Source organism: Cygnus olor, chromosome 1, assembly GCF_009769625.2.
Source record: "Cygnus olor isolate bCygOlo1 chromosome 1, bCygOlo1.pri.v2, whole genome shotgun sequence".
Taxonomy (NCBI): Eukaryota; Metazoa; Chordata; class Aves; order Anseriformes; family Anatidae; genus Cygnus; species Cygnus olor.
The window spans coordinates 195,437,370-196,394,577 of record NC_049169.1 but is presented as its reverse complement, the minus strand read 5'-3'; the positions used below and the strand labels follow the sequence as shown (position 1 = coordinate 196,394,577).

The window sequence follows — 957,208 nt, the reverse complement described above, 5'->3', positions numbered from 1 at the left end:
CTCGAAAGAAGGCATTCAGAGGCTAGCAAAATCGGATTTTCTTTAATAGTAGGATGCATCTGTCCCACTTATCTTATAGAACGGGGCTATCTACCTATAGTAATATCATAACAAAAAGAAATCTCTGCCTAATTTTTTGGAAGCATGTGTTGATTGCATATATTGGTACGGTTTCATCCTGAGAGTATTAATAATATTATTAAGTTATAGAACAACAGTGTCTCCTTGTAGAAGGGACAGAAGAGAATATTTGTCAGAGAGGAAAACACAGGTAAGAGCAGTGCACAGACAGAAAGACAGAGTGGGGGTTGAGGCTGGGAAAGAGATGTGGTCAGTGGGAGACTCTATGAATATTTGATGAATTCAGAAAGATTGATAAGCACTGTGGGGTGTTTTGAATGACAACCCTTCCAAAAAAAAAAATATATGTATATATAAATAAATACAGAAGATGTCAAAGATCTAGAATGGAAGTAAAATAACATAAAATCACATAGAAAATATCCAGAGCTCTCCATTGGCACAAGAAAAGTAAGCAGATGTAGGGAACAGCATACAATCAAGGACAGGAAAACAGCCATGAGCCTGCTGCCTACTTTATTTATGCCAGAGTCCTGAAAACCCAAGGTTTCAGAAGCTGCTGCTAATGAGACGAGCTGGATCTACACAGATGTCAGTATGCAGGTAAGGGAGAAGCAGCAAGAACAACAAGATGATGTTCCAGTATTGTCATTTTAGCTTACTATATTAGACAACATCTCTCTCATGGCTAAGGGGAAAAATCAAAAATTTCCTACAGTTCTTAGGAAGATTGGAGTCCCTTTATGATGCTCTCATCCTAGAACACAGTGAAAAATACAGTGAAAGGCTGATGTCACTTCAGGATTTAGTAAAATTTATAGAACCAATATTTATGAAAAGAGCAAGAAAAAGAAGTTGTTCAACTTGGGGGAAGATGTGAAAAAAAAAGTCTAAACCTACAGTTGCACTGAATTGTGTAATTTCTCCATTTTCTTCAGTTGATACAATTGTTCACTCATTCTCATGTGAACAAAATCTATATTAAAAGGTAATAAATAGAAAAGATTTGTTGGAATGAGAAATTTAAAAGGTGAAATAACATAACCTGCTTAGTAGAGAGTACATTTTCTGAGAGACATGAATAGTTAGAGGTAATAGGAGTGATCTGGGAGAGCACAATGTGTCATTACCAGGAATAAAGGGACATAGTAAAGACAGGAAAAATACTACATTTGAGAAAAGCTACTTGTCAGTGATAGATTTCAAATTTTGTAACAACTTCCCAAGGGAAATGTTCCAACTCTGTCACTTGAGACTGTTAAAATGAGAAAAGGTAACACACAAGGTGTAGTATAAGCAACAATACTGTGTTTGTCCCCAGGGTTTGAAGTATGTGAACTGATAAATCTTTTCCATCTCTAATTTCTTTGATTTGTGGTCAAGTGAGAAGCAAAAGATGAACCAAATCCAGGTGATTGACATTTTTGATTTGGGTGAAAAATAGAGACCTTGTTACAAAATACTTTCATATATATACATATATATGTAAATATGTATGTATGATTACATATACACACTCTTCCAACTACAAGTAGAAAAGATTGCTTTTTTGATTGTTTGCTTGCTCCTGGGGAAAAAAAAAAAAAAAAAAAAAAGTAGAAAATGTTTTGTAGCCATAGGTAAAAACAGTCAGTTCCTATAGCAAGATTAGAAAATGAGTCAAAGAAGATTAAAAGTTCTCAGTCATCCAGGATAAACTGATAAACACTGTTACACTGTGCAGTGGCTGAAAGGAAGGCAACACATAGAGATGATCCAGGATAAAAACTTGAGGCTTGATGTACAAATAAAAGAGACAATATTAAGCATGAGATCCTAGTTTGTTTTTCCACTTAAGAAGAAATGTACACTGATACGTATGAAAGTATCTGACCCAAAGCTTTTATTAGATCTTTAATGAGTTTTTAAATTGTTTTATAAATTTTAGTATTCCATATAATACTTAGTTTCATGTACTTACTAGACACACTATTAGACATAACTACAAAATTTATTATAATTAACGTAGTAACTAGAAGTAAAAGTCCATGACACACAAAGACAACAACTGTGAAATATATAAATATAACTTTAATTTAATATTTAGTTAATAAAATGCAAAATATATTAGCATTAATATATTTTTTCTATACTAATAGCTACTTTAATACAACATTGTTGAACATCTCACAGGTTGCTAAACAAAATACATAAGGGTAAAATACTGTTAATGCTGTAGGAATACTTTGTATGGAGTATAATGTTTCTATGAAGTGAAAGTAATATTAGAAAAAGATATGCAGTCCTAGCTGTCACATATGATTAATTTGGGCATGACATCACTGACAGACGTTTTCTGTCAACTTTTTAGGCCCCTAAATAAAGCAAAAGGCAATCTTCAGTGTCAATCCCTCAGATTTTTATTTTTATTTATTTTTATTTTTATTTTTGAAAGAGGCTTACGTATTTTATTAAGTTGTTTGTACTGGGTCTGGCTGGGATGTTAACTTTACCTGCAGCAGCCCATACAGTGCTGTGCTCTGCACTTGTAGCTAGAACAGCAGTGGTATCACACCAGTGTTGCGTCTGCTGCTGAGCAGTGCTGGCACAGCATCAGGACTCTCTCTAACCCTCCTAGGGGGTGGGCAAAAAAGTGAGAAAGGAACATCACCAGGGCAGCTGACCTAAACCAAACAAAGGGATAGTCCATACCATATGATGTCACACTCAGCAATAAAAGGTGGAAAAAGAAAGAAGAGGGGAGGGGTGGGCTCTCGTTGCGAAAACGTCTGTCCTCCCAAACACCGGCTATGTGCGTTGAGGCCCTGCTTCAAGAACGTGGTCAAGCATTGCTCATTTGTGGCAAGTAGAGAGTAATTTCTTTCCTCTGCACTTCCACACAGCCTTTACTTGTTTTGTTTTGTTATGTTTTTTTTTTTTCCCTTTTTCTCCTCCCTTTTCCCCTTTCCCTTTTAGTTAAATTGTTTAATTAACAATAATCTTTCCTTAATAATTATTTTTTCCCTTTAATTAAATTATCCTTATCTCAACCCGTGAGTTGTTCTCTCCTTTACTTCTTCCCCTCCTCTTCTAAGGAGGGGGAGCGAGAGAGCGGTTGTGGTGGAGTTCAGCTGCCTAGCACGGTAAAACCACCACATAAGTATTTCATGTATTTTCACTTTCAGCAGAGATTCCTCTAAGACTCAAGTTTTGCATCAGATCTTCTCTAAGAATTGGAAAAATGGATGTATAAACAGGAATCTGATTTTTGTCTGATCTGAGACCACACTCATGTCAGGACCTAGTGTTTCCTGACATTTTCTGACATGACAGAGGAATCAGCAAAAGAAAACATCTGTTTTTTTTGTTACTGATAGCTTCCAGGTTATGCTTTCACTTCTAAGTGGAAAGAACTTCCCACTACAAGGTTTAAATATTTAAATATTGCAAGTAGAAACCAAAGTCTTTTTCAATATTCACTGTAACTTCATGGGAAACTGGATTGACATTAGCATGAAACAAAGATCTGACTTGGCCTGCATAATGTGAAATGTTCTACCCACTAGAATTTTATTCCTAGAAAATGTTGTCGATTGGCCTATCTTAAATTCATATTTCAGAATTAAGCCAAATTCAAATTTCAGAATTAAGCCTCAAAATACATGGCCTGTTCTGAAACAGCTGACAAAAACAAGGCATTAGACGACGATTCTTTTTTGTTCCATTTCATTTAGTTTAATATATAGTTGATTACTCATACAACAGTCCCTTGGTCATAGCAGTTAGAAGAGCAGTGCCATCTTCTGTCTGCCACAACTTTAAACAAGAAGAACAGGCTAAGAGAAAAGGAAAGACTCAAGAGGTAGATCAAAAACAAAAACAAACAAAAACAAATCAAAACAAAAAAAAAAACATATGGGAATGGTAAGATACAAGATAATATCTTGATAACAACAGCTGTTTGATTTTGAGGTACTCAGAAGTATATCCCACACTAATGTGACTGAATTAAGGGACTAGAAGTTGCATTTCAAATCACTTCTCAAAAACAACTTGTAAAGAAGTTGAATTTAGACCACACACAGCCATCACCCGCCAGTTACTGAAAGGCATAAAACATGCTCCTCATCTGCCAGGTATGTCTAAGATGAGAAGAAAGTCCTTCAAAATTGAGACACAGATTTCTTTCACTGAGTGCCCAGAGCTGTGTTACTGCCATAAATTATGCAGTGCTCTATCTCAGAAAATTCTTCTCCTATCATTTTCATAGATTCATAGAATGGTTCAGGTTGGAAGGGACCTTAAAGATCACCTAGTTCTAATGCTTCTAACATGGGCAGGGATAACAGCCACTAGGTCAGATTGCCCAGGGCCTCATCCAACCTGGTCTTGAAAACCTCTAGACCAGGTTTAAAAGTTTGGAGAAGTTAGAAGCTAAAGGAGTAGAACTACTGTTTTGTTTTTTTTTTTTTTTGTTGTTGTTGTTTGTTTTTTTTTTAATACTTTATTTATTTATTTACTTAGAATTACATGCAAATAAGCTTAAATAAAAGTTCCTGGTTCCTAGAAGGAGACTAAAGAAACATCTTCCATGTGACTTTTGGAACCAGGAAACTCTCATGTTATTTCTGGGCCCAAGAAAGAAAGACAGATTGAATACTTATGATTCTGAACATAAATATGAAGATAAATATACAACAGAATTGCAATTAATAGCAAGCATTTAAGAAAGAGATTACGTCTAAGTCAGTAAGACACCCCTTAGCAGTTAGAAAATGTGAATAGTCTGACTGCCCAGGCAGAGCTCATATCAGTTGGGAGGTACTACTCTGCCAAACATTGGAGAAAATTGAATTTTGGATACATCCAGTTTGTGGCCTGGAAGATTCTGTAGGAAATTCAGAAACCCTTTTACTGTGAAACACTGACACTTCTAGGTTTTATCACTTTGGAATGAGTGGATACTAAAAAGAATTTCAGTTTTCTCTTTAGTTTAATTATCCTCATAATATTTGATGTGACCAAGCAACTTGGTTGGTTCTCTGAGGATTACATGATTAGAGAGATTAATGAAAAGGAAAATCTTCTTCATGACTACTTGATGGTTCTTAATTCTACTTGTTAATTAGGTTAGTAGTATTTGATTTGGGGGTACAATTTAGTCTACTGCAGCTTTAGTTTCATGTGTTGCTGAAATAAACTTCACATGCCAGAGTACATTCTAATATTAAAAATGTGCATTGAAATAATCCCTTTCAGGAGAGTGAATACTTGAATAAATTAGAGGGCATGCTATTTAGTAAGCTTATGTTCTTTTTCTTTCTCCTTTTTTTTTTTTTTTTTTTTTTTAGTATATATATATTTAGATCTATTCTTTGTGAGACAGAATGCTTAAAAAACAGCAGCTGCAGAGCTTTGTGTTCTTTTTCAATTATTTAAAATTAGGAACCATGAGAGACGTACAATCCATTTGCTCACCTACCAAATCATAGCATGTTTTCTCATACCTCCATCCTCCTGTGTCTGATCAAAGATCACATTATTACAAATGCTTTTGAAATATAATGCTATCTAACATATATATGGTATTAAAAGAGATTTGCCGATGTATATAAACTTATGATCTAATGCATACTTTTTCTTTGATCAGGTCAACCTTCTTCCTTCTCTAAAAAAAAAATAATTTTTTAAATAAAATTATAATTAAAAATGCATCTTACTGCCCTAAACAAAATTATTGCTTTGCTCAGTCTCTCAATCTGCCCTGTATCCCAGTCTCCCTGTTGTTGGCACCTGGACATATGAGAGCCGGGGCCAGCTGCCACTCCAGCTGTAGGTACAGACCATCTTACGCACTCCCACATGGCTGGCCAGAACTCTCCTGGCTCCCCAGTGGGCAACCCTCCGATACAGGAAAGACACTGATGATGTTCTCAGTAGAGAACACCGAGATGGGAGCTGGATCTTGAGCACTTGCCCCATAAGGAGAGGCGAGGAGAGGTGCTGTGCTTGTTCAGCCTGGAGCAGAAATAGCTTCAGGGGACCTAACAGCAGCCCCCACTGCCTATGCTGAAGTCATCAAGCAGACAGAGCTGCTCTCTGGGCACAGGTATGCAGATTAGGAAGGTAAGAGGCAACAGGCATAAGTTGAAACAAGATATAAGGACAAGGAGTTTTTGTGTTGTGTTTTTTCTTCCCTGTGAGGACAGTCAGGCAGTGGCACAGGTTGCCTACAGAGGTTGTGTAGTGTCCATCCCTGGAGATTTTCAAGTGCTGACTCATGAAACCCTGAGCAACCTGGTCTGATCTCCCAGGTGACCCTGCTATGAGCAGGAAATTGGACTTGAGAATCTCTAAAATCCCTTCTAGCAGGAATTATCCTATGACCCTAAAAAAAATCTGTTCAGTCGGGCCCTTAATTATCTAAGCTGTTTCATTCCCTCTCTCAAGTCCATGCCCCCTGAATTTCATTTGGTTTAATTATATCTCTAAAGAAAGACTGGACTATGCCTTAAAAATAGGGAATATTTCCAGAAATTGTATTTGAATCCACTTTACAGGATTGTAATACACATCATTCTTTGCCTTCCCCAAAACTTTGAAGAATTCAGGGCTTCTAAGGATCCTGCATTCATCTGTGAAGGTTCAGACTACTCTGTTTAATTTACCAATACATATCCTTAGACAGTGAAAGTGGAAATCTAGTAGAATAAGATTTTTTTATGTTTTCTTTTTAAGAAAAATACCTCCTTAATATTTGAAAGTTCTTCAGATGTAATATTTTGATTATGCCTCTGATTAATAGTTTTGGCTCTGGTACTGAATTTGATAGGTTTCTAACAATGTTATGTACCGACATTCTTGGGACTGTTTGCAGAATAGCAGTTATGTCAAGGTGACTGCATTATCAAGAAAAATTTCTTGATAAGTCACAGTGCTACTTCTATGACAATACTTGCATTAAATGGTATTAGTTGGTAAGAGCAAGGGAAACAGAGTAAGTCTATCCAACAACCTGTACAAATGCCCTCCCAATGGACACAGACATGCCAGTGGAAGAGATTACTTCCAGTTCTTTACTGTTGCCAGCAGAACAGTAAGTGTCTTTCATTTTCTTCAGGCAAAAATCAGCCAGAGTTCTCTACACAGGATATGTTGGCTCCAGCTTGTCTGATTGCTCTCGATTGAAGCATACTGCAAGGTATGCATATGAACTAAGGTCCTGACAGATCAGTGGCGGCAATAACTTCTAGCAGGGCACTGAAGGTGAGCAACTAGAATAGTGATTTATTGTCATAGCTTGGTCTGGAAGAAACCATTCTTGGCCTTAGCTAATGTGCTAACTGTTCCTTTGTCTACAAATATGAAGAATATGAACAAATATTGTTTTGTTTTGTTTTCCAGAATCTTCTTCCAGCTCTATGGTAGGACTTTTTTGTTTTTCCATAATTTATTACTTCAAAAGCTGCAGGGAAAGACTATCAATTCATTCTGAGTTTGAACTTTCTCTGGATGTGTTTCAGATCACAAAAAGTGAAAAAAGAAAAAGACTCCACCCAGCAACAGATAACCTTCTTATATCTGCCTGGCTCACCTCTCTTAACTCCTAAACCTCAAGTGTATTACTATCAAGAAAATAATTTTTTAAAGTTGTAAATTGACTCCTAATGTTATCACTTGGCTAAATTCCTATGCTTATACCACTGTATGAAAATCAATTCATCTGTGTCATCTTGGATTCGTTTGTAATTTACTTTCTAAGATTAGATATTGCTTCCAAAATGTCTAATCCCAAGATTGTTTTAATGATTCCTTGCTTATCTATTTGCAACATGGGCAAATTTTGTCAAATGATTTGCTATCTCTCAGATGGAAAAATAATAAAATAAAAACACAACAACTTGTGTATTCTTCCCCCTTGAAAGAGCATTTGAAGGCAAATAGCAAAGGTACCTGACAGATGTGCTCAAAAAAGCTTTGGAGAAGGAATTCAGAAGATGTTTTTAATCCTGTAAGTTAGTCTGTTATTTTGTGAAATTCTCAATACCAGTTTATACTTGAAGGAACTCTAGTTATCCATCAAGAAAAAGTAGTATGAAAAGATGTGAGATACTGGAAGGTGATATAAGAGCCCCCAAAATCGGTTCAGTACAGCAAAAAATCCAAACTGAGAGAGGTGTAAGTGAACCTCTAAGCACAGTGCTTGTGTTTGTAACTTTGCTAAGCTCACCCATAAAACACGGGTCTATTTTAAGCACACATTAAATAGCACTAGTCTTAGGAGCTAGAACAATATTAGTTGCACAGGGTATTATGTATCTTTACTAGCAGGAAGATTTGCATGCACACTCAGATCCTCAGGCAAAGATGTTATACAGATTGAGACTACCAACCAGACGCAATGGATTTGTTTTTATTTATTTCAATGAAAAATGTGACTACTTGCAAATTCATGTTGGGTGTTGCAATGTTTCAGCCAGGAAAAAGAAAAAAAAAAAAAAAAAAGAAGGATGAAAAGCTGTAAAAGTAAAATATCTATTTTTGGCATGTTGATTATTTCTTTTGAAATGAATTTCTGCAGAAATTTTCCACTGATAAAAAAACAACAGTGTTTCAACTAAAAACTAAACAAAAAGAAATCTTATTATTGTAACAGTAAGGAAAAAAAAATCTTGCCCCAAAGAGTTTCTTTTTAATATTTTAGCTAGCTAGGGAATTGACAAAATAAGTAAGTGCACAGTTGTAATGTAGGTTCTTTGTCTCGTGGTTTTCCTCAGCTCCTACAGTATCTTCTATGTCATCATGTGAAGAATACAAGAGAGGACATAGCACACATACACTGTGTGTGCTTCCATCTTCCATTTATTTGGGAGTGAGTTGAAAAGTCAGAGTGTTTCCTGTGTCCAGGAAAGGTGACCCAGAGAAAAGCAAACTTGAAGAAGAGCCTTAATTATTATCCAAAATAGGAATGTGAGCAGGTTTCTAAAAGGCCTTGTCAGGGATAGATATTTGGAAGAAGATAAGAGAGCAATACAGGGAGTTAGAGCAGTGGAATGATACCATCTGAGAAATGAAAAGAGAATTATTTTAGTGACAGTTGCTGGATGAAGTTGAGGGGTGAAATAACAGAAACAAAAGGTTATGTAGTAAGTGACCGCAGTAGTCAAGGTAACAAAATTTGACGCCCAGCAATTTACTTGTCCTACTGAAAAAACAGTTGTGTAAGAAAAAAAAAAAAAAAGAAAAGGAAAAGGAAAAGGAAAAGAAAAAAGGGAAAGAAAAAAAGGGAAGGAAAAAAAGGAAAAGAAAAAAAGGAAAAGAAGGGAAGGGAAGGGAAGGGAAGGGAAGGGAAGGGAAGGGAAGGGAAGTTTAAGGAAGTTAAGGGAAGTGAAGGGAAGGTAAGGGAAGTTTAGGGAAGGTAAGTGAAGGGAAGGGAAGGGAAGAAAAAGAAAAGAAAAGAAAATAAAATAAAATAAAATAAAATAAAAGAAAAGAAAATAAAAGAAAAGAAAAGAAAAGAAAAGAAAATAAAAGAAAGAAAAGAAAGAAAAAAAAGATAAAAGAAAAAAAAGGAAAAAAGAAAAGAAAAGAAAAGAAAAGAAAAGAAAAGAAAAGAAAAGAAAAGAAAAGAAAAAAAAAGAAAAGAAAGAAAAGAAAGGAAAGAAGGAAAGGAAAGGAAAAGGAAAAAAAAAGAAAAGAAAAGAAAAGAAAAGAAAAGAAACAGAAAAGAAAAGAAAAGAAAAGGAAAGAAAAGAAAAGAAAAGAAAAGAAAAGAAAAGAAAAGAAAAAGAAAAGGGAAGGAAAGGAAAGGAAAGGAAAAAGGAAAGGAAAGGAAAGGAAAGGAAAGGATAGGAAAGGAAAGGAAAGGAAAGGAAAGGAAAGGAAAGGAAAGGAAAGGAAAGGAAAGGAAAGGAAAGGAGGAAAAAATGAAAAGGAAAAAGGAGAAGGAAAAAGGAGAAGGAGAAGGAGAAGGAGAAGGAGAAGGAGAAGGAAAAGGAAAAGGAAAAGGAAAAGGAAAAGGAAAAGGAAAAGGAAAAGGAAAAGGAAAAGGAAAAAGGAAGAGAGGGGTGGGGAGATGAGAGGAGAGAGGGTGGAGACTCGAAGAGAGGAGAGGAGAGGAGAGGAGAGGAGAGGAGAGGAGAGGAGAGGAGAGAGGGGAGACTCGAGGAGAGGAGAGGAGAGGAGAGGAGAGGAGAGGAGAGGAGAGGAAGGAGTGGAGAGGAGAGAGGAGAGGAGAGAGAAGGAGAGGAGAGGAGAGGAGAGGAGAGAGAGGAGAGGAGAGGAGAGGAGAGGAGAGGAGAGGAGAGGAGAGGAGAGGAGAGGAGAGGAGAGGAGAGGAGAGGAGAGGAGAGGAGAGGAGAGGAGAAAGTGGGGGGAGGGCAAATCATTACCCTATCGCTCATGGGAACCTTCAGCCTGCGTGTTTCTGTTTAATTACTGATAAAAGCTTCAGAGCTGGTTACAATCCTGGTCAGTCAGTCTCATAAAAAGCTTTTATTCAGTGCCTGGTGAACTACTAAAAAGCCTGAATGCTATGAGAATTAATGATTGTTGAAAGAACTGTCTTGGATCTCATTTGATAGACAGAAAATCTATTCTGACTAGGAAATTGCATCCAGGTAATCTTCTGTCACAGCTCTTAGAGGATTGCCTCAAATTCCCTCCTAGTGCTACTCCTGTGCTATATTGCTCAGCACACTCCACGCAGCTAAACAGAAGGATAGAGAAAATAGCCTTCATAATTGGTGGTGAAACCTTTTCATACTATTTCTCAAAAACAAAGACCTCTTCATCCCTGCTCCCCCCACCCACCCCCACCCCCAAAAGCTGTAATCCAAATATAAATGTTAATACAGATAGATGGGACATTTAATATGCTTTACATAATAGTGAATCTATCTCCCAAATTGGTTGTATTTAATAGTACTTGCATACAATTTTTCAATAATCCCAACAGAATAAGCTTTGAACTAAAGTGATGACTATTTAAAGTATACTTATGAAATTGAGGGATTGGGTGAGCTCAGATGTTGCCTGATATAGCAGGCATGGTACTACTGGTACTACTGTTTATACTTGTTCTGAACTCATCAACTGCCTAGAGGCCCCCAAGGATGATGCATCTATGTTCCCCAAGAAGTAAATTTTTCTACAGAGCAATTTTAGAATATTCTTAGTCAAAAAAAAAAAAAAAAAAAAAGTAAGAAGGTAACGCAAATGTTACTGATATTAATGTTTTCATGGATGTGCACATCAGTGCTTACCGATATTTCGTTTGCTTTTGGGAGAGGTGCCTGTATTCTGTTGCCTTGGCTTATAAGAGGTCTTCCGTAATTTTTCATGTTGTTTCAGAGGAGTACTATTTCTCTCTCTACTAACCATGCTGATCCAATTCTCAATGCAATTCTCAGCCTCTTCATGTGCATACCTCCCGTATTTGTACTTAAAGAGCTTTTGGAGCCTCAGGTTCCTGTGTCACCCTGAAGTGCTTCTTCTATAGAAAGGAAGACCTTATGTACCTTCATGTCTGATGTTTCTCATCAGCCTAAACACTTTGCAACTCCGGAAGTCCTTCCCTATCCTCTCCTCCCTTTACCTATCTTATCTCTATTGCCGTCACTTCAGCAATAGTCCAATTATTCCTGCTAATTGCATTTTAATAAATAATTTCTATTATTTCATTTCTTTATAGTAAGGTCTGCCCTGTCACATATAGAAAATCCATCAAGTTACAACGTGGATCCGGAAAAAAACACCATTGCACATGGACACCTGGCATTTAAGCACCAAGATGTTCTTGAGAAATGGAATGAAGAGGTTGCTAACTACATGACTACTGCTGAGTGCAAGAGAATTGGTAGAAAACTACACAGAATATTCAAGAAGATGAAGATGATGTCCATGAGGACAGGAGAGAACAACTGCACTTGTGGAGTGCAGCTGCAGACATCCATCTGTTACAGAATAAAGCCAGAGATGGTACCCTCCAACACAATTCCAGGTTTCATGCTCTGTGTCCTTCAAAGAGGCACGTCCAAACATAGTTCCTTGGTCCACCCCTGGTCAGAGCATACATCACTAACCCCAGGTGTTCATGTTCTATCTTCTAGTTTGGGAAGTGTATCACTGTGTTATACAATTTTTTTAGTTGTTTGTTCAGTCACATTCTGCTTGAACATTGCTAAAACCCAAAATAGAGACAGGTTAAACAGCACACACTTCAATGTCATTGGAATTGGAACAGATGCAGAAATACAGTTTTCAGATGGGAGCCCCTTGTCAAGGACCACCATATGAAATCATCTCCTGCATGAGATTTGAGAAGTTTGAAACAGGGTGAGAACTCTTAATAAGGTCCATGGAAGGATGATGGCTGAGGAAACTTCAGTTTGTAAAATTGCTTTCCTTTTGAAAACTTCAAACTTAATATGTAGTAGACATGATTGATTCAAGGAAACCTACATACCTTTAACTGCATATAATGGGACATCTCCACCAACTGCATGACCTATCTGTTCCTACTGTGCTGAATTACTAGATAATTACTAGCTAATGTAGAGATATTCTGTATTGTCCTGTTCCCTACAGAAGGACTATGACTAAAGAGTAAATCTATGATGAAACTCCTGTATTATTATTATTTCAATTTAAGTATTATTTCCTGCTGTGGTTTAATGTGGCAGGTGGGTGAGCCTCACACAGACATTTTCTCACTCCCCCACAGTGGGATGGTGAAGAGAATTGGAAAAAATGTAAATTCATGGATTGAAATAAAGACAGTTTAATAGGACAGAAAAGGAAGTATAATATTAATAATTATAATACATAATAATATTGATGATGAATAAAGAATATAAAAAGTAAGTGATGCCCAATGCAGTTACTCACCACCGTCTGACTGATGCCCAGCAATGTCAATCCCCCAGCCGACTCCCCAAGTTTTATTGTTCAGCGTGACACCATATGAATTATCCCTTTGGTCAGTTTGGGTCACCTCCTGGCTGTGTCCCCTCCCAGCTCATTGTGCACCCCCAGCCTCTCTACTGGCAGGGCAGCACAAGAAAGTGAAAAATTCTTGACTTAGTGTAGAAACTGCTTTGCAACAGCTAAAACGTCAGTGTGTTATCAACATTATTTTCATCCTAAATCAAAAACACTGCACTATATCAGCTATTAGGAAGACAATTAACTCTATCCCAGTCAAAACCAGGACATTTCCATTTTCCTGTAAAGACATATACTCAGAATGATCAGTTTTATCTTTGATCATCATTCTTTTTGGTTTTCATTTTCCTGGGGTAGCTTTCAAGCAATCAGACAAGTGTGGGACTGTGAATGTAGTAGTAAATCCCTTAGAATGGTTCATACTGGTACATATATTTTGTCTTGCCATCACACCGTCCCAATATTCACAAAGTAGATCTCCCAATATCCACCTTTTTCTGTTATCCTCCCTCCCCCCGCCCCTTTCTTTTCCATGCTTTTTCTGATAATTCTCTCCTCTCATCAGTACTGAAGCTAATACTCTTCACACTGTTGCCGGAAAATTATAATTTATTTAAAATAACAATAGAAATAATGAAAACTTTATTCTCAAGGAGTCTTGTATTAACTATGGAAACATTCTCTGCTTGGGTAGTGTAATTGCAACCACCACATTTAATATTCACGAGAGATCTTTAACGTCACAAATGTCATTAAAAAATGTTTAATGAATGTAGTATGATTTAAATCAACAGAATCTGCCTACCAACAGAATCAAAGAATAGGAAACTATATGCCTTCTACACATTTCTGCTTTTATTTTATAGAATTCTATAGGTTAGAATCCTTTGTGACACTACAGAAAATTAATAATCAATTAACTTTCTGGAATTTAATCATTGCTTTCTGTAAAAAATAAATAAATAAATAAATAAAATAACTGAGAAACTGAGAAGAATTTTGATGTGAATATGTAAGCCATGAAGATATACTCTAAAATAAGAAACATATCAGCGTCAAGAAAAACAGTTTTAACTAATATGTCCAGCAAAGCAACCCAGAACTGTTTTAGCACAAAAGGAATAGGCATTAAAAACTTGCCCCCCTCCAACCTGATTTATAAAGCTCTTAAGCAAAGATCAGGAAAATGTACTTTTATTACACTGAAAATAAAGCAGAAGAAAGCAGAAATCCTGCAGGTCTGTGCCACGGATGAGGGCACTGTTGAAGTTTTAACATGTCACTATATAAAGGGAAGTACAAATGGTCCAGCCATGTCACAGATCTGTAAGACAGCAAACGTATTCTTGGCTTGCAGTGGGCTTTAGCTCAAAAGGTTTTATACCCACTGTAACAGACACCAAGTATTCTCTCTCTATGAATCAATATGTGATTCTTAGATCTGGAGCTCTTTATTTGAATTTGCTCAGAAAATCAGTTTCTAGTGATTATATGAAGGACAGTGACAGTTGTTCCTGAAAGATAATGTATACAGATACAGAGGACTATGTTGAAATTCTTAAGTTCAGGCCAGGCAAAAACCAATTTAGATGGGCAAATAACAAGGTATTTAAAGAAATTGGATAGCTCAAAGTGGAAAAAAAAATAAATTTAATATATGTATTACCTAACAGCAACTGAGCCACTAATGTTCTTAATTTTGAATTAAAAGTGAATTTTATAACTTTTCCTCAAAGTTTAGTGCTAATTTATTACTCATCAAGCACTTCTGAAATACCACAAATTCTGCTTGCAAAGGTGATCCAATTTCATGAGGTGCTGGGCCAAGTCTATTATGTGGTGTCATCAGCATATAGGTGACATCTGGTATCCAGACTGGAACTGCTTCTGCTACTGTCATTGCTGCAAAATGCATGTGTATAAAGGAGAAGGGAGAAAGACAACAGGCCCATACTGAACTCCAGAGAAGTTACTTTTAAATGCCTTCTGATTTTCCATTTGCATGGCAAATCAGGTAAGTTAATTTGATATTCTAATTGACAGTCTACTTAGCATCTCTTCCAAACACTGAACATACATTAATAACCAGTATAGAACAATTAGGATCCAAAATGCCTTCTTTAAAAACCTGCAAGGATCTTTCCAGTATTCATACAGAACTAATAAGATATGGATTCTGAAAAATTTGATTGAAGGCCAATCAACTCTTTTGTAAAGAACTGAGTCCTGACTTCTGCTTGCCCACCTGGCTCATGTTTAGATTAAATAATAAATGCTAAAAGAAACCAACCATGATTTAATCCAAAATCACAACCTGTGATGGTGGGCTCTGTGAGCCAATATATGTTAAAAGACACTCCAGCAGCGAACAAGATAGTGTTCACTCAACTGTGGAACTATTGGAGAAAGGCATTGAGAAATTGAGGGCTGTATAGCAGCTGGCTCTTAAGGATACACATCTGAAGTGGAAGAAAATAAAATATACCAGATGGCAGTGGAGGCTCCGCAACAAGAAAGACAGAAAATGAATTTTGATGAGATGAGGGCATATAATTGCTCAGTTCTTTCTGTGACTGAAATAGAAACAATGTTTGTTTTCAGACAAAATTCAAGATGCATAATTCAGCTTCTTTGCAATCCATAACTCTTTAAAGGAAACATTAGTTTATTTATTCCTGCTGTAGCTGATATGTATTAGGTACCAGACTGCAAAGTAAGGACTGTGACTCCATTTAAAAGGAATACAGGTCTATTTGCATCTCCTTCATTTTTATCTTAGAGGTAGTTTTCCAAAACATTATCAGGGACCTGAGCTCAGTTTCCTTAAGTATCGTCTTCTGCAGGGCATGTGGCAGCATTGTGCTGGATCACAAAGTACACTTCAATCCTCTGCAAGACACAGCTCTAATTAGGAAGACACATAAAGGAGGAAGTAGGTTTGCGTTTCAAGTTCAGCAAAAAGGTCTTTACAAACATGAGCATAAGCACTGCATAAGCAAGCAGTTTATTTTCAGGTTATATACTGTAGAAAATAATATCTGGGAGGTGGATATCTCTAAACACATCACAGAGGTACCCAGAGTTTGGCACTTATTGTGCATTTTGATAACTGATAAATATGTAAGGATGAAATTCAGCCTCACTCCAACAACTAGTAAAGCTCTTATTTCACTGCAGTAAAACTGCATTTCAAGTTGCATGTAAAATACTCCTTTAATTATCCATAATTTTACTTGGTAATCGAGGCCCATGTTTCTAAATAAATCTAACGTGTTTTCAATTAACACCTTTCAAGTTACAAAAAACACTGTCAGTTGAATAATCAGCAGTTTTGTTCTTTATTTTTGCAATGAAAGCAGACCTTCCAAAAGTAAGTGTTGAGTGTTTCAGCTAGTAATAGAGACAGAGACTTTATTTTACTGACAGAAATTACCTTTTTAATTAAAAAAATCACAGTAACTCAGAGTTAATCCAAAAAATTTTTCTTCCTCTTAACTATTAGTCTCCTAGAAAGTGTGCATTTATCAAAGAAGTGCCAAAAATGTGCTTCCAAAATATAACCAGAACTCTAAAGCAATAAGATCAATTCAATGTTTTTCCAGTTTATAATACATGAGATAAATCCATGCCAAATGCTTTGGGGTCAAAACATTTAAAATACTGACAGCTTTTCTCCTTGTTGTTATTGTTCTAATTCTTTTTTAAAGAGAGGATGGCTGCTCAGTAAAATACATTGTAAAAGAGCCAGATCCATATGGTTGGTTTTGGTTTGATTTTTTTTTTTTTTTTTTTTGAAAACAGTTTATGAAGAACAATATCCTCAGCAGTGCAAGCTGTTTTATAGGTTCTGGAAATGTTTTAATTTTAAGAAATGTTATATAACTTAATAATAGTTCCAAATCTGGCAGATAAGCAAATGAACTAAGGTTTGGATCTACATATTTTATGTATTTACTTCAACTTTTGAAACATCAGCTACAAGTCCTAATCTTATTAGCCCTTAAATATCAGTAAGAAATAATTACTTTGGTTCACAAGACATCCCTGGACCATCATTGGAGTCAGGTTGTCTAGTCACTAGCGTGATGCTGGAACTGGACTTGTATCTGTAGTTATGATTACTTTCACCTTGGAAAAAATGGGAATGAGTAAATTTTGAATTCCATAAGTTTCAGAAAAATTATGTCAACCAGTTTTCTGCAAGAAAACTCAAAATCAGAATCCAGTTTTTTTTTTTTTTTTTTTTTTTTTTTTTTTCCCCTTGTCTTATAAATTGAAAAATTTGTGACTTTGAGACAGTTTAGATTGTCTCAGTATCCTCAGACTGGAAACTATGAGTTTAATACATCTGTGCCTACTATATATTTATATATATTCTTTTCCTAAGTAGATATCAGGGCTTCCCTAAAGATCACCACAGGTTCTTTCCACTTTTAGGCTCTTTCTGTCACAAGTAGCAGATTGGGAAGTTGTATACTGATGCACAAGTGTGTGAGGAATTCAAATGTTAAAAAGAACACCTTCTGTTTCAGAATAAAAATATGTCCAAAACAATGTAATTTTTTCTGAAACATATTTCCCTGCTATGTTTCTCCTTGTTTCCACTTTTTAATATAATATTTTTTCATTATATTTTTATTGGGGAAAAAAAAAAAAAAACAAAAAACAAACAATATTTTTTCAGTGATGAACATTCTTTTGATTTTCTTAATTTATCTGTGAATGAAACTGAAGCAAAACTGAAAATAAATTTCAAAGACATCCTATGTGCAGAAATCACTAAAATTCAATTTCTGCTCAGGACTTTAACACATTTTTACTGCTCAGTTATTGTTAAAGTTTAAATCTTTCTGGAATTAACACTAAGCTATATCAAGTCAGAAATAAGCTATCTTTGTATCTGTTAGCATGCTTTTCTAAGGAAACAAGTTTTATGTGATCACACTGCCTGTCTCTCTCTTTTTAACCCTCACTGAAATTAGCTTCCAAGCATATTGAAAATAACAGAAGAGGTCTTAAAGAGGTGAAATTTCTTTAGGTTTCATGAATACCGTTAGTAAGAGGTTGTAATTTCTGTAACTGTTAGTACCCACTAAAGGAAGAAAAACTCATCCCCTATTTTTCTCCAAGAGATAACAACCACCTGACCAATGCATACTTAAGTGAACCTTTAAATCAGTCAAAGTGTAGGCTGCCTCTGATTCAGACAAACAAACAGGAGATTTGAGAAAGAGTAACAGGTGTTCTGAGGATGGAGACATAGAAGGGAGCTGAGAATATGAGGGTGAGCATGGGCACAGAGAAGAAAAGAATTAGTCAAGGATGCTGGAAACAAATCTGTAGACAGCTAGGTGCCTGTTTAGCTAGTTTACACAGGAGCAAGTTTTTTTTTTTTTTTTTTTCCATGTTAGTGATACTTAATTGTCAATAAAGACTTTTTCACCATTTCATTTTTTCCTGCTATGGATTTTTAATATGCTTTTATGATTATACTGACAAATATGTCAACTGCTTACAAAAGATTTCTTTGTTATCATTTAAATAAATAATACGATTTTGAGGAAAAAACAAAAAATGAAAAACGCAGCAATTCCAAAGTCTGTTTCTCTGTTCCTGTGTAGGAGATGAAAAGGGAAGGAAAGAGAAAAAAAGAATACATTGATGTTTTTAAACTGTGCTTCGCAGATGTATCTTTAAATCACTTAATCTTATTAAGTGCCTTGTTATCCTCATTTTTTTTTCCCATAAAAAATCAGTGTCATGGCACCCCTGGTGCAAACCAGCTCCAAATCAAAGACTGACTACCGAGCTATGAATACTAGGCTTTCATGAACAAAGCAGTGTTTTGTTTTCTTTCCCTCTGAAGGGAAAAGTGATGGATAACATTCATTTTAGCTTCTTTTTACTATAGGTTACCTCTGAGTTGACGTTGTTCATGTCACACTCAAACTAAGACTTCTGAGAGAAACCTAATAGACTTCAGCTGAGTAGTGGAAAACATTTTTTTTTAATCTTGCAACATTCGAGAGGAGAGAATCTCAGTTAATGCAAATAGCCACAGATCTGCTTAAAAAAAAAAAAAAAAAAAAAAAAAAAAAAAAAAAAAAAAAAAACCTACATTTACTCCATGGATTAAATCTATTCCTAGAAGGCTCTGCTCTACAGCAGATTAATTTTGCCTGCAAAAATCTCTATAATTCTCTTCATCAAGAGAAAAGTTAAACTGGTGTTGAGCTCACAGGTTTTATATATTTCTCTATTTGGCCTTTAAAATGTCATACTGCAGCTTACATATTTCTATCTATCCCATGATTTTGTGTTACTGCTTATTAGTGCAATATATGAGGCCTTTCTCTTAGAAAGAGCAAATTCCCTAACAGATGAAAGGGACTCATGGAAGGAAGTGTGTCAAATGCTGCTTTAGCCATGACTGTGTTATCACTGTTTTGTGCGTCAGTGTGGTTTTCATCTGCTAAGTAAAATGGGCTAGTGCATCTGTGACACAGAGGAACATTACAGCTGAATCTGAATAGAAACATGGGTAGGTTTTTTAAGACAATAATTTGAAAAGAGTTAAGTAGTGTGAAAAGGGAATAATGGGACAATATAAGGAAAATTTATCTGTTCTCCCTATGTTGTGGTTTAACCCTAGCCAGCATCTAAGCCCCACACAGCCACTCACCCAGTTCCCCTCAGTGGAATGGGGGAGAGTATTGGAAAGGTAAAAGTGCAAGAACACATGGGTTAAGATAAATAAAGTTTACTAGGTAAAGCAAAAGCTGGTGCAAGCCAAGCAAAATAATGAATTCATTGACTTGTTCCCATTGACAGGCAGATGTTCAGCCATTTCCAGGAAAGCAGGGCTTCATTTTGTGTACTGGTTACTTGGAAAGACAAACACCATAACTCTGAATGCACAACACCCTCACTCCCCCTTACCCCCCTTTCTTTCTCTCAGCCTTTATTGTTGAGCAAGACATCATCTGGTATGGAATAGCCTGCTGGTCAGTTTGGGTCAACTGTCCTACCTGTTGCAGTGGATTTACGTGGCAAGGTTTTGGTAGCAGGGGGCCATAGGGGTAGCTTCTGTGAGAAGAATGTAGAAGCTGCCCCATATTAGGTAAGCGCCCCACTGCTGACCAGAGCCGAGCCAATAAGTGATGTTGTTTGGGCCTCTGTGAGAGCATATTTAAAACAGGGAAAAAAATGCTGCGCCACACAGCAGCTGAGAGAGTGAGAGGAGTGAGGAACAGCCTTGCAGGCACCAAGGCCAGTGAAGAAGGAGGGGGAGAGGTGCTCCAGGCGCCGGAGCAGAAGTCCCCTGAGGCCTGTGGTGAGGACCATGGTGAAGCAGGCTGTCCCCCTGCAGCCCATGGAGTACCATGGTGGAGCAGGGTTCCATGCTGCAGCTCGTGGAGGAGACCATGGTGGAGCAGGTGGACCTGCACTGATGGAGGCTGCGGCCTGTGGAAGACCCCTGCTGGAGCAGATTCCAGGCCAGACCTGTAGCCCATGGAGAGGAGCCCACGCAGGAGCAGGTGACCTGGCAGGAGCTGCTGCCTGTGGGGGACCCATGTTGGAGCAGTTTGCTCTTGAGGGATGGACCCCATGGTACGGACCCATATATGGAGCAGTTCTTGAAGAACTGCTGCCTGTGGGAAGCCCACGCCGGATCAGTTCAGCAAGGACTGCATCCCGTGGGAGGGATCCCACAGCACAGTGGACAAGAGTCACCGAGAAGGAGCAGCGGAGAAGCGCTATAGACTGACCACAAACCCCATTCCCCTGCGCTGCTCGGGGGGAGGAGGTGGAAGAGGGTGGATGGGGGTGAAGGTGCTTTTGGTTTCTTTCCTTTGTTTCTCACTTCTCTGGCTTGTTAGTAATAAGCAATAAATCTTACTATCTCCCTATGCTGAGTCTGTTTTGCCCATCACGATAATTACTGCGCGATCTCCCTGTCCTTATCTCAACTCTTGAGCCCTTTTCATTGTATTTTCTCCCCGTTCCAATTTGAGGAGGGGGAGTGAGAGAGCAGTTTTGGTGGAGGTCGGCCGCCCACCTGAGTAAAACCACCACACCTGTGCACCCCCATCCTTCTCGCTGGCAGGACAGCATGAGAAAAACGAAAACCTTGACTCTGTGTAAGCATAGTAACTAGAACAATAGTGTCAGTTTCTTATATACTTTTCCCAGCTGTAGCTGAGACCAATGGGGAGGAAAGAGGCTTTATGCTGCCCAGTATAATCCCCAAAGAGTTCAGTTACTGTAAAACTCATCATTGGACATATCGTCCTTGCAGATGGGTATTAGTCATAGTGAACACAAGGACTTCACCTCCTGGGGGTCTCAGAGGCTGAGTGGGAGATGAGGGACTTGGTAAGCACGTAACCAGGGACAGGATCCGTAGCTGTGTTGTGTCAGTCACCTCTTGGTATTGTTTTCAGATCTATTTATGATCTAACTACATTCATGTGTTCCCGTCAATAAATCATCTACCTCTATTTTCATCAAAATCTTAATATAAATATACACAATTTGTTTTCATTTCAAAATGCTAAATGTTTATCTAAGAGCAGCAAAATGTAGGACTTATTATATTAGATATTTTGCTACTTGGTTTATTCCAATCATTTTTGTAAGTGGTTTTACTGGAGGAAAGAGACAACAGCACTTTTTTTCATTTTTTTCAAATGTGTCAGGCATTACTGTCTGTTTCTCAGAGAGAGGAAAGGGGCAATTTACACTTCAAAGCTTTGCACTATTTAATAAAGATCAATTTTCAAGTTTTTTTTCTTCCTGGTGGTAAAATCAAAAACTGAGGTTTTGGAGTACAATATTTTATTGTATTGCCAGATCAGATTCTGGCTTTCTTGTATTTACAGTAACTATAAATACTATAGTAACCAAAAACTTACTCATCCTGTCACCTCTTGTATTTTTTCAGTAAATTTACTGTGCATAAATATGGAGGGATGGAGGGGGATATAAAAATAATCTAGTGTTCCCATCAATTCTTCACAGTAAATTCTAACACTTATACATAACACTTTTGAATGGTGTACCCTTTTGTCATTGCAAATGTATGATTTTGTCAAATGTTTTGCAATTATTATTATTATTATTATTATTATTTTTTACTCTGGTGATAACAGAGTATAACCTAGTGATTAGGCACATGGCAAATTTGAATCAATATCCAAAACTTTAAGGATAATTACTTTTGGACTGCACCTGTATCCTGTTGAAGTTACACTGGAACTTCATTCACTAGTATAATATCTATCCAAGTAGACAGAAGAAGAAGATTCAGTAGTATATACTGAATACGGAACATGTAAGAAATCTACAAGATCAATGTGTGGGCTTAGAAACTGTAATGTCCAGGGTTATTAAAATCTTAACATCTTTAGAGGCCTTTCATCTCAGCTGTTAGATCCTTCTGTGAACTTGCTTGAATGCCTGTTTTGAATCCTCTGAGCCCTAGGTATTCATTTAAAAAATCTTGGCTTCAAAGGACTTTTTATGAATCATCTTGAAGAAGAGATGTTGTGTCTGGCACCAGGCCATGAGCAGGACCACATCCTGCCACAAACTTCGGTGTTTTTGTGTATCACAACTGTACACACACACAGGTTTCACAGTTAACTGTGGTTTGCTCAAAATTCCAGCATTTTAGGGTTTGGTTTGCGTTGGATCAAATTCTCTGAGGAAGAAAGTATGTCTACACGGATATATGTATCTATGACAGATAGTGTCTTTGATCCATGGTGAGCAGAGGCACGGGTTCACATACACCACAGAGAACTAGGTGCCTTCAAGGCAGGCAGACTGACCATAACTACACTTGGTCCTGTTATTTTTTATTTTTTTTTCTCTCTGAAATAATAAATCTCCGTTTAGACCCACTAAAGTGTGGTGTATTTTTTTTTTTAATAGTGTGAAATTCAGAATGCATAGTGCATGTCCCAAGGCACATGAAATTATGCTAATTAAGAAGTCTCAGTGCCCATCAGGTAGCATTGGAGGGTACTACAGAGCAGAAAAAAAGCCTAATCAGCTGCAGCCCTCATCCACTCTCTCCATTGAAAACAATCTTTATAAAAGATCCATCTACCTTTTCATAGTGGATGGATTTTGGATCATAAGGAACTGACTGATAGTGCTCCAAAAAGAAAGCTTAGAAACAAATTAACATTTATGCAGTGTGGAAGATCAAGGAGTCAGGGATTAACTCTTCACTCAGAAGCCAAATTATTTGACAGGATAGGCAGGCCTCAGGTATCTTACAAACCAGAACATCAATTTTCAGTGAGGGCTGTTTGTCAGACTAATACATGCTCTTGACTGGATTTTGCATATTCATTCCAAATACACTGATTTTATACAAACAGGAATTTAAAATATTCTATTTTAGCTATTGCAAATATTCTATTTCCTCATAAAACCTCTCTAGGGAAGGTTTATTGGGTCTCTATAAGGATTTTTTTTTCTTTTAACAATTTTCTTTCTTTGTAAATATCTCTGGTTTCTTTGGATCAGAAGAGAAGCACGGTATAAGTGTTAGGTATTAACATTATAATAGCTATTGCCATATAATATACTTATAGAATATGTACCTTCTGAAAAACATTTTTGCTGTTTTAGTCTTTACAAATGAAAATGCGGCCTTCACATTTTAATGACATGACATAGGGCAAAGTAGAAGAATGGGTGTGAGGTCAAGCCAATGTTAATACATTTACCGGACAAATATCTTCCACTGAGTCTTTAATCTACTTAACAATGTTACCAACTAATGAAGTACATTAATTAAGTAAATCTATAAAATTCATGTTTAACAATTCAGATTTCCTCTCTGGTCATTCCCTGACACTACTGGTGTGTATGCGTTGCTGATATTTGTTTTTTTGTTTGGTTGGTTGGTTTTGTGTTTTTGTTTGTTTGTTTTTTCCTGATAGAATATTCATATTTGAGATTAAATGTAGACAAAATATGTGTTAATATTTATAGTGACATATATGTATATAGTTTGTTCATGACTTATTTAGATGTTAAAAAAAAAAAGTCTAGTCTCAGTCATGTTTTCATCAATCATATAGATTAATATGTTCAACTTCTTTGAATCTAGAATAAGGCCTTGGCTCATGTAGAATATATCTTTTTGTTTCTGTTCAGCTGCAGTTCAGGAACAATAACAACAAATACAAATAATAGATTGTGCACCCCACAAACAATGGTAGGTGTTCATTTGTATGTGTGAAAGTTATTAAGAAAATCACTAATTAATGTTATCATCATCTTTGTATTATCCAATATTTCAGATGTTTCATATATAAAATGCAAATGTATTTTTCAATATCACCCTAAGATCTTTCTGCCATCTCTACAACTCTTTTGAGAGGTCTTTTTGTTTTTACCTTTTTTCCCTCAGCTCAGATAGATGTGCTTTGTGTTTGTTTTTGGTTTGTTTGTTTGTTTGTTTTTCCATTCACTCACTAATACTAATGAAGCAATATATTTTGAATTTTTTAAACCTAACATTATTTCCTTCTTTATGTTTTGCTGTCTGCAACAGAGTTTCTTGGTGTATTTTCTATTTTCTGTGTTATTTGAACCTCAGAGTAATATCAGCTGTGACTTTCATTAATATACAATTTTATTGAACTTCCTAGACTACTGAAGTGAATATGAGTTTTGGCATTGACTTCAGTAAGACCAAGGTACCACCTAAGTTTATTAATGAAAATGTTGAAATAGCACCCAATTAAACAAAGGACCATACCTCATCAAGATTTAATACAATGTTATTCTTCATTACTCTGTTTTAGAGTCCTGTTGTTAGATTCTGTCAATATGAATGATTATTTTTATAAGTTGATTTTAATTAGTGTTGAGAATAAAATCATTCACTAGCTCTGTAATAACACCAAAAAGCAATCAGACTTGCCTGGCAAGATTTAATGCTTGTAAACCTATAGTTAAACATCTTGAACATCTTCAGTCCTACAGGTGACAGGGATGGGCACTTTTCTCTTCTCCACAGTCAGCAAAAGAAGACTGTCTCACCAGATGTATCACACACATCTTCTGAAGGAGTAGAGGTTTTGCTGGTCTGCGAGCTCAGAAAGAAAACGTTGAAAAGAAGTGTACAAAGAGCTGTCAGCCCTAGTACGGCTTTTCCTTGACCCTCATAAAGGAAGGACAAATGAGATGACAAGAAGGCATGTTAAACCTAAACTACACACTGCATCTCTACACAAAATCATTGCAGAAGTGGCACATCTCTGCCACGTGATAGGCTGGAAATCTCATAGAATGTTCAAAAAATGATTATCAAGACTAAAAAAATACAGTGATTAATACAGATTTTTTAAAAAGCAATGAAGCATTTCTAATGAGTGGTTTAAAAAAAAAAAGTAAGTAGAAGCAGCACAGGGCAATTCTCTAAGAAACTTCATTGTGACATTAAAGACAAGGCAGTTGTAACTGCTCATGGATTAAATTGGTTTCCTACACACAAACCAAATACCCTAACTAGCAAGATATAGACACAATTTCTTTTTTTCAGCTGTGTTTCTGAAGCAATTAAATCCCATTATTTCAGTCAGAGCTAAGAACCTAAAAACCTTTGAGGATCAGGGCCATGTACATTAAAATGATTTATCTCCTAAGCTGAAAATAGTCATGAACAAAACTCAGTTGAAAAAAAAAAATATAATAATAATAATAATAATAATAATAATAATAATAATAATAATAATAAAAACTTTGAATGATTAGGAAAAGTTTTAAAATAATTTATGATGTTTTTTTCTAATTACCTACAATTCCCAATTCTTCAGACACCTAAAGGACTTTTATTTAAAAATCTGGGTCAAGAGGGGAGGTGAAAGTAACAGTTAAATAAAGGCTCCCCCTCTTACATTTGCAATGGAAACGAAGTACTTCATTTAAATAAATAATAATAATTAAAAAAAGTTCGAGAACAAAGATTATTTAAAAGTAAAGAAATTACATCAATTGAAAAATTCCTGGTTAGCAGGGAACAGAACAATGAAACAAAGTTACTTGAAATATTAAAGACAAAGAAGGTCCTATAAGAATAAATTTTTAGTTATGATTCAGACAAGACACACAATATCTTTTTAATCAGAAGACCTAAGTACTGTACAGCCAGAAATCCAATTATGTCTTTAAAGGAACTAGAAAGTCAGCATAAACATATCAGTATAGATTTCTTTAAGACATTTGGAAAACCTTAGATGTTTGCAGAGGTTGGTAAGAATGGAAAATTATACCAATATTTTTTAAAGAGTATGTGGTCTCTATGCTTTTTAACATAACATGACTTCCAGGCAAGATTTTAAATGTGTTAGACCAGTAAAGAATTAGGCAAAATTAATGACTATCAATGGTTTTATGACACACAGATTCATCCTTAACCATGAAATTTTCAAATTTATTATGCCGATACAATCGACTTCTCTAAGACGTTTGACTTAGTCCCAGAAGATACCGATTTTAACTTTTTAAAATGTAAAACTGTGTAATGCAAAACTGGAGTAAAATTTATTATCTGATGCATTTCTAAAATTAAGCAGAAGAACCACAAAATAACACTATTTTTACTGACTATCTTGCAAGTCTGTACCCTTGGATCAACACCATTTATTATGCTGATGAAATTTGGAGATAATACAGTTCTTATGTCAGCTATTCTTGACAGGATTTTGATAAATAAGAAAATGATCAGAGTAAATCTGTAAGAGTGACCTGGGGTCCAAAAAACTTTCTTTACTGTAAGACAGTAAGGAGTCCATTTAGTTTACGCAAGTCACTTGTTAATAGTCTTTACATATTTTGATGAAGAATAAATTTTTACTATAGGAATTAACTTCAATACAGGGAAAAAAATGTATACAGGAAGACACAATCAACATACAGGAAACGCAGAAAATTCCACTTAAATGTTAGAAATTATTATTATTATTTTACTTGTGGCTTGTCTGATGCTGGAACAGGCTGCCCAGGGAGTCTGTGGATTCAAGTAAGTGCCGTACTTGAATAAATGTAATATAGCAAAGTTATAAATCATAACTTTGATGCGGAAATGATTGTGTTTGATTTTGTGACTTATATCATGCAGATAATACATGTGTACATTCATCTTCAGGCTGGATCATTGTCTAAGGCACTTACTTAACTTTAAATACTATGCTGACAACAACAAACCATTAATCTCACGTGAGTATTAATATCTTTTTTGAAATCCTGAAATAGTAAAAGCTGAGACTCCTAGACCTTGAGGATGGGATTCTTCTGAAGACATGAAGATGTCTTATACGTGGTCACTCTGAACATCCTTGACAGTTAACAGAAAAAAAGTAAACAAATTTGGGATACTGATTCCCCGATGAATTTCAGGTGTTTACTTTAGGACAAGATGAATTACTGTTTAGAAGTGCCTCAATAGACACTAAGATGTGAACAAATTACATTCTAAAATAACCTTATTATTAGTTGTACCAAGTGGATGCAGCATACTGCTTCTCACTTCATAAAGCTGAGACTCAGAAAGAATATGAGAAAATGAGGTGTGGACCTCCAAAAGTATTCATGTACCATTTTCATGATTGTGATATGTATGTAGAGTTAGCCAAATACCCCTAAAGCTCTAAACCAAAATGAAACCAGACCTATAGCAAACAGAGCTATGTCAAGTTCTTTGAATTACTGGAGGAAAGCTGTAGAGAATACCTTGTTCTACATATGATATATTGTTTTGGTTTAACCCTGCAGGCAGCTAAGCACCACATAGCTGTTCACTCACCCTCCTTTCTGCAGTGGGATGGAGGATAGAATCAGGAAAAAAAAAAAGAAAAAAAAAGTAAAAGCCTGTGGGACGAGGTAAAGACAGCTTAATAGGACAGAAAGTGAAGAGAAATAATAATAATAATGATAATATAATAATAATATGTACGAAGCAAATGACTCACAACGCAATTACTCACCACCCATGGACCAATGCCCATCCCATTCCTGAGCAGCATTCCCTACACGCATCCTGGCCAGCCACCCCGTATTAATTGTTCAGCGTGACATCACATGGTATGGAATATTTGGCCAGTTCAGGTCAGCTGTCCTGCTTCGTCCCCTCCCAGCCCCTTGTGCACCCCCAGCCTGCTCAATAGCAAGGCGGTGTGAGAAGCTAAAAAGTCCTTGACTTGGTGTAAGCACTGCTCTGCAACAATTAAAACATCAGCATATTATCAACATTATTCTCATCCTAAATCCAAAGCACAGCACCGTACTAGCTAGTAGGAGGAAAATTTACTCTATCTTAGCCAAAACCAGGACGTATATGGATATAATCTAGTAATTATTTATTATTGTGCATATTTACATTGAAAAGTTCCACAGATAATAGCTGATCCCTCATTTTTATAGAAAGAAATCACATCTTGCCTTTCCTCATTTTTGTCTACAGATTAGCCTTTCTCTTTTGTTTGTTTGTAACAGCTGTGTAAAGGAAAACCTAGCTCCCAGAGTTTTGGCTTCTGGTTGCTTTCCTCTTTATGGGTAGCAACTTTTTCCTTCACTAGATTCCCTCATTAAAAATAATGCTCTCCCTCACTATTCTAGTTATTGTTGGCCTCCAATCTTGGCTTTGTGTTATACCATCCCTCCTGACTGGTTTCTGCTACCTGCACTGTTGGGATAATAGAGCTGGGTGTGTAGCTCCAGAGATGGTTAAGCAGCACACAAGTTGCTGAAGTAGACAGCAATCATACATTTCTATTTTTTTTTCCAGAGCAGAAAGCAGAAGTCTCTTCTACATCTCAAGAGATAAAGTGAAAGGTAGGAAAAGCAGTCAGCTGAAGTTTATTGCTTGCTTGCTTGCTGCAACACTCACTTTAAAAGACTTTCTGAAGCTATATTACTGACTATAATTCCCATCTACTGTACCTGTGCTTTACTATATTTTGCATCTGTGAATTCTGTAGCTGGTGGACTATTTGTAAGGAAAGAAAGCATGACATGTTGCAAACCCAGAGTTTAAATAACTACCTAGTCTGCTACAAATTTTCCATGGTATCTTAAGCAATTAGAGATAGATTCATGAAGGACTTAGATATTTCAATGTCTACTCCAAGGGCTCCAGAAATCATCGGATAAAGTTCTGAGTTAGGTGTTTAGACTCCCTATGTTTTACATGAGGCCAGTTGGATATTACGGGAGAGAATGAAATGTCATAATATTCAGGGCACTGAGTGGAAGACATAGAATGGTTAAGTAACAAATAATGAATGCTGATCAGACAGGTGTGTATTAAGATCCCAGCTTTTCCTGAGGCTAAAAGTTAAAATTCAGGCTGTGGGAAGTCACTTGGCACCTTTGCTTGGAAATTGGAAAAAAAAAAAAAAAAAAAAAAAAAAGCAAACAGTCTAATCAGATATCAGAATCTTTCCTTTCAGAAAAAGGTAACAAAGATCATGCTTTTCTTTGAAAACACTGAGGTTGCTAGGGAAGGAAAGTAAACCTACATTTTTACTTTAGTAGTGTCCCCCTCACTGGAAACGTGAGAGAGTTGGGTTCATCTCCTCTCTGTGGAAACTTTAATTCACCTCCTTCCCCATCTGTCAAGCAGTCAGTTGCAATTAAAAGCTGTGTGTGTAATAACAGGTGTGTAATTAAGGGGAGAAATCATCTCTCCTGCTCATACTGTAATGTTTTGCAGATATAGTTAAGGATTCATAGGGTCAAAAGTAAAAAAGAGTAAGCATATGTGTGTATGTCAAGAGGAAGAAAAGTGAAAAGCAGAAATACAGAACTTGATTCTGACAACTTTTTCCAATACTTGTTTACATATTTCACCTAATGTAATTTTAATGAAAACTCCCTAACTATTTATAAGGATGGAGACCAGAACTCAGATTATTCCTGATTCAGATATTCCTTCCACTTCTGATCCAGCAACTCTTTACCTCTATCCAGATATCTAGTCAAATTATGGGAGCTCTTCTGAATCTCATTTCTGTTGTGTCTTCTTGAGCACTTTCCCTGCTTGATTCCTCCTCTGAGCCTACTTCCCAGCAATCTCAAAGTTCCCCTTTCTTGCATTTTCCATGCTGTGCAGAGGTAACAATTTTGTAGGTGAGATAAATACTCAGTCTTGACAGCACTGCCAGGAAATATAAGAGATATTCTTACAGTATAGGTGAGAAATAAGGAACACACCATAGATCACCTGGATGCAAATGACCAGATCTGCAATGATTCATATACTTACACTTATACTACATAGAAAGGTTCATATACTTCATTCTGGTTATCTGAAGGATCTTCTGATGGTCCACATCAACATGACCTCTATTTCACATAGCATGCAGAATTTACTGTATGCTACTCTTAGATACAACTTTTCCTACAAGTTTTCAAGTGTGCTTCATGGATGTAGTAATAGTTAAATTCAGTGGAGGATCAATTATTTTTATGAGTATTAGCAAAGATGATAAAAATCAATCCTTAAACTGAGTATGGTTAAAAAAATAAAATAAAATAAATCCCTCAGAAAACTACTTATGTTACAAACCTCTCCTTTTCAAAATAATGTTCTTTATTTCAAAGCCAAGTAACAGAATTGTGAGGGTACTTTTTCTTAAACGTCCTTAAAACATGCAAAACTGTGGAAGATTGAGGTCTCCAAAAATTCTGTCTACACATTTGCATCCTTATGGGTTTTGTCACCAAATTCATTGAGCAATAAACTTCTCCCTGCATGACTGTTCTGACTCTATGCCAAGCCTAAACCTCCTGGTTCTCCTTGATTTTTTTATTTTATTTATTTTTTTTTCCCCAAGGTCCATGAGTTTATGCCACAAAGCACCATCAGGGAGAACATGAAGACTCTCTATCCTGAGCTTAGGCACTATATTAGCCTGGTACCCAGAAAGTAAGCAGGTAAAAATGTTGAAGTAGGAGTGAGGCAGGATGGAAGCAAGGCAGGCTGCTCTAAGCAAAAACGTTCACAAAGGCATTATGTGAGAGAAGAGGGTTTCATGAAGTGCTACTTATTTTGTCAACTCCTGGTGTAAATAAATGATAAATAGAACAGTACAACATGAAAAAGACTGATGGCCAGGAAGAGGTTGTCTTCTGTAGACCCAGATCAATATGGTGCAAGTCAAATATGAGATGTATACCCAGGAGATATATATCTGAGTCAAATAAAATACAGCCTGTCTACTGAAAAGATTCTAACATAATTTTCAGCTGAGGGACTGGCACCAAATCCCAGGAAAGTTTATACAGAATCCTTAGAAGATTTTGATCTTATATGAATAGTAGAAGTCTTTCTAAGAGAGATTTCTATAAGGAAAGATTTAATTTCACTTATTATTTGAATGTAATGTTTTATACCTTGTGACAAGTGCAAAATCACATCCACTGTATACATGCCATTTATTTAAATCAAAGGTGTTAAAGTTAACGCTGCATCATTTAATGAAAAGTGTTAAGTAAAAAGGTTAACTAATCCTGAGTAGGTCATGGAGTTAATAACCTAAGAATACTCACTGAATTAGATTTCCAAATTAATCATGCCATCCCTTGAGTAAAATTTCAAAGTAAAGATAATGAGACTGTGGGGAAGAATAAGAGATATGGGGTATTAGAAGCTGGCAAATTGTGTTTCATGCACTCATAGAATTAAAGTATAAATGGAATATACCATCACATATACTAACCTCCAGATGCCTCTTTATTAAACCCAGCAACTAGACTGAGCTACCAATCTTAAAATATGTTTTAAAAATAGTCTTTCATTGTACATATTAAAACGTAAATGTTTATTTGAAACAAGATAAATTAAATGCAAGCTTACAAAGGGTTCAACATCAAGTAGAGAAGGTCTAGTTTTTATATCATCCTCCTTAGGAGGGTTGTTTTTCTCATATAAAGAGGTTGTTTTTCTCATAAAAAAGCAAGATAAAAAAATCTGTTGGTTTAATTATAAAATTTTGCATCTCTGAGCTAATATACACATTATTTCATAGAATCATAGAATACTTTGGATTGGAAGATCATCTAGTTCCAAGCCCCCTGCCATGGGAAGGGACACTTTCCACTAGATTAGGTTGCTCAAAGAGCCATCCAACCCAAGGCCCAACCTGGTCTAGAGATGGGTTATCCACAGCTTCTCTGAGCAACTTGGTCAAGCACCTCACAACCCCCACAGTAAAGAATTTCCTCCTTATATCTAATCTAAACCTACCCTCTTTTAGTTTATAACCATAACTCCTTGTCCTATCCCTACACACCCTGACAAAGAGTCCCTACCCAGCTTTCCTGTAGGCCCCCTTTAGGTACTGGAAGGCTGCTATAAGGTCGCCCCAGAGCCTTCTCTTCTTCAGGCTGAACAACCCCAACTCCCTCAGCCTGTCTTCACAGAAGAGGTGCTCCAGCCCTTTGATAATCCTTGAGGCCTTCCTTTGGACTCATTCCAATAATTCCATGTCCTTTTTGTCCTGGAGGCCTCAGAGCTGCCCACAGTACTCCAGGTGGGGGTCTCTCAAGAGCAGAGTAGAGGGGAGAATCACCTTCCTTGACATGCTGGCCACACTTATTTTTGCAACCCAGGATAAGGTTGGCTTTCTGGGCTGCAAGTGCATATTGCCAGCTCATGATGACCTTCTCACCAACCAACAACCCCAGGTCCTTCTCTTCAGTGCTGCTCTCAATCCATTCTCCACCTAGCCTGTATTTATGTTTGTGATTGCCCAGGCCCAAGTAGAGGAACTTGTACTTGGTCTTGTTGAACTTCATGAGGTTTGCACAGGCCCACCTCTCCTGCCTGTCCAAGTCCCTCTGGATGGCATCCATTCTCTCCAGTGTGTTGACTGCACCCCTCAGCTTGGTGTCATTGGCAAACTTGCTGAGGGTGCATTCGATCCCACTGTCCAAATCACCAACAAGATTCTAAACAGTGCTGGTACCAGTATTGAACCCTGAGGAACACTTCTTGTTACTGATCTCCACTTAGACATTGAGCCGTTGACTGCAACTCTTTGAGTGTGACCACCCCGCCAATTCCTTACCCACCAAGTGGTCCATCCATCAAATCCATGTCTCTCCAATTTAGGGGTAAGGATGTCATGTGAGACAATGTCAAATGCCTTTCACAAGTCCAGGTAGATTATGTCATTTGCTCTTCCCCTACATACCAATGCTGTAATCCTGTCGTAGAAGACCACAAGATTTGTCAGGCACAATCTGCCCTTCATGAAGCCATGTTGGCTATCACCAATCACCTCCTTATTTTCCATGTGCCTCCGCTTATTTTCCAGGAGGATCTGCTCCATGATCTTGCCAGGCACAGAGGTGAGTTCTCTGGGCCTTCCTTTTTTAATTTTTTTAAAAATGGGGGGTTATGTTTGCCCTCTTCCAGTCAATGGGGACTTCACTGGACTGCCACAACTTCTCAAATATGACGGATAGTGGGTCACCATTCCTGAGATCCATTTTCTCTTTTAATTTTCCTGCCACTGAAACAGGGGGAAAAAATCATCCATTGAGGTCTCAGTGGCATGTTTTGGAATGGAACTCAAACGTGATTTCCAGTTAACTGTTAATTGAAAGTTAATAGTCATCAGTGAAAACATGGTAATTTAATGTATTTCTATTCTTAACTTAAGGGAGGTTTAACGTCACTCTCCATATGTAAGTCTTCCACTCTTGGCAAAGCTGAAGTGATTTACCTGATATTTGCAAAATGTTAGATCATACAACAGGTGCTCACCAGCCAAGTGATTGCTGTGGTTTTACCCTGATGTGCAGCTAAACACCAAAACTGCTTTCTCGCTGCCCCTCCTCAAAGGGAAAGGGGGAGAAAATACTATGAAAAGGGCTCAATAGTTGATATTAGGAACAGGGAGATCACTCACCAATTATCGTCACAGGAAAAACAGACTCAGCATAAGGAGATTGCTGTAATTTATTGCCTATCACTAGAAGATTAGAGCACTGAGAAACTAAAAGCAAACTAAAACCACCTTCCTCCCATCCACCTTCTTCCACTTCCTCCCCCTGAATGGTGCAGGGGAATGGGGAATGGGGGCTGCAGTCAGTCCATGATGCTTTGTCTTCGCTGCTCCTTCACGGTCACTCTCTGCCCCTGCTCCACATGGGGTCCCTCCCACGGTATGCCGTCCTTACCAAACTGAGTGGGCAGGGCTGCCCACAGGCTGCAGCTCTTCAAGAACTGCTCCCACATGGCTCCGTATCACGGGGTCCATCCCCCAAGAGCAAACCGCTCCAGCATGAGTCCCCCACATGTGGGCAGCAGCTCCCCCCAGACACCCTGCTCCTGCGTGGGCTCCTCTCCACGAGCTGCAGCTCCGGCCCGGGGCCTGCTCCTGTGGGGGCTCTCCATGGGCCGCAGCCTCCTCCAGGACACATCCACCTGCTCCACCGGGGGCTCCTCCACGGGCTGCAGCATGGAGATCTGCTCCATGTGGGACCCATGGGCTGCAGGGGGACAGCCTGCTCCACCAGGGGCCTCTCCACGGGCCGCAGGGGAACTTGTGCTGCGTGCCTGGAGCACCTCCTGCCTTCCTGCTGCACTCACCTTGGGGGCTGCAGGGCTGCTTCTCTCTCAGCTCTCACCCCTCTCTCCCAGACGCTGTAGCACAGCAGATTTCCCCTTTCTTCAATCTGCTCTCCCTGTTTGTTTTTTTCCCTCATCTGCTCTTATGTTTGGGCTACAACTGTTCATTGTCCTTGGACCTTGCCACTTTTATCTTTGTTTCAGAAACCTCCGGTCTGAATGGATGGAGGGTCCACAGGGAAACTGCAGGAGTCCTTTGTATACTACTAACCTTTGCATACAGCTCTGGTTATTACGGCACTCTACTACAAGAAGTGCTACAGACTTTTTGTGTTTCCAAATGTTGAATTAAATTTTTGTATTTGCACTTATATTTTTCATTACTTTCTGAAAGATACTCTTAATGTAGAACTGTCATTCCCAACATTTAAGAGAGCCTTAAGATAACAGTTCCTAACCTCTTGTCAAGGTTTTGTCTGGGATGGAGTTAATTTTCTTTGTAGAGGCTCACACATGCTGTGTTTGGGATTTTTGATGAAAATAGTGGTGATAACACAACGTCTTAATTGTTGCAGAGCAGTGCTCACACAGAGGAAAGGACTGTTCAGCTTCTTGTACTGCCCTGCCAGCAAGGTACCTGGGGGTGTACAAGGAGGGGGGGGACACAGGCAGGACCTAGACTGGCTGAAAAGATGTCCCATGTCATTATGCTCAGCAATAACAGCTGGGGTAAAGAAGGAAAAAGGTGGAGAAGGTTGGATTGATGGCATGTTTCTTCCCAGGAACCATTATACGTGATGAGTCCTGCTTTCCTGGGAGTGGCTGTACATCAGACTGCTGATGGGAAATCATGAATGAATTCTCTGTTTTGCTGTGCTTGTTCTCACGGCTTTGGGCATTACCTATTAATCTGTCTGTACCTTAACCCATGAGTTTTTGCACTTTTACCTTTCAAATTATCTCCCATATCAGGCCTGTACAAAGCTGAAGCTCTGAATTTCTCTGTTGAAACAATAGATGGTTTTGATTAAATGGCTAAGGGACTAACTGATTTGTTCTGGAGGAAAAGATACTTCCCCTACATTAGTGGTAGCAGAATGCAAAACATGTAATCACCAATTAGAGCAGACACATTCCTCCTGTTGTGGTATAATTTCAGGACAGTGGCTATATTTGGTAGAGGTAAAAGGAGGGCAGTTAAGGAAGGTGACACTTTAAACGGACACAACCAGATTCACTCAGGTATGTCTGTCAGTGCACAGTGTCATGACATTTGCACTAGTTCACATTGCTAGTTTGGAGCTATCTATCAGATTTGATTTTTTTGACTATATAGGTTCCTAGAAGCCAAACAACATATGTAATGAACAGAAAGAAATAAAAATGGCAATTTGAAGAGTTTAGTTTAGAAATCAAGAGGAAAATGTTACCAGCTTATTAATAAAAAAATAATTAAAATCTAAGTATTAAATTTAATTCTCATGGACTAGGAAGTGCTATCTCTAAATAATTGTACTTCTTGAAATGAAGTGTTAGTGCTGGCACCTAAGTATTTGCGTTATTGATGTATTTCTTCAGATGTTCTTCTTCCAAAACTAGAAATGTCCTGTTTAATGCTTCCTAAAAGAATTAGTGTTTGGAATGGGAAACAGACTGAAGACACAGTTCTGCTATTGGCAACACAGATCTTTTCCTCATAATAGTTCAGCATATACTATTTGTTAAGCAGTACAGAGTTTTTAATTATACATATGTCAGTAAATGAGCCGGACACACTCAGATCATCTTTGAGGGATATACATGAAATTGTTGTATAGCAGTATATTACCATGTATACATGAAGATGTGTGGAAAAAGATTTTCATGACCATTTGAAAATTCCTATCTTCTCTACTCAAAAACTGGATCTCAAATGCAGTGTGTTACATACAAGTATCACTAGCAAAAACTAGTTTCTGTCTTCAGATCAGCTTACTTAACCTACTGAACAGTATACTTGCAAAACCTCTGAACACACTTTTTTATACCTTTGGTTAGATGAAACAAACAAAAAAAAAAAAAAAAAGAGAACTTGTAGAATGTATTTTACATTAAAAGCAGCAGTGCACAAAAGTAGATGTGAAAACTTCTTTTGCTTAACCAATTTAAACTCAGTCCTAGAGTGCAAAGTGAGTATGACTAGTTAAATTTTCACTTTACAGAATTGTTCATATTAATGCAATATATTTTAATCTGAACAAACCAATTATCTGAATGACTTAAGAATAGTAATAGAATAAGAATTTAAGAATAATAGTGCTCTATAAGTAATAGGGTAGGTAATTCCAATGAGTTCATATACATTTCTGTTAAAGTCAGGTGCAAAGTGGTATGTGTACTAGAGAGATAAGAATCACAAAAAGTATTTGTAAAATACTCTCTAGTATTTTTCTATAAGCTTTGGGAAGTCTTTTGTTGACTCTTTGTATTTACCATCTTTATTTCTCTTTCAGTGAACATTTCTCCCATCAGAATTTTGCAGGACAAGCTGGGTGAAGTCTCCCTATTCAGTGTCTCACAGACAACAGCATTTTTGAAGAGATATTGCAAACTAAATTTGTCAGCAGATAAACATAGTTATGCTATAAAATATTAGATAGAAACAATCATGTTAAAAATCTTAAATTTCATAAGATAAAAGACAAATAATCATGTAGAAAAGTCAGTAAGAACTGTGGTATATTTTCCACTCCAAATATGAAGCATACTAATTGTTTCTAGAACTCTGTAGGTTTTGTGAAGATTTTGCTCCCCTCAATTTGTTTTCATGAATTTTCTGGCTAAATAAATATGTTGTGGCTATATAAGAAATATGGATAAAGAAATATGTCACCACAACACAGCTGACAATGGGCTTCACTTCTAGCTCCTACTATGCTCCAAGTGTATACTCCCAACCTTCATCTGAGAAAAGAGCACTGCTAAGGACAAACCCACAAAGTACTTCACATGGTCAATCTGTTTTCAAGCCAGTAGTTCATGCAGCAAATGTCATGGAGGAAATATGGAAAGTTAATATAATGTTTTAATACCAATATCATGAAAAAGAAATAAGTCATGTTCTGAGACAGTATTAACTGTCAAAATGACAAAATTTTGTTGTCGTAGTCTCCTACCATGACAAATCCTTTAAATCACTTGCTCCAAGCTTGAGATACTAACTATCTATAGCCTGAGATACTAACATTCTAATTTCCTTTTTACAATTTTTATTCAAAACTTTTCCAGGAATTAGTAAATCTAATTGCATTAGTGTTTGGATGGATGTAAAACAGGCTCCTTTTTATTTGTATTTCTTACACTTTGTCTTCCAAATAATATGCATATAAAGAATGTTACCTTTTGAAGTGATAAAATGGAAAATAGTACATTTTTTAAGTAAGTCTCTGACAGACTCAATAGCTGAACCTTTCTTCATGTTCAGCATGTCAGAGAAGACACTACAGTGTTTTATATAAAGACAAGGATCTGAACAATATGGGGAATGATCAAAACAAGTGGAAAACAAGGTTCATTCCATTTTAGGCCACATCAGATGGTGTTTTCCATCACTTTGCCAGAAGAGGGTCAGTATTCTTGCATTTTTTGTCAGAAATTCAGGCTGTTCATTCAAACATTTTGTTCCATTTCAAAAGGATTGCATGATTATTTAGATGCTGACAAATAAGTGGATAGGGCTATCCTGATTTTTTTCTTCCATCTTCTTTTTATTTATTTATTTATTTATATTTTTATTTTTATTATTGTTATTGTTAATTTTATTATATTTATTTTATTTTATTTTATTTTATTTTATTTTATTTTATTTCATTTCATTTTATTTCATTTCATTTTATTTTATTTTTAGCTTTCCTTCCCATGTACACTTAACTACCTTATTATCCATTTCTAGCTTGCCATAGCACATTTGCTTCAGAGAAGTTCATCAGCTTTTGACGATGTCATGTAGGCCCAAAGATTTGTTCTTCTCCACTAACACTCTACTTGTTGTATAGAATAATGTGAGGATAATTGTCAACATAAGGCTTGATATGATTTCCTTTAGGAATTGTGTCTTCACATTCAAATGAAAATATTTCTTTTGTGTTTCACTCACATTTATAATGTTCTGTTTTCTTCCTTTAAATATATATATATATGATATACATATATTATATATATACATATGTTATACATATACATATATACATATACATATATACATATATATACATATATACACATATACCTATATACATATATATACATATATATATAACTATGTGTGCCTAACCAGCTTTCTTTTGGATCCTGGATAGAAAGAAATATCTCTTATTTATATATATATATATATATATATATAATGTGTGTTAAAACATTTAGAATTAATTTGTTTTATCATGTCTGGGATGTGCAAGGGACACAGTTCTGTAAGCAGCAGCAATTTGTCATGGTTTTATTTATCTCTTCTGCTACTTTTGTTTGTTATATATATTTTTGTTTGGGGTGTGTGTGGTTAACTCAAGTCATTTGGGCTTTTAGGTGTAGATTATCTAGAAACGAAGCCAAATATAAAACCCCAAGGGACTTCTGTTGGACAACCATTTTACTCTTGGGCTCCTTTATTCTTTTTGCCCTTTTCCATTGGTCATATGAAAAGAAAGAAAGGAAAGAAAGGAAGAAGAAAGCAAGAAAGCAAGAAAGCAAGCAAGGAAAGAGAAAGGAATGAAGGAAGGAAGGAAGGAAGGAAGGAAAAGGAAAAGAAAGAAAGAAAGAAAGAAAGAAAGAAAGAAAGAAAGAAAGACAGAAAGAAAGAAAGAAAGAAAGAAAGAAAGAAAGAGAAAGAAAGAAAAAGAAAGAAAGGAAAGAAAGAAAGAAAAGTTCATGTTCATATGGAATTTCCTGTTTATTTTATTTTATTTTTATTTTATTTTATTTTATTTTATTTTATTTTATTTTATTTTATTTTATTTTATTTTAATTTTATTTTATTTTATTTTATTTTATGTGTGACCATTCACAGAGACTGGCTCTGTCTTCTTAAAGCCCCCATCAATATGTATAAAACCCCACATTCATATACATTGATGAGATCCCCCCCTAACCTTCTTTTCTTACAGGCTGAATAGTCCCAGTTCTCTCCATCTTTCCTCATATGACTGATACTCCAGTCCCTTCATAATCATGAGCTGGACTTGCTTCAGTATGTCCATGTCTCTCTTGCACCGGGGACCCCAACACAGGACACAGTTGTGTCTCACAAGGGTTGAGCAGAGGGGAAGGATCACATCCCTCAGCATTTTCCCTTGTTGAAGTTCATGAGATTCCTCTCTGCCCATTTCTCTAGGCAGTCCAGGGGTCTCTGAATGACAGCACAGCCATCCGGTCTATAAGTCACTCCTCAAAGTTTTTTAACCTCTGGGAACTTGCTGAAGGTGCACTCTGTCCAATCATCCAGGTCATTAGGGAAGCTGTTAAACAGTATTGGCTGTGGTATTGACTTGATGTATACTGCTAGTTGCTGTCCTCCAGCTGGTCTTCATACCATTGACACTGGATTTTGTGCTACAGATTTCTCCTACATCAGTTTTCTGGCATGCTTTATAACATTTCAATACAACTTCTTTATTAGCTGTATGCTTGTAACGCTCGTTTAACTATCAAGAATTTGATCATCCTCCTATAATATATGATGTTTTTATAATGTTTTCAATTAAAAAATAAACTGTGTATGTTGGGGTAACTATTTTTTTTCCCCCAGATTTTTACGAAATACCCTGGAAAACCCCCACGAAATGGATTATTTTTAAGGAAGTCTCAAGACATATATGGACCAGTTAGAGAAATATGGGATTTACCAAGAAAAATCAGAGGTTTGGAAGACATGGCAAGGATGAATACAAAGACAATTATGTCTTTGAGTACAAACACAATATAAAAAAAAAAAAAAAAAAAAAAGAATGAGAAAAAAAAAAAAAGATTTGAATACAAAGACAATGTGTCTTGACATGGCAAGAATGTAAAATTCCCTAATTAATTCAATTACTGACAGAAGACAGTAAAGAAAGGAATAGATGCAAAATGATAAAAAAAAATCTGGAAACATGAAAGAAATTAATTGTTTTTCATTTCTGTTCTTCCTGGTGTAGGTACAATGTGGTAATGTATTAAAATAATTTAATTTATTTAGCCATCAGAGAAAATTTTCTGATGGCTATAATACTGGTCAACTAGAGCAGAGATTGTAGTCTTCAGTGTTGAAGGCTTCAGAACAGGTTAGGCAAATCTTTTAGGGAGGTTTATATATTAGGGACAGAGATACTCTCTTGAGGATGGTTTTGGCTTTAATTCCTATCATTTTTACTGTTTCATTTCCATCTCTTGCTCACAGTTTATCACCTCTTAATTTCTGAGAATCTAAGTATAAAGGGTATTCATTAACAAAGGCTAAAATGACGTGAAACTTAGAGCAAAAAACAGATAAGCCTTTTTTAGACTAAATCAGCAGTTATGTCAGACTGATGAATATCTTCATCATCAACACTATTCATGCCAATAGCTGAACTTTTGGTATAAACAGAAATTTATAGAATCATAGAATCATTAAGGTTGTTAAAGACCTCCAAGATCATTTGGTCCAACCATCACTCAACCACCAATATTACCCTCTAAACCATGTCCCTAAGTACCACCCAACCTTTCCATAAACACCCCCAGGGATGGTGATGCTACCACTTCCCTGGGCAACCTGTTCCAATGCCTGACTACTCCTTCTGAGAAGAAAGGTCTCCTAATTTCCAAACTAAACCTCCCCTGGTGCAACTTGAGGCCATTCCCTCTAGTCCTAATGGTAGTTATCTGCAAGAAGAGACTGACCCCCAACTCCCCACACCTTCCTTTCAGTTAGTTGTAGAGAGCAATCAGGTCTCCCCTGAGCCTTTTCTTCTCCAGAACAACCCCAGTTCCCTCAGGCACTTCTCATAGGACTTGTGTTGCAGGCCCTTCACAAGCTTTGTAGCCCTTCTCTGGACACGCTCCAGAGCCCCTCTTGTACTGAGGGGACCAAAGCTGAACACAGGACTCAAAGTGCGGCCTCACTGGAGCAGAGTACAGGGGAACAATCACCTCCCTGGTCCTGCTGGCTACACTATTCCTGATATAAACCAGGATGCCGTTGGCCTTCTTGGCCATGTGGGCACACTGCTGGCTGATGTTCAGGTGAGCACCGAACAACATCCCATATCCTTTTCCTCTGTACAGCTTTCAAGCCATTCTGCCCCAAGCCTGTAGCACTGAATGGAGTTGTTGTGACCAGATTGCATAATTACGTCCAGCTCTAATTCAGAACAGGCTGAAAAGAGTAAAAAGTATAGTTCCCAAGTTTACCTGAGCTGCTACTTTTTTTGTTGTTGTTGCTGGTTTTTTTTTGTTTGTTTTTTTCTGCTGAGCATAACTCTGCTTTTGATAATCACCTTTTAACATTCTAAATGAAACAGGCTGCACAAACAGATGAGATTTTAGTACATAGTAAAAGAGGCAGAAATCGGATACATGGTGAAAATGGCAGTGTAGTGACAGAACATAGATAGCAGCAGTTAGGAACTCCAATTAAAGCATGTAAGGTCAGAAAAAATGTTCTCCTGATATTAAATAAGACTTGAGGAGTTTTCAAATAATCTTAGATTTTAAAAGAGAAAAAAAAAAATCAATAGGAAAATTCATTTCAATGACAGATAACTAAGAAAAACGAGTACAATGAAATCACTGCTAGGACTGCTAGCTATTCACTAATAGCAAACAAAACTGAAAATGAGATAAATAAATTATCTGTCTTCTCTTCATGCTACAATTTTATTCCTGGAGTGTTTTCTCAGAGATGTCATATTTTTATACATGACAGTTTAGGGAATACATTTCTACTGGGGACAACAGATGTCTTCTTTTTCAAATAAAGAAAACAAAAAAGCTAAAATAAGATTGAAAAATTAGACATTTTATATATCAGTCAAATTTTAACTATCTTTCCCTTTGACACTGAGGGCATGTTTGTATCTGTTCTTCTTATTTTGTCCTTAACATGTCTGTTTTTACATCAAGTTCAAATTGCAGTGTTCACACCTTCACAATCCTTCATAACTTTGCTATATTGTGGTGGTGCACCCCACCCACTTTGGGCCACTCAGTGATCTCAGGTTTGCCTTTGTTACAAGCACAGTGAGTTGGAACAATTAGGTACTCCCTAACTGCATTTGGAACTCCTGCATACAAGAAATGTACAATCTGGAAGATCCTGGAATTATATAGTTGGTGGAAAACACAAGAATTACCTAACCTGAATAGTGGCCAGGACGGAAAAATACTGACTAAAGCCAATCATCTTGCAGTCCGATAAATATTAGTCCTAAACAAAGAGCTTATTCACTTTTTTTTGTGGATTATACTCAAATAAAATCTTTTTTATTATTATTATTATTTATTTTATTATTTTTTTAATGTTGGTTTTGTGTGCAGGGCCAGGGGAGGGGTAGAGGAAGTATTTAAAACATTTTCTGTCTTCTTTGGGGGCAAAGAGGAGGTCTAGAAAATTCTACCTCAAAGCTATGCTACTGAATCAGGGTCCCATCATAATATATTATTCCTATATTCATAGTAATTTGGATAATGTGTATACAGTATACAGGCCATTGTACAGCACTGCAACAGAAAATTTCCCAAGCTATGACTGCATCAAAGTATGACTCCACATCCTTATATACAGAGTACAGTACTTGCTATCAACTCATCAATGTTTATAAGTTTGAAAATGCCTAGTTCTTTGCATAGCTATTTAGAAGATCCAACAGTCAGATTGTTTGTTATGGATTAACCCAGAAAACAGCTAAGCACCACACAGCTGTTCACTCACTCTCCACCTTTGGGATGGTGGAGAGAATCAGGAAAAGGTAAAACTCGTGTTGAGATAAAGACAGTTTAATAGGACATAAAAGGAAGGGAAAATTTTAATAGTAATAGCAATAATAATAATAATAACAACAACAACAACAAATATAAAGCAAGTGACGCGCAGTGCAATTTCTCACCACTCACAGAGCGATGCTTAGCCAGTCCCCAAGCAGCAGGAGACCCCCAGCCAACTCCCCACAGTTTTATTGTTCCTCATGATGTTATATGTTGTGGAATATCCTAATTTGGGTCAGCTAGTTTGGATCAGTTGTCCTGGGTGTGTCTCCTCCCATCTCCTTGTGTAACCCCAGCCTCGCCACTGGCAGGTCAACATGAGGAGCTGAGAAGTTCTTGTCTCTGTGTAAGCACTGCTCCACAACTAAAACATCACCATGTTATCAGCTTTATTCTCATCCTAAATCCAAAACACAGCACCATACCAGCTACTAGGAAGAAAATTAATTCTATCCCAGCTGAAACGAGGACAACTTCTTATTCTGTACTGTTTATGTCATGCTCAGGTCCCAAACTTTCCAATACATCCCAATTAAGCACCACCGTCTTTTGATATATACACACAAATATCTTTCCCTAGTCTATGGGCCATGCCTCTAAAATGTCTGTTGAGTTTATTTAGTCCATGACTTTGGGCTCCATCATAACAGTCCTTCAGGGCAGAAGAGATGATGTGTGGTGTTGAATTGTCACATGCTGAAGCCAGCTGTGGTTCCATCACCACTGCATTTGCTCTGTTCAAAATTTTTCACTAATCTGGGTGATCCTTACTGTAATACTATCAGTATGGAATGCAGCTACCTTAGCAATGATGGTGTACTGTCTAATGTAGTAATTAACATCACAGAATTCAAATTATTGTCTATTCTCACCCCAAATCAAATCCCCTTGAAGACCACATCAGACTTGCCCATTCTTCTGCAGAAGAATGCTGGGGTGCACCCAGCATGTGCACTCAGGTCCTTCAGCAAAAGCAATCCCATGGGTGGGTTCACCTTTGCCCAAAACAGGAATAACCTAAACCGTCCTCCCCAGCATGTTTTTTATGTGCACTACAGGGACTTTATCACCTTCTACAGTACATAAAATTTTTGATTGGGCAGGGCCAGCTCGGTTGGCAGATCCCCTAGTGTTCACTAACCATTTATCCTTTCCTAAAGGTGTATCACAACATTTTAATGTTCCAGCACCCATTGCTCTCAGTTTAGTCTTTAACAGTCCATTGTATCATTCAATTTTCCCAGAGGCTGGTGCATGGTAGGAGATGTGACATACCCATTAAATTTCATGCTCTTTGGCCCAGGTGTCCACGAGGCTGTTTCGGAAATGAGTCCCATTGTCTGACTCAGTTCTTTCTGGGTGCCATGTCACCACCACAACACTTGCTTTACAAGTCCCAGAATAGTGTTTTGGGTGATGGCATGGGGCACAGGATAGGTTTCCAGTCATCCAGTGGTTGCTTCCAACATTGTAAGGCATGGTAGGTTTTTGCATACGAAAATTTATTTCCCCTTATTGTTATTTTCATAAGTGCAAGATAACAATTTCAGTGTCTGCCAAAAAATAATAATAGTAATAATTAAAACAAAAAAAAAATCCATGATTTTTTTTTTCCTGAATAGGCCTTATATGGAAGATGTCATATGGATCACTTGAGAATGAGTCTGTTAAATATCTAGACTCATCATCACTGCTGAAACACTCATATACATTGGGAAAGAAGCTAGAAACTGGATCTCCAACATTTCTGTAATTTCCCAACACCTTCTTTTTCCAGCAATTCTGAAATTTTTGGAAAAAAGACCACAAGTTTTACAGTGGAAATTCTCAAGGAAATATTATAAAACAACGTATTCCTAAAGAATGATTGAAACCTAACTGAAATTGAAAAACAGTGTTTTTACAATTGTAAAAATTATCATAATGAGCAAAAGACATGTTTTATATACTGGGAATACCAGTAGGCATTCTATAGTTGGTAAAATATGACCATCTCATTTTACAAATAAAGCAAATTTTTTTCCTCCTTTTTTTTTTTTTTTTTTTCCTAATGTCTGAGAATCTCCCTTCAGAAGTCTGTAGTGTTACATACCTATTTATGTCAGAGCTTCTAGAAGACAGATGTCCTCATTCCATCTGCTTTGTTGAAAAGCTTGAGATCAAATATAAAAGCCACGGAATTTAACATATGATCGGATATAAGAAATTTTATAGTTACAATTTTGACAAGACTCTTTTTATTTTCATTTAGGCAATCCACCATGGATTGAAATTAATGAGGTGAGCATTAAAGACTATGAAACGAATGTGTCTGGAAGCAGATGTATTACTGATGAGAACAAATAAAACTATTTTTCATAGGATTTCCCATCTGAAGACAACTACTGCATGTTCTATATTATATCATCATCTACCATAGGCTAAACTTGTAGCAATGTAGAGACATTATTAGCCCTTAACAACATTTCTTTAAGTGCATTATGATTTAAGAATCAGTTATATCCCAATCCTGAAAGTTACTGCACTTATATTACATCCAGAGAGTTATATTTAAATCTATGAACACCATAAAAACACTCCTCAAATTAAGAGTCTTTAATTTTCAACACTGGAAATGTGAAATTCAAATGATAAATCAGAATGCAGGGAAGTTACAATTTGTAAATGCCTCAGTAGTTTATTTTGTTCACGTCACTAAACCCAGCAGACTTAACTACAATGTGATACTCTAACAGACAACCCTGACCAATCTGAGCAGCAGAGTTACACAGAGATGACTGACTGTTGCTTAGCTTAATGATGTATTCTAAGGTTACATTGAATGTAGCAGAATGTACCTGAAAGAATGGTTGGCTTACTGATTCCTCTGAATATTTGCCAAGTAATAGGCTTGATTTTGCATTTTATGGACTTGAGGAGCCACCATAAAGATTTCAACAAGAGTTGAGGGATTGGAAAAAATCCTTTCCAGAATGTTATTTACATATTGGAAAATGCAGATTTAAACATATATATATATATATATATATATATATATGTCCCTTTTTGCAATACAGAAACAATCACAGTAAAAAACATTGCTATAGGCAATGCCAAGTGTACTTTCATTATTTGCTGGGATGATGAACAGGAAAAGAATTGGCTTGTCCACAAAACTTAAGAAGTAATGAGACAGGTTCTCTCTTCCACAAGTAACAAAAAGCAACTCAGTTAAAAGAGGTGTGATCATTAGAAGAACACATTAGTTAAGTAGCAAATGAAACTAAAAAACTAGCCATTGAAATTGATTGTTTCTCCACTTGAACTGGTCTCCTTTGATTTTTGATTATTTTAATATTTAGACTTACCTCTGAAGAAAGAGGTGGATGTCGAAAAAGGAATTTATGCATTTCACTCGTAAGAGAGAAGTAGCAATATATTTATGATGAAAACAGTGATTTAATGGGGCTTAGTTGTGAATGAGAGTGATTTAACAAAACTCTAATGTTAAATGTGACATTAACAAGATTTTTGATGGCAAAGTTGCTTGATTATTTACTGCATGAAGGACAGGGTAGGACTAAAGGCATCAGGGAGACCCCCAAGTTGAGTCACCAGGTTCAAAATAGAGTCCCTTTTGCCATCCCAACTCCTAGTAGTCTAGATATGACCAGATCCTATCCCAATCCCAGATTTAAGAGTTTATGCCTAAAAGATTATATGTAAAATAATCCTCTCTATCAGTTAGCTAAGATTACAAAGTTTCAGCATGCTTAGCAAATTACTTGCAAAGTTTCAACAAGCAACCTATTAGTCACTGAGTATGTCAAATACAAGGAATGTCTTGATCTCAAGGAGTAACCATTGAGAGGCACTCAAGGGGAAGATCCTGGTACACAGCTGGCTGCAATAAAGGAGACCATAATGGGCTCTGGGTTGTCCCCTATTTAAGGGGTGAGATGATTGACTACTAGTCATATTTGCAGACCAGACATATTTGGTTGCTACATGTTGCGCTAGCCCTTGGATCTATCTCCCCCAAATCTACCTTGAGCACAGTTGGCTATCATGACTAAACGCATTCATCATGGTCACCATTGATGATTATCACCCAAGCAGGGTTGCAGATAAAGGGTCGGGTTGGGGGCAGGGCCAGGGGGAGTACACTACCACAGTGGAAAATATGCAGTTTGGAAAAGAGCATCCAGAGGGACATTGACAAGCTTACGAGGTGGACCTGTGCGGACGTCATGATGTTCAACAAGGCAAAGTGCAAAGTCCTGCACCTGGGCCAGGGTAATCCCAAGCACAAATACAGGCTGGGTGGAGAATGGATTGAGAGCAGCACTGAAGAGAAGGACCTGAGGGTGTTAGTCGACAAGAAGCTCAACATGAGCCAGCAATGTGCACTTGCAGCCCAGAAAAGCCAGTATCCTGGACTGCATCAAAAGCAGCTTGGCCAGCAGGTCAAGGAAGGTGATTCTCCCCTCTACTCTGCTCTTGAGAGATCCCCACCTGGAGTACTGTGGGCAGCTCTGGGGCCTCCAGGACAAAAAGGACATGGAATTATTGGAATGAGTCCAAAGGAAGGCCTCAAGGATTATCAAAGGGCTGGAGCACCTCTTCTGTGAAGACAGGCTGAGGGAGTTGGGGTTGTTCAGCCTGAAGAAGAGAAGGCTCTGGGGCGACCTTATAGCAGCCTTCCAGTACCTAAAGGGGGCCTACAGGAAAGCTGGGTAGGGACTCTTTGTCCGGGTGTGTAGGGATAGGACAAGGAGTTATGGTTATAAACTAAAAGAGGGTAGGTTTAGATTAGATATAAGGAGGAAATTCTTTACTGGGGGTTGTGAGGTACTTGACCAAGTTGCCCAGAGAAGCTGTAGATTCCCCATCTCTGGAAGTGTTTAAGACCAAGTTGGGCCTTGGGTTGGATGGCTCTTTGAGCAACCTGATCTAGTGGAAGGTGTCCCTTCCACTAGAGGGACTTCCAAGCAGGGAGCTTGGAACTAGATGATATTTAAGGTCCCTTCCAACTCAAGTCATTCTATGATACTGTGATTCCCATTTCATCCCTATTCCTTCCAGTATTGGATACTTTGGTAGTCTGTGACTATTTTTCAGTCTGACTCTTTGCTGCCATTTAGCCTAACTAAATAACGTCTTTCTCTCTTTCTCACTTCACAGGTTTTTGCCCCAGGTTTTCCTTAAATCTTCATTTGAGCTTCTATGCTCAATGGAGACAACATATTAACTCACGCACTGTTTGTGTTTAAGCTTGCCTGATACCCATATTGGACGGTCATGTTTATCCACAAAGGGTGAACTGTGTATGGGAGAAAGTCAGTTTGACAAATTGCCTCTGTTCACTTCTACTCTGTCTCCTACTATATCCCTGTTCCCTATTGATTATTTGCTCACTGGTCAATTTCTTCATGCACTTGTTACTCTGTCATAGTTTTCCCCTCTTCCCTCTACTGAGAGATCTCACTGCCTCTCAGTCTTGCTTTCAAAGATTGAGACTTCCTCCAAATAAATGCTAAGAGGAAATGTACCAGAGAAATTAGATACAATGAGATCTGTGAGAACAGGCTATTGCAAGCAGGTTAGTGAACTTACAAATGCTTTACTGGCTGCTTCCTTCCTTGTTTCAACTTCTGTACTGTTAATACTCCCATCAAAATACTATAGACAAGAACAACATGTATTTCCAAAATTAAATCTGTAGTTTTTTGTTTGTTTGTTTGTTTGTCCTGGAGAGAAGTAACATTAACAAATTTTGAAAGAGGATATGAACATATAGATACAGTGTACCTGTATTTTCAAAAGCTTTCACCAAGATCTCTCAGACCTTCACCAAAAGCTCCTAAAGAAAATGTGAACAACTATAAAGAAAGGTGTTTTATAGACAATGAGTGGCTAAAAGGATGAGAATTAAAGAAGAAATTTTATATCTGATTTTCACAATAAGCATAAGTTTCTGTTGTTATGTTGTTATAGCTGTTATATATAGATCTTTTAACAAATGTTGTGGAATCCTCAGTAAATGATCTGGTAAGGAGGTAAATAGTGATAAATTCTGAAGATAATATGAATTTAGTCACAATAGATATGCATCAATCTGAATTGAAAAGCTTGCAGGAAGATCTCATGGTACCAAATAGATGTACAATAAAATTCAGCATTCCTAAATTCTTAGTAATATAATTATTAAAAATAAAGCCAAGTGATAAAATGAAGTGATGTATTTTTTATGACTCAGTTAACACTCAAAGAAGGGTATATACATTTATTCCAATACTTTTTATACGCCAGTTAAATACTTAATGGTGGTGAAAAATGTAAATGAAATTAACAGTTATTATGAAAGGTGCTGAGATGTCAACAGAAAATACTGATATGCAATTAAATACATCCACTCTGCTCCCATCTTGACTGAATATGCATTTCTCATCATGTTGGCTATGATTCTTCTGATTTAGCTACAGACACTTATGTCTAAAGGTGTTGAATGTGAGCCAGTCACCATGGATCCTTTCATAGTTAATAGAACAAAACTAACCATTTTACTTTAACACAGAATGGCTTTTCCCTTTAAGTGCATATTTCTCTTTGCAGATTCTGAAAGAACAGGGTAGCTGACTAAAAACATTTGTTGGTATGGCCATGTCTGTTGGTATTTTAAGTAGGATCTATTTTTACACTAATTTATTAATCTACTTGGGGCTGTCACTAATTTATTAGTTTATATTTTACACTAATTTATTAATCTACTTTGGCTTATGTTCCCACTCCATGAGGGCACAGATATTCTTATACTTGTGTGTCATATCTAACAGCTATATACAAATTGTGTATCTGTAAGATGTCTTGAAATGGCACTAGACACCATGTTTAATCAACCGAATCATTCATTTGGTTTCTGTTGAGGTCTTAGAAGACTGGATGAATATAAAAACTGTGATTAGTTACAGATATCGTTGGGCTTAGTTCATTCACCAACACATAGAGGTCTAGTGCCATTCCATGCCTTTTTGGTCTTCCATGAAGTCTTCAGATACCACTGTAAAACGGAATGGGTCTTCTACGGTTTTGCTGAATATAGCTAATAGCAGCTGTGTATGTAACATGACTATATCTCTCCAAGCTGAATTGTTATTTAAGCTGATCTATACCACTATCACCATCTGAGTAGCCTTGATGAACCAGTTTACTTTCAGATAAATCAAATTCAGAATCTCTAAATCCAGTAGAGATTCACTTTAAAGCAAGGGCAGTCTTTATGCTACTAGCCATAGGGAGAAATTTTAAGAATAGCATTTTCCACTGCTGTAAGGTATTTTATTTTAGGAAAATTACAAAGAAGTTTACTGAAAATATGAACCTAACAAAAACAGTCAGTTCTTCTTTGGATAAACAGAAAGCACTCTAAATTCCACACATCTGGGTTTGAAAACAAAATTGTGCCTCATTTTGGTACAATAAGCCTCAAGGCTGAGGATTGTTTGTTCTTCTTGAACTTCTTGCTGAAAAGGGCATTTGAAAATGTATTGGAATTGAGTTTAGAAAAGTCTCAGAAGTTCTTCTCAACCTCTCTCCCACTCACCTGTGGTTTCAGTTTTCTTCACAGTAGTCCCTGTACTTTTTCTTGAAATATATTAAACTAGTATGATTTCCTAACATGTATAAATCCTAAAACACATACAAAAAAGCTGATAGGCAGTTACATTTTAATTGTTAAAAAAACAAAAAGAAGTCAATGCTGTATTTGTGTCACTTTTTATCTGTCTATATATGGTATAAGCAGAGCAACCTTAATGGGAACTGAACAAGGGAAGACAGCTCTGAAACAAGCAGCTTTCTGCAGAGTGCACCTTGCCTTGCCTAAGTAACTTTGCTTAGAGGCTCAATGGTTAGCTTCTAAACACCTGTGTGTTAACGCTGCTGTTGCAATTTTAGGAACAACAGATCAGTGTTGCTTTGTCCCACGTAGCTATGTCTCTCAGCTAGCTCAAAGGCAAATTGAGAATTTCTTACATGGCACAACACTATGCCACATAAAAATGTTTATAGATTCCCAACACTCTGTTCTAGTTGTCATCTTGCTGCCTGATAAAATGGGCGTCCTGTTCCTGAACACGGTCTCTGGAAGATACTTCAGTCATAAAGTACATGAAGTATTGGATGGAAAATAACTGGGCCTGACTTAAAATGAGGAAATGAGATCCTTATGATTATGTGGCAGGTAAACCTTTTTTCTTCATTTATGTTTTTGTTTATTTTAACTTGAAATTATATTATAGAAATGGGGAATTTATCATAGAATCATCACAGAATGGTTTGGGTTGGAAGGGACCTTAAAGACCATTTAGTTCCAACCACCTGCCATGGGCTGGGATGCCACCCAGCAGGTTGCCCAGGACCTCATCCAACCTGGTTTTGAACACCTTCACGGATGGGGCATCCACGACTTCTCTGGGCAACCTGTTCCAGTGACTCACCACGCTCTAACTGAATAATTTTCTCCTAGTATCTAATCTAAATCTCCCCACTTTTAGTTTAAAGCCATTCCCCCTTCAATTGTGGAAGGGTTTTGCACCATCCTTCTGCCTCAGAATGGCTTGCGTGCAGAAAATGCCAGCCAGTGTGGGCTCCAACCACTCCAATAGAGAGGGAGCCATGCAAGGCTGACATTGTACATGGGACCAGATGGCAGGCTACAAGTGGAAGATTAGAGATCGTTACAATTGAATGACAGGTTTTATTCCCAGTGCTACAGTAGTTAAAGGGAGTTTTCAAAGTTCAATAAGCAAAAGCCACATAACTTGTGACCTCATCTTGCCAATTACGAGAGAAAACCCTTAAGGGTAATAAGCTTGGCCAGATAAATATATACTTCCAGGGCTAATGAGGATCATATTGTATAAATTGATAGCACTCCCTTCTTTTAATTGAAAAGAAATAAACATATGGCATGTTTTGTGTCGTTGTTCCCCCCTTTTTTTTTTTTTTGTGAGACATTTCAGCAATATATCATATGAGTTTATGATAGATGAAGGAAGAAGCAATGTACTTCATTCAGCACACAGCCCACCTGATGTCTGCCTGTGCTCTGTAGTTGCAAAGTCACACAGAAAATCTCTGTATCATGCAAAACATTCTTCCTATAATCAGTATAAACCAAACCAAACCAAAACCAAACCAAACCAAAAAGCATCCACAGTTTCTGCATTATTGTATATTATTACTTGGATGACAAGTAAAATCAGGTGTATGCTCTCTTAATGACAGATAAACGACTTGTTAAAGGGGAGGAATGAAACTGTATGGAAATGTATATGCTTGGTGATAAAAGAAACAATCAGAGAATACCAGAATTAAGGTTTGCATAATTTGTAGCAGCTCACTTTGCAGCTCTATTTTGTATATTTTAGAATGAAATTTGTTAAACATGCATGGTTCTTTAATGTAAAACAGAATTTCACTTGTGATTAGATAAGAAATTCCAGAGCATGCTGTCTCCTGAATATACGACTAACTTAAAAAAAAAAAAAAAGTAGAAATCTATAGAATAAAACAAGGTGAAATCACAGAAACCTGAACCCTTCATCTATATTTCACTACATTTCATAATCACAAATATGTTGTCTCCTATCTCTGAGCTCTATCTAACTTTCAGAATTTGCCCTGTGGCTTTTGTGGCAGGTCAATGTTTATCTTAATTGAAAATGTACTTATCAATACTGAATAACCTTAACCATGAAATAATCTTCTTCAATTTTCCATCTTCATTTTCAGTGCTCATTAACACTATTAAAATTACCAGGATTTAGAAATATAGCTATAATCCCAATTCCAAGAACAGGTGATTAATGTATACTTAGTTAAATATAATGTATGAAGCACCCTGCAAAGACATGTTATTAAACATCATATTAGTAAATGATATCTTTAAAGTAAGACAAAGAATAAACCAAAAAAAAAAAAACACAACAGTGTTTTAAAACTGAAAGCTGTCTATGTTATGTATATGAAACAAAATAATTTTCAGTGAGAGTACTGGATTCTGTCTCTTGGTGTCTTGAAACCAAAATGAGATGGGGTTCTTGTAAGAAGGTATGTATTTAGATAGACTATAAAGTTAGACTACTAATGATAAAATATCCTTTCTGATGAGGATAGGCTAAGGGATTTGGAGATGTTCATCCTAGAGAAGAGAAGGCTCTGAGGAGACCTTATAACAGCCTTCCAGTACCTAAAAAGAGTCTACAAGAAAGCTGAGGAGGGACCCTTTGTCAGGGAGTGTAGTGATAGGACAAGGAGTAATGGCTTTAAACAAAAAGAGGGTAAATTTGGGTTAGAGTTAAGGAAGAAATTGTTTACTCAGAGGGTAGTGAGGCACTGGAACAAGTTGCCCAGAGAAGCTGTGGTTGCCCCATCTCTGGAAGCATTCAAGTCCAGGTTGAACAGGGCTTTGGGCAGCCTGATCTAGTGGGAGGTGTCCCTGCCCATGCAGTGGGCTTGCAACTAGGTGATCTTTAAAGTCACTTCCAACCCAAACCATTCTATGATTCTATATGCAAAATTGACCGGGTTTTCTGTATACAAGCATTAGTGAAGAAAATTGCTTATGTCTTTATGGATTTCTATCTTCTAATGTAGAAGAAGGGACACAAACTCTTTTATTGAAGATCTCTGCATTGATGTTTTTGTCTAGCTGTATGCTGAACATTTTGTCCAGTAGAATCCTGCGGGAAGCTGTGTCGAAAGCTTTACTAAAATCCAAAAAGATTACATCAGCTGGTTTCTCTTGATTGACTAGATGGGCAATCTTATCATAAAAGGAAATCACATTTATTAAACAGGACCTACCCCTCATGAACCCACGTTGCCTGGGACCAGTGACTGCATTGTCCCCAGGTGCACTTCAATAATTACCAGGATAATCTTCTCCATAATTTTACCAGGCACTGACATGAGACTGACAGGCCTGTAGTTGCCAGGGTCTTCTTTCTTGCCCTTCTTGAAAATTGGTACAACATTTTCCAGCTTCCAGTCAATTGGGACCTGTCCAGATTCCCAAGACCACTGAAAAATAATTGAGAGAGGTACTGTGATGACATCAGCCAGCTCTCTGAGCACCCTGGGATGAATCCCATCCAGACCCATGGATTGTATGGATCCAGGTAGAGAATCAAATTCCACACACATTACTTCCTGTTGCTTTTTCAATTTTTCTGACCATCTTTATAACTCTGTGTTCAATTCTTTCAGTAATAATTGAAATCCTCTCTACATCGACGTTTTTCATGTTCACATTTATTTTTCTTTACTCACATTAGTAGTCCTGCGGATAAATCATTTTCTGTCTTAATCCTATATTGAAATCATACAAGAAAAGTTTTACCTCGTCATTCATGTTAGATTTTCTGAATGCAAATGCAACATTGTACCAACATAATAATTTAAATGGGTATTATACATTCTTGCATGTAACATATCCTGTAGCACACATAGGCTTTTCATGTGCTTTCCTTGAAATCTGTAAAAAAGTAAAGGTATAGTGACACTCATTCCAGCGTAAGTGTGTTATGTCACTGTCTTCTTTTCTTGAACAATATAGATTTTTCTCAATATCCTCCTTTTATAAATGGCAATATATATACATATTGAAAATGATATTTGATAGACCGTTAAGAGGAAGGAGATACCAGACTGTCATGTCCATTATGTTCCCTTTTTCGGAAATAGGGTGTCCTGGTTTCAGCTGGGATTTGATTTTCTTCCTAGTAGCTGGTGTGGTGCTCTGTTTTGAATTTTGGGTGAGAGCAATGCTGATAACACACCAATGTTTTTGTTGTTGCAGAGCAGCACTTACACAGAGCCATGGACTTTTCAACTTCTCATGTTCCCCTGCTAGTGAGGTACCTGGGGGTGCACAAGGAGCTGGGAGGGGAGACAGCCAGGACAGCTGATCCAGACTGACCAAAACAATGCCCCATACCATACAGTGGCATGCTGAGTAATTAAAGCTGTGTGTTGGCCAGGGAGGGGGAGTGAGCACTGCTCCGGGAGGGGCTGGGCTTCAGTCAACAGGTGGTAAGTAATTTCATTATGCATCACTTGTTTTGCATATTCCTTTATCACAATTATTGTGATTATTTTCCCTTCATTTTCTGTCCTATCAAACTATCTTTATCTCAAAAATAATTTTCCTTTTTTTTTTTTTTTTTTTCTTTTCCTGGTCTCTCCTTTGTGAGAAACAAAGTTGTGTTTTTGCAGTAGAGAACTAATTTTCTGTATTCCAACGTAGTTGTGTAGTCATATAAGGAGAAATGCTCAGTAGATAAGTGGACAGTAGAAGGCCTCACTGTTCCAAAATAAGTTAGAAGCTTGAGAAAAACAGGATGAGCAGTGTGAGAACAGTAAAACAACAATCACAAGTTCTCAAAACATAAGAAAGGAGAAATTAAAGGGTTGAAAAAAAAAGAAAAATTGTACATATATGGTACAGAGGAGCGTCGAGTAGCTTGTGAACCTGTAGTACTCAGCCAATGAGGAAACAGGGAGGTGATCAGGTGTCGGGTAATAGGGAATAAAAGGTTATGATTTGTTTACTAAAATGCACTCCTGATTGGCAGGATGCCCGCCATTGCAATCGCGAATAAAATAGCTTCACAGAAGATCCCGTCTGAAGAAAATTATTTGAGATTTTTCTCACAATCCCACTGGAAGAAGGGGAGTGACCAAACAGATGGTTGCAGTTGTTTCACAAACCTATTGCAAATTTGACAATTATTTCAATTAAACCAGCCTTGATTTCCTGTTTATACATCTCAGGTTTACTATGCAGTTTTTAAATGTGTTCTTTGTGGTCTAAACATTTCCATTTTTTAAATTATTTTTTGATTGTTTGGTGTCCTTCAATGATACTCTTTTAAAGTGTTTCCAGAATAGCAATACTTCTGCCTGGGTGCATGTTTTTATCAAGTTGAACAAAAGTTGTCATTTACAGTGTTTTACCAGATACAGGGCTATACTTCTGGCTTTCTTATACTTCTCACAACAGAGTGATTAATTCTTTAGTATTGTTATCAGCTATTAAGTGCTCAAAACTTTCCATGTTTCTGGTCCTTTATACACAGATGTGACTAATTATGTTACCATTAGTATTTTTCCAGAATACATCTGAGAGGTTTTTAAAATAATGTTTAATTGTGTGTGTGTGTGTGTATGTCAAGATTGGTTGTGGGGAAGATGTCAGACAGCAGTCAGTCATAATATGAACATTCTTTTATCTGGTAACCGTTCTTCAAATTTGCTAACCTGTGATATCTAGCAATCTCTTAGCTTAACTAACAAAGTCATGAGAGCATGCAGTTTTTTCTCTTGTGCCAAAATCGTTACTCTCACATGGAGTTTCCACTGTATTGATAGAAGAAAAAAAAAATATATATATATATCTCAAATGAGAAAATAAGTCATTGCTGCTTAAAGCACTAAAATCATTGATTGGATAATCAGATAGATAATGGGTGAAATTAATGAAATTCTCCTCAAGTTCATAAAGCCAATTCATTTAAGCAGTATAAGTAAAGATACTAATTACTAAGAAATTATCAGGTAAAATAATAATAATAAAAGACTTTATGAAAGAGAAATGGATGCCAAAATGAATATTGGCAAATGCTACAGGAAGAAAGAAAGAAAATGTCTCACCACATCTGGCGTGCCAGCAGGTAAATACATTTTGAAAATGCTAGTAGGGAATAAACCTTCAGTGAAAAAAATCAGTGGCAAAGCATACTGACAGAACTTGCAGGTTTGAATGTCATTCTGGTCTAGGCTGCAGATACAGCATTGGTGATGCTCTGGGAGGTGAAGAACAAAACTTGCTTCTCTGCTAAAATGGAACCAGGAGATAAAGGTGAAATTCTATGAAAAAAAATGACTGATGCAGGCTCAGACAGGGCATGCTAGCTGGTCACCCAAAAGCTATAATTTGACTCTTAGAATGCTAAGCTATATAGACTGTGCATAGACCTAAGTGTGTTAGAGAATTAAAAGACTTATAAAATCTCTGTCCGTTACTGTCAGTGCATCTCCAGTGTGTGAAAAGTCCTGGAGAAAGATAGAACTTAACCTAATTGCTTCAGCATGTTATCTTCCTCACGTGTCTTCTTCAAACAGTTGATTATCAATTAAAAAAGAATCATACAAAATATGTACACATTAGAAGACTCGTATAACTTCCTTGGAAAAGTAAGGAAGAAATAACAAATCATTGTCACCATTGCCATTGGAAAGTATGCGGTCATACTGAACACAAGTGCTTGCAAAAGTGTTTGTATGTACAAAATTTTATCAGTATGCCTAAAATCATATAGCTGCTTTGGAAGATAGTGGTTTTAGAAATATATAGTTCCCAAATATCTTCATTGAATTTGCACTGCTACAGTCTTGATGTGTACTACAACAGATGGGGATTAACATACTTGACTTGTTCTCCAAGCATTATAGCACAAAAATGGAAACTGTACAAAAAAAGAGATCACCAACCTGATGGTAGTATAGAACCAAAAAGTCTCAGTCAAGTTAGTTATGTTCAGTTTTCAAAGCAATGATCACACAGGACCTGAGAACAAACGATGTAAAAGAATTTTTCAGCTACTCACATTCATCATCTTGTCAGCAGTTCCAGACACCAGAGGAGAACCCTCTCAAGAGCACAGTAACACAGTAACAGTAACTGGAACTTAAAAAGAGGTAAAATGTTATCAAGAAAATAAAAATAAAAATAAATAAATAAATAAATAAAAACACCATTCTGAAGTATATGATTGTAGACAGGAAGGCAGCAATCCACTGGCATGGGTGAGGACAGAAATGGAAGACCTGGTGAGCATTGTCACATGAATGAGAAAATGCAGCCCTGTGCAGCAAGAGACAATGAAAATACTCAGCCTCATTTACAAATGTTGAAACAAAAGATTTGTTTTATAATTATTTTTAGAATATGCAACTTATAGACTGCTATTCAAACACTATCAATACAAACATCACAGGAAGAGAATACTGTATTCTATCAATTACAGTGTTACTTGCTGGGATAATTACATCACTCATCCTTTCTGAATTTTTTTATCTCTAAAGGTTTCATTCTGTTTTACTCTGAAGACAAGAGAACAATATTATCATTCTCCTCTTATTATTATATCCTTCATAGAAGAATCTGGGCACGCATACCATAAAAAGCAACCTTATTTAACCTAGAACCCCTACCATCAAATTAGAAATTTCACTATTTCTCTTTCCAGAAGACTTCATTAAATATTTATATTCAGAATGCATGCAATGTGCCAACAGACAATAATATAAAAATACAATTGCTATGTTCTGTTAAAAAATATAACCACAGCATGAAAATGTTGTAATAATTCTGATCAGATAATAAAACAAATTGATAAGTGATTACACATATCAAATATTTCAAAGTTTTTGACACAGAATTATATGTTGTTTGCAATGTATATAATTAATTGCTCATATGTCTTAGTTGGCCAAAACCTGATGTATTCAAAGGTAGCAAATGGAATTTAGAACAGAATAGTTCATTTGGAATGGACCTTCAAAGATCATCTAGTCCAACTGCATGACTACTTCAGGGAAGAAATCATTTAAAGGGAAAGATATCATTGCTAAGGTTTATGATAGCTGGTAGCATTGAGAATTCTTCAGGATCTGATACTACTTTAATCAATTTTAATCAATAATGATACCATGTGCATTTAGATGATAATATAAGACCTTTGCTAGTACATTGAATAGATCAGTGGAAGCAGTAAACCATGAGCTGAATAGGGTGTGGTTATGCAATGTTCCAAATCCCTTATGTAGAAGGTTATAATTCAGCAAAATGTATTTCAATGCAGCATTGCCAGTGAAAAGTTCTGGATATTGGAATTCATGAAGACTTCAGCAGCAGAATTAGGGATTTCTCCTTTGAAAGAAGAGATGTGAGACATAACAATTACCAGAGACAACAGTGCCAATATGGTAGCTGTGAATAATCTCCAGTGAATATTGTCACTGGATGCATAAAAGAACATCAAGTGGGTGGAAGATAAAATCTGTAAGCAGCGTTTGTAAGAATTTAAAGAATTTTTTATTCTGCTTGAGGTCTGCACTTCATGGAGGATATGAATAGAATGAGGAGAATTCATAGATATCCAAAAATAACCTAGGTAGTAAAAAACAATCCTTGAAATGGGATGCATATGGAATTCAGTATACTTTTTTTATGGAAGAGAAAGTTACTTCATCATACAGCATGCATAAATAACCATATTTTTTATAAGCAGGGTATCTGTATCTCGCAAATAATGGCTTAAGAAGATCCAGGGCCTGAGGACTGAAGTTAGACTTGAAATACGATGCATTGGTGAAGGTAATTAACCTTTAGAACAACATGCCAGAAGAAGCCATGGTCTTGCTATTGTCTGGAGTCTTTAAAAACAGATTAGATTGTTCCCTAAAAAAAACATATTTTAATCCAGTTTCTGAAAAAAAAAAAAAAATAAAAAAAAATCTGCAGCCTGTACAGGCAGAGCACAAGTCCAGATGGTCCCTTTGAAAGAGAGTTCTGGTCCCTTCTGTTCTCAGTGTCCTTGAGCAAGAAAAAATGAATCTTTTATTGCCATCTTTTTCAGAGCAGCTCTTAGAGTCAGCATTTCTAGGATTAGTGAGCTAGAGTATACTCCCTCAGCAGAGCTGTGTTTCCAGTCTCATGCAGTGTGCAAACAGCAGGAAATAAAGTTGTCTAGTTGCTCCCAGAAGACTGTGTTTTGCCTGCAGAACCTACATATTGGGGATGACACAAGAAACGTAGAGATAATTTGATTCTTAAGTCAAGGCCTATGTTGGGAGAAAAAAAACTTCCACTAGGGGGAAAAAAAATCAATAACAACAATAACAAAAAAAACTAAAACTTTTAGATTGACACATATTTTATGTGGAATACATCATCCCTACCCAATGGAAATCTAGTGAAGTCATTTTTCCAATTAGAAACATATATTTTACTGGTTGTATCTTCATGTGTTTCATCTTCTGGATGGTTTTTGCTCAAAGTTTATAATATACTGAAGAAACCACAACAAATGTAGTTAGAGGTTATAAATCTCAAATATTCAAATACTACAATAGTTTATTGACTATTCTTTCAATTATTAACAATTATTAAGATATTTTATTTTCTACTAAATTTCCCATTTAAATTCTTTTTTCTATATTGAATTGCCATGAGCTAAACCAAACTCCCGCAGTGCTTCTTCCAGGATTCTGTGCTTTCTATCAGACTTAGTTCATCAGCACTAGCAGCATGGTAATTAACTCAGCTGTGAATGAACTCCTGCTATTTTACTGGGATTTCTAGTAGTAAAATAAAATAAGGACAAAAAGAATAAATAACTTATATCAATAATAGTCTCTCTGCGGATAATACCCATATTATAAATTTCTGACAATGGCCTCAGTTGGAATATAATAAATAATATTGGAATATAATAATAATATAATATAATAAAAATAATAACACCTTGCTTCCTAAACATGGCAAGAAACCCATGGGTCTGTGAACACTTCCTCTTCTGTACTCATCAAGTGAAGATTCCTCTCTACAGAAGCCTGAAGAACAACTCTTAATGGAAGAGTACCAGAAATTATGATGCTCCTGTCGTTCAATTATTACTACTGTTACTTAATCTTTATTTGTGCATGCTGCAGCAAATGCACAGCCTAAAACACAAAACAATATTAAAATCTCATTATTGTGGGCTAAGGACATGTGTGGAAAAGAAACTGGCAACCTCAAGGAAAAAATAAATAAGTAAATGTCCAAGGAAGCTTTTGGAAGATTTTAGAAAGCATCTTCCCCTCTGCACTACATATCCACAGTACATCATCACATGTAGTGTCTTAAACAATAATGTAATCATTCTGCATTATATTACCCACTGTTACATTTTTCCTTTATTATGTTCAAAACCTCCCTAGGCTTTTCTTTGTTGTGGTGGTGGTGGTGGTGATAACTGTTTGTTTGTCTGTTTCCAGTGAAGTTGAATTTCTTTTGTTACTTTTGTATATGTTTATAAACATACCATTTGTGAGATTCTATGATGTATTGGAACTACCACCTTGAAACCTTGGGAATTCACATTTTTTTATAAAATTTAAAGTTAAAATATCTGTGATTCAACAATATTTCAGGGTTTCATGAAGAATTGGTAGTAGATTAAAAATTTTATAGCAAAATAAACTATATTTACATCTTAATGTTACGACAAACTAATGCTCTTGAAAGGTCTTACAGTTTGCAGGAGAAATTCCAGCACCACTAAGTTAATAACCACTCTGCCTTCCCCTTTGAGTCCCTTAGGGTAGAATTTAATCTATAAACCTAATTCACTTCTCATTTACCTTACTTTTAAGCTGATACAGAAATGTCCTTGGCATTGCTGCTTATTTATCTTAAAGGTAGATGAGCAGTGTGTTTTTTTTTTTTTTCTTTTTTTTTTTTTTTTTTTTCTTCCCTCAGTCATGAGGAGTACAAAGGCAGTTCAGCCTTCTTGGTTTTCCATTCACAAGTCTCTCAGGCAGCAAGAAATAGTAAAAACAAGCTAAATGTGAAAAGTAGCAATTCTGAAAACCTGCTAATTGCCTCACAAAGCTCAGTTGTCTCACTTTATTTTTCAGTGAAGACCTGAAAACACATACCAGTTTTCAGTAAATTAATTGTATTATATTAATTGGCATACTAGGACTAATGAAACTATTTGTACTTTGGCATTGTCTTTACCAGTAGAAGACATAGAAATTCAGTACAATACCCCATAAATGGCAAACACAGTCACTGAAGCTCAGCACAGTGGGAGGAGATTGACCTTTCCAAAGTCCTTTATCTGAATGGCAGATTTGGGATTTGGATCTTTAGAATCCCAGTTCACTGTTAAGACCATGAGTAATTATATCTGAATTACACTTGTCGAAGTAAATGGAATTGTCAGGCTCAGCTGCTTGTGGGCTAGGTTGCAAAGACTGATGGCCAGAAGTATTCCCTGATCATAAATAAGGCACTGATAAAACGTTATTTTTGTCTATGTCAAATGCTCCTAACAGCCCAGCTGTATTTAGAGTGCATATCAATGCACTTTGTTTGACCAGCCAATAAAAAACTTTGCATATTCTTGAGCTTTATATGCTGCTATATATATATATTTTTTTTTTCTGATAATTATTTGCCTAAGACCTGGAGAATTCATGCAATAGTCTTAAGCCTTTTTGAGAGGTTGTAACAACATGCTCACCACAATTTGTACTAAAAATTCATACTAGGTGAAGCAAAGTGACAAAATGTACTCATTTCACTTCAAGGAATATACTTCAACTGAAAAAATTGAAGATCAGAATTATCACAACCTGAATCAATTATGATTACGTGTCGACATAGTATGGGTATGTATAAAAGTCTGGTTTATCTTTTGAAAGTAATATATTGGATCCATTGTACAATGTGAAGCTTTGATCCTTTTGAGCCAATAGCAATAGTATTCATTGAATAACTATGACAGTGATAGCTATCTGTGCTATGATAGCACATCAGGCACTCTCCTGAAGGAAACAGGAGACCTGTTACCAAGGACAGTTAAAAGGCTGAGAGGTACTGAATACTTTCTTTGCCTCAGTCTTCACTGGAAGACCAGCCTTCAGGAATCCCTTGTCCCAGAGACTAGCATGAAAGGGTAGATCAGGGAAGATGTACCCTTGGTGGAAGAGGATAAAGTCAGGGAATACTTCAGCAAACTGGACATTTGCAAGTCCATGGGCCGTTATAGGATGCACCCATGAGCTCTGAGAGAACTGGGAGATGTAATTACACTCTATAATCTTTGGTCAAATACGACAACTGGGAGAAATACTCTAAAAAATGGAGGAAAGCAGTTGTCACTCCTATCTTCAGGAAGGGCAAGAAGGAAGACCCAGGGAACTACAGGCTGATCAGCCTCACCTTAATCCTCAGGGAGGTGAGGAAACAGCTCATTCTGGAAACCATTTCCAGGCACATGAAAGAGAAAAGAAAATCACCAGTGTTCATCAAGGGGAGTTCATGTCTGACCAACTTGATAAGCTTCTATAACGAAATCACCAGCCTGTTAATGAGGAGGGAGCAGTGGATGTTGTCCACCTGGATTTCAGTATGGCCTTTGACACTCTCCCATAAGATTTTCATAGAGAAGCTGTTGAAGTATGGCCTGGATGAGCAGATTGTGAACTGGATTGAAAACTGTCTGAGCAACTGGACTCAGTGCAGTGGTCAATGGTGTAAAGTTTAGTTGGAAGCCAGTAATGAATGGAGGACCCCAGGGGTCAATACTGGGTGCAGTCCTGTTTAACATCTTCATTAATGATCAGGATGACGGAGTAGAATGCACCTTCAGTAAATTTGCAGATGACATAAAACTGGAAGGAGTGGTTGATTCAACAGAGTCTCAGGCTGCCATCCAAAGGAACCTTCACAGGCTGGAGGGGTGGGTGTATAAGTATCTCATAAAAAGAACCTGGCTCCATATTCTTTGTACCCTCCCTTCAAGTATTTATACTCATTGATAAGAAAGGAATGCTTTCAGTTTTTTCATTGTGCGAAAAGTCTTTTCCCCCAGGTTTATAAAACATTAATTTGTATCATTTATTTATTTATTTATTTATTTATTATATTTTAAATCATTAAGTAATCTAGGACTACCATTTGTTTCACTAGCCCTGGCATTGCTCTGTACATATGCTTCAAAGTTTCCTTTCCCATTTTATTTATTTTATATTTTGTAATGTTTTTCTCAACATTTAATAGCTTTTCCTTGTTTGTATTTTGTCTTCTTCAGGCTGAACAGTGCTATCTCTCTCAGCTTCTCCTCATACAAGAAGGTCTCCTGTCCCTTCATCATCTTGGTGGCCCTCTGTTGGACTCTTTCCAGTATGTCCAGGTCTCTCTTGTACTGGGATCCCCAGAACTGGACAAAGTACTTCAGGTGCAGCCTCACCAATGCTGAATAGGGGGGGAAGGATCACCTCTCTTAACCTGGTGACAATATTTTGCCTAACACAACCAAGAATACTGTTAGCCTTCTAAGCAGCAACGGCACATTGCTGATTCATACAATCATAGAATCATAGAATATTTGAGTTAGAAGGGACCCACAAGTATCATTGAGTTCAATTCCTAGGTCCCCAAAGGACCACCCCCATATATATATATTTATATATATATGAATCAGGTCATGTGTCTGAGAATGTTGTCCAAATGATTCTTGAACTCCAGCAGGCTCAGTCCTCATGTACATCTTGACGTCCACCAGGACCCCTTGGTCCTTTTCTGCAGAGCTGCTTTCCAGCTCAGTGGGCCCCAACATGCCCTGGTGCCTGGGATTTTTCTTCCCCCTGTACAGGACTTTGCACTTCTCCTTGCTGAGCTTCATGAGATTCCTGTAAGCCTAACTCTCAAGCCTGTCAAGGTCCTTTTAGATGGCAGCAAAATGGCATTTCATCTATGTTGAGGACAGACTGCAGACTACTTGAGCTGTGAATATCACAACAGTTAGGTTTCTGTTTCTGGGGAAGTTCTGTAACGTATAAGTAAAGGAGAAATTCAAAAACAAGTTTTATCATCCATTGAGTAAAATCACTTGGTTTTGAAGGACTTCCTTTCCCCTTTTTAGATTCAAATATTTATTTTTCTTTCCTTTCTTCTTCTTCTTCTTTCTTCTTCTTCTTCTTCTTCTTCTTCTTCTTCTTCTTCTTCTTCTTAATTATTATTATTATTATTACTAATTATTATTATTATTATTATTATTATTATTATTATTATTTCATAGGAAAAATATTGTTCTTTCTTAAATTCGGTGTACTAGAATTGCTTATCTTTCCACATGAATCTTATCAGACAGGCTGGGGCCTGGATCTACCCTTTTAAGAAGCTTTTCTTTGTAGTGATTTCAGTGGAAGTGAGTTGCCTATGATCCTTGACACTCCTAACTTGAAACTGTGAGAGATTATGCTCATATTTTTAATTAAAATTTGTTTTGTTGTAAACAGGAATACTGAGCAGATATAATCAAGTAATTTCACTGCTTTCAGATTAAGTGGGCTAGTGAGCACACAAGAAACAGCATTATCTTTTCTGATGATTTCTCAAAAACATTAAAATATTAGGAAGTTTAAATCAGCTGACATTAATTTTGCTTTAAGCAAAATGTAGCTATTACTGGTGAAGTCTAAGCTTGGCTTAGAGGAAAGAAATGTGTGGAAACTGATAGCCAAAGGGCAAGTTTTGCTTGCTGAAATAAGTGTTCTTGTGGTGAATCACATTTATATTATTAGCAGCCATTATATTTTCATGAAGGATAAGTTTGGGGAAAGAGACTGGCATAGAGAAATCAGTAGTATTATAAGCAGTATGTGCATGTGGGGACAGGAAGGAGTTGCAGACAAATGTGGGGGGAAGTGTCGATTTGCTGGAGGATAGGAAGGCCCTCCAGAGGGACCTGGACAGGTTGGATAGATGGGCAGAGGCCAATGGGATGAGGTTGAACATGGCTAAATGCTGGGTTCTGCACTTTGGTCACAATAACTCCATGCAGCGCTTCAGGCTTGGGGCACAGTGGCTGGAAAGCGGTGCAGAGGAAAAGGACCTGAGGGTGTTGGTCGATATTCACCTGAACATGAGCCAGCAGTGTGCCCAAGTGGTCAAGAAGGCCAACGGCATCCTGGCTTGTATCAGGAAAAGTGCAGCCAGCAGGACTAGGGAGGTGATTGTCCCCCTGTACTTCCGCCCTGGTGAGGCTGCACCTTGAGTACTGTGTTCAGTTCTGGGCCCCTCACTACAGGACATCGAGGCCCTGGAGCATGTCCAGTGAAGTCTGGAGCATGTCCAGAGAAGGGCTATGAAGCTGGTGAAGGACCTGGAACACAAGCCCTATATGAGGAGCAGCTGAGGGAACTGGGATTGTTTAGTCTGGAGAAGAGGAGGCTCAGGGGAGACGTTATTGCTCCCTACAACTAACTGAAAGGAAAGTGGTGGGGAGCTGGGGATCAGCCTCTTCTCACAGGTAAGCAGTGATAGGACTAGAGGGAATGGCCTCAAGTTGCACCAGGAGAGGTTAAGGTTAGAAATTAGGAGACATTTCTTCTCAGAAAGATTAGTCAGGCATTGGAACGTGTTGTCCAGGAAGGTGGTGGAGTCACTGTCCCTGGAGGTGTTTAAGGGAAGGTTGGATGTGGTACTTAGGGACATGGTTTAGGGGGAATATTGGTGGAAGGGGACAGTTGGATCAAATGATCTTGGAGGTCTTTTACAACCTTAATGATTCTATGATTCTGTGTCTGTCTTTATTTCCATTTTTCCGTTTTATTCCTCTTGACCTTAAATAATTAATAAAAAAGTTATGGGGTTCTTTTCATTAAAAAAAAAAAAAAAAAAAAAAAAAGGAATTATACAATAAAAACATCTTTTTATTATTATTATTTTCAGTTTTTTTGTGTGGACAGGACATTTCAGCTTTTTTGGCAATATGTGAAATACCTAAAAGCACTCATCACAACAAATGCTTTCTACCAATATAAGCTTAAATGTGTTTTCCTTCCTTCCTTCCTTCCCTCCCTTCCTTCCTCCCTTCCTCCCTCCCTTCCTCCCTCGCTCCCTTCCTTCCTTCCTTTCTTCCTTCCTTCCTTCCTCCCTCCCTCCCTCCCTCCCTCCCTTCCTTCCTTCCTTCCTTCCTTCCTTAAATTCCTCCTTTTTTTTCTTCAAATACCATTAAGCATTTTAAATTATGACAGAACATTTTCTACCTATTTTCCTATGGCTATTTATGTCCCTAACCTTTGAGGAGGGACTTCATCAAAAAGAAATATGTATATGTGTGTGTGTGTATATTTACAAGACTACATTAACTTCTTGTGTTTTTAGTTACTTAAAGAAAACTCTTAAGCAACATATGCATAATTCTCATGTATACAAATATTGTGAACCTGACCCTGTTAAATTAAACTTGCCTAAATATTGCTGTTCCAGGATAGTTTAGCCTCATGATCAGTATCTGCAACTAAAATATAAGTAATCTATGATACCAACTGCTTTACAATTTTGACAAACAGAACAGGCTGAGGATATTTCATATATCTTACAGCTCTATTTATATTTCCTGTTAGTATTTCTTTCAAAAACTCATAGATACATATTATTCAATCTATATGATTGATGTGTAGCTAGCAGGCTGAGGGATGTGACTCTTCCCTTCTGCTCCACTCTTGTGAGACCCCAACCTGAAGTACTGCATTGAGGCTCTGGGACCCCCAACATAAGAACATGGACCTGTTAGAGCAGGTCCAGAGGAGGGACACAAAGATGATCAAAGGACTGGAGCACCTATCCTATGAAGACAGGATTAAAAAGATAGGGTTATTTAGCCTAGAGAAGAGAAGGCCCTATCCCTGGAAGTGTTCAAGGTCAGGTTAGAAGGGGCTTTGAGCAACCTGCTCTAGTGGAAGGTGTCCCTGCCCATGGCAGGGAACTTGGAATTAGATTATCTTTAAAGTCCCTTCTAATCCAAACCATTCAATGAGTCAATGAATGGTGCTTGTGTGTCTATGTTCACCTGCAACACATGTGCTGTACAAATTTGCAACAGAAACAGTAAAAAAGTATGTTATGATTTAACCCAGAAAGAACCACACAGCTGTTCACTCACTTCCTCACCTTTGGGATGGGGGAGAGAATCAGAAAAAGGTAAAACTCATGGGTTGAGATAAAGACAGTTTAGTAGGACAGATAATAATAATATTAAAAAATATACAAAGGAAATGATGCAATTGCTCACCAACCCAGCCAGTTCCCGAGCAGCAGCAGCCCCTCCAGCCAGCTCCCCCAGAGTTTTATTGTTCCACATGATGTTATAAATTATGGAATATCCCTTTGATTAGTTTGGGTCAGCTGTCCTGTTTCTGTCCCCTTCCAACTGCTTGTGCGAACCAGCCTCCTTGCTGACAGGGCAGCGTGAGAAGCTGAAAAGTCTGTGAATTAAATTAAGCACTCCTCAACAACATCTAAAACATTGGTGTATTATCAACATTATTTTCCTCCTAAGTCTAAACACAGCACTATGAACAAAATTAACCCTATCTCAGCTGCTGAGGTCAGGACAAAGAAAAAAAAAAAAGTCATTTTTAGAACTTAACCTGTAATAATGTCACTCTGAGTCTGTGTGTATTTAACGACCGAACTTGATGTATTTCAGGGTCTCCAATAATTGACTTTGTTATCATGAATTGTAAGTTCTTTCTTATATGTTTTTGTGTTTGTTTAATATCTAGAGATTTTAGAAAATTCTTTGTTACACATAAATTTTTGTGTCTCTGCAGAATATCTGAATAAAGTTATTCACTAAAAAGGATAATTTCTGAAATAGAAAATGTAACTGGGAATCCACCACAAGCAATATGTTGTGGAGTCCTGAAGATAATGCCTTCTTGGTTCTCTGTGGGTTAATAATTTTATCAGTAACTCAAAAGACAACATTAAAAAGGCATTAATGAAGTTTGCAGATAACACCAATATTGAACGAATAACAAATAGCAAATAACAGAAAAGTCAGTTCTGAATCAGTTCATAAGGTGGTAGTTCGCCTGTAAACAAATAGTGTAAGTTCTGAATCGGTTCATAAGGTGGTAGTTCGCCTGTAAACAAATAGTGTATGTTTTGTTAAAGGCAAATATAGACACGCACAATCAAATACATAGGCCAAAGCTATGGGATTTTGAGGAACAGATACTTAGGGAATCAAGGAAGTATAGAGAGGTCTCTGAAGTATCATGATTCTTAATTAATGAATTGGACATATTATTCAAGGTGGATATGCAAGAGGTTAAAAAAAAAATGTATCTTTAGACATTTTATTTTTTCTCTATTGGGTCATACTGTGACGTTTCTGAAATCTGGATCCAATTCAGGTATCTATCTTTGAACAAGTTTACTGAAAATTTGACAAGTCTCAGAGTAGACCCGAATACATAAAGGACTGTAAAATATTCATTCCAATGAAAGACTCAGGCAGTTCGGTCTATTATTTATCGAAGAAATATTTAGTGATAGGACTAAAGCCATAGGGTAAAAGGCTTTAAACTAGAGGAGTGTAGATTTAAATTAGATGTAAGGAAGAAATTCTTTACTGTGAGGGTGGTGAGGCACAGGAAACAAGTTGCCCAGAGAAACTATGAATGCCCAATCCCTGAAATATTGAAGGCTAAGCTGGATGAGGCTTTGAGCAACCTGGTCTAACCTGGTCTGGTGGGAGGTGTTGGAACTAGATGATCCTTAAGTATCCCTTCCAATGCAAACCATTCTATGAAGACCTACACTTGCTAATAGAGGGGAAAAAAAAAAAAAGAAAGAAAAAGGAAAAGGAAAAGAAAAAGAAAAAGGAAAAAAAGAAAAAGAAAAAGAAAAAGAAAAAAGAGAAAGAAAAAAAGAAAAAGAAAAGAAAAAGAAAAAGAAAAAGAAAAAGGAAAAAAAAGAAAAAGAAAAAGAAAAAGAAAAGAAAAAGAAAAAGAAAAAGAAAAAGAAAAAGAAAAAGAAAAAGAAAAAGAAAAAGAAAAAGAAAAAGAAAAAGAAAAAGAAAAGAAAAAGAAGAAAAAGAAAAAGAAAAAGAAAAAAGAAAAGAAAAAGAAAAAAAAGAAAAAGAAAAAGAAAAAGAAAAAGGAAAAAAGAAAAAGAGAAAAAGAAAAAGAAAAAAGTTGTTAATAAATGCTCTTCAAGTTAGAATATAAATACACACAATATAATGCACAAATACTGGCAAGAGATTTCAGGTAACTTAGTAGTGAAAAAAGATGCCCATTTCTTTACAAGGAAAGATAATTAACTACTTCAACACTTCAGGAAGAATTCTGATAATTCTCCATGGTTTGTTTTTTTTTTTTTTTTTCAAATCAGGATACGATTTCTTAAGTTAAATTAACTTTAGATTTTGAACTTCTCACATGAATTAATACATAGAGGTCTTACAGCACACTTTGGAGAACTGAGTAGCCTCAAAATCTATTCTTTATTGCATTTTACCAACTGTAAGGATAATCTTTGACTATTGATGTCATTTTATTTTCTCATTCCAGAAACAAGTTTAGTGTCTCATGGTATAGATGTCATTTAATCACCTGTACATTATCACATTAGATTCCCAAAGTGTGGGGATCCCTCACAGCACAATTAGAATATTATAAATTGGTTTAAGTCTTATACTCTACACAGTTTCACAATTTTTGGCCTTATATATAAACTACAGTGCTAAGCAAGTGTTTGTCATTTGTATCACGTTATGTTATTGGATAAATATAAATAATTAAACAACAAACAGTAAGCAATATTGCTTCCCAGAATATTTCTGTCTTAATTCAGATTAATTTATCAGGTAGTGTGGGAGTTAAATAAAATCTCTGAACCTGGCGGCATAAAATCCATTGTTCTGCCTACTGGGAACTATTTTGTCTCCAAAGATTAAGTTGTAAAGACATGTTCAGTTGAATGCCTGTTAACATTCTCTGATTCTGCAAAAGCATGTTTTTATGTATGAATGTTTTCTCTGCATTATATCTTTTTTTCTTGTTTTGTAGTTTTATATAGTGCGCTCACTCATGATATTTTAGTATTTTTCTTTTGGTATTCATTTTAATAGCATTGGAGCATTTTTATTTTGGCACATTGAATTTCCTAAATACAAGCAATTGAAATAGATTGCAATTATCTTCAAAGTTACAAGTGAAGATATTTTTGGAGGGAGATGTAATATATTGTATTAAAGTATGTATGCAAACTTTGGATAAACTGAAAAATTTTTCACCTAATGTGTTTCAAAAAGATCAATTCAATAGGAAGTCATATTTTAATCTATCCGATTGTCTGTGATTTGGTTTCACTTTGTATTTATACAAAGAGTTCACATTGTTTTTATGCAAATTCATTCACCCATCTGACAATTTCCTTTAGATATGTATAAATGAGACAGGGAAAATTACTGTTGCAAGACACCTCAAAAAATATTCATACATGTATGGTAATTTTATATTTTTGTTTCACATATTTTTTTCCTTTTCTGCTATATTTCCAAGGCATGTCCTTTGTTCTGTTTCAATATCTAAAGTTAAAATAAATAAATAAATAAATAGAATTATGGACACTTGGATTCCAAAACTTCTATTGCTGTTATAGCATTACCCTTCCCCCACTTTCTAACTTTCTCTAGTTTCTGTTTCCTTAAATAAAAACACATTCAGTCTTACTAAGTATCTGCATTCTTTCATCAGCCATCTGTTAATCCATCAGAAAACACATACACACACACAAATAAAATAAAATAACATAAAAATAAGAAAAAAATAATAATTTCTTGTACTTTGAGGTCTCATATATATTGAGGTTTCTGAGAGCTGCCAATCATGAAAATAGCTTTGTAGAGTGATGAGTTTTATCAGTGCTAGCTATTTTTCTTAAAAATATTTAAAGTTTTCCAAACATAAGAGAGCAAAAAGTAGCCATTTGTGACAATTTCTAATTATATTAGGGTATTAATATTAAGGTCCTTTAGGCTGGGCATATTAAAAATACTTTCCTTGCATTATTGCTGAATATCTTTTTGTTCTCAACAGAAAACCTCACCATTAGATATGTAAAATAATTTGAATATTTGTGTTCATTTTCTCTCTTTCACACACACACACAAGCACACACATTTTAAGATAGTTGCAAAACAGAAAGAAAAAAGAGCAACAATTGCTGATAAACCCAGAAAATCAATACTGAGGTTGTCTTTAAACTTTGTATATTTTGAATAGGTGTGGTTAACAGCATACAGTTTTGACATCTTTTTATATTACTTTAAATGGGGGAAACGAACAAACAAACAAACAAACAAACAAATGCAACTCAAGGCTTGGAAACATGAACAAGTTATTATTAAGTAGGAGTACGGGTTGACAAACCTGCATTAATTAACTATGCTTGTGATCTTAGCTCATATTAAATCCTGCATAAATGAATTTAGATTATTACTTTTCCACTACAGTCTATGTTAACTTGAATTACATTGTATTTGCTTTGGGCTGAGTTACACCTACGTAAGTTATCACAGATCAGCAGATATGTGTCAGCTTTCTATTCCCCATCAACTGGTTTATATTTAAGTCCCTTCACTGTGTTATTAGCTCTAATGATTGAACAGCTTTTAATTGAAATTGTAATTGTCATTGAAAACCAGTATCTTCAACATGTTCATGCTTTTAATATCTATCTCTGTGTGGTAATTCAACAGTTGAGTACCAGATGTTTTTACCCCTCCACTATGTGTTGATTTATGTTTCAAAATTCCAACATGGTAATTTACTAAATATTTTCTGTGTGGTCCTCCACTACATCAAGTGCATGTTATACTACTTTGGGGAATATCTTTTTTTCTAGTCATTTGCAGTGTCAAAGTATTCTAGAGGGGAGATGATTAGTGATGGAGCTTCACGGGGCTTGAAATGTACTGAAGTCTGAACTCCAATTCAGGCTCTAAACCTTTGAAATTTTGTTTCATGTTAGAACAGTGCATCTGCTCCTGCTCAGGGGCATGGATTGAATGAAGGATTTACAAAACCCCAGAGAAGTTCATCTACTTTATCAAGCAATCCTGTCAGTTTTCTGCAGAGTCCAAATTCTAGTTATACAATTTCTATGTTTCGTCCCTCTGGTTCACCAGTGGGTAAACTAATTTCCTACCTAATGGAAAGATTTGTGACAGCATAAATGTGACATGAGGCTAATGAATGAACTAGGTTCATTTCAAAACTGATTCTAACACGAAAGATTTTGTGACCTACAAATTGTTTTCACAGCTACACGTCATTTTTAAAAGCATATTTGGCTTAGCTCAGAAAAAGACTTTGCAGTGCCATATTCGTGCCTGAAGTAACAATGTTTTCTTTTTTTTATATATTTTCAGTTTTCGTCTTCCTCCATCCCCATCCCCACTGATATCTGGACTGCCTTTCACTGGCTTCCATTCACACTTTACAAATATTGTCTTCTGCTATGCTCCAGCTGGCAGGAATTCAGCAGCTCACAGTGTTCACATTTGGAATCCATCCTGAGAAGATGAGGGACTGAAGGCAATGAAAGGAGAATTAGACTATTCTCCCTATGTGCTTCTACAGCTGATCCCACGCTTCTCAAACTAATTCGGTTACTGATTTCTGAAAGCGTCATCCCTAGTGTTATGACTACAGAGGTGCAAACCATGTGAGCAAGTTTCACAATTCCAAGAGCTGTCATGAGGAAAATGCATGGAGAGAAATAGCTGCTAGGAAGAAATGCATGTTTGCTCATATCAAGGTGACAGTTACTTTTCTGAGTTTAAGGCTGATGCAATAAAAGCTGACTATGAAATCATAATTACGCTAAGAAAAATACAGAACAGTATTAAATATTTCTTGCCAGCCGCTCAGCTAAAGTCATGTTAGTGTGTGCTTTTCCTGTAAAATCACTTTCTTTCTGTTGAGAACAGACTAAAACAAATTAAAGTTGCTCTTCATAACAGAAATCAAAGCAAGCATAGGATTATGGAAAGGAGTCTTAGCTGGTAGTGGGCTGACCCCAGCCTATAGCCATGCACCCACATAGCCACTCACTCTCCTGAGTAACATAAGAAAAGAAGACTCGTGTACAGAGATTAAAAACAGTTTAATAGGTGAAAAACTGTATGTGCAAGCAAAGCAAAATAAGGATTCCTCCCATGAGCAGGCAAATGTCCAGTCATTTCTTGGAAAGTGGGACTTCAGCACATGTAACATTTGCCTGGGAAGCAATTTTTTGCCCATCCCCAACCTCCTCACCAAGGGAAAGGGGGAGGCAGGGCAGAGTGAGAAAGAGAAAAAGCCTTGTTGCTGTGCAAGCACTGTCCAGCAATAGCCAGCATACTAGGGAATAGTGTTTTTAGCCACAAACATTGTTTTAGCCATAAATCCAATGCACAGCACCATACGGGGTGCTGTGAAGAAAGTTAACAGCCAGACCCAGTACGCAGAGATATAGACACTGGTTCAGTGCTAGATTCAAAGAAACAACAAGAACAACAGAAAGAATTCTTTGTCTCTGCTTATATTCTCCTGGTGGTATTAGCAAACTAATCCATTTATTAGGTGCAGCTCTGACAGGTATGACTGTATATGACTCTTTACAGTCTTTACATATAACACTTTACAAGCTATGTTCAGTTCTCCTTTTGGCTGCAAACTGAAAAAATCATATACATTTCATAAGATTCTCTCTCAGGTGAAATTCTGGCACAGTTCCCTCTCAGTTTAGTATAAATGACTATATTATCTTTGTGTTAGGACTTAAGCATTGCTTGCTAAGCCAATTAGCGTGTCTTGGACAACATTTACAATGTTCAAAAGAAAGACTACTTCAAACAGATTGTGTGCATTCATATCATAGAATCATAAAATCATAGAAGATACCAAGTTGGAAGGGACCCACAAAGATCATTGAGTCCAACACCTGGTTCCACAACAAAAAATAGAAAACAAAACAAAACAAAACAAAACAACCATTAAAAAAAAAAAAAAAAGCTAAAAAATCAAACGATATATCTGAGTGCGTTGTCCAAAATGTTTCTGGAACTCAAGCTGGCTTGCTGGTGTGACCACTTCCTGTTCCAGTGCCCAACAACCCTCTTAGTGAAGAATGTTTTCCTGATATCCAACCCAAACCTCCCCTCCACAGCTCCATGCCATTCTCTCAGGTCCTGTCACTATCACCTGAGAGGAGAGAGAAGAACTTGCCCCCCATGCCCCATTATGAGGAAATGGTAGGACACAATCTTCCTACCATCTCTTTCTGAAATGAAACCAGAATAGTGCTACAAACAACATCTTTATGAACTGTAGGGTGTCTGAAGTGTATTGTTCTTTCTTTTGCCCAAACAACAAATGCTAGTAGATGAAAACAATAAAATATATTTGAGACTGTTGCTTCTATTACATTACAAAAACAAAATACAAAGCAGATTGTGTCTACTTTGACATGAAAGATACTCAGTCCCTTGCACTATGAATGTGAACACTATCTTACACATCCAGATGATGGGATTCAGGTCCAGGTTCAGAAATATAAATTAAAATGTGTTTACATGCTGAGTGTCATAATTCCCAGTACAAGCACTGGAGATCTAGGCTTTTCTTTTCTTTTAATTTTCCTAGTTTCATCTGAGATGACTGAAGGTACCTGAACTGCTCTAATGGGACTAGCAGATATGACCTAGAACATATAGGAACTGCATCCTTTTGTGCAGGCAGATGGACCTCAGCACTGAGCATCTAGAATGTCACTAGATGCCCATATTACAAAATTGAATCTAGTTACTATCATCAATGGAGAATAAAGATTTATTCAGTGGCCTGGGGATAAATTTATTTCCTAAACATTCATGACTGGAATGCTAATTTTGAAACTCCAGGGTGACTTAAATATCTGGAGCAGGCTGGCAGATGCAACATGTAGAGTCAGAAGGTGCAGCAGATAAAATGAGAAATACAAACACTTTAGTATCATTCAGATGCCAAGTAGAACACCTAAAAAATCTCAAATTGTGGCAGATCGGTGTGCCTACACAGGAGAAACTAGATTTTGCTATTTGTTCATTATATTCAATAACAAAAGAAAAAGAACACACGTGAAGATTTATCCTTGACACTATCAGTGGAGACCCGGAGTATATTAAGCATGACTGAACCCAGGACAATGGTCAAGGGCTTGAGGGCGCAGGTGTTTTTTTCACCAGTTCTGTTGGTGAGGGGAAAGGACTTGAGGAGGAGTGGATGGATCCTGAGGGTCAAAAGGTGGTGCAGCTGGTGTCAAAAACAAGGATTTTGTTCTTACGACTACGGGACCTTCTTTGAGGGTTGAAGACGGTTACAAAGAGACAGGATCCACTTGACCAAATGTGGCAAAAACCGATTTGCCAAAAGGGAGGTGAACTTTGTTAATAAAGCTTTAAACTAGGAACAACTGGGGAGGGAGAATGTGATCCACAATCAAGTGAGGAAGTAGTGACCTGGGCTGGAAAGCAAAAAGATACTGGTAATGTGGAAAAGAGAAAACTTGTAATAAATAGAACAAATATGGAAATGCCAAAAAGACAGCAAAATAGCAGTGGATCTCACATTTTTCTGGGAAATCTGTATGACTGGGTACCTCTCTAAAGTGTCTGTAATTAGCAAATGCACAGAGCATGGAGAGTGAGGGGAAATCATTGAATACATGGATGTATTCATTCATTCATTCAATACTACTGATGGATGAGGAGCAGCCCAGTGCATTTGAAGTTCATACAAAACTGAGAGGGGGGTTGTGTTAATATTCACAGGGGTCTTGACAGATTGGAGATATGGACACATAGGAACCTCATGACATTCAGCAAAGGGAAATGTCAAGTGCTTCCTCTGGGAAGTGTCCTGGTTTCAGTTAGGATAGAGTTAATTTTCCTCCTAGTAGCTGGCAGGGTGCTATGTTTTGGATTAGAATGAGAAGAGCGCTGATAACATGCTGATGTTTTAATTGTTGTAGAGCAGTGCTTACACCAAGCCAAGGACTTTTCGGCTTCTCGCTCTGTCCTGCTAGCGAGCAGACTAGGGATGCAGCAGGAGCTGGGAGGGGACAGACCCAGGACAGCTGACCCAAACTGGCCAAAGGGGTATTCCATACCATCTGACGTCATGCTGAACAATATATAGGGGTGGCTAGCCGGGGTGGGGGGGGCCGGCTGCTCGGGGATAGGCTGGGCATCGGTCAACGGGTGGTGAGCAATTGCATTGTGCATCACTTATTTCGTACACATTATTACTATTAATACTATTATTATTATTATTATTATTATTATTATTATTATTATTATTATTATTATTATTATTGTTATTCTTTTCCCTGTCTTAATAAACTGTCTTTATCTCAACTCACAGGCTTCACTTTCCCGTTTCTCTCCCCCATCCCAGAGAGGGATGGGGGAGGGTGAGCGAACAGCTGTGTGGTGCTTAGCTGCCAGCTGGGCTAAACCACAACAGGAATAAATAACCTCAGGCACCAGGACGGGCTGGGGGCACACCAGCTGGAAAGCCATTTGGCAGGGAAGGACCTGGGAGTCATGGTGGCCAGCAAGCTGATCATGAGTCAGCAACATGAGCTTGTGGCTAAGAAGGCCAAAACCTTCCTGGGCTGTATTAGCCAGAGAGCATTGCCAGCAAATCAAGGGAGGTGATTCTGCCCCACCCCAGTGCTTTACTCAGCCTTGATATGACACACCTGGAGTTCCACTCCCAGTGCTAGGCTGTCCAGTACAAGAGAGACATGGACATACCTGAGCAAGTCTAGCAGAGGGACATGAAAATGTTTTACAGCTTGGAGTATCTGTGATATGAGGGAAGGATAAGAGAGCTGGGACTGTTCAACAAGAGAAGAGAAAGCTCAGATGGGATCTTATCCATGTGTATAAATACTTTATGGCAGTGGGGCACAAAGAAGTAAACAGATGTAACCTGCATCTTAACCTTCCTTTGTGATGTGGTTCATTTTAAATACCTAAGTGATATTTACATCTCAGCTGACTGTTAAGCTAACTCTTTGAAATCAGTGGCAAATTCTGAATCATGACAGCTAACTGTGTATTTAACAAACTACCACAGGGTAAACACCCTTAAAATGGTGTACCTGGTGGTCAGATATTAAGCCAAAACTCCCAGATTATATCTCCAGTTTACTCCCCAGTTATGATTTTGGGAAACCTTCCTCCTCTGTACTTGCTTTATTCACTAGGATATTGTCAGGCTTAATAACTATGTGTTAAAGACTTTGCTTGAAAATGCTGTGTAAAACCAGATGTCTTTGTACAAACTATTATTTTATAAAAATACACAGGCTTGTATCCTTCAGAAGCATCCTTGCTAAATGTCATTAGTTGGAGCTTCCATTTGGAATCTTAAAACAATAAAAAAAATAATCAAAAGATAGAAAACAAAACAAGTCTCCCCTCCCCCAAGCAAAACAAAACAACAAAACTCAACCCAACCCAACTCAACCAAAACAAACAAAAACCACAGATAAACAAATAACAACACCAACAAACTTTTCTCATTTAGAAAAAGACCTCCGGACAACATTTTCAGCTACACAAGCACAAACAGTCACGTAGACATATGCCCATTTACAAAAGGCCATTGAAAATTCTCTGCTTTTACTTAAGTTTTATTAAAAATGTTTTAATAAAAAAAATGCCTTTTCAATAAAATGCTAATTTCTCTTTGAGATGAGAAGCTTCAAAAGGGTTGCCTACAGGATCAGAGCAGGTTCCCTTTAAACTGCAATGTTATAAGTACTACAGAAGACTTTACATCCTTGTTGGGCTTTAAATCTTGTAGTATATAATGATTTATTTAAATCTACTTGAAAAGAGTAAGGGTTGTTGAAAGAGATAATAATTGTTTCTCCTTTCTTTTAGATTTCATAATTCAACCAGAACTAAGTTTGATAATGAAAAGCCAGTAAAAGCTCTCTTATAAATAAGCACACAAACGGTAAGATTTTGATAAGGTATGTATGAACACTCTACCAATTCAGAAGTGTACTGAGTAACTACTAGAGTTAACAGGTAGTAACATGATTTGCACACTGTAAGAAAGTGGTTTTTTTTATTATGATTTATTTATTTATTTATTTATTTATAATTTTTATTTTTTTAAAAGGCTTAGTCCTGACTGGTATACTTGTTCCTTGTATCATAAATATAAATGTATAAATAGTATAAATACAATACAAAGCATTTTATATAAAGGTGATATAAAAGTGGTTTATTACTACCAAAATACTTATATAGCAGGAAAAACTCTTAATTTGAATGCAGATAACTGTACAAATATGCTTAGCATCAACAACTATACTGTGCCATTTTACCTAAACTATTATGTATGACAGATTTCAGTAAACTGCAATATATTAAATACAAAACCAAAGGCTGATCTGAGACTGTGATTTTTGCAATACAAAAGTCAGATGTTAAAGTTTTGGGTAGATAGCTTAGTATGACTTTCTGCTGCTTATTTCCTCTTCAAGAGTTATCCCCAAATCAAAGAATTCTGATGATTTCTTAACACAATGTAACTATCAAAAATTTTTTTTAATTATTATAATGTTAATTGTTTTTCACCTTCTTGATTATCTTTGGCTTCTAAATGCTAAGCCTTATCTCCTTTCATTTTATGACAACTAATTTCCAATTTTTTAAACAAGCATTTGATCTTCTTTTCATTCCCATAATTAATCTATCCATGTATTCATGTAATTTAAATAATGCAAGGGTTTGTTGATTGTTTTTTTTTTCTTTCCTTTTTCCCCTAGAGAAACTTATTTTTCCAGTATGTTCTCATATTATGATCCATCAGATTTTTATATTTTATTTTATTTGCTTCCTCAACAGTTTTGTCAGGATTACTGATCTGTATTATACAAGTACTTTTCTAGTATTCTTATCCCTGATGTATACACAAAGTAATGCTACAATTCATTCAATCCATTTGTCCTATAAGTGTCCCTTCCTGATGTTTCATAACTGAGTTAATATTAATTTAATAAAGCGTAGAAAATTTGGGGGTAATTAAAAAAAAAAAAAAAAAAGGGGGATTTTGTAGCACACCATTTCAATTCAAGGGTAATTCATGATTTTTCAGCAAATATCATGAATGTAGTGATGCATTTCCAGCTTACTTTCTTCTGCTTATGTTCCATTCTACTGCACGCTCACGGTGTTGTAAGGTTGGACATCTTTAATTATATCAGGGGAGCTATTGCAACAAAACCATTGATAGAGGAAGAAAACAGTACTTGAAATTGAACTCTATATAGTCAAAAAGGCATACAGCATCTTCAGTGTTTCATCAACCAGATATCAGTTTGCATGTAATGCTATTTACAGGCCAACACACATTCTTAATCAAAACCAAACAATAAAAGTTACATTGATAACTGATTTTCAAATAGTCTACAATACTGTAAATGTCAGAGAGATATTGCAATTTAGTTCAGGTGGGTATAGTTTTTTCAGTATATTTGGTGAATGGCATCTCCAGGTCAGGGGATAAGACAATTGGTAGATTTCTGGGATGAGAGGTTACTACTCTTCCTTTACCATTTTTGGAGTTATGATCAAACTCTTGGTTTCCCCCTCTCAGTTCTGAGTTTTGTTTTTGCTAAGACGCAGTTTTTGGAATCATACTTTGCTCTTTCCTACAGTCTTCAGACACTGAATAAAAGTTAGAAAAACATTATACAAAACATTACCATTGACTTGCAAACCATACATTAATGACACACTTACTACATTCTCCTAAGCCTGAAGAGGGTGCTAGAATGGGTAACATAAAATAATGTATAACGTTTAAAGGAATATTGATGTAACAATATAAATAAGAGTATGTAGTCAAGACAGAGAAAATTAAAATATAAAGCCTTTAGCCTCAACAAGCATTTCACTTCGCCTCTTGAGAGGTGCTACTAATCTCTGTTAGTAATGAAATAGAAAAGAGACTTCTATTCACAGGTATAAAACAGCTGTTCCTTCTTCAAAGATGGGGAAAGAATGTCATAGAGAGAAAAAAAGGACAATGATTTTTCTTCTGGAAGGTTGAGTACTTTAAGAGAGCTCAGAATTTGTAGTGCTGAGCTCAGAATGCAAACTACTAAAAATAGATTACACTGTCCATGTTCAGGCACCTAAGTATTTTGAACATTAAGCAGCTGGGCAAGAGCTATCTTCTTTCTCTATCAGGTTGAATACACCATCATCCCAGAAACATTCACATCTTAGAAAAGTGAATCATGTTTGAGTGACTAAAGTAGCATGACCATTGCTTATTTGTCTAGTTAGAAATGAGGTACAAAAATAGGTCCAGCCTGAAAAACATGCACTATTATAGTCTCTTGATTCCTGTCCAATTTTTCAGACAGTAAAAACCTGTGAATAGGAGGGTTTCTGGTTCTGTTTGTTTGTTTTCCTTTTCTAAGTGAAAACTACCCATTCTTGTGCAAATATATCACCTTGTAAATATTCATCTCAAACTTCTATGCCAAAATCGAATAAAAAATCAGAGCTGAACAAGTTCCATGAAGCATCATTGCTCTCACAGAATGATTAATTCAACACGGTGCATGTAATTTAGGCAGAGGATAAAATATTTCTCTTAATCTATAGAACCTTTCCATTCCCAGCAGCATGCTCTTACATCTTGACTCATCATACATTTACATGCTATTTTCTTTTCATCTGCTTCACATCTGCCTTCTCTGTATTCATAGCTTTAATCCCAGCAGCTTCTTTCTAGTGCTCCTGTGAGTGCACACGTAAATCCTGCTGTAAAACTCCATGTTCCAGTAGGAGCTGGCTGCCCTGTGTGGAAGGATGGCATCTAGTCAGAAACTGAAGGACTGACTTTTATTCTATATGGAGGAGAAAGCTACAGTCTTTAAAAGCTGGAAGAAACACAGACAGTTTATTACTATAGACAGAAAGATTTGCAAATGCTGCCCAGTTATATTCTGCTGTCATATATGCTCTGCATCCTCCTGGCATTTCATTTAAATAAATGAACACAACCTTAACAGATTCCGTGCTTCAGCCAGGTGAGGTTGAAAGTGTATTGCAAAGGAAAAAGAAAGCATAGGTGAAGCTAATGAAAAAAAAAAATAAAAAAAAATGCATAAGTCTTTATTGACTGTTACTTTGTCTTTACTGGTTTCCGGTTCTGGGAAGAGTCTCTAGACTTCTCATATACTTTTCTGTGCAAAGAAGTGGGAGATGTAAAATGCCGAGCCAGTACCTTCACTGGTATCCTGGAGCAATCCTCTTTTGGCTCCTGGGCCCTTTGGTAAGCCCTAGGCACTGAAGCAGGATGTTCTGTAAGAGGCAGTAAAGTAATCTGGATGGGGAAATGTGGAGAGGGGAGTAATTTTCTGTACCATTACGGAGCCTCATGGTCTGGAGTTCAGCCCATCAAATCACAGCAGGAAAATTGCCTGCCTGACGTTCCAGGTCTTGCTTACCTGTGCCTGCACTGATCTTACTGGTATTAAAGACTAGTACTAGGTTATATGGAGAGAAATTGGCCTCCTTAATGCCACACTGCACACAGACCTCTTAGAAAAGGGTCCCTAGTTCAATATTCAGCTCCTGCTGGTGCAGAAGAATTGCTTGCCTCATGTTGTGTTTCATTTTGTCTTTGTAGCAGTGGTCAGATCCACAGATTGGTCATATCCATTGGCAGACAATGCTACCCTGCAGTACTGGTGTTTATAGTGCAGGAAGTGATCCATGGATCTTTGCAAAAGGTCTTATAGTCATTGCCAAAATGTCTAAGCACACTGCATGCAAAGATGTATATTATATAGACTTACCTGATGAAAACTCCAGAATTTCTGAAACAATAATTAACATGGAGTTGTATTATTTCCCTGATTTGAAATGATAAGCAGTACTGCAGAACTTCTGCATGAGTGGACTTGTCTGTTAAGGCTTTGCTTTCTTGCCCCTGGTGCCTCCAACATAAGTGGGGAAGTTGGCCTGGAAACCAGCCACCTCACATTGTCACACATATGTGCTAATCACTTTGACACTGGAAAATCAACTCAGCCTGGCAGTGCCGGGGGACTGCTATGTTCTGCTGAGAATTGTTTGCCTGCCATTTGTAGCCATGAAGAATATGCCAGGAATAATATTTTGTCAGGGAGCAGTGAGAGCCAATAACTCTCTGTGGGCAATGATATCTTTGGAAGCAGCATGGCCTGGCCTGGCAGCAAGGGACCACCCACCCACCCATCCACCCCAGCCTGGTAGGCTGTGGGGCACAGGGGCAGCCCCAGCTGTGGGAACTGGGCACCTCCCCGGCAATAGGGACAAGCTGAGGCAAGGCTGGGTTATTGGCCTGCAAGTGGGCCTGGCATGGAAGAACCCATGGGTAGACAGGGCAGGGCTGTGGGGAGATGGAGACCAATGTCCTATGGTGTCACTGGGGCAGGGTTTGACAACCTCAGGCTGGGCTGATATGGGATCCTAGGCCACGAACAGGGGTTAAAGGAGACCCAGAGGAGGCCAGGCATGCAAAATATAGCCCACTCATGCCCTCAGGGCCCTGACATTTTTTCTTGTAGAAAGTGCTTTTTTTTTTTTTTCTTGTAGAGAGCTAGAGCCTTTGGTGTCATGCATGTGTCAGTGGCATGAGATGTCTGCACCATTCTGCTCCTTAATAAGTAAATTTGTCAATCCTTGTTTGTTTGATGGGTCAACAGGTCCAGTTTTGGACAATAATGTGAAAATCATAATACACATCCTCACAATGCTCCGAGAAGATCTAGCATGGACATGTTCTGGTTCTTCCTTGGTTCATTCCAAGGGTGTACTATACTAATCAGTTTTCTACCTTATAGGTAGGAATCCTTCCTCCTTTTGACTAATATTGCCTATAACCACATAGAGGGCCACAGTGAGAATTCTTTTACTGTCTAATCAGCTGCAGAGTAACAGGGGAGTGCTTATTTGGACAGCTAATGGAAGGATGGAGTTGCATACAAAATAATAGGACAGGAGAGAATATTTGAATGCAACAGTTCAGTGAGAAAATGACAGATTTTTCTTTCCAATATATTTTGTTCAAAACATTGAGCTTTCATAGAATCACAGAATCATTACGGTTGGAAGAGACCTTCAAGATCATCTGGTCCAACCATCACCCTACTACCAATGTCACCCACTAAACCATGTCCCTAAGCACCAAGTCCAACCTTTCCTTGAACACACCCAGGGACAGTGACTCCACCACCTCCCTGGGCAACCCGCCCCAACGCCTGACTGCTCTTTCTGAGAAGAAATGTCTCCTAATTTCCAACCTGAACCTCCCCTGGCGCAACTTGAGGCCATTCCCTCTAGTCCTATCACTAGTCACCTGTGAGAAGAGGCAGACCCCCAGCTCCCCACACCTTCCTTTCAGGTAGTTGTAGAGAGCAATAAGGTCTACCCTGAGCCTCCTCCAGACTAAACAACCCCAGTTCCCTCAGCTGCTCCTCATAGGACTTGTGTTCCAGGCCCTTCACCAGCTTCGTAGCCCTTCTCTAGACATGCTTCAGGGCTTCAAGGGGCCCAAAGTTGAACACAGAACTCGAGGTGCAGCCTCATCAAAGCAGAGTACAGGGGGATGATCACCTCCCTGGTCCTGCTGGCTACACTATTCCTGATACAAGCCAGGATGCTGTTGGCCTTCTTGGCCTCCTGGGCACGCTGCCAGCTCATGTTCGAGTGAACATCAGTCAGCACCCCTAGATCCTTTTCCTCTGCACAGCTTTCCAGCCACTCCCCTCCAAGCCTGTAGAGCTGCATGGGGCCGCGGTGGTCAAAGTGCAGGACTTGGCACTTAGCCATGTTGAACCTCATCCCATTGGCCTCTGCCCAATGACCCATTCTGTCCAGGTCCTTCTGGAGGGCCTTCCTATCCTCCAGCAGATCGACACTTCCCCCAACTTAGTGTCATCTACAAACTTACTGAGGGTGCATTCAATTCCCTCATCCAAATCATCAATAAAGATATTAAAGAGGATGGGCTCCAACGCAGACCCCTGGGGAACACCACTGGTGTCCGGTCGCCAACTGGATTTCACTCCATTCACCACCACTCTCTGGGCCAAGCCGTCCAGCCAGTTTTTAACCCAGCAAAGAGTATACCTGTCTAAGCCATGGGCTGCCAGCTTCTCCAGGAGGATACTATGGGAGACAGTGTCAAAGACCTTGCTGAAGTCTAGGTAGACTACATCAACAGGCTTTCACTCATCCACCAGGAGAGTCACCCGGTCATAGGAGATGAGGTTGGTAAGGCAGGACTTGCCTTTCATGAACCCATGCTGACTGGGTCTGATCCCCCGGTGGTCCCGTATACATTGCATGATTGCATTCAAGATGACCTGTTCCATCACCTTTCTTGGCACCGAGGTCAGGCTGACAGGCCTGTAGTTCCCTGGGTCCTCCTTATGACCCTTTTTATAGATGGGCATCACATTAACAAGTCTCCAGTCAGTCGGGACCTCTCTGGATGACCATGACTGCTGATAGCTGAAGGAGAGCGACCCAGCAATCACATCCGCCAACTCCCTCAGCACCCTCGTGTGGATCCCATCTGGCCCCATGGACTTGTGACAATCCAGGTGGAGCAGCAGGTCTCTAACTGTTTCCACCAGAACTGTGGGGGTGTTCTTCTGTTCCTCATCCCAGACTTCCGGGTCGGGAGGATGAGTACGCCAAGGATAAGTGGTCTGGCTAGTAAAGACAGATGCAAAGAAGGTGTTAAGAACCTCAGCCTTTTCATTATCCTTAGCAGTCATGTTCCCCACTGCGTCCAGGAAAGAATGGAGATTCTCTTTGGCCCTCCTCTTGCCATTAATATATTTATAAAAAACATTTTTTATTATCCTTAACCATAGTGGCCAGGTCGAGCTCCTGCTGGGCTTTGGCCTTCCTGATATTTTCTCTGCATATGCTGGCAACTTCCTTGTACTCTCTCTGACTTGCCTGCCCCTTCTTCCACCTGTCATAAACTGTCTTTTTCTCCCGAATACACAGCAAAGAGCCCCAGTCAGGGTGGAACTCAACCTGAATTCCTGATGACTCTTTCTGGAGCCTGTGCTTCTGGAGACCCTAAAGCCATTCAAGGAAGTTGACACTGTGGTGCTTTTACATTGATGGGCAGCTGAACCTCACCACTCCCCTCACTCCCCCTCCTCAAAGGAAGAGGGAAAGAAATAGGATGAAAAGGGCTCAAGGGTTGAGAAAAGGACAGGGAGATCACTCACCAATAACCACCACGGAAAGAACATATTCAATATAGGGATATTGATATAACCTATTGCCTATTACAAACAGAATAGAGCAGTGAGAAACTAAAATGAAACTAAACCACCTTCCCCCCTTCCACCTTATTCCACTTCCTCCCCCTGAATGGCGCAGGGGAATGGGGAATGGGGGCTGCAGTCAGTCCATGACACTTCATCTCCACCACTCCTTCACGGTCACTCTCTGCCCCTGCTCCACATGGGGTCCCTCCCACGGGATGCCATCCTTCCCGAACTGAGCCTACGGGGCCGCCCACAGGCTGCAGCTCTTCAAGAACTGCTCCCACACAGCTCCATACCACGAGGTCCATCCCCCAGGAGCAAACTGCTCCAGCACGGGTCCCCCACATGTGGGCAGCAGCTCCCCCAGACCCCCTGCTCCTGCGTGGGCTCCTCTCCACGGGCTGCAGCTCCGGCCCGGGGCCTGCTCCTGCGGGGGCTCTCCATGGGCCGCAGCCTCCTCCAGGCCACATCCACCTGCTCCACCGGGTGCTCCTCCACGGGCTGCAGCGTGGAGATCTGCTCCATGTGGGAGCCATGGGCTGCAGGGGGACAGCCTGCTCCACCAGGGGCCTCTCCACGGGCCGCAGGGGAACTTGTGCTGCGTGCCTGGAGCACCTCCTGCCCTCCTGCTGCACTCACCTTGGGGGCTGCAGGGCTGCTTCTCTCTCAGCTCTCACTCCTCTCTTCCAGCTGCTGTAGCACAGCAGGTTTCCCCTTCCTTCAATCTGCTCTCCCAGAGGCCCACCCAGCATCGCTCGTGGCTTGGCTCTGGCAGCAGCAGATCCCTTTTGGAGTCATTTGGAGCTGGCTCTGATCTGACCTGGGGCAGCTGCTGGGCTCTGCTCACGAAGGCCACCCCTGCAGCAAGCCCCTACCCCGCCCCCCCCCAGCTTTATTGCTGAGCGTGACACTATACGGTATGCAGTATCCCTTCAGCCAGTGTTGGTCAGCTGCCCTGGTTCTGTCCTCTCCCAGCTCCTTCTGCATCCCCAGCCTCCTTGCTAGCAGGGCAGCAGGAGATGCTGTACTGCTTTGCAACAACTAAAACATCGGTGTGTTGTCAGCAAAAACACAGAACCATACAAACTACTAGGAAGAAAATTAACTCTATCCTAGCCAAAAGCGGGGCAACTAGAAACTGTGGTTTTGGTCATGTCTACATGGAAGTAGAATATACATGTCTGTGTTTTCTTGTGCTGTACAGAGGTGAAATATGTCATATACTATAATGTGTCTTATACACTCATGAATTCCTTTACCAATTCATAGACTCACAGAATCATAGAATATCCCGAGTTGGAAGGGACCCACAAGGATCATCGAGCCCAACTCCTGGCACCACACAGGTCTACCCAAAAATTCAGACCATATGACTAAGTGCACAGTCCAAACGCTTCCTAAACTCTGACAGGCTTGGTGCCGTGACTGCTTCCCTGGGGAGCCTGTTCCAATGCTCGACAACCCTCTCAGTGAAGAACCTCTTCATTCATGCAGCTGGAAAATGTTCTCCAAAATCATATGAATCTAGGGTCAAGGGAGGCCTGGGAAGTAGGAAGGGTTTGAATATGTTACTAATAAAATAATTTCAGTGTGTGACTGATTATTTGTGCACATAAGGCTTTCTGGATTGTGAAATAGCAAAGAATATCTCTCAATGATAGTTTATAGAGTTGTAAAGTAGCTTTCCACATGCTTTTTAATATACCTGGGGTGACAGAACTGCTGATCCATGTGGGGTATATTGTGCCCGATTAGTTTTATGGAACGTGTTGGATAAGAGTTGATTTATTTGCTGAAAAAAATACCAACTTACATACAACTCTGTGTGTTTTCTAGTTTGGGGCCATGCAGTGCCATTTAATTGGCTTGTGTAGATATCTTGCTGGTTTTTGTTACTTTAATAAAACCTTCTGGTATAGCTGTCTCTTCACCTTTCTGTACAATTAAGTGGTTGGCAATATGGTCAATAATAAGCACATAACTTTTTAAAACATATTTGTAATGCAAGGAAAAGATTAGGGACAATGAAGTCAGACTGTTCAATGCTAAAAATAAATATATAGCCTTTATAAATTTTGAAGTTTAACTTGCAGAAATGAAGTAAGTGAAAAAACAACAGCAACAACAACAAAACATATTTTACTAGTTGTGGTATTCATGGCTATCAGCATCCCTTGTGTTTTCTTTTCTCTTTTCATCCTCTTGCATTTTCTGTCAGGAATACTGCATTTTGGCTTGTCCCCCAAGGCTCATTTTGCTTCATTCTATAACACCTCTGTAGCTATCACTTGTACAAAGAAAACAACTTTTGTTTTCCACTTCCAGGATCTCATGTCACTAACTCTAGGCTGCTACAGGAGCGTAAGTAGAAATACACCCAATTAGTCCTGAAATGATCCATTTAGAGTGTCTCAATATGTTTGCTTTTACTGATCCCATCAGTAGAAGACAAATGTTGACTCTCTAGATTATCATCGAAAGAGTCAGTTTTACCATTACATAATGTTTAAATATATTTTTACATAACAGCAAATCTAGTGTTTACTGAAAAAAAAATAATAAAATCGATCAATATTGGGACTAAGTTACACAACAGACAAAGCAGGGAAATGCCTTATTAAAATCAAGCAACAAACCACTTGTATTTTCTGTATAGGTATTTCAGTCTTAACTTGAACACTCCATTATTATGTTCTTCATCAGGTGATGTCTTCTTTTTCTTTCTTTTTCCCTTTGTGGTGAAGGAAAAACTGAGTAAAAGCTATGATCTTTGCTATATCAAAACACCCTTCCCTTGTGTTTTACTAGGCATTGTTTCTTAGCAGTGGGACATTGCATAGACCCCCAGGGGTGTACCATGGTACTTCTGAGGCTTACATGACTTCTTCCTGTCCCTTTTTTCAAATCCTTTGATTAATTTCATTGTACTATAAGTATTAATTAGCACCTTCCTGACTCCTGGTTTCCTCTCTTTATTGTAGACTTCTGAAGAAATAAGAACACAGGAATGTCTGTAACAGGTCAGATTAAGGGTCCACTTAGCCTAATAGCTGCTTTTCAGAACTGGCCAATAACAAATGTTGTAGATAAAAGTATGAAAATAGGATAAGCAAACAGCAGTGCTGCTTTCTTCTTCCTTTTCCCCTCAGTGCACCCAAACACCTGGTGATATGCTACTTACAGACTATCTGAATCAGCAATGGCATCATTATTTTTAATTGCCTTTGATGAATGTTGCTTCCAGGAAGTTCATAAAACATTCTGCATCTTATTCTGAGAACAGTAAATGCGTAGCTTTCATATTAGATACCTTGCCATTTTTTTTTCTCCTGGAACATCATGTAGAGGCTAACGACTTCAAAAACAGAATATGATGTAATACCACAACTAATTAAATTAGGAATGGAGTAGTTAGATTTCACAAATGTCCCTCTTTTGCACATCATGTTTTTAGTTTTATGAGGATACTGTATACCTGAATAGACCCATTTTTCTCATATGGTAGTTGACATCAAACTGCATTAGGAGCAGAGTCATCAGTCCCTATAAGCTTTGTCAATGGAGCACTGAAACAATGATAATGGAGTGAGATAGATATATTTCAGGTGTACTCAACCCACTTGAAATTAGAGTTGTCCTTTAAACATTACTGTATTTTCTCCTTGGGTCTATGTGCAGCCAGAACGACTGTGTGACTCATTAAGTTCTCTGAGCTGATTTATTTTCCAAGCATGTGTCAGAAAACATTTTGAATGTTTCCTTCTTGCTATCTATTATGAGTGTAGCTCTAGTTGTGTCTTGCTGAAGTAGTTTTCTTGTTAGCTTAAGAAATCGGGAAATAAGTGTTTAATTTGCCTCTTAAAAACAGTTCTGTGTCACTTGACAAATGGTTACTGCATTCTGAAGAGAAATAGCTTTACCATTCTCAAAATCCTCCCATCAACATTGAGCAGATACATTTGAACAAGTACATGAAAATAATTTCCAGTCAAAATCTGAGAAAATATAAAAGTAATATTTCACAGTCACGTAGTCTTAGTTTTAAAACCATTGTAACTTTTATGCCATGAAAACTGTATTTTAGAAGCATAAAACCTATTGCTTTTTTTTATGCTTCTTTGTGAGTTTTTGTAGATTTTTTTTTCAAAAAATTGAATACCCAGAATGAACTTGGAAAACATCAAAAGTTCAGCTTATTTTTAAAAATGCTTAAATCTAAATGAAGCATAGTGTAGAGTCTTCAGCTTGAAGATGGAAGCAGTCCCTCTAGCTAGGGAGAAAACAGAGAAGGCTGTTCTATAACCTATTTTCCTGATTTGCCTAAGAATTCACATTAAAGATTTACTTAAAAAAAAAAAAAATGTCCAAAATTTGACACAATAGGACACATAATCCTTTCTGCTTCTGAACTCAAATTCCAGGAGAAGAGGAAAAACAGCATATCTGACTTCCATCTCTACACTTCATTTTATATCCCAAGAAATGTTAGCTGCAGCCTTTCAGGTAAATATCTTTATAGAATTCTTTCATCTCTACCGAGAACATCATCATGACATCACTGAGATGACATAAAATACATATGCATTACATGAAGCCTTACAGCCCCAGGGGACAATTAGGTTTTTGAGCATTGCAGAAAAATGTTTGGGTGTTTAACTGAAGTTTTGACTTAGACTTTGTTAGTAAGAAAAATACTTTTGCTCTTTGCATTTTTATTTTTATAGTTCCTTTTTAAATCAGAAGAAATTGAGATTTTTTTTTTCCCTCCTAATGAGACATAACTAATTTATCAAATTTTTCATTTGGAAGTAGGGAAAAGTAATAAAAGATTTATTTATTTATTTTATCTTATTTTATTTTTTTTCACTGCTTGAAATGCCTTCTGAGATAGATTTTCTTTTTATTCCTTCAACAGTCACGGTGAGTCCATGCTGTGATTCTATAAGGTAAAGGGTTACAGAAGCTATTAAATAACCTTTGACTTTTCTCATTTTCAAACACCTGGTCTCACCTTCCACACACAGTTCCAAAGACTGTGCAGATTTCCTACTACACACCCTGCACCTCGGAGAAACCACTACGTGGATGCCTCTCTAACAAAAAACATGTGATTGAGTGCTCTCTGTTCTCCTCTATCCTTCTTTATTTGACCTTCTTCCTGAGTAGAACTTAATCTGGAACCTGGGAAGGAAATTATAGTCTATACTATTTATTATTATTATTATTATTATTATTATTATTACTCCTCCTCCTCCTCCTCCTCCTACTACTACTACTACTACTACTACTACTATTATGTCCACTTAGAAAAATCTAATTCAAAATAATACAACATCAATGAGAAAAGAACTACTAAAATAAAATAATTCAGTTTTCATGTATTTTTGGATGTCTTATTATTAAGATCATAATCATTTATAATCATTTTCATATTTTTATATTATAATCATTATATATGTTATTTATTTATATTATATATATATTAATAATCAATTTTTATATTATAATCATTTTTAATTTTAACATAAATTTAAAGCTACAGTCTCATAATCTCCCACCCAGGTCAAGATTTGAAATACAGTTTGCTGAGGCAAATCATGGACAATCCCTGTTTGAAAATCCATCTTCTCATCTGCTTCCCCAAGAACTCTACATTCCTTAAAGAGAAAGTAATAGAAGTTGTTTGGAAAGAAACAGTGATAAAGCAACTCTTTTTTAAAATAAATAAATAAATAAATATTATGAAAAAAGTGGATTAATTTTTGAAAAAGACAAAATGTGTGATGGGTACAACTAGGAAGGAAAATTGGTTTGACTACTTTTGTTATAGTTATGCTAAGTTCTATATGCAATTTGACTTTGAGCTAGTCATCAACCTAGAAACCGTAATCATAGGAATATTCACAGCAACCATAAGGATTATGCAAGTGTTAATGTTTTCCTGGATCATAAAAATAATTGCATTGAGAACATCAGAACTTTTTGAAAATAGGTCCTGACAGTCAATAAATTTGTTTAGGCATCAGAAGAATTCAAAACTTTTCAATTATTATCGGCAGAAGTAATACAGCAGCTTATAATAAACTGTAGTGATAGCATGGCAGTAAACCCTCTCCCCAGTCATTGAACCTGGTAGAAACAAATACCTTATTTACTGGAAAACATGTTTCTTGATATCCCATTTTTTTCAGATTTCACACATATTCATGGGAAAAATATTTGTAAGAAAATGGATCACAAACAGTTTCTCAAATGACTGCTCTAAACACTGGAATGGGGATAATCTTTAGTTTGGACAGTTGGGATAGTCTATGGGAATAGTCCTTTTCTCTCTTTCTCCATTACAAGAATCATACCAGGCCTACACAACAAACATTTAGAATATATTTTTTTCTAAATTGCATTCCTCCCTGTAAAATCATATACAACTATATTTCTTTCAGCAATATTTGTACATTTTCATCAATATTTCAATATTTAAGCATACCTTGGTGGTATAAGATTGATCAGTATCAGTAGTGAAAAAGAACTGCCTTTATCAGCATATTCCTACTGCAACAGTTTTAGGCTCTTTTTGAAAATGCTTTTAACATTAATTCTGGAAAATGACTGAATATGCGTCTCTTAATCATGATAAAGTACCAGAATAACAGAACTTATTCTGTTTCTTAGCATATCACACACTTCTTGATTTGATTTCAAGAAATATTTGATTAACTCAAAATCATTTTTATTACTGTTTTATTTGTGGAGGGTCCAGGTTCCACAGAAAAATAGCACAAAACAAAATATCACTCCTGGAGTCCTATTTATGGTATTTCCTTGGTGTGCTTGTGAGTGTCTGCATGTGCACAAATATGAAAACACACAAACAAATACACCCACTTTTTGTAAATACCAGGATATTTGAATTGCAAGACATTGGATTACTAAGTTGCAGGCAGCTAGAATTTTTCAGGAGTGAGTTAGGTTATCAAAGAGAAGTACAGAAAAAGAAAGCAAAACCATTTGAGTTGAATTATGCATAAAACAATAGGAGCTTGGTTTTGAAATTCTTTGCATCTTGTAGAGGGGGTAAGTGTGTGTGTTCTCTTCTACCCAAGCACATCATTAACATGAAAAACATATTATGAGGAAAAGATTGTGTGTAACTAAAGAGGAACTGTAATTTTTGTAAAGTTTAGGTACATAAAAATATTGAAATAGGTTATTAGGCTTTTATTTAAATTATATAAATTTATAAAATCAATTATTTAAATGAATAAAATATTTATTTAAAAAAAATACTACTTTCTTCACATCATTTCTCTGATAGGTTATTCTCTGTCTCTTTCTCATCTTTGAATAAAACTGCATGTTCTTTCTCTTTCCTGATAACTTGTTCTGAGCCAGGTAACATGATAATATCCATTGTTTATCATATCTTCCTGAATTAGGAGAGAGAAGAGATTTCCCCTTCTTAGTCTGATCTCCATGGTTAGAAAATCAAACTGTAAACCTGTAACTTGTCTTCAAACTAGAACAATCCACCATCCTAAAATTTGAGAAGTTAACCATTAGTTTAACGTCAAAGCTATAAAAAGTGTGATTTCATTACATCCTGAACACTCAGTTGGAGTTTCAAATTTGTATGCAAACAGTGTTCAGGGATTGTATGGCCAGTGTAAACCATATTTCCTATTGAAAATATTTTCAGCTAAAAATATTTTAGTTGTACTGCTCTGCCTTCATGCATTAGCAATGAAGTCATCATAGATAAAGGAGAAATTAAACGAAATCAAGCACATTGGTAAGATTTATTTGACCACATCCATGTCTTCCTTTCTGTTTTGGTCAGTGGTAAGAAAGAAGCACCTCTAGGTCACAGTTATCTCATTCTAAAGTAGACAACTTTAAAAGGTTGTAAGAATCATACTCTGAAAAATGCTGCTATTTCTCCATTGATTACAAAGAGAGCCCAGAGGGAAAATCATAGATAAGGATGTCTCTGTGGTAGATTTCTAATGTTACATGGGCTTAATCCAACCCATGCTATATCTCCCAACAAGAAACACTATCAGAAGACATGACCGCAAAAATTTGCCACGTTTTGAAATGAAAGAACATAAAGAACTACTGAATTTGAAGGAAAATTACTGACCAGTTCATAATTGTGTAAAGTACCAGTATTTGTCATGGGCCAGTTTCAACATAAGCCAAGAATAAAGTCATACAACTCATTAATTGAATTAGTTGGAAACAAAAATGCAAGCCAAGCCAAAATGCTATCTGAATATTCAGCAGTTCAAATCCATATATTTGATCTTGAGTCACGATCTGCAAGGCATCATAATATCCCTTGCGAGTTAAGACCACAAGACCAATCAACACAAATTCTGTCAGTTTGTATGAATAAACACAAGAGTTGCTGCTCTCAATTTTAGCACTTTAATTTTCATAGTTAAAAAAAAGAAGAAGAAAATTAATGTCATTTCAGAAGATTTTAAAAAGGATATTATGAAACTTGAGTAAATCATTTCTACTGAAATTGCACAGAGAACAGCACAACAGATGCAAAGTGACTGGTACTTGCAAAGTAAATCTATTGCTAAACATTATCTGAAATAGTTTCACTAAGCCACTGTAGAGGAACTAGTACATTAAACTCCAATAAACTACTGTAGTGGAGCATTACTAATTTGCTGCTTCTGTGCAAATGAGTTGAACAAGTGGTTATACTTGAAAGATGAATAAGAATCAACAACATCTGCAGCATTAGGATGAAGATATTAGGCCTGAAGTAGTTGGGAGAAATTAGCAATAACGAGGAGCTAGGATGAATATCAATAAAATTGTTGGATCCTTATTAGAAGAGACAGTGACCTCAGCTGTGAACTGATACTCAATAGGTTCACTAAGTGGAGAGCTAAAGAGAATGAGCCAAAGTCAGAGTTCCAAAGCCTTTCTTTTTTATCTTTTTTTTTTTTTTTTTTTTTTCCTGGCTATGCTGGCTGTCCTTGCAACTGATAATTATAATTTCTCTTTTTGTCTTCCATCTTAGTTGCTTATGAGTGGTTCTTCTATCCTAGCAACAGCCTCCAGAGTATAGAGCTTAAACCAGAACTAAATGAAAAGATAATGGTCTTTGTCCATTTTTGTTAATAAAAGAATCAAGCAAGTTGTAGCAAAATACTGACTCAACGCATAGCCACTAAAGATACATTTCTGATAGCAGTAACTGAAATCAGATGGGGAAAACATCACTATAAATGCTTAATAGTATCCAGAAACAGGACAGAAACCAGGGAACTGTTTGTGCTGTCCAGGTAAATTGGTTCAGTGCTTTTACAGTGCAGAGTATCTGTAGATTTAAAACAACCCCCTTGTATTGGTTTATGTGCCAAGGTTTAGGTAGCAGGCTGGGTCTGCAGGGGTGGCCTCTGTGAGCAGAGCCCAGCAGCTGCCCCAGGTCAGATCAGAGCCAGCTCCAAATGACTCCAAAAGGGATCTGCTGCTGCCAGAGCCAAGCCACGAGCGATGCTGGGTGGGCCTCTGGGAGAGCAGATTGAAGGAAGGGGAAACCTGCTGTGCTACAGCAGCTGGGAGAGAGGGGTGAGAGCTGAGAGAGAAGCAGCCCTGCAGCCCCCAAGGTGAGTGCAGCAGGAGGGCAGGAGGTGCTCCAGGCACGCAGCACAAGTTCCCCTGCGGCCCGTGGAGAGGCCCCTGGTGGAGCAGGCTGTCCCCCTGCAGCCCATGGCTCCCACATGGAGCAGATCTCCACGCTGCAGCCCATGGAGGAGCCCCCGGTGGAGCAGGCAGATGTGGCCTGCAGAAAGATGCAGGCTGTGGAGAGCCCATGGAGGAGCAGTCTCAGGGCAGGAACTGTGGCCCATTGGGGACCTACACAGAAGCAGAAGGTCTGGCAGGATCTGCATCCTGTGGGATACCCACACTAGAGTAATCCATTCTGGAAGGACTGCACCCTGTTGCATGGACCACAAGGGGAGGACATAGAAGAGTTTAAGAGTGAAGGTGAGCTTGGGGAAAAGACGGGCTGGGGGAAAGTGGCTTTACTTTTGTTTTTGTCTCACTATCTTACTCGATGTTTAAATGGCAATAAAATAATTTTCCCTGAGTCTAACGTTTTGCCTATGATGTTACATGGTGAATGATCTCCCTGTCCTTACCTAGATCTACAAAAGTTTCATCTTGTTTTATCCTGTTCTGCTGAGAAGGGATAGTGAGAGAACAGCTTGGTGGACACTTCACAGACCACAAGACTAGCCCACCAAACCCATGCAGCTAATCTTCTTACAGATTAGTTGTAACTGTATAAATCTGGATGAAACTTTTTATTGCTTAGTCTTCAGGAAGGTGTTAATCTATAAAGAAATGCAATTTATGAACTGTACGTAAGTGTAAAGCCTGATTGATAAGGAGCAAGGAAACTGAAGATAACTGTAGGACTTTTTGCCTTCCATACTCTCAGTAGCCTTAACTAAATGAATAAATAGAAGTGGAATGCAATAATAGTGGAGAAACACAGAATCATAGAATGGCTGAGGTTGGAATGGACCTCTGGAGGTTATTTAATCCACCCACTGCTCAAGCCGTGCCACCTAGAACAGGTTGCCCAGGACTGTGTCCAGATAGCTTTGGGTACCTGTAAGGATGGAGGTATCCAAAGCCTCTGGAGGTATTCCTCCAGTCTGTTCTGTTGTTTGATCACCCTAACAATAGAGTAGTGTTCCCTGATGTTCATATGGAAAAAAAAAAAAAAAAAAAAAAAAAAAAAAGAGAGAGAAAGAGAGAAAAAAATAAAAAAATAAATAAAAGAGAGAGTAAAGGAGGGTGAATTCTTTTGCTTGTGAGTCATGCCAAACTTTAGCACTGGAAAAAAGCATGTCGTGAATCTGGAAATGAGGTCTTCTGATATCATACAAATCACCATTGAGTCCAATGTATTTCACATTGGAAAAAGCCATTTGAGCCAATATGGAAACTGTCTTGCAAATGTTCAAGTGTGGAATCACAGCACAGAGGCAAAACAGGCTTCTTAAGCTACCACAAGTACAGAATATTGTTAATTATCTTATCTTGAGAGACAGGATCTGACCTGTTTTATGCCCTTTGTAATTTAGATGTGCATAATTTAAAACAGGAATCATTATTCTCTGCAGTTGAAAATAGATGATTGTGCCTTAAAAGTAATGTGTTCTCAGAAAACTTTCTCAGGTCTGCATATGCAGGGTCAAGAGATGTGTATTTTTTTCAGACATTAAATGGAAAACCAAAGAAACATTTGTTTCAGATGCCCTTGTGCTTTTTAACTTGTAGAGTGCCTTCAGCCTGGGGAATCAAAGCACTTAGAGTGTACAAGTTGTATCCACAATTAAGTTGAAACAATAATTCCAGTGTTCCATAGAAAAAGAATACTATAGCTTTTTATTTACTTTTACAGCCAACATCTCATTATGTGTTTACTTGACAATTATAGTTTTTTTTTTTTTTTTTTTTTTTTTTGTTGTTGTTGTTTTTTGTTTTTTTTTTCCTTAAAAGCTATTCACTGTTCATTTTAAATAAATTCCTTGTTAGGAAATACAACTTGTTTCTTTTCCAGCATGTGTGAACAATCCTTAAAATAGAGCTATAGTGTCCTTAAGTTCTTTGTTAAGAACAGTCACCTCCCTACTCCCATTATAGTTAAAAAAAATAAAGCATTTTTAAGAATTTAAAGAAATATATATGTATATATTTGACTCTTTATCTTTGCCTTAGGAGCTTTGTCTCAAAGCCTTTAAGAAAAAAGCAAACAATATGTACTTATTCTGCAATATACAAAATCTTAATATCCATATTTTGCATACTTATTCAGCTGTATGCATCCTTGCACAAATCATCCTTTGAGGTTGTCTGGAGAGGCTGTTAGACCAGTCTCCTGTTGTAGGTGCCATCCACATTCAAAATGGCACAGAGCCAGCATACTGATAATTTAGTTAAGATAAGCAAAAGGTACAGAAAATAATTTCAAAATGGAATTTAATTCCATTAAGACAGTACACAATTTTTTAGATGTAGTTCAATTTGAACAAGATTTTCTCACCAAACGGTAATAATGCGGTTTTTCTTTTATTATGTGAATAATCATCCTTGTCCTTCATAACAGTCTTCCCAAGACTCAAGGACATCTTCTTTGATCATGAATGGAATCCATGGCACAGTGTTGACTGCAGAGGCAGTAAAATGATATATAACTACTTCCTGTGCTGAAAACACACAGACTAAACATCAGAATAAGCACAAGAAATATCACTTTCAGTGAACATGTTCAAACTGGAACTTATACCCACAGGAAGCTTTGAATAAAAAGGAAAATCTCTTGAAAAACATGAAACATAACTTTCTGTTTGGTGTTTGTTAATTTTTTTCCCCACCTAATAGCTTTTCATTGAAACAAATAAACAAACTGAGAAAATTAGTTCATTTTCTGATGAATATTCCCCTGAGGGAAAAAGAAATATATATATCAGAAAAGTTTTTTTTATTATTCCCAATATTTTAAGAACAAGGTCTCATCGATCTTGCTTAGTTCCTTCTGTATTTGTTGAGTAATAACTCTTTTCTACCTGCCATTATTTTACAGTCCATCTTCGATTAAAACATGACTTTGTGTGACATTGTCATGATGTTTTTTTTTACCAGTTTACACACAAAAAGACTGAGATTTAATGCACTGGTCTCCTAGAAAACCGATTTTGTTCTTCATTCTGAAGTGTAAAATAGAATTTGAAGGTCTTTCTTATGTCAAAGAGGGAGAGCTGGAACATAAAAATAGAAAATTGAGCATTTTTTTTCCATCTTCACATGTGAAGTTCACAGCTAGTGAACTTACTCAATTTTAGATCTCTTGTTGCATGTGTTGTTGTATTACTAATATTTTCTGTTTGTCACTCTTGATTTATGGATTTTTAAGGACACGTTATACATTCAGTGAGAGGATAAGAGGTAATGGGAACAAAATAACATCCAATGAATTTAATTTAAATGTAAGAATTATTATTGCCGCTGTTGTTGTTATTTACTGCAGGGGTGGAGCAAGTGGCCAAAGTTATTGTGGAGCCTCCATCCTTGGAGATATTCTACACCTGAGTTTTGAGCAGCCTTCTATAAGTGCAGACACGTTTCTACATAATTTGTTCCTTTTCCCAGTTAGTAAGGAGCGTATTTGATTTTGAGCACTAAATCAGTTGGGGAAAAAACAAACAAACAAACAAAACAACAACAAAAAAAAGTTATTAAATTTGGACCCAAAATCTTAACGAATATGGATTCAAGAAAGAAAATATTAAAGAGTTAACTGGTATTACAAGCAAGGTCATGAGATCTTCTAGACAGTGCTTCTGTGAGTGATATGTACCATTGTTTCCCAACTTTCAGTTTAAGATTACTATCAAGTCATCCAGGGAAACCAGAAGTATGTATGTATGAGTAATTCAACCAAAAATATTGCCAAAATTCAAATTGTTACAGAAGTATGAAAGGCTGGAAAAGATTCAGTTTAAAAGACAAAGAAGAAAACAACAACAGAACCACCACAGCTGATATGCACCTCCAAGAAAAAAAATAGGCAGGTGAATGACAGGACTATGATAGTAACAGGACATCAATATGACTTTTTTTTTTTTTTTCCCTCCATATTAATCAGGATTTGGCTTGCATTTAAGTTTAAAGTTGTGCAGCTAACTTTAATCTGATTTTCATATGTAGTAAGTGCTGCAGCTTCATTAACTTCAGTATGGATGCTTACCTTCCTATGAGAGTAAGGTCACCTTTCGTTAGATGCTTAAGTATGCATTTCATGGCCTGACTTATAGACGTGCTACATACCCATAACATCCATCCATTTAACTCTGAGGAATTTCAACACCTGTGAAAAATAGGATGTTAATGTCTACTTCTAAGGTTGAAACTTTGTGATTGATTTTGATTAAACAAATTACTAACATAGTTGTGGAAAAACAGAGTTGATTGTGAGAACAGCACTTCTAGAAAATTAGATATTCTCATTATACTGTGAAAACAAAAAACAATAATGTTTAAGATCATTCTTCATTTCAAGTGACATTAAATTCCTCTGATTAGTCATTCTTCCAGGAAACTTTGTGAAGTTTTTGTTTTCCTTATATTTTAAATCCTGCATAACATATTGAAAAAATATTGGAAAAATAAAGTGCTGTTCATCTTGGATTTAACAGAGGAATATTCATGCTTGCAGAAGTTACCAAAGTTCATAACTTGTACTGAAGAGTTGACAGAGAAGTACTTTGTGAAGTTTAGGTAGATTACTGATATTGATGAAGTACTATATAAACATATACATTCCATTAATAAACTGATATTATCAGCTACGTAGGTATTAATGATGGCCTAAATAAAATAAAAAATAAAAAAACTTTGTTTTTAAGACTATTCTGGTTTTAATTGCTTTCAAATGAAGACTTCAAACTTTCTCAAATGTAAAGGGCCATTTTTGAACCGAAGGAATTCTATCTTAGTAACCCTGATTGAGAAATATACCGTCTAAAAAAAAAAAAAAAAAAGGATAGAGAGTCATTTAAGAGAACCATTTAATGTTTTGTGATTGTGGTTATGGCATGTTGGAACTCCAAATATGGTTGTTAATTTGGATAAGATGATCTCCTTAGTGGTCGTGTGTATTTCGCGTGCAGTCCCTTAAAAATACTTGCACCTAAGTTGACAGGAAAAATTCATAATAAAAAATTTGAAATTTTATGCCAGTAATATTTATGGACTTTTATAGTAGTTTATAGGTTTTCACAGGCAAAAGAAGGGTATCCATAATAAGGAATTTTTCATAGTTATAATATTGTAAATAATCACAAAATAGATATTCTTGAGGGGAAAAATAGATCGGTTTTTAATTCCATTTTATCATTCATTTGGAACTCAGTTCTAGACTAAGAAACTTATATTTAAGTGTTACCATATATGGGTAGGAGTATAAGTTCCCATTATTTAGGTGGTGGAGATGTAGATAATTCTGAGCTGGAGCTACAGTGGAGCTATGGAGTGATTAGGCATGTACTAAAGCACATGCTTGTGACCGAATCTACTTGCTGACTTAAGTGTCTAGTGTCATTTCAGAAGCTGTAGGGAATTCAAGATATCTGCAAAGGAATTGTAGGTATGACACGATATCTTTGAAAGGTCAATGCACTTCCAAACCACAAGCTGAAGGCCAGAGAGTTGATACCCCAGAGAAAATGAAATGGCTCTGGATGACATTTTTAGGCAATTGAAATAAGATATTTGGCAGGAGATGATACAGCTACCTAACTACAGCTGACTAAAACATATGGTCTAATTTCTGTACCATATCTACTAACCCTGAGCAGGCCTTTCAGAAATCCTGGGGGCTGGAGAGATCCCCCATGGCATAAATTAACCTAACAGGCAACTAAAATTTCTTCCCAGTACTTGGTCAGCTATATAGCCACAAGGGCAGCAGTGACTATATGAACTTAATCTTTTTGGCCATAGACATCCAGAATTAAGTAACTTTGTCTGAAGATATATCCTGCTTCCTATTCTGGAAATTGTTCAAATTCACTGACAAAGTGGAAAAACAACAGAGTTTTTAAATAAAAAGTTAAACAAAGGCTAATCTTTATAAACCTGTGATGTACCAGTATAAGATGTAATTGATCATTAATATGGATTTTCTTATTCCTTACAAATATAAATACAATTCTTAAAAGAAACTCTGCCAAGTTCTAATGACTTTACATTAATACTGAAGACCCTTAGCAGTTTCTGTGATTTAAAGATGCATACTCTGCCACTAATTTGCTAAACACATTAGTATGTTTAATACCTTTTTTTTTTCCTAAGTAAGCTTAGCCTTGCCATATATTTTCCAAAACTGTTCAGCAATAGTGTTGAAAAGGGTATTCTTACTACTTTGTAATGGTAACTCAGAAGCTGCACGAGCATTTTGCTCTTAAGCCTGTAATGCTATCTTGCTCCTTTATTAACCAGCCATGCAGTTAACATTTGTCATTGATGCTTACTTTAAAAGAAATAGAATTGTTTTTAGAGAAAAGCTATTCAAGACAAAGAAGTTCTGCAGTGATCAATGCCCTAGAACACTCAGCTTTCCTAAGCATAGTAATAAATATATTGTCAAAGCAAAGAGCTTGCATGCAACAGTATTTCTTTCATTAGCTATGCAGTACTTATTGCATGTACTTTTACAGAGACATTTTAGCATTGGCATAATTCTGCAGTAATTTATGTGTGACTCTTAGTGAGAATATTTCTTTATGATAGGAGTTTCCAAGAAAATACTCTAATGTTTTCTTGTAATTCCTGAAATGGCTTATGACTTCCTATTCTAGTAGAGTATAGAATTGGGAATCTTTATTCAGACAAATTATTTATCTTTCTTTAATGGCCTTTATAGGAAATGGATGCTAGAAAGCAAATAAGTTTACGAAAGTAATATTCTTCATTGGTATATATTATAGCAGATATACAAAGAACAGAAATCTTCCAAAATTAATTTAAGAGAAAATTAAAAAGAAGAGATTTGGAACAATGTGACATCAAAACTTAATAGTTGCCTGAGGGGTTGCTATTTTATTTTATTTTATTTTATTTTATTTTATTTTATTTTATTATTTCAGTATAAATTAACTTATTAGTTACTTATGAGATATGAAAACGCTATGGTTCTCAGGAGCCATAGACAGTCAGGGACAGATTACATACTGCATGTCTTCTGAAAATAGGGGACCTTTAACACTTAATGCTAGAGTAATAGTTACCAGCTGGAAGGATTTCTTAAATTGTCTGTCTTCAGAAAGGAACTGAAAATATCCTCATGATGTACAGGGCAATTGTGAACATACACAAAAAACTTCAATTTACATGGTACCAAGAAGCACTGAGATTATTCATATCTATCAGCAGTTCACAGGCAAAAATGAATTCCAGTCCAAAATGATCCATAGCTGTTTGTGTTGCAACCTTTTAAGAGGCAAGTTCTTTTTCCTTCAAACTAATAGGCTATGAATACAAAAATAAAGAGATAAAATAAAGAAATGCAAGGAAGAAAATTTGTGTGAATGTGCTGAGCAGGGAAAGTAACATAAATAATAATAAAACCAATGTTAATATAATTTGTTCATAAACTGAGAGATATAGGCACAGTTTATGAAGGGGCTTGAACTAGAAGAGTGTTTTTTAACAAGCTTGTTTTTATAGTGTTTCTTTACAGCATCTTTTGGGAAGTATCCACAAAGTCCAATGAGCAGGACAGGAGGAACTGTTAAAGAACATGACTGGACAAATCAGTGTTAAGTTCATCTTCCAGCGATGTATGATGTGTTGTAATTGTTGATAGAAAGTATAGCCCTATTAAAGGCTTTGGAATTCACAGCCATCACAGGATAAAAAGTATACATACCAAAGAGATGTTGTTTATAGTATTAAAAGTAGGGTTGCTAAATAGTGAACTCTCAACCTCCTCATCTCCAAATCATCAGAGCTGTTAAGCAGCTAGACTAATCTTCATGCTATCATCTACCAGGTCCAAGGTAACTTATTTTTTCTTTTTTTTTAACATTTCTAATTAAAAAGTATATATTTAGAGTTAAATTAACAGATGGTGTGCTGTGGTGGTCTTGGATTTTTATGTACCTCATATTGTTGTAGGTAGGAAAAAGATATGCTAATTTCTTTTGTTAAGACTACTTCTTTTTTTTTTTTTTTTTTTTTTTTTTTTCTAAGAAAAGATACCCTTCTAGCTTGTGTAGGACTCTCCATTTCCATTGAAACCACATAACTGTTTCCATCAAATATTCTGGAAACAAAACCACAGGTATAAGCAGCCTTGATTTTAGAAGAGCTTGGATCTACACCTAAACTTAAGACGTATAGTTAATGTATAGTGTTCACATTCCCAGATATTTAAGATCTAACTAAGCCTGGTGGGAACTGGATTCAGAGAATAAACCCTCTGACTGTTGCTGGTGGTGGTCTGTCTAGAATTTTAAACAGAAGACTAAGCATCAAATCATACCATCACTATAATAATCAGTTTTCTACCTTACTATACTATACTATAATAATCACTTACTATACTATACTATACTATACTAATCAGTTTTCTACCTTATAGGTAGGAATCCTTCCTCCTTTTGACTAATATTGCCTATAACCACATAGAGGGCCACAGTGAGAATTCTTTTACTGTCTAATCAGCTGCAGAGTAACAGGGGAGTGCTTATTTGGACAGCTAATGGAAGGATGGAGTTGCATACAAAATAATAGGACAGGAGAGAATATTTGAATGCAACAGTTCAGTGAGAAAATGACAGATTTTTCTTTCCAATATATTTTGTTCAAAACATTGAGCTTTCATAGAATCACAGAATCATTACGGTTGGAAGAGACCTTCAAGATCATCTGGTCCAACCATCACCCTACTACCAATGTCACCCACTAAACCATGTCCCTAAGCACCAAGTCCAACCTTTCCTTGAACACACCCAGGGACAGTGACTCCACCACCTCCCTGGGCAACCCGCCCCAACGCCTGACTGCTCTTTCTGAGAAGAAATGTCTCCTAATTTCCAACCTGAACCTCCCCTGGCGCAACTTGAGGCCATTCCCTCTAGTCCTATCACTAGTCACCTGTGAGAAGAGGCAGACCCCCCAGCTCCCCACACCTTCCTTTCAGGTAGTTGTAGAGAGCAACAAGGTCCCCCCTGAGCCTCCTCTTCTCCAGACTAAACAATCCCAGTTTCCTCAGCTGTTCCTCATAGGACTTGTGTTCCAGGCCCTTCACCAGCTTCTACTTGCACACAGACAAAAAGTGATCTGAATGAGAAGATATTACTGTGGTTTAATTAAAGAAAAATAGAAGACAAAAAATGAATCTATGAATCACACTTGGGTGTAAAATTATTTTTAAGGAGACAAAATTTATTCACCTATCATACTGGAATCTTTTATCTAATATTTCTGTTGCTTGTGCTATTCTATTAAGAACATAATAATTCCGAATACTCTTTTGATGTTGACAAGACTTTGGAGTTTTATAGTTACTTTTTAATGATCGATGGGAACATTTAATCATGAGTGCAATATCTACAATGAGCATGTTTAAAATTTACATCACATTGTATTTATCAAGTTCAATAGTAGCATAGATTTGTTTACAATAGGAAACTATTTATCATGTATGAAAAGGGGAGAAGGTAAAATATTCTTCCCTGTACTTGTGATGTGCATATAAATAAATACATAAATAAATAATATAATAATAAAAACTGTGGTTTATTTTCAATGAGTATATTTATTTATTTTTAATAAATAGTGTAATATTACGTATCACAGAGGTAATCAGAATGAGTTTTGAGTAAACAGTCCCCTCCATTGAGAGGAAACAGTACCTAGCATCAATCATGGCTTCTCAGGACTTCTGTTCTTCCCCAAATTAAATATATATATATATATATATATAATATATATAATATAAATATATATAATATAAATATATATAAGGGAGGGAAAAATAAAGAAGAGACTATATTTGGTAGCACCAGTGGCCAAGCGATTTACTTTGGTCATGAATTGGAATAACAAGCAAAACTCTGCTTTCTTTCTATGTCTTATGAACTTTGAATTTGTATAATGCATTTCATTCCCATTTTGAAACGGTCTGTTGGTTATGGTTAGGTTGATTTCTGGTCCTCGATACCCCTGGCACCAGAACCCCAAAGGCTGACCTCAAGTTTCTTCTGTTTTTTTCTGCCAGAGGCTCCAGGTGAAGCCATGTTCCCCAGCTGCATGCGTGCATGTAAAGTATATTTTGTACAGCTGGTCCTGTAAGGACAGGCCCACGGGCTACTGCACCGGCTATTTCTTGTTTGATTTGTTCAAAGGTCGGTTGTTGCTCAGGGCCCCACTCGAAATAGTTCCTTTTTAGAGTCACTTGATACAGAGGACTTAAAAGCTGCCTGTAACCTGGAACATGCATTCTCCAGAACCCCACAAGTCCTAGGAATGCTTGCATTTCCTTTTTGCTGGTTGGCAGAGACATCACAAGTATTTTGTAGTTCACATCCATTGGGATGTGACAATGTCCATCCTGCCATTTTGCTCCCAAGAGTTGGATTTCCTGTGCAGGTCCCTTGACCTTACTCCTTTTAATGGCAAAACCAGCTTTAAGGAGAATTTAGATTATTTTCTTCCCTTTCTCAGAAACTTCTGCTGTGTTGCCCCACACAATGTTATCATCAATATTTTTCAGGTATTCAGGGGCTCCACCCTGCTTCAGTGCAGTCTGGATCAGTCCATGGCAAATGGTGGGGCTGCGTTTCCACCCCTGGGGCAGTTGATTCCAGGCGTACTGAACACCCCTCTAACTGAAAGCAAACTGTGGCCTTCACATGCTGCCAAAGCGATGGAGAAAAATACATTAGCGATATTGATTGTCTGCCTTTGAGGCCAGTTCATATTGAAGTTCTAGCATGTCCAGCACACCAGCACTCAGCAGTGGAATGACTTCATTCAGGCCACGATAGTCCACTGTTATCCTCCACTCTCCATTAGACCTTTGTACTGGCCATATGGGATTGTTAAAGCATGAGTGAGTCTTCCTGGTCACTCCTCAGCTCTCTGGTCAATGAACCAGCCCATGAATGGGAATCAGGGAGTTGGTGCAATATTGCCACCAGTGCACCATAGTGCTGGGTAGTGTTAATTACCCTCTGATAGGTGCAAGCCGCGCCCCAGTACAGTGCAGGAAGATGGAGTTCTCTGGCATTGCCAGGTTCGGGGCAAACATCTTTCAAACATTCTATCCGATTTTTAGGATTCCACACTTGTTCAGGGGTGAAGCTCAAAACCATTGGAGGAGACACCTGTGACAGGTACCTGCCCATATCCTCCTACGTACCTTGGCACCCACCACCACACTGTCTCAGGGCAGATTCCTGGGTGGTATTCTTAACTAATTGCTTAACCTTAGGGAAAAAAAAGAAAAACATTTTGAAGACCTAATAATAGAAATATGTTTGTTACCCATGGGTGTTCGAAAAACTCAAAAGCTGCTGTAATTTGCCCACAGGGAAAGAAGGAGGAAGTACCATTCCTGATACCATTCAAAACTGACTTCCAGAGGAGGAAAAAAAGGTGGTGTAGTTCTTAATATTCACAAAGAGATAGTTCCCAAAGGTTGGAAATGATAGCAATGCATGGCCCGAATACCATATTAGGCTCAAGGCCAGTGCTTTATAGCACAGTGAGCTGAAAAAAACAAGCCAAATGCAGCCTTTAACAGACTCTCTGACTTATACAGTAAATCTCTGATATACAGTAAAATCTCCGATATACAGTAAAAGGGAGAACATGGCACGGATCACATAAAATAGGATCACACAGAAAAATATTAACAGCACACCAGACAACATAGTGACTAGTAACTAAGTTTGATAATTGTAAGTTCCCTCTAAAGCACTCCTGATCAAATCTACTGTTACTTCAACCCTTCGAGCCCCATGTTGGGCGCCAAAAAGGACTGCAGTGGTTTTACCTTGCTGGGGAGCTAAACTCCACCACAACCGCTCTCCCACTCTCCCTCCTCCTAAGAAGAAGAGAAGTATACTGAAAAGAAAAAAAAAAAAATAAAAAAATAAAAAGGCTCACAGGTTGAGGTAAGGATAATTTAAAGGGAAAAGGAAGAGGGAAAAAAACAAAATCCAATGAAGCTCAGAGAGAGAAAAAAAAAAAGTTATTCTCTACTTCCTTCTACTTCACATCAATGACTGATGTTCAGCCATGTTCTGGGAAGGAGGGCCTCAATAAGCATAGCAGTTTTTTGGATGGACGGACATCTTCATAATGAGACATCCCCCCTCCCTCCCCTCCTGGCCCCCCTGCCTTCCCCTTTCCCACCTTTTATTGCTGAGCGTGACATCACATAGCATGGAATATCCCTTTGTTCAGTTTAGGTCAGCTGCCCTGGTGATGTGCCCTCCCCATCACTTGCTCACCCCCAGCCTACTGGTTCTTGGGGGGGTTGGAGGGAGAATCCTGATGCTGTGCCAGCATTGCTCAGCAAGAGACAAAACAATGGTCTGATACAAATGCTGTTCTAGCTGCAAGTGCAGAGCACAAAACTATATGGGCCAATGTGGGGAAAGCTAACTCCATCCAAGTTAGACCCAGTACAGTAAGACAGATACAGTCTGAGTTTTTTTTGGGAAAAAAAAAAAAAAAGAAGAAAAAAAAAAGTAAAAATTATCTGTGGTTGGTACTTTTTGTTAGTTAGTTAGTTAGTTAGTTTACTAGCACATGCCAGAATCATTGAATTACAGTTGAGTATATGTGGTTCAAGTCTTTGACCTGAGCTGCACTTTCAGTCAGGTTTTACTCTGTGGCATGCTAACTCAGAGGAAAACCTCTGAAGCTAGAGTTCTTCCCTCACTTCATCCAAGAGGAGCTCTGCGCCAGTTCAAGGTTTATTAGATCAGAGTATCTGAGTGTTTTAGGGTGTCTAATTTCTAATTTTTTATTAGTTTATGTGTCAAACCTGAGTTTCATTCACCAAGAGGAAGTCACAAAAATCACATCCCAAATGACAAACACAACACCATTGCAATGACCACTGAATAGCCATTCAGAAATCTTCCAAAAGGAAATAATAGCACTTTCAGACTTTAGTAACAGAAAAGTTGTTTCATTCACTTTTCTTTAACTTGGGGACAATTACTCTTAAGCTTTACTGTTGGACAATATTTTTATATTTTCACATATTTACATATTTTCACATTCTTAGGCCCAGCAACCCCATCAGCATAGCATCCCTGGTAGAATAATTGTTACTAATGGATGAGAAGTTTCTCCAGTGTAATGCAGAATCATCTCTTGCTCTCATTCTTAGGAATGCCTTTATTGTAGTTCTTTCCACAAAAAAGCTCTTAATCATTTTATGGGTGCAAAGGGAATTCTGTATGTTAATTACACGCTATTTTCCCTGTGCCATTTTTAGCATTGCATAGCTGACTATATTGCTTTTATATATGATTATTATTTCACTTACTCACTAACACTAGGGAAAATCAGAGAGCACGATAGAAACAGAGAATGTTTTAAGAAAAAGCAGAGCCACTGAAGGAGAACTGAAATTTGTTGATATTGTGACTCCCTTATGATCTCATGACGTTTGTATTAGTTGAATTGTTGGAACTAAAAGTCATAGCATATGTATTGATATCTTAAATAGTGAAACACGCTTGTAAACATTTCAGAAAAATGCAATAATAGCCTAAACAAATAGCAAAACATCTGAGTATTCAAAGGTGATCTTTATGTATTGGGCTTTGAGCAACCTGGTTTAGTGGAAGGTACCCCTGCCCATGGCAGGGGGGTGGAATTAGGTGATCTTTAAGTCCCTACCAACCCAAACTATTCTAAGATTCTGTTTCTGTTATTCTATGATTTAGAATAATAGAAACATTATTAATACATAATAGATTTCATATGTTCTAGAAACATGGGGATCCTTGTGAATACGGAAGGAGTAAATATATGCAATATACAGTTAGGTGTGGCTTATTATATTTTTATTTTTTTGAGTCATAGATTGTGTTTGATTTTATGACATTCAGAACAGAAGTTATGCTCAGTATGATATTCAGTGATGATAGTGGTAGGATAGCAGACTGCTCAGAAAGGCAGAGTTGATTATCTTTGCTAATAGTTTCCTGAAAAAAAACATATGGGTGCCACAGTATGTGTAATCATATGTTAATAGTTAATATAGAACAACTGTTTGATAACAACTGTCACATCACTTCCATTAATATTTATTTTTAAAGCTTACAGTTCTTAATATATTGCTTTTAATGAGTCAGGTTTGATCCAGGTTCTTCTGAAAATGCATATATTTCTGTACTTCTTGGGAAAGGTGAAGAGACATATATGATTCTATATAAAAAATGAAGACCTTATTTTGGAGTTTTATTTGCTATTTAGTATCACAGACCTGTTGTGATACTAATAGGGATGCTAGGTTTTATCACCTGGTGGTAGACTCTGAAGGTCTTCAGAATGACTATGCATGGAGGAAGTGATGGCTTTCTTTCACCCTTTTTTTTTCCTTTTTTTTTTTTTTTTTTAAGTGCAGTTAGACTTAGCACCTCACCTTCTAAATAAATTCAGATTAACATCCAGTTAATCATTGTCAGTCTCTTCTAATCTTTTTTTTTTTTTTTTTGCATAAAACTTTATTGTGATCTGATATTTCTGTCTTACCAGCATCATAAACTTCATCACTATTGACTCATTTCCTTGTTTACACATGTACAAAATATTGCATTGATCTCTCTTAAGAGCTACTGATTACTGGTATAATGTTTGGTGATGATTTTCAATAAAGAAATGATTAAAGGGTGTTCATGTGAGCACCTTGCTAATATATTAGACCCTCTCCAGTGCTATAAGAGTACCTCTGAGGTATTCCAGGATCAATCAAGCACTTCAGAACTTGCAAAAATATTCTCTTCAAAATATTACCTTCTGTAAATAAACTGTGAGGAACATGCAGCTTGATTCCAGCCTTGCAAAAGAAACTTTCATGAGAGGAAAAATTGAGATAAGTATCATAAACAAAACTACTTACATACTTTGTGGCATGTTCCAGTAATTCATTTAACTAATTAGATTGGAAGATGGCTCACTTCTCTTATTTTTCAAGTTAAAGTAAATTATGCAGAAGATGGTGCCTATTCTTTACATATTGAAATAAAGCAAGGAATCATTGTAACTGAAAAGGGACCCTTGGAAATCTTCAGTCCAACCCACCCGTCCAAAGCTGCATCAAGCAGAGCTGTTTACTTGGGTCCAGGTCCAGTCAGATTTGGGATTTTACCAGGGATGGTCAGCATCTCTGGGCAATCTGTTCCAGTGTCTGATCAATCTCACAATCAAAATGTTTTTCTTACTTTTAAATGCAATTCCAAATATTAATATATTGTAATATATTATTATACCTATTCTTTCATATAAACCTTGCATTACTATTTTATTGTATATATTCCTATAACTATGCTGATATGCACCAATTAACTACCGTGGAAGACAGAACAGTTGAAATATTATTCTGGCATTTTCAGTTGCCAGATTATGAGCTTGATGAAAGCAAAAGATGTACACTGATACTGCTGCATGTTAGCTAAGATAAAAGCTGTGAATTGTCTGTATATATATGCAATTCACCCTAATCAGATATATCCAATGTTTATTGCAGTGACTGAACTTAGATTCTGTGAACAACATAAAGTTGACTCTTCTTTAAAATGCATATATTAAAAATATAAATTAAATATATATCTCTATGTGCAGTGCAGAGTAGTGATCACCATGCAGTAATGAAAATCTGTTTGAGGTCTGTAGTAAAAACTCAGAGCAGAAACCAAAATACATCAAAATAGCTTTTGATTTTCTAACACGGCTGATTGCCCAACTAATTTCCTCACAATAAAAAAAAAAAAAAAAAAAAATGGACTGTCTTCCACCTCTGCAGTAGTTATATGCACATATTTTATTCATATATTTCTATTAAGTAATACTTTACAGATGTTACATTACAATTGTGTGCTGAGGAAATGCATGTTACATTCTCATGAACGTCAAATTAATTCTTTATGATTAGTGCTGTTATAATGAATACCAAACAATTCCATTATAATTAGTGATATTACAATGGATACCAAAGGAAGTCATGATAATTAGCAGCAGTAGGCTGAATAACAAATGAGCTCAAAATGAGAGATTGGAGAAGTCTCTTGAAAAGAAACATTAAACTTCCTGTGATTTAATATAACTTTATGGTTACCTGATAGTGAAAGGATGAGAACATTGCTAAGGCAGCATTCTAAACCATATGATCTGTTTCATCCAGGCGATCTCAAGAGATGTGATTTTGTGTTGGACATATTTTTAGTGATTCTTCTGGGAGATGACACATGACAAGGAATTCAGGTGTCTACATGGCCTCACTGCCACACACTATGCTTAGGTGGAAGGGGAACTAGCATGTATGTGTGTTAAAACCTTTACAGCTGCTTGGAGGAATAGTGAAACAATGTATGTTAGAGTGCACTGTTCAAGGTGCTTTGCCTCAAGGCAGTGCAGATCATGAGTGATTTAATTAGAATTGTAGAAGAGGGTAATATTAGTGTTACCAGTGGTACTATAGTCACTATGTTGCTTTAGTCTAAGTGTTACTAAAGTCAGTATGTTGACAAACCTATATAATGTAGCAGTGCTCATGCAATCCCTTAAAAATTGAGGTAATGGCTGCCAGTCTGACCAAGTATATGAAATTTTCATTTGCATGCAGTTTTCTGTTTTAGTCTAACTGTAGGAAGATCTGTGATTAAAAACGCAGTGTCAGCTATTTTTTATGTTAACAGAAATAAATTTCTTTAAGCAAAACAAAAACTCTCTTATGTTTTGGATAATAATGCATTTTTTAAAAGGGAAAAGACCACAGGGATAAAGGATGTCTAACATCACTGACAAACTTATCAGTGTTTGGCAAAAACACTTATTAAGATTTCTAAAAGAATTCTCTTTCACAGTATTCTATGTTTTGATTTCATTGATGCTTGATATTCCCCTTTGCTTCTGTGAATTTTATTTTTCTGAAAGAGAACTGAAAATACTTTTCATGCTACCATTAGTTTAGTTACATCAGGGAAAATAATTATCTGATTGTCCTGTATAGGTATGGCTGCTATTCTTTAGTCACAGCTATTATTACTTTATAAAATGATTGACTTCCACAGTACCTGTCGCTAAAATGACACATTCTTGTGGATCCTGTAAATAATTAAACTCTCATACAAACTAGTGATTGTTCATCCAATGCTTATTTGTTCCACATGTTCGTGTTATGCTTCTTCTGACTTTGACTGCTTCTTTGACTATGTTTTGTTCAATCAACAGTATCAAAAGATAAAGAAAAAAAGAAAAAAGAAAAAAGAAAAAAGAAACAAATTAACAAATTAGTGTTTCTTTCATTTTATAAAACAGAAGAGATTTCAGAAATCAGGATGGAGAATGCAAAGACAAATGGATTACAGTTGGACTGCTTTTATAAAGAAAATGTGTATCTGCATGTATATTTGTATCTTCATTATTCCAGCTGTCTTTTCTGAGAATTAATATCCGATTAAAAAATGTGCTGAAGATTTTTCTTTCCTCACATTTTTATTTGAAACCTTTCATTCTTAAAGGAATTCAGTTAAATAAGAAACATCAAAAAATATAATATCTACAAGATTACATCAACCCTTTAAATGACCCTGTGATTAAGATCTTAAGTGAGGTAGCATAATGTATCCCTCCTGGCAGTAGAAAATGAAAGAAAACATCATGCACAAAGTGAACTGAGAAGGCAAGACCTTTAGATTGACTTTTATCAAACAGAAGGCTTAACATGCACCTTCACGTCTTAACAATTCCCATGAGTTTCAACACATGAGTCCAAAGGCCTATTTTTTTTCCTCTGAAGGGGTATATATCACCTCTTCAAAAAGAGAAAAACAAAAGACACCAAAATGTTGAAATATTGGTAGGATGAGAAAGTTTGTTCTGTGTGTAAAGGTCAGCACCGCAGCCCTAGTGTGCGTAGTCTGTGCCTGAATAGGAGCAAAGCAGAATCTACCTGGTTAAAAAATTAAAAAATAAATAAAAGATAAAAAAAGCTCCAAGGCATTTTACTAAACTGGGTTATAGTCCAGCTCTGAGGCTAACACTAAGACAGTATGTTGTGCTACATTATATTGCTCAGCTTTTAATTCTATAAATTGATATCTTTGTATTTATGGTTATAGTGTATCTCTTTCTGAGGATGGTTTTGCAAGTCTTTTTGTTCATATAATTTTTCAGTGAAATATACTACTGTAACTGGAAATCAGACTGAACCCAGGCATATAAACACAAGAAGGATGCTTATGCAACACAGTCCAATGCAGGGTAACAACTTCCATGACAACTGCTTTGTGCTCATATTCTCAGCTCATTGCAAAGCCATTGGAGCAAACAGAATTGGAGGTGAAAGAGCGAGCTGGGAAGCTGGTGTATGCTAAAAAATGTGACTGACAATTTTACATCATTTTGTGAGGGGTAGAAAGGCTTGACGATAGCTTTTGATAACGTTTGTAAGCATGAAGCTTTCCATAAGCTTTCACGTAGTTTTAAAGATCTCAGAATTTTCAAAGCTGGAATTAAAGCTAGAATTAAACACTGCTTGGTAGTTGCTTGTTTGTAAGGTAATTTTATAGGAAAACTTGAATTCAGTGTTGAAGGAGGCTGAAGTAACTTGAAATTTTTAGTGTAGATTTTATTATATATATATATATTATTTTTTTGCATAGGGAGGAGAACATATTGCAAACTTTTAACTAATGGGATAAGAGTAGCTGTATGTGGGAGGTGACAAATTCTAAAATAAAATGATTGGAAATGTTCTTATGTCTTGGGAAAATTATGATTCTTAAATGTACATAATAACAAAATTGCTAAATGCCATGAGATCCGTAGCAAATGAATGGCTTCAATACTAGTCCTGCAACTCACACGTGCTGGTTAACTTCTGTATTTCTGTTGCTCTTGCAAAGTTAAAAATATGATATATGTCCGCTTTGGTCTAACAGTTTTCTTTGAAAAGTCAAAAGGGGCTCAATGACATGTCGACTTTCCATCCTCTTTCCACAGTCAATATAATTTCTTCCTCTATCCAGACAAACATGAATAACAAAACACGTGGCATAAGTTTGGGATCCCAGAAGGGGGCTGTTTAATGATTAGTTTATCTTGCACTCTTCTTTTTACTGAATCTTCCACCATGGGATAACATTTACAAAGGGCAGGTTTAATCTGAGGAAGAGAGAATCACCTGCCTTCAGAGATACCCTGAACATGCATCATAGTTCATGATGCATTTTTTATGATAGTACCATCAATTACTCAAATGATAATGCCCAGACATGGCAGTTTTCTCTCCTACTCACTGTCTTTCATCCCAGTAGAGATAAAATTTATTTCCCTTAGCACTGTGCAGAAATAATAATATTTAATAATTATTATTATTATTAATAACAATAACAGCAGAAACAACAACAGCAGCAACAACAACAACAACAACAACAACAATAATAATAATAATAATAATAATAATAATAATAATAAACAACTAAGCTCTGTGGGAACCAATACAATGCCATCTAGCCTTACTTTGAATATTTTCTTTTTTACATTTTCTGGTAACTCTTAATGGTCAAAGAGTTCTCATCTCCTTAGTAGGATATTTATTTCCTGAAAAGAATTTCTATCTGAGACGATAATAATTATTTATTTACTAAGACAATTCCCACATGCACACAATTTTATTGTAACAGAATCAATGCAAATTCCTAACAATACTAAAACCCAATAAACTAATCATTCAGGAAAATGAATTTCTCCTTCAAATTTTGAAGAAGGGCTGAGCTGAAAACAAATATATATATATATATATTCCCCTTGGATCAAATCACATCCATGTAAGTAATGAATTAAACACAGATCTCAGAATTTGTACTTTTAAGTGTGTCAAAATCCTGGTAATTTCTTCTTTTCTCCATATATAAATACATGTATAATAATAATGACAAAAAGACTGGAAAGAGGGTATTTAGTCTGATAAGAATACTTCCTCATTCCAGTGCAGTTCCTTATTTTCTTTTTACTCTTTTTTTTTTTTTTTTTTTTTTTTTTTTCACTTAGGTGAATAGTTTCAGCTGGAAAGAAACAACAACAACAAAAGTGTGTGTAATTTTGAAAGGTCAAAACAGAGCACTTCAAACTTTTCAGAACAAAGTTTTACAGATTCTGATTTCAAAACATCATTTTGAAGTTCAGATAAACTAATTCTTGTTGAGTAAACAGGGTCTTTTTTGTCCATCATAGATAAATTAGTTTGATTACAATTTCCAGCCAAGTAAACTAAGTGACCTCCCAACTGTAGCACAGAAATGAGAATAATTTGCTTCAGGTCTGTGCAAAGTGAATGGAACTGATCTGGTTTAACACAGAATTATGATGAGCTGTAGTTCCTCAGAAAGTGCAGGATGCCTCACAAGTTCAAGGCCTGGTGCAGATATGGGGGAGACAAAGTCAGACAACCCTTTTTCTGCAATAAAGGTTAAAGCTTTATATCTGAACTATAGAGTAGTAGAAGGAATGACTTTTTATTATTATTATTTTCAGTCTTGTGTGTGGACAGGACATTTCAGCTTTTTTGGCAATATGTGAAATACCTAAAAGCACTCATCACAACAAATGCTTTTCTACCAATATAAGCTTAAATGTGTTTTCCTTCCTCCTTTCCTCCCTTCCTCCCTTCCTTCCTTCCTTCCTTCCTTCCTTCCTTCCTTCCTTCCTTCCTTCCTTCCTTCCTCCCTTCCTCCCTTCCTCCCTTCCTCCCTTCCTCCCTTCCTCCCTCCCTTCCTCCCTTCCTCCCCTCCTCCCTCCCTCCCTCCCTCCTTCCCTTCCTCCCTCCCTCCCTTCCCCCCTTCCTCCCTCCCTCCCTCCCTTCCTCTCTCCCTCCCTCCCTCCCTCCCTTCCTTCCTTCCTCCCTCCCTCCCTCCCTCCCTTCCTTCCTTCCTTCCTTCCTTCCTTCCTTCCCTCCTTCCTTCCTTCCTTCCTTCCTTCCCTCCTTCCTTCCTTCCTTCCTTCCTTTCTTCCTTCCTTTTCCCTCCCTCCCTCCCTTCCTTCCTTCCTTCCTTCCTTCCTTCCTTCCTTCCTTCCTTCCTTCCTCCCTCCCTCCCTCCCTCCCTCCCTCCCTCCCTCCCTCCCTTCCTTCCTTCCTCCCTCCCTCCCTCCCTCCCTCCCTCCCTTCCTTCCTTCCTTCCTTCCTTCCTTCCTTCCTTCCTTCCTTCCTTCCCTCCTTCCCTCCTTCCCTCCTTCCCTCCTTCCCTCCTTCCCTCCTTCCTTCCCTCCTTGAGTAGGATACGCACTAGTCTTAGAATCCATATAGGTGTAGCATCACAAGAATCCTAGGACTGGCTGAGATACTGAGATACTTACAGATTTTTATTTTATTTATTTATTTATTTATTTATTTTTATGGAATGACAGCAATAGGCTGAACAAAACTGAGAATGAAAAACACCCTACTATTAACCCTATATCATAGGTAACTCAACAAAGGACTGAGGATGCTGGTGACTCTTCATAACCCCAGTCCCCATTCTTCTTGAGGAAAACTCTCCATTGATCTTGGGATCTAAATAATAGAAGGAGGAGCATAACACCAGATAAAAAGTGTACATAGTAAGACATACTGTGTAGAACAGTTTTAACTGTTTTATTAATAAGATTTTTATGTAATAGTTAATTTTGACTAGGACTGTTAGTATTACTGTAATTGGACTAATGATAACTAGGTGTATTTTGTTTAAATTGTAAAGAACTCCTAGATTAATAATAAATTCTTCTTACGGGTTACTTGGTAGAGCGGGTTTACAATCAGACTGTAATTTGGAATATGCATTCTCCAAAACCCCACGACACCTAGGAAAGTTTGTGTTTCCTTTTTGCTAGTTGGTGGAGACATAGCTGTTATTTTGTTGATCACATCCATTGGGATTTGACGACGTCCATCTTGCCATTTTATTCCTAAAAACTGGATCTCTCGTGCAGGTCCTTTGACTTTATTTTGTTTTATGGCAAAACCGGCCTTCAGAAGGATTTGGACTATTTTCTTCCCTTTCTCAAAAAATTCCTCTGCCGTGTCACCCCACATTGCTTCTAGAGGGATGGAGAAAAATGCATTAGCAATATCAATTGTGGCATACCACTTGGCTGCCTTTGATTCCAGTTCATACTGGAGTTCTAGCATGTCTGGCACTGCAGCACTTAGTGGTGGCATGACTTCGTTCAGGCCACGATAGTCCACTGTTAGTCTCCACTCACCATTAGACTTTCGCACTGGCCATATGGGACTATTAAAAGGTGAATGGGCCTTGCTGATCACTCCTTGGCTCTCCAGTTGACGAATTAGCTTATGGATGGGAATCAGGGAGTCTCGGTTGGTGCGATATTGCTGCCGGTGCACAGTTATGGTAGCGATTGGCACTTGCTGTTCTTCAACCCTCAGCAACTCCACAACGGAAGGGTCCTCTGAGAGACCGGGCAAGGTAGACAACTGTTTAATGTCCTCTGTCTCTAAGGCAGCTTTGCCAAAAGCCCAGCGGAACCCTTTTGGGTCCTTGAAAAATCCTCTTCTAAGATAGTCTATGCCAAGGATGCACGGAGCATCCGGGCCAGTCACAAAACGGTGCTTTTGCCACTCATTCCCAGTTAGACTCACTTCAGCCTCCAATACAGTTAACTGCTGGGATCCCCCTGTCACGCCATAAATACAGATGGGCTCTGGCCCTTTACAGCTGGATGGCATTAGAGTACATTGTGCACCGGTGTCTACTAAAGCCTTATACTTCTGTGCGTCAGACGTGCCAGGCCATCGAATCCACACAGTCCAATAAACTCGATTGTCCCTTTCCTCCCCCTGGCTGGAGGCAGGGCCCCTCTAGTCCTGGTCAGAATCTTCGTTTCTGTGTTTAAAGGACTGCCAGCTGGAAGTTGGAGCAGCAAACTTTTCAGAGAACCCCTTTCTCCCGATTGTTTTCTTTTGCAACTCACGTACCCGTGCCTCTAGGATCTCAGTAGATTTTCCATCCCATTTTCTCATGTCCTCTCCATGGTCACGTAGGTAAAACCACAGGGTGGCGCGGGGTGTGTACCCACCATATTGTCTTCTTTGCACGGATGAATGTTTACCCCTAATAGCCGAGACACTGGTTTGTACAGGTGGGGAAGAAAATAAACTCTCTTTAAGTTGGTGGACCTCTTCAGAAAGTTTCTCCAAAGTATTCTCTTTTAGTTGGTGGCCACTGGTTCATTCAGGTGGGGGGGGAAGATAAATTCTCTTTAAGTTGGTGGAACTCTTCAGAGAGTTTCTCCACAGCCGGGACACAGGCCTGTAGGGAAGAGGAGAGATTTCCTTCATACTGCCAGAGTTGTTTAGCCACTTCATCCACTGTGGGTTCCTCATCCTCTTTCCAGGTTATTATTGCCAATGAGCTGGCATATGATGATGGTGCACTCCGTACAAACTTCCGCCACATGGGTCGAGTACACTGGACTTCATCTGGATCTGTGGATATTTGTGCGTCGTCTAGGTCCTTATAAATTACTTCCCGTACGGCTAATTCCCTCAGGTACTGAATTCCCTTCTCCATGGTGGTCCACTTGCCTGGTAGACATACAAGTTCTTCCTTGAAGGGATACCTTTCCTTCACAGCTGACAGGAGACGCCTCCGGAGGCTGTGAGATCGTGCTCCATCTCCAATTGCTTTGTCAATGCCTGCATCTCTAGCAAGGGATCCCAGCCGCCTGGCTTCCCTGCCCTCTAATTCCACACAATTGGCTCCAGTGTCCCAGCACCGGAGCAGCCAGGTGACAAGCTGTTCACCTATAGAGCGACCAAAATCTTTTCGCACATCTCGTAGCTCACGCTGGTATAGGGTTCGGGTAGTTACTGTCGATTTTTCGACATCCTCATCCTCATCTTCATCCTCCTGCACATTTGATGGCCCAGCCCCGTCTTCTCCATACCTAGACCTAGCAGAAGACTGTCTGCGTTCTAAACGACCTGAGTCTCTATACCATTTTTTCACCTTGTCTACAGGGGCAACTTGCACTGCTACAGCTCGTTTCTCTGACCCAGCCACAGGGTCTGCCACAGGGGTTGGAATACCCTCTGCAGGGACAACTTGCACTGCTACAGTTCGTTTCTCTGACCCAGCCACAGGAGTGGGAGCAGCTGCAGGAGCTGGAGCAGCTGCAGGGGCTGAAGTGGCTGCGGGAGCTGGAACTGGAATGGCTGCCGGAGCCGTCACTAGGTTGATGGTATCATCAATTGCAGCTCGATAGGCACAAGCCAGACCCCAGCACGCCACAGTGATTTGTGTCACTTTGGAACTGCCAGAGTCATGACAACTTTTTTTAAAGCATTCTACCAGTTTTTTAGGATTTTGCAGTTGTTCAGGGGTGAATGTCCAAAACACTGGAGGTGCCCACTGCTCTAGAAACCTGCCCATATCCTCCCACACTCCCTGCCACTCGCAACTATCCCGCCTCAAGACAGATCTCCAGATGAGATTCCTAAGTAGTTGTTTGACCTTAAACAAAACCTGAAGCGCATTCAGGAGACATAACAACAAGAACATGCTGGTCTGAGTATCCCAAGGATATTCAACATCTTGGAGAGCTACCGTAACTAGCTCGGGGGATAAGAGGGTGGTGAAGGAGGAAGGGAGAGTGAACAGGTAGGAAAAAATATCTTCCCCTGTCCCCTCCACAGATTGACTCCCTGATGAAAAAAGGCAATAGGTGTAATTGCTAATAGTTTCTGAGATATGGTTTCCGAATTATAGAGTCGACGACAGTGCTGAGTACAAATACCAGGTTAGAGTCATGACCAGAAATCTCATCATTTCATAAGCCATCGTTACACCACACAGTACCATAACAATCTTAAACCACGGCCCGGAAAGGATAAACAGCACGACAGGGAGCACATACAGAAAGTAACGTGCTATAAAACTCAATTTGGGAAACAGGCACAGCAGACTTGAGATTAAGGCAATCAACATTGTGACTAGCAACTATTAAGCAGGTCGAATACTTATACCAATTTTAGTTTAACACACTCTGGTCAAATCTGTCGATATCTCAACCCTTCGGGCCCCACGTTGGGCGCCAAAAGGACTGTTGTGGTTTAGCCCGGCTGGCAGCTAAACACCACACAGCCGTTCGCTCACCCTCCCCCATCCCTCTCCGGGATGGGGGAGAGAAATGGGAAAGTGAAGCCTGTGAGTTGAGATAAAGACAGTTTATTAAGACAGGAAAATAATAATAATAATGATAATAGTAATAATAATAATAATAATAATAATGTGTACGAAATAAGTGACGCACAATGCAATTGCTCACCACCCATGACCGATGCCCAGCCTATCCCCGAGCAGCCGGCCCCCCCCACCCCGGCTAGCCACCCCTATATATTGTTCAGCATGACGTCAGATGGTATGGAATACCCCTTTGGCCAGTTTGGGTCAGCTGTCCTGGGTCTGTCCCCTCCCAGCTCCTGCTGCATCCCTAGCCTGCTCGCTAGCAGGACAGAGCGAGAAGCTGAAAAGTCCTTGGCTTGGTGTAAGCACTGCTCTGCAACAATTAAAACATCAGCATGTTATCAGCACTCTTCTCATCCTAATCCAAAACATAGCACCCTACCAGCTACTAGGAGGAAAATTAACTCTGTCCTAACTGAAACCAGGACACTTCCCAGAGGAAGCACTTGACATTTCCCTTTGCTGAATGTCATGAGGTTCCTATGTGTCCATATCTCCAATCTGTCAAGACCCCTGTGAATATTAACACAACCCCCCTCTCAGTTTTGTATGAACTTCAAATGCACTGGGCTGGGGGTGCACTCTGTCCCATCATAGAGGTCATTAATGAAGTTGTTAAAAAACACTGGTCCCTGTATCAACCTGTGGGGCACACCACTAGCAACATGCCTCCAGCTGAACTTTGTGTCTCTGATTACAACTCTTTGAGTCAATAGTGCAGTCAGTTTTCAGTACACCTCACTGTTCATTTGTCTAGTTCTGTCATTCTTTTTTCCATATGGATGTGACGCAAGACAGTGTTACAGTCTTCTGTCAGACAGTTACAGAGACTTAACTTACAAAAGTTAATATAAGCAGCATTTAATGGTCTCTGCCGAGATGGTCATCTCATTGTAGAAAGCTACTAGCTTGACTGAGTATGATTTCCCTTTCATAAGTCCATGCTGGGTTTTACTGATCAGAATCCTGTGATGTGAAGCTGGCTAGCCTGTAGTTCCTCGGAGCCTCTTTCTTGTCCTGCCCTTCTTGAATGCTGCAGTGACATTTTCTTTCTTCCAGTCTTCAGGAATCTCCCCACTGCCTCTCCATCTCCCATTGCCATGACCTATCGACTAGTTAGAAATCCTCAAAATCACTAAGAACTTTGGAATAAATACATAAAAAGTGAAAAAAAAAAAAAAAAAAGTTGGTTATTTGCATAGAATGTATGTCATAGTGTTTGGTATGTTGAGCTGTATTTGCTTTAGTGTAATACAAAAGATGGTATAGAATCAAGATTTCTATACAACAGTGGTGTAATTCATTTAATGAGGTAAACAGTGCATTAAATGCAACTGTACTTTAAAAGTAGGAAACTTCTTGCCCAATTTCTAAGCCCATGGTGTAAGGCATTAATAGAAATCTATGTAAGTTAGACAGGTCTTCCTTTCTTATTCTGTTTTAATTGACAAAACATCTTGGAAGTACTCACAAGAAGAAATAACTGAAGAACAAAGAGGAAAGTAAATTAAGAGGCAGAATCACAGGTGATTGAAAGTCCAACAATGTAAAAAAGATTAAAACTTGACCATGAATAGGCAATAATATGAATAGAAGCAAAATCAGAGTTCAATGTATCATCTTTATAATATGCCTACAAAATTTCAGGGTTTTATCTCAATTTTGCATGTAAAAGAGAACATAGGGAATTACTGAAAAAAAAAAAATCACTTTAAGAGAGCTGCAGATTCCTTGTAACTTGCATTATTTATTAATCCCCACGCACACTTTTTTTTTTATTATTCCAGTGATTCTTTTTCCCACATGTTTCAGAAGCCAGTAAAAGAAATGTAATCTTTTCTTCTCCATGGGAGTGACATCACCAGCTGGATGAGATATCTTGAGACTAGAAAAACTCTAAGAAAGATCTGACTTCACAATCTTCTTTTAAGTCATATGTAGAACATAGTTGAAATAGTTCCTAGAGGGCCTTTATATTATCATACAAAATATAGAACTGTAACGTTTTCAGAGGAGAAAATGAGAATGTTTATGTATCTGAGTCAGTATTTAAGGAGAGACAATTACTTGCAAAGTCACTAATTAGATCTCTGATCTTAGGCAACCCTTGGAGTCTAACATACATTGGATGAAGATGCTCTTTCTACAATCAAAGAACAATTACTTTATGAATGCTCCTTATAGATTTATAGAAGAGCTTAGGTTGGAAGCAACCTTAAAGATCATCTGGTTCCAAACCCCTGCCATGGGCAGGGATGCCACCCACTAAATCAGGTTGCCCTGGTCCTCATCCAACCTGTCCTTAAATACCTCCAGGGATGGGACATCCACAGCCTCTCCAGGCAACGTGTTCCAGTGCCTCATAACCCTCTGAAGGAAGAATTTCCTCCTAACCTCTAATCCAAATGAGCAAAAAGTTGCTCTCCATCTTTTTTATAAGCCCCCTTTAAGTATTGAAAAACTGCAACGAGGTCAACCTGGAGCCATCTCTTTTTTTAGGTTGAAAGCCCCAGCCTTTCTTCATAGGAGAGGTTCTCCAACCTTCCGATAATTTTCATGGCCCTCCTCTGAACCTGTTCTAACAGCTCCGCATCCTTCTTGTGCTGGCGACTCCAGACCTCGATGCAATACTCCGAGTGGAGCCTCATAAGGGCTGAGCAGAGGAGGACAATCACCTCCCTCGACCTGCTGCACACTCCTCTTTTGATGCAGCCCAGGCTGCAGTTTGACTTCTGGACTGCAAACACACACTGCCAGCTCATGTTGAGCTTTTTGTCCACTAGAACCCCCCAAGTCCTTCTCCACAGGGCTGCTCTCATTGAGTTCTTCTCCCAGTCTGTACTCATGCCTGGGATTGTTCTAGCCCATGTGCAGCACCTTGCACTTGGACTTGTTGAACGTCATTAGGTTCACATGGGCCCACTTCTCAAGCTTGTCCAGGTCCCTTTGGGTGGCATCCCTTCCTTCTATTGTATCAACCGTACCACTCAGCTTGGTGTCATCTGCAAATTTGCTGAGGGCACACTCGATCCCACTGTCTATGTCGTTCATAAAGTTATTAAACAGTACAGATCCCAGGACAGACCCCTGAGGGACACCACTCATCACCGGCCTCCACCTGGACATAGAGCCAATGACCACCACTTTCTGGGTTTGATCTTGAAGCCAACTCCTTATCCACCGGATCCACCCATAAAATCCATCTCTCTCCAATTTGGAGACCAAGATGCCATGTGGGACCATGTCAAAGGCATTACAGAAGTCCAGGTCGATGATATCGGTCGGTCTTCCCTTGCGAACTGATGCAGTCACTCCATCGTAGAAGGCCACCAGATTGATCAGGCATGATTTGCAGTTGGTGAAGCCATGCTGGCTGTCTCAGATCACCTCCTTGTCTTGCATGTGCTTTGACACTGCTTCCAGGAGGATCTTTTCCATGATCTTCCCAGGCACAGAGGTGAGACTTACCAGTCTGTAGTTCTCCAGGTCCTCCTTTCTACCCTTTTAAAAAATGTGATGTTTCCCTTTTTCCAGTCACCAGGGACTTCACCAGGCTGCCAGAACTTTTCAAATATGATGGACAGAGGCTTGGCAACTACATCGGCCAATTCCTTCAGGACCCTGGGATGCATCACATCAAGCCCCATAGACTTGTACTTGTTCAGTTTATTCAGGTGGTCTCAAACCTGCTCTTTGCTTACAGTGGGAGGGACTTTGCTCCCCCAGCCCTTATCTACGGGTTCAGAGAGACAAGAAATGTGGGAAGCCTGACTGGCAGTGAAGACTGAGGCAAAGAAGTTGTTAAGTACCTAAGCCTTCTCCATGCCTGTTGTTCACCCCTTACCTGGTGAACGGTTACTAGTTCACCTCTTCCTCACCACCCGTATTACGTCTCTTCCTTCATGTAACTTTTACCACAGTTATGGAGAAGGATTTTACAGAATAAGTATTTCTTTTTTGCATATTTTTCCCAGTTGGAGAGCCTGTAACTGAGGAGTTCAAGACAGTTTCTACTTAGAAACTCTTCTATTCTTAATAGAATACTTAAACCCAAAGAGTCAGATCTTCTCAGTTCATTAGCAGTGTAAAATATTACATGGGTTCTGTGAGGTAAGAAGTGACTGGATTTTATACTTTCCAGATATTCGATAAAGTCATATGACCAATACAAAATAAATGTAGTTATAGTTGCTATAAATAGAACTTTTCTAGTGAATCTTTTAATGGCAGAACTGAATTCCTGAATTTCTCTGGGTGTAGAGCCTGAAGTCTCAATCAATACTATTTTTATACTGCTAAAAATTGATTTCTAGACATTTTAGACATCATATACCACCATCTTGATTTTGGTACTTGATTTTTTCCTTGATTCAGTTTATCTGACAACAGACATTTACCATGACATGACACAAAATGACTTGCTAACTACACAAAGATACTAAGTGTGTAAAGAAAAATAAAAGATTAAACAATATTTTGCATATGTCCCTCATAAGTTCCATTCAGCTTAGCCACAGCATGATTTGGCCATGTCTACTTGTCTCTGTTTCTTTGAAACTTAATCTTCCACCTTCCCACTGATACTTTGAATAAAGTCAGATCCTCAACATCCTCTTTTATTCCAAACCTGAGTTTTCAGAACAATGAATTATGCCACATAGGAGGGAGTTAAACAATAATTTTGCTTACCCAAGTTGATGGTCCAGCCTTTTACTCCCCAGGGAGCTGTGTCTTTGATATTGTTTCTAAGTATTCATGCTCCTCTTTAAAAGGTTCATCCTAATTTAATTGTTGAAAATCAAAAAAGTTAACACAATGTTCCTTTGGGGTGCATATTAAGGGAGGGGAAAACAACAGAGAAGATCACAGAATCACAGAATCGAAGGGGTTGGAAGGGACCTTGAAAGATCATCGGGTCCAACCCGCCTGCCAAAGCAGGTTCCTTAGAGAAGGCTGCCCAGGTAGGCGTCCAGACGGGCCTTGAATATCTCCAGAGAAGGAGACTCCACAACCTCCCTAGGCAGCCTGTTCCTGTGCTCCATCACCCTCACCATGAAGAAGTTCTTTTGCACGCTGGTGCGGAACTTCCTGTGCTCTATCTTGTGGCCATTGCCCCTTGTCCTGTCCCCACGAACCACTGAGAAGAGGTTGGCCAAATTCCTCTGTCTCCCACACCTCAGGTATTTATACACATTGATAAGATCCCCTCTCAGTCTTCTCTTCTCCAGGCTGAACAGACCCAGGTCTCTCAGCCTTTCTTCATAGGGAAGATGCTCCAGGCCCCGTATCATCTTTGTGGCCCTCCGCTGGACTCTTTCCAGGAGTTCCCTGTCTTTTTGTACTGGGATACAATTTCAGAAACAGTCAAAATGTTTACACTTGGGGTAATAACATTATGAAGACTTCGCACAGCTTTTTTCTGTGGATATGTAAGGTTTATGATATGTGCAGTTCACTGTTTAGCTACTAAACTTATGGATACTGACTTACTGATACTGACTACCTAATTGAAAATAGCTTAATTTATAATGTAATTATAGTATAAGATTATATATATATATACCTGTACAGCTCCTAGCACAGTGAATAAAGAATGATCAAAATCACATTTTTAATACTACTAATAATGCTACTGTTACATTTAATGGACTGTCAAATGGAGAATAGACTCTTATTTCTGTGAGATGTTATTATCACATTATTTTCTACACCTGGAAAAGTCTTAATGATATGTTAATCCTGCAAATTTGCCTCACTATTAAACACAGATCTAAAAATCTTAACTACCATTCTATATAATTGGCTTCATAAAATATAATTTCATTTTTTTTATAAACAGAGATAAGACTGGGTTCATTAAAAACAGACAACTGACCAGTGCACAAAGAGCGTTAGAATACTCCACTCCAGCAGCTCATCAAATAAATCCTTGGCGATTTAATTTCAAGAAAGAGTAAAGTCTTTTGATAAATTCAAAGGGGATGGCATTGACCTTATGAGGAATAGACCCATAATTTATGAAATAGGTGGAAACTTTACTGCAAAGTGTAGTGTGAATGAATGTCAGGATCTAAACCATTTGCCCTCCTGTGCCTCTGTATAACATTAGTCTGCTACCACAAAGGGTTGAGAAAGTAGAGTAGCTATACCCTTAGATAATGTTCTACCACTACCTTGCAAGAATGACAAGCAAAATAAAAGGGTTACAGTTAAATTCAGTAAACACTTAAACAAATGCTATTTAAACATTTGAATTTTACTAACCAGTAAAAAAATAATTGTCATATATTAAACCCAGCAGGACTTTAAGTATTTGATCTCAAGTCAATTTTTACCTTTTTGACATTTCTTTCCTTTCCCAAAAGACTGTATTTTTCCAGTTTTATTTTAGTATTTTGATAAAAAAAAAAAAAAAAAAAAAAAAAAAAAAAAAAAAACTTGGTATTTTAGATATTTTAGTTAACATGTTGTTCAAGCTGCTCAGTTGTTATGCAGGCAACTGGGAGCTCTAGTTTTCTAAAACCCCAGCTTTGATATTTCACATTTTCAAAGACTGTGATAAATAAGTAAATCAGTCTTGCAATGACTTTTTTTTTTTTTTTCTCTCTCTCTTTCTTTAATACCAGAGCTTTAAATAATACAGGAAAATAATTCCAAGGTTTTTATGAAAAACAGCAATTACTCCAAATTTGTTACCTGTGAACATCCTGTGAACATGTTACATGTGAACATGTGCTGAGGTTTTGGTTTTGTGAAAAGATGTCTACTGCAAATGAAAATGCACACAAATGTCAAAAACATCTCAAAGGGGAAATAATAAATGTAGAATAGTATGTCTGATTGCATTAGACTACTCAATATAAGTAATCCGCCTTCAAAACCAAATGTCAGTAAGTCATTCTATAGTTAAATTGACTCAGTGGTCTTTAATTCTCAGGTACTTCTTGAAATCCTTGGAAAACTCAACTGTGTGGACTCTGTCTTCTGCAGCCATATGACATGACTTAATATTCATCGGGGATGCATTTGTCACCCAAAACAGAGATATAGAAAGTGGGATAGTGTGGTGTGCCAGAATAACGATAACTTTCACATGCAATGTTATTGTATTGCAATTTGTGGCACAAATTGATAGATGCAAGAGATTAGATATTCTAATTCAAATGTGTATGACCGTAGTGATAATCAACAATATTTTTCCTTTGTGACAACCTGAAAGGGAAATCATGAAAGAGTTATTCTTGGTTTGTCTCTTTGTTTTCTGACTGCCCACAAATCTGTCACTGCTCCAAAACTATATTCCATAGCAAGGAAGTACGTGCCCTAGCCTTACAGATATATCACTTATCTCTGCTCTTCTATGTAAGCAGGTAGAAAAAAATCCTCTCCTTTCTATTAAGCAGCTACCATCCAGCAATATTGGACTAGAGAGATCAAGGGAATGACCAATAAATTTCAGGTTTTCCGACCTTTACAGGGATATTTACTCATGCAGATAGTGACGTATTCCTATCCTGTTCCTTCTCTCACAAAGTAGTTAGTACAATTAACAGAAAAATGCTGGCTATTCTGTAGCATTTTTTTTCCTTTTAAAGCATGCTTCTCCACATGGCATGGAGGTATTATGACAAACCCAACCTTTAATCCACCTTTCCTAACATACCAATATTACATATTCTGCAATGATCTGGAGCCTTAAATCCACCCTATCATTGGATTCTAGATAAAGCATAAGGAAGCAGAATGAACATGAACTGGTTCAACTATAGCAAAGGAAGAGTTAAAAAATGTTAGCAGATATTTGTTTCTTTATCAGGTGAAAAGCACAGTGTAAGGACTCTGCATTACAATGTTATTTTTATGTCTGAAAGGATAACAAGAAATTAAAACTGTGTGGTTTTCTTATTTCTATCTGAATTAATTTCTTTGTTGGGTTATTGTAGTGATTTTTTACTCTTGGACTTGCATTGAGCTCTGGTGTGTGCACTGCTGAGAAAATGTCTCCAGTACTCTTGTAATGAACAGGCTCAAATTGCCCTGTAATGTGACACTTATCATTATTTCTCCCTTTACCAATTGAAAGCGGGAATATTAATACATTTAAGGTGAGCTGAGGGGAACTGCTGGTAAGTCAAATGCCTTTAGTTCCAACCCTTCCTCCACATTTCCCCACATCAAATATTATTACTGCAACTGAGTAAAATGAAGAACCATTCTTGCTCTTATTACATGGACATGTAGTGGTATTGAGTTCAAGACCCACTGTGCCACCCCTGTGAGATTTATAGACTAGCAAAGAAACACGTCTCAAGAATCAGTGGCTGAGGCCAGATCGATTCAAGCTGGAAACAAGGCATATATTTTTAATCAAAAGCTATCAAGGTAGATAGACTCTACATCCTGTAGTCTTCAAAAGAAGCTCAGAATCTTTGCAACAGACTACTGTTTATTCAAATGACAATTATTAGGCTAAATCTAGAAATAATGAATGAGATTTTGTGCATTCAAGCACATTGGATATGATTAACTATTTGAGCCTCTGGCCTTAAAATTTCTGAATAGGAATCTCATTGCATAGACGGTGAATAGCAGGGAGATATTATTATTCCTATTGTACAGATAAGGAAAATCTTGAATTGATACAGAATATCTGTACCAAAACCAGAAATGGAAGAAAGACCCCTAAGACTAAGCAGGCAATGCTTTATAGATATTTTGGGACCAATAAATTCTTTTTTTTCCCTATGTAGCAGAACTTTATTTCACCCTTTAAAAATACTTATATATTGCATTTGGGTATCTAGAGGTTACCTGCATGCCTCCTTGTACAGCTTTTATCTGTCTGGTATTTGAGCATGATACCTGATATGTAATGTATAAGAAAGGAAACTGAACTGCCACGTCTGTGATTTAGCCCTTGTTCTTTTTCTTCACAGATTTCTCATGATTGGTGCTTACTGTCACATCATTACTAATTGACTTCTCCTTCCTGTAGCAGTAGGATCTCATTCATTTACCCATTTCAGCTACACTGTAGTCAACAGACTCCCTGTACTCATTCCTTTTTTATGAGAATTAGTGTCAACATTCCTCCTGGAAAAGAAGCATAATGCTCATGTAGAATTGTTCCTGCTGTGCTGAAGATATGTTTACAATATTTGCTGGAGGGTTCAGTTTAGGAATTTAGCAAGCATGTGCATAAGTTCTAGCTTCCATCCCCACAGTTCCTGCCAATATACTAAGTACAGTCAGCATTTGCAGATGTATAGCTGTCCAGCAGATAAGATGACACCCTCTGGTAGCTATTGCCACTAGGGATATTACATGTTGGAACCAGCATTTCCACACAGGCCAGGAGGCTAAAGTCTTACAAACTCATTCATGCATTTTCCCTCTTGTATATTTTAAATTAATACAAAGACCCAAGGCAGTCCTATTGTTCCTCCTACCATACTGTCTGCTGATTCTCTGAATCATTTAGTGTATAGCTACGACTACCTCCCTGCAGGCTCAAAACTGATCTACATTGACCCTAATTGGCTTAGAAAGTCTGCCAGGATCACAGCATAATATCAACTAGCTATTTGCTTACCCTGTATTATTATATTAAGACTGTAGCATGGAGTAAAAAATAATCAAATTTAACATCTTATTGTTCAGGATTTAAAAACAAACAAACAACAACAACAACAACAAAACATAAAGAAAGAGACCAGTAGAGCTTATTCAAGTTTAAGACAATGTCCCAGATGGATCCTGATTTACCCAATTAATTGCAGGTCCTAATTTGGGAGCACGATTGCTGTGGGTTCTGGCTGTTGTCAGAGGATACAGAGAAGCACTTCTGTTGGGAATAGAGCCCAACTTAATTCTGAATTATCCTGTTGAGGTGCCTTTCTCTCTCCTTAACTGTTAAGTATGCTTATGATTTCAGCTTAAGAATCTCTATTAGGTACATAACTATAGGTGAGATGAATCAAGACTTAAGCAGAGGTAATAAATAGAATGGAGGTAATTGTGTAAAGCTAGAATAACAGCAGTACAACAGGTGGTTTCCCTTTTATGCAAAGCTGATTGTGAACCTCTTGATGATGCCTATCTGAGATATGAATTTTCTAGTGGTCTCCTCACTGCGTCCTCACTGAATTCAGCATAATCATACACAAGACTGGCTGGCATTTTAGGTATTCCAGCAAAATGAAATTTTCAGCTAGACAAAGGTTTTTGAAATAATATTTTTCTTATCAGAGAATGTCCATCCATTACAATTGAACTTGATATGCTTAGGGTTATAAATATATATGTATATATGTTCTATATGTATATATATTAGACATATATATATTCTATGTAAATTCTTATCATATGCTTTGGCAGAAATCTCTCAAACTGGTGTTTCTGGTAAATATCCAAGAGGCAGGGCACTCATCCAGGCTGTCAGACACCTCTGCACTGACTGATTCAAGATTTGAGCCTTGGGGTCTAAACATGAATCACTTCTTTGGCTTTCCAGTTGGGGAAAGGACAGAAAAGAATGTCTCAAATTTTCACTCTTATATAGGTTTCTAAGGCTCAATGTCTTTGTACAAGACAGAAACACCTCCTAAGCATAAGCATTGGCTTTGTTTTGGGAGATCAGACAGAGTTTGAACCAAAGGCTGATCGCTGACTAGAAGCTCAGGTGGTAATGGTGGCTGAGCCATGCAGAGACTGTCTTTAGTGTATGAACCAAGGCAAAAATTGATAAGGGAGTCAATACACTGGTCAATACACTTTGGGGACAAACAGGAATCCTGTTAATTAGGAGGGCAAGAGAAGAAATTATCTTGGAATTTCTTGGAATTTGAGAAGAAATTTTCTTGGAATTTGATTGGCTGTTTGAAGGACAAATAACTGTCATGCAATAGTGATTCTATACCAGTTCTTCTACTAACCCAGATTATCTATGCTGTGCTCACATATACTACCATCATAAATGGCGTGGTTGTGCTAAGATGGCTTTTGCTCCAAAGACACAAGAGAATCTTGTTTATGCTCCTGCATCTAAAACTTATTTTGGTTAATTACAAACATGTTATTTAACCACTTTAATTTCAACTTGAACACATCAAGAAACAGTTGCATTTAACTGAAAACCACTTTGCATCTCTATAAGTTGATTTAGGGAACATCATAGCATTTAAAAATGGCTAGAAATTTTTTCCTTGAAAAGCATATTGATCTTTTTCATCAAGTTCACCCTGATCTATCAACAAATGCTAGTGAGAAGTTTTAGAAGTGACTCATTCTGAGTTACAGTACTGAGATTTGATTTATAAGCTTACTATACATTTTAGCAAAATACCTTGTTTTTAACTCAAAGCTGGGATAAGATCCAGGATCCCTTTATCTCACATCCCTTCCGTCTTCTACCTTGGTTTTGGGAAGAAAAACATGGAACCATGGGGCAACCCAGATATAAGCCAGAAGAATCAGGGTGCCTTCGAAAGCCTATACATAGATATTTTGATAGGTTAAATTGAGAGTCTAGGCTGACTACAGGGAGAACCTCGCTGCTTATGTTAGGTGAAAAATGATTCTAGATGTCTGCACAGTGTGAGAAGCTGCTTAGGAGCAGCCGGCTCAGTGCATGTAACATGAGTAGTGTGTCTGAATAGGTGCCGGACTCAAAGCTTCCTAGCAGATTCATCTGAACTCTCACACTGCAGTTTCCTTTTTTTGAGGTTAGTGTCTGTTGGTAAAGGGAGGAAATTAAAGTGTTTTTCTTTCTTTCTTTCTTTCTTTCTTTCTTTCTTTCTTTCTTTCTTTCTTTCTTTCTTTTTCTGAGAATATTTGGGCAGCCATTAGCTAAAGTGGTTATTTGTTTATTTGCTTTCATTTTTTGTTATAAGGAAACCAATCTTTCTCTTCAGTTTTACATGTGGTTTACCAAGTATATTTATCTGTCAGCTAAGAGCAGCTTCAGGACCACATTTAAGAGCAGAGCCTACAAAACCAAAAAATATTATGCAACTGTTTAATCAAACACTGCCTGATGATGTTCACCTAGCAGATGGCTAAAAACAAAAACCAAAAACTTCAAAAACAACCAAACACACACACACTCACACAAAAGACACAGTATTTCAACACTATGTGGTTTCCTGAATTTGACTTGAATATTTCCTTTGACTTTGACAAATATTTGACTTTGCATTTTCAAAGTTCTTTCAGGCTGTTCATGTGTGTGCGTAGTGAGAAAGAAAGATGTTATATAAATATAGATCATTCTATAACCACAGTGAATACAGTAAAACAAATGAAAGTTTATACAAAACCATCTTTAACAGAATGCTTGAACAGAATGCTTTTCCTTTTCACACAAAACATGAAACACTATATTTGGATACAAAGCATGTACTGCTGCAAGTTACACTGTAATTTAGGCAGAACATAATTTTGAGATTTACAATTAGGAAATCTATTATAGCCCGAAGTACTGAATCTCAAAAATAAATTTTCAGCACTGAAATGCAAGTGATTTAACACCATTGATCATGTGGTACAAAATGCATTCAGTTGACTTTTAATAGGGAAAGATATAATTAAAGGAAATTATATACAATCTTTCTGTTTAATACAGAAATATACATGCCTACACACAATAGGCAGCCTGATAACTTTAACTTCTAGCCGTCGCTAGAAAATTATGGCACAAATAACTTCTTATTTGACACATAATGAGAAAACTTTGTGCTTATACAGTGATTTCATTCCAAAACCTTTCCACATTGTGCCAAGCAGCTCCTCTAATTTGGCGGCTGTGAAAGATGTTGAGGATTTTATGAGATTCAGTAAAGCTTGAGATAAGAAGCAAGTAACTGCCCCAAAGTAATGTCAGAAGCTGGTAACAGAGCCAAGGAAAAAGAAAACACTGAAGAGATCATAGAGCCACAGGGAGCATCAAGCATCTGTCTAGTCACATCTATCCATCAACTATACCAAAATGTATCCCCAACAGATGGTAGTCTAACTCCCTCTTAAATATCTCCAATGACAGGGATTCAACAGATTCCCTAGAAAGCATTTCTTGCGCTACAAATTAATTAATTATTCAATCAATTATTTATACTGGTCCTGGCTTTTGCTATTAATTTGGTAATTGGCATTATATTATTATTAATTATGTTGGTGAATTTTACTGCAAAATCTTCCAGATTTGATGGTGTCTATTGGGTAGTGATTGAGTTCAGCTTATCAAACAATTGTGCACCCTCCATGTGACAATTACAGCCAGCTCCTCTGTAGTTTGTTTATGACATGCCAAATGGGACTGTGTGAAAATGCTTACTAATGTCAAGCTATATCAAATCTATAGCTTTTCCCTTGCCCTCTAAGCAATTACCCTGCCACAGAAAGAACTTGGATTGATTTGATATGACTTTTTTGTTGACAAATCCATGTCAACTGTTCCCTATCACCTTATCCTCAGTGTGCATCCGAACTAATTAACAAGCTGTTCCAGAATGTTTTTGGTATTGAGGCTGATAGACCTAGGTCTTCCTTCTCACTCCTCTTTAAAAATAGGTACAATGATTGTCCTTCCTCAGTCTTTAGGGAATTCTCCTGTCTTCCATGTGTTTTTGAAAATAATTGCTAATGGCTTATGGATTTTGACTACTTTTTTGAGCACAGAATATAAATACATTTAACTTAACTGTTTTAAGCATGTAGTTACAATTAATATCTCCAGAACAAGATTTTAAAAATCTGAATTTAATTTTAAGAGTGAGGGAACCTGATACCTTCCACAAATTATTGGATGCTCTGAACTTCATTTTTAGATGACATTAGCTCTTTTAATTGTTATAGGAAATCAGATCTGCAGGGCTTGAAGACCCAGGGGATTTCTCTTCTGTAGTCTGTTTATTCCTACTCCCAAGAATATGTATTGCCAGCAGCAAGGTTGAGCATGTTAAAAAAATACAGATGCGCACACAATACACAAACATACATCCAATCACATGCTGTGATACACACACACAGACAGATCAACACAGAAAGGGAGAGAGCAGTGCCTTTACCAGCACCCACGAATGCACCAGCAGCACTTTAATCACTGTGACCAGCACTGAGGGCTGATCCTGTGTTTCCTCTGCAGGTGATCAGGATTAGAGCTCCCTTGCAGAAATACAGGCACTATCACTCTCCCAACCCAAGGGCACAGACACATCCATGGGGTTCTCAAGCCACAGCTCCATGGGTGTTTTCAGAATCAGTGCCTAGCCCCAGCCTTGAGTCTAGACAGATTTGGTCTCCTGCCTGCTAATTAGTCCTGCTTAATGTTCAATAGTAAATCACACACGTGATAGAGGGCAAGGTCACATAGAAAAGAGGCAGGAACAGAGTTTAACAAGACAGGACACACTGCAATGATTAGGTGCAAGGCTTAGCCAGACAGACCAACTGCTTACTTATATGGGACTTGCTCCTCCTATCCTCTCCTTTACATTTTTCTATAGTAAGAACATAATTAATTCTACTAATTTAGATGTTATAACTTTAATGTGGTGTTATTAAATGTTAAAGATCAGAAATAAATCAAAAACTGTATTTGGAAGATTTGATACAAGACAACTTTTTAAATTAAAACTACCTAACTACCTAATTTTCTGTTTACTATTTGTTTACTGTGTCTTCTTTTATTGGAATACAATTTTAGGCTGACAGAGCTACTTGTTTGGCTGCTGCCTTTAAAATAACAGGAAAAGTTTGATGTAGACCGCTTTTTGATAACCTCTTATTTCTTTCACATTAAGAGTCATATTGCTTCAGAAGTAACTCCATTCTGCATAACTCTGCTAGATAAATGGAAAGATTTCAAGCGTATGAAATGAACGGAGTAAATAGATGTCAGCATGACAGAACAGAGCTGTGAGAAATAATATTTTTAATGAGGCTGTTTTCTCAGACTAAAGACATACCAGTGAGCAGATCTAAAGTATGTAACTTCAGCCACCATGGTTAACTAAACAGACTCTGTCCATGTCTCTGCAGCACCCTGGCCTCTGAGACATGCCAAAACGTACCTCCATTGTTTTAGTTCTATCAGCCACGTATTTCTTTGGTTTATAAAAACATTTTAGGAAGAAATTTTAGGTCCATGTGAAGCCCTATATGGTTGAGTACAGGAGTTTTGCACAGCTGCATGCTCTTGCACTGTATCATGCAACTGGGGTGAAGCTCACAATGGACAGAGTTAATGAGGTGCCATGGAAGGTTATGATCCTTTCTTAGGTGTCTTCTTCCATATAGTAAGCCCATTTCAGAATCTAGTTGTGTGTTTCTAGATGAAAAAAAAAAAAAAAAATCTGCACAAACCTATATAATGACATGATGAGGATTCTCTACAAATAAAGTAGTAATTGGTCTGTGATTTCTGAAGCCCAGACCCTACAACTACTCTGATTTATTATATACTGGAAACATGAGAGGACCTGAAATGAATGTCTTTAAATGTAGGAATATTTCGAGGTTCTCATGTCACGTTTACTGACATTTTCCTTTAAAATTATATCAATTATTTTTACTTATCCATCCTTTTTGGTCCAATAAAATTATCTTTTTAGAGTCAGGATGAGAACTGTGCTGTTCCTTACAATTTACAACAACATGAGGAACTTAGGGTAGGATTCAGCTTACCTAACTTTAACCTTCTAAACATTAAGCATCGCACCTATGGGATTTGTGCAGGCCTTCTCTATTGTCAGGGGAAAGAGACAGGTATGTCCAGAGGACAGCTTGTCCTATCTATCTCAGACAGAATCTTAGTCATTGATAAATTACTTTCTGGGGGTATCTCTCTCTCTGCATGAGCTATAGATTATGTCTTGTCAACTAGCCTAAACAAGATGTTTAACTTTCATGAGGTTAAAGTACAATCAAACCAGTCTTTGTGACTAACAATCCAAGATTTTTTGTTTACTGGAATATTTCATTCATTGAGAAACTTCAGGTAGCAGAGCAGCTCATTTATAAAAATGATAAGTAGTCAAGTTAACCTGAATTCAAGAAGCATTTGAATAACAGTGTCAGACATATGATCTGATTTTGGAGTGGTCCTGTGTGGAGCTAGGAGTTGAACTCGATGATCCTTGTGGATCCCTTCCAACTCAGCATATTCTGATTTTATGATTCTCTGATCAATGTCAATGGTTTATCCAGTTCAGATTTTGGAGATCAAATAGTTAATTTTCAGATATGGCAAATTTTAAATTCTGAATATAAGAGATCTCTCTTACTCCAGTTTACACTGGTTTCAAAGTTAATTATATCATGCTAATTATATTAGTGATGCTATTGAAAATGTATATGACAGCATAGCTGAGAGCATAAGTATTCTTAATGTCAGTATCAGGGACATCTAAAATAATCTTATACTTGCTCCTTATACTGTCAACTTTGACACCTATATCACAGAATCACAGAACTGTAGGGGTTGGAAGGGACCTCGAAAGACCATTGGGTCCAACCCGCCTGCCAAAGCAGACTCCTTAGAGCAGGCTGCCCAGGTAGGCGTCCAGATGGGCCTTGAATATCTCCAGAGAAGGAGACTCCACAACCTCCCTAGGCAGCCTGTTCCTGTGCTCCATCACCCTCACCATGAAGAAGTTCTTTTGCATGCTGGTGCGGAACTTCCTGTGCTCTATCTTTTGGCCATTACCCTTTGTCCTGTCCCTATGAACCACTGAGAAGAGGTTGGCCAAATTCCTCTGTCTCCCACACCTCAGGTATTTATACACATTGATAAGATCCCCTCTCAGTCTTCTCTTCTCCAGGCTGAACAGACACAGGTCTCTCAGACTTTCTTCATAGGGGAGATGCTCCAGGCCCGTATCATCTTTGTGGCCCTCCGCTGGACTCTTTCCAGGAGATCCCTGTCTTTTTTGTTCTGGGGAGCCCAGAACTGGACACGGTACTCCAGGTGAGGCCTGACCAGGGCAGAGTAGAGGAGGAGGATCACCTCCCTTGACCTGCTGGCCATGCTCCTTTTAATGCACGCCAGGATCCCATTGGCCCTCTTGGCCACGAGGGCACACTGCTGGCTCATGGTCAACCTGTTGTCCACCAGGACCCCCAGGTCCTTCTCTGCAGAGCTCCTCTCCAGCAGGCCATCCCAAATCCTCACTCATTTCTCTCTCTTCATACTTTTCAGTCTCATAAGAAGAAACTTGTATTTTTTTTCTATCTCATCAGAAAAAGGAGAAATAAGAAAGATGAAGTAAAAATAAATAAATCATTGATTTCTACCAGGATTTACTGATTTGAGATAACTAGAACTTTGTACTGAGTTTCATATTCTTCTCCATGATTTTCCTTATGCCAAGTCCAATTCAACTTGGCATTTTGGTGTTTCAGCAGCGCTGGCATTCATTCAAGATGCACCTGCCACTCAGAAGTTTAATTCCTCTGTCTGTGTGGGCTTGTTTAAAATGAGAAAGAGACTGTCAATGCACATTCAGTTTTCAATTCATTCTCTGGAATCATGATTTGATTTGAACACATAAAAATGACAGATTGAAACACTTGTTAAAAAGTTTTGATGAGTCATACCCTCACACATATTTGGTATAGGCATGTTTTTTGTGTTTCTACTACTTAGGAAAAAAAAAAAAAAAGGAAAATCAATTTGACAAGAATTGTATAAATTTGCCTGATAACATAAAGAAAAAAAAAATAACACCACATCACTGGATTCTAAATCCATTTTATTTGATTACTGACTGTGTGGTTAGGGTTGGAAACACGTCCCAGCTATCATTCTTATCCTTTTAAGAATATGCCGCCTGCTGCTGCTGCTGTCATTTTTCCACACATCTTTCCATTCTGCCTCACTTCCATTTGCAAATAAGGAACCAAATCATCTTGCACTGTGAATGAGAGCATCTCCACTGAAGTAGAAGTATCTTTTATAATCTTTAATAAGCATTTTAAAAGAGCTTATGGACTTACAAGTCTGAAGTGTAGTCTTGGAGTTGACAAGGTTACTTTAAAAATCTGTTAATTTTCTGTTTCAAGATTGTGCAATGCATGATTTTGGTGTTATAAAATGATGGTGAAAGGAGATATTATGCATGGACAGTGGACATGTCCAACCATTGATGGGTACTGGGACATGAATAGGGACTAAATATTACAAATTGTTGAATATTTATTACCAAATGGTCCTTTGGAAATCCTCCTGGGGCTGTCTCACAGCAGTGGTCACACACATGAATAATTAATGACTCACCTGCTAGAAATCCTGTATGATTGATAGCTTTGTGAAGCTTTTGTTTGGGAAGAAAAACAGCCCCAAATTACAGGAATAATAGAAATTATAATCAAGGAAAAACAAAACAAAATATATTGATCGTGCATAATAGACAGCAAACAAAAAGATATTGAAATAGTTAGCTACATTTGCTACTGCAGATGCTCAGAGGATGTCCACCAAAAAAAATAAAAAACCAAAAAAGAAAACCAGCAGTCCACTTGAGCTGAATCATGGTACAGATAAGCAGCTCCAGTCCTAATTCTTGCTTCAGTCATGTCCCAGTTTGTAACCTGAACCTGTGCGTAGGTCCCTGGCACAGATAGTTTCTGCAAACTTCCTTAAAGCATACTAAACAAAATTTGGTTCCACACAAAGCAAAGCAGATAACATCTCATGCCCTTTCCTTGATCTACTTTTATCTGTAAACTCATGGAAAAAACGTGCACCTGTGCTAGAGGGGTTAGTTCCAGTCATAGAATATACATTTCCTATATGGCTGCCTTAATTGTCATACTGAGTTGGACTCTAGTGAAAGGAAGTGTTTTCACTTTTTTTTTTTTTCTTAAGCTAAAATCATTCCACTCTATGCAGGATCAATGAACATTCATTTGGCACAGAAGACAAAATGAATGTGATGAAAATGGCTGATACATTTATCTGGGAGACGAAAATGACCTGGTGCTCCACTTTGTAAATACTTTAATATTCAGTATTGATTAGATTAACGAGGAACCTTCAGGTCTCCCTTTTCTCTCTCTCTCTGTCTCTCTCTATATAAAACAGTCTTTCACTTTGGGGGAAAGGAGAACATACTGGTGTTTTCACTGCTGGCTGTGATCTAGGTGTTGAACCTGTTAGCATTCCCAGCATTCAGATGACTAACTCAGTGTGAGCTACAGAGGTAGCCAAAGCATCTAAATCTGTGCTGTCACTATGCACTTAGCTTAAAAATTAAACACATCAGTAATCAGCACGGGTCTGTCATTGGCTTACTCCAACCTGGACTTTCAAAAAGGTGGAGAGATAACAGTCCTTTGTATTTGTTGATAAAATGAGATTTTTTTTTTATTTTTATTTTTTTTCCTGATCGTCTATTACATGTTCACAAGGTGTTCTTAGCTGAATTCTTAAGGCAAAGACATCAAAAAGAAAGTATACCTGATATGACATATAAAGGTGAAAGTGTGTGGTAATCAACAGGTCCATTGTGTGTTCTTAAACAAGACAGAAAAACTTAATCCTTTAAAAGTAAATTAGTAGATATAAATTTCAGCTAGATTAGATACAAATTTGAGCTATAACAGGTAACAGATAGACAAATAAATGGAGTAGGATAACATCCTTAAATATTCAATTTATGTATGGGAAAACAACTTTCAGTTTGTGAACTGAAATAATTGATTGTAACTATACAAAATAACCACAAGGTGGAGAGAGACAGAGCAAAATTACACAGATGAGTCCTGATATAAAAATAAATTGTAAAATTATATAGTATTCCCATTGGATTTTTGTTCTGAAGGAGAGGACATTGGCTTAGTCAACAGTTGTTGCATGATGGTTATTGATTTAAATGGATGATTTTGTCTTAAGGCCAACTTCTGTCAAAAACAAATGCATGGGCTGCTTAAAGAAACTGCTAGGAGCATGCAATGGCAGCTCAAAATATGCTAACAGGCAGATTTAGCTAAAGAAATGATTTATGGAGACTGCAAAGACCTTGTAAGCTTTTTTGTAAACTTTTACTTTAGAAATATAACAGTTCTGCAAAGAATGAAACAAGTGCCTGTCCTTAACTATTCACTGTATTTATTTTCTCTTTCTTATATTCTTCACCACAGAAAATACGCCAGAGGCCTTTTATTAATAAAGGCCAAAAGGCACAAGTTATATAGCTGACTCATAGGATAATATAGATCTTCCATCATACCAGGGGATTTCAAAATCTATGTGAAAAATAATCATCATTAAAGTACAAAAATGTTTTAATGCAACCATACCGAGGGATTTTCTGTATCCAGGCCTAATGAAGAAATAAAAGTGCCTAGGGAATTGTTGTAAATCCACCCCCAAAATAGGTTTGCTTGCCATATATTTTATATAATTAGACTTCTATAATAGACTTCTATTATGACTATTAATTTGAGATATTTGGTATGGAAACTGAAGTACGCTTATTGTTTTTCAACATACTATGTTTTAGGGACATTGCCAAAACACATATATTATTTAATCCATGAAGAGCATGAATAGCCTAAGTAAAACCAGAATCATACCATTTTTATTTTAACAAAACTAATTAATAGATACTCCCACAATCTACATACATATTCATTCCTAACACGTATGAAACTGTATCTTCTATGGACAGTGGTTACTTCATTTACAAAAATATATATATATATATATATATATATATATATATATTGTAATTCTGATTCCTATGAGAAAAAAAGCCATAAGATCATGCAATTTCTGTATGTATATGAGCTAGTCTGCAAGTTCTTAACAATTTTTGAACCTGTTGCCAATTTCCGCCGAATCAATACCCAAATCTGCTGTGTGCTTACATAGCTCATGAAAATGGGTACCCAAGTAAGAACATCTTCATGGAAAGAAAGAATCTGACATGAGTACAATACATAATACACTGGAGAATCAATACAGGAAAACTTTATTATGACCTAGGTTTGGAGAAAGATTCATGTAGACTTCATGCCTTATTAAACATGAGAGAATCTAAATATCAGTCCAGGTTTTTTTATCATGTGCAATTTCTAATGTTAAAAAAATAAAAAATAAATATTAAAAAGGGCTCCAACTCTTACATACTGTTGACATTTATAATGTCATTGCACCTCCTTCCCCTCCCCACTACCGTTCTCTGATGCCTAGGAGAATGTGCATTCCAGTGGAAGCTTTAATTTCATTCATTTATAAAGTCAATCAACCATAAGGTATAAATCCATAGAAAGCAGGGCTTAATTAGCTGGTAGCAGAACTTTGGGTTCAGTATGAGTATGCCTTTCATTGCATATCATTTTGTCATGCCACTTGAGTAGCAACTGAGAGACCACCTATGAAGAGTTTTTCAAAACTATTGGATAAAAAAATCATAGATTTTTTTTAAGATGTTAAAAACATCTTGAATCATTGTAACGTAACAAGCAGCTCACAGATCAGCTAAGAAGGGAATGTATTGGAAACAGTACTTTAGCACTGAAGGAAAACTTGATCTGTCATACAAAAGAACATATAGAACATATCAAACATCATCAGATGTTAGCTTGATGTGATCTGTAGAAAAACAACCACATCCATTTCCTGCGTTGACTTTGCTATCCACCCCATGATATAAATAGGAAGCTCTTTATTAAGCAGAGGCACTAAAATAAATTCCAATGTTTTCCAGGTGTGGAAAACTCAGATGAGTGGTCTTTAAAATAAATCATTGAAAGGCTAGATTTCTTTTTTTATTATCAGGTACCACTTTCAATTATTTGCTGTCTTCAAAAATCTGACCTTAAATGCTATTTATACTTTGTACCGATCATCGAAATACTGAAAAAATACTCATCAAATCAGTTATGCAGAGTTTAGGATATTTGGAGCATTTTTCTTGATTGCATTTGTTATTTCTCTTTAATGTAGAGTGCTTTCTGTGTATCCATGAATTACATCTGTTAGAAATACTAAAAGGTCCTGTCACCTTTTCGACTGTCTTTCTGTCAAGTGAATTGTCAAGTGAATTTCATTCATTCCCCTTAAGACCACTTTGTAGAGTTCACAGATTTGCAAATTAGTCAATCTTTTATACTTAGTTCAGTGTTCACTGATTCTAACTGACAATCCCTGAATTGTTCTTTGAAAGGTTTCTCTGCCTAATCTCATGCTGGTTGTTATCTGTTTCTACCCAAAGGTTATATACAATAACTCCTTTTAAAATATCACAGAATCACAGAATGGTTGAGGTTGGAAAGGACCTCTGGAGGTCATCTGGTCCAACTGCCCTGCTCAAGCAGGGACACGCAGAGCAGCTTGCCCAGGACCATGTCCAGGCATTTTTTGAAGCTCTCCAAGGAGGGAGACTCCACAAATTCTCTGGGTATCCTGTTCCATTGCTCTGTCACCCACGCAGTGAAGTGCTTCCTGGTGTTCAGACGGAATGTCTTGTGTTCCATTTTGTGCCCATTGCATCTTGTTCTGGCACTGGACACCATTGTAAAGAGAAAAACAGTTGCCTTTTTCCTAAAAAAAAATGCAAACACATTTTAATGTCTTCGCATGTGTTTTTATCTACTCCCCTTCTAAAGAGACAGTCAAAATTCATATAAACATCACTGTTTCAGAGAGTTACAAAGCAAAGAGTTTGTATTTAATCTCAGTTTCAATGTGGTGCCTTTCCTAGGTATATTTATGCTTAACCACACATATTTGGAGATATTTACCATACCTTTTTTTATATATTAAATGTGTCAATCTCATGACCCTATTGGCCTAATTCAGAATTTATGAATCTCGTGCTGCTGTTAAAACAGTTTGTGACATTTTGCAGCGTGGAGGAGATAATTTTTTCTCTCTGGCAAATTCTTCAAGTTAATGGCAGCCACCATATATTCAATCACTTGCAGGTATATACATGCATTGCTATATATTTTTTATATATTTAATATATTTTGAAAATAACTAGGTTTATCCCAGAAGTAAATGGAACAGGAACAGATCAAAGCAGGTTTCAAATAGTTCCAAAAAGAAGCACAAATTAGTCCACTCTAATCTTTCAGTGGTTGCATCTGACTTTCTATTCTTATGCTCCTGTAAAGCTCTCAGGTGAGTTAATTGTCCTTTATCCTGTTTTAAATCACATATGTTCAGTATTTAATGCTGAAGCCTGTTAAAATGGAAGGTGTGAAAATAACAAGAAAAACAAAGGGTATTTTTTAAATTTTATTTTTGTTCAAGAATACCAAAACCATGTGGACTGTGTGCTTGCTTCTCTTTTTACCCTCAGAGAAAGGTGAAATTACTACAGTATGAAATCAGGACTACTGGAGATTCTAGCTTGGTATAGTTGTTCATAGGTATAAAGATAAGCAGCAATTGAATTGACATTTCAGGAAGATATTGAAGTATGAGTGCAGTTGAATAACATTTTGTTGTTGTTGTTTCTGTGTTTATTAACCTGGGTGGCAGAAAAATTCAACTCCCAGTGGCCTTTCTTATGTATAGCCTTTACAGAGAAGTCCATAAAGAAGAAATTATAGAGCAACTTGAAAATTCAGCTGCAATAAACCAACAGAACTGGATGATATTTATCAGAGTATCTGGAATAGAAATTGGCATTTATGCACTATATCCTTAAAAATAAGAATACATCTAGAGGTGGAAAGTTCTTTCTAAGCTACTTCTTTCCTAGGAAGGACAGTCAGTTGAGAATGGAGGATTAGAACTTGAGCATTTTAGTATTCTTTTTTTAATAGACTTCTTGTTTCTGTAGGTACTACATATTGAGTGGTAGGCTCCATTTATGAAACCTGAATTCCAGTTCCTGTTTCAAAACATATTCTTTTATGTGTCCTCTAAATATGGAATCACAGAGAGTTGACTCATGGAAGTCTGGTGCAGCAAAGCATTTATATACATGCTTAATTTTAACCACTATAACTTTAACCCTGTCTGCAAGTTAAGAGCTGTATAAATATATGCTTTTCTGCATCAAAGAAAGATTACTAGTATTCTGAAGAACCTAGAAATCTTGCAGATTTAACACTTCCTTAGAAAAGAACTATCCACATCCTGCTTGGCCACATCCACCTGCGGGAAAACCCATCTAACATAACCTCTAGAAAGTAAAACAACAATAAGCATTAGAGGATTAATATTGAAAGCCTATTAGGAGAGCTGGCTCCCACTTAAAAAACAATTTAGTGTTTCATAACTGGAATTGGAGTTAGTAATATTTGCCATTGTGAATGAGCTTATACTTCTACAAATCTAATTTCAACATACAAAATATGCATCTCTTTTTATCTCAAATGCAAATAAGTTACACAATTTAAGCTCTGAATGTAATGAAAAAGATGTTTTGAAGTTTTAATTATAATTATATTCCAGAGCTTCAAATGGAGCTTTACATGTGCTGCTTTGTGCAAAATTTAAATCCAAGACTGATTCAAATTTGTTTCTGTCATCAACATTGCTGTTTTCTATGGGGGAGTGCTTAATTTTTTTGTCTTGCTTCAACAGGAAACTCAACCAAAATGTACATTTGACATTTGGTGGTGTTTCGTTGTTCTTGTTGTTGTTTATTTGTTTGTTTGTTTTAAAACTTCTGGTTTCTATTCAAATCAATCATTTGGCTCAAGTTTAGGAGCTTAGCCTTCTTTGAGATGAGACATTTTTGAAAACAAAGATAGTAGTATAAATACCTAGCTAGCTACAGAGACTCATAATATAACCACCAATATACCTTTTTAAAAAATACTTTTGACTGCTGTAGCCTTATGAACTCACACTTACTATTCTTAATACATTAAGTCTTTTTAGTAGAGTCCATGTCAGTAAACTTAATGCTTAATGCTGTAACTACCTTTCCCCAGTAATTTTATCCAAAGCATTATCTATAAACAGACTCCTGAAGAGCAAATGTTTTTTTTTCTTTGTTTTTTTTTTTTTTTTTGGTTTTCTGTTATTTTCTATTATTTTTCTATTAATTTTATTTTACAATTTTGCATATTTTGACTCTTGACTGATTCTATTAAATTTGAACCCAGTTTTGCCAGATCCTGAACTGGGAGTACTCATTTCTGTCTGCAAACTTTGATTGTTAGGATTTCAAAGAGAGTTGTACTCATTCTCTATCATTGCTCCCCAGTCTACTATGTACTATAGGGGGTTCAAGACAATGAAAAATTAGTTCCTGTATGATTTATGCTTGTACAGAGACAGATTCTCCCCTGGTGTAGCTCTATGACTTCTGACAGAGAGATGCCAATTTAGTGTGTTGAGGATGTGACTTCCAGCAGTCAGCAAGGAGCTAACAGTAAACAGGATGACTTTCAGGAAGAATTGTAACTATTCATCATTTAAGAATGACTTTGTGAGATTAAAAAAGGAAGAATGTACCATTTTAGCTTTTATGGTTTCTACAGTCTCTAATATCTGTACTCAAGACTGTCTCTCTCTGCATATAAACGTATATCCATATCCAAATATACACAAACATCATGTCTGCAATGATTTAAAAATGCTGACATGAGTGACAAGCCCAAAGGGAAAATAACAAAAAAGACCAAAGAAGCCTGTATCCTGAATCTCTTTATAATCTTATTGTAGTAAAATAGAAAACAGGAAGGGAGAATTCTATCTAGGGAATAAGAACAGAGACTATCTGATGTGTAGGCTATACAATAAGTTTTTCACTTTACAGTGCTGCAGTGTCTTAGCATTTACATAATATTTTCTTATTATGTTTCCTCAAGAAAGTGATTATTTTAGGAATTTGTTTAAAAATAATGACAAATGTTCCAGACTGTTATGAAACACTAACACAAGGCAACTCATCATTTTATGTTACCTTTTATGGAAGAAAAACATGATACCTTTAGAAAATTATTATTATTATTATTATTATTATTATTATTATTATTATATAATTATATACTATAATAATAATAATAATGATTTTATTCCTTTTCATTGTTGTTGTTGTTGTTGTAGTGCAAATATTGTGCACCATCAGAGTAGACAGGCCACAGTAATTAATCAAAAAAGCATCTGATGGAAAAAGAAAGATCAATTACTAGAAGAAGAAATGGATGAAGGAAAAAAGAGCTTGATAAATAAAGCCCAGCTCTTCATCCTTTTCCTTTTGGTCTCTATATGAAAGAAAAAATAAAATAAAATAAAATAATAAAATAAAATAAAATAAAATAAATTAATAAAATAAAATAAAATAAAATAAAATAAAATAAAATAAAATAAAATAAAATAAAATAAATAAAATAAAATAAAATAATTATTTCACTTAAAAATTTAAACGAGTCTTTAAGTGACCAAAAGGTAAAATTACAGAAAGTCTCAAAGCAAATTATAATAATTATAAGATCTTAAACATTTGTTCCCTTGGTAAAAAGATCTAATAAGTAAATAAATAAATAAATAAATAAAAAGGTTCCTGTGGGTTCCTATGTTTCCAAGGTATATATTCAAAGTCCCATGCATGGATTTAGTCACAGGGCAATGTGAAAAAGTGCTTAATCATTTTAAAGAAGGTTTGGTTTAATTCTCAGTAGACATGTAGCCCTTTCACAAAAGATACACAGTCACTGGCATCCCTTGGTGATTCCTGCTCTTTTGACAATGGTAACAGATTTAATGGAAAAGATGATCAAACCAATTTCACATCTCTAGAAATGGTGGTTTAGAAAATGTAGACAGTAGCAGTGCAGGAGAGCAACAAAGCTGTTGTACGTGATGCCAGGCAAGTTTTTTTATGGTCAGCATGAAAGTTATTGGTATTTACTTCACAAACAGAGTAGTCAATTGCAAGATAAAGCATACCCTAGAGATGCTGCAGAGGAACGCTTTCAAACTTGGATAGGCCTGGAAAATAAAAATAAATAAATAAATAAATAAATAAAAGGAAAAAAAAATGAATGATTCAAGGGGGAAATCACTAAGCTTGATATATCTGATCCCAGTTCTGTGCTCAATCACTGACTTTCTGCTTCATCAGATTAAATATAAGGACTAGATTATTTAAGCAGGTCTGCTATGGAATTTTCATGTGAAACATTCTGTATCCACATTTCTCTTACTGCATATGTCTGCCTAAATCATTAGAACAACTTCTTCATGTCTTTGTCCCAGCACATTTTTAATACTGCCACCAAACTGGCCTTCAAGTGTGTAGTCCATAATAATAATAATGGCCATGCTATGTCCTTTTCCTCCTCTACCTCTACCCAGTCCAAAACAGCACAGGCAGCTCACCTTCATTATTTCACTGGAAGACAGAAACAGGTTCAAGTTCCTCCCCTTCCTGGAGGGATATTCTTCCTACTCTGAACATATACCTATCAGACTTTTTGTTAGACTAGTGAGAAACATTTATTATGCAAGAGGTTCTAGGAGTAAAAATGCTTGTTTTAGACAGAAGATGGATGGAAGATATGACATTCTGGATGTGAGACAAATGAACTTGGGGTCACTCCTCAGCTTTGCCTGCTGATTCTTTTCCACTTTTCACACAGCTCCCCAGAACTAGATGAAAACTCACAATGAAAACTCACCCATCCAAGGAACCTACAAAATAGAAGAGAAGAGAAGAGAAGAGAAGAGAAGAGAAGAGAAGAGAAGAGAAGAGAAGAGAAGAGAAGAGAAGAGAAGAGAAGAGAAGAGAAGAGAAGAGAAGAGGAAAGAGAAAAGAGAAAAGAGAAGAGAAGAGAAGAGAAGAGAAGAGTTCAGTCAGAAGTCTCTGGATACTTTCACATACCTTTCTTACATTGTTGAGCTCAGAACTGTACACAATATATAAGGTGAGGCCACACCAATGCTAAATATAATAGGAGAATCACTTCTTCTGCTCTTCTGACTGGCTGGCTATGTTATTATATTGCACCTAAAAATGCAATTTTTGTTTTATTTTATTTTATTTTATTTATTTATTTATTTATTTATTTTTGGTACCAGCCTTTTTGGCCATTTTTTTTCCAACAGTTCTGTTGCTGAGACCCATGGGAAGAGATCTATTGCTGTTTAACAGTACTTTATGAATTACTGGTTTAAGACCTTTTTCTGTCTCTCTCATGTCCAGAAATTGTTGTGTCCATTCTCATGAGTGTTTGTGATCCTAAATAATAATGATTGCTTCAATCTAGAGGACCTCTCCTGTGAGAAAAGTTTGAGAGAGTTGTGACTGTTCAGCCTGGAGAAGAGGAGGCTTAGGGAGATCTCATCATTGTAAATAAACACCCGAAAGGAGGATACAATGTAGACAGAGACAGGCTTTTTACAATAGTTCCCAGTGCCAGGACAAGACCCAACGGGCACAAACTGGAACACTGGCACAGGTTGCCCAGAGAGGTTGTGGAGCCTTCTTCCTTGGAGATGGACAACTCGCTCTCGGGATTCCTCAGGGGGCTGGACCAGATAACCTTCAGAGCTCATTTCCAGCCTTAACCATCCTGTGATTCTCTGATTCTGTAGTTGGTCAATTTCTGGAATCTTCCAATCAAGTTATATCCTGCAATGACTGTGACAGAGGAACACCGCAAGCTTGTTCTTACACGTGTCTTTCCTGATAATTGCCGAGCAACACTGACAGGAACTTCCTATAACAACTGGATATGCACTAAATCTCAAATTTAGCACTATCAAGATGTGGAAGTACATTCCAGACTAATTCAGGTACACAGGCTCCCACATCATCACTTTGAACTGATATACCGACACACTGGAAGCCTTCAAGAAAATATCTGAACTCTCTGAACACACATAATATTTATAACCTTGTGTTTCAATATGCAAAATTATTATGCATTAAATCCACACCTACCTTTGAATGAAATTTGATTTTCCACTATATTGAGAAGTTTTGATATTACATTGTTGCATTTCTCTTTCATTTTTCTACCTTTTCTTTCAATCTCAAGATTTTGTTCAGTGTCTGTCTGTCAGTTCACACATAAAGATCTATTTCATGAACCCATAAAATTGTGAACTAAGCTTCTGAATTTTTTTAGCTAATTATAGGTACTGTCTCTGTTGTCTGCTTTGTATTAGCTCTGTTTTGTTTTGGTTTTATTTGACACTTTTCCTTTCAGTGTTAGGACATGTTAAGTTCCAACATACACTCTAATATTCACTCTGCACTAGTTCTATGCATCAGTTTCCAAATCATAAAAGTTTTAGGCATCCAAAGAGATGTAGTAATTATTATAGGTGTACTCTATAGGTGTACTAAAGACCTTTACAAAATATTAAGCTCTTCCACATCCAGAGAGCAAGTATTTTCCAGTCCCCAAATGATTCTACTCAATTCTATTTTTTAATAAAAAGATACCTTTTTATTTATTTATTTGTTTGTTCGTTTATTTATTTATTTTTGCAAGTAGCTTATGCCCAGTGTCAGGCTCGGAAATTCTGCATTAAGTCTTCTTCATACATTTCAGAATTTGCACACAGTGACATATGTTTCTGTGATAATTATCAGAATATTTTGTCAGAACAGGATAGACTAACCAGAGAAATATGACCATATAAGTAACTATCCAGGCTGATTCCAAACAAGCAGTGGCTCTTAATTATAAGATTATAATAATTTGGGAGTATGTTTATCTTAGTTAAGTAATTTCCCTCAGGTTTTGCACACAAGTTTTTTCTTTTGTTAACTTTTGTTGCTTACAACTCCAATTTGGTGTCTTAGCATAATTTGTATTATGTGATTCAAGAATTTTGATTTGCTGTATTTGTTCCCGCATTATGGTATGTCATAAAGAGAAGAAGGGATACTTTTCATCCGTGAAGAAGCCTTCCACAAAAGATTACCCCAAGAACTGCTTGTTCTTTTTTTTAGAAAGTGATCTGTGAAGGAAGTTTGTAATACATAGGAGCTTTCTATGACTCGAACACAATTTTTCAAACTAAAATTCTTAGCAAGGAGAGGCAGAAAATGTTCTGTGTATGAAAGACAAACCACAGCCAGCAGCTAGCTGGTTTAGGTGTAGTGTTCATCCAACCAAAAATAGATGCATACTTCCCAACCTGAAGTGTGGGATCAGGCCATCAGTGCACAGTAACAGCAGTATTTCAGTTTGGCAAGAACTGCACTGATAAAGGTTTTTACTGGAATGGGTAGCTATGTCATGTTAAGTCTCATCTCACAAAGGTAGCTTACAATTAAAGAAGCTGAACACAGAAAATCTGCTAGTTTCTTCTGTTCTGAGTGATCTTTAACAAAAAAAAAAAAGAAAGTGCATTGCTTTATATAAATCTATAGTTCTCGTGTTCTCTCTTGGAGCAAAACGGTTAAATGGATCATTCCTTTACAAACTTCTGTGTTGTTGTTGTTGTTTTGTTGTTGTTGTTGATTTCCTTGCTTCATGGATCCCAAATACTTAAACTATGAATCATAACATATACAGCCATCTGGAACTCTGGGAGACAATTAATGAAAAATTTATCAGTCTTGGGAGGTTCTTCAATAAGTGTGGTCTACCAAACTATTTCTGTAGTCCCAAGCTTTTGGTCCAATATGATTGAAATTTTCACATGCCAAAAGATAAGTTTTTTAGAATGTTGATAGTTCTAAAAATTTCATCCATCCTAGCTATCACAAAAGAGCTTTTTCAGTAGTAACATTTTTAGTAACTAATGAAAAGACAGACTACCCTTTTTTTTTTTTTCCAATCACCTTTTTTCATCCTTTTTCCTTTCAAATTTTGGTACATAAGAATTTAGGAATGAGGTATTAATTAATAACATAAAATAAGGTTATTATTCCTTAATCTTTTGTAAAAATTGACTACATTGCAAACTATTTTTTCCTTTTAAGAGAACATATTTAATTGAAGAAGATCACAGTTGAAATATGTTGACCAATTTTGAAAGGCATCCATTTTTTAATTGAACCAAAATTATATTTACTGGAGAACAGAAGGTATGGAGACTGTTTACGGTAGACATATTTCAACAAAAAAAGTAACTGCTACCACAGCATCAGGATGCATTGCAATTTGTGAAATTTTAAAGTATATTGATATTATGCCATATATATATGTACAAAGAAATATAATGTATTTCTTAACTTTAATCAAAATTGAATAAATATAAGTATTTGGGGACAGTTGTGGAGACATAAGTAAAGTTGAAGAAATTATAACATATATATAACATACTAGCAATAGTATACAAATTCCACAGGAGTGAACCACCTTTCTAATCCAAGTCATATCTATTGTATTTCTGAGAAAAATAAATAAATAAATAAATAAATAAATAAATAAATAATCTCTAACTGAAAGAAGCATATTGAGAAAAATGCAGCTTTTTCTATTTTACAACAGTTATGGCTAGCAGATCAGTCATGAAAGCAAGACTAATCTTGCAGGGGTAGGGTATACTTCAGAACTTTCTTTTTTGATAATTCAGTAATTCAAAGCTGTTAAGCATATCCTAAAAGTTTTCATTATGTAAGCAGAGGAATCCTTGTGATAAGCAGTCATCTAAATTATATGTAACTCTTCTTTTTTAATACTTAATTAAGAAAACCAAAATTAGAATACTGATTTCATTAAGAGAAGTGTGCTGTTCCTTTTTTTTAACAGTAACTATCCAAGGAGATCTTAGAGTATTTAGGCTTCTTTATAGCTGCAACAGTATATGGCACAGTAAATGCAGGAGTCTTATGGTTCTCCAGTTAAGCTGAACATCAAAAGTGAAGACTAGACTCTAAAAGTATTTATCAGTGACCCGATGTCCGAATTCAGTTTTAAAATAAAGTGGTTTTTTTATTTATTTATTTATTTATTTAATGGCAGAAGTTATAAAACATATATCTTGCTTGATACTGATTTGCTGACTATTGCTTCCTAAGTCAACCATAAGAAACAAATGATTTTGGAAGCAGAGAATTATATCAATGACTAATGTTCCTTTAAGTTTTCAGGTGTTTCAATCGTTTTTGTGAGTATTCTGTGTGTATTATAACAAATGTCACCACTGCATCTTGTACTCCTAAACATCTGTCATGATAAGATTAGTTCAAACACTTCCTAACTGCTTTGTATTCTGTCTGCTTGGACATAGAGCACAGCAGAACCAAAATGAATGTTTGCATTAGTCTTGCATTAGTCTGTCTTGACTACACTGCAAAGTATGACAAGAAAAATGGAGGCCAAGAGTGTCTTTATGATTCAAAGTACTGATTTGGGGTGCTGTCTAAACACTTCTAAAATATTGACTCTAAAATGTAGTATTCAATATATATCATTTAGCCATTTTGATTATATGGATTATTATTTTTTATTTTTTTTACTAACTAGGAGCATAATTTTTGGAAGTATTTGAAAACATGGACAAAAGTAATTGTCTCAAAAAAAATAAATTTGTTGACTTATTTTTTGAAGCTTCTAAACAGTAAATGCACAGCTTTTGTAGAGTTTATTGCATAAAAGAGGAATGTGCCATATAGATTATTTAACAAACACAAAATACGTTAAATATATTCATTTTGAAGAAGAAAAAATGTGTATATATATTGCTTGTCAAATGGTTCTAATTACAATTTGTTTCCCTTACTGCAAATTACCCTTTTCAGAATTTCAATAATGCCCTAACAGAGTTATTCTGGCCATGGTAGCAATCTCCACCTTGAATATTAAATCAAGAGCAAACCATTAGATTAATGTTAATATAAAAATGATGCAAACAGAAATTGATCCCACAGTCCAGTTATTTACATTTCATACATTCCTTTGGTTATTTTTTTTTCCTACTATATCTACTAATTATGTCTCGTAGTTTGCTAAAAAGAAAAAAGTTTGCATTTTAAATTTTGATTTTTATAACGTAAATAAAAAATTAATATGTCTGAATAGTGGTAACAAGTTAGAAAATGTTTTGAACGTTGACCTTCAGATGCCTTCCATGAAATTCCATGAAGATATAACAAGGACTTGAGAGCCCTGGTCCTACTAAGGACAGGTATTTAACTATCTTAGGCTATCTGGAAAATGCTAGCCTTAACTCAGTTCCTATGGCTCCACTGATTTCTGTAGAAAACATTTTTTAAAGCACCTTAGGTGAGTGTCAGGTTGATTATGTCAATTCAATATTTTGAAGCTCAGTTTTCTTTCTTAAATAAAAAAATTAAAAAAAAAAAAATAATAGAAAACTCAAATCCACAAGTTTGAGATTTTCCATGAAAGGATATGAAAACCTCATACCAGGGTATTTAGCATGGAAAACAGGCCAACTGAGCAGGCTAAAATATGGCAGTACAGCTGTTTTTCTGTGAAAGCTAATCCTCAGATATGCAATTATCTGAGTAAGGTGACAAGAGCTGTCATCTTATTCTTACCGAAACCTAACTGCTAGTCTCTTGTCCTGTGGACTTCTTGTGGTAATGAGCTCTTAACTCAGTACTTATTAGACCACAGCTCAATACAGTGCCCAGTTTTGGGGCCCCCAGCACAAGAAAGACTGATAAACCGGAGGGAGTTCAGGAGAAGCCACTGAGACAGCGGGTGCTGAAGCACTTGCCTTGTGAAGAGAGGCTCAGAGAACTGGCCTTGATCAGCCTGGAGCAGAGATGGCTTTCAGGGACCTAACAGCAACCCCCAGTGCCTATGATGAGTTATCAAGAAGTTGGATCAATGCTTCATGGCACGGAGAGACAATGGGCACAAGTTGAAACATGAGAGGTTCAGACAGGATATTTTCCCATGAGGACTGTTAAGCCATGGCATAGATTGCTGAGAGAGGTACAGTCTCCATCCTTTGAGGTTTTTAAGATAGGGCTGGGTAAAAATTGGTCCAAACACATAGCAAACTCTGAGCAGGAGACTGGACTAGAGTCCTCCTGAGATCTATTCCCACCTGAATTATCATATGAGTGTAGTGAGCACGCAGGTGCTTTTTAAAAGTACAGAGTACTCTGAAGTGCAGGAAAAATACTGTAAATGAAATTGGTTAGGGCCAATAATAACTGCAATTCAAACAACAAAATACAAATAAAATATGTAGGGATTTCCTGCCTTTCTTGATCAAGTCTGCAGCCTCTGAAAGACATTTGTCTTAACAAATTTCAAAGTAAAGCACTTTTCCATCTTCAAAAAGAAAAAAGAGGTGGCCTTGAAAGGAATATGTAGATAGCCCTAGATATGCCCCTTACGCTATTCAAATGAATAATTCCCTTGAGCTATTCCCTTGCCCAAACACTTCCTGATCTCATTAACCATTATCTCTGTGAAACTAATTGAACAAAAGGACTTATGGCCTTGTTAAAAGCTCATTGTATTTTTATTATTTTTTTTATTATTATTTTATTTTTTTTTTACAGAATGATATGGTAACAGTATCAGGAGTAATGTAACACCAATTGATTGATCTTTGCTGCAGATGAAAGAATTATGTGGAAAATAAAAAAAAAAAAAAAATAATAATAATAAAAAAGCTCTGTTATTCTTACTAAGTAAAGCCTGAAATGGAGCTCACATCAGGAATTATATGTATTATTTGGAAGAGGGAACAGGAGATGAAATTTGATAATTTGATATGAGAATACTAATTACTTTCAATAGGGTTTGAATATACATATTTAAAGTCTCCCTGATTATCACAAATTGAAAGGCTTTAATAAATGTCTTAAAAATATTACTCCAAGAAGTGATCTTTTTAGGGCTCCAGTCTTTCAGTCTTTTTCCATTCAGTTCTTGCCCTAGTGAATTTAGCTCAGAAAACACTTCATTATATCCTTAACCTATGTCATCAAAGGCATTCATATGCTCACATATATAGCCCTGTATGTTAGGGAATTCCTCGACTACATGGAGCTGGGAGATGGAGATCAAATGGTTGAGTGTTTCTGGGTAAGAGTCAGGGGAAAGGCCAATAAGGCTGATATTACAGAGGGAGTCTGCTATAGACCACCCAAACAGGTTGAAGAAGTAAATTCTGCAAGCAGCTATGAGAAGTCTCACAATCACTAGCCCTTTTTCTCAAGGGGGACTTGAACTTCCCATATGTCTGCTGGAAATACAGTGCAGCAGAGAGTATGTAGTCAAGGAGATTCCTGGAGTCCGTGGAGGATAACTTCCTGATACAGGTGGTTAGTGAGCCAACTAGGGAAGATGTTCCACTAGACCTGTCACTGTCTTTAAAGACAATGCTCATGAGATGATAGAATTCTTGATCCTTGGTGAAGTAATGAAAGTGATTAGCAGAACTGCTACTTTGGATTTCCAGAAGGCAAACTTTGGCCTGTTTAGAGACCTGGTTGAGAGAGTCCCTTGGGAAGTGGCCATGAATGGTAAAGTAGTCCAGGAAGGCTGGACCTTCTTCATGAGTGAAATCCTAAAGTTTGTCCAAATGCATCAAAAATCAAGCTGACAGGGGATAAGACCAGACTGTCTGAACAGAGAGCTTCTTCTGGAATTCAGGAAGAAAATTAGAGTTTCTAAACTCTGGAAGAAGGGGCAGTAAACTCAGGAGGACTACAGCACTGTTGTAAAGTTGTGCAGGGAGAAAATTAGGGCTGAAGCCTAACTGGAACTCAATTTGGCTAGTAGAGTAAATGACAATAAAAAATGCTTTTATAAATGCATTGACAGCAGAAAGAGGATTAAATAGAATCTACACCCTTTATTGGATCCGAAATGTAGTGATGAAAGATAAAGATAAGGCTGAGGTACTTAATGTCTTTTTTTTACCTCAGTCTTTATTAGTAAGGTCAATTGTTCCCAGGGTACCAAGGTTTCCTGGACTCCTTAACTTTCATGGTCACCTCCCATGGGACTCTCTCAACCAGGTTTCTAAATAGGCCAAAGTTTGCCCTTCTGGAAATCCAAGGCAGCAGTTCTGCTAATCACTTTTCTTACTTCACCAACAATCAATAACTTTATCATCTCATGATCATTGTGTTTAAAGACAGTGACAGGGAGTGAGATTAAGTGCCTATAATCCAATGGGAAACTATAGGTGATCTACTACAACATTTGAATATTCACAAATCTATGGGGCCAGACTTTCACCCAAAGGTATTGAAGTAGCTGGTGGAAGTGCTCACCTTGCGGTGGAAATGCTCACTTTCAAGAATTTACCAGCAGTCCTGGCTAAACAGGGAAGTCCCAGTTCACTGGAGGTTAGCAAATGTAACTCCAGTCTACAAGAAGGGCAGGAAGGAGAAAACAGGGAATTACAGGCCTGTCAGTCAAACCTCGGTACCAGGAAAGGTAATGGAGAAGATCATCTCGAATGTTACCTCACAGCACATAGGGGACAATTGAGTGATGAGAAGCAACCAACACAAGTTTATGAAAGGCACATCCTGCTTGACAAACATGATCTCCTTCCATGAGAAGATGACCCATTTAGTAGATGAGGGAAAGGTTGTGGATGTTGTTTACATCAATTTTTAGTAAAGCATTTGACACTCTTTCCCACAGTATTCTCCTGGAGAAACTGTCTGCTCATGACTTGGACAGGTGTATGGTTTATGGGGTGAAGAACTGGCTGGATGGCCAGGTTCAAAAAGTCATAATGAATGGAGTTCAGTCCAGCGGGTGGCTAGTCACTAGTGCCACTCCTCAGGTCACAGTATAGGGGCCAGTTTTATTTAACATGTTTATCAATGATCTTTAATAAGAGGATTGAATGTGCCCTCAGTAAGTCTGCAGATGATACCAAATTAGGTAGGACTGTTGATCTGCTTGAGGGAAGGAAGGCTTTGCAGAGGGATCTGGCTAGACCAATGGGTTAAATCCAATCACATGACATTCGACAAGAGTAAGTGATGGGTTTTACACTTTAGTCATGCATGTATGAAGTGGTATAGGCTTGTGTAAGAGTGGGTGAAAAGCTGTCCATCAGAAAAGGACCTAGGGATGCTGGCCAACAGCTGATGGAACATGAGCTAGAAGTGTGCCCAGGTGGCCAAGAAGGCCAACTGCATCCTGGCCTGCATCAGAAATAGTATGGCCAGCAGGACTAGGGAGGTGATTGTCCCGCTGTACTTGGCACTGGTGAGACTGCATTCCGGGTACTGTGTTAAGTTTGGGGCCTCTCACTACAAGAAAGCTATTGAGTTGCTTGAGTGTGTGCAGAGAAAAGCAATGAAGCTGGTGAAGGGACTAGAAAATAAGTGTTTTGAGGAGCAGCTGAGAGAGTTGGGGTTGTTTGGTCTGCAGAATGGAGGCTGAGGGGAGACCTCATCATTCTCTATAACTAGCTGAAAGGAAGCTGCAGGAAGAAGGGTGTCATTTTTTATTTTTTTTCCTCAGGTGATGAGTGATAGGAAGTGAGGAAATGACCTCAACTTGCACCAGAGAAGGTTTAGACTGGATATTAGATATTATTGGATACTACTGGATATTACCATTTCTTCATGGAGAAGGCGTTCAAACATTGGAACAGGCTGCCCAAGGAAGTGGTGGAGTTACCATCCCTGGAGAACATGAGAACAAGAAAAGCGTGAACATGACACTAAGAGACATGGTTCCATGGTGGGACTGGCATCACTAGTTGGTCGAGGGAAGTGATTGTCCCACTCTACTCTGCACTGGTGTGGCCTCACCTTGAGTACTTTGTGCAGTTCTGGGTACCACAGTACAAAAAGGATGTAAAACTGTTGGAGAATGTCCAGAGGAGAGCTACAAAGATGGTTAAGGGACTAGAGGGAAAGATGTATGATGAGCGGCTGAGGTCACTTGGCCTGTTCAGCCTGGAAAAGAGGAGGCTGAGGGGAGACCTCATCGCGGTCTACAGCTTCCTCGTGAGGGGGAGTGGAGGGGCAGGCACCGATCTATTCTCCTTGATCAACAGTGACAGGACCCGTGGGAATGTTGTCAAGCTGAGGCAGGGAAGGTTTACACTAGACATCAGGAAGAGGTTCCTCACCGAGAGGGTGGTCGCACACTGGAACAGGCTCCCCAGGGAAGTAGTCACTGCACCAAGCCTGTCAGAGTCTCAGAAGCTGGAAGGTCTTTTCAACCTATATGATTCTATGATTCTGTGATTCTACGTAACTTTAAATATATGTGTAAACCCTTTGTGGTGGTATGTAACAAAGGTACTTACTCAGCATCCTTTTCCACAGCTCATCCCACTGACTATGCTTTTAGCCATTTTGCAAACTGAGCTTTCAGTAGCAGCTGAAAAAGCAAACAAAACACTGTGATTAATAAGGAACAACAATAGGAAATATTACCAGAAAATTTGCATTGCTATTACACAAAAGACCTAGTATTTTGTGTTACAACACTGTATTCCAAATGTGAGACAGGCATTACAACTTCTGCAGAGAAGTTTGGAGCATCTTGGGCTATTTACTTAAGGAAGACAAAAAATACAATAGGACATTATGCAGGTATAAAAACTATAGGTAGGATAGCAAAAGTGGTACAAATGTTTCTATTTATTCTTTCTGATGATGAAGCAGGAAGAAGTATTGCACTGATATAACTATCTGTTTTTTTTTTGTTTGTTTGTTTGTTTGTTTTTCAGGTGTTCTTTTTCCCCATTAGATACTTCGTATGAATTGTTGCCTTTAGACAAAGTACCAGCAGAACTCGGTTTTCCTTTTTCCAGCCAAGTTCTTCTGCAGTCCACCAAAGCATTGTTTTGCTTGTGGTACAGCAACTGGGTTTCTGGACATGGGAATTCATCACAAAGAATTTTGAAAAATAAAAGCTTTATTGCCAAATGAGAATGACACCAATTATATATGTGTATATATATAACATAACATATATATATGTATAATTATTTTTTTTTCTTGCAGTAGCTCTACACACAGTATCATGTTTAGGACTTGTCAGTCTGCTCAGGCTCAGTGGAGTACCCTCAGCAGACAAGCTATGGCAAATCTTCAGATTTCAACTTGCCAGCAACTTTTTAACTTACAACAACTTTCATACCTCTGTAACATTGCATATACTTCAAAAAAAAAAAAAAAAAAAAAAAAAAAAGAGGGAAATACCTTTACAGGATCAAATGTTGGTCAGAACAATCTCTCAGCTTTTGCCAAAAAAAAAAAAAAAAGAACTGCAGTACTATTCTAAAAGAGAATATAATGTTACACAAACTTTTTTTTTTCCCTTTGTTTCTTTTTTCTTTTATAACTTCGTGTTTAATTTCATTCTTTGGATGATTTTCTCACATTTTCAAGTTGTAACAAATCAGAAACTTACATACTTAAATACATGTTCAGTTTCCAGTGCAATGGACCTGTAGACTATTTAGTTTCCAGATACTTTGAAAATAGTAATTACTTGTCGCTGTGTTTGGACCCAGATTTTCACACTGGAAAATTAAAAAACTTAGAATGACATAGGATATTATAACCTATTGCAGTTTTGCTGTACTCTAACTAAGGACATTTCTATATTATTGAGAAAAATGTGGCATTTTTGTGTAAAATCTTCAGGAAATAGTGATAAAAACAAACAAACAAAAAAGCAATGAAATAATTCAAGACAAATATGTCAAAAAAAAAAAAAAAACAACTCTGTTTGATACTGATAGAGAGCTTATTTCTACCCACTAGATTGTAGAAATTGTTCAATATCAGTTCATCTTTGAAAAAATGGAACCTTCTGTAATAATGCCACAGTCAAATAGACCTTTAGTGAACTTCTGAGCAAATAATCATCATGTGAGTTGAAACTGCCTAGGGTCACTTTTAACTGAGACTCCCAGTTTCTCTAGGATTTCAAACAAGGTTAGAAGAATAAATTCAGAATACAAATACTGTAACTGACACATATCAACTAGCTCCTCTTTTTTTTTTTTTTTTCTTTTTTTTTTTTTTTCCTTCTCCTTCTCCTTGTCTCTTTATTCTCTTCCTTATTTTGAATATTTAGGTTGCATCGTGACAGGTTTCTAGACATATAAGAAAGTCAGGGGGGGAGAATGTATTCATCAATTAATTGAAGTAGGAATACTACATAGTGCCTCTTCTTAAATTCAAAGGCAAGACAGACCTTATCTGTGAAGTTAAAAAAAAAAAAAAAAAGAGTAAAAATATGCTGAGCATGCCTATCCATGTTAATTATCTTGGTTACATCTACAACCTTGCACATTTGTATGCTCACCTTGTCATTCCATAGAATCTGAACCCCTGATATCGAACAGCAGGTGCATGGAGAAAGTATAAAAGAAAGTTAAATCAAAGGTAGGCTGGAAGGTCTTATAATGATGACATGAGGAAAATAGGAGATCTAAAGCCAGTTCTTGATTTGGCTGTGTGTGCGCCAAGGAGTCACATATTCCTTCTGCTAACCTTTTTCCCTATGTTCCCTATGTGCAAATCATAGAAGATATTTTATCCAACTTTTTTTTTTTTTTTTTTTTTTCACATTGTCAGTTAGTTTATGAAGCTGGAGGTGGGGAAGATATGTCTTATTGGAGGTTTATGGGGAACTGAGCACAATGGGACTTGTCAATTGAGAATTCTCAGCTTTACCAGAATACTGGAAAGTAATAAGAGGCAAAGCAGAATAGAAATGCTCCTATTTCAAGTAGCAAGTACAAACAGGTATAATATTACTGAATTTAAATGGGCAACTGAAAGGAGAAGAGCAATCAACACAACAGTGATCATTTTCCATCATTCAGAGACCTTTAAAAGATATAAAGTGAAAGAAAGATCTGACAGCTATTGTATAGTTCTGACTTTACTTCCTGAGGCTGAAAGTCAGTCATTAATGAAGTACATTTTGGTTATATATACGTGACATACTTCGTATTTTCTGGTTTCTTGATATCACTTTCCAGTATATGTATATACATACATATATCTGTACATAAAAATTATACTATGCATTTATACACATACATATTTAATACTATAGGATGTTTTAGAGCCTTCTGTCTAGAACAAGACACTTTTCCTTTAAATTTGTTAATGAGCAGTCATTAGATGTAATGTAATTACAATGGTTGATCTGGACAGACTGCTTGCAGTTGCTGTATGTCTTGAAGTGTCAGCAGATTTACAGTGGTACTTGAGCTCTAGTTTTGAGGTCTGATAAATAATTTCAATGGAGAAAAGCTTTAGCCTAACTTATTATGAAAGAAATCCATGGCACATTAGGAATAGCCCCCAAAATGCCAAATTTCTGGCTTCCTTTATAGCTGATAAGATTTAAAAAACAGGCTAAATTATCCAGGCCTCTTCCAGTAAAAGCAAAAATAGGGCAGCACAAAACTACTGCCTGACAAGTTGTTATTCAGTAGGTAGCTTGATGAGGGCAGCTTCATAAGAAGTTTAGGGTTAATGATGTTTAATTTTTCTATGACTACAGCTGCCTTTAAAATTTGCAAGGTATCTAAAAGGTAATTTGCAGATCAACATAAATAGCTCTTAATAAAAATAATCTGTATAAAATGGATACATTTAATTCTGTGTTAAACTTATTGGCACAGAACTCTGAAACTTCCAGATGAAAAGTGCATCTAAACTTTGATTTTTGTAACTCAGCATTTGGAATTAACAAGGGAATGACCGTATTAATAAAACTATAGCTGATTTGTCAGCAAAGCTCTGATTGCCTTCTTGCAGGATTCTTTTTCTACTTTTTCTGGTTCTAGGACTATGTCTGCGGCAAACATGAGATCAGAGAAACCTCAAGTATTTTCAACCTAAAACCAGTACATGATAAAACTGAGATTGTTGTGTCCAGTTGTGCACTGAGTGACTTTGGTCAATCATTTTGGCAAGTGTAGCTGACAATACACTCATCTCGTAAATACTGCTCTGTATGCTAACATGATACGATAATTCATTTTTATGCCAATATCAGCCAGCTCAGTTCTGTAAGAGTAAACAAGTGACTGGCACTTGCAAGACAAAAAATTATGAACCATAAAATACTGAAAGTTAATTAACATTCAAATTTCTAGAAAGAAATAAATATTTACTATAGTACCATATTATTTCAAAGCTCCCAGTAGGGGAAGGTATTACAGCTTTTCTGCTATATCTTGGTATCCTGAACAAGGTATCTCACATATCTGAATTATCAACAGAAAAAGAACTTCTCCAATGTAGATGTTTTTGAAGTACTATCCCTGGTACTGATTTGTGAATAATGCAGGTCTGTAAGAACAAGTCAACCAGGTCAAATCAAAGCAAAATATTACATTTTGTTTACAAATACTTTATTTTTTTAATGAAAAAAGGGAGAAAAATTTGAAACAAAGGTAATATCTCTGAAAATTTGCAAACATTTTACCATTTCAAGTTGTCTTTTATTACCCTTGATTTAAACAGACATGCAGACACAGAGGCATATTTGGAAAATTTTTATTGACAAATCACTCATTTTCATTGGACTTTTTTTTTTGGCAGGGGTATAAAATTCTTGTTTTATTTTGACTAAGATGGGAAATTTAAACTTTACCAATTTGAAATTTCCCTAGTCTTTCTTTTCCTTTTCCCTTCTTAGGGGAAACATGCTTTAGCATGTTTCTATACACTAAAATAACACTTTATCAGAAATGCTCTATGATTAAGGAAATGATTATGCTCTATGATTGGAAAATATAAGCACTTTTACTTCTATAGTATAGTCTTCCCAATATTTTTTTTTCCAAAAATATATATTTTTGATTTTTCAAGATTGTGATGGCAAAATTCCCAGTAGTTTATATCATTTTAAATAAATAAATAAATAAGTATTGATTACAGCACTATTCTGGACTCTCTCATTTAGTCTCAGGTCCCAGCCCTCATCTGCATCCTTTTCCCTCGTGAATTAGGGGACTTCAGCTCCAGCTACTTGGTTGCAGAACTCAGCCCTGAGTAGAACATTATCCATCCCCAACAGAGCAAGATGGATATATATATAAGGATTCAGCAGAAGAGCTAATTTATTACTAAAACTGTAATAAATTTAGAGTATCAACACAGTTAATGTTGAAAAATTTTTTAAAAATTTTGGACACTGTTTACTAAAACTGTGTAATAAATTTAAAGTATCAACACAGTTAATGGTGAGGAAGTTTTTAAAAATTGTGGACACTGTTCCATCCTGTTCTGAAAATCAAGTAGCACCTGAAGCGTTCCGTCCTGTTCTGAAAATCAAGTAGCACCTGAAGTTTCACAAGTGGAGCAATATGTGGTGCAGTTCTATGCAGGTGTTATCCATAAATGTCCAAGACTGCAGAACTTGGCATTTGTCACTAAAAACTAGACTTTTAAAGAGCAGACAAGGTTACAATTTGAGATCCTGATATCACACAAATAAGTTTGTACTGTACTTTCAAAGTTTTTTTTTTTTTTTTTTTTTTTTTTTTAATGTTGATCATCTCTTCCTTTCACACACAGAAAGCATTGAGTTGAAAAAGAGTGATAGAAAGCCTAAAAAGAGTTTGACAGTTTAACAGGAACCTTAGAAGAAAGTCATAGGATAATTTAATAGTTGTTTTCTTTAAAAGACTATGTAGAAAATGTCTGCTACTTTATTTATATTTTAAAACACTGAATAAGCTTTTTTTTTCTGTCTTGAAATGCTTGATATGAGATCTTCCAAGGCTGAAATATTGCAAGGAAAAAAAAATAATTAAAAAAAAAAAAAAAAAAAAAGAATTCTGCTAACAGTAAACCTCAAAACTTCAGCACCTATCAAAGATATCCTGTCTGGAAGATAAGACAACAGTTCACAAAATTATATACTGTTGAGCTGGTAAGTTCAAATCTGTCAATTCTAAAAATAACCAGAGGAAAAATTCTGTACAATTTTTGATGTAGAATTCACAGAAAATCTTTGTGAACTTCTTCAGCATTCTCTAACAGAAAAATAAATATTGGTAAATTCTTTAAAACTGTAACACGTAAACCACCTTAATAGGCAGTGACCACAAGAACAAGGTATAAAAACTCTGTTTTAGAACTAGATATGACATTTTCCCCTTTCATCTGAAATCACTACTGATATCAGATATTTGGCCATTCTGTGGAAGGCTAATGTTTAGGAAAGAGGGAGGATAGAAAATTGCTGAAAAGTAGAGAGTAAAGAAAAAAGAGAAAGACACTCATCATCAGAGCATCACCTGTAACATGAGACACATGTAGATTGTTTGGACCAGAACAGAGGACTTTATCACATCCTTACTATTTCACACACCTAGATACCTGTAAAAGTAAGGCGAACTTGTCTTTCTCAGATGACTTACACTTTCTGCTAGCTCTAATTTGATAGAAGAATTGCCTGAAAATACTACAAAAGGATGTTTTGGGGCTGAAGGTGGTTTGTTGTTGTTGTAGGGTTTTTTTCATTTCATCTTCTGAACACTGAGCAAAGACCGTTCCTTGCCAGGAATGTGAATAAGAAAACTCATGGAAGCCTGATATCCCTGTTAGGATAAAAAGAAAGGTGCATAAATGTAAAGAAAAAAAAAAAAAGCTTATGTGTTTAACCTCATTGCTAAAACAACCACTATGGATAGAAATCACAGACAGAGACAAGCTACTGGCAGCTATCTGAAAAGGGTATTGTAGTAGTATTAGTTTAGGTAACACTGCTCACCTGAGAAACAACTGGTTTGTGATGGGTTGAAAATGGAGCTTGGTGCGTGGCTGAGGAGAAGCAGAGAGCTGTAGAAAGCAGAAGTGGGCTGAGGGGTGGAAGAGGGTAGAGACAGCTCTTAGTGTGGGGTTGTGACCCTGAAACAAACAAAACACAAATAGCTTGCTAAACTTTCACCTGAGCAATTAACTTAAAGTCACTGTCTGAATATGAAGGGGAAGGGAAAGAAAGAAAAGGAAGGAAAAGGAGAAGGGAAAAGGAAGAAAGAGATGGGAAAAGGAAAGAGGAAAGGAAGAGGAAGAAAGGGAAGAGAGAAGGAGGGAGGGAACAGAAAAGAGAAAGAAGGAAGGGGGAGGGAGGAAGGAAAAGTGAAAGACTTCTTTTTGTTTCCTGGGACCTTTGTGGTGTCTGCTCTGCTGCTGATACTGAAGGGACGTGACACTTACTACACCATATCAAGCTGGATAAGTCCTACATCCTATCTTCAGAAAGGACAAATTCTAAATGCTTTGCTGAAAGGGGATAGGGTATGAAATTATACCTCCAAAGGTCTCATTTTATCTCTACATTTTTTTCAGCAATGGTATTTTCATCAGCTAAAAGCAGCATCCTTCCAATACACTAAAGAGGTTTAAGATGTTTATATGAATTCAATTCTTATGCTCTTCCATCATGAATATTGAGATTATAACATGCATTTGAGTCACACTATCAAGATGATTATTTTAACTAAGCATACAACTACATGAACTTTCCTAGAAAAAGAAATCATATACCAACATTTGTAATATGACTGCTGACAACACTGAATACCTCAGTTATTCTGTAGAAGGGATTTACTTCTCTGGCAAGCGAGCAAGTGAAGTGGTCAACAGCCTCTGTCTCTCATGATCTGTTTCAAACTTATTAAATTTTTTCTGAAATTCCAAAGAGAGTTTCCAGCAATGTCTTGGACACAGGCTTAGGCCTGGTACAACACTGCTTTATTCAAGAAAAAAAGATATCTAGAGCTCTATTGCCATTTTTTCAGTAAATATTTTTACTGAAAAAAATATTTTTATGTTATTACATAGAAGTAAATATTATTGAAATTAGTAAAATGCCTGAAATCTTTAGAACAAAGGTGTTATGTCAGAATAAAGTATCATTACAAGCATTTTATATTCTTTACCTTCAGTGATGGAGCTGTTCCTTTCAGAGCAGAGGGTCCTTTATACAATTATCACCTGGGAGATATTCATCACAGATGTCCTTTGGATATGCAGCATATGCTCAGAACAACCATGACTATATTCATAAGAACACATCTTTAAGACCATACATTTCACTTTCCTGTGATGTTTACAATAAAGCTGTAGTCACTGCAGGCAACATCACAGCCTTGACAAGAACTCATTGGGAAAAGATGTCTTTATCTGATAATGATGTTCAGCTGCAGAAAACAATACCATGACAAGTTGCAGGACTGTTTTCCAAGTGTCTTCTAAGGCCAGGTTCTGTGTAAAGTTGGTAAAGAGACTGACCTTTCAGATTCTGAACATTTTAAATAACTGCTTTTTGACTGTTCATTTCAGCTTTATGAAAGAGTTTGCTGTTGTTCTTGTTGTTTGTTTGTTTTGTTTTGTTTTGTTTGTTTTAATGGACATTATCAGACTGGGGAAGAAGCATAGGGAGAAAGGAAGAAAAATTAGATCATTTTTTCCAGGAAATTAATTCTTTAAATATGGTTGTCTCACCAGATTTTTTTTTTGCCTGTTTTTTTTTTTTTTTTTTTTTTTGGGTCATGATTTCATTTTCTCAGATAAATTCTCAGATAAATGCCATAACTGTCTGAAGGCATTTCTTTCAACTCACTTGTTTGTACCATAACATCAAATTTCTCTTTCCCTATTCACTTGCTCATAATTCAGCTGGTTTTGTCTCTGCCTTGCATCTTTGACTTTGTCTCCACTTCATTATATATTACAACCTCAAGTTTCCTCTGACCTGAGACTGGCAGAGGTCTGACATTATTTAATACTTGACCTTTAAGTCAGATTAAAAATAAATAAATCAAATATTATAGATTGTATTTGGCTGATTGAAAAACAAATAAGTTCACTGCACATGGTTCTAGATTAATGTTCTGCAATCATGACTGCATGTACCTGATCTCCTTTCACACTAGAAAATACATAGACTCATGGTTTGCCTACTGAATTTATCCAGTTATCTGCATAAGTCTCCTTTCTATTCATACATCTTCTGAGAGATTTTCTGTGTATGTAATGCTGGCTTTTTAGCAAGACAAATTGAGGCATATCCTAATTAAAGCCTCTGCTCTTATTCAGTTGATAGATGGCAATGTTAAAGTCCCACATTCTGTTACTGGTAGAGGTGCCAAAGAACACCTGAAAATATGGCATCAAGTAAGGCAGGAGTGGAAAAGAGATTTTCCATTCTCTGAAATATTCTGAAACTTTAAAACCTACAGCAGTGTGCTGTGGGATGAACTAGAGCCTTCACGAAGTTTTCACAAAAAATGAGATCTCTCTGAATAAATTGTCTTTTTCTGGGCTTTGATTTTGCTATATGTATACATACATATAAGATAAGATATATAAGTATCTATGCAGGCATGAATTCAAAACAACTGTTTAAGTGAAGTAGAATACTGCAGAATACTGCTGGAACAATTGTTTCTTCCCAGTCCTCTCCATTCTGAAAGTCTGAAAGTTTGGTTTGCTGGCCTTTTGTCTGATGTTTAAAACTGTCATACTAAGATATTAAAAGCAGCCAGAAAAAAAAAAAAAAAAAAAAAAAAAAGCCTCATTGTGAAGCAAAGTTTTCTTTTCTTTGATTTAAATATTTCTGTTTTAAATAGAGAAAACTATTTTAGCTTATTTAAAACCAAAATATACTTTTAGCACTTTAAGCTTTTCTAACAAAATAGTCCAAGCACTGTGAAGAGTTTATTTAGAGCATAAATCTTCCTGAAAATGGCTTAGATTGCAGGTAAAACAATCTTCTAACAACTCACATTTTGAGGGCAAACTGTACATAACCTTGAGAGCCTTAGTCAGCACCAAGCCATCCGCCAGAGCAAGGACAAACTGGCACCTGCAGTCCTCTGCTCCTGTAAAATGCCTCCTCAAATCTGCCTGTGCTATCTTTCGTCCCTTCTAAACTGACCTGCAGGTGTAGGCTAGAGTGTCTTCTCCTCCCCAAAAGATATAATACAAGACAAAAGATACGATCGGGTTCCATCTTTCCTACGTCTGAATTTTCATTCTATGAAAATCACATTATGGGTGGGAAAGGTGAGGAGGGCAACTACTTACATAGTAGTAGTTCATGGCAGAGAGCTTAGCAGTACTCTTGGAGCCCTAGGTTTATATATATACTCTTTCTGTACTCCTGGAAAGGATCACCACAGTTCTCTAACTGGTGCTAATATGGGTTTACATGGCAAAGTTTTGGTAGCACGGGGGCTATAGAGGTGCCCTCTGTGAGAAGAGTCCAGAAACTGCCCCATTGTCAGATAAGAGACACCTTCACTTGGCTCCAAGTGACCCATCACTGGCCAGAGCCAAGCCAATGAGGCAGAAACAAAGAAACAAATAAACAAACAAAACCACCAGCAGCTAGGAGACAGGGACCTGGTGGACTGAGAAATGAGAGAGAAGCAGCCCTGCAGCCCCCAAGGTGAGTGCAGCAGGAGGGCGGGAGGTGCTCCAGGCATGCAGCACAAGTTCCCCTGCGGCCCGTGGAGAGGCCCCTGGTGGAGCAGGCTGTCCCCCTGCAGCCCATGGCTCCCACATGGAGCAGATCTCCACGCTGCGGCCCATGGAGAGCCCCCGCAGGAGCAAGCCCCGGGCCGGAGCTGCAGCCCGTGGAGAGGAGCCCACGCAGGAGCAGGCGGTCTGGGGGGGAGCTGCCGCCCGTGGAGGACCTGTGCTGGAGCAGTTTGCTCCTGGGGGCTGGACCCCATGGCACGGAGCCATGTGGGAGCAGTTCTTGAAGAGCTGCAGCCTGTGAGCAGCCCCTGCAGGCTCAGTTCAGGAAGGACGGCATCCCGTGGGAGGAACCCCACGTGGAGCAGGGGCAGAGAGTGACCATGAAGGAGCAGCGGAGACAAACCCCTATAGACTGACCGCAGCCCCCTTTCCGTGTTCCCCTGCGCCACTTGGGGGGAGGAGGTGGAAGGGGGTGAATGGGGGGAAGGTGGTTTTTGGTTTCTTTCCTCTGTTTCTCACTTTTCTAGCTTGTTAGTAATAAGCAATAAATCTTACTGTCTCCCTACTCTGAATCTGTTTTTCCTGTCACGATAATTGTTGAGCCATCTCCCTGTCCTTATCTCAACCCTTGAGCCCTTCGCATCATATCTTCTCCTTTTCCTTTGAGGAGAGATAGTGAGAGAGCAGCTGTGGTTGAGCTCAGCTGCCCACCTGAGTAAAACTACCACAGGGTCCACAGGCTTGTTTTGAGAGGTTGCCAAAGGAGGGAGTCTTTTGTTGGTGGGATGGCCCTGTTTTGGTGGCAGAACAGAATCTTGAAGTCCATGGTGCCCAGACTGAAATCTTTTGCTTCACTATTTGTAAAATGAATATTAAAGTTAAAACCCCAAATATGATAATGATCTTAATGAAGTATATGCTAAATGTATATGAGTATAGGACTCAACTCTTCACCCAAATCATGTTAAATGTCACTACAGGGGAGGAACATGTATGGTTAGGATATAAAACAGTGTCAGGAGTTAGTGTTTAAATTTTGGTGTTAGGAAAAAAAAATAGAGTGCAGAAAAAAGAAGACTGGAGGGGATAAAGAATAATTTGGAAACCTAGAAGAGGCTATGCTCCTTCTCCTCCACCAAGACAGAGACACCTTGATAATCTATAAGCCTTCATCTTTTGGTGATGAATATCCAGGATAGCATTCTGCTAGCACTATCATCATATATTTGAGCTATAGCAGTAAGTGTATTTATGAACAGCAATTCTGAATCTATCTGTTGCCTTATTAAATACATTAAACTTTGTGAAACCATCTCACTGAAAGCCCTTAGCAGGGCTCTGAAACAGGCAAATATTTGACTCTGATTTTCTCTTACGGGTGGGAAACACAAAAGTGGAGACAGACAGGACTTGTCCCAAACTTCCCCTTACCATGTTAACCCATTACCTGAAGCCAAAAGATGGATAGCTAAATTCTGCCTGCTCTTTCAAACCCAGTAACAAATATTTTCCTTTCAGGGTTTCAGAAGAGACGAGAACACAAGTACCAGTCATAGTTCTGAACTTAGAAACCTAAGTCTGATAGTTTGAATTGCCTCTCTGTGGTAGTAGATTTATTGTTGCTTTCCTATGAATGCCAACATCATAAGAAGATTCTTTCACCTAAGAAAACAGTGATAGATGATGTCCATAATCGCTATGTATAATTACTTGAGAAAGATGGAGTTGTCAAGTGTTTTGTGACATTGTGTAATTTCTCAATCTCTATCCTCCATGTAGAGTCTAAGGAGAGGCAAGATCTAACAACACCCAAATTTAAAGAATTTATTGGAATAGACTCCTCCCTATATATGGATATATTCTGTGGGTAATCAGAAACCAGCTAAAAGAGGTAGACCAGTATAAACTATATAGAGGGAAGTCCTGTAGGAAATAAAACAATCTTCAACAAGAGCAGGCCATTGCCAACATAAAAACAGTCTGTCACACCCACTACAGAGTTTGTCTTCCTATGAGAGAATGAGTGGAGCCAACATATCATGGGTAAAGAAAATGCTCCTTGTGTTAGTTATGCTGGGAAGACTTCAGTAAACTGGATATTTTATGGGTCTCTGTCATTCTGGTGAGCGCAGCCTTCTGAGGCACCCAGAAGTAAGAAAATAAAGAAAAAATATTCACAATAATTTCAAAGGAATAAGTAAATCTCCATGATGTCTTTGTTTGACAGTTGATACCTTGCATGGTTTTGCAGATATCTGTTGGTACATGTTGCCTCATGTCTATGTATTAGATTGCTATAAGAGTTAATCATCACATCATCCCACCTAAAGCCATAATCCTGCATTTGTGATTTCACAATGATTTAACATGACAAAAAAGTGTAATATTACAATGTATTAGGATTCCAGATGAGAAACAAGTGATAAGAGAAGTGATTTTTTGAAGAAAGAAAACAGTCTGTAAAGTTAATGAAATGAGCAAAGGAGAAGATGAATGTAGCAGATAGACAGGGTGACACCAGAATTGTCAGATCTCTTCCACAGGTGTCACTGATTCATTTTCCTTGTACAGTTCTCTGGAATCTTCCAGTTTGCCTTCAAAAGTCTGAAGCTCCTACCGATTTTTCAGCTTTCCCTCCTGCAAGTGAGGGTGACTAGTTTTAATGCAAATGATCAGCTCATACTGAGCTTTTTGCTGGAAGCTTTTTATATGTTTTTTTGTTTGTTTGTTTTAATTTGTGTGTGTGTGAATATTTTAACTCCTGAAAGCACTTGTAAACTGTGATGAAATACTGGCTCCACTGAAACCATTGATAAAACTAATATTGGTTTCAGAGAAGTAATACATTCTTGTCTTCAGATTCTTGTCTTCTTGTCTTTCATCCATGAAGCAAGTTTAGCCTGAGTAATCACCATATGAGCTTCAAACCTTATGTTGTCATATGTCAGACTCCAAGCTACTGATGTGAATGGAGAGGTGAGAAAAGCCCTCTCAGGCCTTCTTGGTCAGATGACTTGAAAATCTAGAGTCTGGCCGTCAATGGTCAGTTGATGGCACTGTGAGTACTGACTGAAGCATTCTTATTCTTTTTGTCTAGGCCACTAGCCAAACTTCACAGAGAACTTCACAGTCGTAAAATCATATACAGATGTCCCCTTGCTCATATTTTTTGCTTGCTCAGGTGGTGGTCCTACAGGAGCCTCTGACACCATTACCACTTCATAAATGTGAAACTACAGGGAGAAGAGAAAAATCAAAACAAAACAAACAAAACAACAACAACAAAACTAAAACAAAAAACAACAACAACAAAAAAACAACACATAAAACATTATGAAATACATGACAAATTTTATCACCAATTGGCGTAAAGTCTCAGCACTGAAAATTTTAAAAACAAACTATGAAGGTAAATATACTGAAGAGAAAGGTTCTGTTAGGGACCTTCTCTAAACTGTCCCTTTTCATCAGTGACTTTTCAATTTTGTTGTGTCTTGAAGGCTTGTTGTAAGGTTTTTGTTGAGGCAAATGGGTTTTGCAGGTCCATTATTCTCAGGGGTCTTTTTAGTTTTGTTTTAGTTTTTATTTTATTTCATGAGAGTAAGACCTTACTAAAAAGGATGTCTTTGAGAACTGCTAAATCCAAGCTGTTTTGTGTGCTGAATTGATAAATAACATAAAAAAAAATACAAATGTAACATCTGTTTAAAAATATGACAGCTAAGTCTAGAAGGGAGAGAGAAGGGGAATCGACTCATAGTGCAACACCTGCTTCAGGCTAGAACAGTAAAATTCATTTCATTTTCATACAGCATCTTTCATACAAAGCATCTCAAAACACTTTATAGCAACAGATAAAATGACAAGATAACTTGTTATGGAAGAGGTTATTGCAACTCTCACATAGGCAGCAGAAGAAGGAAGCTGAATGCCAGAATGGACTGTGCTATGGAAAAAAAAAATAATAAAAATAAAATAAAATAAAATAAAATAAAATAAAATAAAATAATAAAATAAAATAAAATAAAATAAAATAAAATAAAATAAAATAATAAAATAAAATAAAATAAAATAAAATAAAATAAAATAAAATGTTAATTCTAAGGGGTGGGGGGTGGGGGGTGGGGGGGAAGTAGTATCTTTTCACTGTATAACAGAAAGAAGAGATTAATAATAACATGAATGAGAATGGGGATGAAGGTTGGGATGAGGATAATGATGGGGATGAGAAGACTTACATCTACTATTTTCATGTAGTAATTAAATTTTATAGCTCTGCAGGACAGGGAACTTCATTTTGCAGAAGAAAAAAAATCCTGGTGATAAATAAATATGTTACAAGGACTGCCTTGGCAACAGAAGCAGCTTCCTACTCACAGCAGCTGGAGGATGTTCCAATACTTACTGAGACACTAATACAAAAGTCACCTCTGTTACTTTAATCAAATGCAGCACTTTCCTATTTTTTTTTTTTTGGTGCAATGGTGTATGTGGTATTTTTCAGCAGGTCCATGAGTGCTTGAATTCCAGTCTGAATGCTTGAATTATTTATTGAAAGAACAATTTTCACATTTTTCTGTCATCTCTGAAGATCACAAAGCAAGTCAGTGTTAGGGGTATGGTTATGGTTCAATACTTTTTCACCTGTGCTGAGCTCCAGGTGTCAGGAAGATGGCACCAACACACAGAAGAAAGGGACAGTAATAGTGACTGGTCCAGGAAAGTCAACTCCCATCTATTTTTGATCACTGTAGCATACAAGGAGTATTCAGTGATGTGACAGTAGATGGAAGGAGGATTCATATTCTCTGGGAATGAAACCAAAGGAAAGGAATGCCAATTTTAGAGCAGTGTATTTTCAAAGAGAAAAGAAACAACATAGAAAACCAAAGCAGTGACAAGGAGTAGATTAGAGAAGTAAACTGTGGAAAAGAAAATGAACCCAATATGCTGTAAATAGGATTTTTTTTTCCCCTTTAAATTGTTTACATGGCAAATAAATTGTGACAGCCAGATAGACACCCACTGCCTGTACAGGCAGACAAGAGATTAGCACTGTGCCTGTGTACTGTCTTCCTTTGGAGGACTAGAAGAGTACAGATTCTTCACTTTTCATCAGTTTACTTTTACTGGTATTAAGCTTCCATGTGTTTTTCCTCTATTTTTCCCCCACTCATTCGTCTTTCTTTGTGTTGTAAATAATGCATATGTGGCTTGCCTGGTAATTCGTTGGCATCAAATAGATTCTTGCAAGAGTGTTAACTTCCATACATAGTTGTGTGTTTTGGAGGATATAGATGTTTCCCTATGACTGAGAAATATGGGAGTATATTCCCAGAACACACTATATGTGGCAGGGTGCTTTGATCACACTTTCCAAGGAACCAGGCTGAGAGCCAGCATACTGTATGCACTCCCAACTTACTGAACTGCAATGAGCCACCAGCCCTATCCTGCAATTGGCAGCCCTGGGGCAGTCTAATTCACCCAGTTACAATTCATCTGTTGCCCATATGCCACCCGTTATGTGATAGACCTATGGCAGCAGGGTTGAGACTGATGATAGCAGGGATGTGTATGGTCATGCAAATATTTTCTTTAAATGTATAAATATAACAACAGCGACAGTACAAGACTGTAAGCAAAGAGTTTTTTACTTCTTTATCCGTAGTATATGAAAATCAGAAAGAAAGATGACATATGTATTTATACATAGTATAACAAACCAGATTTATGATTTGATTTGTTTTGAGCCTATATTTGTAAAAAAAACTTTGTATATTTAAGAAAAAATAACAAGTATTATAAAATACCACATATTATTACACCATAATGCTTTCAGATATCAGAACAGACAACCATTATGTAGAACATAAAAATAACATATTCTAGACTTTTCTGTGTAAAAGACCTTGCCTTTTAGAAATGTGTCATTAATTACGCAATTACATAATTATGCTTCAAAAGTAGTAAAAATATTTCAGTACTCTACTTTTTTTTTTTTTTTTTTCTGCAGGCTCCACTTGTAAGAATACAATTATTTAATTTTAAATATTTTTTTTTTATATAGAAGGCATATTTTAGATAGGCAGTAATTATTTTCAGCCCTGCTTGCTGTAAGATAGAGTAAGTAGAGATATATTAGTGAGGACTCTTTTCCTTTTGAAATCTGCTATGTTTATTTTATTTCTAAATTAACCCCAAGGTGACCTTAAATACACTGTTTAAAGTTTCTTGTAGGTTAGAAATGAGGGCACATTGTGCCTTATGATTTCATAATTTTTGTAAATTCAATAGTGAATTAATGTGATTTGATTGAAATGTCCTTTAGAGATGCCCACTACACCACGAGGTTTATGTTACTAATCTCTGAGACCAGTAATTAAATAAGCTAAGGGTCAATGTGAGCAAGGGCAACAGTACATATCCCTCACTATAGTTTGTCTGTAGGCTACCAACAGCAGGTATCACAGAGGTAGCACTATTACAAACTAGAGAGTTATAGGCTTTATCATGACTAACCCTCTTACTCCTTTCAAAAAAATTGGGGAAAGGAAGCCTCAGGCAAAGTATATCCAGGTTCCCCAAAAGAAAGGTCTACACAAAGGAAGATTTAATTTTCCAGACCCAGTTAGCACATTTATTGCTCCTCACTATGCTCTATGCTGTCAGTGAGTTGTGTATAAAGAGACATTTCTGCTCTATTTTCTCATGTTCTCGGACTCTCTCTTCCATGAGGAATTGGTTTTACTATAAAGCTTTGTCATCATTGTGAGACTTCAGCCAAACCTGGTGGCTCAGTCAAAGCTGAGCATTCCTGTTCAAATCCCCAGATTAGTCTTTATTTTGACGAGGATTTTTGAACAATTAAGCCACCTCTGGAAAGGGAATTAGCTCCTGGAAGGAAGTGGGTGCCTAAAGCTATTCCTTCTTACTCCCCTGCTAGCAAATTTTGAAATGGCTTTGACAGGCTATCCATGGCATCCTTCGACAGTAAGGAACAAGGATGGAATTTGAGGAGGTGAAAAAGAGAAAGAGCTGAGAGGCTGTACATTGCATATGAAATTTAGAGATATTTTATCATCATGTTCCACATCTTTGAGTTTCGCACCACTCTCACCATCTGCAGTTTAAGCCCTACTTCAGTTCATTCCTCTATATTGTTTACATATCGTGCTACCCTCCATTCCCTACTTTTTTTTTTTTTTTTTAATTCTGTTGCTGTTGTTAATTGAATTTTATCAATGACACCTGGATCCCACTGCAAAACTGTTTTATGGCATACAGACATAACATTTTCTGAACACCCTAATATTGTCACACTCTTTTCCAACCACTGTCATCCTGCATAATATTTAGCTGTCCTAAATGCAGGCTGACCAGCTAAGTATCACTTTTTAAATTTATTTGTCATCATCTTTCACTGTCCTTCTTAGGAGTACAACACACAAACATATAAAGGGGTATTTATAATTGATAAAATCTCAGTAACTTCAATATTAATTCTACTTTCCTCTTCATATTAGCACATTACCTGCATAACATTGACTTTAATCAGTCAACTTGTTCTGTCACTACAAGTTAACCATTCATGTGATATATTGCCATGTTTAGTAATAACATACAGCTAATTAATAGTACAACTAATTAATAACATACAGCTAATTTTTCCAGCATTGATTGTTACTCTAGGTTATCCATAGAAGGATTTATACAACACATATCTCCCACGTCTTTCTGGCTACAAGATGACAATTAAGATAATTCAACTTCATTGCCATAATAGCATACTATTTACATTATTGAAAACAAGCAGCTAAATTTCAAGGAGTGTTTTGGACTTGTGGTCTGAGCGCAGAATTTGGCAGTCAGGCTCGCTAAATTTTAAATTGTCTCACCCTAAGTGTAACACCTCAGGGGAAACCTTTTCTCTCTCCTGTCATGGAGTTTCCCTCTGTTAACTTATTTACTATATCTGCCCCTCAGAGGTGTCAAGAGAATTAATCATTGTAAAATTGTAGTTGGTATATCACTAAAAGAGGAAAGAAAGACTGGGATTTACAGGGGGTTTGGTGTGACTGCACTGTTTGTTAATTTGAAAACTAAACACCTGAGAAAAAAGGTTAAAAAAAAATGAATATATGAACTTACACAATGGCCACTTAATAAGATGTCAAATGCTTCAAAAGCACCTGAAAAGCAATAATTTGGAAGTAAAAAACGCCCACATACATTGTTTTACTTTCAGTGATACAAACCGCAGAGTTATATCTGTGAAATCTCTATCTAGTCCCCAATCACTAAACCTATTTAGTGTTTCTAAAGTGGTGTTATATTGATTTAATGATGCTATTAGTAATATCTGCAGAGAAGATATGAATATATGCAATTACCGTTTGGGATACTCTTTCTCGATAGAAAAAACACCTAATTCCACTAATTAATGCTACTTCTGTTTCTGTTAACTGTACACTGTATACATGTTAATAATGTTATTATCAGCAGCAATGAATTTTAATTAACATTTATGTGTAGAAATATAATTCAAAATAAACACATACATTCTGATCAGTTCATTTTGTTAAATTAATTGCTTAGTTATTTCCAGAAGTAAAGCTTTATGTCTAGGTATCAATTAACAAGAAACCCACAGTTCACCACAGAAGAAAGTTAAAAAAAAATAATAATAATCATAAATGAAACAGACATCTAGAGAACCTACCCTTAATCTATACCCAAAATCAGGCCATTATTTTAAATACTCCTATGAAGACAAAATAGGAATTATTACTACATCGTATTCTGGCTCAGAAAATGTACTTGATATAGTCATAAAGTTAGGAAAAGTCATTATGAAGAACTGGGAAAATAAATAAATAAATAAATCACTGGTCCAAGGCCATCCGAGGGGTTTGTAGTACAGCAAGAAATTGAATCCAAATCTTATGAAAATTGGTTCAGTGCTTTGACTACAAAACATTAGAGATATGACTGATCAGTCATTGAGTTTTTATAAAGACTTGAAATGTGCAGCAGTTTCAGTGTGTAATATGAGCTTCCTCCCTGCATGAAACCACAGCAATTGGAGGAGGAGGCTCATGGAGTTTGGGGAATTAAAGATATCCTGGAATCTTTCAGTTCCTATTGCTTGTTTTAATCCTCTTAAGGGCATGTTGCAATAACCTGTACTGAAATAAGGAGATCAATACAGAATGAAGTACTCCTTTTCTCACACAGCAAGCATAAACGTTTGACAATATTCCTATATTTTGTAAACTGATTATTAAGTGGATTAGAAGCCCTGTTTAAAACCTGGCAAAATGAATGTGAGTCATCTTTGACTCTAAGGAAATTCCAGTTAGGTCCTTGACAGGTGGATCAGCCATAGCTGTGTATTCTGCTGAATCCTATGATATCTTACATGATTTCAGAAATATTAATACTTTTCTTTGGAGGTTCTTAAGGAAAATATCAATTAAAATGTTAGGTACTTTGCAAAACCCAGTGCAAATGTCTAAAAGCAACCGTCTCCACCTTTGAATCACTAGTTATATTACATATATTCAAGACCACATTTATTATGATTGATTTCACTATATACGCAAACTAGATTCAGCACTGTTATTTAAAAAAGGACTAAAAGTATTAAGAGTGACTAATTTCTTACTATCTACCAGAAGTTTGCTTCTTGTTGGCACTTCAGCAATCCTGATCAGTTATTTAATCCCTGGCAAGTACACAGCAAACCCAATTAGCAAACCTGTACATTTCACTACTTGTGTTGCACATACCCATACATAAAGGGACAGCATGGACCTGTTGTTGGATCCATGAACCTTTAGTCACATAAACACTCAGAAGGTTGCTATGAATGGACATACAGAAAAAATGTGATTCTTCCAGGTAGAAGATATGACACAAAATGGCACACTTTTTGTAAAGGTGTAAGTGCATTGTGCCACCCTAAACCTCTTGGCCACTGTGTGTATGTAAATTAAATAACAGCAACAACAAAAATTCTGTGCGTGGCTGGTGATCAAAGGTGAGGCGCTCGCAGCTTAACAGGCATTTAAAGCAACACTTGAAATTCTCGTTGATCATTTATCATTGCTGCCTGTGTCTGCCAACTCTTTGGAAAGCTGTGTTCTGTGTATTACGTTTATTGTGGCTCCATTTGTGACAGCTTCTTGGAGACAGAAAGGGAACTCATGGGGCAAACACTGGATGGTGGCCAAAGAAAGGCAATATACACCAAGAAGAAGCTACAACTCATTCATACAACTCACCTGGGACGGGGCAACCCTGGCTATACGTACAGACTGGGCGACAAGACACTGGAGAGCAGCCCCGCAGAGAGGGATCTGGGGGTTGTGGTTGACAGCAAGTTGAATATGAGCCAGCAGTGTGCCCTGGCAGCCAGGAGGGCCAACCGTATCCTGGGATGCATCAAGCACGGCATTGCTAGTTGGTCAAGGGAAGTGATTGTCCCGCTCTACTCTGCACTGGTGCGGCCCCACCTCGAGTACTGTGTGCAGTTCTGGGCATCACAGTACAAAAAGGATGTAAAACTGTTGGAGAGTGTCCAGAGGAGGGCGACGAAGATGGTGAAGGGCCTAGAGGGGAAGACATATGAGGAGCGGCTGAGGTCACTTGGCCTGTTCAGCCTGGAGAAGAGGAGGCTGAGGGGAGACCTCATCACAGTCTACAACTTCCTCACAAGGGGGAGTGGAGGGGCAGACGCTGACCTATTCTCCATAATCACCAGTGGTAGGACGCACGGGAACGGTGTTAAGCTGAGGCAGGGGAGGTTTAGGCCGGACATCAGGAAGAGGTTCTTCACCGAGAGGGTGGTTGCACACTGGAACAGGCTCCGCAGTGAAGTAGTCACTGCACCAAGCCTGTCGGAATTTGAGAAGCGATTGGACTGTGCACTTAGTCACATGGTCTAAACTTTTGGGTAGACCTGTGCGGTTCCAGGAGTTGGACTTGATGATCCTTATGGGTCCCTTCCAACTTGGGATATTCTATGATTCTATGATTCTATGATTCTAATTTAACAGCCAAGACACACACCTTTTTGTCACTGTCAGTGTTGCAAAGTAAATCTAGGAGGGCAATAGGAGCTCTAGTGAAGAGCTAGAGTGAAGATAGGAGAGCTAGACAGGAGAGCTAGAGTGAAGATAGGAGCTGTAGTGAAGAGCTAATAGGAGCTCTAGTGAATTAAAGAAATTGCTAGTAATCCCTTGAGTCCAACTCTGTTATAATTGGCACTGGTGGAGGAGGAGGATGTGTCAGGTAGAAAAATATTCACACACCATTCTGGGATGGCAATAATGGCAGTTAGCACACCTTCAGACTTTCAAAACTGCTATGGAAGTCACTGATTGGGGGAAATAGATATAAAGCAGCAAGATGCCATTTTTACAGCTGCTTCTCATAGTATCATGACATTTAAAGTGCATGTTAAAATCCATCAACTACAGTAAAAACATAATTATGCCATTTATGTAACATGCATTATGTACCTAATAGGAGAAGGATTAGTCTACCAGTGTTTTGAATCTGTTATGGAGACAATAGACCAGAATGCTTGGAAAAATGCTGTTTCTAAGTTTATTATTCAATTAGCATGTATATTCTCCCTAAGAAAATAAAACCTTTTGAGGGGCACAAAACATTTTTACTGCACATGCAGAGTATGCAATTTAATTCTTAACAAATTGCTTTTGCTTTTAAATTATGCTATTAGTATGTTAAAAAAAAAAATCCTTATATATTGTCATCGCTCTTTAAATTTCACTAAATGGTACTTGGCTATGTATCTGCCAAAATGTCTTTCACACATAAACAGTTTTGCTTTCAGTCTGTTCAATTAAAACCAGAAATGTATTTATCAAAACCTTAATCCTATGCTAATACAAATTCTATAGAACACATTTTAGTTAATTTTATAACTATTTTTCCAATCTTTTCCTGTGGTAAAGGTGCTTTACACTAATTGACTGATATTTCACAACAATAACTGATATTCTTCTAAATACTTAACGTATCCTTTGCCTAATCATTCAGAACTAGTCTGGTATGGGGTAAAGTCTCTCTCTCTCTCTTTTCTTAATAAATCTTTTGAAGTGGGACCTTAAGATGCAGCTCTGAGATGTATCCATATCCACAATTCTTTAAATAAAGAGATCCCCCAAAAAAACAATAAAAGCACTAAAATACTTTGAAGTTCAAAAGATATTTTTTGAAACACAAACTAGAAAATTAACCTTTTTAAAATAACGAAAATAGAGAACAAGATTAAACACACACACACAACTCCCCATTTTCTGTTATGCCCTTATAGACTGCTTCCTTTCCAACAACAAATCCCATGCTGGCTCTAACAGCTGGTTTCTCTGTCCCTGAGGCCCCACTATGAGTTGGCTTTCAGAAGCCTCCACCACACTGTAGCTTCCCTGCTAACTTTGTCTGTGCCTCTGTCCATCCTTCCCCATTTGACTTGGAGCAACAAATGAAACTTTCCACAGTTTTCCCTACCACAGCAGCTTGATTGCTCCTGGAGAGCTGCAATTTCTCCTCATCAGAGGATACCACCTCTCAGCCTGTAGCCTCCAGGGCCAAGCAGCAAAGCCACGATCTATCCAGCTGGATAGCCATTCCTAATGACAGGAACATATACAGCTGTGCATGTAAAAAGTAAACCATCATCCAGTCTGTCACTCTTTTACAAAGAATGTTACCAAAAAGAAAAAAAAAAGAAAAAAACTTTTTTAAAAAGCCCTTACATCCCTTATATTAATACTTTGAAAGGAAAACAGATATCTTAATATTCTTTCATTAGTAAAAACATAGCTGATAATTTAATACAAAAAGATTTTATTATAGATGGAGCTGGTATTGTCTTTGGAGTTATTCTTGCTTGATACTTCTCTTTAGAAGATTCTGATTGAGGATGCTATTAACTTTACCAAAACTTAACACTCAGTTTGAATTTTTTTCCACTAGGTGTCTGTCAGGCAGATGATTTATTTTTTTTTTTTATGAATGTTTCTGAAAAATGATTCAGACATTTCTGAACACAAGCTAATGCATGTGCTAAGTTTCTCTGATGTTAAATTATAACAAATTCCCCAGTTACTTTGTGAACACTTCAGAGTAAGAGCTTGACCTTTTAGCAGAATGTGGTTGTAAACCAAAGGTGTGTCTGGTACAATCTTGGTAATAAAACTACATTTTTCTGTGCTGCAACCCCCTGAAAAATATCTGTCCACAATAGCTTGGAAAGTTCTTCTAAAGGTTTGTCAGATTCATTCCTCATAGCTTCTGTCTTCCAGCTCAGAGCTTTGACTTGTCTGAGCAAGCTTCACACCTGGAAAGTGACTGAGCACAGTCCAGGCCACAATTACACAGACTGAAGAAGACTTCCAAAATCTCAGTGCCAGTTAATGCGGGCCACAGAATGTGAACCTGTGCCCTAAGAAGTTATTTTTCTAGTGCTTTAAAGTATATCTTTGCTAGTGCTCAATTGATATAGAAGCACAGGAAATATGGGAAGACAAAAAAACACAAAACTGCAACATCTGAGGCAAGCACAAAAAAGAGGTGACAGGAGGTAACTGTTGAGCAAAGCAGCATATTGCAACAAGAAACATCAGAAAGGGAGCGCAAGGAGGAGGAGGAGGAGGAAAACACTGACTAATAAGTGAGGAAAGTTTGGGAAGAGGAAAATAAGGAATGCTGGGAATCAGAGCTATGAAAGTTACATGAGTCATAAATTCTGACCAACAGACATGACAGGTGTGGAAGAAAATAAGTGAGGAAACGGGGCAGGAGAAGTAGTAATTGAAAAGTAGGAATTGTCCTGGAAATTTGGAGGAGCTACAGAGACAGAAAAGAACCAGCTGTGTAAGGATATAACGTAAATATTAGCAGTGAAAGACAGATTGCAATACCTAGAACATTGCTAGTGAAAACCCAGAAGAGTAGTTATAAGTTCACCTCCAAAAAAGAGACTGGAGGAAAACCTGAATGCTGTATAAATCTGATGGAATCATCTCTTGATGGTATATAATTTTATGTCTCTTTTTAACTCTTACTGCTTTCATGTTAGGAGAGTTTGTGAAGCAGATTTAAAAATCTGATATATTTCCTTGAATGTCTTTGTGATCCTGTATGATGGGATTTCTGATTATTTTGTGTGTATGTTTTTCTTTTTTTTTTTTTTTTTAAGGTGGAAGTTACACTTTGAAATATGGGTGAAAATGACAGAGTTGTGATGTCAAAAGTGAAAAAAATAACTGTTTGCATAAAGATTTCCTATGATATTTCAGTCTCTTTCCCCACATTTGCTCTGAAGCTGAATTTTTGTTTGTTTTGTTTGTTTGGGAAATGAGAAATTTGTTTGGGAAATGAGAAATTAATGTTTGAACACATGAGAAATGGAAAGAGGACATTGGGATTCTCTGTTTTTGACTTTGTGGCAAATCCACTTCTGTTAGGAAATTGTCTTGCTGCACATAACCCTTGAAGTTCCCTTGAAATAGATCAATTCACTTTAGTAGCATGTGTAAGCATATTGAGGTAGCTGTGATCACAATACCAGTAAGACATCTTCTGCTTTAAAACCCGATAGTTTTGATTGTTGCAGATGGTATCAAGACATTAACAAAGTAGGGTATGTTCCTTAGTATTGGTTATTGGTGCAGCTGTTAAGTTAATGAAGTCAGTATATATTCAGTTTTAATTGTAGACACATTTTATTTGAGCTTTAATAGAACATCTGTGGAATAAGTGCTATAATTAATGTTCTCTGGGTTATCCTACAATCTATGTATACATTTTATAAATGATATGTTATACCCTCTGTTCAAGTATGTATGTTTAGGAATTTATTTAGTTTTGTGGTCCTAAGATGAACGATCTGTTGTCAGATAATTATTCTTCCCTTAGACAATTAAAGGTTTAAAAGTCATCTTCTTTTGTAAGTTCACCTGCCAAGTCAACATTGATAAACTTTGTTACTATATTAATTCAATTTATTTTATTAAATTAATGCCATCATTAAATATGTAGATTTGATCAGATATTCAGCATGCTTATATCTGAACTAAACAGGCAGTGCCAGCTGTTCTTGAAGAAACAGTTTCACTCTAGCTTTCTTTTGTATTGTTTTCAAATAAGGTGTTCCAAATTCACTACTTCTAGTAAACTGTAATATAAAGGATAAAACTTCAAAGGGAAAATTCAAATGTTGAATCTAAACCCCTTGGGCACTAGTAGGTAAACTAGGGAACGTTGATTTGTGCTACTTTAATTGCAGTTACTACAGACTCTTCATTTCAGGCATTCTTGATACAATTCTTTCTTGTATGTGGTAACATGATGGTAGGGAACTCAGAGTAAAATTGTCAACTGTTCTGGGAAACTCAGAGGTTCATAGAATAATCTGAGAATTATCAGGATTTTCCCAGACTCAAGGAAGATATTCACAGATATAGTCTTCCTTTCTCCTTTTTTGTTTGTTTGTTTTCATGAAGGCATTAGGAAAAGGGATTATTTGGTTGGCTTTTTTTTTTTTTTTTCCCTTTTCAAACGAGAAAATGAGAATTCAGAAATTCAGGTATACACATTTCATTAAACAAGGACTTTCTAATAATGTCACCTAGTTTTCCTGAGGATAACGTTAATCAGCTTTATTTATGTATTTATTTGCCTTGTACATTGTGTCATATTTCAGAATTCCCCTTTTTCCCTGTGTGACCCTGAAATGCTGAAATTCCAGGAGGCAATGGTTCTTAGTAACCTACAGGAGCCTTGTCTTCCTAACTTCACTGAGTCCCAAATCTTCTGAAACAAAAGGTAATGGCATGTACTCTGAGATACATAAATTGTGTATGTCATAAATTTTAGATTTTTGTTATTGTATTTATTAAGAAAATCACCTAGGACTGAAGGCTGGTAATTTAAAATTAATGAAAAGCTTAATTCACTGCTAGTGTAGTTAGTTGTACTACACTTCTAAGACTTTTGTGACAAGGATGCTTCAAACAACAACCCTACTTTTTTAATGTACTTCTGTTGAACTCAAGGAAAAAAAATAATAATTAATAGAAGTACACAAGGAGGAAAATTTTACTTTTGCAGCATTGCAGCATCTTACTTCTTTGGAAAACACAATGGTTATTTTCAAATATATTACAAGGTAGAGTTAGATACTTAATCAAAAGAGTCTGTTTTTCCCCAAGTGCCTTAAAAAAAAAAAAAAAAAAAAAAACACTCAAACCACTCATGCAAAAAAATAAAATAAAAAATCTGCAATTGCTCAACTTCAAAAAAAAAAATTGCTCAACTTCAAAAAAAAAAATCAGACCACTTATATTTAGGTATCGAAATATGAGTCTAGAAGATAAATTTAGCGTATACCTCTGTCTGCATTCAGAAGTCACAAATTCTGACCGTTCTGTAATTGAAAGGAGGGTTCCTTTTCATTCTTCATGTCCTTTGCTCTTTTGAGATTTGGTTTGGGAATGTTCTGGGATTTTTCTTTGTTACTATCCTGTTCTTTTTGCTACTAGAACATTCAGACATAAGTATGGGTTATTCTGAAATTCTTTGCATCTCAGGGAACCTCTTATTTTCCTTTTTGTTCTTCTCTCCTCTGAGGATTTTGACTCACCATATTCCTTATTTGCTATCTGAACATCTCAGTTAGCAAGGGATGGCCACAGTGGCAAACAGGTATGTTCTTTCTCCACTCTTTACCCCTTTGTGAATTTTGCTCTCATGTACAGCAGAAGCTTCGCTCCATGTTTGTAGAAGATAAAAACAGTCTCCAGGGGACACTAGATCCTTCCTGTGCATATGGTGAAGATCAAGCTGGAAGGAATGAGTAATATTATGGTTTTGCTATTCCCAGCATACTAACTAGTAAGTTGTATCGCAGCACCAAAAGCAGTGCATTGTGTCTGATAACAGATGTTCCAGGTACGTCTCTCACAAGGTTAGGAAAGCCAGCAGAGAATATGATTCTGCAATCCCTTCTGATCTTTATTCAGCTTCTGAAAGTACAAAGTTATTTTGCACTTGATCAAACCACTCAGAAAAGTAATAGGAACCCTCTTTGATGGTAACTTCTGTACCAATATCGAGCAGACATTTTTAGGAATCTGTTCCACTGGCTTCCTGTGGACCAGCTCCTTATAAAATGAGTGACACACAGAGGAGAAGCAATGTGCAAATGGGTTTGGGATAAGACTAAGATATTCAAATCTATCACTTCCCTATGCCTTTCCCTGTGGTTGTGGCATCTGCAGAGACAAGGGAACTTCAAGTAAGTCTGTCTCTGCTAAAAAATGAATATCATGGCATTGCTAGTTTGTTCTTTAATTACCATTATTTTAGTAGCAATATAATGACATTACCTGAACATATCAAAATACATAGTACCCAGACTATTTTTTTCTTTATCCAGACAGCAGTTGAAGTTTACAGCAGAATTTTCTGCCAAGGAATAGAATGTCCTCCCCACCTTTAAGGTACATTACTAACTTCAGTACAGCTCCATCATCTTACTTACATCTTACTTACATCTCTTACTTAGGCCATGGCTCAAGGAAACAATATATTCAGTTTAAAGGTTTCTTTTGCAGGATACAAAAGACCATTCTGACATGATATAAGACAATATGGTATATGCTTCATGCTGTTGCTTCAAAAATCTTTCAGATAGGTTAACTTTCTCTCAGTCTTTGTGTTGAACCAGCTGTCATCTGTCTGCACTTCTGAAAATTCAGGATGCTCAAGTCCCCAAAGGTTGTTAGTTTTTTGTTTGTTTGTTTGTTTTATGCAGTGACTTTGCTAACATCTCCAGTTTGTTAATTATCTGCTATAACTGAAAGTCTCCATGGTTGGCTCTGAATCCCTTCCTGTTTGCTGAAGGCCTGAAGAATTATGTGTCACATTTACACATGATTCCACTTATCTCCCTAAAAAATTTCTTATAACTCTAATTATGTAACCATGAGGAGCTGAATGGGCCTACCCAGATGTTGTAGGGAAGGACAAAATATAGTGGTTGCAACTAAAATTACACAGTTATATACTAAAACAGGCTCAATGCATACTTTCAAAACAAACAAACAAACAAATTAAAAACAGCAGTTTTACTGTTCTCCGTTACCTGAAGGAACTTATTACAAATGGGGAGGGGAAGAGAGAGGGGAGTTTTCATGCCACTCTGAAGCTATACACCTGGTGCTGTGGCAGACACAGATGTTTGGGAGTTTGTGCAGCCAATTATTTTGTTCGTAATTCACTCCTTAGCTTTACTTATATTCTGCATTTGGTTAAGGAAGAACATTAAAATTTCCCAATAATAATGGTATTGCTCAGATAGCTCTCCATGTGGCAAAGAAAAAAATACATTATGCTCAGCTTAAAAGAAGAGAGACTCAATGAAAAGGAAAGATGTACAAAATAAAGAAGAGAAGAGCTCAGAAACAACTCAGACCCTGCAGATGTGCTGCAGCTGTTTGCTTGCCCACTGGGGACATTGAGATAGAGAGATTAAGGTATTTATATGGAGATAGTTAGACACCTATATCAGATAAGCAAAATGCAGCTAGATTGACTTAAAGTGTAAAACAACAATAATACTGAAACAAAGCGGTGAATGTTATTCAATGTCAGTGCATTAAACATTGAACATATATATGCTATAAAACAGCTCGTGTTCTTACATGATGAAGTGACCTTGCAAAGGATACACACAATCAACTGAAATTTTAACAGGTTGTCTTAAAAGCTGTGTGTTACTTTACTTTCAAAGAAGAATGCCAGTGCTTAAACATATATTGTCCATTCATAATTATTTTAAAAGAAAATGTAAAAACACGTCCTTGTAGAAACACTGCTGTGAAGCTAAAAAGCAAGAAGCAAATATAAAAAGTTGCCATTCAAAATAAATACGTTTCTTGACAAGAGCTCTAAGTAGAAGTGAGTTAAAAGCAAAAATAACGTAACCCGATGTGGATAGTATGTGTTCCTTATGGTAGTTAAAAATAAACTTCATCTACAAACTTTACAAGGTAGAGGCCATAAAATCCAGTCTTTATGACTTAAAAAAATCAAAAATAAAAATAAATTTAAAAAAAGAGTCTTTATTTTTTAATTCCATCTCCACCTGTAAAAAGAACTAATGAATCTCACCTCTTCACATGTAATTCTTTACTGTTGTCATAAATAACTACCGAACTACCGTAGTGAAAAAAATACATTTGTTATCAAGAATGCTTCTGGCTTTAATGTCCACTTTGGAAATATTGAGAAATGGAGTCTCATAAGTTATTCATACTATCAGAATTAATGCAGTCCCTATTCCTGGCTTCTGATTAAATGCTGTCTTGTAACCTAGTAACACTGGAAATAATGACCAGATGATAATGTTCTGCGAATTGAGTCAATGAAGAGAAGCTTTGACATGTCAAGTTGCAACATTATTTGCCCAACAGAAATATGCCTAGACAGCCATCCACAGTTGTGGATACGATTTTCTTCTGTGTTTGTATGGGACAATGTATTAAAAGCCCATTTCTAATGATAGGCTCATTCTCAGTCTTTCACTATAAAATTTAAGACAGCTGTAGCAAGTAATGAAGAAGCAGATTTACAATTTTAAAAATAAAAAAAAAATGGGGGGGGGGGGGGGGGGGAATTGAAAGTCTTTTTTTTTCCCCAACTCATCCTCACTGATATTAGTAGACAAAATTCATTCAACATGACGTTGAATTGTAAATCCTCTAACAGACTTCCATACAGCATACAAGATCACAAAACTGTGTCACTCATCACTGATAACTTATCTTGCTAGAGGCGTCAATATGAAAGACAAGCAAAAGACACAGGGAGAAAAACTTATATTAGTATTGCCAGGATTTAAGACTGGAGTTGTGTAAGAACCCACAGCAAATTCCTAAATTGAACAATTCCTCTTCCTCATGCATCTAAAACAAACAAAGAATGATTTATAAGAAACAAATACGCAAATAAAAAAATATGAAAAATAAATACAAATTAGTAGAGAAAAATGCATACACAGATGTATTTGTACACCACAAAGGTCTAGAAAGCATTAACCAATGACATGGAGTCATTGAAGCAGAGAAAAATCTCGGAGAATGGGAGCTGAACAACAGTTACTCAGTTAATGCATAAGTTAAAAAAAAAAAAAAAACTCATTACTTGCCGAAGGGGTGGGAGAAAAAGAGCAAGGAAAAAATGTATAGGAGGGCAGAGAAGCATTAAGTTAAAGCACAAAGTTGTCGTTGCCAAAGGAAAAAAAAAAAAAAAGGGCGGGGGGGGGGAAGAAAGGAGGGGGGTTAAATCCTGAGGGTAGCCATTAAAGGCACGGAGTGGGAGCGCGCACTACGTGTAGGGATGGGCACGAAGCGGCCGAGGAAGGCGAGAGCCCAACTCGCGGAACGGCGAAGGGGGCGCGCAGCGGCGCGGAGCGGCGGCGAGGCGGGGCGCTGCGCTGCGCTCGGTCGAAGCGGTCTACAATTAACGGCGGGAGGATGAAGGGAAACGGGGAGGAAAGGGGAGAAGGGGCTGCCGGAGCCGCGGCGCTGCAGCTGCCGACCCCCCGCCTGCTGCCCCGGTGTTTTTCCAGTTACCGCAGCCGCGGTGTGAAGAGGGAGAACGGGAGCCGGCAGCAGGGCGGAGGGTAGGGGGAGTCGTCAAGGCTGGAGGGGAATAAAAAACGTTTCAGAAAAAATAAAAAAATAATAATAATTTTAAAAAATCTATCTATCTATCTATCTATCTGGAAGGGGGTGGCAAGGAGGGGATGGGGGAGAAAGTGGTTTTCTGGGGAAAACTGCTGGCTTGGGTTATAGGGGCGGGCAGCAGATCAGGGGAGAGCGCTCGCCAGGTCGCCCTCTTGCTTCACGCTCTCGGTCAGAGGAGTGGGGATGGGGAGAAAATCGGAGAGGGAGGAGGAGGAAGATGAGGAGGAGAAGGAGGGGAGCAGGAAAGGGGGGGGTTCGCGTGCGCTTAGGGGTAGGGGCGAGCCGCGGGCGGCGGTGTGAGACGGCACACAGATAACCACACACATCACACACACATATACCCACATACACGTCCGGCCGGGGGCGGGCAGAGCCTCCACCGCCACCCCGGGATCGGCAGGGGGAGGTGCCTTGTTCCCCCCCCGCCGGGGAGGGGGCACGGCGGGGCCGGGAGGGGCTCGCGGGAGCTGTTGCCGCGAATGCCTTCACCTGGGTCTCTTCATCAGTGAGCGAGGCGAGGAGAGGCGCTCGGGTCTGGAGAACTACCTCTGGATGGTTTAAAAAAAAAAAAAAATTGCAGGAAAAAAAAAAACAACTCCGCAATCCTCTGCTCCCCACAGGCTGAACAGCATAAGGGACTGCTATATTTGAGGCTGTCAGGAGGATGGGAGAGAGAGACTGAGAGTCAGGGCGAGAGAGAGACGGTGCCACAGCAGCGGTAAGTGTCTTTGCCATTCCCCCAGCCAGGCACTGATTTCCCTGGTTAGACTTTTGAGTGTGTGTAGATTATTTGTTGAAATATCCATCGCGGCATCTCTGTGAGCAGTCTGTTGTGAAGCCAGCAATGGTGAGAGATCCCATTTTTGGGCTTCTACTGCAGGGTTTATGTGTTTTGGTTTTTGTTTTGAATCTTGCATTGAAATTGTTGTCATAATTGAGCAGAAAAGTTGAAGCAGAAATTACTGTGATCTGTTATATGCTTCCTGTCATTTAAGTAGCTAGCAAACTACTGCAGTGAATGAGTTGTGAAGAGGGATGTGAGGCTCTTAGAACAAATGTACTCTGGAGAAAGAATGCCTATCTTAATGTGCTAATTTTTTAATGTTTAGAAGAACTACCAAGCAAATGCTTGAGGGTGAAGCAAAATAATCTAGCATACTGAGTTTATGGTGAAGCACTAGAAGTTGTGTTGTGAAGTTCAGGATGGTACTTGGCTTTGGGATAAACAATTATCTCCTTAATTAGAAAAGTGCAGTGCCAGAACTGTTCTCCTTTGCTGACAGGCAGAGGAGATGGAATTACATAAAGATGCGCTGATTTTTCCTTTCTGAGGTGAGGACAGTAGATAAGACTATTTGAAATGTCTATGAGCTAGCTAGATGAACTGAGAGTTATTCCTGTATCACGGAGTATGAAACTATGCTTCTATGTTTATCTCAGAAAAAAAATCACCATCCATTACTCTATCTGTACTCGCTCAGATGTTTAGTTTCATTCCTGCTGAGCACAGAAACTTCATAAAACATAAGAAATACAAGATAGTGTAATGTGACTACTAGAACTAAAGTTTTCTATGTGTTGCAGCCTTTAAGAAATTTAACATTTTAGCAAAGTTTGTTCTCATTTTTTTTATTTATTTTTTTAAGATAGTACTTTCCTTGAATGACACGTTTTCAATGTTGTTTTCAGTGAAGGACTTGATGCCGTAATCTTGTACAGGAGTACAGCATTCCCATAGTCTTTGGTAGGTGTTGGATCAGACCCTAAAGTTTGAAACTACAAATAAATTACATGGTGACTGTAAGCCAAAAGCTAAGGGGAATTCCTGACAATTAAAATTTGGATGACATTTTCTGTTTAATAAAACTGCAATCAATTATTTCTGAGTTACAGTAGAACTCCTTCAGAAGTACTTTATGCAATCAATATTATGCAAAATCAGTTAATAATGATTAATATTATTACAGAGAACACCAAAAGAATTAGGAATAAATGGGCCATTACTTTAAAATACTATCAAATTATCTATCAGAATTTGCAAATATATCATTTTCATAAAATTTCTTTAACAAGTGTGGCATTTATCTGCGAAGTTTCAAGTACAAAAAGAGAAACATACATATAGATAGATTTCAATATCGTGCAACTTGGGAAGAAGCTTACTTTCCAGTGTGAGGCATACTAAAAGGAAGACAGAAAACTGAGACATGAACTCTAGTAATTAAATAATATTTCATGTACAGTGGCCCTCTGTGGCAATATGCCTCTAACTATCTATTAAGAAAAGTGGTTAAGAAGACAAAGTCTTAGAAGACAACAAATATATGTATAAGAGGAGGTTGAAGTGTTAAATGTTCAGGAAGATGATAACAACTAACTAGTTTAAAAAGTGAACTATTCAGCATGCAGTACTTCTGTTTCATACGGTTACAGAACAAATGCCAATACAAAAAGAAGAACTAGCGGTGTGTAACATAAAAGTGTGAAGACAGCTACAAATAGTCTGGAAAGTAGAGATCTCTAGATTGCAATTTTGTTGTTCAATATGAAGCTGAAGGTTATATTTTTAATTTTGGGTTAAAATCTTAAGGAATGTTAATTTAGTTTTATAACGAGGCCAGATGTATTAAGAATGAAATTAGGAAATAGAAAAAAATTCTGACTGGCGGAAGAACTTGTTAGAAAAGAAGTTTGAAAACAGATCTTGAGGAAAAATAACCTAGAAAATAAGGTAAAGAGGATGATTAAAAACTCAGCCGTTAGGAAATAATAAAGGGCAACTTTAAGAAATGAGTAACTTAGCGGACTGTCAGCACAGATTCAATACAGGAAGGTCATGACTGGCAAATTTGCTTGAGTCCCCTGAATAAGTTGCTGACATGGTAGACTACTGGCGAATCAGTGATATGATTTATGGGGGTTTCAGAAAATGTCCAGTTCTGTGCTCCACAAAATATTGATTTGGAAAGTAAATTTTGGAAGGAGTGCTGGAATGAATTCAAAACTGACTTAGAGATAGGGACCAGAGGGTGTCAGTAAAGGTAAGGAGCTATGGATGAAAGGAGGAGGTTAAAAGTATGATGCTTTAAGTGACAGTCTGAGATCCATTTTTCTTTTTTTTGCTTGTTATAAAGCTGGCATGTTCAAAAAGAATAAATCTGGTTTGCTAGCAATATAGAAAAATCTGTTCCACTGAACTGATTCAGAGCACTGGAAGTTTTCTGACTAGCTTAATGATATGAATATTGATTTTAAGTAATTAATGCAAGTCTTCACTAAAGGCATTGTAGGAAACTATATAAAATGTATGTGCCAAAGGGCACTGAGTTAGTTGAGGTAGTTGGTTCAGTGACATTGCAAAAAAAAAAAAATTGTTTTTATTTGGTTGGCTTTTTTGTTTGTTTGTTTTGTTGTTGTTGTTTGTTGTCTCTGTGTTTGAATGATTTGGTCTCTATGCACGTAACCTGAATGGTTCCTTTGGTTCCTCTGAATTCATTGTATAATTCACCACTCTTGATCCACTCCGTCCATATGCACCCGCTATCAGCTTGTGCTTTGCACTTTCTCTCAGTTTCAGGACCACCTCAATCATTTGAACAATTTCTCATACTCTAAAATACTAAACTGAAATCTACCACACAGTCTATACTGTGGTTTTAATTCCCGAGAGAAAATGTCAAATAGACATTTGTTTGTTAATATTATATTGGCAGGTGTTTCACAAAGTTTTTCTTCCTCCTTCTGCACATACCTTTTCTGATGCTTTTTGTTTTTCTTTAGGGTCAGTTACACCCTTGATTATCAACTCCTTAGCACTACACAAAGGGAAAATACTCTGTCCGGAAGTGATGGAGTCCCTACAGAGTTTTATCTTCTGAGCAATCTTGATCAATAACACTACATTAGAGGCTAGTGCCTTTTAAAAAATTATGAAATTGTTAGAACTTGGTAAGATGAATACATTCTGATTCTACTTAAATTTAAGATTCCAAAACCATAAACTCATAATGTATGCATATGTATGTATATCTGTATGTGTTTATACACACACATAGTGTATATTGGAGTAATGATGCTGTGTCTTTGCAAGCTGGAATGGAAGCAACAATAACATTTTCTGGTTAGTGGAAGGAAATGTAATCTGTTTGTTTTTATAATGAATTTCTTGGGTGATTTATGAAAGTATCCTTAATTGTATGAATCATAAGAAAATGTGATCTTTGCTTGCATACTGCTTCCTAAAAGGCAGTTCAGAATGATTTTTCACTGTACTCTATAAAAGCTGCAAATCAAGTTTTAGGTGTTGCAAGTGGATGTAAAACAAGGGAATACAATTGTAGAATCTGTATGCTGGGAATATAATAAAACATTAGTATTACCATCCATGTTACAGCTGATGTTCTTTAATCGCGCATGCCCATAATTATTCTATGTAGTCATCCACTCAGACTAGCTCCTAAGCTTACAGAGCCATGAACTGTCAGAATGATGGGGTTATTCATGCTTTCATGTAGTAGTTACCAACATCATAGTTCACCTCTTTACATCTTTAGGACTAAACTTACATGTCAGTCTCTGGAAAAATTGATAACTTCTCCATTCCCATACTTGGAAATAGAGAACACATCATACTCTTTCCATCCATCAGAAACATCTTCTGGGAGTTTCCTTTTTCAGGATGCTCTTAAAGGTTTTATTGTAAATGATGTTAAACTGTGATGGTATCTTTGGAGAACCATCTGTTGCTGGAGCTAAAAGCAGGCAAATATTGAAGGTTGCTGAGAGGGGTAAAGGATAACTTTCCATTCAACATACAGAAAGGAGGACTTCAGCCTCCTTGTGAGTGAGAAACACTGAATATTTAATAGCCAGAAGTTTAAGATTTACTATGTATTCAGTGGGACTCCTAGCCTGTAAATCATTTTGGTGAAGACTAAATGTACAGTTTTGTAATTGATGTAGACATATTATCAGTTCAGTCTTTTAAGCATCTTCTCTTACTGAGTTACAACAATTTGCAAGAATTCATGAACCCCATTTTATTTTTATTGTTTTTATAGTCTTCATTAAGTATGTGATGGACAGGGATTGCCCTGTGAATGTAACGTTTCTGATTACTAACAGCCTATTACACCAATGCATTCAACCAAGAGTAGTAGCTACACAGATGGGTGGGTGAATGAAAAAGACTTTATGGTTAAAATGGACATATCCAGAAGATATATTGCAATAATCTGCCCCCAAAATATGCTTTCAAAGCTGAGTAAGGCAAGGAGCTTTACAGAAATTTACTTTTTGACAAAATGATTAACTGTTGCTTATTTGAGCACACATGCATTATATTTTCTAAAAGACAACCAGTTATGCCCATTATCATACTCCATATTCTGTCATGCTATCTAGTCTCACTCAATTATTTGTCAGTCTCCACACAGGCCTGAAACTTAGTGAACAAAACCACATGAAAATGAGTCAACAAATATATATTTCACCTCTTCTTTTGAGATGTTTGTCATAGAGAACATTTTCCAAAAGTGAAGTATTTTAGTCAATAAAAAAAAAAAAAAAAAAGAGATTCTGAACATGCTGGAAAACTTTTCTGGCATTCAGCACTGTTGGTCTGACAGAATCAATCAGCTTTGTCATATTTGCATTATTGTGATGCAATCAGGATTATTCATTTACTTTTACATTTTGTCATTCTTTCTTCCAATGCCTTTGGTGGGAGCACTTGAACAGTTTCTGGAATGGATGAAAATACTGAAAATTTACTGAGCCTGATCTTGTTACTGTATAGGAATTTCAGTATGCCTAGCACACAAAGATGTGGTTGTTTTCCAGACAAGCATTTGAACTTCTGGACATAGACACAGATTAAAAATCTGCTTAGTTTTTTGTTTGTTTGTTTGTTTGTTTCATTTGGTTAGTTGTTTGGTCAGCTTGTTTGCTTTTCTGTGCTTACTATTTTCTTTTGCACAAGCATTTGCTGCTTGGAATATTATACAGCCTCCTTTCTGGACCAAATTAATGATATCAAACGTTGTCTCTAAGGTTGCAAATATATACTTTCAAAGCTGAAAAAAAATCAGGCATAGTTCTGAACCTACTATTTAAGTTACTTTGATGTACAGTTCACTGACTGCATATATAAATTGTAGGCATAACATATAGTAGTAGGTACATATATTTACAAAAATGCAGAAGCCAGTTTAAAATGCAGATAACACAATTGTCTAATTCATATCAGAAGTCCATACTAAATAACATTTATATCAGAATTCTGATTGCCATAGAAGATGTGTTGTTTTATTAGCAATGTCCTCTGACTCTATTATAAACCTTATCATTATCATCATCATCATAGCAACTAGGTACTATAATCATAAATCAAGATTGCATTGTACTAGGAGCTGTAAACACAAAATGGTCCCTGAATCAAATAACGTATGGCTTAACTCAAGAGCTCTTCCCTTTTTGCGATTATTTGTGACATTTTAAAAGCTTACATCTAAGGGAATACACCTGTGTCTCACAGCCCTGCAACCACGGTCATGTTCAGACTTCAAGATCACCCCCCAGACCAGAGGGGGGGAAAAAAAAAAAAGATATGATCTGCAACATTATGATGTGCACTGATCACATACACATGCTATAAAATGTCTTGAACATTTGCCTGAGTTCATTGTACCAGCAGTCCACAACAATTACTTCTGAAATGCATACTTTTAAAACTTATTTTCTAAATTATTCATTCTTCAGCTTTCCAAAATTTCATGCAGAACCAACTTTGTTAAAAACAAGTATTTGGCTTTTCATATTAGATTCTATTAGAAGGTAAGTTCTCCTTATTAAAACATCGCATTTGTTTTTGTCAATCCAAAAAAATAAGTTTAGAGAAACCAAAGACTTTACTCACTGCTGTGCAAAGGCCAAGTTTTTGTTTTTTGTTTTTTTTTTTAAACTTCGGCACATCTGAGATGATACAATTGCTTGATTTTTCAGTCTCATGCTTCACTACATGCTCAAAATGTTCTTCTCCACTGTAACATATGCAGTGTCATGTATTATTGCTTACATAAAACTCAGCTCGGGGAATCTGGGAATAAAGTCTTGACTTCTCTAATGTCATAACATCTCTTTGATGCATGTGTGCGCAGCTTCTTAACTCAAAAACAGTTGTGTAGTATTTCCTCTATCTAGACTTTGGGAGTTGAAGGTTGGACATTGAAATAGCTTCAGGCTGAGAAAGACTGACTGTTACACGGTTTTGAGAAAAGGCATAATTGAAAACATAGACCACATCAGATAACGAGGCAGGATAATTTATTAAGAGGACCATTGGCACACAAAGAGATAATTTAGAAAACATGATATATAGCTGAAATGTCTGCAGTCTTGTTTCCCCCCTTGCATATCACAACTGACTGATTGCTAACACCTAAGTATTTATTTGCCTTATCAATCACTCTGTGTCTGAGTCATTCTCTGATGGGCATAATCCTCTGTTTGTGACTTCACAAAGCATCTCTGGAGGAAATTTGAATGTCATCAGCAACGAACTGAGACATTACTGAAGGCATCAGGTAGTAGGAGGGTGTTTGTATAACGGGTGTATTAATCAACAACAAGAGAAAATATGTAGCATCAAAGAAGAATAATTTAGTTGAATTTGAAATAAATTCTAGCATATTTTCTGAAAAGTAGAGGCAAGACAGCTAGACTGATTGATCAAGTCCTGCAATAAGCCCCCCCCCCTTTTTTTTTTTCTGGAAAATTAACAAGAAATGTCGAGCAAGTTGAGAAGCATTCAGCACCCGGGAGTATTAATGATTATAACCTTAGTACCTCCAGAAGTTACCTGTTCAAAATTTCTGTTATCTTTGCAAGTTTTCATTAAATATGTTTAAGATTCCTTAGCTATCAATCTTTACAAAATACTTGTTTTGAAACAGCATGACTTTATCCATAAGGGCAATTAATAAAGGAATGTAAAGAAATTTGCAGAGGATTTATTTCAAAGCTTACAAAAATAACATGTTTAAGTATGCGTTTATAATTTATATACAATTATAGGACCTGTATCTGTTGTATCAAGCATGAGAGAAAAACATATCAGTGTTTTGTTATTTTATTTCAACAGAAAATGATTATACATGTTCAACGTGACGTTCTGTATAAAATAAAAGCTGATATATGAGAAAGTATGGTCAGTTGAATAATATAATGAAAATATTGTCTGTTTCAACAAACTGTGCTGTTTTAATATCTTATCTAAGATTTCAGAAAAGATAGCACTGTTTTTGTGAAACGCTGTTTTAAAGAATGTAGTTTATGAGAAACCTCTCCAAAAAAAGTGACAAGGACACTTGCTTTTTGCAATCTACACGAGTATAACTAAGCAGCTTAGTGGATCCCAAGCATTTCTCTAAAAACTACCTGTAGGTGGTATAATAAGATCTAGAATATTTTGTCAGTGGAAGAAACAGACTGTAAACAGCTATATGTAAGGCAGTAATTCTGGACTTTTGTTATTACTGATGTTATCAATATATTCTGATGAGGTGGCAGATATCAAGTAAATAAAAATACAGAAGTTTATCTTTCACTGGGCCTAACCTTATCCTTTGAAGTGGTTAAGAAAAAAAAAAAAAACATCCATTAACTTGAAAAGAAAAAAAAATGTATCAAACAAATACAGCTTCCAGGATCAAGCACACTGCACATGAAATTCTATATGCAATACTACCGATTTTAAGACACCTCACAGACATAGAAAGAAATGTTTTTCCTTTTTTTAAGGAAACATTCCAACAACTCAGTCAATAGACATTTTGTCAGACTATGGACAGAAGGTCATACCACAGGAGATTTTTATTGCTTTGTATTATTTCTTGTTTGGAATGTGTTAGTTACCAGTATATAAAAATCTGATTGGAATTTATTTTTTAACTTTAGTGTTGTTTTTTTTTTTTCCCTGTATTGTCTATTTTATTGCTATTTAACTTTGATTTCCTCATCACCTGAGATTTTTCCACCTGTTGGCTAGCCTGAAATTAGTTTTCTTAATTTGTATACTTGATTTCTCATTTCTGTAATTCAGATTTTATTGCAATGTCAGACTAAGAAGAAGGAGATTAAGGAAGTATTGAGGACATAGCCCTTCATCACTCTCATTGCCATGTATGAAGGCAACAAATAAATGTATTTTGTTAATATAGCAAAGTCAGAGTTCTTGTTGGCTTGATGCACATTAAAGAGGCTCTCTAGCACTCCAAGGACTGCCAAATTAGGCAATGCAGAGGAAAAAGAAAGAAAAGAGAAATAAGAAAAAAGCACTTTCACATAAAATTCACACTGCATTTAACAAACTTAAGAGAAAAACACTTATCCCAAGTTGAAAGCACAGGTCACTGCAGCTTAAGGGCCAGGTTCTCCACTGAGAGGCTGCAAACAGAGGTTGGGTAGTACAGAAAAAATAGGAGCCATGTAGTGATGTATCCCCCTTTCTCTGCTCAATACTAAGTGGGTGAAAGAAGAGGAAAATCAACATAAGTTACCCCTCTTTTCTGTCACAGACTTGCACCTGCATATCAGCAATATTGGGGATATGGAGGGTCACACAACACACACAGAACACTGATCCAGGTGACTGAGTTTTTTGGGTACACTAAATAGAAGCTGTCACCTGAACACCATTGGGAATCAGAGCTGTACCTGCCATCCTGTCAGGTTATATTTCTCCTAAAAATACCTTAGTGATCCTTACAACACACTCTGTGTATAAAGTAGCTCTTTTATAGGCTTTTTTTTTTTTTTCTCACACAGAGCATGCATTTAATGAGTGTGTCCTTAAATACAACAGAAGCCATCAGATGAAGTCCATTTGCAGCTGGTGCATTCTTTCCCAGTTTGCGCACATCTCCTGAGCTGCTTCTAGTTCTCTTTCCTCATTACTTGGAGATGGTGTATTCTCACATACTACCTTGTTGTAATTGTGATCAGGCTTTTTTGGCTAGTCCTTACTCAAAAGGACTGGAAACCATCCAGAGCCAAATTCCACGTGGGCAAAAGGAAGTACAGCAACACTGAATTTGGTGAGCAGGCTCATTTCAGGATGGCTCCTCCGCCTTGAATTTACCTGTGACCTTCAACCACTACCATCCTATGATGCGTATTTTGCCAGTGACAGTGACTGAGGAATTCTAGGCTGGATTTTAAATCTGCTAAAAAATGGATTCTGGCTATGCTAGCAACAAGCAGAGCTGCACAAAAATTACCCATTTTTGTTCTATAAGTGTCCATCTGCAGCAATGATGATTTTCTGCCTAAATATTTTATTCTTCTGTGAATGTGCAAAAATGTGGATTTTTTTTCCCCTGCTGGCTCTGCTGACAAGCAGAACTTTTTCATACAGCTTTATAATTAGGCTCCAGAGTCCTGTGGAGACTCACAGCAGAGTTGTAGGCTTTATATTCTGTAACACTCAAAAGTTGCAGTTCACAGACATGTATGCTTGCATCTGTCCTACCTCTTTGCATGCTATAACTAGTTTCTTCATTCCCTTTCGATCTGTCCCCCTGTGTCTAATAAAAAGGAGAATTTTGAGTAGTTTTGGTCCTAAACTGCAAATCAGCACTCAACCACCATATGAAATTTTTGATACAATGGTGCAGAGTCTCAGGTTTGAGTTGAAAATCCCAGCTCAGGAATTCTGCATTGCTTCAGGTTATGCAATGAAACTACTGATTTTTTATTTTTATTTTTTTATATATATATATATGCATGTGAATTTTATTGTGGTTTCCATCACTGTACAGTGTTCCTGATCACACAGCCAAGTGATGAGTATTTATAAGATGTTCCCATTAGGAAATAATAATTGTAAAGAAATAGATCACTGATTAAAGTTTTATGTAGATTCCTATATATTGCTATTCCATGACCTGGGGGGGAAGCCTATTTTCCTTCAAGACAACCTTCAAACTAATCTGTTTTAAAGCACGTTATTTTAGAGACCATGAGACTTTGCCACTTAGCTCCACAGATACTTGTCATAGCCTCAAGCAGTACTAAATTAGTAACACTGGACATACTCCTAAACATGGCTAGCATCTGAACTTTCATGTCTAGTAAGCTTCTTTCCAAACAATTTGGAAATATGAACTAATATGATTTGTTTTGCTTTGTATTGGCCCAGTTTGGGGAAAAAAAAATAAATCATGCTATCATATGGCTAATGAGAGTTATTACTTATTCTTTAGCACTATTACCAGCAGAGAAGAACATTTCCTGTCCTCAGCTCATTTTTAGAGGTTTAATTAATAATGCAGACAGTTGAGTCTGCCTGCTTTGACTAAAATAATTAGCAGAGAGTAAACAAACACTTTATGTTCCACTTTATGAATGGTGTGGTGCCACTTTAAATATTTAATGTTTGGATCTGAGTGACCAATCAATTCTTGCTGGGTGCCAGGTTACAGCTACAATCTGGTTAAGAAAACTAAGATATGAGCAAGGGTAGGCTCCCCAAACTGCATCTTACCATCAAGGGCTGCAGGAGATGGATGCAGAAGAAGGTCTCAGAGGAACTGAAAATGAGAGCATGAAAATATAGAAGATATCAGAAAAGATATGGTAAAAAAAATCAGACAGGAGGGGGAGCTGATAGAAAGCAGTTCAATGCAGTGCAATGGCTAATATTAGTTAAATCTCCATCTCAGGTCCTGTAGGACATAACGTCTCACACACATTTAAATCTCAGCTGTGACTTCTCTTTTCTTTGTATATTGAGAGAGAGCACAACTCAAATATACACCTCTTCGTCAAATTTGTTGGCATTTTATCATAAATATTGATGATCTGGAAAAGAGAAAGCCCACAGAACAGACAAAGCTTCTGTGTGGGGTGTGCTGGAACAGTAGTGACTGTAAATTTTGCTTCAAGAAACACACACATACATGTGTGCAGCTTCATACATGAACTTAAACTGAACCTACACTTCAACAGCCTTGAAAGCAATAAAGTTAATCTTAGGTGAAGTCCTAGGCAAGTTGTTAAAGAACAGAAAGATATATATTGCACCTAAACTTTACTTAATGATATGGAATGGTACTTTCAGAATTACAGCTATTTTGCATTTTTATCTGAAACATTCGGAAACATACCCTCTAACCTCAAAAACCTTACGGTTTATGTCATATAAAAACAAACACTTCCATTAGTATTTTTTTCCCCAATATCACAATAATATTAAATATCTCATAAAATACGTTTAAACTAGCTGTTTGATTCTGTCAAATGTAGTTCACTACCAACAGCATAAAACATTCACAAAATCCCTTGCCCGTTTATTTTATTTATTTATTTATTTATTCATTTTCCTGGAGACTAGATGATGATGCATCCACTGCTGTGTGAGGCTGACAAGTAATATTATTTTCTGGCTAGTGTAGCACTCAGAAGAATGTCCACGGGGTTCACCTGCTGTGTCCACTTCGATGAAGTAGTTGTACTAGTGCAGCCCACATTGAGGCTCCCGAGCTGTAACTTAGGGAAGATTTTCACTGCAACTTTTTTATTAATCACGATCACACTAAGGAGAGAGCCTTGCCTAATTTTCATATTTCATACTGAATTTGAAGGTTTAGAGGTATTTATAAAATACCTGTACTATTGTGCTTGGTACAGAAAACATTGTGTAATGATTACTTTGGAACCCTGCTGTGCCATTTGTGTGTAGGTGTCTTCCGGAGAAATATCAAAGTTCATCCACATATTTCAGTATAGTCTGCTGCCTTCAACATTTTAAAGATCCTGCTGCAAGTCACTTGCCGTTTGAGCAGAAGTTTCCTGGAAGTGCGCTTTTGAATGATGGGAGGCTTTCTCTGGGCACTGGTGTGTGGGAACAGGTTCCATCTCCTCCTTGTGCTGAGGTGGGAGGCTTTTCACCTGTCAGTGACACGCACTGGTATGACAGCAGAGAAACATTAGATGAATGTGTAACTGTCTCTATTTTTATTTTGGCCATTGGAAACAATCAATCAAATGTCACAATCATCTGCAAAAAAATAAAAAAATAAAAGGGGGAGGGGGAGAAGGAGGGTGTTACTTCACCTTTCATATGAAATGATTTGATTTTTCAATTTACAACAAGCTTTACTGGCAGTATTTGGTAGCTTACTTGTTAATTAAGATACAAAGATTTATGAAAAAAAATGATTTTGTTCAAATTTTTTTTTTCTTTCTGATTAGGTTTCTTCTCCAGATTCATAATATTCTCTGGATGTATTTAAAATAAAATTCTATTCCCAACTGGGATTTTATTAGTGATTGTCACAAAACTGAAAAATTTCTCTGAAAAATTTAATCCAATTTGTATATTAACTACCACTGTTTCTGGACAACCAGGGACTTCATTGTCACAATATGTCCATTCTTCCCTCTGTAAAAACTGATGCAAGTATAAGGAAAGGGGACAGTTACCTATTCAGCTGCTCTTCATGAATTTTTCTGTGACACAGAACCCCCTAAAATTAGCAGCAAAAAGCAATTTCAACAGATCATTTTGTTGCCAAGGTAATAAAAAACATGAGCTTTCAGAATAAGCAGATTTCTTTTATGATGTTTAATGTTCATGTCTGACTAAGAAAAAAAAAAGTAACAGCTCTTCGTAACAGATAAGGTGCCCATCTTTCGGGAAGAGCAATTCACAGCATTTGGGCAATTTGCAGAGCCTGTACTAGATGAGGTGTGAATCAAGGAGGGGAGAAAATGATCTTTAAGTACCCTAGATGGCCAAGTCTAATATATGTGTATCCTAAACAGTAATTTCAAATGTATGTATGAGTGCACAGGGAACGCGCTTTTTTTTTTTTTTTTTTTTTTTTTCTAGAATGGTGAGTTAAATTCAAAAGACTGTGAACTGTGACTGTCACCTGTGATTGCTGAGATACATCTTACTGTCCCCAGTATGGGAGGCTGAGCAGCTAGAAAGCAATCAGTTTGCAAACACTCAATCTCAACTGGGATTTCGTTTGCGTTTGTGTTACTTATAACCTCTGCTACCAGTGTATAAAAATCTGACTTGAACTTTTGATTAATATGTTTTTTACTGCACCATTAAACTTGTCTAGTTTACTAGCAGCACAGGGAAAGTCACAAATATAACATTTTTCCACTCTCCAAATACAAATAAACTAGTTTGCACACAAATCCTCAAGGACTTGCATCCTAAATACATTTATGAAAGTTAATGTTCAGGGGATATTTCTGGAAAAGCTGAAGTAAGTCATGTCTGGGCTCATACTGCCAAGGTGCTGAATTTGGTGGCGAAAAAATGGATTTTAGTGGACACAAAATACTTCTTCAGCCACAGGCAGAAGAAATCCCAGAGCTTTGGGCAGACTCCACATGCTGTCGAAACCAGTGTAGAGTCCTCCTGCCATGGGGCTGTGAGTGAATTTTCCCCACAGAACTGAAGTTTTATAAGATGAATTCACTGCACAGTAAATAGCGATGATCTTTGTTAACTCTCATCTACCTTATTTATCAAGATGATGAATCTGTAGATGTTCAAGGTTTTAAAAAGATAATGTGGTTTGCTGCTGGCTCTAATGGGGATTTTTTTTTTTTTCTTAATAGCATGGAATTTCACTGTTTAGTGTCATTTTATGTTATTATACTCATTTTGGGGGGTAAATAGTGGTATATTGCCATTTGGTCAAACACACGCTGTTCTGCTACAGAAGCTGTTCATCAAAATGGTGACATTTCATTTCAGGACATATTTGGAAAACAGATATTGTTGTTGCTGTCCTTTGACTTGGGAAATGCCATATAATGTATGTGAAAGCTGACCTATCACTGAAGTGGCAGAAGTTTGCCTGAGCTCAAATTCACAGGCACTTTACAATGGAAATCATTCACTTTACCTCAGCCTTCTCTCACACTGAAATGAGGCCTGCATAATGCATGCAAAGTTAAAACAAATTAAAGGGAGCACTTCCTCACACAGCGTGAAGTCAGCCTGAGGAATACACACACGTAGTTCATAGATTTGATTTTTAAAAGGGCTTGATAATTTTATGACCAATAATAACATTTTTAGTTATACATGCTAAGTTAGGTATAATTGGATTTCCTGCTTCACAGTATCAGCTACACAGCCTCCACATCTCTGCAGGGCAAGGAAGGGTTGTATTTACACACACACGTGTATTTACACCCATCACCTATATGCAACAATGAATTTTGGTAATCTGTGCTGGGGAATTTTTTGAATCATTGTCTATAGGCCACTGGCTCTGAGTAGGTAAAGCCAACTTCTACATATCAGCAAGAGCCATGCAGAGTAACTATAGTAATTACAATGCACACGGCTCATGTGAAAACTGCAGGCACTTTGTCCATTTTGCAAATGTCAGCAAGTCTGGACCCAGCTGCAGGAGAAAGAGAATGTGTCAAAACATCAGTTCTTAATATTCAAAAAGCTTCTGGGAATATGAAAAGCTATGTAAGCCTCAGTCACTACCAGAGTGCCAGATGTTGGCTGCAGACACAGTCATTGAAATGTGATTGCTGGTTTAGTTAACACTTCCTTCACCCTTCTATCATGGTCATTTCAGAAATCAACATAAAGTAAAAAGAAAAAGAAATACAAAAACAAACAAACGTTGTGGCTAGTTTTTAAGTATTTGCTTTAAGTGAAAGTAGAGGTGAACATTAGAAATGAAATTGAAAATTCAGAGGATTATTACTACATACTATAAGTATGATGAAGTAGCACACTGGGCATCATTTTATTCTTTTTCCTAGCGTGCTGTATATTACCAACACTGGAATCTGAACCTATGGAGGAATGGAGTAATTAATGAGATCATTAAAGGTATCATGTATTACTATCAGCACTTTCAGATACCAGGATAGAATCTTGAAACCTTTTCTAGCACTTAGGCTGGCTGTGCAGGCTAGGAGGAGAGTTAGGCACCAGCAAGAAGCCAATTAAAGCCTGTATGTTCAGCATGCAGATGCCTAGAGCATGCCAAAGGCAAACAATGATGACAGGGACAAGGCCTATATCCCACAGGGGAGATGCCAAACTGCAAGGCTTCAGAAGCTGACCCAGTCACTCACAATGGATGTCACTGAATTGCTCCTTCAAAGAGTTACCTTTTTAAAATAGATGTATAATACCAGTCTGTTAAAATGCAAGAGGATGAGTTCATGTCTGCAATATCCCTCTGTTTAAAGATGTTCCCCAAGTCTGAGTTTTGGGTTTAGTTTCATAAGGAGCCAGAGGAGGGTTGCAAACACATGGGTACCTTGGCATAGCATAGTTTATGCTCCCTTATCACGGAGAAAGGAGTTAGATGTTTGCTGTGGGCTGGAGCCAGGCCACATACTAGAAGAAGTTTCAGTGTTGCTAATGATTGAATTGCCAGCAAAGAGTTCTCAGTTCTGCTGCCAGGACTGCATCTGCTAAATATACAATAATGAAACAGCCAGCAGAGGATCCAAATATTCCATTCTGAACCTTCAGATTCTATGGTCTCACCCTGTTTGATCAAGTTTGTCTTTAGTTCCCGATACATTCACTTTAGAACGAATAGCAAAAGATGTGAAAAACTGCAGCTCTGTCCTCTAATGAATTAGCCTCTGGAAGATCACTTAGTCCCTTGCCAGACTGCCTAAATACTTTTGTAAAACATAAGTATAGGTAGCACAGTCATAACTGGAAAACTAGTCAGAAGCATCCCCTTTTAGTGACAGTCTGTCCCCCTTACACAATGGGCAATTTGTTCAGAATTAAACAATAAACACAGACTACACATGGAAATTCAAATTGACAACGTATACATTATCTTGCTTAGCAATGTTAGAGAAAATATAAATTATGATCTCGATGATGAAGGTAGTGTTTAAGTAGAGTTGAAGACAAGAAGAAGGTGTAAGTATAATTATAGAAAAGCCAAGGAGAATTTTATGTTGATGAAAAATGACTCTGATAGACATAACGTCAAGACTTATTTGACTATAAATGCTGAAACTATTAAAAGTGTGTTAAATGGAAAGAAGTAGGTCAGCCTATTATTAGGCTATGAAATACCAAGTGAATCCAGAGAGGAGAAGAAAAACAAGAAGGGGGGGGGTGTGCGTGGAGAGAGATGTATCATTTTCTTTGGCAAGGTTCTGACTAAACACATTGAGAATATTGGGGGATCAAGGGAAAAGCCCTCCTGTGTTCTGTGAAAGGCTAAGGCAAAACTGGTCTGTTATCAAAAGGTAGTAACTTACAGTATGATCTCTTATGTTGAGTCTGTTGGTGAGTGATCTCCCTGTCCTTATCTCAGCCCAGGAGTTTTTTTTGTTGTTTATTTGTTTTTTCATCATATTTTTTCTCCCTCTTCTGCTAAGAAGGGGAGTGAGGGAGCAGCACACTGGTCCTTAGCTGCCCATCAATGTTAAACTACCATGTTTCTTCAGTTGTAGATTTATGCTAGTTCATTCCATCCAAACTTCACAATTTATTAACACTATCAACAGGGAAATGGATTGTGTATGTTTGTACTGGATATCATCATAGTAATATTGTTTTCTGTGTACTGCTGTTTCAGAAGATGGTGGCCAATGTGTTATGGGAAGGTTCTGCAGCCCATAGGCAGAGGCAAGGAGGAACTGTGCTGGTTTTGACAACTTTCTTGAATCCTTGTTTTCATCCATTTCTTGTTTTGTTGTTGTAGTTGTAGTAATCTAAACCAAAGGTCACCCTGAGTGGAAAAAAAAAAAAAAAAAAAAAGTAAGTTCGTTCTTTGTGTATGCAAAGCATAATTAAATTACCAATGCTTTAAAAGATTGGGTTTAGATCTGGTTAAGCAAATTTTTATTTGTATTGATGAATTCCTTTGACATCTGTTTACTACCTAAAATATTGCTGCTATCATCTAATGACCAGACATTCTGGCTCCATTCACCAGAAGTGTCATTCAATAGCTGCTCTTTAGTACTAAATGTTGCATTACACAGAATGATGGAGTATTATGTATTTAATATTTTTTAATTAATTTTCTAAAGTCAAGATTAAGTATTATGAAGCAGGTGTTCTAGAAACAATTAAACTGTGTATTATCTATGAAGCATTTGTACTAAAACAATTAGAATTGTGGGTGTCTGAAGGCTTTAAAATTAATTTAAGGAAGTAATCCTCTGCCCAGTCATTTCTACCATGTACAAATGCATGTAAATCTTTATTTCTACATGCACCAGAAGGTTTCAACAGAAGATGAGTGTTCCTTAGGTTTTCTATTTAATTTGCAAACGCTCTAATTTAGCACTCTCTGCCATAGCTGTATGTGAAAAAAATAAAAATAAAATAAAATAAAATCCTGTAAATCAGTGGAAACACTGCGAAAAGTTGGATTGACTTAAAAAAAACAAAACAAAACACATCTTGCTGGATGCTGCATTATTTTTCTGAGGTGCTGGGTACATTCTCTATACACTGATTCCACAGTAACTGAATTGGATTATAAATAAAAACTTCCACTTTTGGATTAAAGAAAAAGATGTTCAACAGGTGTAACAGTAGCAAAAAATGAAAATTTTAAAGATTAAGTACACTCACTGTGTTCTTCACTAGGTACTGTTTGAGTTGGATGCTCAAGTCTTTCTTTGTATCAGCGTGACAATGTTCCCTTTAGACTTTTGCTCAGAAATGACTGAAATTATCTTTCAGGGTGGGAGGAAAAATGTTATCAGCCTTACACTTGAATGAAGGTTAAAGACTTTCTCTTCAGGCTAACTCTATCAACAATCTTAATGTGTATAGTGAAATAGGGCAGGGGGGATGAACATGAACAGGCAAAGAAAGTAGGTGGTGATACTGTATTTTTAGCCAAATTTCTTCCAGACTCTCCCCTGAGTAAATAAAGATGCTGCCAGAGAGCTGTGGGAAAAAGGAAGAGGCCTGAGGACTGACAGAAGGTTTCTTTGCATATGTTCCTGTGCTAGGTAGGTAGTTTCTAAACTGTAGCTTTAGCTTTGAGGTTCATCACCCCAGTGTCTAGGTAATTCATGGGACACAGCACCACAACGTTTGCATTTATTATGATGAGGAAAGGAAAGCAAACAAAGTCATAACATCAATTTGTTATAAAAAAGATAGTAGCATTAAGCTAAGTTGTAGGAGGAGGAACTGGGAAGCACATATATTTAATTGATTTTAATTGGTATTCCTTTACCAAAGAAAATGAAAATTCTGGAAAATCTAAAGACAACTGGATAGAGTGTATAGCTAGGTTCCAAAAAACAAATTCAGATCCCATATGTAAGTGGACTGGCTTTCAGAAAACTTAAGCTACCAGTGGTTCCCTTTGTCTTCCTTCAGAGGCAGATAGATGTCTTTCCACTTTACGTTTTCAACAGGATTTTCTGAGACAACATAAAGCAATGCATTTCTGAAAATAAATAAATAAATAAATAAATATTTAATTCACTACATATTTATTGCAGTATTTCACTTAACCAATGGCATGAGAGGAGAAGCCATGTCCTAGCACATGATCTTCATGTAAATTTTATTTCTAAAAGTACGGATAGGAACATACTGAAGAAAAGATAGGTCAGTTAAGCTAACAAGGATCTGGCCAACATTTACTTAACCAAATAATGTTATACCTAGCCAAATACAGTGAATTACTGTGTCAGTTTTGTCACATATAATTTGCAAATGAATGTAGTCCGTTCTAGTTTTCAGTATTGTGTTTATGTGCAAGGGTTTGGTAGTGGGGGGGCCGCAGGGATGGCCTCTGTTAGCAGAGCCCAGCAGCTGCCCCAGGTCAGATCAGAGCCAGCTCCAACCTGCTCCAAAAGGGACCCACCACTCACCAGAGCTGAACCATGAGTGATGCTGGTTGGGCCTCTGGGAGAGGAGATTGGAGGAAGGGGAAATCTGCTGTGCTACAGCAGCTGGGTGAGAGGGGTGAGAGCTGAGAGAGGAGCAGCCCTGCAGCCCCCAAGGAGAGTGCAGCAGGAGGGCAGGAGGTGCTCCAGGCACGCAGCACAAGTTCCCCTGAGGCCCGTGGAGAGGCCCCTGGTGGAGCAGGCTGTCCCCCTGCGGCCCACGGGTCCCACATGGAGCAGATCTCCACGCTGCAGCCTGTGGAGGAGCCCCCGGTGGAGCAGGTGGATGTAGCCTGGAGGAGGCTGCGGCCCATGGAGAGCCCCCGCAGCAGCAGGCCCTGGGCTGGAGCTGCAGCCTGTGGAGAGGAGCCCACGCAGGAGCAGGGGGTCTCGGGGGAGCTGCCGCCCGTGGTTTTAGTTTGCTTTTCACTTCTCACTGCTTTAGTCTGCTAGTGATAGGCAATAAATTTTATTAATCTCCCTGCAGAGATTAATCATTGCACAGTCTCTTCTTCTTTATCCTTGTTTCCAAGGAAGTTTCACTGACAGTTAAAACATGGGATACTTTGCTCTAAGATCACAATAATTAAACAATTTTCAATAATTTTGGTGCCATTTCTTGTAGTCTCCAACAAAGGATTTTGTTGACTTCAGACAATTTTGTAAAATTTCCACTGTTACTCTGGAAGGTCTGTAGCATGGGAAGAAGGAACACATTACACAGGCCAAAGAGAGATGGAGTCTACCAAATACTCGCTGTTGGAGTTTGGAGAGCACATGACCCTTAGGCTTACTGCCTATGACTGTTATCCATCCTTCAAATTTCCAGTAACTACAGAAATTCAATCTCATGTTTGTACTATTGAGTCCTAGCTGGGCATGTTCAAATGCAGGTGCAGTCACATCTCTTGCTCTCTCAATCAGGCCTGATGCAAAGGCTAGTGAGAAGCACACTCAGAGACCATGGCCTTGATCCAAAGGTCACTGAACTCAGTGGAAAGACTCCCAGTGAATTCATTAGACTTTAAATCCAGATGCTTAATGTTAGCATGTGCTTCATTGTGAGTGTTGGCACTAATGCTGCTTACTATTCATGAATTCATGTTGAGTGTTGCTTTGTTTGTTGAGGCAGTGCAGTGGTTACTATATACATCCATTTTCTCAAAAGCAGCAGAGATGTGTTTGACAAAAGAAGAGAATGTTTTTTTAAAGGTGGCAAACCTTTTCAGTATGTTGTGCACTATATTTGTTTTGAAATTTTCTTACGCAGATTTCTGTGTTGCCTCTACAGAACTAAATTATTTGAAAAATGACGTATTAAAAAAAAAAAAGCCTTTTCATTTTTTTCTGTCCTATTGTATTTGATATTTTCAGGTGAACACTTCAATACAGCAAATCTTACTAATTGAAATCTTAAGTGTTTTCAGATGTTTGCAGAGAAGGTACACCCATAAGCAAACACAAGGCATGTGAAAGATTTCACATTTTACCAAATAAAGAGAAAACATTTATTATTATTATTATTATTAATTTTCATTCATAACTATACAATGATTTATGACTTCAATGTAAACTAAAAAGTTAAGGAAAAGAAAACAGCACCTTCGAATATTCAAATAACAACTCTTGGTTCCCAATTTTCATGTAATATGCAATAGAGCTAACTAAATCAGTATTGTATTTCCAATTTTAGATTTAGATTTTAAAAAGATGTACTTAGGAAGTTCTGTACAGGTGTCTACTCATTTTGCATAAGTGTGTGTATACATATATGTGCACGTAGTGTTTTCATATACATATATGTAAAATACACTCTTAATTTTTTATTACAATATCAGGCTCATGAATGACAGGAATTAACTGCAATATCTATAATTCAGAAGCATAATAAAATCATGCATGTAAAGTCATTTTCAGAATAACTCTTCCAGTCTCATTTTGCCCAAAGGTTTTTAAAGTCAATGAACAGCTACAGACTGTACTTCCTAAGATGTCAAACTGTTTATACTGGTTCACAGATTGAATGGAAAATAACCTAAACTACAAGAAAGACCAGATTCTGAGATTCCCTGTATATAATTTCTGTTGAAGTCAAATATATCTAGCTAGATGAGCTGAATTGCAGAATTATGCTTAAGGGTCTGATATTTGGCCAAAGCCCTAACTCAATGTCTGAGACAACATCCTGATTAAGTCTTCCACAAATGTGGTTACTTGATTCAGAATATCATAATGATATTGATTCTAGTATAGTGTTGGTCACTGGACATTAGTTTTTCAACTTTAGAACATCTCTCCAACATTTCTTCAAAGACTATAAATAAGAATTCTAATTATGTTTTCTGAGACTTTGAACTGAAAAGTTACTGTTTCTTGAAAATATTTTGCATCACAGTAAAGGATTTGAGCAGTTTCTTATTATTTTGCTTTGTTGACTAAGAAGTAAGCATAACATTTCTCAAATGGTAATACTAAAACTTTGAAGTCTTTTAGGATATCAACTTCTTTTATAAATGAGGGAGCATGAAGTTGCTTATACTCAAATACTTCTTTTCCTTTGTTACATAATAATCAGCTATTTTCAATAACTCCATTATGTACCAATGGCTTTTTAATTACTGAGAGGTTTAGACTGAAAAATAATCTGTCTTTCAAAATGTTCGCTTTATAATGAATGTTCATTATTTTGCTTTAAGATGAGGAAAAGAGACAATCAGGTAACATATCACATTTATTAAAATGATCATATGTACAAATATTTAACAAAACTTAATTTTAACAGATAAATAGTTCTGCGAGTTTACCAGTAGAGAATGCTGAAATCAAGAAATATATACACACCTAGGAATTAATAAATTAGTTTATTTTTCTTGATAAAATACCGTGAGTTCATTCTCTTCTGTTTCTCTTTTAACATTGTAACAAAACATGTGAAGGAAGTTTCTTCTTTGCCCATATTTAAGTTTTGTCATTTAAAGTAGTATCTTTATATATACCAGGCAATAATAGTCATCTACAAGTAGTAATATTTTCATATTTTCTCTCCCAAATACATAGCCCGATGTTTCTAAGCAGTCCCTGTTACCCTCCCCTTGCATCAAAGACAGGAGGGGGGTGGAGAGAGGGGGAGGGAGAGAGAGAGGGGGGAGAGGGAGAAAGAGGGAGGAGGAGAGGGAGAGGGAGAGGGAGAGGGAGAGGGAGAGGGAGAGAGGGGGAGGGGGAGAGAGAGGGGGAGATGGAGGGGGAGGGAGGGGGAGAGGGAGAGGAAAGGCTGAGAGACCTGGGTCTGTTCAGCCTGGAAAAAAGAAGACTTAGAGGGGATCTTATCAATGTTTATAAATACCTGAAGTGTGGGAGACAGCGGGATTTGGCCAACCTATTTTCAGTGGTTTGTAGGGACAGGACAAGGGGTAATGGCCACAAGATGGAGCACAGGAAGTTCCGCACCAACATGCAAAAGAACTTCATGGTGAGGGTGACGGAGCACTGGAACAGGCTGCCCAGGGAGGTTGTGGAGTCTCCCTCTCTGGAGATATTCAAGGCCTGTCTGGATGCCTACCTGGGCAACCTGCTCTAGGGAGCCTGCTTTGGCAGGGGGGGTTGGACCCGATGGTCTCTTGAGGTCCCTTCCAACCCATACAATTCTGTGATTCTGTGAGAGGATGGGGGAGAGAGGGAGAGTGAGGGAGAGGGAGAGATAGAGAGTGTATCTGGATTTTCTACCTCTGGTACATTAACTGCATTGGGTGGTCTGCTCAGAATAAACCTGGTAAGACTACAAAGGCCAAAAAACAAATCTTAACTTTTCTGAAGGATAAAGAAACTCATTTTTTTTCAGGTACTAAGAAATAAATGTGATAAAGTGTATGTTCAAGGACATTTGTGTGAGTGCTGTACCAGAAACAGGCAGCACCATTCAGTCTGATCTTCCCTTCAATGTTAAAGACAGTGCTGAACAAATGGTGTAAATGAAGCTACTAATGAATGAAGTTCACATTATATTAAATATCAGAATGTTGATATGTAAGACTGTTTCCCTAAGTTTCTTGAAAATTACTTTTTTTGTTATTTATTTTTTTAATGTTTCAGATGACAAATATATTCTTTAAAAGTTTTTTTTTTTTTTTTTTTTTTTTTTTTTTTTTTTTAATGGCATGCTGGCAAGAATCTTTTCAAAGACTGGTTTAGGTACTCTGAATGTTTTCTTATATCTTGACAGATATATGCTTATTGTAATTGCTTACTTTGTGTCCTGTACAAGGAAAGACTGTGAATCTCAGAAATAAAGTACTGTGTAATGAATTAACTCCAGTGATAACTACCCTTTTTATTATACAGCAGAGTAAACAGCCATTAATTTAAAACATGTAAATTGGAAATCTGAGAACCATATCACTAGCTGTAGTGGGACATATTCCTTCAGAGCGTGATTACTCCCATAATTCTTAAATATATAAGAACTGCTGTGAAGCAGAACAGTCAGACATTCCCAATAAGAAGCATCAACCGCTACCTCATTAAAGGAAGAAAGAGAATCTGTGGACATGGGAAGAATATTTATTCTACAAATCATCCAATTTCTAAATTAAAATCTAAAATAGTTTGAGGATAATCAGAATAAAAATAAAGGTTTGAAAGCTTATTACTTCCTGTGAAGAAATAGCACACTCAGCATACGTTTGAGATGGTTGAAATATTATGACAAACCCCTTTATAATTTAAAAAAGAGCTGCAATTGGTCTCTGAAAAGTGGACACACTTTTAATTGAAGATATTTTTTAAGGAAGGGAAAAATACATAAAAAATGAAACTTGATTTAGTGTGTAAGAAAATGTCACATGCGGAGAAAGTAATTATGTATTTAAAAAGATACTAAATTTTGCGGGTCTTTAGGTTTATTCCAGAGTGTATGCTTTGGTTATGAGTAGTTATCAGCATCTCATTTATGACATGAGACACTAACTGGCTGAACAGAGAGGACTTGCAGGGAGCACAACTCTAAAATCTCTCTTAAACTGAGTCTTCATATCAGTAGACTACTGTCAGGGTTCTGAGCTCCGTTTGAAGACCTCCAGGGTGCCTCATTCACTCAGCTGACCATGAATTTTAGGATCCTGATTTAGGAAGTCTGGATTGCTCAATGGGGAATAAGTATCTCTCTTTTAGATACCAGGAAATCTGGATATTATCCTGAAGGCTTCATTTACAGGTTTGAAAGTGTATTACTTAGAATTATCAAATCATAGAATGGTTTGGATTGGAGGGGACCTTAAAGATCACTTGGTTACCCTGCCATGGGCAGGGACACCTTCCACTAAACCAGGTTGCTCAAAGCCCCGTCCAACCTGTCCTTGAACACTTTCAGGGATGGGGTATTCAGAATTTCTCGAGACGTCTTCCAGTGCCTCATCACACTCTGACTAAAGAATTTCTTCTTTATATCTAATCTAAATCTTACCTTTTGTACTTTAAAGCCATTACCCCTTGTCCTATCACTACACTTCCTGATAAAGTCCCTCCCCAGCTTTCCTGTAGGCCCTCTTTAGGTACTGAAAGGCCACTGTAAGGTCTCCCTGGAGCTTTCTCTTCTCCAGGCTGAACAACCCCAACTCCCCCAACGGGTCTTCATAGGAGAGGTGTTATAGCCCTTTGATCATTTTCATGGCCCTTCTCTGGAGTTGCTCTAATATGTCCACGTCCTTCTTGTGATGGGGGCCCCAGAGACAAATGCATTACTCCAGGTGGGGTCTCACAAGAGCAGAGTAGAGGGGGAGAATCCCCTCCCTCAACCTGCTGGCCGCATTTCTTTTGATGCAGCCCAGGATACGGTTGCCTTTCGGGGCTGCAAGCTCATGGCTCATTGCTGGCTCATGTTGAGCTTCTTTTCAACTAACAACCCCAGGTCCTTCTCCACAGGGCTGCTTTCAATCTATTCTCAGCCCAGCCTGTGGGCTGAGAATATTTTCTTCTACAGTGGGTGGTTCTTCATTCTCCCAGTCCTTGTCTTTGACTGCCTGACCTATGTGGCTAGAGTTCTTGCTGGTGAAGACATGCAAAAAAGTCATTTAGTGCCTCAGCCTTCTCCACAACCCAGGTGACCAGGTATTCTGTTCCCTTCCGGAGAAGGCTTACAATTTCCGTAGTCTTCCTTTTCACAGAATCACAGAATCATGGAATGGTTGAGGTTGGAATGTACGTCTGGTGATCATCTACTCCAATCCCCCTGCCAAGCAGAATCACCTTGAGCACATTGCACAGGATCATATCCCGGCAGATTTTGAATACCTCTGTAGAAGGAGACTCCACAGACCCTCACAGTAAAGAAGTGTTTTCGTATATTCAGCTGGAACTACCTATGTTTCAGTTTGTGCATATTGCCTTTTGTCCTGTCTGCAGGCACCACTGAAAAGAGTCTGGCCCAATCCTTCTGACAGCCTCCATTCAGGTATTTGTACACATTAATAAGTGCCCCTCTCAGTCTTTTTCTCCAAGCTAACCAGGTCCAGCTCTCTCAGCCTGTCCTCATATGACAGCTGCTCCAGTCCCCTAATCATTGCAGTAACACTCTGCTGGACTTGCTCCAGTAGCTCCATGTCCCTTTTGTACTGGGGAGCCCAGAACTGGACACAATACTCCAGGTGTGGCCTCACCAGGGCTGAGTAGAATGGGAGCGTGACCTCATTTTACCTGCTGGCAACACTCTTCCTAATGCACCCCAAGATGCCATTGGCCTTCTTGGCCACACGGTCGTATTACTGGCTCATGGTTAACCTGATGTCCACTAGGATTCCCAGGTCCTTCTCTGCAGAGCTGCTTTCCATCAGGTCAACCCTCTTTTATCACTGATGTACCTACAGAATCCTTTCTTGTTGCCTTCAATGTCCCTGTCCAAATTTAATTCTAACAGGGCTTACTTTTTAGAAAGAAACGGCAATTGGAAAGTATTTACTTAGAAATATTTTTCCCTTTGCAAACCACAGTTTACAAAACTTTTTTTTCCTTATTTCCTTTTTACAGAAAAATATTATTTTTTCCTTAAAATTGAAAACCATAAATCACTACATAATGTATATTAGTAAGACAAAACAAAACAAATGCAGTTATATAGCCTAAGTACTGTGTAGAGAAAGTTGCTTTTGTGAAGTTTTACAGCAGATTTTGTATATCCTGAGAAGAGATAATATAATTTTATTAGACATATCTCATATTTTGAAAGCTCTTTGTCCAGTCAGTATTGTTAATGTAAAATGATAGCTTAGATTTGCACACAGCTTAGATGTGCTTAAGGCTTTAGCATCATTCTTAGACTAAACTATGTTGCCCCTCCTATTTTTCCCCTTTCTTCACTCTAATTCTAGACCTTTTAGTGTGCTGTACAATGCATTCATTTAAATTCAGTATTTGGTAGTGGCTAGAATATAACAGGTTCAATGAGGCTCATTATCAGAGGCTGTAGTATGCACTCAGGACCTGAGACTGGAAAGGTAAGGTCCCGAGTGCAGGCTGACTTCAAGATCTGTCCATCCCAGCTCATTGTTATGGCTTGAGTAATTCATGCCCTAAAGCTCTCTCCTTTCAAATTTACTGTCAGGGTCTGAATGATTTTTGCCCTCAGGCTCTATTCTTTCAGCCTGATCATCAGGGTTTGAATGAATGTTGCCTCTGGGTTGTCTCTTTTCAGTTTCAATTTCAGAGTTGGAGTTATTGCTGCCCTCAGATTTTCACCTTTCAGTTTCAGTATTAAGCTTTAAAGACCTACTGGCTTTATAACACTTTCCATTTTAATATTTTCTTGTGTCATGCTTCACTTGGACACAGTTGCATTGTTTGCACTTAAGACACCTCCATTTTAACATTTCTTGTTATTCACTGGGTTGGTTTGTTCAGGATTTCCTTATTGTTAACACTTCTATTCTGTGTTGCAACATGATAAGAATCCTCACTGAATATTTATTTAGGATTTTCTTGAAATCACTTGCAAGCTCCACTCATTTTTAAGCATGAGAACTATAACAGATACAGATACATTTCTTCCTTTTGTGAAGAAATGCAAGAGCTTTCTTAACATTTCAGAACGCCGCATGAAATTTTAAAGGATTTGTCCATCTCTTTATGTGACAATACCTTTTAGTTCTTACTGAAGTCTTCAGCTCCAAAAAAAAATATGTTTGGGATGTTGCCTTTGTAGTTTAGATGCACTTCCACACACATCAGTGCTCACTTCCTATGTTGCTTTCTATGCACTTGCCTGTTTTTCCTATATTTTCCAGAGCAACAGTTCATCTTTTCCATTGGCTCCTTGTCCTTCAAAATTTCATGCATGCTGTACTCCTTATCGAGACCCAACTGTATGCTGCTGCACTGGGGCAGGGAGAAGCTATGGTAGGATTATGTGCAACTACTTCACAGAGCCACAGAATGGCTGAGATGAGATAAAGAAAAGAAAAAAAAAATCAGTCTGCTAGATACACTGCTGAAATGCATATGTCTATGGAGAAATTAAATTAGTGTACACATTTAGATTCTGACCCTTCAGATTTCATGTATGGTACCCAATTATTTTTATTTATTGATCTATTTTGTACTAGGAGCTACAATGGTAATTTAATAAATAAAAAAATATTTATTAATTTAATAATTAAAACAAATATTTTTTTTTCTTAGTGCATAAACTTACAAATGTGACAATCAAAGCCAAGCAATAGTAACAATGTACTCTCTTGTGATCTATTATTTACTCTTACTTTATACTTCTGAAATATGATCTTTTTGATTTTTTTTTCATTTAGTTTCATTCTTAAAATAAAGTAGAACAAATGTGACAATGCTGCCTTTGTAGATTTCCTTTAATTACTCCAGTAAGTTCATCCATCCAGTGAGGAGTTACAAAGTCTGACAGTCTTTGTTAAACATCTCCTGGGAAAATATTTGTAAGTATTGTCTAACACCACTATACACTAAGAGTGAAATTCTATGTTTGGCTGGTCAACACAGAGATAGTATAATTGAATGTTCCAATGGGCATAAATCAAGTAAACTAACAGGCATGGCTAGTGGGGAAAAAAAAAAAGAAAAAAAAAAAAAAGTACCATCAATTTGATATTGAGCCAGGCAGTAGAAAATGGGAAAATGGTCTCAAAGCACTGCAACACCTTTCAGTACCATTTCCCCCACGTTACCCTAAGGCATCAGTTTCTGGGACAGCTTACTTTTAGATGTTGCTTCTTCCTTTCCATCTAGTAGAGAGGAAACATAAGGAACTAGAAACTGGGTTAGATTGGAAGACTACCTTTTAGATGTATAAAACTAGGTAAAATTAATCCCACTCAAGAATTGACCCGGGACAGGCACATGACATCTGCTTCTTTAATAATTCCTTGAGCAAGGAAAAACACTGATGGTTGCAGGTAAAGTCTTGATGATCAGTCCCTTAGGCCAATGTTACAATAGGCTACCAGTCCTTTCTAGTTACAGACTCCTTTTCTGCCTTACCAATTCGTGGTGAATATGGAAGGTAGAGTCATGGCTATGTTTCTTTCCACGAAATTTGAAGGAGCAAGTCCTTGCTCCCGTATACAAAAATCAAGAAATTGCTTGGTTATCTGTTGCTGGTCTATGAACACAGCCCTTCATCATACTCAAAATCAACAGAAAGCACAACACTTGGTCACACGGAGATAGGAGTCAGAAATAGTCACTTCCAGAGATGGGATGATTCAAGTAAAATATACAATAAAGAAACTGTATTTTGGCAAGGAAAAAAATGTGTCTTACTAACAGGATAATAGTGTTCATTGCTGCTGAAGAAAGGTATGATGTTATTGACAAAGAAAAGAAGTTTACTAATGCTTATGGCATGGATGTTACACCCCCAGGTAGTTTTGCTTGGTGAACATCAGCTCAAACTGAGACATGTCTACCCAAAACAGTACATATATGGCTGAAAATTGATTGAAAATCCATGCCTCAGAAAGATGAAATCCCCCCCCTCCCCCTATGTATTTATTTATTTTTATTTTGTTCAAGAATGCCATATAATTTCACTCCATTCTTCTCAAATAGCTCAGGCTTTACACTATTGTAAGTTGTAATAGAACATGACCTATTGCATTCAGGAACATGACCTCTGGTTTACTTCTGCACCATCTCTGGACAAAAAAAAAAAAGCTATTTTATTTTCCACAGAAGCAATCTTACCTAAGGAATAGGTACTGGAACAGAGTACAGAGCATAGACTCTTCTTTAGCAAAGGGAGCTAGAGGCAAAAATATTAGATTTTGGTATCTCTGGCACAAGCACTGAGATCAAGGAGTGAATTTCTGCAAAACTAGCAAGCAATATAAAAAATAAATATGTTCTTGCCTCAGTATCATTTAAGAAAACAGTAGACAGCAGTCTTCCTAAGGTTTCACACAACAGGATGCAGGCGCATTATATTTAAAAATGTTACCTGTGATGATAAAGTAATAGAAAACTGAGGGAAAGACAACTCTTTAAAGTTCATTTAACTACCAATGACATTGAAAATGTTGCTTATATAATGTAGTATTCTGTAAATTCTGACTTCTTATTCTAATGGAATTTTTATAAATTCACATACTTACGCATCATTTCACTATGTATATGTGCTTTATTAGCTTACTTTCTCTAATTCTGGCCCTTCATTGCTTGAGATCGAATTATAAGTCTCAGTGGTAGTCATATGGACTCCAAGTCAGTTGGTCTACTTTGTTTCAAAAGTAACATTGATTTCTCAGTATAGCAATTCTGCTTTGTCTAACACTTGTAAACAAGAGATAAACTCTGTATTATTATCTTTTTAGAAAGAGCCAACACATCCTTTGCTACATCAGTATTAAATGTCATTATATAGGAATATATCTAGGGAAAAAAAAATAATGATCTAACAAAATTAAGATACGCACAATGTGAATGCCTTCATCTAATCTAGTCACCCTAGGCCTCCCTTATATGTACTTTTAGAGCATAATCAGTTTCACCGTAGGGCAGATATTGAAACTATGTTATATGAATTTTGTCCTAAAACTGACTGTTTCTCTCTGCTCTCTATAAAAAGATCCCAAAGCAACACACATAGATACAAGTGAATAAGCTTAGATGTATGCAGTTAGGTGAGATTAATGTTTTCATGATGTTTTAACTGTGAAAGTGACAGAAACACTACTTTTTCCCTCTTTCTCTAGTCAACCTTTTTGTTTATGAAAAAGGTTTCCATATTCTTCTACACCACATTTAGAATTGCAGGAAACTTGCCATTCAAAAATATGATGTTTGGCCATATCACGCTGAAATGCAAAGACACCAAAACTATCTGCTTTGAGTAGATACCCCCTCAGGGGTTTAGAGTTAACTTCTGACAGTTCTGAGTTATGAATAATTCACATTCTGAATAGCATCTCCAGTGACACATAAATAAACTGGAGATGTGTTTTAACTTTCCCTTAAACTTCCTTGAAATCTTTATGGCAGTTGAGCAATCTCTGAAAAACATGTATGCATATAGTTATATAGTTATGTTTCTTACATGTATGCATATAGACCTATATTGCAAAAATGAAAATTTTGCATGTCTTTGCCAGATGGTGCAGCCTTGGAGAAATATATTTGTACCACTTGCTTGAATTAATGTGCATATTTAAAAATGATAACATGCATTCTTTGCAGACAAGAAAATTTCAAGAGTTAACCACCCATCTGCCATGATACAAATTTATAGTGAACAATCAGCATCTTTGTACTAAGTTTTAATACAACTGGAAGGAAAATATATACTGAGTTTGGTCCATTAAAGTCTTAGTAAATCAGGCAGCATAACCAGGGGTTGGGGGTGGGGGGGGTGGGGAGTGGAAAGGTGAAGATTTTCCATGAGGAAAATGAATACTGCTAATTATTTTTTATTTAACAAAACCAAGCTTGATAATATTTTAAATACCCATTGTATACAGACCTAGAACTTGTCCTTATGCCAAAACCGTCTGGTTTAGAAACCACAAGAAATTGAACAAACACTCTCATTTCTGTGTGGAACATAACAGAAGCACCTCATTCCCACTCCTAAAATCCCATTATTGTGGGATTTCAGCCAATTCAATGTACGGCCAATTGCTGATAGATATTCTGCTATTGTTATGCCTTATCTCATCATGCTCAATTCCATTGTTTTGTTCTGAGAAACATTTATTTCATATTTCAGCAGTAAATGATTCAGAAAACACAAAGAAATAAAGATTTATATATGTCTACAGCAAAAAAAAAAAAGCAGATTCAGAAAAGCTGCTTTATTTATTTATTTATTTATTTATTTATTTATGTGGCAGATAATCTTAACTCATCTTTTGTGTAAAATATGTAATCCTGGCATTGTGTCCTTCTTGTGTCTATGGTGAGAGATAAAAACTAAGGTCTCAGTTTTAACTTCTTCACAAATCATTGCTGAACATCCTCTGTGTCCATTGTATCTGACCCAGTGTGTGTGGGGGTGCACGTACAGCAACATTTTTGTTCAAAACAAGAGTGCACTTCTGAACTGAATCTCCCTGTCATCCCCACTAACCCTGCCTTGCTTCACACCCAAGAGCAGGATTGTGAACATGAACTCAGTTCCTCTTGTATGAAACTTGTGCACCTCCTGGAGCTCACCTAGTGTAGTGTTAACAGCTGGTAGGCTTTCAGCCCAAAAGACTGGTTTGCAGATTCTCTGGAACACCTTCCCCATAAATAAATGTGAATAAAATAAGTGTGAACATCAGGCACTGGAAACTATCCATGTTGCTCCACAAGACTGCTCCTGTTCACCTGCACTATTTGCTAATAAAGTCGATACCAATGTCATGTCTTTTTTAGTATAGCTGTAAATTTAACAGGCATCTAGTAAAAAAACAAAAACAAAAACAAAACTACAGGATTTTGTGGATTTTAAAATTATTTGGCCTTCTTACCAGCTAAAAGATGAACATTCCTTGTCGCTTCTATTTTGAGAAAATACACATAACTGTGACAGTATGAAGTGACTCGTACATTTCCTGGAGAACGTGAATTCTCTCCTATAAGTAACATAATATGTAGGAGGCTTTTAAATTTTCTCTCAAACTGTTACTGTGAAGCTGTGATGTGCAATGTAAAGGGCAATATAAAAGTGCTAACATGACTGGTAAATTACGGTGCTGCTGCCTACTAGTCCAGGTCCATTTTCTAAGCCAATGCCTAAGCCAATTGTCTTCACTAAGAAAGGAAAAAGCTCCAAGAATTGCTTAAAATAAGAATATTTTTGATAATTTATTTCAAGCCACTGTTGATGTTTTTTTCCTCATGTCCTTGCCCTTCCTCATGCATTTATGCTGTTCTCCATTATGTATGTAATCTCATTTATTAATACCTTAAGTCCCTTTATTCAACAGCAACAAAATGTGTGACTGTCACATTATTCTTTTTGTTTTTTTTTTTTTTTACATTTCATAAATCACAGAATTCATGCTGTGAACTCAGTCATGCCATCACTCTTCTGGAACTTCTACAAAGATTAGCAGTGATTGGAATTTTAATTACATGGAAAATTTTGACATTTTGATAGGAGATAAAGTTCTTCATCAAAACATGCTGATTTTTCCACAATATTAATTTAAAATTTGGAATATCTGATTTTTGTTTGTTTGTTTTAATAAGAACTAGTCTAGCTTACAATCAATCAAAACAAAATCTAGTACTTATGTAATGTACAATATTATGAATAATATCATACCTATAACCACAATAAGTAAATACATTGCTGTAGAAGTTGAAATGAAGCAAAACAATAAAATTCAAATGAAGCTGTTACTTATCAAAGCAGTTCAGTATTTTTTAAAAAAATAAACCAACAAAAAGCTTAAATGCTGCTTTTTAACTTTTTCCCAGTTCAAAATTTTATCAAAATCAAAATTATTCAATTTAATTTTTTAACAAAACTACATTTTGAAACAAAACTGTTCCACTGAGAATTTTTCAACCAGCTGTATTTGAGAGCAGAACTAACAAGACTGAGAAAGGTTTTTTGTTGTTGTTGTTGTTTGTTTGATTGTTTGTTTTACTGATAAAAGACATAGATATTAATTAATAAATTTCCCACTAAACAGTTCTTACATTTATACAAGTACCATGGTAATCCCCCAGGATCTGTTACCTTAACTGTTTCTTGGTGTTATAGAATATAGAATTATAACTTTATATTCTATTATACAAAGACAGGATAGATCCTCTGAGTAAGTGGATAAGACACAAAAAAAGCAGTTTTCTCATCCTTGGTAATATGTTTAAGAACTAATTTAGCCAAAATCTCCTAATTACAGCTACTTGATAGTAACAAAGACATCTTATAATTGTAAAAAAAGACCTGTTTCATATCCACAGATGCAATGCAACCAGCTGTGTGTTTCAGAAACGCGTGAAGTCTTTTATCCTGTAATACAGTTCTATAGCCTTACAAACCTTTGCCTTTTCTGTATTTTGTAGCAGTATTTTCTCTGCATTCTCAGGAGAGAGTTATCCCTCTTATTTGTTTTCCTCTATTCCACAGATCCAATAATACATTTTTTTTTTACAGATGTTGCAAGTAAGAATTGAGTGCTGCCTAGGCAGTTACAGACCTCCTTGTAATTTACTTTCCTTTCAACCTCAGGAGACCTGAGCATGAGTATCAGTAGTTTTTATCATATGAAACCAAGATCTAGGATTCTACTCAGCTCAGAGTATCTCCGGTGCGCCTAAAAATGTAAGTTAACATTTTTAGAGAAATCAAGATGGAGATTTAGCAGCAGCTTGCACTGTTAGAAATCTCATATTTTAACTCAACAAAGTGTATGAAATTATAGTACAAAGTAGTTTGACATGATGCCATGTAGACATGATCCATATCCTAGTGAAGGTAGCTGGGGTCTTGTCATTGATTTCTTTGCAAGCTTGAACTGGTCCTATCAGTCATCCACAAGCATAAAAATTGTACAAGTGTTTAGATGGCAATGCTGATTGGTGCCAAGGTATATCTATCAGTGAAAGAAATGCTGTTGGTGCCATGTCTGCAAGTATTTTTTTAATATCCATTTATTTGTATAAAACTGATTCTGAAACCTCCATAATTCCCTTTATGCTGCCAGTATGAAGAAATGATTCATTCGTCCTGCATAAATTCCCGCAGTCCTCTAAATTACAAAATAGTCTTTTCTGAAGATCTTGACTGCTAAAACAGGAGTATTTTCATTGCATAGACAACCTTCCCTTCATTAGTTCAAAAGAGAGAATCCATTTCTGATGTACTTGATCTCTGCTATCACATGGTATCAGCACCGGTAGATTAAACAATAATTGGTCTGATATACCTTTTATTAGATTAGTTGAATACATACATGCAATCATATCAGATTTTGTAGGTTGCTGGAAAATCAGAAGTAGATTACTAATAAACAGAGTTCTCTGCAGCTCAAAGAAGTCACGTTGTAATGCCTACACTAAGAACAATCTGGATTCTAACCCTACAACTGAAGGTCAAGATAATGAACTTCTGGAGCTGGAGTTCAGGCAAGCAGTCTTTGAGTTTGATGGAGAGGAGAAGGTGGTACAAAGCTTCACCCCACCTGGATTTCATGGTACCTTCCACTGCTGCACAGAGAATATTTGGAGAAGTCACAAAGAGAACACTGTCTGACTTCCATCTACATCATTTCCTGTTAGCTATGAAAACACACTAACTATATTGTATGTATATGTTAGATGGGAGGAGATAGAATAAAAGAGAAGTATGTAGACATATATATATATATATAAATTGTATCACAGACAACTAGTTTGTCTTTTATTGGTATTGACAGTATCCTCAAGTGTGATTAGCTGAGAACCTCTTGAATTGTTTTTGTTTTATTTTGTTTTTAATTAAAGTAGATTTATTGCTAAAGAAATACAGATATTGATAGAGAAAGTGGACAGGATTTTTATCCATATGAGTTTTAATGGTAAAAAAGCTTTGTTAAAAGAACTCTATCTGTAACAAGTTTTAGGTTCTTTTTTCAGATTACTTAAGCTTTAAAATATTTGATCTTAAATCAGTTACCTCCCTGTTTTCCTGAATCTATTAAGTGCCTCTTCTTGTGAATACATTAAAGTACCGGAATGAGAATAAAATACTGTGGTGATTCATTGCACTTTCTTTTAACTCTAGAAAATCTGCCCCCTAATCCTGGCTTTTTCCATATATGATAATAATTCCAGGATTCACTCTTGTTCTCCAATAGATCAGAGAAGGCCTATTAACATCAGCCACCATGTAAAAACAAATAAATTATTCTTCTAGTAGTATGACAGTGTCAGCCAAATTTAGAAATATATATATATAATGTATAAATTTTAAGAACAAATAACAATTAAAACTCATTGAGGAAGTTAACTTTTTTTTTTTTTTTTTTTTTAACACTCATGGATATGATAAATATCACACAATGGTGTTAGAAGAAACAGACTTTCTACCTAACAAAAAACAAACCAAACCAACAAACAAAAAACTAATAGAACCTAATAGCTAAACTGATATAAGTAAGAAATAAAGAATAAAGCACACATTTTTTACACTGAAGTCTTCTGTGGTTTTAGAGAATCTGCCGTGTGCAAGTATTACAAGATTGTCTTCAGTAGCAAGCAGCATATTTCAATAGTGCAGCAATTTACAATGAAACTAGTAGTGCTGATGTCTCAGTGTCTACATAAACCCATTCTAGAGAGTTTTAATTTGGACTAGATGTAATGCAGTCTTGTGAACTGAGTGCTAGCTAGTAGCTGAAGTGCCTCAGATGAACTTAAGTTACTTTCATATAAATAACCAGTTTGCATACGCGGAGGCCACTATGCAATGCAAACCCTGAAAAATTGGAACAATCCAGATATTTGCTGTTTAACATCTTTGTTGGTGACATGGACACTGTGGGATGGAGTAGGATTGATTGTACCCTCAGCAAGTTTGCCGATGACACCAAGCTGTGTGGTGTGGTCAACACACTGGAGGGAAAGGATGCCATCCAGAGGGACCTGGACAGGCTTAAGAGATGGGCCTCTGTGAAACTCATGAAATTCAACAAAGCCAAGTACAAGGTCATCCATCGCTGTCGGGGCAATCCCAAGCACAAATACAGGCTGGACTGAGAATAGATTGAGAACAGCCCTGAGGAGAAGGACCTTGGGGTGTTAGATGACAAGAAGCTCAAAATGAGCCAGCAATGGGTGCTTGCAGTCCAGAAAGCCAACCATTATCCTGGGCTGCATCAAAAGAAACGTGGCAAGCAGATTGAGGGAGAGGATTCTTCCCCTCTACTCTGCTCTTGTGAGACCCCACGTGGAGTACTGTGTTCAGCATAGGAATGACATGGAAGTGTTAGAATGAGTCCAGAGGAGGGCCACAAAGATGATCAGAGGGCTGAAGAACCTCACCTATGAAGACCTGTTGGGGGAGTTAGGATTGTTCAGCCTGGAGAAGAGAAGGCTCCAGGGAGCTTCTAGTCTTCCAGCACCTAACTCTTTAGGTTTTTAAGCCTACAGAAAAGCTGATGAGGGACTCTTTATCAGGGAGTGTAGTGATAGGACAAGGAAGAATGATTTTAAAGTAAAAAAGGTAAGATTTAGATTAGATATAAAGAAAAAATTCTAGTCAGGGTGATGAGGCACTAGAAGGCATTTCCCTGAAAAATTGTGGATGTCCTATCCCTGGACATGTTTCAGGCCAGGCTGGATGGGGCTTTGAGCAACCTGGTCTGGTGGGAGGTGTCCCTGCCCATCACAGTGGGGTTGGAATTAGATGATCTTGGTCCCTTGAATTAGATGATCTTTTAGGTCCCTTCCAACCCAAACCATTCTATGATTCTATGATCCAAATTGCATTCTGATCCAAACGACGGTGCTAGGGTAGGTGAATTTCACATAATCTCCAAAGTGTTTGATCTAACTTGCATCTATTAGAGGTTATTGAGAAAAATGGGATAGATGGAATTAGAATAATCAAGTAAGACTGGAACATACCATTCTAAGCCTCCTCACACAGAGAGAAAGTATGTGCTTCATATTAACATGTTTGGGTGAAGGTCTTTGGCTTATGTAAAGCAAGAGGTCAGGTAATGCTTTAATTGCTTTCTGGCTCTGGAAGCCGGAAATATCACTCACTTGAATAGTTCCTTTGAGTACAATCCAACCACTCAGATGGGTAAAGCTGCTGCCATGATGAAGTGTTTGCAGAATCAAGGTACAGATAATAATTGTAAAGAATAATTTCTTCACTGCAGCCATACATTTTTAAAATATTGTTCATCACCATTACCATTATAATAACTGTACAGGGAATTGTAAGGACAACCTGGAAAGCTACACTTGAATTATCCTTTGCTGAATTGGTTAATAAAATCAGACTAATATGAAAATATTTATAAAATCTGCAGAAATTATGTAAATCCATAATCTCTCCCACTTGAATCATCTCTTATGAGACTAATGTACACAAATGTAGAATGTGCTTAATGTTTCACCTAAGTATTTCTAGTACGTTTAAAACATCAAAGAATCATAGAATCATTAAGGTTGGAAAAGTTCTCTAAGATCATCTGGACCAACCATCACCCTACTACCAATGTCACCCACTAAACCATGTCCCTAAGGACCACGTCCAACCTTCCCTTAAACACCCCCAGGGATGGTGACTCCACCACCTCCCTGGGCAACCCGTTCCAATGCCTGACTACTCTTTCTGAGAAGAAATGTCTCCTAATTTCCAACCTGAACCTCCCCTGGCGCAACTTGAGGCCATTCCCTCTAGTCCTATCACTAGTTACCTGTGAGAAGAGGCTGATCCCCAGCTCCCTACACCTTCCTTTCAGGTAGTTGTAGAGAGCAATAACATCTTCCCTAAGCCTTCTCTTCTCCAGACTAAACAACCCCAGTTCCTTCAGCTGCTCCTCATAAGACTTGTGTTCCAAAACCTTCACCAGCTTTGTAGCCCATTTCTGGACGTGCTCCAGGGCCTCAATGTCCTTCTGGTACTGAGGGGCCCAAAACTGAACACAGTACTCGAGTTGCGACCTCACCAGAGCAGAGTACAGGGGGACGATCACCTCCTGGTCCTGCTGGCTACATTATTCCTGATACAAGCCAGGATGCAGTTGGCTTTCTTGGTCAATGCCGACTCATGTTCAGGGCACATTGCCGGCCCATGTTCAGGCGACCATCAAACAGCACCCCTAGATCCTTTTCCTCTGCACAGCTTTCCAGCCACTCTCCCACAGGCCTCTAGCATTGCATTGGGTTGTTGTGGCCAAAGTGCAGGTCCCGGCACTTAGCCATGTTGAACCTCATCCCATTGGCCTCTGCCCAACGACCCATTCTGTCCAGGTCCTTCTGGAGGGCCTTCCTACCCTCCAGCAGATTGATACTTCCCCCCAACTTGATGTCGTCTGCAAACTTACTGAGGGTGCACTCAATGCCCTCGTCTAAATCATCAATAAAGATATTAAAGAGAATGGGCCCCAATATCGACCCCTGTGGAACACCATTGGTGAGTGGTAGCCAGCTGGATTTCACTCCATTCACCACTACTATTTGGACCCAGCCGTGCAGCCAGCTTTTAACCCAGCAAAGAGTGTACCCATCCAAGACATGACTGCCAGCTTCTCCAGGAGAATATTATGGGACACCATGTCAAAGGCCCTGCTGAAGTCTAGGTAGACTACATCAACAGCCTTTCTCTCATCTATATAAAAGACAGGTATGTAATGAATTTCAGGCATTTAATTTGGTTGGCAATATTCTACTGAGGCAAAAACTTAAAATGAAGAGGTGGAAAAGAGGGGTATCAGATCAGGATGTGCTGTGGTTTAACACTGATATGCAGCTAAGTACCACATACCTGCTCTCTCACTCCCTCTCCTCATCAGGATGGGGGGAAGAGGGGAGAAGAGAAAATGAGTTGGAGGAAAAAAATAGTAATAATAACTTGTGTGTTTTGAGATAAGAGCAGTGGAATGAAAGGTAAAAAGCAAAGGAGAAAAAATAAATTCTCCAACCAGCAAGCAATGTTCAGACACTTCTTGGGAAATAGGGCTTCAATATACATAGTGGTTTCTTGGGAAAACTAATGCCTTCATAACAAGAGTCTCCCGATCTCCTCCTTCCCATCCCCAGCTTTTATTGCTGAACGTTACATCATATGATATGAAATATCCTTTTGGTCAGTTTGGGCCAGCCATCTTGGCTATGTCCCCTCCCCACCTCCTGCCCACCTCCAGCCTACTGGCTTTTGATGCAGGGGGCAAAATTGGAGAGACAGCCTTGATGATGTGCCAGCACTATTTAGCAATAGCCAAAACATTGGTGAGATATCAACACTGTTCTAGCTAGAAGTGCAAAACACAATATTTTATGAGCTGCTGTGGGGAAAGTTAACACATCCCAGCCATAACCAGTACAACCTCCACCCCTTATTCCACAGCATTTACATCATGCTCAGTTTCCACACATTTTAATATATCTGTATCCTCTAATCATTGTTATATCCAACATAAAGATGTATACATTTTAATCACCACTATCACCTGTCCCTTAACAGGTATATGCATACTATCTTCCCATTCAGTAGGCCTCTCCCACTTCCCAAAATTCCCATAAGAATTATCAATGACTTAGGAACCATTCATCAAGTTGGTCACTCAGGACAGGAGAAGCAGCATATTGAAGTGGTGGACACAACCACCAGTTTAGCTTGAGTCATTGCTGCACTGGCCCAGTTCCTTGAGAAGTTGATTCATTGTTGGTTCAGCACCACAAACACCTCAGATTACAGATTAGTTTCATCCCAGGTTAAATATCCTTGAGGTGCACACTTGGCCTCCCTATCCTTCTGCATTGCCCACTGAGTGCATCCAGGTCCCTGAGTGAAGAGGATTCTATGAGAAGGTGGAAGGGAGAAGTAACTCATACTGCCTTCCTCAGCCACTTCCCTTCATGCACTACAGAGACTTTATCTCCTTCTATAGTATGTAGGGGCTTAATGTTGGCAGAAACAGGATGGTTGGCAGATTCTGTTCTGTTAACACGTCAAGTAATTTCTAGTAAATTTCTTTCCCAGTGCTTCCATCCCTCAGCACGCAAAACCATCAGCATAGTCTTTAACATCCTGTTACATCTCTCATCCTTTCCAGAGATTTGTGGGTGATAGGGGATGTGATACACCTAACCAACCTAAGTCAACCCTGGGTTTATCCTGGGGCTTTATGCTGAAGGCTCCAACTGAAACCATGTTCCCTCGCTGTGGTGTAAAGCACATTTTGTACACCAGTACAGCTGGTACTGTATGGACAGGCTCAAGAGCTAACACATGAGCTATTTCCTATTTAATCTATTCATAGGCTTATTGTGGCTCAGGAACCCATGCTGTAGCAGGGGAAAAGAGTGAAGATGAAGGAGTAGCAGAAGTGAAGAGTTATGGACTAACTACAAACCCCATTCTCTACACTGCTTGGGGGAGGAAGTAGAAGAGGTTGGATGAGGGAGAAGGTGTTTTTAGTTTTCACTGCTCTAGACTGTTAATAAATTACATGAATCTCCCTCATACTGAGTCTGTTTTGCCTGTGACAGTAACAACTCCATGTCCTTATATCAACCCATGAGGGTTTTTTTAATAATATTTTCTCCCCCTGTCCTTCTGAGGAGAATGAGTGAGAGCATGGTGATGTTTAGTTGCCCATCAGTGTGAAATCACCACAGATGGAAAGATTATTACGACAAGCAAATAACTAACTGGTCAGAATTACAAACATATTTTAGTTTCCACAGTTTGAAGGAGGTTGCTAGATGGTGTTTATAGGAATAAAAATAGAAGAACTGTTAATGATAAGGACTACAGATGGATACTTTTTGGACAAAAAATATCTAAATCTTAGAAATATATCAAGTTTTGAATATAAATTGTACATCGGTGTAATTTGAAGTATAAAGAGGAAGTCTTACAAAAGCAGTTCCTTGGCTTAGCAGTCGAAATGCTAGTAACAATCTTACACAAGTGGCCAAAAGAGTAGAGACTGATTCTGTATTCCTGATGTCCAACTAAATACAGTAAAGCAAATAAAGGGAGATCGCTAGCAGATTAAATTTGTTCACTGGTTAAAATGATAGTATTGGTTCAGACTAGTTGTGATAAATATGATTATAAAAGAGGTGTTGCAGAAATCATAATGTGAGACTGGCTGGAACATGCATGTCAAAAAAAAACAGAAGATTGGGAGATATTCTCAGTACTGACCTGGGATTTGCAGAAGATTACTAAACAAGTATGGCCTATAGGGAGGGAGGACAGCAGAATCTCGCTGTGCTATAGTGCAAAGAGAAATGGTCGGGAAAACATCAAACAAGATCATGAAGGAGGTCACAAAGAGACAGGAAGAGCAAGTGATGGTAGTAAAGCTAGGGAAAGACAAGAGCATATACTCAGCAATGTCAAACAAGCACAGAGTTCAAAAATTAGTTTTATTGAACAATAAATTTTGTCAAGCAGACAATTTGAGTAGATCAGCTGAATGAGGTGTATGCAAGCAATGCTTTTATTTATCTAAATCCTCTGTGCATTAAGCACAAATTATTTTCCAAATCTTCCTCTTTTCTTGCCCAGAAAGCTCTTCACATAATTTTGGCTTGTTTAAAACTGTGGCTTCTGCATAAAGCTGTCAGGATCTGTGTAATATCCAAAATGGGTGAGCTTCCTACACACTTAGCCAGGGGGGGACTCTGAGCAGAAAATCAAGCCAAAATTGCAGGATGGTGGGGGCTGAAGTATTTACCGTGTGAGGAGGGGATTAGGTAGCTGAGATCCCCCATCTTCAGGGGGATGTAGCAGCAGCCCCTCAGTGCCTAAAGGGAGGTATTTGAGGAGGCAGAGCCAGGCTCTTCACTCTTGTGCAGGGTAGGAAGACAAGAGGCATTGGGCATAAATAGAAGTATTAGATTCATACTGACCCGATAAAGAGAACTTTTTCTCTTTAAAGGCAGCCAGCCAGTGGCACAGGTTGCCTGGAGAGGTTGTGCAGCCTCCATCCTTAGAGGTTTTTCAATAACAACAGGACCATAACTGGAGGAACCTGGTCAGATCTCCCTACAATGAGCAGGAATTTGGATTGGATCCTTTGAACCTCAATTATTTGATAATTTAAGAAAAAATAAAAATAAAAATAAAAAATAATAAAAAAAAACACTCAGCTCTCAATACACAAGTAGTTGCTTGGAAAAGTCCATTCTCTGTTTCAATATACACTGAATCATGCTTATTACTTGCTTATTATAATAGACAATTTCAAAATAATTTAAAATTCTACACTGAAATGAGAACAAAACCTAAATTCTTCTTTTTTTTTTTTTATGTGTATGTGTGTGAAATAGAGTACTTGTTTCCCACCCAGTCCCTAGATGTGTGTTTGTTAGCACTGCAAATGTGACTATTACAACTAGTAAATATGGATTCATTAAAAATGACTTAATGTCTTCTGAGGATCAGACATAAAAGTACTCTAAGACACATCAAAATTCATCTTATTTTTAATTTTCATAATTTGCAAAAAGAAACTGCATGTTTAAATTAACTTTCAGTGTTTTTAATACAAATACGTTTGTTCTTACAAATTGTACATGCTAGTTTAGTTGAAAGCATCAGACTGTGAAACAAAGAATGTGATAAAAAGCATCTTGATATAAATTAGAGAACATAGGTTTTGAAAAATAATTAAGTTTGGATAAAAGTTGTTAGAATTTTTTAAAATGTACTTTTTTTTTTTGGGGGGGGGAATCTCATTTTGATCCAAAAATATTGCTTTTCATACAAATGGTCTGATTTCAGTAGCAGGGATGTATAGTCAGTGAAGGCATATAAACTGCTCATTTCAGGCAAAAATGTTATCTTTTTAGCAAAAAGTTGAGAAAAATGTTTAAATCTTCAAAATTTAATTTCTGTAGTTGATTGAAATTTTACAGTTAGATAGTATTCTGTTGGACAATACAGTTTATAAGAAATGGAAAAAAATATTTAAATGAAACATTTATTTTTTGTGTAAATGTATCAATGAGAAAATTCAAAATGAAAAATGTTCATTTAATTCATTACAACATTTTTGTTCATTTTCAGTTGTGGTTTATTTGTACACATTTCATGTTATGCTGGCATAAAAAATGTGCTCAAAATATACTAAGTGGGTCTCTTATTAGTCACAAAATACATATTCAATAGTAAAAAGATGAATAAGTATGAACGATGAACAATTTAATACCTTAAAATCAAGTTGATTGACTTGACATATGTTCTTAAATGAAGATTAGCTTCACTAAAGTCTGTGAATTTGAACAAGTATAAATTGCCAGAGCAATTTTTCAAGACAGATTGGTGCCATTCCCTAAGCAAATGATTTTATAGATCAACTGGTGAACCCCAAATCCTATAAAGCAGATAGCTATGTTTTCCTTATCATTCTTTTGGTAGTACAAAGTTCTCTTAGGATATCTAATGTCTAACATCAGATGGGAAAAGACTAGAGGTACTTACCTCCTTGGAGCAAATTCTTAGGGAAATTTGAGTACAGGAAAAAACAAATACCTTTTCTGGATTATGGGGAGATGGTATCTATTTCACATAACACTCACCTGCATAATAGGCTCAAAATAGCCCTGTTCAACAGGTACCTGTGACATGGAAGGTAGAGATATTTACTCTTTATCAAAAGTTCTTCATGGATGATGAATCAACATCAAGTATTGAGGTTATGGCAGTTAAGATGTACAGATAATTTTGAAAATATAGCTACTTTTAATGCACAGAATGAAAGAGGGTTCATGGCACTGTTTGCAATGTGTTACTGGTGATATACAAAACATTTAAAGATGGTACATAGAAGCAGCATTTTAATTGCTCCAAACTCACAGTATATTTCTTAATCAGAAAATAGGAGTAGGACATATTCCATGTGTTGGAGTGGTGAGATTTACTCAGGTATGTCTGAGAATGAGACCAGCTAAAAGGATGATGGTGTGTGATAAGTAGGAGAAAAAAATGGATTATATCCTGCTGTGAGGTAGAAAATATTTATGGAGGATACAGGATCAGGGTTCTGATTTTGGGAGTCACAGGATGCGTGCGTGTGCTTGCGTCTGTAATTTTGTTCACCATTTGCCCAACCTAAATTCGTGAATGGGAGCAATAGAGCATGGAAATATTAATCCCAGTGCCTCAAGGGATGTTGATCCACTACTCTTGATTGAATAGAATCTGTAGGATACACACGTGATTATTCGTGCCTGTAATTCTGAAAGTTCAAATATGATAATATCATTGAATGATTGAGTAGTATGGCACAATCATTTAGGTTAGAAGTGACCTTTGGAAGTCATCTGGTCAAAACCCGACTCAAAACTCTGATGTGTCCCTAATATATTGTGAGAAAACTTGTTTCTCCTCATCTTTTATAGGGGCATTAAATACATTCTGTAAATGCACAGGTGCAAGCAGGGAAAGAGCATTCATCCTGTCACAAAACTCACAAGCCTACAGTTTCTGCCTTCCTGGAATTCTGCATCCTCCACTTATACAAGTGCGGTTTCTAGCTGCCCCTTTTTCCATACAATGTGGGGTCATGGGGGCCTGGAAGATGTGCCAGAAGACATCATTGAAACTAGCCATGGAAAGCTGTGCTGGTATGTCACTGTGAGTGTTGCACAAATTCTGGAAGTCCCAGGCAGCCTCAGGCAGTGCCCCTGAGCATTTAGTCCCTTCTTCTGCTCCAGCAGTTGGTCCAACCGTCACATCATTGTTCACTCGCTGCATTCTCTGGTTGCTGTTGCTCCATCTGTATAGGGCAATCCATCAAATGTATAAACTGCGGAAATGCCATCAGATAATATTACTGGTCAGAAGAAGAACATGTGTCCAATAAACCACAGAGATAAAGATCTGACCTACAGATCTAGGAGTTACTGCCATTGCCCCTGCAGACAGCGATAGAGCTTCTTCAGCTGCTGAGAATGCTGGGGGAAAAAAAAAAAAAAAAACACCTTAAATTGAAAATTTTAAAAGCTAACAGATCTCTAGAGACAATAGTTAAGTCTCTAAGTCTCTAAGGAGATCTCCTGATCTCCTAAATAAACCCAAGCTAACACCAGGAATACCAAAGTCCTATTTTCATTCATATATGTCTATGGATATGGATAAATGTATGTGTTTATAACTGTAGTTTGCACCAGAGGTCAAATGATTCGACTAACACAAATTTTCTTGCAAGAACTTAACTGCCTAAATCTCATATTGAGTATCTTTCCCTGAAGCTCTTTGGTAAAATATGAGCATGGCTCCAAGCCCATAAGCCCATTTCCAAGTATGAAAACACATTTTGTCCAAAATTCATCCAAAATTACAACAAGCAATAAATTATTTCTCCTTGTAATCTTCTTGGGAAAAAAAAAAAAAAAAAAAAGGACTATTTTGATGGATCCTGCAAACTGTAAATGTGAGCATACAAAAACCTCTGAACATGTATATTAAGATCAACATTTTTCTCCTTTCTTTGATAATGGGGTTCTCTCTTTTTTTTTTTTTTTTTTTTTTGAGTTTCTGCTTTTAAAAATCTAACATAAGGTGTTGGTTTTCTGTTTGATTTGTAACTCATTTTGAAGTTTCCAATTTCTCCTTGGGGTAATGTTTCTGTTTACTAAATGTAATGCTTAGTCTTCTCAAGAGAAATAGAATGTCTACCTCTTTTTTTTTTTTTAATTTCATCCACAACACTAAACTCTGACATACAGAAGTTGAATTTTGTTTTTTCACTTTTTTTTTTTTTTTTGTGTTCTCCAAGGATTTGTGATTATTTGCACACAAGTCAAGTAATTATTTTGTTAACTAGATCTTTAGCAATAGCAAGAGATCGACCTACATTTTTTCTTTTCTCTGATCTTAGAGGTGCTTATTTTTCTATTAGATTTTTCCAGACAGCAATGCAGTACTATGTACTATACACTATAGCACTCTGTTCCTACTGGCTGTTGTTGGCTTCCTATTTTTTCTAGATTTAAGTGGTGGTAGGAAATAATAATATTTCTGCAAGATATTTTTGGTTCTCTCTGCTGACTTTCATATAGAAGGTTATCCACTAACCTCAAAGGTAAAAAAAAAATCTTCTAATGACATGCTAACAACATTGTTTAGTGCAGCATAGAATGACCTTTAGGAAATTTCTCATGTGAATTTGACAGTGAATTTTATTATGTGCCTCTCAAAGGAGATCCTCACTATTGTTTCTTTTACTATGGCTTTAAGGAAGACAAAAGAATTTTTACTAAAAGAACAGAAAAGTGCAAGGGAGTAGGAAAGCTACTCTTCTAAATGACTAGGTCTGAAGAAGTGAACTACAGTACAGGACAGAAATAAAAGTTCTAGGAAGAACGTACATCTCTTAAAAAGCAAGACAAAAGTCTTCCATTTTTAAAAAGAATCCTTAAACCCCTGCAGTGATGGGAAAAATGTAAAAAGGGAAATACCATTTTTAATTTAAATTAAATGAATGCCATAGATCTGTTTAAATGTTTTTGAAAACAGACAAAACAGCATATTGACCGAAGATATCTGAACTGAATTTCACTAAGATATGAAGAAAACAAGTAGCTTTTAAGATGGGAGACCCAAACACTTAATATACCTAAGATTTATCATTCATCAAAGTTCTTTAAATTTTCCTGCTTTTTCCTCAGGCTCAGTATTGCAACATTCTATTAGTCAAGTAATAGTAGGATCTTGCTTTTCCACAGTTTATTGTTTAAAAACAAACCAACCAAAAAGTGTTTTAAATGTCTGACTACCAGAAATCCTACAATGTTAAAAACCTTGATGATACAAGTATTGAATATTTTCTCGATGAGGGGTTTGACAGATTCTGAATATTTTCCTGATTTCAGAGCTCTGACACATGATTGCAAACAGGGACTGCGCCACCTCACTTTGGATCTGGGCATATTTTGATTTCACCATCATGATAACGTCACTGTTATCCAGATGACAGATTGCTCCCATTCAGCCTTTGGGTTTTCTGAGGCAGGTTTCCTTTCTCAGATGATGAACTATATTATCTCTTTTTTTTTTTCTTTTTTTTTTTTCCTTTTTTTTTTTTTTTTTTTTCTCAACACTGCTCCCCAGCTGTTATCTCCACTCAACATGTGTGGCCACTGTTACATGATTTTGTTCATTACCATTTGAACAAATGGTCAGACAGCATACAACATTGTCAAAAACAAAGAAAAGCTTTTATTAACTTCACTTATATGTCTGCCCTTCTGCTTCGTTTTATTTTTCTTCTGGTCTTCTACTTCTGAAGATGGGGGGAAAAAACTAAAAGCAACCAAACAAAAACAAGTAAAGATAACAAATTTGTCTCATCTTTAATCTTTTGCTGGTGGTAACAAACCTATGGGGAGGGGGGGGGGGCGGTTATTCTATTTTCACAAGGACAAACGTGTCTGCAGCAAAGTGTAAGCCCCAGTAGAAGCTCTGAAATTCATATTTCCTCTCCTTTACTCCATCAGTTTCTCTCATACCTGGTTTGCTTCTGTACTGGGTCTGGCTGGGATGGAGTTAACTTTCCCTGCAGTGGTCCATATAGTGCTACACTTTGCATTTGTAGCTAGAACAGCATTGGTATCACGCCAGTGTTTTGTCTACTGCTAAGCAATAATGGCACAGAACCAAGACTCCCTCTATGCCGCCACCACCACCACCACCACCACCACCCCGCCCCTTCCACTCCAGGACCAGTAGGCTGGGGGTGGGCAAGAGATGGGGAGGGGATATCACCAGAGCAGCTGACCTAAACCGACCAAAGGCATATTCCATACCATGTGGTGTCACACTCATCAATAAAAGGTGGGAAAGGAGAAGGAGAGAGGGTGAGGGGGACGCTTTTTACAGACATCTGTCCTCCCAAACAACCACTACATGTATCGAGGCCCTGCTTCCCAGGATTTGGCCGAACATTGCTTGTTGATGGGAAGTAAAGACTTTTTTCCCCCTCTTTTCTTCCTTACAGCCTTTGCTTGTTTTTTCCCTCTTTTTCTTTTGCTTTTTCTTTTTTTTCCCTTTAATTAAATTATCCTTATCTCAACACGAGCCTTCTTGTTTCCAATCATACTTTCATCTCTCCCTATTCTTTTGAGGAAGAGGAGTGAGAGAGTGGTTGTGGTGGAATTTAGCTGCCCAAAAGCATAAAACCTCCACAGCATCTAATACTATTTCATCTCAGACACACATGAGTTGCTTTTTCTCTTTTACTGAGCTGAAGGAGAGCTTTGGACTTTAAGTCTCTTAGACCACATAGCACTGAACAACTCTTTTTGAAACTCTGAGTTTCAAACATGAAAAAATTAGCAATCTATTAAATGGTCATTAGAAATAAATCTTATTGAATTTTCAGCTTGGCATAGATCTTAACAGAGAGGAGAAGTGCATCACTTGGGTGAAGTCAGTTGTCCTACGGTGACACAAGCCAACTGAAGATGCTTACAGCAGCTTTTTTTGCTCATTACCCAGTGAGTGATCATTGTGAAGAGCCCAAATACTGAATCATTTATGTTTTTAATATGTCAGCTAAAATTATTTTTCTCTCAGGAAGAAACTAACTTGCTCATACACCAAATTTACCACCCTTTTATTGTTGTTGTTGTTTGTTAAGAGCCTTTCCCATGAAATTTGCCTATGACTAAGTAGCAACCAGAATGCACAGGATAATTGTTAAATTACTACTTTGCAATGTTGTAAATTCTAAAACAGATGCTGATAGTCTCAAATAAAATTTGAACAAACCCATGGAAACAATCCTTCCCTGGACTCATGAACTGCTAACACTTTGCATCTTGTTCCTTGATGCTGCTAGGTAAACAATTTCAAATACCTCCAAGTAAAGTAGAAATTGAACTGTCTGTCTGCTGTTAAAATACATAAATAAATACGTATAAATCCTTTGGACTCATCACTGTCAGTGCTGAAGCTTGTAAAATAAATAAATAAATAAAATAAAGCATAGTTTTGGCACTTACTCATTACTGTCTGATCCTTTATCAAGAAAGTGAGCACTCTTTCTTAAAAAAAAACAAAACATAAACCAGGAGGGAGGGGTATGTTACCACTTCTGATTCATTCCTTTTCTGCAGCAATAACACAGAGACAATATTGGCTAAGTTTGCCTTTTAAGGCTTTCTCTGTTAAATAATCCTGCCATGGGCCTGAAGTAGCCCTTTCAATATTGTTATTGTATTTTAGGAAGAAAACGACCTTATTTTTAGTGTTGCAAATTAGCTAGCTTTATTGGTCATCTCATATAAGAAAAATATTTAGGGTTTTGCAAACTGTAGCATAATAGTAGTTGTATTCTTATGCTGAATTAAAAGTCTTTATCGCACATTATTGCAATCAAGCTTCAGTCAAGCCACATATAGGGGATGATGAAGGTTCTCCCATCCCTTTTCAGTGCTTAACTGCTAATTTGAAATTTCTAATTGCATTCTTATGATCGTGTTTCCTGTTAGACTGACAGCTACATAACATGTAGGAGGAAAGCTAGATGGGAAGGCTAATTATGAACTAAGACAGTCAGGAGGGAGAGAGAGGAGGATTATTTTATTTTTTAATCAATATTATATTTTCTCTTGCACCACCCCCAGTAGATTTTGTCTTAATGAGATTCAGTCCTAATCAATGCACATCCAGCCAAATTAAAGGTCATATCTAGCCTGTCTAGGGTAAGTAAATCATGGGAAAGTGTTTGAGATGCCTTTTCTTCCTTCGCTCTTCTTCCACAGAGGACAGAAAGAACATGCATTTCTTTAATAGAAGAGAAGAGGGCTTGCTTTTTTCGTAATTTCTGACGATAGTCAGCACTCAAAGTGGTGGGAAGAAGTCCCTCCACGTTCGCTATGCTTCTGATTTTACTATGGTTTGCCAACTACCACTTTATTCTCTTTTAGGGAACTATTCCATGTGTTTCTGCTCTTTGCATTCATTTTCCAGCACAATTCAATGTTACTCACACACCCTCATATTTTCATATATTTTTGCATAACCTCCAATCATTCCCCAGGGTATGCAACCTATCTTTAGTGTCATGCTGTCTACAGAAGCAGTGTTTTTATGGGTTACAACTCAACTATTGCTGTTTCTCAAACACTTTGAAAGCATACACATACAAAAAAGTTACATTTAAAGGCCCCAAGAATACCATACGTAAGAGCAGAGTTTACCCAGGTCAAGTTCTATGCTGTAGAGAGACCATCTGTTCTAGTGATATAATCCTTAAAAAACAATACACATATTCCATGCAAACTGGACTACCCTGAGAGAGAATGTAATGCTATGTTACTTTAGCATCTCAATTAACTTTGGTATAGTAATATTTAAAAGCTAGATAGAAAGTCAGTTAGTAGTACATAGTATATTTCTGGATTCAAAATCACTTGCTTTGACTGATTTCTTGTTCTGATTCATCATTTTACTGGTTGTATAAGGTTCATCATACCAGGAACCATTGGTTCATCTGCACCATTGGTCCTGATGATTATAATGAGGCTAGAACCTCATGGTGAAGACATGGATTCACAAGCCAGATGAGAAAGGAGTTTAAGAGCTCTCACAGGCTAGGAACTAGTATAAAGAATGTGATCAGAAGCAAGGTTAGCAGTTATTTTTCTGAGCCTCAGGAGAGATTTATAGCAGAAAACAAATGATAACAGGGACAAGAAGGCAGAGGCAGAACAGCAAGTTCTAGAAGTCACAACTAAGCAGGCAAGAGAAAGAACAAGGGAAAAAGCTACAGTGGCCAACTAGCCAAGAGCAATTCATGCAAGGAATTCCTACACACTACTACAGAACACTTAATCAGTCGCTCTTATCCATATTCTACCATTTCTGCTGACTCTATCAGTATCTTAGTGCCTCAGGTTGGCAGGAGTTTGATCAAGAACACATTAACCCATTACAGAGCCCTGATACTCAACCTGTAGCTAAAGAGAGACTTTTAATTACAGACAACTGTTATATACATTCAATAATCTTTTCCAGTTCCTTCTTAAATCAGTGGTAATCAGCTGATACCAATAAGGGTAAGTTACAACACGACAAGATTAACTCAAAACAATATAAATCAGTTTGTGGATTTTGGTCGCACAGAAAGTGGTTATTTATGAGCTGCAGTCAAATTTTCCCCTTCAGAATATTAAATGAAATGTAGATAATGAAAAAGAATTCTACTTCTATCTTTAAAAATAAGGATAGTGGGAATATGTTTTTGTTTGTTTGTTTTTGTGTGTTTTTGTTTTTGAAATTTTACTAACAACATAGCTAGTACTTCTGAAAAGAGTGTGTTGGACTCGTTCTCTAAAACTTTGCTTAAAGATCAAGTTCAGGATTTCCTTGCTCAGGAGATCCTGGAAATGTCATAGCATATTAGCTGTGTATAATGCACGTAGTTCCAAGCATGGGCTTTTATTTTTGTCTCCTGCATTTAACACCTTCATTTATTCACACTTCATGGCCTCATTGCCACCTTCTCATCTCCTAAGCACAGTCAGCATTGCAGTTTCAGTGGGACTTCAGGGATCAAGTAGCCACAGAAATGAAAGGATGCTACTCCCCGAATGGTTTCACTTGATTCTCAGCTGTCCCTGGTTTCACTGGCCAGATAGCCAACTGCCCAGATAGAAGTGAATTTAATGGGGTCTAAAAGGAGAAAGCAACCATCGTTATGTCAGAGTTCTACTTAGAAACCACAGCTACAATGATAAGGGAGCATAACTCCAAACTGGGCAGTTACAGATCTCTTCTTTTGAGCAGATGGGCTGCAAAACAGCAAACTTTGCATGGACCAGCTGCAGGCTTTCAAAATGAATACAAGCTGCTGATAGTAGTCTAGACAGGCACAACAGCTAGAAAACACATTTCCATAATATAATAGCCTGTTGAAGAAATGAAGCTTGCTCTTTGGCATTCCTACTAAAATTTACGTTCATATTAATAGACCTATATTGTTGCATATACTCCTCCACCAGCCCATGCTAGTTAATGCAATATATATGCAAAATGTTACCAAGGTAACTAGTTAGGAATCAAATATCACCAACAGATTTTTGGATTTTTGCTTGTTTGTTTACACAAAGGAAGCTGCAGTTTTCTTAAAATCAAATTGTTAATGAGGAAATAAGTCTGAGAAAAATCTAAATGTCATATGCTGATCAGCTGAAACCAAGATTATTTTATTTTTTTGAACAGGTGCAGAGTATTTAGTTTTGAAACATCAAAAATTTTAAAACTGAATTTTCTTATCAGTGCTCTACCTTTGAAAACTGTAAGGTATTTCCAGTTATGGGGTATTTTCAGTATTTTTTTTGCCAGCAGAAATTGTCTATGTCTCAGCAACATGCTGTAGATCTCCCTCTGATAGAAATACAAACTCAATATGATTTCATCAGAAACACAACTGTAGATGTATTAAAGAATGTGGAAAGTAGGGATATCAGAAACATCAACTGAGACATTTCTATTAGCAATGTGACGCTTGAAATGTTTAGTATTAGAGCTGATTTTAATAGAAATCTAGCAGGACAGTTTATTAAATTAAAATTAAACATTTTGATTTGAAGAAGTCTGAAATAATTAAAGACACCTTAATGAAATGCTTTGGAAATAAATCTATTTAGAATTATTATTTTGGGAAAAAATTATGAAAATTTTAGCTTTTTATAAAGAGTTAGGATGAAAACTGACCCTTAAGCTTTGGAATCTCTGTATTTCACTGTATTCTTGCTATATCCATCTGATTTAGCAGATTTTTTTCAACATCCTTGCAAGTCTCTCATCATATATAGCTTAAAACTAGAGGGAGAACTTACAAGAAGTTTGTACCTCTCTTACAACAGATTTTTAATTCAGAGGAAAAATCAAGAGATAACTCCAGTCCTGTATATTCTCCAGATCTTCCAGTGCAGAAAAGAGATGTCACGGTTGAAAGAAAAGATATCGTAGTTTAATCGCTGTGTAGAAACATAGTTCCACATAATGCAATTGTGTTTGGTGGATGATTTTTCATCAAATATCACAAAGGGCACATCTGTGCAAAGTTAGAAAACTTCATTGCTGTTATTTAATTATTAAGTTTTGTTTTTAATTAAGTCAATTAGAAGATATTTTTTTTTTCTCCTCTACATGTATTCAGGTAGTATCTTAATTCCTGGTTTGTATTTATTTGGTTACATTTCAGTTAATTAAGTTAATTACATAAATAATACAGAATATATTAATCATAAATTCAATGTACTCCATGCCTCTTCCGTGTAGGAACTTCTCTTACAGCTGCTCCTGCCTTTGACTTTGTGCTGTGTGCTGGCTGTGCATTATGGCTCCAAGTCAAACAGAGATCTTGATGTGTATGGAATGAGGTCAGGCAGTTCAGGTGGCACTTCACACTACCTCACCTGTGTGCTTTTAAATTCTCCACCCTGTTCCATCTTCAAGAGAGATCCAAGACCAAAGTGATCTAAACCAAAATGCATATGCATTGTCTAGCTTTGTTTTAAGCTAACATGGCATCTATGTGTACTAAACATGGAACTCTTTAGCATTTGATCTCTAGCTGAAGACTATGAAATAAATGAAAGAATCCAAGGCTTTAAATAAAAATCCTAGCTCCTGTTTCCAAACTTTAGAGAATTATTCATTCATTTTAAGAGATAAGAGTTGAAAAGACCTATGTATATATCTGTTGATAATATAATGCAACAGTGAATGATTTAATTTAGCTTTTTGGCACAGGTTTCAAACAGGTTTCAGCCAGTGTTTTAGGTTAGTCTTTGTTAAATAACACATTATGTAATTTTGTGCATTAAATCTGAAAATTATAAGCATAAATAATGCCTAAGTAGATTCACTAGAGTCTAGACTTCCTTCAGGTCTTATGGTACAGAGACTTAGGATATTTGTAAAACGGATTATACAAATAACTAAACTTTCTCTACAGATGTATTAATCTTTTCAAACTAGAAGAGAAAAAAGACTAGTGAGAAAAATATAGTTGCAAAAACTGTTTTAATAATTCCAGATGAGATTATTATTATTGGGCAATTGAAAAGACTGCAATTTTGTAAAAAGAAGATAAAGTGACGAAAATGTTCTCAAACATAAAAAAAAAAAAAAAAAAAAAGATAAATATATAAATGGAAAGCTCATTTTAAAGTTTTTCAGTCCTTTGTTCTCCTTTATTCAGTAAAATATTGCTCTAAATATCCTTTTTAGGATTTTCTTCCTGATTGTCTTCTCTTTTTATTTTATCATAGAATATTAAACAGGTAAATGACTTACACCATGGTCAATATGAGAAAAGCGAAGAATAAAAAAAAAAAAAAAAAAAAAAAAGGAAGAAAGTCTCTTTATTAATATAAAAAGAGAAAAGCTTTAGTCTCTTTGGAAGGAAATTATCTGCTGCAAAGAGAATCACAAAACCAGCTTTACATGTGTGTAACATGTTAGTGTTCTATTAACATAAATTAAGATTGCTTGAACCTTCTTTTTTCTTCTTCTTCCTTGTAGATCTTCTATTCAATCCAGTTTAAAAATGATTTTCTGTGTATAAATACATCTAAGAACTCTGTGTCATTAAACATGCTCTTGCGTGTCAATCACAGTGAAAGAAAGAAAGGGAATATTGTTCATTTAAATTTTTAAGAATGAACATGACTAATGCAATGAAAAAATTTTAGATGGAAATCATCACATGGCTCTTCCCTCTCTTTTTTTCTATACTGCTTTTGTATACTTAAAAGGAGAAAACTGACATGAAGGGGAAATTTCTTATTTCTTTGGAAGCTTATTGAAGCCAATGGAGAGACTCCACTGGGAGTCAATAAATCAGCTGCTTACATGTAATGAGAGTAATGTCTTGGCTCACTGGAGTTTGCATCAATGTACTTCTGAGGAAGCAAAAAAAAAAAAAAAAAAAAAAAAGTTGTAAAAGAAAAGAGAATGAAAAGCTGAACAGTGAATTTCCCACCCCCTACATGGGGCTTTCAAAATATGACTTACTTTAACTATCATTCTCTCAGTTGGATATTCTATGATACTGTACTCCTTTTCCCATTTTAGATGAAACAATTTTTAGTGATAGAAGAGAGACAGCAGGATTCAGGGGAAATATGACTTTTTCCTATTCTGGTATGAGCTTCTATGCTAACACAGGAATAACCACAGCTGGCTCTCCAGGAAGGGCCTAAATGCCTTTGTTTCAAGGCATTCTGTCTTTAAGTATCCCATACATGCCTTACTATTATCAAAGCATGGAAAAATGCCTGGCGGTTATGTGACAAACACAGTTAACCTGCCTGAAGTGAATTACTCCTAAAACTCAGCATCATAATAAATGCTTTTTCAGTTGCTTTGTTTCCTAACAGATGTTGTTGTTTGAATTGTGTATTTGACTCTAGTTACTTTAATTAGGCATAACCCTCCATCTGAGTCCCCCAGGTCAGTGTTTTATAACTAACATTTTTTCTGTCATATTGTTGGTTTTCAGCCACTGATGTACCTCCATCAGTTTATTCACATGCAATGCTCATTTGCCATAAGCCAGCAATTCAGTTTCATTAACAGACCTTACCCCGACAAACTAACAGCTGTGCGACTCCTAGTCTTCAAAGCACCTGTGACTGGGTTTCTACATGCCTGGAAATGATTGTACATGTTTTTCCGTTTCAGCACTATAAATATAGATCTAGCTGTCTGTGAGAGCAGTAGCACTGGCACATGCATGAATGCACTTGTTCATAGAACAAATATGCCATTCTAGGAATTTTTGTTTTCCTTGGAAATATGGTTAAGCTGCCATATGTAACTACATATCTTTTCTTTCCACTCTGGAAGAATGCCTGAAAAATTACAGATGAACATTTATTCATCAGCTTTCATACCCCATAAACATAAAATACTTGATGCACACTGTTTCCTAATTGATTACACGTGAGATCATTATAGAAGTATTTGTGACAGAACGATAGTAGAGTAAATCAGATATGAATCAAGCTGTTGTGAGAATAGAAAGAGGTATCTCAGCATTCTGGTCTTTTTGGGGTAGGCTAAGGACTAGGTGACTACCTGAAGAGGCAGAGACGATATGTAGAATAAAATTTTAAAAATAATAATAAAATAGAAAAAAATGGAAAGTGAGGAAAAGGAGGGAGTAAAGGGAGTTCAGGTAGTCAAGAATATTAATGTTAAAAAGATTTTTGTATAAGGGTCTCAGAAATATGAAAGAGAAGAGAAATAAGAGAAGAGTTTCTGAAAGTTATATAAGAAAGTTAGGATTTGGTATTTTTGCCTGAATTGCATTTAACAGATAAAGAAAGCCTTTAGATGTGACAATATAAGGGACTTAAAATCCTTTTGTTTCTGAGGTAGCAAATGACATTTATAGGTTTACTGTGACAATAAAAATAGGCTTGCACCCGAAGAGGACTTGGAGAGCTCAATAACTACTGAACTAAAGCTATTCTGGAGCCAGTGGTACTAGTTTGTGATATATCTTAGTTAATAATTTTGTAATCCTGATGACAGATGTTTAGTGCAGGAAAGAAAAGTCAATATCCTTCACTACCACTGATGTGAGTCATACTCTTTATTGGAGGAGTCAGTGCTGTGTGGGAGTGGTATCTAAATGAATGTTTATATGCGGAAAAACAATTTAGTTCTTCAAACCTGAAATATGTGTTCTTTCAGAAGCCAGTTAGAGGTGGTATTTTAAAGTATTTTTGTTTTCTATACAAAGCTTCCACAAAATGACATTTGTGTGTCAGAGATCATGAAGTGTTACCATTTCATTGCAAGCCCTTTTATTTTTTTAACCATAAAAGCAAAGGCCTTTTAGATCAAAGCTTTTAAGAGAAGCTGTGACAGATAGCATAGAGCAATATTTCTACCTAATGGTCTATATTTAAGGACATTCACTGTACAACTTCCTAGAAAGCTGAGATTTCTATAGAAAAAAAAAAAAAAGATTAACTTTATCATGATTAGACTAGCTTCTGTTATAAAGTTGATGCAAAATATGTAAAAAAAAATGAAGTACGCTGACAAAATTGTCAAGCTCCTCATTACTTATTTATCCTCCAAAAAAATCTAAATCCTTTATATCAAGCTGTCTGCTATGTCTAGGCACAACTGTAATACTTTTCTCTCTCTTTTTTTTTTTTTTGTAAAACTTTTGGAAAGAGTAAATTGAGGATCACTACATGTTACATAAAATGCTGTTAATTTTACTTTTGTTCACACAATGGGTTTCTGTTGTTTTGTATAATAGTTTTATCATGTAAAAGAAAAACTCAGAAACATTTATCTATGTACTGGAGGGGTTGTAATGATTTTAGTCTGAAGAAACTTAGGTTCAAATTTCACTTGCAGATTGCAGGACAATGTCCTATTTATTTATTTATTTATTTATTTATTTATTTATCCTGGGAAGATAATCAGTACTGTAACTTTGAGGTTGTGCAAGGACTTTTTGTTTTACAAGTCAAATGAGAGCTGAAGTTCTTGAGGCAAATATACTTCTTGTACACAAAGTATCGAATGACTGAAACGAGACCCTTGAAAGAAAGGATTGGGTACTGATCTATTCTAGAACTGGTCAATATATGGAACAAATTATACATGAAGTCTAGTCAGACTCTTTGCACCATTCTACAACTATCTCAAAGGAGGTTGTAGTGGTGTAGGGATCAGTCTCTTCTCTCCAGCAACAAGTGGTAAGACAAGAGGAAATGGCCTCAAGTTGAGCAATGGGAGGGAGGGGAGGTGTAGACTGGATATTAGGAAACATTTCTTCACTTAGAAGGTTGTGAGGCACTGGAACAGGCTGCCCAAGAAAGCTGTTGAGTCACCATCCGTAGAGGTATTCAAAGGATATGTAGATATGGTGCTTAGGGACATGGTTTACTGGTAGACTTGGCAGTGATACATTAACAGTTGGACTTGATAATTTTAGAGGTCTTATCCAACCTAAATAATTTGATGATTCTATAAAAGATTACCCCTCCATTGGGAAGCCAACCTCCAGCATATGATGGGGGGGGGGGGGGGGGGGGGGGGGGAGAGGGATAAAGAGAGGGAGGGAATAGTGTTTTGTTCAGCTTAGAGAAGGCTATGAGAAGGTGATGTTGTTTCTGTCTTCAGTCTCCTAATGGGTAGTGGTAGATGTGACAGAGTCAGACAAACCAAGGATCCTCAGCCTCTCCTCATAGGACAGCTGCACCAGCATCATACTACAACTCCACTTCCACAACAGCGCACAGTCTGTGTAAGCAGCAGTTGTGCTGTTTCCAGAAGTCACTAATGATTATTTCTCCTGTTTGCATGGACTATCCCTCTTCTCTTGTTCACTGAATTCATACCCATACAGCCCCTCTCCTCTTTCTCTGCCAAGTTATTGTTTTCTAAAAAAGTATCTTTTTCTGTTTAAGTTATTAAGTATATTGACGGTCTAACAACATCAACTTTATCCCACATACTGCATTGGCAATGAAGAACTCTGTCTGGCAAGCATCAAAATAAAAACTTTTGTTTCTTTTACTTTTCAGCATGGGCTTGTCTCAGGAGGTCTGATTGCTTAGGGCTAGCAAAAGGTAGAAAATGCATATGTATAAAATGGTAATTTTCTGAGACAGCACTAACCTTTTTGGGTGTTGAATTCTCCAGGAAGAAAAAAGAACAAATCTTCTGAAAAAATCCTACTTTATAAGATCTATAAGGTATATGATTTTTAGGCAGAAACTATTCTCTGACTTCCAGAGAGACTGTAGCCAAAAAAATGTGAAGGCATCTTGTATTCTGGAAAGTTTCACATCAAGTTGAAATTTGGCATTAGATACTAAAATTTTGCAGTATAACTATAACTATCTATCAAGCCTTTTTATTTATTTATTTATTTATTTTTATTCTCCTACTGCATTAGTTAATTAATAGAAGTGCACAAGAGCTCTGTCTTGGCATTTTAGAGTTCACCACAGAGTTAGTCTTAATTGTTCATGAGATTTATTCTGCTCTTGCAAACCTGATTCTCCCTGGCATCATTTGGAGTTAGTGCAAAGAAAAGTGCCTATTCTGACATACTCCAAAGGAACCTCTCTCCCCTCTGATTACTGTAGGAGCTTGAGGAGATTATCCAGTGTAGGCTTAACTTAGTCTTTACAAACATTCACCTCCATTTATATTCACAAATTAAATTATTCACAGACATCCCTTTAAAAATAGAAGCCAACACATTTTATAACCTCCTGTGACACCGAATTACACAGACTCTGCTAAGCATAAGGAATTGGTCCACACATGGTTAGCACATAATTTGCTTATGCATGAACTTGAGGTTCTTTGCAAATAGTGGGCATGGTATGAACTGGATTAAAGAAATGTTTTGTTAAATGTCCGTCAAGTTGCATCAGGCTCTTGGCTGGGACTGTGAAGGCCAAATTCAATTCTCTCCTCCAGGCTTCCTGTGAAAGAATGGTGAGACCCAGAAATTAAAATTATGTACTTACCTATCTTTCAGGTCTTGTAGTACTGAAGTACTTAGGCTCCTGAGGCTTATTTTCTTTCATGACTCAGATACTTAGAAGCTTATTTTTCATTAAATCAATTTATAATGCAGTTTGGAACACTCTAAAATTTTGGAGGTAAAGATATTTTTTCTCCAAAATCACAACAGCAAAACTATTTGATAAAACCCTGAGAAGCTTACCCCTGGTAGTCCACTTAGTCATAGTATCAGGAATTTCCCATTTCTGCTGACTAATGATGACTTACACTGCTAAGGATCACATCTTGAATTAGGACAAACATTTTAAGAAAATATAAAACTCTCAGAGTTTACCAGCAAGAAACATTCAGTTGTTCAGTTCAGTATACAAACATTAGCAGTCTTAAAATCTGCTTATGGTTCCTAAGGGGAGCCCTGTTTGCAGGGTTAGGTTTGTCTCTCACCTACTGAGATAAAACTAACCTTTTCTGTGAAGTTAATATAGTGTGATTAATAAAACAAGAGAGAAAACAAATACAAGGAAAGGCAGGGAGAATCATAGGCAATAAACAAGTAAAACAAGTGTTAGAGTAGAAAACAATAGAAGAGCTGGAGAAGAAGAAACGCCCAGATTTGGAAGAAAGGTATCTTTCTCAATTTCCTTGGCCACTGCATTTTCCTATCAAAATATTCAACCCACAGTGCACAACTAAATTTTTCATGAATTTGTAACTATTTTATGCTGAGAGAATGCAGGGAGAAATTCAAACATTGCATAATGGCAAATCAGATAAAAACAACCACCTTCCAGTGAGGTTTCTCCTTACTGTTAGAACTGTTGTATATTTGTAACTGCTGGCAATAAAATGTCAGGAATGAGAGAGAAACTTGAAAGATCCTTGATTCAACAGAGAAAAAAAAAAAAAAGATGGGTTTAAAAAAAAAAAAAGACACTGTTCCACAGTGTTATAGAGCCTAATTACTAACAAACCAGACCTTGACTGAAAGCTGAGACTTTCATCTCCTGTTTTCAGAAGGCATGAGACTGCATTTGTTGTAAGAGATAATGAGTTTGACACAGAAAGCTCAGCCTGGCTACCTTTGAGCTTGGCAGCATATGGTCTAAAACTCCACTACTGATGTGAAAGCTTGAACTTCCTATTTTACAAAAGTCTATGTTCCACCATTGGAAGAGGCTTACTTATCCAGCCATCCATGAACACTACTTAATACTGCTCTACGTTTCATGTCAATAACAAAGAGAGGCAAATTCAGTATTCAAAACTGAATTTTGAATGAGAGACAACTACTAGTATATTGCCTGTGCAGGAGAGATATAAGCATTCAAGTATATATAGTGTTTCAACATCACAAATCACTCTTTATTTGCTAGTCTTCCTTACATATCAATTTAAGTGTACTTCCTAACATGCTTACTTAAATAACAAAGATAAATATCATGAATAATGGACTCAAAAAATCAACAAGTTCTGAATCTTATTAATTCCAGAAGCGTACTTGCTATTGAAGTCAAACATAAAAGCTAGAATTATAAAATCAAATATTTGTTGTTGTTTTTGTTATTTCAAGTTAGTATTTCAATTATTTTTAACCTCACATTTCATGAGAAAAGCCATGAATTCATTCTATGCCGTGATTTGGGTATTAAATAATTTTCTAGAGTAACATGCTGAGTCAAATGGCAAATGGAAGCATACCAAAAAAAAAAAAAAAGAATTAAAATTTGGCATGTTTTATTTTATAATCTCTTTCAGTCCTTTGGAACCTGCACAGGGACTTTCTGTGAGCTATGCTGTAATATCCATAAGAGTCTCCTGGGTTTCCAACATATGGTGCCAATGTGACTCTGTCAAGTCAGTTTCACCAAATCAAAATTTTTAAGATTGCCTCATTATCTAGCTAGAAATGATTTAATAGTAATTGATTTCTGTCATAGCAGAATAATTAACCTTATCACTCACCATATGTAGTTATTTATTAAGAATATCTCACACCAGTTGCCAGAAATTACTAAGTGAAACCTCATGATACTTGTAAAGGAAGAATAATTATCCCCATTTTTTAGATGGAGAAGCTGATTACATACATATACACACAAATATCTACACAGATATGTTATATACATGACAGTATAGATAAGAATATATGTAAAGAGGTCCAGATTTTCCAAACTGATTATCTAAAATATAGTAATAAACCCATGCTTAACTGTATAGCTTAATTTTCTGAGGTGCTGAAAATCTTTTATGTCACAATCCCATGAAGATGGACATGAAGCTTAAATATAAATCAGATGCAAACTGCATAAGAACAACTTTACACATTCAAGTTTGGTTTTGAAAGGATGAAAAGATGTGTTGAGGAAACAAGAAAATTTAACATAGTTATAAAGCAAATATTAGACCTCTTGGTTTGAATGTTGTGGTTATAGATATTAGTTGTATGCTAGACATGTAGATTAAAGGACTTTTTGATTATATATAGATTTCAATGAGAGTTCGAAACCTATGCCTTAGAATTATCTTGATTTTTCTTTATTTAAGTTTATTTAAATAAGACATATCTCATTAAAAAGTACAAAGGAAACTCTCTGGTAGCTAATTTAGTACCTGCTAACTTCTTCAGATACACAGTGTTTTAGTACATTACTATGTAAAAAGCAGTGAAGTTGTGGACTTCATAGCCATGTTGCCTACTCATACAGTATGCTGCCCAGAAGAGGGAGGAAAACCACATACCATCCCAGAAAGTCCATGCCTAGCTTAATAATAATGAACTGTTCTCAGATTGCTAAACCTTTGATTATGTTTGAAAAACATAATCACTCATATTTAAGCTTAACATGGCAGAGTTGATTCTCACTAAGTTGTACTCTCCTGGTTTATATAGAAATATCCAGAAGAAGGACAGTGAATCCAACATAACCCAGTCTTCATTGCTTGTAGTTTTCAATCAGATTTTAAAATGTATACATATATATATATATATACACATACACATATACAAGGTTCTCAACATTTGGGGGGATACTTTTGTAAAGTGAAGCCACGGATAAACAAAGAATAATCAGAGAAGTGTGACTTGGGAAAACCATAAGTGAGGCAACTTTCTAGCAATAAAGAGGAGTTTTCAATTATATTTTCAATATTTCCTCCCTCATTAAAACAATTTGGATTAGGCACATACAGAATACAACTTATGCTCCAGTGGGACAAGGTATGTATTGTGTCTCTTTCTTTACTTTGAAAGTGCTTTAATCATTAGGAAGAAAATGGAAGAAAACAATGAACCTGCAAATATATATATATACATACAGTGAATAGTGATGTAGTTTACCAAAAAAGGACAGAAACCTTACTGAGTCTCAGGGTGTAAGGATTTATTCAGGTTCTGTTCAAAATAGTGAGCTCCACTGTGAAAGCAAAATGTTATGAAAGTTACAGGCCATAAAACTGGTGGTGTAAAGAACTAAAGATGATCAAATCTGGCCATTCATTCTTTTGCTGAGTAAATAGGACATTACTTTTCCCACTGGAATTATTTACACTGAGGTTTCTCAGAAAATAGGTGTGAGAATCAAAAACATTGTTAGTGGAAAAAAAAAAGTTCCGAATGTTTTCTGCTGAAAAATAAATAAATAAATAAATAAATAAATAAATAAATAAATAAGGTCCTGTTTAATCATTTCTTATAGACAACAAAGTTGAAAATGACCCCCTCCCCCTCCTTTTGAGGATGAGGGTGGGGATTTGTGTACAAGCCATTGTAATATCTGAAAAATAGCAAGTACATTATAATTGCTGGTTTCCTTCTGCATAAGGTAATTAACAGTACTGTTAATAAGCTAGCTTTCTGCTGTGTTTTTAAGGTACAGAAAATCAGAGCAGGGTGATAGTGTCTCCTCCCAGCTAATTAACATTTCACTCCCTTATAAGACTTCGCTTTGTTTAGTAAAGCACTCTTACCTTAGCAAAAGGACAGTTATGAGTAGGTGAGGATGTTCACTTTGTCCACTGTCATACTTGCCTCTTGGTCTGTAATGATGCACTAAGCAGACTGAGTTCAGGTTTGGATTCTGGCTTGTCTCAGTAATTATTTTATCCATACCTGTTTGTTGCCCCTCCTAAAATATTAGCTCTTTCTCTGTGCTTGTGATAAAGTCAGTGTTACCCTGGTGACTTCAGAGAGAAAAGAGCAAAGCCATCAGAGGAGAGAAATGGTTTTGTTAATTGAGCCTGCTGCCTCCTAGTCTTTGTGTCAATATGAATTCAGTGTTTTGCCACGATTTTCTAAGGAGATTAATGATTTTGGTTGCCTGATTTAAAAAAACCTTTAAAGCCTCTTGAACTTTAGGAAGCGGAAGTTATATCCCATTAAAGTGCTTCAAGCTGTCTATGCAAAACCAAAGCTCTGAGATGTATCCAAATATGCACATATGCACGAGTACATACTCTTTCCTTTGCTATATTTGTGCATTAGCAGAGCATGAATTTGCTGCTTCCTTTTTTCCCTTTGCTAAAACTGACAGTCAGAATTGCTAGAAAGCATGTAAATTCACTCACAGCTGTAGCCTTTTTGATTGAAATTAACTGTCTTAATTTATATTCTGCAATAGAAAGATTCAAGAAGTACTACTCGTGAAAAATAACTGGCAAATAATCCACCTGCAGGATTTGATTTGGGAAAAAAAAAAAAAAAAAGAAAGAAAAAAAGAAAGAAAAAAAAAAAGATGTTGAAATTCCTATCATAATTTCACACCTCTGGAAAATTTGTAATTTCTGCAGAATTTTCTCTCTACACAAATTTTCCAATCTGACAAGAAAAGGAACTTCCAGAATCCAACTTTGAGTGTTTTACTTGCTTGGTCATCAGTGTCACTGGATGCTTTATCCTGACTGTAAAGGTTTATGACCTTTTTTTTTTTTTTTTTTTCCCCAAAAAAGATTTATCAGAAAGGCAGGGGTTTTAATTAAAAGCATATGTAAGAAAGCTTAGTTTCATAATTGTTTTCTGGTGCATTAAATATGTTTTATGCTAGATGTTTGTATGTGTAATTTTCATTATATATTCTGATAAGTCTGGAAAATAAGTTCAACACAGAAATTTATCCTCATAACTAGATTTTTTGTTAGTTCCATGCTAACTGCAATCAGATTTGTAAATTTGAAAATAATTCAAACTTATAATTTAAATTCTCTAGTGACTTGTACATAGTCAAAAATCTACCTCTACTTTGCTTCAAGTATTTTTATTGAAAATAATCTTAATTTACATTTCTGCTATTTTGTTCTCGTGAATAAGCATCACAGGAAACTTATTCTGATTCTGTTAACACTTCATATTTAATTCCAGGTTTGTGTTAAATCTAATTTATTGTGACAGAACGATTTACATGCTTTTATCTAAGCACATAAATAAGTGGTTGCAGTTAAAATTCTCAGTAAGTCAGATAGATAAATATATTAATTAGTTACAAGACAGTCCATAAGAGAGCAAAATTAATAACATATGGAAGCTAGCAAAGTATCAGCTTTCAGCTGTATGACTGACTATTTGAGTTGAATTTTTTCTCTTCAATTTATTAGAGCTTTGGAGATTAGCGTTGTATTTTCATGTATGTAGACATGTTAAAACATGTTAAAAACATGTTAAAACATGTCTACGTAAACTTTAAATATCTGCGTATCTACAGATCATCAAGTCCAAACAGTATGAACCCTGTTAAATCAAAAAGCGTTTTAAAATCAAAAAGTATTTTAAAATTATACTCTTATATTTTTTGACATACATTCTCACTATTTGAATTTGGTGTTGCCATTTTGATAACATCCCAGTTACTGGGTTCAAGAGATTGACAAAAAACAGAAACGTGACTATGTCTGGAAGTCAATATTTAGCTTAGATCTATGAACAATGTGAAATTCAGGGCAGTTAGGTGGAGGTTTATTACAATATTATCATTTTTCTCTTCTGATATACCAATGTTTTACTCTGCATAATTTGGTAATTTGGAGGAAATCTTTATTGATTACTTATTTTTAATAGATTTATTATCTTCTCTTAGCCTAATTTATTTCTTAAGTGACAATTGCCTTAATTTCATGCTTTACACTAATGTCACAATGCATTATTTCAAACATTGGTAATTGGTTTAATATTTCAACTAGCGTGTTCTTTTGAGATTTGAGTGAAACTCAGAGTCAACTGATCATCCATCAAGTTGCACAATTATTACCCTATAATATAGAATAACCTCGAAAGAATGATATGAAATTCAGAATATTCTATATGGAACAGGGTGGTGTAAAATGAATAGACAGGATATTTGAGGTGCAGGGTCTGACAGCTGAGAGACTATGAGAATGGTTATTTGAATGTGATAGTTTAGTCAGAAAAAATGTTTTTTGAGAGAAAGTTTATCAAGAAAATCACAGAAATTCTGACTCCTCCCACTTGAATCCAAGGCAAAAAAATATATAAATATTGGGGAAAAATTAAGGAAACACACAATAACAGCAACAACCAGAATTCTTTAATCTGAAAACACATTTTGTTCCCTTAAAATGATCACAAAGTGGTGAGAACACTTGCTACACAGCACTCTACACTTATGCCTCCGTCTTTCACCTCCCAAACTTTTCTTTTCTTTTCTTTTCTTTTCTTTTCTTTTCTTTTCTTTTCTTTTCTTTTCTTTTCTTTTCTTTTCTTTTCTTTTCTTTTCTTTTCTTTTCTTTTCTTTTCTTTTTCTTTTCTTTTCTTTTCCTTTTCTTTTCTTTTCTTTTCTTTTTTTTCTTTTCTTTTCTTTTCTTTTCTTTTCTTTTCTTTTCTTTTCTTTTCTTTTCTTTTCTTTTATTTTATGTTCTTTTCTCTTCTTTTCTTTTCTTTTCTTTTCTTTTCTTTTCTTTTCTTTTCTTTTCTTTTCTTTTCTTTTCTTTTCTTTTCTTTTCTTTTCTTTTCTTTTCTTTTCTTTTCTTTTCTTTTTTCCTTTCCTTTCCTTTCCTTTCCTTTCCTTCTTCCTTTCCTTTCCTTCCTTTCCTTTCCTTTCCTTTTCCTTTCCTTCCTTTCCTTTCTGCTCCTTTCCTTTCTCTTTCCTTTCCTTTCCTTTCCTTTCCTTTCTGCTCCTTTCCTTTCCTTTCTGCTCCTTTCCTTTCTGCTCCTTTCCTTTCTCTTTCCTTTCCTTTCCTTTTCTTTCCTTTCCTTTCCTTTCCTTCCTTTCCTTTCCTTTCCTTTCCTTTCCTTTCCTTCCCTTTCCTTCCCTTTCCCTTCCCTTCCCTTCCCTTCCCTTCCCTTCCCTTCCCTTCCCTTCCCTTCCCTTTCCTTTCCTTCCCTTCCCTTCCCTTCCCTTCCCTTCCCTTCCCTTCCCTTCCCTTCCCTTCCCTTCCCTTCCCTTCCCTTCCCTTCCCTTCCCTCCCTTCCCTTCCCTTCCCTTCCCTTCCCTTCCCTTCCCTTCCCTTTCCCTTCCCTTTCCCTTTCCCTTTCCCTTTCCCTTTCCCTTTCCCTTTCCCTTTCCTTTTTTTTTTTTTTTTTTTTTTTCCAGTTTTCATGACGAAATGACTAAAAACAATGCAGATCTGGGCTTGTGCTATTGTATCTACCTTATATCTGGAAAACAGCTCTTTTTATTTGTATGTAGCTTGATTGACTTGTTTGGGGCTAAAGTATCATGTTTTCTGCTTTGGTGTCTCCACTGACAAAGGCAATGAGGCAATGACTGGCTTTTGCATCTGTGAAAGCAAGGATCTAGCTTTCATCTCTTAGTGACTTAGACATACCTTGGCTTCTGGTGCTAACACTTTACTATGGAGAGAGAAAAAAGATTTAGTGGCCATTGCAGGAAGAAGCTTGGGCTGTGTCTCTATATGTTATACTGTTTTCACTTGATAAAATGGAAATATATATATATATGTAAATATAAATAAAAGATATATTGTGTATGTATACATATATTTGTGTTTATGTATTATGGAACTGGTGATTTCTGCTAAAAATTATTGATTGAAACATCAATATACAGATGTTTTCTGTTTTGCAAAGAAATGTCTAAACTGCAAAAACATGTTGTTATGGTGAATGAATAATTTTCATTAGATATTGTTCAATGATACCACACTGGTTTAAAGGGACCTTGCCCTCAGGGGCTTAGAAACGAAGAAAATAATTGAGGAAGAATTACCCACTAATTTATAATTGCTTTTTATGCTTTCCAACAGTGCTTTGTAACATAATCCTCAAATGGGTCATTTCAGTATATGCTTAATTTTAAGCATTAACTCAAATCCAGTTATCAGTGGGACTGTTTTTCTGCAGACAACTAGATATTCAAACCTGTGTAAGCACCTGGTGATCTGGACATGAGAAGAAGAGTTGAACAAGACCTACCCAACCTGTTTCCTCAGAAAACATTCAGCGTATATAGTTTTGCTGTCAAAACTGTAAATACAAGTCTTGCCATTTAGATCCCTGCTTTACGAGATTTTTTCTTATGACCTGCACACCAATACACAGTTGCTTTTTTTTTTTTTTTTTTGTTAACATTAAACTATTATTAAACAGGAATTATTAAACTATGAATGCCATCTATACAAAAGCTCAAAGTAATATTGAGACTGTCTATTAACCAGGATATACAGATGTTAAATGCATCTATTCTTCTCAAAGGGAGGAGAAAACTACCTGAATCTTTAGATGGGCACTGAACACACATGTAGCTGAGACAAAGGAAAAAAGGGACAACTCTGGTTTCTGGAGTGTGGGCTGAAATTTTTTTTTATTTATTTTTTGGCATCATCCACACTGTGCTACTGCTTGTATCTAATCTGGACTTCGTGTATCTTCCTTGATCCACAACAGTTACAATTATTATATATTACAAATCACTGGCAACCACAAAACAGTCTAATCATTTCACACAAATCATTGCTGATTTTTTTACGTACTATTACATACAAAATATCTTTGTTCAAGATATTTCTCTTGCCATACTGTTCTTTTCTGCTCAACACCACTGACAGGGCTATGTGAATGAATGAACAGCTTTGTGAGGTACTTTTCCCAAGAATAGTTCTCTGGGAACCTTTTGTGAAATTATTCTCTTAAAATGAAATTTTTTATACAAATGAATAGGCTTTAAGATAGCTCTTGAAAATAAGTCTTCTCAGGTACAACTTAAATGTCCACAGGAAATGTGAAATAAAGTCATAGACTATGGAAACTCAGAGCCTTTACCATGGTTCTTCCACACCAAAGATGAATGCTTAATTGTTGCTTAACACATTTAACTGTTTGTTATTGGGAGGCTTAGAAGATGCTAGAGGTTAAACGTGACCTGTCCATATCTAAAGTAGGGCTAGTCACGAAGCTTTGATTATTATTTTTTTTTTTTTCTTCTCCCTATAATTCTCAAAATCTCTTACCCACTTACCCCCTGGGGCAACTTCTGATAAAGTGACTATATATATATATATATCAGTGAAGCAATGAAAATATATTTTTTTTAACATTTCATGATATAGGATGAATATTTCCTGCTTCTTCTTTGCAATTCTGGCCTCAACGGTGTTTCCTCTTTTACCTTCTGCCAAGTCTCTGGATCTCCAACCATAAAATAATGATCAAAAATTTGCCTTTTTTCATAGGGGAGATGTAATGATAGACAACATAACTTGCCTGCCTTTTGAGACAGTCAGATATTGCATGCCTGTAATGTAAGACTTAGGAAACAAATATTTATTCAGAGCTCAGCGCATGGTTTGGATGATGTATGGTATGTAAGGTAAAGGTCATACAGTGAGTGATGAGCATAAGTGGATATGAAGAAAACGTAAACAGCTGATCATTCCTCATGACCTATCCACTGCATGTACTGAATAAAACAAAGTCTTACGGAAAAAAGTAAAAATGAAAAAATGTACCAGCATGGTTTTGAACAGAGGCAAAAATACATTTTGTTCATTCTCAAAGAGTTGCATTTAAAACATAAAAAAATATACCAACTGTTACGTGTATCAGTTCAGTGAAGTTACAAAATAAATGTTTTATGTGCTATTCATTGGTGTTCCAGTCCCCCTATGAGAAAGTTAATGCTTTGCCCATTCTAGTCAAAAGGGGAGATGTAGTGAGTGGGTCCTGTGGACTGGAGCTCTTTGGGTTTGGTTCTCCTCTTCTTTCACACAAGTACCAAGTTCTGCCCATGAAGTCGGCTCCTGTCATTCACAACACAGAATTTACTCGTACTAAAACCCCACCTTTTTATAGAGTGTCTGCGATTATCAGTGTCATTTGTTCCATGTGCAAAATGTAGCTGAAAATGTAGCAATAGAAACAGCAAAGTTTAAAAAGTTTGCAATTCAGCTGAAGAGGAGTGCATCAGCCAGGAGAAGCCATTTCTGTAGCCTAAGGGATGAATTTCAGTATTCAGTTGTTAGGCCTCTTGGAACACAACAAAAAAAATGCACATATCTTTTGTAGTTAGATGGTTGTTTCTCACCTTGCTCTGCAGTTGCCACAGCTTTAGCCTTGATCCACACAGAAATTAACACATCACCTCATTTAGGTAATTTTTGTTTTGCTGTTTCTTTAGAATTTTTGAATCAATCTCAACAGAAAATACCCTGAGTGATTGGTGGTTACACCTTTATGAGAATGTCATAATTTGACCTTCTGGATCTGCAGGTTTAGCCTTTTTTGTCATTCGTTGCTCTGTGTACATCTGGCTTTTTCGCTTTTCCAGCTTTCATGCTTGGCTGAGTTGGTGGCTCTGTCTAGATCATCCTTTTGATCATATACCTCATAGAGCTGATAGACATACATTTCCACTGGTGATTCACTCTGTGAATGTCTTATTTCATTCATTTTATGGTTATTTTATTCAGAAGACTGCAGTGATGATTACCATGTTAATGTTCTCATCCAGATAGTAATGCAGCAGGTGACTACCAGTAATTAATCATCAGAACCTTTATTCTTTTTATAACAGAGGAGTTTTTTAACACTTTACAAAAGTCACAACCTGTGAAGCCCTAAAGTGTTGGAAGAATCTGACAGACATAGCTAAGCTCTTATAGAGAATGGTGTCAAATGATGAAACTCTGATTATAAATATTTATAGGATACAACTCTCTGTGTGTATGCACGTGTTAATTGCAGGAAAGGTATTTCTTCCTACCATAAATTTTATAGATGTAATTCCCATTAAAAAATGCAGCAACTGTCATTGCATATCACCCCAATGTAGCAGTGGTGCGTTACTTTTGATAACCCATGATCTCCGTTGCACATAAATTTAAATTTTTCAGCTGTATATATACATGCTTTCTGTCGGAAAAACTGTGTACAAGCAGCCTTTTTTTTTTTTTTTTTTTTTTTTTTTTTTTTTGTGTGTGTTTCAGCCATATCTACATAGGCCATTAATAGCCATTCAACCAACCCCTCATTGCACTCAATAAGAATATTAATGATACACAGCTGACAGTAATGTCAGGAAGTCAATGTTTGGACATTAGCTAATATATTCCATTTCAAACTGTATGTTTAATTTACTATGACTGCAGTTTGAAGAATGAGCAGAACAACGTAACATTACAAATTTATTTTGAATGTTAAATAGTACAAAACATCCTTAAAATGGCATTGTACTATAAGTATAATAATTATGTCTATGTATTATAGTCAATAGAGACATTTAGAATAGACCTTTACTGCGTCTTCCAGTCATCATAGTGGTCAATTAACATTGGCAAAGGAATCTGAAAATCTACAGCATCTAAGGAGCTTCCAGAGAATCCAACATTAGACAATGTGCAGGGTAGCAACTTGAATACTGTGGAAATATTTTTCTATTTTTAGTGGTGTTGGATATTTTCCTGGTAAGATGGCAGGAGGTTTCAGGTTCTAAAAATAAGACAAAACAAAACCCAACCAAACAAAAAAGTATTGTAATTACTAGAAGAATATGTTTGCAGCTGATTAGACAACACATGTATGTTACTATTCATAGTTAGTGATCCGTGCTTCCAAGCTTTTTTTTTTTTTTTTTAATTTATTTATTACCCAAACCATACTGTTTGGAATAGACAATCTCTCTATTTTTCAGCTGAAGTAAAAGCTTCTTCTGTTTATTTGCAATTCTGTGCTATATTCAAAAAGATAAATTATAACATGAAATACATGTCCCACTCCTAAATATTCTAGGACTGGTTTTGGTTACTCTTAAGTTTGGGAAATTGTGGGCACAACAAAAAATCACAGGAAACTTCTTGTATATGGAGTATTTTTCTCAATTGCTTTGGGCAAAGATTGAAAGCAGAAAGAATCATGTCGTTTTTAGACTTTTGGACAACAGTTGGATGTAAGGGTTTGATCCTATCAAGTGCTTAGCATCCTCTAGTATAGATAGGATTGGTAGTCCAGCATTTAAAATTTTGCTATGTCTCTTTGTATGTGTCTACCTGGTGGTAGGATTGTTGTTTGTTTTGTTTTGCTTTGCTTTGTTTTTAACGAAAAATCATCTTCCTGTGGACCCTCCCCCCCCCCCCCCCCTTTTTTTTTTTTTTTAACCAGACAAATTTGGTAGAAGTATGTAATTATCAAAGATTGCAGTTGGGCATCCAGAGCGGTTTAAAAAAGTGCCTAAGCATCTTAGTATATTGGAAAATCATGCCATGATACTTGCCCACATATATCTTCTGAAAGCTAATCTTTAGCCTCCATGTGTAAGATTAAGCTCACCTATCTTGAAATATCTTTCCTTAATGTGGATGTATATGTCTGAGCCAGACAGCATGGTGACTTTTTATAGTCAGGGAAGAGAAATAGCCACTTGTGGAACATGATTCATCTCATCATGACTTAGAAATCCGAAATAGTTCACATGAATTGAGCCCTAAAAATGCCTATTTGTCTCCACTGTCCATGGGATTCTAGGGTGAAGGTCTGAGGCTCCTCTGGCTATATTCCTGGTTTATAAAGTTAGATAAGTAAATGTCTGAACTGCCTTGTGTAAAACTTTTTGATCAGTTTCTTAGAACCAAATGGCTTTAACAAATTATGTCCAAATCTCCTGTGAAGGCAAAATTCAGGTATGTATCCATCCCCCTTGTGCCCTCTGTGAGTTCCTTTGCCTGGAAAGTAAGTTGCCTCATTCTAGACTGCAATGAGAGCATGGGCCAGGACACAGGGTATAGACATAAATAGGGTGGCTTACAATGTGAATTCAGTGTGCATCATTTCCATACTTCAGTCTTAATCAATGACCTAGATATCATAACTTTGTTGCTTAGACTCATGGATGGTATGGAAATGTGTTTGAGGTTGTGATTCAGAAAGGTGTGCTACAGAAATGAGAAATTCTGTTATTGTTAAAGAGTGAGAGTAAACCCTGGGAATTTGTTGGCATCATGCAAGATTGTGCCCTGATCACCGCAGTGTTTCTTATGATGTTTCACTACATAGCTTGGGAAAGTAAGAAATCAGATTTCTAGTGGTCCTTTTTTCCTGATTTCTACATTCAACATTTCTCTAAAATAGGGAAAAGGTGTCTTTTACTGCTTGAGATGCTGAATTATTTTTCCTGGCTTTGCTTTGTAAGGAATGATATTTCATTTGCCAATTACCTTAGACATCGAGCTGTGATTGTGAAGAGTCTTCTCACATTCTTATTTTCTCAAAGACGGTATTGTAAATAAAATTAGACAGCATCAGTAGCTAATTGATAGAAAGATGCTAATCTTCAAAGCTTTGACTTTGTGTTTTATAAGCAGAGGATTTGTGTGAAAGATTTTTATTGATTTATTTATTTTCTAGAAAGGGTAGTTATTTTTTTGTATTTTTATTGAGTGTTGTGAAATCATCTGCTGACCTCTTTACCAAAAGGACTACTGATAAATTTGTTGGTCCCATTAGACGTCCCGATTTTGTTCCTTTTAGTACTAATGCAGTTGTCAGGAAGGATCAGTTACAAGCTCTAAGGATGTTCTAAAGTGCTCCTCTGGCTAGAGAAGCAAAAAAAGAGGTAGTTACCAAAATAATAAGGGGGAGGAAGGTGAAAACAGAAGAATACAATGTATGTCTAACAGAATGGAAAAGTAAGCGAGGTCTTAGAGCAGCAAAAATCTACTCTGTAGCAATACCTTAAGACATTATCTTAAGATAAACTCAAAGCACAAGCATTTGGTTCTGCTTATTATGTCCACTGAATACAGGCTGTACGCTCTGTGTTTCCAGACACTAAAGGCAGGGTTAAAATTTGTGGAAAAGTGGCCTTGTGATTTAAGGGTGACTAATGACATAAAAAGAAAAGTCTTGATGTTCTTCAGTCCCTCAACCCTTCTGAATGTTTTATACATCTTTTTATATACCTTTCCAAAAGCTTTTACTTTGGGCTCACCCATTTCCTACTACCTACAGACCATGTCATTTCTTGCAGCCACAGCATGAAGAATTACTGCTTGTGTTACTACTGTTGAAGATAACACCTCAGATCTTCTTTGTAATCACCTCCACCTTACACAGAGATTTTGTTGAACTTCCTATCTTCCAGTACTGCTGCACCATCAGCAGGATCGTAGCAAGAGGTATAGTCAGCAATACCAGTTCCTGCTCTTTACTAGGATGTCCTCTAGTATGAAATTATTAGTTTATCGTATTAAAACAGTTGCAGGAACCCAGTCTATAGTAAGGCATTAACAAACTGATCTATTGTCTTGTTACTACTGTATTTCAAATATATCTTCCCAGCTATGTTCTCTGTTTAGAGGAATCCTGCTCAGATCTAAAGCAATGTGTAAATTCTGGCCAAATTTCTAAGTCTCTACTTTATCCTTACTCTTCCCAGTCTTTCCAGGTCCATCTATACTTCTACCTTGCTCTTTTCTGACTTTCATAACACTGCCCTCCTTGGTTTTCCATTTTTCCTTCTGGAGAGGACACTTTTATGTCTCCCAGGTCATTGGCCTTTTTTTCTAAAACCTACTCTACTATCTCTATATTCAATTTCCAGTATTTCCATTCCCTTATGATAAACTTCTCAATTATAGCTTTTTTTCTTTTGTTTTCTCCTCATCTTCTGTTATCCAAATTGTGGTAATATTCTGCTTTTTTTTTAATTATTATTATTTTTTTCTTTTGACATCTTTCTATTCACAACTATTTTATTTGTTTCAAACCAAATAAATCAGGTCAAGCTGAGTCTTGCAAACTGTCACAATTTTACTACAAGTCCTGTGCTATTTAATGTTTTACTTAAAGCTTCAGTTCCTAGAGGGAACTGAGAACAAGAAACTCCAAGCTTTTATCAAAATTACTAAATGCTTAGCCCTCAGGTTTACACAAAAACCCTAAAAACACAAAGGAAGAACATATTAAGGACTCAGATACCAGAAGGCAAATAAAAATCCAGGCTACCCTTCTTTTAATATCTTTTTCCCCTGTCCATTACTAAGAAAACTAGCCTCACAGTTGAGAAAACAGGATAATTCCTATCTCAGAAATTTTTCCACATTGAAGTTAGAGATAAAAAAAGTTCACGCTAATATGAGGAACACTTGGTAACAACTAGTGCTACATGAATAAACCTCAAAAATAAACTAAGATTATTTTTATGTGGAGCAAAGAGTATAGCAAGTATGAAAAAGCTTTCTGTAAAACCAAATTAAGATAATTCCTGTTAAATGAGATGAGCATTTTGATCACACAGGGTAATTTTGCTGAAGTGTGTGAAGCTGCTCAGCAAGCAACCTACAGCTTCGTGTAACAACTTGGGCAAAATCTGTGGATGTTGCCAGGCAGCAAAGAAGTTCGCAGCTTTTCTGCAGATTTTTAAGAGCTATGTAAGCTGGACTCCATTCACATCTTTAACTTTATTGGTCCTGCAAACTTGTGAACAATGTTACATATTTTTTTCTGCCAGTAGATGGTGATATTTATATTAACTATTTAAGTGAACTGGAAAATATACACAATTATTTCTTTCAGTATACTTTCCTTATATCCCAGATATATTTCAACAACATGAGTTGATTTCAATTACTTTGGGAGTTTATATTAAGTGCAAGCATACAATTACACCGTTGGTTTCAACATCATTGTGCCCGTTTTATTGCTCATATCATCAAGTTTTGAGCCAGCAACATTTGACCAGTTTAGATGTCTGGATTGGCTGAATATTTCCTTTGGCTTTTCATGAAATGAAAGAAGAAAACAGGGGTTTGAGAGGCTCCATTTTCTGTTATTCAGTCAGTTGTAAATGGAAACTAACACCACACGTATTCAGTAGAATTAGTGAAGTTTTTTTTTTTTTTTTTCCTGCAACTATGCCTATGTGTTTGTTGTTAATGAAACTCTAAAAGCATTCTTAAAAGTGTTATAGTTAGAGTTCAAGGATGATTTAGACGGTACTTGTGAATGCTTCAAATTAAATTGCCTTTGGTCAATCCTAGCACTTTCCAAGGATGAATTATACATAACTTGCTTCAACACATGCAAGCTTATCACAGAATATTTCAAAACTCAAGACTGCTGATTTGTTTTCTCTATTGATTACATCAGGAAGATAATGTTGGAAAGTGGCATTTATCAAAAAAAATATATATATATATATAATAAGATACATATAATAAGATATATAATAAGATATATATATATAATATATATATAAGACCTTGTTTAACAAAATATTTTAGCACATTCTAAAATTTTGCATGTATGTCTTACTGACTTCAGTGGAATTATATACTTAACACTCTTTTAGCACATGCTGGAGTTCCTTAATTGTCTATGATTTGTGATCGATTGAATTCTAAACTTTTTAAATTGTGTTCCTTACTAGATAGATTATAGTTGTTGATTGAAATACTCCCAACTAAGACTGCAGTAATTTGAGTTTCACAAGGTACAACAAGCATTGCAAGAATTCATTTAGTTTATGATAAGAGCTCCTAAACACTTGTTGCTTACAAGTGCTGAACTCTCTCTTAATGTCTTGGGATACACTAAGGATAGTATTTGTAAGAGCAGTAAGAGAGCAAGGACTGAGTAATGAAGGCAGTGTCTGCATTGTGATTCTCTCATTGACTATCAATTTCTACATGCAAAAAAAGGTTTATTAAAGTACAGACCAGAGTTGATTTCTACCAAAACAATTTTCTTAGTTTCAGATTGATACCACAAGTTACCAAGGATCCATTACTCCTACCAGCTTCATATGGAATTGTGTTAGTACTTAACATAGTTAGATCAGTAACTTGGATGACTAAAACTATCTCAAGTCCTCTGCAGTTGGAACAATAAGAAAAACAACTGGATAAGCCATCTAATAACAGACTCATGAAAGCAAATGTGTTGCATGGTCAATTAACACAATTAAATTCATGGCATATCATCCGCACTTAACTGTTGTGATTATTTGTGTTCAGAGATGTGATAGTAATTTTGCATTAAAGTATGAATGAAAAGAGCAAGTGAAGTAAAGCAGATTGAATCATAGTAGTTGAGATGATAATCTATTTGGAGACTGGTGACAACTGAGAAGGAAAACTTCAAATAACTGGCTGAATCTTGATTTCTTATGAAGGTCCAGCAAAGGACTGCAGTTTAAATTGACCAATTTATTATTTAGGGTAAGAATGAGATTCTTAAAGTTTGAAGGCTTAAAAGGCAGAAGAAGACAGAGAACTTAATGAAGAGAAGGATTTATTTCTTTGTATTTATTTATTTATTTATTTATTTCATCTTAAGTATTCTGCTTGTGTGTGTGTATCATTTATATCAAGCAAAAGGTCATAAAAAAAAAACACATGCACTTTTTTTCTGGGAGGACAATTGGAGAAATTTGGGGTTGAATGAAAGAAATGTATCGGTCAGGGAACTCTGAGACTTTTTAAAGTTCATAATTGAGTACAGACTGGGAGAAGGACTCATTGAGAGCAGCCCTGCAGAGAAGTCCTTGGGGGATCTGGTGGATGAAAAGCTTGATATGAGCTGGCAGTACATGCTTGCAGCCCAGAAGGCCAGCTGTGTCCTGGAATGCATCAACAGAGGAGTGGCCAGCAGGTGGAGGGAGGAGATTGTCTCCCTCTTCTCTCCCCTTGTGAGGCTTCACTTGGAACGCTACATCCAGGCCCCCAGCACAAGAAGGATGTTGATCTGTTAGAACAGGTCCAGAGGAGGGCCATGAACATGATCAGAGAGCTGGAGCACCTCTCCTATGAAGAAAGGTTGAAAGAGATGGGGCTGTTCAGCCTGAAGAAGAGAAGGCTCCAGGGTGACCTTATGGAAGCTTTTCAATATTTAAAGAGGGCTTATAAAAAAGATGGAGAACAACTTTTTGCTCAGGCAGACAATGACATGACAAGGGGGAATGGCTTTAAACTAAAAGAGGGAAGACTTAGATTAGATGTTAGGAGGAAATTCTTCACTCAGGAAGTGGTGAGGCTCTGGAACAGGTTGCTCAGAGAAGCTGTGGATGCCCCATCCCAGCAGTTATTCAAGATCGGGTTGGATGAGCAACCTGATCTAGTGGGTGGCATCCCTGCCCATGGCAGGGATGTTGGAATTAGGTGATCTGTAAGGTCCCTTCCAACCCAAGCCATTCTATGATTCTATGATAATAGATGCAAAGAATTCAAATATATATATATATACTTATATATACATGTATATATATTAATGCAATATTATATATATTCACACAGTACTGAGATGTATGAATGGAGGTCAGGATATCTATGAAAATATTCACAATTAGTTAACATTAATTCCTGCCCTGGAGAACTTAAATTCCAATTAGATGAGATGAATACTAATGAGAATATGGAGTAATAAGGGGTGTTTTTACAGTCCCTGAGTAATTTTACCCATAACTCACTGGCATTTCTTTGGAAATCTAGGTCCCCAGCCCCCTACTTAGACTTATTGCTTACTATATGGTCATGTAACTGTATTTTCTACTATAATTTTTTTTATATTTATAATTATATTATAATATGGTAATGTAGGACCTTCCCATAATGTCTTATAAGCAGTACCTGGTTGTCATTTTTTAAAAGTGAACCTGAGTGACGTGGAAGGTGTCAGTTCCATGTTTGAATGTCTTCCTGGGGCTTAAAAGCCTCTGCTTTATTTCTTCCTGTATTAAAGATCCTTGTACGAAAAGATGTAGAAATCTCTTTCTGGTTCAGCCTTTTGCCATTCCTAGCAAGGATTTTTGACCACTGGCCTTAGTGTTAGTAATGTCTTTAGTTTTAAGTGCAATCTTTATGAGACTTTGCATTATAGATATAGTAAAAGTGTGTCTTAAGCATTAAGATACTCATGTAAAGTTTAACATAAATTATTACACATTGTAATTATGGAAAATAAATGCATAAAATAATTTTACAGACATAGCTTCTTGAATATTATACATATCAGAGGTTGTACCAGTTGGATCTTTTCATTCTTGATAGAAAGAAACTGACTGAAAATATGCTAAGGGCATAATTCAGATCTGCTGTTTTCCGTTCTACACCTCTATAAATTGAAGTACAAGGCTACAACAAGGGTTTCTAAACTGAAATCATATGAAAAAAATTGGCAGATGGAAAAACTGAGTACTCATGATATAATTTCCAGTCCAATATTCCCACTGTAGGGCCCTCCTTAAAAAAAAAAAAAAAAAAAAAAAAAAAAAAAAAAAAAAACAGATTGAGAGAGGGAGAATACAAAGGACTGTTCCTCCTAAATCCAAAAACATATTCATACAGATATTTGATAAAATTTTAGGTAAACCACTGAGCATGCCTGGCTAAGCTCTGAGGTCTTGAATTCGCTAGTTGACTTGAACTGCCCTTTGTATCAGTTACAGATCTCTTCTACCTGGTAACTGATGACAGGATGCATGGGAACAGCACAAAGCTGTGCCGGGGAGGTTCAGACTGGGCACTGGGAAAAATTTCTTTACTGTGATGATGGTCAAACACTGGAACAGGGTTCCCAGTGAGGTGGTTGATGTTCCATGCATGACAGTGTTCAAAAGGTGTTTGGATAATGACCTCAATAATGTCCTTTAACTTCTGGTTAGCCTTGAAGCGGTCAGAAAGTTGGACTGGAAGATCTTTGAAGATCTTCCAACTATACTACTAGATTTTCCAACTATTCTACTCTATTCTACTCCATTCTCCTGGTCTTTGAGAGTGTAACTGCTCCTGGAAGAGACCGGTTGCATTTTTGTGGCAAATGATGTTTGAGGGAGGCAGAATAAGATGAATGATTCACATCCAAAGTACGCCAATTGGTAGGTCTAAGTACCCAGACAAGTGGATATATATAATGTTATATATAGGTTCCTCTACTATGATAATCACCATGTTGATTTTGAGCACTACTATATATTCATTGATGGTTTCATCACTATAGGCTTTTTCTAAAATCACATCTAAATCACATAGATCATAAAAAGTAAAGCATGTGAAAAATATTTTTGAAACACATTAAAACATTTTACAAATATCCAGATGTAATGCATCTTAGTATAATCAAATTTTTCATCCTACTATGTAAATAAATTCTGGCTTTCCCGCTCTGGTCTGTGACTCAGTATTTCTCTTTCTGAAAGTGTGCATGTGTATATGTGTGTGTGTGTATATATATATATACACATACCCTTACATGTATAGTAAGTAAAGTACACTACTGAGGTTGATATAAAGAGATGGATAAGAAAAGAACCACTTAAAATATCACCAGGGATGTCAAAACAGAATCATGATATTTATTGGCTTGTTATAATTTTAATTTATGTTTTAACATTCAAAAACTTTATGGTAATAGTAGAGATGTTTTGAGTTTCATATTTCTTTCTGATTTTATATCTGAAATGTCAAATAAAGTAAAAGGTGCTGTTCTGTCTGTATTTTGACAAGTAAGAAGCAGCATGAATTAGAAGTGCTGGATAAAACCTCACCTACTTTAATTTTATGATATTTTTTTAAACAAAGCCGTACATGTGAAATCTAAGTAAGTTTTTTAAATGATTGACCATAGCAATCCATGTCGATGTTCATAATTTACACTAATATATTTATCAGTTAATCACATGAGTTAGAGTTCAGAAAAGTATTATTGTTCCCTATAGTACACTTCCAAGTAGTGACATTATATAGCAATAGCAATAGTTACTTACTGTGCCTTAAAAAAGACACTGCTTTATTCTTCAGCTTCTATATTTCAGGACTTTTTGGAAATGACATGGTATAAATGCATCTTCTTGTGCATTTTTTCCCTTTGATACAATCATATGCTAAAATATGTTCCATTCTTAGAATGGGAAATCTTATGATCTTCTTAGAATCATAGAATTCTATGATTCTATTAGCTAGATTAATTTTCTGTGCAATTTTTCATCACATTCCCATTAGCACATATACATACACAAACATATAACGATGGAAAGTGTCAGGAGATATAAATAAGATTCTAACAAATGTGTTGAAGTTGCAGTGTGAGAAACATAGATGCATGATGAGGTGAGCAGCACAAGATAAAAATTTTTATTTTTCTTTTTTTAATAAGGACTGAACTAGAAAAGTGTTTTCATCGTAATAGTCAAAAGAACAGGTGGAGCACCAGTAGAGAGACTAGCATTCTGTATTTAACCACATTACCTTCTTTGTTGCAAGGGCTTCTTTACAGCAGCAAATGCAGTACAGAGATGGTAAGAGATGGCAACTATAAAATGTGGATTCCAATCCCACTTTTGCTATCGACTAATTCTCCTACCTCAGGCAGGCTTTTAACCTTTCTGATCTTCGCTCTTTTATCCTCTAAATTGTGAACATCAGTCCCCAACTTGGAGATGTGCTAGTGAGATCTCCATAAAGAAATATCTAAAACACTACAGAAATTTGAAAAAGATTCACTTAACTAAGCTGTGTCCAACTAGTCTTGCATACAGACTTTTATTATGAGTTCAATATGAGAAAGTAAAGATCAGGAGAGATTATTAAGCATTACACACACAAATCTATTTATATGTAAATTTTATAAGTATGATGCTGTATTTTTGCAATATTTAGTCTTTCTGCAAGAGGATTATTTAATTATCACACAATAATTTCAACGATACTGACTTCTAGATGTCATAAATTTCTCTGTGCAAATATGAGTATTCATGATGGTTGTAGCATTTACGTTGTCTATACTGTTTTTTTTTTTTTGGCGGATTTTTTTTGTGTCTTAATGAAAAATCAAAGAAATACAGCTGAAAAAAGAAAGAATTCATATGATATTATTCATTTCCTAATACAGCTTCATATCAACTATTTAAACATTCTGTCTTTTCTGGTATATTTCAAATGGGAAAATAGGATGAAAATCTAGTAAATTAGTAGAAGAAAACAAAAATCCCTAAAAAACAGCGATAATAATAATAACAATAATAATAACAGATGTCACCATTGTGTATAAATTGCTCTGACTGCTGGTAATAAGGCAGAAATTATACAGAAACTTTCATACTGAGTGCTAAAACCATGCAGGGGTGCCCTCTGTGAGCAGAGCCCAGCAGCTGCCCCAGGTCAGATCAGAGCCAGCTCCAGACGACTCCAAAAGGGACCTGCTGCTGGCCAGAGCTGAGCCATGAGCGACACTGGGTGGGCCTTTGGGAAAGCAGGTTGAAGGAAGAGGAAATCTGTCTACAGCAGCTGGGAGAGAGGGGTGAGAACTGAGAGAGAAGCAGCCCTGCAGCCCCCAAGGTGAGTGCAGCAGGAAGGCAGGAGGTGCTCCAGGCACGCAGCACAAGTTCCCCTGCGGCCTGTGGAGAGGCCCCTGGTGGAGCAGGCTGTCCCCCTGCAGCCCACGGGTCCCACATGGAGCAGATCTCCACGCTGCAGCCCGTAGAGGAGCCCGCGGTGGAGCAGGTGGATGTGGCCTGGAGGAGGCTGTGGCCCATGGAGAGCCCCCGCAGGGGCAGGCCCCGGGCCAAAGCTGCAGCCCGTGGAGAGGAGCCCACGCAGGAGCAGGGGGTCTCGGGGGAGCTGCCGCCCGTGGAGGACCCGTGCTGGAGCAGTTTGCTCCTGGGGGATGGACCCCGTGGTACGGAGCCATGTGGGAGCAGTTCTTGAAGAGCTGCAGCCTGTGATCAGCCCCCACAGGCTCAGTTTGGGAAGGACGGCATCCCATGGGAGGGACCCCACGTGGAGCAGGGGCAGAGAGTGACTCTGAAGGAGCAGCAGAGACGAAGCGCCATGGACTGACTGCAGCCCCCATTCCTCATTCCCCTGAGCCACTCGGGGAGAAGATGTAGAAGAGGTGAGGTGGGAGTAAGGTGGTTTTAGTTTGTTTTCAGTTTCTCACTGTTCAAGTCTGCTAGAGATAGGCAATAAATTATATTAATCTCCCTATATTGAGTCGGTTTTGCCCATGATGATAACTAGTGACTGATCTCCCTGTCCTTATCTCAACCCTCGAGCCCTTTCCATCGTATTTTCTCTGCTTTCCGTTTGAGGAGGGGGGTGAGAGAGTGGTTGTGGTGGAGTTTAGCTGCCCAGCAGGGTAAAACCACCACAGTAGGCAACCTCTTTTGTTGATACTGGAGCATATTTCCAAGTATCTCAACAATCTAATACATATTTTGAAAATTAATATGAACTCACTGGAAAAATAAACACTAACAAGACAGAACGTCCAGGCTAGAGTAAGACAGACTGGTCTTGTAGACAAAGTCAGTATGGAAGTGAGTGGGAGAATAGCCTGGAGAGAAACCAGAGAATCTGGCTGCATGACTGAAAGATGTAAGGGTGCCAGTAGCAACACTGGTATAAATCCTCAGCATCAATAATATGCAAGAGTAAGGAAGTAAGAAATGTCATATTCAGTTATTTAAAAACTAAAACAGATGCATTCTTGGTATCACAGAACTACGAGAAGAGGTATTTAAAAACAAGTAAAAATATCTCGAATGTGCTAATTATCTAATGTTTTATAACTATAAGGGAAACAAATAGCCATAACATGATTTAGCCAATCCAATTAAGTAGAAATAAGGATTGTCATCTTGAAAATAGTAGAACCAGGACTGTAAAGGTTTATTGGGTGCAAACTGGGGCAGCATTAAATTAGTTTTTTTTCTGATTAAATCACAAATGTAGAAACTTGGAGTGGGCAGGGTAGCATTGTCTGCACTGAGCATGTGACATGGTTTGGCTTTACTTCAGAGTCAAAATCATGGACATCAGAAATGTTTGTTTTCCCTTCTATTATATACGAGCCCATTAGAATGTGCTTTAATTTCTGAAATAGAAGAGGTAGTGATGAAAGAAATGTGCAAATCCAGCTTCTGATTTTCTATTGTATGGTGAAACTCTCTAAGGAATATTTACTTGTCTAGTAGTTTTATTATTTAACAGCCTTGTCATATTTAGTCTCCCTAGGTGGCAGTTTTTTGTATGGAAATATAAACTGGAATTGTAATAGTCTCCTTTTTGATAGACCTCTCAAAAAAGAAAAAAAAAAAAAAGGGGGTGTGGGGGGAAATCAGTATTTCCATTTCCTCTTATCATTCCTGACAACCAAGAGGGTACTAACATTTCTACACTAACTTTTTATTGTAGTTTGGATTATTCTGAATTTCAGCTCATTTTGGTAGCTGAAGACCTCCTCAATGGATTAATGTCTTTATATTGCCTAAAATCATTCTCAATATTGGTAATATTTAATATACTTCAACCTTCAGTTGCACACAGGTAGACAATACTCATTTATGACTAGAAAAGTATATATATTGCATGGGAAATGTATTATAAAAGTATATAGTAAAGGAAGGTATATTTGATTTAATATAAAGAATATGCTGCTTATAAAAGTCTTTCTGCAATAGACTTTCCTTACTGTCTTTTTTATTTTTATTTTTATTTTTATTTTTATTTTTATTTTTATTTTTATTTTTGTTTTTTAATGGTGGGAGTTATTTTTGTTTGTTATTATATGGTTTAATTTTTTGTTTCTGGGTTGTTTTTTTTTGTTTGTTTGTTTTTTGTGTGTTTATTATTTGTCTGTATTTTGATCATAAAACATGGACAGCAGGCTGACCATGAGTCAGCAATATGCCCTTGTGGCCAAGAAGGCCAACGGTATCCCGGGGTGTGTTCGGAAGAGTGTTGCCAGCAGGTCAAGGGCATCCTACCCCTCTGCTCAGCCCTGGTGAGGCCTCACCTGGACTATTGTGTCCAGTTCTGGGCTCCCCAGTGTGAGAGGGACATGGAGCTACTGGAGCGAGTCCAGAGGAGGGCTATGAAGATGATTAGAGGACTGGAGCACCTGTTGTATGAGGACAGGCTGAGAGAGCTGGGCCTGTTTAGCCTGGAAAAGAGAAGACTGAGGGGAGACCTCATTAATGTATGTAAATATCTGATGGAAGGGTGTCGAGAGGATGGAGCCAGTCTCTTTTCAGTTGTGCCCAGCAACAAGACGAGAGGCAGCAGGCCCAAACTGGATGTTCGGTTGAATATGCAAGGGCACTTCTTTTCTGTGAGGGTGACAGAACACTGAAACAGGCTGCCCAGAGAGGTTGTGGAGTCTCCTTCTCTGGAGGTATCCCAAACCCGCCTGGATGCCATCCTGCACAACGTGCTTTAGGTGATTCTGCTCGGCAGGGGGGGTTGGACAAGATGATCTTCAGAGTTCCCTTCCAACCCTGCCTATTCTGTGATTCTGTGACAAGAGGCAATGGGGACAAACTGAAACACAGAAGGTTTTGTCTGAAAATCAGAACATTTTTTACTATGCAAGAGACTACACACTGGTACAGGTTGCCTAGAGAGATTGTGGAGAGAGATTGCGGAGTCTCCCTCCTTGAAGATCTTCAAAAGCTGGCTGGACATGGTCCTGGGCAACCTGCTCTGGGTGTCCTTGTCTGGGCTGGGGAGTTGGACCAGATGACCTGCAGAGGTTCCTTCCAAGATTCTGCGATTCCTGTAGCTCCACAATGCTAACTTTCTCTAACATCTATGCAACATTGTAATTTTGTTAGCAAATAGGGGGAATGGTTTTAAACTGAAAGATTTAGATGTTAGGAGGAAATTCTTCAGTCAGAGGTTAGTGAAGCACTGGAACAGGTTGCCCAGAGAGGTTGTGGATGCCCCATCCCTGGAAGTGTTCAAGACCAGGTTGGACAAAGCCCTGGGCAACCTGATCTGTGGCGTCACATGGGTGGCATCCCTGCCCATGGCAGGGGAGTTGGAACTGGGTGATCTTTAAGGCCCCTTCCAAGCCAAGCCATTCTATGATTCTATGAAATTATCAGCAGGTGAAATAAGGTGTAATTTGCAAAGAAGAGTTAACTTTGGGACTTCGGAATATTTATTAGACCTGAAACTAATGTCTTCTGCTAACATAATTATGACATTTCATTCTTTGGGAATTTTTGGACAAATCTTCATGAAGCTGAATATAACTTTGTCTCAGGGTACTGAGGGTTTATTTGGGAATGCAGAGTTGTCTTTAGATTTTTAATGTTTGGCATCTTAGTTGAGTTGGGATATGTTCAATAATTCGTCTTTTCTTATTTTAATGTAGTAGTATAGCTTGTTTTGTCCATTATTTATCCTGCTGGTGTTACTTTAACCCTGGATTCAGCAGAGCATTGAGATATATGCATAAATATCAACTTCATTGAAATCAATCCTGATATCATAATTTAAACTGGGAACTGATCTATTTCTTTAATTTGCTCCTAAAATTCACTATCCCTTTACAAAGCATTTTTCTATGAACTGTGCTGTTTCAGGTGTTAATGAGAAATGGATGGCCCATGACATTACTTACAGTATGAAATAATTTAGAGTTTAGGTAACTCAATTTTCAGGATAGCTTATTTTTCTCTTTTATCTGGCTGATGAGGTTCAATACTTTTTTTACTAATCTTCATTAACATCTAAGTATTTAATTTTTCTAAGTACCTACAGTCTATCTAAAAGCAATTACTTAACACTGAGCAGGATCTAAATCTATCGCTCCTCAAAAAAGCATCCAAGCTTGGTTTCCTTTTTTAAACACGGTAGCTGCATTACATAATGCTAATAAAAATTGCTTTTGAACTATCTTGAATGGCATACAGGTTTCCTATATAGCCAGATTTTATTCATAGTGAGGTTTTTGGAAACTTCCTTTAAACTTTGTACTTGATATGTGGTAGTAGCTTAGGTTAAACTTGGGTCTGAGTCAGTATGTGATTACATATGTCACAGTTTAAACCCAGAAATACATCCAGAGATTTGGCCAGTAATCTGAGAACTGGGAGGTATGCACAACATGGATAGACCATTGAGATGCAATTTAGGGTCAACGTTTTACGTTCAGAAAGTGCTGCTGATATCTAATTCCCAAGTCATAAAAAAGTGACATTTTGGTTGCCTCTATCAATGAGGTCCAAACAACCTCTGTTGTGGTTGACGCCCACAGCCACAATAATGGTGTTGTCATAATCTGGTGATGTCCTTTATACTAGCTCCTGTGTGCAAAAAATAAGCCCTTCTCTATTCCTGATGAGAAGAGGGTAGAAGAAGGGTAGAAGAGGGTTCACTTGGTAGATGTGAACTACTGAAGGAATGGGGTATAGGTATATCTTTCTCATTCCTTTAACCATATAATTATATTCTCACTGGAGTTCATTGAATTTCAAATCCCTATCCTTGTCTGAAGCCAGATCTCCCTGATTTGAATCCAGTCTCCCATGACAGCCCCTCAGCCACTGTCAGGTGTTCTGACAATACCTCAAGGTGGCTGAATTTTGTCCATTTCATACATGTTAAAACAATGGTGTTACTGTCTTCTGGGAAGCTGGATTTCAGTATATAATCCAATGAATGTCACTCTCACCTTAACCATTCATGCTGACTTGCTTGATGGCTTTTTTGTGAATCTCTCTCTAGGCTTCTAAATCTTATCGTGTCTTCTACAAGAATGTTTGGGGTTTAAGGCTGGAGTATGACTTATTCCAAATGGAAAAAACTTTGATTTAGTCTCACTTCAGTCTCCTTGTGCTTTAGTTCTGCAATGGAAGTAGCACTATTATTTCATGGTATTAGAGACTATGAGGTGCTCAGACACTGGTGAAGCCATATAAGTTTCTTAATTAGACAGCAAGTTTTTGTCCAATCTGAAGTATATCTGATTCAAACAACTGCTGAAAATTAAGGTTGAATTGTACAGACGGCTGTTAAACACCACATTGGTTACATCATTTAGTTCTTGCTTTGGCAGGGTATGCACCTAAATTTAAGTCTCAATGAGCTTGATTAAATCTCGTAGGTGCTTGGGAACATTCTTGACTCCTATACTGAACAGAGACTTGAAACTGAACAGCAAAAACCTAAGCATACCCAGCAGAATTATTGGACTGTTGTTCCATAAGACTGGAAAGCTGACTTTGGCAAGAAGGCCTGTTTGCTTAATTAAATCTTCTAATAAGTAGACCTCCTTTATGACTTTTACATAACTAATAAGCTTATGTACTTCAGATGATTTTTCTTCAATATTACTGAGTAATTAACATTTAATTCTAATCAAATCCCATAATATGCTGTTATGGTTAGCACAGAGTTCCAGTTCCAGAATGCTCAGAGCAAGCTGTCTTGCTTTGCTAAACAGGTACTGCAGAGCAGTTATGCTGCCCCAGAAGACTTTTCTGTGTATTCAATTAAAATACAAAGTTGTTCCCTAATTTACATAAGTAGATGTTTCATATTGGGTAAATGGTTTGTAGGTTGGGTTAGTACCTATTTCAACACCTCTATTAAAATACAGACTAAATGAAGCTGTGGATATAATTCCTCACTCTCCCCCTCCTCAGACAGTCTAAAGCAGAGCCAAAATGCAATATGTGTACATAGCAATACCTTCATCTGGCATAAAATACTGCATAGACAACCAGAAGGTCAATTTCTTTTTCCTCTGTGGTCTTTTGTGTTAAAAATGTAGATGACACTTTTTAAACCTAAATTTCTACAACTATTGCTACATAAAATATAACATTAACAGATACTTCTAGTTTCACTGAAGTCAACATGTACATTTCTGTTTAATTGATAAAAGAAAGTGGGCCCAAAGTAATTTGAAAGTAATGGATGTTTAAAAGTGTATTTGTACTGACTCAGAAGGAATTGGACATGACTGCTTCTGCCTCAGCATTGTTGTTATACAACAATATTGTAGAGGCAATCATTAGTAAATACTCAGGGAGAGCCCTTCTCTTTCCCCGATTCTCCTGTGTTTCTCTTTTGTTCTTCCTTTTTCTTTTTTTTTTTTTTAATTTTATTTTTTCCTAGCATTATCTCATCCCTTTTCTGAACAGTCATTCTTGATATCTTTTTTATTTACATTGCAAATTCTTATTCAGCATATTTTGTAAAGTGATGTGTACACTTACATTTCTATCTAAGCAAAAAACAATAAAAGCAACGTCTTGAAAGATTTACTGAACAAGGCAATAACACAAGAACATTTTCTTCAAAGAGGATAAAATAGTTAACATCAAAATTCTCATTTAAACTTACAAGATGATAATTCCCACAACTGTGAGAATACTGACTCCACCGTGTATATTGTTTTAATTGTTTGCTAATTAGCAGTTCAGGAGCCGACCAAATTGCTGCTTGGCATGCTGCACTGTGGCACAGCTTTGGCTCCCCCTATCTCCTACACCCCATCTGTTCTTCACCTCTCTCCTTCCATTAAGCTGTGAGCAGGGGACTCTGCTGGCTCATGGATTCAAATGAGAAAGTAGATTTTCCCCAGAAGAAATCTGACCTGGCCATTCTGCAACTTTAAAGCACAGTTGAAGAAAAAAAAAATCTTGTCTTCCCTAAAGTAATAATGCATTAAAAATTATTATTAAAATATTATTAGTAATAATTAATAAGCCACCTGAAGACCACGTCTTCAAAACTTCAGATCAGAAAGATAAGCAGACCAGACAGATGAACAAATATGTAACATCTTTGAGATAGAGATAGGGAAAAAAAAAAAAAAAAAGAGAGAAAAGGGGATGTAGACATGAATAATAGATCTCAAAGTTACTGGCTAGTTTTCTTTCTTCTTTCTATAGCCACCAAGCAGTATGCACATGATAAAAGATAAAAATGACAAAATGCAAGCAGCAACTGCTGAATAAACTTTTCTGAATAAACATGAAAGATCACTGACATGAAACAGGTCCCTGCTCTCATTTCATGTCACTAAGTCATTGTTTGAAATGCAAGCGTTTTATTTGGAGCTCAATTATTATTCTCTAAGATCATCCAAAAATCTGGCATAAACAAAGTGTATTGTGTCTTATTCCTGACCTAAAGCCTACTTTTATTTTAAAGCTCGAAATAACATAACCTGTCAGAGGTGGAAGCTTACACTGCAGTTTTTAAAATTGTATTAAAAACTCTCCCTATTACTTCCAAAAGTGTGAATTTTGTGTTCCTGGTCTTCATCATGGTTTGGAAGTTTTGGACTTTGAATGAACTCTTCAAAGGGAATTACATATTGATGCATCAGAGTATAGTTTATATAAATGTGTAGTAACTGAACATGGATGTAACACCAGCACTACTTTATATTTCTTGTAAAATTATTTGCACCTTGGTTGTGCTTGGCGCGCGCACACACGCACACAAAAGGAACTTGGTGTCTTTTAGCTAATGGATGATTTGTTCTTTTTTACCTTTTCCAAGTATCTAAACTAAAAATAATAATAGTAAGAGTTATAAAGGTTAATGCCACAGTAAGCTGATTGCTGTCAAAACCAAAAAGATCAGGAGACCAGAGATACTGGGACCTTATTCCTTTGTGGACATGGCAACAGTTTATGGAGTTTATGCCTCTGTAACTGTGCTGCTCTTTGTAAGACTCAAGGTTCCACACCAAAAACTGAGCATAGCTCCACTTAATGGGTTAAACAGAAACCATGAATGAGGAATGCTTTTTCTAGCACCTTGAATTCTGCAGGTCTAGCTAGCTAGCCACAACAAGTTTTGTTCCTCAAATGAACTGTGTTTCAGTTATTTCAAAGATAAAGAATATGGCAATGTTGGCACTTGTCTTCTTACAACTGAAATGTAATTTACTACTGTGGATTGCACGTTTATTTCTGTCCTGCCACATCTCTCAGGCAGAATTTCAGACTTATGACAGCAGTTGTATATGCACAGATGTCAGGCACCTTTAAAATCATACTTCATAGTGCTGCAATTTTAAGATTATACTTTGTGTTGCTGATTTTTTTCTGGACTTTGCTATGTAATGTAATTATCACAGTGTCCAACTACAGCTTCCAAAAGTACTTGCTAATCAGTGTTTTTGCACCTACCAGTTTGACTCTTACATTTTTTCAGGAACAACAATGTTTGGGTTTTGGCCATACGCTTATACCCATCATGGTTACCATCTGTTATTTCTCCTTTTTATTTGAAAGCAGTTATCTTTTCATTTCCGGTAATGAAACTGTATAATGAAATCTGTAAAATATATCTAATTCAAGCTAATGGCCTACTCATTTGCTTGGTATGAATATTCTGTTTTTTGAAGGGCTGTAGCAAAAGAACTGTACAGAGACAGGGAGTCACCTCTCACCCTTTTACGTTGAGCATCTCAATAAGAAGCATTGCCCACATGAGGTATGGGAGACTCAGGCAATGCTCATTTCTGCAAAGTGAGGGAGCATAATGTTTTGGGAACAAAATGAAGAGAATTGTGTGTCTCTCTGGGCTCCTGGGGAATGGAAGAAAACAAGGTGAAGTGTTGAAGCTGTTCATTAAATGGAGAATGCAATTATTGCGTTCTTATGCTAAAATATTACCAGAGAGAGGGACTCTTTATCAGGGAGTGTTGTGATAGGACAAGGGGTAAAGTCTTTAAACTAAGGGAGAGGAAATTTAGATTAGATATAAGTAAGAAATTCTTTACTGTGAGGGCGGTGAGCCACTGGAACAGGTTGCCCTGAGAAGCTGTGGATGCCCCGTCCCTGGAAGTGTTCAAGACCAGGTTGGATGAGGCCATGAGCAACCTGGTCTGGTGGGAGGTGTCCCTGCCCATGGTGTGTGTGGGAGGGTGTTGGGGGTAGAACCAGATGGTTTTTAAGCTCCTTTTGAACACAAACCATTCTATGATCCTATGAAAAATTATAAAGTTGCTTAATAGTGACCCTCTGCAGTCCTCCATGATCTCATTAATATTCAAGTAAGTTACATTAAGGGATCAAAACAAGCACTTGGTTATGAAACAATGTTGCTGGCACATACAAAAATGAGTGTAGCATTTTGTTGTGTAGTTTGCCTTGGGGGATTTATGTTTTGCATAAAATGAAATTTACTTTAAGGTCCTTCAGGGAGAGTCAAATACCTGTGACACCATCACTAATCAATTCAGGCTGCTGAATGGCTTGGGAAGGTTTGTTTACTTTGTTAGGGAGCAGAGGGTTGTTTTGTTTTAGATTTTTTTTTAATTATTATTTTTTTAAGACCTGGTTGCAGTTTGTCAAGAAATCAAAATTGGATGATCAGACATTGCACTTAAAAGTTATTTTAGTATGCTCCTCCTAGCATAGCACAAGCATTCTGCACTCACTGGAGCTGTTGCTCAGCTATTCTCCTGCCTTAATCTTTGGTCCAAACCAAGGGCTTTGACACCCATTTGACACCCATTGCTAACTATCTCCTACAGCATTAGCCTTACACTACTTTTCCACTGTCAGAGTCAGGTTTTATATTTAGCTTTTACTATAAGGAGAGAGCTATTCTTCCTGAGAGATTATCTCTACTTAGCCAAAGACAGAGGAAAGGCATCCAGACTGTTCCACCTATGTATATTCTTTGTTTGCAACAACATCTTCCCTGGGATACTGAAAGTTTATCTGAAATATTCAGTAGGAATTGAAAGAATGGATTGGCCGTGATTGTACTCCTTTCTCTTAGATAAATCTCAGATATGCCACTACTCTCAATAATGATTTTTTTTTCTGCAGAGTTTCAAAAGATAGATCTTTTCCTTTTTCTTCCCTGTTCAATATATGTGTTAAACCAGGCAGCAACATCATAAAATGCTACAGGCTTAAATGCCTGCCATATGCTGATTGTGCACAGCTATTCGTGTTATCGTATCAGGAAACAGAAAACAGTATCATCCAGATTCTTGTTGCCTAGAAAAGTAAAGGGCTGGCCAAAATATCAAAATATCAGTGACTTAAGAAGGAGGTAGGTGAGGATAAAATGGACAGGAAATTTGTGCAAAGTTTTCTTAAGTCTAATGATTCCGAAAGAATGAACATTTTGCATAATGTGACAACTAGACACACATTAGCAGTTGCAAGAAAGATGACATTTGATCATTTCTGTCTTTCAGGAAACTGTAAGTTCGGACATGATATATAAAGGAACATGTAGAATTGCATCTCCACATTTTTGACCATTTAATTCATTTAGTGGGGGAAAATGAAAAAAAAAAAAAGTAAGAAAGTTCAAAAATATTGCTCTGATTAGTATTTCTAATCTCTCTAGTTTGACCCCTAATAGGGAGAAATGTCAATCAAGCTTTCAAGTAAAACACCTCCCCGTTAGTGTTTATTCCCACTGGATGTTTGACCTTTGAAAGTGGTCATAGAATCACAGAGTGCTTAAGGTGGGAAGGGACCCCTGGAGGTCATCTGATCCACCCCACCACTCTAACCCCGCCGCCTGCTCAAGCAAGGACACCCAGAGCAGGTAAAGCAGGACCATGTCCAGGCAGCTTTGGAAGATCTCCAAGGAGGGAGTCTCTATAGCCTCTCTGGGCAATCTGTTCCAATGCTCCATCACTTGCACAGTAAATAAGTTCTTCCCAGTGTTCGGACAGAACATCTTGTGTTTGTGCCCATCACCTCTTGTCCTTCTACTGAGGACCACTGAAAAGAACCTTGCTCCATCTTCTTTGCATCTTCCCTTCAGGTATTTATAGACATAGCTGAGATTCCCCACACCCCAATCCTCCTCAGGGATGAGCAGTCCCAGTTTTCTCAGTCTCTCCTCATAGAAGAGGTGCTCCAATTCCCTTATCATCTTGGTAGCCCTCTGTTGGACTCTTTCCAGTATGTCCAGGTCTCTCTTGTACTGGGGCCCACAGAACTGGACACAGCACTCATGACCTCACCAATAGCGAGTGGAATGAAAAGATGAAAAGCACTCTACTCCATTGTGCTGATCGTTAAGATATTAGACAAGACTGGACCCAGTCTTGGTGCCAGATTCAGTCTCAATATAGATTTAGGCTGGTACCAGGAACAATGAATCACAACACTTTAAAAAATGCATTTTGAAACTAACATTACAATGGATCTCCATGAACATAAATTTTATTTTTGTACTGATTTTATATGAAAGTTATTCAGATCCTCTGCAGATAGAAATAACAAACATCCTAAACTGTATTAAGAATGGCTTGACAGAAATATAGAGGTACTTTATACTAAAAGCCTGTTTATAGTGCTGAGCTTTAGGTATAGATTTATTCAAAAAGAAATCCAACAAAGGTTTTGCACCATTTCCCTTAGAGTATACAAATTTCTTATTTGAGTAACCCTTTTCTGTGAGTAGACAAACCCTCCTCATGAAACTCAAATAAGACCTTTGCATTTGTCACAGAATTTAATTCTAACCATTTACCATGAATTAAGAATCGGATTAAGAACGAATTACTAATAATACCCAGCTGGATGGGAGGATGTAAGTGCAAAACTAGGTCATATCAACAGCTTTGACCAACGATTATGTAGATAAATGCAATAATCTAAACAGAATACCAGTGTGTAGATATTTCCCTGAATACTGTATTTGGAATGATTATAATATTGTTGCCTGTTTAATCAACTATTGTAGCCACCCAACTAACCATCTGTCCTAAACACATGCTGTATATCTGGTGCTTGGATTATAGGATCTCTGTCAAAGATTTTGTTGGTCTAGAAATACAGTGTCTAGATGAATGCTTTATTAGCAGCTGAAAGCCATACGTTTGCTGAGTTTTTCTTGCTTTCTAAAGTTTGTGGCATTCAGATCTTCTGAACAATGTATGTACCTTAAGATGAAATAATAATTTTGTTTAGATCCAACTAGGTGGTTGCTCATCGAACAAAGCAATCTTTACAACAATAACTGTCTTTGCCCAGTCTGCTATGCAACCAAAGTGCCTTGAATTCATTTGTCCTCACAGATACTTTTGTTTGTTAATGATAAGCTTCTGATTGAAGACCAGCTTCTTCTAAATACAAAGAAATAGGGAATAGAAGTCAGTCCTGTCTCAAAAGAAAGATGGTGACTGAATATATGACTTCCTTCCAAAAAAATACAAAAATATGTACTAGTTGCCTTTATCAAAGGTCTTATTCCCAAGTAGTGGAGAAATACAGAATAATATACTGATTTCATAAAATAAGTTCAAATGCTCAGTCACAATGAAATTGGTCAAATAAAAATGTCTAAGCGATACGTTAATCTGTTTAATCCATCGATAATGTCCCTTTTATCTGGAATGATTTTAAAAGTGTAACGGCAATAATGATGTTTATAATCTCAACAGAACATAGTAGAAGGAGAAAAAAAAAAAAAGAATAAAAGAAAAAGCATTACCATAGGAAATGAAGTATTGTTTAAGGAATAGTTTCTTCTCACAACTCAGTTTTTAAAAACAATTTTAAAAAGTTTACTATACACGGTGCTAATGCAGTCATTCAGAGCATCTTTTTAAATAGTCTTTTCTGTATTTGTCTTCCAGAATTCATTCTTATTAGTATACATACACCTTAAACAGAATCTAAAATGTTTACTGACTGTACAATGGAAGATAATGATTTGAAATCAATTCTAGGGTTCCAATTACAGTCAACTGTGAAGATTATTTTGGAAATAAAAAGTAAAAAGAGGTAGCATAATGAGTTATTCATGGATTACAAATACTCCATCAGGAGCTCTAGTTTTATTACCATAAATCAGAAGGTAATTCCATTGCAAATGAAGAAATTATCACTGATTCATTTCCTGAAAGAGGAGAACTAGAGTGGCACCATAAAGAATCTCTTCATTGTTGACTATAGAGTCATTGAATCCTGTTTTCTTAGTGAGCTCACCTCTGAAACTTTTTTCTTAAATTTTCCTGAGCCTCCCCAGGTTCTAGACAGGAAGACTTCCTTATTTCTTCAGAAAGTTACTAAGTGTTTGTGCTTTCAAGTCCTTTTCGTGCTTTTTTCTTCGTAAAAAATTCTGACTATAAAATCTGTGTCTACATTTTTACTATTCCATAGGGCAGCCCCAAGCACCTTTATTGTCTGGATGGCATGGACATGCTGCCTGGATAGGAACAAATGAAAACTATTTCTGTTATGGCCCTGCTACAATTATCAGAGGGAAAAAACTCATTTTCAGGTGTAATATAGACAAGGACCTATGATTCCCAAGGATCAAAACTATTTTCTTTTTTGTGGTTTTAATGTTGTAGAGCTGGTAAAAGCAAGGTCCTATCTTGAATGTGTCTGAAGTTATTCATCAAAATACTTGAATTCTGATACTGTCGGGCATAGATCCAGTGGATTTATTAGTATGAACTTGGTCTGAGTTCAGACTGGCTAGAAAACAAAACATGATCAGCTTGTCCACAATATGGACAACTTTAGGCTCAGGGCATCCCTAAATACCACCATTTTCAGAGCAGTGATATGAACAGTGTAGACATAACTTGTATGTCTCACATGGGTGTATAAGTGGATGCTGTTATATAACGATATTTTAGTATTTCATAATCAGTAATGTTTTGTTTGTTTGTTGCTTTGTTGTTGTTGTGTGGGTGGTTTGTTGTTTCTTTTTTTTAAGTGCAGTTTGATATATTCATTAAGAAGACATAAGTCTAGAGAGATTCAAAAGGTTTTTAAAAGTGAACTTGAAATCAGTGATAGCAATAACTAAATATGGACCTAGCTTAGTGAAGATCAGCACCAATGTATAAAAAGACGTAATACCTAGACTGAAAAATAGATGGAATTAAAATTAAAAGTGATATCTACAACCTAAATTCTCATGTACTTATAGGTTTCAGTTGCCTAAGATTGTCATTGTAAAGTTCCCAGAAACCTCATTCTTATCCCATATAAGTCCAGGTGTTCTGTCTTGGGAGCACTAGAATTAATGACACACAAATTGCATGACATTCCACACACACATATGTAGAGCTCTCCATTGGCAGATGCTCACAGGAAATACTTAACTCCAAGTTGCATTACCAAGTTATTAACAAACCAAAGCTTCTGTGATGGGTTATGCCGGACAGTAGTTACAATCAGCTGTTACAGCTCACAGATTGCAGAACAGCGTAGGTCAGAAGGGAGCTCTGTGACACCATCTAGTACAGCCTCCCTGCTCAGAGCAGGGTCAACTACAGCAGGTTACTCTAAACTAAACCCAGTAAGTTTTGAATATCTCAAGGAAAAGGTACTCTACTATCTCTCTGGGCAACCCTAGGGAAATTGTAGCTGGGAGCCACAAGGCAGGAGCAGTGACCTCACTGACAAGGACACAGACTGAGAACACACAGCAAGAACAGAACAGGTCCCTAATGGTCGCTGGTGTCAGCCAAGAGTGATCACCCAGCAGGCCGGGAGAGAGAAGGCAAGTCTGAGGCCAGAAAGTCAAGTCAGAAGATTAGGATCAGTGTCAGGATCCGCAAGGTATGAGACCAGGCAAGGTAAAGTCATTTTTGTTTGTTTGTATTAAATCAAAAGTCTTACATATTTATTTAGAGCTGAATGGAAAGTTTCTTTAGGAAAGTATTCACAAGATTAAAATTCACAGAATAGATTGGTTCTAACAAAAAGAAAAATGAGAAAGTCAGAATGACTGTACAGTATCTGCGTAGTTGCCTGTCTACAACACTCTTGATAATTTCCTTTGTTTGGTGCTGAGCAATAAAATCTTAAACATTTCTATATTGTTTTATTGTCCTTCTTTCCCTATTTTAAGGTGAACTAAATTCTTCTGAATCCATCCAGCCCATACAATTACCAGTATTTTGTATCTCTCAGAATCTGGGAAGAGTAATATTCTCTTATGCTCTGATCAGACATAAACATCTACATAGATCTATTCACTGAAGCTTTAAAATCTATAGCCAGTCTATTCCTTGTTTGTTCCCTTTATGGTCTCTTATAAGAAATAATCATTTGTAGATCACAATTCATCTCAATATAGAATAAGACAAATTATGTCTGAAAGTGATTACTTCACTCTCTTGACTATAAGGGAAGCCTAGCTGAGTAGCCCTGCTGTAGACATCTACCCTGGGTATGTCTGGGATAATCTGATACAAATTTGCACCACGGTGACTGAAACAGGCAGTAACTAATTCTTGTAGGACTTTTAACACCTTTCACAATTACATGTGATGATCAACAAAGTGAGTGGAAACCTCTGGGGAGAGGAAAGGGGTGCAATAACTGAACAGGTAGGAAAAAAATGGGATTTAGAAATATCTGATGGGTCAGAAATCAGTACTCTGAATAAATTGGGAGAAAAGTGATAGAAGAAATGTTAGAGGTCATGCTGGAGAAGTGGTAACATTGTACCCCTGACAATTGGGTAGTCATTAAACTTACTCATTCATCATTTGTATTTAATCACAGCACCTGAAGCATTAAAGTAAATGTCAAAGCAAACTTTAAAACTGAGTTAAGTGCAGATGGCTTCATGACCACCACACAGCCTGTGAGGCCAATTAGCATAGACATAAGTTTAATAGATCAATTGATTTAAATGTCACCATTTAAGATAATTAATTGAAGATAACAAGAAAACACTAAATTCCATATCTCTCATTTTATCTAGTGAAATCATTGCTATCTGTGATTTTTATACATTGTAACTCTGAAGAAGCTCATAGTAGAAATATATTTTATAAAAGATAGGAAAAAATCTTTTTTGTCTTCCAATGTTTATCTTGTTATGGATGGGCCATTTAAGACAGTATACTTCATTTCACTTTCTTAGTTTCCATACGGGCATTGACATTCATAGGTGGGTAGTCCATTCAGACAGTTCTGTTGTTCATCACTAACAAGTTTGTTATATTAAAGGTAACTGCAAATAAAAAGACAACTAAGAGGCGGAAAGGACAAATAGGCTCTAAGAATGTGTAAGCGGCTATACCATGGATTGGCATGTGGCAACTGTAAAAGTATTCTATATAATACAAGGCAGTCTGTCAGCCTTGTAGGTTATCTCTTAATCAACTCCAGATATCTGAGGTTCATGAATTAATGTTCAAATCAAAATAGGACTTGGCAATGATATTTTGGTCATCAAATGTGCCACACTGGAATAAGCTTATGAAATAACTTGTTAACCAGTATCCTGGAGCAGCAAATACAGAATTCAAAAATCCTCAGTAGTCTACATCAGTCAGAGGCTAGCATTTCTGAAAGGGCTGGCCCGTAAATGATTTTTAATAACTGTAGAATACAGCTAGAAAGTGCAAACAAGAAAAAAGTAACCTTTGAAAGACAGAACATGAAGCAATAAGCCAGCAGAACTTGGGGTCATACTGTTAAATCCTGGTGAAATTCAGTGGTTTATGTATTCAGATCTGTTAAACTTATTAAGAAGAGAAAACATAAAAAAAGCCATTCATAAGAACTGAATTTTATATATATATATATTTACATATACTTAAAAAAAAAAAAAAATGTATCGGAACAGGGAAATAAAATATTCAAAGCCAGTCAAATTAGTAATGCAGAATGTAGTTACAGATTGCATTATCCTTTTTGGGAAAACTAAGGCATTCCCTTACCCTCACCACATTTATGCTCACTCACTTTCTCACAATCAGTCATTTCAATTCTGTTGTGCATTGGGATCATGCAACCAGGGATGTTCTATGTACGCTAATCCTAAATTAATCCAGGGTTCATAAACCCCCCACTCAAAAAAAGGCAGAGGGGGGAAGAGGGAATTAGATAGGATCAATAATTTCTTTGGCTATTTCCAGTGCCCCCAGTACAACTACACATTCAGAGATTTCTGGAGTCAGTCATAAAGAACCCTGCAGCCAAAATTGTTGTGTGTGATTTCTACTGAAAACTGAGTCCTCATCCAAAATCTTACTTCTCTTTTAATGACAGTCATCAGGAATATGCTTAATCTAAGGGAAAGATAGTAATCTTCCAATATTTGACCATGGTCTTTTCTTTGTGGAAAAGTTTGTACCTCAGACATGAATGTAGGCTATCATACGATCAAAATTGTAGTAGCTATCATGGTTATAAATCGCAATATTATTTAGACTTTCATTCCAAAATATTTATGGTCATATTATTCATTTTGACTTAAGTTTCTTGATTACTCCAACTGTGTGCGTCCCTTTGAATATCACTTCAAATAAAATGCTCTGTAACTGAGCCAACTTGGTCTTGTTTTCAGAATTGTCTCTTACAGTACACAAAAGAGCCATTATTTTCCACAGGAGCTGGTGTACTCACATCTATTACAAATAAATCTCTGTCTAAATCTTTTGGTGTCATGAGTTCACTATCAAGTGTAAAAATATAGTGTTGATAGTCAAAATTTTCCCATACCAGTGGCAAGAAGAACTTGACCATTAATCTCACTCATTAAGTTATGGAGGCCCTAGTTGACAATTAACCAGTCCTTAAAGCATGTGGAACATTAATAATTTGTGGCAGAAAGTTCTTTATCTATCTTTATTATTTCTGTAGTCTATCACTAAGAAATTTTAAGAATAAATGAAAAACAAGAACACAAACTGAATTCATCATTATACTCTAAAACTTGACAGCTCATAGTGTAGGTGAACAAATACCTCAATTCTGTGCATTAGTACTTCTATTTTTAATAAATGGATTATTCATTTTTGTAGGAAATGTGATTTCCTTCCACAATAACAGATGATGGATGGCGTTTTTTTCAAAAGGGCATTCCAAGCTATGGCAGATCTGCGACCTGGGAGATGATCAATAAGGAGCATCTAGTCTATAAGGAGTGTCTTTTTAAATATAATACTGCCTTTTAGATTATCTTACAGAGAGTACCGAAATAAATAGGGAAAAATACTTGTGCATACCCTATAGTAAATTCAAAAACAAAACAAACAAAAAACAACAACAAAAAATCAGTAAGTATTTTTATTCTGCTTCATTTCTATTTATAAAAGTTTTATCATCATAATCTCCAATATTGATAGCACACATTTTACTTCCCCTGAGTTGTGGACAAGGTTTTTCCTTGTGAGATAAGGTAACCAGGCGTATAGAATATAAGAATAAGAATAAGAATAAGAATAAGAATAAGAATAAAAGAGTAAGAGTAAGAGTAAGAGTAAGAGTAAGAGTAGAATAGAATAGAATAGAATAGAATAGAATAGAATAGAATAGAATAGAATAGAATCGAATCGAATCGAATCGAATCATTATGGTTGGAAAAAAACCTCCAAGATCATCTGGTCCAACCATCACCATACCACCAATATCACCCACTAAACTAAACCATGTCCCTAAGCACCACGTCCAACCTGTTCTTAAACACCCCCAGGGACGGCGACTCCATCACCTCCCTGGGCAACCCGTTTCAATGTTTGGCCACTTTTCTGAGAAGAAATGTCTCCTAATTCACAACCTAAACCTCCCCTGGCACAACTTGAGGCCATTCCTTCTAGTCCTATCACTGGTTATCTGTGAGAAGAGGCTGACCCCCAGCTCCCCACCACATCCTTTCAGGTAGTTGTAGAGAGCAATAAGGTCTCCCTTGAGCCTTCTCTTCTCCAGACTAAACAACCCCAGTTCCCTCATCTGCTCCTCGCAGGACTTGTGTTCTAGGCCTTTCACCAGCTTTGTAGCCCTTCTCTGGACATGCTGCAGGGCCTCGATGTCCTTCCTGGGACATCAGGGGTCCTTCTTGTCCTTCAGGGACCCCAAGCTGAACACAATACTCAAGGTGTGGCCTCACCAGAGCAGAGTACAGGGGGACTGTACTCCCTTCTTGGCCACCTGGGCATTCTGCCGGCTCATGTTCAGGTGAACACAGTCCTCATTAGGGCTGCAAGTTTTCTGTTTTGTTTTGTTGTTTGATTGTTTTTAATTGTTCTTAGGTAACATCTTTCATTTTTCAGAGCATTTTGCATTTAAATAATTGCTTATATATGTCGAAAAATGATAGCTGGTTCCTCGCTTCATAATTAGAAAGCAATCTAAAGCAAACTAAACTATATTGCTTTCCTTTTAGCTAGTTGCTTTCATCTATCCCAGAACAACTACGGAATTTGCAATACATGGAGAATCTAAAGAAGAATTTTGGATATTTATTTATTTAAGAAGAAATACTGTAATGAAATTTGCATTGCATTTTTTTTTTCAGCACACTGTTTTGGATGCTTATAGCTTTGCCTTCTGGCCTTGAAATATATGTTCCCCTGTCTGTAGGGTATAGGGAGAGAAGAGACTGTTTATAAAGATATCACTTTGCTCTTTCAACTTTATTTAAATACAGCCAAACACATTCTTCAAAGCTTCAGGAGAGGATTTTCTGATTGTTGGCTTGCCTTTTTTATTTTTTTATTTTTTTTTTTTTTTTTTTAGAGATGCAAAATTGGACAGTTGTCCAGTGGTCTTCTATTTTTTATAACCTCTTTCCTCTGAAATATTGGAAGAGTTTGAATGTTAAAGTTTTTGCAGAAGACTTAGTTTTGCAAAATAAATTCCAGTACTTTTTTTTTTTTTTTTTTCTGTATTTATGTACTGTGTTCATGATATCCTATTTTGTATTTAGTTTTCATAAGTTTATTTAGGCACCTGGACATTTATGATTGTGTCTTCTCCAGACAACCAAAGATTAGAGAAACAGTATATTTGTTTTACAGGGTTCGACACGAAGGACTAGTGCAGATTCTTAGCCAGAACAGGTCTCTGAAAATCTCATCATACATGTCTAGCTCTGAAGAGTATATAGTACATATACTTCCAGATCCAACTATGAGCAGTCATACATCGTTCAGTAGGAGTATCTGTGCTTCACAGCACATGTTCTGTTTTTTAGCCTAAGAAAAGATGTTTGCTGTGAATATAATGGTGTTAACTGACATGCTGGCCAGCAACATTCTGTGTGTGTGTGTGTGTTCAGGAATTGGTATACTGGAATCTTTCTCAACAACTTCTAGGAAATAATTTTTAAGTATTCATTGGTGAAATAGGTAACAATATCTTAGCTATTTCCTACGTATAACCAAGATAAACAGAGTAGAAGAAACTATAATTCTCTTTTCTCTTTCAAACAAAATAATTCTTGTTGCTTTGCTCTCAAGATATCCTGAGATGCCAAAAATGGTAGCAATGTAGCAATGGTAGCAACACTAATGAGGATTAGAAAACAATATATTTTAATATAAACCAATTAAATAAAATGATTACTTTTTTTTTTTTTTTTTTTAATAACATCTAGTGTTTTTTCTGCTAGAATCAGTAGGTTCCATAACTTGAAAGTACTGTTGGTAATTAATAAAATTCAGAAATAATGTTGTGCCTAGTTACTATATAGTTTTAAAAGATGGATCATGATTATGTACAATTAATGTTTTTATGACTGTGCTGGAATATTAGAATAAAAGCAATATGGGGTAGTTTCACAGTAACTTTAGAAGCCATGTTATCTAAGTATTTTCCATCTTTTTTTCTTCCTCACTTCAACTGTCTGGCATTAGGTTGAGGAAGAAAAAAAACAAATCACTGAATATTTAAGACGGATTCCTTTTTCAAGTAGTTAGATACTGTTCACTGAATTGATAGTCAATTAAAATTATATTATTCAAATGCAGTTGCATATATGTGCAATGAACATTTGGCTTTGTAGGGTACAATTTTATTATGAAAAATAATATTAAAGAAAACATTTGTTGTTGACATTTGCTGTATCCACACATGTAGTATTAATATTTTGTGTTGAGTAAGTTGCTTTTAAATCAGTGTCAGTCACAGCATTGTGCTGTATAGTATGTATTCAAATAATTTACACTCGGGAAAGAAAATTCCCTTGATGGCTAAGAAATCTGAAAAGGGGCAGTTTGCTATTGGCTCTTCCACCCACAGACATAAACTATAGAATGTAAAGGCAGTATTACAGTGTATCTGTTTCAAGCAGATGTATATTTTGTATCACCAACAAAAATGACCATATCCGTATACTACTGATTCTTATTTTTGTCACTCGGTAGCATAAATTATATTTAGGTAACTAAGCATATTTTAAAAACAAATGGATTTCTGCTCTTTTTTTTTTTTTTTCTTAATGTTAATTTTTTGTTTCATCCTCAACTAATGGGAGCTCATTGCTCTCAAGCAGCAACAGAATTGAAAAAATAGTAAGCTTTTAAAAATTGTGCATTCTTGCAGAGAAGTTACAATTCTGATTCTTTTGGAAGGCTGGGTTTGCAGGACGGCTGATAATGGCCAATGTTACATTCCCAGCCCAGACAGTCTGCCTGTTCATTAGGAGTCCTGTCTGTAGCAATGAGTTTGATCAGATTGTAATTAAGATTTACCTTATTGCTGCTTAGATTATTCCCTTGCGTGGGATTCATGATTAGTATTACACAGGATTGTGGAAAAACAGGCCAGTAATTTCTGCTATCAGTAACGTTTCCAAGTAACTAACTGTGTCAAAAAATAACATCAGAAGTTGCTGATAGCAATATTTTTTCCCATTCCTGTATCTGTTTTGCTTCACTTGGCTTTGGATATTCCTGTAGAGACTACTCCTGTAGGGATTTGTACATACACTAGTTCAGGAGTATGAATGCAAGAATAGATTGCCTGAGGAGGTTGCAGGATCCCCATTGCTGGAGGTTTTTAAGAACAGTTTAGGTAAACTAACAATAGAAAAAGTGCAACAATATTTTATTCTGCTGTGAATTCAGCATTTTTTTCAGCTACCTGCTAGCTCTATTCTTCTCTGGTCCTGCGATGCTGTGATTTGTAGATTATTTATGGAAACAAAGTTGTGGGCATATGGAAAATGCACTTAGTCCTCATCAGCTTTACTGGCTAGGGTCTTTTCCTACCTTTGCTTCTGTGGGAAGGAAATTCTATGGCTTTACTTGGTCACTGTTTTCAGCACTTAACTATCTGTATAATTATATGTATTTTCCTAATATCAAACCTAATCTTCTCCATTAAGCTCATTTATTCTTGTCCTGTCCCCAGTGAACATGGAAAATAATTGCTCACTGATGGAAGCTTCTTCATATTAGCATAAGATAAAATAATAAAATAATAAAATATAATGACTAACAGAGTCTATCTGGTGCCCTTGGAGATCCTGTTGGTGCAGCCTTATTTGCAGCAAGAGCCAGGAAAGGTCAAAGTCTAAAGATTTCATACACCTGCAGAAGTACTGCTTGTATTATCAGAGGCTGGTATACTTTAGTTATTGCTTTGCATGGAATTTGTCTTTATTATTATTGTTGTTGGTTTTGTTGTAATTGTAATTGGCTTTTGTGCTCACTGAACTCATGCTTATAAATTCTTTAATTTATACACATATATCAAAAGATCTACAATTATTTATATCTTGCTAAAATTCACCTGTCTATTGTTATATATGTCTTTATGCATAATGGCTGTCTCAATTAGGGAAGGAATGCACATTTTCAGCATATACTCACATCTTGAAAATCTCTACTAATCACTCCTGTTCAAGCACTCAAGTCTCCAAAGAATTTTGTCCCTAACATACAATCTTAAATCTTAATGATTTTTGCTGAAAATATGAATCACACAGAACCATATAGTATCCTGAGTTCTAAGTGACCCACAAGAATTATCGAGTCCAATTCCTGGCTCCACACAGGACTAAACAAAAATCAAACTATGTCAGACAGCATTGTCCAAATGTTTCTTGAACTCCAACAGGCTCGGTGCCATGACTGCTTCCCTAGGGAGCCTGTTCCAGTGCCCAGCTACCCGCTTGGTGAAGAACTTTTTCCTAATATTCAGCCTGAATCTCCCCTGTAGCAGCTTCATGCCATTTCTTTGGGTCCATTGTTGGTCAAAAGAGAGTGACCAAGATCAGTGCTTGCCTCTCTGCTACTCAGGAAGATATAAATATTTTTTATATTTTATATTTACCTAGAAATTATGAATATTTTCTTGTAATACTCATTAATCTGAGGTAAAAGGGAGAATTTTTATCATCCTATGCTTGACAGTTTTTATAAATTGGAAGACTGTCTTAATGTCTTCTTGACCTTTTTAGCTAAAGAAATTTATTTTCTTCAAGCTTTTCTGCAACACATTTCCTAAGCCTTGTTTTAATCTTCTTCTTCTTCTTCTTCTTCTTTATTTTATTTATTTATTTATTTTTCCTGTCCTTTCTATTTTTTACATCTTTAATAAAGTGTAGCATCATAGAATAGTTTGGGTTGGAAGGGACCTTAAAGATTTTCTAGTTCCAAACCCTCTGCAGGGTGGCAGGGACACTTCCCACTAGGTTAAGTTGCTCAAAGCCCCATCCCACCTGGCTTTGAACACTTCCAGAGATGGAGCATCCGGGAAAACTGCTTCAGTGCCTCACCATCCTCATTATGAAAAATGTCTTCCTTATATTCAACTGAAATCTACCCTCTCCCCACAATCTAAAACAGTCCTAACAGTCCCTGGGACCTCACAAGAGTCAATTAGAATTTACATTATTGTCTGTTTTATTATGTAGATAATATTTGTAAAGATAAATCAGGTTGATTTTTTTTTCCTGTAACTGTAAGGCATTACTGACTCATATTCAATTTGTGATCCATCAAAACTCCCACATCCTTTTGTATCGTATTGCTGCTAACCAGCTATCTTCATTCTGAATCTCTGCTTTTTTTTTTTTCCTCTTTTCTAGCAGCAGTACTTTGCATTTCTCTTTATTGAATTTTGTCTTGTTGATTTTTAACCATTTCTTCAATTTATCAAAGTCATGGTGAAATCCTATCCTGTCCTACAGAGTGCTAGTAACTCCTCTATCTCATAAATCTACAAATGGTTTAAGAGTACTTCAATCACTGAAGTCAATATTAAAAAAAAAAGATGCCTTGAATAGACAGTTTATATTCTTTCTTAATAAATCATGGATAATAATTCTTTGTAAACAGAGGTATTTGAAGGCTAGTAATTTTTTGGGAAAAAGAAAGTCTTAACATGTGACTGACACCGAATAAAAGAATATCTGCTGTTATCAAAATTCAATATACACATTTCACAAGGAATTTAAAATACCATACTTTCAGATTTCAGCTGATTTCTAGTTATATCAACTCAGCATAGGAGTTCTAATGTCACATCATCCTGTATCAAATTTAGAATTTTTTTCATTTTCTAGAGCATTTACTGCAAAGTGCTGTTGAAGGACTGGTATTGAGCTTGATGATTCTTGAACTACAAAATCTGAATTCCTGTCTGCATGATAAGACAGAGCAACTCTGAGTGAGAACACAAGCTGAAAAAGATGGCAATACAGTGGTGTAGGATTATAGAGACCTAGCCATGTACAAATCCTACCTTGTATCAAGTGAATTTTCAGTTTATTTTTGTTTTGTTTGTTTTGTGAGAGAAGTTATTTTATTTGTAAATGTAGCACAGCTGATGTGTGTATTGTCAAGGGACTACAGGTGTAAGACTGAGATGGTTTTTAATTGAGTTACTTTTCAGAGAAAAACTGGTCTTCAAAGCTTTTAGAGATCTTGCTATTGCAGATGGTTTTGGAAGGCAAAAAGCAAAGCATGCAGACAGTACATTAATGTATGTACACATTGCAATAGTGTCAGGAGAAGTCATGTCACAGAGGGAGAGAATCTCAGAAACAGAGGCAACACAACCACTCAAATTCATTCCTTCAGGGCATTGATGTAACTCACAATTCAAGTAGGAGCTTTTTCCTTTCTCTTCTCCAGCAAATTTTCAATTTTTCAACTACTAGTTTGCTCCTTTTGACCTCATTTAAGCTGTTAGAGCTAAAGCTGTCCCCACCTCCCTGGCCTCTTGGAAGGCACATCAAGCAGCTGAAAGAGGAATTTATTCTCAATCTTTAGAAATGTTTGATAAACTCTAATGAACAAATCACTGAAATCACCTCTCTATTATGTTTTTTTTTTTAATTATTTTTTGGGAAAAAATATGAGGGAAGGGTGAAAATTAATTCAGTCTCAGCACTTTGCCCCCAGAAAACAAGCCCTACAGGCAAAATTGGAAGCAGGTACCCTCAATTCAGATATAATATAGATGGCAGAAATACTTGGATTAGAAAGCACAGGATTTTCTAAGGAACTTGAAATGTGAGTCAGCTGCAAAAATGAAAAATAAAACTAAGAAGAGAAGAGATCTATTTTCTTTGTTGATTCAGGTGTGTTTGTTGTTGTTGTTGTTGTTGTTGTTGAGATCACTCACTTTACCTATCAAGCTGTTGTAGTATTTTCCACAGACTTAGGAACCAGAAATTACTATTAATGCAAGCAGTTAGGAAGAAATGTGGATGTGACCTACCTCAAGCTCACAAATGTGCGATGATGCTAGTTGCATCACAAGGTCTGAGCTGACAATTCCCCATGAGAATCAGAGTATATTATCAGTAATTTCACTAACATTGCCATGCATTTTCAGTATTGGAGTTGATTCACAGCCAGCACGGGATACAAGTAAAACAATGGTACTTTAGTACTGGTGCAACACACCATAACTCATTCTAGGTTGGGTAACTGAAATACCTTTCTTTTGTTAAACTCTTTTCATTACTACAATCCAGCAGCTGCAAAACAGCCCACTGAACTTTTCAGCATCAAATAGCCTGTAGTGTACTGCAAACTGGGGTGCCACTGAAGCTCCCCATTCTGAGCAGACTACGAGCAACAAGAATTGCTGGATTAGGCCTATTTGTTACTCCCCATTCTCTTTCAGAAGTTATCCTAGGCTTTGATGCAGTGATACTGATAAAGCCAATGGAATAGAGTGGAGGACAATTCTGCAAATCTCCTGTTCCTTGCTGTGATGATATATAACTACAATTATACCCTGCCAAGTTTCCACAAATTGGGACTAAATTTTCATTATATAGGACACCAAACCATGACCAAAGAAGAAAGTGTATGTTTCCTTCTTGGTGGAATTAAGATTTTTGCCTGTTTTCTAGAAGAGCATTCTGAATTTCTTTTCCTTCTGACCATGTTAGGGCATTTTAGTTCCCCTATTGTATACAGGCTATAGAAAATAAAAAACTAAAGTTCTATCTATCTATCTATCTATCTATCTATTTATTTTCATCAGATGAGGAATAATGACCTGGCAGTAATTTTAATGAATGACACTGTATTGGCACAACAAACCTGTAAATTTATATATACATGGATAGACACAAACAGCCTGAATAAAATGATCTTGAGAGTAAGTGATTTTGCTTGCTGATTAATTAACATGTAGCTATTTTAAAGTATTTGTCATGAGTCATGGTTGAATTTTTGTTTGGTTTTGTTTGTTTGTTTGTTTTAAATCACAGTAGGGTTTAAGAACCTATAAAATTTCTTTCCTTTTCTTTCCCCAAAGTTCCAATATTTCTCTCACATGCTGTACATTGTACATGTATGCCTGTGACTTTCTTGTCCTCAGGCTTAATATGAGTGTTTAAATGATTATTACTTTCCTAATTTGAAAGAAATTGCCTAAAATATTTGGATCTTCAGGAGTCTTTGAGATTTTGCACATTGGTAAATTATCCTGGAATTCTTATGGATGATTTTTATATTCCTTCTAACTCATGGGCCTTCCTCCTCGTTGCCCATTCTTCCATCCTTGTTATTCTTAATCCACTCAATGTAGTAAACTCATGCACATTTAGACAGCAAGTAACTGGCATGCTGATTGAGAAGTATGCTTAGACCTCCATTTAATCAGACTGGGCTATCCTGGTGTGAGTAATAATCTGTTCCAGGACATGCATGTACTTCAAATTCTCTTGAAAATCCTTTCTAAAATAGGCAGAGTTGCTCAGTTCTGGCCAGTTGTTGTTTGTTTGTTTGTCTGTTTGGTTGTTTTTATATCAAGACATTCTAGTATAGTACATTTCTGTTTGTTTCAAGACACAATAGCAGTTGACCCATTCATTAAAAAGGCTTGTCCTACATGAATTAATCTAAGTTTGTCAGTGCATTGCAGTAAAGATAATGTATTACCGTTCTCATAGAATCAGATTTATATTCATTTCTACTATGAATTTAAAACAAGTAAATGTTTAAATCTTTTACGCTTAACAAACAAAAGACTACTTGTTCACATTGGGAAGATATATATCATCTCCTAGTGTGGAAGTGTATTTATTATTACTGGAGTCATCTCAATAAATGGTTATAATTATGTTGCCAGAAGAGGTAACATCCAGCCTCTCTCTCTCCCCCTCCACCCCCTCTCCTTCCCTTCCTTCCTCTCTTTTTGTATCCCCCCTCCTCCCCCGCCCCCATCTCATTGAATAAATGGCTACCACTCTAGAATGTTTCAAATTTGAAAACGTATGGGAATAAAGAGTTATCATGTGGGGTCACGAAGGAAGACAGCATGCTCTGAATGAAGAAACTTTTAGGATTTTGATCAGTTCTGCTCTACTTTTATCATTTGGTCTATTCCGTGCTGGATATCAACGCATGGGAACCCTCAAAGAAGGTTGTCTTGTTTGCTTCGTGTCTGCAAGCAGATCCTTTACTGAATTTGGAGAACTGAATTTAAGTCTACCCTTGATAAAGCTATAGTCAGAAACATCAAAGACTTTATATGAATGAAGAATGGGATAGAGAGCAAAAGAGATATGGAGATGGAAATGAGAGAGAGTACTGTCTCTCACAAGAACCGTTGATCTTAGAAGACAAGAGTGGATGTTAATGTTTTATGCGCTGAAACAGGAAGAGTTTTTTTTTTTTTTTTTTCCTGTCTCATTAAATATGAACATGACAACATTTCCAGTGGAATTACAACGAAATTGCAGAGTCACTGAAGGTTCCTCAGTGTATTTTATTTTTTATTTTTTGGGGTGTGTGTGTTTGTTTTAATCATTTGTAAGAAACATATAAGACTGAAATACTCTGCAACTGAGTATCGAGACTCAAAAAAAAGTTGAAAATGATTCAAAAAGGAAGTGAGTAATTGTGTACATATAAAAGTACCTAAAAGAATTATCATAATTATCATAAATTTGGAAGGTATATTAAGTTTTAAATTTCAAGGTTTAAGGCAACCTCTATCAGAGATACTTACTAAGGAATGGATTATCACACTCTATTTATTTTTGTTATTCTTCTTATAACAGCTAAGGTCACCTATTAAATATTGTACTTTGCCAAATCATGAAATGGGAGATTTGTATTCCTGTGAAACAAACAGTAATATTTGCAGTTGTCTGTTTTTTCATGTGAGAACCTTAGAAAGCTATGGAATCTATAGGGTTCCCAATGCTACTGAATGCACTTAACCTACAAAGTGCATGAACACCTATCTATATCTATACACAGATTCACATAGAGAAAAAAGGTACATATATGCACACACAAACACATGCAAGATACCCTTCCCTCTCCATATTTTATTTTAGTAAATATATATAACAAAAAATAATTATTAGATCATTGCAAAAATAGTATCAATACCTCTTGATGTTTTGCATACATCAATTTACGCATGCAGAAATAGAAAATTAGAGCCTGTGTAAAGAGTGGAATGAAGTAAACTTTCTGAGCTACAGTAATGAATGAGTTGTGTTTCTGGTGGTATCCCTCTGTTTGATCCCATTAAGTTAAGCAAATATCCTGTGGCATGTACTGCAGACACGTTGGTGGCATATACAGACCTTTTGCATCTGGAGCAGTCTGTGTTTGGCCTTATTTTCCTTCAGAATATAAGGCCTAGTTCAATTTGGAATGTATCATTTTAGGATAGTTGAGGAATGTACAGTTGTTGTCTTTTGTTTGTTTGTTTGTTTCCCCAAAGAGTGTTTACTTATTTTAAACTGACAATTTGAAAATTATCTATCCAAGAGTTAATTGAATTTGCAGCTAGGTAGATTACATAGTTACACATACAGTAGTGTATTTAACCTATCTGATGGATATTCTTGAATGAAATAATCACTTTGCTTTTAAATTGTGCATCACATTGTGTTTGAAGTTCCCCATACCGTAAGCATTATCAATTCTGATTCCAATCATAGCTTGAAGGCACTGAGAACTGTTTTCCTTTGGAGGACTTGAAAGACATATACAGCAAAGTAATGTCACTCAGGCATGAAAATGTTTTTCTGATTACTAAAGCTCTACCTCAGTGTCGTGTAAGAGAGAGCTCATGGCTGACCAAGCATCCCTATATTGTTTCTGTCAAGTAAGAGATCAGAATTTGGATTTAGTATTCATTTTGTTCAGTGAATATTGAGAGGGAATTATTTTGATTCCTTAAGGCCAAACTTACTTTTTAGCAACTTCTTAAACAAGTACTTGAAATGCCAGTAATACAAAATTCAGTGAGGAATACCAAGGCTTTGGAATCCTTCCAAAGATACAGGTGATGCATTGAAATGATACTCAAATGAAAGAGCCCAGAGGTGAAAGAAAAGCAGAAACCAGGGATTTATCTCACCTAATCTCAGACCTGTGCAGTATAGACATCAATGTCTGAGCCAAGCAGATATTGCTAATCGGATTCCTTTTGTAGACAAGGAAGAGAAACAGCTGCTTTATAACTAGATGCATTAGATGGAATGGATTTCTCTTTAGGATGATATCATTCCCAGCTAAGAATTGTCTTTTTTCCTCCCTCGTCTACACAGGAACATCCATTTTATTGCTTAGATGTATACATTGTAGATAGTTATATTTGGTTAAATAAATGCCACTTCAAAAAATTGCAAACAAGAGCAAAAATAAATTACTTTACAGGTATATTCATGATATTTTCTTAGTAAGAGTCAAATGCTGTTGGAATGTTGGAAATGCACAATGACAAGGTATATCTGTAAATTGTAATTAAACAAAACAAAAACGAAACACACACACACACACAAATAGGACAGGCTGTTTCTGTAAAAAACTGTTTGCCTCTAAAGATGAAAAATCCAAAAAAGAAATTACTAGTTAACACTTATTAATTTCCTGCTATGGAGTGCTTTACTCGCTGCTTTAAAAAATGCCCACAGATCAAAGGGGCTCCTTGCATTCATCAACATAGCAATGTTCTGGTGTGTAAAAGAAGGAACAGCTCAGATGAGCAACAAAGAACAAAAGAACAGTATTATCAGAAGCTTGTCAGCAGTGGGTAAAGCTAAAGGAGCAAGTTTGAAGCCTGAAAAGAAAGCAGCACATATCTTTCAAAGTGATCAGAAAAGAAGCCGTGAAATTCCATCCAGGCTTACACATTTATGATTATAAAGTGACTTTCCCAAACTTCATTCAGTAGAAATAACAATAATAAGCACAGATGTCTAACGCAACCAACATAATATTTATATGCATTTATTTATTTGTAATGCAAATACTGTATATATCACAGCTCTTATCATGTTGCTCCTTCTTCTGCAAGAGATACATGCCTACACTCAGTGTCATTGTTCTTCTCTGTGTTTCTTTTTTTCTGTAAGAAGAGAGGCTAGTGCCTAGTTGAGGTAAAATAACCAAATGAGTCTGCAACATTGATTATTAGTATGGAGGCGTCAACATGTGCTCTGGATTGGTCATTATTTTAATTATTTTGCAAACATTTTAAGTTCCCTTTTTTATTACTGCTTGTAATAATTTGCAAAGAAATCTTAACTTACTTTTCAAAAATGATGTTCAGGCCAATTTCTTCAGTTTAACTTTTAATCTGAAACATTTAGTTTTCCTTTCTGTCAGTTCTGTGATGATGTGAAATCTTTACCAGACCTCCCAAAATGTAAGTAGTGTGGTCTCATTGCCAAATTTTTCCTCTTTGCTCTCTGATAAGAGTGTAAAATAATAAAATAAGATAAATTAACATACTCATTCTGAGACTTTAAGATTGTTGACCTTTATCACAGGGAAACCCAGTTGTTCAGTCAGTCTTTGACTTTTTGCTCCCAGACAGCCTTTAATCCATGACAATACTGCCTTGGCTCCCAAGCTTAATTAGCTCATTTAGGGCTCTCTCTCAGGAAAGATCTTGACAAAGACCTCTTGAAAATGTTTCTTCTCTGTTCTTTGCTTTCCTGTTACACACAAAGAAATCTAGCACTGAAAAATAACACTGTAACAGAGACAGAAATAGAAGAAATGTCTCAAATTCAAGGTTAACTACCTAATCAGTAGGTATCATCCTTACCTTGGAGTTTCCAGCTTTAGAGACTGAATTTCTCACATTGATTGCTTCTACTCTTGATAGTATTTTTTTTAGCTTTAGCATTGCAACTAAATGTAAGGAGCTATCAACTTTTATGAAAAACTTTGACACTGGGATATAAAATTGTGGTGGAACCAGTACTACTTACTTACCAATTGGTATTTACTTGTTTTTTTCAGATTCTAGTTTCAAAAATAAAAATAATATTGGACATTCAGACTTGTTGAGATAGAATGCTTCAATACTTTTGAACAGATGTTTAAATTGTATTTCTGTTCACAATTAATGTTGTATATATGTAAATATAGGTACATATGTACTTATACATTATATATAAAAACAGAATTCTAGTTGATTGGTATAAAGTTTTAGAAGTTTCCTTCAGAAAGTTTTGAAACATGTAGGATTGCTCCTCACTAAAGTATAGTAAGATTTTGAAATCATTAATTATTTTTAAAAGGAGATTGCTGTATTTTGCAGTGCTCCAAAGCAGTGTAAAGATCTTTTTGTTGGCTGGCTGGCTTGAAAATATCCTAACATTGGTTCAATGGGAAAGATGCACAGGAAAAACCTTACTGGTGGCACCATATGGAATAATTACAGTGACAGCCCTCAAAGGGGTAAAGCACTAGGATCTGTTTTGTACAGTCAGAGCAGTAAATTAATACCCAAAGGATTAACTTGCCAAAGTCTGAAGTAATCAGTAGCGTAATAACTGTATCATAGACACTGAATTTTACCCAGCTAAGCTGTCACCATCCTTCTGCCGTACTGGATTGCTAATGGCAATGCTATCTGCTAAGGAGGAGCAGTGACAGGTGTAGCATTTGACCATACTCCAAGTGACCACATTAACGCAGGTAACTAATCATGATTTCAGCATAACAACACTTATTTTTCTTTCTTTATTTTTATTTTTATGTTAGTCATGTTGTGGACATATTAATAAAAAGCCTCACAAGCTTGTGAATATTTAATAAGATGTAATGACAAAATGAGCCTGTTTGTCACATAATAGCTTTTCATGTAAATAATAAACACTGGGATTTTGAGCTATTCATTCAGTTCATGGTGATTTTAGACAATGTTTCTAATGAGTATGAGCAAAATAACATAACTTTGATCATCTGTACTTGTTAACACTGTAATAAAGCCTTGTAGCAAATGGCTACATAAACTCTAACTTTTGCAGTAAGCAACTGTTGCAACACATTTAAGCAAGGAAAATGTTCTGCTTCACTAAATTAATGACTAAAAATTAGTTTGTTTTTGTTTTAGTGAGAGGGGCTTATTCTTTTATGTTTTTATTTTTTATTAATAGGGATGGTCTTTTTAAACTGTAGAATTATCTTAATTACACCTGAAAAAAAAAATGTTTTTAGTTAATTACACATATTTTGAATTATAAAATGCTGTATAAAGATTCTTACTTTAACAGGATAGTTATCTAGTCATTTAAAGATTGTGTATCAGCATCTATTTTAGCATGAAACTGAACCTTCAGTATGCCAATAGAAATTTTCAGAAAATATGACATATAAACAGCAGAGCTGGAGAGACTGTATTCCTTCACTTTCTTTGAGTACTAAATGCATATTCTTGTGCTGTATATTGAACACGCCACAGTAAATGATGGATTTACTTTTGCATTGGCTAAGCTTCACTGTTTTGAAATAAAGCTATTTTTTCTATAGAGACCTTAATTTCGCTAATATGTTAAATGAAGTGAGATGAATACAGACACTCTGTCTGCTTTGTGAGAAAGCTAAATTAATACCCAGAGGATTAACCTTCAGTAATGAATGTGATTATTATTATTTTAGAAATCGCTACTAAATGCCCCTTAAAACATGGTTCCTACAAACACATTACCCAGTGTGTGTGTGTAACCAAACACTTTCAGTGCAAGATGAATAACAGCGACTCAAACTCAATACGTTTTTACCTGTGTCATATCTGCTTTAACGATATTGAGTTGCTTTAATGATATCAAGTGACACATTTTTCTATTTATTTATTTATTTTTAAAACCTCAGATTCTTAAAGGACTCAGCCTAAAGCTTCTATATTCTTCTTCATCATTGCTATGTTAACAAAAGCAGAAATCAAATTCTGTCGTCAGCTGTACTCCAGTGGTGTGTGATTCTGAAAACATTTCTTCAACCAAAAGGAATTGTAGTGTTTCAAAATTATCCTTGGTTCACTTAAGTCCTTTCTTCTTTGTTAATTGTCATAGGAAATTTTAGCTTCTGCTTTGAATAGGAGCCCACTGAAATAAATGAGATGATATTGGGTCAGCTCCCTTGGTATGTTTAAGCAAGAACGGACTATTGAATTTGAGTTGTTCTCCCTGTAAGCTACCTGAATATTGTTAATACATCGTTAAGAACTCATTACTGATAAAACAACTTAATAAAATTATGCTAAAACTTCAAGAATCATTCAGCATAAGCTGTGTTTCAAACTGTTCTATAATGTTTTTTGGTTTTTTTGAGTGAGTAACAGTGGTCTAGAACATACACCAAATGTTCTCACTCACAGAGAAGAAAATGAATTAAAAAACAAACGAACAAACAAAAAAAAAACACACCAATAGAAACAGTCCCACCACCTCTAAACTTACAGAGAATACATGACAAAAACATACAATTAAATGTACTACTTAACAGTACAGCAAAATAAAATAAATACAAATATTGTACTCTCAGTGCTTAATAGAGGAGATTATGGTTTTTTTTTTTGTTTTAATTTGTGAAAAGACAAAGGTGACTTTATTTCCACCGAGATCTACTTTTCCTGAGGGCCTTTGTGCGGATTTGAAACGTCTATTTGAAATGCTGTTATATGAAACCTGACTGACATGAAGTATTTCACTACCAGGTGAATATATGATAATATGGGAAGTAATTAAAGTGTATTTCCACATAAAGATATCTAAAATACTTTCTCTATTAAATTGACATATTCCAGAAGTCTAAAAAATCTGTCAGATACAGAAACTTCTTATAGTGATGTATATTGCCTAAGGCTTGTGATCTCAAATAAGTCTGATGCAATTTTACCTTATTTTGGCCTAATGCTTTTCCCGTCATAAAAACATCTAGATGCACCCATTGTATACTTTGGCAGTCATGGCCTAATTTTAAGGTCTGTCTGTTTTGTTGGTCTGTACATTTATTTAAGTGTTTGATGGAATAGCTTGTGTTATCTCAAATACTCAAATCCAGTGTTGTTCTTGAGCTATATTCTCTGGTTTTTGAAAACTTTTGAACTCCAGTAGTAGCATATATCTATTTCTTGATTACACTCTTCTATAAAAGCGTGAAAATCAGATACGTTGTCTAAATTTATTTCATCATTTTGAATGATATTGAAAGCATTATTCTCTGTCTTTTCAGTATATTTTAGTTGTAGTAATATGTATTGCCAAATTATTGTGGTGGGAGATATGCTGTAAAGTATCATGTAGATTCAACTTATTTACATGGCAAAGAACCATTATTTTTCCGTAGCGTATTTACTAAAATCACGCTGACTTCTGTGACACTGCTTGCAGACCACCTGGTGCTGGATGATGGACAGCCCTGAAGCTATGAAGCTGATGCTTACGCTGCTTGTCCCTCTCCCTTTGCCTGCACAATATGACCATGCATGCACCAACTAGATAAGTTTGTACTGACTCTCAGTGGAAGCAATTCAAAAGTGTTTCTCAAAGGCAGTTTATGCAGAAGACTTTGTACGTTTAATGGAGAGCGTGTGGTTGCTTTCCTTACTGGCTCCATTCCAAAGCACCTTATGAAATGCAAGCAAATGATGAGAATTAAAAAGAGAAAGGAAAATATTTGAGGCTCACAATGCTCTCCAACGCATAAGTAGCTTTTGTCAAACATTTTGTCAAACATTTTTTTGTTTGTTTGTTTGTTTTCCTTTTGTTTCTGAGAAAAGGGGAAGAAGTCCGCATATTGTACTAGAAAATATTCAGAATTATTTCTTGTATCCCAGCAGTAGGATAAATACTACATAGTGGTGCCTAAATTTGAGAGTGACCTTGTGTTACTTTTATTGTGCAGTTGATTTTCTATACAGCATATGTAAATTGTTCATGAGCATGAACACAGCACCATGGAGCTATATTAATTTATATAATATGCACCTTCCTTTCTCATGTCCACTTTTTGTGAGTATTGCTGAGTATGTACAGAGCATTAGCACATAGTACCTCCATAGCCAAATACTTTCTACTCCATTTTTCAAAGTGCAATGTGCTATGTAGATGAAAATTGTCCACATGCAAATAGAGATACTTAAATGACAATAGAGCCAATTGTGAAACCACATATTTCTCCCCACCCTTCAGTGAATGGCAAATGACTGTGGCTCAGTGCATTCCGTAAAATTTACATGAAGATTCTCTATAGTGGTCCAGCTTTATTGTTAACCATGGACAAGAGGAAATATGTAGGCATCTTCATGAAAGATGGAATAGAGAGTTCTATCCAGAACAGAGGGTTCACACGCAAACAGAGTTTGCCAGGATGGTGATGGACAGACAGATCTTCTGCTTTCATTCCTGTGAAATTTGCTTCTATAATTTGCCTTTTTGTTTGGTTTTAAAATTTCTTCACCCAATGCATATTCTTATTTAAATTGCTTAATTTTTTTTTTAACTGATGCCTATCTCAGGCCTCACCTGGAGTACTGTGTCCAGTTCTCGGCTCCCCACTACAAAAAAGACAGGGATCTCCTGGAAAGAGTCCAGCGAGGGCCACAAAGATGATACGGGGCCTGGAGCATCTTCCCTATGAGGAAAGACTGAGAGACCTGGGCCTGTTCAGCCTTGAGAAAAGAAGACTGAGAGGGGATCTTATCAATGTGTATAAATACCTGAGGTGTGGAGACAGAGGGATTTGGCCAACCTCTTTTCAGTGGTTTATGGGGACAGGACAAGGGGCAATGGCCACAAAATGGAGCACAGGAAGTTCCACACCAACACGTGAAGAACTTCATGGTGAGGGTGACAGAGCACTGGAACAGGCTGCCCAGGGAGGCTGTGAAGTCTCCTTACCTGTGAAGAGAAGACCGCTGTGAAGATTCAAGACCTGTCTGGACGCCTACCTGGGCAACTTGCTCTAGGGAACCTGCTTTGGCAGGCGGGTTGGACGTGATGATCTCTCTAGGTCCCTTCTAACCCCTACAATTCTGTGATTCTGTGATCTCTGTTTTACTTTATGAAAAAACAGTGACCTCTATTAAAAAGAAAAATAAAAGGAGAATAATAAGAAAAACTATCACAGAGGATAGCCACTTTTAAAACAAGATGGAAAGAAAAGCAGGGATTAAATATAGTGGAGAGTTAGGAACAGTAAGGTGTCTATCTTATATAGCCTTGCTTAGCTTTATATTTGCACTGGTGCACATGAAACTACTAAAATCAATAAAGTCCAAAAAGAATCAGGTGAGTAAACAATGACATGTAATGTTGGCTCAATTTACTGTATCATACAGGTTTCTTCCACTGTATTACCTAGAAACTACATTAAGGCTGAAAATTGTAGTACTCAAGCGTTAGGAAGTTCAGCAAAGGATCTTATATGGAAAACAAACAAGCAAACAAACAAAAAACCACCATATTACCATAAGTTATGATTATCATAATGCTTAGTAGAAAGGGATCCTATCAATCTCTTGGATAAAATAGCATTCAACAAATATTCTTCATATATTTCCTGTATATATAATTAGGAATTTAAATCTATCTACATGCAATCTATCTAGATACACACCTACTGCTGGCTAGTTGTTAAAGGGCACAAGAAAATCAGAATCCTACAGTTTAAATGATGGAGGGGTTTGTAATGTAAAAAATTGAAGACATAAAACACCGAAACTATATTTAGTCCTTAGACATGTAACAGGTAGAGTATGGAGTGCTCTTTGAAAACCTCCCTAATGATCAAGACTTGAACAAGAGAAGTTACAGATTGGAATTATCCCAATGTAAAATTGTCCAGAATTTCCCACTTGAAAGATTTTAGATTGCACTTATTTAGATTTGCATTCCATAATCTGTGGAATCCACTGAGAATATCCACTTTTTCAAAGTGTAAATTAATTTTAACCTTTTGATTTCAGCTCTAAGCTGATGTGAGATTTTAAGGCTATTCTACAAGTTTTCTGGAAGAATCGTGTCATGATGTAAGAAACTAGGGCAGGTAAAACTATGGATGAAGTATTCTTTTTTTTCCCTCTCCAGTTATAAGCAAATCATAAAACTTGGTGTAATGGATAAAATACAGGTTCAGCATTGCAGTCAGCAAAGTGGCAAGAGTATATTATATAGAGTATACTTAACTTGCTCTGAAGTCACTATTTATGTGTGATGAACTAAAGAGACCCCTTGAGGCCTCCAGGACTGCAGCCTAAGCTGTAAAACCCATTTTGGGGTAAATTAACAGAAAGTCAGCTCTGTCACTTCAGGACTGCCATACCCCAATGCGATGCAAAAGGAGAGGTTGATACGAAATCCGCATGCCCTCAGGAGTCTCTAAACTTCTTAGTGCTTGTTCCTCTCCTGGACCTCATGTTCCCATAGTGCTAAGCTTTGCTGAACCAATGCCCACACTTTTCCAGAAGCTAGAACAAAGAAATTTTGAATGTTTTTTGTGAGTGTTTCCATGGTGTGAGCATCCAACATATTAAGCAGGTATGTCTGTAGTCATTTGCTTTTCAGAAACTTACTTAGACTTCTGTTTAAGAAACTTCATATTTCCAGGAGACAAAAGATCCTATCATGCTCTCTACAGCAATTTTGTCCTCATGTATTAAAACAGACGAATGATATTTTTGGACTTTTATTTTGCTACCTGAATTCCCATAAAACCACAGTTTTATTTATTTATTTATTTTTGTTTGGTTTGGTTTGGTTTTACTTTATATAGAAAAAAAAGCATTATAGATTTATTTCTTGGTAAACAAAAATCTGGTTTGTCTAAGAGAAAATAACTTCTTAAATGAAAAAATTATATGGAGGATCTAAAGTGACTGAAAAGAGCTCTTTCTTGCTCGTCAAAAGAAACTGTGTGCTGTAGCATAATGAATACCTTCAGAGCAAATGGTCCAGGTGTAACTAATCACTGCTTTTTATGCTTTTCTGTGTGAGGTTGGACAACAGGGAAATACTCCAATACTGCTTCTATTTTTATGATTATCTTTGTATTGCACACACTGTATCAGTATCTCAGTAGTCAATCTATTATAGCTCCTGCAGCAAAAGAAAAATTTAAAATTCCTATGCCCATTAAACACAAACAAGCAGGATGAGCTCACCAAAACCTCTATTAAGGTTTTTTGATAAAAACATCCCCACTGTAGGAAGATGCCTTACAATGAAAGTCTTTCAGGTTATCTTTATTTTGAAGCTAGTAGAACAGAATATTATACAGCACTTCTGGAATATCTGAAATATCCTGTATAATGTTCCCAACCTTTACAGCAGACTGTAAATGCCTTTAAAGGCTAATGTCAGGGGCTGTACTTTAGAAAGTCTATCATCTCACTTTGTCAATATAAGCCATTCATCTTAATAACAAATGCTTTCTTAGAAAATAAACAGTTCTCCATACTTCTCTCGGTGGTGCAGCTCCACATATTGCCACAATCTTTCCTGATTCACACAAATGTAACTTTGTGTAAAAGAATTACATCCCATAGTAATGAAGGGAAGGGAAGGACAGCTTTGATCTCTGGAGCATTGCATTGGGGTTTGAGAATGGAAATATGATGAACTGATGGAAGAATTGCAGCATTTTTACCTTACAAATGAGTGTATAATCCCCATGAAATATGAAGCTGAAACTAATTTGGAGATGGCAGTCTGGTGCGTAAAGCTTGAAAGCTGCAAACAAAATTTACTACCTGGCTAGCACTAGTAATAGTACAGGCTATACTAAACCTTTATGATATTCTTTTAAAGCTGAATAAAGTCCTTTTACATTCTGCTTATTTATTAGCTATTTGCATCAGTACAATGGCGAGTAGTTCAGTGGTTTGAAGGAGAATAGTGTAGGTGAATCAATAATTCATGGCTCTGAATGATAGAACTAATAGCAACCTCCTGAAATGTCAGCATGCAGTGTGAAGCCTATTAGTAAAAGGTCCTCTTCTTCACAGAGAAGTTAAATTATTACTCAGAACAACAGTGTACAAATCTAAACATTTAGAGACAGTCAAGAATTCTTGAAAGGCTTTTCTGTTGTTGCATCTTAGATAATTCGTGTTTACAATGCAGTAAACATTTATCTTTGCTACAGACAATGAGGAGGTGAGCTGGGAATCATGATGTCCCAAAATGATGTTACTTGTTTCTATAGTCATACAATACAGAAACAAGGCTAGTTACTGGTCATAAATTCCCCATTTCCACTTGCATTATTAATTAGGACTCAGCAGAGTTGGTTTTGATCTCATTCTTCCCGCTTACCTGTATCCAGGCACGACAAAGTAAATGCCCAAGTACATACGCTAGATGCATTTTTGAAGAGTTCACTTAATTTTGAAAGGGTCATAAACCAGAATATTCATATACATTATATATATATTTGTTATAGGTAATGAAAGATAAAGAAGCTAAGTATTAGGTTCAGATTTTTGTGGGTGAAAGGCAAAAGAAAGCTAGAAGTTGACTCTGATCTGAAAATAATTCCATGTCCACGTTTAGTGCTGATACTGATTTGTGAAGTGGAAAACAATCACGTAGCAATGGAAGAAACAAAAGGCATCTGATGAAGATATCTCCATTCATAATCCCTTGCCAGGGTTACAAATGGAACAAATGTCTTCTTGAAAAAAATATCATCTGCTATAGGCTGTATCCTTAAAACAGTTAATGTGTCAGTGGCCTCTTTTGTTTCTCATGGTGACTTTGTACATACAATAAGCACACAAGGCATTGGGTGCCTTTGTTTTATTGTTCCTGCTATACTTTTTCTTGCAGTATATGAAATAAGGCCCATCCCAATTCAGGTGAAGAAAATGCAAATCCCATTTAAATACTTAAATTTCTCACAAATAACTTTTAAGTAGCAAATAGAGTATAACATGCGGGAACTTCATATACAAAGGGGTCAGATTTCCCAGTATCTTCAGGTTGATGAATCTGTTATGTGAGGTTTATTGGTGCTTTGAGGCACCAAGCATGCTTTGTAGCTAACATACCTCAGCATCCCATACCTGATGCATGGCAAAGTGCTGCTTATTGCACTCTTTCACTACTTTCATCTACTCACAACTTTTTTTTTTTTTTTACTTTTTTTTTTTTTCTCTGTGTAGCTTACTTATCCATTTAGATCACAGCTGCTTTTAGCATATTGACTTCTTTCAGACATACAAGACACAACTATCCCAGGCTGATTTAGAGTGAATGCGGCTCCTGGGTTTCTTGAGCACATTAAAAAATTCTTTTCTCCTGAATTTTTGTAACTTTACAGTTTAGAATCTGTAATCATGGATTTGTTTTGTTTGTTCATTTGTTTGTGTTCCTAAACAATGCAGTAACATTGTCTTCCTGTAATGGCCTTACCTTTTTTCTTAAACATAACGTAACCAATATAAAACATCTGGATCAGAAGCAATGGGAAGGAGTTCTGCAGATACACAGCATAAGACAGTGTCAGGGGCACCTCCTAATAGCTGCTTAAGCAGTAGAAGGACAAAATTATGTAAGGAGAATAAGATATTTGATGTTACTTGAAGCAGAGCAGTACTTCTTTAAATTGCTACCCATTAACTCCCTGCAAAGTCTAAATCATAATTTAATTGATTTCTCATAAGTACTAAAATATTAAAGTGTGAAACAAATGTCATTTTCATGGAGAACACCAAGTAATGGAAAACAAACAAGCATCAACCGAAAAAAATCGTCATATGATTTTAAATGCCGTTTTTGATTACACTTCAGTATCATTTTCTTTTCTTCTCCTTCTTCTTTTTTTTTTTTTTTTTTTTAATTATGGACACTTTTTTGTTCCTGTTGAAAATATACTGCAGCATCACATATAATACAACTATATTTTCCAGTGTTAATGTTTTCTGAGTATTTGGTATTTGCTCAAATTACCAGACTATTTTGCTATTTCAATCATAATAACCATCTAGTATTATTTCTCTTAGTTAAATTTAACAATTTAGTACTGATTAAAATTAACTTTTAGTACCACTACCAAAGAGTTGTGGGCTACAGAAGCCAGAAAAGTTAACTAATGCATTTTCCAACTTGATTTTAACAGCTACACAGAAATGGTGTTGTCTGACGTGACTAAAGAAGAAATCATATTCACATTTAGGAACTTTAAATCTATAATGTGATTATAAATTCTCTCAGAGAAGGAAGAAGGAAGGAAGGAAGGAAGGAAGGAGGGGGGGAGGGAGGAGGAAGAAGGAAAAGAAGGAAGGAAGGAAGGAAGGAAGGAAGGAAGGAAGGAGGAAGGAAGGAAAAAGAAAGAAGAAAAAGAAAGAGAAGGAAAGAAAAGAAAGAAAGAAAGAAAGAAGAAAGAAAGAAGAAAGAAAGAAAGAAAGAGAAAAAAGAGAAAGAAAGAAGAAAGAAGGAGAAGAAGGAAGAAGAGAGGAGGAAGGAAGGAAGGAAGGAAGGAAGGAAGGAAGAAGGAAGGAAGAAGAGAAAGAAAGGAAGGAAGAAGGAAAGAAAAAAGAAGGAAAGAAAGAGAAAGAAAGAAAGAAGAAGAAAGAAAGAAAGAAAGAAGAAAGAAAGAAAGAAAGAAAGAAAAGAGAAGAAAGAAAGAAAAGAAAAGAAAGAAAAGAGAAAGGAAGGAAGGAAGGAAGGAAGGAAAGGAAGGAAGGAAGGAAGGAAGGAAGGAAGGAAGAAGATAGAAAGAAAGAAAGAGAAAGAAAAAAAAATTCAATTTATATACATATTTATTTCTGTGTTATGCTTTACCATGCAGTTACTTACATTAGTATCTGCAGGGTGTACCACATATTTCAGTGCATTGTACAATAGCTCAGTTAGAAATAGACAACTGAAAGGTTCTTTCATTTAAAGAAGTGGAAGCTTTGGCTGATAGGCACAATCAAAACTACATTTCTAACAGTCTCTGTGTCATGGACGCTTCAAGAAATAAAGCCAGAACTTTCTTTCAAATATTATTATTGCTTATAATAAGTCTCTATTTACCCTGAAGTATTATGTGATGGGGAAGAAATGTTCATCAGAGTGGAAACAGATCCATGAGCATGGCAGAAGTTTTTCTAAACTTGACCTTTCCACCACTTACCTTTATAGTGTAGTGAACAACCTGCCCAATAGGTCTTTTTATTAACAATATAATGTAGAATTCATCTTAACAAGTGGAGACATCTACCAATGTCCAATAAAGAAAGGAAACCTATTCATTAATTCTGGTGACTTCACCCGTATTATTTTAGGTCATATTCAAGCAGATAATAAAACAGCTTTATGCCTTTTGAATTTATTTTTTTTAATTACAAATAATTAGTGTCACTTTTATTAATTGCATTGTTTTCTTACCTTTTCATGAGCAGTAGGAAATAAGTTATTGGAAAAATATATAAATATATTTTTTGGAAAAGGGAACATTTTCTCCAAAGAAAAATATTAATTACGTGTTTCCAGTATAACATGCCTATTATGCAAGAAAACTAATGTAATAGCAGTTTTTTTTTTTTTTTTTTTTTTTTTTTTTTACTGTAAAAGAGGTCCTGGAGTTTTTCTTTTTAGAAAATAATACTTTTAATAGAAGAACTATTTTTCTTGCTGAATTGAAATTCTCCCTGCAGAAAATAATGAATAGTCTCTTATTTCTTATCTTACCCTCTAGAATTAGTTTTTACCCTCTGTCTACAAACACTGTTTCTAAGCAGACACTTCAATATTTTAATGAACATCTCACTGCATTAAAAACATGGTGGTGACATTTAGTAACATTTTCCTATATGAAAATTTATAAAGGTGGTGTTTTTATTTATTTATTTATTACTTTACAGACTAAAATGCTCCATTAACTGCATGTTGAGGAAAGTCTCTAGACTTAGCAGCATGTACAAGTAGTCGCATAAGTCTCCTTCTCATCTTATTTCAAATTCAGAATGTTAGGAAGCTACAAGGGTTCTTCATTGTTCAAACACAGGCTCAAACTCTCCCTCTCTCTTTATTAGTTTTAATAGAATTTTTCCTTTAGTACTGGGAAAACTCTCATCTCTAGCAATTAAAAAGTTATTACGAACACAAAACAGAAGGCTTGCTTGGAATTTTTTTTTTTCCAAACACTTAATTTTACCATTCAATAGCTATCAATGTCACAAAATTAATAAAATGAAGGGAAATTGTGATGTATTCAACTATGATCCTTTCAGCACAAAATTTCTTTGTCTTGTATTTTGATTTTTCCGGACTTCAGAAAAGGCAAGTGAAAATCTTGGGTTCAGAGGAATAAGAGAAAACTGTTCCTAAAAAAAAAAAAAAAAAGAAAAACACAGCTTACTCTCCCCTGCCCCTCCTCCCCCCCTTTTTTTTTCTTGAATTAGCTTTGCAAATATATACGGCTTCTTAATCTCCACAAGTGCATTGACTGCATCTAGAATCGTGATTTTTACAGGAATATCTTCTTTACCTGCTGTCAAATAAACTTCTATTTCCGAACATTTCCAGAAATATAAATGGCTGAAAGATACTATTTGCTGAGGCTGCACACAATTCTTCTTACTCAGATGACAGTAATTGAGGAATAGCTGCACCTGGAATCATCTGAGTCTGACAGAGAAAGGGAGAACCCAGCCACACTTAGGCAAAGAGACAGGAATTCTGTTGAATGTTAAATTATTAAATCTTTTATTATGATTGTTTGGAGGTCACAGAAATAAATTGTAGATGCTTTTTGCTTTGACTGCAATTGTCAGCTGCTTCTTTTCTGTATCTTAGAGGAAGTAAAAGATAGCCACATGTTCTGAGTGAAAAGCATACATATCTAACACTAAGTAAAATCACAGCATTTGTTCATTTTTTTTTTTTTTTTTACAGTTTCAGGAAACAATTTAAAAATAACATCAATAATAATAAAATAGTAAACAATGCATTTTAAGAAAGAATCCCTTTGAGTGAAACAAAAAAAGTCAAATTAAATTAAAAAAAGTGAATAATGTAAAGATTGTTATTCTGGTTTAAACAGGTGTTTTACTGACATATATAAAGGAGGTCGGACAGGCAGGTAACATTGTGGAGAACTAATTCCTCTAGAGTTCAATAGTGAATTTTGGGGCTAATAAAGCTATTCACTTGCATGAGATATTCACATAGTATATTGTTTTATATGTATATGTATGTAATAGATTTTATAGCTGCATATTGCATAGAGTATGTACTCTCATGTAAATGTATTGATACTCCAAAACTCAGAAAAGCATTGCTACTTGGAAATACTTGCTGAAAAATTAATCAATGATCACTTTACCTAATGAAAATCTAATACTTTTTTTTTCCTGTTTCTCAGAAGAAAAATTGGCAATCAGAAGGAAAGTCAAAAGGCATACACCAAACATGAACTTCTCCCTTGCTTTTAACTTCTTCTTTTACATGTTGAAGGTTAGAAAGCAAAGGAAATCAAATATAGGTTAGTGTAGCACTTCAGTGGGGCTTTGCTGTAACTATAGTGGTGTCAGGATGTACAGAGAACAATGTCCATAGAATGATGTCAAATTTTTATTCATCCAGTCTAGTTTGAGACAATTAAATAGCTCTTCAAGCACAGAAGCTCTTCTTCAGGTCTGAAATAAAAGCATAGGTTTGCAAAACTAAATGCTAGTTGGAAACAATTTTCCAGGATTTAGTCAGATATTTTGCATCTTAATACACAGTACCAGATGTATGTACTGCACAGTGCTTAGCTTTTTGTCCTGTTTTTAGTGTTAACCATTTGAGCTGATAATACACAGTCTTTCTCTTATTATAGCTTATGGTTAGTCTGGCAGTTAAACTGTGGACAAATAATAGATGTTAATGAGTTATGAGGGTATGGATTCACCGGGAAGAGGAGGGAGGACAGCCTGGGTTTTCATACCCCTTATTTTTTTCCTTGTCATGATGTCATTTTTCCTCTGCCTTCAGCAGAGACAGAGCTGTGAGTAGTGTCTGAATGAAGCTTTTGAGGAATGTCTGGGTTTGGCTTTTGGATTGAGCTTCATCTTGCACAGCTATCAGCTTAAGCTATTGACAGAGATGCTTAAGTTAGAAGTGCAGTTTCCTTAGACTCTATAATCATTTATAGTAGAAAATGCATTTCTGCCTTCCTAACTGAACTGTCTCTGGAGGTGCCCAGTTCCCTCCAGGGATGCAACTGAAGTAAAAGGAATGACGCACATTTTTAAAAGATTATCTAAAGCAAATATGTGACAACAACAAGTCTATTTGCTGGAGTGAGGAAGGATTATTTTAATTGAATTTAGAGCTGACTTTAGGGGACTAATGTCAGGAACCAGCAGAAAATACTCCAGATGAGGAAAAATGGGCTTTCATAGTGTATGGAATCAGATTTTGGTATCTTCATTTTAAGTAATCATTTCTAAATAATTCATTCACAGAAAATTAGAAGGACATTGTCATATAAATACCTCCTATATGTATTCAGTAAAGCAAGGAAACAGGGGAATGCATTTAAATATGGCACTACTTAATTTATAAATAACCTTTTCAGTTTTGAACTGAACACAGAGAATAAAGGTTAGAACACACTTAGGTGAAAAAAAAAAAAAAAGAAAAAAAAAGAAAAAAAGGACACCCTACCTAATATTATTATCTCTTTATTGCCTTCAAAGCCATATATAGTAGCAGAAACTTAGTTGCTTGCTTTGCCAAATGCTGGGCAAGAAAAAAAAAAAGCATTTTTAGGGTACGTGAGAACCCTATAAGTCATAAGACAAAGGACAGGGAATTGTGGCTACTGAGAGAAACAGAAGAACTAAAGAGAAGTTTAAACTTAAGTTTAAGGGGAAAAGCAGATGAACGTCATTACACCAGAAAAAGGAGAAAGGTAGGCACATAAAAATGTAAAGTACTTTCCTGGGGAGAGGAGATAAAGTGTACACACTTGAAATGGAGATGAGCTATATAACACAGCTAAATTTGGAATATATGAGCAACTGTTTAAGGACAAGTAAGTTCTACTGCAGGATTTATAAAGTACCTATATATAAATACATGATATTCAGAAAAAAATAATATGTATAGATAACTGTCATTCACAGAAAGTAAAAATGAAAAATGAAACAAAACAAAACAAACAACAACAAAACAACAGGCTTAAATGAAGTCTACATTGATGACTAAACCTGGATATTCACTTTAAAGGGTAAGAATCATATTTTTGAAGAACTGCAAGACAAAAAATGATTAAAAATAATAATAACAGTAGGCTTAAGTCTTGTCAGTCATCAAATCTTTATGGACTCTTCTTTACCTGTCCTTTTGCATTTATGACACATTAGCAATTAGCTGAATCTGTTACTCTGCATTGTAGCTGTGTACATAACAGAAATTCACTGCAGGGAGCAGCTGTACTTTTATTCATTATTCAGTAAACACCGTTCCATATCACCAGTAACAGTGCAGATATTAATATCAGCCTTTGATTTAAAAAATTATAGCTACTTACAAAACCTCTCTCTCATTCTTAGCAAACTTTAATGATATTTAGATTCAGCATTGTATTTTAATACTCCCTGTGACAAGTGTCAGCTTCTTATACATGAATAAACATAGATATAGATATGTGGATTCCAAACCTGCTAACACGAATAATTTATTCTAAAACTATCAACTCTTAAAATAACTTTCAAAGAAGAAGCCTTTGGAGCTGTACTGGAGACAGCTATCAAAAACTGTTTATGAAATTAAGAGTGAAGGTGCATTAGATTGAGGTTAGAGCCTTGCAGGATAAATAGCTCTGTCAATGCTATATAGGAGGTCATCTTGCCACAAATGGCAATTGGACTGTGAAATGATGGAATTTAAAGAAAAAAAAAAAGTTAGATGTCCTGAGTGGTATTAATGGTAGTTTAACTATCCAAGCAAAGAGTGGAAAATAAAAGGAGAGGAAATAAGACTGAGGGTATGTTTGCGGATGTGGCACACAATTGATTTTTAACTGAATATGTGCATCAACTGAAAGGGAAGGAAATAATAATGGCTCTAGCATTAAGTAACACAATCAAAGACATACATTTAAATAACCTTGTACCACAAACAGATAAAAGCAGAGTAATTTGAAGACAGGGCTATTTTTTTTTTTTTATTTTTTGATTTGGAAAGTTAAAAATTATCACAGTCTTAGTCAAAAGAGAAAAACCATTATTTAGATGTGCAAAGGGTGACAGAGAGACTGTAGAGCCAAAGGGGACAAAAGAAGGAAACTTAGTGACAATTTACGCCAAGTGCTTTTTAGCAAAATACCAGCACAGTAGAAATCTTCCTTAAAAGAAATGATCCTTTAGTGTGCTGGGGCAATTATGGCTTTGTGGGGACAAGTATCCCTATTTAAGAGTCTAGAGATTAGTGATTTAGCCTTTGAAGGTCTCAGAGCTCATCACTTCTAAGGTACCAAAAAATGTGAGTTCTCCAACTGGCAGCACATTGTTTGCAGAGGGCATATTCTTTCTCACTGAGTGGTGGTATTAACACTGACCAACACATATAACATACTGTAACAGTTTACAGTGATTTATTTGTTTGTTCACTGTCTGGTATGTGATAGTGTATCCCCTGTTTTATTTGGTTGAGAGGGAAGGCAGTGATGAAGGAAGCTTGTTACTAGGGAGGGTCAAATGAAAACCCAGCAGGCAGGGATTGCTCTTTCTCTGAGAGAGTTTAGAAATTCTTAAGTGGCTGGATGACTTCTTAAATTTGCAGTGAGATGTGCGGGAAGAAAAAAAGAGCACAGTGAAAATGCAGAGCAAGCGCAGGGAGACGCCACAGGCAGCCACCACGTAACCCTGGAGAAGACCAGGGAACAGACATGCATGAACATCTTAGCAAGGAAGAAATTAAAAAGACTTATCCTAGGGATTTAGTTGTGTACAGTATGGTGATTTGCTTACCCACATTTTTTGTTATTGTGTCATACTGGAGATCTCATTTTCCCTATTCAGGACCTTTTGTGAGACCACTGTTCAACAGTAATATGTAGGCAGATTCATCTCAACACTTTTCCCAACCAAAGTTCCCATTTCACAGCTCCTCATGGCAATTTAGGATATGATTCTAACAAATATGAATTGACCAATAAACTGAACTACAGAGGTTGCCTTTATTTTGCCTTTATTATTCCCCTGCCTGCCTGACAAAGGATGTGTCCATCCATTCAAATGTTCCAAAATATTGTATGTTTAAGATACATGAACCAAAAGTCTCTAGGGAGAATCTGGCTATCAATCAATCAGAAGCTGACAGTTCTTTGCTGCTCTGCCCATAATTCCTGATTCTAAAGAGGTAAGGTAACATCGAAGTTCTGTTTCAGCTGCAAAACTCTGTTCTAGTTGAACATGGCAGATTGCCTTACATGTCTAGAAGATGAACTCCCAGTTGCAAAGGAATACCCAAGAGTTGACCCGAACAGTTTTATGAGCTTTGACTGTATTGTAGCCTGGAGTCACACCTCTTCATTAAAGGCTCTGAGAAGATTATAAAAGCATCATTATATTTTCCTTTAATGCCAGACCACACAACTACAAACAATGGGTGAAAGCAGTCCAAACACAGTAATGTAGTTAAATATTTAGCCCAGGAATATACCTAGTCAGCCAAAGCAATCAAAAAACTCATTGGCTATGTTTTCAATACGGACATAGAGTTTAAGGCTGGGACTTTTGTTAATTAAATCCAAGAGAAAAAAAAGTTCACAAGGCTTGTGTAACTACTTGAGACTTTCTTCTCCACTTCTGCTACAGTATTTGCTTACTTTTCTGCTGCTGTAGATACCTAAGAGTTGCATTAACTATTCTGCACCTATTTCTTTTGAAGCCCATTCACAGCTATCCCAGACTTTAAGTCCCTTGACAGATTCAGTATTTGTTACAAGGCCTGTCTTGCAAACATCTTTAATAGGTTTTACATGCCTATCTCATACTGGCTTAATTAAATTCATTATCTGATACAGTACCACAACCAGGTATTTTAAAAGTACCAGAAAAGGAGGAGGTGTTGATACCACTGTTTACTTTTTGCTTAAAATCCAAAAATAAAATCTCCAAACCACAAGTTAGGAGACTTGGGACTTCAGACTTTTTTAGCCTGAAAGGTAAATAGCTTCTAGAAGCTTACTACATGTAGGCTTAGGCACCTGCTTCATCTTCTCTTCAATCTCAACCCCTATATGAGAGGCAACAAAAGAGCCTGACAGACAAAAGGAGGACAAGCAGCTGGAAACTTGACTCCATAGCTAAGTGGTTAAGAGAGCCAGCTAGCACACAGGAGACCAAAACATTGGTCCCAACATCAGCCTTTTTTTTTTTTTTTTTTTTTTTTTTTAACTTCCCAGCAATCTAATATAAAATGCACAAACAATCCATGGAATACACGATGCCGGACCCCAGGTTGACTCCTATCAGATGCATTCTCTAATAGAGGCAGGAACGAATAGGTAGACCAATAGCTCATATATTTTTGGTATTTCATTTTCATGTATTTTTCTGTCTTTTTAAAGAGACACACAGATAGATAAAACCACAGGCAGGAGGCAGCATTGTCACTAACTATATATACACATAAAAAAAAAAAAAAAAAAAAAAAAAAGACTTTGTACTCTCTGCAGCAAAACTGAATAGGGAATTATTCTAAATATTCTAATCTCTTACAGTACTAACAATATACAAAGAGGCATTTAACAATAGGATATTTTTAAAAATTGCACAGAAATGAGACCTTCAAATTGACAGTATTCCTTTAAAGATGACTCAGTACAAACTAGCATCACTGCATGATATTTATTTGTGACAGTACTTTACTGTTGTCATCAAAATTTCACAGAAAATGTGGAACTAATCATTTGCTTTGACTAAGATGAAGCCAGAACTTTCTGCTCATTTATGTTTGCTGCCTAGGTAGTTAATATGTCTCGTTTAGCGATAAGATTAATATGACTGCAGCTTAAAGTCCCAACTCACTCATCTCAGTTTAAAAAGGATTACTGTCAAGAATAAGGCAAGATTATTTTGGTCTTTGTTTTGTAGCCATGTTAACTGTATGCAAGTAACACAAGGAGATGTCTGTTGATGTGGTCTTTTGGAGGGACCTGTCTGAACCAGAGAAGTGGCTGTTTTTAATACTTTCTCCTTCAATGTGGAAAAGCTCCATTAGCAAGTAATGCAAGCTGTGATTTTGGTGGAAGATGGCAATAGAGATTTTAAAGGGCTGTGTCATGCTATGGGTATACATTACACATAAATTCCTCTTATTTAAATAGCTCATATTTTAAAAAGAAAGATTTTTTTTCTGTATTGTCAAACACAGCAGTTTATTAGTGTTGGCCTTTCTTTTCTTTTCCTTTTTCTTTTTTTTTTTTTTTTTTTTTTTTGGGGGGGGGGGGAGGGGCTGGATTTTGAGGGAAGATTTCTTCAAACTGGCTGCTTAGGAGTAAGAAAAATACAGTGGGGTATGGTAGTTAATCATTGCTGCAGTATTTGGGCAAAGGCAGTCTGAGATAGCCCTATGAAAGGAAAAAAGATGATAAACAAGTATGAGAAGATATTCAAGCATGTCAATATATTGACGACACAGAGCCAAGCTAATGCCACCAGGCAAGGAAAGCCCAAATTGTCTTCATGTAAAACTGTGCTCTCTAGATTATCAATTGGCCCTAGGAATTGGATGACCGTCTTCAACTAGCATCATATATTATTCACGTCATATAATAAGCTCTGCAAGGATTGATATTGGCTGTCCTCTTCACCCATGGCATATCTAACTGTAATCCAGATTAATCCGTGGTGGACGGCATGGAGTTACTAAGTGTTAATTGACAAGAAGATGAGCTATACAACTCCATTAAATCTTTCTTACTATACCTATGGTCATTCTACCAGTGTTCCTTATCCCTTCATCGTAACCCTCCACTTCTGCACCCTCATGTCCATTATCTTCATATTACATTTCTTTTATTTCTTTGTGTAACCATCCCCTCATTCCAGAGCCCCATTTGGCCTTAAGTTCCCCCAGCATCACTGCACAATATATAAACCCTTCACTTTCATATATAAATATATACTTGATAAAAAGTGTTACAGATCCCCTCTGTAGGTATAAGCTATGTTTGTTAATTGCCTTATACTCATATTTATATAATTGGGATTGGGGCAATTGTGAGACTTTGAAGTAACAACGTTGCATCTAGAGATGAACATAAGAGTGAGCATATGCTCTGCAATGCTATGAAATGCAGTATTGACTATAGTCACTTCAATCCATTGATCCGTCTATAGGCTTTGTATGCCTTTATGAAATGCTTCTTGCAATGTGTAAGAAGCAAACGGCTTTCATCGCCTTGTACTAGTCCTTGATTAAGCAGATCCTATATCTCAGCACTTTTTTCTTTACGCCTCCCCAGCCCACCCCCCACCCTTTTTCCCCCCCTTTTTGTAATCACACACGGACAATGTCACTTTATTTCTTCAGTGGTCCACAGAGATCCCCTTAATGTCACGTGCCCTTTGACACTACTACCATGTCCTATCTCTCTCTTCTTTCTTTCTTCTTCCCTGGGAGCAATTTCAACAGGATAGAGATTCTGACACGTCTTTCTCCACTCCTAACCTGAAGGTTTTCTGTTCTGTTTCAGGGACGTAGGTAAACTCACCCCCAGGGCCAGACCTAGGCTGCTACTTGGCCAGCTTCATTCTGTAGTCAGGCTGCATGAGCAGAACTTGGCTGAATGAGCAGATCTAAATGATTAGGTTTGGCACCCCAGGAATTGTAATTTCAGCTTCTCTCTTTCACTGCAGCACTAAAGATTCAGCCCAGCTCCCACGATAGTCAGGCTAACATGAATTGCAGCTATTATGGAATTAAGCTAGCATTTTGGGGTATGTTCAGGAACCGGATAAGGGTACTCTCGAGCAAAACTTTTAGCTGAAGCTGACAGAACCTTAAAAAGAACAAATGGACAGATGGTAGACAGAAAAGAAGTTACAGCAGCAGAAGAAAACTAGAATAAATGTTCACAGTTAAACATAACTTCATCATATAGAGATGTTTGGATAGTTATCGAACTGTACGCAATCACTGCACCTTCAGAGTGAATCCTAGCTGTCATAATAAAATTCAATGTTCCATGTCATATGGGTATTCCCACATCTTGCCTGAGATTTCTGAATCTAGTGTCCATAAGGGGTATTGGAATAAATGAAGACTGTTTGTTGAAATTTAAGCAGCCTTAAGATATTTACTTTTGCCTTTAATACTATGGCACAGAAGAATGTCAAGAGTTAATTAAATAAAAAACAGAGCAGTGCCTGACAAGTTTTGGAGCATTAAACTAAGTTTGAATGGTGTTCAAGGTCATTAGCTGTAATGGGGTCATCAATACCACCTGCAGAACTTGTTTTCTGTTTAGCAACTGTGTTTTACATTGAGTCTGTGCTGATCACTAAATGTACTAGTAATAACCAATTTATTTCTTTCAATAAATGTGCCTTTCATAATGGCAATAATAGAGTCCAGACAAACCCTTTTCAAGGGATTAATTTCCTCTTTAATTCAGGTGGCTAAAATCTTTCTGCCATTTCCTTGATGCCTCACACTGTGTGGCCCAGATACAAGGTTGTTCTTTAAATATGTGCTACTTACTGTTTTGTTATGCTGTATCATAAGAGCTGAGTAACCCTGGTGGAACTTGAAATAAGCAGGCTTTCTATTACTGACTTAAGCTAAAGAGTTTTTTCCATTCTGGCTAGAAAGGCTTTATTTTTCTCCTTCAGGTCTGGAGAGAAGAAACAATATGGAACCAGCAGAGCAGAAGTAGCAGATGCCATTAATTGCACAGAAAGGTTTCTGTTCCTCAGGAAATAGTTGTCTCCAGTTCTTCACAGAGCTCTTAGTCTACTGGTATCTATTATTTTAAACCTATCCTCTGAAATAGTCTCCAACATTAAACTGCCTAATGTGAATATTTGTGGCTCTATTATGTCCTTGGTTGTTTCTACACAATGCAAAGCACATAGCAGGAATCCCACTGGGGCATGGTGTATTGTACATATAATTGCAGAATATTGCAGTTGCCCTACAGCCATTGGTACCTTATCTAAATATTCGCTACTATTCAGTCAAGCATATTTGCCTCATAGACAGGTTTGTTTATGGGGAAAAAATATATATAATCAAATGAAATAAAGAAGAGCATAGGTGCAACATTTATGTAAGATTTTATGTATTGGCACAAAATAATTATTCATTCAAATCAAAGAAAACTTAATATTATTAATCCAGTAATTTTTATCCTCACAGGGGCTGAGTTGGTGGAGTTTTTCTTCTAGCCAAAAGCTTATAGATTAATTTTTGGCTGATATTACTGATTTTTTTCTACTCATGTCAAAGAATGTATTTAAAGAACATTCATGTCACAATTGAAAATGAAGACACAATAGATCATTTTCTCATTGTGACATGTGATTAAGCCTGTTTATGCATCTATACCCATTGCATTGTCTGCAAAATTTATTGTAGAAATTATTTTTAGAAAGTTAGGGTACTACAGAGTTCTTAAAGGACAGGGGAAAAAATGGCAGTAACCTTGTTTTGAGTATTCTATATCTTGAGATAGATGAAAGGTAAAAAGACACACTCAATACAAGTTGAAGAGGCACAGTCTGCATGTAGAGACCTGTACAATTTACAAACAAATGTCAAATAAATCCAGGAAACTATTTTCTCTTACAAACCCTGAACCCATCATCCTAAATCACTATTATCTAACTGCATTAACCAAGTTTGAATTATCCCCCACAGCTTGGTTATAAGTTCAATTTAAATTTTCATTTGAAAAACTTTAGCGTGGTTTGAACCCTCTAGCATAGGAGAGCTGAAGCAGCATCTGACTCTGCAGCTCAGCAAAGGATTGCAAATCTTTCAGATTTCTCTTTAAAAGATTACCAGTGACTAATCAATTCAAAATTAACAATAGCTTTTCATAAATATTTTAACTGAGTTTTTAAAGTTAAGGACCTAGCACAACAGTTAAGCACATACATTAACAACAACAACAACAACAACAACAACAACAAAGCCTTTTTGTTTTCCCATGGCTCAAGGCATCCATCACTACCACTAATGACAGTACCCAGAAGTTTTGAATCTATGCTGCTTTCGCAAAGGCATTACACTTTCAACATCAAGACTAGAAAATGTTTCAGCCAGAAGTAAAATAAATAAATAAAAACAAATCAGTTTGCTAAATCATCAGATGTTAGGATTGTATCTTGCCTGGGGCATATATGTAATCATCCAATTAAAAGAGCATCACGATGCAGTCTCATAAGCTATCAAACTCAATGGTAACGATGGAGAAAATCATATGTCATATGGCATCCAAGAAAAAAGGGGGAACATAAGATTTGGTCTATATAAAACCAGTGCTGAAACTGGGAGCACTGGGCTAAGCAGGCTATGTTTAGCTGACTTGGAGGGGAAGAAAAGGTTTGTTGCTGTTGTTGTTAGATAGTTATTTTGATTCAAATCAAATATAGCATGCTGCATTGCTCTTTTCCTAACTGAAGATCATGGCTAACCTTGCTAACCCTATCAATCATATCCTATAAAATGCTTGAAAAAGTCTCTATCTAAGGAAATCCAGATACATATTCTTTCTCCACTGACAAATACACTGTGTCTAATAATGAAAGCTAAAGAAAACTGTTATTCAAATCCTCAGAAAATAGTTTCAGAAAGGGTGTTATGGTTCGCCACCTAAATATCATGTAACTCTTAAATCCTGATTTCTTTCGCTTGATCAAAAGATTCAAGACATCCACTGTGCTGAAGCAGCATTCTGGTTTCAGTTAACCTTGAATCTCAAAGTGCTTAGGTTGATTACACAGCCTCCCTTCACAGAAAGAAAACTGATGTTTTCTTCAGCACTATTAAATATGCTTATTGATCTAGAGGCTTTATAGACATCTACCAAAATCACTGAATCTTGAGAAAATGATTGATAAACTGGAGAGCAGAACTCAGAAGATACACATCGTAGGTGACCTGCTCTAGACTCTGCCCTCCATCAAGTGGGAACTGGCTTTTATATAAGAATGCTTCTTCACCATTAAGTTCATATTAAAAAAAAAAAAAAAAAAAAAAAAAAAAAGTCTGCATGTGGTAAGACCACACACATCTCTAGCTGGCTGTGTTAGACAGAAAAGCACATATGCAGTAGGTAATTTTTTGCAAAGGCTTGTATTCCCATGCATCACTGCCTGCTGTGCATTACTAACTGCTAGTCCCAGGTTGTATGACAAGCAATCCAGCCTTAACGACACCCCAGTTTTCTGAGATCTGTCTCATGGAGGAGGAGAGCAGTGCCTTGGCCAATCAAACCCTTGTAAGGCTTGTGATATCATCCATGCCACAAAATGACAGCGTGTTTACCATCTCCCTGGCTATCTCTGTTTAATATGGCTGACTTAACAAATTTAAATGTGAAGTATTGAAATGGAAGTAGTAGCGAAATAAAAGCATGAAATCTTGATCTAATTACTAAAATAAATTATAACTGCTCCAGAATAACATGATGTTAATTAAATGCAGTGTCACAGAGCATTTACTAGCTAAACAGGGCCTTTTCCTCTCAAACTTGTTTCTAGCTGGTGTTATTAAACAGGTGCAAGAAGAAAAAAAAATACCTGTGCTCGCCTACACTGGTCTGATAGTGGCCCTTACTCTTTTAAGAAACAACTTCAGCTGCTGGAGATGACTTTGTTGGTTACTCTTTTGCACCTTTTCAAAGGAAGAGTCTGGATGAAAAAACTCTAAAAAGCAGAACCCAGAACTGCCCATAGAACTCTGTTACAGCTGTGGTAGGAAAAAAAAAAAAATAAAAAAATCCTTGAACACTCATGAGTCTAAAGAACATAAACTGGATGTTGGAAGTTGTTGCTGAAAAGGGAGGCAGCAAAAGATGATTCTCCTTTGAACTTTATACATAAGAAAACCAAAGAAATTTCCTTTTGCATGATACTGATATCTTACTGACATCTTTGAGAGAAAAAGGGAATGTTTATTCAGCTGTTACACAATATTGGAAGCTTTTTTATAACTCAACATAGAAATATTTTATAACTCAACATAAGTACAAATTGTTGTAGGAAGCAATTTTCTATAGTGTTAAAGGAGTAGAGATGTTGAAACATAGATCATTAATTATGTGAAAATAGCTACAGTTCTGAAATGTTTTGTTCTGAGATAACACTCAAATATAATTTTTACCTTTTCTACAAAGCATAATTGTGAAAAACATATTTGGCAAGATGATCAAAACATTCTTTTTGGATGAAATTAAAAGATTTTTTTCTTAATTTATTATTATTATTTCATAAAGCTATAACTATACATTCAAAACAATTTCATTTAAAAAGCAAACAAGAAAAAAGTCATAAATGTGAAAAGCAGCTTCTTTAGTATTTTTGAAATACTTTGCACAGTTTACTTGGAATTGAATTCTTTTTATACAACATTTAAGATTAAATAATTCAGCCTTTCAGTGGAAAAAAATGATCTTCTCTTGCATGAGGTATATGCTACTTCCTCATCAATGCTTCCTTTTGGTCCATTATCTAGACAATAGGCTAGCAAATGGAGTGAGACGCTACAGCACTATAGGGTGCTCTCTTTTAATTTGTAGAAAATTACTGGGCTGCTATTAGAACAGACTAACAGCATAGTGTATATGCACTCTTGGCAAAATTAATCAAGGTACTAAAAAGCAGTTCAGTTCTGCATATAACCTAAAATACTATGTTCTCCAAAACAGTTTATGACCTGTACAGCAAATCATTGATAAAAACAGAAATTATTTCAAAGCTGCTGAAGAAACTGCTACCTTGCTGCTAGCACACCAGTGCTGTGGACAGAAAGAAGTGCATTATGGCTGTTACCCGCTGATTAAATAAGTAAAAGGCAAGTTACAAATTCAAAACTAGATATTCCAATTGACTAAACTAGTCAACTAGACTAGTTGACCAGACTAAACTTGTTGACCAAAATTTGGCCAAATCTGCTCAGGATGTGACAGATCACTCTTCTGCAAATATATTCATATGATTATATGTAATTTCATCTGGGTTTAAAACCCTTGTCATGGTCATTATAATTAGAGAGAAAATATTTAACTCTTCAGTAAGAAAGTCAATAGCTTAGTAGACTCCAAAAAGGAGTTCATGAACATTCTGTGGAGTATGGCCATCACTGTGATTTAGTACCAGTTTGAACTTCTCCACCAGTTAAAACTCATGTTACCTACCACTTATGTAACATGCAGAACATTATAGAAAGATGTGGAGAAACTTAATGTTTGAAAAGTTCATGAATACCTGTATGAAAACTGCTGAGGCACAGAAGACAAAACTTTATTTTCATAGCCATACCAAAATTTCAGGAGTTTACCCAAATTTAAAACTTTGCCAATTTTAAAAGGCAATTTCATAAATTTAGCATTGCCGTGCAGCAGGAATACTATACACGGTCCTACCGTTATTACACTGCTATGACTTTGTGAACAGAGCTGAGATAAGCCTATTTTTGAAAGTTTTTTTTCATTCTTCTTTTCAAAATTTTTTCTAAAATATTATTTATTGCTTTGAAAGTAGAAAAGGGTATTATGCCTTGGCTACAGATTACTCCTATATCAGCATACTTTGAAAAAATGTCTAACTCATAAATATGTTTTGTAAATATCCTTTATCTGTAGGAATTTTCAACATTTCAGAATTTGTAGATAAGAATACAAAATGAAAGTTTAAATATCAGTTATGAAACAAATTAAAAATCATTTTGATTACATTTTTGGTTCAGTTTAAATCTTTTGCAGATATGAAATAGTACATATATGTCAGTGTTATCATATGAAACACTAAAAATGAGATATATTTTTAAGTATATACATATTTATAATATTGTCTGGAAAATTTATATTTTATTCAATCAACAATTTATCAACTTGACTTTAAAAAAAATTGTCTAGAACAAGAAAAATCTTACACTGAAAAAGACTGGACTAATCCTTAAGGACTGTAATTTTCAAAATACACAATAAGTCAAAAAGGATCTCATTTTTGCTGTTTAAAATAAATAAGTAAGGGTAGCCAGCTAATCTCCGAAAAGTACTAATACCAAAAGAAAATGCCATCAAAACACAGGGTGGACATAGCTAGTGATGTAAGAGATACTCTGGGTGAAACTCATGTGGACTGAACTGTTGAGCAATTAAGAATATTTAACCACTTACTGATCACCTAGAATGCAATTTAATTTGCATACAAAAGGCATATTTTAGAACAAGGAAGCTGAAGATGATTTTTACTCAATCATTTATTTTAAGAGCCGTTTAGCAGTTATATAGATTTACCAATGTTAGCATTGTTTTAGCCACTAGCAACAAGATGATAATATTGAAAGTTAATTTGGGACTCTGGCTCTATTATTTGCTTCTCTAATTACTTGTCTTAGTGAGCAAAGCAGCCTGAGGAAAATGAACTGGAACAGCACCACATCAGGAGACTGGAATGACAGAAGCTTTGGGCTAAGTGATCTGAGGTGTTGCTGTTTGCAAAAAGACTTTATATTCTAGGTGCTTTGCTTAAAGTGTATTTTCTCTTCTGAACATTTTTTATACCAAAGTGCTGTTTGATTTCATGACATCATTTTCAATAATTTCCTAGGAATTAAGCTCTTAGTTTTTCATCCCCCTGGCCTCCCTTCTCACCCAATGATTCAGATGTGAACAGGTAATAAGAAAAAAGGAAAATTCCCTTTGAAAATATCACTTGAAGTGCTTTAATAACTCCTTTGCCTCAGAATGGATATTGAGTTGTGCTGCTGATAGGAAGGGGGAAGGGTTGCACCAATTAAGTGGAACCTATTGTTATTCTACAGTGTCTCATTTTTATGCAGTGATCTTCTAAAGAAAATAGGCAAAAAGAGTCTGTTTAGTACTAATGATGGTTTCTGAGGAAATAGGAGAAGGATGCCCTTTTACATACTGTGTCACTGTAATATAAAAGATCATACAGAGCATTCCATTTTGTGCTCATTGAAAATAGGAATATGCATTGTAGTAGATGGGACCAGTATATATCTGTGGTTTTATCTTGATATATAGTATGATATAAAGTAAAATGTTAATGTACCTGCAGTTTAATTTATTATTTGCTCCTAAAACCATGTACACCAAATAAAAGCCAGCCTTTATATGCTCTTTCTCTTCCTATGCCTAACTTAAACTATAGAATGGAATTTAATTAAAGCCCCTACTTACTTCAATAACAGAAGCCTTGTCAGTTTAATTGATTCTTGGTCAAAGAAATATTGATCGGATAAAAGCAAATCCATTTCTTTCCCAACAATTAAAACATTTAAATAGGCTCTGTCTCCTTTTTGATGAAAGGACATGAAACCGCTGGCAGCTGTCCCTATGGCTGATGTTGATCATTAGCAAATGAGTTAATGTACATTTATATTAGTATCCATCTTGTTTTATTATAACATTCAACTACATTAAGGTCTCTAATGTCCATCTATTAAAACCTAGACAATCATATAAAAAGTCCTTACAGCATTGTAATGTAAAAACTGTTTCAGCTATTTTTTTAAATTATTTCTAGATCTGAGCCTTTCAGTTCTCACAGTGGATGTCAAAGTGTTAGGGGTGTTAAGAGCTTCAGAAAAAAAACAAACAAACAAACAAAAAAAAAACATTTAAATGCCATCTTTCAGAGATCAGATCTAATTTACCTGCAGATAACTGTTTTAATTGTCAAGCTAAAAATCTTCTCCCAAAACATTCCTCCCAGTGCATCTCAAAGAAATTTGTCTGGACATTTCTACCTTATCACTTATGTTTGAGTTCTAGCATGTCTTTCGAAGACTCCTGAAAACACAGACTTCTAAGACTTCAAAAAATTACCTTCCTGTAGGACAATAAGATCAAAAGTGAACACTGTGTTATGGCAAAGGTCCATGTACATCTGTATGCTGTCTCCAGCAGTAGCCAATAAAAGTTCAGAAGTACAATGTAAGAAACAGCACATATGGGGTGATGCTTTCCACTGTAGTTTTTTCTCAGTGGTTTAAGTGCTTCTTAAACTGAAGATTATACTCAATATTTACCCTTTAATAATCCTGTGAATGTATCTGTTACTCTTTGGGGTTATTGCATAGTTCTGGCCTCTGCAGCATCCCAGAGAACTAACCACTTTTCAGAAATTAATAATGTACCACTGCACAAAAATGCCCTGTTGTTTCTTTTAATCCTGCAACCTCATCACTTTAGTGAGTGTTTGTCTTGTGTATTACGTGAAACAATGAATCATAATTCCCTTTTTATCTTTCCACATCATTCATGACACAAATCCTTCCCAAGATGTAGAATTCCAGCCTCTTTAGTTTTCCTATTTGCCTTTTTCTGCTTCTTCTAGCTCTACTCACACAATTTATAAATGACCAGTATACAAAATCATCTTTTACACTGGTCACTTAAAAATTTTCTTCCTAATAATTCCAACAAGTGCCTGCTTTTCTTCATTGATTGTAAGGCTACAAAGATCAGTTTCATTCTAGACAATCACACTGAGACAATGTGATAGGTTAAGCTTGGCTTGGCTGCCAGATATTCATTGAGCTGCTCTCTCTCCCCCTCCTCCTGAAGGAGGAGAGGTGGAGAAATTAAGATGGAAAAACTTATGGGTCAAAGATACAGAGATTGCTTATCAGTTACTGTCACAGGAAAAATATAACTGAATTAGGGAAGTTAATTTTATTCCTAATAAATAAATAAATAAATAAATAAATAAAAATTAGGACAGTGAAAAACAAAGACAAAACAAAAAACACCTTCCCCTCATCCCCAGCCTTCTTCCTAGTCTCAAATTCACTCTTTCATTCACTATTTCTCTCCCTGCCTCCCTGCCTCAAGCAGTGCAAAATATGCAGGAATGGGTATTGCGGTCAGTCCGTAATGCTTTGTCTCTGCCTCTCCTTCAACACTACACTTCTCCCCTGCTCCTGTCTTTCCCACAGGGTCCATCCATCAGGAGCAAACTGCTCCAGCACGGGTCCCCCATGGGCGGCAGCTGCCCCCATACTCCCTGCTCCTGCATGGGCTCCTCTCCACAGGCTGCAGCTTTGGCCTGGGGCCTGCTCCTGCGGGGGCTCTCCATGGGCCGCAGCCTCCTCCAGGCCACATCCACCTGCTCTACCGCGGGCTCCTCCACGGGCTGCAGCATGGAGATCTGCTCCATGTGGGAGCCATGGGCTGCAGGGGGACAGCCTGCTCCCCTAGGGGCCTCTCCAGGACTGCAGGGGAATTTGTGCTGCGTGCCTGGAGCATCTCCTGCCCTCCTGCTGCATTCACCTTGGGGGCTGCAGGGCTGCTTCTCTCACATTTTCTGTCTTCTCTCTCGCATCTGCTGCATAGTGTCCTACCCTTTCTTAAAGATGTTATCACTGAGGCACCACCAGTGTTGCTCATGTGATCAGCTTCGGCCGGCAGTGGATCTGACATGGAGCCAGCTGGAACTGGCTGTCCAACACAGGGCAGCTTCTTGTCTGTGGTTTCATACAGAAGAGACCCCTGCTTACCCCTGCCACAGCCCCTTTTACTAGTAAACCATTTCCACATAAATCCAATACAGATAAATAAATAACACCTGCAATTTTCCAGAAGCTACGTTTATTTGCAAAATATTTCAAGGAAGTCATATGGCACAAGGGAATTGATGTCGCCAAAGTCCTGGCACCAACTCCTTTGCATGTTGAAAGAGAGAGGACTTACTAAGAACAAATCTGAGAGAAGGATACGCAAAGCTCTGCGAAGTTTCAACCTTCTTGTCAGCAGTTTCAAACCTGAGGCTCAACGCTCTGCCAGTCTGGATATCTCTTTTTGCTATCGGTTATCCATATTTCTATATCAGTTATCCTTTTATTTGCTTATAAATCTGTCTATAATGATGTTACTATTTAAAACCTATTAGACAGTGGAATGCAAAAATGCTGTAACAAGAAATAGAAAGTATTTATCATGTCTTTGAAATTTCAAGAAATCCTTTTTGTAGTTGAGAATTTGTGACGTATTGTTTACTTGCTGAAATACACTGCAGTCAGTGTATCAGGAAACACTGGTGGAAATGTTTTTTTTTTTCCAATGACACAGGTTATATTATAGAAAAACAGAACTGAACGCTTCTGTTTTCATGGCATTACTTGCTTATTCTGCTCAAAGTATGTGCAATCACAAGAGTGTCACTGGGGATGACCGTGACGGTATGCAATTAAATTGTTAGACATGAGCATCATGTTGGTAATCCTATAGAAACTCATTCTACCATTTAATTCTGTTTCATTTTATTTATTCGTGGTACTTAAGGACATGGTTTAGTGGGTGATATTGGTTGTAGGGGGATGTTTGGACCAGATGATCTTGGAGGTCTTTTCCAACCTTAATGATTCTGTGATTCTATGATTCTTTTTTATTTCAAGATGCTGAACATCAACTAAAATAGCTAGATCCTAGTTATAGTCACCTATCTGATTGTTAGTACATAATAGCATATCCATAGGTTTTGCTTAAATAATGCTGCAAGGTATAGGAGAAAACATTGGCTTCAATGTAAAGGGTGATATTGTAAGCTTACTTTGTATTGTTCAGGTTATCATAGAATCATAGAATGGCTTGGGTTGGAAGGGACCTCAAAGATCATCTAGTTGCAACTCCCCTGACATAGGTAGGAATGCCACCCACAAGATCTGGTTGCTCAGGGCCTCATCCAGCCTGCTCTTGAACACCTCCAGGGATGGGGCATCCACAAACTCTCTGGGCAACCTTTTCCAGTCCCTCACTACCCTCTGAGTGAAGAATTTTTTCCTAACCTCTAATCTAAATCATCCTCAGTTTAAAACCATTCCCCCTATCAATATCTGATTGAGCAAAGAGTTCCTCTCTCTTTTATATAAGTCCCCTTCAAGTATTGAAAGGCCGCAATGAGGTCACCCCGGAGCCTTCTCTTCTGTAGGCTGAACAGCCCCAGCTCTCCCAGCCTGTCTTTATAGGAGAGGTGCTCCAGCCCTCTGATCATCTTGTGGCCCTCCTCTGGACCCGCTCTAACAGCTCCACGTCCTTCTTGTGCTGGGGGCTCCAGACCTGGACGCAGTACTCCAAGTGGGGCCTAACCAGGGCAGAGTAGAGGAGCACAATCACTTCCCTTGACCTGCTGCCCACTCCTCTTTTAATGTAGCCCAGGACGCAGTTGGCCTTCTGGGCTGCAAATGCACACTGCCAAATCATGTCGAGCCTTTCATCCACCAGAACCCCCAAGTCCTTCTCTGCAGGGCTGCTCTCAATGTGTTCTTCTCCCAGTCTGTACTCATGCCTGGGATTGCCCTGGCCCAGGTGCAGCGCGTTGCACTTGGACTTGTTGAACCTCATTAGGTTCACGTGGGCCCACTTCTCAAGCTTGTCCAGGTCCATTTGTATGGCATCCCTTCCTTCTATTGTATCAACCATACCACTCAGCTTGGTGTCATCTACAAATTTGCTGAGGGTGCACTTAATCCCACTGTCTATGTCATTGATAAAGTTATTAAACAGTACAGATCCCAGGACAGACTCCTGAGATATACCACTCATCACCAGCCTCCACCTGGACATAGAGCCATTGACCACCAGTCTCTGGGTGAAGAAGCCCACACAGTGGCCGGGGGTGTAGCTCAAACCTTTGACCCCAGCGGGCAGCGAGGTAGAAGGTGAGCAGTGCAACCACTAGGCTACTGCTGGCCTCTTATGATTGGGAGGGATGTAGAATATGCTTTGATAAAAGGAATCAGCCACATTTTTCAAGGTTAACATTGGTGTGTAAAAATTCTAGGCTTTTAAAAATGGAAACTTCAACTACTGCAGTAAATTATTTGCTCTCCCTAAGAAGTTACCTCATCTGATTGGCATTAATCTCACATCACAATTTGAAATTTTAGAAAAAAAGAAAGCTTAAGGGTGATGCTTTTATTTGCTCTTTAAGATTTTCACTTTACTTCAGATTACTGTAGAAATTAAAAATATTATTTCTTAGCTCTAGTTTTGTTCATGCTGTAAAAATGCTACTTTTTAGTTCCTGTGTTGATTAGAACCACAGCATTTCAAATATTCCACAAATCCTGTATTATAGTCAGTCAGCTGGGTTCTTTCTCGACAGAAGAGATTAAATTGCCAAAAGTTTGGGTAAGATGGACTTTTGCTTTTCATTGTCCTACTGAGTAAGTACAGCCAAGTCACAAGAAGGTAGCATCAGACTATTTTGTCTTAGAATAATTTTATGAATCTCTCCTACATATTCATGAGTTTTCTATATTTTAGCTAGCACTTATGTAAATGAATGAACATTAAGCAGGCCAAATAAACACTACACAGTAAGGTTTCCTAAATATGCCTGTAGTCTCCTAATTGAATCTTTTCTTTGTTTTTATTTTTCTCAATATTATCAGCCTGCAGCTATTTTTTGAAATGCAGGTATGCCCAGGTGAAGTAAAGAGCAATAGAAAAACACTGTCCTATGGTAGATAAGAAGCAGTGAACGTGCTAACAAGCATGAGAGATGGCTTCATGTTTCCCTATACACTTATCTCCTAATACTTTCCTGTGTGCCTCTGTCTATTTTTTATTTCTTCCAGGTGTGAGTTGGCAGGGCAGGAATCCAGTCAGCGGGTTGTATTACTGCATAAAGTTTTACAATTGCTGTTTAACTAAGGGTTTAATAAGGTTAGAATTTGTCTAAAATACTCATTGAAATTTGTGGCACTACTTCTATTATTTTTTTAAAAAAAGCACTCAGAAGGGGAAAAAAAGGATAAAAAGTAGTAATTATCTGTGAATTAGATTTCCCCTTGCTGCTTTGCCTGCAAATCATGCCTGCCTTCAGACCCCATAAAACCATTCTGCTCCATCCTGAGACTCCTGCCCTAATCAGCAGTATAGCTTACATCAAGGGAGCTCCTTCAAACATGGTAGCAAACCTCTCCCTGCCTTTTACCATTTGAAGAGGCTTTTATTTTTAACTTTTCAGTATCTGATAGCTTCAACTTACCAGAACTTCTACTCCCAATACATAGCAAAGGGGCTACAGAAACAGTCATTTTGCCAATGAAAAGTAGCTTCTTTCTTCTCCATGCTAGGTCTTTTTTTTCATTATTGTTTTCCCCAGCAGTGATGTCTCTATGGTAGAAACGTGCTTATCTCCTATGGCACCATGCAGATGGGATAATTTTCATGAGGTGATGCAGGCAGGATTATGCTGGCAGTATTATCACTGGCACAGCAGAACTCCGCAGTCACCCTACATAGGATTTTTTGGGAACAATGAAGACTTCAGTCCAAACAGCAGGACCATTAACAGCACTGACAATATCAATGGATATTTAAATCATGGGATAGCAACCTTTCTTTCCATGCCACTGCACTCCTGAGAGTTAATTTCTTATTTCCCATACACTGTGAGGGAACTGGTGTGTATGGCAGTCTCCTGGGAGTGTCTGTCCACGTATCTGCACGTGTCCACAACTGATACTGCTTTCCGGGAACTCCACACATATAGCAGCGTGTGGTGATGCGAGAGGAGGTGGCAGGCTGCATTTCCTCAGTTTTTGTTAGTGTCAGATTAAAGACAAGGGTAAAAGGTTACAGCATGTTCTTTCTTTTCTTACCTTTTAAAACTGTATTAACCTTCTAGTGGAGGAAATAAAAGCTTAGCTGTACCATTACAGCCTGGCCTGCCCTTTTAAAATTAGACCTACTGACACCTCCTGAAAAATATCTAAAAGCATTCTGTCTGCTCAGTTTGGGCTATATAGAATATAGAATGTATTTGATTATAGACACCTTCCTCAAAGGAAGGACTAGTTAAAGACGTAATTTATCCCTGCTCTTTATTCTTTATTTTCTTTTCCTGTTGACGTCATTTGCACCTCAGATTTACTTGACTTCAGATGTGGCTGACTCCGGGACAGGGATTTGGATAATGATAACGATGTGACCTCCAACTGTGTATTAGGTGTTTACCCTGTGTTATAAATGAAATGGATCTAGAGCATGACTGCCCATACAATGTGTCTAGTGTCATTTAATATCCACTGCAGACATCTATGGGGCTGGCAGATCTGAAGCAGGGAGTTGTACCTGAATGTCTGCTGGGAGATATGTCTGGAGGCCTGGTAGGGTTCACTAGAGAATCTGAGATTAAACCCGGTGCCCCTGGGTGAGCAGCAAAACCATTCCCAAGGCAACAAAGTCAGTACTTAGATAATGCTTAAGCACTTAGTTGATCAGTGTTGATATCTGTTTACAGTAGAGTTAAATCACTCTCAAGGCTATGCTGCCTGTCTTGCATTACAGACCCTGACATCTATTGTACACGCAGATACCTACATATAGACACCTAAAACTAGACCTGAATTTCACCACCAGAGATGCAGAAAAGAGCAAGTGTCAGCACAGTGAAGATGTTTCAGGCATTGTAGGAAATCTCAAATAGCCACAGACACTTTTGTTTACCGAATTGAAGCCAAAAGACCACATTAAGGAAACAATACATGTAGGTGCTGCCTCACAGTGGGATGCACGTATGTAGTAGCAACATGGACCCACAAATAAATCCAATGCTACAGTGTAAATGAATGAGATAAAGGTGTATCTTTGTGCAATTATGTAGTGGGAATCAACTGAGGGAGCTTCCTCATGGATTTGTCCTCACTCCCACAGATGCTTGTGGTTCAAAGGACAACCAGGGTCCAACTCTGCTCTTGAGTTCCTCCACAAAATTCATTGATGCAAACCCTGGTCTACAGATGCATCTTCAGTGTTTTACTGTGTGATTTATGTGTGGCTATTTATAACAGATAAATCAAACAGGATTTTGACCTTAAATTGAAATGTAAATTAAAGCAGGAATAGTTGAACCGTTGAAACAAATTCCAGTACAAGCAGGTTTGTCTTCATACTAGATAATAGATTTGGAAGACATGGCCTGAGAAATGATACAGTCATTGGTGGTGCATCCTTTTGCAGACCTTCATAATTCAATTACAGATAATTTTCTAAATCCTGTCATGCTGGTTCCAAGAACACACTTTTGTCCTTTTAGCATAGAGTATTAGAGTATTTTGGGAAAATTTCACTGAGTTTCAATCATTTCTTTGCTGTTCTGACAGTCATTCCTAAACACCTATATCAATATAGCCAACCATTTCTGTCTCTCACTCCTGATTACCTCTGGTTATGTTTTCCCACCTTTCTGTCAGCCAGTCTCACTGTAATTAGGGTGGTTGCAGCTGGCAGTACTTCAGGCCTTTCAGCCATGAGCATCCTGCCATCAACTAGCATCTTCTCAGTGATATCCTACTCTTCGATGGAATCTCTAGCTCCATTTATCCTTGGGGAAAACACCTCCTCCAATAATGTTTGTCTGTTCTGTTCATGTCAGAAAAGTGAATGATTTCAGTAAGTATGATTTGATCTGACACATACAACCAAATCCTACTGTTATTTTGTACAGCAAGCAGCCGCACATTTCTGTGTGCTAATTCCCTGAGGTGGTCCATATTATTTCTTTACTGAAGACATTTTGATAATGTCATTATAAATTGTATGTCTAGTGAATTGCAGTCAGGAAAATTAATATACTAAAACAATTGTTTTTAACCTAGAATACTTGTTTCCTATTTACATTTTTTAAAGAGAAAAGATATCAGCAATTCTGTGACTGGACTCCATTGTGTTTTCTAGTTTAGTGGCTACTGCCGAGGTTCATATCTGATATGAAATTATACCAGTCCAGTGAATTGATTAGAGCTACACCAGATCATTCTAACCAAGTGTACAGCCCTGGGTGCTGACTGCTGATTAAAAGTCACTGGGGCTTATATATGGCAATATAGTAAAATTGAAAAAAAGAAAAAAAAAAATTTGCCTTTACAAAATTGTAGTAGGGAATAGAGTAGACAGTAAAAGAGAAAACAAAAATGTTCAGCAGCACTGTTTCTCCTGCTTTCACAAGACTGCAAAACAGTCATCACTGAGTTTGTTAGAAGAAGAAATGTAGATCATTTAAAACAACAACAAGAAGCTCTGTTCGTTTCATAGCTATACCTTAATGATAATGACTGAGGAGGCTGCAAGCACTTTTAGCTTCGGAGAACAGGTTCCAATGATTACACTGATGTGCACATTTTGAAATACTATATAGACTAGAATAAAATCCAGATATTAAAAAGAAAGAAAAAGCCCCAAACACAATTTTTGAACTTAAAATGGATTTGTATTGTGAGAAACAAAGACAAATTAAAGCAACATCTTCCCCCACCCTCATCCCCTCTTTCCCAGATTCAGTTTGGCTCCATCAACCCCAACTCCTTTACCTCCCTACCCTGAGTGGAGCAGAGGGATGGGAAATAGAGGTTGCAGTCAGTCCATACCAGCTCCTCCTCTCCACACTTTTTGTTTGTAGTTTTACTGGCAGACCCTTGCTCCTGCATGGGTCCCCCACAGGTTGTAGTGTGGATATCAGGTTCACCATGGTCCTCTCCATGCACTGCAGAGGAATCTCTGCTCCAGCACCTGGAGCACCTCCTCACGGCCCTCTTCTTCCCCTCATCACACTGCTGTATGGCATTCTTGCCCTTTCTTAACTGTATTCTCACAGAGGCACCACCAGCTTTGTTGATGGGCTCAACTGTGTCCTTTGGAGCTGGCTGGAACCAGCTGTGCCTGGCACAGGCAGCCCTCTCCTCTCCTCACAGAGGCTCCTGTAACCTCCCTGATGCCCACACCTTGCTGTGGACACCCAATACTTAAACTGAGTGAAATAAGATAAAATGTTTGTACTAGAGAGGCAAAGACTGAAGTGAGGCAGAATGACACCCTTCAAATACAGGTTAGACAAAGATTTTCTGGGATGCTTCAGGTTTGGTCACTTAATGCCTTGGGGCAATGGGATAGTTAGGAAATGTTTCAGGCCTGCTCCCTGTGTGGATGGTATTGGTTTTGAACCTTAACTGTGATGGGCACTCTAGATTTCATTACTGATGAAAGTGTGATGTATATTATACTGATTTCTATGAAGTTAGCAGCTTAATTTTGCGGCTTTTCAGGTGAGTCATGAGGTATATATGTTATGATTAGAAGTATAAGCCCCAAGTCTGAACAGATCTGTTTCTGTAACTGATTGTTTTAGTTACAATGCGAGTCTGTATATTGTAGGTACATAATTTCTGCATGCAAAAATGTGCAGTGAAATAAAGTACTTGAAAGGACAACCAAAACCAGGGTAGACTTGTTCGCTTTCTTCTTTATCATGGTAGGAGGAATTTTCTTTCTTGAATGAAACTATTCTGGGGGGATATTGAAACTAATGATTTATCATTTTCGCTGTTTGTCTCTCTCTCTCTGGTGCTGTTGTGTATAGATATGAAAAGAGATCACAACAAGAAATCTGAACTTTTGCTATAATAGTCCAGTACACTAAAATAGTTTGAAAACCCACACGTCTTACTGTCTTTAAAATGCCCTGCTTGATTTTTTTTTTCTCTTTTGCCTACCCCTACTGTGTGAGAGGAAGGAAAGATGCATTCTGTCATGTTTATTTCCAGAAATATCATGCAGGTGCCAGTGTTACAGCAGCACAGGTATTCTAAACCAGAAACAAATACTTATATGCTTTAATTCCCAGAGTTATAAACATCATGTGTGCAACACAGATGATAGTCATCTATAGTGATGTAGTTTTTCTTAGTCTTTTCTTGGGGTCACTGGTAATAAAAGTGAGACACACATGGACTTTCAATTTTTACCTTCATATATACATCTATACATCTTTTTTTTTTTTTCTTTTTTTTTTTTCTTTAGTTTTAGGTAAGACCGACGGATGCTTTCCCTCCCCTCCTTCCTTTAAGTTTCAGAGGCACAAAGGGTATAGAGTCACTGTATTAATTATATATAAATGATTAATTTTGGAATAATGAATACTTTGTACAGTGTCTAGTTTAGATCTTACTTTAATGGCCTCAGTTTTATTTTTTCTTTGTAAACTGGTTCAGTATACCCATCATGCCACTCCCATAACTCGAGGTCATCTAATTATGTGCGTCTAAAAAATGTTTGCCATCTACATTTCAATTGCCTGAAAAATATACTTCCAAAAAATCTTAAGAAATATGCAGCTTGATACAGAAGCTGCTTCTTTCATTCATACTCTTCCTTGTATCTCATTTGAGGAATTGAAATCACATGAAGTCTATCATTTCCATAGTTTCCATGCATTGGTTGTTTCCTCTAGACCACTAGAAGTCTCTGCCACAGAGATCCTGCTAGCTCTATTGTTCCAGTCTGCCTCTACCATGTCTTCTTTCTCTTGTGTGCCTATTGATTTTGAAACAACATGAATAATCTGAGTAAAAAACTGAAGCAAAAATTCAAGCTAACATATTTACAGCAAAATGATTTCCTTGGCAAGTGGCAAAAGTTGTATCTTATAACTCACATTGCAATACTCTGTGATTCATCAGCATGGATAACCAAACACTGTTCATAATACGGCCTGTCTGAAGACCAAGCCCTGTTGCGATTTGTAGTGAGGTGCCTTGTTTTCTTTGTGTTGACCAGGCTTTCCCAAGTTGACAGATTCTTCGTATCTTCTGCAGGAGAATAACATAGACTTACTTTTCTGTATTTAAAAAGGGCAATAATAAAAAGAGAAATCTTATAAAAAGAGAATGTATATGAAGTGGTGAAGGCCAGCTTTACAGAGTTCTCTGATTTGTTAATTAAATTGTAAGGGAAGTGTTTAAAATATCTGATCTCCACAATAGGATAACTAAACAAATGCATGTAGGTCATGGAGATAGGTAGCTAGATAGAGTTCTGTGTATTTCAGATATTAGATAATTCAATGTACTGAAATAAAAATAATAAAAAACAAACATTTTTTTAACGCAGTCCCTTTAAAAAAAATGATAGATTTTATTTATTTATTTATTTATTTATTTATTTATTCTAGAAAATCATTAAAATCTCTGTTTCTGTCTGTGATTACTTCAGAATGAAGTTAACAAGACATTGCCAAGCTTCACTGACTGGTTTCAGCAGTCTTAAATTACCAATTCATGTTTTCCAGCCTGTTGTGTGGACCATCTAGAAAACCTTTTAAATCACACACAGGCTCTTCAATTAATTGGGAAGAAACAAAAGTGCAATGTACAGAGTTCAAGAGATACTTGAGGTAGCATTCTCTTTTCAGCTGAAGTTTAAGAACAAGTTTCTATCTACAAATAGGACTGATCTGAAATCTGGAAAAGCAACAGAACATTACTGTTAAGTGGTTTATGTTTGTTTGTTTATTCGTTCGTTGAATCTATCTATGTGGAGGAACCTTAACATAGGAATATCTTGCTTCCCAATGGAAAAAGAGACATGATCATCTCCATGATAGCTACCAACACTCACCCTGGATCCTGCAAAACATAGAAAAGGAGACTGTGAAGACTGCAGAGGACATTGTCGTCTACTGCTAAATAAATCAACAAAAAGAATCTAAAAAAAATGAGAAGCATGCACACCTAGCAAACTTGGCCTTCTAGCCATCCTTGTGGAGTCAGAAAAGGATGAGCATTAGTGTGTTAGTCCTTTTCAGACCTTGATAAATGTTCTATGCATGTTTCATCTACACAATTTCTTTTATTGATTCCTTATTCTTTCCCCTCCATCTTTATTCCTTATACTCCCTAGAAACAAAAGTCTCTAGAATGCTTCTGTACCAAAGAAAACTCTTGACTGCTTAGTTTTAATAATGTCATATGTGTAGGGAGCAAGGAATCAATCTCAATATGAGGCATACTGTAGTACAAGCTGTCAATGTGTAAAGCACTGGTAGCTACCTCAATAAAGAAATGTTTCTGGTGGTCAAAATCGGTCAAAGATTTTCCTTGGCAAGGAGTTATCATAGAAGGAGGATCAAGGAGGATCATTGAACTGGGGCTCATGCGGAATTTTGTAACAAGCCCTAAATGATGATGGTCCATGAGCTGGATCTAAGAACAGGTCAAGAAAGAAGTTGACCAGTGTTTGAGAAGAGCATACATCAATGGGGGTCTGAATAGAGGCACTATGCCTGAATTCACTGAATTGATAAAATTTTTTAAAATCATTTTATTGAAATAGGTACTTGGAAGCAGTGAGCAGTGATCTTTAGCATCTCTTATGAGGAGAGGTTTTCATTCACTTGAAGAGTCGGTGTACGTACTTTTTCTCCAGGCTTGCTCTCAGAAAGAAGAGTCATTCCAGTAAATGGAAGACAGTTTCCGTTTTTGTGTCAGTAATATTGTTATCTCCTTGTTAATATGCAGTATTAACCATCTATTTGAGGAACATAAATTACCTAAGTTTATTTTAGATTCTTGTAGAGACAAAAATAAGTATAAGGTCCTGAAAAGGCCCACTTTCTGGAGGCAGCAAACACATTGATCATAGCATGACTAACTTTCTAAGTTATGTTGTGTGTATACCGATCTTTTCTAATAAATGCTTGCTATTAAGAAATAATAGGCAAATGTATTTTCTAATTCATTAATAAATGCAAGGTTGGTGGAAAGTGTACTTTTCATAGTGAAGTCTCAGAGGAAACATGCACTTTTGATTCAAACTTTAATACAAAGTCATGCAGGCTTTTGAACTGTGCAGAGCTCAAAAGCCAAAGTATCTTTTTTGAGAACACAACTTGAAAACGTGGCATAGGATACAGTAAACTATGGCTTTACTTTAATATTAAGATTTCAAAAGCTGGCAAATAACTGAAAACAGAACAGAAACTAGAACAAATAATGTAGTGTATTGAACTAATGCTACAGGGCTGTCCAGTGTTCCATCTAACGTTTCTGAATCCCTCACAAATATTTCTATTTGAAAATGAACATTGTCATAAGCCAGCTCATTTTAGTGAATGAAAAATCTACCTTTTTCTTTCTTCTATAACTATTACATAATAATTGTTTTCTATTAAATGAGAGAGATGTAAATGGAGACCACATAGTATTGATTCATTCAGATGAAATGTTCAGTGTAATAGAATCAGCATGGAAATATTTGAAACAGAAGTTGACAGACTGTTCCTCAAAGTTATACTCACTGTTAAAATAGAACTAGAAAATCTCTTTTATTCTTCCTATATTCTCACAATGTCTTCACAACTGTAGTGTTTTATGTCTTCCAGTGATGTAAAGATCAGTATGACTGATCTCTCTTATCTCTACTTCTGTTTCTCTTTTGTTTCATTGTTGGTGATATTATAGTATTTAACTTAACTTAACTTAACTTAATCCATGTGTTAATATCTGTGCTGTTATTGTCTGTGTTATTATTATGTGCTAATATAAGAGAAAGCAAAGTTTCAAAAATAAGATACTTTTTGTAAAGACATGTCAAAGTAGGTGGGACTTGGAACACGAAGGAAATTTATTGCTTTCAAGGGACAAGAAAATAAAGATTGGATTTAGAATAGTGTTTTGGCTAAATGCTTGATAGTCAAAGTGAGATGAAAGAAAAACTGTGGATAGGATGTTACACTAGATAAACTTCAAAGTTTTCTGTGTTAAGGAGGACAACAGCACCTGAAAAGAGGTTCTGAAAAAAATCTCAGAAGTTCAGGTTTGACTATATTCACCTAAAGCCAACCTGAGGGAAGCTGAGAGGAGATATTACTTTGACAGGATGAAATACAGGGCTGAAGATAATAGTTGGGTGATAAATATATGGGAGACATATATTGAAATTATATTTTTTAAGTCCTATATAATCTGGAAGACATACCTAAGAGGAAAGTGGACATAGCAGCATAGCAGTGTCTGATAAGTGAAGAGATTAGGGTATTAATCCAACATCACTAGGCAAATCTGTGTCAGAGCTTGCTTCAGAATATATAGTTTTTGAGTTTTTAGTGTTGCACATAGCTCTATATGTCATCTCATTGTACATGCACATGTTTTGGTAATGTGTATTTTTACTGTATTCAAATATAACAGTATATGTAAATGTGATGTAGCAGTACGTAAACATTTGGCAAATGTAGTAGCTGATTCTCAAATTGCCTTATATAGTCTTTTAAGAGTGAACAAGTTGGAGTGGTGATCCTGCCAGTGAAGTAACATTCTTTAAACAAATATGGTGTTAAATTAACATCCCCTCCCCAAAACTGTCCTTATGATAACTCCACCTTCTACATACCTTCCTAGACATATAACAGGCTTATTCTGATGTTAGTTACCATTAAATACCTGAATCATTGGGTCTTTTTAATAGCACCATCTCATGTAGCAGGTAAGGGCTTCACCTCATGTAACAGAGTAATTCTGCAAACATTATATAGCAAAAGAGTTCAGTAGTGTTGTGAAGGATCAAGTATGTAATATTACAGAAAATCTACATTTGAAATATCCACTTATTAATTTATAAATGGAGTCAATTTCTGTCCCTTTAATTCTGGATTCTGGATTTGCAGAAGTATACTATCAGTGATTGAAAATGCTGTGATTATACTTCTGGTTACAAAGTTGAGAACTGTTTTCATTTTTACATTTTCATGTTATTATGTCTTTGAAGATATGATTTTGTGAATGGCTAGCATTTAATAATGCCTCCCAATTGCAATTTCTAATGAAATTGAGTGAATTCCTAGTACTTTGGGACAACTGTAGTCTTAGGAAACTGTGCTAAAATAAAGAAATTGAACAAGGCACTTCAATGAATTTGTAACGTGCAAAATTCTTGGTTAAGTCTTCAGATGAGTTAAATCAGGAAAACAATAATTGGTGTTCTGCTAATTAACACCAATTTTTCTGGCAGGATTTTGTACATTTATTCATTCACTTGAACTTGCCAAAAAAAAGCTCAAAAATTCCATATTCTTGATATATGGTCTCTGGTCTAATTTTGGAGCACATCTCAGTCTCTCATCAGTCATTATCAATCACAATATGTCGGTCTATTCCTGGTTAGAAGTCAAAACTTCGATTTCATGAAAAATGATGAGCTTTTTAAATTCATTTTTCTTCTGAATGAAAACAAACCTTGGTTACTTTTTTTTTTTTTTCCCCCAAAGTTAATAAAAATTACTTATCCCTGCCTGGACTCAGAAAAGTAGGCATTGTACTAAATGGTGGTATTCACCTCTGTGTCTTGACCTCTGATCCACATTGACCTCTGTGTCTTAACCTCTAAGGTACAGACTCTTCTTAAGTAGGAATTGCTGTGTAGCATGAATAAACATAAACATGACAATATAAAGCACATGTGCAACAAGTTAAAATCTCACTTAATATCAGAACTAACCTTTAAACAAAATAATTTTCTATATACTTGCAATCTTTATTTTGAAGTTTATTTTGCCAGGCAGTCCTGGCTATCGGGGGAGGTCCCAGTTGACTGGCGGCTAGCCAATGTGACGCCCATCTATAAGAAGGGCCGGAGGGCAGACCCGGGGAACTATAGGCCTGTCAGTTTGACCTCAGTGCCAGGAAAGCTCATGGAGCAGATTATCTTGAGGGTCATCACGCGGCACTTGCAGGGCAAGCAGGCGATCAGGCCCAGTCAGCATGGGTTTATGAAAGGCAGGTCCTGCTTGACGAACCTGATCTCCTTCTATGACAAAGTGACACGCTTGGTGGATGAGGGAAAGGCTGTGGATGTGGTTTACCTCGACCTCAGTAAGGCTTTTGACACTGTTCCCCACAACATTCTCCTCAAGAAACTGGCTGCTCGTGGCTTGGACTGGCATACGCTTCGCTGGGTTAGAAACTGGCTGGATAGCCGGGTCCAGAGAGTTGTGGTGAATGGAGTCAAATCCAGTTGGAGGCCGGTCACTAGTGGAGTCCCCCAGGGCTCAGTACTAGGGCCAGTTCTCTTTAATATCTTTATCGATGATCTGGATGAGGGTGTCCAGTGCACCCTCAGTAAGTTTGCAGATGACACCAAGCTAAGTGCGTGTGTCGATCTGCTCGAGGGCAGGAAGGCTCTGCAGGAGGATCTGGATAGGCTGGAGCGATGGGCTGAGGTCAACTGTATGAAGTTCAACAAGGCCAAGTGCCGGGTCCTGCACCTGGGGCGCAACAACCCCAAGCAGCGCTACAGGCTGGGAGATGAGTGGTTGGAAAGCTGCCTGGCCGAGAAGGACCAGGGAGTATTGGTTGATAGTCGGCTGAATATGAGCCAGCAGTGTGCTCAGGTGGCCAAGAAGGCCAACAGCATCCTGGCCTGTATAAGAAGCAGTGTGGCCAGCAGGTCTAGGGAAGTGATTGTGCCCCTGTACTCGGCTCTGGTGAGGCCGCACCTCGAGTACTGTGTTCAGTTTTGGGCCCCTCGCTACAGGAAGGACATGGAGGTGCTCAAGCGAGTCCAGAGAAGGGCGATCAAGCTGGTGAGGGGTCTGGAGAACAAGTCTTATGAGGAGCGGCTGAGGGAGCTGGGCTTGTTCAGCCTGGAGAAGAGGAGGCTCAGGGGCGACCTTATCGCTCTCTACAGTTACCTTAAAGGAGGCTGTAGAGAGGTGGGGGTTGGTCTGTTCTCCCACGTGCCTGGTGACAGGACGAGGGGGAATGGGCGAAAGTTGCGCCAGGGGAGTTTTAGGTTGGATGTTAGGAAGTACTTCTTTACCGAAAGGGTTATTAAGCATTGGAACGGGCTGCCCAGGGAGGTGGTGGAGTCACCATCCCTGGAGGTCTTTAAAAGACGTTTAGATGTAGAGCTTAGCGATATGGTTTAGTGGAGTATTTAGTGTTAGGTCGGAGGTTGGACTCGATGATCTTGAGGTCTCTTCCAACCTAGAAATCTGTGTCTGTGTCTGTGTCTGAAGTTTATACTTGGGACATTATTTACATTTCATTCTTTTGTGTTACCTAAAAATGGGCTTTTTGTCTGTGGCTGCCTCAAATTTTTAAAGACCTAAGCAAGCAAACAACTGAATGATAAAATAATAATAATAAATAAATATTATTAATATTATTAATATTAATATTAATATTAATATTATTATTAATAATAATAATAATAAACAGAGAGGAAAGGACTTAACAGAGCTAAGGGGTTTCATATCTGTGTTTGTGTTTTGCCCTTCAATTCAATTTAATTGAGCCACATTGATTTCAGTGCGATTTTTCATATTTTAAGTTTATGGTTCTTCTGTATTTCCACAGAACTTTGTTGGTGTTGGTGGATGAATGTGCACATAAAGTTATGTATCCCCATTTGGAAAATGATTATGAAATACTAAATGTATTGAAATGTTACATTTTAAATTGTTCATTGTTCTTGATGGAAAAATACCATTATTCAGAACCAAGTAATATAATTAATCAAATAATAAAAATAAAATTAATATAAAATTACATTCACAAATTAAAGTGAAATGTAAATTAACATTTTGTATATATGAAATCCATTTTGTAATAAAAATATATTGTATTATGTAGTAACTTTAAGATCCCTCAAAAGTCATTGTCACCCATGAGAAGTCTAAAATTTTATTAGTCCTGTAGCTGCTCTTTAGAAGTGTAAAAGTTTTTTTCCTTTTTAAGAGGAATTTAAACAAAATAATGAAAAGTCTTTTCAGAGGTATTCGCGGGACAATGCTGAACAGTTAGTTGTTGCTGATATTTTTTTCTAAGAGTTGGAAGCTTAATTTTGAAAATTTATATTCCTTAGATGTAAAACTCTTATAACTCAACATTCTGCCAGGGAACCCCCAACAAATATTATTTTGCACTGACAATATTTTTGCATTAGGTAATAATCAATGTAACTCCAATTTGTTAAAGTCATGGAGAGGGGGGGTAATTAAAAAAAAAAAAAAGGCACAGACAGGAAAGATGACAATGAATAATGGATAACAGCTTGTCTGGAAGCTCAGAGCTTCCAGGATAACCTAGGTAGAAGGGCTTGAGAGAAATGTAGGCAAACTGAAAAGCAAAAGTGCAAACCGAAAAGCAAAAACATTAATGGAAATAAACTCCCACCAGAAAAGAAAATTGGTGATTACTGGCTCCTTTTTTCATTTATATATGCCCTTTGGAAGACTACATGAAACAGTGCAAAATTGCACATTAATAGATTTAGAAACAGATATAATTATGATAAAAAAAATATACCATATGGTACAAAATCTGTGATTGGAAAAGAGCAAGAAAAGAAATGACCAACATCACTTTCTCATCTGTAAAAGTATAAATCAGTTTTGGAAAAATAATCTATATGAGAATACTAGAGACTGACAAAGATGAGAACCCCTTTGACAGTTTTCTGAAATTAGTTTCCATTACAATGGGAGTTTTACGACGGAATAAAAAAGAAAGCTAATTGTATTTTACAAATGAGATCATTACTTTTCTTTGGACTTTTACCGCAATTTTTGTAACTCATAAATTTCACTAATGTGTATGCTAATCTTCAAACGTTTTGATCTATGTATCTTTGAATTTATGATGTCAGATACTTTCATGTCAGTGGGTACCTTCATGATGTCTTTTAGGTGACACAAAGTCTGGACATCCTGCTGAAAAAATATATATATATATATTTTAACCCCAATTCCAAATATGAAAGATAATCTGAAACAGACTCACAGCACAGTTTACGAGTTTTTTTCTTATTAATTATTTTCTTTATCCTATTGTGCAAACTTATTCCTAAGAAAATGTATTAGACACTTATTGGTAGAAACAGGAAGAAGCATTTTTCATTTCAAAAGTGGGTAAAGGTGATGCCCTGAAACGATTCATGACTGCAACACCGGCCAAAAAAAAAAAAAAAAAAAAAAAAAAAATGCTTTTATAACCAGGTCGCGATTATTAGCAGATTCTACCTGCACATTTGTCTTTGTTTGCTTTCACATTCCCCCTGCCAATACTAAAATTACCTTCTCCTTCATTAGTCATTAGACTGTTCTTTCATCATACACTTTTTGTCAGTGAACTTTCTGCATCACTCACAGATGATAACAAAAGATAGACATCTAATGAAACTTATTTCATTTAACTTTTCCATCTCATTTTTAAGTGTCTATGTCCACTTCGAAATGTCTTCCCTGCTTGAGTAGGGGGATTGGGCCAGAGGACCTCCATAAGTCCCTCCCAACTTCACTATACTGTGATTCTGTGGTTCTTACATTACTATGGTGAATTGTGTCTGTGACACAATTTTTAAACATTTAACAAATCTTTATTTGGAATTAAAAGATACATTCCATTATTTTATATACAACAGAACAAAACTAATTGAAAAGATCTAGCTCTGTTTTACGTTTTTGCATATACTTATATCTATGTAGTGAAATGGAAAAAGCTCCTATTCAATCTGTTCATGTATATGGAAAAAAGTATTAATATATCTATCCAAAACAGTGAGGAAAATGATATAACATTTTGTGTGTAAGATATATAATATTATCCTATTCAACACAGGACTTTACAATGTAAAATTGAAAGGCAGGAGATGGACAGACAGGTATGGAAATATAAAGATATAATGACACAACATGGCTCAGCATAACAGGCAGTCTCCATGCTCATTTTTATTCTGTCTTCTGGATGGGAAATTGCACTCTAGTATACACTTCAGCAAACAGTATATTTCCATTCAAAATGTACCGTGCTTTTTTGTTTCTTTTTTGTTTTTGAAAAATTGCTGATAATTTTGGAGTATGGCTGCTGGACTGTGTGAGAAATACTATGAATATTGATCAGTTGGAAGTGCCAATGTCAGCCTTACAGTGAAACAAATTATAAAAAAATGCATCAAAAATTTTATAAATCAGAAAAAAACACTGTAAAGTAAAAACAATTGAGTACCACCGCTTTTGGTATTTTTTGCTGAACATCTTTTCCTGGACGAAGAAATGAGTTCAACAGCTGTTTGTGCTCATGATCTTGGAGGTTATTTTCTCAGTACTTCGATGAAAGTGCTTGAAAGTGCATTGGCTTTCTTCCTCCAATGAGCTGAACAAATCATTTCTGATATTCACAGTCAGACTAGAGTCTTTTAATCAAAGTCTGCCATTAATTTTGCCTTATTATCTGTAGCACACAGAAATGTGGTTGCTGATTTGGGCTAATACTAAAAAAAAATGGTTTGTAAAAATGAAACCATTCCAGAGAGTATTCTTTAGTTATAAATAATTCAGTAAACCAAGGTTTAACCTGCACATTATCTAGACAGTAGAATTTTATAACTCCTAATAGTTACTAGTCATTTGTAGAAATGAGATGCATATTTTCCTTAAACCCTTACCTGGTTTAAGCTCTCAAGCAGTTTAAGTAAGATGATCAATTTCAATATTTGCAGAGTCAGGTTAAAAAAACAGCAACAACAAGCCTTTAAGCAAACCATGATGAAAGCATTCTTACTCATCTAAACCAATAATTCTTTACTTTGTTCCATACAACTTTTTACCATATATTTCTCTTCTAATTCAAACTCTTGTGAGTGAAGCAGGTATTAGATACAGCACTTTGTGTCACATATGTCTACGTCAGAGTGAATCAGGAACTAGGAGCAAAAGTCTGGGTTAAAAAACTCTATTATACGGTGTAACTGCCTGCATGAGGGCTAAGGCACTGAAAGAGGATTCCTAGATCAACAACCCTAGTCTGCTAACACTGCACACTGTGTACTCTCTTTCCTATCTTAGTTTTGTCTGCCTTTAGAAAAATTAAGAAATGCTGAAAAGGCCGTGATTAGTCTAGAATGTGTATAATTCAAGTAAACCTGATGCTGTTATAACTAGTGCTGTCTCCACATTATCAATCCCTAAGAATATAAACTCAGACCAGTAGTAAAAAAGGAATTCCAAAGAAACATTAGTTGTTCTTTGAGGATCAGAGTTGCCAAAGTCTATTTCCCATGTATTTCTGTCCTGTATGAATGTCTATTACAGCACTGGTCCAAGCAGACAACTCTTCTGGATGGTGGAACATTACTAACATCATTGTACCCATTAGGTTATCTGAAGCCCAGTCAAGACAAAGCTCATGCTGTACATTTCTTCCAAAGGGTTTCTCATTAGGTTCACCGACAAAGTCTCTCTCCTCTTTCCACCTAATGAATTCTGATATTGACAAAATTTTTGAGTTAGTAATATTAGGATTTCCGCTTTCCTGGTATGTTTGGTAGATATTGATATTGACTGTGGCTGGGGGGTGGTGGGGGAGGGCAGGACACAGAGATGAAAACAGACACACATATGTGCACATACACGTGAAGTATGATCAGATTTGCTGTATTTAATAAGACAACCATGCTATGAGACTCAGCCTAGGACATGTAATTCTCACAGTCAAAGGTAGTTTATGACTTGCTACAAGCAGCAGAGAAATAATCTGTGGCCAGTCAAAACCCACTTACACTGAAGCTCCTCTGCAGTAGTTTTTTTTTTTTTTTCTTCTGAATTAATCTAAGTATTTTAAATAAAATTCAGAATATTTTATCTAGTATTTAGGCTCAGATTGTTGCAATTGCTCTTTTAATCAATTTTAAAGCATAGAGTCAGTCCTATAACTCATCATCTGATGACAGCAGAAATGATGAATATCAGAGATGTTTGATGTCAATGCCTATTCATTACACTTTAATTTCACTTAGACCTTATGAACCTAAATTTTCTTGTATTGTGTTTAACTTGATTCCAGATTCTGCATTTGTAAATCCTAATTTTCTCATGTTCGTAGAATCCCATCCCAAACTATTCCACTCAGTTAATGGTGAATATTTGAATGGTTAGAAGAAACAGATTTAATATTTCATCTTTTGATGTTTCTGCTTAAAACACAAGCATTGCTTTTTAAGTAAATGAGACAAATGATTATGCATAATTAACTGGTTGGATATCTGCAAGTAATTGTTCAGTACTCGTAAGCATTTGTAGTAAGATTATACTATCATTAAACCACATTTACAGCGTATTAAAAATCTTAGTGCAATGTCTTAACGAACCACATTTTTCAACACTTACTAGAATCATGCTCTCATGGAGGAAAAGTAGTGCATATTGAGAGGCTCTTTAATTTGCTAAGAATGATGTAATGACGGCCAATATATGGATGTTAAATCCAGAATAATTCAATTCAGAACTAAGGTGTACATTTTTAATAATTGATCAGATATTGGAATTGATGGGTTCATCACCTCTTGAAGTTGTCAAGGGAATATCTTTCTGAAAGTCTTGCTTTATAACAGTACAAGCCATTTCATTCACTGCAAGTTTAACTGGGTTAAATAATGTTGCTTGTGTTATAGAAGAGGTCAGGCTTTATAATTCAATGGTCCTTAAGATGAAATCTGCAAAACTTGGACAGTTTAAAAGAGTTTGCACTGCACAGTAATACAGTGGCAGAATGTCAATGGATGTAATAAATAACGACTACCCATTTAATGTATTAGAAAAAGAGATTTTCAATCTTTATACTCTGTTTTGCTTACATATATCCTTCATCAGTGTTTGCTTTGGATAGGGGTACTTATCTTCTTATAGTTTTTAGCTCCAACATGTGCATCAATGTCATTTCAGTTAGCAGAATCATAATGCTGGGGGCCGTGGAAACACTGTGCCTCAGTCTGTGATTAATGCAAATGCTTATTAGGATATATTTTTTTATTTTTTAATTTTTTATTTTTCACAATGTTTGAGGTTGGAAGGGACCTCTGGGGATCATCTAGTCCAATGCCCCTACCAAGCCGGATCACCTAGTTTTGTTTTGATTTGCAGAGCTGCTCTCAATGAATTCTTCTTCCAGTCTGTACTTGTGTCTGGGATTGCCCTGACAGGTGCAGCACCTTGTATTTGGACTTGTTGAACCTCATAAGGTTCATGTGGCCTTACTTTTCAAGCTTGTCTGGGTCCCTTTGAATGGCATCTCTTCCTTCTATTGTATCAACTGCACCACTCGTCTTAGTAACATCTGCAAACTTGAGGGTGCACTTGATGATATTAAACAGTACCTCTCCCAAGACAGACCCCAGAGGGACACCACTCATCACCAGCCTCCACCTGGGCATAGAGCAATTCAGATTATTTACAGTTAGATTTATTTATAGTTAGATTGCAGAAAAAAAAACCTTACTACACTCTTGACTTCACTAAACTGTCAGGAAGTTTTAACAATTGCAAGATTACCAGTCTGAGCAGCAGTTAAACGCATTTGTAAGCAGACATACATCAGAGAGATCTTTGACTAATGGTCTCACCGCATTTCAATAATGTTTCATCTTCAAGATCTGGCTGCTTTACAATGAATCCTGTTCTCTCACCACAGGACAGAAATTAGATGTGTGTGGTTTGTGTGTGCATAGCCTTCAAAGAAATGAATGTAATCAGAACAAGCCAGCTCTAATTAACTAAAGACTGTACTGAAAGGATCTGGTTCTGTGGAATAAGTGAATGGTTCCTGTTTAGGTTAATCGTTAAAATAATATAATCAGCAATTCTAACAGCATACAGTCCCAAAACATAGAAGTGCTGTTTTGCTTTAGTGAATGCACTATGACTATGCATGGTGGGCCTGCTCTAAGAATGACAGTGCCTTTTATTGATAAGCTTTTACCATCTGTTCTAATGATTTATTCATACTACGGAAAAAGCAGGTGAAATTTCAGAATGGAGATAAATAGTAATGGATATGTACTGAAATGGGCTGTGATTGTGCAAATGAGTTCAATGTTAACACTAATGTTCAGGCAATTGCTGTCATTCAAATGACATCTTCACATGCTATTATATAGTCTTGAAGTGCAAAATGTTGAAGATATAATGCAGAAGATCTATTTTTAGGAGAGTAATGATTTCCCCTCTGTCTTCAGACATTCATCCTTTATTATGAATAATAGTATAAAAATATTTATGTATATTTTGGCCTTTTATACATAGCAAATTTTAAGGAGAAATTCTGGTGACAGATCTCTTCATTAAAGAATCCTGGAGGCTGTGAAAATTTCACAATAGGCTTGTCTTATTTCTAAGTTTGTATTATTGAGTTCTTTTCCAACAGTTTATTGGGCTAGACTGAGCTTTTGTCTCATTCTACATAGCAGTTCCTTTGGGGAGCCAAAAGTCAAAAAATCAAGAGCCTGGAATTTTTATGTGAAGTTCAACATAACCAACTTCCTGACTTTTATTTGATTACCATTCTATGCTCAAGGTTACCAGTAAAAGGAGAGACCATCATATCATTAATTAATATACTGCATCAATCCCTTTTATCCTTAAAAAGGAATAATGGTAAAGAATTAATTGAATGCAATGGAGCATATAAAGGATCATGAAAGTTAGAAAAATGATGGAGATGACTGTCATTGCATACATGTAACAAAGGTTCCAACATAAAAATAATAATAGAGATATGCAAAAAAGTGTTGTCAGCAAATTCAGTAAATGTAATTGTACATTTTGAGAGTCCAAAACTTTAATAGTGATTTGCTATCTTCAATTATAGCATGTAACAGGTCATATCTATTTTTGACGTAAGGAAATCAAAATCAAAAAGAAGTTGATATGTTACCTGTGCTTAAAACAACTCATCAGCATCTTGAGTTTCCTTATAAAGGAGCTCAACACTGATGAGAACTTTTTTCTACCCAGTCTTGATTCCACTTAGATTTTGTTTATTTGCTCTTCCAATGTAGATTGCTTTTCTTGATCTTCCCTCATTCACTCCCATCTTAAATTTTCTCCCATTACCTACTGAAAGCATAATGGGCTGCTTTAGCCTGATTAACATCAATGTAGTTACTTTGGGCTAAGGTTTATCGTTCATTGACTACATGGGTTTGTTATAGAATCATAGTATCATGAAGGTTGCAAAAAACCTTCAAGATCATCTACTCCAACCGTCCCCCTACCACCAATATCACTCACTAAACAATGTCCCTAGGTACCTCATCCAACCTTTCCTTAAACACCCCCAGAGACAATGACTCCACCAACAACCTGGGGAGCCAGTTCCTATGCCTGATCACTCTTTCTGAGAAGAAATTTCTCATAATTTCCAACCTAATTCTCCTCTGGTGCAACTTGAGGCCATTCCCTCTAGTCTTATCACCAGTTATCTGCAAGAAGAGGCTGACCCCCAGCTCTCCACCACTTCCTTTCAGGTAATTGTAGACAGCAATAAGGTCTCCCCTGAGCCTCCTCTTCTCCAGACTAAACAACCCCAGTTCCTTCAGACGCTCCTCATAGGACTTATGTTCCAGGCTCTTCAGCAGCTTCGTAGCCCTTCTCTGGACACACTCCAGGGCCTTGATGTCCTTCTTCTAGTGAGGGTCCCAAAACTGAACACAGTACTCAAGGTGCGGCCTCACCAGAGCAGAGTATAGGGGGACGATCAGGCAATAGTAACCTGATTACTAGAAAATTGTTGTCTTAGCTCAAACAAGCTAAAATCAGATCAGGCCAAAAACAAACATAGGTCAAGGCAACTCCAGATTGACAGATCAAGTACAAAATCTTTTACTGCTTGCAATGGAAATTGTGTTTAATGTGATACAGATGGCTTGCTAACAAATAACACATTACAAAAGTAATGGTAATTAAAATTATATTAACTTTCTCTGGGATTTTCTGATGTAGATCCTCACCTATTACTATTAAGTAGTATTTCAGAATTATTAACCCATAACCTGAATTATTAACCTGTAACATCTGATACCTGTGTAAAATACCCTTCAGTTTTGATCTTGGTATCTGCATTATTCAAAGTGTCATGTTCAAGTTCACTAGAATTAGTAAGTTTTTTTATTTTTATTTTTGTATTGACGCATAAAAATTATTGTCATAAAGTTGTCTATACATGTTTAGTCCTCTTCCCAGGAAAATGTAAATGCTCCAAAGAAACAGCATCTGTAACTTTCCAGTAGGTATAGATTATTCCATAATGGAAGACATTTAATGCTTGGAAAGATGACTTCCCTAATACTTAATGTGCATTTTCCTTTTCTTGATGTCATCTCTTCCTCCTACTTTTAGCTTCTCCTATTACATACCAAACGTTACTTACTCCTGAATATTTGTTATTTTTCAATTACAGCTATTACTTCTGCCCTGTACATCAGTTATAATTTAGTCAAAGTATTTAAAGCAGCTGACAACTAATTAATCTGCCATGTTCTGCATGTTATGTGACCAGAAGCAGTGAAAGAAGAACAAAAATTTGTGTATTTTCAAATGCTTTCTCTCTAGATTTGTTCCTCGGTCCTTCCTTATTTTGTTCTTTGTTCTCGTCAGAATTTTTTCTACTTTGTCTTTTGAAATGACATCTGCATTTCTAACTAGAAATCCATGTCTAACTTCTTCTTCTTTGTCATAAATGGACCTATTAGAGTAAGTCCAGAGGAAGGCCATGAGGATGATCAAAGTGCTGGAGTACCTTTCCTATGAAGATGATAGGCTGAGGGAGTTGGGGTTGTTCAGCCTGGAGAAGAGAAGGCTCCAGGGAGACCTTATAGTGACCAGGAGATGGACTCTTTATCAGGGAGCGGAGTGATAGAACAAGGAGTAATGGCTTTAAACTGAAAAAGGTCAGTTTTAGATTCGATTTTAGGAAGAAATTCTGTACTACAAGGGTGGAGAGGCCCTGGAACAGGTTGCCCAGAGAAGTTGTGGATGCCCCATTCCTGGAGGTGTTCAAGGGCAGGTTGAATGGGGCTTTGAGCACCCTGGTGTAGTGGAAGGTGTCCCTGCCAGGGGGTTGGAATTAGATGATCTTTAAGGTCTCTTTCAACCCAAACCATTCTATGATAAATAATGGAATGATGTTACACGCAGAGAGGCTAGTATTTGTGGATAAAAAGAAAACTGGGTTGAAGAAGAAGGTTCAACACTGGTGGAAAAAGATGGAAACGCCAGGCTCACAAAGTTAGGTATTGTCCAGAAGACAGACAACTGGCTAACAAAAAAGAAAAGGTGACTTGCATCAGTGCTTCAAGACTTAACCATAGAACCATAGAATATTCCAGGTTGGAAGGGATCCCCAAGGGTTATCGAGTCCAACTCCTGGCTCCACACAGAACCACCCAAAAATCACCTGAGAGTGTTGTCAAAATGCTTCTTGAACTCCGTTAGGTTCCGTGTTGTGACCGCTTCCATGTGGAGCCTGTTCCAACAACTTACCTTGAAAAACGTGTAGGATAATAGGTATTAAAAAGAGGGAAGTTAACTTTCATTTTAAACTGCAGACAAAAAAATAAAATCTATCAAGAAAGATCAGAACATAATCTTTGTGTTCCTATTCATGTTGTCTAACACAGAAAGGAGAAACAATGAGGGGCAGAGTAGCATTTTATCCTTTTTTCTTTTTTCCTTTTTTTGCCACTAACTGTAAATTCTAATTTTCTAAATTTCTAATACTAAAATTTCTAGGCAAGCATCATGCCACACTTGGCAAGAACATCTATAGGCTTTTCTTTAGTCAGGGAGGATTTCCAGTTAGCACGGTACTTGCACTGGCAGTGTCCAAGTGACCAAAATGGAGCCCAGGATGAGAACCCGAGGGCTGCAGCAGGAGAGGATGAAAGAGAGTACAGTGCTGTTTAGACCAGCACTGCTGTTGAAGAAGTTGTTCATCAAACACCGTCCTTACTGGACTGAATAATGCTCAGTATATTGAAGGCCTGATTGCTGTTTCACCCTCTAGATACATGAGATGTAATAATATTACATCTTAAGAGAGTAATAGACATAGAAGAAAGAGTTAGTGAAGACCTTGAATTGACAGTCGCACATAGCAGAGAGAAATAAATTCCACTATAAGATAATTGATTCATCAGGGACCTTTAAGTGCCAGATTCAGTAGTTTGCTGGAAAACTTGCTGCTGCTTTTTTCAGGTGAATCTGAAAGGAACAGAGTGAAAGATGCATTGTTATAATTTGTCCTTTCACTAGGCTTTTTTTTTTTTTTTAAGATTAAGCTATATTGAACCAGGTATCTCAGTGATATCTCAAATCTATGTGGATAAAGACAAATTGATGTTTATAACACATAAGACTCTAAGTTTCAGCTTTTTAAACAAGACAAACATTAAAATATTTTAAACAGGCATAAGCCATACAGCTTTATTCCCATACCTTGTCACATAATAAAAAGGTAGCATAATAAAAAATAGACAAGCCAAAACCAACTTCCACATGAAGTTTAAAGTGTATTAAGGCTGCTTCTGAACATGAGCAGGACCAGTGCATAAGTGCTGCAAGTGTAAAGGCTCTCTGAGAGCATGTTTTACTGTTGGTCCTATGCCATGAGACCCACTGCTGCTGTGGGTTTCACTGAAGGGTTTTCAGGCACTTTCCTCTGCTGATTGCAGTCTGCATGGTGGGATTGACAGGACTATGCAATGTGTCTTTCTCTTTTTTTCTGGGGCTTAATTTCTGCTGTTGGCAGTATTTGCAGTGTCTGCAGAAGATAAGGGGAAATGCATCATTTTAGAGGTTTTCAGTTTTCCTTAAGACATGCAGAATAGAATCCGCAGGTGGGAACTAGTGACATTGCATTTTGTCCACTATGGCACTGATATAAATGTGCGGCTGTCTGTCTACTTATTTATGTATATTTTTGTAAAGAGAGAAAAATTGATTGCACAAAGTTTGTTTCTGAGATGGAAGAATTTTGCCTCTTGGAAAACAATAAATGGTACAATTCTGGGCTTTTTCCTCTACTTCTGTCCTTATCCTTCTTTTACTGCAGAGTTTTTCTTCTGCAGGCCTTCAGCAAATACAGTTATTTTCCATTACTTTTATAGTACAATTTATACTTTTCTTTTGAATTCTTACAAGTTCTAAATTAAAGAATTATATTAACCATTAAAATATTAGCAAACTATTTACTAGTTTATAAAGTTTAATTTGTCATAGTATGAAGGAAATGAATCTGGAGGAAAACATTATCTGAGAGAAGAGCAGAGTAACAGAGTGATATAGCAAGAAGAATAGGTGTTTCCATTAACTAACTCCTCTTAACCTATTATCATTAAAAAAAAATAAAAAATAAAAAAAAATCCAAATAAAAATAAATCCTAAGAGGCATTTCTGTTTTCTTACGAGTACTCTGATACAGCTGACATTGGGTAATTTCTTTCTAAGCAGTTTTCCAACAACTAAACATAATGAAAAGTTCAGACCTTCCCAGACTCTGTAAAACATTTCATTATTTACAAAAGGTTCAAAATCGTAGTTGAAATTTCCCAGTGAGTAGGAGTAAATGACAGGGGGTTATTTGTTTAAAACTACAATATTGGAATGATACCTGACATTTTCAATTTGAGGAGGAGGTATTGCAAAAGACAACACAGAAAGGTTTGCCAAGGGAAAAAAAAAAAAAAAAAAGTGTAGTCTTTCTACTTAGGTTGGTAAAACGAAGCATACAGTTTCAAGGGGATGTAAAAATACTACTCTTGATTCAGATTCACTAAGTTATGTTCTTGCAAACATGAATCCAATTTAGTTTGCCTGAAAGTTGTTCCACTCAACCAACACATCTCTAAAACACACTCTTTGGAAGCTCTGTAACAGTGTCTAGGGTAATTGTATTTTTGTGTTATTCATCTGCCTCTACTGAAATCAATGAAAGAAGCTTCTGTTTGTTGGCTGACAGCTGTAACATCATTATTAAATTCTCTGCAGTACCCTATTTGAATCAATAAGGGGCCAAGAGGTCTTGACAAGCTATATTTTTTCTAATATTGATCTTGATGACCAAGCTGGTGCCCTGGAGTCTAACCATTGATTCTAAGAAAGAGAACTGTCAAGTTGGAGGCCAAATTTGTGCTATTAAACACATCAGATTTTGTAATTAAAGAAAATGTCAGACTGTCATATTTTTCACCATAAGCTAAAGGAATCTTTCCACCTACATTAAACATAAAATGAAGTGTACAGATGTACTGGAGATAAGTGCACTAAATATATTTTCTGTTTTGTAGATTACATTCAAGCTTTAATCATGGTAATTATCATTCCACTAGGTATGGAAGCTGATGTCCTTCTATTTCTCCTGAATTTAAAAAGTTAACAAAGTATTTTTATGAATTATTATTATTATTATTATTTTTCTGAGTTGCATTGTCTGGCTCCTTTTACAATTAATTCTTGGGAATCCCAGTCAGTGGTCTACAAAATATTTTTTTAAACAAATAAGCCAATTTCAACTGATCTGTGCTTTATCATTCAAAGACAAGTAATTGCTAATATAGCCCCAATTCACTTTGGTGTGATGTAGCATGAATTAGAATTTGAAAATTATGTCCAGAACTGTTGACAAAAGGAAGCATATCTGGTAAGGTAGAAGAATGAGTCACTGGAGATCCAAGATTTTTTTATTTATTTTTATTTTTTTCCCCTCATATGTCTTGAACTGCTATAGCACTTGTTCCCTAAACATTCTAAACATGCTAATGCAAATGGCTGGGTGTGAAGATACATGCTCCTGACTACTATGAAGCTCCTAGCTACATACAGTTTAATGTGCAATTTAACATATCTAACATTTTTAGAAGAAATATATTGTTTTCTTGCATAATTCTTATGCAAGATTAAGGCTCACGTATTATTTACTCTGAGAAACTCAGTAAAAGACAGCTGTTGGATCAACAAAGTAGTTGTTCAAAGTAAAGTAAAGTTCAAAGTAAAAAAAGCATTTACAATTATGGAAAGAAGACACAGGGACATTTATCACAGAGTTGTGTGAAAAAAATATGTTTGAAGGGAGGTCATCTATTCCAATCTCCTGCTCAAATCAGGACTAATGTCATCCTCTTAAAGCTGTTCAGCTTCCATTTAGGAATTAATAGAAATCAGCAGATATCAATACAACAGGTCTTCAGGTCTGAAGAGACTAAATACCATCATCATGTGTGAAATTTCTATCTATCTATCTATCTATCTATCTATCTATCTATCTATCTATCTATCGCTATACCCTAGCTGGAGATGACAGAATTGTAGATGTCAAACATCTCTTGATTTGCCCAGTGTCACACAGGGCCTTCCTAACATAACAGAGCATTTTAGATCTAGTTCCTACTGAAAATAGGCTTTAATTTCTTGAACTCATCATTTGCATTTCAATTTTCACAGCTTTTCTTAGCTTAGCTTTCTTAGGAATTACCCTGAAATTTCTTTGAATTGAGTAGAATGCTTTTGTCTAAACAAATTCTTTTTAAGACGTCCCATTTTCATGACATTGTTTTGCAATGTCATCATTAAGTTTATAAGAATATCCTCAAGCTTTTCCTCAACAGTGGTTTTATCTAAAAACACATATTCCAGCAGAATTCTACGTTACTTCTGAAAACATTAAAAGGAATTAAAATTGCTGAGGAATCAGTTCATTAGCTGACTCTGCACAAACTTGTACAGTATAAATAAAGGAATAGTACATTCATTTTATTGGGCAATGAATGCTGCTTTGGAGTCTTACAAGATGTAGAGAAAGAGAGAGAGAATAGGTATATGAATAGGTTGATCTCTATAACAGTAAGCAAGAAATATGCATGATTTGCTATACATTTTTAGCACTGCTACAGAAATGCATTGGCTCTATATTTAGTTTTTCAAAACTGCCAGTTTTAAACACTATTACTTTTCTTTGTATTGGCAAATTCCTTTGACCTAAAAACCAGCAAATATACTGATGTAGGCAAAGTTTTGTGAAGTTTGAAGAAAATCGAAAAATATAAGTATTACAGCTTATTAAGATTTCACCTACATGTAAAACGGAGCTTCGTTAATGCTCCTATAATTTCTCTAAACTCAGATGTGATTTTTTACTAAAATACTAGATTTTCCATGGATTTAAACCTCAAAAATTATATTCCAGATAACTGAGAGCATATATACATTGAACTTACTCTAACTACGTGTGATTCCCTTTAGGCACTAAAAATGATCATACGGCCAGTTTCCTCAGTGGAGCTGAAAGGTGATATAACCTGTGAGGATATAATGCTGCCACTATCTTTAAGTGTATATTAATTTCCAGAAACTGCTGTAAAAATAAAGTCTGTCTGTTTTGGTTAACTGGAAATGAATTTTTGAATGCTTACCCCTTTTTTGTGAAGTGTTTTGAGAATGACTGTTGAAATATCATGAAGCATATATTGCACACCATGCTTCAACTCAGTTAATGTCAGAAAAGAGTAATTCAGTATTTGTCTTGTTTGGCTGTTATTAAGTGTCAGGATTGGGAGATTTTAATTTCTTTTACTTTTCTTTTGAATTTAAAAAGAAGCTGAAGAAATAAGAAGTAATAAATTGGGTACAATGTTAAGATTATACATTTAAATATGAAGATGTATTCAAAATTTATAGTGATGTAAATTTTCATCTCATATTCTTAGTATTCTGTAATTAATTAAGAGAATTATTTTTTTAAAAATCAAATAACCTCACGGTATTCTGAAAGAGAAGAAAGCAGATAAAGGATATATATGGTGTATATTTAAATGTAAAAGAGAAAGAATTGTATGCTACTACATTTTAACATCTCTCGCCACAGCAAATCTAAGAAATGAGAAGTGTTATGAATTCAGAGAATTTGATGTGGCAATTGACAGACTGAAAGAAGATCAATAGATGTAACAAGACAACACAAACCTGCTTTCAAATTAGAACTGGCTTGGTCAAAACAAGATACATGTCCTGAATCTGGTAGTTTTTAGGTTTGATCCACATTACTTTTCCAACGCTGAATGTTTGAATTCCAGTTCTATTTATACAAATACATTAAGTAGAGAGAAGAAGAAGAAAAAAAAAAAGAAAAAAAAAAGAAATTCTTCACATATTACAAAGGTCACAGTAATCTAATATAGATTTATGGAAGTAATTTTGAGTAAATCATACTTTTATCCAAGTATTAATGTTGCTTTCTCTTATATGCCGTCCAATGACAGTCCTACTGCTTCATCTCCAGTCTAATGAAAAGATGTTAATTCGGACAGGGTTAATAGAAGAGACTACCTCAAAATTTAGATTGTTTTTAAGGGATACCAAAATCATTTCCCTTTTTAGAATGTATTTGAAATTATAAACCACTTTTAGCATTAATTTCACAAATGCATATAAAATTTTTACTATTTGCTAAAATTCATAACTAAAATATCTTCTGAAGACAAGGAAAGGGTCATCCCTCTGTGAACATGGGATCATTCATCTACTCTTTGTTAGATACCTTTAAACCTCTGTGGTACTTTGGCCTCCATATTGTTTGCTGCAATAATGGAATTTCATATAATAATATATTTTTGGATAGTGATAATATCTACTATGCTTATTAAAATAAGTGATTGTATAAAAAATTTAAAAGCAATGCTTAGATGGAACAATTTGTTTAGTTGAGATGTGTTCTCAAGAACTGTTTATAAGTGGTTATCCTTGGATTTGTAGAAAGACTTGTGCAGAAAATCCTTTATTATACCTTTTCTCCTTTTTTCACTTGTACTAATTTTCAGTTGAGAAATACCTATAGAAAATTTTTAGTTTTGTGCTTGTGTAGGCACACACCTGAACAAACTTCTACATCTAATCACTTTGTAACTATGTTATTATGTATAGTCAACATAAGTTCAAATCATTTTCATTTGTCACAACACAGGATTGCTTCTTCACTTATAGAAAAAAAGGGATGTGCTCATCCTATGTAATGATGAGGAATCAATATTTTAAAAGAAGTTTGGGACAATTATGCATATAAGTAAAACTAACTTACTAAGGTAGCTTTTGGCAATTTTGTGTAGGAGTTACATGCATTCAAGTTTCACATGCAGAAATTAATATGCTGCAAATATTTATATTAGTTGTAGAAATGTATTTCTACACCTTTAAGAGTCATTATATATAATTATGTCTGTTCTTTCTACAGGATTTTCTTCACCGTTCTCATTGCAAACTCATTCCTAGGAAACTCCCCAAGTCCAATAACCAAATAACAGATGTTCAAAAAATAAGTGTAACTTGTTTCTCCATTCTCTTTCCTTATCAAAGTCAAAATAAAAATTTGGAAAGTTTTATATTCATGTATCCAGAGTAACAGGATGACATTTTAAAAAGCCAGCTAGTCTGTCATTCAAAAAGGAGAAACTGGTTAAAGAGGCAATTCCTTTCAAGAGAGACGCAACTCGAATTTTAAGCAGATGACCTGCTGCTGCTGCTTGGCAATTCTTATAATGAATCTACTGTAGGTTTCATTTCTGTCTGCTAATGTGACTCAACTTGTTGTACATAAAAGTGTTATAAATATTGATGATAATTGTTAAACATGATATAGTGTTCCATGTTAGCAGCTACTCAGGAGATAATTCTCTTTGGGAAATCTCAATCAATCACAAGAGGTCCCCTGGCGAGGAGAGGAGAGCAGAAGGGGAAAATGGAAGCAACAGGGGAAACGCAAAGAAGAGAAAGGCGGGGAAAAGGGAACACTAATATTTTGATTCAAAGCACTAGTGTAGTTTTGATGTAAATGCCCTGGCCATCCTCCTTTTCTGTATGTATGTTTGCTTTACAGTGTGGTTTTAATAAAAGCCAAGCATATTCTGGGCTGCATCAATAGAAGTGTAGCTAGCAGGTCGAGGGATGTGATTCTCCCCTTCTAATACACTCTCTTGAGACCCCCCCTGGAGTACTGCGTCCAGCTCTGGGACACCCAGCATAAGAACTGTTAGAGTGGGTCCAGAGGAGGGCCACAAAGATGACAGAGCTAGATGACCTGTCCTATGAAAAAAGGCTGAGAAAGTTGGGGCTGTTTAGAAAAGAGAAGGCTCCAGGGAGACCTTACAGTGGCCTTCCAGTACTTAAAGGTGGCCTACAGGAAAGATGGGGAGGGAATCTTTGTCGGGGAATATTGTAATAGGACAAGGTGTAACAGTTTTAAAATATAAGAGGGCAGATTTAGATTAGGTATTAGGAAGAAATTCATTACTGTCAGGGTGGCAAGGCACTGGAACAGATTGTCCAGAGTCATGGATGCCCCATATCTGGAGGTGTTCAAGGCCAGGTTGGATGGGCCTTTGGGTAACTTGATTTAGAGGAAGGTGTCCCTGCCCATGGCAGGGGGGTTGCAACAAGGTGATCTTTAAGGTCCCTTCCAACTCAAACCATTCTATGATTTTGTAATTCTATATCAAACTTACTTCTTTTCAAGAACATAAAATGGGAATTTCCACTCCAGGAGTGCAGACTCTCCAGCCCCTGATGACACAGGGACCCAGAGCAGGTCTTCTGAATTTCTTCAAAGCTCATGTGTGTTAGAGATGTTCAATACAGACTCACCTACCCACAGTAAACTCCGTGACCTCTATGTAGCTACTCACAGGAAACTCAGCTAGCTGTTTAATACACTGATTTCATCTTTCTGCGGTGAACTAGTTTCTAATGTAAATTATTTCCTACTTTGCTTATGTTAATTGTAGGGAAGCTACAAAAACATACCTGGCACTTTCTTCTTTTGACTGGTAACACAGGTATTGGTTTGAAACTGAAAGATTTTGCTATTTTGTTGATTTTGAATTGGATATTAGGAAAAGGTTCTTCACTGAGAAGACCATCAGGCACTGAAACAAGCTCCCAAGGGATGTGGTCATGGCACCAAGGCTGACAGACTTAAAAAGCATTTGTACAATGCTCTCAGACATCTAGTTTATTTTTAGGTAGTCCTGTGTAGAACCAAGAGTTGGACTCAATGATCCCTGTGGGTCCCTTCACACTCAGGATGTTCAATGATTCTATGACTTTGTGATTTTGTGAATGTATAGATTTGGAGAAAACAATAAAGCATGAGCTATTTCCAAATAAATAATCACATCATCACAGAATGGTAGATGTTGGAAAGGAACACCCAGAGCACCTTGCACTGGGACTCCACAACTTCTCTGGGCAACCTGTGTGAGTACTTAGTCACCCTCACAGTAAATAAGTGTATCCTGATATTCAGACAAAACCTTGTGTGTTCCAGTTTGTTTCTATTGCCTTTTGTCCTGTCACTGGACACCACTGAAAAGAGCCTGGCTCCAGCCTCTTTGCGCCCTCCCTTCAGATATTTATAGACATGGATGAGAGCCCCCCCCGAGGCCCCTCTTCTCCGGGCTGAACAACCCTAGCTTTCTCAGCCTTTCCTACTAGAAGAGGTGTTCCAGTCTCTTCATTGTCTTCATGGCCATTCATTGGACTCTTCAGTATGTCCACGTCTCTCTCATACTAGGGAGCCCAGAACTGGACACAGTGTTCTAGGTAGAGCCTACCAACATGTGAGTAGATGGGAAGAATCACCTTCCTTGACCTGCTGCCAATACTTTGCCTGCTGCAGCCCAGGATACCATTAGCCTTCTTAGCAGCAAGGACACATAACTGGCTCACATTCAATTTGAAAACTCTGCCAAACCGGTGGTCCACCCAGGACCACCTGTGTGGTCCCTGTCATGTACTGGTCCCTGGGGTTGTTCTCCCTAGGTGCAGGACTTTGTACTTTTGTTGAACTTCATAAAGTTTCTGTCAACCTATTTCTTCTGCCACTCCGGGTCCCCCTGGATCACAGCATGACCCTCTGTTGTATCAGCCACTCTTCCAAGTTTTGTGTCATCTTCAAACTTACTCTTCCCCATCACCCAAATCATTAATGAAGGTGTTGAACAGGGTGGGACCCAGTATTAACCCTTGGGGTACACTGCTAGTTACTGGCCTCCAGCCTGACTTTGTGCCATTGATCACCACTATTCAGCCAGTTTTCAGTCCACCTCACTGTCTGCTCATCCAGTCCATACATCAACAGATAGTCTGTGGGTATCTTATTGGAGACAGGGGCAAAGGCCTTACTGAAGTCCAGGTAGGTCCCCTCGTCTCATGCTCTCCTCTCATCTACCTGGCCAGCCATTTCATTGTAGAGCCTGAAGAAACATCAGTTTGGTCAAGCATGACTTCCCCTTGGTGAATCTCGGCTGACTTTTCCTAATGATTCTCTAGTTATGTGTCTGGAAATGTTTTCCAGGATTAGCTGCTCCATCACCAAGGAATGGAGGTTTGGTGGACCAGTCTGTATTTCCCTTTATGGTTTCTGTTTTGTTAACCAATTAGTATTACAAATATAATTTGTACTTGCATCACAACATGAGCTGGAGACACCTTTTTACTAGATAATTGTTCTCCATGCACCAGTAACATGATTATTTTTTTTATTAACATAACAAAGCAAGCCTGAATAGTCAAGAATTTTCCAGACAGTGATATGAAGAACGTTGTTTATTTGGAAACCGAAAGGAAAAAAAAAAAAAAAAGATTAAACATGAAAAACACACAGGGACACTACTATGTGCTTAGCAGGACCAGCATCTTCATCTGAATTTATAGACATTTTTCCAGATGTAGCATTGTTCCCTTCATTTTACTTTATCCTCTGTTGTAGGTGAACTTCTAAGGTTAATGGATAGAAGCCAGGGAAAGGGGAATGGAGGAAGGGAAGGAGAGAAGGAAGGAAGGTATTCAGGACACCAGGCATGAGAAGAAAGAAAGATGTTAACAGGCTTTCTGAGACAGACAGTTGCCCTATCTGCAACCTATGTGGGATTAGTCTTGGTGCAGTCATGTGTGTTGCAGTAACATTTTTTTTACGATAATGAATGTCTTTGGTATGCATCCTTCGGTAGTTTTAAACCTGGGATCTGTTCCAAAACAGCACATTTTGTCTATCACAATTTCAGCGTGACTTTCACTAAAATGGTATTTTTAGCAAGGAATTTTACTATGCTTAAAACATTTAAAGCATGTATCTGCCTCCCGAGCCTCCACTTAATAAACATGGAAATGTATTCTCCTGATCTTCCTTAAATTTTTAGTTGTCTGGCCCTAACATGTCTCTGATTTTTATCTCATTTATTCCACCTATATTTAACATTCACAGAACTGTGGCATCTATGTGTCAGTTCCCAGTGTACTTTACTCATACCATGGCTTGAGGAGAAAGTGCTGTGAATGACATAGCAAAGCCACAGTGGCCACTCTTTAGCAGCTGAACTCTCTTACCTCTGCAGTTAAAATGCTACTTCTCAGCAACTTCCTCTGGTTTAGAAGACACTTCAGTTACGTTTGGCCTTGCTGTTTGTTAGTTACAAGCACTGTGTATTGTCTGATCTTTATTCCTGCATTACCTGTTCTCTTGTAGTGACATACAAAGTAATGCTATTTTCCTTGCAGCTTTAATAGACCACTCTTCTCTAATTGAAGGAACTCTGCTATCTGAGAAGCAGCATGTTCCCAGAGTAAAGTGCAGTGACAAGCAGGAGACTTAATTTCTTTTACTGTTTAGACAGTGACTCACTGTTTGACTTTGCTCAAATCACTTAGGAGGTCCAAATGTACAAGCAGCTGCACAAAGTTTGGATGTCTTCATTTTGTTGCCTACCACTGAGTTTTGTTCTGAGAGGTGCTCAACACAGAGAACAGCAGTTAAAGGCAGTAAGAGCTACAGATGCTTGACATACTCGAAAATCAGGATAGCATTAAAGTGTTTCAAAGTCAACATCTTAAAACCCCAGGTGATTTCAAGCATGTATGGTTTTAATGTTGTCTTGAAAAGTACTGTTCCTTGATTTCCTTGAATAATAGCACTCACAAGGTCTGTTTGCAAATGTTTGTAAAAATTTTCATGATTTCTTGTGTTATAGAACAAGACATTTACTCAGCCATATTAGTATTATTAAGTTACACATTCTGGAATTATTACAAACAAGAACAGATGGAAATAACCCATCTGAAACTTACACTCAGTTTGTTAGACTGTGGCTGTTCTCCAGGACTTCTGATAAACAAGTTTCAGTCAGTCTTCACTGCACACTGATCCACACTGTTGGGTACCCTATGAGTCAAAACAAACAAACAAACAAACAAAAATTAGTTATAATCCTCTCTCCTCCTAGAAAAGTGACATATATCTGTGAAAAATCATCTATGGTTACAAAGGTGAAAGAAATCATCGTGTTAATTAGACATGAAAGTAAGTACTTTGCCACAATTAAAAAGAATCCAAGCAAACAGATGTAACAGAAGTTGAGCTCAGAGGAGTTCATCATGAGATGATTACTTGCATTGGCAACCAGCAATGACAGTGTGCTGCTCTCCAAAAGCTATTATTTTACTGACAGTGACAGCAGTAGCAGTGCCAAGAGAAACAACATCTCTGGTAGCAAGGTGCAGCAATATGGCCTTGTCTGTGAACATGAAGATCCAGTTGGAGCGAAGTTTGACAGCAGTCAACAAACCCGCTCAGAGTTTCCTTCTCTGATCAATGTGACTATGTTTGGAGTGACTGTGTTGGAGCAAATGTAGTTGCATGACAGTGCACTTAGGGAAGATTAGACTATGACAAGACAATATGCAAGAAAAAAAAAGACTAAACTCAGTAGCAAAGTTATAGTATTAGTTATGATTTGGGAGAGTAAAAAATCTCAAACTGAAGTGCACAGACTGATGTTATTCACCTTCCATGGGCTTCTCCATTTCTGACAGAGATTCAGGAAACAGAAGCCAAGTGTTACATCACCTACAAACATTTGCCCACTAGACAGATGATCTTTTGAAGCCGAGTGTGTGACCCCAAAGTTTCATACATGAAGTTAGGAATTAGCTCCTGCTGTAGAATTTTGCTCTGTGAAAACCTGCACCTCAGCAATTGGGTTCTCCCATTGCTGAACTCTACTGGAAATTATCTTTATAATCTTGATTTTTATTGGCAATGGGCACAGGTGACCTTTCTCTTTGCCATTTCATCTCTCTTTTTCTTCTGGTGAAAGGACATTTACTTCTACTGTGCAAAACTTGTGATACCCTACAGAAAACACCAGTGCTAGGTGTTAGAGATGTTACAATCACCATTATTACTGTTGCTATAACGTAGGGGGAAAGAAAGACTATTCTGGGATCATCCCTAATATTCCTGAAACTTGTGGAATGTATGTCAAAAATAGAGGAGCTACAGAAAGCCAGAAAGCCAAGGGAACAGTGAGTAAACAAGTTGGCCAAGCCTCCTACTGGATTTCACTGCAGCTGGACATTTGGATTCTGTGATGGGGCAGGTCACTGCACCTTTCTACCACAGAGGTTGTTATCCCTGTCTCTGACAGCTGAATTAGGGTCTCTTGTATTTCACTGTTCTGGAAGAGAGGTGAGCCTTCAGTTCCCTGGCACAATGCTTCTATGTGTGTCAGCTGTGCAATAGCACCTGACTTATGAAATGTCTTTGTCATATGTAAGAAAATATAAAAACTGGTGATTTAAAGAATTAACTATTCCAAAATGTGTGCTCTTGATAATATTTAAGAGTTTAACTTGGTCTTTTTTGGTGGTTTCACACTGATGACTAGCCAAACTCCACCACTCCTCTCTCTCACTCCCTCTCCTCTCCTCAAAGGAACAAGAGGAGAAGATACGATGGAAAGGGCTCAAGGGTTGAGATAAGGACAGGGAGATCACTTACCAATTAATGTCACAGGCACAACGGACTCAGCATAGGGATATTAATGTAATTTATTGCCTATTACTATCACACCAGAGCAGTAAGAAATGAAAACCAATCCACCTCCATCCACCCCCTTCCACTTCCTCCCCCCACCGGAGTAGTGCAGGGGAACGGGGAATGGGGGCTGCGGTCAGTCCATGGCGCTTCATCTCTGCTGCTCCTTCATGGTCACTCTCTGCCCCTGCTCCACATGGGGTTCCTCCCACGGGATGCCATCCTTCCTGAACTGAGCCTGCGGGGGCTACCCACAGGCTGCAGCTCTTCAGAAACTGCTCCCACGTGGCTTCGTACCATGGGGTCCATCCCCCAGGAGCAAACTGCTCCAGCACGGGTCCCCCACGGGCGGCAGCTCCCCCCAGACCCCCTGCTCCTGCGCGGGCTCCTCTCCACGGGCTGCAGCTCCGGCCCGGGGCCTGCTCCTGCGGGGGCTCACCATGGGCCACAGCCTCCCCCAAACCACATCCACCTGCTCTACTGGGGGCTCCTCCACAGGCTGCAGCGTGGAGATCTGCTCCATGTGGGACCCATGGGCTGCAGGGGGACAGCCTGCTCCACCAGGGGCCTCTCCACGGGCTGCAGGGGAACTTGTGCTGCGTGCCTGGAGTACCTCCTGCCCTCCTGCTGCACTCACCTTGGGGGCTGCAGGGCTGCTTCTCTCTCAGCTCTCACCCCTCTCTCCCAGCTGCTGTAGCACAGCAGATTTCCCCTTCCTTCAATCTGCTCTCCCAGAGGCCCACCCAGCGGCACTCATGGCTTGGCTCTGGCCAGCAGCAGGTCCCTTTTGGAGTCATTTGGAGCTGGCTCTGATCTGACCTGGGGCAGCTGCTGGGCTCTGCTCACAGAAGCCACCCCTGCAGCCCTCCTGCTACCAAAACCTTGTCACGTAAACCCAATACATCTTTATGACTGAATTTATATTTATTCTACTCTTGAACTTCTAGTCTCCAACCAAACACAGAACACACATATTAAGAGAGAGAACACACATATTTAAGAGAGCTCTTGCTTAAATCTTTATTCAGGAGGATGCTGAATTTATGGCCCTTTTCCTGAACTGAAAGGAAAGGAATAGAGAACATTCTGGAAAAAAAAAAAGGTTACTGCTGTGAGTTTGCCTTCCATACAATTTTATCACAAAGTAACATGACTTCACTGAAAACAGAAGGTCTCTGAAATGAAAACTACATGCCGTGCATTCTTAATTAAGATCTAGGAGACACTGAAAAAAGATGCAAAATTCTCATGGCTTGTGAACATCAAGACATGCTTTAAATTTAGAGATGGACCTGTTGCTATATATTAAAAGACTTGCATAACACTATCTGCCTCTGTCTACCAGACTAAAAAGGTATTAAGAAATTAATTTTTGACATTATTGTGTTTCAGGGAATATTCAAATATTTGAACGAAATTCTTAGAGTCACAGACTTAATATAAAAACAAACAAACAAACAAAAAAACTATATATTGAGTCTTTTAACTACAGTGAACAGGCTAAAAATTACTCTGAGGATCATAACCTGCCACTTAGTATGTGATATATATTATTCCCTTGTGCCTGCTTGTGACTGTAGATAACAAATTCTCATCACTGCAGGATGTGGGTTTTTGTTTCTAGAGTGAAATAATTTTTTTCTTATGCATTTAAGTTTGGAATTGTGCTCAGCTTTTCTTGAGCTCACCAAAGTAATGTCCAGCACACAAATACAGAAGTGGTTTCACACTTCCAAATAAATCAGTAGAAATACTCGGATAAGTTTGACGAAAGTATGTATTATATCCTTGATTGGATATATGGATAAATTGAAAGCAGAAAATGAAGTAAATGTGAGATGGGAAAAAAAAATACTATCTCATGAAATACTTTTAGGTGTTGAAGCTCTGTTGTAAAGCATCTGGTCTTTTAAAACGCTTGGGCTGAAATGTGACAGCCTTTGTAACAACCTGTACACTTGGTGAGGAGCCTGAGGAGCAATTTCTTGCCATTAAGATTTCCTGGTGTAGCTACCCTCTGTGTCTCTTCTCATATCCCCTTTTAATCTTCACCTCCGAAGACTGTACAGTACTAGAAATAGAAGAAAGCAAAAAAGCAGAAGGAAAGATGTTAAATGGAAAATATTGCACTAAGAACTCAAAGGCAGTCTCGAAACATACACAGTGGAAATGCTTGTGGTTTTTTTTGTTTTGTTTTTTGTTTTGTTTTGTTTTGTTTTAGAGCAAACGTATTCTTCAATTCAATCTCTGTCTTTGATTTCAACGGAAACTATGTTTGCAGAGGATGGTGTTGCCTACCTTGCAGTCACTGCATAGCCTAGCTGCGCAGCAGGAACCAGGATATGGAGTACAGTTCACCTGTAGTATAGGCACAGTGAGACCTGCTTCAACTGTCTAATGATTCCTGGAGTTTCCTCTAGTATGATATGGGAAGCATTACATTTCTTAGAGAAGCCTCTTTCTTCCACACAGCTGATGTTGCCTGACACATTTTCAAATTAGCAAGTATCTGCAGGCCCATTTGACACAATAGAAAGAGGCTAAATGAAGTGGGAGGAAGAAGATCTGATTTAACCACTTCAAGAAGCAAAGTAGAATTACTGAATAGGCAAGTGAGCAAAAGGTAACTTTTTTTTTTTTTTTTTTTTTTTTTTCTGCACAGCACTGCATCAGAAGCAGTAGATTTGTTTAATAAATGCAGAAGGGCAAGTCAGTTGCCAGAATGTGCCAAGGAAAAACGAAGGGTATTGTGATTCTACATGGAATGAAACATGGAATGTAAGAAGTAAAAAGCAGGAGAAAGAATTGTATGTTTCTTAAGCTATTTTTTTCTAGCTAACTACAGCAGGTCTTAATCAAATGTCTCCTCAGATCTGTTACCTCTACATTTTCCTCTCCTACCTTTCCCTTCCACAATATTTAGTGACTTTATCGCTGCTTCCCCTTTGTAACATATAAAAATTCAGATTCTTAAGTGGTCATTAATGGGCGTGTAATCTGTTTTGTCTGAGGATCACTGCTAGACTGCATAGCCCTACAGTGAGCTACACAGCCTTCCTGCATAACCTTTTTGTGGGTGCTGATTTTACACCTCTCTTCTACTCTAATTTCCTGTTCAGTCTATATTATAGCATCTATTAGTCACAGAATGTGGAAAAGTATAAAACTCTACAGCTGGAGTACTCTAAGGATTGCAAATAGCCCAAGAAAGGTTTGAGACCTTTGGGTGTAATGGGCTGTAAAAGTAAAAGCTGTGATTTACTGTTTCTTCCAGTTACTGAAACCTGATGGCCAGCCCACCTTCTGTGGAATTCAGTGATTTGCAGATGTTTATATCTAATAATAAGTTTGAGTAAATTGTGGTCATTTTCTTTTTCCTTTTAATGCATTGTACTTCCATGACATTGTGTAACCTTTTATTGCATAATGATTTTTGTGTCATTCAGTTCAAAGACAAAAATACTACACAAAGACTTATTATTATTATAAAAGCAAAACAGCTGAATTATTTCTGTTCTTTCAGGTTAAATCAGACTAAAAATGAAAACTGTTAATATCTAGACACATAACTATGCATGAACATGCAGTAAGAGCATATATGATACACGTACACACAGAGATCTTGGATATATATACCCATGTAATTTATGTAAGAGAAAGAAACTCAAGAAAATAGAAAAGATAAGTGCTTATCGTACCTAAAACAAGAGATTTGGTATTATTTCAACAGAGAATTTCTGTCTTTGTTTCTATATTCCACTACCAAAAAAAAAAAAATATACATGAATACATGTATATATATAAATATATATAGAACACCATAGGATAATGTGATTCTTAAGGGCAGTGTTTTCCTTCCCCAGGTGTGGCTGTAAAACCTCAAGGCAAATGACTGATCAGCTTAATAACATATAGGAATTAATTCAAAAATATGCTATGAAGGAGAGGAATTTTTATGCTTAAGATATTTTCATGGGGGAAAAAAATAAATATATATATATATATATATTTATATATATATATACCTAATGTGTAAAGTCAATAATTTATTGTTTTTGTTTTGTTTTGTTTTTATTATTGTGTAATTAAAATTCTGTCTCCTTGAAGAATTCTTATTATCACAGTTCCTCTTATTACAAAAAATAAAGGAAAGAACACTATTAGAAGGAGTAAGTTGAAACTGCCATGCATACTCTCCTCATATCTACCCCTTTTATGTTGTTAAGTGCAATTTTCCAACACCACCTGCATGCAAAGGTTAGCTTCAGTTGGGAGTGTGGCTAGTTCTCAATATCTTGAGTCCTCCACTAGGACTCAATGATTTCTTCCTTTGCATGTAAAACTCATAGGGACATTTTTATATGTTGGCTAGCATGCTCACAACTTGCTAATTCTGCACTGGTTTTCAAGTGCATCTTTCATCTGGATTTACTTTTTATGGTGCAGTGATTAAAAACATAAAAATACTGTAAGGGTATTGGAAGTGAGATATAATTCTCTCTCTTCCCACATGGTGGCTTCATCACTTAATCTTCCTCTTTATAATCTTTATAAAACTTGACTCTTTCCTATGTGCTAAACCTCACAGAAGAGTGAGCAGTCTGCCCTCCTACTACCTCACAAATCTATTCGGTTATTGGACTGCAGACATGGCTTTGAATCTTTCAAGCAGTATGGGATTCAGCTGTAATATCACTAGGCAAATTCCTATCCACTAGTCTGGTCTACAAAAAGTTAATGAGAAAAACATCAGATTTTCTCTCTTGTACTTTTTTTTTTCCTCCTTTTTTTTCCACTTTTTAAATATTCAGTACAACTCAAAACTACTGTTCAGTCCCTGAATTCAGTGCCTCACCAGAAGCAAGGTCTAGGTAAATTTTTCAATTGAGACTTCAATGCCAATACAATGAGGAAATTTTTCATAATACTCAAGTGCGTTAGCTATGAAGTTGGTAGTTAGTTCTACCACAAAGCCTTTGACAGAACTTCAGGCGTATAATGTGTTCCTTAACAATAACATAAACAGCTCTGACAAAGACAGGTAACTGGTATGTTTGTATGAATGTATGTATGTATTTATGATTAGACCTAAAATTATTTAATAGACATAGTTCCCAGGTGCTGACTGATTCTCAGGAAAATAACTTATGTAAAGAATAACTTGGAATGGGAAGACATTCTGTAATTCCTTTGATCAGGCTAAAATATTGAGAAAGTCAAGGGAAGAAGCAACTGAGTACATAAATCAGGTTAGGCACAAGAAAAACTACAAGCTAAAAAAAAAAAAAGAAGAAAAGAAAAAAGAAAAAAGGATTAGTTGTGATTTAGCTGTGTTTAGTGTTTAGTTAGTAAAGACTGCTGCAGGAAAAAAAAAAAGTGTTCAGACTTCGTGTGAAAGTTAATTAACCGAGAAGCTCATATACTGTCACAACAGTGGGATTATTTTTTTTTTTCTTTTTCTTTTGTAATTGAAGATGCTAGCAATTGTAAAAATTTACTTAAAGTGTTGTGTTTTCTCCAATGTTGCCAATTTAACTAAAAGAATGTCTATCTGAGTACAAAAATCTGATTCAAACAATAATTAGTTTAAGGAAGTCTTATGCTGTTTTTGTTAGTTTGTTTGTTTGTTTTTTGGGGGGTTAAACTGAACTGTGACACATGCCTGTAGCATCATTTCAAATGACTCATTTGAAAACAAAGTAATCAATGACTTTTTTAATTGCATGTTATCTGGAAAAGGCCACTTTTTATTATTAAAATAATATGGAAAATCATCTTTAGAAAAATGTACGTGAAGTAGTTTAAAATTCAAACAACAGAGGTTATTAAGCTTAACTAAGCTTAACAGGCAAATTAGTGTAGACATGAACCTTTTCTTTTTTCATTCTTCTCAGTACTATCATTTCCTTATATGGTAGCAAAAATAACTCTGTTACTGTTTCTTTTTTGAGGGAGGGAAGAGAAGGCTGGAGAAACAGCACTTTTTTCATAACAGCATATAGCAAAGCATTTGTATATCCTGTAGCCATTCAGAAACAAGAAATGTGTCTCAGATTTAGTTCATATAGCCAACCAATGCTGCCATGTCATGCAACACACAGGGAGTGATACATGAGAGTTAAAGAAATAGGTCTCCAAATACAAGAGGGATTGAGTGATTTAGGGGTCCAAATATAGGTCTACACATACAGGTAGCTAACATATATATATATATATTTCTGTTCCACAGATTACTGAAAAGGAGTCCTAACACTTTTTGATTCAGTTCTGCTCCTGAGCATCATCAGATTTCAAACATACAAGAACAATTTTCTGGAGATCATCTCTGTTTTGAAGGACAAAATCTGGACAGCCAGTAGGAGAGCTGAGGTAGTGGATATTTAAACCAAACTATTTTGGGAAAATGTTTATGAGCTTTATTGCTTGCATTTATTTGTTTATAAAATTAAGATCAAACATTGAGACTTTTGATAACAATTCAGCTTGAATAATCTTGCCAATAGAACACAGATTAATAAAAAGAGAGATCCAGTTTTCTGGATGTTACTGTTAGTAACCACCATGGGTTTGTAGAAGGTACTGTCTTAAAAGTGTTCACCACCCCTTGTAAATGTTTTAAAATAATCACTGTGGTATACTTGGAACCTGAGTGTGCTGAATAACTACTTAAAAATAGTTTTTGTCTAATTTTTAATAGTATCTGATTGATTCTGGAAAACTCTGGAAACAAGAATTAGACACTACGTCTATATTGCACTTTTAACCTCCCAGGTATTTCAGTGTGATTTGGTCTGGTTCTAGAATATGGTGGGTTTATTACAGGAGTCTGAATTCACCGGCAAGTTCTCATGGAAGTAAAATTAAAGATCAAGGCTAATGCACCTGGTTAAGCAGTCAAAATTTGTTCCTAAATAATCTTAAGTGGCTTATGTAACTCACTCCATGTTTTATTTTCATATTCAAATGAATACAAATGTATACTAATGATACAGGTGAAGGTGAAAAGTGGTCTGCTCATTAAGAGCCCATTGTGACACAAACTGGTGCAGTGTAGCAGCTGTAAGTATGATTCTTTTGTATCTGATATTAATTTTCAAGATGAATGATGGATATTCAGTTTAAATTTATCATGAATACATCTGCAGATGGAAATAAGATGGAGTAAATGTCTGTGGTTGTCTGTTAACAGGTGTACTTCATCATATAATAGTTGAATGACTTATGATCATGTAGTTCAGAACACCTCTAATTAATTTTTGAATTGAGTCTTCATTCTCAACCTCAAGCTATGTTTTATTAGTAGGTCAACATAAAGAGTCTGCTAAAGTGCAGTGTATGGCTGTGCAAATATATTTGGAAGCGCATAGTTCATTGTTGGATGTCAGACATTTTACCTGCCTACCTAACTAATTGAGAATCATACCGTAAGACTAGGAAGCCATTGTAATGAATGAGACAGTGTAGTCTGACCAGACATAACTGAATTAGAACTGATGAACTTGATATGAGTAGATTCACACTGTCATTTTAAATATAACACAGTTTAACTCATTTTCCTGCCCTTGAGAATTTATTGCAACCACTAAAAGTATAGGAAAGAATGGTGAATTTTAATTTGCTTTCTCTGTTACAAGCCTTATTATAGTAGCAGATTTATTGAAGGATAACCTTTCTATAAAAAAGCGGTGTTGCTCTAAGTTCATGTAAAATAGACATTCTAGCATCTAAGAGATGTCATTAATGTCCCTTAGGAGCAAGAGGTGGTAGAAGGAGAGAAGAGGGAAGAGTGTTTCCAGAGTCATAAATGAAAACTCATTCTCTGTTCTTTTTCTGTCCAAAGAATGGTAGAGATAAATTTAATACATAATTTTATTTGAAAATTTAACCTTCTGCAGATTTCTGTTTATCAAAATTGTAAGAATTCTGTGAGTCTTTAAAGTCTTTTGATAGTCCAACTTTGACAAATATGCAAGGATCATTTCTCTAGATATTCTTTCTATATAAATCTATAATAACTGGTGACTGAACCAACTTCTGGCCTGTCAGCCTTTGTGCATGATTTTAACTTCATGCTCTTTTACTCTGAGTATTGTGTCTGTTTCTTAAAGACATGTCATTTATTCGCAGAAACACAGAATGGTTGAGGTTAGAAGGAACATCTGAAGATCATCTAGTCAAACCCCTCTGCCAAGCAGGATCACCTAGAGCACATTGTGCAGGATGGCATCCAGGCAAGTTATGAGTATCTCCAGAGAAGGAGACTCCACAGCCTCTCTGGGTAACCTGTTCCAGTGCTCTGTCAGTCTCACATTAAAGAAGTTTTTCCTCATATTCGGCTGGATCTTCCTGTGTTTCAGTATCTGCCCTTTGCTTCTGTCACTGGGCACCACCAAAAAGAATCCAGCCCCATTGTCTTGACATTCACCCTTAATATATCTGTATATATTGATAAGATTCCCTTCTCAGCCTTCTTCTCTCCAGGCTAAACAGGCCCAGCTCTCAGTCTTTCCTCATAAGAGAGATTCTCCAGTTCTCTAATCATCTTTGTAGCCCTCCACTGGACTTTCTTCAGGAGCTCCATGTCTCTCTCGTACTAGGGAGTCCAGAACTGGACACGTTATCCAAATGTGGCCTCACCAGGGCTGAATAGAGTGGGAGGATGACCTTATTTGACTTGCTGGCAACACTGTTCTTAATGCACTCCGGGATGCCGTTGGCTTTCTTGGCCACAAAGGCACATTGCTGGCTCATGATTAACTTGCTGTCTGCCAGGACTCCCAGATCCTTCTCCACAGAGCTGCTTTCCAGCAGGTCAGCCCCCAACCCATACTGGTTCATGGTGCTATTTCTCCCTAGGTGCAGGAACCTGCAGTTGCCTTTGTTGAGCATCATAAGGTTCATCTTAGCCCAGCTCTCCAGCCTGTCTCTCTGAATGGTAGCACAGTCTTCTGGTGTATCAGCCACTCCTCCCAGTTTTGTGTCATCAGCAAGCTTGCTGAGAATGCACTCTGTCCCTTCATCCAGGTCATTGATGAGTGTTGAACAAGACTGGACCCAGTACTGACCCCCGGGGGACACCATTAGCTACAACCCTCCAACCAGACTGTGCTGCTCGGCCACTCTCACAACACTCTGAGTTCTGCCACCCAGCGAATTCTCAGTCCACCTCACTGTCCACTCATCTAACCCACACTTCCTGAGCTTACGTCTGAGGATGTTCTGGGAGACAGTGTCAAAAGCCTTGCTGATGTCAAGGTAGACAACATCCACTGCTCTCCCCCCATCTACTCAAACAGTCATTCCACCATAGAAGGCTATCAGGTTGGTTAAGTATGATTTCCCCTTGGTGAATCCATGCTGACTATTCCTGCTCACTTTCTTTTCCTTCATATGCTCATAGATGACACCCAGGATGAACTGGTCCATCACCTTTCCAGGGATGGATGTGAGGCTGACTGGCTTGTAGTTTCCTGGTTCCTCCTTCGTGCCCTTTTTGAAGACTGGAGAGACAGAGGCTTTCTTCCAGTCCTCGGGCATCTCCCCCATTCTGCATGACATTTCAAAGATTATGGAGAATGTCTATGCAATAACTTCCACCAGCTCCCTCAGCACTCATGGGTGCACCCCATCCAGGCCTACAGATTTGTGAGTGTCAGGTTTGCCTAAATGATCTCTAACCCAATCCTCCTCAACCAAGGGAAAGTCTTCCTTTCTCCAGACTTTCTCTCATGTCTCCACAAGGTCTGGGATTCCTCAGGTCTGGCCTTAGCAGTAAAGACTGAAGCAAAAAAGGCATTCAGTACCTCTGCCTTCTCTGTATCCTTCGTCACAAGGGCACCCACGCCATACAGCAGCAGGCCCACATTTTCCCTAGTCTTCTTTTTGCTATTGATGTGTTTGAAGAAGCCCTTCTTGTTGTCCTTTGCAAGATTTAATTCCACATGGGTACTTTCCTTGTGGCATCCCAGGATACTCTGAAAGTGTTCCTACATCTATAATCTATATATTTTTTCCACATTCCATATATATACTTCCTTCTTCTGATTGAGTTTTGCCAGAAGCTCCTTGCTCATCTATGCAAGTCTCCTGCCCCCTTTGCTTGACTTCTTCTTATTCGTAGGGATCCATCCATCTTGGGCTTGGAGGAGATGATGCTTGAATATTAACCAGTTCTCTTGGACCACCCTTCCTTCTAGTGCCCTAACCCATGGGGTTTCCTCCAAATCTTTCACCGAAAAGCCAAAGTTTTCCCTCTTAAGTCCAGGGTTGCAATACTGCTTATTGCCTTGCTTCCTCCGTGCAGTATCCTGAACAATTCCTAATGAACATTATTTTTAATTGTTCACTTATAACATTTCTTATGTAAAAATACCTTGTGGTTTAACCTGGCAGACAGCTAAACACCACACAGCCATTTGCTCACTCCACTCCGTCAATGTAATGGGGGAGAAAATTGAAAAGTGCAAGAATTCATGGGTTGACATAAGGACAGTTTAATAAGAAAAAAAGAATAATAATTAAAAAAAAAAGATGAAAGAAAAAGGGAAAAATGAATAAATAAAAAAAAGATATGCAATATAATTGCTCACCACCAGCTGACCAATGATTCAGGTGCCCCCACTAGCCAACTCCCCCTGGTTTTATTTTTCAGCATGAACAATTCATAAGGTATGGAATATCCCTTTGGATATTTGACAGTTTGGGTCAGTTGTCCTGGTTCTGTCCCCTCAAAGCTCCTTGTGCACCCCTAGCCTCCTTGTTTGCAGGGCAGCACAGGAAGCTGAAAAGTCCTTAACTTAGTGTAAGCACTGCTCAGTAACTACTAAAGCTTAAGTGTATTATCAGCATTATTTTGATCCTAAATCCAAAACACAGTGCCATATAAGCTACTAGGAAAAAAATAACTCTATCCCAGTCGAAAATAGGACAAAAAATAATCCACGATTGCCCGTGAAACACAAATCATTCTGTATTTTGTTCCACTTCTATAAAGGAGGATGATTTGGAACAATTTTATGCCCAAGTGTGAGCTGTTTATTTACTGGTGAAGAATATGCCCTAAATTGCTCCATACGGGGTTGGGGCAATCCCAGACAGGAGTACAGACTGGGAGAAGAACACATTGAGAGCAGCCCTGCAGAGAAGGACTTTGGGGTTCTGGTGGATGAAAGGCTCGACATGAGACAGCAGTGCGCACTTGCAGCCCAGAAGGCCAGCTGCGACCTGGGCTGCATCAACAGAGATGTCACCAGCTGGTCAAAAGAGGTGATTGTGCCCCTCTACTCTTCCCTGGTGAGGCCTCACTTGGAGTGCTGCATCCAGATTTGGGGCCCCCAGCACAAGAAAGATGTGGACCTGTTAGAGTGGGTCCAGAGGAGGGCTATGAAGACGATCAGAGGGCTGGAGCACTTCTCCTATGAAGAAAGGCTGAGAGAGTTGGGGATGTTCAGCGTGGAGAAGAGAAGGCTCCAGGAAGAACTCATTGGAACCTTTCAGTACTTAAGTCTTATAAAAAGGATGGAGAAGGACTCTTTACTTGGGTACATAATGTTAGAACAAGGGGGAGTGGTCTTAAACTAAAAGAGGACAGATTTAGATGATTAGAAGTTAGGAGGAAATTCTTCATTCAGAGAGTGGTGAGGCCCTGGAACAGGTTGCCCAGAGAAGTTGTGGACGCCCCATTCCTGGAGGTGTTCAAGGCCAGGGTGGGTGGGGCCTTTGCCAACCTGATCTAGTGGGTGGCATCCCTGCCTATGGCAGGGGGGTTTGAGTCAAATGATCTTTAAAGTCCCTTCCAACCCAAGCCATTCAATGATTCTCTATGATTCTACAGGTTTTTGCCCTGTTTCTGTTCTTTATTTTCTATGGATTTATCTGCAGTTGAATTTGCCAGGAATAAAGATTACATGCACAACTATGTTAAATCGGAATAGCTGGTGCACATCAAAGTTTGGTTCTTCATTTTAAGTTAATCACTCAGATAAATGTAGAACACCAGCAAAGCTTGCAAAAATAAAAGAAATCTTTCCAGTGCATATTTTTGAATAGGCTACATCAGTCCTTTTATTATATCTATCTTTACCATGTGGACCTGGGCATAGTGATTACATTTAGTAGGTCTTTTTAGAACTGCTATTTCTTTCAAGTTTTACTTGAAAAAAAAATGCTTCCATTAGTAAAAAAAAAAAAAAAAAAAAAAAATGTTGCTAAAATAGACCATATATGTTTGTCATATATTGTTATTTAGACAATCTGAAATTCTGGCAGTTATAATAGTGATGGACAGGAACAAAAGTATTAGTGATTTGCAAAAATACATCTCTACGTTGTCTCCCAAATGTGAAGATTTCAGTAAATTAACATACTGAGTGAGTGGAAGGACCTTACATGAATTAGCCATTTCTGTATGTGTGGAGTTTAACAAACCTTAAATGGCTTGTGCTAGATAAAATAAAAACAGAAAAATGACCTTTATCTTTGCCACCACTGCAAATCATGTTGTTCCACTGTTCCAGTGATGCGTAGGGGTGGATATAACGGAGATGAGTACAATAGACTTTTCCATAGACTGAGTTTTCCAGGTCATTTAATTCTGTCTAGTGTCTTCAGAACCTTTCCAACAGAGCTAATGATAACAGATTGCCACATTATCCTGTTCATGGTGACCTGTTTGGGTAGATGCCAGAAATTCTACTCACTCAAAACTATGAGTGAAAAAAAAAAGTGTTTACCAATTCACTTCTAATGGTTACTATAACGTATTCAGAGCAAATAAAATAATGCATTGCATTATTGAGCACTTCATGTGTTAAGTAATTATTCTATTATTCTGAAAATTGATACTTTGATTTGGATTACAGCTATGCTACAGCTTGTTTTAAATTTTTCTTGCAGAATCTGGCCTCCAGCCAATTCATGTTCCATAGGGTTAGTTTCCCAGGTCTGACAAGTTCGTTTTTACAGCAAGGAGACAGTTAAAGATATCCAAACTAACTAAATATACTAACTTACTTCTCTCCTTGCTAAAAAAGAACTAACTGTGGCTCAGATGGTGATGAATGTAGCATTTAGCTGGAAGTTGTGATTGCTTCTGGGATAAATTAACTTAGAAAAGTGCAAAGGAGAAAGTTTTTCTACCTATGCATATGGCCACGTTGAGTCTTGGACACTGATGATTTTAGGTTTTGCCCCAGTTTTTTGTATCTGAATGTCCAATGTAATCTTCTGATAACCAGGAAACTTGAAATAACACTATTTTCCATGAAAAGCATTTATTAATATTTAATTAAATATATAGAAATAATGAGTCTTCCCATTAGCTACTTCAATATAAAGTGTTTCTCCATTCCAATCAGAAAAAAATAACTTTGTGGAAAAATATCTTCCTGGTAGTTCTGCTTTTGAGATACCTTGGTCTTGACTATTACTCCTACCTAATTTTGAAGAGTTAGAGGGATCTAAAATTTTAAATGTTAATTTATTCATACTGATTCCTAAACCTGGATTTTTTAAAGATATATGTATATATATCATATGTATATGTATACGTATATGATCGTATGTATATTTCAAGTACATATATGTGAATAATTATATATATGTGAAATATTCAAGTATGATATATATATCTAAACTGCATTTTATTTCCTGTAGAAATTCTATGTACATCATACTCGTTCCCTATCAATGCAAATTTCATGTTAAGAGAATTACCAAAGCTCACTATGCACCAACAATTTATTTCAACTTTCCGTTTATACCTGTTTGTTTCCTAACTTAAGACTGATATTCAAGCTTGTGTTGAGCATGTAAGCCACTTGCAGCACCACTTCTTTATCAGCAGTTTCAAGGGGGGAAATAATTCCTACTGTTTTGACAAGATGAGGAGAACTAAAGCTCAGTATTATTTTTTGTCATTATACTAATAATTAGTATTTATTGGTTATAGCAGGAGTATTTTTCCTATTTAAAGTCCTTAGAATGAAATCTATTTTCATCCTTTTAATAACATATGCAGTGGGATTTCTGAAGAATTTATGTAATTAATTCTTTCAAATTCATATGCATATTGTTATTGCTTTAACATTTGATACTGATAGAACTGAGCTGCAAAATATTTAATGACATTTTGCAAGTAATATCTTATCAAGTTTGTCATTACCACCTGACACAAGCAATTTTAGAAATCAACAGTCTTGTTAGTTAATGTTAATGAATGTGGCAGTCACACATCATTGTCTCTTACCTTGGTTTTCATGTCTTTTTATAGAAGGGAGAGGGGGAGGAGGGGGTTTATTGCAGTTATAGGCTTCAGTATTATTGATTGTACAACTGTAAAATCACTTGTTACTGACGTGTCTGGATTTTGTATCACATGAATGTAGGTAACTGCCAGGAAAAAAAGTGGCTACATGTAGAAGCAAAGTTCATAGATTCATAGTGTTCACATTAAAACCAACCTGCGCTGACATGACAAACCCAGCTCCATCTCCTCATTGACCTCCCTGTAGGCACTGGGAGTGCTGGTAGGACCCTTCAAGCTGTCTCTGCTTGAGGCTGAGCAAGTCTAGCTCCTCTTGCTTCACAAGAAAAGTGCTCCAGGCCCCACAGTCTTGGTGGCCTCTTGGTGGCCTCTTGGTGGCCAGTTGGTTACCTTTTTTTTCTTTTTACACTATTCTACATACAGAAATTCTCAGAGAAGTGTGAAATAAGACTTTCTTTAACTTCATGAGGCAACATTCAGAAACATGATTGAATTGATCTTTTTTTTTCTGATTTGAGGCCAATTTTTATTTAAGTTAAAGTAGCATGAGTCAGACTCTCACTGATTACCAAAAATAGAATTTGGCCTTCAGATACAAACATCCAAAGGGTGCATCCAATTTCTTAAAAATAAGGATCTTGTATAACTCCTACTCTCTTAATTGTATTTTTTTTTTTTTTTTGCATTCAGAAACATCAGAATGAGATAAAGAGGCAAAATAAGAAACATAATGATCTAATTTGTTTTTTAGGCATTTTCTTTACTCGTGTCTTTTGGTGATACTTGCACAGCTGCAGTTTCCCGTAAACATCAGATTCTCTATTTAAAGGGAATAAGCAAAAACAAAGAACAACTTTTAACTGATGTGAAAGGCACCCCTGTATAATTGTTCTAAAATGAGTGGGAACCATACCAGATCTTACTATGAAATAAAATATCTGAATGGGTCTGCTCCACTAATGTTGGTCAACACCAGGTACTCGTGCACATCTCTACTTTTCCGAGAGTCCAGCCTTGTCCTCAGACCAAGAGTATGGCAGCCATTAGTGTAACGACTTTAAAGACAGTGTACATCCTGAGGAACTCCTTAAGAAACTATTATAATTTAGCATTGTATGAGTGATTGAGCAAAAGAAAGTCTTAGTTTTACACATAATTGTTTTTCTTTGATATACTTAAGTATAGACATGATTTATTTCTACCCCTTTTGTCTCTTACTAGATAAAATTATCAGTGTGTAAGTTTTTTATTTTTATTTTTTAGACCTTGACTCTACCTCCTGTTTGTTGCATGTGGTGATGTTCTGCTTTGCTGCTTTTAGATACTAAAAGACATCTAAGTGTGGGTTGCTCACTGCTGATCCTTCTAGAGGCAAGAAAGAAAATGAAAATGCACAGGACAAAAATAAGTCCTCTTAATATAAAGTCCTAAGAAATAGAAATAATTAGGCAATTTGTTTCAGGTTTATTTGTATTAGCTTGAAAGGGAGCTCAGTGTTTCTACATCAGACACAGGAGTCAAAGTCAATGGATATTGTGCATAAGTGAATACGGCACTCATTTTGACACTTTTTTTTAAAACTCAAGCTTTTAAAACTATAGCTTTTAAAAACATGGACTTTGCTGTAAAGAAGGAAAAAAAAAAGGTACATAGACTGTGTCTGTGATTTAGCAACTGAAGGTTTTAGGTCATCATTTATTGGAGCAGAATAGAATAGAAACACAAGGCTTTTTCAATGTCTCTTTTCTTTCACTCCAAAATCTTTTCAAAATAATTTGTAATTTAAGAACAAACAAGTAAATGAGTTATCACACAGAATAATCTAACATAATTCTGTGATTAAACATTAACATCTAGATAGACAATTAGAACCATTATGACCACGGTGTTTTAACATTACTGGTGAAAGAAATCACCAGATTTATTTACTAAATAATAAAATGTGGAAGGAAGCACATGTATTGAAGAATAGTTTTGATAGAATCTTACCCAGTGGGCTGAGTATGTTCTGGATTTCAAGAAAGTTTTTGTGTGTCAGTAGAGACACACCATAGAGAAGGAAGTATTCTTTAATTCTGGAAATGAAGGCTTTTGATAGAGATTCACTCCCCATTTTTGCCAGACTCTCAAGGCCACTGTCCTTCAAGAAAACCCTTCCATGGATGAAAAAGGAGAAAAAAAAAAAAAAAAATAATAATTTTAACTTTTTTAATATGTTAAACAAATGAAAATGCAAGGAAACCTGTACAGAATTTATACTTCAATTATTTATGAGCACTAGGCAGTATAAAAATAAATTTAGGTAAACTACTGTTTGTAATAAGTAAAATACAACATCTAAATGCCATAATAATAATCCTAGTTAGCACTTGAGATGTTTCTTGCAGCAAAATTCAATTTCCAAAATTAGATTTAGAAAATCCTTCACGCCAGATTAGTTAAATTGAAATGTTTCTTTAAGCCTTGATTTGTGCAAATGTATAGTTTCAAGAGACATAACTATAAGTAGAAGGGGAACAGAATGGCACTGCAAGTGTCAGCAGTTCCTTGGCAAAACTTATTTCAACTTGATACATGTAGACAGAAAACTTTGCTTAGTTTTCTCTAATGAATGTGAGCTAAATAATTGCTTTATTTCTTCAAAGTGAAAGAAATCTGCTTTTTATTTTCAACTTTCAACATCTCAATTTCCATATGTAAACTGAATATAGCACAATTACCTGGACTCTGCAGTGTGGGAAAATACATTTTTATTCCCCAGACTTCTTTATCTACCTCATGGTAGAGATAACATCCTTTTTTTTTTTTTTTTTTTTCTTTTTATTAAAGGAGTTGCTATAGATATAAATGTAGTGGGTATAGCTCATTCTTCTTTAGGCAAATCCTCGTTTTTGCTGATAGTAATTCTGGAGCATCTCATAAAGATAAAATTGGCTACATAAACTTCAATAAATGGTCTCTGAACTCAGTTTCAAGACTGCCCTCTGAGCACTTCACTTGTATCTGCACTCTTTTGATGTCTCTGCACTAGTTCCAACCCTAAAGAAATTGTGTAACTCTTTCTATCACAGATTATGTATAAAATCAGTAATTGCTGTTCTTTTTTATATTAAATGTGGTTTTGATAATTAACATGTACTTAAGAAGTGCTGTTCAGTTTTCTATATATATTGATATGTAGATCTTAGTTGATTATTTTTGTAATGCAAATTTTCAGATGGATTCCTATCCTACTATTCATAGATTAGGAAAAAGATATGACTTTATAGTTCTATGTATAGAAACTGTGGAGGTACAGTTCAGTCTGTCATTCAGGGAGACAGAAACATGTTCCCACTGGCTTCTGTAGGTTGAGGTCCCAGGTACTCTATTTGGTTATATGAAAATATGAAAATCAGTTTGCTGTGTCCCTTGCGTAATACAGTTCATTGGAAACACAGAGTTACCACTGAAGAGGAACTCAAGAGATTGAAAGTAATATAGGAAGGTATCACTATACTTTCCTCATTACATTATGAGTATTACAAGCCACAATATTTCACTTTCCTACTATGTCCTTCTCTTTCATCTGATAAATCAACTGTCCTTACTATCCTGGCTCTATGTGATAAAATGCATGTGTACAGTCTTACATGCTAGGTTTTAGATTATTTGTTTAACAGAATCTCTGATCTGAATTGTTGGAATAAAAAAAGGAAAGGTAGATCAACAGGCAAAATATTTAAAAATTCTGAAACACTAGTTTTCGTACTATGACAGATCTTGAAAATAGAAAGTCTATAGAACAAATAGCTAAAAACCTAGTTCAAATTCCACTGTAGTTAAGAGCAAGGCTTCTGGCAGTGACAATGGTTGGATCAGCCTATACAATTCAAAGAAATTTACATCATACCATCTGTCTGGGAAGTGGAGCCCTATAAAATTTTATATGCCTATCAAAGACAAAATATCTACTGATAACTACAGGGAATTTGGAGTAAGCATATTAACTCTGACCAGAAAAGAACAAATTAATTCAAACTTAATAGAAGAGGAACTGAGTGGAGATATGGATTCGCGGAGAGCCAGAAAGCATGAGATAGCATGAAGCTAGATCTTGAAGGTGTGGTATATCCTTTTTTTGTATTTTTGTATCAGGATGACTACAAAAACAATCAAGCAAACAAGCAAGCAAACAAAGAAAACACTCATTAAAGCTCTACAGTGACTAATCAATTTGGAAACTAAAATACGTCCTAGCAATTAAAAGTGGAATAGGAAAGACAGGGTGGCAGAAAACCCGTGGAAGAAGAGCATCTGATTAAAGCAATCTTAGCAGATAAATGAACAGTTCATTCTCTGAAGGCAAACCTAGAAGAGCTCTTAGAAAAACTGACAACATCATGACCCAATATGAAAACTTCATAAAGAATGTGAAAAAAATGGACAGCAATGCCAGTCAAATAATCTCGCAAACCATTTAGAAAATAGAAGACACACTGCAACCTTGTAACTCCCTAGAATAGTGTGGGGACTAGAACACAAAAATTGAATAGAAACAAAAGAACATATATATATATATATATATATATATTTTTTTTTTTTTCACAAAATTGGATCAACATAAAAACAAACAAAAGCCTAAAGAGAGAGAAGTTGTAGGTGAAAATCTCCAAGGGACCGCCATTGTCTATGTGTCTGTTTTTAACAGTTATGTAATATCCATTGTATAGGTGGTGGTAATATAACTGCTGTTTAAATAACCATGTAGGAACATAATAGGAAACAGAAGATATTCTGTGAGAATTAGATTAGATTATTAGGAATGAAGCTTGAATTTCCATCTCTGCTTTTGCTTTTCTCAGGGAATATATAATTGAGCAGCAGCAAAATGAGAAATTTTGAACATTGGTTTTACAAGTTATTTTTATTTTCTCTTTCATAGAAAGGAAAATGAACATATATCATTATCCTACTGACTTTCTACCAAGTCATCAATGTTATTAAAACTCCAATATATAGACTGCAATTTGTACAAAAGAGACTTCTTTGTGACTATAGCAAAGGAGTAATAATTCAACTGAGGCTGAAGAATGACTCCATTTTAAACCCGAATGCTTTTCGTTAATATTTTTATGCTTGCATGAAATCTATCAATATAATATTTTTTCTTTATAGATTTTCTTAGTAACAACAAATGAAATCTTAATAATTCTTATGATCTCAGTACAAGTAACAATGAAGTGACCCTATTTGAAATTGTGGCAATTGTCATACCAGTAATCAGTCATGTTGCTAAATTTAAAAATAATTTGACTGATGAAGAAGAAATGTGTGTTTTTCTTGCATAATGCATTCATTTTCCATAACAAGTTAGCTCCCACATAAATTCAGTCTTCCAGATGAATGAATGTTCAGTTAAACAAGAATCTGGAACTTATACATTAAAATAAATGCAACTGTACTGATCATAGTAATTGAATTAACAGATGCATATGCAGTAGCGACTATTTAGCTGATAACATATACACTGCAATATTGAATATAGTTAAAATTCACTTTTTACAAATGACTCCACATTTTTCAGTTCCAGTTGTACAAGGTTAGAAATGCATGCATGAATTAGCATGATTTCTTTATTTAACTTTATTTGCTTACACAGAACTTGCCATTCAGAAATTGCCAGTTCAAGAAACTATTAAAAAAAAAAAAAAAAAAAGCTATTTTAAGTCAATGAATGGAACCTGGGATGCCTAGCTAGGATACATCTGGGCCCAGTATTACACATTAAAGTTCATTTGGCACACTTTAGTGTCATGTTACGGAAGTCAACTGGTTAAGGTTTTGCAAAATGGAATACACAAAGAATGTATAACAGGATTTTATGTTGTAACTGTAAACCATATTAAATATAACCTGTGTTTAGTTTGAAATAGAATTCTTCAAAGTATGTGCTGTCTGTATTATGCATTCAGTCCTTGTCATATAATTCTTTTACTGGGAATTGCTGAGGAAATTACATTCTTATGGGTAGTAAAACAGAACTTCGCAGTTCTTATTATAAAAGTATTTTGTCATAATTTGGCTTTTCTTCTGAGAGCAAAAGCTGTTACCTATAATTGACATACCTCTATCAACCAGTCTAATCAGAATCTTTCTTAACTGTTAAAGAGCCTTCATGTACTATTATGGGCTATGCCTATATTATGGTCAAGACTGTAATCACCTTCAGAACCCACCCATATGAGGTATCTACATATTTATATTTGCCACCTCTGCTGCAATACCCTGATTTCAACACCCTTCATCCTCTTACCACTATTCAATTCACTATTGAAAGCTTCTGCTTAATATTTGGGTAGGAAATGTGTTCCGCTTTTCTGGCTCCTGGAGGTTGCTTCCTTGTTATATATTTAGAGATTTTTTGAACACGTATTCTTTGAACACGAAGTCTGCAACAAGTTGAGACACCCCATGGTGTTGAGCATTATTTTTTTCAATCGTGTTCAAAGTGGTTTGTTGATTGTATTAATGACACATAATTAGCCAGCCAGCAATGAACCACATCTTCATGACAAATAGTAGCAATACAAAAGATAAATCATGATACTGGACATTTATGAAATGTTAATAAATACATTTAAATTGCTGAACATCCTTTTATAACTAAACAAGAAGTGTGAATCATACACACTCGTATAATTGCATATGGGCTTTGGATTTGTTGACACCTATGCTAGCCTATGTGGTGGGTTAGCCACAACAGGCACACACCCAAGGTGCACCCTGCATTGCACCTTGCAGCCCAGTGAAAATTTCCATGGTCCTTTTATACCGCTTTTCAAGCTGACTTCCCTCTTTCCAAAACCTCTTGGTAATGCCCCAGCTGGCATTTAATCTAGGAATCATTGACCTCTTCCCTTCTAGCATTACTAGCATTTGGACAAACAGGCTCTCACACAGTTCTGGGTAATCTTTTCACATGCCATACACTTTCATTGCCACCCTTCCAGCTGCTGCTATCCATGGCAAGGGCAGTGTGTGGGTATCCTGTGTGGCTGCAATCCTACTTTTTTGTTCTTGTCTTCTGCTGGTTCTGTAATGGACTTCTGTTTCTACTTTGAAAGAGAAAGAAAAACTTTAAAATCCCACTGGGCTGCAGGGTGCTGGTGGGTTTGTTGGAGGGCTCTGAACCTGCTGAAAGTGAATGTGGGGGCATAATGAACTAGCACCATAGTTAAGAAATATGAAGCAAAGCATATCATTTTGGGTGCAACAGGCTCTCCTATGCAGGAGAAGCATGGAAGTCTCTTCTGTGTTTAAATACAAATTAGGCTGCTGGGGGTGAGGCTACCTACATAGTACAGGGGATTCATTATAGCATATTTACCTTGTGATAACTAATCATGGCCTTCTTGGGACCATTGTTGTTTAATATCTTTATCAATAACATAGAGATTGACTGCACCCTGAGCAAGTTTGCACATGACACATAGATGAATGGTGTTATTGATACCATCAAGGCCATCCAAAGGGATCTAGACAAGCTTGAAATGTGAGCCCACATGAACCTGATGAACTGAACTTGGTACAACAATGCCAAGTACAATGTGCTGCAACTGGATCAGGGCAATCCCAGACAGGAGTACAGACTGGGAGAAGAACACATTGAGAGCAACCTTGCAGAGAAAGACTTTGGTTCTGGTGGATGAAAGGCTCGACATGAGACAGCAGTGCACACTTGCAGCCCAGAAGGCCAGCTGCGACCTGGGCTGCATCAACAGAGGAGTGGCTAGCAGGTCAAAGGAGGTGATTGTGCCCCTCTACTCTTCCCTGGTGAGGCCTCACTTGGAGTACAGCAACCAGGTCTGGGGCCCCCAGCACAAGAAAGATGTGTAGCTCATTAGAGTGAGTCCAGAGGAGGGCTACAAAGATGATCAGAGGGCTGGAGCACTTCTACAGAGAAAGGCTGAGAGAGCTCAGGCTGTTTAGTCTTGAGAAGAGAAGGATCTGGGGAGACCTTATTGTGGCCCTTCAGTACTTAAAAGGCTCTTATAAAAAAGATGAAGAGCTATTTTTTATTTGGGGAGATGATGGTAGGACAAGGGGATATGGTTTTAAACTAAAAGATTTAGATTAGAGGTTAGGAGGAAATTCTTCATTCAGAGGGTGGTGAGGCCCTGGAACGGGTTGCCCAGAGAAGTTGTGGATGCCTCATTCCTGGAGGTGTTCAAGACCAGCTTGAATGAGGCCCTGGGCAACCTGATCTAGTGGGTGCATCCCTGTCCATGTGAGAGGGTTGGAGCTTAGATGATCTTTAATGTCCCTTCCAACCCCAGTCATTCTATCATTCTAGCATTTTAATTAAACCAATTATGTCAGATTTAGCAGAGCAGAATATTATGTCTGAAGACCATAAAAGTTCAGATAACTAAAGTACGATACAAGCATAGTTCTCAACTCAACACAGTTCAAAGTTTAATTCACATTCTCCTCACTGAACTTCCACTTAATCATGGCGCTAATTTTACTCTAGTTTTTTAGTTAATATTTCCTTTGTTCTCTATCATTCTACTTTTAGACAGATGCACACCTACTGCTTTTGTAGAATCATAGTATACCCTGAGTTGGGATGACAAGGGACCCATGAGGATCATCAAGTCCAACTCCTGACTCCTCACAGGGTAATGTAAGAGTTAAGTGTTGTCCCAATGTCGCAGAGCTCAAGGAGGAGGTGGAGAGGTTGAGGGCCATCAGGGAGTGTGAGCGGGAGATAGACTGGTGGAGCAACTCCCTGCAAGGCCTGAAGGAGAGGTAGCGGGGTGAGACACCCCAAATTGGGATGGACCCCCTGCCCTGTCGCTGTCGGGCAGAGGGAGGGGACCTAGGAGTTGAGGAGGAATGGAGACAGGTCCCTGCTCGACCTCGCAGGCAATGACCCCCCCCTACCGGCCCCACCTTCCCAGGTGCCCCTGCACAACAGATTTGAGGCCCTGGAGCTTGAGAGACCGGTGGGTGAGGATGAGGTAGAAAGTCTACCCAGAAGGATGCCTAGGGCAAGGAAGCTGACTCCATGTCTCAAGACTGCCTCCATCAAGAAAGATAGAAGGGTAATCGTTGTAGGCAACTCCCTTCTCAGGGGAACAGAGGAACCTATTTGTCGGCCTGACCCTACCCGTAGGAAAGTCTGCTGCCTCCCTGGGGCCAGGGTCAGGGATGTTGCCAGAAAGCTTCCCAACCTGGTTCGCCCCTCTGATTACTATCCTCTTTTGATAGTTGAGGCTGGCAGTGATAATATTGAAGTGAGAAGCCTGAAGGCTATCAAACAGGACTTCAGGGGACTGGGATGGTTAGTGGATGGAGCAGGAGTAGAGGTGGTGTTTTCGACCATTCCTACAGTGGCAGGGAGGGGTACCTAGAGGACACGGAAAGCCCAGCTGATAAACACATGGCTCAGAGGCTGGTGCCAACACAGAAATTTTGTTTTTTTTTGACCATGGGGCGCTTTACTCGGCACCTGGCCTGATGGCTGCAGACGGGTCCCACCTATCTCTAAGGGGAAAACGGATCCTAGCCCAGGAGCTGGCAGGGCTCATTGAGAGGGCTTTAAACTAGGTAAGAAGGGGGACGGGGCTGAAATAAGGCTTGTTAGAGGTGTGCCAGGGGGGACCATGGCAAGGCCGGGGAAGAAGGCAATGGCCCAACTGAAGTGCATCTACACTAATGCACGCAGCATGGGTAACAAACAATAGGAGCTGGAAGCCATCGTGCAGCAGGCAGGCTATGACTTGGTTGCCATCACGGAAACGTGGTGGGACCACTGTCATGACTGGAGTGCTGCAATGTCTGGCTATAGGCACTTCGGAAGGAACAGGCAGCGCAGAAGGGGTGGTGGTGTGGCTCTCTATATTAGAGAGTGTTTTGATGTTGTGGAACTTGAGACTGGGAATGATAAGGTTGGGTCCCTATGGGTTAGGATCAGTGGGAAGGCCAACAAGGCAAGCATCCTGGTGGGGGTCTGTTATAGACTGCCAAACCAGGATGAGGAGATGGATGAGGAGTTCTACAGGCAGCTGGCAGAAGTTGCAAAATCTTCAGCGCTTGTTCTCGTGGGGGACTTCAACTTCCCAGACATATCCTGGAAGCACAACACAGCCCAGAGAAAGCAGTCTAGGAGGTTTCTGGAGAGCGTGGAAGATAGCTTCCTGACGCAGCTGGTTAGAGAGCCTACCAGGGGAGGTGCCCCGCTAGACCTTCTCTTCACAAACAGAGAAGGACTGGTGGGAGATGTAGTGGTCAAGAGCTGTCTTGGGCAGAGTGACCACGAAATGGTTCAGTTCTCTATTCTTGGCGAAGTCAGGAAGGGGACCAGTAAAACCGCCGTCTTGGACTTCCGGAGGGCTGACTTTGAGCTGTTCAGGACACTGGTTGGCAGAGTCCCTTGGGAGGTGGTTCTGAAGGGCAGAGGAGTCCACGAAGGCTGGGCACTCTTCAAGAAGGAAATCTTAATGGCTCAGGAGCGGTCGGTCCCCACGTGCCCAAAGACAAGCCGACGCGGAAGAAGAACGGCTTGGCTGAACAGAGAGTTGTGGCTTGAGCTTAAGAGAAAAAAGAGGGTTTATAATCTTTGGAAAAGAGGGCGGGCCACTCAGGAGGACTATAAGGATGTTGCGAGGCTGTGCAGGGATAAAATTAGAAAGGCAAAGCTCATCTGGAGCTCAATCTGGCTACTGCCGTCAAAGATAACAAAAAATGTTTTTATAAATACATCAACACAAAAAGGAGGACTAAGGAGAATCTCCATCCTTTACTGGATGCGGGGGGAAACTTAGTTACAAGATATGAGGAAAAGGCTGAGGTGCTTAATGCCTTCTTTGCCTCAGTCTTTAACGGCAAAACCAGTTGTTCTCTGGATACCCAGTACCCTGAGCTGGTGGAAGGGGATGGGGAGCAGGATGTGGCCCTAACTATCCATGAGGAAACGGTTGGCGACCTGCTACAGCACTTGGATGTACGCAAGTCGATGGGGCTGGATGGGATCCACCTGAGGGTATTGAGAGAACTGGCAGAGGAGCTGGCCAAGCCGCTTTCCATCATTTTTCAGCAGTCCTGGCTATCAGGGGAGGTCCCAGTCAACTGGCGGCTAGCAAATGTGACGCCCATCTACAAGAAGGGCCAAAGGGTAGACCCGGGGAACTATAGGCCTGTTAATTTGACCTCAGTGCCAGGGAAGCTCATGGAGCAGATTATCTTGAGTGTCATCACGTGGCACTTACAGGGCAAGCAGGCGATCAGGCCCAGTCAGCATGGGTTTATGAAAGGCAGGTCCTGCTTGACGAACCTGATCTCCTTCTATGACAAAGTGACACGCTTAGTGGATGAGGGAAAGGCTGTGGATGTGATCTACCTTGATTTCAGTAAGGCTTTTGACACCATTTCCCACAGCATTCTCCTCAAGAAACTGGCTGCTCGTGGCTTGGACTGGCGTACGCTTCGTTGGGTTAAAAACTGGCTGGATAGCCGGGCCCAAAGAGTTGTGGTGAATGGAGTCAAATCCAGTTGGAGGCCGGTTACTAGTGGAGTCCCCCAGGGCTCAGTACTGGGGCCAGTCCTCTTTAATGTCTTTATCGATGATCTGGATGAGGAGAAGGAGTCCATCCTCAGAAAGTTTGCAGATGACACCAAGTTAGGTGCGTGTGTCGATCTGCTCGAGGGCAGGAAGGCTCTGCAGGAGGATCTGGATAGGCTGGAGCGATGGGCTGAGGTCAACTGTATGAAGTTCAACAAGGCCAAGTGCCGGGTCCTGCACCTGGAGCACAACAACCCCAAGCAGCGCTACAGGCTGGGAGATGAGTGGTTGGAAAGCTGCCTGGCAGAGAAGGACCTGGGAGTATTGGCTGATAGTCGGCTGAATATGAGCCAGCAGTGTGCTCAGGTGGCCAAGAAGGCCAACAGCATCTTGGCTTGCATAAGACACAGTGTAGCCGTCAGGTCTAGGGAAGTGATTGTCCCCCTGTACTCGGCTCTGGTGAGGCCGCATCTCGAGTACTCTGTTCAGTTTTGGGCCCCTCACTACAAGAAGGACATGGAGGTGCTCAAGTGAGTCCAGAATAGGGCAACGAAACTGGTGAGAGGTCTGGAGAACAAGTCTTATGAGGAGCGGCTGAGGGAGCTGGGGTTGTTCAGCCTGGAGAAGAGGAGGAAGAGGAGGCTCAGGGGAGACCCCTCATCGCTCTCTATTGGTACCTTAAAGGAGGCTGTAGCGAGGTGGGGGTTGGTCTATTCTCCCACGTGCCTGGTGACAGGATGAGGGGGAATGGGCTAAAGTTGCGCCAGGGGAGGTTTAGGTTGGATATTAGGAAGAACTTCTTTACTGAAAGGGTTGTTAGGCATTGGAATAAGCTGCCCAGGGAAGTGGTTGAGTCACCATCCCTGGAGGTCTTTAAAAGACGTTTAGATGTTGAGCTTAGTGATATGGTTTAGTGAAGGACTTGTTAGTGTTAGGTCAGAGGTTGGACTAGATGATCTTGGAGGTCTCTTCCAACCTAGACGATTCTGTGATTCTGTGATTCAATGCTTCTTGAACACGGACAGGCTTGGGGCTGTGACCATGTTCCTGGGGACCCTGTTGCAGTGCCTGACTACCTTCTCAGTGACGATTTTTTTTCCTAATGTCCAGTCTGATATCCATTCTTTGCCTCTTTACTCCTCTACACCTCAAAACCCACTTACGATCTGGGTGCTATGCAATCCAGAAGGCAAATGTGGACCAGTAATAACCTGTGTCCTGACGAAATTTAGTGGTGCTTCCTTCAGAATCCTAACACCAGGTCAAAAATTGATCTTGCTACAGGCAATTTGAATGCAAAATTTACTAGTTCAAGAACAAATTTCTCTTTACCATTATCGTATAACTAAATTAAAGAGACTTGCTTTTGGCCAGAAACTGCCAAAGATGTGGCTGTTTTCTTCTAGTGTGGCACATAGAAAGATGTAGTTTCAGATCTTTGATTCTATATAAAATCTGGATAAATGTTGTGTATTTAATTTATGCTGATTTTTGGTTTTGTTCAGAGAACAAAATATACCTGAGTTCATGAGAGAGATTAGTTCTCTGGAGTTGTTCTCCATTCCTTTTCCCTTCCTAGAGTAATCTGTGCCTTTATTTCACTTCCCAGAATAATCCGTACCATTATTATTTGAGCTGCATCTTAAAAGAGTTTCAAAGGTAGAACTTAGCAGGTATCAATTTATTAAGGTGGAAAGAGGATCTCAGTGTCCTGCATTAGTTCTCGTTGATAGGTTTCAATTTCCTGTAATAGAAACAGTGCTGACCAGCTTTGCAATCCCTGCAACAATAGACTGTCTGCCCTGCAATTCATGTCCATTATTGATTATTTTGGTTGAAAAGTTAAAATGATACATATTTCTTGTCATTTGTCTCAACAACTGAAGTAGAGATGCAATACGCATCTCTTCTGGGAGTACTTTTTTAAGCAAAACTAATTAAAAAATAATGATATATTTTTTAAGAAGTTCTAGTACTTAGTGCCTTATGAGCACTTGTTAGTAGTTTAAAAATGAAAGAAGTCCTTTCAATAGAGCTTTCAAATTGGTTAGCATTGGTAGAATAGCAGTGCTTAGTATAGCATAAGATTTTAATTAAGGTGATAATCGTGTTTATTTTTAAAATGAAATATAACTCAGCTGAGTTGTTTGTTTGCAAAGATCAGAAAAATCAATATGCTGCATTTACACTCCCAAACCAGAATCAGTGTTGTGAGATAATAAAACTTCATTTTCACTCTACTGGTATTTTCACTGTTATTTACACCAAGAGAATACATTCTTGGTGCCAAAAGTGTTTTTTGTTTCCAACTGCTACAAACAGTGTGAATCTCAGCAGAGATTTCCCTTTATACACTTACTGGGTAACTTTTGTGGTAACTTTCTCTTTCTTTCCACCTGACTCAAGATTTGTATTTATTTGTTAAATTAAAATAGGATATTCAATGTTGTCTTCCTATTGTGCCATCCATGCATTTCAAAGCCACAATTACAAACAGAAGTTTTAGAGCATCTCTAAAGGTCTCTCCAGCAGGTGGCACATAGCAGTCTATTGTCAATGACTATATTAAGTGAAATTTAGGTACTACAAGTACCTTATGAATATTCCTAATTTTGCTTAGGTCTGGACATATTTTCCTGTGATGAATCATCACGGCTTGAAATTCATAATAGTTCCAGTTTATGCATATTTTCCCTTTATATCATTAAGCTCAGTGCTATAAATTGTGAAAATTTTCATAGAAAAAGAATGGTTTGGGTTGGTTGAAAGGGACCTTAAAGATCATCTAATTCCAACTCTCCTGCCATGGACAGGGACATCTTCCACTACACCAGGGTACTCAAAGTCCCATCCAAACTGGCCTTGAACATTTCAAGTAATGGGGCATTCACAGCTTTTCTGGGCAACCTGTTCGAGTGACTCACCACCTTCTGAGTGAAAAATTTCGTCCTTATATCTAATCTACATCTATCCTCTTTCAGTCTAAAGCCATTACTCCTTGTCCTATCTCTACATTCCCTGACAAAGAGTTCCTCTCCTGATTTCCTGTAGGCCCCCTTTAGGTTCTAGAAGGCTGCTATAAAGTCTCCTTGAAACCTTCTCTTCTCAAAGCTGAATAACCCCAACTCCTTTAGCCTGTCTTCAAGGGATAGGTGCTTCAGCCCTCTGATCATCCTCTGGTCCTCCTCTGGACTTGTTCTAACACAGTAGGGTCCTTTTTGTGCCGGGTGCCCCAGAGCTGAATGCAGTACTCCGTGTGGGTCTCACAAGAGCAGAGTAGAGGGGGAGAACCATCTCCCTCGACCTGCTGACCACAGTTGTTTTTATGCAGCCCAGGATACGGTTGGCTTTCTGGGCTGGAAGCACACGTTGCTGGACCATGTTGAGATTCCCATCAACCAACACCCCTAGGTTTTTCTCTTCAGGGCTGCTCTCAGTCCATCTTCTGCCCAGCCTGTATTTGTGCCTGGGATTGCCCTGGCCCAGATGCAGGACCTTGCACTTGGCCTTGCTGAACTTCATGAGGTTCGCACAGGCCCACCTCTCCAGCCTGTCCAGATGGCATCCCTTCCCGCCAGTGTGTCTAAGAGAGATGAAGCTGCTTGCAATTGTTTTTAGTTCATTTGAAATATCTGGCTTGAACTTTTTGAATGCTAGGTAGCCGTTTCCTGAAGATTAGAGCCAGATTTTTCAGTTTCTGTCAAACTTTTGAAAATCCAGCAGAGGCCAGACACTGAACATGCACAGACTACTTGTAAAATTCACTCTACAGAAACACCTTTGATTCTTTATTTGGGTTTTGTAGCATTTAACCTCTATAAAAAGGATATAACCTAAGATGACTAAAGTAGCAAATACTCTGCTGCATATATTTTAATTATTGATAAATAGATGTCTACTTTGAGTCCCCTGCAGCTATTAACAATATTTGCTTTACTGAGTCTGCCAACCGGACAACTTCAAAGCACCGGAATACCAACAGTAGGGATGAGAGCACTGCAGTGAATTTCAAAATAAGAGATTTACAGCAGTAGTATATTGATAACCCCTATTTCAACACCCTCTCAACTGCTATAGAGATGACTCTTTGACAAGAACACCCTCCTGCATGGCAGATTCACGTGCACACTGGAAGACTGTGAAACTCATGTCATAAAACTGGAAAAAAAATACACTGAGATTACATATAGTGGTTCCCCACATACAGGCTAACAGCAATAACCACTCTGCTGTTCCATGGTGATTAGATATTACATTACAAACATTTCACAGAAATAGTTAGATACCTTTCCTGAAAGTTAGGCAAACCAGACATTTAATTGACGTACATGACAAGTCACAGCAGTGTATTTTGTACATATGTAATGTATATAGTACATACATATACATAAACTTGTTCAGTGCCATTCCCATAGGAAACATCATCCTTGTAACAGACCGAATGCATATTGTGTATTTTAGGTTGATTTTCTTGTTGTAGCAAGAGTGGATAGATAGAGATAGATAGATAGATCTATAGAGACTTTCTAAAATATGTGATCCTTCAATAATCATTTGATTTTGCTCCACTTTAATTTTCTTTTAAGGTTATGCTTTCATAACCATTTGGGACAGATTTCCAAAGAATTATTTTCATTAAGAAGGAACATACATATTGAAAACAAGACTAGGAAAAGTCTGAGATCAAAAAAAAAAAGAAAAACCAATTCTTAGTTAAGAGCAAGGTGTCATAAGCAACATAGTAGATCATGATCTCTTTGAGAAAATTTCTTACTGAAGGCTTAAGAAGGCAAAATATACAGTGTAGGTAACTCAGTAATGTTTCATATCTCTACTAAGTTCATTAGTATCTTGGAGAGCCTACACTAATTTCATTAAAATTCATTAAATAGTGACATCTGTAAATTACCAAGAGTGCTTATTTGACAATTATGTCAAGAACTCTGAAGTTATCTGCTATTGTGGTATATCTTGACAGCTGTAAATAATTCGTAATAAGATGTAAAATAGACTTCTAACTTGTACTCATGCAATCACAAGTATTTTTATTAATTTAGGAAACAATAAAAGACACTGTGTTAAGTCGAACTGATGATGTTTTGTTGTTGTTTGTTTGTTTGTTTCCTCTCTTCTCCTGATTTATGCTAATATGAGTGTATCTGTAGTTTGAATTAAACTGTCTAATGCTGTTTGGTGGCCAGATTAGAATTCCTTAAAGGCTTTGCATTCTCACATGGATACCACTTCCATTCAGCTTTTTCCCTGCTGGTAGTTTTAGCCTGGATGTTAACACTAATTGCAAAACACTAAATAGTTCATCTTAATCTTTAATAAGTTTACATCTTTTCAAATTGATTCTTAGAGTGTGAAATCCCTGTTGTCATTGCGGTTTAACGTCTTAGCATTTCTGAACAGGAATACAAAATGAAGCTTTTTCCATTGTTTTAGAAGATGATTCAGCAGCTGTTAATATCAAAAGGCATAATGCCCTTTCTTGACTTTAAACACAATTAATGCTCATAATTATAAATTCCCTTTATCAGTGTCTATCAGCGCTGACACTGACTGATCTTGGCAAACACCAAGAGAAGACAAAGTCCAATGTAGTTTTGTAAATGTCAGTGTATGACATCACCACGGGGAGTTGGCATCTTTATGTACTGACAGTATGCAGGCTGTAATTAGAAATGAATGACAAGGTGCTTTTCATCTTTGATGAGAAAAGATTTTTGTGTCAAAATATCTCACTACAGGAACAATTTTCTCTAAGCATTTCTTGTCCTGAACATATTTTGCATAATAGAGGAGGGGGGAGGAAGGCAAAATTATTGCACAGTGTTGCTAAGTGACAAAATAGCAGATGGTCTGCATTTGCAGATAAAAAATCTTTGAATGCTATCATATTGTGATGTAGACAGATACCATTTGAAGGAAGCCCTGATATATTCACTATTTGGGAAAAATAAAAAATAAAAATCAAGGATATTAAAATTTGTAGGGCTTATGTAGGGAGTGTTTTAAAAATACTTGACAAAATTAAAGCATCCAGTTCAGAAATGTGTTTAAAGGATTTAATCACATGATGCATAACCACTTTAGGAAGATAAATGACCTAAATTATGTTTTCTTGATCTTTCAAATAGCAGAAGACCTATCTGGTGAGTCAATTGAAGTGGAATCAAACACTGTCTGAATTTAGGATGTTTAAGAGTTTGCCTACTAAGTGGATTTATACTGGTAATATTAAATTTAGTATTTAAACAAATGACTGCATTCTTTTAAATTTAATATGATCTTTAAAGCACTATGGAAATGTTGCAAAATTGCATAAGATTATTTTCAAAGAAGTATATAACTTCCAGTATGGCATAATCTGAAATTATGGCACATAAGAAAGTAAATTTAATTTTGATATACAAAAATGCCCTACATTTTTATTAAGTCCTGCAGATTTTCAAGACTAACTGATCAGTATACCAAAGGTTCAGTTTCATAGTGAATATATTTGTTGAGAATTTGTTGAGATCACATGGATCTCAACTTGAATTTTCAGATTTGTAGTTTATTTCTTCTGCTGTTACTTAAAATTTGCAATTTGATGAATGCACAAACAGTAGATGCCTTTGCCTGTCTTGTCCTCTATGTTGAATTTCTTCACAGATTTTCAAAATATGAAAACAAATCCTGGGTCTAGATAGAATGCCTGTGCAATTAAATGAAGCCTTTCTTGTACTGAAGAGCTTCAAATTTAACTCTCAAATTTACTCCTCAAAGAGACAATATTTAAAAGGTATTAAAAAAGTGAGTACGAAGCGAGTCCAGGGGTGCTTGCAAATATTTTGGATTACAGAGCAAAACAGTGTATGTGTGCAAATAAACATATCTACTGAATCTAGATCTACTGAAGCAGAAGTACTTGGTTCCTCCCTCCCCCGTGACATTTCTTTAGTGTACCGCTAGTGGGATTTTTGATATATCCTTGAATAAAAAAGCATGAATTTGCAGTCTGTAGAACCTTTTCTTCAGATAATTGCCACTGTCTTGCTCTTTTTTGCTGGTCTGAGCCTCATTCTCCTTTCCTTTGAAAAAGTAGAAATTTCTGAGAAATATGTGACTGATGTTTAATTGAATCACAATAATAACAGATGACATAAATGTAGAGGGACATTAGGGGATCTTTTATATAGATCTTTAATGAAGAGATCCAATTTAATTCTCATTCTTTGACAATACTCTTTCACTGATGGAATTTAAATAAATAGTCTTTATTATGTGTTTATGAGACAGAAATACATTAATGCAGATTTTAGAGTTCTAATATGCTTTTCAAGTGTTTCTATTACCTTGGTAGAAAATGGAGTACATATTTATGGTCTACGGTGTTAAAATCTGAATCATCATAAAAAGATCACAAAAATTATTTTAAAAATTGCATATCATGCTAAGTGCTCAGCTGAGATAGACAGCTAGACAAATTAATTGTCATTGCTTGAAAAAATACTTGAACTTATTTTGTTGGTGCAAACAATATCTGCCTAGAAATTATTGATCAGCTGTTATCACCATTTTGCTGCAGATAGTGGAGCTGACCAAATTGCAGACAGAAAAGGATATGCGAAAAAAGCAGGGAGAGAAAATCATGTGAAAATGAAGGAGAGGATACTTCAGAACTTGGAGTTTTCTGTCTCAAGTACCACACGGATAGAGGAAAGATTTTGGCTTGCACACTCACCTTCCTCCATCATTATAATGTTTGCCAAAAACTTTATAAAGCTCAATGTCATTACCCCATCCTCTTTCCCTCTATCAAATTTTTAGGTGGTTTTAGTTTAACAGCGCTAATAGTCTGATAGATTGTTTGGTTTAAGCTCAGGAAGAACTTTGTTTTTTCCTTTTGGGGCCCAAACTGGCAAATCTGTGGAGGAATTTTTAGCATTTTTGTTCATCTTTCTTTGAATGTCAGGTAGACACAATTAATTTGAGAAGGTTTATGATTGGTTTATGAAGGTTTGATTTTAATAGGCAGGAGTTTACAAGAATTGTTAGTATATTTGAAGTTAGTGCCGAACTTCTGTGTATAAGCAAAGATGAGCGGACATGCATTATGGGCTACACAGTAGACATCTTGTTACTCTAGTATTAGATGTACAAGGAAACACTTTAAAAAGCTTGGTACACCTTTTAAAATCAGTCTGATGTCTTTTTTATTGTCTGTGCTAAAAAAGCCCTAAAGAAGATTTCTCTGTATCTATATTTACATAGATCTCCTTGGCAAATATGGTCTGAATCACAGGCTAAATTTCAAGTTCTGTAGAATTCTTGCTGGTTTTGTTGTAAAATTTGATTATTTATTTTGTATTTAGAACACATAGGAGTTGATAACAATGCTCATTTCCCCAGAAACAAAACACAGAGATTTGAATTTCAAATTAGTGTCAATGAATATCAGTTTTGTGTTTTAATACTTTTATCTCTGTATCTGAGCTACTACTTGGTGCTGGCCAAGTGCAGCTTGACACATTGAATATATATATTTTTTTTCCCCTGAATTACATATTCAGGGTTTGGTCCCAAAGACAAACAGAAACTGTTTACTGGGGATAATGCTCAATGGTTCCAAACAATACACACTCCAGAATGCTGACTCTGCTCAGACTATAAAGATGATATTATTTCTTGGTACCTGAACAGTCAACATTATATCTGTGGAGAACATTATGCTTAGCTCTAAATGAGAAGTGACCGTTTCTCAAATAAACAGAAGAAAGCTAAGGAAATGACTTAATGTCTGTGCCCAGGGTGGATGGCAGCAGTTACTCTGTGTAATGCTGAACACAGCTATTTAGTGTTTGCTTTTGTTGCTGTTGTTTGGTTGATTTTATTTATTTTTAAATTATTTTTCATGATTTTTGGAGTCTACTCTTGTCCTATCTGTTCCTATGCCAGTCCTATCTGTTCTATAACGACCTATCTAGTCCCATGTGTTCTATACCACACAAATATCTAACGAAGAGTGATTAATTTTCATAAGGGCTTGACTCCAGAATCTTCATGCAGTGTATTCTCACTCTTGCGAGCTGTCAATGAATTTATCTTTAAAGTGTTTTCCTGAAGTCATGTTATATTGCTCCACTTCACTAGGGAAGTAGGTCATGAGTGGTAGGCAGCAACTCTAAAAGTGCTGACCAGTTTTATGCCTTATCCAAGAATCTAAAAGGCTGACTGTTTTTCCACTTTTCTTAGCACTTTCACAGAAATTTAATTCAGAGCAGAACTCCCACTGATTTCAGTTTCAACTGTCGATGCTTAGGACCCCTGCAAATTGAACCTCAGCTGCCTGAAAAAGTATAATCCTGTCTATTTCCAGTACACAGTACCTAAATGAGGTAGGTATCCTGTGGGAAATACTACGTGATCTTGTAACTAAAAGCTGTAACAGAATGCCTACATATGTCAGGGTGATTTCAGGTCACATATAGTCTGGCACATCCTACCTTTGCATTTTTTTCTTTACAGCCTGACATTTTTTTGATGCATTTTTGTTTGCTTAGCCAGGTGTTTTTTTGTTGTTGCTGTTGTTTGGTTGGTTGGTTGGTTTTTAATTCATTGGAGATTTTCTTTGATTCTCTCTCTCTCTTTTAACAATAATTTCCTATTATTTAGGAAAAAAAAATCACAGAATCACAGAATTGTAGGGGTTGGAAGGGACCTCAAGAAAACATCAGGTCCAACCCCCCTGCCAAAGCAGGTTCCCTAGAGCAGGTTGCCCAGGTAGGTGTCCAAATGTCCAAATCTTCATCTTCAGAAAAGGATCTTCAGAATACTTGACCAAAGTCCATATGTATGTAACAAATGGATGCAGAAAAACAGAAAATTAGTAATTTCTTTGTGCTTACCTTTAAAGAAGCTCTGTGATTCACTCTAGTTGTCAGAAAATTTTGACAGACCACAATAAATGTTTCCTTTCTGATTTCTGTTAGTGTTGTTTGGCCCTTTGCTCCATCCTCTGTTTTTCTCTCGTTTTCCTGCTTTTTCCATACTTCAGAAAATTGTTTCTTCTTTCCTTTCTTAATGATGATAGAAAAGTACAATGGTCCCCCTTATTTGTTTTGTGCAAAATTCCATTATGGTCCTTAGCCCTGAAAAAAGCATTTTGGGAAAAAAAAAAAAAAAACTCAACAAAAAAAAAAATTAAACTTTTTCCACAAAGAAAAGATTCAATCAGAACATCTAGGTGCTGAGAACTAGCAGATCAGACCATGTGTGAACTGATATTCATAAAAGATGAAGTTTATAGATATTTTCAAAGGAACAGGCAAAGAGCACCTACAGTGTCTGGAATATGTACTTCTCAAAATTGAAATCACAGATTGATGAGATGGATGTGCTAGAATTTCTGAGTTTATGATTGTAACAGCTTGGGTTTTAGCACAAGGAGAACAATCTTTTTATTTAATTTCACCAGTAAAGCTTCATAAATTACTAGGGGTAAACTTCAGAAAAAGAACAAAAAAACATAACAACTAGGAGGCACACAAACACGTGAAATTGTGACCTAAAAGGTCAAAGACTATGATCAACTGCAACAATGGAGTGTTTATTTGATGTAATCATCCACTTTAATAGTGGCATATGGGCCACCTATAACCGTAATTCAAATTTACCTGATTGAATAAAGTTTATTGACAGTGGCTTTGTAATGACATTTGCCAGATCCCTCTGCGCTCATGGATTTATCCCATCAGGTCTCATGGACTTAAGTGTATCCAGTTTGCTTAAGTATTCTGTAACCTGATCCTTGTCATTTCTCTAGGTGTCTGACATCTGGGCTGCCTAAAAGGCAGTCTTGCTAAAGACTAGCAAATTATGTGAAACATTATTATTATTATTATTATTATTATTATTATTATTATTTGTCAATCCAAAGTATCCAGATCCATAATTCCAGAATTGTGTGGCTGACCTTGAATTCTGTTCTACCATGAGGACATGAAGAGCTGTCTTCCACCATATTATATTATCATGTTTAGTTATTGTTGTTTTGTTTTTATTTGTTTTTTGTTTGTTTGTTTGTTTGTTTTGTTTTTTCATGCAGAAATAAATTAATTCATGTCTTTGGGTAAATGAGCTGAGGTGGCTAAGTGAAAATTTAATATAAATGTGGGAAAACATAAAGTAATTACAGCTTTATGAATATTTCTACCTATTTTATGAAGATGAAAATAACGTTTTCCAGAGATGGTCCTGCAGTGCAGATATGAACTGATACAAAGAATTTTAATGAGTACAGCTCAGCAAAATATATTGGCCCTTAAAGTGTTATGAAAGTAAAAGTCAGAGGAGCAAGTTCTGTCCTGCTAAAGTTTCTGTTGCTGTTTCTTAAACATACTGGAAAAAAAAAATCTTCATTTTTTGAATGAATATTTCGTTCAGTTCTAATAATTATTACACTAAGTGCCAATTAAATGTCTGCTTTAAGATCCTCTGTTAATTCAAATACTCTAAGTAAGAACCTATGGGGTTTTGTTTCAGTGTTAGTGATATTTGGAGATCACAGACACGTGGCATTAAATATATCTGTCTGATTCGTGTAACTGTCTTCCTGGAATATCAGGACTTCAGACGAAGCTTGATGTTACCTGTAGATTGAATGAATGAAAGACAATGGTTATATGCAACATTTTTCCAAACATGTCAATGGTTTGGATTTCTCTTTTTTCTGGATATCAATGTCTTTGGCAATTCACAACATAAAAATAAATAAATAAATACAGAATCTATTCCCATATTTGTGTGTACTTGACGGTTTTCTGAACAAAGTTCTGTAAAAAGACAAAATTGAAAAACAACTCTTAATTTCTTAAACTTGTACTTCTTTCTGATGTCTGTCGATAGCAGTCTTAGAAGAAATTCAAGCCTGTCAGCTGTGGAATTTGTTTTGTAGAATTTAGCAGAGCTAAGCAGAATTTGTAAGATTTTTTTTTTTTTTTCTTTCTCTTAATGGTATGAAAAAGGCTGTAAGAACAGGTACAATCTTGATGAGAAGTAAACTGAAAACAACATTAATGGTAACTGTAGATAAGTGTTCTGTTTAGTCCCTAGATATGTGTATTTCATATCGTTAAATATCATGAGGGAGACTATTCCTGTTCTTACAAGGTGTGGAACTTATTCTTCTCTGGAGAAATGATTGATGCAAACTATGAGTAATAGAGTGAACTAGAGTTCTTAAGACCAAAGGAACTATTGCAATTACCTAGTTCGATCTCTTTAAAACAGGCAATAGAATTTATAAAATCTCTATAACTATAGTAAATAGCTGAGTCCAAAAAATCAATCTTTAAAACAAAAGTTGATCCAGCGCTTAATCTCTTAAAATATTAAATATATACTTATTTCAGCCTAAGAATTTCTGGCTTTAATTTTCAGCCTTTGATTTTGTGATAGTCATGCTATTAATTTATAAAATCCTCCATTGGCTACTCCATATTTCTAAATGTAGATTATTTGGAGTCCCCCAGGGCTCAGTGCTGGAGCCGGTCCTCTTTAATATCTTTATCGATGACCTGGATGAGGGGATCGAGTGCACCCTCAGTAAGTTTGCAGATGACACCAAGTTAGGTGCGTGTGTCGATCTGCTCGAGGGCAGGAAGGCTCTGCAGGAGGATCTGGATAGGCTGGAGCGATGGGCTGAGGTCAACTGTATGAAGTTCAACAAGGCCAAGTGCCGGGTCCTGCACCTGGAGCACAACAACCCCAAGCAGAGCTACAGGCTGGGAGATGAGTGGTTGGAAAGCTGTCAGGCAGAGAAGGACCTGGGAATACTGGTTGATAGGCAGCTGAATATGAGCCAGCAGTGTGCTCAGGTGGCCAAGAAGGCCAACAGCATCCTGGCTTGTATAAGACACAGTGTGGCCAGCAGGTCTAGGGAGGTGATTGTCCCCCTGTACTTGGCTCTGGTGAGGCCGCACCTCGAGTACTGTGTTCAGTTTTGGGCCCCTCACTACAAGAAGGACAGGGAGGTGCTCGAGAGAGTCCAGAATAGGGCAACGAAGCTGGTGAGGGGTCTGGAGAACAAGTCTTATGAGGAGCGGCTGAGGGAGCTGGGGTTGTTCAGCCTGGAGAAGAGGAGGCTCAGGGGAGACCCCTCATCGCTCTCTATAGGTACCTTAAAGGAGGCTGTAGCGAGGTGGGGGTTGGTCTATTCTCCCACGTGCCTGGTGGCAGGACGAGGGGGAATGGGCTAAAGTTGCGCCAGGGGAGGTTTAGGTTGGATATTAGGAAGAACTTCTTTACTGAAAGGGTTGTTAGGCATTGGAATGGGCTGCCCAGGGAAGTGGTTCAGGCACCATCCCTGGAGGTCTTTAAAAGACGTTTAGATGTTGAGCTTAGTGATATGGTTTAGTGGAGGTCTTGTTAGTGTTAGGACAGAGGTTGGACTAGATGATCTTGGAGGTCTCTTCCAACCTAGACGATTCTGTGATTCTGTGATTCTGTAAATGCAGTTTACTCCTGTACAGGACACTTTTAACTTTTCCATTAGTATAAAGACTGGAAATTTTCACCACCAAGCATAATTTCCACACCTTCAAATCAATAATAGCTCTTTCCTGAACCATCTCAAGTGCCTCAACACCCACTATGAATTATAAAGACAGTGTGTAGGATATGTGGAAGAGAACTTTTTTTTATACCCATCTGAGCTTTTTTAGTGATTTTGCCTATAACATCGGCTCAGGAGCTTGCAGTGATTTGATTTTGAAGTTCTTTCAGAGTCTTCCATTCTAGAATTTTTGCCTGTATTCTGTGTACTCAGCAACACAATTTTGCCTTAGGTGACAGTGAAATACAAACTAAAATTTTTCTTGTTTTTGTTTTTGCCAACTCATCAGGTAATCCAGGATTAGTGGTCTGATTATTGTGTCATTTACAGATCTTGTTATTTAGAACTAGAGGGTTTTCTTTTGTCATTTTTTGGATTTTGTGAAATAAATATTAGTCACAATTAAGTGTCTGGTACAGCAAAAAAAAACCAGTCCTAGTCATAGACATTTCTTCCATTTACTCACATTATCAACTAACCATTTTTTTTTACTGATTTCAGTGTTCAATATACTTTAAGTTTTTAATATGAAATGAGAACAATTGAATTTGAATAGGTGTTGTATGAATGTCATTAAAAAAAATATAAGCCTACTGTGTCGGCACTATTGTTTATATCAGCCAAATGAATAAATGCATCAAAAAGAAAAAGATCCATCGAATGATCCAAGTTAAGATCTATAAATATAAATCCATGCTGATTTGGATTAATTACCTTCCTTTAATTATTAAGTACACTAACGTGTCTTTTTGTGTAATTCATGCCAGTTAACATGGTCCTATTTTCCTTTATTAGTTGAATCCTAACCGTTATTTTTCAACAGATTAATGTGAGGTTGATAGATTGGTAATTACTTGGTCCATCCAAATGCAACTTTTTCTTTTTATTGTCACAGCATCAAGTTTGTTCCATAGTCTTGGACTTTTTAGTGTTCTAAGGCTTGAGACAGGACATCAGCAAATTGACTTGATCCTTGGCTAACTCCTTTAACTGCTGATTTAAAATTATATCTCATTACTTTTGTTTATCAACCTTCTGACTTTATAACTGCCATGGCTAATGTTTCTTTGTAGTCTGAGAAATATATTGTTTTGTTTTGTTTTCTTTTGTTTTGTTTTCATCTAGTTTATGAAACCCAAAATAAATTGATTTCAATCTTTTGAATGTTTCTGGTCTCTCTGATATCAAAAGAACTTTAATGAAATTCGCATGCCTGAACAAATGATACAGGCTCTCTGTAGCTAACTTCTACTGTCTGAAATGCCTTTTCATGGCTCCCTTCTTAGATTTTCCCTTATTACTATGCCAGTTATAACTGGAAAGATACCTTTGCCGTTTTCTTTAACCAAGGGTAATGTTATCTTAGTAACTAACATGATATTTAACTTTGATCAATATAGAATCATAGAATCATTAAGGTTGGAAGAGACCTTCAAGATCATCTGGTCCAACCATCACCCTACTACCAATGGCACACACTAAACCATGTCCCTAAGCACTAAGTCCAACTTGTCCTTGAACACCCCCGGGGATGGTGACTCCACCACTTCCCTGGGCAAGCCGTTCCAATGCCTGACTACTCTTTCTGAGAGGAAATGTCTCCTAATTTCCAACCTAAACCTCCCCTGGCACAACTTGAGACCATTCCCTCTAGTCCTATCACTAGTTACCTGTGAGAAGAGGCTGATCCCCAACTCCTCACCACTTCCTTTCAGGTAGCTGTAGAGAGTAATAAGGTCTCCCCTGAGCCTCGTCTTCTCCAGACTAAGCTACCCCAGTTCCCTCAGCCACTCCTCATAGAACATGTGTTCCAGGCCCTTCACCAGCTTCGTAGTCTTCCTCTGGACACACTCCAGGGCCTCCATGCTTTTCTTGTACTGAGGGGTCCAAAGCTGAACACAGTACTCAAGGTGCACTGGTCAGCCTCACCTCCATTCCTGGTAAGGTGATGGAACAACTTATCCTTGGTGTTGTCTCTAGTCATATCAAGGATAAAAGGGTCATTAGGGTCAGTCAACATGGCTTCACCAAGGGGAAGTCATGCTTGACCAACCTGATAGCCTTTTTTGAGGATATAACCAGGTGGATAGATGACGGAAAGGCAGTGGATATGGTGTATCTTGATTTCAGTAAAGCCTTTCATGCTGTCTCCCGCAGCATCCTCACAGCCAAACTGAGGAAGTGTGGTTTGGATGATCGGGTAGTGAGGTGGACTGTGAACTGGCTGAAGAGAAGAAGACAGAGGGTTGTGGTCAATGGGACAGAGTTGAGTTGGAGTCCTGTGTCTAGTGGAGTCCCTCAAGGGTCGGTACTGGGACCAGTGTTGTTCAATATATTCATCAGCGACTTGGATGAGGGAATAGAGCACGCTGTCAGCAAGTTCACTGATGACACTAAACTGGGAGGAGTGGCTGACATGCCGGAAGGCTGTGCTGCCATCCAGCAGGACCTCAACAGGTTGGTGAATTGGGTGGGGAGAAACTCAATGAAATATAACAAGGGCAAGTGTAGAGTCCTGCATCTGAGCAAAAACAACCCCAGACACTAGTATAAGTTAGGGACTGCCCTGCTGGAGAGCAGTGAAGGGGAGAGGGACCTGGGGGTCCTGGTGGACAGCAGGATGACCATGAGCCAGCACTGTGCCCTTGTGGCCAAGAAGGCCAATGGCATCCTGGGGTGTGTTAGAAGGGATGTGGTTAGTAAGTTGAGAGAGGTTCTCCTCCCCCTCTACTCTGCCCTGGTGAGACCACATCTAGAATGTTGTGTCCATTTCTGGGCCCCTCAGTTCAAGAAGGACAGGGAACTGCTTGAGAGAGTCCAGCGCAGAGCCATGAGGATGATTAATGGAGTGGAGCATCTTCCTTTTGAGGAAAGGCTGATGGAGCTGGGTCTCTTTAGCTTGGAGAAGAGGAGACTGAGGGGTGACTTTATTAATGTTTATAAATTTGTGAGTGAAAAGTTTTATTTATAAAACTTTTATTTAAAAGTAATAAAAGAAGTAAGAAAAGAAGTAGAAAAAAGAAGTAAGAAAAGAAGAAAAGAAGTAAGAAAAAAGAAAAGAAGTAAGAAAAAAGAAAAGAAGTAAGAAAAGAAGTAAGAAAAGTTTTATTTATAAAAGTTTAATTTATGAGTGAAAAGGGTGAGTGTCAGGAGAATGGAGCCAGGCTCTTCTTGTTGACATCTAATGACAGGACAAGGGGTAATGGGTGCAAGCTGGAACATAGGAGGTTCCATGTAAATATGAGATGAAACCTTTTTACTGTAAGGGTGACAGAACACTGGAACAGGCTGCCCAGGGGGGTTGTGGAGTCTTCTCTGGAGACATTCAAAACCCCCCTGGACACATTCCCATGTGATGTGATGTGATCTAGGTGTTCCTGCTCTGGCGGGGGGACTGGACTAGATGGTCCCTTCCAATCCCTAACATTCTATGATTCTATGATTCTATGATCCCTAACGTTCTATGATTCTATGATTCTGTGTGATTCTGCGCAGCATCACCAGAACAGGGTACAGGGGAACGATCACCTCCCTGGTCCTGCTGGCTACGCTATTCTTGATGCAAGCCAGGACGTCATTGGCCTTCTTGGCCACTTGGGCACACTGCCAGCTCATGTTCATATCAATCAGCACCGCCAGATCCTTTTCCTCTGCACAGCTTTCCAGCCACCCCACCCCAAGCCTGTAGCGCTGCATGGGGTTGTTGTGGCCAAAGTGCAGGACCTGGCACTTAGCCATGTTGAACCTCATTTCATTGGCCTCTGCCCATCGACCCATCCTGTCCAGGTCCCTCTGCAGGGCCTTCCTACCAGAAATATTGAAATTTTCCTGCAAAATATACAGGTGAAAAATTCATTTTCATCAGGTGGAAATATTTTATTTCTTGATTCCCGTCCATTTCTTTTTTTGTGTTTGCGTATTATTATTTTTATTTTTCTTCCCTACATTTGTCTAGTTATTGCCCTTACATCTTAATGCTATTCATACAAATAATACAAATCACTTACTAACGATTCCAAATAATCCATTTATAAGATCCTGAAGATGACAGAAGTTAGCATAGTGTCTTCGTATATGACTACATAGGTATACATGACTTCTCCACAATTGTAGAGAGTCATAGGAGAATCTGCAGAAATTGAATTTATAATCTGTGAAGTAATAATAACACTTCTACTCTGCTTACTGCTACGTAATATATAAACAAGATGTTAGCTGGGACTTACTCAAAAATGTAACATACTTATATCATTCTGCTGTGAAAATAGAATCTGAAAGGTAAAGATTTTACATGAAGTTTCTGAATGGATATATCCTTATCTGTCACTAGTGGAATGATATTTTATGGAATATTTTTTAAAAAATTAAAAACTTCTTTTAAAAAAATTCTCAGCCTCTTACGCCAAAAGAGATAGATTTTTGTTTCGGGAGCTGCTCTTGAACAAGACGGACAAGCTCACTGCTCTATGCAGGCAGTTTAGGACATGTGTCTACTTCTTTCCCAAGTTCCTCTAAAATGGAAACATCTGAAGTAGCATCTTTTATCAGAGCATTTCCCGAGCTGGTAGAAAGCATTCAGTGGGCCATTTTTCAAAAGGGAAGAAGTTTGTGTGAAAATATACCTAAACTGTAGTGCTCAGAGTTTACCAGTTCAGTCCAGATGGCTTAAAATCATTTCTTGAATTTGTCTTAAAGTATTTCTTAAAATTTATGTAAATGTTAGGATTTAGAGCCATTAACTAATGCTCATTCATGAAAATATATTTCATATATTTCATATTCAGTATGAATTAATTTGTTCATTAGTTCCTTTTTAAGACTGCAGGAATTTCACACCACAAACTGTCAGATTTCATTTGATTAAGATAATTCTGTGTGTCATGACTAGTACATTTGAAAAGTAATCCTTCCATCCTGTTATTGTCATGTTTGGTCTATCCAGAGCATGTAACACTGGTAATGCCAAAGTGTCAGTCATTGCACCAATGTCAATGAAATGATTATAGAGAATTACAATTCCCAAACTAGATAATCAGTGAATGACAAAATTTCTTAAAAAAAAAAAAAAAAAAAAAAGAGTGTTCCAAGAGCATTGTGTTTAATGCTGTACACTTGTGCAACTATTTTCTTCAAATATTATTTTCATTTGCTGTAACTGCTTAAATATTTCATTCAGGTTGGTTGTTTTAAAACACTGATTTTAATAAGGCAAAACCTGTGTGACTCAGGCAGGGTTTTTCAGAGGATTTCTTGGCAACAATAATGTCTATCCAGGAGTGATAAGTATGATTCTGGAGACTCCAAAGGCCTGCTTAAATACCACAGTTCCGACATACTGGCCCTGATCCTTTATCTATTACTTCCTTATGTGAAAAAGGCAATGGCTTAAATTCATTCTTCAGAAAACAATATTAAAAGGACAAGTTAAAAATTTGGAAGGATATTGTTAGTTAATAGGATTGCTTAGTTATTCTTTCAGTTCTCATGGCAGAAAAAATGATAGATATATTACAGAGACAGAGTCTGTCCTCACTCATGGGGCGGGGGGGGGGGGGGGGGGGGGGGGGGGGAGGGTTGATGTGTTAGATTTATTAAAATCTCTATTTAAGGAGAAGTACTGCATCTTTGAGATGATAAAACAATGAGTAAATGCAAACATCCTACTTATTTCCTGGAAAAATCCTAACATTCCTGGAAATACTAGCACATTGTAAATAATACTACCAAAATAATTTTAAGACTTAAAGCAGGTAAGAATTGTCATGATGGTTTCCTGTGTAATACCAAGCAAAAAGTACTGTGCTGAGCACTTGTCCAGAACTTCTTGCAAAGCATTATTAAATACAAGCCTACACACCAAACCCCATTTTACAGTTAATAACAGGGTTGTATTTATAAATGGCAGCCTTAAAGCTGACAATATTTAAGTAGAGATAGTTCATGCTGAGACTGAAACCCTCCACTGCACAATGCTCTGCATGGGTGATCTACACCAGAAGGCCATGTTTGTTCTGGCCGAGTTTAGAGCCAGGATATATGGAAAGATTGCATTCTGCCTCTTAATACCAATTTCAGTTTGCATAATAGTATGCTCTGGAAGCTTATAGTTTTGTAAAACACATTAGCATTAGCTATCACTTTTCTTATTTTTGTTCTGGTGGGCTTAGGTTTGTCTTTCTTGCTCTGACCTTAAGAGGAGAAATGTAGGTCTGAAAAGGATAAATGAGATCACTGCACATTCCAGTCAAAAAACTGAAAGTTTAGTTCAGAAGGTCTACAGAACAATTCATATAGTAGTGGGCAAAATACTTTTAAAAACTGTATAAGGAGTAGGGGAGATAAAGAATATCTTCCATGTGCTAGCAGATTTTTTTTTTTTTTTTTAGATAGAACTGGATATTTGTAGAGAGTAATTTATATATTGCATCTCAGAGAAAGTGGTGAGAATAACAAATCTCAACAAATCTGTCCTTTGGTGCTCATGGAAATGTTTTATTTTAATTTTTGGTTTTATTGCCTGAATGGTGTAGTCAACTTCAGCAGGAGTTTACTAGCTATGCGTTAGTGAGAATGTCAAAGGAAGTACACTGAGGAAAGAGGTGTCTCAAGATTTTGCCAGACTTAAACTTTAATTATTGGTTTTTATATTTGCCAGTCTTTTTTTTTTAAAAAAAAAGTTTATAGCTATATAATTTGTCTATTGCCTGGTGTAGTAATATGTCTCAATGAAGATGAAAAGAAAGGCTGTGCACATCCATGACCGCTTCTTTGTTTAAATTCTAGTTTCTTTTCCTTTTCAAGCAACCATAACTGTTTCTTTGGAGCCCTTGTAAACATCTACAGGAAAATAGCTACGTAGCAGTTGTACAAGAACACAGTGTAATTACCCCTTGTGAAAAAGATCAATATGTCATCAAAATATTTGTAATTAATTTTTATTCTAATGAAAAAATATCATTACAGCTAAAAGAGATTCTTAATCAATCACTTGTTTTGTTTGAACATTTTTTGAAGTATTTGGGCATTTTGGCTAGTTCTGTTTCTGGTACAGATTTAATAGTATTTCTAAAGACACACCATAGATCTTCATATAATTCTGACTATTTGTCAGATAACAACAGATAATCATCCTATAAGAACCTAGGAAAACTTGGTAGATCTACTTTGGAACCTCTATTATTATCTCGCTGTAGTTATATAAACTGTTTTAATTATTTACCCAATTCAGTAGCAACTTCTAGTTCTTTTAAAAAAATCATGAAATCTAAAGTACTTCAGAAGAATACACTCAATAATTACAATGATTAGACATAGCCATCCTTCATTTAATTAAATATATTTTTGCTTGGAAAAATCTGAAAGATCAGAAAAAGAAGTTCGTAGAAATAATAGATTTTTTTTCAATGATGTTAAAATGCAAGAAAATTTAAATCATAAACTACTTTTTGCCCCTAGGAGTTTAAACAGATTATGATTAGAAACTGAAATGTCTTTTGCTACTTATGATATAGGGTTTCATTTAGCAATTCCTTAATGATTTCTTAATTAATAAAATCACATTTACAAGCACAATGTCATTCCTTAATCCAGCCTGAAAGTCTGATTACTTTTAAAACTACAGTTTCATTTCAGAAATAGTTGTTATAATGCTATTTTACCTCTGGAGAGTCAAGTTCAATTGATTATTTTTAATTTCAAAAGGGCTCTGAGCAAAGCTGTTGCTCAGTAATTTAGCAGGTGACAAAGAACCTTCAGCCAGTTACGGCAGGAAAATATTAAAGTAGTGAGAAAAAGCAAGTAGGGAATTTGCCACTTTGTGACAATTATTTTTACAGAATAAGAATCCTTTTATCAATAAATATTTCATAATCCCTAAAAAAAAAATAAAAAAAAAAAGTAAAACTAATCTTAAGTCTTGGACAGACCTAACATCCATTAATAAAAATTTCAATACAATGTTATATTTTATTTACATTGGGGTATATCTTGAATACCACAGAATTCAAGTTCTGCATTTTAATTATGTTCAGAGTTCCATTTAGTTAAGTAAGTGGTGGTTGTCCAGATTGCTCAAAACTGTAGAATTACCCACTGAATCTTTTTCTTCAACTGAGAAGCAAACTATGAGTTGCTTTTTTCCACTGTCAGCTAGGGAGTACACATGAAGAGACTGTGTTGCATTGATTTTTCCCAGTATCTCAATTTCATAGTTCACAGTATCTGCAAACTATTCAGGGAGAAATAAAAATGCCTCTGAGTCCTCAAAAAGATAAATTGATTATTTTCCTGTATCTTTTCTTTACTTGTAATTTCTGCTTTACATTGTGTAATAGAAGACAGAAGTGTTCATATGTAGTATAACTACTGAACATCTTTACAATCATATCCTAAATCAGTGTTAACTCTCAGTACACTAACCAATAAAAAGGAAAAGAAATTCTGTTACAGCTGCCTCTGAGTTATGTTTTCCTTGCAGTGAAGTACCCAGAAACAACTCTCTCACACACCTTTCAGCATGTATCTGAAAACTGCCATCATTGTTTTCGGTTGATTGTCTTTATTTATTTTTTTTTTACTTAATTTTCGTTTCTTAAACTCATATCGTAAGATGGACATGTAAGAATTCCATTTGTCCCCAGTTAACAAGTATGTCTTTGATATGCATGGGTATGTATGAGTATGTTCTAAGGGTATAATATTTGAACACAATCTGATGATAACTAGATCATGTAAATAGGTCTTTACATCTCTTCCATCTGAGCAGGCTGCTGTGCTAAAAGAGAGGACAATGAAGATGGTATGTTTTAGATAATTTTTTTTCTTTTTTTTTTCTGTATGCAGAATGGTGTCTATAACTGCAGAATTCAAGAATATTATGACTTTATTAGTGTGCTGGTTTTGTCTGGGATAAAGTTAATTTTTTTTTTTTTTTTGTAGTAGCCTGTACGGTGCTATGTTTTGGATTTGTGACCAAAATAGTGTTGTTAACACACTGATGTTTTAGTTACTGCTGAACAGAGTTTACACAGTGTACTGCTTTCTGCATTTCTCACACTGCCCCATCAGTGAGGAGGCTGGGGGAGCACAAGGACAGCACCTTGGGAGGGGACACAGCCAGAACAGCTGATCCAAACTGACCAAAGGGATATTCCATAACATATAGCATTGAGCTCAGCGGTAAAAGCTGGGGCAAGAAGGAGGTGGAAGGATGTTCGTATATCTGGTATCTATCTTCCCAAGTAACCCTATGTGTAAGGAAGCCCTGCTTTTCTGGAAATGGCTAAACACGGGCAATTTTTTCCTAGTTTCACTTGGAAATGATGTCTCTGGAAATATTCAACAACATCAAAGCATAGGCTAGTAGTGCTTCATAGTAAAACAGTTCAGACTTCTTGTATATATATATATATGGAAAGAGAGAGAGAGAGAGAGAGAGAGGCATTTTTATCTCTGAAATATTCAAAGATGATAATGGACACAAACCTGCCCATAGTGCTGTGTGTCTTTGGGCTAGAATATTGCAATGAGCTCTCTTTAGAGGTGTCCTTGAAAACCCTCAAAGATTTTGGCTATTGAAGAATGATGAGGCATAACTCCTCAAGGGTATGTCACCAAAAGAGCTGGAGACATCCTTACTCCTCAGGCATTATTTGTTGTTCAGAGTGACTTGACTTTAATGGAAATGGAGCAGTAAGGAGTTTGCCTTATAGACTTGGAATCAAGTATTCTGGTTCTATTATTTTTATTATTTTTTTTTATTATAGACTTTTACTACGAACTTTTTGTATTGATGATGAAATACAATCTTTATGTAGAAAATCAGAATTACGTGGCATGTTGAAAACTAAGGCTTTTTTTTTTTTTTTTTACAACCTTTTTGAGATTTTGCTAGAAAATGTAGTAAAATCATTAAACTCTGGTTCTGTATGCTTCCCTGTGTAATATAAACAACATCAATACCCACACTGTGGCCTGTGGAAATCATAATATTCTTCTAAGATTTGACACATGGACCTTCCGGGGGAAAGAAAGGGACATTTTAATAATTGTTATATCAGCAGCCAATGACCTGGACCACAGTGAGAAGTCCAACTGTTATCTATAGACATGTTCTTCAGTGTTGTTTTTTTGTTATTTCTATTGCTGAGGCAGTAGCAATAACACTCATGCACCAGGACTTCACCAGCACTACCATGTTTCTTTTCCCAAATCGAATTGAAGGTTGGGAACCACAAACAAAACTGATTATAGGATGCAAAAAATGTGACAGTTATGTAGAATACATGTGAAAACACATAGAAAGACAAAATGAATGTTGAGTCTTTATAGCATTCTTAAGAGAGTTTCATCAGGAAAAAACTTGTATGCAATGTGGCCATCAGGATCTTCATTTTCTTCCTTCTCAGTAAAAGCAAAACTCATCAAACAATCCAAAAAAAGTTTGCAAAAAGCTTCAAACTTCATGTTCACCAAAATTTAGTGAAAAAACAGTACATATAAATATAGAACTATACAACATACATTTTTAGTATAAAACCAGTATATAAACATAGAAAAAGAATTCCGAATTCTTCACTGGTAGAAATTCAGGTAGAATGTGGATTTAATACATCTGATGACCAAACTGCTGTGCACAGCAGTAGACTAACACAGAATATCCTTTCTTTTAACCCACACAGATACTGTATGGATAATGCAAGAACCTGATTATAGTATATTTGTATATATATATCGTTTTGATGACAAAGATCTGTAGTCAAAGAAACTTTACTTAATTATGTTCTTATGTAGAGTTTTGTTCTTATGTAGAGTTTTTTTTTATGTAGAGTTTTTATCTCTATGTAGAGTTTTTATAGCTTGTTTGTTTGTTTGTATATTTTTACAGAAAATGCAAATACGCTGGTCTAAGTAGTCTTTTGGATAGTGCTATTTAATTATTTATTTTATTAGAACAGTATTCGGTCCCAAAAGAATTTGTGCATTTTTTTGTGTTGCGATAGCTACAGTTGACATTTTAAAAAGCATTTGGTGTAAATGAAATGGATTTTTAATAGGTGTTGTTTGAATTAGCATACAATTCTGTAGTTACATCAGCTTTTTTTAGTGAGTTTGTTTTGTTGTGTTTTGTTTGTTTGTTTGTTTTGTTTTCTGTGGTGTCTTGTAGAATATTTAGTTCCTTTACCACATCAAGTAAGCAGGTATTTGTAGAGAGAAGATGAGATCATAAAGTCATGGAATTATATTTTTCTGAATAGTTTATGTGTATATGGATTCAAATATGATATGGATTTTTTGTTTATTTTTAAATTTTTGTCAGGAGAAATAATTTTTGTCATTACAGCATCTGTAGAACTTCCACATTCTCTAAATAATTATGTCTGTCCACAGAAATCCATTAATGATTTAGGAGAAAGTCTATTTAGAACATTGAAATGCATACAGTGATAGAACAGAGTTTTTGGTATGGCTGTTCTGTATACATCATGATTGATTTCTACTGACTTCTCCATGAAGAAATTCAAAAGAAGAAATGTGGATAAAGTCTTTATGATGGAAGATGACATCCACTCATGTGTCTTGGAGGCATTACATATATTTCTTTATCTTACCATAAAATGTGAATATTATCATGCCCTAATGCTGCACTCTGTGAGTCTGACTGTTCTTCAGAGTGGGTCACCCTGTGCTCAGGGCAAACTGAATTTTCTAATACAGTAACCCAGCTGTCTCTGCAACTGACATCTAGCACACCCTATATCCATACTTTTGGGTGAATGCCATTGCTACGCTAAGGTTATGTGGCAGAGAGTAATTTTGGGATCACTGCGTATTTATGAATGTTAGCTGCTAGAGACAAGATCCAACAGATGGACACTAGCAAGCAGGTTTGGTTGTTGTAACATGGAGGGGAGATCCAAGAGAATATTAGCAGCTATGAGTCAAATCTGCTCATTTTCTGTCTTTTCATGATCATTTTCAAGTCATAGATGAGTAAAATGCTTTCTGTCTTACCTGTGTCCTCTTCTCTGCAGAGATGTGGCAATGAAGTCTGGGGCTACCCAGCGTCCTAAGTCCAGCTTCGAGCTACTTGCATCCCTCCTCCTTTCCTGCTTGCATGCAATCCTGCCACCTCTCTTTCAATTTTTCAGCCCTTTTCTTGACACATTTTAGCAAACTGACCTTGCAGAAAACTGCTCACTTTCAGTTGAGTTTTCTCCTAGCTTGTCACAAGGAGTGAGTTTGCAAAGACTCACATCAGTGCCAGAATTAATGGAAGTGGAGAGGGCACAAACCCTTTATGTCATTCTGAACACATAAAATGTTCATAAAATATGCAATTTTTTGATTAGCACACAACTCTGAGGTAACTTTTTTTTTTTTTTTTTTTTTTTAATAGTGATAAAATAATTACTTTGTCTATGAGGTCCAAAAAGCAGGTATATGGAGACAGGCAAGAATGCCATATAGATAAGGAAGTTGTGGTGAAAGAGGAGCTTGCCAAGCTGTCATCAGGTGGACTGTGGACTGCTCTGCGTCTAAAACAAGGCTGCATTAGCTTTCCTAGCTGACTTCAGAGCAGAGGGAAATAAGTTTAAACTATAATTATTTTTAAAACAGTGAGTTACATCTGATAATCAAATGTTGATATCCTCCTTCCATTTAGCGCTATCTATCTGTATTAGCTTCTTCAGAGTTAATCTAAGAGAGACTAAATGTGAAGATTAATTTCCTACTACAGATGGTCTTCCTAGCAAAGAATTAGTACATCTCTAAATGTGGTTTTTATGCTGTACTCCTCCATAATTTCGTAAAGGCTATCAGTATCTAATGCAGGAAGTAAAGCTATAAAAATATGTTGGTTGGTCTTTTTGGTCTTTTTTTTTTTTTTCTTTTTTTTTTTTTTTTTTTTTTTTTTTTTTTTTTTTTTTTCCTAAAATGGCTTCTTCAAATCCCCTCCCTGGGTAACAATCAGCCAAGTTCTCACTACTGGGAACTTTAAAAGGTATGCTGATCTGCAAAACAGAGCGTGAGTGATGTGGGCATTACTTATATAATTGGTTTTGTGCATACTACAGTCACATACCATCTTTAAAATATAACCCCTCTGTGTGTTCATTATATCTATCTCTCATACACTTCTGCAACAGATATTTGCAGTAATTTATCACTGTTTATTATCAAGAATGCAATGAATATGCAGCAGTTCTGTATTCTAACAGTCTCATGTTACATTCCCAAAAGAACATACATGTCAATATACAAAACGTAGCAAAAATGTTACATTTCTCTCATTAACTTCTAAAAATTCAGAAGAGATGACCTACTGTCATGTTTTTCTTTTTTTTTTTTTTCTTTTTTTTTCTTTTTATTTATCTTTGTTTGAAACCATGACTCTTAGAATGGCAATTTGGGTTTTGTCTGATGATTATGTGATTTATTATTCATTTTGGCTTCTTTTTATATTAACATGTTTTCATTTTAAATAATTTATGAGCTTTTATGATTTCTAGGTTTATATCTTTAAAAGTATTCTACATTTGGTATAATTCTTTAAAGGAATATTTAATTTTATAAACCCTTAAAGATACAGATAAATCTCCTGTAAGGCATATACAGGGTGAGTGGTAACTCCATAATTTAAAGCTGTATATCACAGCATGCTATAAAACTTTCTTATCAGCAGTTCTTGGCAATATAAATTGATATGTTTGGTGTTAACAGGTAATGTACTCTTTCCTGTAAGTCACCTTACTCTGATTTACCCTTAAGCTAGTCTCTGCATGGAGGGTGGATTTATTAACAAACTTGTAGGTGAATTGAAAGCAGTTCATCCATAACCATAATTAGTAGAAGATGACCATGACTAATTCAGTTGTGTAGATTACCCAGGACACCTCGATTACTGTTCTGCAGCAACAAACTGAATATTCAACTTTGTGAATCAACGGAGTACTGGAGCAGTAGCAGATATATCCAGAGGCCTGGGGCACAATTTCTCTGTTTACTCCAAATTGATAACCTCTTACTGCACTATTTCTCAACGGGGTTATTTGCAGCAGTAGCTATTCCTATTACTCTTCTGATTGCAAAATAGCTTGCCTCAGTGCTTAAGAGTGATAAGGAAAGAGGAGATCCTCACTGGCAAACTGCAAGAACTTAGCAGGGATTTGAATAAAGAGCCTATGTGTTATAACATTCTCCTAGGAGGGATTTGGGGACTGAACATTGATATTCCCAGGCCCATTGTCATACCAGAAGGCTAATTACATTCATGTCAGGGTCTTCGAGAAGAACCAGTAATGAACCACATATACCATTTAGGTAATAGTTTCCACTATATTCATCAGTTTAGACATGCAAGAATCAGCATAGAAGGTACCTGACAACTTCAGCATTTGTGTTGTCGGTGTAATTGTTGCACATATTACAACTAACAGCAGCCTGCTGCCATGAAGAATCACTCTACCCCTTTTTTACTCATTCCCAGACAGACACTCTGTTGCCTCCTTTCCAACAGATTTAATAATAATTTATTCATAGGTGAATTAGTTCAACCAGCAGATTGGAAAATGACCTATTTACACTACTCAAAATAAAGGCTTCTGATCAGGTCAGCTTAGGTCTCACTTAGATATAATATCGGGAAGGGAGAAGAAACAGTTTTCCTACTACTCTTAAGAAAAGGTCTATGCTCTGCTGCAATATATGTAATGTAAAAAAAGTCACACTGAGTCACCCAATGAGAAAGAGAGAGAGGGAGTTTATACCTTCACTTAGTCAAGGAATGGGTAGGTTGTCAAGTTTAAGAGTTGACCTGGTCTAAGAAGGAATTTGTATTTCTGAGGAAGTAAAGAAAAAATTGTTTTGATTTAATTGGGTGGTCAGACTATCTCCAGAATCAGAGAAATAAACTCATTTTAGAAAAAGCATATTAAATCTATCTAGACCCACTGGAGGGCTCCAAAATGGAAATTAACTGTAAAACCAATCCTATATTACTGAGACAAGATTTTCTTTCAGGGATAAAACCTGGGACATAGAGAAAAATAAAATAAACAGATACTGGAAAAGTCTACATCACACTTGCTAGATAAAGGCATTTTTTATTTAATAATGTCATAGCACAAGTAGATGAAATATAGTTCTCTTCTTGTTGTTTTTGTCTGTTTGTTTGTTTGTTTATCTCTCAGCTATTCTAGGTGTTTTGAATAACAGCTTTTATTTGCAGTTTTCTTTAACCTATCTTTAGATAAAAATGATCTCAAAATAACCCAAAAGCAACATGTTCCTCACTGAAGAGTAAGGCAAATCTAGAGACCTGGCCACTTGGTCTCCTTAACTGCCCAGTTCCCTCATGTTTTCTGAAACAGCCAAAAGCAACAAGAGACTTTCTGTATAAAAACTGCATCACCCCAGTAAAGAGTTTGTGCTACAGGAGTCTGTGCCAAAGAGAAAAGTGTCTACCAGAAGGTTGGCTGGCATCAAGTAAAATACAGGAAAACATGCATGAATTCTTAAGATCTTTACAGAATGTATCATAATATCTGGAAGGAAATTACCTTAATTAAATGAGAAACTGACAATCTTTTAGAATTGTATGGGTTGAAGGTTATTTAGTAACTTGCAAACTCTATATTTAACCACAATAATTATGAATCTGAAGATAATTTAAAGAGAAGTCATGCATGTGCCAAAATGTCTCAAAAAAAAAAGAAAGTTTTATGTTTTCTTCTATCTGTACTGATGCACACAAATTTTATCTCTACTGGTCAATAGAGATTCTAAACTCTGCAGTACATTTCTACTATTTTTCTAGAAAAAGAAGTTATTTTAGTACAAACTGACATCATAGAGTAGATCATGGATAGAGATCACCACACAGCTCTAAGTAGTGATTAAAAAAGAAGTCAAACCAAACCAGGACTTATGTGTTTAGTCAGTGGTGAAATAGGCTTAAAGAAGTGAAATTTGACCGTACTTTAGACCATTTGTAACAAAGAACAAAAAAAGGAAGGCGAAGGCAGAAAAAGATGTGTTGTGAGAGTAAAGCCAGGTGGATTGAATAGTTATTTTTTAAAGGTTGGAAAATCAGCTGTATCAAAATGAAAATGAAAAAAAAAAAAAAAAAAAGGACTTTGAAATATGCAGAGCAAATTCCAGTCCCCTTCCATCCTTTTTTTTTTTTTATATATATTTTTTATTTTTTTATTTAACACTTTACTCCCTTCTCTGCTCCTTTCCCCTGTCATGTCACTGAGAGGGTGGAGATGATGATGAAAAGCTGAAGATGCTGAGAAAAGCATTCGGTTCTTTTGGACTAGACTTGGAAAAAGAAAGTGCTACAAATGGTTTTGGAGACTTTAGTTTCTCAGAAGAATGTTACAGAAGATCTTGTAAGTTAAGGATTAGTACATCAATGACACAAGATAGTATACTTTCAAGAATGAAGGCATATAAGATTAAAATGGAAAATTCCCAATTTCTAAATTAAAAAGGCTATGTACATATCTAATTAACACTATATTGTGTGATCTTACTGCTGAGATTGTTGACAATTTATTAGCATTAGTATGGTAAGTTTTACGTATTTTATCTGCAGTAAAATGTGGGATTTTCAGATGAGGCCTATGCAGAAAATAACATCTAGTAAAATGTAACATTTATTGGTTGACTGGCCACTAAAACTCCTTACATTTCAGCACTGAGTGAGTGAGTAAAATGTTCTCTAATTCAGTCTTCAAGCTCCAAGCTTTTTAGCAGGTAAGTATTAGTAAGGGAAGCAGTCCCTTTTAATTCAGGGAAAATGCCAGCCCTGAGTGGGACTAGTTTTATCCTCTGTGATTCTTAAACATCTGATCACTTCTTGATTATTTACAGTGGTATATCCAGATCTTTTTTATTTTTTTTTTTATGTTAGAAATCACATTTATCCGTCATGTAATTCTGCCCAGGAAGCTAGAATTGTAGCATGTGCCTTTCCAGAATTTTCAGAAAAGGGTCAGCATTTAAGACATACTTTATAAGTTGTTAGCACTCCAGGAGCAGGAAGTTTTTCATTCTCTTTTTAAAATAGAACATTGTTGTAAATTTTGAAGTACAAATCTTTCATAAGAACTTACAGATTTGATATTCTTCCTCTTCTAGAATGATTTTCCCATCTTATGTTGAAAGTAAACATGTTGAGTAAACTTACTTTCTGACTGTGAAGAACTGAGCCTTAGATTTCTATTTATTTATTTATTTATTTATTTTTACTAGTGATGGTTATTGTCCCTATACTTTTGTCCCTGCGGCAAGATTTTGGTAATCTTGGACTGAAACAGCCACGTTTTTGGCTCTATTTGTAAATTATGTCATGTACATCTAGCTGGTGTTTCATTTCCCTTTTATGGATACATTGTATTCACTTCTGAGTAAGTGGACATGTGCTGACAGTTGTCACATATAACATTAAAGTAACTTACAATGGATTGTCACTCTTACCTGAGAGTGAAATGGGAAAAAGAGTTGTCCTGCAAACAAATCAACATTTTATCATAAATTTGACATGCATCACAAATTAATGGAGACAATTTCTATAGTAATAATGTAATCCCTGGAAGAACTGCAGCTGTCTATTCAGGTGCATTCAATCTCTCCTTGATGGGAATAATTACCTTCCATCCTTGCTGGATAATTGCCTTTTGATTGAGGTCATCAGAGCAATCAAGTCTGTGAGAGCCAGAAATCATTGCTAGGGTGAAAAGAGAGTGGGGTGGGGAGGTGGATAGAGACCAGAACAGACATTTGAGGATGGAGAATTAATAAAGAGAATTTGCATGTATTTTACTGCTTCTTTGTTTGTAGTGGTACCTCAGATGATGTGATTATATGAAATTAGATAGCTGTTAAATATGTTAAAGCCCATATCTATTTATTCTTCTTTGCTCCAAAATAAGAATATTACTGCATCAGTCCTTGAACAGAGAATTTTTTAACTGCAGGCTTTGAAAACAGTGTCAGTGTAAATATCTGCATCACTTTAGAGCTCCACTTGTGTGTCTATGTGTATCAGTTAATAGTTTAAACCAATGAATTTAGTAATTTAGTAGCTTGGATTTTTGCCCTGGGTGTTTAGATCCTAGTGTTTGTCAACATTGGAAATTGCTTTCACCTGGTTAACAATTTGACAGTGATACAGCTCAGAAAGCTATTTATTATTCTGGTATATATCTTTCCAGTTATTCTGTCAATCTGACATTTTCTACATCGAAAAAAACAATTACCTAGGCTCTTAGCTGGGAGTTTCAGCATTTTACCTCCATGTTGTACTGAAGAGGAATATTTTGCTTCTGTTTTTACAAATTATGAGTAGGCTGTGGAGCACATTGTTGCTTTAAAGTATTTCGATATTTTTCATTGTGGGTGCTAATATTTATAATTTCCGTGCATAACAATAAAATGTTTTGCTACATGGGTGTGCACAACTACATTTTGTCAGCGGAGAAAAATCAGCAGGGTGATTCATATTGATTGGCTCTAGAGAAGAAACTTACATCATACACTAGAAAAAACTGTATATATTTTAAAGGATAGCCTTTCTTCATATTATTTTTAAGTTAATAATGAAATACAAGTTGCAAATGAAATTCAAGTGGCAAATTTACATTCTTTGTAACCTGGTGTCTTTATTTCTGGCTGTTGCAGAGGGAAATGCAAATTCTGGCTATGTTGTTATTTCCCTCATATATGTAATAGAAAGTGTGTCTCATAGACAGTAGATGCTATCCATTCTTCAGAAAGAATGTCTCTGGATATTTCAACCATCTTGTAGAATCAACTTGGATAATCCAGGCTCAGGCTGGTAAACTTACTTTTGCTGTTAAATGAAAGTTTGGAGGATTAGTTCTTTTGTTCATAAGTGTATTACATTATATTTTAAATTTCAAATAAAACAAAATAATTTGTAATGAAGATAGATAAATATGGAAAAGGTTCAGGGAAGTTTTTCGTATGTTGCTTCAGTATGAGATCTCATGATGAATTTTCATCAGTCTGATTGGAAACATACTATGAAGCTTCAGATGGCAAATACAGTGTTCTTGAACTGTCACTGAGTTAAAATGAGAAGGGGATTTACTGTTTTCAGTGCCTTCTCAAAAATAGTTAACTATCAGAATCTGCTTCTGGGAGAGTAATGAAACTTGTGCAGTAATGCTTCCTTTTATTATTGAAAATATGCTTGTTTGAAATGGAGAGCTTAAGACTAGAAGCACACATTTCCAACAGTGTAAGGAGTGGATATATATAAAACATGTAGGTATTTGATGCATTAAGCTACTGTTATCTGTAGAGATTTTACAAAACGACTTTTTCTCTTCTAAAAGGAAAAGTTAACTGAGATATTTCTATTATTCTTACCAAAGTGATTATCTAAAATTTGCAGTCTCAATCTGCCATGTAACATGTTAAACGTGTTAGAATATGTGCACTTGACTGTTCACAGAAGAGGTTAACTAAAGCTGTACTCATCTGAAAATAGAGCTAAAAGGAACATCACAGAAATGCACTGGTTTGCTGATAATCCTGTATGTAAGTATGAAACTAGAATACATATTTTCATCTGCTGATCCTGTTTACAGGAGATAAAGCCCCATGCTTCAGAGCACTGCTAGCCAGAAACTGCTTGGCATTTGGCACAATCATACTGCTGCCTTGGCAAGTGAAGCATGGTGTCTTGCTTCTTTAAGGGAAAGAGCTGAGTAACCCAGTTAAATTGGCTCTGTCTTGGGATCCAGGATGCTTAATACTTTTGGGGTGAGTACAGGATGATGATGATGATGAGCTGTCCTAGGAGTAATTTCCAAGGTACTGCTTAAGCTACTCAGAAAGATAGATGTGAATGAGAGGGGCTCTTTAGAATAAGTAAGGTGTGGACTCTTTCTGAGGCAGACAGAGTGAGTCTGCTGAAGAAGCTATTGAATTTGACAGAAAGACACAAAAGAGATCATGGTGAATGACAGTGGGAAGAAAAAAAAATGTTTGGAAGTTAATGGTGTGGAAATGAAGTAAGTTCACCAAAGCTCTGCATGTAACTGAAAGGAAATTGTTGCTGATAAACACTGACTGTGGCTGAATGCACAGGATGCACAGTCTGCTGCTATAGGAGGTTTCTTGCTGCTCTTTCAAGGCAGTTAGTATTAGTCACTTTTCATTCAAGTAGATGAAACACTATTATAAGACCATAGCAGTGTATACATTGCTCTGTCTTTCATGAGTGAAAAATATAAAGGTTTTAGAAAAGTAGAAGAAAGAATGTATATTGATGGTTGCTTCCATGACATGGGAGCAAATTCTCTTTATTAGCTTCCTGAGGAAGAAATTACTTCATGCCTTACTCTTTTTTTTTTTTTTTTTTAACCTTGTCTTTAATAGCTGCTTTACCTTAATTTATCTGTCTCCATTAGTTTCTCTTGTTGTTAATTTCCTTGCTTGAAGTTAGATTGTTAGCTCTTTGGAACAGGAGTGTGTATGTCTGAAAAGTGCCCAGCACAACCGGGGCACTGTTTGTGCCTATGTTAGTGTGGGAGTTCTTCTGGAATAATAATCAGAGGCCATACAGTTTTTGAGAAGATCTGGATTTAAGTGTCTTAGTATATTGGCAAAATTGTACTTCTCTTTCTGTTTATTATGAATTTAGACATGAAATTATGTGTATAAAGGTGGTCTTCTCTTAATCAATATAAATGCAGCTTTGATGGTAAGATGAAAATAGGTGTGTGAAAATTGTGCTGCAGCACTTACTCATAAAAAGAAACTGGAAAGTTAAGTCATGAAGCTGCTTTATCTCTTAATCCCTCGCAGGCTGAGGTGAGTCACTTGATAGAGTGGCAGAAAATGTTGCTATCCATTCTCTTGAGTGCAGATAAAAAGTGAATTAAATGACAGGACAATACCAGGAGCAATTGAGCAGTGCTGATGTTTATTATGTAAAAAGGTTAATGCTGGACACTTTATTCTAAGTCCTGACTGAACACTAATATAAAATGTTTAGCTATAAATGACAGTCATAAATTCTCAAAAATATGAAAATCAATACGGATGGAAGAGAATTCTTATTTTCAAACAGCGCTGAACTTTATAAATTTTAAATCAGAGAATCACTAAGATTGAAAAAGAGCCATTAAGTCCAACCATCACGTAATACTGCCAAGTCCACCACCAAATCATGTCTCCAAGTTCCATATCCACATATCTCTTAAACACTTGGAGGGATGGAGACTCTACCAACTTCCCAAACAGCCTGTTGTAATGCCTAACCACCCTTTTCATGAAGAAATTCTTCCTGATATCCAATCTATACCTTCCCTGATGCAACTTGATGCCATTTCCTCATGTCCTATCACTTGCCACGTGAGAAAAGAGACTGACTCGTCCTGGCTACAGCCTCCATTCAGGTGGTTGTAGGGAGCAATGAGGTCTCCCCTCAGCCTCCTTTTCTCAAGACTAAACAACCCCAACTCTCTCAAGACAAAACTGCCTTGTTCCCTAGTTCCTTCACCAGCTTCATTGCTCTTCTCTGAATGTGTTTCAACAACTCAGTATCTTTCGTATAATAAAGGACCCAAAACTGAACACAGGACTCAAGACACAGTCTCAACAGTGCCAAACAGAGTGGGACAATCACATCACTAGTCCTGCTGGCCACACTATTTCTGATGCAGGCCAGGATGCTATTGGCCTGCATTGGCTTATGTTCAGCCATCTGTTGACCAGCACCCCCAGGTCCTTTTCTGCCTGGCAGCTTTCCAGACACTCTTCCCCAGGCCTATACTTCTGGATGGGGTTAATACGACCCAAGTGCAGCATCTGGCATTTAGCCTTGTTGCATGCCATTTGATCGGACTCAGCCCATCAATCTGGCCTATCCAGATCCTTCTACAAAACCTTCTTCCCCTCAAACAGATCAACACTCCCACCGCACTTGGTGTCATCTGCAAATTTACCGAGGGTGCATTCAACCCCCTCAAGATTGTTGTTAAAAATATTAAATAAAACTTAGCCCAGTACTGATCCCTGGGGAGCACCATTTATGACTAACCACCAATTAGGTTTAACTGCATTCACAAAAATCCTTTGGGCCTGGCCATCCAACCAGATTTTGACCCAGTGACCAGTACATCCATCCAAATTGCAAGCAACCAGTTTCTCCAGAAGAATACTGTGGGAAATAACATCAAATGCTTTGCTAAGGTTCAAGTGAACAACATCCACAGCCTTTCCCTCACCTCTTAAGCAGGTAATTTTATCACAGAAGATCAGGTTAGTCAAGCAGGACCTGCTTTCATAAACCCATGCTGACTAGGTCTGATCACCTGGTTATCCTATACATGTCATGTGATGGCAGTCAAGATGATCTATTCCATGATTTTCCCTGGCACTCAGGTCAGACTGACATGCCTGTAATTCCCTGGATCCTCCTTCCTGCCCTACCTGTAGACTGGTGTAACATTTGCTAGACTACAGTCAGTTTAGTATATCTTGGCCAAATACAATTTTGGTATTGTCTTTAGACTCCGTGTTCTAAGGTCCATCTAAAACAAAAAATGAAAATGGTAGATGCAAAATACTATGGGTTTAGAGTAGAAAATGCTGTATGAAAATTATGTTCAATGCATTTGTTTGTAAATCAGTATTTCTTTTTTTTTTTTTTTTTTCCAACCTACAACATAATCATGGCATTTACTGTCATCTCAATAGAATCATTGAACATTTAAATACTTTACATCTTCTTTTGTGCAAATATTTAGCTTCAATAAAAAGCTGAAATACGTTCTTTTTGTCCTCATTTGGAATATGTGTTAAAATTGGATAGTAACAGCAGAGAACATAGACGTGCTGAAAATAACTCAGTTAATGAGAGGCGTAAAAGGATTCATTGTTTGCATAAAATAGGGCACGTACCAGAGTGCATATTGGAAAAAAAAACATTGGATTTTTTTTTTTCTTAATTGAACATAAAAAGGATCAGGGAATGATATTTTTAAAGACCAACTAGTTCTATGAAACAGAAGAAATGATCTCACTGTCTATTTCTATTAAGAACTGTATTGGGACTTCTAATTGGTAATTTTTTTTCGTTCTAAGGATAAAATGCTGAAAGAAGCCCAAGGTATGGGAACTTCTACCACTGTGACTGTGAAGGGGGGGTGGGAAGGGTACTTGGAGCAAGTGCTACTGTGACAAAGGCATTCTGTTTTTCTCAGTGTACAGTGTGGCCAGGGATGTTCTCCTATACACAAAAATCTACCTCTGGGAATAATTATCAGCTTTGCATCTTCCATTACCAGATCTACTGATTAACTTCTTCATTCTTATGTACAATGGCTTATCAGACTAAATCCTACGATACGGGCTGAAATTTGGAGGCTCTACTGTCCATAATACCTAATGGTGTTATAAAATGTATTTTATATTAACATCAAATTCCACAGGCCAGGATTTATTTTATTTCATTTTTATTATTATTATTTCACCAGAAATAGTTGTCAGTAAAATATGTCACTTTGTTAACTTCCATTCTTTATTAGAGTTCTGTTTTTTACCAGATAGGTAATGATGTATCCATGGTGGTACCACAGGGGCGATAAACCTAATACAGTTTGTACAAAAGCTTATATTAAGAAGTTCAACATCCAGACAAAGTTTTTGGGGGAGTGCAAAATAATCAAGAGTCTGCTTCATTGTAGTGCTTCCTGAAGTAATGTAACTTCTTAATTCTCCTCAGTCAACCTGAGTATTCCTGTGCATAGATTCTTCTGTAGTACAGTAGACCATAATCTAATGGTCAGAATCAGATGAAAAAGTCACTTCTTTCCATCGCGCATACTGGAAAGCTAAGAGCAGTGGTTGATCTACTTAGGGCCTCCAGCAGTGAACCCTTTTGTGAAGAAAGTAACAAACTCCCTTAATTGAGATGGCTTTTGCAGGCTTATCCAAAGCCTTAGACAATTTTCTCTGTCAATCTCTATTACCTCCCACTTTGTCTAGCTTGCACAGATGCCAATTGTCTCTAAGGCAGTTCTCAAGCATTACTAGAAATTTGTAAAACAGGGAAACAACATTGTGTAGCTGTGCTGAAAAACAGATGTACACTTATGCAACAAACTTGCTGTCTGGTTGTTACTCTAGGAAGCTCTTTCCTCTTCTAGTCTTTCATGAACCCTTAGTATAGTGACATCCAAGATCTCCATAGTGCCAAAATAACCAATTTGTTACTAAGACAGTTATTCTTCTGTCTTGGACAGTTCTTCAACTGGTTGTGACAGTGTTATGACAAATTATATTAGTGTGGGTAGTATCAAAAGTCATTGGGGAAAAAGTAAAGCTAAGTACTATTACCTTAACTTAGGATGTTTTGTTTGTTTGATTGTTTTTGTCACAGACTTGCATTTGCATGTAACAGAAATCTTTCTTCGAGTCGGTAGTTGTAAAGGATTTCTCTAGTATGCTTAAAATAAAATTTAAAAATCCAGTATTTGGCAAAATCCAGTGATCTAACAATCCAGCGAACTATTCTAAGTTTCATCAACAATAAACACTTCCTTAGTTTAAATTTATAGCAGTGTTTCAGGATTTCATTGCAGACCAGCCATGTTGAATAATGGAAATATTCTTCTCTACTTTGTCCGTAATGTTCACCTAAGTATGCGCCTGGAAAAAGTTTGGAAAAGGCCATATATATATATACACACACACACACACACATATATATATATATATATATATATATATTATATTTTTTTTTCCTGAAGTCTTTCAGCCAACACTCACTTTCGGCTCAGGAAACTAAATCCATCTTGGGAAATTCACACATATTTAGCAACTCTCTGCAGGTCTCAGTCCCACGAATGCCTCCAATCTTTCCTTTGTTCCATATTAGCTTCTAACATCCATAACATCCTCTGGTGTGCATATGCACACTGGAAAAAAATACTGTCCTCTATATATGTTTTGACCTGGCTTCTGCTGATTTCATTTGATAACTTCTGGCTTGTGTTTTGAAAGATATATTTAATACCTCTTCTTGGCTTTTGTGATCTTATAAAGTTTATCTTCCCTCAGCTCTCTCTTTTCCAGACTAAACAGACCAAGCTTTCTTACCATACTTGTTTTTCCCATACCATTCTTGTAGTTTTTCTTTGGACCATTTCCAAATCTACTGTATGCTTTTTGAGCTAAATTTTAGAATGCATCTTAGGTACGGGAAAATCATGCATTTATGCAATAGCTTTATTATGTTCTTGGTTCTGTTCTTTACCCTGTTAGCCACTGTATGGAGCATATAGTTTCACTGAACTGTCTGTCTTAACCCCAAGAGTTTCTCCTGTGTGGTAATGTGGCCATCATCTTACATTGCTAGGATTTATTTTCTTTTTGTGCATCTATTTGTAATTTTATCAAATTATTTTATGTCACAAGAATATAGAAGTGGTTTGTTTTTTCAGATCGATGGCTCATCCTGCCTCTACCAGTGGCAACAGAAGATGCTGTCCAGGAAGACCACAGGAACCTGATCATTTTTTTTAGTCAGTTTCTCTTCTCCTCCAGCACCCATGATAATTTTTAGAAGTATTAAAGCATACATCTCTGAAACCACATTTTAATACCTGTCTCTGGACATGTCCATGAATCTTTCTAATTGCTTTTTGAACCCACTGGGCATTTTCATCTCTTGGGGGATGCCACTGCTGACTCTTTTCCACATGAAAATTGGTCATTTAGCATCACCATTACCTTCATAACCTTTAAAAGGATTTCACTCTGAAAAAGAGCCTTCTGCCTAATCCTGTCACAATTTAGATTATTGAATTGCCTCAATTTTTATGTAGTCCAATAGACTGAAAGCTAATTGATACCTGATTTGTTGCTATATTTGTAGCATTCTTTGAAATAAAATTATTCATTGAAATAAAATTAATTAAATTAAAACTTATTTTACCCAGAGCTTAAAATGTTTTGGTTAAAGGCAAGGTTGTATGGAGGAGGGAATTAGAAAAAGTAAATCTTCAAGACGAAAAAAAAAAAAAAAAGGTCACAAATAATCACATTTTTAAGTCCTTGACAGTTAAGGAGGAGATGAATATCTGCAAATGAAATAAGTGAAGAAAACACTTTGTTATGTAAATCAAACTGTAGATTTTACAATTTTACAACACAGTTAGATGTTCCTACAGATAGAAAGGGAACATATTTTGGTTTTCTACTTAGGATTGGGCTTTCTCAAAGGAGCCTGAAAATGATCTGCATAGGTGAAAGTGATGAATGCAAAATTAACTAGAAAACTATACTCACTGAATAGCTGCCAGTAACGCACAGAGTCTATTGTGTCAAACAAACCAAAATGCATATTCTCAGCCTAATTCTAGTTACTGCTTTCATTAAGCACCTAATGATGGAACAGAAAGTTCTATATTAAATCACAGATCACATCATCCTCGTTGGGACTGCAGCATATTGGAAGATGAAGAATTCAAAATTAACCTGACAAACTTGAGCAATCATTGAGGGAAGAAAAAGATATAAATCAATGTGTATAAACCTGAAATACTTTTTTAGATACACACAATGAATTCACAGATTTGAGAGCAACTGCTTTGGTAGGGGCTGTCTAACAAGGGCAAAGAGAGATCACAAAGTGAAGATGAAACATAAATGTCATATTACTGTCAAAACAGCAAAACAACACTATCCTAATATGTACAACCAGAAGGTTTGTGACAGGGCAGGCATTTAGAAAAACACTTAAAGTATTCTTACTGCTAAACTCTACAACAGTAATTATTCAAAACCATCACCACCAACAAAACAGATACTTAAAAATAAATAAATAAAATAAAATTAAATAATGATAATAATAATAATAATAAAAACACAGATATTTAATTTGTCACAGATTAAGAAATATGTATGGGAGAGTCCAGAGAAAAGCAGTGAGAACAATCTAGCAAAACTTATCTCTGAAATTGATTATCCTACTTAATGCTGTTCATCATGAAGAAGATAGAATTTACGTGGGCTGTAAGAACCTTCCAAAACATAAAAAGCCGTGGTATAGAGAAATAAACACAATTTTCTCCATATCCAAAATTCATGAGACAAGAAATTGCAGTTCAGTTTGCAAAAATAAAGATGTGGATAGTCCATTAAGGAAGAGTTTCTAATGGTAGATAGAGCAGACTGCATGAAGAAGTGGCAACATTTCTGTTAACTACAGACAGAGACTAGTAATATATTAGACAAATGATTGTCAAAAATGATGTAGATGCCACTGATTCTGTATTGGGGCAGGGAAAAGAGGCTCTAGAAATCCACTCAACTTGATGCCACTTTGGCCAGAATCTGTAGACTATACCACAGTGTAAATAAATAATGATAGACTTGTATTTATTTATTTAGGTGGGGTAACTGAACAAGAAATATTGTATAACTTCCTTGAGGGTAAATATTTACAGACTTAATATAAAACTAAAGAAGAAAATTAGTAATTTCCTATCTCTTAGCCTAGGTTTAGACAACTTAAAATCATTTGTACTCAAACAGAAGACAAAGGAACACAAATATTTAAGTAATACTCCTGATACTCTTGCAGCTTTACAGCTACAGTCACAAATCAGCTTAAATGTTGGGTAACTACTACTTATGATTATTTATCTTATTAAACAGCAATTCAGACTGAGGTTGAAGAAGTGCCTAATGTACCAAGAATGAAAATGAACCTACTCACCGATGAGAAACAATCTATGGCAATCAATACAGAATGGCTGCAATGGGATGGGTTAGAATAGTGCAGAAGCCAGACAGGCTTGGCATGACTCCTAAGGCAAAGGCATTTTTTTCTATACAGACTTTTTGCAATATGGCACTGAATTAACTAAAGAGTGCCTCTGCTTAACTAACATGAAGTCTCCTTTCAACCATTTAAGTACCTTGATGAATTTTCTCATGATGAAGACCCCTAATTTTTCAGTACAATCTTTTTCTTCTATATGAGGATAGAGATTAGAGGTGTGGCAGACAAATACATTTTTTTATTATTATTATTTTCAGTCTTTGCTAATAGAGCAGGAATTTTACCTACTGTATGTTTTGTGTCAGCTAAAACATTGTATTTGGAAAGAAAGCTAGATATTAATATTAACACTGATACTGCTGAGTAGTCTTACTAATACAAAGGGATATCTGAGATTTGGTGAATTTAATGAGGATTATTAACCATAAGACCCCTCCTAGAATACAGTGTTTAATTTTATGTTTTTCCAATGTATAAACTTAGTTCCAAGTTGCAAGCATGCTGCAGTATATTAAGCTATCAGGTGCTCGTGAAGACAGAAAATGCTGAAATATAAAAATAGAGTAGAGAAGAGAAGCCACACACACATACAAAACTTTTTGATGTTTCCCATGGAAAATACTGGGACATGCTTTACAATTCTGTTCCTCACACATGAGGGATAACTTAGGGGTGTTATCTTTTTTTTTTGGCACTTTGATTTTTAAGTTGCGCACTACTAGGGTAAAAAGTAACTAAAAGAAATCTAGAACCAAAAATGTCTTCCTGTTCTTCCTGTGACATGCCTCCAAACTGGTGCTTCTTGAAATTTATTTTTTGTCTAGACCAATAAGCAGTAGTCAACAAATATTCTGGAATTTATGTTGATAATTATTTTAAAATGTGTGGTATTGCAGAACAACTTTGAATAAGTATTTTCTGGGCTTTGAATAGGAAGAAAACTTGACCTTTCTGAAATATTAGTATTGTTTATATCTGGTTGTCTTTGGCCATGCTTTTTTTATTCATGAAATACTGTAACATTCAGGTCAGTATGCTTTTAAAAAAAGTAAAAGTTAATGAAGTCTTATTTTACATAGGAAATACATCATGCATTTCTGCATCTAAGTAATGAAAATGAAAGTTTTTGTTTTGTTTTGTTTTGTTTTGTTTTTCCCCCTTAGGGCATAATCCCTAATTTTTACTAATTACTAATGTGATTCTTCCACTCAATGAATCATACATTACTGGCTTTATTTTTTTTCCTGCGCTTCCATAATTTTTAACCTTTAACCTGAACTTTAGAATATCAATATATCTGGATTTCAACAAATCTATTGAAACAATTTTATTTGCATTCTTTTTATTAAAAATTACACTTTTACCTATGCAACACATTAATCTAAAGCTTTGGAGGATTTTAATTTTTTTTTAATTATTTAGGAAGTTTTAAAATCTTTAGTCTGTGTTTTAAAAGAAATAGATTGTTTATAGTAAGAGTTGCAGCTTCATATTCAAGGTTAATATTTTAAATTTTGTGGTTAATATTTCAGAACTATTTCATTTTGTTGTTATTTTTAATGTCATTTAAAGGTATATAATAATTTAAGTAATAAATAAGGACAAGTCTTCAAGAGTAGATTGTTTAATTTACTTTTAAATATACTGTTCAATTCTCACTGAGAACTCTTTTTTTTTTTTTTTTTTTTTTTTTTAGTAAAAGCGATCAAATTTCTGGTTATATGATTTTGCAAACTTCAGTTTACTCTTGTATTAATATATTTGGATTGAGAAATATGGAGGAATGACACAGATAAGCATTTATTATTGACCTGGACTTTCGTCTTGCAATATATATTTAAATTCTAAGCTTGTGCTCAATTGAAAGTGTGGGTATGAATTTTATTGTGCAGTGTCTTACCTGTTAGCTTTAAAGGAAAACAGAAAAAGTATACATCCGGGTTGCAATGAAAGGTAACTTAATCATGAGGATAGGCCACCTAGTATCATCATATGTTCACTATCACCTAAAGCTTAGCTCCCCCACTGCAATCAGTAGCCAAAGTTGTCAGATGCTGCAAATAAATTAGGAAGAAAAAACCACAACTATGGAATTTTGGCTCTTAGGCATTTTTTCTCTCTCTCTTCTTTTTCTTTCTTTCTCTGAATATCTGATATCTCAGAATGCTGTTTCTAATCCTACTCTTTCTGTATAACTAAGAAGCTACAATTATTCCAGAGAAACTGTTTGAGGTTTTAGAGTTCATATTTTAACCTGGACCAATTGCTATTCATAAATTTTGAAACACTGATGTTTCCAAACATTTCTGCATTGGCACTTCTACCGTTACGGGACAATTTGATAGTGATTTACAAGCAATGAGGTTTGTGTCCAAAAGAATGGTTGAAATCTCTTATGTGTCTCTATGTGCTATATAAGTGATTTTATGTTTTGTTTGCTTTCTTATGTTTCATCTTTATTTCAGTCATTGCAGCATTTCAGTTCAACCTACTACTGCAAATTATTTTGCAATATCCTTTTCATAATTTCTGGCAAAGTTTGACTTGCAGCAGATGAGGAGGTATTCAGGTAGCCTTCATATCTTTGTCTTATTTTGAAGTCAGAGGTGAGCACTCTGTTCACTGCAAATTGAAAAAAATGACTGACAGTCTTCAGAACCAGCCAATTCATTGACCAGAGTAAATCTAAAGAGTACATAAATAACATTGCAAATCCATTATTTAATGTGGACTTCTACTATATTTTTATATTGAGAAGATTCTATAAAGAATGAATTTCAGTGATAAGATTTATTTATCTAATGTTTTACTCCTGAGCTGATCACATAATTGTTAGAGTAACCTTTAGTCTGCTTAACATCTTTTATAACAAATATATATTTTATATTTGTTGATATTTGTTCTGAAGCCTTCATCCTCTGAAGCAAGTTGGAAATGTGAGCTAGACAATGAAAAATCTGAATATCAGCTATTCACAAAAGGAGCTGAGTCAGAGGTGACTCAAAGGAAGTTATGTTTCTGTCTAAGAAGTACAAATTCACATTTGTTTCAGTGCCCTAATATTTGAGTAGGATCTCTGCAGGTTTAAAAAATACAACTGGTATGGGTTGAACTGAAAAGCAGTCTTTCCATAATTGGCTACTAATGTCTGATGGATTTGCAACATGTTTTACATACAGTAGAAGCTCTCATAAATATTTATGCCCTAGCCTTCATGAATGATAGTCAAAAGTCCAGCTCTGCTTTGAATATCAGGGACAACTTTGTTTGACTAAACAGAATCATAGAATCAATCATAGAATCCTAGAATGGGTTGAGTTGGAAGGGACCTTTAAAAATCCTGTAGTTCCAGTCACTCTGCCATGGGCAGGGACACTTTCCACTAGACCTGGGTGCTCAGACCCCTGTCCAACGCTTCCAGGGCCTTGAACACCTCCAGGGATGGGGCATCCGCAAATTCTCTGGGCAACCTGTTCCAGTGCCTCACCACCTGCACAGTAAATCACGTAGACTTTCAAATTAATAATATTATCTAATTTAAGGAATGAGAGAACACTTGTAATAGAAGTAGTAAAAGGAAGAGGATTATTGTATAAATTCGGAACTCAGCTCTTGGAAACCAAGGAGGAAGTGATCTATATTAGTTAATAGTATAGGCTACTGATCTGATGTGGCTGAGAGAGACTAGTATGATCTTATGTATAAAGCAAAATACCTTCAGCAGCAATGATGAAATGTTAATGCTATATTGTCAGATACTGCTAAAACTTTGTGGGGAATACCATGAGTAGTGCTTGTGTTCATTGAAGGAATAGGTACAAAGAGCACTTACCAGACTAAGAAATACTCAACTGTGTCTGAAAAATAAACAAAACAAAAAGAATACATCCTGTAAAATAACACAAGAATTGAAATGGTCCTTAGCCACTAAGGAAGGGCAAGTGTTTCCAATAAAAACAGGGTGAGTAAAAGATTGTATTTGAAAATAGGGCCTGTCAAGCACAGTAAAGTGGTAGATAGTACAGCGTACTTCTCTGTAGTATTGGGGGACTTCACTAGAATTTCTTTTCAGTCTTCTGCATCACACATTCTACACAGAGGGTGTAATTAATTCACTGTATCTCTATCAAAAACAGTTAGTAACTAAATAAATTCAGAAATCACAAATACACCTATAAAATAATAACCTTATGACCTTTGAATGATTGTATTTAGTATTTTAGCTATATGCTTTAAAATGGAAAATGTTTGTATTTTATCATAAATGTCAGCAATAAAAATGCATTTTGAATATTACAGTTATATTTTGAGGTTAAGCCTAAAGAGAAAATAAGATTATTACATAAATAAAATTGCTCCCTTATGCATAGAAATGTTTGAGTTAATTCTAATCTGAAACTTTTTGTCATGTTTCTAAGTACGGGTTTCAAGAGAATCAAACTGACTGATTTAATTGTGACATTCACATTGTGACAAAGATTATCCTCTCCTGAAATGCAGCCAGTTGCTATCCTCAAAAATGACCATACCAATTATGCTTGTAATCCTGCCCTTTTATGATCTCATGGAGGAATAAAGATAAAAGTGGAACGGTCAGAACAGTCAGTCGTTTGAACATTCCAATGAGAGAAAAGGTTTAGGTTATTTTTGTGTTTTTGTTTTGTTTTTAACAAGAAATTCATATCTTTATATTAGCTCTTATTTTAGAGATTGACAAGGATTGCCTGTTTGTTCAGAACAAGGAGACAATTGAGATTACTGAAGTAACGTTTTACAATGCTTGTTACTACGTGGTAAGCCCTAAATTCTTGATCTAGGTGTGATGATGTAATCTTTAAATTTCTGTTTCTTCATTCCACTGAGTACTCTAATAATGAAATTATTGGCTCTTCTAGATAGTGAGCTGTCTTTATTTTCTTAAAGGTTTCTGTATTCTGACTTGAAAAACAGGATTTCTTGCAATTTATCTTCTAAGAATTCTAAAGTTTCCAAGATTTGTATCATTTCAGTTACTTGTGATTGGAAAAAAAAAAAAAAAAAGAAAGAAAGAAAACACACAATTTTTGAGACTTTTGAAACAAATATACAGCTTTATACAACAGATATAATTAATTTAAAAAATCACTTCATATTCCAAATTAAAGAAATAAACAGCATGTATTAGACAAAAGGTATGCCTATCACTAGTGTCTGTTAGAGAATAAACAGCGTAGATGCCATCCAGGCAAAAAGTAATTTCTTTTAGCTAATAATACTAAAAAAAATTATATATATATATTTATTTTATTTTCCAAGGTTCAATCCTGGCAAGTCTGAACTAATATATTATTCTTGATGTATTGAATTATTACTTCTGTTTTGAATCTCTGTTTCTTCTTCATCTCATCTCTGTATAGTGTATCATATTCTTTAATCTTTCTACTGTATTTCTGTATTTCTATTTTATTATTATTATTTCTGAGTCTTCCATGTTGCTAATGTCCTCTCAATCTTTTTAAAATGATAGTTTAAAAATACTACATATAATTATGATGTCCCCTGACTGGAATATTTATGTAAAATGTGATATTCCTTTTTCTTATCAAAGTAGAAACATTCAGTGAAGATTTACTGTTTTCAAGAGGAAGATTATAATATTTTTGGTTATCTGTTAATGTCAAATGAAACATATATGTGCCAAAAGCTAAGGACCAAATTTGGCTTTTGGATTTGACTTCAGTACAGCCAGGATTTCATCTGAGCCTTCTATTCTAAGATTTATTTATTTATTTATTTATTTGGTAAAATTATGGAGTCTGAATATTTTACTGCAGATAATAAATATTTCACTCTTGTCATTCCAAGAGAAAAAAAAATCTAGAAGTTATAACTTAAAGTATGACAAAGTTAACAGAAAAGAAACAAATGGTTATGGAATACATGGAATTTGTTCTAATTCTCTACCCTCAGAATTACATTGATACTAGGAAAATTAATTGATGAATGCACAAATAGATGGAAAATGTTATCATTTAAATTGTTGAAAGCATTGTGAGTAAAGACATATGCAGGGATCTGTTTTGCATTTCAGGAGTAGTGTCAGAATAGACAATCTGTTACAGAATAGAATATCTATACACATATAATGTTTTCCATGAGAAATGCCTTAGGAAAAGTAATCGGTTATAATTTTTGTTTCAGAGGTATTAACATATTAGACTGTATCTTGGTCATCCAGAAAACACTGTGTTTTCTTTGCCATCTTTGCTAAGCAGCTTAAAGAAAATACTTTTCTTCCTTCTTATTAGAGCTTATTAGAGCTGGCCACCACTTTAATACAGGATGCTCTGGGTTTTGATAGACATCCTCTAGTGAATATAGCTAGGCTGATGTGACACATCTATCTCCAGCTCTCCTGCCTTTTCCCTAGCAAAGTTTACTGCCCCTGTGGAGGAGGTGATGAAAAGAAAACATGTTCATGCACTTTCAGTTTACATTTTGATTCATTAATTTGAACTGCTAATGAAAAGATGGGTTTTGTATGTTTTTGCCAGACAAGGAATATGCAGTTCTCTCTTACAAGACAGAACTCTTACAAGAGAGAACTTTCTGCCCGGCAGGATATGCATATCAGGGCAGGAACATGCTAAACTGCCCATACAAGAGGACATTTGGAAGAGCACTTTGATTTTGCCTGTGTACTTTCCTATACATTTGCATAGGTTCTGCATCTTGGCTAAAAGTAACAGGTTGTGTTGGTACCTTTCCCCTTAAATAGAACTCATAGTCCACGTAATATGTCAGGCCTAATCCTCAACCCTCCTAAGTCATTTTACCTTCCTAAGCTATTTTCAGCTTTAGTCTATTTATTTATTAGCTTTTCAATTTCAGAAGTGCCAAAAATGACATCATTATGAAAAAGCCATTGCATGAAATCATGAGAAATTACTAAATTTTTGCACCCACTTCCAAGTCTATGGAATCTGCACACTTATTTTATTGGATTCCACAGTTCATTTAACATGATGATGCATGTCATTGATAGACCTCTAATTTCCCACAAGCCTCTAAGAAAATGCTGACTCAGCAGCATACCCTTTTTTGCTTATAATATGCCTTTCAAATTCTGGCTCTAAGGCTAAAGTATTCTGAGCAGTAAATACCATTTGTACTTATTTTATATAAAGGTGTTTTGTTACATTTGCTGGTCTTTGTGGATTTTCTCTAACACTATGGAAACATGGTGAGACCATCTTCATGTTGTTCTGGGTGCTGAATTAGGAAGTAGTAATCTTTCTAAATTGTACTATCAACATTGATTTCATTATCAGAGAAATCCTTCTACTGTCAGAGGTAACAGCTTTCTGCTATGTCATCAATGGAAGGACACATAGTTTTCTTTTTTTTTTCTTTTTTTTCTTTTTTTTTTAGTCAATGTTGATTTTTAAGCAAAATGCTTGTAGTCAAAGCTAGAAAAAAATATTTAATGTTAGGATATTTGGGATTCAGGTCACCTTTTGAATGTTGAAAAGATAAAGTAGGTCATATCCAAATAAGACATTTACAATACCATTTAATGAATCATGTGATCATAATAATTACTTGTAAAACTCTTTACTGTAAACCCCCCAAATACGAATAAAAATTAGGATAGCTTTTGTTATCAAGCTAATTTTAAAAGTTTAAAGTTAAACCATCAATGCAATATTATGCTTAGAATGGATCAGCTATACTTTGTGCTACTGTAAGCTTAGAACAAGTGAAAGTTGAAAGTTTGCCATGACTCTTAGTTAATAATCCCTGACAGATGAAAGAAGCATTCTCTCATTCAGCATACACACATAATTTTAATAGTGACAATCTATTCATGTAGTGTTGACTCACTGAAAAGAACAGTTATGTCTGTCTTTCAGGCATTTAACTGTAGTATTGCCTAAAACATACGGAATATATCTTTAATGTAGAGAAGTAGAGCTCCAGTCATAATAAGACATAAATTTAAAATTGTCATAGAATGATAGAATCATTATGGTTGGAAAAGACCTCCAAGATCATCTGGTCCGACCGTCCCTCTGCCACCAATATTACCCACTAAGCCACGTCCCTAAGTACCACATCCAACCTTCCTTAAACACTCGCAGGGACGGTGACACCACCCACCTCCCTGGACAACACGTTCCAATGCCTGACTACTCTTTCTGAGAGGAAATGTCCTCCTAATTTACAACCTAAACCTTCCCTGGTGCAGTTTGAGGACATTCCCTCTAGTTCTACCACTGGCTATCTGTGAGAAGAGACCAACCACCAGCTCCCCACACTTCCTTTCAGATAGCTCTAGAGAGCAATAAGGTCTCCCCTGAGCCTCCTCTTCTCCAGACTAAACAACCCCAGTTCTCTCAGTCACTCCTCATAGGACTTGTGTTCCAGGCCCTTCACCAGCTTTGTAACCCTTCTCTGCACACGTTCCAGGGCTTCAATATCTTTCTTGTGGTGAGGGGCCCAAAACTGAACACGAGATGCAGCCTCATCAGAGCAGGGTACAGGGGAAAGATCACCTCCCTGGTCCTGCTTGCAACACTATTCCCAATACAAGCCAGGACACTGTTGGCCTTCTTGGCCACCTGGGCACACTGACAGCTCATGTTCAGGTGAGCATCAGTCAGCACCCCCAGATTTCCCTCTGCACAGCTTTTGAGCCACTGTGCCCCAAGCCTGTAGCGCTGCATGGGGTTGTTGTGACCAAAGTGTAGAACCTGGCACTTAGCCATGTTGAACTTCATCCCATTGGCCTCTGCACATCAATCAAACCAGTCCAAGTCCCTCTGCAGGGCCTTCCTACCCTCTGGCAGATTGATACTTCCCCCCAACTTAGTGTCATCTGCAAACTTATGAGGGTGCACTCAATTCCTTCGTCTAAATCATTAATAAAGATATTAAAGAGGATTAGCCCCAACACGAACCCCTGGGAACACCACTCATGACCAGTCTCCAGATGGATTTCACTCCATTCACACCAGTCTCTGGGCCCCGCCATGCAGCCCATTTTTAACCCAGCAAAGAGTGTACCTGTCCAAGCCCCGGGCTGCCAGCTTCTCCAGGAGAATACTGTGCGAGGCTATGTCAAAGGCCTTGCTGAAGTCTAGGTAGACTACATCAACAGCCTTTCCCTCATCCACCAGGCGAGTCACCTAGTCATAGAAGGAGATGAGGTTGGTCAGGCAGGACTTGTCTTTCATGACTGGGCCCTCACCCCCCGGTTGTCCTGGACATATGCATGACAAGAGAAAACAAACATTTTAAATTATTTGATATACTTTAAGAAAAGATTATTACCACATCATGCTTTTATGATTTATAGACTGTCCTTATACAGAAAAATTCAAAATATTAGGAAACGTCTGCAGCAATGTGAGAGCTTGCTTGCTGTTCTTTACAACTGAGGTTAGTGTTCAAGGGTCAAGAGGCAACTGATTTCCTGATGTTGGCTTGATTCAGCTTGAATTCAGTATTTGGATGTTCCTCTGTGTGCTTAAGCATTAATTATCCTCCTTAAGGGTTTTTATTATTATTTAATTATTTTTAAAGCACAATTTTTCAAACAAATTAAATAATAATAATAATAATAATAATACATTTAAAACTACAAAATCCTTCTGTGTCTAGCAGTAGCATAAGGTTCACACTGGTAAAATCAATACATGGAAATGGCATCCAAATTAGGCAAATACGTTGTCATAAAATATCACCATCAGTTATGGTTAGTAAATCATGGCCTTGGGCAGAACAGATGACTTAACAGTCATTAGGAAAGACAGGAGTCAGAAAGTGAGAAGCTCTAATAACTGAAATATTTGACATTCTGGACCACCAGTCTTAATATATCAAAGGGAAGAGAAGAAAATCAGAATTTACTGAACATAATTTTTATCCATCAACCTTGTAAAATTTACTACTACAAAAGAATCATTTGGAACAAAGCTAGCTCTTGAAGAATGTGATGATTACTATCACTTAAGAGCCTGAAGATGACAAATAGCGTAAGAACTCAGAATAATAAGATAATTTAATTCGGGACAGCAAGTGGAGGGTAAGACAAGACACAAAGCTTGGTGGAGGAGCAGGAATGATAACAAGTCCCTTTGGCTGAGTAGCAACCTAACTGTTACCATGTTTTCAGTATTAATTGTCATCTAGGAGATTTGAGGAGAATCGTTAAAAAAAAAGATGCAGAGTAGACATCTGTCCATGAGGTATTCCACTTAAGTGTGAGTGACAATAAGGCAACAAGCTTTAGTGTCTGATTGTTAAAATTTCAAGCAACAAATTATATAGTAGATCAGGAACGGATGTATTTTCAGTACTGAAATACAGAATGATAAAGTCATTTGTTTTCTGTGCTAAACTAGAGGGAGACAAAGAAAAAAAAAAAAAAGGGAACTTCTGGAACTTCTGTCTTGAAAATAAGAAGGATATTTAATTGTAATAGTAATACCTAGTCCTTAAAATAAAAATTAAAATTAAAATTAAAAAAAAAAAAAAAGGATAATGATATCTAGTCCTTTCCATAAAATAAGAAAATAACCTTGAAGTACTTCTTGAGACGCTACATGCAGAGCAGATGTTTTCCTTGAGCTTGCCTTAATGGCATTCAGGACTGTTTCTTTAACTATTCATTTAAGAATTAGCATTCTATATGAGTAAGTAAAGTTGTTCCTTTAAAGCAGACATTATCTTGCAGTTTTAGTCACTGAATTTAATCACCTTTTGTAACCTTAAAAATTAGATTACTGAAATATGTTCTGTCTAAAAGTGTTTTAAATCAGTACACCAAACAGCAACTGACATAGGTCTAGGTATTTACTTATTCTTAAGCATTCTAGCTGGTAACATGAAATAGAAAACCAAATGAAGAACTTGAGATCTTTATGTAGAACTTTAAGATGAATACTGTAAGCCACATACTGTTTGCGCTGGGCTTCTTGATACATTGCACCATGCCCTGTCACATTTTTATACTGGAGACTATAAAGCTGTAACGTAATCAGTACAAATCAGAGTCAGATTTTAAAAATGAACCTGAAAGGAATTACAAAATTTAGGAGTATTTATTTCTTTTTTTTTTTTGGGCGGGGGTGAGGATAGATAATTCCTTTAAATTTGAATAGATAATCTCTTGTTTAGATCTTTGGGTTTAACTAAGAATAGCTAGTCTTTCATTAGCTGTGTACTGCAAGCTTTTATATTAATTAGAGAATTCATAAAAATGGAAGGACCAAGAAAATTACATTACCAAACATTGTAGACAAGCTATTTTGGTAGCAAGACTCTTCCTTTGATATCATTTGAAGTCTCTCCCATCCTTTGAAGAAAAGTACTAACTCCAGCTGTGTGCTTTCCTCAGGCTGACCATAGGAACTTCAGTGGAAAAAAAATATTTTTTTATTAATACTAGTTCTAGTTATTTCATAATTGCATCAAGGGCAAGATATTTCATTTTTTCAAGTAGGTAATTAGATTTTTTTTTTCAACGATGTATGTTGATACCATTTAAACATCTTTTACTACCATTCAAATGTGATGAAACAATTTTATTTCTCAAATTTGATAGGTGTCTGTCTTAGTAGTACTATTTTCCAAAACAGAAGAAATACACTGAATCAATGCCCTCACCTTGTGGCTTCACTGTGATGGTGGATCTCCCTGTTTATCTTTAGAGCCTGGATGAAGTAAATGAAAACTCCAAGAGTGATAAGCAGTCCTTTCTTCTCTTCTGTGTTGGAGAATGGCATTCCCGGTACTTGCCAAACCAGTGTGAGTGAAATCTAAAGGAGAATTATACACACCTATATTCTAGGAAGACACATAAACTGAAAACTAGTTACTGATACTGAGAAGAGATGCAAGAATGGAGATTATCCAGAAACTATTTGTTTTTAACATTACTACCAGTGTTAGTAAACAACTGACTGAGTAACAAGCATTGTCTCCTGGGAATTTTCTACCCTCATTGCCATTCACTGTGATTCCCATCGACCTGCTTATGCTCATGGGGGGCGAGGGGTGGTGGCTGTCCTAAAATTCTCAATTTTCATAAATACAAACTATGAAGATTAATCATAAATCATAAATCCAATCATTAACTTAGAAGAAATTGCTAATGAAATTGTGGTCAGCGATAATATTGACTTCAGAATGCACGAGGACATTCAGGTGAACTTTCTTAACAGAGCATCCCAAAACAGGTTGGCAATGTGTTGATGGCAACAAGTACAAGTGGGTGCCTGGCTAAGTGGAAGTAGGTATCTGTAGTAGGTATAATTCCAACACATGTAAACAAACAAACATTTCAGTAGTAATGAGAAGTACGAATTAGTACCATTTGGAGATAACTTGAAAAATAAGAAGCAAAAAGTGTACATAGGTTTGATGTGTTGGATGTCAGCTGACTATAACCAGAATGTAGCAGAGATGAAGAACCCTCTTACACAACACTGTGGGAGACTTTAGGAAAATAGATGGTACCCTGAGGCAAGAATTAGGGCAAAAGAAGTGGGAAAGACTGAAAGTAGAGGAAAAAGTGGAGAAAGAAAGGGGAACAGGAGATTACAGAGAAGGTTGGAGAAAAATAGGTACACTGAGATAAACAAAATATTGATGACATGGGAGGGACAGCTGTAAACTATAGCAACACATTTGCTTGTCTCATTGGGTTATGGCACTGTGTAGTTGTCCTGCTTCTGCTTTCCATTCCTTCACCAGGATTGTTTCATGCACTTACAGAAGGAGATGGAGTCATGAGGCTTTTGGCTGTGTTTGGCTCCCTGCAAAGCACTCTCTCCTGTATCACTGTGTGACAGCAGTTGGCTGTCACTATAACATACAGTGTCCTTGGCTCCACAGTTTCGCTTTACCATGAGGAAAAGATGTCTTGGAAGGTTTTCCAGAATGGAGGACAAGGAAGTATTGTATTTTTTTGAGTAATATATAGTATCTTATATAATAATATATATTTGTATCCCATATATATTGTATGTATATTATATATATTGTAGCATTCTCTAAGGACCAGTTTCCAAAGAGAAGAAACCTATCACCTTTCCAAGCTAGCAAAAGCTCACTTAAAGATCTGAGGACAGAAGGAAGCATGTGAGCAACTATAAAATCCTATAGAAGGATTAACAATCCTTTCTATATATTAGGCTTGGCTTTCTCTTCAGCTGATTTCTTAGTACAGGCCACACAGTGTTCTGCCTCAGCAAGGGGAAAACATAGTGATTCAATTCAAGGAAGACAGCAAGGAAAAGGGAAAAGTAAGATCAGTGGGTCACAGCATAATCCTTTGAGAATGATTTAGCCTTCAGTCATTCTCATGAGGGGCTGAAGCAGGTAGGAAAAGCAAGGCTTGAGGGCAAAAAATCAAAGCAGTGAATGAGGCTGGGTACTGAATCTGTACAAACCCTGCTTTTAAAAGAAAAGGAATGAGACAAAACTTTTCTCACATCTAAAACTTAGTTTTCTTGGATAACACGAACCTTTTCTAGCTCCGAGTCATTTGCTAGAATTGCAATAGGACTAAAAAAAAAAAAAATTGCATTTCCTTAAAAAAATGAAACAAATCAAAGAAACAAATAATCCTCTCCAGTATACAAACATATTCCATATCCAATTATCTAAAGCACAAAAACATTGTTAGTTGGAGTAAATTTTCAATATAGACACGTTTCAATTTGTACAAAAAGTGATATAAAAAAAGTCTCACTAAATTTTGACAATAAAAAGTAGTTACCTATGTTTTATTTCCAAAAGGAAATGCTTAAAAGGTGTCTTTACATTACTATTTAGAAGTATTATACCCTTAAAAAGGAACATTGAAACCATTTGCATTTTAGTAATAGCACAATGTGAAATCCAGCCCTAACATATCAAAAATTAGTAGAATGTAGATAGTGTAATTGATTTTTCCTGTAAGGTATTTCTAAACCAAACAACACAAACAAACAACAAACAAAAAAACATACTCAGAACTCAGTTTGCATTATTGCTTTTTGTGGAAAGGTATAAAGATAAATATAAAAATAATATATAATATAAAAATATAGACATTATTGGCTTGCTATTCATAAACCAAGTTTATCCTTAAAAAGGTCTGTTTTAGCTATTTAATCTGGGAGAGAAGGGGAAGGAAAAGAAGAATGAGCTTTAGCGTAAGAACAGACTGCCTGCCTATGGTGCCTATGGGGACTTACAGGATTTAAACAACAATTTAGGTGCTTAAATAAAGAGCAGGTCAGAAAGCTTATATGAAATGAAAAGGCATCCACATATTGGACTTTGATGGGCTTTTAGCATTTACTGTTTGTTTCTACAGAAACATCCCACTGAGTCTCTAGGAAATTATTGTCATGACCTAAAAAATTGTAAAAGGCATGGTTGCTATGTATGCAAACAAATGTGCTAAAGCTCCTGGCCAGAACACAGTTCAAATCAGCCTTTGAGACCACAGTCATATCTGATAAAAATACAGTTTTGTTGTTGTTTTTTAAGGTTTCAGCTCTCCCCCCTTTCTCCTCAGGCAACTATCTTTTACCACAACACAAAAGTAGTTTGTTATGATTACGATGATGATCATGATTATTATTATTAGGATCCTGATATGCTTGCCTTTTACTATCTAAATACACGGACGATAAAAAGCCCCTGACATGCAGGACTACCATGCCTCAACAGGACGTCTGAAGAAAACCTTTTGAGTAGCATTGTTCTTTGCTGGATGATAGCTAATACAAATAGAAAATGGAATAATTCCATCTTTTTAAATATAAGTTGAAAATTTCAAAGTAATGGAAAAATGACATATCTCCTTCAAATTGGACTGAAATATTTATTTGCTGTTTGGATGATCTTTAAATATGCTTAAGGGCAACCTCTCTGCCTTCCTAAATGCCTTCCTAAAAGTATGACTAGATACAGGCTCTTAAAGATTATGTTGAAACCCATTTTACTCAAATCTTCCTGAAACTGGCTTCCTTCAGGTACTCATGAATATAAACATAAGGAGATAAATGGAGTGATTTCTTCTACTAAATGCAGAAAGTTGTATTTTTTTTATTTTTTTTTTTAAGAAAAAAAGTGATGAAGTCAGATGACATTCTGAAATTTCATTTTTATTATATTTAGTTTGCATATTATACTCTGTCAACAACAATAATAAGCAGTCAATTTATTAACTCAAGACTTTTATCTACAGCTTTTAAATTATTTGTTATTTAATATATTCCTCGTTAGTTGTCATTTACCTATTCCATAGGTATTTATTTCTTTTTGCCTCTTTTCCTCCAAGGGGTTGATAATGCCTTGGAGTAGAATGATAATCAGGCTGTACCACTTTGTTGTTCCCTGAAGTAAGGATACATGGAAATTATAAATAATGCAGTGACTGCAGCACTATAGTATGAAACAATATGAATGCCAACAAAGACGTGGTTAAAGTAAGGACTGAGTATGGCAATATTATAGAGGTGTCACTAGGCAGACTTCCCAGGAGAGACAGGGAAGAAAAATGAACTGTATTCATAATTCTTGCCATGGAAGAAAATGAATATGGGTCAAGAAGCATTGTGGTAAGAGCAGAAAGAAGAATACTTACTATTATTATTGTTGTTGTTGTTGTTATTATTACTATTATTGTGTAAAAGCTTAATATTTCATCATGTCTCAGTTCAGAAAACATCTATTTTCCCAAGAAACAGCATGACACTTTCAAAAGAAATGGGAAGAAAAGTTAAGTGACATAGTTAGGGATGGATTTAGGCACAACCAGTGGGAGAACTCACGGTTAATTGACAGATCCAATATAATTGAATTGGATGATAACTTCAAAAAATATGTATAAAGCTTGCAATAAGTTGACCTCAAGAACTTACAATATGTAGACCTCAAGCACAGACTGAGAGATGTCATTACTCTGCTCTTAGTTACTGCAGTTCCAGTGTCCTCAGTTCAGAAATGAAGTTTGCAATTGCAGGAGATGCAGGAGTGAAGCTGACCTTATTCCTGCCTGGAGGAAGTTCTCTAATATGAGATAGCTGTAAAGATTTTGGTCATTTGAAGTGTAAACATGAGAGCTCTGAATAAAGAATAACAGAGATAGTAAAAGAAACTGGTGAATGTGAATGTTTTTTCTTGAAAGTTTTTCATACCTAATAAGGACAGAAATCGAGAAGAAGAAGAAAAAAAAAAAGCATGTTTAAAAGAATTATTTCCAGATTGACTGTATAACCCATTTGTAACGTGCACATGGGTGCTAACAATGTTGACTAGTGGATGCTTGAAGTGTTAAGGAAAAGTTATCAGAGGAGATTACAACTTTGTAGTGGTTTTGGTCTGGTTTGTGTTCCAATAGCTATGCTTCAAGTAAATGTACAAACAGATAAAAGAAGTCAAGTCTGAATTCTGTCTGAAAATCAGGTCCTGACAAATTAGTGCTAGTTGCTGAAAATTTTGTAGATTTGCAGACAAAGCAGGGAGTAGGACAAATTCATACCAGTATATTTCATCGACTTTTGAAATTCACTTATTGCAGTGAACTAAATATTCATCTTTCTCCTTAGGTTAAATTTAGTTAATTGTTGTCTAAATGCATTACGTTTAGTAAGAGACAGATCACTTCAGAGTGACAGCTAAATAATTTATTTTCTCTTCCACCTAGCCACTGTACTGTAAGAATTTTCAAGCTTCATGTATGCATTCTTATTGTAAAGTACATCACTCCAACATGTAAAGGTTAATCACAGAATAGTTGAGGTTGGAAGGGACCTCAGAGGTGGATCAAGTCCAAAAGAAATTAGAATACAGCTCTTTAGGAACACCCTTTGGTAAATTCCTGCATGGTTCACATTCCCACAATTTACATAGTATTAATTACTTTCAGATTATCTGTTGTATGTGCTGTAACTATTTAACATGTATGCACTTTTCTTTTTCCTCATAAGTGAGGAAGCAAGATGTTGCCTTCTGTCAGAATTTTACAGTGAGATCTGGTTTCTGTAACACTGCATGTGGTACACTGGAGGAGTTGCAAAAACTTAATTTACAATTAAAAAAATCTGAGGGCTTGGTAAATAAAAATTAATCATGAGTGGGATGAACAATACTGTAGATCTTATTTGTTTCATTGATTTTGTTTTGGTATTGATTCTCCTCTTCCTAGCCTCTGTCTGCACAAATAAACATTTCTCTGTGACATTTGTTTATTTGGATAGCATAATATGGTGTGCAATACAAAAAAAAAAAAAAGTATGTGAGGAAAGTGACAAGCTTTAACATCTGTGTATGGAGGCAGTTATATGGCTTTGTGTATCTGAGGAGGAACTTCATGATCATTTCATGTTATATATGTCCATTGAATACACCAGAGGAAAAAATTATGAACAATTTTCACATTTATACTTTTGTTTTTAGGATCTGGAATTACTTTTATAAAATACTGCAGAGTTTTGAATTCGTATATCTCCCATATATCTCTAGTGACATAACAGTTTATGAAATTCTATTATGAAATTCAGTCAATTCTAAACCAATACAATAAAACTAGACCGATACAATAAATTCAGTGACAATACCAATACAGTAAAACTTCAGAGCTGTGAGGTCACTTGTAGCTTTTTATTAATAATATAATCTCCCACGAGCAAGCTACAGTGTTTTATTTGACTACAACTAGAGAAACATGAATATCTACTGATATTAACTTGGAGGTGTCATCTGTACACACATTGTAATATATATACATTAGTTTACATGAACAGAAATTCATGCATTAATGGTAGCCTAGAAGCCATAAGTTCATGCTGCACAAAGTGCTGGGCATGCATAGATTAAATTCCTATTCATCATCACCTGACTGCATAGTTCCTTCATGTAGAAGGAACAATGCTTTTTTTGTACACTATTATTTGCCAGGTCTTTACCCAAAAGCCAATGACTTAGTTTATGCTTCTTGCACAGATTTCAAGGACAGTTCATAGTTAATGAAGGCTTTTAGTTTAGCATGGTAGTAATATTTCAGATGTGTGAGGATTAATAATAATCACTTTTTCAACTTCATTGAGAAAAAGTAATTTCACAACAAACATGTCTCTATTGTTCACTGCTATAATATTTTTTTTATTCTAAAAATATTTATATTTGTATTTAAGTGAAAGGAAGACTTTTTTTTTCATTTTTTCTTTCAGGTAATTGAAAAGGTTAATCTTTATTATTATTATATTACTATTATTATATTTATGTTTTTATTGCCAATATTTTTGAAAGGGATTTTTCTGTATTAGTAATCAAATGTTTTGATGAGGTTGCCTATGACCTAATCTTTCATGAAAGGAAATCACATTTCAGGAACATGCTTGGAAAAAAAAGCAGAGGGAAGCTGCATAAAAGCTTGGTTTAGGATTTCTCTGTTGTAATTCCTTAGATTACAGATAGTTCTTTCATATCCCTGTTGGACTTATCTGTTCATTCATCACTAAAATACACATTGGATTCCTTCCAGAAACCATTTTTGATTAGGAGGAAAATTTTCAAAACAGTTAACTTCCTGGAAAATCTAAATATATTTAAGGGTCAAAGTCACATTTAGAACAGCAGTGATGTGCACACATTAGTGTATTCATAGATTTAACACTGAAAATTTTTATTTCATCTTGTAAAATAAAAGCTGAAGTAGGCAGGAGACAGATGTGAAAATGAAACATTTCTTTCATCTTTAGAGATGAAAGCAATAACAACATAGTATTAACTCGTCTAAGGCTTTGTTAATTATTCTCTGTTCTTGGAAATATTTCAATGATTAACTCTTTCACTTTACTGTAATAAGGACTTGATATAGATGACATTATCTCATTTTCCATGGCAGTTAATTCCAGGAGGTCACTAACCACAACTGACTTAGTGGAGGAGGCAATAAAAATATAGATTAACCTAGGCAAGAAATTGGATTTTTTTCCATTTTTTTTTTCATTTCTGTTGCACCAGATTGTAAAGTGCAACTGAAGATTAAGTTTTTCCAGCTCTAAACATAATTTGCGTAAAACATTTGGTCACAATGGTGTATGCTTTTAACTGTTTACCACTTTTGCTGAATTGAAAGAAGAAATTGCTTCAATATAAGATAACATTCCTCGTATCTCAAGTGTTAGAATCTAATACCATGATGTCACTCATAGAAACACTAGATTTCAGAAATGGCTCATAGTTTTATGGTCAAAACAGAAGTTTGTGGGTATGCAGATCTTTCAGTGAGCTGTTTTACAAGGTTGTATTGCTCAAATAGTATTGCTTTTACTCAATTATGAGTAAAGAAAAAATCATTATGTAGAGAGAGATTTAATGTAACTAACCATGCTGAATTCAAGCATTCGTAGATCTACAAGGCATACAAAATCCAGGTACTCAAGATTCTCTGGAAAGAAAAAAATCAAACACTTCACAGATTTCTGATGAGGAAGTCTAACATTTAAAAGGGCTCCTCAGGCAACTTTTACTGTTATCACTATATAGTCTTTCTTGAACAGGATAATCTAATTTTTCTGACCACAGCTTTCCATCTAACAGGCAGTCACCCAACTACATGACTGATAGAGCAATTCCAAATGTTAGCTACTCATCCCTATGAGGTGCTGATGCCAGCTGTGTGTCTCGTTCCTTAAGGGCATTATGAAAATTCCCACCTAACATGGATAAAGTAATTCAACAGTTGGGCGAATAGTAACAGAAAATGATTCAGTAAAACTGTTTAATAACTATATAAATAGCATATTAAGAGGTGAAAAGTTTTTTCTTTCTTTCTTCTTTTTTTTAATGGTTTCTAGCTAAAAAGCACCAACTTGTTCAGAGTCTGCATGTGCTTACAGTTTTGTAAAATGCTGGGTTTAGTGACTTCTGTGGGTAGCAAGTATAAGTTCATGTTTGATTCTTCAATACTGACTCAAGAAAAAATAACAAGCTTCATGTATGATTATACCCTCACTTCCTCTTAACAGCCAAATAAAAAGGTTACTATTAAAATTAACAATGTAGTTTAAATATCTAATCCTTTTTTTTTTTTTTTTTTTTTTTTGGAGGATAGTGAAAATTTAGGGATTGGATATCAATAGAAACTAGAGTTTTCATTTTATATATGCTTCAAACGGGATGCAGAGGTCCAGAAACATGAGAGAGAAAATACTAGTTTCTATAGCTTTTGTTTGACTACCTTTCACCTCTGTGCCCCTCCCCAAAATCATGAATTACAAGATAGGTTTTGTGCATTGTACCTATCACAACCATAAAGCTATGCGCTGGAAGCAAATAAAAATATTTGGTCCACTGACAATCAGAAGGAATGTTGTTCTCCATCCTCCTGCCATGTGGAAGAAAGGCACTTTCATTTGTGATCCCAGTTGGTAAGGCTGCTTGTTACCTATGTGCAACTCAGAAAAGCCACTCGAATAGAGTAGTGACAGTTTAATTTAGACATTGATGTTATCAAAACTTTTTCGGATGCTGTAGGCAATAAGCCATGTAAGTCAGTCACAAAACTTTCTAAATGGCTTTCCATGTCTCCGTGCTGAGAGTGAAAGCATTCCTCATGGCACCTCCAAAGTCCTTTGCTGAGACAGGTATAGACAATTTTTAATGCAAACCTACAATGTTACTACCTATAAAACTCCAAAAAGTTCTAGAGGACTAAAAGTAATTTTCTCCCCAACACAGTATGATGGATATTGAAGGCCACATCTGATCCTTACTGCATGACATGGATATGAAAATTTCAGATCTGTGTCAATGGACAGCTTCAGTGGAAAGCAAGGAGCAGAACTGGTTTTTGATGGTGCCATGTAGGAGTTTGAATTAAGAACCATGAAGAATTCAGCATATCCTGTTTAATTGAATTTCCTCAAGTTCTTGCCTTCTTCAAGACAAGGAATTTCCATGCCAATGAAAGCTGAGGCAAAAAGTTCACTTAGTACCTCAGCCTTCTCCATATCCTGTGTAACCAGGTCTCCCATTTCCTTCTAGAGAGGGCTCACAATTTCCCTAGTCTTCCTTTTATCACTGTTGAACCTACAGAACCTTTTCTTGTTCCCCTTAACATCCCTAGCCAAATTTAATTCTAAAAAGATTTTAGCTTTCCTAACTTGATCCCTGGCTGCTTAGAAAGTTTTTCTGTATTCCTTATAGACATTCTTTCCTGTCTTCCACCCTCTGTAGACTACTTTTTTTCTGCTTAAGTTTGGCCAGGAGCAGCTTGTTCATCCATGCAGGCCTCCTGGCTTTTTTGCCTGACTTCCTCTTTGTTGAGATGCATACCTCCTGAGCTTGGAGGAGGGGACCCTTGAATTATCCCATAGGGCAGTTTCCAATGGAAAAAAATAATCAGTGTGTTGAAAAAGAGTAGTTTACTTTTTTCCAACCATAACTTTCAAGGATTTAAATAATTCTGTATCATTGTATTTCCATTACTCTGCAGAGCTGTTTTTTCTGTTATCAGAATCACTCTATAAATGTCTTCTGAGAAATACAAATGAAATGCTGCCATGTAACAGAATGCATCTTCCACCTGAAAACCTGACACATCATCTTTTTTAAGAAAAAAAGAACAAAAAGCTGAAGATTATATTTCATTTCAGCCTTTCCCCAAAGCATGCAAAGTACTTCAGAATGTTTCTAAGGTGTGTATGGAGCAGAATGCTTGTAAAATCTCAGCTAATGACACAGACTTTCTTCAAAAACATTTGTGTCTATCTTAAAAATAGATAGATAGATAGATAAATAGATAATATCAATGTAAGCTTATATTTAGGAACTTATAAGTTCCTAAAAGTTGATAGCTAACATCTTTTTTTTATTATTGAAACACTCTGAAAGTAAGATATACAAAGTTATTATTCATGAATTCAAATAACGCTAGTGACAATTCCCTGAAAGGACAAACACAGTTGCTGGGACTACACCTGGGACTGTTACCTTGAATATCCAGCACTGACATTTAGGGACACAGCTGCTCTGCACCTAGCTGCCCCTAAATGATCCAGGGTCTTTCAAATTCTAATTCTTTCAAGAATGCATTCTCTCAGTCTTTACTAGACTCAGAGGTCGACTCCACAGTTCCTAATTTTCTGTGTGATATAATACAACAGGATATCAAATTCTCTATTTGGGTGATAAGTAGCACACTGAGATCTCACCTTGTAGCTGTTTGAGTCCGTGGTCTGAAATTAGGACCCATCCTTGTATTTGCATACATCTTTATACGCACTGTATCCTGTGCTCTCTTATCAAGTATTTTATCACGCATTTCAAACTAGTTAATCACATTATTCTTTCACTAGATACTCATGCAATTTATGATCATGGATAGCCTTCCATTTAGTATGTTATAGCATTTTCAATAACATGTTTGGACTGGCGTATGCTTCATTGGGTTAAAAACTGGCTGGATAGTAGGGCCCAAAGACTTGTGGTGAATGGAGTCAAATCCAGTTGGAGGCTGGTCACTAGTGGAGTCCCACAGGGCTCAGTACTAGGGCCAGTTCTCTTTAATGTCTTTACCAATTATCTGGATGAGGGGATTGAGTGCACCCTCAGTAAGTTTGCAGACGATATCAAGTTAGGTGCATGTGTCGATCTGCTCGAGGGTAGAAAGGCTCTGCAGGAGGATCTGGATAGGCTGGAGCGATGGGCTGAGGTCAACTGTATGAAGTTCAACAAGGCCAAGTGCCGGGTCCTGCACCTGGGGCACAAAAACCCCATGCAGTGCTACAGGCTAGGAGATGAGTGGTTAGAAAGCTGCCTGGCAGAGAAGGACCTGGGAGTATTGGCTGATAGTCAGCTGAATATGAAGCAGCAGCGTGCTCAGGTGGCCAAGAAGGCCAACAGCATCCTCGCTTTTATAAGAAGCAGTGTGGCCAGCAGGTCTAGGGAAGTGATTGTCCCCTGTACTCAGCTCTGGTGAGGCCGTACCTCGAGTACTGTGTTCAGTTTTGGGCCCCTCACTACAAGAAGGACAGGGAGGTGCTCGAGCGAGTCCAGAATAGGGCAACGAAGCTGGTGAGGGGTCTGGAGAACAAGTCTTATGAGGAGCGGCTGAGGGAGCTGGGGTTGTTCAGCCTGGAGAAGAGGAGGAAGAGGAGGCTCAGGGGCGACCTTATTGCTCTCTATTGGTACCTTAAAGGAGGCTGTAGAGAGGGGGGTTGGTCTATTCTCCCACGTGCCCAGTGATAGGACGAGGGGGAATGGGTTGAAGTTGCGCCAGGGGAGGTTTAGGTTGGATATTAGGAAAAACTTCTTTACCGAAAGGGTGTTAGGCATTGGAATAGGCTGCCCAGGGAAGTGGTTGAGTCACCATCCCTGGAGGTCTTTAAAAGACATTTAGATGTAGCGCTTAGTGATATGGTTTAGTGGAGGACTTGTTAGTGTTAGGTCAGAGGTTGGACTAGGTGATCTTGGAGGTCTTCCAACCTAGATGATTCTGTGATTCTATGTTTGAAAAATTGTTAGTCCACATGCATAATACAGGACTTCTATAGACATTGGTCAAACTTTTGATACACTGCCAGACATCTTGCTCATTATTCTGACATAATGTGCTTGTCCATCACACCCTACAGCTTTCTGTGCTTCCAATGGCTTGCATGGCTACAGTATTTAAATTTCATCTTTCCAGGCATGTGAAGCATTGTCTTTGCATATAGTTGAGATAATCTTGAAAGTCATAAAACCTGTGATTCAGACAATTCATTTTGTTGCTTAAAGTGTGTCTGATATCAGCCTAGATGAAATTTTAAATTGACTCACTTCTTGGGGAACAATATGACTTTTATCCAACATAAAAACAGTAAGAAGGAACACAAATATTTTCATTTAATTAGCTTTATATCAAAAGGTTAACATAATTTTAGCATATATTAAATAAGTACGAAGTACATAGTGTTAAGTGAAAAAATAAAATAAAAAATCTGATTTAGAATACAAAAACATTTTTTTTTACTCCAAACTTTTTTTTAATTACTAATTTACAAATAAATTGAGAAAGTAATCTTTAGTTTTTCTGTTCAACTGATTGTTTTATTTGGCAGTCAATGCAAAAGCAAGTTCCAAGAATTCGTTGCAGACAATTGTTGGCAAGGAGTGTTTATATTAGTAAAATGAAAGAAATATTTATTTTCCTTATCATTTAGCTCTCAGCGTCAACAAAATAATATTTGCACTCTCTGGGGATTTCTACAACTCAGAATATTAGTAATAAAAATTATGCCCTGTATAAAGCATGTATAGGCCACATGTACTGGAGAACTGAACCTGTATTGCTGACAAGAAAAAATAATAAAATAATAAATGAGGAAAGTTTGGTTATTATAACACATAAATCTTCATGCCCATCAGAAACTCCATCTCATAATCAGTTCTGTTGCTTCTATTTCATCTGCCTTTCCAGGAAACATATTAGTCAAAAATAGTTATGTTTTACAATATTTAGAAATGGGACAAAAAAAAAAAAAAAAGATTATGACATTTTTTAAACAAAAAGCATTTTTCGTCTTGGCAGTTGACATCCTAACAAGACAGGCAACCCATCTGCTGATTCTTAAAAATTAAGCATATAGGTACTCTACTGTCAGTGTAATAAAATGAAATAATTCATGATATGACAAAAGGCAAATAAAGTTCCACAATTTTACAATAACCACTTTCAGTAGTTTAAGTAAGATCCAACAGAGATAACATTCTATCATGTTTTAGTTGTTTAAAGTTTTTTCAAATTTTCAGTAAATACAAACTAATTTTCTGTGAGAAAAAAAAAAAAACACACCATCGAGCTAAACATGAAAATATTCTTAGCTTTTTTCTGATGACTGCTATCTGTAGTGGATTACTATACACTGTTCATTGCTTTCAATTTTGGTGGGTTGTCTGTTTGTACAGACTTCCATGAAAGTCATTCAGATTGTGATTATTGTTTCTTCTTCCTTTTTCTTTCTTTCTTTTTTCTTCTCTTCTTTTCTTCTTTCTTCTCTTTCTCTCTCTCTCTTCTCTCTCTTCTCTCTCTTCTTTCTCTTTTCTTTTCCTCTTTCCCTCTTTCCTCTTTCTCTTCTCTTTCTCTCTTCTTTTCTTTCTCTTTTCTTCTCTCTTTCTCTTTTTTTTCTTTCTTTTCTTCTTTCTCTTTTCTTTCTTTCTTTCTTTCTTTCTTTTTCTCTCTTTCTCTTTCTCTTTCCCTCTCTCTCTTCTCTTTTTTCTTTCTTTCTTCTCTCTCTTTCTCTCTTCTCTCTCTTTCTCTTTTCTTTCTCTCTTTCTTCCTTTCTTTCTTTCTTTCTTCTTTCTTTCTTCTTTCTTTCTTTCTCTTTTTCTTTCTTTCTTTCTCTTTCTTTCTTTTTCTTTCTTTCTTTCTTTCTTTCTTTCTTTCTTTCTTTCTCTTTCTTTCTTCTTTCTTTCTTCTTTCTTTCTTCTTTCTTTTTCTTTTCTTCTTCCTTCCTTCCTTCCTTCCTTCCTCCTTTTCCTTCTTCTTCCTTTTCATTTTTCAGGTAGATTTACAAACGTGTACTATCAGTGTGCTGTCTTGCTAGTTGCCAGTAATATATCCATGTCATCTGTATAATATTCAAAGAATCTACAGATAATAGTTAAATTATCTTTAAATGAAAATATATATTATTACTGAACTGTCTATTTGGCTTTCCTTTCTGTCTTAAATAATGTTTTCCCATTCTTACAATCATAGAATCATTTAGGTTGGAAAAGACCTCTAAGACCATCTAGTCCAACCTTTAACCAGCACTGCCAAGTCCCATATTAAAACATCATTTAGACATTTTTTGAACATCTCCAGGGATGGTGACTTAACCACTTCCCTGGGCAACCTGTTCCGGTACTTCACAACCTTTAAGTGAAGATTTTTTTCCTAATATCCAACCTAAACCTCTCCTGGTGAAACTTAAGGCTGTTTCTTGTTATCACTTGGTGCTTGGGAGAAGAGACTAATCCCCACCTCCTGTAACCTTCTTCATGGTAATTGTAGAGCACGGTAAGGCCCTAAGCCTCTTCTTTGACAATATTGTCTGTTCCTTAGGGAAAACAACAACAACAGCAACAACAAGCAACAACATTCAACCTCCATTGGTTAGAGCGTATTCTGTCTTGTACCTCTTTAAATTGAGTGCATGGATTCTGCTTTGTGCAGAATGTTGTCCTGTGCATTCATATTTCCTAAAGCTTCACCATGTACATTTGTTTCAAAAAGTAATGCTAAACTCTTTTATGCATTTTACTTTGAAAAGGTGGGATCTCCATTTTAATGTACCTTGTTGCCAGTCAGAAAATTCTCAGATGTGAACTCTGCCATTATAATTTGATATAGTTATGACAATTTTATGTGACTGAATCTTGATAGTTCAAAAAAAGTTCATGAAAATGCACTATAATTTTTAAAATATTTTTTGTGTTGTTATTATCATTATCTGAATTACACTTCTGTGCCTGTAACCTTGCTGTGTTAGGATAGGATATTCAAATAGATTTTAAAATTAAAAGGCTATCTCCTGTAAAATGCTGATAATTTCTTACACTATTTTATTTATTTTTTTTTTTCTGGAAGGGAAAAGAAATCTTTTCCAGTCTTCTTGCATCTCTCTCAGACAAATGTTGGTACATGAAAAGTTAATTAATTGTTCTGACTTTCTGAAGACCTACTTAATTTCTATAATGTTATAAAGATGGCTGCTTAGTTCTCTGCCTTAATAATCAGCATAATGGAGACAATTAAATCCTCCCGAAAGCCCTGATATAACAGCTATTTTTCTTAGACTGAGATGTGATTCATCCAGTTTCCCACCTCATATCTTCTTCATTCACAGGTCAAATATCAATTAGTGACAGGGGCCTATTACAAATTGGTGTGTTATAACTTTATATGTCACTTTTTTTTTATTATTATTATTCCTAGACCTTTTTTAATGATCTCCATTAAAGTAATAAATAATCAGATCTCTATCTACTCAATCTTTGATTAAAAAACAACAAAAAGTTGTGTTTCACATGCATTAACACAGTAACTGCAAAAATATGGAATTTCAGTTGGAAAGTTCACCATTTAAGACAGCATTTCAAGAAATGTATTTTCTAATGTTTATCTGTACCAAGTTATGATAATAGTAAATAGCTAGTTTGAGAAGCTATTTTCGAGTGAAGATTCAACTCACTCTAATTTTTTGCTGCTGTTCCTCTTTAAGGCTGCTGAGCAATTTTTGTTTTTTGTTTCATGTCATAATTTTCATTAGTTTTTAAAACTGACAGTGGACTGTAGCTTCTGGAACTTCTGCTTAGAGAAATGTATGTATAGCTTGAAGAAAATCCATAGAGCTATTTTAATTCTTCAAAGAGGAAAGCGATGTTTTAATGAAATTAAGTCATATTAGAGATGTTCAGTTAAAATATAATACATTAAGGCATGTGCTGAGTGCACTTCTGCAGTGCTAATTATGCTAGTCAGTGCTAAGAACTTTTGATGATTTTAGGCATTGTCAGGTTCATTCTCACAACTGGATTGTAAAATCCAGAATATTGATGCAAGAGTGCAGTACCTAAATATTTGTCTTATCCCTGTGATATAGAAAGTAATATGATGTCAATTTGAGGTACAGACCCCCACACAGTGAATTTTCTAAAGTTAAAATTCAGCCCCACTCTGAGATTGTATGATCTGCACTTCTGCTGAGGGTAGTTAATGCAGCAGTGTTAGGTTCCCAGGGTACATGCACAACTTCTGTCCTTGCTGTTGCAGGCATTGAAATCCTGTGATGGCAAGTGTTTAGTAGTGTATCCACAGATACCATTGTCTGCGTACGGCATTTGTGAAAGCTCTTGTCTGTGGTTCAACAGCGGTGGTGGAATAGCTCAAAATTCAGCATGTTTGTTTTTGTTCCTTCCAATAGCTATGTTTAAACAGGTCTCCTCCTTTTTTAGTGAAAAACATGTATTAAACTGTAGGCTCTTCTCTTTCCGATTGTTCTGTTTTTTTTATGGTGGGACTGTCACAATAAACAATTGTATATAAATTGTCTATTTTGTATTGATAAATAATATAACTAGAATTCAGGGAACATCCAAGATGAGAAAAATAGAAAGTATAGCATCACATTTTATGTTACAAAACCTGAAACCCTGTGTCCTCTTGGCATATTCTCTCCCTCTGCTGCTTTGCATGAAACCTCTAGCAAAGGGTAGAAAGGTGACAAGGGTCCTGAGACAGTATTCATTCTCAGATGTAAGTGTCACTCTGGCTATTAGCCACCCTGCTATCCTGGTTTGGCAGCAGAGGTTAGAAATTGAATTGTAAAACACTTGTGATTCCAAATAACTGCCAGAGAAGGAAGAGAAACACATTCACTCCCCTGCATCAGTTCCACCTCAGTTTCTTGTAGCCACTGATGGGGACATGATGGATTTCCATTTCTGGCAAGAGAATAGCTAAACTTTTAATGAAAGCAGGCATCATGCCACAAATCTTCTAGAAACGCAGAAAATCATCTTAAGTAGGGGCAGTGATGAGCTGGACACTTCACTCCCTGTCAAACAAGTGACTAGAAGCTATATCCTGATAGAGCCTACACTGAGTAATTAGTAGGATTTACCAGCACTTGTCCAGCATGTACCAGAATATTGAGTAGCCCAGGCTTGTATTTAACTGGCTGATTTTTGCCTGATGCAATAGCAGAATTTCAGCATGATAGTGACAAAAAGCGCATAGTTCCTTCATTATATTCCTTGCATTTTGCTGAATTGCTGTTCCTAGTTTGTATTTTATGGACAGCATGAATTTGCCAAAGTGGAGTTCTTGTACAGCAAAGAAAATGCTGAAAACTTTAGGCCATGTATTCTTTGTGTTCTTGTTTCTAAATTCTGTCTCTCTGCTTTCCTGAATGGCAAGAGAAATTAATTAAAAAAAAAAATAAATAATGAAAGTAATTGTCCTCTGTCATTGAAAAAACTTATAACCATATAAAGAAAAAAATAACAAATTTTGCAAGACAAGTTCTGATAGACATAAAAAGAACTGGGCAAGATCAATGGAAGTAAATGCTATTAGTGCAATCAATGACGTTGCATTTCTTCATGACTATTGGTTAAGAAGGATACCCTCTCCCATAAAATATCTTTCAGAATAATTTATCTCAGAAACAAAACCAGCATATGAGCAAAAATTTCTAGTTCTCCTGACAGAAGTGTGACAACTTCCTGGTATAATTAGGGAAATGTGAGTACTCTATAGGGAATACTATAGTTGTTTTCATGACAGTAAACTTCATTTTAGGATGTCAACAATACAAAAATAATACTAAAAGCATTACAGCCACTTGACACAGAGTACAGAACTGGTAGAAAGAAAATGTTAAATAACTTGGTCTTTGCAAGCTCTCCTGCAGATCAGATAGTGTCAGTTTCCGCAGAATTGTCTTTACACTGAATTAGGTGCGAATGTGTTGTGTGGGCTGCATAATCCCATTCAAATACTTGGTCTTGATTATACTCGTGACTTGATTATATATACTTGATTGTGTGGACTTGATTATACTTCCTCCCTTCAAACAGATCAACACTGTCACCCAACTTGGTGTTGCCTGCAAATTTAGTTAGGATGCACTCAATCCCTCATACAGATTGTTGATAAAAATATTAAATAAAACTCTCTCCAATACTGAGCCCTGGAGAACACCACTGCAGACCAGCTGCTAACAGGATTTATCTCCATTCACAACTTTTATGGCCCTGCCATCCAGACAGATTTTTACCCAGTGCATCCATCCAAGCCATGAGCAGCCAGGAGAATGCTGTGGGAAACAGCTTCAAATGCTTTTCTAAAGTTCGGGTGAACAACATCCACAGCTTTCCCTTGTTTGCTAAGCAGGAGGAGATCAGGTTAGTCAAGCAGGACTGCCTTTCATAAAACCATGCTGACTGGATCTGATCACCTGGTTGTTCTGTACATGCCATGCAGTCAAAATTATCTGCTCCGTGACCTTTCCTGGCACCCAAGGCAGACTGGCAGGCCTGGAATTCCCTAGGTCCTCCTTCTGCTCTTATTGTAGTTGGACATCACATTCACGAACCTCCAATCAGCTGGGACATTACAGTTAGCCAAGAATACTGGTAAATTATTGAAAGTTGGTTGGCAAGCACTTCCACCAGCTCCTTCAGTATGCTTGTGTGGATGGGTACCTTGAGAAGAATTAGTCTTACTAATAAAAATTGAGGCAAAAAGGCATTAAGTACTTCAGCCCTTTCCTCATCTTTTGTCACTATTTTTCTCCTACAGTCAATAAAGGATGGAGATTCTCCTTAGTCTTCTTTTCTTCTTTATGTACTTATAAAAATTTTTTATTTGTCTTTTACTGTATCATAATGAGGTCTTTCAAATTTAGGCTGCTGCTAGAAGTTATATCTATATCTACATCTAGATAAATTATATATAATCTAAACTCAGAAATGACAGGATGCCTGGATAAAACATTATGGATGAAAATTATAGTAGATCATTTATTTGCACAGATAAAGGAACCTACAATACTCTAGTTGTGATCAACTGTCATTCTAAACACTTTAATTTTCCTTTAATGATCAGGTAAAAAGTCCAGATAGAAAATAATGAAGGCAGTGGTAATATGGAGTGGACTATTTAAAAGAGGCAGCCAGGATGTCTGCCTTCCTACTTTATCACTAATTCTGCAGGAGGTTTTACATTATGGTATCCCAGGCTTCAAATTAAATGTCAAATTCAATTTGCCACTGAAAATATGAAGTGTGTTACTGCCCTTAGAGGGGTAACTGACAGCATAGTTTCATAATTGGTGTCTGCCCTAATACTGAGTTAAAATACAGGAAGAGATATAATTTGACTGCAGTCATATCTTACTCTTTAAAAATAAACAATCCATCTCCAGATAGACTTAAAACACACTTGGTTGAAATTTGAGCCCTTAGTAAAGTTCACTGGCTTTATTTAAAATCTTTGGGAAAATAATGTTAAATACAGTATGATAACAGATACAAACCTCCCTGATGGGATCATGCCACCAGTTATGTCTTTATGTCTCTGACATTTAGCTCATAATAAAATGAGATTTGTGAAAGAAAATGAAGAGGTGCTTATTCCATTTAGAGTACTTTATTTTTTCTCCTCCTTATTCAGACAAGCTTGTGTTTTAATAATGAGATTTCTAATTCACTTTAATATCCTACCATTATATCTTAGTGAACTATCTGCCAGATAAGTAATAATAATGAGGTATGTTTAAATATAAAAATGTATCCTTAAATATCTAGATGCTTTTAGTGCTGGTTGTAATTAGAAATTTAAGAAACATGTGCAAAAAATATGCTCATTAAAAAAAAAAAAAAAAGATACATCACTGTAGCACCAGTCAATTTGTTGCATCATTAATATTCTTCAGTATGGCAGTTTAAAATATATTGCAGTGTTTCAAGTGGAAAATAGCTAAGAAAAAAATTATTAACATTTAAACCACCATTACTGTTTCAGAACAACAGCCAGGTGCTTCAAGTCTCATTTGCAAACTAATTTTATTTTCAAAGACGCATTTTCAAATTTCATCTTTATATGGAATATAAAGAATATATATCCATAGCTCTAAGAGCTAACTTTCAAAGATTATTAATTTCTACTGTTAATTAAATAAATTGTTTCTTTCTGAGATCTTATTGCACTAACTAGGTTTGCATTTTTAATACTAGAAACAATTATTAAAAATAAGGGGATCATCTAGCCCAACCATCTAAATAAAACAAATAATATTTTATTATTTTTTTGTTATTCATTTGAATAGTTTGAGATTGAATTAATATATATTCTAAAATACACTCAGTGTTAAGATTTGTTTCAAGTGTCTAAAATGACTTGTACCTTTTAAGCTTAAGAAACTTTTATCCTATCTTGAAGATGTAACCCTTTTGACCTGTTTCATTTTTGCAGAGAATCATCTCATGAATACATATGCAGTAACAACTTATGAATATGTATAAAAAAAAGCTTATGCAAAATCCTTGTAAAATGGAGATGTACACTTGTCAAAGGGATCTGTATCTATAGATCACCTCAACTTGTAGAACACTTGCTTTCTTCTTTCTCAAATAATGACAAAATATGACAGAAAGTCCCCACGTCTTTAAAGCAGATAATATTTTCCTTAGATGGATCATTTTGTCTATTTTTGTTATTTCTTTAATTATACATCTTATGTTGAAACGAAGTAAAATAAAATATTTCAATAAATTTGACTTCAAATGTCAAAATCACAGAATCACAGAATCATTAGGTTGGAAGAGGCCTCCAAGATCACCTAGTCCAACCTCTGACCTAACACTAACAAGTTCTCCACTAAACCATATCACTAAGCTCTATGTCTAAACGTCTTTTAAATACCTCCAGGGATGGTGACTCAGCAAATCATTCTTATTAACCAAACTTGAGGACTGAGCTCATGCGAAATTCACCACAGTGGCTAACACAGATACTGACTTGGACCTCACCAAAAGTAGAGACAAGTTTTCTATATAATACTGTGTTTTTCCAATTTGGGGATTGACAAGGAGAGAGACATATACACAACTGATCAATCACACATAATCTTTTCATATGCAAACTGCTCTTTGTATCCCATCCTCTCCATGCATGAAACAGACTTCCACTCACTGTATGTAACCTACATCTTTTGTATCAGTGTCCTGACAGGCTGGCAGTATCATGTTAGGCCCATATACAGAAGGTAAGTAGGGTATTAAAGGATCTCACTTTTTCTTTACACACATTTGGGAGTCTGCCCTGCAGGTACCTGATTGATAAAGTGAATAGGATTCACTTCTTAGGCACAGAAAATGTATTAATCATTTTCACACACAGTATTGAACACTCTGGTACACAATACACCCTGTTTTGCCAGAGATAACTTCTGTGGAAGTAAGGATAAAAATGAACTGGATTTACAGGCCCACAGGGGGATTTTGACCACTACTCCAGGGCATAATATACATGCAAAAATCTGAAAATTTTTTATCTTTGTAGAGAACTGAGTGGTGACGTTGTTTTGCATTATTAAAATGCAGAATATCATTAGTCTGGCAGTCATATTAAGTAGAAGGCTTAAGCTGTGCTTATTTATACAGGTTGGTATAATACCAGATGCAAGTGGCAGTCAAGGATTTATTTAACTGCAGTCATCTTCACTCTTGGCGCTAGTTGGCTGCTGCAGAACAGAGGCCAAGATGAGCTACTCCTCTTACGCATAAGAGGTAGATCTGCCGAGTACAGCTGAGAAACAAAACAACAGCAGTGTCATGCTGGTCCCATCCTTGTCACTAATCCCCCCTCTTGGCAGAGAAAAGACAATTTCCAGATGTGATTACTCTGGCACATGTTATGATCTCCCAATGGAATTGAAAAGTAAACAAGTAGGTCTGAAAAGAGTAGCATAAGATTATTTTATTTTATTTTATTTATTTATTTTATTTATTTTATTTTATTTTATTTTTTTATTTTTATTTTTTCCTGAAATTTTAGGTAGTAAAGAAATCAAGTCCATCACAAATAATGCAGGGTGAGGTCAGGTCATGGACACAATTTTATCTGTTCATCCTCAGACTCTGAGTTCATATGTGGGATTTAATAAAATCGTTTAAATATTTCCTGAATAATTAAAGTAAAATACTGAAGAATATCCGTTATAAAGGAAGGCTAATTCATTGCAAGACCACAGGGATAGTAGTGAAATGACCAGTTCAATTTCTTAGGTTTTGTGGAAACTTTCATCCTGGCTTGAACTAACAAGAGAAGACTGACATCAATCAGTTTTAGCTGTCTGAAAGTTAACTGAAGAATTTTAAGTAGCTGACTACATTCTGCATCAATCAGGTTAAAATCACAGCACAAAATTAAGCTGTTCATTGCACTCTAAAATAGCTTCTGAAAATGGTTTGAACGCATTTTCCTTTAGCTCACCTATTTCCCTTTGCTGACTAAGAAGAGAGCTTGTATAACTAAATTCTGAAGTGTCGAATTACTTATAGTTTTCATCTTTACTCTTACGTTCCTAGTACTTAGATGTTATTAATACTGGTGCAGCTGAAAACAAATATTAATGAGAGCGTCATAAATTCTCATGGGACTTTAAGAAACAACCATTAATAAAATTTCTACAGATAACCAGAGAACTTAACAGTGCTAGTTGTAAACGAATCTATGTTACTCCTACTACAGCTTCTGATAAACTAAAAAATCACTCTGATTAAGTCAATTTGTGTTGCAGTGCTCATTCGCATACCCAAGCAAAAGCAGCAGCAAGGTTTTATATTGCTCTATCTGCAGCTGCTGCTTGTTCTCTGACATGTGAGCTGAAATTTAGAAAATGTCATTCTCTTGAGAAATGGGTCAAAAAAATCCCAAATAATTCCACTGCTGTCCTTCTCAGAAGGCCTCATCTAAGAGGTGTTTATTCACCCTAGAATATGTACATGACATACTCTGAGCAGCACAGTGCTGTAAGGTTGTACTCATCCAGTACGTAAAGGTTTATCCTGAGCCACTCCACTTGCCTGAGCTGTACCCAAATCTTTTCATGCTATATTCAAGTGAATGCAATCAAATAGCAGTACCTCACTAGTGTTAGCTTAGAGAAGCTGTGAACTATTTCTGCAATCGTCATTTCCCCCTGAGCACACTGATGACATTTTATGTCTAATTTACAATAAGAATCCCAAAGAAGATCTAGCTCCTCTGACAGCTAACATTGGATGATCCCTGAAATAATTCAACATTAAACAAGCTTTCCTGGTCAATGTTTTTGTTCATCTCCACCATGCTTATTAATGATTTATTTCATAAAAAAAGTAATATTAGACACGATAAAAATGCAGTCATTTGGCAGAAATGTTAACATTTCCTTTTGTCAACAGCTTGATATATATGTGTTGGAGAGGGAGACACTCTGTATTTCATATTCAAAAAACTAATTTTAAAATATGTACGTGCAAATATATTCAAATACTATAAAGTAATAAAAGTTTAATATGATATTAATTTCTTATTTTGTGGGTACTGTGCAGAGTTTTTAAAACAGATTTCCTTCATCTGAATAATTCACAACTTCTTGGACTAAGAGACATTTTGAGATTTTTATTCAGCTCTTGCAATCAAATATTGTTTTGTTTTTTTCAGCACAGTAGTCCAGATGTTCATTGACTACTATAGAAGTTGTGATTGATCCACATTTCAAAAATAACCAATTTTCTTCCTTTGCACAGTAGCATTCTATGTTTATTCCTAGAATTTGATTGGTTTCTTTAAAAGCTATATTAGCATCATGAGTAAAAAACCCTATAAAATATTAATTTAGATAGTGAAAGTTCTAGTTGCTTGCCAAGAGGAACCTGACAAGAAAAGGTTCTGCTTCAGAATAAACTTTTAATATTGTTAGCAGTAAATTAAGTGTTCATAAAAGAACGCAGAAATTGTTTTATGAAACTATGAAAACTTGTGCTTTATTAAATTTCCTTTACAATAGGTTAAACTATATTAAACCTTGAAAATAGATGATCTTCCCTAGTGGTTATAATCAATCCTGAAAGATGCCTTGCTGTTTACATTAGCTTAACATCACTTCCATTTGTCGTATACAAATATCCATTGACATTTCATTGTAAATGCGTTTATGGTATGACTTTTTATCAAATATTAACTTAATATAATTTATTACATTTAAACAATTTTATAAACACCATTGTCAAAAAGTCTCTGGACTGAACAAATTAATTTTTTATTGAAAGCAAGTGGGAACATGAACTCAATAGAGGTTATTTACACTCTGTGTAACCAATGTCTGTCATAATCATGGTCTAGTAGTTAACTTTATATGTAAATATACCATCAGGGAACTCTTAGCAGGCAAATTTTTTGTAAAAATTTCCAGCAAAACTATCTCCACTGTTCATGATGAGCCTTGTAACATCTGAGCCCTTGGTTTTCTAAAGCCTTCAATTCTCCATGGACTGTGTGTTACCAGGCCTGACATGCATGGGAGCAAGGAAGACTGGCTGAACTGCTGACTGTGCCAATTCAATTCAATTCACGTCTTCTAAGTCCCTATTGAAGTAAAGGTTGTTCAGGGAGGGACAGAGGCTTCAGTGTTGATTACAAGGCTTTATTTCAGTGATTTGAAAGGTGGATCTTCAGTTAGATCTCAGACTTTTTCCAAGAGTATAATGAGCCTTTTATAGAAAGCCTAGTCAGTGATACTGACATTTATTGCAAGTTTTGCCACCTTGAGGAATCATATTAGCAGTCTAGTTGTATTTTAGGGAATCCTCCAAATGTGTAGAAAAATATTGCCTAAAATTACAACTTAAATCATCCAAGAATATCTGTTCTTTCCAGGATATGTTATTTTTTCTTTCCAGTTCAAACGTGGGTGGCAATAGCTTAATTCTTATTCTGTTCAGTTTCTTCTCTTCTAAGTTCATGTAAAACATAAGAATTGCTTATCGTTGGATATTCTTCCTTATCTGTGAATATGTTTCTTTTTTTATAAAGGAAAGGGAAAGTTAAATAATTTGAAGTGTCAGTGACGAGTTTTTCTAATATATATTAGTACAGGAACAATAATTATTACATAGCAAACCTTTCTTTTCTTTTTTCTTTTTTTTTTTTTTCAGTGTCATATCTTTTCCTCTGAGCAGTGTAGTCACTGTAGAGAAAGACTTCCTTTGCAAGAGGGTGTGGATTCAAGTACTTATCTCTTTCATGTTGGTACAGATAAACTGATAAATATGCATATTATGGAAAAGGAAAATGAGGTAGCGATAATAGAAGAAAGGACTTTAATATCAATATCACAGTATCTATGCTAAAAGCTTCACTTCTTAACTATTTTAATTTAAAAAGGGACAAATCATCATAGTTCCATATACATTTACTCTAACTGCCAGAAAACAAATATTAATGATAGTAGGTGTTATTAGTAGTAAAAGACTATGATTTTACTAAATCTAGTTCAGGCTTCTTGCACATTAGTGTTGACATCATTGCATTAGTACTTATGTTCATTTTGGACTCAGAACCATGAAACAATATCCACCCTTTCACTACTAGCCAAAATAATTCATTAAAATATACTGAATGTTCTAATAAATTGTCTACATTCAGCACACAGAATTAAGACAAATTGCAAAGTAATTTGACTGAAATTCTGGGGAAAATAAAGAACTATGGATAGTGTCGTGGAAATTAAAAATCACATCTGCTAATTCTTTGTGTATAACAGGAACTTAAATTTGTTAGACAAATTACTTGCTGCACATTATATGCATCAACTTTATTTTAGATCACTGATTTTTACAACTTGCCACCAGGGAAAATTCATATATCTGCATATTTCATGAAGAACAGGACAATAAGAAAGCTCAATAAATGCTACACATTCCATCCTTATTTAAAAAAAAAAAAAAAAAAAAAAAGATTGTAGAGCTCGCTCAAATCATGCTATGTTGCAAAAGAAAATTATAGAAATTAATAGGTTCTGGACAACTTCATTTTCTTTCATTGCACTTAATTACTAATGAACCCAACAAACTGTTCCAAACAGTTGGATTTTTGTGAGTTCTAAATTTATATTTGTGGAAAAAAAAAAGATACTGTTCAGTTGAAATATTTTAAAATCCTTTTAGTGGCATCTTTAGCTGTATTATTTTCCAGTACTAAGTGACGGTATATTTGCTCTGTTTGTTAGGGTTAAAAAGCAAAAGCGTTTTAAAAGATTTATCACCTAGGGCTGGAGATAGCCAGGATTGGGAAAAAATAAAAATAAATCCAGAAAATTAATGGGATTTAAAAATTTTTGTCTGTATGTCCTCAAGTGACCTAAAGAATGAGCTAGTTAAAAAAAACAACCACTTCCTTCCAAAACTTAAGGGAATATCATTAACTACTTGTAAAGCAATGACACTTTCTTTTTAATTTTAATTTTTTTTTAGAAAGCAGATACTCTTCATAACATGTTTAGTGCACCTTTGGTCTTTTTGTTGGTCTTTGAGTAAAAGACTTCTTCAATCACCCAGGATTATCTAAAAGCCAGAGCCTAGTCATCAAAATCAGATGACAGCCATTGACAGTAGAGAAGCCGGACTATAACCATTTCCTAAAATTCTCCATTAGAGCTAGAATATATGCCAGCATTTTCTTATATTCATGACCTTTATCATATTAGTATTTTTCATGCACCTATCATATTATTTCATAGAATCATAGAATTATTAGGTTGGAAAAGATCTCTAAGAATCTGGTCCAACCATCCCCCTACCACTATCTACAACCCACTAATCCTGTACCTAGATCCAGGTCCAAACTTTCCTTAAACACCCCCAGGAACAGTGACTCCACCACTTCCCGTGCAACCCATTCCAATTGCCTGCTACTGCTTTCGGAGAAGAAATGTCCCCTAATTTCCAACCTAAACTTCCCCTGGCATAATGTGAGACCATTCCCTCTAGTCCTATCACTGGTTCTCTTGTGAGAACAGGCGACCTCGAGCTCCCCACCATTTCCTTTCAGATAGTTGTAGAGAGCAATAAGGTCTGCCTGAGCCTCCTCTTCTCCCAGACTAAAACAACCTCAGTTCCCTCAGCCACTCCTCATAGGACTTGGGTTCCAGCCCTTCACCAGCTTCATAGCCCTTCTCTAGACAGCTCCAGGGCCCTCCACGTCCTTCTTCTAGTGAGAGGCCCCAAAAACTGAACACAGTGTTTGAGGTGCAGCCTCGCCAGAGCAGAGTACAAGGGGGTGATCACCTCCTTGGGTCCTGCTAGCTACACTATGCCTGATACAAGCCAGGGGTGCTATTGGCCTTCTGGCTAAAACACATTTGTGATTAGCCACAAGCAGAGGCGGTGGCCCCATAGGCAGTATCCAAAGTCCGTTGTCAGACTCTGTGAACTGTGTTACTCAACTCTTTGATGTACAATATCCCTACCATATTGTTTCTGCACTCCTTCATCTGTACGGCCAGGTTAAATATTTATCCCAGAGGGCCGAGATATATAAAGATAAAGATTTAATATTTTTCTTTATGATACTAAGCAAGATTTCTAGGTTGGTAGATTTTAAAAAGCTACAAAAATGGCATATTTTCTCTTGCTTGTTTTGGTGACAATTCTACTGAGATAAACCAACATATTTATACAACAAATATCTTAATAGGATGTGTCAGTGTCCAAAATTCATGACTTAGTTCACAGCATCTCCCTGTCATTACACTTTGCTTCAACATATTAATATCCCTGTGGAAGAGGACTTGAAGTTTGTTCTACATTGATTGGGTCAGGTTATGTAGGTCCAAGTTAAGAGATGTCACATAAAAGTTGTTATAGCTGTTTTCCTTCGCTCCTTATTTGGTGCAAGTTGTCATAACTCTGTTGTCTTTAATGAAACTTTCATTAAAAATATATATCCTTTTTTTTTTTTTTTTTTTTTTTTTTTTTTTTTTTTTTTTCCTGGAACTTAAACTCATGTTTCAAGAATGCAGATGAGAAATTTATATAAATTCATTTTTCATTGTGATGTACCATTGCTCAGGTCGAACTGTTCCTTATGCTGTTTCTGCCCTGTCAGTTATAACCTTTAATATAATTTTTTTAAAAGTCTGATCAAATAGGCACAGTAATACCTTATGATAATAACAATCTCACTCTTTAATGCTGGAAACTTTGTTTTATTTTTCCCTGGTTTATGCAACAGAGAAATAACCCAAGTCAACCTGGTAATTTCTGTGTTGCACCCTATAAAAACAGCTGAAGTAAAGATAAGTAACATAAGTGAAGACAAGTAAAAGAGAAAGAAGAGTGATAAAACTGGGGGTGGGTGGAGGGGTAGTTGAGCTCTACCCTCTTTAACAGATATGACCATAAGGGAAAATTAAATATAATGAAAATACTTATTTCCCAAAGGCCTAGCCAGCAAAGAATGCTGAAAGAGATAATTTACTAAGCAAAGGAACAGAGTGACTGAAAAATAGATTATCACTGAAATGAAAAACAAAGGCAGCTGATATTAATAACTAATTGAGGAGGTTTCCTGTGGAGGTTTAGATGAGCTACAGGCACTATGAGTAAAGTCACTTGACTAGCAGACTGTTATGTTCCCTTTCAGAGAAACTCTTATTAATGTGTACATCCTGTTTGCCTGGTCTGAGTTACCTGGAAGGAAGTAAATCCTAATTGGGAATTTTTATCTGTGTTGAAAACTGTTACCTGCTGTTCTGTATAAATGAAAGCTGACAGGTTACATGTTTAGATTGTTGCAGGAATAACTACTGGCACCTAATAGAAGATGTCATCTTGTTCTCACACTGTGTTTCCTATACGTGTATGCATACACGCTTGTCCTTATATACAGAGGAAGGACTGCAAAAAGTATGTTACAACTGGAGCTGCTCAGAGAGCAGCTGAATTGATACAATACAGCAGGAATCACTTAAAACTATGAAACTATTTTTTTTCTTTTTTTTTTTTTTCCCCAACAAATGTGTTGAGATTTGCCCTCTGTATTTAACAGGAGCTGTGGCATGTAACTAAACTGATTGTAATCTGAAGGCATCTTATTGTCCCCAAAATGGTTTAATAGGGGAAAAAAAAGCCAAACTTTTCTTTGTTACCTAGTGCATTGTTCTGCTCTTGAGGATTGCTCTTAACAGTTGCGGATCATAGGCCAGCAGGGGCTGAAGGTTCCTTGAGCTCCAAGAAGAGGATCTCAAAGATCTCCTAAATATATCAACTAATTAAGTGTAGGAAATGAACTTATGTTTGCAACAATGTTTTTCAAGTCAAGACCAATAAATACACTCATGTCCACACAAAACCATCTTAAACTCCAATTTGGATGGAGTTTCTGTTGCAGTTATTGATATTATCAAAGTGATAACTAAGAACACAGTGATCAAAGATGCAATGTGCAAAGGTGTATGTGCTAAGCATGGGACAGATAGGAAACAAAAATGTGAGGAGTGGGGGAGAGAGATAAGTATGAATAATCTGTTCTTTGTAAAAGGTGTTGTTTCAATATATTGGTAGATTCTTTGTATATTGAGTAAACAGGAAGAAACTGGAACCTATTTCCAACACAATTTGCAAGTGGTAAAAATGCATGAATTTCTAGAGAAAATTATTTTTTAGTGTTGAGCTTTCTAAAAATGCTGTATACCAAATACCCAACATATTGCTTTCAGGAAAAGAAGGACACATGCCAAGCTATATACTTCACAATATGTTGCTGTGAAAGATATGTGTTCAAGCTTGGTGTGTTGGAGATTCAAATCTTCAATATACAGCTTTGGAGTGACAACCATGCATAATATCCAAAGCACTGCCACAGAAATTTCAGCTATTAACACAGGTAACTACTGGAACAAGATCCCTCTGAGTATCTGTCAGACGACCTGTCCTTTTACATAAAGAGTTCTTCTGAATTAGACTTTTAATTGCATTAAGACCAGCTTTGTCTTTTGAATTGCCTACCATATTATTGCAAGATATTTTTAATTTTCTTAACAAAGATTTGCCTTTGTCTCACTAGGCTAAGCTTTAATGAAGAAACATCCACTGCTAACAGTTGTACAAAGAGGGACCGAAGACCTTCGTGACCAATGATGTGGTTGTCATGGAAACTGTTTCTGTTTCTGTCACTCACCGGGAGTCTTTCAGGTAAATCAAGAAAAAACAAGAAAAATCTGCTTATTTTTGAAGATTTTTAACTGCAAACAGACATAGGAAGATGTAAAAGTGTGCCAGAGATGATAATATCATTACTAAAACTATTTGCCTAAGTGGTGAAATTGTAAAAAAAATATATTAACAGATTTAAAAATGCTATCCATCTGACTTTAATTCATAGGTAAACCTGAATAACATTAAAATAGACAAAAGCTAAGTATCTTACTTGAAAAGGAAATGCTAACTTTATTATTAAAAATAAATAAATAAATAAATAAGATTAATTAACACAGTGTTTTCTAAAGACTAACAGGTGCAGAAAGCTTCACATTGGGATTTGTGAATTCTTAACTATGTTCAGGTTTTAGAAACTAATTAGGTTGTTTTGTTAATACTGTGGATGTTTTATTGATCATTCTGATTTTTGTCTGTGTAATAAGTGTATTTCTTTTTCTCATGGCATTAACTTGGTTGGCTTTATCTTGCTAGTAATAAAATGAGTTAATAGATAATCATTTAGACTTCTCATATGGGTATTTTTGCAATTTGATAGCATATTGTCTCCAATTGATTTTTTACCATATAATTTTCATAATGATGGCCCTTCTTCTCCCTGTCAATTAAGTATTCTTTTCTCAAATTCTCCCCAAATTTATCATTTTGTATCATCACAAGATCAAATCTTGCTTGATGATAGTCAATGAAATGAAATATTTGAGTTTGTTATAATACTGTGATATTGGAGACACAAATTTACAAAAGTAAAGTGCCTATAGATATTCCTTGAATGTATGTCTGTTGGAAGCATATAAATGGTCGAATCTATCTGTTTTTCCTAATGTAGTTTCATTATATTGTGTTATCTAAACCATTTTCATTATCACTTTTGAACAGGGAGTGTTCTTCTCTTTTGTCCTGCATTGTCAGGCATGTTTGGCAATATTTGTTTTGGTGATTCTATAAGAAGAGTGTTACAACCAACCACATTAAAATGTAATTTTAATTTTCTTAAGTTGAAAATTGTATTTTTATTGATACAATTTCCAAAATTGTTTATGCAAAATTCAGAAACATTTCAGAAATTCAAATCTAGAATTTCTGCTTATGAGTTATGTCTTTAACTTTGAAAACTTTGAGTGAAGTCAACGTCTGGCAGCGGGTATTAGAGTGATATTAATGTACCTGAGTATGCATTTTTTTTTCACAGAACAGAAATCTTCTTACACTCAAATGCAATTAAAGAATATCTAGAAGTAGTAGAGTTTGCTCCAAACAGAATTATCTAAATCTATACAACACTATAACATTTTGAAAAATTTATACGACACATTTCATATGATGGCACTTCCACATACTCAAATTGCAAATGCGTGAACAAGTTTCAGCTGTTTATGTCAACCACTGCTTAGGGACGTATATTAAACCAACAGTTTGCAGAGGTTTTACAGCATTAGCAATGACCTTTTCTAATATAGCATTAAAATATGTAATTACTTTGGAACTTAAACTGAAAGTCAGTATTTACAGATGTATTTTATTCAAATAACATTAATGTCCTGAAATGTCTTTCCAGTCATTCAGCACAATGTTTAAAATTAAATGACTATTACTCTCATCTGTTAATTTGCTACTTATACCTGAGTTATATACTGTATTCTTCTTTTATTTATTTTTTTTTTTTTGTGATTCTTTAGGATTCCTAAAGGTTTATTCCATATTACTGGAGTAAATTTAGACTCCTGTAAGAAATCATTTTAAACTACAGTACCTATTTTTACATGTTGCTGTTTGTAAAATATATGTAGTAGCACATATATTTCTCTCATACACAACAATAATTTTTAAATAATTTTATTTGTAATCACTCATTAGAACATTTAATGCTATAAGAGCTGAAAGATAAATTGGATTCAAAGATATTTTAATTAACTTGTCATTGTACCTGGTAATTTACTGTTTCTGTACTTTCACATTTGATTACATCATTCTGCATAGCTGCTTTTGTATTGCAGCACTCACTAGAACATGTTTACAACAGTAAATAGTTCCTACTGTTGATGCAGCCTAGTAAGTTAGATGCCTGAATGCACTGTTCTTAAAGAGCTATAGATATTGATGCTGCTTCAGTAAGATAAAATTCATTCAATTCCTGTTGTTTTGGGCTATGTTAAAATTCAGTACTTACCCATTAAATCATCAGATCATGGGATCATTTATCGGCAGACAGTGTTTGGAAGAGAGTACTACATTGTTGTATTGATTTTGCAGTGTTGAGGGAAATCATCCAAGAAAAGGAAGATGACCTCTTTGGTTTGTGTTGACTCTTATTTTTATATTATTTTTTTAACGCTGACCCAGGTATTTTTGGTTTTCCTTATGCATGAATGTTTGCAAGTGTGCTTAAGCTGTGTCAAAATGAATTGTGGGTGGAGAAAAAAGTATATTTTCTGACTACCAGACTGAGGACCAAATTATGTCTCATTCAAATTTGATATTTTAGTGTAAATAACAGTACAGCTCATGGTTATACACTTACATTCTGAGAATTTTTACATTTATGAAGTGTCAATAATTAACACATGCAAAAAACCTCTCAAAATTGATAATATGTGGCTTCTTTTCTTATGGCAGATAATGCATTTCAAGCCAAATTGGAGCTGAAGAGGAATTGAGATGTTATTTTAGGCCTAGGGCCTGCTTCATTTCTGAACAGACAGCTGGGATAAAATATGCTTTTCTCTTTTCCTCCTTATGAGGTTTTCCTGTAGGGAAAGACCTCCAGCTGTAACAGAATAGGTTACCAAAGAGAGACTGTTAATCTGAAATTCAGAGGGGCCTTTTGTAACTGATTCACTTAGAGTAATACTTGAAGTGAGTTCAGAGGTGGCCAGCTTAAATTTAAAAACAAGATAGACAGAATTTAACTTGTTGGTAATAGTAAGCTTTCTTGAGTTATTGCTGAGTTACTGAATTATCTATATATAATAAATTTTATGTATATGTTCAGGACATTTAAACTGGAATAACAACAGCTAACAGCTGTCTATTGACTTTTCAGGGGCACAGAATGCCACAGTGTGGCATTGACAGTTTTTTCTTCCGACAATGTGTTTGCCTGTGTCTTCCTGCTGTGTAGTCATGACATTATGATTCAGACTGCACTGTCCTATCTATGACAGGACTGGGATTATGTTCTCAGGGTTTTACTGGCCTCATTCCTTAGGATCATTTTGCAATCTGCTTTTATGTGTATAGTAAATGTTATTTATTTTATTTTATTTTATTTTATTTTATTTTATTGTTTTTATTTTGTTTTATTATTTATTTATTTTGGCTAGAGATGTCAAGGTTTTCTTGTACTGATTTCTCAGAGAACCTGGAACTGAATATTGCTGAAAGGCATTGTTTTAAAGCAGCCCACCCTGAATTTGCAATGTGAAAAAAGGGTATGTCTCTCTGTGTTTCAGGAAGAGGATAAATATTTTATAACAGAATAAGATCACTTCAGATTATCAACTCACAGTTAGTAGAAAAAGTAAGACATTGGCTTTTATTTGCAGATGTAAGACACTTGACAAAGGCCAGCTTGAGAGTAGGGCTCCCTGTCATTCTTTTTAATAATTATTGCTGCCTGTGACAAGATACTTCAAATTTTAAATATATGCTAAAGAGTACATAATAGATCGAGTGGCATTTATAGAGTTCTGATTCTGTTTTAATCTGACATATATTCCTTATGCCTTTTTATTCCCTTGCCCATTTATCTACTTCTACCGTGTTATCACCTGCTGCATGTTAATCAGGTCAAAGAGATACTCATTTTCTTTATAACTAATGACATCAATGAAATTATGGGTATAATGAAAGTAGCAAGGACTAGGAAGACAGAAACAGTATCTCTGAGACTCAGGGGTCATTGCTCATAGAGCCAAGTGGGTTAACACTTGTCCTTAAACCTCATCTTTATGTACCGTTCATTTCTCTCCACATAAAACATTCTTACTAGCAGGCAAAAACTCCCTGACTAGTAATTTTTTCTTTTTATCCCTCAGTATGGTGCTCAAAATTAAAAACAGCATGACTTTTTCTGAACAGTTGCTTCCTAGAATACAACATGAATGGACACTTACAAAAATGCTCTTAAGTAAGACAGCATATGTGGAACAAACACAAGTGTCCTGTCTATTTCTGACCTACAGCTGGCAGTAAGTTGAGGTGCTTCCAGTCTTTTATTATGACTATTTCTTGCCATCTGGCTACTTGGAGGCTTTCAGGAATTGTCTCTGTCATCTGCACTTATCAGCATCCAAAATGCATTGCAAACCTGCTCAATATGTGACCTTCAGAATTCCAACAGCCGCTGCCAGGATTAAAATTCATAGCCTAAGGTTCATGAACTCATTAACCAAACCATATAAAGTATGCATACTACTAATGAGTGCCAGGGCTATTTCTCATTTTTATTCCTCCCCCTTTTTGACAACATCCTTCTTTCATCAAAACAGACAGTATACAAAGGTTGCTTTTCTGCCAAATGAATGACGAACACATGAATGACCAGTGTTTATTATTGATAAGCCTATGCAATTACTGGTCTTCTTTCTCCCTCTCCCTTCCCCAGCCACAAACTGATGACAGTATAGCAAATAGCATGCAGCTGTGTCACCTTTGATAGCTGAAAACAAAAGCCTGGAGACAGAGCTCTAGATAAGTACTAGAGTTTGGGGATGTTCAACTTCTCAGAGTTCCAAGTAAAATGGAAAAGTCAAAACACACTTAACCCTTCTACTGCCCATCCAGAAATACCATCCTCATGGACAGTATGAAGCAAGAGAAGAAACAACTTGTTGCAGTGCTGGAATCTAATATACACTGCTACCCAATGTCTCATTTCTGGATTCAATGTTTGATTGAAATGGGGTGGGAAGCACTTATCTTCTGAATGTAACTCTGTATAATTCTTAATTAAAAAGAAGAATTGAAAGATAAATAAATAAATAAATAAATAAATTACTCTTGCCAGAATCCTGTAGTGTGTTTAATGTTAAGCAATCAGGAGCATTAAAAGCTGAAAAAGTTGTGGTTGTGAAAAGAAACTCTTTGAGTATGCACATAAGGAAGGGCTTTTATGAGCAACCCTTCAGCTTGTTTGCATAGATTTGGGAGGGAGTTGAGGTGGTGTTTTTTGTTGTTGTTGTTTTTGTTTATTTGTTTTTGTTTTGTTTTGTTTTCAATTAAAAAAAAAAAAACACAACACAATATACTATTTCAGTTTTTATACCTACTTGGGGCTATGTCATGATAGGCAATCATATGCTAATATGGTGATATCATAGAATATCCTGAGTTGGAAGGGACCCACAAAGATCATTGGGTCCAACTCCTGGCTCCACACAGAACCACCCAAAAATCTGACCATGGTCTGAGAGCGTTGTACAAACTCTTCTTGAACTCAGAAGGCTTGCTGCCATGATTTCTTTCCTGGGAAAAAGGAAGTGCCCAACCACCCTCTCAGTGAAGGACCTTTTCTTAACATCCAACCTGCCTTCCTCTGTTGCAACTCCATGCCATTCCCTCAGGTCCTGTCAACGCTCACCAGAGAGATCAGTGCCTGCCCCTCCACTCCCTTTGTGAGGAAGCTGCAGGCTGCCATGAGGTTTCCTCTTAGTCTCCTCTTCTCTAGGCTGAACAAACCAAGGGATCTCAGCTACTCTTCATATGTTTTGCCTTCTAGATCTTTCACCATCTTTGTAGCCCTCCTTTGGACACTGTCTTTTTGTCCTTATATTGCAGTGCTCAAAACAATGCTCAAGGTGAGGCTGCACCAGTGCAGAGCAAAGTGGGACAATCACTTTCCTCACCCAGCTAGCAGTGCTGTGGCTGATGGACCCCACGGTATGGTTGGCCCTTTTGGCTGCCAGGGCTCACTGTTGACTCATATTGAATTTACCATCGGCCAGAACTCGCAGATCCCCTTCTTCCTGTCTGCTTTTCAGCCTCTCATTCCCCAGTCTGTACGTACATCCAGGGTTGCCCCTTCCCAGGTACAGAATCCAACTTTTGCTCTTGTTAAACTTCATGCAGTTGGTTAGTGTCCAGCCCTCTAATTTGTAAAAATCTCACTGCAAGGCCTCTCTACCCTTGACAGAGTCAGCTCCTCCCAGTTCAGTGTCATCTGTAAACTTACTTAGTATACCTTCAAGTTCTGAATCCAAGTCATTTATGAAAATATTAAAGAGAACTGGCCATAAAATGGAGCCCTGGGGAACCCCACTAGTGACTGGCTGCCAGCCTGATGTCACTCCATTTACCATAACCCTTTGAGCCCAACCCATCAGCCAGTTGTTTACCCATCATGTTATGTATTTATCTAGCTGTATGCTAGATTTTCCAGAAGGATACCGCGAGAAACAATATCAAAAGCTCTGCTGAAATCCACAAAGATGACATCACTGGCTTCCCTTGGTCAACTAGTTGGGTAACCTTGTCATAAAATGAATTTAAGTCCATTAAACATGACTTTCCCCTTGTGAAACAGCTTAACCATCTTGACTGTGACCAGTGACTGCATTGTCTTTAGGTGCTTTTCAATAACTCCCAGAATAATCTTCTCCATAATTTTACCAGGCACTGAATTAAAAATTGACAGGCCTGTAATTATGTGGGTCTTCTTTTTTGCCCTTCTTGAAAATTGGAACAATGCTTGCCAGCTTTCGGTCAACTGGTACCTCTAGAGTAATGGTACCTACAACTGGTACCTACAACTGGTACCTACAAGAGTAATTGGGAAAGGTCTCATGATGATATCTGCCAGCAATTTGAGTACTCTGGGATGAATCCCATCAGGCCCCATAGATTTACATGCATCCAGGTGGAGCAGCAAGTACCACACAAAGTTGAGGTTGGCTGTGAGTTCATTGTTACTGTAGTCACAGTCCTCCAACTCAGGAACCCCCAGAACTCATCATCCTGATAGTACTAGCCAGTTTCAACTCTAATTGAGCCTTGGCTGCACAAATTTCTCCCTACTGTGGCAAACAGCATCCCTGTAGTCCTCCCACGTCACCCAACCTCGCTTCCAGTGGCCATACACTTTGTTGTTTCACCTAAAATCTAGAAAAAGATCCCTCTTCAGCCAACCAACCCTCTGCCCCACCTGCTTGACTTCTGACATTTGGAATTGACTATTCTTGTTCTCTTAAGAGGTAGTACTTAAAAATTGACCGTCACCGAGGGACCACAATGCCTGCAAAAGCTGTTTCCCAGGGGACCTTACTAAGCATTTTCATGTCTTGCAAGTTGAGGTCACCCATAAGGACAAGGGCTACTGATCTAGAGGAATCTATTTCCTTATAGACTAATTCATCGTTGTCATCATTCGTCTGGTGACCTATAGCAGACTCTACAATGACATCTACTTTATTTGCTTGTCCTTAATCCTTACCCAGAGGCGCTCAACTATGTCATTGCCAGCTGCAATCTCCTATAGCTCAGCCCCCCATTACATACAGCACCAACCCCACCTTGCCTGCTGCCTGTCCTTCTGAAGAGCCTACCATCCATCATAACACACCAGTCACAATATGTGAAATATAGTGCTTGAACTTGCAGGGTACTAAATACTAGGGAACAGTAGATGCTTTACTTTTAGCATGGAAGTAATTGATGTGCTAGGTCTATTCAGAACTGAGTCCATGGTAAATGTGAAAAATATTTAGAATCAGAAAAAAAATATATCATGTATACAAGAAATTGATTAATATTTCATCACATAATGGTAGCAATACATCCACTAATATCACCATCACACTAGAATTTAATTACCTACCTAACTATACTTCTCAACTTATTCCAGTTAAGTTAGTTAAAAAGCTTCAACCTCCTAGCAAGCTCTTATCAATCATACAGACAACTGTGGAACAGGTACTTAGATTAGCACCAGTTTGGAACTGGGATGACAAATCTTTCTCCAGAAGAATTTATGGTATCTACTGAAAATAAATTAAAAAAAAAAAAAGATTACAGTGATGCTATTGTTACTATCAACCTGGAGAAACCATAACCTCCACATCTATCCTTATTTTGCATTTCCTCTTATGTGGTGGATAAGTCTTAGTGTGACAAGATTTAGTGTCAGTGTATTGCAGTCTGATGCTTTCACAGTATTTTTGGTTGCATTAGATGTGATATTAAATCCCACGCTTTTTACTGATAGGAATATACAAAAGCATATGAAGCAATGTGTTGTTGTGTTAAAAATAATAGTTTTGCCTTGCATTCTCACAATTTATACAGAAATATATATTTATTGATTTCAAGGTTACAGCATAGATAAAGACTCTCTTCCTCCTCCTCTTATTTTTGGAATGATATTGGAGATGACAAGGTGTTTGTATTCCATCCTGATGTGAAATCCTGGAGTGAAAAATGTCAATCAGTATTACCTATTTATAGTGGTTTCAATTAATGTGTTTGTTCATCCCTCTCCATCTTTGGTTAAAATATTAAAGACTAAATCTCTTCTAACTTCAAAAGTCATCATTTGAAGCTAAGGACACTCAACATCTTTAGCATTGATATAATCTAACATTTATATTAGAGTAAAATCAAGAAAGAGTCATTCAGTTATTCAGTTTTTCTTGTTGTTTTACTTTTTTGCCTGAAATTTTATTTTTTTACTTCTTAGAAAAAAAGAAAAAAAAAACAGATTGTTTATTTTTATGGGCTAAGATGCTAAGATAATGGCCTAATAGGAAAATAATGTTATTAAAGCTATTAAAGCATCTTTTAAAATAGTGTTAGTGGGGTGAATTTGCTGTTAAGAAGTCGTCATGAAGACCTCATGATCTCATATCATGCAGAACCTCATGTAACACAAAATATCAACCATGCAGGCCCTGATTCATCTCATTTAATTTATATGTTTAAACTGAAATGCGTAAGAGTATAATGTCTCTCCTTCCCTGTATAGTCAATGGACAGAGACAGCCACTTGTAAAGGGCAGCTAAACACATCTGTATCTGAATTGCTGTGTATTAAATTTTCATAACAATGGCAGACATGAAAAATAAAAAATAAATAAAAATCTAAGGTAGTGCATTTCCACACTGTACCTTCAAAACTCTTCAAAAAATAACAATGAAAGCTTTGACTGAGGAGGAACGAACAGTTTTGCGTGCTGGGTCATTCAGAAGCGTCCAGACTGTGAGTCCTCTCCTCATCCTCGCTGTGAGATGGCTCAGCATAGTCAGGCAAGTGTTATGGAAAATGCCTTTGCCATGGGGTGCCAGGAAAATATAACTAACCCTCAGGCAGCTTCCTGACTCTGAGAAATCTTTAGAAAAAACAGTGGGTGGTAAATTGCATTATTTGCTCCTGAGCACAATCAGGAACTTTATCCTTACACCCAGCACGCCAATTACCATATGAGGAAAGGTCATTAAAAAAGGCTCACACAGTTAAATTTAACAGAACAATTTGGTTACTAGAGAGTCAATATGTTCCATTTGATAAATGTTGCCTTTTTTTGCCCCAAAGTAATTTTCAAGTTTGTAGTTGATGTAAAACAAGTCACAGAGTCTGCGTAGAGACTGACTTATCATCACTAGAACAAACCACCAAATCTATCTCTCAGGTAGAGTGTAAAATACTTGCCCTCAGCCAGAAGCTCAGCTGAACAGGACCTAGAGGATAGCATTTCAGCTGTATGCAGCACAGTGAAAGAGGGCATATGCCAACTTAAAGTCACCACTAAGGATCACTGGTTTAATTCATAAATTCTCCTACTGCCATCCAGCAGGAGGTTAAAAATAGTTCTTTAGTATTTTCACCAATATTTAATGTCTTTTCTAAACTACTGCTGTGAGCAACATCCACCAGAAGTCCCATCTCAGGAATCTCTGCTACTTTATTTACAGTACTGGAATTATGCTGTTGTGCAAATATTGCACAGTGATAGCTTTTTGCAGGAACATTTGTAATAGGCTTGCTGTCAAAGTAATTTGTTGTGTGAAATGGTCATCATTTTCCCTAAGCGTACTTCTACATATTGGTGTCATGATTAGAAGTAATAAAACCAGTAACATGAGTACTGGGCCTCAACAAGCAACTGAGCCTGTTTCTCTTCCTCTGTGCCAGACTTATAAAGGAGTAGTTATCTCATAATACAGAATAATTTCCAGTTTCAGTGTGGCATAACAATTCAGAATACAAAATGAAAAAATCATTAACTTCATTTCAAAAAGTCATTAGAGGCTAGAACAATGTTTTTAAGCATTGCCCTGGCCTTCCTAATAGGAATGCAATGAAAAGGCAGTGAAACCTTTGAAATTATGACAAGTTCATCATTGAAATCAGATAACAGTTTTCTAGTAATGAGTTAAACCATATTGGAACAGCTCTACTAGGAGAGCTGGTAGATATGACAATACTTCAAGTCAGAAAGTAAAATTAAATATCTTCAAAAAACAACTGTGTTTTCAAGTTTCTATAAAATCCATGGAGGATGTGAGTGAATGTATATGTGTTTATGTGCTTGTGTTGGAACAGAATACTAACAGCTTTTCTCCCTTTTAAATAATTTTGGATGTCATTAATACCTATAGACTTTTTTTTTTTTTTGGGGGGGGGGGAGAGGTGGGGGGTGGGGTTGGAATTGTGGGGGAGATTTTACTGAGAACGTGGGAATTCTGTATTCTTTTCTTCCACGGGGCTGGTCAGATATTTTTCAATGTGATGCCAATTTATAAGGCTAGATGTGATCATGAATCTTTCTGGTTTTACTGTGATACAACCAGAAGAGCAAGATAAAACAACCAGATTGTTGGTTCACATCCAGCTTCTATTTCAAGCAATTGCAGCGCTTTTAATCCTAAAAAATGCTAAACTCAAAACTTCTTAGTAATCCAGTTTACATGTTGCCTCCTATGTATAAAAATGCAGCATGGCTGTATGGAAAACCTTATTTTTTATAATTTTTGATCATTTTAGCCCTAAATAACTGATAGAAATACTATGTTATACATCCAGGTCTTAGAAAAAAAGAAACTGTACGTTTATTTTTTTAACTATTTTTTTTTCTCACTGCTCAATTCCAACAACATTAGATAGGAAGCATATTATTGGAAAAGTTCCTTGTTTCTTTCAGACTTCCAGACTTACTACTTTTCTTTGGTTAAACTTTCCAGTCAGGCCTCTTCAGACAGTATACTGCCAAGGGACCACTTGAGTTTTTACTTAGTATGGTCAAGCATATTTGGCTACAACAAGAGAATGAGCTATCAAATCACAATCACAGGTCACACATCTCAGTTAAATGAAACCTCTCTACTCTTCAAATGGGAAAGATTGTTGTAGCAAATCATATTACAAAGACTCAATGGGGGAAATCAAATTGTAACCATGAACTGATAAATCTAGATAATAAAAAATAAATTCATTTAACTTTTGGAAAAACAAAAGCAAAAACAACAACAAAACCACAAAACCAAAACAAAGCAAAAACAGCTGTTATCGTCAAGGAACATGTGTAGAACACCTTCAAAAATGATCCAAGGAGCTAAATTCATTGTTCTATTGGAATGGAAAGTCATGTACTTATTAAAGTTATAGACTTTCTGCAATAATACAATTTTCTTCACACTGCTTAAATCCACAACTTCTTTGTATATGATAATTACATATGTAGTAATTGTGTTGGGGTAGTGATCAAATAACCTGTGTCCTTGCAAATATTCTCTGTTCCCTGTGTGCTAACAATCTTTTTCCTTCCATACTTGCCCATCTGAGTAGTGGAAGTGGGTTCAACTGAGAGCATTCTTGTACAATACAAATTTAAAGTTGGTTGATATCATACCTGAAGAAGTCTTCATGTGCTAAAAAAAAAAAAAAGAAAAAAAATAGCTGGTGCAATTTTGTTTTTCTCTTTGTTTATAAAGTAAATGGTCTTACCACCATTTGCAATACAGCTCCTTTCTGAAGCCACCCCACCTGGGTCGTATTTGCAAAAACTACTAAAATATGTAAGAATAAATTTTGTAAGTTTTCCACAGTGGAGGCAAGCTGACTGGTGTGGAGCAGACATATCTTATCAGATACAAAATAAAACACTTTGTAAGTATGGGAATACATGAACATGGGTAGCTATCAGGGAATCTTGCTTTTCCCAACTTAAAAATGCACTTGTCAACTCTATAGCTGTCTTTGTTTAAATTGCTGCTAGCAGTTTAGTGAAAGCAATTTCTTAACTGTAGTGTAACTAAACCTCTATCCTGAACTGAATGAAAATGAAGTGTGAAAAATAAATATCTCTTCTGTCAGAAAGTATGAAATGTGCATCTATTGTTCAGTGCTAAAGCTGTGGGAGGCAGAGTTTATTGAGCCCTGTATAGCACCATGACTGGTAACTGCTTTGCTCAGTGGACTGTTTTGATAGGTAGTTTTTTTTCCTATTAAGTGCAGTAGCGTAAAAATGCTGATAACACTGAAAAACATATCCTGAGATTTTGGCTTTTATTCAGCATGGCTAGCTGTGCTATGTACTGAGGCCACTTTCAGTAGTGGTTTTAGTTTATTTCATTGGATTTATTAACCGTAATGTTGGGTATTCAAGTACAAAAGCTTTAGTTACAGTTCTGTTAAATACTCCATCAGAGTAGGTTTTGGCTGGGTTTTGCATGTATGTATGTGTTGGGGGGAGGGAGGAATTGCGTTAAAAAAAAAAAGGCAAAAAAACTCAGCACCGCACAACAGCCATAGCAACTCATGAATTCAGAGGTTCTGTTGATGTCCACCGTGATGTGAACTCTGATGAGTGCACCATAACCTCTTCTTCTAGTGTTTTCACTTAATATGCTGTGCAACTGTGAAAAGGAATGTTTTAGTCATGACATTATAGGTACTACCAATTTAGCTCAGTGCAAAGTTGTAGGTGGTTTGCTATGGCTTACCACACAGCCATTAACAGTATCATTTTTGCTCAGCACAGAGTTGCAAGTAATAGTATTTAAACACCCTATAAAACAGTAAATGATAGCATTCTCATCTTACCCAGGAAGGCACTTGAAGACAGGTTTATGAGCCTGTAATTTAAGCTAGTCAAGTAAAGAATATATAATCTCTCACCATTTGCAAAAGGATGCAGCATCACTTAAATTTAGCATTGATCTTTAAAGTGATTAAAAAAAGAACAATGGATCAGCAGATTTCTGAAGCAAAGATTAGTATATTCGTAAATACTTCCTTATATTTGCACAAGCATAATTTAACAGTTGCAAATCCCTGTCTGGAGATGCCTGTTTTTCTCTGAGGCCTGTGGAAGCTACTCTTACATGAGGTGTTTAGTCTAGATGACTAAAGCAAGTGATGTAAATAGTCTCTAGCTCTCCAACTATTCACTTGCCATTGAAGTACTAACCTGTTCAAAACGTAAAAATGGAAAACCTCTCACAGAGGACTTTAGAGTGCAAAATACACAATAGGAAGTAGAAAAAGAATATATTGAAATAGTAGAGTACAGAAAATAATACTTTTGCCTTGTAGCTAATTTGAGATATTATAAAATAAGGTTTGTGATCATCTGTTCTAAATCTATGTCAAAGATAGGCAGAGGGGAAAAGTGAAATGGTTACATAACCTCTTAATCTTCTGCAACTACATCAAACCCATCCCGATTTGGTGACCTTACTCACCTGGGAGTGAGGTGAGTAAGTAAACATTTAATCTTTATAGAAGTAATACTTGCACATTTAGTTAGATTTCTATAATATAAAAGAATAATTAAATTTAGCTCAACATAATTATAGTTCAAAGTAGCATATTTTTTCTTTTTCTGTTTAGATTATTTTTCTTCACTAAATTCTTGTTTTTTAATCATCATTTCAAATAGAATATCAAGAAATTACAGGTGTGTTTTTTTGTTGTTTTTTTCATTTGTCAAACTGTTCTTAACACTTCTTGATAGCTAATGTGCTGTGTTGATTTTATTGCTTTAATATGTTTCACATTCATAAAATGGTTAAAGAAAAAATAGGTAAATTCATGAGTGTGGGAATTACGCTAAACTGAAGATAGTAGAAGCCATCATTTCAATGATGATTTGTCAAATTATTTCTCTTAAGTGAATGTTTGAATAACTCTGGGTAAAAAATCAACAAAGCTGGTATTAAAAAGGAAAAGAATTATACGGAATAAAAAGTTAGTTTCTCATTTTTAATTTTTGTCCCTGTAATATAGTCTAATAGCATTTAGAAATCAATTATTCTGATTATTTTAAATAATTTTTAAGACCCTTTTCAATTAACAGTGCTGTCATTCAATAAAATGTCATCATGTTGCAGAGTTTCAGAAAATATTATTTGACCACACTAATTTGTGATTTGTAGAAATACCCAACAACCCACTGTGGATGGAGTATAACATCTATTTTAACATATCAACAATGTAAAATCTTGATCAGTGAACTCAGCTTTAAATTAGTAATCCAGTAACATTTAGTTTTAACCTTTAGAATAGTGAATATCATGTCACTCACTTATGAAAAAAAAAGTTCTTGTCATCTTTTCTGTCTTAGAAATTGCAGAAAATATTCTGAATGTGCAGAAATACCAAAAGTTAATCAATTTTACTTATCCATTAACAATTACCTCTTTCATGTGAAATAATAGACCTAGAACCAACTTTCTTTCCATTAATAGTACCAATATATTTTGTTCATGATTAGTTCCTTTTGATCTTTAAATTCAAAATGTCATTTGTAAAGATGACAGGTAACAATATCTGAAAGACAATTTCTCTTCTGCTACATATTAACTCAGATAATTAGATATGCATAAAAATTATTCTAAATGTTATAATATTTCCTCTTGGACATTCTAATATATAGGAATTAATTCTTCAGTTCTACTGATATACAGTACCATCTGGAATATGGACTTAATCTGGGCACCACGCTTATGTATGTAGACCAACTGAAGAGTCTAAGGAAGAATGATAAGTGTATGAATAAAAGTGCCTTGCAAGAGAAAGAGGGGAAAAAAAAAAAAGTTACAATACAAGGTACAGTCTGTGTCCACAAATAGTAATGGACTTAAACAGCGAACAAGTTATTTCAACCCAAACAATGATGTCCAAAGTAAAATGAACCAGAAACTATGCCTGATCTTTCCTTAAGTTACTTAAGTTTGTACTTAAGTTACATTGGTTTGGGTATTGTTTACCTCATTGTCTGAAATGGGGCCTAGTTTGTCTAACATCTGGTATAGTTGGTCTATTTTTAATTTAGTGCATCTAACAGGAAAGAGTGAAAGACAAACAAATAAGATCTAAAAGATGCCTCTAGAATTCTTTAGAGTTCTTACATTCTTTAGTTCTGAGGTTGTGTCTCTGAAATATTTAAGAAATATTCATCTACATCTTTAAGGATGTCAAACAAAATTACAAATACTTGATGTGACAAGATACTCCTATGTGAGCTAGGTACTAGGTACTGTGAAATGTATTAAAAACAAACAAACAAATAAACAAAAACTCTTCTGCAATTCCCAGTCTTCTGTCTTCTTTTCATCACTTGTCATAAATAATTCTTATAACTGTGGTAGTATTCATTTTCATATCTCCAAACTTGTACACAGCTACTGTAGTGCAATCTGACAGTTTGACAGAACGTGTTTTCTCAGAACCATTTTTAAGGTTAGTGGAGTTTTGCCACACCAGTCACAACTTAAGTTCCCCAGACAGGGAAAGAAACCCACAGAACCTACCTTGATACTTAATCACATAAATAATAATAACATTTTTGTTATTACTTGTATCGCACCTCTTAATTATTAAAAATGCTTAGATTTTTAATAGGTTTTATATATTCATAAAAGAGGATAAAATTCTTTAGACTAAAAAGGTGAAAAAAAATAAGTAGGAGATCTAAGCAAAAAATTAGTGTTTCAAAATATATTCTAACTTAAGGCTAAAGAAAATTATGATTAAAAACATTTATAATTCTTAGCAATACTTTACAAAGGAAATTATTGAGTTCTAAAATCTAGTTTGCACTTTAATAAAGTATATTTTGTCATAAATTATAGAGTGCTCTAATGAACTTTTTTTAATTATCCTCATTTTGACATTACTGATGTCATTGAAAAAGTTCATTATGAAGTACTAATTAATCTTCCAACTAGAGAGAAAGCATGTGGCTTTCTACAAAGGCACCTCATTTCCAACCTGAGTCTTACTGGAACATTTTTATTATATCTGTTCTCATGAACTGTGAAACAATTTTTTTTTTCCTTTCCTTCTATTACTTAAACATATCCATCATTTTTCCTTCTACCATTACTGGTTAGGGGAAGCTCCATATTATTTCACTCAGCAGTGTAGACAGTGGTACAGAGTAGTCTAAAAAGCTCTTAATTCCTACAGTATTTGGAGATATCAAATGGAGATATTATTCATCTGTGTAAAATATTTAAAGACGTAAGTAATTTATAACACTGGCTCAGGGGAGATAAGTCTTACTAAAGACACAGAATTAATCACAGTGTTTGTGGTATCTTCTTGATGTTTAAGAAATGAGAAATTGTAAAGTATAAAAAAACTAGTTCTAGTCCCAGCATGCTATTAATGAAGACTTTTTGGTATGAAATAAAAGTAAAAGATTAAAAGTAGATCTATGTCCTATTTCTAAATCCACAGAGAATTTTAATGTGTCTGCAGAGAAATTCATCAAAACTGCTTTCCTGTGCTCTGATCACAATATTCTCATAATTCAGTTTGAAGTAAATTTGTCTACCATTTGGCTTAATTTAACTAAGAGTAACCAAGAAAATATTAGCTCCAAAAGTAGCAACCAATAAGTTTATTCCTATCTGGGAGCCTTGAAACTTGTCTTGGCCTGGTTGTGAAAGCATATCTTCAGAATGTCATATTGTCTGCCCAGGTACTACATGCTACATACTACTTTTGAATACTACAGTGATGTGAAAGAATCTTCATGCCTTTAAGAGTCTGTAATCTGGGAAGTGATTGGATTTGCAATGCTGGTATAGAGTTGTAGGTCATTTTAAAAGTTCTTTTAGTTGAACCCAGAGAATGTATTGATTCTTTGATTTGATTTTTTTTGATTTTCTTTGATTTGATTCTTTGATTGATTGATTGATTGATTGATTTTAGAGTGGCAGTTGTTTAGTTCTTGTCAGGTGAGACATGACCACAGCCGGCTGTGATACTAGTAGCTTGGCAGTTTTCCTCCATCCTGCATTGAAATTGCAAATGGCTAAAAGCTAACTTAGTTTTTAAGCTTTTATTATGAATTCCAAGAATTACACACTTAGAGATGATTAATACTCAAGGCCATATGCTAGCTAAGATAAACAAACCCCTATGTTCTTGATGTAATAATAGCAAGATTGCAAGTCAAATTTTAGATTAACAACATATTATTATGCCAGCAGGCAAGGATTCTGTTAATTAGTTCACAATTAGTCCCTCTTATTTTTAATCTCAGAGTATTAGATATTGATGGAATTAATAGATTAGTAGCTGTATCTTAATGGTGTCAAACAGGCCAAAATGCAAGTAGGGATGGTTTTTAATGGGATTTATTGATTTATGCGCATATGCTGTTTAACCAGTTTTGTGCTTGACCTAAAAATTTGGTTTGGTTTGTATTTTAGTTCTTAAAAAAATGCAAACACTAGGAACCACTTAATAATATTACGAAATAATTTGTTGCTTAGAAAACTTCCCAATCATATAACTTTTAGGAATTGCAGATAGAGCTGATATGATGGTATGCTACTTAGAGATATTGGCATAACCGATTTCAAGAAGTCTCCATAAGCACGTTTAGGAAACAGGTAAACTTCACAAATTCATAAATGTAAGATCAAATATTCAGAAATGATTTCATCTGAACTTCTAACAAAGCTAGCAATTCTCAACCTGTATGCCCTGCAATTGTTAGAAATGTTGGTGATATTAACTCTTCTAATCTCTGTATTCCCTCAACAAGGCCCAGACAGCATCTCTGTAATTATCAGGTGGGACCAATCATTTTCCCCTCATATGATACAGAACTGAGAGCATCCTTATACCAGCATGTACTGCCAACAATTTAAAAAAAAAAAAAAAAAAAGAAAAAAAAATGAATTAATGGACAAGCTCAAGCAGAAAAAGGAGGCCTTCAGAGGATGGAAGCAATACAGAGAAATTGTCCAAGCAGCCAGGGATCAGGTTAGGAAAGCTAAAGCCCTATTAGAATTAAATTTGTCCAGGGACATCAAGGGGAACAAGAAAGGCTTCTATAGGTACAACAATGATAAAAGGAAGACTGGAGAAATTGTGGTCCCTCTCTAGAAGGAAAGGGATACCTGGTTACAAGGCATACAAAGAAGGTCGAGGTACTCATTTTTTTTTTTTTTTTTTTTGCCTAAGTCTTCATTGGCAAAAGCTCTAGCTACATAGCCTAAGCTCCAGAAGGCAAAGGCAGGGACTGGGAGAATGATGAACCACCCAGTGCAGGAGAAGATCAAGCCTGAGAATCCTGAGGGAACCAGCAGATGAAGCTCCTAAGCCCCTCTCCATCATATTTGAGAAGCTGAGGCACTCTGGTGAAGTTTCCACTGACCGGAAGAGGGGAAATGTAACCCCTATTTTTAAAAAGAGAGAAAAGGAAGACCCAGGGAACTACAGGTCAGTCAGTCTCACCTCTCTGTCTGGCAAGATCGTAGGGCAGATTCTCCTGGAAACTGTGCTAAGGCAGATGGAAAATGAGGTGACTGGTGACAGTCAAACATGGCTTCACTGAGGGTAGATCGTGCCTGACAAACCTGGTGGCCTTCTACAATGGGATTACAGCATTGGTGCATAGAGGAAGAGCAACTGACATCATCTACCTGGTCTTGTGCAAAGCATTTGACACTGTCCTGCATCGTATCCTTGCCTCTAAATTAGACAGACATGGATTTGATGGATGGACCCCTTGGTGGGTCAGGAATTGGCAGAGTGGTCACACTTGAGTTGCCGTCAACAGCTGGTACTAATATCAGTACATTCACAACAGCAAGGGGTTTTTTCTCTATTAATTTTGTTAGATCATGCATTCCAAAGAGTTAAAATAAAATTTACAACACCATGTTGTCTTAACTGTAAACTGGCTTGAAATGAATTCACTTTAATGAAATTAAAACCATAGAAAATTACTTGAGAGTAAAAGTCCTTTGATACTTTCTTGAATTCATCATAGATTCAAGTGTAAAAATCCAAACAGATCATGTGGATATGTTGATTTTTCAAAACACTAGGGAAAGTTTTCGAATACCATATCCTCACTTAATCATTCAACTACAAAATTCTAATTATCTCATCCATGGAGATGCAGAGATATCTTTTCTGAAAGATATTTTGCAGGTACCCAGTAAAACTGTACATATGTAAATAAAAATTATAGAATACCAGACAAAATCAATCTATCTTCCCAAAAAGACCTATTTGGAAATGATTCTGAGTTCTACAGAATTTATTTTTATTTGCTTTTTAATTAAACTGGAGAGCAATTTGTCTGTGTGTCTGTGATTTAAGTTTTAAAAGTAACATTTTATGTTAAAAAAGATGTAGATGTGCTAAAATACTTGTGCAATTTCATTTAGTGTATGCACAATTGTGTGTCTACTTGCTCAAAAACTTTATTGATCTTTCTCAGTAACGTTCTTACAGTGCAGTCCAAAACAATGTCTATTTTTTCACATAGGTCCCCTTTTCATAGCTCGCTCTCAGTCTCATTCTACATAAAATGACACATCCAGAAACAGCTAATAAAAATCAGACAATTCTTAATTATGAAATATGAACTTCCTTTTTCTTGGAAGTGCTAGAACCCTAAGAGCACTTTTCTAGGTTTTCCCATCTATTACAATAAGAATTTTTACTACTTACATTACCGTGACTTTTTCTACCAACAAGTGCCTAGCAGTCCATATTTAGTGCCTTTGTACTTCTACTTTATTTCATTATCAAGGCTTAGATAAATATTATTTTACTCAGCTGTCATTTATTTTCCAGTCTAAACAATGGGAGTGTTTGACTTGTTTCATTTGAAGAAAAAAAAAATCAGAATAGAATTAATTCAGCATTTCTCTGATAGAATTTAGATAATGTTTGACAAAAATATCAGTATTAAAAAGTGGGATAGACACAAGCTAAAGTATATTCCCCCTTTTCTCCTCCTGGTATTGTTTTTTTGTTTGCTTGCTTGCTTGTTTTTCAGGTATTGTAACCACCTTGCTTTATTCAACAATAGTGACAACATTAAGAGCTTTTCAAGAGATAAGGCATCATGGATTTTTGCATACCAAAGTTTCACAGAACTGTTTTGGTGCATCAAACATGCAACTCAGTATTCTTTGATACTTCAGCAAATAAATTCATATACCAGTGTATTATATCTTACACTGCTGATCTTCTGTTACTTCACAGTTACTGAGAATAATTAGGGAAAGTTAAAGTATGGAGTTTTAGTTTGGAGCTGCTGTTTCCCTTGTTTAACTTTTGTCATTCATTTAATTTTTTCATTCCATTTCACAACATCGCTCTGTGTGTGAACACTCAAAGTGAGCAAAATAATTGTGTACCAGTCTAAGCAGAAATCTGTTTAATTGTATATATTTATAAGAGTTGAGTCCTTCAACCAGATTGTAAACATTAACTGAAGAGCTTAAAATCAGAAGCATTGTCTTCCTTGACACCCTATATTATCAAAGAGAAACAAAATTGTCCTGTGAGGGTCTGTCTCTCTTTGCTCACTGTCAAGGATGCACATAGTCTTTAAAAACGTATATAAGAAGGGTAAATTAGAAAAATTAAGTGGGACGGGATTATTCCAGGAGGTTCCATCAGAGCATCAGGAAACACTCCATTGCGTGGGTGACTGAGCACTGGAACAGGTTGCACAGAGGAATTGTGGAGTCTCTCTCCTTGAAGAGCTTCAAAATTCATCTGGACATGGTCCTGGGAGATCTGCTTGAGCAGGACATTTTGAAAAGATGATTTCAAGAGTTCTCTTCCAACCTTGGTCATTCTATGAATTAGTTAATCAATATTGGAGCATGTTAAGACTTCAAAAAAATCAGTTTAGGTACCAGGGGGTTTACCAAGAAGCAGGAATCATATGGAAAAGTTGTTTTCCATAAAAGAAGGATGCATGCAAGAGAGCTGTTTTCTTGTGGTTTAATCCTCCTTACGGTTCATGTCTTCTTCTGTGGATACTTAATTCTTTCTCTGGGCCTTTCTCTGGTCTCAGAGAAGCCAGCAGCTGTTGGACATTATGTTTAATGAGAGTTGGACATTAAGTTTAATGAGAAGCATTACTTCTGTCAGGTAAAGTGAGAAAACCTTTTTTCTTTTATTTTGCTGACCTTTATGTATGTGATTGATTAAGTGTAATGGTTTTTCACCATTTCTTTTTCTTTCTCACTCCCTCTCTTCCATCTTCTTCTTCTTTTCTTTTTTTTTTTTATTTTTTTCCATGCTTTTACTTACCATCTCATTATTAGCCACAACAAGCTTCCAAGCTTCCTAATAGTATTGTATTAGCCATTACATTTAGTCTACCCATTTGACTTGTTGACTTTGATACTTGTAAAATACCTTGTCCTGACAGTAAATTAGAATACTAAAAAGCTTAGTAATTCCATAGACTATAACTTTGTAGTGATGGATTTATATGCAGCGTATTCCCTGTCTTGATTTGGGGCCTCTAGTTGCTTAGCTTGAGAAAGTAGAAAGGAACCTTGTATGCATTTAGAGTTACTATTATGAGAAGTACATTAACTGAAGTTTGCAACAGTTTGCTGTTGTGAAACAAAATTCTTTAGAGATTTGCTGCCACTAAATACAACAGCAGAATATCACCAGCAGCATGTTTCTTACATTCCCAGTGGAACACAGAGGAACCCTGGCTCCTTTCCTTCCTCATTTACATGTATTTTCTACTTGCTCAGCAGTGTTTATAACAAGGACAAAAATTCAGTTTACACAGGTATCTACATTGTTCATGGACTTTTTCTGAAGAGATGCTAAAAATGCATATGGATGCTTTAGGCCTTTTTTAGCAAGGGGAACAGGAAGGGAAATAAGTTCTATGTCTATAGGAAAACAACATTAAACACTGAATACAAATGTTTATATTTTACCTTTTTTTTTTCTGCATCCTGTTTTATAAGGTAAAAAATGTGAGTTTTCATTTCCTCTATCTTTTTAATCAGTCATTTTAGATATTTATGTGTGTGTATATTTGTGTGCATATGATTTAGTCTGTTTTTGTGGGATATTTGTGTGTTTTCTAATTTTTCTAAGGTTCACATGATAAAATATTTCAAATTGTCCTAGTTTCATTTGTGATAGAATTAATTTTCTTCACAGGACTTGGTATGGTGCTGTGTTTTGGATTTAGAATGAGATATTGATTACACAGTTATGATTTAGTTGTTGCTGAGCAGTGCTTACACAGAGCCAAGGACTGAAAAGGAGCCAAGGAGCTGAGTGCTCTTCATGATGCCATGCCAGCAAGGTACCTGGGGGTACACAAGGAGCTGGGAGGGGACACAGCCAAAGTCATGTCCCGTTGTGACTAAACCACAAAGTAAACATGAATGTAAGATTTAGAATTTTAATGGACTTGTTGTAGCTTCAGCAAGACAGTTTTCACAGAATAAATGGTGTCACAAAATTATCATGAGTTATATATTTACTTAGCTGATCTAAGCTGTTGATGTAGTTTCACATCCTTTGTAATGACAGTATCACACATCAAAAAGAGATGGACATATCAAAATTTTGACATTGTTATACTGTGTCAATACCTTGACATAATAATCTCTTGGTGCAGAAGACATACAAATGGTTTGGCTTTTAAGTAATACATTATTCCAAGTCATAAGAACATTCTGGATTTCGAATTCATCCACTCTCTACTTGGTATTTACTGATTGTCCTTAAAATATATATACATTTAAAAGCTTTCTCTGACCATGCTTATACAAAGAGAAGCATATATTCTAGACTATAATTAGATGATGGACTATAAAATCCTCAGCAGACAATAAAAGTTCTGCTAAAATGAATATAAATGAATATGATGATAGTGCAAATCTCTCTCCCCCCCCCCCCCCCCCCCTTGAACCTAGATTAATAAATAATAAGTTTGATTTGAGTTCTATTTCGGCTATAAATTTTTCTTTCTTTTTTTTTTTTTTTTTCTCAGTAAACTAAAAACTACATAAAGCACTATTATAGCTGTTATATCAGTGCTGTAGTGATTCATAGCAAATATTCAAAAGATCTTTATATTTTAATGGAATAGCAGAAGACAGTGTGAAGTTTCATCTTACAGGCATTTTCCAGGTTTATTGCCAAAAGACTTTCCACAGGATAAGAAGACGTATCTGTTTAAGTCTTAATATAGACCCACTTGACACAATCACAGGGCACACAGAAGCTTGTGTTACTAAATGGTGGTCAATTGTTACTGACAACAAATGAAAAAAGTCTTTGTCAGCTCCTTCATGTTGCACAATTTCTTAGAAAAATGCAGAGGGCCGGTGAGTCGAAATTCAGGCCTCTTCTAAGCAGGTTTCCTCTTCCATTTTTTCATCATCTCCAAAATGCAGTTTTGCAGAAACACGTTGCTCTCATTAAGTGATTGTAATGGTTGACACACATGACTATATACATGTGTGTGCACCGGGAAAACTGCAAGCGCAAAGAAGGACTTTTTTTTTTTTTTTTTCCTATGGCCACTGTGCATTATACTTTATTTCTATGATTTTGTTATTTGAATAACAGACACTGTTATCCCAGGTAATGAAACTAAATATTATTAAGATTTATAGTTATTTTGCCATAAAGGATTTTTTAATACTACAGCCTGTGCTGTTTCCTGGTTGTTTGGTATCTTTTAAATTTTTTAAAAAGGCTTGCCAGTGAAAATGTAGAGATACAAAAACAGAAGAATCATAGAAAATTTTAGATTGGAAGGGACCTCTGGAAGTATCACCCACCCTCCTGCTCAAAGCAAGGATAATTAGATGGAGTTGCTCAGTCAAGGCCGTGTCCATTCGAGCCTCAAATAATTCCAAAAATAGAGGTCCCACAGCCTCCCTGGGAAACAGTATTTTTTGTCTTTCTGTCTAATACAAATTTGTCATGTTTCAACTCATGTCTGTTGGCTCTTCTTCTATCACTGAACACCTGATAATAGTCTGGCTTCATTTTCTTTCATCAGGTAGTTGTGGATAGCAATAATGTTTTATTTTCAGTTTCTCTTCTCCAGGCTCCTTCAGCTGGAGACTCCTCATCAGAGAGATGCTCCAAGTCCTTAATCATCTTTGTGGCACTTTGCTGGACTCACTCCAGTATGTCCATGTCTCTCTCGCCCTGGGGAGCCCAGAACTGGATACAGCACTCCAGGTGTGTCTCACCAGGGCTGAACATGAAGGGAAGGATCACCTCCCTCAACCTGCTGACAGTGCCCTGAGTGATGAACCCAGAAGGCTGTTGGTCTTCTTTGCCTCAGGGTCATATTACTGGTTGACCTGGTCATCCACCAGAATTCCCTGCAAAGGAAATTCCCTGTATTTCTAGCAAAGTTGCTGTCCAGCTGGTCGGCCCCAAATTGTCCAGGTGCCTGTGGTTATTTCATGCCAGATAGAAGACTATATGAGATAAGAATTTTAGAAGCCTCTGTGTGCCACGTATGCATGTGCAAACACAGATAGATCTTCCTTGCACAATTAAATTTCACTTGCAGTCTGTAAATGGTGTTGCTTTGTTAGCACTGTATAATGTTTCAATTAGGTTGTCTTGCAATGAGAGGAGAGATTTAGAGGGTCCAAAAGATAGAAAGATATTCTTGTAGTTGTTTTTAAGTCTTTTTTTTTTTTTTTTTCTCTGAAAGTCATATGAGATTACTGTCCTAAATAACTTCGAAAATGAGATTTAGTTTTTCAGGTCATTTTGACGTTTTTGGACCTATGTTAGAAAAATGAATCTCCTGGTTTACTTTTTTCAAGTGGTGTGCATATCAGACCATATTATTACTTTGTCCTCAATCTATTTTTATACTGGTCATCATTTTTTTTTCCTGTGTTTCAAACTATTTTCCTGTTCTGATGTTTTTTCCTATTTCAAAATGCTGCCATTAAGTGTTTCTGCCAAGTCCATCAATTCAAATTTGCCAAAGGGGCATCGTTATATTTTTGATTTATCTAATGTAGCACCTTTGATGTTCCCTTAAAATCATAATGTTTGTTCATCAAAGTTCACACTGAATTGTGACAAGATTAGCCAGCACATGTAAGGGGTGTCCCTCTATATTTTGATTTTATATGCTTCTTAATAGGGATACTTTCAGCTCTAAGTTTTTTATTGTGCCCCACATACCGTCACCATCTAAAAAGGATTGCAATAGCTTACACATATGCTTAACTCTACCTCCTTGATAAATCAAGGCCTATTGAAAATAACAGTCTTTCACAATTTGTGACCAATACTCATACATGTCTTATTTCAAAGTGATCAAGGAGTCTCTAGCTTTAAATTAGTCAAAGGGAAGTACTTGTTCAGAGAATAAGATTCCCAAGCACTTTGTTATAAAGTGGACCTTTGGCAGCTGCTCAGACCTAAAATATTACCAGTGCTGCTATACTAGCTGACATACATGTATGAACACTTTTCAACCCTTTTCTACCCTGTGTGGGTGCAAATATGTGCTGTCTCAAGGTATAAGGTTTGTGTAATGTCCGTTGATGAATGACTATATATTGAGCTGGTTTTAGATGCAGAGAACTCTATCATAAATGCAATGGTTAAGGAAAAAGAAAAAAATCAAAGGATCATTGGCTGGAAAGGATACAGTAACAAGATTATTTCAAGGTTCCATTTTGATATAAGCTAACCTGGTAGAACTGATTATAGAGTTATATTTACTTGTATTTTGGAATAACCCTAAATATGATTTTTCATTTGCGGTGTAGGGCAACTGATATACTGAAAATCTGTTTCTGTTTTTGCCTAATATGTTAACTCATTTTTTTTTCTGGCATGATTGTTATTGATTTTGTGTTTGTGATTCCTTTCAAATCTAGTTAATCCCTGTTGTGGGTTAACCCCAGTAGACAGCTGAGCACCACACAGTCATTCACCCATTTCCCCTTCCCAGCCACAGAGGGATGGGGGAAGGGGAAAGTAAGAGTAAAAATGAGGAAAGTTGTGGATTGAGATTAAAAAAAAGTTTAATAAATGAAGGAGAACTGGAAGAAGTGAGAAAAAAAACAAAACAAAATAAGTAACGCAATCACACTCTACCTCCCACAGGTAGACCAATATCCAGCCAGTTCCAAGCAAAAAATGTCTGACCTCTCTCCATTTTTATTGCTGAGCATGACGTTATATAGCATGGAATATTTCTTTGTTTAGTTCAGGTCATCTGCTTGGTTGTGTCCCCTTCCAACCTCTTGCGTGCCCCTCAATCTATTCAGCGTGTGAGAGCAGAGTGAGAAGCAGACATGGCCTTGACACTGTGCAAACACTGTTCAACAATAGCTGAAACATTAGAGCGTTATCACTAATGTGATACCATCACAAGCAAATCCAAAAAACAGTACCATACAAGCTGCTATGAAGAAAACTCCATTCCAGCCATACCCAACGTAATATCTACCCCTCACTCCATACCGTTTATGTCATGCTCAGTGGTATGTCCTCACTACCTATGCTATCTAATATAGCTTCATTAACAGCCACCTCATTTCCCGTCCTTTGATATATACACAGATATAACTCCCTTTGTCTATAGGTCTTTTCTGTCAGATGTCCATAAAATACCCATAAAAAGTCCAGGACTTGGGTTCTATTTGTTATGGTGGTTGCTCTGGACAGGAGACATATGTTGTGTTGAGTTACTAGATGCCAAAGCCAGTTCAGGTTGGGTCACTGCTGCTCTTGCCTGGCTTCTCCATTTATTTAGGTGATTCATCGTGATTCATCATGATTTAGGTGACACATCGGATTTCCCCATCCTCCTTCATTACCCATTGCCTGGGTCCTTGAGTGAAAGCAATCCCAACAACAGATTTGCCTTTTCCTGAGGGAGGAACAACTCATGACGTCTTTCCCAGCCAGTTCCCTGCATGGGCTACAGTGCAACCTTATGTTCTTCTACAGTACACAGGGGTTTTGTTTGGGCAAGACCAAATTAGATACTATAAAGTCTTTTGTATTCTTACTCTCCATGGAAAGTATAGGTATCATTATAACTTTTAGCTGTATTTTCTGGCACATCTAGAGCAAATACATGTACTATAGCTGTTATGCTTTATCACCATACAAGTTCAGTGATCGATTAAACTGATGTCTTTCTTTTCTAGAACCATGAAGGAGATGTACGTTGAACAGGCATCAAGAGTCTTCGTTCAAAGTTGTTAATGTTCACATCCAAAATCATTACAGTCAGTAGTGGGATCTTGGTGTTTTTGCTGTTCTCTCTTTTCTGCTGATTATAATTTTATCAAGGTTTATCATGGTACAAATATGTAGAATTATCTTTATATTCATTTTACAGAGAAAAAAAGAAGGATTAAAACTCTTTTGTTGAGAATAGTATCTCTATTAGTAAATATGAATATGAGTAGATATGAAATAGAACGATCATTGTATTATTGTGATGATTTACTTGACTACCAACATGGTACTTCAGTTTTAGCTTTTATGTTTTTACACAAGCATTAATACTTCATTATAAAATATTTTACACCACTCTTTTTGAGTGGGTCTGTCTTTTTGTGCTTGAGATGGAAGTTATTCCCATGAGAATTACTGAGTTGAGAACAGGTTGCCCAGAGATGCTGTGGAGTCTCCTTCCTTTGAGATATTCAAAGGCTGTAGGTGACCCTACTATGAGCAAGGAGTTCAACAAGGTGACCTCCAGAGATCCCTTCAAACCTCATGCATACTGTAACTCTGTTATTCTGTGATCTGATCCTCTAGTATTGCCCAGCCAAGTGACTTCTGCTAAATTTGTATCCCAGTGCTTGCACGTCCCTGTGCCCATTGCTTTCAGTATAGCCTTCAACAGTCCATGGTATCATTCAAGCTTTCAGAAGGCTGGTGCAGCATAGGGAATATGGTACACCCGATTAATGCCAGGTTTCTTGGCCAGATGCTTATGTGGATGTTTTGGAAATGAGTCCCATTGTCTGACTTGGTTCTTTCTGGGGTGCTCTTTCACCCCAGAACTTCCTTTTCAAGGCCTAGGGTGGTGTTTTGGGTGTTGGTGTATACAGGGTGTGTTTCCAGCTATCCCATTGTTAATTCTACCAAGGTAAACACATGACTCTTGACTTGTCAGGTTTGTGGCACTATGATGTAATCAATCTGCCAGCCTTGCTTCATACTGATATTGTAGCCACTGTCTGTACTGGGGACCTAAGTAACAACAACAGTAAGCTGAGCTCGAGGGAGCACTGTTGACGTTTTCACGGAGGACAGTGCACTTGACTTTTCTGTTGCAGTTGTTGGGAAGGTGCTACTATTTGACCAATTTAAAGAGAAGCACGTCTTATATTGTTAAAAACAAAGATGTTTTGGTGAAAATCTTCATACTGAAAAATCCTTATTTGAAAATCTAAATCATTCTTGTTCATGAGGATACTGTAGCTTAGTGAATCAAAATTTCAGTATGGGTCTACTGTATTTAAAATTTCAACAAATTAAGAGAAAAAATCGAGTATTTGTTGGGCAGTGGCTTACAGAATACTTAATTATGGTGCCTAATATTGTCTTTTATCATTTAATTGGAAAATTTAAGAAGTTATTACTATACATGTCCTATTAATGTACTTCTTTTTATAGATTATTACACTTTTTTATTTTTTCTTCTTTATTTGAATTTATCACTTGAACCGTTAACCTGTGTAAGTCCCCATGATAAAGGTCATGATAAATTAGATCATGATGTAAATTCCCTTCCTCTGGGGCTTGCTTAATATTTAGTGTTCAATGCTATTGTGTTGGATTCAGCACTTGAGTCATTTCCCGTGTTACTGTACATTTCCTTATCTACAGAAGTACCCCTGAGGTCTTGTAATTTGCAGACAATAGGGACTTTCTATCAAGCTTTTGACCAGTCTCTTAATTATTTACCATGTCAAAGATTCTCTAATGTTTTTATTGCCCCCTCGTGGGCCATTTACTAAAAGCAATTTGCTGTTTTGGAGATAAATTAACTTTATTTTGATTTGTACACAGCAAAAGAATTGTAAATAGGCTTTTTCAGGTCATCAGAGATCCTATTAAATTCTGCTGCCTTCATTTTCATATTCTTAAAAGATTTATTTTTGGCCTTGTTAATAACAACAAACATCTTGACATTTTAATACTGCAGTTGACTTTTTCAGAAGACTATAGATGAAAGATGAGGTGAGTTGAACTACTATTATTTGTTAGTTTTTTTTTTTTTTTTTTTTTTTTTTTTTTTTTTTTCCTGGCATTTAAAAAGGCTTATGTCTCTGTGAAGCCTAGGTTACTGCTGGACAAACCTGTCTGTTGGAGTGCACCTGGCTAATTATTAAGTACAAATTTATGGCCTCTGCCTGGTCACCCAAACGGGGCTTGTACCACAGATGAGAAGGACTTCTGTATAGGCTAAATGTACAGATCTGGGAGGAAACCAGCTGGGAAAGCTCTTCACCTTCACATTGTCTTTGACATGCCCATGGTTCCTTTCTGAAATGGAGTGGTGAGTTGTCACTGCAGTTATACAACTGAGCATCACTTTCAAAACTTCCCTTTCCTTCCTCCCCCTCAAAAATGTAGTGTAAATTCTGTGAGTCTTGGCCATATGAAGATTTTGGTATAAAGAATCAGGTTTGGTTGCCTTGGATTAGTAATTCTGCCCTCTAGACTGTTTTTTTCTTGCCCCTGTCTTGAAAGAGAAGCTGTAGTTACTACATTGCTAAAGTGAATGTGTCAAGTGGCTAAAGTCATGTGTATTGAACCTGGATGCTGGGATCAGACTTTGCGAGCAAAGCAAGATTGTTTCCAGAAGCTTCACTTGCAAAATTGTCATCTACATATCTCCAGATGCGGAAATAATAATAATAAAAAAATATATTTCTGTTGGTTTTGCTTCACTTTACTGCCCCCAAAATTAACTGCTTGAAAATCAGCTGGAGACTTCTGTGGTTTAGCCCTGGTGGGCACTCAGTACCACACAGCTGCTTGCTTGCTTTCCCCAGGTGGGGTGAGGGAGAGAACCAGAAAGCTAAAAGTGTGACAAATCATGAGTCAAGATAAAGACAGTTTACTAAGTAAAGCAAAAGCCATGCGTGCAAGCAAAGCTAAACAGGGAATTCATTTGCTACTCAACCACACCTGGTGGCAGGTGGGTGTTCATCCTCTCCCAGGAAAGCAGGGCTCATCAAGCATAACTGTTTCTTGGGAAGACAAATGCTGTTACTCTGAACATCCCTCACACCTCCTTCCTCTGTCTTTACCTCAGCTGTAATTGCTGAGCATGACACCACGCAGCGTGGTACATCCGTTTGGGCAGTCTGGGCCAGCTCCCGGCTGTGTCCCCTCCCAGCTCCCTGTGCAACCCCAGGTACCTCTCTGGCAGGGCAGCACAAGGAGCTGAACAGTCCTTGGCTCTCTGTGAGCACTGCTCTGCAACAACTAAAACATTGGTGTGTTATCACCACTGTTTTCATTAAAAACCCAAAATAGCATCATACAAGCTTCTACAAAGAAAATTAACTCTATCCCAGCCAAAACTATAACAAGACTTAAAAACAAGGCTGGGTTAATACCTAGTATTATATTGTATCCTTACCTCAAATTCAACTGGTAAGGTTTTCCTCCAAGAATAATATGGGCCAGTAGATTGTTTACTTCTTCAGTCTTTTTTTCCCCCCGTATGCCTGTGTTTCAGTGTCACTGTTTGCAGTATGTGTAAATATGTGTCTGTCTTTATGTATACAAATTGATTTTTCTTTCTTGTATGAAGAATATAATATAAAGTATTTGTCATAAATTACCAGTATACAAGTAGTTCTTTCTGTGATACAGTGATTAATTTCTTATTCTACTTCACATATCACTTCACAGTTTGTAGAATAATTTTGATACTATATAGATATTAGTAAAAATTTGCATTTATATAGGGCATTTAATGATGAAGGGTCATAAATGTCCTTCAAAATTCAGCATACTGGTATGAAAAGTACCCAGAGGTAACTTAATTCACTTCTGAAATGTAGCGTCTGTTCACATATATAGTATCCATCTAAATATTGCAGTATCCATCCAAGTATTTCTAATGCTCCTGGTTTTGTTTTATAGCATCCTGCACAACACTTACAAAATTATATTATAAAAAGGGTGGAATTCTACTTACTTGCCTAGGTTTAGCTTATGTAGCAGGCTGGTTTACCCTTGCTGGCTAAAGTGTTTGAAGATCTGTTTTCTGACAAAATTTGTAAAACGAGAAAAGTATGGATTAAAATCCTGGCTAGTCAGACTTATGTGGCTCTCCAGGTGGTAATTTTCATAGATGTAAATTGACAACAGTCTCCTACCAAAAGTGGGTTAGTAGGTTAAAATCCTGTAGTCCACATATAAAGACCAGTATGGACAAATAGCAGTAGCAACCTTATAGTATTGAGAACTTGAAAATCTTTTGGAAGATTTAGGCAGAAAGTAAATAAACAGACCGTTTTGTTTGTTTGTTTCAGGAAATAATTATATTTTATTTAAAAGTGCCAAGAATTATATCCTTAGCCTCAGTCCTGAAAGTGATGTATACAGAGAGAGTGATTACATTGAATTAAAACTACTGGTAAAATAGATTTATACGTGCCATGAAATACTTGAAATGAAGTGTCTATGTTCATCCTTGCCTCTTTAAGTATTAAGAATTGTCATTAATTTAATATTTTCCATGCATAGTGATATACATACAAACCAACAAATTATATCCCTGCAACTGTCCTAGTCGCTCTGTGGGCCCAGTGTTCCTCTGCTACGTATTTACATAGTCAGTATTTTAATTCTTATCATTACTGCAGATTCTCACTAAATAAATAAATAATAAATAAATCAGGAAAAACAAACCAAAAAAATAAACAAGCAAACAAACAACACAAACAAAAAAAACAGGAGACATTGTACGAAAGGCCTGAGGACCTGAGGACCTGTAAGAGAGGCAGAGAAGCCTGAGGACTGCTTGGTTTTGAACTGATTTTTTCACTGTTTTCTTATCCTCGGTGTTTTTTTTTGTTTTGTTTTGTTTGTTTGTTTTTCTTTTCACTTTGATACAATCAATGCTACCATAATTGTTCTCTCTCTGGTTTTCTTGTTCCTTTCTTTTGGCTGTACAACTCTTGTTTCTATTGGTATTATTAAAAAGCTATCAGTTTGGTAAACACTGGCAGATGACAAAAATATGTAGAAAAAACTAGGGGAAAAAAAGGCATATATGGTCAAGGAAGAGAAATGGGAAGCAGTAGATGCAACTACCGTGACTGAACTGTGAGCTGCAATGCTGGAGAGAGGTACAAAGAGGAGTGGTATGTTGCAGAAGTACCTTACAGTCAATGAGTGGTACATTACTAAAAAAAAACTGTTGAGAACTCTTAGGTATACTGAGTACTATATATGGATAACATGAATGTGTGTTTTCTGTATTGTTTCTGTGATTTTGCGCCCTTGCTATTTTTAGACTTGACAATTTCTGAGAAGGATTTGTACATATAAGGCATGGAGACCCGCCAACTTGTAACTCATGTTCTGAACACTGAGAGAATAAACATCCCGGACTTTGTAGGGCTTAACATTTGTGTGAGCAAGTACAGAATAAGACATGAACTGTAAGGTACAGCTAGCAAGCTTTTTCTTCAGCTGCAATTTTGAATACGTAGCAATAATGACGAGGGTGTGATTATTCCAAGAGAGGTGTTGTTTAGAGGGTGTTTATAATTAGAGATTTTTCCACTGCTTTGTCCAGTCCAATTTGTTCATTTCGATGGAAGAATCAATAGTGCTAGCCAAAATAACTGGGAAATTAGTAGCAACTAATATAGCACAATATTCATGTCTTCCTTGTTTTAACTGGCATTTAGGAATGGCCTTGGCAGAGTGGCAGCCCATATGTAGAGGCTGGAGACTCTGCAAACTGACAGCTTTTTGAATTTTGATCATTCTTCAGTTTCACATGCATTCAGTGTAGCTGTGAAAACAGATGAGGAGGCAGGGAAGCTCTATAAATGACAATGTCCCTAATAAGGATAAGTATCTCAGCACTAATTGAAGGAATATGTGCATAACTTCTGTGGATGCCAGTTTTGCTGTTTTTCTCAAGCTGTTATTTAGGGGCTGAATATTCACTTAACTGCAGTCACTCACTGTACCAAGGCTTTGGAACCACAGAAGCAACAGATGAAAACATGTCTCTAATGAAAACCTGAAACAATCTTGTTTGTTTGTTTTCCTTTCTTTTAAAGAAAGAACTTTTGGTTTATGAGAGAATATGAAAAATGAGAATATCCTTAGAAAAGGATGAAGAACTTAAATTAAAATATATTTTTCCATTTCCACTTTTTTTTTTTTTCTTTCTATATTTAGAGAATGAATAAATGCCATGGTGTCACACCATGGAGTTCAACAGAATTTACTGCAACCAAAACCATGACTTAGTTAAAGATGTGAGAATGGCAAGGTTCACACAAGACTTACTGCAGGCTATTGGAGGATTTCTAAACTCTGATGCGTGCTCACAAACCTTCCCTCTTTTTCATGCACTACCCTTCTCCTTCATCAGTGTGTACAGCAGACAATCTTTGAACCTCGAGGAATCTGCCCCGAGATGCGCCCCACCTCAGGGGGAGATCCTCAGTCACAGCCCGCTGTGGTCCCTGGAAAGCTGAAAGGATGCTTTGCTTAGGACCTCTGAGGATAGTACCATGACTGTCAGTACTTCTCCATCCTGACAGATATCCTGTTCAGATAAGGCAATTCTGGTATTTTCCACCAAACATGCCATTCTGGTACCTTCCAGAATGTACAGTTCTGGTACTTCCCAGGCTGGGCTGTGATCCAGGCTGCAGGGTCCAAGACATCATCAGGGAGTGCCTGTCGATACTCACTTGTTATGCCTGTTATGCCTGTTGCTAACAAGAAGATGATGTAACATTAGTTAATCTTGAGTCATAGTTGAGCTGAGGAAAGAGCTACTCCACCACACGTGGTGATACTGAATTAAGGAGGTGTTTGTCTATGATGTAAATCCCAGATGTGGAAGAGTATGAACACACAGACACACATACTTCATTAATTTCCACAGAACAAAAGAAAGAGGGGAAGATCTATGAAGATCTTTCTGTGTTATTCTTTACTTAATTATATATATATAGTATATATAATATAATATAATATTATACAGTAATATAGTAATATAAATGAGCTAAATATATATATACAGTATATATAGTAATAAATGAGCTTTTCTGGCCTCAGAATGACTCAACATTTTAAATCCACATTGTGACTACTGCTTTGTTTTTATGCCATCTAATATTAAATATGACTTTTTATTTTCCAGTGACCAACAAAATATGAAGAATGGCTTGTCCTAAGCCCAGCTTTTCTGATGTTTCCAAAAGTATTAAGGCTTTAAGGATTTAGGTCTTTTTATAAAGCTGTATGAAAGTACAGACAAATATGAGACATTTACCAGTTTCGCTTTAGAGTTCTGGTGGTATGAGAGATCAGACAGAAAAGAAAGAGAGAACGTAAGAAGTAAAAACATGTTCTTATAACACTTAGCCTGTTCTTAAAGAAAAAGAAGACACAAGCACAATTAAAATTTGGAATTAGATGACGTGCTTTCATAGTGCAACACACTATGAAAGTTCATGCCAGGAGTTACTGCAGAGGCTCTAGTTCAGTAGCATTTATTTTAAAAGTCCTGGAAACTGCAGCCTGCTCTGGGACTGATCTACAAAAGTCCTCAGAATCAAAGGCAAATGTCTGATGGGTAATCTCCCTCTCAGCTGTATCTCTAGTCACTATGTGGGATTTAAATGGTATATGAAATCCTCCTAGCATGTTACTTTTTGGCTGAATTTCATCATAGAAGCAATAATAGGTACATGACCTGATCCTGCTGAGGAAAAGCTTTTGGAAATGAAATGCATTACAATATATTTTTTTGTATACTTTTAAATATATCTTGAAGTCATGGAGAGCACTTAGTGGTAACTAGTCAAATGGTAGTGTAAATTTACCATAGGTTTGTAACTTAAAAACTAATATTTTTATTTTTATCCTCACTTGCCATGACTTCTATAATCATTTATGTTATATACATATATTCTTTACTTTCCACAAAGGTGTAAATTCTCCAATCCAAAAGGGATAAAGGAAGAAAAAGGTTGCCCTTGGAAGTAGAAGTTCTCAGTTCCTTCTGTTCATTAGAACTGTTTAGACTTGCAAAAATGTGAAGAAAAAATACTGTCTAGATTTGTGGCCAGGCTGGCATGTGTAAAAGTTAGGAAGGAAAATAAGTCAACTGAGATGTCAGTCAGAAGCTGTTTAAGCTGTAATGATAAAGAGGATGAAAGAATCTGTTTTAATTTTAATTAACACTAAGGGGACAGAAGGCAAAATTCACATTAGCATTCTGAATAATCTTGAACATTCATTGTTTTCTGGCTGTCTGAGTCAGCAGCCTATTTGAATCAGCCAGTCTTAGAAAATTATATTATGATATATTGGTTTGATCACTTTCCTAATTCTGTTTGGAATGCAGCCATCATTTACAAAACTGCAGAACAAAAGCATCTGAAGTACTTCATAAAAAAAAAAAAAAGGTACATAGAATCCACCAACAATTTAAATTCCGTATCTGTATACTAGTAGGGAATATAATCATGCCTGAAATGTGATTTCACTTTGTTGATATTTGAAACAAATTTTACAAATACCATACATTCTTTAGTCTGTCTTTGAGTGATCTGAATCTACCTTGAAGACTTCATGTTGAGATTTATCTTGAAATCTTGAATCTTGAAATTTTGCTAAAACATCATAAAAAATAATAAATAAAATTAGACCTCTTCCATTATCTAGCAGCCATCTAATATTGTAAAGGGTTAAAAACAGCAGAAGAAAAATTTACAGAGAAAGTCCAAGTCGCTAGCATAGTTAATTTGTTTTTGCTGAGTCCATTTTCCAGTATTGATTTTTGATCTGGGCACAACATTGCTAGAAGCTGAATTTTTTTTCTTTTCTTTTTCAGCTAAAAACATTTGCTTTACTTTGCTTTGTTTATTCCAGTGTGGGCAGCACATATTTTTGTGCAATTAAAATTTGGGAATATTTTTGAAAACAGAGGAAGGAATGTAAAAGACATCAGAGTTTATTTCACCACAGTTTGCAGGTACCCAACTTCAAAAAATAAATCTTGAAATCCCAAGTCAGTCTTTGCCTAAATTTCTGAATACTTATATACTCTGGGTGCATATATTTCCTACTGGATGTTTCCCAAGTGCCTCAGTTTCTGCCAGTAGACATGCACTCAACAATCTAAGTTGTGAAATGGAGCAACAAAGTAACTCGTTCATGTCAAAGCCCCATCAGGATTCCCCAGGGAGGCATTTGCTTGCCTTGTGGAGCCTGAGCTGGAAGATTTCAAGACTTGCCTACCAGATAAATACAATGCCAGCCAAACATGAAGTAGGACCATTAAAGCTGTAGTAATTAAAGTTGGAACAAGGTAGACTAGAATTGAACTTTTGCCTGGTCTCTTCCCTCCACAGACTATTCACCAGTAACTGAGAAAGAAAGACTTTGTCCTTCCTGGGATAAATATTCAATCGAAAATAGAGCAGCCTTAGCCAGCGAGAGAGCTTCATAGTGCGTTTTTGCCACATTGTTTAAGGCAGCCCTGACAGAGGTAGTGGATATGATTTCTTGTGCCCTCAAAATACAAAAATAGGTTGAATCTTTCTAATGAGTTAAAGGAAGGAGTCTATTTCTTCCTCATCATCTCATTTCACAAGAGTGAAGTGATACAACACTTCTCTGCAGAAGATAGTTTATAGCTCCACCCAGACCCAGAGACAGGAACCTATATCCAGATGCACCAGCAAACATTTTACATTGAGAATAAGGGCTCATGCTACTACCTGGAATTTCTCATTTCTTACGTTAAGGGGTTTTGTGGCCTGTCAGATGGCTTTTATAGCTCCTTGGATTTTTTTTTTTAGACAAGTACCTCACCATTCTGGTCATAAGGAATTCAGTGTATCAGCTTAAATGTTTATTTTCTTGAAGTTTGTACAGAATTTTCTGGAATTCCTTAGTTCCATTTAATCTAAATAAATGACTACAACTATATTTTATTATTCTATTGTGCTTGACAAAACAAAATGTCTGTTCCAAAGAGATGAAGGCTTCTTTCTTAGCAACCGGGGTTACTGGGAGATGTAACAACAACATCAAATTAAAAAAAAAAATTATGAGGTTTTACAATGAAAATATAGATCAGAATGAAAATTAATTTAAAGTGCACAAGCCAGAGAATAACAAAATAGTAAGTGAAAATGTTAAAGCACTGATGTTATCTGTGGGAGACAAATACAGTATGTTTGATTTCAAGTTTCAGAAAGCTTGGCAAGTAATTTACTCAGTAGCATTCATTCTCGAGTATCTCCATCGCATGCCTCAGTGTAATCAGTTTTAGCCAAAATATAAAACCTTCATCAGGAGATACTGTGGGATATCAGCCAGAAGATATTCTTCCTTAAAGATTTGATACTTTCATTCAAAATCGTTCTCCGAATAAAAGAAATAATGGAACTGTAACAAGGTCTGCCCTGTCTGCACACCCTGCACACAGCGATAGGCGTGTCTGTCTCTGTTTCATCTTACAGCAAAATGTATAGATATAAATGGATTTGAAAGACTTTCCCAATAACGTTTTTCAACATTGATAAGTTGCCCTGCAACTTTTCAGTTTGATGGTTTTGGTCAAGTGCTACAATGAAAGCCTAACTAATTAAAGTTAAAATTATTAACAGCAGCATGTGTATGGACCCAGAGTAGAATCTGTTATAGCTACAAGCTTTTGAGTATATTAAGAATTCTTCAGGAAGAAACATTGCATATCAGTTACGACTGTTAAGGCAATACTGTAAAAGGTGTTGTGTAGCAGGCTTTCCACAGGGTTTGCAGCGCTATTTTGGATGGAATTTTCCCTCAGAAGAGATCCAGTGATGATAATTGGAAACTTATCAATTGTCTGCATTAATTCTCAACATTAAATGTATTGATAACAATGGTGAATAATCATAACATTCATTAATTTAGACAGGCAAACAGTGCTCAGCAATATATGAAAAAGACATGCCTAAATCGCAGAACATTAGTCAAACTGTCCAGCACTGGTTCAAACAGCACCTGCTGCTGACATTTAATGTTATCAAGTTAAAAGAAAAAAATAAAATAAATGGTGTGTGTGGGGAGGGTGGAAACATTAGAACTTGGTCATCTTTCACACTTACTGTCTTATTGCTTTGGAATATATTTTTATATAAATGTGCTGAAAAACATCTGATTTGGAAAAAAAAAAAAAAAGAAAAAAAACACCTCAAAAACATAGAAATAACTTTTATCTTATGATGCTAAAAGATAAACTGGAATAGTCAGGAGTTGATGAAAATCATAAAGAAAATGGGAAGAGAAGACATGCTATGCTATTTCCCATTTAGAAGGTTACCTACATAAAGAACTGTCTAGTTCCGCCTGCGCATGCTTATCACAATACCATTCTTCAGGGTGCCAATAATGTATCACCTATCAGCACAAAATGTGCAAACAACTATGCTGCCACTTTTTGACTGAAGCATTTACAAATACAGGTGAGCACAATGTTATATCTATATCGTAAGTTGTTTCTTCATGGATCCTTGTTCAGGAGGAATTTAATACTGTTTGCATGTAGAGAACAAGGAAAGGAAGTTTATACAGGAGATGGATGAGCACATTTCAGATTGCTTCCCTCTTGTTTTCTTTCACCAGGACAAGATGCATGAATGAATATTTAGTAGAAAAGGGAAGCAAAATGCTAGGAACACATTCTTTTGCATAGGTCTGCAGTATTTATCTCTATAATAGTCCCTTGTTCTGTGCAGTGGGTTGAGACCAATCTTCCCATGGTTACGTAACTAAAACAGCTAGATTCAATAAAGACTATTTTACTCATATATATATATATGTGTGTGTGTGTATTTTTATAAACCCTGCTTAGAAATTAGATCAAATAGTTCATTATTTGTTATAACTTAAAAAAAAAATGACACGTTTGACAAGCTGTTTGTTAGCATCATGTGAAAGATTTTCAACCCTTTAATATTCAGAAAACCATGTTACTGGAAAAAAAAAAGTGTTTATATAACCTATAGATATGACACAATGTGGGGGTTGTTCCTGGGAATTACCTAGGAAGAATGTAGGAATGAAGAACAACACACTGTATTTTGGTTTCCACTGACTGATTACAATACTGTCTTCACCCACAGCACAAATGGCCATTATTATTATTATAACAATGTAAAGTGTATTTATTTTTGAGAGATAACATGCTGTTGTGGTTTAACCCAGCCAACAGCTAGGCACCACACAGCCATTCACTCACCCCCCCCCTCCTCTCTGGGATGGGGGAGAGAATCAGGAAAACGAAGCCTGTGGGTTGAGATAGAGACAGTTTATTAGGACAGAAAAAAAAAAATAATAATGATAATAGTACTACTACTAATAATGTGTATGAAACAAGTGATGCACAATGCAATTGCTCACCACCCACTGACCGGTGCCCAGCCTATCCCCAAGCAGCCGGCCCCCCCCACCCCGGCTAGCCACCCCTACATATTGTTTAGCATGACGTCAGATGGTATGGAATACCTCTTTGACCATTTGGGTCAGCTGTCCTGGGTCTGTCCCCTCCCAGCTCCTGTTGCACCCCTAGCCTGCCCACTGGCAGGACAGAACGAGAAGCTGAAAAGTCCTTGGCTTAGTGTAAGCACTGCTCTGCAACAATTAAAACATCAGTGTGTTATCATCATTCTTCTCATCCTAAATTCAAAACATAGCACCCTACCAGCTACTAGGAGGAAAATTAGCTCTATCCTAGATGAAACCAGGACACATGTTAGAATACATGAATCTCTGTACTGGATGTTCTCTACAAGACAAATTAATTTCCACATCATATCTGATATGGTACTTGGATTATAACTACATATCACAGAATCACAGAATCGTAGGGGTTGGAAGGAACCTCGAGAGATCATCGAGTCCAACCCCCTGCCAAAGCAGGCTCCTTAGAGCAGGCTGCCCAGGTAGGCGTCCAGACGAGCCTTGAATATCTCCAGAGAAGGAGACTCCACAACCTCCCTGGGCAGCCTGTTCCAGTGCTCCATTACCCTCACTGTGAAGTTCTTTCGCATGTTGGTGCATTACCCCTTGTCCTATCCCCACAAACCACTGAAAGGAGGTTGGCCAAATCCCTCTGTCTCCCACACCTCAGGTATTTATACACACTGGTGAGATCCCCTCTCAGTCTTCTCTTCTCCAGGCCGAACAGACCCAGGCCTCTCAGCCTTTCTTCATAGGGAAGATGCTCCAGGTCCCGTATCATCTTTGTGACCCTCCACTGGACTCTTTCCAGGAGATTCCTGTCTTTTTTTGTACCAGGGAGCCAAGAACTGGACACAGTACTCCAGGTGAGGCCTGACCAGGGCAGAGTAGAGGGGGAGGATCACCTTCCTTGACCTGCTGGCCATGCTCCTTTTAATGCACACCAGGATCGCATTGGCCCTCTTGGCCACCAGGGAACACTGCTGGCTCATGGTCAACCTGTCATCCACCAGGACCCCCAGGTCCCTATCCTCAGAGCTCCTCTCCAGCAGGTCGCCCCCCAGCCTGTACTGATACAGTGGTTGCTCCTTCCCAGGTGCAGGACTCTACACTTGCTATTATTAAATATATAAGTGAATATGGGTGTATATATACAGTGAATATGGATATAGATGGATATAGACATTCCCTTTTATATGTTGCTTCAGTCAAGAGGACACCGGAATATTTTGTATGTAATGGAAGATAGATGTGTAAATGGAATATAGAGAGGACCGAGCCTTATGGGTCCCTTGAGGTTTTGTTCAAAATGCTCTATAAATTTCAAGAGGAAAGTGAACTTTCTTACCTACAAAGCAAAGAAAATTATCTATTAGTACTGTGGAAAAGCTTTACACCTCTGATGTAAGTTTGGGTTATTGGGGGTTAGCACACTAACATCATTTAGGTCTTGGACTTGCCTTTCTCTTTATGAACTGTCTTAAGAGTGTTAAAGATTTAATAAAAAAAAAAATCAATATTTGTCCCTTGAGTGTGGTTTTGATCACTGAAAACACAAGAGGAACTTCTTGCTATTGTGGTTTGTTTTGTCAAGATACCTTTGTGTAAGTCCACAACAGACTTTCCCAAATCAGTATAGACCTAAATAAAGTCTCTGTCTCACAGCCAGACTCATCAGGATACCCAGACTGTTTGATGAGCAGTAGTAGTGAACTCCAGGGATGCAAAGTTGCTCCAGTTGCTAGTTTGTAAGGAACAGCAGGTATGGGGAGATCAAATTCAGGTTGTCACTAAAAGTATGCTGTAGCTCATCTTTCATACAGGCTACTACTGTGTTCTTCTCATTTACAGAGGCACCATTGATACCACTAGAATTGGAAACTCTAGGCATAGATAACATTAATATCACTTTTCCTAGGCCTAACTGTGTTGGTGGTATTTCTGGAGAGAGGCTTCCTAAATCACAGGATAAAGTTCCATGTGCTTGTTGAGTGACAATGGCCTCATGAAAAAATTAAAAACAAGCTGCTTTTCCATACTGACTTGCTAACTGCGAACTTTAAATTAGGTCACAGCACTATTATTATCTTTTTAATCAATCTGGCAGATGGCCTGTGAACCAAAGGCAAGAGGATTACTCTTCATAATGAGGAAGAAAGTGAGTCATAAATTAAATTTATGAACATTTTATATGAATATTTATTAGTGCAAGAAATGTAAACAGAAACATCTTTACATTATGATTGTGAACACGTTTATGAATTAGTTCACGTCATAGAAATTTAGTGGAGTCACAGGACTGGAACATTAACACCAATAGTAGTCCTTACTTAGGAAAGATTGGCTAGCGAAAAAGGAGGCAAGTAAACATGGCACAGTTTAAAAGGGAAGTGAGCAGTTTCTTTGAGTTGCCTAAGAAATTGTACTTGCTGAGAGTCTGTGCTTAGTAATAAAAAAAGGAAAAGAACATGGGCACTGTGACTGAGGTCTTTTAAACGCTGATAAATGAGTGATCGTGTGGATAAGGATTTTTTTTTTTTTATTTTTTATTTTTTGTGAGCAATTAGTGGAATTCCATAGCAGACAGATCTTAAAAGCAGAGCAAAATCTAAACTACCTGGACAACCATTCAGAAGGAAATAGTAGAATCTGAATTGACAAGGAAGTTTTGAAAATATGGTCATATATATATATACATATTTTTTTTTTTTCTTAAAAACTAGTTAAAGGACAAAAATAGTGGAGGAAAGGTATATCTCCTTTTGTCTGTAAGCTAATGGTTTCTTCTAACAAGAAGTATCTGAATAAAAGAAAGAAATAGTAAGGCAACTTATTTAAAACAGGCAACCATTAAAAGATAAATTTCAGTGTTTAATAAAAAAGATAGAAATATCAGGATAAGAAAAACATGAGAAGTGTATGTGAATCTTCATGCATCTACTTAAACAAAAATATATGGCCCATAAGATAAACTTATCAGAAGTGCCCTAATACCTTTACTGATGACACAGAGAGTCCAATTTCTGTAATTCCGCTAAATGAGGCTAACATCTTCCAAATAATGAACAAAGGTGACATTGGCTGCTCAGAGAAACGAATGAGTACATTTGTAAATGGCCAGCTGATATACAGCTTGTGGTAGGCTTACTGACATTGGTTGTAGCCAGTACAAGAAAACCCACAAAAAATATTATATTTAAATTACAAGATTTTTTTAGCAAATGAATAAATAAATAAATGTTTGTGGCTATGCCACATTTTGGGTATTTTGGGAAGGATGTTTATAGTTCCTATGGACTACAACTGTGGACAACTGCAAGGAATTAGGAAAATGTGATCGTAAGTAAAGCAGAATTTTTAAGCAGAACCTATTTCTTAACCATTCAGTATAAGCAGTTTTCTGGAAATAAGCTGAAAATTTATCACCATTAAAAAAGAAAGGAAATAGAACAAATTCTAACATTCCAAATTGTGGAAGGGCAGAAAAAGGCCAAGTCACTCAAAACCCACTTCTGATCTTGACAAACTTGTGAGAATTGTTCATATAATATAAGAGACTATTTTAAAAGTGGTTTTAACTGCACTACAGCCTGCAAAAACGTGACTAATTATCTCCCACAGCTCTAAGAAACTCATTTCCCAAAGGAACGGTGGCAATAAAACTTTGTCCTTACAAATACAAAGTATTATAAGTCTAAAAAAGATTTATAAAATTCACTTATTAGGCCCCACAAACCTCAAGAGAACAAGTAAAGCAATAGTTTACTAATTTTATGGATGCTGCACACCCAACTAATGTGATTTGCCAAAGGTCACACAAAGTCAGATACAGAGTTAGGAAGAGATCAAAAGACGTCCTTCATTCCTAAAGGCCAATGGCAAAAGGGTGCCCAGCAAACAACACTTTTCCTCCACAGTTTAGATTGCTGTATGCCTATATTCATTAAAATGTCATTGGGCAGACTCTTCTGATAGTTTTCATCCTCTTTATTGCTCTGCTTTGTGGAGCAATTAATATGAAAATAGTAACTCTGTATATTAGGTAAAATAAAATAGCTTGTCATAGGACAATTATAATAAATTCCAAAATCTTTCAATATTTGTTCAGTATGTATTCGTGGCATTGTGAAATTTCATAACATTAATCGTAAGAAAGAAATAAAGGATACTGTCTACAGGGGAATTCATGAACTTCAAATGCTTGCCACAGTAAGACAGACTCACGTAATACTGCACTAAACGCTTCACATCCCATTCATATACTCAGGGAAGTTTATTTTTCAGTATAGCTGCTGAAATAATTTGGGACATCTGTGTATGTATCAGTGAAAAATGCCTGTTAAATCCTAAGATCAATATATTTCTGCATGCCTCAAGGAGTATTAAGTCCATCATGAACTGACAAATGCTCTAACAGAAATCAATCTGCTTGCTTGCTTGCTTGATTAAGCTTTAGAGCACAGTGTCAGCTATTAACCTGAGTCACTGGACTCTGGCCAAACAACAGTTAGGCTAAGAAGGCAACACACACCAAAAAAAGCAGAAGTCTGAGGTAGAAAATCTCTTCAAAACCACCTAATTTTCAAGCTGTTGGAACTCAGTTGTACATATATATAACATATATGCATACATTTCACCGGTATTCACTGAGGAGAAAAATTAGCAAAGAAAAGAAATTGGAAGGTTCTGTTTGCAGTAGAGAGGTTCTTCTTAAGGTTCTTTTCCTTAAGTGTCACTTAAGGAAAAACAAAATTAATTGCAGGATAGAGATGAGTATACTTTAATTTGAAAGAAAAAGCCACATGCAACAGAATACTGAGATTCCAAGGGAAAGTCTGCCCTATCTCCCCAGGCTCTCAAGACAGGAAGAAAAATAAGGAAAAAATACAAATATATATAGAGAGAGATATTGCTTTGTTCAGATGCCCATCTTTTGCTAAGAAGAGAGAGATTTTCTTTATTGTACAAAGCTAAATGTCTATTTTATGTAAATGAATTTAACACTTGTGTGTCCACAAGTTTCACATCTGTGAAAGGACTGGAGTATCCAGTCCTATGCAAGACTATGGCTTTTCTGTGACATCTAACTCAGACTTCTCAGAGAAAAATATGAGACCTAGTAGGCTCCAGATCTTATTCCAGAGAAGTAGACTCAAAATCTATGTCTAAAATTCTAAATAAAATTGTATCAGAGATCACTTCAAATCAAATGGCAACAAATAGTCATTGGGCCAAAGGGAAAAATGCTTAAAGCTACCTTTTACCCAACAGATTTCTTGAGAGTTGGGATGCCCAAAACAGAGGTAAGACATGAAGCTAAACCGTGTGTGTCCATAGCATTGAATCTTAAATAGTGTGAATAAACCACAGTGAGTAAGCTTCCCCCCCCCCCCCGGACTACTTATATACCCAAGCACAGTCACTTGGAAAGCACTAGCACAGAGAGCTTTGTCAAAGCTGTGGCACCTGCCTCAAGAGCCTTCCTGGAATTTCCAGCAAACAGATGTTCAGAAAATAGACACATTTTAAAATAATAAAATAGTAAAAAATAAAATAATAATAAATAAATAAAATAAAATAATAAAATAAAATGCACTGTGTTTTTTTCAGTGACTGGTTTTAGGTGTGGTTTTGGCCAAATTATTCAGCATTTTCTCACATTAAAGTAGTATTAAATCATGAAACCATCTCACTTGCAGTCACGAGTTATCCATCTCAAGGATTATAGAAACAGGATCCTAAATTAGATATTGGCATTTTAACTTGATCTTAAAAAGAGAGCTTATTTAGTGGTAGGAGGAAAATGAAAGCAATTTCCTAGTCTCAATCCCTCATTCCTCTTTATGTGAATGTACTCTCATACAAACAAAAACAAAACCAAACTGTAAACTGGCTGCAAAATAATTAATCTGAGAGTAAAAGGATGAAAGCATAAAGCAATATCAGCATTTAGTTTGCTATAAGTAGGCTAGACATTTCCAAATCTGAAATACTAACCTGAAGAAAGAGAAGGTAAGTAGTCAGCCACTGCTTGTTGACATCATCCCCTTTTCTTGTTCTAGTAAAACTATCTTGACAACTGTAAATTACAAATATCTGGAATTGTTTATAAACCTTCATATGGGGATTTTTTATTTTTATTTGTTTTGTTTAGAATAAATCTTTGGTAAAATATCAAAATATAAGGAATAAGCTGTTGTATTACATATAGCAATTTCCTGATTTCTAGGGTCAAACCCCCTTTATAACAATTTATGTTACCTACTATTCTAAGGCCTTGATTTGCTTTGTAAATTACAGGTGCGCTTTACCATTATCTTGTAACATCAGCTCCTTCTTTGCATGTGTTAGTGATTTGTATGTCCTCTAGATGATAGAGCAGATACACCTGCATGCTGAAGGGCTGAATTAAATCATTAATCAGGCTTATGTCAGGCTACTTTGGGCCCCAGTGCATCATTTGATTGTAAGCACTTTGTTCTTCACTTGCTTCTTTACTTCTGCATGAGTTATTTTGCCTCTTTCAGCAGAACACCTTCCCTGAAGGGAAGCAGTCGTGCAGTTTTCTGGGTTACCATCAACTGGGACAGCAGTCATAAATGCCATTAAAGAAATGAGTGTTTATGCAATAATGATTCTTCAGGAAATCAACTTATCTTGGGGTCTGAAGTTCATTTGCAAACTGATGTTTATTTTTTTTGTTTGTTTGTTTTGTTTTTTCGTGTGCAGTCATATCCTAGTGCTTCATTTGTACAGAGCAATATGTGTTTGGTATAAAGAAACAGTGAATTCTGGTGAATCTTTGTAGTTAGCACAGATTCCTAAAAAACACTTCCAGAGGAGATACTACGTAGAAGTAGGATGTCATCCCAAGGATGCCCATCTCTCCCATTGTCTATAAAGGAAACCTAGAACAATGAGAGAAGACATGTTAAATCTAAATTATATTTGTGATAGTATTATGAATGACAGATGGGAACCCATCCAGATGTTCACAGTTCTAAGTCCAGTGGTGATCCATAAGATGACCCTTACTAGCTATCTATGATATATTAACTCCACTCTTTGTAGAAAAGACAATGTTTATGTGTATTCCTCCATTCCCGGTTAAAAACATTCATCCACCAACTCTAACATTTTAAGACTTTTCCCATGATATTTCCCCATACAGATAATTCCTGCTTAAAAAATATGTAATTGATTATACTACAATTTAATTTATTTCTTCAGCTATTGTTGAATTTAATAATAATAATAATAATAAACAGATGACAGAAAAATGGTCAGGAAAACAGAACATTTTTAAAAAATATATAATTATTATTGATCAGCTTCAGAAGTTATGCTTTCTACAGCGCAAAAATATTGTACTCACCTGATTTATAGTTACAGATGGCTTTATTTTTCCAAACAAGAGCTTGGTCATCACATGTTTATGTGAAATGTCACTCGTCTTACTGCTCAATGCTCGCCGAGGAATCCCACTTTCCTTTCTTGCTCCTCCTCTGATCTTCTCAGTCATGGCGTGTTGCAGAGAAACACAGGTCATCAGCATAAAATGTCGAGGCCTGGACTCTGCAAATGCTCAAGGTCATTCCTGTAGTTTCATCAGGGACTTCATTAGTTCATTAGTTGTGCTAGTAATTCTTCCAGATCTAGAGTACGTGCCTGCTGAGCCGCATTTACATACTGCCCTACACGCTAACACTACAAAAACAGGAAAACCAAGGTAATTCCAAACTTGGAATAGACTTTTAAACTTAATTAGGAGGTGTGAATTCAAGTCTGATCATTTAAGTGTTTGTAACCGTTACTGAAGCAGTTAAAGAGTCATAATATACACAACAAATATCTCCATAATACATATATAATACAGAACAGCATTAATATGACCAGGTTGTCTGTAATTCTAGAAATTCCTGTTGAAAAGAAAGTTTAAAACCTATTTAAAGAGAGAACTTCCTTGCAGATGACAAATTCAAAACCAATAAGTCTTTAAGTTGCTAGCTCACTCAGAATATTGTTTTTAAGGTGTGAACAAGAGTCTGTTTACAATTTACTGTTTATAACTTATGTATAAGACATAGTGAACTGAATTGAAAAGATATACCATTGCATTTTCAAATTAAACAGAATTAAGTAAAACAGAATTAAACACTTCTCTAATCTTTCTTTAGTTACCAGGAAGAGGTTGATTAGATAGTGTTATTTCTGAGGAATATTTTCTTCTACACAATGTGCACATCTACAACAGAGTGCATACATACATAAACAGAGAAAAGCTAAATGAATTAAACAAAGGCATAGTCCTTCAACAGCAAATTATAAAGAATTTATAATGTATTTCGATGCATGTTTGGCATATTTGGAAAGTAGTGTTCCTTTGAGATGTTTTTTTAAAAAAACTTCTGATATGACACACTCCTGATTTAGCACACCGTGATGATGTCATTAACATCATTGTATGCAGTACAAAGAAGAGCCAATGACATGCAGGGCAAAGCTATCTGCCATGGAAGATAGTTCTTGAAAATTTACTCCACGCAGACTGGCATATTTCATAAAATGTAGCATCTCATAAAATGTAAGATGTATGTCTCATTTACATGAATCACATGCGAGAGTTTCAAGCTGCTAACATGCAGCGTTCATTCCATAATGCAAGTCAAAGAGGACTTAAAATGACTGCTCTGAGAACCGCTGTCCACATGTGAACTTTTAGCCAGAACTGACTTCCATAAGATTTCTGATTCTGCTTAAAAAAAAAAAAAAAAAAAGAAAGAAAGAAAACGGTATGCCCCTTGTTTCTCTTTGTGATTTCTGGAGAAATATGTGTAGTATTGAACTGTTAGTTCATACATCCCATGGAGGTGAGAATTCCTGATGCAGAAATCTTCATCCAGCTAAAAAGAAAGAAGCTAAACTTTGCTTTTCTTATGAATGGTACTTTTTGGAACAGGGTGTAAGAGTATTAAGTCTATACATCTATCCTATGACGAAATATACTAATCTCAAGTAAATGTGAGACTCTTCACAGTTGCATGGTTGTTCATCAATCACAGCTTATTGCAAGAAACAGTAGTGTGAAGGAAACATCTGTTTGATTGCTGGCAGGCTGTCTGCTCTGTCACCTGTAGTACATCAAGCTGACGTGTCCCAGGATTTCCAGAGAAGTTTGGGTATTGCAGTCCTGCACCAGCAGTTTCAATAAAAAGAAGCACAAATGAACATTTTTTTGGATAGTTTGACATAATAATAGTTACCAAAATCTTTCAACAGATGGGTTTATTTCTGACACAGTAAGGTTTTGCATACACATAAATAACCTGCAATTAATTCATTGTAATATCTTCATAGTTGTTTTTTTTTTTTTTTTTTTTTTTTTTTTAGTCCCTAAACTCTCATTGATTTCGAAGTGATAGTTGCTACTGATTTTAGAGAGAATAAAATTTTTCATGTACTGTTCAAGAACTATGGCAAAGACAATCATTCCAGATCACAAAAATTGTTTGGATATATTAAGTTATAATAAAATTTTAAGAAACATTTCTTATTGGCCACAAAATGAGAAAGAAAGTACTGAAAAAAACTGAAAACTTTATCTTTGGCTGAATCTCTGTCTTGATGAAATGAAAGAGATAAAACGCTCCTGAAAATTAAATCAGATAGCTAGCCATTTTACAGTCGTAATTCAATTTTGCTTAGGAAAACATTGCATTTTTCCCCTGTTCTGTAAAGTGATCCTACTCTTTCAACAGGTCCATATGCAACTCTAGAAACCTTCTTGAATGTAACTGAGCTTATTTTTACTTTGATGAATCTCTAAAACTAATATTTTTTTTACTGAACTTATAATTTACTTCCAAATATAACATGTTGTTAAGCTAGAAATGTACTAGTTATCCAATGCTCACATACATTTTGCATTTGGAAGTGATGTTTTTTCTTGGTTATCTCTATTTCATTTAGCTTATTTTAATGTGTATAGGATTATAATATGGATCTTACAGCTAGTTTCATTTTTTTTAATAGTTTAAAGTTAGATCAAAGCAAGCTGATCTGTTTGTCAGACTAACACTTTATATGTAGTATTTACATGAATTACCCAAGTGCATATTACAGCTACTTAAACTGTTCTCCAGGGGTTCAAGTATTGCTTTTCAAGTGTGGGAGAGATTCAGAAAACATTTTACATTAAAATTTCCCTGAAATCCACTCAGTTACCTCTATTTCATTGCCTTATCTTTAGAGTGATAGAAATACTATCATTTGCTCATGTAAACCCTCAACAAGCCCTTAAAGATATGGTTCATTTTTATTGAGGGTTGTTTCAAATAATTGGGAAGGAAAAGAACTACTGTTATGAATACAATGTAAAATAATCATTCCAATTGTCAGACACACACAGCTCTCTTGTATTTGATAGTATGTTTTCTGGATTCTTGTATTCTTGTCCTACCTAAAATGCTGTTGGGCCTGATTTTATCCACATTTCCGCCTAAATCCTGGTTAGTTGTGGAACATATGTTGATTATAATAGACAGACAAGATGCTTTTACTAAACCTGTGGCCTTTCCAAATGCCAAGTGTTTAGGAGAATAGAAAAAGATTTTTCAAATAATTTTGTCTTATGACCATTTTAAAAAAGCACGTAGCTTTGTGGTAATTTATGATAGTACATCTGCTGAGCTACAGGAGCTTGGAAAATCTATCCTGCTAATGGTGTCCTAAACTAAAATTATTATGCATTCATTAAGTTGCAATAAATAGAAGAGCTAATGCATTAAAGTTAATAAGGCTGCTGGAGATATTTACAGTGAATAACAGTATGAATAGCTCTCAGAGAGATATGAATCTCACTGGGAAATCCATTTCAGTATAAAGCCTGTAAAATGTGGGTAGGTGCACATGGCAGGCTTCTGTATCACTTTACAATGAACTCATTCTGGGTGCATTCATTACCTCTTAAAGCTATTTCCAAGATATATAATTACAGTATATAATTACAATATAAATTCATCTTATTCTTTGGGTAGCGTCATTTCTATGACTTTTGAAAAGTCTAACTTCATACAGTATGTCTAAACTAAAAAAAGTGTTTTGATGATATGGGAAAAATTAGACAAAAAGAAAATGGTTAAGGATATTCATATTTGGTAACAAAGCTGTAGACTGTAACTGCTGTAAGTAATTAATTGAAAATTGTAATAAAAACAAACTCCCAAATCATGTCATTAGAATTAATAAATGCTTTTAAGGTTCTCTTTCACACAAAGTATTGAAAAAGCGTTCAACATTTACTTTCTCATCAATCTAAACAACAATTAATTGACAGCACTTAAATTCTCAGTTGTTTTGCAGAAAGTGTTCGCTAAGGACATATAGAACTTAATTAATGCTTGAGCATCAATCTTACTTGCCTAGCCAACTCTCTATATTAAGAAATCTCTTCTCGTATGCATATATATCTTAATTTTGGTTCTGTGAATTTTCTCCTCTTTGTTTCTATGTATTGTTAACATTTCCATTATACTTTCAGTGTAAAACAATACCTGATGAATGAAGGATCCACCTTTTCCCCACTTTTCCACTCTTAAGCTTGATGACAATGTGGTTTACAGCACTATATATTTTTCTAGACTCTGTCCAAAAGAACTGAAATTTGGGGATTTAAGACAAGCAACCTATTTTTCAAGGTTAAAGTAGGTAGGACAATGTATGTAAAGGCTACTGGTATGGTACAACACACTGATATAACAGACAAGAATACTGCTGCTAAAGAGAAAATTTATATGCAAGGGAAATAAAGCTGAAAATAACAGTAGGAAAGACAAATAGCTTGAGGACACTAGGCAAGATTGGATACTAGATAAGTGAATTTACTCACATATGGAAAAGGAAGAATATGGGTGCAGTTACATTCATTAATTATATTCATATTCCAGGGTTTGCCTAAGGAATCACACATCTCTGTGATGGATCTTCTTTCTGCCCATAAAATCAGTGTACCTATGTAATGTACAATTACATTACATAAGCCCCTATAAAACATCCTACAATTTAGACTACAAATGTTTTTTCTTTTGGCAGTATTGTATTATTCTTTTAATTATTATTTTCTGAAAGCAGATTTAAATATATATATATTATAAAACAACACTAGCAAAGGATCTTTTAAAGCAAGGGTTGGATTGTTTGTTTGTTTTTCACATTTGCACTGCTCAGAAATACTGTCCAGCTGAGTATTCACTGGAAATACTAAGTACAAATTAAGATAAACAACACATCTATTAATAAAGCATAAAGAATTTTATACCCAAGAGATCTTGTCATGTGCTAATCACATTACTCTCAGCACCTTACCCACATCCCATTATAATGCTGACTGATGCTCACCTGAGCATGAGCTAGCAGTGTGCCCAGGTGGCCAAAAAGGCCAATGGCATCCTGGCTTGTATCAGGAATAGTGTCGCAAGCAGGACCAGGGAGGTGATTGTTCCCCTGTACTCTGCTCTGGTGAGGCTGCACCTTGAGTACTGTGGTCAGATTTGGGCCCCTCACTACAAGAAAGACATCTAGGCCCTGGAACGTGTCCAGAGAAGGGCTATGAAGCTGGTGAAGGGCCTGGAACACAAGTGCTATGAGGAGTGGCTGAGGGAACTGGGGTTGTTTAGTCTGGAGAAGAGGAGGCTCAGGGCAGACCTTATTGCTCCCTGCAACTACCTGAAAGGAAGGTGTGAGGATCTGGGGATCAGCCTTTTCTCACAGGTAACTAGTGACAAGACTGGAATGGTCTCAAGTTGTGCCAGGGGAGGTTTAGGTTGGAAATCAGGAGATCTTTCTTCTCAGAAAGAGTAGTCAGGCATTGGAACAGATTGCTCAGGGAAGTGGTGGAGTCACCATCCCTGGGGGTGTTCAAGGAAAGGTTGCACTTGGCGCTTAGGGACGCGTGGTTTAGTGTGTGCCATTGGTAGTAGGGTGATGGTTGGACCAGATGATCCTGAAGGTCTTTTCCAACCTTAATAATTCTATGACCACTCAAAATCTTGTTTTGCGTTCAGAATCTTAAGGGCAAAAAGATACAGACCTTGTAAAACCAAGAATTGATTGTTCGTATAACTGAAATTTCAACAAAAATGATTAGCCTGCGTCTCATTGTTGTGAAAAAAGAGAGGAACAAAATACAGAGAAGAATGTTATCGCAGAGAAGCACCCATTCTCTGATGTTGTTGATTCCCTGATCCATCCGAGTCCCACAGTTGCTGGTGTCATTCTGAGCAGTGTGCTAGAGTGAGTCACGAGTATCTTGCACTCCAGAATGGGTACAAGGATGATGGTCTGTTTCTCCAGCTCTAAGATTCTAAGATGCTTGAGGCTTTCTTTTTCCTTCTTTTTTTTAAAAAAAATTTTTTTTTCCCCTCCTGGTTTTTTCTAACATACTTTTAGAATTGGAAGTCCACGACTTCATTTTTTATCCACTTCTTTTTTTTTTTTTTTTTTTTTTTAAACTATGAGTGTCTCACTGTGCTTGATACTTGCTCTTTGCTACTTTTGTTAAACCTATAAGTGTTTTTGCCCAGTTCGCAAGTCTGCATTTCTCTAACTGACTGTTAATATGTCAGTTGTTTACAGCTCTGGGGTCTCTGATGTGATTCTGTGCTCCTTTTCTCATCAGCTTCTGCCAGCATTCCTTTGCAGTACATCCTCTGTCTCCATTTGGAGGTCTCTGTTACCATGGTGTATCTGTATTGCCCTACACTACACCATTACGCTAGGGTCATATATATTTCTTTCTACCCGGAATAAATACTTTTTTTTCTTGTGTGTGTGTATATATATATAAATATATATATATATATCATTATACATAATTAAAGATAAACAAAAGGGAATCAAAAATTCCTTCTTCAGGTTGCAGATTGGTCAACTAAAATAAAACTACAGCCAGACCAAGAGAAGTTCTGAGAAAACCTGACAAGTTCAGTTCACATGGAGTAGGGTTCTGCTGTCAATTACTAGGGCTGTTCAGAAAACTCCATATAAAATAAGCTGAAAGACTAGAAATGGCATGAGATGACTCATTTTGGACCATCATCCATTGTCAGGTTGAAAGCAACTGCATGGACGTTCTTCATACTGTGAAAGTTGGGCCCAAAGGATCTCAGAGAATATGCTGAATTAAACTATGAGGTTTGGAGCGCATGTATTCAAAATCACTTGAAATATCTAGTGCTTTATCTTTTTGAAAAATAATTGAATTCAAGCTGTTTGGCTTAGACTGGGGAGATGTTTTATCTCATATCTCCAAATAGACGAATTTGAATTCTAGAATAACTTGTAGAAAAAGGAAACTGAAATGAAGAAACTGGTCTCATTTGAGGCCCTGTGTATTTGCAGTATGGATTCCTCACTGCAAAGAGTGGCAAATCAAATGAGTCTTGCATGTATTTTTAATTTCTACAATGTAAAGCTATTGACTTTGATACTCCAGGTTCCTTTCATGGTATTTTCAGAGCATGATTCATCTTCTCCTTCAAGCTAAGATGAATTCTGTTCTAAAAATGCATATTTTTCTCCAGTTAAAATGAAGAGAACAAGTGGAGCTATCCCAGGTACATGATGACTATGCTATGGATATCTGAAAAAAAAAGGATAGCAGTCTCACCTGGGAATTGAGTTAGTTCCAAGACCAAAAGACATGGAGTTTACTGTACGTTAAGGACCAGCCGGTATCTCTTCATAGCAGGGAAGGAAACAGATATACTTAATTAAAAATAAATAAATAAAAATACTACCATCACAAAACAACAGGTTGCTGTCAAGCAGCTCACGCAAATAATTATCTCAAAATTAACTCATTTATAATAAGCAGGTTAGCTTTTAACTGAGCTAAGTTATTCTTTCTTTATTATTCTTTCTTTAAATTGAATTAATGTAGCCTATTTAAAAATCATATAAAGTAGAATGAATATTATAGTATGGATCAATTCCCTTAACATATTATGTGTATATAAAGCTCGTCTGTTTAGGGGAGTAGAAACTTATTCATAGAAATTCCCAAATTCCTCTGTCCCCTGACTAGAGGCTTGCAGCTGTCCTCTCTTGTTTCTCTGGCACCTCAGAATTCATAATTTGAAGAGTCCAGAAAATTTCTCTTTAGGACAAGTCAAATATCCTTTCCTTCTTTGGTCCCAGCAGGATCTAGCACTTTCTCTGTGAGTGCAAACTGAGGTCTGCTAAATGTGAAGGTAGTCATGGTTCCCTACAGTGCATGTCTCTGAGAACATTAGCCCGGATGTGCCAAATATCTGTCCTCTCTGCTACACATTTTGAATGCAATCACTTCCCAAGTTTAGATGAGCAATGCTCAACAGAATAAAATTAGTTAATTACAGCAATATGTCCCTCTCCCATTAGTGGGGTTCAGTACAAAATTGGTGCTATTGTGATTAGCCACAAGTCTGTGAGCCAGAGTTGACCCAGCTGATGGTTACAGGAATACAGCACCCCTGGGACATCCAACCCAGCAGGCGTAGGAAGAAGTTTCTCACACCTGTTTTTGTTTTTTTTTTGTGTTTTTTTTTTTTTTTGGTGGTGGTGGGTTTTTTGTCTATTTTATTTTATTTTATTTTATTTTATTTTATTTTATTTTTGAATTCTTTGTTCCCTTGCTAATAAACAACTAGATGCATTTTTATTAAAAAAAAAAAAAAAAAAAGTAATGGTTCTGACAGAGTGCAGTGCTAGGTGTTCTGATTATGGAAGTTACCCATATTAGTGCCCAGCAGGAAATCAAACTCCAGTGAAGTGACCTTTATATTTTTCTTTCCCTTTTAAATTTAGCTTTAGTCAGAGAGCAAGTATTGTATGTAGAGTAACTGATTTCCCTGTCTCTTGTAGATTTGTTTCACAAACTTAGCATAGGCATTTGAGTTAAATCTATTTAGTTTCTGTCTTTTCTGTTCCAGTTGTATGCAAAACATGCTTATTAATCTATTACTCCTTCTGGTGTTTTTCTGATATTTTTTTTTTCCATCCAAGCCTGCTTTGAACTAATGGAGGATTTTTTTTTATTTATTAGTGTTAATCTTAAAATTTTCACTGGTATGTAACACCACACTTCCATTCCTCCCTTATTATTTGTTCTATAAGAAACACCTGAAGCAAGTATTACAAATTCATTGAATCCTCAGGAGCCAGGCATGTTTCAAATGAATTACCTGCACTATCATAATTTTCTATAGCTTGTTAATTTTAATTCAAATAATTTCCTCTCTTTTACCCTGACACAGAAAGTTCCAAAATTCCCATAGTTTCAAAGAAATTTTAGCCAATTTCACTTGCATGAGAAGTCAGCAGCAGTTTTGGAAGTATCTGCCTGTGTGTGCATGCATGCATATGTGAGTGAAGGTGTCATAAATACAGGGAAAAAAGAAGCTGGGAGTATGAATATCATTATGTTACAAGCTTAACATATAACTTAGCTCATATGGTGAAGACTTGTGATAATTCTCATGGCAGCAATATTGCTAGATTAATTTAATATTTTTTATTTTTTTATTATTATTATTAATTCAGTAAAGGCATGTAGAGAGAAAAGAGAGGAAATGTTACCCTACTGCATGTGGATGTTCTCAGGTTTATACAGTGCACAGGAAAATACAACTGTTGAAAGACTAGCAGTAATAAAATGTTTATAAGCAAACATTTAGAATTTTATTACAGATACCTACCACGAAGCTTAATGAAGGGGGGGAGGGGGCTGTGACTTGTTAGCAGGGCTGTTAGCAGCAAGAGACTTAATGGCACTGGGAAACATTATCTAATGAGACACCCACATTACCGACTTTCAACGAAATTCGTCATCTCTTTCAAACCTGTGAAATCTCTTACACTAAGTTCCTGAATTTTGTTGTGAAGAAAGCAGTCAGAGAAAGAGTGCTTCTAAAACTTTGTAATGACATAGAGGAATTCATGGCTAGTGTGAGGATAGAAGGCAGCTTGCTTACTGTGATCAGGGTCATGGCAAAGTTCTTGATTCAAAGTTCTTGAAAAAGAAGTGAAGAACAACAAAATAAAAACACTAAACTTCAGTACAGCATTCTTCTGTAATTTCACAATTGTGTATGTATATAAGTGTTAAAAGAAGGAACAAAATTATTTTGAAAGTCACCAGATAGGAAAAGCGACAACATATTGCACTGTGAAATCTTAAATAATTAATGTGTTTTTTCATTCAAAAGAAAAATGAGAGGTTTCAGGAGATGGCAAGTAACTAACACTAGACACAAGAAAATAACAGGAAACAAGTGAAAGAAATAAGTTTAAAAAAAAAAAAAAGTTGGAAAGTATCTTTTGCTTATCATTAGACATCCGTGTATGGCCACTGTTGGAGTTACTGGGTTAAACTGACCTTTGGCCTATCCGAGTATGGTCATTCCTCTGATGAAGTGGATGCACTAGAGGTGCAGGAGTCTTTCAGAAAGAACAGGAAGTTACAAAGGATAAGAAGCCAAGCCAGGTTAATTGCTGTTGTACATGAGGAAGCAGACAGACTTAGAGCACAATGTGTACGCAGCAATGCTCTTTCTTAGGTGGGAAGTAAACCTTTTTTCCAATGAAAGGGCTCTGCCTGGAGTATAGTGATGTGCTCAGCTGAAAGGGATCACAAAACAACAAAGGCAAAAGCAAACAACAACAAACAACAACAAAAAACTAGCATATGAAGAATGATAGAAAGATTGCTTATTCAAAAGCTGATATAATTGGGAAGGGTAGAGCAGTTGAGCTTGGCTGTTCTTTCTTACTAAGTAACTAAAAGGTAATTACAAACAGGAAATCAAATAAAATGTCCACTGAAAACAACATGAAAATCAGAGGATTAAACTGCAACTGAAGAGATTTAGAATAGATATTAAGGAAAAGTTTATAATTTTATATGGACACTTGAACATTATAAAAATTGCTGTGGAACATAGAGGAATATTCATCATTGGTGCCAAACACTGTCAGGAATGGTTAGATGCAGTTGATATTATTGCAGGGGTGGTGAACTAGTCTAGATGAATCATAGAGCTCCCCCCAAGCCTTTTTTTCTGTTTTTCTACATCTTCTTTTGAGGTAACTCCTTATGTTTTGATGATATAAAGGGGACTGTACAAAATTACTGTACCTCTACAGTATAAAGAAATATAGTATATTTAAGTTGACAAGACAATGCTACATAAATTATACAGAAATTATACTATATACAGATAGTATCATTTAATTTTATGTAATTCTCTGATGAGAAAAAATACAAGCAACAAGCTACCAAGATTATCTGATGTTATGAATCAGTATGCTATTGTCTTTATATGTACTAATACTCACAGAAATTTAGTCCTAACTAGTTTTTCAGTAAACTTTACATAGCTGTCCAAGTAACATCTGAAGAGAGGTAGCTATTCTATAGTTTCAGTGTAATTATTGCTAATAAAAGGTGGAAGACACAGGACTGTTCTGGAAAAAAAAAAAAAAACTTTAAAAATAATCTACCACATGTGGAATGGATCCAAATACTACTTGACATGGGTTTATTGTTTTACTAGAATGTGTATGTGGACATTTAAAAGGTACTTAATAGAAACTTTATTTTTCTATTAACGATGCAGTTGCAGTTTTATTATCTATGTCCTACCTTTTTTGGGGAAAACAACAACAATCTACCTTCTAGTGGACTGCTAAAGCAGAAAACATAGTTATTTAATTTCTCAGACACTGAATACAGTTAATTCTCGAGTCCAAAATCCAAAACAAAGCTAAAGGAATGGGTCAAATGGATGAGATTTTTCACCCTTGCTAAATGAAAGAGAAAGTAATTATATTGTCCTTTAGTGCTATTTTTAAGCATAACTTAAAAATCAAACAGCCACAGAGAAAAAGAAACCTCCATACAAAATCCTACAAGTCAAAAACAAAACAACAAACAAAAAACATTATAGTAATAAAACAAGACAAAGTTAATAAAATGGAAATCTCACTTACTCTTCCCTTTTCATTAATAATAGAATGAGTAACCTCTTTCTTTTCTAATTTCACATTATGTTCTTGAGAAACCAGAACTATTATATTTAATACATGTTGTAATTCATCTTCATCATGTAATTAAGCATTTGGCTCTATGAATTAAACAGTAATTACAGATAAGAGAAAGCATAACCTATGTGTAATTTCGTTATGAATGAACTCTGTGTATCTTGTTTGTAGTTACCCTCAATGTAGTATAAAGAATTCCATAAGAATATCAAAACAAAGATATCTTGCAGAATTCAAAAACAGAAACAGGGTGGGTTTTTTTTGTTGTAGTTGTTTTCAAAATATATTAAGTCCTGAAGTATCAACTTTATTTTAAATAGTCTTCTTTATATCTAGTATGCTTTCTCCAAAATTTGAAATAAATCTGTGTGTTTGCATATACGTTCTTCTGAATATACACATATGTATGAACATACACATACACATTATATAGATGGAAGATTTTTTTCCCATCATTAAATATCAATTTTATCTTAAAGAAAAGAGAGCTTGATCATTTATATCACTTGAGAGAGGAATGGGTGGGAGAAAAGATTTGATTTAGACATAAGACGTAAAAGCAGACACTTTTTGCCACTGTTTCATCATTCTTTTTGCATTGTTTCATGCAAGTCCTTATGTCAGCAGTATGAAAAGCCATAATTAGGGAGACACCCCCATTTTATTCCCATATTACTTCATGGACAACATATCCACCTTCATTATTCAAATCACATAATGGTTGTATTTGCATAGGATTATTTTGACTTTACAGAAACTGGTTTTACATTCAGGTAGTTTCAAAGACGGTGTTTTGTTATGGTCATCATTAAGAATACAAGATTCAGATTTGATATGCATGGAGAAATACAAATAAGCAATAGACTCCTTGGGAAAGTGGTCATGCTTAAGAATATTTCTGCATTTCCTTTAAAATTTTGTACAGATATCTTCATCAGTTTTATCTGCATGGAAAGAAGAAATCTCAACACTTTAAGGGAAAAAAATATTATTTACTGTTAAGAAGTTATTATAGAAGATGCCTGTAATCATTACTTGCATACTAAGGACCACAGACCTACTGAGGTACTGCTGAGAACTTTCTAATGTTTTTTTAGATCAGTGGCTGTCTTCATGAAAAAAAGATTTTAAATTAGCCTATTCAGAATGTTTAATTTATTTCATTAATTGCACATTTTTGTATACACAGAATAATTTGGAATATAATATCTTTCTACTACAACAAAAAAACCTGCAAAACCCAGGTACAATTTAAACTCTGTTTGACTGAAAATATAAAACCCTGACAATATTATGATGAACTTCTATAGAATGACTAGAAATAAGGCAATAAATATAATGGATGTGAAAGATAACTCATTTAATCTTGCAGATCTAAAGCCTACATTAACATCAGTCAGATTTTTGAGTAATATTATTAAGGAATGAAATGCATACCAAATTATTTTTCATTGTTTAAACATTGTAATGTGAGTGGAATGCTTGTGAACTGTAAGAGCGGTTTCACTGACTGAAATTTCATGGCATAGTAATATTTAGTCTACATTTTTCTTATTTCTCACATATAATTTGCAAACTTGACTGATTTTTCAAAGTAGGCAGCAAATCTTCACTGAAGCTAAAATGCATTTTAAGTGTCTGTATGTGATTTACTGATGGGAGAACTCTTCACTTTTAATTCCAGCTTTAGAGTATTTTGGTGATCTATGAAAAATAATAATAATAATAATAACCTGTCTCTGAAAATTTTACTCCTAAATTGCTGAAATATATCTGACAATCCTGTCCTTTAATGGAAAGCAATGATGTATGTGACAAAATTATTTTTGCTGACCTTTTTAATAGAAGCTGAAAGCAAACACTTACATGGGATGTTAGAATCTACCTTAACAGTAGAGAAGCTCTTACTTTAATTAAAAGACTCGTGCACATACGTTGACTTTCTTCAAGTCAAGACCTTAATTGAAAGTCTACATTTCTCAGGTCTTCTGAGAATTCAGTAAGAAAACGTAGATAGATATTAAATCCTAATCCTAGAATAAACACATGTATACAGAATACTTTGCTGTCAAAGATCAAAAGAATCAATGTTTTGTGTAATGGATTTCACATAGGGCACAAAGGATTTTTATCATCCAAGTTAGTATATTAAAGTTTGTACTGATTCTACTGCATCCTTCCCTTCCCTTCCCTTCCCTTCCCTTCCCTTCCCTTCCCTTCCCTTCCTTTCCTTTCCTTCCCTTCCCTTCCCTTCCCTTCCTTCCCTTCCCTTCCCTTCCCTTCCCTTCCCTTCCCTTCCCTTCCCTTCCCTTCCCTTCCCTTCCCTTCCCTTCCCTTCCCTTCCCTTCCCTTCCCTTCCCTTCCCTTCCCTTCCCCTCCCTTCCCCTCCCTTCCCCTCCCTTCCCCTCCCTTCCCCTCCCTCCCCTCCCTTCCCCTCCCTTCCCCTCCCCTCCCCTCCCTTCCCCTCTCCTCCCCCCCCTCCCCTCCCCTCCCCTCCTCTCCTCTCCTCCCTCTCTCCTCCCTCTCCTCTTATTTTTCTTCTTTTATTTCTCAATTGCTTCACAAACCAATAGCATCCATTTCTAGTAGAATGACAAGCTTCTGTTTGTCTGAAAGTGTAACTTCCTGTACATCACAAAATTGCTAAATGTTTTTGCTGAAAATCTGTGGCCGTAACAGCTGGAATCCCTGAAGGATTCCATGGAACTTGAACACTAAAAGCTAAACAAAAACAGCATTAATTTAGTCCCATTTGATTGCGGTTCCCTTCTGTGTTTTATGTTGCTGTACAATATTCTTTGGGTGTTTCAGGATTCTGCTTTCAACTCTGGTGTCTAGCCATCAGCTGGTACTCAAATGACAACAATGTCAGGAATTTGTTCATTCTACTTCATCCTTACACCACTGTTATTGGTGGCTATTGCTTCTCTCCTGTTCTGCATATTTTCCTGACTGAGAAGTGGCCTAACAGATTTAGGTGAGGAGAAAGTCTCCTGAAGTACTTCAGGGGACATAGCTTGAGGAAGGCAAAAACAGTTAATGGATAATGGAACCTATGCTGTAGTACTAAATGTCAGGCTGTCACATTGTAGAAAACTGCTAAATCCAACATAGGAATGATGTGGGTGAATAGGAGCGAAAATGTCCAGTGTCCATTGCCTCTGTTGTTACTGTTGTATAATTTCCTTGGGACATGTACATGCATGAAAATTTCTTCTTTCTCAGAAAATGTTTTAATAGCAAAGTTATAAACTGATGTTCACACTGCTGAGAGCTGAGTACTTTTACATATAAGATATGACATTTACTAATAAGTGCAAAATATTCTCATGAATAATTTAAGCTAAACTGTTCCTGTTAAAGTAAAGTACAATTCACAATGTCTTATTATGGCATTCTTATTGTGCATGCTGTCTTCATCTCTAGTTCTAAAGAATGAACAAAAATATGTTAGATGACTCAATATGTTACTAGTTTTGCAGCTAGGAGCCCATGTAACAATTACAAAAATTAAGGGTATGTAAGGAAAATCTAGACTTTTACATGAATAATTATGTTTTGTTCAGGTTTTTATACTCTGAAGTTATTACCAGGTGTCACAACAAATTTTCTCTCAGAGAACTTTCTGTGTTTAGAACTCATATAAATTTAAAGGTAAAACAATAGTATCTAAATACCCTTCTGTGTCTCTGTCAGCTAATAATGAATTCCTGGCCAAAAAATTTAGGCTAGGAGTGAATAGGTAAATTATACCAGTCACTGATAGTCTGTGGTGAAAGGCATTGAAAGGTTTCTGCACGTATGGTCCTGTACTTTTTGTTTCTGTACTACATATTGGTATTTTCAGTAATGTGGTGGGTTGGAAGGAGCAAAATATACTCATTATGGAAAAATAATGGTATTGGATTAAAATTACTTTAAGTTTTACTGCTATCCTGAAGTTATCTAATCCTACAGGTTCGTATCTTGACCTTAATGCAATATCAGACCCCACTGTAAACTAAAAATAATATTTTCATTTAAAAGCAGTAGTCTTCTGAATGATTATTGCTATATTTAAACAAAAAGTAAATGTCACAATTTCACACCATCAAATTAAAATAATGATGATGGTTGACATTTTAAATCCCATTGCTCATATGTTTTTTGTTTTGTTTTGTTTTTTCCTCTATCTAAATTACATATGATTTGTTGTGTGTGGTGGTGGTGGTGGTGGTGGTTTGTTTTCCCTGCTTAAAAAATATCTGGTATTTTACTTTGATGATCTGTTCACCAGGCTCACTGACTTAAATAGTCTCTATTCTGACTCTCCTGTCACAGTAGAGTGTGTGATTTATCTGTTTTTATATCCATAAAGACACAGCCTTAACTAAGTGGTCTCTTGCATAATCAGACTGGCTTGGAGTTCACTAAATGCAATCTTGCACTGTGTATCTCAATTAATCTTGCAGACTGTGGCTAATCACATCCCCACCAGGCTGGCTCACATATCTCACCAAGCTGGATTATTAAAATCCATATTTCACGTTAACAGCCATGTGTGTGAGATTAGTTTCTAAGTAGTAATGCACCTGCCATAAATACCTCATATCTGGTATCTTCTGAAATACTGCTGCTGTCAAAGATGAAAAAGCATGATGTGCATTCAAAACTAGTTTACATTTCTTTTTTATGGGCAACTGATTTTTTCTTGGGTCCTTTCCTTTGTTCTGCTATACCTAAAAAAAATAAAAATAATAAAAAGAAATAAAGCACACAATGTAATGAAGACAGAGCTTGATAAATGATATATTCTCAAGAGACTGATAGAAGCATATAATTCTATTAACTTTATCCATTTTTTATCGTTGCAAGTAAAAGTTTAAGTGAGAAAACCTATATTAATGTAGATTTGTACCATTAGTCATACATTAAGGGCTGAATTCCATTTTATAACGAAACTTTTTAAATCTGGAGTAACTCCAGTAAGATCAGTTGGCCTAGAAATTGTCTTAGCATTGTCATTTTACTAATTACATCCTAGGATAAAACACTTTCCGTCTGATTGGTAGACTATTAGCAGAAGATCCAGACACTGAATCTAGTAGTTTCAAGTCTCTCAAGTCTGTAAAGGCAACTGATGCTACACTTCATGTCCCACACTTTTAAAAGGCAGAATTTCTGTTTAACTCCCTGTGGCCCTCAATATGGTCACAGTACGATTGCCTTCAATTTGCAGTAAAGACCTAACAGAATTTTTCTCAGAACATCACATCAGAGATGGCTTTGGTTTAAGGTGCCATCAGAAGAGTTAAAGTGTATAGCTGCAAGCAAATAGGCTTTGCACAGAATTGCTAAATGTGATGATGCCTTACTTTAAGGAAGTACAAGAGATTAACATGTTTATTATTTTCCTAATGCACCAAACTCCTTGATCTTAGTCATCATTCCCATGGGAGCACACCAATGTCTGTCTGCATTCAGACAAGCAATGGTTGTCGCACTGCTGTCTGGCACAGGCAGCTCCAGCTGACTGTTGGACTGATGGGCACAGACCCTGCCCTTTCACAACCTTCCCGGCTTTCTGACAGATGAATGCCTGAAAATCTCCTAATAGGTGCTCACAGGTTCTTGACAGATCAAACTGATCTTCTGGTGATTTACAGACCAATAGCTCAATCCTTCCTAAGGAACAAAAACTGCGTTGTTGTGTTGTTGTTGTTGTGTTTTTTTATTATTACGATTTTTTTTTAGAATGGTTTAATTCCAGTGGCATTTCAGCAATGGTGTGGTGCTTCTTGGAGTTTTGATGCTTGAAGGTAGACAGGTAGTGGAGGAGGAGAGGAGCTAGATATTCCAAACGTAACTGAGTTTTGTTAAGGACCACACAGTGTATTCATAACTTAATATTAAAAATATATGGAAAGTGACAGAAAATGTTCCTGCTTTTTGAGCTTCCAATTGTACTTAAGGTCTATCAGTTACTCAACAGTTATGTTTAAATAAATAAGATAAAATAAAGGGTTTAAAATTATAGCCATAAAAATGAGATTGTTGTATGAAAGCAGATAAATAAAAGCATATTTAAAATTTCATGTTTATTGATTATATATTCAGAAGCACAATTTCAAGGACACATTTAGATAGACTTTCAAGTTGCATTTCATAACGTGTGTTCCCTGGTACACTAAATACTGTGTAACAGCAGTGGCCCACTTTTAAATATTCCTAAACACTGTTTTATTTTTATTTTACAAGTCCATCACAGTTTGAAGGAGTTGCTTGGACTTATTGTTGCCTATCTTTAACAAACCTCCATATAAAAGATGTTCCATTATCAGTCACAAATTGCTGCTAATGTTTCAAAGTATGTCACATGAAGAGGGAAAATGCATGAAGACAAATCAGACACCATACAGCTAGGTAACTGCTGAACACCCTCCAGGGACACACAAACAAGAATAAGAAATATGCTGTAAGTCCTGAGGTCAAATACTTTACCTAAGAAGTACATTAATCCCCTAGAGAAGTTCTGCTTTGAGAGTTTAATTTCTCTTAGGCAAAGAAACAAGAAAAACAAAAAGCAGCAAAAGCCATCCAAACCTGTGAATTCACTGACATAAATACTGGTATGGGGGTATAATATAGTGCTTGATAAATGTATTAATACTTAGCAGCCTGTTTGATGTATTTTTTACAAATTCAGGGTAACTCCTGCAAGCAATGTATCAACCAAAAATCAGTAGTCAGCAGAAAAGGACACAGACATGATATAATGTCTCATGAGTAGCATCAGAGCAAACCAGATGCCTAATATAGAAGAGAATGGCTGTTACTCAGGGTCATCAGGTCTGGTCTGGACTGGTCACAACGGTTACGTTAATTATGCAAATTACAAGAATCATAGAATATCTGGAGCTGGAAGGAACCCACAAAGATCATCAAGTCCAACTCCTGGCTCCAGGCAGGACCACCTAAAATTCAGATCATATGTCTGAGGGTGTTGTCGAAACACTTCAACTCTGTCTGGCAAGCTCCATGCTGTGACTACCTCCCTGGGGAGCCAGTTCCAGTGCCCAACCATCCTCTCAGTGAACCTTTTCCTAATATCCAACTTGAACTTCCATGTCGCAGCTTCATGGCATTCCCTTGGCATATAGATTTTACATGTGTCCCAGCCAGCCAGCCAACCAGCCCTTCCTATTTATCAATACTATTTCTATCAAATTATTATTTGATTACATTGAGTTATTTGAAAACTGAAATAATACATTCTGACTTTAAGGTCTTTGGTAAGAGTTAAATTTCAGATGGTCTCCTACAGTATTATCCTGGAGAAGCTGGCAGCCCATGGCTTGGACAGGTACATTCTTTGCTGGGTTAAAAGCTGGCTGGATGGCTGGGCCCAGAGAGTAGTGGTGAACAGAGTGAAATCCAGCTGGCGAGTGGTATTCCTCAGTGGCTGGTGTTGGGGCCAATCCTCTTTAATATCTTTATTGATGATTTGGATGAGGGAATTGAGTGCACCCTCAGTAAGTTTGCGGACAACATCAAGTTGGGGGGTAGTGTCGATCTGCTGGAGGGTAGGAAGGCCCTCCAGAGGGACCTGGACAGGATGGGTCAATGGGCAGAGGCCAATGGGATGAGGTTCATCATGGCTAAGTGCTGGGTCCTGCATTTTAGCCACAACAACTCCATGCAGCAAGTGGGGGAGAGTGGCTGGAAAGCTGTGCAGAGGAAAAGAATCTGGGGGTGCTGACTGATGCTCACCTGAGCATGAGCTAGCAGTGTGCCCAGGTGGCCAAAAAGGCCAATGGCATCCTGGCTTGTATCAGGAATAGTGTCGCAAGCAGGACCAGGGAGGTGATTGTTCCCCTGTACTCTGCTCTGGTGAGGCTGCACCTTGAGTACTGTGGTCAGTTTTGGGCCCCTCACTACAAGAAAGACATCTAGGCCCTGGAACGTGTCCAGAGAAGGGCTACGAAGCTGGTGAAGGGCCTGGAACACAAGTGCTATGAGGAGTGGCTGAGGGAACTGGGGTTGTTTAGTCTGGAGAAGAGGAGGCTCAGGGCAGACCTTATTGCTCCCTGCAACTACCTGAAAGGAAGGTGTGGGGATCTGGGGGTTGGCTTCTTCTCACAGGTGATAGGACTAGATGGAGTGACCTCAAGTTGTGCCAGGGGAGGTTTAGCTTGGAAATCAGGAAAAATTTCTTCTCTGAAAGAATAGTCAGGTATTGGAACAGGAATTGGCTCAGGGAAGTGGTGGTACCACCGTCCCTGGGGTGTTCAAGGAAAGTTTGGACCTAGCGTTTAGGGACATGGTTTAGTGGGTGACGTTGGTGGTAGGGTGATGGTTGGCCCAGATGATCTTGAGGATCTTTTCCAACCTACAGAATTCTACGATTCTGTGATTCTGACAAAGTAACTACGCACCCCAACTACTTCGGTGCATGTGATATTTGAATAGAGAGTTAGGCTGATATTTTGGCTAATCATGTTCACAAAATCTTAAGTCTGACTGACAGTCTTTAATGACAGTATTTAATTGTACATATGTATGATTTTGCTTTCTTCTGAAATACTTTTGGCTGTTTGGTTTGCGATAGCTGAGAGGGAAATCTTTCATCTGGTTTGACATAATTCTACCTGCAGAGCATGATAAATTATGTTATTAGTATCAAATCAGTGTTAACCACTGTTGGAAGCAAGGGAAAAAAAGTGTTTTAAAGTTTTAATTTTTAAGATTTTTAATTATTAAAGGTCTTTTCATACACTGACTGCCTTAATTTACATGAAAAATGTGAAGACTTCTATCGCTTACTTCAATTTACTGCATTAATTAATTCAAATTGCATATAAGCAGTTTAACCAAACTAAGCAATCTTCAGAACAATTATAATTCTAAATATATACTATTTAATTGTTATGTGAAAAGAGTCACACATAAGAGGGGATACTACTGCCTAAGTAAAATATTTGGAATGAAAGGGATGGAAAAGCAAAATGGTTTTATCCACAATATTTTGTCCATGACTTGTAAACTGCTTTCAGAAGATAACAGTTTCACCTTGGACTTTCAAAATACAGTTCATCTGTTTTTAGCTGGTGATAGGAAAAAAAGATTTGGTGTACTAAAAGATCCTGAAGTTTTGCAACAAGCAAGCAGAAGGATTTGTAGGTTTAGATCCCCAAAGCACCTACAGCTTTCTCACAAACTATAATTCAGATCTGTACAGAAAAAAAAAAAAAAAAAAAAAGTCCTTAGACTGTCCTTTTACAGGAAGCTTGCAGAGAATAAAGTTCTGTATTTTGGTCCTATCTTTTAAATTTCTGTGAAGAACATCACGTGAGTGTGAGAATATACAAGTAATTTCAGAATTCACTGAGTATATGAGAAACCAGGCTACGTCACAAAATCTTTGTGTGTAAACAGGTTTCGAAAAGAATCTAGAATCCTGCAATTCCCAATTAGTGGCATTATCATGGCATTATCTCTTGCTTTCTTTCCTCTGTTTGAAGAATTTTCAGTTAAAAAAATGAAGGAACTGGTCTGGAGAACAGTATGGGCCTTATGTTTAGGCTGCCTTGCCAAACAGGAGCGTAAATTTCAGGACTTGAATATTGTGGCTTAACCCAGCAGGCAGCTCAGCACCACACAGACGTTCGCTCACCCTTTCCTCCGGTCAGTGGGATGGGGCTGAAAATTGGGAAAGAAAAGTAAAAGCTTGTGGGTTGAGATAAAGACAGTTTAAATGGACAGAAAAGAAAGATTAATAGTAATAATAATAATTATTATTATTATATGATAAACCAAGTTATGCACAATGCAATTGCTCACCACCCACTGACAGATGCCCAGCCTCTCCCTGAGCAGAGGTCCCCACTCCACTTCGACCAGCCACACCATATTAATTGTTCCTTATGATGTCAGATGGTATGCAATAACTCTTTGTGAAGGGATGTTACAGTCACCACCTGTAGCAGCTCTCCTGCCTGGCTCCTGGAGCCCAGCCTTCTTTCTCCTGCTTGGTTGGTCAGCAAAGAAGTTCACAAATAAAAGCATACACATGACAATCTGCGGGTTAACAAACACACATTTGCAGATCCCAAATACTAGCACAGCCCTTCTGTCTATCCAGTACCTCTGCTCGCATCCTGAGCCCCAGCAGGTCTCCTCCTCACCTGCTAGATTTGTTAACCTCAATGAAGCAGATACTCTTAACTTCCATATATCACTCTGTATTTTTCTATAAACATTAATACATGATTTGGTTTTACATATATTATATACACATTAACCAGAGTAGTATGAAGCAACACAGCTTATAGATTTTGTACTGATGAAGAAATGAGACCTGGTGTGTGCTTAAAGGAACTACATGTTGAAAATGTTATACTATAGACATTTTTGAATCCCAAAAGACCATCTTTAAATATTTTCCTATTTGCATTTTTCTTGGTCTTTTAGGACCTGTCAAAATGATGTAGTATAACATTAGTCTTGCTGTTCCATTGACTTTAATAAAATTCATATTATACACTAAGCTCTCCTTTTGTTTTTTAAAATAACACAAAGTTTACCAAAAATATTTCATCAAGTTATCCCCACGCATTTTATTTTTTTCTATTGTTTTATATATTATGTCAGTTATTACTGGTTTCTGTTACCATCCTAATGCTATATTGTCTGGAAGCATCCAGAAATGGAGAACATATTTTTCTCTAAAACAGTCTGCTCTGAAGTCTTTTTGAATCTGAAGAAGAGGGAATTTCAAACCTAAATTCCTTTTACTATCATGCCTAAAAGCATATAATCAGAGCTCCATAAACTTGTCACTTGCATGAGTATCTTTACTAATTAAACACGATCTGATGATAGTTTATAAGGAATGAAGAACTCAAAATGTTAGAAAATTCATTTGATAAACATAATCTTAACTTAGATACCATCTATAAACACAATTAAAGTTTTTTTTTAAAAATGGGCAGAACTCATATTTTGCATCTGATTTCAGAATTAGACATATTATATGGGATTTATTTTACTCATCTTTAGGTTTCCACTTCTGAGCCAGTCACTTCCAGTGCTGCTCATAATCTTTGGAAAGAAAAGCACTTTACATATACAATTCATCCACTTTGGTGGGAGATTAATTATGCTCTTCATTTGAGATTTATTTTTCTTCACTCACTACAAAATGACACTGAATGACTTGCATAATGTAGGCACCTGCATTTGGTTGTGTAAATCCCATCCTATTACCTTCTTACCATAGGAGTGATGTGTTGTCAGTCCAAGTGTTTTTAATATTAAGAAATGCACTATTTATCATGAAATGTAGTTTTCTGAATTCCACACTTATCTATAATTCCCACATTGCAGGTAGCATTTACAGTTCCCTCAAAACTAAATAGAGATATGAAGATGCATTTGAGAGTAGAATTTTGATCAAAGAAAATCATAATGCAAAGCACTTTGTCACTTCCATTTTTGGAGTTCTTTAGTGTATTTAAAATTAAAATAGCTAATTAATTTTTTGTTTGTTTGTTTTTGTTTATTTGATTGGCTAGTTTTAGCCATTTGCTTTCTAGCTATGACTGTAACAAAGCCTCATGGTATAAGATGGTTTCAGTAACACGTTTTCTTCTTCTACCCTGTTTTTTTTTTTTTTTCCAATATGAAGTTTAAATATTCTGTGCATCTCTCTTGTATTTGTAGAAATTAGATGGAATTTACTGATACCAGATCAGCCACAATGCATAAGAACCCCCCAAATCTGTCCACTGCCTATTGTATGTGGAAACATTTCTGATCCAGAAACATCATGTTTATTTTCAAACTGTGATGTGCCAGTGAGTTACACCACTGCAGTAACAGAGTCTTGAACAAAATATGAAATAGCTCATATTTTGATTTCTGAGTATTATTGTTATAATTTCATTTATACATATGCATTTGTATGCAAAATTTTTAACAGATTTAACAAATAACAATACTTGAATTGAATAGCCACACATTCAGTTCATCATAGCTACTTGTGTAAGGAAATTAACTAAGTTATAAGATACTGGGTTTTATTTTACCCCATTTGGTGTTTCTAAATGCTTTCTGGAATAGTAATTCTATAAAGATTGTTGTATTTGAAGGTGATAAATTTTAAGGTCAAATCTGGGACATACTTACGTAAATGGAAGGAAGACTAAAATGAAAAAGAAAAATATTTTCAGCCTAGACTAGGAGAAAAAAACACTTTTAGAAAAGTGGCAGTATGCCAGCTTCACTGATAATAGTTGATAATTACCTTCAACAGCAGGCCACACATCTGTTTCAGGAGGTATAAGGGTGTAAAATCATTACCCCCTGAAGTCCCAAGATTTTATTTTTAATTTTCCTATTTGGACCCCTAAACTCAGCATCATAGGGACAGATGGTAGAGCATGACTACTGTTTACCAGAGCAGAGCTCTCCAATTTCTTTGCAAGTGAGGGGAAAGCATTGCACTGTGGGGTAAGGCCAGACTCTTCCCACAAGGTCATAAATTATTTTCATGCCTGTAATAATTTTGCTGATCAGGACTTTAAAGCTGATGCAATGATGGTAACATACTCCCATAACAAAACCCACCATAACTCTTACTATCTGTGGAATATATATACATTGATTCAAAAAAAAAAAAAAACAAAAAAAAACAACTTGTAATATGGGTGGTAAAGATTGCTATAAAGATTTGTGAAGCAAAAAATGGAGAAATAGATATTTAAGAATTCTATTTATGGATGCAATCAAAAGGTTACATTTCACTCAGTGTTTAAGCTGGTCTCAGTAGAGCCCAAAACAGACTAAAAACGACATTGGTCTTTCTGTGACATTTGGTTTGAGGAGTAAATATACATTTAATCTCAATGTGGAAGACATGCTTTATTTGTTTTTCCTTGGAGACTAATGTAGGTTAACACATTTTCTTGTGAAAAATTTGAAGATTACACCAGAATTACAAATGATAAAGCTGAAGCATAGAGGGACTAATAGATTTTCCCGCCTCTAAAATTAGCCATATAACCTAGTCATTATTTCAGTATTCAGTGCTGTTCAGAGAGTGCATTTAAAACACTTTTTTATAGAAACTGCTGGTGCTGAACAGAAAGGAAGGAAGGAAGGAAGAGAAGGAATGGAAGGAAGGAAAGAGGAAAGAGAGAAGAGAGAAAAAGAAGGAAAGGAAAAAGAAGAAAGAAAGAAAGAAAGAAAGAAGAAAGAAAAGAAAGAAAGAAGAAAGAAGAAAGAAAAAGAAAGAAAAGAAGAAAGAAAGAAGAGAAAGAAAGAAAGAAGAAAGAAAGAAAGAAAGAAAGAAAGAAGAGAAAAAAAAAGAAAGAAATAAAAAGAAAAAAGAAAAGAAAAGAGAAAAAAGAAAGAGAAAAAGAAAGAAAAAAAGAAAAAGAAGAAGAAGAGGAAGGAAGAGAAGGAAGGAAGGAAAAGGACAGGCAAGAAGAAGGAGAAAGAAAAGAAAGAAAGACGAAAAGAAAGAAAAGAAAAGAAAGAGGAAAGAAAGAAGAAAGAAACAAACATTTCTGCAGGGCAAAGCTAGGACACCAAGCACAGTATTTTTGTAATAGCAGTAGGTAATTCTTAAGAAAAAGGGCGCCTAATATTTCAGTAGCACAGTGAAACATTGTGCGTTCTTCTTTTCAAGTTTCTCTTCAAAGTGAGGTTACAGCCTTTTATGTTGTTTCTTGTCCATATTGAGATGTTTCATTAATACTGAACTAGCATTTTCCCCACTTCTCCTTAATCCTCTCCCTCCCTCCCCCATCCACCTCCCCTCAAAAATTAAAAAAAATAAATTAAAAAAAAATAAATAATGAATTAAAAAATAATAATAAAAAAGGAAAACTATAGAAGGAAGACTTTAATGTAATGTGACTAATCATGGAATCTTTGAAACAGGTTTTGTTTCTGAAAGGTACATTATTTAATTTCTTGCTTAGTTGTTTGATTGGTGTTGGGTTTTGCTCCTTTCTCAAGTTTTTTTTTCAATAGCGACTAAAAATATGGACATTTTGTCCCTGGATATTCAAACCACTGAACACATAATGGAGAAGTGCATGAATTTTTCAAAGACCATTTATGCTGCTTCGTCTCTAAAATGAGTCCACTGAAGTTTACCCATCTTGCCAACTGTCTAGAGTTTGAGGAAAAGGGAGCAAATACTTAGGTAAGAACACAGTATGCTTGGAGCTAAGCATCTTTTATTTTTTATTAAGCAGTCCAGGTTAGTGTGTCTTTGTAAATCAGAATGTTGTTTCATGCTTATCATTAAGAGAATGCAGCGCATAGTGATGCTAACTTAATATGACATAGATACTTGAATTATTCAAAAAATAATTCGTCTTTCTGATGGCAACAGTAAGTCTACATGTGAAATAATATGGATTTCAAGCAAATAACCTCGAAAAAATTTACATGACTTAAAAATGTAGTTGCCACTGTTACTTTCTCTAAAGTTCAAAATAACTGCTTTTGTTTTGCAATTGACAGTAGTTGAAAAAAAATGCGTGAAGTAATAAAGTTGGGTCTCATATACCGTGTGAACTCAGGTTTAATGCACTTTCTAAATTGCTATTCATCACTGAATCACACCTCAAAGTAGCAAACACATATTCTACATAGTTGGAGTTTTAATGAAAAGTTCTAGACTTTCAGAGACTGCTTTTCCCCATATAATACAAAACTTGCAAGCACAAGTAAGCATTAAAACACTGAATTCCTTAAAATATTTATAGATATCTATGATATATATTTATAGATATGTATGTTCCAATGATAACGAAATAATAGGAAAAAATATCTAATTTATAAATGCATTTGCACAACTCCAAGTTGCATAGTTTGCATAATACATAGTGCAAGAACTGCTCAAACTTTTCAATGCAATATAATGACAATGATTCAGTGATAGCTTCAAAAGACTTTTTTTTTTTTTTTTTTTTTTTTAATGTGACCAAATTCAATAAGCAACATTTGAACCTAATGAAACCTAACTTTATCTATATGAAATATTATTCTGGACTCCTTGAACACCTTGTTCTTGGTCATATAAAACTCATATTTCTTACACTTCACCTGTCCTGCACACAGGAAAGAATGCATATTCAGCTTGAAATTATTATTTCTCTACTGTGTAAAATGTGCAGCCTAAACATTCATATTGTCTTGAGGTCTGCATTTGAGCTGTAAGGATGACAATGACTTCCTCCTTTCCTCTGCCTACCACAATGACACTAACATATAGAAGGCAAGTGGATTAGTTGCACCTTTCTTTCTGAAACTGAAGTCCATAAGACATTTTTCCCACAAATAGGATGTTAAGGGAAATTATGAATACTTAGGGACATTTTTTCATGTTTTCACAGGTCTGAGACATACATGCTACTCGTGTTTTCTTTCTCTTCATCTCAAGTTCTTTTGTCTTCTGCAAGATGCCATCTTCACTCAGACACATTCCCACACAAGGGACATCTACTCATTTTTACTCATTTCCATGAGCATGTGTTATGTAAATTAGAAGTTGTCTTTACCCTTCTGACGTATCAGTAAAACTCATTATCTGGAGTCCAATCATTCTAACGTCATAGAACTTCTTGTCTCCTTTCTACCCCTCCATATTTCTTTTCACAGATAATCCCATCTTAAGGTATAAAACTTTAATAACATTGCAAGTTCCTTCTAACTTAAGGAACATGTTTTAATAAATATAATTATCTTTCGTAGGAAAAAAGAACTGGCATATCAATGTGATAAATTGAAGGAACCTTTGTTAGACGTATACTGCACTCATGCTCCAGAAGGACGGTTAGAGAGGTTAAGTCTGGAAAATTATATGGAATACTTGCTGTATTTCTGGCATAATTTTACAGAGTGTATTTACCATATAAAGAATGGAGAAAGGAAAGACAGGTGTTATGTTTATATTGGTTTATTTAAATAACAGTAAGGTTAAAACTTTTATTCCAGACTGCACATTTTACCTTTAAACAACATTGTGCTGTAGCTCATATGTACAGAACTATATAAGTGGTAGGTAATATAAGCATATTAAGCATATCATTGGATGATAAGGTCTCCTGAGATCTCCCTTTGAACTTTATTCTGTCTTGTTTCTATAATTTATAGTAGGCAATTTAATAAAGATGCCTAAATTTCAGTGTTATTACTGAGTGTATGACCTTCAGCAGGATATAATTTTTCATTGTATGTGCTTGCTGTCAATTTTGCAAGTGTTCAACCTATGCGGTTTTTTTAATACATATATTTTTTTTTGCTACATGGATTATTCAAACCATCTAATGCTAAGCCTTTCATTCACCTCATTCATGTCATAAAAAAGTAATGCAAAAACATTAAGTGATGTAAGCAGGGAGGAGAGTCCCTACAAAGCAGATTTTTTAAATGAAACCTAAGCAAACTTCTAAGAGACTAAGAGACTGTTTCTGAATACATTACCACATCTGACCAAATTATGGCCAGCAAAGTAAAAAAGTAAAAATCAAATCCCTATTTCTTTTTTCTTTTCTTTTCTTTTCTTTTCTTTTCTTTTCTTTTCTTTTCTTTTCTTTTCTTTTCTTTTCTTTTCTTTTCTTTTCTTTTCTTTTCTTTTCTTTTCTTTTCTTTTTTCTTCTCTTCTCTCTTCTTCTCTTCTCTTCTCTTCTCTTCTCTTCTCTTCTCTTCTCTTCTCTTCTCTTCTCTTCTCTTCTCTTCTCTTCTCTTTTCTCTTTTCCTTTCCTTTCTTTTCTTTTCTTTTCTTTTCTTTTCTTAGAGGCATAGTTGCCTCCTCTATTCAGGTGTTCTGAAACTCCAGTGTCCACTGCTGGAAGTAAAGGAGTGTGTAGATTTTAAGCCTGCCCCCCTAGGAAGAAACTATGTTTGGTCATTATTTCTTTTTTTATTTGTTGGTGATCATTTTATCATCATTTTACCCTGTCCCATAATAACATATTATTAAGCAATTGAGTATTTTCTGCCAAGCTTAACAAAGAAAGAACAGTCTCGAAGATCACTGAGTTCCTTTCAGTTCTATGACAGTAGGTGTCACAGAATCACAGAATCACAGAATGTTTGAGGTTGGAAAGGACCTCAAAAGATCATCTAGTCCAACCCCCCTGCTCAAGCAAGGTCACCTATAATATGTTACACAGAATCACATCCAGGTGGGTTTTGAATATGTCCAAAGAAGAAGACTCCACAGCCTCTCTGGGCAGCCTGTTCCAGTGCTCTGTCACCCAAACAGGGTGATCTGAATAAAATATTAGGGGGTATTTCTTCATTTTGAGGTTTCATCTGTTTATGTTATGCTAACAGAAATTCCAGATGTCTCTCAGATAAAGAGAATAAGACAAGAAGTTTCGGTTACCTCTATACAAAGAATTCATGACCAAGAAGAAGTCAAAAAAGGGCGGCATAACTGTACTGATAGAGTACAGTATTGATGAGATCTGAAATTATATTTGAGAGGGTAGAGGACACACCTGTGCAAATAGGTTGTCAGAGTTTATATGTCAAAGACAATCCAACATAAGACATAAAACTACAGGAAATTAGAATTAGTTCTTTTCATGACTATATCTACTTTCTCCTGTATGCTTTTGTCAAAATTTCTGACAGATATTACAATCAATGCATGAGAAGGAACCATATCAGTTTCTGCTTCTCCATTGGCTTATAATTAAATATTATATATATATATAATTATATATATATATATATTTTTTTTTTTTTGCTCTGAAAACCCAACAGTGTAATATCCATAAGGTGGAGATTTGCAAGCTTCACTTATATTGTCTTTTGCCATGCTGATATGGTGAACAGTTAAGCATCTGACTGTTACTAACCTACAAATTAGCCCTTGGGAAAATTCAAATTGATTCATGCTGAATAATCCCGAAAGCAGAATTCTAGCTCCATGTGGCAGTGTCAAACTTCTGAAATAATCAATTTCTGAAATAATTTCTGTTTCTGAATCTAGTTGAGGAAAAGAAACATGTATGTATGACTCATGTCATCTGTCCCAGATGAAACATCACTTAATTTTCCAAACCCTAAGATCAAATGTAAATATTAGACATCTTTTAATCATATCCATAGAATATAAAACCTGAAAAATAAAAGTAAGGAAACCAATACTGAGTACTGTGTGCAGTTTGGGGTGCCACAGTGTAATAAAGATAGAAAACTGTTAGGAAGAGTCCAAAGAAGGGCAACAAAGATGGTGAACGGTCTAGAGGGGAAGATGTATGGGGAGCGGTTGAAGTCACTTGGATTGTTCAGCCTGGAGGAGACTGAGGGGAGAACTCATGGTGGTCTACAACTTCCTCATGAGGGGGAGTGCTGACCTCTTCTCTCTGGTAACCCAAGGAAATGGCTTGAAGCTGTGACGGGGAGATTCAGACTGGGTGTTAGGAAAAGGTTCTTCACTGAGAGGGTGATTGGGCACTGGCACAGGCTCCCCAGGGAAGCGGTCATAGCACCGAGCCTGCCAGAGTTCAAGAAGTGTTTGGACAACACTCTCAGACACATGATCTGATTTAATTTTTATTTATTTATTTTGTTAGTTACATATTTATTTATTTTGGTGTGGTACTCTGGGGACCCAGGAGTTGGACTAGATGATCATTGTGGGTCTCCTCCAACTCAGATATTCTATGATTCTATGATTCTATATTTACTTGCAGAGGCTTTCCAAGCCAAAAGAGAAGCTATGTCTTTCTAATAAACTATTTGTTGAGCTCTAACTATGGATGATGTAGAATATGTCACCCCTTCCTTTAATAATGAGAATTTTCTGACAGCTCTATCATTATCAGTGATAATTATTATCTGATTTTAAAATATTTACTAATAATGGCCTCAGTGCAGATTTATGAAAAAGATTTAAAAGTTAATAAAATGCTTTTAAAAATATCAATTCTAAAAGAATACAAAACAGAAAAAAAAATACGTTTAAAGGTTGAAAATATAGTTTCATTCTAATTATATGCTAGTCTCATTCTAATTATATTGAATGCTTTTAATACATACAATATGGCAGACTGTTAATGTCCTTTACAGAACATCAGAATTCAGACAAAAATAACCTAAAACATTTTTTCCTCTAGTCCATGCATTTTAAGGCTGAGCTCCCCAGCTTTAGTTTTGTTTCTTTTGCTGGTATTATCTGTTATCTGATCTTGAAATGGAATTCCTTTGATGTCACTAAACTCAGTTTAGTAGTGACCTAGGATAAATTTCTATACCTACTTATAATATTAGAGGTTAAATATTACAACACTTGCATCAAGATTTCATGAAAATCAGTCCAGCTTTCTCCATTGTCCCTGTTGGAAAGTCTTGTAAAACTAGTACACCAGAAGTAACCCATGAAGAACATATAAATATATACAATATTACACACTTATGGAACATTTAGTTTACAGATTCCTTGTAAAAAAAAAAAAAAAAAAAAAAAAAAGTGTGAACACCAGCTGGTACCACAATAAAATCAATAAAATGTCACTAATCCAGAGAAGGTATTAAAGAATAACATGACCTTCTTTGACACAAATGATATTTTTGGACCTTTGTCATCATAAAATATCAGATTTTGCCTTGAAAGAAGAGCAAAGCTTGGCTTTGCTTGGCAAAGCTTTGTTGAATATCCAGTCTGATTTCATGCAATTTATCGAGAGTGTGATAAACAGAAGTAGTATGGAGGCTGATTTTTGTTGTCCAAAGAAATGTACTTGCCAGTTCCCCTTGGAAATGAGTATAATTTATTTACTTAATCCTCTGACTAAGTCTCTTTTGATATTTTCAGTATGAGTGCATAGACAAGGATCCTAAACAACATTGGTTTTTTTTTGTAGATTGAGCCAGAGTGATGTCAAGGGACTTATACGAGGTCACAAACAGATTTGTGTTACACTTGGGAGTGTGTCAAGCTGGTCCTATATGTAAATTTCTCTGGTTTTGCTTTTCTATTTACTGTATAATTTATGAAATCTTTCTCACATAAAGCGGACTTCTAACTGAAATACAGGAGCTCAAAGTGTTTTTGTGATAGATTTCTGACAGATTTTTCTTTTTAGAATGACTACTGATCAATTTTAAACTGTCAGCAAGGAAACTATCACCTGATGAACACCTGTAATAATTTTAAAAACATATTTGTTCTTATTTTAAACTTTCATATCTTTTAACTTGCCTGTCTAGCCAATATTCTTTTTGGCATAATGAAGTGTTCTGAAAACAGTTATGAAAGATTTTTTTTTTTTTTTAAGGAAAGCTTCTTCTCTGAAATGCCAGCCTTTTGTCAAATTTAAATGAGGATTTTTCTTTTGGGGAGGCAAAGACACTCTCTGAAACATTGCCCATTTCTGTGAGTGGTGGTTTTACTCGGGTGGGCAGCCGAGCTCAACCACAGCCACTCTCTCACTCCCTCTCCTCAAAGGGAAGGGGGAGAAAATATGATGCAAAGGGCTCAAGGGTTGAGACAAGGACTGGGAGATCGCTCAACAGTTATTGCGATGGGCAAAACAGACTCAGAGTAGGGAGGTAGTAAGATTTATTGCCTATTACTAACAAGCTAGAGAAGTGAGAAACAAAGGAAAGAAACCAAAAACGCCTTCCCCCTGTCCACTCTCTTCCACCTCCTCCCCCCAAGCAGCACAGGGGAACAGGGGAATGGGGGCTGCGGTCAGTCTATAGCACTTCATTTCCACCGCTCCTTCACGGTCACTCTCTGCCCCTGCTCTGACGTGGCGTCCCTCCCACAGGATGCTGTCCTTCCTGAACTGATCCTGTCTGGGCTTCACACAGGCAGCAGCTCTTCAAGAACTGCTCCAAATATGGGTCCATACCATGGGGTCCATCCATCAGGAGCACACTGCTCCAACATGGGTCCCTCATGGGCAGGAGCTCCTGCCAGGTCACCTGCTCCTGCGTGGGCTCCTCTCCACAGGCTACAGCTCTGGCCCAGAATCTGTTCCGGCTGGGGTCTTTACCATAGGCCGCACCCTCCTTCAGTGCAGGTCCACCTGCCCCACCGTGGTCTCCTCCACAGGCTGAAGCATGGAACCCTGCTCCACCGTGGTACTCCATGGGCTTCAGGGGGACAACCAGCTTCACCATGGTCCTCGCCACAGGCCACAGGGGACTTCTGCTCCGGCACCTGGAGCACCTCTCCCCCTCCTTCTTCACTGACCTTGGCATCTGCAAGGCTGTTTCTCACTCCTCTCTCTCCCAGCTGCTGTTCCACAGCATTATTATTTTTTTTTCATTGTCTTAAATATGCTTTCACAGAAGCGCAAACAACGTCAATTATTAGCCCAGCTCTGGCCAGTGGCAGGGCAGATTCTGGATTCTTCTTGCAGAAGCCACCCCTATGCCCTGCCTGCTACCAAAACGTTGCCACGTAAACCCACTACACTGTGGAATGTTTCCAATATAGAAAATTATGCCTAGGCAAAGATCTAATACATCTTTTGCTTCTTGACCTAACCTTCCTGGCCTGCTCAGCTATAGCCACATTCTACTTCAGAGGCAATCTATGTTGAACTCCTTTAAAACAAAACTTACAATTGCATTTGTCAGAAATGTTACAAGATCTTCTAATTTGAAAGATACTATTACAGAAGATAAATAATTTCTAACATGGAAACAAACTATATGAATACAATTATAGACTGTATGAGGCTTTTTTTTTTTTTTTTGATGGGGGTATTCTAAGTTCTTTCAGAAACTTTCTGTATGCACAAAAAAGTTATGTATGTGGATATGTATGAAATAGTTAAAAAAAATAGAAAGAATAATAATAGAATTTACAGCCTGTAGAAAGAAAGGACTTTTTGATGGTGGCCTGTTGGTCTCTGTGGTAGAAGTGTTTGGAGGGTGTGTTTGTGTATAAGATCCATCATCAAAAAAAAAAAAAAAAAAAGTAGCAAAAAAAAAAGATGTTTACATGTTCTAAATTTGGCTGACTCTGTGATTACCATTTCCTATTGTGCCATTTTTCACTGGTCTTGCTGTTGTAAAAATTTGATGTCCGTGAGAATAATGAAGTTTCTAGACTAATGAGTAGGACCACATGGGAAAAACAAACTCAAATTGCCTGTGTAAATCAGCAGAGTTCAGTCATTTCTGGGAAGTTTGGGGAGTTTGTAGCCCATTACCTGCATCAGTGAATTTGAATGCCTGTTAGGCCAGTCAACCATGACAGGTGCAGGAAGAAACCTAAAAGGAAGTTGGAGGCAAGGGAAATGCATGTTTTTCTTGTTCTAGTTTGCCTCTCAGCATTCTCTCTGGGGATGCCATTTCCTCCTGTTGACTGTTCTCTCTCTATATACAACATATTTTTTTGTTGTATGAAACACAGATACAATTTCTCTTAGTGCTTAACCAAAGACAATGTATTAGGCAGTCCTTTGGATTCTTGCCATTAGCATGTCTTCAATTAATGCTGCCCTGTACTATGAACGTAGATAGGAATGACTTGCACTGTAACTGTAGAGTCTGATATTCTAGTTGAGACAAAGAATACATATTTTATATATATATATATATATATTCCAAGCAATATTCCTACTTCAACATCTTGTTCAGACGGTTATTTTACCACCTACTACTTCAGTAAGGCAGCAGCTACAACATACCTTTTCTAAAGGTTCTCTAGCTTTGTTTTTACACCTTGCTCTACACCTTTTCTTAGCCTGAAGTTCTCACTTCAGAAGCCCACATTTCTGGAGTGTATATTCTCAAACAAACATCCACTTTTGACAATCCTGTTTCCATCAATTATTGCCAAAGTACAAAAAGAGACTGGTTCAGGTTCTTTAATGAAAACAAATCAGTAAGCGGGGCTTTCTGTATTGGGCATAATCACAAACTCATAGGAAAGTCCAAATTACTAGAGACTGTAGATCTGTCCTGCGGTGCCCAGTTATGGCTAGAGTTAGAAGGAGAAATGTGCTGTAATGTTAATTCAGCTGTTATTAGGAAAAAAAAAAATCTCATTATATGAGGATCCCTAGTAGGACAGAATTTCATGCTATTTTCTAGCACCTTACTTACTACTAAGAAAAGAACTGTGTGACTGGAAGGTTCCTGCAAGAGACACAAGAATACCACAACACACGTGAGAAACTAAGCCGAGTGAGACTACAATCCTTTTGCGTAACACTTGGTCTCACCCCAAAGAGCTGTAGCCAGCGTTGTTCAAAGACAACCAGCCTTTGTTTCTCTGACTTTTAAAGAGATTTGCATCAGCAAACCCCTTACTTGGCCTTATAATTATAAAGTCTATTTTCAGTTTGCACATTGGGATTACTGCTTGCTAGTGAAAGGTCAATTTCTGTTGTATTGAAATGAAATCAATTTTGAAAAGATGAATGTATTTAATTGCTTCAATAGTATCAGGGCATCTAATATTTTATCACACAGATGACAGACAGACATGTTAAAAACTCAAACTGTTATGTATCCAGAAAAAGAAAAGTAGTCTCTATTAATTCTGTGTGTGACACCAAACGTTCATAATTGCACTGGGGAAGCAGGTCTGCTATGCAATAAATCTCTCGGAAAGAATTTTCTGTGAAGAATCTCCTCTTATGACAGTTGAAATAGCCCACAGTGACTCCAGTAGTACTTAGTTGACTTTTATGAGTCATCAGGTGCCTGTGTTTCTGATTTTGGAAGCTGAGAAGTAAAACACTTTTCTTTTTTTTTCCAAGTGCTATAAACATCTTGTGTTTAAAAAGATACAAACATACTTCTCAATTTACTTTTTGTTGTCGTTGTTGTAGTTTTGTTTTGAAATCAATTGTAAGTGTTGGTTACTTTTAAACAAATTCAAATTTATTACACACTGAAATACAACTGTGATGTGAAAATAATATTAAGTGGGTATGTGGAAAAATAAAATGTGTTTTATTGGGAAACACATAGTAACTGTTACATAGACCAAAATGTTGTTTCGTACAGAAGGCTGAACAAGATAGAACAAATATTTCATGCAGTTACATATGTGTATACAATCAAAACTCAGATAGATATAATCAGTAGTATTCTTTACCTGAATTTTTTGTTTTGTTTTGCTTTTACATTATCTTTTCTTTTAACTATGCTGCTTGAATAAAATATTTTTAATACCTAACTAGAGTTATCAAAATTTATCTTGAAAACGGTAAGATTCAAATGTCTTCAGCTTATCTTCATGGCTTAAAAATATTTCTGGTCCTTGGTGGCCTGCTTTGTGTGGAGATTCCTTTTTGCTCTGGAGAGAACCTTATCGGCCAGTTAGAATCAGAAACATGCTGTCATGAATCAGTCCCTTCCAGGGTAGTGTCATAACCAAGCAGCTTATTACATGGGTTGCTTACAGGAAGAAATTACTGTAGTCAGAAAGGTCTGAAGAGGTTCAGAGGTTCACAGCGTGTCAGGGTTGAGAGACCCACATCAGACCCACAAGGTGGAAGTCGCTTCCCTGAAAGGAAGGTAAAGTTTGGGTAACCATAAGGTTAGTAATCACTAGATGTGGATTCAGTATCCACTACCCTATACAAAATACTGTACTATAGGATTTTTGTGTTAAAATATGCAGTAGTTGTCTGAGGTATTATTATTTTCATTGTAAAATACAATGCTATAAATGCCTTTAGAAGTACTCATTTTAGAAAGAATAGAATTTCTAGGGCATTTTAGTATTAAGAGGAAGACAAACGCTACCTATCTGTGTCTATGACAAAAAATCTAAAACCAAAACCAAGTGGAAAGTCCACCCTCATAATTATTCAGTAACTTTGTGCTTGAAATTCATGTCTAGAATACATAACTCATATTCAGTTTATGATTTTCCAGAGTCTGATCTTCAATATTGTAAATGAGTTTTATAAACACTGATGTAGTTTACAAGTGGACTTAGTATTCTTGCTGTTCCTATTACCTACTCTGTAGATAATAAAATACAAATTGGAACAGTGCCTTTAGAAAGTGCCTTTGTGCAAGGGAAAGCTTTCACTATTGACCTCTAGAATCAGTCTTCTATGCTTAGTAAAAATATATATATGAAAATTGAAAAGAACACAGCATAAATATAGATCTCCTACTTCTTATGTTGTTAATGCTAAGCTTCTCGGTATTCTACAATGCTTTTTACTCTCTGATTGTATCAATATTTAAGGAGTTATTCCAGTAAAACATCTGTCCAGTTTCATACATCCTTGCATTTTTTTTTCTGTTGATATATAGATATTTTCTGATAGAACAAAACAGAAAAGCAGTAAGGCAGATGAACTTTTAGGGAAGAGCTGAGTAAATTGTTACTGTAAGAATCCTTTTTATACTAGGTGGAATCTGTTATATCCATTCTTAGGAACACTTTGTACAGAAAAGTTGACCTCAGTTTTTTATGGGCAGCTCCTTACATGATGACAGCTGATTCAAACTCTGAAAGAGAAAGTTTTAAGATTTATTTACTTCAAACTATTTTTATTTATCTTTCCAAGCTTGAACCATTCTTGCTACAGCAAGATCTTCATAGTCTCTTTACAACATCTAAAACCTGACTTGCAGGAACAGACCAGAGGAAATGAAGAACCATGTCCTATGATCTTCTGTGTTGTTACTCTTCACAAATGTTGGTACTGACAAACATAACTTACTAAAGCATGAGCAGATTTGGATTGCAGCCCATAGTACTGAAGAGCTACAGCATAATCATAGAAGAGAATTTCACATTGAATTTAATCAGCAAAGTAAAAAAATAGAAAACGGGGAAAAAAATCTTTTTTTTTTTTTTTTCCATAGTTATGGAAAATGAAGTTTGAATAAACTGACGCTAGCATTCTAAAGTTTTTCAGTTAAATTGTCCATGTAGCACAAAGTTAATCCTATTTCCCATCCAAGCTTGAAGAGCTATCAAGTGGTATTAATGAATTCAATAGCTTGTTATGTCACAGCAATTTATGATGCCTTCACACAACTTTTGTTTAAAATGGGATGGCTTTCTACAGACTTCTTGTGTGTCATCCTGGCCTCTTTCTCTGAGATTACTGTCATCTCTAGGAGACTTAAGTCTACATTCCAAAATCTCCATGAAAATTTGCCCTTACTACTGCTTCTTCTGGAAGTCTGAGACAGTCTGCTGTGTCATGTGTGATTCTTCTTCGAAGTCTGCCCATCTGATCAGAAATCGTATCTTCTTTGACTGAATTCTGCTTGTGTTTCATGGACAGTGATTATATGTAGAGAAAGGGGTTAGCTGGGCAAAAGAAGTGAAAAGGTGAGCAGAGTTTTATTCTACAGGGTATACAGAAGTGAGTTCCCAGAGATAGTTAAGGTCTGTTTTAGTCATTTGTGTTCTCAGTGAACTCTGTAACCACATGTTGGCCATAATCACAGCTCTCAGTGTGACTGTATAAGCAACGTGGTGCAGAAATCTTTGCAAAGAGAATTCCCTAAGAAAGTGATGGAAAATCCTACCACAAACATAACAGAGTACACAAGGAAAAGATCTTTATTTTCCTCTGCAATCTCTATACCAAAGAATTGATGTTGTCTTCTAAACAGACAGACATTTCTGTTTTGAGACCTTTGAACATTTACACAGCCCATAGGTAAATTTCAGAATTGTCACCATCGCTCCGTGTATTCAGATTTCAAAATTCTGCAAACTTTCCTAGAACAAGGCTTTCACTCAAAGATCAAGCAATATTTTAAATGACTGAGCACAAGAGAGTAGGTGCTATTTTTTTTTTAGTCTGCATAATGATCTCTTTTTAGAGCTTAAAGTGGTAGCAGCAGCTGATATTTGGTTTTGCTGTGTTAGCAAGTTAGTGCTCATCAATAACATAATGGCTGGTTCTGATTCTAAAAAGAACAGGTGTTTTGGCCAAGTACCTGCTGGTACAGAGTTTTGATCCTTTATATAATTCTTCATCTCATTTCTATTTTTGCTCTGGGTGTTTCAATCTTATCAGTATTATCCTTTATTAGCTCTGGAAATATTATGTTGGTGACTAGATTTTCCTGTTTCTGTTGTTGCCAGTTGATAGCAAAATTACAAATGGAACCAGGCTGATTTTAATCCTTATTTCTACTATCAGTAATACACTGTGATTCTTTCCACTTCTTTGGGTTTACAATATCCGATTTCCTGATTCTCTTTGCACCTCCACTGTTCTTCCCTGCTCTATGCTATTGCCAGGAATATAGCAATCATGACAAGCAGGGGAAAGAGACACAACCAACTGTCTTCATTTTCTTCTTCAGTCTATGCATCTTCTAAGCCCTGATATTTGACGGTTTCTCTCTCTTTTTTTTATTTTTTTAATTTTTTTTTATTCTCTTTCTTTTCCTTGTGCTAATACTGTTCGGTGTCAGTGAGCTACAGCAAATATATGTGGATGAAAAACTGAAAGTAATACTGCAGTTTAAAATGCTACAATTTCTCCATAGGATTTGTCTTCAAGTGTGATTCCACTGGAAATAATGAGTATATGTAAGAAAATCTTCCATTCTAAGAAGCTGAATTTTCAGTCATCCAAACTCAGGAAGAGTCAAGAAGAGCTTTCAACTGTAGAGGGCCTTCTTGCTTTTTCCTTGGAGAAGTGATGGAGATTGAAAAAGTCACATAAGAATAAATCTCACTAAACAGCACATTAAATGGATGAGCCTCCTTGATTCTGATGCCCACACCATCAGCTGTATTTCTGACCTACAAAGTTTATTCTCCCTAACTTTCTGCTTCCCAGAAGATCACTGACAGAAGACAAAGAGGGGAGAATGGAGCAATCTAGCACCAGTTGTTCTCAAAAGGCTTTTAAAGGAAACAGTCTTTCTCTGCTGTCACTTGCTATAGCTTTCAGAAACTCAATTTTTATTCCACGCTGACAGTTAAAAGCAGAAACATAGAAACACTTGACCCACACAGATCCCATACAGCAATAAGAATCAGAGATTTTGGGAAGCCCCTTCCTCCTCTGAGGGAGCCCGTTCATGCTAAATTGGAAGAAGGGAGACAAAAAAATCCAGTATTGGGAACGATACTGCATGCTCTAAAACATTTTTAGAGCCAGTTCAAGCTCACTCCCTCTGCAGGAGATTATGGATGCAAAATTTTGAAATGTAACTAAATTAGTAATAAAATTTCAAAGTTTCTCTTGTTTTTGCTCATGGAAGGCTATAGGGAGATAATCCTCAGGACCTAGCTCTGCTTATTTATACAGAAGTGATGTGAAAATAATACAAAGGAGACCAGGCCAAAAATACATTTTAATCCCGCCAGATGTGCCTTCATTGTATTTCCCTGTAGGAAAGGAGGTCCAGTAGCTCAAATTGAGTTTAAGAATCAAATATTAAAATAGTAACTGTCGAAAATGAAAACTTCCTTTGGGCAAGAATAAACTTGAAAGAATTTGAAATTGACTTTCTTGACTAACGAGGTCCACAAATCCAACCTGCTTTGGAGACAGACAGAGATGGGCACTAACATGCAAAGATTTTGGTGTGTTATTGCAAAGCTGAATTTCCCATATGCTTCATTAGTAGATGTTGTTGTGTTTTTCCCTTGAGCTATTTTCCATCATATATAATGTAGGAAAATGTGTAGAAATATTTTGGTTCTGGAAGCCAAGTTACTGGAAGTGTACCCCAAAGTATGCCCTTTCTACTGTCTCTTGTCTGACTCCATGCTACACTCTGGATGAAACCTCCTAGAATGACAGTTCTTTGGACCTTATTATTTCAAAGTAAGGGAAATTTCATGTAAGGAAAGATATTTTCTCTGCTATCACGATTGACAATCACTGTCATTTAGTAATGTAATACCATAGCTGGGAACATAAAACCCACTGAATGCAAAATCCCTTGAAATGATAAGGCTTATTGATTTAATATCTTTTCTTTATTGAGAGTTTTTTGAACTGAAAGCTATAGCCTCAGGCTTCAAAACACTCACACTAAATGTGTTTACTGTAAAGTTATATATATCAACTAGATGATTTAGAATAAATCTTTCCTTTCTGTGCTATTCATACTTAAAAATTTACTTATGTGACAGCACTAAATTACATTGTAATAAAAGGAACTGTTATAAAATCTTCTGGAAAGGGATCTACACTTTAGACAGCCTTGATTGATTACAAAACCTTCCTTACTTAAAAATTTCTGCTGTGTTCCATATCTATAAAATGGTAACTAATTTTTGAAATGGAAATCAGCAATAAAGCCAAAACATTTCAAGACATAACAGGCCTTTTCCTATTGTTGCCCATCTGTACTCCCCTAAGTGCTTGGCAAACTAACGCTACTCTGAAATGTAATAGATGTTTTTGATTGCCTTAGAAAAGTCCTTTGTGGTGACTTCTAAAATCAATTGTGCTGATTTTTCTCTGCTGTATTTTAAGTTTTCATTGCTTATTCACTTGATGTACATATGGGGACTAAATTTGTCTATCATGGTGTTTCAGTGCTGGTTCCAACTGTAATCCCATTACATCTGTTACAGTGCCAATACTTGCAGATGATTTGTTTCCCACATAGATGGTTCTAATGCATTTATACGTTTTACTAGAATCATGCATGCAAATTTATAATAGCATTGCTTGCTGGTGTAATTTTCTCTTCAGACTTGTTTTTGCTGTTAGTAATAAGAAAACATCCTTTCATTCTAGCTTTATAATTATCATATTGTGTATTTCTTCTTGTTAGTTCCTAATAGGAATTCTTCCCAATCACATTATTAAAAGACTAGGTAATGTACTCAGAATAATTTCTTTGGGGCTGTAATTAATCTCTGACTAGTCTACAAAAAGGCATGCTACTACCTGCAACTGAATGGAATGATGTTGCAGGGTGTTTTTTTTGGCTGCATTATGATATTAATTGTAAATTGGTTCAATCATTTTGACCATGAGTCTTCTTTTGAGATTTCAGAGTTCCATCCTCCTTCAGACACCTTGTAGGATATAATTGTGAGTTCTATTTGCAATACAGAGATCTTTTAGTTGCATGTAAAGTATGTAAAGCAGTTACAATCTGTCAGCTTTTCTGAGTAACTTATTTAATGTCTGCTTGCTAGTCTGTCAAATATTCCCAGTCACTGAAAATCAATATAGTACTTTGACCAGTTTGTTCAAAGAGGCTAACCTCTTTATACTACCTTAATATATACTTTTAGTAAGAATAATAATGATAAATTTCCATAAAAATATATGGCACCTATATGCTATTTACAGTCATGACACAATGGATACTTCAGTTTTCTGAAAGTTACTGAAGAGGTAAAATTATTATAAATAGCTTGTGACTGATCTAAGTCAATGTGATTGAGGTACATAAGTTACCGTTGACTTTCACTGAGAATAAAGGCAATATTCCCAAAGGCTACATTTAGGAAGCTTAGTCTCCTTAGGATCCACTATTGTGAATGGAGAGAAGAAACCCATCCAAAAAAGAAATCAGAAAAACATTTGTTGGGCTACTACTCTCGGGTGCCTTCTAGGGAAATGCGCTCAGTTACATGAGCTGTAAGGGCATATAGAATGTAAGGCTATCTGGTCTATCCCTAAAACATAAGACAAGAGGCAGGAAAAATATAAAATTAAGCATCTAAATATAACAATTTTAATGAAGAGGAGATAACAGAGGCAATATCAAAGACCCATGAAAGAACCTCACAGCCGTATCCATAGAGATGCTCAGACAGAACTTGGTAACTCATAAGAAACAGCAAAACAGCATTGTCATGGGTCTCATGGGAAAGCAAAGCTATGCGATGTTTGAGGGGACCTGGGGGAATAGTCAGAGGATGCTTATGTGAAAGGCCAAATACAGGGAAAGGAAGGGATTGGAGGTGGGTTAGAGAGAAATAAACCTGGAAAAATAGAGAAGACAGGGAACAATGCCAGGAATCATGCCTCATAGATGAAGGGACAGCAGTTGCCTACCTTGACTTCAGTAAGGCCTTTTACAGTCTCCCATAAGATCCCCATAGACACACTGTTGATACATGGGCTGGATGAGCAAACAGTGAAGTTGACTGAAAACTGTCTGAATGGCTGGTACCAGACTGTTCTGATCAGTGACACAAAGCCTAGTTGAAGGCCAGGAATTACTGGAGTACCCCAGGGGTCAGTTCTTGGTCCAGTCCTCTTTAACAACTTCATTAATGATCTAGATGATGGGGCAGAATGTACCCACAGCAAGTTTGCTTATGACACAATACAGGGGTGTGGCTGATATGCCAGAAGCTTGCACTGCCATCCAGAGGTATCTCTACAGGCTGGCTTACAGGAACTTCATTAAATTCAACAAGAATTGAAAAGTCCTGTACCTGGGGAAACAGAGACCCAGGCACCAGTACATGCTGGTGGCCACCCAGCTGGAAAGCAGCTTCAGAAAAGGACCTGGTGGTACAGGTGGACACCAAGTTGAATATAAACCAACTGTGTACCCTTGTCACAAAGAAGACTAACGTTATCCTGTGCAGCATTAGGCAAAGTATTGGCAGCAGGCCAAGGGAGGTGATCCATCCCCTCTGTTCAGTATTGGTGAGGACACACCTGGAGTAGTAGGCACAGTTTCCCAGTAATACTAGAGAGACTACAACAAAGGGAGGGCTACCCAGATGATGAAGGGACTGGGGCATCTCTCTTATGAGGAAAGGCTGATAGAGTTGGAACTGTTCAGCCTGGAGAAGAAGAGGCTCAGGGGGGATCTCATCAATGTCTATAAACATCTGAAGGGAGGGTGCAACGACGGAGCCAGGAGAAGAGAAGACCGAGAGGGGATCTTATCAAGGTTTACAAATATCTTAAGTGTGGGAGACAGTGGGATTTGGCCAACCTCTTTTCAGTGGTTTGTGGGGATAGGACAAGGGGCAACGGTCAAAAAACGGAGCACAGGAAGTTCCTCTCCAACGTGCGAAAGAACTTCCTCACGGTGAGGGTGACGGAGCACTGGAATAGGCTGCCCAGGGAGGTTGTGGAGTCTCCTTCTCTGGAAATATTCAAGCCTGTCTGGACACCTACCTGGGCAGCCTGCTCTAGGGAACCTGCTTTGGCAGGGGGGTTGGACCCAATGACCTCTTGAGATCCCTTCCAACCTCTACAATTCTGTGATTCTGTGATCTTTTCAGTTGTGCCCAGTGACAAGAAAAGAGGCAATAGGCATAAACTGGAACACAGGAGGTTGCCTCTGAACATCAGGGAGCACATTACTGTGCAGGTGAGTTAGCACTGGCACAGGTTGTCCAGAGAGGTTATGGAGTCTCCTTCCTCGGAGATCTTCAAAAGCCACCTGGACATGGTGCTGGGCAACCTGCTGTGCATATCCCTGCTTAAGCAGGGGTGTTGGACAAGATGGCCTTCAGAGTTCTCTTGCAACCCTAGCTAGTCTGTGATTGTATGATTCAGGGATAAAAGGGATAAGCAGGGTACCCAGTTTATCTGTCGCTGGCCAGTATGCTTGTTTTGCCATCACCTGCTCTTGATTGTCTCATTCTCTCCTGTCTTAGAATACAGTGGAATGGAGTGGAGTGGAGTGGAGTGGAGTGGAGTGGAGTGGAGTGGAGTGGAGTGGAGTGGAGTGGAGTGGAGTGGAGTGGAGTAGGATAGGATAGGACAGGACAGGACAGGACGGGACAGGATAGGATAGGATAGGATAGGATGAATAGAATAGAATAGAATAGAATAGAATAGAATAGAATAGAATAGAATAGAATAGAATAGAATAGAATAGAATAGTTCTGTTGGAAGGGACCTCCAATGATCATCTTGCCCAACTGCCTGACCACTTTGGGACTAACCAAAAGTTAAAGAATATTAATGAGGGCATTATCCAAATGTCTCACAAACACTGATAGGCATGGGGCATCAAACATCTCACTAGGGAGCCTGTTTCAGTGCTTGACCACCCTCACAGTAGATAACTTTTTCCTAATGTCCAGTCTGAACTTCCCCTGGCATAGCCTAGTGCCATTCTGATGTGTTCTGTTGTTGATTACCAGGGAACAGAAACCGGCACCTCCCTCTCTGCCTCTCCTCCTCAGGGAGTTGCAGGGAGCAGTGAGGCCACCTCTCAGCCTCCTCTTCTCCAGACTGGACAACCCAAGAGTCCTCAGCCTCTCCTACAGGACATGCCTTCCTGCCCTTTTACCAGCTTTGTTGCCCTCCTCTAGATACTTTCAAGCACCTTAACATGCTTTTTGCATTGCAGAGCCCAGAACTGCACACAATATTTAAGGTGAGGCCACACCAATGCTAAATAGAGCAGGAGAATCACCTCTTTTGACCAACTGGACTTGCTGTGTTTAATGCACCCCAAAATATGTTTTGCCCTCTTGGCTACCAGGGCATGCTGCTGGCTCATGCTGAGCCTGCTGTCAACCAGCATCCCCAGATCCCTTTCTGCTGAGCTGCTCTCCAGCTGGGCATCTCCCTGTATGTATCTGTGTCCATCATTACTCTATTCAAGGTGCAGCACCTGGCATTTTCCTATGTTAAACTTGGTTTAGTATCATCAGTAAATCTGTTGAGGATGCATTCCACTCCTGCATCCAGATCACTGATAAAAATGGCCCTAGAACTGAGGCCTGGGGAATACCTCAAGTAACCAGTCGACAGCCAGATGTAGCCCCATTCACTACAGCTATTTGAGCTCTACTGTTGAGTTAGTTCATCATCCAGCGTAACATGAACCTGTTTACATGACAGTTGGACAATTTACCCATAAGGATATTTTGAGGGTCAGTGTCAGTGGCCTTGCTAAAATCCAGAAAGATTATGTCTACTGCCTGCCCTTCATCAACCTAACAGGTGACCTTATCACAAAAGACCAAATTCCTAAGGCAGGATTTTCAGTTGATGAACTCATGTTGACTATGTCTAATAATAGCTTTATCCTTTAGCTGACTCTCAAGAACCCTCAGGATAATCTTCTCCATAACTTTTCCAAGGTCTGGAGTTAGACTAACAGGTCTGTAGTCTTCTGCATCTTCCCTAATGCTCTTTTTGCAGATGGGTATAATGTTGGCTAGCTTCCAGTCTGCAGAGACCTCCTCAGACTCCCAAGAACTTTGGCAAGTTGTTGAGAGGGTTCAGCTACAATGTCCAGTAACTCCCTCAGTATTCTGGAGTGAATCCCATCAGGCCCCATGGACATATGAATGTTGAGCTGATACAACTGTTACCTTACAATTTTTGTGACCACAGATGGAAAGTCACTGCTTCCCCAATTATGGTTTACAACTCTGAGAACCAGGCAGTCCAAGATCTGTTGTTACTATTAAAACTGAGGCAAAAAAAAGGCATTAAATGCTTCCACCTGTTTCTCATCTGTACTTGTTAGGTGAGCATCTTCAATTTCAGTCCAATGTTTTCCTTTGACTTCTCTTCTTATTATACTCTATTCCTAACTATTTTCCTGGGTGAGGGTAATTGCTATTCTTGGGTATGTAAAACACTGCTGAACTTCAAGCTGGTCTAGCCAACAGTGTGGTAGCTGGTGACCAGCCATAGGTCTGAGGACCAGGTACTGAAGAGACCACATAATCTGAGAGTCAGCTAGTGGAAGTATCATTGGAGCTAGTGGAAGTAGTTGGCTATTGGTGAGATTGTAGATTTGGGCCAGCTACTAGAGATACAGGGGTGTGGGTGTGGATGTCATGTGCAATCTGCTAGTTAGCTATGGCTATGTTTAGTCAGAAAGTCAGAACAAGATGAGACCATTAGTACTCTTCAAGTTTGTGCAAGCGCTATTAGTACTTTGTAGTGCCTGTAAAGGCACTACCCTGTCTGTTTCAATCCACTGATGTTCAGTGGCATCTGTGTAGTGTGTTAAATGTGTATGAGTACGTGTGTTTGTTTGTTTGTCTGTGTGTATTGGGGATAAATGCTCTGACTTGTTATTGCCTGGACCTAGGCTCACAGGACCATAACAATCTGGCTTCAGTGGACTGGGAGGAACAAATCCCCTGCATCCCAAGCCCACATATTTAGTATCACTTTAAGATGAGAGTCTGTGATTACTTCATAAAAATTCTGTGTGCTCAAATCATTTTTATTTATTTTATTTTTTTATTTTTTGAAAATGGGACTAGGTCCTGGACATCTGCATTCCTTTGAAAATCTTATCAAATATCTTAAAGTATTATTTTGAGTTTATAGCCAATTTTCTGCTCTTTCTTACCTGCAGTAATTAATCAGACTTCCAAAGTTATCTCTCTGCATGCAAACAGAACCATAAATATTGCTACAATATTTCATCTTGTCATAAGATAAAGTCATTTTTTTACCTTCATATAGCATCATTTTGACAAAGTAAAGTATTTTCAGGCTAGCATTTACAAGGTTTTGATGGAATGACTGTTTATGATCAGTTTGCCAAAACTCTAAGTGAGATAAACTTTGATCAGCTGATTTTTTTCCCCAAATCCATAACATCTATTCCCGAACTTAAAAACTAAAATATTCAGTTTTCTAAAATTTAGCAGACCACTAGGTAGCTCCTTATTAAACTATACTTTTTGCTTTGTCTGGGTAACAAAGCAGTTTTACCAGTGAATTATCTCAGTACTTCTATTAATATTTTTAAACAATTCACACTTTGTTGGAGATCAGCTGTACAGCCATGTTCTTTCCATTAAAAAGAATGCAACAGCTCAAGTGCGTGTGCTTCAAGCACCTGCTAATCTATCTCGATGGCTACATCCTTTTGATGGCTTTCATTTGAATTGCCAAATATTTCCTTAGGTTGCCATGTTTACCACAAGAAAAGAGGTTTACAGTTGGAAAGGCACTCAAGGAGGCACCAGATCCTGTGGTTAAAAACAACTATTATGAACATAGAGAAGAATTAAGAATCACCTAAAGAGATTGGAGAATATTAAGGTTTTATTACAATAAAGTTATTTTCAATATAGGAAAATGTTATAGGGATGTGTTTGTGTTAGGTGTTAACCAGATTACACCTCATGAAAATACGAATTCCTGAACCCTAATTTATTTACATTGCAAATATTTTGACAATTTGAGTATTCACCTCCATTAGTACATCTCAGACAACAAAGACATGAGACAAGCTTTGGCATGTACCTCTTAACGGAACTGTTGTTTCTATGCAGGAAGACAGTGAAATAATATCTGTAATAATATCCAAATCCAAATACCCATAAAGGCTTTATATATATTTGCAAACATTTCAGCAGCAAGATAAAATTTACCCCCTTAAGAGTATAGACCTATCTGGCTCTTCAAGAACTCAAAAATGCTTAAGAGGTGCTTTGCCAGTGTATTTGTCTAGAACACGAGAATGAATTTCATTCTGTGTGTGTAAGTTTTGTTTAATTGCTAAGGCTAACCTACATAAAGGTCTCAAAGATGCAAACCAAGCTGGAGAGTATGCTGTAAAATATTTAACAAAGTTTGCTTTAGTAGCAAACCAAAGAGAAGGACCCAAGGGTAGGGGAGAATGCATTAGCTGCCTCAGAAATAAATAGATGCTTTGAAAGAGGATATAGATATTTTAAAGGGGATAAAAGACTGTCTGCTTTCACTGGATAAATAAATACACATAATTGGGATAATATGTAAGAATGAGTATCACAGAGAATAGAAAAACTTACATTATCCTAGATAACTTTTAATTAACTTTTCAATTTAATGAAAGACTTAGCTACAAATCATAAATGGCTATGCAATAATCAAAATCTTATCAACAAATTTCAATGACAAAATAAAATGAATTCTTCTCAAAAACAGAAACAAAAAAAGAAGGGTTCACTAAGAAGTATCTAGTGGCTTAATTTATTATTTTAATTAAGTTAGAATGTCTTGCTCCTGTATTCATTGCATGGAAAATTAATTTGATCTCTATTTACCTGCACAGTTTCCAAAACATGGACATTCACTTACAATAAAAGGATATTTTGAAAAATTCTTTAAACTAGTCATATACTGTGCAGCTGTTACTTCTCCAAACTAATCTTAATTTCTAGATTAGATATACCTATCAAATTCTATTTTTTTCTATCTTATTAATAAATGACCTTTTCTTGTAAGCTATAGTCATTTTTCATTACTTTAAAAACCCTTACAACCTTATCGTTTATGGTGCTTCCATACTTTGATGAAAAATATCACAAATTCTTTCATTCAAAGAAAAAAAAAAAAAGATGTCTATATTTTTTTGATGTCTATATTTTTTTTGATTTTTTTGATGTTTGTGATGTATAAAATGTTGTAATACCCTCTTAAAATGATTTCCAGGACTTTCTCTTAAATAAGTGGCTAATTTCTCTTATTTTTCAGCTTCTTCAGTCCAAGTGAATTTGAAGACAGGGAAGTTATGTGAATAGTAGAATGTGCCTATACCTTGTTGAAAGGCATGCCTTGTGAAGTGAACTTGAAGTAGTAGCCTCCTTTCTTTCTAAGTAAACACATTATAAGTTTTCATTCATGCACATATACTGTTTTTGTTTGTTTGTTTGTTTGTTTTTAATGTATTTTGTTAGTAAATCTTCATTTTAATGGTAAAGATCATAACCTTAATTGTGCTTCCATTTAAAACATACAGCCAGGAGTGCTAAGGTCAGACATTGACCCAGCTCACTCTGCCTCTCGCCAAGCCTTCCTGGACTTCACTGGCAGCCTGAATCCCCTGCTCCACCACCTTAAGCCTCCCCTGCTATTACTGTATTACTTCCCTGTACCTGGCCTGGCTCTGTGTCCCTCAGAAAAGCCCTGTGCCAACCCATAGCAACTAAACCACTCCACAGTGAATCCTTTCTGAGCCTAGGTCCCTGCAGGACTTTGAGGCACCTGTTGGTGCCTTAAAAAGGAGACTGCTGTCAAAGCTCTCAGGCCCTGCTTGCACGCTCCTAACCAGCCACCCCCAGGGCCTCCCTTTAACCTGCCCATGGCCCAGAACCCTATTTCAGCCCAGTCCCTGCTTCAGCAATGCCATAGGATGGTGGTCTCCAGCTCACCACAGCCTGGTCCTGTCTGGCCATGGGCCTTACTGAGCCAGGCCCATGTCTGGGCCTGACCTTGGACTGTCCCTAGCACCTGGGGCTGGTGCTCCAGGTCAAGCAGAAAAGAAGCTTGCCTTCATGTAATAAGTTACATACTCATTTGCACTATGTTAGTGGCAGCAATACTGGAGTCAGTGGTGCTTCTGCTAGGATATAATCAATAGTTACAGTGGGGAGTCTGTGTAAAAGACCAAAGGGAAATAGTTCTCCCTAAGCGAGGTTACTGTATAAAACAAACCCAAGTCCATTGAGCGCATGAGAAAATATGCAGCAATAACAATTCTCACACCAGCTATCCAGATGGCCCTGTAGCACTGGCATCACTGAAAAAAAAAAAGAAAAGTTTTCAAAGGTATTAGGAGGGAATTGTGGTTTTACTCGGGTTTACAGCTGAGCTCCACCACAGTCGCTCTCTCATTCCTCCTCCTCAAAGAGGAAGGGGGAGAAAATACGATGTAAAGGGCTCAAGGGTTGGGATAAGGATGGGGAGATCTCTCAACAATTATTGTGATGGGCAAAACAGACTCAGAGTAGGGAGGTAGTAAGATTTATTGCCTATTACTAACAAGCTAGAGAAGTGAGAAACACAGGAAAAAAAGGAAAAAAGAAAAAAAAAAAACGCCTTCGCCCCCCCATACATCCTCTTCCATCTCCTCCTCCTGAGCGGCTCTGGGGAATGGGGAATGGGGGCTGCGGTCAGTCTATAGCACTTCATTTCCACCGCTCCTTCACAGTCACTCTCTGCCCCTGCTCCGACGTGGGGTACCTCCCATGGAATGCAGTCCTTCCTGAACTGATCCTGTTTGGGCTTCACACAGGCAGCAGCTCTTCAAGAACTGCTCCAAATATGGGTCCGTACCATGGGGTCCATCCATCAGGAGCACACTGCTCCAACATGGGTCCCTCATGGGCAGGAGCTCCTGCCAGGTCACCTGCTCCTGCGTGGGCTCCTCTCCACAGGCTACAGCTCTGGCCCAGAATCTGTTCCGGCTGGGGTCTTTACCATAGGCCGCACCCTCCTTCAGTGCAGGTCCACCTGCCCCACCGTGGTCTCCTCCACAGGCTGAAGCATGGAACCCTGCTCCACCGTGGTACTCCATGGGCTTCAAGGGGACAACCAGCTTCACCATGGTCCTCGCCACAGGCCACAGGGGACTTCTGCTCCGGCACCTGGAGCACCTCTCCCCCTCCTTCTTCACTGACCTTGGTGCCTGCAAGGCTGTTTCTCACCCCTCTCTCTCTCCCAGCCACTGTTCCCGAGCAGTTTTTTTTTTTTTTTTTTTTTTTTTTCCCTGTCTTTAATATGCTCTCACAGAGCAGCCAACAACATCGCTTATTCGCTCAGCTCTGGCCAGCGGCAGGGCTCTTATCTAACATGTGGCAGCTTCTGGATTCTTCTCACAGAAGCTACCACTATGCAACACCCCCTTCCCCCCCGCCCCCCCCCCCCAAAAAAAAAAAAAAAAAAAAAAAAAAAAACTTGCCACGTAAACCCACTACAGTAACATGATAAGATAGCAATAACGTTTCTTACGGGAAGCTAATTCTTTGTTTGAAAGACATTGGAGAAAGCACAAATGTGACTTTTGAAAGCAAATCTAAGAATTTTAACGCAGTCACTAGAACTTATGTTTGAGCAGCAGCAGATGAACTGGTATTTTCAAGTTAGTTAAGGATGCGTGTTTCAAGACCTTTCTGAGAAGTGAGCAATATTCTAGATTGTTTTTCTGACCAAGTAGCAGTTTGATCTCTTAAAAAACAACAGCATTGTTTTACAAATGTAAACCCATTACTACTGCCAAGAAAATCAGCAGGTATATTCCTTCATATGCTGATTATTAAAGATTTTGACTGCTTCAGTTGTCATGGTGCTATGAATAATTTAATTAAGCCTTTTACATTAACAATGTAAATTACAAATTTCTCCTTTGCTGTGGATTGATATGTTATTGTCCACCTAACATTGGTATGCAGATTGCTATAGGAAGGAAGGGTTATAAATAAGGATTTCTATCCATCTAATTACTTTAATTGATTTGTGATGAAATAGTTGACCTTTTGTACATGGTTCTCCCTTCATATTCGAAATTGACGGCTCACTTGGATGTTCATCAGCCACAGGGAAAATAAGTTAAGATTTCAATTAAAAGCATGCAGTGTTGGCTAATCTATGGATCTTACATTAGTAACGCTGCATACCTTCCTGTTAGAGAATACATGTCAACTTTGAGGTGAAAAAAGTTGTATGGCAAGTACCTGAAGAAGTAGGACAATGAAATATCTCTTAAAAAATTACTTTAAAGAATCAGTTAGAGTCTTTGGCACTTTTTTATATATACCTTCAAATCACATCTAGTAAGTAGCACTACTTCTTCAGGTCAAGGATTACAAGATATTTAGAATAACCTAATTTTTACATTCTCACTCTCGGGCTGCATGAGAATAGTGATGCCTTCAGCTGCCTACACTGTGCTCTGTAAGTGTTATTTTTCAGATGAACCTGGCCTAAAACTTCTTTTTATTAGGCAGAAAGATTCCACAAATTGGTAAAGTGTCAAACACATCTGTGGTGTTAAAAATAAGAGTGCACAAAGGTAATAAATACTAAACTAGATGGAATATGCTAAATTAAAACTTCTGTTAATATTATGTATAGCTAAATTTTCCTTCAGAAAGCTTATGAGAAGTTTTCAATTTTTTATTTATTTATTTATTTTTTACATCTAACAAGTGATTCTCATGATGTGGGTTCAGTGAATTTGAAAAAAGCTTCAAAGCACTTGGTGAATAATCAGTTTCCAAAGCCTGTGCTAAGGTAGAAGCATATCCTAAATAGTTTTAATCCATATGTGATATTAACGTGTTTTGATAGAGAGCATGCTAAATGTTCTGATAGAAAAAATATGACAAAGTAATCTCAAAGCACTTTTCTTGGATTAAAATGACTTTAATTAGGATGAATGTTATATAATTAGATTATATTATTACTTTTATTATTATTTTAATTGCAGTTGTAAACATTCTGTAGCTGAAAGTGTACTAATTTAAAGTATATTTTGTTTTATCTGGTGGATGTTGTATGTTGGATGCAAAGTGGGAATAATTGGGGATATATTGAATCATTTATTTGCTGCATTGTAACTATGAATTGATAGTGAGATGGAAAATATATTGCTTTTTCAGTAGGGAGAGAAACAGTGACTATCTATACAAAAGAATTTTTATATTATTCAAAATAATTCCTCATAAAAATTCATGACATTTAAATTAACTCTAACAGTATAATATTCCAAAGACACTGATTCATTTGCTAATAGCCGCTGGAAATATTCTTTACTATCTTTCAGTCGAAGCTTTTGTCTTCAAACCACTTTCTCTTTGTTACTTTAAAGGAAAACAAAATGTATCTTTTTTTTTTTTTTTAATTGGTGTTTTATTTTTTCTTATCTATCCATGGTATTCTATGTTCCCGAGTTTGCTGCTTTATATGATCAGATTGCTAAGAGACAAGCAAATGCTGTAAGTGAGGGGCTACTCTGGATTTTCAAATTCAATTATTGTGTATCTTCCTTGAACACTGAACTACTTCAAAACTTCAACAATACAATTTTTGGATTGAAGGTTTACGTTTTCTTGATGAAGTCCTGGCAAGTCAGTTGTTTTTTTTCCAAGGAAAGATTGTCCAAATAGATTAAGTTTCTCCATTTCTCATACTATCAAATCTTTGGTGAAGAAGATCAACTCTGCCAGATGACTGCAAGGTCAATCCTGCAGATCAAGACTGCCAGAATGCTTTCCTTGAGAACTTTCAGTTTCTAAATCATTCCCCATTGCTGCTTTGGAAAACAAACAAACAAACAAACAAACAAAATATTTTGATATTCATTCCTCTACAAGATGTTTTGAGTAGGAAGGACACAAACGAAGTTTGACTGATTTATGATGAGACGACTAAGACAACAGACGTCTGAACAAGTTGAAGTGTTCACATCTCAGCTACTTCCCTTACATTCCTTTTAAAGTCAGTGGCAAAAAGTAGCCATTTAATGGGCATGTCCGTCATGTCACTTACCCTGTTCCTCTTTCTCTTCACTACCTGTAAAGTGAACCCAGCCTCAGCAGGTCATACATACACATCCAGACTCCAGCTATTTAAAATGACATTCCCAATGAGGGTTGCAGTGTTTTTGTTTGGTTTTGTTTGGTTTTGACATTTTTTTCTGCCTATTTTGTTGCATTACCTGTTATTTTGACTACTAAAATGAAATCTCTGACAAGTAAACTAAACCACACACAGTGGGAGGTGTGAATAGGAGGATCAGATGTACTAACAAGTTCTTGAGAAAATCTACTGGTTCCTACTTTTTTCATTGTTAAAATCTGTTTTATTGTTGTTTTCAGTTATAGTTAATTAAATTTCATCAGTAAAACATAATTTATTGACATTTTGCTGTTTTGCAGTAGCACTTCTAGCTCTTACAATGAGATGCCCTGCATGAACAGGTTATCAGCACAACATTTATCAACAAGTTGCATCTTTCTCTCTGGTTATTGCCAATCTATATGTCATGAAGTATTGTAAAAAAAATGTGCAGGCAAAGAACAAAGTAGAAAATATGTTTGTTTTGAAAGTACTGGGGAACAACAGTAATACCATCCAAAGTTTACAGAATAAAGGCATGCTTTTTCTTAAGCTTAGAAGAATGAACACTTCTACAGGAACTAATTAAAAGTTGCAATGAAAAACAAAAACGAACAAAACTAAACTAAACAAAAACAACGTATTAGCATTCTTAGTGGCATTTGATCAAGCATGATAGCTAGCAAAAATATATGAATGAAGGTCACACAAGTATTGTAAAATAGACTAAATTTTAATCTAATAGTTGAGAAAAGTCATTGAGGTAGATACTGACCAGTAGTCCCACTGGAAAAAATAAATTAAATAAATAAATAAACAAACAAACATCATCCCAAGAGTCAGAAGCCTTCATTCTCCATAGATTTCAAACTACAAAGAATGTTTTCAAAGGAGTTTTGGGTGATGGATTCTGCAAATTTGCTTTGTCATCTTCCACCATTTGGAGATAGAATGCATTCTGGTAAAATTAAGTAGTACTATTGATGGAGCTATTTTGTCATAGGTTATGCCTTTTGAAACAAATCTGTCAGATTAAATATAACAGGATAGCATTGGTATTTTACATTTGTACCTGTGGACTGTACCTAAGGGATATATGTGCTAAGGAGCATATGCTGTTCTGGGAGAAAAAATACCCCTTTTTTCAGAGTTAGCTTGGTTTTCCCATAGCACATATGAAATCAAGTTAAATTTACCCTGACATAGCTGTAAATAGCTATTACAGATTAAAGGAATAACATTATATAATGTCAAAATTCATACATACGCTTCTTCTAATAGAAGAAAAAATGTATGATCAGTAGAAGACAGTTTCTCTATTACCTGTGGTGCTGTTTTTCCTGGTTGTGTTGAATCTGACCAAAGAAAGGATGGACAGCAGCATATACTGGAAATAATAAAAGCAGTATGAATAATTTAATGAGTTGACACAGATTCATTAAAAAGTTATCAAAACCTCATACAGATCAGAGTCTACTGTTGGAAATCACATTTAAGGAAATGTGCATTTATAAGAAAAAACATAGTCTATCTTAAACCTGTCACACTATTGTTAAGATGGCTATAATTCCAGTAGTTCTAGTGAAAAGAACTCTGAAGGCTAATCCAAGCTGGTGATTTTCATGCATGCAAACATTTGGAGTAGGAAGTGGGTTTCGTTTTTAGGTAAACCCGATTTCTGCTCTAGTTGTCAGAAATGATCACAAGCTACAGGCTTTCAATAAAAAACACAAGACATATTTGTTTATAATATTTATTAACCATTTCTAGTTGTCTTACAAGAGAAACTTTACTCAGATACAGCATACTGATGAAAATGACAAAGCAACCACAATTAGGGTGAAATTTCACACTGATCCTGAATCCCAGCCAAATAAAACAGTTATAGAATGAAAGATCAGAAAACATCTTGTGTAATACTGCCATTACTGCAGGACCTTTTCACCGTGGAAAGTGACTTTTGTATCTTTTCCTTCTCTTTCTTTCCACAGTACTTTACATTCATGGAATCTGAGATCATGTTGATTTCTTTTTTCTTTAAATCTCTTAATTTATCACTGTCATCAGTCATTCCACATTTAACTAGATAACAGGTATATCTTTTTTTTTTTTTTTTTTAATTTTAAAGTGGAAAAAAAAATAATCTTCTGGAATTGATGAGGCAGCACAGAACAAGTTCACCAAGCTCCCTGCATGTACTATTTCGGCAAAAAGAAGTTGTCAAAACTATTTCAGTGTTCTTGAATCCTACTTACTGGCGTAGTTGATCGCATTGCATTAGCACATTATTCTTTGAAGTGTTAGCACTTAAATTAGAACATGTTTAATGTATGCAAAGAAACTGGAGTTAGAAACAGCCTAAAAATTAGAAATATGACATTAACAAAAGCTACATTTTGATTTAAACTTTTGCAGAAAGTGAGACTACATACTACAACTAGAGATTTCAGTATGGCTTCTGTTTATTTTTGTTTAGCAATATGATATGTTGGCAAAACTTAGGCAGCCTAGAGTGAGTCTCACTGTTCTTGTAGTTTCTTCTCTCTCCCATCCTTCTAACTGTTTAGCCCTCCAAATTTGTCTGGCTTCTGCATCTCATAGAAACATAGAATGGTTTGGGTAGGAAGGAATCCTCAAATACCATCTCTTCCAACACCCCTGCCATGGGCAGGGTTGCTTTCCACTAGATCAGGTTCCCCAAAGCTTCATCCAACCTATCCTTGAACATTTCCACAACTCCTCTGGACAACCTGTTTCAGTTCCTCACCACCCTCATTGTAAAAAACTTCTCCCTTAGGTCTAATGTAAATCTATCCTCTTTTAGTTTAAAAACTTTACCCCTTGTCCTGTCCCTACAGGCCCTGATAAAAAATATCTCTCCATCTTTCTTATGAGCATTATTATCTATTAAAAGGCTGCAGTATGGTCTCCCCAGAGCCATCTCTTTTCCAGGTGAAACAACCCCAGCTCTCTTAGCCTTTCTTCACAGTCCTCTGATGATGTTTGTGGTCCTCCTCTGGACTCACTGTAACAGATCCATGTCTTTTTTGTACTGAGGTACCCATTGCTGGAAACAGTGCTTCAGGTGGGGTCCCACAAGAGTGGAGTAGAGTGTGAGAAACACCTCCCTCAATCTACTGACTACTGTCTTGATGTAGCCCAGGATATGATTGGCTTTCTGGCCTACAAATGCATGTTGCCATCTCATATCCAATTTTTCATACACCAGAATGTTGAAGTGGTCTGCAGGGCAACTCTCAACTCATTCATCACCTATACTATATTGATAATGGGGATTGCCCTGACCCAGGTAAAGGACCTTACATTTGGCCTCGTTGAACTTCCTGAGGTTGACAAGGGCCCATTTGTCAGGCCTGTCATATCCCTGTAGATGGCATCCCTTCCTTCTAGCGTATCACTAGTTTGGTAACTCATCTTGGTATCCTCTGCAAACTTGCTGAGTATGCACTAAATCTTACTATCTAGATCATTAATGAAGATATTAAATAGTATTGTTCCCAGTATATACCCTTGAGGGACATCACTCATTACGGATGGACTCGAAGCATCTTGCCCTCCATTCCTCTGCATCCCTCTGACTGGAAGCTGTTCCCGCCTCACCACGTCTCCAAAAGACTGCTTCTGCTTCTTCTGGCCTCTTTTTGCACTCACCCTAATGATATAAAGCCTGATACCAAACTAATCAGGTCAGAAGCACCTAGTTAGCTCAAACTTACTAGGAACTGTAGTATGTGTTGTCTCACAAGTTTGTATGTACTTCCAATTAAAAAAAAAAAAAAGTATTTCATAGTACAATTTTGAAAGAAATAATGGTTATTTTGCTCTCCTCTGCCTTGATAATCTGTAATTTGGCATGGTGGTAAATAAATTACATGTAATGGATGATAATACTCTTTTTTTAAACATACACAGGAATTGTTTTGTGAAACCATACTTTTTAACATAGCATTTTCCTTCCGATTCCTTATGTGTCTCGGGTAGATTATAAATCATTTGCTCACCTTGGGTTAAGAGCTGGAGAATATGTATGCATTTACACAATAGAGCAGAGAGATGTGATTTTTTTTCAAAGCAAGAGTCCCTTTCATGGTGCCTTGTGCCCTTATTTACAGGTTCAATATGGCTACATCCCAATTCCATGTAAGAAAAACAGGATTGCTTCCCAATCTGCCCATTTCCAGATATTCTGCAGAATTTCCAAGGTATCAGCACTTTGGGGGATATCAGAGGATCTGAGCTGTGAAGATATGAGGAGCTTCACAGTGCACAATGCCCCCTTACATTACAACTATCTTGCGACTAGGACTGCTACATTCACCACTGAGTATTTTCAATTCATGTTTTTGTGGAAATGTGTTAGGAGATTTCCTTTGATGGAAATGTGTTAGGAGAGTTGGGTCCCTTTCCTTTAAGTCTGTATTCCCCATGTTCTTTGCTTATGAGGAAGATGTCAATTCTGCAATGAGCACTTTGTGTGATAAGTTTAAATGTTGATATTTCTACTGAAGTTCATTCATCTAAAATCATTTGTGTTTGTAAAGCCAACAAATGATTTTGTTCATAAGATAAATTAGTATATGGTGAGACCAAAATAAGTAAAACATATTTACAAGAAAGTGAAATACCCTTTGTATACTGATCTCAGAGAAATCAGAATGAAAAGAACTGATTTTAACGGTGGTAGATTTTAGTATGATATTGTAGTTTTTTTCAATATTTGCTGGAAAAAAACATTATGTTAGAACTAAAACACCTCAATATTGAAAAATGTTTAAATAATAAATTGAATGACAATCAGAGTTTTGTTTGTTTGTTTGTTTGTTTTGTTTTTGTCAGTTATATTCCAATGATAATCTTACAAGATTTCCTATAAGATATACTCTCATACTACATTGCAATTAATCATGATGATCTTCTATCTTCACTTTCTTTGTGGGCCAGGGAAGATGATATAATGTATATAGGATATATAACAACATAATATACTTTATAAAATGTTTTATTAGACCAGTATGAAAAACACCATAGCACAGTTATCCTTATTTGTGACATTTCCATCTGATTGTCAAAACTTGTCTTTAAATCCTAATTTTAAATGAGATACTTCATCAACATATAATCTACATATTTGCAGTTTACATAGAAGAAAATAGATATTTTCAAATGCTGTTTTTTTGCTTTTGCCAAACTCCAGCCTCTAATAAAAGGTAGAAAATGGGCATTCTTAACATCAGAGACAATAAGCAGTGCAGTGGAACGACCTTTTCCCAAATCTGAAAGACTCTCAGTGTTCACTGTCACTATCTTGACAAAGTAAAATGCATATTTCTCTAATCTTAAACCATTTGCAATATAGAATTATCCGATCTATAGCTATTTATGCTTAGATTTTTCTAAAAGCTCTCTAGCATGTCCATGGACTAATATTTTAAAGAGATTTTATTTCAGTTGTTTGAGCTGCCACTCAAAGTTTTTGAAGGGAACACTCATCATTTTTCATTTTTCATGTTATGCCTATGTGAAGAATGTCCAATTTATAAATATTTATAATCAGTAAAGATAACAGAACAATGATTTTTTTTTTTTCTGCCAACCACTTCCATTAAGAAAAATTAGTTGCTTCATAGGTGTTTGATATGCAGTCTGACTCCTTTTTCTCATCTGTATCAGTGTTTTTAAAAAATGTTCTTCTTACCTCCTAAAGATTTCGGTTCTGCAGCTGCTGTATGTTAACAACTATTGATTTCAATAGAAGTTCTGATTGCTTGGTTCCTGCAGTGGTATTTTAATCTATTATAATAATATAATTTATTTATCTTATATTTGGCATCAGACAGGAACCAAAATCTTCAGCACTACCCATTATTTTTAGACATTGAAATTTTAAGTATAGGTGAAAAGGAAATAAAAAAGGAAGTTGCAGAAGCAAAAAAGGAGTTAGCTTTCACATATGCATCTTTGTGAGAGAGAGATTTCTGCAAACATGTACTGTCAGACTTTTTAGCTAACCCATGTGATTTGCAGAGTATTGTTGAAAGGAGGAACATATTTAGATACAGCTAGTAGTTCTGCACTGCATATACAAAGTAATGTGTGGCAGTGAAGGAAAGACGATGGGCTGGCAGACACTTCTGTACTGGTGACTTAGGTTCATAGAAATAGAATTCAAAATATTGAAAATGCATATTACCATAAGCAATAAATTTAATAGCCATCTTTTTTATATATATTGTTTTGAAACTACAGGGGAATTTTCTGTCTTAAAGCTCTATGCCATTTCAGTCTAGAATGTGAGTCCCTCTTGCAATCCAGAGTGTCTTTGACAATCCTTTCAGAGATAAAAATTCTTGATTTGTCTTTAAATTTTTAACATGCCAAATTAAAAAAAAAAAAAAAAGAGAGAGAGAGAGAGAGAGATTTTCTTATTCCATTCTTGTTCCATATATTGTATACTGGATAACTGAAATATTATTTTGATAAATGATAGATTTTTACTTTTATTCAGTCAGTGTTCACTTCTTATTTGTTTGTGAGGTTTGTTTGTTTGTTTGTTTCAGAATATTCAGAAGCTGTTCCTGGCCTCCCCACTTCATATGCTGCTATTCTCAGAATCAAATCTGGTAGTTCATCTTTAGCCTCATTTAACTCAAAGAACAGACCACGATTAAGCAGTCCTTCATTAGGAAGTTTATCTTCACCAGGCTGGAGAGGAGCTGCACAACATTATCACTCCCCAACAAACCTTTACCACTTTTCAGAGGCCTTCAAACATGACGGTAAGTCTAGTTTCCTTCTCTGATTCTTTGAAAAGCCCATGCTTATATTTGGCCAACACAATTTTTCAAAAACAGTATGTTTCATATCAGTTTACTTCAGTGTTTCTCAAACATAGTTTTGAATTTTATTTAACAAAGTAGAAATAGGCATCTTTCCCTTGAGATCTTCCGATTAGCCTTAAAGTCACCAGTTAAAATATTTCTTAAAGATTGCTATACAGAACTGTTTTATACAATTTTTGCTACATGAAAGTAGCAAGCTAGTGATTTGAAATTCCATTACAGCACAATTTGATCTGTGCAACTAATATCTGTATGTTTGAGAAGCACAGTAATAAAATGTCAGTCCCTCTTTTATATATATATATATATATATATATATTCTCTTTGGAATTTTTCTAATTTAATCAAGAATGATAGTAACATAAATTAATGATGAATAGTAAATCTTATAAAATTACTTTTTCTCTAAATTGTCTGCTTTGTATAGTCAACTCTGTTATATATATTTATGCATAGCTACACTTATGGTGCAATATGGTTTCATTTACTTTTAAATACAATAATTCAAAGTAATAATATGTATTTTCTCATATTTGGTTACATTTAAAGAACCTGTATTTCTTTAGCATTTCTTTAATTATATTTATCTGAATTATGTAAGAAGAAAAAAGAGAAGATGAGAGAGAGACAGAGAGAAAAGGAGAAAGTGAAGAAAGAAGGAGAGGGAAAGAGTGAGATACGTAGAGGCTAGAGGATATTTAAACAGTAGGCTAAGAAAGTAGCAGAGGAAAGACCCATGAATAATACCTCACAGATCAACAACATTCGTGCAGTATAATGATTGTGCTTACAGGATTACAGCTTCATTCAATAGGAGCTGTAATTATTTATTTATTTTCTGAAAAGTACCTTGCATGCATTGAAAGATAATGGTATATGCTTTCGTTTTTTTTCTGTGAACAGAAGTGGCTTATGTATAAACATGAACATGTTCCCTAAATGAAGCTTTATCTAGCAGACAAACAACTTGAATTAAGCAACCAGATAAATTTTGTTTCATAGCATTTCTGTTGCTGGTGCAGTTTTTTACACTTGTCTGTTTTCTGCAATATTGTTTGTAAGCACTGACTACACTAAGCTCAGTTATTGTCCATTCACCAGAGATTGATGAAACCTCCCAGGCAACCTAGTATGTGCAGGTGAAAAACAAAGTTCAAGATTAGAAGCAGAGTGTACTATCCTGGTCTTCGACATCATGAGTGTCTAGAGCCCAAAGCAGAAGGAATTGGTAGCTGCAAGGCAAAAGAAAAGAGACTTTAGGAATAATATAATATAATCTGGAACTATAAAGCATTTTCTCCCTAATTGACCCTGATTTTTCCATTGTTTTCCTCTGGAAAACAGCTTACTATGTTTAAATTTGATATGAATTTTGACTGTTACACTTGAATCCTTTGACAAAGCTGAGAAAAATGTATGCTTATCACTTTCTAAGAAAATAAGAGATGGGCTAGTGACCCTTAGGGTGCGTTCTACCACCTAAATCCTTGGCATTTCCAGGAGATATACTGAGATTGTGCCTGGTATCAGTCAGCAATCATGACTCTTCTCAAAATACAGAGACCACATTCTCACTCTGCAGTTTAGCTTCTTCTATTTTGCAGCAGAAAGTGAAGAACCACTAACTGGAGTCAAAATTTTAAAAGGGTCATAACTCATAAGCCCCAATGAACAGAGCACTTCACTCAGAAGAGGGGAACTTGAACTCTTTCTTTCAAGGACTGCATAAAACAGTCCTAGGAGAGTTACTCCATCACTTACAGGCCTTTGTATATCCAGCTGGGTGGAAGCAGACAGTTGCACAGACAGGTAAATGTGAAGCACCTGAGTAATATTTTAAGAGCCCTTGACTATCTGAAGCACCTCCATGGCACAGGCACACGTATGAATTAGGACTTAAAAAAGACTATTGTACTTCAGGTACAGCAGGAGTGAGGATCCTGTGTAAGGAGACTGGGCTCTGTAGGATATTCTGCATCATCCTAGAGGGTGAGAACATCTCTACTCAGGCAGCTGAATCCAACTTTTTCTAAACCTCTCTTAGTTCACGATATGGAATATTTTCTGTTAATTACTTACATCTGAGATAAATATTTAACATTTAGAAACCAGAAATAAATTTACTGTCTCAATTATCTGGTTTTCCATTGACTTGAACTAAGTAAAATAAGTAAATTTATTGAGTTCAGTTTGGTCTTGAGGCTCATTTATTATTTTAAAGCTCTTGAAGAAAAAATATTTTAGTTATTTTCCTAATAACTTTAGTTTTTTCCTATTTCCTTTAGTTATTTTCCTACTTTTATGTGACAATTTATAAAGTTAGGTGATGGTGTTTACTAGCCAGGGCATTCTAAATAAGGAAATGGTACAGTTCATGTGCAGTCATAAGGGGCCTGCTACAAGTGACAGAACATTAATAATGGGGTGAGAGGGACATTTTTTATGTTATTACAATTGAGAACTTGCATAATTCAAACATCTCTTATATGGCATACACTCAGGAGCCAGATTTGCCATAAGAAAAGACAAAATACTCTTATTAGCAGCCTAAGTATAGGGGTTCTCAAGGAACTTAATTGATTTCCCAGCAGACATGCTCAGAGGCCTGACATGGCTTCTAATGAAGCTCTTCTTATACTGACTTTATGCTGTTTAATTTGCACTCGCAGTATATCAGTATGGTTTTCTTGATATCACAAATTAAAAGAACTCTCCAGTAGCTCACTGCTGAATTTAAACTATATAGAATTACTTAGCATAAACATGCAGTTAAGGCAATACAATCCTCTTCAAGCTATGTATCAATGTGTAAAGTCATGACTAAAGAATGTGCACAGAAAGTGTGAATTATTCATGAAATACTCGAAGAATCATAAAATTGCAAACTCATATTTTCTTACAGTTCCTAAAACTTTTGGAAATGTAACAGTAAAAATTAGAACTTAACTTTGAATAAAGTTCTATCTATGGTTTGATATCTTTTACAAGAAAAGAAAGAGCAAGGTCTACTTCACAACAGAAAATGTTTGAATCAATGAACTTCAAGATGTGTAAGATGAGAGTCAAATTTTTGTTGAATTTGAGTTCCTGGTTCCACACCATCTGCTAGGTACTCTCAAAATACTTAAGATACAAAAAAAAAAAAAAAAAAAAAGGTAGTTTTTATAAAAGTTTGTGTGGGGAACAGAAAAGCTTCCCTTGAGAAATTAAAATAGTAAATTGAGATATACCAATGAATCATAGAATCATAGAATAATTTTGATTAGAAGGGACCTTAAAGCACATCTAATTCCAACCCCCCTGCCACGGGTAGGGACACTACCCGCTAGACGAGGTTGCTCAAAGCCCCATCTAACCTGGCCTTGAACGCTTCCAGGGATGGGACATCCACAGTTTCTTAAGGCAACTTGTTCCAGTGCCTCACCACCCTCAGAGTAAATAATTTATTCTTTATACCTAGTCTAAATCTACTCTTTTTTAGTTAAAAAATATTACCCCTTGTCCTATCTTTACACTCCCTGACAAAGAGTCCCTCTCCTGCTTTCCTGTAGAACCCCTTTAGGTACTGGAAGGCCACTGTAAGGTCTCCTTCTCCAAGGCTGAACAACCCCAACTCCCTCAGCCTGTCTTCACAGAAGAGGTGCTCCAACCCCTTGATTCATCTTCATGGCCCTACTCTGGACTCGTTCTAACACATCCATGTCCTTCTTGTGGTGGGGGCCCCAGAGCTGAACATAGTACTCCAGGTGGGGTCTCACAAGAGCAGAGCAAAGGGGAAAAATCACTTCCCTCGACCTGCTGGCACACTTCTTTTGATGCAACCCAGGATACAGTTGGCTTTCTGGGCTGCAAGCGCACATTGTTGGTTCGTGTTGAGCTTCTCATCAACCAACAACCCCAGGTCCTTCTCCTCAGGGCTGCTTTCAATCCATTCTCCACTCAGCCTGTAGTTGTGCTTGGGATTGCCTTGGCCAAGATGCAGGACCTTGTACTTGGCCTTGTTGAACGTTGCTGACAATATGGAAAAGCCCCAACAATTATCATAATTGCTCACCACCCACTGACTGATGCCCATCCCATCCCCGAGCAGCAGCCCACACACACCCTGGCCGATCACCCCATATAATTGTTCAGCATGACGTCCTACGGTATGGGACTTCCCTTTGGCCAGTTTGGGCCAGTTGTCGTGTTTCTGTCTCTTCCCAGCTCCTTGTGCACCCCCAACCTCATTGCTGGCAGGGCAATATGAGAAGCGGAAAAGGTCTTGGGATAATCTAAACATCAGCTAAACAACAGCTAAAACATCAGCATTATTGTCATACTAAATCAAAAACATAGCAGTAGGAAGCTACTAGGAAGAAAATTAACTATCCCAGCTGAAACCAGGACAAAGGCCCAGCCCTCATCAGCTTGGGAAAAAAGGTCTGTTACTCAAGTACAGTGGGAAGGACAAACCCCATAACTCAGGCCCATGGGGAAAATGGCTGACACGAAGAGTCCACTATCATTCCTGTCTGTGAGGACAGCCTCTTAACCAGGACTCTTCATCCTGAGGCCCTTTGCCCTATCCCAGGGCCAGGGCAGAGGGAAGTGGAATTCAGCATGAGGTTGCAGACCAATAAATGGGTTGTCTAAACACTGGGGAGTAATTTAGGTGTTTAACACACTTTTAAAAAAGCTAATATCCTATGGATATACATGAAACAGGCAGATATGACACTGGACCTGGAAAAAAAATGCATGCCTCTAGATCAACCACACCCGGGCACCTCATATGGCATTAAATACTCATTTTAATTCCAATTGTAACATCGAGAAGTCCACTTGCTCCACCTACAGACAGGTAACTCATCCCTGTTGCACAGAGTAGGGCTCATCTGTCAGGGCTGGGCTGTGCAGCATCACTTCAGGGGTTGTGAGGAGCCTCACCTGACCTGAACCTACACCAGAATAGAGCAGGGCTGACACAAACATGGCACTCCGCTGGTCTGCTCTGCCCAGCAGTTTTGCCCAAGACAGTAGCTTGTAAGCAATCTCCCTGTCTTGACCCATGAGTTTTACATCCTATTTCTCCCATCTTGCTGAGGAGGGGCAGTGAGTGGCTGGTGGCTTGCAGCTGGCAGAGGTCAACCCACCATAATATGTAATGTACTACAGTAATGCTGTTTGAAGAGTATGTACTGTAAATATAAGTTTTTGTTGTTTTTGGTGTTTTGCTTTTTTGTTGTTGTTGTTGTTGTAGTTTTAGCTTATGAACTGTTTAAGGCTTATAATTCTGTAAAAATTTGAACAAATATATAAGCCTGCTTGCTTCTGTAACGTAGTTCATATGTATGAATGTGCTCAAACAGACTTTATAATCAGGCACTTTTTTCTATTTTTGCTCAACAATCATGCATGTTTACTACTATCTAAAAATCTAACCATCACCTTGGTTACTCATGGGACTAGCCTAAGGTCTCAGAAAACATACTGCTACAACTGTTCACAATAACACTGTGGTAAGACCCAGAGATGCACTTTTCAGGGAAGATTCTCAACAGAAAAAAAAAAAAAAAAAGAAAAAAAAAAGAGACTGATGCAGTTTATTAGACCTGGGACTAACAACTAACAACCAGCATTTATTAACCCTGATGTTGGCTTTCTTGAGCATAATTGAGCAGTCCTTCAGTCTATTTTGTAAAAGCACACATGAACAATTTCTGTGAATATTAATCAATCTGCAATTATGCTGTAGGCAGAGGAAATTGTATTTAGGTTTTTAATGGTGATTAAATGTGTTTAATATGTGATGCAATACTGAAAGAGAAATTAAGATACTCCCAGCTGTAATCAGGTGAAATTCATCTGGTTATCCACTTCGAACCAGAATCCTCAAGCAGATTGCAGTCAAGCTCTCCTAGGTATTTGCTGTTGTTATTAATGCATCTATAACTTGGAATTCCTGAATAAGTGAACGTTCTCAAACAACACGCCAAGATAAGCAATTAAACCAAAGTTAGTTAAAAGTAAGGTTTTAACCCATGTGTACTTTTCAATTGTAAAACTTCATTGCCATCTACTCAAAAATCTCCAGTCCTTAAAAACAGTGATAGATAAGATTCATCTGTTCCTGAGAAATCCCATACTGATCACTAAATATGTTTTCTCCAAGCACCTCAGGTTTTAGTCCACGTATTATTCTCTCAGGGACAAATGTCTGCCTCAGAAATGATTAATATAATGGTTGAAGAAGATATTCAAAAATTGAAATGAACTAGTATTGAAGAATGAAAATTGAAAATGAAAAGGTTGAGAACTGCTAATAACTAAATTTTATTTAAAATAAAAGTTTATCAGTTAGTAGGATAGCAAAACACAGCCAGAATTCTATTACACGTTTTCCCAAAAATTCAGAATTTTATCCTGCAACATAAGTCTCTAAGTCTGTAGTATGAGTGGTGCCATGCACACACTTTTTTTTTTAATATTATTTATTATTAAAAGAATGGATTAACTATATAAATTTAGATGTGAATATTTACATTGCTTGTATTCAGAGATTAAAGGCTGTGAAGCCACCAGTCTGTATACCTGAGTCTCACCCCACCATGAAACTGAAACATCAGCAGTGTGCACTGGCTTCTGGGAATTATTAAGTCCCACAATTTCAATGTAACTTTAAACTCCCTACACAAAAATCAGAATATAGTTAGCCTCAAGTGGTGTTTTAGTCAATTTTGGATAAGTTTAAGTCAATTTTGGATTTTCCATTATCTTCAATGGGGATTTTAAATATTGGCTAAAATATGTGCCCATCATTGATACAAATACTGAAGCCTTCACAAGGCTTCATTTTACCTGATCTTTTATTATCATTATGTATAAGAAGATTAAAACTTTTCTTTTTAATTATGTCATGCAGTATTTTAATTTCATATATATATATTTGAAAATATTTCAATGAAATGTTTGTATCTGCAATATGTTCCCTTCATTTCTTTCGAAATATAGACAGGAGGTATAGAACCGGCATTGCTAGTGACACTAGCACCTAACTAGCATTGCATAATTTACTTTCTAGAAATCCTAGACTGTAAAAAAATATTTTATCTACAGTGTCACTCCTAGCGAGAAGGTAAAGACACTAGTGCTCATCAATATTTCCAAATCGTACATCTCTTAATCTGCATGGGATAACACCTAAATCTAAAAGCATTATTTAGTTTCGCATTTATTAATCAATTCTTGCTGTTGCTAAACTCTAGTTTGATGAATGCTCTGATTATTTATAAACAGATTCTTTCTTTTGCAATATGAGAAGTAGATAACTCAATTATAAGATGCAATCCATACAATACATTGTAACCATAAAATGACAGATAAAACCCTGTTCCCCTACGTTTCATTGCAGCTAATAGGACAAAATGACTATCCCCTCGCTCGTCCAAATCCATAGGTTCGTGCTCTAAATCTGATGTGTATTATGAGACTAAATGATTCAAGAGTTTGGAGCAAGGCTAAGGTGATTAAAATTCCAGTCTTCTATTGCATAGTGAGCATTTGAGTTTTTCACACTTACGTGTTCACGAACAGTGTACCTGCAACCTTTTACTTTTCTGAAGGTTACACTTCCCTCTGCACATTATGAATGAATTGGAGTCATAGACATATTGTTTGGGTCTATACAGCTTTTCTTATCCAGAAATGTTAATTCATATGAAGATATATATATATGACAAAATTAGAGAAGACAGTGGAAGAAAATGAAATGTCAGATTTTCATATACATTATTTAATAGTAGCAACCAGTTGCTGCTATTAATTTTAAAAGCATTTTTTTTCTTAGCAAATCTTTGACATAAAGAGGAAATGTGCTTCAGTTCTTTGTGATATGAACTTCTGCAAGCATCAAGATAATTTTTTGTTTACCTTACTTCCTATAAACAGAGTTAATTCCTCTAGCATTCTTAATTCTCTTAACCTGCTCATTAGGCTTCAGGCCAAAATATGTCTGTTGCTAAAGCTATCTTAATGCACTGCCTTAGATGCACACCTTAAATCATACTACTTCATTGTTACATTAATATTCCTTTCTTATATATATATTACTTTTAACTATTGCTTTTTAACACAGCATCTGAGGTAATGTGATTTGAATATCTAAATAACAAAGATAGTTTTTTCATACTATCATCTAACTTTATAAATCATAGAATCATAGAATATCCCAAGTTGGAAGGGACCCATACGGATCATCAAGTCCAACTCCTGGCACCACACAGGTCTACCCAAAAGTTTAGACCATGTGACTAAGTGCACAGTCCAAAAGCTTCTTAAATTCAGACAGGCTTGGTGCAGTGACTACTTCACTGGGGAGCCTGTTCCAGTGTGCAACCATCCTCTCGGTGAAGAACCTCTTCCTGATGTCTAGCCCAAACTTCCCCTGCCTCAGCTTGACACCATTCCCATGGGTCCTATCACTGGTGATTAAGGAGAATAGGTCGGCACCTGCCCCTCCACTCCCCCTCGTGAGGAAGTTGTAGACTGTGATGAGGTCTCCCCTCAGCCTCCTCTTCTCCAGGCTGAACAGGCCAAGTGACCTCAGCCGCTCCTCATATGTCTTCCCCTCTAGGCCCTTCACCATCTTCGTCGCCCTCCTCTGGACACTCTCCAACAGTTTTACATCCTTTTTGTACTGTGATGCCCAGAACTGCACACAGTACTCGAGGTGGGGCCGCACCAGTGCAGAGTAGAGCGGGACAATCCCTACTGTCGACCGACTAGCAATGCCGTGCTTGATGCATCCCAGGATACGGTTGGCCCTCCTGGCTGCCAGGGCACACTGCTGGCTCATATTCAACTTGCTGTCAACCACAACCCCCAGATCCCTCTCTGCGGGGCTGCTCTCCAGTGTCTTGTCGCCCAGTCTGTACGTATAGCCAGGGTTGCCCCGTCCCAGGTGCAGGACCCAGCACTTACTTTTGTTAAACTTATGCAGTTGGTGATTGCCCAGCTCGCCAATCTGTCCAGATCTCTCTGCAAGGCCTTTCCACCCTCAGCTGAGTCTACAACTCCTCCAAGTTTGGTGTCGTCGGCAAATTTGCTCAAAACACCTTCTAGTCCTATGCTATAACACATTAATATTTATTCATATTTTCAAAACTTTCGCACTTCTATTTCCACAGAAAGTGTCGATTATGGGCCCGTTTTTGTACAAGAGCCAGATGATGTGATTTTTCCTACTGATTCTGAAGAGAAGAAAGTGTCTCTGAATTGTCAAGCTCATGGAAATCCTATGCCCACATACAGGTACATGTTTTAGAAGTCTTTGTATTTTTAAGAATATTTGGTCATAACAATATAACAGAAACACATTTGTGACCAAATCATATTCCTGATTGAATGATTTTTCTGATTCTAAATAAGCAAGAAAGATAAATGGCAGTGAGTAAAGGCAAAGCAATCTGTGACATTTCAAATTATGTTCTCTATGCATTGTATCTATCCATGTTAAGGGACTCTTTTGCCTTGTTTTCTCACACGTCTGTAACAACTGACAAGATCAAAACCTTTAACTGACTTTTTTTCTAAAGACAACATCTTTAAAGATGGGAAATACTATCCTGTTTTATAGGGAAAGCAGCAAAGAACAGGTAAATTAAATGACATGACTATCTAATACAAGGTACCATAGTTTAGCCACGTCTGGACTCTTTTCACTTACAAGACCAGCATCTTACTCTTTTGCAACCATTTTCTCTTCCCTGTTTTCCCATATTTGACAGTTAACTGTTATACAGATCTGTTATACCATGCCTGTGAGTCTGACAGTTCAGCTTATTAATGGTGCCCACTTACAGGTGGAACCAGCATGCTGCAGTCACCTTATCCATTTGCTATATCTGACTCTACTCATATTTTTACAAATTGCAAGTGATGTAGCAGGGTTGGGAGAACATACGGGTGATTTTTTTCTCCGGACACCCTTTATATTTTCACATAGAGTCATTCTTCAGCTACAGAGGGAGAATAAGGACTCTTATCACCATCTTTTGTCTTATGTGACAATCATTGATTCTTTGTTTTATTTTTTACCTTTTACAATTATTTCACTTGTGGATTCTTTAGCATACTGAATGAATTTCCCTTAGGCTTATTTGAGTCACAGAATTTGCACTTCTATGGCAAGAAGAAATTCAAAGGCAGTACCCCCTTTAGATCTCCCTACTGCAACAGCACTGAATCTGCCTCAATGCAACAGATGTGATTCATTAAACTGGTTTGGTATGTGTCACAAACTCCTCAAACAACACAGACATGGCTAACATAGAACACAGGATTAGAGTGGCCAGAAAGTCTCAAAACTGGAATTGCCTGAACTCAGTGTGGGATGAAAGACGGTGTTGCATTTCTTCTTACTGATAACCCTTGTGTAATTTCTATTGCATATTTGTTACTTTGTTGATAAAAAATAATGTGTGTAAATTCTACACTCAGTTTAAGAGCTATCATTCCATTCAACACAGCAAGAGTCTATGGGAAAAAGGTACAAATTCCCAAAAAAAGAGGGGAACCATGTTCTCAGTTCTCACAGACAACCTCAATAATACTAGAATCATAGAATGGTTTAGGTTGGTACAGATCAGATGATCTTTAGCCTAGCCATCACCACCACCTCTGCCATGGGCAGCTACAAATATTGTGGAAACATCTTCTTTGGGAAATCTATGGAGAATCTATGCCATCTCATTTCTTTCTTGGTCCAACCATTTTTGCATTTCCCCAGAGGAATTCAGTCAACAAATAATTTCAACATATCCATTTCTTCAGTTCTCCAGAGATTCACTAGTATCAGCAGCCTCAGAAACAAGCTGACTTGACAGGTGTTCATGCGAGGGAAGCTTTGACCAGAAAGGCCTAATTTCAACAGCACCATTTAACTTCTCTCCCTTCTGTTGATACCACTTGTCCATATAGTGCATGCCATCACTACCATTCAGTGGAAGAAAAAAAAAAAAAAGATATGCATGAATTTGTCGGGCATATACTGTTCTCCAGGGAATGTGAAAATGTGAAGAGTGAATTTAGCCTAAAAAAAAAAAAAAAAGACTATGGTAAAACAGAGGTTTGTTGTATTTCACTATCCAATATTTGCCATATGAAATATGGGGGAGATGACGTATTTCCATATCACCAAAGTCCCTGTCGTGTCATCTACAAGCACTGGGCAATAGAGATCTTTATTTACCTGGGCTGTAAAGTCCATGCTGCTAAGAATTCTTTTCAGCCATAAACAAAGCAGAGTACAATTTTTCTTTTTCTATTTTTTTAAGAAGTATATTAAAAGACCTCTTAAAGAACTAAAAGATTCCAGAACTGACATTGTCTCTGCCATTTTTATTTCATTCCCTTAGTCTGCATAACTGATGACACAGTGTTCATAACCTCTTTACAAATTACTTTTTGCTAAGACATTACTTCAAGTTAATGGCATGGACAATGCTCATATCATTTCAAATTTTCTTCCTGTTTGCAAAGATCTTATTTCTCTTTGTTCAAGCTCTACCCTTAAATCAAAATTTGTACCTTCTTTCCTTTTTTGAGTCAGTCTTTGCATCTAGTCAATGTATCTAAATGCATTGATTTAGATAATAGATCCCTGAGATAAACCGATTTCATTTTTGCAAATCAGACTTCATTATTATAAGTCAGGACCCACTCAGTGAAGAAAATAACTGAGATACCTTCAGTGAGAAATATGTATATTCACAAGCTTCCTGTGGGTTGTCACAAGGCACCAGCAATACTGAGTTAAAGGCAGGTGCAGAATTCCCTGAGATGCCAGTTCACTACACCTGTACTACTTGTGAAACACCGTGTTTCCTAGTTGTGGTTTAACTCTCATAGGTAGTTAAGCCCCACACAGCCACACACTCATTCCCCACCCACTTGGATGGAGGAAAGAATGAGAGGAGTAAAAGTGAGAAAACTTCTGGGCTGAGATAAAGACAGTTTAATAGGTAAAGCAAAAGCTGTACGCACAAGGAAAACAAAATAAGGAATTCATTTACTACTTCCCATCAGCAGGCAGATGTTTAGGCATTTCCAGGAATGCAAGGCTCCATCACACGTAACAGTTACCTGGGAAGACAAACATGATAACTCTGAGTATCTCACCACACTCCTTCCTCCTTTATTCTCCAAGCTTTTACTGCTGAGCACATCATATGGTGTGGAATATCCTTTTAATCATTTTGGATCAGTTGTCCTGGCTGCGTCCTTTCCTAGTTTCTTGTGCAAGCCCAGCCGCCTTGCAGCACAAGAAGAAAAGTCCTTGGCTCTGTGTGAGCACTGCTCTGCAACAACTAAAACATTGGTGTTTTATCAAAAACATTTAATCAAAAATCCAAAATATTGTGCCATACAATCTACTCTGAAGAAAATTAACTCTATTGCAGCCAAAAACAGTAAACAATTTTACTTAGGACACATATAAGCTGGTGGGAAATTTTTCATCACTATCATTTCTTGATAGAAAAAAAAAAAAAAGCAGTTGGGAAAAAAAGAAAAAGTACTTTTATCTTCTTATGCCAAATTAGAATGTTATGAAATATTTTGTGTCATTTGCGTTCAAGAAATATATATATATATAACTGATTTTCATCATCAGGTCATTGTCTTTTAAGTATTATATTTGTGATTCTGTCCTCCCAAATCAGTCAAGCTACCTATAAGAAAACATGTCATAAAATTCAGCATTGCTTTTCCTCTAATATGCTTAAATTATATCATTGGAATGCATGCATGCAGAATGGCCTTGGAGACATATATGCACACAGCTGTAAAGCTCAAAGTATTGGAGTAGCTTTACAAAAACATATTTCTGCATTGAATTTAACCAAAAATGAAACTAAGTGAAGTCAGCTACTTAAAGCAAACTGAATTTTGTTTCAATTCCCATTTGGAAATACCAAAACATGTCATTTTGACTTTTTCCTTATCTAAACATCCATCATTTCAAGATCAATTGATTTTGCACTTTTATTTCATATATACATATAAATATGTGTTAACTTTCATTATGATTTTGTTCAAAATCTTGAATCATTAATAAACTGTTCAACATGAAAAAATATTCTTTTTAGCTCTGCTATGTATATCTCTTTTTAAAAATGTGATCCTACAGACATTTCCTTAATATCCTTTGCATTATAAAGATATTATCAACAGTGCTCCATTTCTTACATTGAATGAGGCAGGGTTCCTCTGGGATCAAAAGTTCAACCGTGATAAAATAGGCAAATAATAGTTTTACAGTTAATCTTAATTCTGACAATTCTGATTTTTGCATTTAGAAAAATTCACAGTTACTCCAGCTGAGTTCTGTTGCCTATACCTCATTCACCATGAGTGTTAACAAGATAGGATGAACTGACAATCATTCAGCTTCATTAAATTTGCCTCTGAAGTCTAGGTGTTGCCAAGTTCTTCCAGTCTTTGAATTCTGGCAAAGCCTGAATGTGCTTGACAGTTTCCTGATGCAACTTTGAAACTGCAGAATGATTGTGAACTAGTCATGAAGGAAATATCTGTATCTATGAATAATGATGGTGTATTACACTTTTCACAGAGATTTGTCATACCTGTTATGCTGCTTGTCTCTTCTTTGCAATATCAGAAACATTCATTTAACAATTTAATGTTCTTAACAGTTTAACACAAAAGCTAATTTTAAAAGTCTTCTTATGTGGATTGTTATTCTTTAATTGAGATATTGCACCCCTCCCAGAGATTATTTCTGAGTGGTGAAGTCTATTAATTTGCCTCCCAAAATCTCTCTTGCATCCAGTGGGCTATTTAGGGGTTTGTTTTTTCAGTCTTTGAAAATGAATGAGAGGGGTGAGGCTTTTTGCTGGAGAATATGCCCACACATTAAAGAATAACCCAACCCAAAAAACTACTCATATAGCAGAAAAATGTAGAGACTCTCAGGTTACTTCTGAACCTCAGAAGAATAAGTATTCATATGAGAATTATTCAGTGCTTCAGCTCAAGTGTGATACTTTCTAATATGATTCCTACCACCTGGTTTGTTTCACCTTTTCTTCACTCCACTCACTGTCTCTACTCTTCATTTCACTCCCAAACACCTCCCAAACTTAGTATTCCTTCTGCTAACTCGTCTAATCTGATCATAGCTTCCACTTATGTGGTAGCTCCCAGGCATTATCCTTGACCAGCCATCAACTAATTCCAGTTTCCCCAGTTTCAATCTTCTCTGAATTTCAAATATCCTGGCCCAGCTAACATTATTTTGCCTTTGTCCATTGCCAATATTACCAACATCTTTTACTTCACAACAACCTGTGTACATAAATCTACCTCCCTACTCTTCACAGGTTATGTTCTACTTTCTGTAGTTAAATCAGATTTCTGCGTTTCTTGGGCTAAGAACAAATGGTGAAAGAATTAAAAAAAAATGTTCCAGCTCTCACACAGTGCAGACACAGCTCTAAGGTCATCTGGGCCTAAGGCTTTAATAATAAAATATTAATTGAAACTTCACTTATTATAATCATGGTAAAACTCATAGTCTTGAGTTACCACACAGGCTATCTTTGAATAGCTGTCATCCTTAGTATTAGCTGGTGCTATCAGGTTCTGTATACTAATCTTGATGCCTTCGGTTGGCCATAAAATGCTCAAGTACTTTCTTTTTTTCCTAAGATGGCTTCGAAATGGAACTGAAATCGACATTGAAAGTGATTATCGCTACAGTTTAATAGAAGGAAGTTTGATCATCAGCAACCCCAGTGAAATGAAGGATTCTGGACAGTATCAATGTTTAACCACCAACATGTTTGGTAGTATATTAAGCAGAGAAGCTGTTCTTCAGTTTGCATGTGAGTAACAATTTTTTTTTAACATGGATAAATCAGATCTTTACATTGTTTGATAAGGTTCTAAATTGTAATTGCAATATATTACATAAAAGTTGCACTGTCCACTGATGTTGCTGGGTTAGAATCTTAGAAATGGAAGTAAAATGCTTAGTGGGAAAGTGTTTTTTTTGTTTGTTTGTTTTTTTTGTGTGTGTGTGATTTTTGACTTTGAAAATAGATAGAACCAAATAATAGAGAAAATAACTTTATTACTTGATCAAAAATTCTGTCCTTTAATGACATATTTGAGTACTTCCCAATGATATATTTCACTCTGCTAATTTATTGAAACATATATCATTTTGCCATACTACCTGAGTAAGTGAAAAAGAACTGCAAACTTAGGCATAGAGTTGTATTAACTACATCTATATACAAAGGATAGTTTGCATCTATAACTATATGCATGTGTAAGTAAAATTTTAAATTTATATATATGTCCTATGTCCATGTTTATGCATACATTTATATGTGATCAGACTGAGAATTTTTTTTGTATGTTAATGAACAGCACAGAAACTGAAAATATCACAGTTTCTGAAATAATTCACTACAGTATGCTTTCCAGAAGCTATTAACTATTCATGATCCTGAGTAATGCATATGCTCCATCCATAGAATTCACGTTTTCAAATATACTAACAGAAGAAACATGCCGAGGATTTCAGATATCCTACACCCAGCCCTGGCTTTCCTTCAGCACTTTACAGGAAGGCATACATTTTTTACTGCTTTATCTGTGAAACTTCCTTAAGAGGCACAGGTGCAAAAAGAATTCCATCCTTATTTCCCAGATCCTGCTGAAAATAGGACATTACCATGAAACATAAGGTAGTGAGGCAGACCTTTATACAACTGGAAAACAGTAGTGTCAAGAACAAGTTGCCTACCTGCATGTCTGCTAACACTTCTGGTGATGTGGCGAACTCAGCAGAGTTAGTGTGGTGTTAGAGATCTTCCCTTACTCCACACCTCCTTGTGAAATCCAGACCTCTCAAACCTATTGTTTTTAGTCTTACCTTCTGTTTTTAGTCTTATCTGCTGCAGATGCTATCAAGCATTTGATACAGCTGGTGAGTGAGATGACTAGGGATGGTATTCTGATGGATCTTTTGCTTGTTAACAGAGAAGGACTTCTGAGTGGTATGCAGGTTGGAGTCTGTCTTGAGCATAGCAATCATGAATTAATAAGAGTTTTTTATTCCTTGAAAAGTAAGAGTGGTCTACCTAGACTTCAACAAGGCTTTTGACACCATTTCCCACAGCATTCTCCTGGAGAAATTGGCTGCTTATGGCTTGCATGGATATTTGTTGGTTTTTTTTGGATATTTGCATTGTTGGGTTAAAAGTTGGCTGGGTGGCCAGGCCCAAAGAGTCACAGTGAAAGAAGTTAAATCCGGTTGGAGGCCAGTCACTAGTTGTGTCCTCCAGGGCTCAGTACTGGGGCCAGTTCTCTTCAATATCTTTATCAATGATCTGGAAGATAAGATCAAGTGCACCCTCAGTAAGTTCACAGATGACACTAAGTTAGGCACGAATGTTTATCTGCTTGAGGGTAGGAGGGCTCTGCAGAGGGATCTGGATAAGCTGGACCGATGGGCCAAGGCCAACTGTATGAGGTTCGACAAGGCTAAGACCTGCACTTGGAGCACAACAACCCCATACAATGCTACAGGCTGGGGAAAGAGTGGCTAGAAAGCTGCCCGGCGGAAAACCACCCGGGGGTACTGGTCGATACCTGGCTGAATATGAGCCAGCAGTGTGCTCAGGTGGCCAAGAAGGCCAAGAGCATCCTGGCTTGAATAAGACACAGTGTGGCCAGCAGGGCTAGGGAAGTGATTGTCCCTCTGTACTTGGCTCTGGTGAAGCTGCATCTCAAGTACTGTGTTCAGTTTTGGGCCCGTCACTCCAAGGACATCGAGGTGCTGGAACATGTCCAAAGAATGGCAATGAAGCTGGTGGAGGATCTGGAGAACAAATCTTAAGAGGAGTAGCAGAGGGAACTGGAGTTGTTTCGCCTGTAGAAAAGGAGGCTCAGGGGAGACCTTATCACACTCTATAATTACCTTAAAGGAGGCTATAGTGGGGCAGGGATTGGTCTCTTTTTCCAACGTGCCAAGTGATAAGATAAGGGAAAATGGTCTTAAGTTGTGCCGGGGGAGTTTTAGGTTGGATATTAGGAAAAATTTCTTCATGGAGAGGGTTGTTAGGCATTGGAATAGGCTGCGGTTGAGTGGTTGAGTCACCATCCCCGGAGGTCTTCAAAAACGTCTAGTTGTAGAGCTTAGTGACATGGTTTAATGGTAGACTTGGCAGTGCTAGGTTAAAGGTTGGACTAGATGATCTTAGAGGCCTTTTCCAATCTAAATTATTCTATGATTCTATGATCCTAAGGTTTTCATTTGCAAGATCATGGGACTGTCATCCTATTTCTGAGTTGGGAGCATTGCTGAGGTTTATTGAATTTTCCTCACTCAGGGCAGTGTGTTTAAACTCTAAAGAATGTAATAGCATTCTTATTTTTAGAGTAATCTTATACCTGGAGTACTGTGTTCAGCTCTGGGGCCCCCAGCACAAGAAGGACATGGACATACTAGAACAAGTTCAGAGGAGGGCGAGGAAGATGATCAAAGGGCTGGAGCACCACTCCTACCCTTAGATGTTATTGGAGCTCATTCTTAACATTTACTCTAAGAAAATACTGCTGTATTTTGTCTTTTAGACAAGGTAACTATTGTAGAACAAATCAGTTGTTTAGAGAACCTGGCAACTGGTAAAATTATATTGTTCCATGGCTCTGAACCTCAGGTCTCTGTTCCCATTTCAGGAGCATTCCTAAATGAAGTCAAAGAGCACGGCTGTCTGACTTCCTGTTAGAAAAAAAAAAAAAAAAAAAAAATGAGAACAGGAAAATGAGATTTGGAGCTCAAACAGGCAAATGAGATTTGGAGCTCAAAGAGGCCCCTGTGGAATTTCAGTAGCTACATCCACAGTTCATTTAGAACCCCTTGTATTTCTAATTATATTATTTCATGTGACTCTTCAATATAACAAATGTAGATGAGGTTGTAAAAAACATAGTAGGAGAGAAACAGTTGAGTTTTGGGGAGGGAAGATTATTGTTTGTTTGTTTGTTTTTTCATTAGTATTCACTTGCACACCTGCCTTTGTAGATGTCAAAGTTGTTATAGTACAATAACTTGAATGTCTTATCTCTTTGTTGGAGTATTACTTGGTAATTGTGGTGAAGATTTCTCATGTAATGTTAAGGGAGGAATACTAGCTGGAAGAGCTGAGCTCAATGCTTCAGAGTTTGTGACAGAGAAGAAGCACAGAACACAGAGAACTGTAAACAAGAGAGTCATAACTGGCTGAACAGTCTAACTGGTTGAATTTCTTTCAGAAGTTTGTTAGCAGGCCTTTCATTAGAGCGATTTCAAGCTTAATGCATATTTGTAGAAGTTAAATTCTTCCTGCTATGACACTCTCACCTGCTTTTGATGCAGTACTTCCTCAAATTCCTGTCCTTACAGCGCTCTTTCACTTCAAGGGATTACAATTTTGGTAACTTCAGTATATATTGGTGAACGTTAAGATGATTGTCATCTACTTCCTGAATCTAATATTTAAACATTTATTATAAACTCCTTTTATTCTATAACTCCCAAAGCCTTTCATTTCTTGATGTTTTTTTCCTCCTGGGTTTCAAAACCTATTGCCATACTCCCCCAGTACTGCATTTCTGTCTTTCTGCATAAAGTCGTTCTGCATTCAAACTGCACACATAGCACACATAAAATAACAATAGTAATTTCTCCCAGTTCAAATGCCCCAGTCAAATCTCTTGGGGACTGTATGTAGTTCTTTGTCCTCTTACACAGAAAGATATTAATTTAGTTGTAAAATCCTACCCAACCCTTTTTGTTTGTTTGTTTCTGTATGCTGTGAACTATTCTGATATGCTTAATAAATTATAAGTAATGCTTATCAGACAGAGGTAGGCATTAATATGTAGAAGTTCTCCATTCATTGCAAGGTTCAAAGTGCAGTATTTTTATCACTTTCAAACATAGCATAAAATAACTCAAGTGTTGCTGTTGAAACAATATTTATATGATGCAGCAATTCACAGTGCAAACTACTGTCACTGTACTGTAAAATCACAGCTACCTATCGGAAGCTTAGCTCACACAAATATGTTATAGTAAGTCAGATCCAAAGCAAATTTAAAATAAAGATTTTCTTTATGGTTACAGCTTTAAAAGGTATTTCTAAGACACTGTCTTGAATTTGACAAGAATGTTCTGCTAAATTTTCTTAAGGGAAGAATAGAATACTTTCATTTGGATATCTCAGGGAATATAAAGTTTGCATTGATTCCCAAAGTACTAGTACTCTATTTCCTTTAGGAAACTGAAAAATGCTTTTCAGATGCTTAAAGAAAAGCTCTTTAATTTATAGCATGAAGGATGGCTTTAGGAATTAAAGCATAATGGTTTGCAGCCCTGTTAATTCATATCTAGAAAAAGTTCCATAGTCTAATCACTAATCACTATCTTTCTCAAAAAAAAAAAAAAAAAAAAAAAAAAGGATATTTTACATATTAAGATATTTTAAACAAATAATATACAACATCTAATTAATAACTCTTTTTCTTGTCTTTAAATTCATTAATTACCTGAAAACAATTTTGGATGATGTAGTAAATAGAATAAAATGGCTTTAGTTTCAGCAATGTTCCTCATTCAGTAAAAAGCACAGAGCTCTAAAGCACTATATAAAAACAGACACGTACTAAACAAAGATTGGTATGCATTAACCTGAAATAAAAGTAAGAGTTTTCAAAATGCCATGTTTGTGATCAAATACTGTAAGATAAAATTTCACTGTAGTTGAAGTACCTTTTTTTTGTATTGTTCATTAACAGCAGATTTGCATGTCTCCAGTTATTTTCAGTAAGACAGAAGATAAAGCTTTGAAAATGATTTTTTAAGAAAAGGTCCTAACCTTCAAGTAATTAAAGTAATTGGTACCCTGCAATCTTACTGGGCTCTAATGGCTTGGTGGGTAATAATCCCAAGGCAGTTGTGACTATAACATACAGAGATGTGCATAATGGCTTTCAGTTTCCCTTTCTTCACTGAAAGTCATGGATTCCAGAAGCTTAGAAGTATTTCTACAGGAAAGTTTTGAAAATTTAGCTAGAATCATAGAATATCCCAAGTTGGAAGGGACCCACAAGGATCGGCTCTTGGCTCCACACAGGACTACACAAAAATTAAATATGATGTCTAAGAACATTGTCCAAACGCTTCTCAAACTCCCACAAGCTTGATACCATGACCACTTCCCTGGGGAGCCTGTTCCAATGCTTGACCATGCTCTTGGTGAAGAAAATTTTCCTAATATCCAATCTGAACCTCCTGTGATGCAGCTTCATGCCATTCACTTGGGTTCTATCACTGCTCAACAGACAGAAGAGAACAGTGCTTCTCCCTCATGAGGAAGTTGTAGACTGCGATGTGGTCACTCCTCTGTTTCTTTTCTCTAAGCTGAATAAACCAAGTAACTTCAGCTGCTCTTGATATGTCTTGCCCTTGGGACCCTTCACCACCTTTGTTGCCCTCCTTTGGGCACTCTCTCATAGACGGTTTAATGTCCTTATATTGTGGTGCCCAGAACTGCACACAAGACTCAAGGTGAGGCTGCACCAGCGCAGAGCAGGACAATCTTTTCCCTCGACTGTCTAGCAGTACTGTTCTTGATGCACCCCAGGATACAGTTGGCGCTTTTGACTGCCAGAGCACACTGCTGACTCATGTTCACCCTGCCATTGGCCAGAACCCCCAGATCCCTTTCCATGGAGCTTCTCTCCACCTCCTGTCCTCCAGTCTGTACGTATAGCCAGGGTTTGCCCCTTCCCAGAGGCAGAATCCAGCACTTGTTCTTGTTAAAATTTGTGTGATTGCCCAGTCCTCTAATTTGTCAAGATCTCTTTCCAAGGCCTCTCCACACTCACAGGAGTCAACAGCTCCTCCTAATTTAGTATCATCTGAACACTTAGTACTCATTCTAGTCCTGCATCCAGATCATTTACAAAAACATTGAAGAGAACTGCCCTAAAATTCATGGATTGGCCCTAAAGTTCATGGACTTGCTTGAATGAATAGTTTGTACTGCTGTGGAAAATATTTACATCTTTGCAGCTTGAACAGTTATTGTTCTAATTAAAGAGAAAAATGGCGTGCAATTCAATAGAAAGCGTTATGAACCATTAAGCAAGGCCTTTGACACTGTCTTATAGGAAAAAGCATGTGCACTAATGTGCATATGCAAAATATCACAGAATTTGAAAAAGACCATGTATATTGCATTGGCTCTTGGTTTTCTCACAGTTGCATGGCCAAAAGCCCAGTTGCTATGGTTGTTATTATGTAGTTCAGCACTGATGATGCATAAATATTTATGTACTATATCATTTGCATATGTGTGCATAATTAAAACAGGACTTTGAAATACTATGTCTTTGGATTTGAAAGAGAAAATGATAGAAGATGAACATTATTTTATATATGTTTATAGATATAACATTTGATATAGCCTCCTGTGTCACTGGTTATTTTGATGGGGCAAACTGGAAGGACCAGTGCAGCTCAAGATCTGTTCAGAATCTTATACTATTATAGGAAGTATTTATGAAGATCTAAACAAAGCAAAAAGTTTTCCTCTTTTTCTTTTTTCTTTTTTTTTTTTTGTTTCTTTTGTCTCTTTGATTTTCCTACAATCTCTTATACCCAAAGTTATGCTCTGTGCTCTTTTAATAAATTAATCAAAAAAGACAAAAAAAAAAAAAAAGGTTGTAACAGAAGCAAAGGAGAATTATATTTTTCAATAAAAGCAATATTTTGCCAAAAATTTCATTTGTCTTCTATAGAATTTTATGCAGAAAAACTGGAAAGAAATAAGAACAATAACAAAACCAAAACCAAAAAAATAGCATTGACGAAATAGCAAACAAATCAGAACTCATTATCCCCAAATCATATGTTTAAAGTCACATTTCTGAAGTTTGCTCATAGCAGGTTGTTAAAAAGATAAAAAGTTATCAATATGCTTTAGTTTGAAATGTCATTTATATTTTACGGTCTGAAGAAAGAGTTCATATTACAAAGAATATTGCTTTCTTAATAAGATTCTAATTATTTCATGTAAGAGCATTAGAGAATTACTGAATTCTTTCAGCTCATCTTTACATTAATGAATTTAGTAGTGTTGGGTATAGATAGCTCTTCAGAAAAGTTATTCAAGTCCCAAACACAACTTTAGAGATTCTGCATTTAATGGAAGCAAAAGGGAAAGAACTGCCTGTATTAAGAAAAAATGTGTATATATGAAGGCAAGAGCCCCAACCTGGTAATAAAGCAACAACAGCTTATCAAGCTGAAAACAATCTTATAGTTGCTGCAAGCAGAAACTTAACTTTGTTGAACACCTAGTAGTTTCAGAGAAGTGCATAACAGCAAAAGTGTTCTGAGGATATGAAACAACAGAGTGTAAAAGTTTTATGAAGTTACTTATACATTAAGCACATGTCTATTGGTAGACGATTTTTGTTTGATCTCCATCTCCTCTGATTTCTGTTGTTAGAAATTTGTATAACCTAAAGGGAGGAATTAAAAATTAAACTTTAATATTTATCAACAATGGTTACCTTGGGCTTCTATATATGAGCTAAAAAGGAAATGTGTCTCCTTGAACCTCATGAGAAGCTGAAAAAAAATACAGCATCCAAACTGACTAAATCTGCCTGCCTTACTGCACAACTGCCTATTTTTTTGCCAGGTTGCACAGCTTCTCTTTGGAACAGTGTGCGGCAACTTTGGTTATAACAGAGGATGTATATTGTGCTTGACTTTGCCACATATACAATCTCTGTATTTCATTAAGTCACAAAACAAAATCGCTTTCTCCATCTGTAGATTATACAGCTTTTCACAAGTCTACCATCTCGGTGACATTTATAACCTGGGTTTAAAAAATTGAGAAGGGTTAGAGGGAAATAACTTGTTAGTTGTTTATGGAACTCCTCACTACCGTTTTATTAATCTGATTGTCACTGGCTTCTTTGTATCATTTTCCTTTTTTTTTTTTTTTTTTAATTAAATCTATTCTCTCTTTTAATCTACAGAGAAGGATATTGATTAGATAAAATTTGTGCCCCCTTTTGAGTTGATGAGCTACCATGACTGTCCAGTGAAATACAGAATAAGTCAGCTATGATATAGACATATAAATCAATAGCTTTCTGGAGAGACAGGCTGTGCATCATACATTCCATCATGGCAGCCCGTTAGCATGTTCACCGCCTAAGAAATATGCTTAATAACCCATGTTATTAATCTTTCCTGATGTCATGCTCCCTGGATATCTTGTTGGCTTTACTACATAATTTCCTAATAAAAATTAATTTGTAAACAGTTGATTTAACTACAACCTTCTAAACGTGAGAAAATCCTTGATTTCTTATGCTAATTCCAGAATCTAAAAGGTAACACAATGCTTGATCACATTACAGTATCAACATTTCTTTCTAAACCATACAAAGCACAACAATAATAAATACTATAAAGGAAAGATGAGAACAAGCTGAAGTGGTAAAAAAAATAAAATAAAATAAAATACAACTACTCATACTATCATTTGTAAAAATGTCTCTTATCATCCTGTCATATAGCCTAAGTTTTGCACTGCTTTGCTCTGACGCCATCATAGCAATGTGATAAATGTTACCATGTCAGTTAGGAATACCTAGAAATACCATTGCAGTTTGCACTATAAAACTTTTGGATATTTTTCTCCATAATTCCAAGTTGCTGTTTTTAGGAAATACATTCTTAAGATACACCTCCCAAGCAGATGTACACGACAGAAAATTTTAATTGTATATAGAGCTGGTTCCTTGTTTTTTTTTTTTTTTTGTTTTGTTTTGTTTTGTTTTGTTTTCATGAATAGTTTATTAATTCAAGACTAACATTCAGTGAACCTGAAATTAATTTGGATTTGTATCACATTCCACAAACAGTTTCAGCTAAACAAAGACTAATAATGTTGTGTCATCTTATGGAATGAAGGCATCTGACTTCTAGTTTGGATGTGGAGACTGATTTCTGTTTCTTCCACTATTTACTTGTGCAAGGTGAGACAATTTCAAAAGGAAGGTGTGAGATCTCTCTTACAGAATGAGATCTCAAAGCTAAGGTGCCGTCTTCAGTGAGTGCAGGATTTTGATCACATCCCTGAGTCTCTGTTTCTCACATAAATAGTCAAGCCACCTACACATATCCACTTTGCAGTTGTGCTAGATTGCTCTTTATTTTCTTAAGAGAATCAAACAGAATTTTAAGTTGAAAATTATGTATTTTCTTCACCTGAAAATCATGAAAAAAAAAATGAGGCTTTGAGTCAAATTAGAACATTTTTTTTTAATTTCAATTTTGAAAAAAAAAGAAAAAAAAAAGGTTATTTGAATTTCAGTTGTAGTGGCACTTTTTTTGTTATTTATGGAACCATTCAGCATACATAATTAATTCAATGATGCTAAGAACTTTGGTGCTAGCCTTTAAAAAATATTTAATCTTAAAATTTAATCTCTCTAATGCTTTAAATCAGTATCTTTTTAGTTCCAAATACAATCCCATGTTCGTGCTAGTAACTTAAACATTCCCTGTCACTGAGACCAAATCATATGAAAAGGTCCACATCCATGCTTCTAAATTCTTCTGTTTTTCAAGACACAGAGTACTTCCAAAATGTCTTTTGGGAATGGTCCCTAGTCATTTCTGTTAACACCCAACATATGTGACAAGAATTGTCTTGTGAAGGCTGTGGCCCCACCAAGGCATGCTGTGGGTGGCTCTAACATTGTGAGAGTGTCCATGATGAAATTCCAGTACAGGAGTGTAGTTCTACATATTTATCATTTCTAATATAGGCAAAGTCTGAGTATCTTGAACCAAGACTCTTCAGAATGTTGAAAGAAACACTTACACTCAAACTTTAACATATTAAACAGCCATGCCACAGTTGTATGAAATAATGTAATTTTATGATTTTTATTATGTGAAGAAATTACAAAAACAAATTATGCTATATAAGCATTAAACAAATCAACTCATAATTTTTGGTCTAGGCCTTATCCACACTTCCTTAATTCTTAGTCTTCATTCTGATATTTCAGTTATAGAATAGTTGGGATAGATTTTTTAAGAGAGATTTAGTCTGAAATATCCTAGATAGACATTAAGTCTTGCTGTAGGGTGACGCTTGGGAACACGGGAAGACTATTCTAACCAGCACTGTATTCCAGAGATAGGCAGTAAAGCAAAAATACTGAACTATCCTCATTCTGAAAGAAGCTGGTTACGCTGCACATGTCCTTACAAACTTTTCTTCACTTCGTCCGTTTGACTTTGTGTGGTGAAATCACACATTACTTCATCCTCAGAGGGACATTTTAACAAAGCTGAGAGTGAAAACCCAGGATGCTGTAAAGCAACAACCCAGAAGTTTTTGTTCTTTTGCAGGGTAGCATCAGAGTGAAGGCAGCTTGAAAAGTTGAGGTCAGATCCCTAATTGGGGATTATACATCAATACAGTGCAAATTTGATTCTCATTATAGTAGGTTACCAGCTTCAGAAAAGGGTATCAATTCTGGATGTACTCCATTGAGCAACATTTATTATCTCATTCCATTTGAACTGTGCACAGGCATAACTTCAACCTCTTTGATCCTCTTATCCATCAAACACCAAAAAAATTACAATTATTCCAAAGTATTCAAATGGAAATGAGATTTATTAATCCTGACAGGTTCATGTATACCTAAATAAGTTTTGATGCCAAAATAAAAAATATTCTTAGGTTTAAGTTCTTCTCAGTCTTTAACACTCACAATGTACTTTAAACAATACATTTTATATTTTGTGTTCTATGGAAACATTAATAGAAATCAGTCATGTAGGGAGACACAGTTTGAAATGTAATTACAGCAATCATTTAAAGATGCATAGTACATCTACTCACTTCTCATTTTAGCATCACGCATTTCTCTGCAGGACTGGAAGGTTCATGTTTAACCTGCCTATAACCTACTTACCTATCTTTCACAATCTAACCTATCATGCTAATGAACCATTAGCCTTGACATTTAAATATAGATGACAATAATTAAGAGTAGCATTATTAAATAGGGGAAATTTTTAAAGGCTAAAGGAGAATTCTATTCCAAGGCAAGATAACACTTTTTAAATTTTCTTTGCAAATTCTAACTCAGATTGACTTTCGGCAATTATTGCATCATCTCTCTACTTAACAGCCTTCCAGGCACTGTAAATTAAGGTGATCAGTACTCTGCATTCTTTCAAATTAAAGGTGTGATTTGACTTACATTTCTTGCATGGTCTTTGTAGTGCCACCAAGGCATTCCTGTTCTCACCATGCCTCCTCCATTATCCTGACACAGCTTTATTGTGGTTTTCCTGAGAAGTGAATCAGGATCCTGATCTGATTGAGAAATAAACTTTGCTGTCAGGTATTCTGTTTACCAACTCGTGCACAGGTATTAATGATAGCACAAGAGAAAGCAGCACAAAGCTGGGAGGGAAGAAAAAGAAGTGGAGAGGACATTTAAGATGACCTATTCAGGAATGGCACTGCATAAGGGCAGTGGAGTCATTCTCGATAATACTTTTGGAACTCAGAAGAAAAACTTCTAGGAAAGGGTTGAATTCTAGCTGAGTTAACAATATTTCAGAGAAGGTGTTGTTTAAGAAAAGCCTGCAATGAATGAAGGAGATTGATTACCAAAAAAAAGAACATCTGGGAGGCTGTGAAACATATGGATAAACTGAGAATAAGTCAAGCTGAGTTAGACTGACAAAGGAAATTAAAAGAAATACAGATGAGCTTTATAGTGGTGTTAGTAGAAATGAATAAGAAAAGAACAATGTACAATTAAAGTTAATTTACATATGACATCAAATTCAATAATTACCTTACTTTGGTTTTCCATAAGAGCAGCATAACTTATACAGCTGATTCCATACAAGGCATGAGATTCCAGAAATGGAAAGTTATGCATTTAGCATGGAGATAGGAGAAGACAGGAATGATAAAAGTAAATCCAGAGTTCAAAAATAGTAGTTGATAAAAAATGAGGCTCCTACAACATCCACAAACTTTATTAATAAAGTTTAGTACTTTGGTGATATAACATCAGAATAGTGTGCAGTTCCAGAGCCAATTTGTCCTTTGTTATTCAGGATATTTTCACTAGTGTTCAGAGCACAATGCTAAAATTAAGTTAATTAAATTATCTGACACTACAAAGAAGGTAAGTATTGTCAACATAGAAATTAGATTCCTAACTGTAATAACTATACACTTTATTTTTAATCTTTTGCACCCAAAGTCATGAATATGGTAACATCAGAGTCATTTTGCATATCAGTTCTTCTAATTATTTTAGGGACAAAATCAAATCAAGCTCTGATAGATTTTCAGAGCTTGATTTGACTGTTTCATTGACCTCATCAATGTTTTCATAAACTATTTGTATGTAGGACTGAAGGTTTTTTGAACAAGTTCATGGACGACACCAAATTGGGTGGAGCTGTTAACTCCATCAATGGTGGTGAGGCCTTGCAGAGAGATCTAGACAAATTAGAGAGCTGGGCAATCACCAGCAATATGTCATTTAACAAGAGCAAGTGCCGGATTCTTCACGTAGGAAGGGGCAACCCTGGTTATACGTACAGACTGGGGGACAAGATGCTGGAGATCAGACCTACAAAAAGGGATGTGGAGGTTCTGGTCGACAGCATGTTGAACATGAGCAAGCGGTGTGCCCTGGCAGCCAGGAGGGCCAACCGTACCCTAGGGTGCATCAGGCATGGCATTGCTAGCTGGGTGAGGGAAGGGATTGTCCTGCTCTGCTCTGTGCTGGTGTGGCCATACCTCGAGTACTGTCTGCAGTTATAGGTGCCACGGTGTAAGAAAGATATAAAATTGTTAGAGTGTGTCCACAGGAGGACTACAAAGATGGTGAAGGGTCTGGAGGGCAAGGAGTGGCTGAGGAGAAGCTGCTGTTGAGCAGCTGAAGTCACTTGGTTTGTTCAGCCTGGAGAGGAGAAGACTGAGGGGAGACCTCATTGTGCTCTACAGTTTCCTCATGAGGGGGAGCAGAGAGACAGGAGCTGAGCTCTTTTCTCTAATGACAGTGACAGGACCCAAGGCAATGGCTTGAAGCTGGGACAGGGGTGGTTCAGGCTGGATATCAGGAAATGATTCTTCACTGAGAGGGTGGTTGGGCACTGCAAGACTCCCCAGGCAAGTGATCACAGCACCGAGCCTGCTGGAGTTCAAGAAGCATTTGAGCAATGGTCTCAGACATATGGTCTGATTTTTTGTGTGGTATTTTCAGGACTCAGGAGTTCGACTCGATAATTCTTGTGGGTCCCTTCAAACTTGGGATATTGTATGATTCTGTAATTCTATAATTCTGAGAATAGTTTCTCACTGGTTACAACTATAACATCAGAAGCATCCTCTGTTGACCACCACATGACGAGAATGCAATTATAGCCAAGTGCCCAGATGTGATAATCTTACATTATTATGATTGGATAGATGTCTGCACACCAGGATCCAGAAGTTTCTAATTTCCTCTATACTAGTTTTTAAAGCCAGATATTGGAAGTTGTTTTCACTAAAACATGGTGCATATATAAAAAGGGGTGAATTCTCTCTTTAAAATTTATTGTAACCTGCCTCCATATACAAACACACAGTTAAACAATTAAAGAAAACTTTAATTAGGTTTCAGCCCTATATTTCATCAAGCATGGAAAAATGTAAAAATGCCCTTAGGATCCTATAAATGTGTAAATCTTGAGTCCACCCACCTATCCATAATCCACACACCATATTAATTAAAAGACAATGAATTAAGTCAGAAACTTAATGTCAGAAACTTAAGTCAGAAACACTGTGTCTAAGTACACATTAATTATTACACTGAATTTTATTAGAGTTACAAGGTCAAACATCCAAAACCTAAGGGATGGGGCAATTACAGTTTCTATATGTTCTGAATTCACCCCTTCTGTGCATGACTCCTACAACTTGACCCAGTGGAAGGTATCCCTGCCCCATGGCAGGGTGGTTGGAACTAGACGATCTTCAAGGTTAATTTCAACCCTAAACATTCTATGATTCTATGATTCTGTGATTCTATAATATAGATTTTTCACAATGATTTTTTTTTAATATTATACCCCTTGACTGTTTCATGTCACAGAAAAATTGCTGCTTACTTGCCGAGCAGTGTTCTGTTTTCTGTTTTTCAGTGCACAGTCCCCTACCATCATTAATTCAGACTACTTAAAACCTACCCTGAAGACAAAATTAATTTCCTCAGAAGCTTTTCATGGTGTTCATCATTACAGCATCCAAGTGATTCATAACATTAATACATTTATTTTTACAAAGTCCCTGTGAAATGAATCATTATTACTATCTTTTTATAAATGGAAAACAGAGACATGAAAGATTAATACAAAATATCCAGTATTCTGGGGAGATGTACATGAACTCATGAGGAGTTGCTTTTCCCAAGCACTTGGCAGAGCCGGAACTGATCACTTTCCTATTCATCACTCTCACCAATCTTTTTCTCAGTCTTTGTATTGGTTATATCTCAGTCCTATATCTGGTTTCTGATTCCTATCCTACTATCGATTAAGCCTCTAATCCCATTTGTGGTCTTCTTACTTAATGAAAGAATGTATTTGACTAAAAATGGTAGTAACATCTTTCTAGCTCGCTTTTAGTTTCCCTATGCTCACATTGTTTCCTTGCCTTCAGTTCCTCTATCTCGCATTTCCCGCTTTCGGGCTCCTAAACACAGTTTCTGTTTCTGTCCTTATTCAGTACCTTTTTATAGCATGCTTCTTCAGTCTGTAACCTTCTATATCCTTAAAAGAGTAAGTTAACATGTTTTAGCTTTCTTTTTACTAAAACTGGGACTAACCGAAACAAGATGTTCTAATGGAAAGTGTTGGCCCTCATAATCACAGTAGTTGTTACCAATTGTTGCTTATACTAATGGCTGAATGTATTTACAGTACAAATACCCATTGACAGAAAAGATTTTTGGACACAAAAATTCTATCTATCTTCAGGCTAAATAAATTACTATTCTGGTAACTCTCATGGACAAAGTGGGCCAAGGCTTTGAATGGCAAACAGTATGTTGAGTAGGACATTCTCTTCTAATTCAGTAACCGGCACTTTTTCTTCTGAATTATTAAATCATTACTGCAGAAACCATTGTAATGAAACAGGTGCTCCTTGGGAAATTTCTCCTTGGAAAGTGATTTCCACTTAAATACTCACAATTTATCAGCATTTTTTTTACTGTGAAATTTCAATCACCCCCCTCATTCTTTATTACTATAACAATTATTAACAATGACCCACGTTTTGGTTGGTGACTACAAGATTTTGAGATTTTTAAGACAGCCTTTATTCAGCCACAACCCCAGAAATCTACTGCCATTTTATTGTGCTATTGTCATCTTTGTTTCCTGTCCTTGCCTACTATATTCCTTTATGGCATACAAATGAAAGATTATTCTCCATCTAAAATGGAGCATAGGAAATATGGAAAATCCTAACTTATGGTCATCACTAGCCATGACAGACTGAAAATATGGATAAGTACTCTGATGTTTTTTTCTTTCTTTATCGTATTGCTGTTTGTGTAAGATCTGTTAATGCATACTAATGCAATACTGGGAAGTGATATCTCTCTTAATTTTTAATTAACTCGTAAAAACATTGTTAGCTCATTAAAAGCATATGCATCTGCTAACAACAACAACAACAAAAAGTAGGATCATCAGAGACAAAATCTGTTAGTGAATGTAAAAATCAGACTGGAATATTGGTAAGAAAATCATAGCTAGTTGAACAACAGACAGCAAGCATTCTCAAATCTAGAATAACCTTATGGCAATATCAACACAGGAGCCAATCCTTTAAGCACTTTATCCTGCAAAACACAGTCACCAGCAGTTCACTGTAAATCACTTGGACTGCATTCAGAATAAAGCTCTTTGCTGAGTATTTTAGTCAAAGTTCTCTGAAATGTACAGAGGTGTGCACTAGATGAACAAAAGATGTTTAAAAACTAGGATACTAGATCCACAGGAGAGTTAAGCACTTTCAACTTTTTTTTTTTTCAGTAACGTTTATTATTGTTGTTATTATTACTATTATTATTGTTATTATTACTATTATTATTATTATTATTTCCTTCACAACAAGATTCCAAAGCAATGTCTTTTGTAATTAACAAAATATGGCATTTTAATAATGTCAAATTGTTTGTCAAATCTGAGTTCAGAGAGTTACTTACTGACTTAAGTGAACTTTGTATCAGACCAATAACTTTAAAAGAAATGTGTTTTAAAAAGACCTTATAAGAAAGGCAGTAAACTAACATATAAAATTATCTCCCAATTATTTGGGAGCAAACTTAATTACAATTCTAATGTTTACTTTTATAGCATCACAGGTACCTTATCTGATTTAAATAAAATATTTACTGAAATAAATTAGAAAAAAAAAAAAAAAAAAGAGGGGGGGAACTAGAAAATTGAGGTAGAAAGTTTAATGAATATTACTTATTTTAAAGATATGATACAATCATTCATTTTCAAAGCTGTCTTATATTATTTTCTAATGTAACATATAGAATTGTGTAAGGTAATGACATGGTGTAACAAGAAAGATGTAAAGACCCCTTCCAGATAGGTTGTTTGTTAGAGAGTACATGTGTTTTTCTATGTAATATATTAGACACATATGTAATATATTTAGACACACCAGTGCCTAAAATTGCTCATCTCATTTTTAGGAGACATTATATTTGAAAATAATAACAAAATCCTATGTTAGTTGTTTTGTACATCCAATAAATTGTTCACAGCCTTATGTAATAAACATGGTTTGCATTCGACTTCATACACAAAATGTTTGCAGACAAGTAAAATACTAAATGGCTTCTATTTTTAAATAGCCAAGCTTCCAAGCTTCCTAGATCAGTTATAGAGAATTCTTATCTTCTGACTTTATTAATTTAGAGACTAGCGCTCTGTGACAGTGGATGGTAATGAAGACAATGTTCAGTAGTCTACTTCAGTTAGTCATGTCTGCCAAGTTGCATTCCATTTTTTTGTTTTAATGTTACTGAGTATCCTGAAGTATGGTGGGTTTTCTAGTACAATGCATATATGCATATACGTTCGTGTTTATTCTCATCTCTGTTAATAAAAAACAGTCAAAGTCAAGGCGAGGGAATCAGCCACACACATGTATATGTATATATATATATATAAAAAAATATTGTTTGTGATTCAGCAACAGAAAAATCTGTAAATGATGTCTGTCATAAAGCTCAATGCTTTTGCTACTAATGGTCTTAAAATGCCTTCATCCACTTTTGCAGATACTGTTTCCTGATCATAATTATGATTGATATCTTTTAAGCAAAGACTAATGATATGTGTGTAGTTGCTATGAAGAAAAAAAAAAAAAAAAGCACCTTCTTATAACCAATGAGAACAAAAAAGTCATGTTGCATTTTGATCTTGAACTAAAAAAAAAAAAAAAAAAAAAAAAAAAAAGCTGCAGGACTCAAGAAGGCAAAAACAGATATCACAGAAACCGTTTTTTGTCAGTAACTTGGCATTTTGAAATAGCTCTACCAAATATCTGACTTCTCACTTTGGGTACCTATGCATCTGTATTCTCTTAATTTGACTGCTTTCATTTAAGAAACTTGCTGACAAATACTCCTGGGAATCTTCTATTAAAAATAAATAAATTGGTAGAAATTTAAAGACAGTTAGTTTGTATACTATAAGTAAGTTTCACCCTCTTCAGTGGTAATAATTATTTTATTTTATTTTATTTTATTTTATTTTATTTTTTTTGTAAAAAAGAATACAGCTGAAAGAATGACATTGATTTTCAAGATGTAAGCCAACAGGCAAACAACACCTTACCACTTCATTACCTAAGTAATTCATTAGTGAGCCTCTCACATCTCTATTTCGTTATGGAGAAGTTCATCTTGAATGTCCTCTCATAGCTTATAACAGGACAATTACGAGCAAACTGATCTAGTAGGTGGCATCCATACCCACGGCAAGGGGTTTGGAACTAGATGATCTTTAAGGTCCCTTCCAACCCAAGCCATTCTGTGATTCTATGATGACAATCAAGTGATCAGATGGCACCAGCATAGCGTTGTTCAGGAGGTCCTACCTGAATAACCTTATCTCTTTTTGGGACAAGATCACACACTTAGCAGATGAAGGAAAATCTATGAATCTTGTTCACATGGCTTTTACTAAATCATTTTAAACTGTTTTCCACAGTATTTTCCCAGGAAAACTGGCTGCTCAAGGCTAGGACATGCATACAGTTCACTGGGTGAAGAACTGGCTTGATGGCCAGGCTGAAGTCATAGTGAATAGAGTTCATTCCAGACAGTGGTCAGTGACCAATGCTGTTCTCCAGGGTTCAGTACTGGGGCCAGTTTTATTTAATATTTTTATCAATGATCTGGATGAGGGGATCAAATGCAAACACAGAAAATTTGTGGACAATGCCAATTTAGGTGGTAGTGTTGATGAGCTTGAGGGTAGGAAGGCTTTGCAGAGGAATCTGTATAGGCTAGGTCAATGGGCCGAGCTGAATTGTATGCCATTCAGCAAGGGTAAGTGCCAGGTGCTGCACTTGGAACACAATAACCCCAGGCAGCGGTACAGGCTTGGGGAAGAGTTGCTGGAAAGGTGTCTAGCAGAAAAGGAGCTAGGGGTGCTGGTCAACAGCCAGCTGAACATGAGCCAGCAGTGTGCCCAGGTGTCCAAGAAGGCCAATGGCATCCTGGCCTTCATCAGAAATAGCGAGGCCGGCAGCACAAGGAAGATGATTGTCCCCTTCTGCGTGGCTCTGGTGAGATCACGTGTCAAATACTGTGTTCAGGTTTGGGCCCCTCGCTACAAAAAGGCTATTGAGTTGCTCTTGCCTGTGCAGAGAAGAAGAAAGCAGCTGGTGAAGGGACTAGAAAACAAGAATTATGAGGCGTGGCTGAGGGAACTGGGTGTGTCTAGCCTAGAAAAAAGGAGACTGAGGGGAGACCTCATCATTCTTTACAACTACCTGAAATGAGGTTGTAACAAGGAGACTGGCAGTCTCTTTTCTCAGGTGGCAAGTGATAGGACATGAGGAAATGGCCTCAAGTTGTGCCGGGGAGGTTTAACTTGGATATTTGCCAGAATTTCCTCATGGAGAGGGCGGTTAAGCACTGGAACAGGCTTCCCAGGGAAGTGGTAGAGTCCCCATTCCTGGAGGTTTTTAAGAGACATGGGGACATGGCACTAAGGGACATGGTTCAGTGGCGGACTTGATACTGGGTTGATGTTTGGATCTGATGATCTTGAACGTCTCTTCCAACCTAGGGGATTCTATGATTCCATGATTCTATAGTGTATTTAATATGGAATACGTGGAATTTGTACTCATGGGTTGTTTTGCTCTTAGATTGGTCTCATTTGTGGAATTCATTTAAGTTATCTGAGGTATATATAAGTTTGTGAATGCACATTCAGGTTGGGTAGGATTTATGTGATACTACACCTGAAATTAAGTTTGAAAAAGATTACAAACTTTTTTTTTTGTTTTGTTTAGTTTATAGAAAGCCTAAAAGTAAAGTACCTACGGGGAGTAACATTAGTAACATTACATTTACTGTTTGTACCTCTCTGATGCCACAAATTACTAGAAATAGAAATACATTTCTCACATTAAGCATAGGCATTTTGAAAAAGGGCTATAATAAAAGGCTTACAAATTTTGGTGTTTGAATTATAATGGCTGCAAAGATGATGTTTCTGCTTCAACTCTTTAAATTATTGCTTGAAATGGAAATGCATTTAGGCACTTAAGGTTTGATTTATAAAACTGCTATTTACTTTTATGCAGCTTCTTTGCACAGTTTACTCAGTGAAAGTAGAACATTTTGAGTTTACATAAGTTATATTTTTCTTTTTCTTTCATGGAAATTCTTGTGGATGTTACCTCATCATTCTCATCTCAAGAGTGCACATTAAGACAAAAAGGTGTTGAAGGCATGAAAGAACTGTGATATTCTCAGTATCAATAGGTAGACTGTACTGCAATATATTTTATTTAAAGAAAAACAGTGGAAACATTTTCCAAGTGAAGTACAGAAGCTAGAGCTGCCTGAAGGAATGTCAGATCGGCAAAAAGACTCTAGACACTCTTGAAGCAGTGTGTTTGGTCTGATCTGGCATTTCCAGGATATTCACACTGAACTACTTGCTAGGTGTTTTGTTTTTTTTTTTCTTTCTTTCTTTCTTTACAGGTTTTTAAACAAAATAGTGCTAAGACACTAGGACAGCTTCTTAGCCGTCATCTAAATTGCTAGCGATTGTTACCCATGAGAACTTTGACATCTAATATACCTAATATATCTAAAATATCTAAAGTCTGTAGCATTTAAAACTGAGATAAAAACAAAAATGTGATCATCACTTATGTGATTCCAAATTCTAACATGTAGATGACTTGGGAGAGAAGAGAGGATATTATTTTATACCACTATGTCTTCTATAATAATGAAGAGGCAAAATGCACAGGAATGAGGGCCTGCTGTCTGAGATACCCTATAAACATATGTTGTGGATTGAACTTGGCTGACTGCCAGACCCCCACCCAGGCACGTTCTCACTCTCTCCACACAACAGAAAAGGGGGAAGAAAATCACAACAGCCCCACACTGAGTCCTTTCCATAAGGTACAGTCCATTAGGATCAAACTGTCCCATCATGGGTCCCCCATGGGCCACAGTTCCTGTCAGAAAACCTTTTTCTAAGTGTGCTCCTCTCCACGGGCTGCAGCTCCAGCCCGGGGCCTGCTCCTGCGGGGGCTCTCCATGGGCCGCAGCCTCCTTCAGGCCACACCCACCTGCTCCACCCCACCGGGGGCTCCTCCACGGGCTGCAGTGTGGATATCTGCTCCATGTGGGACCCACAGGCTGCAGGGGGACAGCCTGCTCCACCAGGGGGCTCTCTGTGGGCTGCAGCATGGATATCTGCTCTGGTACCAGGAGCCTCCTCCCCCTCCTTCTTCATTGACCTTGGTGTCTGCAGGATCTCTACATTTTCTCACTCCTCTCTCTCCCAGATGCGGTGCAGTGTTTTTACCCCTTCTTAAATGTTATCACCAGTGTTAGTCATGGGCTCAGCTTTGACAGCAGCGGGTCTGTTTTGGAACCATCTGGAGCCATCTGTGACCAATATAAGAGCAGCTTCTGGTTTCTTCTCTCAGAGGCCAGCCCTACAGCCCCCTTGCTACCAAAACCGTGCCATGTAAATGTAATACATCATATGATGAATACATAATTAACAACTAAAGGATTTTACACCACAAACTAAAGATAAGAGATAACAGCAGACAAGTAGAGAAAAAAAAAAAAAAAAAAAAAAAAGGAAGGCAGCATGCAAGGGAGAAGATTAGTGCATTAAGCAGTAAGTGTTCTAGATCCCTAAGTGCTATGGAGTGTTTTGGGAGAAAAAAAAAAAAATCAACAGAAATGGATATTCAACCAAAATGTAAAGATGATCAATGTAATGGGTGGTGGAATTTGGGAATTTGAGCAAAACACAGGATGTTTGTCATTCAGTTCCTGTAGCACTCACTTTGAGCCAGTATTGAGGTTGCTGTCTGCATGAATAAGGCCTTGGGTGTAGCCACTGCTGTAGTCATTATCTGCCTGAATGAGGCCTTGGGTGCAATGGCCAATGTTTGAGCAAGGCAACCACCAGACTAAAGGTGGCGGGGACAGGGAAGCACACCATCATAAAATCCAAAGTGCTTCTGTGCTGCAGCCGCCATATTGTGGAAGCCAATAGCCCTGGGGAAAATACCAACCAATATTTATATAACATCTTGAACATGATTTGCAATCTTTCTGACCTCTGAACTGTTTAAAAGAGTCTTGTAGCAATATGATATCAGCGGTCTGTTTGTAGCCATAGAAAACACGAGTAAGAGAAGTGATTTCTTCCTTGATTTTTCTGGCTTCTTATAAAAACTGCTATCATCCTTATTATCATAAGATGTTTTACTCACTGCCAAATAAAAATTGGCATCAGGACTGGATAATCATCTAATGGCTTGGAAAATTATCTCAATGAGAACTCTAAGTGATCAAGTTTTATTTGCAAAGCTAAGGCACATTTAAAAGAGTATTGTGCTGATACTAGTGCTGTCCCAGCATTTAATTTACATGACTTCTGCTCGAATTATTACATAACGTCTTATTCCCAGTAGGTAGAAGCTTAAATCTTTTCATGTAAAGCTGCAATCTTCGTTCATATTTTTTTGTCATCAAAATTAGGAATGGAAAAATTAACATTATTAAGCAATGTTAAGATGGCCTCCTCCTCCAGCCACCCCAGCCCAGGACCAATCCTACCTTGCCACTGGGGCCCAGCCCACTGTCTGGGGACCTGGGGTCACTTCCCAGGCTGGGGGTCACAGGTGCTGCTTTCTCCTTTCTAGGTTCAACCAGTAGCAAAGCTGAGCACATATCCCTGAGACACACAGACACTTCAAGTTAACAAGGATGAGATGGGCAAGGACTTGGAGGATCGAGTAGAAAGCCAGAGTGTGGTCTAAAAAACAAGGGATTTTTTTTTCTTAGTTCAACAAAAGGAATGCTACTGATGAACTGGTACACAAACAATGAAAATAAAAATACAATGGCCTCCACAATCTACCAGGAGAAGCAGGAACAAAATTCAGCAGTTGAAATTTAAAGCTAAACTTTTAGATTAGGAATAAGCTTCAGCTTCAAAAAGAGAAAGAAATAACCACTGGAATACCTTGGCTAGGAAAGTAGTGCAAATATATTTATTTTATTTTATTTTATTTTATTTTATTTTATTTTATTTTATTTATTATATTATATTATATTGTATTGTATTGTATTATATTTGTATATTATATTTATTATATTATATCATATCATATCATATCATATCATATCATATCATATTATATTTATTTTATTCCTGGAAGAGATGTCTATTTTAAATAGTAATTAATTTAGAGAAATCCTAGAGTTCATGTTACACAGGAGTTACAGCAGATGATTACAATGGTCATTTCACTATTTATCACTTTATCTAGAGATGTTTAAAAATTGCATCCTGTAATTCTGACTTTTTTGCATATTCTGTTGGGAGCAACATGGCAATTATTCACTTGCTGAATACTAGCTGAAGACAATAAATGTAAAACTTTCAGAAATGGTCCTTCATTAGGAGCACTCATGACAACTTGATTTATTGGTATACCTTAGGGTATGTAGTCTGATTAGCTGCTTGACTTTGACATACCATCTTTTTATTCACAGGATCTCTGAAATTTACTTTCATGCATTCCCTCTCCTCTAGTCAACTAGATATAAGGTACATGATTTATTATTTGTGACAATCACTGTGCTAACCTTGCCATGTCTGACCATATAAAACAAATTCAGACATTTAGACATGGACTAAGTAGCCATTAATGTAACCTAAATTATTAGTAATATATTTTTATTTTCCCTATGTTTTAGACCTAAAATGTCTGGCCTCCGGAAGCAATTTGTTAACTCTGCTCTTATGGCAGAAAAGTTCCTTGGAGACATTCAAAACTCGATCAGACAAGGTAGCCTGATCAAAATTGGACCTCCATTTAGCAGAGGGTTGTAAATGATCTCCAGAGGTCCCTTCCAAACTACTCTATGACAATTTTATGGGGGAGAAGGGATAAATTTATTGATCAAAATCAGATTCCAGCTCCAACAAAGTGAATTCAAATTCTTAGGGATAGTAGGCTCAATACCTGTGACTCACATTTGGTTGTCCACACTTAGTATACTATCCAAAATAGCAGCACAATGTCAAAATGCTGTCTGTAACATAAGCTGTCATATTTTTCTTCCATGAGAATGAGGTAATAAAACATGGAAATGGATTGAGCTCCCTCTGATAATTGTACACACACATACAGTGATGAAAGTTAGGGAAAAATCTGGATATAATTCCTCTTTCCAAGGTGGAGAGAAAATACTGTTTGGCTATATGTTATTTCTATACATAGAGGTATACATGTGCAGAGAAAAGCTGGAGTCATGCCACTGCACCAAGCAAAGCTCTTCTGCATTTCCAGCTTCTGGGGATGGGGGAGGTCAAAACTAGCAGCTACCGTGCCTCACAGAGGTACATACTGTGCCGAGCAGCAGATCCTGAGTCTTTTTGTATGTTTGTTTGTTTGTTTGTTTTGTAGTACTAATGCTGATTGCATACCTTTACATACTCACATATTTTAAGCATGCTTTTGGTGAGAGAGTTTTTGAATACACAAGCACGTTACTTCTCTGGATGGCTTATGATCTTATTGCCTGTGTACTCCTACCCTATGGAAAACACACAACTGCTTTCAAGTCAGGATGCCTATATAAAACCTTTTAAGCCTCCTGAGTAAATGTCTATGTTGTATTCTTACTTGTTCCTGTACTTTGCATACTGTAGAAAGCAAGGATCACTTTAGGGGAGGTTAAGAACAGTGCCTGACTCTGGACAGACTTCAGGTTCTGGTGGTCATTTGAGTCTCTTCACAGTAACTTATCTGATTGTCACTTGGATCTGAAACCGAGAAGGTGTTTGTTTGTTTGTTTGTTTGGTGAATTATTCTTCTCTGAAAATAATAATAATAATAATAATAAAATTATTTCTTCCATTATAAGCATTACATATACATATATTACATATATCATTCACAAAATGCTGTTCTATACTCTCATGTTGCTTTTCAGTAATACTGATAATACCACTAAAGTAGGGTCACAAAGCAATCAATAAAGATACCATTCACTTTACAGCTGAATATACAGTTAAATTTACCCTTTGTCAGACTCCATCAAGCCAGTGGAATGATAAAGCATTAATTTGACCCATTTCATATGCAGTTTCAAGAGATTACTTAACTGTAGTTTATTTTATCTCTAGCACTTTTCATCAAATGCATTTTTTCTGTCTTGTATGTTGTGCTTTACAGAGCATTAGATTGTTGGAAAATGTTTATATCAGAGAACGACATTTTATGCCTCTGTGCTTTGTTTATTTGGATAATAACAACACAAGGAAACTGATATATACGTGGGGTATATTTGCATAACTCAATCTAGTTCAGTGACATGGAGAGTATGAGAGAATCATCTCTTAGAGATCTAGTGTGTAAAGGACTTACTGCAATTACCTGTTGAAGTGTGAGAACTTCTCTGGAAAGACAATCAAATCCATGCAGAGGGCCTATGTAGTTTCAGTATTGCTGTATCTTGTGTTTTTAACTTCTTGGTACTAATTCAGTAGAAAGGCTTGGATGTTCAGAAAGCATTTAGAAAATAAATAAATAAATAAATAGATTACTCAGAGCATGATTTCTGAGGAGATAATATTGATAAAATCCTCGCTGATGTAAACAAGAGAAAAAAAAATAACCTTAAAAGAACATTCTAAAAGGGACCACACAATGACTAAATCAGTTAATTTGTCTGAGAGAAATGAAATTTATCACCAGAGTGCGTTGAATATCACCGCTGTCCATTGAATTGCTTGTATTCGTCATTTTTAAAGCGTGCCCTTCTCAAATTGTAGTGTCTCATGCTTTTAGCATTAAGAGGTTCTGACTGGCTTTGTCATGGTACTTAAATTCCAGCATTTGTATAAATATTGAGTCAAGGAAATACTTCTATTTCAATTATTTCAATAATATTTTTTTTTAATTACGTTAAATATTCTTTAAATTTAGGTAATTACAGTTATAACAGGATAAAGTCTAAGAGAGAAAAATTAAGAACTCAGACACTTAGCAGAAAAGTTCCTACTGATAAGATCCCTGCTATCGACGGGTAGCTGGGGTTCACAAGAACTTGATGAAATTCACAAGGGCAAATGCAAAGTTTCTACCTGGAGAAGAATAGTCCCTGGCAAAAAAAAAAAAAAAAAAAAAAAAAAAAAAAAAAAAAATAAAAATAAAAAAGAAAAAGACATTGATAAACTGAAGGGAATTCAGGGGATAGCCACCAAGATGATTGGGGCTGGCCACTTGCCCTGTGAGAAGAGGCTGGGGGAGCTGGGCTTCTTCAGCATCAAGGACAGATGGCTTCAGGTGACCTAACAACAGACTTCAGTGCCTACAGGAAGGTTATCATGGAGGTGGATGCAGGTTCTTCAAAGTGGTAACTGGCAGGAGGAATAGAGAATGGGAACAAACTGAAGGAAGAATTATACGGAGAAACTTTTTCCCTTTGAAGACAGCCATGCAGTTGTACAGGTTCCTCTGAGAGGCTGTACATTGTCACTCCTTGGAAGTTTTCAAGACCCAACTGGATAAAGGTCCAAGCAACCTCATCTGATGATCTAGCTGACCCTGGTCAAAAAGAAGATTGGACCAGGTCCTGAGGTCTCCTCCATCGATTATGCTATGACCTTATGATTCTATGATTTATCTGATTTTCAGTTTCTAAATGTCCCTCCATCTGTTAAATAACTTTGACTTTGGTCTCGCAATAAGTATTACATGTCGATGTACTTCAGGGTAGGACTTTTAATCTCAATATTTTCAGTTTACTCGGATGACAAGCAAAGACAAGTATTCTCGTGTTCAGAAAGACAGGACTGAATGACAGCATTTTGACACCTAATTGTACTACACAAATAAACTTGAAGAAAAAGATTCATCTTTTCATATCTATTTAAGTAAAGAAAATTCTTTAAACATAATCATTTAAGGATGACTTGAGTCCTTCAATATAGCAAGAACATAGAATATTAAAAGTCTAGCTTTATATTTTTAAACTTATTACTAATGGGTTTTAATTGTCAGTTTGGGAATTTCAGCAACTGATACTTGTTTAGGGGAAAAAGTCAAAATAAAGTAAGAGAACAGTAAGAGATTTTTCCCCTGGTAATGTGAGCTTGTTGATATGACAGAGTATCTAAATGACAAGTTGTCTATTGAGATTCAGGGAATGTAGAGTTAAAGGGTAGAAGACATAAAGTATCCTCAAGAAATATCAAGTCGAGGTTTAAAACAGTGTTTTCACATGTGCCATGGAAAAAATGAAATACAACTTTAAAAGCTTATTTGATACAAGAGAAAAGAAACAACTACAACCTTGGACTTGCATCATCTGGTTATGTGACATAGTAGTATTTGAAGGGCAAATTGCAATGAAAGCTCTGTCTCCATCAGCTAGAGAACTCCTTGTAGAGGGACAAATGATAAAAGTGGCTCTGTCACTCTGACAGTGCATCTGAAGCAAATGCTCTGCTTACTTGGGAAATAATAAAAGGACACCCAGTCTCACATCCAAGCTCTAATGAAAAGCAGTTAGATTCCTCCTGATCTTAGAATCATAGAATATCCTGAGTTGGAAGGGATTCACAAAGATCATTGAATCTAAATTCTGGATCCCCAAAGGACCACACAAAAATTCAGACCATGTATCTGAGAGCATTGTCCAAATGCTTCTTGAACTCCAGCAGGCTTGGTGCTGTGACCACTTCCCTAAGGAGTCTGTTCCAGTGCCCAACCACCCATTCCCAGTGGAGAACCACTTCACCACCCACTTCACACCCAGTGAAGAACCTTTTCCTGATAACCAGCCTGAAGCGCCCCTGTTGCAGCTTCAAGCCATTTCCTCAGGTCCTATCACTGGTCACCAGACAGCAGAGATCAGCACCTGCCCCTCTGCTCCCCTCATGAAGAAGCTGTAGACTGTGATGAAGTCTCCCTTCAGTCTCCTCTTCTCTAGGCTGAACAAACCAAGTGACTTCAGCTGCTCCTCATATGTCTTGCCCTCCAGACACTTCATCTTTATAAACCTCCTGTGAACACTCTCTAACAGTTTTATGTCATTTTTATATTATAGCACCCAAAACCGCACACAGCACTCAAGGTGAGGCTGCACCAGCACAGAGTAGAGTGGGACAATCACTTCCCTCAATCGGCTAGCAATGCTGTGCTTGGTGCACCCAGGATACAGTTGGCCCTCCTGGCTGCCAGGGCACACTGCTGGCTCATATTCAACGTGCTGTCAGCCAGAATCCTTCCTGCGGGACTGATCTCCAGCATCTTGTCCCCTAGTCTGTACATATAACCAGGGTTTGGATATGGTATATCCCCTGTCAAGTGCAGATGTCTGTCATTTAGAGACAGCACATTCTCCCCTGCTCAGCACCAGGCCAACATTGCTACATATCATCTGTATCATAAGATTCAGGTCCATCTGCTCTTGCACAGACCATTCTTGGTTTATGAGAGAACAGATTTAGACCACAGACTAGGTCTGAGGATAGGAGAACATACAGAGGAACTTAATAAATAGTAAAGGCCAAATGCATTTTTTCTTTCAAAAGTGACTTATGTTAAGAATTTCAATGCAATTGAAAATGTCCGCCTTTTGATTCTCTTTCTGTGATGTGATTCGAATGTCAAGAACAAGTATACAACTTCACACATTAAACATTAACTGTGGACAAGTTTATTTACTGTAAGTTACAGTATGTAGAAAATGGAAGTGATTTTAGTCCACCTCTATTTCACTCTTAATATATCTCAGGAGTGATGCATCTCAACAAAGAAGAAGTCAGGCAAAAATGTCAGGAGACCTGCATGGATGAACAAGGAGTTCCTAGCCAAAAAGGAAGCCTAGATAGGGTGGAAGTCAGGGAAGGTAACCAGGCAGGAATTCAGACATTGTCCAAGCAGCCAGGGATCAAAATAGGAAAGCTGAAGCCCAAGTAGAAAATAATCGGGGCAAGGACATCAAGGGCTTCTGCAAATACTTCAGTGACAAAAGGAAAAACAGGGAAAGTGTGGGCCCTCTCCTGAAGGAAAGAGGATACCTGGTTACCCAGGACAGAGAAAAGGCCAAGGTACTGAATGCCTTCCTTGCTTCATTCTTTATCAGGAAGACTGGTTTAGTGTCGCTTACTCAAAACACCTTCAAGTCCTACGCCCAAGTCATTTATGAAAACATTGAAGAGAACTGGACTGAAAATGGAGCCCTGGGCAACCCCTCTAGTGGCTGGCTAGCAGCCTGATGAAACCCCATTTGCCATAACCCTTTGAGCCTGAGCCTTCAGCCAATTGTTCACCCATCATACTATGCATTTGTCTAGCTGTAGGCTGGATGTTTTGTCCAGAAGTGAAGCAGTATCAAAAGCTTTGCTGAAATCCAAAAAGATGACATCAGCTGGCTTCCCTAGGTCAACTGGATGGGAAGACTTGTAGTAAAAGGAAATGAAGTTCATTAAGCAGGTCTTTCCCCTCATGAACCTGTGTTGTCTATGACTGATGACTGCATTGTCTTTCAAGTGTTTTTCAGTAACTCCTAAAATAATTTTCTCCGTAGTTTTACCTGGCACTGAGGTGAGACTGACAGGCCTGTAATTACCACGTCTTGGGCACGGACTTGGGCAGGCTGCTCTAGGTAGCCTTGCTTGAGCAGGGGGAATGGACCAGGTGACCTCCAGAGGTCCCCTCCAACTTTAGCTGGTCTGTGGTTCTTTTTTGGAAAATGCTTCCCAATTGTGTGGCAGTGGTGTGCTCCATACCCTATGTCCACGTTCCCCCACAAAGTGCTGCACAGGCGGTCATGAACAGAGCGCTAGTTAACACAAGCAATTTATTGGCAGCTGCATAGGCTGAAGCTCCTGGAGGGAATGGACTCTCTCCAAAAGGGTGAGTGGTCACTGCCTGGCTGCTAACAGCTGTCTCTGTTGCAAGCCTCCACACATCTTCCTCAGCTGCACGGGACCCCAAATACAGTTTGGCTGCAGAGAAACTGTTCAAGAGAAATTCCAACTGCCTGTTGAGCAGTGTTTTCTGTGTGTCTGATGTGCTCAGTCCTGAGGCACCAGCACCCAGGGGATGTCTGGGACAGGCAGATTCTCCAGCGTGGCCCTTGGCAGGCACACTGAGGCCCATCAGCAGGCCTCAATAAACTCAATTCTGGGAGTTTTTCAATAACTCCCAGAATAAAAATTAAAAAAAAAAAAAAAAAATCAAAATCTCCACAGTTGACTGACTAGAGGGAATAGCCTCAAGTTGCGCCAGGGGAGGTTTAGGTTGGAAATTGGGAGAAATTCCTTCTCAGAAAGAGCAGTCATGCATTGGAACGGGTTTCCCAGGGAGGTGGTGGTGTCACCGTCCCTGGGGGTGTTCAAGGAAAGGTTGGATGTGGTGCTTAGGGATATGGTTTAGTGGGTGACATTGGTGGCAGGGTGATGGTTGGACCAGATGATCTTGGAGGTCTTTTACAACTTTATTGTTTCTAGGATGTGAACATTTTCTATGATGTAATTACCATGCCGTGGGCATAGTCTTGGGCAGCCTACTCTAGGTGGCCTTGCTTGAGGAGGGCGAATATCCGCATTCCCCCACAATTTGCTGCACAGACAGTCACGGACAGAGTGTATGTTAACACAAGAAATTTATTGGCAGCTGCATAGGCTGAAGCTCCTGGATGGAATGGAGTCTCTCCAAGGGTCTGGGTGGTCACTGCCTGGCTGCTAACAGCTGCCTCTGTTGCACTGCTGGACAAACTGGTGTTGTGCAGCTGCGCTGTGCTGCTGGTAAAGCTGTCCGTGGCCTACTCCAGGCTCAGGAAGGTGTCCGAGTCATCTACCTGCACCCCAAGCGTGATCTCAATGGAGAGGGTGCTCTTGGAGGCGTTGGCCAGCCTGAGCTTGCAGGAGCGGCGGGAGGGCAGCACCATCAGGCAGCAGTGGTGCCTGTGGCAGATGCTCCCAGGCTGCTTTCACCAAGGCCTGGAACCAGTGGGTGGTTTCTACCACATTCAGGTAGGAGCCGGTGCAGAGGGTGTGTAGCAGGCTGGGTTCCTGTCTTCTCCTCAGCTCATCCTCGGGGTGGTGGAGGAAGCACAGCATGTCCCCCACCAGCCACTTCCTCGCGCAGGTGCACTCCAGCTCCACGCACAGGCAGGAGTTCCTCACTGGCGTCTCCCCTGTGACACCCAGCTCCAGGTGGAAGGTGTGCCCAGGGGGAGGCCTCAGGGGCACGAGCAGGCGGTAGAGGACATTGTCTTCCCGGGCACTCCAGCCTTCGTAGAGGCAGCCCACGCCGAAGGCTGGCTGCAGCTGTGGCTTGAAGAGGCAGTTCCTGGAGAGTCCTTGGCAGGCACCAAGAAGCTCATCCACCAGCTCCTCCACCACCATGCAATTGTCAGACATGTACGGTGCCGGCCACTGGGTGCTATCGGCCCAAACCCTGCCCAGGTGTCATCAGAGTCACTGTCTTCATCTGCATCATCATTGTCCTCCTTCTTCCTTGTAGAGCTGCCATGCTTGCTGCTGCTGCCCGACTCACTGCTCCTTTTTCTGAGCCACCGGCAGAGCTCAAAGAGCAGGACAAGGAGCTCAACCAAGGTGAAGAGCTGCCACTGCTGCAAGGCAGTGAAGAGCAGAGCTCCAAGGGCCATCCCGCCCTTCTTGCTCATCCTGCCATCTCCTGGCTCCTCTCCTCCATCTCCTGAGGCAGCCGAGCCATGCCCTGACTCAGCTGCTCTGCATGCTGCTGCATTTGCTCATGTACATCTACATCTATACCATCGTCCACCAACCATGGCTTCTGGGCAATGCCCAGCACAGCCAGGGTGAGGAAGATTCGCTGAGCCATGGCCTGCAGGAGGTGCGAGCTGCAATAACCAATAGCCCAGGCCACAGTGTGGTGGCCCTGCCTGCTTTTGGCCCTGATGACAGCTCCCCCGCTGTGACTCGTCCTTTGTGCTGTAACAGGCACCACAGACACATCACAGCAATCCCCCTCACCTCGCATCTCTAAGCTTGTGTGAAGGCCCTTGCAGCTCTTGGACATGAGAAAACTTATCACGTCACACGTAAGGTCCCTAAACCAGTGACAAATTTCATCTTCTCTTAATATATGGTGCAAAACATACTTGCAATTACTCCTTCAGATATAAATATGATTTCTTGAACTGCTTTGTGGTAAATTATCAAGAATAAAAGAACATTATTCTATTCTATTCTATTCTATTCTATTCTATTCTATTCTATTCTATTCTATTCTATTCTATTCTATTCTATTCTATTCTAGAATCACAGGTCCCAGAGGCCAGGCTGAATGGCTGGACAAAGAAAAATGTACCTTTGGTGGAAAAGGATCAGGTGAGGGAATGCTTGAGCACGCTAGACATTTGCAAATCCATAAACTCTGATGGGATGCACCCATGAGTGCTGAGGGAGCTGGCAAATGTGATCTCAAGGCCACTCTCTATAATCTTTGTTTGAGGATGGCAACTAGGAGAAGTGCTCAAAGACTAGAGGAAAGAAAATATCACTTCTATCTTCAGGAAGGGCAAGAAGGAAGACCCAGGGAACTACAGGCTGGTCAGCCTCACCTTAATCCATAGGAAGGTGATGAAACAGCTCACCCTGAAAACCGTTTACAGGCACATGAAGGAGAAGAAAATCACCAGGAGTAGTCATTATGGATTCACCAAGGGGAAGTCATGCCTGACCGACCTGATAAGCTTCTATAATGGTGGATGGGGATAGAGGAGTGGATATTGTCCTCCGGGACTTCAGGAAGGCCTTTGACACTCTCCCTCATAAAATCCTCATAGAGAAGCTGTTGAAGTATGGGCTGGATGAGCAGACAGTGAGGTGAATTAAAACAGGCAGAACAGAAAGATGCAGAGGGCAGTGGCCAGTTGTGCAAAGTCTAGTTGGAGGCCAGAAACGAGCAGAGTACCCCAGGGGTCAGGACTGCGTCCAGTCCTGTTTAATATCTTCACTAATACTCTGGACAATGGGGTAGAGTGCCCCTCAGTAAATTTGTGGATGACATGAAACGAGGGAGAGTGGTGGACTCAACAGAAGGCCACTCAGCGATCCTGAGGGACTGTGACAGGCATGAGAGGTGGGCTGACAAGAATCTCGTGAAGTTAACACAGAGAAGAGCAGAGTCCTGCACCTGGGGAGGAACAGCCCCAGGTACCAGGACATGCTGCGGGCCACCCAGCTGGAAAACAGCTCTGCGAAAAAGGACCTGGGGGTCCTGGTGGCCATCAAGTTGAACGTGAGTCAGCAATGTGCCCTTGCTGCTGAGAAGGCTAATGGTATTCTTGGCTGCATTAGGCAAGGTATTACCAGCAGGTCAAGAGCAGTGATGCTTCCACTCCACTCAACTGCATGGGCGAGGCCACACCTGGACTACTGTGTCCAGCTCTGGGCCTCTTGAGTACAAGAGAGACCTAGAGATACTGGAAAGAGTCCAACAGAGGACCACTAAGATGATCAAGGGACTGGAGTACCTCTCCTAGGAGGAAAGGCTGAGAGAGCTGGGACTATTCAGTCTGGAGAAGAGAAGGCTCAGCAGGGATCTTATCAGTGTGTATAAGTGTCTGAAAGGAGGATGTAAAGAAGACAGAGCCAGACTCTTGTCAGTGGTACCCGGTGCCAGGACAAGAGGCAAGAGACAGAAACTGGAATGCAAGAGCTTCTGTCTAAGCATTAGGAAGCACATCTTCACTTGTGCAGGTGACAGAGCCCTGTCAGAGGTTTCCCAGAGTGGCTGTGGAGTCTTTCTCCCTGAAGATCTTCCAAAGCTGCCTGGACATGGTTTTCTGGTGCAACCTGCTGTAGGTGTCCCTGCTTGAGCAGGGGCATGGACCACATGGCCTCCAGAGGTCTCTTCCTACCTTAACTATTCTGTGACTCCATGATAGCCAGATGAGCAAGAATGCAGTTTCAGAACCAATCTGAATGACAACTTCTGAAAGGTTGTTTGGATCTGTGTTTTCTGAATGACAAGCCATCATCAAGTAAAGATGATGTGTGGAACATCTAAGCACTGCAAAGTGTATCAGTGCTTTTCTCAAAATGATTGAAAAAACTGCATACATTTTCCCATCATTGATAGAATTGACTAGTGTAGACTCTTAGTGCAAAACATTATTGGAATGTATTCTCAAATACATTCTTATGTATATCCCAAAACACAGAACTGTTTTGCATTTTCTTATGTGCATATGAAGATGAAATAAAGGACACAGTAAGATCTGTGAACTTTCACTGAGATTTTTCATACCTGATATACATTAAGGTGGATGCTTAAGATGAGAATAGATGAGCAATTGGCACTTACCGTTAATCAAATTATGTAAACACTTTTATTTTCACAGATTATATAAAATTAATGATTCTGGGCATTGCATTTCACATTATATAATAAAAAGGAAGGACAACAGCTATTTTGCTGAACAGCTGTTGAGCAGTTTGCTGGAGGAAAACAAAATTTGTATCCCATTCATAGATGATGTACTGGACATGACTTCTCTACAGGCACAGTGCCGTGAGTATCTATGTCATCTCTACTAAAAGGCAGTGTCTATAAGATCTAACAAGACTGACCAATCATTGTCTTTACTTAGAAAATGCTTCAGGAAAGGTTCAAAAGTCGTCTAGAGAATTTTATTGCAGTAATATAAGAGGACAATATGACAATTAAGGAAAACTGTAGAGAAAATTAATCTGGAATTACATTTATTTTCCTAGTGATCCTAATGGCCAGGAATACAACAATTAAGTTAACTAGCAAACAATGGACCTAAATCAAGGCTGGGATAAAGAAAGTACTGTAAAACTAGTGATCAAAAATCAATTTTTGGTATAAATTGCTGTGTTTTGTCAGTTTTTATTTGCATCTGTACAGTTTGCTCTATCCATGGATTTATGTTGTATTAATATTCATCATTTTCTAAATAAACTTTTTGAAAGAACTGATTTCTGTTCAGTGAGAGGTGACTGTATTGCCAGCTGGGGACTGAAGCATCTCTCCTATGTGGAAAGGATGAGGTAGCTGGAATTCTTCATCCTGGAGAAGAAGAAGCTCAGTAGGGATCTCACCAATGTGTATAAATTCCTGAAAGGGGAATGCAAAAAATATGAAGTCAGGCTTCTTTCAGTGGTACCCAGGGCCAGGACAAGAGACAGGAGGTTCCATATAAACATCAGGAAACATTTCTTCTATGTGGGTGACAGAGCACTAGCACAGGTTGCCCAGAGAGGTTGTGGAGTGAGATCCTTTTACACGCTATGGTTTTCACATTTTGATTTATGATAGGTATGTATATCAGCATCTGCTATTTCTGTAGTTTGATTACAGACACTAAAATATATGAGTGTATTTAAATTATGTAGGGGAGGCCAGGATATGTCCTGAAAATTTCTGGTAGGATTGCAAATCAATAGAGCATGACACTGAAAAAAATATTTTGAGCATTTAGGACCTGTGTCTCCCATCACTTTCACTACTTGTATGTTAAAAAATTGTTTTACAAAGAAAAGAATATTGAACCTCCTTGCACTTTTAATTATGAAGCTTTTCTTGCCTTTGGGTATATATCACATCATACATATCTATTAAGTTCCTTTTCAATTCTAATTTATTATTTAAGAGAAATAAGCACTGAAATAACTTGGAAGTATTTAAATATTGGTGTCATTAAAAAAAAAAAAAAGAAGAAGAAGAAGAAGAATTTAACAGGCAGAAATACTTAATCTGCATTTGTGAGGCTGAGGAACAGGTTTAGATCATAACAATAATCTTTCTGTTGACAGTCATCACTATGTCTAGTTAAAATCAATACCTACCCAAAGGCACTGCTTCTCTGATATTGCAGGTCTTTCTAGACAGGAAAATAGTTTCCTTAACTCTTTAAAAAGACAATGCAGCAATGTAAGTGTATAACAAAGGCTCTTGTTATTTTTAATGCCTTTTGCTTCCATTGAAATTACATGCAATAAATATGAAATGCTAGCTCACTTTGTGCATGCTGAATTCAGTTTGCTAGTCTTTTGAAGCTGTGCACTTAATGGAGCATCATGACATCAGTGGTGCCACTTCTGCCACCATCTTTTACACAATAATTGTCTTCCCTAGATGCAGTAGTTTTCATTGTCTAAGCATCATTCTGGCTCAACTGATTGAGCTGGAGGTTTTTCTGCATGTCTGTTAATCACCAGTTAGATGGGGCTCACTACATTGTTACGTACTTTAATATATGTGGCTTTTAGATTTTCTCCATAGATTCAAAATTTAAAAGGTGGCATACTGTAAAACAATATGAAATATGTTGTGTGAAAATTAATGTGTATATAATGTATATATTTGGAACATGAGTCAGCAATGTGCCCTTGCCACTAAGAAGGGTAATAGTATTCTTGGCTACAGTACAAGAGAAACCTGGACATACTGGAAAGAGTCCAGCATAGGGCAATCAAGAGGATGAAGGGACTGGAGCATCTTTTGTACGAGATGTTGAGAGAGCTGGGATTGTGATTCTGTGATCCAGGTTGTTTTACATCTAAAGCTATCTACTTTATCATTTGGAACAGTATTTTACAATACAATTAGTGTCATTGTTTTCAATGAGAAAGTCTATGAAATATTAAAGACTGAATTTTGCCTTTATTTTGAAAATGTTTGGAAAAGTACTAAATTTATATCTTAATCTCATATGTACCATTTAAAAAATAAGTTTAGTGTTGTACTGATAAGAGTGAAAAACTGTTGCTTCCCCTTTTACTAACAAAGGACCAAAAGAGTTAAGGGATTTTAAATTTGTCTTTTATTACTTTTCTTCCATGTATTTGATCAGAAGAATCCTTTGCTAACTTCTTCTCAGTTATATCAGGTCATTATAGGCACTGAAACATTCAGAAAACAATCTGGAGATCAAGGAAGCAGTAAAGTACCTCCAAAGGCACTTTATTCATTTTCCTTTAATGTCAGATATCTACACTTATAGGCAGCTACAACTGATATAATTGTTTAGATTCCTTACTTAATCTACTGCATTCCTAGCATGCAATTCATTTATGTCAAATTGACATAGGTCAAATGAATCAGGTCTTTGAAGTGTCTATTTCTTTGCATTGTCTTTATGGGAAGATTAGGATGACTGGATCAGATGTAGCTATCAGAAAACTGAATCTCACACTAATTCAACACGCAAATGTTGTTTTTGTGGTGGCATGTTAGAAGAAGAGAACTTGTACTCTCTCATCTGTATTCCAAGCAAAAAAATACTCCCAAAGATTACGGATAACAATTTAAAATGTTGTTCTATTACATTCAAAATAATTTGTGTAAAAATTAATACAAAGGAGGGATTCTCAGCATTAACAGTATCCTGTTACCTCAAAGTAGAATCATATATGACGCTCCTCATTGACCAGTTATGTTTACTTAGTTGCAGGAGTGTACGTTTTACTTTTGCTTGCATTTGATTCATATTTGGTAGACCATAAGCATTTGCGATATACCTGTGTCTGAATCAGTAAGCATAAATATTCTAACATGTCTTTTTACTTGGTTTGAGCTTATTCACAGTTAATTTTAAACTACAATCGATGCTTGTATTGTTAACTGGAAACATGTAATAGTTAGTGGTAACTGACTTGGATAAATGAAAGTATGCTATCACATAGTTGTTCTTCTCAATAATTTGCAATTAGACTGACAAAAATCCCATTTCATCTTCTTGGAGTGAAATGGGTTATAAGGAATTAAGCAAAATAGTTTATATGAAATTACATTGATAACATAGATGTACATTGATAACATAGATGCAATTCTCCTCAGATGTTTAGGTACCACCTCCTTAAATATCAGTCCTTCAAATGAGGCTTCTTCAATCATTGTTAAAGTGATACCACTTCAATAATCTTGTATCATTTTCCTATTCTTTCCCACACATCACTACTTTCAATGTTATTTCTTCTTCATCTTTTCTAAGAGTATCTCTTGGTTTGCTATGTTTTTGTATGATTTTGCTACGATTTATGCATAAAAACTATATTAAAAAATAATATTCCAAAGATGTATTCCTTCATTTATATCAGTTGCATAAACCTACTGATTTGAAGGGAACCATTCCTAGGAATGAACTTAAAAAATCACCCAATGTTAATTTGTAGGATCTGCTAGACTCACTAGCAGATTGCTTCAGAAGCTCAGATATTTTCTTTTAAGAAAAGGAAATGAAGGAAAAGTTTTCGTTTTCTTACCTTTATCTACTCCGAATGTTTTTTCTTAGGCTTAGGCATTTATCACTGCAAGATATTTTCTGTAATGCAGATTAATCTCATAACCTTTTCTCTAAAGCCTTTCAGATTTGTCAATCCCTTTTTACACATATTTCACCAGAAAAACATATCATACTTATGTAACAGAGAAATTTTCAAAGGACCTGATATTCAGACAGGAAAACCTCAGCCCTTTTTGTCAAAAACAACTATAACTTTTGGAGGGGTAGGGAAGACAAACTACTTTTGTAATATATAGTGGTAACCAGCTAGAACCTGACCGGTATGAATAAGATATTAATCCTGATATATTACAGATTCACATACTCAGAATTTGACCCATTACTTTTTGTTAGTAAGGTTCTTCAACTGTGTCAGGTCCATTGTGCCCTATATTCAAAAATATATTCAAAATTGCCCTATATTAAAAAAAAATAATAATTCTTTCAGAACCTCTTAGGTTACTTACCTGCTTATTCTAAGACATTCAGTGATTATCTAGTAATATTTCTGCAGAAAGCATAGTCCTGTAAGTACTTCATCTGCAGATTTTTTTTTTTTAATTATTTTTCCTTCAGTATTCACTAATACCCAATTCATTCTGTACATCGTTTCATAATATTAAAACTTGACTAGCCACTTTCATATTTTTCATTTCACAGCCTCTAATTACGAGGCCCAATATGTCTTAGTCCAATATAAAGTCCAGACGTTATTTTCAACGTATAGCCACTTTTGCGGAAGTGAACTTTCAATTTCTTCATACAGTGTATCCACCACAGCAGCTTGTATTCTTCCCTTGCTGACAAAAATACATTATGTATTTATTCTAATCTACCAAATGCACACCATATATTTGAAATGGCTCAACTTCGTTTTAACATTTTTCCCCATGTCCTTTTTTATGTCTGTCTCTGAATGACTGTAGCAGCTGCTTTATAGTAGCTTACTACAAGACCAGTTCCTAACGTTTGATTTCTCTAACAGGATTTTTCCTATTACACTGAGAATTTATGCATTCAGAACTCAAAACTTATCTGGTCTAAAAATTATTTTTTATACCTCTCCGTAGTTGATTTTGCCCACAGTACTTAATACCTGTGTCATAGAGCCTAGTGTTCTTTTGTGGCAAAGCTTTGTCTAAATAAAGCCTTTGATCATGGTCAGTCATGGCTTTAAGACTTAACAAGCACTGCATAATGTATTTGGAGAATTGTATGAGAAAGTATAGTTCTATGATAGGACACCCAGACCTGTCTTGTGAGCAAATTCAGTTAATTTGTACAGAAATATCTGCCTTTACGGATTATTATTTTTTTCAAGTTTTGCATGCTACTGTGTTTACACGTGACTACAGACTTGGTTAGCATGAAAAACGTTTGATTCTCTCTTGCATGCTATGTGGGCAGCAGTCCATATGAGAAGAGAAGCTGACCTGCAATTCTTCCGTGCTGCACTGCTAATACTGCCAAATTACTCATAACTTCCAAACCTACAGTTTTCCCAGATTTCATTGCACTTAGTTTGAATATCAGAAGTCTGTGTCAGCAGGAACATACTTGGTGGTAATTTGTTTTGCCCTAGGAAGATCAGTTAAAAACAGAAGTAGTTTTTAAAGAAATCAATCCATATTGTAGAGCATCTGACTGACTTAGTTCAGGAAAAATAATTTACTTTTATTTCTGTTGATCAACTGACAATAGCATATAATTGATACAAATGATAAGAAGTTTAAATGATGAAATGAAATATTGAGGGATTGTTGTCTGAAGTACATTTCTAAAAGATTGTGATCACTTTTTTTTGTGCAACTATTAACTAGCAGTATGCATAGTATTAATGCATCTGTGTCTTAATTCAGTTTCTTATATACATATCAGGTAGGATATAATTTTAATTAAAGGAGTAAGTATCAAGAAAAACGGAGAGGAGAGGAGAGGAGAGGAGAGGAGAGGAGAGGAGAGGAGAGGAGAGGAGAGGAGAGGAGAGGAGAGGAGAGGAGAGGAGAGGAGAGGAGAGGAGAGCACTGTGAAATCACTTGTCTTGAGTGGAGTCAGAATATGATATGTCATACCTCACAGAAATTGTGTCTGCCAGCCTCCTGCTGTTACCTGAATCTGGACAGTTGTGACAGTCATGCCATTCCCCTAGCTTTAGATGTTAACTTCAGTTCTCAGATAATATGTTTCTCCTAGTTCATGCACACAGAACTTGCAATTCTGAAACAAAACCTCCACTTACACAAAATATTACTTAATCAGAAATATATATATATATATATTATTAAACATCTCTACATTGTTATCTTCAAAACTGGACCCTGGTAGGGCAGACTTTCCTTCAAGGAAGGAAAAGTCACATATAGCTGAAGAAAGTTACTATAAATGAAATAGAGCTGGCAATATATCCTTGAATGTTTGGAATGAATTTAATTTAAAAAAGTGACTAAAAGAGAAAATAAGAAAAAATGAAGGAAATACTTGTAAGTACAAAGGAAAAAGTAAGAAAGCAGAATTGTAAATAACGTATATAGAATTTTGATAGATTAGTATGCTACTCAGTGACAGGAAAGAGTATTAAAAAGGGAGAGAGAATATGATGAAAAAAAACTCTTTGTTAGAGATAAGGACAGGGAGATCATTCATCAATTACCATCATGGGCAAAAACAGACTCAGCATAGGGAGATCAATAGAATTTATTGCCTATTACTTACAAACTAAAGCAGTGAGAACAAACGGCAAGCTTCCTCCTTATCCACCCCCTTACATGTCTTCCCCCTGAGCAGTGCAGGGGAACAGGGAATGGGGACTGCAGTCAGTCCATGACACTTCATCTCTGCTGCTCCTTCACGGTCACTCTCTGCCCCTGCTTCATGTGAGGTCCCCCCCTTGGGATGCCATCCTTCCAAAAGTGATCCTTACTGGGTCTGTACCACAGGGTTCATCCGTCAGGCGCAAACTGCTCCAGCACGGGTCCCCCACGGGTGGCAGCTCCCCCCAGACCCCCTGCTCCTGCGTGGGCTCCTCTCCACGGGCTGCAGCTCCGGCCCGGGGCCTGCTCCTGCGGGGGCTCTCCATGGGCCACAGCCTCCTCCAGGCCACATCCACCTGCACCACCGGGGGCTCCTCCACAGGCTGCAGCGTGGAGATCTGCTCCATGTGGGACCCGTGGGCTGCAGGGGTACAGCCTGCTCCACCAGGGGCCTCTCCACGGGCCTCAGGGGAACTTGTGCTGCGTGCCTGGAGCACCTCCTGCCCTCCTGCTGCACTCTCCTTGGGGGCTGCAGGGCTGCTCCTCTCTCAGCTCTCACCCCTCTCTCCCAGCTGCTGTAGCACAGCAGATTTCCCCTTCCTCCAATCTCCTCTCCCAGAGGCCCAACCAGCATCACTCATGGTTCAGCTCTGGCGAGTGGTGGGTCCCTTTTGGAGCAGGTTGGAGCTGGCTCTGATCTGACCTGGGGCAGCTGCTGGGCTCTACTCACAGAGGCCACCCCTGCAGCCACCCTGCTACCAAAATCTTGCCAAGTAAACTTAACACAGATCCTAAATGAAAAATCATGAATGTAATGGGTGAAAAAGTCTTGAAAATTGAAAAATAGTATTCCTTTTTAACAGGTACAGAATAGTTAATAAAGATTAATTCTCTTATTTGCATTTATAAAAAGATGGGATTCACATAAGGGTACTGAAGGAGCTGGCAGAAGTGCTCTCCAAGCCGCTTTCAATAATTTATCAACATTCCTGACTAACCATTGAGGTCCCAGCGGATTGGAGGTTAGCAACTGTGATGGTCATCTACAAGAAGAGCAGGAAGGAGGATACAGACAATTCCAAGCCTGTCTATCAGTCTACCTTGGGTGCCAGGGAAGGTCATGGAGCAGATAATTTTGACTGCCATCACATGGCATGTACAGGACAAAGAGGTGATCAGACCCAGTCAGCATGGGTTTATGAAAAGCAGGTCCTGCTTGACTAACCGTATCTTCTGTGTTAAGATAACCTGCTTACTGGACAATGGAAAGGCTGTGGATGTCGTTTACTTGGACTTTAGCAAAGTATTTGATGCTGTTTCCAACAGCAGTCTCCCAGAGAAACTGGCTGCTCACGGCTTAGATGGATATACCAGTCATTGGGTAAAAAACTGGCTGGATGACTGGTCCGAAAGGGTCATTTTGAATGGAGTTAATTCTGGTTGGCAGGTGGTCACCAGTGTAATTCTTCATGGATCAGTACTGGGGCCAATTTTATTCAATATTTTTATCAATGATCTGGATGAGGGGATCAAATGCAAACACAGAAAATTTGTGGACAATGCCAATTTAGGTGGTAGTGTTGATGAGCTTGAGGGTAGGAAGGCTTTGCAGAGGAATCTGTATAGGCTAGGTCAATGGGCCGAGCTGAATTGTATGCCATTCAGCAAGGGTAAGTGCCAGGTGCTGCACTTGGAACACAATAACCCCAGGCAGCGGTACAGGCTTGGGGAAGAGTTGCTGGAAAGGTGTCTAGCAGAAAAGGAGCTAGGGGTGCTGGTCAACAGCCAGCTGAACATGAGCCAGCAGTGTGCCCAGGTGTCCAAGAAGGCCAATGGCATCCTGGCCTTCATCAGAAATAGCGAGGCCGGCAGCACAAGGAAGATGATTGTCCCCTTCTGCGTGGCTCTGGTGAGATCACGTGTCAAATACTGTGTTCAGGTTTGGGCCCCTCGCTACAAAAAGGCTATTGAGTTGCTCTTGCCTGTGCAGAGAAGAAGAAAGCAGCTGGTGAAGGGACTAGAAAACAAGAATTATGAGGCGTGGCTGAGGGAACTGGTGTGTCTAGCCTAGAAAAAAGGAGACTGAGGGGAGACCTCATCATTCTTTACAACTACCTGAAATGAGGTTGTAACAAGGAGACTGGCAGTCTCTTTTCTCAGGTGGCAAGTGATAGGACATGAGGAAATGGCCTCAAGTTGTGCCGGGGAGGTTTAACTTGGATATTTGCCAGAATTTCCTCATGGAGAGGGCGGTTAAGCACTGGAACAGGCTTCCCAGGGAAGTGGTAGAGTCCCCATTCCTGGAGGTTTTTAAGAGACATGGGGACATGGCACTAAGGTATATGGTTTAGTCGTGGAATTGGTAGTGTTAGGTTGATGGTTGGACTTGATGATCTTGAAGGTTTTTTCAAACCTAACTGATTCTACGATTCTCTCTATTTCTTATCTCCAGCAGAATAGTTTATTTTTGTTATAATTAATTGCATTATGGTACCATGTGTTAGCCCCCTTTATGGATTTGTAAATAGTTTGTGATAGGAAATTAAGAAGGTATAGAAAGATATTTTCTGCTTAAAATATAATACAGTTAGGCATAGACAGCCAGGTGAAGTATACAAGTAACAGGATGTTACTACTATATAAACCATCTATTTTGAATTGTTATAATTCATAAAATAATCACAGATATAAAAATGTCATTATGCCAGGGAAAATAATGTTCTTTTAGTTTAGTATTCCTTTGCATTTTCTAGTGAAAAAAGTAGTTCCAGGCTAATTAATCAATAGTCTGTACATTATAATTAATCCTGGCAGCAAGTTTGAAGAAAATTCTTGTCTTCTTACAGCAATATGCGCAAAGACCACCATTGTTCAGAGTTTCTTACATCACTTCTTTTCTGAAGAAAAACAAAAAACAAAAAACAAACAAACAAAAAACCCTCTTCTTAGTATATTACACAAATTCTTAAAGAAATTTATCTAAAATATATGAAAATACAGTATCCTGTCTCTTTTTTCTTCTTCATATTTTCAGACAGGAATCTTTAAAATTTCTCCTGTGCTCCTTCTCATCATTTGTTGGAACTGCCTCAAAACATATGTATAATTACCACCTTATTTTACACAAAATCCGTCCTTAAAATTCTTCATTAGGTCTGAGACACAAGGTGGTGCACAGGTTTAGAATACATCATTGTTTCTCGATATTCCCTGTCTTTCTCTTGTCTCTCATTACATACTTTCTCAGTAACTTCTTTAAAGGTTTAAAAAAAAAAAAAAAAATTCAGGTTATGTCAAACTGATGATCCATGAAGGATTTAAAAGCTTTCTGGTAATAAATAATAGCAACAGCAATGGTAATAAGCATGATACATTCTGAAGCACTTGAATCTGGCCCTTATTTTATCACCTGAAAGTCATATGGTAATATGATTTTTCAAAGTTCGAGGTTTATGATTTTCTCATTAAGTGTGGTGAGATGATATTTCTGTCATGGCAGAAATTTTTTTGACTTAGTCTTCTTCCTTTCACACTGTTTCTAGCTAACATCTTCAGCATTAAAATTTACTCTGAGGTCCAAAGACTGTCTCTAATAATAAAGCTCCACCTACTTAAACTGCATTCCTAGAAAATAATTGTATGTCAATACAAAATGATATAGTAATTTCTTTGGACATCTTGGTATTCCATGACTGTTGTAGTTAATTCATCCAACTTAAAAGTTCCCTATGCAATCATACATGTCATTTCTTCTTAATACCTACCTTTCATTCTTCTATTGCCTGTGGTTATGGATTGCTAAACACAACATTTATATTTCCTGTTGTTTAGAGTGTACAGTTAAGCAATGCTTTTTGATTTAGATTATAATGGAATTTTGAAAAATAAGTTTTTAATGGAATTTCTTTCCCTGTAAACCTTACATTTTTAAAAGAGCTACAGTTCCAGCTCAAGGTTAAGTTCTTAGTCCTGTCTTTCATATACAAGGAAAAGCAGCGACAATGCAATGATTATATTTGTCCTTGGCCTGACAGAAGAATTTTACTTTGTGTAGAGCTATTTTTTACCTTATTAGAAAGAATGTTTCCTGCTTTATACTCTTCTTTAGGTGTCTTTAGCATGTGCCTTTAAACACTGTAATATATGTCATGCCCCTTTTAAACTCCATGATAAATTTGCACATAAAATAGTTTAAACTCAGAGAATTGGATTGGAAGAGGACATTGCTCTACATTTGTCAAATTTCTACTTTAAAAGTAAATTGACTGGTTTAAGTCACTGATAATGAACTACAGAGCCCTCCACAGATTTCACGTGAGGTTACCAAGCAGTAATCACCCAAACACAAAATTATTTTTTTCATTTTTAACTTGATCTTAATTTTATAACAATCATCAGTGGACAGTTGTCTGGGCCACAAAAAGATGTCCCTTTTAATGTTTACATCAGCAACACCCAACTGATGAACACAGGATTGAATTATCCCTCCTATGCAAAAGGCAAACCACACTGGAGGTGAATTGGAAGGATAAAAAGAGTTGAAGGTACTCCAACTTTTGTATGAGTTCTGACAATGTAACTTAACAGATCTTAATGTAACTGACTCTCCTTTTCCTATTCTTGTCCTCACATGTATCATCTACTAACAGAAAAATACTTATTAGATCCCCTTTGTAAGTGATCCTTTTCCTCCTTTATTTAGTTGTTTATTTTGCTGCTAGTTCTGCACTGCTTTTCTGTTTCTTTTACTGCCTTGATATTTTTCTCATTTGTTTTCCATTACTCCTTTCACTTTCCACTGAAGTGTTTTGTTGTCTGCTGGTCTTCCTTAAAGAGATACTCTTGCTGGGGTAAATGTCACTCTCCCATAACGCACATCAATACACATTTGTGTTCTGAGAGAAACTCATACTTCAGCTCCTTTCAGAAGAATGGGAGTAGCCACTGCAGAGAGAAACATACTGTCCAGGAGATGTTTTGTAACAGAGATTTGAATGCTTTTGCCAAACTTGTAAATTCTGTCAAAGATCAAGGAATGCACTGAACTATTTACATCTGAAGTAGGACATCCAGAAAGTGTTACACTATTAGATTTAGCGTCTTGTGATGTTCACTGCCTCTGGAATTTCTGTACTCTTTCTCTCCCATAGTGGACACCACTCCCATGTCACAGGTTATTCTCTAGTGACACTGCACAAGATTTATTGAATTGCAATATTTATTTATTTAGCAAAAATATTATTGTGATACTCCTCCCCACATGCACACTCCATCCTAAAATGTTCTTTGCATTTTTGGCAGATATGTAGCTAATACTATCTTCATATTAGAAATGGTGACTGACTTTTTCAAAGAGGCAAAGGTTGTGCCTTTGCCACATGTGAGCATGTTAAAGAATATGTAAGCCAGGTAGCTAATACCCCAGAAACTGTTTTGAAAATATACACTAAGTGTTATCTTTGCCACTAGCACTGAGGTAAGTGTAAATAAATCTAATCATTCTTGGCATAAAATAAACTCCTGTGGAGCACAAAAAAAGCATTTTCTTATCAAACAACCAAGTACATCATCATAATATGAAGGATAAATTCATTCTGTATGGGGCTGTCTGAAAGAGAGTTAGAGGTTTATGCTGTAGTAAGAATGATGTTATGATGTAGTAAGAACTGATAACTGTAGTAATAGATAGAAGTAGTAAGAACTGATAGCTGTATTCTGCCTCACCATTTCTTTTCTTTTATTTCTGTTCAGAGTTTTTAGAGTGAAATGATAGGGTTTTGAATGTGTTTTAAATAACTGTATCTCTCTCTCTCATTTATTTATTTGTTTGTTTGTTTTTTCCCCCCAATATGTCCACATATGAAATGTCTGAGATTACAGAACATGTATACAATTTCTCTTTCATTTGATTCTTCCGTGCTGGACTTATTATTTCAACACGGGGAAACTGCAAGCATGAACCTTCCTGTGTCCTTCCTTTTAAGCTTTTGTACATTTATTTGTTTTACAACTAAATCTCTGCTTTTATATCTTTGAATCCTTTCTTCTTCCACTACATACTAACAAGAAATCCAATTCTGAATTAACAGCCAATAAGGGATGAAATTCAAACATTGTAATTTCCTTCCTTCTTTAGTTTGAAATTAACCAATCTTGAAATTGGTTGAAAAGAGAAGGAAATAAAAAAGAGAGAAAAAAAAAAAAAGAATATTTGCCAATCACAGTGTGAAGACAAGGAAATTAAAATAAAACAAAAAATATTCCTTACTTTGGCTATAGCCAACTGGAAAATAACATTTATTCATCTGAGGAAAATAATAGCAACAATTAGAAATATACTTCAGTAAAAATGAAATTAATTTAAACTTTTACTTTGCCTATGGAAGTTACAATTTAGATTTTACAAATTTCCCTTATTTCATGGTGACAGGCTTCCAGGTTGTGCATCATAGGAAGTAAAAATTTAATGGCAATGATGAGAATATATAAGCACGTGAGACATAGGATTCCACGCTGAAATTAAAATGTTTTAGCTTCCAGAAGAAACACTTAAATTATCATTTTTTTCATGAAAGTATTTTTTTTTCCAAAATTAAAGACATTTAGAAAAATAATTTGATATTTCAAATTGATTTTGGAATTGAAATCAAAAGACTGAAGATCATTAATTTTAAACCAGAACATTTCTGAAAACTCCGATATTTTCACATATACAACAGATCACGGAGATAGTCTATGAAAACAAATCTCAGAGAGTTTTCCTAGAAATAGAAAAAATCACTTCCTTGTCCTCCTCTCTCTATATACATTGTAGAGAATCTGTCCTTACACTGGTATGAATTTTCACTATTGAACTGACAATATTTATGTTTGTTTAGCTATTTAATTCCCTGTACCAAGTGTTTTTTTTTTTTTTTTTTTTTTTTTTTTTTCCTTTTCTTTTCAGAATGCATATAGCAGATTTTCAGTATGAGTTTCAGGTAGTCAGTAGTGCTAATATTCTTTTCTGGTGTCAGAGAAATACAAAATAGTGTCAATTTTTGTTTTGTTTTGTTTTGTTTTTTCCCCCAATGCTTCAAAAGGAAGTATTACTGTGATAGTATCTATTCCAACATATAGATAAATAGCTTACGTATTTCTCCCAGAGGAAGGAAAGTCTGGTGTCAGAATATCTCCTCAAAACTTGCTGAAGCCATGACATATTAATTTGAGTTTTGTTCATGTTTTAAATTCAGTGAGGTCTGTTCATGCATACAGTCTGGAGCCTTCAAAGTATGTGAGAAGTAAATCAAACAGGATGCTTTAAGGCACCCATACGGAGAAGATTCATCACATTTTTCTTGAGAAGGAGGGCTAAAAGAATAATTTTACGGAAGTTCAGTGACATTCTTCTCACCTGAAAAATTGCCCTTGAAAAAAATCTTTGAGGACACACACTGTTTTTACAAGGACTTGGCAATAATGCATTTTAAAAGTTTATTATATTCCTAAACTGTGCATTAAAATGAAAGTTAAGCATTGGTTTGTTAACAGATAGCAGAAAATATTTGTTGATGTATCTGCTTTCTTTTAGAAATATACAGAACTTAACACAAGCATACATAAAGTTATAGTCCCTGAGTCACATGACAATGGAAACCAGACATTTCCTAACTAAGAAAACTTCATTGCAAGCTGTGCTCCCATCCAAAACAACTGGCTATGCAGGACTATACCAGCCCACTACTTTCTAAATATAAAATAATAATATTTGCATTCCTGCAGAATCATTAGGTGACATTTTAAATGAAATTACACCAGATTGTATTATAACCCATTATGGTCTTATTCTAAAATACAAAGTAATATTTAATTAACTATTGCCTAGCAAAATTTTGTATAGTTTCTGAAGCCCATACATCTTTTCCCCATTCAAATATTATTAATGAAACAAGAACACTTATTTATTTTGGCCAAAGACAGGGCACATTTAGATACATTTAAATTTTAGGCTTCTGCCTATGCCTAAGAAATCTTTTAGAGATGTGAATAGGCATTCTGAAAGATATAACTCTCTTTCTACTTAAAAGTGTACCTATTCCACACTATGAAAACCATTAAATCATCAAACCATATTACTTTTGAAAATCGTTGAACTTCAATTTTATATCCTGCTAGGTATGGCACAAGATGTGGAGCTCCAGCACCTGACAGAAAACTGAGTGCAGTTAAGAAAGTAATAATTCTGCTCAACCTAATCAAACTGTTCGGTGCTGCTTAGCTCATACCAGCACCTTGGTCTACACTCAGAAATGAACAGGTACAGCAATAGGTCCATGAGAGATGCCCAAGCTCATTCAGTTCATATTTAGACACCTCATTTTGTGTCTGCTGAAACTTCTGTGTCCTTTTCAAAGATATCTGTGGGTACCACTAACTCAGTTATCTTCCCCTTGATCCACATTAGAAAGAAACGTACCTAGATCTATGAGTGAATAGAGGCTTTAATAGCATCGCTGTCACTGGGGAAGATGAAGGTGAAAAAATCAGTGTGATGTCAGAACTGTCATATTTGTTCTGCTACAGATAAGCATGCTACAGCATAGCTATCCACCTCAAAAGTGAATACAGATCCAGTGTTCCCTGAGGTAAATACAGTAGTTAGATATTCTGGTTGAGGGGCTTTAAAGAAACACAGTGAACTGTTCATAACAGCACCCTACAGCCTCATTCAAAAGTTTTTGTATGAAAAATGAAACATTCCGTATTCAGCTGCTGGAGGGAAACTTATGGAGGGAAAATATATTTACCCACAACTGGATTATGCTTACAACACTAAAGACATCAGTAAAAATGTGTTTAAGAAGAATAAAGCTATGGACCAGATTTGGTTTTAGCACCTATTCAGTTGATATTCCTGTCTACCCATTACAATGTGTTGTGCACTCTCCAGATGACATGTTAACAACAGTCGTCAGTCTGGATGTTGGACAAGGTGTTCTCTCCACGTTCATTTCTTTTTTCACTGTACATGAATGATTTCTACTGGTGAAAAAAAAAAAGTCACAAACAGGATATTTAAAAGAGAAACAAAAGCACTATTAAATATTTTTTAAACGATATATGTACATATTGTCTGATAGCTTTCCTTTAACACCATGTCCAAGTGTGCTAAAAAGAGTAATAAAGTGCTGATGCAACAAGGATTCCTTTGTAATGGGAATATATTTATTTTTCAAGGCTCTCCTATTATAGATTAAGATATGAAAAAAGGAACTGTCAGCTTTAGAAGAAGAAGTAAATCATAAGTCACAGAAGCCACATTTTTTTTTCTGTAACTAAAATGCTGTTTTTCTTTTGTTTTGTTTTGTTTTTAATAGATCTGGGGAATTTTAGTGGTCGGACAAGAAGTGCTGTCTCCGTACGTGAAGGTCAAGGAGTTGTTCTGATGTGCTCCCCTCCACTTCATTCACCAGGTACAGTAGGCTGCAGCTTGTATGCACATTGGTTTTTCATATTATGCTCATCATAGGATGCTCGGCATTGTTGATAGAATGTGTATTTGATTGTGGAACTTAAAGATGGAATATACACAGTTCTGCTGACAGTTCTGGAGTACCAAAGGAGTAATTAAAGCTCATACACTACAAATGTCACTGAATAGCTACAAGATTTCCCCTATAAGAATGTCTTATTCCCAATATAAAGTTCAATGTAGCAATATTCTCCATACTAGCAGTGGTGAATTATAGAATCATAGAATCATTTAAGTTGGAAAAGAATTCTAAGATCATCTAGTCCAACCTTTAACCTAGCACTGCCAAGTCCAGCATGACACCATATCTTTAAGCTCTACATCTAGATATTTTTGAAGACCTCCAGGGATGGTGACTCAACCACTTCCCTGGGCAGCCTATTCCAATACTTCACAACCCTTTCAGTGAAGAAATTTTTCCTAATATCCAACCTAAACCTCCCCTGGTGCAACTTAAGGTCATTTCCTCTTGTCTTATCAGTTGGTGCTTGGGAGAAGAGACTGATCCCCACCTCGTGATAACCTCCTTTAAGGTAATTGTACAGCATGATAAGGTCTCCCCTGAGCCTCTTTTTCTCCAGGCTAAACAAACCCAGCTCCCTCAGCTACTCCTCATAACACTTGTTCTCTAGACCTTTCAGCAGCTTCATTGCCCTTCTTTGGACACATTCCAGTACCCTGATGTCCTTCTTGTAAGGGGCCCAAAACTGAACACAGTATTCAAGGTGCAGCTTCACCAAAGCTGAGTACAAAAATATATACAGCCTTAAGGTCACAAATTTTTTCTTATTTTAAAAATCTTCAGAAATTATTTCAAATGTCTGTGTTGACATACAGTTGAATACAAATTGGCTTTTGTTTTCAGAAGTACAGCCATGATTTTGGTTGCTTCTACTTATTGTATAGCTTAGTTTCCAGTACAACAGCATCATTGCTGGAATCCAGAAATATCACAAATCCCATGAAATGTCTGTGAATTTCCAAATGAAACTGTAAATATTCCAGAGAGGTTACGTTTTTGCTTTTCAGATTGGTACTCCTGCAATGTCTGCAGATAGCTAAGTATGTCTTTATATTTGCATAGCATATAATACCTGGAGACAAGCACTAGACAGAATATCTTCTTTGCAAATAGGTGCAGTGTAGACCACCCTTTTCCTCTTTGGGAAGTAAGGTTTGTACTGAGGGTATTTTTCCTTCCTTCAGAGTTGAGTTCTGGAAATAGTCACATTCCAGAGGGAAGAGGTGTAGAAAAGAATATTTCCTCTGCATTTCTATCAGAGAGATGTGTTCTATTTATATTTATTCTAGCATTATTTTTATTACTGTATTATAATTATCAATGTAATTAACAGTTGTTTTCTTCTGGCCATCTCTGCTTTTCTGTCTTCTGAGTATATTGCCTTGTTATGGTTGCCTTTATAATCTATTTTTAAGTTTGACACTACCATCTGTATATGTAGTGCATTAGGAACAAGCAAGAGGAATTAAAAGCCTTGCCTCAGTGCCAGAGCTAAAACATCATTGGTATAAGTGAAAACTGGTGGGAAGAGTCCTGTGACTGGTGTGTTACAATGGACAGTTACAGGCCCTTCAAAAGGGACAGGCAGAGCTGGCAAGGTGGGGTGGTGGTGCTGTATGTAATGGAGGGGCTAGGCTATATGGAGCTTGCAGCCGGCAATGACACTGTTGAGAGCCTCTGGGTAAGGATTAAGAGACAAGCAAATAAAGTGGATGTCATTGTGGGAGTCTACTATAGACTACCCAGCCAGGATGACAGGACCAATGAATTAATCTTTAAAAAGCTAAGAGGTTCCTCTAGGTCAACCACTCTTGTCCTTATGGGTGACTTCAACTTGCCAGACATGAACTGGAAAAACACACACAGATGGTACAAACAGATCCAGGAGATTCCTAAAACACCTTTGAGGATAACTTCTTGGTACAGGTACTGAGGGAGCTGACTAGGAAAGGTTCCCTCCCCTCTAGGTGTGTTACTTGTAAACACAGACAGTATTGTGGGTGAAGCAGCTATCACTGGCCATCTGGGCCACAGTGACCATGAAGCAGTAGAGCATAAAATCTTTGGTGACATGAGGAAAACTGCCACCAAAACTTCAACCCTGGAAATGGGGAGAGTGGACCTCAGGCTGCTGAGGCACCTGGTAAATTCTGCTGGGAAACTGCTATTGAAGGCATTGAGGTCCATCAGTGCTGGTGAATTTTTAAGTACCACCTCTTAGGAGAACAGAAATAGTCAATTCTAAAATGTCAGAAGTCAAGGAGATGGGACAGAGGGTTGACTTGGCTGAGCAGGGATGTTCATAGAATTATAGAAGGGTTTAGGTTGGAAGAGACCTTAAAGATACTCTCATTCCAACACCCCCTTCTATGGGCAGGAACGCTACCTCCTAGACCAGGTTGCTCAAAGCCCCATCCAGACTGGCCTTGAACACTTTCAGGGAGATGGGCCATCCACAACTTTTCTGGACAACATGTTCCAGTGTCTTACCACCCTCAGAGTAAATATTTTCTTCCTTATATCTAATCTAAATCTACCGTTTTTTAGTTTAAAACCATTAATCCTTGTCCTATCACTATGTCCTGGTTTCAGTTAGGACAGAGTTAATTTTCCTCCTAGTAGCTGGCAGGGTGCTACGTTTTGGATTAGAATGAGAAGAGCGCTGATAACATGCTGATGTTTTAATTGTTGTAGAGCAGTGCTTACACCAAGCCAAGGACTTTTCAGCCTCTCTCTGTCCTGCTAGCGAGCAGGCTAGGGGTGCAGCAGGAGCTGGGAGGGGACAGACCCAGGACAGCTGACCCAAACTGGCCAAAGGGGTATTCCATACCATCTGACGTCATGCTGAACAATATATAGGGGTGGCTAGCCGGGGTGGGGGGGGGTGCCGGCTGCTCGGGGATAGGCTGGGCATCGATCAACGGGTAGTGAGCAATTGCATTGTGCATCACTTATTTCGTACACATTATTACTATTAATACTATTATTATTATTGTTGTTATTCTTTTCCCTGTCTTAATAAACTGTCCTTATCTCAACTCACAGACTTCACTTTCCCGTTTCTCTCCCCCATCCCGGAGAGGGAGGGGGGAGGGTGGGCGAACGGCTGTGTGGTGTTTGACTGCCAGCCGGGCTAAACCACAACACACTACAATCCCTGATAAAGAGCCCCTCTTGTGCTTTCCTGTAGGCCCCTTTAGGTATTGGAAGGTCACTATAAGGTCTTCCCAGAGCCTTCTCTTCTAAAGGCTGAACAACCCTAACTCCCTCAGCCTCTGTTCGTAGAACTGCTCCAGAATCATCTTGACCTGCTGGTCATGCGTCTTTTGATGCAACACAGGATTCGGTTGGCTTTCTGGGCTGCAAGTGAACATTGCCAGTTCGTTGAGCTTCACGTCAACCAATACCCCCAGGTCCTTCTCCTCGGGGCTGCTTTCAATCCATTCTCCATGCAGCCTGTATTTGTGCTTGGGATTGCCCTGATCCAGATGCAGGACCTTGCAATTGATCTTCTTCAACCTCATGAATTTTGCACAGGCCTACCTCTTCAGCCTGTCAAAGTCCCTCTGGATGGCATCCCTTCCCCTCAGCATGTCAACCACACCACACAGCTTGGTGTCATCAGCAAACTTGTTGAGAGTGCATTCAATTTCACTGTCCATATCACCAACAAAGATGTTAAATAGTGCCAGCCCCAATACTGACCCCTGAGGAACACCCCTCAGTACTGATCTCCACCTGAACATTTTGCCGCTGACCACAACTCTTTGAGTGAGACTATTGAGCCAAGTACTTACTCACTGTGTGGTCCATCCATCAGATCCATGTCTCTCCAATTTAGAGACAAAGATATTGTTCAGGACACTGTCAAATGCTTTGCACAAGGCCAGGTAGATGATGTCATTTGTTCTTCCACATTTGTTTCTTCCTCAAATGCTGTAATCACATCATGGAAGGCCACCACATGTGCCAGGCATGGTCTGTCCTTAGTGAAGCCATGTTGGTTGTTACCAATCACCTCCTTATTTTCCGTGTGCCTTAGCGTAGATTCCAGGAGGATCTGCTCCATAATCTTTCCAGGCACAAAGGTGAGACTGACTGGCCTGTAGTTCCCTGGATCTTCCTTTTTTCCCTTTTTAAAAAATGAGGGTTATGTTTCCAGCCTTACAGTCAGTGGGAACAGTGGGAACCAGAATGCCACAACTTCTCAAATATGATGGACAGTGGCTTAGCAACTTCATTTGCTGGTTCCCTCAGGACCCATGGACTTGTGCACCTTCAGCTTCCCAGCTGGTCTTGAACCTGAGCTTCTCCTACACTGTGCACTTCATCATTCTTCCAGTTCCTGCCTTTACCTTCTGTGGCCTGGGCCATGTGGCTAGAGCTCTTGTTGGTGAAGACTGAGGCAAAAAAGTCATTGAGTACCTCAGCTCCATATCCCAGGTGACCAGGTCTCCCATTTCCTTCCGGAGAGGGAATCTTCTCCAAATCCCAGATGACCAGGTCTCCCTCTTATGAAGAGGGCCCACAATTTCCCTAGTCTTCCTTTTATCACCGTTGTACCTATAGAACCCTTTCTTATTGCCCTCGATGTCCCTGGATAAATTTAATTCTAACAGGGCTTTAGCTTTCCTAACCTGATCCCTGGCTAGATTTTCTTTTAGAGCTTAGGCAAAAAAAGAAAGTGTATGGCCACTGGAGATGAGGTTGGGCAATATGGAGGACTATAGGGATACTCTTCACCGATGTAGGGAGAAAAATCATGCAGCTGAATATCTATTAGAGTTGAAGCTGTGTGGGGCAACAGATTTTTATTTATTTATTTATTTATTTAATATATATAAGTATATTAACAACAAAGGAGGACCAGAGTAAACACTGGTCCTATACTTGATGAGGCAGGTCACCTCACAAACAGGAATGTAGACAAAGCAGAGATATTTAATGCCTTTTTTTGCTTCTATCTTCAACACCAATGATGGGCATTGGGACCCTCAGAGCCCTGAGTTGGATGACCATGACTGCAGTAACAATAAACTCCCAGCCAACCCTGAACTTGCATAGGAATTGCTGCTGTTCCTGGATGCATGTAAGTCTGTGGGACCTGATGGGATTCAACCCAGGTTACTCAAAGAGCTGGATGATGTCATTGTGAGACTTCTCCCAGTTATTTCCAATAGTCTTGGGAATTTGGAAAGGTCCCAAACAGCTGGAAGCTGGCAAACATTGCTCCAATTTTCAAGAAGGAGAAGGAAGTAAGTAGTCCTGGTAATTACAAGCCTGTCAGTCTCAATTCAGTGGTAGAATTACAGAGAAGATTATTCTGGGAGTTATTGAAAAACACCTAAAGAGAATGCAGTCATTGGTCAGAGCTAACATGGGTTCATAAGAGGAAAATCCTATTTAATGGACTTAAATTCCTTTTATGACAAGGTTACCCATCTAGTTGACCAGGGAAGACAGTTGATATAATCTTTTTTGATTACAGCAAGGCTTTTGATACTGTTTCTCATGATATCCTTCTGTACAAAATGTCCAGCATACAGCTAGATAAAAACATAATACGGTGCGTGAAAAATTGGCTGACAGGTCAGGCTCAAAGTGTTATGGAAAATGGGGTGACATCAGGCTGGTGGCCAGTCACTAGTGGGATTCCCCAGGGCTCCATTTTATGGCCAGCTCTCTCTAATGTTTTCATAAATGGCTTGGATGCAGGACTTGTAGTTAAGTAAGTTTGCAGATGACACTGAACTGGCAGGAACTGTTGAATCCCTTGAGGGTAGAGAGGACTTGCAGAGAGATTTTGACAAATTAGAGGGCTGAGCGATTACGTGAAGTTTAACAAGAGCAAGTGCTGGATTCTGCATCTGGGATGGCTCAACCCTGAATACACATACAGACTGGAGGACGAGAAGATGGAGAGCAGCCCTGCAGAAAGAGATCTGGGGGTTCTGTCTGTGGCAAGTTGAACATGAGTCAGTATTTTGCCCTAGAAGCAAAAAGGACTAACCATATCCTGGACTAACCATATCCATGAAGCACAGCATTTCCAACTGGTTATGGGAAGCGATTGTCCCATTCTACTCTCTGCTGGTGCTGCCTCACCTCAAGTACTGTGTGCAGTTTTGGGCAGCACAATATAAGATGGACATAAAACTATTAGACAGTGTCCAAAGGAGGACTACAAAGATGGTGAAGGGTCTAGAGGGCAAGACATATGAGGAGCAGCTGAAGCCACTGGGTTTGCTCAGCCTAGAGAAGAGGAGAGTGAGGGGAGGCCTCGTGGCAACCTACAGCTTCCTCATGAGGGGGAGCAGCATGGGAGGCACTGATCTCCTCTCTCTGGTGACCAGTGACAGGACCCAAGGGAAGAGCATGAAGCTTCATCAGGTTGGATGCTATGAAAAGGTTCTTCACTGAGTGGGTGGTTGGGCACTGGAACAGGCTACCCAGGAAAGTAGTCATGGCGTCAAAGCTGTGGGAGTTTAAGAAGCATTTGGACAATGCTCTCAGACATATGGTCTGATTTCTGTGTGGTTCTGTGTGGAGCCAGGAGTTGGACTCGATGATCCTTGTGGGTCCCTTCCAATTCAGGATATTCTATGTTACTACAATTCTATGAATTGAGTGCATGATGTTAAGGTTTAATTAAGATAAACTGGGAAGAAGAAGTAGGTACAAAAAGTGGGAAACAGTTTCAGCACGAGAGCTCAATTCCATTTCTCCAAACAAACTGACAGTGTAAAAATAGATGGACAACAATAGTGCAGTAGTCATACACCTCTTATCATGTCATTCCACAAAATGCACTTTATATGTCATCAAAGCATTTGTAAGTTTTCCCTAAAATTATGCTGTTAAACCTATATTTAGCCAGATTCCAACTCAATGTTTTACTGTGATAAGCACATTGCTTTTGATTGTGACAAACTATTATCTTTCATTTTCATCAGTGGGCCAGCAAAAACCCTGCTGTGGAAATTCCTGTGCTTACAAAGACAATGTTCAGCTGCTTTGGTTTATATTGTTTGAGTATTGGTATGCTATGCCAACGTGAAAATTCCTTCTGAAAAAACATTTGGAACCCCTGTTAGCGTAATTTTTTCACCATAGAAAAAGTTCTGCAGTGTGGAAGAGTAATCACTGAAAGCTGAAAAATTGCATCGATATACAAAAGTGAACACAAGCTCATGTAAATGGGAAAGGGAATTGGATTTCATTTCCTTTGTCATGTAAGGCTAGAGATGCCTGGGAAAGGGGAGAGCTATGTCCATGGACCTTCCAAAAAATTCCACACCTAGTGATGTTTCAACAATATTTGATGAAGCTCTGGTTATAGGATACAAGACATTAGTGAAAGATGATTGCCAGATAAAAGTCAGCTTGTGAAAAAGATTTTTAGAGAAGCAGAACTTTAAAGGTGAATTGTGTGAGCTCAATATTGAAATTAAGCAGTAAATATGAAACTTCCCCAAACCCTTTTGCAGAAGAGAGGAACATCAAGTATTTGTGTGCAGGAATATCTAAAATATTAGTATTATTTTTTGAAAGCATTCCATTTCTGGATACTCCATTTTAGTTTCTGGGTCAGATTTGAAAAATGGCATTGTCTTATAAGTAGCCCTAAGAAGTTTTGACCCTTAGAATCACCTTGTAGACAAACTTACAAGTGAATACTAAGCTGCTCTGGCAGATATGATAAAAACTATTTAAAGCATATACAAATGTGTGAATATCTTACATTAACAAGACTATGAGTTATGGGTATGTTTTTGGTAGAGATTTTGTTTTTGTAGGTGAACGCTGCAAGTTCTGCTATATTGATTTATTCACATTCATCAGCACCTTTAGAAATAATTTTCACTTGCTATCCCAGGAGAGAAATCCATGATACTATATCAAACCCAATCATTCTCCACAACCTCATAAGCAATTTGTCCTTCAACAGAATCCCATTCCTCAATCTCAAAAGTCAATAACTACTTATAAACTTGCCTAAGAATTTCAGGATTGAGCCTTTTTAGAAAACGGCAATATGATTTTGGGAAAAGATGATGTAGTGCATGAACACTATATTAAAAGAGATATACGTTTATTAACCTATTTTCAAATAGGAGATAAAATAAATACTTTTGCTTGAATAGTGCCCACATTCTGTTCTTTACAGAAAACAATTCTAGAAATGTCTGAAAGTCTTTACAAAGCACCAGTGAATGAACAAATACTACAGTTAATTTATTATAAGAAGATTTTCATATGTATACAAATTTGATTTCTGTTTATGAATGTGTTGTTATATTATCAAGAGGTAATACAATAGACAAACAAACAAACTTGTAATATATACAGATTATTCATGTAGGTTCATTAGATTGTTCAATCATTTTTTTGGAGAAAATGGGAAAAAAAGAAAAAAAAAAGCACCAGAAATATATTCAGAATATTTCTAGTGCAGACTCAGATGAGAGAATTATAGAGAGAATATCCTGGTTTTATTAGATGTTTTTCTTAAGTTATCATCATCTTTGCTGAGAAATAGCTGAGCAGCACAATGAAGGAGTTTTTAATGAGATGATATTTGCTCCTTCACAATGGTGAAGGAAAATGCATTCAACCAAAAGGATTTTGTTCAAACTCCTTATGACAAAGAGCTACTGGCAGATTCTCACTTCCTGCTTTTATGAGATGGTCACTACAAAGAAAAAAAAAAAAAAGATAATAATAATAATAAAAAAAATGCTGCATCTCACTTCGCTGTGAATGCTATATCATTTTAATGTGTCTACTGCAGAAGCTTTCCCACTAATTCTAATTTTGTTGCAAACCCTAAAGTTGTCCCTTTTGAAATATATTAATAGTGGATAACTTGGACATCCAAAAACACATTTGATTTTTTTTCCCTATAAACATTACATTTGCTTCTCCTTCTCCGCCCTACCTTAGCTTTTTCTTCTCAATGGTTTTGCTAGACAGTTAACTCTTATGTACCCGTGCTAAATGAGAGATTCATTAATTACCAACTACTTAAAAAACAAGGTTGGCTTCATGCCTCCATTTAAAATGGTTTCTGCTTCTTTTTTTCCATAAACAGGATTATGGTTCTTCATTGTAATACTCTAAAGGATGTAAATATAGGGTTTTATTCAGTCATTTAATCATCTTAATTACAAGGTTTACCATAGCAAGATTAAAAATGAATAGAAGATTTCATCAAGATTTACATGATTCCTTCAAAATTAATACTTTCAGCTGAGCTTTTAAAGGCTTTTATTCAAAGCTTTCTGTATCAGCTTGATAGAGAATGAAGATTCCCATTGTTAGAGTAGTCCGGATGTGCTGCACTCTGCAAGCCAGGAAAGCAGATGCATGCTCCATCCTGCCTCAAAAGGATGCTGCTGTACAGAGGCAGTATGAAACATCTGCACAGACGCTAAATTGATTTTTTTTTATCACTTTTTAGCAGACATATATGATCTTACCCAGTTTGAAAACTGTTTTATAAGCTGCATCTTTTATGCATCATCTTCAGTGTTATAAAACTGTAGTTTTCTTGAGAGATGCTTCACAGGAGATCACAGATTCATAGAAGCCAACCATCAATCTGACCTACTAAGTCCCATCACTAAGACATGTTCCTAAGTGTCAGATCCACACATTTCTTAAATTTCTTGAATACATTACTTCCCCTGCATCTTCTGGAAGTTGTGTAGTGTTTAGCAAGCTGCTAAAAAAAAAAAAAAAAAAAAAAGCGCTTTATACCAAGTTAAAAAAGGTTTTGTCCAGTTGTTGGCTCCTAAATAGCTGTTCTTGTCCTCGTGTTAATCGAAGGAAGTCACAGTAACGTCATATAACATTTTTTTTAACTTATACTGAGTTCATATTTCTGTGTACTTCAGAAGTGGACAGAAAACTACTTTGGAAGTATACACAAAGCAATCATTTCTCACCATTTCGATTCTGCATAAGTAATCTGAGCACTGAGTTTGCGTTAAAATGGCAGATATGGCTTGGAGCTCCCCTGCAAGTAGGAAACCAAGTCCACAGAATCACAGAACCAGGCACCCAGGCAAGTTCGGGCAACTTTGGAAGATCTTCAGGGAGAAAGACTCCACAGCCACTCTGGGAAACCTCTGACAGGGCTCTGTCACCTGCACAAGTGAAGATGTGCTTCCTAATGCTTAGACAGAAGCTCTTGCATTCCAGTTTCTGTCTCTTGCCTCTTGTCCTGGCACCGGGTACCACTGACAAGAGTCTGGCTCTGTCTTCTTTACATCCTCCTTTCAGACACTTATACACACTGATAAGATCCCTGCTGAGCCTTCTCTTCTCCAGACTGAATAGTCCCAGCTCTCTCAGCCTTTCCTCCTAGGAGAGGTACTCCAGTCCCTTGATCATCTTAGTGGTCCTCTGTTGGACTCTTTCCAGTATCTCTAGGTCTCTCTTGTACTCAAGAGGCCCAGAGCTGGACACAGTAGTCCAGGTGTGGCCTCGCCCATGCAGTTGAGTGGAGTGGAAGCATCACTGCTCTTGACCTGCTGGTAATACCTTGCCTAATGCAGCCAAGAATACCATTAGCCTTCTCAGCAGCAAGGGCACATTGCTGACTCACGTTCAACTTGATGGCCACCAGGACCCCCAGGTCCTTTTTCGCAGAGCTGTTTTCCAGCTGGGTGGCCCGCAGCATGTCCTGGTACCTGGGGCTGTTCCTCCCCAGGTGCAGGACTCTGCTCTTCTCTGTGTTAACTTCACGAGATTCTTGTCAGCCCACCTCTCATGCCTGTCACAGTCCCTCAGGATCGCTGTGTGGCCTTCTGTTGAGTCCACCACTCTCCCTCGTTTCATGTCATCCACAAATTTACTGAGGGGCACTCTACCCCATTGTCCAGAGTATTAGTGAAGATATTAAACAGGACTGGACGCAGTCCTGACCCCTGGGGTACTCTGCTCGTTTCTGGCCTCCAACTAGACTTTGCACAACTGGCCACTGCCCTCTGCATCTTTCTGTTCTGCCTGTTTTAATTCACCTCACTGTCTGCTCATCCAGCCCATACTTCAACAGCTTCTCTATGAGGATTTTATGAGGGAGAGTGTCAAAGGCCTTCCTGAAGTCCCGGAGGACAATATCCACTCCTCTATCCCCATCCACCATTATAGAAGCTTATCAGGTCGGTCGGGCATGACTTCCCCTTGGTGAATCCATAATGACTACTCCTGGTGATTTTCTTCTCCTTCATGTGCCTGTAAATGGTTTTCAGGGTGAGCTATTTCATCACCTTCCTAGGGATTAAGGTGAGGCTGACCAGCCTGTAGTTCCCTGGGTCTTCCTTCTTGCCCTTCCTGAAGATAGAAGTGATATTTTCTTTCCTCTAGTCTTTGAGCACTTCTCCTAGTTGCCATCCTCAAACAAAGATTATAGAGAGTGGCCTTGAGATCACATTTGCCAACTCCTTCAGCACTCATGGGTGCATCCCATCAAGTTGAATTGAAGTCCATTAGTTCCTTTAGTCAGAAGTCCATGGGTTCGGCCCATATTGTACGAACAATACATAGAAATAACAGGACAGTCTCTAAATGACTTTATACAGGTAGAGACTTCTCCAGGTAAAATAGTTTTAATAAGAAGCTTCTTATATTTGGCTAGACTGCCTTCAGTATGCTCATTAGCTTGTTTACAGGCAGTTAGCTCAGATATCTGCATGTATGCCACATCAAATTCTGTTCTGAAGGCATACATACATCTTATGGTTCTGTCTGTTTACTAAACTGGCTTTTGTGAGTGTAGTTCACACATCTCACTTTCTGTATTTATACTGAGGCAAAGAGTTTATATTAAGGATATGAATTCAGTCCCAGGATCCAGGCAGTTAACAGTGGTATTTCAGGGCGTAGCATAGGAGAACTTCAGTCTCTATATTTATCTAGCCATTACCGATTTCTTTAAAATCATAGGAAGCCTACATGAACTTAGATCACTGAATCTCCATCTCTCTCGGCAACAGTGTGTGCTACTTCATCATTCTAGTCTATCTTTACAGGTGAGGTTTCTTGCTGACCATGATTTGCGATATCAGTGAAGTTCTGTGTGTATTAAACAGTAAGCTAATATTCTGGGGTTTTGTTTGTTTGCTTTTTCTTGTTTGTTTGTTTTCTATATTTTTTCAAATCTGACTTCTAAAGTCAATTTAACGTGGAAAGCTATATAATTTGTTTCCAGGAGAAGCCAGTGTATAGGTGAAGCAGTCACATTTCTCCTCTCCTTTGAGAACATTGAATAAGACTTATTTGCTGGATCCAAATCAAAACATTAGCCTTCCACAGTCTTCTCAAACAGCATCTGCACAGATCATGCATCCAGACATGACTCTCCTTTAAGCTAAGTAGAATTTATTCTCCACTCAGTATCTTCTGTTAACAGTTTTTAGAGGCTATATATATGACGCAGGTGATGGCAAATAGAACATTTCTCATTCACTGTATGTAACTGTAATTGCCTAACTATTTCTTGGGAAGGCTGAACTGTCCAATGCCCTCATGCTTCTCTTTCTGTTATCAAAAGTGAGAATAAGAGAAACATTGAGGTTTTTTGTTTATTTTTCCTTAAGACATATCAATGTTAAAATGGAAAGTAAATCTGTGTCCTAGAATTAACAAATGGTTGGCCTATAAGAAGGGGATCTGTATGAAGACATATGAGACACCCGTCTTAACTCTACTTTGTTTCTCTCATAATTGTATACCATAGTTTGTTCTTCTTCACACATTTCTATTCATTATCGAGGCATGATGCTAAGTAACAGAAACAGGCCACAACTAACAGGATTAGAAAATGATTGGAAAAAAGTGCATGACAGAAAAATATAATAAAGTTAATATGTCACATATACAGGACAAGATGGCACAACTTCTCTATCCCTTCTTCAAATGCCCATAATATATAAATTATTATAATGTAAATATTAAATGTTTTAAAAGCATTATTTCAAGAGCCACACCTACCAACTGAACGATTTGAAGGGTACCAGTCTCTTAAGTTTTATTATATTTTTGTATTTATTTGACTTTGACTGAATGGTAACAAAGCTTTAACTTTGCTTTTTGATAATGACAGAAAAAAAATGTTAGGAGACAGGTACACAATACTTTAAACTATATTTTTGCCCGAATTCTCTGTTAATGATCATTCCATAAGGTCATCTCCTCTCTTCACCACATTTTATCCTGGAGGATTCATAAAGAAGTTTTGCTCTCGCATCCCTTACTTTATCACTTTCCCTAAGATGCTTTTGAAACTTTATTGTCTAATAATACTAATTCCCACGTGTTATCATTGAAGCGAATGTCCATGGCCCCTGACACAGCTCAGTACAAAAATCTGTATTCTTTATCTGTGCGACTGATTGATGACTATGCCTTGTAGTTTTCATTATGGAATGAACAAACACAATTAACTTCACTTTTTTTTTTCTACTATGGTCTTTTCATTACTCAATACATGACCAGTAATTTTGCTGTTGACTTCCCTGGAGCACTTTATAGTGTTTCTTTCCTCAATGTTGTTGAAGGTGATGCATGCATCTGAGGACATGAAATTTAAGAGTTTGGGAATTATAGAATTTTCAGTAGGGTAGCATTGCAGCAAGCTATGTTTGCCAATGAGGAAATACTCACTGTCTGTTGCCAATGTGTTGTTATTAGACTTTAATTACATTTTAATGACCAGAATATGCACCAAATTCTGGGCAATATCTGTATAATAGTCATAGGGATAATTGTTATCCATTTAAAATTTCTGTACATAGGATTCCAGATTTTCCTTTAAGAAATAAATTGAAAATTAATAAATTAAAAGTAATGTATTGGTGATCCAACTTCAGTAAGTTACCTCAAAAAACTTACAATTTGGTGTTTTTTTTTTTTTTAAAGTTTTTCCAAATGCTATCTCTATTGATATACCACTACCATCCTCTTAAAAACATTAATAATTCTTTCCAAAAATGTGCTAAGCTACACTAGAAACTGAAAGTTTAGTGGCCCTAGACCCAGTGGATCACTGCAAGGACTATAAAGACATAGTGAGAGAAAACTGGTTGACCTTGGCCAATTAAACCAGCACACAATGCTGGATGAAGAGGCAGCCCTGACAGGTCTCAGCTTAAGGGATATGTACTGTTGTTTCACAACCTCACTAGTGTCAACAATTATTACCCCAGCTGCCAGTTCAGGAGAATTAAAGTGGATACCAAGAAAAGAGGGAGGAAGCATAAGAGATTAATTAATTTAAAAAATGCATTGAGTATGTTGGTTTTCAGACTCATGTTTTATTGCCTTTCAGGCAACAGCCATATGTGGCTGTTTTCTAGAGGTTGACATATGGGACAGTGATGATGTAAAGTTTCTGTAATGGGCAAACTCCTCTTCCCTGGAGACACAATGTTACTGAGATGTCCCAACAAATTAGATACAACCATCAGGAACCCCTTAGTCTAGTGATTAAACAAGACGGCATTACCATGCCAAGAACTATGTAGGTTCTTGGTGTCACAACCACATCTCAGAAACTAATAATGTAAAAATGCCAATTAAAGCAGAAAAATAAAAAAAAAAAATGTTGCGAAAATTTTATTTTATTTTATTTTATTTTATTTTTTGTGCTACAATTATATAACTTTGAAAGGGAAGGAGACCCAAAATAGTAAATTTAAGATTGGAGTAACATAGAATAACATACATATAGAGTGGCACAGTGTCCTTGCAAATGTTAGTCTCTCATAATACGTTTTCTGTTACAATCCACTCGCTACTTAGTTCTGATGTTTTACTAAGCTGGTGGCAGCAACAACACAGTTTTACAAACATATCAGTTAAATATCAGAAAGTCTATTTTGTTTAAGATAGAGAATTCCTAATTAATCCCAATTACCTCTCCATATTGCAGACAACAATAGCAAGAAAGAGTGCACGTTAATCAATATAACCAAGGAGAAGAAGCCAGAAATACAGTGCTGGTCAGACAGCTAAAACAAGAGAATACATAATAAGGAGAAAGACATGAGAAATTATTCATTTCTAAACGTTGGAGTCTAGCTTTTTCTCTCCATCACCCCTGTGAGTAAATATTAAAGGAATGAAAAAGGATGAAAGTAGTTGAGTTTTCAGAAAATGTAATTGTTTACTGTTCCCAGTCTAGGCATGATTAACTGAATTCAATGGTGATTCTGGCAGAGATGACTACTGAAGATGGTAGGAAGTCAGTCTTGACCAAAGGAGTAAGTTCTGATATGCATTCTGTAGGATGCCATGAGATTCTCTATGCAATAACGTCAGTTATTCCTTATTTTATGTGTGATATGAAAATCAATCATACAATCATTTGAGGTAATGCAGTTCTTAATGAGACATATTTTCATATATTTAATAAGTTCAAGAAGACTGTTCCAGATAAAATAAATGGTATGAAAAAAAAATCTATTTTGGATATTTAGTTTTCTTTTTTCCTTTACAAAAGTGAAACTAGAAATTGTTTAGGAATTGTTTAGAAACATATATCTGGATGTGTTTATGGTCTTTTACCTGCCCAATACAAATATAACTGAAGGCAATTATAACTTAAGTAATAATTATGTTAAAGGCAATTGTTTGGACTTATCAAGAAGAAAATGACTGAATGGATATAAGCCTAATGTCATGGCTTTCAGACTGAAATCTGAATGGTTACAGCTAAACCAAACCAGTATGCATCCGTACTTTCTGACAACAAATTATGTTTTTCAGAGCAGTAACAGTGGAATGGTGTCTTCTTTCCAATCACAATGACATCTTTTCTGATGCCATCAATTCTGATAATTTGCTTGTCCATTTCTATCTCCTCTGGTCTCATGCTATGTTCCAATATTGTTAAAATCATCACTGATGACTTAATTAGCAAGCTAATACACTTCCTGTTGTGTTGATGCTATTATCCTACAGCAGAGAATATGTAACTGGAAAATTTCACTTCATTTATTGGTTTACTGAAGCGTTAATTTTCATGGTACTTTTCTTGTTTAATAATTAAGCAAGTTTTCCAGTGGAGACCACAGGGATAAAAATTCAGGAAGAAGAAAGAATGGAAAGAAAAATATAGATAATACCGATTAATTGTTTGTCTCAGTTTGGCTTTTCCTGAAGAACCACAAGGTCCTTTAGGACTTGAGATCAGTCAACCCAACTCCATGACAAGATGAAGGGCTGTGAGAGAAAGCTGAAACACCAGGATCCTTACTTCTGAGATCTTCCTATCACTGTTGTTGTGCAATGGCCTGGTTTAAAACTTTTCCATTTCAGTGCTGCTGTTCAGAAGTGTTAGACAGTTAACAGGAGTTGACGCTGTCTACTTTCTCCAGACCAGATGAAAGAAATCTGAGACAATGCTAAGGTGATGGATAGGCTGTGACTCAGGCTTATTTATTTTGAAGGGCTTTTTCGACAGATGTTGCAAATTACCAGAAGTTGCGTCCATTCATTTTCTGTGTACTGCAGTCAAAAAAGGTCAGTGAGAAGCACTTACATGTGCTTATGAAAATGATCCATGTAGACATGTGCTTAGAAAAATGACATATGTACTGCTCCCACTGGCCTCTCAGAGTTGGTGGCCTGTGAATCAATGTATGAATGCTACTTATTTATATGCTTCCTAATTTTACTCCTTGAGACACATATTGAATATAATCCCTGGCAAATCCACTGATGCAACTGAAAGAATTATGCATTTTACACATTTTTGTGAACAACAAAAAAAAAAAAGAAAAAAAAAAAGATTAGTAAGAAATAATCCAGTAGTGCTTAACTTTTCTGCTTAATGCAGACAGGGAGGTACTCATCTGTAGATGAGTGATGCTTAGTATCTCTGACTCACTCTGCTTTTCTCCTCTGATTTTGTGTAAGCATGAATTGCTAAGGTAAATTTTCTGAAGCAGTTTCCCATTCCAGATGCTATGCAGGCATCAGAAAACCTGGTTTAGGTGGCTGAATATAACTTAAAAACATTATAACCATGACCTTGAGAAGATATCTCCAAATTTTCAAAAGTGATCAGTTTTAGATCAAATTTCGTTTGTTCAGCATATGAATTCTGAAATAGACATTTTTAGGGGAGATATTAGGGAAAGGAAAGGGGCTTTGGAAAACATAACTGGAATTCTGAAAACTACACATATATTCAACACAGGAAGAAGCAGAATTGCCTGTCATTTACATCACTTTATTAATGTTATCTCGATTAGAATAACAACAACAATCAGAAAGAGCTGGAAAAATATCTTCTTTCTCCATATGATATATATATATATATAATGTGACACATCAGGTGTCACTTTGACTGCTAATGGTAAGGAGATGAGGAAGAGAGATTATAATCATGAGACACTACCCTAAGCTGCAAGTAAGGCAACAGAAGGCTATGTATTATTTCTAAATAATAATGTGACAAGTAGAAGCTGGATAGCAGCAGTTCCTGTGTTTCCAAGCAGTGCAGAATGACATGCACTGAGACTCAGCTGTGTATTGTCTATATGTAACAACAGGTAAGCGTAACAGTCTCTACATTGTTAAATTTTAAATGATTGATTGTTGCTAAGGTTATTTGTAGTGATTTATTTGTACAACATGGTTGAACAGTGTTATTGGCATTCTAGAGCAGTTTACTAATGTGATTTGTATCTTCCTCTTCATCTGCACTTTGAGTTATTTTTAATTGAGATGAAAAAAAAAAAAAATCTGTCACTGTCATTCTTAATACTTAAAAATTGTGTTTTGGGGACTACACATTTGTTCTTATGTTATCCTCTGAAGCTTTTGTTCACATGTTCCATTGTGTTCAGAAAGATGTAATGGATGATCCATTACTTGTTAAATTTAAGTCTAGAAAATATACCAGGAAGGAGTTGAGCATTACGCATTCAGCATCTGAATCACTATGTGATTTATACTGCTAATTTCTTTCAACATTTGAAAGTCACATTCAGAGGCAGTATTTGGGGTTTGTTACCCATCTCCAGTTTCATCTTCTAAGCTCCTAAGGATTAGCTGGTTCTAAATTTTTTGTTTTGTTGTGGTGATTTATAGGTTTGAAGAAGAGCTGGTGAGAAGTAATAACATTAAGAATTAAAATAATTATATATTAGTTGAGATTTCACTTTAACTATAACCTGACTTGTGACTGCTGGGAAGTCACTTCCTTCAATTCCATTATCAATTCCCTTATATATAAAATGACAGTAACATTAGGGATCTAAGTAGCCCTGCTTGAGCAGGGGAATTGGACAATATGACATCTAGAGGTCCATTCCAGACTAAACCATTTTGTGAATCTATGATTCTGTGAAACTCTAATATCAGAGCATGATCAGAGCACAAAAGTGATGTAAAGTGGGAATGAGAAAAAAGGAGAAGAAACAATGTTACTTTAAACTCTGTTGGACATTTTGCCAGAGAAAATATTTTATATATATATATATATAATATTCTATAGAATAATGTTTTCCTGAGCATTAAACAATTTCCTCAGAATTTTCCAATGCCACACTTTTCATATGAGAACAATATTTAGTTAGTCATTGGTTACTGACTTTACTAAAGGAATTTGGAACGAATTGTGAATTCTTGTTCATTTGAACTTACTCATTAAGAACTTATCAAATTGTGTTGTCTATTCAACACATTTCCATCATAAAAAAAAAATAAATAAAAAAAAGGTTCTAATAATAATAAGCTATCCAAATCAGATTTACCAGTGACTTGTCCTGCACATTGGTCTCTGACAAGTATTATATCTCCTGTAGATCAATGATTACAACTGCACTGGTTTGTTTTTAGCCATTAAAATGTTCATCAGCAAAAGATCAAGGATCCCAGAACAGGATGAGAACTGTTCCTTTTGATCATGTTTTAAAGTAAGTTTGTATTCTTTTCAATGTACAACAAGTTAATTGGAGGGTTCTTCCAATTCTTTTTATACAAAGCGTACTTTTACAAACATGAGTTCTAGGTGTATTACAGAAGCTTTGCTGTCTTTTTCCATAGAAAGAACAATAAAAATAAACTGAGTTAGTTTGACTAGATTTATTTTCATCCAATGTCATTAATTATATCATACTTTTAATTTGATATTAATCAAGTCTGGTATCAATCATTCAATTATTTCATCTAAGATTGAAGCTAATGACTTTATAATGATGTGGGTCTTCCTGATTAACTTTTTTAGATGCTAGAACAAAATTATCCCTAATTCTTGACTTTGGAAATTACTATTGTTCCAATAGTTCTACAGAGACACTGGTATTGATTTAAAAAGCTTCATTGATAAATCTTATATTCTAAGTTCTTTGTTACCACTTATTTAGGCTGTTTATCTTTTTTACCATCCACCCCTCCCCCCTTTTTTTTCTTGCTTTTCTCCAAAATAACAGTATATTAGAAAAGGTAAAACATAAATTTAAATGGTGCATTTAGGATTTTTCTACATAAGCATTGTTTTCCACTCTTACCTAATAATATATGAGTATCAATAGCAGACCTATAGTTAGCATTCTTTTACTTTCTCTTGAAATATTTTTAAAATTTATTTGTAATTTATTTGTCTTGCTTGTCAGAGAAATCTCTTCCCAGTGTTTTTCTTCTTTAATAAAGTTATTTTAACCCTAAACAAATATATATATATATATTTATTTCCACCATCAGCTGTTATCCATAAAATTATACCACTTTTATATTTTCTCTATTTAAATAAGAAAACTATATATTTTGATAAAATAGCTTTACATTCTGAAATGAGAGCATGTCTAAACATCCCTTTACATTAAAATCTTACTGGGAATATAATATCTCAAAAATTATCTCAAACTATGGGAAGAAAAGCCAATGTCTTTATTATTATTATTATTATTTAAAATAAAGGAGGGTCCATAGCTGGCTGAGCTTGAGTTCTGCAAATTTACTGTGACGTTCAATGGCACTCTCAATTTGCAAGCAATAAGATGATAAATCGCTATTAAGAGACAGCCACTATGGATTTGTTAACGAACAAATCATATCAAATTTAAATTATTTTTTATCTTTGAAAGTGTGAATGGCCTAATGCAAAAGGTATATTTAGCATTTGTGAATGACTCCTAGCTCCAAGAGATTACAACCATTGCAGAGGACAGAAGAGGAATACAAAATAATTAGTAAATTGGAGAAGTGGCCTGAAATTAGTAACATAAAATTAAGCAAAATGCAAAGTACTAAACTTCCCCCAAAAAAATCAAACATAAAGATAGAATAAATGGAAATAAGTGATTAAAAAATTATTTAAAATTAAAATTAAACCAATTGTGCTAATATAGAAAATTGAATACTTAATTCATGGATAATTGTATGCCTCAATTCCAGGATATAGTAAGTGTATTATCTACAAAGTATGTGAGACTATAATTCCATTTATCAACACTGTTAATGTCTCAGTATGTGAGACTACCATGTCCAGCTTTGGGTCCTACATAATAAGTTGTAGAAAAGCAGAAGAACTGATAACAATAAAACTAAGTAGATGATTCAAAACCATGATTTCTAAGGAAAATTTAAAGAGATTTGCTTGATCTAGCCTTGAAAACAAAAGCTTTATACAGACCAGAGGAGTAACAGTCTACTATTGTAATTGTAAAGCTTAATATAGGCTAGCAACAAAATGTTTCTGATACTCTCAATATGATAAATTGAATAAGCAGTAACTATTTAAAAAAATAAATAAAGGAAATACACATGAATGTAAAGGAAAACTTTCCAATCATTAACTGAGCTATGAAATAGGTTATTTAATTTAGGACTATAACTTGCCACACATTTTTAAGGACAGGACTCAGAATCTGTTTAGACTTTCCTCAGGGGAAGGGATGAACCTGAAGGACATATGTTCTTGAGATCTTTTTGATTCCTATTTTTTGATTATTTATAGCAAGAAATATTTTTTTAAATATGAAACATATCAATGACAATCAAGTACACAAAATAATCTATTAAAATTTCTGAGAAACCATCTTTTTGTTATATGCAATGTGGTCTCTTTAAAGAGCATACATAAAAGTATTTACACGTTTCAATGACTGGCTACATTTCATATATGTCAAATGCAAAAATGAGTCTATACTGACTGCGTACACTAGAAATGTTAATATAATATTGGTAACCTCCAGTACAAGATCAGTCTTAATACTACACTTATCTATTCCAACATATTTTAGTTATTGTCTCTGTAAGTGATTACAAAAAAGAAAATATTTGAAGATTTATCACTGTAATTAAATCTGAACAAAGATAAATATGTGATCGGTAGAGTTGTGTTTCAGGTAAGTGAGCAGTAGATTCTGAGCCCCCAGAGCAGAAAAGGAGCAATTCCATTGCTAGCTGATAAATAGACAACATCTATTTGCTCTACATGGGGACAATGCAACAAATAAATTACCTTCATTAAATATTTTCTTAGAGGATTAATGAGCTCTGATAATAAGCCACAGCAGCACAAAGAAATGCACCAAAATTATTTATCTGGTTGTAGTGGGAGGCTGGAGGAACAACCCACTGTTATCATTCATTTTAGCTACAGAAAGCATTTCACATTTTCTCTGAAATGTGAAATGTACTCCATCATTAGAAAGTGCAACATGTTACACCCTTATTCAGTGGTTGGTACACAAAATATCCAAACATCAAGTGTGATGATAAAAGTTAAAACTGGGCTTGAGATAAAATAAGGTTTTGTATTTTCAGCAGGGGAGATTTAGACATTTTTTTTTCTGATTATTTATTTCATTTGAACTGAATATTTCTGAATGATAAAGCAAAGCTATCATGTAAATTTGATAGTTTATAGTTATTCATAGTAAATTCATACCCTAATCTGGAGTGAATTTGTTGCTAGTTTGTTTTTTTTGGTGGTGATGATGCGTTTTTTTTTTTGTTTGTTTTGTTTGGTTGGTTGGTTTTGTTTGTTTGTTTTAATAAAGAGAGAGAGAGAGAGAAGAAGTAACTTCTTCAGAGTTGCTAAAATTCCCATATTACTTCAGATTTTGGCTGTCATCAGGCGTCAGTACCATTTAATCATCAGGTACTGCCATCTTGTGGAATTGGAGCAATCATAGGAAACCCTAAAACAGAGGAAGATAAATATATTTTCCCAATAGGATGCTGGAGGAGATGGACTAGTATATCTCACTGCATCACAAAAAGAAGACACAAAATAGACTTCTTTATTTTGCAAATACTGTAATTCCACAAAAGTGCAATTGTGGGATGTGTGTTTGCATGCTTTGCCATTGAAAATGCAATATTTAACTATAATATGGACTTTACCTTTAGGTTCTAGGCATTCTGAAGGAGTTTCAATGGTGACTCTCATGTTACATCTTCACATGCCACCTGAAATACCACTTGTGTCCAGAAACTACATGTTTAAAGGAGAAAAGAAGCAATTTCTGAGGAGAAAAACCTTGAAAAAAACATGGGAAACAATCTGGCATTAACAAACATAGGAGTGAATATTTGGTGATATCTGAATGCTTCCACCACAGCTCTTGTTAAAATACTTAAAGATTTATTTCTCACTGATCCTCACTGACAAAAAGACTTTTGCATTACCATAGTACTAACATTTACTGCATCAGAATATCTACAGAAACATCATATAGCACTAACAAAAATGCTGATATGTCAGTATTCCAGCATCATCCATTATGAGAAATACGTAACATTGTGATGGTTTAGAAATTAGTGTTGTGAAACAGAGAAAATAGGTCTACTAAATCGTTTAAGGAATTATAGTAAACAAAATTTCTCACCATAAATTCTTTTTGGCAGGAGATAGATGTGCTCTTCTCACTACTTTATCACCAAGTGACCCAAATTTTCACCTACTCACTAAACTGCTCACGAAAAACTCCTTAATAAAAGAGAAACAAGTTGGGCATTTGGAAGGCTTTCCAAATGGATTTCAGAGAACAGACACAAAGCTCTTCAGAGACATAGTTCTGTAAACAAGACTGGTCATTTATAAAAGGAAATGACAGTTTTGCAGTTACCAAGATGATTTGAATCATTTTCACACCAATACTTAGCATATAGTGGAACCTGCCAGCAGAAGACTCCTCAAGCCCATGCCACAGGAGAATGCCAATTTACAACTGCCTCTATAATTCATAATTTCGCTTTTTTTTTTTTTTTTTTTTATTCCCGGTGTTTGTGTGTGTTGATAAATAGTATATAAACAAAAGTTTCTTTTGTGTTGGCATTCAACTGCAATTTCCAGGAAGGTCTCTGCATCATCTTTGTGATTTTGACATAAGTGTCATATTAAACATGAAACAGCTGGCTATAGAAATAAAAAATATGCTCAGCACATATTCTTTAAAAATGCTCTCTACTTCTGTGTACAGCAGTATTCAGTTTCCTATTTTCACCTACACATTTTTCCCTATTGAAATGAAAGTAAGTACAACATGGAGAAAACATTTTACTCAGTCTTATTGCATTTATACAACATGAAAAAAATGTCTACTCAGTCTTACTGCTTTTTTTTTCTCAAAAAGAGATGACTTCAGATGGTTCATCTCTAAAGTCATTGTTTCTTGATTTTACAGTTGTAGTTTGGTTTATTAAGATTTTGGCAGCACTTAATTTAAGCTTCAAAATTTCTTCAAACTCACAATTATTTACCTGTCAGGAGTGATGCATCTGTGGGATTTAATGCCCTATTCAAAAGTTAATGCAATGATAGGTTGTACTCTATGTCTAACCAAACAACACTGGTTCTAAAATCTTTTAACCTAAACCGTTGCACTAAAATACAGGCTTGAAGTTCACTAAAAACTGCAGTGACCCGTGTACAAATAGAACTAGTGTCTTCTACTGGGTCATAGGAATCTTGGTCTGAAATTCACTCATCAGTTTGCCATTTTTTAAGAGTGGTATATCAGGTGGTATTTTAAGCAAGGACTCTCTTGTAATTTACATCTGCTCCTGTGATGAGCAGCTGTTGGAGTTGTGATACGTTACTATCTACTGTTGTTCTAGAATTCATTTTTCTGTATGTGTACTATGAATAACAGACGTAAAAAATAGACAGCAATGTTTTAAATTGTTGATTCTACATCATTTCTTTGTTAGTTATTTTTAAATGTCATTGCAATTACTAGGGTATTCACTTATGCATGACACTGTCAGAAAAAAAAGAAAAAAAAAAAGCAAATGAAAAAGCAAATGAATCTTCTGCCTGGGCAGCCTGCATTAGTAATCCTGTGATTTAAGAACCCAAAATTTTAATTTTGCTGGTATGTAAGCTGGGAACAGTCAGAGTCCTAGAGTATGAAAATCAGTGTGTGTTTTGTCCTCCATCATCTTAGAATTTAGAAGTGTGAGAGATTTGTAGAATGGATCAATGTCAAGATACACCCATTTTAGTATAATTGCAGTGGTTCTCCTAACACCCTTTTGTAAAATCATTTCTACAAGATCATCCATCTATTTCTGTCAGCTAAGAACTGTTGAGATCCCAGATCCCTAGCCAACCGTGGCTCTTTCTGACTGTTCTGCATAACTTCAATTGGAAATTTCAGAGTTTCTCCGTGTATTGGGTTTATGTAGCAAGAAGGAAAAATAAATAAATAAATAAATAAATAAATAAATAAATAAATAAATAAAAAGCCTGAACCACAGTTTAATAACACAAATTGTTTGGGTTTTAGATTTGACAGAAGTTCTATTGCTTTTTTCTCACTACCCTGTCCTAATTCATCCATCACTCAATTTTTAAGAGCAAAAATCATTTGGAAGTTACCAAAATAACAGTATCCCTCCAGACTCAGAACCAGCAAAGACTAAGTATTTCATTTTATTAGAGGTACAAAACTTCATTGCCTGAAATCCATTCCTTAGGATTAGTTCTAATTAATTAATGAATAATTAATTGTGTGTTTTTAGGGTAAAAATAAAGTAAATTTTTTTCTACATGAACTGCCAATGAACTCACAGTGATGACTACTTTACATTTGGTCTGAACTACTTTTAAGCCAGAGCAATTAGTGAGACTGATTGGTTTTCACTTGAATTGGTAACAGGTGTCTTCAATTAAAATCTATGCATTTTCCTTGAACTCATATGTTCATCACCACTTTGTAGAATTTCATGCTGTCCTAAATCATTTCTGCCAGATAAGACTTCATAGCAAAATGTGGCAATGAAATTTTCAGAGAGAAATATTTTGGGTTAATTAGTATTTTGCCTGAAACATAGCAGAAGAGGAAGAAAATTTTAAGCATTCAGAGAGCTCTCTGAAACTCTTCAGGGTCTGCTCAGAATTGCAATTATATCTGAAAAAAGATTTTAAGCAGAAAGTCAACTTAATTCTCTGTTTTGCAAAAATCTTCCCCCACTGTGTGATGACTATATTTAGTCCATAGCATTTTTGTACTGATGCGATCAATTTGTCATGAGAAAATTTTCATCTGACAGAAGTGGATTGAACTTCTGCAAAATTAATCCAGAACATCCTTCATCTGTAAATCACTACATGACTGCTTACATTATTGGCTTATATTGGCTGAAAACCGTTCATCATTCCATTTCTTTCTGACCATGTCAGGGAGTGGTACAACATAAGGACAGGAAGGACAGATCAGTTAGAGTTAGTGTATTTCACATTTCTTGTACCATAAAAAGATACCCCAGTTCCTATCTTATCATTGGCAAAAAATGTACAGAAAAATTGAAATTTTGAGTTGTTTCCTCTCACTTCAATTCTTTCTTTTTCTGGCTAACCTTCTGTCAAGAAAACCTTTTGACCATAGTGGGAATAAATGTATGACAGAACCAGACTAACATATTTGCAATATTGCAAAATAACTTCATGCTGAAGCTGAGAATAGTCACCTAAGAAATTTATGTCTAAAAACTTGGAATTTACTATACCAATGGAGCAGTAACCATCTTGGAAAAGTAGGAGGGGGTTAATATACCTGAACTAGCCTTGGTTTTTCTAATTCTGGAGTCAGATTTTTAAAAACTGTCATAGGGGAAGATTACAGAAGTTACCTCATAGCTAATGCGTAAGTAGTGTAAGTAGTAAGGAACATTTGTTTCAGTGTAAAGACAAAATGAAACAGTGTAAGATAAAGTGGAAACAGAAGAGAACAACATGTAAAAAAAAGAATATATATATATATATATATACCTAAGGTTAAGGCTTTAAAGTCTAATTTGTAGAATTCCACATGAATAATTCCCTGCAATAGCTAAACCAGAACCTCATTAACTTTATTGATACTTCTAATGCAAAGACATTAATGCATCTAGATTTGTAATACATCATGATATAATTACATACAGAATATTTTTTTTTCTCAACCAAATATTATGAGTATAAAGGGAAAAGTATATACTTTTTGGGTGTACAGAATGATTCCCAGGATAAAAATGATAACCAAGGCAGATTACACTTTAAAAAAAAAAAAAAAAAATCACTTTGATTATGCCTCAGGTTGTGGTAAAGTGTTTGATAGCTTTGGTTTAAGGAATTAATGATTGATTGATTCTAGGGACTTAAGCTGCATATAGAAAGGGTTCTGAGATATCTTCAAATAAACAGATATAGAAGAGGATATTAAGTGTAGTGGAGTAATAACGCCTGAAAAGTAGGTTGAAAAGCTATTAGAATCTGTTTTTGTTTTGTTTTGTTTTGTTTTGTTTTAAAGATATATTCAAAATAAAAACTGTTTATGCAAATAAACATTAAAAAAAAAAAGCACATAAAAAGTCATTCCTAGCTCTACAGGAAGCATCTTGTTGTAGTTCACTGAAAATTTGAACAGGTGGATAAAAGAATGCTTGATTTCTGGATTGACCCCACAAAATAGAAAAGGGAATTATCTAATATTTTATGGTTGATTTCTGAGTCTGTTGAATAATTTAATTATTTTTTCTGAACTAAATTTGTCCTCCCAGAGAACCCGTTTAGGACTGTTTAATAATTTGTCACTTATGGCTTATTTCATTTCCAAAATTTGAAAGAAAGAGAGAAAAAAATAATAACTTCAGATCTAAAGCAAATAAAAAATTTTAAAAGCCTTTATTTTTTTTCCCTAGATGATTTAAATAAAATTAATGAACATTTATTGAGTGTATCCATTAACAATATGGAGTATTGTTTCCATAATAGCTTTCTCTTATTTTTCTGTTTTCTTTTAGAGATCATCTATAGCTGGGTATTTAATGAATTTCCATCTTTTGTGGCAGAAGATAGCAGACGCTTCATCTCTCAGGAGACAGGCAATCTCTACATCTCCAAGGTGCAAACATCTGATGTTGGCAGCTATATATGTCTGGTAAAAAACACAGTGACAAATGCCAGAGTTTTGAGTCCTCCTACACCTCTGACACTGAGAAATGATGGTAAGAAAGGTATTATTTCTGGGTACCACATGGAAGCAAAATACTCAGTAATTTAAGAAACATGATTTTATTTTAATTTTTCTATCTGTGCATGCATTTACTGCTGCAATCTGCATAGGAATGGTGTCCATGGAGACAGTCTTCTAAAACATCTAATGGTTGTGGGACTATTTAGACCTCCAGAGACTGAGGTGCAATCTGACACTCCTGAATTATTTTGTTTAGAAGATTTCTTTTTGCTATTCTGGTGCTCTGTCACTGTCAGAGAGAAGCAAATCTCCTTCCTCAGTAATGTCTGTTTCTTTAGGACTCCATTCAGTTGCCAAATGAATGTGGCTACTGTCACACTGAGATGCCGTTCGACATCTGAAACATCCACAGGTGACTAGCAAATATCACACAGGACATACAGGAAACCTGTGCCCTTACAGGCCAGCTGGATGCCTGAAGATATACATTGATGCATCTCAGCTGTCACAAGATGGTTAGAAAACTGAACAGAGACCCTCACACTTAAAACCTGATGTTGTTCTGAAGACCTGTTACATTTCCAGGCTCCAATTCACTGCAGTGATTAAGGACCACCAAGAACACCACAATAGCTTTGATTACATAGATAGTTAGCTACCCAGGTGCTTTTGAATTTCATCAAGGCATATCACCGCAGTATTTTTTCTGTAATTAAGTACCTCAATATTATTTTCAAAAACTAGCTTACAAGCTGAAATATCTTAGTCATTTCCAAAAATTAAAAGAAAACACCTTCCAATAATATTTCTTATAATTTTTATTGAAATGTCATACTGCTCCATATGTATCTCCAATTCTGTTGGAATAGCTATCTATAGAGACAACTATTTTTGCTTTTTTTCAACTAAAAGATTCATATTTAGTATTTTATAATTCCTTTTTGGTTTTCTTTTCCATCAAAATAATGTTATTTTTGAGACTAATAATTAGTGATTCTATAAATATCTATATTTTTATTTTTCAAGGATGTTCCACACTTAATGATGCTTTCTAGTTCTTCAGAAATTCATTTCAGCAATTTAACAGATATGAATTAATATTTACATAAATCAGAGAGAGAGAGAGAGAGAGAGAGAGAGCCTCTGAGTCTTTAGTCCTGCTTATAACTTAATCTAGCACTAAGAATATCCCTGCAGAAGCATTACAAAGACTGGACTTTAACATTGACAATTCAATTTTGCAGAGTAAATAAAAAAAAAGTGTGTTCACAGATTAGAATGGAATTAAATTAATCTTTATTCATTGTAACTAGGTTGAAACATCTGTCTGTAGAGCGTGCAGTCTCTACAACAAAAAGCTGCATGTTTTACAGTATCATTTCCTATTTATTTATTTATTTTTGTTGTTGTTCTGGTGTAGTACTTATGCTAATCATTGCATTTGAGATGTTTAGTTTTACCAAATGAACAAAGCAGACCTGTTCTTTTCAATATTAGCTCTTTGAAAATGAAAACAGAAAAAAATATATGTTTTAATGAGTTCAAATTCTGACACAAAAAGAATTTTATTGCCATATTTATTATTTATATCTTGCTCTGTTTATTTATTACATTTTTACATGTTCTTATTAGGTTTCATTTGTGTGCAGCAGTTCAACAGATTCAACAAATTTAACAATTCTATGATCCTGTGATTAATTATCCATAATGTAATAGCAGTATATGGGCACACAATAGAAGGAGTGGAGAGAGTGAATAAGGATAAAGGCAGCAGTCTACATCACTGAGCTATGAAACAAAATCTGTGAAGGAAAACAGTGCAAATTTCCTTAAAAGTCAAGCAGGTAGTATATATTAGCCTCAAGAAAATTTTTATTTCATGGCTGACTGTCATACAGCTGTGATGATCCAACCTTCTGAACTGAGCTGGAATACTGGGGAGGCATTTGCACGTAGATGAACTACTCCTGAACAATTTCCCAATTCATTCTTTCCCATGTATGAATTTCTACCAGCCTCCCATGACTTCATTTTTATCTGTTGGGATTTCTGAAAAGTCCCGATTGTTTCAATGGAGTTCTTTAATATTTCTTAGTAAATTGCGTTTGCTTTTCTGCATGACTGGGGAATATTTTCAGTGAAGAGAATGGAATTTTCTACCTACCCTCGTAGTTTTCATAAACCTACCTTGTAAAAATGTTAAGGAGAAATTTACGATTTAGCAACCGGATCTCATTATTTAAAACTTCTGCCTTGTTCTACCTCTTTCACTGAAAGCAATAATACTAACTTTTTAAAAACTTTATGGGACCACAATTAAAATACTCAAATAGAAATACTATGTTTTTTCCTTTTGATGTAGATTGTTTTAGGTTATATTACTTAAAAATATTAAAGGGGGACATCAGAATTTTGTACATGTATATATATAATATACTCCAAAATATGGGATAATAAAACTGATGAATCATGGAATGGCTTGATTTGGAAAGGACCCTAGAGATCATCTAGTTCCAACCCCTCTGCCATGAAAAGAGGTGCTTATTAGACTTATCGAAAATTACTTGTTTGTGGAGAGGAGGGAGCTGAGGATGGACTATAAGCAAGCCCATATTTAAGTGAGAAAATAGAATGATTTTTAAAACAAATATCCATGCACCTGAACATTTACTTACCATTGTTTTTTGAATACTGTTTTATAAACTTGAATATGCCTTATATTTTTGAGCTTTTAGATATAAAAATGAGTTGAATCACTTTCAACTTTTCAAATATTCACTTAAGTGCAAAAATCATACACCTTTCTGATTTCTAATGATTGGCATCCCAGCTGGCATAATCCTACTCAGTCAGCTCATTTGTCAGAAACCAAAGGAAGAACTTGTGGTTTTAAACAGCATTTACAAATGGCGCTATATAAATAAAACAAATTATATATTACCTGTTCTCTGGACATATGTATTCAGTAACTCAAAAATCTAATACTTGATATATTTGTCATTGTTCTTGTTTTTAATAGATGTATAAACAGTACCTGTACCCAGGGGAATGGACAGCCTGTGACAAAAACAATCCGATGATAACACTGGTCCCTATTTATCTATGAGGAAGAAACAGAGTAATATTAAGGCTTTCTGTCAAACTCTGCAAGAATGTAGGAACTTCCTTGGCTTTTATTAATCTTTTATTTCTTTCAAGATGGGTCTCAAAGGGGAAGTTAGCTCCTTGATATGAAGAAAATTAAATAAAAACATCAAGAAATCCTTCAATGGATTCTGAATAAAATGAATACCTTATTTGTTCAGATGTCCTTGACAATCAGTCATTTCATACAATTCAATTTCACTTCAAGCTGGGTTATAAAAACACTCTAAAACTATCTGAAGAGATAAAAAAACTTTTACCAGGAAAAACAAACAAACAAACAAAAAAAAACATTTCACTAACTGCTTTTATAATGCATTAGAAGCTTTGAGGAATTATTTAATAACACTTAACAAATAATAAACAGGGTGCTAAAATGGATCCTTGCAGGCATGGGTGCTGATTGAGAGCAGTAAAGTATTTTGATTAATAAAAATAACAGAAAACATCCTCAAATTTAAGAAATAGAAACCTAGGTGGTATAAAACATAATGTTTGATAGCATAAATCACATATTTGAAATTCACACTTTTTAATTCCTTTTTTTTTTTTAATTTTTCTTGAAAATATGTTAACTTTAACATTATTACTGTACAGGAGAGAATTAAGTAGTTCTTCATTTTATCTCTGTGTATATTGCCTAGTGTTTTTGCTACAGTGGAATTTCCAGAAAGAAAGGAAACCTGTACAGTCTCAGACATCAGAGGACACTTTCTACTGTGTTCCATTACAGCAAGTTAGTTTAGTGCTCAGCTGAGGTTGGTGTACCTGACCAGATATATTGTGATATAACTGAATGCAGAGATTAGCCTTCACAATTTTTTTCCATGTCATTATAGTTCCATGAACTGAATCATGTCAGTCCTAATTCTATTGATTTTGAAGAGACTCTTCATGTAGTTAATAGTCTTGCATAGTCATAGATAGTATGGATATCTAGGCATTAAGGATATTCATCTCTGCTTTTCTGTGATGGAATGGGTTCTGAGTGTGCTTATTCAGGTTGAACTCTAGAATATGTTATTTGAATATGTTATTAGTATCATCTGCAAACATACTTAGTAAGCATTTTAGTCCTGCATCCAAATCAGTTTTAAAAACATTAAAGAGAACTGACTCAATTTTAGGAGGGTTCCATTTTAAGTCAGTGATCCTCCTGAGTCTTTTCCAACTTGGAATGTTCTAAGAATATTCTAAGAATATAGCTTATATTTGAATCGAGCAAATCTCTAAAAGCAGTGCAAGACTGTCAGGGAATTTTGGGAACTCCTCATAACACTCCAGGTCTGAACTTGAACTTGAAAGGATCCCACTCTGATTTTTTTCAAGCAGATCCAAATTCTCTGGTAAAAACCCATTTGAACTCCAGTGATACAGAGACAATGATAGGACTGACAGACATCAAAGTATAAAATGGGAATTGTATACTCCCCCTTTCCAGGGGAAGGTTGGTAAAATAACCTGTTCACTACTCCTGTAGTGAACATGTTGTTTCTCCCCTAAAATTGTAGTGAGTTATTTTTATGGTGAGTCATTGTGTAACTGAAAATAAAAGACTTCACACAATCTCTGTTTTTCTCTAATGAAAAATATATTTACATATACTTCATGGGATACAAGCATTTTGAAGAAACATTCTTATCTGTTTCATTCTGGTTCTTGTACCTAGATCCTGCTGCAAGGTTGCCAAAAATAATAGGAAGGAAGTCATAGCATATTAAAAAAAAAAAAAAAAAGGAAAAGAAAAGAAAACAAGGACATACATATAGTAGCATAAGGGAATTATGTCTTTCCATTCAGAGTTCACGTTTGTTACAGCCAACCCCAGTGGTCCTTCCACGTAAAACTATAAGTGAAAATCTGTAAGTAGGGAGGAAATTTTATAACCCTTTTCAAAGTTTTATATTGATTGTACCATGGCTCAATCACATTATCAAAGAAACGCAGAAGTTCAAAGATTCTCTTTGCAAAAGATTTGGTCTAAAAAAAGCAGAGAGAAAATATGCTGGGATCGTCTTTTGACAATATAAATGTGCTGAAACCAGGAGAACATCTCAAGAGCAACAGGGGAAAAGATTAGGTCCCAGTGTTCAATGCAGAACAAAAACTCTTATATTGTGAAAAAGTTTGCTTTGTGTTTAGTTTTCTTTGAGCTCTGTTATGGTAACTTCATTCAAGGAGTTTTAATTGCTAAGTTTTCCCACTACTTTATAGAAATTTTGTCTCCTGGAAATGAAGTTGTTGTTTTTAATTAGCTAATGTAATTTAAGATTCTAGACTTGTACCATCTTGCACGCTTTCTGCAGTCATGTAGCTTTGTTTTGCTTCTCCTCCTGATGATTTATGAAACTATTACATAAATGAAAGAGTTAACTGATACAAATGCATAGTACAGTCAGAAGCATAAAATAAATGAACTGGAGAAATAAATGTTCCTCTCAATTCAACTCAGGATTAGGAATGATGTTACATGGAACTGTAGTTTTTAAGATTTCATTCAGAAGTGTGTGGGCAATGTTTTAATTAATGGTGACTAAATTAAAATTTGTGCAAATTGATAACAAAAATAATCTTAATAGTTGCAAATTTTTGTGAATAGATTTTGTGAGACTGACCTGGATAAATGGGAAGTGGTTGAGTCACCATCCCTGGAGGTCTTTAAAAGACATTTAGATGTAGAGCTTAGTGATACGGTATAGCGGAGGACTTGTTAGTGTTAGGTCAGAGGTTGGACTAGGTGACCTTGGAGGTCTCTTCCAACCTAAATGATTCTGTGACTCTGTGATTCTGTGACTCTGTGAATAGCAGGCAATCGGAAAGAAGGAAAAATAAATATTGGCCAGAGATGTCTGGGGGGAAAAAAAATTTAAAAAATCAACAACTTATTTCTTATGCCAAGTTCAGCACAGTCTCCTCCCGGATAAAAATGAAATGGAACAGAAAAATAGCAGTGATACTTTTGGCTTCCTGTTGACTTCCATTCTTAGGACTCATGCAAGAAAACACATTGTCTAGTGAAATGGAGTCCTGTTATTTCTTGGTGTGTGTGGCTGCTAAGAAATATTATTCTTACACATGGCCAATGGAAACGTTCAGGTTTTCAAGTTTTCATACATCTACATATGCACAAATCTTTGTAGGGGAATGTTGTATACAAGATGCCCTCCCTCATCTCTGAATGTCCAGAGGACGAAGTTTGATTTCATCCAGCTCCAACTGTGCTGGGTTTAGCAGGAGAGCTTAGATGCTATATTACATATACATAAGAAATTTGATGGGTTGAAGTCTAAGTTTTGACTTAATAAAGACTTTCCTAAACAGAGGAGAAGAAAGAAAAGACAACCATCTTGGTCATTGTTAGTGCTTGATTTTTCAAACGCACATAAATAGAAATCTCCCCAGCCTAAGCTGTAAATTAGAAACTTTGGCCTTTTGTTTGGAACTGGAAAAAGTATCGCTACTCCCCTCAGTGCTTATTCTGTGTTTATCTCATTGATTTTGTGTCCTTAGTGTCCTTGCTTCCCGCTGGCTTCAGTGTCCGTCCTTTTAGTCATAACACATCCACTTGTAATTGAAAATAAAGTGTTCTTAGTTGTATTCTCTCTTTAAGAGAGAGAGAAATCTCTGATATATGTATGACACGAGTAAAATAATTAATTTTTAAAAGTGTTTCATGATCACAGAATCAGAGAATCACAGAATTATCTAGGTTGGAAGAGACCTCCAAGATCACCTAGTCCAACCTCTGACCTAACACTAACAAGTCCTCCACTATACCATATCACTAAGCGCTACATCTAAATGTCTTTTAAAGACCTCCAGGGATGGTGACTCAACCACTTCCCTGGGCAGCCTATTCCAATGCCTACCAACCCTTTCAGTAAAGAAGTTCTTCCTAATATCCAACCTAAACCTCCCCTGGCGCAACTTTAGCCTATTCCCCCTCATCCTGTCACCAGGCACGTGGGAGAATAGACCAACCCCCACCTCACTACAGCCTCCCTTAAGGTACCTGTAGAGTGTGATAAGACACCCCCGAGCCTCCTCTTTTCCAGGCTGAACAATCGGGAATCTTATTTCTAGAAAGGGCTTTCTAGACAGAGTTCAGAGGGTAGCTGCTGGAGAATTGAAACAGACTGTAAAGACTTTAAAGTGGGAATAGTAAAGTTTTGTTTAAGCTTTAGTTAAACATTTTTTTTCATTAAATGTGATCTTCTTCTATGTATATACCTCCATAATTAGATATATATAAACATCTTAGCTCCCAATTGTAGACTGAATTACTAAATCCCAGAAGCTGAGTTACTGAACTTCCTTTGCTATTTGGACAGATTCTAATAAAGGCTTCTTTCTATCCTGTGATATCTGTTGGGAAGTTCTCTTGGAGTAATGTATGGAAACATTGTAGGTACATTAGTGTTTAGTGCATTGCAGAACAGAATTTCACATGAAAATTTTTACGACTTTTCAAAAGAGATCAAAAAAGATCTCTAAGTGGAACGAATATTGTGGATAATTATCATAAAACAATCATTCCCACAGTAAATTTTTAGAGGTTTACTGCATGTGCAGTATATAGAATAAGATCAATGGTAGGTGAGTCAATAAATTCTTCACAATGCGCTGAAAAATTCCACCGCAGTCAGGATGTAATGATGGGTATCATCATTATATTTGAATTAATTCAGTTTATACTATGATTTTATTGTCATTGTAAATGACCGTATTCAAAGCTTTCTTTCCCAAATAAAAATATGGAGACATTTAAAAGTACAGATCTTTGGGGAAATTGCTAAATATTCCTTTGTCAACAAAAGACGACAATGGACAACCCTAGTTTGCATCACATTATTAATAGGAGATTATTGATAGGACAAGAAATCATACCTGAGCATTGCTGCAGCAGTTTCTTAACCAAAACCTTCTTGGTTTTGGATAAAGATTCACCCAATATATCAGAATTACAATGTGTTAAGAAACACATCTTCTGACCTGTAAAGTTATTAGAAAATTCTTAGGGATTCCTCAGGAAGTTTACCAGAAATTGCTAGGAACACCCAAACAAGTAAGAATAGCAATAGTTTTGTGATTAAAGTACTATTTCAACTGTAAGAGACACAGATTAACATTCCTACACCATTTGACTAAGATCAGGAACCTCACCCAAACCTCTCAGGCAAATACTCTTAACCACTGAGTTGTGGAGTTTGTATCTTTTGCTAGTAAATAATGGTAAGTATAAATCTGTGCTTTCTCCTGAGTATAGGAGTTCTTTGGGTTTCATTTTCTCCCTAACACTCTGATGACATTATATTCTTACATTCTTTTCTAGCTACCACCTTAAAAGTTTATCAGCCATTTATTCAAGTGTCCCCTGTAACCTGGTCCATTCAAAATAAGTTTCTGAAGTAAGTTAAAGAGCTATTACTTAAGGAGTTTGAAACAAGCCCAAATCATTTTAGCTGAAAGCATTTAAGGGACCATTATAGAAGCTTATGCTCTGGGAGTTTCAAGAGTGTAGTTAGGACCTGGAAGATTAATGGAATAGAAGCATTAGCCTCTACACATCTGAGGTAAGGTGATGTGATGATTCTCAGCAGTTTGATTTTTTTTCCCCATGAAGACAAAAAGTGTATTGGTGTGGATACAGTTATAGACTCACAATTTTTCTGCACTCTTCATTTAAGCTTCTAAGTCATGGACGGGCAGACAAAAAGAAGAGGCAGAGCAGTCCTTTTTAAAATGGTAATGACTGATGTCCTGTCTGTAGGTCGTTCAGTTGTGCTTAGCTATAGAAAGGACTAACAATGAGAAACTCATCTTGCTACTTTATTCCTTTCTCCATTTCCATTAAATGGCCCACAGGGAATAATGTAAATGGTTTTAGCTGTAGTAATGTCTGTAAATGTTTGCAATTCTGTTACAACTATTCGTGTGGTATGTGAACACCTCACAATCAATGTTTATCACATTACTGTGATTTAATGAATTATGTCATCTCTAGTTTTTTGATGCAGACAACAGTGTATCCAAGGGTTCATAGGATGCTTTGGGTAGAAGATGCTTAAACTCAAGTCATAGATTTGCAGCTAAGCCAGAACAACTTGTTAAAAATAAACTTGATTTATTGTTGTTTTTGGTTTTTTTTTAGATTTTTCCTTATATTAGTTGGAGAATATTTAATAATTACTCTGTGATAATTGCATCATTGTAAAACATATCTGAAAGAGGGAATAGGGAAGTCATCTCTTCTATAAATATTAAGCTCCATTTCTGCCTGTGTGACTAACATACCATTCATTTTAGCAAGATCAAGCTGTGCTTAGTACAGGGATATGTTCAGTTGTTTAAATTGGTGTCTTTTCAGTAATTGTAGATATAATAGAAAGATCATTAGTGTTTCAGTCCAACCTCATCGGGCCAGGAAAGACCCTGGCTGGACAACAATATAGAGTGCTCTCATTCAGTGCACACTGACAAGGCAGAAACCTGGAGACTGGGAAATGCCAGGGAAGATGACTTGTCTCCAAATGAAGGCCAGGGATAAGATGTACTTGTAAACTAACCAGTCTAAGGAAGACTGAATCACTGAGGACACTTCTAGGAAGGCAAGAGGTGGAAGATTTTCACAAAGGAGGTGTTTTCATGGGAAGGCAGACATGGGAGCATGAGAAGAGCTCCTTGTTCCTCTGTTGTGCTCAGATCATGTGATCTCTGTGATTTGTTAGGACTTTGAAAATCGTATGTTAAGTTTTTATTCTGTTGATCAATTTTATTTATTGCTGTATTTCATGCTTGATAAATGGAAATAAAAAATGTCAGAGGGAATTTTTTATGGCCTTAACCAAATATTGAAAGAGAGTCATGCATACATCTGAGAGATTGATTCTAATGCACATAGCTCAAGCCCTCAATATTTCTTGGAAGTTCAGGTTCCTTTTAGCACCTGATGCAAATGAACAAAAATCCTGAGAAAAAGCACATGAGGATTATTTTACTGTTACTGACTGATAGTGACCAAAACAGAAATTGGGAAAGTTAAAGAGCCTGGAGGTACACCAGTCATAGCAAAGCAATTATAATGTAACATGGGAAGGTAAGGCCTTGATTATTTCCTTAAAGTCTATGCAAATGTAATGGCCTCCTTGGTCTCAAAGATCATAAGTTATAAGGATGAAAAATATCCGTTTGCAATAATAGACTTTTGTTTCCTAATTTTCGCAAGGAGCATTGATAACATGGGGACACCAAGCAATCACTTTGTAATTTTTCTGCATTCTTTTGCCAGTTGCTGCAGGCATGTTGCTTGCTAATGTAACAATAACCCAGAAGAACAGCATGTAGTACAAAATATTAGCAGATCATTTCATTAGGAATATGAAATGATGACATGACTTGCAAAGAGCATTCAATAGTTGTATAGATTGTACCTACTAAAGGGAGTTAAGTTAAAAACATAAGAACTGAAACATAATACTGTCCTTTAGATGTGTTCATAAGTACTGTACTATTTTAAGGGCATGAATAATTTAATTCTATTTTAAGATGCATTTTTCAGGAATAAAAAAGGCAAATATTTAATAGCATGTGACAATTTAACAAAATTATTTTTAGGAACAGTCTTACACTAAAGCAGTTTAAAAAAAATCATCAAAGCAGAAAACATCTGAGTGAGTCTGTACAGTTAACAGTTGGCAGAGTGGCAGAGGCTTAAAGGGAACTGAGGATACTCCTTAAAAAGAGTATAATGCTATATTATTTGAGCTAAATGAATTATTTTCAGCAGTGTTTACAAGAGAACTTGAGGTTCCCATAACTGAAATTTCAACAGAGGAAATTTTACATGAAATATAGACAAATAATAATAAATCACCATGACTAAACACATACAGTAGTTTTAAAGAAACCAGGATATACCATTTTCCTTTGCTTAGCATCAGATTTAGAGGATGAACAGGTAGAAACTCTATGATTCTATGAAATAAAATGTATTTTTTTTAAATAGGACTTTAGAAATATCCAAGGAGTAAGGGAGCCTGAATTTTATAGGAAATGTTTTGACAGAAAATACATTAAAAGTGCAATTAGTAGAATCATAGAATCATAGAACGGTTTGAGTTGGAAGAGAGTTTAAAGATCATGTACTTCCAACCCCCCTGCCATAGACAGGAACACCTCCCACTAGACCAGGTTGCTCAAAGCCCCAGCCAATCTGGCCTTGAACAATTCCAGGGATGGTGCATCCACTGCTTCCCTAGGCGACCTGTTCCACTGCCTCACCACTCCCTGAGTGAAGAATTCCTTCCTTATACCCAACCTAAACCAACCCTCTTTTAGTTTAAAACTGTTTCCTCTTGACCAATGACTACACTCCCTGACAAAGAGTCTCTCCACACCTTTCCTGTAGGCTCCCTTTAAGTAATGGAAAGTTTCTGTTTCCCCAGAGCCTTCTTTTTTTTTTAGGCTAAATGAACCCAAGTTTCTCAGCTTTTCTTCATAACAGAGGTGCTCCAGCCCTCTGATCATGTTTGTGGCCCCCTCTGGACCCACTCAAACAGATCAGTGTCTTTCTTATATTGAGGGCCCCGGAACTCAATGCAGTACTCAATGTGGAATCTCATAAGAATGGAGATGCTCCTTGACATGCTAGCCGTGCTTCTTTTGAAGCAGCCCAGGATACGGTTGGCTTATTGTGTTGCAAGTGTACATTGCCAGCTCTTGTTGAGCTTCTCATCCACCAACAGTCCTTCTCCTCCCCCATGTCCTTCTCCTCAGGTCTTCTGTCAATCCACTCATCACCCAGGCTGTGTTTGTGCTTGGGATTCCACTGACCCAGGTGCAGGACCTTGCACTTGGCCTTGTTGAACCTCATGAAGCTGTCATGAGCCCACCACTCAAGCCTATCTGGGTTCCTCTGGACGGCACCTCTTCCCTCCAGCATGTGACCATGCTGCTCAGCTTGGTGTCATTGACAAATGTGCTGAGGGTGCACACAATACAACTGTTCATGTCACCAACAAAGATGTTAAATAATACCAGTAGGTATGATCCTGTGTATCCCATAACCATACAGTAATCTTACCATATATCCATATACCATGAACATGGCTTTTAAAGAGGGAGATTAGTATACAACCTCAGTTTCTGTACAACATTTCTGAAGAGTCAGGGACAGTATGAATCAGTGAATAGGAGAATCAGCTAATGGTTTGTGTTGGAAAAGACCTTAAAAGTCACCTAATTATAAGCCCCCTGCCATGGGCAGGGACACCTCCCACTAGACCAGGTTGCCCAAAGCCCCATTCAACCTGGCCTTGAATGCTTCCAAGGGATGGGGCATCCACAGCTTCTCTGGGCAATCTGTGACAGGGCCTCATCACCCCCACAGTAAAGAATTTCTTTCTTTATCTAATTTAAATCTACCCTCTTTTACTTTAAAACCATTAGTCTTTGTCCGATCTCTACAATCCCTGACAGAGTCCCTCTCCTGCTTTCTTGTAGTCCCCTTTTAGATACTGGAAGTCCACTGTAAGGTCTCCCCAAAGCCTTCTCTTCTCCAGGCTGAACAACCCCAATTCCCTCAGCTTGTCTTTATGGGAGAGGTGCTCCAGCTCCCTAATCATCTTCGTGGCCCTCCTCTGGACTTGTTTTAATACAACAAACAAAACAAGAAAAATCTGTGATATAAAGATCCACAGTTTCCATATTGGCATGTTGTTTTCACCTCCCATCTCAAAGTGGCAGGTAATTTGAAACGGCATAACACGGTCACTAGGAATGATCTCAAGTTTACCAAAGTTTCTATGTGAGGAAGGATTAATAATCTAGGATTTTTCAGTCTGTAAAAGACACAACTAACAGGGAATATGACAAATGTCTTATAAATTCACGAATGACTCAGATGAATCAGAAACTGGTATTCATAAGTGTACTCATACACACAAAGTCAGGAAACAGTAAAAGAAGTCACAAGGAGCATAATTAAATTATGAAATTTATCAACACAGTATGAGCCAGTGGGGACATTCTTTTATGACAGATTAGGCTAGGAATGACTTCAGTTTAGGCTAGGGAAAATGTTAATTGACTAAATTCGGGTGATGTCCTGACTCTATTTGAATACCCAGAACACAAAGATTATTATTTTTATTTTTTTCTACAAAAGAAAAAAGCAAAACCTTTTAAGCTCAAATGACAGAACTGTTTCAGAATGTGCCTTTTCATTCAAGGGTCAGTATTTCAGTCAGTATTTCTCAAGGAGTTCATGAAACAATGTCAAAACATTGATTTGGCCATGATTTTGAGGAAAAATACGTTGCAATTATATGTAATACTTGCATAGTTATGATTTTTTTTTAAAGAAATCTACTGTTACTTACAGACACGTTATTCACTGAATAACGTTCTTTTGATTTGACACATTTAGGTCTTCTAACTAAGCTTTAGCCCCTAAAGACATACATGTTTAGATGTATATGCATTCTCACCCCGAAATAAACATTTTATTTTTTCTATGAAAAGAAGGCAAAGCTGTTTACCATTCAGCATTTTACATATATGTTTTTTTATTCTCACAGTTTGTAGGTTGATTTTCTTTCTGTCTCTGCATGCTGGTGTTCTCTCAGCTGTAAATCTTATATTCCCTTACTTCCATGTTCCTGCTTATGCTTCTTTATTTTCTCTTGCAAAAGATATCTCTTCTCCTTTCTTTTTCTCTTTAAGTCTTAGTCGCTGGCTCTGGAATTATTTGGAGAATCTTGACTGATTTTTATAGATTTAGACTAGATTTGTCTTGTTGCCAGTGTATCCACAGCTCAGATTCTATCCATTTTTCCTCATCCAAAAATCTGAATAATACACGCTTTCTTTAATGTAGCTGCTGAGTATCGCTTACCCCAGCAGCCCATCCTGTCTGACAGAACAGAGTTGTTGGCATCATATATTCTTTTCCTTCCATTCACACCATGATATTTCTTCTCTCTAAGACACATCAAATAAAAACCTTCTCATCTCACCTTACATAACCTGTCTCCTTCCCCTGCTCATTTCTAATTTTCTAAACTCTTGCAGTTCTCCAAACTGTCAATCACTCCACAGCAAATTCTTCATAACTCTGTTGATGGCAATGTTTATATTTTCCACATCCCTGAATGTTTTTCTCATTGTGTACCAAACATGTTGTCTTGATTAAATTAATCATTTTCCATATTAAAAGGACCGTTGAAAATTAAGTGACTAAATAATTGAACTTTATGTGTTTCTACATATCTGTATTTGCGTCTGCGCACATGAATGCTTTTACTTTGCTGAGTTTTTCTTGCTGATCTTGGAAGGTCCTCAGTTGAACAGAACATATTATATGTATATTTCTTTGTTATAATTGTCACTGCACTGATAAATAAATCTTTGGTCTAGGAAAATTCTCATCCTTCTTAAATCTTTCAAAATGTAAATATGAACCTGTGCTTGAGAAATATTTTTTTTTCTTAAACTTGCTGTAGTGCTGCTGGTAGTCCTGAAGAGCATTTTAAAATATGTACTAGATCTGAGTAGAGCAAATCAGGTGAACTGAGGCTATCTCCATCAATTACTAGGTTTACTGCTGGGCAGGTTTAAAAAGCAATCCACAGTTCTGTGATAATCTCATATATGGAAAAGTGGTGATATTTCATATTTTAAACATTCCTTATTTTCCAGGTGTGATGGGGGAATATGAACCAAAAATTGAAGTCCATTTTCCTTACACAGTTACAGCAGCAAAGGGAACTACCGTTAAGATGGAGTGTTTTGCGCTTGGCAAGTAAGTCCAGATTCTTTTATAATTAGACATCATTGTTTAAGATGTGACATGCCTAATTTGTGGCTTCATTATTTTGCTGGATTTCGTTTTCACAGACAGCCCTTACTGTACACTCAAAGTAACCAATTGACTAAGTAGCCACTTAAGAATTCCCTGCCCAACCATTTATGTGAACAGCAATTCAGTTAAGTTAAAAGACTGTCAAAATGAAAAGTAGTGTTCTCACAAACAAAAAAAGTTTTTACATTGAAAATTTTATCACATTCACCTATTTATTAACTGTGATAATTTTTAATCAGTAAATTCCATTTTTGTCTGCCAAAATATCATAGTTGGAGAATAAATGGGATGAGCACCTTTTTTTTTTTTTTTTTTTTCCCAACTGCATTATTTTTGAAGATATACTATGAAGATAAGAGCACAAAGGTCTAAATATGTTCTAGCACACTCTGTGGAACTGGCATTTCTCTAATTTCCACCTGACCTAATAGCACTACTAGAGAACAGGTGTTTCATATTCATGTCAAGTGGTTTTTTTATATGTTTATTGATGAATGGGTTTAGGGACAGAAAGGTTTTAGAAATACTTCTTTGCTGTTTCATACAAATTAACTAAGGAGTGAAATGATCCCCGTATACTATTCAGATCACAGAATATAAAATGGAACTGATAACATCTTGATTTTTTTGTGGAAGTTAGTATTATTATCGTTGTAAAGAGTAAGTGTGGCAAGGGTAGTGTACAGTCAGAAATAAATAGTAATTCTGTTGATTCAGAGAGTTCGTTTTTGCCTCTTTATATGTATGTAGCTTAAAAAAGGTGTTCCATCATTGACATTTCATTACAGATATATAAACAAATACAAAAAGTATATTTTTAAAAGTATATATATCATAAAATTCTGTGATGTGTTTACGTTGAAAGAAATCTCACTGTATTGAATTCCTTTCTATTTCTTTTTATAATGGTGTTCCTTTTGTTCATTTTTCCCCCTAGTCATGCTGCTCAGTATCATTTATCCTGCTTGGTTTTCTAGTTCTTAGCTTATTAGGGCACATACAGGTTCCTCACAGGCTGGCTTGGATTAAGAAACAGTGGGAAGTTTTCGCTTTGTAAAATTAGTAGTGAAATTTCACAACTCGGTTATTCTAGGGCATGGGATACTGCCCCATGGCATGGGTACTGTATCCTTCAAGTCTTCTTTCTTACTTACCCAAGTAGGAACAAAGCTTCAGAAGAAAGGAATTTTAAAGCAATACACCATTTTCCTGGGGATCACCACTCCACCTTGCTCAGAAAGTCTGATTTTCCAGACCAACCTGTCAAAGCCTGTCTTCACGACTTGAGAGTGGAGAAGAAAAAAAAATATATATATGTATTTATAGTCACTGTTCTTTCTTTTTTTTCTTTTCTTTCTTTTTTTATTTTATTTTTTTTCCTTTTTGGTTCAGGTTTTTCCCTTAATAGTTCCTATTTACTACCTGGATGAGTTTTATCTTTAACTTGCTTCCCTTCTTGCCTGTTTCTCCTGACAAACCAAAATTATGTGACCAACATCCAGGTAATCTCAATGACCAGGTCAGCAGAAAGTATTCATAAACAATTACAGAGAATTCTTTAAAAAATAAAAAATAAAAAATTATATCTATTTAGACCCAGTGACACTGAAGGAGACACAGGCTATAGCTCAATCAGTCCAAACAAAATGTAGGAGACCGTAGCCTACATGCAGGGGGCCATCGGGCAGTGACAGTAGTGTTTTTTTGCAAATTCATGCTCTACATAAATGTTAGCAGTAGTTGAGAAAGCAAATACAAGGGGAGAACTTGTGTAGGGTCTTATGTTTTAAGAGAAGCAAAGAGGTATTTGAAACCAATAAAAGGAGAGATTAGCTGAGATGCTAAAATAAGTGAGGAAGACAGCTGCTCTGTAGAGGCAGGTGGCTCCAGACTCTCTCCTGTCAGCAATGCTAACTAGTTTTCTGCCAGGTCAGTATTGGCAACAAGGCCCTTTGAGACTCCTGGCTATGGCTGGAGCAGTAACCAACATGTTGTTTTTTTCCCCCTCTTGTTGGAAGTACAGTTGCAGGCAGATTCCTCCTCAACTGTCACTTTCCAACAAAGAGGAGGAAAGCCAACTGTTGTCCTTCACAATGACTGCTGACAGACAAGAAAAGCAGCTATTAATATTTTCCATCACCAGCACCTCAAGATTTAGTAAACTCTCTCAAAGAGTCAGTCACTATTCAAACTGCCACAAAATAAAGGTGACAGTTGACAGGAAAATCTTCAATCAGCATATTTCTAGGTTCATATTTGGAGCTAACCTTTAACAACAAAACAAAACAAAACAAAACCACCTGATCCATAAGAGAATTTTAGGTTATCCAATAAGTTGACCTCATTTGCTGCTATTACAAGCAACTACTTTTACCATACATACTCCTTATCTTCTTTTTGCAGCCATTAATCAAGCCAGCTGAATTGAAATTGCTTTCAACCTGATATGGTCATAATTACATGAATGGCATTTCAGGCCTCATTTGAAACCTGGAGGCTGAGGTGGAAGGTGGAAATGCATCAGATTCCTTGCTCATTTTTATTGCTTTCACTTCCATCTGCATCTGTTATTCCCGATAGCTTGTACAGATATTTTCTGGTTCTTGAGCCAGGGGTATTCATTACCAAATTGAATCAGCAGCTAATTTAGTTTTTATTTATCTTTCTGAAATTTGGAGTTTTGAATTCTTATTGTAATTAAAATTATAGTTATTGCAGTCTCAAAATCAATATGCTGCTGTTTTTCTCATGCTTTAATTTAGCTGCTCTCAAGCACTGTTATCTTCTACCTATGTAATTGTGACAATGACAGCCATTCTAGAAAGATTTCTTGAACCAGGCATTTCAGAGATATTCCAGAGAAAGCCTAGTCTTTGGTTACAGATTAATAATTTATTAATAGTGTTTATTTAGAATTGCTAGTCACCATGGCTGTAGAAATTAAATAAACTGGAGCTGCGCAGCTTTTGTCTCCAAACCAACTTAATTTCTTGACAGACAGAAATTGTCTGAAAAGGATTTTATTCTAACTCAAGCAATATGTTATAATTACAAGTAAAAATATTATGTTACAAATACCACTTATAAATATATTTGTTATTTCTAAAGAATTCAAAGTAATACAGAAGTGAAATATCTCAAAATCATGTTATTTACATTATATACAGGTAATACTGCCTAATACAGCATCACTCATTGGCTAAGAAATCACTGCATTTATTCACGATTTACTGTTGAGGTATAAGAAAAGACATAACAGACAGAAAAGTCCAAAATAAAATTTACTGTTATATATGAGTGTGCATTTTGCAGTTTAGTGATATTTAGTGTTTTGTGCTGGGTTTTTGTGCCATCCCACTTTTGTTGAAAGGTTGTTCTTATATATAGAATTACTCATATCCACAGAAAACTTGTGTTTTGATTATGTCTACGTTTCATATATATCTGTAGCACACAGATTCAATTACGTTATTTTAATTAGGAACACCTGAATTTTCATTTCTTTCCTAACAAGGCAGAGGATTTTTTTTTTTTTAATAAAAATAAAATAAAAAACCCTCTTGCAATAACAAAGTCTTAACATCTATTTTTTGAACTTTTTGTAAGGACACAACAACATATTTTTAATTTACATAACTGCTAAATCCTGATCAAGATTTAGATTAAGTATTGTTAGATTAAATTAAAATAATAATAATAATAATAGAAAAGATCTACTTTAAATCTTACTGAATGGAAGAATTCAAAACTACTTTTTTTTTCATAACTGTTTTTTTTTCATAACCTGTGGTATGCTAATATTTGCTATTGAGTCACCCGATTTTCACTGACTATATCTTGTTATTTAAAAAGACAAGAAAATTTTTGATGAAGAAAATATATAATGAGCTTATTGTTAATAAGATTCTCATTTGTAGTCCAGATACTGCCGGTTCTCTAACAAATCCATCATTCCAATGCTAACTTAAGCTTATTATGTAAATCAGAAAGACAAATCATGGCCTTATCCTTTGTGTAGGTTGTGGTAAAGACCATGATTTTCCTCACTAACACTCTTGCACAAATCATAGTATTCCTGCTCCAGAAACACAATTTCTCTGGTTTCTGTCGCAGCAGGCTGCCATTTGCACTTTTTCTCAAGTATTACAAAATTTGCCTCCAAGAACATTCAGAGGGAACCAGTTAATTCTTTCATTTCTCATTTCCTCTTTCCTCAAAAGGAAGAATTCTGATGACATCATTTTTCTTCCCATTAGAAAGATGTGAAAGTCATAATGCTGAAAGGTAAAAGGACTTTAAAATCTGTCCTCACCACATGACATGTTCAGTGATGACATGCTTGCAGTGACCACAGTCAAAGCATTCTTCAGTTTAACAGTTCCTGGCTTTGGAGTATATTTATCTCAGAAGTACTTTTAATGTTATTATTTTGACATTGGACTTAAAATAGAGAGTTGATGGTGTTTTTTAAAAATAAAGTGTTTATTAAAACAAAAATAAAATAAATTGAAAAATCACAGAATTAAGAGGTTTTCACAGCTCAGACAATGATATAGTCCAAGCTAGCATGAAGAGCTGAATGCTATGCCCCTGTTCAACAATCAAAAAGCCTTGCCCTCAAAGGAAAGCAGCTCAAGGGAAAAAAAAATAAAAAAAGTGTCACATATATTGCTCTTTTTCCTTTTTATTTTTTTAGATTGTATTTGGATTGTATTCTGTTTTCAGTTTCAAATAAACTGAATTTCTAAACTTTACATCTAAACACACTTTTTTCACACAGATATTTCTAATGTCAAATTGTGTCCCATGCACTCACCTTATATATACCTCACTCCTCAACCTTTTCCTCATTGTGATTTGGCCATGCAACATAACAGACAAACATTCTATTTTGTTCTCCATACAAACCTCACACATCATTGGTTTTCTGGCTTCAGCCAGGAAATAAAATACATTTTGTATTATGATAGTGCCAAAATCCAATTTTGAATGAGTATTCATACTTTATTTCTTATTAGAACAAATTAGAGGACATGGGCTATACCTGTACTTACAGGTTTTCAATGTTTTCAATCTTCGCATTTCAAATAGGCTTCCTGGGCCACACAGACAGCCAAAAGGATTGTTTGTAACAAAAGAAAGAAAAAAAATATTTATGTATCCTTTTTCCACTATGGCCATTTTTTAACCATGTAGACCAGCGGACAGAGATTTTAATCAAAAGAATCAATAGAGAACCATTCTTGATATCATTTTTTCTTACATCCCATACACTTGTTTTTCTGTATTTTTGAGAGTGTTTCATGCTTGTGCTATTTCTGTACAATAGTAACATCTACACAGTATGTCAATATTCTTTATAAATGTTATCTTAGTTCACTTTACTAATGTATAGACCATGTCCTTATTGAAAAATAATCTTAAAGATAAGAATAAAGTAGAGATATTGACTTCTTTTTATTACATTTGTTATGATGAGGTTGTTATGATAGAAACATTGTTCATGCTGTTATAGGCAATGTTGCTTTAATTGTAAACTCTATTGTAAACTCTATTTTGAAGAGCTTTATAGCTCAGTCATAAACATTCATCTGTAATATGGCCTGCAAGAACTCAGCTGATAGTCCATTTTAAAATTTTGCTTTTTAAAAGAGATAAAACAAAAATGAGGTAAAATTACATATGTTTAAGGCACAAAACTGAATGAAATTTTGTGAATTATAATCCAGGAAATATTGTAAAGTGTTCTCCTGAAATAATTCACTTTTGGAATAAATTCTGGTTTGCAAATATCCCACAGTTTTAAATCCATTGAATGTTGAATTTTATCACCTAGATTTGACTTTTTAACTGATTTTTCTAATAGTTCTTCATGCTTTAATTAAAATTGTATTATTTATGTCATTATCAGTATTTTCATTATACAGTATGTACAGAAAGCTTACTGAAGATTTTACAATATGCAGACATAAATGCAAAATGTGTTTGAATAGGTGAATGCAATATCTAAGCAAAGATCAGAGTGATGATATAAAATCTATATGATCTGCTGGAGTGGATTTGACTGGAACCATGAAACATTTGCATGAAGTATCTGCAGAAGTTAAGTTATTTCTGCTTGAGTCACTGATTAAGAAAATGACATAGAATAATGGCTATAAGGAAGGCTAACTATTGCATATCTTTTTGTAGGTGTAAAAAGATAGACTTTGCAAGTCCACATGTTAAAAGGATGGTTCTGTGAGATCTGGTTAGCAAAAGGTGTTATGAGGATGAGAGAAATTTCAGAAAAGAAGAAAGGCACTCAAGAAGTACATCTTTGGTCAAAGGTTTTATAGTGTTTGGTTCCTTTCCTTTCTTTTCTTTCTTTTTTTATTTTTTATTTTTTTTTTTCATTTTTTCTTTGAAATTTAACTATATATATGATTTCTTGCAGGAACACAAAATTAGAACAGAAAATAATCTGACAGTAGTGAGTCACAGATCCAGGCTGCAGAGTACTCTGGCTAACATGTTCATCTGGTCTTCCAACATAGGTGAACAGAATCTTGCAGTATTGCCACATGTTGTTTCTTAATTGCAAAGGACAAAATTTAACCCTCTCTGCTATTCATATTTGTAAAATATTCCTTTTCCTTTCAGTCCACCAGTTAAAACTGTGTTCCAGGCCTTTTATATCTTTCTCCCTGACTTGCATCCTTCTGTTGTCTGATCTTGACAAATCCAATATGACCTTGTTTGTATTCATCCAGAATGTTGCAGAACTGGTATTCATGTGTTATCTGTAGATAACAGTGTTCTTTGTGGGTTCATACTCAGCAGGAAGCATCTCCGCATTTAAAATGTCAAGAGAAGCAGAAGAAAGCAGCCTGTAGCCTGACCTCTTCACACCAATCCAGTATAACAAAAGGTCCTGTGAGAATTTCTATTCTTATGACCAAATTATTTGCTGACATAAATCTCCTTACTATGACACCTTCCATTCCAGCCCTGGTATTATGCTAAGGAATTACAAACCTAACGCACTAATCACAGTTTAAAGCAAACTTGAAGTTAATCTCTGCTAACTGTACTAGGCTGCATCCCAGGATCATTGAGATGAGTGAAAGGTCAAGGTGAAAAACAGCAGCTGAATATTCATAGAATCATAGAATCATGAAATGGTTTGGGTTGGAAGAAACCCTTAAAGATCATCTTCTCCACCCACCCCTGCCATAGGTAGGGACATCTTTCAATAGATGAGGTTGCTCAAAGTCCAATCCAACCTGGCCTTAAACACTTCCTGCAACAGGGCATAAACAACTTCTCTGAGCAATCTGTTCAAGCTTATTACTATCCTCATCTTCAAAATTTTTTCTTATATCCAGTCTAAATCTATCCTCCTTCAGTTGAAAACCACTGCCCCTTGTCCTACCACTAAAGGCCTTTGTAAAGTCTCCATCCTTCTTTTGAGCCCTCTTTAGGCAAAATAAGGTCTACCTTAACTCTACCATAACTCTTTTCTTCAGGCTGAACAATCCCAACTCTTTCAGCCTTCTTCACGAGAGAGGTGTTCCAGTCCTTCAATGACTTTTTGTGTCCCTCCTCTGGATGCACTCTAACAGATCCATGTCTTTCTTGTATTGACAGACCCAGAACTAGATACAGTACACCAGGTGGGGTCCCACAAGAGCAGAGTAGAGGGGGAGAATTCTCATCTTGACTTTCTGGCCATGTGCCTTTTTAGGTAGCCCAGTATATGATCAGCTTTCTCAGCTGAAAGCACACATTGCCAACTCATATGTGACTTTTAATCTACCAGTATCCCCAAATCATCCTCTGCAGGGCTGTTCTTAATCCATTAATCACTCAGACTCTACCGATATTGGGAATTGCCCCCAGTCCACATGCAGGACCATGTAGTTGGCATTGTTGAGCTTCATAATGTTCATATGGGCCCACCTCTCAAGGCTGTCTAAGTCCATCTGGTATCCCTTCCCTCTAACATATAACTCTTATTTCCCTCTAAAATATTAACTCATATTAACACCACTCAGCCCGCTGTCATCTGCAACTTTCTGAAGGTTCACTCAATCCCACTGTCTATGTCAGTAATGAAGATACTAAATAGTACTGGTCCCAGCAAAGACACTTGAGGTACACCACAAATCACTAGTTTCTGCTTGGACATGGAGCCATTGACTAGAACCTTTGGGTTTTATCATCCAGCCAATTCTTTCCATCAAGCTATATCTCTACAACTTAGAGGCAAGAATGTTGAGGACTGTATCAAAGGCCTTACAGATGTCCAGATAGAATGATATCAGTAGCTCTTCCCTTGTCCACTGATGCAGTTACTCCTTCTTAGAAGGTCACTACATTAGTCAGGCATGATTTGCCCTTGGTGAAGCCATGTTGTCTGTCTTTAATCACCTTCCTGTCTTCCACATGTTTCAACATAACTTCCAGGATGATCTGTTTATAGAGGAAAAACATGGGAATGTAACATGGTTATACAATGATACTAGTATTTGTGATACAAAGCAAGCTTCACCGTTTTTAGAGCCAAATATGACAATTCTGATGGCCATTTGTTTGCAGTATTCCATCAGATCTTTATGGTGTGCTGGCAGACAGAGACATAGCTCAGAAATGTTCTCCAAAGTGGAATGGCCTTTCACCCACAGGAGCTGCTTGTCTTTGGACATTGTCTTTCAGAAGATTAAGCCTCCTTGTATTTTTCCATGAACATGAAACAGTCCTTGTCTCTTCCTACAACAATGGTGACACAGAGATACTTTGATATTACAGGTTACCTGAGTCTACATTCAGAACATTTGGTGCACATTAACAGGTCTCATTTCCACTGACTCCTGTGATAATACTGCATATATTGTTATCCTCTACACAGGAACTGCTGGCAAAACAAAGTGTGAAAGTGCACGATGAATCCCTGCACTGATAAGTGAAGGATGGAGGACTGAGGAATACTAACAAGTTTTTAATATACAATTTGCAAGTGAATTGAAAGCTAATTTTGGCTTGTCTTTTAAATGTATTATGGTACTCACAATTTAATGACATGCCAAGATCCCTGGTTTACATTTAATGGAACAAATCGTTCTAGATGTTATAGATCAGATGCCTTGCTGGAACTAAGGATTCAAATATTCAGTGTTTTTCCTACAAATAGGAGAAATACCAGGGGAACAAAATCTAAGAATCTAAGCACTGTGAAATATTAAGCAAATCATAATGTAGAACTCCGCAGGCAGCAATTTGCCATCACCCTCAAAAACAATTCTTAAAATGGTATCTTATTTTTCATCTACAGGTCACAGAGCTGTAAAAATGTCAGTTTCCTTTTTTTAAAACATGGAAATTGTGGCACAAAGTATTAAAATAAAATGATTTGCCAATCAAGCTACAGGATAGAGAGAAAAGCTGGTATTGAAATATATGTTTCTAAGTCCCATGCTTAGCAAATCATGCTCCTTCATGCCTATTCACACCACTTCTCACTTTAGGAAGTAGATTTTGTTAATTCTATCAGATGCCAAATCTAGAAGCTGTGAAGTTCTAGAAGCTTCAAGTTCTCTGATAGCAAAACAATCCCAAGAGGGAAATTAACATACACAGTAGAACATCATTTGTCAGTATTATAGATAGGGATGTCCTTACCTCTGGAGATAAATTTGTGATGAGAGGAAGGAACCGTTTTGAATGTGAACATGGCATCTTCAAGCTCAGTTTGTTTATTTAAGACAGAAACAGATCCAGTATTTGTTTCCTTCCATAGTACATGTTGTTTATGTCAAATAAATCTAAGACTTTCATCAATTTAAAGTTCATTTTTACTTCATACTGAAAAAGAATTTATGTCATAAGGTGCTACAGTAGGATTGGATTTTGTTCCTATTTTTTCAAGCTAGATTGATTTCTACCCTTCTTTGAGTAGATTTGCTGTTGCATAGACTTTATAATGCTGTTACAAGTATTGCAATCATTCATAGTAATGTAATAAACATTCTTTGTTAAATCTCAGGTAGCACTCCCAGGTCTCTTTCTGTCTCAGTCTGACTAAATGCTTCATACTTACATCTGGAAATTTAGAGTTAATTGCTTTTATCGTATGACATAGGGAAATTTGAAAAAATCAGCCCTGGCAAACTGCAAGTCCCCATCAGTAAGACATAAATCCTGAAGAAGCAATATTACCAGTCCCCTATCTTTCTCTCTGAGCATTGTCAAAGAAAACTTGTAAATGTAACTAAAAACTTTGGTAATTTAGACGGTTTTGATTTAGGTTTAAAGATGGAGGAGAATTTTTGCAGATGTTTACTTGTAACTTCTACACAGAGAAATCTGCCTCCTTCCGTTTGCATTCTGAACTTACTATCCAGAAGTGCATATGCAGGCTTTCTCTCTGTGTCAAAACTGAGACGATCAGAAGGAAAACGAAAAATCTTGCAATCATCAGTAGTAGTTCCTCATAATTACAATTGACATTACTTGTTCAGGATTTCCCGTAAAGAAATAAATGCATATATTATTACGTGGTACAAAACCTTAAACCCAGCACTTTCAGAAATCATCTATCTTCACTGTGTTCACAATCTTCACACTCCATTGCTGATCAGCAGATTCAAAGCCATCTTACACACCCTGGATTCTAGATATACATGTGATGTTCCCTTGTGTCATAATTGGTGGTAGACTTGTTGTTTCTGCAAGGCAATGAAAGGCAAGGCAAGACTCATGTTTCAGTCCTCTGGAAATGATCTTTACACACACACTTTCTATACCTGTAAAGATGAGTTTAGAAATCCTATATTAATGTGCAAGCTACAGAAATTCTGCCTGTCCAAAGTTTGGAGAAGAGAAAAATAACATGAAAATCTGTTATGAAGTAGATTTATATGGGTTAAGAAAACAGTGCTTTTGTGGTACTGTGACTCTGAGAATCCATATAAACCCCTGTCAAAAATGTGTTACCTTTTTAGGCAAAATTTCTACCTTAAAGTATTTGTGTAATCTAACTTAAATTTGTGGAATTTTTGTGTGTTATCTCCCATACTCACACAGCAGATGTCATATATGTCTTTTGCTTTTCAAGTTGCTTCAGACTCTCTTTTCAACAGCTGTGCCCAGGTCACAGGCTTGTGACATTTTAAGTGTTGCTTTGTCTTTAATAGTTTTTAGTAGAATGTTCACTTCAGAGTGCCTCCAGCCAGCAAACTGAGGTGGGGAATGATACGGAGACTAGGAAAAAAAAAAAAAGAGTCACTGGATGGCTGAGGAAAAAAAACTGAGCTTACTTTTGTCCTTATTTAAAAAGTATAGTAGCTCAATACCTTATCCATTCTACAATATAACACATTATTTGCTAATGATAAAATATAGCATGGAATTTTGCAAAGTGACCAACCCTGAATGCATGGCAGGAGACATTCAACATTTTTCCATTAAATTTGTCATTATCTATCTTTGCTGTTGTGATTTCATTAAGAGTAAATACCATTATCTAACTTTTAAATAAAGAGATGAAATATTACGGAAAAACTTTTTCCCTTTAACTCACTAGTTGCAAAACCAACTCAGCCTGTTGTGAGTAACATCTGTACCAGATTATTATTGTTCTTATGAACAACTTGAATTTAAGAACTTGGAAACTTCTTTGGAATCACCAGAAGTGCCAAGTATCTTATCTTACTTGAGCTATCAAGCAGTTAGGAATCAAGTCTGAGCTATCAGTTTAGACTGAGAAAACAGTAGAGAAAAGCCTTTGGAGTATAATTCATCATGGTTAAAGAATCATTATGGATAATGAATCACTAGACACAGGACTGTTATAGATGTTAGAGATGTTCTACCATGTTAGCACTCAGAGTGTGAAGAAGATGACTTGGAGCTGGACATACAGTCAGGCAAAGGCATTCTGACCTTGTTCTGTGCTGTAAGGACCAAGTCTGGAATAGGGGGAAAGTAAATCCGTGTTAATATACAACACTGACACATGTATCAGACCTAATATAAACCATTAGACCTTTTAGCAAAATCATTGAATTGTGTAGAACAGACTTGCAAACCTCACCTTTTTTCTCCTCACTGGCTCCAAATTCATTTTCTTCCATTTTTGTTCTTAAGTCAACAATACTCACAGCTGCTGTGTTTCATAAATACAAAGAGATATGATGCATGAGTATATATATTTAATAAAAGATACAGGAGTATCAAATGAAAGCAAAAGTTATCATCTTGTATAGAATAATGAGTCTCCTACATCTCATCTGACCAAAGTAGGCTTATATACAATGATCTAAAGGTAAAATTATGTGAATGGTTGATGTTTATTTCTGGAAAGTGTCTCATGGAGAGAATTTCATGATTCTCCTCAACATTTTAATCCTACATAATTAGTCTGTAATAATTAAAAGATATTTAACACAGTTGCAAAGCTGGAGGGCATAAGGACGAAGGGTTCTTTTCTAATTTCATATGCACAGGCATGCACAGACTTTAAGATATACTGTGATGTGAACCTTTGGGTTCAAAGACACAACTCAGAATAGTGATGTATGGTAAAGATAAATAGTGTGGAAAGGAATAGAAATTACAGTAGAAAATAATATATTTCAAAAGAGCATATCAATTTGTACCAACCAAAAATAGAAAAAACTAACCAATGCAGTCTTATTTAATATACAGCTGAAAAAGTAGGAGCTCAGATTAACAGAAAAGGTATTTTAAAATTCAAAAATGACTCTCATTTCCATCTCAACCCTTTTCTAAAAGAAATACATGCTTTATAGATCCAAATACATTTTTTTATTATTATTATTTAGGATGAAATTGCAAAACAACTGTATAAAATTGCTTCTGTTTTTCAAAATATTTCTATTTCCAAATAAACTTATGAAGAACTACCAACAAATTCAATAGCATTTATTGTAAATAACAGAATCATAGAACGGTTTGGGTTGGAAGAGACCCTTAAAGATTATCTAATTCCAACCCCCCTGCCATAGACCAGCACACCTTCCACTGGACCAGGTTGCTCAAAGCCTCATCCATCCTGACCTTGAGCACTGCCAGCAACAGGGTATCCACAGGTTCTCTGGGCAATCTGTTCCTGTGCCTCACCACCCTCACAGTAAATAATTTCTTCCTTATATCTAACTTAAATCTCTCCTCTTTTAGTTTAAAACCATTACTCCTTGTCCTATCACTTCACTACCAACAGAAGTCTCTCTGAGGGACACAGTACCTGAACATTTTGTCTCCTTCTCTGGAGATATTCAAGACCCATCTGGATGCCTACCTGTGCAACCTGCTCTAGGGAACCTGCTTTGGCAGGGGGGTTGGACCCTACAATTCTGTGATTCTGTGATTCTGTGAACACTGTACTCCAGGTGGGGTCTCCAAAGACCAGAGTAGAGAGGGAGAACCATCTCCCTTGACATGCGTCTTTTGGTGCAGCCTAGGGTACAGTTGGCTTTCTGGGCTGCAAGTACACGTTGCCGGCTCAAGCTGAGCTTCTTGTCAACACCCCCAAGTCAGAGGGAATGAGTAGCTCCTCAGAGCTACTCTCAATTCATTCTCTGCCCAACCTGTATTTATGCTGGGATTGCCCCAGTCCAGATGCAGGACCTTGCACTTGGCCTTGTTGAACCTCATGAAGTTTGCCCAGGCCCACCTCTCAAGCCTGTCAAGTTTCCTCTGAATGGAATCCCTTCCCTACAGCGTGCTGACTGCAACACACAGCTTGGTGTCATCGACAAACTTGCTGAGGGTGCACTTGATCCCAATGTCCATGTCACCAACAAAGATGTTAAATAGTGCCAGTCCCAATACCAACCCCTGAGGAACACCACTTGTCACTGATCGCTACTTAGGACACAGAGATGTTGACTGCAACTCTTTGAATGAGACCATCCAGCCAATTCCTTACCCACCAAGTGGTCCATCCATCAAATCCATGTCTTTCCAATTTAGAAAAAAAAAAAAAAAAGGACATCATGCAGGACAGTGTCAAATGCTTTGCACAAGTCCAGGTAGATGATGTCAGTTGCTCTTCCCCTATCCACCGATGCTGTAACCCCACTGTAGAAGGCCACTAGATTTCTCAGGCACAATCTGCCTTCCCTTAGTGAAGCCATGTTGGCTGTCACCAATCACCTCCTTATTTTCTACGTGCCTTAGAATAGTTTCCAGAAGGATCTGCTCTATGATCTTGACAGGTACAGAGGTGAGACTGACTGGCCTGTAGTTCCCTGGATCTTCCTTTTTTCCCTTTTTAAAAACGTGTGCTGTTTTCCCTGTTCCAGTCAGTGCAAACTTCACTGGACTGCCATGACTTCTCAAATATGATGGATAATGGTTTAGCAACTTCATCTGCTGTTTCCCTCAGGACCCGTGGATGTATCTCATCAGGTCCCACGGACTTGTGCACTTTCAGGTTCCTTAGCATGTCTTGAACCTGATCTTCTCCTGCACTGTGTTGTTCATCATTCTCCCAGTCCCTGTCTTTGCCTTCTGGGGCTCGGGCTTTTCCCAGGCTACAGCTCTTGTCAGTGAAGACTGAGGCAAAAAAAGTCATTGGGTACCTCAGCTCCATATCCCAGGTGACCAGGTCTCATTTCCTTCTGGAGAGGGCCCAGTTTCCTTAGTCTTTCCTTTCATCTCTGGGGTAGCTATAGAAAAAGCTTTTCTTATTGGCCTTGATGTCCCTGGCCAAATTTAATTCTAGCAGGGCTTTGTCTTTCCTAACCCAATCCCTGGCTGCTTAGACAATTTCTCTGTATTCATCTCAGGCTAATATATTTTTCCTTCAAATACATAGTGCTGAAATTTAACTCTTATAATCTCTTCTAAATATAAAAGCAAAACTATACCTTATATTTTCTTCAAATTCAAAGTGAACAAACCCATAATGTAATGACTATCACATTTAAAAGTGACCTCTTTGAACTTTTATTTCAGCTCAAATTAATGAGAGGTTTAATGATGACACTTCTGAATTAGGTAGGTTTTTTGTTTGCTTTTTTTTTTTTTTTTTTCCTCAGTGATTCTAAGGTTTACCAACACTATTCAACTGATTGTTTCTAAAAGTGAGGAGAACCTTCTCTTTAAACTCAACTGAAACTTGCATAAAGATACTTATTGGAGTTAAATTTGAGCACTGTTATAATAAAAAACTAAGTAATATTCCCCCAAAATATCTGCTTAGTCCAAAATAAAAATGGGATATAACAATTATAAGATTTACCAATTATGCATATTATGTTGAACTCATATTAATGTTAGAGTTACTTCTACTGTTACTCTATTTTTTAAGGATGAACAATATGTGTATACGTAAGCTTTTATGCTAGATTTTATGAGTTTTCTAGAACAGTCACAATTTTATTATTTCACATCCTTACTCAGGTATATTTCATTCTTTCATTTCCCTCTCACATGAGTCACAAAGGAGAAATAGGTATAGATATATTTTTATTTCAGACGTAAAATTCATACCTCACTTGTGAGTTATGCAAGGAAAATAAGAAGCTTCATTAAACAGAGCTACAAGTCGTCTGTGAATAGTGATTTGCAGTTTGGGAGTACTTTCATTTGAAATCGTTAAATCTACACAGCTAAAGTAATTTTATCTCTTTGAAAAACTCCACTTACTATCTTACACTGACGAAGAAAATAGAAATTTATTTTTTTTAAGTACATTTCTTAATGACCCAGAGAACATCATTTGCTCTGTATTTGCATGTTATACACACTTACTTTCTGTAGTATACAGAAAAGCAAATTCCAGAAAATAGAAATAAACACAATTTAAAGGGAATTTTCTAAATACATGAATTTCAAAGTTAACGCTTTGTAGATAAATGAGCCAGCAGTCATTGTTTATAACGTCCTCATTGTTTCGTGGAAATATACAACATGGAAAATTACATTTATCAGTTCTATTCAGCTAAACCAGTTTCCTTCCAAGATAATAGAGTAAATGTTTGTTGTTTTTTTGTTGTTGTTGTTGTTTGTTTGTTTGTTTGGTCACTTATTTTATTGCAAGAAGGGCAAAAGAGCAAGTAAGTGAATATGGGCAACAAACATGGCAACATTATGGTGCCAAACAGAGTGTACCTGCCCACTTATATCATTTATAAAACTGAGTAATTGAGAAGTATTGCACTGTACAAGCAAAATGTATTTCTACTGTGGACCGGTGTTGTGATCAATAATGATTAGTTAAACACTTACCTGGCTAGAGTTGCTGTTTTGCAACCAGTAGTCATGACATAATTATATATAGAAAGAGAACAATCATGTAAGTAATTTACACTTAAATCTGATCTCGAAACAACAGAGTTATGAAATCTCCATAAAATCATTCAAGAAAGAGTGTAAATTAGAGTTTCAAAGTGAAGTGTGGAATTAGAGATAAAATATGATAGCTAATAAATGGGAAAAAAAATAAACTAATGTTGTTTCTTGTGCTACTTCTAACATATATAAATAACTATCAAAGTATAGCAAATCAAAATATCTTGCTAAGGAAGTAACAGGAATATTATAAGTGGTAAGGGTAAAGACAGTTGGTTTTATTAGTGTACCACAGACAGAAATATCCTATTTATTCTTAGTATTTAGAATGGAAAAGTACGAAGTACCTATGTCAGATAAAAATAAAAAATTCTTTTAATGTTCTAATTGAAAACGCCATAAAACAACTTCTGAAAAGTTGTATAAAACAAACTTTATAGCTTATACTCAAATGTGCTACACAGAAGAGTCCTCAAACCAAACAGGACACCAAATTTTGAAACCAGCTTGTAAGAAAGTATTTTGAGATTAATAACGCATGCTACCAAGCAACTATGGTGATAGAATAGGAACAAGAATAAAAGAGAGCTCATATGATCCATACATATCTGTAAAAAGACATAAATGATTAGTGCTGAAGAAAAAGAGATCAGACTGTTTCTTTTACTAAGAAAAAAACAAAATGACAACAACAACAATAAAAACTTCATTTCCATACATTATCTATTCTATGGGGAAGAGACCATTTCACAAGAATAGAAAGGTACTTTAGGGATTAAGTCTCAGACATGAATCCACACTCATTCGAAATAAAGTATCTTTTGTCAGGTTAAATAATCAAGTTATCAACAAACTGATAAGGAAAACAATGATTCTCTGTTTCTGAAATATCCCAATAAACAGTGGATACCATTGCAGACATTGTTAGTCAATACAAAAATTTTGTGCTTATAGGCTCAATGAGATTCAATGATTTGTGACATTCAGGAAATACTAACTTCTGAGCTCCAATTACAAGTCTATGAATTTTCCAAATCTCTTTAAAGCACTTGAATTTGGAGCTGCTTGGCTGAAAGCTTAAGCCCAACCTCAATTACTGACAACCTATTTTTTTTCTGGCTGAATAATAGCTAGAGCCTTATACATCAGTAGTTGCCATATCTGTATTTGTTGTGTCTCAAATAGGACACCCTTAAATAATGCGACAGGTGTTGTTGTTGTTTTGTTCTGTTCTGTTTTGCTGCAGCTTCATACAGCTACAGAAAATTCCATCAGTGGAATCCAGCAAATGATGGTAGAAATGAATAGATAATTTAAATTTCAATCTCTGCTATGAACTGCATATCCCCATCTTCCACAAATCCAACTGTGTTTACATCTAAGTTTAGACTTGATAGCAATTAAAATAAATCAAAAATATTTTTATGAGAAAAATTCAGCATGTAACAGTTGATTTTCCTTTTACGATGTCCTCCTAGCTTCTTTTAGAATACCTGAAGTAGTCTAGTTCTCAGTTCACAATCAAACGAGTACATTTCTTTTTTCTTTTTTCTTTTTCCTTTTTTTTTTTTTTTTCCTTCCTGAGTATCCAATGCCATATTTAGAGAAATCTACCAGTATAAAGCCATAGAATAAAAATCTCATAAAATGACTGATGAGTGCTTGGGCTAAAAATAAAGTTGAATTAGTATAAACAATATCTAATCTGAAATCCATTTCTTCCCTCAGTATGAATGTAAATGACACATCTGAGCTTTCCCCTAGATCTCTGTTGAATAGCAAGATACAGTGATAAACACTTCTACTCCAGGGAACAGGTGTGCAATGCGGTCAGACAGAAGTGGTAGTGACATGAGTACATACTTATTGCCCAAACAATTTTGTAACTTAAAGAATATTGCAAAAGTAAAGGTCCCCAAGACTTTGGTCACTTTATTTTAGCCAAAGTACAATGTTATTGAAATCTCCCATCTAATTGAATGTGTCACTGATCTCCTGGACTGGAGGTTCATGGCAGAAAAAAAGAAGAAAGAAAAAAAAAAAAAAAAAAAAAAACAGAAGTGGTGGAAATTTCTCATTTCATCCAGGGTTTGAAGTTATTTTCTTTTACCTATGGAATGAACATATTCAGGAGTAAAGCATACAGCACTGAAGATGCTCTAGAGAGAGCATTTCAAGTGATTTGCTTGATCTTGATAAAATCTTGGCCTCCCTTGTGGGTGAAAGAGACATATTCTATGTAACAACCCATTTATTAAAGATTCCCTGCAGAAAATAAGCTATACCAAGCATTATATGAACCTTAATTGTGATTATATTTTATTGCTCCTTAGATTATTAAGTGTTTAAACTTGTTTAAACTATGAGGTAACAGAATCTGTGTTCTCAGTAGTGACAGGGTAGTAATAGTAATTTTACTAAATATTTCAGCCCTGTTCCAACAATCTCTTGGAGGAAAGTTAATGGTCACAATCCAAGTAAAGCCCGCCTGAGAAAGTCCCAAGCTGTGCTTGAAATACCTAATGTGCAGCTAGAGGATGCAGGGATGTATGAATGTAAAGCTGAAAACTCACGTGGAAGGAACGTCTTCAGAGGGCAACTTCAAGTGTACAGTAAGTATAATTGCACATGGTATTATCCATCAATGCTTTGTCCATACTTAAGGTTTTAATAATATATGAAGGACGCTAAGGTCCACTAGAATTAAAAATATCTATGAAATCAATATGAAATAAAATCAGTATTGAATTAAGATATATATTTTTGTTCCTCAGTAATGCACTAGAGTCTGAAATGTGAATGAAGCTGTCTCACACAAAACCTGGCTTAAATAACATTTCATGTTTCCTGATGGTTAGGGTTGCTTTTTTCTTTGTTTGTTTGTGAAGAGTATTCTTGTAATTTTAGAAGTCTGTATTTTTCTCCTGATATAATACATAATATATAATATATAAATTAATATATAAATATATATATATTCACCCAAGTTAACCATATTGCATATGTCAGAAAATCAGTTTTAGAAATACCTTAGTATTTTTCTCACACTTTTATTAATGATACATACTTGCCATGCCTGGGTGCAGAGTTTTGCCAAATTCATCATACAGGAATCAGAGTAGGAGAAGCAATTCTCTTTTTGTAAATGAAAACTCTCAGTCTGGGGATGCACAATTTCTGTAGTCTCCCAATAAGTTTTTTTTTTTGAGTGAGTGTCAAAAAATTCAACCATACATCATGTTGAAAAGAAAAAAAAAAAAAAAAAAGACCCAAAATTAAGAATATTTGGTAAGAGTAGTTCATTTTTATATAATGTCATTGATGCACCGTAGAGGCTAGAAACAAAAGCCTCTGCAAAACATGCCCTATTGATTGAGTAATTGCAGCTCAAAGATTTCACTTTAGTCCCTCCTATTTCTAGTTATCAGTTCATGGATCCTACAACCTTAAGTACTTAGCAGGAGAGGTCTATTGCAGGAGATCATGCAACAAATCTTTCAGACTCTGAGTTCTATTTGGTCTTCAAATATTGCAGTCAGTGTTATTCAAACTTCATCAGTTGAGACTGTTCCTCAGGCTAATAGATATCGTTATGAAGTCTATCCAGTTAATGAATTTTATTTTTATTTTCTTGATTTCAGACAACTGTTATTAGTGCTTTCTCCCCATTACTCACTGTATATAGTTCTCTGTCTTTTTTCCACTTTCATCAAATAACCATAGATTGTCACCATATGTTTAGTTATTTTTCATATAAGTCAATATTTCCAGGTCCATAATCATTTTTTCTGTCTCCTCCAACTTTCAAATGTCTTTATCTTAGCTCCCCAGTTTTCAGTGAGTGTCAGTATATAGCTGGATGATGTTCCTCTCCTTCCTTTTCATTCTTATCCATCTAGAGCCAAGGGTAGGTTTTTGCCTTCTACTTTTTCACTGTGTATAGGAAAAAATATGTGATAGCAAAGATGGTGGTTTGCACCTTTCCTTTTGGACATGCCACCCACACTGCACTTGCAGAAAAGTATTTTACTAAAGAAAGAGTGAAAGAACAAAAGAGAGAAAGAGAGAAAGAAGTCTCAAAGCTTCAGGAACTACTTTATGCCTTCCACTGTGCCAACTCCACAGTGACATTTCTCCATTATTACAAATTCCTACTGTCACTTACTTCTACAAAAGTATGACAAATCCTGTTACAGGTATGGGTGCCAGAGAATTTAGCAACGTTTGGTGTTTTTCCTTAACATTTCTTAAAATATCAGAAATTCCAAAGGTTATAATGTATACCCCAGCTCATACACTTGCTAGCTGTTTTCTAGAGTTGTGAAACTACCAAAAAAAAAATAGCCAAAGCTTCCTGTATTAGAGATACAATTATCTCTACCTCTTTCTTTTGAAATAAAAGGAAGAAAAAATTGCTTTTCAGGATAGAATTTAAGTTGTTGGAAAATGAAATTGCTTCCTCAAGAGCACCCTGCAGACCTGTGAAGAGCCATAAGCAGAACTCAAATCACAGCACACATGATCTCATGTTCCACCTAACTCTACCTCTCTTATTAGCCAGGATACATTTTCATTTTCAGCAGTAGTAAAGATGCTATTCAAATGTAGAAGTCCACAGAAAACATTCTCTTTTTCAGCTTTGTTCCATTCTGTTTAGATAGAAATAGGAATTTTTATTTCTCCACCACTGTATGGTTGTCAAAATAATATTGTTTTCAGTCTGTCTTTATGGATAACACACAGTTTGTGCTAATTGGCTTTTTTTTTTTTTTTCAATATCTGACCAAATGCTTGTACATTACAGAAAGGAGGTCCACTTCAGATTGTCTAAATCCTTTGATTAACAGCTGCATGAGACTATCATATTACTACATTTCTAAATGTAGCAAAGTCTATTACTATCTTTTTGACTATGTTATGGGTAATTCAGAACCATATCCGAATCAAAGTTTCACCTATCTGCATTAGCAGGTAGGAAGGTCAGAGCAGGTGACAGGGGACTTTCAAGTGGAGGAGACCGTCAGTGACTTCCAGCCCAGCAAAACGAGAAGTGCAAACTGTTAATAGCTCTTTACAAGTATCTTGGCCTCAAGATGAAGTATTCCCCAGCGAGCCTCTCACATCCAGACTGCTCCTGAAGACATTAGTTCCTCATTGGCCTAAAAACCCCTACATCCCTTTCCAGGGATGTAAGAGAGTTTGGGTAAGAAGGTTCTTAACAGCACAAAGTTTAGCCAAGTGTTACTTCACAAAATTCTCAGCTTCCTCTGCTGAGAGCTGATATAGCAGGATACAGGGGAAGCATTTGCTGATGTATTTCTTATTCATAACAACAGTCAACATGGATTATTTATCTTAAAGCTCATTGTCTTTTCACTGACATCTTATTCCTCCAGGAGACAAGGATTATTTTGGCTCAGAAACTCAGATGTAGGCCATCATTCCTTACCAGGGGTTTCTCATAAAATTTCAGAGCAGACTGTAGTACCAGCTGTGTCATACTGTGGTTTTACAATCTGCATATCTCTGTAGGAACTCACTTGCTGTCTGCTTGAATCTTCATTTCATCATTTGCACCTAATCTGGGTCATCACAGAGTATTTTGGAGAAAGTCCATGGCCCCAAGTCCGCCTGTCTCCTCAGATTTAATCACAAGTTACTGATTTATCTATCATTTCTTTCCTGATGCTGCAATCCAGGTATAACATGACCGCCTGAGTCAACTGACACTTTGCATGTTGTTCAGAAAGTGGTATTTCAGATGTTGACAATTTCAGATTGTTGTAGTCTCAGCACTTGGTTGAAATTCAGCTGTAGAAGTGACATAGTCATTAAAAATATAATTTTGATGATGCGAGACATCTTCATATATTTGACTGCAACCTATTTTGAGAGGTGTGATTTTCCCCAAGCTCATTCTGTAGTTTACAAGAAACTCTATTCAAGCTGAAAATGATTAATAGAAGAGAGCACAAAAATTTGGTTGGAGAAACTGGGCATTAACCATTTGCAGTCACAGCTCCTCCACAAACTCTGACTACCAGCATGTTCCCAATGGCAACTGCTGCTCTGTGCGGTTCCTCCTGCTCCTTTCTCACTCTGAAAATGATGGCTTTGCTACTGTGTTACCTACTCACTAGTGCCAGTTCAGCAGAGGGTGGTGATGTGAACCTGACAATTAAAACATTTTTCTTGCCATTTTTCTTTCAGCTGGCTCAGTTACCTGATCCTGCTCACAGCAGCAACCCATGAACAGCTCTTCTGACACAGCAGGATGGGAGGTCTGCCATAACGTGGCAATTGAACAAGCAGCTGAGGGCAGGAATATTCTGAAATGCAGTGTAGTAGGCAAACCAGATTTTTAACACCATTTTAATCACTTCCTCATAAAAGTTTTATGGAACAAAATCCACCAGTGTCACTGCAGGTTAGCCCCAGAAACGTAGAGTAAAACTGGCTAAAGAGGATAAGATTTCTGATTGCACCTTCAGCTGAAATCTGTTATCTTGGCTTTCTCACTGCAATAGCTACCTATTCTTCTCATACTTTATACTTTTCAATTGGCCTCATGTTCAGAAAAAGAATTTATTTCACCCTGAACTCATTTATTCATTCACACTTTAGGACACTATCTGAAGTCATTTGTCTATGCAAAATTTTCTCATAAGTTTTCTTTCAGCCAAAAATTTGCTAAATTATTTGAGAAAGTAGGATGAGTTTTCTGCATCTTTTTTTTTTTTTCTTTTTTTTCTTCCACAGAGGATACAAAAACTGGCCTGTAAGCTTGCTGTTTTATTGCCAATGTGTTTTTGTAAAACATTTTGACATCCTTGAATAAAAAGCTACAGAAATGGAGCATAAAATAAATCAGGGAATGGACAGTGATTTTAAAATCTTGGAAGCACTGTAGAAAGTTATGGTAAAGTATCCATGAAGATTAATGAATCCTTCTATTCTTACATTCACCCCCAAAACTCTTCATTGGATAGATAAATACTGGCAAATGCTCATTTTTTTCCCATGATGAATATTGTATGTGTATATAAAAACATATATATGTTAATTTCAAAATCTGTTTAAATACAATTTATATTTTCTTATTAAAATTAAGTTCAATTATGGAATGAAATTTTCTTTGCCCACATGTATATCAGGATAATGCTTAAAAGTTTTTGTTAATAAAATTAAAATCATACATTGAGTTAGAAGTTGCAAATCCAGTTAAACATTTGTCTCTTATTATTGACAAGGTTTAAGAACAAATGTTATGATATTTTGGAGAGTCTTTTGCTAATAACCACAGAGCGAACTCTGTTTTCCTGTAGCAAAGTAGGAAGAGAAACATAAAGAAACATAAAGAGAAGAAAGGAAGCCAAAAATTTATGCAAAATATTTCTCTTAATCATGCATTCAGTTGTTTTCCTTCTACCTACTGCTTTACCATCTTGTTCAAAATTTCTTTTGCCTCACTCAAAGAGGTAAAAGTCTGAGTCATTGCCTTTGCTGATGGCAAGATTGAAAATTCTGAATCCAAAGACCACTTAGACTATGAGGAGAAAATTTAAGGTAGAAATACTCCATATAATGAAAAAAAAAAAAAAAATTGTTAATACCAACTGATCATACCACTATGATTTGCAATTTTGTGGTTATAGAGGAAAACCTGTGCCGTGATTATACTTTCATGATAGTCACAGCCAGAGGGGAGGGAATGGCAGCTGTGTGCCAAGAAGAACACCTCTGCAGCCAGGCTTGGTGAGGCAGTTTTATTTCAGTGAAATCAGGTTACTCCTTAATTTCTAATGCTCTGGTTCATTGTGAGATCAAACTCAATATAGAAAAAATGAGACCATATATGCTTTGGATCACACAGTAGAAGTATCAGAAAAGCAAAAGGAACATTTTAGTGCCTCTTTGAAACTGCATATCTTTAAGGCACCACTGTCTATCTTTTACAATTTTTAACTACACATTCAACAGTCACACTTGCCAAAATCATACTAGCATATTAATTTTCAAAGGAAGCAAGTACTTCTCAGCATGCTTTCTTTATGCATACCAAAACACTACAGAAGAAAACAACAGCAACAACTAAACAATGCAATTGAATTATATTTTTAGGACAATTAGTAGACAAGTGACTACAGGGACTCGCACAAACTGCTTCAAAGTATTACATGAGATTTTTCCATTACCATAAGAATCAAGTGATTCAGTGTAAAGGAGCACATATGGAGCATGCCATGCATTGCCTTAACTATAATGAGAAGAATGTCAGAGCAGCTGTTTTCGGTCTTGGTGTAGGAGTTAGGTTGGGTCTATCTTGTCTGTGTTTTCCTCCACTAAAAGGGAAATAAGTGATTCTTTTTTATGATACATATCCAGTTTCTGACAACCGTCTGGCCAGGGACTGTACTGCAGACTATTCTCTGCTTAGGAATGATAGACACCTCATTCACTATCTTTATCATCCATGCACAAGATGTAAGCTAGAAGCAGTTAGTCAGCTGTCATGCATCCTCATATCTACTCACATCTTTGATTGGTGACCTGTCAAATGGCAGCTAGATTCAAAGATTTAGTTTTAAACTTGGTTCCCCATGTTTAAGTACGTTATCAATTATCCAATGTTGGAAGTAGAGACTGTTTTGACAGAACTGGATTTCTTTCTACTCATTTGAAACAGAAGAATTTTGTATTCCTTTAGAAATGAAGGTCATTAGCTATTTATTCTCCACCATTTAAAATATATATATTTAGTATCATTAAGTTAATTAATTTAATCTATTATCTTCTTTGCTAGAAAAATTGGTATTGCTACAATACAAAAACCAAAAACCGGACTTCTAAGCATATGTATTTTTATTGAATATATATGAATACTCAGTTCTTCCCTGAGTCTTAGTAAGTTTTCCAAACAATAAGATCCTACACATAACTATCTGATTGACTGCTGCATTAAAGATTTGCATTTCTGCAAAAATATTCCCAGCTTTTTTTAACAGGTTATTACCTGAAATCTAGGTATTAATGATCAGATATACAACTATCAACTGTTTACCTTAAAAAAAAAAAAAAAAAAAAAAGGCCATTTTAACATTGACATGTTATGTAATTTATGTTAATGATGAATGCTGGAAATCTCATGGGTTCTGTGCTTAAAAGCATTAAAAATATTTTCTCCCTTGAAATATGTATTAAACCCAAAAAACTTTAATAAAAATATGTGCAAATGCCTTACCAAATGCCCAGTCATTATTAGCTGAATAAATAATGATTTCCTAGTAAAATGAGAGAACTACAAAACTCAGAGCTCAGAGTCTGTAATGATTGAACTCTTTATTGAAATTTAAATAGCTTAGGTATTGCAATGTTACTAAATACTCTATTGTGACTCCCAAGCAAATGTTCTTAAATCCAGTAGTAATATATTAATATGTAGTGCTGTAATTTAATCCTTTGGATTTTATTAAATCAGGCAGATTTTCTGTTCCTGGTCATGATACTGCTAACTGCCTGATGTCATTACAGCATTTCCTTTAAAGTTAAGAAGTTTTATAAATTGTATTACTTTCTCTTTTTTGGGGGTTGTTTGTTTAACAATGTTCCTTTTTTAGAGTAAGCTAGTCTTTGTAAAGGCCACAATTAAATCTCTTTAATTGATTAGGTCTTTGCATATCTGCTAGAAACTTATCAGTTCATATGTTTTGTACATAGCATGGTATATTTTTCTTGCAGCCTACCCACATTGGGTGGAGAAACTTAACGATACTCAATTAGACAGTGGGGATCCACTCCGATGGGAATGTAAAGCCACCGGAAAGCCAAGGCCCACATATCGTTGGCTGAAAAATGGAGTTCCACTCTGGCCACAGGTACATTAGATGAGGAGTCACCAGTATGTCACATTTTTCTCTTTTAATACAGATAAAGTCAATTAAAGAAGGTACTGAAAAGTACTTTCAGAAATGAGAGTTTTCTGTATTAGTTTCTGAAGTATAATTATAAAGACAGGTTCTCAATGCCTGTCCCCTCTGAATCTTAAGCAATGTTGAATTTCATTCATAAGTAATTCTCTCTACTTCATAAATATTTTGGAAACAGGGTCTTCTGAGTTGTGTTTGCAACTGTACTGTAATATTGATCTAAGCAATCCCGAGTATATTTATTTTTTCTCTTTTAGATATTGATATTCATTGACAAATTATGTTATTTGTGTCTATTTTTCTGTATAAAGAGATTGTAACAAGCCAGAAAAAGGCTGTATTTGCTGAATCAGACTCCTTCATATTTCGCCCAATGTTATGTTATTTACCACATAGTACGTTTTGTTTGTACTTTTCAAAACACTAACAGACTAATGTAAGAAGTACATTTCATCGGTTTTCAACTCCATTAATTCTCTACAAGTAGCAGAACTCACCATCAACACCATTAAAATGTTCCAGGTAAAGATGTAAAGACTTTGATACAATCACCTGATATGTTTTAGAAGTAGACCTAGATAAAATTATCTTTCCTTTTAAAAGAACACTCATGGCATGGACTGCCTTTTGTCTTACTTTATTCTGTTTTTTCTCGCTGACTCATCAACACATCAACCCAATTCATGTGGGGTTTTTGTTTGTTTGTTTTTGCCTAACACCTTTCCATTTTTATAGTCTCAAAATATTTAAGGAAAAGTTTTGTAAATTTATTTCATACATTTTTTTTTCAGATTAAAATAAGCTGTTCAATGCTGGGAGAAAACATCTCCATTTGTTAAAGAATTCATGGAATGGATTTATAAATATAAAAATGAAATGTCTTTCTTTCCAGTGAATGTCACTTCTATCTGTGAGCATCAACCAATTATACAAACAATGAGAAAGGAAACATAAACAGAGTTTATTTTTGAAGCTGTGAGGCATTGAAAATAAGGTTATATGCCTTTACTTTATTCATTTCAGTCCTGAAATTGAAGCAATGTAAATATCTGTAGTTTTTGGTTTTCTGATTTTCTACATCATTAGTTGCACTGGGCTCTGAAATTTCCATATTAAATTTCATTTTAAACAGGAGTTTATGAGAGAGAGAACTTTTATTCATAGTTTCCTCTGTATTTCCAAACAATCTGTTCTTTACTAATTTTTAACTAAACCAACAACATCTGCAGTAATGAAACTTAGAGATGTTTTATAGAAGTTCAAATTATTCCTTATACAGTTCCATAAAGTACATTTTTTCCATAAACAGCTATTAATGCCCCTTCTCTTCCACCTGTGTTAATTATTTTCTGCTAGTGGACATTTCAAAAAAGAAATTGGCTCTGATGTTTAAGGCAACTAAATCCTTTCACTCTTACTCATGCAAGCAATCTTTTATGTCTACTTTTATAAAATAGGGCCATGACTGAGACCAAACATTTGACAGAGATATGAAGATCATTAGATATTTTCCACCCACAGCACACTTCTTGCCTCATTAGTTACCAGGATGAACTGTTTTTTAAAAGTCATACAAGGGTGATAGCACCAAATATATAAATAAGCAAGGAGACAAAAGCAAGCATAGGAGACAGTGAACTTGCATTTAGAAATATATTTCCTTTTAAATATTCTTGGAATTTTATCTGGCCTGTTTTAGTTTTGTTATCTCTTAGATAACAAAAGCCCAAGGAAGTTTCTTGCTCAGTTTTATTTTAGTTTAATAATGTCTTTTGTCTCTTTGTCTAAAATTAATAGCCCAACAAATTTCCAGTGCCTGTTTGCTTTTATGGAACTGTTTTTTGTTATTCCATTACAGAGCAGGATCGAGATGGTTAATGGTGTACTGATGATCAACAGTGTGAATGTCTCAGATGCTGGAATGTATCAGTGCTTAGCAGAAAATAAGTATGGTACCATTTATGCCGGTGCTGAGCTGAAGATTTTAGGTGAGTATTATCAAAAAAAAAGAACAGACTGTTGCTTTTTTTCTGTTTGATAATTGCATTTGCTCTTGGCCTCTTATGATAAACAATGGCTTCTGTCTGTCCAAACTTAGCAGAACAGATAATAGTGGGTTCCTTTTTCTTGTTATTTCTGATGGGGCATTTTATTGCCTAGGAAAGCACAGATCCTTTTGGTAACTGAATGTTTCCATTTGTAAATTACTGACTCAGTTACATTTTGTGTCTATTTCTCATATAAGGCTATGTCAATTAAAATACATGGAAAATATTTTTTCCCTCAAAAATAAATGCAAGAGAGAAACTTAGAGAACTATTAGACATTTTAATCTCTGTTAAATTAAATTATTATTTCTACAAGGGCCATTGTTCACAGGTGATTAAGCATGAAGTTACTTCTACAAACTTGAAAATTTCCTAGAAATTCACCAGGGCTGACTGAATACTGGCAACTGTATATTTGAGCTAGTATCACCCCATATTAAAGCAAATATACTATGTAGTGTTTCTCAGAAAATGTAGGAAAATTTTCATTATTCGCAAGTTGAGGATGGGAGTTAATGAAGAAAAATATGAAGCATGCCTTACCAACTCTCTCTAGTTTTGTATAAAGCAAACCATGGTAGTACACAACAGGACAGCAGTGGTAAAAGGAATTACACTCTCATAAATGAGGCAAATTTGTAAGAGACTTATTTTCTGTAATCCAGTGTAGTAGAGCTGGAAGACAGGTTTCTGACAAAGTAACTCTCTGGTCATATCAGAGGTCTCTGCACTGCTTAAGCCTGGAAAATTTCAAAACCTGCACCTGGGAATCCTTCTTGCAAATTCCCAGTAAATAAATAATAAGGCTGAAGTTACTGAAATAATATAATACATTTGAGCTAAAATTTGTTCTTTTCTGAAGAAGTACGTAGTACATTTCCACTACTTCCTAGCTGGCCAACATTAAAATTTCAGTGTTAACTCTTTGAAATATTTCTGTCTAGCTACAAATTACACAGTTAGTGGCTATACATTTCCCATCACTTTCCTTTGTCATTTCAGATAGTCAACAAGGAGGTCCCTGTTGGTTACAAAGTTCTCTTGTTCTGTTTTTGTTTTGTTTTGTTTTGTTTTCCCTATACCTAATTTATAAGGTAGTTGTACAATTTCTTTGATGTTCTGTAACACGGACCATGGACATTATATGTTGCCATTAAAAAATCGGCCTTTCATTCTGTCACTTTTGAAATTGTACCCCCATTAAATTTTAACCATAATGTTGCATTAAAGTAGTAGTTGTGTTTTATTTTCTGGATTATTGAAGGGAAAAGAGCAGAATAAATTGTCCATAGAAATAGCTCTGGCATGAAAATTACCCAAAATAACATTAGGAAATAGGCAGTGAAGTATAAGATGTTGTTATATACGTAGTTGAAATATTTGGGGTATGAGGGCAGTTATCTCTGTTTTTGCAAAACAGCTTTAACAAAAACACAAACGAATAATATCACATAGAACCAGAATCATCCAGGTTGGAAAAGATCTTCAAGACTATCAAGTCCAACCATCTAAACATAAGCCCCTTTAGTGCTATGTTCACACTTCTCTCAAACACCTCCAGGAATGTGGACTCCTTCACTTCCCTGTACAGTCCACTCCAATGCCTGCAATTGTCCTTTCTTGTGAAATTACAGTAACTAGTAACATTTTGTGATATATTTATTACCTTGGCTGTTTTATTGCAATCAATGGGACTTCTTGAAAAGTGAAATACTAAGAACAAAATATGGTTAAATATCTTCTGTTAATAAATTCTCACTTTTCAACCCCCAGCACTTAGACAAAAAAATAAAAAGGGAAGCAACAAAATTGTTCCAAAAGTAACATTTTTTTATAAGAAATAACTCTAGAGAGTGCATTTTGGATAGCTGTGGATTTTAATCTTCTTTTCATTTTGAACTAGTTACATCTAACAAGCTACCAGAGAAATCCAAAAATTTTAGAAAAGTTATAACCAAATCAACTGTAGCATTCAATTTCTAAAGGTACTGGTTTTCACAAGCAATCTTACTTTAGAATGTTGACATGGATGACATCTCACTAATTATTAACTTGATTAAATTACAGGCCTACCATCTAGTCTTGGCTGCAGTTTCAAACATCTTGTGAAATTGTAATCTGTGGTACAATAAGTTGCAAACCAAAAATAGAAATTCTGCCCCCTAAACCAAACTTTATTAAAACGTAATGAAATGGAAAGCTGTGATTGTTCTCTGTAGTGTTAACATGTTTCTTTTCAACAGCTTCAGCTCCCAGTTTCCCACTAAATCAAATGAGGAAAACAATAATTATTACCAAGGGCCAAGAAGTTGTCATTGAATGCAAGCCACAAGCCTCTCCAAAGCCAACTATCACTTGGAAGAAAGGAGACAAAGCTTTAAGGGAGAGTAAGAGGTCAGAAGCCTGTTCGGTAAACTAAATATTGTGTTTGCATGTCTGATTCTGTGATACTAAATGAAAACACAGCCATTGACAAGAACATGTGTATGTAAGCATGGTTATGGCATAATTTTGTCAAGCTAATTAGTCTGACAGTAGTGACTTTATTGTTTCCACAATACTGAAAACTCAAAATAGCTCAAAGATGCAGAAGATGAAAAGAAATTTGTTTGCTTGTTTTTCCTCTATTTCACATTACTCATTTAAAAACGCTTAAGTTACACTGTAGAGGTACTACACGTGTTGTGTTTGAGGGTATTAAAAGTATGCAGGCTGAGGTAGTCAGAGCTGCATAAAATATCAAATATGCTTATTCATTTAAATGCTTTTAATACGGCAGATTGGCAGCTTGGTCATATTGGAAGTCTGTCTAAGAATAGTTTTAAAATGATTCAGTGAAGAAAAATGTGATTCCATTACAAGATTTATTTATACAAGTAATTTCTGTACTCAGCAGCACATCTGTTTAACAGAATATGTTTGATTAAATAAGCTCTGTCCATCTCTGTACATTAAAGGTAGTTTAAGCACTGCAGGTTAAATGCTAGTTGTAATTGCACTTTACAGGATTGGATATCTTTGCACTAGAATAGTTTTGCCAGCCTGCACATGGTCTTTAAGTACACAGAGCGATCTTATCTTCCTTCTGGTAATGTATGCGAATGAACCAATTAAACTTACTTGTGTGGCATTAGTCAAAAAGATAAAAGCAAGGCCTTTTTGTTCATTTGTGCAATACTGATGAGAGCAATAGAGTGCATCTCTCCTTGTTAGCTGCAAAAGGCATTTCATTCAGGTAAGTTTTATTTTCGTGTCATGCTACTTTTTTGGTTTTCAAAAGGAAAAAATGGGTAACCTTTCATGTCATATTGTCTCTTGGGGGAAGCAGAGTGAAATTGCATTATATAAACCATTTTATTGACAGATCTGAATTCTACATACTGATAAGGCATGATAGAACAATATCTACAAAGATGGTAATATAAAATATTCCATGATGTCTTTAATGCTGTAGTTATGTAGTTTTCACTATGCGACCTGTTCCTCTCATCTGCACAAAACTCATTATAGCTTCTCTGACCAACACATGTAAATCATCTTTTTAATTAATGGCCAGTAAAGCATTTTGGTAATTACCCCTTGTCTGTCCAAACTTAGCCTAACTCTGAAATTAAAATATTATAAAGCTGAAATCTGGAGCTACATTTTTGGTATTTGCAGCTTTTGATACTTGTTTATTTTGGCAGAGCCAGGAGCAGGAAATGATGAAATATGGAAGATTAAAAGAGATAGCTGAACTGTTTCAAATATTTGAAAGATTTGGTTTTATTTCTATTTAGCTTTTAGTCAACTATTCAAGGAACACTTTGTGTCATTCAGAGCAATTCACCGACATTTATTATGTATCTTGGGGGAAAATATCTGTTTCAAGGGAACTCTGTTCTGCCTCTATATACAGTATTCCTCACACAATAATAGAATCTGTTTGAAGAGATGAAGAAAGCTATCATGATTTGGGGAAAGTAAGTGTAAATCAGTAGATTCAGAATCTGTGTTTCCATGTTGTAGGCACTCTGAGAAGGAACCACTGGAAGAGAAGTGTGTAAAAGTTTGGGGAAAAAAAAAGGAAAAATCTGACATATTTTGAGGAACATGTTTATGTATGTTACAATGGGTTTTCTTCAGAGATAGCTGATACAAATTCCAGCAATAACTGAATTGTCATGTGGAGATGTCATGGAATTGTCATGTGATGAGTTTACATAGAATGTTAGTCCATCAAAGATTAAAAAAAAAAAAAAAAGTACAGAGCAACACTAACATTCTGGTTAAATAATAACGAAAGCAAGAAGAGCTCAGCCCAATATGATTTTTTTTCTTTAGCTTTTTCATCATCTATGGAGTGCTGGTAGAACACATTGTGTTTGCTTTTACCAAGTCTACCAGTCTGGAAAAGGAATTTGCATTACTTAGCTACATCTGTGAGAAACTAAACAAAACAACAACAAAAAACAACCACCACCACCAACAAAAACAATACCAATGAGAGCTTCCCCTCTACAGGAAAGAGGAAATCCACTTGTCTAGCTGACAAAAATACTTCATGTGACATTTCAGTTTGTAACTTTGCAGAAGACTGAGTTTGTGCCTGCAGAACTCATGGCTGGGCACATTTATCACTGAAGTCAGACCTTGACTCTACCTACTGGAACTGAATGCAGTCTGAAAGCCTTAAATGTTCCAGGTTCATACAAAAAGTTAAAAGTCTCTCACTTGGCAAGGTAACTGTGGAAAGAGTCATCATGAGTTCCATCTTTTGGCATGTTTTACATATGAACTAATTATTCAACCCAGGCTCTTCATATTCTTTGTCTACCTGTGCTAGGTTTGCTTTCCCTGGTGAACAGCCATTATTTTGAGTAGTGAGATCACTTAGAAAGTACTGGTAGATTAGAACAGATCTTTTGAACTGTTTTTTAAATGAGTTGCAAGGCTATAGAATAAAGTAGAAAAGTAGGATATTCATAATTATTTGCTGACAAAAAGTATAAATCTGAGTGCTACAGTCTGCTAAATGTCTTAAATGTAATAAATTTGCTCCTATGGAAAGATACATACTCAACAAAGAATAGGCACAATTCATTATATGAACCTGATTTAAAGTTCAAAACCTGCTGCAAGAGCCACATTTTAATAAAATAAAATATTTTTTATTAGAGATCTACTATTCAGGAAAGTAAAACTCTCAAAGAACGGGGCATAGTCAGTGAAACTTGATTATACGGGGTATTTAATGGACACTATCAGCATTCAAGAGGAACTACACGTAAAACTCAAATCTCTTTCATATCACATCTTTCTTGGTGAGTCATTAAAACATTCATAAAAACATGAATTCATCGGTATTTTTGCTTTAAAGTTAAGAGAAAAAAAAAATACTATTGTTATACTTTCTTCTTTGAAACTGGAACACACCAGAGAACAGCAGCAGTGTGTTGGTAGACATATTTAATCTGCATATTTTCATTAGTCATCTGACAATAATTTTTTTACATATCTTTACTCACCAAGTTTCTCTAGAATTTATTGTCTCATAGGCTGATAGAAGGCTGCATGTCATTTGTAGTAATCTGTGATAATGCATACTCGGGTTATTGATATGATGAGCTTTTTAGTCCATTAGAATTTGGTAAAGAACTTCTGAATCTTTTAGTTCATTAGAAGTTTTGGTTTTATAAAAAAGAGAATGGTGTTCGGATCCAAGTCTGAAAAACAAGTTTATTCTTTGATTTGTAATAAAATGTTTGGTTGGAACTTTGATTTAGGCACTAGATAGGAACAATTAGTGCAAGAGTTTGGTGAAACAACAAACCTTTTTTGTGATGTTTCTGAAGAATTCCAATCAGATAAGCAATCAAACCCTCATAAGTAATCAAACCCTCATTTACTATTTTAGCATCAAGTTCTAGACAAGACCCAGATCCAGACTATTTAAATCAGTGTCTGTTTCTAATTTAAAGTTCTTTAACTTATTTATAAAGCTACAAGAAAGCAAGAAAAATATATATATTTTTTTTTCATCAGATTATTTTATGTAGATAGTAAACAATAGAATAGACTGGAATTTGCTGAATTTACTGTCATTTCTTCAGTACAAATCATGAGTAATGCTAATAATGACAATTAGATTCTAAACAAATGTTTGTTTTTGTTTGTTTGTTTTTATAAATTATTTCAATTTCTCTGTTCAGGCTTCCATAAAAAATGGTATTTTCTAATGATATATTACTGTATAAATTTTTGTGAGCTAATACTGTGATCTCTGTTTTATCACTTTCTTAAGGCCACCCACCTTTCTTGTGTAGATTAACTTGTAGTAGCAACTACAGCTGATGTTTCAACAGATACGCTTGGGGAGTCACAGATGTTAAAAAGCATTATAAATCTTTGTTTCATCTGTTTTTGTTCTTTCTTCTACATCTGAATCTACATTCAGGGAATCTGAATCTAGATACAGATTCTAGATCTGAATCTAGATTCATCTGAATCTACATCTTCTACATCTACATTCTTCTACATCTTCTACATCTGTTCTTTCTTCTACATCTGAAATATTCTTCTTATTGAAGAATATTCTTATATTGAGTTTTTGCTCAAGCTCATTATTTCCATTACATGTCCATTAATTATAGTTAAAACAAAATCACCCAAAACCACTCTAGCAGTGCAAAGAGTTCTGTTCAGTCATAATAATTTCTTGTCCATTCAGCTCATTAGAAGTAAAAAATTGAACAATTCAACCAACAAACTGAGGAAGCAGGATTTCTACTGTTCACATTTTGTGCTGCTTTATTTCTTTTTTGTGCCTTTTTGTCTCAAAATAATGTTACTTTGTCTTTGCAAATAATAATGTTTATTTTGTCAATGTTTCTTGTATATCTCAATTTGGGTGCATTTTATCAAAAAAAAAAAAGAAAAGAAGGAAAGGAAAGGAAGGAGGAAAGGAAAGGAAAGGAAGGAAAGGAAAGGAAAGGAAAGGAAAGGAAAGGAAAGGAAAGGAAAGGAAAGGAAGGAAAGGAGGAAAGGAAAGGAAAGGAAAGGAAAGGAAAGGAAAGGAAAGGAAAGGAAAGGAAAGGAAAGGAAGGAGAGGAGAGGAGAGGAAGGAGAGGAGAGGAGAGGAGAGGAGAGGAGAGGAGACTCGAGGAAGGAGAGGAGAGGAGAGGAGAGGAGAGGAGAGGAGAGGAGAGGAGAGGAGAGGAGAGGAGAGGAGAGGAAGGAAGGAGGAGAGAGAAGGAGAGAAGGAGAAGAGAAGAGAAGAGAAGAGAAGAGAAGAGAAGAGAAGAAAGAAGAGAAGAGAGAAGAGAAGAGAAGAGAAGAGAAGAGAAGAGAAGAGAAGAGAAGAGAAGAAAAATGTCTATACATTGCATTGGTAGTATAGATCTGCATTTATTTAGTCCTTTCTTTCTTATGACACATTCAACACTTTCCCCTTCACATGGCAGAACAAGCTTGCAGAAAACTATTACCAGAAAGAGATCTTGTATTGTGATATTAAATTCCAAATACTAATACAGGATTGCTACAGTGTGGCTAGACAGAGAGGCAGAGAAGCCTGAGATGATTTCATTATACCTACGTTCAGGTTAATATTAAAATCTTTAAGCTACAGAAGTAGTTGTCCTGTATGCCTAGATATCTTTTCTGTCACCCTTTGCTATGCAATTAGTGGAAACACATAGAGCACTTAAATCTAAAAACACCATCATTCAAAAACTTAGAAATTGACATGTTTTTATATTCTTCTGGTCTCTCAGACTCCTTCATTTTCAGTTTTGACAGGTTCTTATTACAGTTCTACTCTTTGTTCTACTGTATTTAAGGATCTGTCAATGTTTCCTTTCCAAGTTCCCATTTTTAACAGGTTTATAGTGCAATTATTAGGGAAAAAAAAAAAAAAAAAAAGGAGGAAAGAAAAAGAAGGGTGTTTCAGAGCTGAAACAAGACAAAGGTTTTGAGTTTGTAGGTGAAATTTGTATTTAATTTTAAAAAGTGCTTTGCTTAGTATGTGTTGCATTATGTTTTCGAATACGTACTTGTATTTGTATGTAATAGAGGTATATATTATAGGCTTTGTTCCCTATCATTGTGGTAGCATTCCAAAATAACTTCAGTTCCATCTAACTGTGGTATGTAACATTTGCTTAATCTGAAAACTCTGTACTGTGACAGCAAAAGAAAGTATATATGTAAAATAGGTAGAAAAGTACTCAGTTTGTCTATTGAAACCTAAGTTGCATCAGTCTCAGATGATATCTGGCACAAGCTTTCCTGTATCTGTGTGATAAGTCACACAGAGCACAGGAGCTCAGTCTACTATCTTTTCACTTTATGGTGAAAACACCATTTTTTTTTCCTTTTAATAAAATCTTCAGATTTAATCAACTCCATCAGCAGAATATTAAGCAGTTAGAAGATTTTACTTTGTGTTCCCAGCATAATATAGAAAGAAAATGGGCACTGATAAGTTTCAATTAGTTTAGCAAACAGTATTTTCCATAGGCTACCAAACAAATTCTGTGGTTATCTACGAGGAAATGGTTATTTACAAGGAAATTGTTATCTACAAGATCCTAAATGACTTCCCTGAACGGAAACATCCCAGTCTTTTTTCCCAGAAATGGTATTCAGGATGACAGTTCCTGTTATTTCTTATTAATATAGTACTTGAGATACTGCTATAGAGCTATTTAGGCACTTGCTGTCTGTTCTTAGGGAAATAATGGTTGATCCTAATACAAAAGTGTGTGTTACTGTATGTATAACAGTGCATTGAAGCATACACCATTTTAGAAAAACATTCTGTTTCTCACTACTAGTGTTGATGTTTGAAGGAATGTTCCACCATATCCTACCAAGGCTCAGTTCAAATGGGATTTAATTGTGTAAAACAGGCATGCAGTTCCTTTGGGGTGCCTTACAATATTGCCCCCTGGTTTCCATCTGCTGAGTCAGCAGAGTGCAAGACTCTCATAATTACTCTGAAATATCCATCAAGCACTCGTGGATGTTTTGGACCTCTTCAGACACCTACAACAAGACTAGACAGTAAAACTCAAGGAGCTAAGTCCCACCCTGTGTGACCTTGCTTTTCAATATTTCTATACAATTGCTTTTCTTTATTTTTTTTTATTTATTTTACAGAAGTGTGGATATACCCCATAGCCTTGCAGAAAAGAAAAGAAAAAAAGAAAAAAAAAAAGCTGAAGAACTTTTTAAGTTGCTAACAATCACCAGATATTTCATGTACTATATATGCCTTTAATATCGGCTTAAACAGCTCAATTAATTACCAGTTGAGCAAACAGTTCATAAATTCTGATTCTAACTAGGATTCATTTCTCTGCTGTTGTTATAAATGGTTGTCTGTTTGTGCACCACACAGGCAGAATGACAAGTCATCAGTTGCTTAAAGGTTTTTCTTTGCTTAAGGCTCTTCAGACTATGACTTTCAGCATAATTTGTCCTTAATAGAGACTGCATCTAAAATTCTTGGGAATTTAAACACTTAACTTCATGCCACCAGCTGATCCCCAGATTCCCAAGTGGCACTTTAATGATCAGAAAGTAGTGAAGAGAGAAAATGCTGAGGACATTAAGAAAGAGAAACTTCATGACAGAAAGTCCTGTCTTCCTGTGAGAGTTCTGCAAGTCACTTCTTTGCACTTTTTGAATAAATCATGGTCTAATTTAGCTGTGACAGGCTCATAATGGGAATTAGAGATACGGTTATAGAGTAGAAAAGGGAAACAATGATAACCTTGACTAAACAGTAAAAAGAAATGGCAAGATCACCCCTTCACAAAGTAAGGATCTTTGTTCAAAAGCCACACTGTTCACTAATTAATCTTATTGTACAATACAAATTTTGATAATACAATGATTTTGGTCATGCTCCTAAACAAGTCTGATTCTGATGTAAAATCCCCAATTATCTCACTCATTAAAGAGAATAAAATCATACTAGTCAAGGAAACTATTTCTTCAGAAGGAATGTCAGAAGATCATAAGGATCTCAATTTATCATAATTTCCAAAATACAGAAAAAAGCAGAGAACATGAGTAAAGAAACAAACCAGTGCACATCATACCTGGAATATTTCCTGCTTTGTGGACCTTAGGCAAGAGACTTGCTTTTCTTTTTCCATGAATGCATTCAGATCTGGTTTCAGTGGCAAAGTTGCATTGCTGGATTTCCCTTCCCTCTTCTCAGGCCTCTTGCTTTACAATGGAAAGATTTAGGGACCTGATCCAGTTGAGAAATAGTTCCTCTTATTTTATCAGGGCTATTTTTTTCTCCCAGATCATTTCTCTTGTTGGCTGGTCACTCAGATGCAGAAATGCTTTTGCCAGAGCAGCCCAGGAGGGATTAGAGCAAATGGCCATGGGCCATGGACCATGGACAGGTGCTCACAACATAGGAGTGTCCAGGATAGCACACAAACCTTCTCACACTTTCTTGTGCTGTACGCTAATTGGGGTAGATGATTTATCTATACAAGTAAATTAAAAGCTGCCCTGTAAGGTTGCCTGGGATTACACTGGGATGCAATCAGCTATGCTGTTAAGCAGTTAGTCCCTGGCTTGAATTTAGTTTGCATCAAGTAGCTCTCCCCAAGTAGTCCTTAGGCACTTTAGGAGTTTGTGCAGGCCAAAAGCCATTCCTTCTGGGCTGTCCATGTTCTGCTGCTGTGTCTTAAAAGCTAACAGCATTTAATAACTATGATGGTTTTACTCGGGTGGGCAACCAAGCTCCAACACAGCTGCTCTCTCACTCCCCCTCCTCAAAGGGAAAAGGGGAGAAAATGCAACGAAAAGGGCTCAAGGGTTGAGATAAGGACAGGGAGATCACTCAACAATTATCGTGACAGGAAAAACAGACTCAGAGTAGGGAGATAGTAAGATTTATTGCCTATTACTAACAAGCTAGAGAAGTGAGAAACAAAGGAAAGAAACCAAAAACCCCCTTCCCCCCATCCACCCTCTTCCACCTCCTCCCCCTAAACAGCACAGGGGAACGGGGGAATGGGGGTTGTGGTCAGTCTGTAACTCCCTCATGGTCACTCTCTGCCCCAGCTCCACATGGGGTTCCTCCCATGGGATGCCGTCCTTCCCAAACTGAGCCTGCAGGGGCTGCCCACAGGCTGCAGCTCTTCAAGAACTGCTCCCACATGGCTCCGTACCATGGGGTCCATCCCCCAGGAGCAAACTGCTCCAGCACGGGTCCCCCACGGGCGGCAGATCCCCCAGACCCCCTGCTCCTGCGTGGGCTCCTCTCCACAGGCTGCAGCTCCGGCCTGGGGCCTGCTCCTGCGGGGGCTCTCCATGGGCCGCAGCCTCCTCCCGGCCACATCCACCTGCTCCACCGGGGGCTCCTCCACGGGCTGCAGCGTGGAGATCTGCTCCATGTGGGACCCATGGGCTGCAGGGGGACAGCCTGCTCCACCAGGGGCCTCTCCACAGGCCTCAGGGGAACTTGTGCTGTGTGCCTGGAGCATCTCCTCCCCCTCCTTCTTCACTGACCTTGGTGTCTTCAAGGCTGTTTCTCACTCCTCTCTCTCTCCCAGCTGCTGTTCCACAACAGTTTTTGTTGTTGTTTTTGTTGTTGTTTGTTTGGTTTGGTTTGTTTGGTTTGGCTTGTTTGTTTGTTTTGGTTTGTTTGTTTTTGTTTTTGTTTTTCCCTTTCTTAAAAATGCTCTCACAGAGGCACAAATAACGTTGCTTATTGGCCTGGCTCTGGCCAGCGGTGGGGCCCTTATCTGGATTCTTTTCACAGAAGCTACTCGTATGGCCCCCCAGCTACCAAAACGTTGCCACGTAAACCCAGTACAATAGGATGGAAACAGTTATGTGAAAACTGGCTTCCATATATGGAAAGTGTATGCCTATTTAGTTGTGCAGCATATGAGTCTTACCTCATTCAGAATATCTGGGCATTATATACTGAAATAGTTACAACATAAATAATAATTTCTGTGGCTCAGGGACATGTTACCTTATAGCAATAAAACATCTGTAGGCATGGGTCTGTTTTTAATTTATGAAGAAACCCAGAATGTTAAAGAAGAAATTCCCAACGCATGTTGGGAAATTTGTGAAATGAACCTAGATTATTTAGATTGAGAAATCTTGTCAGGCTCCAAAATAGGAATGTACAATTTGAGTACATATTTTTCTTATAGCACTGTACACAGCCGAAGTGCATGTTAAGTGTAGTTCAACATGCCCTTAGGTCTATTAGTCAGCATCCATGATCTGTGTGGTGACTGCAGATAAAGATTTTATTCTCATGGTCTGCTAAAATTCATTTTGAACCAGAAAGTCAACTTCACAAGGAATATTTTTCCTTATCTGTCATAAATCAAAGATCTTTTCAAAACATTATCACTTATTCCATCAAGATTCAGTGATGTTTGCTGTAAAGATAATACTAGCTACAGAATTAAATTTATTATTAAATTTCAATATTGAAAATGAATTTGTGGTGCATGATGGGGGGAGATGATTAGAAAGAAATGAAAACCTGTGGATTGAGATAAAGACAGTTTATTAGGACAGAAAAGAAAGGATAATAGTAATAATAATAATAATATGTACAAACAAGTGATGCACAATGCAATTGCTCACCACCCACTGACCGATGCCCATCCTATCCCTGAGCAGCCGGTCCCCCCACCCAGGCCAGCCCCCCATATTAATTATTCAGCATGACGTCAGATAGTATGGAATACCCCTTTGGCCAGTTTGGGTCAGCTGTCCTGGGTCTGTCCCCTCCCAGCTCCTGCTGCATCCCCCAGCTTGCAGGACAGTGTAAGAAGCTGAAAAGTCCTTCGCTTAGTGTAAGCACTACTCTGCAACAATTAAAACATCAGTGTGTTATCAACGTTATTCTCATCCTAAATCCCAAACACAGCACCATAACAGCTACTAGGAGGAAAATTAACTCTATCCTAGCAGAAACCAGGACAACATCACAGTTCCACCTGAAAATTTTATACCAGTTTATCTATAAACAAACCCAAGGTATTCATTTATTCAAGTAATATGGCAATTAATATCACAAATCAGTTATCACACTATTTCTGATTATGAGTTGCCTTCCTTGTCTTTAACACTATAAATTTCATATTCTCTTTGAGCAAGGTGTTAATTTAAAAGAACTTCAGATTAAATGTTTCTCCTTTATAAATGATAGAGAGGAGGCAAGAATTTCAAAATAGGATATTTATGAAAACCAATAACAGAAATGATCCATCACTGTTTGTAAATTATAAACACATTTAACAACGTGAAAGAAACTATTTCTAATATGATCTAGTTGTGTATAAATCTATTTGGCCGCATCAAATTACTAGCATTAGTGAAAAAAAGATTCCACTGAAGTTAATGACTTCCATAGATGTATTTTCTACATACATATCTGAGATTCCTGAATTTTTCAGGTTCCTTTCAGTGGCTGTGTACAGCAAGTAAATGAAAGGAATGACAGGTATAAGAGAATCGTAAGTCTAATGCACACAGCAAGGTTAAACGTACCAAGACACTTATTAGGCTAGCCTTGACAAAAGAGAACATTTTAGTAAGAGCAAACTGAAGCATTTCACATTTGTGAAGCCTTTTAATGAGCATCCATAAGCTTTGCCCTTCCATTCCACTTTTCTCTTGCAAAATCCTTTTGTAAATTACTTCTGTAGCTTCTGTTTCTAAACTTTAACAATTAATAACTTCCAAAATAATTATTATGTCACCTTTATCAGATTGTTAAAAACAAATTACGAAAACCAGCAGCAACATTAATATCTGCACCAATTCACTGGACCTAATATAATGAATGCTATGCTTTTTATTCTTCCCTGTCACCATAGCCTGCTGTCTCTGTACACAGTCATAATATGCTTTTTGTATTATCCTCATTGGCTATTATCTCTTAGCCTATGTTCACAGCAGACATAATCAGCCTAAAGCTGGGAATTGTATGATTTAAATTATACCATGGTGTCATTAAATTAACTATGTTAAAGCCATTGAAACATCCTTAAAGGATTAAAACTTTACAGTTTCTAGTTAAAAATTCAGAAAGACCTATGAGAACAGTGTGTTATTTTCATATATAGCGATTTAAGGTCACAATGCATAAAATTCCCTTATTACATAGTCTAATGTTGTTGGAAAGTGGTAATGGTATTTTACCAATATAGTAATGTGATATGGTACGATAGGAATACGATTCTGTAGGAATCAGCAAATGCACCTTCTGAAGCTGCTAAATGTTTGATGTAACTTCCAAAAGCCTTTCATTTTTATAAAGTTCTCAAACCGTTGAGCAGAAAGACCTTTCAGTTCCCCTTTTTCCTATTTTAGTAGGAACCATCTCTTTCAACATTCTCAGATCTATGCCTTACTAATTCTTCAGCAAGAACAGCTACAAATATTCAAAGGAAACTTGCTTGGACTTTTGTCTGTTTAATGAATATTTATTCATCATAATTTTTTTCTCATTATATTTTTTGCCATTTGATATCTTCCTTTTGTTCCTCGAAGGTTTTTATTTGTTTGTTTGTATGTTTTACTATTCAACATGTTCAGCAGCTGCATAACTGCAAGAACATCCTCTGGTGTAGAAGTTGTCTGCTCATTTGTAGAACAAACAACATGTACTTAGGGATAGTATGATTATTTTTTTATATATTAAAAAATTTCTTTTATCCATGTATCCATATATATTATCTCTCCATGTTTATTACTTTTATTACCTTAGAACAGAAAAGGTTTTGTGTAACTTGGCTGGAAAGCCATCATACTCCAAAAAACAATGACTCTTTCTTCAAAGCTTCTTGTCCAGTAAAAATGAAAAGACAGGGCCCTCCAATCCCCCCCAAAAATGTAAAAGTAGTTTTCAAGCTGGAGAAAGTTCAAATGAATCTACAAATAATCTCGGCCTATATCTTGATAATTCTTTATCTCAGTGCCTCAGAAAATCAACATCCCCAAATTTCTTTAACACATCAGCAACTTCTATTTTCCTGATATAGTAACATACAACTTTGAAACACCTTTACTTTTCTACTGATTTTATCAGAAATTTTCAAAGTTTCCTTCCTGCATCTCTGATACCTTCTTACTGTGAATAGGTACTTATATCCTTTACTAATGATGCCAAATCCAAGTCTTCTGTGATCAGTCGAAAGCAAAATGTGTCTCTATGAGGAGCTAGTTAGTTAGTAAAGACTTATAAACAAATTATCACTTTTTCATATATTCTTTCTTTATTTTCCTTTTCTTCCTTCTAGTTTGTACTTTTCTGGTGCATTGCAGTATTCTTGGAAAGCATGACTTTTATCTTAGAATGACTGAGATTGGATGGGATTTCTAAGGAATGTCTAGTCTAACAGTTCAAAGCAGGACCAACTACATCAGGTTTCTCATGACCTTGTTCAGTCCAGTCTTGAATACCTGTAAGGACAGAGATTCTACAGCCTCTCTGGGAAACAGCCTAATGTCTCACAGTCTGCTTACCTGTATGCACTGATACACGAACTGCCAGGCCTCTGCCCCCATTACTCCAGCTTGAAATTCAAATGGCTGCTCCCAAAGCACCACCTGCAGAGGTGTTTGGGTCTCTTCTTGACAACAGTCAGATGAAGACAGAAGGCACAGACAACCCCTAACCTGTAAACAGTCAAGTCTTCTGTTAGCTGGTAGAAGCAAAAAACAACCCTCACCAGCAACAACAAGCCACCAAAAGTTTCCAAAAGAAGCTCTCAAAAGAAAGTGGGAACTGTAGCAATAACAGCTTTGGAAAGTGTTTTTGTTCTACAGTCAATTTTTCAGTGTCCTTTTGTATTTATTTATTTATTTATTTTCATCTGGGGTGGGAACATTTTCTTAACTTACCTTTTTCTCAGTACTTTCCCGATCATGTCTTTTCATAACCTCATATTATTAAGGAAAAGGTAAGTTAAAAAACAAATTCACATTTTTTAATTATCTCCCAGCATAAGTTAAACTAAGATCTTGTGATATTTTCATTAGGGAAGAGAAGAAAAAGCCCTCTTTACTGTAAAGCCAGCAATATCTCAGTGCTGGAAAGGTTTTACAACCTTTGGTAAATATTTGACTTGAAGCTAGAATGTGCATCAGGCAGGATATGGACTTGGGCAGAGGTTTGTGCAGGATAGTGACTACTCACTACAGAATGTGAAAAGCAATGAATAAGATTCTAGGACCTAAAGACTCCAAATCTGGCAATACAACAACAGTGACATGGATCAAGCCAGATTTCTCCCTTCATATGTGCTTTACTAATCTGTAACTCACTTGTGGTTGAGGTGTGAGTCCTGTTGTTTTCCTCCATCCCAAAATTTTCCTTTCTGCATAAAGCTTAAGTTTTGATGAACAACATTTTTGGATTTTAAAGGGCATTGAACTGAAGAAAAAAAGGCATTTCTATGAAGGACTCTATTTTCTTTGCAGCACAAACATACTGTAGTTGTTTTAACAATCTGCATAATATACTTAATTTAGATGTTAAAAATCTTCTTATTGAATCAGTTATGGATAACTATAATTTTCTTTAAAAAAGAAAGGCAGTCTGTGTTCTTGCAGAAGTGAAACAAGGTCCTATAGCCAGGTTTGTAAACTGCTAACAGATGCATCAGAAATAGTATGTTATTTAGCACAGGCATATACAGAATCTTTTACAACTCAGAAAATGACAATGCTTATATTGTAAGCAAGCTTTCCAATAACTAAAGCTTTAAAAAATAACACTATTGGACCTTTAATTTTACTGAGGTCTTAAGCACATTTGGAAGAAATTACACTAGGAAATTCTATGACTGTCATCTCTGTAGGTGCAACCAAATCTTTCTCAGCTTACCTCCTCATTCTTGCTTTTCTCCACATTCTGATTTCATGCATCAGTAAACTCTGAACAATCTGACTACCTTGTAATGGGTAATATAATACTTACAACTTTTTTTTCTATGTAAAAACAGAAGGAAGTAAAAGGCTCTCTGTGTTCATATTGCCTTGGTTATATGATAACAGAGATGCTGTTCCTTCACTATGAGTTCTTGTTTTTAACGGTAATTAGCCATTAACAGCACCATATATTTTATATTTGCACTGAATCTCCTTCGGATAAAAAGTAGTACTTGTGGAGCTTTAAAATTCCTAGTATTTCAAGAGCTAAGTGCAGCATTCATAAAGGTATATCAGTTAATTTTTTTATCACAATGTTCCCCTTAGTGGTGATTTATTTTCTTTTTGAATCAGTTTTTCAGCACTTCAGAGTCACATGTAATGCCTAGCGTATTATTGTAGTAGTGCTGTTGTATTTTGTTTGAGGTTTTTATTCTATGCCCTCTTCCAGGATCAAGGCCAAAACAATAGTTTTCTTTTGTCCACTGAATACCCACTCAGGGACATCATGCATCCTCTGTCATAGTCCATTAATACACAACAGTTCCTAAACTTTAATGTCAGCTTAAAAGACTCAAGAGATTCAGACTGTTGAGTTTGAGCACGTGTGCTTTTTCCTATAAGATGTAATTCCTCCTTGATGTTTGAGTTCTTCATTACGGCTCAACTGCACTTTCATGTGACACTGAGATAAAAACATATGCTAGAAAGTATAATCCAGATTCTGTATTGAAGAGAATCCCTTGTGTCTAATACAAATACATAAAAAAATAAATTCTTGCAACTACATAAGTAAATGAAACCGTGTTTATTAGAAGTTACTTTTTCCTCAGCAAGGGATTTCCCATTCTGTTGGATGTAATTTGCCCCATATTTTTAATGAAAAAAATTGGAACTGCATAGTATTGAAACAAACTAATTGTACCACTTCCAACAGAACCGTAGAGTGTAGAAAACTCTGTAGTGAAACTGTCTGTTCATAAGTCAGATAATAAAGCTCTTTTTTTTTTTTTTTTTTCTAAACTTTTAATTCTGCTGGGCCATTGGGCCATTTTAATTTAGCCCTTATCTGCCTGTTATGTTTTGCTTGTATGTGCTGATTTTTGATTTTATATGTGTATACATATATAATTTACTTTCAGGAACAGAGTATGATTTTAGGAAATAAGACATAAAAGAAGAAAAACAAACAAACAAACAAAAAAAAAAAAAACCCACTTCTACCAAGTCCTCAGAGCTAAAATTGTTATTACTCTCAGCCTTTTTGTTTATGATGTCCATGTGACAATTACTGCACAGCCATTCATGTAGATATGTGAACACATAAAAAGCACACTGTCTACATTCGAATGTCTTCAACCTGTGACACCTAATTCCAGACATGTTATCCTTTGTTTTCTCATCCCCAAATGCCTGATTACACAAATGGCCCAGCAATAGGTAGCACTGACTTGCTGGGAGCTCCTCTTCACGATTCTGCATATAGGACATAGTTCATCTCACAGACACACACTCACACACACACACACGCTTTCTATTTACCTCAGTCACACATAATCTGTTTCCATTTTCAGAGGCCCAGTCCTCAGTTACTTTTCTTTCCATGTTTATGTCTCTAAATTGGAGAGACATCGATTTGATGGATGGATTTACTCAGTGGATAAGGAATGGGCTAGATGGTTGCACTCAAAGAGTTGTGGTCGATGGCTCAATGTCCAGGTGGAGAGAGGGAAGGGATGCCATCCAGAGGGGCCTTGACAAGCCTGGGAGATGGGCCTGTGGAAACCTCATGAGCTTCAACAAAGACAAGGGTCAGGGCAATTGCCAGATACAGGCTGGGCGGAGAATGGATTGAGAGCAGCCCTGATGAGGAGCACGTGGGGGTATTGGCTGATGAGAAGCTTAACGTGAGCCAGCAATGTGCTCTTGCAGCCCAGAAAGCCAGCTGTACCCTGGGCTGCATCAAAAACAGCGTGGCCAGCAGGTGGAGTGAGGTGATTCTCCCCCTCTGCTCTGCTTTTGTGAGAACCCTCCTGGAGTATGGCCTTCAGGTCTGGGGCCCCCAGCACGAGGACGTGAAAGTATTAGAATGAGTCCAGAGGAAAGCCACAAAGATGACAAGGGGGTTGGAGTACCCCTCCTGTGAAGACAGGCTGAGGGAGTTGGCATTGTTCAGCCTGGAGAAGAGAAGGGAGACCTTACAGCGGCCTTCCAATGCCTAAAGGGGGCCTACAGGAAATTTGTCGAGAAACTCTTTGTCAGGGAGTATAGTGATAGGACAAGGGGTAATGGCTTTAAATTAAAAGAGGGTAGGTTTAGATTAGGTATAAGGAGGAAATTCTTTGCTCTGAGGGTGATTAGGCACAGGAACAGGTTGCTCAGAGAAGTTGTGGGTGCCCCATCCCTGGAGGTATTCAAGGCTGGATGGGGCTTTGAGCAACCTGGTCTAGTGGAAGGTGTCCTGGCCTATGGCAGTGGGGTTGACATTAGGTGATCTTTAAGGGTCTCTTCCAACCCAAACCATTCTGATTCTATGATTCTGTGATTCTATGTTTCTCTTCAGAGTGACACACATTCCTTAGTTGTGTTTATGGTTAACTTCCCAGCAAAGTGAGATCAGCTGAGAAAAAACTTAGTCTATATCCTTTTTAAACAGAGAATCATATTGTAGAGGTTTCTAGCGTATGCCAACAAGTTGTGTATCATTCCATTTAATTAAATAGAAAAATACTTTACTTTCCCCATATCAGTACAGGTAACCCGAGGTTTAGATATGTGCACATTCTACCTCAGATCCTTTCTGACAGAGCCAGACAGAGAACACAGGCTGTGAGCCACAATGGTGCATGGTGACCAGTGCTCTGCACAGGTTGACAATGCTTTGCAGTTTCCAAATATCAGTATCTAGTTTATCTCATGAAAATATATCTGAGTGAATTGAAGTGAGATGAACAATCTTTTTTTTTTTTCCTAAAAAAATGTGACATACACTTTAATATAGTTGTTAAGTAGACATACTAATAGCATCATTGCCACCAAAAATCAGAAATTAAAAACAACCCCTACAGTCACTGTCTAGATTCATCAGCTCTTTCCCATTATCAGAGGCTCAATTGACCAATTGGAACAAATGATGTCTGAGAAGTTTATTTTTGAACAGCATGTGTAATATTTTCAGTGCTTAAGCATTATCAGAACATAACATTGACAATTAAATTGCTCTCTTTGGGGATTCCCAGTAGTCCTTTAAGTACCAGTACCAGCACTATGTTGTGAATGCAATAACAAAAGGTCCCCCAAGGAGGCTGCAGACAGACAGACAGCCCCACCTGCCCCACGTGGCAAGTGCTTGCTCAAGAGAACTGCCAGAGGGGAACAGACTGTTCATGTAGACAGGAGGAGGGTTGAAAGGGAAAGACACTTGGAACAGAGTCTTCAAAGATAATTATGTTAAAATTCAGCTTAACGTTTATGTAAAACCCAAAATAAATACAGACGGATATTTTCCAAAGGTAAAGTATCAAAACCATATCAGTGCCTTGAAAACATTTGAAAAACAGGAAATTTTTTATGACAAAATTGTTATCTTTTGAACTATCTGAGCTGTCATTGTAGTACAAAATTAACAGTTCAATTACAGAAACAACTGAAACATTCGATTTAATATTGCAAACGGCAAAGGTAACATTCATACTTCCACAATGCACATTTCAAACAAAAAGAGTAGAGGAAAAAGCTAAAAGAATGTTGAGATTGATCCAGGATAGCTCATCCAACAAAAAAAGTGGCTCTTCAGAGTGCACAAAGGACAGGCAAATGCATGCTGCTTTAATTCTCTTTATTCTGGGCTTCAGAATCATTCAGTTTCTTTTCTTCTAAAATGCTGAGGACAGGAATGTCATTCTAGACTGTGGCTTAATGTTCTTTAGGGTGGTGTTGAAACCTTGGGAGGAGAATCAGAACACCTGCTGCACTTCTAATGCACATTATGGAAGCCCAGGAATGTTTCTGCAGCTGCTGTCATTCTCATAGCAGGGTGATTGAAAGATGAGTATTGATGCCCCAGGTTCTTAACAGCACTCCATGGAGCTCTGAGTTAGATTGCTCTGTGATATTATTATCTGTGTACTGTTAAGTTGGATTTTGCACTTAGCAAGTGGAGGGTTTTGATCAATAACAAGAATTCTACATGAGGGACTCTGTGGATAGGCATTAAACTTACTGAAGCAACTAAAAGAAGTTTCAAGGAGTCGTGACAAATTACAGGCTGCTGCTCTTGTCACATTCTCAGCAGTAAACTGACTGTGAGAAAAGAACTGCCATCAAAGAAGGCCAAAATGAACATCAGTTAAAACATTGCAAATTGGCATCTTTTTCATTTCATGGGAAATATTATATTTTCCTATTAAAAGATTCAGAAGCTGAGCTCAAAATATGATGAAGAAAATGAACTGACTGAATATAATCCAAGATGATTATTTTTAGTATTTAAAAAAGGGGATTTCTATCCCAGGCCTATAAATTAAAAACAAAACAAAACAAAACAGAAGTCATATTTCAATGAATGCAAATGATTCAAAGTCATGAGAGAAATATCAAAGAAGGTGAAAAAATGAAATAAGGTAAAATTAGAGGATCACCAATGCTGGACAGCTACTTTGATTATCATTTCAAGGATTCATTAGATTTTAGCCAAAAGGTATCCGAACGTTACCTGACCAATCTATTTATGGTCCCTTAACTTCACACAACACAGCCCAGACACAACACAGCCCAGATAAAGCAGTCTAGGAGGTTTCTGGAGAGCGTGGAAGATAGCTTCCTGACACAGCTGGTTAGTGAGCCTACCAGGGGAGGTGCCCCGCTAGACCTTCTGTTCACAAACAGAGAAGAACTGGTGGGAGATGTGGTGGTCGGGAGCTGTCTTGGGCAGTGACCACGAAATGCTAGAGTTCTCTATTCTTGGCGAAGTCAGGAAGGGGATCAGTAAAACCGCTGTCTTGGACTTCCAGGAGGCTGACTTTTAGCTGTTCAGGACACTGGTTGGCAGAGTCCCTTGGGAGGTGGTTCTGAAGGGCAGAGGAGTCCACGAAGGCTGGGCACTCTTCAAGAAGGAAATCTTAATGGCTCAGGAGCGGTCGGTCCCCACGTGCCCAAAGACAAGCCGGCGCGGAAGAAGAACGGCCTGGCTGAACAGAGGGTTGTGGCTTGAGCTTAGGAGAGAAAGGAGGGTTTATAATCTTTGGAAAAGAGGGCGGGCCACTCAGGAGGACTGTAAGGATGTTGCGAGGCTGTGCAGGGACAAAATTAGAAAGGCCAAAGCTCATCTGGAGCTCAATCTGGCTACTGCCATTAAAGATAACAAAAAATGTTTTTATAAATACATCAACACAAAAAGGAGGACTAAAGAGAATCTCCATCCTTTACTGGATGCGGGGGGAAACTTAGTTACAAGATATGAGGAAAAGGCTGAGGTGCTTAATGCCTTCTTTGCCTCAGTCTTTAGCGGCAAAACCAGTTGTTCTCTGGATACCCAGTACCCTGAGCTGGTGGAAGGGGATGGGGAGCAGAATGTGGCCCTCACTATCCATGAGGAAATGGTTGGTGACCTGCTACAGCACTTGGATGTACGCAAGTCGATGGGGCCGGATGGGATCCACCCGAGGGTACTGAGAGAACTGGCGGAGGAGCTGGCCAAGCCGCTTCGCATCATTTATTGGCAGTCCTGGCTATCAGGGGAGGTCCCAGTCGACTGGCGGCTAGCAAAAGTGACGCCCATCTACAAGAAGGGCCGGAGGGTAGACCTGGGGAACTATAGGCCTGTCAGTTTGACGTCAGTGCCAGGGAAGCTCATGGAGCACATTATCTTGAGTGTCATCACACGGCACTTACAGGGCAACCGGGCGATCAGGCCCAGTCAGCATGGGTTTATGAAAGGCAGGTCCTGCTTGACGAACCTGATCTCCTTCTATGACAAAGTGACACGCTTAGTGGATGAGGGAATGGCTGTGGATGTAGTCTACCTTGACTTCAGTAAGGCTTTTGACACTGTTTCCCACAACATTCTCCTCAAGAAACTGACTGCTCATGGCTTGGACTGGCGTACGCTTCATTGGGTTAAAAACTGGCTGGATAGCAGGGCCCAAAGAGTCCCCCAGGGCTCAGTACTAGGGCCAGTTCTCTTTAATATCTTTATTGATGATCTGGATGAGTGGATCGAGTGCACCCTCAGTAAGTTTGCAGACGATATCAAGTTAGGTGCATGTGTCGATCTGCTCGAGGGTAGGAAGGCTCTGCAGGAGGATCTGGATAGGCTGGACCAATGGGCTGAGGCCAACTGTATGAAGTTCAACAAGGCCAAGTGCCAGGTCCTGCACGTGGGGCACAATAACCCCAAGCAGCGCTACAGGCTGGGAGATGAGTGGTTGGAAAGCTGTCAGGCAGAGAAGGACCTGGGAGTACTGGTTGATAGTCGGCTGAATATGAAGCAGCAGCGTGCTCAGGTGGCCAAGAAGGCCAACAGCATCCTGGCTTTTATAAAAAGCAGTGTGGCCAATAGGTCTAGGGAAGTGATTTTCCCCCCTGTACTCAGCTCTGTTGAGGCCGCACCTCGAGTACTGTGTTCAGTTTTGGGCCCCTCACTACAAGAAGGACATCGAGGCACTTGAGCGAGTCCAGAGAAGGGCAACGAAGCTGGTGAGGGGTCTGGAGAACAAGTCTTATGAGGAGCGGCTGAGGGAGCTGGGATTGTTCAGCCTGGAGAAGAGAAGGAAGAGGAGGCTCAGGGGTGACCTTATCACTCTCTATTGGTACTTTAAAGGAGGCTGTAGTGGGGTGTGGATTGGTCTATTCTCCCACATGCCCGGTGGTAGGACAAGGTGGAATGGGCTAAAGTTGCGCCAGGGGAGGTTTAGGTTGGATATTAGGAAAAACTTCTTTACCGAAAGGGTTGTTAGGCATTGGAATAGGCTGCCCAGGGAAGTGGTTGAGTCACCATCCCTGGAGGTCTTTAAAAGACATTTAGATGTAGAGCTTAGTGATATGGTTTAGTGGAGGACTTGTTAGTGTTAGGTCAGAGGTTGGACTAGGTGATCTTGGAGGTCTCTTCCAACCTAGATGATTCTCTGATTCTGTGATTTTGTGATTCTGTGATCTAGTAACATCAGTATTGAGATCAATAATTTTGTAAAAGGCTATTTCATAATCCAAACAGAGGCAGAAAACTGAAAGGAACAAATAAAATTGCATTTGTTCTTTTCCAATAAAATAGGTTTTGTTATATCTATTCAGCCAGAAAACAAATAAATAAAGAAATAAAAATTTGCAAATCGTGTTTTATATGAATGTTGTCTTAATGTCTCCTGTGCTAGGCACTGCTCAAGCACGTACTGTTCTCAGATGAGGATGCAAGTAGTTGCAGCAAATGATGTTATGTCAGCAGATTTCCTTCTTTGTGGAAGAAATGCAATTGATTATTTAAATTCCAGAAGTCAAAATGAAAAGCTTGTGCTTTACATGTAGGAAAGTTGGCATTGGCAGTTTGTCCCAGGACACATTGCTTGTCATGAGAAACAAACACAGCATATAAAAAAGACTTTGAAGTATTCTTAGTGGTATTAGTGAGATTGATATTCAATGACACATGAAAACAATACAAATATTTTCTCTGACACATGCAGAAGCTCTCATCAGATCCTCTTTAAATGCTAAGCACTTTCCATAAAAGAGTGTAGGACTTGATACGTGCTTTTTCTATAAGTGTGTTTCTTGAAGAAAAAGCACAAGAAGATTTAATTTGTTACACACACAATGCAGAAAAAGTATAGCTTAATCTGTTCTGTAAACCGTCATCTAGACTCTAATTTTCTGTTGTAGGAGAAAAATGACTTCTGCTTGTTTATAAACAGCAACTTGAAAAGCTGTGAACTTAATTAAATGTCCACTGACTAATCTGATCACTCTGGTATATCTTCATAGTTTGTGATTTATAGATGGACAAAAGGTCATGGGAGCCATTTGCAACATTAATGGTGATATATGAGTATAGTCATTTTAGTCTGCAGCATTTTATTAAAAATCTTTAGGCACAGGCTGTAACAATGATGCAGGTTTATTGTCTATCTGCCTCTGTGCGTGTTGCCTGTAGAAAACAATAAAAAGCTTTGGTTTGGTGAAGGAGGTCTGGGGCCAAGCCCAGAGAAACAGATGGTGTGTTCATGGGCGCTCTGTGAAACAAGCTGGAAGAAAAATGAGGCTGCAGTTCTGACTGTGTGGTACCCAGGGTTAAGTCACATATTTCCTGTTTCAAACCAGAAACCTGGAAGTAAACAAAAATTGTAGATTCTTTACAGCACAGAAACCCTTAACTTGGCTGGAGTCACAGCCTGTCACAAGGTTTCTGGCATTTTGTCTCTGCTTAACTGACCTATTGAGACTGTCTATTGGATGGTGTTTTACATTATTATTGTTGGGTTAAAAACTGGCTGGATAGCCGGGCCCAAAGAGTTGTGGTGAATGAAGTTAAATCCAGTTGGAGGCCAGTCACTAGTGGAGTCCTCCAGGGCTCAGTACTAGGGCCAGTTCTCTTTAATATCTTTATTGATGATCTGGATGAGGGGATTGAGTGCACCCTCAGTAAGTTTGCAGACGATATCAAGTTAGGTGCATGTGTCGATCTGCTCAAGGGAAGGAAGGCTCTGCAGGAGGATCTGGATAGGCTGGACCGATGGGCTGAGGCCAACTGTATGAAGTTCAACAAGGCCAAGTGCCAGGTCCTGCACGTGGGGCACAATAACCCCAAGCAGCGCTACAGGCTGGGAGATGAGTGGTTGGAAAGCTGTCAGGCAGAGAAGGACCTGGGAGTATTGGCTGATAGTCGGCTGAATATGAAGCAGCAGCGTGCTCAGGTGGCCAAGAAGGCCAACAGCATCCTGGCTTTTATAAAAAGCAGTGTGGCCAATAGGTCTAGGGAAGTGATTTTCCCCCCTGTACTCAGCTCTGGTGAGGCCGCACCTCGAGTACTGTGTTCAGTTTTGGGCCCCTCACTACAAGAAGGACATCGAGGCACTTGAGCGAGTCCAGAGAAGGGCAACGAAGCTGGTGAGGGGTCTGGAGCTGGGATTGTTCAGCCTGGAGAAGAGAAGGAAGAGGAGGCTCAGGGGTGACCTTATCACTCTCTATTGGTACTTTAAAGGAGGCTGTAGTGGGGTGTGGATTGGTCTATTCTCCCACATGCCCGGTGGTAGGACAAGGTGGAATGGGCTAAAGTTGCGCCAGGGGAGGTTTAGGTTGGATATTAGGAAAAACTTCTTTACCGAAAGGGTTGTTAGGCATTGGAATAGGCTGCCCAGGGAAGTGGTTGAGTCACCATCCCTGGAGGTCTTTAAAAGACATTTAGATGTAGAGCTTAGTGATATGGTTTAGTGGAGGACTTGTTAGTGTTAGGTCAGAGGTTGGACTAGGTGATCTTGGAGGTCTCTTCCAACCTAGATGATTCTCTGATTTTGTGATTCTGTGATTATTAAGTTGATAGTCTTCCCTTCCTCATCTCTTTTAGAGATCTGTCACATTCTCAGCTGTCTTCCCCGTGTTTTACAAGTGTATGTGTTTTTAGTTATAGGTACTTGAGAAGCCAGCTCAAAAACTGGGCCCTTGTTTTGTAGCACGGGTAACTAAAGAAGTTCATTGCTATAGCTCATTGATTAAACTTACAGCTTTCATTAGCCTTCTTTTTACATCTTTTTTTTTTTCTTTTTTTTTGGGGGGGGCGGGAGTGGAAAGGTTGTTCTTTTGTTTTGTTTTGTTTTTCAGTCCCCCTCTTTCAACTCTCTCCTCACCTCTTTAAGATAACATAGGTAACTGAATTTATTGAGGTTTTTGTGAAGTACAGAGTAAACAGAAGACCAATACTGCTTCAGATGTATCCACAAACACCCAGCAACTTCACTGAAAATGCTCGTGAAAACATCTTAATGTTCATGACTTAAGTTGTAGGTTATTCTTCTGCCATTATGAAAGTCTTAAATTAGGTACTTATGTAGACTAGAATAATTCTGCTTAGGATGCTGCAAAATGTATGAAATATTATCCATACACAATTATTTTCATATGCTTATGGCTCTTCTTCTGATCATATTCATATTACAACTTTAAAAGCCCACTAAGAAACATAATAGCTCAACACAAGTGTACATACAAAATTAATTGCTAAGACAAGTGATGTGAATTGTCTCCTTGAAATGCTTATTTCTGTCTGCTCACTACAGGGAAAGTGAACCTGGACATATAGTTTAGACAAGGAACAACACTCTTAAGTAGCTAAGATTAGACAAGTCCCATCCTCAAGACCTCACCACCAATGTAATTTTCTGTGAAAAAAAATCCAAACATACTCTTGTGCACAGATCAAAAATCTCTATCTGAAGAGCATTCCAAACTGTAGTGACTTTAGTGCCCCAGTGACTTCACTCTCATAGCCACAAGTTTATAGAATCAAATTTATTCTCTCCCTAATATGACGTTTTTCGTCACGTGATACTTATGGCAGAGTGTATATACTTGTCTGGAGTTCTGCCTTTTCTCTCTTCTGTCTTTCTGGAACTTTATTTGAATTTTACCTGCTGTTTTTTTTGTTGTTGTTGTTGTTGTTTGTTTGTTTGTTTTACTTACAGTTTAAGTTTTAATTTAGTTTCAGAGGAAGCAAGACTCCGATGTTTTGGATGTTCAGACAGATCTTTGAACCACTGGCAACTGATATATCTCACCATTTTTTTAAGTTTGGAAAGTTTCCCATTACAGTAAAAACAACACTGCTGTGACTTGCGTCATGTCTGTGCAACTTCATGGTCCTTGGAACTTTATGGATGTAGGCATTGATTTGTTGTTTCTAAGATTTAGGAAAACACACCATTATTTTTAGTCATTGGACTTCTGTAGTTTTATAGTGATTTCTATAGAACAACAATTTCTTCTGATGTTTGAACTGTTTGATACCATTTCGAAATTAACAATTTTTAATGACAAGGAAGAAATATTGAAAAAAGGTTCATACTTATTTGCATGGTATCACTTTTATACACACAGTTTCTAACATTTAGAATCTCTAAATATTTACTTGTATAAAACCTTTATTTCTATGCACTTTTAAGTATAAATCAGTATTTGTTTAATTCCACTAAAGCTCCTATGTATGCAGTACATAATTCAGGTTATTTTAATGGTATGGTATAGTTTTATATATCCCTAACCTTAAGCACAAAAAGTATAAATATCAGATACAACAAAGTTATCTGGTGTAAATCCCTTTATAAAAATGAAGCACACTTTAATATAATTTGAGAAGAGACTTTAAAACAGATTTTAGGTTTTAAAATAAAACTCTACCTAATTATGCACTTTTTTTTTTCTGACATTTATTTTCTGATGCTTTTCAGCATATAGCACCATAAACAAAATGCTTCATTTTATTTTAACTATATTTTTCTGCTTTCCTCCACTCATGGCAGATAGCTAATGCTTGATTTACAGCAATTTATTTTAATTAATTCTGGACACCTGCAACCTGTAATTGATTTGGCACTGATATAAATTTCCTGACTTCAATCCAGCTATTACGCTGCTTTCAATCATATTCAACTACTCCTTTGGATTTGGAGACATGCTGTAGTATAAAATTAATGTTTTTTTGGTTACTGTTTTTTAGCTTCTTTTTGTTTACATTCCCTTCCTTATTTTAATGCTAAGAAATATATATATAACCACAAGATAAATCTGTGCTAAAAAATTGCACAACTGTAATCCTAGTCAAGTGTTAACTGAATATCTAGACACTGAAATAGGGTAAATTTGTATATTTAAGGTCTCAGAATACATTTATTCTAATTTGGAGATTGCTTTCAATTTAGGCATTAAGCCAAGTTCATCAACAAAGAATCATAGGCTGCTGGACTTTAAATGTATATGTATATATATCTTCCAACTTACAATATTTTTGATTTTAATTGGCAGTTGTTAAAATTAGAATATATTGGTAGTACTGCAACCTTCTGCCAATTACCTTCAAGTTCCCTCCTAGGTTACCACATTCATCCTCAATACATTTAATTCCCCTAATTTTCTAGATAGAATAGGATAGAGGTTTTTCAAAGATGTTGTTATATACAATAGTGATCGTTAGTGTAGAAAACCAGTAATGTGACCCCAATTTAGAGTAATGAGGATAAGGTCTCTGTAAGATCATTGACTTCAGCAATTACCGGGGCACATAGTAGAAATTATCTGATACTGTTGTCAACCACATTCAGGAGAATGACCAAAAAATATAGAACTAATTAGAAGTGCCATAAAAATGTCATCCAAGGAAATTAACCCTTAAACTACAGACAATCTTCTCTTACATGGTATACACAAGAATACAAGAAACAAAACAGTAATTTTCATTAGAAACCTTAACATAAAGAAATCTTCATCCATGTGTGTTACAACATAAAGCACCTGCAATAAGTGCATGTTAATCACAAAGAATATGTTCTTTATGTTTATGTGTGAATTTACACATATTTTAATTTTTATATATGCATAGTTTATTCTAGGTATCCAATCATGGGCTTTTATTTCTTGCTACTATAATAAAGATGCATGTGCTTTTTCAGAAGATACCGTCAAGATATATATAATATATATATGCACATATACGTATGTATATAATTTCATGGAATTTTACATAAAACATTCTTAAAGTGTCAGTGTGTGCTCTTGGCTCTCTGAATAGACAGATAGGAACTTTGGGAACTAAAATCTAACTTAAGGAAGGGCTGCTGTTACCTGAAGTCACTTAACTCGGGATTCCTTGGGGTAGGAATAATATTTCTAATTTATTTTAGGCATTAATTGCTCATACAGTCAGAGCATTATTCAGGATGAAAGGGACTTTGGAAGGTCCTAGTTACCCCTCATCAAAGTAGGATGAACACAGAATTGGAATGAATCTGGCAGTGCTTTGATGTACTGTACTTTGAGTGCTTTTCAATAAATAATAAAATTAAGAGCAAATATTGTGAAAAAATCAGAAGTATGGATTCATGTTGTCACAATAGAGTAAACTGAGTTTAGAGATTATCATCATAAAAATTACTCTTGAGATCATATTTTCAGAATTTTGCTCAAGTTCCTACATGTAGTGCAAACAAGAAGTTACAGCTACCTAGTAGAGGAGAGATCAGTTTTATTCTGTAGTGGACAGTATATGATGAAAGATATAATGGTGTTGTAGTATTTTGAGCCTGATAAAAACTATTGAAACTTTTGAAGATTTTAATCAAAGAAAATATGGTAGACATTAATTTTTAACTTAGAAATATTTATGTTCAAATTATTCAAATATTCTACGCAACCTTGTACAATTCCTTTTTTCCTGAACAAGAAGACAAATCTGTTTCTATTGATTTTTTTAACTATTGGGGGGGGGGGGAAACAAACAAACGAACAAAACAAGAACCAACAACAACAACAAAAAACACTGAGCAGGTTTGAATATTGTCTATCTTGAAATCGTGCGATACAAAACAAATGGAGAACTTTGTTTTGATAGCTCGCTGATTGTGTCATTTGCCCTAATTTGTAAGTTAATATGCTAGGATTGTTCCTTTTCAAAAAAAAAAAAAAAAAAAAACTCTCTTTTCAAAGCTAAAATTGGAACTGTAAATAAGCTTTGATTTGGGTAAAATATTAGCCCAAAGTCTGTCCACTCATTTATCTTCTATAAAATACACAGTCTCCTTCTGTAGTTTCTGGATCCTGGATTGTTATGATTTATTACAACAGGCATAACAGAAAGCAAAATTGGGCATTCTAAGTGGCAGCACTCCAGAGTGAATAATCCTTATGTTTTCTGTTTCTTATAGCGTTGGCAAACCACTGCCATCGCCTTCCAAACCCAATTTTTTTTACAGTTGCAAGTTGATGTTTTTGCTTGTTTGTTTGTTTGCTTGCTTGTTTGTTTTTCCATATATCTTTCCTTGAATTTTCTAGCCTGGAATGACATGACCAAAAGATCTTATTTGTCCTCTGACCTGCTTGAGAAAGGCCACTGCACATCATGTTCCAGATAAGTGCACTTGTGCCCCTTCAGCAAATTTCCCAGGGCAAGTCAGCAAGTTAAGTCATAAGTTTTGTCCCGATGGTTTTCTCATGGTTCATTATCTCCCCTTGTGCCTTCTACTAACGGGGGATTTCCCACGTGTGGTGAGCCTTTGGGCAGTTCTTACTCTTACAATCACTGAAAACTGCACTAATCTTCATGCATTTGATCCTTCACTTCAGTTTATACAGTGAGAAGGCAAATGGGTCTGTGAACCTTGTCTGTTCCTTTCTTTCAATATATGGATGTCTTTTTAATCTTCCCACTCCCCCACACAAATAAAAAATTAAAAAAATAATAGTAATAATAAAATAAAAAAGTCTTTCAAGTGTGAAGAAAACTACTTCACATGTTTGTTCCTGAATGGTGCAGTTCTGTGACTTTTTTACATAGTAGATGAGGTGCTCAGTGTCCCCTGAAGCCATCATGGACTATCAGGTATGAATAAAAGAAAATGGTACACTTGTGAGTAAGTATTCATATTCTCACAAATAGTATGGATGCAAATATGCATAAAGGCAATAGGTACTTAAAATAGCTCTCTGTACTTGCACAGGAAGGACAGAATGAACTGACTGCTTTACAGGGGCACTGTTCCCAATTAACTTTAAAATAAAATATAGCTGATAACAGTTACAGAATATGATGCAAATGGAGGTTAAGATAAACGTCATCTTAAATGGATTGTACCATAAATGCTGGAAACTTTCATTGTTTCTATGTCTTTTCATAATAAATAAATAAATATCATGCAAATAATGGCCATACTGTTGTTGCTAAGTCAGTCATACCTCATAAGAAATTAATAATAATAATAATAATAATAATAATAATAATAATACCACAGAAAGACTAGTAACCCTCCTATCTTCATTTGGCCTACAATTAAATTAAAACTGTATTTTAATATATTGATTACTTTCACTTGAGTTCAAAAATCAGACTTTATCTAAAGTTCTGTGTACAAAGGGGTTTTGACTTTCATTGGCATTTTTTTAAATAGAAATTCTTAGTGTCTTCTTCCTCTTAGTGTTGTTAGTATCTTCCTCTTCTTCTAAAGTTATTTCCAAGTCAACAAGTGAGAACACAGCAATGTTCTAGCTTTCCCATACTGCTTTTTACTTTCTCCTTTTCCTCTTTTATCAGTGATGATTTGTGCCCAATATATCAGTGATGCATATTCTTGGGAATGTGTATATATCACGTAATTACCAGATGAAGGTCATAATCAAACCATATATATAATAATTAGAGATAACTGGAAAAGAGGACATATATAACCTAAAAGATATTAATTTCTCAAAACTTTAAAGTTCCTGGTTGAACAACATTAAACTACTGCCAGCTGGATTTTATCAATGGAATTCTTTTAACAAAGTAAATATAGTAAACTTTTTAAAGGCATTTGATCAATTTTTTTTTTTCAAAATGTCAAAAAGCTGCAGTAGCATATATTTTGTTGTCGTGGGTTGTCAGCAAGGTTAGAATCTTCTCTTTTTATCTTTTTTACTCATAAACCATTAAAGTCCCTTTGAAAGGTAAAATAAAATTAAATTAAAAATAATAAAATAAAATAAATAAAATAAAATAAAATAAAATCATGTAACAAGGCTGCTTTCAGTTAAATACCTTTTCAGTTCTGCATCTCCTGCCTTTTCTCCTTTATTTTCCATCAGAATATAAACAGTTGATTCCACTGAGATGAGAATGAATTATGTTTCATTAATACCTGAATATACCTTACTTTTACATGTTATGTATTGTACGTGTTCTCACTACCTAAATATAACTTTCCATAATGTCTGTAAGGGACAGAAGTAGGCACAACTATATTATCTTTCTATCAGTCAGAAAACCTACAAATACCTTGGGAAGACAAATACCATCACTCTGAATGTCCTCCCCTTCCTCATTCTTTATCCCAGCTTTTATCACTGAGCATGAGGCCTTGTGATGTGGGACATCCCTTTGGCCAGTCTGGGTCAGCTCCTGGCTGTGTCCCCTCCCAGCTCCTTGTGCACCCCCAGGTACCTTGCTGGCAGGGCAGCATGAGGAGTTGAACAGTCCTTGGCTCTGTGTGAGCACTGTTCTGCAACTACTAAAACACCAGCATGTTATCACCAGTATTGTCATAAAAATGCAAAACACTGCACCATGTGAGCATCTACAAAGAAAATTAACTCTATCCCAGCCAAAAAAAAAAAAAAAAACATAGATCAAATAAGCATATTCAGCAAATTTTAGCATATTTATGAAAGAAGACAACATATGTTGACTTCAAATATAGTTACTGTGTTGAATATTGCATTGTGATTTAGTGTAAAATGAAATAGAACAAAAAGCCTTTATCAGTTTAGTCCAGATCTGCTTTTCTGGTGCATTTTAAAATATCTAACAAATCTTGCTGCACTCTAATTTGTAATATATCAAAGGAGCTACTTACTATACAGCTAGATAACAACTATCAGATTCAAAGAAGTATAATTTCCACTACAATAGGTTCCACAATAACTTGATGTGTATTGTAAATCCAGTGTCAGTAGACAGGAGTGATCTTCTGCATTCATAGAAATAAAATGGAGCAGCTTGTCTTTTCATGTGTTCATTAATCACTTCCAAGGGATGAGCATAGATCCATTGCAAACAAGAAAATGCATAGTCTTAATGATGTTCCTTTAATAGTAAATAGTTTGTAAATAGTTACAAGGTAACATCTAAAGCCAGCTGAGCATGTACTCTTGTTGGTGCTAGTTGGAAGAGACAAAAAGAACATGATATCTGAATATTTCTTAGTTTTATAGAGTGTAAAACTGGGGTGGACAACTTGATAAACTTGTCTGAAGTGCTTTACAACTCAGATCCTCCTAATTCCCTTTACCTTGTAAAATAGTGCTCTCTTCTTTCTCTGCCTATATGTCCTGTTAGCTAATGAAATTCAGAAAGAAATAAAGAAGTAACCATCATTTTGGAGCACATTGCATTCTGCAGCAGCAGTACAATCCATATCTGGATTTACTTGCTTCAAGAGTGGAAAATGCTTGCACTTCCAACTTCACTAGTTAATTTCTAGCTATTTTTTAAGGGTTGTAACATAATGCCACAGTGCTGTCCAAGTGAGAATGGAGGGACATGAAGCTGTACCTAGTAATGTGATTTTGGTAGAGAAGACCATGTACTGGTGAGTGATAGCAACAGATTAGGGCTAAATTGCCCATTCAACAGGATTTAACTGACCTATATATATATATATTTCCTTCTTCTTAAATCAGTATACTCTCTTTGAAAACAGCAAACAAACAAATGAACAAATAATCCTAGAAAACACAGAGCATACTTCCAATCTTTGTACCATGTTCATATGTTGCCATGTTTGTCTTAGATCTTGTCAGATAACGATGGAATAAGATACAAGTATAATACACTAGCTGTGCTCACCCTCTCTACTGGGTGATGGATCTCCAGTAGAAATCAGAGGCAGCAGAGAAATCTCTCCACTTAGTCTCTAAAGTACAACAGATGCTGCTCTGCCAGTTTTCATAACACTAAAGTAGTGTGGCAACAAGATTGCTTCTGTTTATATGCTACCAGTTTTCTTAGGGATAACAACCATTTCAGATTTCTCTTTCACGTTTGAAATATAACACCTTTCAATAGCCAGCACCTCTGCTGTTCTTATATTTAACAGAAAAAAATAAATAAATAAAAATAAAATAAAATAAAATAAAATAAAATAAGAGCACAGATTAAAATTTTAAGTCATTTAAGGACATTCTGAAATATCCTGTGAGTTGCTAATAAACTGCTATTTATAAAACAATCAATAGCAGGGGATTGATTCAAAAGCAGGCAGTTCTTAAGACTTTTATCTAATGTCCTCAGCTGTGCAGAGTTAATGAAGGTTTGCAATTACCATGAATTTTAACTAATACTCAGCTTTATTTTTAATTGTTTTGTTTGCAAAATGCATGCATTAATCACAATAATGTCATATTTTATCACTTTCAAAATCATTGGACAGCAGTTGAGGAGTTTTAGATAGAACAGTCTTTCTGCTTTCTTGAGATGCATTATGAGAGGTGATGTAATGAAAAACAGAAATATTCCTATTTATTCATCTGAAGAGAGTTCATAATAGGTTTATGGCATTAGATACTTTCTCAGACCCATCTTGTTACAGTGTTTTATGACTAAAACTGAAATTATAGTTATATAAACCCTTTATTTAAATGTCCTGTAAAGGAATCTTAAGCAATGAGCAATCAAATATGTTGTAAAAAGTGAAATCCTGTCCCTAAATATGTTAAGAGGAATTTAGCCACTGATTTCCATGACTAAGTTTAGTCTTGAGAAATCTATGGCAAAATATATGCTAATAATACCAATATTTACTAATAAATCTATAATAACTATGATAGTGAAATTATTATCACAGAATCACAGAATGGCCAAGGTTGGAAGGGACCTCTGAGGATCATCTGGTCCAACCCCGCTGCTGAGCGGGATCACCTAGACCACATTGCGCAGGATGGTATCCAGGCGGGTTTGGGATATCTCCAGAGAAGGAGACTCCACAGCCTCTCTGGGCAACCAGTTCCAGTGCTCTGTCACCTTCACAGTAAAGAAGTGTCCTCTCATATTCAGCCAGAACTTCCTGTGCTTCAGTTTGTGCCCATTGCCTCTCATCCTGTTGCTGAGCACAACTGAAAAGAGACCAGTTCCAGCCTCTTGACACCCTCCCCTCAGATATTTATACACATTGATGAGGTCTCCCCTCAGTCTTCTCTTTTCCAGGCTGAACAGGCCCAGCTCTCTCAGCCTGTCCTCGTATAACAGGTGTTCCAGTCCTCTAATCATCTTCGTAGCCCTCCTCTGGACTCGCTTCAGTAGCTCCATGTCCCTCTCGTACTGGGGAGCCCAGAACTGGACACAATCCTCCAGGTGAGGCCTCATCAGGGCTGAGTAGAGGGGGAGGATCACCTCCCTTGGCCTGCTGGTAGCACTCTTCTGAATGCACCCCAGGATACCGTTGGCCTTCTTGGCCACAAGGACACATTGCTGACTCATGGTCAGCCTGCTGTCCACCAGGACTCCCATGTCCCTCTCTGCAGAGCTGCTTTCCAGAAGGTCAGCCCCCAGCCTGTACTGCTGCTTGGGGTTATTGCTCGCTAGGTGCAGGACCCTATACTTGCCCTTGTTGAACTTCATGAGGTTCCTCTCAGCCCAGCCCTCCAGCCTGTCAAGTTCCCTCTGAATTGCAGCACAGCCCTCTGAGGTATCAGCCACTCGTATTTTTGACCTAATTAATATTGTTTAGATCAATAGCCCCGTGACATGGTGCAAATAAGCAGATGCCTGTGTGGTACCCTAAGAACCACAGACGTGCAGACATTTGAAAGGGAGGGCAAGATCAGGCAGGATCTCCAGTTTCTCCTGCTTTGTGTGCTTCCTTGCAAAGCCACAGATGTACAATCACTTTAAAAAGTGTTTGCACGTGCAATAGAGGCAATTATTTTCAGAACTGTAGCAATTGGTGTCAAACCCCTGGCAATATATGGCATTCATTTTGAAGTATAGTTCAACAGCTTGATGTCATAGGGCCTGATTGAGCTGCATGGGCAAGGTGGATATCAGTTGGCACTCAGACCAGTTGAAGAATTAAGTATAAGAAATAACTGGCACTGTTACTGGCAGAAGTGAAAGATACTACCTAGCACTGCTATTTCCAGTCTCATATTTTTACTGCTCATTCTTGTTTTCCTTGAACTTGGTGGTAAATGCCAAGGTCTATAACTGAGTTCCATCTGAATATGATTATGTTAATCCTTTTACAAGGTTTGCTCCTTTGTACTCCTATCAGCAGATGAATTAATTTTGATAAAGAAAAATGGGGCTGCTAGACATGTAGCATAGACTATAAAGGACTTCGAGCTTCTTTCCTTTAATGTTCTTCAGTTTTTACCAGGAGGTATTTAACTGAAAGCAGCATTAAATTCTCTTCTTTGTAAACTGGAAGGGAGATGCTTGCCAAATGTTGCAAGATCTGTGTCAGTTAGTGCAAATATGGAAGAGCTGGAGTAGAATGGCAGTTTCAGACAGCAAGACAGCACTGAAGCATGCTGCTTTTAAGTCCTCTCAATTCTTTTCTATGGATCAAAGACAAATTCCACTGCAGTCATCTGAGCCTTGGGAGTAGCTGATATCCTTACTAAATGAAGTACAGGCACCTTTCTGAAGGTCCGACTTCATGCACCTGTCATTCTTCTGATTTTATTCATCAGGCAATCACTGTGTTTCTGAAGCATGACAAACAGTAGCAAGAGCCACTGCATGACCTTGATAACAGAAGTGGGAAAACAGAGAAATCTTGAAAGATGCTGCTTTTAGCTGTCTGCTCTAACAATTTAATAATTTAGTGGCTAGATAAAACTAACTAAATATGTTTCTTTTCAAACTTATTGCTGAGAAATAGGGAATGTTTTCAACCCCCATAGTAAAAGGTAGATTTTGCTACTTTTTTTTTTTCTATTGTATATATCTTGGATGAAAATGAATGTTTTCCCTCAGTGCCTTATGGAACTACTCTTAATATTTTATGTTGAAGGAGGAATCAAATTCATAAATAATAAATCTAAACCTAGGTGGGATAGATAGAAATATAATGAGTTTCCATGGAAAATCACAGTTTTAATGCAATAATGCAGTGTTTTAATGTCAGCTATAATCACTTGCCACCACTGAAAGAGAATAAATTGTCAGTCATTAATGTATGCATTCAAATGAAGATAATTACTATACTCTTCACTGATTTGTGCTACATAATGGGAATGTGAATCTTAGAGATTAAAAAAGAACCAATGTACTGCCATCAGGGGGGTCAAAATTTACAGTGTATGATAAAAGATTTTGTTTTATTTCATAGAATACATTTGAAAGTCTAAGTCATAACTACAGTTAAGTGAAATGAGGGAAGCAATCAGATAAGCAAATAAAAAAATGTTCTCAGCATAAAATGTTGGTGACCAAGGCAGAAAAACAGTCACAAAGAAACCAGTCATTCTGTTCCTCGACTTCCAGGATAGACTACACAGCTGACCATTCCTTGTTTTTGTTTTGTTTTGTTTTGTTTTCTAGAGGTTCACAGTTACAGAAGAGAGAAATGTGAGTACCATTAAGGCAAAGCAGGCTTAGAAATATTAATTTTGCTTTTTGGCTGAGTTTACACACCTACCTGTTAAAAAGGCACTTTCCGTTTTTGTGCTTAAACTCAAGCTCTGACTCTCAAATTTCTGTATGAAAGTTCTGGTGTTTTGCTGAATATGAGAATAATAAGATAGAACCCAGTTAGGTACCAAAGGATTGGTAAGTTTTTGATAAAATACCCTGGGTAGAATTTTGTGTTGGCTACCTGCGGCTGACTGCACGTCTTGTAGGCTATTTGGATTATCATTCAAAACTGTTTCCAGTGACTTGAAAGGGTAGGATTTTTATTGTGTAACCAAAACATCAGTTTGAGAGACAAAGGCAAAAATTTTTGTTTGTTTGTTTGTTTTGTTTTGTTTTCATTTCCTTGCTTTCCTATCCTTTATGATATAAAGTAGGAAGTGATTTGCTTCTTACTTGACTGACATAAAATATTGTCTAAAATTAATTATTGACATGGTAGAATAGGAAGCCTAACTTTGTCATCTCAAATAGTCAGGGTTGGAGTTCAGCATATATTTGCAACATCTAAATTGGAGCCACCTGTTTAGATACTTCCACTTTCACCTTTCTACCTTAAAATCCTGCATCTACCCACTTTACTGTACATGGACTCTAATATCATATAGCAACATTAAAAACACAGATTTCTGCAGTGACTTTGACTTAAAAGATGCTAGGCAAAGATTTCTTGACTGAATTAAGAAGTAGGTACTCATGAAGTCATTAAACATTAAGCTCAATTTCTACCATTTTTCACTTCAGCTGTCCAGTTGGCATTCTACTGATAAAATTTAGATTTTTCTCTGCATAAAATGTTTGGTCAGCAATGGATGTGCACTAAATTACTAACAAGAAATGATTAAATGAACTACAAGCATGACCACTTGGCTAATGTCCTTCTCTTTGATTTGTTATCACAGACACTGAATGATTTGATTTCTCGTTCGAAACATAGTTTTATAAAAAAGTACCCATATAGAGATATAAATTAATTTACTAGTAATGCAATTTTTGAGATTCCTAGAAAGAGATTCAGCAATCTTTTACTAATTCAGATTATATATACAAAAGTGGGTTTAAAATGTTCCAGTCCAAGCTGTTGAGCTCTGTTCAGAATGCAGTCTGGTGTAATGTACTTTCATGATGAAAAAGCAGTCTCACTGTCATCTATGGTAAATTATGGTAGGTCCATTCCAGATATTCCCATTGTAGAGTTTATTACAATAGATTATTTTAGAAACTAAGATCTGAAAAAGATTCAGAGAATGATTAGACATTTAATTGAATAATAATATGCAAATTGTAAGAATACATTTTATTTATAAGTTTTAAGAAAGCTTTGGGGCTTAATCTTATCTCTAATGTGGAATTTAGAAATAGACCATGATAGATTTCCATGTTTTTCTTTTAAAGCATTTATTGAGCACTACAATTAGAGATGAACTATTGCTCTGGACATGCCTGATATCTCATGTACCAGTTTCTGTCTTCTTAAAAAAATGGAATCAGCATCGTCATTCTGTATGCGTCGAGGCTCTTTTCTGCGTCGATCAGCTTTTCTGATCAGAATAACAAGGAACTGTTGGCAATCCAATAGCACTGAACTTCTTGTGATACTATCTGTTTTTCATCAAAATGTTAGAAGAGAAGTCAGTTTTCCTTTTCTCATTTAGGCTGATAGGTATATAAGTACTGAGAAGTATCACATACCCACTGTTATTACTGATAATGGCAAATTGTGTGAATTATTCATTATTTTTTTCTGTGAGACGTTAATTATTTCATAAGATTCATATTACTTTTTTTTTTCTCTTATATGACCCAAAAAATTGATTTTAAAAGCACTAAAAAAAAAAAAAAAAGTAGAATAAAACTACTTTTTTGTTGGTAAGTTATTTTCTATAAGCACAGCTCAAAACTAGCTTCAAAATTTTACAGCCTGAGATTCTGATAAGTTTTACTGGATCTTTTCAATAAGAAAAAAATTGAAGTATCATAGGAATATTGTGATGTTTGCTGTTCCATTAATGTAACCAATTACCTGCTAGTTCAAGGGATGGTCGGGCCACCCAACAGTACCAATTTCTGCGTGGTACCACATGGCAGGAATACACTGTCTTCACTTCGGAAGACAGTAGAAAAGCAAGACATCTCTGATTGTATGTGATGTTCTTGTGTTTTCTCTGGACCTCTGCCACCATTTAGGTGGTACTGAAAACATATGGACAACCTGTACTACTAAGATGAGTACATGAGTTCCCATAATTTCAAGAGGAGATAAGAAGTTGAAAGCTAAGAGTACCAATGGAAGCCTCCAAGTAAGGCTATCACTGATACTGTCCACTATTACCTAAATCTAGTCATGCACAAAGCATTTTGTCCAAAATAGACATATAAATGTAATATATAGAGACATATAGATATATAGACATATAAAATAGATTTTTGATTATTATTATTTTTTAGGTGTCTCTACAATGGATGTTAAATGGAAAAATAAATAAATAAATAAATAAATCTGAACCAGCAAAGTAGGATTTAACTTTATATATCAGGAGGAATTTAAGTTACTACAAAACTACATTGTATGTACTACATTGTAACATACATGTTCTTATTTATGAGACTTCAGAACAAACAAAAATGTAGGTTATCTCATGTCATTTTAAGGACATAAATAAATAATCACAAACCCAGCTTTGACTCCTGTTTTTTGATAATGAATGTTAATAGAATTTTCATTAATTGCCAAATTTTCAGAGGTATTCTATTTTAAGAGCTCTATGATACATAGTCTAGTTTTAGGAAGCATAAAGAGAGAGGAGGAAAAAAAAAAAAAGAGCAGTTCATATTTGCTAATGAATGCTTTGTAAAGATTTAATGTAGAAGTGACAAGTACTTTTTTCTGATGTTTCTTCACCTATTCTTTTTGCAGCATGTTGTTAGTAGCTTTCACCATTTGGATTTATGTACATCCATTTTGTCTTTGTTCAATTATGTCTAACATAATGGCATCTCATCCACTTTGTTGGATATATTCCTTAATGTGCTACAAGATTTAGTCCTTTGTTCATTATACTGCTTGTGATTTATTTGATTTCACTATGTGACTTGTTTATCACCATTATCTGTGCAGTTTCAACCACACTGTTCTGTATCCATAGATTTCTGTTACTGAGTTAACTTTATAGGAACAATTTATTCAGTTTACTCAGCTGTAGCTGGCAAAATCATCTATATACCACTGCTGGGAATTTGAATTGGGATGCTTAGTCATTGAATAGTACTTCTTTTTTATTCAAATAATAAATAAAGATGACTATTCTATTTTCATGTTTAAGAATACAATTCATCAATTTCTTAAAGTAATGTTTTTATATTTCTTATGCGATAGTACAGCTCTTATTCATCTGTACATTGAAGACATTGGAGTTCTGGAGATACAACTTTTTCTTTTCCTCTTATTTTAATCTTGAACTAGATAGGCGCTTTGGAATCAAAATGCTTCAGTGTCTTATGGAGGTAAAATACATGTTTAATAAATATAGAAATTTATTTCTGTTTACAGGATCACACCATATATCTGCATTAATTACAAACATTTAAAACTAGGAATGACAGTAAACCACATCTACTTTTCTTCTCTTTCTTGTAATAAAGTGCATAGAGAATTGTTTGTTTAAATAAGAAAGTGGATGGCTTTGTATGTTTACCTATAAAATATTAATTAAAAGATAACTAATTAAAAAATAATATAGTTTAACAAATAGTTGGGACATTCTACTGTAAGACATTTTTAATTTTAGCATGACTGAGTTCATAATCTGGATTTGCTGTACCATGGAAATCTATGTATAGAAAGAAGGCAAGTGGAAGGAAAAATATATATATATATTGTTAGCCAAAGTTGAAAATATCAGATAAAGTCTTTGGGATTACTTTTGTCAGAATTTCTAAATCTACATCCAGCTACTGCAAGAGTATTGTCTTTTTTGTCCTCCAAATTCAGGCTTCTATGCACATTAATAAGGTCTTGAATTGTTTCATATTAATAGTTGTTACTAGAAGCTGCAGTTAAATAGAACCAGGTGCTGCCATGGTTACTGCATGATGGATTGCAAAAAGATTTGAGCTACATTCACAGGATTCTCTAGATTCTCTATCTGGTAGAAAGACAGTAAAGAACATGAAGATCATGAAGTTTTTCTACCTTCCCCACCCCCCCCCCCCCCCCCCCCCCCCCCCAGTGGCATATGCGCTGAGTTCAAGCATAATGTTAAAGTTCAAGCTGAGTTCAAGACTACTAAATAGAAGCAGGGTGCCAGTCATGTGATCTGGCTGAAATAGAGATGTAATAGATTTCTCTATAGTTTTACAGAGTTTTAATGGGCAGTGTCAAACGAGAAATAGTTCGCATTTTCTCCTAAAAGTAACATTCGAGATTATTGTTAGATATAAATTAAAATAGAAATACTATGTGGGCTTGAAGCAAAGTTTTCTGTAATATAAAAAGTAATCAAGTGCATGTGACAACAACCCAGAACTAGATTTCTCATATTCATTAATATGACGATTGTCTCATTCCAGAGGGAGCTACAAAACAGTCTATAAAAGTAAGGTAGATGCATTACCACTGTGCTACCCATTGTGCTTTCATACTGTCTGCATCTTCATTGTACATAGTGCAGAAGTTTTGTATATCAAGCTTTTTAGTAATAGAACTGTTATATTGAACTGGTTCTTGTAATGATGACATAGCGATGATAAGCCAGTGTTTTAATTGTCAGTGTTTTACTAGTTTGAAACACTGTGTCTATGTAGAAGACAGGTAGAGAGGGACAGGAGAAAACTGGAAACAGTTATTACATTCACGAAGTAAGATAAGATATTTCAACTACTGCTGAGAGGACTTTCACTTAATTTTCCATCAAATCTGAAAAGCATACATTAGGGGAAAATTCTACTGGTATATTAAAATTAAATAATATTTCTTTTATGTTAACATATTGTTGTTAAATAATATCAAATTCCTGTTCTCTGATACATAATTAAATTAATTCCTTACATGCACTGAGTTCTAACCTATTCTGATAAGAGTACATCTGTCACATGTACAGGAAACTGGTTGATCCTACCCTCTGGAAGCACCATGTCCCACACTGGTGATTTTTTTTTTTTTTTTTTTTTTGCTCTGCAGATGCTCTATCTATGGCTGTGGCTCACAAGGAAGTAAATCCATTTCTAGATTACTTGTTCTGAAACCAAACATGATGAAGTCAAGTGGTTTCATAAATCACCAAAAACAGTACAAAAGCAATTTACTGGTTCAGATCTGTTAAAAAATAATAATAAAATAAAATAAAAAATTAAGAGTCTCATCAGGTTTTATGGAATTTAAGTAGTCTGTCCTGTGTTATTGGAAAGCCAATAAAAACATAAGGCTGACATAGACTCAGTATTGAGTTTAGGCTAATTGGATGAATCATAGAATGGCTCAGATTGGAAAGGACCTTAAAGATCATCTAACTCCAAATGAGTTGGCCATGAAAATGGCCATTCTTCATCTGGTTCAAATTTGTAGTGGAAAATGATCCATAGTGGCTGTAGAATAACAGACTAAAATACAGTGACACTAAGAACTAGAAACAGTTGTTTCATCTTCTTCCATAAGTTCCAGAGCTGAAAATAGTAAATTTGAATGAAAATATACTCACACTTCATGAAATATTTTTGGCAATTCACTGTTTCCCTTTTAAGCAGATCTGTTTACAAGTGCAGTTATCAATGTGCTAGCTTTCTTCATTCAGGTGTATGAACCTTTAAACTGAATTTCTGCATTTGTGATTTTTATTTTAGTGGTTTCCTGTTAATAAAAATAAATGAAATGAAATCTTATGGCTAATGTCCTGACACGAGGACCAAGAATTACTGTAACAACCTGCAGTGAGAAGTAAGACTTAATTGCCAAGATATTCATTGTTTAGACATGGTGATTAGTTCATTTGGCATTTACAAAGATGAAAATGGTAATTCTATAATACAGTAATTAGGGAGAGGCATATTGCCTTGAATTAAACAAGAATCAATCTGTATCTCTCCCTGAACACAGACTTAATCTAAATGAAATCCTTTTAAATGTCTAGTATTAGCATCTTCAGAAAGAAATATCAAATTTTTGCCCAACAGATGACCTGCACATGAAAATAATGTTCCAATAGCATGTGAGCATTTCTGTTCCAGTAGCTGTGCAATATGTAAATAAATTTCTGTACATAAAACTATTGATCTGTAAAACGAGCTATAAAAAGGAGGAGGTAAGGTTTGACATTATTTATTTGGAAGTTGATTTTGTGACATGTTAAAAAGGTTAGTCAAGTAAAACCTGTCCAAAGAACTTTTAAAGACTCTATCCTCAATTAAATGGTATATTATTTTCCCTTTTTGTCATGCCATCTATTAGTGAGTACTTTGACTGAATGCCCAGCCTGCACTTTAGATATTAGTTTTCCAGTACACAGATTTTTATCATTTTGTATATGTCTTAAGGGATGTAGCAAGTTGAATATCAAAGCTGTTTTCTGACATATTTTGTTAGATATATGCTCAAAATTTAGTCAGAATCCATGGAATTCTGGAAATCTGTAAACAAACAAACAAACAAATAAATATTCACATACCAAACTTGAATCTTCCAAAACCATGGAATTCTATTGAGTTAGCTAATACACAATAGAGAATTACAATAGAGAATTATGTCTGGAATACTGAAATATCACCTAAATTTATATTTTCAAGTGCTAGAATATTACATTAGAATATAACGTCTTTTTCTGTTGAACATATTCCTGTCTTCTTACCACACACAAAGGAAATCAGCATAATTTATATTTTAAACACATATTTATCCCATCATATCTAAGAATACTGCACAAAGACAGGGTTGTTCTTAAAAATTCCAAGACCACATCTTGTTGGCCTACATGTTTCTCATGAAAATGAGAAAGCAAGTGTTGGTCTACTGAATTCTGACTGAGTTAGAAATTCAGGTAAAGCCTGAGCCAAATGTTTATCTAAAATTTCCTTCATAATGTACCTATCATGAAAGGTGAACATGGAAATTAATGGCTGCAGTGGTCCATTAGGCTTCTGTTCTGACACCTGCCAACAGTCTGGGTAGGTTTTTGTAGTCAAAGTAGAAGCAAAGTTTTTTGCAAAGTTTTATGTTGTTGGTGGTGGGTTTTTTTCTTCTTTTTTTCTTTTTTTCCAGAAAAGACAGTCCTGTACATTTAGATGACTTTATCTTTAAAGGAAAATAAACAAACAAACAAACAAAAACCTTTAGTGATCACACAATTGAAAGAGTTAAATACCAGCTGAACAAGATCTCACAACCTGAACAAGATCTTGAGCATTATGTCTTCAAAATTTCAGAAACCAAGATCTTGAGCACTATGTCTTCAAAAGCTCATAAACCAGATCAGAATAATATTTAATAGATTAAACCTATTCAAAACCCCCCTTTCATTCCAGTGAACTTTGGGCTTTGAGTTCATAGTGACATGTAATATCAACAATATAAATATCTTATAAATATCTTCATTTTGACATGAAAATACTCATAAAAGATGGGATATGTAATATTCCTTTATCAAAGCGAACATGAATCTTTCATCTCATCCTTTCTTTTTTGTTTTTGAATGATAGCATTGCTTAGGGGCTCTGATCTGTAGGACTTTATTCTTCAGTAATTTCAACACTACATAGCCATTGATACTCTTCCTAGTTTACAACAACATTGTGACTTTTGAATCATAGTGCCCACATTTTGGAGTAGTTCAGAAATGAGCTGGAGATGCTCCTGAGGAAACACAGGTGGGTAAAAAAAAAAAAAAAAAAAGGAAAAAAAAAAAGAAAAAAAAAACACTCTTCTCACCTTCTTCCCAAACTTTCCCCATCGTTTTTTTCTGATGTCTTCTGTCCACTCTATGCAGAACTCTTGAAAGGGCCTGGTCCTTATAAGAAACCAACAACAGAATAGTAAAGTTTCCTTGTAACTTCAATATTATTTGCATATCTTTGCAAGAATGGCACTAATCTCCCTCTTAATGAATTCCTTTGTTTAACAGTCATCAAACCTTGAGGTAAGACATGCTTAGAAATTTAGACAATCATTATTTTCTCGATATACCAAATGTAGACAGACAAATTATAAATGTAACCTAATTCCAGCTTTAACAAGAAAAGCTTTTAGATGCAAATCCTGATTAGGTAGAAACAGTATTCTGTGAAAGAGTAGTCAATGGACCATAGTTCATAGATGACTCAGAGGTCCCATGCTTTTCACACAGGTATAGCGATTACTAATGTCCCCTTTACGTGGATAATTACTGCAAATCCATACTTATCTCATGTTTGACAGTAGCACCAACTGATTAACAAACTGATTTATCTACTGCCTGAATCATTGCTGAACAAGTGGTGAGACAGGTTGTCTATTTGTTCTGCTATAAACTACAGGTATAAAATGTGTCCCCTGGTTGGATTATATCATTAGGTACACCCAAGTTACTGAGCATTGATTCTGCATTCACTACATCTCACTTTGTATGAGACAAAACCTATGGTTCTTCACATTGTCTTTAAATTAAGTTTGTTATATCCTTTTACACTGCCATAAGACTCTTCCCATTTTCTGAGTACAAATGATATCTGTAGAAGATTGCAGTGATACAGGTAATGTTACTGAGTTAAGACACTGAATTGAGCATTAGCTAGAGTTATCTCACATACCTCCCAATTCATACTACCAGTTTGTGTTTGAGTAGGAATCTCATTAGATCCAACATTTGGAATTATAAATCAAGCTACCTCCACAATACAGATAAGGCCATAAGCCTTATAAATGTCCACATATAAAGTCTGTAAATGATCTTGAAGCTTGAGCTGCACCTTGAATATACAGATATTCGGGGTATCATGTACTAAGTCTTATAAAGGTCACCCACTCTGCTCCTTATTTAGATTCCAAACCACACCCTGTTCTCAAAGGGCTGTTTTTACATGATCTTTGTAGGAAAGACCATTTTACTGTGTTCTCTTCCGTAGACCTGCTGCTAACTGGTAGCTTAGGTTTCCACTTTCAATAACAGCAGTAAACAAAATCATCGTATAAAACAGGTTTTTATTTTTGCTGATTGTCCTTGGCTATGAAATCTTGAATTAAAAGAAAGGTCATTTACCCTTCACATTCTTCTACTTTTGTGCAGTTTTAAAGAATGCTATAATCATATCCAAGAATCTAAGTGAACGGCACTTCAAAGGTTAAAAGTTCAAACATTCAACTCAAAAATTAGGGAAAAAAGGGTGAATGAGGTTACAGGTATAGTCTCAGTTCAGCAGGAATGCACATATGTGTGACAGGAACATGAGTCAACCAGAGTTTTGAGGATTTTTTTGCAACTTTTCATCCAAGTGAGAATCCCCAAAGCACCAAAACACTTTGAACCACAGAAGCTATAGTTTTTATAGAAGTGAGATAAAATCAAGAAACATTTTAAAAATGAAGCAAACTTGGAGACAGAAAAGTGAACCTATAAACAGATTATCCCTGTCCACTGTGCCCTTGGAAGGATCATTCTTCCCTTCAGGTGTGCACTTATTTCAGCAATCTTTCATCAAGTTTCAAGAAACTCTGTATGTAGTCCTTGCTGAGTCCCTAGGAAAAAATATCTTTCTTTTCATCACCTCTGATCCCTGACTGTGTCTGTTCCCAGACTTCAGAGGAGAGGCAAAGAGAGATACTGACACAGTGAACCACAAAATGACAGGCAAAACTGATGCCATCTGTTCCTACCTGCTTTAAGGACACATTCACACTGCTAGCTTTAGATTTTTAGCTTATCCTTGCCAGGTCCCTGGGAATTAGTTATGTGGCTTAACAGAATGATTCAGAATATATAAGTACAGCCAATAGGAAGAGATCAGAGATCAGAGTACCTTTATATAGAGAATATAAGCCTGTGTGCAATATAGCGGCCATATACTGGCTTTAGAGCAGCTATATAATGAACAGAGAGGTCTCAGCTGTTTTGGTACTACTCTCCAGCATCCTGAGAAAGGAGCTTTCACAATTATATGAATTTATAAAATGAATTAATCTGGTGAGTATTTATGTGTATAACTATATGACACAACTGTATGTCTGTCAGCAGGTTAACGCCGGTGACATTGTATCCTTTTCACCTTGTTTTCTATACTCTGTGTTCCTAGCTCTACAATGATGTTATTGATAATGCACTACCTTGGTAAGTTTACTGAAGAAGAGAGGTGAAACAATGTGTTGCTTTGAGCAGGAAAATTTTCAGGGAAGAAAGACTGAGGAGAAAAAATGTGGAAGTAAGCAAATAGAAATTAGGAAAACAGTGAAGATGAATGCCCCAATGCCACTTTGACTACCTCGAAAAACAACATGAGACAATTCTTGGCATTAGAGCTTTCCATTACAATTCCAGCAGTAGAGACCTTGTAATGATGCCCACCTACTGTGCCACTAATCTGTAGGTGTCACACAGGTAGTGCCACAACTCACTCCTGCCTCTGGATCAAAGTGGGAGGTTCTCTAATGCCCGTTCTCAACTAGTGGTATGGCACAGCAACAATAACAGTATATATCTTGAAATTAGCACCTGATCACCTTTGGTAGAGGTGATCAGGTGCTAATTTCATCAGGTGCTAATAACCCATCAGTGGGCTGTAATGATGTGCACCCAGACTTAACAAGATAAATATGAGCTTGGGTCCCCACATTCCATGAATAAAAGAGCATGTGGCTAGCAGCAGCAAGAGCAATATGAGTCCCTGAAATGGTGTTTCCATCTGGCATCATGGCATTAGCTATTTCATCTTCTCCCCACATGCTTCTCACTGGCTCCCCAGTCCTCTCTTGGAGTGTGTTACTATTGCAACACACCATCTTTGCAAAAGCAGTACAGACACCAAAAAGAAGGAGGTAGAGGTTAAGAATGGAGGGTTTGTGAATAAAGTAAAATGGGATGAGCCTGAGTATGCGTCCCAAAGAGGTCTGTGACCATCTTCCTGTGCGTGGTAGAACACTCCCATCTAAAACACCTTTACAAGAACCATCTTTGGGAGCAGCCTGGCAGAGTAGCACAGATACAGTCACTGAAATGTTTTCTTTGTATCATTATTATTGTTTATGATCTCTTGCTCATAACTTATGTCAGCAGGGTAATTCCATCTGTTTTCTTTCATGCACAATGATACAGCTGTAGATAGATGTAGACCCTTTTGAAGAGAAGCACTTCCAACTGAACTGTTATTACAACATATAATCAAAATCTTTTGAGTCATGGCTAAAGTGCAAGGTATTCCAGTCCAAGCTTTTAAGGTTCAAACAATTCTAATCAAGAGATTGTTTGTCAGTAAGAAATTTTTACTCTTTTCACTCTTAGTATTAGCGGTAATATAGTTCTCTGGAGAGAACATGTCTTTTTAACTGCCTTTTCACAGTTAAAAGACTGTATTTCACCTTGTGAGACACACACACAAATCTTGTTTTACCTAGTTTTTCAGACATAGTAGCAGATTCTCTTCCAGAATACTAAATGAACTCAACTGACCCCAAAATTTTCCATTGTGGCAAAATCTCATTTACAATTCATACAGCTTAGAAGTGTTTTTGTGGCAAGCTGGTGCTGTTAAACCACATCTCTACTGAACTGGGTGCTATTAAACCGCATCTCTACTGAACTGATAATCTCTTCTTCCTTCAAGGTGTCTGCATTCACAGGTCAGAATGTTTGTGGTCTTTTATTTTATTTTTTTCACAAAATATAAGAAAGCTAATGCATCTCAGTCAGCTTTACAGTTTAGTTAGATATATTTTTAACACCACATAGAAGTTTAAGAAGACCTTGTCAGTGTGATTATTGTCAGTGACCCTATCACTGTGGTCAAGGGGATTTAAAGGGCCAGTTGAATGTGGCAAATCAACAGATGGTCACAGGGCTGGTGTCACAGACAGGGGTTTGTCTACTTAGACCATGGGGCTTGCTTTGAGAAACCTGGTCTGCTGGGGTCTGATGGCATCAGAGAGGGGATGACCATCTTCAGTCATAGGCTTGCCAAGGTGGTAAAGAGGGCTTTAAAATAAAGTTGCTGTGAGAAGGGAACCTCAGTCCATCCCACTCCTCCCAGTTTGATGCCAGTGTCAGTGATAGATGCCCAGAGCCTGGAAAAGGGTCACAGTTCATCAGGAGAGCATCTGAAGAGCAAGACAAAGGAATTCCAGCCATTCCAGCTGTCCTGGTTTCAGTTAGGACAGAGTTAATTTTCCTCCTAGTAGCTGGCAGGGTGCTATGTTTTGGATTAGAATGAGAAGAGCGCTGATAACATGCTGATGTTTTAATTGTTGTAGAGCAGTGCTTACACCAAGCCAAGGACTTTTCAGCCTCTCTCTGTCCTGCTAGCGAGCAGGCTAGGGATGCAGCAGGAGCTGGGAGGGGACAGACCCAGGACAGCTGACCCAAACTGGCCAAAGGGGTATTCCATACCATCTGACGTCATGCTGAACAATATATAGGGGTGGCTAGCCGGGGTGGAGGGGGGTGCCGGCTGCTCGGGGATAGGCTGGGCATCGGTCAACAGGTGGTGAGCAATTGCATTGTGCGTCACTTATTTCGTACACATTATTACTATTAATACTATTATTATTATTGTTGTTGTTGTTTTTCTTTTCCCTGTCTTAATAAACTGTCTTTATCTCAACTCACAGGCTTCACTTTCCCGTTTCTCTCCCCCATCCCGGAGAGGGAGGGGGGAGGGTGAGCGAACGGCTGTGTGGTGTTTGACTGCCAGCCGGGCTAAACCACAACACTAGCCAATAAGTCAGCTTCATCGTGGTCCAACTTAAACATCTCTGTGCTAACACATGCAGCATGGGGAATAAATAAGAGCAGCTAGAGATATGCACGTGCCTGCAGGGCTATGACATCATCGGCGTTATGGAGTCATGACGGGATGGCTGTCATGACTGGTGTGTCGGAATGGAAGGATACAGGCTCCAGAAAGGACAGGCAAGAGAAACAAGGAGGGGTTGTTGCCCTCCATGTCAATGAGCAGTTGGAGTGCTTGGAGCTCTGCCTGGGTATGGATGAGGAGCTGACAGAGAGCTTATAGGTCAGGGAGAGCAGGGAAAGGTGACATTATATTGGGGGTCTGCTACATGCCACCTGATAGATGACAGAGGAGCCAAAGAGGAGAGGTTCTGTGCTGGACCTCATTCTCACCAACAAAAAGGGTCTGGTGAGGAATGTGAAACTCAAGGGCAGCCTTGGCTATACTGACCATGAAATTGTGCAGTTTGGGACTCAGAGGGCAGCACGGAAGGAGCACAGCAAGCTCACTACCCTGGACTTTGGGAGAGCAGACTTAGGCCTCTTCAGGGATCTGCTTGGTACAGTACCATAGGACAAAGGCCTGGAGGGAAGAGGGGCCCAAAAAAGCTGGTTAATATTCAAGGATCACCTCCTCCAAGCTCAAAAAAAAAAGAGGCCTACGGAGGGTGGAAGCAAGGACAGGTAGCCTGGGAGGAATAAAGAGAAAATGTCTGAGCAACCAGGGATCAGGTTAGGAAAGTTAAAGCCCTGTTAGAATTAAATTTGGCCAGGGATGTCAAGGGCAACTAGAAAGGCTTCCATAAGTATATCAGCGATAAAAGGAAGACGAGAGAAATTATGGCTCTCTCTGAAAAGAAATGGGAGAACTGGTTACCTGGGATATGGAGAAGGTTGAGGTACTCTATGACTTTTTTGCCTCAGTCTTCACTGGCAAGAGTTCCAGCCCAAGTTCTGGAAGACAAAAGCAGGGACTGGGAGGATGATGAAACACCCACTATAGAAGCAGGTTGGAGACCAGCTAAAGAATCTGAAGGTGCACAGCTCCTTGGAACTAATAAGATACATCCATGGGTTCTGAAGTAACTGGCAGATGAAGTTGCTAACCCACTGTCCATCATATTTGAGAAGTCATAGCAGACCAGTGAAGTTTGCACTAGCTGGAAGAGGAGAAACATAACCCTCATATTTATAAAGGGAAAAGAGGAAGACCCAGGGAACTACAGGCCAGTCAGTCTCACCTCTGTGCAAGATCATGGAGCAGATCCTCCTAGAAACTATGCTAAGGCACATGGAAAATAAGGAGGTGATTGGTGACAGCCAACATGGCTTCACTAAGGGTAAATCGTGCCAGATGAATCTGGTGGCCTTCCATATGGGGTTACAGCATTGTTGGATAGGAGAAGAGCAACTGACATCATCTACCTGGACTTGTGTGAAGCATTTGACACTGTCCCGTATGATATCCTTGTCTCCAGATTGGAGATTTGATGGATGGACCACTTGGTGGGTAAGGAATTGGCTGGAGGTCAACAACTCAATGTCCAGGTGGAGATCAGTAACGAGGGGTGTTCCTCAGGAGTCAGTACTGGGACTGACGCTGTTTAACATCTTTGTCTGCAGTGTGGACAGCAGGATTGAGTGAAACCTCAGCAAATTTGCTGATGACACCAAGCTGCGTGGTGAAGTCAACATGCTGTAGGGAAGGGATGCCATCCAGAGGGACCTTGACAGGCTTGAGATGTAGGCCTGTGCAAACCTAATAAGCTTCAACTAGGCCAAGTGCAATCTTGCATCTGGGCCAGAGCAACCCCAAGCATAAATACAGGCTGGGTGGAGAATGGATTGAGAGCAGCCCTGAGAAGAAGGACTTGGGAATTTTTGTTGATGAGAAGCTCAACTTGAGCGAGCAATGTGTGCTTGCAGCCCAGAAAGCTATCCGTATCCTGGGCTGCATCAAAAGCAGCATAGCCTGCAGGTGGAGTGAGGTGATTCTACCCCTCTGCTCTGTTCTTGTGAGAGCAAACCTGGAGTACTGAGTCCAGCTCTGGGGCTCCCAGCACAAGAAGGGCATAAATATATTACAGCAAGTCCAAAGGAGCTCTACAAGGAAGATCAAAGAGCTGGAATACCTCTCCTGTGAAGACAGGCTGAGAGAGCTGGGGTTGTCCAGCCTGGAGAAGAGAAGGCTCCTGGGAAACCTTATAGTGTCCTTCCAGTACCTAAAGGGAGCCTACAAAGCTGTGGAAAGAGTGGCTGGAAAGCTGCCTGGAAGAAAGGGACCTGGGGATACTGGTTGATAGTCAGCTGAATATGAGCCAGCAGTGTGCTCAGGTGGCCAAGAAGGCCAACAGCATCCTGGCTTGTATCACAAAAAGTGTGGCCAGCAGGACTAGGGAAGTGATTGTCCCTCTGTACTCGGCTCTGGAGAGACTGCACCTTGAATACTGTTTACAGTTTTGGGCCCCTCAATACAAGAAGGACATTGAGGTACTGGAGCATGTCCAGAGAAGGGCTACAAAGCTGGTGAGGGGTCTAGAGAACAGGTCTTACGAGGAGCAGTTGAGGGAATGGGGGTTATTTAGCCAAGAGAAAAGGCTCAGGGGAGACCTTATCTTTCTCTACAACTACCTCAAAGGAGGTCGTAGAGAGCTGGGGGTCATTCTCTTCTCCCCAGCAAGAAATGATTGGACAAGAGGAAATGTCCTCAAGTTGTACCAGGGAAGGTCTAGGTTGTATATTAGGAAAAATTTCTTCACTGAAGGGTTGTGAAGAGTTGGAACAGGCTGCCCAGAGAAGTAGTCAAGTCACCATTTCTGGAGGTATTCAGAAGATGTGTAGATATGGTGCTTAGGAATATGGTTTTGGTCTAGACTTGGCAGTGCAAGGTTAACAGTTGGACTTGATGATCTTGTAGGTTTTTTACAACCTAAATGATTCTATGATTCTGTGCTTCTATAAGAGAGCTGGAGAGGGACTCTTTGTTAGGGAGTGTATCTATAAGACAAAGAGTAAGGGTTTTAAACTAGAAGAGGGTAGATTTAGATTAGATATAAGGAAGAAATTGTTTACTATGGGGGTGGTGAGGCACTGGAACAGTGTCCCTTCCAACCCAAACCATTTTATGATTCTACGATTAACCTGTAGGTTGGCTACAGAGAGAGAAACAACCAGAGAGAACTGACAATGCTAAGAAATTAGATAGTATTCAAGAAAAGCTATCTTCCTTCTCAGATATTACTATGATGATTTTGTATGTATGAAACAGTATAGTCTTTAGTCTGCACTGTTATTCCTGGTGAAGTTTTCTGAATGCTCAGATGAATCCTCGGCTTTGCACCAATAATTTAATAAACTAGCATGTGTTCAGAAGAGCTGCTGACTTTTAAGCACACCACTCGTGGAGGATGCAGTCAAGAATGCTATTGGATGCAGAGGATGTAGAAATCTGCTAATGTTGCTGTATCACTAAACTAGATTAGGGCAGCACCATGGGACTAGTGAGGGAAGAGTGCTTGTCAGGTATGTACATTCACTTCTCACATCTTCGTGCAGTTTGTTCCATTTGGCAGATTTCTCTACTTTACTGCTCGTATCTCAAGGTGTGAAGTAGTGTAGAGTGAAAATGGAGTTACAAGACAACTTTTTGCCTCTAGCCTTTGCTTTCTTTTGACCGAAAGTGTAGTGACAGATTACTTAGATCTTTCCCACTAGATCTATATCCCAATAAGGATGATAGAAGAAAGAAGTGCCAGAATTTCCCAGAAGTGTTGTAGAACTGAGCACACAAGTGACAAGGATTGCCCCTGATTGCTCACAGCATGGTAATCTCTGATTAGAATAACCATAGGTCTAGCAGGGACTTCTTATGAAAAAGCAGGATCAATTATACCATTCTATCATTACTATCAGTATAGTAATCTATGCCATATTTATTATATACAGTCTACCAAGATTCTCAATGTTGACAATTCCACAGACCTCTCAGGTAATTTATTTCAAAAGCTAAAATAATCTAAACCTAGAATGATCATGAAAACAGTATGCCAAACTAGATCATACTCCAACTGAGCCCTTGTAGTTATTGAAATAGGGGCCACTTCACAACAGAAATGATTAGAATGCCAGTAGTTCTGCGGAGCGTTGTATCTTATAAAGAAATTTCTAAACGGTTAGTGAAGAACTTTTAGTTATTGATCCAAGTAAAATGTTCATCATGCTAATTGAGTCTTCACACAAAGAGTTTATATCTGAGCAAAAATGTACTAAGTGTAGGCTTTGCACTCTTACAGAGGCAGAAGAAGGATGAAAGAGATCCTTATTGTTTCAGGACCTAGTAGTACCAAATAATAGAAATAAAATTAGAGCTTCTCCTGTTGACAACACAGTCAGTTTGATCATAGGATGTGACAGCTGTTCCGATCTTCATCTGTCCCATCAGTTCTGGGCTCCCTGGTACAAAAAAGAGAGGGATCTCCTGGAAAGAATCCAGCAGAGGGCCACAAAGATGATACAGGGCCTGGAGCATCTTCCCTATGAGGAAAGGCTGAGAGACCTGGGTCTGTTCAGCCTGGAGAAAAGAAAACTGAGAGGGGATCTTGTTAATATTTACAAATACCTTAAGGGTGGGAGACAGAGGGATTTGGCCAACCATTTTTCAGTGGTTTGTGGGGACAGGACAAGGGGCAATGGCCACAAAATGGAGTACAGGAAGTTCTGCACCAACACGTGAAAGAACTTCATGGTAAGGGTGACGGAGCACTGGAACAGGCTGCCCAGGGAGGTTGTAGAATCTCCTTCTCTGGAGATATTCAAGACCTATCTGGACACCTTGCTGGGCAGCCTGCTCTAGGGAACCTGCTTTGGCAGGTGGGTTGGACCCGATGATCTCCTGAGGTCCCTTCCAACCCCTACAATTCTGTGATTCTGTGATTCTGTGATCTTTGAACTACGTTGAAATTACACATTTGACATTGTTGAAAAACAGAATTTTGTAAAACAACCTCAAATTCAAAGGTGCTAAATGAGAAATTAATAGAATGATATACTAACAGCATGTATCAGTAGATCATTAAAATGATCTCAGTCTTCGCATACTGTGAGCATACTTGTTTCATCTTAGTGTCTATTTCTAGGAGAAATGATAGACAGGAACAGGTGCATATTTTGGGGTTGTTCAGATGTATTATATCAATGGGACATAGAAAGCATGTATTCAACTTATTGCTTTTCAGCACTCCATGCTGGGATTTTTAGATGGGTTCACAGCTTTTTGCTCTTTTGATTCTCATCTGTTAGCCACCCTTGCAAGAAATCAGCAGCCGCTTTGGCTACTGGTACCTGTCCGTCTTCCTTGGGATTATGACATTCTGCTCTCATTGACACCCAAATAACTGACTGCCTAGGTATGCAAGGTAGAGATCACTAGAAAGCAGAAAACAGATCCATTGGGGCATTCTTAAACAATGTAAATTTTAAAATTTCCAAATTGATTTTTTTTTTTTGAGAGAGAGAGTGTGCATGAGTTCTAATGAAAAGGCTGTCAGTTCTTCCTATCTACAAAACTCTTCTATTCACATGAAAACAGGAACTATCTCTAAAAAAAAAAAAAAAAAAAAAAAAAAAAAAAAAAAAATTTCAAGGAGGTGGGAAAGATTTAAATTCAGTTCCTTACTGTATGGAGGTGTAACTTGAAGCTAATATTCTAGTAGTGTTGTTGCAGAACATGAATCAATGTTGGAAAACAGGTACCATCTGACTGGGTGTTATTACAAAGCTTACAATAATAATGCTTTAGCTAGATTACTGCTGCCCTGAGCATATGAAAACTTCCCATGTAAACATCTAATTAACTGTCTTAAATTTACAACAACCTAATTTTAATGAAATTAAAGTTTAGTGTGCTGCAGGTTAATATGAAAAATATTTCTGCTATTTGTATTATATTGCTGAAGTTAACGTTAACACTTCAGGCATAGGATAGTTTGGCTGGTTTGAGCTGTGTCTTTAACCAGTATAAATTAAAGCAGATCCATGTGGTTGAATGAAACTCTCATTTTACAATGGGTAAAGGTTTGCCCCCTTGAGTACATGGTCTATTTGTATTTTCACTCTTGCATACCCAGTATGCCAAGTTGTCTTTCTAATGAGTGAAACACAGAAATATCTTAAAGTAACTAAAATTTCCCCATGCATTTTTCTTTTTCCTGAGGGAATTATGAAGTCCTACAAGCATGTTATTATTTTTAAAGCTTCTGAGAAAAATAGGGTAAGTTAATAATTCATTGTTGTCACCTAGGAACATGGAAAAAATTATTGTGATAAAAGTCTTTCTTGAAAAGCAAGAACTTTTTCTAAGTAGCAGAATATTTCTGACATTGAAACAGTGTGAATAAAAAAAGAATAAACTTAATTATTAAAAATATTAAAATATTAATATAGGTTTTAATTTTAAATGCATCAGTAGAAAAATATGGTAAGAAACACAAAAGAATGTTTTCACACTTTTTTGAGTCATTTCAGAGTGTTTGTAGATATATTGTCCTAAAGCCAACATATTTTATAAAAAGGCTTTTAAAATAATTTTTTGACTATAATGAAGAGCATAAAGACCTTAAACAGCCCTTCCTACTCTCTGGAACACTTTTTCTGATATAAATTCTGATAAATTCTTCCAGTTTTTCCTATTCATATGAGACCAAACACATTTTGAGGCATAATACTAGAACAGAAATGCAAGGTGTCTGTTAGCAAAACGATGCTAAATTTTCAAAATGTACAAACTGATCTCTCTGACTTAAGAGTATTATTGAAAACTAAAATAATGACAAGTTTTATTGTTTGTTTATTTTATATAGGTAATTGACTACTTATTTGAATCTCTATTCCATTTACAGTTAGGCTCTGATTGAGTTTAATACTGCAGATGTTTACGTTTTAGGACATTCATGTCTCATCATTGACTTCAGTTATTAACAGGGTCTTTAAAGCTAATGGTGTACTGAAGTGCCTGTCTGAAATGAGGAATTAATAAGAAGCACTGTTAAAATCAGTAATGACCCACTCGTACAGAGAAAAAAGCACTTCAAGAGACCATGTTCATTCTGACATATCAGTGGTTTCCAGCCATTACTGCTCAGCAACACTGCAGAAATTGCACTTATTCTCTGCGCTTAGAACAGAAACTACATTAGTTAGCAAAAGCTGACTTGTAATGCTTGTCACCTGCAATTGCATGTACCTATGTGGACACCATTTGCGTTGTTAAAATCTGTGCATTTGCATACACAAATGTTTTTGTGCAGCAAACGTCAAGGACAAAATGATAGGCCCAGTTGTGGCTCCTTTGTAAAAAACTTGCCCTGAGACAGTTTGCATAGATTAGATTAAATAGAGCTGGAAGTAGTTTACAGCACATTAATGATAAATCTTAGCATATTCCCATGACCTAGCATATCACACACAGGAATTACACTATTATAAATGTTTGAAAATCTGAAGAAAATCCAACTAATTTTGTATTCTGCTAAGGGATTGGGCCAAACATCGCCTTTTTTCTAATCAGTATTATATTTTAATTTATATTCTATATTATAATATAGAATATTATATATTCTAATCAATATTTAAATAAAAAACTCCATCTAGTGTGATAACATAAAAAATGTATATAAAGTAGATGGTATTCTGGTTATTTAAGTGGTTTTACTATAGCAATAACTCATATTCATTTCCTGTGAGATTTCGAGGCTTGTACATCTATTATGAAGGAGTGAGAGAAAGCACAGGGAAATGAGAGAGCTCAAAGTCATTCAAGGAGAAATAAGTTTCAGCTATTTACAAATACTTGTCCTGATTCCTTGTAATCTACATTAAAGAATACTGACAGGTCCCGTATCCAAGCTAATGTGAAATGACAGATTGCTCAGATCCAAACATTCTAAAGGGCCACAGGCTAAGTGAGTCAGAGCAGCTACTCTGCATTTGCATCTTAAAGGTTCTTATTTCCAATATGCACGCAAACCAATTTCATACTTCTTTTTTAGACCCTGCTGAGAAATAAGGGGGAAAAAATTCTAACCACTTGAATAACTTACAATCTTCTTTTACCTAGTTTCTGTGTGTTCAAGTTTACAAAACTGTTGACTAAATCTTCAATGAATTTCTCATTAATGCTCCCCTGACTGCTTTGATTGTTATTAGCCCTATAAATATAACTTTAGTGTGGAAGAGTCAAAAGCACAAAAAAAAAAAAATAGAAAGGCAAAAGTAAGCATAACTTAATCAAACTACTCACTGCTAATTCTTCTTCCCCTCAGAAAAATGCCCACACATTTGGTTTTTTTGTTGGCTTTTTCAATATATATATATGTATATATGTATATATTTCAAAAAACATAAAGCTCCAGATATAATCTGCCTGGCTTCCATTTCTATCAGTGTCACCTCTATTACTCTCCAATAAAATCCTAAAGACTAATTATAATTTTTGCTGTGTTCAACCACTCATCTCCTTCAACATATGGACTCCAGGGTCCATCACAGAAATTAAAACAAAACCTAGCCACTGCATCAGTACCTCTGTTTGTGAGAATCTGTTATGAATGATACAACAGAATCAAACTTAGAGTTTTCCCTTCTCATTATCTTAATTTTAATGGAAGACTCTGCTCACCAATTTTACATGTGATAGGAAGAAAAAAATGCACATCCTGACCGTGGTGAATCAAGGTAAAACTGTCCCTGCTGATAAAGACGGCTGAGATTTTCCGCCCTCTAAACCAGTATGTCCTCTATTGGCTATAGACAATATCTGAGAACTTTCTTACTGAATGGTAACAGATATTAACAAGGAAACATATTGTCTGAAACACAGCAAAGCAATAAGAGGATCTGGACTATTAATTCATTTCATTTATCCTTAAGAACTTAAAGGGAAAATAATCATCAACAAGCCTGAAGGAAGTTGAACTTTGTCATTCACATTTGTGGGGACCTCATACTCTGTTCATCCCATCATCAGTTTTCTCTCTCTCTCTGCCAGTCAACACTGATTAAGAGAAGGCATTTCTAGTTGGCAAGCAGAAGACTTCCAAACACCTTCAAATATCTTCAAGGAAAGATCTAGCATTTCCTATAAGTATAATTTATATTCATCAGCTTCTTAGAAGACAGTCTCGAAGAATACCTTTCTAATCACCAGAACAAATCAATCTCTCACATGCAAATGATATGAACTTCCATCCTTCCAAATAAAAAAGCATATCTTTATCAAGTATCTTACCTTCCCTGATACATACTTTATTGGTAAAAGAGTAAAATTGATGAAAGGGCTGATCTGTGTGAACTAATGCATTTTTGTTTAAAAGAATGTACTAAAAATGTTTCCAATCTTAAGTGTTACTGCTGAACAGGAGCTTTGAATAGATTGCAAATGTTTTTACAGTGAAAATATTCAATTGGAAATATTGTCTGAAAACTATAATTACTGAGCATTTTGCAGCCTTCCAATGTCAATCTAAGTCCAATCCTGAAGCCTTAAGGAAAAAAAAAATACATTCTTATGCATGCTTTTATGGTTTTATAACAATTCTCAATTCAGTTTACTGAATTATGCTGTAATTAACAAAGTTTACTTTATAGAAAGGCTATATGTATAGAAAGGTTAATATGTATTTCCAAACTTGCTGATATTCCAGACAAGAAAACCACAGGCATTGCAAGCTGGGCATCCAACAGCTGCAGTACTTCAAATAAAATCATAGTGGGAAAGTATAATATACACAGACATCATATACACTTGGAAAATTACATTCAATTTCAGTTTAGCTCTTTTCATTATCAATCAATATTTTAGCTTCATGGGTATTTTAGCTTACATGGGTTCTTCACAGTATGCTGTGAAGAATGTGGTTAACCTCAGAGAGCAGGTGGTCACCTGAGAGAGCAGATGTTCAAGTTCAAAGACCAGCATCACATTTGGTGCTCACCACTACCATCAGCAGCAGAATTTATATGCTTTAATTCTTTAGACTGTCTCTAACATTACACCACCGTCTTAAGTCATCTGCCCCTCCCTTTCTCTCTCCCCCACAGATTCCTACTGCCCTTTGAGAGTCCCTATAGCATCCTGGCTCACATCCAGACTTCCAAAAGACATAGTTACACAAGCTTCTATGTCTGTGCTGTAAGCAGTTAAGTCATCTCATAGGTTTTGTATTACATTTCTCAGCCCTATGTAGGTGTCTTGGATACCTTTGGACTATTTTAATACGAATGAAACGGAGCAAATTCACAGAGCATAAGTTGCCACTGTCCACAATGCCTGATTCAGGGTTTCTCTTAGCTTTATTCCCATCCCATGTCTTGGATGCATATTTGTGGCCAAAAACTGATGCATTCCTCAAGCATACCTCTCAGTTTTGGCTGAAAGTTTAGTTCATGAGCTTATAGACTGCTTCTTGATAATAGCCAAAGCCAGAATAAGGGGAGAAAATGGGGGAATTCACTTCTGAATCACACTTTTGATTTAAACAGCAGTTGCGATTCTGTGCCTCACGTGATGTCAGGTGATAATAGGCATTTATGGCATCGTATGAGGAGCAGCTGAGGTCACTGGGCCTGTTCAGCCTGGAGAAGAGGAGGCTGAGGGGAGACCTCATCACAGTCTACAACTTCCTCACGAGGGGGAGTGGAGAGGCAGGTGACCTATTCTCCGTAAACACCAGTGATAGGACCTGCGGGAACGGTGTCAAGCTGAGGCAGGGGAAGTTTAGGCTGGACATCAGGAAGAGGTTCTTCACCGAGAGGGTGGTTGCACACTGGAACAGGCTCCCCAGTGAAGTAGTCACTGCAGCAAGCCTGTCTGAATTTAAGAAGTGTTTGGACTGTGCACTTAGTCACATGGTCTAAACTTTTGGGTAGACCTGTGCGGTGCCAGGAGTTGGACTTGATGATCCTTATGGGTCCCTTCCAACTCGGGATATTCTATGATTCTATGATTTAAGTTTGGGGAACTATCTCAAGATTTGAGGGTGAGATTCAGTTCCAGGTCGAGATATCTGAGTTTAGATATCTGTAACATGAATTAGATGTGGCATTTTATTACTGTCAATAGAAACACTACTGATTCTATGTGAAAGATCCATGAATTAACATGTACAATAGAAGCTCATCTCACCTTATCTTTCATTTTACAAGCATCTTCTAAACAGACAGGTATTCTTTCCTTCTTGGTCGTCCTTATAATAGAACTCCTGAGTGCTAGCTCTGATTAAAATTAATCTTTCTGAATACTGATGATCTCAGTACTGATGTTTGACCTATACTCCAGGTTATGTTTTCTCAGTTCCTTAACTATAAACACTTCCATAACAAGCAGCTGGTTAGTATCTGCTATATTCTAGGGTTGCATTTGCCTTTGCTGTATAGTACTGTTAGTTCAGAGCAACATTCACTACTTTTCTATGAATGTGACTCTAAGAACCACCAAAGCCCTTCTGTTTGATACTTGCTGCATCAGTGAACTGTTTGTTTCAGCAAATTTCTATCATCCTTCTTTTTGTATCCTCATCATTATGAAAAATAAGATGATATTTCAAAGACCCAGCTCTCTTTCAACAAAACTGATTTTCCTCTTCTGTTCAGACAGTTCCTTAACCATCTTAAATTTCTGTATTAAACTTTTTTAAACAGTCATGTGAATTCCAGTAGCCTCATCACTAAACACTTGGAAGATGAAATCTGCATTCCTTTTCTCTAGAAAATATTTCTCTTATTAAATGTTATAATAATTTAGTCTTGCCTTCAGTTCTATGTTAGTAAAATCATGTTGAATTTTATCTCCTGTCCATTTGCTGTCATGATCCCAATTATTCTTTTTACTAATATTCTTGCTAAAAGTCTTTTTTTTTTTGCTTTTGGTATTAAACCAGCATATTTACTGATTCCAAGTCACCAATTCTCATATCTTTTTCTCCACATTATTATGTAGACAATTTTTTCTACGGAGAGAGTAAGCTTATATGCCAATTTTTTCAGAGTCCTTGGATGGACAACACCTATCTCCTTTAAGTTTTGCTTAAACTTAGATACAATAATCTCCAAACTATCACCTTGATCTCTCTCTTCCCTATACCTTCATCTATAATCATAATTTTTCCCTCAGTTTATAATGTTTTTTTTTTTCCTGAATTGTTCAATTATTCTTAACTATATTCCAACCTCATTTCTTCTCTCTTTGCTACCCTTTTGTTTATGATGTTAAAAAAAAAACTTTTCCTACAGAATTTTCTTATTAAAATGTGTTGACATACTACACGGGTGGTCTCTCCATGACAGATATTTGCAGGGCGGGAGGGAAAAGTCTGTGTTCCTGCTGTGTACAGCAAGTGTTATGTGAATAAATAAAGCATTTCAGTTTTCATCATAACCAGCCTCTGGCTTTTTTCCCAAACACAAAAAGGGAGAACAAATGAATGTTAGGTATTTTAAGGAAAGTATTAATTTCTGAGTCAAATAATTCACCAGTAAATGTGTTTTCAATTCCTTTGATTGAGCAATTATTCTTTTCCTCATGGATACCAAGAGCTTTTAGCTAAATAGAATGTAGCTGATAATATGTATAAGATTCATTAGATAATCTTCCATATGCATCTAACTTTCTTTTCCTCCAAGATCAGAATGAAAAACAGTTTTATATCATGACTTATCCTGTGTATAAGCTTTTTTTAATTTGTAAACATTGTAGGAGTGTCCTTTTATTTGTCTGATGCTGACAGTATGATGGCAACTATTACTGTTCTGCAAAGGCTACTATCATACTAATAATACAATGTCCTCAGAGCATTGATCACCGAGTATCTTGAGAGGAAATATACAAAAGCCTACTTGCACCAAGAAGAAAAGAAGGAAGCTTACATCCCAGTCAGTTCTTAAACCAGATATCATTCTAGTGAAAGGTACTCCTTTTTACTTCAGATGTGAAACTAGTCACAGGTGTGAAATATTGTAACAAAATTTCAGACCTTCCCATTTGCGTTAATAAATAAACAAATAGGTAGATAAAAGAAAGCTCAAAATTCTGATACAAAGCAGTTATCTAATATAATTTTGCTTTCTAAAAAATTAACTTTAGACAAATAATGTGACTCAAAAACTGATACAGATTAGTTTAGAGTAAGAGGGGACATACAGCATCATATTATACTGGGGAATTTGTAGACGTCTTTTCTTTGCTCCATTCACATTTGAAGCTATTTAGCTATTATTTTCTTCTATCTTTTTTGCTGAGAACAGTAAGTAGTTTTACATCTGAAGTGAGTAAGTGTACATTTTTTCATGAGAATAAAATTCTGTTTTCTCCAACACTATTTCCATAAACCTCATATAATAAAACACCAAAGTCAGAGAATGGAGTGGTTTTTTGTTTGTTTGTTTTTGTTTGTTTTTGTTTCGTTTTGTTTTTCCTGACAGTAAAAGATATTCAGTCTCATATTGGTGATTTGCTTTGAAAACATAACTGAATCTTAAGTATTTATTTCATCACTGCTAATTTAAACAAAACTCAGTTTTGCACTTTAAGGTGTCCAACCTACAAAGGGAATTCCTTCCATTTATTGTTTGTTGAAGAGCCCAACCCAGACCTGTTAATAAGGGTGGTGAGAGATCCTTACTCCTGGTGAAACACTTTTCTATGAAAAATAAACTATAACATTGCAGTCTCCACAATTTCTGACCATAGCCTCAACACGGTATTCCTAGCAGAAGGAATATTAGTCACTACTTTAACAAACAGAAAACCTTCACTGCAGAGGTATATCTAAAAATCCAGACATGCCTGGGAAAGGCCACCCATCCACTTAGATACTTTAATACAGATAGAGATCTTAATCTTACTTTCAAAATACAGGAGAAGGAAGCACTCCTCATTTCCTCCACTTCTATGTGATACCTGAAAGCATTTGTTGAGAATTATCTTCCTTCACTGTCCATGCCTGCTGAACAGCTTCCAACCCATACCTCCTATGTCCTTTGGAGAGCCCTAACAACCACCCAGCCTAGGAATAAAAGTGCAATATCTGCAAGCAGGGTTTGGCTTAATTGCCATCTAAGAGATGCCATTTAGCCTTGCAGTTCTCTGTCAGGACAGAAGTAATGTGTGTGTTGTTTTTTGTTGTAGTTATTGCTATTGGGTTTTGTTTGTTTGTTTTGTTTTGTTTTAATGTTTTTCCAGGGCTCCAGATTTAACATAAATTCTGGGGCTTTGTTTCTTTTAGATCAGTTAAAGCATGTTAATTTGCACTTCTGTATAGCTTAATGTATTTTATGACTAATACAGTGTAAGCAAAGACAAAATTTGAAATTCCCAAGTGTAAATGGCTAAATATTTCTCATGAGTATACTTCAGTGGGGTTATTCAACTGAGAAATGTGGTGAAACTGGAATCATACTAGACTCAATGTAAAAAAAAAATACTAAACTACAAAAAAGCAGAGATTATTTAAGTGTATGCTACACTGTGTAGTAATGCTATCAATCATACTTTGACTAGATATAATTAATTTTATGGTTTTTTTTTTTTTCCAGTTCTCTTTTACATTTTGCTTTCCATTCTTCTTAGAGTTGGTTTTTAAGATATTTTTTTTAATGAAATATCTTGTGGTTATTTTGACAAAATATAACAGTGAAACTTTAAACACAAATTATGAAGAATCACCTTTTTACTTTTTACAAAATATTCATTAATATTCACCATGGATATGTGTCAAAAGATACCGATCCACAGATGGCTCCTTGTAACTGTATGAATTAAGGAAAAAGGAATAAAATGGGTTTATTACAAACCTTTTGAAACAGGAGAACTCCATTATCATCTTCCTCATCCCTAGCTACAGAGGCAGCAGCCCTTAATCTTATTTATTAGCTGTAAAATTTATCATCATGGAATTTGGCTTCTAGGAATTGAGATATAATTATGTATTTTTCCTTTTCAGGATAACTATTCTTCCACATGGGAGCCTGCGAATCCTGAACGCTTCTAAGTCTGATGAAGGACGGTATTTATGTCAAGGTGTAAATGTATTTGGGTCTGCAGAAATCATCGCATCAGTATCTGTTAAAGGTATGACAAAATACTTTGATGTTATTGATGATATCTCATTGCTAATATTTGTATACATATTAAATCAACCAGATCATAAATAGTTCTATAAATTAAAACAAACAAAAAAAAAATAGAGGAAGAAAAAATAAAAATCAATATCCCTTTTAACATATTTTATCTTTGGGATCTCACTTGCTCATACCCCTTTCTGAAGAGGATTGAAGTCTGGAAAAAAAAAAAAAAAAAAAAAAAAAAAAGAAAAAAAGGCAATAAACATTATAAGGAAAGATAACAGTTTCTCAGAACACTGACAGTAATCAAAGCACTGAGTTACAATTATTTTCTAAGCCACATTTTTCTCACTTTGCAGGTGAATTCTTATATTGCCTTTCATTTTAGATGTTCAAGACCATTTTCAATGGTCATCTTGGTATATTTATGCCTGGATTTTTTTAATTATTTTTCATTTATTTTTTATGAGACAAAACAATGCAATCACAAGATTCCAGGTATTACAGCTTTAAAAGCAAGCAAATACATATATATATATGTATATATATATATTTCAGTGTTTAGCACTATACATTTTGAAAAAAAAAAAAAAAAAAAAAACAAACAATAAATGCAGGGTCTGAGTAAATCAAGCAGAACTCAAAAACAGTGTATTTATGCCTTGCCATAACTAGACTTTCACTGAACTGTTCTTTATCCTTCTATATTTCAAGAACCAACAAGAATAGAGCTGACTCCCAAGAAGATAGAGTTAACAGTTGGAGAAAGCATTGTCCTCAGTTGCAAAGCCCTTCATGACAGCACACTAGATGTCACTTTCTACTGGACACTTAATGGGCAGCCAATTGACTTTGATAAAGAAGGTGGACACTTTGAAAGCATCAAGGCAGTAAGTGATCATACGTATGTTTTTTATGTCTGCTGCAAAGCGATAAAAATTTGCTTTTACATGTTTTTTATATGATTTTTCATGCCTCCCATCTACAAAAGTCTAACAAAATTGAAAGATAACTTGTTTCACTACTGTTGGAAAGAAATTATAGCTAGAAGAGGTACAAACTTCAGGTCACTAGAGTTAATTCTGCATCTGTTAATATTAGTGAGGTACCTGTTGAGGTACCTTTGTGAGGGAACTGAGGTACTCTTTGTGAGGGAACAGAAAGTAGTTTGAATCAAACCTTCCTTACATAATTCTACTGATTTTAATACAAAAAGGATGCTGCTATAAACTTTGATATCTTTCTTACAGATAGTATGGTTGTTGGAGTGTCCTTATCTCCCAATGTTTTTATTTATTTATCACATATTTTGTTATCTGAATAGCAAGGACTATGTTTTATTCTCCAGCCTTCTCTCCACCACCACCATTCCTCGCTGCACACTCCCCACCCCCACCCCACCCCACTGAGTAGATTCTAGCTGTGCAACTGCTATTAAAGTAAATAAAAATCATATGGAAAAATATGCATACAAATTATATACATTAAAAACAAAAACAATTTCATATGATCAAATAGTATGATAAAGTAATGCAAGCCCATCCCATGTAAAACTGTTTGAACTTTTCTTAGTAGAAAGAAATTTCTTAATGTGAATGAGTCTGGAAATAAAAGCTACAGACATTTACTTCAATTTTCCCATTAATGAAATGTAAATAAAATGTCCATGCTATGTTAACAGAGAAAAATGAACCTCACAAAGGTCAGGAACTTTTAAAAGTCAATGTGTCCAATTTGAGTATAATGTAGTAAAGTTAACTTTGCATTAAAAAACTTGTCAGTGGCAGTCAATTTATTCTTCTGCTTGGCTTTATATGTCATACTGTATTCATTTTGTATGTGTGTTGGTGGTGAGGGATTTGGTTTTTTTTTGTTTGTTTTCATTTTTGTTTTTGTTTTGTTTGACTTCAATAAGCTTTGTCATTGAAAACTATTAGCAAGGTGTGAAGGGTCTTAGCATACTTGTCTTCATCAAAAATCCAATACTCAAAATTCAATACTAAATATTTAAGAAGGAAAAACTGTAATTCTTCCTTTCCTTTCCTTTCCTTTCCTTTCCTTTCCTTTCCTTTCCTTTCCTTTCCTTTCCTTTTCCTTTCCTTTCCTTTCCTTTCCTTTCCTTTCCTTTCCTTTCCTTTCCTTTCCTTTCCTTTCCTTTCCTTTCCTTTCCTTTCCTTTCCTTTCCTTTCCTTTCCTTTCCTTTCCTTTCCTTTCCTTTCCTTTCCTTTCCTTTCCTTTCCTTCCTTCCCTTCCCTTCCCTTCCCTTCCCTTCCCTTCCCTTCCCTTCCCTTCCCTTCCCTTCCCTTCCCTTCCCTTCCCTTCCCTTCCCTTCCCTTCCCTTCCCTTCCCTTCCCTTCCCTTCCCTTCCCTTCCCTTCCCTTCCCTTCCCTTCCCTTCCCTTCCCTTCCCTTCCCTTCCCTTCCCTTCCCTTCCCTTCCCTTCCCTTCCCTTCCCTTCCCTTCCCTTTCTTTTTCTTTTTCTTTTTCTTTTTCTTTTTCTTTCTTTTTCTTTTTCTTTTTCTTTTTCTTTTTCTTTTTCTTTTTCTTTTTCTTTTTCTTTTTCTTTTTTCTTTTTCTTTTTCTTTTTCTTTTTCTTTTTCTTTTTCTTTTTCTTTTTCTTTTTCTTTCCTTTTCTTTCTTTCCTTTTCTTTTTCCTTTTCTTTCTTTCCTTTTCCTTCCTTCCTTCCTTCCTTCCTTCCTTCCTTCCTTCCTTCCTTCCTTCCTTCCTTCCTTCCTTCCTTCCTTTTCTTTTTTCTTTTTTGTCTTTCTTTTATTCATTTTTCCTTTTCTTTCTTCCTTTTATTCCTTTCTTCCTCTGTTACTTCAAATTTAAAGCATCTTGTGGTTCAAGAAAACACCCTATGCTTACAGTTTAAATCAAGTTATTTCAAAAAATCTGAAATCTAAAGTGTGTTACACAGTTCCTTTAGTACATTTCAGCATCTTCAGTTCTGAAGGGAATTTCTTATCACCTAGAAAAATCCTCGGGCTAGGAAATTACCAAAGACATGTCTCCTACCAAAGTAAAGCAAAATTAATGGAATTTATTTTGTTATATGAACACAGGGATTTGTAAATCTTTTAAGAAGAGTTATTCCATAATTTCATTTCCACCACAGACAGCCATCAAACTGATAGAATTAAGGTCCATTCAGAGAGAGAACCTGAAGTAAGACATACTGGGACATTTTCAGAGTAATATTCACGCAGTCATAATGGAGTCAATGTTCAATATCTAAATGACTAAGTCGATAAAAAAATGGTTGTATAAGAAACAAAAATCTGTCATCTTTATCATCAGAGGCACAGAAGCCTAACCATTTCCTAAATGTTTTGGTAAAATTTACTTTTTTTAACAAATTGCAAACTTCAGCTGATCATAAAAGAAAAACAAGCTGAAGAGAAGGAACGCATATTTTTTAAAATATTGCAAAATTAGGGTCTACTTTGTTCTTATTAAGCCAGTGTTAAAATAGTGAAATACTATACAGTTCTAAAGAAATAACAAAATGATGCCAAAATGATTTTTTTTTTTTAAACTGGATTAGCTTGATTTGCCTTTACAACATTGCTCACACAAGAATTGTCAGGCCATGCTTCATTTACTTGCATTCCTAAGTCGTTTGTCGTTTAAATGTCAAGACATTTCTTTTCTGTTTTTGTTTTGTTTTGTTTTGGTTTTGTTTTTGTTTTTGTTTTCAGAATAGTAGTTTAGGCCTGGATGAACTAGAAGAGGGCTCAAGATACCTGCTGACTCATTACAGGATAGGGATAGGAGAAACATTCCTTTTCAGGACAGATGTACCAGGGCATGACCAGTTAGGACAATCCTCACTAAAATTTTCTGAATGCTGTTGGAGATATCTGACACATCCTTCTCCTGCTTTAAAAGTAGTAGTAAAATCCTATGCAGATCTCCATTTACCAAAAGGCCTGCCTGTGTTGTCTTGAAATCAAGTTGTATCATAAGATGCAAAACTCCAAAGTAGTAATTATGGAAATACAATAAACTTTCTGTGTTTTGACAGACATTTGGGGAAGAAAACCCAATAAAAATTCCCATACCTATTCATTTCCAGAGCCTAGTTAATTGTATCTCATTTACCTTTTTGTTAACTACATGAGTGTGTAAAATTAATCAAGAGGTTAAATAGATATTCCTTTACTTCATTAAAACCTAAAGTATGACTATGCACTAGGGTAAAGCAACATAAAATAAACCTCTTCTGTCTATCCCATCAGGTAATCTCCTTTAATCCATCCATTCTCACTGCTTTAAGAATGTAGAATAAAGGAACTTGAACACTTGAAATCTAATATAATTCCATTTATATCCCTTACTTTATATTTTAGAAAAAAAAAATGCATGAGTTGATCCTGCACAATATGTTTTTATTTCAGTTCATCTAAGAAAAATAATATCCTTTGTGTGCATGAAGTTCTATATTTATACACCCAGTTTGTGCTTCACACACTGATTCTTCATCAGATTAAAAAAAAAAAAAAAGTTCAGGTTTGTTTGGGTTTTATCTATTTGTTTGAAAGCCTGAAAAATTGAGTATTATTTGAATGGGGGCTCTGTTAATAACAAAACCACTGTCAGCTTCACAACACCAGTTGCATTGCTCACACTTTCACAGTGATAGTTCCAGGTGTTAAGTATGACAAACATTTTGATGCTTAGTAAAGTGTTATAAAAGCTATCACCTAAGTAACGTTTATTTGGATCATAGATAAATTTCCAGTTGCTAAAATTGTGTGTTTCCTAGTAATTACAGTTAAAAGGAAAGGGAAAAGCTTCTCTTAATAATACATATTACTTTGCTTGCTTTAAAATTACATTCTTAAACAAACAAAAACACACGTGTTATCATTTTTCATACTGAGAACTATTTTTATACAAATTAAAGGTGTTTTTTTCTGTTATTTACTGAGCTACCAAGGATTTCATACCTGTCGCAATTTAGGTACTTTAGGGAACTGCCTGGCAAGAGGATAAGTGTTGTAAGGATGTCAAGTTGAAAAAAGCTGTGCATGAAGGGACTATTAAGGGAAAGAGACAAAAATCCACTGGGGTGACCCTACTCTAGGACAGAAAAACGTGCCAAATATTTTGCATGCATAACTCTACAACATGCTCTGTAGCAGAACAATCATTCAAAGGGTACATATACCAAGAGTCCTTTGGCATCAGAAAAATCATATTTTGTCAACCGAAAGACTTGATAACATTTCAGGGTCTGTGGGGAGGTAATCCATGTAATTTAAAGAAATTATGTTGAATGGAAGTCGAACTGCCAGGATTTCCTTCCAGCAACACCAGGAGCACTTGAGCACAGAAAATATAAACCTGTTTGCATCTGTTAGGGTAACTTTGATTTTCTGTCCTATTCTTTTTTGTTAAATCCAGAATTCCTGTTCAGAATTTTCTGTCTTTTGAGATCTCCATTGACCTTAATTTTGTACAGGAGGTATCTCTTAAAGACATTTGATTTTATGAGTACATTTTCAACCAGCTATCCTTATTCCAAACCTGTGTCTGAAACCTGACATTGTTTTCATGGCAGACAAATAAAATAATTTATTGTGTTCATCCACATACTGGTAAGCAGCAACATTGCTCTTAGTGTCCCTCACCTTGACCTGTATGAGTAATTTTCAGATTGAGGAAAGTGATTTAGTCTCAATATCTTCTTGGTCTTTTATCTTAACTGAAACTGCAACCATGGGAAGCCATAAGCACAAATTGTCACATTATATTTTACTGCTATTATTTTTTCACATAGAAGTGAATTAAAATCTACTGTTTCACTTAGAAAAGGCTAGTATATAAAAACTGGAGAGTACATTAACCACTGTCTAGCACTGGAGACTTGAATATTATAACTTAGAACTTATGAGAGCATAACTTTGCATCGTTCCCTACATTTTCTAGTCTCTCCTTTGTTTGTTGCATTGTAATGATATTTCAGAGGATTAAAATTTCATTATCATTTTCTAAATAGGAAGCACTAAGTTCTGCACTACATGGAATCAATTAAAACAGCAGGCTATTAATAATAATATATCTGCTCTTTATTTGAGATAAAACCAAACAAGGCTAATTAAATCGGGCTTTTATTTAACACCCACCCATAGAAAAACAGTAATAGTTGCCAAAAGTCTTGTAGAAAAGACATGTTTTATGAACAGAGGATTTCTGTTTCTTGTAAACTTCAGGGTGAGGGTGGGGTGGGGAGGTGTGTTCACAACAGAATAAGGATTGCATGTCAAAAATCTTTTTGTTTTATGACTGGTAGTTACTACTCAAAATCTGAACACAATGAAGACCGTTGTCTGATACAAACTTTTTCCATGTGCTGCTTCCAGGATATAAACAGTCCCAGTGAACTGATTAAATTTACAGACATACATGCATGATGCATTAAAATGGGACACTGAGCATTTCCCAAAATCAACAAAGTGTGTGAACTGATATGCCCAAATACTTGTAGTTTTGGCTATGAATAAAGAGTAAGAGCGAGAAGATGATAAGTAACGTCTCTTACATTTCATTTTACTTTGGAACAGGGAGATAACTGAACATTTTGGAAAATGTGAATCTCTAAATATCCTTGAAAACTGATTTCTATCAGAACAATGACTGTCATAAAAAAGTCACATCCAGATCATTTTTACACTACCTTATTCTATTAAAGTATTTTTGCCTTCCCTCGTTTACAAGAAATTTATAATAAAAAGGACAAAAAAAAAAGGGGGGGGGGGGGGGGGTAAATACCAGATATTTCACAACAGCCCATTTTTTATTCTTTCCCCTCTTTCTTTGCAGCTGATGGACCATTTAACTCTACTTAGCCCAGTGTTAATCTGGGCTGTAACAGCACCGCTGATGGTTTGAGCACCTGATCAACACTGCCTAATGTGAAGGCTTTCCATTTACAGCTCTGTGCAGCCTGTTTTTCACCTGCAGCTCTGCATCCTTGCTCCCAAGCTGTTGTCCAGTGTTTTCCAGAGCACCCCTGGCAGTATTTCTCTCTTCCACTCCTTATGCTGCTGCTCACCTTCTTATGGCCTTACACCTGCAAACATCAGTCAGGTTGCTATGGCAGTATGGAAAGCTCCCAGTAGTCTGAAAATCTGAAAATCATCCCCCCTTCCAGCCTCCTTTCTTTGTTTCCTGTTTTATAGATCTCGATTAATATTAGGAAAAAAAAAAAAAAAGAAAAAAGGGGGGGGGGGAGGATAGTGTGAAGTAAAATAAATATTAATCATTTAAGTACTTAAATATTATCTAATGTATGTGCTCAAAAGCTTAACAATCAAACAGTGTACAACATTGGCTCTTAATTAACATACTCCAATCAACATTAACCGATAAGGTGATTGAACAGGTATCAAAGAAAAGGATAAAGGCCAGGGGGGAAAATGGCAAAAACTAATTCTCATCATTGTCTTCTCTGTCACCTACTGCACTGGAGAGAACCTTGAGAGGACAGTGGTTTCTCTGGCTGGCCACCAGGAAAAGTATTCTTTTCTTTTCCCTTTCTCGCTTTCTCATTTTGTTTGTTTGTTTGTTTGTTTTTTCTTCTCCTAGGTGGAGGTAGGTTCTTCTCCTTCTTCTCTCAGCTTTGAACCCTGCTAATAAATCTCTGTTCACATACAGCTGTCGTAGCATCCTTTGTGGTGCATGCTAATGAAATCCCAGTCATGTGTCTGCTCTTCATGTTTCCTGTTCTGATGTTTCCTTAAAATGGTACAATTGTCACAGATGGATGCTACTTTCATTTCTATCATCTTCATCCATCACTAACACCACATGATCCATCACTACCATCACAAATTTTCAAATATTCAAATTTCAAATTTTCAATACTCAAATCATATATTTAGCTCCAGTCTCCCTCTTTTTTTTTTTTTTTTTTTTAAATCTCTCTGCAGCTTTAAACAGAGCACAAATATTCTATGTATTTCACTCTTTCCTTCCTGTTAATAATAACTTCGATGCAGAAAACAAATTGGGGAATGTGAGAGTAGGGGCGTTCTCTGTCCTGAAGATTTTCACTTCATATCCCAGCTTTTTTATCACTTTTTTCCATTTTTAATAAATACCTTATCTGCTTTTTTCCTTCTAAACTTCACAAAACTAACCCAGTACCTGAGATATTCCTGACACTCATTTAACTTCATCTCTTCATCTATGTTCTCTCAATACCATGAATTGAACTAATTTGCAGCAAGTCAAGCAGTACTGTAAAGTCCACTCTGTCCACCCCAACACCCTGACATCTGTTCCTAACCAGCAGTGCTCACTCTAAACAACAGTTTTCAGTATTGCTGCTTTCACTATGCACAGTGCTCAAAAATAATATCACTAGAAAGATCCATATTCCCACTAGAAGATCATTATGGATCCAAACATCTGAAACTTTGAAAGCCACCTCTTTTTACAATTTCTTATAGATAGGGATAATACAAATTTTGTATCATCAGGTATTCCTCAGTCAACCGGCACCAGCGTGGATACTATTATACCACCATTATTATACTGTTATATACCAGTAATCACAGCAAACATCGACAGTAAATTAATATTTGTTCCAAATTTGTTTATATGATGAAATGATAGAACACACATTATAATTTTCCATGATCCTTATATCAACACAAAAATCTGTTGCTTTTCAACACATTAAATATTTGTAATTTGTAAACATCATGAGCAACAGGCAAGTGGCTGATATGCTAAAGCTAAGAATTTGCATGAAATGGCACTTCCATTGTCCTTAATGTATTACAAACAGAAGTTGGCTTGAAGCCAACAATCCATCATCATGTAAATATAAATCATCAGAATAATTTAAAAGAACTTTATTGTATTGTTATTTTTCATTTACTGTTGATGGTATAAAGCTCACATAGCCATGAGGTTATTCTGTAAAATCATTATTTTACTTCAGATAAATTCACCAAAAATAAATTCCATTGCTAATCAAATATGTCAAACAAGCAAGATTCAGCTGTGAAATCATTTTTCAATTTAGCCTGACTGAATTTCATTAATAAAGACTATTCTGCTAAATCCAATAATGCATGAGTCAGGAATTCACCTGTGTGTTAGCTGTAAAAATAGCCGTATATTTTAAATAATTACTTAAACTGAACAAGATAACATTAATAGCTGTGGTCTTTCTTATGTGGGATCAAATCTCTGTCCCATTTAATTACAGAACATTGTTTTACTGATCTAAGTTTGTATGGAAAATGACTTTACAAAATGTTTATCTACTTTTCAAGCTTTTTATACCTCTATGCAGAAACTATTTTTTCAGGAAAGTATCTTCACACCTGACTGTCAAGCAAGTGAGATGACAGACAAATAGCCTCAGAAAACCCCTGCAGTCATTGTAAAGAACTGACTCAAACACGGGTTAGGCTTTCAACATAAAAGTTTTCCTTTAATGGTGGTTGGCCCACTCTTTTCCTTACTGATTTATCCTTGTGTTTTCTCATGATCTGTTACAACCATTTCACTACCCTTTTACATATGTTCTTCCCAAGCAGGGAGACAATTTTCACAGCATGGTGGCCAGATGGCGCTCCCAAGCCCAATCTTTGACACAAGAGATGGGCAGAGTTTATAGACCCCAGGCCCTTGCAGTGCAGAAGCTGTGAGCTGCGAGTTGCCAAATCATTTCAATTGACTACCTGGGATTTTGAACTGCCTTGTCTTTTTGTCCCTCTTGCCGAGACAAAGCAGAGCTACATTTACACAACTGCATCTGGAGTGTGGAAGGGAAGTATTATAACCAACAGAAAATTAGAGGCATTAGAAACAGGTGAAATGAATTCTAGGATTCTCTCATGAGGAGAGAGTGATGTAAGGTTCTTAAAGTTTAATGTACATTTTCCACATATGATTCTGTAGCTTGAATAGATGTAATGAGCTTTTTAATTATCAAACCAATGTTTAATTCTTTGATGGAAGAGATAGAAGGAAGTGAACAACAGACTTACTGGATGCTAAAAAACGGCTCTGTTGTGTAACCATGAGCTCCATTTCAAGAAGGTAGATTATAGATTGTTCTTGCACAAAGCCTTTAAAAGAAAAGGTGGGATACTGAATGAACCACTTTGGTTTGGAGATAAAAACTCAGCAAATGAATGGACAGATTAATGGGGAGGTTTCCTAGCAACCAGCTCAAGATAATGAACCCAGTCTCAAAGGAAGAACAAGTATAATTCTCTCCACTTTAAGAACCGTATGTAAAAGTTGCTTCACTGCAAAGCAACTCACAGTCTCTTAGGATTTATGAAACAGAGAGGGAAAAAATCCACATACAGCTTCCTTTAAATAGGGATGTGGAATGGCTGAAAAAGTATTAATTCAACAACAACAAGTTCTCAGCAAGGCCTTCCCTTCCCTTCCCTTCCCTTCCCTTCCCTTCCCTTCCCTTCCCTTCCCTCCCTTCCCTTCCCTTCCCTTCCCTTCCCTTCCCTTCCCTTCCCTTCCCTTCCCTTCCCTTCCCTTCCCTTCCCTTCCCTTCCCTTCCCTTCCCTTCCCTTCCCTTCCCTTCCCTTCCCTTCCCTTCCCTTCCCTTCCCTTCCCTTCCCTTCCCTTCCCTTCCCTTCCCTTCCCTTCCCCTACAACTTTAGGGCAATGGGTGCAAAAGACAAATCCAACAGGGTGATACTCATTTAACTAAATATGAATATAACATGCTCCTTGGAAGTATCTCTGTATCAAAAACAAATGCTATGTACAGGTTGCATCAGCTTGTGGGAAAAAAAAAAAATAAAATTAAATTAAAATAAAATAAAATAAAATAAAATAAAATAAAATAAGTCAATACCTTACTGGTAAACCTAAGTAGATACACTGAAAACATAACTATGACCTCAGATAACATACCACACTGGAACAGTGAGAACAATAGATTCACACAGTGTTCATCACTGGAGCCACCCAAAAACTGATGAATGGAATACTCTGGAGCATAATATAAATGACACAATAATTTGTTGTCCTAGAAAGAAGAACAGTCATGACAGATAGCATAGCAGCTGCATTATTATTTATTTGTTGGTTAATGAAGGCCACGAAAGTGCTCAGTGTTGCAGTAAGTGCACAGCTGATGTTGGCCTTGAAGGTTAATTTTACCTTTCCTTAAAATCATTAGAAGTTGCCTAATAAATGTTCCTTAAAATTGTTAAAATACAAGATATATTCCACACAGTAGAAGTTTTTACTGAATAAATACAAATACTTCTGATACTTGGCTAAATGGGTAATAAATGATATTCAGAACAACAATGAATATAGATTTTTACTAATTAAATGCTTCTTTGATATAATGCACTTATTGCAAAATGTGCTCTGTTGAAGAAGAGCATAAAATTAGTGGAATAAAATGCAGTTTTCAGGAATGTACACAATAAATTGGAAATTTAGATGTAGACAAAGAATTTTAGACACCACTAATTTTGGCTTTCAGTTATATTAAAACCACACAGTCATAGATACTTCAGGCTGTTCTGAGTCATATAGTCAAGATGCAAGCTCTTTCTACGGTACTTGCAATCACCTGTTCTGCATCTTCCCTAAAGGGGAGGGCAAGGCTTTGCTTTTGCTGAAACATTACACGTTTCTCTGCTTAACAGATTTTTTAAAACTGGATTGTCATCACTCAGATTTAAACAAGCAACTCCAGTGACATGTTATAGAGATTGTCTTAAGATATGGAAAGCCAGCGCATCAGTTTGACCACCAGAACTTCTTGTAGTCTTGAACTTATTACAGGATAAGATCATCAACAAAACGATACATGAACCTTGACCCACTGGTATTGTAATGTCTTTACTTTCAAATTCTCATTGTTTTTAATCCAGTCTAAAACTCTAGTCCAGTCTTACATGTGCCAACTATTTGGCCGCAGCATCTTCTTCCCTGACTTTGTTCCAGGCCTAAGGAAGTTCAGACACAAAGCTAATTTTCAACATAGATACAAATTATGATTATCCAGACAATTCTCTATTGACATTAGTGTAAAGAATCAACCAGGTAAAGGGGAGTCTCTATAATAATCTCCACAAGATAATGGCCTATTACTATGGCTTCTAATACCTTTCCTAAATAAACAAACCCTTTCATTCCCAATAATGAGGGCTGCTTTAAGGGTCAATATGAAAGTCCTCACATTCCAGTAGATGAGAATGAGCATAGCAACAGCATAGCAACAATAGCATAGCTCACTTAATGAAGCCTTTACTTAGTCTTTCTGTATATTGTGAAACCTTTGTACAAAACAAGGATAAAATCTAGGAATACTTAGAGCTATGCAGTGTTTTATCCCCAGAGTAATGTTAAATATTACCAAACTCTTACTATATAACATTTTTTTTTTCTAAAATTTATATATCTTGCATAAAATAAGAGAAACCTTAAAATTTGTAAAGACCCTTGATACCACTGAACAGCAAATAATATTGTCTTTTTTAGAGGTCTTGGTCAAACATAGCTCCTAGTTATCTAAATGGAATCTAAAATGTCTCATCATTTTCCGTGATAACGAACCTATATCCATCTGTATTAAACATACCAAATGTAATATTCTTCCACTCACACAACGCTGGCTGTACATTCTGTTGTGCTGTAATAAATCCAAGTGTTTCACAGGCTTCCATTTTACTGCACAGCTCTCTACTTAGAGCAATGATTCTTCCAATAGCTGCTTGCCTGCCCAGCTACACAGGTATGCATATGAAATGCATATATCTTTCCTGATTAAGAATATTATGATTCACATAGTCATGAACTCTCAAGAAGACAGTGACAGTCAGGTTTTTTAACAGCTCATGAGCAATGAAGCCAAATAGTTGCTACCTATAATGTTTTTCTCCCCACTTAACAGCAAAACATATTGAACGTAAATTACCCCCAAAGGAGAGAGAACAAAAGTGGACTGATTCTGGCCTTACCTTTCTAATATTCAAGGCTTTGTACTAGAATCATTAATCATCTTGAACAACCCATTTCACTGGCTAGTAAACTCTGATGTGTTAGAAAAATGTGTATCCTGCAGTTGACTCCTGGTCATGCATGTGCTTTTACAGCTGCAGAGCACTCATCACTGTGATTTCTGGAATGCCAGAGCAGAAATACAGGAATTGTATTACGACCTGGTAATGAGTAGCTTACTTCCAGTAATATCGTTCTGAGGACACTTCAGAAGGCAAAACGCTACCATTATTTACACATTTCTTACATTTACAGGGTTATTGAGCCATAGATCACTCACACTGGTGTCAGTGATGTTCTTGACCTGCTTCCTCTCTTTTCCTTCCTTCCATGTGAATATGCTTCAGTAGGGATTTGGCCTTGGTGCTGTGTGGAATACGACAACCCCACTTCCAAAAATGTAAATGAGGAGAAGATTGGTTAGCCCTGACGTGGTCAGGCAGATGGACTAAATGATCCCTTGAAGGTCCCTTCCAACTGAACTATTCCATTCCATTCCATTCCATTCCATTCCATTCCATCCATCAGCTAAAGAAGATAAGGCAAGATATTGTGCTGAAAAGGAGCTGCTCTGCCCAGAAAGGAGAAACTGACTTTTAAAAGATTGCATCTTGGAATCAATCCTATTTAACCTTGTCTTTAATGACCTTGGCATAGAAGTAAAAAAATGCAAATGACAATTGCATGGTACAAAATTGGGCATATTACCAAAACAGCAGATGACGAAGATATCACACAAGAAAAATTAGATAGGTTTGAGAACTGAAGTTATAAACATAAATTTAATACTCCAAAGTGCAAGGTCACATACATATGGGATGATGGTTATAAAGTGAGAGCTCATAACTTGCAAACGATTGAGAAGAATAAAGATCTGAGTCCACCTACCTACCTGACTGCAGAATAAGTATGTGAAGAAAATAAATAAATAAATAAAATAAAATAAAAACAGGCAAATAAATACAATTCTACTCATTCAGGATAAAAGTGACTCAAATTAAAACCAGTGCAGCCAATGACAACCTGGGGAAACTGTCATTCAAGGAGACACTGACAATCTTTTCTTGGTTAGCAAAGTAAATAAAATCTGAGAAGAGAAATACCTCTATTCAGTAAATGTTTCTTAAAGTGAAATACCAAGAAGAAGTATATAAACACCTGTACATAGTATATAACATACAGTATTATACCATATTAGGCTATATTGCACTGCATTACATTATACTACTTTATATAAAAATATGTAACTATATATGGAAATCTATTACTCTTAATATGTAATAAGTAATATGCAATAATATTGTAAATATAATTTAACATAACGTAAATAGGCAGTATATGTAGTTATTATATATTGTATGTATTTATTATATATTATGTATATTTGTTATATTATTGTAAAAAATGCAGTGTACATGATGTAATACATTTTATATAGCATAGTGATTTATTATTATATAAACTCTAGATGGCTTAAGAATATAATAGCAGTTTACATAATAACTTATAATAGGAATAGTTGTACTTAATAAAACTATATATTATTTAATTGTAGATTATTATAAATTATGTATTATATAGATTATGTAGAGTAATTATTAAAATTATACATTTTATATTATAAGCAGTGTAATTATAATTCTATTGTACATGTTAGGTTCACATATCATACAAATTAGCAACGATAAGGAAATTTAGAGATAGTTGCAGGACATTTTGTCTATTGTGGGTTAAACTGTTAAAAACATTTCTCTTTGACTCAAGAAAAAAATATTTTGACAGGAATAAGAATATATATGGCAATTAGCTATATGTAGCTATAATATATATGTACATACTGTTAATGTTTACATTAGAATTACAATTTTTTCAAGTATTTTCAGAACACAGAATTGAGAAAGTAAACTGTAATTGCTACATCATATCCTCAGGGTGACTTCTGTTCACCCTTACATGATCTTTCCTTAAGTAGCTACAGTATTATAACTGTATCTGTGGACTTGGGCTCACTACATCTGAAGGAATAAGATGGAATAACTAAAGTAAGTTTTGGATATAAATGATTTTGTATATGTAAAATCTAATATTATCACCTCAATTTATGAAATAATACTGAGATTCTTAGAAAAAGCCATTCATCCTCCAAAAGGCTGTTGCACTTTTCAATTTTCTGATCATAATTTTGGGGCATTGCAATTACTGTTGCCTAGAATGATGAAAAATAAAAATCTGAACTGGTTCTCTTTGTACATATATCTACAGATTACATGTTTCAGATTTAAATATATACAAATTTTAGCAGGAAAAATGAAAATCTGTTTATATTTCTTTGGTCTTATTTAGTATTAATTTCCCCTTTGTCAATAAAATAATTAACATTTCGTTTCAATTTATCTTAATTTCATTAATGTAGAGATATATACTCCTAATGTCCCTGCATTGTAGGGAAGAGGAAGAGAGAGTCCTGCATTTCTAAGACTACCTTTTCAATGCTAAGGATTACATCAAAAAAAAAAAAAAGATTTTGTTTGGCTCCTTAACAAATTTCTTTATGTTAGTTTGGAATCATTTTCTTTGAGCATGCAAATATTCACAGAGAGTTTTAAGCAAAGTCAAAGTTATTAAAAACCTGAAATCCTCTTCTTCAATCTCTATTAATAATTGTATAAGAAAAGTGTTCTGATAATCCTCAAAGAGAGCATTAAGAGAGCATTAAGGCACATAAATGTAAGATGAAAGTTGCAGCCGTGAGTTTCTCACACTTCACAAAATACCTTTGTGAGCTATCTTGAACGCAGATTTATTAAACTTTAAACGGACCCTTCGTCCCTGTTTCAGCAAGCGTCCTCTGCAGATCTGATGATCAGGAACATCCTCCTGATGCACGCTGGGAGATACGGCTGCAGGGTCCAGACCGCAGCAGACACCGTGTCAGATGAGACTGAACTGCTTGTTAGGGGTGAGTAGCCTCACAGCTCCCTCTGAACACACAGGCACCAGAAATCACTGTATCAGGGAATTTAAATACATGGGCTTTAGGGACCACAAGGTATTGTGACCACCAAAATTTGGCTACATCTTTAGGCCTGGGTAATTTTTTAAGCTGAATGTTAAATTCCATTTAACATTCCTGATTACATGCAGGAACACATGATCAATGCTCTGCAGGATCTCAGATCTTAACCAGGACACCGATTGGCCTGCAATAAAGCCAAGCTTTAGCACCATATGTGCATTGCCTTATGTTGAGTATGTCTGCACTCTGTGTGTGCATGTGTATGCTCAGTGCACAACGGGAGCGAAGGACTTCTAGTCCACTTACTGGCAATACATCTGGGGAGTGTTACAACATCAAAATGCATGGATCCCTGCTAGGTAGCACAGCTGGGTAACCTTGCTATGGAGTACACGGTTTTTGAAAGTATAAATTGAGGTAGATATTTCATTAATATTTGAAAAACTCCAGATAAAAATAAATTAACATTATTTAGAGATTATAATCTTTCAGAAATATTTCTTCTATCGCATTCCACTACTTCTTTAGATTTGATGTTTTCATATCCGTCACTTTTAGGATGAATATATGCTTGAAATGATAAAGAATGCTTCTGGCTGAGTGCAGAGCTTTTCACATTTTGATGAGAGTAGCTGCTAAATATTTCCATAAAGTTACTTTAAGGACCATCAGCTTTCTATAAGCTATGTTACAACTGGGCACTTCAACATAATGCTGGTTTAGCTGCTTTATGAAATCTGAGTCATCCTTGTGGGTTATGCAAAACTTGTGTGTTATCTTCACCTCCCTGAGACAAGAGCAGAAAGCTCTATGGGTAAGCAAGGCAATCTCAACTTTAATGTCACTGAATTTGTTAAGCGATAAAAATCTTTTAGCTTACTACTATCTAGGACACTGCAGACCAGCTACTAAATTGTTTTGTTGAAGAATACCAGTTATATATATGAGTTTCTTAAATTTGAAGTAGAAAATAAATATTTCTCTGAGGAAGACATTTGAGATGAAAATAAAGAAGTGCATTATAAGCAGTATCAGAATGTATGTATTCAAGTGTCTCATTATCATGCCACCTTGCTGATGAAACTAAAAACTATGATGGCTTTGTAATAGAATTTAAATTGAAATATACTTTGATTACAATGTTCTACTTTCCTCATTTCTATGATTGGATAATTCTTTCTCTCCACCTATCTCAGCTTATAGAGTACACTCAGTAGCCTGCAATTTGACACTCTCTGATGATCCCAAATTTCAGCACCTTTCAAACATCTTTAGGTTTAGCTTTTGGAGATACTGGGCATTGCTGAGCAAAAGAGATCAGTAGCAACAGATGTTTCAACAAATATCTCAGTAAACTGAAGAATTTCACTTTACGGAGGAAGACTTCATTTATGAAAACACTGCCACTATGCAGTAAAGTCAATGAAATACAAAGCTATATATTCTTTATTTACAGTATAGTTTCCGGTTAAAAAAAAAAAAAAATTCATTTTATTCATATCAGAAAACATCTTCCTATTTTAAATGCTACAGCCCATGGCCAAATCAAGATAACAGAAACAATGTTATGAACTCTCAGAAGTGCCAATACGAGCAAAGTTCCAGCACAACCTTGTTCTGACCTTACTTTCTCACATTTTACCTCTACACAAAATACCAGTCTTGAGTGTTGACAATAGCATACCAGCAGCATACAAAAGCATTTCAACCATTAGTTGTACCGTAAGGTTCATCTGATATTTTTAATGTATCGTAATTTTTGACTCAAAAGGTTGTTTTACGGACACCGTTTCCTCAGGAAATAAATTGGACACAGAATAATTTAAATGAAAATCATATAATTTTCCCTCCTTATGATATTCAGAAATTATCGTTATTAGCAAACTAACTAAATTTGCATTGAATTATGTATTCAATTCACACATTGTTTCCAAGTCAATGCATGTTTTCTAGAACTTTATTGTAAGCAACTTGGACAACAACTATACCTTGCTGCAGCTCTTTAGATGGACAATTTCAGTGTCTCATTATCTTTTATTGTGGAGAAGTCACGGACTATACTTAACAAACATTTATTTTTTGTAAAACCATATTTGTGAGTTGTTCAGTTGGAAGATCCCTTGAATATAACCCAAAGAACTAATCCTGTCACTATTTTTCCCATTGTACAGCAGTTCTTCTTTGCCCTGTATTACACAGTAGAAGTTAAATTCCGAAGACGTCATTAGTACAGGAATATCTGAAGAACAGATAATGAATACTGTCAAGTAAATCTCAATTCTTCTGAGTTTTATTACTTACAAGGAGCTAATTAATGGTGCAACATTTCTGAATTTATTATGTGTGTGTGTGTGAACAGCAAAAGAAGTTAGGACAGCAGCAAGTTTTTATTCTGCAACTTTTTACAATGGATTATAGACTTCTGAAAGCATTTTCAAAATATTTTCAGATTCACTAATTCACAGATCTTGATTTTAGTTAAGCTGCAATGAAATACATGTCCAATATTATTTTTGTAATGATTTTTACCTCATGATTTTTTTTCAGGAACACTTCAAAATTACATTTGAAAAGGTGTGCTAGACCATGTTTGGGCAAAATGAAGATTGAAATCCCTTCAGCACTTACTGCTCAAAACAGAATTTAAATACTTCCCTAAGTGCTTTGAAAATGTGATTAGATTATGCATATTAAAGTAAGAAACAATTTTTAGTGATCCCTAGTCATTTCTCTGTTCCCAAAATGCTGTTTTCCCAGCTCAAATTATTTGTTTCCCTTTTTGTTTCATTTTTTCTAATGTCACTGAGAATGTGGATGTCATTAGGAAGAGATGTTCTGTTGGCAGCTGGACCTGTCAGGCAGTACATTAGCTTTCCAGCTTAAATGGCTTGCATTTTAATCTTGATATGGAATATGAATGACAAATACTTCATAGTAGTCTCATGCTAGTTAACAGTGATGTTCAGAGAACAGCTGTCCTGGCATACCTGGCATGATCTGTTTATATTCAGGTAGGCTACTACCTAACTTGGCAAGAACATTTCTTCTCCAAAATAAGCTTCTATGAAATTCTCTGCTATTCATCATCACAAGTTATTCTTATTAGTAGTTACATGAATGAAAAAGTCCTTCTTGTTTGTTTGGTTTTTGACTGCTTATTAAGTTTATGTTACTTTTGTTTCATGGTTTACAGCAAAGTATCTTTCACCTCCTCTGGCACCTAAGCCCAAGAAAGTTCACATTTTGGTCACCAAACACAGTAGAGGCATCTGAAAGGTCACAAAGCACTCTCACATCCATTGTGTGCCTGAGCCTTAAATATTTGGGTTTAGGCTTCTGCGTGCATGCAGAAGCTCCTCATTTGAGCAGTGTCACCCATCCTCTCTAGATGCACACTTTAATTCAGTGGAAGTCTCCAGAGAGGTCTTTTACCCTCTGAACGTGGAGAGGATGAGAGATAGGATTCAGCTCGAAGCCCAGGTGATGTGGGCCATTGATTCAATGAAGAAGAGGTGATGCCCATCACTTACAGCCAAGTTCAGTAAATGCAGTGCTCAAGTGCAGGAAGGATACCACTTTTTGATACCCTCAGACCCTGCTTCAGAATGAAGCTTGTCTCTCATCAAGAGTATGCCATACCTGCTGGCAGTAGGTTAGGTGGGATCAAGACACACTCAATGCCCTTTTTGAGGCAGAGGAGATAGAAACACAGAAGCCAGCAGACAAACGAACGAGCATTCCTGTTTAGGGTAGGATGTAGGGTCCCTTCCAGCAACCGGAATGTTTGCTTCTTTCATTGAGTTGGCTGGTGCCCACAAAATGAACAGAGTCCTCAGAGGAGACATTGTCAGCTGCTTAAGCCAATAAACTGAAGTGGAAATTGGGAAAGCTAAATAACAGATGTGCACTGGATTTCCCCTCCAGCAAGGGAATAAGGCAGAATAGGCTTAAATGCCACTGCATGATTTTCTGGAAGGCAATCATCAGAACCCATAGCAGAGCAGAAGGCATATAGAGCAGGCTGATACAACTCAAGGACATCCAGAAGAGAAAACAGCTTTTCACATATGGTAGTAACTACTCTGGAACCAGGCCTGCACAGACACGCTACTTCAGAGGACTCCTGTAAGAGGAATTATCTATGTCTACTGGGCAAATAAACAGTTTTACTGGTGTGAATGTATACTGCAGAAATCAAGTTTTGGACTTTCACTGCTGAAACCAAGTGATTGTTTGATTCCACTTACATTATGCCTTGAGTTGTTTCCTCACCTGAGGAAAATGTATGCAGAATAGCTGTTCATAATGCAAACAAGGATGTTTACAGGAGAATCTAGATATTTTGCTACACAGTCAACGAATGTTTGCCCCAGCACATGAAGCCATCAGCCATTTAAGAAGCAAAAGTGATTTATGATTATTTGAACGTTAGTCCCATTCTTGACATCAGTCCAAAAATAGTTTTTCCTAAGTCACATATATTTTCTGGTTACTAGCCTTTATTTATCCAACCAGATCTTCAATTTTCAGGGAGTATTAGCTAGCAGAGAAGTACAATAACAAAATGTTTCAGCTTGGCTGGTTTTCCATCTATCACTGGCACCCTGGTACTCGAGCTGTCTCTGTGCTGATTTTTCACAAAGAAGTGATTACCAAAGCAGAAGGCTCTAATACAGGATAAATGTGCATGTCGTGTTCTGACACTAATGATATGATCACAAATTTGGTTACCATACACCCAAGTACCAGCCAGAAGGTTTGCATCTCACAGATGTCTCAGGTGATCTTGTAGCCAGCAACGTGTCAGGTTTCCTCAAGACAATGCCTGCTTGGTAAGTTAATTTGTTTCTAAAGCTTATCTTCCAAAAAGTGTTTATTATGTTCTTATTTCCCCATTATGCTGTAGAAATTTGAAGCAATCTGTGCATTCACATTTTCATGACAAAGGGTGTCTTCATGATCTTGTGCTTTTATCATGTTTCAGTGTAGAGAAATTTAAAACACCAAATACCTCCATCATAAAAAAAGGTTGACACTCTGAAGGAGCTATCCTTTAGTACCTTGTATTGCCCCAATCAGCTACATTAGAAAAGGTCAACAGTGCTTTTCACTTTGTGGTTATTTAAATTATCAGTACAAAATCTGTTACTCATAGAAAAGGAGGTTTTAAAGAACACTAGGAGAACTCATAAGTAGGAGCCAAAGGCTACTTCTTATGTTCACTTTCCTTACAAAGTAGCCCTTTGCTCCTGAAACACACAGTTTCTAAAGAACTCACTGAAGGGTTGATTTGCCGTAGACCGCAAGAAGGAAAGTTTGAGCAAAGCCTTTGCTACCAAAACTAGCTTTATACTCCTTGCTCCTTCTGCAAGTTTGGAGGATTGGCTTAGACAGTTCAGCATAGTAAAATTGTGGGAGTTGGGGATGTCACACAGGAGTCTAACACTTCTACAAAGGTCACTCTGAGTATTCCTATAGTCTTTCAAGAACAGAGATCCCTTCCACCTGCACCGAGGTGTAAGGCACTTCTGCTGTAGCAGCATCTTTACACAACAGCAGGGAGTTTCTTGGATAGTAGAGGCTCATTGCATGGTACTGTTATCCGATGTGTACTGGGACAGTGCTTCAAACAGATGTGAGAAAAATAAACTGGATAAACCTCTGCATTGTTAGCAATGACAGTGACACCATCAACATCAATGTAGGTAATTTTTCACATATCCCTTTCTTGTATCACCTTACTTTTCAGGATCAATGTGACTGAGTAAGGAATATAAGGCTGTGAAATGTGTGAAATGTCTTTTTTTTTTTTTTTCACATCTGTGAAATTCAGTGCCTAATCAAGAGTACTAAGTCTCAAATATTTTAATACATATATTCAATAAAAGAAAACAAAGTATGCTCCCAGGTTCATTAACTTTGTCAAATAAATTCCATCATTTAAGTTCTATTTGTAAATTACTCTTGCAAAGCTGTTTTACAATATGTTATACACAAGCTAGTAAGTAGTATCAATTGCAAACTATTCAGCTAAATGCTGGACGCTGCAATACAAACTACCTTAAAATGACCTATGGACCGGTGAGTTTACCTGCAGATTAGCAAACCTTCTTTCAGATTGTTCAACTTAAGTGCTGTAGACACTGTGAAGCCTGATCTCTGGTTTTGTAAAGGAGCAGAGGATAATTGTCCTAAACAACATAAACTAAAAACAGTAGCAATACTGAAGACTACAAAGTAGCTAAGCTTAGGGAAGCATAGCAAAGGAAAGGAATATTTGCAGAGGAATTACAGTAATGCTGTAGCCAGCAAGTTTACTCATTTATTTTTTCATTTGAGGTGCTAACCAACAAATTATTTTTCCATGTTTCCTTGTATTCATCAATGGTCATGTAAAAGAGATTGTTTCAACATATCTAGTAATTTTATTTTATATAGTTATGTATTATATCTATGTATTATGTATTATATATCAAAAAAATTATATGCTATATATTACATGTTATAAAATATGTTTTAGGAATAACTCAAATACAGATCATGCTATCAGTCTCAATTCTGTTACAAGTAGACCTCTGCTGTCTAAGAGTTAATACAGTTAACTTTGTTTCTAATGCTATCTCTTTGGTCTATACTTAAGATTTTACTAGATTAAATGTTAGATATTTGGGGGGTATTTGAATAATAGTTTGTTTACTGTTACTTGTTTTTATTATCCTTTCCATTCATACTGCTCGTAATGTGTTTTCTGTTTCTATTATGGATGTTAACAGACATTGTGCTCCTCCAGAGGAAGAAAAAAAATAATGTCTAGTTTTCTGAATGCTCTGTGTTAATTCTGTACATCCTTGGAAATTTATCAGCATATAGAAAACTAATTAAAATCCTTTAAACTATAGAAATGTTAGTACAGAAATCATGGCAGGACGATTTCTTTAAAACAAATTGAAAAGCAGATTTCTCCTACAATGAATAAATAGCATGTATTGTAAGATTATGCACAGAAAGCTAGCCAAACTCACTAAGCATGCCTACTGTAAGTAAAATGAGCTTTAAGATCAAACAGCTACCTGAAAGCTGTAAGATCTTGAAATGGAGCTGGGAGCAATCCTGTAGTGTAAAGGGATGAAAGCCTTTGTAACTATAAAATGTGGTTTAAAAGTACATGTTTTGTGGTCTAAAAAAATAACAATAATAATAATAAAGGAGGTTAAAGCTATTCATCTTGTAGACTGGCAAACTACCTACCTAAGCAAGAAATCCACTCTCATGATATATTTTTGGAGAAGTAATGTTTCCTCTGAACTCTACTGACCTGGAGCAAATATAACACAGGAACTGCTGGTTAGATTGACCACACTGCTCCTTTCAGTTGTGGATATTGCCAATAAAACTTAAAGACAAGCACTTGGGTTTAAAGGTCATCAGCCACAATATTATTAAATGGAACATAAACAAGGTCAGCAGATTTTTGCTGGTCCTTGAAATTACATTTGAGCTGTAACAAGAGCCACGAAGATGCCCTAGGTACAGACCCCATTAATTGGACTCAGATATGTCTGTACTAGTAAACCACTTCCTGAGATCAATGGATACAGTGGAGTTCCCATCCACACAGCTAAAGTCCCCCTCCCCTTTCAAAACAGTAGGGACACAACAAACTGGCTATTGGGATCTGTCCCAGCCCATGGTAATCAATTAACTGTTCCCAGGCCTTGGATGGGAAAAGTGTGATTGGCACCGGGTTGAAATTATGATAGGGAATGGCTGACAGCATAATAGTACATAGGATCATTGATAGAGTTCAAGTCTGTGTGTTGGCCCTTTTCTGTATATCATTGTAGCTGAAACATCTACTGTATTGGAAGACAATATGCTGATGTAAGTGGAGTATCGTACCTTTAACGATAGAATCATGGAATCAAAAAATGGCTTGGATTGGAAGGAACCTTAAAGATCATCTGGTTGCACCCCCATGCCATGGGCAATGATACCTCCCACTAGAATAGGTTGCTCAAAGCCCCATCCCACCTGGCCTTAAACACTTCCAGGGATGGGGCAAAGGAACGCATCCCTGGAATAAGTCAAGACTACCCAGGCTGGAACATCAATATCTTCTCTTTGTTATCTTCCAGTGCTGAGTCTGACCTCCCTCTCTGTACTGGTCTAGTTGGAGTGTGACCTCTCCATTCTCCCATGGCTTTATGTAGCTGTCTTACAGAAATCACTTGGGTATACCACACATGTAGGGATGGGAATGAGGGCATAACCTCTAAAGCATTCAGCACATAACACACTTTCTCTCCATCTTCTTCTTCCCCAACATGTGCAGTGCCATAGGTGGACACAACAAAATGGTTTCATGTTAGAGTCAGGCTCCTGTTTCCTCAAACAACTTTTCCATTATCCTGTAGTTACCACCTCTTTCTGTTCCTCTTTTTCTAGACCTAACGTCTTCTTTATGACAAGCCAGTACACCTTGTACTGGCAAAACCTTCAGGTAAAGAATTATGTAATCATGAAGTGCTACGTATCAGGCTTTTTAGTGATTTGGTAAAAGTAAGGATTGTCCCGGTCAGGCTGCAGTAGAGTAAATCAGTGCACATCCTGGGATTCACAGGAAAGGGCACTGTCTCACTGAATGACTGAGGTTATTATTGCTAACATTCTTTCAAGAACTCTCACATTAACATTGAATCATCGCAAGTAATCTAAAGGACCTCTCAGGATGATCATTCAAACAATAAAAAGACACATAAAACAAGTTTGCCAAAATGCATTCACGCATGTCTTGAAATGAAGCATTGATCTATGGAATTGCTCTGAAAGAAGATAACTGATTAATATCCTCTGTGCTGGGTTTCCAGTGTTCCTAGAGCTGCATAAGAGCCTATCATAGTCTCAAATGTCTTCTCTGTGAAGGTCAACCGCACTGTGGTGCATTTATGACCAGTCATTTTCTGTGTGGTTTCCAGAGAAGCATTTGAGCAGACTGTGCATTTTTTCCTCAATTGACTATTCCCAACTAAAAAATTGTTTTAGAGATCCTGAACAATAACACAGCCCTTGGGAGAAATGCTCTTCTGCATTAGCCATCCAGCTGACACCATGAATGATTACATCCAAGCATAAAATTTAATGAGATTTCTACAAAAATGAGTGACATCTGCATAGCACTCAGGTCCTGGCTAACTGTCATACATTTGTCATCACAGAGGCTTTTGTCCCTTATTAATCTGCTTTCAAGAATGCCTGCTGTTGGAAATGGAAATGCTTTTTAGCAGTCATCCTGCAGACTGTGTAAGAGCACCTCAGAAAGCATAATGACACATTATCATGACTAGGAATGCATTTAAAAGGTTTAAAAAACCATGAGAGAACTCCTACAACAAAATATATTGAGAATTTAGCAGGAGACATCTGCATAAATATATTTTAGATATTTTTATATGCACAAGAATCTTGTTCTTTTTCCTATAATGCAGTGGCTAGAAACTCTTTAAAAATATTCATTGTGCATGGAAGAAATATTTTCATAGAGGAAAAGTACTAAAATATTTTCCCTTAATTTTGTTTGTGCTTGGGACCATGATATAATTCTGGGCCTAGGGCTCCAAATCAGTAAAAGCATATGATTGCATCAGGATCTAAGCTTTCCTTTAAACTTTCCCTCATGGCTACAAATAAAAATTTCACTAGTATTTTCCTACATCAACAGATAGCCTGAAACAATAGATGATAAAGACTGAAGACCACCCTGTTTTATTAAATTAGCCCCAGGACTTACTATTCTGAGACAAAGGTCTGACCTGGTGCTTTCCACCAAAGAACAGCAAATACATGGCAGAAAGGGAGGGGTGCACAGGACACAGTTTTCTGCCCTGCTTTCTCCCAGGAAGGAAATCAAGACCTTTCAACTGCAAATGAGGTACTCCAGAAGCCCAAGAGTCACAAGGGGTCCAAGGGGTGGCACCATCTTATCCCAGACGGGAGATGAAAGACATTGACAGCAGTGATGTCAGGACTGCTGAGCAAGAAGGGCAAGGGAAGAGGACAGACTCCTGGCACTATGAGCCACAGAAGCTGGTCACCACCATTCAGGGTGGAAAGCCTCTTTTTTTTCCCATAGCCCACTGCAGTATCCTGGTCTCCTGTGAACATGTATTTCAGAAAGTCTTGCTCCCTCATACATCCGTAACACTGAACTTTACTGAATTGTATACAAACATTTTAGAAAGACAACTGTATTGTTTATTTTGTTGCCTTTATTCCTATAAATGCTATAACTTTCCAATATTTTGGTGTCAATTTGTCACTAGTAGATCATTGTCAGGCAAACAGAGGAAAGTGAATAGTGTAGTTTGCTTTGTTATTTAAAGGAATCAATGCCTCTTCCTCTCTGAGAATACTGAGTTGAACTACTAGAAAATTCTGAATGCATTGTTGTCATAGTTCATGTAAACACACTTTTGTTGAAGGAATACCTGTGGAAAATTGTTTGCAGCTGCAAAATATGAAGGGGGGGAGGGGGAAGCCTTTCAATTAATGGGGTTTTCTTTAGCCTTTCATATTCATACAAATTGTTTTTTACTTACGGACTAAGTTTCTAGCCAGCAAAAGATTTAGAGATTTGGTTGCATGGAATAGTGCACACATACACAGACAAAAAACAAACAAACAAAAAATAACTGAGTTCAGTAATGTACTACATTCACTAATGTACTACATGCAATGGCTACAACCACAACATCAAATGGTGGAACCAGACTTGAGTGTTTTCTCTCTTATCTGCAGCTGCTGAGCTCTAGTAGGACCACGCCTCTCATAATGGCTCACTGTTAGGATAGACAGGAGCGGAGGTGTCCAGCAGATCTGTTCCACTGTAACTCTAGGGGAAAGTCTGATACATGCAAAGAGCTTCAGGCTCTCACAGAAGTGTATCCAGCATTGCTTCCTACTAAAAAAAAAAAAAAAAAAAAAAAAAAAAAAAAAGTTTTTTCCGTCATCACCTTTCCTGCAGAAGCAGAACTTCAGCCTCCAAAAACTGAAACATGGGAAAGAATTGTATGCCAAAAATATCCACATTTTCTCGTAATTAATTACAGTTATTAATGATATTAATATTTTAATTAAGTAGTATTAAAAAGTATTAAGTCCTGTCCTTCTGAACTTGTTTAGCTTTAGAATATAAGAAACCACAAGAGAGATTTTTAATTCTGCATTTGACCATGACAGAGATGTGCTCTTTCCCCTAAACATCTGTTTACAGCAGCTGTGGAAAAGGATTCTGAATTGGGGGAACCTTGCCTCCAATTTAATTTGGCAAATGCAAACATACAGTGTTTTCAAACATCAGTAGTACCAATATCAGGAAAAATTAAAGAAGAAAATGTGGGGTAAGATAGAAGTTATAGGCACATTTTTCATTCCAAAGTCATGTTTGTTACCAGATAACTTACTTATTGGAGTAATCACATGGCTTATGCAACTGATGATTAGCATTTTCTCATTTGGCATAGTTAAGTGGAAAAAAATAATCCTCTAATTTCTCAAATGAGAAATTGTTGGAGGGTTTTTTTGTTGTTGTTTTCAATGGAATCATAGTAAATATCAATCTTAAGAATATGTGGCTCTGGGCTTAGAAGGGTAGTAATCGAGATTGTTTCCTTGAATGGGTGAATCTGAGAACAGGACGCATGTCATATTCTTATAACTCAGTTAATAGCAATCTTATTTGCTCCTCAAGAAACATATCTGACATTGCTTCATTTTGATCATTATTTGTCTCTCCTGATGATATTTCTCACAAAGAGATGTTACTGTGAGTGTTCAATCTAGCCTGGATGCTACTTAAAGATTGTTTTTTTTTTTTTTCCTTTAATTTTAGGATCAGAACAATTATAGCTGAGGATTTTTTTAGAAATCTGCTTCTATTTCTAGTTCTTCTGCTGTTACTTTGATAAGTTAATTGCTTCTCACCTACACAACATTTAAAAAGTAGAAACAATATCACAATTTGTCAGTAGAAATTTTGGAAATAAGCTATCACCATGTTGTAGTAGTGTGCATTTTAACCCTTGCATTTCATGAACTCCCTACAGAATATGTCTCCTGTATTATTACTGTTCAGTTGCAATGATGGTGTGTTCTGTTTGATTATTCCACTTTACTCTAGGTCCTCCTGGTCCCCCAGGGGTTGTAATAGTGGAGGAAATTACAGACACCACAGCAACTCTCTCCTGGAGCCCTGGAGCAGACAATCACAGCCCAATCTCCCTCTACAACTTGCAAGCACGCAGTCCATTTTCTCTTGGCTGGCAGACAGTAAAAACAGGTGAGAAAAACTTTAAAATAGTACAAGTAGGCTGTTCAAAACTCCTGCCACATGACAATAATAATCAGCAGCATCTGCAGGAACAGATACTCTTAAGAGAACAATGATAAATTAAAAGCACCGACTATTATTTTTTTTCCTTTCATGTTACTTAGCAACATCTCGGAAAGGACAGCACAAAGATACTTGCATGATGCATCTGTGAACAAGCAGAAAGCTCTTCCCACTAACCTTCAATCTTTGTCTTTTTGGGAGTACCACAGTGTCAAAAATCTAACTGTGATTTCTGACAAACCCTCAATATCTTTCATTTCTAAAGGCCATATATATATATATATATATATATATATAAATTAAAATAAAAATAATAATAAAAATAAACACTTCCTATTGAAACATTTAATGTGAGCTTCATGTTTCTGAGCAGCCTATCCATTTCTTTACTGTCTGCAGTTCCTGATGTGATAAGTGGAGACATGGAATCTGCTATGGCTGTTGAACTGAACCCTTGGGTGGAGTATGAATTTAGAGTTGTAGCAACCAACAAAATTGGGACTGGAGATCCAAGTGCACCATCCCGCATGATCAGAACCAATGAAGCAGGTAAGCAGAGAATATAAAGGTTAATTTTCCAAGGCTACCAGCAACAAGAACTATTTTAATGTAATTATAGTGCAATTCTCTTCTCACTGGCACACATCTCTGGATTGAGATATAATTGTGCAAAGGTGATATTTTTTGTAATGGAGAACAGTTTGTTTTATTTACAGGAGTATTGTTTAATTTACAGAAATTCCAAATAACCCCATTCCCTGCTGTCTTACTTCTTCCAGGTTGCCTTACTCTTCAACTTACTCTTAAGCCTTTGCTGCTTAGCCTCTCACGGGCATTCACTGATCTTCAATTGCAGGCTACTTCCCAGTCCCTTCACACAAGTGCTCCCAAGCAGCCTCTTCCCCCCTACTCCTCATAACTTCTCCCCTTAAAGGTACACTGAAACCTTTTTTTCAGCAGGTAGTGAATCCATGGGAAGCTGCTTTATTTACCACATACTCGACATGTTTCATGATCATGCATATTCTACCATGAATCGTTAGTGCATTTGAAGAAATGTCATTAAATTTCTGACTGGGATGGTACTGTGGGAGTCCAGAGAAGAATATTGTATATGCTGTTTGTGTCTCTTGAAAATTCCAATGGTCTCTGAAAGTTTGGAATCACTGACAGCAACTTAGTCAGAATGAAGGGAGCAAACAAGTGGTGTTTGAAGACTGGGAATCTGAGAAAAATCACTAGGCAGACAAAGAGAAACACATTTCAGGAGGCAGAAAGAGACAGAGTCATGGTTTGAACAAAGCCTCAGAACAGAAATCCACCTCAGGACACTCTCAGATTATGCTCCATTGCTAGTTGCATGCCTCTATTATTTAGGAGGCCTAGAGAAGTTTGGTTTTGTTTTCATTTTCCCTCAGCTGAATAATTTGAAAGTAGCTTATTAAACATACAGAATAGATGAGCGCCAAATTCAAAGATTCCGCTTAAACTGAAAGCATAACAGATTTTATAGTTGTAAACACTCCAGATGAATATGTCAGTTGCATTGCCCCGTCTTCTGTCTTCTCATTAGGGGAGATTATAAAAATTAAAAGTGGCAATGCCACAATATATTTATGTCTCTTATTCTGAAATAAAAATCTTTCTCTTTTAAGATATGTTAATCTTGTTGCCTCAGCTCCCTAGTTCATACATCTATGTATAACCACTCAAAAACATTCACATCAGACTATTCAGGCTGATTTCTTCGAACCACAGAATCAACAAAATAGTTGAGGCTGGAAGGGAACTCAGGGTGCCCCTATTCCATCTTCCTGTTCAAAGCTGGAAAAATGGACTTCAGACCAGGTTGCTCAGAGCTTTGACTGGTCTTTAAAACTTCCAAGGATGGAGACTGCACATCCTCTTTGTGCAAGTGCTTCTTTACTCTAATTAGGATTTCTTCTTTTTTTTTTTTTTTCCAATATATTCAGTCAGAACTGACCCTATTTCAGCTTATGACCGCTGTCTCTTTCCTTCCCACCCTGTACCACTGTGGAAATCCCAGCACCATTTCCATCACATTGACCTCCATGTAGGCGTTGGGGCTGCTGTTCAATCCCTGAAGCTGTCTCTGCTCCAGGCTGACCAAGCCCAGCTCCTCCTGCCTCTCCTCAAAGAGCAAGAGCTACAGCCTTCACCATCTCAGTCCCACCCTTAAACTCTCCCTAGCTGACCAATGTCTTTCTCATTCTCTGGCATCCAAAACTGGATGTAGTGTTACCAGGTAACAACTATGCAGTTGTTTAAAGAAAAGAAAATAAGTATGTCTTATTAAAACAGATCTGTCTTCAGTTTTAATAAGACATTTATTTTTTCTTCTTTAAATAACTTCATAGCTGTTGGCTGGTAATATAGATGCAATGACAGAACTGCACTGAAGTCATCTGATTCCCATTCATGCATGTTGAAGGATGCTTCTTTTCCAGTTCTCCCCCTAAACTTCTGCAAGTTGCCCTCAGTGTGAAACTCAGTAACTGTATCACAGAAGTTTCAGATTCTGCATACTTTGTTAGGAGAAAAGTAAGAAAGGGAAAATGAAATCTAAAAAAAAAAAAACATAAGCCATATTCATGTCAAATGATTAAAAAAATAAATAAACTTATTCCCCCACCCCCACCACTATTCTTTCCATGATTTAGAACTATATGCAGCATTGGCCGAGAATATTACTGGACCCAAATGTTTGAACTACTTCTCTGTTTGTTCAGGTGGTGTATATTAGAAAGGACATAGATATTCTGGAAAAAGTTTATCCTGTAGTAGGTTGCACCCCTGGTATTTTGTTCTTGCAGATTTATGAATACGTTCCTTGATTTTCAAAACATGGTTCAAGATTTTAATCCACCAGATGTATTTAATCTGTGAGTGCCTATATATATATATCACGTACATGGGACTCTTCCTGACAAACAGCGTTATAGACAATAATAATGCAGTTTTTGAATTAAAAATCAAGAAGATTTTAGAACACATTATTTCAAATAGGAAAAGACCACACTCAGAGTTTACCTGCACTTTCGGCTTTCCAGTTAGAAACACATTTTTGTTACCAGAGTTACAGCTGCATAAGTGTCATGTTAGAAGGGAGCGTTTTGTAGTGTGACATTGAATTCCAGACAGGTGCCAGTAAAACAACTTAACAGCCTTCAGAGAAATTCAAGTTGAATTTATTGGTGTGCCTGTTTAGCACAGTGTGGTACAGCAGAAGTTGGTTGTCGTCACCTCAATTTCAAAATAACTTTCTTCAATGAAACCCTTTGGTTTCTCTTTTTGTTGTGAATAGTTTTGGTTTTGTGGTTTTGTTTTGTTTTGTTATTACCTATATAAAAGACAGATTTAACTGTTTTCTTGTTTCATTCTATACAGGCAGTGAGAAGACAGTATTTACAATAAAAAACAATAAGACATAACTTTCCAATTTGTTGGAACCTTCAAAGGGTTGTAAAGTAAAAACAATAACACAATAGACTGCTTTAAACCAGAAACAATTAAAAACAACAACAAAAACTGTTACACATGTAATTCTTTGCAAAATAGCATGCTGCTTATAATTTTTATGGCATTCTTGAAATGCCAGAGGCTTCATGATCTGCTTCATTCAGGCAGTCACTTTTTCCTGATCTCCAGATATTCCTGAAGTCCAGCACATGCCTTGGGACCTCAGTCTTGTCTGTTTAGCTCTGTTCTCTGATATATCTCCTTCAGCAATCATGTGAATCATCATCCTTGGGGTTGTTTTTAGATACCAAAGTCAAAGAGACAGGAAAGCTAGCATAAGATTTCACTAGGTTTCATATATAATTTTCCAAATTAGCACATTAATATCTATCTTAGTGTGCTACCCAGTAACATATTGTTTTTCAGAATGTCTCTGTTCCTCATTTTTGATCTGAAAGCTTCAAGGGAACACCTCTGCTAACATGGGCTGCAGTTCTAATATCATAGATCTGAATTCTAAATAGAAGTGCATGTGGAAGGACATTATCCTTTAGCAAGAACATGTCATCAACCTCCCTTCTCACGACCTAGCAGAGTAAGGTGGCTCTTTGCAGTGATATTAGACGTGCCCTACAAGTAAAAGAGGCAAGCTGCACTGGAAAAAAAAAAAAAAATACAAGAATCTAGTCTCCCAGAGGAGATGGTGACTGAGGCTTGTGCACAGAGGAGAGTCATGATCTACAGGGCTGAATGATAGCTGTGTAGACAACCCACAGAGGTAGCAAATGTGTGATTCTGCTGCTATTATTTTATACTTAAATGGAAATCAGCATCTGTAATTTAATGGCATCAGCTAATCTGGCTGGAGACTAAAATCTTTTTCTCTCCCCACACCTCACTTATTTTATCACTTCTTCCCCTAGATAGTAACAACATTTTATACAATTCCGTTATGTAAAAATACCCATGGAAGCAATGCTTGGGGTGGTGTAAGGAAATCAACAGAATAATAAACAGGTTTCCACTTGCTTTAATTTTCTAATTAAACCTTAATCTTGTTACTTAGTTTATATTTAGTTAACATGATTGCTTTTCATAGCTACTTTCATTGGAATGGATAATTCTGCAATTTTCTGGCACATCTAACTTATAGCCAGCTGCTGCATTTCTGTCACTTCTAGCCTTGATAGATATTTTACAGGTCCACAAGGTGAAAAGAGCCAATAACATGAATTCAGACATGTCTGGCATTCCACTATGGCAGTTGGGCATTTGAAGCCTGGGGCAAAGCATCAATTACATTATCTATTCATGGGGAAACATGGGGAGAGAGAAATTGAGTAGAATGAAAGTTTAACCTGCTAATCAGGCATGAAAACTTGATTTTATGAGGTAACAATATAATGCACTCAATTAGTAGCAGATTGTACACAGGATTTATTTTTAATAAGTCCTTATCTTTCATTAGGTCACGCTTACTCTCAGCTAATATTTATTCACCTCATACCACAAAAAAAAAAAAAAAAAAAATGTGTCCTGGCAATAATATGTTTTAGACTGGGTTTGTTCTAGGGGATTTCTTTTGCTGGTGGTGTTTTTTTATATTTGAGACCTGTACAAAACAAGTTTCATTTTTTCCCATTATTATAACTATTTTTGTTTCTAGAGAAAAATGAATTGCCTGCTCTGTCTGTATCATTAGACGATTACTTGGGCAACTGAACCCTTTGTAGAAAATGTCTCCACAGGGGAAAACAAAAGGAGAAGATAAACTAGACAATAATCATTGACTGCATGGGTATATTTGAAACCAATAGGCTACTAACATGTAATATTGCAGGCCCAAACCCATATGCATTATATTGACAAAGAGTCCAAATATACGTATTATTAGAAAACATATCAGGAAAGCTAAGGAATTGGTTCTTTGGCAGAATGTTGCAGCATTTGAGATTTCAGACCCATGTATAGCAATCTGGAGACTATTCAGAGTGAATCCTGCAGCCATGTATGACACTGTTATCAGCGGACAGAACTGAATCCTATCTTCTACTAAATTACACACATTAAAAATACAGAAGAAAATGAGAACAACAGAAATGCAGATCTTGAAGCCAGTTGGGACATTTCCAGTAGCTGAATACAGTTCTTCATCTGCTTCAGAGATGCTGGCACATTTTACATCTCAGTCCTGAACAGACGAGATGTTTCCCTGGGAGTGTGAAAATTGAGGGCCAGCCTTTAACATGTAGCAAAGGTTTTCACTTAACATCTCTCTGTTTCCCAGGTGTGTACACACACACACATATATATTTATATAAAGGAAAGTAACTAAGAAAAAAAACTTTGAATGTGTTGTTGCTTTGGTCTTCACATTAGGAAGTTCTGTCATGCTGGTGACAAACCCTTTTTATCCCCACCATACCTTTTCCACAGCTAGTACTTTTTTTTCAGACTATATCTGTATCTTAAAAGATATAAGCAGCTTTGAAAGAAATAAATAGTAACTACACCTTGAGCAAACATTTTCTTAAGGACTAAAGCCAAGTTTAATAACTCATCTCCCCAGATAGTGTAGCAATATCAATTTGTTTTTTTTGTTTTTTTTTTTTTTGCTTTATTTCAGAATTTATACAAAAAAAATAAAATAAAATCCATGTAGAAAATATCTTCATTGATATAGAATCCAAACAGAATGAAAAAAAAGATTTTTTTTTGATTTTGAAGAAAACATAGAGCTGGGAATTGGAAAGTCTGGAGTCAGTTGTTTATCAGAACCTTCTGTGTCAGTTTGGGCAGCTCATGTTAAGCACTTCTTACTCTGAATAATAGGAGGATCGTGAGGCTCTTGCTTCTCTTTGTCTTCCCTCTATCTCACCTATTCATATTGCAATAGTAAATGATAGGGACTAAATCTAGTTACATGTTTCTACAATACTATAATTAATTATAATCTTGGCTGCCAAATACTGTTGTTCTACACAAAATTAAAATACACCACAAAATTAAAAATCTGTCATTTCTGTTTATGCTAACAACAAAATTGAAACACACAAAATTGAAAAAAGCCACTCAACATTTCTTTGAAAAACAAGCAAACAAAGAAAGGAACCACTTTAAAATGATTAATTATTTATTCAGGAACAACATTAAAAAAAAAATCTTTGTAAGACTGAAATGTGAAAAAGTGGATGAACTGTTTTTCAAGTACTTTCAGCTTTTCCAGGTTCAATGTGACGCTTTATTTTCTTTTCTACAAGTAAAGGAACCTATAGCTCGAGGAGTGAAAAAGATGTTTTCAATTCACCCACTTAAGTAAAAACAGGGGAGAAGAAAACTGATTTTAAATAAATTCAAAATTTTCCTGGCATCCTTTAGAAAATTGGAAATAAAATCATAATTTATGAAAAAAATAAAAATCTCCGACAATTTGGCAAAATATTCTCATTTCTGTTTACAGTTTTTATTTTTCTATTTTTTGAATAAAAATGATGCAAATTTTAAATTATACTTTTTAAAATAAAAATTGAAATGTTTCACCAAATATTTAATCATTTTCAATATTTTGCCCCAAAGTGAGTAGACAAAATCTCTGAAGAGGTTTATCTTTACTAGAATATGTATTTTTCAGTAAAAGAACAGAAAAATAAGCAGCTGCTCAGAGTGAAGAGAGAGGGATTTTTAAAACTCTGAACCCCAAATCTAATTTAAGCACCATAAATTACTGTTTAAGTTTAAATCAAGCTGTTAATTTTGGCAGTTTCCAGAATTTTGTTTGCTTGACTTAAGTGAAGGTTTAAATGTCAATGTGTGCCAGCATATAACCACTGAGACCCACATTTACTGTGAACCACATTTAGTCTCTGTCTGCCAAACTTTCAGAACATTGCTTTCAGTATTTTTTGTTGATTGCATCACCAGGACAATGCAGAGACCCAACTTTTAGCTTTCAACCCTACCATTAGCTGAAGAACCAAAAGAAAGTAACAGCTGATCTGATCCCAAGGAGCTTACAGTCTAAGACTAAAATGGGAGATGAGCAATACTAGGTAATCAACGAAGGGGCTAATGAGAACACTTTGAGCAGAATTGAAGACATACAATCAAGCAAAGCATAATCACATTTGATGATCCAAAGGACCAGTGTTAAGCCAAGAAGCGATTCATTTCCCCATAGGTGGAATTCTTTCATCTTATTAAATTAGATGAATTAGCACAGCAAAGAGATCCTTGCTGCTACTTGGGGTTGTATTTATTCAGAAGACACGATGCTAAATTTCTTAGCCTTGATAGGCACTAAGAAAAGATATCGTTATGTTATTGTCCCCTGGGAATACAGACCCTGTGTCTGGGAACCAAGCGCAGGTATCACATTTGTATTTTTGGTGCAAGTGTTTCTCCATGTGTGTCATTGCTGAAAATTAACAACTTGAAGATTGGGAATTCACTAATTGCATGGTAATAAACAGGTTATGAGTGAGAAAATTCAGATATAAAACTGATATGAAAGTGATGTTGCTGAAATGGTTGATAATATATAACCTCAAGGCCTGGCAAAAATGTTTTAATAGTTTTCTTCACTTAACTCATTTTAAAATGTTCTCCTCTAACTGTAAATAATCTGCTTTAGTGCAGTGCAGAGGAAATTTATTCCTTTGATACATTTATTCTTTTAACAGTTATTCATTTTAGAGAGTTTTGCTGTGTGAATGTACATTTTAGTTTGGTGCAAAAGAAATTCATCTTTTTGACAGTTTTATTCTTTTAATGCTTATTCATTTAAATAGGGCTTCAATCTGCAAACTTATTAACAGGAAAACTCTAGAAAGAGGACACTGCTGGTTAAATAAGTCCATCACATTTGTTGCTTCAGAGGAATATAGCATTGTCTCCAATCAATAATGTGGTATTTACATAAACAGTACATTCATCTTTAAAACTTAACAAAAAAAAAAAAAAATCTCAGAAAGGCAACAAAAAATGGGTGCTGAACTTAGTTTAAATATGCTCCATTAGAGATGGCTAGTTTTTGCATGTTAGTTAACTGACAGATGGTTGTTTATCCACATCTCTGTTGAACAATCGTCCCAGTATAGCACAGTTTTTGTTCTTTTTTTATTATTTTGCCAGAGGGCAATTCCTCACAATTCAATACGGTATAATTCTGTCTCTGAAGGGGACATTTTATTAAAATTTCACCATGTAAAGACTGGGTTTTAGTTTAACTTTGTTTATGGCTCCAGTCAGTAGAATGAGATATATCCTTCCCGTTGCTTAGACAGCTATCTTCAAATGGGATGGATCACCCCAAAGCTCTGCATTCACTGGAGATTGACCCTGGACTACATGCTTAGACTGGATAGCTTGTTTACCAATAGCTAAAGTTAAACTGCAAGGCAATTCAATCATCAGATTACACATAAGTTAAGAGCTTTCCACAAAGAATAACTATGAAAGATATCATTTATCAGGTAGGAAGGAAGGAAGGAAGAAAAATGACAGGTACTATGTTTGCCAGATGAATACAGATTTATTGGAGAAATTTTCACAGATTAGAAATTTCCCTTATCGCTCTGGTTAGAGCCACAAGTAACAGTGCAAAAATTTAATTTTAGAAATGTATGCATAACTAATTTCTCACTCTTACTACATTTTCAATAGTGGAAATCAGAAGCAATTCATAAACTCCATGGGATTGCATTACTTATGAGGAAAAAAAAATAAACACAAAACAGAAGTAAGATTATGTTCTTTAAAAGGGAGATCAGAGTTCAAAAAGACACTACATAGATTAATTCTGAAGTTTTATGTGAACTCCCAGGATCTAGTAACAACTGCACTTTCATTGAACTTAAGCTGTTAATGATCAACATGGGAAATAGAGAGGACTGTGTACATGCATTTAAATGTATTTTTCTTTGTATAGTTCAAAGGCACACCGCTACTCAAAAGATGAGTTCAATAGCATGCAATAAGGCCTTAACAGTTAAATGCCACACAGTACATTTCTACCAATGATCTATGTACTGCTGTAAGGAAGAAAATAGGAAGTTTATATCTTAGAACATGTTTAATTAAAAAAAGAATGTAAGTACTACATGCTCACGGTTAATAAACTCAAGGCATTAGTCATTTTTGGAGCTCCATTAGGTGTACTAAATAAGAGAAGACAGTATACAACTCCAATGGTACAACTAAGATTTTTGAAGTCTTAAAGATGAGGATAACTTATAGGTGGCCTCAGTTTTTAAAGACCTGAAGGTAGTACTGTTTCCAATATTTTACAAGAAATAATAAGGGCTGTTTAAGAATGGTAAACTTAAAATCTCTGAAAATTGATAATGCATACCAGAAGATATTTAAAAGAATAAAAATATTCTAAATCATTAATGACCTGGGAAAATGTTGAAATTAATTCCTAAAATTTTACCTGAAACTTGAAAAATATTGGGTTCCCTGGCATTTCATTTTTGAATTGTTTTTTTGAAAAAGTACAATTGTTAATAATTCCTGTTTTCTCTCTCAGATGATATATACACTGAAATTTTGACTAAGCTGCAGAAGAAATAATGTTTAAGTAACTTTTTATTTCAATATTAGTTTTCTTCTCAGCTTATGCTTTCTTTGAGTTACAATCACTCGATTATGGAATTCTTTGAAATGAAGCTTGAGAAAAATTTCTTTACTACAGTGTGCTGTGTTTGTTATTTCTGTTCTGATTTAACATGTTGCCTCATGTCTTCTGCAGCAGCTTATTACTATGGGGAAAACTTCAATAACTTGGGCATTCTGATTTTATTTATTTTCCTTTTTGCTCACAGTTCCAAAGACACCTCCAGCTAATGTAAGTGGCAGAAGTGGAAGACGACATGAATTAGTAATAGCATGGGAGGTAAGGGACTTTTCTGATTAAAAGTCTTGTTTCATGTTGACTTCTTTGAGGGCAAAGTAAACAGCACTGTACTGGGGTTTCATCACAGCAAATATTGGAAAGATGTGAATACAAAATAGTGTTCTTTAAATATGTTTTAAAGTTTCAAAGTGATGTGCATTTTCATGTAGTTTGAGGACACTATGGTAAATCTGCCCTCCTTAGTGGCAGCTCCAAAGTTCTCCTAATTCATCAGTCTTTTATTCCAGATTTATCGCTGAGGTTGGCTTGACTTTCTTGGATCTTACGTGAATGCTACACAGATAAAATAATAGCTAATTTCCTCTTCCAGAGGAAACCATTATAACTATATTTAAATTTAAATTAAGAAAGAATAAATTTTGAAATATTTCATAAAAATAAAATACTAAAGAACTAAAATAAACCTTTACTTTGAGAAGATATTTGTGACACAAGATGCAACACATGTATCACCAATGCAATGGGCAATTGGAGGAGTGAAAGTTGTTTTCTCTGATAATAATAAATAACACAGAGCAGAAGCTTTCTTGAGGAGTTTTCAAAACTTTTAGATTCATCATGAAGAGTTTCAGCCGTGATTAAATATATATGTATGTATGTGTGTATATATATCTATATATACCTATGTATATATATATATACGTCAAATAAAGATAGGGAGTTTTAATGAAAGGAAGTTTTAGCCTAGCCACCTTTAGGAATGATTCATACGATAAGACACACACAGAATTCTGGCTATCTTCTTAAAGTGACAAATCTGGGGACATGTGAAGAGGATGCCCTCTCTTGGTGCCTCTGTATTCCCCAACACCAGCTACCTGAGACTGCTTTGATTTCAGATTGCTTATAATTTTAGGACTATTAGCAGCAGTATCTCTCCAACTTGGAGAAAATTCACAGAATCCCAAACTATAATCTCAGGTGTCTAGAACTGTATCTGATGTAAACTAGCCTAATTCCAGTCCCTAATATGATATATCAGTATGTAGTACTCATATTAAGTGTGTTTATGGTGTTTCCTAAGAGTTGGGCACTACAGGATTGTGTCGTATCTCCCCTCTCTGTCAAAGGTCAAAGTCTTCCAAAAGAAAACTGAGATGCATTCAGGGTATCCCATCCTGTAGTACAGATAGTTAAGAATTAGCAAATGTCATAACATAACTTTCAGTAAACTTTGATACTTCTTGAAAAAAAATATATATATATTTTTTTTTTGATGTATTTGTGACATTCTTTTATAGCTAAGGGATGCAAATTACCAATAAAGCAGGTGTCAATTCTTCCCGAACATTTCTGATGAACTCATTGTTTCCATCAACACTTAGTGCTGTTCTTCCTAAATCTGATACTTCCAGCACACTATTGTTTCACATACCTTGTAAACCGCATAGTCATTAATCTTATTAGGATAATAAAATGGCATTTCATCTGTGTGAATCATAAACCATGATTAGTGACTATCTACTGCCAAACCCAGAAATATTGCAGAGATCTAAAGCTCTTCTTTTCCAACTGAAACCACTTAGAAAGGCTGTCTTGTTTTTGCCTCCTCTACTTTAGGATATATTTATTTTTATTTTCCCTTTGATGAGCAGTGCACAGCTTCAGAAAGCTGGGTAGAAAATAGCCTCTGCAAGTGAGGTGCCTGGTGATGAGACATTCACTTACAATATGGAGGGAAGAGGACTCTGTGTCCCCTGTGTCTCTGCTCTGATTCACATGTTCATTAGCTGCAAATCTAAGATGGGCACTTCAAGAGATGGAGTTTAGTCACCTTTTTTTTTTTTCTTTTTTTTTTCTCATTTCCCACAGGCTTAATATGCTGACAGCTGTTAAACATAATCTAATGCCTAACCTAGTCCATTGACTTTATAACAAATATAGGCAGTAAATTAGCATGAAAAATTCCACTCCTTGAGCTGGACATTTAAGATTTAGCTTTTGCAGTGCTCAGCCTCTCAGTAGATAAATCCCTTTGCTGTCTGCCTGGTTATGGCAGATGTGTCCCAATTTAAGTGGCTAATTTCACAGATCCTCTGAGATGGGAAAAGTAAATGAGATTTTTTTTTCAAGACTTTCAGTTTGAGAGTTAGAACAACTACATTTATTACATCATATTCTAACTCTCAAATTGAACCCCAGAATTAAATCACTAGCACTCGACACCCCATTTGGATACAGAAATTAAACAGGCTGGCAACTTAAAAAAGAAGTCCCATTGTAGTAATTCACATCATATTTTAGGAGTCCTTAACAATATGTTGCTCTATATTTTTAAAAAGTCCAGTTGGAGGGATTTTTCCATTAACATACCACTGGTTAAAACATTAACCAGAAAGTGAGAAGAATAGAAGAAACATCTTTCTAAGCCTAAAGAACTTATTCAGTCCTGGGACAATGACCTAACTATGGCCATTAGGTGAAGAAACTCTCTTAAAAGGTACCTTCTCAGAAGCAATTGTCCCTATGTGTTCTCAGGCGTGACAAGTAAAATCGTATATATATATGTATATATATATAATGCAACTGTAAGGTACCACCCTGACACTCATTCACTGAGTGATTGCTTTCTAAATTGGTAAAACCACATCTGACTATTATCGGAACTTTATTTTTTAGCCAGTATCAGAAGAGTTTCAGAATGGAGAAGGATTTGGTTATATTGTAGCCTTCAGACCCAATGGAACACGTGGTTGGAAGGAAAAGATGGTGACATCTTCAGATGCCTCAAAGTTCATCTACAGAGATGAAAGTGTGCCACCTCTGACTCCTTTTGAGGTGAAAGTTGGTGTTTACAATAACAAAGGAGATGGTCCCTTCAGCCCTATTGTTGTCATCTGCTCAGCTGAAGGAGGTCAGTTCAATGTACAGTAAAATTTTTATATTTTTATCTATATCAAGGTATTTTTATATTCATATGTCATTCGATATGCTTTTCAACCATATATTTCAAAATTTTGTGCAGAAGTGTTAAGTATAATTCTTCAGGTTTTGCAGAGAAGGAGGTGAACCAGTTTCTTAGGGTTACCCAGAAAGCAAGTGAAAAAGTTTAAGAAGCCAAGTCAATCCTAACCCAAAAAAAAAAAAAAAAAAAAAAAGTTTTAATGAAGCTTCATCTGTAACGTGAAGTCTGTATTCTTAACTGTAAGCTGTAAGCTGGGTTACTCTAAAAAACTGAACAAAGAAAGGCTCATATTTTCTAATGTTTCTGAGGTTCATGATAACTTTTTGATGGGCTAATCAGACAACGGTTCAAAAACAAAGTATCTTCACTTAGGTATGTTCATTTCCTGGTTAATGGATACTGAAAGTGCATAGAATGCAATTCTGTTCTTATTTTTATTCATTTTTTCTACCGTTTCCTGTCTTTTTTGGTTCATTAGTATAAAATGTTACGTCTTTATCTTAATGGCCAAATATTCAATGAAAATTATATGAATAGTTCAGAAGAACAAATGGAAAGTATTTCTGGAAAATTGCTGTGAGGTGAACTTCATATAACTCTCAAAAGTATTTTGTGAGAAAAGACTTATTTGTACTAGTAAAATAAATTGTTCTGTACTGACAGAAGCCAACATATGTAAATTTCCATACAAATGAAACATAAGCAAATGTTGTCCACATAAATATTCTGAGAAGCTCCGTTGCTGGAAACGGTATGGTCCCACTCTTCTTCAGTAGTACTACCTTTAAGAATTATCCCACTGTCTACTGTTAAGAGAATAAAATCAGCAAGGAATCAGTGGAAACTGGTGGAATTTAATATTATCACTACAAAACTGTAGAACGAAGATAATGGTTTTTCAAGTGAAGCTGGAAAACAGTAAACATTATTCCATAATAACCCATAATAAATGTGTAATTTTGAAGCTATAGTGTAGCAAAGATCATCAACTACTATTCTCTCACAGTAATTATAGAGGTTGGAATTGCTTGTTTGCTAAAAGCATTTTCAGTAATCTGTTTATGTTCCACTGTTTGGATCATCATTACCAAATATTCATATTATTATAAAAACAATTATATTTGAAAATGTAAAAATTGCCCAAATCAACCAGAACATTTTTACGTTTGACTTCCTTGTTCCTCAATGGAAAATGATGCTGTGAAACTAATGATAATGCTTTTATTATTTAACAATTTCATACTCTAATCAGAAAGTTTAATAAAAAAAATATTTTTAAAAAATAAAGGAAGCAAAACTTTATTGGATTTTTTTTAAAGCAAAATCTATCAGCAAAAATGGAACACTGAATTGTAATAAATAGTCCTTCACTTGTTTCTTGGGCAAGATCAGAAATGGAATAATCAGTAATATCAATATTTCAAACATTTTTTTAAAATTACGAACTTTGCAAATGACCTGAACAGAATTATTAAAATTAACTTTCTTCCTATGGTACTAGAGAATACATCTAGAAAACAACTGATCTTGTTACAATGCAACTGTTTACACGTACCTACTGATCATAGCTTTCCTAATTCAATTTCTGCACGTGTCGATACATTAGTCTTTGCTTTGGAAGAGCTCTGTGGGCTACTTTCTTAGACTTATATTTGAGGAGAAAAACATGGTATGCTATGACAATACAGTGCAAAATTAATATATAAAAAAGCTTTTTTTTTTCTTTTTTTTTCCCGGAATAACACTAGGTGATATACTGAAAATGTAAAGAAGCAATGAAACAGTTTATGACAGTTAAGTTCCAGGCAATATAGAGAAAGAGGACAATAGATGTCTTAGTTTGCTATGAAACATAAATAAATAAATAAACTGGTTTTGAAAGAGGCATTGACTTTCACAATCCAAAAGTTAAACAACTGTGAGCACATTTTCTCAAGGATTTCTATTGAAAAGGAGATATTAAATAAAGATTGACAGTACAATATATTATGATCCTAGGGCTGAGACAGAAAACCCTTAGCTTACTTGCTTTTCATCACATACTCAATTCACCGCTCTGTAAACACATAGAATAAAAGTATAGGACAAAATTATTAAAAGTTAAGGAAACTTTACATCATATATAAAAAGATTCCCCCAGATGGATCTAGAGCAGTTTAGTGGCATAACAAATTTGTCTAAGGAAGTGTTTTTGTATACTGAACACATGAGGGGAAAAAAGAAAAAAAAAAGACCCCCCCCCCAAAAAAAAAAAAAAAAAAAAAAAAGCACAAGTTTGCACAGGACAGGTTCTGGACAAGGAAGAAATTTAATTTATGAAAAATGCATGCATCTATCTTTTCTGTATGACTGTAACTGTATATTGCCTATATTGTATATCTACCTGCAAATTATCACCTACTGCATATTGTCAGAGCCCATTTGTGGTGGCTCTGATTTGTGTAAGCAGCCTTGTGGATGGTATCAAGTAAGATGTTCCCCTGTGTAAGCACAACTGACTGACCCGACAGTTTCTCTAATGGAGGTAAAAAGCTTAAAAAAACATCCACCAGTGAATAAAGAAACACAGCAAACAAGAGCAAAATACTGAGTTTTTTCATAAGTACTTGGAAGGGTTAATCACTTTAAGTCAGATACTTTGCAGACCATATGATACCAATGGTCACATCATAGCAATGAAAGTGGTAAGTCAAAGTTGAAGGCAGAAAACTTTGGCTGGTTATAGATGCTTTAAAACTTTTCTTCCCCTTCATTCACTTTTTGACCTTATAGGAAACATCACCTATATACAGCTCATGGGAGAGACTATCCAGGACCTAAAGATGTAGATGAATGTAATGCAGGAGTAGAAAACAGAATGGAGAAGGAAAAAACAAACAAACAAACAAACAAAAAATTAGAGCCTGCTGAAGGAGGTCACACAAAAATTCCTGGGTTTTAGCAGGAAGGGAAAAAATAAATAAAAATAAAATAAAATATGATCCTCTGAAAATGACAGTGTAATATAGTGGAAAAATTTGAAGCAGTGAGTCTCTCCTGGAGACCTTAGAAACGAAAGCAAGCAAACAATCAAGGAGAGAAGAAGGAAAAGAGAGGTCAGATATTTTAGTGAAGAAAAAGAGATGACAGGAGAGCCAGGGACAAGTTCTGAAGGGGAATGAGGATGACAGACGGAGGATGCAGGAAAGGGAAAAAAAAAAAAAAAAAAAAAAAAAAGGATGCACAATTATCTGCAATAAGAGGACAGAACGGAAGGACAGAGTAAACACATTCCAACACCAAGGAAAGACAAGGCTAAGCCTTCAATAGGTGGACACTTGATAACAGAAAGAGGCACACAACACAGCAAGTTAGGCTGCTTGTCAGAAGAAGGGTTGCAATATACAGGTCTGATGCTGCAGGGAGAAACCCTCTGACTGTACTTTCTGCCAGGAAAATAATAGCACTAGATTTGTGCTAGACCATACTGAAACAAAGTACTGAACTTCAGTGTAGGCACAGACAATTTGGATCCACAGAGAATAAAAATAGTAAAGGCAAAAGGTATTAGAAATAAACAATGAACACAAGTGGCATTATACACTGGTTGTACTACCATTTCAACTATCTTTGGAGATTTTTCTTGATTAATACTTAAATAATGAGGGGCTACTGTGGCCAAGACTGCTAAGACAAGCTTTCAGTATTAGTGGAAGCACATGCAATCTCTACGCATGGTTTTAATTAACTGGAAGAGGAAAACTGGGAAAATCAGAACTATAGCAATATAGAAAGAAATACAAAAGTGTAAAAGTGCAATTGCAAGAAAACAGAAAAGGCCTTTGTCTAGACTGATGATCAAGTAGGATTAATTTAGCAAGCATGCCTAGACAAAGTATGAGCTGCATTGGAAAGACAAAATAAAGGTAAAATAGTCATAGCATGATGATGATGTGGTAACATACTGAGAAATACAAAAACAGTCTCTTGGTAAAGCATTCCAAAAAGCATTCTTTGAGTTCCACGTAAAGTGATTCTGCAATTTCTGAAAATGGCAATTAAATATACTGGAAGTTGAACTAAAGGTTGCTGATGGCCATGATAAATTTGGATTCTGAGAAAGACCTTACTAATTTTAGATAAATATTACAGGACAGTGCTATTTACGACAGAATTTAGAAGCTCATAGTTTGGATAGTAAATACCACTAATGATCTTTTTCTGGCTGTGATAATTAGCAGATTATTTATCCAGTACTGACTGAACCAAGAAGAAATAATGCTACTATAGTCTTGTTCTGGTGAATAATTACAACATTATAGAAAAAAAAAAAAAAGATATTAACATATAACAATGGAACTAGTTATCATTAAATAGCAAGAAGCTATTAAAGAAGATGTAAATAACATTTGAGACTAGAAATTAAATAATTTTGGAATGTTTCCTTGTCAGAGGTGTAAAATCTACCAGACATTTATAAAGGAAAAAATGGTACATTTCTAGGGCAGTACAGTACACCTGAGGATTTACAGGATATTCATAATACGTAAAGACCATACATAATGCCTGGACAGAATACAAGTCCACATAGTGGTGAATTTGGTAGTATTAGTTGATGGACTTGATGATCTTAAGGATCTTTTCCAAACTAAATGATTCCCAAATTAAAGTAATGAAAAGGATAAGAATGGCACATGTAGGGCCAAAAAGTAAGGTGAGAAAATATTTTAAAGAATAATAAAGTATATAAAGCAGGAAAAAAATGTGAGGTAAATAACGTTGATATTTAAGATAATCAAGGAATGGACAAAAATATTTAAGTACTGTAACATCAGTTTTGCATAAATAAGATGATATAGGCAGGATAGCTAACAAGAATGTAGAAGTCTGTAAATTGTTACTTCTGTAATGAAAAATTTTGGTATTGCCAATTGCTCAGAAATTCAAATTTCCAATTCAAACAATGCAGACTTTACCATTGAACAGTACCAGCGATTAAATTTAATCTGTTTTTCTATTAATGACTGCCATTGATGGTGAAAGTTAGCCCCTTTAATAGGCTCAAGGCTTTGGGGTAAGAACATTTCTAACCCAAACTAATGAAAAGATGGCAAAAATATTTTTTTATCAAGAAAAAATATTTCTACATAAATGCAAAAAATATACCTTTATCAGCACACTTACAAAAGCACAACTACAATATACTGTAAGCTTCAAATCAAATCAAGAAGAAAGAGTAATTAAAGATGTGGATGTAAGAGTAGTCAGGCATGGGAACAGGTTGCCCCGGGAAGTGGTGGAGTCACCATCCCTGGGGGTGTTCAAGGAAAGGTTGGACCTGGTGCTTAGGGACATGGGTTAGTGGGTGACATTGGTAGTACGGTGACGATTGGACCAGGTGATCTTGAAGGTCTTTTCCAACCTTAATGATTATATGAGTCTATGATTCTACTCTAAATAGAAAATTGTATACAATATAAAATAAATAAATAAATAAATAAATAAGATTTTTGTGAAACATACATGATGCATTAATTTGAAAAAAAAATTAATTTACTTGATAAAGGCTAGCAGATTTCAGACTTTGGATTTCAATACAAGCATTCATATGGAGTGAAATAGTTCTTTAACTAGGCTGAAGAAGACACAAGATGATACAAAAGCTGTAAATAGAGTATGAAACTGGATAAGAAGCAATGATAGACAAAGGTACTTGAAAGGAAAATATTGTGTTAGAAAGCTACTGACAGAATTTCTTAAAGATCAGTCTTATATCATATATAATGCATATATATAATGTATATTCATAATGCTAACAGAAGAGTATGGTTAATATAATGCTGTTACTACAACTTTGTGATGCCCTGTCAACACAGAAAATGATCTGAACAATACGGAGAAAAATGTGAATTAGAGAACACAAGTAAAAGGAACACAAATGACATGCAAATGTATGCAACAAGCATAGTAACAAGCCTTTCCAACAAAATGGGGTCCTAATGGTTGGAACCTGTACTAAAGAAAGGCACATATGCTTTAATTCATATCTGGGCACAATTCTGATAAAACTATCACAACATTTTGCTAAAATCTTGTTCTTGTTGCTTACACTCAACTAAGAACTCAGGATGGTACAAGTTCAAAGGGTTACCAGGATAACTGGGAAATGAGTAGAAACTAGAGAGCTTCTTTTGCTTGTCCAAGTAAAAAAGGCTGAGTTGGGATGCTGTCTTGAATTTTGGGAAAAATATTAGGCATAGTGAAGAGCTTTTAAACATAAAGGACAATAATGGTACATCCTTTTTAGCAACCTAAACATGCCAGACATTCTTTATGCCTGAAGCCAACTGACCAAAAAGGGTTCACAATATACTTGAACACTGCCACCCCCAGCACACTATTCCTGCATTTAAATACCTCCCAGGAACCGTCCCTAGGTGGGCATATTTTCTAGACGGTGCTATTGGCCAGAGTTAATACTTCACCACTGACCATGCAAACAACTTACCACTAGAGAAAACTGTATGTCCATGCTCAAGCTGGTACCTTTCTCCGTCTCTGGTTAGCTTAAGAGTATAGATTTAGCCTATCAGCACAGGAATAAATAGGAATTAGAAAATATGTAGTGAAGAAATTGGTGAAAATATACAAGGACATAGAAATAGGTTTCTGGGAGAAAGAGGGAACACAACTGGTTTCAGGATGAATTAGGTCTTCTATAAAGGTGTTTTTAACATGGTTGCCACATAGGGAAATACATAATTCATTCACTTAGTTTCAGTACCTTTCTCCTTCAGAAATTATCTTCATAAAAATTAAAGTTTTATAATTTTGATAGTGAATATTACTAAAAACTTCTAGATATGAAAAAGAGAGACCTGAGCAGTACCAGATAAAGCCTGAAGACTCTGAGTCTTGCTGTGCTTGTTTAAAACCTCCTGAGGGACCCCAGATGCACTTCTGTAATATATATGAGATGCAATGATACAGCACAAAATTTTGTTCTTGCTTTGTATGGATTTGCACTAATTCACTAAGCCAATAGAGAACCAAACTTCTCAGTTATCTGAAAGACAAATGGCCATATAAGAGCCCTTGCAGTTTTGTTCCTTCATAACTTGAATGAGTTTTGCATCAGGCCAGATAGTGGTTGATATGACATTGAACAAGACATTGCAGACTGAAGGATTGCTCTTGTTAGGTCCATCTCCCCTTGCTATTCATCCTAACCCCTTATTTAAATACATAAATAAATTACCCTTTCCTTTTCATTTAGGAGAAAGAATATGTAATTACACTCTTTTAAATACTCCACTTCTCTGATTAAAATCTTACACTCATGAACCGAAGTCCTGTAGATCATTTCACAGCTAAAGCTGAGCTCCTTGGAGTTTAGGTGAATCTGAAAATTAATAAATCGTCATATTAGCTGTAAACTACAGTGGATTATTTCCTGCTTCTGCCAGCTGATCCATCTGGATTAGATCCTCTAAAAATTCAGCTAGAGCTGTCTTCACTGAATTTTTAAAGAATGAAGTCACAACCCTGATATGTAAGAGTTTATTAAGCATTCCTTTGATTAATGCCAATAGCTCCCTTGAGAAGTCAGATGTACAAGTAATGCTATAGGTATATCCCCTCTTTACGGGCTGTGGACATTTTACTGCATGATAAAGCCAGGCTATTCCATGGAGAAAGGAAAGCCACGAAGGAATGGGCTTCAGAAGCTTTGCCTGACAAGTAAGGATACTTCTACACTAGTAAACAAAGGAGGGCTTGGGCAGAGCTCAGCACTGCAGGCCTGATCACTGCTTCACTGCTAGCTCATTTCCTGGCCCTTGTGGTTTGTCCCTCCTTTAAAGTCTTCTGCAAAGACATTTGTCAGAGAGAAGTTGGACATAGAAAGACTTGAGAAAAAGTCCAGGGGTCTGTCCATGGAATGATCAGTTCATTTGATTTTTGGTGTTTTGGAAATCAGCTTTTTAAACTCAAGTATCTGGGCTTGTGTTTCCTCTTCTGATGACATTTTTTTCCCTTTGTAGCACAAGATGCTGGATGCAGTGTTACCCTGCAGGCAACGATGCCATCACAGATCTGGTGGAGTCCCCCAAACATGGACACACTTCCATCAGTCTGAGGGGTGGAGCTGAGCATAACATCTCTTAGCTTTTCTCAGGAATGAAAGCTGGAGATGCCCTGATTTGGAAGATCCTGTGGCTGTTTCCAGCAAGATAGCAAATAATTCCACATTCTTTACCTACAGGATAACACAAGAGGGCCTCCTCCTTGTCATTTTCCTTTTGATAGATCTCTTTTGTGGTGTTTTGTTGTTGTTGTTTTGTTTTGTTTTGTTTTTCCACAGAAGGGAATCAACTCAGTCACAGCTCCTTGGAAGACCTAAAACCATAACTATGTGGAACTGCCTGGGCTAATAATGCAATTACCCAGGCTGATGCTCATAGCTTAAAATGAGAGCTCAGATTCTGAATTTAGGGAAGTGTGTAAAAATCTTTCTTGGAGTCAAAATGAGAAGCAAATATATATTCTGTGATTGGACAAGGAGTCCGACTAAGGCTTCATTCCATAAAAGGATTAAAACAGAATTAAATGTAATTACATTTAATAAAGAGTTCCTTGGACTTGTTTAAGTTAGATCACATGAAAATCTTTAAGGATAAATATTTCAGAAAAAATAGACCAGTTTCTGGTGGGAAACAGAGAAAACACAAGGAGAGCTGGTAACTAATTCTTCTTTCTCCTATCTGCCAGTATGAAAATTCAGGATTCTCTCTTTGAATGTCAGATCATTGCAATCAGTGTAATTCTTTGCTCTGTTTTATTATGGTCATCCCAAAGCCCTGCAGATTGAACATATTTCCTTACAGTATGACTATGGCACACAGAAAGACAATGTTTTGTGGACACTTCACACAGCTTTCTGAGAAGTTACCACACTGCATCTTTAATTTGACTAGGAAGTATTACAGGGACCATTAAAGATGTTTGCCTTTTTTTTTTTTTTTCTATCAACATGATCTCAGGAAGATACCAATACATTTACTAATAGATTTAGCATGATGACAAGATATTAAGAACAGAATATGATTAAAACATCAGTGACCATTATGGAAAAACCTAATGAACCTGTAAAACTTATCATTAGTTTTAGACACACAGAATAAAGCATGACATTGGACTGAACCACAGAATGTATCATATCACCAGAAATTATATGGTCCTCATCCTATCTGAATCCATAAAAAACATTATTTCATCTCCATAAACTTTCAGACAGTCATAATAACCTATTCATAAATGTAATATAGTGAATAATTTCTGGATATGTAAGAAATACATTTTCTTGACATTAAAAACAAACAAACAAACAAACAAAACTATTTCTACTCCATTTGTTGAAAACAATTTCAAAAAATATCAGGAAATGCTCCGTGTTTCTATTCTAAAGAATACATAAACCACCTCTAGTGAATGCGATGAAGAGGAAATGGTTTCTACATTTATAGAAAGTGTAAAAGCTGCCAACCAACATTTTGTGTACATCACAAATTATTTATCCCACTGCAATCTTTTCTGACAACAAGGTAATTGCTTCAATAATACAAAAACTAGAAAATAGCTTTTGCCACACAAATCTTAGTAGTACATAAAATAGAATGCAGGGCGTAGCTATGGAACAGAAAATCATATTATGAGGAATATATTTCTTCATAGCACAATTCTTTCAGTATTGAATTCAGAGGATCATTTCACTTATTCTTTTTTTGTTGTTTTTTGTTATTACTATTATTCTTTTTTTACCTGAAAAGTTCCATGTAAATTAGTAATTCTCATTGTTGGAGAATACCATTTTGCATCACAGCAGAAATGCTTCTTTTCTCTAAATGTAAATAAAGAAGGAGATGAAAAAGAGCTGCAAACATTAAAAATCTGACATCAAAAAAAGATGAAAAATCTGTACAAGCCATGTCAGAGAAAAGGTATAGGGCAGCAATGGCAGAACAATCCCAGCAACATGATCAGAGAAAGGAGGGTAGCTAATGAGTCAAGACTGATATTAAACATCTTAGTAAAGCAGTTTGATCACTGGAAAAATGTGTAATTTTAACTCAGGCTGTTCCATGGTGAAATTCCTTTCCTGTAACACCATTAAATGAGCCCCCAAAACACATTTTTTAGAAAGTTCTTTGATGTGCCTCCCCATAACATAAATGCCAGGACCTCTGCCTGTCCTTCAAAAGTAGATTAATGCATTAGAAATGTAACGAGGAACATTAGGCCAAGGAATAAATTACAGACTCTGCTACTGCAGGGGAAAGTGAATCCATCTTTTTGCTGAGCAAGTAAGCTACACCAGAACGGTGGATAAATGAAGTCACTGTGTGCTTTGCTGTCTGTGTTCAAGCTTTGTCCCTACATCTTATCTTAAGCAAACTTTCAGTAATATTTAGGCAATAAAGTGGAGGATCCAAAATATTTCCTTAACTCAGGTCTTAGTTTGATATGTGACATTTTTTGGATCCTCCATTCCCAGTGCACTAAATGGGGATATAAATTTGTGCTATGGTTCAGCGACCTACCTTGGCATATCCTCTCTACATTTACCCCAACAACTTTCCAATCATTGAAGGAAGCTGGACCTCTATAAAGCGTTCACTGATATCAAAATACAAAGTAAAACTTGCCTGTGGCAACACTATTGGGCAGCCCTAACCCTCTGATGTGCACCCTGGCCATTCCCCAGCTGCATCCAAGGACGCCCACCTCAGTGGGAGGGCAACCCTGGGCTATAGGTCCTCTGGTCTGGTCTCCATCAGGAGACTGGGACTGCAGAGTGTCCTATGAGTAGCATGGAGATACAAACACAGTCATAGGACCAACACTAACAATACAGGTAATGAGAGGTACATATCTAGGTCTTAATGCCTTCTTTAGAAAAGGATGCATCTTAGGTCTAAATTGTAATTGCTTCACAGCTGAGAGTAATGCCCCAAACAATGGTGCTTGTGACTTCAAGGACATGATAACACAGCCTTTAAAAGATCTTTTACTGAACATTTCACTGCAGCTCTGGGTATTGCTTCTTTCTTGATATAGCCCCAGAGCAGGATTGACTGAGCACCCTAGTTAGGTATCATTCATTCTGAGCTGACAAAAAGGCACTAAAAAGCCAGGAAGAGAATGAACGCTCCATTTACTTCTGAAGTTAAGATGATCAAGGGGTATGAAAGGTGTATGTGGGGTGGGGGGAAGGAGGGAGAGGGAGGGAGAGTCATTTACTAATATAAAAGATTTTCAAAAAAAAATCATAAGAGATTCTGTCACAGTTTGCTGTGCCTGTCATCAGCGATAAGATATTGATGTAGCATGACACAAATAAAGAAGTACAACAATAATAATCTCTTCATCTTTTTCAGTTTTTCATGTTACCTATAAGTGTCATACCTTCCTGTGAGTATTAAGGTAGAATAAAGGAAGTAAATGACAGTTTCAGATGGAGTGTTTTTGATAAATACAAGTTGTTACAGTAGAGGTTTATTGTTTCAATTTTTCTTAATACAGAACCCACTGCTGCTCCTATTGATGTCAAAGCTACGAGTTTGTCTGTATCAGAGATTCTTGTTGCGTGGAAACATATTAAAGAAAGTCTAGGAAGACCACAGGGATTTGAGGTATGAACACAGAATATCATAATGAGAAGTCTTGTTGCTTTTGCTAGTGTTGCGTTCTGTTAAAATGTGGAGTAGTGAAACTTCAATAGAAATTATACTCATTTTAGCATACATACAACTAGCTGTAGAACAACGGTCAGAGCTGTAGCACTGGCACATCTTTTATTTATTAGTGCTTGAAACATGTTCAACACCACTTCTTATACCATCTTTTTGACAGTTCAAAAAAAAACTGAAAGAACTGCAAGTGACCCAGCATGCCTCTTTCACAGGCTGGGGAAGATTAGGTATTGACTGTTTCCAGCTCGAAGCGACCAGTTCAAACTTGTTATTTACTGAGAGCAACCAACATACAGAAAAGAAATAGCCTCTTCCATCCATGTGCTCTCATCCAGCAGTGGCTGGGGGACATCTGCTGGGCAGACCATAAAAGGTTGGATGTCAGGAGAGGAAGCAGTAGCAGCGCTGTCCACAGACAAAGCTCTGCTTAGAGACAGCCCTTCGTGAGCAGGGACATGGAACCAGCACAGCCAATGGACCTTCTTGCACTTTTAGATCCAGTTGTAGCATCAAATCCAGTTTAAGATCCAAACCTCCAGGAACTAAACCTATCTTTTGGGGACACCATGACCCATCCTGACCTTGAGGTTCAGGCTGTGCTGCTGCTCAAGGTATAACTCAGCTAGACTCAATTTACCGATTTGGCATTTCAGGTTATTTAACCTGCTTCAGTTATTCTGAGAGTGCTGGCTCTTTCCTGCTTGTCTGCAGTAACAAAGAAAAGAGGGGAAACAGGTAGATCTGAGGCAGATACCAATGCTACAAATACCTGAAGACAAATAAGATGAATCCAAAAATAAGTTACAGGATAGAAATCAACATAAGTAATATCAATGATTAATATTATTAATATCAAAGAATATGCATCTTGAATATTTTCTAGTATAAGTTGCCAGTATTTCATATAGCACCCTAAACTCAACTCCTGTGAAGAATTTTTTTTTAAACTTGAAGAAAATTATATTTACCTCCAGGAAGTCCTTAAAAATTATTATCAAGAAAAACTCTAAGTTATAATTTTTTACACCCTTCATGTGCTCTTGTTATTAATGTTTGGTAAAAGCAAGATAGATCCATTATTGACTAAGATTCATCTCTGACTTATGTTCATATGTAAATGATGTTCCCAGTTCAAAGTTTCTGTAGAAAAATAACTTAAGGCCTGTATTTGTACTTTCAGCCTGCATAAAGGGTGTTTAAAACTGGAAAGAAAAAAAAAAAAAAAAAGATTGCTTCTGAGACTTTTATGCCTTAACATGGCCCTCACTTCAGCAGATTAGCCAAGTACCTGCTTAATTTGATTTCCTTGATCCAGATTAGGCATGAATTCAAATTCAAGCAATTCAAATAGAATATTTTAAAATAAGGCATGCCCTTGGGTTTTCTTTAGTAATAAGGACTTATCTCTTGCATCCTCTACAATGACTCTTTGAGTCCTCTTCCTGTAAGCCATGATCCAAATGCTTAGATCACCCCAGGACTAGATCACCCCAGGACTATTATATTTAGTTCTCACAAAACTTCTTTGGCGCAGTGTTATAGTGCCACCCTCATCCACCTGAGACCTGCACTGATAAAAAGAGAGTCCTGGCAGCAAAGCCCATGCTCACCCACAGCCTCCTCTGCAGTCTGCTCTCTGCACTTCAGTTTTAACAGTCCTCTGAGATACGTTTGTGTCCTGTGACCTACTAGCACACAGTGTCTCCTCAGCAGCATGTCCAGGCAAGTGTTGGGGTCTGGCAGCCATCACCAATGGCCTTTGGGAGGAAAAACAGGTGCTCCACCAGAGCCACCACACTCTCCAGCACAGCCTTTGGCTGGATGGCCATGTCCAGGACAGCACGTTTACCCCACGCTTTAGACACAGTTAGTTTACTTTTTTTTCTACCCGATTTGCTGTAGCTTCTTGGTACTTAGCTACTCCTGTATTGCTCCACAGTCCAGTCTGTGCAGGCTGTGACCACAGAACCCACTCACTCATCTGGGTCTCTCACTTGTCTGTCTCCTTCCCATACACATCTCCATGCTGAACTCTGCAAACTCTCTGTCAGTTCTCTCTCATTGTACTTTAGCCCGACTGTTCCCTTATGTTAAACATATTTTTACCCCTTTGCACATGGCTCGCTTCAAGCAGCAAAACTGATACCTAACCATTTACCTTTAGGAGTGTTATATACAAGAGAGAACAAAATTATATCCAATAGAGATGATATTCACTTTGGAAGTGTTGTCCCTCTCCACACTGAAGTGTTCCACTTGCTACTAACCTCAGTCTTCAATTTCCAGGCCAGTCTTTTATCCTCTGAAATAACTTACTCACTGTGCTGTCTTTTTCTCTTCAAAAAGATGGCTTTTTTGTTACTCCCTCTCACACATCTTGATGTCTTTTAAATTGCACCTACAATTTTCACTCTTATTCTCATTCCATTGATCACATAGATTCTCAAAATGTTCTATTAGCTTTGTCTTACATCATTTTAAAATAAAAACATAGATTTTCTTTTTCAAGTGAAAATGATTTCTCTAGAAATTTATTTTTTCATAACTTTAATGTATTTTATTTTTACCTACGTGCCACAAAGCAGTTCTCTTAGCTCTAAAGATGCATCTTAATGTTAGATGGCTGTGACAAACAGTGGACTCTTCATACCAGAAGTGGTCTTCCTGTCCTGGAAAGCACTTAGACCTGCAGACCGCAGCATACTCTGATGCCAACTGTAGCACTTAATTGCTGCTTCTCTCATGGACTTCTTAGGAATTAATTTGGAAATTATTATTGATATAGCAGTCATTAACATTGAACTTTATTAATAATTTGGCTCTTCACTGTACTGTATACCAATTTTAGGATTCTATCATGAAGATTACAGAGTAAATATTTCAAGGAAAGGATCTGCAATTGACAGAACACAAAAATGAAACTAAAAATATGTTGCTGCTTCTGTCTACTTATCTCCATGAGGGAATTAGAGTCTTCTGAGGCTGTTGCTTTTATTTGCAGGATTTTTTTTTAACTTTTCTCTCTTTGTTCACTTAGCCAGAATTTCTTTGCTCACTTTCTGACAGAAGAATATTTAAGGGAGTAGTGTTTGCTCTTTTTTGTCCTCATTCCCAGAAATCCTTACTCAAAAACAGAAAACCCTTTACAGAAAACCCTTACTCAATAAACAGAAGAATAAATGTTACTCCCCTGCATGATCCAGCAGGACAGAACGCAACCCAAGGATGATATTGCTTGAGTGTTCAGTTCTGTTTTGGGGAAGGATATCCTCAAAAAGGATATGATAACTGAAAGGATCAGTCAGTACATTAGACTATCCACTTAGGAATTCTAAGTCCACACTATAAGTCTAATTTTGCTAACATACTCACAGCATCTCTTTAAACCATTCCCTCAGTGCAAAACTCATCCTGTACAGTGGGACACTGGGATCCTGTACAGTGGGATCCTGTACAGTGGGACATTGTAGCTAAACCCTCAAAAAAAAAAAATATATATATATATATATGGTCAATTTTTTGCTTTCCATTATGATTCATTTTGTTCAGCTTCTATAAACACTAATTTAATTTAAAAGCTGATTTTGAAATTTTTATCATATGTAGTACAGCACTGAACACAGCCTATAGTGCTCCACTAATCCATAAATAGCAAGTAATGAATGTACAAAAATCCAGTGACTTTGGGGAAAAAAAAAAAAAAAAAAAAAAAAAGATGAATGATTTCTCTTTTCTTAACAATTATCTTCCAATGTAGAATTGTTGTGGACCACAAGTAAAATGTTCAGTTCAAATGTTGTTGAGCCTTATGCAAAATAATCTGACTCACCATTCTATTTTCATGTTTCAATTTGTATTTTGCCTGTGGTCACCACAGCTGTGACAACCACCTACCCGCTCATCAAATCTCCTGGCCTTTTAGCAACAGTATTATGGAAGGGGGGGAGTGTTCCCTAGCATTTGAATGCTTGGGCTCTAATCAACAAAAGTGACAGAATATTAACTACATACAGACAAGTTCACAGTGACCCAGTTTCACTCCAGTCCTGTTTGCACTTTGTACTAAGGAGTAATGAAAGGCAAAGTAACTTGTCCAATTGCACATTGTCATCCCTGAAAGGCAGTGTTATGTCACATGAGTTTTATGCAAGGTTTTCTGTACTCATTTACATCTTCCAAAGCACATATTATTCCTGACTTTGGTACAGATTTGTCAGCTGTCCACCCGACCTTACTAAATATGTGTCAGCTACACTCTGATAAAGTAGAAGTAGCTTGAAAACTTTGTCAGAATGGTAGAAAAATACAGTGTGTGGTTAATACTTATTGTTTAGAATCCATAACCTGAAGGTTATAAAATCTATTTCAGCCTCAGGCATTATTTTCTTTGTCACTCACTGAGAGTAGGGAAAGAAAAGGGAAAGAATTACTAGCTGGAAGAACAGATATTTTTTATTTTCTTCATTCTTTTCCAGCTAATACTTAAGTATAGATCACAAAGCTCATGTCTTTGCCTTTGGAATTCCCCTGAGAGGTAGGAGCTTGACTAAACTAATCAACAGATTAACTTGAAACAATGAAAAGAAAAGAAAAGAAAAGAAAAGAAAAGAAAAGAAAAGAAAAGAAAAGAAAAGAAAAGAAAAGAAAAGAAAAGAAAAGAAAAGAAAAGAAAAGAAAAGAAAAAGAAGGAAGGAAGGAAGAAAAAGAAAAAGAAAGAAAGAAAGAAAGAAAGAAAGAAAGAAAGAAAGAAAGAAAGAAAGAAAGAAAGAAAAAGAAAAGAAAGGGAGGGAGGGAGGGAGGGAGGGAGGAAGGAAGAGAAAGAAAGAAAGAAAGAAAGAAGGAAGGAAAGAAAGAAAGAAAGAAAGAAAGAAAGAAAGAAAGAAAGAAAGAAAGAAAGAAAAAGAAAGAAAGAAAGAAAGAAAGGAAAGAAGAAAGGGAGGGAGGGAGGGAGGGAGGGAGGGAGGGAGGGAGGAAGAAAGAAAGAAAGAAAGAAAGAAAGAAAGAAAGAAAGAAAGAAAGAAAGAAAGAAAGAAAGAAAAAGAAAGAAAATCTTGAACATCGTTTTCAGGGAGGATTACTTCATATAATAACGTTTACATCATATTTTCTTTTCAAAGAGAAATATCCAGGAGTTTTTGCTGTTCCTTAGATATTATTTGTCTGTTTTTACGATGGAACAGAAAATTGCATCTACATGGTACTGAAATCTTTTTCTAAATTTACTGAAGTATTTCTCAAGGTTATTTAGAAAGGATACATGAACGCTTCTACCAGAGGCTAGTAAAGCAAGACAGAAAAAAAGAGGAATTAGTGTTTCATCAGGCTGAATATCAATTTATCAGACTTTGCTTTCTGAATGAATGAATTTTCCCAAACATGCAATAAACAAATGAATATTTTTAAACATAAGTCAATTTAGCATTCAAAGTTACTCATATGCAGATTCAAACCAATCTAAAATCCTGAAGACTATCAACATTTGTCACAGCAGTCCAACTGTTTTTCCAGTCCTTAATGTATGGATCACACTCCAGATTTCTCATGAGGATCTCAAGAGAGACATTCTCTTTATAATGTCTGTATCTTGAATACTTTTCTACAAAACTGCTTGTTTTCTATTACCAAACATCAGAAACCTAAAAAGTATTGCTTTTTCATAAAAAAATATAACTAGATATTTGATAATACCCCTCGAGGTTGAGGTACGAAATTGATCTTCATCCTATGTGTATGCAGGAATATGTGGGAGAAGAGAATACCTGAAAAAAGAGAAGGAGGATGCCAGCTACTCCAGAGAAGACCCCAGAACCTAGGAGTAATGAACAGTGTTTTCTTTCCCCTTTTCAGTCAGCAAACATTTAGGTGAGAGGGAAGCAACTGAGATTGACTGAACTTTTTGCAGGAACTCATCATCTTGTTCTGAAGGACAATCACATCAATATTTTGAAGTGATACAAAAAAGCAGCAACAGATGATACAAAAAGCGTTACTTCTGTCCTAAGTGCTTGGTTCTACCGTTGCTTTTGTACTGGTGCTAACATACATGACTGCACAGTGTGCCAGTTGAAGGAGCTAATAGGTTTTCTGCTAATGATAATAAAAACTGGTTTTATGCAATGTTAATCATGGCTTTTTTCTTTTTTTTTTTTCTTTTTTTTCTTTTTTCTTTTTTTTCCCCAGGGCTATCAGCAGTTCTTTCAGTTCACTTTTCTTTCCTTCTCCCTTAGCATTTTCTGTATTCTGAGATTTCTTCAAGTTCATTTTCAATTACAGCGGTACTGTTGGTGTTGATAAATAGTCAGAGAGACCAGAAAAGTTTGTGTGTCTTGTCCAGCCTGCAGCAAACACTCCTATTCATCTTACCTACTTCAGGTTCTTATTTGAAATGCCTAATTTGGAGCTTTAATTCTCTGGTCAACAGAAAAAGTGTCTAGACAGTAACTCCTTGCTAAATTTAGAGAAGATGGCCTGCAGTTAGGTTAAATGAATTTATAACAAAATGGCATTATGCTCACCTTAGAAACCAATTGGGGGAAAAAAGTAATATTATTTTAGATACCTTTAAACCTAAAACTTTAAGGAAGTTGTCTGCAAGTATTACAGGTTCAAAAGTCATAAGATAAAAGAATTTTTAATATGTTAGTTTACTTTTAAAAATTGTTTAATCAATGATCAGGACAAAACAGAAGACTGTGTGTTCCTGCATCTTCTCTAGTCAGTTGTTTAATCATTATTGTTTTCTCTCCAGCATGAAGAGCTGGGTTTCTGGGAACCAGACATAAACATTTGCTAATCTTTTTCTACATGAAAAACAACATAAAGTACAGCAAAATTTTAAAACCTTAAAAACAATAATGTATTAAACAGACCAAATGTGTTTTTTTTTCTTCTTTTTTTTTCTTTAATTTTTTAAAACAGGCTAATCTTTCATGATTTATGCTTTATGTTATATCAATATTCAAATGTAGCATTAATGGAAACCTGTTCTGAGAGCGGTAAATCCCCTTTCACAGGTACAAATTCAGGCTGCAGAAAATAACAAGTTGTTGTTTTTTTTTTAAATGCACATATAGGTATAAATAAACAAACCTGTTTTATGAATCGTGCATCACTTTTAAAGATCAGCAGTATCTTCACCTCCGTATAAATCAACGTAAACTGCCCTGCCTTAGCCAGTCTTAGTCAACAATCATTAGGTTTTTTGTTTTGGTTTGTTTTTTTTTGTAATCACTTTTTCCCTTAGTTCTTTTAGCCATCAATAAATGGATGTGTACATGAAGAGTTAAAGAGAGAAGCATATTTTGAGATCAAAGTCCAAACTCACCTGGCAAAACTTTAAGGAGAATTTTAAAAGCAGGAACCAAACATTTAAGGCTTTGAAGTAAGGAAGAAACTGAAATAGAAGCATTGCCAAATTGCATTTCATGATTTTGCTCATTAATACAATATAATCATTCCCCAAAGAAAACCCCTTTGCCAAGGGGCAATGCTTTTGTCATGTAGTGCATCTGAAGTAGCTATTTTTGCAGACTTAACATGTCAAAATACAACTAGTTTTAATGCCATATAAGCAGTGCTGGAGAGTGTCACTATTTGGAAAATAATGTTTTAACAACAACAACAAAAAAAGCTTCAATGCAAAACCTGGGGGCTCTCTACTGTCTTGTACATTACATTCACTTGGGATATGAGGCCCAAGTGAATATTATGTTAATTATTATGTGAATAAGCTACCACAGCAAGAGCTACTGAGATACTTCTAATTTTGGCTTTATTAGAATAATGATTTCATTACTTGTTACATTTCCACACCTGCCACTGTCCACCTGTGTAAACTTGGGCAAGTCACTTTTCCTTTCTGACCATTTCTCTGTTGGATCCTCAGCTGAATTGACTAACTGGATGTTAGGGTCTCCAGGATGTACTCACTCTCACTATCCATTCATATACTGATTAATACTATGTCACTCTCAACCTGTAGTGTCAAGTCTGTAAATATGTGTTAGAAGTAAAATGGATTAATCCCACTGCCTAGCAGTTAGAGGTTCATTCCTACCATGTGAATGAGTGATTGTTTATTCTTTTTTTCCCTCCAAGAAGGATGTCAATAGATGTTACTCCAGATACCAACAGTATTAGTCAAGCATTCAGATAGTGAAATACCTCAGTGAATCATATTTAAAGAACTTGTGAATACAGCTAGAATTGCTATCTGATCTGTAATTCAGCTAAGAATTAATACAACAGGTACATGAAGTTGACAATTAAAGGAGTTGATTTTTAGTTGGCTCAAACAGATACACCCTCCATCAAAGGTAACAGAGCCACTTTACTTAAGTGAAGATATGAATTCAAATGTAAAAATTTGCAGCCAGATCTTTCTAGATATATTTTTCTTTAATGGCAGGCCTATAAAAGGCCAGCATTGTACTCATTGGTCTTATTTGCCTATGAATTCCTTGGTGTTTTTAGTTCACCATTTTTTGGGATACATTCTCAAGAGTGCTGTATTGCCCATGACCTTTTTCTCAGAGGAAAAGTTATACAGATATAACATGAATAACTTATTATGAAGTAACCAACTTCATCGAAAAGGTGAAAATGTGGAATAAATGCAAGTAGATCTCATGATGAAAAACAGAAAGCTGAATACAGCTGTTTCAATGGCATATTAGTGACATCTTCCATTAGGGAGAGTAGTGCAATATGAGAAATACCTTTCTTGAGTAGGTCACCTAGAAACATTAGTGAGAGACAGTACTGCTTTGCTTTTTTTTTTTTTTTCCCCCCAGTTATACCCTGAAAATATTTGTTGTCTGCAGAAAGAGACTAGTCAAATTCTTAGCTCAGCACTATAACTTCTTTTCATGTAATATATTTCATGATAAATTCAGCACAGATGCAAGAAATATGGACTAAACACCAAATATCATTTAGGTTTGCTATGTCTGAAAAGAAAGGGCAGACACATACTATCAAAATTACATTCACAGGAAACTTGTTTATATCCAAGAACTAAAACAGAATCCACTTCCTTCTTTTTCATCAGACAAGATTTTTCAGATCAATGCAAGATTTCCGTAGTTATTCTGTCATTTCCTATTCATTGCACTGATAAGAAACCTTTTGCCTCTGAGCAGTACAGGGCCAGGAAGTGAATATTACTCATGCCACTTTTTAACTGATGTGGTCAGAACTTTCCAGGTGAAGGTAGATATTTCTGGTCACCTACAAGTGGCTGAGCTCACCTTGAATTCTCTGAAATACTTTTGACTTCCTGCCAGAACTCATCCTCTACTCGTTGGTCTTGTAAGTCACATCTTCTCATGCCAGTACACAGCAATTACATATTCTTTAGGTAATACTATGATATTCCAATTCTCACCATTTTGTAGGACTGAGCATTTTTTGGATCTGAGATTAGACTACAGTTCCCATGTGTTTACCAGGGCCTGATGATCACACAACAGGCAAGACTGGCAAAGAAACTTACCACAGGATAGCTTGTAAAGGTAGAGCTTCCAAAACACCTATATTAATCCTTCCTTTGATCACTCATTTGCAGGTTGGTTACTGGAAGGACATGGAGCAGGAAGAAGCAGCAGGAAAGGTCAAAACTGAGGGAAATGAATCATCTGTCCTCCTGACAGGGTTAGAAGGAAATACATTATATCACCTAACCGTGAGGGCATACAATGCTGCTGGGTATGGACCACCTAGCATCGCTGTGCGTGTAACAACCAAGAAATCACGTAAGTGATCTCAGTAACTTTGCTCAAAATGAGAAGTCAAGGAGCAAACTCTGCCCTCTTTGATGTCCCTTTAATAAGATCATACAGTAATCAGGAATTATATATAGTTTTGATTCATGGCTTTGCTTTGATACATACATGTGAATTCTTATTATTTTGCATTCATAACAAATATTATTTTCCTAGAAAGTAAGGCATTTTTGACAAAGAAAATTGAGATAAAACCATTCAAGTTCATAAGTTCTGTAAAGTCTATAGGTTGGGTTGCATCAACCCACCACAATTCTAGTGGGGGAAAAAAAAAAATCTCTACCTAGAGTTGGAAGCCTGCTAACACATGTAGTTGTAAATTTATTAAAAGATTGACATACTTTTGATTTTAAAGGTGATTTTAAAGGAACTATCTACAAATATATTTATGTACATGCTGTTATTTTTTTCCCCAGCTCCCAGTCAAGCACCAAGTAATATTATGTGGATACAGGATGGCCCTCAAGTTTCTCTTGGGTGGGAGCCAGTTAGACCTCTAGCTAATGAATCTGATGTAATGGGATACAAGGTCAGTGACTCCCCTTCACACACCTTACTCTCTTCCAAACGACTACTCCTCTTTCCTGTTTGCTTTTTTTCTCTTTGCTGTTTTCCTGTGTAAGTATGCTGTATAGATTATCTGCACTAAGATTTCACCAGAAAATGCAATAAATAAAAATGAAATGTGCAAATATTTTCTGTGTTGTGACTTTCAGCTAGTGATTATAGACTGAGCAAGCTCAATCTGAGGAGATCAGTTCAGCATATATGGCTCAGAAGTGGCTATTAATAAGACCAGCCTGCAATGAAATTCCTACTAACGCTTCAATTTGACTATGTTTACAGTAAGATTTAAAGAAATGAAGAAGAATGAGACATCTTACAATGACTTTAAAATTAATATTTTTATGGAGCGGAAAAACACAAATACTTAGGTTTGTTTGTTTGTTTTTTAATTATGCTGGTGATTTTCAACAATTGGTGGTGGTAATATCTGGCATTTAAAGTTTTGAAGTTCTAAAAAGCAAAATCCAGATTAACTCTTAAATAACAAATCATGAAAAGCAGTGGAATTCACCTCAATCTTTTAAATCAAAATAAAATGTTTTTTGTATTCTTAGTGAGGTTTTTATGGGTGTCTTGAAGCATACATATGATCATTTCTCTCTAGACTATGATCTGATGTTCTCTCTGATACAACAGAAAATATCACCAAGGACACGTAAATTGATTTAAACTAAGCCAGAAACTGCTTTAAACTTTATCAGGATCATTGAGATTCTGAAAGAACATAGACTGACTACTTGCTTGGATCCTATTCAATGTCTTTTCACATTCATTAATTGCCAATATACTTTGCTGCTACTGTTTTGAAGCCATTTGGGATGGGAGGAGGGGGATAGGGAAGGGAGATGTAAAAGCAGGTGACTGTTCAAATGTCACATCCAGAAATTGTCACATACAGAAGTCCTTAATGAAAGCATGAAACAGCTAACATTTCAGTGGCTGTGTTATCTGCACAAAATATCTGGTACATAGCTTGCATGGTCACTATAACCACCATCTACTTTTTTGACCATAGGTATTATTTAGGCAAGAAGGACAGAGCAACAGTCAAGTTATAGAAACACAGAAAACTTCTGCAGTGGTACTTCTTCCTGATGTTGGTGTCTACATTATTGAGGTCTGTGCAGTCAGTGAAGGAGGTGACGGGACCACTAGTCCCCAGATCAGAGTTCCATCTTTTGCAGGTAAGGCTACACTTATATGTGGAAGAGTGGCCATTACAGTAATGCGCAAAAATTAGTAACTCTATTACTCTCTATCTGAAAAAAAAAAAAAAAAAAAAAAAAGGTTCTCACATTTCTCTAGCTATTAGACAAAATCATTAACTGGAACATTTAGTTTCTATGTCGTGACATAGATATCTAATGCCATTTGAGATTCTCAAGAGTATCTGATGCATCTATATGGGGCTGATGAACAACTCACAGGATTTACAAGAAACCTCTGCCTGTATAGGGTAACTTCTGGAAACCTAATTGAGCCCTGGATATCTACACATGCCCTAGATGTCTCAAATTCCATTATAGTGAGCTAAGATGTGATGTAATCCATACAGACCAATAGTGGTGACTAGACAGCAATTCAGCTAACCTTCCAGGCAGACAGAATTTAAATATTTTTACATGGGCATATAAAAGCATTTGAGATGTTTTAAGATATCACAAACATTTGCACAGAACTGGTTGGTATGATCCAGAACTTAAAGGACACACACATCACTCTGGACCACCAGCTGGAGGTGTAACATCTAATACACCTAAAACAGCATCAGGTATCTGCATTTAGGTAGCTGAATCCTGTGTGTGTGCCCATGTTAAAATAAGCTGTGTTTTTCTTAGGTTCCACTGCCTTGATTAGATATGACTTTATTACAGTATTAATTTAATCATGCAGTAACTGATGATGGCTAGCTTCTATTTCCTCGGTTAAAGCAATATGTTAAAAGAATTTCAAGTAACAATGTTACACAGTTAAGAAAGAGATCTAAGGATTAGTGGGAAAGATAAAAATAATTATATTGTCTGTTGCCAAAGAAAACAAGGTATATTAATTCTAATTTTTTAATAACACCTTAAAAATGTACTAAATATTGCTTGTTAGTCCATACAGAGTACTGTACAAAAGGTATAGGCTTGAAACTTCAATCTAGACCTAAAATTTCAACTCTAACTAAGGCACTGTGCTATGATCTAAAAGGTCACTAGACTATAGGGCAAAAGACCTGGACAAACATCAAGATAAAGGATTAGATTTCACTCTTTCTTCCAGGAAGAACATTTATGATTGTGCACTTTCTGCAGCCTAATTCTTTATGAGGATTAAGGCATAAAACTCACCTACCCTTTTGGAATTTCCTATTTATTTACAGACTGAATATGAGGATTCAGAATGTGAGTTTCTGTAGATATCATCATAAAATCCCCAATTTCTTTATGTCTGTGTAGGGATCCTAACCTGGGATTGCAGTTCTCTCAAGCTAATGCCTTGCCCAAAATTAGGCTTTTGCTGAGCAGTAAAGGATAAAAATTTTAGCCAAAATTTAGTACCTAAATGTTCTGAGAATTGTTTGCATTGTTTCTTTTTTAGTTACTTTGCTTTTTATTTTAGGAGGTAAAGTAACGAGTGCTCAAACCACCTTACATGTGTTCTCTACTTCCTCGTCCTCCGTAACATTACTTTTGGCACTGATGGTTCCTTCAACTTCATGGTGAAGACTGCAGACTTTGTTGTTGTTATTTGTTTGCTTTAGCTTGATGACACCAAGGAATGGAGTTTTATGTCCATGGATCAACAGGAGAGCCAAGCTAATGCTTAAAGACCCATAGAAATACCTGTGGTGCACTTAGAGGAATGTTGAAGACAGTCAAAAATTCATCAGGTTTTTTTTTCTCTTCAGTTTTTGTAAAAATCCTCTGGGGAGGGGACTCTTCTTGGCCCAAAAATATGCAGATTGTATGTAATAAACTTTTGTAAGCAAACGCAATTTCTGTCAAATGTACTTTACTTTTTTAATATGTTCAATTTTGGTAACCCCAGTCATGTATCACTAGTTGTTTAAACAGTGGTGTCTAGTACAGTACATCTGTTTGGATTAGAAAAAAAAAATAAACTTTTTTACCTAGAGAACAAAGTTTGATACAGCTTTGTCTAATATTTCTTGCATCCCCTACAGCTGGCTGTTCCTATTGACAAGACAGCAAGAATATATTTAAAATATGTATCCCATTGCAAAAGTACAAAGAAATTATTCTTAACATATATAATATATATTAAATTAGAAAAAAAAAGTCAGTAAAATACTAGACAGCACACTTAAAAAGTGACAAAATGGAGGAGAAAAGAAGCCATTTGTTTTATTTCTAGGTAACCTGATCATAATTAAACACAAAATTTAAAGGAAACAAATACTATTGTTTTTCATCAAATGTTGCATGATTTAATGTCAAAAGATTCAAATATTTACTTTCAATATGAAATAAAAAGTCTATTCCTAATGTGTATGACAATGAAATCTCCACTGGGCATTTAAACATGATATAGAGAATGCTGCTAAGTGGACAAATAAAGCAATGCAAGAAGATAAACCTACTTTTTCCAAGCACTTCTCAGTTGTAACCTTTTTTTTTCCACTGGGTCCATTTTTAAGTACGATTCTATACTTTGTATAGTTGGAAAGCCAGTTAAAGCATATATGAGAGCATATAACAGAGAGAACATTAACAATTTTTGAAATGTAGTCATTCACACATACAGACTCCTGTAGGATAGGTTTTGGAGAATGGTGTGTCTGAAAAATGGTTGGATAATGAGCATCATTCCAATTATTTAGTTACCTGGATCTATTTCTATAGCTCACTAGATAGATTTATTCTTGTAGGGACTGTATGCTATCAGTTTTAATCCCTGCTTTTTGCTGTACCAAACAATTTTTCACTCAATATACAATTTGGACAACTTTTCTACATTTGAAGATGTTTCCATATATTGGCACCTGAATCAAAATTATCTCCATTGTATATGGTGTGTGTGTATGTACATTTATGGAGTGTGTGGTGTTATGAAGGATGATGTTTTACTACCATGTGTCTAGGTATTGTGCCTAGGATGAACACTCCTTGTCTGGGAAAAATCAAGTCAAAAGAGTTCAAGAGACAAGTCCTAATGGCATAGCTCTTCTAGCTGTCCATCCTTCTAAAAGTTTTGATGTAAATCTGTTTTGGTTCATGTGTTCATTTTATTAATGTTATTATTTTGCCAGCTCACTAGCAAACAATACTTTGCATTTGGATAGTATGCTCTAATGGTGCCCTTTCTTAGCACCTTTAAAATAGTAGCCAAGAAAGCACAATTCTTGGTAGGTAAAAAGCTGACTGATGACTTTGTTTTGAATATTTTACCAGTTGAATTTTTTAGAGATTCAACTCAACCTGCTGGAGTTCAAGAAGCGTTTGGACAATGCTCTCAGACACATGGTCTGATTTTGGGGTGGTCCTGTGTGGAGACATGAGTTGAACTTTATGATCCTTGTGAATACATTCCAACTCAGAATATTCTATGATTCTATGATTCTATGATTCTATCATTAAGATTAAAAATATATATATCTGAAAAAGGAGGTTTTAAATGTACTTAGTCACCATGTTGCTTGGAAAACAACGGCAGGATAATGAGCTGAACCCAGACTGTTGTGTAGTTACAAACAGGAGACCTGTTTGTATCTCTGCTTGTGGAAAAGCCTCTGAGATAAAAGAAAGGAAGGTGAAATATACTTTGCTGATAGAACAAATTCAAAGAAAATAACTGCCTGTTGTATTTTGCAAAACAACAGCATTGCTACAAACCACCATATTTCAAAAGGTTGAAGTGAACAAGAATAAAGTGATGAACCAAAAAGTAAAATGGTTATTTTATAAATTAGCTAAGCATAATTTCCTCTATTTTTTTATACAGTTGCTTGCCAACGCAGTTTATTTCGAAGTATTCAAAAAGGCTACTGTCACTGCTGTTGGAACTTTGGATTTCTGAATACAATAAATGGCTATGCTTTATAAGAAGAATGAAAGTCTGAAAAGGAGATAGAGCTGCATCTAATTATATCTCAATCTCTAGTATAAAGATACAGATAGAAATAATGAACATACCATCATGTAATGTAGTTGTAATGCAGGGACAAAAAGGGGTATGTTTTATATTCAACATGAACAGAATATGTATTTTGCATCTAAATATATTAATAAATATGTTTTAAATGTTTAAGTACCTATGTATTACATATTTGTTACTTTGTAGAAGAGGATGTTTCCTTATCATGACATTATTTTTTAGTTTCATTGAAGAACTCGTTCCTTTTTTATGTAAAAGATTGTAATAGTGCAGTCTAGAGTCACTTAGGAGGCTGTATTTTTGTATAATACCACAGTACCTGTTTGGAAGAAAATAATTTGAAAGAAACTTTGTTTTCCAGACCAAAAGAAAGATTCTGTCATGGCCCATATCAAAATGTTAGACATATTGTATACAATCTGTATATATACTATATATAATGGTATATACTATGTGGAAGACACAGTAATATAATAGTTCCTGTGTACTGTTATTGTAACATTAGATCTTTTTAATAAATAATTCTCTTTTTATTGACTTTTATCTTATCTCCTGTCAGCTCCTGAAATGTATTTATGGAAGACAGGATGACAGAAACATTTTGGATTCCAACAGCAGCAACCTTTTAATTACATGATTTTCAGTAAGAAAATGATGAATCTGAAATAGTGAATGTGGACAATTTTTGCATCTTTCTAATTTCAGATGTATTTTAGTTTCCCTGGACAGATATTACTTTCATAATTAAATAACTGAAAGCCACAAGGAAGGCTGGAACTCTTAACATGAAACTAACAAACTGCAAAATATGTCTGCGAATTAGTTTCAGAAATAAAAGCTCTCTGGAATTTTAAAAGATCATGAAAAGATGTGCTTTACAAGGAAGCCACCAAGGAAATTCCATTGTATAATGAAGCAGTTTATTGGAATGCTCTGGCATGTGTAATGTTCCTTCAAGTGTCATCAATGGCCAAGCAGGCACAAAAGCACAGCATGACCATGTTCTTTTGAAAAGTGTAGTTGTTTTGTCTTACACTTGAAATATTTTGTGTGAAAAATCACAGGAAAAAAAGCTTTCAAAAAGATGCATACCCTGTTGTGGGGGGGGGGGGGGGGGGCGGAAATGTAATAATGGATGTCCTAATTATATCAATTTTTTTTTGATAGTTTCATTTTAGTTTTTAATAATCCCCTATCGCTTCTTTATGAAATGTATACCTATACGGGTAGATGACTTTGCAACACAGTAAGAAGTCAAAAAGCCCATTTTGGAAATAAAAATAGATTGCCACAGTCTCCATTAGAACTGAGACTTCAATTTCAAAATTGGTATGGCTTAAATAGCATAGTATATCAGGACTGCCATTAAATTATTTAAGAATGTCACAGAAAAGTGTAATGACCTGTTTTTGCTGACAAGGAGAACTGCGCATATTGAAAATCCATATCCTATCAGAACTTCTACCAAACCGCAATCCACTCTTGTCTTTTTATGGCCATCATCCCAGTTCCTCTGAAGATGAAAGGCGTTTTCCTTCTTAATTACTTCCTATGTTCTGAAGTAAAACAAAGTCAGTGACAAGACAAAATGAACAGCCTTTTATTATAATAAGTTAGTTGGCCTTAGGATATTACAAACAGCCTCCATAAGGTTGCCTACACACAGGTTGCTTCAAAAAAAAAAAAAAAAACAAAAAAAAAACATGGGCCTGAGTTTGCTCTAAGTTTTTTCTTTCAGTTCCAGTAAAGACAGACCTCAGCACCAATTTTACCTTTATTATGGTACACATTTTTAAAACTTTAAACAAGATAATTATAGTGTATATATATTAAAGACTCACAAGCCTAGGAGAAAAATCAATGGGAAATTGTATATGAGCAATTTCAATATTCACAGTATTTATTAGAATGGTCAGTTGCTTAAGCAAACTGGCACACATATTTAGATGTGCAGCTGTTCTTCTTTCTTGTGCTCCTTTTCTGCTGTCAGATTATTAACTAAGCAGCCCAGCTCATACCAGTTCATATAAAAAACCTACCTAGTCATCAGAAGAACTGATAAAGAAATGTGTGATGTTTCTTTGTTCATCTTTTACTATGATGAAAGAGAGAACCACAGAAAGAAAACTTTTTTTTTTTTCTTTTACTTCCCCCCACCCTCCCACCCACACTTTTAGGCCCAAACTCATCGTTTCTAAAGATTATGGAAAAAAAAAAAAAATCTCCCTAAAAGGTAAAAGATACAAGTTATCAAAATGAATAGCAAAGGCAGGCACTATACATATGTTAATCACCAATGAACATATTCAGCATATTTTGATTTTCATACAGAAAATAAGATAGGAAATTGCATCAATTTCCTTTCAGAAAAGAAAACATGAATAAAAAGAAACTGAAAGGATCTGAAGCATATATGGTTCAAAGCTTTAGCAAGTAAATTTTACTTCTTTATATTTTATATTATTTTAAAACTTTACCACATGCAGTGATTGACCCAGAAATCAAGCCTGAAATCAATTGCCTATTTTTCTGTACCTCAATCCCATATTTTTGTGCAACATACACACCAAAATCTACCATTATTTTGGAGAATCACTGTAGGTGATAACATTTTATATATATGTTTGTTCATATTACGAAGTTTCACATGTGCTTTGGGTGAAAAAAAAAAAAAGAAAGAAAAAAAAGGAAAAAAAAGAATGCTTACTCACTCACTCTGCTTTGACTATAAGATTATAATACATGAGCTGTCAGATGGATCAGTGGAAGTATAAGCCTGGTATTTGTTCTTTTTAACTTGGAAAAAGTAAATGGCAATTGTTGAAGTTTCTGGAAAAGAGAGATCCAACAAAGATCTGGATGTTTTCAAAGGGGCTAAGATGCACAAATTCATTCTCGGTAGACTGAGTTGCATCCAATGCTGGTTTCATCCAGGTCCAGACTGAACTTTCTGAATCAGGACAGGTAATTCAATGATGTAGTATAACTCAGCAAAACAATCTGGGAGGAGGGAAGGGGAAGAATTTCAAGAATGACTGAAGGTAGGGCAAGTCAGAATAGCAACTCATGATGATAGTATGCCTCCTCATTGCAGTTCTGGGCTGCAGTCACAATTTAAACTTTTCAGTTTTTAAATATGGTTTGATGAGACTTGGCCTAAAGAGGGGACTTAGCCTAGAGTGGGGACTTTGCCTAGAGAGATCCAGCAAGGAATTAGAGCTGCTCTAACACTCCTACCAAGTTAGTTAAAAATATTAACATAAAGTACCAAGACTGAATGAAATTCTGTCAGTAATGGGAAAGATCAGAACACCAGGTGATATCATACCAGATTCTGGGATGATGTCCACTGTAATATAGTATAATCCAGTCATTATGTTAGATGTACATTCATTGCATGAAAATGGGAGATGTGACACACATAGGTGATAAAGAAACAATATGGCCCACCGAAAATAAGGACAAACAGAAAAGTGTCAATCAACAAGGCAAGGATAAAGCAAACATAGAAATAAATCTAAGAGTGAGGTCACATCACAGCTTACAAGAATTAGTCCAGTCTATTCGCTGTCCCATGAAAAACCAGAGTGGCTCAGTAACTGAGAACTGTTTATGAGAGAGGTGGCTTTCAGAAGCTCATATTATGCCAAAATACGTTTTGGGATATCTCTTTAGCACGAAAGGTAACTAATGGGGTTTGGATAATTCTTGGTGGGAGCAGAAGTCTAGACTTAGGATGAATAATACAGGAAAGCATGTTTATCCTCTTTTTTTGTTTTGTTTTTTGTTTGTTTGTTTGTTTTTATTCAGGGCAAGGTAAGTAATACCAGTAAACCATGCATTGAACATGGTTTTCATCCAGTTCATTCATTAGCAAATTTCACTCACATTCTTTCAATAGTGCCATTGTCCACCACATCTGTGATTCACGGGCATTTTTCTTACATTTTTATCACTGCCTCCTTACCCTAACCAAAAACATCCAGGCTACACTGAGTATCTCTCCTGCCCCATTATAGAGATGATAAAGTAACACTTCACCCTGCCCTATCAGGTCCTAGGCAGACCCTTCTTCCTCCCTCTGCCCCATCATGTGACAAAGTGCAAAAGGGTACATTTGTATGTGGGGCAGGGAGGAGAGACTAAAGGAGACAACAGCCACAGTTTCCTATTAATGTAGCCTGGAGCTCACCCAGCATCTTGACCAACTAGTGATTGTCTTCCAACACATTATCTGAATGGATAAACCTCCAAACATACAGGAAAGTAAGTATCTACCCATCTGAGAATGGCTGCAATAGATTACCAAAAAAGCTCAGCAAGGTTACCACTGTGATGGGTTGCTATTTGTCAACACTTTCTGACTTTCTCAGGGAAATAGAAGCTACCCCCACAACTTTTAAATAGGAGTTGTAAACAAAAGGAATTTCACCACTTAAAAAAATTAAAAAATAATAGTAATAAAAAATGCATCAAGCATTTGGGTAACCATAGTATCCACAAAAGAAAATATTAGTATTTAATGGTATTATCAAAAGTTTTGGCCAGTAAATGCTGGAGATAATGCTGGCAGGTTGCAGCAACTGAGTGTATTACTGTAGCATGAGAAACAGGCTTGCAGTGCAAAAGTTTCCTCAAATTTCTAGGTCCATAAATGGTTTGAATATTGCTGTATCTCTGCAAGTACAGTTTGTAGAATTGTAGTCTTTCCTTTTGTACCATTTTTTACTAGACTGAATAATTTCTTGAAGAAATGAGACAGACTAAGAGCTATGACACAGAAAATCCTTCAGAACAACAGATCTGCAGCACTTTAATCATTGGTGTGACAAGTATACTCTGCTCAAGGAATAACTACTCCCCCAACCCTTCTCTCCACCAAGAAATTATTTACCTACATTAACTACAGTAAGGTTATGAGGCATTCTGTTCTTAAATGGCTGCTGAATTCTTTATTACTTCTAGTCAAGGAGTACAATTGTTAAGATAATGTAAACACCTAAAAAAGTTAAGAAAATATACAGGACAACAAAGCCCCCAAAGCCAGAAAGGCTTCCTGTATAGACCTGCAAACAAGCCTAATGCAAAATGAAACTATGTGATCCATGTACCCCTCTCCATCCAGATGAAATGGGAGGTGGGGTTCCCTCACACACACATGTACACACATTAGTTTGTTGAATGTCAGTAGTGTAGGATCTGTCATAACAACTTTTCACTAGGCATTTTGCAAGGGGCTGTAGAGGAGGAATGCCAGCCATTTGAGGAAAAGAGATAACTGGCTTTCTGTGTACTTTGTGGTTGATGCTGACAGTTTTATAGAGCTCAAAAATCAGGTGAGAGATATTTGGTCACCCATGCATGTCCTCTGGGCACCTAAATCTCAAAATTATGATGATACTAAACCCTTCCAGGTAATTAAATGGTATGCAATGTTGAGGCACTCCAGAAGGACTGCACAAAATAGAATAAGGGAGGAAAAAGGCAGAAGGTGCATTTCAATTCTGATTAACGGGAGATGAAGAAAATCTAAACTGTGCTTACTTCATGCTGAGTGTAGAGCTGACAGGTGAAACTCAGGAAAGGGGACTTGGAGTTATGTCAGAGGGAATCAGAAACTCATGGCTCACCATAGAGAAGCTGCTAAAAGGCAGTAAAAGTTGGCAATCATCAGGCTATCATCTCTCAGTTATTGCGAGTTAGTTATTGAGAGAAAGATGAAAAAAAAAAAAAAAGTCTCCTATGAAGACAGGTTGAGGGAGTTGGGGTTTTTCAGCCTGAAGAAGAGAAGTCTCCAGGGAGACCTTTTAGCAACTTTCCAGTACCTAAAGGGGGCCTACAGGAAAGCTGGGGAGGGACTCTTTGTCAGGGAGTGCAGTAACAGAACAAGGGGTAATGGTTTAAAACTAAAAAAAAGGTAGATTTAGATTAGATATAAGGAAAAAATTTTTTAGTCTGAGTGTGGTGAAGCACAGGAAGATGTTGCTGCAGGTGCCCCATCCCTGGAAGTGTTCAAGGCCAGGTTGAATGGGGCTTTGCGCAACCTGGTCTAGTGGGAGGTGTCCAGGGGGGGATGGCACTGAATGATCCTTAAGGTCCCTTCCAATCCAAACCATTCTGCGTTTCTGTGATTTTTCTGCAAGATGAAACTTCAATTTTATCATAGTACTGGTACTCTGTATACTTGTGGTCTCCACATCTCAAGGATGTGATAGACTCAGATGGTGAAAAGAAAGACAATTAAATGTTCAAGGGGATCACCTAGAATATCTGCTTCCTGCTGGGGAGTTAAAAGGGGTAGGACTCCTTAGTTTGGAGACAAGTGGGCAATGGATAAGATATCACATCCCAACTTTCTGTTCCATTGTTCTCCTTTGCAATGAACAAGGCACACTAAGGGTTTGTGAAATACCCACAGACCTCCTCCTCTTCCTCTTTGGAAACTGCAGAATCCCAGTGTTTTAAATTCAAAGTTAGAGTTCCAACATTATCTGTACAATGAATACTGAACTATTGGCAAAGAAAGTTCCAATATCAAAAAGATGCTACTTCAAAATACCCTCTATTCAGAGGCCAGAGCAATAAAATCTACTCCTGGACATATAATACAGAAAGAAAAGGTGTTTGATATCTGTGAAATTATTATTTTAATTACTACTACTAAGGTTCTAACCTTATGGTAGAGGCTGCAGGCCATCTCTGTTACCTGCTAATAGCTAATCAAATAAAGGCTGATAAATGAAGGGACACAAAACTCTACTAAGAATCTTCTTATCCTTGCACCCTTTCTTAAGCTAGAGAAAACTTGGAAGAGATTTAGTATGACAGTAGAGGCAAAATCAAATATCCTATATGGAGTCTTTTATGAGTAAGAATATCATGTTTACCACCAGAACATCAGAGAATGGGGAAAATGAAAATGTAACATTTTTACTTTCTCTTTTATTCTGGATACACTAAGTGGAATGATCTTGGCATAATGAAGAAAAGATGCCTGATTGATGTAGGTTATAATTTTAAAACTTAGTTTTCTGCTTCTGAGTACACACACTCACTAATTAACTTGAACAGCAGTTTATAAGACCAGTTTTTACTCTGCCCATTTAATGAACAAAATCCAATCAACCACCCTGTTAGCGTAAATGGAAAATACATGTCTGCAAGAATGATAAATAACTGATTGCCATAGTGATTAGCATAATACGCCTCATGGGAAGTTATTTGGCATTCAGCTCTCACTAGCAATTTTTAAGGATTGATACAAGTCCTGGTGTGCTTTGCATTGGGCTTGCAGCTTATTTAAACAGGAAGACATCTTTCTAGATCTGATGACTGACATTTTCATTTTAATACTTTGTATTTCTGCTTATAAGAGAATGAAGCATACTTCTTCAAACTATTGAGGGTGTTTTCAAATAAAACATATGTTTGACTCATTCCATAAAAAATCAAATTTATTTTTAGTGGTCCCAGACATTCCAAACATTATAGATGAGCTCAGCAAGCCCCAGTAAAGCTGTTGCTGACTCACAGTTAAGCTATCTACTGACTTTGGAGGCTGTGTGCTCTTTCCTGGAAGTTTTTAGAGCCTATTTTTATTTCAGCTAACTAGTCTGTAGAGACATCAAGAAATTAAATACATCAGAAAAAAAAAAAAAAGATATTTTTAATACACCTGAGGTAATTTGAACTGCTACTAACAGAGAGCATAGAATATCTACATTTGAAGACTAGGCAATTTAGCTATTTTTAGTTTCTTATCTTCACTTCCAAAAAGGTCTACGCTTTAGTATATTACTCCATATTCTTAACATATTACTTTCTTCTATACCAGACAAAATCCCTTTCACATATAAACATGGAAGGGTTTTCAGAAGGCTGCCCTGCCTTGCACACAACTGACTGAACTATGAACACTGCTACTTCTGTACTAGAGGATCTTAGGTCACCATCTCATACTGCATCATCTGTAGATAGTGCTGCATCAAGTGTTTTTTCTGTCTTGCATCTATTGGGTTCACTTAAATTAAAAGATCTGTGTGGTAAAGAAATTATATTTAAATTATGCAAGTTAATATGAAAATCTTGAATTAGCTGATTAGGAAAAAAAAAACCAACTAATATGTTCAGCTTGATCTATAGATTTAAGTGAAAACTGTGTAAAGGGAGGGAAATAACCTCTCAAACGAGCATAGGTGCAGGAGGGATTAAAAAAATAAATTAAATTTAAAAAAAAAAAAAGTGTTTTAACTCTTAAGTACAGGAACTGAGTTATCATTTTCAGGAAAATCTCTATAAAAATAATAATATTGTGCCCAGTGTCCTTCAAAAACTAAGCTACCTCCATAGGAGCACCTGAATATGAACACAAATTGTCAATTTAAGGAACCCAGAGAGAAAACTGGGATCTCATTGATCACAAATACTATGGAAACAGTAAAAACAAAACAAAACAAAAAACCTTCCAAGCACATAAAGCTCAGAAACTGCATAATAGTTAATAGTTGCTTGAATAAATAAATAAATAAAAATAAGGTTTCCGTTCCAGGAAAGAAGGAATTAACTGAAATTTCCTCTCTGGTGAATTTAAAATTTTCTTGGTCATTCTTCCATTGTTATATGTTAATGGGAGACCCACAGGATTCCTACAGGATCCTGCCTACCAACCCTGTTGCCTTTATATCTCACCCCAAACAGTTTACCATAGGAGGGATTCCGATCAAAGGCTCCCTCTACTCATGGCCTCTTCCATATCTGAAGGGTGAAGAGTTCTTCATCCATCAGTAATGCTGGACTGACTGAAGACAAAACCCTGACCTTCATTCTGATCCTCAACAACTGCTTTCATTTTAGGCATATAGCTCCTGCATAGCCTTTCATGACCTGCTTAGGAACCAAAAATGCCCACCCTCCTCTAAAGCAAACCTTGAAGAAGGGTTTCAAAGGCTTTCAAAAGACTGAAACATTAAGTAGAAATAATTTACTTGTTCCAATGCTCAATAATAATGTTGGTATGTCCCAGATCTTCAGACTCATGTTTCTCTCTGGTATTCGAGTTCATACTGGGCATATTTGTCATTGTATTCTTTGGTTAAAATCTGAACATATTCTAGCTAAAAGTTTTTCATTCAATTTTGTAGTGGCTGTTTTCACCCCAATGATTTCCCCAGATATTATAACAGCTAAAAGTAGGAATTTACTGCTTCTTTCTCTGTGAGGCAGTGGTTGTATACACAGTTCTTATTCACTGTCAAGCACACATGCAGGAGTGCACGTGTGATGTACATAATAAATATCAATAGACATTGTCAGTAGGGTTTCTTATCTTTCCTGGAATTCCTTTAAAACAGCATTGCTTAATGCATGATATTACAGCACCTAATTAAGCAAGAAGTAACTTGACTAGATGGTGACCTTTTCCAAGTGATTTCCATCCATTACATGCTGCATGAAATGTGAAACTCCAGGTCCTGAATGAAACCTATAAAAAAAGACAGACTGTTCTTTTTTTGTACTACCATTCCAGAGTGCTGTGCAAATGACTAGGATCTTTAAGGCAAAATCATAGTGTGTGACATTTCATTTTCATAACCTTTTCATTCCATGAAAGCAAGTTTTTAATGGTATAATCCTTGCAAAACATTAATGATTTTGCTGAATGTGACAAAATTTATAAGGCAATATACTCAGCATCATTTATAAGAACACCTATTATAGGTGTACTCTAGGCATAGAGAGACAATTCTACTGGAAAAGTGAAATATTCAAAAAGATATGTAAAGTAAGCTGTGATTTATGTGTAAGTACATTGTGCTATTAACTTGAAAAATAGTTCTACTTCAAAGGAAATGTCACTGAGCTCTGTTTTCAAGTAAGGCCCAATTCCAAGTAACAATGAACCCATTTTAGGCAAAGGAGATTTTTCACAAAGAAGGAAATTTTAAATTTTCTGTCATGTTTGCAGCATCTTTCACACTGACCTTGCTATGATCATAAGTATATATCCTATAATTGGGTGCAAAGACTTTTGATGTATAGGTTTGCAAACAGGTTTGTGTCATAAAAAATACACTCAAGTGGACATTTTCTGGTTTTACGTATCAGGGTTTTACATATCACCGTAAGGTTCATCTCCATGTTAAAAATAAAAAATAAAAATAAATAAAAATTCCTCTTCTCTCCTAATTATTCAAGCTCTACTAGTTTCTTTTACAGCTGCGATGTTTAAGAAAGGGGAGTTACCTGTGATGATGAGTTAAGAAAAAATGATTCTGCATAAGGCAGAAGCCTGGAAATTCAACACACAGGAATTTATTTCCTGCCCCTTTTTGTATCTCCCCACATCTCCACCTCTCATTTGAACATATAGCTTTCATTAACATCAACTTTTGGTGATATATGGGGAAGGTATACAGTATAGAAGTTATATTTATTCTTTCAATCATATAAAATTACAAATTTATGAGAAATTCTTAATGGGATGTCCTTCATTGGTGTAGCTATATTTTTAAGCCAGCCTCATAGAAAAAGCTTATTTCTTCCTCTTGAGTGAAGTGACCTGCTCAGTGCTGAGAGCCATATGATCTCTTGCTTTCAGCTGCTTACACAAAGATGGAATTGCTGTAGTAATATTATCGCTTGAATAGATGCCTTGAAATGTTCTTGTGCCAGTCTCATAATACTGCTTAATTTAGATATGTAGTCAGATATTTTTTTCAATTTTTGAACTCCATAGTTTTGTGCTTATTCAAATATTTTATTTCCTTCCTGTTGCAATTACTTTTCAAGTTAAAGTGTTTTAGTTAATTTAATACAAAGACAAGTTTTTTTCAAAAACATATAATTCTCTAAAACCTACAGTTAAGTCAATTTACAGCTCAAAGTAAACTACATTCAATAACAATCCTATTTCAAAGTTAAATTGCATTCCAGACACCTGATATAATGAAATGGAAAGATATATTATAGTCCTTAAGAAAATCATTGGTGAAATGTAGTAGTTTTAGACCAAGGCAAGGTAGGAGTGGTGACTGAATGTTCAGTTAGGTTAGCAGGAGATGTGAGAGCCAACAACTCAATTAAAACAAATGCTTTATTGGGGCATTGTTGTGGTTTAGCCCGGCTGGCAGCCAAACACCACACAGCCGTTCGCTCACCCTCCCCCCTCCCTCTCCGGGATGGGGGAGAGAAACGGGAAAGTGAAGCCTGTGAGTTGAGATAAAGACAGTTTATTAAGACAGGGAAAAGAATAACAACAATAATAATAATAATAATAATAGTATTAATAGTAATAATGTGTACGAAATAAGCGATGCACAATGCAATTGCTCACCACCCGTTGACCGATGCCCAGCCTACCCCCGAGCAGCCGCCCCCCCCCCCTCCACCCCGGCTAGCCACCCCTATATATTGTTCAGCATGACGTCAGACGGTATAGAATACCCCTTTGGCCAGTTTGGGTCAGCTGTCCTGGGTCTGTCCCCTCCCAGCTCCTGCTGCATCCCTAGCCTGCTCGCTAGCAGGACAGAGCAAGAAGCTGAAAAGTCCTTGGCTTGGTGTAAGCACTGCTCTACAACAATTAAAACATCAGCATGTTATCAGCGCTCTTCTCATTCTAATCCAAAACATAGCACCCTGCCAGCTACTAGGAGGAAAATTAACTCTGTCCTAACTGAAACCAGGACAGGCATGAAAAGGCAACAGGAAACAAATGAAAATGCTAACAGATGACCTGTTTATTCAACCTAAAACCTTTCTAAAAAGAGAGATCATTATGTCCTCTGCACCTGGTTTAGAAGCCTATCAGTAAGTATTCAGGTACAGTCAGAAATTAAGGTCTTTGCCCAGGAAATACTGGATCAAATATTATGACCTGTTCTTATCAGAAAGTTAAGATCAAGTGGCTGTAGTATTCTCATATGTTATGAGAACCTGTAATATATATAAACCAAGAAAAGTTGCAAGAGCCCTACTACCACATTCAGAGCTGTGAGGTGAGAGAAAGGCCCAACAGGCCTCACTGTAGACCTGCCTCAACAGCAGAGCAGTACTGCCCCAGGCCTAATTTTTCAAAATACAGTTTCAACAATTTCAGCACTTCAGGCTGACGTGAAATGGTTTCCCATATAATTTTACCTTTTAAATACAATAGAAGTGTTTTATTTTTCATAAGCAGTACGACCTAATTATTTGTGAAAATTTCCCAGAATACAGAAGCACATATGTCCAAGGCTTTCTATTTAACAGATGAATAAGGGGTTTCTCATTAATTCCCACAGGGAAATAGAAAAAACCTTATCTCAGGGCAGAAAGCAAGAGAAAAATACCCAGGCATTTTCCCCTTCAGAAAGGTTTGCTTAAGCATTTCAAGCCATTTTAGTGCTAACAGGTCTCATTTCCCTGATGTAATTAGTAAAAGAAACAACAATTACCTGCAGGTTCATTAAATAAATCAGTCCTGTTGCTCATAGTGAAGTTAATGATCAGTAATGCAGATGATTGTTATGGACACAGTTAGTAGTTATTGGTATTCAGCAGAAACACTTTTCTGAAGAGAGTAGTATTCAGTTTTTAAATTTTACCATTCAAACAGATGGATATTTTCTGCTTTTTCATTTTATAACCAAAAATTATTCTAACTGGGAGTGGGTTTTGCATTCTAATTAAGATAAAGCTTTTTCAGAGTACAATAAATGAACTGTCTTACGCCTGTTTCTATAAAACAGTTTTTGCTTACATTCATGTCATGTAACTCTGACCTACCAGCAACACAATACTAGTACTTATTGTTGTGAAACTCCCAATTTAATATCACTTAGAGAAATCTGGACCCATCAGAGTATTAGCTTTCTTTGCCAGGAGATAGAATGGAAATTTTGTGTGAGAGGTTAAGCTGGCTGGGAGCCTCTGTCTCGTCCTGGTCTTGGCTTTTTTTCTATCTAGACTGTGATAAAGCAATATACATAGGCATGAAACCCTTAACCCTTTGAAGAACACATCTGAGTTAATTTACGCTTCTGTACCAGGTTTTCCTAGAATATCACTTTGACTTTAATGTTTTTCATCTTTATTTTCAAGATGATTGATCACCTTGGGTCCATTGTATGCATGTATATACTTATATTTTAAAAAATATTTTTATTTTTTTTAAAGTTATCCAGTGCTTCCAAGGAAAAATAGTAGTCAATATCTCTATTTCTCAGGAGGAAAAAAAAATAAAAATCTTTCTACCATAAAAGCAGAGCTTGTTTCTCATGAGAATTTTCTAAGACAAGGACTGAATTTCTACAAGAACTAGAGCACAGGTAACATCATCAGCTCTGTTTTAATTGCATATTTCTTACCTGTTTTAATTAGAATAAACTCAGAGCATCTTGGCATATACCAACTTTTACCAATCTAAAATATCAGCATACCTTATTTTTCCTCTTATTCTATTCACAGGGAGCATAACATACTGATGTGTAATAACTACTGGCATTAGTTTTAGAGCAAAGTAGTACAGCTATTGCCTTTTCAGCAGTCTTTCAGCTACTCAGGAAAAATTGTCCAATAAGTTTCCTCCATAAGGTTTCTCAAACATTTTGCAGCTCGCACCCGTTTTGTAAAGATCATTTAATACTCAGAATTAGTTAGTGGCAACTACTACACTACATTATGATATTTTGTTAATTATTTCCCCTCCAGTCAGAATTTACCATGATTTTGTGACAGAGGAATAAATGCGCCAACCATTGCCTTGGCCATGTTTAACTGCAACACAGCAACAGATGGACTTTGCTTTTCCCTTCCAGGAGGTAAAAAGCCAAGCAACATTCAGCTGCCCAGCAGACTGGGAGTCAGAGGAGACCTTTCCCTTAAACTGTTCTGTTTTTTGTTTGTTTGTTTGTTTGTTTGTTTTGGTTTATTATTATTATTATTATTATTACATAAGTGTCAAAGAACAGTGAGGTTCTTTTCTTATGAGGTCTTTCTGCAGACAATAGGTTAAGATTCACAACATGTCCGAAAAGCTTGGAAATGAAATAAGAGTTCACTATTCCAATTAGTGTGTTTCAAAAGATGGAGGCATTTTCTTTTGGATCTGGCATTGAAGTAATATAAACATCATTTTCATCTAAATTAATAGAAAGTGAATAAATAGAATTAAAATGGCATGTATAATATAAACAGTTATCTCTAAAGTGAATGGCTTTATGTATAAGGAGCTGTTAAAAAAAAAAATAATCACAAACATAAGAAAAAAAAAGTAAATCAGATTTCAGAATTTTTCTCAGTATACTCAGCTGCAAAGTGGCAGGACATTCCAAGTGAACAAATTACACTGCACATCAAAACAATACATATCATTTTAAAACCCACCCTTTATATAGCAGAAGCACATTTACTAGATTTATGAAAAGGAATATTTCACAAACCCCAGACATTCAAGAAATATTAGTTACTCTATTTACTCCCACTGCGTTTTAAGGTTATTCAGCTGGTAGTTGCTAAGGGAACAGCCTTCATTTATTTCTAGTGTTATCAAAACCAGAATACTGCTCTGCAAGAAACAAGTCTGCAAAAAAGTATCATTAGATCTACATAAATGAAAAATATATGTATACATGTGTGAGTATACACATGCTCAGAGGTAAAGGGTAGATAGCATTAGCTCAAGTAAGTTTAAACATCTTAAGTTTTGTCTAAACTACCAACTTTTCTCATTCATCTTTTACAGAGAATGTATGTGAATATCCTCAAAGAGTTCTCAACCTTTTCTAAAAATATCATTAACTGCAAGCACGGTAACATATTAGGCCATTGCTAAGGAATACAGATCCCTTTTTACTAAAAAAAACATTTCATCTAGACAAGTTTTGCAAATCAGCAGGCGATGGTGATGTGGTACACATTCAAAAGGCAGCTCAGACTAACATGAAAGCTGAGCTTTTGAAGGATGAGTTTGCCAAACATCCATAAGTGGGAGAGAGAGTTAAACCTCCTACATGTCCCACTGTTGTTAAGCAGAAATTTGTTATGCCTCAAGACAGAAAACGGATTTTAAACATGTTCAGACAATGTTCTTTTCTTTCTTCTCCAAGCAGGCTGGAATTCTTCAAGTATATTAGAAGACTTGTTCTTTCTCTGGATCCTTTGTATCTTCTCCTTGGGACTTGTTATCCCAACAGGTAGTGAGCATTACCCCTCAAAGCAGTTCCTATAAGCATATGTTATGATGAGTAAACTCCGTAAAAGCATGGATCCAAATGGCATGCAGAAATCACTGTTGAGATTTTCCTTCTTGAAGATGTGGCTGCCCGTATCTGCCAGGGAGAACAGGAAGCCAGAAAAAAAAAACATAAATGAAGCCAACAGTGAGGGTAAGATTGTGCTTTCTCACAGATGTGCGGTATGTTGGTGTCTTCTAGTTGTTTTATTTCAGGAAAGTATTGTCACAAAGAAAGATCACATCCAGTGCTCTTCTCCTGCAGTGTGCATCATATAAAAATACACTAAAGCTGATACAAAGCCGCCTGTGCTATCCCTCTGCTCTTCAAATCTCTCCATCCTTTCCTAAGCTTCACAAAGACAGAGCTATTTTGCAGCAGGCCCCAGGTACTCAAGCAGCTAAAGGATGGCAATATAACCTAAGGTAATCTCTGTTCTTGGTAGAAAGATTTTTCCTTCAGCTGAAGTACACAAACTTGCAAGGTTTCTTCCAGATAATGCAGACTTTCAGACAAAGTCAATCCAGACAAAGCATGTGATCTTTATTCACATTGTCCTGGTTCCCCATTTCTGCTAACAGTGTGTTGGAGTCCTGTACATATTTCCTGAAACAAGGGTTTGTGTAATAATGGGAAATATATAGTGTATACAGAAATCCTCCATTATTTCCTGCCTTTCTGGTAAAATAGATAAGGAAGTTTCGGGATCCAAAATCCACTAGTAAGAGGTATGCTCCAGAAACGATATCCTATCAGGAACAAATCTTGCTCTATTAACATGGGACTTCAATTCATTTTTCTTGCAAAACCAAATGAAATTTTTGTTCTTAAAGCCTTTTCATCATATTTCAACACAATTAATTCAGCACAAGTAATCCTTCCCTTTCACTTTTAATGGGACTGAAAGCCTGGAAGAAAAAAATGCCAGAATATCTGTCAGAGCAGACTATTACAGAACTGACAGAAGGGAAAATGATTGTTTGCAGCATCCCTGCACTGCATTTTTCTTGCACTGTGCAGAATATTCCATCAGACTTTGGAAAAATACTTCCAGTTTCACTGAAGGACAGGAATACCATGGTTTGTCCTCAGCTGATCTATTGGAAATGAATTTACTTAAGTTTTATAAATCCAGGAATTATAAGACCTCTGCTACCATAAGACAGGAGAACGATTCTGCAGATACCTTCATATTTAATGTTTGTTTTGAGACAATTCTTTTAAGTAAGTTGAAATAAGGGAAACACACAAAGAAACACTAAAATATTGCAAAAGGCACAATATGGGTAATGATCTATATTACCATATAGATATGCATAAATATATCAAGCTTAAAGATGGGTGAAAAAAAGAGAATTTCATTAACCCTAGCATGTGTAAACCAGATCAGCCTGAAGCAATTTGCCTGACATTGTGGCAATTTACAGTTTTGTACAATACTATTAGAGTATTCATTAAATGGTAGCATTAAATTAACAAAGCATCGTGAGACTTTTGCATGCACATGGAATTGCTGTATTAGTGACAGCAGAATAAGCAGACTAGAATTCCTACTTTAAATTAAGCTACCTCCTCTCCTTTTATGATTGTGTTTTATTGAATGATCACCAATGCACAGAAGCTTTGCTTGTATTGCCTTCTCTGCTCAGTTAGGAAATCCTCTATAAGCAAGACATGTTTTATCATTGACAAGGAACATGATGGCACACGGATTACTAGAAAAATTCTGGAGTGTCACAGACAAGTATGGAAGGTGCTACACGCTTAACTGCACCATCCAAATAGATGGGAGGAGTTGCCCAGAAGGGCAATAAAAAAATATTTGTCATAGTTATATCTATAAAACTACTACTTTTAAGGTAGTATCCTACAAAAGATAAGATATTAGACATATTGATTCTACACAGACTATAGATATGATACTATAGATATATGGATTTGACAGATGGACCACTTGGTGGGTAAGGAAGTGTCTGGATGGTCGCACTCAAAGAGTTCTGGTCAACAGCTGAGTGTCCAGGTAGAGATCAGTAATGAGTGGTGTTCCTCAGGGGTCAGTATTGGGACCAGCTCTGTTTAACATCTTTGTGAGTGACATGAACAGTGGAATCAAGTGCACCCTCAGCAAGTTTGCCAATGACACCAAGCTGTGTGGTGCAGTTGACATGCAGGAGGGAAGGGATGCCATCCAGAGGGACCTGGACAGGCCTGAGAGGTGGGCCTGTGCAAACCTCAGGTTCAACAAGACCAAGTGTGAGGTCCTGCACTTGGGCCAGGGCAATCCCAGGCACAAATACAGACTGGGCAGAGAATTATTTAACGTGTGGGTGGTAAGGCACTGGCACAGGTTGCCCAGAGAGGCTGTGGATGCCCCATCCCTGGAAGTGTTTAAGGCCAGGTTGGATGGGGCTTTGAGCAACCCGTCTAGTGGGAGGTGTCCCTCCTGCCTAATGTAAAGATCATTAGATGATCTTTAAGGTCCCTTCCAACCCAAACCATTGTATGATTCTATAATATATGCAAATAATATTTTGGAAATATCAAAATTTTGCACATAAATGTTAATAAAGAGGTATTAAATGATAATTTTTTAAGTATTTGATCATTTTAAACCACTGAAATGCCCCTATTAAGGGGTAAGATTTCTAGCAAAGGGTTTACTTGAGAAGGATTAGAGACAAAATTTGCATATGTATTTCAACATGTGCATTTCTACCTTGCATCAGAGAGAACCTGGTTCCCTACAAAACAAGAGCAACAAAAAAGTCCCAAGAGCTAAGGTTAGAAAGGCCACCACAAAATTATTGACCAAGTGGTTCCTGTCCTTGAAAAGTATTTAAAACATATGTAAAATGAAGTTAAGGAGATTCCATCTGAAAGATAATCCTATATATTTAAGTAATTGTGATGTGTCATTTTGCATAATGGTTCTTTATCTGTGGCTCATGATAAAATAGTTGCCCGTGCATCGAATAAAATTCTTTAGTAATATTACAACTAAGAGACAGTTTTCCATTGCTATGTCTGCTTCCAGTTCTACATTGTATTATTATTCCTGTCTAAACTACAGTCAAGTGCTATTACTCAACTTTAAATAAGAGGTCTACAATCTTAAGTTTTGCACAGCGGAAGCTGTGGCTTCCTCCAGAGAGTTCAGCAAAGAAAGTTGAGTCTGTAGCATAAAAATTCAAGGGAAGAATTGGAAAATGACAATATACTCTAACTTTGTTTCACGGCACTAAGCTCTGGCTTGGGAAATATATAATTCATTTCCTCAACAGTAACCTATGGTCTATTTGTGTTCAACTCTTTCTATACACTGTAAATGGCTTTGGTGTCAGAAATTAATTAGGTCTACTGTTCAAGCAGACAATCATCTTCGATCACCTATAAAAGACAAATATGTCCCCTTCAGTAATAAAGGGTGAAAAAAAATAGGAAGAAAAAAATATTATTATTATTATTATTATTACAAATATAGACTACCCCTTGTTTACAGGAGTCAGAACTAAACAATGATTATGTCAAACATGATCATAAAATGTACAATGCACTTGCATTTGACAATATTGGTGTTTCTGATGTCAATGAGATGCAGTCCCTGGACAGTACTTCTGTAAAAAGACAAGTGTGCAGCATTCACATGTTTTGCTGTATTATGTGTTGTTCTTTTAAATACATTTGTTCTTCACAGTTGATCCAGTGGTCTTCTATTTCCATTGAAATTGCTCAGATTCATGTAATTTTCCTTACTCCAGAGCTTCAGGACAGAAATTTTTAAAATGTAGATATTTTTTTTTAATGAAAATATGATTTGCAACAATTTACCACATAGAGAAAGCTGTTGAGACATGCTCACAAGTGGATTCCTCAAATTCATTTTTTCATTTATACAAATAAAAAATGGTGAATTCAAAAATTTTATTCATAATGTTAATTCTCTGCTAACTAAAAATTATGAGCTGAGCAAGTGGGTGATGTTGAAATTGAATTAAAATTGAAGTTTTGTATAATTTCCAGAGTTAATTAATAAAGTGGAGACTTCTTTACTATTAAAATTAACTGTTGTGTTAAACTATTTGATGGGACTGCCATATTAATCCATTTGTGTTGATATTCTTTGAGGTATGGATCTTTGTCCGCTATTAAAGAGATTGAAAACACCAATTCCAATTCCTTAGGCAGATAAATGAGCATCACATAATGATGCCTGCCTGGCTACACCCAATTACAGTTCTATTTTTCGTATTCTGGATTTTCTTTACAACACCGTAATTTAAACCTCTGCTCCTGGATAGATCATGGAACAGAACCTCCTGGAAGCAATGTCAAGGCACATGCAAGACAATATGATCTGAGACAGCTGGCATGGCTTCACCAAGGGCAAATCATGCCTGACCAACCTGGTGGCCTTCTATGATGGAGTGACTGCATCAGTAAACGAGGGAAGACCGACTGATGTCATCTACCTTACCTCTGTAAGGCCTTTGACACTGTCAACATAACATCCTTATCTCTAAACTGGAGAAATACGGATTTGAAGGTTGAACTATTTGGTGGATAAGGAATTAGCTGGATGGTCACTGCTAGAGAGTTGTGGTCAACAGCTCTATATCCAGGTGTAGGCTGGGGACCAGGGGTGTCCCTCAGGGGTCTGTCCTGGGACTGGTACTGTTTAATATCTTTATCAGTGACATAGACAGTGGGATTAAGTGCATCCTAAGCAAGTTTTCAGATGACACTAACCCAAGTGGTGCAGTCAATACAACAGAAGGAAGGGATGCCATCCAAAGGGACCTGCACAAGCTTGAGAAGTGGGCCCATGTGAACCTAATGAGGTTCAACAAGTCCAAGTGCAAGGTGCTGCACCTGGGTCAGGGCAATCACAGACATGAATACAGACTGGGAGAAGAACTCATTGAGAGTAGCCCTGCGGAGAAGGACTTGGGGGTTCTGGTACACAAAAAGCTTGACGTGAGCCACCAATGTGTGCTTGCAGCCCAGAGGGCCAATGGCATCCTGGGCTGCATCAGCAGAGGAGTGGCCAGCAGGTTGAAGAAGTGATTGTCCCCCTTTACTCTGCCCTCATGAAGTCCCACTTGGAGTACTGCATCCACGTCTGGGGCTTCCGGCACAAGAAAGACACGGACCTGTTAGAACATGTCCAGAAGAGGGCCATGAAGATGATCAAAGGGCTGGAACACCTGTTCGATGATGACAAGCTGTGAGAGCTGGGGATGTTGACGTGGAGAAGAGAAGGCTCCAGGGAGACATCACTTCTACCTTTCATTACTTACAGAGTGCTTATAAAAAAGATGGAGAGCAACTTTTTGCTCAGCCAGATAGTATCAGGACAAGGGGTAACAGTTCTAAATTAAAAGAGGGTAGGTTTAGATTAGATATTAGGAAGAAATTCTTCACTCAGAGGGTGGTGAGTCACTTGAACGGGCTGCCCAGAGAAGCTGTGGATGCTCCATTCCTGGAAGTGTTCAAGGCCAGGTTGGATGGGCAGCAAGATCTAGTGGGTGGTATCTCTGCCCATGGCAGGGGGGTTGAAATTAGATGAACTTTAAGGTCCCTTCCAACCCAAGCCTTTCTATGATACTATGAAATAATACATTTCAAAGTTGTTTTACCATTATTATTTAGAACTGATATTTTAGTCGCTGAGACTTCCTTTGGAATTCCTTTGGTCTTATTCTGATTCTTAGTATCAAAGTAGACATAAAGGCATAGCTTCAGATCCAGACCATCTGTATTTTAGGCATAATATGCACACTATACCCCATAGAAATTAGCCACCAGCATGACAACCCAGACCACTTTATTTAGGCATCTAAGGGTTTGTCTACATTACAATTTTAATCTGGATTGGGAGTGCACTTCTGATGTGAATCTCCTGGTTGTGCTAGTTTTATGCTCTTTATTTCTTATCCTGGGGCAGTCTCAAAGCTTACTAATTAAACTACTTTCAAGTGTAACTAAAGCAGAATTTGCAGTCTAGGACTAACCCAAATATGCTCCCTCTACTAATGTGTATACAGACCATGTGACCAAACTACAGCTACTCCAAAGTAAAAAATGGATAATCTAACCTTTTCCAAGCTACTCTTTGTCCTGTAGGTTCATCCAGAAAAATCAACTTCCCTTTTGCCTGCTTCTTTGTCAGGCTACCAGGACTCATATTCCTGGTTATATAGGTAGTTCAAGAGGCAAAAGGAACTCTGATTTGCATCTCACTGAATTAAAGTCAGGTTTTTCTTTCTCTCTTCTCCTCTCTAAGCAAACATGCTCAGTATCCATGGCTATAATTTTTAACTACAGACTGACAGCTCTTCAGGTCTGGGGAGACAGCAAGGTAGACTGCAAGATTGTTCTCAAAATTAAAAAGGATATGTTAGAGCTGGTCCATAGTAAAACAGCCTGGAAGACAGACAATACTGAAACTACTCATAATTAAAGATCTAATTCCCAAACATATGAACATATACAATCACCTTCCAATTAATTTTTCCAACACCAAGAATATAGATCTAAAATTCAGCTGGTTCTGTGTTTTTCCAATAATACTCTGCTGTATTTTCCTGCTTCCTATGATAATATTTTGTCATTTAGTTTCATAGAAAACAACATGAAGCCAACTGCTGTCAGTGCAAAGAGCATTAAACATTCAGCTTCATTGCTGTGCTTTGTGATGATACATTTCCAAATCCAGTATAATAGCTCAACAGAAATAATGCCTTTTCAGATGTAGCAAATGCCACAAGAACTAGAGTACAAAGATACTGAGAGGGAGAAAAAAAAATCTCTGGGGAACAACAACAACAAAAAAGATTAAATAAGAGCTGAAACAGTAAGTCCTAAAATAGTCAAAAGGGCACACGCAAGCATCCAGGGGGAGAAGCTAGCACATGTGAGTGTGAAATGAAATAAATTGACTTAGCAAGTTCTGAAAGAAAGTATCAAAGAAAGCATCTGCCATAGAGACATGCATACAGGGTACAGCCTTGTATGGCTAAAACACCAAAGAATTAAAACAGATCAGCTAGACCAAGACAAATAAGTGACAGTGAAAAGACATATATATATATACACATATATATACACGCATATGTGTATGTATATATACACAAAGAACAAAAAAACTATTGTTCCATGTTTAAATCGAGGATGTTTTTGATGTCCTGATGTGTCTCCTTTGAAAGTGTGATGTCCGTGGGTTACCACCATACAGATAAATTGGCTTTTATATTCCAATACTGAAACTTGTGCTTCTTGAATAGGAGGTCTAGGTTCAGTTCTATCACATGAATGTTTATAACTATGAATGTCTATTAGTATCACATGAATGTTTCAGCTATTCATGGATAAAATAATTGAGTCTTTAACCTTAGCACTACATCACAGATTTAATCAGTTCTTGTTCAGATGTCAAAGACAGCGATATATGTGACTATTTTTCCTCATAGAATTTTGTAACATGAACATTTACACAATAATTCCTATTCAGCATGGGCAAAGATGGGAGAAATGGAAAGTAGAACACGACTCTGTCACACTTTTAACAGCATGTCCACTGTAATTGTGCTTAAAGCAGAAATTGAGAATTACCAGTCAACCACACACCACACTGTACCCAGAGCTCCATGTAAACCTCGGGTCTAAAACAAGCAAATATGAGGAAACATTTAAGCAATAATATGCTAGTTTATAAAACATATTGTGCTGCACAGAATTGTAAATACGTGAACTCCTTTCTGCCTTTTTCTGTGCTAGGAACAAAGTATTGAGCAAGGACTGCATGGTTTTAGTCAGGCGATTCTATATATAACTGTAACGTATTGCCATAGCTCCTGCTGGAGTCTGAAAAGAGGTACAACACAAAGCAACTTTAGACCCATCACATTTATACTCAACTCCCTGTGTTGCCTGAGTGTAAAACTCCAATCTATTCTTTCTCAGAAAACTTTTCAGTAATTTTGGAAGATAAGATGATCACACCCCATTTTTTTCCTGATTTTTTTTCAGATGCCTTGAAAAGATGAATAAACTCATCAGTGTGGTTTTGGGTTCATCTGCTAACGGTAATCCTAGCAGGTACTGTCTGCCCTAAGCGCTCAAGTTGTCAGAGAATGAGAGATGTTATCCTTTCAATGTCTCTCTCACATTATTTGAATCAAAAAGAGCACTTTCTTTTTCACTTTTACCATCAAACAGGGGCCTGATTTCTGGTGTTATTAAGGCAACCTCAGGAGTGACAAACGAAACACTACACTGTGAGAGTGAGACTTACCAACACTATTCCAGAGAAAATCCTTTTTAAAATCGTCTTAATAAGGACACATTGAGACAGTTTCTTTAATGAATGGATGCTACATCATGGGTGTTACACACAGAATGGAGTTTACTGGAGAATAACTCAAAGCTAGGTGAACTAAGATTGTGGAACAAGATTGTGTAATACTTTACATTTAATATAAAGTATTAGTAGCAATAATTAATGATGCAATAATGAAAAAAAAATTTTTTTTGAGAAGGGGGCCATGTGCATGTAGCCATGAGATGTAAATAGAGGAGGCAAAATGGAGGAGAAGAAGGAGGCAAAAATATCACTGTGAAGAAGGCAAAAGGTAATTTAAGCTACAGAGAGACTGAAGAAGAAATGTTGATTTGGTTACACAAACGAATTACTGTGGTCATATGAGGACATTACTATGACATTAGCTAACCTCGAAACTTACAGGACATTAGCCACTGAGTGAGAATTACTCACATGAGCTCTGTTCTTTAATAGTAGCTGCCAGATAGCTTGTGCAAACATAAAACGGATGTATGTTACCATAGGTCACATGGTTTTGTGAGATAGAACCAGGTACTATAGGAGTTAACATCTAATAGCTGTATCCAATGATTAACATGCCTTACAATTGTTTCTTTATGTAGCCAAAATTTCAGAGGTTGTAGTCTATTTTACTTATTAGTGCTGGAAAATGCACACACCTGGTAGGTTAGAAAGCCCATAGTAATGTGACATGAACGTTCATCTCCAGTAGGTGTTCCCAGATTGTTCTGAACCACCAGTGAAGATTAATACATTACCTCTAATTCATTCATCTGAGTAACTCTTCTCTCCCTTTTTCCCCATGAATAAACATGGGGAAAACAGCATTACACCATTTGAGAAAGAATCACCCAATGAGTAAACCCCAGCAATAAATGGTCATGGCACCGAACCTGGTCACAGCACCGAGCCTGCCAGAGTTCAAGAAGTGTTTGGACAACGTGCTCAGACACATGGTCTGATTTATTTATTTATTTATTTCCTCTGGGGACCCAGGAGTTGGACTCAATGATCCTTGTGGGTCCCTTCCAACTCGGACATTCTATGATTCTATGAAATACAGTGATATTATCACCCCCAGTATAATTCTAACGCTTCTGCTTATGGCATACATATGTCCTTTTCACACATGTTCTGTATGTTCCTCCCCCACTTAACATTTGTGTGCATGTGATATGAATCAAGGTTTCTTCCAATGATTCCTTATAATCATTAGAAAAATAAATAAAAACGTATATTCCCACAACTTGTAAGTGGCCATTTACAACAGAAGAGCAATTTCCTACTTCTCACTCATAACCGGGCCAATCACTTTACTTTCACAAACCAGCCAGTGGATCTATGACATCATTTTTTATGTTTCACAGTATGTGACTTAGGCAACTGACAGTTTAAATTATGGACAGAGAAATAAATCTGAACAAGTAGGACTCCAGAAAAATGACAAATAGCCATTAAAGATATTAGCAATCGTAATTTCACAATAAAATGTCAAAGGATTAGTAGACTTTACAGTTTGGGAGGTATATCATAAAAATATTTATGACTTCATTCTACAATTAGAGCTCCTGAGTGTTACAGGTTCTAAAACTGCCAATAATACACACACTCCAAAGCACCTTAGTATCTGTGAGGCTGAATGTTTTTTTCTCAGTTTTCTTACATGTGCTCAGTCAAGACACAGAAACAAACTCCTGTTCTGAAACAATCTCTAGAAGTGCCTGTACAAAAAGATAATGTTTCGAAGTTAAATATATAAAGCTAAATGCATACAGTCAACACCATGAAGCCATCTGTGTTTTTGGAGTGACTCAGCTCTGCAGAAGAGGGAAAGACTCATTACATCCAAAGAGACCTGCATGGAGGTGGGGGGGGGTGGGCAGAGTTCTGCAGCTTTAGGACCAGATTATTGCCATGGAGGAAGAAAGAAATTTTTATCCATTAAGCACAACAAATGCACTGTGCTTAAATGAAAATGAGAATTTTCATCATTTCCCCCCTCAGACTATTAGCCTCGTGGCTAATGAAAGCCTAATTCGGTTATTCTGAAAGGATAGCAACTGAACCACAATTTAATATTTTGCGAGTGATTGCAAAAGCTGCTGGCTCCTATGGTAGATGGCAATGACTGATGACAGCACTGCAGGAGGTGCTTAAAACCAGAATAGGAAAGGGGTTGACATACCCTTGTCTTCAGCTTTCTTTTTATTAAATTTGGTTAGATTAGGATCCCTCCCAACCATTATGCTGAGTTAAAGTGGTTCTGTTAATCTGTTCTGCATCTGACTTTAAACCTCATTTTTCCTATTTTCTATAGAAAGCCCATTTACACATTACACATAAGTGCTGTCTGCTGATAGCTACATACCACTGAATGGAGGACTGAAAAGCTGAAGTCCTTTGAAATGTAAATCCTGGCAAGTTTTCAGTGAGACTGATGCCCCAATTTCAACCACATTTTGTAGCACTGGAGATTTGCTTACACTCACCTCTTTCTATTTGTTCCATCACACTCATGTCTGGTTGACTCAGAATACTGATCAGCCTTTCCTTTTTTTCCCCCATGCCTGTACATATTTTTTAGTATTTCTTATATGCTTGATGGAAAAAAAAAAAAAAAAATTCATTTTAAAGCAGCTCTAACAAGTGTTGCACTCCATGGCCTGAAACAGCTGATTTAGAGAATATAAAGCAATAGGCCCCATTCACAATATACCACACTCACACTGTATCATGATTTCTTAGGGCCACTTTCAGACAACAAAGGAGACTTTTCAAGTAATACCAGGGAAAGTCAGTGAGAGATAAGCACTTCACACCCGCTGTGTTCCTCTGAACATATTTTCAGAATCTTCCAAGAAGTTAAATTCATCCTTGATCAAAATGCCTGAAGCTCTGCCTACTTTAGCCTGTTAACACTAAGGTGAGTTTGTTTCAGTGTTTTGAAAACTAAACAAACAAAAATCGGATTCCTTATGTTTAAAATATTGGTGTAGTCTTTAGACATCAACCTGTATGAAGGTGTAGCAAACCTCTATTGCCTCAGGGTCTGAAAGAGATTACATTTCAGGGGAGTATGAATTTTCTTCAAACTTGTTTGCAAAAGAGGAAAAAGTGATCTCTGGTATTCTCCATGGGCTCCTATGCCTCCAAGCTCCTCTGCCTCCTGACGCATAAAAGGAACAGCTTCTCCACCCTGCTGAACAGAGTCAGAGGATTGTAACAGGTTCTTCCATGAGACATCCCTCTACAAAAATATGTAAATACAAATAAAAACTTTTGTGTGCCACATCCAGATATATATTCAGGCAGTCATCTCAGTCTCAGTGATATACATTAATATATTTACATCAAGTGCAAAACAATTCTGATGGAAGAAATATCATTGTCAGAAAATCACTGTCTTTCAGAAGTTATTTTCCAAGGGCCACACAGGCAAATTTAAGGGGAATTAGCCCACAGATACAATCTAGTATTATCATAACTCCGACATTCTCACGGATATTCAGACTGCACTTTGCAAAGAAATATCTGTGTGATGGTGTGATTACCCAACTACTTAGTTTTGCAAAAGGCAAGAGGAAAATTTTGTTCCTTTCCTTTTGCATCAGAGTATAGTGAAATGATGAGGCAAGATGGCTGCTTGCTGTGGAGATATGGTTGTTTTCTGTTAAGTTCTAGGGAGCGTGGAGTCTTTTCCATGATGATGTAAAGGGCACAGGTGCCCACAAAGGAAAGTGCAATCTGACAGGCCCTGCATTTTTTATTGAGGGGGAGAAGAAAATATAAGTATAGAAGGAATAATGAAGTATGCCCTGTAGCTACACACATTATATTTTTGTACAAGATTCTCTACTGTTGGAATCAAAAAGTGAAAAAGTAATAATATTTTCTCCTCCTGACTAAGATAAAAACTTTGTATACAAGAGCACAACATTTAGAGAACACAAGTCACACACAAACTTTCCAGATTAAATGAAAGCACATGATTTGAAAATGTGATCATGGTTCAAGTTAGTTTAACATTTGCAAACAAGCTGAGTTTACTAGGATTCCAGTTACTACTAGGTCAGCTCACTGCATTCCTAAGTCTAATTATTTTTGTATATACACTCCACAAACCACACTGAGTCATCTGCCACATGATAGGAAGCATCCCAGAAGAGGAAAACCATATTAATGTGTTATTTTCAAAAATAACTTTCTATTAAGATAGAAATATCACAGTGTAAATTTACTGCAATTCAAAATTTGTTGCTTAAAGAAGAAATTCCCTAGCAATAATTGAATTGTAAGCTAAACTGGTGACTTTTAATAACATAGCAATCAAACGTTTAATATGTACTGAAAGTAAATTTAAATTAATTCATACTATTGCATGCCCTGCATTATAAATATACTTTCATCCAGAAAGTAATTGAAGACCTTGAATGAACAAACCAACAATATACGCTTTCACTGTGAAAAATCTCAAGTTTTCATGGCAAAATCTACAAGGAATAAGTGGCAAAATATATATTTTTTTAATTTTATTTTTGACTATTAAGGTTAAAAAGAAAGATTGAGTTAAGTCATGTAAATGTAAGAAGCAGATGTAAGAGTTGCTATTCCTAAATTTTTAAGTATAAATGATTTCAAAGTAACAATAAATGGCATAATTGGAGATGGCCAAGTTATAGCCATTTAAATAAATTCAACATATTAAATGTCTCAATTCTTACATGTTGTCCTTTGTTATGTGTCAAAAATAGGCAGTTTTAAACAAAAAGTTTTGTTCACGATCATACTGAAAATTTAGCCTTCTTAATTCATAACTGACAGCTCTTCTGGGGGTCTATTTATCATACTATAGAAAACTGACTTTCACTGTTTGTCTAGATAATATCAATCTCTTGCTACTGCATTTTCAAAAGCATAAACCACACTTAAGACATCCAGCATCCTTCAGAACTGCTCTTCTTTCCAAATAAGTCCAGAAACCACAGCAGAGGAGAATTAGAGATGTGTCAAATTACAGGCATGGAGACTATGGAAAAGGGGACCCCAGAATTAACTTTGCCTTATAATGTCTGGCATACACAGAACCCACACTGCTGCTAAATGACAAGCCTTTGTATTGTTAACTAACCATCTGTACGTGTGAAAATGTGACTAAGCTGGGAAATTATGTGGTGAAAAAGACGTGAAAAACATATAGCTTTCTGTCACCAGGAATACTTCGTCTACCACTATGTACTAGTACATGTGACATACTTAAGTATCAGCAGCTCTTCATTCACCTTTATGTTTATCAAGTTTTTGAAATTAGCTTCTTGTTTTCAAGTTTTCAAGTTTACTTTCCAAATCCCGAGCCTTGTTGAAGGAGCTGAAGGCCACCCAACAGGTTTGATGCAATGAGACAGTCAACAGGTCAATGCAGAATATTCACAGATTTTTATATGAGAGCAGATCAGGAAGGTAGGTTGATCTGGAGATCATGCAAACATTCCCCTTTCTATAAAAGCAAGCAAATTTCACAACCTAGCCACATAGTATGATAGCTCAGAGAGATTTCTTTGTATAGCAAGAGGACTTTTAGTTCTAATCCTTTCAATGTAGTTAATCATCTTTCTGAACAATCTCCTTGTTCTGAGGAAAATAGCCGGATTAATTAGGAATGGCATCAGTTGCCTCCCAGTGAATCTATCTTCAAATGCAGACACAAAGGCAAGCATATAAAACTGTTTGATGCAGACCTGCTTATGAGCCCACATATGCCAGTCTATCAACTGCTGCAGTTTGGCCCAGGAGTTAACTGTTTCAGAAAGCCAGGTCATTTTATTTGAATGTTTAAATGTTATGGATCAGTCATAACACACAGGAATTAAAGTATCCAGAATGTACTTGGAAATAGATTTAAAGATCATTTGTCTATTGTCAATTTTGGAGTTATTGAAGATTAGCAAAAAAACCTGATTCATTTATCTTGATTTTATCTCCCAGAAATAAGAAGATGTAGTAGCTCATTATTTGCAAAGTTTTTAAAGTTAATCATAAGAATAGCTATATTATTGCATGAAATCTGATATCATTTTTTTTTTTTCACTATGCTAAAAATAATTGTTTCACTGCGAGCCTAATTGCCAAATTGGAGTGGCTCAACTACTGTGCTTAGTAGACTTTAAGTACTCATACAAAAATGCTTGCATTTGGACATCCTAAATACAAAACTGCTGCTGGAGTACCAAATTTATATCTACTACATCTCCAGTGAAGCCAGTGCATGAGCTGGCTTTCTGCCAGGAATCCTGCACAGTTGCTTCACAGATGAATTAGGCCTTAATGGCTTGTGGTCACTTACCTTATCACTTTTACTTTTCCACAAAGCCAAACAGATGTTGATTTTCTCACAGCATTTAAGGCAAGGATTTTGTAATCTGGCTGGCAAACTAGCAGACTTCAGTAGATGAAGCTGGTTTTTATTCAGGTACTAAGACTGTGAACTGGAAGAGAAGAATCCATCCAGTTTGCTGCCCTGCTGTGTAGATATTTTCCTCATGTGGAAAAACAAGTTGGAAAACTGGAGTGATAACATCACTCATAAATCATCACAACTGTATCTGTTCAAGATCAATTATCAGAAATTGCATTACTGCCTTGAACAAACGTTCAAATGGTTGCTGAGACACTGTTGTCACAATGTTCATACAGCCAAGAGTTGTGAGTTTATAAAGAACTATGTCTATGTCTAAATAAATTATTCCATTTTTGCATCGAAGTGATAGATTTTTCTCTTTTTTGTATTCATTGTATGTTTAAGAATCATTGCTTTGTATTTTTTACAGGTGTATCACAGTAACAAAGAACTGCTTAGTTTGGGACCTACAGATACTTTAGTAGATCTCCTGTCCTATTGAGATCAGAGAATGGCATGGATCAGCATGAAAGGATTAGAAATGACACATCATTTTGACCTCCGAGGAGGAATTCCTGTCCTCTTAGTCTGCTGCAGAAAATCGTATTAGTCAGGAGCTAAAAAAGCTCTGACTTGCAATGAATTTGAAGGTAAGTCTGAGATGGGCAACCCCTAATGGATAGGGGACTTACAGAACAGGCTGCAGAACAAAGAGGTGCTGTTGAGCAAGAAGAAAAATAACAGAGGCTATTTTAAACAGTACTTAAATACTGTTGATCACTTTATCTTGTTGGTTACTTGAATACTTAACTTGCCGTACTTCAGTGGCAACTGCGTGGAAACAAATGAGAACAAACTGAGTTGTAAACATGACATTCTGAAACCTTGATGATCCTAGGGAAAGATCCTGGATCATATTTTCACAGTCAAATCTATCTACAGTTCCTTACACTGTTGGGCTGCATGAGACATCCAGGCCCATCCACTGAAAAGAAAGAGGAAGTCTAGTTAATTACTGTAGCACAGAAGGGATACTACACATCAGTAGTAAAATAATTGCTTAATTGCTTATGGGCAATCAGCTATGAATAAGAAAGTAGAGTAAGAATGTCATTAAGAACCAAGTGGTGATGAACTGTCTTTTAAGTAAACCAGGCCAGTTACCAGACAGCAGCTTACTAAAATAACATTGCCATTTGGCCTGAAGAATTGTAGCAGATATTTTGCTCTAATAAAATCTAAAATATGCTTTTCATCAGAAAGTCAATTGGATGCATATTATGCCACTTAAATGATTGGAACGGTTCTATACACGATCATATTTATCCTGTGGATATATTACAGACTTTGGATCATTTCAGTGTTCACTGTCCTCTTATGAGTTTTAAAAGAGGTAAAATGATTAATATCCCAATATTACAAAATCCAAAATTGCTCTTAGAATGATAGCCAGCTATGCTGCAGAGCAGTAAAGCTGTTCAGGCCTTTTCCAGTGTTACTCCATTTTGCTCAACAGCCTATGATCCTATATGATTCAAAGCAGTTTAGAAGTATTACTGAAAAGAAACTTCAAGTTCACTTTGTGTTATAGGTATTAACATTACATCACTTTTTCAGCAAAGGGAAAGGACTGAGTTATAAAGCTAATCATTTAAAACTGACATTTATATTCTGCTTAGATGCCTAAAATGGTACTTAGACATCATTTAAGTACTTGATTTTCATTTGTATTACCAGATATCCCAATGAATTCAGGAGCAACAAATCCATCTCAAAATCAGCCTTTTATTTATCTACCTACACACAAAAATTTAGTTCTGAAGTGACTTACCTAACATCACCTAGAAATTTCACATTAGGACAAAGAGTAAATACATGTTTTCAAGTTCTGATCTCTAAGACAATCTAGTCTGCTGCAGCCCACTAGGTAAATATCTAGCTCTCAGAAATGAAGTCACAGCATAGCCAGCTTTCCACCCACACATATAAATATATGCACATATATTTGCATTGTAGACACTTTTCTTTCTCTGCTTCTTTGTATTTTACACACAAAAGAGTTGAACACAATAGGTTGTTGTTTCCTTTATTTATAGCCCTCTAGAACAGCCGAAGTCCAAAACTACCATGCTCATGCCCTATCAATCTTGCTGAAAGGTACAGAGTGTATGGTAGATTTAAGAAAGCAATGATGCAGCATATTGACTGATTTGAGACTAGGTGTCTCAAGAGACATACACCAGTCCTTTTCAAAAGTGAAGATAGATGACTAACAGAAATGAGAAGACAAGCTGAACAACCTCCTGCCAGTTCACTGATTAGGAAGAGAGAATTAAAATGTTTTTTGCCATAGATTTGGCCTTGTAGGAATCAGCAGACCAAGTTCCAAATTGATCTCAAATCGATGGAGGAAAAAGACATTGTGAAGGATGAGGAAACAATTTGAAATGAACCTTCAGTGATAGACTGACAAAAATAAGCTACCTATAGTTTAGAGGTCAGCCAAGACTAGTCATAACTGCAGCTCATGCTGTGATATGTTCCGTGATACAAGTAAATTTTTGCAGGTTTTTTTTTGCAAACAGCTCATTTACAGCATGACATAATATTCGTCATTTTTTTGTTTGGTTGGTTGGTTTGGTTTTGTGTTTCTTTTTTTTTTTTTTTTGTTAAATTCAGGTAGTTTTATACTTTGCGATTTTCATGGTTGTATCTTCTCTTCCTTTCTTGTTACCAACAACTTCCTACTCAGTATCTCATCTTTTGACACCACAATAGAAGTAATTTCCTGTTTTGTCAAAATCAGTATAATTCTTTCAGCCTGAAGAATTTCGAACACACTAAAACCTTAACTCAGATTCTGCGTCTCCTACTTCCAGAATATAATATGAACCTTAAATGACACATCAGACAGATAGCTTCCTTTTACTTCCTTTAACTACAATATCATATTCAAAGAGAGAGCCATATCTTCTTTGTGGTGAGTCATTCTTGGCTAAGAGATGAATGTCTACCCAGCTTCTCACTCACTCCCCACCTTCAAAGGACAGGGGAAAGAAACAGGATGAAAAAGCTCATGGGTCAAGATAAAGACAAAGAGATTTCTTACCACTTATCATCACAGGCAAAACATGTAACTCGGGGAAAAATATTATAATTTATTACCAACTGAAATAGATTTGGGTAGTGAGAAACAGAGACAAAATTAAAACAATACTTTCTTTCCCACCCCTTTTTCCCAGTTTCAACTTCACCCCTTCCCAAATCCTGAACCCCACAACTTCCAGCAGCAAAGGGGTGATGGGGTAGAGGGTGGTGGCCAGTCCATAACAGTCTTGCTCCGACACTCCTTCATCTTCATGCTTTTGCTCTGCTCTTGTATGAGCTCTGCATGGGCTGCAGCCCAGACACCATGCCTTCTTTCTGTTTATTCCAAAAAAATAATGAACATTCATTTTCCTACTCTGCCCTCCTAAGCTCTCAATTCCCACATCACTCAGGAAAAGTAGCAAAGGCATAACTGACAGCTAGAACAATATTTAAGGTTAATGTTATTTAACCTAAAACACCACAATATTTAATAAGATAGCAAACAACTGAAGAATATTCATTTTTTTTTTTTTAATTACAAAACACTATCAAACATTAGCATCTTCAAAGACCTAATTTTAAAGGTGCTTGTTTCTTTCTCTTCAATATAAAGATAACTAATTCAGTTGCAGATGTTTAAACTTGAGATGTCTAAATGCTTGTGTTGAGCTTAGTGGTATGAGATTTTTCCTCCAAGAACAATACCTTCATTTCAGACTTCACTAAGCATTTGTTAAAATTATACTTCACATGAAAGATAATAGGATTTCCTCTGCAAGGAAACAAATGAATGATTTGTGATTTAATAACAAAAGAAGAAGTTAAAGGTGAAAAGGAGGTTAAGATCTGGTGTTTGACATTCAGATAAAATTGGAGCATCAGTAATGTACAGTGTAGCCTCCTAACAGAAGCTAATACATGTTAGTAGATCTTTGCCCTTAGTTTAAGAGTTACTACAGTTGAAATAAATGGGCCATGCCATGGTTCACTCCCTTAAAATTAGGCTTGTTCCTTAGGTCATGTATGAGTGGTGAATTACTAACACTGAATTTGAGTATTCCCAGTTTCAAGGAATGCTTTTCACACTTCATCGGTAAATCAAGTATATCATCCTTTCAGATTCTCAAATACTTTTAAGTGACTTGAGAATATTTTTCATTAATCTTTCAACAAATTTACAGAATAATACATAATCTTACAGTCTCTGATTGTTATCTAGGACTACTCAAGCAACATACCTTTCAGCTAAGGGAAATTCTTTTTTATGTCAATGGAAAGACTTTCTCTTCTGTGCTTTGTACAGCGATGCTGAGGGTAGCAATCTGCAAATACCCTTAAAATGGAATTGGTTGTTACGAGTTAAACTAAACTACATTTATTTTCTCATCAGTTTTACCATTAGAAAAGCAGAACAGAAGACGGTAAACATTAAATCATCAGTGTGATCAAAGCATTGGCATTTTTTTCTCTAAAGAACTTTCAAATACTGTTACATCAAATTGCTTTATAAGCAAAATCTTTGTGCAAATTTGTCTTTTAAAACATCCTTCAAAATGAAATTTTCACAATGCTTAGCAATAAAAGTATGGCTTTCAACAGGAGGACTGTAACTTTATGAATATAATGATGAAGAGAACATACCTCAAGCATCAGAATTCGGATGTTTACAAGCTTGTAGGTTTGCAGATGATACTAAATTTGGAGGTGCTGATGACTCCCTCGAGGGTGAAGATCTTAACAAAGATCTCCACCTGACAGGGAGATCTTAACAAATCAGAGGGCTGGTCAATCACCAGCCTCATCAAGTTCAGCAAGAGCAAGTGCCAGATTCTGCACCTGTGAGGGGGCAACCCCGGGTATACATACATGCTGGAGGACAAGAAGCTGGAGAGCAGCCCCCTGGAAAGGGATCTCAGGCTTCTGAGCTACAGCAAGTTGAACATGAGCCAGCAGTGTGCCCTGGCAGCCAAAAGGGCCAACCATACCCTGGGGTGCATCAGGCACAGCATTGCTAGCTGGGTGAGGGAAGGGATTGTCCTGTCCCGCTCTGCTCTGCGCCGGTGTGGCCTCGCCTCAAGCACTGTGTGTAGTTTTGTGTGCCACAGTACAAGGACATAAAACTGTTGGAGAGTGTCCGAAGGAGGACTCCAAATATGGTGAAGGGTCTAGAGGGCAAGACTTATGAGCAGCATCTGAGGTCCCTTGGTTTGTTCAGCCCAGAGCAGAGCAGGCTGAGGGGAGACCTCATGGCAGCCTGCAGCCCCCTCATGAGGGGAGCAGAGGGGCAGGCGCTGAGCTCTGCTCTCTGGAGACAGTGACAGGATCCGAGGCAATGGCATGAAGCTGGGACAGGGGAGGGTCAGGCTGGGTGTTAGGAAAAGGTTCTTCACCCAGACGGTGGTCAGGCACTGGGACAGGCTCCCCAGGGCAGTGGTCACGACACCAAGCCTGCTGAAAGTGCAAGAAACATTTAAACAACACTCTCAGACATATAATTTAATTTTTAGGTAGTCCTGTGTGGAGCCAAGAGTTGGACCCAATGAGTCCCTTCAAATTCTTGATATTCTATGATTCCATTACTGTAAAAAATTAGTGTTAATGAATGCATAATTCAAGTCTGCAATAAGCTGATATAAAACAGATATAAAAGTTTTAATATTTTTAAACTCTCAGATTCATAATTTTAAGGTATTTAGTAATTTTTACTCTAAATGCAAATACCTAAAAATTAAGAAAACAAACAAACAAAAAAGCCAGGGCTGACTATCTACAGAGATCATTCAAAGCAGCTTGTTTCTTCCTTGGAGTATTTCAGTGCCTGAATTCTGTCATCAAGCTGTCACTATGATGGGCTCAGCCCTGATGTCCAAAGGCAACTATGCACTCAGGCACATCCCATTAAAATCACCAACATACTGTACATCCTCTGACTCTGTACCAGTGCACATGCCCTACCCATTTATCTGCTCTCATTATCGTTAAATCTGAACATCTAACAGTCTGTCATGTATCAACGTTCACTTTATGAGCTCAGACAATACTATTACTTCATTTCACAGAGGGGGAACAGGCAGACACAAAAGCAAAGCTCAATTCAAAACGTAGTATCATCTAACTTACCGGACCATAAAAGTTCAGTGTGACTTTCACAGGTGCTTTTTTTTTTTTTTTTTTTTTGCCTTTGGCTTCACATTGACATAGAAATTATGCTGTGTGAAAAATTACTACAGGATGACTGCAAACAAGTAAGGCTCCTGTTATGAATCCATGAAATGATTTACAAATATCATTCAGGGCATTAAATGGCAAAAATGACTCATGTTTAGGGCATAACATACAAATATATTCAATATATTGCAGCCTAATTCAATATATGGCAGCATCATTTTATATTTAAAATTATATTAGAGATGATATTAAGGTATATATTCAGAAAAATATCACATTACAAGCAGAAGAATTAAATTACATGGTATTGGTAGGTGTTTTACATTTCCAAATCTCTCTTTTACTATCTAGGTTTGCTGTCAGTGTCTTGTTTCTTTTCTTTCTTCACAGATTCTGTTTCTCTCAGTTCTATAACTATTTTTTCATATCTTCGGTTACTTCTTTCCTCCCACACCGTACCGTTTCATCATAAGTCCATCGCAGAGTAACTGTATTCCTCCCTTCCAGACCTGGCTTATAAAACTAGTCTGTGCTTGTAATACATGAAGACCAAATATTACTGACTTTGAAATGGGTGTCATTAGCACAAAGGATAAGAACACCCAAATTTTGTGGATGCTGTTAACAGTTTTCAAAGAATAACAAAGAATTCTAATATGGAGACACTACACTGTGTGATCCACAATGAAATGTTGTGTTAAAAGGAGACAAACAAAACAGTTGCTCTGAGACAAATCAACCGTACAGAGTACTGAGAAATAAAATAATTTCATGGCAAATAGCCAGTGTTAGTTTCTAGCTGTCAGATGGGTCTGTATAAATGTGTTCAATACATATTGTGTTCAATACATAATTTAAAAACAAATGATAAAATATTGAATGGAGTAACCAGTTTTATAAAAGGCAGAAAGACTGTACTGTTAAGCTTAATTGAAATCATGTCTGAACTTGGTTCTTTTGTAATAAAGTTTCTAGTTACAGCTACAGCCCCTACATCTGAGAATCAAAACAGCACAGTTAAAGTCAAAAAGAAAACTCATTAGAGTACTGGTGACAGTAGAGTCAGCATTAATATATGATTCAAAAGGTTGACAATTGTACAACAGCATAAAGACAATTATTTTTCCATACCAAAACAAACCTTCATCCAGAAGAACCACTCAAATATTTAAGCTTCACTCCTATATCTTAGAAGATACTTAAGCACACATTTAGCTTTGATTGCATCCTTTACATCCATGAAATTAAGGGCAAAGGGAACATACAATATGGCATGACCATTACTGGATTTCTTGCAGAGTTTTCAACTAAACTTGAGCTGATGATTTAGCAAGATATCCAATATTGATCTGAAGATTACAAATGACAGTGAACTCCCTCATCCCTTGGTGTTTCAATGATTAATCATCTGTACTGTTTAAATGGATACCTCATTTAAAGTCAGGATTTTGAAGCTTCCAGCTGTGGGATTCTGTTATGCTTCCAATTTACAGATTAAGGACACTACTAAGGAGACAGGAGTCTTTTTTCACCCACATATTTATTTATAGGCTATAAAGACACATTTTAACTTTTCCTTCAACAACTTAAAGAGGAAAAGGTATTATTTAATGTTAATCTGACTCTTAAACACTTTCTTTAACAACGACACTTCCCTAGAATGACTGCTGAATTCTGTAGCAGAAGTATAAACAGTGAATCAACTTCTATGAACACAATATTCCACACCAATCATTGTGTTATAAAAAAGGAAAGAGAAACTTAGCACGTGTCAAATATACAATCATGTGTTTCCCTGGGAAACATGCTGTTGACTGTTGTAATAGACAATCCTTGTTTTTTTCCACCCTCCAGGTAATTAGAAAGGGGAATCCTGTGCATTTTCAGGGAAATCAGGAAGGAAAAGGAAGTCATTTCAGAGCAGAGTGCAGAAAAAAACTATTTTCAGGAGGAGCAATAATTTGGAGGTCAACGTATATAAAGTGAATAAAACCAATACTGTAGTAAGAGATTTAAACAGTAATATGGGCACTTATTCTGAGATCTGTCCATAAACTCCAGGTGAAGATAACTTAATCCCCAGAAAAACTGTAAAAGTACAAAGCACTGTACATAATACAGGCTTATCGTTCAGACTAGCAGCAGCTCCTGGTTGACTGGGCAACTGGGCTCCTCAAGGAGACCATGAAGCACTGCCTGATGATCTTTTAGCAGTATTACAGCAGAAGGCATCCATCATTTGTGTGTTGCAAAGAATAATATCAGAAAATACAACAAGCTATGGCCTAAGGTGAATAAAAGGTGTTTTGCTACTTTTTATATACAGTATTGTACTGGTTTGGGCTGGGATAGAATTAATTTTCTTCATAGTACCTCATAGGATGCTATGCTTTGGATTTGTGGTCAAAACAGTGTTGATAACACACAAGGTTTAGTTTTTGCTGAGCAGCGCTTATACAGAGCCAAGAACTGTTCAGCTTCTCATGCTGCTCTGCCAGCAAGGAGGCTAGGGGTGCACAGCAAGCCGGGAGGTGTCACAGCCAGGAGCTGACCCAGATTGACCAAAGAGATACTCCATACTGTATGATATCATGCTTAGCAGTAAAAGCTGGGCATAAAGGAGAAAGGGGAGGACATTCAGAGTGATGCATTTGTCTTCCCAAGAAATCATTACACGTGACGAGACCTGCTTTCCTGGAAGTATCTGAACATTTGCTGGCCAACGGGAAGTAGTAAATTAACTCTTTGTTTTGGTTTACTTGCACACAGTTTTTGCTTTACTTGTTGAAGTATTTTTATTTCAGCCCATGACTTTTCTCACTTTTCCCTTTCCAATTATTTTTCCCATCTCAGTGAGGGGGAATGAGCAAGCAGCTGTGTGGGGCTTCAGCTACCTACCAGGGTTAAACTATAACAAAACATTACTGGGGGGTTTCTAGGAATACCTAAGCAAAGGTATTCATAATGCTATTTGCTTTCATTAGTATTAAAACAATATTAAGGTCTGTTTTCGGGTCAAGGTGCAATACTGCATTTCTATTTTCTCCTGTCTCACCAAGGCTGTTGTTACTCTTTATCTGTTATTACAAAAAGTACAGGGTGATATATATTTCCATTGGGACTGAAATCCCAGTTCAGCCTTCATTAGGCTTATTAGTAAAGTATTGTCATAGAATCATAGAATCATAGAATATCCCGAGTTGGAAGGGACCCATAAGGATCATCGAGTCCAACTCCTGGAACCACACAGGTCTACCCAAAATTTTAGACCATGTGACTAAGTGCACAGTCCAAAAGCTTCTTAAACTCAGACAGGCTTGGTGCAGTGACTACTTCACTGGGGAGCCTGTTCCAGTGTGCAACCACCCTCTCAGTGAAGAACCTCTTCCTGATGTCTAGCCTACACCTCCCCTGCCTCAGCTTGACACTACAGATTTTTCTTTCTCTAGACCAGCTGTACTTAAGAAGTAGTACACCTATTAAGGATAACTAATAATTCAGTTCACTGTCACACAGAGCTGTGACTTTCTGCTGCTACTGCCACTAATTTGCCAGTTAGTTTAGCTTAAGGGTAAATGTTCTACTCCTTTTGTTAGCAGACTCTGTGCTGTTCTTTTTTATGTTTGCCAATAACTTCTTAAATCTTATGTTCGTGTCCCTGTCATCAAAACATTATGAGAAAAGTTAAGAATTCAAAATTTAAAAAGAAAAAGTCTTTTGAACTTGTTCCCTCCATGATTTCTTCTATTTCAAAATACAGTTTAACAGACTGACTGTGACTACATGCACCAGCTTTCAAAAATAGGAATCGAAAATACAGCAAAGAAACTTTCACAATCAAACACCAGAACAACAGACAAATGGTAGGGTTTCTTTATTTGAGTGCCTATTAGTACAAAATAAATGTAATTTAACCTAGGACAGAGGAAATTTGTTGTAACCTTTTGCAGGAACAATTTAATCGTGTATTTCATCCTATGAAATATGAAAGAGGTAGGCCTATTATTGGGAACACTAATATCAGCCAGGACAAAGGCATGTTTCTTTTCTTTGTTCTTATCCATCCTACCTTCCTTTATCTATCTTTCCACCTCCTGGTGTGTTGGATGCACAAAAGAACTTCTCATAATTTGCCCTACAATCCCCTGAAACACTATATTCTCTCTTTCTTGTTGTTCCAGACCTTAATAACACAAACCATTTTACTGTTTGCTCCAGATGCCCAAATAGTGCTATGATACTGAATGGCTAAGAAGATTCCTTTGTCACCGTTAACCTGAGCTAAGGCTATGTTGGCCTATAAGATATCTGATTATAAAACAAACATGCAGAACTGCAATTTGATAGGCCATCTACATAGATGGTTAATTGCACCTACGCAAAATATCTTATAATGTTGGTACATTATCTTTATTGTCCTAGAATACCATCTATTATTAGCACGCTGAGTATACAATCAAGAACACAGTATGCAAAACATATATTTGTTCTAACTGTGAGTCACAATGCAGAAAAAAAATACCACCAACAACAAAAAGCAATTCACTAGATGCGTGTAAACCCTGGAGCTTATCTTTCCAAAAGGAAGTTATTTCTTATTTCTGTTTTAATAAGAAGATATACTACCCTAGTATATGCTAACAATCATTTTCTATATTGGATTTGGTTAGAAAAAGGAGCATTTATATAGCTTTCATTCTAATTCAGGTAGTTTCTGAAATAAAAATGTTAATAGCTTTGCCCCAGCAGGGCAACATGGTCTACTGAAAATAGCTTCACTGGTAACACATAAAATCAAAAGATTTTTCTGCAGACCAGTAGGAGGTAATCTGATCTGCCTGACTCAGGTGCTACTGTCTATTTAGCATCTACTTCTAGAACAAGTTCAACATCTACCATTTTCACTGAGAGTCACAGTTACAGACAATGACAATAGTATTCCTGCTAGAGAAACAGAAAGGCTAACTATTGTGACCATGCAGAGGAAATGTAAGTAACTGATAAGGAGATAAATCACAGCCTACTGAGCAGGACTTCTGTTGTCCTATAATATATTATTAATCCTTAAATGGATTAATGAAGGTCCACACAAGACACCTGTGGTATTGCACACATGGAAAAATCCAGGTACAGGTTCATTAGAATGAATCACATGAATTGAAAATACCTACATGCAATATTGGGGCTTGAGCATACTTAGCATATGGGTAGATTAATTAGCCCTTAAAAGCAAGTGATGAAGTTGCAACAGAAGATAATAACCAGGATAAAAACACAAAACAGATTAGATATGCCTTGGATTTGTAATGTTTTAGTCTGGGCTGCTAGGCAGGTACTCCCACAGTAGGCAGCATTGGTGCACCATCTCATATTACCTACTTTTCATTTACATCCCATAAAGGGAAATCGATTACAAAGCTAATCTGGAATTAATCCCATGGTTAAAATTAAACGAGCACAGTTTAACTTCGGAACAGTAACTTGAATAGTAGGTAAACTAATCCAGGGTCAAGCCTGGAATAAATAGGTTAAAGTGCTGTATCCACACATTTCTGATTCCCTTCTGTACAACAGCAGATTTCAAGGAGGAGGAATTAGAGTAATAGATCCATACTACTTTCTGGAGAAAAAGACATGAAATCCACAAAAATGATTAAATACCAGCAAAATTTCACCCTGTTGATGACAGTTCAGAAACTACTTTATTCTATCTGGTAGCCAGAAGTTCAATGAGTTGCTTATTACACTTTAGCCTTTTTTTTTTTTTTCCTTTTTTTTCCATTGCTCAGCAAATAGCATGATAAGTCTCTAAACTGTTATATGGAATGGGAAACATGGCAGCTTAGTTTCTACACTAAGATCCAGGCACATATCTTTTTTTTTTTTTTTTTTTTTTTTTTTTTAACTGTTATCTAACAGAAAAGGAAAAAGGAACTCCCAGATACCCAGTACTGAATTTGTCTATACTACAGTCTATGGAATGCCAAGCAAAGAAAATGCTTAACCTATAGAGTGCTCTACATGATTGTGTCCAAACATGTTTAGCTTAGGCTATTATTAGGTGGTAAATTGAGAAAGGTTCTCTTAAATTTAACTCCTCAGAAAATAATCAGTATATTAATAACTCTAGCACTGTTGGCTTTACCAGCTCTGCCAAGAGCTCCATTTATGTAATACAGTTTTTGAACTATGCAACACACTACAATCAAAGTCCACCTCTATGCTGGATATTTACAACTAAGAAAACTCTCATACTATGAATCACGTATATTTTTAGATGTTTAAGACTTAATGATGTCATTTCATGTTTGAATACAGTGCTTATCTTGGACATTGAGTTATGCGATGCTGATGTGTAATGCATATTCAAGGCCTTCTATGTGAATAATGTGACAAAGGTCCATGAATATAATTAAACTGCTTGAAAAGGCAGGGAAATTAGGATTAGGCATATATGAAACATAGCTTGGGTCATTTAGTCACAGATTTGAGCAGGAGGATGAATATTTTAAAACAATACTTTAGTCTTGATGTTGACAGCAGATAAAATTAAGCAGGAGATTCATTTTTACCTCATACATGTTCTGTAACATCTATAAAATGCATGCACTCCTGAACTGCTATATAAATTCTGTCTCATTCTTATAGCTCATAGACAGAAAGACTTTTTCAGATTTTTACAACCACTTTTAGCTAAGGGAAGCATTGTCATAATACCTACAATATATGTTTCATAGTCTATTCATGGCATTTCATAATCTACAATATCTGAGTAGATTGAATACTTTTGCATATAAAAGTCATCTGCAGTGGTAACCCTTTATCTCTACTAGTGTAGGACTATCACTTTACTGAAGTGAAGCCTAATAATTATATTCTACATGTTGAGGTATGCACACTTAATGTAGTTTATATGAGTTTTCTTTAACATTGACCCTAAGCAATGAAAAAAAAAAATAGGAGGTACATATTTTTATGTTCTCAAAACTACCCGTGTAAATGCTTTAATGGTTAACCACATTTATTTTAAAACTATGATATATCATAATTAACGTTGCTGTTAGAGGTCCTAATTCAGCCAATTTATGTACATGTATTATTTTGGCACAAACTTCCATACAGCCTTTTTTTTCTCTGAACCTTTACAAGTGATTACTTAATGAATTGTTCCTGAATTGTGTATATACACTGCCTTACCATATTGGTACAAATGATTCAAACCTTACTTTGAAGACAAAATTATTGTCTTCTACCATTTTTAATGACTACATAGTTTTTATTAATAAAACTACATTTTCATAATGTCATTTGAAGACAGGAAAAGGGAAATGTTCTATTTTATAAATGAAGAAATAAGGCACAAACAAATGAAGAAGGCCCAACTTTGGGAACTTTATTGCGTGCCTCATCTATTATCAAAAAACAAACAAACAAACAAACAAAAAGACTGAATTTAAGATGCTCAAAGTACAGCTTTTTATTTGCAGCTATTAACATTTTTTGCAAATAGTTCTGAGGTACCCCAACTGGGCAGACAGAAAATAAAAAATTGAAGTAATGAAAGAAGTAGAAGTCACCAATTTAATATCATATTGAAAACACTTTGGAAGTTTAAGGAATCAGACCTATATCTTTAGGGCTGCATTCCAGAATCATACCAGTGATGATGCGCATCCTAACAAACAAAAAGGCATCAGGAAATGACCTCTGACCCTGCCACCAGTGCTATGACCTGGCTAAGTTGCATTTAACTCTAGGTCTCCTCTGAACCCCTTGTGAAGGCCCTGTGACCAGAACACATGATTTTTATTGTTTGATTGCTGCTTGTTATTGATTCAAAATGTCTGAAATAAAGTGAAGGTTGTGAGACAACAGGTCAAATTAATATTTCTATAATATGAAAGTGAGGCTGTGTTTGCAATGGAGTTATGGTGTGAGAGCAGCCAAGAGGATCATACATCCTAATGGGATAGTACTGGAGAATTATATAGGGTAGAAGGAGCTAAACCTGGTTCAGTCATGTCCATGCTGCCTAGCAGAAGTGGTGCCCAGCACATGCTATTTCCATGACTAGGAACTTATATCAGATGTTATATCTATACTGCTCTGGATAACGGTTTAATCTGCATGAGCAAAAATACTTTAGCCTCACAGAATTGCAGTATTTTGGAAAGAACGGACTTCTAACAAGCATCTAGTCCAATTTTATGCTTGAAAAGGTACTATCAACATTACATCAGATCAGTTAAGGCTTTATTTAGCCAGATCCTGAAAACTCCCAAGGTCAGATATTCTATAGCATCTCTGGGCAACCTGATGCGTGGCTCCATCAAATTTCTGGAGACTTTTTCCCCTTAAATTAAGTCTGAACTTCTCAATCCATCAACAGCCATCTCAGTTTGCTACAGCATCTGGCAGTACCAAGAAAATATTGTCTCTGTTGTCCTTGTGCTACAACTAATTTCTAGTAATTGTAGGCCTGTATTAGATTGCTTTCTAGTCTCCTCTTCACCATATTAAAGATATTTCACCATCTTTTCATAAGATGTTCTCTGGGCCCAAGCCCTCTTGACAGCCATCTGATAGATTGAGTTTCTTCACATCCATGTTGAACCACAGGCCCAAAACTGGACATGCTAAGGACAACATCTTCCAATCTGTTGAACTTGTCTTTCCTCTTGCAGCACTGCAGCATTGTCATTATTTGCAAGGATTGCACAATACAGTCGTGCAATAATCCTTTCCATCTTGTCTCTGCACTTTATACTAATGCCATCAAGAGCAGAAGTGTCTTGCAGAGAGCTAGCCTGGGCAGTTTAAAATAGTTAACTGACAATTGTATCTCACTGGGGAGGTACTCCAGAGAATGGATTACTGTTCATCAAAATGAACAGTTCCTTGTTTACACAGAAATATATGTATATATATACATATATAAAATAACTTAGTCTTTATTTATATGGCTAAGATCAGAATTATTTCTAGTAATATCAAGCAGCTCCTGTTATTTTCAAAGGGGAGTGTAGAGTGGGCACTTAGTTACTTGTATTTGCTCTGTATCTGCTTGTATCTGCTCCAATGGTATTTGCTCTGAACATTTTTGAATTTCTGAGACATTCACAAGTCTGTTCCTCCATTTGCCATATCTGTTGAAAAGGCAGGTTTAAAATATGGGATGAAATCACTTAGTTCTGAATTTTAAATCCTATTACTTAATACTGTTTAAAACATGACCTCAGAGATGCTGCTAATTAAACATTTCTGAATGACATCTCATTCCTTACTATTCTTCCCTGATGCTAGGTTGAGTGTTTATCAGCACTATATAAATGCAAAAGGCTGATATTTTGAAAGTTTAAAGTATAATAGAAAAGACTTAATTTTCCTTTCATTATTTTCACTGTGTTACAAAAGGCTTTTTGTCTTTGTACACCCCAAAAAGTAAAGAAAAATATCCTTTTAGATTAAAACTTACTCTCAAACTGGGCTTAATGGAACCATCTATCTATTTAGTTCTAGTACCCAGAATATATTTTTATGTGTTGTGCTGTTATGCGTGAAAAATGCTGTAACTTCAGACCAGAAAATAGTACACTTATCTCACTCTGCTTTATGTTATATAATTGATCTAAATAGAAAAGCACTGTTTTTTTTTTTTTTTTTTTTTTTTTGGGGGGGGGGGCGGGGGTTCACAGAAGTAGACAAATGATTTAACTTTTTAATTAAACCTTAAAGCTTTTAATTAAATGCCTAAATTGCAAAGAACTATTTCAGTTTAAATTGTCTTTAGATTGCTGGATATGTATTTTCCTATTGCATCTCCTCTGACCTGGAAAGTAACAAAGAGCAATAAATCACATTCTCACTTCTTAATTGGTACCATTAACACTTCTTTAATTATCCAGACAGACAAGCACTGATTGTGCAAATGCTGCAGGTAAAACAGAAACTGATGCTTTTAAACTTAATTCTGTCGCTAATGTGTTTCAAATGCTTTTAAAGTATCCACTAGCTGAATAACTTCATTTTCTTGTTTCCCACACTATTGTCATTTTTAGTGCATTTCCAAATGAAGCAATGTGGCCCAGCAAAATCAAGCACAACTTTAAAGAGCTCTGTAGTCTGTTTTCATCTAACATTAATCTGAGGTGACCTTGAGGAAGTATCTTTCATACTTTACACATTGGACACTTCTGTACCTTTCCTTTATAGAGGGTAAACTCTTTTATACATGAAGTGTTTCTGTGCCTGAGCTCAGGACTTCAGGTTCATGACCCCAGCGAGGGATTCTAGACACCACTGCTGTTCTAGAAATAAGAAAAGTAGTATAATTACTACTGAATCACAAAAAACATAGAAATTAAATTTATGAATAATTAAAGATTATCCACCCAGCAGATATCTTTTCTATTCTGAATCTCAGCTATGATGGATGCAACCTTTCCATGGAATATTCATTTTCTTCTTATATGCTACAAGGTTGATCTATTCTAGGTTGATCAATCTAGACAAGCAGAATTTTGTTAAAAAAATGCTTTGTATTGCTAAGGTGCAAGCTAAGTGTCAACCTTTGGAAGGTAACTACAGGCCTGTCAGCCTGACCTGGGTGTTGGGAAAGGTGATGGAACAGGTCATCTTGAATGCAATCATGCAATGTACGCAGGACCACCAGGGGATTGGGCCCAGTCATGAAAGGCAAGTCTTGCTGACCAACCTCATCTCCTTCTATGACTGGGTGACCCTCCTGGTGGACAAGGGCAACCCTGTTGACATAGTCTACCTAGACTTCAGCAAGGCCTTTGACATGGTCTCCCACAGCATTCTCCTGGAGAAGCTGGCAGCCCATGGCTTGAACAGGTAAACGCTTTGCTGGGTTAAAAACTGGCTGGACAGCCAGGCCCAGAGAGTGGTGGTGAATGGAGTGAAATCCAGCTCAGTGACCAGTCACCAGTGGTGTTCCCCAGGGGTTGGTGTTGGGGCCCATCCTCTTTAATATCTTTATTGATGATTTAGATGAGGGAATTGAGTGCACCCTCAGTAAGTTTGCAGAGGACACCAAGCTGGGGGGAAGTGTTGATCTGCCGGAAGATAGGAAGGCCCTGCAGAGGGACGTGGAGAGGATGAGTTGATGGGTAACAGCAAATGGGATGAGGTTCAACATGGCTAAGTGCTGGGTCCTGCACTTTGGTCACAACAACCCCATGCAGCGCTACAGGCTTGGGGGAGAGTGGCTGCAAAGCTGTGCAGAGGAAAAGGAACTGGATTGATGCTTGCCTGAACATGAACTGGCAGTATGCCCAGGTTGTCAAGAGGGCTAATGGCATCCTGGCTTGTATCAGGAATAGTGTAGCCAGCAGGAGCAGGGAGGTGATCGTCACCCTGTACTCTGCTCTGGTGATGCTGCACCTCGAGTACTGTGTTCAGTTTCGGGCCCCTCACTACAAGAAAGACATTGAGGCCCTGGAACATGTCCAGAAAAGGGCAACAAAACTGGTGAGGAGTCTAGAGCATAAGTCTTATGAGGAGCAGCTGAGGGAGTTGGGATTGTTTAGTCTGGAGAAGAGGAGGCTCAGGGGAGACCTCACTGCATTCTACAGTTTCCTGAAGGGAGGTTGTGATGAGGAGGGGGTCGGCCTCTTCTCCCAGAAGAATGGGAGGGTGGGACTCAAGGCAATGGCCACAAATTGCAGCACGGGAGATTTAGATTAGATATCAGGAAAAACTTTTTCTCTCAAAGAGAAGTCAGGCACTGGAACGGCCTGCCCAGGGAGGTGGTGGAGTCAACATCCCTGGGGGTGTTTAAGGAAAGGTTGGACACAGTTTAGTGGGTGATATTAGTGGTAGGGGGATGGTTGTACCAGATGATCTTGGAGGTCTTTTCCAACCTTCATTATTATATGATTGTATGACCTTAAAGATCATCTAGTTCTAATGACCCTGCCATGGGCAGGGACACATTCCAGTAGACCAGGTTGCTCAAAGCCCCATTCAACCTGGCCTTAAACACTTCCAGGGTGGGGCATCCACAACTTCTCTAAGCATCATTCCATTGCCTCACTACCCTCTGAGTAAAAAATATCTTCCTAATATCTAATATAAATGTTTTAGTTTAAAACCATTACTGTTTTTTAGTTTAAAACCATTACTCCTTGTTCTATCACTATGCTCCCTGACAGAGTCCCTCTCCTGTTTTCTTGTAGGCCCTGTTTAGATATTGGAAGGTCCCAATGTATCTTCTCCAGGCTGAACAACCCCAACTCCCTCAGCATGTCTTCATAGGACAGGTGCTCCAGCCCTTTGATCATTTTAATGGCCCTCTTCTGGACTCATTATAATATGTCCATGTCTTTCTAGTGCTGGGGGCCCCAGAGCTGAATGCAGTACTCCAGATGAGGTCTCACGAGAGCATAGTATAGAGGGAGAAACACCTCCTTCAAACTGCTGGCCACCCATCTTTGAAGGAACCCAGTATACTTTTGGTTTTCTGGGCTGCAAGCGCACATTGCTGGATCATGCCAAGCTTCTTGTCCACCAGCACACCCAGCTCCTTCTCCTCAGGGCCACTCTTCATTCATTCTCCATCCAGCCTGTATTTGTGCTTGGGATTGCCCCGACACAGGTGCAGGACCTTGCACTTGGCCTTGTTGAACCTCATGAGGTTTGCACAGGCCCACCTCTCCAGCCTGTCCAGGTCCCTCTGGGTGGCATCCCTTTCCTCCAGCATGTCAACCACACCACACAGCTTGGTGTCATTGGCAGACTTGCTGCAGGCACACTCAATTCCACTGTCCATGTCACCAACAAAGATATTAAACAGGCATCCAGTATCATGGATTAGCCCCAGTAAGCAGCTCAGCACCACACAGCAGCTCACCCACTCCCCCACATTTGGATGGGAAAGAGATTAGGAAGTGGAAAAGCGAGAAAATTTGTGGATTGAGACAGTTTAATAGGTAAAGCAAACCTGCAAACTCAAGGAGATCAAAAGAAAGAATTAATTCACTACTTCACAGTGGCAGACAAATGTGCAGCCATTTACAGCAAAACAGGGCTCATCACACATAACAATTACCTGGGAAGATAAATGGTGTAACTCTGAATGTCCCCACTCCTCCTTCTTTCCCCAGCTCTTATTGCTGAGCATGACACCATATGGTACGGAAACGCTGTAAAATATGTATCTAGCAGAAACCTTTTCTGCACTGGATACCTGAATCAGTCAGTGAGGTTCTCTATTTTAAACAATGATCTTGACCTTTTAACAAAGTGATAAAAAATGACAATCCATTGAGAATATAAAATATGGTAAAAATACAGACATGAGAATGTGCATAATCAAAATCAGTTATTTATCTTTACAAAGAAAAAAAATTATATATATAGTTATGAAGGTAAAAGGAATTTGGTCAACTTTTTTTTTTTGTTTGTTTTTTATGCAGAGCACCTGCTATAAAGTGAACATTTCTTTCTTTGAGTTCATCCATGAGGAAGCTGCCAGATATTTGTTATTTTTCAGATTATGAGTGAAGCAAATTAAATGATTACAGTTTCTTATTCTCTTTGTCATTAATTTATGGAGATTAGATTATGAGTGAAACAAATTAAATGATTACAGTTTCTTATTCTCTTTGTCATTAATTTATGGAGATTTTAATACATTCTTTTTTTCATTCCCTAACACAAAATGCCAGCTAAGTATAAAAGATGTCAACTTGGCACAGGCCTTACTTTACTTTTATTAAATCAATGAAGATATTTCATGAATACTTGCTATTAAATCAGGGTATCAGAGAAGAAATAACAAAACTATGAATACTAAAATTCCAGCCTATATTCCTGTAGCATAACATTACCATAAATGTCTTATCACACTTATGTTTGCATGAGAGTCAGTGAAGAAACTGCTGATAGAATAAGGTAAACAGGATGACTCAAGTAGGAGAGGACCAATTACTCTTCTGGCAATCCTAGCAACTTGATGAAAATCAGATTTTATATCCAACTGAAGGACAAAGATACATCCAGTGCCAGTCAGGATAATTTTAAGGAAAATAGAACTTGACAAGAAAATCAATTTCATCCTTAGATACAGCTACAATGGTGGTCCATAAAGGAAGGTAGTTGTATACAATATAACAGCCATTTTAAAAGTACTTGACTTAATATATGCTACCCCACTTAAAATAAAATAAATAAATAAAATAAAATAAAATAAAATATTATAGTATTGATAAACCCCATTTTAATGAAATATCAACTTTACATTGAACAGAAACTTGCTGGCATGCTTCAAAAAATATTTACAATGGTAAATTGAAAAGGAATGGATAATTTTGTGGTCAAACACAAGACGGATTGTGATTAACCAAATTCTATTCTATTCAGTATTCTCACGAATAATTTTGAAACTAATAAATCCTAGTTATATAACTGGGAAACAAAGATTGCTGGAATGATAATAATAAGGCCATGTAGTCATACTTTTAAATACAGTGGATTACTACTCCCAAGGAATCTCTATACCCAAGTCCACTTTCATATTTATGCTATCTGTGGTATAAATTCAGCTCTCCTTCTCTGTGGCAACAGGCTTCCACAATTGTGAAGACTAGATGTGGGGACAAGATGTGGGGACAAGAGAAAAGCTAAGCTGGCTTCCACCTCTACAGGTGTCATCTTGAGGAAGCTATTCAAATCAGCTTTCTTTTTCTCAGGTTAACTCTCCAGGCCCCATGCCTGTTATCCAGAAAACGTCAGTATAAAGGCTTCCTTTTTCTGGGGTGAAAAAACAAACAATAACAAAAAACAACTAAAAAACAACTCAGAAACACAATAATTTTGCTAGTCGAATACCTAATCATGATTTTCTTTTTAAAAATAAAGACAAGTGGGAACAGCTTGCAAAATTTCTGGCTGTGTCTTTATTTCCCTATCCATATTATTTATTTATTCATTTATTTATTTTATGGAGGAAAGAGAACTTGAAATGGCCAGTCCTATCTGGAAGGCATTCAAATTAACTTTTACACAGCTTTTTAATATTTCTTTATCATTATTCTGTACATGCAAGAAGAAAGACTACAGGTACAATTCCTGTATAATTTTAGAACAGTCAGTATATTCATATTTTTGAAAATAGATATTCTTAAGCCAGTCAAAAAACTTGTATACTGCAAGTACACAGCAATACGTACTAGCAAACACCACTAGCAGACACTGGCTCTCTTCCTGGGACATGCAAATCTAAAGCACATAACAAAGATATTTGAACAATCTGTTTTTTATAGCATCAGAACTCATTCTGAAGGAATTTCCAAACCACGCTTTAAAAGAGGCTTGAAGGATGTAATATTGAAAGAAACAGTGACTGATATATAATTAAACATAGGAAAATAAGGTTAACTAGGGCAAACTTTGGGTAAACTATTCACTGTGATTTGTATTGGAAAGGGATTGTATATTGCATGGAAATATTTTTAGCAAAGATACCATAAATTTTAATGTTCAGAACTTGGCAGGTTGCTAGGTAAAAGCAGAGAGAGTTTAGAAAATAAAACAGGAAACTGACTCATTCACTAAAGAGTGTCTTCATGGTTTAGGGAGCTGGACTGTAATATTTGAATTCCCCAATAACACAATATGTGATCGTTTAGGTTCCTGCTGTGAGTCCTATGAAATGTTACCCTTGGCAACACTAATAAGAAGGTCACTTTTATTTCTGGTTTGTTGTGACTTTATGCACAGCAGGTGTTTTCACTGTGAGAGGAAGTATCTTGGTTGTAATCACTCCACAGATTTTGATTCCCTTAACCTTTAATGTAACATGACTGCAGATTGAGAACAATGATTTGCTCTTTATAGTTTTTGCTAACTTAATCAAAATAACTAGGAGGAATCTAGACTTCTGTACAAATAACATTATGCCCAAGCAAAGTACAATGAAGTTATCCCAACAACTAAGACACAAAACATAGAATAATTAGGTCATAGCACAATGGTAAAGGTAAAAGGATCAGGTTCTGAAGAATGATTTCAATTAATTTGTTGATTCACTCCATCTCCAGATATTTTCACCATTCAAGCCCAGATTAGTCCTTGGTGATCCTTGATGGTACTTAGTCTTGTACTTGAAAATTATATTGCTAAACAAGATCTACATTTCTTCAGCCAGAGAACAAGCAATAAGTTCACAGCAAGCCAAATTTTAGGAACTGGTTCTGGTTATGCTCACAGACATCTTGAGGCCTATCTGTCTTTGAGAAAGAACACAGATTTTCTGCAACAAAAAGGCTTTTGGAGGCCTATGTTCTGCAGATCAGGCTTGTTGTTCAGTTGTTGGGGGTGAATACTAAAGAAGTTCTTCAGTTACAAATACTAATTAATTGCTAGTCTTTTGTATGAACTATGCCTGTTTCGTGATCAACAAATATCTTATTTTAGTCTTAAAAGACAACCATGCAAAAAGGAATCTATAATTCTGTTCATAGCAATTGCAATACTGTGCAAGAGATCTGTCTAGATGTTAGAGACTATTGTCCTATGACTTGAAAATTTAGTTAAAATGTGTTTCTTTGAAGGTATCAGAGTCTTCTGAACAGAGAAAAGGATTCATGTCAATCGCATCTTAAAGCTTTCAAAACCTGTAAACTGATTGGACCTTGGGTCTCTACAAGAAACTCTGGTGAGACCTGATGTTTTGCTTTGTCTTGTCATGAAGACTTCCATTGTAACATTAGCCTTGTCTACTTGATATCAGATATGAAACAATGGGAAACACAGAGGATCCCTTAGAAACTCTTACAGCATGGGTAGATTTGAGGTGCCTACCTAGAAGAAGCAAATTTGCAACACTATGAGACACTTCTCCTCACACTACAACAGTCATACCTGTTCATAAGGAAGAACATTTGTTTGAAATGCTAGCACACAAATTATTATTACTTTTTTCATATTTAAATACAACATCCACTGCTACTTTTCTAGATATATCCAAGTAAGACTTCAAGATTGTTACACTAACATTAGACATTGCATATGTTAGATTTTATGAAGCAATGTTCAGCTTGTTATTTTAGCAAGTGATTACAGTATTTAACATTATGCACAAGATAATTAGGAAAACAAACTACTAATGGATTAAAATGGTAAACAGTTTAAGTCAACACTACTCAGAATGTATAAACTTTATTCATGGTGCATTTTTAGCACTGCTAATATGCAGTCAAATTAATCATGTCAGTAGATGCCCCCGAATCACAGGTCATTAACCTCATCTAATTGCTGGAGATTGCAATTTTTTTCAGGAAAGATATAATTTGTTATTAAATATATGGAGTGCTCTCTTCATCATACTCTACTTTATTTCATTTTGTTTGTGTGCATGTGCAAATGTTATGTTCTTAGACTTGTTGCATCATATTTCTTCTGAAAAATTGTAAAATCAGTAGTTGTTATTTCTGTTCTCCATACTCAGATCACAAAAATAAAATAAACAGGAAGATGAGTGAAATGGGAGTTTTTCAAAATAATTTAAAACAACAGAAACTATTAAAATTTTATCATGAAATAAATAAAATGTTAAAACTAGCTATCCATTTTTTTATGATCTTACCTACTTTGAAGTGCTTTTATAAGTGCTCTCCTTATTGATGTATTTATCCCCAAGAAGAGAGCAATAAAACTACAAAGCTGGTCTGAACATTTTAACACCACAAAACATAAACCTATGTATCTCATAAGGACCTAGGCTTTTAAAAACTTGACATTTTTATTTCTGTTTCTGCATTGGGGTTGTTTAATCTGAGAGATGAACAAGCAAAACAGAAAATGCTTGAGAAACAGGGTTTCTATAGATGGTGGCCAAGAGGAAAAAGCTTTTATTGAACTCCCATTTTACATTATTTTCAAACTGTCAGGGCATGAGTTTGCTGCCACACAAACATTTAAAAGAAAAAAAAAATGTAGTAAATCCAATGAAAGCAATGAATTTGAGGTACACTTCCATTTTAGGCCTCTTTTTCTTGGCACTCAACATGGAGCCTGTCTGAGGGCTCTGTATTCAATATGTGGAATTAGAGAAGCAGGAACGGTAAGGAAAGGCATTACTCTTTGTTAGACCATATGATGCCAGATACATAAGCTTTCAGGCATGTGAATCATAGTACATAAATTTAAATAACTCATATGCTAAAGAGAGTCCTGCCCCCCATTACCATGCTTAGCATAGAGATCGAGCAGGCAAACTGGGAAATCCTGAAGACAAATGTTGCCTACTGACTCCCTTTTTCAGAGTTCAGGAAATATTCCTGGGCACCTAGAGATCACAGCATAAATAAAGAGGCCATAGCATTGTTTCCCAAAGAGAAGAGCAAATCCTCTCTTTTGTTTTAGAGAACCAGGATGAATATGCAGTTTTGAAGCATTAAACAGGTTAATGTAATTTAAAGAAATAACACCTTATGTATTAGAACCTCCTACCTATTCCAATTAGTCGAGTGTCTTAATAGCTAATAGCTCCCTCAGGCTGTCTTCGTAGGAGAGGTGCTCCTGCCCCTTGATCATCTTCATGGCCCTCCTCTGGACCCACTGTAACAGGTCCATGTCCTTCTTGTGCTGGGGGCCCCAGAGCTGAATGCAGCACTCCAGGTGGGGTCTCACAAGAGCAGAATAGAGAGGGAGAATCACCTCCTTCAACCTACTGTCCACTCTTGTTTTGATGCAGCCTATGATATGCTTGGTTTTCTGGGCTGCAAGAGCACATTGCTGGCTCAGGCTCAATTTTTGGCAACCAATTCCCTTAGGGCTTCTCTATATCCACGCATCACCCAGCCTGTATTTTATATTTGGGATTGCCCTGACCCAGATGCAAGACCTTGCGTTTGGCCTTGTTGAACTTCATGAGGTTCACTTCTCAAGCTTGTCAAAGTCCCTTTCAACAGCATCCCTTTCCTCCAACATGTTGATCACATCACTCAACATAGCGCCATCCACAAGGCTGCTTGGGGTGCATCCAATCCCACTGTCCATGTCACCAACAGGGATGTTGGGTAATATGCAAACCCCTGAAGGACACCACTCATCACTGGTCTCCACCTGCATATCAAGCTGTTGACTATAACTCTTTGAATTACAGCCAATTCCTTACCGACTAAGTGATCCACCTATCAAAATCTCTCTCTCTCTATTTTAGAGACAAGAATGCTGTAAAAGACAACATCAAATGTAATGCACAAGCCCAGGTAGATAACATCAGGCATTTTTGCCTTACTTCCTCCTTGTTGGGATGCATTGCTCCTGAGCTTGGAGGAGGTGATCCTTGAATATTAACCAGCTTTCTCGGGCCCATCTTCCCTCCAGGGCTTTGTCCCACAGTACTCTACCAAGCTGATTTTGAAGAGGCCAAAGTCTGCTCCCCTGAAGCAGACTCCCCTGAAACTCTTCAGGGTTGCTGTGCACCACCCTACTGTCTTAAGGATCTTGAACTTCATCATTTCATGGTCACTGCAGTCAAGACTGCCCTTGGCCTTTACATTCCCAACATGTCCCTCCTTATTGGTGGGAACAAGGTCCAGCATAACACCTCTCCTCATTGGCTCCTCTATCACTTGGAGAAGGAATTTATCATCAATGCATTCCAGGAACTTCTTGGATTGCCTATGTCCTTCTGTGCTGTCCCTCCAACAGATATCTGTGTGGTTGAAGCCCCCCATAAGGACCAGGGCTTGCGAATTTGAGGCTGCTTCCATATGTCTATAGAGGGCCTCACCTGCTTGGTCTTCCTGATCAGGTGGCCTGTAGTAGACCCCACTATAACGCCACTGTCCCTGCCCTTCCTTTAATCCTGACCCATAAGCTCTCTGTCAGCTTCTCATCCATCCCCAGGCAGAGCTGCAGGCACTCCAGGTGCTCATTGACATAGAGGGTGATGCCCCCTCCTTGTGTCCCCAGCCTGTACTTCCTAAAGAACCTGTATCCTTCCATTCCAACAATCCAGCCATGGGAGCCATCTCACCACATCTCCAAGATGCCAATAAGATCATAGGCTTGTAGGTGTACGCAGGTCTCTAACTCATCTTGTTTATTCCCCATACTGTGTGCATTAGTGTACAGGATCTTAAGAGAGGTATCCTGGTATGTTGTTTTCCCAGAACGTGTTTGGGGATTTCTCCATAGTGCTGCCTTGTAGGCATTTTCTTGCTAACCTAAAAGTGCTGGAGCTAGCTTCATAGCCCCAAGACTGGGCTAAAAATTCCAGTTTCCCCTGCTTATTTCCCATGTACATTTGCTGTAGAGGCATAAAAGTTGGGCCCCTAATGAAAATAAGTTACTAGCTGGAGTAAAACACTAATAAAATTACAAAACAGTAAAGAATAGGAAAAAAAAAAAAAACAATATGTCTTAATGAGCTTTCAAAAACAATTCAAAATGCAATAGTGAATTTCATCTCTGGACATAATCTGGTGGGAATCCTAACAATAGTTTAAGCTTTGTCTGTGGGCAAAGTTGTACTACAGGCCATATAAAATGAAGTCACAGAAACATAGCAAGATATCCCTTAAAAGTAATGCAAGCAACCTACTCTTCTTGGCAAGTACTGCTGATTGTACTGCCAGAACGCCAAGAAACTCTTGATTAAGGTATAACAACCTATGGAATTTCTGGAACAGTGATTCTAACTGCAACAATACAATGCTGCTTCTAAAAGAATTAGATTAATGTAATTTTAAATTACTGTAAAAAGTACATTTCAATGGCCAGAAGCTGACAAAAGCAATTTAAGAATAAAAACAGTCATAAAATATTCAAGTAGTCCAGAGGATTAGCACTCAAAGCAAGTAGCATTAATTATGACTTCTAAAGCAGAAAAAATTGCTGATAGACTAGACGTCAATTAGCACCAATTGCTCTGAGCCAGATTTTAAACACATTACATGAAAACAGTAATTATACAATGTTATACACTAAGAGATGACACAGTTGAGATCAAAGGTTAATTCTACAATTGCTTACAAACTTGGATTGACAAAATTCTCAAGAATGTTAAGGCCATCAGTGAGGGACTTCTTCATCAAGATAGACATAAAGAGAAGGAAAAACAGACACACATTTTCTAAAACAAATGAGTGCAGAACCAGTGGAATTGCGCCTAGCATTAGGCTTACTGTTGGAAGATCATTATTCCCTCTTGCTCACCACAAAGTAATCAGGAGTCTCAAGAAAAGGGGTAATGCTCTTATTTGAGGGGAACTCACACTGCCCCTCAGACCATCTGGATATTCAGAGGAGCTGATGTTAATTTATGTGCAACACAATTACAAACCTAACTAGAAAAATATTTCTTCCACTCTAATGGAAGCAACAAAAATGAAACTGAGGCAAAACTCAGAGAGCTACAGTATTTGGATTCACAAGAAATCACCATTAACGTGGTATGTATTGTTTTCTGCATGACATTATCATAGATTATAACAATCGTAATAATGTTCCCAGCAAGTAGATCTAAAACCTGAATAAATAAGAGGAGACAGAAACCTGTCAAGCATCTTTTCTTTCTTTTTACCTTAATTTTGAGAAATATTAGGGAAATTAAAAAAATATATAAAAACAATGTGATATCAATAAGCAAGTTTAATTTATGGCTGAAAAACTCTTTTCACCAGAAACTTGAAAACATTTCCTCAACTCAGACAGAAAAATAATAAATAGAGCAGCAACTGAAGAACTCTTAACAAGTCTTACAAAGGCTACAATCACAAGAAAAGCTGAAAATCATAAATGAATTGCATAAATATGACAAAGAATATCCACTTAACACAATAAAGTGACAGCATAGATGCAAACCTAACACAAAGGAAAATTGCAGATGAAAACATGGTCACTGCAGATATACACAAGAAAAAAAATCACTTATTTTTGTCACTATTTCCATCAGTGATCTGGAACTGAAGTCAAATGCATCCTCAGAAAGTTTGCTGATGATACCAAACTGGGAGGTGCTTTTGACTCCCTGGAGGGGTGAGAGGCCTTGAAGAGGGATCTAGATAGATTGGACCACTGAGCAACTAGCAACGGCATGAGTTCCGCAATGGTAAACAATGGGTTCTGCACCTGAGATGGAGTAATACAGAATGCAGATACAGACTGGGAGATGTGTGGCTGGAGAGCAGCTCAGCAAGAAAGGGACCTGGGAGTGCTGATCAACAGCAGACTCAGCATGAGCAAGCAGTGTGCCCTGGCAGCTAAGGAAGCAAACTGCCTTTTGGGGTGCATTGAACACGGCATGGCCAGGTGGTCAGAAGAGGTTCTCCTGCTCTATTTAGCGTTGGTGCAGCCTCACCTTAAATATTGTGTGTAGTTCTGGGCTCCACAACATAAAAAGGATGTTAAGGTCCTTGAAAGCATTCAGAGGAGGGCAACAAATCTGGTAAAAGGGCAGGAAGGCATGTGCTGTGAGGGGAGGCTGAGGATCCTTGGGCTGTTCAGTCTGGAGATAAGGAGGCTGAGATGTTAGCTCCATCCTTCCTGCAGCTCCCTGAGGAGGGGAAGTGCAGAGGGAGGTGCCGGTCTCTGCTCCCTGGGAACTAATGACAAGATGGGTGGGAACGGCACAAAGCTGTTCAGACTAGGCGTTGGGAAAAATTTCTTTACCATGAAGGTATTCAAACACTGGAACAGGCTTCCTAGAGAGATGGTTGATGCCCTATGCCTGTCAGTGTTCAAGAGGCATGTGAACAATGCCCTAAATAATATGCTTTAACTTCTGGTTAGTCCTGAAAAGGTCAGGAAGATGGACTCAATAATCTTTGAAGGTCTCTTCTAACTAAACTATTCTGTTCTATTCTATTAAAGAATATATATTTTTCAAGAAATTATGAAGCATGAAAATTTGACTCAGCACTGAATAACATAATACTCAATTTAAAAAACAATTACAAACCAGCAGAACAGAGATAACCTAATTAGCAGCAACAATTATTTTGACTGGTGAAGTGTAGTAACATTTTATCTCTTGAAATAAAAGAAAGGTCAGTGTGAAGCAGTGGGAACTGACGTAGGAGGCACTGTTCCTACCAAGGAAACCATACACTCACCAATTATCATTTCTAAGAGTAATCACCAAAGAGAGAATCAAATGGCAAAAAGCTCTTACTATAAGCTTATTAGATTTTAAGAATGCATGCCATGGCTTCACTCTAATTCATCCCAGAACACACTGAAATATAATAATATGCCAACTAATAACTGATATCATTAAGATTTTAGATCTTACATCCAATTAAGATAGCATACTCAAACTAAGCACAGGCTTAAGTAAACGGTTCTACATAATGTCAAGTGGTGTCAAGAACGCATCTTTCCTGCTTGACATTACCACTTCATTCTAAGAAAAGTCCTAGTTAGACACAACAACAGCATTGTGTGGCTCCACAGAAGGAGCACGGAAGATATAAATGTGAGTAATAAAATAGCTCTAGGAAGTAACAACTTAATCAACATGCAAGCAAGGAACAAAAATTATAGAGCATACAAAAAAAAATCTAATGAGAACTTCTTCAAATCTAAACTCAACTTATTCTTAGAACACAATGTAACATGAGAATTAAGTGAATATACCTGCTTTGGTTGTAACATGCAAGCCAGCAGGGATATCAACAAGGATATTAAATCTGCAAGATGGAAACTTAACAGGTAGTAAAAGCTTCACTTTAAAAAATCTCCAATTTAAAGATCAAATTCCACACCTTTCACTCATATATTATTTTTCTTCTTACTATAGATGAATGGAAAGCTGAAAATCTTCTGGAAGAATAGTCAAATGCCTCAAATCCTCTGAAAGAAAATATGTGAGTAAATTTGTAGATATTAACAAATATAAAAAAATGCAGAATTTCACTGAACAATTCCACCTCATTTTAAAAGTCATAAAACACAGAAATATGGAGGTTTGGCAGCAGGTAAAACCAAATCACCTTCTGTAACAGATGTTGGATAATAATAAAGTTCTGGAAATTTCAGGCTGAGGGACTTGAACAGCACAAATAAGCATGGAGGTCATTCAAAGAACTTAGAGCTTCCTTGTGCCCAAGTCATTTTGGAGAGTCTGGGAAGAATTTTTTTTATTTATTTTATTTTATTTTATTTTATTTTATTTTATTATTTTATTTTTTCTGAAAGTACCTACAAGAATACACAAATTTTTCTCTGCACTGCATTGAGCTCACCCTGGCTGTAACATTTTCAGCATTGCTAAAGCAGAACTTAATTTGATGCAACATATCGAGGAGGCTATACATACAGCTCCATTTGAAAATCATTCAGAAGAGTTACTAATGGTGGGCAACATTATCTTATGGATGGGTATGAGAACACATATTTGGAGGTTTAAAGGCAACTGCTGTATTACCATGAATCAAAACAACCTTTATACATCTATCAGTCTTTTATATTCTACATATAAAAAGACTCTTTAAAAAAATAGTCCAAAGTTATTTACCTTTGAAAGTTTTATCAAATAACTACTATATCTCCTTTTAGTTTTTTAATCACACAAATAGTAAGCAAGATCAAAAAAAAAGGTTGAACTGTTCTGTCCTACATACATACCTGAAGCTATCACGGCCAAAGTGTTTATGTAACCTAACAAATAATACCAAAATGCAAGATTAGTCACTACATTTGGAGATTTTCCTTATGAAATTTCTCAGGTATCCAGTTTTGTTTGTGACATTTTTTCTCACTGGTTCACATTGGAGGCAGTATGCACTACCCACATTAAACTTTACAAAGCATCATATTGGAGGCAAAGAGCACCACCTGAAGCTGCCAGCTGCTTACAAGACATAGAAGACCAAAGTTTCTCCTTTCATCTCCTCCTTAGCCAAAGAAATAGAGAATGTAATTTGTTCTGGAGGGAATCTGTATGACTAATATGCGTCTTCTAAAATGCTAGTTAAGGCAGAAAGCTTTGTTTAACTCCTCCTCTTTCTGTATCTATTCAAAAACCAAGCTCTGTCATTGTGTCAGTAGCTTTGGTTTCAAAAATAGCTTGTGAACTCCATAGAAAGCTGAAACATCATACTACTGCAGTGACAGGTAATGTGGAAAGAGATGCATTCACTCTAGCTTAGAGGTTTATATCTCAACTAGTCTCTGCAGGCTCCTTTTGTAGGCCATAGAAAGAAACAGGCACACTTCCAGAGGGTAAATTCACAATATAATCTAATGTAATCTGATCTCAATGGACCAGATGAGATGTTTTCTGGAGGCACCTATTAGTTTCCACTGACTGCAAAGGCAAGCAGGGAGACAAGCTCAGATTTAACCATCATCATTAATATACTTAAAGATAGCTGAGATTAACATCTACAATGCTTGCTTTGACGCCATCTAAACATTATGATTAGATATGGCTGGATAATGGATTTTTGACACTGTCTTTCAACACAATTATAAAGTAGAAATTCAGATCAAGTCCAACTGAAGATTTTTTTTCTAAATGTAAGTTAAAAAAACCCTTTGTACATATTTAAAGTCCAAATATATTGTGGGACTATGATTTTTTCATTGCTTTATCTCATATTTAATCTTGAACATGTTATCAATTCTTTTTCCCCATAAAGCCAAGGATGATCATAGAAGACTGCTATATTGTAATATAGTCTGTTCTTCATAGGTGTTTAGTCTGTTTCCCGTGACATTTTAGCCTTATACATGTTAGAAAGTAGTCAGCAAAATTACTAGTATTAAGTACGAATGGTTTATTATTTCTATCTTCTATCCGGGGGGGGGGGGGGGGGGAAAGCATTATAGTCATGTACAGATTCATTTTGTTTTCTCATGCTGTATTGTAGCCTTATTACAATACAGTTCAGCAATTTGATATGTGAAAATAATGAACTATCCAGTTGTATTTCCAGCATACAGGGCTTTTAGAAAGAATATTTCTCATTGACCAGGGCTCAAATACTTTACTAAAAACATTACAGAAATTGAAAGGAAAAACAATTTTTTGCTTAAATGTTATATCCAGAAAAAAAAAAGGGAAGAAATTAGAAAAGAAAGAAATGTTCACTATGTCCAGGTCAAATACAGAAATTTGTTTGTGCTAGGTATCAGTGGTCTTCTTGTTCTTATTGCTGGGGCACAATACAGAACTCTATGCAGAATGCACAACAAGTGAATGCAATTTATTTGCAGTGGGTAGTGCAGAAAACAACAGTGCATTAATGCCCCACATGCACATCTTTCTTCTGCATGAGAGAAGCGATGGAGAGAGAGAGAACATAATATGAATTATTACTATTCAATAAAGAACAACATCTTGTGCATACAACAAATTTTATGTGAAAGCTTGCAGGACAGAATTATGGGGTAACCTACCAGCACTATTAAGAGGGTCTGTTATCAAAAGACAAACTGTTTTCAGGTAGATAGGTATATACACTGGTATGCATTTTTATTAGAGAAGAAACAACTAATGATGTGCTTTGCAATATTAAAATCCATCTTCACACTGTTCAGCCCACGCTCTTTCTGAAATTGGAAATGTTCATTACACTACTACTTTTGTGTTCTAGCTCTTACTAAATATTCCATTAATTGTCCATTACACATTCATATCCACAGTTTTTTATGAATTACTATAAATTTACTATAGATGTTTTTGTTTTTGAGGGCAAAGAAGGAACCATTGTTGCTGCTATTTTAATTTAAAAAGCCAGAAAAAAAAAAAATACAATAATAAGCTCGAACTATATTTTGTTCACTTTCATTTTAGTTGCTTGCTTTGCCTGATCTTCTGGTTCTGAAATGTAAAATGAAGTAATTGCCTTTATGTCACAGGAGTAATACCAAATTGATCATACTTATGTTTTTACCAACTCTTTGTTTTACCAACTACTTCATTAGCAGTCTTTAACTTTACGAATCACCTTAAATTTGAATTAATATTTAAGAACACTTACATTTTCTTTCCTAAACAAATTGCTTGAGGACTTAACAAAGAGTCCATGCAGCTTTCCTAGGATTTCCCATTTGGAACCTGATTCATCCTAGTATCCTGAAATGGAGAAAAATTTAAAAACCTCTTGAAGTTAAGGCCATTTATCTTGATTAAAATAAGATGCACATCCTAATTTCCATTAAACTTATTTTGTTGATACAAAGGTTAAAAAATAGTAAAAAATAATACCTATATCTCAATCTAATTAAATATCTATTGTGAAATTCCACTTTGAACTAAATGAAGCTATGCTAAATTGAACAGATGAGTGGTATCAATTTCAAGACCAAAACTGAACACATTTGTTCTTATCCATAACTGAAGAACTAAATAAAGCATGTAATAGCAAGACTCAGAAACACTAGAAATGAGATGACATACATTGTCCTTCTACAATCCTAGGTTTAATCTCATGCTTATTTAAATTTATGCTCTGAAATTTGATAGAAAAGTCTTCAAAATACTTTGAATGAAAATAGCATAAAAGAAGTGTTAGAGTGAAGGACAAAGCATATCCTACCTGAATTTTGTAGCATGCAAGTCCTTGAGAAGTGAAGGCTTCTAAACCTACATACATAAAGTTGAAATCTACCTCCATAAATTTGAAGTAGTGCATTTTTCATCTTCAAAGGATTTGATTAGCATAAATTAGTCCCCAGATCACTGCAGTAAATTATAGTGGGAAACAACTATTACTTCCCAGGTTCAAAGTGAGAAAGGAGCAATAGGACCACACAATAAGTTTCAATTGACAATTTGATTTTGAAATCGGTGAGATCTTTGAGGTGCTGATGAACTAAAATTAAGGGACAATGCATGTGGTACACTGAAATGTTTCTAGATTTAGTTTTGGTAGAGACAGTGTGTCCTATCCTTAATCTGTTGTAGAGGAATGAATAACCTGGATACTTTGGTTTTCTTTTGCCTATTTGCACAGTGTGTAGGGTATCCTCTAGCACAAAAAAAAAAAAAAAAAAAAAAAAGACGTGCCACTATTTTTACAATCAAAGCAAAAGATGGATTTCTAAGGAATTAATGCTTTTGTAGCCCAAAGATTATGAAGGGGAAAGTGGAACAACTGAAATAGGCTTTTGTTTTCATTTTAAAACCTCCAGTTTCACTTTCCTATTGAGTAAGACTTCTAGCTGAGGCCAGGTATACTTTCAATGCAAAGAACCATGGAAAGGAAAGCTGAGAAATGTTCATCTTTTCTGTTAAAATGAGGAATACAATTGTAACTAGTTGCAAATACTGGCTCAGTGCCCAGCATGATTAATGATGCTTTCAAACTGGTTTTAGAAGAGCACTTAAACTTGCCCTTATGAATCTTGTGTCTGTCAGTTTTCCAGTGCTTTGCCTCTTTATTTGAGTGCCCTGTTGCTCTGAGGAAAACAGCAGGCTAAGACTGAGGAATTTTCAATGTATAAACGTATATGCCATTAGATGGAAAATTTGCTGCCAAAACTCATATGAGAAGGGAAAAATGTGAACCTTAGTGAGGAAATTAGCATCAGTAGTGATAAAATAGCATTACTGGGTACCTGATTATTAGCTGCATTGATCAACATGTCTGTGGTATACACAGTGTCCGTCAGTGAAATGTCCTTCTTGCTTTCCTTATGTAAAGGAAGAAGTGGAGATGCAAATGGGTGTGTGAAGTAGAAGTTATGTGCTTACAGTTCTCCCTGAAATGGTACAAACTTTTAAAAAACATATTTTAATGTTCTTATTTCTTAGTATCATTCAAGTTCTTCTGCAGATAATATACTAAATTGTATTAAAAGTTAAACCTCCTACAGATTTGAGATTAGGTAAAATTATTCTAAATAATAAATTCTGCCTGCTAAGGGGAGGCAGAAAAAAAAATATACCATAGCTCATGATTTCCTTCCTCTATTAGAGACAATTTGCCTAGTACCTAGGAGGACATTACCACCAGAGGAACTTGGGCTGAGTAAGCAATCAGCATCCACGTCTGTCCATCCTCTCCCACAGCACTGAGCACTGACTGACAGCTAGATGCCCCAGAGTAAAATCCATTATTTCTGTAAGCTCTTTTAGTCCCAGTGTACTGAAAACATTCCCAAGTCTGTTTGAAATGAACTGTTTTGTTTTCTAATGAAGAGGCAAACTTGTTCTTGGTCTCTATTTCCATAATTCTTAATCATTATTGGCTCTAAATCATTATAATTTAAATCATTTAAATCATAATAATTAATCACCTTAATCATTATGGCTTGAAACTAAAAGAGGGCAGATTTACATTAGGTGTAGGGAAGAAATTCTTCACTCAGAGGGTGATGAGGAACAGGTTGCCCAGAGAAGCTGTGGATGCCCCATCCCTGGAAGTGTTCAAGGCCAGGTTGGATGGGGCTTTGAGCAACCTGGTCTGGTGGGAGATGTCCGAGCCCATGGCAGGGGGGTTGGAACTGGATGGTCTTGGTGTTCAAGACCAGATTAGATGGTGCCTTGGCCAGCCTGATCTAGTGGTGGCATCCCCGCCCTTGGCAGGGGTGTTGGAATTAGATGATCTTTAAGGTCCCTTCCAACCCAAGCCATTCTATGATTCTATGATTCTATGATTCTATGATTCTATGATTCTAATAGAAATTTCTTACCAATTACTTTTTCCTCCAATTAATGTAGGAGGGAGATCTGATACATTTTTAATTATTTCAAAGATTGAGAAGCAGAGACCATCAATACATAACAGGTATATTTCAATGATAAGAAGATTTAAAAATTATTACAATCATAATCCTACTCCCCCAAAAACAAAACAAAACAAAACAAAATAAAATCCTGACTTTAGTTTGGTCAAACCATGTTCTAAAAGTAAAAAAAAAAAAAAAAAAAAAAAAAAGTTTCCCTGACTTATTTTATGCTCTGAAATTTTTGAAAGTAATAACTAGCTGTTTCTGAGAAAAGGCAAAAAAAAAAAAGGTAAAAGAAAAGATGCTCTTCTCTAACTGACATAGTAATATCTACAGATCTACCATCAGACTTTTGGTAGATATTCCAGCATGAAAGAGTGGAAAATTGGACTCCCAAAACACTGAGGAAGAGACTGAAATGAGACAATTGTAGGCCAGCATTGAGTCCAATCTTCTCCTAGTGGGTTGATAAATAAAAATGAGGTCAAATGTCAAGAAAATGAACACAATCTTGACTTAATTACAAAGAAAAACAATGGGAAAAATATTTATGAAGAACACATATTCAATACTGATAATAGACCTGAAAAAGAAAAACAAAGTCAGAGAACTTTCAAACGTAAGGTGTTTCCTCAGGCATAAGAATTGAGAGGAAACGTGCAGAAACAAACAAAAAGTACAATGACGTATCAAAGTATTGATTACTTGTACTTTCATTTAAAAGGCTGGATTAATTGAATTTCTCCCTAAAAATCTTGCTTTGGAAGGCAAGAGTTAACTTTCTTTGGAAAATGAAGGATCTTGATGATGGCACTCTCTCTGAAATGAGAACTTTGCAAGATGAATCTAAGAATGCATCGATTCAAAGAAGCAATGTCCATAAATTCACTACCAGCTGTGCAGCTAATAAATCAGGTTTAAAATTAGATGTCTGGGTCTCCAAACTTGCAAAAGACAGACACAATGAAAGAACTTCGTATTGCTTTTAAACCTCCAGGAATGTATATCCAAGGGGAGAAAACAAATTATGACAAAGACAGAAAACAATGCCATGGACTTTTTTTTTTTTTTTTTAACCTTTTAAAAGGTATGCTCTTCCCAGACACAAGCACTACCTCAGAAATAATAAAGAGGACTTCCGGTCTTTACAATCCTGGATTTTTAAGTCCAAATATGCAAAGAAAGTTATTGAAAATACAAACAATTTTTTCAACAAGAACAGGAATTCACAAAGCAAGTCCATGCAGCATACACTAATATAATAGTTTACACTTAAATACAAGCAATGTAAAAGGAGTTGAAAAGGAGAACAGCTACAGACTGGAGCTTTTCCTGCACTGCACAAATGTCTGTTGATATCACAGGGATTTTATGCGCCAGAGTAAGACATGTCTCAACCGTAAAATATCTCCTGATGACCTATCAACAGGGGAGCTCTTTAGCTAAACACATAATGAAAACACAAAAGTCCTAAAGCCATCTAAATACAGGGAAAGGGTGCACAAGCACGGAGTGGTTCCTGTGTGGGTTCACCTGGCGTGTGTATGCTGCAGCCAGTCATGTCAATGGGGAAGAAGAGACAGGCTTCCTTTACTCCCCCTAGCAAATCTACTCCTTTGGGACATCAGCTTTGTACATTGGGCTCATTTTATACCTTCATTAAAAATGCGAGTTATGAAAAGTAGAATTCATTTGATGATCTCAGTCTGTGAACAGTCTTGAGTAAATGCTAAAAAAGAGAAAAGCTACATGAGATTTTTCTGCTTAGAGTTATATTTCAGGAATAAGAAGGTGTCCCCACACAAGGACTGTATCATTGAGAAAACTTAGATACAACGCTATAAAAAGTAATGCAGCTTCCTAGAGGTTGTCATTCCACATCTGCCATGATCTAAGACTAAAGATAAATACATAAACTGGTGAAGTATAGACTAGACAAGTGGACAGTGAGGTGGACTGAAAACTGGCTGAACTGCCAGCCTCACAGAGATTTTATCTGCAGGATGAAGTCCAGTTAGAGTCCAGTAGTGCTCCAGAAGTCAATAGCGGGGCTAATAGCATTGAATATTTTCATCAATGACATGGATAATGAGATAGAGTGCATCCTCAGCACACTTGCAGATGATACAAAACTGGGAGAAGTGGCTGATCCACCAGCTGGGCTTGTTGACATTCAGAGAGACTAGGACAGGCTGTCCACAGTTTGGAGGACAGGAACCTCATATAGTTCGGTGCAGGAAAATACCAACTCCCACCCCTAGGGAGGAATAACCTCCTAGGTTATTCCTAGGCACTAGGACAAACTGTGGCAGATCAGATAGAAAGCTTAGATACAGGACATTCCCTTTAAAGAGATAAAAATTTTTACTGAACAGGTTCCCACAGGGACTGTGGAGTTTCTATCCTTGGAGAAATTCAAAATCTGTCTGGACACAGCTGGGAGCAAACAGAGAAGGAGGTAGAAGAATTGGGAACGTAAGATTGAATTTCAGCCTGGAAAGAAGGGGAGTGGGAGGAAGGTCGTTAGATTTGTCTTTGTTTTTCACTAACCCACTCTGTTTTTAATTGGCAATAAATTAAATTCTTTTTCCCCAAGCTGAGTCTGTTTTGCCTATGATGGTAATTGGTGAGCGATCCCCCCTGTCCTTGCCTTGATCCACAAGCTTTTCTATTCCTTACTCTCCCCATATCCTGTTGAGGATGGGGAGTGAGACAGTGGTGTGGTGGACATCTGGCAGCCAGCAAAGGTTAACCCAGCACATAAAGTATAAAACGTCAAGTCTTTTACCTAGTAAACAAGATGATGATATTAGATCTGGTGACTAAAGCAGGAAGAAGCTGTAAAGCAAAAGGCTTTCTGTTCAGACTTTCAAGACGAAAAAAATCTCCTGGCAGCCGCTGTGATTTTAGTGGAAGTATCACAATATTAGATGATTTAGAGATCTCAGACATGAAGCTGAAAAATGCATTTGTTATTCAAATTGGCTGCAGGGATTTTATTATTATTTAGAAGAGAACTGAATCTACTATGTTCCTGTCAAAAAAATCAAATAGTGTCTATCAGTTCTTCTGTGTGGAAGGAAAGTACTTGTTTGCCAGTTCTTATTTCCTCATCAGAATTAAAATATGGTCTTCATGAGGTCGCTGGTAGACTGATGAAAATTCCAACAGGAGACAAAAATTACCTTAAGCCTTTAGAAACTGTTCCTGTCACATACATTTAACACGTACCGTTGCATCTTTCTTCCCTTCAGGCTGTTCTCTTTCCAGCCACAAAACACCAGTCCACATTCCAGGCAGATGGCAGCAGAGAGGGGAACCAGAGACAGCCACATATTCATGACTTGCAAGCATGGGACTGCCCTATATAATGTGGATAGCTGGTGGTATCAGTCAGTAAGTGGAGACAGTACTCCCAAATTAAAAGATGGTACAGGTAAATTGCTTCTTTTTCTTCTCTCTCAATTTTGATAAATCAGGAAGTTCAGGAACAATGATGGCATAAAGAAAAGTTTATGTGCAGGATGGACAACTGGGGAGACGAGGGAGTGTAGAGAATGGCATGATAGGGTGGAGCGAGAGAGGAAATTGACAGAGAGAGAGAGAGACTGAAGAAAAATTCTTATAACTTTTGAAACCAAAAGATTTTACCATTAAGAATTTGTAAACAATATGTTAATTTCAACGTTGAATATATTTGGTCCCTGGAATGGCAAAAATTGTTACAATGGCATGATAGCCATTCAGCAATGCATACAGAAAACTTTCACTGGGAAAAGGGCTGGACAAGTTGCTTACATCACTATGTATCTTCCCAATGCTTGTGAAAACAATGAGTACTATCACTGTTCAAACCTTGAGTAGACAACAAACAAGCTACTTGCAGCAGCTACATCATCAGAAAGATAATCCTGCTGACCATAAAGACAGAATAAGAATTTTGAAACACTCCTATAAGATTAAAAAGGGAAATATATATGCTTCTCTGTTCTTATCACACATTCAGTGAGAACTATGTATTGTCTAACACATATGGTTTACAATATGGTGATCATATATTTTGTGAATGCTCAGTGCTATAAGTCAAATTCCTTGAATTATTAGAGACTTTTTCTCCTATAATATGTAATTATTATGATTTAACTTTCTTCCCCAACACAAAGATAACATAATTTATGAGCCTGTGACCAAATTAAAGTAAAACTAATTCAAATCAAGACCAAAAGAGCAAGAAAATGCGCTAGAAAATTTTAGCTACCCAACATTTGTGGGGGGCAAATACAATGAGAAGAGCTATGCAGATAAAAGTGCAAACGTGGAAGCTTTCTGAAACAAATAAACCCTTGAAATCTCATATTTCACATTAGTAAGTAGAGTAATGGACCTACAGTATGAGGACTAGGGACATAACGGAATTAGGCAAGCTCTTAAGAAGTGGAGTTACACTGCTTGAAAACTTGTGAAGATTCAGAAAATAACAGAGCACTTGTTCTGCAGAAGTAGAAAGACCACTTCCTTAAACATGTTCAAGCATCCCCCTGACATTTATAAAGTTACACTTTTGTTATATATTCTGTCATTCTGTATTTTAAAAGCATGGCTTATTGAGGCAGTATGCAGAAAAGCATGTATGGCTTCTTATTCTTTATAAATGGGTAAGCTGAGTAACAACTGTATCTGAGACAGATTTAAGGACATGAGTATCTGACTCAAAGGTTTTCCTTGTATGATACCTAGAAGGAATCAGAAGAAACTGAAAGATACGGGCACCAATTTAAGGAACTTAGAGCCTGACTAGCAGCATTCATCTTTCATAGGGATTTCATTTGCTTCTTTGCCTGTTGTAGAACAATAAAAGAAAAATATTTTTTTGTAACATGAAGTAGCATACTGCAAATGACATTAAATGCTATCACGTAACATGGTGGATTAGGCAAACTCTATGTTTTTTAAACAAAGATTTCAAACCTTAGGAAAAAGCAAGTGCTTTGGACAGAAAATCCCTGTTAATTCCACAACGGACCTAGCATATCTGTGGGTCTGGTCAGCTTAAAAAGTATAACTTAGATTGTACTCTTTGTCAGTTGTGTTATCACTTTTCAATGAAGCATTTGTTTGTGATTGCAAGCTATTTCACATAAAAGTAATTTTTAGATGACAATATCAAGATACATTACACAACTGAGGTTATAATAACAAAGTGCAAAAATTCACTAAAATACATCTTAATTTAGTTAAAATGCCTGTACACAATTCCAGTGTTACACTGGAAGAGAAAAGGTTTCTCACCCTAATCAGGGTCAGAAGTAAGGAGTTAAAATTCTAAGAATAGGTTATGCTAACTGCACCCATGTACAAACAGAAAATATTCATTCAAGTACTAACATTCTTTGTAGAATGCAGTTAAGCATCTCAAGCAGATTTCAAACACTCATTTACACAAATTTACCAAAAAGAAAGTCCAATTTTGATTAATACATTCAAGAAGTATAAAACAGTAATACATGCAGGCTTGCATCAGTATTGGGTAATTCTGATAGAACTGGACAAGTTTATTACAAAATAATTTGATCGATGACAAGCAGACAATATTAGACAACCAGCTCAGTCATATCATGAGGACTCACAGTCAATGAAAATCTATTTACAGCCATCTACTCAATGATATACTACAAGAAGGACAGCTCCTAATTCACTTATTTCTATAGTCTGAATTCTTTCTGATCTTACTAGGCCAAAATTTTAATGACTGGGAAAAAAAAAAAAATAAAAAAATCTCAGTGTCTTGTTCTGACAAATACAAAAGTACTGCAACTATTACTATTGGCCTAAGGAACAGAGCAACACAAACACTCTAAGTACATTGTAAGGTAGAATATTTAAGTAGATCATTTTGTTATGCTGTTAAAACCTCTAGCCTTTAATTGTTCTGTAAATATTTTACTATTGCAAACAATAACCAAATATTAAAGGAAGAATCTTTATGATATCTATGATGCAAATGATGCATAGGTGTACTGGGTTTACGTGGCAAGGTTTTGGTAGTAGGGGGGCTGCAGGGGTGGCCTCCGTAAGCAGAGCCCACGGGCTGCCCCACGTCAGATCAGAGCCAGTTCCAGACAGCTTCAAAAGGGACCTGCTGCTCGCCAGAGCCAAGCCAAAGGGACCCGCTGCTGGCCAGAGCTGAGCCAGTAAGTGACAATGGTTGGGCCTGTGGCAGAGCAGATTGAAGAAAGGGGAAATCTGCTGTGCTATAGCAGCTAGGAGAGAGGATTGAAAGCTGAGAGAGAAGCAGCCCTGCAGCCCCCAAGGTGAGTGCAGCAGGAGGGCAGGAGGTGCTCCAGGCACACAGCACAAGTTCCCCTGAGGCCCGTGGAGAGGCCCCTGGTGGAGCAGGCTGTCCCCCTGCAGCCCATGGGTCCCACATGGAGCAGATCTCCATGCTGCAGCCCGTGGAGGAGCCCCCGGTGGAGCAGGTGGATGTGGCCTGGAGGAGGCTGCGGCCCATGGAGAGCCCCCACAGGAGCAGGCCCCGGGCCGGAGCTGCAGCCCGTGGAGAGGAGCCCACGCAGGAGCAGGGGGTCTGGGGGGAGCTGCCACCTGTGGGGGACCCGTGCTGGAGCAGTTTGCTCCTGGGGGATGGACCTTGTGGTACGGAGCCATGTGGGAGCAGTTCTTGAAGGGCTGCAGCCTGTGGGCAGCCCCCGCAGGCTCAGTTCGGGAAGGATGGCATCCTGTGGGAGGGACCCCACATGGAGCAGGGGCAGAGAGTGACTGAGAAGGAGCAGCGGAGATGAAGCGTCAGGGACTGACCGCAGCCCCCATTCCCCATTCCCCTGCGCCACTTGAGGGGAAGAGGTAGGAGTGGGTGGATGTGGGGAAAGTTTTTAGTTTGCTTTTAGCTCTCACTGCTCTAGTGTGCTAGAGATAGGCAATAAATTGTATTAATCTCCCTATGCTGAGTCTGTTTTGCCCATGACGGTAACTGTTGAGTGTTCTCCCTGTCCTTATCTCGACCCTTGTTAACGTTCCTCTCTTCTCAGCCTCACAAAGCAGTATTTCAGCACTCCTGAAGTTCTATCCCTATTGATTTCCGACCTATTGAACCATAAAAAAGTACACATCCTTTCAGAAAACAAACAAACAAACAAAAGACCAAGTGCAGTAGTCAATCAATAGGTTTAGATCCTGAAAGCTTTGGAGACAATGTCAGTATTTGCATGAGTACAGAAATTTGTGCTACCAGTTGCCTACAGTAACAAAAGTGTAACTTAAATCTTATGTTCCAGTGTTCATAGATGCTGTTAAATTTAAAAGATGGGATTTGTCCCTCCAAAACTGCCTACAAACACACAGTAACCGTATTAGAAGCATTCAGTGGGGTGAATGAGTCTGGAATAAAGTAGACGGCTTAATGTGAGAATGGAGTATTACCTGATACGGCTAGCTGTGACTTCTTATATTCTTAATTTTCACTGTCATTAAGGGGCCTGAAAAATGTGGATTCTGACATGATGGCCAACATATCAGCATTCTCAAAGATGATCAATGGTGTGGAGAAAAAAAAAAAAAAAAAAAAAAGAAAAAAAAGACTTGATGCTTCCACAGATGTTGAATCTAAATTGGTGTTACACCACAGTTCTACAGAACTCACTGAGGCTTACAAAAATAGGAACTAAACAGATGAAGACATTACATGAACACACTTCCATGAAACAGAAATGTATCTGAAGACAATATATTCAAAATATGATGTTACAACTTCGCCTGGTTTCAGCATGCTTTACCAGTGTCATAGTTTCTGGTAAGAAAAGAAATGTGAAATGTACAGATATTTTTAACAGAAATTTAGCTCGCAGCCTCTCCAGGCAACCTGTGCTAGGGCTCTACCACCCACCCAGCACAGAATTGCTGCCTGTTGGTCAGAGGGAGCCTCCTGTCTGCCAGTTTCTGCCGGTTGCTTCTTGTGCTGGCACTGGGCACCACTGACAAGAGCCTGGCTCCATCCTCTTTGCACCCTCCCTTTAGGGAGTTATAGACATTGATGAGATCCCCCTGAGCCTCGTCTTCTCCAGGCAGAACAGTCCCAGCTCTCTAAGCCTTTCCTCCTAGGAGAGGTGCTCCAGTCCCTTCATCATCTTGATCTGCTGCCTCTGCTTTGCCTAATGCAGCCCAGGACACCATTAGGGTTCTTTACAGCAAGGGAATTAATTCCTCCATCACTACAACACAAAGCAATTTAGGTCCCCTCTACTCCCTTCTACTTCAGTGATCTTAGAAATATATCATAATCAGACTGGGGGGAAGAAAGGCAATTCTGACAGATCACTGAGCACCAGTGGTGAAACTCTTTTTTCTCTCGCGTATAATTTCATTTTTGTTTGGTATATTTTTGTTTTTTCATCACTCTACAAGTTTGCAATATCAACTTTAGAGTTTGTCATTTTCCTCCCAGCATACCTGTTAGCTTCAGTAACATAATGATATTTGTGGCCTGGAGTGGGGAAAGAAGAGATGTCAGCTAAAAATGTTTTATTTCCAGTACAAGAAAATAAATTTATTTAGAAAAATATTTAAAAGTCTAACTAGCACTCCTTATTTTTCCCTTTTAAACTGTTTCATATGACAATTATAGATTTTAAATGACAAATATATTCCTTCAAAAGCCGGAAACTGTGCTGCTGATGTAACATTTTCACATCAGATTTCGCAACCTTACTTTTGCCTGCCTGGCTGGCTGCTGACAGTGACCAGTAGAGGGCATTTTAGGACCGAGTTATGTGAATACAAAATGAAGCCTAGCATTTCTGTCACAAACAGTAATTCACTCACGTTGGAGGAGTATGTTTGAAAAGCTTAATAAATATTTGAGTATGAATTCTAGTGTTTTCAACATAAATATTAGATCCCTAGTATTTAAGTAGAATGTGATATGCAATGCTTACTTTATTAAGAGCTATGTTTTTGAACTTTTTCCTATTTATTGGGCATATACTGAAATACTGTAAAACTGACATTTAGACAGTTAAATGTATAGGCACATTAAAACTTTAAGTAAAATATGCTTACAAAGCAGGAAAAGAATTGCATTGAAGTCAATGACTGTATGATTTCATTACAGCAAGCAAAAGGCCTATTTCAGCAATATTAATCATTTAATTCCATGTTCATAGAGTATCTCAAGTTGGAAGGGACCCATAAGGATCAAGTCCAACTCCTGGCTCCATACAGGACCACCCCCAAAAAATAAATTAAAAAAAATCAAACCATATGTCTGAAAGCATTGTCCAAATGCTTCTTGAGCTTGGTAGACTTGGTGCTTTGACCACTTCCCTGGGGAGACTATTCCAGTACCCAACCAGTTGTTTACTTCAATTGTGAAATTACTTACATATCAGGTTTTAACTGTTTTCATGTATTTACTGATTAAAAGCAGGCTGGAAGCTTACCTTTTTTTAAAAGATACAGTTCTTCAATATAACCTTGTGAGTTTCAGATGTGGTTCTTCAAAGTGACCCAAAAATCTGAATTGAATAAATATGATAATGTTTAACTCCCCAGTTGCCACAAAGGGGAGCAAGTACTGGAAATGCAGCCTTGCTGGTTGGTGTTAAAAGGTGTACACCCAAATCTGCTTGCATAATTACATTCCTGATTACACTAGCTGGGCTTTTCAAACATGGATATTCAGTTACATGCCTTGATCTGGGGTTATAGTTCTGCTAATAGTGCTTGTGCAACTTCATACAGTTGGTTTTGAGTCTTGAGCTACAGACTCTGCCAGCCACAACTGTGTCCTAACTGTTTCCTTGGGTTAGAGTTTAGCCTGTAAGACTGACAGAGCTTTTCACAGCAGTTTCCACAAGCTCAGAACTAGAAAAGAGGAGAGACTTCAATTGCAAAGTGACTTATGCACTCTCAAGTGCACAAGGATGCTGTCTAGCAGGCCCTGGGACAAGATGTAGACATCAGAAGATATTCATCTTATCCCTTCTTTAGCTATCTAACGAGACTAAGAAACTTTATTTTGTTTTATGTGGCTGTCATCTTCTACTGCATTACAAGTCACCCTGTCTGATGAGTATGTTCAAGACTCTTCACACAGTTTAAGCAACATTTCTGTACTCTTCTAAATACAAATTTCCATATGCAGTGTATTATTTTGGAGGAGAACAGAATTCAAGTCACAAACCTTCCTAATTTCGATAAAACTGCCCCTTTCCCACTCTACAGAAGAGAAACAGGAAACATTTCTATTTTTCATCTTGTAATTTAAACAACTATTTAAAATTAGTTGTTCAGTGCTCCCCAGGGAGATAAAGCACTCTGGAACTATCTATTCCATATGCTAGCCACAGCCCCCAGTTGCACTGCTGACTAGCAATCATTTGGTGGAGTAGAAGTACCTGTTAAAAAAAAAAATGTGAACTTGCAGAATTTTTCTATTTAAAAATCTGCAGTTTTACAATCTACAGATTTCCACACCGCTCACAACCAAGAACCTGAAAAACCTGTTCTCATGTAAGTCAGTCATGAAATAATATTACTCTTGGCAAGGCATACTCCTGAGGGAAATTCCCAGTCAACTGAGCAGAGTGATAGTGATCTAATGAAAAGAAAACTATAATGATACTGGCAAAGAGAAAAAAAGTCCAAATGGCAACTCAAAGATGTCAGTATACATGCCTGACTTCACAGGATGGGTAAAGGGAGGAAAAAAACACCAAAAAATGTCAGCTTTCTCTCAGTGCGATCTGACTAATTGAAGAACCTGCTTAAGGTCACCTCTAAACTCCACCTGGACATTTCTCAACATTGTTCAAGCTATGCCTCCACTGTACCCCTAAATCACCAGCTCAGGAAACTCAATATAGATTTTCAGTCACTTCAAGCAACAAGAGACCATGTAGTTCAAAGCACAGGATGAAATAGTGGTTTTCTGAAGATAAATCCTAGAAAAATGATTGTGGTGGGAATAAGACATCTCAGGCATAAACTCGCCCCACATTCAAATCAGCTTAACTCCAAGCTGCCAGGCGAGAGGGACTGTCCTGTTCTTCCACCCAAACTGGCTGTGCTTCCTTCACATTGGGTCTGGTGACCACCATGGTAGCAGAGAGCAAGCTGCAGCCGTACCCTCACTGGAGGAAGCAGCAAGAACAGGCCTGCCCCTGGGGGAAGGATAAGCCAGAGCAGAGGGTGACCATAGCACAGGCAGTGCCCTCACCAGCCAGGACACAGAGCTGTGGCACCTGCACAGGGCAGTCTGAGCAGGGGCTGATAACATCAGCAGTCCCCAGTGCAGCAAGGCCCACGGCCCATCCAGACAGCTCAGTCAGAAGCAGCAGAGACAGCACCAGAGTGGAGACAAGCTAAAAGGTCTGAAGTCCATCCAGAAGACAGCACAGGAGACAAGCAACCTACAATATAGGTCTAAGTCTATCCAAAAATAACAAGGCCATAACCTATAATACAGCTTAAGCAAGAACTGGCTGCCTATGCATGAGCTTAAGAGGAGCTCCTAGACCAGTGGGCAACAAGTGTGGGTGAAGGTCCGTGGTGAGGCTGGTCAGGGCAGTTAAGGTATTTTAGGTCTCTCAAGGCACTAACATTTGTATCATGGAAAAATAAAGTACTAAGAAGGATGGTGCACAGTCACTAGGAACAGTTGCAAATGTAAAGACAGGTTACTTTACTTTAGTCTCTTTCGGATATGTACCAAACACACTTCTGATTTATAAATTAAAATTTCACTTAAAGGACTAAACTCTTGATCTTATCCTAGCCTCCTATTATTGCAATCAGTAGCTAATACTGAGGAAGAGGGCTCCCTCCCCCTCAGGTCTTAAGCAATGATGCATTAGAGAAATAATGGTAATGTGCTCTGATTTATCTCCTCAGATCTGCAGGCATGTGTTGCCAACTGGAATAGTGCACCAGAGTGTCATGTCAGTGACTGGAAAACATGATGAGGAGTTTACAGCTTTTTCTTACCCCATGGTTAGTAAAACAGTAACGGGCACTTGCTTTGTTAAACCTGAAAAATATGAGTGTGCTTGAGAAAAACTGACTAATTGCCATAAAGACAGGAGTTCAAACCAACATGGGCAGAGACTTCACGGAATAAAGCTGTTTTGGGAGGCAGGGATTGGGGGTGTCTGTGTTTGAGCTGAGAAGAAGAGAAGTTCTTATAATCTGAGAAAGGAACAAACAGGTGACTGGACTACAGTTAAGATTTTTGTATACAAGTAAAAAAATTTCAGGAAGACAGATTAAAGGTAGAAGAGTAGAGGGGTCTGGAAATTCATGGGCAGGTTAATGGGCTTACTTTGCATTTTTCTGCTTCTTAATTTTCAGTTGAATAACTTCAGGAGTAAGACTACGAACCCTGAATCTCCAAGTATATAGCAGTGACTAAACTAGGGATGGATACAAGAACTTGACCAAAGATCTGTTTTCTCATTGCTTTTCCTCCAGCATTTTACCTTAGATTGGGACAGAGAAGGACTGAGACTTGAGAATAAAGAAAGCAGGCACTGTGTGTTCCTGCTGGAGGTACCAATCCAGCCCCTGAAACTTCAGCTACCTCACAGACACCAGCAGAGTGGCAATTCTCTTTTCAGGCTGTGGGATCAGAGAGGTATTGAGGTCACTGAGCCCTGCCAAATCACCCACTCCATCTCAAGATTCAATTGGAGTTGCTAATATTGTTGATGTAAATGCTCTAATACCAGGAAGTACCAGTTCTGCCAGCATGCATCAGCCTTCCTCAGCAATTTGGATTCTCGCAAGTGCCTATTCCTGGACAGAGATTTTATCAAAACCTGGATTAATGGGAATACAGAGATAGGACAGGTATCTATGCACAAAGTGCATCCTTAGGGAAATTAGACAATCAGTTCCTGCTAGACATCCAACACAGCCTCCAGCTGGATGGCACCACTTCCTTCACCTACACATGGATGGAAAAGATCAAGCTACTCTCATTTAGATCACATCTACATTTTGTGCTAGATGAGTGTGCCCACTTGTCTATCAACACACCAGCCTCCTTCACAGTCTACCTATTGGTTTCTGTGGTCCTCTTGACAATCAGGGCCTGCCTCTTGGCTTCGTAATGACTGATGGAGCTTCATAGCAGCCCTCAGGGAGCTTTGGTGTGAGGGGAGAGGTATGTCTTCCTGTCAACTGAAAGGTCAGGGGATGTAGGTAAGGTGGACACCAGGCTCATGGCTATGAATGAGGAGAGGGGAAGCAGCTACTATGGGAGCATGGCAAGAATAATTGGAGCAGGAGATCTTAGATTCAGATGGCAAGGCACATGGCTGCCTAAATCTGCGGGGAGTGTTGGGAGATTTGGGATGAACCCTGGAACCTTGAGGACTGTCAGGGCACTGTTCAGTTGGGGATCCAAGATCTTGGGAAATAGTTCTGTGTAACGGTTGTGTCCCTTAAAAGGGTACAGTCAGATGAACCATATTTCTCAGAAAGGAATAGTAAATGTTTCTTACCATGTGGTTTATAATTCTAACACTTTCAGCAGAAAATGCAGTAACCATCTGCTTCAAGAAGAAACTGACACCATCTTATTTTGATCCATCAAGATTTCCCGCTACCATGCTAGAGAGGCAGATGACCAATGACGATGAAGAATCTCCAGTTCTTGTTTGTTGTGGGGAAATACAGAAACTGGAAATAAAAACTCTGGAGAAGATTATGCAGATATTACAGTAATAGAAGGCATTAAAAAAAAAAAAAAAGCCAAAATTCCTAAATGAGTCAGATTTCTTGGCAGCCTCCCATGCAAATCGTGACACCCACAACTGTTAACCTCATAAGATAGCAAGCAGATAAGACTGTGTAAGTGATGACTGAAGATATAAAAAGCCTGACAGGAGAAGGCAACAAGAGACAGTCAAAAGCAGCCATTCTCAGTGTAACAAAGAAAATATAAGGAACATGGCCCACACTGGAGGACCAAACAGTGGTCCTTCAGGTCTGTATGGATACACAGAATTCTAGTGGGACTTTGTTTCTTCTTGTGTAGGAATACTTCTTTATAAACATAGCATTGAGATACCAAAGAAAACAGAAAACGTTAAACATGTAAACCAAAAGCAGCAAAATCATGCCAGCACAGCAGCAATTTTATATACAATTACTGCAGTATATTACAGGTTTGGTAGCTGAATCAGCAGAGCTTTTAGAATGGAAACACATGAAATGTAAATCTGTGTAGAGCTCATTTGCTGTCCCACGTCTTTTATTTTCTAGAGCTACAAAAATCAGTTAGTGAAGACAGCTGGAAAACATGTTGCTAATGCAGGGGTTTGTTTTATGGCATGCTTTAATTTTATGGTTCTAACTTTTTGGTTTTCCATGGTAAAGATCATAAGAGCAGTACACTAAAAAGTGCTTCTTTACTTGGTGTGATGGTTACTCTTTTCTAAATCATCTGATATTTTCAGAAAATGAGAAAAACGTATATTTTTCTGGAAGGTGATGTAAATCTCTATGGTAAATTCATATTCTTTGTTAACATTCCAAGATGGTGTGACATTCACAGCATTAATGTAGCTCTTGTTGTAGAGATGAGACTGTTTTCTCCCAGTACATGGAGATAAATGTTCTCCTCAATGTAATTACTTGTTCAAAATGTCCTCTGAATAAACCAGAGAATATATTTTCAAATTAATTAACCTGAAATAGCATTTTGGGATATAAAATCAATAAATCAATCAGAGACTGGAGATTCCAGCCTGAGATTGATAAAATAACAATAATCTAATAAAAAGCAAGCATACAGAAAGTGGAAAAAGGGACAAAAGACCCATGAGGAATACAGAGGAACTGTCTGAGCTTGCAGGGATAGGTCTGGAATCAAATCTAGTGGATGTGAAGGACACTGAGAGGGGCTTCTACAGGGACATGAGCAGGATGCCAGGGGACATGTGAGCCCACTGCTGACTGGGGCAGGAGCCCTGGTGACAGCAGACATGGATAAAGCTGGGGAATTCAATGTCTTCTTTGCCTCAGTCTTTACTAGTATGATTTGCTATCAGGAATACCAGAGCTCTCAGACCAGTGGGAAAGTCTGGAGCACGGAAAGCCTGCCCCAGTAATAAGTATCGGGTTAGGAAATATTTTAACAAAACAGACGTGCACAAGTCCATGGGATCTTATGGAGTGTGAAAAAGAGAAGAGAGAGAAGAGGGAAGAGAGAAGAGAGAAGAGGGAAGAGGGAAGAGGGAAGAGGGAAGAGGGAAGAGAAGAGAAGAGTAGAGAAGAGAAGAGAAGAGAAGAGAAGAGAAGAGGAGAGGAGAGGAGAGGAGAGGAGAGGAGAGGAGAGGAGAGGAGAGGAGAGGAGAGGAGAGGAGAGGAGAGGAGAGGAGAGGAGAGGAGAGGAGAGGAGAGGAGAGGAGAGGAGAGGAGAGGAGAGGAGAGGAGAGGAGGAGAGGAGAGGAGAGAGGAGGGGAGGGGACGGGAGGGGAGGGGAGGGGAAGGAAGGGAAGGGAAGGGAAGGGGAAGGGAAGGGAAGGGAAGGGAAGGGAAGGGAAGGGAAGGGAAGGGAAGGGAAGGGAAGGGAAGGGAAGGGAAGGGAAGGGAAGGGAAGGGAAGGGAAGGGAAGGGAAGGGAAGGGAAGGGAAGGGAAGGGAAGGGAAGGGAAGGGAAGGGAAGGGAAGGGAGGAGAGGAGAGGAGAGGAGAGGAGAGGAGAGGAGAGGAGAGGAGAGGAGAGGAGAGGAGAGGAGAGGAGAGGAGAGGAGAGGAGAGGAGAGGAGAGGAGAGGAGAGGAGAGGAGAGGAGAGGAGAGGAGGAGAGGAGAGGAGAGGAGAGGAGAGGAGAGGAGGGGGAGGAGAGTTGGATGGGACCTACTGACATTATCAATTCCAACTGCCTGACCTCTTCAGGGATAACCAAACATTAAAGCATGTTATTGAGGGCATTATCATAGAATCATAAAGTGGCTTGGGTTCGAAGGGACCTTAAAGCCCATCCAATTCCAAATCCCTGCCATGGGCAGAGACACCTCCCGCTAGATGAGGTTGCTCAAAGCCCCTTCCAGTCTAGCCTTGAACACTTCCAGGGATGGGGCATCCACAGCCTCTCTGGGCACCCTGTGCCAGTGCCACATCACACCCAGAGTAAAAAATTTCTTCTCATTATCTCAGCTAAATCTACCCCAACTCCCTCAGCCTGTCTTCATAGATGTGCTCCAGCCCCGTGATCATCTTTGTGTCCCTCCTCTGGACTCATTCTAATACATCCATGTCTTTCTTGTGCTGGGAGTCCCAGAGCTGAACACAGGGCTTCAGGTGGGGTCTCATGAGAGCAGAGCAGAGGGGGAGAATCACCTCACTCCACTTGCTGTCCATTTTGCTGCTTTTGATGCATCCCAGGACATGGGTGGCTTTCTGGGCTGCAGGTGCACATTGCTGGCTCATGTCGAGCTTCACATCAACCAACACCCCCAGGTTCTTCTCCTCAGGGTTGCTCTCAATAATAATCTAAATGCTTCTTGAACACTGGCAGACATGGGGCATCAACCACTTTGCTAGGAAGCCTGTTCCAGTGACCACCTTCACAGTATAGAAAATTTTCCTCATGCCCAGGCTGACCCTCCCCTGGCACAGCTCTGTGCCATTCCTGAGCATCCTGCCATTGGTTCCCAGGGAGCAGAGACCAGCGCCTCCCTCTGCACTTCCCTCCTCACGAAGTTGTAGAGATGTGCCCGTCAGCGCTGGCTGATGACATTGTGAGGCCACTCTGGATGTCTGATGACTTTGATTTGGAGTCTGGAGCTGGGTGGGATGGTGTTTCCTGAGGCCGGAAAGAAAGCAAATGTCACTTCTACTTTTAAGAATGCCAGTTACATGCTGGTCAGCCTCCCCCAGTCCTTAGGAAGGTGACAGAGCAAATAATGCTCAAAAACTTTTCCAGCCGTGTTGGAGAGACATGGAAATAGTATAGAGAGCTTGGAGAAGGGCCACCAGAATGATTAAGGGCTTACAGCATCTGACATACAATAGGCTGAGAGAGCAGGGATTGTTCATCCCAGAGAAGAGAAGGCTCAGGGGATTTCAGCAATGTGTGGATTTTAGCAATACCTGATAGGGGTATAAAAAGCAATGTGACATTCTTCTCAGTGGTGTCCTATGACAGGACCAGAGGCACTAACAGAAATACAGCAAATTCCATATAAACATAAGAAGAGATATTTTTACTGGAAAACATTTCCAAGAGGAACTGTGGAGGGTCCATCTCTGGAGATACTCAAAACCCAGACCACAGCCCTGAACAACCTGCTGTGGTTGACACTGGTTTAAACAGGGGTGTGTTGACCAGTTGATTTGCAGAGGTACCTTCCAGGCCATCCATGGGAAAGGAGCTCTCAGTGTGAGATCCTGGGCTTGACCCATGGACCTCTAATGCTGTTTACTACTTGCTGTTTTCCAGAAGATGGCTTGGACCTCAGCACATAGTGATTTGCTATGAAAGATTAAAGTCTCTGTCTATGCTACGTAACTAGTCACATACAAACAGCCATGTTGAGAAAAATGTGGTAGCTGTGATCTGCTCTCTTTCCATACACTTTGTACAGAAATATACATTTATAACCTAATCCTGTAGACTTTATCTCAGCTTTTATCCCTTCTGAAAATTTGAGTGATTCTGAACACAGTAGAACTTTAATTTAGTAAGTACTGCATCCCTAATTCCACATTCTTAAATCTACTCAAATAAATATATTAAATCCAGCAGAACTTAGCAAATTAATAAATATTAACTCAGCATGGCTTACAGCTACAGAATAGATTGCATTATCTTTCTGTTTTGAATGAAATCTGCTGAATTTGGCTATAAAGAAGCTTCAGATGTTATGGTGTCTTGCATTCATACCAACAGAAATAACATATCATTGCCGCATATATTTGTAAGGCACAAATGAACATGCTTCCTTAATACAGCAGTAGAGACAGCCATATTCCTAGTTTATCTTGCCCAAGGGTCATCTTTCATATTTTCTTGAGTCAGAATATAATTATTTTCTTTCCAATTTGTGTGAACTGTTGTCTGTATTCACTTGCTACCTTTTTTCCACAGGTGATCACTCGTTTGATATATGCTGGCCAAGCTGACTGACTTCCAGAACTAAATATTGCATTTAATTTAAGGAAGTGAGAAAGTGCCAACAGCTGTAAGAAAGGGACTACCTGAAACACTGAATCTAATTTAGCAGAATTATGTTCATCTCCTGCATTTCATGGGTAACTGTCAAAGAGCAATGGCACTAAAACTAGTTTCAGGCACACAGATTCTTTATAGTTTTGCCTGATTATTATAGCAAAATAAGAAGTAAACTCCCTAGAGTTATAGAAATCACGTTTCTGCAAGAGCAGCCTACAGTTTTTGCTAAAGCTTTATTTTTTATGTAACAGAAGCCAAAACCAGCTTGACTTTACTTTTCTATGTAACCTATCCTTTTTCAAGAGAGTATATATTTGTCATCTTTTCTATGTTTGTTTGTTTAAACCAACAAAAAAACCAATATAGTATCTGATCTAAATCAAATAGATTTAGGGTACATTAAGTAAATTAAAAACATTAAAACCATAAAGACATTTTAAGCAAGCCTTTTTAATATTGACTGAAAAAATTAGGGTAAATGATTGTGTGTGTTATCACTAAAATGAATGGAGAGGTCATTACCGTAGCTTAATGTCTAGAAGCATCAAGTAACAGGATAAAAATTGAGGTAACCATATACACCACCTTAGGAAAACTGATCTAAAAGCTTAGTTGGTCCTGCAGGAAACACCTACATTTCAGCAGTGAAGTTTCCTATGGTCCAAACATAGAAGATGCCCAACAGTATTTTAGTATACAAGTCCTACAAAGCAGTCTTCAAAACTCTTGCCTAAATTGGTGCTTATGTTTCCTTCAGTAAAATTTTCCGAGGATCTCTGGTTTGGTTTGTGCACATACCCAGACTGTCATCATTTGGCAAGGCAAAGCAGCCCTATAGTTGCTTCTATGCTAACCCTTATGGAAATAATCAGTAACGTGTTTTTATAGCAAGCAACATAGATCGATGGCTCAGCTAAATTAATGTATTACAGCACTCCAACATTATCTCATTTCCCCATACCTTTCCCTGGCACTAGTGTCATCATTCTAGGGTTACTTTTGTGGTAATGTGTCTTCCCTGATCCTTTTGGGTCACATGAAGGCAAGGGCAAAGGAAAGGGCAGTATCATGTAGCCATGGACAGTAGAGCTAGCTCTAGATGTCAGCTCAGATGTCAGATTATCCATATTTGTGTATGGCACTGTAAACTTGTGTAACAACTACAGACCCAACCAAGTGCTGTAGGAAAACAGTGGAACTGGTCTTACTATAAAATAAAGGAAGGAAAAGGGACTATTTTTTTCTCCTTTCTTAGGCAATAGTTCAAACTGACAGAATGTTTTCTGAAAAAGACTTCCAAGCTGTCCTCAAGTTAAACAGCTTTAAACTTTTAATTCTCTCTTCAGGATGCAATTCTTCCCTCTTCTTCATGTTGTTGCAACCCCACAACGCATTTGCAAAATTACAGACATCCTGTACAAGGGGATCTGATGTCAGCCTGCACTCCATTGTGTTCTCTGCATGGCTTTCAGAGAGCTGTTGCAGGCTTTTTTGTTTGTTTGTTTGTTTTTACCCTGCATTTGAGATGTGATGCATGAAGCATTCTGAAAAACACAGTCAGTAACTTTTATATGGGTCGAATACCTTAAACAGTCAGCTGCTCACTTTATTCCAGGAAAAGTTGAGATTTTTCAAGTCTGAAAGCTTTAGAAAAGAGCTTGGAGTCATTTTTGTCCATTTGCTCTTCAGAATTTCTCTGGAAAATCCTAACCAGAATACAAGAAAACATTTGTGAATTTTAAATGCTTTTTGAATCAGCACAAAATTTATCCTTTGTGGAACAAACACTAGCATGATTAAATCAGTTCCAGGAGAATGAGTTGTTTTGTAAATATATGATAAAGCAGATGAGTTAAATCCAGGGTTGTTGTTTGCTCATACCGTTATAGCACTTACAACCCTTTTCTTGTTACAAGCATCCCACACACATCCACAGCAAGGAGACAATCCTTGACTGCAACAGTTTATAGCTAAAGTCAAGTCAGAGAGGTGAGAATAAAGAGATTACAGACAAGTGACATAAACAGATGTGGAAGTAGAAGTCTATGTTGTTTAGTTTGCCTAGGGAGAGTTGAACATCTATCCTGAAGTAAAAGTGCCATCATTCCAAATATTTTAGATGTGAATTAAGCTACTACAAAAGCACAGATCCATATATCTATACAAAAAAAAAAATCGACCAAATTTAAAGATGCAGCTCTAAAATGAATCAATGGTAGAGGGGGCAGTGATTTACAAAGAAGTGGGATAGGATAGGCAAGTACCAACTAGAAAGCAAGAGATCTGCAGGTGTGTGAAGATGCTGCTGACTCAGCATTCTGCTTCCCCATATTTAAGGTCTCCAACGCAGAGAGTAAATCCTAACAAAGCCTATGATGTGACAGAGATCACACCTCAGGCAAAGATGTTTAGGTATAATGAAAACACCTCTTTGTGGGAGGGGAGGAAGATTCCAATGTGAAGTAACTTACCTTTAATGAGTTTCCTGTTAAATAGCCAGATGATGTGACCTACTTCTGTCTACAAAGTTCCCAATCAACATTTTATGCTCCACATAACATTGCACCAGACACCAAGTTTGGGACATCTCCTTGCTGTTGGAACCCACAGAGAGGTTTACTTTTTGAATTAAGAGAAGGAAGACAGCCTGTTGGCAGAAGTACTGCAGATTGTCACATCTTCTTGATTTTTGCCTGTGAAATACTGTTTCTTTGGCATATGTCCATCTCTGGTTCTGTTCGGACTTTGTCATATCTCTGCCTTGGCAATTTGAAGTCATATGGGTATGCTTTTTTTAGAGAAGACCTAAATTATGTGGTTGGAAGATCTACTGGCTAGAGGATATTGTTTCAGCATGGCCATTACTGTTTCACTCAGACCTCAGTCAGACTGGTTTTCCAAGTTTCTGTTATCACAATACTGTATGATTGTGGTTCTTTTCATTAGGTTTATGCAATCGTTTTTTTTTTTTTTTTATTATTATTTTTTTTTGTAAAAGAGAACCTGTTCTCCATTTGTAGGGAATTACATCAGTTTAAGCAGTTGAGTGAAAACTGTACTATTTATCCCCAATACTAATCTCTTAGCAAAGAATCATGTTCACCAAACCCCGTACTCAACTGTCCAACAGAACAGGAGAAAATAATGATCTAGAAGCTGTAATTCTAAACCTGAACTAAAAAGAACATGAGTTAGCTCCACTCTCTGTCCCAGACACCCAGTTTCACTTTGAACAAGCCATTTAAGTCAACTGCCTCAGCTCTCTTTCAGAATGGTACACTACTTTCTCACAGTACTGATAATGCAAAGCCGTGTCTGTGTAGACTGACTACTTACTACAGTCACTGTTTTTTTTCTAATACCCTGCATGACAGACATTATCAAAGCACAGCAGTCCATCTTTCAAAATAGAGCCTGTGAAACTGCAAGATCCTCATAAAAGATATCTGAACTTACCACACAGTAACTTTTAAGAGATTTTCAGACAGGAGTCTAGGGTAAAAGCCGTTCAAATATTTGTGTTGTGTTATACTGGACTGCCTGTTTATGGTCCTGGGTAAGCTGCTCTGGGTGTCCCTGCTTGAGCAGAGGTTGAACCAGAGGGACCCAGAGGTCCCTTCCAACCTCAACCATTCTGTGATTTTGTGAGTCTGTGATTCTGTAATTAGACTACAAGCACGCAAATGTACAGAATAAATATATATATATATACATATAAAGTCTCTACTGCTAGATACATGCAAAATAGGGTAGAGTTGAGTTACATATGTGAATGCAGCTTTATAATTTCCCAACCTTTTACATATATAGATAATGCTTCAAAATATTTTCATTAAAAGACAGACATAATTTGCTGTTGTGAAAACTCTTAGCTGCATGAAATACTACCACTTCTCATGATCTGTGAACACAACCATAAGCTCAACAGGACAAGACTTTTTCCAAACCAGGGTCCCGTCTCCTTTGCATCAGATCGAGATGCAGAAGCAGAGTGGTAAAAACTGAAGATTTGGGGGTTTTGTGTTTTTGTTTGTTTGTTTGTTTGTTTTTTCCAAGTGCACTGAATGAGACAGAGATCTCTCTTTGAAGTGGTAAGGATGTGGGAAGAAGAAACATACTCATTTGTTCTAGATACATAAAGTTAAATGCTCACTTTGATAACAATGAACACATCTCTGTCTTGGCAACCAACTGCCCTGACAGAGTTTCAAGGCATAGATAATTCTCTGTCTGCAGCAACCTAAATACATGGAAGAGCAAATTTGAAGTATTTTCTAAATAGAAATTTTAATTCTTGAAAGAAAAAAAAAAATCTTTATATCTGCAGAATATATATATATATTTTTTTTTCCACTAACACAATAACTTCAGCTGCAAATGCCAAACTAAATCATCTTTTGGCAAAGACAGTTTACTCTGAGTATTTGCAGTTAGAATGACAAAAACAAAGTAACAGATATTTAACGAAGCTAAATTCAATGAATCTAATTCAAGCCCAATAAAAATAATCAGAACTTACTTTAACTTCAACAGGCTTTCAAGTAGGCCTAACTAAGCTTAATCTTTGAAAAAATATATAAAAGTGGGGATGGCCAAGACCTCACAGACTTGCAACACAGATGTTAGGATCTCAATTATGTTTTCAGTTCTTATAGAATCCGATAAATTTCCTATTGCTAGGAACTACCAATATAAGAAAAAATGAAGCAATTCAGAGAGATGGTGTAATTTAGAGATATCATAGCCTGATATGAAGCCAGGAGAAATTTTCTTGAGAGATTTTCTACTTTACACACAATTGACTTATTTAGGGACAAGTATGTACCAGACGATTTTCTAGGAAAAAATGTAAGTGCTCTATTATTCATAGCTTTTACAAATAAAATGAAACACTATTCCAACACTTAATTGCTCTTATCACTAGCCATTTTTTCCCTAGCTTGAATCTCTCATGCTGCAATTTAAACCAATTACCTTTTGTCTGTCTAAAGTGAACAAGGAAAACAAATACTTCCCTCCTCTTTGCAGTAGACTTGGATCACCTCTCAGTATTCTCTCTATATACAACACACGCTGCCTTCCTTTCCTCTTGTTTCCTAGATCTCTGATCCCTGTTTCTCTCTCACCACTTAGTCCACATCCTTCTTTGAACACCATACCTGAGAACAGGACAAAATAGGCCAGACCAGAGCTTACTAATATGATGGAGCTATGGAGCTGCTACAAAATGAGCTTTTAGCAATGACATAACATTGGTAAGTAAAGTTCAGCTGGTGAATCTGTTATAATCTCAAGATTACACATAAAACTGTTTAAGCAGTTGCTCTGTATTTGCACCTAAGTACAGAATAATGCACTTGTATTTATTGAAAAAAAATAGCTTTTTCCAGGATTCTTTTTTCCAGGCTATTTCTTCATTGGATTTACAGACCACATCTCAATGCACCTGCAGAACCATGCATCTTAGTGTTACATACAAATTTAACAGAAATATATTTTGCTTAAAAGAGTACTAAAAAGATGAAGTTTTTATGTTTTTTTGTTGTTTGATGAAAAATCTGTTAAATCCTTTGAACATACCGAGGACAAATTATTTTTTTAGAGAGTAGTCTCTTCCTTCACAGCAGTACTTCTTTTAGATATAGCTCTAGCTACTGGGAAAGAATTAAGAGTTACCTTTAGGGACTGATCACTAAATGACAAATGTCATTATTCTAATGAAAGGAAGATTGCAAAAGTAATTGAATAGGGCAACAGTACTCAGAAAAGCAGATTTCAGCAAACAAAGAGATGATAAGTCATTTTCTGAAAGAATTTGCAGAACAAAGGAGTACAGGTAGGATTACTGAAAGATGTTTTGTAAACCAAACTACTCTACAGCAAAAGACAGAGTAGCAGGGACCATTATGACTGCATCAAGAGCTCTTCAATTACTTGAAAAAGAGTGAAGAATGAATCATACAAAAAGTGAAAGCCAGAATGAACATAAGAGACCAAGGACATATCAATAAAAGCTAAGACGTAAGGGGATGTAATGTGGCATAAAGAGTGATATTGGCAAGTTTCATAAATAAAGTAACATAAATAAAGTAACAGACAAAGGAAAGACAAAGGGAACAGTGGGGATATTATTAAGAAACAAAAGACTCTGAGAAAGTGAAAAACTGTAGAAAATGGAATACTAAACCACTGGTATGGATTTGTCAAGGACAAAAGATATTCAGCCTGCTTGGTTTCCTCTTTCAACAGAATAAACGGCCTAGTAAATAACAAGTAAATAACTAGTAAATAACAAGGTGTGACAAACTTTGACATTAGCATAATTTTTAAATATTGGCCGAAAGATGAAGGCTAACAAGTTTTAGCATCAGAAGCATATACATGCAGTTAGAAAAAGTCACTTTCAAGTAAGTAGTTTTCAGAAGATCCCTGTCAAATTGGGAGAACATTGAACAACTCCTAACTTTACAAATTTTAGTTTTCATTTTATCTTACTGGGTTTGGACCAAAGAAAAGAACAAAACACTGTGCAGTTATGAGAAAACACAATCAGATGGAAAATAAAGAATGAGAACTATTTAGCTAGATGTTGAGGACAGAAATGGATTAAGGTTACAGTGGGATTAACCCAGAAATGGGTTAGAGTTACTTAAATTAAATCTGAGCCAACACCATGATGTCCTGCCAAAGAATCATGTACTAGGATGATAAAATGGGAATGATAACTACTCCTACAAATTTGGCTTTGATGAGTCCTCAAAGGAAATTCTGTGTTCATCTTAGGAAAAACTTGTCTAGCAAGCAAGTAGAGAGAATTCTGAAGAAACAAAAAAGAGCAAGAGGTTTTAGAAAAAGGAATTTTAGGGGGAAAAAAAAAAAGGCAGTGAATTTGGTCTAGATAAGATGGAGGAGACAAATGGGAAAAGTCCAATGGGAGAAGAATAAGCAGAAATGCTATTCACGTCAAAGATTAAGGTGGGAAAAGCTTTACAGGAAGGAGATGAGACACTAGAAGGCACTATCTGAAGAGAATAAGAAAATATCCTTACTAAGAACATTAGTAGGCTGCTACGTGCTTTGTCAGGGATTGTTTATGTACACTTGATTGAGCTTCAAAGCAGAAATTCAGATTACATACTCCTCTTGATCCTTTCTAGCCTTCAATTTCTATAATTTTAGGAAAAAAAAATGCTGCATTAAAAACATGGGTAAGAGGAATAATGGAGAGTCATTACAATAAATTACACAATATTCATTCTCCAATATGAGGAAGGGAGAACAACAAAATACATAACCTTTATCAACCTCTAATTTAATTTTAGAATTCCTGATTAGGAGCATCTGCTGTCTGTCAAAGGTATCTGTCTTCAGCCAGTATCATTTACATAATTCCAGTGGTAGACGAGGCCACAAGCAAGTAACTCTACATCAAACAGCAAAATAGACTAGCCATGACTTCAATCTCAACTTAATTTCCCATGGCTCTGAGCAATATCTGATAGCTTTGTGGGCCATGTGTATGTGGTGGTTTCATCCTGATGGGCATAAACTCCACCACAACCAGTCTTTCACTCCCCCTCCTCAAAAGATGAGGGGTGGGGAGAAAGTATGATGGGAAAGATAAAGGCTCATAGGTTGAGATAAGGATAATTTAATTAAAAGGAAAAGAAAGAGAAGAAATAAGCAAAGACCACACAGAAGCAAAGAGGGAGAAAAAACAATTATTCTATACTTCCCATCAATTAACAATGTTCAGCCACAACTTGGGAAGCAGGGCCACAATACATACAGCGGTTGTTTGGGAGGACAGAGGTTTTCATAACGAAAGACCCCCTCCTTCTTCCCCTTTCCCACCTTTTATTGCTGAGTATGGCAACATATGGTATGGAATATCCCTTTAGTTGGTTTGGATCAGCTGCACTGGTGATGTCCCCTCCCCACCTCTTGCCCACCCTCAACCTACTGGCTCAGGAGGGAGTCCTGATGCTGTGCCAGCACTGCTCAGCAGTAGACAAAACACTGGTGTGATACCAATGCTGTTCTAGCTACAAGTGCAGAGCACAGCACTGTATGGGCTGCTGCAGGGAAAGTTAACTCCATCCCAGCGAGACCCAGCAGAGTGCACCAGAGGTTGAGGACAGACTTAAACAGGTATCTTCTCTCTCTCTTCTCCCAGATGTGGGTTAATCACTGAATAATGCTCCACTTTATGTTACTGATATGAAAAATGAAAACTAACCTGGATTTTATATATCATAACAAACTTAATTTCAACACTTCCAGATGATTTTCAACTTTGAGTCTTTATCAACTACATGAAGAATTACCCAGGTTAGCTACAAAAGCCTAATTCCATAGTTTTTTAGATGTCTTGTTTATTTTTAAATATTAATAATGTATTTCACATGATTATCAATAAATTTTTGGTTATAAACTCGATGAAACTGCAACTAATAAAAGTCAGTTATAACAAAAAAAGTGTTTTGTTTTGTTTTGTTTTGTTTTGTTTTGTTTTAAAGAACTACAAAATCAACAGGATTTTAACTCAAAGCAAGTTACGCTGTATATTATAGCACAAGGAAACAGCTATTCCACTGTCTACAGGAGGGCTACCCTGTTGTTCCCTTAAAGTAATGAAAACATAAAGAATTAAACAAAAAAATGAAACGCTGATGAAAAAGGGGACAGAGTTCAAAGAAAGTGCACATTTCCGTTGTTCACATGAAGATCTGTTGTGCATTCACAGATGTAGCCATGAAAAACAGACTTCACTAACTATTTGATATGGGTTTTATACTAAAACAAGAAGCACTTTCCTACTATTTGGCAGTAAACACTTCAATTTCTTGGAAATTATAATGTAACTTACATATTTTAGAGGAAGAAGGGAAAAACCCACCTCAGAGCTATTATCAGTTGTATAGTAAATGGAAAAAAAATGCTAAAAACAGCTCCGCAGATAAAGGAAGAATATGTTTAGTTAAAATATTCTTGGGAAGTTTACTTCTGCATTGTATATCATCTATGCATTTGAAGATTTACTAAAATAGTTATCCCTAATTTATTCCAGTGTGATCATTTTGCTGTAAATCCTCAAGGGGACACTGCTATTCTATGATAGGTATTTTAGTAAATGTTCAAGTGTAGATAAACTTATGCAAGTAACTTGCTTCTGGCACTTAATTCTGTCTCACTTTCC

The 957,208-nt window shown here is 36.7% G+C and overlaps 1 protein-coding gene and 3 long non-coding RNA genes across 6 annotated transcripts; 1 reads left to right on the top strand and 3 right to left on the bottom strand.

Moving 5' to 3' along the window:
- Positions 1 to 106,192: 106,192 nt before the first annotated feature.
- Positions 106,193 to 108,561, bottom strand: LOC121064867. The gene is made up of 3 exons (XR_005816739.1): positions 108,423 to 108,561; positions 108,214 to 108,284; positions 106,193 to 107,644 (listed from the first exon to the last, which is right to left on the bottom strand). It is a non-coding gene; the product is annotated as an uncharacterized LOC121064867 (long non-coding RNA).
- Positions 108,562 to 191,079: 82,518 nt separating this feature from the next.
- On the top strand, positions 191,080 to 861,843 carry CNTN5 (contactin 5). 3 transcript variants are annotated; one of them, XM_040544184.1, is made up of 26 exons: positions 191,080 to 191,226; positions 191,315 to 191,412; positions 381,668 to 381,807; positions 484,320 to 484,447; positions 592,246 to 592,464; positions 601,695 to 601,818; positions 607,237 to 607,412; positions 657,905 to 658,000; positions 685,331 to 685,534; positions 700,345 to 700,447; positions 719,237 to 719,418; positions 726,545 to 726,681; positions 728,591 to 728,720; positions 731,024 to 731,174; positions 794,948 to 795,075; positions 795,783 to 795,958; positions 810,921 to 811,041; positions 823,274 to 823,432; positions 823,886 to 824,035; positions 833,788 to 833,858; positions 836,499 to 836,733; positions 848,344 to 848,453; positions 858,079 to 858,265; positions 858,712 to 858,824; positions 859,878 to 860,046; positions 861,470 to 861,843. In XM_040544184.1, exons 4-26 carry the CDS (start codon positions 484,390 to 484,392, stop codon positions 861,571 to 861,573), a joined length of 3,303 nt encoding a protein of 1,100 aa, XP_040400118.1. In that variant the 5' UTR covers positions 191,080 to 191,226; positions 191,315 to 191,412; positions 381,668 to 381,807; positions 484,320 to 484,389; the 3' UTR covers positions 861,574 to 861,843. The 3 variants fall into 3 exon arrangements, with proteins under 3 accessions (XP_040400118.1, XP_040400119.1, XP_040400120.1); XM_040544185.1 differs by lacking the exon at positions 191,080 to 191,226 and having other exon boundaries at positions 191,237 to 191,412; positions 381,668 to 381,810; XM_040544186.1 differs by lacking the exons at positions 191,080 to 191,226; positions 191,315 to 191,412; positions 381,668 to 381,807 and adding an exon at positions 483,990 to 484,139.
- On the bottom strand, positions 235,430 to 251,387 carry LOC121063603. The gene is made up of 3 exons (XR_005816084.1): positions 251,241 to 251,387; positions 236,595 to 236,663; positions 235,430 to 236,485 (listed from the first exon to the last, which is right to left on the bottom strand). It is a non-coding gene; the product is annotated as an uncharacterized LOC121063603 (long non-coding RNA).
- A 1,229-nt stretch (positions 861,844 to 863,072) lies between the features above and the next one.
- Positions 863,073 to 885,009, bottom strand: LOC121063605. Its single transcript, XR_005816085.1, has 3 exons — positions 884,998 to 885,009; positions 883,847 to 883,856; positions 863,073 to 863,289 (listed from the first exon to the last, which is right to left on the bottom strand). It is a non-coding gene; the product is annotated as an uncharacterized LOC121063605 (long non-coding RNA).
- Between the last annotated feature and the right edge of the window lie 72,199 nt (positions 885,010 to 957,208).

Bases quoted from the DNA above. Each gene is read 5' to 3' on its own strand.
- CNTN5 (XM_040544184.1), top strand. From the start codon at position 484,390: ATGATGTGGTTGTCATGGAAACTGTTTCTGTTTCTGTCACTCACCGGG. The intron at 719,419-726,544 runs GTAAGTATAATT...TTTTTCTTGCAG, and splicing joins AGGGCAACTTCAAGTGTACA to CCTACCCACATTGGGTGGAG. The intron at 833,859-836,498 runs GTAAGGGACTTT...TTTATTTTTTAG, and splicing joins AATTAGTAATAGCATGGGAG to CCAGTATCAGAAGAGTTTCA.